Source organism: Rhinatrema bivittatum, chromosome 1 (genome assembly GCF_901001135.1).
Source record: "Rhinatrema bivittatum chromosome 1, aRhiBiv1.1, whole genome shotgun sequence".
NCBI classification, from domain to species: domain Eukaryota; kingdom Metazoa; phylum Chordata; class Amphibia; order Gymnophiona; family Rhinatrematidae; genus Rhinatrema; species Rhinatrema bivittatum.
In genome coordinates, this window is record NC_042615.1 from 18,012,906 (window position 1) to 19,107,052 (window position 1,094,147).

A 1,094,147-nucleotide genomic window follows, 5' to 3' on the forward strand; every position below is an offset into this window, starting at 1 on the left:
ATAAAAATGTGCCTATGCTGAAAACTGCATGTTAATGTGCATTATGCAGTAATATAGGCAGTTAACATGCATTATTGCCAGCGTTTGCACTAACACTCTATCATAAATAGACCCCTACATCTGTTTTAAATCCACCTCTAAACATAATTTTTGTATTTAAAATGATTCTGTACCCTTCTCTCAGAAGGCAGATGAGAGAAACAAATTGCTCTTGCAGCATTGTGGGCTGGTTTTTGACTAGGAAATTATTCCAAAATCAACAATGCCAGTTTTGGTCTCCTTGTTATTCCCTTTCCCCCTTCCTTTTTACCTTTTCCTTTGAAATGGAATGAGAGACACTTTGAGGTAAATAACTTATAGCATAAACTAATGATGCAAGTCAATTCTTATTCCCAGAGTCAGACCAGCTTTTTCGACGCACAGGGCAAATATTTAGAATTACATCCTCCCTTGACTTCCCGTGGCTGCTCGGCACAGCACTTTCTCCTTTGAAGCAAGGGCACAGCTGTCCTTCTGGTAGCAGCAGCTCCAGCAAGCCATCCCCCTCTCTCCTCTCTTATGTAGCACATCCCCCTCTTTCTCTTCTCCCACCTTTTACCCATCATCCCTTTTCCCCTCCACTCTTTTCCTTGCATCCCCCCAGTTACGGGAACCAGCTGCGGAGGGCCGCGGCCGACTCCCTTCACTTACCAGCGCAGCCCTCAGCTGACCGGACCTGGAAGCCTCACAGCGGCCGGGAACCGTCGCAGGCACGCTCTGCCACACTCCCTCCGGCTCTTCCATGCTGTCACCGCAATTCAACCAGACCACTGCTGGGGCGCCGACCAGGCCCCGCGCAGTCCTCCCAGCTAACCCCTGGGCTCCTAGGCATGCGCACGCCGCGTAACCCCTTTTCAGGGTCACCCGCGGGAGGGGCCTGGACTCCTCCCAGGCTTCAGACTATTTAAGGCAAGGCCTGCTCCTCAGGCCTTGCCTTGGCTACTCCTGGCTCCTGTTTGTTCCTGGAAGCTTTGCTTCATGATCCTGAGTTCCTGTTTTGCCTGACGCCGCCTGCCAAGACCTTTGCCTGCCTGACCACGAGATACACCACCTGCCAAGACCTCTTGCCTGCCTGACCTCGACCAGTCCCCTGAGACCCCACGCAAGTCCAGCCGGCCCCACTACCCGAGGGCTCAACCTGAGGGGAACGAGGGCTGGTACTGGTGAAGTCCCAGCGAGGTCTCGGGCATCACCGGCCTCGCCAGTTGACCGTGGGCACCCGTGGGGCTCCTCCCTACTGGTGGGACCAACTCTCTGTTGGTCCAAGGATCCACACTCCTAACAGATAGCCAAGGTCATGGATCCTGCAGAGGCTTCTGCTCTACAGGCAATTCCAGGACTCACACAGAACATCCTTGAGCAGCAGAAAGTCCTGGAATCCTTGGCAGCGTCCATGGAGCACCTTAATACTCGCCTGGACTCAGTGGCCTCCACCTCCGCACAGGTGTCTCCTGTGTCTGGCTCTGCAGTGGCAGCCCCGGCACCTCGCCCGGTGATTCCCTTACCAGCTCCATCCCGCTATGCTGGCGACCCCCAGCAATGCCGTGGGTTCCTCAACCAGTGTAATATACACTTCTGTCTGCAATCTGCCATCTTTCCGGATGACCTAACTAAGACGACTTATATTTTGTCGTTGCTTCAAGGGAAGGCCCTGGCCTGGGCATCGTCCTTATGGGAGCACTCGGACCCCCTTCTGCTGAACCTTCCAGAGTTTCTGAAATGTTTCCGGGCCTTATTTGAAAGCCCTGGTTGGCAGACCCAAGCCAGCACAGAATCCTGCACATCCGGCAGGGTGGACGCCCTCTGATGGATAACACCCTGGAGTTTCGAACGTTATCCACTAAACTCCATTAGGAGGAGCCTTGCCTCCGCGTCATTTTTCTGTGCAGCCATCAAACCCCAGGGCCTAGGGTTCACTAGGGGAGCTCCTAACACCCCCATCCACTTTGAACCTTGCATACCCCCTCTTTCTCTCCTCCTTTCCCCTGCATCCCACTCTTTTTCTCTCCCACTCCATGCCTTGCATTGCCCCTCTTTTTCTCTCCCCATCACTTGCAATGGACTCCCTTCTTCTTTCCCCCACCACTACTTGTCCAGCATTCTCCCTTCTCTCCCCCAATAGCATCCCTCATTTCTCCCAGCCATCCTTTGCCTAGAAGTTTCCCTCTCCTTTTCACTCTCTGCCTAGCATCTCCTGTCTCCCAACTACCTGTTCAGTAACAGAAGGCCCCTCTCCTTCAGCCCTCTGTCCAGCACTTTGTCATCTCTATACTGAGCAGCACCCTTGTCCCCAACAGCCTTCTGCCCAGCAGCGGAAGCCTCCTATCTTCCACCTCTTGGCCCACCAACATCAGCGACCCCATCCCACCCCCTAACCTGCTTAGCATCAGTCCTTTGCTCCCCCTTCACTCCCTGTCCATGTCTTTCTTCTCCCTCCTATGCTCCTTGGGCTAAATGCTGTAGCTCTTTCTGCAATGACAGCAGCAATAGCTGCAGAAATTTAAAGACAGCACAGGGCTTGTGAGCCATCATGCAATTACAGGCCCTGAGGGAACCCTGACCTTTCTCCCACACAAGATTATTCATTATAGTATCTTGAAAACGTGAATAGGTGGGGCCTCCTAGGACAGGGTTGGGAATCACTTCTTTAGGTCCTTCAGCCTTGTGGCCTCTCCCTAATTACTTTTCAGGCCAACAGACACCCCCTGATATTTTGATAACTAAACTCAGCAATCATTATGTTCTTACCACAACCCTTCTAAATCAATCCTGTAAAATGAATAATTGAACATCATACTTTTAAATATTAAACTTTTTTGTATGTGTATGCAGTGTATGTGTGTGTATATATGTACACAGAACCCAAAAAATAAATCCCAAGGAATACCTAAATTTACCAATTAAAAGATTCATACTACACTGAGTGAAGGTAATCTCAGAAATGGCTGGCTGGGCTGAAATTGAATTTTTTTCCCCTTACTACTTGCCATAGGAAGACCATTCAACTTATTTTACCACTTCAGTAACAGTGGCACATAGTCCCTCCATTACCAGGCACTTTGTGAAGTAACATAAAACCTCACAAAAAAAAATCACTCAGAAACTATATAGCAAGCCTGCTGTACCAACACTGCACAAACGCCCAGATCTCGTCAGCAACAACTCTGTATGAAAATCCAACACTGAAAATATTCCATCTAGCCCTAAAGTACAAATACACCTTCTAGTGTGTAAATAGAAGTGGCTGGACAGTGATCCAAGATGGCGGATTTAGCAGAGCATGCTTGAGCTCAGTTTTACCTTATATTTTTTTCTTTTGCTGGAATGTGCCTCATTCCAGTCATAAAGGCTAGAGAGCAGGATGTCTCAGCTGCCTCCTCTCTGAGCCCAACGATCGGCCCGATGAATGCTCATGTCCTGTGGTGGAATGATGCTCCAGGAGTTGGTTCGTTGGAGGCTAATCAGGAAGAAGGAAGACCCGACTCCCTTCTAGAACTGTTAACTTCTCTATCCCCAGAGGAAAGGACAGCCCCTGCTAACCTTGTTGAAGTGAGGAGGCTAGACCCTGCTCTTCGACACCTATTATTAAAGAAAATCAGCTTTTCTGTAATAGATTAGAGAAAACTAGGCTCAGGGGAGGAATCTCTGTTTTATTAATTTTCCAAAGGATCCACTTATTTCTCCAAAAGATATGTGAAAAAAAATCTAATCCAAATCTTAAAAATTCCTGAGCAAGCTTTACCATTGGTTTCAAGGGTTTACAACCTGCAGCCCTTTAAAAAGGATGCACTGGATAAAAGAATATGCAGGCTCTCTAACCGAACCAGTAAAAATAGATCTTACTGCTATATTACGGACCTCTGAGAGTGATCTGGTATCTCCAACAACATTTATTATTTCATTTTTTCTGGAATCAGACCAAAACTTGGTATTAATAATGTTTTTCTGTCATTGTCCGGAGACCTTCATGAGTTTAAAAGTCGAGTTTATCCTGATCTTGCTAGACAAACTCAGAAGAGGAGGCAATTTCTTTTAATGAGGCCTAAGGTCTTGGAATTGGGCATCTATTTTCTTCTTAAATTTACTTGCAAATATCTTATTAGATATCAAAATGTTTCTTACATATTACATATTTTTTCATCCATTGCAATTGTCTTCTTTTTTGAGTAATAAGGGGTCTCCTAAATTCTTCTCCAATGTCTGCTAATAAAACCCCAGATATCCAGTTATGAGTCCGTTCATTAAAGATTCCCCTTTATATTCTACTTGTAATTACCTAATGTAGATTAATTAGAATTTCCTTTTCTTCTTGAGATTGTGATCCCACTTCTGACATGCTCATCCTTTATTTTTCCATTGTACCTGAAAACTGGAGGGTGGCTAATGTAAACCCAATATTTTAAAAGGGCTCCAGGGGCGATCCGGGAAACTACAGACCGGTTAGCCTGACTTCAGTGCCAGGAAAAATAGTGGAAAGTGTTCTAAATATCAAAATCACAGAACATATAGAAAGACATGGTTTAATGGAACAAAGTCAGCATGGCTTTACCCAAGGCAAGTCTTGCCTCACAAATCTGCTTCACCTTTTTGAAGGAGTTAATAACATGCTAAGAGGTTTTGATAGTGGTAAACACTACATTCTAATAATGCTAGACTTATCAGCAGCCTTCGACACAGTAAACCATAAAATACTACTAAATAGACTAAAAGAAATTGGATTGGAGAGGATCCAAGATGGCCGACAGTTAGGACGCTGATGTTGGTCGTCTGTCTTGCTGTGTCGCTTTCAGACCGCATAATTCTGAAAGCGCTTACCTGAATCCCTTCTTGTATGGGGAGGAAAAGAAAACCAAGGGCGCCTTTCCCCGCAACTCCCTCGGTACAAATTACCGGACCCATGGACGCCCACATTGCTCGCAGCAGCCCGATACCGGGGAGACAGCCGCTGGCTGGAGGGGGAGGAGAAGCAGAGCTCCCCTCCATTCTTGGCTCCATGTCACCATTAAGCACGGTAACAGGATCACCTCCTATTAATCCGGCAGCTGAAAGGACCCCCGCAGAAGCTGCGGAGACGCTGAGGACCCCGGAAGGTGCGACGGTGAATCTGCTGGGGAGCAGCGGGGTGGAAGAGACAGCTCATAGCCCGGTAGACACCTTGAGAGGCACGGATGGGAGGAGTATGTAAGTCGGTGAAGGAAGAAACACAGAAGGAGCGGCACGGGAACCAACATGGCCTGAATTACTAATTCCAGAGCTGCCTACAGTGCAAAGACCGGGTGAGATTTCTTTACTTTCTATTTGGGACGCAATTGCAGAGCTGTGGAGTTCTATCACACAGCAGTTAACACCAATAGTTATGAGGTATAACGAACTGGGCCAAAAAGTCGCTGTGATGGAAAGTTTTTCAACAGATATGAACCAGCAAATATCAAATCTTCGGGTACAAGTAAATTCCATCCAGCAGTCTCAGCAATTACTGGTTAAGGATAATGAAAATTTAGCTTTAAAAGTGGAAGCTCTGGAGAATGTCTCTAGAAATAAGAACTTGAGAATTATTAATTTTCCCAAAGTTCCACTAGTTCCTCCAAAGGATATGTTTAAAAGGTATTTAGTGGAGATATTAAAAATACCAGAGAATGTTATACCGCCAATCTCTAAAGCATTCTACTTGCCACCCTATAGGAGGGCGAGAGATATGTAGAGAGAAGGAATGGATATTATACAGCCTATTGAAACTCCTGTACTGGACTTAACAGCTATTATTGAATCTTCAGATACGGATATAGCAGTTCCTGCTACTTTGATCGTAACCCTGGTCTTGGAACCTGATAGAGACTGGCTGTTGAAATTATTCTTCAGGCACAGATTGGAACTCTTTATGCGATGTAAAATAAATATGTATCCTGATGTAGCACGTCAGACACAAAAGAGGCGTAAACAGTTCCTATTATTGCGAACAGGAGTACAACAGATTGGGGGGCTCTTTATTTTGAAATTCCCATGTAAATGTCTGGTAAAGTACCAGAATGTTTCCTATATTTTTTTTGACCCCCCCTCAGTTGTCCCAGTTTCTTGTAGGGAAAATTCCTCTGCCTAACTCTGTGGAAACTCCTTTAACCGAAATAACTTGATAAGAAAAGGATCCTTTTATTGTATAAAGTGCTACTGCACCTAACTGTTAATTGCTATTCCTATGTTTAAAGTTTGAAATTTCCTAAAGTAGTGTATTGGATTCTCTCAATATTGAGGACTAAAATGTAAAGCTTATATGATTTCTTATTTTCTTTTTTTTTTTTTCCTGATGGTATTATATTAATAAGCCTTACTGTTTTCAGACAAGAATTTCTTGTATTGTAAAGTTAAATTTCAATAAATAAAAAATTAAAAAAAAAAAGAAATTGGATTACATGGCAAACAAATAAACTGGTTCAGTTCATACCTAAATAACAGGTTTTTCCAAGTTCAGATCAATAACACATTATCAGAAAAAATCAATCTCAAAACAGGAGTACCGCAGGGATCAGCCCTGTCAGCAACCCTCTTTAACATATACATGCTGCCCTTATGCCATCTGCTTGCAGGACTAGGAATCACACATTACATTTATGCAGACGATATTCAACTAATTCTACCTATAGAAGACACATTAGAGAAAACACTAAACCTGACTAATATGTACCTAAACATTATAAGACAACTACTAAACTAAATGGAACTTGTGATTAATATTGATAAAACAGAATTTCTACACTTAGAACAGAAAAATACTGAAATCAGCCAAACGCCACTAACCCTCAATAACAACCAGACAATTGAACTAGCTGGAAAAGTACGAAACCTTGGAATAATAATGGACCCTGAAATCAATCTAAAACAGCACATATCACTGAAAGTAAAGGAAGGCTATGCTAAACTCATGGTACTCAGAAAACTAAATATGAATGAACCAAGGGAACAGCTAGTATCCAATTCAGATTTTACACAAGAACTAACTGTGAAAACTGTCTTCAATTATCTTGTATGAAATCTCTATTAAAAAATAAACCTTTATTTTTATAGAAATATAAATTTCCAAATTTTTGAATTTTTTTTGTGAATTTTTAAACTTTTTTTTAGCTAAGAGACGAAGACCTCAGAACTGGCAAAAAGAGGCTTAAGTGACCTCTAATTTCTTAGCCAGTAGATTCAATCACTGGTCTATAATATCTCTTTATTTCTTTTTCTTTAAAAACTTATTGTTTTCCCATATTCATTTATAAAGCAATATATATGCGAAAAGTTCCAACTTCAACAGGGTAATTAAACCACTTTTTAAAGTGGATCTAAAAGGTACTTCTGCTCTTCAACACCTATTATTAAAGAAAATCAGCTTTTCTGTAATAGATTAGAGAAAACTAGGCTCAGGGGAGGAATCTCTGTTTTATTAATTTTCCAAAGGATTCACTTATTTCTCCAAAAGATATGTGAAAAAAAATCTAATCCAAATCTTAAAAATTCCTGAGCAAGCTTTACCATTGGTTTCAAGGGTTTACAACCTGCAGCCCTTTAAAAAGGATGCACTGGATAAAAGAATATGCAGGCTCTCTAACCGAACCAGTAAAAATAGATCTTACTGCTATATTACGGACCTCTGAGAGTGATCTGGTATCTCCAACAACATTTATTATTTCATTTTTTAATGTAACAGGTTGTTATAAATGTAAACCGGAGTGAAGGCAACTCTGCTATACCTTGGTATATAAAAAATGCAAATAAATAAAAAAAATAATATGGAACCTAACATTGTGTAACTATAGCATGGGTTATTTTTCCGAATATGTATCACCTTGCACTTATCCATTATTATTATTGCACTTATCCAAAATTATGGAGAAAGTGGTTAACCGACAACTTTCGGAATTCCTTGATGACAACAATATCCTCACCAATAACCAGTTTGGATTCCGGAAGAAAAAGAACACCGAATCACTATTAGCTACTCTAGCTGACACCATTATCTTCAATCTTGAAAAAGGACATCCTTGCCTTCTCGCACTCCTAGATCTGTCAGCAGCGTTTGACACTGTGAATCACACTAGCTTACTACAACGACTCACTGATATCGGCATCACAGGAACAGCGCTCAACTGGTTTAAATCCTTCCTAGAAAACAGAACATACAGAGTCAAAATAAATAACAAGGAATCTCATCCCATCCAAGCCAAAATGGGGGTACCACAAGGATCTTCACTCTCCCCCACCCTTTTCAACATATATCTTCTCCCACTCTGTCAACTTCTCACCGACCTCAAGCTTACCCATTTCCTATACGCGGATGACATACAAATCATCATCCCCATAACGGACACCTTACACAAGACCATGGCCTTCTGGAATAAATGCCTCTCAACCATCAACGACCTTCTAACCAGCATCAACCTGGTTCTAAATACCAACAAAACGGAAATCCTTATAATAGCACCGGAAAAATCTACCCTGCTGACCTCCAGCAAGTCCCCAGACACCTCAGGATTCACCACCCCACCGCAAGTCAGAGATCTGGGTGTTATACTAGACGACAGATTCAGCCTCAATAAATTCATCAACAATACCACTAAAGAATGCTTCTTTAAATTACAAGTCTTAAAGAAACTAAAGCCACTTCTTCGCTACAGAGATTTCCGCACAGTACTCCAAGCCATCATTCTCCCGAAACTAGACTATTGTAATTCACTTCTGCTGGGACTTCCCGCCTGCTCCACCAAACCCCTCCAGATGGTACTAAATGCCACAGCAAGAATTCTCACCAACGCCAAAAAAAAAGACCACATCACCCCGATCCTCCACCACCTTCACTGGCTTCCCATTAAATACAGGATACAGTTCAAAATCAGCATGATGATGCATAAGGCCCTTCATAGCATATCCCCACTCAACTTAACCTTCAAGCTGTAACTACATACTTCCGATAAACCAACTAGAAGAGCATACCAAAACAGATTGATTACCCAGCCCGCAAAATCCTCCCTGAGAAAACGCGCTCTATCAACGGCGGGCCCGTCCCTCTGGAATTCCCTTCCACCAGACCTCCGCCTTGAGCCGTGCCATTCTACTTTTAAGGCGAAACTAAAGACTTGGCTCTTCCTGCAAGCATTCCCAGAGAGCTAAGATCTAGAAGAAAAAACAAACCCTGTCCTTTTGTTCTAATGTATTTATCCTTATGCTTTATTTATCCAAGATTATAAATTGCCTTATTTATATGTTTATAGTTGAACCTAGTTAGTTTGGTTTTTTTTTTCTTATTTACTTAGACCAAATTTTCTGTTTTCTGTTCCAAGATTTGTTCCATGTAAACTGCCACCCGGCAGTAGTTATTACTGTTAACTGTGAACCGGAGTGATATGTATTGTATACAGGAACTCCGGTATATAAAAACCATAAATAAATAAATAAATAAATAAATAAATCCACATTAAATTTCATCTGCTATTTTGATGCCCAACTTTCCAGTCTCACAAGGTCTTCCTGCAATTTATCACAATCTGCTTGTGATTTAACTACTCTGAACAATTTTGTATCATCTGCAAATTTGATTATCTCACTCGTCGTATTTCTTTCCAGATCATTTATAAATATATTGAAAAGTAAGGGTCCCAATACAGATCCCTGAGGCACTCCACTGCCCACTCCCTTCCACTGAGAAAATTGTCCATTTAATCCTACTCTCTGTTTCCTGTCTTTTAGCCAGTTTGTAATCCACGAAAGGACATCGCCACCTATCCCACGACTTTTTACTTTTCCTAGAAGCCTCTCATGAGGAACTTTGTCAAACGCCTTCTGAAAATCCAAGTATACTACATCTACCGGTTCACCTTTATCCACATGTTTATTAACTCCTTCAAAAAAGTGAAGCAGATTTGTGAGGCAAGACTTGCCTTGGGTAAAGCCATGCTGACTTTGTTCCATTAAAACAAGAAATTAAATAGCAAAAAATAGACGTTACTCAAGGGTCCTCATTCACTGAAATATCAGAGCTAGAAGTAGAATCCATACTAAAAAATCTAAACCCGGCTCCACACAAAATCGACACAATACCAACATTTGACATAAAAAAAAGCAGCCAACACAGTGTCCCCAACCTTAGCTAAGATTATAAACCTATCCCTAAAAGAAGGAACAATTCCAGATATACTAAAAGGTGGAATTATAAAACCAATCATAAAGAAAAACTACCGTCCAGTCTCAAATCTACCCTTATTAGCCAAATTAATAGAAAAAAATGGTACAGAAACAACTAGCGGAACACCTTGATAACAATAACTTACTTTCTCACAGGACAAGCAGGATGGTTGTCCTCACAAATGGGTGACATCGAGGATGGAGCCCACCACGGAAAACTTCTGTCAAAGTTTAACAGAACTTTGACTGGCCCCTACTGGGCATGCCCAGCACGGCACTGACCCTGCAGCCTGCAGGCGTCTCCCTTCAGTCTTCTTTTTTCTGCGCAGCAGTTGCCACGCGGCGAAAGGAGCTCTTAACCACGTTCCTGACAGGAAATCGGAATTTTATATTCTGAAGAAAATTTGCCCCTCAGGGGTCTCCCTTCGACAAATTTTACATCTCACGGAACTCCGGTAAGTTTTTTGCCGTATTTGGTCGACTTACGCCGAGTTTGGCCCTTGAGGCCTGTCGACAGTCACCAATCCTGCGACTAAATTTTTGGCCCAGGGCCATGGCGTCGGGGTTTCGTCGATGTCCTGATTGTACCCGGACTATGTCAATCACAGACCCCCATAGGGTCTGTGTTTTCTGTTTAGGCAGCGAGCATGATGTCCTGACTTGCACCAAATGTGCCTTAATGACACCCAAGGGTCGCAAAGCCAGGATGGAGAAGATGGGGCTCCTCTTCCATGCTCGCACCCCAACGCCATCGATAGCATCGACGTCATCGGAACCGGCACCGTTGAAGTTGCATCATCATCGTCAACCCTCCGGTGACCGTCCACCATCGATGACTTCCTGGCCGTCGACTCCCGTCCCTTCCCCGGATGGGCGAGGGGATCGGAAAGAAAAACATCGCCATCGACGGCACAAGTCTCGGCCAGTCGAGGATCCAGAACCATCGACCTCCGTACAGACCGAGCCACCGACCAAAAAGCCTCGATCAGACCTGGCACCATCCACGTCTCTTTCGCAGGCACCGAGGAAACCCTCACCCCCTCGGGGTGTGGGAGCCGTGATCCCACCGGTTACGGTGGTCCCTCCGGCTCAGCCTCAGCCTCCCTCTCCCGTCGAGCCGGGTCTCGTTACCCCTGGTCTCCGGGCAGAACTGGACCGCCTGGTCCAGGAGGCCATCGAAAAGGCGATGCAGAAGTTCCAACCTCCACCGGCACCGACTCCGGCACCGGCTCCGGCACCGAGGAAGGAACCGACCACCGAGCCACTGGTGGAAGCACTAGCACCGCTACTGCACCGCATGGAAGCGCTTATAACAGCCCTTCCATCGGTGATTTCAGTAGCACCGACAACACCACCGTCTCCGACAGGATTATCATCGGGGGGAGAAACACCGTTTGTAATTCCCCCTTCAGGGGTGGTCCCATCGGTGCCTTCTCATCCCTCGCCACCGATATATCCTTCGGCTCCACCGATTCCAAGGCCGGCACCGATTCCATCGACAGCACCGAAGCCCTCGATGCCATTTCCAGCTCCGCCTTCAGCACCGATGCCATCGAGATTATACTCGATACCCTCGGTGGTTCCTCTTAATATCTCGGACCCTCAACCAGGACCTTCAGGGATTCAAGCCCCGCATGATCCCTATGATACCTGGGGTGATGATACCTCTTCTGACATGGATTTACCTTCACCACCGTCTCCTACAGAGAGTAGAAAGCGTTCTCCTCCTGAGGATCTCTCTTTCATTAATTTTGTGAAGGAGATGTCAGAGTTAGTCCCTTTTCAGCTACAATCTGAAAAAGATGACAGGCACCAGATGATGGAACTACTCCAATTTCTGGATGCTCCCAAAATCATCGCTTCCATCCCTATTCACCAGGTGTTTCTAGATCTTCTAAAGAAAAACTGGGAATCTCCTTCATCTGTCTCCCCAGTGAATAAGAAAGCTGACTCCACATATCTTGTCCAGTCAGCACCGGGGTTTCAAAAGCCTCAACTGGATCATCGCTCTGTCGTCGTTGAGTCAGCTCAAAAGAAAGCTAAGTGTCTAAAGCCACACTCTTCAACTCCACCTACCAAGGACAACAAATTCCTAGATAGTGTAGGAAGGAAGGTGTATCACGGAGCTATGTTAATTTCACGCATAGCTTCGTATCAGCTTTATATGACTCAATATAACAGAGCCATCCTAAAACAGATGCAAGAATATGCGGACACCTTGCCTGAGCAATATCAACCACAGCTTCAAGCCCTCCTTAACAAAGGGTTTGAGGCCGGGAAGCATGAAATTAGAACTGCATATGACATCTTCGATGCTTCCACAAAAGTTTCAGCCACAGCCATCTCAGCCAGACGTTGGGCTTGGCTAAAATCATCAGACCTTCGCCCAGAGGTCCAGGACCGGCTATCTGATTTACCCTGCCTAGGGGACAACTTGTTTGGAGAACAAATTCAGCAAATAGTAGCCGAATTAAAAGATCACCATGAGACGTTAAAACAACTCTCATCCACTCCTTCTGATGTGACCTCCAAACAACCATCTAAGAAAGACTCTAAAAAGTCGTTCTTTAGGCCACGTCGGTATTACCCTCCATCGGCTAAGCCTCGACGTGCACGGTCTTCCAACAGAGCTCAGCCACGCCAGCCTCGAAAGCAAAGGCCTACAGTAGCCCCACCCCCTGGGCCTGCGGCGGGCCATTGACTTCTCTGTAGAGGGCACTTGCCAAACCCCTGTTCCAGCCATCCCTGTGGCAGGTCGACTGTGCCACATTTTAGACCGCTGGCTACAGATCACCTCAGATCAGTGGGTACTAGCAATCATAGCACAGGGTTACCACCTCAACTTCACTACTCTTCCTGCAGACTCCCCGCCTCTACAAGCATGGAGTCTGACCAGCCACTTGGCTCACTTACAACAAGAAGTATTCCTTCTTCTGCAATCAAACACTATAGAACCCGTCCCTCCCTCTCAGCAAGGAAAGGGATTCTACTCCAGGTACTTCCTGATACCAAAGAAATCAGGGGGGCTTCGTCCCATCTTAGACCTTCGAGCCCTCAACAAGTACCTTCAAAAAGAAAAGTTCAAGATGGTAACCCTGGGCTCGCTTCTCCCTCTGCTGCAAAGAGGGGATTGGCTATGCTCTCTCGACCTCAAAGACGCTTATACCCACATTGCGATCACACAATCCCATCGCAAGTACCTGCGTTTTCTGGTGGGCCGAAACCATTACCAATATCGAGTATTACCTTTCGGCCTAGCATCTGCACCACGGGTCTTTACCAAATGCCTCGTCGTGGTAGCAGCGTTCCTCAGGAAGGAAGGTGTCCACGTCTACCCCTACCTGGACGATTGGTTAATTAGGGCCTCCACCCAACAGATTGCTCAATCCTCCCTAAAATTGACAATTCAAACACTCCTTTCCTTAGGGTTTCTTGTCAATTACGAGAAATCTTGCTTAGTCCCATGTCAAACCTTATCCTTCATTGGGGCAGACTTGGACACCTTACAGGCAAAGGCTTACCTTCCTCACCAAAGGGTTCAAACACTGATATCCCTAGCTCGCCGGCTCCAGTCTCAAAACACTGCCACGGCTCGCCAGTTCCTCGTTCTCCTAGGACACATGGCATCCTCGGTTCAAGTCACTCCCATGACCCGACTAGCCATGAGAGTTACACAATGGACTCTGCGACACCAATGGATTCAAGCTCTTCAGCCTCTGTCCTCCATTGTCACAATTACACAAGCGCTACGCCTGTCTTTAACCTGGTGGACAAATCAAGTCAACCTCCTTCAGGGCTTACCCTTTCTCCTACCAGATCCGCAAGTAATCCTAACCACCGACGCTTCCCACATCGGTTGGGGGGCCCATGTGGACGATTTACAAACTCAAGGAGTCTGGTCTCGAGAGGAAGCCAAACATCAGATAAATTTCTTGGAACTGCGAGCGATCCGCTACGCGCTCAGAACTTTCCAAGATCACCTATCGAATCAGATACTCTTGATCCAGACAGACAACCAGGTGGCCATGTGGTACATAAACAAGCAGGGAGGCACAGGCTCCTTCCTTCTGTGTCAGGAAGCTGCGCAGATTTGGGCAGAAGCCCTCTCCCACTCCATGTACCTCAGGGCCACCTACCTGCCGGGAGTAGACAATGTATTGGCAGACCAGCTGAGCCGTGTCTTCCAACCACACGAGTGGTCACTAAATCCTCTGGTAGCGACCTCTCTGTTTCACAAGTGGGGATATCCCCACATAGACCTCTTTGCGTCTCCTCAGAACCACAAAGTGGACAATTACTGCTCTCTCATTCGGAGCCAGCACTCTCGGCCGAGGGATGCCTTCTCCCTCAAGTGGACAACCGGTCTGCTCTATGCATTCCCTTCACTTCCTCTTCTGTCGAGGACTCTCGTGAAGCTACGCCAGGACAGAGGAACCATGATCCTGATAGCACCGCACTGGCCACGCCAAGTGTGGTTTCCCATACTCCAGGATCTTTCCATCTGCAGGCACATTCCCTTGGGAACGGACCCGCATCTCCTCACTCAAAACGACGGATGCCTCCTCCATACCAACCTTCAGGCCTTGTCCCTGACGGCATGGATGTTGAAAGGTTAGTCCTTCAACCTTTTAACCTTTCGGATTCAGTTTCTCGTGTCCTGATAGCTTCGCGAAAGCCCTCCACCAGAAGATCCTATTCATATAAATGGAAAAGGTACACATCATGGTGCACTTCTCAGTCCCTTGATCCCCTTTCCTGTCCAATCTCTAACTTCTTGGACTATTTATGGCATCTATCAGAATCAGGTCTTAAAACCTCTTCCATAAGGATGCATGTCAGTGCGGTAGCCGCCTTCCATAAAGGTATCGGGGGTGTCCCTATCTCAGTACAACCCCTGGTAACGCGCTTTCTTAAAGGCTTGCTCCATCTGAAGCCACCCTTACGTCCTCCGGCCCCATCTTGGGACCTTAATCTGGTTCTTGGTCGTCTAATGAAACCACCTTTCGAACCTCTGCACTCCTGTGACTTGAAATATCTCACTTGGAAAGTGTTATTCCTTTTGGCTATCACTTCAGCTCGCAGGGTTAGTGAATTGCAGGCCCTAGTTACCTATCCGCCTTACACTAAGCTCCTGCAGGACCGGGCGGTACTCCGCACTCACCCTAAATTTTTACCTAAGGTAGTTTCGGAGTTTCATATCAATCAATCCATCATACTACCTATCTTTTTTCCCAGGCCCCACTCCAACTCCGGGGAACAGACTCTGCATACCTTAGACTGTAAACGAGCTCTAGCTTTTTATCTAGACCGTACAGTTTCTCACAGAAAGAGCACTCAATTATTCGTCTCTTTCCATCCTAACAAGTTAGGACAACCTGTGGGTAGGCAGGCTCTTTCCTCCTGGTTGGCGGACTGCATTTCTTTTTGCTATCAGCAAGCTGGCATTCCTTTCCAAGACCGTGTTAAAGCACACTCTGTGAGGGCCATGGCGACTTCAGTAGCACACCTTCGATCGGTGCCGCTTCCTGACATCTGTAAAGCTGCAACCTGGAGTTCTCTCCATACCTTTGCAGCCCACTATTGTTTGGACAAAGCTGGAAGACAGGACTCCATCTTCGGCCAATCTGTCTTGTGTAACCTTTTTCCAACATGATGTACCAACACCCTTCCACCTTCCCGGTAGGGTGTGGATGCCCGTTCCCAAATTACACCCCAGTTGTTGTGCCTGTTGCACGCCGTTGGGTGCCTTTGGTGCAAGTCAGGACATCCTCAGCTCGGTACTCACCCATTTGTGAGGACAACCATCCTGCTTGTCCTGTGAGAAAGCAAATGTTGCTTACCTGATATAACAGGTGTTCTCACAGGACAGCAGGATGTTAGTCCTCACGAAACCCGCCCGCCACCCCGCGGTGTTGGGTTCGTTTTATTTTTACTTTTTCGGCACTGCCTGTAGCTTTGAAAATCAGACTGAAGGGAGACCCCTGCTGGCTGCAGGGTCAGTGCCGTGCTGGGCATGCCCAGTAGGGGCCAGTCAAAGTTCTGTTAAACTTTGACAGAAGTTTTCCGTGGTGGGCTCCATCCTCGATGTCACCCATTTGTGAGGACTAACATCCTGCTGTCCTGTGAGAACACCTGTTACATCAGGTAAGCAACATTTGCTATATCCGTCACAACATGGATTTCGCAAACACTACAATACCGAAACACTACTCCTCTCATTTACAGACAACATCCTAAGAGGTTTTGATAGTGGAAAACAATACATTCTAATAATGTTAGACTTATCAGCAGCCTTTGACACAGTAAACCATAAAATTCTAATAAGAAGACTAGAAGAAATTGGACTACACAACAAAACAATAAGCTGGTTCAGCTCATATCTAAAAAATAGGTTCTTTCAAGTTCAGATCAACAACACACTATCAGACAAATTCAATCTTGAAACAGGTGTACCGCAGGGATCAGCCTTGTCCGCAACCCTTTTTAACATATACATGCTTCCATTATGCCATCTACTAAGCAGGATTAGAAATCATACATTACATCTATGCAGATGATATTCAATTAATTCTACCAATCGACGACACAATAGAAAAAACATTAAACCTAGCTAACATGTACCTAGACATTATAAAACAACTATTAAACCGAATGGAACTAGTGATCAATATTGAAAAAATGGAATTTCTACACTTAGAAAGAAAAAATATCGAAATGTTTCAAACCCCAATTATACTCAAAAATAACCAGAAAATAGAACTAGCGGAAAAAGTAAGGAACATTGAAATAATAATGGACCCCGAAATTAATCTAAAACAACACATATCGCTAAAAGAAAAAGAAGGCTATTCTAAACTCATGATCCTCAGAAAACTTAAACTGTTATTAACTCCTGCAGATTTCAGAACAGTGCTTCAGGCACTAATTTTCACCAGTACCGATTACTGTAATGCACTTTTTCTAGGACTCCCAAATACAACAATAAGACCACTTCAAAATCTACAAAACACAGCAGCGAGAATACTCACTGGAAAAAGAAGAAGAGACCATATAACTGAAACTCTGGCCGAACTTCACTGGTTACCCATAGAACAAAGAATAAAATACAAAGCACTATGCACCATACATAAACTAATACATGATGAAAAAGCGGACTGGCTAAACACTGCACTACAGGTACACGTACCACACAGGAACCTTCATTCAGCAAACAAAGCTCTCTTAGCCATTCCCTCAGTCAAGACAGCGAGACTAACACAGGTAAGAGAAAGGGCCCACACTCTGGAACACAATGCCTTTGGAGATCAGATTACAGAGAGACCCCAAAACATTCAAGAGAAGTCTAAAGACATAGCATTTTAAACAAGTCTTTTATAAAGAGACCGGAGAATAGAAAATACACTGGAATAAACAAAAGAGCACCGGCACACAGCACTATTCTCATAAATGTGCATTACAATATTTTAACAAATTGAGTACTCAATGAATGTAATAATATAACACAGTAAATGTGATTTTTTTTTGACCTGTAAAAGTATCTTCTAGGTCAGGGGTGGGAAAGTCCGGTCCTCGAGGGCTGCAAACCAGTCGGGTTTTCAGGATACCCCTAATGAATATGCATGAAATAGATTTGCATACAAATGAGGCAGTGTGTATGCAGGTCTCTCTCATGCATATTCTTTAAGGATATCCTGAAAACCTGACTGGTTTGCAGCCCTCGAGGACCGGAATTGCCCACCCCTGTTCTAGGTACACCTGGCCAGAACCTACATCACTAAACATTTGTACGTATTTTTATGGTTTAATGTAACCGAAACTTAATGGCACCTGTTAGAATGTACTATAGTACGCTTACTCCAAACTTACTTATGTGCCTACATGTAAACCATTGCGATGGTATATAACTTAGCGACGGTATAGAAAAGACTTTAAATAAATAAATAAATAAATAAATAAATTCTAACCTTGTAGATTCTGTTGCTTAGGTAAGATTCAAACCAGTGTAGGGGGGTAGCTGATATGCCAATTTCTTTGAGACAGGTTAATAGGATGTTGTGGTTTACTGTGTCAAAAGCCGAGGATATGTCAAGTAGTGCAAGTAAGTATGATTGGCCTTTGTCGAAGCCTTTTAGAATGGCGTCTGTGAGGGAAATTAGGAGTGTGTTAGTATTAAAGAATCTGCAGAAGCCGAATTGTGACGGGAAAAGGATATTATGTTTTTCAATCTGGTCTGAAAGCTGGAGGTTTACTTTTTCAAGTACTTTTGCCAAGAATGGTAGATTAGAGATGGGTCGAAAGTTAGAGGGATCAGTGGGGTCGAGATTAGGTTTTTTGAGTAAAGGTTTGACGGTGGCTTGTTTTAAGGGCAATAGCACGTTTCCAAGGGTGAGGGAGCAGTTAATGATATCAACGATGGGTTTGGCTATAATGCTGGGGATGAATAAGAGAGATTTAGTGGAGATGGTATCGGAAGGGTGCAGTGCTGGTTTCATTTTCTTTAGTATATTTTCTGTCTCAGATGAGGAGGTGGGTTCAAAGGCATTTAGTGTAGCGTAGGGGGTTATTGTGGGGGGATTAGTAGGTTGGGAGGTGGATGGAAAGCTTTGCATGAGTTTGGAGATTTTGTCGCAGAAGAAGAGAGCGAGTTTATCACATTTTGTTTGGGTGTCTTCATCGGGTATAGGGGGTGGCAATTTTGGTGAGCTCAGCGACATATGCAAAGAGGGCTTTCGCATTGTATTGTAAGTCATGGATTCTAGTGGAGTAGAAGTCTTTTTTTGTTTTGAGGATGGTTGTGCGGTATGTGTACAAGGAAGATTTGTATTTTGCCAGTTGGGATGGGGAGGGGTCTTTGCGCCATTTCTTTTCCTGGCATCTCAAGGTATGTTTTAAGTTTTTTTTAGTTCTGGTGTGTACCAGGGTTTTTTTGAGTTGATGGGGGTGTTTAGTACTTTCGTGGTTTGTGGGCAGATGGTGTCAGCAATGTTAATAGTGATCTCATTCCAAGATGAGAGTGCCGCTTCAGTGTCAGTGAGATCAAGCTTTTCCAGGGCATTGGAGAGGGAGGTGATGAGTAAATCTCTGCTGCATGGTTTTCTGAATTGTATGGTTTTTTTTGTTAGTGTGAGGGGGAGAGGTTTTGTTTATTATGGATAGGGTGGTTACTATGAGAGAGTGGTCAGACCAGGGTATGGGGGTGCAGGTGGGGGCATCGGTGGAGAGAATATGTGAGTTTATGAATATTAAATCAAGGGTATGGCCAGCTTTGTGAGTGGGGTCGGTTATAATTTGGTTGAAACCCATGGCTGTAAGAGAAGCTAGGAAGGCATCACATGAGGGGGAAAGGGGGATGGAGTCAACATGGAGGTTGAAGTCCCCGAGAATGATAGTGGGACTATCCAATTCTAAGTTTTATGTTATGAATTCGATGAGTGGGGAAGGGTTATTCTCAAGCAGGCCTGGGGGGGGGGGGGCGCGTTGACTAAGCAGATTTGTAGGTATGTAGATTTGAAGAGGCTGGGTACTGTGTTAGCAGGGCGGGCAGAGAATCTAAGCTCTTTCTTAGCTGCTAGCAGGAGACCTCCTCCTCTTCTTTTTGGTCGAGGTAGTGAAAAGATGTCATAACTGTGTAAGAGCAGTTGATTCAGGAGGACTGAGTCTGTGTCCTTGAGCCAGGTTTCTGTTAAGACGCAAAAGACCAAGATCACAAATTCCAGTTAATACTGGAAATTAGCTCACCACTAATTTTAACTGTAGTCAAACCAATAGGATATATTGCTATAAAACATACAATCCCCCAATTTATTTTCTTCATATGCATAATCCTTATAATAAACTATATTAGTCTATATTGTTTGTTACCAAATAGTTCTGGCACCACCTATGTAAATTATGATCCATATTCTCTTTGATACTGGTGCACTATTGTAAACCGTTATGATGGTAAATAACTTAATGACGGTATATAAAAACTCTTAAATAAATAAGTAAGTAAGTAAATAAATAAATAAATGTCAGGGTTGGAGTCTAGTAGGATATCATTGAGGATAGGTGTCTTTTTGGAGATGGATTGAGAGTTGCAGAGTAGGAGGGTCAAAGCAGTGAGACCAAGAAGCTGAGTAAAGAGGGATAGCATGATAGGTAGTAGGGATCTGGGGCGTAGAGTGGGAGGGTTTAATAAAGTGTTCCTGAGGTTGTGCGAGTGGTGTTTGAGGATTGGAATGGGATGTGCCTGCATGTTGAGCAGCTGGGGGGGAGGGAGCGTCTGAGGTGAATTAAAGAGACAGGAGGGTGTCTATGCTATGGGGGGGGGGGATAGTTGGGAAGACAATGGGGGAACAGGCAGGAGAAGGTAAGGTGCTGAGGGCAGGCAAGGTGGGAAGGTCGCTAGAGCGAGGGGTAAATGGATCCTTGTAAAGCGGTGTGTTGGAAGAGCAAGCAAGTGGTGAGGCGGAGGAGGGAGTATGAGGAGAAAGGAGATGGCATTAAGGGTCAGCGCTAAGGGGCGCGCCAAGGGGCAGGCTCCTTGGTTGTGCTCCTTAGGTGCACAACGCCAGGCATGCAGCGCCTAAGGTGAGCAGCTGAAGTTAACGATTTTCACCTTCGCGTCGATTCAGCGTCACTCGAGGGGCGGGCCTCCACAGCAGGAGGAGGCGCTTCGCGGGTCGGGCCTAGCAGCCTTCCGGGAGGTCATTGGCGAACACCACGGACCCCGATGGGTCACTGCCGAAAGCGGTGGGCCGCGTGGAGAAGAGCCAGCGCAGGATAAGAGGGCGCCTCAGGTGAGTGCCTGAAGTTAAATCTTTTCATCTTCCCGTCGATTTGGTGTCACTCGAGGGGCGGGCCTCCACAGCGGGAGGAGGCACTTCGTGGTTCGGGCCTAGCAGCCTTCCGGGCGGTCGTTGGTGGGCACCACCGACCCCGATGGGTCACCGCCGAAAGCGGTGGGCCACGTGGAGAAGAGCTGGCGCAGGAAAAGATGGCGCCTGAGGTGAGTGCCTGAAGTTACATCTTTTCACCTTCCCATTGATTTGGCGTCACTTGAGGGGCGGGCCTCCGCAGCAGGAGGAGGTGCTTCGCGGGTCGGGCCTAGCAGCCTTCCAGGCACCACGGACTCCGATGGGTCGCCGCCGAAAGTGGTGGACCGCGTGGAGAAGAGCCGGTGCAGGAAAAGAGGGTGCATGAGGTGAGTACCTGAAGTTAAAACTTTTCACTTTTGCTTCAATTTGGCATCACTCGAGGGGCGGGCCTCCGCATTGGGAGGAGGCGCTTCGCGAGTCAGGGCCTAGCAGCCTTCCGGGCGGTCGTTGGCGGGCACCATGGACCACGATGGGTCGCTGCCGAAAGCTGTGGGCCGCATGGAGAACAACCGGTGCAGGAAAAGATATCCACTATGTGGTAGACTAGCTGACAAAGGAGGAAAATAGGTATATCCCACATATTGTTCCCATAACTGTCCCGCTAAGGGATCCATTGAAATATTAGTACGACTACAAATATTGAATCCTTGTATCTGACACAGCCCTACAGATGAGGCAACAGCTGGTAAATTGCTCATGGAAGTCGGGAAAGGGGTGCAAACAATACAATGTGAAGTATTGTATTTTGTACTCTCCTATTTATGTATATAGTTGGTGGTATCTATTTATTGACTTGGAATACTACTTCGCCTAATCAGTATTTTTACCCTCCCCCTGTTTAATGTATTCATTTGGTTACATGTAAGGGCTCTGCCCAAAAGTTAATTGTTTTCTGCTGTTATATGAAAGGGCTCCGCCCAAAAGTTTTTGTTTTTTGTGAACCGATGCGATGTGCAAACGGATATCGGTATAAAAGAGACTTCAAATAAATAAATAAAATAAATAAATAAATAGGGAGAGTTTTTGTCAGTTCAAGAACTGTCTGAACCCACATGTTATTCATATTCATTGTATTAGTCCCTCCCAAAGGTAAGCATCTGAAAACTGAGAGGCATGTACAAATAAGACGAATATTTTTATTTTTTTAAATTTATTTTTATATACTGACATTCGATCTGAGATACCACATTGGTTTACATTCAGGTACTGTAGGTATTTAGTATTAGCCACATGATTTGGCTGGGTACATATCTGACACCTGAGTGAAAACCTGGTCTCCTTCAAGGAAAACAGCAGTAGGAGTAGTAAATTCAATTTTAAACAGTCCCAAGTACACTGGATCTTTCCAGGTTTTGTGGGTGTGATTCTTGTGATATACCAGCTGTCCTTTGCTGTATCGATAGGTGGGAAGTAAGTCGTCTTTTGAAATTGCTGTTCTTGCAGCTTCAATCTGGTTTACTGCAACCTGCAAAGCAGACACATATGTTTTTATGTTATCCTGTGGCAAGATATGTCAAGGTCATGAATCTTCATATTTCTTCCAGTGCACACCTTGGAGTGAGTTGAAGTGCATGCAAGGGACGATTCCTCAGAATCATTAGAGCTGAGGGTAAAGTCTGCAACCAATTTAGGTTAGATGAAATCATAAACTGTCTCAGTTTTGTTTTCAACAAACCGTTTCACCATTCAACAATACCTTTACTACTTGGGCAATAAATGCTGACACGGCGGTGTGTGATATATAGAGCTTCAGTGATTCCTGTAACCAAAGCATTTCGAAAATGAGAACCATTGTCAGTGACTATTTTATTAGGTATACCAAAACGTGGAATCAAATGAGTAGTAAAGGCTGACACCATGACTTATGCTGTCTCACTAACACAGGGAAAGGCCTCTACCCATTGTGAGAAACTGCAGACACAAACTAGCAAATATCTTTTACGTTGGCACTTAGCAATCATGTCTGTTAAGTCACAGTGCCATTCCAGAAAAGGGCCTGATGGTTTTGGGATACTTCCTGGAGATATATTGATTCCTCTGCGAGTCACAGTTGTGGCACAAAGGTTACAATTAGCCACTATTTCTTGACAAAGTGTATGAAGCTGTGAAGCCCACCATCATAAGAACATAAGAAATTGCCATGCTGGGTCAGACCAAGGGTCCATCAAGCCCAGCATCCTGGTTCCAACAGAGGCCAAATCAGGCCACAAGAACCTGGCAATTACCCAAACACTAAGAAGATCCCATGCTACTGATGCAATTAATAGCAGTGGCTATTCCCTAAATAAACTTGATTAATAGCAGTTAATGGACTTCTCCTCCAAGTACTTATCCAAACCTTTTTTGAACCCAGCTACACTAATTGCACTAACCACATCCTCTGGCAACAAATTCCAGAGCTTTATTGTGCGTTGAGTGAAAAATAATTTTCTCCGATTAGTCTTAAATGTGCTACTTGCTAACTTCATGGAATGCCCCCTAGTCCTTCTATTATTCGATAATGTAAATAACCGATTCACATCTACTCGCTCAAGACCTCTCATGATCTTAAAGACGTCTATCATATCCCCCCTCAGCCGTCTCTTCTCCAAGCTGAACATCCCTAACCTCTTCAGCCTTTCCTCATAGGGGAGCTGTTCCATCCCCTTTATCATTCTGGTTGCCTGTCTCTGTACCTTCTCCATTGCAACTATATCTTTTTTGAGATGCAGCAACCAGAATTGTACACAGTGTTCAAAATGCGGTCTCACCATGGAGCGATACAGAGGCATTATGACATTTTCCGTTTTATTCACCATTCCCTTTCTAATAATTCCCAACATTCTGTTTGCTTTTTTTGATTGCCGCAGCACACTGATCCGATGATTTCAATGTGTTATCCACTATGATACCTAGATCTCTTTCTTGGGTGGTAGCTACTAATATGGAACCTAACATTGTGTAACTATAGCATAGGTTATTTTTCCCTACATGCATCACCTTGCTCTTGTCCACATTAAATTTCATCTGCCATTTGGATGCCCAATCTTCCAGTCTTGCAAGGTCCTCCTGTAATGTACCACAATCCGCTTGTGATTTAACTACTCTGAATAATTTTGTATTATCTGCAAATTTGATAACCTCACGTGTCGTATTCCTTTCCAGATCATTTATATATATATTGAAAAGCACTGGTCCAAGTACAGATCCCTGAGGCACTCCAGTGTTTACCCTTTTCCACTGAGAAAATTGACCATTTAATCCTACTCTCTGTTTCCTGTCTTTTAACCAGTTTGTAATCAAGAAAGGACATCACCTCCTATCCCATGACTTTTTAGTTTTCTTAGAAGCCTCTCATGAGGGACTTAGTCAAACGCCGCCTGAAAATCCAAATACACTACATCTACTGGTTCACCTTTATCCACATGTTTATTAACCCCTTCAAAAAAATGAAGCAAATTTGTTAGGCAAGACTTCCCTTGGGTAAATCCATGTTGACTGTGTTCTATTAAACCATGTCTTTCTATATGCTCTACGATTTTGATCTTGAGAATAGTTTCAACTATTTTTTCCGGCACTGAAGCCAGGCTCACTGACCTATAGTTACCTAGATCGCCCCAGAGCCTTTTTTAAATATTGGGGTTACATTGGCCACCCTCCAGTCTTCATGTACAACGGATGATTTTAATGATAGGTTACAAATTTTAAATAATAGATTAGAAATTTCATTTTTTAGTTTTCAGAACCCTAGGATGCATACCATCCAGTCCAGGTGATTTGTTACTCTTCAGTTTGTCAATCTGGCCTACTACATCTTCCAGGTTCACAGTGATTTCATTCAGTTCATCTGACTCACCACCCCTGAAAACCATCTCCGGAACTGGTATCTCCCCAACATCCTCATTAGTAAACACGGAAGCAAAGAATTAATTTAGTCTTTCAGCAATGGCCTTAACTTCCCTAAGAGTCCCTTTAACCCCTCGATCATCTATGGTCCAACCGACTCCCTCACAGGTTTCTTGCTTCAGATATATTTTAAAAAGTTTTTATTATGAGTTTTTGCCTCTATGGCCAACTTCATTTCAAATTCTCTCTTAGCCTGTCTTATCAATGTTTTACATTTAATTTGACAATGCTTATGTTTTATCCTATTTTCTACAGATGGATCCTTCTTCCAATTTTTGAAGGATGTTTTTTTGGCTAAAATAGCCTCTGTCACCTCACCTTTTAACCATGACGGTAATCGTTTTGCCTTCCTTCCACCTTTCTTAATGTGTGGAATACATATGGACTGCGCTACTAGGATTGTATTTTTAAACAATGTCCAGGCCTGTTGAACACTTTTTAACCTTTGCAGCTGCACCTTTCAGTTTTTTTCTAACTATTTTCCTCATTTTATCAAAGTTTCCCTTTTGAAAGTTTAGTGTTATAACTGCAGATTTACTTATTGTCCCCCTTCCAGTTATTAGTTTAAATTTGATCATGTTATGATCACTGTTGCTAAGTGGCCCCACCACTGTTACCTCTCTCACCAAATCCTGCGTTCCACTAAGAATTAAATCTAAAATAGCTCCCTCTTCTTGTTGGTTCCTGAACCAATTGCTCCATGAAGCAGTCATTTATTACATCCAGGAACTTTATGTCTCTAGCAAGTCCTGATATTACATTTACCCAGTCAATATTGGGGTAATTGAAATCTCCCATTATTATTGCACTGCCAAATTGGTTAGCTTCCCTGATTTCTCTTAGCATTTCATCATCTGTCTGACCATTTTGTCCAGGTGGACGGTAGTAAACTCCTATCATTATACTCTTACCCAACACACGTGGGATTTCTATCCATATAGATTCTACTGAGCATTTAGTCTCTTGTATGATCTTTATCCTGTTGGACTCTATACCCTCCCGGACATAAAGTGCCACACCCCCACCAATTTGATCCTCCCTATCATTGCGATATAATTTGTACCCTGATATAGCACTGTCCCAATGGTTATCCTCCTTCCACCTTCTGTGATGCCAATTATGTCAATCTCATTTGCTGCTATACACTCTAACTCTCCCATCTTACTTCTTAGACTTCTGGCATTGGCTACAGACATTTCAAAGTGTGTTTTTTGTTTGTATTAACACCCTGCTTTTCAGTTGTTAGCGATAATTCGGAAATCATTAACTTTGGTGATTTTTTACATATAGGCACATGGACTACGTTTGCTTTTATTGGAACCTCTCTGTTGGGATGCCCTAACTCTCCTGTTTCATTAGTATCCTTCAAGGATACATTTCTCCGAACCATGCACTGCTGAGTGACTGTCGGCTTTCCCCCTTGTTCTAGTTACCTTATTGTATAATGCTAGTTACCTTATTGTATAATGCTCCAGCACTTTCATGATTGTTATAATGTAAAGATGTCAGTAATATGTGAAGTGAAGCTGTACTACACCACCACTGTCCTCCTGGATGTATCCAGTATTTCCCTATTACCTCATAGCCTGCTCTTTTCATTGCTGTATTTCACTAGTTGTAGCATTTTCTTGGCATATTTGAGGAGTAAGGTCAATAATTTTAACATTTGTGGATCTAATCTGCATTGCATAAATGTCCTGTATTGTTTGCCATTTTGAGGACTGAATAGCTTTTTCAATACACTCCTGAGCTAGCATGTCAGCTATAGTATTACCCATAGAATGCCATGACATTACTTTCTGATGTGCCTTAATCCAACAGATTGCTGTCATAAGATTCCTCTCCTGTCTTTCTTGTAATGCCTCTAGGAGGCACTGCCACAAGTTGTGATGTGACAGCTGCTCTCCGACTGCAGGGAATAAAACCCCTCTTCTTCCACTTTCTAAGGTGATGATGTATAGAAGAGAAAACATAATCTTAATCAGTATAGATGGTTAAATTATGTTGTAAATCTCTGCTACAAACATGACATACAGCTGCTAGTTCAGCATACTGTGCAGATATTCCTGCTGGGCAGACAAAAGAAGTTTCCTCTAACACATCTTCCTCATCTGAAAACAGGACAGCTGCAAAGGCAGTTGTACCGCTCTTACAGGACCCATCAGTAAACCATATCATGGAATCCTGTATTTCTGAATTTTGAATTTGAATCTCATTTGATAAAGGCAAAACTGTGACACCACATACATGAGGTATTAGGTCTGTAGCTTGGCCTAAAGCTTCTTGAAGCATTGTGATATGTGAATCTTTACTCTGTAAAACTACATTAGTTACTCCTGACCTCAACAACAGTGCTTTATATTTTCCCAAACGAGCATTGGTAAAAGTGAGTTGAGGATTTTGAAATAATGCCTTAACATCATGACTAGCATGCAAAACAATAGGTGCATGTGGTGCTTGAGAATAGAACTTCTTTTTACAACTTCAGTGCATGCAACCAGTCCTTGTTCCCAGTCAGAAAAACCTCTTTCAATTCCTCCAAACACACCAGAAAAGTATGCTAGAGGGTTATGGGAAGATTCCTGAGTTGCACAGGCTCCTCATCCCTTATCAGTGTGTGATACCTATAAATCTATGGGCAGCTGAATATTCATAGTAGCTAAGGGATTAGCATAAAGAATATCTTGTAACACTTCCCTTAATGTTTGAATGTCTTCATCATCTAACTGTATGGGCTGTTTACCAGAAGGATTACGCATTAAATGTCTGTGAATCCTGTGGCAACGGGTACTAAAAACAGGGATCCACAGTCTGAAAAAGTTCAGCAGGCCCAGTAGACCCCGCAGTTCTGTGACAGTGCTTGGTATATTCAGGCTCTGTAGTTGGGAATGCAAAGCACAACTAACTTGTCTCCCTTCTTCTCCTAACTCTAGGCCCAGAAATTTCACTGTTTGTTGTGCTATCTGTGCCTTCTTAGGGTTAACTTTGTATCCTTTTTCTCCCAGGAAAATTAAAAGGTCTTTGGTTAACTCTCTACACCTGTTCTGAGTATCAGCACAGAATAGTAGGTCATCCACATACTGTAATAAAACTTCATTTGTTTGCAGCTTGTCTGCTTGGAATTCTGCCAAGTCTTTGCTTAAGACCTTGGAAAATACAGATGGCTATCGATATATCCTTGTGGGAGTCTCTGCCACTGGAAAGAGCAACCTCCAAATTGAAAAGCAGTTAAAATTTGTCCTTGCTCTGCTAAAGGTACACTGTAAAATGCATTTGATAAATCTAATACTGTCTTACAAGGCTTTATTTGCACAGACTGTAATAAAGTAACATGATCTTCTACATTAGGGTATTGATGTTCTACTCTGGAATTTAAACCTCTCAAATCATGCACTATCCTCCAGGAAACATATGGCTTTTGCACAGGATATAAAGGAGTGTATTATAAGGAGAAGCACTTTCTTTTATAATCCCATGCTGTTTTAAAACTTCTATTTCAGCCTGACATCCCACTAGTGCTGCTTGCTCCAGGGGGTATTGGGCTAACTTTGGACCCTGTACTCCCCTCTTCAGAATGATTTTGTGTGGCTCTACATGTTTAAGATGCCCAAATGGATTCTTATCTGATGTTAAGCTCGGGTTTGTGGACCCTTGGGCCGACGGGAGGATGGAATACCTTGGGGAAGACCCGAAGGTTCTCCCGTCGGGTGGCGAGGCGGGAACCGAAGACGTGACCGGTGGACCCTTGGCACTGGAGACTGCGGCGACAGTGGAAGCGGAGGAAGAGTCGAGAAGAGGAGCGGTGTCTTCACCCCTGGAAGTCTGCGGTTCCCCCAGGAGGAGCCCGTAGGGACCCGGGCCGCTGGGACTTAGGCGGACCTTTGAGAGGTCAGGTGACAGTGCAAGGGCCGACTGTAGCTTCACCCTGGGAGCCCGTAGGGACCCGGGCCGCTGGGACTTAGGCGGGCCCTTGGAGACTGTAGTCTTGAAGAAGTCCTAGGTCGAGTGCCAGAGGGTCGTCGCTCACCAGTCCGAAGTCGTACGCCGGAGAATCACCACTTGCCAATCCGAAGTCAGGAACCAGAGAATCACCGTAAGCCAATCTGAAGTCAGGAACCAGAAAAACGAAGACGAAACAGGAACCAGAAGCCAAGCTCGAGGAACTCACCGAAGCAAGCAGACTAGACAAAGCTCACAGGAGACGTTGCCAAATCAAGGAATGGTCAGAGGAAGTCTCCCTTTATACTTCCTCTGACTCTGGAGATAGGAATCAGCTGAATCCACTTAAAGGGATGAGGTCCCTTTAAATCAAATGAAGAGGCGCGGCCTCGCACCTAAGAATGGCGGTGGCCATCTTGGATCTGGGCCGCGGAGGAGAGCAGTGGCGGCCGCGAGGGAGGAGCAGGAGCGGCTCCGATCCCGGCGGTCAGCCCGGGGACTCGCGCTGCCATGCGGAGGTGCTGGGCCTGGCGCGGGGCGGTTGGCCCCGCCGTGGTTGGAGGACGAGGTAGGGGACCGCGCCCGTGGACGGCCATGGACGAGGAACACAACAGTACCCCCCTCTTTAGGGCACCTCCCTGGAGGCCTGGGTTTATCTGGATGATCTTGATGAAATTGCTCGAGCAATCCGCGGTCCAGAATGTTGGCCAGGGGTTCCCAGGTGTTCTCCTCGGAGCCGAACCCCTCCCATGCAAGGAGATACTCCCACTTCTTCCCATGCTTCCTTATGTCCAGGACTTCGCGGACTTGAAAGGTGAGGTCATCCTCGGAGGCAATAGGTTGGGGAGTCGGAGGCGCGCTGGAGGGCCAAGACAACACCAGTGGCTTCAAAAGCGATACGTGGAACATATTGTGTATTTTAAGAGAAGGTGGCAGACGAAGCTGGTATGAGACTGCTCCAACCTGGCGAATGATAGAGAACGATCCAATAAAACGTGGGGCCAGTCGCGTTGATGGCAGGTTCAAGCGGATGAACTGGGTACTCAGCCATACCTTCTGACCTGGCTTGAATGGGGGGTAAGGCCTTCTCCGCCGATCTGCATATTTCTTGGCGGCTTGGCTGGCTTGGACCAATGCACGTCGCGTGGTGACCCACGAGCGGTGTAGCTCATCTGCCGACAGTTGAGCTACCGGGGACGTAACCTGAATGGGAACTGGCAGCGGTGGGCGTGGCTGCTTCCCATATACAATCTGAAAAGGCGAAGAGCCGGTCGCAGATGAAAGGTGCGAGTTGAGCGCGAACTCTGCCCAGGGTAGCAGGCTGGACCAATCATCTTGTTTATCATTGATGTAGAGTCGAAGGAATTGTTTTAGCGTCTGGTTTGTCCGCTCCGCCAGATCATTAGACTGAGGGTGGTATGCCGAGGTATAATCCAAGGTAACGTCGAACTTTTGGCAAAGGGCCCTCCAAAAGCGGGCGGTGAACTGAGGTCCCCTATCGGACAGGATACTTTTAGGCAGACCATGCAAGCGAACGATATGCTGCACGAAGAGTTGGGCCAGCTGAGGGGCAGTCGGCAGCCCTGGGAGGGGCACGAAATGTGCCATCTTACTAAAACGGTCCACTACCACCCATATGACTGTATTGCCGCTGGACAGTGGTAGGTCGACCACAAAGTCGGTGGCCACATGAGTCCATGGCTCCGCGGGCGCTGGTAGCGGCTGGAGTAGACCTGGGGTCGCGCCATGGATCTTCTTGTGCCGAGCACATACCTGGCAGGACTCCACGTAGGCCCGAACATCTCAGTTGACTTTAGTCCACCAATAGTATTGGCGCAGGTTTTGTAAAGTCCGGGTTAGTCCAGGGTGGCCTGAGCAACAGGAGTCGTGGGCCCAAGCGAGGACGTGTTTGCGCAGGTGCTGTGGGACCAAGGTCTTCTCTGGAGGGATGGTCGTGGTGGCAGACAGGAGGACCCGAGATGGTTCAATGATGATGCGCGGTTCATCCGTACCTTCTGTAGATTCGAAGACGCATGATAGGGCATCGGCCTTGACATTCTTCCCAGCGGGTCTATAGCGAAGGACGAAGTTGAACCTTGTGAAGAATAGAGCCCAATGAGCCTGCCGTGGATTGAGTCGTTGAGCCCGCTGCAGGTACTCTAAGTTTTTGTGATCCGTATAGACCGTAAATTGGTGCTGTGTCCCCTCTAGCCACGGCCGCCATTCTTCCAAGGCTACCTTTATCGCCAAGAGTTCCTTATCTCCTATGGCGTAGTTCCGTTCGGCTGGGGAGAATTGGCGGGAGAGGAAGGCACATGGGCGTAGTTTGTGCTTTTCAGAGGTCTGGCTCAGAACGGCGCCAACGCCTTCTGAAGATGCATCCACCTCGATGACAAACGGCCGCTGTGGATCTGGATGTCGAAGGCACGGCTGTAACAAGAATGCCTCCTTGAGGCGACGAAAGGCGGCTTCTGCCGCAAGAGGCCATTTTTTGGGGTCCGCACCTTTCCGGGTCAGGGCAGTCATCGGGGCAATGATGGTTGCATAATGCGGGATAAAAGATCGGTAATAGTTAGCGAAACCCAGAAACCTCTGGAGTGCCTTGAGTCCTGACGGCTGCGGCCATTCCCGAATGGCCTTCAGTTTCTGTGGGTCCATGCGAAATCCTTCTTTGGAGACTATATATCCCAGGAAGGGAAGGGATTCTTGTTCGAAAAGGCACTTTTCCAGCTTCGCGTACAATTTGTGTTCTCAAAGACGCTGTAGTACTTGGATTACGTGCTGGCGGTGAGCGGACAGGATATCTGAAAATATCAGTATGTCATCCAGGTATACGACCACGCATCGGTACAAGAGGTCGTGTAGTATTTCATTCATAGTGTTCTGGAACACTGCGGGGGCATTACAGAGCCCGAACGGCATTACTAAATATTCATAGTGGCCATCTTGGGTATTGAAGGCCGTCTTCCACTCATCGCCCTCTTTGATATGGATCAAGTTGTAAGCTCCCCGGAGGTCAAGCTTGGAGAAGATCTGTGCTCCTTGCAAGCAGTCGAAGAGTTCCGAGATGAGGGGTAGCGGATATCGGTCCTTGACCGTTATGGCATTCAGGCCCCTATAATCAATGCACGGACGCAGACTCCCGTCCTTCTTGGCGACGAAGAAGAACCCCGCTCCTGCGGGGGACTGGGATTTCCGGATAAATCCTCTCTCCAGATTTTCCTCAATATATTCCCTCATGGCCTGCGTCTCGGCCGGAGAAAGGGCATAGGTGCGTCCTCGAGGAGGCTCTGTCCCTGGGAGAAGATTGATGGCGCAATCGAAGGATCGATGCGGTGACAGTATTTCGGCCTTTTGTTTAGAGAAAACGTCCGTGTATGCGGCATAAGGAGCGGGTAGACCTGGGAGACTGGTGGAGGCTATGGAACAGAATGCTGGCACCACAGAGTGGAGACAATTGCCATGGCAATTCGGTCCCTAACGAGCCAGCTGCAGTGTCTTCCAATCAAACTGGGGCTCATGATCCTGGAGCCACGGAATTCCTAGGACAATCGGATGGATGGAATATTCCAGGACGTAGAACGAGATTTGTTCCTGGTGCAGGGCCCCAGCTCTGAGCTGGACGGGAATCGTAGTGTGTGTCACCTGTTCTGGGATGGGCTTCCCATGGATCGAAGAGATGACCATGGGAACAGGAAGGCGGACTTGCGGGATCTTTAAGTGATCCACCAGGCCTTTCATTATAAAATTGCTGCCGGCGCCGGAGTCCACTAGCGCTAAAGTGTGGAAGTCTCCCTCTATCGTGGTTAATGACACTGGCAATGTTAGTGGAGGTGCAGGTGTGGTACGGCCCAGGAAGAGACCTCCTCCAGGTCCTAGGCCCGAGAGTTTCCCGGTCGTTCTGGACAGGTGGCTACTCGGTGGCCCGCCGTGCCGCAATAAAAGCAGAGTCCCTCCTTCGTGCGCCACCGCCGCTCCTGCGGAGATACTTTCCCGCAACCCAACTCCATGGGTTCGTCGGCGGGTGCCCGAGGGACTTCAGGGGCACTCTTGGAAGGAGGAGAGGACCTCCTTGCTGCTTTAGTCATCGGGATGCGAAACCTCATGCGACGGTCTACACGATTGGCCAACTCAATCATGCCGTCGAGATCGTCGGGGAGTTCCCTCACCAACTCGTTTTGAAGGCGCGAGGCTAGGCCCTCCAGGAAGATACCGTGCAGGCAATCCTCTCTCCAATTCAGCTCCGTGGCCAGGGTGCGGAATTCTGTGGCGTACTCGGCCACAGTATGGGTGCCCTGCCGCAACCGGAGCAGTTCGAAGACCGCAGTGGACTTGCGGACGGGTTCGTCAAACATCTGCTGAAACGCAGACAGGAACTGGGTCAAGTCTCTAAAGCCCGGATCACTTCTTTCCCATAGGTGAGAGGCCGAGATCAGGGGCTTCCCGTCGAGCAGGGACATGATGTAGCTGGTCTTGACCAGGTCGCTGGGAAACTGCGCCGGCAGTAAGGAAAAGCGAACCTGGCAGTGGCTGAGGCATCCTCGACACAACTTTGTGTCTCCGGCGTATCGAGAGGGCGCCGGGAGTTGTGTGGGAGTAACTTGCCCCTGGTCGCCTCCGGAGGCCTGGATGGAGTGGGGTTGAGTAGGGCGACCTCCTTGTGCCGCAGGCGGAGACGGCAGCGCAGGATTCATAGGCCCTAGCGCTTCCAGGTGTTGGGTCAGGCCCTGTACCGCAGAGATCAAGGCGTCGAGGGTCTGTTGTTGGTCTTTCAGATGCTGGGCCATCCCAGGAATGGCCTGGCGGGCAGATACCTCCGCGGGTCCATGGACTTGGCAATCTGTTAAGCTCGGGTTTGTGGACCCTTGGGCCGACGGGAGGATGGAATACCTTGGGGAAGACCCGAAGGTTCTCCCGTCAGGTGGCGAGGCGGGAACCGAAGACGTGACCGGTGGACCCTTGGCACTGGAGACTGCGTCGACAGTGGAAGCGGAGGAAGAGTCGAGAAGAGGAGCGGTGTCTTCACCCCTGGAAGTCTGCGGTTCCCCCAGGAGGAGCCCGTAGGAACCCAGACCGCTGGGACTTAGGTGGACCTTTGAGAGGTCAAGTGACGGTGCAAGGGCCGACTGGAGCTTCATCCTGGAAGCCTGTGGTCCCCCCGGGAGGAGCCCGTAGGGACCAGGGCCGCTGGGACTTAGGCGGACCCTTGGAGACGGTAGTCTTGAAGAAGTCCTAGGTCGAGTGCCAGAGGGTCGTCGCTCACCAGTCCGAAGTTGTACGCCGGAGAATCACCACTTGTCAATCCGAAGTCAGGAACCAGAAACACGAAGACGAAGCAGGAACCAGAAGCCAAGCTCGAGGAACTCACAGAAGCAAGCAGACTAGACAAAGCTCACAGGAGACGTTGCCAAGTCAAGGAATGGTCAGAGGAAGTCTCCCTTTATACTTCCTCTGACTCTGGAGATAGGAATCAGCTGAATCCACTTAAAGGGACGAGGTCCCTTTAAATCAAATGAAGAGGCTCGGCCTCGTGCCCAAGGATGGCGGCAGCCATTTTGGATCCAGGCCATGGAGGAGAGCAGTGGCGGCCGCGAGGGAGGAGAAGGAGCGGCTCTGATCCCGGCGGTCAGCCCGGGGATTCACGCAGCCGTGCGGAGGTGCCGGGCCTGGCGCAGGGCGGTTGGCCCCGCCGTGGTTGGAGGACAAGGTAGGGGACCGCGCCCATGGACGCCATGGGCGCGGAACACAACATCTGATGCCCAAACCTCGTGATCAGAATCTAAGATAAGATCTTTTATACTGCTATCAGAGGTAACCACAAATGCTCTTGCTATAGATAATTTACTGTTATTTTTTGCTGGTGCTGAAAAGTCAATCTGTACCCCAAAATTGGTTAGTATATCTCTTCCCATTAAATTCACTGGACAGCAAGGGCAGAACAATAAATCTCTATAGATTTCTTGATCTCCTAACTGTATCGGGAGTGGGCACGTAACCTGTATTTCTTGAGTAACTCCTGAAAAACCAGATGCAGACATAGTGATTCCAGATAACAAAGCTTGTTTAGGTAAATGTACAAGTACAGAGCGTGAAGCTCCTGAATCAACTAAGAATGGCATTGTTTCTCCTGCTATATTTAAATTAAGCACTGGTTCACAGGTAGTTGCTGCCACCCGAACTGGTAATAGTCATTGTTGCTGACCACCCTGTCGTTGCTGAAACTGCTGATCATAATCCCACAATCTTATTTCTCCCCTGCCTGAAGTCCTGCACTCATTCTTATAGTGTCCAAATTCCCCACAGGTCCAGCACTGGACTCCCATCCTTCGGTTAGGGCTATCGAAACTTCCTTGACCTCGGCCTCTAAAAGTACCTCTTCCTCTAAAAGAGGTCCTTCCTCTCATGTTCACATTACACTGCAAATTATTTGGGGGACACCAGAAATCATTTTTCTGGGAATCTAACTCAGTGCTAACTTTTGTCGTGTCTCGTCTGTCTCCTTTTTCTGTCCTTCAGTTTTCTGTTCATTCACTTGTATCGCATCCAATTTAGATTTTAACTTCTTGAGATCATTTTCTGGTTTCTGTTGTTCCTGCACTTATTTGCGACAGAAATGCAAAATATGCATCATTATTTTTGGCCAAGACTCCACTTCTAGACCTACAATACCTTCTAAACCTTTCTGCACTGTAGAAGGAAAGGTAGTCTTCAATATTTGGTAAAATACTGGTAATTCATTATCTTCATTAAATTTAGTATCTGTCTCTCCTAACCAAAAGTCCTGAAACTTAGCCAAATAATCCTCTATTTTTTCTTTAACTGGGCCCCATTTGCTTGAAGTTAAAGCTGCAAAATCTTTTTGTGTGGGGAAAAGATCTCTTAATGCTCCCCAGAGATGAGGGAGGATCGGATTGAAATCACTTCCATCATTCTGTGGATTATTACAAGGAATATACGGGTAACCTGCTGACTGAAAGACTTTGTCTAGATCTATGCCTGGTAGTTTCCCCAAAACAGCTTTCACATCTCCTACAGCCAAACGAAAACCCTGTGTCAACTTTTCAAATTCTTGTACCCATGGGTTACCGCCCTTATGAATATTTGGCAATTTTTCTAATATAGAATACATATCCATAAAGATCCATGGCACATATTTAAGAATTTGACCAGTGTGAGTCAGAGAATATAACTGTTTCTCAAGTACCTGATGTTCATATTTTTCCCAAATCCATAATCCCTCTCTCATATATTTATAACTCCACCTAGGATCACCCATTTCACTAGTAATAAATTGGCGAGCAGTATTCATATGAGCATGTTCAAAGGATCCCTCTCTGGGATATGGGATCATCTGTGGCTGCATCCCTTCTGTCCATTCTGCTAAATTATCAACCCAAGGATCCACAAACTGACAAGATCCCTCTTTCTCAGCTACTAGTGCCTTAGGTGTCTGGTGTACTGGAAAAATTGGAGTGGATCTTGTATTTTCAACACTACTTCCCATATTTCTAGAGTGAGATTGTGTAATAACTTTAGCCCTTGCATTTCCCTGATGCTGTGGGGCTGTGCTGTACTTTACTGCTGTGTATGTCATCTCACGCTGAATTTCGCTGAGACGATCATCTATTTCCTGTAATGAATGTCCTAAATCCCTTCTATTGCTCATTGTACTTGTTCCTTCTGCAGGAACATCTCCTGCATTTTACCTTTTTAATTTTCTATTTCCTCCGGGACCTGCTCCTGAATGTTTTCATTTAAATCAGTGGCAGTGCAAATCACATCTGCCTCTATTTGACTCTTGATACGGATTCTTCCTGCCAGTGATTTGTCTAATTGTGCTTTACTCAGGTCAGGATAAAGGTTAGAAAATTCATCCAGTGAGTTCGGAGTAAGAATAGGAGGTTTCTGCTTTAAACCTGATGGTATAGACCAGTGGTTCGCAACCTTTTTTCTGTCGGGACACATCTGACAGATGGTTCTCACATGCGTGACACACTGAACACGTGACCATCACAGGGCTAAATGTAAAAGTACAGTTTGCATCCACAGGAACCCCCCTGACCCACAATTATGGATGTAAAGCAGAATTATGACATTCCCCGTACAACTCACCTTACAAAAAATATATTCTGGTTCTAGTGTCATCTCAGTAACAGCAACACAAACTCCAACTACCAGGTTCAAAAGCCCTACTTATGAAAAGACAGCAGTTTATCACTAATGCATGTCCTCTTGAGAAAATACAACAAATAAGAATGATACTGTAAAATACCTCACCTCTGTCACATACACAGAACCGACCAAACATACTCCTAGGATCTGCAGTAATGCACATAAACTAATCCGCCCACAGTTACACCTGTATTATGGAATGCACTCAAACAGTAACAACCCTACCTATGAAAAGGCAACACTACAAATATTAAATCAGGCCCTAAACACCAATACACCTCCTATTAGGAAAACAGAACTAGCCAAGCAGCTATAGATCCCAACACAGAAATAATTGTATAACTATACTAATAAGCAGAATAAATGTTTCACAACAACTATGAACAGAATAATATCCAACAATTAAAAACTCATAAAAATTATTTAAAATTCTCCAAACACCAATAAAATATTTCAAAACAGCAGACGCCACATAATATTCAGTAATTAAAATGGCAGTCAATCAAGAAAAATAAACTTAAAAAGCCACCTTTACTAACCCCCTCCAGCAGCTCTCCTACTCCTCTTCCATGCAGGCCAGTAGCACACACCAGAAGCAGTAGTGGCTGAAGCTCTGTACTCATGGTCCTCTTCCTTAGTGCCCACGACCAGTCTCTTTGTCTCTCACACACATACATACCAGTCACACCCCCATGACAAGTTTCTGTCTCTCACACACCAATCATCTCCCGACCAATCTTTCGCTTACACATAACACACCAGTCACCTTCCCGATCAGTCTCTCTCTCTCATGCACACACACACACACACACAGGCTTCCCACTCCCATGTTCTATCTTACATATACAGGCTTCTTACTCCCCTGCTGTGTCTCACACACACCCGTTTCTCACTGCTATGCTAGCTCTCTCCACATGCACAGGCTTCTTATTCCCATAATCACTTTCTTTCACTCTCACACACACATACCAGTCACACTCACATACCATTTTCTGTCTCTCACACACCAATCATCTCCTGACCAGTGTTTCTCTTACACACACACACACACACCAGTCACTTTTCCAAACAGTCTCTCTCTCTCATGCACACACACACACACACACACAGGTTTCCCACTCCTATGTTCTATCTTACATATACAGGCTTCTTACTCCCCTGCTGTGTCTCACACACACCCATGTTTCTCACTCCTATGCTAGCTCTCTCCACATGCATTGGCTTCTCATTCCCATAATCACTTTCTCTCTCACACACACACATTCCAGTCATCTCCCTGACCAGTCACTTCCATTGTCTCTCCTATATACACACATCAACTCTCTGACCAGTTTCTCTCAATCACACATACATGCTCTCACTTACAGACAGACTGTCTGTCTCTCTCTCACTTCCTGCCCCCCTCCCCCCCCCGAGCACAAATGGTAGCTGCAGCAGCCTCCTCCTCTAGCCCCAGCAGGCCAAGAAAGAAGAATCCCATCGGCCACAGGAGGCTAATTCTGCTGTCTCCTGTGCTGATTTCTGGCGCTTCTGATTTTGCTTCGGGCCCACGCTACTGCTCGGGGCTGATGCTACCGCCACTACGTTTCGTGCAGCATGGTTCTATCTTCTTCCAGTGCACCCCACTGCACATCACTTCCTGTTCTGGGCCAGGGTGGGGGCAGGTGCGGGAAGGAGAAAAGGCCCAGCCGCAGTAGCCAGCCTCCACTAACTGCTGCCGTTCCTATCCAGGCTTGAACGTGCTGATAGCCTGGGTGTGCAGCATGGCTCTTTCTTCTTCCCGTGCACCCCACTGCACATCACTTCCTGTTCCGGGAAAGGGTGGGGGCAGGTGCGGGAAGAAGAAAAGGCCCAGCCACAGTAGCCAGCCTCCACTAACTGCTGCCGTTCCTATCCAGGCTTGAACGTGCTGATAGCCCGGGCGGCAGCAGCAGCAGTGGAAGATAGCCTGCCTCTCTCTCGGTGAAGGATGAGGGGGGAAGAGCAGTGGGAAACCGGTAGCACGCGACACACCTGTGTGTCATCACACACCAGTTGAGAAGCGCTGGTATAGACTGACGAGGGAGAAGGGGAGAGTAGCCTACCACACAAGCACCCTCTTGAAATGGAAATAAACCTTCTGACTGCTTGTAAGAAGGAGGAGAGTTCTTAACTACAGTTGTATTTTTAGTGGATGGGTAATGCAAATGCATAGGTTTTGTCCAGAGATCAAACATGTGCAAATGCTGCTCTAATTTCTTTGGAAAATTACCTTTATTTTTCCTTATGGCTTGAAACAATCTCTTCAGTGTGGATACATCGAGAGAACCCCCTTCTGGCCAGTAAAGGGTTGGATCTCTCAATGCCCACTTCATCCATTTATTATGAAATTTTATTTCCTTACGTAACAAAGGATATTCATCTAATACTTTATTTAGTGCAGTAACAGAGTCCATGACTACAAAAAAACCTTCAGATTCCTAGAAATTATATCAAAATCCGGTGTTAGGACATAAGAATTTTCCAGCATCAGACCATCCAGATAATAATATCACGAAAGTATATGCCATTCTTATAAGAAAATGGTCTTAGAACAGCAAATAAACAATAATAGCAACGAAAAAAGAACTAGAAGCAAGATAGAACAAAGGTAAGTATCAAGCAAATATCAAGTAAAAACAAATAGCAAAGCAAATATATTCACGATTATAGAAGAAAGTTGTTGCGCTTGGAGGTGAATCCTTGTCCTGGAGCAGTGGAGAACAGCTCCCTGGTAGGGACCAGGAAGCACCTGCCCCCAGGGGGCGGAGCACTGGAGAAGACAGAGGCTAAGATAAGCTTCACTACTGGAAGCCCGCGGTCCCCATGGGTGGAGCCCGTAGGGACCTGGGCCGCTTGAACTTAGGTGGGCCTCGCAGGGTCTCCTGGAGAGGTAGTAGAGAGGCGTGCCCACGGACAGCAAGGGAGCGTGGTCGGACTCTAGGCTGTAGGTCTAGAGGAGCAAGAAAGACCAGAACAGCGTAGGCAATGACAAGGCAAGGGGACAGAGCCAGAATCGGGAGACATAGTCAATGGTAGCCGGGGTCAGAATCCGAGGATCCGTCTGAGGAGTAGTCAACAAGGCAGGGGTCAGTTTCCGGAGGTCAGACGAGATCACAAGGCAGGCAGAGGTCAGGATGCAGGCAGTGGACAAAATGGTCAAGGAGCAGGCCGAGGTCAGTAATAGAGAGACAGTCCGAGGCTACTACCTGGGGAGACAGGACAGACAGATGCTGGAACAGAAGGACGCTGGAAGGCTGGAACAGTAGGACGCTGGAACAAGGCTGGAACAAGACTGTGAACGCGGAGGCAAACTAGTACACTTACAGTGCCGACCCGATTGCCAAGGCAAGGAAGTGCAGGCAGGGACTTCCTTATATCGTTTGATCAATCAGGGCATGCCGCAGAGCTAGGACCTGCCCCATGCCCTACAAGAGGCTGGGCGGTCCGTGCGCGTAGGGGCGTGGCCAACGCCACTGGAGACACCAAACTCCGGCGTGAAGCCTGGAGTGCAGTGGAACGCCTGGCAACCACCGCCGCAGGACGCCGAGGCCTGGAGGAGCTTGCAGCTGCCGCTGGGGAGGCTGACCTGTGACCTGCAGAGGAGCTAGCGAGGTGAGCAGGCCCATGCTCGGGCTGGACGCAGACGGGGCGCGCAACAGTACCCCCCCTTCTAGACCTCCCTCTACGCGGTCGTGGCTTTTCATGAAAGGTCCTATGAAAAATCCTGAGGAGCTCTTTGTTGAGAATGTTGTGGTAGGGTTCCCATGAGTTCTCCTCGGCCCCATAACCCTCCCAGGCTAAGAGGTATTCCCATCTACCTCAACGCCGACGGACGTCGAGGACCTCTCTTACCTGGAGTGACAAGTCTGGTTCGTCAGAGATCCGTGGAGGTGAAGGATCTCTACGAGAGGGCCAGGAGTGGACCAAAGGCTTCAACAGAGAGACATGGAATGTGTTGTGGATACCCATGGCATGAGGCAGCTGGAGTTGATAAGACACTGCTCCTACTCTTCAAAGCACTGGAAATGGGCCAATGTACTTGGGAGCCAGGTGATGAGAAGGAAATCTCAACCTTATGTGTCGGGTGCTTAACCACACCTTCTGACCAGGACGGAAGAGTGAAGCGGGACATCTATGGGCATCAGAAGTATGCTTGGAGTGCTCAGCGGCCTGGGTAAGGCGTTCTTTGACTTAATTCCACACCTGGCGAATGGTGTGGGCCATGAATTGCGCAACTGGAGAAGGAAGTCAGAGGAATTGGAAGTGGTAGCTGAGGTTGTCGTCCGAATACCACGGAGAACGGAGATACTTCGGTGGCAGCAGCGATGTGGGTATTATGCGACAACTCAGCCCAGGGTAGCAATTCAGACCAGTTGTCCTGCTGGTCATTCATGTAGGAACGAAGGAATGTTTTCAAGGTCCGGTTGGTCCTTTCAGCTTGACCATTGGCCTGCGGGTGATAGGCCGACGTGAAATTCAAGGCGATGTTAAACATTTTGCATAGGGAGCGCCAGTACCTGGCGGCAAACTGTGGTCCTCGGTCAGATATAATTTCCTTTGGGAGTCCATGAAGATGAAAAATGTGCTTTAGGAACAATTTGGCTAGTTCTGGGGCCGATGGGAGGCCCGGCAAGGGAATAAAATGACCCATTTTCGAAAAACGGTCGATGATGACCCAGATTACGGTATTGTTCTGGGATGGAGGCAGATCTGTGATGAAGTCCATTGAGATGCTGGACCATGGCTCGGTAGGTGCTGGAAGCGGTTGGAGTAGGCCCCAAGGCTGTCCGGTAAGTGGCTTCTGTTGGGCACAGATGGGACATGAATCTACATAGTTATGAGAGTCTTGCACCATGTTGGGCCACCAGTAATATCTCTGCAGCATCTCTAGGGTCCTGGTGCGACCTGGGTGTCCTGCCAACTTGGAATCGTAGACCCATTTCAGAACCCATTCACGTAATCTACGTGGAATGATGGTTTTCCCCACTGGAACTGTAGTGGTCACGGCAAGGGATAAACAGGCAGGATCTATGATGTGTCTGGGAACATCAGGAACATCCTCTGGTTCAAAGGATCTTGATAGTGCATCAGCACAGAGGTTCTTGGAAGCTGGGTGATAACGTAGAATGAAATAGAACCGTTCAAAGAAGAGAGCCCATTGGGCTTGTCTAGGATTCAAGAGTTGAGCTTCTTTAAGGTGCTCAAGATTCTTATGGTTGGTGAAAATGGTAAATTTATGTTGCGCCCCTTCCAACCAGGGGTGCTACTCTTGGAGCGCCAACTTGACTGCGAGAAGTTCTCGGTCACCAACGGTGTAGTGCTGCTCTGTAGGAGAGAACTTGTGTGAGTAGAATGAACAAGGTATCAATATTCCTTTGTAAATTGGCCTGCTCCAATTGCAGAGGCGTCAACTTCGATGACAAATGGACGTCTTGGATCTGGATGCTGTAGACAAGGACCAGAACAGAAAGCTTCTTTTAGCGTCTGAAAGGCGGCTTGTGCTTTGGGAGTCCACACACGAGTGTTAGCCCCTTTCTTGGTCATGGCGGTGAGCAGAGCAGCTAGGGTAGAATAATTGGCAATGAAGCTCCTGTAATAATTAGTAAAGCCAAGGAATCATTGTAAGACCCGTAGGCCTACTGGCTGGAGCCAGTTTCGGATCCCCTGGACTTTATCTGGATCCATGGATCCTAGGGTTCATCAGATAGGAAGGGTAAGCGATTTCGCTCGAAGAGGCACTTTTCTAACTTGGCATAGAGATGATTTTCTCTTAGACATTGTAGGACGATCTGAACATGATCTCGATGGGATTCAAGGTCTTTGGAAAAGTTCAGGATGTCGTCAAGATATATGACTACAAAAGAGTACAAGAGGTCTCGGAGTATTTCGTTCATAAGGCGCTGAAAGACCGCTGGGGCATTGCATAGCCCAAAGGGCATCCCCTTTGGGATCATCCCTCGTGTTGAATGCGATTTTCCAGATACCTTCAGTTGGATGCATACCAGATTGTATACACATAAGAACATGCCATACTGGGTCAGACCAAGGGTCCATCAAGCCCAGCATCCTGTTTCCAACAGTTGCCAATCCAGGCCATAAGAACCTGGCAAGTACCCCAAAAACTAAGTCTATTCCATGTTACCGTTGCTAGTAATAGCGGTGGTTATTATCTAAGTCAACTTAATTAATAGCAGGTAATGGACTTCTCCTCCAAGAACTTATCCAATCCTTTTTTAAACACAGCTATACTAACTGCACTAATCACATGTTCTGGCAACAAATTCCAGAGTTTAATTATGCGTTGAGTGAAAAAGAACTTTCTCCGATTAGTTTTGAATGTGCCACATGCTAACTTCATGGAGTGCCCCCTAGTCTTTCTATTATCGCAAAGAGTAAAAAACCGATTCACATCTACCCATTCTAGACCTCTCATGATTTTAAACACCTCTATCATATCCCCCCTCAGCCGTCTCTTCTCCAAGCTGAAAAGTCCTAACCTCTTTAGTCTTTCCTCATAGGGGAGCTGTTCCATTCCTCTTATCATTTTGGTAGCCCTTTTCTGTATCTTCTCCATCGCAATTATATCTTTTTTGAGATGTGGCGACCAGAATTGTACACAGTATTCAAGGTGTGGTCTCACCATGGAGCGATACAGAGGCATTATGAAATTTTCCGTTTTATTCACCATTCCCTTTCTAATAATGCCCAACATTCTGTTTGCTTTTTTGACTGCCGCAGCACACTGAACCGACGATTTCAATGTGTTATCCACTATGACGCTTAGATCTCTTTCTTGGGTAGCAGCACCTAATATGGAACCTAACATTGTGTAACTATAGCAAGGGTTATTTTTCCCTATATGCATCACCTTGCACTTATCCACATTAAATTTCATCTGCCATTTTGATGCCCAATTTTCAGCCTCACAAGGTCTTCCTGCAATTTATCACAATCTGCTCTTGATTTAACTACTCTGAACAGTTTTGTATCATCCGCAAATTTAATTACCTCACTTGTCGTATTTCTTTCCAGATCATTTATAAATATATTGAAAAGTAAGGGTCCCAATACAGATCCCTGAGGCACTCCACTGCCCACTCCTTTCCACTGAGAAAATTGTCCCTTTAATCCTACTCTCTGTTTCCTGTCTTTTAGCCAGTTTGTAATCCACGAAAGGACATCGCCACCTATCCCTTGACTTTTTATTTTTCCTAGAAGCCTCTCATGAGGAACTTTATGAAATGCCTTCTGAAAATCCAAGTACACTACATCAGTACTAAGATAAGAAAAATATCTAGGATAAATGACATAAATGACAGGGAAACCAAGGTTTGAATCCCACTGTTGCTCTTTGTAACCTTGGGCAAGTCCCTTTACCCTTTGTTGCATCAGGAACAGGGGCGGATTGGCCTATCGGGGCTTCGGCACGCCCCGATGGGCCGGTCACCCCAATCATGTGACAGGTGTTGCTCGCGGCCACCAGCAGCAGCCATCCGCCTAAGTGCTGCTTTTGTATTTTCGCCACAGCACCAGCCCCAGTTTCATGGGAACGACAGCAGTGTAGGTGGAGGCTGGCAACTGCAGCTGGGCCTTTTCTTCTTCCCACACCTACCCCCCTAGCCCGGAACAGGAAGTGACGTGCAGTGAGGGGCGCGGGAAGAAGAAAGCCATGCCACATGAAAAAATAGCAGCGGCAGAGACGGCCCTGAGCAAAATCAGAAGCAGACAGAAATCGGCACAGGAGACAGCAGAATTAGCCTCCTGTGGCCGATAGGAATCTTCTTTCTTGGCATGCGGGGACTAGAGGAGGAGGCTGCTGCAGCTACTGTTTGTTCTCGGGGGGGGGGGGGGGGAGGAAATGAGAGAGAGAGAGAGACAGCCAGCCTGTCTGTGATAGAATGTATGTGTCATTGAGAGTGTGCATGTGTAACTGTGAGAGAGCATTTGATTGAGATCATCTATGTAAAGTGTGTGAGAGAGAGCATGCATGTGATTGAGAGAAACTGGTCAGAGAGGTGATGTGTGTGTGTGTGTGTGTGTATATAGGAGTGACAATGGAAGTGACTGGTCAGGGAGATGACTGGAGTGTGTGTGTGTAAAAGAGAAAAACTGGTTAGGAGATGATTGGTGTGTGAGAGACAGAAACTGGTATGTGTGATTGGTATGTGTGTGTGAGAGAAAGAGATTATGGGAATGAGAAGCCTGTGCATGTGGCGAGAGCTAGCATACAAGTAAGTAACCTGGGTGTGTGTGAGACACAGCATGGGAGTGAGAAGCCTGTATATGTAAGATAGAACATGGAAGTGGGAAACCTGTGTGTGTGTGTGAGAGAGAGAGAGACTGATCAGGAAGGTGACTGGTGTGTGTGTAAGAGAAAGACTGGTCAGGAGATGATTGGTGTGTGAGAGACAGAAACTTGTCATGGAGGTATGACTGGTATATATGTGTGTGAGAGACAGAGAGACTGGTCATGGGTCCTAAGGAAGAGAACCATGAGTACACAGCTGCATCCACTACTGCTGCTTCTGGTGTGTGCTACGGCCTGCATGGAAGAGGAGTAGGAGAGCTGCTGGAGGGGGTTAGTAAAGGTGGCTTTTTAAGTTTATTTTTCTTGATTGACTGCCATTTTAATTACTGAATATTATGTGATGTGTCTGCTGTTTTGAAATATTTTATTGGTGTTTGGAGAACTTTTTAATAATTTTTATGAGTTTTTAATTGTTGGATATTATTCTGTTCATAGTTGTGAAACATTTATTCTGCTTATTAGTATAGTTTGTTATGCTCAGGCTTGTGGACCCTTGGCCGACGAGAGGATGATATACCTTTCGGAGGGTCCGTAGGCTCTCTCGTCAGGTGGCGAGGCAGAACAGGAGGCAGGACCAGCTGACCCTTGGCACTGGAGACTGAGGCGAACACGGAGGCGATGAAGAGACGAGATAAGGCGCTGTGTCTTCACCACTGGTGGTCTGCGGTCCCCCTGGGAGGAGTCCGTAGGGACCCGACTGCTGGGACTTAGGTGGACCTAGGGAGGTCAGGGTAACAGTGCAAAGGCCAACTGGAGCTTCGCCCTGGAAGCCCGCGGTCCCCCCAGGAGGAACCCGTAGGGACCCGGGCCGCTGGGACTTAGGTGGGCCTTTGGAGACGGTGGTCTTGGAGTCCTAGGTCAAGTGCCAGAGGGTCGACGCTCACCAGTCCGAAGTCGTGTACCAGAGAATCACCGCTTGCCAATCCAGAGTCAGGAACCAGAGAATCACTGTAAGCCAATCCGAAGTCAGGAACCAGAGAATCACCATAAGCCAATCCGAAGTCAGGAACGTCAAGACGGAACAGGAACGAGATCCAAAGCTTGAAGACTCACCGAAGCAAGCAGACTAGACAGCGCTAGGGGACGTTGCCAAGTCGCTGGATGAGCAGAGGAAGCTGCCTTATATACTTCCTCTGCTCTGCCTGATGGAAGACAGGTGAAGCCATTTAAAGGGATTAGGTCCCTTTAAATAACTGGAGGGGGCGCGGCCTCGCGCCTAAGGATGGCTGCGGCCATCTTGAATCTCCCCCGCGGAGGGGAGACGCCATCAGCCGCTGCGAAGGGGGAAGCAGGACGGCTTCCCCTGCAGCGAGCAGGTCCGGAGGCCGCGTGGGCGCGGTGGCCTGAATCTGAGCCCTCCCCCGGGGCTCCCGCGGCGAGAGAACCCCGTGACTCAGGTAGGGGGCCCGCGGTCGTGGGACGCCACGGCTGCGGGACACAACATAGTTATACAATTATTTCTGCGTTGGGATCTATAGCTGCTTGGCTAGTTCTGTTTTCCTGATAGGAGGTGTATTGATGTTTAGGCCCTGATTTAATATTTGTAGTGTTGCATTTTCATAGATAGGGTTGTAATTGTTTGAGTGCATTCCATAATACAGGTGTAACTGTGTGCAGATTAGTTTATGTGCATTACTGCAAATCCTGGGAGTATGTTAGGTCAGTTCTATGTATGTGACAGAGGTGAGGTATTTTACTGTTTCAGTTTCTCAAGAGGACATGCATTAGTGATAAACTGCTGTCTTTTCATAAGTAGGGCTATTGAGCCTGGTAGTTGGAGTTTGTGTTGCTGTTACTGAGATGACACTAGAACCAGAATATTTTTTTTGTAAGGTGAGTTGTATGGGGTATGTCGTAATTCTGCTTTACATCCATAATTGTGGGTCAGGGGGGTTCCTGTGGATGCAAACTGTACTTTTACATTTAGCCCTATGATGTTCATGTGTTCAGTGTGTCACGCATGTGAGAACCATCTGTCAGGTGTGTCCCGACAGAAAAAAAGTTGAGAAGCCCTGCTCTAAAGCCCACTCAGACTCTCCTCTCTTGGGCCCTGCCTGGATTTTCCTTGACCACCAATGTTTTTTTACTTATTCACAGACAGAGGGGGGGAAAAGCAAACATAAGTGAGCAGTTCTGAATGTATGAGGCAGTGAGGTGTGTACGTCAGCATGTGTGAGCGTTAGAGTGCAAGTGTGTCAGTGAGCATGTGTGCAAGGGAGAGAATGACAGCATGTGTGAGTGTGCATAAGTCTGAGCATGTGTATGAGCGTGACTGGACGGATGAGTCAGAGTTTGTGTGCCACTGAACATGTGTGAGTGAGACAGGACGAGTGTGTCAGTGAGCATGTGTGTGAGGGAGAGAATGACAGCATGTGTGAGTGTGCATAAGTCTGAGCATGTGTTTGAGCGTGACTGGACGGATGAGTCAGAGTTTGTGTGCCACTGAACATGTGTGAGTGAGACAGGGCAAGTGTGTCAGTGAGCATGTGTGTGAGGGAGAGAATGACAGCATGTGTGGGTGTGCATAAGTCTGAGCATGTGTATGAGCGTGACTGGACGGATGAGTCAGAGTTTGTGTGCCACTGAACATGTGTGAGTGAGACAGGGCAAGTGTGTCAGTGAGCATGTGTGTGAGGGAGAGTGAATGAGTCAGCATGTGTGTGAAAGCATGCATAAGGCCGTGAGTGACAGCATGTGTGTCAGTAAGCATCTGTGTCAGAGCAAGCAAGCACATCAGTGAGAGAGGGAGACTGTGTGTATGCATGAGTGAGCATATGAGGGTGATGTGTGCTAGAGAACAACTAATTCATGACCATCTCAAGGTGACTGGAATTAAAAGTTCTCAGGTATGGAGAACCGGGGATTGTTTTCTATCCTTATTAGTTTTAATTATTGATTATTATTTGATGTCTGCTGTTTTTGAAATATTTTATTGGTGTTTGGGAAGTTTTCAAAAATTTGTAATGAGTTAAATTACTGGAGGTTCTATTCATCAGCAGTTTTGAAATATATATTTTTAGTATGATTTTCCTATTGATTGATGTTTTATAGTTCTTGATTTTATTGTTTGATGTTTTATGAGGAATGATGGTATTTTCTGTTTTTCCATTGCTGCATTACATACAGTCTAACTTGTTGTGATTTCCAGTTCAATTTGTCTGTGCATTTCTGTGTATATTTTATGATCCCTTTATTCTGTATTTGGTGACACCAAATTGTATGTGTAATTGGGTACCCATGGGCCAGTATGGAGAAAAATCCCCCGGGCCAATATTTTCCCACAATCCGCCCCTGATCAGGTACAAAATTAGATTGTAATCCCCGGGGATAGGGAAATACCTTCCAGTACCTGAATGTAATCCACTTTGAAGTGCTGAAAAGTGGAAAATAAAAATCTAAATAAATAGTATAAATGCCATATCACTTTTTATATGCAGCAAAAAAATTATTTAAAAAAAAATTGGTTCAGTGCAATAGGTTCGAGACATGATTAAATGCTATGAGTGAATGGTAAATGCCTTGGTGTTCCTGTTTCATGTAAGTGTGGAGCAAAGCTGAGCATTTGTATCACTCTGTTATATGAAGGTCTCTATATTATTCTCCTTTACTTATGATGTGCTATCCATCTGATAATATTAAGGTCTCTATATTATTCGCCTTTGGTTATGATATCCATCTGATCTTTTGGTTGGAATTTCCTGCTGGCAGAAGTAATAATTACGAAAGTTTGCTAAAACTCAAACATGCTGCGTGTAGTGGTAAGAAATGGAGGGGACTTTAGTTTTTCGCTCAGTCCTGTGAAACAATGAGTGGAAAAATATGAGCAGAGTGGGGTGAACAAGTGCTTCAGACTTCCAAAAGGTGGAGGGAACCTGCCTGGAGTGGCCAAGGTTAAAATCATAACATCAGGCTTTCAAGAAAGCTGAAGTAACCGGGACTAGGCGCCCATGGTTACAACCATAAATTTCACTTACCGTTTTTTCCCCAAGTCCTGTAAGAAAGTATTCATTTTATTTGCTATGAAGTCTGAGACTTTTTTTTTAACAGGCTTGGCATGGATTTCAAATGAACTACCGAATACCAAGAAAAAATATATTGCCTAGAAAAAAAGTACTCTTTCTTTGGCTGATACAGATGTCATGGTGGTGGCATAGCTCATTCCCTCCTTGGTCCTTCCAGATCTTTCTGGAAGCGCTCCTGGTTTCCTCCCCGTCTTCGCCGGTTCCCCCTCGCGACCTGCCAGCCCGCACCCCACAGCCTGGCCTAGGAATCTCCACGGAGAGGCAGCAAGAGCTTCGAGCGGGCGGCCGGAGCGGGGCAGCGGCGCGCATGCTCAGTGCGCTCTAACCGCCGGCGGCTGAGGGGGGGGGTGGGGGGGGAGAAAGTGCTCCGTGCCCGTGGCGGAGAAGGAGGGAGAAGTCGCGGGGCGGCTCTGCCGGTGTCAGTGAGCCGGAGATGGCCGTGATGGGCATTGACCTGGGCTTCCAGAACTGCTACCTGGCGGTAGCGCGGAGCGGCGGCATCGAGACCGTCGCCAACGAGTACAGCGACAGGTGCACCCCGTGAGTAGAGAGGAAGCCCTTCGTGGGCGCACGGCCCCTCCTTGAGAGAACCTGTATAAGTGAAGGAGGAGGGGGGTGGGCTAACATCCTGCCCCGCTGCCCCCTCCCCAGGATGCGAGAGGATCCCCTCGGCGCTGATAGTGGCGGTTCCTCGGCGCTCGGCAGTGATGCTGAGGAGTGGGGGGAACCGGCTCGCCCGGGGGAGGAGGTGGGCTTTTGGCAGCGGCTAAAACGGGCTCCGCCGAGGATTGTAACTGCCATGGGAGAGGGGCAAAAAGAGAGCGACACTGCTTACCCTTCTTTTGACAGAAGTATTCTCTAGTATAGAACTAAGAGAGGTACTAAGGGCTCAAAACCCAGCAGCACTTTAGCATAGGTACTGGATCAATAAGACTTGATCGGATTGGGATTACCCTAACACTAGTATAATTGTAATAAACAAGATGCTACATCCCACCAGTGATACAGCAGTGGGACTTGTATTTTATAAGAGAAAACTGTGATGATAGCTTGTGACATTATTACTTTAGTTTTGTTACAACAACAGTACCACAACATTCATACAGCAGTAATAACAACCCAGGAGTTGACAATATTGCAGCACACAGCATTAATATTAATTAGAGATCTGTACATTTCCACTACTTCTGTAAATAAGGAATTTCTAGTTATTTTTCGCTAAAGACTAAAGGAATCAAAACTTCAGGGGAAGATCCAGATTGGGAGGGGAGGGAGGGTGTCCCTCCCAACCCCGCTCTCCTCCCTAATCCCATTTTTATGTACTGGTATTTATTTATTTTTTAAATTTGGCCTTAGTTTATATTTTTCCATCAGTTCTCTCTGTCCCTTCAAACCCCATCTTTGGTTACCTTTCTTTCACTCTGCCACCACCTCCCTTCTCTGTTACCCTCTCAGATACACACCTACAGTACCTCTGATGCCATGCCAGTCCCTTTTCTTACACAATCCGCTGGTGCTGATTCTACAGTACCTCTGATGCCAGTCCCTTTTCTTGCACAATCCACTGGTGCCCATTCCTGCCCCCCCCCCCCCCCCGGACACACATGTTTACTAAGTCAATCTCTTCTAATGTTTCTTCCTAGGCCATCTTCTCTTAACTCCCCTCTCTCACCCCCTCCAGTGTCACCTCCTACTGCCTGGCACCTGTGGCTTGTACAACTCTCAAGGCTACCACCCCCATGGCACACAGACATAAGAACATAAGATGTTTCCATGCTCAGACCAAAGGTCCATCAAGCCCAGCATCCTGTTTCCAACAATGGCCAATCCAGGTTACAAATACCTGACAATTACCAAATATGAGGTAGATCCCATGCTACTAATGCCAGTAATAGCAGTGGCTATTCCCAAAGTCAACTTGATTAATAGCAGTTAATAGGATTCTCCTCCAGGAACCTATCCATGGCTATAGCCCCACTTTGCCTTTGAAGCATAATATGGCCAACTTTGTGGCTCTAGCTGCCACTTTAGCACCAAATTTCCCCATCTGCCAGCTTACCTGATGTAGCCTGCCTCTGCTGCTTCTGGCAGCATCACCTACATTCTGCGCTGCACAGTGTTACGCCTACTTCCAATGCAGCCCACTCCGGTGCCATGACCCTGCAGCCCATTCTACTTGTGTGCCCCAATGCTCATCGCTACATGCAAATGTGTGTTCAAGATAAGACAAAAACTGCCTGTTATAACTGAAGATGCTGACATCTGTGCCCACTACTGGTACTGCAACCTCTCATTTTCTATATTCAAGGGAAGGGCCATATAGCACATTTCAAATCCCCAAGAGGGCCAGCAGTTGGGGATGAAGTAGAATCCCCCTCAGAATTTGAGCAGGGGTCAGGTGGAGGGGAGTGCTACACACAAAATGAAGACAAAGTTGGGGAGCCCTAAGGAAATTATGACATAAATATAACACCACTGAAATATAAACAATTTTAGATTTCTCCGTGTGAACTGAACTTTTTTATCCACTGATTCTTATTTATAAAAGATGATATTACTCTAGAAGGAGGAAAATTCCTCAGACTTTACCAAGCCATAAGATTAGGGGTTGCATATCTTTCACACGCCAAGAGTCAAGGAATTAGAATGTAGAGTACCAAAGAGCAAGAGATGGGAGGGTCTCCTTTGAGGAGCAGAGCCATCAAAGGGGGTTGCAAGCAAGCATGTGCCAATCTGGGGAGAATCTTACGGTCCTTTTGAGTAGTCTGTGAAAACCTAAGCCCAAAGGGGAAGGTGGTTTCAAAAGCCCGATGCATCATTTTGCCTAGCAACTGTCTTGCATTGGGGCTGGGAGAGAAGTGCATAATAGAGATCCGTCTTCCTTTCATCCCTACCAGTTAATCTCACTCCCTCTCAAGAACCCCACCAAGTTCCAAACCAGTCTCTCTCAATTCCATCCTGTCCCCATCAATTTATCTCAAACTCCCCACCAGTATATCCCTCTTTTTCAATTTCCCTATTCTGTCCTTATTTCCTCTCTCTCCTCATGGGTCTCTGTCACCCATTCTGACCCCCTTTCCTTTACTAACTCAAGCTCTGTCATGATCCTCTTACTTTGCCACCTCAGACAGTCAGTCACATACACACGCTCATCAAGGCTTCTGCATCACCCTGACATCATTTTTTTCTCTATCACTCTCCATCACCACCTCTGGCATTCTTCTACACACACACATCGCCTCCCTCTGACTTTCTCACTCCTCTACTTCCATTCCACCAATTCTTTGGAACCTCTTCTACCTCCATTCCTGGCTCCTCCATTCTTCCCAGACTATTTCACACACAAAACCTTCTCCCACATGGTTCTCATATAAACCCCTATCCCTTCCCTCTCTCACTCCCTCTATTTCTCCCACCTTAGCTATGGTCCCCTCATTATTGCTACAGAACACATGGAAACATGGACCTTGGGGAGGAATAAGATGCCACAGTCCATTCTGCATTGCGACTTAAGGGAGACTGAGAAGATATTTCACTCCCTCCTCAGCTCCCCCCTACAGCATTCATATCTTCTTTGCCATGTCTCTCAGTATTCAGACCACTCACCACCAATGATTAGTATTCATCCCCTCCTCAAATCTCCCAGCATTTACCCCTTTTCATGTCACTCCCCCAGAAACATTCAGCCTCTCTTGCACTGTTCATCCCCCAAGCATTTACATTCCTCACCTCCCACAATATTCAGTATTTCTCACACTGCTTCCCCATGCATTCATCCCCTTTCAGTATTCACCCCCTTTCCCTCATTGAAATCATTCTGGCCTGACTGGAGATACTGATAGTTCCCTTCTGCTGTTAGCTGAATCCCAAGTTCTGGTAACATAGTGATCTTCTGAGTCTGGGGCAGTGTTCATTGCAGTTTCTTCCTTCTGGACAGTACAACAGAGAAGATTCCTCTACTCCAGGCAGCAGGTGGGATAAGGGTTGGTAGGGTGGGGTGGGCTGGAGAAGCTGAGTATCTCTTTTTTGCTTTCCTGTCAACTCCAGCCTCGCCTCCTCACCTCTTGTCTTCCAGTTCTTCTGGTTGTAGACCGGAGGGGAGGGATAGAGCAGGAATGAGAAGTCTCTGCTCCTTATTCCAGCCCTTCCCTTGTGTCCAGCCTGCCAGACTGTGAAGATAGGAGGGCAGGGGGTTGTAGCAGGGAGAGGAATGGTTCTTCTCTGCTGTGTGCTCCCTGGTCCAGTCCTCAATTCCCCATCCTCTGCAGTGGTGCTCAGTTGCAATGGGTCAGAAACACAAGATTTGCATTTTGCATATGAAAGAGACACATGTGGCTCCTGAGCAACAGGTTGGCCTCCTCTGCATAAGATGAATAATATCAGAAAAGCCTCCTATTATATCATTAGAATCAGTTAACTTTCAATATTCAATATTTTTTAAAAATTCCCAACATTCTAGTGAGAAAGACATTTATTTTAGTAAATTCACTTATCTTAGTTCTATTTTCTTAAAAAGTGCCAAATGCCAAAGCAGAAGTGCACACATTTCGCTGACATCTGCATCAGGGCTTCACTGAAATCTATAACGTGAAAAATGTCAGCCCAGTTCTTAACAAACTTTAATAATGTTGGTCATCATTATACTCACACTTTGAGACACAGAGTTCATTTGTATCTGAAAGATGACCATATACTTACCAAGTCTTGAAAATAAAATGAAAAGAAAATGCAGTTCTAGAGGTGTTTAAACCAGAGTCTGAGCAGAAACTGCTTTATCCAATCAAAATTTGAAATACAGTCTTTTTAGCTAATATCCTTTATCCAATCTAAATATTTGTTTATTCTTATTGAGCTTAAAACTTTTTTAAAGAAACAAATGCCACTGTTTACAATCTAAAGACCTTTCTGTTCCACTTGACTAAGAAGCAGTTCCAAAGAAGATATGACAGAATGTGTGTTTCATCATTCAGTTCTTTTGAATAAGGTTGTCAAGATCATCGAGATACTAGAAAACGAGATCATCGAGATACTAGACAGTGATGTCTCTTACGTAATTGTTTTGAAACAAAAATTCCCAGATCTACATATTCAAGAGAGGAATTTATGTGAATACTTGTGTCCCTCTATGCTGCCGCTGTTGGAAGGTAGAACTCGTGGACTGTATATCAGGGGACACCTTAAAAGGGACATTTCAGATGTGGGCACTGCTTGTTATGTGCAGTTACAATGATTATTCAATGTAGTCTGGAATTCCTTGGTAATCACCAATATATTTTGACACATTTTACTACCTGCTTGACAACTTATGTCATATATTTGATTAATTGCTCACATAACAAAATATGGGTAAGACAATGAGAGTATTATGCAAGTAGTGTTACCTGCTATTATAACGAAAAGGGATGACTCGTTGTCCAATCCATCTTACTTTAGGCCAATCTCTATCCTTCCCTCTTTAGTGAAAATAGTTTAGAAAGTTGTTTTGACTCAACTGACAGAATATGTGGAATCCAATAACATTTTGAGTGATTTCCAGAGTGGGTTCCGTCAAGGGTACAGTGCTGAGACTATTTTGGTGACAGATGCTAATTTTGTGCTGCAGAAACTAGATCAGAAATGCCCAATAATCTTGGTTATGTTAGATATTTCAGCGACCTTTGACTGTACCACATATTATTTTGTTCCACAGATTAAATCATATAAGTATAGGTGGTAAAGTTGGCCACTGGTTTTCCTCCTTTTTTATAGGACCTAATCAACAAGTATGGATGAGCGAGACTCGCTCTGATTGGAAGCAAATCCAATATGGAGTGCCTCAAGGTTCTTCCCTATTCTCTATACTTTTTAATCTATATGTATGACTGCTATGTGCTTTTTAGAGGAAAAAGCCTTTTTAGGATCTATGCAGATAATATTTAGCTTGTTTTTCCTGTGGTGGGTTTAGTAATGGATACTATGTCAGTTATCTCTTCTACCTCGGAATTGATAAATCAGTGATTAAAAATAAATTGCCTGTAATTGAATAGTTAAGACAGAGGAGATTCCCATTGATTAAGTGAATAGTCATATTGTTATCCCCAAAATACAGCTAGAAAGAGCTGAAATTATCTTGGTGAGAGTGCATGTAATCTGGGTTTTCAGAGTGGCTCTTTCTAACCCAGCTCTTGTTGGTAGTTAGGTTTTCTTAAAGTTGTGCTTACTGCATTGTTTACATTTTATTTTGGAAATACAAGATTTTAAAACATTGATGTATTCTTCTGTTCTGTTGGAGGTAGATTATTGCAATGTGCTGCACATAGATGTGCCGAAAGTTTGTATGCGCACTTTGCAACTGCCGATGAATGTGGCTGCCTGCCTAGTTACAGGGAGTCCAGTATGGTGTCATATATCACCTATTTTAAAAGACCTGTTTTGGCTCCCTGTAGAGCAATGAGTGAAGTTCAAAATTATCTTGCTCATACATTAAATTATTTATGGCACCTGTCCTCTGTATTTAAAGAGATTGATATCATTATATAGATCACAGCGCACTCAGTAGATCAGCTGTTATTGTCCTTACCAGGGCCAAAATCAGTTAGATGGCTAGCAGCTAGGAAACTGGTCTTCTCTGAAGTGGCAACTTCGCTTTGGAATGCTCTCTCTCTTGGTTTATGACAGACAGATTTTAAGTGTTTTAGAAAAGCTTTGAAGACTTACTTTTTAAATTATGCATATTTGTGATTTTGAATTTTAGAATAATGGGGTTTTTATTCTTGTAATTTATTTTAATTGTATTTATCAGACATGAACAGAAATTGGTAACATGGCAGGTTATACATTTCTGTTTAATAATAATAATATTTAAAACACATCTGGCTGAACATCAGAATTGTCTGTTTGAAAAAGACTGACACAATTATAATAATGCACTGTATGCAATACCAGCATATCTTTGAGTCTTTAATGTTCCTAAAAATCCATTAGGGGGAATTCAAAATCTTCTTAGTTAATTGGAACAGAAATGATCTTTAGATTGCAAGCAGTGGAACTCATATGGGCTCAATGCTACTATAGTATGGCATTTGTTTCTTTAAGAATATTTTAAGCTCAATAAACAGCAATTTTAATAGGATAACATTTATTAGAAAAAGAGATTGTATTTCAAATGTTGATTGAATGAAGTGGTTTCCAGTCAGATTCTGGTTTAAATACCTCTAGCACTCCATTCTCTTGGTTTGGTCTTATTTTGTTTTCTAGTTTTGGTAGGTGTGTAATCACCTTTCGAAAATGAAACAAATTATGTGTTCTGTAGTATGAGTATAATGATGACTATTATGAGTATGAGTATAATGATGACCATTATTAATGATGACCAGTTCCTTAAGAATTGGACTATCATTTTTCATGTGTAATAGGTTTGTGCCTGGGTGTAGCACAATCCGCTAACAGTTTCCTGGAGCATGCACTCCCAAGACAGCTACTTGCAGGACAAGTCACTTTATTTAATGTTCCTGTTACACTCATCTCTGGCTTCTTTTCTCTGGCACAGCCAGGCATTTAGGTAATCCACTATAAACCAGCACAACTTTCCCAGTACTGCACAGAACTCATTTTTCCTTAGTGTAGGTTCCAGTCCCTAACTCAAGACTGAGGGCTGGTCTGCTTCCCGGGGAACTCCTTCTATCAATTAATCTTCGTCCTTCTCCCTTTCTATCTGATTAGAAGCTCTCTTTCTTTTTTTCCTCATTATCTTTATTGGGTTTTTTGTATTTCACAGCCATAATCAACAGCTCTTCCATATAAACATGGCAACTTCACATAGAAAACACAACTTGTACAAGAACATAGTAACATAGTATGGTGGATAATTAAGGTACCTCCATAAGCCTTGCCTCTCTCCCCCCCCCCCCCCCATATACCCAACCCCACTCCCGCTACCTCTAAGTCGGAACCACTACAACCTCCTATACCATCCGTTAGCAAGAGTTCTCACTATCTAACAATCTAGGAAATAACCATACCCATACCATATCTCAGCCGCCTTCGATACCGTGAACCATCAAATCCTAGTATCACGCTTAGCGGAGATAGGCATCTCAAACACAGCCCTATCCTGGTTCTCTTCATACCTTGACCACAGAAAGTACTTAGTCAAGCTTGATAACTTCGAATCCACTCACATTCCCCTCACACAAGGCGTACCACAAGGCTCCTCTCTATCGTCCACCCTCTTCAATATATATCTACTCCCACTTTGCCACTTACTCTCTAAACTAGGACTAAAATTTTTCTTATATGCAGACGACGTACAAATACTTATTCCCATTCAGAAATCCCTCAATGAAACCCTGCAGTACTGGGAAATTTGTCTGACATCCATCAATTCTCTCCTCTCCAATCTCCACCTTGCACTCAACGCCTCTAAAACTGAAATCCTTATCCTTACAAATCAACCAAGCGACTTGATTCACCAAATGATTCAAAACGCCTCACAAGCTCACACACTACCGCCCAGTGTCAGAGATTTAGGAGTATCCTTAGACAATCAACTAAGCTTCAAATCCCACATTAAATCACTGCTAAAAGGGGGTTTCTATAAACTTCAAACCCTCAAAAAACTGAAGCCCCTCCTCCACGCCCACGACTTCCGCACTGTTATGCAAACCACCATACTATCTAAACTCGACTATTGTAACTCCCTTCTCATAGGCCTCCCAGCCTCCACTATTAAACCCCTTCAAATCCTTCAAAATGCCATGGCTAGAATCTTAACAAACACCAGAAAAACCCGATCATATCACTCCCATATTACAAGATCTCCATTGGCTCCCCATTGCCTTCCGTTCCCAATACAAAATACTTACCATCCTCCATAACACATTATACAAACACAACTCCCCCTGGCTTGAAGATATGCCACAATTCCGTCAAACCAATCGCCCCACTAGAAACTCCCTCGCCGGCACCCTCCAAACCCCTTCACTCAAAATTGGGCACCTTACTACTACCAGGGACAGAGCCTTCACCATTGCGGGTCCCACCCTCTGGAACTCCCTCCCTGCGAAACTCCGCTTGGAACCGTCCCTGAGCCATTTCAAAAAAGGCATCAAGACATGGCTCTTTAAACAGGCTTACCCCAACTCCTCTCAATCCTAGTCATTATCCTTCTTTGAACCATCTCAGCTCCTGCTCAAACTTCATTCCTCCCCCTTTGACCTCCCCTTACCATCCCAGCACCCCCCCTGCTCCCTCCCCCTCCCCCTTTCCCCTGCGCCCCGCAACCTCCCCTCCACCCCGCCCATCCACCCTTTAGCAACCTCTCCTCGAAAGTTCCTTGCCTTAATGTACTCTTGTTCCTTCCACCCCCTCCTCTCCTCCTCTCCTCCTCTCCCCCACCTCCTCCTCTCCTCCTCCTCCACCCCTCCTCTCCTTTCCCCCTCGCTCCCCCCCTCCTCCCCCTGCCCCTGCTTTTAATTGTACATAAGTGCACTTGCCTCCTTTATATTGTAAATAAGTTCATATGTTAAGCTTATAAGTGCACACACACGCCTTAACATTGTTTATGCATATCTAAACTTAACATGGATAATCATATTCCATGTGCGTTCAACCAAGTTGTATCCTTGCTCGTTGACTCTCTCTCCTTTTACTTTCATACTTTATCCACTCTCGTATATTATCCAATTATTTCCCAGTTAGCCCCCCATCCTCGTTCATTGTATTTTCCTTTCTCAGTTATTTGTGAACCGACATGATGTGTCCTACGAATGCCGGTATATAAAAGTGTTAAATAAATAAAAATAAAAAAAAATATCCCTATCACCCAACTTGCAGAACTCGCAATCTTTAGGTTCTTAATAACCCTCTGACCTTGTCCTAATTTTTCTCTCGTTACAAATTCAAGAACATCATAGTTAAGCAATTCCCTAGGTACCATAGAGAAAAATGGGCTCCAAGTCTCTAAAAATTGTCTTTTGGATTTTTCCTTTGATGTATCAATGGTTTTATACTCCAACTTCATTAGTTTCATCATGTTTCTCTTCCACGATGTCATGGAGGGCCCGGTCTCAGCTACCCAAGTGGACATAATACATTTTTTTGCTATTAAGCTAGACTTAAACAGTAATATTTTCCAAGCCTTATTGGCTTCAATCCCTTCCCCTTTTATACCTAATAAACAGAATGCTGCTGACCACATCAATTGGCCCCAAAATTGTTGAATCAGTGCACATTACCATAAACAGAGCAGAAATGTGGTCTGTGCTTCTTTGCATTTCAGACAATGGTCAGAAGAAGTAATATGGGCTTTATATGCTTTTACAGGCCAGAAGTATAATTTGTGAAATATTTTAAATTGCATTTCTTTAAGTGCCATGCTCTCCGTAGATTTGTTAATAGATCAAATACCTCTCAGTATCTCCTTTCCTGTAATATGGTCACCTATGTCTCTCCTCCCACACCGCTGCTATAGCATCCAATCCATAATATATTGGGCTTGGTAGTGTGTCCATCAGTGCTCGCGCAAGTTCCGCAGCCCGCCGGTAGATGGCGCTATAATATATAAGGGTTGGTAGTGTGTCCATCAGTGCTCGCGCATGTTCCCCAGCCCGCCGATAAATGGCGTAGGCAGCTCCCTGGCCGCCTTGGAGGCTCAAACACGCCAGAGGTACGAAGGACAGCGGCCATCACGGGACAGGCAGAATATAGCAGAGGAGACCCTGGCATGCTGCGAACGGAGCACGTCCTGTGGCACACGCTCCGTTTGTGGCGAGGATGAAGGGCTAGCGCACCGTTCGCGGCGAAAAGGGAAGGTCCCCGTGTGCCATGATCGGCGCGCCTGAGCCTTCATCTTCGCCGCGAACGGAGCATGTGCTGTGGGATGTGCTCCGTTCGCGGCATGCCGGGGTCTCTGCTGCTATTTTCTGCTCAAGGCGAAAATGGAAGGCCCCTGTGTGCTGCGAACGGTGCGCTGGGCCTTCATCTTCGCTGCGAACGGCGCGCCGGGCCTTCATCTTCGCTGCAAACTGTGCGGGTCCGATGAGAGAGAATGTGTGTCGGGGAGGGGAGGGTGAGAGAGAGCAGGAGGGTGTGAGAGAGAGCATGGGGAGGGGAGGATGCCGGTGAGAAAGAATGTGTGTGTGAGAGAGGAGAGGGGGTGTGGGGGAGTACGAGAAACAGCTTGGTTGGTAAGAGGGGGAGTGCGGGGGATGCTTATACAAGACCATATGTGCCAATAAAAACATGGGGGGGATGCCGGTGAGAGAGATTGTGTGTGTGAGAGAGGGGGGGTGACAGAGAGCATGGTTGGTGAGAGGGGGGTGGGGAGAGTGTGAGAGAGAGCATGGGAGGTAAGGGAGGGTGGGTGGGGGATGCTTGAGTGTGGGTTTCAGAGAGAGGGAGCCTATATGAGGGGAGGGGGATGCCGGTGAGAGAGAATGTGTGTGTGAGAGAGGAGAGGGGGTGTGGGGGAATGCAAGAGACAGCTTGGTTGGTAAGAGGGGGAGTGCGTGGGATGCTTGAGTGTGGGTTTCAGAGAGGGAGCCTATATGAGGGGATGTGTGTGTGTGCCAGAGAGTGAGGGAGCCTGTATGAGGGTGTGTGTATGTGGAAGGGACACTCTAACAGTGAATTTCTAGGGAAATTCTGCTCAAAACACGAGCAGATGTGCCAATAAAAAGGCTCACCGCCCAGGCGTAGAACGGGTACAGTTGCTAGTAAATTATATGAGGTAATGGAATGAAGATATTTATACGACATAGACATAGTTATTTTCCTTGCTTTCCCCAAATGTAGCAATCTCTGGAAAGCACCTGAGGTGTAGACGCTAGACCTATTTTTCAAAAGAATAATAATGTAACTCTGCACTTGAAGATATGGGAGAAAATCTTTAGAACAGAACCCCAGATGTTCTATACAATATGACAATGAGTGTATCTTCCCTGATTGTAAATCATAAAAAGACCGTACAACGTTGAGACCTTTGAGCTCCAGCGTTCTAAATATGATATTAGTTTCCCCAGCCACAAATTGTGGATTCCCAGTTAGCGGGATACAAGGAGAAATATTCCATGAGTGCCACAGTAATGTCCTAAAAAATTTCCAGGACTGTCTGATTGTTCCAAAATATAAAATCTAGGAGATATGAACGGAAGGGAAGCCCCAGGGGCATGTAGTATATATTTTAAGTGTAGCAGGGAAGCACAATTGGCTTCTATGTCTAGAGTACTAGAATTATTATATCCTCTTAACCATTCAGCAATAATACCCATATGACATGCCATATTATAGTATCTGATATGGGAAAAGCCCATCTCTCTCTGCTTTAGGGTAACTAAATTTAGCCATAGATAATCTCACCTTTTTGAACTTCCATATAAAACGTGCACATAACATGTTGAACAGCTTAATATCCTTGCGCCTCAATATGATTGGAATCATCTGAAGTATATATAAATAACTTGGGGATTAGGATCATCTGCAATAAAGCCACACGCCCCCAGGATAGATATTGGGAGATCCATCCAAGTCTCCGTTTTCTGTCTAAAACTTCCTAATCAAAGGAGTTATATTGCATGTGTACCACTGCTTAGTTATGTTTAATTTTCTCCCCTGCCCAACAAAGAAAAATCAGGCCAACCCTTCTCAAAGCAACTTCTCATAGTTGATGAGGAATCAAAGAGACTCCAGATAAGTGATTGTTGTTTCCAGATGCTCTTGTAGGGATAACTGGTTGGGAGTCGTCCAGACAGGGAAACACCCGGATTCCCTGGCATAGGTGAGCCACTGCCACAGCCAAACATTGGGTGAAAACTCTGGGTGCTGAGGAAAGCCCAAAGGGTAGAACTTTGTATTGGTAGTGTTTCAAAGCCACCTGGAAGCACATGAACCGCCAGCAGGAAGGGATATGGGAGTAGGCATCTTTGAGATTCAAAGAACACATCCAATCGTTCCTCTGAATGAATGGAAAGACCAACTTGAGGGATGTCATCTAGAATTTCTCCTTCCAGAGGTGCATATTGAGGGATCGTAGGTCTAGAATAGACTGGAGACCCCCGGGCTGTTTTGGAATATGGAAGTACTGGGAGTAGTAACCGGTATTGATTTGGTGTTTGGCTACCAGTTGGATGGCCTGCTATCAGAGCAAGGTTTAGACCTCTTACTACAGAAGAGGTTGCTGAGATACAGCCTTCAACTGGCCGGCATGATGGGGTACAAAAGGCTTGGTGGTGAAATTCAGATGATAACCCTCGTGGATGATCATTAGGACCCACTGATCCGAGGTGATTTGGCTCCACTTCGAGGAAAAATGGCGTATCCTGCCTCCCACTGGCAAGTGAGACTGAGGCTGAGGCTGGGAAATGTTCTCCAAAAGCCTCAAAAAGACTGAGGGGGTTTCGGGATTGTTGGCTGCAAGGGCATTTGTTGCTTGAAGTCCCTCTGGTATCCCCTAGGTTCAGCAGGTTGGGACTGTGAACAAGATTGCTGAAACTGTTGGTATGGTTGAGGCCTGAATGGTTGAAAATTCCTGAATGGTTTTTGCTGATAGTAGTAAGGCTTGCGATATTGATGGCAAAATCTCTGCTGTGGCCTGAGAGTCTGATGCCGCCGACAAAGACTGTATTGCTACATTTTGTTCTTTGAGCTGGGACACTGTGTCTTTCAGCCTGTTGCCAATCAGTTTCTCACCTAAGCACAGCAGATTTACCAACCTGTCATGAACATCTTCCCCTAATGGAGCTGAAACGGAGCCAAGCTATTCAACGAACAGCGGTGGTGGAGATTCGGGAAGAGGTTTTGAATAGCTCATAGACCAGCCTTATCAAATGCCGTAACCCCTCTTCCATATCATAAAAGGTTGAGGTGTGAGTTGTTGGCCCATTTCTGAATGTAAGAATGGCTTCAATAATTTCAGGCATTCATAGAGGTACTGGATCATATAAAACTGGTGCTGTTGGATCCGGGAGGTTAACATTACACTCTGAAAGGTTTTCTTGGCAAAGTCATCAAGCAGTTTGTGTTCCCTCACTGAAGGAGCAGAAGCATGCAGTCTTGATGTTTTTTAGTGAATTTCATTGCCAATTCTACAACCACTGACACGTGTGGAAGTTGGATAACTCCATAGGTCGCAGAATTTTGTAATCTAAACTTTAAATCCAATTTCCTGGAGACCGAGAGGTTGGAGTGAGGGGACTCCCACATTTTAGACAGCACTGTATCAAGTACCTTATGGGAAGGCAGAGCAGACGGTTCGGCTGGAACCTCTAGGATTTTCAGGATTTCGAAGACCTCCTCTCGAGGGTCATGGAGTTTTCAGACTTCCACCCCACCATATTGCCCAGTTTATCCACGAACCATGAATAGGTTAGATCCTCTGGAGGAGAAGAGTGGTCCGGAGGTTCTTCTGGATACCAGTTGGACGGGATACCAGTTGAGCTGGTAGGCGAAAGGTCTGGTGGAGACTCTTGAGTGGATTGATTGAGGTGATGGCGGTTGAAACTCCTCCCATTTGTCTGGTGCCATGGATACAGGTGCCACCGGAAAGGAAGGGCCACGGTCCCGAATCCCTTCCCCACTTGGACCAGGAAGATGTGGGGGTAGAATCTCTGGATGCAAAGAGGAGAATATATTTCTTATAATGGACGAAATTTGGTCCATGGCCTGTAGGCATCAGCTCGTAGGTATTCCAAAGAGGACCACTTTTTCTCCAAAACTTCGAGTGTTGGAGAACATTTCCCATGAGGGCATATAGCTGCAGACAGGATATCTGAGGAAGGTTGTGTATAGTTCCAGGAACCTTTCTCTGGTGCAGCCTGTTTGTCTCTCAGAGAAAGTTCCTTCTGAAGAATGTAGCGCTGAAGATGAGATCCTGTGGACAAATTTGAATAGTCAGTACAGTCTCCCTGGGAGAAGGAAGACCTGGAACTGATGGATACAGGCTTAGGAGGGGAAGCCCAAGGTGGCTGCGATAATATGTCCAGGATAGGGTCCACACTGTTTAGCACGAGATGGTGATGTAGGATCCAGTCTCTTTTTCTTGCGATAAGGTCTTTGGGATCTTTGTGGCCCAGCTCCTCTTCAGAAAAAAGTGGATCTTCATCTGCCCTCACCTTTGAATGACTCATGCGATGACAAATCTGGAAGATTCATCGTGTGTGTGGAGGGATGATGTGATTGTGTCGATGCGCCATGCATCTTGGAGCAACTTGCATCGAAAACTCCTGAGTTAGTATCCGCTTCAATATCTGCACTGCTGGGTCATGGGTCGAGGTCGGAGCTATGCAGTCGCTCTTCTCCGAAGACTTCCTTGATGCCTGCATGGATGCATCCTGGAGGCATTTAGAGCTTGACGCAGACGTCTGGTCAGAGCATCGGTGTGAGACTTTCAATGACGCTAACAATGTACCTGTGCCTGAAATCTGCTTATGACCCACTCACCCTGGCTTGGGTTTTTTAGGTGCCAAAGTGACCTTGTCACCCACTGGTGCTGAATGCTTGCCCTTTGACTTTACCTGCGGCTCCATCGATGAAGATCTCCTGAGGACTTTGTGTGTCACAATTTTAGGGCCCGGGGAAGAATGTATTGAGCACCTCGGGGAGGGTGCATAGCCCCCCAAAGAGGAAGAAGCTCCCTCCTTGTCCCAGAGAAGGGCTATCTTCACTGCCCTCTGCCTCTGCGCCTGTGGCGGCCACAGTCTCGACACAATGCCTGGTCGTGATCTGGGCTGAGGCAGAGGTAGAAGTAATTATGGTTATCAGTGATGGACACTGGGTACTTGCCAGGTTCTTATGGCCTGGATTGACCAGGTTCTTATGGCCTGGATTGGCCACTGTTGGAAACAGGATGCTGGGCTTGATGGACCCTTGGTCTGACCCAGTATGGCATTTTCTTATGTTCTTATGACACTATGTGTCCGCACTGACAATACTTAAATCCCAACTTCTTTGACATGTTGATTAGCACTGAAAAGTGCTGTTTGGGGTATTGCTAGTGCAAAAAAGAAAGAAGAACTTTCAAGATGAGGAGACCCTATGGAGAGAAAACAAGAAAAATGTCCGTGTGTGAGCGTGGAAAACAAAGACTGAGGAGACTGATGACGCGCTATGCAGGCGCAGCAGATCAAAGCTCTGTCTTTGAAGAGAGAAGGTCCGCGAGAGCGCCATCAGATGACGTCACCCCCAAACAGTATGGATAATTCAGCCTGCTTATCAACAGAAAAAATTGGGGCTACTGTCACCGATAATTTCTCCAAAGGAAATAACTTCACCTAAAGAATTACCCATACATCTCTCTGATTCAGAGGAATTTTTTTACTTTATTCAGCATTTTTTTATGATAACTTTCAGCTATCACCAATACTGCCATCAAATCTATCTCTGGAATTGGTGAGAAGTACATACCTACAGAGAAGTTCTGTCAAATTTTGCCTTTACTTATAAAGTTGAAGGTGTAGAGGGACGCGTGACGTCACCTCACTGAATGGAGGCCTGAACTGTGAGCTCCCAATCCATCCCTCATATAATCTCTGTGAATCACATGAATCTAAGCTTTAAATCAACCCTTCCAGCCACAGAACTTGGTGCGAACCCTTACGGATGGCTACTAAAAGGAAAACAGCCGAACTTAAGTAATATTCATACACTAAATTGGCCATAGATGCTCCCGACAACAGAGAAGAGGAGGCCGCAATGGCGATGGGAGACCACGCAGATGTCGCCAAACCGGCCACAAGTTTTTCAGATATACCGATGCGCTCAGAGCTGAGAACTTGGTTTATGGGTACTTGCCAGGTTCTTGTGGCCTGGATTGGCCACTGTTGGAAGCAGGATGCTGGGCTTGATGGACCCTTGGTCTGACCCAGTATGGCATTTTCTTATGTTCTTATGTTCTTATGCATATGAGAGCTGATATGAAACAGCTCAAATTAGACTTATTGGCTTCAATCACCAAGATTAAGGAGGACTTGGTGGCAATTGGCTCCCGTGTAGATGACCTGGACCTCCGACTCGATGGATAGGAAGATGCGCTAAGAAAAATGGCAGACCAACAGAAGCTGGCACAATCGGAACAAGATCGACTATCCGAAAAGATAGAGGACCTTGAAAATCGGTCTCGCCACCATAATTTACGAATCCGAGGTGTTTTTGCATAGGCTCGGCAGCGCGCGCAAGTCCCGGGACATGCGTATGTCCCGGGGCTTGCAAAAAGGGGTGGGGTGGTCCGGGGCAGTCCGGGGGCGGGGGGCACGGCCGGAACCTCCAGGCACAGTGGCCATTTGCTGCTGTGCTCAGGATCGCGGGCCGGCTGTTGGCCGGCGCAACTTACCTAACAAAGGTAAGGTGGGGGTTCTAGGTAGGGCGGGTAAGGGAGGGGAAGGTGGGGGGAAGCGGAAGGAAAGTTCCCTCTGAGGCCGCTCCGATTTCGGAGGGAACGGAGGACGGCTGCTTGGCGGCGCAAGTTGCACAATTGTGCACCCCCTTGCGCGCGCCGACCCTGGATTTTATAACATGCGCGCGGCATGTTATAAAATCCAGGGTTGAAGGTGTAGGTGTAAGCTGCACCACTGATTTCCCGCCGATAGCAGGGCTGAATTAGCCATGCTGTCTGGGAAGTGTTGCGACCCGAAGTAGGTGGAGTCTCCTCAGCTAGTAACAGAGCTTTGACTCTGTGTGGCTGTGCGGTGGTGTTCCTACGCGGTTCCCTCTCCTCTTCAGTTTCTTTTTTTTCCGCGAGCTGATCGCACGCGAGGATTTCTCCTCATACTTTTTCTCTTCACAGAATTTTTCCGCAACAAATTTTTTTCGCCGTTTTTTCTCATCTTTTTCATCTCCAGATGGCTCCGAAGCCATCTGGATTTAAATATTGTCAATGTGGCAAAGACGGACATAATTTTTGCTACATCTGTTTAGGCCCAGAGCACGACCAAAAGTTGTGTAGAGACTGCGGCCGCATGTCTCCTTGGGCCCAACGCCAGAGGGCAGCTAAAATGGAGCGCCAGAGGACGGGCTCCTACGCCCCATCTACATCGACCCATTCTTCGCCGGGACCAGCGAAGACAGGTAAGGCCCACGCAAAACGGCTTCCTCCCTGGGCCCCTCCGAAGCGGGGCGAAGCATGTCAGGCATCCATCTTCAAATCCTCGCTTCATCATTACAGACTCTCCACACTGAAAGCCAAACACGACTTTTACGCATCAAGGATACATGACTACAAATACAACCCAAAAACCCTCTTCTCCTATGTATCCAAACTCACCAAGTCTACACCCCCTCTATTAAAGACAATGAGGCCAGTAGCAAATGTGAGGAATTGGCTCTCTACTTTCATAACAAAATTGCAAACATCCTCCTTAGATTTCCCCCAAATCCCCACCCACTCTCCGCAAGCATAGGCACATGCACCACCTCTGCTACCTTTAACTCCCTTGACACTGTCTCGTCCATTGAAATTGCGTCCATCCTTAAAAAGATCAAACCTGCAACCCACCCCTCAGACACTATTCCTACCAAAGCCCTCCTCATGATACCTGACACCATTGCTAAACCTATTGCTGACATCATTAATTTCTCCCTTTCCTCAGGCATCGTCCCTGACCTTCTCAAGCATGCAGTTGTTAAACCACTGCTCAAAAAACCCTCACTAGACTCTAAGGACCCCTCCAACTTTCGCCCCATCTCTAATCTCCCATTCATCTCAAAAATCATGGAAAAGGTCATCAACTCCCAATTAACAGACTACCTTGAAACTAATACAGTTACATTTAATTGAGTTTATGAAAGTTACATTTAATTGAGTTTATGAAAGTTCTCTTTAATAGTTTTCCTGTATACTTGTGTTAATGTATTCTGCCTTGAGGCGACTGTTTTAATGTATTTCCGCCCTGGAGGCGACTGTTCAGTTCCTTGTAAACCGGTGCGATATGTATTCTTTACAGGAACATAGGTATATAAAAATTAAAAATAAATAAATAAATAATAATATACTTCACTCCTCAATATTCAGCTTCCGTAAATATCTCAACACTGAGACCCTCCTTCTCTCCCTTACTGACTACCTCATTAGAGGCATGGACCAAGGACACTGTTACATCCTTGCCCTACTAGACATCTCGGCAGCTTTCGATAACATAAACCATAAGCACCTCCTCTCCCATCTATCTGACATTGGCCTATCCGGCTCTGCACTCAGGTGGTTCACTTCCTATCTAGCCAACAGGCAATTCTCAGTTAAGATAGGCAATGCAGAATCCACCCACTATGCTCTCACCCAGGGAGTCCCTCAAGGTTCCTCCCTCTCATCTACTCTATTCAACATCTATCTCACCCCTTTCTGCCAGCTCTTATCAGACTCGGCCTCAAATTCTATCTTTATGCTGACGACGTGCAAATCATTGTACCCATTCAGGGCTCATTAACTAATGCCCTGGAATTCTGGGGGAACTGCCTCACAGCCATCAATACCTTACTTACAAACCTCCACCTGGCTCTAAACATGTCCAAAACGGAACTGCTCCTCATATCCCAACATCTCCCTATCAAATCCGCCCTTGCAAACGACCCTGCCTACAGCACCCTCCCTTCGCTGCACTGCGCCAGAAACCTCAGGGTTCAGATCGACCAGCAATTGAACCTCAAGAAACACATCAATCAATCCTCAAGGAGGGATTTTACAAACTCAATGTTATGAAAAAACTAAAACCCTTACTGCACCCCAGTGATTTCCGCACCATCATCCAAGCCACGCTCTCATCCAAATTGGACTACTGTAATTTCCTCTTCCTTGGCCTACCCTCCTCCTCCATAAAACCCCTCCAAATGCTGCAAAATGCAGTAGCCAGAACCATCTCCAACGCACGTAAATATGACCATATCACCCATATCCTCAAAGACCTTCACTGGCTCCCGGTATTATCCCGTATACTCTTTAAAACCCTTACCATTACACACAAAGCCATATTCACACACAACTCAGACTGGCTTGACGAGCCACTCTGTCTCACATGCCCTAATCGGCCTACCAGAACCTCCAACAAAGGGACCCTCCATGTACCCTCCCTAAAGAAGGCACACCTATCATCCACGAGAGATCGGGCCTTCTCCATTGCCGGGCCTACGCACTGGAACGCACTCCCGACCAACCTCAGGCTAGAGCCATGCCCCTTGAAATTCAGATCCCAACTAAAGACTTGGTTATTCAAACAAGCCTACCCTCTGAACCATTAAGAGCCCCACCCCGCCTAATCGCTCCCTTGTTCCTCCAGACATTATCCAATCCTTGTATATAGTTATGTTATAATTGCAATGCATTTGTTTCCAAGTTGCTTTTGCATTTGTTTTTGCTCTTTCCATGCTACTCCTATCTGTTCTTTGTACCCCCTCCCCATTCCCTTGTTCATTGTATTTTCCATTATATAGTTCCACCGTAAACCGATATGATGTTTCGACTAATACCGGTATAAAAAAAAATTCTTAAATAAATAAATAAAATTATCTTGGGTTTTCAAAAACCCCAATTGCCCTCCATCCATACTGGGGCTCCGGAGAAGGATCGGGAAACTTACGGCAAGGGAGACGCGTCGATGGGTTCTAGGTCGCTAAAGACAAACGAACCCCACCATTCGGCGTCGAAGAGACAAACATTTACGATGCATGACATTGTCTTGAAGCACGGCACCGTCACGAAGCATGGAGCTTTTTCAAAACATGACACCTCTTCGAAACACGGCACGAAGCAGGCTATATTTTCGGAACGTACGTCAACACTAAAAACTTCTACCATGGAAATACCCACGGAGCACGCTTCAGTTACACAGCCTAAAAGTAAAATACATCCTTTGTTCTTGGAACATACTCCTTCCAAAAGTACAGCAAAGAGGAAGCATCTAGAATACTCTCCTACTTCCTCCACATCTAGCCGGGAGATTGAAGTGGAACTTCTCTCCAATGCAGAATCAGTTCCCTCACAACAATCTCCTCTCAGTGCACACTCATTCTCAGCAGGATCAGCACTACCTACACCAAAACACGCTCACGCAAATCCCAACATTCACAGTGGGAATACTTCACCAGAGAATATTTCACTACATGCCATTTATCCTCCACATAAAAGACAGAAATTGCACATCCCTCCGCAAGGAACCCTTGCAGCATCTGCAATGTCAAAAATATCAGAAGTACTATCCACATTTTTTCAAGACCTGGAACAAGGTACACAGGTACCACCAGTGGTCTCTCCACACACCTCTACACCCCCTTCACCGGATCCCCTTACAGGGGACCAAGCTCAGAACCCGAGCATCACCAAGCGAGCCCTGTTTCACAGGTTTCTACGGTTTCATCTAACTCTTCTACCGGATTACTATTGGATCCCCCAGAGGGACCACAGGAGCCTTATTCTCCTCCTGAGGACTTAACCTACTCAAAATCTATTGAGAAAGTAGGGCGCTGTTGCGCATCGGATGGAAACGGTCGCCTGAACTGAGTGCTCCGCTCCCCACAAGCGGCCAAACCCCAGTAAATATTGATTTTTTCGGTTTTTTCGGGGGGCGCTGTTGTGCATCGGATGGAAACGGTCGCCTGAACTGAGTGCTCCGCTCCCCACAAGCGGCCAAACCCCAGTAAATATTGATTTTTTCGGTTTTTTCGGCTTCAACCGCTAACAGCAGAGGTACTAAGGGGGCTGCCACGCCGGGAGATGGCCGCAAAACGTAAGACCGCCGACTTGCGGCAATTTTCTTATAAAAAGGCAGCGCTCACCTCGGGCCTAGAAGATGGCGGCCACGCGGCGATCGAGTCGGAGCCCGATTTCGCGGCAACCGTCGTAGCTGCTGCTTCGGAGGTTGGGGCGGACTCCTCTCTAGTGCCGGTACCACTCTCCAGGGAGGAAATCCGGGACTGGTTCATCACTCTCCGGGCGGATATGAAACGGGACAAGGCTGATATTATGGCTGCAGTTGCTGACATAAAGGAGGATATTGCAGCGCTGGGTCACAGGGTCGACGAAATAGACATCCGGGTGGAAGGCCACGGTGAGGCCATTAATACCCTGAACTCCCAGCAGTTAAATCTAACTACCGAAATTATGGCCCTCCACGATAAGATCGAGGACCTTGAGAATCGCAGTAGAAGGAGCAACCTGCGCATCAGGGGGGTCCCCGAATCGGGGGAGCCTGAAGATGTTTTTCATATCGCGCAGCAGATTTGCTCTCATATTCTCTCCCTCTCCAATAAGGATTCACCTGACTCGCCACCACAGCCCTCGGAGATTCGCTTAGAGAGAGCGCACCAGGCCCTGGGGCCTCGGAGAGATCAGCGCCCCAGAGACCTCGTCCTCTGCTTTCACAGCTTTTCCCAAAGATCTCAGGTCTCCGAGGCGGCATGTACATTAAAAGAAGTTCGGTGGAACAATCAGGCCATATCAATTTACCAGGATCTAGCCCCAGCAACCCTCAAGAGGCGCTATGACTTACGAGATGTAACAGCTAGCCTCAGATCCTCATCTATTCGCTATAGATGGACTTTCCCTTTTGGACTGCAGTTCCAAGTGCAGGGCATCACGTATCGGGTCAAAAGTGTAATGGAGGCGGTGGAGGCCTTTCAGCAAGCACATCTACCTGTTACCTTTCAAGCTCCAAAGATGGCGGCACCACCAGCTAAAATGGATGCGGCACCACGTTGGCAGCGAGCTGCTAAGGGCGGCAGAAGACTCCGGCGACAGGCTGTGGAACAATCATCCGCCTCCCCTGATCAGGGATGAGGAGAACCTTTTATGTGCTGCTCCAGCACGCTGACACTGTCCTACTACGCCCGGCAGGGGCGCTGTTCTGGTATTTTGGTTTGGAGAGTTTTTGATTCTCTGATATACCTCTGTTAGATGTTTTCATTATACTGTTTCCTTTCTGAAGCTTTCTGGTTGAATGTCTGGGTTTGGTTTCAATTTGCGTATTGTTATGTTCATATGGGGCTTGTGGGGGGGGGGAGAGGGAGGTGGGGGACTGATTAGGATCCGATGGGTGCACCCCGCTGTAGTGTGTCCTTCCACCAACTATGGGTGGCACACAATCGGATTACTGGGGAAAGCAACTGGTTTCTTTGTTATGTCACTGACATTATTACTGGTTACAGCCTTCTTATTCCATGCTGGCGCGTGGTTTTGCCTTCTTTGTTCAGCGGGATACAGATAGAGGCTAGAAGGGCAGACCTCTATTTTGCCTTCTTATGGCGTATAAAATTGTCTCTATTAATGTAAAGGGCCTCAATACCCCGCGCAAGCGCCTTTTATTAAAGCGAGAATTGCAGAGTCAGGGGGCTGCCATTGCTTATGTTCAGGAGACGCATGTGCGCAAGCACCATGAAAGGCTACTAGTCTTCCCGTCCCACTCTCAGTCTTACTGGGCTGCCAGCACTAAATCTGCACGATATGCGGGAGTGGGTATTCTTGTTTCCAACTCTCTGGCACATGAGGTTCTGGACAAACATATTGATCTTCGAGGCAGATATCTCCTCCTCAAACTGAGGGTGGGCTCCTGCGTCATTACCCTAATGAATGTCTATTTCCCAAATACGTCCCAAGCCCTATTTCTTTCTGAAATAGATCAATTGCTATTAACATATGCTGAGGGTGACCTTGTATTAGGAGGTGACTTTAATGTAGTTTATGACCCATCGCTAGACAGTACGTCACGTACCGTAGCACCGCCAGGGATGCGGAAGGAATGGCGTTCCTTCCTAGAAAGATAGAGTCTAGTGGACATTTGGAGGCAGAGATTTCCGCGCTCCAGATCCTATACTTTTTTCTCTTCCCCTCATGGAACATACTCCCGTATTGATTACCTTTTTGTTTCTTCCCATTTGCAAAACGCTGTTTCAGGGACTGGCATAGATCCTATAACATGGTCTGACCATGGCCCTGTGTGGGTTGCGGTCCGCTTGGGTGAACGAGACAGGGGGTTCAAACCATGGCGTCTCAATGATAGCCTGTTAAAAGACAAGGAATTCCTGCATTCCACTGAAGCCCACCTTAGGGAGTACTTTTGCAATAATACCAAGGATGCCACGAGTCCTACCACAGTGTGGGATTGTTCTAAGGCAGTGGTACGAGGGTGGTTTATTGCTAGGGCTGTTCACTGCAATAGGGAGAGGGAGAAGGAGCGTTCGTCCCTTAAGTTGGACATTGCTAACTTAACCCAGCAACATATACGTGATGGTTCTAATTCCACCTATACAAAACTACTTAGGGCTAAGGACGCCCTGAGATCCATTGAGGATGCTGCCATTAGTCACCATCTCCTCATGTTGAAACAACAATTTTTTGAAGGTGGCAATAAAGCCGGGCGCTATCTGGCTCAGAGGCTCAAGGCGGCACGAGCCCATACCCTCGTGGCTAAGATCCACAGCCCACAGGGTTCGCTGGTTACGGCCTCTGAGGCGATACGTGACTCTTTTTCAGCTTTTTATGCTAAGCTCTATGAGGGAAACCAGGGTATTGGGGATGAGGAGGTTTCTTTGTATCTGGATACTGTAACCTTGGCTACTCTCACCCCAGCACAACAGGACTTCCTGGATAAGCCCATAGAAATATCAGAAGTTTTGGAGGCAATAAAGAGCCTGAAGCCTGGCAAGGCGCCGGGACTCGATGGGTTTACAGGTGCTTACTACCGTAATTTTGCCTCTGTCCTGGCTGAACCCCTTACCAATATGTTTAATTCCTTATGCCATGAGGGACGTATTGCTCAGGATAGTAATACTGCGGGAATATCGGTCATAGCCAAACCGGGCCGTGATCCTACGCAGTGCGGGTCCTACCGCCCTATATCCTTAATCAATATAGATTTGAAATTACTTGCTAGGGTACTGGCTGCTCGGCTTAATGGGGTACTGCCCAAGCTTGTCCACTCGGATCAGGTGGGGTTCATACCTGGCAGATTAGCAGCTGACAATGTCAGGAGGATCGTTGACATTATTGACTATGTCCAACATTCCAAGGTCCCTGCCATCCTTCTATCCCTGGACGCCGAAAAGGCATTTGATCTTGTTCACTGGCCCTTTTTGTTACGCACCCTTTCTAGAATGAATTTTGGTGGCAACTTTACCACCTGGGTTGAGAAGCTTTATGACCATCCTCAGGCCCGGGTAAAAGTTAATGGCACATATGGGAAACCTTTTGACATAGGTCGGGGAACCAGACAGGGGTGTCCGCTTTCCCCATTGCTTTTTGCATTATTCTTGGAGCCCTTTACGACTAGGGTCCGGCACGCTAGCTCTGTTACTGGAGTACGTGCGGGTGATCATCACTTCAAAATCTCTCTATTTGCGGACGACGTGATGCTCACTCTCACCGACCCTTTTACCTCCCTTTCTGGCATTATGCAGGAACTTGCTCATTTCTCTGCGGTTTCAGGACTTAAGGTAAACTATGAAAAATCCGAGATTCTCAATCTTAAGCTGCCAGAGGAAGATGTGTGCTGTCTTCAGGGTCGGTTTCCTTTCAAGTGGGCCAAAGGGGCGTTAAAATACTTAGGGGTGTGTATTGGGCCTCGATCTGATCAACTGTATCAATTGAACTATGTCAAGCTTGCCCAGACCTTGAAAAGGGACCTGGATGAATGGAGTCGTCACACCCATTCGTGGCTGGGGCGAATTGCTATTATAAAAATGAATATTCTACCCCGATTTCTTTATTTTTTCACCACCATCCCGATTTATATCCGGCCTGCCATCCTTAACCATTGGCAACGAATTATCTTTGGGTTTATCTGGCGTAAGCGACCCCCACGAGTAGCGCGTACTACCTTATACCTCCCAAAAAACAGAGGCGGGTTAAGTGTTCCAAATCTTAGCTGGTACTATAGTGCTGCACAGCTACGGGCTCTAGTAGCTTTACATAGACAGCAGGAGATCCCTCAGTGGGTCTTTTTGGAGCAAGCGATGGTGGGCAGTATACCCTTATCGGCTCTGCCCTGGCAGCCGCGGGATACTTGGGACCCATTTTTATATTACCCAATAGCCCTGCGTACTATGGTCCAGGTGTGGCTGCAATGGAAAACCAGATTGGTTGGAATGGAGGATTATATGCTGCTAACACACCTTTTTACCAATTCATTGATACCACGTAAGGCTTTCACGCGGGAGGTAAATGAATGGCTTAAGGGTGGCATTACCCGTATAGAACAGATGCAGGTGCAAGGGGTCATATTGACCAGGGAGAACTTGGGGCGTCTTCATGACTCTGTTCCCATTCCCTTCATTCTGTATGCTAAGATCTATCACTCCCTTCATCGTGCGCTTCGTGTGGGCACCCTTAAACTGACCGGCTCCCTTTTTGAATCTTATTGTATGAATGCTCAGCATTTGAGGGGAGTGATATCTAAGATATATGGGTTAATGAATGGGAGGCAGCTTCATCCCTTTCCTCAACAAAGGGCGTGGGCCTCCGATTTTCAACGTGATCTCACAGACGCAGAATGGGATGATATTTTTACCAATGCTCACAAATGTTCTATTTCAGCGATATAAGATGCTATATCGTTGGCATTATACCCCTGTTCGCCTGCATCGATTTCATTCGGCCTTTTCTGAGCTGTGTTGGCGGGGCTGCGGAGAATCTGGTTCTTACTACCATATTTGGTGGGGTTGCCCATACATTGCTCAGTATTGGCTCGATGTAGCTGCTTGGGTGTCCAATGTCTTAAAAATATCGATCAGGGCTACCCCTTGGCATGCACTCCTACCCTTGCCTATTGAAGAATTACACAAAGACCATCAACGAATTGTTCAACAGGTTTTTATTGCAGCACGTACAGAGGTTGCATTACATTGGAAGCAGAGAGTGTCATTTTCTCTCATATAAAAATAGTTAAAAGAGTTTAAAAAGAGCTACACCCACCATAGCTAGGGTGCAAGCTAGATTACATAATTATTATCAGCTGAGTAGGCTTACAGCTGTGCATCATAACCGCATAGCAGTTTTCACAAAAACATGGGAGCCCTACCAACAATGGTTAGCTTCTCACCACTAACGGGCATGCTTTTTCCCATTCTACTTCCCTTTATGCATTGTCTGGGGAGACGAGGGACCTGCGGCCCTTGCCGATAAACTGTCAAGACCCACTCACTAGCTGGCAGGGTTGGTTGGTCATGGGTCTATCTCACCTAATTACTTTGGTCTATGTCCCACTGGCTCACTAACGAATATGAGTTTTCTTATGTTGATTGTATCCTTATCGTACTCTTACTTACCTTGGCAAATACCACACGTGCTCTTATTTTTGACGCTTATTGCTGCTCCAGTACATTTCTCTGTTTTAGGAAACAGAGAAATGTCATATCAGTTGTTAGGGGGGGAGGGGGGGGGGGAAAGTTTGACGATGATGGTTGACATTGCTGTTGGATTCTTGAATGTCTAAAATGGCTTTTGAGGTTGTTTCTGTTCTTTGCTACATATTTGAGGGACATTTCCTGTAATTGACCTTTGTCCTGCTTCTTGTAAATGTTGGATTTGTCTGTTATGATCATCAGTCCAATAAAAAACTTTTAAACACAAAAAAAAAAAAATCTATTGAGAAAGTAGGTACCCTCCTCCAAGTTCCAACAGGACGAATCCCAGATCCTAGAACGGAAATGATGGGCATTCTCAAAATTTTTGAAACCCCTGCTGAACCAACTGCCCTACCGCCGCATTCGGTCTTGCAAAACCTCCTTTTAAAAAATTGGAAAACCCCATTTTCCAGGACCGCAACCTCCAGGAAGATTGACATTAAATATAAGATTCGTAACTCTTCAATCTGTGAATCTCCTCAACTTCCTCATCAGTCGGTGGTAGTAGTCTCAGCTCTTGCAAAAGCAAAACTCTCAAAACTACATTCGAACATCCCACCAAATAGAGACCATAAATGTTTGGACGACTTCACAAAGAAGGTTTATCATTCTTCCATGTTGACATCTAGGATTCAACACAACCAATTTTATACTACACAATATCTATTCGAGACTCTTCAAAAACTTCGCCCACTTTGTTTTTCAGACGATAATACCCTTCCACGACCATTTTTGGATTTAGAAGAAGGACTTAGACATTTGCTCAGATCCGTTTATGAATCATTCAAGTCATCTACAAGAACCTCCGCTTCAGCCATAGCAGCCAGGCGTCTTGCTTGGCTCAAGGCAAGCACTATTCGCACTGATGTCCATAACAAACTGGCGGACATTCCATGCGTGGGAGACAATCTTTTTGGTGACCAGTTCACAGACACAGTCTCCTGTTTGAACGAACAAAGTGCAGCCATACAATCTCTTACCTTTCCCTCGGAATCACACAAGTCTCAGAAGAGATATTTTCAACCTTACCGTCGTCGGTATTACCCATGGTCATATTCTAGACCGTATGCACAATATAGGCCACATCCATATGCACCCCCCAGGTCCACCCCCCAGACTACGTCCAGGGGAAGACCCAGACAACAAAGACAACAAAAGCAAACACCAGCACCACAGCAAAAGCAGCAATCGTCTTTTTGAGTACCATCCAGCCACCTCCAGACTTCATAGGAGGGCGTCTCCAACTTTTTCTAAACCACTGGGAATCCATCACTTCAGACAAATGGGTGATCAACATCATCAAGGAAGGTTACCATCTAAATTTCAAATCCATTCCACCCCTTCCTCACCTTTCTCCAACACGAGCTACATTCTCCCATACATCATCCCTACATACGGAGTTATCAAATCTATTACTCCAGAATTCTATTCAAATGGTTCCTCTTCAACATCAGAACCACGGTTTTTATTCCCCATATTTTCTCATTCCAAAGAAATCGGGAAGCCTCCGTCCTATACTGGATCTGCGCCTCCTGAATCAACACATTCAAAAAGAGAAATTCAAAATGACTTCTCTCAAAACTATCCTACCTCTGATATAACCCCACGATTGGCTATGTTCCATCGACCTGAAGAATGTTTATTCCCATATACCAATTCACCCTTCCTCTTGGCAGTACCTCTGTTTCCAGATTCAGAGTTCACACTACCAATACAAATTGCTCCCCTTTGGTCTATCTTCAGTCCCAAGGGTGTTCAAAAAATGCCTAGCAGTGGTGGTGGCTCATCTCAGGCAATTCTCGATCCAAATATTTCTTTATCTGGATGATTGGTTAATAGTAGCTTCCAATCCATCCACTCTCAAAGCGCACACGTTACACAAAATCAGTTGCCTCCAAACGTTGGGTTTCCTGATCAACTTCGAAAAATCCCAACTCCAACCTACACAAATACTCCAGTTTATAGGTGCTCTCATCAATATGACAGAAGAGAAGGCCTATCTCCCACAGGACAGAATGCACACGCTTATGACCTTAGTGCAGAGCCTCATCAACAAAACTCAAGCATCCGAGCGCCAGATCCTTCAACTTCTGGGACATATGGTGGCAGCCATTTATATAGTTCCCCACACCAGGCTTCACATGCGCCGCTTACATTGGGGGGCTAAAGACGCAGTGGTCTCAGTTTCTACAACCTCTCAGCTTCAAGATTCTCATTACCAACACAATGAAGGAGGACATCCACTGGTGGCTGTCTCCTTCCAACCTATCAACGGGGGCTCCCTTTCGTCTACCTCCACATCAGCTCACGTTCACTACCGATGCGTCCAGGAAAGGTTGAGGGGCCCATCATGGCGACCTAAAAGCGCAAGGTCGCTGGACGTCTCAAGAATCTATGTACCAGATCAATCTCCTAGAGCTTCGAGCGATCTGGAAGGCACTTCAAACCTTCTCAATTCAAATCCAACACTCGAACCTCCTGGTGTATACCGACAACCAAGTGGCAATGTTTTACATAAACAAAGAAGGAGGGTCCGGTTCTTGGATACTTTGTCGGGAAGCACTTCGGATACTTCACTGGGCGCTCAAGTTCCAAATCTCTTTCCAAGCCACTTACCTTCCGGGTCTAGACAATATAACAGCAGATCGTCTAAGCCGAGTCCACATGGGTGGACCTTGAATCCAGAAGTAGCGGAAAACATTTTTCAACAATGGGGTTTTCCGTCAATAGATCTCTTTGCCACAGAAAGCAACAGACAAGTTCTGCTCCATTTATCCAAGCAGCATACGATTAGCCCCAGATGCCTTCCTCATTCCATTCACAACAGGCTTGATGTATGCTTATCCTCCCATTCCACTAATTTCTTGGATAGTTCAGAAGTGCATACAAGATGTGGCGGACATGATACTCATCGCTCCAGCATGGCCAAGGCAGCCATGGTATGCGTATCTGATACGTCTTTCCATACGCCCACCAATTTTGCTTCAAAACCGTCCACATCTTCTAACACAAGAAGGGGGCTCTCTTCTTCACCCGATGAATCAGTCGCTTCATTTCACAGCATGGAGATTGAATGGCAAGTACTGAATCATCTTAATTTACCCACACATGTGGAAGACATCCTAATCGCATCCAGGAAACCTTCCACCAGACGTAATTATACAGGCAAATGGCATCGCTATCTAACCTGGTGCACTCCTAGAAACATCAAACATTTTTCTGCTACTGCCTCTCAATTACTACAGTATCTACACACCCTGTACAAGGTGGGTTTAGCTACCACTTCAGAGTACACATTAGTGCTATAGCAGTGTTTCATGACTAGCATAACGACCTGCCTATATCGAATCATCCACTAATATCTAGATTTGTGAAAGGCATGTTACGACTTCGCCCGCCGGTAACCAAACCACCGGTACCATGGAACAGCTCATGCTACCACCTTTTGAACCAGTGGACGCCAGCCACAGGAAATATGTGACATGGAAAACAGTTTTTCTAGTGGCCATCACATCAGCACGGAGGGTCAGTGAACTCCAGGCATTGGTTCACTACTCCCCCTACCTAGAGTTTTACCATGACAAAGTGACTCTCCGACCTCACCCTACCTTTCTCCCAAAGGTGGTTTCCTTTTTTCTTTTTTATCATTTAAAGTTTTTATTGAAACTTTCACAGTGACATAATCACAAGGCAACTGGCATAATAACAGGTATATATCAGAGCAATGAGATCAGTATAGATATCTCTACAAGAATAAAAGTATACCCAAGCTCAACACATAATACCAAAAAACGCACTGTGTAACAGAACATAGATCCTTCATTTTTTTCTCCCTTTCCCCCCCACCCCCCATCTCCATAAGTACAGTCATAATAAGAATTGGGTCAGATGTGTGAAAACTAGTAACAACCACCAATGCCTCCCCAAAGTATAGGTAATCACCCTATATCTGAAGTTGTGGGTTGCAACAGGAAGGATCATTAGCTTGGGTGATTTTCCATCTTATATACGCTTGCCATGTCTTTTCAAATTTAAATGTACATTTGTGCTTAAAGGCTGTTATCTTAGACAATAAATAAATCTTTTCCACTTTCTGTTGTATGATTGCTTTTGTTGGTACCCTGGGGTCCTTCCAAGACCGTGCAATTTCCAGACGGGTGGCTAACAGAACATGATGAGCCATCTTATTAAAATCCTCTGGCAATCCTACAAACTTTCGCCCAAGCAATGCCTGCGCCGGACCAGTATCAGATATGCCAGGTATCATATCCTTCAGCCAGAGGTGAATTGTCTGCCATAATACCTGTAAAATAGGGCACTCCCACCACATATGAATAAATGTTCCCACCTTCCCACATGCCCGCCAGCAGTGTTCAGAAACCCGGGGCATGAATTTATGTAGCCGCTGCGGGTACATATACCATCGATACATGACCTTGTAGGAATTCTCTATCATAGATGCAGCAATGTAACCTTTCCCAAGACCTTGGAAAATGGTCCTCCACACCGGAATAGAAATATCCACCCCAAGATCCCTCTCCCAAGCAAGTTGAAAATTCGCTTTTGCCCCTTCAGACTGAGCTAACAAATGATAGATTCCCGATAATATCTGGCTGGAGTTATCAGCTTTCTTACACATTTGTTCAAAAGAGGAAGGGCCATGCAGCAGGTGTACACCAATCTGAGTAGTTCTAGCAAAATGAGCGAGTTGCATATATGGGAAACAGGCTGAATCGGGTAAATGATACTGACGCTGTAAATCAGCAAATGGCCGAAGCCCTTTCGGTCCCCATATATGGTCCCACACCAAAATTCCCCGCCTTCTCCAGAGCTGGAAGGCTGGGTTATCTTGTCCCGGTCTAAAGTCTTTATGATCATAAAGGCTGGTAATTGCATGATATTCTCGCTGCCCTGTAAGCCTATCCCCATGCTGAGACCATAAGGATAAAATATCCACAACAGAGGGAGATAATACTTTCCCCGGCTCCACAAGCCAAGTCCTCTTCGGTTGCCAAATAAGACTCCGCAACGGGGTATCCCCGTAGAGTTCCTGATTGATATTTATCCACTGTTTAGGATGTTTCCCTCTATGCCAATCGACTAATTTTTTAAATTGAGCGGCCCAATAATAACGGGAAATATCCGGGACTTAAGCCCTCCCATCGTTTTGGATTGAAAAAGCACTCTCCGAGCTACTCTAGGCCTCCGCCCCGCCCAGATGAATTTCATACATTTCCGCTGCCATATTTGGAGTTGGGGCGCAGGAACCTTTATAGGGAGCGTTTGAAAAAGATATAACAATCTTGGCAATATAGACATTTTAAATACCGCCATCCGCCCCAGCCAAGATATGTGATATCTGCTCCACTCTTCCATCTCCTTGACCAATTTTTTCCATAAGGAAACATAATTGAGCGTAAATAGATCCTGGGACGTACTGAGTTGCACCCACAAGTACTTAATATGCGACGATGCCCACCTGAAAGGAAAGTGTCCCTTCAAATGAGCCACAGATTGGGTAGAGAGATTAACATTCAAGATCTCTGATTTCTCCCAGTTGACTCGGAAACCCGAAACTCTGCTGAAAGCTTCCATCTCTGAAATCATACTGGTAAGTGAGGTTTCGGGTCTAGTTAGAGTAAGCAAAATGTCATCTGCATAAAGGGAAATTTTAGACGAGATCCTACCCAAGACTAACCCCCTAATAGCCTCCTGCTCCCGAATTCTAATCGCAAATGGTTCTAAAAACAAGGCAAAGAGCAGGGGGGATAGAGGACAACCCTGTCTAGTACCCCGCCCCACAGTAAAAGTTGGCGAGTAGCCACCATTAATCTTTAAGCAGGCTTGGGGGTCATTATATAATTGTCGTACCCACTGTAAAAAAGGGGCTCCAAATCCCATACTCTCCAAAGTAAGAAAAAGATATGGCCAGTGGACCATATCGAACGCCTTTTCGGCATTTATAGACAAGGCTATGGTTGGGATTTTATATTGTTTCGCAAACCAAATACTATCAAATATCTTATGGACATTGTCCGCAGTTGTCCTCCCAGGAATAAATCCTGATTGATCGGCATGTACCAGCTGCGAAATAAAACAATTTAATCTATTTGCCAATATTTTCGCCAGGATCTTTACATCAATATTCAGAAGAGATATAGGCCTGTAGGAACCACAAAGAGAAGGGTCCCTACCGGGCTTCAATAATATGGTGATCCCAGCCATATTGGCCTGGGAGGACAAAACAGATCCCAAACTCAATGAGTTAAAGAACTTAAGAAGTACAGGTGCTAAAGCTGTGGCAAACTGTTTGTAAAATCTTGGCGTGTATCCGTCTAATCCAGGGGATTTACCCGACTTAAGAGTTTTTATGGCTTCTGTCACTTCTAATAAAGTAATATCTTTATCCAAAAACTGCCTTTGAGTTGCTGTTAATTCTGGCAATGGGATATCCGAGAGATAACGAGCTATCTCCTCATCGGAAATATTAGGATCTACACTGTAGAGTAGGGCATAAAATTGATGGAATCTGTGCCTAATCGAAGTATTGTCCGTCAGCATCGTACCATCGGCACTTTTGATTTTAAGAATAGTGGCTTGAGCTTGCTTACGTTTTAACGTTTGTGCAAGATACTTCCCAGCTTTGTTCCCGCCCTCAAAGAATCTCTGTTGTGCCATGGTGAGCTGATGAGCAATCTTCTCAGAATCTAATTGCGCTATTTTATCTTTAGTCTCCTGAATAGCCTGGAACGTCATTGGGTTATTAGGATCATTCATATGAGAGAGTTCTAGACCTTTAAGGTACAGCATGAGTTCTTGTCTATCTTTCTCCGCCTGTTTTTTAACATATATAGCTCGGGAAATAAAGGAGCCTCGCAGGATACATTTTAGACAATCCCATAAGATCCCTGGATCCATCCCCTCAGTATCATTAATATTAAGATAGTCATGTATTTCCTTGGTAATCTGTCGTTGAAACTCAGTATCTTCCAGCAGAGGGGCGATCCGGGAAACTACAGACCGGTTAGCCTGACTTCAGTGCCAGGAAAAATAATGGAAAGTGTTCTAAAAATCAAAATCACAGAACATATAGAAAGACATGGTTAATGGAACAAAGTCAGCATGGCTTTACCCAGGGCAAGTCTTGCCTCACAAATCTGCTTCACTTTTTTGAAGGAGTTAATAAACATGTGGATAAGGGTGAACCGGTAGATATAGTATACTTGGATTTTCAGAAGGCGTTTGACAAAGTTCCTCATGAGAGGCTTCTAGGAAAAGTAAAAAGTCATGGGATAGGTGGCGATGTCCTTTCGTGGATTGCAAACTGGCTAAAAGACAGGAAACAGAGAGTACGATTAAATGGGCAATTTTCTCAGTGGAAGGGAGTGGACAGTGGAGTGCCTCAGGGATCTGTAATGGGACCCTTACTGTTCAATATATTTATAAATGATTTGGAAAGAAATACGACGAGTGAGATAATCAAATTTGCAGATGACACAAAATTGTTCAGAGTAGTTAAATCACAAGCAGATTGTGATAAATTGCAGGAAGACCTTGTGAGACTGGAAAATTGGGCATCCAAATGGCAGATGAAATTTAATGTGGATAAGTGCAAGGTGATGCATATAGGGAAAAATAACCCGTGCTATAATTACACAATGTTGGGTTCCATTTTAGGTGCTACAACCCAGGAAAGAGATCTAGGTGTCATAGTGGATAACACACTGAAATCGTCGGTGCAGTGTGCTGCGGCAGTCAAAAAAGCAAACAGAATGTTGGGAATTATTAGAAAAGGAATGGTGAATAAAACAGAAAATGTCATAATGCCTCTGTATCGCTCCATGGTGAGACCGCACCTTGAATACTGTGTACAATTCTGGTCGCCGCATCTCAAAAAAGATATAATTGCAATGGAGAAGGTACAGAGAAGGGCTACCAAAATGATAAGGGGAATGGAACAACTCCCCTATGAAGAAAGACTAAAAAGGTTAGGACTTTTCAGCTTGGAGAAGAGACAACTGAGGGGGGGATATGATAGAGGTGTTTAAAATCATGAGAGGTCTAGAACGGGTAGATGTGAATCGGTTATTTACTCTTTCGGATAGTAGAAAGACTAGGGGGCACTCCATGAAGTTAGCATGGGGCACATTTAAAACTAATCGGAGAAAGTTCTTTTTTACTCAACGCACAATTAAACTCTGGAATTTGTTGCCAGCGAATGTGGTTAGTGCAGTTAGTATAGCTGTGTTTAAAAAAGGATTGGATAAGTTCTTGGAGGAGAAGTCCATTACCTGCTATTAAGTTCACTTAGAGAATAGCCACTGCCATTAGCAATGGTTACATGGAATGGACTTATTTTTTGGGTACTTGCCAGGTTCTTATGGCCTGGATTGGCCACTGTTGGAAACAGGATGCTGGGCTTGATGGACCCATGGTCTGACCCAGTATGGCATTTTCTTATGTTCTTATGTTCTTATGTTCTTATTAAGGCGCCAGAAGCGTTGTCCAGTATCGTAATTTTGAATTTGTAGTGTAAACCATATTGGCGAGTGGTCGGACCAGACTATCGGTTCAATATCCACTGCTTGGACCATATTTAAGCGCATCTTATCCAGCAAGAACATATCTAGATGAGAATAGCTGCTGTGAGGATGCCAATAAAAGGAATAACAGCGGGACTTGGGGTATCGAGAACGCCATATGCTATCCCCGCAATCAGATATTGAATATTTTTTAAAGCTTTCCTAACCAGAGAGGAATCAGAACTATGCCCCGTCGAATTATCTAATGAGGGATTAAGGGTTGTATTAAAATCTCCTCCCAGAACCACACTCCCTTCTGCCTTGTCAGCGATAACATTATATAGCTGCGTGTAAAAGGCCTCCTTTTGAGAAGTTGGACCATATATAGATAAAAGGGAGTATAGTTCCGTCCCCAATCTGATATTAAGCAATAAATATCGCCCTTGAGAATCGGAATGGGAATTCAGTAATTCATAATGCAAATCCTTATTGATAAGTATCCCCACTCCCGCATATTTAGCGTCTTTGGTCGCAGCTGCCTAATATTGATGTGGATATTGAACATTATTTAATAGTGCCTCGTATCGCTTCCTAAGGTGCGTTTCCTGAAGATATATCACGTCTGCCTTCAAGCGTCCCATTTCTTGGAAAAGGAGCCTACGTTTTCAACCTGAGTTTAGGCCCTTGACATTAAGGGATACAAATTTAATAGTAGCCATTTAAATTTCAGGGTCCTTCCATCTATTATGCTGTACAAACAAGCCCAACATAGCGGGGTCTATTACCCCGGACAGGATATGGCCTAGCCAATAAACCAAACATGATCCGTCTATACCTGGAAATAGTACACCCCGGTAGGTATATGCTTCCCCACACCAAAAAAATCCCCTTTGAGAGCAAGCATTATGCATATGGAGAAAACTTATCCCCCCCTCCCTCCCCCCTCCCCCTTGAACCTCCTGGGAAGGATAAAATCATTCCCAGCATCTACTGGAGGAAAGTCCCATCCTGAAACAAGAACAAAACCTCCCATCCCCACAGCTGCAATAAACTGGTCGCAGCTGAATATCATAACATTAATAGAAATTAAAAAAAAAAATTGAAACCCAAACACACGTATAACAACTTCCCTGATAATCAAGACAACGGAATACCATCCAATTGTCCCCAAATATCCATACTAGATATAGGCAAACCTGTGAAGAAAAATTAAAGAAACGTCACAAAAGTCAAGTTAGGCCTCCTTCCTTGGAGCCATCACTAGGATTTCTTCTCAGTCTTCTGCCCCCTTTAGGAACTCGCTGCCATCTGGGCATCTCCGGACGTCGACCTTTAGGGGCTTTGGGGTCCAGAACTGGAACCTCTATCGTCAGGCTAGCCTCCTTTACAGCCTGTACAGCGTCATCAAAGGAATGGGCCTTGAAAGATTTCCCCTCCGATTAAAACCAAATCCCTTCGGCCTCCCGCGGCCGAAGGGATTCTTCTTTCTTGGCCTGCGGGGGCTCATGCTGCTGACTCTTCTCGATTGCCGGCTGGTTCAATTGCTCGGGGGCCGATGCTGCAGCCGACGCGGCACGGCTCTTTCTCCTTCCCGCGCACCGCTCCGTGTATCACTTCCTGTTTCGGGTCACGGGGGGGGGGGGGGGGCAGGCGCGGGAAGAAGAAAAGGCCAGCCGCGGGTGCCACAGCTTCTTCCAACACCGCTGCCGTTCCCACTGGGCTTGAACGTGCTGACAGCCCAGCGGCAACGGCAGCGGGAGAGACCAGGAGCGCGCGCCGCGGACCGGCAAAAAACTCTGTGACATATGTAGGGGTCAGAGGAAGTGAGTAAGAGAGAGTGAGAAGCAGCCAGCCAGCCTGTGTGTGATTGAGTGGTCAGAGAGCTGATGTGTGTGTGTATGTGAGAGACAATGAAAGTGATTGCTCAGGGAGATGACTGATGTGTATGTGAGAGTGTGAGGAATTAGTCAGGGAGGTGACTGATGTGTGTGTGTGTGTGTGAGAGAAAAAGCATGGAAGTGAGGAGTCTGGGTATGTGGGAAAGCATGAGCGTAAGAAGCCTGGAGTTGTGGGAGTGAGAAACCTGGGTGAGTGTGCATGCATGAGAGAGAGAGACTGCTTGGTAAGGTGACTGTGTGTGTGAGAGAAAAAGACTGGTGTGTGTGAATGTGAGAGAATGTGATTCAGGGAATGAGAAGCCTGTGCACGTGGAGAGTGAGCATGGAAATGAGAGAGACTGGTGTGTGTGTAACAGAGAGAAAGTGATTATGGGAATGAGAAGCCTGTGCATGTGAAGAGAGTGAGCATGAGAGTGAGAAACCTGGGTGTGTGTGAGACACAGCATGGGAGGGAGAAGCCTGTATATCTGAAAGAGAACTTGGGAGTGGGAAGCCTGTGTGTGTGTGTATGCATGAGTGAGATCAGGTGACTGGTGTGTGTGTGTGTGTGTGAGAGAGAGAGAGAGAGAAAAAGTGATTATGGGAATGAGAAGCCTGTGCATGTGAAGAGTGAGCATGGGAGTGAGAAACCCGGGTGTGTGTGAGACACATCATGGGAGGGAGAAGCCGGTATATCTGAAAGAGAACATGGGAGTGAGAGACTGGTGTGTGTGTGTGTGTGAGAGAGAGAAAGAAAGTGATTTTGGGAATGAGAAGCCTGTGCATGTGGAGAGAACAAGCATGGGAGGGAGAGACTGGTGAGTGAGTGTGTGTGTGTGTGTGAGAGAGAGAGACAGAGAAAGTGATTATGAGAGTGAGAAGACCATATATGCAAGTAGAACACGGGAGTGGGAAGCCTGTGTGTGTGTGTGTGTGTGTGTATGGCATGAGAGAAACTGTTCAGGAAGGTGACTGGTGTGTGTGTGCCAAAGACTGTTTGGGAGATGATTGGTGTGTGAGAGACAGAAACTGGTCATGGGGGCATGACTGGTATGGTGTGTGTGTGAGAGACATGGGCACTAAGGAAGAGGACCATAAGTATAGAGCTTAGCTTCTACTGCTGCTTCTGGTGTGTGCCATGGCCTGCAGGGAAGGGGAGTAGGAGAGCTGCTGGAGGGGGTAAGTAAAGGTGGCTTTAAGTTTATTTTTCTTGACTGCCATTTTAATTGTGTGATGTCTGCTTTTTTGAAATATTTTATTGGTGTTTGGAGAATGTTTAATAGTTTTTATGAGTTTTTAATTGTTGGATGTTATTCTGTTCATAGCTGTTTAGAAACATTTATTCTGCTTATTAGTATAGTTTTACAATTATTTCTGTTTGGGGATCTATAGCTGCTTGTTAGTTCTGTTTTCCTAATAAGAGGTGTATTGGTGTTTAGGGTCTGATGTAATATTTGTAGTGTTGCCTTTTCATAGATAGGGTTGCTCCTGTTTGAGTGTATTCCATAATACAGGTGTAACTGTGTGCGGATTAGTTTATGTGCATTACTACAGATCCTGGGAGTATGTTAGGTCGGTTCTGTGTCTGTTACCGAGATGAGATATTTTGCTAACATGTAAGTGTTTGTATCGGTCTTATTTGTTGTGTTTTCTCAGAGGACATACATTGGTGGTAAACTGCTGTCTTTTCATAAGTAGGGCTATTGAGAACTGAGTTAATTATATTAGTCCGGCCCTCTAAAACCATCCCAATTTCTCATGCGGCCCCATGGGAAAATTAATTGCCCACCCCTGCTCTAGACTGTAAAAGAGCTCTAGCCTACTACAAACAAAGGACTCAGTCCACTTTTAGGCACTCTCAACTGTTCCTATCCTTTAACCCCAATGATCCGGGCCAACCCATTTCTAAAAGGACTATAGCCAGTTGGTTATCACAGTGCATTCTATTTTGCTACAATAAACGTTCTATCAAACTTGAAAGTAAGCCTAAGGCGCATCAGATACGCGCCACAGCAGCATCATAAGAACATAAGAACATAAGAAAATGCCATACTGGGTCAGACCAAGGGTCCATCAAGCCCAGCATCCTGTTTCCAACAGTGGCCAATCCAGGCCATAAGAACCTGGCAAGTACCCAAAAACTAAGTCTATTCCATGTAACCATTGCTAATGGCAGTGGCTATTCTCTAAGTGAACCTAATAGCAGGTAATGGACTTCTCCTCCAAGAACTTATCCAATCCTTTTTTAAACACAGCTATACTACCTGCACGAACCACATTCTCTGGCAACAAATTCCAGAGTTTAATTGTGCGTTGAGTAAAAAAGAACTTTCTCCGATTAGTTTTAAATGTGCCCCATGCTAACTTCATGGAGTGTCCCCTAGTCCTTCTACTATCTGAAAGAGTAAATAACCGATTCACATCTACCCGTTCTAGACCTCTCATGATTTTAAACACCTCTATCATATCCCCCCTCAGTCGTCTCTTCTCCAAGCTGAAAAGTCCTAATCTCTTTAGTCTTTCCTCATAGGGGAGTTGTTCCATTCCCCTTATCATTTTGGTAGCCCTTCTCTGTACCTTCTCCATCGCAATTATATCTTTTTTGAGATGCGGCGACCAGAATTGTACACAGTATTCAAGGTGCGGTCTCACCATGGAGCGATACAGAGGCATTATGACATTTTCCGTTTTATTCATCATTCCTTTTCTAATAATTCCCAACATTCTGTTTGCTTTTTTGACTGCCGCAGCACACTGAACCGACGATTTCAATGTGTTATCCACTATGACACCTAGATCTCTTTCTTGGGTTGTAGCACCTAATATGGAACCCAACATCGTGTAATTATAGCATGGGTTATTTTTCCCTATATGCATCACCTTGCACTTTTCCACATTAAATTTCATCTGCCATTTGGATGCCCAATTTTCCAGTCTCACAAGGTCTTCCTGCAATTTATCACAATCTGCTTGTGATTTAACTACTCTGCACAATTTTGTGTCATCTGCAAATTTGATTATCTCACTCGTCGTATTTCTTTCCAGATCATTTATAAATATATTGAACAGTAAGGGTCCCAATACAGATCCCTGAGGCACTCCACTGTCCACTCCCTTCCACTGAGAAAATTGCCCATTTAATCCTACTCTCTGTTGCCCACTTGAACAATGTTCCACTATTGGATATCTGCAAGGCGGCAACATGGTCCTCCATTTATACCTTCACATCTCACTATTCCCTTCAACAACAAATGACCTCTGATGCAGCACTAGGCACAGCAGTCTTATCAACTACACGAAAGTTATGAGACTGTCTACTACTTCAAGGATTGTTGTCCAAACCTTCAAAAACATTATACATGGACACAACCGGGGAGCTTGGGACTCTCAGACGGCATGGCTAATTCAGCAGTGCTGGCGACGGGGAAAAAGCAAGTTTGCTTATCGTAAACGGTGTTTCCATAGATAGCAGGATGAATTAGCCATGTGTTCCCTCCCTCCTCCCTAGACAGTCAACTATAGGACACACTAACATACATTACCTCTCGCTTGGCTACAAAGAAACTGAAGAGGAGAGGTAACCGCGCGAGCACATCACCACGCAGCCGCACAGAGTCAAAGCTCTGTTACTAGCTGAGGAGACTCCGCCTACTTCGGGTCGCGACGCTTCCCAGACAGCATGGCTAATTCATCCTGCTATCTACGGAAACACCGTTTACGGTTAGCAAACTTGCTTTTACATAAACAGAATATACACAATAAGCGATGTTGAGTCACTTTATACCAGAATTCATACATCATTGTGCAGAAAATTACATAACAAGATTAGAGGGAGTGAGACCTGGAACATTCATATGACACACTGCTTTTAAGCAGAAAGGAATCATCATTCTTTAATGGTAACCTTTAGCCAATCATTAAGTTCCATGACACACACTTGCCCAATTTTTACAAAATTGTCAATGCCAGATTCCCATTTCCAAAATATCAATGGGAATACTTGGGTGTTGATTCCTTTCTGCTTAAAAGCATTATATATTTTTTGGTTTGTTTTTTTTTAAATTAAAATTTCTTAGTGCTCAGACAGATGAATCCAGAACCAGTGGGTTATGCACCTCTACCAGCAGATGGAGATGGAGCAAAGCAGACATCACAGTATATATACCCCTGTGGTAACATCAGCCCACCAGTATTCTCCGTCTCCAGCAGATAGGGGATATGCATCTCCCTACTGGGGGATTGCCTTAAAAAAAAAAAAAAGAAAGAAAAAGATTAAGAAGAAAGGAAGAAATTAAAGGAGATGATACACACTGCTCTCCTGAGATGATACCAAATGATCCCTGCCTCAGTCAAGTTTCTCCTGGGGTGATATCCATTCGATCCCTCCCCCAGTCGAGTGCCTTGGTCCGATAGCTGGTTCCCAGCATGGACTTAGCTGATGGGAGATCCAGCTGAAAGGCAAGCAAGTGCAGGAAACCGAGTGTAGTGTTGACGATATATGCCCTCTCCCCCCACAGCCAGAGACCGACTCTGTACTGTTAGAAATCTGTTAGAAATCTGCTAGGGAGTTAGCAATCTGTTAGGGTTCTCTGTGAAGAGTAGCAATCTGTTATATCTGTTAAGAAAGCTGGGCCTAGATGGGAGGAGCAATCTGAATGAATGGCTTCTAAGAAAGAGGAGTTAGCTATCTTGTGTCTCAGATTCAGATATATTCCGCAATGCTGGTAGTTAGCAATCTGTTATGAATCTGAGATAGTAGTGGTGAATCCCTGGGCCGGTGGCAGATGACCTCGCCCCTGGGAGGATATCCCGAGAGGGACCACTGACTAGGCTTGAGTATGGAGACAGACACACATTAGATCTTTTATTAAACAGGTTTTGGAAACCACCAGAGGTGGCAGTAGTGAGCTGATATGTCCTGCAGGGCTGTAGTCCCTCAGGCACTGGAACCGCGATCCAGGATGGCTGAGCCGTTGAGAAACTGTAGGAAGTGAGTAGGTAGAGTAGACAAGGTTCATGAATAGAACTAGATGACAAAACTCACATAAGGTCTCAAGGAAGCTCAAGAGCTGGAAAGGTTTAGGCCCTTGAGGAGCGAGTACTTGGTTCCAGGGAAAGCTCTGAGAGAGAGATGGTAACTTACAATTGTTTGTAGCAGTGATAGCTTCCAGGCAGTAGAGAATCTTCAGAATGTCCAGGAACATGGGCCCTCGAGGAGCGAGTACCGGTTCCTATATGTAATCTGAAAGTAAAGAAAAGAGCGAGGCCCCCGAGGAGCGGGTACCTCTGATAAGTCCGAGGAGGCAGAGTAGCTTGGGAGTAGAGCCAAAGCAATCCCCTTGCTAACTCAGTTAGATAGTGAATTAGAGACTTTTAAATATTGGAAGTGGATGACATCATCTCAGGGGGTTGTCCCTGAGGTTTGCGCCCTTGCTGGTACTTCAATCAGAGCGCGCGCGCTCTAGGTCATCAGGCAACATGGCGGATCTGCAACGTAGAGCCGGTCCGGGGACGCCGGAGGGAGACGGCATGGAGACGCCGCGGCAGCCAGCCGTCCATCAGACCCGGAGGGAGTCGCCACAGAGGTAAAGAGGGCGGAGTGAGGACATCGAGCAGCAACGGACGCAACATGTACTCAGCTAGGATGGGCTGACCTCAGGTAAAGCAAAAAAAAAAAAATAATAGAGCGAACAGAGAAGGGTTGTTTATAGGGATTCCTGTGGTCTCCATGCTCGGCGCACCAATCCGATGTTCATTCCTGCCTCCGAGGGAGTTTAGGCGGATGTGGGCGGCCTGGTGGTTCAGCAGTCTTTTTGGGCTAGGCCGCACTCTTAGACTTTTCACTGTGTGCCATGTGGTAGGCCTCAGCAGTCTTTTTGCATGTTTTTTTCTGCACATTAGGCTGCCCTCTTCAGGATCGTTGGTTTGTGCAAATGTGTCTGGCTATGTGTACAGTTGTGCACCCATTTTTTTGGATGCTTAATTGGACGCCTGCTTGGGGGTTCAGTTGGTAGCAGCGTCTAATTGAGGTGTGCGCTTACCTATACCCACAATATGAGCCACAATAAGGACGCTCAGTTTTTGGGAGCTCATCGAGGCACAGGGCTGTATGCTTAAATTGTGGACGCCTATTTTATGCAGCACAAGTACAGCTGGATGCACACCTTTCAGTCGCCTGTTAAACATACTGACAGACTGATGATCCCTAGAGCGCCTTACCTTCTGTGCTACTTGTCATATTCAGCATCTCAGCTTGGTGTTCCCTCTAACTTGTGCCAGTGCTGCTTGGAGGCTCAGGGATAATTGCATTCATCTGATTTTACTAAGCCTGGTTCTTCCCAGCCTGATGCAACGTAAAGACATGTCAGAAGGGGCGCCTGACTTTGGAACTCCCTTAACTGGTTTGTCAGCAGGGGAAGGTAGTTCAGTGGGCACAGGACAGGAGCCTCCTGATTTTGGCGTGGATCCTTCTGCCTTTTCTTGTGTGGAAGTTTTTCAGGGATTGCAGTCCTTTCTTCAGGCTCAGTACTCGGCCCCGACCAATCTTGCCAGGTCAGGGGCACAGGTAGTGACCTCCTGCTTGCCTGGTGCTGCAGTTAAACATCGAAGTACACCTAGATTGGCAGCCGGTCTTCCCGATAGGGACCCGGTTGGCACAGATGATGAAGCTGATCCTTACTCCCTGGAGGGTGAGGAAATTCCTCTGGGATTGGAACCGTATAGAACTCTGTTGCGGTTCTTTCATAGAGATGAGTTACTGGCTCTGATTTTCCAGACATTGAAGATGCTGGGAGTCCCTGGGGCTGAGTCCATGTCTGAGCCAAAGAAAAATCCCATTTTGATTTTGTTTGTGCAAATCTTTTTATTTTTTTTCCCTGTTTTGGAGAACATTCAAGAATTGATTGATCTTGTGGGGCGTCCCGGAAGCTAATTTCAAAGGGGGATGAGTCTTGGAAGGACAGTTCCCCCTGGATCCAGCTGTGAGAGATTAGTTACGCTTCCCGAAAGTGGATGCGCTTGTGTGTGCCATTATCAGGCAGACGATGATCCTATTAGAGGGAGACGTGGCCTTGAAAGATGAGCAAGATAGGAGGATTGAGGCCATCTTTAAGCAAGCATTTGAAGCAGTGACAATGACTGCAGTTAGCTTCTTGTTGTTCGTGTTGACTCGCTCCCGTTTACTTCTTTCTCAGGAGGTTGATGAATAAGGTGTGAATTCCAGGGCAGTGATGGAGCCAGCAGACACCTTTTGGGTAGATGCGGGCTGCGATTTGGTCCGTACCTCAGCCAGAGAAGTGGCTTTGGGATTAGCGGCCAGGCATCAGTTATGGCTGAGAAATTTGTCGGTCGATGCGTCCTCCAAGTCTAACCGTACGAAGTTGCCCTATAAAGGCTCGCTCTCATTTGGGAGCAAGTTGGAGAAAATGGCCAATAAGTGGGGTGAATCCCCAGTTCCTTGGTTACCGGAGGATAAAAAGCAGACATCATGCTTCTTTAGCATGAGAGGTCGTGCTAGGGGATCCAAGTGTTTTTGACCCTACAGAGGAGCGACATTTTAGAGGACTTGACTTTTCGGTAGGTCTCAGTCCTTTCGTCCCAGACAGCCTAGACAGGGCGCAGGCTTCGGTAGTGGAACCCACCGAATCTCCCAATGAAGCTGTGCCAACCTACACCTGAGAACAGGAGATTTGGGGGGGGGGGGGGAATCGCCTCTCTCTCTTTTATCAGAGTTGGGTCGAAATCACGTGAGACAAGTGGGTCCTGGAGATGAAACGAGATGGACATGTGCTGGAGTTTCACAGTGTTCCTTGGGACGTGTTCATGGTGTCTCCCTGCCACTCCCCACAGAAGAGGCAGGCCATGAAGTTTACGTTGTCAAGGTTTCTCAGTCTGAGGGCTGTAGTTCCAGTGCCCACATCTCAAGAAAATACAGGCTGATATTCCATTTATTTCGTCGTGCCGAAGAAGGAGGCTCTTTTCATCCCTTCCTGGAACTCAAAGGGGTCAACTGTCATTTGCGGGTGACTCATTATGCATGGAAACCTTGCACTCAGTGATAATGGCTGTGCAGTCGGGGGAGTTTCTGACATCCTTGATCTGTCTGAGGCGTATCTGCGTTTTCCCATCTGTCTAGAGCACCAAACGTTTCTGTGAGTTGCGGTTTTGGGGCGTCATTATCAGTTTTGAGCGCTGCCTTTTGATCTGGCCACCTTGCCCAGAACTTTTTCCAAGGTTGTGGGTGGCTGCAGAGTTGAGAAACGATGGGATTCTGGTACACCCATACTTGGACGACTGGCTGATTCAGGCCAAGACTCTGGAAGAGAGCCTCCTGGTGCTGCGTAAGATGATCTTGTTGCAGGAGCTCGGTTGGATGGTGAACCTGGCCAAGAGCAGAGAATCTCAGTGTTTGGTTTGACAAAAAGCATGGCAGGGTTTTTCTGCTGGAGGGTCGTATTCAGAAGTTGATGCCGCAGGTACGTCTGTTAATGAACACAATACCGTGTTGTCCTATCTACAGGTACTCGGATTGATGGCTTTGAGCCTGGAAGTGATGCCGTGAGTGAGGGCGCATATGCATCCTCTTCAGCGCTCCCTGCTGTTTCATTGGAGCCCACAATCTCAGGATTATTTGATTTGGCTTCCCCTGCCGGTAGAGTTCTGCACTCACCTGCAGTGGATCATTGAGAAAAGGGGTTTCCCTAAGCTCACCAGACTGGCTGGTACTCACAACAGATGTGAGCCTCCAGTGTTGGGGGGCTCACTGTCAGATGCTGGAGACCAGAAAACTCTCTCTGGAATATCAATTGGCTGGAAGCCCATGCGGTCCAGTTGGCTTGGTTGTGGCTCTGCAACCAATTGCAGGGTCGAGCTATCTGAATAATGTCGGACAATGCGACGATGGTGCCTTGCATCAATCGGCAGGGTGGAACCAAGAGCCAGCAAGGGTTGAGGGAAATAGCCCAACTTATGGAATGAGTGGAAGTGCATCAGGAGATCTCAGTCCCACACATTGCAGGAAAAGACAATGTAAGAGTGGACTTTTTCATTAAACAGAGTCTAGATCTAGGTGAATGGGAATTGTCAAACGAGGTGTTTCAGCTGGTAGTGGATGGCTTTGGCCTTCCGTTTCTGGACCTGCTAGCGACTTCTTGCACTGCAAAAGGTTCCTCGTTTGTTCAGTCACAGGAGATATCCAAAGCCTTTGGCATCAATGCCCTTGTGCAGAAGTGGCCAGAGGGTGAGCTGCTGTATGCCTTTCCTCGTGGCCCATGTTGGGCAGGGTGATTCGGAAGATCGAGAGTCACAGGGGAATGGTGATTCCCAGAAGACCATTATATGCAGATATGCGAAGGCTCCTAGTGATTTCTCCCTTCCAGTTTCCGGCGCAGTGTGATCTGCTGTGGCAGGGGCCTGTTCTTCATGAAAATTCGACTCAATTTTGTTTGACGGTATGGCCCTTGAGAGGGCTCGCTTGTTCAAGCGTGGATCTTCTACTGCACTGATTGCCACCTTGCTGCGAGCAGGAAGGTTATCCACTTCCTTGGCATACATGCAAATTTGGCGAGTTGTTTGAGGCTTGGTGTAAAGATCGAGGGGTTGTTCTTTGTTCGGTTCAGATCCTGCTCATTATGGAATTTTTGCAGGATGGATGAAGTGAACGGTTGGCTCTTAATTCTTTTCAGATACCAGTATCTGCTCTTTCTCCCTTTTCCCAGCTGTTTCAGGGGTCAGGTGAATGGTTGATCCTTTCGGCTTATCCAGATGTGGCTGTTTCTTGAAAGGAGTGAAACATTTTTGTCCTTCCTTGCAGTTACTGTTCTTGAAAACAGTGTTCTGGTGGCAATTTTTTTGCGTGTAGTGTATCCGATCTGCAAGCCTTGTTTTGGCGGGAGCTGTTCCTTTAAGTGACTCTGGGGGTAATAAAGCTGCGTACTGTTCCTTCTTTTTTTTGCCCAAAGTGGTTTTGGATTTTCACCTGAATTAGTCCATTTCCCTGCTGTCTTGGGACAGGGAAAGAGATACAGAGGAATATCGCCTCTTGTGGCCCTCGGATGAAGGAGGCATATCATAAGGTAACTGGAGGTTTCGCCTGTTTGTTCTTCACGGTGTAAGTAAACGGCAAGCCGGCTTCACGCATTGGATTAAGGAGGTTGTCACAGCCGTGTGTGGATGCTGAGCAGCTGTTGCCTAGTCAGGTTAGGGCTTATTCCACTAGTGTTTAGGCAGAGTCTTGGGCGGAGGTAGATTGTTGTCTTCCGTCGACATTTGCCAAGCTGCAACGTCGTCCTCCTTGCACGCCTTTTCCAGGTATTATCGTCTGGATGTGCAGGCCCGGAAGGATGCAACCTTTGCATGTGTGGTTTTGACTGGTCTGCAGGCAGCCTCCCACTCTATTCGAGAGTAGGTTGGATACATCCCACTGGTTCTGGATTCATCTGTCTGAACGCTAAGAAATGAGAAATTACTACTTACCTGATAATTTCCTTTTCTTTAGTACAGACAGATGAATTCAGCTTCCTGCCCTTGGCTGCCGAATGATTGTGCCATGGTCCTCCTGTGTGGCTTATTCCAGGGAGTACTGGTAAATGTCAGTTCTAGACTTTTTTTTTTTTTAATTAAAAGTTTTTTTTATTGAATGTCAGCAGGCAATACAAGGATGAACATTTATACAATAACTTAAAGTGACTGTCTTTCAGTTTTACTTATTATGAAACCCCGACCCCTCCCCCTTCCCACATCCTGCAGCCAATAATAGCAAATGTTGACTAGTTTTAATACATTCTTTGTCCGAGCTCAGTGTTTCCTGTTGACTGAGTGCTGGAATGGTTATCTGTTAATAATCAAGTTTTGCTAGTATGTCCATAGATGGCTTTTGTAGAGAATGCTTGCAGGCTGATGTCACTACAGGGGTATATATACTGTGATGTCAGCTTTGCTCCATCTCCATCTACTGGTAGAGGTGGATAGCGCACTGGTTCTGGATTCATCTGTTGGTACTAAAGTAAAGGAAATTATCAGGTAATTAGTAATTTCTCATTTTGATCCAACACATTAAGCTAATAGGAAAAAATATTATTTTTAGCAACAGTGTGCACATGTAAAATGAGTGCTGTTTATATTAAGTTCCCCTACTAGAATTCTTCACTGCTTTTAATGTTCTAAATCTAATATTTCTTTTCCTCTGTTAAGGGCTTGTATATCTCTGGGTTCCAGAAGTCGAGCCATAGGAAATGCAGCAAAGAGTCAGGTAAAGAGTTTTGAATGCTTATTATTAAATTGAGGAGGAGGGTGTTCTGTTTTTAGAAACATGTTCAGACTGTTCGAGCAATGCAGTTGTTATGTGATTTTAAATGAAATTGTCAGTAAAATACTGGAAATTAACTTCAGATATTTCTTCAAAAGCATCAGTAAATGATGCAATAATAGAGTTTTCCCGTTGATAGCAGGGCTGAATTAGCCCTGCTGTCATGGGAACTGTCAATCAGGGCACAGGAGGCAGAGGTTCCTAAGCAGAGGTTAGATTTTTGTCTTCTGCGGCTGTGCGTGTGTTCCCGCGCAGGAAAGTAACAGATTCTCCTCAGTCTGTTTTTTTCTCGCACGCGGAGCTTTTTTCTCCTCAGCAGATTTTTTGATAGAGAGAAGAAATGTCTAAAAAACAAATCTGACAATCCGGTTTTAAACCTTGCCCATGCGGGAAAATCATGTCCATTACAGATGGACATGACAAGTGCTACCGATGTCTCGGGCCCGACCACATTCAGGCCGACTGTGAAAACTGCGGCCGAATGTCTCCGCAGGCCCAGCGGCAACAGGCACAGAAAATTCGAAGTCTTCGAACTGACGAAGGAGGTTCCCAAGCCCCCCCCCCCCTCAGAGGCTCACTCCTCACCGGGGCCAACAAAAAACCAGGCCCCATCTGAGAGAAGAGTGTCGTCCCTGGACCCAAAAATCTCCAGGCCTGGAGAGTCGAAGGGATTTGTAAGTAAACAGTCCCACGACAAATTGAAGGATACTCGGGGCTCGCAACCCCAAGTGGCAACCAGGGATCTGGTCCGCTATGGCAACTGCAGATTCTGGCGCATAAGGTTTCAAAAGCACGGCACCGAGAATACTCGACGCATAAACACCCGACGCAATCGACTCATCAAGCATCGAGATCGACTCACCTGGTGCTGGAGCCATAGCTACGGGCGCCGCAGCTGACGCAACCTGCGCCGAAGTCGACGCTTCAATCATTGAGACCGATGCAACCAGCGCCTAACCCAGAACGGCCATCTCGGCGACCATCAGAACTGACGCCACCGCAGGCTCAGAGATCCTCTCCTCAACATCACAGGGCATGAATAAGACTAGAAAACATAGACGCAGATCGTCGACTGACGACACAGGCCATTACAAGGAGCATTCCGTTTCTGGAGGAAGGCATCAGCGACATTGTAAGCACAAGGATGTCCAGAAAAGCAAAAGAGAACACATATCTGTACATGATATCTCGGATTCCATTTCCTCTCACCATGCAAAGACCTCAGGGTATACCTCCGACTCAGAGGAGGAGGTGGTAAAAATTCCTTCTTCTCATACATCATCTTTTTCATTTTCAAGAGTATCGCCACAAGTATATGCACGTCCTTGGTATGAGGAGAATCCTCAACCACCATCTGAGAAGATTAGAGGACCAACAAATTCCTGTTCCAGTATCGAAAGCTGTGCCTCCAAACCCTGACTTAGGAGGCTCACCATCGCCTAGACGATTGGCTCATCAGGAGTCAGACGAAAGAAGGAGCTCTCAATTCCCTCAAGCTCACAGTCAACTTGCTTCACTCCTTGGAGTTTCTCATCCATTACCAGAAATCCCATTTCACACCATCTCACCTTCTACAATTCATCGGTGCAGATTTAAATACCATCATAGCACAAGCATTTCTTCCAAGAGACCGTGCCCATACACTAATTCTCCTGGCACAATCTCTCAGAAATCAATCCCAAGTCACAGCTCATCAGTGCCTCACCCTACTCGGTCACATGGCCTCCACAGTTCACGTCACTCCCATGGCCAGATTGACCATGCGACTAATGCAATGGACACTCAAAACACAATGGATTCAAGCCATTCAACCGTTGCACTCTCACATTCAAATAACTCAGGAACTGTGTTCTTCCCTCCTCTGGTGGACATCAATGAACAATCTGCTCAAAGGTCTACCTTTCCAGCAACCAGTTCCACAAGTAACATTAACTACAGATGCGTCCACTTTAGGTTGGGGAGCGCACATTGGTCATTTGAAGACCCAGGGGACGTGGACAAAAACCGAAGCCTCTTTTCAGATAAATTTCCTAGAGCTTCGAGCTGTACGTTATGCGCTACATGCGTTCAAGGACTACCTTTTACACAAGACTGTTCTGATCCAAACGGACAACACAGTAGCCATGTGGTACATCAACAAGCAAGGGGGAACAGGTTCCTACCTCCTTTGCCAAGAAGCAGCACAGATTTGGGACTGGGCCCTAGCACATTCAGTTCTTCTACAGGCCACTTATGTAGCAGGCATCCACAACATAGTAGCCGATCGCCTCAGTCGTCAGTTCCAACAACACGATTGGTCCTTGGATCCAGCGATAGCAACCAAGATCTTCCAACAGTGGGGTCAACCGACCATAGATCTTTTTGCATCCCATCTGAACTACAAAGTGAACAATTATTGCTCCCTACTACGAAAAGAGAACAGCCTGCCAAAGGACGCCTTTGCTCGCCATTGGAACTCAGGCCTGTTATACGCATATCCACCGATACCGCTCATAACCAAAACTCTAGTGAAGCTGCAACAGGACAAAGGGACCATGATACTCATAGCCCCATACTGGCCTCGACAAGTATGGTTTCCCACACTGCTAGACCTCTCAGTCAGGAATCCCATTTGCCTGGGAGTAGCTCCCAATCTCATAACTCAGGATCAGGGTCGGTTGCACCATCCCAACCTTCAATCCCTATCCCTGACAGCATGGATGTTGAAAGCTTGATTTTACAACCACTCAACCTTCCAACCACTATTTCTCAGGTGCTTATAGCGTCACGTAAACCTTCCACTAGAAAGAATTATTCCTACAAATGGAAACTGTTTACTTTGTGGTGCACTCAGAAATCTATAGATCCTTTCACTTGCCCCACTAACTCACTACTAGATTACCTATACCATCTTTCAGACTCTGGTCTTCAGACTTCATCTGTAAGAGTACATTTGAGCGCAATCTCAGCTTACCTAACAAGCTGGGAGATGCACCTATCTCTACACAGCCTCTCGTCAGTAGATTCATGAAAGGTTTAACTCATCTTAAACCTCCATTTCATCCCCCAAGCATACAATGGGACCTAAACGTAGTATTAACCAGGATCATGCGTTCCCCATTCGAACCCATAGATACCTGTGACCTTAAATTTCTTACATGGAAAACTGTTTTCCTCATAGCCATTACATCAGCTAGAAGAATCAGTGAACTACAAGCACTTGTCACATACGAACCTTTCACAAAGTTCCTACATGATAGGGTGGTCCTCCGTACTCATCCTAAATTCCTTCCTAAGGTAGTCACGGAATTCCACTTGAACCAATCCATAGTTTTACCAACATTCTTTCCAAGGCCTCATTCCCACCAGGGAGAAAGAGCCTTACATACCTTGGACTGTAAACGTGCACTATCTTTTTACTTAAACCGCACTACAGTCCAAAGGAAATCCAGCCAACTATTTGTATCTTATGATCCAAACAAACCAGGTAGGGCAGTGGGTAAACATACTTTGTCAAACTGGCTAGCAGACTGCATACAGTTTTGTTATGAGAAAGCAGGCCTCACTCTTCAAGGACGAGTAAAAGCACATTCAGTCAGAGCAATGTCAACCTCGGTAGCACACCTTCGCTCTGTACCTATTCTTGACATTTGTAAAGCAGCAACATGGAGTTCTCTTCACACCTTTGCAGCTCACTACTGTTTAGACAAAGAAGGAAGACAAGATTCAGCCTATGGACAATCTGTCTTAAAGAACTTGTTTCCAACTTAATCCCAACTCCTACTTCATCCAACCTGCTGTGATTTTTGGCTGATTCATTTCCAACAACAATACTTCACAGTTGTTTCACTACAATATGATTCAGCCTCTAGCTTGCTAATCACCCATATGTGAGGACTAGTATCCTGCTTGTCCTGGGATAAAGCAAAATTGCTTACCTTGTAATAGGTGTTATCCCAGGACAGCAGGATGTAGTCCTCACGAAACCCACCTGCCACCCCGCGGAGTTGGGTACGTTACGTTTTATTATTTTATTTTTTGGCTAACGCTAATTGCTACAAAACAGACTGAAGGGAGACCCCTGTGGCAGGGAATATCATGGCATGCTGGGCATGCTCAGTAGGCACTATGGGTGCCAGTCAAAAGTTTCATAGAAACTTTGACAGAAGTTTTTCCGTATAGGGCTCCATTACCGATGTCACCCATATGTGAGGAATACATCCTGCTGTCCTGGGATAACACCTATTACAAGGTAAGCAATTTTGCTATATCAAGGGGCCATGTTGAACTCTAGAATTTCTTCCTATCAGCTGTACATGACCCAATACCAGAGAAATTTATGGAAACAAATTCAGGAATTTGTCCCATCTCTCCCAATTCAGTATCAGGAAGCAGCCCAGGCCATCATCCACAAGGGCCTGGAGGCCGGTAAACATGAAGTCCGTGTGGCCTATGACAGATTCGAAACAGCTTCAAGGGTAGCTGCATCAGGTATCAGCGCCAGGAGATGGGCAGGGCTTAAGGCCTCAGACCTTAGGACTGAAGTTCAGGAAAAACTAGTGGATCTCCCCTGTCTGGGAGACCAAGATCCAAGATGCTGTGTCTCAGCTAAAAGAACACATGGAAACACTGAGACAGCTTTCTTCCCTACCACAGGATCCCCCTACGGACACGGGGCGTAGGCCTCAACGGAAGGATACCAGAAGACCTTATTACCGGCACCAGAGATATTACCCTCCTGCATCTCGACCCCGGCCTTCTAGAACACAACAGAGGCCGCAACCAAGACAACAGAGAGCAGCTAGGCCCCAACCTGCTCCACAGACAGGACCTGCTGCTGGTTTTTGAAACCACTTCCAGAGAACTCATCCTTTTCTCAAATCCTCAGCCAGAACTTCCAGTGGGAGGCCGGATATCCAAATTTTACAACAATTGGATAGCAATAACATCAGTCCAATGGGTCCTATCAATAATATCTCGAGGATAGCAACTCAATTTCCTCTCAATTCCCACAGATTTTCCACCAAGTCAACTTCATTTCAGCGAAAATCAAATGCTTCAGTTACAAGTAGAATTATCCACCCTTCTGAAAGCCAGGGCGGTAGAGCTCGTACCCCGGCCTCAGAGAGGCAGAGGATTCTATTCCCGTTATTTCCTCATTCCAAAGAAAACCGGAGGCCTTTGTCCCATCCTAGACCTCAGAAATTTCAACAAATTTCTAAAGAAAGAAAAGTTCAGGATGGTTTCTCTAGGCACCATGCTTCCACTTCTTCAAACAGGAGATTGGCTTTGTTCTCTGGATCTACAAGACGCTTACGCCCAATTTCCAATATGTCCCCCTCGTCGCAAGTATCTGCGCTTCATGGTGGGTCAACAGCATTTCCAATACACAGTACTGCCATTCGGACTTGCCTCTGCTCCCAGAGTGTTCACCAAATGTCTGGCAGTAATAGCAGCACACTTGCACAAGCAAGGTGTCCATGTGTTTCCATATCTATTTATTTATTTATTTAGCATTTTTCTATACCGACTTTCCAATAACAAAATTATTGATCAATTCGGTTTACATTTTAAACAATAACAACAATGACAAGTAAATGTCTTACAATGAACAGGTCGAATTAACTTGGATTAAGATATATGGGGGTAATAACATAATTAACATGAGCGGTGCCTAATTTAGGCTAGAGGCTGGGTTTTAATGATAGACTGCCAAAGATAATAGTCTGCCAAAGATAATAGACTGCCAAAGATCATGTGATTTCTAGAGAAGATCTATATAGTTCTCTAGCGTGTTACCACTGAGGGGATATTGGCAGGGATATTTCGCAGGTTGATGTTATGGGAAAGCTTGGTTGAATAACCAAGTCTTGAGTCTTTTTTTAAATGTAGTGGAGCATTGCAGTGATCTGAGCTCTGATGGGAGAGAGTTCCAGAGTTTAGGCCCAGCTGTGGAGAAAGCTCTTTTACTTAATGCTGACTTCATCGGTGGAATTTGAAGGTTGTTTTTGTAGGCTTGTCTCACTGGTCTGGAAGATGTGTGGAGTTGGAGAGGGAATGTGAGCTCGAGTGGTGCCAGGTTGTGTATTGCCTTGTGGGTTACTGAGAGCACTTTGAATAGTATTCTGAATTTGACGGGAAGCCAGTGTAGGCTTTTTAAGATGGGTGAGATGTGGTCTCTTTTGTTGGACTTGGTTAAGATCCTCGCTGCAGCGTTCTGCAGCATCTGTAGCGGTTTTATGGCGTTGGCAGGGAGACCCAGTAGAAGTGAGTTGCAGTAATCTATTTTCGTGAGAATGATTGCTTGTAGAACTAATCGGAAGTCTTTGAAATGTAGGAGTGGTCTCAGTCTTTTTAAGACTTGTAATTTGAAGAATCCATCCTTTACGATGTTATTTATGAGTGATCTATAATTCATTTGGTTATCAAGTATAACTCCTAGATTTCTGACTTGTGGGGTTATTGTTAATTGAGTTGACATGATGGTACTTGGAAGTGTGTAGGTTCCGTTTTGGGAAATGAGGAGATATTCTGTTTTGTTTTGATTAAGGATCAAGTTGAGGTTAGTGAGTAAGTTGTTGATGGCTTGTTGGCAAGAGTTCCAGAAGTCCAGAGTTTTTTGGAGAGATTCAGTAATTGGAATCAGTATCTGAACATCGTCTGCATATAAGTAGTGGACGAGATTCAGGTTGATGAGGAACTGGCAGAGTGGCAGAAGGTAAATATTGAATAAGGTTGGAGAGAGTGATGATCCTTGTGGGACTCCTAAGTTGCAGGTGACTGGTTGAGATTCTTCCTTGTTGATCTTGACCTTATACTGTCTGTTCTGTAGGAACGATTTGAACCAGTTGAGGGCCTCATCTCTGATGCCAATTTCTGCCAGGCGATCTATTAATGTGTTGTGATTGACCGTGTCAAAAGCTGCTGTTAGATCTAGGAGGATGAGAAGACACGGTTGTCTGTTTTCAAGTTTAAGTAATATAGAGTCCGTTAATGAGATTAGGAGGGTTTCGGTGCTTCGAGATTGGCGGAAACCGAACTGCGATGGGGAAAGAATTTTGTGGTCGTTTAGGTATTCTGTTAGTTGTTTGTTTGCAACTCGTTCCAAGATTTTTGCGATGAATGGTAGATTAGCTATTGGGCGAAAATTGGCTGGGTTTTCAGGAGAAAGATTAGGGTTTTTTTTTTTTTGGTTTTTTTTTAGGTTTTTTGGGTTTAGATATCTAGACTACTGGCTCATCAGAAATCAATCTCAACAAGGAGCTCTGGCTTCTCTCAGTCGCACAGTTACTGTACTTCACTCCATGGGCTTTCTCATCAATTATCAAAAGTCCCATCTTATTCCATCTCACGTGCTTCACTTCATAGGAGCAGAATTGGACACCAAACTTGCAAAGACTTTTCTACCCGAGGATCGAGCAGAAACACTGTCCCTGTTGGCAAACTCGATTCACTCAAAGAAACAAGCAACAGCTCATCAGTTTCTAACCTTACTAGGCCACATGGCCTCCACAGTTCATGTCACTCCTCAATGGACTTTAAGATCTCAATGGATTCAATCCATTCAACCGCTGCATTCTCCAATTCAAGTAACCCACCAGTTACGTTCCTCTCTACTTTGGTGGGTGAACAAGGACAATTTCCGCAAGGGCCTACCCTTCCAACAACCAGTCCCACAGATAACGTTAACTACAGATGCATCCACCTTGGGTTGGGGAGCTCACATAAACAATCTCCAAACCCAAGGTACTTGGACAAAGCTTGAAGCAATGTTTCAAATCAATTTCCTAGAGCTGCGAGCTATACGTTATGCGCTGCATGCGATCAAGGACTGTCTTTTACACAAGACTGTTCTCATCCAAACGGACAACACAGTTGCCATGTGGTACCTCAACAAACAGGGAGGTACCGCTCGTATCTCCTTTGTCAAGAAGCTGCACAGATTTGGGGCTGGGCCCTGAACCACTCAATGTTTCTCCGGGCCACTTATCTGGCAGGCATTCACAATGTAGTGGCAGATCGACTCAGTCGTCAGTTCCAACCACACGAATGGTCCCTGGATCCCTCAGTAGCGACCAGGATATTTCAACGTTGGGGACAACCAATAACAGACCTCTTTGCATCACATCTGAATCACAAAGTGGACAAATTCTGTTCTCTACACAAACAGAAAAACTAGCCAGCCAAGGACGTCTTTGCTCGCCCTTGGAACTCAGGCCTTCTATATGCGTATCCTCCAATACCGCTCATAACCAAAACTATAGTGAAGCTACAACAGGACAAGGGGTCCATGATACTCATAGCCCCATATTGGCCTCAACAAGTATGGTTTCCCACACTTCTAGACCTCTCGATCAGGGATCCTATTCGCCTGGGTGTAGCTCCCACTCTCATAATTCAGGATCAGGGTCGGTTGCGCCATCCCAACCTTCAATCCCTATCCCTGACAGCATGGATGTTGAAAGCTTGATTTTACAACCACTCAATCTTTCCACCCATGTCTCTCAAGTGCTTATAGCTTCACGTAAACCTTCCACACGAAAAAACTATTCTTCCAAATGGAAAAGGTTTACTTTGTGGTACAGGCAAAACAATATTAATCCTTTCACTTGCCCCACTACTTCTCTTTTAAACTACTTATACCATCTCTCAGAATCTGGCCTCCAGACTTCATCTGTAAGAGTACACTTAAGTGCAATCTCAGCTTACCATAACAAGATGGGAGATGCACCAATATCCACACAACCTCTTGTCAGCAGGTTTATGAGAGGTTTAACTCACCTTAAACCACCAATTCGGCCTCCAGTCACAGAATGGGATCTGAATCTGGTATTAACAAGACTCGTGCGTTCTCCTTTCGAACCCATAGATTCCTGTGATCTTAAATTCTCACATGGAAGACTATCTTCCTCATTGCTATTACATCAGCTAGAAGGGTTAGTGAGTTACAATTACTTGTCATGTACTCACCCTATACACAGTTCCTACATGACAAAGTGGTTCTCCGTACACATCCAAAATTCCTCCCCAAGGTAGTTACGGAATTCCACTTGAACTAATCCATAGTCTTACCCACATTCTTTCCAAGGCCTCATTCTCACCAAGGGGAACGAGCCTTACATACCTTGGACTGTGAGCGTGCGTTAGCTTTTTACTTAAACTGCACTGCAGTCCACAGGAAATCCAATCAACTTTTTGTATCTTATGATCCAAACAAACCGGGTAAAGCATGGGTAAACATACTCTATCCAACTGGTTAGCAGATTGCTTACAGTTTTACTATAAAAAAGCAGGCCTTCCTCTCCAAGGGCGAGTAAAGGCACATTCAGTAAGAGCACTGTCAACCTCAGTAGCACACTATCGTTCAGTGCCAATCCTTGACATATGTAAAGCAGCAACATGGAGTTCTCTTCACACCTTTGCAGCTCATTACTGTTTGGACAAACAAGGACGACAAGATTCAGCCTATGGACAATCTGTTTTAAAGAACTTGTTTCCAGTTTAATCCCAACTCCTTCTACATCCAACCTGCTGTGATCTTCGGCTGACTCATTTCAACAACAATACTTCACTGTTGCGTCAATACAAAATGGCTCAGCCTCTAGCTTGCTAATCACCCATATGTGAGGACTAGCATCCTGCTTGTCCTGGGATAAAACAAAATTGCTTACCTTGTATGCAAAAAATATATAGTTGCGATGGAGAAGGTACAGAGAAGGGCAACCAAAATGATAAAGGGGATGGAACAGCTCCCCTATGAGGAAAGGCTGAAGAGGTTAGGGCTGTTCAGCTTGGAGAAGAGACGGCTGAGGGGGGATATGATAGAGGTCTTTAAGATCATGAGAGGTCTTGAATGAGTAGATGTGACTCGGTTATTTACACTTTCGAATAATAGAAGGACTAGGGGGCATTCCATGAAGTTAGCAAGTAGCACATTTAAGACTAATCGGAGAAAATTCTTTTTCACTCAACGCACAATAAAGCTCTGGAATTTGTTGCCAGAGGATGTGGTTAGTGCAGTTAGTTTAGCTGGGTTCAAAAAAGGTTTGGATAAGTTCTTGGAGGAGAAGTCCATTAATGGCTATAAATCAATTTTACTTAGGGAATAGCCACTGCTATTAATTGCATCAGTAGCATGGGATCTTCTTAGTGTTTGGGTAATTGCCAGGTTCTTGTGGCCTGGTTTGGCCTCTGTTGGAAACAGGATGCTGGGCTTGATGGACCCTTGGTCTGACCCAGCATGGCAATTTCTTATGTTCTTATGTTCTTAGGTGTTATCCCAGGACAGCAGGATGTAGTCCTCAAGAAATCCACCCGCCACCCCACGGAGTTGGGTCTGATACGTTTTATTATTATTTTATTTTTTGCTAAAGCTTATTGCTACCTACGAGACTGAAGAGAGACACCTGTGGCAGAGAATATCATAGCATGCTGGGCATGCTCAGTGGCCTCATAGGGCCAGTCAAAAGTTTCTAGAAACTTTGACAGAAAGTTTTCCCACAATAGGGCTCCGTCAGTGAAGTCACCTATATGTGAGGACTACATCCTGCTGTCCTGGGATAACACCTATTACAAGGTAAGCAATTTTGCTTTTTATGCCCTCCCCTAATTTGCTCCATAAGACGCACAGACGCCTGGGAACAGAGCCGGTTTAGCACACCATTTTTTAAATTTTTTTATTTCCCTGCTCTGAATCCTAGGTGCGTTTTATGGTCAGGTGCGTCTTATGGAGCGAAAAATACGGTAAGTAAAATGTCAGATTACAAGCAGGAGTCTCTAAATATCTTGAGCTGAGAACTACAGTCAGTTTTGTTTTCTAGAGGCTTTTGCTACAATCAAAAAATGTGCTTGCTCAATTGAATAATTAGTAAGAATCTTCCTTTTAATTCTTGCAACTATCTTCAGTGTCTCTTAGAAAAAACAAAAATTGAGCATCTCTGCCATCAATTTCTCTCATGCTGATTTCATATACTACAAATAAAATTATTATGTGAGGGCATTAAGTATGATGAAGAGACAACAGGGTTGGGAAGCTAGGGTGCTTGTCAGGTGGACTTAATAATTTTGCCTTGCAGGTTGAATAGCAGACCAGGTAGAAGAAAACATTATTTTTTAATGACTTGCCTTTTTCCATATTTTATAGAGGTCTTTATTCAGATACAGTCTGGATAGCAAAGTTAGCCAGATAAAACTTATCTAGCTAACTTTGGAGGCATATTCAGTAGTGCAGCCGCACAATTGAATATATCCGGCTGTCTTAAATAGTTGCCAGCTAACTTTAGGACAATCCTTTGACTTGACCAGACTTAGCCAGCTAACAACTCTTCCCAGTTACACCCCCAATTTATCCAGCTAAATTCTAGCCGCTTAACTTATGAGCCGGCTAGAATTTAACCGAATAAAAGCTGAATATAGCCAGATAAGCCATTCACGGATAACTTTTCAGTTATCAGTCTAAATGGCTTTTGTATATTGACCTCCATACTTATTTTAATTTCTCACATTTCCCTTCAACCTCAAAGTGGGTTCCAATAAAATCACTTACAGTAAAATAGAATACAAACACAATATAACAAAATATAATATAATAAAAATATATACAGCTAGGGTCTGTGTCCTTGCTCATTTCACTTGACAGCCCTGCATGTGGGCTCCTGCTCTAGATTCTGTGTTTGTTCCTAGGTGGAAAATGGAAGCTGGGTAAGGCAAATGACTTTAATGAAAGGAAGGGCAATGAGAGATCTATAGAATTCTCTACTCCAGTCTTCCTTTTTTCCCCCCCTTGACTGTGTGTGGATGTTAAGGGACCTCCCCCCCCCCCCCCCCACACACAAACAAACACACACTGCCACCACCACCAAAAATAAGAGAGTAATAATTGCATGGCAATATCAAAAAGCAGGTTTTATGACTCCATCAGCTGGATGTGTACTTGCTTTGTTGGGGGTGGAGGAATGGGGGGTAGGTGTTTGTGAATATATGGGGTTAGAGTTCAGTGGAGACATTGTAGGTAAGCATGTAGGTAATAAGGCTTGTAGAGGCTGTGTGGAGATGAGGTGGGGTTTAGTGTGATGGGTGGGGTGACTGTATGTTATAGTATAGATGGTATGTGGTGTTAGGATGTTGTGGAAAGACAACATATTTCCCCTATGAGGAAAGACTAAAGAGGTTAGGACTTTTCAGCTTGGAGAAGAGGGGGCTGAGGGGGTATATGATAGAGATGTTTAAAATCATGAGAGGTCTAGAACGGGTAAATGTGAATCGGTTATTTACTCTTTTGGATAGTAGAAAGACTAGGGGGCACTCCATGAAGTTAGCATGTGGCACATTTAAAACTAATCGGAGAAAGTTCTTTTTCACTCAACGCACAATTAAACTCTGGAATTTGTTGCCAGAGGATGTGGTTAGTGCAGTTAGTATAGCTGTGTTTAAAAAAGGATTGGATAAGTTCTTGGAGGAGAAGTCCATTACCTGCTATTAAGTTCACTTAGAGAATAGCCACTGCCATTAGCAATGGTAACATGGAATAGACTTAGTTTTTGGGTACTTGCCAGGTTCTTATGGCCTGGATTGGCCACTGTTGGAAACAGGATGCTGGGCTTGATGGACCCTTGGTCTGACCCAGTATGGCATTTTCTTATGTTCTTCTTATGTTCTTTTGTGAGTAGTGTGAGGTATGTGGACACTTTTACCCCTTGCACTCCTGTGTTCTCCCTGTACCCCTCTCCTCCCCAACTGCGTGGGAATGGTGTGTATGTGTTGTGGTTGTGAGTGATGGATGTGTAAGTAGTATCGGGGATGGGGTGAATAGAATGTGTGTGATGGGGAGTGGGGGACCCACCCCTATTTTCCACCTATCCTCCTCCTCCCTAGTACAAATTTGAGTGTGTGTGTGTGTGTGTGTGTGTGCGTACATGCACATGTGCACTTTCTTCCTTTCCTCAACTGCATTCTCCTTTTTACCCCTCCTCTCGCATGTATATGTGCACAGGTGGGGGATGTGCATATGTGCTGTGGGAAGGTGAGATTGAGGATGTGTGTTGGAGGATGGACTTTTTCATTCTTGCAGTCTCTACAGACTCCCCCTCTCCCTTCTGTGTGTGGAGGTGAGAGGATGTGCGTGTTTATGGGGTTGGTGTATTAGGGATGAATTGGGTGTGTACATGTCTGGTGGGGGGGGGGGGGGAGTCAGCTGGGTGACATTCTCTACTTTGCCCCTCTGGATATGTGGGGAAGGGGAGTTGTGTGTGTGTGTGTCATGGGTTTAGTGAGAGTGATTGGTGTGTGTCTGGGAATAATTCAAGGTATGCGTGTGTGTTGGGGAGTGGCTGCACATGTGGTAAATGGGTGTGGGGTGGTTGAGTATGTGTTGGGGTTTGGGGGGTATATGTTGGAGGGTTATTTGTTGGGGGGTTGGTGGGGTATGAGTTGAGGATTGTGTAGGGTGGGTGTATGTGAGAGGTTGATTGGGGGGTTTGGAAGGAGTTGGAAGGTGTGGTGGTGGGTGCATGTGGCAGGTGGGGAAGAGGGTGCATGTGCGATGTGGGGATAAAGGGTGTGGGGGGATGTACACGCCTCCCTCTTCCCCTGCTTTCCCCTACCCTTCAGTAATCCACTGCCGCCTCCACCCCATCAGTCCCCCATGTCCCCTCCCCTCACCCACTGCCCTGCTGTTTCTTCACTAGCCTCCTCACTCCCCCAGGCCCCCTCCCATCCCCTTTCACTCTCCCACTGTTCTCCCACTGCTCAGCTTTCCTCCTACAGCACCGCTCCCCTCCTACAGCACCGCTCCCCTCCTTCAGCCCCCTCCTCCTCCTCATTCATCCACTAGTCTCCCTCTGCAGCCCCCTCTCTCCCACTTCCCCATTCTCGCAATTCCCCACAGCCCCTCACCTCCTGCCCCCTCTCTCTCCCTCTATTCCCCTACCTGAGCTCTTCCTACCTCTCTCCCATTTACTCGCCTCCAGCCCTTCCCATCTAACACTCCCACTAGTCCATCTCCAACTGCTCCCTACCCTCCCTCCCCCCATCCCCTCCTCCTCCTCTTTAATCTCTCACTTCTTCCCCTTCACACTCCTCCAAGGAATCTGGCCCTCCCCTCTCCTTTCACTCTTGTCCCCATCCTAGTCTTCTCCCACCCAGGCTGGTGGGGCCTGGGAAACTCCTACCTGCCCTTCTATTGCCTGTTCCTGTGCTAAGAAGTGGTCGAGATCTGGACATGGGTCCTTTCCCAAAGGACGGTGCTCAAGGCCATGTACCTGGCCAGAACAGAGAATGTGATAGCAGATAGACTGAGTCACGTCTTCAGACTCCACGATTGGTCTCTGGACCAAGGGGTCGCAAATCGAATCTTTCACCTCTGGGGAAGCTCAGATGTAGATCTCTTCGCAGTGCCTTGGAAGGTTCCACAGGTCTGCTCCTTGTACAGGACATGCAGAAAACCGGTCTCAGATGCCTTTACCTGATATTGGGACGAGGGTCTCCTGTATGCGTATCCTGTGGCTCTGCTAGTAGCAGTGACTCTCTTGAAGCTTTGTGATGACAGAAGGACTATGATCCTCATAGTCCCTTATTGGCCGAGGCAGGTATGGTTTCCACGCTTCCGGTAGATGTCCATCTGAAAACCGATCATGCTGGGAACTTGCCCAGATGTCATCACCCAGGATCAAGGCAGGTTGCACCATCCCAACCTTCAGGCCCTGTCGCTCACAGTCTGGATGATAAGAGTTTGATATTTCAACCACTCAATCTCTGGGAAGATGCACCTCAGATCCTAGTAGCTTTGAGAAAGCCTTCCACTAGAAAGTCCTACGGACTGAAATGGAGGACTTTTTCCATGCTGTGTGAGCAGAAGGGCCTAGATTCTTTCTTCTGCTCCACAAAAAATTGCTTGACTACCTTCTATATCTGAATCTGGTTTGAAGACCAACTCAGTTAAAGTTCATCTAAGTGCGATTGGTGCCTATCACCATGGTGTAAATGGTACACCCATCTCTGTACAGCCTATAGTTGTTTCGTGCCTGGCTTGCTTCAGCTGAAGCCTCCCCTAAGGCCTCCTGCTGTGTCTTGGTACCTCAATGTTGTGTTAGCTGATGAAAACTTCCTTTGAACCTCTGTTCTGTGAACTGAAGTACTTGACCTGGAAGGTCATATTTTTGGCGGCAGTTACTTCAGAACACAGGGTCAGTAAGCTACAGGCCTTAGTGACTTATCCACCTTACACTAAGCTTTTTCATGACAGGGTGATCCCGCCTAAGGTGGTATTGGCTTCCATCTTGACCAGTCCTGCCAACTTTCCCAGGTCCCATTTGCACCAAGGCAAACGAGCCCTGCACAGTTTGGACTGTAAAAGTCCCTTAGCCTTCTATCTGGAGTGGACAGAAACCCATAGACTATCCACTTTGATAGGAATAAGCAGGGCATCACCATTGGCTAGTGGGTCTTCATCTTGGGGGTCGTGTCAAAGTTCACTGTTCAAGCCATGCCAGCATCTGTGGTCTACCTCGAGCAGTGCCGATGGAGGAGATCTGAAGAGCTGTGACATGGCGTTCTCTCAACACATTCACATTGCATTATTGTCTGGATTGGGATGGCTGACACAACAGCAGGTGTTGCCAATCTGTTCTTCCACGCTAGGGTGTTGCTCCGTACTCTCCCGATGTTTCTGCTGAAAGTAATATCAGCTTTCCATATTGATCAAGCCGTCGTGTTATCTACAGTCTTCCCAAAGCCACACACACATGAATATGAAAATACTCTTCATTCCTTCCCCTGTAAAAGGGCCTTGGCTTATTACAAGAGAAGAACTTGATCATATCGTCAAGCTTCATAAATATTGGTCTTTTATGTTCCTAACAGAGTGGGCATAGTTGTAACCAAACATACATTATCCACATGGCTAGCCAACTGTGCATTGCTATATGCTAGAAGGCCTACAAATTATACACCACCAAGACTCAGTTTAGAGCCGTGGCTGAATCAGTGACTCATTTGTGAGCTGTACCTCTCAAAGACATCTGCATAGTGGCAACATGGTTGTCAAGACAATCGCTCCAAAAATGACAGTAGATTTGGACAAAAATTTTGCGTAGTCTGTTCATCTAGTAGTCTACTCTCCACAGTTGGGTCCGAGTTGCTTAATCAGTAAATGCTTCGCTCCAGTCCTCAGCTTGGGAGTTCCCACATGTCATAGCTAATTCAGCTCTTTTTGTTGAAGGAGAAAGCAAGTTTGCTTACCATAAATGGTATTCTTTCCTTTCTAATTTTTTATTTTGAAATTTCAAATTTGAATACAATATTCAAATACAAGTAAATATATAAATCAGGAGTACATAGAATACAACTATATATATTACCCTAATTAAGAGAAATATATATTCTATACATCACAATATCACAAAGAGAAATCATCTATGTCTCCCTGTTACCAAACAATTTGGGAGGAGAATCCATTATTGGAGTAAATATCTACCTTATAAATGGGCTCTGACCGACGGCCCGCAAATGCGCAGTAGAGAGCAGCTCTACCGCGCATGCGCGGGCGAGCACGTCGGTCAGAGCCGAACGTGCCCGAAAAAAAAAAATGGCGCTGGGGCAGCAGGAGCGGCGGCGGCGGCGAGAAGCAGGAGTGGGAGGAGCATTAGCGGTGGCAGCGGCGACGAGCAGGAGCGGCGCCGCGCGTGCGGGAGGGACACCCCCCTCCCCCCGGAGATCTTCTGTCTGCGGATGAGCTGAAAGGGGAGGGCACTGGGGGAGGGAGGAGAGAGTGAGGGGAGGGAGAATAGAGGGTGAGAGGGAGGGAGAATAGAGGGAGAGGGAGGGGGAAGGTGAGAGGGAGGAGAATAGAGGGGGAGAGGGAGGGAGAAGGTGAGAGGGAGGGAGCTTGGAGGGGGAGGGAGAGGGAGGGAGAATAGAGGGGGGGAAGGTGAGAGGGAGGGAGAATAGAGAGGGGAGGGAGGGAGAAGGTGAGAGGGAGGGAGAATAGAGGAGCGAGGGTGGAAGGTGAGAGGGAGGGAGAATAGAGGAGGACGGAGAGGGAGGGAGAATAGAGGAGGAGGGAGAGGGAGGGAGAATGGGGGGGGAGGGAGTGGGAAGGAAATGGACCGAAATTTTTTTTTAAAATGTAGCCCATTGTTACGGTCTTAATGGCTATTCCCTGTACGTACCTGGATCAGTCCAGACCATGGGTTATGTCCCCAATCCAGCAGATGGAGTCAGCACAAGCTTCGAGGGGGCGTCACCATATATACTACTACCCCCTCTGCAGGAGTTCAGTATCTTCTGACTCCAGCAGATGCGAGTAGGGGACTCAGGGTTTCTCTCCCTGTGGTTGTAAATTAATCTTTTCCCTTTTTGCTTCCTCCTTTTCTGGGCTTCTGCCTAGTTTGTCTGGTGGATCAAGTTTTTCTCTTTAAAAAAAAAAACAAAAAAAAAAACAACTCTTATTCAAAGGCAGGCTGTGGGGAGGCGTGGCTTACCCCCTGTGTTTGTTTCCCCTCCCGGTGCTGAATGCTAGTAGTCAGGACGGGGTAAGTGATATTATATATTTTGTTGTTCGTTTTTCTTTGCAGCTCTCCCCAACCCCGGGGCCTCGCGGCTGCCGGTGGTGAAGGTCTTTCAGCGCTGGTGTCTCGGGCAGCCTCGTGGGCTGCTGGGGCACACAGAAAAGTTTTTCTTCTGCCGGGTTGTGAGGCCAGGAAGGCCCCCCCGCGCCGATTTCTTCAGCAGGCAGTGCAGGCTTTCTGGCCCCCCCGCAGCGGCGGTTTTTCGCGCGGTCACCCTCCCGAGCCTCAATTTATTTCTTTCTTTCAGTCGGCGTTGCTCTCGCGGGGTGCTCCCGATGCCGCGGCCGTCGCGTTGCTCGGCCTGCGGCGAACCGGGATCCAGGATCTCCCGCGAGGGCATCTGCGCTCGGTGCCTTCCCGGGGGGGAAGGCACCTCGCGGTCCATCGCCGATTTGGTGTTGCTCTCCTCGATGCCCGGGAGGCGCGGGCCGGCCCCTCCCCCATTCCTGGCGGGAACGGCGGCCATTTTGCAGGCACAGCGCCCTGAGGAGGATCCAGAAGCGCTGGAGGAGGGGGATTGCGATGCGGTTTCTCCGCCGTTTTTGCCGCCGATCTTATTGTCGGAGCAAGGCCCGCAGGGGCAGGGTCCAACGGGGGTCCCCCCCCCCGGAGCCCCCTCGGGCAGGTCGGGGTTTTCCCCGGAGTTTGTTTTGCTGATGCACACAGCCTACCTCCAGGGGTTGGAGACTCCTGCGGGGCCTCCCCCTCCCAAGATCCCACGGACGTCCCCCCCGGCACAGGCCCCCCCCCGCCCTGGCGGGCGCGGGGGCCCCTCATGTTCACCCTCCAGCTCGGGCCCGCTTTTCGGCTGCGGCTGTGGGAGCGGTGTCAGGACCAGCGGATCCGGGGTCTGATCCTCCGGATGGCGGACAAGGAGACTCCATGCCTGAGGGTGACGACCCGCTCACGCTGCGCCTCTTCCAGAGGGACGAGTTGGATGACCTCATTCCACTTATAATTCAGGAATTGGATCTGGACCCACCGCCGGACCCGCCTGCTCCAGTGGCGCCGGCAGTCGTCATTTCTTCAAAGAAGGGGGACCCGGTCCTGGCGGCCCGGCGGCCCAGGGCTCGGGCTTTTCCCATTCACGAATCGTTCCTGCAGCTCCTCACTGGGGAATGGGATACCCCGGAGGCTTCTCTGAAGGGCAGCCGGGCCATGGAAAAGCTCTACCCCCTGCCGGAGGATTTCCTGGACCTCATTAGGGCTCCGAAGGTGGACTCCGCGGTGTCGGCGGTCACGAAGAGGACGACGATACCGGTGACAGGAGGTGCGGCCTTGCGGGATACGCAAGATCGCAAATTGGAGGTTTTCCTGAAGAGGGTCTTCGAGGTCTCCGCTCTGGGTATGCGGGCAGCAATGTGCAGTTCCCTGGCCCAGAGGGCGAGTCTTCTCTGGGTACAACAGCTGCTCACGTCGCAGGAACTGCCCGCGGAGGAGGCCGCCCAGGCAGACAGGCTAGAAGCGGCGGTGGCGTATGGGGCGGATGCCTCGTACGACCTGTTTCGGATCCTAGCAAGAGCCATGGTGTCGGTAGTGGCGGCACGGCGCCTCCTGTGGCTTCGCAACTGGGCGGCGGATACGTCCTCCAAGTCGAGTCTGGGCTCCCTGCTCCCTTCCATTCAGAGGTAAGTTCCTCTTCGGGGAGGACCTGGATCAGATCATCAAGTCTCTGGGGGACAACGCGGTTCATCGGCTGCCGGAGGACAGATATCGGCCTTCGCGAGCATATGCCTCTTCCCGGACCAGGGCCAGGGCGCAACGGCGCTACAGGAGCTACAGGCCATCGGGCTCTAGGCCCGCCGCCTCCAGGCCACAGACCTGGTCACGTTCCTTTCGTGGACGGAGGCCCGCCCGCACCACCCCCGGAGCAGGTAACCCCTCTCCTAAGCCTTCGCAATGATGTCAGGCTCGCCCACTCCGCCAGTCCCAGAATTGGGGGACGGCTGGCGTTTTTCTACCAGGAGTGGGCGCAGATCACCTCAGACCAGTGGGTCCTGGACACCATAGAACACGGCTACGCATTGGAATTTGTCCGTCCTCCACAGGCAAGGTTCATTTTCTCCCCCTGCGGGTCGGTGCTCAAGAGACGGGCGGTGCAGGCGACGTTGGACAGACTTCGGGAAATAGGGGCTATCGCCCCCGTGCCCTCCGGAGAGGTGGGCTCGGGCCACTATTCCATCTACTTCGTCGTGCCAAAGAAGGACGGGTCCTTCCGGCCCATCCTGGATCTCAAGGAAATCAACAAGTGCCTCCGAGTGGTCCGGTTTCGCATGGAAACACTGCGGTCCGTGATTGCGGCGGTACATCGGGGGGAGTTCCTCGCCTCTCTGGACCTCACGGAGGCCTACCTGCACATTCCCATCCGCCGGGACCATCACAGTCTCCTCCGGTTCAAGATCCTGGACCAGCACTTTCAGTTCATAGCGCTCCCGTTCGGATTGGCGACGGCACCGCGTACCTTTACCAAGATCATGGTCGTTGTGGCGGCAGCCCTTCGAAAGGAGGGCGTGCTGGTCCATCCCTACTTGGACGATTGGCTCATTTCGGGCGAAGTCCTTCAACCAGGGACAGGCAGCGGTGTGCAGGGTGGTCCAGTTTCTACAGTCCCTGGGCTGGGTGGTGAACTTCTCCAAGAGCTCCCTCGTACCCTCGCAGCGCTTGGATTTTTTGGGAGCGTCCTTCGACACCCGGCTGGGCAAAGTCTTCCTGCGTCAGGACAAGGCGCAATCGTTGCGGGAGCATGTACTGCGGTTCTCTGCCTTGCAAGATCCCACCTCCTGGGACTACCTCCAGCTCCTGGGGGTGATGGGTTCCACCATCGACATGGTCCCCTGGGCGTTTGCGCATCTCAGGCCCTTGCAGTGGGCGCTCCTCTCCCGTTGGAAACCGGTTTCGCAGGACTACCAGATGATTCTCCCACTTCCACAAAAGGCCAGGGACAGTCTGGGCTGGTGGCTGGAGCCGTCGAGTCTAGCCCACGGAGTGTCTCTCGACTTGCCCAATTGGGTGATAGTAACCACCGATGCCAGTCTGCTGGGCTGGGGGGCGGTCTGCGATCGAAGCGCCACGCAGGGGACGTGGTCCGCGGTGGAGGCGAAGTGGTCCATCAACCGTCTGGAAACCAGAGCGGTCAGGCTAGCTCTGCGACATTTTCTGCCGCTCCTTCGGAACCGGGAGGTCAGAATCCTATCAGACAATGCTACCACCGTGGCCTACATCAACCGCCAAGGCGGCACGCGCAGCCCGCAAGTAGCGCTAGAGGCGGCGCTGCTGATGCAATGGGCGGAGCGTCATCTCGTTCGACTAGCGGCCTCGCACATCGCCGGAGTGGACAACGTGCAGGCGGACTTCCTCAGTCGTCAGCTGCTGGACCCCGGAGAGTGGTCTCTGTCCGAGGAAGCGATGCAACTTCTAGTCCGGCGTTGGGGTGCCCCCCACTTGGATTTGATGGCCTCCGCTCTCAACGCAAAGGCTCCTCGCTTCTTCAGTCGCCGGAGAGAGCGCGGCGCGGAGGGAGTGGATGCGCTGGCCCTTCCGTGGCCGTCTCATCTTCTTCTATACGCGTTTCCACCATGGCCCCTGGTGGGCAGAATGCTTCGCAGAATAGAAAGTCATCAGGGGACTGTAATCTTCGTCGCTCCGGAATGGCCCAGGAGGCCTTGGTTCGCGGACCTGATACAACTGGTGATCGACGGGCCAGTCAGACTGGGGCACCTCCCCCGTCTCTTACGTCAGGGCCCGGTATTTTTCGATCAGGCAGAACTCTTCTGTCTTGCGGCCTGGCTTTTGAGAGGCGCCGCCTCCGGCGCCGGGGCTACCCGGAGGCGGTAGTGTCCACTCTACTGCGGGCACGTAAGACATCGACGTCGGTGGCCTATGTTCGTGTCTGGAAGGTGTTCGAGCTGTGGTGTGCTAGTCAGGACACGAGACCTACGAAGGCTTCGGTACCTCAGATCCTGCAGTTTTTACAGGCGGGGGTGGACAAAGGACTCGCCTATAATTCTCTGCGGGTGCAGGTGGCCGCCCTGGGTTCGCTGTTGCGTGATGGCGGTTCCCTGCTACAGCATCCGGACATTGCGCGTTTCCTCAAGGGGGTCAAGCATTTGCGGCCTCCAGTACGGGACCTGTGTCCCTCCTGGAGCCTCAACCTGGTGCTTCGCTCCCTGTCGGGACCACCGTTCGAGCCGCTGAGCACTGCTACGATCAAGGATCTCACCCTCAAAGCGGTATTCCTGGTGGCCATCTGTTCCGCTCGCCGCATCTCGGAGCTGCAGGCTCTGTCGTGTAGAGAGCCTTACCTGCGTTTCTCCGACTCTGGAGTGTCGCTTCGCACAGTGCCTTCCTTCCTTCCAAAGGTGGTGTCTGCATTCCATGTGAACCAGACGGTGGAATTGCCGTCCTTTTCTTCCTCCGAGCCGAAGGCTCTCCGACTATTGGATGTCAGGCGCACGCTGCGTCTCTATCTGGAGGCTACCAATGAGTTCCGGATTTCGGATCATCTCTTCGTGCTTTGGTCTGGTCCCAGGAAAGGGTCTCAGGCCTCGAAAGCGACCATTGCGAGGTGGTTGAAGGCGGGCATTGCTGCTTCATACATTGGGGCGGGGCGGACTCCCCCGCCCGGCATTGTAGCTCATTCTACTCGTTCTCAGGCGGCTTCCTGGGCGGAGGCTCGTTCGGTCTCTACTCAGGAAATCTGCAGAGCAGCTACCTGGAAATCGTTACACACGTTCTCGAGGCACTATCGTCTGCACCTCGCCTCCTCAGTCACGGGACATTTTGGCGAACAGGTTCTCCGAGCAGGCCGAGCAGGACCCCACCCGATTTAGGGAAGCTTGGGTACATCCCATGGTCTGGACTGATCCAGGTACGTACAGGGAAAAGAAAATTATTACTTACCTGCTAATTTTCGTTCCTGTAGTACCATGGATCAGTCCAGACGCCCACCGCGCTTGGGTCTTTCCTTCCTGCTCGACTCTTCTCTACGGGACTGTAGTGTGATAGGGTTTCCCGGCTCCTCAGTCGCACTGTTTCTCACAGCCCCCTTCATGTTGGCGTGCTGTTTACGCAGCGTCCTACCCGTTGGTAGGACGGTTCCAGTTTTTCTATTACGGTTACACGGTTTATTGTTGCCGGTTCTTATAAACTTGATCCACTAAAGGGGTTCTATTTCTACTCGGGCTTTGATATACTCGATACTGAACTCCTGCAGAGGGGGTAGTAGTATATATGGTGACGCCCCCTCGAAGCTTGTGCTGACTCCATCTGCTGGATTGGGGACATAACCCATGGTCTGGACTGATCCATGGTACTACAGGAACGAAAATTAGCAGGTAAGTAATAATTTTCTTGTACCATATAAATTTGCAATCAAAAATAAATGAGAGGTTACGGAGTAAACTATTTTGTCAACAACTAAGAAGATGATGTGCTTGGCTCAGTCCCTTGGTTCCGCCAAACTTCTAAATATTTCTCTAACTGTTCAGGTTCATAATAGAGATATCTTGTTCCATCAACCTTCATTATACATTTGCAAGGGAATCTAATAGTTAACTGTATACCAAACGTTCTAGCCTGGTTTGCCAGCAATAAGAATTGTTTATGCCTAATCTGACTCTCCTTAGAGACATCTGGGTAAATCCACAATTTTTGCCCCAAATATAGAAAAGATCTTTTACATAGAAATAATTTTAATACATTATCTCCTTCTTCAGAAAACTTAAATTTTACCAATAGAGTCCCCCACATTTCAATTTGAGAGCTATAAGATGTCTCCAGCAACTCTGTAACATTTAATGAAGTTCCATCCACTAGTTGATTTCCGTTTTGTTGCCCATTTTTCCTTGATAGAAAATATGCTTTCAATATCACTGGAAACATTTCAGGTGGCAATAATAATACATCCTGGAAATAATTCTTTAGTTGTTCCTTTGGAGAAGTCATTTTACACTTAGGAAAGTTTAATATTCTTAAGTTGTTATATCTTATAGAATTTCCTAGGCTTTCCAGTTTCTTCTCCAACATAGTTTCTCCTGTAATTATTGAAAGCTGCACATTCTTTATCTGATTTATTTCTTCATCCACTTTTAACAGGGTCTCAGAGTGTTGATTTATCTCTGGATTTAGACTATATAACACAGTCTGCATTTCTCTTATATTTGTGGACAAATTTCCTATGGAATTCAGCATCGACATTATTGCCTGTCATATCAAGTCCATTGTCACAACTTTTAGTTTTTCACTCGGTACAAAAGGTAAAAAGGTTATTGCTTGTGTTAAAGATATACCTTGAATGTCTCGATTCCTCGGACACTGAGCTTTCTTCATATCTGTCCCGACGATAATTTTGCCGGTTCCAGGCTCGGTACATGCCGAGTATTTCTTCCACTAATGGGGAGGAGATGAAGGGACCTCCCATTCTTTCTAACGCCATTGTTTCTGCTGCACCCTCCCCGATTGGGCTCACCTCCAGAGACACCATCCGTCCTTGCGGTAAGCCTGGGTCAGCAGCTATTTCGGCGTTTCCTGGTGGAGAAGGAGTTGTTGGGGCCCCGGGACTTAGAGTAGTTTCTCCCTGGGACAAGGTCAATTGCTCCCCGCCTTCTTGTCCAGCGGGATACTCCGGGGCTGTAACCTCCGACTGTGGGTGGAAGCCCGTTAGCGTTGTTTGTATGAGCGGGGGTCTTACCGGGGTCGAGGCTCCCTCTCTTACCCTGCCTTTTCGTTTAGTATGTGGCATCTTTTTTAAAATATATCCAAAGCAGAAAGCCTGTGAGGGAGTCAGTTGGACCGTTAGATGATCGAGGGGTTAAAGAGAAGATAAGGCCATCGCGGAAAGATTAAATGATTTCTTTGCTTCGGTGTTTACTGAAGAGGATGTTGGGGAGGTACCCGTAATGGAGAAGGTTTTCATGGGTAATGATTCAGATGGACTGAATCAAATCACGGTGAACCTAGAAGATGTGGTAGGCCTGATTGACAAACTGAAGAGTAGTAAATCACCTGGACTGGATGGTATACACCCCAGAGTTCTGAAGGAACTAAAAAATGACATTTCAGACCTATTAGTAAAAATTTGTAACCTATCATTAAAATCATCCATTGTACCTGAAGACTGGAGGATAACAAATGTAACCCCAATATTTAAAAAGGGCTCTATGGGCGATCTGGGAAACTACAGAGCGGTTAGCCTGACTTCAGTGCCAGGAAAAATAGTGGAAAGTGTTCTAAACATCAAAATCACAGAACATATAGAAAGACATGGTTTAATGGAACAAAGTCAGCATGGCTTTACCCAGGGCAAGTCTTGCCTCACAAATCTGCTTCACATTTTTGAAGGAGTTAATAAACATGTGGATAAAGGTGAACCGGTAGATGTAGTATACTTGGATTTTCAGAAGGCATTTGACAAAGTTCCTCATGAGAGGCTTCTAGGAAAAGTAAAAAGTCATGGGATAGGTGGCGATGTCCTTTCATGGATTGCAAACTGGCTAAAAGACAGGAAACAGAGAGTAGGATTAAATGGACAATTTTCTCAGTGGAAGTGAGTGGACAGTGGAGTGCCTCAGGGATCTGTATTGGGAACCTTACTTTTCAATATATTTCTAAATGATCTGGAAAGAAATACGACGAGTGAGATAATCAAATTTGCAGATGACACAAAATTGTTCAGAGTAGTTAAATCACAAGCAGAAGGTGATAAATTGCAGGAAGACCTTGTGAGACTGGAAAATTGGGCATCCAAATGGCAGATGAAATTTAATGTGGATAAGTGCAAGGTGATGCATATAGGGAAAAATAACCCATGCTATAATTACACAATGTTGGGTTCCATACTAGATGCTACAACCCAAGAAAGAGATCTAGGTGTCATAGTGGATAACACATTGAAATCGTCGGTTCAGTGTGCTGCGGCAGTCAAAAAAGCAAACAGAATGTTGGGAATTATTAGAAAGGGAATGGTTAATAAAACGGAAAATGTCATAATGCCTCTGTATCGCTCCATGGTGAGACCGCACCTTGAATACTGTGTACAATTCCGGTCGCTGCATCTCAAAAAAGATATAATTGCGATGGAGAAGGTACAGAGAAGGGCTACCAAAATGATAAGGGGAATGGAGCAGCTCCCCTATGAGGAAAGACTAAAGAGGTTAGAACTTTTCAGCTTGGAGAAGAGACGGCTGAGGGGGGATATGATAGAGATGTTTAAAATCATGAGAGGTCTAGAACGGGTAGATGTGAATCGGTTATTTACTCTTTCGGATAGTAGAAAGACTAGGGGGCACTCCATGAAGTTAGCATGGGGCACATTTAAAAGTAATCGGAGAAAGTTCTTTTTTACTCGATGCACAATTAAACTCTGGAATTTGTTGCTAGAGGATGTGGTTAGGGTAGTTAGTATAGCTGTGTTTAAAAAAGGATTGGATAAGTTCTTGGAGGAGAAGTCCATTACCTGCTATTAAGTTCACTTAGAGAATAGCCACTGCCATTAGCAACGGTAACATGGGATAGACTTAGTTTTTGGGTACTTGCCAGGTTCTTATGGCCTGGATTGGCCACTGTTGGAAGCAGGATGCTGGGCTTGATGGACCCTTGGTCTGACCCAGTATGGCATTTTCTTTGACCATAAGATCTTGTTGAACTGGTCCTGCATTCCAACCTCTCTCTTTTAGGAATTTGGATACAGTGTCGTAGGCTCTGCTGTTTGTTCTCCGTGTGGAAGGGGTCGACTGATCTCTTCAGGAGGTCTCTCATGGCGTTGTCCCAATGTTTCACAATTTTTTGGGTACCGCTGTGCCTTCCATGTCGGCTCCGGGAACCTGTTTGCGAAACATCCCATTTAGCTCTGGAAAATGCATCAGCAATACTATTATGGATACCCAGGACATGATGTGCTCGTATGGTCATGTTTAAAGGTAAACTGGTTAGTATCACCTCTCGAAGTAACTTAGCCACTCTTGGACATTTGGCCGATTGTTTATTGAGAACTTGCACTACCGACATATTGTAACACCAAAAAATTATAAGAACATGCCATACTGGGTCAGACCAAGGGTCCATCAAGCCCAGCATCCTGTTTCCAACAGTGGCCAATCCAGGCCATAAGAACCTGGCAAGTACCCAAAAACTAAGTCTATTCCATGTTACCGTTGCTAGTAATAGCAGTGGCTATTTTCTAAGTCAATTTAATTATGTATTTATTCCGTAATTTGTGGCCCCATATAACAAGTGCCACCAGAATGGGAAACAGCTCAAGGAAAGTGAAGTTATGCATTAAACCATTCTGTACCCACTCATGTGGCCATTGCTCAGCTGCCCAGGAGCCCTGCCAGTACACGCCGAAACCCCATCCGCCAGATGCATCTGAATATATTTATTTATTTATTTATTTATTATTTATTTGTTCGGAACATCATGCCGGTTTACATTGTAACAAATTAACAAGAGAGTGAAATACAATAAACAGGGAAGGGGGAGCAGCAATGAAGGAGGAGAGAGGACAGCAATAGGAAGGATAGCGAAAGAGAGATTTTATAAGTACATTCGAAATATAAATTAACAATAAACAATATATGTACAGGTGGATATTTGAAAAAAATATAAATTAACAATAGACAATATATACCATGTTTCGGGTGTGGGAGACAAAGGGCATTACACATTTGGGTCATTTGTGGACTCGGGGGGGGGGGGGGTGTTTATGCAGTTTTTGGAATTCCGAAACCTTTATAATTTGGGGGTTAATCATACCTTCCCTTATTTGCAGGTGCGACATTATGTAAATGCTCTGCCTGAGGCAACTAAGGACGTAGCCCAGTTTCAATCTCTGGACAGTATATTCCATTTTGACAGTGCTCGCATCCCCTCCCTATCTAGTTATTATAGAGCCCTGCAACAGCGGGCTCAGGTGGATGTTAGTTCTTGTCTTGTAGCTCGATGGAATAGGGATAGGGATTTCTTCCTTACCAGTCTCATCTTACGCATATGTTTTCGGCGTATTACCAGGATCTCAGCTAACATGTATTTTCGGGAAATGCAATTTAAATTTTTAAGTCGGGCGTACGTGTCTCCCCAAATGGCCTATAAATTGACTATTGCCCCCTCGCCTCTGTGTAACCGCTGCCGAGGGCACTCTATCCCATGTTTTTTGGACGTGCCCCTTAGTTCACAGATTTTGGCGTAGGGTGGTCGACTACATGGCAGATTTACTAGATGTGGTGTTACCTATCTCCCTCATGTGGTTCTTATTTGGCTGCATTTCACCTATCAGAGTTTGAGATCCTGGTTCACGCCTGTTGTTACAAAAAGCGAGCCTCGTGGGGAAGAAAACTATTTTGCTAGTTTGGCGGTCCCCGGATGCCCCGTCCTTTTGGGCTTGGAGGAACCATCTACACGCGATGATGACAATGGAAAGTATGGCGGCACGAGGCTCTCCATGCCGGCGCCGCCTATTCTTAAATATCGGGAGTCCCTACCTTCAACAGCTTTCCCACCGGGTGCGTAGTCTTGTGCTGAATGACTGAGTGGCCGCCTGCATCTATCCACATGGACACCCCTGGTGACCCAAAGGACATGCCTTTCTCATCTGTCTGTTCTATATTGCGTTAAATTACAGGAGGGGGGGAGAGGGGTGGGGGGGATTGGCGGGGGGGAAACGTTGAAATTGTTTATGGGTTCTGTTTGTTTCGGGAGGGATCTGAAACCACCCTCCCCATAGTTACTGTATGATCTTTGGAAAAACCCAATAAAATTGTTTAAACATAAATGAAAAAAACAAAACAAAACAATAGACATATGTACAGGTGGGCTGGTAGGTACCAGACCACTGATGTCAGTGAACGGGATAGAAGGGGGGGGGGGAAGGGAGGGACAGGGAAGGATAAGCTAAGGGTGGAGGAGGGAAACTAATAACACAGTATTTAGTAGTCTTTGCTAGGGGGAAGAAACACTGTATTTTGGAGACTTTGCTTGGGGGGGAAGAAAAGGGGAGAAAGAGGAGAGGCAGATAGGAGGAGGGGATGGTGAGAGGGCTGAGGGGTTAGAGTGCAAGCTAAGTTTGGTCAACATCTGGATACGCTAATGTAAAGAGCCATGTTTTGAGCCCTTTTTTAAATTTAGAAAGGTTAGGTTCTAGGCGGAGGTCTCAGTTTGATATAGGAGGGTCTTGCCAAATGGATGTTCCGTTGAACATGTTGAGCAAGGATGACCATAAGTACAAATCATCCTTCATCGCCTGAGTAACTCTGATGCGATGTGTTGGGCGTGAAACTCCGACCGTGCTTAAGGGTAACCTCCTCAGGAAAACTCTCCCCATTGGTATAACTCGAAATGCGAAATTCAAGCTGCCTATTAGTGACTGCATTTCAACCAAAGTCATCTTTTTGACTGTCATCGCTTGCTTCAGTCTGTTCTGAATGTCTCGGAGTTTTTCTTGGGGTAACCTGGATTCCATCTTGCTGGAATCAAGTTTGATTCCAAGAAATTTGATTGAAGTGGTGTGGGCCCTTCGGTCTTGTCATGTGCTATTGAGACTCCGAAGTCAGATGCAATTGTATGGAATGTTGTTAGCAGTCTCAAGCAGGCAGTAGTGTTTTTGGGTCCGACGAAAAGGAAATCGTCAAGGTAATGCACGATGTTGTTCGTTTCTGCTTGTTGAGCTGATACCCAGTGAAGGAATAAACTGAATGCCTCGTAGGTAACGCATGATAATGCATTTGTCAAAGTAATAATCTCCTTTGAAGCAAAATCCGAGCAATGGGAAACTGCTGGGGTGCACCGGGAGAAGCTGGAAAGCTGATTCAATGTCTGTTTTTGCCATGAGCGCCTCCCTTCCGCATCTACACAAAATATCGATGGTACTGTCGAAGGAAGCATACTGAACTGTGCATTCTTCGGCTGGCATGTGGTCGTTGACTGAGGCGCTGCGTGGATATGAAAGGTTTTGAATCAGCCTGTATTTTCCAGGCTCCTTTTTTGGGATGACGGCCAACGGAGATATCATCATTTTTTTGAGAGGTGAAGACTTGAAGGATCTGGCATTTCTGCCTTTTGCTTTTTCTTCTTCGATTTTCTTTTGAATGATTGCTTGATGTTTTTTTGCCAAGGTTGCATTATCTGTCCATGTTTCCTCTATGATCCCTTGACAAGGTATTTTGAATCCGAAGCGAAATCCCTTTGTCAGCTTAGCTGCATGTTGTTTGCGTGGGTAATGATGTAACCAAGGGAGCATGGCTTCACTGTTGATTGGGGATGGCGCTTTGATGAACGAGCTGTTATCACTTCCCCTTGGGATTACTCCCCGTGTAACCCTTCTTATTGCATTTAAAGGCTGGATGTGTTGCCAAGCAAATGTGCTTAAATTTGCAATCCTGGAACGAACATGACGATTTGTTATACCTCCAGCACGCGCCGTTGTTACTGCTTAATGCTGATTGTCCTGCCTGTGTGTTTTGTTGACTTAATCTGTTGGATGGACGGACGCTGATTGCTGAATCCTGCACCTTGCTCTTCATGTGCCTGAGCCACAGACTGACATCCTGCGTTCCCCAAGACATGAATCGGTTCTCCTCCATTTTGTCTCTAAAGCGTTCATCATAATTAAGCCATGCCCATCCTTCGTATTCTCTATGGGGCGGATTTTAAAAGGAGCGCGAATAGCCTACTTTTGTTTGCGCTCCAGGCGCAAACAAAAGTACGCTGGATTTTAGCAGATACGCGCAGAGCCGCGCGTATCTGCTAAAAACCTGGATCGGCACGCGCAAGGCTATGGATTTTGTAAAGCCGGCGCGCGCCAAGCCGCGCAGCCTACCCCCGTTCCCTCCAAGGCCGCTCCGAAATCGGAGCGGCCTCGGAGGGAACTTTCCTTTGCCCTCCCCTCACCTTCCCCTACCTAACCCACCCGCCCGGCCCTGTCTAAACCCCCCCCCCCTTACCTTTGTCGGGGGATTTACGCCTCCCAGAGGGAGGCGTAAATCCCCGCGCGTCAGCGGGCCTCCTGCGCGCCGGGACGCGACCTGGGGGCGGGTCCAGAGGGTGCGGCCACGCCCCCGGGCCCGCCCCCGGAACGCTCCCGACACGCCCCGAAAACGCCGCGTGGTTCGGGCCCGCCCCCCGACACGCTCCCTCCGAAAACCCCGGGACTTACGCGAGTCCCGGGGCTCTGCGCGCGCCGGTAGGCCTATGTAAAATAGGCTTACCGGCGCGCAAGGCCCTGCTCGCGTAAATCCGCCCGGTTTTGGGCGGATTTACGCGAGCAGGGCTCTGAAAATCCGCCCCTATATGAGTCCAAAATGGTGTCTGCATAGCCGAGCATCTGGCCGTATTGTGATGGGTCTTGCAAAAATGCTCTTGTCCAGTTTACAATGTTTCTGGCGATAGGTTTGTCGTATCCAGGGGCATGCTCACACTTTTGGCTTCCTTTTTTGTCGCCCGGATTTCTTCTTCCTTCGAGGATTTTAAAAATATCAATGTACTTCCGCTTCTTGATCTTTTTACGCAAGTCTTTGGGCACGCTCTCCCATAATTGTGATAGTGCAGTCAAGGCAGGTGGTGCACGCGATGCCTCCTCATCCCGTGCACTGGGCCTTTCTCATTCATCCTCCGATGATGAGTCTGTTTCAGAGGGTGATGTGTCACTGGAACTGCTAGAATCAGATTCTATTTCTGTTCTTACCTTCTTACTCTTTTTTGCTTTTTGAACCTTTTTTATTGTGACGGCTAGCCCCCGGTATTAATTCCAACTCACCTATTGCTGTTCTCTCGTTCTCCTGTGCTGGGTTTTCACTGGTGAATTCTTCTGCCACTGCCTGAGTTGGCGGAGCCGTGTTGACAGAGGTGGTGGTGTTATGTTGTGCGGAGCTGGACTCTGCTGTTTGTGTTCTCTGGCTGATTTCTTGCCTCGGTGCAGTGCTTTCGGCCGGGTTGTTGCTAGCGGCTGTTTGTCCTGCTGCTGTTTGTCCTAGCCATGGCCACCATCCCCAAGGGGGCTGCTGTGGGTTGTTCGCAGGTGTGCCTGCGTTACCTGTGTTCCAATTGGCAAATGGATTTGCCCCAGGCCAGAATGGTATTAGCATGTTCCAGGGGGGCTGTGGAACGTTCTGTAATTGATTGCTAGTAGGTCCTGCCAGCGTCGGTCCTCCGCTTATGTTGGTAGGGCAGCCACTTGCCATGACCGCATTTTTTGCATTACTGGGCAATCTGTGTTGCTGTCTGACTCTGCATTGCTGACTGCCCAGTCTGGCTTGTCCCTTGGACCAATTCTTGTGTTTGTGGCACAGGCTGTTGTTCTGTTGTTGTACCTCTGTTGTTATTTGCTACTTCAGTGTGGTTGACGCACCCACATTCTGCTTTTTTGCGCTTTTGTCGTCTGGCATTCTGTCGTGCGCATGGCCTGGCCGTTGCTTTCTTGTTTTCCAGTGCTGTTTTGTCCGCATCTTCCTTCGGGACGGCTGCCATGGTGTAGTAGGACCAACCTTGAACTTATGGCCCCTGGCGCTCAGAAAACCAATCCTTTACTGCCTAGGCCACCAGCACACGGACAAGGACGCGGTACACAGGTCTTCTGCTGTAGGCACGGTCGATCGAACTCGCGGCCCCTGAGGCTCAGAGGACAGGCCTCTTGCCAAACCAATCACAGAGGAGTGTGTCTCTCCGTCTTTTTTTTTTTTTTATCTAGGGCTCAGTGTGCCCTCTCAAAACCGCAGGGGGGGGGGGGGAGGGGCAGGATCGCCGTAGCAGAAGTGTGGAAGAAAACTTTTTTTTTTTTAAAAAGAAAAATTGCTATTAAAGCTGGGGGGGGGGATATCCATGTGTATGCCACGTGCTTTGGCTGCCGCTGGGCAGCTGAGTCGGTTATGTCTTCAAAGGGCAGGCTACCGGCATTTGTTCCCCCTTTTTTTTTTTTTAAATATCTAGGGCTTTGCTTTGGCCTTGCCCTTCTTCCTTGGATCGCCGGTGTTTTCAAGGCCTTCCGCATTCCCCTCGCGACCCGAAGCGGAATACTTGCGATCCTGTGGTCACTTGCCATCGTCGCTTGCCGTCACCACTCCTGAAAAGGGGCAAAGGCAGCGGTGAGGCAGGTTTTTATCGGTGCTGCAACGCGCTCTGGTGTGCGTCGCAGCCTGATGACGTCATGGGCACGTTGGGGGGGGGGCACTCTCGTGAGAGGCCCCCACCCAATGTGCCCAGGAAGACCAGCGCCGGAGGACGGTGAGTCCTCCATCCCGGCGGCATGCTGTTAAGGGCGGGCGCGCTTATGGGCGCGAGCCCTTTTATTTATCTGAAATCCAGAACCCTCTCCTCTGAATGAACCACCTCATAGGGAAGAAAAGAAAGGTGTGAGTGGTTTAAATGTTATGAGTGTTGATTATATTGATGTGTGTAATAATTATACAAAACTCACTATAAACAAATCATTATAATTATGTTTTAATATTGTAATTCGCCTTAAGCAGGTTGTAGAGATAAATTACAATATTTAGAGAAAAGTTTACACATCGATTTTGTGGAAGCATATACAGTTCTGAATCGATTAATAGTCTTTAGAAATCAGATGGTGAACAAAATTATCCTTGTACAGACAATCAGTAGGGAGGAGCAGTCTCCTTTTTCATAACAATCTCTCATGAAATGACCCTAAGAACCTCATACTTGCAGGAAAAGAAAACATTCTGCCAGACACTCGGTCATCAGCCAGACCTCCATGGGTGGTGTCGAGGATGTGGCAGACTATCTTTCTCCTGGAGATCAGGCTAACAGCAGTGGCTTTCTCCTTTCATTGGGGGACAGGAGTTTGGGACATGTATTCTCCCATACCTCTGGTCAAAATCTTGATACAACTCAGAGAAAAGGAAACTGTGATGCTCTTAGCTCCTTTATGACTGAGACAGATCTAGTTTCTGCTTCTATGCTACTTATCCCTGAAGAAACCTATCAAATTGGGATTTTGCCTAGTCCTAATCACTCAGAAAGAGGGAGCATCCAGTTTCTGGCTGTCTCAGCCTGGATATTCAGGGAAATGTAATAAAATGTAATGGAATGATGTGGGATAGATTGGGATAACAATAGCTTATGATTCAGTGTGTGGAAGGCAGTGGAGATGTCAAGCAGTACTAGGAGATATTCAGAGCCTGAGTCAACAGCCATAATGAATGGTATCTAAGCTGGACAAGATAAGCACTTCAGTGCTGTGTTTAGGATGAAATCCAAACTTAAAATCATTCAGAATATTGTGATTGACCAGGAATTCTTGGAGCTATTTTTGCACCACATACTTACTTTAATCAGAAATAGGATGGAAGAAATTGGGGAAAAGTTGGTAGGGTCTGTACTGTCCAGGTTTGTTTTTCTTTATTTTAGGATTGGTCAGACTGATGCTTTCTGCTAATGAAATGTTGACTAGGGAGGTGAGAGAGCCATTTATTTTATCCCTTAATGCCTTTACTAGTACTTTGTAGAGAGCAAGTGGAGGGATGATGTGGGAAAAATTCACTTTTGAGGCCATGTTGGACTGATTCCATTTAGGCGTTTTGTGATCTGGTACACAAAAAGGTTGGTAGGACATTTGGCACATAGATTGTAAATTATTATTATTATTTTTTTTTTTAAATTAGCAAAGATATCTGGTTAGAACTGCAGGCTGTGAACCAAGAAAGCCAGGGTTCAAAGCCCTCTCACACCTCTTGGGCAAGTCATTTCACCATTTATTTATTTATTTATTTTTGTGTTTTATATACGATTATTCCATGTGAAAATCACTAGTTCATAACGGTGTACAGGTTTGACACTCATAAATAAATAATGAAAGCATAGGTAGACGAACATACAGATAGTAAACTAGGGAAAAATTTAGAGACAAAGGGAGCATTTCAAAGACAGATACGTTTAGGAAAACATCACTGAGATATAGAGGCTTAGGTTTGGGGGAAAGTTCAGTACATATTTGGTTGTCTTACTCATGGTGAGCTGGAGGCTTCTGTCAAACAGTAGGCACTTTTGAATAGCCAAATCTTCAACTTGCTCTTAAATGGCATCAGATACAAACATAAGGGCTAATTCATTAAGATGGTAACTTTTAAACAGGTGCACAGGTGCATATGTGCCACATTCGTTGTCCCATGCCCAAAGACGTGGCCATTTTATAACAGGTGCACGTTTTATAACAGGTGCACGTGTTATAGCCTGAACGCATGCACTTTTGCACGCAATAAGTTGACGCACGCCTATGCATACAAATGCCACTTCTGTTGCTTAAGTGGGGGGGATTTTAATAGACACGCATGCCACCATTACCAGTTTTCCAAGTTTGTTCCCAGTTTGCCCAGGTAAGAGATAGGATTTCCAAAACCCCTAGTTTAAAAGCCTCCCTTCTCCCCTGTTATCCCAAATCCTTAAAACCCCTCTGAACTATTTATCTTTAGTTTATAACTTTCGCATCCTCCATAACAGAATTAAAGTTATGTGGCAGGGGACTGTGGCGCGTGCCAGTGCGCATATGTATTTATGCACTGATTTGAAGAAGGATCTCGATAGAAGAAAATAGGATAATGCATAAACGTTGGCAAGTTAAATGTAAGACATTGATAAGACAGGCTAAGAGAGAATTTGAAAAGAAGTTGGCCGTAGAGGCAAAACTCACAGTAAAAAGTTTTTAAAATATAACCGAAGCAGAAAGCCTGTGAGGGAAGTCAGTTGGACCGTTAGATGATCGAGGAGTTAAAGGGGCAATTGGAGAAGATAAAGCCATCGCGGAAAGATTAAATTATTTCTTTGCTTCAGTGTTTTCTGAAGAGGATGTTGGGGAGGTACCCATACTGGAGAAGGTTTTCATGGGAAATGATTCAGATGGACTGAACCAAATCACGGTGAACCTAGAAGATGTGGTAGACCTGATTGACAAACTGAAGAGTAGTAAATCACCTGGACCGGATGGTATACACCCCAGAGTTCTGAAGGAACTAAAAAATGAAATTTCAGACCTATTAATAAAAATTGTAACCTATTAGTAAAAATTTGTAACCTATCATTAAAATCATCCATTGTACCTGAAGACTGGAGGATAACTAATGTAACCCCAATATTTAAAAAGGGCTCCAGGGGTGATCCAGGAAACTACAGACCTGTTAGCCTGACTTCAGTGCCAGGAAAAATAGTGGAAAGTGTTCTAAAGATCAAAATCACAGAACATATAGAAAGACATGGTTTAATGGAACAAAGTCAGCATGGCTTTACCCAAGGCAAGTCTTGCCTGTTGCGATCCCGGGGCGGCCCCGGGATCAGCACTCACCCCGCCGCGGGTCCGCGGGCACCTCTCCCTCCTCGGGACCTCGGGCGCAGCTCCCCCCTCGCGGCTCGACCCTGCGCGGGCCTGCAGGGCCCTCTGGCACCGTGCTCCAGCGTCCTCTTCGCCGTCGGCGTCCTCCCGCGGCTAGCTCCGCCCCCTAGGCCCGCGCACGCGGCAGAGCCCTGCAGTTAAAGGGCCCAGCGCGGGAAACCTCAGCTCCTCCTCTCCTGACGTCAGACGCTGCAGGGCTGTTTAAGCCCTGCAGTTACTTGCCTTCCCTGCCTTGCAACGAGGTTCCCAGGTATTCCTGTCTCCAGTTGCTGCGTTCCTGCTTCAGTGTCTTCTACTTGGCTCCTGACCCCGGATTGGCTTGCAGTGATTCTTGGCTTCTGACCCCGGACTGGTTTACGGTGATTCTTGGCTTCTGACCCCGGACTGGCTTACGTTGACTCTCTGGCTTCTGACCCCGGACTGGCTTACGGTGATCCTTTGGTTCCTGACTCTGGACTGGCGAACGACGACTCTTCGGCACACAACCTTGGACTGCATCTGACCAGGTCCCCGCGGGCCCTCCTAAGTCCCAGCGGCCGGGTCCCTACGGGCTCCTCCTGGGGGGACTCCGGCTTCCAGGGTGAATCTCCTAAGTCCCAGCGGCCGAACTCCTACGAGCTCCTCTCGGGGGAGGATCGGCTTCCAGGGCGAAGATCTTCTCATCACAGTGCCAGCGCCACCATCTCCTTCTTCCTCGCCAAAGCTCTTGGTCGCATAGGGCTCCCAGAGTTCCACCCTCGGCCTGCCATCAGTCCGTCCTTGCTGCCTCCCGGTCGGGACCTCTGCTGTAACCACCTTCAGCAACTCTTCCCCTGGTTCCGATCGGCCCAAGGGTCCACGAATCCAACATTGCCTCACAAATCTGCTTCACTTTTTTGAAGGAGTTAATAAGCATGTGGATAACGGTGAACCGGTAGATGTAGTGTACTTGGATTTTCAGAAGGCGTTTGACAAAGTTCCTCATGAGAGGCTTCTAGGAAAAGTAAAAAGTCATGGGATAGGTGGCGATGTCCTTTCGTGGATTACAAACTGGCTAAAAGACAGGAAACAGAGTAGGATTAAATGGACAATTTTCTCAGTGAAAGGGAGTGGGCAGTGGAGTGTCTCAGGGATCTGTATTGGGACCCTTACTTTTCAATATATTTATAAATGATCTGGAAAGAAATACGACGAGTGAGGTAATCAAATTTGCAGATGATACAAAATTGTTTAGAGTAGTTAAATCACAAGCAGATTGTGATAAATTGCAGGAAGGCCTTGTGAGACTGGAAAATTGGGCATCCAAATGGCAGATGAAATTTAATGTGGATAAGTGCAAGGTGATGCATATAGGGAAAAATAACCCATGCTATAGTTACACAATGTTAGGTTCCATATTAGGTGCTACCACCCAAGAAAGAGTTCTAGGCGTCATAGTGGATAACACATTGAAATCGGTTCAGTGTGCTGCGGCAGTCAAAAAAGCAAACAGAATGTTGGGAATTATTAGAAAGGGAATGGTTAATAGAACGGAAAATGTCATAATGCCTCTGTATCACTCCATGGTGAGACCGCACCTTGAATACTGTGTACAATTCTGGTCGCCTCATCTCACAAAAGATATAATTGCGATGGAGAAGGTACAGAGAAGGGCTACCAAAATGATAAGGGGAATGGAATAGCTCCCCTATGAGGAAAGACTAAAGAGGTTAGGACTTTTCAGCTTGGAGAAGAGACGGCTGAGGGGGGATATGATAGAGGTGTTTAAAATCATGAGAGGTCTAGAACGGGTTTATGTGAATCGGTTATTTACGCTTTTGGATAATAGAAAGACTAGGGGGCATTCCATGAAGTTAGCATGTGGCACATTTAAAACTAATCGGAGAAAGTTATTTTTCACTCAACGCACAATTAAACTCTGGAATTTGTTGCCAGAAGATGTGGTTAGTGCAGTTAGTATAGCTGTGTTTAATAAAGGATTGGATAAGTTCTTGGAGGAGAAGTCCATTACCTGCTATTAAGTTGACTTAGAAATTAGCCACTGCTATTACTAGCAACGGTAACATGGGATAGACTTAGTTTTTGGGTACTTGCCAGGTTCTTACGGCTTGGATTGGCCACTGTTGGAAACAGGATGCTGGGCTTGATGGACCCTTGGTCTGACCCAGACCATGCCCAGACCCCGCCCCTTTTTGGAACTTTTCATTTATGCGTATTCGGGCGCTTTTTAAAATATGCTTGGTGCGTGCCAGCCCAACATATTTATGTATCTCCGGTTTGGGCGCATGTCAGGCTTTTAAAATTTACATTTAAGTCATGTAAGTCATTTATCGCATGGTAAATGGCCTAATGTGGGGATAATGCAAAGAATTTCTAGTGCCTCGCGTTATTCTGGTTCTAGCACAGCGTGTTTTTAAATGAGCTGAATGCATGCTAATAAGCTCAAATCCCCTAAATAATACAAATTAATGCAGCATGCCAGAAAAATCACAAGCTGTGTGTTGTCGCTGGAGAGGTGGACCCTTGGGCCGGCCGTGCAGATGATGGATAGGAGGTTCACGGGTGTTCGCTGTGAAGAGTGGCCGGGTGGCGGCTCAGAGCCGGGAGACCAAGCAAGTCCTTCACCCTTGGAAGCCCGCGGTCCCCTCAGGAGGAGCCTGTGAGGACCTGGGCCGCTGGGGCTTAGGAGAGGTCTCCTGGAGCAGGCAATAGTTCGTGGAAGCAGTCCGAGGTCGAGGCAGGCGGCAGACCGGAGAACAGAAGGCTTACCAGAGCAGAAACCAGGAAGTCAGTCCGAAGATCAGGAACCAGAACCAGGGGAAGGAACTGGGGCTGGAGCACAGGAGCTGGACAAGAGCACAGGAACAAAGCTGGAACCCAGGACCTGAAGCTGGAACCCAGGACCTGAAGCAGGGACACAGGCGTTGACGCAGGGACGCAAGGCAGCTAGTAACTCCTAGGCGTGAACCCTGTTGCAAGGCAATTTCCCTAGTCAGACGTCGGGTTTAAATATCCTGCTGGCGTCTGACATTATCTTAGGGGCCGGCTGTGGTTCCGCGCCCCTGTGCCTTTAAAAGGCTCCCCCTCACTTGTGCGTGCCTAAGGGGGGCGGAGTCTGGGAGCAGAGCTTGGCGGCGTCTCCCTCGTGGAGACGCCGCCGCAGAGAGGCCTGAGAAGGCCCGAAAAACGCCAGACCCCGTCGCGGGATTTAGGGCAAACAAAAGGTAAGGACCCGGTCGCGAGGCCAGCGACCGGGACCGCAACACTGTGTTATTTGATGTGAAGTTAGCTACAGCTCTTGGGTTGCAGCTAATTTCCCCCAGGAGCATCAGGATACTAACATATGACCTGAAACTCCTGGGGCCTAGCCTTAAAGGACCCGATTTGCCCCAAGCCAAGCCACCCATAGCTCTCCTCAGAGGTTGGTCATAATAAGATAAAAATATTTTTAATCATTTTGAAAATGCAGAGAAAGCCTCATCTCCAGCACCTCCCCAGCAGTGCAAAAATCTGGCCCCCTGAGGCCAGAAACCCAATTCCCACTGTAGTACACCCTGCAGCCCCCCCCCACACACACATACTCACTGTTTTGTCCCTAGTGGTTCAGTGGGAGCCCGGGGCACTTCCTAGGCTCAGGGTTTACTAGGTGAGAAACAATGGAGAATAGTTCACAAGTATTATTACCAGCTGTTTGTATTTTCTTTGAAATCATTTTTTCTTTGCTTTAACAATTGCCTGTCAATACCTATCAAGTGATTGATTGTAAAGTGCAAGGTCAGGTTGAGGGTGTGATTTGTGTCATCTACACTGGAGACAGCATAGGGTAGATTTAGTTTTCCTCAATTTAGCAGAAAATTAGGAAGATCTGTGATCCCTGTGTATTGAAATTAATTTGGTGGAGCTTTTTCGTCAACTGCTTCTGAAATGAATTGTGCCATATGGTCTTGGCATCATTAATATTGGCTGAGATTGGAGCTACAGAAAAGATCAATGTTAATATTTTTTATTTCATTTACTTATAACTCATGTTTAATAACTATCTGCCATTCTAAGCAAGTAACAATGTTACTCCTAGATTCATCAAATTGCTATAAATATAGCAATTTCCGCAAGGTGTGATAAATGTTTGCACTTGTGCTGTTTTTCGCTTGCTGATTAATACATTGCAGAGAAAGAGAGAGAGAGAGCCTCCATATAGAGTCAGTCTGACACACTCTCTCTCTCTCTCTATATATATATATACGTACCACGTTAGAGGGGCACTTTGAATCAGGGTGGGGGTTTAGGGGGGGGGGGGGTTACAGAAACATTTTGAGATATTGATAGTAAAATTGGCACTTTGAATCAGGGTGGGTTGCTTACTTATAATATATGTTCCCTGTACGTACCAGGATCAGTCCAGACAGCTGGGTTATGCCTCCTGTCCAGCAGATGGAGTCAGAGAGAAAACTGAAAGCACCCCCTAGATATACTGGTGTGCCACCTGCGATCCCTCAGTATTATCTCTGACTCCAGCAGATTGAGAGGCATAACCTGCGGTCCTGGCCTGGTCAGTTTGTCAGTACTGGGAAACAAATTATTATAGTACGCTAGTTATACTTAGGACCTGATCAAGTGGTTTCTTCTCTCTCTTGTTGTGTTATTCTTGTTAGACTGTCTGTTTCTCTCTCTCTCTCCCTGGCAGCGCAGGAGCTTAGAGCCTGGCAGCGCAGGAGCTTAGAGCGTGGCAGGCACAGAGGGCTTGCCCTCTTATTTTCCCCGGCTTAGAGTGTCCATGAGGCTGGGGGAGAGTTTACCGGTGGGCCGGTCACCCTCCCCCCATTTTCCAGGGTCCTAGCCCTGAAGGGGGTTTAGAAGGAGAGCAAAGTTAAAAAAAAAAAAAAAAAAGACAAAAAAAGTGTTTGAGCCATTTAAGACCTGTTGGTGACAGGCAGTGAGCTGGTTTGTTGCTTAGCCCCGGCCTGCCAGTGCCTCTACGGACGTCGGAAGGGGTGGCTGGGTCACCCGGCACAGTTCTCTGGTACAATTTACTTACCTTCTTTTTTGGCGCGCTTTTCTGGCAGCTCCTCTGCCGCCGCGATGCAGCGTTCTTCGGCCTGCACGGCCTGTGGGGGGGCGGGGGCGCGACTCTCCCGGGAGGGTCTCTGCTCCCACTGTCTTCCCAGGGGCGGGGGACCTTCCCGGGGGTCGAGCGCTGCCTGCAGCGATTCTTCTCTGCCCCCGACGCCGCGGCTTAGCACAGCTCCGAGCAGCCATCCTCCGGCCCCTCCTCCTTCGGGGAGGTGAGCGGCGGCCATCTTGGCCACGAGGCAGGCGGATAACTCGGCTGCAGAGGAGGAAACCTCTCCTCCCCCTTCCCTTCCCGACCTCAGCCCGCGCCCACGGGGCGATTTGGGGGATTTCGGAGCCCCCCCTTCTCCCGGGCTCACATAAGTTGAATTCAAAAACAAAACAAAAAAAAAGGTCGGTGCTGTTTTCGTCTGTCTGTGTGCTCCTAAAGCACAAAGCTCTACTGCAGGCAGAATCTGGTGGGGAAGCAGCAGGTCCCTCTCCCCCGAAGACTCCCAGGACAGGAGACCCCGCTGGGGGCGGGGATCTACAGAGGCGCAGGCCACCCGCCCGAGGGGGGGGGCCGGGAGTGCGGGGGACTCAGTAGCCGCTCCGGGCCCTCCAGGGGGGGGCACCAGAGTTGCATGCAGCGGACGGCCTAGAGGTCTTAGAAGGGATGCCCCCAGGTGCTACATTTATTTGGGAAGGATGAGTTAAGTCCCTCATCCTCCATGTCCTGCAAGGGCGGGAGCTGCCTGCTCCACCTTCCAATGTTGCTATCTCCACGGGGGATATTGCTATGGCCAGCCTTAGGGCCCCCCCGATTTTCCCTTTACATCCCAAGGTTTTCTAAATTTTTTCTAGGGAATGGGAATTACCGGAGGCTTCCCTGCGGATGCACAGGGCCATAAATAAATTAAAAAAAAAAATTTGTATTCGTGACCCGCGGTATATTTGGATCTGTTCCAGACGCCCGCGGTGCATTCAGCGATCACGGCTGTGGTCAAACATACGGCTAGTCCGGTTACGGGGGGAATAGCCTTGCAGGATCTCCAGGACCCTAGGTTGGAGGCCTTATTGAAACGCATTTTTGACGTGGCGGCCTTGGGGGTACGAGCAGCCGCGTGCAGCAGTCTCGTCCAGAGGGCCATCCTGCGCTGGGTCCAACAGCCTTGACCGCGCAGGAGCTCCCTCCGGCTGTGGCGGAGCGGGCAAAATTGTATTGAAGCGCCGGTCGCATACGCAGCGGATGTTTTATATGATTGCTGCGCACTTCAGCGAGAATTATGTCCTCTACAGTTTCAGTGCGGCGGTTGTTGTGGCTCCGGCGTTGGTCGGCAGACGCCTCCTCCAAGGCCAGGTTAGGCTCCTTCCCCTCTTAAGGGCAAGTTGTTATTCGGTGAGGAACTAGATCAGATTATTAAGGACCTGGGAGATAAATAGGTTTACAAATTGCCCGAGGACAAGCCCCATCGGTTTCGGCCCTCTGGGAATACCAGGGCTCGGTTTCTGGGTCAACGGCGTTTCCGTACGGGTATGGGTGATTTCTTCCCCAGATGCAGCAACCCACGACGTCCCAGTCCTGGTCTTCTTCCTTTCATGGTAGGCGGCCTCCGCGGGGAGGTGCCTCGCAAGGATTTCTGCCGGCAAGCCCGCTCATTGAAGACACGCAGTCCCGCTCCTCCGTTCCTTTAACCGGAGATCGGCTGTCCTGTCTTTGGGAGGAGTGGGTCCAAATAACTTCAGATCGATGAGTGCAAGACGTGACTCGGCGAGGTTACGAGTTGGATTTTGCACGTTCACTCCGGGATCTCTTCATAACATCGCTGTGCGGGCCCCCGGAGAAGCAGCAAGCTGTACTTCAGTGGTCCCGGTCCCACCGGACGACATCAAGACAGGTCAGTATTCCATATACTTTCTGGTTCCCAAGAAGGAGGGCACCTTCAGACCGATCTTGGATCTCAAAGGGGGTGGTCAAGGCCTTAGGCGTGCCTCGTTTTCGGATGGAAACGCTACGGTCGGTTATTGCGGCCGTTTACAGGGGAGACTTTTGGCTTCTTGGCCCTGGCCGAGGCGTATCTTCACATCGGTATCCGAGAGCGGCATCTGAGGTACTTGTGGTTCATGGTGTTGGGACGTCATGGCCAATTTTGTGCCCTTCCATTCGGGCTGACGACCGCTCCTCGGGTATTCACCAAGGTTCTCGTAGAGGTTGCGGCCTCTCTCAGTCGGCAAGCGGTTCTAGTGCATCCCTATCTCGACGATTGCTTCCTCCGGACGAAGTCGCGAGACTCTTGCAATCAGGCGGTTCCTTGGTGGTGCGGAAACTTCAGTTGTTGGGTTGGGTGGTCAGCCTCGCGACGAGTTGACTCGAGACGACCCAACAGTTGGAATTTTTGGACGCTCGCTTCAATACCCTAAAGGGCAAGGTTGTTTCTCCCACATCAACGCATGCTCAATCATGGCTCAGGTGGGGCGCCTGATTGCCCTTCCCATTCCTACGGCTTGGGATTATTTATAGATCATTGGTCCTTTGGAGTCTACTGCGGAGTTAGTGCAGTGGACTTTTGCGCAAATGCGGCCGTTACAAACCACATTGCTTTCTCGTTGAGATCTCAGGTCCGTGGTTTACGGCCTGGAACTGCCCTGGCTGGACCCGGCCCACTCCAGTCCTTCCAGGTGGCTAACTCCCGGTCTTCTCCTCCAGGGTGCGGACCTGGAGCCTCCGTCTTGGATTGTGGTGACGACGGATGCCAGCCTATCGGCCTGGGGGGGGCGTTCTGTCAGGCCCGAGCAGCCAGGGCACGTGGACTGCGCTCCAGTCCACTTGGTCCATCAATCACCTGGAGACCAGAGCGGTGCTTCTGGCCTTACGCCGCCTCCTCCCGATCGTCCACGACCGAGCGGTCCGGGTTCTGGTGGACAATGCGACTACAGTGGCGTAAGTAAATCGACAGGGGCGGCACTTGTCGAGCATAGCGGCCACTCACATTGCCGGCGTGGACAACGGGCAGGCGGATTCTCTCAGTCGTCGGCATCTAGATCCCGGAGTATGGAAGCTGTCGGCGGAGGCGATGCACCTCATCGCCCAGCGTTGGGGGACCCCACGCTTGGATCTGATGGCAACCAGACTAAATGCGAAAGCGGTGCGTTTCTTCGGCCGAAGGCGGGAACACGGGTCAGAAGGAGTGGACACGTTGGTGCTTCCGTGGCCCCGTCAGTTTCTTCTTTACGTGTTTTCCTCCATGGCCTCTGGTCGGAAAGGTGTTGCGGCGCATAGAGTATCACCAAGGCCTGGTGATTCTTGTACCTCTGGAATGGCCGCACCGTCCGTGGTTTGCGGTTTCGTCAACCTGCCGGTCGACGGTCCACTACGGCTGGGGCATCTTCCAAATCTTCTCCATCAGGGCCCGGTGTTTTCGATCTGGCAGATCACTTTTGGCTGGCGGCCTGGCTTATCAGCGGAAACAGTTGAGGTAGAGAGGCTATTCAGACGCGGTTGTTTCAACTCTCCCTCAGGCGCGAAGGTCTTTGGAAGATTTCCACGTTTGGTGCGCTGCGCTACCTGTTGCGCCCCGTCATTCGTCTGTGGGTCACATTCCTTCGTTTCTGCACGATGGCCTGCAGAAGGGGTTGGCGTACAATTCGCTCCGAGTTCAGGTTGCGGCGTTAGGTTACTTGAGAGGCAAGGTCGAGGGGTTTTCTCTTGCGAGTCACCCTGCTATTGTGCGGTTTTTGTTTTGAGAGGTGGTCGGAATTGGCGACCTCTGGTACGTGTTCCTTGTCCTTCCTGGAACTTGAGCTTGGTACTCCGTGGCCTGTGTGCGGCACGTTTGAGCCTATCAGGATGGCTTCCTTGACGGACCTACCTCTCGAGACGGTTTTCCTAGTGGCCATCTCCTCGGTCCGTCGTGTTTCTGAGCTGCAAGCTCTTTCCTGCAGAGCACCATTCTAGCATGTTTCCACATCGGGAGTCTCCTTACAGACTGTACCCTCCTTCTTACCTAAGGTGGTTTCTTCGTTCCATGTTAACCAGACGGTTGATTTGCCCTCTTTCTCAGAAGAGGAGCTCCGGTCGGCTCCAGGCAAAGACCTGAGGCGTTTGGACGTCCGTCGGGTCCTTCTGCGTTATCTGGAGGTTATCAATGACTTTAGTAGGTCAGACCACCTGTTTGTCTTGTGGAATGGGCCCAAGAAGGAGCTTCAGGCGTCCAAGTCTATTATCGCCGCTGGTTGAAGGGCGCTATCGCGTCCACGTATATTGGTTGCGGTAAACCGGTTCCAGATGGGCTTACGGCTCATTCTTTGCGTTCTCAGGCGACTTCGTGGGCGGAAAAACGTCAATTGGTCTCTAGTCAAGAGATCTGCAGGGCGGCCACTTGGTAATCATAGTATACGTTTTCCCGGCATTATCGGTTGGATGTCCGTGGTCCGTCCGCTCAGTTGTTTGGGAGCAGCGTGATTCGAGCGGGACTCTCAGGGTCCCACCCCAGTTCAGGCGGCTCGGGTACATCCCAGCTGTCTGGACTGATCCTGGTACGTACAGGGAAAGGAAAATTAGGTTCTTACCTTTGCTAATTTTCGTTCCTGTAGTACCAAGGATCAGTCCAGACGCCCGCCCACGGTTCTGGGAGTCCGCTCGTCTTCTCATATTCCACGGTCCTTCCTTGGCAGATTGTGTTCGCTACGTTCGGACCAGTTTTTAAGGGTAAGTTGTAATTCCTCAGTTTGTCTTTTACACTATTTGTGTTGTATTAGTTCTACCTGGTCTTCTATGTTGTCCAGGAAGTTTCTGTTTGATCTAGTCTTTAAGTACCTACATGCTTACAAAATTACAAGGGGGTACAGGAAATTTTTGAGGAAGTTGTCTGAAGTGGTCAATTACTTATTTCTGCTTTGATATCACATATACTGAGGGATCGCAGGTGGCACACCAGTATATCTAGGGGGTGCTTTCAGTTTTCTCTCTGACTCCATCTGCTGGACAGGAGGCATAACCCAGCTGTCTGGACTGATCCTTGGTACTACAGGAACGAAAATTAGCAAAGGTAAGAACCTAATTTTCCTTTCTCCGAAAGACAGTTCACCAATCACACATACCCTCCCAGTTCACCTTTTGGAGGAAGTTCTCTCCCAGTCTACCCAATATTTTTGAAACTGAGGGGAGCAGCAGGGTCATGGCAATCTGAGAACTCCTATGCATGCACAGTAAAGGCCTTAAGCCTTTTTCAGAAAGCTTTGGAATATATGTCTGACTGGTGAAAGTGTGCTCACTTGACCCACTTATATGACCTGAATATTGCTATCTTCATAGAACATCTGCTACAGGCAAGCAACTTAGATAAAATGTGTTTAATATTTTGAATTGATGCAAAAATGCCCCAGAATTGCTGCATATTTTAACCTACCCCTGAGCTGCTGCAGGATAGTGAGGGCAATGATATTGCATGTAAAATGGGTCCAGTATTTAATAGCGGATAATGAATATTCATTTTATCCTAACAGATTGTTTCAAATATAAAGAATTCATTACACGGTTTTAAAAAATTCCATGGAAGAACATTTGATGATCCCTTTGTACAGAGTGAAAGAATTAAGCTACCCTATGAGCTTCAGAAGATGCCTAATGGGAGTACAGGAGTTAAGGTAGGTTTCGTTGGTGTTGCAGCTAAAATAGTCTCATTGACCAGATTTGTCTCAGAGAACACAGAGCGACCCTTAGCAGTTCTGTTCTCTGCACTATAATGATGGCAGAGTCTCACTTACTATAAACTTGTCCTAATTCCTCTCATTACAAGAAAGCATGTATAGAGAGAAAATTTAATCTGATTCCTCCTGTAATGGAAGGAAATGGTGTTCTGAGGCATGGCTAGAATTTTGTTCATTTAGGGGTAGATTTTTAAACTTACGCGCGTGCTTCCCGATGAGCACAGATGGACGTGGCTATTTTAGGTGTGCGTTGGCACGCGCGTTTTATAAAATAGCGGTGCTTGCACATGCGCGGCGGATTTTAACATCCGCGCATGCATGTGCGTGCGGCCTGGGACTCGTGTGCGCAGGGGGAGATACATTTTTAATTTATGCGTGGCGATGCAATGGTCCCTTTTCCCAGTTCCCTCCCAGTCCGCTTCAATTAAGGGAACTTCCCAGCCTCCATTACCCTTCCTCTCTCCTCCCCACCCTCTAAACTCTTTGTCCTACCTTTCTTTGTTTTTATTTTGTTGCTTACTGCTCCTTTGGAGCAGTAGCAACATGCGTGCGCTGCTGATCTCTTCCACAGTACAGCGGCAATGGCCCCTCCCCGCCCCCTGGACCACCCCTTTAACTGGGCCCGGCACTTCGGCGCATAGCGGGAGTTACACGTATGGCCAGGCCCCTTTGAAGATGCGTGCAGTGTGTGCAAGGCCTGGCCACGCATGTAACCCCCATTTTTTGCGCGCAGGGGGATTTAAAATTCGGCTGTTAGTGGGCAAGGGTTTTATTAAATTATCATATGATTGATGTATAATTGTGCTAAGTTTAAATGGTGATTATGGTATCTTAGTGGTGGTCAAGTCCAAAAGTTTGATAGTTGAAGAGTCAGATTTATCTCTAAGACAGGGTTCCCTGAACTTTTCATGAGAAAGGCCACATAGAATATTTCAAATCACCAAGAGGGTAGAGTGGGGAGTTGGGTTTTCTCTGGTAGTATTTGCTGAGTTGGGGGGAAAGGGATCCTGTCTGGTACTTTCAGTGATTTGACATGTTGAAGAAATTGAGGGGGAGACAGAGGCTTTTCCAGGGACAAGCAGGATGGTAGTCCTCACAGATGGGTATTTGGGTACTTTTATTTACTGCTGAGCCTTATTCTTCTCCCCATCTCCATGCTCACTGATTGCATTCTCTGTACATATTTCTTGCTGTCATTCCCTGTCTTCTTAGTCTTTTCCTTATTCTCTCTTATTTATCCCTCTCAGTGCTCCATCCACTATCTGTCTATCCATCTTTCCTCCTCCTTAGCACAGCCTCTCTTCTTTTTTTCAAATTATCTTTCTAGCCCATCACATCCTGTCTTATTCAGCCTAACTGAGCATTCCTTATATTGCACCCATAATGCAACACATTTATTTAGAACATGCCTTTTTCCATGGACAAGCAGGATGAAATTCAGTCAAATAAATGGGTGACATCAGGTGACATCTGTCCTGTGGCACAGACAGCACTGATGCCTGTCCTGTCTGTCTTGGAACCGCTGCTGGAATGGCTCAATGTGCTCATCGGTGTGTTACTGGCCCAGTTGGCGCCAGTTCCTGGGAGGCCATCGATGCCCCAGATGCCGCCCCGACTGATGAGGTGATCATTTCCGGTTTCTCCAAGGAGGAAGCTCTGCCTAGGCTGGCAGAAACACTATGGCCTGCTGCCCCCCATTCAGCTTTGCCAGGGCCTGCACTGAGTTTGCTGGTGATTGCAACTCTGGATGAAGGCTGAGCATCCAGGTCCCTATCCTCTGATGATTACACTGAGGATGAGGGGCCCTGTGATCCTTGGTGGGGATGATGCTACAGAGTCCTCCTCTAAGGGCTTGGAGGTCTCCCCTCAGAACCGTCTCCTCCAGAAGAGCGAAGGAGGTCTCTGCCGGAGGACTTTTGTACAGGTAATGGCTGAGGCCATTCTGTTTCAGTTATTGATGCAGGAGGATGCCAGGCGCAAGATGATGGAGATCCTCCAGTTTGTGGAGACTCTTAAGGAAATCGTGGCAGTCCCAGTGCATGATATCCTTAAGGAACTTCTGTTGAGGATATGGGAACACCCCCTGATGGTACCTACCTTATCCAGAAGGCTACCGGATTCGATAAGTGTCAGCTACCCCACCAATTGGTGGTCGTCATATCTGCCCTCAAGAGGGTCAAGCGTTCTCGGACCCATTCCTCGGCGCCTCCATGGAAGAATCACATGGCATTAGTCGCTCTTGGGAGGAAGGTGTTCCAGGTGGCCATGCTTATTGCCCACATCGCCTCCTACTAGTTCTACATGAGCCAATACTCGCGGCACCTCTGGAAGCAGGTGCAGGAGATAGCCAAGCAGCTGCCTCCGCAGCAGCAAGACTCTCTCCAATTGCTGGTGCAAAAGGACCTGGAGTGTGGAAAAGATGAGGTCTGTGGTCCTACGATGTTTTCAAAATGGCAGCGAGGGCCTCTGCAGCAGGAATCGGCGCCCGCAGAATGGCATGGCTGCGGGCCTCTGATCTCCATCCAGAGGTTCAGAACAGCTCACTGACATGTCGTGTACTGGGGAGAATCTCTTTGGTGATAGGGAGAGGGTCACAGTGGCCCAGTTACGGGAGTACAGTGAGCCCCTCCAACAGTTCTCCGCCAGCACTCCAGACCCGTTCTCATCTAGGAGGTTGGCGTGGCAGGGGCAGAGGAAGTTTTTCTGTCACCAGAGGAGGTACTATCCTCCACCCCTTTGCACCCGTCAGCAGCATATGAGCTCCCGTGGCTGCCCCAGGCAGCAAGGAGCTCGTAAACACCAGAAAGATGAAAAGATGGAATCGGTAAAAATGGACTTTATTGATACTTGCCCGACTCTGGCCGAGTTTCGCTCTAACGAGCTGCCTCAGGGGCTTCTTGAACCATTTAAATTGGCTCTATATAGTTTCAATGTCTTTCGAGGTTGAAGGAACATGAGTCAGCATACCGAGTCTTGACGTGTTCCAGGAACTGTCACTTGCAATTCATAAATCACTTGTGCAAGCGGTATTGATGCAATTCATTGATTTCGTAAGGGAACAAGCTGCCACTTTTGTTCAGCTTCTCAGATGAGTGCAGATTAATATTGTAAGTTTTGCACATCAGGTCATCCAACCTCTGGTTTTCCAGCTTTTCTGTAATTAGTGTTACCATGGTAGTTGTCCCTTTTCTGCTGCTCACGCTGACAAGCATTGGAGTTTGTGCCTTCTCTTAGAATTGCTTGGCCATCTCGTACTTGTTTCTAACTCCTTGGCTTGGATTTCCCTTCAGGTTTTTTTAAGCCTCCATTCTCAAAATGACTCCAACAGCTCGTGTCCTGGAGCTTTAGTTCATGTCTACAATCCTCTTCGCCTCCACTATCCTGCATTGCTCGCGGAGCTCCAGGACACGAGCTGTTGGAGTCATTTTGAGAATGGAGGCTTAAAAAAACCTGAAGGGAAATCCAAGCCAAGGAGTTAGAAACAAGTACGAGATGGCCAAGCAATTCTGAGCGAAGGCACAAACTCCAATGCTTGTCAGCGTGAGCAGCAGAAAAGGAACAACTACCATGGTAACACTAATTACAAAAAAGCTGGAAAACCAGAGGTTGGATGACCTGATGTGCAAAACTTACAATATTAATCTGCACTCATCTGAGAAGCTGAACAAAAGTGGCAGCTTGTTCCCTTACGAAATCAATGAATCGCATCAATACCTCTTGCACAAGTGATTTATGAATTGCAAGTGACAGTTCCTGGAACACGTCAAGACTCGGTATGCTGACTCATGTTCCTTCAACCTCGAAAGACATTGAAACTATATAGAGCCAATTTAAATGGTTCAAGAAGCCCCTGAGGCAGCTCGATAGAGCGAAACTCGGCCAGAGTCGGGCAAGTATCAATAAAGTCCATTTTTACCGATTCCATCTTTTCATCTTTCTGCTGTCCGCTACATTGGATCGGTTACCGGTTTGTTTTCTTGGACCAGCTCGTAAACACCAGCCAGTACCTCAGTCAACTCCCGGGACAGGGTCTTGACTGGATTGGAGGGAGCATAAACCAGTTGCTTGTACTTGAGACTCTGGATCCCCTGGTTGGGGCAGGCTATAGGTCTTTGAGAATCGGTAGCCCAGTATAACCTCAGACAGTGGGTTCTATCATGGGTACCAATTAAACCTATTGGTTGTCCCACCAAATTGCCCTCTGTGCCTGTTTTGGGGGCGGGTTGCGTATCAGGAAATACTGCTTGCGGAGCTCTCCACCCTCTTAATGGCCAGAGCGGTCAAGCCTGTTCCACCAAGGCAGAAAGGGCGGGGATTTTACTCCAGGTATTTCCTAATTCTAAAGAGAACAGGAGGATTCTGTCCCATGCTAGACCTAAGGGCCTTGAACAAATTTCTAAAGAAAGAAATGTTCAAGATGGTTTCTCTGGGCACCTTGATCCCCCTTCTACAAAGTGGGGACTGGCCTTGCTCCCTTGATCTAAAGAACATGTACACCAATGTCGAGATCTTCCCAAGCCACAGGAAGTATCTCCGATTTGTGGTGGTAAAACAGCAATTCCAGTACAGAGTGTTGTTGTTTGAGCTAATCTCAGCTCCACATGTCTTCTCAAAATGCCTGGCTGTGGTAGGGGTGCATCTCTACAGGCTCTGAGTGCATGTTTTCCCCTATCTGGGTGTTTGGCTGGTCAGGAGTACATCTTAGGCAGAGGCCATTCGGTCTATGAGCTTGACCATTCAGGTGTTGGATTCACAGGGTTTGTCAACAACTACCCGAAGTCTCATCTCAGTCCGTCACCTTAGTTGGACTTTATAGGAGCCCTGCTAGACATGGCCCAGGGAAAAGTCTTCCTGGCATCTTTAAAGGCAGAGATCCAGGGGAGCCAGCAGGTGTTAGCGAGGCACATGTTGAGGTTGTTGGGCCACATGGCCGCAACTGTCCATGTCAATCCCTTGGCACGTTTATAGAATGGATCCTGAGGTCGTAGTGGCACCAGGCTATGCAAATCCTCCAGGCTTGCATCTGAGTCATCCCGTCTCTCTGGGACTCATTGTCCTGGTGGCGGGTACCCTCCAGTCTGGAACGGGGGATCTCTTTCCAGAATCCTCTTACGCTGAATGTCATAACCACGGATGCATTCACCCTGGGCAGGGGAGCTCATGGAGAGGTGCTCCGCACCCAGGGCCTCTGGTCTGCTCAGGAAAGCTCTTCCCAGATCAACTTCCTAGAGCTCTGGGCAATCAGGTATGTGTTTGGGCTTTCAGAAATCAGATGTCCAAGAAAGTTATCCTGATCCAAAAGAGAACCAGATAGTGATGTGGAATGTCAACAAGCAGAAAGTAGGCCCTGTCCCATGGCAACGTATCTGGCAGGTATGGAGAACATGGTGGCAGACAGACTAAGTCGTGCCTACAGACCCCACAAGGGGTTCCTGAACCAGGTGGTAGCAAATCGGATCTTCCGCCTCTGGGGGAACCCGGACATAGCTCTGTTCGTGTCTCCCTGGAACATGACAGTAACTCTGTTCTGCTCACTGTACAGGACAGACGGCAAGCCAGCCTCAGATGCCCTTGCCCATAATTGGGGCAAGGGTCTTCTGTACACGTATCCTCTGATTCCCTTGCTGGTGAAGACTCTTTTGAAGCTTCAAGAGGACAGAGAGACTATGATCCTCATAGCCCCTCATTGGCCGAGACAGATCTGGTTTCCTCTCCAATGGGAGTTGTCCATCGGGAAACTGATCAGTCTGGAGATTTCCCCAGATCTCATCACACAAGATCAGGGCAAGCTGCGGCATCCCAACCTCCTAGCCCTGTCACTCACAGCCTGGATGTTAAGAGATTAATCCTGCAGCCACTTGATCTTTCTGAGGATCTATCTTGAGTCTTAGTGGCTTCTGGAAAGCCTTCCACAAGAAAGGCACACACCCTAAGTTCCTGCGTAAGGTGGTGACGGACTTTCATCTTACCAGCTTATTGTCCTGCCAATTTTCTTTCCCAGTCCCCATTCACACTAAGATAATGAGCACTGCACAGTGTGGACTGCAAGCAAGCCTTAGCCTTTTGTCTGGAGCAGACAGAAAACCCATAGACAGTCCACCCAACTTCTTATTTCTTTTGATAGTAATAGGTTGGGAGCTGTAGACACTATCCAATTGGCTAGCAAATTGTATCTCCTTCTGTTATGCACAAGCAGGACTGCATCTTGAGGGCCATGTCAAGGTTCATTCTGTTAGTGCCATGGCAACTTCAGTGGCCCACTTGCGAGCAGTTCCCGTGGAGGAGATCTGCAAGGCTACAATGTAGAGTTCTCTTCACACATTCACATCTCACTATTGTCTGGATAGAGTTAGCCAATGTGACAGTAGGTTCAGTCCGTGTGTCCTTTGGAATCTCTTTAAGGTGTAGAACCCAACTCTCCCTGCCTATGGCCTGTTGTTTGGGTTCAGGTTGTGTTCCCCTCTATTACCAACAGCACTGTTGTTGTTGTGCCCGTTGGCACCTGGTTGGTGTCTGTTGGTCCCCATTTTTGTTGGGGAGCAGCCTGTAGCTATGGATTCACCCATATTGTGAGGACTACCATCTTGCTTATCCTTGGAGAAAGCAGAGTTGCTTACCTGTAAAAGGTGTTCTTCGAGAACAGCAGGATGTTAGTCCTCACGAAACTTGTCCCCCACCCCGTGGAGTTGGGTTTCTCCTATTTTTGTTATTTTAAATCTAATTCTGTGTTATAAGACTGAAGAGGGACGCGTGGTACAGGGCATGCTGGGCATGCTCAATATGACAAGTCAAAGTTCTGGAAACTTTGACAGATGTTTTCTGTGCCGGGCTCCATCTGATATTGTCACCCATGTGTGAGGACTAACATCCTGCTGTCCCCGGAGAGCACCTGTTTCAGGTAAGCAATTCTGCTGTCTCCTCAATCATTTTTCTTCCACTGACACGAAAAGAAGTTTTTGTTTGCTAGCGCTTGCAGTCCTTTTTTGAAATTTTTGATTCAAGTTTCTTGTTCATGTTTTCTTTATTATCTTTACCTCATTTTATTGAGTCCTCAATAAAAAAAAAAATAAATATTTTTTAAATTTAGATTCTCTTCATTGCCTTCTTAACATGTTAGGAAAGAAACCCTTCAGACTCTGTGTTGAGTGTGCTTAAACGATATCCAACCATGACATCGATGATGTGTCCATTCTCTGGGCCTTTCTCATGACATGATTGATTAATTGCACAATACTAATTGCACAACATGTATAAAGTATCCCCTTGGGTGCTTATGTTTAAAGAATATAAATTAAAATATGAATCTTTGAGAGGAAAGGAAGTGCAAATCCTCTGGCAAAACAGTACATAAAAAGAAAAGTGGGTCAAGTGCCGAAGCCGCAACTCTTCTGCCAATCATAAGAGAAACCGAAATCAATCTTTTCAGCACCAAAGATGCTGAGACACTGTCATTGCAAAAGTCAGTGCCAACAGCTTCCGACACCATCACTTCAGCCCCATCAATCTCGGTTCAAAAGCACTTGCCATCAACATTGGCCATCTGGGCACCAAAGTTTTCAGTACCTTTACTATCACTTATTTGTTTGCCGGCCTGCAAGGCAAGGCCATGACCCGCCACGCTTACCTCCAGCTCTGAGTGGGGTCCTCCCTCACTAGACACTGTCCCAGATGCTGCACAGTGGGACACCAACTTCTTTCCTGCCTGGCCTTAGGCGTAGGCGCACCCAACCTCCACCAGTTTAAAGGGCCAATGGTGGGAAATCTCCCGCAGCACCCACTGAGGACATCACAGCCTCTGGCCCATAAAGGGTTTTCTTCCATTCAACCTCACTTCAGCAATAGGTAGACTACCTCTGGTAGAGCAAGTTGCCTTCTGATCTTGGTTCCTGGTCTTCATCCTGCAGTCAGCCTTCATTTCTTTGTCTTCGTCCAGTGGTCAGTCTTCAGTTCTTCAGTGTCTTCTCCTGCCCGCCTGTGCTGTTCCTCATCTGTCTGACTGCCTATCTTTCTCTCGGATGGATCTCTGGTTCTGACCTCGGCCTATTTGACCTGTGACTATGACTGAACTCCACCTGCCATTAACCACTGCCTATATATTATGACTGAACTCTGCCTGCCTCCAACTACTGCTTGACTCTCGACCACATATGAACACAACTTGTCCTGACCACTGTCTGTCTCTGACTACGCTAGTGCTAATCCTGCCCCAGACCTTGGTCTGTGACTCGTCCATCTCCACAGATCTCCACCTTGTCCACAGAGGCCCACCCCTAATTCCTGCCTGCCCCGGCATCTGATGGATCAATCTAAGGGAAACGAGGGCTGGTATAGGTGAAACTTCAGTGGACCTCTTCTGCAACCAGCTCCGCCAGTCGACAGTGGAGACCTGCAGGATTCCTTCCTGCAGGTTGCACCAATTCCACCTTGATCCAAGGATCCCTGCCTGCAACTTATCTTGGTGCTGAAAATGTAATAGTTAAGTCAAAACTATAAAAGTAAGAATAAAAAAAAAAAATCTTCTGCATTTACTCTACTGGTATTAGTCCCATAATCAGTACATCTTCAGTGACTCTTACATCTGAAAGCTTTCTATATCTAAAAGCCATTCATTCATACAATAACTAAAGCTGGAGTTTATTCAAACTATATTAAAGATATTCCATCTATCCCACCTCATCACTTGTGAAACCAGTATTAGAAAAGCCTATTATTGAACTGTGTTTCCAATTTTCTATTCTACTATACAAGAAGGCTCAACAAACGAAATCTCTAGAGACAAACCCTTATTAGAGTCTAATCATTGACTCTGACAATTACTTCCAATCATCTTATATCTCTGGGGGGATTCTCCAAGTTGCTCTCAGATCCTTACCTTGAGCCAACTTGGGAGTATTATACCGCCTGAAGATATGTCTTACAAAAATAGCAATCTCTATACTTTTTAAATTGCAAGAGGAGCCAAAAACTGAAGACTTCCCAGAAGTTTTGAAGTGCATCAACTCATCTAAACAAGCCTATGCTATACCAGTTCACAAAGCACGTTAAGATCTTCAATCACAAATGTGATAAATACCTCTCTCTTCATAGTCAATCGCCGGAAGAATAGATTTAAAGTATAGTCCAGCTTTGCCTAGGACATAAGGACCAAATAAGCAATGATTCTGTAGCAGTGGAGTCTGCCTTATAAAGAGCTAAAAAAAAATCAAGTATATATTCCAGTACTTCACCAGGAAACATAGCAAAACTACTAGACAATACTGGGAATAAATTATCCCATTCAGCAATGCTACAGAGCAGAATCTCAGCTTATCAGTTCCAAATTGTTCAATACCTTTACAATCTTTTACAAAAAATTAAAGGTCATCTCTGCTCAGCTTCCATCTGATCTCCAAGATAAATTCACGCATCTTAATGAGGTGGTGTGAATTTATTTTCTGTCGATAAGCAGGCTGAATTAGCCATGCTGTCTGGGTGAAGTCATCTATGGACTCTGCATCATCAGTCTCCTCAGTTTTAATTTTTCTGCATTTTTGCAAGGACAGTTTTTCTCTCTCCTCATCTTCTCATAACTTCTATATATTCACAGTGAACCAAAAAAGAAATTTCTTTGATTGGGTGACCAGAGAGTTGGACCAAGGGCTAACACTAGACATAGTGTTCTTAGATTTCAGCAAGGTCTGACACAGTACCACACAGAAGACTTATAAATATATTGTGTGCCTTTGGTATGAATCCTAGAGTGACAGACTGGGTTAGAAACTGATTGAGTTGGAGGTGACAAAGGGTAGTGGTAAATGGAGTTTTCTCTGAGGAGGGGGTTGTCACTAGTGGTGTCCTTGGACCAGTTATTTTCAACATTTTTTGTGAGCAACATAACAGAAGGGTTGTCGGGAAAGATTTATCTTTTTGCTGCTGATACCAAAATCTGAAAGAGGGTGGACAGCCAGGAAGAAGTGGAAAACATGAGGGAGGATCTAGCGAAGCTTGAGGAATGGTCTAAAGTCTGGCAGATAAGATTTAATGCTAAAAAATGCAGAGTAATGCATATAGGATGCAAAAACCCTAGGGAAAGATACAGTATTGAAAGTGAAACTCTTCTAAGCACAAAGGAAGAGCAGGACCTGGGTATAATTGTATCTAATGATCTTAAGATGGCCAAACAGGTGGATAAAGCAACGGTAAAAGCTAGAAAGATGCTTGGCTGCATAGGCAGAGAAATAGTCAGCAGAAAAAGGGAGTTGATATTGCCCCTGCATATGTCCTTCGTGAGACCTCACTTGGAATACTGTGTACAATTCTGGAGACTGCACCTTTGAAAGGATATGAACAGGACTGAGTCGGTCCAAAGGGGGGCTACTAAAATGGTCCATGGTCTTCATTCTAAAGCATATGGGGTAGACTTAAAAATCTAAACATACATACCCTAGAAGAAAGGCAAGTTATGATAGAGAGATTCAAATATCTCAAAGGTTTCCATTCACAGGAGGTGAACCTTTTTCAATGGAAAGGAGGATCTAGAATGAGATGAAGTGGAAAGTGTGTAGACTCAGGAGTAATCTTAGGAAATATTTGTTTTCCCATCGATAGCAGGGCTGAATTAGCCGTGCTGTCCGTGATGTCCTCCGGGCAGCCTCGAGCCAGAGCTTCTCATAGCTGTTACAGAGCTTTGCTCTGTGCGGCTGCACGCATCTTCCCATGCGAAATAGCACCCTCTTTACCTTCAGTCTGTTCTTTCTGCACTGCCGAAATTTCTCCTGTTCTCTTCAGTTTTTTCTTGCAAGAGGAATAGAAAAGTAACAGCACTTTTCAGTGCTACAATGGGGCCGCGACCACCTGGCTTCAAATACTGCCAGTGCGGCAAGGTGTAATGTCAATCACTGATGGCCATAATTACTGATATATCTGCCTAGGCCTGGACCACAACCAGTCGTCTTGCCGCAATTGTGGTTGCATGTCCCCACGGGCCCAACGGCAAAGGGCTCTAAATATTGCACGACTGAGAGAGAACAACAGGGGCTCCTATGCCCTGCCATCAGAGTCCTACTCCTTGCTGAGACCCAGCATGGAGCAGCCCAAAAAAAGAAAAAGAGCCTCCTCACTGGGGCCTCAAGGCAAGGGCGCGAAAAAGTCAAAGATGCCTGTGCTCATAGTGCCTGGCCCACCACAACAGTTGCCATGCGCCACGAGCCAGGACAATGCGTTGAGGGAGCCGAGAATGGGAGTGCTGTCCACCTCACACATCACTGAAATCGTCGAAACCGGCACAGGAGCCCAAGTGTGCCAACCAGCCCAGGATATCGACGCTGACACAAGATCGTCCCACGCATGCGTCGGGCAATTGACATACCGATTCACGAAGCTGCGCTTCGAGTCAACACGACACTCAACACAGTGTGCAGTCATATGACGCGCCAAGGGACACCCAATGTGATCCTGCTTCAACGTATGCTGTATCACACCCAAAGATTCCCTCATCGATGCAGCCGATGACACACAAACAAAGGCATGGCTCAGAAAGAAGGCTGTGGGCTTCCCAAGGGGTCTCCACCACAGATGAGATGCGTGGGAAGGATTTCTCGGACGTTGCATCCCTGTTGGATTACCTGGACTCTGAGATCTCTTCTTTCTTGTCACTCCATGTGTACTCGTACATCTCTTCTGTATCCAGACATAAGAGGAAGTCCTCACAGTTGCAGGAGCCGCTCACAAAGGGGAAACGCCTTCCACAGGTGATACCCCCACTGACCTACAGGCCCTGGGGACTGGACTCTGGCATTTTACTCACAGCCATCTCCGGTACGTCTGGAGGCCACACAACTCTCTCTAAACAGGAGGACAAGCAGCCGAAGCCGCGGACCCCTTCCGCTCCCAACAGGAAAGTTCTGGCTGAGCAAGCAATCTCACATATCTCAGCGGTCTTCTCTGGAGTCTTTGCATCCCTGGATCCCAGTGACCAGGCACCACCTCCGACTAGCCCATCACCTGGGGAGAGGTCCTCCTGAAGACGAGGCGCAAGTTCCAGGGGGGAAGTCTCCGAGGAAAGTACGTTTGCCTCCACCCCAATTCTCTCCCTAGCTAAGTTCAAATTTGCAGGACTCACCCCCCATCTTCACCGGGGTCATCCACGGAGATGCAGTCAGATGCACCTGAGGGACCGCCTGAACTCTCCTCCCCACCAGATGACCTATCTTATTCGAGGTTCATCGAAAATGTGGGAACAAAGCTTAATATTGAGACTAAAAAGGTCCTAGACCTGAGGGCTGAGGTCTTGGGGATATTGAAAATCTTTGAGATGCTGGCTGAGGCTACGGCCCTCCCCTCCCACGGAGTTCCGGAAGCAGTCTTGGAAAAAACTTGGAAGTCACCCTTTTCCACCTTACTAACTTCCAGGAAAACAGACCTGAAATTCAGGATGAGGTAGTCTCCGTAATATACCTCCCCTCAACTCCCGCATGCCACCATTGTAGTGGAATCTGCTATGAAACGTGCTAAGAAGACGAGGTTTCATTCAAATACGCCCCCAGGAAAGGACAACCATTACCTAGATGACTTCGGGAAATGATCCTTCCAATCCGCCATGCTGGGGGCCAAGATATAACAACATCAATTTTACATTACCCAGTATCTTTGTGAGTGCCTCCAATCAATCAAAACCCTGTTCAGTGATGGTTCGTCACCCGGGGGGCTACCGCAGCCGGTCCTGGATATGGAGGAGGGGTTGCGACACCTTCTCTGCACCATCTGCGAATCATTAAAGATGTCGTCTAGAGCCTCTGCCTCAGCCATAGCGGCTCGTCGGCTAGCCTGGTTAAGAGCCAGTGTGATCAGGGAAGATGTTCATGAAAAGCTGGTGGACCTCCCCAGTAGAGGAGACAACCTGTATGGGGACAAGCTGCGGGAAACAGTCTCGCTACTAAAGGAGCAAAATGTAGCAGTCTTGTCCTTCGCCTCCCCAATGGACCAGACAACCAGCACAAAGAGATACTACCCAGCTTACTGTAAGCCTGCTTTCCATCGACATCCGTTCTGCCCTTACCCACTGTACAGGGGGCCGGCTTTCCAGCTACCTCGCCAGCAATCAAAAAAGCAAACAATGTTGGGAATTATTAGAAAGGGAATGGTGAATAAAACGGAAAATGTCATAATGCCTCTGTATCGCTCCATGGTGAGACCGCACCTTGAATACTGTGTACAATTCTGGTCGCCGCATCTCAAAAAAGATATAATTGCGATGGAGAAGGTACAGAGAAGGGCTACCAAAATGATAAAGGGAATGGAACAGCTCCCCTATGAGGAAAGACTAAAGAGGTTAGGACTTCTCAGCTTGGAGAAGAGACGGCTGAGGGATATGATAGAGATGTTTAAAATCATGAGAGGTCTAGAACGGGTAGATGTGAATCGGTTATTTACTCTTTCGGATAGTAGAAAGACTAGGGGGCACTCCATGAAGTTAGCATGGGGCACATTTAAAACTAATTGGAGAAAGTTCTTTTTTACTCAACGCACAATTAAACTCTGGAATTTGTTGCCAGAGGATGTGGTTAGTGCAGTTAGTATAGCGGTGTTTAAAAAGGGATTGGATAAATTCTTGGAGGAGAAGTCCATTACCTGCTATTAAGTTCACTTAGAGAATAGCCACTGCCATTAGCAATGGTAACATGGAATAGACTTAATTTTTGGGTACTTGCCAGGTTCTTATGGCCTGGATTGGCCACTGTTGGAAACAGGATGCTGGGCTTGATGGACCCTTGGTCTGACCCAGTATGGCATTTTCTTATGTTCTTATGACTGATCAGTGCTAAACATTCTCAAAGGTTACCAACTCAAATTCAAGCATGCCCATATGCTTCCCCAACTTGCCGTTCTTCACAAGGGCCTATCAAAACCGTAATTCCTCCAGGTCGAGCTATCCATGCTGCTCACCCAGCAGGTCATCCAGGTGATTCCACCGTGTTAGCGGGACAAGGGATTCTGTTCTCCATATTTCCTCATTCCCAACAAGTCGGGGGGTCTTTGCCCCATCTTGGACCTCAGAGAACTAAACAAATTCCTTCTCAAAGAGAAGTTCAAGATGACATCCCTAAAGACGATCCTGCCATTCTCCCAGGACAAGCAGGATGGTAGTCCTCACATATGGGTGATGTCATCAGATGGAGTCCTGTCACGGAATACTTTTGTCAAAGTTTCTAGAACTTTGACTGGTACACTGAGCATGCCCAGCATGCCATAATCCGTGTGGCCACAGGGGTCTCCCTTCAGTCGCTTTCTTTTCGCGCTGCAATTTGCCTTGCGGGTTATGAGCTCTGTGAGATTTTTCACCTTTTTTCCTCACGGAAAAACTCGAAGTTTACTTCTTTAAAAGTTCCTAATAGGGTCTCCCATCGCACTCTTTTTCCTCCGACACTCGAGTACTTTTTCCCGTGTCTCCGGTTGGTTCCTGCCGTCTTACCTTTCGGTTCCCGCTGGTCATCGACCGTTTTGTGCCCTTTTTTTCGGCATGGCGACCAGGTTCAGAAAATGCCCAGAGTGTCCATGAATAATGTCGATCACAGACCCTCACACTGTGCGTGTTCTGTTTCTGGGCCCATTGCACGATGTCTGCCAGTGTCCCAATTGCGCCCAAATGACTCCAAAAGGCAGATGTGCCCGTCTTGATAAGATGGAGACTTTCTTTAAATTAAAGTTAACTCCATCAACTTCTGCCCAGTCATCACCGGTGAGTAAGGGTCCTTCCATTGACAAACCTCGCCGGGAGCAGCAGTGAGACGGTGACCATATGTCACCAACGCCATCCAAGACATCTGTAGCGTCGTCCTCTGTGCCAGGGAAAGACCGGACCGAGCACCGAGGGAAGCATCGCCACCGGCACCGACGCAATTCCATGCCCAGTGCTGGCACCAACATCGCAGCGGCATCAATGGCCATTGAGCCACCTTTGAAGAGGGCCTGGGGAGAGGAGCCCCCATCCTCCTCTGCACCCGAGATCCCGAGGCGTTCCCCACCAACATCAGTGCCGGGTACTGAGCCTCCACAAATTCCTGCCAGTAACGCCTAGCCTGCCTCCCCCTATAGCTGCGCTATCCACACCAGCTTTCAGGGAGGAACTGGACATCCTTGTCCGCCAGGCAGTCCTCGATGCCTTCCGAAACCTGCAACTGCCATCGATGCTGGCCCCCATACCGGCACCAACCCCGGAACCATTGATGTTTGCACCGTTGCTGGACCGACTCGATACCCTCATCGATGCTTTCCCGACTCAGCCCGTTCCATCGGCAGCGAGTCGGCCATCGAGACCTCCGCAGCTCCCGATACCTATTCCGGGCTCCTTGGAGGAAGATGACACAACTTCCAGTCTGACTCCAGCTCCAGGTCCATCGATGCTGGAACTGCTTCCAAGTCCATCGGGGCTCTCAGGACCTAAACGTCCACCGTTCCCCTCGATGCCATCGATTCAATCGAAGCCTCCATCAATGTCGGTACACCCTCCATCGAAGCCATCGAGGCCTCCATCGATGCCCACGTGCCCTGGAATGTTGGACATTCTCCCTCCTTTAGGATCTCGACCATGAACACATGAAACTCCCTATGACACATGGGAGGATGTGGACACAGATACCTCTACATCAGAGGGCTTGCTCTCAGAGCCTTCTCCTCCAGAGGAAAGATGGCAGTCTCCTCCAGAAGACCTTTCCTTCAACAACTTTATCAAGGAAATGTCCGAAACCATCCCCTTCAACCTAGTGACTGAAGAAGGACACCCGTCACAAGACCTTGGAGGTTCTGCAATTTGTTGATGCCCCCAAGGAAATTATGGCCATTCCAGTGCATGAAATCCTGTTGGATCTCCTACACTGCCTATGGGAGCATCCTGGCACTCTTCCACCAGTCAACAGGAAAACAGATGCAACATACCTAGTACAACATGCCCCAGGCCTTCAGAAACCACAACTGCCTCATCAATCTGTTGTGGTGGAATCCACACAGAAGAAAGCTAAACTATTACGTCCGCATTCCTCAGCACCCCCTGGGAAAGACCAGAAGTTCCTAGATGGACTGGATCGAAAAATCTTCCAAGGCTCCATGTTGGTATCCCGTATAGCCACCTACCACCTGTATATGACCCATATACAGTTGGAAGCAAGTCCAAGATTTCGCAGACTCCTTGCCTCAACAGCAGCAAGAAAGCCTGACTGCCATCATCCAGAAGGGGTTCGAAGCAGGGAAGCATGAGGTAAGAGTGGCATATGACTCCTTTGAGACTGCTTCCTGGTTGTCAGCAACAGGAATCAGTGCTAGAAGATAGGCCTGGCTGAAAGCTTCTGATTTAAGACCTGAGGTCCAAGATAAGCTTGCTGATCTCCCGTGCACTGGAGACAATCTCTTCGGAGATAAAATACAGGACGCAGTGGCTCAGTTGAAGGACTACCACGAGACCCTACGTCAATTGTATACAGTCACTAAGTACGCTCCCTCCTCATCCTGCAAGAGCATGAGAAGGCACCCGAGAAGACCATTCTATCACTCACGCAAATACTATCCTCCTGCATCTTGAGCGAGAGCAGCCAGAGTCCCTCAGAGGGGACATACACGCCAGCCCAAAGCACCCAGAGCACAACCAGCCATACAAGCTAGTCCAGCCTCCGGATTTTGATGCGTTTTCAGAGAACAGCGGCCACTCGTCAATGAACCCAAACCCAGAAATACCCGTAGGAGGCCGATTGTGCCACTTCAAACACAACTGGCGTCTCATAACAACAGACCAATGGGTAATATCCATCATAGCCCAGGGATACCATTTAAACTTCCTCACAGTACCCCTGGACTCTCCACCCAATCCACTGTGGTCCCGAAAAGACCACACATAAGAACATGCCATACTGGGTCAGCCCAAGGGTCCATCAAGCCCAGCATCCTGTTTCCAACAGTGGCCAATCCAGGCCATAAGAACTTGGCAAGTACCCAAAAATTAAGTCTATTCCACGTTACTGTTGCTAGTAATAGCAGTGGCTATTTTCTAAGTCAGCTTAATTAATAGCAGGTAATGGACTTCTCCTCCAAGAACTTATCCAATCCTTTTTAAAACACAGCTACACTAACTGCACTAACCACATCCTCTGGCAACAAATTCCAGAGTTTAATTGTGCGTTGAGTGAAAAAGAACTTTCTCAGATTAGTTTTAAATGTGCGACATGCTAACTTCATGGAGTGCCTCCTAGTCTTTCTATTATCTGAAACAGTAAATAACCGATTCACATCTACCTGTTCTAGACCTCTCATGATTTTAAACACCTCTATCATATCCCCCCTCAGCCGTCTCTTCTCCAAGCTGAAAAGTCCTAACCTCTTTAGTCTTTCCTCATAGGGGAGCTGTTCCATTCCACTTATCATTTTGATTTCCCTTCTCTGTACTGTAGAAGCCGTCCCCGGACACAGAGGGGCAGAGGGTTCTACTCACACTATTTTCTGATTCCAAAAAAATCGGACGGTCTCTGCCCAATCCTAGACCTCCGCAATCTCAACAGATTTCAAAAAGAAAAATTCAGGATGGTGTCTTCGGCACCATGCTTCTCCTAGTACAACAAGGAGATTGGCTGTGTTCTCTGGACCTTCAGGACGCCTACGCACATATTGCCATATTCCCACATCACCGCAAAAACCTGCGCTTCATAGTGGGTCACAAACATTTTCAATACCGAGTACTGCCATTCGGTCTGGCCTCTGCACCTTGAGTGTTTACAAAATGCCTAGCAGTGGCTGCCGCACATCTACGTAGAAGGCACCGTTCACATGATTCCTTACCTTGGCGACTGGCTAATAAAGAGTTGATCAAAGCAAGGAGCTCTCAACTCTCTAAAGCTCACTACGAATCCCACTTGAATCCATCTCACCTCCTTACCTTCATCGGAGCAGATTTGAACACCACAGTCGCAAAGGCCTTCCTGCCCAATAACCGCACAGACATACTCTCCAAACTGGCTACATCTCTGCACACATACAAAACAGCCTCAGCCCATCAATTCCTCACATTGCTGGGCCACATGGCTTCCACGGTCCACGTCACTCCTATGGCCAGACTAGCCATGAGAATAACTCAATGGACTTTGAAATCTCAGTGGTTTCAAGCCACTCAACCTCTTTCATCCCTGATCCATGTAACCAACCAGCTGCGTCTGTCACTTCTCTGGTGGACAAACAGAGCCAAGTTGCAGACAGGTCTACACTTCCAGCAACCAGTTCCTCACGTGACCTTAACCATGGACGCATCCAACTTGGATTGGGGAGCTCATGTGAATAACCTTCAAGTTCAAGGTACTTGGACACAATTTGAAGCAAGGTCTAAAATCAACTTCCTAGAGCTTCGAGCCATACGTTATGCTCTATATGCTTTCAAGGACTGCCTTTCATGCAAGACTGTTCTCATACAGACAGACAACCCAGTTGCAATGTGGTACTTGAACAAACAGGGAGGCACAGGCTCTTATCTGCTCTGCCAAGAAGCTGCACAGATCTGGGCTTGGGCCCTTGCACACTCCATGCATCTCCGGGCCACTTATCTGGCAGGCATACAGGACGTAGTAGCAGATCGCCTCAGTCGATATTTCCATCCCCACGCATGGACTCTGGATCCCTGTATAGTGAGCAAAATCTTCCAACGCTGGAGTCAACCAACCATCGACCTCTTTGCATCCGAACTGAATCACAAAGTGGACAGATTCTGCTCCCTGCACAGGCAACAAAACACGTTAGCCATGGACGCCTTCTCTCGCCCATGGAACACAGGCCTCCTATATGTGTATCCTCCGATATCACTAATAACCAAAACTCTCGTGAGGCTACAACAGGACAAGGGATCAATGATACTCATAGCCCCGTACTGGCCTCGACAAGCATAGTTTCCCATGCTTCATGACCTCTCTATCCGAGAACCCATTTGCCTTGGCACAGCGCCCAATCTCATAACTCAAAACCACAGCATGTTACACCACCCGAACCTTCAGACCTTATCCCTCACAGCCTGGATGTTGAAAGCCTGATCCTACAGCTGCTCAATCTTTCGACTAAGGTTTCTCAAGTGCTTGTAGCTTCAAGAAAGCCTTCCACACGGAAATCTTATCTTTCTAAGTGGAATAGTGGTGCACGCAAAAAGGTATCGACCCCTTTTACTGCCCCACTCCATATCTATTAGACTATCTCTGTCACCTTTCAGACTCTGGTCTGCAGACTTCCTCGGTACAGGTACACCTCAGTGCCATGTCAGCGTACCACAAGGGAGTAGGGGATGCCCCAATAACAGCGCAACCCCTTGTGAGTCGGTTTATGAGGGGCCTACTACAAATTACCTTCTAGACGCCAAGCCAGACATATGTGCTATAACTGAAACATGGCTAAAACCCACAGATACTGCAATAATAAATCAATTACCAACACAGACCTACAACATCTTCTCCCTCCCCAGACTGAAAAAAAGAGGTGGGGGCATCTTATTAGCAACAAAAAAAGGCCTCAGATTCACTCAACACTCGGTCATATCAGACCGTAAACTAGAAATCGGCTTCTTCACATCAGATCATCTTCAAATCCTTTTAGTCTACGCTCCCCCCCCCCCCCCCCCCCCCCCGGCCTCTTGGAAACAGACACTTCTCCTATCATTGAATTAATTACTATCACTATCAATTTGGACGCCCCAGCAATAATTCTGGGAGATTTCAGCCTACACGTAGACGACCTCACTCACCCAGCTGCGAAGCTTTCCTCACTGCCTTATCAGCCTTGGGATTCAATCAGATAGTCAACAAACCCATACACAAAGCAGGCCATATGCTGGATCTAATCTTCGTCAACTCAGGCATCAAGCATTCTTCGCATCTGAATTGCAAGAAGGTCCCCTGGTCAGACCATACACTAATTTCCACCAGGTTCACAATAAACGAAACCATCTCGGTCCACGGACCCCAACCCTCCTTCCAATATAGAAGAGCATGCTCGTCGGAAGACCTCAGCAATCAACTAACCTCACAACTTACTCGCATAGATCTCACCAACTCCAACACAGCTCTCCTATCCTGGAACAAAATAACTGAATCCATAGCTAACAATCTATGCCCCCTTGAAACAAAAAAACCCAACACCAACTTGCCCAAAAGACACCCTGGTTTACCAACTAACTCAGAAAACTAAAACAAAGCTTAAGACAAAAAGAGAGCAAATGACATAAAGCCCCATGTACGAGCACACTCTCCGCCAGTACAAGACCTCCACCTCCAGATCCAAAAGGGACTTCTATGCGCACAAGATCCACGACCTCATCTTCGACGCCAAAGCGCTCTTGCCTTTGTTTCCAATCTAACCCAAATCAACGCACCAGTTATCCCTATCAATCAAGCACAATCAAAAGCCGAAGAACTGGCCCTGTTCTTCCGTAACAAAATCATTAATCTCTTATCCCAGCTGCCCAACTCCACCCCTCAGTACCTGAGTTCACTCCAACTAACAAACAACAAAACCATATATCTTGATTCATTTGAACCCATCTCAACCAAAGAGATCCAGTCACTTTTAAAGAAAATGAAGCCCTTCTCTCATGCTGCAGACCATATCCCTACCAAACTTCTCATGACTATCTTGGACTCCATCTCTCAAACGTTGATGGACATCATAAACTGCTCTTTGTCTCAAGGCTTTTACCCAGACGATCTCAAACTGGCTTCTCTCAAACCACTTCTAAAGAAGCCAAACTTAGACCCCGCTGACCCGAACAACTTCCGACCGATCGCCAACCTACCACTCATAGCTAAGATCATGGAAAAACTAGTTAACATTCAAATCTCAGACTACATCGAAGATAACAAACTCCTCTTCCCTTCCCAATACAGGTTCCGCAAAGCTTCCAGTACAGAATCGCTCCTCGTATCGCTGACAGACTACCTTATTTTGGGTCTCGACAAAGGACAATCTTTCCTACTGATTCTGTTAGACCTCTCGGCAGCTTTCGATACCGTTAACCACGCCATCCTCATAAACCAACTCTCAACTATTGGAATAACAGGTACAGCTCTAGCCTGGTTCAAAACTTTCCTCAACAATAGAGGCTACAAAGTGAAAATCCACAACAAAGAATCTCCCCGCCATGACGCTCCTGTAGGAGTCCCACAGGGATCCTCCTTATCACCCACCCTGTTCAATATTTACCTACTTCCGCTGTGCCAGCTTCTAATCGACCTAAAACTCAAACACTTTGTCTATGCTGACGATGTCCAGATAGTGATCCCTCTTAAAGAATCCCTTGTCAAAACTCTCGAATATTGGGAATCCTGCCTCTTAAAAATCAATGACCTGCTCGCCAGCCTAAACCTTGTTTTAAACGCCACCAAAACTGAACTCATGCTAATTTCTCCAGAAAACAACAACAACTCCAGCACCCCTCCAAGCAACCCATTCTCCTCCCAAGTCAGAGACTTAGGAGCTATAATTGATAACAAGATGAATTTGAAAGCATTTGTCAACCGCACTACCAAGGACTGTTTCCACAAACTCCAAGTGCTGAAAAGGATAAAACCGCTTTTCCATTTTCAATGCTTTAGAACAATACTACAAGCAATAATCTTCGCAAAGTTAGATTACTGTAACGCTATCCTACTAGGTCTCCCATCTTCGTACACCAAACCTCTACAGATGGTCCAAAATGCAGCAGCAAGAATCCTTACCAACACCAGAAGAAGAGACCACATCTCCCCCATCTTAAAAAATCTTCACTGGCTCCCTATTCACTTCAGAATCATCTTCAAGTCCATCACCATCATTTATAAGACCATCCACCACCTTACATCACTTGACCTTCAATACCCGCTCAGCCAACACAACTCCCTAAGACCAACCAGAGAAGCATACAGAGGATCCCTCCAGGTACCTAATACGAAATTCACGCGGCATATAACCTTAAGAGAACGGGCTTTCTCGACAGCTAGACCATCACTCTGGAACTCCATCCCCACGAATCTTCGCCAGGAGCCTTGCCTCCCAAAATTCCGAAAAAGACTTAAAACGTGGCTATTTAAACAAGCCTTCCCAGACCCCTCCTAAATCTCACCTCATCTACTCAAAGAATGTAGCCACACTGGTTCTGTAAACAATTATTTATGATGTTAATTTACTACTGTTTTTCTCTCTTCTCCCAGTTCCATTACACTTGTTCATTGTAACTGCAATTCCTCTGCACTAGTTCCAGTTTTATTGTATTCTGCACACCTTGTTCAAATGTAAACCGACATGATGTGATCTTATCATGAATGCCGGTATATAAAAAACCTAAATAAATAAAAAATAAAACTTAAACCCCCTCTACGGCCACCAGTTACCGAATGGGACCTAAACGTAGTACTTACAAGACTCATGCATTTCCAGTTTGAGCCTTTGCACTCCTGTGATGTTAAATTTCTTACATGGAAAGTTCTTTTCCTAGTAGCCATTACATCTGCTCAAAGGGTCAGTGAGTTACACACCCTTGTCACATACTCACCCTATACAAGGTTCCTCCATGACCGAGTGGTCCTTCATACTCACCCTAAATTCCTTTCCAAGGTGGTAACTGATTTTCACCTGAATCATTCTATAGTCTTGCCCACCTTTTTCACAAGGCCTCACTCTCACCAGGGCAAGAGAGTTTTACACACCTTGGACTGTAAACATGCACTTGCATTTTACCTAGACTGCACTGCAGTCCATAGGAAATCCACCCAACTCTTTGTTTCTTTCGATAAAAACGAACCGGGAGTTGCAGTGGGCAAACAAACTCTCTGCAACTGGCTAGCAGACTGTATCGAATTATGCTATGAGAAAGTAGGCCCTCCCCTTCAGGTATGAGTGATGGCGCACTCAGTAAGAGCCATGGCAACGTCAGTAGCACACTATCGTTCAGTACCAATTGCTGAGATTTGTAAAGCTGCAATATGGAGCTCTCTCCACACATTTGCAGCACATTACTGCCTGGACAAGAAAGGACGTCAAGACTCTGCCTTTGGCCAATCTGTCTTGAAAAACTTATTTCCAGTATAAACCCAACTCCTTCCACATCCATCTGCTGTGATTTTCAGGCTGCCTCATTTTTACCAACCTTACACCAGTTGTGCCTGTTGTACAAGTTGTGTGCTGTTGATCCAAATAATTATGAGTCAACCTGTAGCTTGCTAATCACACATATCTGAGGACTACCATCCTGCTTGTCTGGGGAGAAAGCAGAGTTGCTTACCTGTAACAGGTGTTCTCCCAGGACAGCAGGATGTAGTCCTCACGAAACCCACCCACCACCCCGTGGAGTTGGGTCCGAAACCGCTTTATTATTTTATTTTTTCGCTTTCACCTTTTGCTACAAACGAGACTGAAGGGAGACCCCTATGGCCACAGGGATTATGGCATGCTGAGCATGCTGTGTGCCAGTCAAAGTTCTAGAAACTTTGACAAAAGTATTACGTGACAGGGCTCCGTCTGATGACATCACCCATATGTGAGGACTACAACCTGCTGTCGTAGGAGAACACCTGTTACAGGTAAGCAACTCTGCTTTCCTTCAGTCCAACAACTAGATGTGCTCTCTGGACCTCAAGGATGCTTATTCCCACATTCCATGCACTGCTCCTCATGGCGGTACCTGCACTTCCAGTCCAAAAGGCAACACTACCAATACAAGGTGCTCCCCTTTGGCCTGTTTTCTGCCCCCAGAGTGTTCACCAAATGTTTTGCAGTGGTGGTGGCTCACTTCTGACGAAAGGGGATCCAACTTTTTCTGTACCTGGACAATTGGTTACTAGTAGCCTTGGACACCCTGACCCTCCAGAAGCATCTAAGGGAATCAATCGACTCTCTTTAGAGACTGGAGCTAGTGATAAATTACGAAAAGTTCAACCTCCAGCCCACACAAATCCTACAGTTCATAAGGGCAAAGATCGACACGCTGTCCAGCAGAGTGTACCTGCCCAGTGAGTGGGCAGATACCCTATTCACATTGGCCAGATGATTACAGGCCACTCAGAGACCTTCTGCCCACCAAATCCTCATGATTCTAGGACACATGGCAACGATCTACATGGTTCCATATACCAGACTACACATGCATTGACTGCAGTGGGGTCTCAAAGTGCAGTGGACTCAATACCAGCAACCCTTGTCGGACATAGTCTGCCTCGCTCAAGCCATGTGCAGGGACATAGCTTAGTGGCTGCGTCTGCGAATGCTCATGACAGGTGCCTTATTCCAGATCCCAGCTCACAAAGTAATCCTCACCACGGATGCTTCGCACTTGGGATGGGGAGCCCACATAGGACATCTGCAAATGCAAGGCCTATGATCCCCTTCGGAGAGAGCCCAGCAGATAAACCTCCTGGAGCTGTGGGCAATTCGGAACGCCCTTCTAATGTTCATGAATCAGGTTCGGGGAAGAATTCATGGTTCACACGAACAACCAAGTGGCCATGTTTTACGTAAACAAAGAAGGAGGGTCCAGTTCATAGAAGCGATAACCATTCTGGATTGGGCGGTCCGGCACTTGATCATGTTGCAAGCCACCTTTCTCCTGGGGGTGTCAAATGTGTAAGCGGACTGTCTAAGCAAGATCTTTCATCCACACGAGTGGTCGCTGAACCAAAAGGTGGCAGATGACATCTTTGCCCAGTGGGTACCCCAACCATGGACTTATTTGCCACGGTGCACAACAGAAAGTTGGAAAAGATGTAAATGATAAATTAACAAATGTCTCATGTTTTGGTGATAATCTGCAGATAAAGTTAAAGAAACTGTCAATACATAAAGGAACACTGCTCCACTTTTCAGACATTAACAGCAGTGACTTCAGATCCACTTAAATCTCAAAGGAGACAATATTTATTTATTTAATTTACGCTTTTATATACCGACATTCGTTTGACACATCACATCGGTTTACAGTAAACATATGAAGGATGAAAGAAAATTACATAATAACAAATTGAGTAACTGTGCATAAACAATAATAATATCGACTACTATGTAGTTCGAAGGGCGAGAAAGAGGGTAGGAACACTAGCGACCAGAAGTGGAGAGGAACAGATAACTATAAATATTGTGACTGATATGTGCAGGGAGAATAACAATTTCAGGAACATGCTTGGGGGGGGGGGAGGAGTTTGTGTGTTTGAGAGGGGGTGTGAGGGGGAGTTATTGGTAAGCTTAAAGAGCCAGGTTTTAAATTTTTTTTTTTGAAGCTTTGAGTGTTGCGTTCAAGCCTTAAGTCGAGTGGCATTGAGTTCCAAATGGTATAGGTGAAGGTCCAGTTGGGTCTTCCTCACCTGTACTGCCTCCCTACGACGAGGACCAACAGGGACCCGCTCCTGATGGTAGCAACAACCTTGTCTTGGCTCAAGGGTCCACCGTCACAACATATGTGAATTATGTGAGGTGGAGAGGAAAGCAGACTCAATCACAAACCTATAGGAGACAGTATTACTACTCATGTAGAAGATATCAGCCTTATCAGAGGCAAAGTGCCTAGCAACAACAGTTAAAATTCAGATCTAATATAAGAGATAGAGCTCAACCAAAATCTTCTCAACAGTCATCACAAAAATCAACTCCTAATTTTTGATACAGGACTATTTAATCCTTCACTTCCCTCAAAGCTCTTCCAGTAAGGGGGAATGCTTCAGTAATCCTACCCACAATGGTTTGTCATCATCACAAACTGTTAGGTTCTAAACACAATTCACATGGGATATTGTCTAAACTTTCAAGGTTCACTATCTCCTGCTGTGCCTTTCCTCATTAAATCTCCTTGGATCAACTTTGGATCCTGAAGGAAGAGCTAATCTCCCTACTTTCAGTTTATGCACTAGAACCAGTCCGGACACTAGAATTCATAGAGGCATACTTAGACACACAGAAAGAGAGAGCCTGCTTTCCTCTCCAACTCACATAATTCACATATTAGGTTGTGAAGGTGGACCCTTGAGCCGAGACGAGGTTGTTGCTACCATCAGGAGTGGGCCCTGTTGGTCCTCGTCGTCGGGAGGTGGTACCGGCGAGGAAGACCCAACTGGATCTTCACCTATACCAGCCCTCATTCCCTGCAGGTTGAGCCCTTGGGTACCGAGGCCAGCAGGACTTAGGCGCGGGTCTCTCAAGGCGTGGAACCAGAAGTTGAAGCTGAAGCAGAGTCAGATGAGCCAGGGGTTGAGGCAGGCAGCGGACAAGTGGAACCAGGGACAGGCCAAAGGTCGGGACAGGCAGTGAACAAGCAGAGTTGAGAGGTCAAGCAAGAGTCAAGGCAGGCGGAGGTCAAGCGGAGTCAGGCAAGCAGGGTCAGAACCAGAAGATCAATCCATAGGGACGGGGAGCAAGACGGAGACTGGAGACTAGGAACAGGAACGCTGGAACCAGGAACAGGAAACAAAGTAGGAACGCTGGAAGCAAGACAGGGATCAGGAACGCAGACAACTCGCACTCACGAATGAGCAGAACCCGTTGCTGGGACGAAGTGGTGTAGCAAGGCAGGGTGTATATACCCACTCTGCCTGACGTCATCATCGTGGGCTGCGGGGAACTTTCCCGCCGTTAGCCCTTTAAATTTGTTGCAGAGGCGCGCGCACGCGCCTAGGGAGCCAGTCGCAGAGCTCGGCGTCGGCTGCGTGTGAGGGCACCATGTGAGTGGGCCACTGCCGCAGCGGTTGGCGTTGGCGGCGGGAGGCGAGGGGGGAAGCAGGAACGGGCCTCCTGCCTCCCAGGTGAGGGGACCCGGCCTCAGTCTCATGCGGCCGGGGATCCTAACATATTATATAACTGGCCATTAACATCAGCCAGGATTTTCATGGAATTGTTGGGACACATGACAGCCACAGTCCATGTTACACCCTTTGCTCATCTGCACATGAGGAGGACTGAATGCACCTGTTGGAGCCAACATTTTACAGATAATGCCCCACAAAATATGTCTCTCACTTGAAGTATTGCACTCAACTATTCAATTTCCTATTGTTGTGGCACTGTTGCTGCAGTAGCGTGGTGGATACCATTTGCGGAGTGGATGGCATGATGAGACTATGGGCTAGACTTGGGTGTTTTGGTGAGGCTGGAGCAAGGCAGGCTGTACAGACTAGGCTGGAACTCAGGAACGGAGTGCAGACTGGACTGGAACACAGGAACAGACTGGAGCTGCGTGGAGGTAAGAGTGAACTGGAACAGACTGCGGGTAAGCATGGAACTGGAACAAAGGCTAGGGCACGGACAGACTAAGACTAAGGCAAGGACACTATGGAACATGGAACATAAAACCCGAAGGCAAACAATGCAGAAAGGCCCTAAAGGGCAAGGCAAGGAAAAGCCTAGTGTCAGGAAGAGACCTAGGGAGGCCTCAGGACTAGGCCAGAAGTCTGGCATCAGAGAAGGCCTAGTATCAGGAAGAGACCTGGGGAGGCCTCAGGGCTATGCCAGAGATCAGAAGTTAGAGAAGGCCTAGTATCAGGAAGAGACCTGGGGAGGCCTCAGGGCTATGCCAGAGATCAGAAGTTAGAGAAGGCCTAGTATCAGGAAGAGACCTGGGGAGGCCTCAGGGCTATGCCAGAGATCAGAAGTTAGAGAAGGCCTAGTATCAGGAAGATACCTAGGAAGGCTCAGGGTTAGGCCATACAGAGCTGAAGGCCAGGAGGCCACAAGACAGACAGGAGTCAGAAGGCCCAGAGGCCACAAGGACAGACAAGGAAAGGCCAGGAACGGCTGCAAGGCAGACGTGGCTAGAGCAAAGAGCAAAATAGCACTCGATGCTAGTTTCCGGTGATGTCATTGATCTGGTAGGAAGCACGCCTCCAAACTTCCTTGGATCTCACAAAGATCTTAGTTTATTTTGCCATATTTTAAAAGCTGTGCTGCAACTTTCTTCTAAAGTTATGGCAGCCAGAAAACTGCTCATGTCTTACTGCACTCAGTAGTACAAAAAAGGCATAAAAGTTTCACTGCAGTTTCCAGGACGGCTAAGGATCTTTTACAATGGCAAGACTAAAATGTTTGCCACCAGTAAAGAGGCACAGAGCTTCCTGATGCAGATAGCAAGCTGACTACTTAAACCAGTTTTAAATAAAGCTTCCAAGGAACTGAAAGCTTAGCTGAAACATTCGCAAGAAAATTCCAGACTGACAGTTAAGAACATAAGAACATAAGAAAATGCCATACTGGGTCAGACCAAGGGTCCATCAAGCCCAGCATCCTGTTTCCAACAGTGGCCAATCCAGGCCATAAGAACCTGGCAAGTACCCAAAAACTAAGTCTATTCCATGTAACCATTGCTAATGGCAGTGGCTATTCTCTAAGTGAACCTAATAGCAGGTAATGGACTTCTCCTCCAAGAACTTATCCAATCCTTTTTTAAACACAGCTATACTACCTGCACGAACCACATTCTCTGGCAACAAATTCCAGAGTTTAATTGTGCGTTGAGTAAAAAAGAGTTCGTTTATGGGCACACTTTTAAAGATATGCAAATCCCTATACTTCACACATTATCTTAATTTGGGGCAAGCACTTTGTCATTGGGTGGCCTTCCTTGGAAAATGCATAAATTCTCACTATGTTGTCCTTATAAAGTCAGTGCTTTGGAGTGGAAGGAACAACAACTCAATCAGAGAGTATAAGGCTGGAAGAGAAAAAAAAAGGGTGAAGTTGTGTGAGGTATCCGAAGGCTTGCGCCATATCTTTTTGAACAACAGTGCAAAGAAGTTTGGTATTGGTTAATTCATCTTTGACAGTTCTTTGCGGGATCCGGGAGGTCTTCAAGATTTTGAGGAAGAGAGAGTTCGGCATCAGAAAGAATCCATTTCAGAGATGCAATCAGCTTCTCTTCCAGGGTCACGGAAAAGGAAAACAAATTTTTGGATTGTGGTGTTGGGTGTGGGTTACTCAATTGAAGATTAAGTGAAACACAGTAAGGGTGGTAATGATTGGGAATGAATGTGTGTGAATTTGTATGCTGTTTGGATGGTCGATGAAGCAAAATTTTCATTTTGTTATTATGGCTACATTACAATGTTTATAAACCTGGGAAAAGTTACTAGTGTGTGGGGGACCTGAGCTGGGGTGGCCCGCCACTAACAAAGGAAGTAAAATCGATGACACAATATGTTCAGTAACATTATAGTCACAAACTGATGTGGTACAAATTTAGTTTTGTTCGCTTAAGGGCTACGTGCGTATCTCCCGGTATGCACATTGTAAGGGCTACCTGATAAAGGGGCGGGCTAGGGGCTGGAGCATGGGTGGGCCAGGACAATGCCATTAGGCACTGACCCGCTGAAGTGTGCACCGGGATCCAACCAGCCCGCACAACCTGCTGCTGCTCCAGAGAGCAGGTAAGTTGTAAAACAAAAAAAAAGTAGGGTAGTTAGCGAGGTTTTAGGGGTCGGGGCTAGTAGGGGAAAAGGGAGGCAGGTTAGGTGGAGAGGTAGGAAGTTCCCTCCCAGTCCGCTTCTTTACTGGAGTGGACTGGGAGGAAACAGGGAATAGGGCCTATTGCATTGTCACACGCATCTACTGAAATCCCTGTCACTTATGTGCGTGATTTGGCACTTGCATGCACATGCGCACACCGATATAAAATTATGCACGTGGGTAGGGGATTTTATAACATGCGCGTGTTGATGCGAGCATGTTAAAATCGCCAAGTTCATGTGCGTGTGCCGGCAACCACGTGCACATAGACACCCGTGTGCGGGTTTGAAAGTTATTGTCTTAATGTAGATGGGCTGCATTCACCCATAAAGCCTCTTTCACATCAAGACAAAGGGGGGGGGGGGTATCCATATTAATAAACAACTTCCTTTTCAATTTGAGCGTCATTTTGGGTAATCTGGAGGGTCTGTTTCAATATTGTTCTGAGTACTGTGTACAATGTTAAAGTGATGTTGGTAAATGTATACACCCCCAATATGGGGTAGATTTTCAAAGGGTTACGCATGTAACCCCGAAAACCTGCTCCTGCGGGCTTGGCGACACGAGCAAGCCCCGGGACGCGCGTATGTCCCAGGGCTTTGAAAAAGGGGCGGGGTCATGGGCGGGGCACCGGTCCGGGGGAGCTCTCTCCCTCTGTAGGATTTAAGGTAGACCAGGCATCTAACCTGTTCCTGCATAGGCAAAAAGAGGGGGAAACAGGGCATCTTAACACAGTCCCCCTCTTACATCTCGTATCACATAATCTATTGAAAAACAATTTAACTGTATGAATTGATGATGATTATCAATGTACTGTGACACAATAGGTGATTCAGGCCTTTGTTTTTTAAACAGCTCTTGTGCTCAGCAATTTGTGTATTTAGACTTCTTATTGTTTTCCCTACTTAATACAAAGGACAGAAACAAGCAATAATATAGATGACATAGTCCATAGCACAAGTAATGACTTTGGTTGTTCTTGTTTTATTGTTTGTATATCTTGTACAACTTTCCAAAAGTCCCCCTTTTCAACTGGGGGACCGTTCCTTTATTGTTAACTCAAAACAAAGGAACGCTGTATCATCCCAACTTTCCAGCCCTCAACCTAAGAGCTTGGTTGTTGAGTGCTCAGTAATCATGGATCTCGCTTTGCCCAGAGATATTGAAGACATTTCGGTTTCATCTAGAAAGCGTTCAACGTGGAAAAACTATGCCTTCACATATGACAAATATTTCAAGTGGTGCCAGCAGAACTCTTTGGACTGTTTTCTTGTGAGCCCAAACATTTACTAATGTATTTGCTCCTCCTTTCTAACTTAGGACTCACCACATCTTCTGTCCAAGTACATCTCAGCATTATAACAGCTTACAATGTTCTGGTGGACAGTAAACCGATTTCTACGTATCTGCTGATATCTAGATTCATGAAAGGTATATGGCATGTTGTTCTTTCGTAACTAATGAAACTGCCTTTTGAGTCATTGGAATCTGCTTCTTTTAAGTATTTGACATAGAAAGTAGTATTCCTTGTTGCGGTGACTTTAGCTAGAAGAGTCAGTGAACTCCAAGCTCTTGTTCACTATCCATCTTACATGCAATTCTTCCACAACAGTGTGGTCCTTCGTATTCTCCTGAAGTTCTTTCCGAAGGTTTTCTTGACTTTCCATAATCAATCTATTGTATTACCTTCTTTCTCTTCAAGACTGAATATACATGAAAATGAGAAAACTCTTTATACTTTGGGCTATAAGAGAGCCCTGGCCTACTAGAAAAAGAACTCAGCCACATCATCAAGATTCGCAACTGTTTGTGTCATTCAACCGTAACCAACTTGGCGAAACAATTGCCAAACATACATTGTCTAACTAGATAGCAGATTACATTCGACACTGCTAGACCTTAAGAGCTTACAGATCACAGGCTCTGTCTAAGCTCATCAAGTGAGTGCTATGGCCTTGTCCGTTGCTCATATGAGAGAAGTGCTCCTCAAGGAAATTTGCAAACCTGCAACCCAGTCATTTGTTCACATCTTTATCTCCCATTACTGTCTGGACAACTTCTCAAGGACTGCTAGTAAATTTGAACAGGTAGTATTGCATAACCTGTTCTCACAGTAGTCTACTCTCCACAGTGGAGTCCGGATTGCTTACTTAGTAAAACTCTGCTGCAACTCTCAGTTTGAGACTAATGGCTAATGCAGTCCATTTATTGATGGAAAAGCAAGTTTTCTTACTGAACTCTGTTTTCCATAGATAGCAGGAAGAATTAGTCATGGAATGCCCACCGTGCCACCAAAATGATAAAGGGCATGCATTCTAGCTCTACTAGCTAGGAGAGACGTGTCCATTCAGTACTGCTAGATAACGTCCCCCGCACGTAATGCTAATTCATCCTGCTATCTGTGGAAAGCACCATTTACAGTAAGCAAACTTGCTTTATGTATACTTTTATTCAATTTATCACCCGCCTTTCTAATGTTAATTCGAAGTGAAGAACTGCATATTGATGGCATTTTGTGTTTAACTTTGCAGAAATCAATCTATAAAACAAACATTGATGTCATCAACTTAGGCAAATTTGCATGTGAAACTTTCATTCGTAGTCAAACTGAAATAGTCTGGTCATTTATGTCCATTTTTGTGTGTAATTCTTTAAAATATCATGTTTTAGGTATGGTATCTAAATGAAGAGAAGCATTTAGCAATCGAGCAAGTTACAGGAATGCTGTTGACTAAACTTAAGGAGACTTCAGAAAATGCCCTGAAAAAACCTGTGACAGACTGTGTGATCGCTGTAAGTTGCCTTACTTGTTTATTATGATAGTTTTGAGAGACTAAGAATAGATGTAAAGCTGCAGAGTACTGTAGCTTACAAAACTTAAATATCTTATATAAAAGACTCCCTAAATTGTTGTAAGAGGTTAAAATCTGCATGTAACATGCTTAAAGCTGATCTAGAGCAATGCATGTCTTTCCTTTACTTTGGTAAAGGAAAGACATGCATTGGTAAAATGTATCTGTATAAAATATAAAAGTCAGATGCTGTATTTGGCCTAAATTTTTTCCTTGCCATCAGTACAGTAACAGAAAACATCCAATTTCAAGGAAAAAGTGTACATGAAAATAATTGCTTTGCATTTATAATGTATTTATTGTAGTCTATAATTAATCTGAAAACAATGAGGTCCATTTGTAGTGCTATTTAACCGATTAAGTTATGACATATCTAGCTAAATGGTGTCAGTTGAACATGTTCCTGGGATTAGTGGCCGCCAGACAACTACTTATCCTGCTAAATAGTTAGCCAAGTGGTGGGCAAGGCAATGGTATAACTGGAAAGAGCGGCATTAACTGGAGAAGTGATTTGGCTAAATCCAGTATTCAATTAGACAGATCTGGCTAAGTGTGGTCATCCTGTAGACTTGTCCTAAAGTTAGTTGGATAGATTTATCTGGCTAACTTTAGGGTTGCTGGGTATATTCAGTGGTTAAGTGTAAAATATTGATAAGATAGGCTAAAAGAGAATTTGAATTAGAAGTTGCCCACAGAGGCAAAAACTCAAAATAAAAGCTTTTTAAAATATATACGAAGCAGGAAGCCTGCGAGGGAGTTGGTTGGACCATTAGATAATTGAGGGTTTAAAGGGGCACTTAGGGAAGAAAAGGCCATCACGGAAAGACTAAATAAATTCTTTGCTTCAGTATTTACCAAGGAGGATGTTGGGGAGATTCCCGTTCCAGAGATGGTTTTCAAGTGTGACAATTCAGATGAACTAACCAAATCACTGTCAACCTGAAAGATATAGTAGGCCAGATTGAGAAACTGAAGAGCAGCAAATCACCTGGACTGGATTGTTTTCTCCCCAAGGTTCTGAAAGAACTCAAAAATGACATTTCAGACCTATTGCAAGTAATTTGTAACTTATTATTAAAATCATCCATTGTACCTGAAGACTGGAAGTTGGTCAATTTAACCTCAGTATATAAAAAGGGCTCCACAGGTGACCTGGGAAACTATAGACCGGCAAGCCTGACTTCAGTGCCAGGAAAAATAATGGAAAATATTATAAAGAATAAAATCACAGAACATATAAATAGACATAATTTAATGGAATATACTGTAGTCAGCATGGATTTACACAATGGAATGCTTCACAAATCTGCTACATTTTTTTGAAGGGGTGAATAAACATGTGGATAAAGGTGAACCAGAAGATCTGCACTGGCTGCCAATTCACTACAGAATCATATATAAGTCCATAACCACTATTTTCAAAGCTATACATCAACACTCTCAGCTCAACCTTCAAATTCCTCTCAAAAAATTTACGTCCAACAGACCAATCAGAGAGTCCTACAGAGAATCCCTACAAGTACCACTCTCCAAATCCATGCGGCACATAACCGCCAGAGACAGGGCTTTCTCCACTGCAGGACTGGAATTCCATCCCACCAGATTTGCGACAGGAACCCTGCCTTCCCACATTTAGGAAAAGACTCAAAACGTGGCTATTCATGAAAGCCTTTCCTGAACTAAACTGAACCTATTCCAATATTAACTAGTCGCTCAGACTTTGCCTTAATCATGGTAATTAATATCCCTACCTCATAAGGGCAATTCATTAATGCTTTAAGCACATTGACTGGCATATATGTTCTCTCTATTTAAACCCCTGCTTCTTTTCTATGCTCCAAGTTGTATTACGCCCTTGTTTTATTGTAACTGCATTCCTTAGCCTTCTCTTGTTTAATGTTTTATTACTACTATTATTATTATTATTATTATTAGGATCAATGTTATTTTTTACCTTTTTGTTCCCTATCCACTTGTTAATTGTAAACCGACATGATGCGATATTTATTGCGAATGCCGGTATAGAAAAACTTAAAATAAATAAATAAATAAATAAATAAATAAGATGTGGTGTATTTGGATTTTCAGAAGGTGTTTGACAAAACCTCTCATAAAAAGCTTCTAAGAAAACTAAAAAGTCATGGGATAGGAGGCAACGTCCTTTTGTGGATTGCAAACTGGTTAAAAGACAGGAAACGGAGATTAGGATTAAATGGTCAGCTTTCACATTGGGAAAAGGTAAACAATGAAGTGCCTCAGAGATCTATACCCGGACCAGTACTTTTAAATATATTTATAAATGATCTGGAAAGAGGTTCAGCAAGTGAGATGATCAAATTTGCAGATGATGCAAAATTATTCAGAGTAGTTAAGTCACAAGCGGATTGTGATAAATTGCAGGAGGACCTTGCAAGACTGGAAGACTGGGCATCCATATAGCAGATGAAATATAATGTGGACAAATGCAAGGTGAATCATATAGGAAAAAATAACTCATGCTGTAGTTATATTTTGTTTTACTTATTTATTTATTTATTTATTTCGAGCTTTTTTATACTGGCATTCATGATACAATCATATCATGCTGGTTTACAGGTAACAGGGGGAGTGATAAACTTTGAACAATAAACCGGTGATGAAAAGCAAAGAAGTAAAAAGTTACAATAAAACAGGGGACGTTGGAACTAGGGGAAGAAGAAGAGAAGAAGGAATCATTTAACCAATAACAATGAGAGGAATAAATTATTTACATAGTGCTGACAGGTATCTTATAGGTGGTTGTAGTCTGTCTAGTGAGAAAGTTAGGAGAGTCAGTTGGGATCAGGAAAGGCTTGTCTAAATAACCATGTCTTAAGCCTTTTTCTGAAAGTTAGTGAGCATGGTTCCTGTCTGAGGTCAGGGGGAATGGCATTCCAAATAAATGGTCCCGCTGTGGAAAAGGCCCGTTCTCTGAATGCTTGATGGTGTATAACTTTTGTTTGGGGAACGTGTAGGGATCCTCTGTATGCTTCTCTGATTGGTCTAGATGAGGACTGTAGTCTGAGCGGGATTTGAAGGCTAAGAGTGGCTTGAGAATAGATGGTTTTATGGATAATGGTGATGGACTTGTGGAGGATTCTGAAGTGTATTGGGAGCCAGTGTAAATATTTGAGAATGGGGGAGATGTGGTCTCTTCTTCTGGTGTTTGTCAGAATTCTGGCGGCCACGTTTTGTTGCATCTGAAGGGGTTTAATAGAAGAAGAAGGGAGGCCTAGCAAGATAGAGTTGCAGTAGTCTAACTTGGAGAATATTATAGCTTGTAGGACAGTTCTGAAATCTTGAACGTGAAGGAGTGGTTTGATTCTTTTCAGTACTTGTAGTTTGTAAATGCCATCCTTGGTAGTACGGTTGATGAATGTTTTTAAACTTAAGTGGTTGTCTATTAGGACTCCTAGGTCTCTTGCTTGAGTGACAAAGATGTTGGATGGAGCACTTTGTGTAGTATTACTGTTTTCCGGTGAAATGAGGAGGAGTTCAGTCTTCGCTGAATTTAAAATCAGGTTTAAACTGGAGAGGAGGAGGTTGATCTCTGTCTGCAGGATTCCCAGTACTCGAGTGTTTTTGTAATTGATTCTTTGATAGGGATCAATATTTGCACGTCGTCGGCATAAAGGAAGTGTTTTAGTTGAAGGTTAGTTAACAGCTGACAAAGAGGAAGTAGGCAGATGTTGAAGAGGGTGGGGGAAAGGGAGGAACTTTGCGGGACTCCTAGTGAGGAATTGCAGTGAGGGGATTCTTTATCGTTTATTTTGACTTTGTACCCTCTGTTACTAAGGAAGGTTTTGAACCAAGTAAATGCCATTATAATACCTTTATATAATGCCTATACCTTTATATACCTTTATATACCCTATACCTTTATATAATGTTAGGTTCCATATTAGGAGTTAACACCCAGGAAAAGGATCTGCGCATCAAAGTTGATATTACATTGAAATCGTTGGCATACTGTGTTGTGGCAGTCAAAAAGCAAATAATATTAGGAATTATTAGGAAGGGAATGGCAAATAAAATGTAGGATGTCATAATGCCTCTGTATCACTCCATGGTTAGACTGCAACTTGAATACTGTGTGTAATTCTGGTCACCGCATCTTAAAAGAGATATAGTTGCACTGGAGAAATTACAGAGAAGGGTGACCAAAATGATAAAAGGCATGCAGCCGGGTCCCTTATGAGGAAAGGCTAAAGTCGTTATGGCTGTTTAGCTTGGGGAAGAGTCGGCTGAGGGGAAAGGGGTATCTTAGAGGTCTACAAAATCATGAAAGTACTTGAACAGGTATATGTGAAACTGTTATTTATTCTTTTGGATAATACAACATAAGAACATAAGAAAATGCCATACTGGGTCAGACCAAGGGTCCATCAAGCCCAGCATCCTGTTTCCAACAGTGGCCAATCCAGGCCATAAGAACCTGGCAAGTACCCAAAAACTAAGTCTATTCCATGTAACCATTGCTAATGGCAGTGGCTATTCTCTAAGTGAACTTAATAGCAGGTAATGGACTTCTCCTCCAAGAACTTATCCAATCCTTTTTTAAACACAGCTATACTAACTGCACGAACCACATTCTCTGGCAACAAATTCCAGAGTTTAATTGTGCATTGAGAAAAAAAGAACTTTCTCCGATTAGTTTTAAATGTGCCCCATGCTAACTTCATCGAGTGTCCCCTAGTCCTTCTACTATCCGAAAGAGTAAATAACCGATTCACATCTACCCGTTCTAGACCTCTCATGATTTTAAACACCTCTATCATATCCCCCCTCAGTCGTCTCTTCTCCAAGCTGAAAAGTCCTAACCTCTTTAGTCTTTCCTCATAGGGGAGTTGTTCCATTCCCCTTATCATTTTGGTAGCCCTTCTCTGTACCTTCTCCATCGCAATTATATCTTTTTTGAGATGCGGCGACCAGAATTGTACACAGTATTCAAGGTGCGGTCTCACCATGGAGCGATACAGAGGCATTATGACATTTTCCGTTTTATTCATCATTCCTTTTCTAATAATTCCCAACATTCTGTTTGCTTTTTTGACTGCCGCAGCACACTGAACGGACGATTTCAATGTGTTATCCACTATGACACCTAGATCTCTTTCTTGGGTTGTAGCACCTAATATGGAACCCAACATCGTGTAATTATAGCATGGGTTATTTTTCCCTATATGCATCACCTTGCACTTATCCACATTAAATTTCATCTGCCATTTGGATGCCCAATTTTCCAGTCTCACAAGGTCTTCCTGCAATTTATCACAATCTGCTTGTGATTTAACTACTCTGCACAATTTTGTGTCATCTGCAAATTTGATTATCTCACTCGTCGTATTTCTTTCCAGATCATTTATAAATATATTGAACAGTAAGGGTCCCAATACAGATCCCTGAGGCACTCCACTGTCCACTCCCTTCCACTGAGAAAATTGCCCATTTAATCCTACTCTCTGTTTCCTGTCTTTTAGCCAGTTTGCAATCCACGAAAGGACATCGCCACCTATCCCATGACTTTTTACTTTTCCTAGAAGCCTCTCATGAGGAACTTTGTCAAACGCCTTCTGAAAATCCAAGTATACTACATCTACCGGTTCACCTTTATCCACATGTTTATTAACTCCTTCAAAAAAGTGAAGCAGATTTGTGAGGCAAGACTTGCCCTGGGTAAAGCCATGCTGACTTTGTTCCATTAAACCATGTCTTTCTATATGTTCTGTGATTTTGATGTTTAGAACACTTTCCACTATTTTTCCTGGCACTGAAGTCAGGCTAACCGGTCTGTAGTTTCCCGGATCGCCCCTGGAGCCCTTTTTAAATATTGGGGTTACATTTGCTATCCTCCAGTCTTCAGGTACAATGGATGATTTTAATGATAAGTTACAAATTTTTACTAATAGGTCTGAAATTTCATTTTTTAGTTCCTTCAGAACTCTGGGGTGTATACCATCCGGTCCAGGTGATTTACTACTCTTCAGTTTGTCAATCAGGCCTACCACATCTTCTAGGTTCACCGTGATTTGATTCAGTCCATCTGAATCATTACCCATGAAAACCTTCTCCATTACGGGTACCTCCCCAACATCCTCTTCAGTAAACACCGAAGCAAAGAAATCATTTAATCTTTCTGCGATGGCCTTATCTTCTCTAAGTGCCCCTTTAACCCCTCGATCATCTAACGGTCCAACTGACTCCCTCACAGGCTTTCTGCTTCGGATATATTAAAAAAGTTTTTACTGTGAGTTTTTGCCTCTACAGCCAACTTCTTTTCAAATTCTCTCTTAGCCTGTCTTATCAATGTCTTACATTTAACTTGCCAATGTTTATGCTTTATCCTATTTTCTTCTGTTGGATCCTTCTTCCAATTTTTGAATGAAGATCTTTTGGCTAAAATAGCTTCTTTCACCTCCCCTTTTAACCATGCCGGTAATCGTTTTGCCTTCTTTCCACCTTTCTTAATGTGTGGAATACATCTGGACTGTGCTTCTAGAATGGTATTTTTTAACAATGACCACGCCTCTTGGACATTTTTTACTTTTGTAGCTGCTCCTTTCAGTTTTTTTCTAACAATTTTTCTCATTTTATCAAAGTTTCCCTTTTGAAAGTTTAGCACGAGAGCCTTGGATTTGCACACTGTTCCTTTTCCAGTCATTAAATCAAATTTGATCATATTATGATCACTATTGCCAAGCGGCCCCACCACCGTTACCTCTCTCACCAATTCCTGTGCTCCACTGAGAATTAGATCTAAAATTGCTCCCTCTCTCGTCGGTTCCTGAACCAATTGCTCCATAAAGCTATCATTTATTCCATCCAGGAACGTTATCTCTCTAGCGTGACCCGATGATACATTTACCCAGTCTATATTGGGGTAATTGAAGTCTCCCATTATTACTGCACTACCAATTTGGTTAGCTTCCCTAATTTCTCTTAGCATTTCACTGTCCATCTCACCATCTTGACCAGGTGGACGGTAGTATACCCCTATCACTGTAGTCTTCCCTGATACACAAGGGATTTCTACCCATAAAGATTCAATTTTGTATTTAGTCTCATGCAGGATGTTTATCCTGTTGGACTCTATGCCATCCCGGACATAAAGCGCCACACCTCCTCCCGACTGCTCCTCTCTGTCATTGCGATATAATTTGTACCCCGGTATAGCACTGTCCCATTGGTTATCCTCTTTCCCCCATGTCTCTGAGATGCCAATTAAGTCTATGTCATCATTTACTGCTATACATTCTAATTCTCCCATCTTACTTCTTAGACTTCTGGCATTAGCATACAAACATTTCAAAGTTTGTTTTTTGATTGTATTTTTATTCTGCTTTTTAATTGATAGGGATAAGTTAGAATTTTTTTAGCTCAGGTGAGTTTTTAGTTACAGGCACTTGGACAACTTTTCTAATTATTGGAACCTCACTGTCGGGATGCCCTAATTCTAATGCATCATTAGTATCCTTTAAAGATACATCTCTCCGAACCATGCGCTGCTGAGCGACTGTCGGCTTTCCCCTTTGTTCTAGTTTAAAAGCTGCTCTATCTCCTTTTTAAAGGTTAGCGCCAGCAGTCTGGTTCCACCCTGGTTAAGGTGGAGCCCATCCCTTCGGAAGAGACTCCCCCTTCCCCAAAAGGTTCCCCAGTTCCTAACAAAACTGAATCCCTCTTCCTTGCACCATCGTCTCATCCACGCATTGAGACTCCGGAGCTCTGCCTGCCTCTGGTGACCTGCGCGTGGAACAGGGAGCATTTCAGAGAATGCTACCCTGGAGGTTCTGGATTTAATCTTTCTACCTAAGAGCCTAAATTTGGCTTCCAGAACCTCCCTCCCACATTTTCCTATGTCGTTGGTGCCCACGTGTACCACGACAGCCGGCTCCTCCCCAGCACTGTCTAAAATCCTATCTAGGTGACGCGTGAGGTCCGCCACCTTCGCACCAGGTAGGCATGTTACCAGGCGATCCTCACGCCCACCCGCCACCCGCCACCCAGCTATCTACATTCCTAATAATCGAATCACCAACTATGACGGCCGACCTAACCCTTCCCTCCTGGGCAGTAGGCCTTGGGGAGATATCCTCAGTGCGAAAGGACAATGCATCACCTAGAGAGCAGGTCCTTGCTACAGGATCCTTTCCTGCTACATCTGGTTGGTGCTCTCCCATCATGAGACCTTCTTCCTCCAAGGCAGCACCAGGGCTGCCAGTCTGAAGTTGGGACTGGACTACTATGTCCCTGAAGGTCTCATCTATATACCTCTCTGTCTCCCTCAGCTCCTCCAGGTCTGCCACTCTAGCCTCCAGAGATCGGACTCGTTCTCTGAGAGCCAGGAGCTCTTTGCATCGCATGCACATGTACAACTTCTCACCGGTGGGTAAAAAATCATACATGTGACACTCGATGCAAAAGACTGGGAAGCCCCCCTCTTGCTGCTGGACTGCTGCCTTCATCTCAATATTGATCAGTTCCTAGTTAAGTTTTAGCCAGGGGGCTATCCAGGGGGCAATCCAGGGGGCAATCCAGGGAGTTTGCAAGTAGCACATTTAAAACAAATCAGAGAAAATTCTTTTTCATTCAATGCACAATTAAGTTCTGGAATTGGGTTGAGGGCGACTGACACTGGAAGAGCGCCTCCGGCGAAGACAGACTGGCTTGTGTCTGTATTGTGGAGCCCCAGGCCACCATCTACAAAATTGTCCCATCTCCGGGAAACTCCAGAGTCCAAGTTCAGTAGGGGCCCTGAACTTGGGTGCAACTTCTTTGGCCCCCCCAACTCTCAGTTCCAATCACACTAATTTGGGACTCCCGGTCCTTTCTGGTTCTTGCTCTGGTAGACTTCGGAGCAGTAGGTAATTTTATCCTGAAAGATCTTGTGCAACTCCTGGGTATTAAAAACCCGTTCGCTTAACCCTTCCTTGTGTATCGCCTCCATCTATGGAGAGCAACTTCCTGGGCATATCTCTTTGACCACTGAACCTCTCGAGTTACGTACAGGGGCCTTACATCTTGAGGAACTTGAGTTACTGGTATTGGATAAGTCAATCCATCCCATTGTGCTTGGACTACCTTGGTTACAGAAACATTCCCCCCAATTTTTTTTTTTTAATTTATAATTTTAAGGTAACATGGTACATTTGCATAACAGTATTTATCTACATAAAAGTAGGCAACAACTTGCCGAACAAAGATAGACAACATTGTTAACATCCATACATTCATGTAAATTTCTATACTGTACAATAAAAGCTGCTGATTTCTATTACCAAAACCCGATTTTACAATTTTTTATTGAGGTAGACCTGTCCCCCACCCCCCTCCCCTCCCGAAACCATAGCCTGTGTGATATCTTAGTGTTGGGTTTGCCAGGTTTCCCAAGGTTGCCACTGTGCAGCAAATTTTTGGAGCTGATTATGTCGAACAGCTGTAAGCTTATTCAAATAGCAGACCTTATTTAATCTCTGTTGTACTTGTCTGATGTGTGGTGGTTCAGCTCGCTTCCAGTGGTATGCTATTTTCATCCTCGCTACCAACATTATTTGGCGGATAAGATAAGTGTGTGGGTATTTTACTGGTGCTGATGAGATATTGAGAAGAAAGAATGCTGGCTCTTTGTGAATTCGTACCCCTACCACCTCTGAGATCAATTTTACCACTTCTTCCCAATAAGAAGTTAATTTAGAGCACTCCCACCACATGTGAAGATAAGTCTCCAGAGCTCCACAGGCTCTGTAACAGTGAGCTGAAGAGCTACTATAAAATCGGTGTAGTTTAATTGGTGTGATATACCACCTGTAAAGCATCTTATACCCATGTTCTATCAAGGAGGCCGATACCGAGCAGCATCTGATAGAGGGATAACATTTCATCATTTGGGTGGAGGTCAGGGTTATCCGAAGGTCCGTGGTCCATTCCCTGAGGTGGGATGGTGTGGCCTGTTTATCCCCATTTAGTAAAGTATACATCCGAGATATAACCTTTTTAATTTTGTCAGAGTGGTCGCAAAACCCCTCGAACAAGGTTCTACCTCTGCCCATGTCCTCCTGAACTAATGTCTGTGAAGTGAAAGACCGTATCTGATAGTACATGGTGTTTCTGCATGAGTGTTTCTGCATGGTGCATGAGTGTTTCTGCATGAGTTCTGGGAATTCATATACCTTACCCCGATTCCAAAAGTGCTCTAATCTAAAGCAACCATGTTTCTCCCACTTGGCTGCTCTAGATTTAGACATCCCTGGGAAAAATTCAGGGTTAAAAAAGATTGGCGTACTCAGATGGTATTTCCTGTTGACCCTAACTTGAGTTTCCAGCGATCCCAGATTTTCAGAGTAAGCGCTACAGTAGGAATACTCCTTAACATTGTCTGTCTGGCTGTACTCGGTAACCATACCTGAGAGGCTGAAGCTATCCCAGACATAAAGTCCTTTTCCAGTTGAACCCATCTTTTACTGAAACCTTTAGTATGCCAGTCAATTATGGGACGTAATTGGGAAGCAACATAATACCATTGGAGACATGGCACCCCGAGACCTCCTCTGTCTTTAGGAAGATACATAATTGAACGTTTAATTTGAGGGGATCTTCTTTTCCAAATAAACTGGAAAAGTTTCCTTTGCCAGGATTGGATCGCTTTGGCGGGAATCTTGATCGGAAGAGTTTGAAACAGATATCCCAACCTGAGAAGCACATTCATTTTAATGGCAGATACTCATCCCAGCCATGACAAATCAGTACGTTCCCACGTTTGAAGATCTACCAAGATCTTACCCCATAGGCCCTCATAATTGATCTTATAAAGTTCATCCAAGTTAGAGCTTATTTTCACCCCAAGATACTTTAATGCGGAATGAACTATTTTAAAAGGATACTTCAGTTTTATTTGCCTCAGTTGTGCGGTATTAAGGGTAATATTTAACAGTTCGGATTTGTCCATATTCATTTTATATCCCGCGACAGCACTACATTTTTTGAACTCCTCAATTAATGGTTGCAGGGAACTATCGGGTTGTACGATAGTAAATAGGATGTCATCAGCGAACATGGTAAGTATATAGTCTTGGTCGCCTACTTTGACTCCCTGAATCCCCTCATTCCCCCGGATCTTGATAGCTAAAGGCTCTAGATATAAAGCAAAGAGGAGTGGAATAGCCCCCGTTAACTTTGATACACGCACTGGGGTGATCATATAATCTTTTTATCCACATGAGAAAGTTCCCTCCATGTCCTATGGTATTGAGGACCGAAAATAAATAATCCCAATGAACGAGGTCGAACACTTTTTCCACGTCCACTGTAAGCAGGTGTTATGGTTATGAGGTGTTGGAGTAGATTCTTGGGTACTGCGGAGATGGCCACTCCCACAAGGAGGAGCCCCGTGAGGAACCGCAGTACTAGGCTAGATTCTATACACGCAGACACAGAGAAGTTGTATTTATTGTACAGCTCGATGTTACTGCCCAGGGAGCGGGCAGCAGTGAAGGTAACCCAGCAGAAGTAGTCCAGGGGTCCTCAGCAGAGGAGACCAGTTTCACACTCGAGTAGGTGATAGGCAGCGCGGCGTAGCAGGGACAGGTCCCGGATGTAGACACAGAGCGCTGAAGCAGAAGTTGAGGCAGACTGAAAGGGTTAGTACTCACTGAAGCAGAAAGCTGTATTTTTTTTTTTATTTTTTTTTATTTTTTTTTTTCGAATTTTCAAAATCACAGCAAGTTTAAACTTACTTACCCATATGTTTCATGTGATAAAATGCAATAATGTATCTATTGATGATATGTTCTTAAGTATTCTTGCAGTAATTGATTCGAGGTTTAGATAATTGCATTTTTGTTTTTCTGTAAGTAAGCTGTATTTTTTAAGATCCTGGCAGGCAGAAGTTGTTCGGTGGCAGGCACCAGATTAGGGAGAGCAGGCCCTCGAGGAGTGAGTACACGATATCCCAAGATAGGTACCTGAAACAGAGCAGAAGGGCCCCCGAGGAGCGGGTACCCAGGTTAGTGAAGAAATACCCCGAATGGCAGAGAGAGCTTCCTGTGGCAGCTGGGAAGCAGCAGAGCAGCTTAGACCGGAGGCAGTCCAATCCTTGCTAACTCAGATTGTTAGCAAACGAAGGGAAGGCTAAATACCAGGATGTGATGACGTCACTCGGAGGGGACGCCCCCGAGGTTCCCGCCATGACGCGGGTATAGACGTGGGTGGCGTGTGCGCACCCTAGGAGGCCCTCAGGAAAATCATGGCGAACACCGTTGCCAATCCGGGGACACCGGAGAGAGTGGCATGAAGACGCGACAGCAGCCATCTTCCCAAGGCTTGAGGAGAGAGAAGGAAGAAAGGTGAGGCACAGAGGTCGAAGCCGTCTGAGGCCAACGGACGCAACAGTACCCCCCTTCAAAGGGCCCCCTCCAGACCCCCTACCTGGTCAAGGTTTTTGAGGATGCGATCAATGAAATTGACGAAGCATCTCTTTGTCCATGATATTAGCCAATGGTTCCCAAGAGTTTTCTTCTGGTCCGTATCCCTTCCATGACAGGAGGTTTTCCCAAACTCTGCCTCTCTTTCTTACATCAAGGATGGCATCAACCTTATATTCGATGTCGTCTTCTGCATCAACTGGGTTAGGTTCAGGCGTCTTGTGGAAAACTCGCTAAGAACAAACGGTTTCAGCAGCGAAGCATGGAATGCATTGTGAATCCTCATAGCTGGAGGGAGTCTCAGACTATAGGTGAGTGAACCCAACCGTCGGAGAATAGAAAAGGGTCCGACAAAGCGTGGAGCAAATCAAGCAGATGGAAGCTTAAATCTCAGATGTTTAGTAGAAAGCCAAACTTTATCTCCAGGCTGGAATTCAGGAGCCTTGCATCAGTGAGCATCATAGCCTTTCTTTGCTCTTTGTCCTGCTTTTTGGAGCATCTCTTTAGTCTTTCTCCAGAGCTGCTGTATATTTTTGGCAGTAGATTGAGCTGCCGGGGATGACACAGAAAGTGGAAGTGGTAAAGGTGGTAAAGGTTGTCGTCTGTACACAACTTCAAATGGAGTAAATCCAGTAGATGACGCTGGATGTGAATTGATGGCAAATTCAGCCCAGGGCAACAGTTCAGCCCAGTCATTCTGTCATGAACTGACATAAGCACGGAGGAACTGTTTGAGAATTCTATTCATTCTCTCAGTTTGGCCATTCGACTGAGGATGATAGGCAGAGGGGAAGTCAAGTGTGATATCGAATTTCTTACACAAGGCTTTCCAGAACTTTGCTGTAAATTGAGCTCCTCTGTCAGAAACAATATGTTTAGGAATGCCATGTAGGCGAAAGATGTGACTGATGAATAACTTAGCAAGTTCCATGGCTGATGGCAAGCCAGGGAGAGCCACAAAGTGAGCCATCTTAAAAAATTGGTCCACTGTAACCCAAATGGTATTGTTACTTCCGGAAAGTGGCAGGTCCACCAAAAAATCTGTTGCAATATGTGTCCAGGGCTCATCCGGTGCTGGCAAGGGTTGAAGCAGGCCCCAAGGATGTCTTGGCGGAGGTTTCTGTCTGGCACAATTGGAACAGGAGGCTACGTAACCTAGAATCTTCTTTCATGGTGGGCCACCGATAGTACTTTGGTAGCTTGGCCAATGTTTGCCATTGACCAGGCTGTCCGACCAGTTTCGAATCATGAGCCCATCTTAGCAATTTCTTTCTTAGATTGCAGGGTACAGTGGTCTTGCCCGGGAGTACCGGATGTGTAGCTGTGAGAACCACTCTCTTCGGGTCAATAATATGCTGGGGTTCATCAGGTACATTCTCTGTGAGGAAAGAGTGAGATAATGTGTCTGCTCTGACATTCTTGTCACCGGGGCGATATTTCAGGAAAAAGTCAAATCTGTTGAAGAACAGGGACCACCTCGCCTGTCTATGGTTGAGGCGTTGAGCGTGATGGAGGTACTCCAGATTTTTGTGACCAGTGTAAACAGTAATCTGATGTTGTGCATCCTCAAGCCAGGGGCGTCATTCTTCAAATGCCATTTTTATTGCCAACAGTTCTTTATCCTTAATGCCGTAGTTCTTCTCCGCTGGCGAGAAGCGTCAGGAAAATAATGAGCAGGGGTGCAAGATCTTTGAATCACCGGTCTGGCTTAGCACGGCCCCTACACCTACATCAGAGGCATCGACTTCCACAATGAAGGGTCGAGTAGGGTCCGAATGGCGGAGACATGGTTTGCTTTGAAAGGTGTCTTTTAACTTCTGGAACGCAGTCACAGCTTCCATAGACCAAGTAGCAGCATTGGCTCCCTTCTTAGTCATTGCTGTTAATGGAACAGTCAATAAAGAGTAATTTTTAATAAAGGTCCAGTAGTAATTGGTAAATCCCAAAAATCGTCTTAGAGCTTTTAGGCCTGTGGGTTGTGGCCATTTTTGAATACTCTCAAGCTTCTGAGGGTCCATTTGGAAACCATTGTTTGAGACAATGTAACCTAAGAAGGGCACGGATTCTTTATGAAATTCACATTTAGACAATTTGGCGTACAAGCGGTTCTCGCGAAGTCTCTGCAGAATTCTTTTGACATCTTCCTGATGGGATTGCAGGTTCTGAGAAAATATCAAGATGTCGTCTAAGTAGACAACGACACATTGGTAGAGTAAATCACGCAGAATATCATTCATCATGTTTTGGAAGACAGCCGGGGCGTTGCACAAGCCGAAGGACATCACCAGGTATTCAAAGTGTCCATCCCGGGTATTAAAAGCCGTCTTTCATTCATCGCCAGAGCAGATGCGAACTAAATTATACGCTCCTTTGAGGTCAAGCTTGGAGAATATCGTGGCTCCCTGTAACCTATCAAATAGCTCAGAGATGAGTGGTAAAGGGTAGCGGTCCTTTATGGTGATCTCATTCAGACCTCTGTAGTCAATGCACGGACGTAACGATTCGTCCTTTTTCCACACGAAGAAAAATCCTGCGCCGGCAGGAGACTTAGAAGGTCTTATGAAGCCTTTCTGGAGATTCTCCTGGATGTACTCCGACATCGCCTTATTCTCCACTACGGAGAGGGGTTAGACCCTTCCTTTGGATGGTTCCGTATTTGATGTCAAATTAATTGCGCAGTTGTATGATCTGTGTGGCGGTAACACATCAGCAGCTTCTTTTGAGAATACATCTTGGTAAGATGCATATTGAGGCGGCAACCCAGGCAACAACGAGGTAGTTGGCATGCATGGTATTGGAGAGACTTCCATTAAGACCCCCAACGTGAAAGCTCCAAAGTGGTCCAGTTGAATTGTGGCATGTGTTTCTGCAGCTGCGTTAGCCCAAGTACCAAAGGGTGCATGGCCTTCTCTAGCACAAAGAAGGAAATAGTCTCTGTATGAAGAGCACCAGTACGCAAGCTCACTGGTTCTGTAAGCAGAGTTACTTCACCCGGTAAGGGCTCTCCATGAATAGAGGACAGTAGTAATGGAGGCATCATAGTAGTGGTAGGGATCCGCAAATGGTCCACTAGACATTTCAAAATGAAATTTCCCCCTGCCCCAGAGTCTATTATTTATTTATTTGTTTATTTATTTAGTTATATAAAATCTTTTCTATACCGTTAAGATGGATACCGTCACAACGGTTTACAGTAAGGCACATAAAAATAATGATGCTAAAATTATTAATTTACACAGGTGCCTACTAGGGCAAGGGTCTGATATTCCAAAGGCCCGCAGATTAAAGACACTGGAAGAGAGAGTGGAGGAGAGGGTGCAGTTAGACTTAAGAAGAGTCTTCCCACAGGACTTAGGTCTCGGAATCGCCTCTCTTTAGAAGTCAGATGACTGCGGCCCACTTGCATTGGTTCTTCTTCACCAGCAACAGGCCCTAGGTGTGTAGGTCTGGGTACAGACTTGACACGAATCTCTCCCTGGAGTGGTCTTCTGGAACTCTTGACCTCTTGAACTTTGTCGCGAATTCAGCAATCAATCTTTGCTGCCAATTTCATAAGTTCCGCTAAGGTCTCGGGCATCTCATGAGTCACCAGTTCATCTTTCAACCGGGAGTTTAGACCTTCAAAAAATGGGGTTTTCAGACACCTAGGTTCCCAATGTAATTCAGAAGACAACGTCTTGAATTCAATGGCGAAGTCTGGTCAAGGGCTGTTACCTTGTTTTAGATGAACCAAAGCTGATCCTGCTATCGATGTTGCGATCCCCCCTGCTGCTGCGCTGCAGGAGGTCTCTTACCTTCCTCCAGAGGCCGCTCTGAAGCCAGGGCCTCGCCTGCGCATCATCCAGGACTTGCTCCAGGGCCTGAGAGGCCTAGCTGCTCCTGAGGCATGCCTGTGGCTTGCAGCCTCAGTGTTTGGACTTCCTGTTGGGCGACGCCCTTCCCTAGGGGCTGGCCCGCAGCTCTCTACCCTAGTTATAGGACCAGCGGTGGGCGGTCCTGGCAGGCTCCTCCCAGGGAGTTGCCTTCTACCTCCAGTATTTAAGGACTTTCTGTTCACTGTGTCTTTGCCTTCGGATTGGGTTACACAGTTGCCTGTGGCCTCTCCCGATCCAGGTCCTCCGTGACTATGACTCCTGCTTGTCGTCAGCCTGCCTTGACGCCGGTCCGTGACTCCGACTCCTGCTTGTCTTCAGCCTGCCTTGACTCCGGTCCGTGACTCTGACTCCTGCTTGTCTTCAGCCTGCCTTGACTCCGGTCCGTGACTCTGACTCCTGCTTGTCTTCAGCCTGCCTTGACTCCGGTCTGTGACTCTGACTCCTGCTTGTCTTCGGCCTTCGGATCGGGCTCTACAGTAGTCTGTAACCCTGCCGATCCAGGTCCTCCGTGGCTCCGACTCCTGCTTGTTGTCAGCCTGCCTTGACTCCGGTCCGTGACTCCAACTCCTGCTTGTCTTCAGCCTGCCTTGACTCCGGTCCGTGACTATGACTCCTGCTTGTCTTCAGCCTGCCTTGACTCCGGTCCGTGACTCCGACTCCTGCTTGTCTTCAGCCTGCCTTGACTCCGGTCTGTGACTCCGACTCCTGCTTGTCTTCAGCCTGCCTTGACTCCGGTCCGTGACTCCGACTCCTGCTTGTCTTCGGCCTTCGATCAGGCCTTACAGTTGGCTGTAACCGTGCTGATCCAGGTCTTCCATGGTTCCTTGTCCAGTGTCTTGCCTGATGTCCGCTCCTGTTTCTGCCAGCCGTAAGGGCTTCGGATGTGAGTATCCCAGCATCGGAGTTCCTTTTCGCCTGGGTCTTCCCCGCGCCCTCCTTCTCAGCGTGGTCCGCGACCAGCCTTCCTAGGCTGTGTAGGGCGCGTCTGGGACAGGGTGGTCCGCGACTCAGTCCCACGGGTGGGCTGAGTAGGGCGCCCTGATGGACAGTGCAATGTTCCCGTCCAGCCTTGTCTTCAGTGTCTGCTTCAGCCCTTGTCCGGATGTCTACCTGTCTCTGCCTTGACCTGGTTCCTGAGCCTTCTGTCCTGTTGGGCCCTGGAGTGGCCAACAGGAGGGATTCGTCCCACGGGCTCTTGAGCTTCTGCCAGCCGAGGGGGCTTCGGATGTGAGTATCCCAGCATCGGAGTTCCTGCTCGCCTGGGCCTTTCCTGTGTCTCGCTTCAGCCCTTGTCCTGATGTCTTCGTCTTGCTTCAGCCTGCTTCTGCCCCGTTTGATGTCTTCTGTTTAAGGACTCTGTCTGCCCTCGCCTCTGTCCGGCCTGCTGCCCATTGCCGTTCCCTGCGGCGGGTCCGAAAGGGCCGGGAACAGTCGGAGGACCGTTCACTAGTCAACTTCCCCGTGTTGGCTACCATGGGCATGCAGGTCCGGCTGAGGGTCGGACTCCCTGCTTCTGTTCCTGCCTGCCTGGCTCACCATGCCTGCTCAGCTCACCTCCCACGGTGTGGCCTTGGGCTCCTCCTGGGGTCCTGCCGTGGCCCAAGGGCTCACCACCTGCCCGAGACGACCGCGCCCGCGCGCGCTCGTAACAATCGAGTACCGGGCAGGGTCATCAAATACTGACTTAAACAGTTCAAGAAACCCGGCAAGATCATTCAGGATAGGGTCATTGCGCTCCCACAGCGGTGAAGCCCAAGCCAACGCTCTTCCGTCCAGATACGAAAGGATATAGGTGGTCTTGGCATATGCTGTAGGGAAATAATTAGGTTGCAGAGAAAAGTGCATGCAACATTGATTAATAAATCCTCTACACTTCCAAACTTCACTCGTGAAGCGTATCGGAGCAGATAGAGGCAATGTAGACTTGACCGTCACTTCTGGCGGTGTAACTTCTTTACCTTCGGCAGCAGGTGCATTCATCTGTGCGTGTAGCTGATTAAAGGCAACAGTCAAGTTGTCTAACGAATTATGTTGTTCGGAGATTCGCTGGGCCAGGCCCGAATGGCCTGCAAAGCGGTGAGCTGAACCGCATCCATGGAGTTAGCAATATGTTATGGTTATGAGGTGTTGGAGTGGATTCTTGGGTACTGCGGTGATGGCCACTCCCACGGGGAGGAGCCCTGTGAGGAACCGCAGAACTAGGCTAGACTCTATACATGCAGACACAGAGAAGTTGTATTTATTGTACAGCTCGATGTTACTGCCCGGGGAGCGGGCAGCAGTGAAGGTAGCCCAGCAGAAGTAGTCCAGGGGCCCTCAGCAGAGGAGACCAGTCTCACACTCGAGTAGGTGATAGGCAGCGCGGCGTAGCAGGGACAGGTCCCAGATGTAGACACAGAGCACTGAAGCTGAAGGTGAGACAGACTGAAAGGGTTAGTACTCACTGAAGCAGAAAGCTGTATTGTTGAAGGTCCTGGCAGGCAGAAGTTGTTTGGTGGTAGGCACCAGATTAGGGAGAGCAGGCCCTCGAGGAGTGAGTACCCGGTATCCCAAGATAGGTACCTGAAACAGAGCAGAAGGGCCTCCGAGGAGCGGGTACCCAGGTTAGTGAAGAAATACCCCGAATGGCAGAGAGAGCTTCCTGTGGCAGCTGGGAAGCGGCAGAGCAGCTTAGACCGGAGGCAATCCAATCCTTGCTAACTCAGATTGTTAGCAAACGAAGGGCAGGCTAAATACCAGGATGTGATGACATCACTCGGAGGGGACGCCCCCGAGGTTCCCGCCATGACGCGGATATAGACGTGGGTGGCGTGTGCACCCTAGGAGGCCCTCAGGAAAATCATGGCGAACACCATTGCCATTGCCAATCCGGGGACACCGGAGAGAGTGGCATGAAGACGCGGCAGCAGCCATCTTCTCAAGGCTTGAGGAGAAAGAAGGAAGAAAGGTAAGGCACAGAGGTCGAAGCCGTCTGAGACCGACGGACGCAACAGCAGGACCATAGGTATTTGTGATGACTGGATATACCAAATAGTGTGAATTACCCTCCGCACATTATTGGCAGCTAATCGCCCAGGTACAAAGCCAGTTTGATCTGGGTGGATCAGTTGCGGGGCCACATGACCGAGACGTGTTGCCAGAATTTTCGCTAACAGTTTTAAATCTAAGTTAATGAGGGAGATTGGCCTATAGGATCTACACTGAGTGTGATCGCTTGCTGGTTTAGCTAAGATGGTTATTCCAGCTTTGTTGGAATGAGGTGTAAAGCGTCCCCCCTCTAGTAAGCTATTAAACGCTTCCACCAAAGGTTGGGCAATTACAGTTCTTAGTTTTTTATAGAATCCGGCAGAAAAGCCATCGATTCCAGGCGCTTTCCCTAGTTTCAGCTCTTGAATAGCATGATTAACTTCCATCACAGTGATCTTATGATTAAGACTAACCATCTGAGATTCCCCTAGACGTGGTAGGGGAATATCTTTTAGGTAGTCATGAATCGCCGTCTGGGAAATGTCCGCCCTACCAGTGTATAACTGTTGATAAAACTGATTAAATTGGGACCTGATACCCTCATTATCTGTGACCAGCTCTCCCTGGGCATTATGAATTTTTAGGATTTGATTGTGGATTGCTCGTGCCCTAAGTCTCCTGGCTAGGAGTTGACCTGCCTTATTTCCCCCTCGAAAATCTCCTGTTTGGCTTTATCCAACTGAAAGGCATTGTCCTTCATGGACAACTCCTTCAGTTCTCTATGCAGCTGCTCCAATTTAGAGCTTAACTGAGGGTCAGGACATCTTTTATGTTTGATTTTGAGCTTGCCAAGCTGTTGGAGCAACGCTACCCTTTTCAAATTTTCCTCTTTTCTCAAATAAGAAGCCCTCGCAATCAGTTTCCCTCTGGCTACAACTTTAAAAATTTCCCAAACCGTGGCTGTGTATACCTCCCCTGTATTATTCTCCAACAAATATTGGGCCATCTCCTGTTCAAAGAGTGCACAATAATCCTTATCTTTTAATATACTCTCATTTAATCTCCAGAATTTCTGCCCCGTCTGCATTCCTAAGCCTTTAAGCAGAATCCATATGGCGGCATGATCTGACCACGTTATTGGGGCTATTCCTGCCTCCTGTACCTTATTAATCAGAGCTTTTTCCAGTAGAAAGAAGTCAATCCGCGAATGGTGGGCCTTAGAGTAAAAAGTGTAATTGCAATCCGTGGGATTTATTAATCTCCAGACATCTATAAGGTTCCACTCCCTCATAAATGATTTTAATTCTTTCCTGGTAGATCCTGAGCAGCCCCCTCCTCCACCACTAGAGTACAAGAAGGGATACCTGGTCATATTAAAGTCACCTCCTATTATAAATGTCCCTTCCACCCATTGTTTCAGAGTAGTCGATAGTGTCCCCAGGAACTGACCCTACCCAGAATTTGGCACATATACATTCACCAAAGTATATAAAGATTTATCTAACAGAAATTTGAGAATGATATACCGCCCTGCAGTATCACGTAATACAGATAAGACATTAACTGTTATAGACTTTGAGAAAAGAATCCCCCCCCATACTTATTATCTTTGGTAGCAGCAGAGAAATATTGAATGGGAAAGTGATTGGACACTAGCAATTTTTCATATCTCCCCAGATCCCACCCATTCCCTCCTTCCCCCCTTATGCCCCATTGCTGGAGCGGTGGACTGACATCACTCATAGAGCTCCTATACTCATATCATCCCAAACCCGCAATAGCCAAGGGTCTCACAGTATAATGCAAACACATATTTTCCTTGTGATAGGCCATAATAATGAACATGGTAAACCCCCGCGTTGACCTTCCGCTGCAGATCACCAAACACCGCAATAAAATGAACATAAGAACATAAGAAATTGCCATACTGGGTCAGACCAAGGGTCCATCAACTGCAGCATCCTGTTTCCAACAGTGGCCAATCCAGGCCATAAGAACCTGGCAAGTACCCAAAAACTAAGTCTATTCCATGTTACCATTGCTAGTAATAGTAGTGGCTATTTTCTAAGTCAACTTAATTAATAGCAGTTCCCTGTACGTACTAGGATCAGTCCAGACCGTGGGTTATGTCCCCCGTCCAGCAGATGGAGTCAGAGCAAACTTCCGAGGGTGCTGACATATAAGCAGGTGCACCCTCTAGGGATCCTTAGTATCTCTCTGACTCCAGCAGATGCGAGTGGGGGAACCTTTGCTTCCCCAGTTGGTGGCTTCTGCCCCACTATTTCTATCTTTTTCTTTTCAGGACAGGATCAAGCAGGCCTGGGTTCTAAATTATTAAATAGAGTTTAAAAAAAAAAAAAAAAAATTTCTCTTCTCAGGGAGTCTCTCTGAGCCCCTGCCCGGGTCTCGCAGCCCTGGTTAGCTTGCCAGCGGGACTACTTTCTCATTTGTCTGCCTTCTGTTCTTCTGTTGTTTCCTCCTCTCTCCGGCGGTAAGTTTTTGTGTTGCTGTTAATTTTTTCTTCACAGCTTCGCCGTCGGACGGCTCAGGGGCACGCTGGTGGAGCCAGTCTCTCCCCTGTTCGGAGCGCAGCGATTCGAACCACTCCCCCTCGGCCCTGCGACATTTCATTCCCCGGGGCCGCGGCAGCAGGGAAGTCCCATTCCCCTGCTGCTCCTGAGGGGAGGGTTCGCGGAGTTGAGCCTGGGCGGACGAGCCCGCTCCTCCCGCGGCGCGGTTTCCCCGGATCCGGCCCCAGGGGCGGTCGCTGAAGGGGTTCTCCCTCCCGACCGGACGCCATGCAGCGATTTCAGGGGGCTCCCGGCGCCGACCCGGGGCAGGACGGATCGCGGGATGTCTCCTCCGGCGTTGCTCTCCCCGGGGGGGAGCCCGGGCCGACTTCCCCGCCTTTTTCGCCGTCAGGCTCGGAGCGCCGCGGCTTGAGGGGAAGGGCCCCGCCCCCTCCTTTGGCGGGAGCGGCGGCCATCTTGGAGCTAGAGAGCGCTGCTGACTCGGAAGCTGAGGAGTCACAGCATGGGTTTTCGCCGCGCTTGAGGCCGATTCGAGCCCCATCCTCCCCCCCCATCGCTTCGGGCCCCTCCACGGACCTTGCCCTCGCCGTTCCCCCACCGGCAGGGGGGTTTACGGCGGATTTTGTTCTGCTAATGCACCAGGCGTACCGCCAGAGCCTGCAGCCGGCGGGGGGGGGTCGCCCGGCGGTGGCCGAGCGAACCCCACGCCCGCGAAGATGCCCCGGCTGGTGGGGGTGGGGGGGGCCAATCCAGCGCCCTCGGGGGGCGGCCAGAAGACGCTCCTGGCTCTTCCACCCAGCGGAGCGACCCCACCGCAGGACCCTGGGAGTGACCCGGCTTCGACGGCTGATGAGGATTCGGTCCTGGCAGCGCACCTGGAGTGTGACGACCCACGGGTGCTCCGGATCTTCCGAAAGGAGGAGCTGTCTGACCTCATCCCACACGTCCTCCAGGAATTGGATCTCGACCCGCCCGTCGAACCGCCTGGGCCTCCGGCTCCCTCCGTAGCCTCAGGAAGCTCCAAAGGGGACCCTGTCCTGGCGGGCCTACGTCCCCGGGCGCGAACGTTCCCGATTCATGAGTCTTTCCTACACCTTTTGGTACGGGAATGGGACACGCCGGAGGCGTCGCTCAGAGTGGGCAGAGCCATGGACAAGCTCTACCCTCTCCCCGGAGACTTCTTGGACCTGCTTAAAGTACCCAAGGTCGACTCGGCAGTCTCTGCTGTCACCAAGAGGACCACGATTCCCGTTACAGGGGGAACGGCCCTCCGCGATGTCCAAGACAGGAAGTTGGAAGTCTGCCTCAAGAAGATCTTCGAGGTCTCTGCGCTGGGGGTCCGCGCAGCTATTTGTGGTTCACTCACCCAGCGTGCGGGGCTACGGTGGGTGCAGCAGCTCCTTACTTCACAGCAATTGCCACCTGAGGAAGCGGCGCAAGCGGACAGGCTGGAAGCCGTCATTGCCTACGGGGCCGATGCTCTCCACGACTTGCTGCGGGTCCTGGCGAGGACCATGGTTTCGGCTGTTTCCGCCAGGCGACTGCTGTGGCTTCGGAATTGGGCGGCGGACGCCTCGTCCAAGTCCAGCCTAGGTTCTCTACCCTTTAAGGGTAGGTTCCTTTTCGGCGAGGATCTTGACCAGATCATTAAATCCCTGGGGGAAAACTCCGTACATAGGTTGCCCGAGGACCGCCAGAGGTCATATCGTCCGTCCAATTCCTTCTCCAGGAATCGGTCCCGCTCTCAACGGCGATTTCGGAGCTCCAAGCCCCAGGGTCCGAGAAACCCCTCGAACAGGTCTCAGTCTTGGACCCGGTCCTTTCGTGGCCGCAGACCACCAAGGGATTCCTCGGCGCAGGGAGCTTCCGGCAAGTCCAACCAATGATGTCAGGCCGGCCCACTCCCCCCTCCCGAAGATCAGTGGACGACTAGCCTGGTTTTACGAGGAGTGGGCCAACATCACCACGGATCAATGGGTCCTGGATATTCTAAGGCACGGTTACGCGTTGGATTTGCGGCATCGCCCCAAAGACAGATTCGTCTTCTCGCCCTGCGGGTCAAGTCACAAACGCCTGGGAGTACAAAGCACGCTGGACCGGCTCCTAGCCCTGGGGGCCATCTCACCCGTCCCCTTCGGAGAGGTGGGCTTGGGTCATTATTCCATCTACTTCGTGGTGCCCAAGAAGGATGGATCCTTCCGTCCCATTTTAGATCTCAAGGAAATCAACAAGGTCCTCTGGATACCCCGGTTTCGCATGGAAACCCTCCGCTCGGTCATAGCGGCCGTTCATCCGGGGGAGTTCCTAGCTTCCCTGGATCTGACGGAAGCCTACTTACACATTCCGATATGTCCGGACCATCACAGGCTCCTCCGCTTCAAGATACTGGGACAGCACTTCCAGTTCCAGGCCCTCCCCTTCGGGTTGGCAACGGCACCCAGGACGTTCACCAAGATCATGGTGGTGGTGGCGGCTGCGCTCCGACGGGAGGGCATTCTAGTACATCCTTACCTGGACGATTGGCTCATCCGAGCGAAGTCCCTCTCGCAGGGGCAACAGGCGGTCGACCGGGTGGTCGAATTTCTGCAGTCTCTCGGCTGGGTAGTCAACTTCGGCAAGAGCAGTCTCCTTCCGTCTCGGCAGCTGGACTTTCTCGGAGCACGCTTCGACACAGCTCAAGGCAAAGTCTTCTTGCGGCCGGACAAGGCCCAGTCGCTGAGGGAGCAAATCCTCCATTTTGCCGCTCTCCAGGTCCCAATAGCGAGGGATTACCTGCAAATCCTGGGTTTGATGGCCTTCGCAATCAACCTGGTACCTTGGGCCTTTGCACACCTGAGGCCCCTACAGATGGCGCTACTCTCGCGGTGGAAACCGGTCTCGCAGGACTATCAGGCGATACTACCTCTTCCGCCGGCGGCCAGACTCAGCCTTCGTTGGTGGCTAGACCCCAGGAACCTGGCGCAGGGCTGTCCCCTGGAGTCGCCGGAATGGATTGTGGTCACAACCGATGCCAGTTTGACCGGCTGGGGGGCCGTGTGTCTCAGAAGCTCAGCTCAGGGGCAGTGGACACAGGAACAGGCGTCCTGGTCGATCAACCGCCTGGAGACCAGAGCAGTCCGATTGGCGCTCATCCAATTCCTGCCTCTCATCCGGCAGCGTGCGGTCCGGATTCTCTCGGACAATGCGACCACGGTAGCCTACATCAACCGACAGGGAGGCACCAAGAGCCCGGGGGTGGCCCTCGAAGCGGCCCGCCTCATGGCCTGGGCAGAGCGGTTCCTCGACCGCCTGGCGGCCTCCCACATCGCAGGCGTGGACAATATTCAGGCGGACTACCTGAGTCGGCAGACTTTGGACCCGGGGGAATGGGTTCTCTCCGACGAGGCAATATCGCTCATCACGCGGCGCTGGGGAACTCCTGCCATGGACCTCATGGCAACGTCGGGCAACGGAAAGGCTCCGCGGTTCTACAGTCGGAGGAGAGATCACGGGGCGGAAGGAGTGGACGCTCTGGTGCTACCCTGGCCACCTCATGTTCGGCTGTACGTCTTCCCGCCGTGGCCTCTGGTGGGCAAGGTGGTGCGAAGGATAGAAGATCATCCAGGGCAGGTCATTCTGGTGGCGCCAGAATGGCCGCGGCGCCCGTGGTTTGCGGACCTACTCAACCTGGTGGTGGACGGACCTCTGCGATTGTCACACCTTCCGCGGCTACTCCATCAGGGTCCGGTATTTTCGGACCAGGCGGAACACTTTTGTCTCGCGGCCTGGCTTTTGAAAGGCAGAGTCTCCTGCGCAAGGGATACGCAGTAGCCGTGGTAGACACTCTTCTCAAGGCACGTAAGACATCCACTTCAGTCGCCTATGTACGGGTCTGGAAGGTATTTGAGGTCTGGTGTGCTGGACATGGGGCCTCTGCAACGGCGCCTTCGCTCCGTCAGGTCCTGGCCTTCCTCCAGGAGGGCCTGGAGAAGGGTCTCTCCTACAACTCCCTGCGTGTGCAAGTCTCGGCTCTAGCCTCCCTGGCTCGTACCACGGGACATCCAGACCTTTCGTCTCATCCGGACGTCTCGCGCTTCCTCAAGGGAGTCAAGCACCTGCGGCCGCCGGTGCGTCATCCCTATCCCTCCTGGAATCTCAACCTGGTTCTCCGTCTCCTTGGACAGGCTCCCTACGAACCACTACGGCAGGCCTCCCTCAAAGACGTCACACTTAAGACGGTGTTCCTGGTCGCCATTGCCTCGGCGAGACGCATCTCCGAGCTTCAGGCGCTCTCGTGCCGGGAACCGTTTCTCCGCTTCATGGATTCGGGAGTTTCTATACGTATGGTGCCTTCATTCCTACCTAAAGTGGTGTCGTCCTTCCATTTGAACCAGTGGGTGGAATTGCCGGCCTTCCCGTCGGATGCGCCTCAGGCCCTCCGGCGTCTCGACGTGAAGCGCTCTCTGCTGCACTACTTGGAAGTGACCAATGAGTTCCGGGCTTCCGACCATCTCTTTGTGCTTTGGTCCGGTAATAAGAAAGGCCAGCAGGCGTCTAAGACGACTATCGCACGTTGGCTCAAGGAAGCAGTTTCCTCAGCCTACATCGGCACCGGGAAGGCGCCCCCGGAGGTAGTCCGGGCTCATTCGTTGCGTGCCCTGGCCACGTCCCGGGCAGAGTCTCAACATGTTCCCATTCAGGAAATCTGTCGCGCGGCGACATGGAAGTCGCTGCATACCTTCTCGAAGCATTACCGGTTGCAACTACCGGTAGGTGATTCGGGTTCCTTTGGGGACAGGGTTCTTCGAGCAGGGTCTTCAGGGACCCACCCGGTTTAGGGAAGCTTTGGTACATCCCACGGTCTGGACTGATCCTAGTACGTACAGGGAAAAGAAAATTATTCCTTACCTGCTAATTTTCGTTCCTGTAGTACATAGGATCAGTCCAGACGCCCACCCGGGTTTCTTAACTAATGGTCAGACGCCTGCTCGTGTACGTTCTATCTCCTGTCCCTCCAACTCCTACATTCTGAGGTTTTGTTGTTGTTCTTCACAGTTCTCCTTGCAAGTTGCATTGGTTAGATGTTCTGTGGTTACAATTTGATTGGTGCTTGATCCATCCTACTTTTCTGTCTAGTGTTGTTTTCTCTGGGCTTTGATATTCTCGATACTGAGGATCCCTAGAGGGTGCACCTGCTTATGTCAGCACCCTCGGAAGTTTGCTCTGACTCCATCTGCTGGACGGGGGACATAACCCACGGTCTGGACTGATCCTATGTACTACAGGAACGAAAATTAGCAGGTAAGGAATAATTTTCTTGTAATGGACTTCTCCTCCAAGAGCTTATCCAATCCTTTTTTAAACACAGCTATACTAACTGCACTAACCACATCCTCTGGCAACAAATTTCAGAGTTTAATTGTGCGTTGAGTAAAAAAGAACTTTCTCTGATTAGTTTTAAACGTGCCACATGCTAACTTCATGGAGTGCCCCCTAGTCTATTATCCAAAAGAGTAAATAACCGATTCACATCTACCCATTCTAGACCTTTCATGATTTTAAACACCGCTATCATATCCCCCCTCAGCCGTCTCTTCTCCAAGCTGAAAAGTCCTAACCTCTTTAGTCTTTCCTCATAGGGGAGCTGTTCCATTCCCCTTATTATTTTGGTAGCCCTTCTCTGTACCTTCTCCATCGCAATTATATCTTTTTTGAGATGCGGCGACCAGAATTGTACACAGTTGACAAGGTGCGGTCTCACCATGGAGCGATACAGAGGCATTATGACATTTTCCGTTTTATTCACCATTCCCTTTCTAATAATTCCCAACATTCAGTTTGCTTTTTTGACTGCCGCAGCACACTGAACCGACGATTTCAATGTATGATCCACTATGACGCCTAGATCTCTTTCTTGGGTTGTAGCACCTAATATGGAACCTAACATTGTGTAACTATAGCATGGGTTATTTTTCCCTATATGCATCACCTTGCATTTATCCACATTAAATTTCATCTGCCATTTGGATGCCCAATTTTCCAGTCTCACCAGGTCTTCCTGAAATTTTTCATAATCTGCTTGTGATTTAACTACTCTGAACAATTTTGTGTCATCTGCAAATTTTATTATCTCACTCGTCGTATTGCTTTCCAGATCATTTATAAATATATTGAAAAGTAAGGGTCCCAATACAGATCCCTGAGGCACTCCACTGTCCACTCCCTTCCACTGAGAAAATTGTCCATTTAATCCTACGCTCTTGTTTCCTGTCTTTTAGCCAGTTTGCAATCCACGAAAGGATATCGCCACCTATCCCATGACTTTTTACTTTTCCTAGAAGCCTCTCATGAGGAACTTTGTCAAACGCCTTTTGAAAATCCAAGTATACTACATCTACTGGTTCACCTTTATCCACATGTTTATTAACTCCTTCAAAAACGTGAAGCAGATTTGTGAGGCAAGACTTGCCTTGGGTAAATCCATGCTGACTTTGTTCCATTAAACCATGTCTTTCTATGTGTTCTGTGATTTTGATATTTAGAACACTTTCACTATTTTTCCTGGCACTGAAGTCAGGCTAACTGGTCTGTAGTTTCCCGGATCGCCCCTTTTTAAATATTGGGGTTACATTAGATATCCTCCAGTCTTCAGGTACAATGAGTGATTTTAATGATAGGTTACAAATGTTTACTAATAGGTCTGAAATTTCATTTTTTAGTTCCTTCAGAACTCTGGGGTATATACCATCCGGTCCAGGTGATTTACTACTCTTCAGTTTGTCAATCAGGTCTACCACATCTTCTAGGTTCACCGTGATTTGATTCAGTCCATCTGAATCATTACCCATGAAAACCTTGGTATAATGAGAAAAATAGTAAAAAATGAAAGGAGCAGCTATAAAGGTAAAATGTATGCAAGAGGCGTGGACATTGTTAAAAAAAATACCATGCTAAAAGCACAGTCCAGATGTATTCTACACATTAAGAAAGGTGGAAGGAAGGCAAAATGATTACCGGCATGGTTAAAAGGTGTTACGAGCGCATCCGCCACGCCGCTGACGGGCCGAAGGTCTGGGCGCCCTCGGGTACATATCGTAGGCGCGGGGAGCACGGCCGTCTCTAAAGCAGGTGGTGTGAGCCCTTGGGCCACGGCGAGAGCTAGGGAGGAGCCCCAGCCACACCGTGGGAGGTGAGCCGGTGCTGGCATGGTGAGCCAGGCGTGTACCGAAGCAGGGATTCAGGAGCGGAGTCTGACCCTCAGCCGGACCTGCACACCCATGACAACCAGCAACGCAATGTTGGTTGATGAACGGTCCTCCGACTGTTCCAAGCCCTTTCGGACCTGCCGCTGGGTAACGGCAAAGGGCGGCAGGCCGGACAGAGAACGAGGGCAGACAGAGTCCATAGTACACGAAGAACATCTTAGGCGTAGGCCAGTGCAGAGACAAGGACTGGTGCAGAGACATCAGAGGCAAGGACTGGTGCAGAGACATCAGAGACAAGGACTGGTGCAGAGACATCAGAGGCAGGAACGAGGTACAAGACTGACAACATGGAGCGCCCTACACAGCCCACCTGTGGGGCTGGTCGCGGACCACTACAGAGGTTGCCTTCAATAATAAGGTAAGGCTTTCTCACAGATATAGGAATGAGGTGCATGGCTTGCATCACAAAGCGCCCTACTCAGCCCGCCCACGGGGCTGGTCACGGACCACGACATGGCTTGCCGCAAGGCACCAGGACATCTTGAAGATATAGGAACGAAGTGCTAGCATTCAGGAACAGGGTAAGGCTTTCTCACAGACTCAGGAACGAGGTGCATGGCTTGCATCACGAAGCGCCCTACACAGCCCGCCCACGGGGCTGGTCACGGACCACGACATAGCTTGCCGCGAGCCACCAGGACATCTTGAAGGTACAGGAATGAGGTGCTAGCATTCAGGAACAGGGTAAGGCAAGTAACTGCAGAACAAGCAGTCTATAGCAGGGTTTGCTGCACACCGGCAGCCTGAAGCAGGGGATTGCTGCAAACCAGCAGCCTGAAGCAGGGTTCGCTGCACACCGGCAGCCTGAAGCAGGATCATCTGGGAAACTCAGGAACTGGATCAAGCATAGGATCAGGAACAGACATCAGGTAACACATCAAGGCACGGACTGGAACAAACATCAAGGCAAGACAGGACAAGGAGCCATCAAAGCACAGACGACCACGGAGGACCTGGATCAGCAGACAGGACACAGCAATGTGTAAGCTAATCCGAAGGCCAGTTGCAAGTGAAATGAGAGTCCTTTTATACTGCAGGTAGTAGGCAACTCCCTGGGAGGAGTTTGCCAGGACCGCCCCTTGCTGGCCCTATAACTGGGGTAGAGAGCTGCGGGCTGGCCTCTAGGAAGTCCAAACACAGCCATGCAAGCCACAGGCAGGCCTCAGGAACAGTTAGGCCCCCCAGGCCCTGGAGCAAGTCCTGGATGGTGCACAGGCGAGGCCCTGGCTTCGTAGCGGCCTCCGGAGGAAAGGTAAGATACCTCCTGTAGCGCAGCAACAGGGGGGATCGTAACAAAAAGGTGAAGTGAAAGAGGCTATTTTAGCTAAAAGATCTTCGTTCAAAATTGGAAAAAGGATCCAACAGAAGAAAATAGGATAAAGCATAAACACTGGCAAGTTAAATGTAAGACATTGATAAGACAGGCTAAGAGAGAATTTGAAAAGAAGTTGGCCGTAGAGGCAAAAACTCACAGTAAAAACCTTTTAAAATATATCTGAAGTAGAAAGCCTGCGAGGGAGTCAGTTGGACCGTTACATGATTGAGGGGTTAAAGGGGCACTTAGAGATGATAAAACCATCACGGAAAGATTAAATGATTTCTTTGCTTTGGTGTTCACTGAAGAGGATGTTGGGAAGACACCCGCTCCGGAGAAGGTTTTCATGGGTAATGATTCATATGAACAGAACCAAATCACGGTGAACCTAGAAGATGTGGTAGGCTTGATTGACAAACTGAAGAGTAGTAAATCACCTGGACCACATGGTATACACCCCAGGGTTCTGAAGGAACTAAAAAATGAAATTTCAGATCTATTAGTTAAGAATTGTAAACTCTCATTAAAATCATCCATTGTACCTGAAGACTGGAGGGTGGCTAATGTAAGCCCAATATTTAAAAAGGGTTCCAGGGGTGATTCTGGAAACTACAGATCAGTTAGCCTGACTTCAGTGCCAGGAAAAATAGTGGAAAGTGTTCTAAAGATCAAAATCACAGAACATATAGAAAGACATGGTTTAATGGAACAAAGTCAGCATGTCTTTACCCAAGGCAAGTCTTGCCGCATACCTGCTTCATGTTTTTGAAGGGGTTAATAAACATGTAGATATAGATGAACCAGTGGATGTAGTGTATTTGGATTTTCAGAAGGCCTTTGACAAAGTTCCTCATGAGAGGCTTCTAAAAAAAGAAAGACATTATGGGGATAGGTGGCGATGTCCTTTCGTGGATTACAAACTGGTTAAAATACAGGATACAAAGAGTAGGATTAAATGGACAATTTTCTCAGTGGAAAAAGTTATACAGTGGAGTGCCTCAAGTATCTGTACTAGGACCCATGTGTTGCACTGGAGGTGGACCCTTGGCCTAGTGCAGGATTGATACGGCCCTCTGGTCGGACCCAGAGAGCGCCTGCCACCAGGAGGCAGAGCACACTAGGAGACAGAGGCTAGCTGGAGCTTCACCAGTAACATTCCGGGGTTTCCGCAGGTTGAGCCCTTGGGTACCCGGACCACCTGGACTTAGGTGGGCCTCAGATGGTCTCCCAGAGAGGTAGCGGAGGGGTGTGTCCACCATTAGCAAGGGTGCGCGACTGACGCAGATAGGAGGGACTAGACCCGAACTGGAAGCTTCGGAGACCTCAGGGAGGTCACAGTTCAGGAAGGTTCTCCAGGTGAGAGAGGCAGCGCCTGCGGGTCTAGTCGGGTGAAAGCCGCGAGTGGATTCCCAGCAGGTTGGTCTGGTAGTCACGGTAGGCCAGAAGAGAGTGTCCGAGTGAAGCACAAGGGTCAGAGCCAGAGTATCAGTCCAGAAGTGGTCATCCAAAGCAGGGGTCAATACCAAGGTCAGTCCGAGCGTAGTCAAGGCAAGCGAGGGTCAGTTCCAGGCAGCAGACAAGAGAATGGTCAGGCAGGCAGAGGTCAGTTCCAGGCGGCAGGCAAGAGAATGGTCAGGCAGGCAGAGGTCAGTACCAGAGATCAGTCCAAAGGGGTACTACCTGGGAAGGATGCAGGAACACACGGAGACTCAGGAACAAGGAGGCGCTGGAACAAGGAGACACTGGAACAAGGAAACGCTGGAACACACAGTTAGGCAAACTACTACACCAACGGCATTGACCCAATTGCAAAGGCGAGGTCCTGGGGAACAGGACTCGAGTCAGGTGACATCATCGGGTTGCGACGCGGAGCTGGTTCCCGCCCTTGGCCCTTTAAAGGGCTGGGTGGTCCACGCGCACATGCCTGAGGGCGGGGCCAGTGCCGGAGAGGACGCCGTGCCCCAGCGTGGAGCTAGACCCAAGGTGGAGGGCCTAGGAGATGTCACAGTGTGACGCTGCAGACGGGTGGTGTTGGCAGCGGCTGCAGGAGAGGACGGCCCGGGAGCCATTTGCGCAGGAGCAAGGTGAGCAGGCCTAGCGCGGACGGGACGTGCAACACCATGCTTTTCAATATATTTATAAATGATCTGGAAAGGAATAAGACAAGTGAGGTAATCAAATTTGCAGATGATACAAAATTATTCAGAGTAGTTAATCCACAAGCAGATTGTGATAAATTGCAGGAGGACCTTGTGAGATTGGAAAATTGTGCATACAAATGGCAGATTAAATTTAATGTGGATAAGTGCAAGATGATGCATATAGGGAAAAATAACCCATGCTGTAGTTACGTGATGTTAGGTTCCATGTTAGGAGCTACCGCCCAGGAAAGAGATCTAGGCATCATAGTGGATAATACTTTGAAATCATCGGCTCAGTGTACTGTGGCAGTCAAAAAAGCAAACAATATTAGGAATTATTAGGAAGGGAATGGTGAATAAAATGGAGGATATCAGAATGCCTCTGTATGGCTCCATGGTGAGACCGCACCTTGAATACTGTGTACAGTTCTGGTCCCCTCATCTCAAGAAAGATATAGTTGCGATGGAGAACGTACAGAGAATGGGAACCAAAATGATAAAGGGGATGGAACTGCTCCCCTATGAGGAAAGACTAAAGAGGTTAGGGCTGTTTAGCTTGGAGAAGAGACGGCTGAGGGGGGGATATGATAGAGATCTTTAAAATCATGAGAGGTCTAGAACGGGTAAATGTGAATTGGTTATTGACTCTTTCGGATAATCGAAGGACTAGGGGGCACTCCATGAAGTTAGCATGTAGCACATTTAAAACTAATTGGAGAAAATTCTTTTTCACTCAGCGAATAATTAAACTCTGGAATTTGTTGCCAGGGGATATGGTTAGTGCAGTTAGTGTAGCAGGGTTTAAAAAAGGTTTGGATAAGTTCTTGGAGGAGAAGTCCATTACCTGCTGTTAATCAAGTTGACTAGAAAATAGCCACTGCTAGTTAGCCTCTGCTATTACTATCATCAGTAGCGTGGGATATATAGTTTTTGGGTACTTGCCAGGTACTTGTAGCCTGGATTGGCCACTGTTGGAAACAGGATGTTGGGCTTGATGGATCCTTGGTCTGACCTAGTATGGCAATTTCTTATGTTCTTATGGAGGTTTTCTCCTTCAGGTCGCAAGAGTCCATCTAGCTGCAATCGCAATCTGCAAAATCAGTCATTGCTTAGAGAAAGAAACATCCAGCATAAAAACAATTTTGGGTCTTTCGGAATGGTGCAACCCAAAATGTCATCAACAAGATTAGAAATCCTCATTCCAGTACACTTGGGCTAAAGAACATTGCCACCATATATGAAATAATGTGCCCCCTAGCTCCACATTGGCGCCAGCAGTCTCCATTAATAGTGTGATAAATTTCTTGCAATCAATCGGGATAAGATATCATCTGAAGAGTAATTTGCATCCATTTTCAATCAATGCAGAGGAGATATAGAAATCTGTCCTAGTGTTAAGAAGCAGTGGTCCCATGTATTCTCCTCTAGAACTTCCCCCAAGTCAGTCTCCCAAGACATCATATGCTTATATTTACTGGGTAATGCCTCATTCAAAACTGTATACATTTTAGATATCTCTCCTTTAAGTCCATCAGCTTGATTGCAATACCCCTCAAATAAAGTTTTTCCTTTCTGGAGAGCCCTTTTCACTTTATCCAAGTTCACGTAATGCACTAACGGGTGGATTTTAAAAGCCCTGCTTGCGTAAATCCGCCCGGATTTGCAGCTGAGATTCAATGCCAAGAAGTGCAAAGTCATGCATATGGGGAGTGGAAATCCGAATGAACTGTATTCGATGGGGGGGGAAAGGCTGATGTGCACGGAGCAGGAGAGGGACCTTGGGGTGATAGTGTCTAATGATATGAAGTCTGCGAAACAATGCGACAAGGCGATAGCAAAAGCCAGAAGAATGCTGGGCTGCATAGAGAGAGGAATATCGAGTAAGAAAAGGGAAGTGATTATTCCCTTGTACAGGTCCTTGGTGAGGCCTCACCTGGAGTACTGTGTTCAGTTCTGGAGACCGTATCTACAAAAAGACAAAGACAAGATGGAAGCGGTACAGAGAAGGGCGACCAGGAAGGTGGAGGATCTTCATCGGATGACGTACGAGGAGAGATTGAAGAATCTAAATATGTACACCCTGGAGGAAAGGAGGAGCAGAGGTGATATGATACAGACTTTCAGATACTTGAAAGGTTTTAATGATCCAAAGACAACGACAAACCTTTTCCGTAGGAAAAAAATCAGCAGAACCAGGGGTCACGATTTGAGGCTCCAGGGAGGAAGATTCAGAACCAATGTCAGGAAGTATTTCTTCACGGAGAGGGTGGTGGATGCCTGGAATGCCCTTCCGGAGGAAGTGGTGAAGACCAGAACTGTGAAGGACTTCAAAGGGGCGTGGGATAAACACTGTGGATCCATAAAGTAAGAGGCCGCAAATGAAGAGTGGGTGACTCGCCAGATTGATGGCTATTGCCTGGACACAATACCCTTATTCAATAAACATACACATGCTTACTGTGACTCCAACATCGCTCTAAGCTTCAACAGCAAGAGGAAATGTAAAAAAAGGATTTGCACTTACAAAGAGGGGAGTAGCTGGCTTGTTACGGCGGTTACTACCCCAAACCAAATATGCCTGATACTTCACTTTCAATGCATATACAGCATAGCTCTCTGCTTCAACGGCAGGGGAGAAGAATAACTGATACTTCACACATCCAGCAGAGCTCTCTGCTTCAACGGCAGGGGAGAAGAAAAAAGGATTCGCACTCACAAAGCGGGGAGTAGCTGGCTTGTTACGGCGGTTACTACCCCAAACCAAATGTGCCTGATACTTCACTTTCCATGCATATCTAGCATGGCTCTTTGCTTCAACGGCATGGGAGAAAGACTGATACATCACGCATTTCCAGCATAGCTCTCTGCTTCTACAGCAGGGGAAAAGAAAAACTGATGCTTCACGCATATCCAGCATAGCTTCAACGGCAGGGGAGAAGAAAAAAGGATTCGCAATCACAAAGCGGGGAGTAGCTGGCTTGTTACGGCGGTTACTACCCCAAACCAAATGTGCCTGATACTTCACTTTCAATGCATATCCAGCATGGCTCTCTGCTTCAACGGCAGGAGAGAAGAAAACTGATACTTCACGCATATCCAGCAGGGCTCTCTGCTTCAACGGCAGGGGAGAAAAAAACTGATACTTCACGCATATCCAGCATAGCTCCCTGCTTCAACGGCAGGGGAGAAGAAAAAACAACCAACAAGGGCTGTACAACATAGTCTGGGTAAAACAAATAAGCATGGGTGTAGCTTGCTTATTGCGGCGGTTACTACCCCTACTACCCCTAACTAATCAAGCTAGATATTTCACTTGGATGCAGCTCCATCACTGCTCTCTACATTAATGGTGGGGGTGGAAGGGAAATAGAACCAAGAGCTAAGAGAAACAGATAAGTATGAGAGAAAAAAATGTGTGAAGCTTGCTGGGCAGACTGGATGGGCCATTTGGTCTTCTTCTGCCGTCATTTCTATGTTTCTATGTAATAGTAGTATCACCTAGGACCCATTAGAGTATCCTACCATCTATCACATATTTTTTAAGTTAATGTAAAGGGTGGAATTGAGGCCATTGCCGGTCTCAAATTTCTAGGTATCCACATTAATGCCATAATAAGAATAAACCCCAACATAGCCTGTTCAATCACAGCCCATGACATACAGTCTGAACTTCTGTGCCAATCTATTATTATATAGGTTTAAGTTGAGAAGCTAAATAATAATTTGTGGAGTTTGGAATACCAAGTTCCCAATTCATTTTTGATTGTTATAATATAGATTTGGCTACTCTGGGTGGCCTATGTCTCCAGATGAAATAAAAAAATGTCTTTTGGAAATTCTTAAGTACTTTATCCAGAATTGAACTGGGCAATGTCTGGAAAAGATTTTTTTTAGATTTTTATATTCTGCTTTTCATGACTTCAAAGTGTACATCAAAGCAAATTACATTCAAGTACTATAGTTATTTCCCGATAGCACAGGTGAAGTAAAATATTCATCTTTATAGCAGCTACCATACCCAGCCATGAGAGCGTGTACCGTTCCATACCACAACATTTCTTCCTTTCTGCCTTCTCTTTTCTTCTTTGCAGTGCCCTCTGCTCCTCTGGCAAACTAACTGCCTCTTTGTTCCAGGCTAGACGGAATCTTGGTTCTTTACATATGATAACTTCCCAAAGTTTGTCTTAAAGCTATACCCACCTCTTATGTTTTTTTATGTAGTTTACAATCTACCTGTTCTTATCTTTACTCTGCTTTTCAATATTTAAACCCGTTTCCATGCAGTTATCTGTAACAGCTGTTCTTCTTCAAGAAGGATGAAATTACCTACATGAGTAAACTGTCTAAAGCGAGAGAGAGAGGATATGGTGGGATCTGATACAATAAGACTGTGAGTCAGACTTGTCACCCTTGTGATATCACTAAAGAATGCCTTTATGGCATTGGCAGTAATAGATATGCCCACATGGATACCTGGACAAAGGGTTAAAGGAAGAGACCCTTCATAAAAGTAACCCAGAGAGAACAGTGATAGAAAAGCCCCAAAAGAGGAGCAGAGCCCTTCTGGCAGGGGACTTGATCATCAAGGAAATTTACTTAGGAATAGGATTGGAGTTAGACCAGATAATCAGTTCTCCTGTTTCATACTCCCTTTTTTGGAGTTGACAGCTTAAGCTTTTTTATATAATGTTAGGGTGCTTCGAAAAGGTTTTCCCATGAAGCTGTCATCACTGCACTGTGAAAGTCACACTGAACAGACTTCTAAAAACTAATTCAAAGTTGCCAGCACATCAGGATATGCTGAAATGCTAGAATGTAGGCCAAAAGACAAAAAATATGTAAGCCTTAAGTTTTGTTCCTGCCTTAAGAATATAAGAATTGCCTTTCTGGGTCAGACCGAGGGTCCAAGCCCAGCATCCTGTTTCCAACAGTGGCCAATCCAGGATAAGGGTACCTGGCAAGTACCCTAACATTAAATAGACCCTATGCTGTTAATAAGCAGTGGCTATTCCCTAAGTCAACTTAACTAATAACAATTGATGGATTTCACCAGGAACTTGTCCAAACCCTTTCTAAATCCAGCTAAGCTAACTGCCTTAACCACATCCTCTGGCAACAAATTCCAGAGCTTAACTGTGCACTGAGTGAAAAAGAATTTTCTCTGATTTGTTTTAAATGTGCTACTTGCAAACTTCATGGAGTGCCCCCTAGTCCTTCTATTATCTGAAAGAGTAAACAACCAATTCACATTTACCCATTCTAGTCCTCTTATAATTTTGTAGACCTCCATCAAAGCCCCCCTCAATTATCTCTTCTCCAAACTGAACAGCCCTAACTTCTTTAGCCTTTCCTTATAAGGGAGCCATTCCATCCCCTTTATTATTTTTTTTCTCCTCTGTTCCTTCTCCAGCATATCTATATCTTTTCTTGAGATGCAACAACTAGAACTGAACACAGTACTTAAGGTGTGGTCTCATTGTGGAGTGATACAGAGGCATTATGACATTCTGCATTTTATTCACAATTCCCTTCCCAATAATTCCTAACATTCTGTTTGCTTTTTTTGATCGCCACAGCACACTGAGCTGACAAATTCAATGTATTGTCCACTGTGATGCCTAGATCTTTTTCCTGGATAGTAATTCCTAATATGAATCCTAACATTGTTTTATCCCAGGACAAGCAGGATGCTAGTCCTCACATATGGGTGACGTCACTGACGGAGCCCTATCGCAGGAAAAAACTTCTGTCAAAGTTTCTAGAAACTTTTGACTGGCAGCCTGAGGCTACTGAGCATGCCCAGCATGCCATGATATTCTCTGCCACAGGGGTCTCACTCCAGTGTTCATTTTTCCATGCTGCTCTGAGCATCGCGGAGACAGGAGCCCTGTGAGTTTACTCACAATTTTGACTGAAAAGTCACTTATTTTCTCATATTTTCCCCATTTGAGGTCTCACTTCACGTTTGTCACCGGACGGTGACAAAACTAATAGCGTTTTTCGCTTTCTCACTGAATTGTTTTCTCACAGATTTTTTCATCGACGGCCGTCGATAGTGATATGGCTTCGGGCTTCAAAAAATGCCCGGTCTGTAATCGGACCACGTCAATAACAGATCCACATCTTGAATGTGTGATCTGTTTAGGCGAAAAGCATGATATTTCATCATACCAACAATGCCAGAAGATGACACTGAAGGGTGACCCTTTGCCATCTCCAGCTAGTTCCCTCACCATCTACTTCGACAAAATCATCTCCAACAGGAGTCATTAAGAAACTCCTTCTTAAAAAATGGCACCTCGAAGGATCCCGAGATGCTTCATCACCAGCCCCGTCGACATCATCGACAAGATCAGTTTAGGAACTGAGGCCTAGGCACAAACATCGCCATCGTCGATCCTCAGTGGTACCGTCGCTTCCCCCCCCCCCCCCCCCCCCCCGGAAGAACCGACCGCAAAGCGGCATAAAGTTAGCGAAGGGCCGCTAACCTCCGCGCCCACGGTGCCATCGTCTGCAGCATCGATATCGATGCCCACATCGACATCGCTGTTACCACCGATTACTCAAGACTTAACCGTCCTCATCAAGCAAATGGTGATAGAAGCCTTGCAGGCACAAGTTCCGGCGACATCGCCGATGCCGGCGGTCACGCCGATGCCAACGATGATGCCGATACCGGTGAGCACCCCGATGCCGGTGCCGTCTCAGACGCCTACGTCGTCGGTACCATTACCATCCGTATCGATGCCTCTCTCGATGTCAGAAGTTCCATCAATGCCAAAATCTTCGATACCATCGATACCCTCAATGGCTACTCCCATATCGATGTTTTCCTTTCTATCGACATCGACCGTTTCATTGATTCTACAACCGATATCTGTTTATACTACGGCACCCACCATACCTCCGGCTAAGAAAGCATCGGTATCGAGACAAAAGACATCGACTAAACCAAAACCTTCGATGCCTAAACATCCATCTGCAGAAGCAGCGCTGCATGGTATCCTTACCAAGCGATGCCAAGATTTGATAGCCTCCTTGCCATCTAACCCTATAGAAGAGGATGTAGAGGACATTCCACCTGATGACCCTTTGCCAGAACCCTCTGGTGTACCTCCTCCTCATAGGGCTACACCTAGTCCTCATCAACCTACAGACTATGATACTTGGTCTGACACTGACTCAGATGTCTCATCAGAGGCATTTATTTCTGATCCATCACCACCTCATGCCAGGAAACAATTACCTCCAGAAGATTTTTCTTTTCCAAATTTTGTACAGGAGATGGCAGATTCCATCCCTTTCAAACTACAAGCAGAGTAGGACGCCAGGCAACAAACTTTGGAGGTACTCCAATTTGTCGACCCCCCCCTAAACACACTGTTGCAATTCCTATCCATGATGTCCTATTGCAACTACAGCAACGTCTCTGGGAGCATCCCTGCACGGTTCCTGCGGTGAATAAAAGGGTAGATACTACTTATCTGGTACAATCCACACCAGGTTATAAAAAAACACAACTTCCCCACCACTCAGTGGTTGTGGAATCGGCGCAAAAGAAATCCAGAAGAACAAGGGCCCTCTCATCTACACCTCCAGGTAAAGACAACAGATTCCTGGATCAACTGGGCCGTAAGGTTTTTCAAGGGGCAATGCTGAACTCCAGAATTTCATCATACCACCTATACATGACCCAGTACCAGAGGAACCTCTGGAAACAAATAGAGGAGTTTGTGCCATCCCTGCCTACACAATACCAGGAAGCTGCACAAACTATTATCAACAAGGGTTTAGACACCGGTAAGCATGAGGTCCAAGCTGCCTATGATGGCTATGAGACGGCTTCAAGAGTTGCTGCATCTGGCATCAGTGCCAGAAGGTGGGCCTGGCTCAAAGCCTCAGATCTATGACCAGAGGTGCAGGATAAACTAGTCGATCTTCCTTGCCTGGGGGATAACTTATTTGGATCCAAGGTACAGGATGCAGTTTCACAATTACGAGAATACACGGAAACTTTGCGACAGCTATCCTCCCTCCCACATGACTCTTCTACACATACTGGCCGTAGGCCCCCATGAAGAGATATTATTATTATTATTTATTATTTATTTCTTTTATATACCGACATTCAATCGAGATATCACATCGGTTTCCAGATAACCAAGAGAATAGGGCGTAGTCCGCCCTATTTTACATTATAACATGGTAACCAAAAAAAAAAAAAAAAACAATTATAACATATTATAACAGTGGTACATGGAACAAAAGGTTATAGGATATAACAAAAGGTTATAGAAAATAACATATGTACATGAATGTGTTGTTGATAAAATAAATTTAGGATTAGGGACTTGTTGGTAAGGTAATTTAGGAATAGAGGTGGGGGGGATGAGGGAAGGGGGGGGGAAGGTGGGGTGGGAGGAAGTAGTGGAGTGAGGGATTCAGGGGGGGTGAGAAGACTGAGTATGGGATGAGGTGTGTTGCGTTCGGGCAGGTTAAGGGTCGGGTGGGAAGGCTTTTAAAAACAGCCATGTTTTTAGGTGTTTTTTGAAGGTTTGCAGTGATGGTTCATTTCTGAGACAGGTGGGGAGGGTGTTCCATAGGGTGGGTCCCGCTATTGTTATGGCTCGTTTGCGGGTTGCGTTGAGGTGTGCAGATTTGAGATTGGGGATTGCTAGGAGGCCAGTGTTGGTGGATCTGAGGGTTCTTTGTGTGGGGTGTGGATGTATTGCGTTGTTTAGCCAGTTCATTTTGTTGTTGTGTATTTTTTTGTGCATGAGGGTGAGTGTTTTGTAATGGATTCTTTGTGTGATGGGTAGCCAGTGGAGTTCTTTGCGGGTAGGTGTGATGTGGGAGGATTTTTTGTTGTTGGTGATGATTCTGGCGGCGGCATTTTGTAGAACTTGGAGGGGTCTGATGTGGATTTCTGGTAGGCCGATGAGAAGGGAGTTGCAGTAGTCGAGTTTTGAGAGGATAATTGATTGAAGGACTGTTCGGAAGTCGTGCGCTTGGAGAAGGGGTTTAAGTTTTTTCAGGGTTTGGAGTTTGAAGAATCCATCCTTAATTGTATTGGAGATGTGTCGTTGAAAGTTGAGTTGGCTGTCAATTGTTACTCCTAGGTTTCTTGTGGATGGAGTGAGTGAGATTTGTGAGATCTGTGGCTCTCCCGTGTTGATTGAGGTTCCTGGGTGGTTGGAGGGGGTGCACTTGAGGGGATAAGAGGGACGGTCATCGTGGATGTGAAGGATTTCTGTTTTGGCTTGGTTGAGGCATAGTGATAGTTGGGATAGTAATTGGGACAGATTTGAGCTGAGGTTGTTCCATTTTTCCATGGTGAGTTGGATGGACTTGTTTATGGGGAGAAGTATTTGTATGTCGTCTGCATAGACGAAGTAGGTGAGGTTTGCATCTGAAAGTTATTTGCATAGTGGGAGGAGGTAAATGTTAAAGAGGGTTGAGGAAAGGGAAGAACCCTGTGGGACCCCATGTGTGAGGGGCACTTGAGAGGATTCGGATGAGTTTGTCTTGACGATGTAGGATCTGTTTGAGAGGTAGGATTTGAACCATTTGATTGTGGTGTCTTGAAGACCAATTTCTTTAAGTCTGGCGAGGAGTGTTCTGTGATTGATGGTGTCAAAGGCGGCTGATATGTCAAGGAGTATCAGGAGGAATGATTTGCCTTTGTCACGGCCTCTGAGGATGGTATCAGTAAGGGAGAGGAGGAGGGTTTCAGTGCTGAGGAATTTTCTGAAACCGTGCTGTGCTGGCTGAAGAACATTATGGGTTTCAAGGTGGTCTGTAAGTTGGTTGTTGACTGTTTTTTTCTATGATTTTTGCTAGGAATGGGAGGTTAGAGACTGGTCTGTAGTTTGCTGGGTCTGATTTGTCGAGTTGAGGTTTTTTGATGATTGGTTTGATGATGGCATTTTTGAGTTTTTCTGGGAAGATTCCTTGTTCGAGGGATAAGTTGATGATGTAGGTTATTGGTTTGACAATGATCTCTCTGATGCGTTTTAGGGTTTTGACGGGGATGGGGTCTAATGGGTGGGATGCAGGGTTGGTTTTTTTGATGATGGGTTCGATTTCTGTAGAAGCAACAGGTGCGAATTGTGACCATATGTGGATGGGGGGGTGGATGGCAGTGGGGTCGTTGTGGGTTTGTGGAATCTTGGCAATAATGTTGTCGACTTTGTCCTTGAAGAATTGAGCTAGTTTTTCGCTGGAGATGTTGCTGGAGTTAGGCGTTGTGTCATTTTGGATGGGGTTGGTTAAATCTTTGACATAGGCGAAGAGGGTCCTTGGGTTAAATTGGTAATCATGAATTCATGACGTGTAGAAATTGCGCTTTGCTGTGTTGAGATCTGTTGTATAGTTGTGTAGTAGCGTTCTGTATTTGTCTTTCAGGTTTGAGGTGGGGGTTCGTCTCCATTGTTTTCAGTTTGTCTCAGTGTTCGCTTTGAGGTTTTCAGTTCTTGGGTGTACCATGGGGCTTTTTGCTTTGTAGATTGTTTGATTTCCTTTTTTATCGTGGGACATAATGTGTTGGCTATGTCTGCGTTGATGGATATCCAGGAGTTTGTGGCGGTGTTGGCGTCATTTAGGTTGATTGTTTTTAGTGCCTCCGGTAACAGTTCGGCGATATCTTCAGGCGGCCTTTCTACACACAACGTAGATATCCGCCTGCATCCAGACCGAGGCCTTCCAGGCCCCAGAAAAGGTCACAACAGAGGCAACAGAGAACATCTAGGCCCCAACCAGCTCCGCAAACCGGACTTGCTACTAGATTTTGAAATAACATCCAGAAAACGAAGCCTTTACTCGAATCCTCAACCAGAATTGCCAGTGGGAGGCAGACTGTCTAAGTTTTACAACAATTGGACATCAATAACATCGGACCAATGAGTCCTGTCAATAATAGACCAAGGATATCACCTCAATTTCATATCAATTCCCCAAGATTTTCCACCGAGTCACTCTCATCTCATCGAAAATCACACACTTCAACTACAACTAGAATTATCTACCCTTCTGAGAACCAGGGCTGTAGAGCCGGTACCCAGATCTCAGAAAGGAAGAGGATTCTATTCACGTTATTTCCTCATTCCAAAGAAAACCGGAGGCCTACGTCCCATCCTAGACCTCAGAAATCTCAACAAATTTCTGAAAAAAGAAAAGTTCAGGATGGTTTCTCTAGGAACCATGCTTCCACTTCTTCAAACAGGAGACTGGCTTTGTTCTCTGGATCTTCAAGACGCTTATGCTCACATACCAATATTCCCTCCTCATCGCAAGTATCTGCGTTTCATGGTAGGTCATCAACATTTCCAGTACAGAGTACTGCCATTAGGACTTGCCTCTGCTCCCAGAGTATTTACCAAATGTCTGGCAGTAATAGCAGCACTTTTACGCAAACAAAGTGTCCATGTCTTCCCATATCTAGACGACTGGCTCATCAAAAGTCACTCTCAAGAGGGAGTTCTCACCTCTCTCAATCGAACAATTTCCCTACTTCACTCCATGGGTTTTCTCATCAATTATCAAAACTCCCACCTTATTCCATCTCACCTATTTCAATTCATAGGTGCAGACTTGAACACTACCCTATCAAGAGCCTTCCTACCCGAGGATCGAGCAAAAACATTATCCCTGTTGGCAAACTCAATTCGCTCAAGGAAACAAACAACAGCTCATCAGTTTCTCACTTTACTAGGCCACATGGCCACTAGTGACATGACAGTTCATGTCACTCCTATGGCAAGGCTCACCATGAGAGTAACTCAATGGACATTACGATCACAATGGATACAGGCCATTCAACCACTACATTCTCCAATTCAAGTAACCCACCAGCTACGCTCCTCTCTACTTTAGTGGGAAAACAGAGACAATTTGCGCAAGGGCCTACCCTTCCAACAACCAGTCCCACAGATAACATTAACTACAGATGCATCCAGCTTGGGTTGGGGAGCTCACATAGACACTCTCCAAACTCAAGGGACTTGGACAAAACTCGAAGCAACATTTCAAATCAATTTCCTGGAGCTTCGAGCTATACGTTATGCGCTGCATGCGTTCAAGGACTGCCTTTCACACAAGACTGTTCTCATCCAAACGGACAACACAGTAGTCATGTGGTACATCAATAAACAGGGAGGTATGGGCTCGTATCTCCTTTTTCAAGAAGCTGCACAGATTTGGGGCTGGACCCTGAACTACTCAATGTTCCTCCGGGCCACTTATCTGGCAGGCATTCACAATGTAGTGGCAGATCAACTTAGTCGTCAGTTCCAACAACACGAATGGTCCCTGGATCCCTCAGTAGCGACCAGGATATTCCAACGTTGGGGACAACTGACAATATACCTCTTTCCATCACATCTGAATCACAAAGTGGAAAAATTCTGTTCTCTACACAAACAGAAGGACCAGCCAGCCAAGGACACATTTGCTCGCCCTTGGAACTCAGGCCTACTATACGCGTATCCTCCCATACCACTCATAACCAAAACTCTAGTGAAGCTACAGCAGGACAAGGGGTCCATGATACTCATTGACCCGTATTGGCCTCAACAAGTATGGTTCTCCACACTCCTAGACCTCTCAGTCAGGGTTTACAATCCAAAAAAGTACATTGCCTTTTATCCCATGACTTTTTAATTTTCTTAGAAACATTTCATGTGGGACTTTGTCAAACGCCTTCTGAAAATCCATATACACTACATCTGTCAGCTCACCTTTATCCACATATTTATTAATGCTGTCAAAAAAATGTAGTAGATTTGTGAGGCAAGACATCCCTTCCGTAAATCCATGCTGGCTGTGTCCAGTAAAATCATGTCTGACCATATGTTCTGTTTACAAAGGACATTTTTGGAATACCAATACTCACCCATTGAGGTAAGAAAACAGATCAACCGAGCCAGACAGATCCCAAAGAATACTCTGCTATAGTATCATCTCAAACAAGAAAATAAGAAAATGCCTTTCTTTGCGTCCAGACAGATGAATCAGAAACCTCAGCTTGGCCTTCCCTGTAACTTGTGCCAGCGGTGCTTGGAAGCTTAGGGAAAATTAGCTTTGTCTGATTTTACTAAGCCCGGTTCTTCCCAGCCTGATGAGGCCTGGGTAAAGATGTTTATTTATTTATCTATTTTTTATTTTTCTATACCGAAATTCCTGTATGAGATACAAATCAATCCGGTTTACAAGTAACGGCAACTCGCCCTGGGCTTGATAGGCCGGGGCTTTTTACATTAAACAGATAAACATGGCTTAATTACGGCTTAAATACTGCTTCAATACATTAAACAGTTAATTACAATAATTACAAAAAACGTTAAACATTGAAATAACATTAAACAGATAAACAGATAAATAGTTAACAAGGCAGAATTACATTAAACAGTTACCCAGGCTTATTTATATTAAACAGTTAAGCAAATAACAAGACAATTAACGCCAGTGGGTTCGGTAGACTGGAGCAAGGAGCAGTCGAATATGAGACCCCAGCTATACTGATAATGTTTACAACCGTGAGTCTAGGAGAGATTATAGTGATAGACGCATTGATAGACTTTTCTGGGGTTGAAGAGCTCGTCAGTGTATTGGCTGGGAGTAAAAGGGCATTAGGTGGTGGGTAGGTGGGTAGTGGATGGAGGTGGGAAGGCTTGGTTTCTTTATGAGTCTGGGAACGCTTGTCTGAAGAGCCAAGTCTTCAGCCTTTTTTTAAACTCCGGTAGGCTTGGTTGAAGTCGTAGGTCTGGTGGGAGCGTGTTTCATTGGTGGGGACCTGCTGTTGATAGTGCTCTCTTTCTTAATAGTGATTTTGCTGGAGGTGCATACAGCGAGCCTTTGTATGCGCTTCTGATGGGTCTGGATGATGTGTGTGTTCGCAGTTGTGTCTGTAGTGTGATGGGGGCGATGTTGTGTATTGCTTTGTAGATGATGGTGAGTATTTTGAACAGAATTCTGTATTTGATGGGTAGCCAGTGTAAATTGCAGAGAATAGGGGTGATATGATCACTTTTCTTAGTGTTTGTGAGGATTCTGGCAGATGCGTTTTGAACCATCTGTAGGGGTTTGATAGTGTTATAGGGGAGACCGAGAAGGATGGAGTTGCAGTAGTCGAGTTTTGTTAGGATGATGGATTGTAGAGCTAGGCGGAAGTCGCTGAAATGTAGGAGAGGTTTTAGCTTTTTGAGGACTTGAAGTTTATAAAAGCAGTCTTTGGTGGTGTTATTTATAAATTTTTTCATGTTTAGTTGGTTGTCCATCCAAATTCCTAGGTCTCTGACATCTGTGGTGAAATCCATGCTTAGCGTAGAGGATAGTGCAGGGATTGTTGTGTTGATCTTGGAGTCATGAGAAATGATTAGCATCTCTGTGTCAGATGTGTCAGAAGGTGTGCTTCACCTAGGAGCTCCCTTAACAGGAGCTCCTATGTCAGGCATAACAGTGAGTTATGCAGCTCTACCAGTATTTGGAGATAGAACGTCTTCAGCAGATGGTGGATGTGCATCTACTTACTGGGGATTGCTTCAAGTTTTAGAAGGAGAAAGAAGAAAGAAATGTAATTTGTCCTGCTTTCTTCCAGTGATACCAAATGGTCCCTCCTCTAGTTGAGAATTCCTTAGGTAATTTCTGTGGTCCCTCAGATGTTTGCCTTGGTCTGGTAGCTGGTTTTTCAGCTAGCGTTGACTTAGCTGCTGAAACTGCTGAAAGGCAGTAGGTGCAGGAAGCTGAGCACAGCGGTGATTGTATATGCCCTCTCCCCCCACAGCCAGTGACCAACTCTGAACTCAGCTGGGATGGGCTGAGCTCAGGTAAAGCTTAAAAAAAAATAAGTGAACAGAGAAGCAGGGTTTTTGTAGGGCTTCTTCCTTCCTCTGGTTTTCATGCTCAGCGCGTTGATCTGATGTACATTCCTGCCTCCGAGGGAGTTGAAGGGCAGCCTGGCGAGTTGAGCAGTTCTTTTGAGCTAGGCCCCGCTCATAGGCTTTCCTCTATGTGCCGCATGGTAGGCCGCCGTGGCATTTTCACGCAGTTTCTTGCACGTTAGGCTGCCCTCTTCAGGGCCATCGGTTCACGCGAGTGCGTCCGGCTGTGCGCCCAGTTTTTGGGCACTTAATTGGACGCCTGCTTGGGTTTCCAGTTAGTAGCAGCATCTAATTTAGGTGCGCACTTTCCTATATGCTAAATCTAGGTGGCATTGAGGGCGCTCATTGAGGCACAGAGTTGTACGCTTAAATTTAGGATACCTAAATTTTGGATGCCTATTTTTTACAGCACAAATTCAGCTGGACGTACACCTTTCAATCGCTTGTTAAGCGTATTGACAGTCTGATTGCACCTGTAGCTAGGAAACCTAAGCACCTTACACTTTGTGCTGCTTGTCATATTCGGAAATCTCAGCTTGGCCTTCCCTCTAACTTCTGCCAGCGCTGCTTGGAAGCTCAGGGAAAATTAGATTTGTTTGATTTTACTAAGCCCGGTTCTTCCCAGCCTGATGAGGGCCTGGGTAAAGATGTGTCAGAAGGGGTGCCTGACCTAGGAGCTCCCTTAACAGGTTTGTCAGCAGGAGAAGGTAGTTCATTGGGCACAAGACAGGTGCCTCCTGATTTTGGCATGGATCTTTGTCTTTTCTTGGGTGGAATCTTTTCAAGGATTGCAATCCTTTCTTCAGGTGCAGTCCTTGGCCCCGACCAATCTTGCCAGGTCAGAGTCGCAGGTAGTGACCTCCCGCACTCTGGGTGCTGCAGTTAAGCGTCAAAGTACACCTAGATATGCAGCCGGTCTTCCCTATAGGGACTCAAATGGCATGGATGATGACGTCGATCTTTACTCCCTGGAGGATGGCAGAACTCCTCTGGGATTGAATCCGTATAGGATTATGTTGTTGTTCTTTCATAGAGATGAGTTACCAACATTTCAGATACTTGGTCGCGACATCTTCGTATGCAGATACAAAGGCATGGTAGACATAAGCAAACATCAAGGCCTAGCAAGGCAATAGTACACATGAAGCCAATTAGAATTTTGAATCCTGAACCTAAGCTAGAGAACCATGATCCAAGGGATCCAAATGGATCACTGACTTCGAATCCTTTCCATGTCTGTACCGGTACATGAGCAATAAACTTTCCACATAGTCCTCCTTCTAAAGCTAGTATGTAATCTAACGCTAGATGGTTCTGGTAAATGGCGTTTCGGAAACCCTTTTGCTGTGCAGCTAGTATTCTCAGTGCTTTTACAGTTTCATTAGTAATTATTTCAATAACAGCTTGTAATCTTATAATACGATTTAACATATATATTGGGCCCAGAAGGCTGGATCGTAATAGGTCACAATTCTGGGCCAATAGGAAATTACCATTTGAGCTTTCGTGGTATAGTTGAGGAAAGATTGTGACAAGCAAGAGGAATTGCCTACAGCTATAGTGTATAATACTGTGTAAGGTCTATGGATGCACTATGTTGCAACAATGGAGTGGGCCAATATCCACTATGCTTTCCCACATCTGGGTGGTAACTGAATACTAGAAACATGAGGTGATTTCCAATCCTGTTCTTTTGCTTCCCAAAGCCAATTATCTCCCCTGTTGGTACCTCTGCATCAAGGAGGTACAATATCTCTGGTTTCTGTATATATGTGGCCACGGTTGTGGACATATGTATGTATGGTTATGCATGTAAGTGTGGTGCCTTTCTAGGGAACTACCACAGGTCTGAATAAAATCCCAGTCCGGATCAGGGAACATACCTCAAAGATAAGAGAAGCAGGTGTATCAATGAGGGGGAGGGGGGGCAGGAAGATGGCATGGAGCTGTCCCTGGGACGAGCCTCCATTGGGAACTTGAAGCCATTGTTGGGTGGGATTGTCAGTAGGATCAAAACAAGTGATCTCTCCATTATGTGTGCACAATGCGTGATGGTCTCTTGACATTCATACCTTGTTTTATATAGTAATATGAATGTTTTGGTCATACTATCTGTGGTTATTGTGATGCAAGCGTTACGTGAGGTTGGATCGGTGCTTATGCATATGGGTGTCACAAATATACCAACCAGGAGGGATAACCTAGCAGAGCAATTGAACATCATTCTTAAAAGGTACAGAGAAAGTATTAAGAGGCAATCCATTGTAATGGACAAGGAAGAAAAGGAAAAACAGAAAAAAAACATAAGACACGTTCTGGTCATAGGTAGGAATAGGAATAGTTACATATCCCTGTGAGAGTAAGCCTTAGTTAGAATGGGTGAGTCTCTACAAGGAGATCAATCTCAGAAAAAGAAGATCCAGAGAAAGGGACAGATACTCCAAGAATAAATAATTCAAGAAAACATTTGATCCATACTGAGACATATCACACTCTTAAGAGGGCAAGCAGTGGGATATGGTATTTGAGTAATATGAACAAAGCAGCTTTCATAGACAAAGGTAAAGAAAAACATATTACATAATCATTTAGCTGATTCAGCGAAGAAATGCATATAAGTAGTGGAAGTCAGACTGGAAAATGCTACAAAACTTGGAAAAACTGCATTAATTCTGTCTAAATAATGGCATTTGCAAATAGTTCCAAACAGCATCTAAGCAAGACACAAAACAATGCACACACAAAAGAAAATCAAATGATGAAACGTATGATGAAAGGTGTACGATGGCTTTCTTTGAAAACAGTTCACAGTCCAATTCCATGGCAAAGGATGCAGTTAGAAGGATGGGATAATCTCTGAATTCAATGATGCATGGGGGGCAAACAGTTCTCTCGGCTTAGTGCACTTCAGTGACATTGAAGCACAGCCTTTCAATTCAGCACTAGGTATGTTACTGGATCAGAATCTAACATAAGAGCAAAACAAATTCAGATTAATCAGGGAGAAGATTCTATCAGTCATTACATAGAACATTAAACTTTGACACACAACTTCATTCCCTCTTCAGGTGTAAGGACACACAACACAGAAAACAAACAAGTAACACATATTTTTCTTTTGAGCTCAAACCCCTGATCAAAAGTAAAAGTAGGCCAAAAAGTGTGAGAGAAAATACTTAGTGTCTAGATCGATCTAGAATAAAACAAAAGTAAAAATCAAAAGGAATCCGTTTAAAAATGAAAAACTGGGAAAAAAGAAGAAAATGTAATCTTCAACAGTCTTCAAGCGTTTCATCTGCTATTAACCTGGGAAAATATAAAATCTGGCAACATAAAGGTTAGAGAAATTACAGCTCAATTGAAACTAAACATTTTAATATTAATTCAGCAAATTGCGGTCAGAAGCTACTTTTTGGTCTTTTATATTGCTGCGCCTCTAGGAGGCGCTATACTCATTAATACTCAGCTTCCACTTATTGTTTTTCTTCTTTTCTCTTCTGGAAGACAGTCCTGCAACTGAATCTTTGTTTCTGGGATAACTCTTTTGCTTCTGGGGAAGTCTCTCTCCTCTGTGAAATGACAAATCATTGTTAATTTTGACATATAACTTATACATAAGGGCAATTTTAAATTTGCAAGAAAAGGCTTAGGGATGTACTGTAAGTGTTCCAGTGTGATGACCAAATCTCTGTATGCTTTGTAATAGCCTGAATCCTGACTGCTGAATAACTTTTTCTCAATGTCCCAAGAACTATTATTATGCTTCTTAATATCTTTTAATTCCTTGCCAATCTGTTTTTAAACTAAACACACAAATTTCTGTTTTTAAACTAAACTGATCAATTCATTAAAATGGAGTCTCTCTTTTGTCCTTAGTCTCTCTGTCCGTCCCTCTGCATCCCCCCACTCTCAGCTGACCCCCCCTTCTCCCTCTCTCCGCACTGCTCCACAAGCGGGGAGTTGAAACGTTAACACTAGGAATAAACACCTTGGGAACTCAGAGACAAGGAAAAGCAATACGTCCTCTTCTAATGATAAACAAATCTAATTAGTAAATGAAAGTAGCTGAAAATAAACACATTGTGTTCACAAGCATAATGCAGAGCGGGGAACAGAGAACTAACTGCAATTAACACTGCAGGCAGAAGAAGGGGGGCTCGCCAGCCCTCCCTTTCTCTCCCGCTCTGCTGTACACAAAGAAAATTCCAACGGGAGGGGCTAACCTACTCAAGGGAAAACTCCAGGCCCCAGAGAACCCCTCGCGAACACACACTGTGCACGACACAAAAGAATTCCGACGGGAGGGGTGAACGTGCTCCAAGCTAAGACTGCAACTCCCAGCAGCCTGTCATGAAACATGAAACCGCACACTGAGCAAGCAAACCTAGGCAGACAGCCGAAAGTAAAAGCTAAAGGAACAGAGAACTACGGAAGCAAACGGCGATTCACAAGGACCTGCCTCCAAAAAGTTGGGGACCTTGCACGAGCGAAATCTAGAAAGCTGACTGTTCTTAGAAGCAAGCGAGGGAGAGCAGAGAAAGCACAAACTAAGATACAGAAAAATCTACACATATAGAAAAATCTACTCTCATACATACAAAATGACAACAATAACAATGGGGACCCTCTTATAAGAAAGGGACCGAGGGCCTTACCTGCTCCAACATCTCGGACAAGGCCAACAAAAGAATTAGGGTTCCAGAACCCTGTCATGGACCCTTTAAATCAGCAGGCTTCAGAACCTGTCACGACCCTGCTTGCACTACTCCAGAGTGCAGCTGACCGACGCCAGTCACGCCCGGAGCGACTGGCAACTGTCGACAGCTTTAGGCAGCCGCCGCACACCCAATTCTTGAAACCAACTACCCACAGAGGCTTGCGCTGGACCTCCCGGGTTTTGGCACCAGATGTTTTAAACCCCTGGCTATGAAGACCAATAAAGACCAGCCTTAAAAGTCAAAACAGCGAGAAGTTTATTTATAAAGACTACGGCACCCAGAACTTTTTCCAAGGTTATGGAGGTGGTGACAGCAGAGTTGAGAAAGTATGGAATTCTGATACACCTGTACTTGGACGACTGGCTGATTCGGGCCAAGACTCTGGAAGAGAGCCTCCTAGTGTCATGCATGTTACTATTCTGGCAGTGGACCCTTGGTCCGAGGTAGAATTAGCGCTACCTAGGAGAGGAAACCCTCTTAGGTCCCTACCGTTGGAAGGCGAGGCCTGATAATGTAGACGTGGAATGAAGACTTCACCCTGGAAGCTCGCGATTCCCCCAGGAGGAGCCCGTAGGAACCCGGCCACTGGGACTTAGGAGACTCCCTGAAGACCGAAGAAGATCTGGATGCAGGCGCCTCCTGCAGGTCGTGTAATCCAGATAGCTGGCGCCTCCAGCAGGTCGAAGTCAATTCAAGTGTTGATATCTGGAGAATAGTCTGAAGCCGGTCTGAGGGTCTAAGCCAGAAGAGTGGTCAGAAGCCGGTCCAGGGGTCAAAGCCAGAGGAATGGTCGGAAGCCAGCCCAGGGGTCAGAAGCCGGTCCAGGGGTCAAAGCCAGAAGAATCCGTCCAACGAGAGGAGAATCAGGAACAAGTACCAAGAAGAACAGGAACCAGACGAGCAGGCAGCAGACCAAGAACTTGAGGCACAGGAACTCACAGGACCAACAGCCAAGAAACCAAGGCAAGGTCTGAGGAGCAGACCTTGCCTTAAATACTGGAAACCAGGCAGAGTCCCAGGAAGAGGCAGTGACCATAGCCTGTGATGGTCCCTTTAAATTACCCCAGCAGCCACGCGCGCGGTTCTAGGAGGCCCGGCGGGGGCGGAGTCAGCAGGAAGGAAGAGATGGCCATTTTGGAAGCGGCCACAGCTGCGAAGAAATCATCAGAGGCAGCTGCCGGCTCCCGCGGACGTCCCAAGAGGAGCCCGATGCCGCGAATGAGTGTCCGGCCCCGGTCACGGACCGCGGCAGCTGGCGGCCATAACAGTGCAAAGTGATCTCCTTGTTCCAGGAGCTTGGTTGGGTGGTGAACCTGGTCAAGAGCAGTCTTCAGCCTTCTCAGTCCTTAGAATATCTTGGTGTTCAGTTCAACATGAAGCAGAATAGAGTTTTTTCCTCCGGAGGATTATATTCAGACGTTATTGGTACAGGTGCGTCTGTTATTGAACGCAATACGCCCGACAGTGTGATCCTGTCTACAGGTGCTCAGATTGATGGCAGCAACTCTGGAAGGGGTGGCCATGGGCGAGGGTGCATGTACGTCTTCAGCGCTCTCTGCTGTCTCGTTGGAGCCCACAGTCGATGGAGGTCTGTGCTCAACTACAGTGGTGGTTACAAGTGAATCACCTAAGAAAGGGAGTTTCTCTAAAATCATCGGACTGGCTAGTACTCACAATAGATGCGAGCCTGCAGGGTTGGGGAGCTCACTGTCAGGAACAGACAGCACAAGGACACTGTAGTGCAGAAGTGAATGTACTATTACTTTGTTTGGGCAAAATGTAGTCAAAATATGGAGCGGGCTACGTGCTGCCTCCAGAGTTGGATTGCACAATGTAGCATCAGACTTTGCAACTGGCACCTAGCATGATATAATTGATGACACCTAGTGTGTAAGAAAAATGGGTGGTGGTTCTGTATTTGGACCCAGTTACAGTGCAATAGTAAATGATTGGCTGTAGACTCTAAACTAGGTCTGTGATAGGACCAATTATGTGACACTACGAATAATGATGTTATATAAGAATGCTTGTCATCAGGGAATGCAGCATTGATTGGTTACATGTCCTGTTAATGAAAACTATTAGATATGAGCCCCAGGGGCTAAGGGGCAGATCAGATGAATAGAGCAACTGTGCCATAGCCATGTAGAATTTTATCTTTAATAAAGATAATGAAAGCTGAAGTGCTGCATATTATTTTTTCTCTGTGAAATGGAAACTAAAAGTTGCTTGTTGGAGATGTTTAAACAGTCAGATCCTCCAGCAGCTGTGATTAGGCTGGGAGGTTTTTTTTTCTTGTTTGAATGGTATATTCAACAAATCTCTCTAGAACATCAATCGAATGGAAGCCTGGGCAGTCCAATTGACATGCTTGCAGTTTGGCGACAGATTACAAGGTTGAGCGGTACAGATAATGTCAGACAATGCATCACTAGTGGCCCACAGTAATCAGCAGGGAGGAACCAAGAGCCAGCAGGTGTTGCAGGAAATAGACCAACTGATGGAATGTGCGGAAGTGCATTTTCAGGAGATTTCAGCCTTGCACATTGTAGGAAAAGACAATGTAAGAACAGACTTTCTCAACAGGCAGAGTCTGGCCACAGGAGAATGGGTATTGTCAGACGAGGCAAGTCAGCTAATCGTGGATCGCTGGGGCCTTCTGTTTCTGGACCTGCTGGTGACTTCTCGCAGTGCAAAGGTTCCTCGATTCTTTAGTCGCAGGAGAGATCCAAGGTCATTGGATATTGATGCTCTTGTGCAGGAATGGCCAGAGGACAAGCTGCTTTATGCTTTTCCCCTGTGGCCCATGTTGGGCAGAATGGTGCGGAGGGTCGAGAGTCACAGAAGGATGGTGCTTCTGGTGGCTCCAGTTTGGACCAGGAGACAATGGTATGCGGATCTGTGAAGGCTCCTGGTAGACTCCCCCCTCCGGTTTCGCGTGCACAGGAATCTGTTGTGCAGGGGTATGTTCTTCATGTAGATCCGACTCCATTTTGTCATACGTTATGGCCCTTGAGAGGGCTCGCTTGCTGAACCATGAATATTCTACTGCGGTGATTGCTATCTTGCTGCGAGCGAGAAAGTTCTCCCCTTCTTAGCCTATGTGCAGGTTTGGTGAGTGTTTGAGTCTTGTGTTTTTCCTCAAGTGGTAAGATTCCACTCATTTTGGAATTTTTGCAGGATGGCTTGAATAAAGGGTTGGCCCTTAATTCCTTAAAGGTACAGGTAGCGGCTCTTTCCTGTTTCAGGGGTCAGGTGAACGTCTCTTGTCAGCCCGTTTGTTGAAAGGAGTGAAACATCTTTGTCCTCCCTTGCAGTTACCGGTGCCCTTGTGGAGTCTTAATCTGGTTTTAGCTTTCTTAGTGGGCCCTCTGTTTTGACCATTGCGTAACCTTTCCATGCGGTTACTGTCCTTGAAAACAGTGTTCCTTGTGATTTGTTTTGTGCGTAGAGTATACAAGCTGCAGGCCTTGTCTTGCTGGAAGCCATTCCTTTGAGTGACTCCAGGGGTGATATAGCTGCATACTGTTCCTTCGTTTTTGCCAAACCTGGTCTTCGATTTTCACTTGAATCATTCCTTTTCCTTGCCATCTCTGGATAGGGAGAGAGATGTGGAAGAATATCTCCTGTTGCGACCCTTGGATGTTAAGAGACATATCATGAGGTATCTGTAGGTTTCTAGACCTCTCAGGAAGATCGCCTGCTTGTCTTCCATGGTGGAAGTAAGCAGGGTGAGCTGGCTTCCCTGGCTACAGTAGCTCGCTGGATTAAGGAGGTTGTCACGGCCGCGTATGTAGATGCTGAACAGCCATTGCCTAGTCAGCTTAGGGCTCATTCTACTAGGGCTCAGGCAGTGTCGTGGGCGGAAGTTAGATTGTTTGCTCTCATCGACATTTGCTGAGCTCATTGTGGTCCTCCTTTCCAGGTGTTAACATCTGGATGTGCAGGCCCAGGAGGATGTAGCCTTTGTACGTGCGGTTTTGACTGGACTGCGGGCAGCCTCCCGCCCTATTCCGGAGTAGCTTGGGTACATCCCACTGGTTCTGGATTTATCTGTCTGGACCCTAAGAATTGAGAAATTACCGGTTCATTTCCTTTTCTTTAGGACAGACAGATGAATCTAGCTTCCCGCTTTTGGCTGGCGAATGATTGTGCTATGGTTCTCCTACATGGCAACGTGTTCCAGAGCTTACAGGTAAGTGTTATTCCAGTCCCTAGACTAGTTTTAATACATTCTGTGTCTGAGCTCAGTGTTTCCTGTTGGCTGAGTACTGGAATGATTATCTATTATTAATCAAGTTTTTGCTAGTATGTCTTCAGTTGGCTTTTACAGAGAATACTGGCGGGCTGATGTCACTGCAGGGGTATATATACTGTGATGTCAGCTTTGCTCCATCTCCATCTGCTGGTAGAGGTGCATAACCCACTGGTTCTGGATTCATCTGTCTGTCCTAAAGAAAAGGAAATGATCAGGTAAGTAGTAATTTCTTAGTTGTTACCTATAGATCTCAGTTGAATCCACTGAAACATATCATCAAGATTCTACAATACATCCTCTCACAGGCCTTGGGTGGTAAGCCTATCCTGGCCTACCGACATCCTGGCAATCTGAAACAGATACCACCAGCAACCACCAGCAACCACAAATGGCTCCGACTCAGAAACCAGACCTTGCCAGAAACCCAAATACCAACTCTGTCCACATATTAACCCAGACAGCATTTTCACAGGACCCTACAACATCCAGGTATCATTCACCTGCTCTTCTTCTAATGTGAGGACAAGCAGGATGCTAGTCCTCACATATGGGTGACGTCACTGACTGAGCCCTATTGCGGGAAAACTTTCTGTCAAAGTTTCTAGAAACTTCTGACTGGCCCTGTGAGGCCACTGAGCATGCCCAGCATGCCATGATATTCTCTACCACAGAGGTCTCTCTTCAGTCTTCGTTTTTCCACGCTGCTGTAAGCATCGCGGAGCAAGGAGCCTTGTGAGTTTTCCTCACATTATTGTCTGACTGAAAAAGTCAATTGTTTCTTTAGAAATTTTCTCCCATAAGGGATCTCTCTCAGATTTCCACCTGTCGGTGAGTAATCACAGTCTCGTTTTTACTTTTAGTAAAAACTTTTCTCATTTTCTTTTCCCCCTTTTTCATCGACGGCTGTCGACAGAAAATGGCTTCGGGTTTTAAAAAATGTCCAGTTTGTAATAGGACAATGTCTATAACAGATCCACACCTTGAGTGTGTTCTCTGTTTGGGAGATAAACACGATGTCTCATCCTTTCCTCAATGTGCAGAGATGACTCCTAAAGGAAGAAAACTTAGGAGAAGATGGAACATCTCTTTCACCTTCAGCTTCTTCCTTCTTCCTTCTCCTTCAACATCAACAAAATCGTTTCCAGTAGGGGTGTCAAAGCGAATTTTGTTAAAAAAACGTCGTCTGGAGGGATCGGGAGATCACCCATCAACATCGACGGCATCGACAAGGTCTGTAGTCGAACATCGACCAAAACATCGCCACCAACATCGACATGCACCGACTCCGGCGACGCCCCTCTCTCCGGAGGAACCGACCGCTAAACGGCCAAAACCTCAGGAAACTCAGCTATCCTTGGCGCCGGGGCCTATACTTCCATCAATCGAACCTCCACAGGGATCTGCGAAGGTAATATCGACGCCTACACCGCCACCGCGTTCAGCTGCTCTGGCTATACCAGCTGTTTCGCAGGAATTGTCAGAATTTATCAGACAAGCGGTGCTCCAGGCCCTTAAAGAACAGACACCTACTCCGGCGACTTCGCCAATGCCAGTGCTGACACCAATGCCGGTTCTTGAATCGATGCCGGTACCTTTGCTGATGCCGGTGATTCCACCGAGACCGGTGACCATACCGATGCCGACCACCCCGTCGATACCGATACCAACGCTTCCATCGATGCTGGTACCTATGTCGATTCCAACTAAGGTGACGACGCGACCACCGAAGGCGCCAACGCCATCTTCGATTCCGGCACCGTCACCATCGATGCCAATCTCACCTGGGGACCCAGGACGTCCAGAATTGGCACTTTCCCAATTTTTAATGAAGAAATTTGAGGAGGTGGTAGGTACTCTTCCTTCCAAACCCCAGAAAGAATACCCTGAGGAGTCACCCATTGATGATCCACTACCAGGACCTTCAGGGATTCCTCGACCGCCTAGAACAGAGCTTTCCAAACTGTGTGTCGGGACATGTTAGTGTGTTGCCTGCAGTGTGCAGGTGTGTCGCACAAGCCTGGTCAACTCTGACGCGAGTTTGGGCTTTTTTTTTCTAGAGATTCACTTTTTTTTTTTTTCAGTTTATGGGTTGCTTATTATTGGGCGATTTTTGCTGTCAATCGCGTTTTTTGGGGGACTTGGTGGGTGGAACGAGCCTAGCTGCCCTTGCATTGGCTGCTGCTGCTGCTGCTGAGGCCTGGCCATGAGGAGTACTGTCTGCAAGCAACAGTGTTTGGTGATCCTGGAAGGTTTTATGCACCAAGGCAGGCTTGAACCCTGAAGGGAGTGAAGCATTTAACTGGCAACAATCAAAAAGAAGAGGTACATGAGTATGGGGGCCAGACATGTGCTGGGGGGGAGAGAAATGAGTGTGTGGGGGGACAGACATGTGCTGGGGGGGGGAGATATGAGTGTGTGGGGGACAGGCGTACTGGGGGAGAGAGAAATGAGTGTGGGGGACAGACGTGCTGGGGGGAGAGAAATGAGTGTGTGGGGGACAGACATGTGCTGGGGGGGGGGGGGGAAATATGAGTGTGTGGGGCCAGACATGTACTGGGGGGGGGGGGAGATATGAGTGTGTGGGGGACAGACGTGCTGGAGGGGAGAGAGATGAGTGTGGGGGGCCAGACATGTGCTTGTGAGGGAGAGAGATGAGTGTGTGGGGGACAGACAATTTGTTTTATTATTGTTACTTATAAATTATAACAATAACATGAACCTTGGAATATTATATATTTTTAATATAAATGAAAGGTTTTCATGAGATAGGTTGTGTCGTGAAACATTTTATTTATGTATATATTTAAGGAAACATACATAAATTGTCGAAATATGTTTCGTTCGTTTAACTTTTAACCTCTGGTTTGCTAGTAGACTGAATTACTGTGTCGTGAAATTATGTTTGTCTAAAAAGTGTGTCACCAACATGAAAAGTTTGGAAAGCTCTGGCCTAGAACTTCCACAATTTCTCCGCCTGAGCAAGATCCATATGATACTTGGAGTGATACACACTCACATACCTCATCTGAAGCTTTCGTGTCGGATCCTTCCCCACCGAATCCAAGGAAGAAATCTCCACCAGAAGATTTCTCATTCACAACCTTTATCTAGGAAATGGCTGACACTATACGTTCACCTTGGTTTCAGAGCATGATGTACGACAGCAAACATTGGAGGTTCTGCAATTTGTAGACCATCCAAAGCAAGTAGTAGCTATACCAATCCATGATGTTCTGCTAGAATTACAACATCGGATTTGGGAATATCCATGCTCAGTGCCAGCTGTTAACAAAAGAATGGACACTACATATTTGGTGCAGTCTGCTCCTGGCTACCAAAATTCGCAGCTTCCTCACCAGTCAGTAGTGGTAGAGTCTGCGCAAAAGAAGTCCAAGAGGATTAGACCACATTCCTCAAATCCCCCAGGTAAAGATCACAGATTTTTAGATTCCCTGGGACGGAAAGTCTACCAAGGGGCCATGTTAAATTCTAGGATATCTTTGTATCAATTATACATGACCCAGTACCAAAGAAAATTGTGGAAGCAAATGCAGGACTTTATTCCATCACTTCCATCACAATATCAGGAAGCAGCCCAAGTGATCATCCACAAAGGGCTAGAGGCAGGCAAACACGAGGTCCGTGCGGCCTATGATGGTTTCGAGACAGCTTCCAGAGTGGCTGCATTGAGTATAAGTGCCAGACGTTGTGCATGGCTTAAAGCCTCGGACCTCAGGCCTGAAGTCCAGGACAAGTTAGTAGACCTCCCATGTCTTGAAGCTAACCTCTTCGGGTCCAAAATACAAGATGCAGTTGCTCAATTAAAAGAGCATACAGAGACCCTGACACAGCTTTCATCGATCCCGCAGGATCCACCTATGCAGCCAACTCGTAGGCCTCAAAGAAAGGATCCCAGAAGACCCTTCTATAGACAGAGGCGATATTACCCCCTACATCTAGGAGCAGGTCTTCTAGGCCACAACAAAGACCTCAGCCCAGACAACCTAGGGCAACTAGGCCTCAACCTCCGCCACAGATGGGACCAGTTGCTGGCTTTTGAGGCCATTCCCAGAGAACACAGCCTTCTCTCCAATCCTCATCCACAGCTTCCGGTAGGAGGTCGGGTATCCTCCTTTTACAACCATTGGGTTCAAATAACAGACCAATGGGTGCTTACAATAATATCTCAAGGTTACCAACTCAATTCCCTCTCAATTCCAACAGATTCCCCTCCGAGACCCCTTTCTCTCAGCGAAAATCACATAATCCAATTGCAAGTAGAATTATCCACCCTTCTGAGAGCCAGGGCTGAAGAGCCGGTGCCCCGGACTCAGCAGGGCAAAGGATTCTATTCCCATTATTTCCTCATTCCAAAGAAAACCGGAGGCCTATGTCCCATCCTAGACCTCAGAAATCTCAACAAATTTCTGAAAAAAGAAAAATTCAGGATGGTGTCTCTAGGCACCATGCTTCCACTTCTTCAAGCAAGTATCGGCGCTTCATGGTGGGTCATCAACATTTCCAATACAGAATACTACCATTCGGACTTGCCTCTGCTCCCAGAGTATTCACCAAATGTCTGGCAGTAATAGCAGCACACTTGCACAAGGAAAGTGTCCATGTCTTTCCCTATTTAGACAACTGGCTCATCAGAAGTCAATCTCAACAGGGAGCTCTGGCTTCTCTCAGTCGAACAATTACTCTATTTCATTCCATGGGCTTTCTCATCAAATATAAAAAGTCCCATCTCATTCCGTCTCACCTGCTTCAATTTATTGGAGCAGAATTGAACACCATCCTCTCAAAGGCCTTTCTACCCGGGGATCAGGCGGAGACACTTTCCCTATTGGTGAACTCGATTCACTCAAAGAAACAAGCAACAGCTCATCAGTTTCTAACCTTACTAGGCCACATGGCCTCCACAGTTCATGTCACTCCTATGGCACGGCTTGCCATGAGAGTAACCCAGTGGACATTAAGATCACAATGGATCCAAGCCATTCAACCACTGTATTCTCCAGTTCAAGTAACCTACCAGCTACGTTCATCCCTACTTTGGTGGGCGAAGACAATTTGCGCAAGGGCCTACCCTTCCAACAACTAGTCCCACAGATAACGTTAACTACAGATGCATCCACCTTGGGTTGGGGAACTCACATAAACAATCTCCAAACCCAAGGTATTTGGACAAAACTCAAAGCAACATTTCAAATCAATTTCCTGGAACTTCGAGCTATACGTTATGTGCTGCATGCATTCAAGGACTGCCTTTCACACAAGACTGTTCTCATCCAAACGGACAATACAGTAGCCATGTGGTACATCAACAAACAGGGAGGTACGGGCTCGTATCTCCTTTGTCAAGAAGCTGCACAGAGTTGGGACTGGGCCCTGACACACTCGATGTTCCTCCGGGCCACTTATCTGGCAGGCATTCACAATGTAGTGGCAGATCGATTCATTCGTCAGTTCCAACCACATGAGTGGTCCCTGGATCCCTCAGTAGCGACCAGGATATTTCAGTGTTGGGGACAACCAACAATAGACCTCTTTGCGTCACACCTGAATCACAAAGTGGGACAAATTCTGTTCTCTACACAAACAGAAAAACCAGCCAGCCAAGGACGCATTTGCTCGCCCTTGGAACTCAGGCCTTCTATACGCGTATCCTCTGATACCGCTCATAACCAAAACTCTAGTGAAGCTACAACAGGAAAAGGGGTCCATGATACTAATAGCCCCATATTGGCCTCGACAAGTATGGTTTCCCACACTTTTAGACCTCTCGATCAGGGATCCCATTCGCCTGGGTGTAGCTCCCACTCTCCTAACTCAGGATCAGGGTCGGTTGCGCCATCCCAACCTTCAATCCCGATCCCTGACAACATGGATGTTGAAAGCCTAATTTTACAACCACTCAATCTTTCAACCAATGTATCTCAAGTGCTTATAGCTTCACGTAAACCTTCCACACGGAAGAACTATTCTTCAAAATGGAAAAGATTTACTTTGTGGTGCAGTCAAAAAAGTATTGACCCTTTCTCCTGCCCCACAATTTCTCTACTAGACTACTTATGTCATCTTTCAGACTGGTCTCCAGACCTCATCTGTCAGAGTGCATCTAAGTGCAATTTCAGCTTACCATAACAAGATGGGAGATGCACCAATATCCATACAACCTCTTGTCAGCAGGTTTATGAGAGGTTAAACTCAACTTAAACCACCAATTCGGCTGCCAGTCACAAAATGGGACCTGAATCTGGTCTTTATGAGACTCATGCATTCTCTTTTTGAACCCATGAATTCCTGTGATCTTAAATTTCTCACATGGAAGACTATGTTCCTCATAGCCATTACATCGGCTAGAAGGGTTAGTGAGTTACAAGCACTTGTCACGTACTCACCATATACCAAATTCCTACATGACAGAGTGGTTCTCCGTACACATCCAAAATTTCTTCCCAAGGTAGTTACGGAATTCCACTTGAACCAATCCATAGTTTTACCCACATTCTTTCCAAGGCCTCATTCTCACCAAGGAAAACAGGCCTTACATACCTTGGACTGTAAACGTGCACTAGCATTTTACTTAAACAGCACTGCAATCCACAGGAAATCCAATCAACTCTTTATGTCTTATGATCCAAACAAACCGGGGAAAGCAGTAGGTAAACATACTCTGTCCAATTGGTTAGCAGATTGCATACAGTTTTGCTATGAAAAAGCGGGCCTTCCTCTCCAAGGGCGAGTAAAGGCGCATTCAGTAAGAACGATGTCAACCTCAGTAGCACACTATTGTTCAGTGCCAATCCTTGACATATGTAAAGCAGCAACATAGCGTTCTCTTCACGCCTTTGCAGCTCATTACTGTTTGGATAAACAGGGATGACAAGATTCAGCCTATTGACAATCTGTCTTAAAGAACTTGTTTCCAGTTTGATCCCAACTCCTTCTACATACAACCTGCTGTGATCTTCGGCTGCCTCATTTTCACCAACAATACTTCAGTGTTACTTCACTACAAAATTTTTGTCTTCTTACAAAAATTTTGTCTTCTTACAAAATTTTTGTCTTCTTACAAAAATTTTGTCTTCTTACAAAATTTTGTCTTCTTACAAAATTTTGGTCTTCTTCTGCCGTCATTTCTATGTTTCTATGTTTCTATAAATGACTCAGCCTCTAGCTAGCTAATGACCCATATGTGAGGACTAGCATCCTGCTTGTCCTGGGATAAAGCAAAATTGCTTACCTTGTAATAGGTGTTATCCCAGGACAGCAGGATGTAGTCCTCACGAAACCCACCCGCCACCCCGCGGCGTTGGGTATCATATATTTTATTATTTTATTTTTGCTAGCGCTTATTGCTACATACGAGTCTGAAGAGAGACCCCTGTGGCAGAGAATATCATGGCATGCTCAGTGGCTTCACAGGGCCAGTCAAAAGTTTCTAGAAACTTTGACAGAAAGTTTTCCCGCAATAGGGCTCTGTCAGTGACGTCACCCATTTTTGAGGACTACATCCTGCTGTCCTGGGATAACACCTATTACAAGGTAAGCAATTTTGCTATATCCGCCATCACCTGCCAGCAATGTCCCCCTGCTATCTACATAGGACAAACAGGTCAATCCCTAAGGAAAAGAATAAATGGACATAAATCTGACATTAGAAAAGAGAACATTCAGAAACGAGTAGGTGAATATGTCAACCTTCCAGGACATTCTCTGTCTGACCTTAAAGTTGCTGTACTCCTAAAACGGAACTTAAAAGGAACACTCCAGTGTGAAACTGCTGAATTGGAACTCATCAAAAAACTTAACACCATCACCCTAGGTCTGTCTGAACAGAGACAATGGCTTCATGGCACACTACAACTATCTATGAACTTACTGTTCTCAGAGAATTCTGTATTTTTACACTTACCTTAGTTGTTAGTAGTCTGGATTATAATGCTATTATCCCTTTATTTCCACATCCTGCTTGTCTATTCAATGCCTTTTCTTTTTTCTGTATCTCTCCACATCCCCATATATTTTACCCTCCTCTGTACTTCATCAGATGCATGAAGTGAAGTGGATTCTGTCCTTGAAAACTCATGCCTCAATGAATTTGTTAATCTATAAGGTGCCACCCACCTTGTGTCATTTTTGCTACACCAGGCAAACACGGCTATCCCTCTGAATGTATGCTCTGTGTTCAATTTACAAGAAATCTCATGACTTATAAGAATTCCAGCCTCATTAATATATATGTGATAAAATTATAATACTATACTATTAAGTTTCATGTTCTATTAATGTCAACCAATTAGGAAAATGTTATGCATATAAACTAGCTCATTGGTGGGTAAATTGGATTTAATCTATTATGTAAACAGTGCTCTCTGAGATTGCTTTTGAATTGCCTTGCTGGTAATCTTGCACTCTCCTCAAGTATTCCATACATGATATTTATTTAGATATTTCTTAAGATGCTGATATGAAGTGTTTATTTTGGTTAAACTACAACAATAGGAGTGAGGGGTCCCCTTATAATGATGACAGGGTGGGAAGTGTCATACTGATCAAGTAAAGCCCTCTAGGCATTTCCAAAAGACATCACCAGCTTGTGTGATTATCCTGCTGTTCAGTGAGTACCCTTTACATATAATTATACAGATATAATTATAATTAGGGACCTTTGTTTTCAGAGTTAATTTTTTTCCTAGGAATTTATCAGTGTTTATTACAGGAAGAACAAAAAGCTGTAACACATCTTCAGTATGAGGTACATCTTGCAAGACATTAAGCTAGGATTTGCATCATTAACATAATGGTCATAATGTCAGCACTGAAAAAAATCAGCAGAACCACAGCAAATCAGTAGGGTTATTGCAGAATGCTAACAATTGTAAATTTCTGGTATTTGTCAGACTTCTTTAGACTGAATTAGAAAAAATTATTTTCTTACGCTAAAGATTTTCTAGAGACTATGCATAATAGCTAAATATTTGCCACAGATAGTCTTAATATATGCCAGTATTTTTTTTAACAGATCCCTAGTTATTTCACTGATGTCGAGAGGAGGTCTGTAATGGATTCTGCTCAGATTGCAGGATTAAATTGTCTGAAACTGATAAATGAAACTACAGCAGGTAAATGCCTTTTTTTTAAATATAACAAATTAATCTCATTAATTAGATTTGTTTAGCCCTCCAAATTAAAAAAATATATTTATTTTATTTATTTTTATTTAAAAACTTTTCTATACAGTCGTTTAGTGATGCACCATCACAACGGTTTACATTTAGGCACAAAATAGGTTTGGTTTGCTTTCTAAGTTATATATAACCTTCAGGTTGCTTTTGTTTGCTGTCTTGATTTATGGGTTATATGCTTTGTTTGCTGGTTAGATTTCCTTTTCATTTACCAGTATATTAGTTTTTAGAACAATAATAAGGCATCGGCTATTTTGTAAATCTTTGTCTCTATGTATATCTTGGTGTTTTACTCCAAATTTAAATATTTTCAAAGGAGTCACACTGAGGGATTTTGTGACCTGTTGCATACTGCTTCTAAAAGATTTCTAGTTTTAGAGTTTCAAAATTCAGAACTCTGCTGATTAGCTAATATTTTCCCTTGATGGCAACCATTAGTTTTTCTTTAACAGAAATAGAGATGTCGGCAAATGAGGACTACATGGTCTACTCTTTCACACCTGACTGTTCTTTGACCACATAACCTCCTTTTTCTTTGGTCTCTGACCCACTCTTGTCCACATACTAAGTTTTTTCTGTCTTTTTCAAGCATGTGTGAATTCTGTCACTGTTTTGATTTCTGCCAGCTCTGGAAGTTCAGTTCAGTTGTCTTATCACCTTCTTGATGAAAAATCATTTTCTTATATTACATTTGAGTCTCTCTCCCTCCATTTTCATAGAATGGAAGTTAGAGGGAGGAATTTTTTCATTTAATGGAAAACACTACTTTGAGATATCTTATTGAATGTTTAATTTGTGATACCTTATTTGAATGTTTGCCGTCTCTCCCTTTTCCATCCTGTGTTCTAGAGTGTACATATTTAGCTCCATAAGCCCCTTCATGTAAAGTTTATAGTCTAGGCCAAGTGTAGGCAACTTTGGTCCTAGAGTGCCCTAAACAGGTCTGGTTTTCAGGATATCCACAATGAATATGCATATTTGCTTGTGCTATCTCCATTGTATGCTAATTTATCTCATTTATATTGATTGTAGATGTCCTGAAAACTAGACCAGTTTGTGGCAGTCCAGGTCTAGTTTCCTGCTAGTGGTCTAGGCTCTGCACCATTTTGAATTGTCTTTACTTTATCAGTGTCCTTTTGTAGCTATGTTCTCCAGAATTGGATAATATTCTAGGTGGAGTCTTTACAGAGGTCTTTACAGAGGTAATTTCGCTTCCCTTCTCCGCCAAGCATACTATTAAATTTTCCAACTTTGTCATACTTATTGGCTACTTTCAGGTCATCAGAGATTACTCCAATATTTCTTTCCATTTTAGTGACTGCCTGTTCATCCTCTCCCAAATGGTATGTGGCATTTGAATTTCTGCTCCCCGGAACATTATTTTATGTGTTTTTTTTGGATTAAAGTACAACTTTCAAACTCTTAACCATGCTCCCAATTTTTTAGACTCATCTTTCATTGTATCTGTCTCCAATGACATGTCTATTCAATTGCTTTTATTTCACCTACAAACAAGCAAATCTTCCTGGCTAGCCACTGCACAGTTCCACCTATAAAGATGTTTAAGCAGCCGCAATGTAGCATTGATTCTTGTGGCACTTGTTGGCCTCCTTTCCTTCAACAGAGTGGATCCCATTGCCCATTACTCTTGTTGCTTAACCAGCTTACCACCCAGTTTATAATATTTGCTGCAACTCATAGCCTGGCTAGCTTGCTCACCAATTTTTGTGTGGAACAATGTTTACTTTGGTCACCTCATCAAATAATCCATTCAGGCTTGTTTGGCAAAGTCATTTCCTTGTGAAATTTTATTGGCAAGGATCTTCTAATTTACTTATTTTTGAGCTTTTGTACTCTTCTTTACTTCAGTGATATTTTTATTACTTTGTGCGTTGCTGATGTCAGACTGCGGTGTGTAAATTTGTTTATCCCAGGACATATGGGTGACGTCACTGATGGAGCCCTATTGCGGGAAAACTTTCTGTCAAAGTTTCTAGAAACTTTTGACTGGCCCTGTGAGGCCACTGAGCATGCCCAGCATGCCATGATATTCTCTGTCACAGGGATCTCACTCTAGTCTTCGTTTTTCCGTGCTGCTGTAAGCATCGCGGAGATAGGAGCCCTCTGAGTTTTTATACTCAATTCTGACTGAAAAAGTCATTTCTTTCAAAAAAATTATCTCCCATACGGGATCTCACTCTCACTTATCTCACTGGACGGTGAGATATTCATAGCATTTTTCATTGAAAAACGCTGATTTTTTTCTCTCACAAAATCTTTCATTTTCATCGACACCTACAACTCATTCCTTCACCTTCGACATCGACAAAATCCTCCCCAGCGGGGAATACAAAGAAAATCCTCCTGAAAAAACGTCGACTGGAAGGATGCGGGGATCAGGCATCGCCAACACCGTCGACGTCATCGGTAAAATCGGTAACCGAGGTAAGGCCTAAACACAAGCATCGACATCGTCATGCCCCGACACCACCGTTAGTTCCCTCCCTGGAGGAACCGAGCGGGAAACGGCCAAAACATAAAGATACACCGCCGTCATCTAGGCCTCCCTCTGTACAGCCTGCACAGCCATCGCAGGAGATGTTGTCTCCTCCTCCACCTGCGCCAACCGTTCCACCTGTACCACAGGACTTGACTACACTCATTAAAGAAGCAGTAATGTAAGCCCTAAAAGAGCAGCTTCCGGCGACCATGCCGATGCCGGCGATACCGCCGATTCCGGTGACGTCTCCTATGCGGGTAACGTCACCGATGCTGGTAGCCTTACCGATGTCGATGGCAGTATCAATACCGGCGACATCGCCAATGCCGGGATTACTCCCGATACCGGAGAAAACCCCGATGCCAGTGACATTGATGCCACTGATGACCGCGCCGTCGATTCCAATCTCGATGCATCCTCTCTTTTCAGAGACTAGGTTGATGACGATGACTTCATCGATTCCTATACCAATGCCCAACTTCATCCTTGCACCAACACAAGGAAAAAATGGGAAAGCATCGATGACCACGAAAAAACCATCGAAGACACCACTTTCTTCGATGCCAATGTTTCCAATAATGGTGCCACCCCTTCCTGGGGCTCCAGCATCCACAGAGGCAGCACTGCATAACATCCTGCAGAAAAGATACCAGGAATTATTGGATTCTTTGCCATCTAATCCAAGGGAAGAGGACTCTTCTCCTGAAGAGCCTTTACCAGGACCTTTGGGCCTTCCTCCCCCACATAAAGCCTCAGCACCACCGCAGAAAACTCCAGAATATGATACATGACACTGCTTCAGACACTTCATCAGAAGCTTTATGTCTGACCCATCACCACCACATCCCAGAAAACAATTTCCTCCAGAAGATCTCACTTCACCACATTTGTGCAGGAGATGGCGGACTCCATCCCCTTTAAATCGGAAACAGAGCAGGATACTAGACAACAGACCTTGGAGGTACTACAGTTCGTTGACCCTCCAAAACAAGTGGTGGCAATTCCAATTCATGATGTTCTCTTACAGCTACAACATCATCTCTGGGAACATCCCTGCTCTGTTCCTGCACTTAATAAAAGAATGAATAGTACTTATTTAGTACAATCCACTCCTGGATACCAAAAGTCACAACTTCCCCACCAATCAGTGGTTGTGGAATCAGTGCAGAAAAGGTCAAAAAGAACAAGAGTTCATTCATCAAACCCCCCAGGTAAAGACCATAGGTTTCTGGATTCCCTGGGTCGTAAGGTGTTTCAAGGCGCAATGTTGAACTCTAGGATCTCATCCTATCACCTCTACATGACCCAATACCAAAGAAACTTATGGAAACAAATTGAAGAATTTGTTCCATCTCTTCCCACTCAATACCAGGAGGCTGCACAGGCCATTATCAACAAAAGTCTAGAGGCCGGAAAACATGAAGTCCGAGCTGCCTACGGTGGCTTTGAGACGGCTTCAAGGGTGGCTGCATCAGGCATCAGCGCCAGAAGATGGGCATGGCTCAAGGCCTCAGACCTTAGACCAGAGGTCCAGGAGAGGTTAGTGGATCTCCCCTGCCTGGGAGACAACCTATTCGGATCTAAGGTGCAGGATGCTGTGTCTCAATTAAAAGAGCACACAGAAACACTGAGACAGATATCCTCCCTCCCACAGGATCCCCTCGTACATGCTGGCCGTAGGCCTCCACGGAAGGACACAAGACGGCCTTTCTACCGGCAAAGGAGATATTACCCGCCTGCATCTAGACCCAGGCCTTCTAGAACCCAGCAAAGACTGCAACCACGGCAACTGAGAGCAGCTTGGCTCCAACCTGCTCCACAAACAGGACCTGCTGTTGGTTTTTGAAATCCCATCCAGAGAACTCAGCCTTTTCTCAAATCCTTGGCCAGAACTTCCAGTAGGAGGTCGGATATCCAAATTTTACAACAATTGGATACCAATAACATCAGACCACTGGGTTCTGTCCATAATATCTCGAGGATATCAACTAAATTTCCTCTCAATTCCCACAGATTTTCCTCCGACTCATTCTCATCTCAATGAAAATCACATGCTTCAACTACAAATAGAATTATCCACCCTTCTGAAAGCCAGGGCTGTGGAACCAGTGCCCCGTCCTCAGAGGGGCAGAGGATTCTTTTTTTTTCAATTCTTTATTTATCATTTTCCATTACAAAAATTCATCATTTTTGCAAATTCGAAAAAACTGAGATAAACATTCACAATTTAAACCATAGAAACTGCCTTTTTTTAGGCCAATTGCTTAACATATATTTCTCATAATCCAAAAATCAATAATTTCTATATTGGACCCCACGCAATTCAAGGAGAGTATATTAAAAAAGAAAATTCAGAGAAGAGAAACATGGTACGCTGACTATCAACATTTTTACTTCATGCATTAATGGGCGTAGATGTAGCTGGCTTCTTCGAATCTATAAAGGTCTTTAATTGTTCAGAGGAAAAAAAGATAAATATTTCTCCACCCCTTTTTAGGATGCACTTACAAGGAAATTTAAGCATAAAAGAAAAACCTAAATCAATAACCTCTTGACGAAGAGCTAAAAACCCCCTTCGTCTAGTTTGTGTACTTGCGGCCAAATCAGGGTAGATTTTAATATTGGCATTCATAAATGATGTAGGAAATTTTCTAAAATATTTTCGCATTACACCTTGTAAATCAGATAAAGAAATGAAAGAAACCAGGAGAGTTGCTCTTTCTAATATTTCAATAGTGGAGTTCTCAATTATTTCGGTGAGATTCTCTTGCCAATTTTGACCAGCGCTTGTTGCAGCTGGTCTAAGGAGAAAATAGCACTTGTTAATCAATGGTAATTCTTCTTGCGTATATTCCAAAACTTCCACCAAAAACTTTTTCAAAGTGGTAAACGGGGTTTCCCCAATTACTCTAGGAAAATTCAACATCCGCAAGTTCAATTGCCTGGTTTCGTTCTCCAATATTTCAATTCTTTTTGCAAGAATTTCTCTATCTCTAACCGTGGCCACTTTGAAATCTAATGTCCCAGATTCTTTCTCTTCTAATGCAACAACTTTAGCTGATAAAGAATTTATTTGATTCTGCATTTGAGAATTTAAGTTTGTATTCTGCAATATTGAATGCTCCATTTTAACATTAAGAGCATTTAAAGCATTAGTCATTCCAGCCATCATGTCCCATAATACTGCAAGAGTGACAACTTGAGGCTTTTCAGGGACTACTAGGGGCACAAAATCAGGAGTTCCCCCACTAGAACTTGGCAGCGAACCTCCAGTGGAATCAGCCCTTAATGTGCCCGGTTCCAGCCCAGTACCTGCTGTTCCTTCGCTAATCCGAGTGCCGGACTCCCCCTTTCCAGTTTTTCCTGCTTCTCCTGAAGCCACGGGCATTGCTGTTCCGTCTGCACACAGTCCAAGAGCCGTGCACCCAGTTAGCGGTCCGTGCTGCAACACTTCCCCAGTCCTCTGTGTCGGAGCTTGCCTAAGATCAGGGCTCAAGGATAACTCCTCCGCAGGCACAAACGAAGCTCCCTCTTCGTTTGGCACATCGGGATCCTCATTCCTTGGTTCTTTTGTTGAAGTGTTGAGAAATTTTGTAATTTCCAGTTGTACTGCAGGTGAAGGTAAGGAAACAGCAGGGAAAACTCGTATTTTCCCTTTTCTTTTAGGAGGCATTGTTTAAAGAAGAAAAAATCACTGCAGAGCTAGAAACACACAGCTTCTCCCAACGTTCAGCGTGCCACCATCTTGGAGTCCCGGGGCAGAGGATTCTATTCCCGTTATTTCCTCATTCCAAAAAAAACTGGAGGCCTTCGTCCCATACTAGACCTCAGAAATCTCAACAAATTTCTAAAGAAAGAAAAATTCAGGATGGTCCCTTTAGGCACCATGTTTCCACGTCTTCAATTAGGAGATTGGCTTTGTTCTCTGGATCTACAAGACGGTTACACTCACATTCCCATCTTCCCTCCTCATCGCAAGTATCTGCGCTTCATGGTGGGTCATCAACATTTCCAATACAGAGTACTGCCATTCGGACTTGCCTCTGCTCCCAGAGTCTTTACCAAATGTCTGGCAGTAATAGCAGCACACTTGCACAAGGAAAGTGTCCATGTCTTTCCATATCTAGACAACTGGCTCATCAGAAGTCAATCTCAACAAGGAGCAATAGCTTCCCTCAACAGAACAATTGCTCTACTTCATACCATGGGCTTTCTCATCAATTATCAAAAGTCCCATCTCACACCGTCACACCTGCTTCAATTCATAGGAGCAGAATTGAACACCATGCTCTCAAAGGCCTTTCTACCCGAAGATCGAGCAGAAACGCTTTCCTTATTGGCAGAATCAATCTACTTAAAGAAACAAGCAACAGCTCATCAGTTACTCACCTTACTAGGCCACATGGCCTCCACAGTTCACGTCACTCCTACGGCAAGGCTAGCCATGAGAGTTACCCAATGGCCTCTAAGATCACAGTGGATCCAAGCCATCCAACCACTGCATTCTCTAATTCAAGTAACCCACCAGTTACGTTCCTCCCTTCTTTGGTGAGTGAACAGGGGCAACCTGTGCAAGGGCCTACCTTTCCAACAACCAGCCCCACAGATAAAGTTGACTACAGATGCATCCACCTTGGGTTGGGGAGCTCACATAGACAATCTCGAAACCCAAGGTACCTGGACAAAACTCGAAGCAACATTTCAAATCAATTTCCTGGAACTTCGAGCTATACGTTATGTGCTGTATGCATTCAAGGACTGCCTTTCACACAAAACTGTTCTCATACAAACGGACAACACAGTTGCCATGTGGTACATCAACAAACAAGGATGTACGGGCTCGTATCTCCTTTGTCAAGAAGCTGCATAGATTTGGGGCTGGGCCCTGAACCACTCAATGTTCCTCCGGGCCACTTATCTGGCAGGCATTCACAATGTAGTGGCGGATCAACTCAGTCGTCAATTTCAACCACACGAATGGTCCCTGGATCCCTTAGTAGCGACTAGGATATTTCAACGTTGGGGGTAACCAACAATAGACTTCTTTGCATCACATCTGAATCACAAAGTGGACAAATTCTGTTCTCTACACAAACAGAAGAACCAGCCAGCCAAGGACGCCTTTGCTCGCCCTTGGAACTCAGGCCTTCTATACGCGTATCCTCTGATACCGCTCATAACCAAAACTCTAGTGAAGCTACAACAGGACAAGGGGTCCATGATACTCATAGCCCCATATTGGCCTCGACAAGTATGGTTTCCCACACTTTTAGACCTCTCGATCAGGGATCCCATTCGCCTGTGTGTATCTCCCATTCTCCTAACTCAGGATCAGGGTCGGTTGCGCCATCCCAACCTTCAATCCCTATCCCTGACAGCATGGATGTTGAAAGCTTAATCTTACAACCACTCAAACTTTCCACCAATGTATCTCAAGTGCTTATAGCTTCACGCAAACCTTCAACACGAAAGAACTATTCTTCGAAATGGAAAAAGTTTACTTTGTGGTGCAGACAAAAGAGTATAGATCCTTTCTCCTGCCCTACAACTTCTCTACTAGACTACTTATACCATCTTTCAGACTCTGGTCTCCAGACTTCATCTGTAAGAGTCCATTTAAGTGCAATCTCAGCTTATCATAACAAGTTAGGAGATGCACCTATATCTACACATCCTCTTGTCAGTAGGTTTATGAGAGGTTTAACTCAACTTAAACCACCAAGTCGGCCACCAATCACAGAATGGGACCTAAATCTGGTCTTAACAAGGCTCATGCATAATTCTTTCGAACCCATAGATTCCTGTGATCTAAAATTTCTCACATGGAAGACTATCTTCCTCATAGCCATTACATCAGCTAGAAGGGTTAGTGAGTTACAGGCACTTGTCACGTACTCACCCTATACAAAGTTCCTACATGACAGAGTGGTTCTCCGTACACATCCAAAATTCCTCTCCAAGGTAGTTACGGAATTCCACTTGAAGCAATCCATAGTTTTACCAACATTCTTTCCAAGGCCTCATTCTCATCAAGGAGAAAGAGCCTTACACACCTTGGACTGTAAACGTGCACTCACTTTTTACTTAGACCGTACTGCAGTCCATAGTAAATCTACTCAACTGTTTGTTTCTTATGTTATCCCAGGACAAGCAGGATTCTAGTCCTCACATATGGGTGACATCGGTAATGGAGCCCTATGTACGGAAAAACTTCTCTAAAAGTTTCCATGAAACTTTTGACTGGCACCAGAGTGCCTACTGAGCATGCCCAGCATGCCATGATATTCCCTGCCACAGGGGTCTCCCTTCAGTCTTCTTTTTTCCGCGAAGCACTTAGCATCGCGGTATAATTGGAGTCCTGAGGTGAATTCACCACCTTAAAAAAGTTTATCTTTTTCGGAAAAAAATTAATCCCACCGCAAGGGTTTCCCTTCGATAACACCGCGGTAACTTTTTTTCCCTTCAGTTTCCGGCCGGTACCGAGATTTTTTGGTCATCGCCGTCGACGGCTGTCCGGCAACATGGCCTCCGGGTTCAAAAAATGCCCGAACTGTGCGCGTAATATGTCGATAACCGACCCGCACTTGGAATGTGTTCTTTGCCTAGGCAAAGATCACAACATAAAATCGTGTAATTTATGTGCGGAGATGACCTCAAAAGGCCGTCGTCTCCGAGCTGAGAAAATGGAGCAATTGTTTAATATACAATTGCTTCCGAAGGCATCGACTTCCGTTCAGTCATCGCCATCAGGATCCGTTCGTCAGGTCCTACTGAAGAAAAGTCGTCCGGAGGCTGGAGACGCTTCCACGCCTTCCCCGTCAATATCATCGAAGGCATCCACTTCTGGGAGTGAAAAACATCGACACCGGCATCGACGACGCCAAGCACCGATGACCGAAGACCCATCGACAGGTACGGCCTCACCCGCAAAAATACCTTCGAGGCCTACTGATCCAGGGCGATCCCCACCGATATCGGGTGGGGATCTGAGGGGGTATCGGCATCGCCATCACCGCCTCCTTCCATAGCTGCTCTGGTATCACCAGCTATGAGAGTGGAACTTGACTCATACATACGTCAAGCGGTGCACCAGGCTCTGCGCGATGCGATTCCGCCACAGCCACCGACACTTCCATCGATGCTGATTCTGATGCCGGGAGAACCATCACCCTTGAAGCCGCCGGCACCTATGATGCCACGGGAACCGCTCCCGATGCCTACCCCGGTACCCTCACCGGTGCCACCGATGACTACACCGATGCCAGTGGAGGATGTCTCGATGCCGCTCTACGCCATCAAGCCGCCGTGCCTGACCTTCTCTTCATCCATGGCGGATTGCAACTTGAGCAGGCGATCGTCAAGGGCTGCGGATACCCACGAAGAAATCAGAAGCAGTGCGTCTTCAGACACCGACGCCAGCTGCGTCGGCCGGTCGGCCCCAGACGCCATCTTGGGCTTGGGGCTGCGGCGCTCCATGATGATTCTCGGCTGGCGCGGGTGCATACCACGCTTCCCGGCCCCAAAAATCCCTGGGAATGGCGCGATCCGGCACACCAGAGATCAGCAATGCCGGCTGAGGTAAAAAAGAAAGGTATGGGCCAAGTTTCGCGGCGATGGTAGGAGATACGGGGAGTGGGGATCACGGAGCTCGCGATCAGGCTTCCGCTTCGGGTGACGTCATCCCCGGAAGTCCCACAGTGTTTATAAGGTGCATGAATGCAGCTTTTCCATGGAGTAGAGTTTGATCCCTAAGTTGAATCTGATGTTTACTTCTCCCGATGGGCTAAAAATTCCAAGAGAGCTAAGAAAGGAGTGGAATTGGAGGAAAATGAGGATTTCTATTTCAGGTTGGAGAACTCCTAGGGTATTCCAGGATCCTGGTAGTGATGAGCTGGAAGAGGGAGAATTCCTTTTGGAAGGAGAGGCTAGCTCTTTGTAGTGGGTGGAAAGATGGGAGTTTTTGTCTTGTAGTCTGGATCACACAAACACACTAAGAAAATAATGTCACCTGACTAGGGTTTACATGGAAATGTGAAAAGCTATATTCTTCAAGGACAAGCAGGATGTTAGTCCTCACATATGGATGACATCATCGGATGGAGCCCAGCATGGAAAGCTTTTTTCAAAGTTTCTAGAAACTTTGACAGGTACACTGAGCATGCCCAGCATGCTGCTAACCACCTGTCCACGTGGGGTCCCTCTTCAGTCTCTTCCGTGGAGCTATCACCTTGCAGTTTCAGAGCTTGCACTGCTTTTGGCCTTTTGGCTAGTTTAAGTGCTTCTTTTCTTTCCATGCATCACGTAGGGTCCATTGCCCTTTCTGGGCTCCCTTCGGTAAGTGCTTCGTGCTTTTGTGGTCAATCCCCGTCGGCTTACTCCCCCGGTATCCATTGGTCATTGACCGCGCACCGTGCTCTTTTTTCCATGGCATCGACTGGCTTTTGCCGGTGCCCCCACTGCCCCTGGATCATGTCTATCACAGATCCCCATGAGGTCTGTGTCCTTTCCCTGGGGGCTTCCCATGATGTCCGCGTCTGCGATCTCTGTGCCCACCTTGATAAAATGGAAAAACTTTTCGGGTCCAAGCATTCGGAGCCATTCTCGGCGTCAGGGACTTCCACTCCTCTTGGAAAGGAACCCCCGGCTTCTACTCTGTTGGGTTCTCCTCACCCCATGGTGTCTGGTTCCGAGCTTGGGCAGGGAACTGTTTGTTGTCTCTGTTATCCCGTTCCCAGTCAGGTCCTTGACATCGCCATCATTATTGGGTAAGGACCACGGTGATCATCGAGAAAGATATAAAAAGCATCGGCATTCATCCTCTTCTTCCTTCAAAGCAGGCTGTGAGAAGGCATTGACCTCGGTGCCTCCCATGAAGTAGACGAGAGCAGAGGAGGCCAATCCCTCCAACCCCACCGATGTCTCCAAGTGGCCTCCACCGACACCGGTGAAGGGCTCGGTTTTTCTTACATCAGGGGATGTACCGATTCCGCCAGCTCCTCCTCAGGCCATGCTCTCCTCACTAGCCTTCGGGGAGGAGTTAGAGAGGCGGGTGTGGTTGGCGGTCGGCCAGGCCCTGCAGGGCCTTGAGCCTCTGGTTCTCCGGGTATCGCCTCTGCCTCAAGAGCCTGCTCCACCGGTGCTTGCACCCTTGTTGGAGCAGCTCGACATGCTGATAGGTATCCAACCGATGTAGCTGGATCCGGTGCCCCAAGCCCCTCTGCGGCCCCCAAACCCCCTCTGCGGCTAGGGAGCATAAGCCATCCTTCTCCTTGAGACCACGGCCCCCCGGTCAGAGGTCGTCTTTAGCTATTTGCAGATCGGTGGAGCTCCATCTCATCAGACCTTTGGGTCCTATCCATCATTCGTCAGGATTACCGACTGCTTTCCAGCAACTTCCACCTTGTTCCCCTCCTTGCCCTCGGTAGAGAGCGGCAGGCGACATGCAGATACTTAGAGTGGAGCTCTCCACCCTCATTTCTACTCACATAGTCAAACCTGTCCCGCCCAGCCAACGGGACAAAGGGTTCTACTCCAGGTACTTTCTAATCCCCAAGAAGATGGGCGGCCTCAGGCACATTTTGGACCTGAGAGCTCTAAACTGTTTCTTAATAAAGGAAAAGTTCAAAATGGTCTCGCTGGGTACCCTAATTCCCCTTCTCCGAGCAAGAGACTGGCTCTGCTCCCTCGATCTAAAAGACGCATATGCCCATATCCCCATTTTTCAGGCGAATAGGCAGTACCTAAGATTCCTGGTCGACAGACAGCACTATCAGTATTGAGTCCTACCTTTTGGCCTGGCATCTGTGCACTGTGTGTTCACCAAATGTCTGGCAGTTGTCTGGGCACATTTTCAAACGCAGGGAGTTCATGGTTTTCCCCCACCTCAACAATTGGCTCATCAAGGACAACTCCCAACAGGGGGCTCAGAGTGCCATGCGCCTAACAATCAATACCTTGAAGACCCTGGGATTCTTGATCAACTGTCCCAAATCCCATCTACAGTCGTCCATGCAGCTGGACTTCAATGGGGCACACCTTGACACCGTCCAGGTGAAGGCCTTCCTGCCTCAAGACAGGGCAGAGGCTTTAGCGGCTCTTGCCCGGCACGTCTCAGGCTGCCCACATGTCTCTGCTCATCAGTTTCTCCAACTGCTGGGCCACTTGGTGGTGACAGTATATGTTACCCCATTTGCTTGATTACACATGCGTCGGGCACAGTGGACACCATGCTGTCAGTGGTGTCAGGCGTTGCAGGATCAGTGTGCTCACATCCTGGTCACAACAGAGCTACGGCAATCCCTCATGTGGAGGACAATCCCCTTGAACCTGCTCAGCCTCAGGCCTTGCTCACCACCAAAGCTTCTCAGAGAAGATGGGGAGCGCATGTGCTGGGTCATTGCACCCAAGGCTTCTGGTCAGTTCAGGAGTTGCGGCTCCAGATCAATCTCTAGGAGCTGCGAGCGATCCGCTATGCCCTGCAGGTATTCTGAGAACTTCTTGTAAACAAGATAGTTCTGGTTCACACTGACAATCAGGTGGCCATGTGGTATGTGAACAGGCAGGGAGGGATGAGTTTGTTCCCTCTCTTTCAGGAGGCAGTCCGTGTTTGGTCGTGAGCCATCGAGAATGGCATCACTCTCTGGGTGGTGTACCTTCCGGGGGTCGACAACATTCTGGCCGACGCCTTGAGTTGGACATTCTGACCCAAGGAGGTACTGAACTGCATCTTCCACTGCTGGGAGACCCCAGACATAGACCTGTTTGTCTACGTGTAGAACAGGAAAGTGCACTGCTTCTGCTTCCTTGGCAAGAGGGGCAGGGGGTCGATAGCGGACGCTTTCTCGATTAACTGGGGCAAGGGGCTGCTGTATGCTTGCCCACCCCTTCCGCTCATAACCAAGTCACTCCACAAGTTACAGCAGGATCATGGCTCTATGATTCTGATTGCTCCATGCAGGCCCCGTTAGGTCTGGTTCCCGACTCTTCAGGACATGGCTTCAAGCCCCCCCAATAAGATTGGGAATGGCTCCGGACCTCATCACCCAGGACCAGAGCAGGCTCCACCACCCCAACGTAGACCCTGGCCCTCACGGCTTGGATGTTGACTGGGTGACAGTGGAGTCTCTTGGCCTGTCAGAAGGGGTATCCTATGTACTTCTGGAGTCCAGAAAACCTTGCACCAGGAAGTTCTATAATCTGAAGTGGAAGCAGTTCTCTTCCTGGTACAAGGGTCATGGGCTAGATCCCTTTTCTTTCTCCTCTTCTGCACCATTGGACAATCTATTGTCCCTCTCTGAGTCCGATCTATAAACCACGTCAGTGAGGGCTCAACTCAGTGCCATTGGTTGCATGCCATCGGGGTTTGGATGGTTCCGCAATCTCTTGCCATCTGCTTGTGGGCCGATTCATGAGGGGTTTGCTAAAACTGAAGCCCCCACTTGCCCCCCGGTGGTTTCCTGGGACCTCAGTATGGTGCAGTCTGTTTCTACATTCTATTGATACCAGAGACTTTTGAATTTTATTGTAAATATTTACCTGTATACCCTGTTTTTCCTGGCCTTGTTCTTTAACTTTTTGTTTTAAATTAATAATCGAGCTTATCTCCTTATATAATCTTAACCTCCTTTCCGAGATATCTCTTCAAAAAATTTGTACCTAGTTAATCTTCATAAAATAGTACCTAGTTAATCAGTTCTTGTTCTTTGTAAAGGCTTCGCCTGTCGTTTGCGGCGCCGTTGTTTTATGTTTTATGTAAACCGATACGATGTGCAAACGGATGTTGGTATATAAAAATGCTAAATAAATAAATAAAATAACTCATTAAACCTACATTTGAACCATTACGTTCTTGTGACCTCAAGTACCTTTTGTGGAAGGTGATCTTCTTGTTTACGGTCACATCGGCTCACAGGGTAGGGTGTCGTATCCGCCTTATACGATATTTTGCCTTGACAAGGTAGTCCTCAGGACACAACCGAAGTTCCTCCACAAGGTGGTTTCGGAGTTCCATCTCAATCAGTCCATTGTGTTGCCATCATTTTTCCCGAGACCCCATGCTCACCAGATTGAACATGCTCTACACACATTGGATTGCAAAAGAGCACTGGCCTTTTACTTAGAACGGACAGCATTCCCACTGCGCATCCACTCAGCTTTTCATATCCTTTGACAAGAACGGATTGGGAGTTGCTGTCTCCAAACAGACTCTATCCCACTGGTTGGCGGATTGCATCGTTTTCTGTTATGCACAAGTGGGTTTCCAGCTTGATGGCCACATTGAAGCTCACTCTGTCCGTGTCATGTTGGTCTTGGTAGCTCACTTATGGGCAGTTCCCATTCACGAGATTTGCAGGGCGGTAACCTGGAGTTCCCTCCACACTTTTGCCACACATTATTGCCTTGACATAAATGGCTGACATAGCAGTTGTTTTGAACAGTCCATCCTCCGTAACCTCTTCTATCCCTAAAAAACCTAACTCTCCCTCCGAGGGCCCTTCCTTGGATGCAGACCTACTACTGTGGTTGTAGCAACTCTAGTTGTTTGTTTATTTATTTATTTAAAAGCTTTTATATACCAGTATTCATAGGTACATCATATCGGTTTATTTGAAACATAACGCAGTACATAGAACATTGCAGGGTGAACGAGGGTGATAAAACAATGGGAACAAGATAAATGGGAGAAATTTGAATTGGGATGAAAAGAGAGCGATTTAAATTGGGATAGAGAGAGTAACAGTCAACTAATACAAAATGTAATGCGCACATTGACACTTGTTCTTGGCTGCACATATTCGGAGAGGCCTGGAGCTACTTAATCACCCATGTGTGAGGACTACCATCCTGCTTGTCCTTGAAGAATGCAGAGTTGCTTTCCTGTAACAGGTGTTCTCCAAGGACAGCAGGATGTTGGTCCTCATGAAACCTGCCCGCCACCCCGCAGAGTTGGTTTTTCCTCTCGGTTTTTTGTTTTATTTTTCACTAACTCTGTTATAAAACTGAAGAGGGACCCCGTGTGGACACATGGTTAGTGGCATGCTGGGCATGCTCAGTGTGCCTGTCAAAGTTTCTAGAAACTTTGCCAAAGGTTTTCTGTACCGGGCTCCATCCAATGATGTCACCCATGTGTGATGACTAACATCTTGCTGTCCTTGGAGAACACCTGTTACAGGTAAGCAACTCTACTTTCCCTCCTGTCTCTTCGAGGCCTTTGCTTCCTAGATTTGCCTCTGGCTGTCCCTGGGGTAGTCAAGTCCGGGTTTTCCTTACTAGGTAAACATTGAGCCTAATCACAATATATACACACATATATACAGCATATTGGATTTAGGCTTTAAATAAAAACAGTATGTAGTACCTAAAATGGTATATCCTTCAGAGAACCCTAAAATAGGGTAACACCACTAATAAAAGAACATAAGAATTGCCATACTGGGTCAGACCAAGATTCCATTAAGCCCAGTATCTTGTTTCCAACAGTGGCCAATCCAAGTCACAAGAACCTTGCAAGTACCCAAACATTAAATAAATCTCATTACTATTGCTTAATAATTAATAGCAGTTTATCGATTTTTCCTCTAAGAACTTATCCAAACCTTTTATAAACCCAGCTACACTAACTGCTATAACCACATCCTCTGGCAATGAATTCCAGAGCTTAACTACGTGCTGAGTGAAAAAGAATTTTCTTCGATTTGTTTTAAATGAGCTGCTTTGCTAACTTCATGGAGTGCCTTCTAGTTCTTCTATTATCTGAGAGAGTATTCAAGATGTGGTCTCACCATGGAGCGATACAGAGGTATTATGAATCCATCGTTTTATTTTCCATTCCCTTCATAATAATTCCTAACATTATGTTTGCTTTTCTGATCACCACAGCACACTGAGCTGACGATTTCAATGCATTATCCACTATGACACCTAGATCTTTTTCTTGGGTGGTAACTCCTAAGACAGAAGCTAATATTATGTAAGTACAGGAAGGGTTATTTTTCTATATATGCATCACGTTGCTCTTGTCCATGTTAAATTTCATCTACCATTTGGAAGCCCAATCTTCCAGTCTCGCAATGTCCTCCTGTAATTCATCACAATCTGCTTCAGATTTAACTACTCTCCATAATTGTGTCATTCGCAAATTTGATCAACTCACTCGTCATACCCCTTTCCAGATCATTTATAAATATATTAAAAAGCATCAGTCCAAGTTCAGATCCCTGAGGCATGCCACTATTTACCTTTTTCCACTGTGAAAACTGACCATTTAATCCTATTCTCTGTTTCCAGTCTTTTAACCAACTTGCAGTCTACAAAAGGACATTGCCTCCTATCCCATGACTTTTTAGTTTTCTTAGAAGCCTCTCATGTGGGACTTTGTCAAACACCTTCTGAAAATCCAAATACATATCTACTAGTTCACATTTGTCCACATGTTTATTCACTCCTTCAAAAAAATGTAGATTTGTGAAGCAAGACTTCCCATGGGTAAATCCATGCTGACTGTGTCTCATGAAATCACGTTTATCTATATGTTCTGTGATTTTATTCTTTTTAATAGTTTCCACGATTTTTCCCAGCAGTGAAGTCAATCTCACCGTTCCATAGATTCACAGATCACCTCTGGAACCCTTTTTAAATATAGGAGTTACAATCGCCACCTTCCAGTCTTCATGTAGAGTGAATGATTTGAATGATAGGTTACAAATTACTTGTAATAGGTCTGAAATTTCATTTTTTAGTTCTTTCAGAACCCTTGGGTATAACCATCTGCTCCAGGTAATTTGCCACTTTTCAGTTTGTCAGTCTGGCCTACTATATCTTCCAGGTTCTCCATGATTTGGTTCAGTTCATCTGAATTGTCACCCTTGAAAACTGTCTTTACATTCCACTTTTTAATCACTGATGAGTATTGTCAGCATTTGATCCAGCTGCATTTATGACATCAAGACACACTACCATTGAATTATAGTGCAAACTTTGTCCTTTGTATACAGAAGTAATTGTAACAGTTTCTGTCTTTCAGTTGCACTAGCATATGGAATTTATAAGCAGGATCTTCCCGCATTAGAGGAGACACCTCGGAATGTTGTTTTTGTAGATATGGGACATTCTGCCTGTCAAGTCTCAATTTGTTCCTTTAACAAAGGAAAACTTAAGGTAGGTTGTAAGTGTTTATATTAGCTTATTTGTTTAGCACTCCTTAAATGGGGTATAATCAGGGATGGTAAAATGAAAACTTGAAAATTGCTAAAATTTAAACCTTGTTATCCCGTGTTATTTGCTGCTTGCTACCTGTTGAATTATGATTTCTATTTTTTTCGTGTTTTATTGAAAATTTATAAAAACAATTTAAGGCCCACAGTATGCCACTCCATAATGGTGGAAATTTTTTTACAACTGGGATGTACCAGCAAAGGTAAGCAAATGGTAGCAAGAAAGTACATATAAGAAATGCCATAGTGGGTCAGACCAAAAGTCGATTAAATCCTGCATCCTGTCTCCAACAGTGGCCAATCAAGGTGACAAGTACCCAGTAGGATCCCAAGAATAAGTCCAATCCTTCTTGCTCATAATCAGGGATAAGCAGTGGCTACATGGCTAATTAATGGTTTATGAACTCTTCCTCACGAACAGGTCTAAACCGTATTTAAATCCAGCTATGCTAATTGCTTTTACCATACCCTTTGAAAACAAATTCTATAGTTTAATTGTGTTCTGCCTGAAAAAAATACTTTCTCTGATTTGTTTTAAATATGCTGCCTGTTCGCTTAATGGAGTTGCTGCTAATCCTTTTATTACTGTACTTTGGCTTATCTATTTTTACTTTTGCTGTCTCCTCATGATCACAGTATTCTGAAAATATTTGTGAACTCATTCACTTTCTTTCCTAGTTATGGCAGTGTTCTATGGTCCTATTCCAAGAACTTCCTCAGTGAATACTGAACAGAAATATTTATTTTAGATATTTCTATTCCACATTCTTCAATTACCTTGAACAAAGCAGGTTGCAGGATAAAAACATATTCCATTAAAAATAACAAACAATATTACCAATGAAATATCAACACGTGGGTATAGGGTGACTGCTGAAGTTGATGATGCATCAGAAAATTTGCTTCTGCTGCTGCCGTGTGACCAACTCTCTGCGCTGCATCCCCAGCTTGACTTCATCAAGAAAGGTCAGGCCCAAAATGTCAACTTGGACATGCTAACACACATGACATTGAGCTAGTCTTTAATGATAATGTCATGCTGTGGGAGGTAGTTCAGGGTGTCTGCATCCCAGAGCAGGAGCAGAGCCTTACTTTCTCATAGGACAAGCAGGATGGTAGTCCTCACATATGGGTGACGTCAGTGGACAGATCCCTGTCACGGAAAATTTTTCTGTCAAAGTTTCTAGAAAGCTTTGACTGACACTGGCACACTGAGTGCACTGAGCATGCTCAGCGAGCCATTATTCCTGTGACCACAGGTGTCTCCCTTCAGTCTTCTTTTTTCCGCTCTGCAGTTAGCATCGCGGTCAGGAGCTCTGTGAGAAACTCTCACACTTTGTCCTTACCGAAACACTTAGGGGTAGATTTTATAATTTTGCGCGAGCGCGTACTTTTGTTCGCGCACCAGGCGCGAACAAAAGTACGCTGGATTTTATAAGATACGCGCATAGCCGCACGTATCTTATAAAATCCGGGGTCGGCGCACACAAGGGGGTGCACATTTGTGCAACCTGCGCGCGCCGAGCCCAGCGCGCGCTGCCTGTTCCCTCCGAGGCCGCTCCGATTTTGGAGCAGCCTCGGAGGGAACTTTCCTTCGCCCTCCCCCACCTCCCCCGACTTCCCCTACCTAACCCACCCCCCGGCCCTATCTAAACCCCACCCTTACCTTTGTTGCACGATTTATGCCTGCTAAAAGCAGATGTAAATCTGCGTGTGCCAGCGGGCTGCTGGCACGCCATCACCCGACCCGGGGGCTGGTCCGGAGGCCTCGACCACGTCCCCAGGCCGGCACCACGCCCCCAGGCCTGCCCCCACAACACCGCATCATGCCCCCGGAACGCCGCATCATTTAGGACCCGCCCCCAACACGCCCCTTTTACAAAGCCCCTGGACTTTCGTGCGTCCCAGGGCTCGGCGTGCAGGGCATTTAAATAGGCAGCCGGATTTACGTGCGCAGGGCATTTAAAATCCGGCCCTTGAAGTTTTACTTCACAAATAATTTTTCCCTACACAGGTCTCCCTTCGCATACATTTATTCGATGCTCGGTGAGTACTTTGCCCCGGTTTTCAGTCGGTTCCTGTCTCCTCACTAATGGTTTCCCAGGCCTACCAACCGAATTGCGGCCTTCCCTCTCCCTATGTTTTAGCCCCACAAAGCCTGCGAGTGTCCTCCTGTGATCCTACACCTGGTTATGAGGGCTAGTGGGATAGGGACATCCACGATTACTGTTGCCGCCAGAGCCGCTGTCAAATCCAGGCCTCCATCGATTCCCTCTGTACCTTAGTAGCGGTTGATGCCCCCATCGATGCCGTCGGGGCCTCCTTCCATGCCGTTCTGCCTCCATCGATGCCCCCCCCCCTCTGTCCATCGATGCCGTCGATCCCCGCATCGATTCTGTCAGTGCCATCGATATTTACATCCATGACACTGTTTTCTCCATGAATTCCATCGACGCCCACGTCAATGCTATCGATGCCCACATCGGTGCCATTGATGCCATCGATGTCTGGGTCAATTCCATCGATTCCTGGGTCCATTCCATCGATGCCTTTAATGCCAGGTTGATGCCATCGATGCCCAGGTCGATTCCATCAATGCCATTGATATCCAGGCCAGTTCCATCGATGCCCAGGTCGATGCCATCGATGTCCATGCCAATTCCATCGATGCCCAGGTCGATGCCATCGATGCCTAGGTCGATGCCATCGATGCCCATGTCGATGCCGTCGACGGTAGTGTGAATTTATCAATGCCATCGACAGCTATGTCAATTTCATTCATGCCATCGACGCTCGTGGCCGTTCCATCGGTGCCATCGACGCCCACGTTGTTTCCATTGGTGACATCGTTGATTCTATCAATGCCGTCATTGCCTTCGTCAATTCCACTGATGCCGTCGATGCCCTTGGCGAATTGTCGATGCTTCCATCGATCCCAACTATGCCGGTATCAATTTTGCTGATGCCATCGATGACTCTTCGATTCTTCGATGCCACATCGATTCCATTGATATCTACGCACATACCATCAGTGCTTCCGTCAATGTTATCGGTGCTCCGCCCGTGCCATCGATGCTTTCATCGATGTTTTTGATGTTACCCTCGAGACCGCCTTCAGTGCCGCCATTGATACCGTCAATACTACCGTAGCATCTAAACGCAATGCCCTCAACTACACAAAATGCTCCATGCTTCGGGGTCTTACCCAAAGCCCCGTATCATCCTAGACAGTGCCAGGAGCAGTGCAGGCTTGCTGACAGTCTGTCACCACTCTCCGTCCAAGACAGCGAGGGCATCCACCTCAGCGCTGGGGAAAGACCGGGCCGAGCACCGTGGCAATCATCGTCACCAGCATGGTGACCGTCTGCCACCGAAGCAATCCAGGACATCGGTGCTACCTTACTCGGTGCTGGAGAATGATCGGGCCGAGCACCGAGACAGACCTCGCCACTGCCACCGCCTCTGTTACACACAACGGTGGCAGTTCCTCGGTGCTGGAGAATGGCCGGGCCGAGCTCCGAGGTATACCTATTGAACATTGAGCCAGTTGCGAAGCGGGCCCGGGTTCATGAGTCATGTGCTCCTCTGCTCCCGAGGTGCCGAGGCGTTCCCCACCGACCCCAGTGCAGGGTTCTGAGCCACCACAAAATAATGTGGAAGCGCCAGACACACCTAACCTGTCTCCTCTGTACCTGCGCTTCCATACCAGATTACAGAGTTGAATCGGACTTTACGTCCTTCAGGCTGTACTCGATACCTCCTGAAATCCATGGAGCCATCGAGATTCACCGACTCGTCCTTCTGCGATCCACCACAAAGAACGGTAAGTTCTCTAATCCCACTTCAGCGACAATCCCATCGAGACCTGGTCACTAAATCGGGCCACATGGTTTCGTAAGGTTTTAGGTCGTGTTATCTTCCAAGAACCATGTTAGTGTCACATATTGCTATTTCTGGCCATGATTGACACAATACCAAGAGAATCTCTCTACCAATAATTGGGATTGCATCGAGACATCCTCCCATTTTCAGCAACGGGACTCTGTTCTTGAAAATACTCTGGCTTCTAGATCCTGATTACTGTCCGAAGTCCCAGATACACCAGCTGGTCTGCTAGGCACAAAATCCAGCAGACACTGCCTCACTTGCAAACCCACCTTGAGACCTGGCGATAGCTCTCGATGTTTTCTTGCACAGCAGACAGAGATGCGGGTAAGACTTTTACCGCTCATGCTCCCGTGGGAGACTAGCTGATATTTAGATTACATCAGCTCCGCCAGTTGGACATCTACTGGTCTCCCAACTTGCCGGATATCAGAGCGGCCACCCCACTTAGTACCTGGGGGGAGAGGGTGGGCAGTTTTTAATCTCACTATTCTTTCTTTCAACAGAAAGCAGATGCTCTTCGCCCACCCTGGACCTCAGAAATGTCAACTTTCTTCAGAAGGGACAGGTAAAATGGTGTCTCTCGTCACCATGCTTCCCTTACCGCAGTAAGGGGCGGATTTTAAGAGCCCTGCTCGCCTAAATCCGCCGAAATCCGGGCGGATTTAGGCGAGTAGGGCCCTGCGCGCCGGTGAGCCTATTTTACATAGGCTCACCGGCGCGCGCAGACCCCGGGACTCGCGTAAGTCCCGGGGTTCTCCGAGGGGGGCGTGTCGGGGGCATGTCGGGGGGCGGGCCCGAACCGCACGGCGTTTAGGGGGCGTGCCGGGAGCGTTTCGGGGGCAGGCCCGGAGGCGTGGTTACGGCCCGGGGCTGCCCGGTGGCGTGGCCGCGACCTCCGGACCCGCCCCCAGGTCGCGTCCCGGCGCGCAGGAGGCCCGCTGACGCGCGGGGATTTACACCTCCCTCCGGGAGGCTTAAATCCCCCGACAAAGGTAAGGGGGGGGCTTAGACAGGGCCGGGTGGGTGGGTTAGGTAGGGGAAGGGAGGGGAAGGTGAGGGGAGGACAAAAGGAAGTTCCCTCCGAGGCCGCTCCGATTTCGGAGCGGCCTTGGAGGGAATGGGGGTAGGCTGCGCGGCTCGGCGCGCGCCGGCTATACAGAATTGATAGCCTTGCGCGCGCCGATCCAGGATTTTACTGGATACGCGCGGCTCCACGCGTATCTACTAAAATCCAGCGTACTTTTGCTTGCGCCTGATGCGCCAGCAAAAGTAGGCCTATTCGCATAGTTTGAAAATCTACCCCTAAGTGAGTTGCCTCTCTCCTCTAGTCTTTCTATGTGTTTTATAGTGAGTCAACAACATTCCAAGCCCAAATTTTGCCGGGTGCACTAGCTTCAACAACTTGTGTATTTCACCAAACTCACTAGCAGTGACTGCTGTTTCTCTACGGAGTAAAACATCATTCACGCTTTCCTTGCATGCATAACTGTCTAACAGCAGTCAATTCAAGCAAGGAGCTCTATCTTCTCCACGACTCACTATAAATCTTCTACCTGGGATTGCGATTTAACTACCATAAATCCCATATGGAACAGTTCTGGGCCCTATAGTCGCAACGAACTTCCTGTCCACCAACCGCGCAGACATACTGACAATTTCCTACACATCTCTGCGCGCATGCAACATAATCTTAGCCCCTCATTCTTTCATGGATGGGCCACAGAGTGTTTTCACTATCCACTTTACTCATCTGCCCAGAATGGCGATGAGTCAGATTCAGTGGAAATTTCAGTTATCAGTGGCTCTAAGCTGTTCAACCGCTTTCGTCCCTGATCCATATTACCGATCTAGAACCAAATCTTCAAATGGTTCTAGTCACGGTCGCATTTACTTAGGGTTGAAGACTTCGAATTCACATCGTCCAAACCCAATATGTGTCTTTTCTGCTCCATACACAGTATCACATCAACTTTCTGGAGCTTCCAGCCATGCGTTATGCCTTTTATGCTTAAAATACTGCCTCTGCAACAAACCTTTGTGCATACAGACAGATAGCATAGTGGCAATGTGGTATTCCAATACACAAGCACGCACAACCTCTTAGCTTCTCTGCCAGGAAGCTGCGCAGCTTTAGCCTTTGGCCCATGCACACTCCATGCATTCCTGGGCCACTTATCTAATAGACTTGCCAAATGCACTAGCAGACCTTATTCATAGATGTTTCCATCCTCTCGAATGGTCTCCGACTACAGGTGTAGCGAGCAAAATCTTTTCGCGCTAAGGTCAACTGACCTTGCCCTCTGCTCTGAACCGAACTATACGGGGGACAGATTCTACTCTCTACACATGTCTCAGAATGCGTTCCCATGGACGCCTTTGCTCGTTCTACAACAAAGGCCTCTTATATGTGTCTCTTTCGATGCCTCTCATAGCCAAAACTCTCATTAGGCTGCAGAAGGGCGAGGTTCCCTGTTTCTCAGACCCATGTCCTGACCGCGACAAGTATGTTTTTCCCATACTTCTCTACCTATCACACCAGTAACCAATTTGCCTTCTCACAGGTCAGTCTCATATCACGGACTCACTGATGTTCTTAGGTACTGGTAGAGTCACAGCAGCCTTCCACACATAAATCTTCCCATTCCAAATAGCATGATTTACCACATGGCGCATACAAAAGAGTATTACCCCCTTTTTTTTCTACACCACTCTTTTCTATTACTCCCTCGGATTCTGCTCTCCACACATCCTCCGCATGGGTTCACCTCAGTTCCAATTTGGCATACCACTTGGAAGTAGGGATGCCTGATTATCAGTTCATCCCCTTCTGAGTCAGCTTACCATGGGTCATCCACTGATTAAGCTGCCTCTATTTTCACTGGTTATGGAATGGGGAAAAAGGACACTGGGCCTGATTGACGTTTGGTTTGAACCAGTAAGGCAAATCTTATGCACTTATAAGGTAGGAGTGGAATTACATTCATTTTAAGGAACAAGTTTCTTTTTAAGCAAATATTTTTTGATTAATTTATTTTACACATATTTTATTCGTATTTAAAAGGATACATATTCAAAAGCCATTTAGATAGATAATGAGAAAGTTCCTGGGACAGGAGGTAAGTGTTCCAGGAAGGATCTGAGTTAGGAAGTTAATTTAACTTAACCGGCTAATTCTAGACGTGCCATAGGGTATATTCAATGGCGCAACTTAAAGTTAGCTGAATAAGTGTATCTGGCTAAGTTTAGCACTGCCCTGTGGACCAACTAGAGTTAGCCGGATAAGTTATCTGACTAATTCTGAATATCAGAATTGGCTACCTCGATTTTCTGAGAACAAGCAGGATGGTAGTACTCGCACATGGGTGACATCAACGGATGGAGCCCCTTTCCAGAACTTTGATCTCAAAGATTCTAGAACTTTCAAACATGCCTTCCTGAGCATGTGCAGCTGTAGTTATCACTCTGCCTCCTAGGTAGCATCCCTCAGTCTCTTTTTTACCGCGGACCCATGTGGTTGCGGTAGCCATGCATGTCACAGTATTCAGCTTTGTGCTCTCACAGATTTTGAAGTGATTTTTTTCTAGAGCTGCAACTGTTTATCTTCCCCTTACCTTTCGGTGGTTTTATTTTCTTTTTTTCTTTTCCTTTTTTCTTCTTTTCTTTTCTTTATTTATTTATTTAAGTTTTTTTTATATACCAACATTCAGGACGATAGTCCCATCATGCTGGTTCACAAGAAACAGGGGTGCAATAATAATCAAACTTTACAATTTGAACAATAGTGCAGAAAAGCAGTTACATATAACAAGGAAATCAATAACTTGGAGTGAGAAGGAAAATGAAGATCAGATAATTATATATATGTATAAATAGCATTGTATAAATAACATTTATTAACGTTATTACTAGCGAAGCGTGTTGATTGATGGGAGTTAAATAATGTTGGAGTTAGGAAATGCCTTCTTCTTTCCAATTTCTGCCAGCCAGGGCCGGTGCAAGGATGTTAGGCGTCCTAGGCGAACCTTCTGCCTTGAACCTGCCCCCCACCCCCACCCGGTCCCTGCCCCAGCCCTAACCTCATTCACTGAGACGCCACTCTTGGCCCACCAAGTGTTTTCTTTTCTTGGCTGTGAGCAGGATGGGCAATGCTCGCAGTCAGCCGATTCTGTGCTTCTCTGGGTCACAAGCAGGATGGGCACCACTCGCAGCCCACCGGGTTTCTACTCCTTTCGGCCCTGAGCAAGATAGGCTCCACTCACGGCCCCACATGGCTGTTCTTCACCGCCCCCTAATGGTTGGTGCCCTAGGTGACCATCTAGTTTGCCTAGTGGGAAGCACCAGCCCTGATGTCAGCCGCATGGTGGGCCTTAGTTGCTGTGCAGCCTGACAGAGTCTAATGCTATCCTTATTAAATAAATACTGCACCTGCAGTTTAATATGTGTGTCCTCTCCTTGCTCTGTCTGTTTTTTGACCCTTTGTCAGGTGCTGGCAGGACTGACAGAATGCAGTCCGTGGCTGATCCGAGTAGGCCACTGAGCCCGGGAACTCACTTGAGTTGTACACGGGCAGGAGTTCCATGTCATTTTACCGATCGATCGGCATTGATGGAGGTTCAGATAGGGAAGAGATCAAGGACCACACTGTTCCTGTGGGGGCAAGAGCTCATCCTCCCCACATTCAAAGGAACTAGTCGCCACGATAGGTGCCCTGGACAACGTATCTTCCCTGCCTGCTTGCTTGTGATGGCATTGCAGTCTCCTTGTGAGAGAGGGTGAGCAGGATGTTGGGCAAGCAGCTTGCTGCTGCACCTTCAGTGCCATGTCCAGTAACAGTTGCCCATGTACATCTGTGAACAGTGCACCGATGAGCTGATACATCGATGTCAGGACTACATCGGGGGCCAGGACTGCCATTGAGCGCCATGGTCATCCTTGATGCCATCAAGGATCCGGGGCACCCTCAATGCCATCGATGTGCGTGACCACTCTCGATGCTGTAAGGGCCTTCTGTGGCGTAGGCATCTGTGGACTTGATGCAACTGAGTCATTGACTGTTTTGGGCCTCGATGTGGTGGAGTAGCAGCACTGACCTCTAGTGTCTTGGCCTGTAAGAGAGTAGATATGACTTCTTCTGGATAGCCTCTCTTACTCCGCCGTCGCCTCTCATTTGCAAGTTTTAGACTACAGAGGATGTTGGGTAGATACTAATTCCGGAGATGGTTTTCAGGGGTGATGAGTCATACGAACTGAATGAAATCACTGTGAACCTGGAAGATGTAGTAGGCCAGATTGACAAACTAAAGAGTAGCCAATCACCTGGACCGGATGGTATGCATCCTAGGGTACTGAAGGAACTAAAAAATGAAATTTCTGATCTATTAGTTAAAATTTGAAACCTATCATTAAAATCATCCATTGTACCTGAAGACTGGAGGGTGGCCAATGTAACCCCAATATTTAAAAAAGGCTCCAGGGGCGATCCGGGTAACTATAGACTAGTGAGCCTGTCTTCAGTGCCGGGAAAAATAGTGGAAACTATTCTCAAGATCAAAATCGTAGAGCATATAGAAAGACATGGTTTAATGGAACTCAGTCAACATGGATTTACCCAAGAGAAGTCTTGCCTAACAAATCAGCTTCATTTTTTTGAAGGGGTTAATAAACATGTGGATAAAGGTGAACCAGTAGATGTAGTGTATTTGGATTTTCAGAAGGCGATTGACAAAGTCCCTCATGAGAGACTTCTAAGAAAACTAAAAAGTCATGGGATAGGAGGCGATGTCCTTTCATGGATTACAAACTGGTTAAAAGACAGGAAACAGAGAGTAGGATTAAATGGTCAATTTTCTCAGTGGAAAAGGGTAAACAGTGGAGTGCCTCAGGGATCTGTATTTGGACCAGTGCTTTTCAATATATATATATATATATAAATGATCTGGAAAGGAATACGACGAGTGAGGTTATCAAATTTGCGGATGATACAAAATTATTCAGAGTAGTTAAATCACAAGCGGATTGTGATACATTACAGGAGGACCTTGAAAGACTGGAAGATTGGGCATCCAAATGGCAGATGAAATTTAATGTGGACAAGTGCAAGGTGTTGCATATAGAGAAAAATAACCCTCACTGTAGTTACACGATGTTAGGTTCCATATTAGGAGCTACCACCCAGGAAAAAGATCTAGGCATCATAGTGGATAATACTTTAAAATCGTCGGCTCAGTGTGCTGCAGCAGTCAAAAAAGCAAACAGAATGTTAGGAATTATTAGGAGGGGTATGGTTAATAAAACCGAAAATGTCATAATGCCTCTTTCTCACAGGACAAGCAGGATGGTAGTCCTCACAAATGGGTGACATCGAGGATGGAGCCCTGTACGGAAAACTTTTCTGTCAAAGTTTCAACAAGCTTTGACTGACACTGGCACACTGGGTGCACTGAGCATGCCCAGCCTGCAATTATCCCTGTGAGCCACAGGTGTCTCCCTCAGTCTTCTTTTTTCCGCTCTGCAGTCAGCATAGCGGTTGGAGCTCTGTGAGGATTTTTTAACTAATTACCTCATGGAAACACTTAACTTTTCACTTCAAAAAACACTTTTCCCTGCACAGGTCTCCCTCCGCGTACGTTTTTACGACGCTCGGTGAGTACTAATTCTTATTTTTCGGTCGGTTCCTGTCACTATCTTAAGGCTGTTAACTGACTGAAGCCTTCCCTTCCCCCATTTTTCAGTTAGCTTTAAACAGCTTGCGAGTATCTCTGTGACACTCTGCTTGCTTAAGCTAGTGGGGTAGGGATTTTTTCCTTAACTTAGGACCTCTGTAGCTTCAAGTCCTTCGTTCCCTGGTACCCTCACGCAGTCGATACCCTATCGCTACACCGGGACCCGCCTAAACCGCCCTGGGCTTTTATATGTCATCAGCACCCCTCCCCCCACGGTGCCCTGATGCCTTTATCCATGTTTTTTGCTTTTCAGTGCTACCAGGCTTTTTCCTCCTACGCACTGTTTTTTTTCCTTGGGCTTCCTCGGTGCCGTCCCTACCCGGATGCATGCCATTGACGCACACGCTGTTAGTCACTGCCATGCATACTCGGGTCGCCGCCACCGCTGCCCGAGACACTTTTTAACGATCCCAGGGTCACTTCATCGATGCCACCCCCCCCCTTTTGGGGATGCCATCGATGCCCCATCCTCCCCACCGATGTCCAGCCCTTTCCATCGGGGGGCATCGGTGCCACATCGATTCGTCGGTGGGCATCGATGCCGGATGGTCCCCATCGGTGGACATCGGTGCCGGATGGTCCCCATCGATGGACATCGGTGCCGGATGGCTTGTCCGTCGATGGCATTGGTGCCGGATGGCCGTCCGTCGATGGCATCGGTGCCGGGTCCTTTTGCATCGATGGACACCGATGCCCAGGTGTTTCATCCATGGGCATCTATGTTAGAATGCATCCATCGAGGGCAGTCGATGCCAGGCTGCTCCCATCGGTGAAATTCGATGCCCAGGTGGATCCCATCGGTGGATATCCATGCCGGCTCGATTCCGTGGATGGGCGTTGATGCCAATGCCAGCCTTATGGCTGGCATCGATGCCCATGCCGATTCCAGGACTGGCGTTGATGCCGGGATGGAATTCATCGACTGGGAGATCCATGCCATCGATTCCATACGTGTCCATATCGATGCCACCGACACACGTGTCTGGGGCACCGATGCCATGTACACTTGGAAATCTGAGTCTGTCCAAATCGATACCGTCAACGTCTGTGGCCCTATAGTTGATGCCCGTGGCCATGCCACAAACGGCATAAATGCCCGCCTCCATGCATCGATGCCCTCGACACCTCCGTTTTCCTTCGGTGTCCTTGACGCCCTATTGATTCGACTTCGACTCAGTCGATGCCGGTATCTTTTTCAATAACGGCAATGTTTTTCGATTATTCGATTCCACATCGTTTCAAAGATACCTATGCCACTGCTGTCAGTGCCCGTCACTGTCATCATTCTCCTGGCCAGTCATCGACGATTTTTCATACCCATTTTGATGATATCCTCGAAGCCCCTTAGGTTGCCTTCAATATCGTCAATACCGACATAGCACCGCCACATAATACCCTCGCCTCCTCACATTGCTCCACGCTTTGGGTTCTTTTTTAAGCCCCGTATTAGCTTAAGACACTCCATTGTGTCAGGAGCAGAGCAGGCGTGCTGACAGTTCGTCATCGATCGCCTTCCAGGACGACGAGGGCTTCCATCTCGGCGCTGGGGAAAGACCGGGCCGAGCACCGTGGCACCCATCATCGCCGACATCGTGATCGTCCGCCGCTGACGCCATCCAGCACATCGGTGCCATCCTTCTCCAGGCTGGACAACGCTCGGGCAGAGCGACATCACCACTGCCATCAGCACTGTTCCTACAGTTTTGGCAGTCCTTGGTGATCCAGAACTTCCGGATCCAGGTCCGACAGCTTCTGCATTGGCGTCACGACACATCGAGCCGCTGTGACGAGGGAGGGAACATGAGTTCCGTTAGGGCTCCTCTGTTCCTGGCGTGCCCCACCGTCAAGTGGTGTGGGACTATGGCCATCTGTTACACTTAGCAGTCTAAACGCCACTCACGCCTGGCCTGTCTCCTCTGTACCTGTGCCACCATACCGGGTTTCAGAGCGAGATGGACGTTTACGTCCCCGGCCTTACCCTCGAGGACTCCGGAGACCGTCGGGGTCAACAATCTTCACCGGCTCGTCTTGCGGCGATCCACGTCGGATGGTAAGTACCCGCTTCGGCGGCATTCCCATAGAGTTGTGTTCTCCCATTCGGACCGTGGTTCGAAAAGTTCTGGGTCATGTGCCTTTTAGAACTGTATTAGTGTCACATATCACTATGTTAGCTATGTTAGCCACAATATCAGGAGAACCCCTCTATCTTCTTGGGATTGCAGCAGGGCTTCTTCTCTTGTCAGTAACAAGTCCCTGTGCCGACCAATGCTCTGACTCTTGGTTCCCTCCCAACCAAGGTCCAGCTGCATTGGCTGATCTGCTAAACATGAGATTCAGCAACCATTGCCCCATGTACAAGTCCACCTTGAGGCCTGGCCACAGGTCTCAGTGTCTCCTTGTACAGCATACAGAAATGCGGGTACCACTTACCGCTCACACACCTGCAGGAACCTACATGATATCCTCCATTGGGACACCTCTTGGTCTCCCATCTGGTCAGATATCAGAGCGGCCACCCCACCTTGTACCAAAGTCCCGGTACACTCCCCCAGGCGCTACGAAGTGCAGAGGGGAGAAGGGAGGGGGGTTGGGGAGTTTTAATTGCACTATTCTTTCTTTTAACAGAAAATAGTTACTCTCCGCACATCCTGGACCTAAGAAAATCCAACTTTCTTTAGACGTCACAGGTACAATGGTATCTTTGGTTACCATCACTCCATACTGCAGTAAGTACATTATTTTAATGTTTCTATGTGCTTTATGGTGAGTCAACATTACAACCCCAAGCTCTGCCGCCGGCACCAGCTTCGGTAAGTGAACTGTCTCTTGCATCACTGTTGGTGAATGCTGTTTTCTCTGCGGAGTGTAACATCATTCACTTTCCTTTCAGTACATGCAAAGAGCTCTCACTTTTTTCAGGACTCACTATACATTTACTAACTGGGATTACTGTCACTGCCATAAATCCCTTCTGTAACACTTCTGGACACCACAGTCTTAAGACCCTCTTGTCCAGCATGCGCACAGACATTCTGATACATTGTTATATGTCCCTGCGCATATTTTCCATAACCTCAACCTTTCAACTTTTCATGGTTGGGCTATGGGGTTTCTTCCCACTATGCATTTTTTCTCATAATTCAAAACTGCTATGGGTTATATTCAGTGACATTCTATACTCAATGGACCTAAGTGGTTTCATTGCTTTCGTCCCTGATTCTTATCCCAGTTCGAACTAGGACCTAGTCTCCTTCGACTCATGCTCGCAATTCCTTAGGGTTATAAAGTTTCTCCTGAAAGCTGTCAACCCATTATGCATCTATTGCACTCCAGCATAGTTTCTCATAAACTTCCTGGACGTTGCACCCATGAGTTATGCCCTTATGCCTTCCAATACTGCTTTTGCAACAATTCTTTGTGCATACAGACAGACAGCATAGGGACAATGTGCTTTCCAACTCATAAGCACGCACAACCTCTTAGCTGCTCTGCTAGACAGCTGCGCAGCTCTACCCTTGGCCCTTGTTCACTTCATGCGTCTTTGGGCCACATATCTAAGAGATTTAATGAACGCTCTATCTGACCTTCTCCACGTAGGTTCTATCCTCTCGAATGGTCTCAATTACATGTGTACAGGGCAAATCTTTTAACGCTGAGTTTAACTAAACTTTCCTCTGCGTCTGCATCATTCCATACGATGCACAGGTTCTGCTCCCTACACATGTTTCCTATGCGTTCCCTTAGATGCCTTTTCTTCCATCAAAGGCCTCTTCAATATATCTCTTCTGCTGCCTCTCGTAGCCAGCATTCTTCTAATGTTGAACTGGGATGGGGTTCAGTATTCTTTTCCCCACTCCCTGACTGAGATCAGTATGCTTCCCATACTTCTCAATCCATCATATCAGTAACCTTTTATTCCCTCACCAGTCAGTCCCAAATCATAGACTTACTGATGTTCTTAGGTTCTGGTAGCGTCACAAAACCTTCTAAACATAAATCTTGCCGTTTAATATGGCAGGCTTTACCTCCTGACGCTAAAAAAAAAAAAAAAAAAAAAAAGAGGTATTACCCCTTTTACTTTTCCACCATTTTTTCTTACTCCCTCGGATTCTGTTCTCCAGACATCCTCCACATAGATACACCTTTCTCTTAGGAGGTGTATCGTTTTGGGAGTTGGGTTCCCGTTTTCGGTAATCCTCTCTGAGTCGGCTTACCATGGATTATCCACTGATCAAGCCGCCTCTATTTCTCTAATCACGGAATGAACATATATATTCTCCTTATAAGTCTCATACATTCTACGTTTGAGCCTTTCCATTCCTCTCTTCCACAGTTTGGCAAGGGAACTTCTTTCCCTCTTAATGTCATTCCTGCCAGCAGGGTCCGTGAGTTATGCACTCTTTCCATACTCACCTGACTCCGTTCCTCTGCCACTGAGTAGTTCTACGCATTCAACTTTCTATCCTTTTCAGGTAGATGTTGTATCTTCTTTCCTCAGGAAATACTCTATTAATTTTTCCTAACCTCTCTCTCTCGCCCTAGGGAGAGACTGGGTTTTCCACATTCCTGGACAGTAATGCTGCGCTTACATTCTATCTACATTGCACTGCATTCCATGTGAATTCCACTTGACTCTTTCCTTCATGCAAGGGTCAAGCTGCTACTTCCAGTGGCCACACAGACCTAATCCTTCTGATTAAGTGGTCTATATTTCCTTTCCTACCAACAAGCAGACATTTCACTACAACACTGTGGGTATCCACATACTGTTGTGTCCGTCTTAGCCTTAACAGCTTCCCTTTGGTTACTGCTGCTTGTACTTTTTTATCAGGTTGCAGCCTGGAGTCCTCTCCATACCTTCGCAGCCTATTATTGCTTACATTTGACTAGCCGGCATGCTCCATGTTTGGCCAGTCCGCCTACTCTTACTTTTTTCAATTCACTACCCAACATCCTTCCACGAACCCATTATGGTGTTGCGGATGCCCTCCGTTCCCATTTCCACCTCAGTTGTTACGCCTTTGCGCATCTGCGGTGTATCTGGTGCATTCCCGGGCATCCTCAGCTCGGTACTCACCCATTTGTGAGGACTACCATCCTGCTTGTCCTGTGAGAAAGCAAATGTTGCTTACCTGATGTAACAGGTGTTCTCACAGGACAGCAGGATGTTAGTCCTCACGAAACCCGCCCGCCACCCCGCGGAGTTGGGTCTGTATACTTTTATTTTAGTTTCGCTTGCGCTTTTTAGCTATAAGACGAGACTGAGGGAGACACCTGTGGCTCACAGGGATAATTGCAGGCTGGGCATGCTCAGTGCACCCAGTGTGCCAGTGTCAGTCAAAGCTTGTTGAAACTTTGACAGAAAAGTTTTCCGTACAGGGCTCCATCCTCGATGTCACCCATTTGTGAGGACTAACATCCTGCTGTCCTGTGAGAACACCTGTTACATCAGGTAAGCAACATTTGCTATATCGCTCCATGGTGAGACCACACCTTGAATACTGTGTACAATTCTGGTCGCCACATCTCAAAAAAGATATAGTTGAGATGGAGAAGTTACAGAGAAGGGCAACCAAAATGATAAAGGGAATGGATCAGCTCCCCTATGAGGAAAGGCTGAAGAGGTTAGGGCTGTTCAGCTTGGAGAAGAGACGGCTGAGGGGGGATATGATAGAGGTCTTTAAGATCATGAGAGGTCTTGAACGAGTAGATGTGACTCGGCTATTTACACTTTCGAATAATAGAAGGACTAGGGGGCATTCCATGAAGTTAGCAAGTAGTACATTTAAGACTAATTGGAGAAAATTCTTTTTCACTCAACGCACAGTAAAGCTCTGGAATTTGTTGCCAGAGGATGTGGTTAGTGCAGTTAGTGTAGCTGGGTTGAAAAAAGGTTTGGATAAGTTCTTGGAGGAGAAGTCCATTAACGGCTATTAATCAAATTTACTTAGGGAATAGCCACTGCTATTAATTGTATCAGTAGCATGGGATCTTCTTAGTGTTTGGATAATTGCCAGGTTCTTGTGGCCTGGTTTGGCCTCTGTTGGAAACAGGATGCTGGGCTTGATGGACCCTTGGTCTGACCCAGCTTGGCAATTTCTTATGTTCTTAAGACTGACATCGAGCGCATTAGTACCCCTTAATGCCATTGATGCCATCGATGCCCTTGAATCCATCGAGGTGCTTGCCCTCGAGGCATTGCCATCCTCAAGGCCATCGTGGTGTGTGGCCTCGAGGCCATTGCCATGCAGATCTGCCTTGGTACCATCGATGCCGTCGATGTCATTAAGGTGTGGGGTCACCATGGAGTTCATCGGGCATGTTAGCCAGCGATGCCATTTATTGCTAATCTTGATGATGTTTATTTATTTATTTAAAGACTTTTATATACCGGTATTAGTGGGGGACATCATACCTGTTTACATTCGAACTTTTAAGCTTGGAAAATACATATTAACAGGGAGTTGACAACTGGGAGGGGGGTAACAAGAAGCAGTATGGAAATAAAGATTAAAAAACAAAACTAGAAAACCTTAACATAAGGCACGTAATAATCACATTGTGAAGGGCTTTTGGGCTGACAGATGGGAAAAACTATTCTGGATATGCTCTTTTAGATCTATTCTGGATAAGCTCGTGTAAATAACCAGGTTTTTAGATACTTTTTAAATTTAATCGTGCATGGTTCAAGACGCAGGTTGGGCGGCAGGGAGTTCCAGAGGGCGGGACCAGTAATTGAGAAGGCACGGTCGCATGTGGAGGAAAGATGTGCTATTTTCAGTGAGGGTACAAGTAGGGTGCCTTTGTTTGCAGTTCTGGTGGGTTGGGTGGAGTGGGGAGCGTTGAAAGGAATGTCTAACCATTTGGAGTTGTGGGCATGAATAGATCTGTGTACTATGGTCAATGTCTTGTAGTGAATACGGGAGGGGATGGGGAGCCAATGGAGGTCTCTAAGAATGGGGGTGATATGTTTATGTTTACAGGTATTTGCGATAAGTCTTGCTATGGCGTTTTGTAGCATTTGTAGAGGTTTTATAGTAGAGTAGGGGAGCCCTAGGAAGAGTGCATTACAGTAGTCCAGTTTAGGAAGTATGGTGGCTTGGATCACTGTACGGAAGTCTTGGTTGTATAGTCTGTACGGAAGTCTTGGTTGTATAGTCTTGGTTGTATAGTAGCTGATGTTGAGCACCATCAGCTAGGCACTGGGATTGCCATTGAGCACCCTAGTCACCCTCAAGGCCATCGACTGATGGCGCCTGAGAACCCTTGAGTGCTACGAAGCCCTTGGGCGACAGGGGTTTCAGCCTTAGATGGACTTGGTACTGTCGAGAGCTGGGGTTGCCATCTACTCAAGGAACCTTGGAATGCTGAGGTATCCAGGCGCAGTATTCCATGGTCCTTCAAGGCTCCTTTGTGGTTTCCAAACGGGGCACCGAGGGGCATCAGGCTGTCCCATCACTGGCCTACGGCTGTCGGGTCTCATGGATGTAAATCATCTCAGGGGTTCTGAGCTGCTGGGATTGGGGGGCATTGGAGTCCTTGCCTGGCTTCGTGCACCATGAGTGCTAATGAGCATTGGCTTGGCTATCGTCAGCCATAGCCACTGGCGAGGGAAGTCATCGAGCTTGCAGCATCGACACCCTCGGATGTATAGGTGAGCCGAGGGGAAACGTTGATGACGCCGGCAGTCTTCGGTTCATTTGGGCATCGATGAAGCATGTTGGGGTTGCAGAGCCTCTGCTTCCAGGCACCCCTGGCATTCTCCATACTGTCGGTCCATCGATGCCTATTGGTGCCACCGGGCTGTCAATGTCCGTGGACGCCTGTGGCACCAGGGATGGCACTATATATCGTTAAACTGATCAAGACTCATCAATTTTTATTTATTTATTTATTTATTTTATTTTATATACCGGCAACCGTTTGCACATCGTGCCGGTTTACAAGTAACTTATAAACAAGGAATATATAGGCGAGGCCTTTACAAAGAACAATATGTAACACAGTAACAAAGCAGATAACTAAAAAACTTGGGGAAGGAGGGATAGAGACAAGAGGGGGGGTGGGGGAGGGTGAGAACAGATACATAAGGATAAGATATATACATGGATTTGAGGAGCAGATGGTATGTACACTGGTTATATATGGAATTGTATAAGTGCAGATAAAAACAGACACATTATTTTAAAGTAAGGGTTGAATGAAGTGTTTGAGGTTCTTAGAGGGAAAGGGGGTTAAGTGTAGGGTGTGGTTCCTGGGGGGGATTAAAGGATTTTAGGGGGGTATTGGTGAGAGATGAAGGGTTGGGTGAGAGTGTTAGTAGGTGGTGAAAGGATTGGGGGGATGCTTGGAGGAAGAGCCAGGTTTTGAGATTCTTTTTGAAAGTGGGAGTGGAGGTTTCTGTGCGTAGGTGAAGAGGCATTGAATTCCAAAGGGAGGGGCCTGCGAGGGAAAGGGCTCTATTGGTGGTGGAAATGAGTCTTGTGGATTTTATGGAAGGAGGAATAAGGGTTCCTTGGAGTGATGAACGGGTAGGTCTAGTGGAGGTACGAGGAAGGAAAGGTGGGTTTAGCCAGTTGTAATGCTCGTTGGTGATACTTTTGTGGATGAGGGTAAGCGTCTTGTAAATAATTCGTGAGTGAATGGGAAGCCAGTGGAGATCAATGAGGGTGGGGGTAATGTGGTCTTTTTTTCTTACATTAGTGAGGATGCGAGCGGTAGCGTTTTGAAGGAGTTGGAGAGGTTTGATGTGGGTGGCAGGGAGTCCAAGAAGGAGAGAGTTACAGTAGTCAATTTTAGAGAAAATTAAGGATTGGAGTACCGTACGGAAGTCAGAGAAGTAGAGAAGGGGTTTGAGTTTTTTGAGGGTTTGAAGTTTGAAATAGCAACTGCTAAGGATGGATTTGATGTATGGTTTGAAGGTAAGTTGGTTATCAAGTATGATACCAAGGTTTCTTGTGTTAGAAAGCAAATTGGGGGAATGGAGAGTGGAGGGAATGGGTATGGATGCATGTTTAGAGGAGATGAGGAGGAGTTCGGTTTTTTGTGGGTTGAGGGCTAGGTGCATGTCAGTGAGGAGCTGGTTTATGGAGGTGAGAATAGTGTTCCATTTTGGATTGCGATGAGTACAGAGTTTGTGAAGGGGATGAGGATTTGCACATCATCCGCGTAGATGAAGTGTGTAATACCAAGGTTGGAGAGGAGGTTTGTAAGGGGGAGCATGTAAATGTTAAATAAGGTGGAGGAAAGGGAGGAACCTTGAGGAACGCCACAGTCGAGATTGACAGGGGGGGATGTAAAGTTGTCAGTGAGGACTGTGTAGGTACGGTTTTGGAGGAAGGACTTAATCCAAGAAAGAGGAGTACCTGAGATTCCTATACTAATGAGGGTGTTGATGAGGATGTTATGATTTACGGTGTCAAAGGCAGCAGAGATGTCCAGCATGGCAATGAGATAGGAGTTGCCGGCATCCATTCCTTTGATGAGGGTATCAGTAAGGGAGAGAAGTAGGGATTCAGTACTGAAGTGTTTTCGGAATCCATATTGTGTGGGTGGGAGAATGTTGGATTGTTCTAGGTGGTCAGAGAGACGGTGGTTTACTAATTTCTCCATGACTTTGGAGAGGAAAGGGAGATTGGAGATAGGACGGAGGTTGGATAGGTTGGAGGGATCAAGGGAGGGTTTTTTTAGAATGGGTTTGACCACAGCTTGTTTGAGGGAGTTCGGGACCAGGCCATGTTCCAGGGAACAGTTCATGATTTTGGAGAGTGGAGTGGCTATTGTTTTAGGGATAGCGAGTAGTAGTTTAGTAGGTATGGTTTCCGAGGGGTGGGAAGAAGGTCTCATCTTTTTTAAAATGTTCTCTATTTCTAGAGATGAGGAGGGTTCAAAGGAAGAGAGGAGGGTGTGTGTAGGTGGGGTGGGAGGGATTATGTTGTTGGTGTTGTGGGAATTTTTGGTATTGGGGGTAAACTTGGCAGTGATGTTGGATATTTTGCCACTTATTATCCAAACTGGGACTAAAATTCTTCTTGTACGCTGACGACGTACGCTTCTTGTACGCTTCTTGTACGCTGACGACGTACAAATACTTATCCCCATCCAAAACTCCCTCAACGAAACCCTGCACTTCTGGGAGACATGCCTCACATCTATCAACGCCCTCCTTTCCAACCTACACCTTGCACTCAATACTTCAAAAACTGAAATCCTAATTATTACTAATCAACCCAGCTTATCCATTCACCAACTGCAACAGAACACTTCACAAAATCTCACACCTCCGTCCACTGTCAGAGATCTAGGAGTTCTCTTAGATACACAACTTAGCTTCAAATCCCACATCAAATCACTCCTAAAAGGGGGCTTCTATAAACTCCAAACCCTCAAAAAACTTAAGCCTCTCCTCCACGCACATGACTTCCGTACCGTTATGCAAACCACTATACTATCAAAACTTGACTATTGCAACTCACTGCTAATAGGCCTTCCAGCTTCCACAATCAAACCCCTCCAAATCTTACAAAATGCCATGGCTCGCATCCTTACAAACTCAAGAAAGACTGATCATATTACTCCCATATTACAAAACCTCCACTGGCTACCAATCACCTATCGCTCTCAATACAAAACACTTACTATCATACATAACACGCTATATAAAAATAACTCCCCCTGGATCGAAGATATGCCACACTTCCACCAGGCCAACCGTCCTACCAGAAACTCCCTTGCGGGCACCCTCCACACCCCTTCACTCAAAATTGCTCACCTCACAAACACCAGAGCGAGAGCCTTCTCCATCGCCGGCCCCACCCTTTGGAACTCCCTCCCCACCGAGCTCCGACTAGAACCTTCACTTAATCAATTCAAAAAAGGAATCAAGACCTGGTTATTTAAACAGGCCTATCCCAACGCCTCTCAACCCTAGCATTTGACTTCTCCTCAACACTCATTATTTCCCTCTCCCTAGTACAGTGTCCCCCCGCCCCCCTACACACCCTCCCTCCCTCACCACCCCATCCATTTTATGGCTTCCTGATATTCAGTCACCACCTCTCCTTCCCATCGCCACCACCTGCCCCCTTGTACAGTTCCTACCCCACCCCGCCTCCCCTATGCGCTTCATCCCCCACCCCGCGCTACCCCCCACTCTGTCGCCTCTTGTATATAATTAATTTATGTCCAACCTGGTTAACCACATGTAATCTCATTTAATAACTGTGGCGCCCGTTGGCTCTACAGTAAAGTTGTCACCTTTTAACTTCCTATCCTTCCTCCATCTATCATTGTAATTTCCTTTCTCAGTTGTCTGTAAACCGACATGATGTTTTTTTTTACGAATGCCGGTATATAAAAGTTATAAATAAATAAATAAATAAATAAATATTTTGTTTTTAAAGAAGAGGGCGATTTCATTACATCGGGTCTGTGTGATGGGGACTTGGGGTGAAGACACGTTGGGTTTGGTCAGGTTTGAGACTAGGGTGAATAGTGCTTTCGGGTTGAATTGGAGGTGGTGAATTTTCTTGGCATAGTATTCTTTTTTGGTTGTTTGAATGGCGTTTCTATATGCATGCATGAGTTGGTAATAAACGGTCTTTGTGGCAGGGGAGGGGTGTTTACGCCAGTGTCTTTCAGCTGCTCTAAGTTGGATTTTTTGGGTTTTGAGTGTTTGGGTGTACCAGGGTTTTTTGGATGAAGTGGTTTGTGTGATTGTTTTTTGGATGATAGGGCATAAGTTGTTGGCTATGTTTTGGGTGGTTTCTGCCCAGGAGGATATAGCACTATCTGCTGTCTCCAGGTCAATGTGATTTGGAATGTTGGAGCACGCCATTTCAAGAGTGTCTATGGGGCAGGTTTTACGAAGTTGGAAGGATTTGGGTTGAGGAGGAGAGGGGGTGGGTGGGGGTGGTAGAGAGAGGGTTGTACTGATGATGGAGTGGTCAGACCAGGGAACCGGGAGGCATGTGGGGGTGTGGATGACATTGATGAGTGAGTTAGTAAAAATAAGGTCAAGGGTGTGACCTGCTTTGTGGGTTGGGGAGTGAATAAGTTGGGTGAAGCCCATTGCATCTAGGGATGAGATGAAGGCTTCGCATGTAGGGGATTGTGGAGAGGAGAGGAGTGCCATTGTGGAGTGGAGAGGAGTGCCATTGAAGTCCTGGGTGCAGCATCGTTTGGTGCCATTGATGCGACCCATCATTGGTGAGTGCGAGAGTGGTTGTGGGCCCTATGGGCACTGTCAACATGGAGGACACCAGTGGATATGGTCAGATGCCGCTGGACAGGACCGCAGAGCACCAGGGACACCGTAGGTTGCCATAGACTTTGCTGCTACCTTTGCATGAGGGAAAGGGCAGTGAGCCATTCCCAACACAATTTCAAAGGCTGTGTCCAGCCTCTTGGAGCGTTATCAGGTACTGGGGGTACCATGTGGGCGATGTCATAGAATGCCACCCAGCACCATGCCAGTGGTACGGGGGACCTTTCGGCACACTGTTCCTATCCACTCCATTGGGAGTTAGTTTGACAGTGGCACGCAGCATGCATGGTCAGGTACGTCAGGGCATATACTCCAAGGGCCTTGGTGCTGGCAGGTGGCATTCTCCCTGTCTGTGCAGTACACAACCATGCCAGGGTTCTGCCATTGTTGCATTAAGGTATCAGTCTCCTAATCTGTTCTCTAACTGGCGAGGAAGTCGCCATCACGTACTCTGATTGCTTTTTGGCAGCTCGCTGCCACCAGCTCTAACAGGTGGTGCTTGGTCCTTGCTGTGCTGTGGGATTCTACCCACAAGCACGACGAGTAGGTTCATAGGTGTGCTGCCATCCGTAGGATGGGATACCATTGTATGAATATTAGCATGCTTTTACAGTGGAAGGCACTATTCTTCCAGTTGCCCTTTACTGTATGGGTGTGTGTATGTTTCCTGCATGGTGAGCACAACAGGTTGTGCGCCACAGCCACAGGACTGAGCTAAGACTGCGTCCCTGGTCGAACTCGTAAGGGAGGGGATATCAGAAGGGTAATGTCGGGAGTCGTTTTCTTCCTCAGAAGACGAATATATCTTTTGACCCCTCTCTTATTAGAAATCACCTTTGTGGGGAAGCCTCTGGGACTCTGTCCCTTGCATGTCTGTTGCCAATCTGGAGCCTTGATTCTTTTGAATCGGTGCATTTCCTTGTAGACCAAGACCAGAAGACGTTGGGGGGGACAGCAGCAGCGGTTGTTGGGACTGTTTTTGCTGGGGTCCCTCCGTTGATCACCATGGTGGCCTACCCCATCTTAGAGTGGCTGCAAATGGCAGATTGGTTGCTTCTGAACCTCAGCGATCAGTGACTGTAACTCATCTCTCACCTGGAGAGTTAAAAAGTTTTTCAGGATCGTGAGGCCCTGATTCCCATTGCTTTCCTGCCCCTTCAGGAAAGGAAGATATGACTGGGTTTCCAGGGCAACCCTTATGGGTCCCTCCTTCTGAATGCCTGGTTCTCCATGCCTACAAGTGGTGTCCATCATTCTCCATTTCCTGGAGAAGGGATGTCACTGCTTCTGACTGGCAGTCACATTTGGTTCCTCACGGGAACCGAGAGCCGGTCAGGCAGTAGTGCTCTCCTTAGATCGTCCTAAGGCACAGCAAGTTTAGTTCGCGAGGGAGCCATTCCAAATTTGGGGTCTCCATCGTACTAAGAGTCTCCTGTTTGGGGTAGCTTCCCGTGGAAGATTAATCTCCCTTCCAGGAGTCACCTTTGATATCTGCTGAGCTCAGTGGGTGTTTTTTGATAAGGACCGCTATTGACAGTCATTCTCGCCTGCGGGACCCTACCTCAGTGAGGAGGATTCTAGTCCATCTAATTGGCAAGTATGCCTTTCAACCTAATGCTATATCCATGGCTGGGGGAATTGAGGGATGAAGGACCTCACAATAGAGGTGTTACTCTTTGGTTGCAATGGCTTGCAAGCTATACTTCCCCACTTTAGGGATAACCCTGTCTTCGGACAGGAGAGTCCTGAATCTTATAATGGTTGTTCCATTTACTGGACCATGTGCTTCCTTGGGGGAAGTATATTTAATTATGGTGGAGGTATTAATACCTAAGCTAGGTTCATGGGCAGTCGTTCTGAGATCACACTGACCCTGCCCTGGTACCCTTAGAGTTTCCAGGCACTTGCGGCATCCTGGCTTCCTGTCTCTTGGTGGAGTGTTTCTGGATTTCTTCCCTGGGGAATTCACCCTCAGTTTCAGCTGTTTCAACCAGGCTGAGGGCTCTATCTCAGTGGGTAACTTCCTACTGAATCAGCAGTGAGTTATTCACTTAGGATTGAGATATATAATCTAGCGACTTGTTCTTACCCCAGCGGTCTGCCTCCTTGTGTTCTTTGTGCCTTCCGATTTCCAGTTGGAAGGTCAAAAGGAGGGGAAGAAAAGCTAGGGCATTCGTGGTATATTTCTGTGTATGCCTGCAGGGAAAGATAGAAAACTTTTTCCCAATATTTTCTCCAAGTTCTGGCCAGTACTGCCTTTAGCTTTTCTCACTTTACTAGGTTGTCCAAAGTGCCTTCCTGCTCATCTGATCTATCCTGTAGACAGGATAGCTAGCTGTGCCCTTGACAGGGAACAGTGTGGTGAGCTTCAAGCCTAACATTTTTCCCTGCTTGGGGGTTTGGGTTAGCCATCCCATTTAAGGATTGCCTTTCATCCCCTGAAACTCTTAGTGCTGGCCTGCATGGTAAGCTATGTCTGGTACTTTGGCATATAGGGTCTGTCACAGACCCTGCTGTTGTTGCTGATTATTCTTCCATGAGTTGCTTGGGTTTTTCTGCCCATTGTGCCTATTAGCCAAACATAGGCACACTTCTGGGGAACTCTTAGGCCTCAGTTGGGTTTTCTGGGGAACTCTTAGGCCCCAGTTGGGTTTCGGTTGTCTTGTAACACCGAAGGAAACTATGCGGTCGTCCAAGATTCCTTCTCTTATTTACATCTCTAGACTTTCTCCTGAATCCAGGAGGTTCTAGACCTACTGTTATTGTCAGGGTTTACTGATCCGAAACCCTGCTTGTAATGTTTTCTGTGATGCGGACTATGTTTCATGCTGACACTCGCTTCACTCCCCTGCCTTAGGCCCCTCTGCTACGCATCAGGGTTTTGTGTCTCAGTCTGTTCTATGATTTTCTTTTTGTAGAACCCAACTCTTTTCCCACCTAGACTCCTTTGTGGGTCACTGCCTCACAGGCAAAAGGGATAGAGATGGTGCTTTCAGCACTGTGCGGTTTGTCACTTTGTCCTGCTCGGATAGCCTATAGCTTGGGAATCACCCATGTATGAGGGCTATCATCCTGCTTGTCCTTGGAGAAAGCATAGTTGCTTACCTGTAACATGTGTTCTCCGAGGACAGCAGGATATTAGTCCTCACAGAACCCACCTGCCTCCCCTGGGAGTTGGTTTCTCCTTGTATGAGCTATATCATGGACTGAAGGTCTCTGTCTAGGGGATAGGATGATAACTACAGCTTTACATGCTCAGTAGGGCAAGTTTGAAAGTTCTAGAATCTTTGAGATCAAAGTTCCGGACTGAGGCTCCATCGAATGATGTCACCCATCCTGCTGTCTATGGAGAACACATGGGTCAGGTAAGCAACTCTGCTCTCCTCCTCGATCCACCCATTACCCACCCCTGAGTTATCTGGCTAAAAGCATTGCCAGATAAGTCCAACTTATCTAAGTTTTTTAAATATCGGGCTCCCAATATTTATTTTGTCATGTGTCTGATGTATAATTATGAATGTTTGTTATATAATTTGCACTAGACAACAGGTTTGGAAGTTGTGGAATATAAGAATGTACAAATAAAGTCAATTAGCAGGTGGGAAAGATTACTTTTGCTATCTTGTGGACAAATAGAATCCACTACAATAAAATCACCATTATCTGGCATTCAATCAACTGGAAAGCTCAATTACTAGCTTCCATCAACGTAGCTTTTTTTTTTCTGTTGTGCAACTGCACATGGTGGGGGACATGAGTGCACACGATCCTATACTGCTTCATAGCACCACACTGAACACTGGGTGAAGGAAGATCAGCAGGACTGCTGCCAGGAAGGTTTACATAGAAGACACAGCGTGGGGGAGTAAGAGGAAGAGCACTCTCAGATAACTGGCAAGACCTTTTCCCTATGCAGCAGGCTTTTACTATACCAAGAAATAAGAGTGTTGCGGTCTGCACCGCTTCCCCTCTCTTCCCCGTGACCAGCGCCTACCTCCGCGTCTGGGGACGCCGCACTCCGCGGTCTCCAGGACCCAAGGACGCGCTCAGTTCCATGTGGCATCCGCCATTTGCCTGTCTCTCTCACCGCGGCCTCGCGCGCGAGTACGGCCACTTTGAGCGCCCAGAACCCGGAAGTCAAGCCCCGCCTGCGCTGATGACGTCACGCTCTGAGACAGATATAACCGGCGTCCGGACGTTCCATCATCGCCTTGCAACGAGGTTCACTACAGTCTTGTAGTTCTGAGTTGCGCTTCGTCTTGCTGAGTTCCTGCCGCTGACCTTGGAGTTCCTGACTACGCTTTGCCTGCTGCCTGCCTCGACCCCGGTTCGTCCCTGACTACGCTCTGCCTGCTGCCTGCCTCGACCCCGGTTCGTCTCTGACTACGCTCTGCCTGCTGCCTGCCTCGACCCCGGTTCGTCCCTGACTACGCTCTGCCTGCTGCCTGCCTCGACCCCGGTTCGTCCCTGACCACGCTCTGTTGCCGCCTGCCTTTGATCCCGGCTCGTCTCTGTTCCTGCTTCAGCCTTCAGCCTTGCCTTCACCTGCTGGCTGCGGACCCCGCTCCAGGTTTCTACTTGCTCCTACTCACGTCTGCTCACTTAGAGACTCTATTACCTTTGGACTTCCTGGTTCTCTGTTACTGGACTCTCTCTCTGGTACCTAAGTCCCAAGGAGCCAGGACCCTACGGGCTCCTCCTGGGGAGTTCCTGGTTTCCGGGCAATCACCTGGTGAACACTTTGAGCCTTGGCTCCGCCTCCCGGCCTACCCCGCCTCTCGAGGTAGGTCGGCCCAAGGGTCCACTATTCCACAGCAGTACCCAACTGCAACATAAGAGTTAACAAATAAGTTGTAGGTAGGGTTGTTGGGCAGTTGGGTGGGCTCCTTGGTGCTGATTAAATTTTGCACTTTGATGGGTCAGCTGTTATTGACAGCAAGATTCCAATAGCTACTTTTTGGAAAATGAAACCCCCATTGGATTGTTGGCATAGGTAACTGCGTGAAATTGCTGATATTGAAAAATTGCGATATGATCTAAAGAATAACCCCCATAAATACAAGCAAATTTGGGACCCTTACTTGGAATATTGTAAAACATGACTCTTATATGATTTGTGATTTATACCTATGTATATATTTGTATATTATATCTGGCTATATGATATTCTGTTTTGTTGCTGCCTTATACGGGGAATTTCTCCTCTTGTTGAATGCCTGAAATATTTACTAAAAAAGAAAAACCAAGTTGTAGGTGGTACCTTTTCTATTGCACTAAATACAGTTATGACTAGCTTTCAAGAGTCATGCTCCCTACAACGGATCAATGAAGATAGATAAGCTACATTTTATTTATTTTTATTTATTTAAAAACTCTTCTATACCGTCGTTAAGTTGGAGAACCATCACAACAGTTTACATATAGGCACGATAACAACTATGAGTGGTATAGGTTACATCTTATTTGTTTACTTTTATTTCATGTGTTCAAGTGAATTAACAGAGCATCCATGTTCTAGCTGAAACTCAGAACATTAATCACGCTATTCGATGTGACTTGTCCTGTGCTAGCCTAGTTACATTTCTTCTAAGCTCTAGAATTTACTTTTGAGTTCACGCATCACAAGGTGGTACTAGAAACTTTGATTGCAATTATTTTAGTTCTTTTTTGCTGCTTGTTCATGAAACCGCCTCTCTATGGGCTATCAGTCTCTCCAGCTGTCCAGAGGCCTTCATCAGCCTTTATTTTTCTTTGTGTTGATGGGAAAGGATTTCCTAAGGTACAAAGCATGTTGAAATTCTACCAAATAATATTAAGGCCTATGCATGTAATTGCCCCAGGGAGAACATTGTCCACAATAAATTCACCCGGTATTTATTCTTATGTTAAATTCAAAAAAGTGATTTCCTATGTCCCCATAAAGCAACCCTAATAATATGACCAATCGTTATTGTGTGTTATAAAATAATTAATGATGATGGGTGATTGTTTCATATGTTTAAAGTCACCATCCCGGTGCCATGTTAATGCTGTAATCATTAACAACCAACCACCATCCAAATTTTAATCAAACAAAAGTTTTTTATTTTTATTTTTTATTTTATTCTAAAATTGCGTGAGGATCCGTTGGAAATTACTTGCCAGGGAGAACATTGGCATACTAATTCACTGTGAAAGGACAATATTGGAAATAGACTTTCCATTCTTCCCTGTGTAGGTCCTAGCCAGCACCTTTGACCCTTATCTTGGTGGCAGAAGCTTTGATGAAGTTTTAGTAAATTACTTCTGTGAGGAGTTCAAGACAAAATATAAACTGCATGTGACAGAGAATGCACGGGCATTGCTGCGCTTGTTTCAGGACTGCGAGAGATTAAAGAAACTGATGAGTGCAAATGCTTCTGATCTGCCCCTCAACATTGAGTGCTTCATGAATGACCTGGATGTTTCAAGTAAAATGAACAGGTATACTTTATTACTTTGAACCTTTTCTTTTATTCTTGTACTGAATATGTGATATCATGCAATAAAAAAGGTTGAATTAGCACAAAGCTGAAGCCTTTGATCTGCAAATTCTTCTCACAGCTTTTAAACTGACTGGGGCATTGAATGGTGGTAAGAAGAAAAGAAATAAGAGAGTAACAAAGCTTAAAACATTTCAGATTTGTGCTAACTTGGTTACTGGATCATTTTTCATTTCCATCCAAAAAAATATATTCTCTTCTTTTTCTTCTAACAGAGCTCAGTTTCTAGAATTATGTGCTAATCTCCTAGCTAGAGTGGAGCCCCCTCTGAAAGCAGCAATGGAGCAAGCTAGTAAGTTATAGTTTCTTTAGACTCATCATAAGGTATTATTGTATGTGAAAATTCATACATGCTCTATATTATTAATTTCTCACAGGACAAGCAGGATGGTAGTCCTCACATATGGGTGACATCTCAGGATGGAGTCCAATCATGGAAAACGTCTATCAAAGTTTCCAGAACTTTGACTGGCCCCTACTGGGCATGCCCAGCATGGCACTAATCCTGCAGCCAGCAGGGGTCCCCCTTCAGTCTTCTTTTTTCCGCGCTGCAGTAGCCTCGCGGTTTAGGAACTCTGTGGAGATTCCTGACAGGAATTTTCCTCACGGAATTAACTAACGGTAAATTGCCCCACAGGGCTCCCTCCTCTGACTTCTCTCTAGCCGCGGTACTCCGGTAAGTTTTTTGACAGTTTTTCGTCTATTACTGTCGAATTTGGCCCTTGCGGCCTGCTGGCCGTCGTCCATCCCGTGGCTCGATTTTTTCTATGGCCATGGTGTCGGGGTTCCGCCGGTGCCCGGACTGTACTCGCACCATGTCTATCACAGACCCTCATGTCGTCTGTGTAATGTGTTTAGGCCGGGAGCATGATGTCCTGACTTGCACCAAATGTGCCCTTATGACACCCAAAGGTCGCAAGGTAAGGATGGAGAAGATGGGACTCCTCTTCCGTGCTCACATCCCGACGCTGTCCATTGCATCAACGTCATCGGAACCGGCACTGTCGACGTCGCACCAGCATCGACCACCATCCGGTGACCGCCCGCCATCGATGTCTTCACGGCCATCGGCACCCGTTACTCCCTCTCAGGATCGAGGGGATCGTAGGGAGAAACATCGCCATCAGCATCGTAAGACTCGGACCGTCGAGGGAGCGAAATCATTGACCTCGCCACCGTCCAAGCCACCGTCGAAGAAATCCTGTCCAGGAAAGGCACTGATCATTCCTGCGACCGGGTCATCGAGGCCACCCTCACCTGATTGGGGTTTGGGAGTCGCGATTCTGCCTGTAAAGGTAGTCCCTCTGGCTATGCCTCTGCCTCCCCCTTCTGTTCCGGAGCCGGGGCTGCTTGCTCCAGGTCTCCGAGAAGAACTGGACTGGCTGGTCCAGGAGGCCATCGACAAGGTGATGCAATGACTCCAGGTCCCTTTGGCACCGACACCGGCACCGATTGTGGAACCAGTCATTGACCCGATTCCAGCAACGCTGGCTCCGCTGCTATCCCGGATGGAGGCGCTCATAACTGCCCTTCCACCGGTGATTCCTGGGTCTCCGATGGCTCCGGTGCGCTCCCCGTTGACAGCCTCATCGGGAGGAGAAACACCGTTCCGCATCCCTCCTTCGGGAGTTTTGCCTCAGCCATTGATGCCAATTCGTCCCTCGCCACCAATTCATTCATCGCGGGCGATACGTACGTCGGTGCCATCGATGCCTTCGATACCGACACCGATGCCCTCCAGGCCGTCCACGGTGCCCCCAGCGATTCCTTCGATTTTCTTGGAGCCTCAGCCAGGGCCTTCGGGTATCCAACTCCCTTCTCGTCCTACAGGTCAGTCTGCTGATCCTTATGATACCTGGGGTGATGATACTTCTTCAGACACCGATGACTTACCTTCACCACCCTCTCCTACTGAAAGTAGAAAGCGTTCTCCTCCAGAGGACCTCTCTTTCATTAATTTTGTGAAGGAAATGTCTGAGTTGGTCCCTTTTCAGCTTCAGACGGAGCCGGATGATAGGCACCAGATGATGGAGTTGCTCCAGTTCCTGGATGCCCCTAAAGTGATCACTTCCATTCCCATTCATCAAGTTCTTCTTGACCTCCTCAAAAAGAACTGGGAAAACCCTGGATCCATTGCCCCAGTCCATAGAAAAGCTGACACTACCTATTTAGTGCAGTCAGCCCCCGGCTTTCAAAAATCTCAGCTGGACCACTACTCAGTTGTGGTAGAATCGGCTCAAAAGAAAGCAAAAAGGACGAAGTCTCACTCATCTACCCCTCCTGTTAAGGAACACAAGTTCCTAGACAATATTGGTCGACGAGTGTTCCAAGGGGCCATGCTCATCTCTAGAATTGCTGCTTACCAGCTGTATATGACCCAGTACAATAGGGTCATCTTCAAACAGATACAAGACTTCTCTGAAACCCTGCTTGAAAAATTCCAAGACCAGCTTCAAATCTTTGTCAACAAGGGGTTTGAAGCAGGAAAGCATGAGATAAGAACAGCTTATGATATCTTCGACACCTCTACTAGAGTGTCTGCAGCTGCTATTTCGGCAAGACGATGGGCCTGGCTCAAATCTTCTGACCTTCGCCCAGAAATACAAGACAGACTTTCTGACCTACCATGTGTAGGAGACAATCTTTTCGGTGAGCAGATCCAGCAAATAGTGGCTGAATTAAAGGACCATCATGAGACCCTTAAACAGCTCTCATTGATACCTTCCAACTTCCCCTTAAGACATCCCTTCAGGAAGGACTCTAAGAAGTCATTCTTCCATCCAAGGAAGTACTATCCTCCACCAGCATGGTCCCGAACTATGAGACCTTATCAAAAGCCTCAGCCTCGCCAGGCCCGAAAGCAAAAGCCACAAGCAGCTCCCCAGCCGGGGCCTGCTTCCGGTTTTTGACTTTCACTTGGAGAGCAGCAGTCTGATTCCTCTGCCAAGCATACCAGTGGGAGGTCGCTTTCACAACATGTGGCAATCAATCACTACCGACCAATGGGTGCAGCAATCATTGCTCAGGGTTACCACCTAAACTTTCTTACTCTTCCACCAGACTCACCACCTCTGCAGGCGTGGAGAGTATCCGACCACTTTGTCCTTCTGGAGCAGGAGGTTTTTCTTCTTCTCCAGTTAAGAGCAATAGAACCCATCCCGCTCTCGCAGCAAGGCCTAGGATTCTATTCCCAGTACTTTTTGATCCCCAAAAAATCCAGGGGGCTTCATCCAATTCTGGACCTACGTGCTCTCAACAAGTACCTCCAGTGGGAAAAGTTCAAGATGGTAACCTTGGGCTGCTTCTACCTCTTCTACAAAGAGGAGACTGGCTCTGCTCTCTGGACCTCCAGGACGCACACACACACACATTGCAATCACTCCAACTCATTGCAAGTACCTCAGGTTTTTAGTAGGCCCAAAGCACTATCAATATCGAGTGCTTCCTTTCGGCCTAGCGTCTGCACCACGAGTCTTCACCAAATGTCTCGTAGTTGTAGCAGCTTTCCTCAGGAAAGAAGGTGTGCACATCTACCCCTATCTGGACACTGGTTAATCAGGGCTCCAACCCAGCAAGCCGCTCGGTCATCCCTCGATTTCACTCTACACACTTTAATTTCTCTAGGATTTCTTGTCAATTACGGGAAATCCTATTTAACCCCATCTCAAAACTTGTCGTTCATTAGGGCAGACTTGGAGACTTTACAGGCAAAAGCCTTTCTACCTCGACAACGAGCGCTAACACTCGTGGCCCTCACTCACCAGTTGCAGTCTCAACATACAACAACAGCTCGCTAATTCCTCGTCCTGCTAGGACACATGGCGCCCTCCATCCATGTTACTCCAATGGCCCGCCTGGCCATGAGACTCATGCATTGGACTCTGAGGTCTCAATGGATTCAAGCTGTTCAGCCTCTGTCGACCATTGTCCACATTACCAACTCACTCCGTCTGTCTCTCGCCTGGTGGAAAGATCAGACCAATCTCCTCCAGGGACTGCCATTTCAAGTGCCAGATCCTCAACTCATTCTCACCACCGACGTTTCCAACCTCGGGTGGGGAGCCCACGTGGACAATCTACAGACACAAGGATCTTGGTCTCCACAGGAAGCCAAACGTCAAATTAACTTCCTAGAACTTCGAGCAATGCAATATGCTCTCAGGGCTTTTCAGGAATGCCTATCAAATCACGTCATCCTGATTCAGACGGACAACCAGGTGGCCATGTGGTACATCAACAATCAGGGAGGCACGGGCTCCTTCCTTCTGTGTCAGGAAGCTGCGCAGATTTGGGCAGAAGCGCTCTCCCACTCGATGTACCTCAGGGCCACCTACTTGCCGGGAGTGGACAATGTCTTGGCAGACAAACTGAGTTGCGTCTTCCAGCCATACGAGAGGTCTCTCAACTCCTTGGTAGTGACCTCAATCTTTCGCCAATGGGGATACCCCCAGACAGACCTCTTTGCGTCCCCTCAGAACCACAAAGTGGACAATTACTGAGAGCGCTCGCTCCGAGCGCTCTCAGCCCAGTGATGCATTCTCCCTCTCGTGGGCAACCGGTCTGCTCTATGCATTCCCTCCACTTCCTCTTCTTTCGAAGACTCTCGTGAAGCTACGTCAGGACAAGGGAACCATGATCCTGATATCTCCTCACTGGCTACGCCAAGTGTGGTTTCCCATACTCCAGGATATCTCCATCCGCAGGCACATTCCCTTGGGAACGGACCCGCATCTGATCACTCAAAACGACGCATGCCTACGCCATCCCAATCTTCAGGCCTTGTCCCTGACGGCATGGATGTTGAAAGGTTAATCCTTCAACCACTTAACCTTTCAGATTCGGTTTCTCGTGTCCTGATTGCTTCACGGAAGCCTTCCACAAGAAAATCTTATTCCTATAAATGGAAAAGGTACACATCATGGTGCACTTCGCAGTCCCTTGATCCCTTTTCCTGTCCAATCTCAAGGTTTTTGGACTATCTCTGGCATTTGTCTGAGTCAGGTCTAAAAACCTCTTCCATCTATTGCATGTCAGTGCGGTAGCTGCCTTCCATAAAGGTGTCGGGGATGTCCCTATATCAGTACAACCCCTCGTAACACGATTTTTAAAGGGCTTGCTCCATATCAAGCAACCTTTACGTCCTCCGGCCCCTTCTTGGGACCTTAACCTGGTTCTTGGTCGGCTCATGAAACCACCATTCGAGCCTCTTCACTCCTGTGACCTAAAATATCTGACATGGAAAGTGATTTTCCTTTTAGCTATCACTTCAGCTCGCAGGGTTAGTGAGTTACAGGCCCTAGTTACCTATCCGCCTTACACTAAACTCCTTCAGGACCGAGCTGTACTCCGCACTCACCCTAAGTTTTTACCCAAGGTAGTTTCGGAGTTTCACATTAATCAATCCATCATACTACCTACCTTTTTTCCCAGGCCCCATTCCAATCCAGTGGAACAGGCTCTGCATACCCTTGACTGTAAACGAGCTCTAGCTTTCTATCTAGACCGTACACTTGCCCACAGGAAGAGCACTCAGTTATTCGTCTCTTTCCATCCCAACAATTTAGGGCAACCTGTGGGTAAGCAGACTCTTTCCTCCTGGTTGGCAGACTGCATTTCTTTTTGCTACCAGCAAGCAGGCATTCCTTTTCAAGACCGTGTTAAAGCGCACTCTGTGAGGGCCATGGCGACTTCAGTAGCACACCTAAGATCGGTGCCGCTTCCTGACATTTGCAGGGCTGCCACCTGGAGCTCTCTCCATACCTTCACAGCCCACTATTGCTTGGACAAAGCCAGAAGACAAGATTCCATCTTCGGCCAGTCTGTCCTGCGTAACCTATTTCCAAGGTGACGTACCAACACCCTTCTGCTTGCCCGGTGGGGATCAGGATGCCCTCTACCAAATTCCACCCCAGTTGTTGTGCCTGTTGCACGCCGTTGGGTACATTTGGTGCATGTTCGGACATCCTCAGCTCGGTACTCACCCATATGTGAGGACTACCATCCTGCTTGTCCTGTGAGAAAGCAAGTGTTGCTTACCTGTAACAGGTGTTCTCACAGGACAGCAAGATGTTAGTCCTCACAAAACCCGCCCGCCGCCCCGCGGTGTTGGGTTCGTAACGTTTTGTTATTTTATTTTTTTTGGCACTGCCTGTAGCTATCAAATAAGACTGAAGGGGGACCCCTGCTGGCTGCAGGGTTAGTGCCATGCTGGGCATGCCCAGTAGGGGCCAGTCAAAGTTCTGGAAACTTTGATAGAAGTTTTCCGTGATTGGGCTCCATCCTGTGATGTCACCCATATGTGAGGACTAACATCGTGCTGTCCTGTGAGAACACCTGTTACAAGTAAGCAACACTTGCTATTTCAAAACAATAGTATTGGTACTTTCTTCCCCTCCCTGTGGAAGTGATGGAGATGAAGACTATGTCAGAATTCAAAAAAACATGGAACAAGCACAGAGGTTCTCCAAGGACAAGTTTCTACAAACTTTGACAGGCACACTGAACATGCCCAACATGCTGCTAACCACGCGTCCACACGGGGTCCCTCTTCAGTCTCTTCTTTTCCGCAAAGCTGTTGCCTCGCAGTCGCAGAGCTCGCGCTCTTTTTTGGCAATCTTTCAAAAAATGTTTTCTTCTACCACTGATGCCCCCAGTGCCCTCGGACTATGTCCATTACAGACCCCTATGTGGTCTGCATTCTCTGCCTGGGGGCATCCCACAATGTCCAGGGTTGTGACCTCTGTGCCCAGATGACCCCCAAGGGTCGTCGGGCTCGTCTTGACAAGATGGAAAAACTCTTCAGGCCTAAGTGTTCAGATCCATCCTCGGACTCGGGACCTCCACTCCGCTTGGAAAGGAGGTCCTGGTCTCGGCTCCATCGGGATTGCCCCCTCATACTCTCCGTGGCTCCAATCTCGGTGCAGGGGACCATCTGCGATCCTTGTTTTCCCGTTCCCAGTCGGGTTTCTCACCGTCGCCATCGGTTCCGGGCAAGGACCATGTTGACCAACGAGAAAGGTCGAGGAAACACTGTCATCGATCATCCTCATCGTCAAAACCAGACTGTGGGCAGGCATCGACCTCAGTGCCTCCCACGAAGCAGTCAAGAGCAGAGGAAGCAATTCCCTCCGACCCTGCTGATATCTCCAGGCGGCCTCCACCAACACCAGTGGAGGGCTTGGTGCCCCTCGATATCCCAGGGGACAACGCGATTCCGCCTGCTCCTCAAGCCATTTATCATCGGCTGCCTTCGAGAAGAAGCTGGAGAGGCGCATGCGGTTGGCTGGCCCTGCAGGGCTTCAAGCTGTGGTTCCACCAGTACCGCCATCGCTGCAAGAACCTGCTCCAGCTATGCTTGCGCCATTACTAGAATGGCTGGACCTGTTGCTCGGTATCCTGCCAACGTAGCCGGCTCCAGTTCCCCAAGCCCCTTTGCGGCCAAAGGGCGCACTGCTGCCACCGCCACCATCCCCCATTCTGGTTGGTGACTCCTCTGAGGAGGAAGGGCCATTGGGCTCGATGGTGGCTCGGAGACGCACGGTGTTCTCACCTCCCAGCTCTCCCAGGGCCATCAGGATTGGTTACACCGATGCCTTCTGTGCCCCCGATCCTGCCGATGCTGTTGGATCCATCGGCGCTCTTGCAACCTTGAGGGACCGTCAATGCCTCCAGCTCCTCGCTCATTGCCCTTGAGACCTACAGCTCATCCGCCACTGGGCCTTCGACGACCCCCCCCCCCCCCCGGATCCCCGGAGGGTAGTAGTGAAGGGGAAGCCCCTTATGACCCCTGGGAGGGGAGGAGTCTGTATTCTCCAATGATTAAGAGGATCTGCCTTCCAAACCTTCTCCACTGGAGGAACAACGAAAATCTCCCCCTGAGGATCTTTCCTTTGCGGGTTTCATAAAGACTATGGCAGAATCGGTGCCTTTCCAGCTTTTAACAGAGCAGGATACCAGGCACAAGATTCTCAAGATTCGACAATTCATGGATGCCACGAAAGAGGTGGTGGCAGTGCCTGTCCATGCCATTTTCAAAGAGCAGGTAACCCACCTTTGGGAACACCCCATACCCGTGCCACCGGTTAACCGGAAGATGGACACGGTATACTTAGTCCAACTGTCCACTGGATTTGACCATTGTCAACTTCCCCACCAGACTATGGTGGTTGAGCAAGCCCTTAAGAAGGCTAAAAGGGTCCACATTCATGCCTAGGCCCTCCCCCGGGGAGCGAGCATAGAGCTCTCGATGCCCTTGGGTGCCGAGTGTTTCAGGGTACCATACTGATTGCATGCAATACATGGGACAATACTCCAGAAACCTGTGGAAGCAGTTCCTTGAATTTAGTGACTGCCTGCCATCAGTTCCAGAAGGATTTCCAGACCATTATCCAGCAGGGCCTAGAGTGCAATAAGCACAAAGTTTGCTCTGCTCATGACGTTTTTGAGATAGCCATGAGAACCGCCGAGTGGGCATAGGAGCCCGGCGGACGGCATGGCTGAAGGCTTCAGACTTGCACCCTGAGATTCAAGACCACCTGGCTGACTTGCTGTTCGGAGACAGAATCAAGAAGGCAGTGGCACAACTGAAGGACTACCAGGAGACCCTTCAGCAGTTGTCAGCTAGTACCTCTGACACCCAGCTGCCCAAGAAGCCCCCACGGCAATACCAAAAGAAGCCTTTTTATCGGCTGCGGAAATATTACCCACCTGCACCGAGATCCAGGCCTCAACGGACTATTCCCAGGGTGAGACCGAGACAACCTCAACCACAGCGGGCAATCACAGACTCACCGCAGAACCCCACCACAGGATTTTGATTGGCAGCCAGGCAGCATGAATGAGCATCCTCAGCAGAACACCTGCTCCCCCGATTGGGAGTCAGCTCCAGCTGTTCGCAGATGGGTTGTCCCTAGTCACATCAGACCTTTGGATCCTGTCCATCGTGCGTCAGGGTTACCAGTTGCATTTCCAGTGACATCCATCCCGCTTACCTTTGTGTCCCCGGTGGAGAGCAGCAGAGGGCTTTCAAGTACTTCGAGTGGAGCTCTCCGCCTTCGTTCTGGCTCAAGCGGTCTAATCTGTCCAGCCCAGCCAACAGGGCGTGAAGGGTTCTACTCCTTGTATTTTCTAATACCCAAGAAGACTGGTGGCCTCTGTCCCATTCTGGACCTGAGGGCCTTAAACCATTTCTTGGTGAAAGAAAAGTTGAAAGTGGTTTCGCTGGGCACCCTGATCACCCTTCTCAAGGCGGGAGATTGGCTGTACTCCCTCGATCTCAAGGATGCATAATCTCATATCTCCATCTATCAGGCAGATCGACGGTACCTGAAATTCCTGGTCGATGGGAACCATTATCAGTCTCACGTTCTGCCCTTTGGCGTGGCATCCACGACCCATGTCTTCACCAAATGTCTTGCAGTTGTCAGAGCCCATCTTCGAAGGCGGAGGATTCATGTCTTCCCCTGCCTCGACAATTGGCTTATCAAGGGCAACTCCCGATAAGGGGCTCAGAATGCCATGCATTGCACAATCGAGACTTTGGAAACTCTAGGATTCCTGATCAACCATCTCAAATCACATCTCCAATCGTCATTACAACTGGACTTCAATGGGGCATGGCTGGACACGGTCCAGCGAAAGCTTTTCTGCCTCTAGATAGGGAGGAGACCCTTGTGGCTCTTGCTCGGGAGGTCTCCAGTTGTCCCCATGTCTTGGCTCACCAATTCCTCCGTTTGCTGGGCCACATGATGGCGACAGAGCATGTCACCCCATTTGCTCGGCTGCACATGCGCAGGGCACATGGACGTTGCGCTCTCAATGGTGTCGGGCTATGGCAGGACATGTGTGCTTGTGTTCTAGTCATAACACTGTTGCAACAGTCTCTCCAGTGGTCGACAAACCCCTCGAATCTGGAGCGGGGATATCCCTTTTGGAGCGCTGAGCCCCAAGCCACATTCATCACCAATGCTTCTCGGATGAGGTGGGGAGCGCATGTTATGGGCTTCTGCACCCAGGGGTTTTGGTCAACACAGGAATCGCAGCTGCAGATCAACCTCTTGAAGATGCAAGCAATTCGGTACTCCCTTCAGGTGTTCTGAGAGCAGCTCCTACACAAAGTAGTTCTTGTTCATACCGACAGTCAGGTGGCCATGTGCTTTCTGAACAAGCAGGGGGGAATGGGGTCCTTCTCCCCTCTGTCAGGAGGCGTTCCACATTTGGTTGTGGGCCATCGAAAACGGCATCACCCTCCGGGTGGTGTATCTTCCGGGGTTGGACAACACCCTAATGGATGTCTTGAGCCAGACTTTCCGGCCCCACGAGTGGTCCCTCAATCAAGAGGTAGTGAACCGGATCTTTTGCTCCTGGGGGACCCCGGACGTAGACCTCATCACCTCCTTGGAAACAGGAAAGTGCGCTGCTTCTGCTCCCTTGGCCAGAGGAGTGCGGAATCAATAGCGGATGCTTTCTTGATCCATTGGGATACCAGGTTGCTGTATGCTTATCCTCCCCTTCCTCTAATATGGAAACACTACAGAAGTTGCAGCAGGATCAGGGCTCCATGATCCTGATCCCCCCCCCCCCCCCCCCTGCAGACCCCGTCAGGTCTAATTTCCAATCCTTCAGGACCTGTCCTCGCACTCCCAATCCGATTGAGGGTGGCTCTGGATCTAATCACCCTGGATGTTGACTGGGTGACTGTGTGGGCCCTCAGCCTGTCGGAAGGGGTGTCTCGTGTTATCCTGGAGTCCAGAAAACCTTCCACCAGAAAATCATATAATCTAAAGTGGAAAAGTTTCTCATCTTGGTGCAAGCACGTGGTCTGGATCCCTTCTCTTACTCCCCTCCCGCTCTCTTAAACTGCCTGTTGTCCTTCTCCAAATCTGGTCTGCAGACTACTTCAGTAAGGGTTCACCTCAGTGCTATTGGGGCATACCTTTGGGGTACGAATGATACTGCGATTTCTTTCCATCCATTTGGCTTATTAGAGGCTTATGAGAGGCTTATTACAACTAAAGACCCCGATTCGCTCCCCCCTCCCCCGGCAGTCTCCTGGGATCTCAATGTAGTCCTCTCACAATTCATGAAACCTCCATTCGAGCCATTGCATTCTTGCGACCTAAAGTACCTTTCTTGGAAAGTTGTCTTCTTAGTCGTGGTTACATCAGCTTACAGAGTCTGTGAACTTCAAGCTCTGGTGTCGTTACTCACCCTAAACAAAGTTTTGTCATTACAAGGTGGTCCTAAGAACATACCCGAAGTTCCTTCCCAATGTGGTTTTGGAGTTCCAAGTCAACCAGTCGATTGTGTTGCCTTCTTTTTTCCTAAGGCCTTACACTCATTAGGGTGAGCATGCTCTGCACACACTGGATTGCAAATGGGCGCTTGCCTTTTACTTGGAACGGACAGTACCTCACTGCGTTTCCGCTCAGCTTTTCATCTCCTTTGACAAAAACAGATTAGGAGTCGCTATCTCTAACCAGACCCTATCCCATTGGGTAGCGGACTGCATTGCTTTCTGCCACGCACAGGCAGGGCTGCAGCTTGACGGTCACGTCAAAGCTCACTCCATTAGGGCTATGTCAGTCTCGGTGGCTCACTTATGTGCAGTCCCCATTCACGAGATTTCCAGAGCGGACCTGGAGTTCCCTCCACACTTTGCCTCACATTATTGCCTGGATAACGATGGCCAACAGGACAGTTGTTTCGGTCAGTCCGGCCTCCGTAATCTCTTCCAGCTTGAAATACCAACTCTCCCTCTGTGCGCCCTATCCTTGAGTGCAGGCCTGCTCCTGTGTTGTAGCAGCTCTAGTTGTTGTGCACGTTGGTACCTGTTCTTTGCTGCACTGGTACGAAGTGGCCTGGAGCTACTTAATCACTCATATGTGAGGACTACCATCCTGCTTGTCCTTGGAGAAAGCAGAGTTGCTTTCCTGTAGCAGGTGTTCTCCAAGGACAGCAGGATGTTAGTCCTCACACAACCTACCCGCCGCCCCGCAGAGTTGGTTTTTCCTTTCGGTTTGTTATTTTATTTTTCGCGAACTCTGCCTGTCAAAGTTTTCCGTGCCGGGCTTTATTGGATGATGTCACCCATGTGTGAGGACTAATATCCTGCTGTCCTTGGAGAACACCTGTTACTGGTAAGCAACTCTGCTATCTCTGAGGGAGAGGAAAGGACTAAAAATCTGATTGGAAGTTGTGGATGGGCCATACAGTTTTTATCTGCCGTCATGTTCTTTGTTTCTAAGTTTTAAAAGTAATCATGGTACAATTAGACCAATAAAAACAACTTCCTGTTTGTTTTTTTCTCATTTCTAAAGTGGTATGTTTCTCATATATTGATTGCTCTTGGAAACCTGGGCTTCTGCCGCTTGGATGTAGCTAGATAAACAGCTGAAGTGGAGCTATAGCAAAGTATATGTTAAAAAGAAGGGATGAGATTATAATAAAACGTGCATAACTTTTTCTTCTAGACAAATGTGAAAATAAAAAATACCTGGACAAAAAAGAAAAGCGGTAGAGAAATAAGATGACCACATAGAGGGATTATTGTCAGGAAACAACCTATTTTATTTTAGTACTGTTATTTTAAACTAAGCAATTTGAATAAGGTTCCTTTTTTCTTCTATTTCTATGTATATTTGTTTAGTAACATATTCAGTAACATTGCCTTTATATTAAGTACTGTAACAAACCAAAAACAATCAACGCCACTTGCACAGTGTTATATAATCAATAATTATCAAAAAGGGAACCAAACGGTTCACTCACTGTGAAACCCTGTATTTCTTACCACTTCACTATTTTACCATATCGTTATCACTTATGAAATGTTTGTTTGTTGTTTTATAACCTACAATCCAAATGGAAATCACCTTATCCGGTGCTAGAAGAAAAACATTTTTGTGTTAAAAAATTTTTTATGAGGGGTTGGAAAGGTTTCATAGAACTGTGTAGGCAACCCTGCCTTTTTCAAGCATATTATAATCATGAACCCACCAACCACCTCCTTTTTTTATATATATATGAGTGTGTGCTGTTAAAAACTTTGATTAACTGATCTCTTCAAAATTCAAAAGTCTAAATTACATCCGGGAGGTATCTCCAAAAAGATTTTATAATAATGTTCCTTGATGTTTTTTTGAAATACCACAATGCCACCACTTATACGCTGTTCGGTGTGATCTATGTAATTGCAAGTGACATTCTTTCTACAGAGAACTTACTCCTTATTCTTTCTATGTCACACCTCCCAGACTATAAGAGTCCCAACATGTACATGTTTCGGACGATCCACGTCCTTCCTCAGGGGATGTTCCGGCGGGTGATGTCTGACCCACTGTTGATGGCAAAGATTAAAAATTATTTCCCTTAAACATGTGTAAAGATGTCTCTGTTTCTAACCGCATTCCTTCCTTGATGCGTTCTCCCATGGAGTCTTCAAATTTCTACTCCGTCAATTGGCGGTACCTTTATCGTTGTCCGGTCTGGATGTCAACTGAACCTAGGTCCAAAAATTTTTCTTTTATATACAGCCCATTGTATTCTGATGAAAACCAATCAGAAATGTGTTTAACTCCATCCTATTGGAAATCGCTATGTTCGCAAATCTAACCTATGGGATTATAACACCCCGCCTACTTGTACGTGCTGTACGTGCACCGGATTTGATAGAAACCTACCGAATTAAGCAGTGTTGTACATCGGGCCTGAACGTCTGACCTTGCTGGAAAAAGGTTCAAGAACTGCTGGTGTATTTTTAAATGCCAATGCCCGGGGTAGCTATCAATCATCTGTTTGTCAAAGAATTGTCAAAGAATTGAGGACAAGTTTAGTTCATCATTCATACCCCTGGGACTAAAGGACTTTAAAGTGTAAATCCAGAATAATTCTCGGTAATTCAATCAGGCGCTCAAATCACCACCCCGCAAAGGGATTGACACTTGTTCGAGTACTGTCCACTTGAGTTCCCGTATATCATGAGCTGCAGATGTTAAGTGCTGTACCATGGGGGCCGTCATTTTAGCGGTGGTATACCGTGATTTATGCTCACTTAATCGAACCCGAACTGGGCGTGTGGTGCGGCCAACATAAAGTTTGGGACAGGGGCAGATGATCACATATATTACATTATTGGAATTGCAATTGTTATTACTCTTACATCAAACTTTGTAGTGCGTAACCGGATCTAACCATTCTCTACCTACTATGGATTGGGAACACCAACTGCAATGTCCACATATCTGTTGACCAACGATGGCCTCTCTAGGACCATCGTGTGTTAATTGTGCATGCACTATCATGTCTCGAATGTTTCTCCCCCTAGAAATGGCAAACATGATGAACTAAACTTGTCCTCAATTCTTTGACAATTCTTTGACAAACAGATGATTGATAGCTACCCCGGGCATTGGCATTTAAAAATACACCAGCAGTTCTTGAACCTTTTTCCAACAAGGTCCAACGTTCAGGCCCAACGTACAACACTGCTTAATTCGTAGGTTTCTATCAAGTCCGGTGCACGTACAGCACGTACAAGTAGGCGGGGTGTTATAATCCCATAGGTTAGATTTGCGAACATAGCGATTTCCAATAGGATGGAGTTAAACACATTTCTGATTGGTTTTCATCAGAATACAATGGGCTGTATATACAAGAACATTTTTTGGACCTAGGTTCAGTTGACATCCGGACCGGACAACGGTAAAGGTACCGCCAATTGACGGAGTAGAAATTTGAAGACTCCACGGGAGAACGCATCAAGGAAGGAATGCGGTTAGAAACAGAGACATCTTTACACATGTTTAAGGGAAGTAATTTTTAATCTTTGCCATCAACAAAGAACCAAGCCTCCAATAGGAGACAGCACAGAGGGGCTTTAAATTCCTCTTCAGCCAGGCGCCGCGCGCCGTGCGTCGCGCGCCTAAGGAGCGCAACAAAGGGGCCTGCCCCTTTGTCTCGCCCCTTAGTCTCAGCCCCGAGGAAACCACGAGCCATACCCACAGTTGAAACTATTGTGTATTTTAAGGCCAACGGTTCCTGGACAAACGGACCTAACAGACCGGACAAAGCTATCTCACATCGACCCCTTTCAAACATCTCAACCAATCCTTTCCAGCCACAATTTAGCACCCTATCCAACCCTTCCAGCATCCATTCCAGCAATTCCAGCATCCAGCAGTTCCAGCATCCATTCCAGCATCCAGCAGTTCCAGCATCCATTCCAGCAGTTCCAGCATCCAGCAGTTCCAGCATCCAGCAGTTCCAGCATCCATTCCTACAGTTCCAACATCCATCCCTGCAGTTCCAACATCCATCCCTGCAGTTCCAACATCCATTCCAGCATCCAGCAGTTCCAGCATCCATTCCAGCATCCAGCAATTCCAGCAGTTCCAGCATCCATTCCAGCAGTTCCAGCATCCAGCAGTTCCAGCATCCATTCCTACAGTTCCAACATCCATCCCTGCAGTTCCAGCATCCATTCCAGCACCCAGCAGTTCCAGCATCCATTCCAGCAGTTCCAGCATCCATTCCAGCACCCAGCAGTTCCAGCATCCATTCCAGCAGTTCCAGCATCCGTTCCAGCATCCAGCAGTTCCAGCATCCATTCCAGCATCCATTCCAGCAGTTCCAGCATCCACTCCAGCAGTTCCAGCATCCAGCAATTCCAGCATCCATTCCTGCAGTCCCCGCATCCTTTCCACAAATTCCAGCATCCATCCTAGCAGAATCTGAACCTACCCGGTTACAGACCCACCACTATGCTTAACACAGCAAATCAGCATACAATGATGCACCACCACTCTATCCCCATACTCAAGAGAAAACCCAGAAATAACTCCCCCCCCTGACCCCATTCAGACACCCAGACAACAAAGACTCCTCACCATCATGACAGCTCCCATTACACAACTTCTAGGCCTCTCATTATTCACTCTAACCTTATTCAATGCACAGTCACTTTCCAAAAAAATGCATTTACTCAACGATTACCTCATTGAAAACAACCCGGACATATGTGCAATAACAGAAACATGGTTAAAACCCACGGACATATCCCTAACAAACCAACTACCTACACAAGCATTCGACGTCTTCTCAATACCTAGACAAAAAAGAAAGGAGGAGGAATTCTACTCACTGCAAAAAAACAATTGGGCATAACCCTACAACAATCATACTCCACTCCTAAACTTGAATGCTCCATATTCAAATCTCAACATCTACAAATATTCCTCATCTACGCCACACCAGGAACTCTAGAGGCTAACCCCTCCCCTTTGATAGAGACGATAGCCAAACACTACAATTCAGACAAACCAACCATCATACTGGGAGACTTCAACATTCACGTGGACGCCATCCCGCAATCTTCTAATTGCGAAACCTTCCTTACCTCCCTCAGTCACATTGGATTCACACAAATAATCAGTGGGCCCACTCACAAAGCAGGTCATACATTAGACCTCATTTTTATCAACGATAGCTGGGCCATTTATACCAATCCCACCTGCACGCCAATCCCCTGGTCAGACCATCAGATCATAGACACAACCCTCAAAATGAAGAACACACCACCCCCAAACATCTCCAAAACCACCATTCATTTCAGGAAACCATGCTCACTGGACTTACTCAAAGAACAATGCTCCAAAGATCTCAAACTAATAGACCTCTCGGACGCCAACACAGCCACCACTTCATGGATCAAAATCACTAACAAAATAGCTGATCAACTCTGCCCAACCTCCTCAAAGATAATCCAACCAACAAGAGACAACAGAAAACCTTGGTTCACCCCGGAACTCAAAGCACTAAAACAAAAACTACGAAACAAAGAACAAAACTGGAGAAACAACCCTTCACATACATCCAGACTGGACTACAAAGCCATCCTTAACACCTACAGAAACGCTATCCACAAAACAAAAAAGGACTTCTATGCAAAAAGAATTCATAACTTCATCTTCGACTCGAAAGCTTTATTCTCTTACGTTTCATCTCTCACCAAACCAACGCCCCCATCCATTCCAGACCAACAAGCACTCAGCAAGGCCAACGAATTAGCCATCTACTTTAAGACAAAAATCTCAAACCTTACTCGCTCCCTTACAACTCATCATACTCTACCAACACCTCAGAGCACATACCAACCCACGCTGAATGCTAAACTAGAGTCATTTGAGACCACATCCGCCTTGGAGATTGAAAATTTACTTAAGAAAATTAAACCATCTGCACATCCTTCTGACCCACTCCCTACTAATTTGCTCACCGCCATCCCTAACACCGTCGCAAAAACTATTGCAGAAATCATTAATACCTCCTTAACCATGGGCACAGTTCCTAATCAGCTAAAACTTGCTATCCTCAAACCCCTACTGAAAAAACCAACTGCTTCACCCACTGACCCAGCCAACTTCAGACCCATCGCAAACCTGCCCATGATCTCCAAACTGATGGAAAAAGTTGTAAATAAACAACTCTCCGAATATCTCGAGGAGCACAACATTCTCACCCCTGCACAATACGGTTTTCGGAAATCACTAAGCACAGAGTCCCTTTTGCTTTCTCTCACAGATAAATTACTTTTGAACCTGGAGAAAAAACAGTCATTCTTGCTGGTACTTGCTTTCTCTCACAGATAAATTACTTTTGAACCTGGAGAAAAAACAGTCATTCTTGCTGGTACTGCTAGATCTATCTTCAGCGTTCGACACGGTAAATCACTCACAACTCCTAAACCAACTATCAAACATAGGAATTAAAGGCACAGCTCTCAATTGGTTTTAAATCATTCCTATCAATAGGTTTTACAAGGTCAGAATAAACAACAAAGAATCTGACCCCATCCTATCAGATCAAGGCGTACCACAAGGCTCATCGCTCTCTCCCCACCCTGTTTAACATTACCTCCTCCCCCTCTGCCATCTGTTATCACAACTCAAGCTCACGCATTACCTCTATGCAGACGACATCCAGATCCTCATCCCCATCACAGAATCAATTCAAAAAGCCTTCGCCTACTGGGATAATTGTCTCCAACCAATTAAACAACTACTCTCCAGCCTGAACCTGATTCTAAACTCAAGCAAAACAGAGCTGCTGCTGATTTTCACACAACCCGAACACCCACCCCAATTAGCCTCGCACAACCCACACCTTTAAACATGGAGCTCTCTGCAGACGTAAGGAATCTAGGAGCATGGCTCGACAACCAACTTAACCTAAAAAAATTCATAAACACAACCACCAGGGATTGCTTCTTTAAACTACAGGTCCTAAAGAAACTAAAGCCACTCCTTCACTTCAATGACTTTCGCCTCGTTCTCCAATCCATTATTTTTTCGAAACTTGATTACTGCAACTCAATCTTACTTGGACTCCCCGCCAACAGCATCAAACCTCTACAGATGGTACAAAACACCGCAGCCAGAATCCTAACTAACACTAATAGAAGAGACCATATTACCCCCATCTTGAGCAACCTCCACTGGCTACCCATCAAACAGAGAATCCTATATAAAACCTTAACTATTATTCATAAAGCAATTCATAACATCGCACCTGTATCTCTACAAACTCAACTACGTCTACACTTACCCTCAGACCCATCAGAAGCGCCTACAAAGGCACATTAGTCGCAGCTCCAACCAAATCAACTCTAAGAAAAAGAGCACTCTCAACTGCTGGACCACACCAATGGAATGCGCTCCCACCAGACCTACGACTCGAACCTAGTCTACCAGAGTTCAAAAAACGGTTAAAAACCTGGCTCTTCAGTCAAGCCTTTCAATTCCCAGAGGGTAAATAGGCACCTCAGCATGACTCTCAGTTCCAACCATTGCAGGTTGACATTAACACCTTACACTTAATTACATATATGTACTTGCTTATTCGTTATGTTTATTTAACAGTCATTATTTACATACTATATAACAGTACATTTGCAGATTATCTTCACTACTAAAGTTCCTTGTAAAAAGTTGTACACACACATTCTATTCCAAAACACTAATAATGTTAATTGCCATTTGCTAAATGTTATTTTTACCTTCAATGTTCCTTGTAATAATGTTTAATGGTTGATTGTTATTGTTCAATGTTTAGGGGTAGATTTTCAGACAAGCGCGAACAGCCTACTTTTGTTTGCGCTCCAGGCGCAAACAAAAGTACGCTGGATTTTAGTAGATACGCGCGTAGTCGCGCGTATCGGCTAAAATCCTGGATCGGCGCGCGCAAGGCTATCGATTTTGTATAGCCTGCGCGCGCCGAGCCGCGCTGCCTCCCCCCGTTCCCTCCAAGGCCGCTCCGAAATCGGAGCGGCCTCGGAGGGAACTTTCCTTTGCCCTCCCCTCACCTTACCCTCCCTTCCCCTACCTAACCCACCCACCCGGCCCTGTCTACACCCCCCCCTTACCTTTGTCGGGGGATTTACGCCTCCCGGAGGGAGACGTAAATCCCCGCGCGCCAGCGGGCCTGCTGCGCGCCGGGCCGCGACCTGGGGGCGGGTACGGAGGGCGCGGCCACGCCCCCGGGCCGTAGCCACGCCCCGTACCCGCCCCCAAACGCTGCCGACACGCCCCCGGAACGCCGCGACGACCGGGCCCGCCCCCCGACACGCCCCCCGACACGCCCCCCTCCGAGAACCCCGGGACTTACGCGAGTCCCGGGGCTCTGCGCGCGCCGGGAGGCCTATGTAAAATAGGCTTCCCGGCGCGCAGGGCCCTGCTCGCGTAAATCCGCCCAAAACCGGGCGGATTTACGCGAGCAGGGCTCTGAAAATCCGCCCCTTAATGTTCTATGTACAAAACCCCGGTCTAACCTCCCAGACCAGGGCAACCTTTTCGTTACTTGTAAACCGGAATGATTTGTATTGCATACAGGAATTCCGGTATATAAAAATTAAAAATAAATAAATAAATAAATAAATCAACAGCGGGTCAGACATTACCCGCCGGAACATCCCCTGAGGAAGGACGTGGATCGTTCGAAACATGTACATGTTGGGACTCTTACAGTCTGGGAGGTGTGACATAGAAAGAATAAGGAGTAAGTTCTCTGTAGAAAGAGTGTCACTTGCAATTACATAGATCACACCGAACAGCGTATAAGTGGTGGCGTCGTGGTATTTCAAAAAAACATCAAGGAACATTATTATAAATCTTTTGGAGATACCTCCTGGATGTCATTTAGACGTTTGAATTTTGAAGAGATCAGTTAATCAAAGTTTTTAACAGCACACACCCTTTTATATTAAGTACAGCAGCTGTATTTCATTCATTTTCCTTTTTTAATTATTCTTTTATCAGCATTTATATAGCACCCAACAAATTACAGCAAGTTTTATTTTCTGGTACAATGAGTTCCTGGACATGAGCACCTACAGAAGGACCTGATTTTCCAAAGCATGTACATGCTTAAAACTGAAGTTTACATGTGTAAATACACTTTGCCCAGGTTAAGTGGCTTTTGAAAATTGCTACAATATATGCTATTGATTTGTCAATAGGATTTACCCTTGCACATAATGGGGGTAAATAACTTTTCAAAATTGCTATGATAGTAGGTTACATTTACATGAACAAATCATTTGACAATTTACTTGTGTGTAAGCACCTGCAGCAGTAGGAGATGAAGTACATTAAGTGGGCCAAAGTGGGTCAAACCAAGGGACCATCAAGCCCAGCATCATGTATCCAACAATGGCAATCCAAGTCCAAATACCTAGCAAGTCCCCAAACATTAAATAGATCCCAAGCTCCTATGCCTTACTGATTAATAGTAATTTATGGACTTCTCATCTTGAAACTTATCCAAACCATTTTTAAACACAGTTACACTAACTGCCATAACCACATCCTCTGTCAAGGAATTCCAGAGCTTAACTATGTGTTGTGAAAAATAATTTTCTCTGATTTGTTTTAAAAGAGCTACTTGCTAACTTCCTGGAGTGCCTCTAGTCCTGTTATCTGAGAGAGTAAATATCCGATACACATTAACCTGTTCAAGTCCTTCCATTATTTTGTAGACCTCTATCATACCCCCCTCAGCTGTCTATTCTCCAAGCTAAACAGCTCTAACCTCTTTAGCCTTTCCTCATAGGGGAACCGTTGTATGACCCTTATCATTTTAGTCGCCTTTCTCTGCACTTTCTCCAGTGCAACTATATCTTTTTTGAGATACAGCGACCAAAACTGCACACAGTACTCAAGGTGGGATCACACCATGGAGTGATACATAGGTATTATCACATCCACCGTTTTATTTGCCATTCCATTCTTAATCCCTAGCATTCTGTTTGCTTTTTTTGACTGCCACTGCACACTGAGCTGACAATTTCAATGTATTATCCACTATGCCACCTAGATCTCTTTTGTGGGTGGAACCTGACTTGTAACTACAGCAAGAGTTTTTCCCTATATCCAGTCTTGATCCAAAGGTAGAAACTAAAGCAGCATTGGCTAACACACGGTTGTTAATATCCAAAGTAGCTTTAGTAAGAGATGATATAGAGCAGGGGTCGGGAACCTTTTTGGCTGAGAGAGCCATGAACGCCACATATTTTAAAATGTAATTCCGTGAGAGCCATACTAACTACAACCCCCCACCCTCCTGACCTTCCCAAGACCTACCAAATTAATTTACTACAACCCCTACTCTCCTGACGCCCCCCAAGACCTGCCAAATTAATTTACTACAACCCCCCCCCCACTCTCCTGACCCCGCCAAGACCTGCCAAAAGTCCCTGGGGGTCTAGGGCTCGCAGAAAAATCTTTAATAAAAAAGTAAAAATCTAACAAAACCCCCCACCCTCCTGATGCCCCCCAAGACCTCCAAAATTAATTTACTACAACCCCCCACCCTCCTGACGCCCCCCAAGACCTCCAAAATTATTTTACTACAACCCCCCACCCTCCGGACCCCCCCAATACCTACTAAAAGTCCCTGGTGGTCCAGCGGGGGTCCAGGAGCGGTCCGGGAGCGATCTCCTGGACTTGGGCTGTCGGTTGCCAGTAGTCAAAATGGTGCCGGCGGCCCTTTGCCCTCACTATGTCACTGGGGTCGACCAATGGCGGCGGTAGCCCTGTGACATAGTAAGGACAAAGAGCCGTCGACGCCATTTTGATTCCTGGCAGCAGACGGCTCTTTGCCCTTACTATGTCACAGGGGCTACCGCCGCCATTGGTCAACCCCAGTAATATAGTGAGGGCAAAGGGCCGACAGCGCCATTTTGACTACTGGCAGCCGACAGCCCAAGTCCAGGAGATCGCTCCCGGACCGCTCCTGGACCCCCGCTGGACCACCAGGGACTTTTAGCAGGTCTTGGGGGGGTCAGGAGGGTGGGGGGTTGTAGTAAATTAATTTTGGAGGTCTTGGGGGGCATCAGGAGGGTGGGGGGTTTTGTTAGATTTTTACTTTTTTATTAAAGATTTGTCTGCGAGCCAGATGCAGCCATCAAAAGAGCCACATCTGGCTCGCGAGCCATAGGTTCCCGACCCCTGATATAGAGGCTTCAAGAGTAACTAGGGCATTCCATACCACATCCAAGGTATTTTCAGGGGGTTTAGAAAGTCTAAATTTAACAACTGGAACATTGAATGCACCACTTCCACTGCAAACACCTCCACTGCCATCATTAGGTAAGGCCAATATTGGGGCTGAGGCTAGGGAAGCTGCCGTTCCAGTCACCTCCAAATCAGGGCTGTTATTTCCAGTGACATTTAAATCTGCCCTTGGAGCAGTGTCGATGAAAGCCCTATTCTTATCTGCCAGTGCTTGTAACAAACACTGAGCCCCCAGATTTACCTCATAGGGGGCTGAAGAGTGTTCCAACAGCAACGGCGAACCAAAGAAAGGGGGAGATGGTGTAGTCGGCGCACGGTTCGTAATAGAAATGGGCTTCAGCCAGCAGAGAACAGCGTTCGCTCTCTGTTAGTCCCCGCTGTTGCGATCCCGGTTGCGATCGCCGCGACTGGGCTCTTACCTCTGCTGCCGACCCCGAGCTCCAGCCGGCCTCCCTGGCGCCGTTCCAGGCCTGTACAGGCCTTTCTCACAGGACAAGCAGGATGGTAGTCCTTACATATGGGTGACATCACAGGATGGAGCCCAGTATGGAAAACTTTTCTGTCAAAGTTTCTATAAAGCTTTGACTGACACTGAGTGCACTGAGCATGCTCAGCCTGCAATTATCCCTGTGAACCACAGGTGTCTCCCTCAGTCTTCTTTTTTCCGCTCTGCAGTAAGCAAAGCGGATAGGAGCTCTGTGAGAAATTCCAATACTTTTTCCTTACAGAAACACTTAAACTTTACTTCACAAACACTTTTTCCCTGCACGGGTCTCCCTTTGCGTACGTTTATTCGACGCTCGGTGAGTACTATGCCCTGTTTTTTCAGTCAGTTCCTGTCACCTCCCTGGCCTGCCAACCGACTGCGGCCTTCCCTCTCCCTATGTTTTCAGTTAGCCACACATAGCCTGCAAGTGTCCCTCTGTGACACTCTGCCTGGTTATTCGTGCTAGTGGGAGAGGGACTTCCATGGTTTCCGTTGCTGCCAGGGCCCCTGTCGATTTCAGGTCCTTCAATTTCCTCGGTACCCTCGCTCAGTCGATGCCCCCATTGCTACCGTCGGTACCCCCTTTAGACCTTCCTGGATTCTTCAATGCCATCGATACCCCCTCCCCCCGTGGTACACTGATGCCATCAGTCCCCGCATTGCTTCTATCAGTGCCATCCATGTTTTCATCCATGGCACTGATTTTTCCTTGGGTTTCATTGGTGCCATCATTGCCCGGATGGATGCCATCGACGCACACTTTTGTCTTGTCGGTGCCATCCATGCTCGGGTTGATGCCACCATTGCCCAGGGCAATTCCATCAATGCCAGGGTCATTTCCATTGATGCCATCCTTTATTTTATCGATGTCATCGATGCCCAGGACATTTCCTATCGATGCCATTGTCCATGGCATCGATGCCCAGGTCGGTGGCATCCATGCCAAGGTCGATTCCATAGATGGAGTCGATGTCCAGGTCGGTGGCATTGATGATTGGGTCGATTCCATCGGTTGCATCGATGCCCAGGTCGGTGGCATCGATGCGTGGGTCGATTCCATCGGTGCCATCGATGCCCAGGTTGGTGGCATCGATGCCAGGGTCGATTCCATCGACTCCATCGATGCCATCGATGCCAATGTTGATTCCACCGGTGGCATCGATGCCAACATCGATTCCATTGGTGCCCATGTCGGTGCCATCGATGCCATTGGTGCCCGAGTTGATCCAATTGATACCGTCGACACCCGTGGCCATGCCGTCAATGCCCGTGGCCATGCCACCGATACCGTCTGTGCATGCCTCCATACATCGATGCCGACAACACCCATGTCGTTTCCATCGATGTCTTCAACGTTCCTATCGATGCGGTCATCGACTCCATCGAGGCTGGTATCATTTTTTCCAATGCCAACAATGTTTTTTCGATTATTCGATGCCACATCGTTTCCATAGATACTTATGCCGATGCCGTCAGTGTTTCCATCACTGTCATCATTGCTTAAGTCTCCGGACTTGCGCCCTGAAGTACAAGACAGATTATCTGATCTGCCCTGTATAGGCGCAATCTGTTTGGCGAACAGATTCAGCGGACGGTGGTGGAACTCAAGGACCATCATGAGACCCTTTGCCAGCTCTCTCTGATGCCCTCTGAGTATTCCTCCAAACAGCCTTTCAGGAAGGACACTAAAAAGTCATTCTTCCGTCCAAAGAAGTCCTATCCACCACAGTCTAGGACTCGTTTCACGAGACCTTTCCAAAAGGCCCAGTCTCGTCAACCGTGGAAACAAAAGCCACGAGTAGCTCCTCAGCCGGACCCTGCTTCCAGCTTTTGACTCCTGCTTAGAGAGCAGCAGCCAGTTTCCACTGTCTCAGATACCAATGGGAGGTCGATTGTGCCATTTCAACAACAGGTGGCACACATTCACTTCAGACCAGTGGGTCCTTGCCATAATCTCTCAAGGTTATCACCTGAACTTTCTCTCCACCCCACCGGACTCCCCACCTCTACCGACATGGAGAACATCCGACCACTCACTTCTCCTGGAGCAGGAGGTGTCCCTCCTCCTCCAGTCCAGAGCAATAGAGCCAGTGCCCTACTCCCAACAAGGCCTAAGATTCTATTCCCGGTACTTTCTAATCCCTAAAAAATCAGGTGGCGTTCGTCCAATTCTGGACCTACGTGCCCTCAACAAGTACCTCCACCGAGAAAAGTTCAAGATGGTAACCTTGGGTTCCCTCTTTCCTCTTCTGCAAAAAGGAGACTGGCTCTGCTCTCTCGATCTCCAAGACGCATATACACACATTGCGATAACTCCATCTCATCGCAGATTCCTGAGATTTCTGGTAGGCCCCAAGCACTATCAGTACCGAGTGCTACCATTCGGCCTGGCATCTGCACCACGAGTCTTCACCAAGTGCCTTGTAGTAGTAGCAGCCTTCCTCAGGACTCAAGGTGTTCACGTCTACCCCTATCTAGACGATTGGTTGATCAGGGCTCCCACTCAGCAGGCTGCTCTGTCGTCCCTACGTCTTACTTTACACACTCTGACTTCATTAGGATTTCTCGTCAATTACACAAAATCCTGCTTAGTCCCATCTCAAACTTTATCATTCATTGGGGCAGACTTGGACACCTTGCAGGCAAAGGCATTTCTGCCTCGAGAGCGAGCTCTCACTCTCATCTCTCTCGCACACCAGCTACAGTCTCAGCAACGCACGACTACACGCCACTTCCTCATCCTGCTAGGACAAATGGCGTCCTCAGTACAGGTTACCCCAATGGCCCGCTTGGCCATGAGAGTCATGCAGTGGACTCTAAGATCGCAATGGACTCAGTCCGTCCAACCTCTATCGACCACTGTCCACATCACCGACTCACTTCGTCAGTCTCTAGCCTGGTGGCAAAATCAGATCAACCTCCTCCGAGGCCTGCCCTTCCAGGCTCCAGACCCTCAAATAATTCTCACCACGATGCTTCCAACCTCGGCTGTGGAGCTCATGTTGCCAATTTGCAGATACAAGGAGCTTGGTCTCCAGAGGAAGCCAAACACCAGATCAATTTCCTGGAGCTGCGAGCAATCAGATATGCTCTCACGGTGTTTCAGGATCGCCTTTCCTACCAGGTCATCCTGATTCAGACAGACAACCAAGTGGCTATGTGGTACATCAACAAACAGGGAGGGACGGGCTCCTACCTACTGTGTCAGGAAGCTGCACAGATATGGGCGGAGGCCCTCTCCCACTCGATGTACCTCAAGGCCACCTACTTGCCGAGAGTGGACAATGTGTTGGTGGACAAGCTAAGTCACACCTTTCAGCCGCACAAGTGGTCTCTCAACCCCACAGTAGCGGACTCAATATTCCAACGTTGGGGTTATCCTCAGACCTCTTTGTGACATGTCAAAACCGTAAAGTAGAGAACTTTTGCTCTGTCACTCGCAGCCAACACTCACAGCCAAGAGACGCATTCTCCCTCTCATGGGCAACCGGTCTCCTATATGCATTCCCTCTACTCCACTTCCACTTCTTTCGATGACTCTCGTGAAGCTATGTCAGGACAAGGGAAGCATGATCCTGATAGCACCTCACTGGCCACGCCACGTGTGGTTCCTGATCCTTCAGGACCTCTCCATTCGCAGGCACATTCCCTTGGGAAAGGACCCGCTTCTGATCATTTAGAACAATGGGTGCCTACGCCACCCCAGTCTTCAGGCCTTGTCTCTTGACGGCCTGGATGTTGAAAGTTTAATTCTTCAGCCACTTAACCTTTCGGAGCCAGTTTCCCGTGTCCTGATTGCTTCACAGAAGCCTTCCACGAGAAAATCTTATCTTTACAAATGGAACAGGTTTACATCATGGTGTTCTTCTCAATCCCTTGATCCCTTTACCTGTTCCACCACGAAGTTTCTAGACTATCTCTGGCACTTGTCAGAATCAGGTCTAAAAACCTCCTCCATCAGAATGCATGTCAGTGCGGTAGCCACCTTCCATAGAGGTGTCGGGGATGTTCCTCTTTCAGTGCAACCCCTAGTAACATGTTTTCTGAAGGGCTTGCTTCACCTCGAGCCTCCTCTGTGCCCTCCGGCTCCTTCTTGGGACGTCAATCTGGTTTTAGGAAGGCTCATGAAACCACCATTCGAACCTCTCCAATCCTGTGATCTTCGCTCTCTCAAATGGAAAGTGATTTTTCTTTTGGCAATAACATCTGCTCGCAGAGTTAGTGAGTTACAGGCCCTAGTTACCTATCCGCCTTACACTAAACTTCTGCAGGACCGAGCAGTTCTCCGCACTCACCCTAAGTTCTTACCTAAGGTAATATCGGGATTTCACATTAATCAATCCATTATACTACTTACCTGCTTTCCCAGGCCTCACTCCAATCCGGGAGAACAGGCTCTGCATACCCTTGATTGTAAACGTGCTCTAGCATTCTATCTAGACCGTACAGCTGCCTACAGGGAAAGCACTCAATTGTTTGTCTCTTTCCATTCCACCAAATTGGGGTAGCCAGTGGGTAAGCAGACTCTCTCCTCCTGGTTAGCGGACTGCATATCCTTTTGCTATCAGCAAGCAGGCATTCCACTTCAAGACCGTGTTAAAGCACACTCTGTGAGGGCCATGGCGACTTCAGTAGCACACCTACGCTCGGTGTCGCTTCCTGACATTTGCAGGGCTGTTACCTGGAGCTCTCTCCATACCTTTACAGCCCATTATTGCTTAGACAAGGCCGGAAGACAAGATTCCATCTTCGGCCAAGCTGTCTTGCGCAACCTTTTTACAACTTGACTTACCAACACCCTTCTGCCTGCCTGTTAGGGTTCAGGATGCCATCTACCAAATTCCTCCCCAATCCTTGTGCCTGTTGCACATCTTGGGTACATTTGGTGCATTTCTCGGACATCCTCAGCTCAGTACTCACCCATATGTGAGAACTACCATCCTGCTTGTCCTGTGAGAAAGTAAATGTTGCTTACCTGTAACAGGTGTTCTCACAGGACAGCAGGATGTTAGTCCTCACGAAACCCACCCGCCACCCAGCGGTGTTGGGTTCGTTTTCTTATTTTATTTTTCGTCACTTCCTGTAGCTTTAAACAAGACTGAAGGGGGACCCCTGCTGGCTGCAGGTTTAGTGCCATGCTGGGCATGCTCAGTAGGTGCCAGTCAAAGTTCTAGAAACGTTGACAAAATTTGACAAAATTGTTCCGTGATTGGGCTCCATCCTGTGATGTCACCCATATGTGAGGACTAACATCCTGCTGTCCTGTGAGAACACCTGTTACAGGTAAGCAACATTTGCTGTCTTGCTGCTTTTACTGAGCCCGCCCTTCCCAGCATGTTACGGGAATTGGACTGGAGGGGGACCTGTCAGAGGTTTCACCTGATTTGGGGTCTCCCCTAACTTGTTCATCAGCAGGGGCAGGCTTCTCAGTGGCCACAGGAGTGAATCCCCTGGTTTTGGTATGGGCCATGGTGGCGTTCGTGCGCATTTCTATGTGTAGTCTGATACGAAACAGATTGGCGGATTGAGCAGTATTTTGGGTAGGCCCTTCTCGCAGGTTGTGCTCAGTTGCCGCATGGTTGATGGTGCCCACATGTACCACAATAGCCAGCTCCTCCCTAGCACTGTCTAAAATCCTATCTAGGTGATGCTTGAGGTCCACCATCTTCACACCAGGTAGGCATATTACCAGGCGATCCTCATGCCCACCAGCTCCTAAGCTGTCTACATTCCTAAGAATCAAATCACCTACTATGACTGCTGACCTTTACAAAGGTAAAAAGTGTGCAAGAGGTATGGTCATTGTTAAAAAATACCATCCTAGAAGCACAGTCCAGATGTATTCCACACATTAAGAAAGGTGGAAGGAAGGAAAACGATTACCGGCATGGTTAAAAGGTGAGGTGAGGGGGTTCCGGTGATGACGTCAACCGGAGCGGAGGGAGAAGCTTGAGCTCCGTGGTCCCCTGTGGGTCGTGTCCGTTCCCCCCCCCCGATTGCCCTAAAACGGCCATCATATAGAGTGGCTTTTGCTTCGGGGGGTTTTCGCAGGCAGATGGACCCCCGAAGTCGCTGTTTATAATTGCCTAGGTGGCGGATGCGGGCAGATTGCAGCCGGGATTGGAGCAGCAGCGGCGCGGCCAAGATGATGGCCGCCATGTGGAGCGGCCCGCGCGATTAAGATCAGTGCAGATGCAGCACAGCGGCGTTTCTTGGCAGAAGACATGTGGCCATAATCCGGGGGGTCCGGGGATCCGATAGAGTGCCCGATGGGACAGTGCCACAACGCAATCTGTAGAAGCAGCTGCCGGACCGGGATGGGCCCATTCTTCAGTGGTATAGTGAATGCACACGTTGGGGAGCGGGGGCTGGAGCCTTAGAACTGTCATCCGTATTTAATATTTTGAATTTTAATATATTCTGGGCCCAGCCTCTATTCTGTGGTATGGAGTGCAGCTGGCCGGCAATGGCTAAATGCTCTATGGAAGTTTGAAGCTCGGCCTTGACAGGCCCCTGCACCAAGGGTGGTGGCTATTTGAAATCCCAGGCATTGCTGCTGTACTCTGTTGGTTATTTGGAATTCTCACTCACCGATGTCTGACTGTCCTGATCGATCTTACTGTAACAATTTGCTGACTACTTGGATCATTTCTTCCCAGATATCTCATCTTGCAATACCAGGCCTTGCTGTTGCACTCCGCTGCCTGTTTAGTTTTCATTTTAAGATGTCCTGTACTGTACTCCCTGGTTGCGCTGTTACACCTTGATGCTTGTTTGGAATATTGCTTCTCAGAACTCACATATTGCAATCTCAGGATTTGCTGTCGTAATCCGCTGATTATATGGACTTTTCTTACTCAGATGTCTCAAACTGTATTCTCTGGTTGCGCTGTTGCATCTTGATGATTATTGGGAGTATCACTTCCCCGATATCACATATTGCAATCTCGAGCTTTGCTGTTGCAATCCGCTGAATATATGGACTTTTTCTCAGATGTCTCATATTGTACTCTCTGGTTGCGCTGTTGCACTCTGATGATTATTTAGAACATTACTTCCCAGATAACACATATTGTACTCTCAAGCTTTGCTGTTGCAATTCACTGAATATATGGACAATTTTTTCTCAGATGTCTCATACTGTACTCTTTGGTTGCGCTGTTGCACCCTGTTGATTAATTGGAACATTCCTTCCTAGATATCTCATCCTGCACTATCAGGCTTTGCTGTTGGACTGCTGCCCAAGGGGTCCACCCTTATCGTTTGGAGGAAGGGGCGATGCGCCAGAGGAGCACACGGAAGAATGTCGTCTGTCGGTCTCACGTCCCTGCTGTCAAGATGGCAGAGGCCCCTGCAGGCGCAAAGATTCTTGATTCGCTGTCAGCCGATGCACTTCTTCAAATCTCTCAAAGTGTCACAGCAGCCTTAGACCTTCGTCTCACCAAAATACAGGCATCTATGGACGATATCAAATCGGTGTTGGAAGGTCAGACAAAACGGTTGGATGAAGCGGAACATGTCCTGTCGAATCATGGAGACCGGCTGAGCGAGTCGGAGCGCAGTGTGGAAGCACTACAAGCTACCCAATGAGACTTGCTGGCCAAAATTGAAGATTTCGAAGACAGAAGTCGGAGGAACAATATCCGTATTATAGGGGTTCCTGTTGCGGTCCCGACTGCACCTCTCATGTTCGGGCTCAGGCCCGCTTACCGTCGCTTCAGCTCCCTCAGGAAACCGCTTGAATCCAGGCTCGACAGGGCCGCCGCCCGAGAAGTCTCCACGAGGAGGGCGCCATTGCAGGCCTACTCTTGCTTGGCCCCGCGCGCGTGCGAGAAGGGTCCTCTTAAGCGCACAGCACCCGGAAGCCCGGCTCCGCCTCGCCTGCTGACGTCACGCTCTGCCCCAGATTTAACCGGCGTCCAGTCCCCCACTAAACGCCTTGCAACGAGGTTTCCTGCTGACTAGTTGCTTCCTGTTCCTGTTCTTACTTGCTGCTCTCGTTGTCTCCTGGTTCCTGACCCCGGTTTGCCTCATGGACTTCTTGCTAGCCTGCTGCCTGCCTTGATCCCGGTTTGCTTCACGGACTTCTCGCTAGCCTGCTGCCTGCCTTGATCCCGGTTTGCCTCAAGGACTTATCGCTAGCCTGCTGCCTGCCTTGATCCCGGTTTGTCTCACGGACTTCTCGCTAGCCAGCTGACTGCCCTGATCCCGGTCGCCATACGGACCTCTCTGCCAACCAGTCACCGGTCTTGGTCCCGGTCCGCCACGGACTCCTGCGCTGGCCACAAGTCACTCCTGCTCCCGGGTAGTCTCGCGGCCAGCTAGGCTAACCACCACCTACTGTGGCTCCGGCCTGCTACGTGGCCTAGCCTCCTACCCACGGCCGGTTCAGACCCCGCCTTCTTCAGTGACCCGCCGGCTACCCAGCCCTCTGCCTCTTCACTGGCAGCCATTCCTGAACTCTCTGACCTCTCTGGACTATCTTGAACTGTGCTAGTCCCCAGGGCCTGGGTCCCTACGGGCCCCTCCCGGGGTGATTCCAGGCTCCGGGTCTTCCTGCCAAGCTCTGACTCCGCCTCCCGGCCTGCTCTGTGTGTACCTGCAGGTCGGCCCAAGGGTCCACCTCTTGCTTGCCCACTGCCCAGTCATAACAGTTCCAGAGTCAGTCAAAGACAGTGAGTTGTCCGAATTTGTGGAATCTTGGTTGCCGAGACAACTAGGTCTGGAGTTTTCTGTGACGCCGATGGTCTGCGAACAAGTTCACCGAATTGGAATCTTACGGGAAAGAGCAAACAGACCCAGACCGGTGCTAGCGAAAATATTAAACTGGACACATAAAACGCAGATCATGCGATCGTCTAAGCAGGCGTCCATGGACTTTCAAGGCCATAAGATACTTCTATTCAATGATTTCTCAGCGGCAACAGCGGCGCAACGAAAAACCATGTCCCCGGCGTGTACAGAGTTGCATAAGCGAGGCATCAAATTTGGGTTGCTTTATCCAGCTAAGCTGCGAGTTTTCCATGATAACAAGGTTCTTTTCTTCACCTCCAGAGATGCTGCGGACAGATTTATAGCTACCTTGCCAGCAACAGGGGAAGAATAAATGTGGATTGTTGAAAGGAAGCCCTTTTTGTAGCAGAATAGAGGGAGGAAAGCTGAGGATCCTTGTTCTTGTTGCGTAACTCTTATTCTCACCTTGGGGATCGGCGGGACATGTCACACGTTTTTGTAGCTGAAGCATGTTCTCATCTGGCTATGCTATGGTGTCCGAGACCCTGGAGTGCAACTGACAAGTCGAGGTCCCCTTGATGGGGGGGCCACGTGGCTTCATTATGCCTCTAAAATGCTGTTAATGTTGCTTGATCCTTTGTACAAGTTGTTGTCGTTTTGGGGGGGGGGGGTGTAGGGGGACTAGAGGGGGGGGGCCTTCTTTTCACTACTGCTTCCAGGAATGGGGGTGGGAGGAATGGCTCTGAGCCTCTTGGGACAGGTGTTCGTGTTGTGGGTTATGTGTGGCTGTGAGTTGGTATGGCTGAGGTTTGTGTGGTGCGAATGGTGTGCTTGGGTTGAGAAATTCAGTCTGATGGGTCTGGGGTGGGGAAGGGTGGAAATCCTGGGAGACATTCCTCTCATCTGTGTGATAAGGCAGTTTTTTGTGGCCATTGACCTATATTTTTGGAGGACATTTTCTCATGATCCTGGGGGCTTAGGCTGGGGAGCCTTGGGGTCTCTCTTTGTTGCCATGGCGGCTCTGTCGCATCCTATTGGTACTATTCTTTAAGTACTTTCGGCTATGGCTACAGTAAAATGCACATCCCTTAATGTAGATGGCATACACTCCCCTATCAAATGAAAAAAACTCCTTATGGCTTTTAAACGTCTGGGGTCGCAGGTTGTGTTCCTTCAAGAGACTCACTTGTCAGCGAGTGAACATGTCAAATTACAAAGAGAGTGGGTGGGGAAATGTTTTTTCTTCTCATACTCGTCCAGAAAAAAGGGGTCGCTATACTCATTCATAAACAACTGCCTTTTCAATCTGAACGGGTATGGCATGACCCTGAGGGTCGCTATGTCATAGTCCAGGGATTGTGTAATCAACAAAGAGTGGCTTTGTGTAATGTATATGCGCCTAATGTCTATCAACATGAGTTTTTCACTCGTCTAGTGGGGATCCTTGGTGAACTTTCTGATTGTGCACTTTTGGTGGGAGGGGATTTCAATATGGTAGCCAACAAATTGGAAGACTGCAAACCTCCTAAATCTGTAGAACCTAATGACATTCATAAAGGCCCTAATTTTATATGCCATGAATTGCGCCTGTTGGACTTTTGGACGGCGTTGCATCCTGGAGAGCAGGATTATACTTTTTTTTTTCACATCCTCACGGGTCCTATTCCCGTTTGGATTATTTTCTGATTTCGGAATTCCTGTTCCCCAGGGTGACAACTGCTACCATAGGCACCTTTGCCTTATTTATTTATTTATTTATTTATTTATTTATTTATTTATTTAACACTTTTCTATACCGACCTTCATGGTAATAACCATATCAGATCAGTTTACATCGAACAGGGTAAAACTGAAACAAAAAATAAACATATGAACGGAGGCGGCAAAGTTACATTCAACAAGGAGGGTAAACTTGGAGGCTTAATCAGCTGGAAAGAGAGGCCTAGGAGGGCAGTAACTAGTAATATAATATAATAGGGAAAACGGGCTAGTGCTTAATGAACTTAGAGGTACAAGGTTCCATCGCTCATGAAGAGTATTAGATCATCTAGTGTGTATCCGGGGGATCTGAGAAGGCTTGGTCAGATCATGCGCCAATCTCTGTTACCGTAACATTGGGACGTACTCCTAAGCCCCCTTTTTCTTGGCGCATGTCTCCCGGGCTGTTCCTGGTTAAGGAGTTTTCTCGCTACCTTGTAACCCGTTGGGAAGAATATATGCTTCTAAATAATACTTCTGATATCACACCACAGGTTCTATGGGAAGCAGGTAAAGCAGTAATGCGGGGACACATTATAGCCTATGTTGCTACCCAGAATAGGAAGCGTAATGCTGCGATTCTTAAACTAACTGACGAATTGAAACAGGCACAGCTCTGGCATATTAGTGCTATGTCAGAATCTAGCAAGCGTGAAGTAGACGAGCTGAGGGAAACTCTACAAACGCTCTTGTTTTAGCGAGCATCTAAGTCTATGAGATATTATAAATATCAATTATATCGCTATGGTAATCGGCCCAGTAAGTTGCTGGCCAGTTTGGTTAGGGCGCGTGGCCCCAAATCTCTCATAACAAGTATTAGGGATAGGTTTGGGACCAGTCAAAACACTTCAACAGCAATTATGGAGCACTTTCTGGAATACTATATTGGGCTTTATGGGAAAAAAGATAGCCATATCCCATCAAGAGAGTCTTTCTTTTCTGATCTTTCTTGGCTGCACCTTACTGAGGCGCAGATTCTATCGTTAAATATGCCTGTAACTGATTCGGAAATTCATGCTGTTATACACGGTCTCAAGTTGGGTAAGGCGGCTGGACCAGATGGCCTGGGGCCGGAGTTTTATAAGATTTTGAAATTTCCCATTTTACCTGCGCTACGATCATATTATAATAGTTTAGTACAGGAGAATCCGGTTACCCTCGCAGAAAATCAATCTACTATAGTGTTGCTCCCCAAATCTGGGAAGGATTTACAGGCCGTGGGCTCGTATAGGCCTATCTCTCTTATAAATGGGGACTTAAAAATATTGGCAGCAGTGCTTGCAACCAGATTGAGTCTCCTTTTGCCCTCCGTAATCCATGGTGACCAAACCGGCTTTATTAAGGGGCGTCAAGGTGTTAAAAATGTGATGCGCTTGATTAAGAACATAAGAACATAAGAAATTGCCATGCTGGGTCAGACCAAGGGTCCATCAAGCCCAGCATTCTGTTTCCAACAGAGGCCAAACCAGGCCACAAGAACCTGGCAATTACCCAAACACCTAGAAGATCCCATGCTACTGATGCACTGATGCAATTAATAGCAGTGGCTATTCCCTAAGTAAACTTGATTAATAGCAGTTAATGGACTTCTCTTCCAAGAACTTATCCAAACCTTTTTTGAACCCAGCTACACTAACTGCACTAACCACATCCTCTGGCAACAAATTCCAGAGATTTATTGTGCGCTGAGTGAAAAAGAATTTTCTCTGATTAGTCTTAAATGTGCTACTTGCTAACTTCATGGAATGCCCCCTAGTCCTTCTATTATTCGAAAGTGTAAATAACCGAGTCACATCTACTCGTTCAAGACCTCTCATGATCTTAAAGACCTCTATTATATCTCCTCTCAGCCGTCTCTTCTCCAAGCTGGCCTATTAAATTTGCACTCTAACACCGAAGCCCTGGTGCTGAGCTTGGATGCGGAAAAGCTTTTGATTCCCTCTCGTGGGACTATTTATTTTGGGCTTTGCAAGCATATGGCATATCAGGCTCCTTTTTATCTTGGTTGCAAGACCTGTATGCTAATCCGAGTGCCAGGTTACTTAACGGTACTTTGTCAGAAGCTTTCCCTATATTATGTGGGATGCGCCAGGGATGCCCTTTGCGCCCTCTTTTATTTGTATTAGCCTTGGAACCTCTGGCTATTAAATTGCAGTTGGAGGATAGGTTTCGAGGCATTCGTATAGGCCGTCACCAAATGAAGTTAGCAATGTTCGCTGATGATATTTTGTTGTTTGTGGGGCAACTTTGGACTAGCATCCCCGTCATTATTCAATGTTTTAATATTTTTCATTCCATTTCGGGCCTGACTATTAATTTCTCTAAATCAGAAGCACTTGCTGTTGACCCTGGGGTACAACAACATTGACAGGGAGGGTTCCCGTTCAAGTGGGCTCCGAATAAACTGAAATATTTGGGGGTATGGATTCCTCGAGACCCTTTAGAATATAAAAAGCACACTGGTAGACTTGGATGCTCAACTGAAGGCTTGGCGCTCTCTGCCCCTTTCTCTTTTTGGTAGAGGTGCTCTTATTAAGATGGTCCTTATGCCTAAGCTCCTTTATAAATTGCATATGTTACCCTGCTGGCTTTCTAGCAGAGCTTTAAAGAGGTTGCAGTCTTCTTTTCAAAAATTTCTTTGGGCAGGGAAAAAAGCGAGGTTAAGCTATCGGGTGTTGATGTCTCAGAAAGGGGAGGGGTGGACTTGGCCTGCCAGATGATCGGTTATACAGTGTGGCCTGCCAACTTCGATTTGTGGAGGAATGGATCCTTGATGAATATGCATATTGTGAGGATGGGTTGGTTATCAGTATGGTTGCACCTTGGTCCCCTCTGTACTTGATTGAGGCTAGTCCTGGGGCTTATAGGACATTAAATATCCCTCGTACTCTGGTACAACCATGTCGTCAGGCCTGGCGGTGGATACGGTCCAGAAGAGGACTGTCGGGTCTTTCTTCTCTTTTCATGCCATTAATGGGCAACTTGGACTTTCTTCCAGGCCGTGACAACTACTTTCTTTTTGATACATGGCTGCAGAAAGGCTTAGCGTTCATTTTTTGCTTCTATGTTCCGGACTCGCCAATGGTACATGATTTTGCATTTTTGACCCGAGAATATGACTTACCACCTAAACATTTCTATGCATATTTACAGACCCGTCACTATCTCCAATCCTTTCATTGGACTGAGGAGTCATATTGTCGGGAGTCAGCCTTTACACAGCGTTTTTTTTTGATAGGGCATTAAAGCATAACTCCATCAAAGGTTGGTGCGAGTTTGGTAAATCATATCGCTCTGTGACGCATGTGACTTCTTTGGCGTGCTATTGGACAGAGGCGTGGAAAATGGATATATCTACTTCTTATCTGCTTTCATGTTTTAAGCTTATGCCCAAAAGCCTACCAGATCTCTCTCTTCAGGAATTACAATTTAAGATTTTGCACCATATTTTTTGCAATGATGTTCGTCGTTGCCGGATGGGACGGCTACCCAACCCAAAATGTGTTAAATGTCATCAGGTGACAGGTACTTTGGCACATAGATTGTTCCTATGCCCTGTTTTGAGACCTTTTTGGATGAAGGTCCTTGCAGTAGTAGCTCAATGCACTGGCTCGTCTATTGGTTGGACGGGCAAGTTACTTCTCTCTGGTTTACGAAGAACTCTTCCCTCTTACAAATTATCTTTAGATAAATTTGGCCATACGGCCATATTACTGGCATGCCGTACGATCTTAGCTGACTGGATAACACCAGATAAGGCGCCCAACCTGAGGGCGTGGTTTGGGTGGCTGGTCTTTTCAATGCAAATGAAGCGACTGGTTGCCATGGACAGTGAGAGAGAGAGGGATATGCTATACCAGTCTTGTTGGTCAGTTTGTTATGGCCTACTGCCGTCAGACCTTCAATCTACTTTAACCGCCGCTGGTTATCATCCCTCTTGGAAATGACTTGCTTTGAGATCATTGTATATTACAAGGATGACTGAACTCTGCAAGGGCATGAAATGTTGTTTCTTTTTACTGATGTTGGACTGTACTAGTTAAGGGAGGGGTGTCTTTCAGGGCAAAAAGGGTGGGGTGGGGTGGTATGTGTAGTGTGTGGAATGTTAGTGGTCGTTTGTGGTGTGATTGGGTGGTGGGTTATGCTTGGAGTTTAATCTCTTTCTCTTGGTCCGGAGGACCACCAAAGGAGAGTCCACGGGGTGTTGTTATAATTGACCTCGCTATCCTTGGAAATTGTTCTTGAAATGTGTCGTCTTGATAATATTTGATCTCAATTGTGCACTATTCTTTTAAGTTTGGGTTCTGGATTGTACCTGTGTTGCTCTCTAATAAAAAAAGGATTTTGACCAAAAAAAAAAAGGTGAGGTGAAAGAAGATATTTTAGCCAAAATATCTTAATTCAGAAATTGGAAGAAGGATCCAACAGAAGAGAATAGGATAATGCATAAGCGATGGCAAGTTAAATGTAAGACATTGATAAGACAGGCTAAGAGAGAATTTGAAAAGAAGTTAGCCAAAGAGGCAAAAACTCACAGTAAAAACTTTTTAAAATATATCCGAAGCAGAAAGCTTGTGAGGGAGTCAATTGGACCGTTAGATGATCAAGGGGTTATAGGGGCACTTAGAGATGATAAGGCCATCGTGGAAAGATTAAATGATTTCTTTGCTTCAGTGTTTACTGAAGAGGATGTTGGGGAGATACCCGTACCGGAGAAGGTTTTCATGGGTAATGATTCAGATGGACTGAGCCAAATCACGTTGAACCTAGAAGATGTGGTAGGCCTGATTGACAAACTGAAGAGTAGTAAATCACCTGGACTGGATGGTTTACTCCCTAGGGTTCTGAAAGAACTCAAAAATGAAATTTCAGACCTATTAGTAAAAATGTGTAACCTATCATTAAAATCATCCATTGTACCTGAAGAATGGAGGGTGGCTAATGTAACACCAATATTTAAAAAGGGCTCCAGGGGCGATCTGGGAAACTACAAACCATTTAGCCTGACTTCAGGGTCAGGAAAAATAGTGGAAAGTGTTCTAAATACCTAAATCACAGAACATATAGAAAGAAATGGTTTAATGGAACAAAGTCAGCATGGCTTTACCCAAGGCAAGTCTTGCCTCACAAATATGCTTCACTTTTTTGAAGGAGTTTATAAACATGTAGATAAAGTTGAACCGGTAGATGTAGGGTATTTGGATTTTCAGAAGGCATTTGACAAAGTTCCTCCATGAGAGGCTTCTAGGAAGAGTAAAAAGTCATGGGATAGGTGGCGATGTCCTTTCGTGGATTACAAACTGGCTAAAGGACAGGAAACAGAGAGTAGGATTAAATGGACAATGTTCTCAGTGGAAGGGAGTGGGCAGTGGAGTGCCTCAGGGATCTGTATTGGAACCCTTACTTTTCAATATATTTATAAATGATCTGGAAAGAAATACGACGAGTGAGATAATCAAATTTGCAGATGATACAAAATTATTTAGAGTAGTTAAATCACAAGCAGATTGTGATAAATTGCAGGAAGACCTTGTGAGACTGGAAAATTGGGCATCCAAATGGCAGATGAAATTTAATGTGGATAAGTGCAAGGTGATGCATATAGGGAAAAATAATCCATGCTATAGTTAAACAATGTTAGGTTCCATATTAGGAGCTACCGCCCAGGAAAGAGATCTAGGCATCATAGTGGATAATATTTTGAAATCGTTGGCTCAGTGTACTGTGGCAGTCAAAAAAGCAAACAATGTTGGGAATTATTAGAAAGGGAATGGTGAATAAAATGGAGGATATCAGAATGCCTCTGTATCGCTCCATAGTGAGACCGCACCTTGAATTCTGTGTACAATTCTGGTCGCCGCATCTCAAAGAAAATATAATTGCGATGGAGAAGGTACAGAGAAAGGCGACCAAAATGATAAAGGGGATAGAACAGCTCCTCTATGAGGAAAGACTAAAGAGGTTAGGACTTTTCAGCTTGGAGAAGAGATGGCTGAGGTGGGATATGATAGAGGTGTGTAAAATCATAAGAGATCTAGAACGGGTACATGTGAATCAGTTATTTACTCTTTCGGATAAAAGAAGGACTAGGGGGCACTCTATGAAGTTAGCATGTGGCACATTTAAAACTAATCGGAGAAAGTTCTTTTTCACTCAACGCATAATTAAACTCTGGAATTTGTTGCCAGAGAATGTGGTTAGTGCAGTTAGTGTAGCTGTGTTTAAAAAAGGATTGGTTAAGTTCTTGGAGGAGAAGTCCATTACCTGCTATTAATTAAATTGACTGGAAAATAGCCACTGCTATTACTAACAACAGTAGCATGGAATAGACTTAGTTTTTGGGTACTTGCCAGGTTCTTATGGCATGGATTGGCCACTGTTGGAAACAAGATTGTGGCCTTGATGGACCCTTGGTCTGACCCAGTATGGCATGTTCTTATGTTCTTCTTATGTTCCCTCCTGGGCAGAAGGCCTGGGTGAGACATCCTTGGTGCGAGAGGACAATGCATTACTTGTAGAGCAGGTCCTTGCTACAGGATCGTTTCCTGCTGCACTAGGTTGATGTTCTCTGACGAGGAGACCTTCCTCCTTCAAGGTAGTACCAGGCCTGCCAGACTTGGGACTTGGCTATTATGTCCCTGAAGGTCTCATCTATATACCTCTCTTTCTGCCTCAGCTCCTTCAGGTCTGCCACCCTAGCCTCCAGAGATCAGTGGGAGCACTGAGAGGAGAGGTAAAAGCAGGATTTGAGACCTAGTTTCCAGTCTATTACACTGGGGAACACAATTTTCATTGAGTTAGATCTGACAATTGTTTTTGACTAACTTTTGACATCTGAATCCAAAAATGAGCCCAGTTCCCTGTACGTACCAGGATCAGTCCAGACGGTGGGTTATGTCCCCCGTCCAGCAGATGGAGTCAGAACAAAAACTCTGGGGGGAGGTCCTATATAACCTCACCTCCCTTAGCTCCCTCTTCAGTATCTTCTGACTCCAGCAGATGTGAGCAGGGGACGGTTAGTCCCCAGCACAGGGATTTAGCTTGCTAGGTCTCTTGTTATTTTGTGAGGGATCAAGTTTAAAAAAAAAAAAAAAAAGGGGGGAAATTGCTTAGGTTGCTGAGGGAGCAGGGGGAGCTTGTGGACAGGCTTGTCTTCTCCTTCCTGTCTTCCTTCTTTCTGCCCTTCCCCTGCGTTAGGGGGTAAGTGTGGTTTTGTTGGTTTTCCATTTTAGGTAGTTTTTGGACAGCGAAAACTCCCCGGTTCTGGGAGTTTGCGTCGGACTGTGGGGGCGCGCGGCTGGTGCGCTGATCTTCCTTCCCCCCCCCCACCCCGCTGCAGCTTATTGTCGGCCGACCCACGGCCCAGCGATGTAATATTCCCCGGGGCCGCCAGCTGCTGGGAGGCCAGATACCTCAGCGGCTTCAGTCAGGTCGGCAGGGGGGCTTGGTTCGCGCGCGCGGTCCCGCCGGCGGTCAGAGTTTCCCACCGATTTCGCCTGTTCCTGCCTCTCCCTGCGCCTGGCGATGTCGCGGTCAGCGGCCTGCTTTGAGTGTGGCCGGCAGGGGGGTCGGCTGTTGCACGGGGGGCTCTGCGCGACCTGTCTCCCCGCGGGGGAAGACAGAGGTAGCCCGGGAGATAGCACAGGAGCTCGTGACGAGGACCACGCGGCTTGCAAGAACCAAGCCCCGTTCCCGCTGAGCGTGGGAACGGCGGCCATTTTGTTTTCAGAGGACGAGGCTGGCGTTTGTGATCGGGCCGCGGAGAGCCCGGTCCCGGCATCAGCGCTGATTCTCGCGCCCAGTGGGGAGTAGGAACAGCGTTTCCCGGGCGGGGAGGCCCTGGACTTTCCCACTCCGGGGGTGCCCGCGTTCTCCCCGGAATTCGTGGTGCTGATGCATTGGGCTTTTCTCCAGAACAGCAGTCTGCCCCTGAGCCTTCCCATGGGGCTTCCCTCTCCCAAATTGGCACGCACGGTCTTTCCCCAGGGGGGTGCTTCCCACGGGACGGTGGCCATCCCTCTGAGGAGCAGCCGGGGCCCTCCCGGGACCCGGCTGGGGACACACGTGGAGCGCACTCTGGACCAGCGACGGACCTCCTCCAGGATCCAATAGGGGATGACCCCACCTTGACAGCTCAGATGAAAGGGGACGATCCGAAGGTTCTTAGCATTTTCCAGGCGGATGAGCTGGATGAACTTATTCCTTATATTTTACAGGAGATGGACATCGATGCCCCTCTGGATCCGGTCGCTCCTGATCCCAAGGTACGGAAGGGGGATCCCCTCCTCGCAGGTCTTCGTCCCATGGCTAAGGCCTTCCCCACTCACCCTACTTTTTTGCAGTTGATCTCCCGGGAGTGGGACGTGCCGGAGGCTTCACTCCGGGTCAGTAGGGCAATGTTAAAGCTCTATCCCCATCCGGTAGATTTCCTTGAGCTCCTGAAGTTCCCGGCCGTGGATTCGGCAGTCTCCAAAACGAACCACCATCCCGGTCACGGGTGGCACGGCACTGAAAGACCTGCAGGACAGGATGTTGGAGGTCTACCTTAAAAGGATCTTTGAAGTCTCGATGCTTGGACTGCGAGCGGCTATCTGTACTTCTTTGGCTCAGCGAGCAGGCCTATGGTGGGTGCAGCAGCTCCTCACATCACAGGACTTGCCAACGACTGAGGCTCAGCAGGCGGACAGGCTGGAGGCCGTGATGGCCTATGGAGCGGATGCCCTGTATGACCTCCTCAGGGTTTTGGCGCGGTCCATGGTAGCGGCGGTCTCGGCAAGGCGACTGCTGTGGCTGCGCAACTGGTCTGCGGATGCCTCTTCTAAGACCCGATTGGGGTCGCTTCCATTCAAGGGCAAATTCCTCTTCGGAGAAGATCTGGATCAAATCATTAAGTCCCTCAACGAGAATGCGGTGTACAAGCTTCCAGAGGATAGGCCTCGCTCTACGAGATCGTTCAGTTTCTCCAGGAACCGGTCTCGCAACCAGCGCCGGTCCCGACCTGCACGGCAACATCAGTCACCTAGGACTCCGTCCTCGCGCTGTCATTCCTGGAACTGGTCCTTTCGAGGGCGCAGGCCCGGCAAGGAGGGCCAAGGATCAAACACCGCCGCGAAGGCTGCGCAATGATGCCAGGCCGACCCACGAGTCGACTCCTCGGGTAGGGGGTTGACTTGCTCTCTTCTACGAAGAGTGGGTCCGAATAACGTCGGATCAGTGGGTCTTGGATATCCTAAAACACGGCTACGTATTGGATTTTGTTCACGTGCCCAGGGACAGGTTTCTTTCCTCTCCTTGCGGGTCCACCCACAATGAGGGAGCCGTCCGGCAGACACTCGACCACCTACTATCCCTCGGGGCGATAGTGCCAGTTTTCGCAGCCGAGCTGGGCCGGGGGCATTATTCCATCTACTTCGTGGTACCCAAGAAGGAAGGTACTTTCCGACCCATCCTGGACCTCAAGACCCTCAACCGGTCTCTCCGAGTGCCCCGGTTTCACATGGAAACACTTCGCTTGGTCCTGGCGGCGGTTCATCGCCTCATGAGAGATCTAGAACGGGTAGATGTTAATCAGTTATTTACTCTTTCGGATAGTAGAAAGACTAGGGGGCACTCCATGAAGTTAGCATGGGGCACATTTAAAACTAATCGGAGAAAGTTCTTTTTTACTCAACGCACAATTAAACTCTGGAATTTGTTGCCAGAGGATGTGGTTAGTGCAGTTAGTATAGCTGTGTTTAAAAAAGGATTGGATAAGTTCTTGGAGGAGAAGCCCATTACCTGCTATTAAGTTCGCTTAGAGAATAGCCATTGCCATTAGCAATGGTAACATAGAATAGACTTAGTTTTTGGGTACTTGCCAGGTTCTTATGGCCTGGATTGGCCACTGTTGGAAACAGGATGCTGGGCTTGATGGACCCTTGGTCTGACCCAGTATGGCATTTTCTTATGTTTCTTATGTTCTTATGGAGTTCCTCGCTTCGCTGGATCTCATGAAGGCGTATCTTCATATCCCGATCCATCGGGATTATCAACGCTTTCTGTGCTTCAAGATTCTGGGGCAACATTTCCAGTTCCACGCCCTGCCTTTTGGGTTGGCAATGGCTCCACACGTCTTTACGAAGATCATGGTGGTGGTAGCGGCAGCCCTGCGTCGGGAAGGGATTCTGGTGCATCCTTATCTGGATGACTGGCTCATCAGGGCAAAGTCGCGGGCCCAAGCTTTACAAGCGGTGGACCGAGTAGTAGAACTGCTTCAGTCCCTGGGTTGGATCGTCAACTTCGGCAAGAGCAGCCTGGACCCTTCTCAGAGTTTGACTTTTCTGGGCGCGCGATGTGATACAAAGCAGGGCAAGGTGTTCTTGGAACCGGAGAGAATGAAGGCGCTGCGCGCAGATTCTGCGTTTCATAACTCTCCCGACCCCGACGGCATGGGATTACCTGCAGGTTCTGGGGACCATGACCTCCATGATCGACCTGGTTCCGTGGGTGTTTGCGCACCTCCGGCCTCTCCAGAAGGCATTGCTGTCCCGGTGGAAACCGGTATCGTGGGATTTCCAGGTGGTTCTCCCGGATCCGGCACATGCCCGCCTTAGCCTCCGCTGGTGGCTGGATCCTCGTCACTTGGCCCAGGGGGTGTCCCTGGAGGTTCCGGACTGGGTGGTGGTGACCATGGATGCCAGTCTCACCGGCTGGGGAGCAGTCTGTCGGGAGAGCTCCATCCAGGGCAGGTGGACGGCGGAACAGTCACGGTGGCCCATCAACCGCTTGGAGACGAGAGCGGTTCGCTTGGCTCTGCGGGCCTTCCTACCGCTGGTGCGTCATCGTGCAGTCAGGATCCTCTCGGACAACGCGACCACGGTTTCCTACATCAATCGCCAGGGAGGCACAAGGAGTCAACATGTCTCGTGGGAGGTGGACAAGCTGATGCAGTGGGCAGAACTTCATCTGCTTCGCCTGGCAGCCTCTCACATCGTGGACGTAGACAACATTCAGGCGGACTTCCTCAGTCGGCAGCACCTAGATCCCGGGGAGTGGGAGCTCTCCCGGGAGGCGATGCAATTGATCGTTCGTCGGTGGGGGAGTCCCCACAAAGATCTCATGGCCATGGCAGACAATACAAAGGCTCCTCGATTCTTCAGCCGTCGGCGAGAATGTGGCGCAGAAGGGGTCGATGCGCTAGACCTTCCGTGGCCCCGGCGGATCCTCTTGTATGTGTTTCCGCCATGGCCCCTGGTGGGAAAAGTGATTCGCCGGATAGAAACCCAGGGACCGGTAATCTTGGTGGCCCCGGAGTGGCCCCAGCGGCCGTGGTTCGCAGACCTTCTCAACTTAGCGAAGGAGGGGCCGTTACAACTCGGTCATCTCCCGCGTTTGCTGCGACAGGGTCCCATATTTTTCGAGGAGGTCGATCGCTTCTGTCTTGCAGCTTGGCTTTTGAGAAGCGTAAGCTGAGGCGTCGTGGCTATCAGGAGGCGGTGATTTCGATGCTGCTACGGGCCCGAAAGACGACCACGTCCGTCACATACGTGCGTGTTTGGAAGGTTTTTGAGACATGGTGCGGATCTCACACTTTTCATCCGACTCACGCCTCGGTGGCTCAGGTCCTTGCCTTCCTTCAGGATGGGCTGGACTTGGGGCTCACGTATAACTTCATCAGGGTACAGGTGGCGGCTTTGGGAGCTGTCCTACACAAGGGAAATGAGTCGTTGCTGTCCTCCCACCCGGATATCTTGCATTTCCTCAAAGGGGTAAGGCACCTGAGGCCGCCCACCAAGCCACCCTGTCCTTCTTGGAATCTCAACCTGGTGCTTCGAGCTCTCAGTGGGCCTCGTTTCGAGCCCCTCCGAGCTGCCATCCTCAATGATCTCATATTTAAGACTCTGTTTCTGGTGGTGATCAGTTCGGCGCGCCGTATTTCCTAGCTCCAAGCGTTGTCCTGTCGAGAGCCTTACCTCCGGTTCACGGAGGGAGGGGTCTCGTTGCGTACGGTACCCTCGTTTCTGCCTAAGGTAGTGTCCGCCTTTCATCTCAACCAGTCGGTGGAGCTTCCTTCCTTTTCGGCCGCAGACTCCAGGGAGCTTCATAGTTTGGATGTCAAGCGATGCTTGATGCGGTACTTAGAGTTCACTAATGAGTTCCGGGTTTCGGATCACCTTTTTGTGCTCTGGTTGGGGCCTAAGAGGGGTCATATGGCTTCCAAGGCCACGCTTGCCAGATGGTTGAAAGGGGCGATTGCTTTCGCCTATCTCGGGGTTGGTCAGCCTCCACCGCTGGGGGTTAAGGCACACTCCCTTAGGTCTCAGGCGACGTCCTGGGCGGAGAGCATGTCAGTATCTATGCAAGAGATATGTAGAGCGGCGACTTGGAAGTCCCTCCATTCTTTCGCAAGGCACTATCGCTTGGATGTGAGGGCCCCAGTGTTTGGATCCTTCGGCGATAGGGTCATTCGAGCAGGGCTGTCTTCGGCCCACCCGGAGTAGGAAAGCTTTGGTACATCCCACCATCTGGACTGATCCTGGTACGTACAGGGAAAAGAAAATTATTCCTTACCTGCTAATTTTCGTTCCTGTAGTTCCATGGATCAGTCCAGACACCCTCCCTGTTTGTATATTGGGGGTTATGTGGTTATGCCTCTGCTCAACTGTATCTCTGTTATTCTCCTGAGATCCCTGGGGCTCCAGGGTCTGTCTCTTGTTTCACAGTTCTGTTTGTGCAGGTTCCCCTTGGGGGTTAGTGGTTCTACAGTTTTTAACTTCGCTTAAAATGGCCTTTTGGGCGTTGGAGGAGCTTGATCCCTCCATTTTCCTTTCTTCTGGGCTTTGTTAGTCTAGTTACTGAAGAAGGAGCTAAGGGAGGTGAGGTTATATAGGACCTCCCCCCAGAGTTTTTGTTCTGACTCCATCTGCTGGACGGGGGACATAACCCACCGTCTGGACTGATCCATGGTACTACAGGAACGAAAATTAGCAGGTAAGGAATAATTTTCTTTTTTTCTTTATCACGTCAACTTTTTAAGGTACAGGATACCCTCCCTTTGTCCCTAAAAATCATACAAAATGTACATACAAAGGAAATAAAAGAAAAAATTACCTGAATATACTGTTTTTTTAGCGTTATTTTATTCATACAAAGGCTATATATTGTTACTGTAAGTCAAATTGTGTACAAGTAGTAAAGTTCTGCTTCCAAACATACATATTAAGGTAAAAGTTTACGCTTATAGCTTTTCCGGGAGTGTTGAATCTGTGGACAATCTCGTCTGATGCTCTAACAATAGTCAGCCATCATATGTACATCCCATCTACCCTGATACTGTGCCTACATGACCTTCAAATCTTGGTGGAATTGTTCACCTTGCTCATCACTGACTGCACCAAGGTTTTTTGGGAAGTCAGCAAGATGGCTATTCAGAAAATGCACCTTGATGCTCATGTTGCAACAAAGGATTTTGAAGCTCTCCCAAGAGTTTCTGGACAATTTCGGTGTAATTCTGTGCTCGTGTATTTCCAAGAAAGTCCTTAAACAAGGTTTTTGAATGACAACCAAGCATTCGTTTGGAGTTCTGAGATTGTCCCGATGAGATGTTCATCTTTAATGAGCTGCCGAATCTGTGGACCGTCAAACACACCGGCCTTTATCTTTTCAAACGACAGGCTAGGAAATGCCAAAATGAGATACTTGAAACAGTCTCCTTCAGTTGGCAAAGCTTTAACAAATTGCTTCATGAGACCCAGTTTTATGTGCAGCGGTGGGAATATAATGTTCTTTCTGTCAACAAGTGGCTCATGTAGAATGTTTGGATCACCAGGTTTGAGGTCAGATCTTGGAGGCCAATTCGACTGCACCCATTACTATTACCATAAAATACGCCCCTTTTCCTATCGCATGCGATATTTAGTGCATTTTGATAAATCCAGGCCTAAGATAGGCTGTAGAGAAAAAACTTGACATGATAGAAGAAAACTAACTGCAGTTTTGAAATCAGCATGCCTATTTAAGTCTAAAACAGCTGAAAAATCGAACTCAACAGGAATTAGTTAAAAATTGCTCCCCAGTGTTATGCCAACTACTAAACAACCCTCTCTTCTGTTTTTCTGTTGCCTTTGTACCTGATTACACCTTGGTCAATTATGCACAGAAAAAATCTAAATTCTTCAAAATTGCTTTTATTTTTTATGCAGTTCATTGTTTTTATATTTGTGTTTCTCACAATTGAAAAAGAATACAATTCACTTTCAGGCTGATACACTATTGGCGTGGGAAAAACAAGCTCTCATGATTGAGCGCCCACTCTCCCAATGCACCCCAATCGACCTCTCCAGTGTTGCGCTGGGAGTGGACCCTTGGCCTGGTGCAGGATTGGTACGGCCCTCCGGTCGGACCTGGAGAGCGCCTGCCACCAGGAGGAGACAGAGGCTAGCTGGAGCTTCACCAATAGCACCCCAGGGTTCCCTCAGGTTGAGCTCTTGGTTACCCGGGCTGCCTGGTCTTAGGTGGACCTCTCAGGGTCTCCTAGAGAGAAAGTTCAAGGGTGTGCCCACCACGAACAAGGGTGCGAGGTCAGTGTTCAGATAAGGAAGTCCAGAGGTCGCAGGAGGCCAGAATAGAGTGTCTGAGTGTATAGTGAGAATCAAGGCCAGAGCTTTGGTGCAGAATGGTCAGCCAGGCAGGGTTGGTAACAGAGGTCAGTCCAGGCTTAGTCAGGTCAAGCAGGAGGTCGAGTTCCAGGTAGAAGACGAGAGTTGTCGGTGTTCCATGCAGAGGTCAGGTCAGGCAGCAATCAGAGAATGGTCAGAGTTCCAGGCAAAGGTCAGGCAGCAATCATGGAGTAGTCAAGAACAAGCAAAGGTCAGTACCGTGAGATCAGTCCGAAGGGTACTACCAGGGATGGAGAGACGAAGGAGCAGGAGACGCTGGAACAGGAAACACAGGAGACGCTGGAACTGGAGACACAGGAGACACTGGAACAGAGAGACTGGAACGCAGGAAGGCAAACTTGCTATCAGTAGGTGATCGACCCGGTTGCCAAGGCAAGGAAGTGATGTGAGGCACTTCCTTTTATACAGGGATCAATCTGGGTGCGCTGTGGAGCTGGGACCCACCCTTGGCCCTTTAAGAGGGTGGTCAGTGCACGCGCCTAGGGGCAGGGCCGACGCCATGGAGCTGGGAGGTGAAGCATCGGGGAAAGCCGCCACCGCCGCAGAACCCCGTGGCTGAGTGGAGCTGGTGGCAGACGCAAGGGAGGCAGACCCGGGACTGGCTGGCGTGGATGAAGGGTAAGCGGGCTCGGAAGCAGGTCAGCAGTTGATTTAAGATTTAAATCAACTGCAACGGTAAAAAGAAGGCGCTAGGCAAAATTGTGTGCCCCTAGCATCTTCTTGGCAGCAAGCGCCCAGAAGAGGTCAGTTGTCAGCCAGTTAGGAAAATCGATGCTCAGTTTTTCAAGCATCTGTTTTCCAAACCTGTGCACAGCCACAGGAAAATAGATGCTCGTTAATTAAGCATCTCCCCAGACATCCTGTCCACCGTTTGCACAGAAGGATGTATTTTTTTTCAACAGGATCCCCAGTCTGCTTTCTGTCAGCCATTTACATGCATAAAACACAGGCTCTGTCTGTATAAAAAAAGCATGTGTTCCACTATTCACTGTACGAAGGGAATTCCTTCAGCCAGTGCTACCTGTAACACATGCACACATACTAAAATAATATAGTGTTCTAGGGACAATTTGACCTTTCACGCAGTCAAGAAAATAAGTTGATTCTAAATTTGAACAGTAGCCCTCTTGGCATCTGCCCAAAGTTTTCTGGCTCAGCATATAAATCAGAGCTGTCAAAAGACTAGGAAAAGCCACATGATTCTCCATATATTGTAAAGAAAACTATTCTCTTTCTCTTGCAGATGGGTTTATGGAGTATCTGAGAACTAAAACGCTCTATCATTTAAGTCTACAAAACACAGACCTTCACCAGTAGTAGTTGAAAGGTAAAGGGCTAATAAAAAAACACAAGACCCTCTGTAAAAAGATCAGAGGAAGGCTAAAATAAATGCATATCTGTTTTGCTTGTAGGGACAGTGTTCGGTTGCTCGCATCACCACAATGTACGCACACGCTTTTGTTCATGAGGAGGACCTCGTGATAGATTTTAAACAAAAAACTACCTCTTAGCTTCTTCATCAGAAAATTCACTAAAAAATATTTGGACTTACGAAATTCCCGCTTATATTTTGGCCCCCTTTGCTATTTCTGCAGGCTGAAAATGCAAATGTATGCATGCTGTTTACTCTCCCGAACCAACCATTGCCCCAGGGTACGCCTCTTTCTAATCTGGATTCAAGTAAATGTTGACTGTGAAAGCCTGAGCTTAGGCTTCAGCTGCCCTGCAGGGAACGGTTTCCAACTAGGGTTATCTAAGTAGACAGCATGTTAGCTACCCAGCTAACTCAGCTTCAGATTCAGGAAACTTTATCAGCCCAACAATTTCTACATGTTTTTTGCAAGTTCCTTATGAAAATGGGTGTAATTTGGGTGCGTAAGAGACCATAAATGCATGCAGGATATTATAAAATGACCCCCACCCGTTAAAAGAATAGGAAGAGGAGAGAACAAAATATATAATAGTGATAATAATGGTAAAATAAAACCACAGGGTGCAGAAAGGACAATTCCCAACTTCTGGTGCTGGTCCCTGGTCATGGTGCTGGTCCCTGGTCAGGTTATGTTCCCGAAAATTACCCTCTGTAAGGTCAGGTTTTTCATATACGAGTATATTTCTTAACGTCCAGGCAGATGAATCCACCAGCAGAGGGAGACAGAGCAAAGCTGACATCACAGTATATATATACCTGTGCAATGACATCAGCCCACCAGTATTCTCCGTCTCCAGCAGATGGTGGACATGCATTTCCCTACTGGGGATTGCTTAAAGTTTTCAGAAGGAGAAAAGAAGAAAGAAAATTAATTTGCCCCGCTCTCCTGTGGTGATAGCATTTGGCCCCTCCCTCAATTGAGAAGTCCTGAGATGATTGTCTTGGTCCTGTAGCAGTTTTTCAGCCAGCATGGACTTATCTGTAAAAAAAAAAACAGCTGAAAGGCAAGTGGGTGCAGGAAGCCGGTGACCAAATCTGTACTCAACAGGGATGGGCCGAGCTCAGATAAAGCAAAAAAAAAAAAAAAGAACAGAGAAGGAAGGTTGTTTGTAGGGATTCCTCCTTTATCCCAGGACAAGCAGGATGCTAGTCCTCACATATGGGTGACGTCACCGATGGAGCCCTATCACAGAAAACTTTCTGTCAAAGTTTCTAGAAACTTTTACTGGCATCCTGAGCCCACTGAGCATGCCCAGCATGCCATGATCCCTCGAGCCACAGGGGTCTCCCTTCAGTCTTCTTTTTTCCGCGCTGCTGTTAGCCTCGCCAATAAGGAGCCCTGTGGCATAGACTAGGTGGTAGACGCTAGCTCTCCAGCGTGTCTTGGAAATTGAGTTCTTCCTTACAAATCTGCCGTCAAAATGTAAGGGTAAGGTGAGAGTTTACCCCTCTCTACCCTTACATTCACCAATTAAGCAGGAGATCTTCCGCTATTTGTCCTCACCTGCACTAAATCCAGGAACCAAGGATCCAGACGAATCGAGCCGTTTGGGAGGACAGCCTGATTTTACTGAGGAGGCTTCGCTGAGTTCAAACCTCAGACCCCCACCGGCACAGAGGAAGGGAGAGGAATGCCCGGGAAACGCCACTGATGAGGTTACTCCTTCCGGGTCGGAGACGCCAGCCTGAGCAGTTGGAGTAGGAGATCCAGTCGCAGAGGTAGCTGATCAGAGTGCAGAAGAAAGGGAGAGAGATCTGGCTCTGAGTGATATCGCGACTGGAGGAATAGAACAAGCTACTGGTGGTGAGTCCGTGGATATCCTCACTCGACCCGCCGTGGTCACGCTAGAATCCATGTGGGACTTAATGGCTGAAATGGCTATAAATATAAAAGGACATGAGAAAAAGATGGACTATAATAGTGGAAAAAATCAACAAGATATCCTGTTAGTCCAGAAATCTATAAAAAAACTCAGAGGAGAGAATCAAAGTTCTTGAAGAGAAAGAGAAAAAAAACTTGGAATTTCATGCAGCCGTGGCAAAAGACAGAGCTTTTTTAGCACAGCGTATAGAGACTTTTGAGAACAATACCAAACATTTAAGTTTACGTTTTATAAACTTCCTTAGAGTTGTGGGGGAATTACCTTTGAGTACTCTTCAAAAGTTTCTTAAAGAAGTCTTAGGCTTCGAAGAAACTGATTTTCCTAATATCAACGTTTGTTATTTCCTTCCTAGGAGAGTTTCAAATTTAAATACGCCAGATTTACCATTTCAGGGAAACCTTACAAATTTCTTAGAAAATTCAGAACAAGTAATAGATTGGGGCACATTATTAGTTTCCTTTATAAGTTACTTGGACCTGAATAAGGTCATGAAGAAATATTTCTCAAAGTATCCCATCTCATTCTATGATAAACCTGTTAAGATTTTCCCTGATCTTGCTTTAAATACTCAGCTACGGAGAAAAGAGTTTTTAGTTCTCCGACAGGAGGTTATTTCTTTGGGATTCTCGTTCATACTGAGGTTTCCATGTAAATGTTTGGTAAAAAAAAACCAACAGGATACGTTTGTGTTTTTTATGCCTGAACATCTGAAAAGTTTTATTGAGCAAAGGAAAATAGTCACTTTGTCCCCATTGTCTAGCTAAGAATATATAGTGCAGGATGCTATGTTAAGCCCTTTTCTGTGGATTTAATTCTTGTAGTGAACTCCCTATTAGTTTATCTTAATGTCTCTTTTAGGGATTTGTTGGTGTAAGTACTAATTACTATTGATTATATAAAGTAAGTTTTAGAGTTTGATTTATAAATTGATGTGATGGAAGTAATCTACGTTTGTGAAATGGAAACTCTATTTATGTTATGTTATTTTTTTTTCTTAGAATTGTTATAAATGGAAAATCAATAAAATAGGCAATTGAAAAAAAAAAAGAGCCCTGTGTGGTGAATATTCACTACAAAAATAGTTTCAAAAAATAAAGAAAAAATTATCCTGCCTTAGGGGTCTCCCTCTTTCCACCGTCGGTGAGTGATTTATTTTTTTCTGGTCAGTTCCATTATCGTTAAACCTAGTCAGAAGGTCATCGATGGCTCTCCGGCCTTCACTATGGCTACCGGTTTTAAAAAGTGCCCGAACTGCTCCCGCACTATGTCAATAATGGACCCACACATAGAGTGTATACTCTGTCTCGGCGAGAGACATGATGTGTCGACGTGCCCGAGATGCTCCGAGATGATGCCGAAAGGCAGACGAGTGCGCATGGAAAAGATGGAACATCTTTTTCATCTGCAACTGATGCCTTCGACTTCGACCCAATCGTCCTCAGCTGGAGCGATTAGAAAAGTCGTCCTGGATGAAGCAGGTGATCGGCCTTCACCGACCCCTTCACGGTCATCGATAAAGTCTACAGCTACAATTGAAAAAGGCGTCGAACATCGACAGAAGCACTGACATCGACATCGGAGTCCTCAGGATCCGGAATCGGACTCGATAACCGGAGTTCCCTCTAATTATCGAACCAACTCTGAAGAAACTTCAGAGAGAGGAGTCTCTACGGCCTTCGAGGCCTTTGACTCCTAGGTGATCCCCACCGATACCGGTGCTGGGAACCGTACCTCCTCAGGGACCTGTGGAGATTCTGGTATCGCCTTCACTGCCTCCCCCCATAGCTGCTCTGACTTCACCAGCTATGAGGGTGGAACTGGATGGTTATATCCGCCTGGCAGTTCGAGACGCACTCCGAGACATGCTTTCGATGCCAGCACCGACGATGGTTGCTCCCTCGATGCCAGTTCCATCGCTAACATCGGTTCCACCTCCGACACCGGTGTCGATTCCGATACCATGTCAGAGTCCATCGCCGGTTCCGGTTCAACCACCGATACCATTACCCTCACCGGCACCGATGCCTACACCAACGCTGGTGCCGGATATGTCCTTCTTAGCGCCAATACTAGCAAAGTTGGACACTCATCGATGCCATTCCGGTGCAACCACCCGATGCTCCGACACCAAGACCGATGGAAGAAGAGATAACAAAGGATGTATCGATGCCTGATCCTATACCAGGTCCATCGGGAATCTCTCATCCAAGACCATCGTTTTCTCCACTGTTTCCATCGAGACCACCGGTGAAACCCTTGATGCCATTGATGCCATCCTTTCCTCTTCCATCGACGACTCCTCATCCACGTTCATCGGACACTTAGGATGTTCCAGATACCGACTCTTCCTCGGAGGAAGTACTCTCAGATCCTTTTCCTCCGGAGGAAAGAAGGAAATCCCCTCCAGAGGACCTCTCTTTCTCTACTTTCATTAAAGAGATGGCTGACACTATCCCTTTTCAGCTAGTATCCGAAGAAAATACTAGTCAGAAAACACTGGAAGTATTGTAGTTCGTGGATCCACCTAAAGAAGTCCTAGCAATACCAGTTCACGAAGTTCTTGTGGACTTGCAACACAGGCTATAGGAACATCCCTGTACCATACCACCTGTAAATAAACGAACTGATGCTACCTATCTGGTCCAGCATATTCCTGGCTTTCAGAAAACACAACTACCTCAACAATCGGTAATAGTAGAGTCAGCTCAAAAGCGGTCTAAAAGGATTAAACCTCATTCATCAAATCCTCCTGGAAAAGATCACAGGTTTTTGGACACCATTGGCAGGAAAATGTTCCAAGGTTCCATGTTAGTGTCCAGAATTGCGTCCTACCAATTCTATATGACGCAATATCAGCGTTCTCACAGGACAAGCAGGATGGTAGTCCTCACATATGGGTGACATTATCAGGATGGAGCTCAGTCACGGAAAACTTCTGTCAAATTTTCCAGAACTTTGACTGGCCCCTACTGGGCATGCCCAGCATGGCACCAACCCTGCAGCCAGCAGGGGTCCCCCTTCAGTCTTCTTTTTTCCACGCAGCAGTAGCCTCGCGGTAAAGGAGCTCTGAAGAGATTCCTGACAGGAATTTTCCTCACGGAATTACTAAAAGTTGAATTGCCCACATGGGGTCCCTCCTCTACCTTTTATAAGTCTGCGGTACTCTGGTAAGTTTTTACCCGTTTCCCGTCAATTACCGTCGAGTTTGGCCTTCGTGGCCTACTGGCTGTTGACCGTACCGCTGCTAAATTTTTTCCATGGCCATGGCGTCGGGGTTTCGTCGGTGCCCGGACTCTACCTGCACCATGTCTATCACAGACCCTCATAAAGTCTGTGTAATGTGTTTAGGACGCGAGCACGATGTCTTTACCTGCACCAAATGTGCCCTAATGACACCGAAGGGTCGCAAGGCCAGAATGGAGAAGATGGAACTTCTCTTCCGTGCTCAAACCCCGACTCCGTCCATTGCATCGATGTCATCGGAACCGGCACCGTCGACTTCGTGCCAGCATCGACCACCGACCGGTGACTGACCAGCATCGACGACTTCTCGGCCATCGACACCCTCTACTCCCCCTCAGGATCGAGGGGATCGCAGGGAGAAACATCGCCATCGGCACTGTAAGACTCGGCCCATCGAGGGAGCGAAATCATCGACCTCACCATCATCCGAGCCGCTGTCGAAAAAGCCCCGTCCAGGGAAGGCACCGACCATTCCTGCGACCGGGTCTCCAAGGCAACCCTCACCCGATCAGGGATTGGGAGCCGCGACTCCGCCTTTAACGGTGGTCCCTCCGGCTATGCCTCTGCCTCCTTCTTCTGTTCCTGAGCCAGGGCTACTTGCTCCAGGTCTCCGAGAAGAATTGGACCGGATGGTCCAGGAGGCCATCGACAAGGCGATGCAACGGCTTGAGGTTCCTCTGGCACCGGCACCGACTATGGAACCAATCATCGACCCGATTCCGGCAGCGCTGGCACCGCTGCTATCCAGGATGGAAGCCCTGATGGCCGCTTTTCCATCGATGGATCCGGGGTCTCTGGCTCCGATGCCTTCCCCATTGACAGTATCATCAGGAGGAGAAACACCGTTCCGCATTCCTCCATCCGGAGTTATGCCTCAGCCATCGATGCCTAAACGTCCCTCTCCAACAATCCAACCATCGGTGCCGATACGTCCATTGGCGCCACCGAGCCATCCATCGATGCCCTTGATGCCTGTACCGATGCCTTCGATACAATCGTCGGTGCCTCCGATAATTCCTCCGATTCCTTCGGAGCCTAGACCAGGACATTCAGGTATTCAACCACCCTGTCCCCCTTTACTTCCTAGAGGAAAGAGTGTTGATCCTTATGATACCTGGAGAGATGATACCTCATCAGACACCGATGACTTACCTTCACCACTTTCACCCACTGAGAGTAGAAAGTGTTCTCCTCCAGAGGACCTCTCATTCATACATTTTGTGAAAGAAATGGCTGAATTGGTTCCTTTTTAATTGCAGATGGAACAGGATGATAGGCACCAGATGATGGAGTTGCTCCAATTGCTGGATTCATCCAAGGTAATAACCTCTATTCCCGTCCACCAGGTTCTTCTTGATCTCCTCAAAAAGAACTGGGAAAATCCAGGAACAATTGCTCCAGTACACAGAAAAGCTGACACTACTTATTTAGTACAGTCAGCCCCAGGCTTTCAGAAGTCACAGCTTGATCACCACTCAGTCGTGGTGGAGTCTGCACAAAAGAGGGCAAAGAGGTCAAAACCTCACTCATCTACCCCTCCGGGTAAGGAGCAAAAATTCCTAGACAACATTGATCGCCGAGTATTCTAAGGGTCCATGCTCACCTCCCGAATTGCTATCTATCAGCTTTATATGACCCAATATAACAGGGTCATCTTTAAGCAGATGCAAGACTTCTCAGACTCCTTGCCTCAGCAATTCCAAGACCAACTATAAACCTTGTAAGCAAAGGTTTTGAAGCAGGCAAGCGTGAGATAAAAACTTCTTATGACATTTTTGACACATCTACCAGAGTGTCTGCAGCTGCTATTTCGGCGAGACGATGGGCCTACCTTAAGTCTTCTGACCTTCGCCCAGAAGTACAAGACCGGTTGTCCAACCTACCTTGTGTTGGAGATAATCTGTTCGGCAAACAGATCCAACAGACGGTGGCTGAATTAAAAGACCATCATCAGACCTTAAAACAGCTCTCTTTCATGCCTTCCAACTTCTCCTCAAAGCATTCCTTTAGAAAGGACTCTAAGAAGTTGTTCTACCGTCCAAGAAAGTCCTACCCACCACCAGTCAGATCCCGTGCCACGAGACCTTATCAGAAACCTCAGTCTCGCCAAACCCAAAAACAAAAACCACAAGCAGCTCCCCAGCCAGGGCCTGCTTCTGGTTTTTGACTTCCCCTTGGAGAGCAGCAGCCAGATTCCTCTGTCGCACATACCAGTGGGAGGTCGACTGTGCCACTTCCACAACATGTGGCATTCAATTACATCCGACCAATGGGTATTGGCAATCATTGTTCAGGGTTACCATCTGAAATTTCTCGCCCTGTCACCGGACTCCCCACCTTTACAGACGTGGAGAACGTCCAACCACTCCATTCTTCTGGATCAAGAAGTCTCCCTCCTTCTCCAGTCAAGAGCAATAGAACCCGTTCCACGCTCTCAGCAAGGCTTAGGGTTCTATTCCCGGTACTTCCTAATCCCCAAATAATCGGGAGGCGTCCGTCCTATTCTAGATCTATGGGCCCTCAACAAGTACCTCTAGTGAGAAAAGTTCAAGATGGTCACCTTGGGCTCGCTTCTACCTCTTCTACAAAGAGGATACTGGCTCTGCTCTCTGGACCTCCAGGACGCATACACCCATATTGCGATAAGTCCAGCTCATCGCAAATACCTGACATTCCTAGTAGGCCTCAAGCACTATCAATACCAAATGCTTCCATTCGGCCTAGCGTCTGCTCCACAAGTCTTTACAAAATGCCTCGTAGTCGTCGCAGTATTCCTCAGGACACAAGGTGGTCACGTCTACCCCTATCTGGACGACTGGTTAATCAGGTCTTCCACTCAGCAAGCTGCTCTGTCATCCCTCAATCTAACCTTACACACTCTAATTTTGTTAGGGTTTCTCGTCAATTACGACAAATCCTACTTAGTCCCATCTCAAACCTTATCGTTCATTGGGGCAGACTTGGACACCTTACAGGCAAAGGCTTTCCTGCCTCAACAACGAGCACTGACTCTCATGTCTCTTGCTCACTAACTGCAGTCTCAACACATTGCAACTGCACGCCAATTTCTCGTCCTCCTGGGACACATGGTGTCCTCAGTCCATGTCACACCAATGGCCCGCTTGGCCATGAGGCTCATGCACTGGACTCTGAGTTATCAATGGACTCAAGCTATTCAGCCTCCGTTGACCATTGTCCGCTTCACCGACTCACTCCGTCTGTCCCTTGCCTGGTGGAAAAATCAGTCCAATCTCCTCCATGGATTGCCCTTCCAGGTTTCGAATCCTCAAATCATTCTCACCACTGACGCTTCCAACCTCAGGTGGGGAGCCTACGTAGCCGATCTGCAGACACAAGGCTCTTGGTCTCCAGAGGAAGCCAAACACCAAATAAATTTCCTGGAACTTCGAGCAATAAGATATGCTCTCAGGACATTTCAGGATTGCCTGTCAAATCAGGTCATCCTAATTCAGATGGACAACCAGGTGGCCATGTGGTACATCAACAAACAGGGAGGCACAGGCTCCTTTCTCCTGTGTCAGGAAGCTGTGCAGATTTGGGCGGAAGCCCTCTCCCATTCGATGTACCTCAAGGCCACCTACTTGCCGGGAGTGGACAATGTACTGGCAGACAAGTTGAGTTGCGTCTTTCAACCGCACGAGTGGTCTCTCAACCCCTCGGTAGCGATCTCCATCTTCCAACAATGGGGATATCCTCAGATAGACCTCTTTGCGTCCCCTCAGAACCACAAAGTGGACAACTACTGCTCCCTCATTCGCAGCAAACACTCTCTGCCCAGAGACGCATTCTCCCTCATGCATTCCCTCCACTTCCTCTTCTCTCGAAGACTCTCGTGAAGTTACGTCAGGACAAGGGAACCATGATCCTGATAGCACCTCACTGGCCACGCCATGTGTGGTTTCCAATACTTCAGGATCTCTCCATCCGCAGGCACATTCCCATGGGAAAGGACCCGTTCCTGATCACTCAAAACGACGGGTGCCTATGCCATCCCAATCTTCAAGCCTTGTCCCTGACGGCATGGATGTTGAAAGGTTAATTCTTCAACCACTTAACCTTTCAGATCCAGTTTCCCATGTCTTGATTGCTTCACGAAAGCCTACCACAAGAAAATCTTACTCTTACAAATGGAAAAGGTTCATGTCATGGTGCTCTTCTCAGTCCCTTGACCCCTTTTCCTGTCCAATCCCGAAGTTTCTGGACTATCTTTGGCATTTGTCAGAATCAGGTCTAAAGACCTTTTCCATCAGAATGCATGTCAGTGCGGTAGCCACCTTCCATAAAGGTATTGGGGATGTCCCTTTATCAGTACAACCTCTTGTAACATGCTTTATCCCAGGACAAGCAGGATGCTAGTCCTCACATATGGGTGACGTCACTGAACGGAGCCCAGGCGGGAAAACTTTCTGTCAAAGTTTCTAGAAACTTTTGACTGGCCCTGTGAGGCCACTGAGCATGCCCAGCATGCCATGATATTCTCTGCCACAGGTGTCGCTCTTCAGTCTTCGTTTTTTCCGCACTGCAGTTTGCATCACAGGTTAGGAGCCTTGAGAAAACTTCTCAACTTTGTGACTAAAAAGTCACACATATCCAGCGATATTCTCTGTCACAGCTTTCAGGGGGTTTTTTCTTCACCGGCTGGTGAGTACCCTTTTCATAATTTTCTCTTTAGGAGAAAATTTTTTCTCTCAGAAATTCCGTTTTTGCCTCGACGGCCGTCGATCGCAACATGGCTACCGGTTTTAAAAAATGCCCGGTATGTGCCCGTAAGATGTCGTTAACCGATCCGCATCTCGAGTGCATAATTTGTCTCGGCGAAAAACACGACGTACAAAATTGCCCGCAGTGTGCCAAAATGACGCCGAAAACAAGAAAATCCCGGCTCGAAAAGATGGAACATTTGTTCCACTTACAGTTAATACCATCACCTTCGACGTCATCCAAATCGTCTCCGGCTGGAGCGACAAAGCGCGTACTGCTTAAAAAATCTACCCCGGGACCGTCGGGAGATCGTTCCTCCTCCTCGTCCACGTCGACAACATCCGCTGACCCGCAAAAATCTAAACATAGACACAGACACAGACGGTCATCGACGACTGAGTTAGAGTCCCACGATCCGTCGACGGAAAAGAGGCCACATCTGGAGGAAACCTCGGGGTCTCGGCCTCCTCCTCCGACCTCAACATCTGAACCCCTGCAGGGCCCTGCAGCAGTTCCAACGCCTCAGCCTTCGCCACCGCTTACAGCTGCTCTGGTACCAACAGTTGTAATGCCGGAATTGTCTGAGATCATCAGACAAGCGATTTCAAAGGCTTTTCAGGAGCAACTAATTCCGACGGGATCATCGATGCCGATGCTTCCAGCATCGATGCCGGCCATGTTGCCGATGCCGGTGGGACCACCGATGCCGGCGTCCCCCTTGACGCCGAGGACGCTAGACGAATCGACGTCGACACCACGGATAATCACCACGTCGACGTCCATCTATGCGCAACTACCATCGACGGCTACGAGGTCCATGTTACCACCTCCATCGGAGAAAAGACCTCTCTCGACGTCAACGTCGAGACCAACACGAATACCATCGACACCCATACCTATGGATGACGATGAGGTCCATGACCTACCATCTCTACAGCATCTGCTTCAGAGATATCAAGATGTCATCGACACCTTACCCAAAAAACCTGATAAACAGGGTTTTCCATCTACTCCAGCTGAAGAACCATTGCCAGGTCCATCAGGTCTACATTTTCCAAAAGGATCCACTCACAGACAAGAGGAAGAAGAATCCTGGGACAGCCAAGATACAGAATCCTCTTCAGAGGATTTCATGTCGGATCCCTCCCCTCCTGACTCCAGAAAGAAGTCTCCACCTGAAGATCTGTCATTTTCAAATTTTATACAGGACATGGCAGACACCATCCCCTTTAAGTTGGAGGCTGAACAGGACTCTAGGCAACATACTTTAGAGGTCCTGCAATTTGTGGATCCCCCAAAACAAGTTTTAGCCATCCCAATCCACGAAGTACTGTTAGACTTACAGCACCGAATCTGGGAACACCCATCTACAGTGCCAGCTATAAACAAAAGGGTGGATTCATCATATTTGGTACATTCAACTCCAGGGTACCAGAAATCTCAACTACCACATCAATCTGTGGTAGTTGAATCTGCACAGAAAAAATCAAAAAGAATCCGGCCTCATTCCTCCAACCCACCTGGCAAGGATCATCGCTTCCTTGATTCCTTGGGAAGGAAGGTTTATCAATCTTCAGTGTTAAACACCAGAATCTCTGCATACCAGCTGTACATGACACAGTATCAGAGAAATTTATGGAAGCAGATGGAGGAACTCACCAATTCACTGCCTGAACAGCTTCAAGAACCTGCACAAGCCATTATACATAAAGGCCTGGAAGCAGGTAAACATGAAGTAAGGGCAGCCTACGATGGTTTTGATACTGCCTCCAGAACTGCAGCTGTAGGCATATCTGCCCGAAGATATGCATGGCTTAAGGCCTCTGACCTCAGGCCTGAGGTCCAAGAAAAGTTGGTTGATCTTCCATGCAAGGGAGACAACCTATTCGGAGAAAAAGTTCAAGAGGCAGTCCAGCAGTTGAAGGAACACACAGAGACTTTACGTCAGTTGTCTCAGATGCCACAGGATCCTTCCTCACAACCTCCTCGTCGACCTCCTCGGAGAGAAACAAGGAGGCCTTACTATAGACCGCGCAGATACTACTCCCAGACTTCAAGGGGTAGATCCACCAGGCCTCAGCAGCAACGTGCCCAAAATAGACAGCCGAGGGCACCCCGTCCTCAACCACCACCTCAGACGGGCCTTGCTACTGGGTTTTGAGATGCAGCCCAGAAAACAAACCACTCCTTTAAATCCACACACACAATTTCCAGTGGGAGGAAGGGTATCCCACTTCTACATTCACTGGGAAACAATAACAACAGACCAGTGGGTGCTCTCCATAATTGCTCAAGGATACAAACTAAATTTCCTGTCAATTCCACCAGAATTTCCACCGAGAGCTACCCCACAACAAGAGTCTCAACTGATTCTTCTACAAACAGAATTATCCACCCTTCTGAAAATCAGGGCAATTCAGTTAGTGCCCCATTCTCAGAAGGGCAGAGGATTCTACTCCCGTTATTTCCTCATTCCAAAGAAAACAGGAGGCCTAAGACCCATCCTAGACCTCAGAAATCTCAACAAATTTCTAAAGAAAGAAACATTCAGGATGGTTTCCCTAGGCACCATGCTTCCTCTTCTTCAAAAAGGAGATTGGCTTTGTTCTCTGGATCTTCAGGATGCTTATACTCACATCCCAATATACCCTCCTCATCGCAAGTACCTGCGTTTCATGGTGGGCCATCAACATTACCAATACAGAGTCCTTCCCTTCGGTCTCTCCTCTGCTCCCAGAGTATTCACAAAGGGGCGGATTTTAAGAGCCCTGCTCGCCTAAATCCGCCCAAATCCGGGCGGATTTAGGCGAGCAGGGCTCTGCGCGCCGGTGAGCCTATTTTACATAGGCCTACCGGCGCGCGCAGAGCCCCGGGACTCGCGTAAGTCCCGGGGTTTTCGGAGGGGGGCATGTCGGGGGCGTGTCGGGGGCGGGCCCGAACCACGCGGCGTTTTCGGGGCATGTTGGGAGCGTTCCGGGGGCGTGGCTACGGCCCGGGGCGGTCCGGGGGCGTGGCCGCGCCCTCCGGACCCGCCCCCAGGTTGCGTCCCGGCGCGCGGGGATTTACGCCTCCCAGAGGGAGGCGTAAATCCCCCGAGAAAGGTAAGGATGGGGTTTAGACAGGGCCGGGCGGGTGGGTTAGGTAGGGGAAGGGAGGGGAAGGTGAGGGGAGGTCAAAAGAAAGTTCCCTCCGAGGCCGCTCCGATTTCGGAGCGGCCTCGGAGGGAACGGGGGTAGGCTGCGCGGCTCGGCGCACGCCGGCTATACAAAATCCATAGCCTTGCGCGCGCTGATCCCGTATTTTAGTGGATACGCGCGGCTCCGCGCGTATCTACTAAAATCCAGCGTACTTTTGCTGGCGCCTGATGCGCCAGCAAAAGTACGCCTATTCGCGCGGTCTGAAAATCTACCCCAAAGTGTCTAGCAGTCATTGCAGCACATCTACGCAAAAGAGGTGCTCATGTATTTCCATACCTAGACGACTGGCTCATCAGAAGTCAGTCTCTACAAGGAGCTCTCGATTCTCTCAATCAAACAATTACAACTCTACATTCAGTGGGTTTCTTGGTCAATTACCAGAAATCTCATCTCACACCAGTACAGCTACTTCAAGTCATAGGAGCAGAATTGAACACCAACCTGACAAGAGCTTTTCTACCAGAGGACCGGGCAGAAACAATCTCATCACTAGCAAGGTGGTTCACATCACAAACACACGTAACAGCTCACCTGTTTCTAACTTTACTAGGCCACATGGCCTCTACAGTTCATGTCACACCCATGGCACGTCTAGCCATGAGAATAACACAATGGACTTTACGATCACAATGGATCCAAGCCATTCAACCATTCAATACTCAAATCCGAGTAACCCACCAACTACGTTCTTCTCTACTATGGTGGGTGAACAAGGACAATTTACGCAAGGGCCTGCCCTTTCAACAACCAATTCCACAGATCACTTTAACTACAGATGCATCCACCTTGGGTTGGGGAGCTCACATAGGGAATCTCCAAACACAAGGCACCTGGACAAAACTCGAAGCAACATTTCAAATCAATTTCCTGGAACTTCGAGCGATACGTTATGCTCTACATGGCTTCAAAGACTGCCTTACACACAAGACTGTTCTGATCCAAACGGAGAACACAGTAGCCATGTGGTACATCAACAAACAAGGAGGGACAGGGTCTTACCTCCTCTGTCAAGAGGCAGCTCAGATATGGGGTTGGGCCCTGAGCAACTCCATGTTTCTCAAAGCCACTTATCTGGCGGGCATTCACAATGTAGTGGCGGACAGACTCAGTCGTCAATTCCAACCACACGAATGGTCCCTGGATCCCTCAGTAGTGACCAGGATATTTCACCTTTGGGGACATCCAACAGTAGACCTCTTTGCATCACATCTGAATCACAAAGTAGACAACTACTGCTCCCTATACCACCTGAACAACAAGCCAGCCAAGGACGCATTTGCTCGCCCTTGGAACTTGGGCCTACTCTACGCTTATCCTCCGATACCACTCATAACAAAAACTCTAGTGAAGCTACAACAGGACAAGGGGACCATGATACTCATAGCCCCATATTGGCCTCGACAAGTATGGTTCCCCACTCTCCTCGACCTCTCAGTCAGGGATCCCATTCGTCTAGGAGTAGCTCCCACTCTCATAACTCAGGATCAGGGTCGGTTGCGCCATCCCTACCTCCAATCCCTAGCCCTGACAGCATGGATGTTGAAAGCTTGATTTTACAACCACTCAATCTTTCATCCAACATATCTCAAGTACTTATAGCTTCACGTAAACCTTCCACACGGAAGAATTATGCTTCCAAATGGAAAAGATTTACTTTCTGGTGCACGCAAAACAACATAAATCCTTTCACTTGCACTACAAATTCTTTACTAGACTACTTATACCATCTTTCAGAATCTGGTCTCCAGACTTCATCTGTAAGAGTACATTTAAGTGCAATCTCTGCTTACCATAACCAGGTAGCGGATGCACCTATCTCCACACAACCTCTTGTCAGCAGGTTTATGAGAGGTTTGACTCACCTCAAACCACCAATTAGACACCCAGCCACACCATGGGATCTAAATTTGGTTTTATCAAGGCTTATGCGTTCTCCTTTTGAACCCATACATTCCTGTGACCTAAAATTCCTAACATGGAAGACTATTTTCCTCATAGCCATTACATCAGCTAGAAGGGTGAGTGAGTTACAAGCACTTGTCACATATGAACCTTTTACTAAGTTCTTACATGACAGGGTGGTTCTCCGTACTCATCCTAAATTCCTCCCTAAGGTAGTTACGGAATTCCACTTAAACCAATCAATAGTCTTGCCCACATTCTTTCCACGGCCTCACTCTCATCAAGGAGAAAGGGCCTTACATACCTTGGACTGTAAACGTGCTTTATCCTTTTATCTCAACCGCACTGCAGTCCACAGGAAATCCAATCAGCTTTTTGTTTCCTATGATCCAAACAAACCTGGTAACCCAGTGGGGAAACATACTCTATCCAACTGGCTAGCAGATTGCATACAATTTTGTTATGAACAAGCAGGCCTTCCTCTCCAAGGGCGAGTAAAAGCACACTCAGTAAGAGCAATGTCAACCTCAGTGGCACACTATCGTTCAGTGCCAATCCTTGACATATGCAAGGCAGCAACATGGAGTTCTCTTCACACCTTTGCAGCTCATTACTGTTTGGACAAAGAGGGAAGACAAGATTCAACCTATGGACAATCTGTCTTAAAGAACTTGTTTCCAGTTTAATCCCAACTCCTTCTACATCCAACCTGCTGTGATCCTCGTCTGACTCATTTCAACAACAATGCTTCCATGTTGCCTTCATAAAAAATGACTCAGACTCTAGCTTGCTATTCACCCATATGTGAGGACTAGCATCTTGCTTGTCCTGGGATAAAGCAAAATTGCTTACCTTGTAATAGGTGTTATCCCAGGACAGCAGGATGTAGTCCTCACGAAACCCACCCGCCACCCCGTGGAGTTGGGCCTCAAACTTTTATTATTTTATTTTTGGCTAACGCTCTATACTATATAACAGACTGAAGAGCGACACCTGTGGCAGAGAATATCATGGCATGCTGGGCATGCTCAGTGGCCTCACAGGGCCAGTCAAAAGTTTCTAGAAACTTTGACAGAAAGTTTTCCCGCCTGGGCTCCGTTCAGTGACGTCACCCATATGTGAGGACTACATCCTGCTGTCCTGGGATAACACCTATTACAAGGTAAGCAATTTTGCTTTTTAAAAGGATTGCTCCACATAAAGCCTCCACTGCGTCCTCCGGCCCCTTCTTGGGACCTTAACCTGGTTCTCGGTCAGCTCATGAAACCACCTTTCGAGCCTCTTCACTCTTGTGAACTTCGTTATCTCACATGGAAAGTGATTTTCCTTTTGGCTATCACTTCAGCTCGCAGAGTTAGTGAATTGCAGGCTCTGGTTACCTATGTGCCTTACACTAAACTTCTGAAGGACCGGGCGGTACTCCGGACTCACCCGAAATTCTTACCTAAGGTAGTTTTGGATTTTCATCTAAACCAATCCATCATACTACCTAGCTTTTTTCCCAGGCCCCATGCCAACCCAGGAGAACAGGCTCTGCATACCCTTGACTGTAAACGGGCTCTAGCGTTTTACCTAGACCATACAGCTGCCCACAGGGAATGCACTCAATTGTTCGTCTCTTTCCACCCTAACAAGTTGGGAAAGCCTGTGGTTAAGCAGACTCTCTCCTCCTGGTTGGCGGACTGCATATCCTTTTGCTATCAGCAAGCGGGCATTCCATTTCAAGACCGTGTTAAAGCACACACTGTGAGGGCCTTGGCAACTTCAGTAGCACACCTACGATCAGTGCCGCTTCCGGACATTTGCAGGGCTGCCACCTGGAGTTCACACCTTTGCAGCCCACTACTGCTTGGACAAAACCGGAAGACAAGATTCCATCTTCGGACAATCTGTCCTTCGCAACTTATTTACAAATTCCACCCCAGTTGTTGTGCCTGTTGCACGCCTTTGGGAACATTTGATGCATGTTCGGACATTCTCAGCTCGGTACTCACCCATATGTGAGGACTACCATCCTGCTTATCCTGTGAGAAAGCAAATGTTGCTTACCTGTAACAGGTGTTCTCACAGGACAGCAGGATGTTAGTCCTCATGAAACCCGCCCGCCGCCCCGCGATATTGGGTTCGTAACATTTTGTGGTTTTATTTTTCGGCACTGCCTGTAGCTTTCAAATAAGACTGAAGGGGGACCCCTGCTGGCTGCAGGGTTGGTGCCATGCTGGGCATGCCCAGTAGGGACCAGTCAAAGTTCTGGAAACTTTGACAGAAGTTTTCCGTGATTGGGCTCTATCCTGATGATGTCAACCATATGTGAGGACTAACATCCTGCTGTCCTGTGAGAACACCTGTTACAGATAAGCAACATTTGCTAATCTGTTGAAACAACTTCAGGAATTATCGGAATCTCTTCCCCAACAATTTCAAGATTCCTTTAACAACATTCTTAAGGGCCTGGAAGCTGGGAAACATGAAGTTAGAGCAGATTATGACAGCTTCGAAACTTCATCTAGAATGTCTGCCACAGGCATTAGTGCTCGCAGATGGGCCTGGCTCAAGGCCTTCGACCTGAGACCAGAGGTGCAAGAGAAGCTTGCTGATCTACCTTGTGCAGGAGATAATCTCTTTGGAGATAAGGTATGTGAAGCAGTCTCTCAGCTGAAGGAACATTCGGAACATTATGTCAACTTTCCTCTGTTCCAGAAGAATCCCAACCATCCACACGTAGACTTCCAAGGAAGGATTCAAAAAGACCATATTACAGACCACGGAGATACTATCCTCCTGCTGCCTGTGGAAGGTCATCAAGTCCAGCACAAAGATCGCAGCCCCGACAACCAAGAGCACCCAGAGCTCAACCCCCCACCGCAAACAGGCCCGGCTTCGGGATTTTGAAAACTCACCAGAGAACAGAAGCCTGCCTACCAATCTGACCCCAAATTTGCTGGTAGGTGGTCGGATCACTTTCTTCCATCACAATTGGTCGCACATCACTACAGACCAGAGGGTACTCTTGATAACATCTCAAGATTACCATCTGGACTTTCTAACTGTACCAAACGATACTCCACCCACGTCATCTTGGACAGTGAAAAATCAATCCACACTCTTACAAAAATAATTATTCACTCTTCTGAGAGCCAGGGCTGTGGAACCAGTTCCCCGATCTCAGCAGGGCAGAGGATTCTACTCTCGTTATTTCCTCAATCCAAGGAAAACAGGAGGCCTATGTCCCATATTGGACCTCCGGAAGCTCAACAAATACCTACGAAAGGAAAAATTCAGGATGGTATCATTGGGCACCATGTTACCTCTATTTCAAAAAGGAGATTGGCTCTGTTCTCTGGATCTTCAAGACGCTTACGCTCACATTCCAATATTCCCTCCTCATCGCAAGTATCTGCGTTTCTTAGTGGGACATCAACATTTCCAGTACAGGGTGCTACCATTCGGTCTTGCCTCAGCATCTCGAGTGTTCACAAAGTGCCTGGCAGTGGCAGCAGCCCACTTGCACAAGGAAGGCATACACGTTTCTCCCTATCTGGACGACTGGCTCATCAGAAGCCAAACAAGACAAGGAGCTCTCAATTCTCTCAAGCTCACAATAAATCTACTCCATTCGTTGGGATTTCTAATCAACTATCAGAAATCCCATTTCATACCATCTCACCTGTTACAATTCATCAGAGCAGAATTAAACACCATAACGTCAAGAGCTTTCCTTCCAAAAGACCGTGCACAGACACTCGCCTCGTTGGCAGACTCTACACACACGGATGCATGTGACAGCCCATCAATGGTTCACTCTTCTGGGTCACATGGCCTCCACAGTTCATGTCATTCCTATGGCCAGATTAGCCATGAGGGTCACTCAATGGACACTGAGAGTGCAGTGGATACAAGCCATTCAACCACTGTCCTCTCCAGTTCAAATAACTCAACAACTACGTTCCTCGCTCCTCTGGTGGACGAACATGAACAACTTGCTCACAGGCCTACCTTTCCAACAACCAATTTCGTAAGTAACGTTAACTACAGATGCATCCACCTTCAGGTGGGGAGCACACATTGGACATCTCCAAAATCAAGGTAATTGGACGAAACTCGAAGCCAATTTCAGATAAATTTCCTAGAGCTTCGAGCTATACGTTATGCGCTGCATGCGTTCAAGGACTGCCTTTCACACAAGACTATCCTAATACAGACAGACAACACAGTAGCCATGTGGTACATAAACAAACAAGGAGGTACGGGCTCGTATCTCCTTTGTCAAGAAGCAGCACAAATTTGGGACTGGGCCCTAACGCACTCAATGTTTCTGCGGGCCACTTATCTGGCAGGCATTCACAATGTAGTAGCGGACCACCTCAGTCACCAATTCGAATGGTCCCTGGATCCCTTAGTAGCGACCAGGATATTTCAACGTTGGGGTTAACCAACAGTAGACCTCTTTGCAGCAGCACTGAATCACAAAGTGGACAACTTCTGCTCCCTGCACAAGCAGAGAAACCAGTTACCCAGAGACGCCTTTGCTCGCCACTGGAATTCAGGCCTTCTATACGCGTATTTCCCAATACCGCTAATAACCAGGACTCTAGTGAAGCTGCAACAGGACAAAGAGTCCATGATACTCATAGCCCTGTATTGGCTTCGACAAGTATGGTTTCCCATACTCCTCGATCTTTCCAACAGGGAACCATTTCGCCTGGGCACAGCTCCCACTCTCATAACTCAGGATCAGGGCAGGTTGCATCATCCCAACCTTCAATCGCTATCCCTCACAGCATGGATGTTGAAAGCTTGATTCTGCAACCTCTCAATCTTTCCTTTAATGTCTCTCAAGTGCTTGTAGCTTCACGCAAACCTTCCACACGAAAAAACTATCATTCTAAGTGGAAAAGATTTACCATGTGGTGTACACAAGAGGGTATTGACCCTTTTTCCTGCCCCACATCATCTTTATTAGATTATCTGTGGCACCTCTCAGACTCTGGTCTCCAGACCTCATCCGTAAGAGTACACTTGAGTGCAATCTCAGCTTATCATAAATCCGTTGGGGATGCACCGATATCTGTACAACCCCTTGTTGCTAGGTTTATGAGAGGTTTAATTCAACTTAAATCTCCACACCGTCCACCGGTCACAGAATGGGACCTTAATGTAGTATTAACTGGGCTCATGCGTTCTCCTTTTGAACCCATGGATTCCTGTGATGTTAAATTTCTCACTTGGAAGACTATCTTCTTAAGAGCCATTACATCTGCTAGAAGGCTTAGTGAGTTACAAGCACTTTTCACATACTCAGCCTATACAAAATTCCTACATGATCGAATGGTACTCCGTACACACCCAAAATTTCTTCCCAGGTAGTTACGGAATTTCACTTAAATCAATACATAGTCTTGCCTACTTTCTTCCCAAAACTGCACTCTCACCAAGGAGAGAGGGCTTTACACACCTTGGACTATAAGCATGCGCTTGCATATTAGTTAGTTCGTACTGCAGCCCATAGGAAATCCACCCACCACTTTCTTTCTTTTGATAAAAACAAATCGGGGAAAGCAATGGGCAAACAAACTCTTTCTATCTGGCTTGCAGATTGTATAGCTTTATGCTATGAAAAAGCAGTCCTCCCTCTCCAAGGGCGAGTAAAGGCGTACTCAGTAAGAGCAATGTCAACCTCAGTAGCACACTATTGTTCAGTGCCAATAGCTGACATATGTAAAGCCGCAACATGGAGTTCTCTTCACACCTTTGTGGCTCACTACTGCCTGGACAAGGAAGGATAACAGGATTCAGCCTATGGACAATCTGTCTTAAAGAACTTGTTTCCAGTATGATCCCAACTCCTTCCACATCCAACCTTCTGTGATTTCAGGCTGCCTCATTTTTCCCAACAGTACACCAGTTGTTGTGCCTGTTGCACAAGTTGTATGCTGTTGGTCCAATACAAGGATGACTCAGCCTGTAGCTTGCTAATCATCCATATGTGAGGACCAGCATCCTGCTTGTCCTGGGATAAAGCAAAATTGCTTACCTTGTAATAGGTGTTATCCCAGGACAGCAGGATGTAGTCCTCACGAAACCCACCCGCCACCCCATGGAGTTGGGTCCGATACGTTTTATTATTTTATTTTTGGCTACAAACGAGACTGCAGGGAGACGCCTGTGGCTCGAGGGATCATGGCATGCTGGGCATGCTCAGTGGGCTCAGGATGCCAGTCAAACGTTTCTAGAAACTTTGACAGAAAGTTTTCCGTGATAGGGCTCCGTCAGTGACGTCACCCATATGTGAGGACTACATCCTGCTGTCCTGGGATAACACCTATTACAAGGTAAGCATTTTTGCTTTCTCTGGTCTCCATGCTTGGCGCGCCGATCTGATGTTGGTTCTCACCTCTGAGGGAGTTTAGGGGACGTGGGCAGCCTGGCGGGTTGAACAGCCTTTTTGGGCTAAGCCCCGCTGATAGGATTATCACTGCATACTGCGTGGTAGGCCGCAGAGGACCTTTCGTGCGTTGTTCCTGCGCCTTAGCCTGCCTTCTTCAGGATTGTTGGTTTGTGCAAGTGTATCCAGCTGTGAGCTGAGTTGTGCACCAAGTTTTTGGATGCTTAGTTGGATACCTGCTTGGGCATCCAGTTGGTAGTAGCGTCTAAGTGAGGCACACACTTACCTATATGCCCAATCTGAATGGCATTGAGGGCGCTCAGTTTTGGGGCACTCATCGAGGCACAGGGCTGTACCCCTAAATTTTGGACGCCTATTTTCTTCAGCATGAGTACAACTGGATGCACACCTATCAGTCACCTGTTAAGCATACTAACAGAATGATGGTACCTATAGCTAAGAAACCTAAGCGCCTTACCCCCTGTGCAGCTTGTCATTCAGGCATCTCAGCCTGGCATTCCCTCTAACTTGTACCAGGGCTGCTTGGAGGCTCAAGGAAAATTGCTTTCGTCTGATTTTACTAAGCCTGGTTCTTCCCAGCCTGAAGCAGGCCTGAGTAAAGACGTATGAGAAGGGGTGCCTGATTTTTGAACTCCCTTGTCTGATTTGTCAGCGGAGAAAGTAGTTCAGTGAGTACAGGACAGGTGCCTCCTTGTTTTGGCATGGATCCTTCTGCCTTCTTTCTGCCTTTTCTTGCATGGAATTTTTTAAGGATTGCAGTCCTTTCTTCAGGCACAGTCCTTGGCCGCAACCAATCTTGCCAGGTCAGAGGCGCAGGTGATGACCTCCCGCATGTCTATTGCTGCGGTTAAGTGCTGAAGTACACCTAGATCTGTAGTTTGTATTTCCAATAGTGATCCTGATGGCATGGATGATGAAGGCGACCCTTACTGCTTGGAGGATGGGGAAATACCTCCGAGATTGGAACCATATAGAACTCTGTTGTGGTGATAGAGATGAATTACCAGCTCTGATTTTCCGTACACTGAATATGCTGGAAGTCCCTGGGGCTGAATCCATGTCTGAGCCAAAGAAAGATCCCATTTTGATTTCTTTGTGTAAAGCCTCTTGTTTTTTCCCTGTTTCGGAGGCCATTCAAGAATTGATTGATCTTGAGTGGGCGCTCCGGAAGCTAATTTCTAAGGGGTCAAGTCTTGGATGGACTCTACCACCTGGATTCAGCTGTGAGAGAGCAGATTTGTTTTCCAGAAGTGGATGCGCTTATGTGTGCCATCACCAAGCAGACAACTATCCCCGTAGAGGGAGAAGAGGCTTTGAAGAATGCACAAGATAGGAGGATTGAGGCATTCCTTAAGCATGCATTTGAAGCAGTAGCTATGACTTTACTGGTAGCTTATTGTTCCCTTGTGGCTCGCTCTTTTTTACTACTCTCTCAGGAGGTCGATGAATCTGGTGTGAATTCCAGGGCACTGATGGTGCCAGCAGCTGCCTTTTTGGCAGATGTGGGCTGCGATTTGGTCCGCACCTCAGCCAGACGAATGGCTTTGGTTATAGTGGCCAGGCATCAGTTATGGCTGAGAAATTAGTTGGACAATGTGACCTCCAAATCTATTCTTACAAACTTGCCCTTTAAAGGTTTACTTTTGTTTGGGAACAAGTTGGATAAAATGGCTAATCAGTGGGGCGAGTCCTCGCTTACCGGAGGATAAGAAGCAGACGCCGCGCTCCTTCAGCTTGAGAAGTCATGCTAGGGGATCCAAGCATTTTCGACCCTACAGAGGAGTGGCCTTTCAGAGGACTCAACCTTTTGATAGGTCTCAGTCCTTTTGTCCCAGACAGACCAGAGGGGGCGTAGGCTTGGTCATAGAACCCCCCTGAGCCTCCCAATGAAGGTGTTTTGACCCATCCACGGGAACAAGAAATGGGGGGGGGGGGGGGGGGGTCACTTCTCTTTCTTTTATCAGAGGTGGGTCAAAATCACATGCAGACCAGTGAGTCCTGGAGATGATACAAGATGAATATGCACTTGAGTTTCACAGTGTTCTTAGGGACTTGTTCATGGTGTCTCCATGCCGTTCCCTGCAGAAGAGGCAAGTGGTGGAGTATACACTGTCAAGGCATCTCAAATCTGTGGGCTGTGGTTCCAGTGCCAACATCTCATGAAAATACGGGCCTATAATTTTGTGGTGCCCAATAAAGAAGGCTCTTTTCATCCCATCCTGGCTCACAAAGGGGTCAACCGTCATTTGCGGGTGATTCATTTTCACATGGAAACCTTGCACTTAATGGCTGTGCAGTCGGGGGAGTTTCTGACATCCTTGGATCTGCCTGAAGCATACCTGCATATTCCCCTCCGGCTAGAACACCAATGTTTTCTGCTATTCACGTTTTTGGGGCGTCAAAGTTGAGAAAAGAAGATATTCTGGTATACCTGCACTTGGTCGACTGGCTGATTCGGGCCAAGACTCTGGAAGAAAGCCTCCGGATGTCGTGCAAGGTGATCTTTTTGTTGCAATAGCTCTGTTGGGTGATGAACCAGGCCAAGAGCAGCCTTCAGCCATCTCAGTCGCTGAAGTATCTTGGTGTTCAGTTTGACACGAAGCAGGGCAGGGTTTTCCTGACAGAGGGTCATATTCAAAAATTGATGGCACAGGTGAATCTGTTGGTGAACATAGTATGCCCAACAGTGTGGTCCTATCTACAGGTGCTTGGATTGATGGCCAAGGGCGCATATGCGTCCTCTTCAGCGCTTCCTGCTGTCTCATTGGAATCCACAGTCTCAGGACTATTTGATTTGGCTTCACCTGCCAGTGGAGCTCTGCACTTATCTGCAGTGGTGATTACAGGTAGAACATCTTAGAAAAGGGGTTTCCCTGTGCTCACCAGACTTTCTGGTACTCATGACAGATGCAAGCTTCCAGGGTTGGGGGCCTCACTTTCAGGAGCTGACAGCACAAGGGCGCTGGAGTCCAGAGGAGTCTTTCTGGTTTATTAATCATCTGAAAGCCCATGTGGTTCGGTTGGCATGATTGTAGTTCAGCAACCAATTACAGGATCGCTTGGTCTAAATACTGTCAGACAATGCATCAGTGGTGGCTTACATCAATCGGCAGGGAGGAACCAAGAGCCAACAATTATTGCAGGAAATAGCCCTGCTTATGGAATGGGCAGAAGTGCATCTTCAGGAGATCTCAGCCTCGCACATTGCAGGAAAAGACAATGTAAGAGCAGACAGTTTGGATCCAGGAGAATGGGAATTGGCAAATGAAGTGTTTCAGCTGATAGTGGATCGCTCTGGAGCCTTTAATCTCTGCACCTACTAGCGACTTCTTGCACTGCGAAGGTTCCTTGTTTCCTCAGTCGCCAGGAGAGATCTCCAGTCCTTGGAAATCGATGCCCTCATGCAGGAGTGGCTATCAGGTGAATTGTTGTATGCCTTACGCCCTGTGGCCCATGTTGGGCAGAGTGATCTGGAAGATTGTGGGACACAGGGAGATGGTGCTTCTTGTGGCACCAGATTGGCCCAGGGGACCATGGTATGCAGATCTGTGAAGGCTCCCAATATCCTCTGACTTCTGGTACACAGGCATCTGCTGCCTATGGAATGGGCTGACGTGCATCTTCAGGAGATCTCAGTCTCTCACATTGCAGGAAAAGACAATGTAAGAGCATACTTTCTCAGCAGACAGAGTTTGGATCAAGGAGAATGGGAGTTGTCAAACGAGGCATTCCACCTCATAGTGGACCACTGGGGCCTCCCATTTCTAGACCTGCTGGAAACATTTCACAATGTGAAGGTTCCTCGCTTCTTCAGTCGCAGGATAGATAAAAGGTCCTTGGACATCAGTGCCCTCGTGCAGGAGTGACTGGAGGGCAAGCTCCTCTATACCTTTCCCCCGTGGCCCATGTTAAGCAGAATGATTCAGAAGATCGAGAGTCTGGGGGCAGCAGATTGACCCAGGAGACCGTGGAAAGCAGGTTTACAAAGGCTCCTGTTGGATTCTCCTATCCATTTACTAGTTCACAGGGATCTGCTACAGCAGGGCCTGTTCTTTACGAAGATCTGACTCGATTTTGTCTTATGTTATGGCCCGTGAGAGGGGTCGCTTGCTGAATGGATACTGTATTGCGGTGATTGCCACCTTGCTACAAGAACGAAAGTTCTCCACTTCCTTAGCCAATGTGCTGGTTTGGCGTATGTTTGAAGCATGGTATGAAGATCGAGGGCTTCTTCCTCATTCCTTTCAGATCCTGCTCATTTTGGAATATTTGCAAGATGGATTGAATAAAGGGTTAGTCCTTAATTCCTTGAAGGTACAGGTAGCAGCTCTTGCCTGTTTCAGGGGTCAAGTGAATGGTGGACCCTTGTCAGCTCATCCAAATGTGGCTCATTTCTTCAAAGGAGTGAAATATCTTTGTGCTTTCTTGTGGTTGCTGGTGCCCTTGTGGAGTCTTAATCTTGTTTTAGATTTCTTAGTGGGCCCTACCTTTTGACTGATGCGTCACCTTTCCTTGCGGTTTTTATCTTTGAAAATGATGTTTCTTGTGTCAATTTGTTCTGCAGGCCTTGTCTTGCCAGGAGCCATTCTTTCAAGTGAATCCGGGGGTGATACAACTGCTTACTATTCCTTCTTTTTTGCCAAAAGTGGTCTCAGATTTTCACTTGAATCAGTCCATTTCCCTGCCATCTCTGGATAGGGAGAGAGTTGCCGAGGAATATAGCCTGTTGCGACCAATTGATGTCAAGAGACATATCGTGAGGTATCTAAGCTTCTTTTTTTTGTTGTTTTCAAAAATGAGCAGTCAACAAGAACTTAGTCCAAAGTAGACAGGAAAGTTGTGGCAGTCAACAAGAACTTAGTCCAAAGTAGACAGGAAAGTTGTGGCTTCCGCCTTGGTAGCAAAAAAAAAAGTTTTATTGTCTTAGTGCTCTCAGAGCTTTGCTGGGAATACAAAGTGGAAGGGAGTGGACAGTGGAGTACCTCAGGGTTCTGTGTTGGGACCCTTACTGTTCAATATATTTATAAATGATCTGGAAAGAAATACGACGAGTGAGATAATCAAATTTGCAGATGACACAAAATTGTGCAGAGTAGTTAAATCACAAGCAGATTGTGATAAATTGCAGGAAGACCTTGTGAGACTGGAAAATTGGGCATCCAAATGGCAGATGAAATTTAATGTGGATAAGTGCAAGGTGATGCATAAAGGGAAAAATAACCCATGCTATAATTACACGATGTTGGGTTCCATATTAGGTGCTACAACCCAAGAAAGAGATCTAGGTGTCATAGTGGATAACACATTGAAATCGTCGGTTCAGTGTGCTGCGGCAGTCAAAAAAGCAAACAGAATGTTGGGAATTATTAGAAAAGGAATGATGAATAAAACGGAAAATGTCATAATGCCTCTGTATCGCTCCATGGTGAGACCGCACCTTGAATACTGTGTACAATTCTGGTCGCCGCATCTCAAAAAGATATAATTGCGATGGAGAAGGTACAGAGAAGGGCTACCAAAATGATAAGGGGAATGGAACAACTCCCCTATGAGGAAAGACTAAAGAGGTTAGGACTTTTCAGCTTGGAGAAGAGACGACTGAGGGGGGATATGATAGAGGTGTTTAAAATCATGAGAGGTCTAGAACGGGTAGATGTGAATCGGTTATTTACTCTTTCGGATAGTAGAAGGACTAGGGGACACTCCATGAAGTTAGCATGGGGCACATTTAAAACTAATCGGAGAAAGTTCTTTTTTACTCAACGCACAATTAAACTCTGGAATTTGTTGCCAGAGAATGTGGTTCGTGCAGTTAGTATAGCTGTGTTTAAAAAAGGATTGGATAAGTTCTTGGAGGAGAAGTCCATTACCTGCTATTAAGTTCACTTAGAGAATAGCCACTGCCATTAGCAATGGTTACATGGAATAGACTTAGTTTTTGGGTACTTGCCAGGTTCTTATGGCCTGGATTGGCCACTGTTGGAAACAGGATGCTGGGCTTGATGGACCCTTGGTCTGACCCAGTATGGCATTTTCTTATGTTCTTATGTTCTTATCCCTCTGCAATGTAATTCTGAGCAGACCGTTGACATTTCCCTACGTTGTGCAGAAACTCGGGCAGAAAAGTCATTAAAAAGTAGAATCTTGTGCCCCTGGAACTCCACAGAAGGACGCTGATGGAAGGCATGCATAAGCATTGCCTTGTGAGACCAATTTAATATTCGCACCATGATGGGCCTGGGTTTGCCTTCCCGGGCACGCTGTGGCCCAACTCAGTAAACACACTCACAGCAAATACAGTCGTTGGAAATCTCCAAGGTGGTCTGGAAGCCATTTCTCCAGGAACTCATATAATTCTTCCTCAGGAAGTGATTCGGGGAGACCAATGACTTAAATTGTTTCGGCGGTTGTGGTTTTCCTCGTCTTCGAGGCGCTCAAGAAGCATCACATTTTTACCAGATAGATCAGTGATTTGGCACTCCACTTCTCTCAGCCTATGCTCCTGCGTGGATATACGCTGTTCTGCTGAATCTAGATGTTTTTACTTTCCCTTCAAACTGCCTTTAATATCATCCATAGCAGTCTGTATCTTAATTAGATGCTCAACTAACGCAGCCGAAACACTATTTGAGATTTGAAGCAAAACCTCCTCCGATATCGCCGCCAACATTTTATCTCCCTCGCTCCTGCCATTTTACGGTCGCCACTTTTCTTTACTTGTACACTGCAGACCAGTCTGCTGCTTATAGCCCCGACACAGCAACATGCAGGTAAAACTCTTTGCCGCTTTTGTGCAGAGAATGTTTTGCTGCTCTCAGAAAAAGTTTGGGGTTAGAAAGAAACCGAATAGTAAGGCTTATGGGGAGGAGATGACCCGGAGCTCCTAACCGGCAGTCATCTGGAGGTTTCTAAACCTTTCCAAAAGATCGATTGCCTGTTTGCCCTCCACGGTGGAAGTAAACAGGGTGAGCCAGGTTTGCAAGCTGCAGTAGCTTGCTGGAATAAGGTGGTATTCCCAGCTGCGTATGTGGATACTGAGCAGCTGTTTACCTAGTCAGGTTAGGGCTCAGTTAGGTTGTTGTCTACCATTGACATTTTCGAGCTGCAACGTGGTCCTCTCTACACACCTTTTCCAGGTATTATCGTCTGGATGTTTGCAGGCCCACGGGGACACAGCCTTTGCATGTGCGGTTTTGACTGGACCGCGGGCTGCCTCCCACCCTGTTCTGGAGTAGCTTTGGTACATCCCACTTGTTCTGGATCCACCTGTCTAAATGCTATGGCATGAGAAATTACTACTTAACTGATAATTTTCTTTTCTTTAGACAGGTGGATCCACCTTCCCACCCTTGGCTGCTGGTGGGTTGTGCTATTGTCCTCCTGTATGGCTACATGTTTCGAGGTGTTACTGGTAAGTTTTAATCCAGTCTGTAGACTAGTTTTAATACATTTTTTGTCTGAGCTCAGTGTTTCCTGTTGGCTGAGGGCTGGAATGATTATCTCTTATTACTCGAGTTTTGTTAATCTGACCACAGTTGGCTTTTTCAGAGAATACTGGTGGGCTGCTGTCACTGCAGGGGTATATATACTGTGATGTCAGCTTTGCTCTGTCTCCATTAGCTGGTAGAGGTGCATAACCTACTTGTTCTGGATCTACCTGTCTATCCTAAAGAAAAGGAAATTATCAGGTAAGTGGTAATTTCTCAAAAGTGCATATAGTTTTTTCTCAATGCATAGTTTGACAATTGCTGCGCCCTAAATTCTTAGACATAAATGCAGGTAATTAGCACAAGACTTACCCTTTTCTCCAAATTTTCAGCTTGTGTATCCCTGTAGATATTTATCTCCAGCCAGATGCCACTACTCTGCCCCTTTCCTCTCCTTCCAAACTACGATCTCACTACATTTTTCTCTTCCCCTCCCACTCCAATGTTGTTTCATGCATCCATCTCACTGTTCTGTAAATAAAAAATATATTTTCTGATGTTACTCCTGTCTCTACCTCTTTTTAGCCTTATATCTTGACCGCTAGCTCTAAAACTTCTTTATTCCAAAAAAAAAAAGTTTGCTTTTACTAGCCCAGGGGCCAAACTACCATTCTCAAAATTTTTTAGACCTCTGATTAAATCGTGAACTAGAGTCTACATAAGTGACACACAATAAATGCTCCAATATATATTAAATATATGCTAACAAGACAGGAGTCAAGTGGCACCTTATAGACTAACATGAGCTTTCAAGGATAGAGTCCACTTCGTTAGACCTTAGTCTATAAAGTGCCACTTGGCTCCTGTCTTTTTTGCTATACCAGACTAACATGGCTATCCCTCTGAAGATACTGAATATATAGTAACTTCCAAAGTGCACACTATATTGTATAGCAGGAGAGATTCAGATCCTAAGCTGCAATTGGAGAGCTAAACTCAGGATATTTCTGAATGTTTCATCTCTCTCTCTCTTTTCTGAACAGTACCCCAAATATCTTTATAGTCCGAAAAAAATCAAGACAGTTTGCAACCATACATATGGGTCCTTGACAAAATTGGATTCTCTATAGCAGGGGTCGGGAACCTTTTTGGCTGAGAGAGCCATGAATGCCACATATTTTAAAATGTAATTCCGTGAGAGCCATACAAGACCTACCAAATTAATTTACTACAACCCCCTACTCTCCTGACGCCCCCCAAGACCTGCCAAATTAATTTACTACAACCCCCCACCCTCCTGACCCCCCAAGACCTGCCAAAAGTCCCTGGTGGTCCAGCGGGGGTCCAGGGCTCGCAGACAAATCTTTAATAACAAAGTAAAAATCTAACAAAACCCCCCACCCTCCTGACCCCCCTAAGACCTGCCAAAAGTCCCCGGTGGTCCAGCTGGGGTCCAGGAGCAGTCCGGGAGCGATCTCCTGGACTTGGGCTGTCGGCTGCCAATAGTCAAAATGGCGCCGACGGCCCTTTGCCCTCACTATGTCACTGGGGTCGACCAATGGCAGAAGGGCCGTCGACGCCGTTTTGATTACTGGCAGCCGACGGCCCTTTGCCCTTACTATGTCACAGGGGCTACCGCCGCCATTGGTCGACCCCAGTGACATAGTGAGGGCAAAGGGCCATCGGCACCATTTTGACTACTGGCAGCCGACATCCCAAGTCCAGGAGATCGCGCCCGGACCACTCCTGGACCCCCCGCTGGACCACCAGGGACTTTTGGCAGGTCTTGGGGGGGGTCAGGAGGGGGGGGGGGGGTTGTAGTAAATTAATTTTGGAGGTCTTGGGGGGCGTCAGGAGGGTGGGGGGTTTTATTAGATTTTTACTTTTTTATTAAAGATTTGTCTGCGAGCCAGATGCAGCCATCAAAAGAGCCACATCTGGCTCACGAGCCATTGGTTCCCGACCCCTGCTCTATAGGCAAGTATGTCACCTTAGTCGTGCAAATGGGTCTCATGGATGTACTCAGCACTGAATTGTCAGATTCTTCTTTAGCTTTCTGGAAATGCATAAAAACGTTTATTGCTCATGTGTCATAGTTTCCTTGCTTCCGTGGTATCCTCAGTTCTCTTCAGTTTCTTCTAATTCTCTGGAACCATTGGACAAGACTTCATAGCTGTGGTCCCACACAATTGTTGAAGAGAATCAATTCCTTTTTTTCTTCTGGTTTGTTATTAAAAAGCCACATTTTCCTTTGGTTAGGTTTTTGGCACTTCCTAAGTTGTATTTCTTTTTTATGTCTGTACTAAGCCAGCCAGCAGGCCACCCAGTTGAATCTTTTTCCTTTCTTCGGATCATCTACTTCTAAAAAAAAAAAAAGGAGACCAGCTATGTTTCTTGGCTCTAAAGGAGGCATACACCCACATAGAGATACTTTCTGTGAATGGGATGCATTTTGAATATATGTGATAAGAAAGTATCACCCTTCGGTTCTGCCTTTTGTCCTAGCTTCAGCAATACAGGTATTCACAATTGTCTTGCAGTCATCATAGCATTTCTATGCAAACTAGGAGTTTGTGTTTCCCTTCTTAGAAGATTGGCTATTCAAGAGTACTTCTTGGACAGAAGTGGACTAATTCATATAAAGCATCATCTGGGTGCTACAGGCACGAAAGTTCATCATCAGTTACGCCAAATCCAATCTGAACCAGATATCTCAGTTGGAATTTCTAGAGGCTCTACTGAATACAACTCAAGCCATGGCTGATTTCCCTACCGACAGAGCTGATAATATAGTGGCCTGGAGGAAGAAATAATTTAGAGTCAACAAACAGCTTGTTCTTTGTTGAGAATGTTCAGCCATGTGGTTTCCACAGGTCATGTAAATCCCAAGTCACCATATAAGACAAGTCCAATGGCCCTTTGAGGGAATCTGTAGGATTCCTGGGTGAAGGGAGAAGCCCCTCACCATTGTACAAGAACTTAGGGCCTAGAAGGGTTAGAGAGGCCCCGGAGAGCAAGCAGAGACCTACAGTATGCCAAGACCTGTTAAATTTAAGGATTGTATGTTACCTGAAATTAAGGTGAGCTGTACTGTTTGTTTTCATTTTGGTTTTGCCACTGTAAATAAACTGCACCTAAGGAACAGACAGAATCAGCTTCCTTATTTTTCAGGCAGTTTACAAGCTGCTATCGCCCAAGTTACCTCATATGGTGGTAGAAGTGGGATATCTTGCCTAAGCGGGAAGCATAAGCAAGAACCACTGCAGCAGAAAAACAACCTGCAGACCTTTTTTTTCTTTTCCCTGGTGCTTCGCAGTTTTGCTCCCCAAGTGCCTCAGGGATCTGTTTTGGGACCCTTTTCAATATATTTATAAATGATCTGGAAAGAAATACGATGAGTGAGATAATCAAATTTGCAGATGACACAAAATTGTTCAGAGTAGTTAAATCACAAGCAGATTGTGATAAATTGCAGGAAGACCTTGTGAGACTGGAAAATTGGGCATCCAAATGGCAAATGAAATTTAATGTGGATAAGTGCAAGGTAATGCATATAGGGAAAAATAACCCATGCTATAATTACACAATGTTGGGTTCCATATTAGGTGCTACAACCCAAGAAAGAGATCTAGGCGTCATAGTGGATAACACATTGAAATCGTCAGTTCAGTGTGCTGCGGCAGTCAAAAAAAGCAAACAGAATGTTGGGAATTATTAGAAAGGGAATGGTGAATAAAACGGAAAATATCATAATGCCTCTGTATCGCTCCATGGTGAGACCGCACCTTGAATACTGTGTACAATTCTGGTCACCGCATCTCAAAAAAGATATAATTGTGATGGAGAAGGTACAGAGAAGGGCTACCAAAATGATAAGGGGAATGGAACAGCTCCCCTATGAGGAAAGACTAAAGAGGTTAGGACTTTTCAGTTTGGAGAAGAGACAGCTAAGGGGGGATATGATAGAGATGTTTAAAATCATGAGAGGTCTAGAACAGGTAGATGTGAATCGGTTATTTACTCTTTCGGATAATAGAAAGACTAGGGGGCACTCCATGAAGTTAGCATGGGGCACATTTAAAACTAATCAGAGAAAGTTCTTTTTTATTCAACGCACAATTAAACTCTGGAATTTTTTGCCAGAGGATGTGGTTAGTGCAGTTAGTATAGCAGTGTTTAAAAAAGGATTGGATAAGTTCTTGGAGGAGAAGTCCATTACCTGCTATTAAGTTCACTTAGAGAATAGCCACTGCCATTAGCAATGGTAACATGGAATAGACTTAGTTTTTGGGTACTTGCCAGGTTCTTATGGCCTGGATTGGCCACTGTTGGAAACAGGATGCTGGGCTTGATGGACCCTTGGTCTGACCCAGTATGGCATTTTCTTATGTTCTTATACAACAGGCCAAGGGGCCTAGTCCTGACTCTGTGTAGTCAGGTATCAAGCAATGAGTAGAGCTGTACAGATCAGCAGGTTTTTTTTTTGCTCCCCCCTCCTCCCTTCCCTGGAGAGGTACATAGTTTGGAGCAGATAAGATGGAGCAGGTATATCCTGGTTTGCTACAAGGCAGCAGCAATTACAGAACACCCTGCAAATGTAAATTGATCAGCAGCAGGCATTTGCTAGAGCAGGTGATGCAGTAGCATACAGTGCTAATCCAGATAGCACAAGCTGTGCAAACTGCTGTAACCAGTACACTTCCTGTGTTATTTATTTATTTTTATTTATTTCTTTTATATACCGACGTTCGATCGAGATATCACATCGGTTTCCAGATAACTCAAAGAATAGGGTAGTAACAGCCCTATTTTACATTATAACATTGTAATAAAAATAATAAATTGTAACATTGTAATAAATATAACAAATTATACAAATTATAACAGGAATAACAGGATTACGTTGAACATTTGATGTAGTATATAACATATGTACATAAATGACTTGTTGATGAGGATATATTAAGGTTAGGTTGGCAGGGAGGGTTGAAGGGGGGAATGGGGGGAATGGGGGAATGGGGGGATAACCCCAGGAGAAGACCCGGATGGTTTCCTGAAATACTTTGAATACATAGCACGACTGGCAGGCTAGTCAGAGGACAGTTGGGCTACCTATCTAGGGAATCTACTCACCGGGAATAGTCAAGATACCTTCCAAACTGCCAATTCGGAAGGGAGGGTCATACATGAGGAAGTCAAGGCTGCCATTCTAGAGAGAGCAGGACTCATCCCAAAAGCCTACCAACAGTGATTTCCACAGCGAGTTCTGCAGGCTGCAGAAAACCCAAGGAATCTATTCCGTAGACTTAAAGATGTCACTTGGAAGTGGATGCACCTGGAAAGGAAGACCGGAGTGGAAGTAGCCAAAGTGGTTCTGCTGGAACAGTTCCTAGACAGCCTAGAATGGTTTATGTGGCAGAGAGTCTGCCAATACTGAAGCATTGCAGTGGAAAAAGCGGTGGAAGTAGCAGATACCCATTATCAGGCCCAGACTATGCCTGAGTCACCATGGTTCCCAAAGAAGCCACTCGACCTGTGTAGAGGGCAACGGAGTCCTAAGAGCCAAAGGCCCCGACAACCTGTAGCGCAGTCCCAGCCAGACTTTTCACCTCATCCACAGCCTTCAGCAATACTGCCATGTTTCAGCTGTGGAGAAAGGAGCCATTTTGCCAGACACTGTTGCCATAGGGAAGATGAACCCATGGACGTTAATACCATGGCCCCGCACTTTTGTAATTTCATGGATGTCTCCAACCAGGGAGTCTCTGCTTTTTTGATTGTGGTTCATCTAGATGGCGTTCCAACCCAAGCATTAGTGGACTCTGGTAGTGTGAAAACGTTCGTATGAAGAGAGTTACTGAAGCGAGTCCAGATTGACTATGACAGAGTATTGACCCTGGCATGCATCCATGGGGACCAATGGCAGTATCCAACAAGCCAGAACTGTATTATAAAGACTCTAAAACTCTTAAGTCCCAGAGGCAAGGCCAACAGGACAAATACAGTTATGCTGCTAATTTAGATGCCTCTGTATTGCCTCTGTATCGCTCCATGGTGAGACCGCACCTTGAATACTGTGTACAATTCTGGTCGCCGCATCTCAAAAAAAATATAATTGCGATGGAGAAGGTACAGAGAAGGGCTACCAAAATGATAAGGGGAATGGAATAGCTCCCCTATGAGGAAAGACTAAAGAAGTTAGGACTTTTCAGCTTGGAGAAGAGACGGCTGAGGGAGGATATGATAGAGATGTTTAAAATTATGAGAGGTCTAGAACGGGTAGATGTGAATCGGTTATTTACTCTTTCGGATAGTAGAAAGACTAGGGGGCACTCCATGAAGTTAGCATGGGGCACATTTAAAACTAATCTGAGAAAGTTCTTTTTTACTCAACGCACAATTAAACTCTGGAATTTGTTGCCAGAGGATGTGGTTAGTGCAGTTAGTATAGCGGTGTTTAAAAAAGGATTGGATAAGTTCTTGGACGAAAAGTCCATTACCTGCTATTAAGTTCACTTAGAGAATAGCCACTGCCATTAGCAATGGTAACATGGATTAGACTTAGTTTTTGGCCACTTGCCAGGTTCTTATGGCCTGGATTGGCCACTGTTGGAAACAGGATGCTAGGCTTGAGGGACCCTTGGTCTGACCCAGTATGGCATTTTCTTATGTTTCTTATGTTTCTTAGAGGCAGCCAAGGAGACAGGGTTGGAGTTTGGGGAAGAATAGAAACTCATCCAAAATGTTTTACCTAGCCTCTTTTAGTTGGGAAAGGGGGGTGACCTGGAGAGCTTCAGGCGGGCCCAGAGGGAGAATGAGTCCTTTGAGTGGGCCAAGGAGAATATACAGATGGTGGATAAAAATCTAGTCCCTGGGGCGCAGGTTACAGACCCTATTCCTCCTTATTTTGTGATGAAAGGGGACCTACTTTACCAAGTCACAAAGGGGAGTGTGGAGAGGGAATTGGTAGATCAACTCCTAGTTCCCAAACTGTATCACCAGAAGGTCATGCAACTGGCACATAGCCACCTTCTAGGAGGTCATCTGGGGGAGAAAAAAACCCAGGAGAAAATATTGGCACAGTTCTATTGCCAGGCCTACATAAACAGGTCCAGTTGTATTGCCTGTCCTGCTCTACCTGCCAACTCACAGTTTTCAAACATACGGGCGGCCCCTCTCATCCCAATGTCCATAATCAAAACACCTTTTGAAAGGGTGGGCATGGACCTTGTGGGGCCCCTAGAGATATCTACTCAAGGAAATAAGTACATCCTCATCATTCTGGACTATGCTACAAGATATCAGGAGGCAGTGCCGCTATGGACTATGAAGACCCCGACAGTGGCCTTGGGCTACCCAAGGAGATTCTGACAAATCAGGGTAGTGTTCATGTCCAAGATAATGAAACAACTCTGCACCTTGCTCAAGGTAAAAACTCTGCATACTTCAGGTGTATAACCCGGAGACTAATGGCCTTGTTGAGTGCTTCAATCAGATGCTGAAACAAATGTTGAGGAAGTTTGTGGATGAAGATGGCAAGAACTGGGATGCATTGCTATCTTACATCCTGTTTGCAATCCGCAAACTACCACAGAGCTCGATGAGGTTTCCTCTTTTGAGTTTCTATATAGGAGGAAACTAAGAGGAATCATGGACATAGCTTATGAGACTTGGGAAAATGAAGGGATCCCTGAGCAGAACCTCGTTGACTACGTTCGCCGAGTACAGGATCACCTAATAAAGGCTGGGGAGGTAGCCCGCCTATGCCTAGAGAAGGCTTTGGCTACCCATCCCGAGGTTATAATAACCCCATGGTCCAGAGAATTCCAGCCAGGGGACTGCGTACTTGTCCTCCTCCCATCTTCGGATAGCAAGTTGTTAGCCTTTTGGCAAGGGCCTTATGAAGTTTTGGAGAAAACAGGACCTATGGATTACAAAATAGCCCAGCCAAATAAATGAAAAGAAACTCAAATCTACCACATAAACCTTCTGTGTTATGGTTTTGAAATGTTGGAGTGGATTCTTGGGTACTGCAGCGATGGCCACTCCCATGGGGAGGAGCCCTGTGTTGAACCGCAGTACTAGGCTAGACTCTATACACACAGACATAGTATTTATTATACTGCTTGGTGGTACAGCTCAGGGATGGCAGCAGTGAGGTAACCCGGTAGAAGAGTCCAGGGGTCCTCAGCAGAGGAGACCAGTCCCACACTCAGGTAGTTGGTAGGCTGCACAAGATAGTAGAGAATTCCCGGATGCAGACTCGCAGCGCTGAAGGTGAGACAGACTGACAAGGTTAGTTACTCACTGAAGTAGATAGCTCTATTGATGAAGATCCTGGCAGGCAGAAGTAGTTGAACTGTAGGCACCAAGGTAGGGAGAGCAGGCCCTCGAGGAGCGAGTACCCGGTATCCCAGATACGTACCTGAAAGAAGCATAAGGGCCCCCGAGGAGCGGGTACCCAGGTTAGAGATGAATGACCGCGAAGGGCAGAGAGAGAGAGCTTCCTGTGGCAGCTAGGAAGCAGCAGAGCAGCTTAGACTGGAGGCATTCTAATCTTTGCTAACTTGGTTTGTTAGCAAACGAAGGGCAGGCTAAATACCCGGATGTCGTGAAGTCACTCGGAGGGGACGCCCCCGAGGTTCCCGCCATGACGTGGATAAAGATGTGGGTGGCGTGCGCGCGCGCACACTAGGAGGCCCTCAGGAAATCCATGGCAAACACCATTGCCGTTGCCGCTGCCGGAGAGAGCCGGCAAACACCATTGCCGTTGCCGGAGAGAGCCGGCAAACACCATTGCCGGCAAACACCATTGCCGTTGCCGCTGCCGGAGAGAGCAGCATGAAGACGCAGCAGCAGCCATCTTCCCAAGGATTGAGGAGAGAGAAGGAAGAAAGGTGAGGCACAGAGGTCGAAGCCGTCTGAGACCGACAGATGCAACAGTATGGTTCAAGAAGGAGAGTTTGGTCCAGAAATAGGATCTGAAGTGGCCTGAGCCCAGATTCCTTTCAGAGAGCACAGATAACCTACTTAAAGCAGCTGGTTGAGTGAAAGAAGGAAATCTTCTTGAATCTGCCAGATCATGTCCACCTGTTGCAGCATGACATCCTTACTCCTCCTGGACTTGTTGTGCAGCAATAATCCTATCAGATTCCTGAGGCCAGGTGCCTCATCATTGAGACCAAAATGAAGGATATGCTCTGGCTTGGGGATATAGAGGAGTCCTCAGCCATAGTGTTGGCGCCAAAACCAGATGAGACCATAAGATTCTGCATTGAGTTTAAAAAGGTAAATGAGGTCTCAAAACTTGATGTGTACCCAGTGCCAAGAATGAACTGATTGAGTGTCCGGGATCAGCCCAATTCATTTGTATCTTGGACCTTACAAAAGGCTATTGGCAGGTACCTCTCATGCCAGTGGTGAAGAAGATTCATTCTGAACACCAGGGAGACTTTTTCAGTTCACAGTCCTCCAGTTTGGACTCCATGGCGCACCTGCAACATTTCAACGCATGGTTAACAGCCTGCTCTGCCTACACCAAGGCTATGCAGCCGCCTACTTGGATGACACTGTGATGTACAGCCCATATTGGAAGACACATCTAAGCCAAATCCAAGCCCTGCTAACCAGTCTGAGTTAAGCAGGACTAGCCGCTAACACTAAGAAGTGCTTGTTAGGAGGGCAAGAAGTTCAATATCTTGGCTGCACCCTGGGAAAGGGCAAGGTCCATCCGCAAACCTGGAAAATCAAGGCAATCACCTGGGTACCAGTCCCGCAAACAAAATCAAAAGTGAGAGCATTCTTCGGCCTTATGGTGTATTACAGAAGCTTTATCTTCAATTTCTCTGAGAAGGCGAAGCCTCTCATAAGGCTGTTTAAGAAAGAACCGGGGAAGGTCTAGTGGTCAGTGGAAACAGGTTAGCCCCCTCCTGGCTTTGAAAGAGGCAATATGCTCTGACCCATTCCTGTTAAGTCCAGATTTCACCAAACCCTTCACGGTGCACATTGATGCCTCAAAAGTAGGCTTGAGAGCAATCTTAGTCCAGGAGAAGTATGGCTAAGAACATTCTGCAGCTGGAGAGGTGTTACTCAACAATTGAGAAAGAGGTCTTGGCAGTCAAGTGGGCCTTAGAGGTCTTGTGCTATTACCTGCTGGGATGGCAGTTCACACTCTTAATGGACCACCAACTGCTCCTATGGATGAATAGAAACTGTTGGATTCGTGGACCTTTGAGCCTGCTGGGACAGATGAAGACTCACCGTGGGAAGATCCACAGTGGTTGTCAAAGCCGGGAGGCGGCATGGGGCAGGAGAACGGAGGGATCTTCACCACTGGAAGTCCGAGGTCCCCCCAGGAGGAGCCCATGAGGACCCGAGCTGCTTGGACTTACGTGCAGTCTCCTGTGGGCCGGTGTCTGAAGAGGAGTTCCAGAGGATCAAGAAGAGTAGAGCTGAAGCCAGGAGGCCAACTGGAACTTCACCACTGGAAGCCTGCGGTCCCCCCAAGAGGAGCTCGTGAGGACCCGAGCCGCTTGGACATAGGCGAGGCCTCCTGGATGAAAGCCAGAGTCAGGAACCAGTGGACGAAAGCTGGAGTCAGAAGCCAGTGGACGAGAGCCGGAATCAGAAGCCAGGAACAAGCCGAAGTCAGAATCTGCAACTAGCAACTCAGGACGAGTGAACCTCGTTGCAAGGCAAAACATAGGCCTACCTGCAGGGTTTAAATACCCCTGCAGCGTCTGACGAAATCAGTGGGCTTTTCTCCATCTTCCCGCGCTGGCCCCTTTAAATCCTGAGCCCCTGCGTGCGTGTGCCTAGGGGGCGGGGCCAGGCACGGAGGATCGACGGCATCTCCCTCGAGGAGGGAGCGCCGCAGCAGAAGCCGGGACGGGTCTTGCCGGCTGGGGAGGCATTTCAGCGGCCCGGGCGGGCCCCGAGGTAGGTGGAGGGACCGGGGCACGGCCCGGGACCGTAACAGAAACAAGGAGTCCAATGCGAGGGTGATAAGATAACACCCTGGCCCTATAGTCCTTCAGCTATAAAATATGTCACAGGGCAGGCAGGGAAAACACCAATGCAGATTTCCTGTCTAGAGAGGTGTCCCTAATACAGGCAGGCATTATCCTGACAAGGTTAAGCTTGAGGGGTGGGTATGTGAGAGAGTTTATAGGAAACTCCCTCAGACCACCATTAGGGACCGTGCACAGCTGTCTCGACCAGTCTTCCTTAAGATCCAGACCCACAAAGAATCCTGGGGAGGAACCCCTCACCAATGTACAATAATTCAGTGCCTAGAAGGGTTAGAGAGGCCCCGGGGAGCAGGCAGAGACCCACCATTTGCCAAGACCTGTTATGTTTAAGGACTGTATGCTATCTGAAGTTAAAGTGAGCTGCACTCATTTGTTTTGATTTTGGTTTTGCCACTGTAAATAAACTGCACCTAAGGAACAGCCAGAATCTGCCTCCTAATTTATCTGGTTGTTTCCAAGCGACTGTTGCCCCATTACCTCAGACTTCTAAAGCCCTAGTGGAACCAGGCCACACTGGAACTTAACAGGAGAATATCTATGTCACAAACGTCAGACACACTCTGTTTTGGTATCTCTCCAATTGCAATATGACCTTGGATTTACCCTTCCAAATTTCCTGTTTACCAAATTCTTCTAAGCTCCAGCTTCCAACCTGGGCTGGGGAGTTCATCTGCAAGGACTTCACACATGAGGCCTGGATGAGCCTGCTGAAACTGTGGGCAGTTCTGAATAATCTAAAGGTTTTTGGAAATCAGGTGATCAACAGAATTGCCCTGGTCCAAAAAGACAACCAAATGGTAATGCTATTACTTTGTCACTGTTGAAGTATACCTAATTGTAACTGCCTGGAACAGGAAGATACAAGTCTTCTACTCCAGGGGGGGTAAAGAAAGCAAAGTAGTAACAGATACCTTCTCCCTTAATTAGGAGATTGGTCTTCTGTATATTTATTCTCCCCAACTTCTGATGGCCAAAACCTTGATAACACTTGGAAAGAACCAGGGAATTATGGTCCTCATAACTCTTCTTCACCTGAGACAGATTTGATTTCCATTTCTCCAGGATTTGCCACTGATGGAATCAATGAAGTTGAGGATTTTCCCCAACTCTATTTATGCAGAACCAGGGATTGTTTTTCCTCCCCCTAGAATTTGGATGTTGAGGTGGACTCAATATGATCTTTCAGTTACTTTGAAATGGTGTCTAAAATTATTCTCTCATCTAGACAAGAATCCACCTAAAGATCTTGTGAGTTTAAATAGAGGAAGTCTGATGTTAGAAATGAGAGCAAGTCCCTATATCCAATATTTTGTCCCACTCAAAAACTGTTTGATCCCCTACATCTTACAAATCTGAACTCAAACCCTCATGGTTCACTTCAGTGCAATTGGTGCTGATCACCAACATTTAGAAGGAAAACTATTTATGTCTAGCCTCTAGTTTGTAGCATCCATGCAGGACATTCTTCAATTGAAGACTCCAACCACCCTCTCATTGTGTCTTGGGACATCGGCATAGTTCTAACTCAGCTAATGAAAACCCCTTTTGAGTCTCTAAATGCATGTGAGCTGCAGTACCTGATCTGGTACTGGTCACTTAAGCCTGCAGAGTCAGTGATTTATCTAGCTTATACCAGATTTCATCATAGTGTGGTGTTTTGAACAAATCCTTAAGCTTCTGCCTGAGGTGGTGTCAGACTTCCACTTTAATCATTTGTCCACCTTTTTTTGCTTGCTCATATCTCCATAAGGATGAAAAGGCTCTTCATGTGGATGTTCATCCAGTTTTTTGTTACATTTGACCCTAATAGACCCTAATATTGTAATGACAAAGTGCACCAGAGTGGTTTTTCAAAGCAAGGCACCTAACTTAGGGGCCGATGCAATACCGTGTGCTTAGCCCAGCGCACTGTATAACCCACAGTTGGACGCAAGTTGTATAGGCGCTAACTAATCCCCTTTATTCAATAAGGGATTAGCGCCTCTACAACACACGTCCAATGTGGAGTGAAACTAATAGCGCTCATCACATGCAAATGCATGTGAATGAGGTTATTAGCTATTCACTTGCTATGCTGAATGCAATCATGTGAACCATGTATTTGGTGAATTGCTTTATCTAGGGAACACATTACAATTTAACAATTTCACGTTCTTTTCAGACTGATAGCTTTTGTTGGACAATGTAAGAAGTAAAATTTTGGGACTTCATTAGTCCCTTCTTCTATGGTCTCGAAAGCTTATGTGTAATGCTATTCAATCCAATTAAAAGTATCACAACTAGCAAAAAATCCTGCTCTTTAAGTTAAGAGTTTGAATTGGACTTCTTGTGATTTATCAGCTTTGGATCTTGGCTTTCTGCATTGTTTAGGGCTAAATATGGCAGCCAGTTTGGCTTATTCCAGTGAATCAAGATGTGTCTACTCTACACAAATAGTTTCAGTTGACCCTATGGCATTTAATTCCATGTATGTATAAAGCACTTTATGAAAACACAAACAACTTACAGTTTTAAGTTGAACACATTGAAATTATGTCTTGCTCAAGATCAGAATGTGAGTGGTTCGGTTGAGTTGTCCATGACTCATAGCCTTACATTATCAAAAAAGATATAGTTGCGATGGAGAAGGTACAGAGAAGGGCAACCAAAATGATAAAGGAGATGGAACAGCTCCCCTATGAGGAAAGGCTGAAGAAGTTAGGACTGTTCAGCTTGGAGAAGAGACGGCTGAGGGGGGATATGATAGAGGTCTTTAAGATCATGAGAGGTCTTGAACGAGTAGATGTGACTCGGTTATTTACACTTTCGAATAATAGAAGGACTAGGGGGCATTCCATGAAGTTAGCAAGTAACACATTTAAGACTAATCGGAGAAAATTCTTTTTCACTCAACGCATAATAAAGCTCTGGAATTTGTTGCCAGAGGAGGTGGTTAGTGCAGTTAGTGTAGCTGGGTTCAAAAAAGGTTTGGATAAGTTCTTGGAGGAGAAGTCCATTAATGGCTATTGATCAATTATACTTAGGGAATAGCCACTGCTATTAATTGCATCAGTAGCATGGGATCTTCTTAGTGTTTGGGTAATTGCCAGGTTCTTGTGGCCTGGTTTTGGCCTCTGTTGGAAACAGGATGCTGGGCTTGATGGACCCTTGGTCTGACCCAGCATGGCAATTTCTTATGTTCTTATGTTCTTATCAGTTGTTGCAAACCTTGGATTGTGCTACCACTGCAATTATACTTTTGTTCTAGATTTACAGCGGGAAGATATATACAGTATAGAAATTATAGGTGGAGCAACTCGAATCCCAGCAGTAAAGGAACAAATTGCAAAATTTTTTCACAAAGATGTGAGCACCACATTAAATGCTGATGAAGCAGTTGCCAGAGGCTGTGCGTTACAGGTATTGTTATTAATAGTACTATTAAATTATTTTCTGGTGTCTTTACAATATTAGAAATAAGTCAAAACTGTTCATAATGGGACAGAATTCCAGTAGAAATCCTTCTCCTCCAATTCAGTAAACAAATACTCTAACAGACACTTCAGCAGTGGGTATAGAGCAGAACTTTGGCATTTCCCTCTTTTATTTGTTTTTTTATTTAAAATATTTATTACTCTATCTAAACTTCCATGCAAGTTAGAATCCATTGGGTAGATTTTAAAAGGGCCGCACATGCGCACATAAATACACACTATTTTATAACCTATGCACGTAGGTTATAAAATACTCTTCATGTGCACTTGTCTGCAGCTGTATACACATATCTTACACGTGGCACTTTGCTACAACTCCTCGTTAGGCAGAGAGAGAGAGAGAGCACAAACATCTTTATAAGGCTTAGTCCTATACTCTATGGACCATTGTAAGGGGGCACTTTGATTTGGGGTGATTTTTTGGAAGGTGGGTTGAGGTTAGGGGGTGGTATTACACATTCAGAGGTATCCATTGTAAAATTGACATCATTAAAGAATTTTAGACCTTATAAGTAATGAAAAGGAGTTGATTTGTTCAATGCAGCCAACAGCCATTGCAGTGTACAAATCATCTCCTCTTGTTAGAATATCAGCTGAGGAAAATTTGAAGTTACATGCGTCAATGCTAGCCCCGCCTCTGGAATGCCCATGCCCGGTCCATTTTCCACCTACTTTTTCTGGGCGCGTGTACATTGACGTACGCGCGCCCTTTCTGGATATCTAAAATTCTTACAGGACAAGCAGGATGGTAGTCCTCACATATGGGTGACATCACAGGATGGAGCCCAATCACTGAACACTTTTGTCAAAGTTTCCAGAACTTTGACTGGCCCCTACTGGGCATGCCCAGCATGGCACTAACCCTGCAGCCAGCAGGGGTCCCCCTTCAGTCTTCTTTTTTCCATGCAGCAGTAGCCTCGCGGTAAAGGAGCTCTGCAGAGATTCCTGACAGGAATTTTCCTCACGGAATTACTAAAAGTTTATTTGCCCCACAGGGGTCCCTCCTTTAGCTTTTTTCAGTCCGCGGTACTCCGGTAAGTTTTTACCCGTTTTCTGTCGATTACCGTCGAGTTTGGCCATCGCGGCCTACTGGCCGTCAGCCGTACCACGGCTCGATTTTTTCCATGGCCATGGCGTCGGGGTTCCATCGGTGCCCAGACTGTAATCGCACCATGTCCATCACAGACCCCCATAAAATCTGTATTATGTGTCTAGGACATGAGCACGATGTCTTGACCTGTATCAAATGTGCACTTATGACACCAAAAGGTTGCAAGGCCAGAATGGAGAAGATGGAACTTATCTTCCGTGCTCAAACTCCGACTCCGTCCATTGCATCGACGTCGTCAGAACCGGCACCATCAACTTCGCGCGAGCATCGACCACCGGCCGGTGACCGTCCGGCATCAACGACATCTCGGCCTTCGACACCCTCTACTCCCCCTCAGTACCGAGGGGATCGAAGAGACAAACATCGCCATCGACACTGTAAGTCTCGGACCATCGAGGGAGCAAAATCATCGACTCGCCATCGTCCGAGCCGCCGTCGAAGAAACCCTGTCCAGAAAAGGCACCGACCTTTTTGGCGACCGGGTCACCAAGGCAACTCTCACCCGACAGGGGATCGGGAGCCTCGACTCCGCCTTTAACGGTAGTCCCTCCTGCTATGCCTCTGCCTCCTTCTTCTGTTCCGGAGCTGGGGCTGCTTGCTCCAGGTCTCCGAGAAGAACTGGACCGGATGGTTCAGGAGGCCATCGACAAGGCGATGCAACGACTCCAGGTTCCTCCAACACCGGTACCAATTGCGGAACCGTTCACCGACCTGATTCCGGCAGCATTGGCACCGCTGCTCTCCAGGATGGAAGCGCTCATTGCCGCTTTTCCTCCGATGGACCCCGGGTCACCGATGGCTCCGGTGCCCTCCCCGCTTACATTGTCATCGGGAGGAGAAACACAGTTTCGCATCCCTCCATCAGGAGTTCTGTCTCAGCCATCGATGCCGATAAGTCCCTCACCACCGATCCAACCATCGGTGCTGATACGTCCGTCGGCGCCACCAAGCCATCCATTGATGCCCTCGATGCCTGCGCCGGTACTTTCAATGCCTTCATCGGTGCCTCCGATAATTCCTCCGATTCCTTCGGAGCCTAGGCCAGGACCTTCAGGTATCCCAACATCCCTCCCCCTCTAGTTCCTACAGGGACAGGTGCTGAACCTTATGATACCTGGACTGATGATTCCTCGCCAGACAACGATGATTTACCTTCACTACCTTCACCCACTGAAAGTAGGAAGTGTTCTCCTCCAGAGGACCCCTCCTTTTTAAGTTTTGTGAAGGAAATGTCTGAATTGATTCCCTTCCAGTTGCAGACTGAACAGGATGACAGATATCAGATGATGGAGTTGCTCCAATTCTTGGATGCTCCTAAAGAAATAACCCCCATCCATATCCACCAGGTTCTTCTAGATCTCCTCAAGAAGAACTGGGAACATCCTGGATCCATTGCTCCAGTCCATAGAAAGGCTGACACTACCTACTTGGTGCAGTTAGCTCCAGGCTTTCAGAAAACTCAATTGGATCACCAATCTGTACTTGTTGAATCTGCACAAAAGAGAGCAAAGAGATCAAAGCCTCACACTTCTTTCCCCCCTGGCAAGGAACAGAAGTTTCTAGATGCCATTGGACGCCAAGTATTCCAAGGCTCAGTGCTCATCTCCCGGATTGCCGCTTATCAGCTCTATATGACCCAATATAATAGGGTCATTTTTAAGCAGATATAAGACTTGACAGATACTAGATATGTGAATCGGAACCGGAATCGGTTCTGATTCCGGTTCCAATTCACATCGTGGTTTTTTTTTCGTACGGCCTGATCGTGGTTTTGTTTATCGGCTGTGCCCGAGCTGATAAACAAAAAACCCACCCCGACCCTTTAAAACTAATCCCTTAGATTCCCCCACCCTCCAGACCCCCACAAAAAACTTTTTACAGGTAACTGGTGGTCCAGTGGGAGTCCTGGGAGTGATCTCCCGCTCTCGGGCCATCAGCTGCTACTAATAAAAATGGCGCCGATGGCTTTTGCCCTTACCATGTGACAGGGTATCCGTGCCATTGGCCGGCCCCTGTCACATGGTAGGAGCACTGGATGGCCCGCACCATTTTTAAAGATGGCGCCGGCCATCCAGTGCTCCCTCCATGTGATGAAATCTGGAAAGCTATGTGCACAAATGCTCGTAGTTTGGGCAATAAAATCCCAGATCTGCAAGCCCTAATGGAGGAGGCGGACTTGGACATTATTGCTGTCACAGAGACATGGTTCACGGAATGATTGGGATACAGCAATACTGGGCTATAACTTGTTAAGGAAGGACAGAGAGGATAGGAAAGGGGGAGGAGTGGCTCTTTATGTAGGAAACAATATCCAAGCATCTGAGCTGCAAGGAAGATAGGGCAATGAAGAAGCTTTATGGGCCAACCTAAAAAAAGATGGGGCATCCATTTTTATTGGAGTGGTTTACAGGCCTCCAAACCAAAAAGAAGAGCTGGACAGAGATCTGGTTGAAGACATCCAAAAGGTGGGAAAGAAGAGAGACGTGGTGATCGTTGGAGACTTTAATTTGCCGGATGTAGACTGGAGAATCCCATCTGCAGAATCTAACAATAGTAAAGAAATAGTGGATGCCCTACAAGGAGCTTTGTTCAAACAAATGGTAATCGAACCCACAAGAGAGGGGGTTATACTCGATTTAGTGCTCACTAATGGAGATAATGTCTCTGATGTCCAGGTGGGTGCCCATCTCAGCACCAGTGATCATCATACGATATGGTTTAATATCACAAAAAGGATAGGGAAAAGAAGCACAAAGACCCAAGTTTTGCAGTTCAAAAACACAGACTTTGATGAAATGGGGAAGTATCTGGAGGAAGAACTAGTAGGCTGGGAGAACGAGAGAGACGTGGAACAACAGTGGACCAAACTAAAAGGAGCAATTACCAAGGCAACTAATCTATATGTTTGAAAAGTAAAGAAAAGCAAAAGAAAAATGAAACCTATCTGGTTCTCACAGGAGGTGGCTGGCAAAATAAAGGCTAAAAGAACAGCGTTCAAGAAATATAAAGGATCCCAAAGGGAGGAGCACAAGGAAGAATATCTGGTAGAAATGAGGGAGACAAAGAAACTAATCAAGACGGCAAAAAGTCAAGCGGAAGAAAGGATTGCCAAGGAGGTAAAGAGAGGTGACAAAACATTTTTCAGATACATCAGTGAAAGGAGAAAAGTTCAAAGTGGTATAGTAAAATTGAAAGATGAAAAGGATTAATGTTTGGACAGAGACGAAGAAATGGCAGAAACATTAAACAAATACTTCAGTTCGGTGTTCACTAAAGAGGACCCTGGAGGACCATCGCTAGTTAACAAGAAACTGAAGGGGAATGGAGTAGATGTAATTCCATTTACAGTAGAGAATGTATGGGAAGATCTGGGGAAACTGAAAGTGGGCAAAGCCATGGAGCCTGATGAGGTTCATCCCAGGATACTGAGGGAGCTTAGAGATGTGCTGGCGGGTCCTCTGTGTGACCTGTTCAATAGATCCTTAGAAACGGGAGTGGTGCCGAGTGATTGGAGAAGAGCGGTGGTGGTCCCGCTTCACAAGAGTGGGAACAGAGAAGAGGCTGATAACTACAGACCGGTCAGCCTCACCTCAGTGGTGGGAAAAGTAATGGAATTACTGTTGAAAGAAAGAATAGTGAACTAGGCGTTTGACAAAGTTTCTCATGAGAGGCTTCTAGGAAAAGTAAAAAGTCATGGAATAGGTGGCGATGTCCTTTCGTGGATTGCAAACTGGCTAAAAGACAGGAAATAGAGAGTAGGATTAAATGGACAATTTTCTCAGTGGAAGGGAGTGGCCAGTGGAGTGCCTCAGGGATCTGTATTGGGACCCTTACTTTTCAATATATTTATAAATGATCTGGAAAGAAATACGACGAGTGAGATAATCAAATTTGCAGATGACACAAAATTGTTCAAAGTAGTTAAATCACAAGCAGATTGTGATAAATTGCAGGAAGACCTTGTGAGACTGGAAAATTGGGCATCCAAATGGCAGATGAAATTTAATGTGGATAAGTGCAAGATGATGCATATAGGGAAAAATAACCCATGCTATAATTACACAATGTTGGGTTCCATATTAGGTGCTACAACCCAAGAAAGAGATCTAGGCGTCATAGTGGATAACACATTGAAATCGTCGGTTCAGTGTGCTGTGGCAGTCAAAAAAGCAAACAGAATGTTGGGAATTATTAGAAAGGGCATAGTGAATAAAACAGAAAATATCATAAAGCCTCTGTATCGCTCCATGGTGAGACCGCACCTTGAATACTGTGTACAATTCTGGTTGCCGCATCTCAAAAAAGATATAATTGTGATGGAGAAGGTACAGAGAAGGGCTACCAAAATGATAAGGGGAATGGAACAGCTCCCCTATGAGGAAAGACTAAAGAGGTTAGGACTTTTCAGCTTGGAGAAGAGACGGCTGAGGGGGGATATGATAGAGATGTTTAAAATCATGAGAGGTCTAGAATGGGTAGATGTGAATCGGTTATTTACTCTTTCGGATAATAGACTAGGGGGCACTCCATGAAGTTAGCATGTGGCACATTTAAAACTAATCAGAGAAAGTTCTTCTTCACTCAACGCACAATTAAACTCTGGAATTTGTTGCCAGAGGACGTGGTTAGTTCAATTAGTATAGCTTTGTTTAAAAAAGGATTGGATAAGTTCTTGGAGGAGAAGTCCATCACCTGCTATTAATTAAGTTGACTTAGAAAATAGTCACTGCTATATTACAAGCAACGATAACATGAAATAGTTTTTGGGTACTTGCCAGGTTCTTATGGCCTGGATTGGCCACTGTTGGAAACAGGATGCTGGGCTTGATGGACCCTTGGTCTGACACAGTATGGCATGTTCTTATTTTCTTATTTTATCTACAGTCGTGAGATTTGCTGGACCAGAGAAAGCATGGATTCACCAGTTGAAGATCCTGTCAGACAAATCTGATTGACTTTTTTGACTGGGTAACCAAGGAATTGGATCAAGGAAGAGCGCTCGATGTCATCTACTTGGATTTCAGCAAGGCTTTTGATACGGTCTCACACAGGAGACTGGTGAATAAAATGAGAAGCTTAGGAGTGAGTGCCGAGGTGGTGACCTGGATTGCAAACTGGTTGACGGACAGAAAACAATGTGTGATGGTAAATGGAACTTACTCTGAAGAGACAGTGTTAAGCGGAGTACTGCAGGGATCAGTGTTGGGACCGGTCCTGTTCAATATCTTTGTGAGCGACATTGCGGATGGGATAGAAGTTAAGGTTTGTCTTTTTGCGGATGACACTAAGATCTGCAACAGAGTGGACTCGCCGGAAGGAGTGGAGAGAATGAGACAGGATTTAAGGAAGCTGAAAGAATGGTTGAAGATATGGCAGCTGAGATTCAATGCCAAGAAGTACAGAGTCATGCACATGGGGTGTGGAAATCCGAAAGAACTGTATTCGATGGGGGGAGAAAGGCTGATATGTACGGAGCAGGAGAGAGACCTTGGGGTGATAGTCTCTAATGATCTGAAGACGGCGAAACAATGTGACAAGGCGATAGCTAAAGCCAGAAGAATGCTGGGCTGCATAGAGAAAGGAATATCGAGTAAGAAAAGGGAAGTGATAATCCCCTTGTACAGGTCCTTGGTGAGGCCTCACATGGAGTACTGTGTTCAGTTCTGGAGACCGTATCTCCAAAGGGACAGAGACAGGATAGAGGCGGTCCAGAGAAGGGCGACCAAAAAGGTGGAGGGTCTTCATCAAATGACTTATGAGGAGAAATTGAAGAATCTAAATATGTACACCCTGGAGGAAAGGAGGAGTAGGGGTGATATGATTTAAACTTTCAGATACTTGAAAGGTTTTAATGATCCAAAGACAACGACAAACCTTTTCCGTTGCAAAAAAATCAGAAGAACCAGGGGTCACGATTTAAAACTCCAGGGAGGAAGACTCAGACCAATGTCAGGAAGTTTATGTTTATGATATACAGAAGTATTTTCCTGTTTTTTTACAATGTAACAATTGTTGAAAAATTCAATAAAATATAAATTTTAAAAAAAAGAACCAATGTCAGGAAGTATTTCTTCACGGATAGGGTAGTGGATGCCTGGAATGCCGTTCCGGAGGAAGTGGTGAAGACCAAAACTGTGAAGGATTTCAAAGGGGCATGGGATAAACATTGTGGATCCATGAAGTCTAGAGGATGTGAATGAAGAGAAGAGGCAAGGGGTGGCTTGCTTGCGGGAATGACGGCTACTACCTGGAGATTAATATCCTTATTCAATAAACATACACACAGTTAATGCGACTCCAACATTGCTCTATGCTTCAACGGCAAGAGGAAATGTGGAAAAAAAGATTTGCATCCACAAAAAAGCAGGGGTGTAGCTTGCTTGTTACGGCGGTTACTATCCCAAACCAAATAAGCTTGATACTTCACTTTCAGTGCACATCCAGCATAGCTCTCTGCTTCAACGGCAGGGAAAATGAAGAAAAGATGATTTATATTCAGCATCAACCAACAAGAAATGAATTACATGTCCTGGTAAACAAATAAGCATGGGTGTAGCTTGCTTGTTACGGCAGTTACTATCCCGAATCAATTAAGCCTGATACTTCACTTGGAATACATATCCTGCACAGCTCACTACTTAAACAACAGGGGGGAATGAAGTAAAGAGGATTTATATTCAGACAACCAACAAGGACTGAAATGCACATGCAGGGTAAACAAACGGGAGTAGCTTGCTTATTACGGTGGTTACTACCCCAAACCAATTAGCTAGATACTTCACTTAGATGCAGCTCCAGCACTGCTGCTGCATTGATGGTGGGGGTGGAAGGGGATTGGAACCAAAAGGTTACCAATAAGGGCCCTGACCTCAGCGGTCAGAGTAACAGATAAGTATGAAAACAAATAGGTGTGAAAGCTTGCTGGGCAGACTGGATGGGCCGTTTGGTCTTCTTTTGCCATCACTTCTATGTTTCTATGGAGGCTATGGGAAGACTCACCTCCAAAGGCTGGAGAGGAATGTTCAGGAGTTTGACGATGTCATCCATAATGAAGCTGCCACTGGCTCCGGTATCAACAAGTGCAGTGGTAGCAAAGGTGTGGGCCTGAATACCCAGGGATACAGGAAGCAAGAGCTAAGGGCCAGTAACAGTTACGCCCAAGCTCGGGACCCCCGCCAGGATCAGGTGTTGCAGTTTCCCGGCTGCACCAGGAAGGATTACAAACGATGTCCAGAGGTGCCACAGTAAAGGTAAAGACCCTCCTTCCGCCGACGGAGATGTTCATTCGGAGACAAGCGCCCACGATTTACCTCCATAGGTTCCACCGCGGAGGGAGGTGGTGATGCTGGAGTCTTTACTGGATGATTGGAGGCACTTGTGGGATGTGCTGTAGGAGGGCATGGAGCCTTTACTTCTAGGCGTCTTTGCCGGAGACGATGATCAATCTTACCGGCAAGGAATATCAGGTCTTCTAGAGACGTGGGAGTCTCACGGATGGAGAGCTCATCTTTGAGAGCACAGGAGAGTCCATCTAGGAAGATGGCTTGCAGACAATCTTCTTGCCACCCAAGCTCTGTGGCCAGAGTCCTAAACTCCACCATATACTCGGAGAGGGTCCTTGTCCCTTGACAGAGGTGGAGTAGAATTTGGCTGGCCCCAGCCTGGCAGCTGGGGTCTCCGAAGGTCTGCTTGAAGAGAGCGATTAATTCAGACAACTTGAAGAGGATAGAAACATTGAAACATAGAAATGACGGCAGAAGAAGACCAAACGGCCCATCCAGTCTGCCCAGCAAGTTTCACACATTTTTTCTCATACTTATCTGTTTCTCTTAGCTCTTTGGTTCTATTTCCCTTCCACCCCCACCATTAATGTAGAGAGCAGTGAATGAGCTGCATCCAAGTGAAATATCAAGCTTGATTAGTTAGGGGTAGTAGGGGAAGTAACCGCCGCAATAAGCAAGCTACACCCATGCTTATTTGTTTTACCCAGACTATGTTATTCAGCCCTTATTGGTTGTTTTTCTTCTCCCCTGCCGTTGAAGCAGGGAGCTATGCTGGATATGCGTGTAGTATCAGTTTTTCTTCTCCCCTGCCGTTGAAGCAGAGAGCTATGCTGGAAATGCATTGAAAGTGAAATATCAGGCTTATTTGGTTTGGGGTAGTAACCGCCGTAACAAGCCAGCTACTCCCCGCTTTGTGAGTGCGAATCCTTTTTTCTTCTCCCCTGCCGTTGAAGCAGAGAGCTATGCTGGATATGCGAGAAGTATCAGTTTTTCTTCTCCCCTGCCGTTGAAGCAGAGAGCTATGCTGGATATGCGTGAAGTATCAGTTTTTCTTCTCCCCTGCCGTTGAAGCAGAGAGCTATGCTGGATATGCGTGAAGTATCAGTTTTTCTTCTCCCCTGCCGTTGAAGCAGAGAGCTATGCTGGATATGCGTGAAGTATCAGTTTTTCTTCTCCCCTGCCGTTGAAGCAGAGCGCTATGCTGGATATGCGTGAAGTATCAGTTTTTCTTCTCCCCTGCCGTTGAAGCAGAGAGCTATGCTGGATATGGGTTGAAAGTGAAGTATCAGGCTTATTTGGTTTGGGGTAGTAACCGCCGTAACAAGCCAGCTACTCCCCGCTTTGTGAGTGCGAATCCTTTTTTCCACATTTCCTCTTGCTGTTGTAGCTTAGAGCGATGTTGGAGTCACAGTAACCATGTGTATGTTTATTGAATAAGGGTATTATCTCCAGGCAGTAGCCGTCATTCTGGCGAGCCACCCACTCTTTATTGACGGCCTCTTGATTTTATGGATCCACAGTGTTTATCCCACGCCCCTTTGAAGTCCTTCACAGTTCTGGTCTTCACCACTTCCTCCGGAAGGGCATTCCAGGCATCCACCACCCTCTCCGTGAAGAAATACTTCCTGACATTGGTTCTGAATCTTCCTCCCTGGAGCTTCAAATCGTGACCCCTGGTTCTGCTGATTTTTTTCCTACGGAAAAGGCTTGTCGTTGTCTTTGGATCATTAAAACCTTTCAAGTATCTGAAAGTCTGTATCATATCACCTCTGCTCCTCCTTTCCTTCAGGGTGTACATATTTAGATTCTTCAATCTCTCCTCATAAGTCATTTGATGAAGACCTTCCACCTTTTTGGTCGCCCTTCTCTGGACCGCCTCCATCTTGTCTCTGTCTCTTCGGAGATACGGTCTCCAGAACTGAACACAATACTCCAGGTGAGGTCTCACCAAGGACCTGTACAAGGGGATAATCACTTCCCTTTTCTTACTCGATATTCCTCTCTCTTTGCAGCCCAGCATTCTTCTGGCTTTAGCTATCGCCTTGTCACATTGTTTCGCCGACTTCAGATCATTAGACACTATCACCCCAAGGTCTCTCTCCTGCTCCGTGCACATCAGCCTTTCTCCCCCCATTGAATACAGTTCATTCGGATTTCCACTCCCCATATGCATGACTCTGCACTTCTTGGCATTGAATGTCAGCTGCCATATCTTCGACCACTCTTCCATCTTCCTTAAATCCCTTCTCATTCTCTCCACTCCTTCCGGTGTGTCCACTCTGTTGCAGATCTTAGTGTCATCCGCAAAAAGACATACCTTACCTTCTATCCCTTCCGCAATGTCGCTCACAAAGATATTGAAAAGGACCGGTCCCAACACCGATCCCTGCGGTACACCGCTTAAAACCGCTCTCTCTTCAGAGAGAGTTCCATTTACCATCACACATTGTCTTCTGTCCGTCAACCAGATGGGATCAGAACGTTCCCATAAGGGAGAAGCCCAAGCAAGGCCCTTCCTTTCCAGACAAGACAGGATGAAGGACACCTTGGTGATTTCCTTCAAAAACAACGAGGGTTGCAGTGCGAACTGCATAAAGCACTGATTAAGGAAGCCACGACAGGAGCGTGGATCCCCGTTATAACGAGGAGGTGCAGGAAGTAACAATAATGCTTTGGGAAGCATAGTGACCGAAAGGCCCACAGGATTGGCCAAAGCTGTATCTTGTAGCTGGGAACAAAGTTCTTCCACCGAAGAGGCCAACGTTTCCAAGGCATGATGATGTTGTTTAACTGTAGTGGCCAAACCCGGTAGGGCCTGGGAGGCGGGAGACTCCGCCGAATCCATGACCTTGGCGACCTGTTGCGCTCGGGGGTGGACCCTTGTCCTGAGGCAGTGGAGAACTGCCTCCTGGTTGGGACCAGGAAGCAACTGCCCCCAGGGGGTGGAGCACTGGAGGAGACAGAGGCTAGGTAGAGCTTCACCACTGGAAGCCCGAGGTCTCCCCGAGAGGAGCCCATAGGGACCCGGGCCGCTTGGACTTAGATGGGTCTCGTAGGGTCTCCTGGGAAGGTGAAAGTCCAATGTGCCCACGGGCAGAAGGGGAAGCACGGTCAGGTTCGAAGCAGGAGGTCCGATGTAACAAGGAGGACCAGAAGAGCGTGGATGATGACAAGGCGAGGAACAGAGCCAGAATCTAGGGACATGGTCAGGCTGGCAGAGGTCAAAGTCCAGGAGTCAGTCCGATGAGTGGTCAACGAACAGAGATCAGGTGCTGGAGGTCAGACGAGGTCACAAGGCAGGCTGAGGTAAGAAGGCAGGCAGCAGACAGGTAGGTCGATGAACAGACTGGAGTCAGAGGCAGACAGCAGGCAGGCAAGTCGAGGGATGTACTGGAGTCAGGAGGCAGGCAGCAGACAGGCAAGGCAGGTCTAGGAACAGACGGGAGTCAGAGGCAGGCAGCAGGTAGGCGAGTCGAGGGACGTACTGGAGTCAGGAGGCAGGCAGCAGACAGGCAAGCAGGTCGAGGAACAGACTGGAGTCAGAAGACAGGCAGGCAGGTCGAAGAACAGACTGGAGTCAGAAGGCAGGCAGCAGACAGGCAGGCAGGTCGAGGAACAAGCCGAGGTCAGTACCAGTAAGACAGTCCGAGGTACTGCCTGGGTAGACGAACAGGAACCGGAGGTCGCTGGAGTACTAGGATGCAGGAACAGAACTGGAACAGAAGGATCCTGGAACGAGACTTGGAACAAGACAGGAGCAAGCAACAAACGCAGTGACAAGCTGACCCGATTGCCAAGGCAAGGAAGTTCAAGCAATGACTTCCTTATAATGGGGAATTAATCAGGGCGCACCGCGGAACTAGGACCCGCCCTTGGCCCTACAAGAGGCTGGGTGGTCCACTCGCCCGTAGGGGCGTGGCCAACACGGCCTAGGATGCCAAGCTTCGGCATGAGGCCTGGTATGCAGTGGAAGGCCCGTCGACCACCACTGCAGGACACCGGGGCCTGGAAGCGCTAGCAGCAGCCGCTAGAGAGGCCGACCCAGGACCTGCCTTGGAACCATGAAGGTGAGCAGGCCCGTGCACCGTACGGGATGCATAACACCGTACCTGTCAAAAGGCATAATTGTAGATATTGCAACAAGTGCTAAAATAGTTTTACCTCTTTTTAGAAAACTAAACAAGCAAGACAGCTATAGGTTCTTACACTGAAACTACATGAAAGAATACCTCTGTAAATACTGTTAGGTAACCACAAATTAGAAATAGGAGCATGCAAACACAAATTGAAATGGAAATCTCAAGAAACCACACTGTGCATGTAGCATTAACAATGGTGAAACAGAAATATTAATTAATTTCTTCTTATAGTCTACAAAATACAAATATACAACAAATGCACATTTCTCAAAGTTGACAGAGAAAATAAGACTTTGCAAGAGGAATAGTAGGAAAAACTCTTAATTAGAGAAACAGCACCTGTAACTGAAAAATGTTTTACTGTGCTACCAGGCCAGAAGGTAATATAACCAGAACACTGTGAAATCACCAGAACCCTTTAATTATCTTTATTTCTTTACTGCGACTAACTGCGCCTAACACTGCGCCTAACACTGCGACTAACAGCAAACCACCTTATCGCAATTCGAAACATGCTGAACCAGCTAAAACTCTGCCTCAACATGGACAAAACAGAATGCATACTCTTCGATAGAAACACAGACCAAATGACCACATTACCCTCCTTTCAAATTGGCACCTCTAGCATTCAACTGAAGAACAATACAAAGGACCTTGGAATATGGTTTGACTCCAAACTAAACTTCAAAAAAAACATTGCAATGAAAACAAAAGACGGTTTCCACAAACTCCACATACTTAAACACCTCAAGCCTCTACTCCACCAACAAGACTTCAGAACCGTCCTGCAATCTCTCATCTTTACCAGCCTCGACTACTGTAACGCATTACTAATTGGTCTACCCAAATCTACCCTAAAACCGCTACAACTATTACAGAACGCCGCTGCCAGAGTTCTAACCGGCAAAAAAAAATCAGACCACATAACCCCTGTACTGAAGAGCCTTCACTGGCTACCTGTCGAACAAAGAATAAAGTTCAAAACACTAACAATCATACACAACGCGATCCACAGAACAGATAACACCATCCTTGATAACATGCTCCAAACTCACAAACCACAACGCACGACTAGAACGTCAAGCAAACTGCTCCTAACCATACCCTCTATTCCATTGGCCAAAAACTCCAACACTAGGAACAGAGCCCTCTCCATTGCGGGTCCAAAAGCATGGAATTCCCTACCTGTCTATCTAAGTTCACTCAGAGACATAAAATCCTTCAAAAAAGAACTCAAAACATGGATTTTCAGTCAGTCTTTCACAGATGACATTGGTTAAGCATACCTCACACACCCAAAATGACTCTCTGACATTACCCTGTCTTGTCATAGAATTAATGCATCAGCACTTTATTATAACCGGTTCAGGCAATATTTTACATAGTTAGATATATATTTACTATTATTATTATTTTCAACCTGATAAGCAATATTTATACATAGTTAGACTTGTTCAACCTAAAATAATTACTTAATAGTCCCCGTAACATCTTGTTTACATGTTACCCATTTATATTGTTTATTGCTTGTTTTATTTGGATTCTCTTTCATATTGTTAGTTATATGTATCAAACTCGTTGTATGTATCAAGTTGTTATTCTGTAAACCGGAGTGAAGGCATTTTTTGCTATACTTCGGTATAAAAAAGACTTTAAATAAATAAATAAATAAATAAATAAATACTGTACTGTGTAACTTTCTTTTTACCACTCATTAGCTCAGTCGTTAAACTTTACAGGCATTTACACAGGAGTAAACATTCATTTACTCCCATATATGGCTCCGTGTTATTCACTAAGGGGTAGATTTTAAATATTTGCGCGATCGCGTACTTTTGCAGGCGCGAACAAAAGTACGCTGGATTTTATAAATCCGGAAGGATTTACGCGCACAGGCCTTTTAAAATCCGCCCCTAAGGCCGTTGCACAACGCTTCCATAGTGTGAACAGAGAGGTCAGTATTCAGAAAAACCCTAGAGCTGCTAACTTATCTGGTCAAAGTTAGCCAGATAAGCAATTTTCCCTCTAAGGACTATATTGCTGTGTGCAAAAGTTTTTGCTCACATTACCCTGTGAGCACTACTTTCTTTGTTGCAAAAAATCTGTCAATTTTATGCTCATTTTTATAATGGGTTTTCTGGGAGCAGTGTTAAAAGGGTCTACAGACCTTTGTGCTCTAGGCAGGTCAATGTAACACCCCCACCCTGAGTTGAAAGTACCCCTCTTACAGTGGGAGATATATAGTGTGTCAGATATCAGATTCTCTTTAAAAGAGTTTCTCTCCCTCTCCCCCCCCCCCCCAGTATTCAGGATCCCTCTGGCCCAAAATCTCCAGACTTGTGCCTCATTAGGACCAGTAGTAAAGTTACGCAGGTAACATGGCGCATGTTGCCTTGAAAAATTTGGAGGTTATGTGCATACGTCTTGGCCCCATGCCCCACCCCTTTTCTGCCGCCTTATTCTTGACGCGCGTACTTCCTGACTTCTTAAAATTTGCGTTGCTCACGCACGGCCCACATATGCATGTATGGGGCTGTTTTTGCACAAGCAATGCTTTAAAAATCTACCTGTTTGGGAATACTCACTGCTTATTACCGATATCAGTAGCATGGGATCTATTTAACATTTGGATACTTGCCAGATACTTGTAACCTGGAGTGGCCACTGTTGGAAATGGGATGCTGGGCTTGATGAACCCTCAGTCTGCCCCAGCAAGGCAATTTCTTATGTTCTTAGAAATGAGGAAGAGATGACCATAATGTCGTAAATGCCAGTGATAAGTACTGTCATTTTCACAACAAGAATTAAAGTTACACAGGAACTGGACCTTTAAAATACAGACCCTAACCAAAAACAGAATAGAAAGAACATAAGGTATAAATAGAAAGATGCCAACAAAAATTGTACTGCAAACCACAAGCCCAACTGTGTTATGCAGTACAGCAATAGAAAAACAGAAACATCATCATTCATAGCAAAACATAAGAGCATAATATAAGATATGCCATACTGGGTCAGACCAACGGTCTATCAAACCCTGTTTCAAATAGTGGCAAAACCAAGTCACAAGTACCTGGCAATAAAATCAAGTGATATAAAACATTATTCATAATATTAGAACCATACCAATAAAAAGAATTATTATGTCAAAACAGCCGATGAACATTCAATAGTTTAAAGAACTTGCATAAATTTGTTCTAATATTTCTCAAACACCAATTAAATATTTCAAAACATATGATGAATAAAGCAGCAAATAATTTTAAAATGTTCTAATATTTCCCCTCCAAAAAACAAAATATTTAATAATAATAGAAACATCAAATTACACCCAATAATTAAAAGTAATAAGGATTTAAAAATCTCCTGCTCTCCATGCCTGGAATCTTTTCAATTTCTAGTCACCCTGAGGTTGTTGTGAATTGGGGGAGGTAAGGCCACACAAACTTTTTCTGAGGACAAGCAGGAAGGGAGTCCTCACACATGGGTGACATGCAGTGGAGACCGGCACAGCACTTTGATCTCAAAGATTCTAGAGCTTTCATCATGCTTTACTGATCATGTGCAGCTGTAGACACCTCCCTGTCTCTCAGGCAGAGTCCCTCAGTCTTTCTTTTTCTGCATAGCTATTGGTTGTGGGTTCAGCTTTGCTCTCCTCACAATTAATATTGTTACAGTTCTGGAGCTGTAAGCAGCTGTTTTTTCAGGCAGAGCCATGGTGTTTATTTTCTCTCAATTCCCTTATGGTAGTTTAGGTTTAGTTGTTTTTTCTCTCTCTCTTTCTAGCACCTCTCTGTTGGCCACATGGCGGACCTAGTGCTTTGTGCAGCCGGCAGAGGTTTTTCCCCTTAATAAATAATACTGCATCTGCAGCTTATTCTTGTGTCCTCACCTTAACTTGTCTGTTTTTGCTCTTGTCAGTTGCCTTTTCAGCAAGACAGTGTGCAGTCCATTGTGGTCCAAGTAGGCTTCTGTCCTGGGGACTTGCCTGAGTTCCTATCCAGACAGGCATTCCAGGAAGCTCTGTCCAACCGCTGGGCATTAGCGGTGGCTCAGACCATTAAGGAATTCAGGACTAGATGTTTTCATGGGGAGGAGAGCTCATCTTTCCCACACACCTGGGAGCTAGTGTCCTTAGCTGGTGCCCTAGATGACATAGCCTCCCCTCCTGCTTGTCAGAACTGTAAGCAAGTTTAGGGATGCAGGACCTGACTGCTACAGGACACTTTCAATTGCCCTCCCACCTTACTTCACGATCCTAAGTTCAGGAAAAATACAACGTGTTCTCAAAAATAGAGTTTTATTTATCAGATTTGGCAGGATATAGCATTTAGAAAATAACAATTCTTGTCTCTAACATTCTAGCCACTAAACAAAGTTCTGTATCATGGGTGCTAACAAACATGCCACAAAACTTAGCCTACCTAATATATTAATACTTATGGTTAACTTACTTACCTCTGGTCCAGACTTCAGACAATCTCCCCTGTTTACCTCTGAAGCAGGCTTTGGCTGGAGAGCTGGAGAATGTGGGCAGGCAGCGAGACTTGACTCCAAGACGGGTTCTGGCAGAGCTACCGGCTGTCTGGGGTTTGCTTCTGGGTCCCTTCTTGTACTGGCGAGCTATCTGGCTGCTCTTGGCTCCCCATTGCCTCAGCAGCTCACCACCATCTTTCGTCAGGATGTCTCCTCTCTCTGGTCTCCTGGCCACCCCTAGTATTCTCCCTCCTTGATAGCAAGGAGTGCTGGTCTTCTTCAGACTCCCCTTTCGCTCTTCCTTTCCAAGTCACTCTCAGGGTTCACTCCTTCAGGGGGGGTCCTTCACTCTCTTTTCTCTTGTTTTACCCCCGTCTTATACTTTCCAGCTGATAAATATGCATAAGCTCAGGCATAATCATGTGGTGGGTGGAGGGTGTTTGCCGCATTGCAGGTCTTCTCCCCCTCCCCATTTCTTTTGGGGGGGGGGTCCTACAACATTGCAGGTCTTTTTTCCCCCTCCCCTTTTCTTCAGAGGGAGAACTGCCACGTCTCTATGCCAAGCTGTTATGCCAGAGTCAGTGTTTTTCACTGTCTCCGACGACCACCCCCTTCTTCCAAGGGTGGGGGTCTTTCTGACCTCTGCACTCTGTTGGCCAATCCATGACTTCTGCTTAGTGTTCCACTGGAGGTGAACCCTTGGTCTGGCGCAGGATTGGTACTGCCCTCTGAGGGGACCCAGAGGGCGCCTGCCACCAGGAGGCAGAGCACACAAGGAGACAAAGGCTAGCTGGAACTTCACCAATAACGGCCCGGGGGCTCCACGGTTGAGCCCTTGGATTCCTGGACTGCCTGGGCTTAGGTGGGCTTCTCGGGGTCTCCCGGAGAGATGATGGAGAGGTGTGCCCATGAAGAGTAGAGGTGCGCGGATGACAATGAACAGACGAGCTAGACTGGAACAGAGGGTACCGGAGACCACGGGTACAAGGCAGGAACTGAAGGTCCTCCAGGCAGAGTAGGCAGCGCCTAGTGGTCTAGCTCGAGGAAGGCCGTAGGCAGCGTCAAGGCAGGTGGACCTGGTGGTCACAGGAGAAGCAAAGAGAGTGTCCAAATGGAGCCAGGGTATCCGTCTGAGGATGGTCAGCCAAAGCAAGGGTCAGTTCCAGGAATCAGTCCAAGCGTAGTCAGTTCCAGGTATCAGTCCAAGCGCGGTCAGGGGCAAGCAGAGGTCAGTTCCAGGGATCAGTCCAAGCGTGGTCAGGGGCAAGCAGAGATCAGTTCCAGGTATCAGTCCAAGCTTGGTCAGGGGCAAGCAGAGGTCAGTTCCAGGTATCAGTCCAAGCGTGGTCAGGTGCAAGCAGAGGTCAGTTCCAGGTATCAGTCCAAGCGTGGTCAAGGGCAAGCGAAAGTCAATTCCAGGTATCAGTCCAAGCGTAGTCAGAGGCAAGCTGAGGTCAGTACCAGGTATCAGTCCAAGAAAGGTTCAACTGGATTGCGGAACGAAGGAACACAATAACAGGTGCTGGAACACAAGAAGGACCATGGGAACACAGGAGCCAAAAGCAGGAACACTGGAACGAGAACAGAAACACTGGAACAAGCACTGGAACACTGGAACAAGCACAGGAATGCAGGAACGAGGATGGCAACTAGCTCACACAATGGTGACGACCTGTTTGCCAAGGCGAGGAACTGGGGAAAAGGCCTCGCCTTAAGTAGTCAATTCAGGTGAATTCATCCCCATGCGCCGCAGAGTGAGTTCCCACAGTGGACCCTTTGAAGGGCCACAGGATCCGGGGCGGGGTCCCAGGAGGGAGGATGCCGAGGCCCTGCAAGTCGCCTGCAGGGCGGCCTGGGAGGTCGAGGACCCGGACAGAGCAGGAGATGCCAACAAGGAGTACCGGGGACAGCAGCGACTGGCTGCGGCTGCGGGAGAAGCTGAACCAGAGCCTATTGGAGCACGAGCGAGGTGAACAGGGCCGTCTGCAGTGGGGCCGCGGACAAAGCGCACAACAGTACCCCTCCCTCTAGGCCTCCCCCTCATCGGTCGGGGCTTCTCAGGGTGAGCATGATGGAAGGCCCGGAGAAGGTCCTTGCCTAGAATGTGATGTGCTGGCTCACACGAGTTTTCTTCGGGGTCAAATCCCTCCCACGCGAGGAGGTACTCCCATATCCGATGATAATGATGTCGCACGTCGAGGACCTCACGGATCTGGAGGACAGAATCCAACCCGGTGGAAACCAATGCTGGCTGCGGTGGCCGTCGGGATGGCCAGGAAAGAACTAGTGGCTTTAAAAGTGACACGTGAAACGTGTTTTGGATACCCATATTCGGGGGTAGACGCAGTTAGTAGGACACGGTGCCAACTCGCCGTGGGACTGGGAAGGGTCCGATGAAGCGGGGCGTGAATCGCTGCAAAGGCATCTGTAGGCAGATATGCTGGATGCTCAACCATACCTTCTGTCTTGGAAGGAACACTGGAGCTGTTCGCCAGTGGGCATCCGTGATACGCTTCGCAGGATCTGCAGCCTGCTGAATTCAGTGTGTCACCTGGTCCCACACACGGCGAATCTCCTGCACTGTAGCTTGGGCCGCAGGAGAAGGAACCTGGAGCAGAACGGGTAGCAGTAGTTGGGACTGCCGTCCGAAGACCACGACGAATGGAGAGGTTCCGGTAGCAGCTGCCATGTGGCTATTGTGGGAGAACTTGGCCCATGGGAGTAGGTCTGCCCAATTGTTATAATGATCGTTGATGTATGCTCGTAAAAAGGTTTTCAGGGAACGGTTGGTCCATTCGACCTGTCCGTTGGCCTGAATGTGGTAGGCCGAGGTCAAATTGAGGTTGATTCCAAACTTCTTACATAGCGATCTCCAGTAGCGGGCGGCAAACTGCGGGCCTTGATTGGAAACGATCTCCTGTGGTAGCCCATGAAGGCGGAACACATGCATTAGGAACAGTCGGGCAAGCTCGGGAGCCGAAAGAAGGCTTGGTAGTGGTACGAAGTGAACCATCTTTGAGAAACGATTGATGATGACCCATATAACGGTGTTCCCTTTGGAAGGGGGCAAGTCTACAATAAAGTCCGTGGCCAAGTGGGACCACGGTCCGGTAGGCGCAGGTAATGGCTGCAGAAGACCCCACTGGCATCCAGTGGGCGGCTTCTGGGCGCATGTAGGGCAGGAGTCGACGTAGTCACGAGAGTCTTTGACCATGGAGGGCCACCAGTAGTGGCGACGGAGCATCTCTAGGGTATGGGCCGAGCCTGGGTGGCCGGTGAGTCTTGAATCGTGGGCACATCGTAGGACTCATTCCCGGAGACAGCGTGGAACTACAGTGTTCCCGGGCGGTATGGTCGTAGTGGCTGCCAAGCAAATACATGCTGGATCAATTATGTGTGTGGGCCCATCTGGTGTGTCCTCGGGTTCCAGGGAATGAGAAAGGGTGTCAGCGTGGGTGTTTTTCTCGGCTGGGTGATATCAGAGCTTGAAATTGAATCTTGCGAAGAATAGGGCCCAGCGGGCTTGGTGAGGGTTCAGTAATTGAGCTTCCTTCAAGTGCTCCAAGTTTTTATGGTCCGTGAAGATAGTAAAATGGTGTTGGGCCCCCTCGAGCCAGAGGCGCCATTCCTGGAGGGCCAACTTGACGGCCAACAGCTCATGGTCCTCAATGGAGTAGTTATGTTCGGCTGAGGACAATTTGTGAGAGTAGAATGAGCATGGCAGTAGTTTACCCTTTGAGGAGTATTGGCTGAGAACTGTGCCGACTATGGTGGCCAAATCGTCCACCTCCACCACGAACGATCTGTTTGGGTCTGGGTGTCGAAGACAGGGTCCGGTCAGGAAAGCCTCCTTGAGGTCCTGGAAGGCTGCTTGGGCTCGTGGGCTCCACTCCTTGATATTTCACCCTTTCTGGGTCATCGCAGTTAATGGTGCCGCTAACATGGAGTAGTCCGCAATGAAGTGGCAGTAGTAATTGTTGAAGCCCAAGAATCTCTGGAGGGCTCGTAGCCCGACAGGTTGTGGCCAGTCGCGGATTCCTTGTAGTTTAAGAACATAAGAAATTGCCATGCTGGGTCAGACCAAGGGTCCATCAAGCCCAGCATCCTGTTTCCAACAGAGGCTAAACCAGGCCACAAAAACCTGACAATTACCAGAACACTAAGAAGATTCCATGCTACTGGTGCAATTAATAACAGTGGCTATTCCCTTAGTAAACTGGATTAATAGCAGTTAATGGACTTCTCCTTCAAGAACTTATCCAAACCTTTTTTGAACCCAGCTACACTAACTGCACTAACCACATCCTCTGGCAACAAATTCCAGAGCTTTATTGTGTGTTGAGTGAAAAACAATTTTCTCCGATTAGTCTTAAATGTACTAAGTGCTAACTTCATGGAATGCCCCCTAGTGCTTCTATTATCCAAAAATGTAAATAACCGATTCACATCTACTCATTCAAGACCTCTCATGATCTTAAAGACCTCTATCATAGTCCCCCTCAGCCGTCTCTTCTCCAAGCTGAACAACCCATAGTGAAGCCTTGTTGGGATATGATGTACCCTAGAAATGGAAGGCTAGAGTGCTCAAACAGACATTTATCTAGTTTGGCGTAGAGGTGATGCTCGCGTAGGCATTGGAGATCTGTACGGACGTGGTCTCGGTGGGATTCCAGGTCTTGTGAAAAAATCAGGATATCATCGAGGTAAACTACGACGGTGGAGTAGAGTAGATCTCGGAAGATCTCGTTCATCATTCTCTGAAAGATGGCAGGGTCATTACACAGCCCAAAGGGCATCACAAAGTTCTCATTGTGCCTATCTCGCGTATTAAAAGCCGTCTTCCAGATGTCTTCAGGTTGGATACGGACCAGGTTATAGGCCCCACGGAGGTCCAATTTGGTAAAGATCCGGGACCCCTGGAGCCGATCAAATAACTCGCTAATAAATTGAAGCGGGTACCGGTCCTTGCGTGTAACGGCGTTCAGAGTGCAATAGTCGATGTACGGCCTTAAGGAGCTGTCCTTCTTTTTTTACGAAAAAGAACCCGGTGCCAGCAGGGGATGTTGAAGGCCTGGTGAATCCTTTGGCTAGGTTTTCTTTGATGTACTCTGACATGGCCTGGGTCTTGGGGAGTGAAAACAGATACTTCCTCCCCTTGGGAGGTGTGGTGCCCGGTAACAGTCGATGGGGCAGTTAAACTTCCGGAAAGGTGGTAAGAAGTGGGCTTGTTGCTTCGAGAAGACGTCTTGGTAGTCAGAGTAGGGTGTAGGTAGCCCAGGAAGAGGCGTAGTTGTTAAGACTGGCTCGGGCGGGAACACCCACCGTAGAAAATGTTTCTGGCACCGAGAACCCCACTCGGTGAGCTGGAGTGACTCCCAGTCGAACTGTTTGGAGTGTAGTTGCAGCCAGGATAGGCCGAGAACGATGGGGTGTACTGACCGTTTCAGGACCAGGAGGGAGATCTCTTCATCGTGGAGGGCCCCTACGGCCAGCCGGATGGCTAAGGTGACGTGGGTGATGCGGTTGGGTAAAGGTTCTCCATGGATGGAGGCTATCCACAGTGGAACTTCTAGGGGTTGTGTAGGAATCTGGAGTAACGTGACTAATTCTTTAAGGATAAAATTCCCACCGGCCCCAGTATCCTCGAGGGTAGTGGTTGCAAAAGTGTGTGCTTCCCAGGAGAGAGAGACTGGAAGCATTAATTGAGGGTCTTTAACAGTAATGCCCAAGCTCGGGACCCCCGCCGGGCTCAGGCTTTGGAGTTTCCCAGAAGCACTGGACAGGTCTGGATATGGTGGCCTGGACCCCCATAGTAGAGGCAGAGACCAGACTTCCGCCTTCGGAGGCGTTCCTCGGGAATAAGACGACCGCAGTTGATCTGCATCAGTTCTTACGTAGGCGGGGGAGGGGGCGGTGGTGGTGCCCTTGGTTGGAGCTAGCGTACCTAGGTGGTTCAAAGGCCGCTCGTCATATGGTCCTTACTTTCCGATGCCGTTCCTGGAGGCGGTGGTCAATCCGCCCAACTAGAGAGATAAGGTCCTCCAATGATGCAGGAATCTCTCGGGCTGCTAGTTCGTCTTTCAGAGTAGAAGACAGTCCTTCGAGATAGAGTGCCTGCAGGCAGTCCTCCTGCCATGCCAATTCCATGGCTAGGGTCCGGAACTCAATGGTGTATTCTGTGAGAGAGTGGGACCTCTGGCGGAGATGATATCCAGCGACCACCTGCCGGCCTGAGTCATCAAAGGTACGTCGGAACGTGGATGTGAAGCGAGAAAGCTCCCGTAGTAGGGAATCAAAACGCTCCCAGAGCGGGGAGGCCCATACCAGGGCTCTCCCCTCCAGACGTGAGAGGATGAAAGTGACCTTTGTCACTTCATCCGGAAACAGAGAAGGTTGTAGCGCAAACTGCATGAAACACTGGTTAATGAACCCTCAGCAGAGACGAGGGTCCCCGTTGTACCGGGGAGGAGCTGGGAGGGCCAGCAGTGCCCATGAGGGCGATGAACCAGAGGAAGTGCTACTAGCAAGAGTCCCGGGGTTGGCCATGGCGGACTCTTCAAGTTGTGACTGTAATTTCTCCACCGAGGTGGCCAATGCCTCGATGTATTGCTGCTGCTCCCAGACACGTGTAACCAGGCCCAGAATAGCCTGCAAGGCGGGGGACTCTGCCGAGTCTATGGCTTTGGCAACCTGTTACGCTGGAGGTGGACCCTTGGCCTGGCGCAGGATTTGGTATGGCCCTCTGAGGGGACCCAGAGGGCACCTGCCGCCAGGAGGCGGAGCACACAAGGAGACAGAGGCTAGCTGGAACTTCACCAATAACGGCCCAGGAGCTCTGCGGGTTGAGAGGTGTGCCCACGAAGAGTAGAGGTGCGTGGCTGATGGTGAGCAGACGAGCTAGACTGGAATAGAGAGTACTGGAGACCACAGGTACGAGGCAGGAACTGAAAGTCCTCCGGGCAGAGTAGGCAGCGCCTAGTGGTCTAGCTCGAGGAAGGCCGCGGGCAGCATCAAGGCAGGCGGACCTGGTGGTCACAGGAGAAGCAAAGAGAGTGTCCGAATGGAGCGCAAGGGTCAAAGCCAGGGTATCCGTCCGAGGATGGTCAGCCAAAGCAAGGGTCAGTTCCAGGTATCAGTCCAAGCGAGGTCAGGGGCAAGCGTGGTCAGTTCCAGGTATCAGTCCAAGCGTGGTCAGGGGCAAGAAGAAGTCAGTTCCAGGTATCAGTCCAAGTGTGGTCAAGGGTAAGCGAAGTTCAATTCCAGGTATCAGTCTAAGCGTAGTCAGAGGCAAGCCGAGGTCAGTTCCAGGTATCAGTCCAAGAAAGGTACAACCTGGGTTGCGGAACGTGGAACAAGACTCAGGAACAAAGGAGCACAGGAACAGGCGCTGGAACACAGGAAGGACCACGGGAACACAGAAGCAAACGCAGGAACACTGGAACGAGAACAGGAACACTGGAACAGACGTAGGAACACTGGAACAAGCACAGGAATGCAGGAATGAGGATGGCAACTAGCTCACACAATGGTGACGACCCGTTTGCCAAGGCGAGGAACTGGAGAAAGGGCATCACCTTAAGTAGTCAATTTGTGCCCACCCAGGCCGTGGCGTTGACCACTAGGCCTGCTGGTGCTGCGTTTGCTTGTGCATCACTGTTGGCTTGGCTGAGTACTATGTTGCAATTGCACAGAGCTACTGTGGTAGAACGCAGATTCATTGAATAGTACCTCTGCTACTAAGTGCCCACTGACGTGTATGTTATTGTGTTCTTGCGCTGGAAGACATCACATACCTGTGCATCACAGTCGCCGGTGCACTGAGAGATGTCTTGGCTGAGAGTGCATCCCTATTCACTTCATTTTTGGGGTGGATACCAGGGATACCTCCCACTATCAGGAGGGGATGGACTCTTACAGGCCTTCTCCCTTATTTAACCCTCTCTGGTGCTTGGTTCCGACTGGAATGATGATATAGCTGTTGAGTTGCATGAATCAGTGTAGCTACAAGACCGGCTGGATCACTTTCACTGTCCTTTCCTGCACCAAGTTGCCATGTTGGCTCTAGTGACTGACTAGGTGGCCATCAGTGGCTGTCCTTGTCATTAATAGAACTTCATAGGTTGGCGATGGTGCCCCATTCTCATCAGGGGAGAGGTAGGGTTTCCGGAATTGAACTGATCCGGTTGAGCAATGCTCTCTCCCTTCACCTCGGGGTTGAGAGATCTGACTATTGGCTTTCAAGGAGTGCCTTTGGTGAATTTCCTCTTGGTGCCTTATTTTCTGCTTGGGGAAGGTTTTTTTTTCATACTCCATTATCCCAGGACAAGCAGGATGATAGTCCTCACATGTGGGTGACATCATCAGATGGAGCCCTGATATGGAAAACTTCTGTCAAAAGTTTCTAGAAACTTTTGGCTGGCACACTGAGTCTACTGAGCATGCCCAGCATGCCATGATATTCTCAGCCACAGGGGTCTCCCTTCAGTCTCTTTTTTTCCACCTTGCTGTAAGCATAGCGTATTAGGAGCTCTGGGAATTTTCCCTCACTTTTTCCTCAAGGGAAAGAAAATATTTTCAGTCACAAAAAAATTGTCATCGGGTATCACTTCAACATAGTATCGATGAGTACATTTTTTTGAGTCATTTTCGGTCGATTCCGGTCACCCTCACTCGGTATCCGCTGGTCATCGACCGTCACTCGGCCTAACTTTCTAACATGGCCTCCGGATTAAAAAAATGTCCAGATTGTAACTGTACTATGTCGTTTACCGACCCGCACAGTGTTTGTGTTTTGTGTCTGGGATCACGCCATGATGTCCGGGCTTGTTCAACTTGTGCCCAGATGACACCATAGGGCGGGCGGGCCCAATTGGACAAGATGGAGGAGGAGTTTAAGAAAATAACCCCATTGTCATCATCGACATCGTCTCCAAGAAGAATATCTCCCTCGGTTGCAAAATATCGAGGAGAAAAAAGGACTGGTGACCGTCTGTCACCGACCCCATCGGTGTCCTCCGTAGCGTCTTCCTCGGCATCTAAGGAACCTTGAGAAAAATGACGCTATCGACACCGTTCCACAGATCCATCGGATGGAACGACACAGCCATCGGCATCGAAGGACATCGAGCCGATGCCCTAGCGAGTCTGGATACTGGAACCAACACGCCCTTCCGTACCGAGGAACCGAGGCGCTCTCCACCGGGCTCGGTGTTAGAGACTGTGCCACCAGGCTCAGTTGTGGAAGTGCCAGTAGCGCCAGTCTTACCTTCCCCTGTGACAGTGGACCCAGTCCCTGTTTCCAGGGAAGAGATGACTTCCATGGTCCAGCAGGCCATCGTCGAGGCTTTTCGAAAATTTCAGCCTCCTTCCATACCACTATTGGTACCAACACCGACTCCGGCATCGACATCGGATCCGTCGATTTTTCAGCCTTTGCTGAACAAAATCGACGCCTTGATTGGTATATTTCCTCCACCGGCACCGATGACACCGGCGCCTCCGGTGCAACCATCGACTCCATCGATGCCTGCACATCCACCGGTGATTCCTTCCATTCCGATTCCGGGTTCATCGGAGGAAGATGACAGGGACTCGGATTCCATCCCAGGGCCATCGGGCCTTCACCATCATCGAATACCGGCAAGACCATCGATACCAGTAAAGGATCCCTCGATGCCAATGTGTCCCGGTCCATCAGGTGATACCCGGCATCAGTTCCCATCGATGCCATCGAGACCCATCGATTCCCCATCGATGCCTTCATTACTTCCTATGCTGCCAGAGCAGATTCCATCTAAATCTGCTTCTAAAACAAAACACCATCTACAACAACAACCAGATGATCCTGAATCACCTTACCATCCTCAGTATACTCCTTGGAAGGATGTGGATACTGATACTGATTCAGAAGAACTACAGTCTGAACCTTCTCCACCAGAAGAGAGGAGGAAGTCCCCTCCTGAAGACTTATCATTCACAAACTTCATTAAGGAAATGGCGGACACAATTCCTTTCGAATTACTGATGGAGGAGGACAGAAGACACAAGGCTCTAGAAGTCCTTCAATTCATTAATGCACCAAAGGAGGTAATGGCAATATCAATCCATAAAGTCCTGTTGGAACTCCAGCATAGGTTGTGGGAGCATCCTTGCTCGGTACAAGCTGTAAATAGAAGAACAGATGCCACATACCTGGTACAGCATACCCCAGGTTTCCAAAAGCCCCAGTTGCCTCATCACTCTGTGGTTGTCGAATTGGCTCAGAAAAAAGCCAGGAAACAGAAGCCACACTCTTCTATCCCACCAGGAAAAGAACAGCAGTTCTTAGATACCTTAGGGAGAAAGGTTTTTCAAGGGTCCATGCTGGTATCTCATATTGCGGTGTACCAGCTTTATATGACATGGTACCAAAGAAATTTGTGGAAGCAAGTTCAAGGTATTGCCGATGATCTCCCTCAGCAACAACAACTGGCTTTAAATATACTAATTGCAAAGGGGCTTGAATCTGGCAAACACAAGGTACGGGCAGCTTATGACTCATTTGAAACATCTGCCCGCCTATCAGCATTTGGAATTAAATCAAGGAGGTGGGCTTGGCTTAAGGCCTCGGACCTCAGACAAGAAGTCCAAGAGAGACTGGCAGATCTCCCTTGTACTGGAGAGAATCTCTTCGGAGAAAAAATACAGGCTACAGTCTCTGAGTTAAAAGATCACCACGAGACACTCCACCAACTCTCCAGACTACCATCAGATCAGCCATCCTCAATCAGAAAATCGACTAGAAGGGAAACCAGGAGACCCTTCTATAGGCCTAGAAGATACTACCCACCTGCTTCTTCAATACGTTCATACCGTCCACCACAAAGGGGACGAGCACGCCAACCAAAACAGCAAAAAACCCAACCACCACCACAAAACCTGGCTATTCCTACAGGCCTTCCCTTCCCTCAACAACCATCTTCCTGATGACCCTCTAAGCTGTGTATAATGCATTCCCTGTATCACCCTTTACAATGTATCCCTGTCGACTTTTTCTCACAATAACTTTCTCCCAGATGACCTTATGAGCTGCTTACACTTTTTCGATTTATTATCCTCACATTGTGCTTCTCGTACTATTTTTACAATGTCCTCCTGTCGACTTCTCCTTCTTCCGCCCCGGTTGAGGAAACGTCATCCCCTGTAAATAGTTACTCAGTTTCCATTTGTTCATGTGTTTTTCTTGTATGCATCGTTTAACTGTTCTATGTAATGGCACTGCCAAAAAGTTCTATGTAATGACACTGCCAAAAAGTTTTAAGTTATCTGTAAACCGATGTGCAAACGGTTGTCGGTATATAAAAACCTACAAATAAATAAATAAATAAACTGGTCCAGCAGCGGGTTTTTGAAGTCAGTTAAGAGAACAGAAGCCTTTCCATCAACCCTATGCCCCACTTACCAGTAGGAGGTCGACTCCATCATTTCAAACACCAGTGGAGTCTTATCACAAGAGACCAGTGGGTGTTAGCCATACTAAGAACATAAGAACATAAGAAAATGCCATACTGGGTCAGACCAAGGGTCCATCAAGCCCAGCATCCTGTTTCCAACAGTGGCCAATCCAGGCCATAAGAACCTGGCAAGTACCCAAAAACTAAGTCTATTCCATGTAACCATTGCTAATGGCAGTGGCTATTCTCTAAGTGAACTTAATAGCAGGTAATGGACTTCTCCTCCAAGAACTTATCCAATCCTTTTTTAAACACAGCTATACTAACTGCACTAACCACATTCTCTGGCAACAAATTCCAGAGTTTAATTGTGCGTTGAGTAAAAAAGAACTTTCTCTGATTAGTTTTAAATGTGCCCCATGCTAACTTCATGGAGTGCCCCCTAGTCTTTCTACTATCCGAAAGAGTAAATAACCGATACCATCTAAAATTCAAAACAATACCCCCAAATTCTCCACCCATTCCACTTTGGACAAGCATGGTCATCACACCTCAACTCCAAGTAGAACTCTCTACTTTGTTGACTGCCAGGGCTATCGAACCAGTTCCCCGGTCTCAACAAGGCAAAGGGTGCTATTTCCTAATTCCAAAGAAAACAGGCGGCCTTCGCCCTGTCTTAGACCTCCGCAATCTCAACAAATTTCTTCAAAAAGAAAAATTTCAGATGGTATCTCTGGGAACCATCCTTCCATTATTTCAATGGGGAGATTGGCTCTGTTCTCTAGATCTTCAAGACGCTTATGCACACATTCCCATTTCCACACAACATCGCAAGTATCTACAATTTATTGTGGGAAAACATCATTACCAGTATCGAGTCCTACCATTCGGACTAGCCTCTGCTCCTTGAGTATTCACAAAATGTCTAGCAGTGGCTGCTGCACAACTAAGGAAAAACAGCATTCATGTTTTTCCATACCTAGACGATTGGCTAATCAGAAGTCCATCCAGGCAGGGAGCTCTGTCTGCCTTGGAAAGCACAATAATACTATTACACTCCCTGGGATTTCTAATCAACTATCAAAAATCCTACATCGAGCCATCTCAACTCCTCACATTCATCGGAGCAGACCTCGACACCACAGTTGCAAAAGCTTTTCTTCCAAACGACCGTGCCAACAATCTAGCACGTTTGGCGAACTCTATAATCCAATACCAGTTTGCATCTGCCCATCAACTTCTAGTGCTACTAGGACACATGGCCTCGATGGTACATGTTACCCCTATGGCGAAGTTAGCCATGAAAAGAACTCAATGGACTTTGAAATCTTAATGGCTGTAAGCTTTCCAACCACTGTCGCACACAGTTCAAATCAACCACCAATTACGCCTATCGCTTCACTGGTGGACAAATCAAACAGCCTTGAAAGCAGGTCTCCCATTCCATCAGTCAACTCCACAAGTCATCTTGACCACAGATGCCTCCAACTTGGGATGGGGAGCTCACGTCAACAACCTTCAAACTCGAGGGATGTGTACTACGCTCAAAATGAAGTGTCAAATAAAATTCTTAGCGAGCGATGCGATATGCCCTTTATGCCTTCAAAGGCTGCCTCTCAAACAAGACTGTGCTGATACAGACAGACAACACAGTAGCAATGTGGTACATAAACAAACAGGGAGGCACAGGCTCTTATCTGCTCTGCCAGGAAGCGGTGCAGATTTGGGCTTGGGCTCTAGAGCACTCCATGCATCTCCGAGCAACTTATCTGGCAGGCATACAAAATGTCCTAGCAGACGATCTCAGTCGACATTTCCATCCCCACGAATGGTCTCTGGATCCACATGTAGCGAGCAAAATCTTTCAACGCTGGGGTCGCCCAACCATAGACCTCTTTGCGTCCAAACTGAACCACAAAGTGGAAAGGTTCTGCTCCCTCCACGGCCATCGACAAGCATTCCCCAGGGACGCCTTTGCTCGCCCCTGGAACACAGGTCTTCTATATGCGTATCCTCCAATTCCACTCATAGCCAAAACTCTCGTGAAGCTACAACAGGACAGAGGAACAATGATCCTCATAGCCCCGTATTGGCCTCGACAAGTATGGTTTTCCATACTCCTCTACCTCTCGTTCAGAGAGCCAATTCGCCTGGGCACAGCACCCACTCTCGTAACTCAGAATTGGGGGAAAGTTGCATCATCCCAACCTGACAACTCTTGCCCTGACAGCTTGGATGTTGAAAGCTTAGTTCTGCAACCACTTAATCTTTCAACACAAGTCTCTAAAGTTCTCGTAGCTTCACGAAAGCCTTCCACACATAAATCTTACCACTTTAAGTGGACTAGAATATGGTGCACACAAAAAGGGTTTGACCCTTTCTCTTGACCCACTCCTTCTTTACTAGATTACCTATGCCACCTTTCGGATTCTTGTCTCCAGACATCCTCTGTAAGGGTACACCTAAGTGCCATAGCGGCATACCATAAGGGAATAGGGGATGCGCCAATAACAGCGCAACCCCTAGTAAGTCGGTTTATGAGAGGCTTACTTCACCTTAAGCTTAAGCCTCCCATTCGACAACCGGTCACTGAATGGGACCAAAATATAGTACTGACGAGACTCATGTGGTCACTGTTCGAGCCTCTACATTCCTGTGATGAAATATTTCTTACATGGAAAGTATTTTTCTTAGTAGTCATTACATCGGCTAGGAGGGTCAGTGAGTTGCATGCTCTCGTCACATACTCACCCTACACAAGGTTCCTGCATGACAGAGTAGTCCTTTGCACTCACCCCAAATTCCTACCAAAAGTAGTAACGGATTTTCACATCAATCAGTCAATAGTCTTCCCTACTTTCTTTCCAAGACCTCACTTTCACCAGGGAGAGAGAGTCTTACACACCTTAGACTGTAAACGTGCGCTAGCTTTTTACCTGACCCGCACGGCGGTCCATAGAAAATCCACCCAACTCTTTGTTTCTTTTGACAAAAATAATCAAGGAGTTGCGGTAGGAAAGCAGACTCTCTCCAACTGACTAGCAGACTGTATCGAATTCTGTTATGAAAAAGCAAAAATTCCTCTCCAGCGGCGAGTAAAAGCACACTCAGTAAGGGCTATGTCTATATCAGTAGCACACTATCGTTCAGTGCCCATTCTTGACATATGTAAAGCTGCAACATGGAGTTCCCTTCACACCTTTGCAGCTAATTATTGTTTGGACAAAGAAGGACGACAAGATTCAGCCTTTGGACAATCTGACTTAAAGATTTTATTTCCAGTATAACACCAACTCCTTCTACATCCATCCTGCTGTGATTTCAGACTGCCTCATTTTTTCCAGCAGTACACCAGTTGTTGTGCTTGTTGCACAGGTTGTATGCTGTTAGTATAATACAAGAATGACTCAGCCTGTAGCTTGCTAATCACCCATATGTGAGGACTATCATCCTGCTTGTCCTGGGATAAAACAAAATTGCTTACCTTGTAATAGGTATTATCCCAGGACAGCAGGATGTAGTCCTTACAGAACCCACCCGCCACCCCGCGGAGTTGGGTCCAATATGTTTTACTATTTTATTTTTTTAGCTCACGCATACTGCTACAAACGAGACTGAAGGGAGACCCCTGTGGCTGAGAATATCATGGCATGCTGGGCATGCTCCGTAGGCTCAGTGTGCCAGCCAAAAGTTTCTAGAAACGTTTGACAGAAGTTTTCCGTATCAGGGCTCCATCTGATGATGTCACCCATATGTGAGGACTACATCCTGCTGTCCTTGGATAACACCTATTACAAGGTAAGCAATTTTGTTTTCTCCGAGTTGGCTTAGCATCTGAGTGGCATCCTCCCTCTGTTTTGACACGGGATCCGAAGGCTGTCTATCAGAAGCTCTCGCTCCACCGTTGTACTACTGTGCATCGGAGGTGCCTTGTGGTGGGCAATAAACTACCCGGATTGGTGGTACTCATAGAGCAATCTGCTCCCCAGTAGTAGATGTGGATTACTTTCATGTTGGCAAAGTGCCTCTTCGTATATCTGCTGAGCGCAACGTGCATGGTTTTATTTTGTGCCGTTCCCTATTTATCGATGTTGAGTTTGGATGGCATTTTACCTCTGGGGGGAGGTTTCTCATCCCTCTTATTTCCTGACTGAACTGTCGGCCTTCTGACAGCTTGCCATATCTGTGGCAGCATGGGTCAGAGCTGGAGGATTTCATAAAAGTGGCTCCTCACCCATTTTGCAGTCACTTAAGGGTTTTTCTTTCCTCCTTCAGAGGTGACCCTGATGGTAGATGTGTTCGTGGGTGGACAAGAATAGTCCCTGTTCATGTGGATGTTTCTACTTCTGTGCCACAAAGTTTTCTCGAGCCATAGGTTTGATAACTTTGCTAGGTTGATGGGCAGTCTGCTCTACTGGTCAGACTGCTCCTCCTCTGGTACACTCAGGGTTCCCAGATAAATGAAGAAGTCCTCTTCCACAGGGGCTGCCTTTTGCAGCATTCCTGTTTTTGCTCTCAGGAGAGAGGTTTCCGGACTTCAGGTTGCTCTCACGCTGCTGGAGTCTAGGACTCTTTCAGTATATGTTGCCCATGTTATGTTTATTAAGGGTAGATGGGTCCTGTGGGCTGTGTTTGCTTCAGAGGCAACTCCTTGCTGGGAAGTCTCCCAACTGTATTTTCAACAACCTGCTGTTTCCTTTGTCCTGCAACCTAGGGCGTGTATCCTTGGTTGTTCACATCTTCTGACTTTGTCAGACAATCCAGGAGAAAGCCAGGGGGCTCATGGAAGTGGTCGTCGCATATACTTTCACGGAAGAGTATACACGATCCTTCCTTGCTCGGTCCAGATCCCTGACCAAGGTGCTTCCTTTTTGCCTGGCTTCCCCTGATGGTGAAGTACATTGTTTAGCTGAGCTTCATTTGTACCTCACTGCCCTACTCAGCATCTTGGCATGGGGCTCCCAGTGGAGGAGTAGCACTTCATACCTCAGCATTCTGATTTTTATTCCATCTGACCTTAAAGGTCGGATCTTGTACTTGTAGTAGTTCGGGAGATGGGATCTGCTGCAGACCTTGATGCTTCTTGCCACTTCTTCTCCAGGCAGACATTTGGTTTCCATGCCCGCTGTTCCTTTTGGACATACTTTGGGTGTCATTCTTTGTGCCCAATCTGTTTTGTTACTCAGTTGATAATTAACCATAGTTTTCTTTCTGTTGGGCTCTCTAGCCCCAGCGGATTTTCAGTTGTATTGTGACACCGAAACTGAAAAATAAAAACTTTGCAGTCTTGATCCAAGAGCTTTTTCTCTTGTACTTGATAATTTTGTCCCTTTGCCTGTACCCAAGTTTTGAAAACCCATTCTAAATTTCTCCCAAAAATGTTTTTTCAGTTTCATTTAAATCAGTCCATTATATTGCCAGTTTTCTTTCCAAGAATGCATGCATATAAGGGTAAACAGGCGCATCAGAAGAATGTTATTTTAGTATTTGCAAAGGATACTATACACACAGAAAGTCATTGTAACTATTCCTTTGTTTTAGTCCAATCAAATAGGGTTTTTCAGAGAATCTTTCTACTTGGATCTCTGATTGCATCACTCACTACTACAATCAAACAGGATTATATCTTTAAAGTAAAAGCTCATCAGGTTAGGACTATAGCATCTTCTTTGGTGCATGTGCACACTACTTCCATAGAAAATATCTGCAAAGCTGCTACATGGTCTTCTAGCCATAACTTTACTACTCATTAATGCCTTAAGATTCCTTCATGTCAAAACAGCAGCTTTGGACAGGCAGTTCTTCAAAAAAATTTTTAAATGTTTCAAAGTTTACCCTCTATCCTTGTGTAGTATATACAGATTGAAGTGATCTAGGACTGAAATGTGAAAATAACAAACTAAAAATCTAAAAGAGCTGGAAGACGGATCGCCTGTTTGTCCTCCACGGTGGTAGTAAACAGGGCGAGCCATCTTTGCGGACTACAATAGCTCACTGGATTAAGGAGGTGGTCATGGCTGTGTACGTGGTTGCTGAACAGGCGTTGCCTAGTCAGGTTAGGGCTCATTCCACTAGGGCCCAGGCAGTGTCATGGGCGGAACTTAGAACGTTGTCTCCCATCTACATTTGCCGAGCTGCGACGTGGTTCTCCTTAAATATCTTTTCCAGGTATTATCATCTGGATGTGCAGGCTCAAGAGGATTCAGCCTTTGCACATGCGGTTTTGACTGGACTGCGGGCAGCCTCTTGCCCTATTAGAGAGTAGCTTAGGTACATCCCACTGTTTTGGATTCATCTGACTAGACGCTAGGAAATGAGAAATTACTACTTACCTGATAATTTTCTTTTCTTTAGGATAGTCAGATGAATCCAGCTTCCCGCCCTTGGCTACCGAATGATTGTGCTATGGTCCTCTTGCATGGCTACATGTTCAGGGGTTACTGGTGTTAGTCCAGTCCCTAGATTAGTGTTAATACATTCTTTGTCTGAACTGTGTTTCCTGTTGGCTGAGGATTGTAATAGTTATCTAGTATTGATCAAGTTTTTGCTAATCTGTTCACAGTTGGCTTTTGAAGAGAATACTGGCAGGCTGATGTCACTGCAGGAATATATATACTGTTATGTCAGCTTTGCTCCATCTCCATCTGCTGGTAGAGGTGCATAACCCACTGGTTCTGGATTCATCTGACTATCCTAAAGGAAAGGAAATTATCAGGTAAATAGTAATTTCTCATTGCGAGCTCAGCAGGGCGCACGGATGCCCTGCTCAGATGCCTCTTGGAGCGTACTGAAAACTCTTGGCGCTGATGGTAAAGAAGCCTAAGTACCTTAACTTTGTGCTGCTTGCCATATTCGAGCATCTCAGCCTGGCCTTCTCTCTAACTTGTGTCAGCACTGTTTGGAGGCTCAGGGAGAATTGTCTCTGTCAGATTTTGCTAAACCTGGTGCTTCCCAGCATGATTCAGGAATGGAAAACTAAAAGAACTACAGAGGTTTTGCCTGAATTAGGGCCTCCCCTAACTGGTTTGTCAGCGGGGGAAGGTAGCTCAGTGGGCGCAGGACCGATGCCTCCTGGTTTTGATGAACTGCTCGGCCTTTTCTAGGTGGAATTTTTCAAGGACTGCAGCCTTTTATCAGGTACAGTCATTGCCCTAGCCAATCTTAACAGATCAGGATCAGAGGTTGCGGTTTCCCTAGCGCCTGGTGCTGTGGGTAAGCATCGGAGTATGTCTAGACCTGCTGCAGATCATGCCAGTAAGGACCCAGATGGCACGAATGATGAAGCCAATCCTTACTACATGGAAGATGGGGAAAATTCCTCTGGGGCTGGGGCCGTACAGAACCATGTTGCGTTTCTCTCATAGAGATGAGTTGCTGGCTCTGAATTCCCAGACATTGCAGATACTGGATGTGCTGGGGACTGATTCCATTTCTGAGCCAAAGAAAGATCCCATTTTGATTTCTTAGTGTAAAGTCTCTTGTTTCTTCCCTATTATGGAGGCTATTCAAGAATGGCTTGATCTTGAATGGGGCACCTTGGAAGCTAATTTTAAAGGGGAATGAGCCTTGGAAGGGCTGTACTGACTGGATACGGCTATGAGAGAGCAATTGCACTTCCGAAAGTGGATGCGCTTGTGTGTGCCATCACCAAGTGGACGGCTTTCCCAGCAGGCCATCCTTATCAGGCCTTGAAGTGGTAGCAGTGAATTTACAGATAGCTTCTTTTGATGCTTTTATTTACTTCTCACAGAAAGTCGATTAATTTGGTGTGCATTCCAGGACACCTTTTTGACATATGCGGGCTTCGGCCACACTTCGGCCAGAGGGGTGGCTTCGGTAATAGTAGCCAGGCATCAGTCCTGGCTCAGTAATTTGTTGGCTGATACAGTCTCGAAGGATCACTCTTGTGAGCTAGGGAAAAAAAAATGGCCAATAAGTGAGGTGAGTCCCAGATTCCTCAGTTACCAACCGCGCTCCTTTGGCACGGGAGGTCTTGTTAGAGGTTTCAGACACTTTTGACCATACAGAGAAACAGCTTCTCAGAGGTGTCAGCCTTTGGGCAGGTCTCAGTTCTTTCATCCCCAGGAGCTTGGAAGGAACGCAGGCTTGGGTAGTGGTGCCCCCCGAGCCTCTCAATGAAGGTGTACCAACCTAACCCTGGGAACAGGAGATAGGGAGTCACCTGTATTTTCTTTTACTAGAGGTGGCTCGAGATCATGTCAGACCAGTAAGATCTGCAGGTGATAAGAGATGGCTACACTCTGGAGTTCCCTTGGGATGCTTTCAAAGTGTCTTCCTGCAACTCTCCGCAGAAGAGACAAGCAGTGGAATGTATGCTGACAAGGCTCCTCAGCCTATGGGCTATAGTTCCATTGGCCATGTTACAAGAAATTATGGGCCGGTATATAATTTATTTTGTTGTGCCCATGAATAAGGACTTCTTTCACCCCATCCTAGATCTCAAGGGAGTCAACTGTCATTTGCGATTGACTCATTTTTGCATGGAAGCCAAACACTCAGTAATAATGGCAGTGCAGTCGGGGGAGTTTCTTATGTCTCTGGATTTATAAGAGGTGAACCTTCTTATTCCCATCCGTCTGGAGCATCAACGGTTTCTGTGTTTTGCTGTTTTGGAGCGACACTATCAGTTTCAAGCGCTGCCTTCCCAGAACCTTCCCAAGATTATGGTAGTGGTTATGGCAGTGTAGAGAATGGATGGCATTCTAGTTCACCTATACTTAGATGATTGGCTGATTTGAGCCAAGAGTCTAGAAGAGAGCCTTCAGGTCTCACACAAGGTGCCTCTTGCTACAGGAACTAGGTTGGATGGTGAACTTGGCTAAGAGCAATCTACAGCCATCCCAGACACTGGAGTATCTCAGTGTTTGGTTTGTTATGAAGCAAGGCAGAGTGTTTCTGCTGAAGTGCTGCATTCAGAAGTTGATGGCACAGCTGCGACTATTGACAAAAACAATATGCCTGAAAGTGTGGTCTTGTCTACAGGTACTTGGGTTGATGGTGACCACACTAGAGGTGGTTCCGTGGACAAGGGTGCATATGCATGCTCTTCACTGCTTTCTGCTGGCTCGTTGGAGTCCAGTCCACTGTCTTAGGACTATTCAATACGGCTTCACCTACCAGTGGAGATTAACATAAACTGCTGTGGTGGTTGCAAGCGGACCATCTAAGGAAGGGGGTTTCCCTACGATCACCGGACTGGCTAGTATTCTCGACAGATGCGAGCCTCCAAGGTTGGAGGGCTTGCTATCAAGAGGTGACAGTGCAAGGGTGCTGGAGAACAGAAGAGTTTCTCTGGAGCATCAATTGACTGGAAGCCTAGGCCATCTGGTTGGCATGCTTATGATTCGTCGACTGATTGCAGGGTCAAGCGGTCTGGATAATGTCAGACATTGCAACGACAGTGGCTTACATCAGTCGCCAGAGAGAAGCCAATAGCCAGCATTTGTCACAGGATATAGCCCAACTCATGGAATGGGCAGAAGTGCTTCTTTGGAAAGTCTCAGCCTCACACACTGCAGGAAAAGACTATGTAAGAGTGGACTTTATCAGCAGACAGTCTGGACCCAGGAGAATGGGAATTGTTAAACGAGACATTCCAGCTCATAGTGGGATGCTGGGGCCGCCTGTTTCTAGACCTGCTGGCGATTTTTCACAATGTGGTTCCATGCTTTTTCAATCGCAGGAGAAATCAAAGGTTCTTGGGCATCAATGCCCTCTTGCAGGAATGGCCAAAGTACAGGCTCTTATATGCCTTTCGCCAGTGGCCCAGGTTGAGCAGAATGGTTCAAAGAATCGAGAGCTATTCGGGGATGGTGCATTTGGTAGCACCCGATTGGCCCAGGAGGCCATGGTATGCAGTTTTGTGAAGGCTCCTGGTGGACTCTATCTGATTACTAGTTCACAGGGTTCTGCTATGGCAGTAGCCTGTGTTTCTCGAAAATACAACTAGATTTTGTCTTTCAGTATGGCTCTTGAGAGTGCTAGGTTGCCACTGTGGTGATTGCCACCTTGCTATGAGTGAGAAAGTCCTCCACTTCCTTAGCCTATATGCAGGTTGATTAGTGTTTAAGGCTTGGTGTGAGAATCGAGGGGTTCATCCTCGTTTTGTTAAGATCCCGCTCATTTTGGATTTTTTGCAGGATGGGTTGTGTAAGGGTTGGCCCTTAATTCGTTAAAGGCACACATAGCGGCTCTTGCCTGTTTCAAGGTCAAGTGGCTCGTTTCTAAAACAGGGGTGAAGCATCTTCGTGCTTCCCTGGGGTTGCAAGTGCCCTTGTAGAGCCTTAATCTGTTTTTTGGATTTTCTGGCAGGTCCCTCTTTTTGTCTGCTGCAGAGCCTTCTTTGAGATTACTTATCTTGAAAACGGTGTTTGTTGTTTTGTGAGTGACTCTGGTGTCTGTACAGTTGAGTACTATTAAAGCCTTTGTGCCTTTGATTCTATCCTTTCTGTGGAAGGGATTGCAGAAGGGTCTAACATTGAATTCTCTGAAGGTACAGGTAGAGGCTATCTCCTGAGGGAGAGTGCAGGGAGTGTCTGTCAGTTCATCCGAATATTTCACATGTTCTAAACAAAGTGAAACATCTGTATCCTCCAATCTGAAAGGTCTTTCTTTCCTGCGAACTTAATTTGATATTGCACTGTATTTAAACTTCTTTTTAAGCCTATGAAGAATTCAGTGGTGAATGACTTGACTCTTAAAAAAGGTGTGTTTGGTGGTATATTTCTGAATTTCAGGCTTTGTCATGTCAAGATCCTTCCTTTAGATTTTCGGGTAGCAGGATTGTGCCATCCTTTTTGCCTAAGGTGGTTTCTCTGTTTCATTTAGCTCAATCTGTAGAACTTCCATCCTTGAGAAAGGTCAAATCAGGGGAATGTAGAGGCCTTCTCAGATATTTGAAGATCATCAATTCACTCAGGCAGTCAGATCATTTGTTTATTCTCTTTAGCAGTCAAAAAGAAGGGGAAACAGCCACTAAGGCTAACTTAGCAAGATGGCTCAAGGAAGCTATTGATTCTGCTTACATTCTGATGGGCTTGGTCATGCCAGATGGGCTTAAGGCACATTCAGTTAAAGCAATAATTCTCAACCTTTTCTTCTGTCAGGATACACCCGAAAGATGATGCTCACATGCATGACACACGGAACACATGACCATCACGGAGCTAAATCTAAACATATAAACATAAATTTAAGTTGAATTTTTCCTTATTTTAGAGGGCTTCTTTGTTATATTTTTCTGTTTTTTGGGTAGTGCTAACCTTATCTCTATATTTTTCTAGATATTGATATTGTTGCACTAAATTGCTGTGTGTTTGTTTAACCCAAGCAAAAAAGGGAGTGGGCTATCTAGCTTTGGACAGCTGACTCATAGTGCATTGCAGGGGGCAATCAAGTCCTCAGTCTGCTTTGAACTTCAAGGTGACAGCTCTAACTACTGATTCTTGGGGAGAGCTAAGGAATAAGTTTCACTTTTTCTTACTTTAGAGGGCTAGTAAGAAACCTAGGTGTCCTAATTGATCCACACCTAAATCTAAAAAAACACATCAATTCCGTCCTAAAAGAAGGCTTCTAAGGGCTCAACGTCATAAAAAAGCTTAAACCCCTACTCCATACTCACAATCTCAGAACAGTCATTCAAGCCACCCTAACATCCAAACTAGACTACTGTAACTCACTGTACCTGGGCCTCCCTTCTTCCACTATCAAACCTCTCCAGATGTTACAGAATGCCACCGCCAGAATTATCATGAATGCACGAAAATCAGACCACATAACCCCCATCCTAAAAGAATTACATTGGTTCCCTATCCCATCACGCATCCTATTCAAAACTCTCACCACCATACACAAATCCATCCACAAAAGCAACTAAGCATAGCTCAGTGAACCGTTCCGCCTCATACACTCCTCCCGCCCAACCAGAACAAACCATAAAGGTACCCTACATGTACCACCCCTCAAGAATGCCCGCCTCACAACAACAAGGGACCGCGCCATTTCAATTGCTGGCCCCACTCACTGGAACGACCTACCCACAAACATCCGCCTAGAGACCTGCCCCTCTAAATTCAAGAAAATGCTAAAGACGTGGTTTTTCCACCAGGCATTCCCTGACTAGCCCACGTAACCCCTGCCACCTGCAACGCTCCCCTACCTACATTTGAAAACAATATCCAAATGTTATGCATCGGCTCCTGAGGAAGGAGGAGTTAGCAATCTGTTACGAATCGGCTCCTGTAGAGGGAGGAGTTAGTAATCTGTCATGAACTGGCTCCTGTGGAAGGAGGAGTTAGCAATCTGATATGATCAGCTCCTGTAGAGGGAGTAGTTAACAATCTGTTAAGGTACAGACTGCGGAGTTAGCAATCTGTTATGAATCTGTTGCTGAAACTCCTGATGGGGAAGGAGTAGCAATCTGTTACCAGCGGAGTACTTGGAGAGGGCACTCAGCTGTAGAGGAATGTAGATAGGTGGATCCTTGGGCCGATGGCAGATGACTGCGCCCCCCAGAGGATATCCTAAGAGGAACCACCGGCTAGGCTTGGGTATGGAGACAGACACAGATAGTTCTTTTATTAGACAGTAAAACCACCAGAGGTGGCAGTAGTGAGCTGATATGCCCGGCTGGGCTGAAGTCCCTCAGGAACTGGAACAGCGATCTCAGAGTAGCTGAACTGTAGAGAAACTATAGATAGTGAGAAGACAGGGTATGCTGTGTTCATAGCCAGAACTGGATGACAAAACTCACATAAGGTCTTAAGGAGGCTCAGTAGCTGGAAAGGGTTAGGCCCTCGAGGCGCGAGTACCTGGTTCCAGGGAAAGCTCCGAGAGAGCGATGGTAACTCACAAATGTCTGTATCTGCGATAGCTTCCAGGCAGTAGAGAATCTTCAGAGTGTTCAGGAACATGGGCTCCTTGAGGAGCGAGTCCTATCGACAATCTGAAATAAAGAAAAGAGAGCGAGGCCCCCAAGGAGCAGGTATCCCTGGTAAGTCCGAGGAGGCAGAGTAGCTTGGGAGAAAAGCCAAAGCAATCCCCTTGCTAACTAGATTCGTTCGCGAATACTGAGACCTTTTATATTGGAAGCGGATGACGTCATCCCAGGGGGACGCCCCCAAGGTTCGCGCCCTTGCTGATACATCAATCGGAGCACATGCGCGAGCCCTACGTCATCAAGCAACATGGCGGATCCGCAGCATCGTGCCGGTCCGGGGACACCGGAGGGAGACAGCAAGAAGACGCCGCGGAAGCTAACCGTCCATCAGACCCGGAGGGAGTCGCCACAGAGGTAAAGAGGGCGGAGTGAGGGTGACGAGCAGCGACAGACGCAACACCAAGCATTTGAGCTGCAAGGAAGATGGGGCAAAGAAGAAACACTATGGGCCGACCTAAAAAAAGATGATGGAGCATCCATTTTTATTGGAGTGGTTTACAGGCCTCCAAATCAAATGGAAGAACTTGACAAAGATCTGCTTGAAGACATTCAAAAGATGGGAAAGAAGGGAGAAGTGGTGATTGTTGGAAATTTTTTATTTGCCTGATGTAGACTGGAGAATCCCTTCTGCAGAATCTAACAGAGGTAGAGAGATAGTGGATGCCCTGCAAGGGGCACTGTTCAAACAAATGGTAATGGAACCCACGAGGGAGGGAGCTATACTCAAGTTAGTGCTCAATAATGGAGATAATGTCTCTAATGTCCAGGTGCGTGCCCTCCTCAGCACCAGTGATCATCAAACAGTATGGTTTCATATCATAAATAGGGCACAGAGAAGTCGCACGAAGAGCCGAGTTTTGCAGTTCAAAAACACGGACTTTGTTGAAATGGGGAAGTACCTGGAGGAAGAACTAGAAGGCTGGCAGAACAAGAGAGATGTGGAACAATACTGGGCCAAACTAATCTATATTTTAGAAAAGTAAAGAAAAGCAAGAGAAAAATGAAACCTATCTAGTTCTCAAAGGAGGCGGCTGATAAAATAAAAGCTAAAAGAACAGCGTTTAAAAAATATAAAGGATCCCAAAGGGAGGATCTCAAGGAAGAATATCTGGTGGAACTGAGGGAGACGAAGAAAGTAATCAAGATAGCAAAATGTCAAGTGGAAGAAAGGATTGCCAAAGAGGTTAAGCGAGGTGACAAAACATTTTTCAGATACATCAGAGAAAGGAGAAAAGTCCAAAGTGGTATAGTGAAATTGAAAGGTGAAAAGGATCAATGTGTGGAGAGTGACGAAGAAATGGCAGAAATATTCAGCGAATACTTCAGTTCGGTGTTCACTAAAGAGGACCCTGGAGAAGGACTGTCTCTAGTTAACAAGAAACTGGAGGGGAGTGGAGTAGATGAAACTTTGTTTACAGAAGAGAATGTATGGGAAGAGCTAGGAAAACTGAAAGTGGACAAAGCCATGGGGCCTGATTAGGTTCATCCCAGGATACTGAGGGAGCTCAGAGATGTGCTGGCGGGTCCGCTGCGTGACCTGTTCAATAGATACCTAGAAACGGGAGTGGTGCCGAGTGATTGGAGAAGAGCGGTGGTGGTCCTGCTTCACAAGAGTGGGAGCAGAGAGGAGGCTTGAAACTACAGGCCGGTTAGCCTCACCTCAGTGGTGGGAAAAGTAATGGAGTCGCTGCTGAAAGAAAGAATAGTGAACTATCTACAGTCAGAAGCTGGACCAGAGGTGGCATGGTTTCACCAAGGGAAGGTCCTGTCAGACGAATCTGACAGACTTTTTTGATTGGGTGACTAGGGAATTGGATCAAGGAAGAGCGCTTGATGCCATCTACTTGGATTTCAGCAAAGCATTTGATACGGTCCTGCACAGGAGGCTTGTGAGTAAAATAAGAAGCTTAGGAGTGAGTGCCATGATGGTGGCCTGGATTGCAAACTGGTTGATGGACAGAAGACAATGTGTGATGGTAAATGGGAACTTACTCTGAAGAGAGAGCGGTGTTAATCGGAGTGCCTCAAGGATCGGTGTTGGGACCGGAACTGTGAGTGACATTGCGGATGAGATAGAAGGTAAGGTTTGTCTTTTTGTGGATGATACTAAGATCTGCAACAGAGTGGACATGCCGGAAGGAGTGGAGAGAATGAGATGGGATTTAAGGAAGCTGGAAGAGTGGTCGAAGATATGGCAGCTGAAATTCAATCCCAAGAAGTGCAGAGTCATGCATATGGGGTATGGAAATCTGAAAGAACTGATTTTGATGGGGGGTGAATGGCTGATGTGCAAGGAGCAGGAGAGAGACCTTGGGGTGATAGTGTCTAACGATCTGAAGTCGGCAAAACAATGTGACAAGGCGATAGCTAAAGCCAGAAGAATGTTGGGCTGCATATAGAGAGGAATATCTAGTAAGAGAAAGGAAGTGATGATCACCTTGTACAGGGCCTTGGTGAGGCCTCACCTGGAGTACTGTGTTCATTTCTGGAGACCATATCTCCAAAGGGACAGAGACTGGCGGTCCAGAGTAGGGCGACCAAAAAGGTGGATGGTCTTCAAAAAATGACTTATGAGGAGAGATTGAAGAACCTAAATATATATACCTTGGAGGAGAGGAGGAGCAGGGGTGATATGATACAGACTTTCAGATACTTGAAAGGTTTTAATGATCCATGGTCAACAACAAACCTTTTCCGTTGGAAAAAAATCAGTAGAACTAGGGTTCACGATTTGAAACTCCAGGGAGGAAGACTCAGAGCCAATGTCAGGAAGTATTTCTTCATGGAGAGGGTGGTGGATGCCTGGAATGCCCTTCCGGAGGAAGTGGTGAAGACTAAAACTGTGAAGGATTTCAAAGGGGCATGGAATAAGCACTGTGGATCCTAATCTACACAGTCTGGGTAAACAAATAGGCATGGGGGTAGCTTGATTATTGCGGCAGTTACTACCATAAACCATTTAAGCCTGATACTTCACTTTGAATGTATATACAGTGTTGCTCTCTGCTTCAACGGCAGGGAGAAATGTGGAAAAGAGGATTTACATTCAGACAACATCCAAGAAGGCATGGATCTGTGCAGTCTGGGTAAACAAGCATCGAGGTAACTTGCTTGAAGCGGCGGTTACTAACCATAACCATTAAGCCTTATGCTCACCTTTGATGTAACTCCAACATTACTGTCTGCATCAACGGCAGGGGAGGGCAGGAAATTTGAATCAAACAGTTACCAACAAGGGCCCAGAACTTGGTGGTCAGTGAAACAGATAAGTATGGGAAAATAAGTGTGCGAGGTTGCTGGGCAGACTGGATTGGCTGATTGATCTTTTTCTGCCATCATTTCTATGGTTCTATGTATGTTTCTGTATTTTGCATCCACAGATATCTCTCGCCAACAATGGGTGCAGAGCAGAAATAGGACATTTCTCTATACAATTCCCCACACAGAAAAAGACATTCTGATTCTGGTGTCATCTCAGTAACAGCAACACAAACTCAACTATGAGGCGCATTGCATTGTAACGTAGTACAAAACCCGAAAAAAACCTCTCAGCTTATGTGTAACAAACCTGCTATATAATAGCAGCACTAACTCCAAGGACTCGAACAGAGAGTAGGATTAAATGGTCAGTTTTCTCAGTGGAAAAGGGTAAACAATGGAGTGCCTCAGGGATCTGTACTTGGACCGGTGCTTTTCAATATATATATATAAATGATCTGGAAAGGAATATGACGAGTGAGGTTATCAAATTTGCGGATGATACAAAATTATTCAGAGCAGTTAAATCACAAGCAGATTGTGATACATTACAGGAGGACCTTGCAAGACTGGAAAACTGGGCATCCAAATGGCAGATGAAATTTAATGTGGACAAGTGCAAGGTGTTGCATATAGGGAAAAATAACCCTCGCTGTAGTTACACGATGTTAGGTTCCATATTAGGAGCTACCACCCAGGAAAAAGATCTAGGCATCATAGTGGATAATACCTTAAAATCGTCGTCTCAGTGTGCTGCAGCAGTCAAAAAAGCAAACAGAATGTTGGGAATTATTAGGAAGGGAATGGTTAATAAAACAGAAAATGTCATAATGCCTCTGTATCGCTCCATGGTGAGACCACACCTTAAATACTGTGTACAATTCTGGTCGCCGCATCTAAAAAAAGATATAGTTGCGATGGAGAAGGTACAGAGAAGGGCAACCAAAATGATAAAGGGGATGGAGCAGCTCCCATTTGAGGAAAGGCTGAAGAGGTTAAGGCTGTTCAGCTTGGAGAAGAGACGGCTGAGGGGGGATATGATAGAGGTCTTTAAGATCATGAGAGGTCTTGAACGAGTAGATGTGAATCGGTTATTTACACTTTCGAATAATAGAAGGACTAGGGGGCATTCCATGAAGTTAGCAAGTAGCACATTTAAGACTAATCGGAGAAAATTCTTTTTCTCTCAACGCACAATAAAGCTCGGGAATTTGTTGCCAGAGGATGTGGTTAGTGCAGTTAGTGTAGCTGGGTTCAAAAAAGGTTTGGATAAGTTCTTGGAGGAGAAGTCCATTAACGGCTGTTAATTAAGTTTAGTTAGGGAATAGCCACTGCTATTAATTGCATCAGTAGAATGGGATCTTCTTAGTGTTTGGATAATTGCCAGGTTCTTGTGGCCTGGTTTGGCCTCTGTTGGAAACAGGATGCTGGGCTTGATGGACCCTTGGTCTGACCCAGCATGGTAATTTCTTATGTTCTTATGAACAGCAAAAGCCCTACCAATGAAAATTTCATGCACCATCAGTGCATGTCCTATTGAGAAAACACAACAAATAAGACTAATACAAATCCCTACTTGCTAGTAAAATACCTCACCTTGGTCACACACAGAAAATAGACACACCGCCCTTCATCAAATACCGAATAAAAGATCAAAAATTACAATGTGGAGACAAAAACCAAGAAGCCTTTCTGCATGCAGTACAAAACTATAGAACTAGAAACAGAAATACATTTATTACCCTTAAATAAACTTGCTGGGCAGATTGGTTGGACCTCTTGTGTCTTTTCTGCTGTCATTTACTATGTTACTATATTTCTTCTTATACCAAGTAAAATACAAAAATATAAGAAATGTACATTTCCAAAATTGACATATGGCTCTTGCACCCCATCACTTACCCTTAATGCCCCCATCATTCCTTACTTCTCCCATCCACTCTTCTCCACTTATCCTCTGACACACTCATCTCTGCACAGCATTCCTGACCTCCCCTCCTCTGCATCCTCTTTCGTCTGCTCTCTCTCTCTCCTGATTAACTCTCCCTGCCCTGCTGACCCCTAACCACCTCTTTCTCACCTCTTACTACTCAGCATCCCCCCCAACTTCCCCTCTCCACAGCAGCCCCCACACCCTATCTCCTTTAGCTCTCCTTGCCCAGCAACTCCAATCTCTTTATCCCCACCCCTACCAGCAGACTCTTGAACATTTCTTCCCACATCTCTGCCTAGTAGCACCCACAAATATCTCTCTTTCTACCCCTCCCCCTGCCTTACAGTACCCATACCCCCTCTATCCTTTACCCTCCCTGCCTAGCAGCACCCATATTTTCCCTTGCTACAGGTTTTCAGCTAGCAGAAAAGCATCCCATCCAGAATCTCCCTCCTGCTTACTGGTAATAGATGTGGGCAAGAAGCACTGAGGAGAGGAATAGGCAGCAGCAGAAGTGGGCAGTGGATCTATGCATATAAAGTATGCACCCCTCTCCCTCATGTTCCTGCTGTCTGTCACTTCCAAGCCCTGCAGGGTGAAGACAGCATCAGCAGCATCATTGCCGGGCCTAGCGGGGGAAGATAAACTTAGTGTCCTGCCAGGCCCAGATGAGCAGGTGTTGATGATGTCTCGCTCTGATCTGGATGAAGGAGTAGGGAATAGCCTCCCATTGGTCCAGGAAGAAGAGAAGGAAGCAAGAGCAGCCTTCTGTCAAGCCCAATAAAGGCAAAATTGACCATCTCCCATCCAGGCTGATGAGGAGATAGCAACCTTCTACTGGCCCCGCAACATAGCTCCCATGACCTCGCAACATACCAGGTGTGTTAAGAAACACTGGTTTTCATAATGCACTATTTTGGTAGCCATCCTTTGGATTGATTCTTCTATGTCTCTTTGTGGCATTGTTGCCTCTAATATTAGACGTAGTTTATTAGACTAGTTATTTGTATATCTGTGTAGAACAAGATCTATTGAATAATGCATACTATAAATATTTTTAAACAGAGGTGGTATTGCTTTCATTTTGGTGATATACCTCTTTTTATTCTCCTTGCTAATTGCCTTTGTGCTTAAGGTTGCCTACTGATAATAGTCTTAAACTCATTAGTCATATTCACAACCAGAAACTTCTCCTGTTAGTGGTCTTCACACCTTACACCTCTCCTGCAAAGTATCTGTGCCCCAGATGCATGTTTCAGATTTCTTGGGCTAACATAGCAGCTATTTAAGATGTTAGGTGCTAGAAGAACATTGATTACAATTGAATATTTTCTTTCCAGTGTGCTATTCTTTCACCTGCATTTAAAGTTCGTGAGTTTTCCATCACAGATATTGTACCATATGCTATTGGTCTGAGATGGAAGTCACCTCTTGAGGAAGGAACAGGGTAAGTTGACAGTGAAATCTAAAAGTATTAAAAGTTTAGAGACGAGTACTGAGTGAGAGAGCTGCTTTTAACCCCTTTTTGGTAATTCCAAGCTTATCTTTCTGCTGTTATTATATAGGAGGCAATATTCAAACTTCCCTCATTGATACAAAGTCCATTCGTACTTTCTCATGGTCTTTGCACCAGTTTTCAAAAGCAAATTAAACACATACTTTTTCTTTGAAAATTTCTGTGGTGCAAAGTATGCACAGATACTTGAGCCTGCTTTTTGTGCAAGTATAATTTTGTTGTAAAAGTATACATGGAGATTTGAAAATGCTATCATCTTCTTTGTGTGTCCTTTTCCTCCCTGACTAGTAATATCTCCTGTCAGTGTAAGTAAAAGTACATTATTTATTTATTTATTTGTTTGTTTGTTTGTTTGTTTAGCTCTTTTCTATACCGACATTCATGATCATTACCATATCACATCGGTTTACACAGAACAAGGGGTTATAACTTTAACAAACCATTTAAACAAGAAGCAAAGTTACAATCAACAAGGTGGAATAAACTTGGGGGCTAAGATAGCCGGAAAAACATAGGACAGAGGAAGATAGTTAACAAAGTAAAATTAAAAAATTAAACGTATTAAAGATACTTAGTAGATGGGGTTCCTAGCTGCATATATAGCGAAGTATGGCTAAAAAATTGCTACATGCATTGAGAAGCAATTTAGCCATATAGGGTGGTCAGACAACTAATTTACACAGACAAAACCCTTTCTACCTGCAGAAATTGCTTTGAAATGTATCCTTATAGTGCCTTGAAAGTATTTATCTGATGTACTATGATATACTATGTCACCCTAACATACTCATGTGATGCCACAACCATCTCTATGAAAACCGTTTAGCATTTCTTTTTGCAATGTGTTATCGTAAGTTGTTATTCCCTTGTTATTATATTCTGTTATACCAACCAGTTCTATGAAAACCTGTTAGCATTTCATTATCCTTTTTATTGTAATCTGTTACACTTCCACGTAACCCGTTACTTTTCCATGCTTCCTGATAGATATAATACTACCTTATCATGTTCCTTGTACTCCTGTTTGTTCCATGTAAACAGATGTGATGTGCAAGCGAATATCGGTATATAAAAGCCGTAAATAAATAAAATATACCTATTGCTGATATCCAAATTTCTATGTACATATGGGATTCAATTTCAAAGCCTTAGGAAACTTGCACATTAAAACTTTACCCACCCAAGTCAGTCATATGTGGGTAAGTGGATTTTTAGCTGCCTGTAAGTACATACTATGCCTTTGAAAAATCTTCACATCATTGTAAATTTTTCACATTCTCTTGTCAAAAAGCACAATCAAAATGTATTAAAACGAGTTTGTTTCACTGAAATACACAATCATATTCTATGTTTTCGTCATGAAAGAACAATTATAGAAATATTCCAAAAGTAATTGAGTAAAATACCATTTTGGGTTGCTAAAATGAAGCGATTCATATATTTATATAAATACATTCTCTCATGCTTATCTGTCCTTTCTTTCGGGCCAGTTAGTATGGGGGATGATGTACTTGGTTATGAAATGCAGAAGCATGCACATGCTTAGCATATCACTTAGTATATCAATAGTTTTCTCACAGGACAAGCAGGATGGTAGTCCTCACATATGGGTGACATCATCAGGATGGAGCCCAATCACGGAAAACTTCTGTCAAAGTTTCTAGAACTTTGACTGGCCTCTACTGGGCATGCCCAGCATGGCACTAGCCCTGCATCCAGCAGGGGTCCCCTTCAGTCTTCTTTTTTCCGCGCAGCAGTAGCCACGTGGGTTAAGGAGCTCTCTAGAGATTCCTGACAGGAATTTTCCTCACAGAACTTCTTTCAAAATTTCCAAAACAATTCTACAGATAAGACTTTACCGTAGTTTGCTGTCAATTCCCATCGAGTTTTCCATTCAGGGCCTACCGGACATCGACCGCACCGTGGCTAAACTTTTGTCGAAGCCATGGCGTTGGGTTTTCATCGGTGCCCCGACTGTCCTCAGACAATGTCCATCATAGACGCGCATAGGGTTTGTATGTTATGTTTGGGGTCCGACCATGACATCCTAAATTGCACCAAATGTGCCCAAATGACACTGAAGGGCCGTAAATGGAGTTTCTTTTTCAGGCAAAGCCTTCGACTCCATCGACCGCTTCGACATCGTCTGAGCTGGTGCCATCAACTTCTCGCCAGCAGTGGGGCACCGGTGCTGCCCGACCAGCATCGACTACTCCGAAGGGGTCGACTTCTTCCTCATAGGCTCCGGAGAAGGACCGAGGAGAACATCGTGAATAGTGTCGACACCGTCATTGGAAGGCTCAGTCCGCTGATCCAGGCAAGCCCTCGGCATTGGCTTCAACAGAGCCACCGACAAAGAAATCCCATCCAGAGAAGGCCCCATCCTCCTCTGCGACTGGGTCACCGAGGCGTTCCCCACCTTCATTGGTGCCGGGAGCCGCGATTCCACTTTCACTGGTGGACCCTCCAGCTACGCCAGTATTGCCTCCTACTCCAGAGCTGGGGTTCCATGCCCCAGGCTTCCGCGAGGAATTGGATTGGATGATCCAAGAGGCCATCGGTAAGGCACCGCAGGGCTTCCAACCTCCATCGGCGCCGACACCGATGCCAGCCCCAGTCACCGACCCGATACCCACGGTGCTCACACCACTACTCGGCAGGCTGGATGTGCTGATCAGTGCCCTTCCACCGGTGGAACCGAGGATACCGGTCTGTCCACCGCCTTCTACCCTGATTCCTTTGTCATTGAATGATGACAAAGCACCGAGGCCGGAACCTATGCCCCGACCGTCTGGGATCTTACCACCGACTTGCCCATTGGTGTCAACCATACCATCGATACCCGCATCGTCCTCAGTCAGTGCCCCCATCGATGCCATCTGTGCCTCCATCAATGCCATTGGTGCCTCCTCCGATGCCGTTAGTGCCTAGACCTGATCCTTCAGGAATAGCACCTTTACTTCCCTCTGGTGATCCTATGGGAGCAGGTGATCAGCCTTACGATCCTTGGACCGATGATTCTTCCCAGGATTCTGATGATCTACCTTCAGAGCCATTTCCCCTAAGGAGAGAAGACATTCTCCTCCAGAGGACCTGTCTTTATTAATTTTATAAAGGAAATGTCTGAAGCTATACCATTCCAACTTCAGACAGAAGAGGACTCCAGGGACTAGATGCTGGAAGTGCTCCAATTTGTGTATGCACCCAAGGAAATAATGTCCATACCCGTTCTTGAAGTCCTCCTGGACTTGTTGAAGAGGAAGTGGGAGGATCCAGGTTCTGTACCACTGGTGAATCGGAAAACAGATGCCACCTACCACCTACGCCCCTGGTTTCCAAAAACCACAGCTGGATCACCATTCTGTGGTTGTGGAGTCAGCCCAGAAAAAAGCTTGACGTTCTAAACCTCATTCTTCCATTCCTCCAGGGACAGAACAAAGGTCCTGGATGCATTTGGCCATCGTGTTTTCCATGGCTCAATGCTTAGGTCTCGCATTGCCTCCTACTGTTATACATGACCCAGTATAACAGAGACATATTCAAGAAGATCCAGGATTTCTCTGAATCTTTACCCGACCAGCTTCAGGATCAACTTAATGCCCTAGCTCAGAAGGGCCTAGATCAGTGGTTCTCAACCTTTCTAATGCTGTGACCCCGCAATACAGTTCCTCATGTTGCGGTGACCCCTCGCCCCGCCCTCGCCCCGTGAGGGTGGGGTGAGGGCGGGGCTTTGGTCATATGGGGGCGGGGTTATGGATGGGGTTGGATTTTAGTGCACACTTATCATTTAATTATGACATTTATAATGTGAATGTAACTCAACTCACCATAGGTTCTCACATGCATGGCACACTGACCCATGATCGTCACGGGGCTAGATGTAAAAGTACAGTTTGTATCCACAGGAACCCCCCTGACCCACAATAATGGATGTAAAGCAGAATTATGACATTCCCCATACAACTCACCCTACAAAAAAGATATTCTGGTTCTAGTGACATCTCAGTAACAGCAACTCAAACTCCTTCTATTTCCAGGCTCAATAGCCCTACTTATGAAAAGACAGCAGTTTACCACCAATGCATGTCCTCTGAGAAAACACAACAAATAAGACCGATACAAATGCTTACATGCTAGCAAAATATCTCATCTCGGTAACAGACACAGAACCGACCTAACATACTCCCAGGATCTGTAGTAATGCACATAAACTAATCCGCACACAGTTACACCTGTATTATGGAATACACTCAAAGAGGAGCAACCCTATCTATGAAAAGGCAACACTACAAATATTAAATCAGGTCCTAAAAACCAATACACCTCTTATTAGGAAAACAGAACTAGCAAGCAGCTATAGATCCCCACACAGAAATAATTGTAAAACTATACTAATAAGCAGAATAAATGTTTCAAAACAGCTATGAACATCCAACAATTAAAAACGCATAAAAACTATTAAACATTCTCCAAACACCAATAAAATATTTCAAAAAAGCAGACATCACACAATTAAAATGGCAGTCAAGAAAAATAAACTTAAAAAGCCACCTTTACTTACCCCATCCAGCAGCTCTCCTACTCCCCTTCCCTGCAGGCCGTGGCACTCACCAGAAGCAGCAGTAGAAGCTAAGCTCTATACTTATGGTCCTCTTCCTTAGTGCCCATGTCTCTCACACACACACACCATACCAGTCATGCCCCCATGACCAGTTTCTGTCTCTCACACACCAATCATCTCCCAAACAGTCTTTGGCACACACACACCAGTCACCTTCCTGAACAGTTTCTCTCATGCCATACACACACACACACACACACACAGGCTTCCCACTCCCGTGTTCTACTTACATATACGGGCTTCTCACTCTCATAATCACTTTCTCACACACACACACACACACCAGTCACCTTCCTGAACAGTTTCTCTCATGCCATACACACACACACACACACACACACAGGCTTCCCACTCCCGTGTTCTACTTACATATATGGGCTTCTCACTCTCATAATCACTTTCTCTGTCTCTCTCTCTCTCTCACACACACACACTCACTCACTCACCAGTCTCTCACTCCCATGCTTGTTCTCTCCACATGCACAGGCTTCTCATTCCCATAATCACTTTCTCTCTGTTACACACACACCAGTCTCTCTCATTTCCATGCTCACTCTCCACGTGCACAGGCTTCTCATTCCCTGAATCACATTTTCTCTCATTCACACACACAAACCAGTCTTTTTCTCTCACACACACCATCACCTTACCAAGCAGTCTCTCTCTCTCATGCATGCACACTCACCCTGGTTTCTCACTCCCATGCTTTCTTTCACCCCCACAACACCAGGCTTCTTACGCCCATGCTTTCTCACATACCCAGACTTCTCCCTTCCATGCTTTTTCTCTCTCTCACACACACACATCAGTCACCTCCCTGACTGATGTCTCACACTCTCACATACACATCAGTCATCTCCCTGAGCAATCACTTTCATTGTCTCTCACATACACACACACATCAGCTCTCTGACCAGTCAATCACACACAGGCTGGCTGGCTGCTTCTCTCTCTTTCTCTCACTCACTTCCTCTTCTCCCCCGAGCACAAATGGGAGCTGCAGCAGCCTCCACTGGCCAAGAAAGAAGAATCCCATCGGCCGCGGGAGGCTCGTGCTGCTCTCTCCTTTCTCCATTACCGGCTGCTTCAACTGCTCGGGGGCCGATGCTGCAGCCGCCGCTGCTACTTTTTCGCGCGGCGCGGCTCTCTCTCCTTCCCGCGCACCACGATTCACTTCCTGTTCCGGGTCACGGGAGGGGCAGGCGCAGGAAGAAGAAAAGGCCCAGCCGCGGGTGCAGGGCTTCTTCTAGCGCCGCTGCCGTTCCCGCTGGGCTTGAACGTGCTGACAGCCCGGCGGCAACGGCAGCGGGAGAGACCGGGAGCGCGCGACCCCTGCGTTTTGGGCGTTCGACCCCCGCCGGGGTCGCGACCCATAGGTTGAGAACCGCTGGCCTAGATGCTGGCAAGCATGAGTTCCGTGCTGCCTATGACATTTTTGACACTGCTTCTAGAGTGTCTGCAGCGGGGATTATTTATTTATTTGTTTATTTGTTTGTTTTTATATACCGACGTTCAGTGGAGTATATCACATTGGTTTACATTATAACTAGAGGAATAATATGACTAAGATGTCTTATTATTATTACATTGTAACATTATAACATGATAACATTATAACAGGGATATTATAACATTGTAGCATTATAACAAGATAGCATTATAACAGGGAGATAGAGGGAGCAGATTGGGATTTGGTGTGGGAGAAGAGCCTTATATTGGGGGCGTTAAACAGGGGAGTAATTGCATTGTAACAGAAAACTTATTAAACAATTTGGAACTTAGGACTCGCTGTTGGAACTAGGTCTCAGTGACTGGGGAGTAACTATTGTAGGAAAGAGGCTTGGTAAGGGAACTAAAGACTGAGAGAAGAGAGTACAAGGTGGCAATGTGACCAAGGTAATAATTATAATGTAACAAAAATTTGTAAGGTAAAATTGAACTTGATTAGTGCACGAAGATGGGCCTGGATGAAGTTCTCTGACTTAAGACCAGAGGTACAGGACCAGTTGGCTGACCTGCCCTGCACTGGAGATAATCTCTTCGGGGACAAAATCCAGGAGACTGTAGCACAGCTCAAAGACTACCACGAGATGCTGGTGTCTTCTGATTTATCATCCTCCTCTAAAAGGACATTCCAAAGAGACTCTAAGCGGTCATCCTTCAAGCCATGGAGATATCCTCCTGCTACTCAAGGTCGCCCTTCCAGACCTAACCAGAAGGGTCAGGCCAGACAATCCAGGCCTCAGAAAACTCAGTCAGCTCCACCACCAGGCCCAGCTGCTGGATTTTGACTCCTCGCTGGAGAGCATAAGCCAACCTCCTCTACCATCTGTACCTGTCGGCGGTCGGTTGTGCCACTTCACCAACCTATGGCACACGATCATTTCAGATCAGTGGGTACTTGCTGTACTGACTCAGGGTTACCACCTCAACTTCCTCTCTGTACCAGCAGACTCCCCACCTCGGCCAATGTGGGGATCATCCGACCACTCTCTTCTGGAGGAGGAGGTTTCAACCCTCCTGAAATCCCAAGCAATGGAACTGGTGCCCCTCTCCCAGCAGGGGCAGGGGTTCTATTCCCGGTATTTCCTCATTCCAAAAATGTCAGGAGGAATTCATCCAATTCTAGACCTCCATGCCTTAAACAAGTATCTACAGAGGGAAAAGTTCAGGATGGTAACCTTGGGCGCTCTACTTCCTCTTCTGCAAAGAGGAGATTGGCTTTGCTCTCTGGATCTTCAGGACGCGTACACACACATCTCGATTACTCTGTCTCATCACAAATTCAATCGATTCCTAGTCGGCCCCGGCATCCACACCTCGAATCTTTACCAAGTGCCTTGTAGTGGTTGCGGCCTACCTGAAATGTCAGGGCGTCCATGTCTACCCTTATCTCGAGGATTGGCTGATAAGGGCTCCAACTCAAAAGGACGCACTAGCCTCCTTATGTCTGACTCTCCATACATTGCTGTGTCTCGGGTTTCTGATCAACTATCCCAAGTCCAGACTAGTTCCATCTCAAACCCTATCCTTCATAGGAGCCGACCTGGACATCGTGCAGGCGAAAGCATTCCTCCCTCAGGATTGAGCTCGTACTCTCATGTTCCTAGCGCAATATCTCTAGGATCGAGATTACAAGACAGCTCATCATTTCCTCATTTTGCTGGGTCCCATGGCATCTTATGTACATGTCACTCCAATGGCACATCTCGCCATGAGAGTCATGCAATGGACTCTGAAGTCTCAGTGGGTTCAGGCTTATCCAGTGTCCTGCATTGTCCATGTTACCAAGCAGCTCCGCATGTCGCTGGCCTGGTGGATGCAGCTTTCCAATCTTCTTCAAGGCCTTCCCTTTCAAATTCCAGAACCCCAAATTATCCTGACAACGGATGCCTGCAACCTAGGTTGGGGTGCTCATGTTGATGGTCTCTAGACTCAGGGAACCTGGTCTCCAGAGGAAGCCAAACATCAGATAAATTTCCTGGAGCTTCGGGCGATAAGATATGCCTTCAGAGTCTTTCAGGATTGTCTCTCAAACAAGGCCATCCTGATACAGACCGACAACCAGGTGGCGATGTGGCACATCAACAAGCAAGGGGGAACGGGTTCCTACCTTCTGTGTCAGGAAGTGGCACAGATATGGGCGTGGGCTCTTTCCCACTTGATGTATCTCAGAGCCACCTACTTGGCAGGTGTGGACAATGTTCTAGTGGACAAGTTGAGTCGAACCATTCACCCGCACGAATGGTCTCTCAACCCCACCGTAGTGGATTCCATCTTCCAACGTTGGGGGTATCCACAGATAGACCTCTTTGCGTCCATCCACAACCGCAAAGTAGAGAACCTGCTTCCTCACTCACAGCCGCCACTCGCAGCCGCCACTCGCAGCCGAGGGATGCTTTCGCCCTCTCGTGGTCCAACGGTCTCCTCTACGCGTACCCTCTACTTCCACTCATATCGAAGACTCTCGTGAAGTTACGAAGGGACAAGGGCTTAATGATTCTGATAACCCCTCACTGGCCACACCAAGTCTGGTTCCCAATCCGCCGGGACCTATCAGTTCGCCGGCGCATCCCTCTAGGGAAGGATCTGCTACTGATAACTCAGAACGACGGGTGCCTACTCCACCCCAACTTCCAGGCCCTGTCCCAGACGGCCTGGATGTTGAAAGGTTAATACTCCAACCCCTTAACCTTTTGGAGTCAGTATCCTGAGTCCTGGTAGCTTCACAAAAGCCTTCCACGAGACGGTCTTATTGTTCTAAGTGGAAATGTTTTACGGTCTGGTGCACGTCCATATCCATAGACTCCTTCACTTATTCCACTGCGGAGTTTCTGGACTATCTCTGGCATCTGTCAGAATCAGGCCTGAAAACTTCCTCTATGAGAGTGCATGTCAGCCCTTAGTCACACGCGTCATGAGAGGTTTGCTCCACTTGAAACCTCTATTGCTCCCTCCGGCCCCCACTTGGGACCTTAACGTGGTCTTAGGGCGGCTCATGAAATCTCCATTTGAGCCTCTCCACTCCTGTGATCTCCGCTATCTCACCTGGAAAATGATTTTTCTTCTTGCTTTAACATCTGCTCGCAGAGTTAGTGAGTTACAGACATTAGTCATCTACCCGACTTACACTAAAATTCTGCATGACAGAGTGGTCCTCCGTACACACCCTAAGGTTTTACAAAAGGTAGTGTCGAAATTTCATTTTAATCCATCATCTTACCTACTTTCTTTTGAAGGCCCCATTGAAAACCAGGAGAAAAGGCTCTACATTCCCTGGACTGCAAACGTGCCCTAGCCTTTTATCTGGAGCTCAGGTCAGCCCACAGGAAATCCACTCAATTATTTGTTTTTTTCGATACCATCAAATTGGGAAATCCAGTGGGAAAACAGACCCTTTCCTCCTGGTTAGCGGACCGCATATCTCTTTGCTATCAGCAAGCAGGCATTCCTTTTCAAGACCGTGTCAAAGCACACTCTGTGAGGGCCATGACGACTTCAGTAGCACACCTCCGATCGGTGCCGCTTCCTGACATTTGCAGGACTGCCACGTGGTGTTCTCTCCACACTTTCGCAGCCCACTATTGCTTGGACAAAGCCGGAAAACAAGATTCCATCTTCGGCCAATCTGTCCTGCATAACCTATTTCCAACGTGACGTACCAACACCCTTCCGCCTGCCCGGTGGGGGTTCAGGATGCCCTCTACCAAATTCCACCCCAGTTGTTGTGCCTGTTGCACGCCATTGGGTGCATTTGGTGCATTTTCGGACATCCTCAGCTCGGTACTCACCCATATGTGAGGACTACCATCCTGCTTGTCCTGTGAGAAAGCAATTGTTGCTTACCTGTAACAGGTGTTCTCACAGGACAGCAGGATGTTAGTCCTCATGAAACCCGCCCGCCGCCCCGCGGTGTTGGGTTCGTAACGTTTTGTTATTTTATTTTTGGCACTGCCTGTAGCTTTCAAATAAGACTGAAGGGGGACCCCTGCTGGCTGCAGGGTTAGTGCCATGCTGGGCATGCCCAGTAGGGGCCAGTCAAAGTTCTGGAAACTTTGACAGAAGTTGTCCGTGATTGGGCTCCATCCTGATGATGTCACCCATATGTGAGGAGTAACATCCTGCTGTCCTGTGAGAAAACCTGTTACAGGTAAGCAACATTTGCTATTTCACCAATCAATCGGCATTGATGGAGGCTCAGACAGTGCAAAGATTGAGGAACACACTGTTCCTGTGGGGGGGAGAACTCATCCTCCCCACATTCAAAGGAACTAGTCTCCACGGGCAGGAGCCCTGGTTGACGTAGCCTCCCCTTCTTCTTGCTGGTATGCCAGTGCAGTCTCCTTGTTAGAGAGGATGGGCAGGAGCCTGGGCAAGCATCTTGCTGCCGCACCGTTGCTATATCCAGTAACGGTTGCCCACGCACATCCGTGACCAACGCACCGTTATTCTGACGCATTAATGTCAGAACCTCGATGGGGGCAACACAAACGATAGATGCCAAATAATGGCCATTGAACTTCTTTATTAGGAGACTAGTTCATCCAATACAGAAACGCCAAACTCAGGCCAAGTTTCACCCCCACACAGGGGCTGCCTCAGGGGATACAATTATCAAATAACGCATACAACTTAACCAAAAAAGACAAACATAAATAAAAAATCAAATCATATAGACAATTGCATGGTAACAAATGGAATAGAATATGTAAAATGGAACATATAAATTGAACGTATTAACTGAACATGTGTAACAGGAAATGTAACTTGCATTAAAACCAAGGACATGTCATTATATCGAAGACTAGATGATTTTACCTGTGCAAGAAATATCTTATATGCGTGTGAAGATTATCGTGTGCTAATAAGTTTTTCAAAAAGGCTGTGCTCTGTATGGAAAATATAATAAAAAATAACACAAACTGCCAAATGGATTGAATAATACAATCTTCTTATCAATTGTGACTGTAAAATAGCACGCCTGTGTTTAAATCCAAAGAAAATAATAAAAACATGCATGAAGGAAAGGCTCTCACAATCTAAATATAACTAAAACCCAATAAAAAACACGACTGGTTCCAAAGGGAATGGGCATGTTGTGTATAAAGCTATGATGGGAAATACAAGTGCAGGTGACATTAATGTAAAAGTGAGCGTCAAAGTGAAAGAGATCTAAGCTGAAATAGTGTCTTAAACTGCCGACATGTCATAAGGTAATCAATCTTACTTGGAGTGTATAACACCAGCATAACTGTGAAGCGTGATTGTAATTTTGACAGTAATTTTCAATGCGCTGTATTGCGCGCCGAGGCTGCTAACACTCAAAGCTGTGGGCATATGGACTGATGAGATAACAAACACGGGAAACACAGTAACAAAAAAGGAGAGTAAATGTGATTTACAAAGCACTGTAAAGCACGCCGGACTGCAGGTATATGGACTGATGACAAAAAAAAGCCATACCAGAAAAGCCATACCAGAAAAGCCATACCAGAAAATTTCAAATACAATTGAAAGGAGATACAGTGACACACTAAGGATTGGAAATATTTTCGAATTGCTGCACCGTCAAACGTATCTTTATCTATAATAACAGTTGAAAAATTATGATTTACTCAACATTAAATTTAAAACAGCATGCCGGTTTCCTGCTGCACGGAATGCCCAAAAGAAAAAATGTGATTGTGAACTGAAAACACTGTGAGTCACGCCCAAATAGAAGTCACTAATAACTGTGGGCGGCATTGTGGCTACACATGAATATTAGCCCAGCTGGACAAATTGATGTTACATTGTCAAAAAAAACAATTTTTTATGCCGGTCAGTATAAGGAATAAACAAAAAATAGTGTGAACATAAAGAGCTGTGAGAAAATGAATGCTGGCAAATTATACCACTGTAGATTCAAAACTGTCTGCAGTCATGTATATCTGACCAAATAATAATAAACTAAATGAAAAGATGAATACCAAGGGGGTGGGGAATAAATACAAATGTTTGGAAAAAAAACTCAAATTATGGGATAAACTAATGCTAGCAAAGCTAAAATACAATTGTGAACGTGAGCAATATAAACTTGAGACTTTCTCAGAACAATATAACAACTAGCGCACTTGTCTCCTTCTTAACTGAATAGAAAGACTGAACTGAGTGTTGTGGGCTTAAGACGCTGAAAACTGCGCCAAAATTGCTGTCAATCAGATTTGTGGGCGTGACCATCTCTACCCGTATCTACTACCTTAGCACCATGACCCGGTGTGTAAAAATGCCCAAAAACAAAAAATTCAAAAAATCGACATATTAAAATATGAATTAATCTCCTGGTCGGTATGAAAAAGTGAAAACATGACTGCGGACAAATTATGTCGCTGTTAAATTTAAACAGATCTGAGAATCGGCATTCTGACTATGAATCGAAGCTAACACCACAGCATGGCGTTTTCAAGTATCTGTGTCTCAGGGGACTATGGTGATGCACACAAACAGGCATACCGCTAAATTAAAAAAATTGCAAAATTGTTTAAAAATCAATACCTAGTGAAAATGGATGTCGGATTATACCTTACATAGAGTAACACGGGGCGCAGACAGATATATATATATATATGGCTGTTGTGTGGGATAAACTAATCCAGATGCGGTGGACAGAGAAACAATTGAATGGATATAGTGTGCTGGCAGATGGACAAATAGGCACTGTCAAGCATATTGATGACAAAAATTCTAGTGTGAGAAGGCAGAATGTAACTAAAAAACAAAAAAATTAGAAAATGTTAAGACGTCTTTAATCAAGTGAAAAATATAGCTAAAAAGTAACCACATGACCTTGTGAGAGCCAAACCTAAATGAGGGAAGTGTTTTGTCAAATAAAAACCGCAATTATGACTTAAAACCACAGACAGGGACACAGTATCAAAAGATAAATGATTAAAAACTATATCAAAAAATATCAAAAAACTTTTTTTCAAAAAAATAGGTAAAATCAATCATAAAACAAAGCAGCAGAAAATTATAGGAAAACCGAATAATCAACTTCTAAATATAAACCATTGGGTTCAATGGTATTAAACCCAAAAATGTACTTCTGTTCTAATTGGAGTAGCAATCTGTCTAAGTCTCCTCCTCACGGATTTGGGACAGGTTGGTGTAATACACAGAATTTGAAATCATTAAATTTGTGGTTATTTGTACTGCGTGAGTTACCAGAGGTTTAGATTCTGCTTTTCTGTTGATGCTGCTTTTATGTTCAATAATGCGGTTGTTAAATTGTCTAATGGTTTTTCCAATATATAGTTTATTACAGGGACATTGTACAACATATACTACACCCTTACTTTTAGAGTTGGTAAAAGTTTTAAGTTTAAATACCCTATCTGTTCCTGGGATCTTATACTATTCGTTTTTAAATTAACTTCGCAAACAGAACAACATCCACATGATCGATGGCCAGGGGGTCTTATACCCATACTTTTATGTTGTACTAATGTGGATGAAGAGACGAATTCCTTAACATTTTTCTCTCTTTTGTTCGCTATCATTAAGTCTTTATTTTTAAAACAAGGATTATAATAATTGTAAAATCGGCCAATGTTTCTTTAGAATTCTGATAATTTGTGAGGACAAGTGCGTGAAAGTTAAAGGGCACACAATGCAATCTACAGTTTTCTTTTCTTTGTGGATCAGTAAGTCTTGTCTATCTGCTAAAGAGGCTTTTTCAAAACCAGCTGCAATATGTTTTTTAGGATAGGATTTTTCCAGGAATCTTGCACTCATTTCTTTTGACCTAACTTGGAACGTGTCATTATCGCTGCATAATTTTTTCAACCTTAAAAATTGTGAGTACAGGAGATTTTTTTGTAGAGCTTTATGTCAGCTAGAATAATGTAAAAGTTTGTTTGTGTCAGTCGGTTTACGATAAATATCTGTAGAAAAAGAACCATTTTTAAAAGAGACTAAAACATCTAAAAACGGGATTTGTGCACTACTAAAATTAATACAAAATTTTAGATTGCAATCCAAAGTGTTAATCCAAATAAAAAATTGATTCAAAGTATCTGAGTCACCTTTCCAAACTATAAAAATATCATCTTTGTAGCGTTTCCATAATAAAATATTATCTTTGAATCTATGGTCTAATAAAAACAAATTTTCAAACCTTGCTACATATAAGTTTGCAACTGACGGTGCCATAGGTGAACCCATTGCAACTCCTTTTATTTGTAAAAAAAATATTGTCGATTAAAAATGAAAAAATTGTTGTTTAAAATGATCTCTGCCAATTCCAATAAAAGCTTGTTTGGTATATGCATATGTGTGTGCCGTTCCGAAAGTTGTAATGCAATGATATCCAACGCTATGTCTTGCGGGATGTTGGTATACAGTGATTCAATATCCAATGTTACCATTAAAGTGCCATCATTAAAATCTTTAAAATCATTTAAAACAGTAATAAAATGTGAGGAATCACGGATATACGACAGAATCTTACATATCTCTGATTTTAAAAATGTGTCAATAAAAACGGAGAGGGGTTCCAGTAAAGAACCATTGGCTGAGATAATCGGTCTGCCGGGAGGATCGTTGATCGACTTGTGGATCTTAGGGAGAACATATATGGTGGGTGTAATGGGAAATTTAACTGTTAAAAAATCATATTCTTTATTGGTCAAAAAACCGCCATCTTTGGCTATGGATAAAATGTTATCGATATTGTTTTAATCTCAATGGTGGGATCCTTTGTCAATTTTTTATAAAAACTGCAATCAGATAACTGACAATCTATCTCTTGTATTTATTTCGTTTTATCCATTATTACTACGCAGCCACCTTTGTCCGCAGCCTTGATTACAATGTCCTGATTCCTATCCAGAGTATCAAGTGCTATTCTTTCTTGGTGCGTCATATTAAAATCTTTCTTTTTGGTGGCCTGTTTAGATTCTAGATCAGCTAGATCGTGTAAAATAATTTTTTCCTTGGTCTTAATGCAAGTTACATTTCCTATTACACATGTTTAGTTAATGCGTTCAATTTATATGTTCCATTTTACATGTTCTATTCCATTTGTTCTTCTTGCCACAAGTATCTGTGCAACCACAATTTAAATACCCAAATAATTGATCACCTCAAGTGAGAAAAAATACTTTTCCAAGTACCAGACCTCATACAACGGCATGGGTTAGTAATGCTAATTTAGCATATATTGAGTATGCCAACGTTTATAATCACAGGTCTCTGATGGACAAAATTTTTCTTTTGTTTTCTTTGCTTTCGTGAGAACAATGTTCTAAATCGTGTGAATAAAATAGTCTCTTTGAATAAACACAACTATTTCTGTGCACTTCTTTTCATTTTATCATATTTAGCCAGCACTTAGCTTAGTTCTTGTGGTGAAGAAACGCCATATTTCTTCGTGAGAGGCTAGCGTGGAAAAAGCCCGACACTGGATCCGTGTTTCGGCGCGTGCCTTCGTCGGGGGCCGAAATAGATGATATTGGAGCGGCTGGAGATGACGGCGTCTGCCGGTGTTCCGTTTGGATGCCCAATTTTCCAGTCTCACAAGGTCTTCCTGCAATTTATCACAATCTGCTTGTGATTTAACTACTCTGAACAATTTTGTGTCATCTGCAAATTTGATTATCTCACTCGTCGTATTTCTTTCCAGATCATTTATAAATATATTGAAAAGTAAGGGTCCCAATACAGATCCCTGAGGCACTCCACTGTCCACTCCCTTCCACTGAGAAAATTGTCCATTTAATCCTACTCTCTGTTTCCTGTCTTTTAGCCAGTTTGCAATCCACGAAAGGACATCGCCACCTATCCCATGATTTTTTACTTTTCCTAGAAGCCTCTCATGAGGAACTTTGTCAACCGCCTTCTGAAAATTCAAGTATACTTACCGGTTCACCTTTATCCACATGTTTATTAACTGCTTCAAAAAATTGAAGCAGATTTGTGAGGCAAGACTTGCCCTGGGTAAAGCCGTGCTGACTTTGTTCCATTAAACCATGTCTTTCTATATGTTCTGTGATTTTGATGTTTAGAACACTTTCCACTATTTTTCCTGGCACTGAAGTCAGGCTAACCGGTCTGTAGTTTCCCGGATCGCCCCTGGAGCCCTTTTTAAATATTGGGGTTACATTTGCTATCCTCCAGTCTGCAGGTACAATGGATGATTTTAATGATAGGTTACAAATTTTTACTAATAGGTCTGAAATTTCATTTTTTAGTTCCTTCAGAACTCTGGGGAGTATACCATCCGGTCCAGGTGATTTACTACTCTTCAGTTTGTCAATCAGGCCTACCACATCTTCTAGGAGGTTCACCGTGATTTGATTCAGTCCATCTGAATCATTACCCATGAAAACCTTCTCCATTACGGGTACCTCCCCAACATCCTCTTCAGTAAACACTGAAGCAAAGAAATCATTTAATCTTTCCGCGATGGCCTTATCTTCTCTAAGTGCCCCTTTAACCCCTCGATCATCTAACGGTCCAACTGACTCCCTCACAGGCTTTCTGCTTCGGATATATTTTAAAAAGTTTTTACTGTGAGTTTTTGCCTCTACAGCCAACTTCTTTTCAAATTCTCTCTTAGCCTGTCTTATCAATGTCTTACATTTAACTTGCCAATGTTTATGCTTTATCCTATTTTCTTCTGTTGGATCCTTCTTCCAATTTTTGAATGACGATCTTTTGGCTAAAATAGCTTCTTTCACCTCCCCTTTTAACCATGCCGGTAATCGTTTTGCCTTCTTTCCACCTTTATTAATTTGTGGAATACATCTGGACTGTGCTTCTAGAATGGTATTTTTTAACAATGACCACACCTCTTGGACATTTTTTACTTTTGTAGCTGCTCCTTTCAGTTTTTTTCTAAAACTTTTCTCATTTTATCAAAGTTTCCCTTTTGAAAGTTTAGCACGAGAGCCTTGAATTTGCACAGTTCCTCTTTCCAGTCATTAAATCAAATTTGATCATATTATGATCACTATTGCCAAGCGGCCCCACCACCGTTACCTCTCTCACCAAGTCCTGTGCTCCACTGAGAATTAGATCTAAAATTGCTCCCTCTCTCGTTGGTTCCTGAACCAATTGCTCCATAAAGCTATCATTTATTCCATCCAGGAACGTTATCTCTCTAGCGTGTCCCGATGATACATTTACCCAGTCAATATTGGGGTAATTGAAGTCTCCCATTATTACTGCACTACCAATTTGGTTAAGAACATAAGAAAATGCCATACTGGGTCAGACCAAGGGTCCATCAAGCCCAGCATCCTGTTTCCAACAGTGGCCAATCCAGGCCATACGAACCTGGCAAGTACCCAAAAACTAAGTCTATTCCATGTTAATATTGCTAATGGCAGTGGCTATTCTCTAAGTGAACTTAATAGCAGGTAATGGACTTCTCCTCCAAGAACGTATCCAATCCTTTTGTAAACACAGCTATACTAACTGCACTAACCACATCCTCTGGCAACAAATTCCAGAGTTTAATTGTGCGTTGAGTAAAAAAAGAACCTTCTCCGATTAGTTTTAAATGTGCCTCATGCTAACTTAATGGAGTGCCCCCTAGTCTTTCTACTATCCGAAAGAGTAAATAACCGATTCACATCTACCCGTTCTAGACCTCTCATGATTTTAAACACCTAATTTCTCTTAGCATTTCACTGTCCATCTCACCATCTTGACCAGGTGGACGGTAGTATACCCCTATCACTATACTCTTCCCCGACACACAAGGGATTTCTACCCATAAAGATTCAATTTTGTATTTAGTCTCATGCAGGATGTTTATCCTGTTGGACTCTATGCCATCCCGGACATAAAGCGCCACACCTCCTCCCGAGTGCTCCTCTGTCATTGCGATAAAATTTGTACCCCGGTATAGCACTGTCCCATTGGTTATCCTCTTTCCACCATGTCTCTGAGATGCCAATTAAGTCTATGTCATCATTCACTGCTATACATTCTAATTCTCCCATCTTACTTCTTAGACTTCTGGTATTAGCATACAAACATTTCAAAGTTTGTTTTTTGTTTGTATTTTCATTCTGCTTTTTAATTGATAGGGATAAGTTAGAATTTTTTAGCTCAGGTGAGTTTTTAGTTACAGGCACGTGGACTACTTTTCTAATTATTGGAGCCTCACTGTTGGGATGCCCTAATTCTAATGCATCATTAGTATCCTTTAAAGATACCTCTCTCCGAACCATGTGCTGCTAAGCGACTGTCGGCTTTCCCCTTTGTTCTAGTTTAAAAGCTGCTCTATCTCTTTTTAAAGGTTAGCGCCAGCAGTCTGATTCCACCCTGGTTAAGATGGAGCCCATCCCTTCGGAAGAGATTCCCCCTTCCCCAAAAGGTTCCTCGGTTCCTAACAAAACTGAATCCCTCTTCTTTGCACCATTGTCTCATCCACACATTGAGACTCCAGAGCTCTGCCTGCCTCTGGTGACCTGCGCGTGGAACAGGGAGCATTTCAGAGAATGCTACCCTGGAGGTTCTGGGTTCTGTCCATAATAACTCAAGGATATCAACTAAATTTCCTCTCAATTCCCACAGATTTTCCTCCGACTCATTCTCATCTCAACGAAAATCACATGCCTCAACTACAAATAGAATTATCCACCCTTCTGAAAGCCAGGGCTGTGGAACCAGTGCCCTTGTCTCAGAGGGGCAGAGGATTCTATTCCCGTTATTTCCTCATTCCAAAGAAAACCGGAGGCCTTCGTCCCATACTAGACCTCAGAAATCTCAAGAAATTCAGGATGGTCTCTCTAGGGACCATGCTTCCACTTCTTCAGTTAGGAGATTGGCTTTGTTCTCTGGATCTACAAGACACTTACGCTGACATTCCCATCTTCCCTCCTCATCGCAAGTATCTGCGCTTCATGGTGGGTCATCAACATTTCGAATACAGAGTACTGCCATTCGGACTTGCCTCTGTTCCCAGAATCTTCACCAAATGCCTGGCAGTAATAGCAGCACACTTGCACAAGGAAAGTGTCCATGTCTTTCCATATCTAGATGACTGTCTCATCAGAAGTCAATCTCAACAAGGAGCAATAGCTTCCCTCAACAGAACAATTGCTCTACTTCGTTCCATGGGCTTTCTCATCAATTATCAAAAGTCCCATCTCACACCGTCACACCTGCTTCAATTCCTAGGAGCAGAATTGAACACCATGCTCTCAAAGGCCTTTCTACCCGAAGATCGAGCAGAAACGCTTTCCTTATTGGCAGAATCAATCTACTTAAAGAAACAAGCAACAGCTCATCAGTTTCTCACCTTACTAGGCCACATGGCTCCACAGTTCACGTCACTCCTATGGCAAGGCTAGCCATGAGAGTTACCCAATGGACTCTAAGATCACAATGGATCCAAGCCATCCAACCACTGCATTCTCCAATTCAAGTAACCCACCAGCTACGTTCCTCCCTTCTTTGGTGGATGAACAGGGACAATCTGCGCAAGAGCCTACCTTTCCAGCAACCAGTCCCACAGATAACGTTGACTACAGATGCATCCACCTTGGGTTGGGGAGCTCACATAGACAATTTCGAAACCCAAGGTACCTGGACAAAACTCGAAGCAACATTTCAAATCAATTTCCTGGAACTTCGAGCTATACGTTATGCGCTGTATGCATTCAAGGACTGCCTTTCACACAAAACTGTTCTCATACAAATGGACAACACAGTTGCCATGTGGTACTTCAACAAACAAGGAGGTAGGGGCTCGTATCTCCTTTGTCAAGAAGCTGCACAGATTTGGGGCTGGGCCCTGAACCACTTAATGTTCCTCCGGGCCACTTATCTGGCAGGCATTCACAATGTAGTGGCGGATCGACTCAGTCATCAATTTCAACCACACGAATGGTCCCTGGATCCCTCAGTAGCGACCAGGATATTTCTACGTTGGGGGCAACCAACAATAGACCTCTTTGCGTCACATCTGAATCACAAAGTGGACAAATTCTGTTCTCTCCAAAAACAGAAGAACCAGCCAGCCAAGGACGCCTTTGATCGCTCTTGGAACTCAGGCCTTCTATACGCGTATCCTCCAATACCACTCATAACCAAAATTCTAGTGAGGCCACAAAAGGACAAGGGGTCCATGATACTCATAGCCCAGTATTGGCCTCGACAAGTATGATTTCTCATACTTTTAGACCTCTCAATCAGGGATCCCATTTGCCTGGGAGTAGCTCCCACTCTCCTAACTCAGGATCAGGGTCGGTTGCGCCATCCCAACCTTCAATCCCTATCCCTGACAGCATGGATGTTGAAAGCTTAATCTTACAACCACTCAATCTTTCCACCAATGTATCTCAAGTGCTTATAGCTTCACGCAAACCTTCAACACGAAAGAACTATTCTTCGAAATGGAAAAGGTTTACTTTGTGGTGCAGACAAAAGAATATAGATCCTTTCTCCTGCCCTACAACTTCTCTACTAGACTACTTATACTATCTTTCAGACTCTGGTCTCCAGACTTCATCTGTAAGAGTCCATTTAAGTGCAATCTCAGCTTATCAGAACAAGTTAAGAGATGCACCTATATCTACACATCCTCTTGTCAGTAGGTTTATGAGAGGTTTAACTCAACTTAAACCACCAAGTCGGCCACCAGTCACAGAATGGGACCTAAATCTGGTCTTAACAAGACTCATGCGTTCTCCTTTCGAACCCATAGATTCCTGTGATCTAAAATTTCTCACATGGAAGACTATCTTCCTCATAGCCATTACATCAGCTAGAAGGGTTAGTGAGTTACAAGCACTTGTCACGTACTCACCCTATACAAAGTTCCTACATGACAGAGTGGTTCTCCGTACACATCTAAAATTCCTCCCCAAGGTAGTTACGGAATTCCACTTGAACCAATCCATAGTTTTACCAACATTCTTTCCAAGGCCTCATTCTCATCAAGGAGAAAGAGCCTTACACACCTTGGACTGTAAACGTGCACTCGCTTTTTACTTAGACCGCACTGCAGTCCATAGGAAATCTACTCAACTGTTTGTTTCTTATGACCCAAACAAACCGGTTAAAGCAGTGAGTAAACATACTCTATCTAACTGGTTAGCAGATTGCATACAGTTTTGCTATGAAAAAGCAGGCCTTCCTCTCCAAGGGCGAGTAAAGGCACATTCAGTAAGAGCAATGTCAACCTCAGTAGCACACTATCGTTCAGTGCCAATCCTTGACATCTGTAAAGCAGCAACATGGAGTTCTCTTCACACTTTTGCAGCTTACTACTGTTTGAACAAAGAAGGACGACAAGATTCAGCCTATGGACAATCTGTCTTAAAGAACTTGTTTCCAGTTTAATACCACCTCCTTCTACAACCAACCTGCTGTGATCTTCGGCTGCCTCATTTTCAGCAACAATACCTCACTGTTGCCTCAAAATAAAATGACTCAACCTCTAGCTTGCTAATCACCCATATGTGAGGACTAGCATCCTGCTTGTCCTGGGATAAAGCAGAATTGCTTACCTTGTAATAGGTGTTATCCCAGGACAGCAGGATGTAGTCCTCACGAAACCCACCCGCCACCCCGCGGAGTTGGGTCTCATACCTTTTATTATTTTATTTTTGCTAAAGCTTATTGCTATAATATGAGACTAGAGTGAGACCCCTGTGGCAGAGAATATCATGGCATGCTGGGCATGCTCAGTGGCCTCACAGGGCCAGTCAAACGTTTCTAGAAACTTTGACAGAAAGTTTTCCCGCAATAGGGCTCCATCAGTGACGTCACCCATATGTGAGGACTACATCCTGCTGTCCTGGGATAACACGTATTACAAGGTAAGCAATTTTGCTTTATGGGGAAGCCTTTGGGACTCCATCCCTGGCAGGTTTATCACTGAACTGGATCCTCTATTCTTTGAATCGGTGCAGCTCCTTGTGGACCAGGGCATGGCAGCGCTGGTCATCTGACAGTTTTTCCTGGGGTCCGTTTGTTGATTTCCCTGGTGGCCTTCCCCATCCAAGGGTGGCTGCCAATGGCAGGTTGGTCGCTTCTGAAAATCACTGGGCAACAATGAAAGTGTTACTGACCTAAAAAGGTCCTACTCTGTAGTATCTTGATGTGCTGAACACGAATATGACCATGAAAAGGTTTTATTGGCTCTCGTTTTGAAGATATTTAATATAGTTCACTTTCTATGTTTAGTCATGTAAATTTATCCAGTAGGACTGTAAATAAGCCTAGAATGATGTAATATTGCATCATATTGCATAATACCATCATGCACACATCATCCAGAGTTTATTACATCATTTTCTGATGCAATGCAGTTCTACTGCCATGCTGCTGCTGAGTAAGCTGACGTCAGCAGTGTACTATATGAAGCCCAGTCAGAAAGGGTGAGCATTTGAAATATTCATGCTGGCTGACTACTGCTGGATACTCCGCAGAGATACTCTCGAACAGGTGTACAAGAGACAAGCAAAGAAATCGAAGACGTAGTCTATGACTTCATTTTTCAAACGGTATTAACCATAGGTCTCCTACTATTGGCATACAATTCAAGATGTAATTATATTATTGCATATTACAAAAAAACTAGAGCCAATTTTGCATTTTCACAGTCACATTCATGTTTAGCACATGGAAATTTATAAGAATTGACTAATTTCATTTCAGTAACATGACTTTTGTGAAAATTTGTTGCCCAGTGAGCTATTGGCATACAGTTCAAGATGCAATTATATTATTGCATATTACAAAAAAACTAGAGCCAATTTTGCATTTTCACAGTCACATTCGTGTTTAGCACATGGAAATGTATAATAATTGACTCATTTCATTTCCGTAACATGACTTTTGTGAAAATTTGTTGCCCAGTGAAATCAGCAATCAGTGATTGTGTCTCAACTCTTAACTGGTGAGTTGACAGGTTTTTCGGGATCAGAAGGCTCTGATTCCCCTTGCTTTTCTGTTCCTTTAGGAAGGGGGGATTTGCCTGGGTTCCATGGCAAATTCTATGGGATTCCCTCTGAATTTCTGGTTGTCCACCCCTGCATGGGGTATCCCACGTTCTCTGTTTCCCGGAGAAGGCATATCACTGCTTCTGACTGGCAGTTGCTTTCGATTCCTCATGGGATCCAAGAGCCGATCGAGCAGTAGCGCTCTCCTTAGGTCATCCTAAGGCACAGCAGGTCTGTTTCATGAGGGAGCATTTCCAGAGTAGCTCCCTGGTGAAGATTAGGGGTTTCTCCTGTCTAGGAGTCACCTTTGATACCTGCAGAGCTCAATGGGCGTTTTTTGATAAGGACCACTATTGCCATTTATTCTCGCCTGCAGGACACTATCTCAGTGAGGAGGGTTCTAATCCATCTAATTAGTGAGTATACCTTTCACTCTATCACCATATCCATGGCTGAGGGAGTTGGGAGACGAGGGACCCCACAACAGAGGTGCTGCTCTTTGGTTGCAGTGGCTTGCAAGCTATACTTCCCTATTTTAAGGATACAGGGGAGTTCTGGTTCATGTAACGATTGTTCCATTTACTGGAATGCATGGTTCCTTGGGGGAAATATATGCTATCATGGCTGAGGTATTAATACCTACGCCAGATTTGGGGCAATTTGTTCCAAGATCGCCCTTGCCCTGCCCTGGTACCCTTAGAGTTCCCAGGCCGGTGAAGAAATCCTTTCGATAGGGGTTTGCACTTGCAGTACCCTAGCTTCCTGTCTCTTAGTGAAGTGTTTCTGGATTTCTTCCCTCTGGAATTTTGCTCTCAGTTTCAGCTGTTCCAAGCAGGCTGAGGGCTCTATCTCAGTGGGTAACTCCTTACTGGAATCGGCAGTGAGTTATTGCTTGGGGTTGAGATATACAATCTAATGACTTAAGCTTACTCCGGAAGTCCAACAGTCTGCCTCCTTGTGTTCTTTACTCCTTCCGACTTCCAATTGGAATTTTGGGGAGAGGTGGAAAAAAGCTAAGGCATTAGTAGTATATTTTACTGTATACCTAGATACAGATAAAAGATACACCACTTTTTCCCTATATTTTCGCCAAGCTCTGGCCAATACTGCCTTTAGCTTTTCTCACTTCACTAGGTTGCCCAAAGTGCCTTCCTGTTGAACAGAACTATCTTGTACACAGGATGGATAGCCCTGCCCTTGACAGGGTGCAGTGTGAGTGAGCTTCAGGCCTAACATATCTCTCTACTTGGGGTTTGGACTAGTGATTCCATTCAGAGATTGCGTTTTTATCCCCTGAAACTCTTGTTGCTGTCCTGCTGGTCAGCAGTGTCTGGTGCTTCTGCACATAGGGTCTATCACAGACCCTTCAGTTGTTGCTGATTATTCTTCTGTTGCGCTGGAGGTGGATTCTTGGACTGAGGTGGGGTTGACGCAACCCGCAGGCACGGGCCTACGGGTCTCCACCATCAGCAGGTGGAGTGGACTGGAGCTTCACCTCGGGTTGAGCCTTTGGGTGCCGGGGCCGGCAGGTCTTAGGCGGGCCTAGAGATTGAACGTCAAAGGTAGGTAGTTCAGCCCAGAGACAGCAGCCAGCAGGTGGCGAAATTCTATCCTAGTCTGGTCCCAATACAGGAACCCAAGCACCAAGGAACGAGGATTGACTGAAGGTGCTTGAGCAGAGAAAGGCCGGAGCCTTAGGAGTCCACGTCTAGAGGATAGGGACAGAGGCATCACTGTCAAACTTAAATGAGAGCTGGCGGCAATTAGAAGGTGTAGCAAGCAATGTAGAACTCTGGACACAAACGGGTCTATAGCGTGGTCATCCGTAGCAATGATCAGGGCACGGAGAAGGCAGGCGTGGTCAGGCCTGGTAGTGGTCAAGGCACGGAGAAGGCAGGCGTAGTCGGGCGTAGCAGTGGTCAAGGCACAGAGAAGGCAGGCGTGGTCGGGCGTAACAATGGTCAAGGCACGGAGAAGGCAGGCATGGTCAGGCATTGCAGAGGTCAGGCTTGGAGAAGGCAGGCAAAGTCGGACGTAGCAGAGGGCTTGGAGAAGGCAAGCAAGGTCGGATGTTGCAGAGGTCAGGCTTGGAGAAGGCAGGCAAGGTCGAACGTAGCAAAGATCAGGCTTGGAGAAGGCAGGCAAAGTCGGACATAGCAGAGGTCGGCACCAGGAGGTCAACCAAAGGACAGACAAGACGAATGAGGAATCAGGAACTTGAAGACAATCAGGAACAAGGAAGCACGGAATCAACGAGTACTCAGAACCAAACAGGGAACCGAGGAGACCTGTTGCAAAGGCAACGCTATGGTGCAAGGCCTGAGCATTTATACGTTGAAGGATCTGACGTCAGCATCCAGGTCCACGGCCAGGTTCCCGCAGTGGACCCTTTAAAAGGTTTACTGATGCGCGCGCGCCTAGGGAGGGGTGTGGCGCTGCTGGCGGCGTCTCTCCGCGAACCCTGTGGAGAGGCCTGATGGATGGAGGCATCCTGGCTGGAAGTCCCGGGAAGTGGAGCAGGACCGGAGGCGCTGGTGGGAGCCCGAGGACGAAGCCAGCGGCCCACTGCTGCAAGCGACGGGAAGCTGGAGCCTGGAAGTTGCTTAAAAAGGAGAGAGGGCCGCATTGCAGGGCCCCCGCGGGCGGCAAGCATAACATCTTCCAAGCGTTTGCATGGGTTTTCTGCCGTGGGCATACAAACATGGGCGCACTTCTGCAGAGACATTCTGTCAGTGGACTGCAGTTTCTTTCTGGGGAATTCTTGAGTCCCAGTTGATTTTTCAGTTGTCTTGTATCACCGAAGAAAACTGTGTGGTCTTTGTCCAAGAGTCCTTCTCATGTTTACATCTCTAGACTTTTTCCTGTATCCAGGGGGTTCTAGACCTACTGTCATTGTTATGGTTTACTGATCTGAAACTCTGCTTGAAATTTTTTCCATTATACATTGTATATTTCTTGTTGGCACTGCATCACTCCCCTGCCTTAAGCATCTCTGTTATGCATCGTGGTTTTGTGTCTGTCTTTTCTATGGTTTTTCTCTTTGTAGAATCCAACTCTCTTTTTCTACCTAGACCCCGCTGTGGGTCGGCTGCGTCACAGGCAAAAGGAAGAGAGGTGGTGCTTTCAGCACGGTGTGGTTTCCCACTTTGTCCTGCTCAGACAGCTTGTAGCTTGAGATTTATCCATGTGTGAGGACTACCATCCTGCTTGTCCTCGGAGAAAGCAGAGTTGGTTACCTGTAACAGGTGTTCTCCAAGGAGAGTAGGATGTTAGTCCTCACGAAACCCACCCGCCTCTCCTGGAAGTTGGTTGCTCCATGTATTAGCTATATTATGGACTGAGGGACTCTGCTTAGGGAGCAGGGTGATGACTACAGTTGCACATGCTCAGTAGGGCATATTTGAAAGTTTTAGATTCTTTGAGATCTAAGTTCCATGCCAGGCTCTATCCAATGATGTCACCCATGTGTGAGAACTAACATCCTGCTGTCCTTGGAGAGCACCTGTTACAGGTAAGCAACTCTGCTATCCATCTAAATGGCTTACCTGGTTATATTCAGCCTTTATCTGGATAAATTCTAGCTAGCTAATAAGTTAGGTGGCTAGAATATAGCCGGATAAGTTAGAGGCGGTCCAGAGGCATAACTGGGAGGAGTTGAGTTAGCTGGCTAAGTTAATCAGCTAGCTCCAATATTCAGAACTAGCTGGCTGTCTGGTCGAGTCAAATAGCTATCCTAAAGATAGCTGGCTATAGTTAGCCAGCTAACTAATTAAGGGAGTCATTTTCAAAGGCTTATCGCATGCGAAAAGGCCCTTTTCACGGGCGATAGCATGCTGGGGGCGGAGTCGGGGAGGAGTAGTGGCGCGAGGAGGCGGACTCGGCGGTGTTTTCGCTGGCAGCGATAAGGTTAGTAACGTTATCGTCACCAGTAGCACGCCCAATAGCACCACCTTTCACGGTGGTGCTGTTGGGTGCGAAAGCCGGCAGCAAAAACACCGCGGTGGGGCAAAGGCTGCCGGCTTTCGCAGGCGTGCCCCCCATTTTCGCTGGATTCACCATTCTGCGATAGAATGGTGAATCCAGGTCTAAGATAGCCGGCTATATTCAATAGAGTGGCTGCACTGTTGAAAATTCTTCCAAAGTTAGCTGGGTAAGTTTACCCGGCTAACTTTTCTATCTGGACTGTGTCTGAATATAGACCTTCATAGGACTAGTCGGTGATCTTCTTTGCATCAAGAAAATATCTAAGCTGATCTGGGACAAAGAAAACCTTATTAACATCACGAAATTTCACAAGGCATTTTCAGGGATATCTTTAAACAAATATAGCTCCAAGAGCTCTAGTCTCCTGGCTTATGGCAAGGGAAAATTTTCTATATTGTTCAATTACTCTAACCAGATTGGGAAAACTCCAGATCCTCTGCCCCTGGACCATATTTAAAACCTGTTCAAAGACAAATGAGAACAGCAGCATTGCTCTAGTATGCTTTTCTTGTTGTCATCCCTTCAAGATAGCTATTAAGTCCAAACTATCTTTGTCCAGAATCTCCCTGTTTGCTGTCTGGTAAGGACAAAATCCTGTTCACCGGAGGAGTACTTCCAGGTAATTATATTCAATACCTCCTGAAGGTAACTTTTAAAGATATCTCTTGGAGGCATTCCCACAACCTGAGGAAAATGCCTTGCAAAATTCTCTTATCTGTTCAATTTTCCAGTTTAATACATTTTTACCTTGGATAAGAGCTGGATTAAAATTTATGTAGGAGTTGTTTTGTTTTGTTGTCTTTGTAATTTTGTTACAAAATTGCTATGAATGTTTTTCAAAAAAACATTCATAGGTAGAAAATACATTTTTAAATAAACATTTTTAATTCTTGGATCTCATCATCTACCACATTAATTTAACTGTCATGCTCTTTAGAGCAGGATCCTTGATTATGAGCCAGTTCTTTAACACTTTGAGTAACTGAATCTATATTCACAGAAGTTAAAGTTTCAGAATCAAAGCTTTCTAACACTGTCCAGATGGTGTCTAAAGTAACCACAAAGGGCATAATCAAAAGAGGTATAGCCACAGCCAGTGTTCCCAATACTGTACTTAACAGAGTACTCATATTTATAGCCAGTTCATCTCTCTCCATCCTCTTGAGTTTATTTATCGAGCACAGCACCTCAGTGGATGCTGAAACATGCACGTGAGCTATTTGTCGGGATTTTACTCCCTCTGGAATGCTCTTTCTCACAGGACAAGCAGGATGGTAGCCCTCACATATGGATGACATCAGTGGATGGAGCCCTGTTACGGAAAACTTTTCTGTCAAAGTTTCTATAAAGCTTTGACTGACACTGGCACACTGAGTGCACTGAGCATGCTCAGCCTGCAATTATCCCTGTGACCACAGGTGTCTCCCCTCAGTCTTCTTTTTTCTGCTCAGCAGTAAGCATAGCGGTTAGGAGCTTTGTGAGAAATTCTCACAATTTTTCCTCACGGAAACAATTTAAACTTTTACTTCACAAATGCTTTTTCCCTGCACGGGTCTCCCTTCGCGTACAGTTAATCAACGCTCTGTGAGTACTATGCCCTGTTTTTCGGTCGGTTCCTGTCACCTCACTTCGGTTTCCCTGGCCTACCAACCGAATTGCGGCCTTCTCTCTCCCTATGTTTTCAGAGTTAGCCCCACATAGCCTGCGAGTGTCCTCCTGTGACCCTCTGCCTGGTTATTAGCACTAGTGGGATAGGGACTTCCACGGTTACCGTTGCTGCCATGGCCTCTGTCGAATTCATGCCTCCATCGATTACCTCGGTACCTTCGTGCAGTCGATGCCCCCATTGCTACTGTGAATACCTCCATCCAGGCCGTCCTGCCTTCTTCGATGCCATTGACACCCCTCCCCCCGTGGTCCATCGATGCCATTGATCCCCGCATCGATTCCTTCGGTGCCATCAATGTTTTCATCCATGGCGCTGATTTTTCCATCGATGTCATCGATGCCCGGGTGGATGCCATCAATACACACCTTGGTGTCGTCGGTGCCATCGATGCCCAGGTCGATTCCATCGATGCCATCGTTGATTCCATCGATGCCATTGATGCCCAGGTCTGTTCCATCAATCCCATTGTCAATTCCATCGATGCCCAGGTCAGTTCCATCGATGCCATCGTCGATTCCATCAATGCCATCTATGCCCATATTGATGCCATCGATGCCCATGTCGATGCCATCGATTCCATCGATGCCCATGTCGGTGCTGTCGATGCCATCAACGCCCATGGCCATGCCGTTGATGCTCGTGGCCGTGCCACCAATGCTGTCGGCGCCCGTCTCCATCCATCGATGCCGTCGACGCCCACGTCGTTTTCATCGGTGTCCTCGTTCCTATCGATGCGGCCATTGATTCCGTTGATGCTGGTATCAATTTCCCGATGCCATCGATGTCTATTCGATTCTTCGATGCCACATCGTTTCCATCGATACCTATGCTGATGCCGTCGGTGCCTCCGTCACTGTTATCGTTGCTCTGCCCGGGCCATCGAAGTTTTTTCATCTATATTTTTGACGATACCCTCAAGGCCGCTTCTATGCAGCCATCGATACCATCAATACTGACATAGCACCTACACGCAATGCCCTCGCCTAAACATAGTACTCCATGCTTTGGGTTCTTAACTAAAGCCCCGTATCAGCCTACAACACTACATAGTGCCAGGAGCAGTGCAGGCATGCTGACAGTCCATCATCATTCGCCATCCAAGACAGCGAGGGCATCCACCTCGATGCTGGGGAAAGACCGGGCCGAGCACCGTGCCATTCATTGTCACCGGCACGGTGACCGTCTTCCACCGCCGCCATCCAAGACATCGGTGCTATCCTATTAGGTGCTGGAGAATGCCCGGGCCGAGCAACATCGCTACTGCCACCGCCACTGTTCCACACAGTGCTGGCAGTCCTCGGTGCTGCAGAATGACCGGACCGAGTTTCGAGGAATTCTGCACTGGCATCACGATACATCGAGCCGCTGCAAAGAGGGCTGGGTTCATGAGTCATAATGACTCCCCTGTACCCGAGGAGTTACCCACCGACACCGGTGCGGGGTTCTGACCCTCCACAAATTACTGTGGTAGCGCCAAACATGCTCAGCCTGTCTCCTCTGTACCTGCGCTACTATACCAGGTTACAGAGTTGAGTTGGACGTTTACATCCTTCAGGCTGTCCCTCGATACCTCCTGAAATCCACGGAGCCATCGATCTTCACCGGCTCATCCTTCTGCGATCCACGACGGATGGTAAGTACTCTAATCCTGCTTCAGCGACAATCCCATTGAGACTTGTTCTCTAAATCGGGCCTCATGGTTCGAAAGGTTCTAGGTCGTCTTGTCTTCCAAGAACCGTATTAGTGCCACATATCGCTAGTGCCAGCTATGTCGGACACAATACCAAGAGAACCTCTCTACCAATCATTTGGGATTGCATCAGGACATCCTCCCGTTGTCAGCAACGGGACTCTGTACTGATTAATACTCTGGCTTCTGGTTCCTAATTAAGGACCGAAATCCAGATGCATTCACTGATCTGCTAGACACAAGATCCAGCAAACACTGCCTCAATTGCAAATCCATCTCGAGGCCTGGCGACAGGTCTCGACGTTTTCTTGTACAGCACACAGAAATGCGGGTAAGACTTTTACCGCTCACGCTCCTGTGGAAGATTACATGATATCCAGATTACATCAGCCCCGCCAGTTGGACACCTCCTGGTCTCTCAACATGCTGGATATCAGAGTGGCCACCCCACTTGGTACCAAGGTTCAGGGTACAGTCCCCCGTACACTACAAAGCATAGGGGGGGGAGTTTTAATCTCACTATTCTTACTTTCAACAGAAAGTAGTTGCTCTCTGCCCATCCTGGACCTCAGAAATATCAACTTTCTTCAGAAGGGACCGGTAAAATGGTGTCTCTCGTCACCATACTTCCATACTGCAGTAAGTAGGTTTGCCTCTCTCCTCTAATCTTTCTATGTGCTTCATGGTGAGTCAATATTACAATCCCAAGCTCTGCCGGTTGCTCCAGCTTCGGCAACTTGGGTATTTCATTAAATCACTAACAGTGACTGCTGTTTCTTTACGGAGTAAAACATCATTCACGCTTTTCCTTGCATGGACAGCTGCATAACAACAGTCAATCCAAGCAAGGAGCTCTATCTTCTTCACGACTCACTATAAATCTACTACCTGGGATTGCTGTTAACTACCATAAATCCCATATAGAACACTTCTGGACACCACAGTCACAACGTACGTCCTGTCCAACAACCGCGCAGACATTCTGACAAATTCCTATATATCTCTGCACGCATACAACATAACCTCAGCCCCTCAATTCTTTCATTGCTGGGCCACGGGATTTTTTCACCATGCACTTTACTCATAGGTCCAGATTTGTTATGAGTAAGATTCAGTGAAATTTCAATTATCAGTGGATCTAAGCTGTTCAACTGCTTTCTTCCCTGATCCATATTGCAGATCTAGAACCAAATCCTCGGCTGGTCCTGCTCATGCTCACATTTACTCAGGGTTGCAGAGTTCTAACTAACATCTTCTTAACCCAATATGCGTCTATTCCGCTCCATGCAGAGTTTCACATCAACTTCCTGGAGCTTCGAGCCATGAGTTATGCCTTTATGCCTTACAATATTTCCTCTGCAACAAACCTTTGTGCATACAGACAGACAGCATAGTGACAATGTGGTATTTCCAACACACAAGCATGCACAACCTCTTAGCTACTCTGCTAGGAAGCTGCGCAGCTCTACCCTTGGCCCTTGCTCACTCCATGCATCCCCGGGCCACTTATCGAACAGACTTACTAAATGCACTAGCAGACCTTCTCCATATAGGTTTCCATCCTCTCGGATGGTCTCGGACTACATGTGTAGCGAGAAAAATCTTCTAGCGCTGAGATCAACCGGCCTTGCCCTCTGCGTCTGAATCGAACCATACGGTGGACAGATTCTACTCCCTACACATGTCTCAAATGCGTTCACATGGACGCCTTTGCTGCAACAAAGGCCTCTTATATGTGTCTCTTTCGATGCCTCTCATAGCCAGCCTTCTTATTATGCTGCACTAGGACGGGGTTCACTGTTTCTCAGACCCACGTCCTGGCCGAGACCAGTATGCTTTCCCATACTTCTCAATCTATCACACCAGTAACCAGTTCGCCTTCTCACAGGTCAGTCTCATATCATGGATTCACTGATGTTCTCAGGTACTGGTAGTGTCACAAAAACCTTCCACACATAAATCTTACCATTCAAAATGGCATGATTTACCACATGGCGCATACAAAAGGGTATTACCACCCTTTTTTTTTTCTACACCACTCTTTTCTCTTACTTCCTCGGATTCTGCTCCCCAGACATCCTCCACATGGGTACACCTCGGTTCCAATTGGCGTACCACCCGGGAGTGGGGATACCCGATTAATGGTTCAACCCCCTTCTGAGTCAGCTTACCATGGGTCATTCACTGATTAAGCCGCCTCTATTTTCACTGGTTACGGAATGGGGCCTATATTTAGTGCTTACAAGACTCATACATTCCCTGTTCGAGCCTTTCCATTCCTCTCACTTAATAATCTGGCATGGGAAATTTTTTCCCTCGTAGTCATCACTTCTCCCAACAGGGTCAGTGAGTTCCACACCTTGTTACATACTCACCCGACCCTGAGTTCCCCCGTGACCGAGTGGTCTTACGTATTCAACTTCATATCCTTCTTAAGGTAGACGCAGCATCTCACCTTACTCAGAATATACTCTTCCCACTTTTCCCCAACACCTCTCTCTCACCAGGGCGAGAGGGCTCTTCACTCCTTTGACTGTAAAAGTGCACTTGCATTCTATCTAGACCGCACTACACTCCATAGGAATTACACCTAACTCTTTCCTCCTGTGGCAAAAGCCAAGCTGCGAGTTCCAGTGGGCAAACAGACCTTTTCCTCCTAATTGACGGTCTGTATCTCTTTTTCCTACCAACAAGCAGGCATTTCACTACAACACCATGTGTAACCACACTCTGTTAGGGCCATACCAGCCTCAATAGCACACCTTCGGCCGGTGCTGCTTGTACATATTTGTAAGGCTGCGACCTGGAGCTCTCTCCATACCTTCGCAGCCCATTATTGCTTAGGTAAGACTGGCCGGCATGCTTACATGTTTGGCCAGTCTGACTACTCGTCTTCTTTTCGGTTTAACTACCCAACATCCTTCCACCAATCCATTAAGGGTTTCAGGATGCCCTCCTTACCAAATTCCACCCCCGTCGTTGCGCCTTTTGCACGTCTTTGGGTGCATTTGGTGCACTCTCGGGCATCCTCAGCTCGGTACTCACCCATATGTAAGGACTACCATCCTGCTTGTCCTGTGAGAAAGCAAATGTTGCTTACCTGTAACAGGTGTTCTCACAGGACAGCAGGATGTTAGTCCTCACAAAACCCACCCGCCACCCCGCGGAGTTGGGTCTACATACATTTTATTATTTTAGTTTCGCTTGCGCTTTTTGCTACAAGACGAGACTAAAGGGAGACACCTGTGCTCACAGGGATAATTTCAGGCTGAGCATGCTCAGTGCACTCAGTGTGCCAGTGTCAGTCAAAGCTTTATAGAAACTTTGACAGAAACGTTTTCTGTAACAGGGCTCCGTCCACTGACGTCACCCATATGTGAGGACTAACATCCTGCTGTCCTGTGAGAACACCTGTTACAGGTAAGCAACATTTGCTTTATCCTGATGTCATCAGTTGGCATCTAGCACCACATCTCAGCCCCACTGTGCTCCTGCAGAGGCAGGCAATCAAGCGAGATGAGAGTAATCTCATCCCCAAGCCATACAGATGCTCCTTTGCCTAATACAACAACAAGGCTTTCATCGTCTGAAGGCTTACACTCACTGCTGAAGAAACCATCCATCTTCTGTTGCTTTGGAGAAAACAGAGAGGACTCTGAGAGGCTCACAGTCTGCCTTTTCTCTTCACTGGCATAATATAAGACAAAACTTGCAGGAAAAATGCTAAGGGGTAGATTTTTAAAAATACGCATGCGTGTCCATGTGTGTGCGCTACCTGGCACGCACACATGGACGCGCGATTTTATAACTTGCGCACGCTGGCGCAAGCATGTTATAAAATCCCAGGTGGCGAGCACAAGGGGGCGTAGAATTTAGCTAATTCGCATGGCGACAAGATTGGGACTCCCCCAGTTCCCTCCCAGTCCGCTCCAACTAAGGAGCGGACTGGAAGGGAACTTCCCTACCCCCTATCCTAACCTCCCTTTCCCTTCCCCTACCCACCCCCTATCCCTATTTTAGGTACCCCTATTTGTTTTAATTTACCCTTTGCTCCTCCAGAGGAGCAGTAGCAAGTTGTACGCGCCGGCACAGCAGCAAATGGCCACTGTACCGGCTGCCTCCCAGATCGCCCCTTTGCCAAGGCCCGGCTCTTGTGCGTGTAGTGGGTTATGTGCGTGGTTGGGCCTTGTGCGCGGCACGCGCCATGCCTGGCCGTGCGCATAACCCCTGTTTTTTATGCGTGCGGGCCATTTAAAATCAGGCCATAAGAAAGAAAAGGAAGCCAGAAGACCAAGACACTAAAACAGCCGCTCATGCAGCTATTTGGACTCCTCCCCCCTCCCCAAGTTTATTTTTCAAAAGACAGTAATTATAAAGCAGCAATGAATATGGAGAGAGTGGTTGCATGAGAGGTGTTTGTGTGCTGAGGAAGGCAGAATAGCTTGCCTCAGAATGGTCCTCCCTCGGCCAGGGCTTCAGAAGAAGCAGCATGAGGAATATTAAGATGTTAGGATGAGTTATCATAACTGAACTTTTCTCTGTGCTTAAGAAATCACTCTTTTCCCATTTTCCATGATTTGCTATGGAGGGACGGTAACTTTAAAACAGCCACACAGGCATATATGAACGCGCATAGGCTGGCTCACACCCATGGATGCGGCCATTTTATAACATGCGCACGTATACGGAACATTTTATAAAATTGGCTGGACGCACATAAATGTGCACGTCATTTTATATGGATGTGCTGCTTCTACCGCATAAGTGGGGGAGATTTTAATGTACACACATGCCAACACAATTACCAGTTAAACCAGTTTGTTCCCACTTTTCTCAGTTACAGGATAGGACTTCCTAACCCCCCTAGCTATCTAACCTTTCTTTTACCCTATCTGCCCCAACCCTTAAAACCCCACTGACTAGCCTAGATTTTTTTGTTTCATAACTTACACGCCATCTATAGCAGAAGTAAAGTTACGTGACAGGGGACCATGGTACACGCTTCTGCACGTAAATACTTACGCACTGGTTTCCATTTAAATTCCTGGAATGTCCATGCCCTGCCCAGACCACACCCATTCCCCACCCCTTTTTTGGACTTTTTCTGTTGTGCATGTACCGGAAGATACGCACGTCCCTAGACACTTCTTAAAATACACATGCCACACACCGGCCTGAGAAATGCGTGTATCTCCTTGATTTGTGCACTTAGGGCTTTTAACATCTACCCCTTAATGAATATGATGTATAATAAAGGGTACTCAAGAGCTTGCACAATCCATATGTTTTTCCTCCTCTCCAGGGAAGGCGAAGTGTTTGGAAAGAACCATGCAGCTCCTTTCTCTAAAGTTATCACCTTCCACAAGAAGGAGACATTTGAGTTGGAAGCATTTTATTCTCATCCTCAGGATGTGCCTTATCCTGATGCAAAGATAGGTAAGATCACAGAGCATGGAAGTTTTATTGTTCACCCCTGTCTATCCTATTAACATTTTCATGATGTTTTGAAGACATTGTTTGAATGGTCATGTTTTCTTTTCTGAAACTTCTATTGTTAAAAAAGTCCGGATCCCAGTTGACATCTCTCTGTTTCATTCAGAATGATTGTCATGTAAGAGAAACCTTGGTTACAGTACTGTTGTAAATTTAGCTGATACATTTCATTCCACTTTAATTCAAATTAGAGACAATATATCTCTTGTTAATACCAAGACAAATAAGTGAGGCCATTCTTGAGTGGCCTGGTTTAATCAGGAGCTTATTCTTAGTAAGAGATTTAGGAGAAAAGCGGAAAGGAAGTGGAGGAAAAATTAACCTGAATGTATGTGTTCCCAATTTTTGGATGCTCGAGCAGCAATATAAATGTTTATTTTAAGCTGCTTAAAAAAAGTATTACAATTCTCATTTACAGAAATCAGTAAATCAACCATTTCAGTTATTTTCCACTATTAAGAACATTGTTTATGGTCCAAATAAACCTGATAATTTAAAGTTTTCTCCAAATGAATTTGTCACTTATTTAGTGAGCAAAGTCAGGCCATCCTCAAGCCATAAATTGGATGGTCTTCAGTCCATTGGATTGAATTTTAACAATTTACCAATTTATTCCTCTGCTTCCACACAAATGAGTCCTTTATGGGACTCATTTGAAACTATTGGTAAGTCTGAAATTGAACAGCATTATATCAGCTAAGAAAATCAAATTGTTTTTTGGATACTTACTTTTCTTTTGAAGGATGATTTCTTTTTTTTTTTAGATGTTTTGGTGTCACTTTTTAATTTGTCCCTTTCTGAAGGAATTGTTCCAGCCACTCTTAAATGAGTAGTTATCCGATGTATCCTCAAATGAAGTAATCTGTCAATAGAGTCTCTAGCCAATTGCCATCCAATATCAAATTTGTCCATTCTAAGGAAATTATTGGAAAAATTGGTTTACAACCAATTTTTGGATTTTTTTATGTGAAAGTGAGATCTTCACAGTTCCCAGTGTGGCTATCAGCAAAAACAGGATACAAAAACTCTATTAATTTTATGAACTTGATCATGATTGTGCTGTTGTTAGAATTTTCCTCGATGTGTCATCAGCTTTTGACTTGGTCTCCCATCAAATACTCTTGGCTCGCCTAAAGAGCATAGAGTTGGGTGATACCATTCTTCATTGGTTTGATTCTTACTTTCATCTGAGGGAGCAACAAGTTAGGATTGCCGAGTCTACCTCAGATTGGTTTGTAGTCCCATCAGGGATTCCTCAGGGCTCGGTGTTATGTGCTGCCCTCAGGGCTCGGTGTATATGTCACCTCTGTCTAAGAGCAACAGTCTATCATATTTTGAATGTATTCAGATTTGCAATTGTACTTTCCTGTAATTCATATTTTACAGTCCTCGCTGATCATGTCTCTAAGGGTCTCGAAATGCTCCCTGGTCCATGTGCAGGACCCCAGAGGCAGGCAGAGCTCTGGAGTCTCAATGCGTAGATGAGACAGTGGTACACAGAAGAGGTATTCGGTTTTGTAAGAAACTGGGCAACCTTTTAGGAAAGGGGGAGACTTTTCCGAAAGGACAGGCTCCACCTTAACCAAAGTGGAACTAGGCTGCTAGCACTAACTTTTAAAAAGGAGATAGAGCAGCTTTTAAATTAGAACAAGGGGGAAAGCAGACAGTCACTCAGCAGCACATGGTTTGGAGGGAGGTATCTTTGAAGGATACTAATGAAACAGGGCACCCCAACAGAGAGATTCCAATAAAAGCAAAAGTAGTCCATGTGCCTATAAGAAAAGAATCACCGGAGTTAAAAGATTCCAAATTATCCATGTCAAATGAAAAGCAGGTTGTTAATACAAACAAAAAACACACTTTGAAATGTCTGTATGCCAATGCCAGAAGTCTAAGAAGTAAGATGGGAGAGTTATATAGCAGATGGACATAATTGGCATCTCAGAGACCTAGTGGAAGGAGGATAACCAATGGACCAGTGCTATATCAGGCTACAGATTATATCGTAATGATAGGGAGGATCAACTTGGTGGGGGTATGGCCTTTTATGTCCAGGTTGGCATAGAGTCTAACCGGATAAAGATCATGCAAGATACTAAATACACAGTAGAATCTTTATGGTTAGAAATCCCATGTGTGTTGGTAAGAGTATAGTGATAGGAGTAACTACCATCCACCGGCCAAAATGATGAGATGGACAATGAAATACTAAGATAAATCAGGAAAGCTAACCAATTTGGCAGTGCAGTAGTCATAGGAGATTTCAATTACCCCATTTTCTAGCTCCCAGACTGATTGATTCAGGAAAAGTAGGTTATGCACCTCTACCAGCAGATGGAGAAGGAGCAAAGCCAACGTCACAGTACATATACTCCTGCAGTGACATCAGCCTGTCAGTATTTTCCGTCTCCAGCAGATGGTGGACATGCTTCTCCCTACTGGGGATTGCTTCAGATTTTAGAAGGAGAAATAAAAGGAAAATGAATTGCCCTGCTCTCCTGTGGTGATACCAAATGGTCCCTCTCACAGTTGAGAATTCCTGAGGTGATTTCTGTGGTCCCTCAGTTGAGTGCTTTGGTCTGGTAGCTGGTTTTTCAGTCAGTGTGAACTTTGCTGTTTGAACAGCTGAAAGGCAGTGGATGCAGGAAGATGAATGCAGTGGTGACGGCATATGCCCTCTCCCCCCCCCCCCACAGCCAGAGACCGTCTTTGTACTCAGCCAGGAAGGGTTGAGCTCAGGTAAGGTTTGGAAAAAAAATGGTAGAAATACAGAGACAAAGAAGGAGGGTTTTGTGTATGGCTTCCTACTTCCCCAGTCTCCGTGCTCGGCGTGTTGTTCCGATGTTCGTCCCACCCCGAAGGATATTCAGGGATATGGGCAGCCTGGCAGGTTGAGCAGCCTCTATTGGCTAGGCCCCGCTCTGAGACTTTTTCACTGCGAGCCGTGTGGTAGGCTGCAGCAGTGTTTTTGCGTGCTTTGACTGTGCATTAGGCTGCCCTCTGCAGGACCGACAGTTTGGTCTGTGCGTCTGGCTGTGCAACCAAATTATTCTCCCAGTTTTTGGACGTTTAATCAGGCGTCGGTTTGGGCATCTAGGTTATAGCGGGTCCGGATTAGATGCGCGCTTACCTGTGCACATAAATTGGGCGCGTTGTTTGAGCACTTAAGTTTGGGACACTTAGCTTTGCAGTGCCTAGTCTTGGGATGCCTAAATTTTGGACACATAAAGAAAAAATGGTAATAATTATAATAATGGTGCCTATAATTAAGAAAACTAATTGCCTTTCCCCATGCACTGCCTGTCATCTTCGGAAATCTCAGCCTAGCGTTCCCTCTAATTTGTGCCAGGGCTGTTTGGAGGCTTAGAGAGAATTATCTTCCTCTGATTTTACAAGTCTTGGTTCTTCCCAGTCTGATGAGGGTCTGGGTAAAGATATATCAGGAAGGATGCCTGATCTTGGAACTCCCATAACTGGGCGTTCAATGGGGGAAGCTAGCTCAGTGGGCACAGCACAGGTGCCTCCTGGTTTTGGCATGGATCCTTCTGCCTTTTCTTGGGTAGAATTTTTTCAAGGATTGCAATTTTCTTCAGACGCAGTCCTCAGCCCAGTCCAATCCTACCAGAGCATACGAACATAAGAACATGCCATACTGGGTCAAACCAAGGGTCCATCAAGCCCAGTATCCTGTTTCCAACAGTGGCCAATCCAGGCCATAAGAACCTGGTAAGTACCCAAAAACTAAGTCTATTCCATGTTACCGTTGCTGGTAATAGCAGTGGCTATTTTCTAAGTCAGCTTAATTAATAGCTGGTAATGGACTTCTCCTTCAAGAACTTATCCAATCCTTTTTTAAACACAGATATTCTAACTGCACTAACCACATCCTCTGGCAACAAATTCCAGAGTTTAATTGTGCGTCGAGTAAAAAAGAACTTTCTCTGATTAGTTTTAAATATGCCACATGCTAACTTCATGGAGTGCCCCCTAGTCTTTCTATTATCCGAAAGAGAAAATAACCGATTCACATCTACCCGTTCTAGACCTCTTATGATTTTTAAACACCTCTATCATATCCCCCCTCAGCCGTTTCTTCTCCAAGCTGAAAAGTCCTAACCTCTTTAGTCTTTGCTCATAGGGGAGTTGTTCCATTCCCCTTATCATTTTGGCAGCCCTTCTCTGTACCTTCTCCATTGCAATTATATCTTTTTTGAGATGCGGCGACCAGAATTGTACACAGTATTCAAGGTGCGGTCTCACCATGGAGCGATACAGAGGCATTATGACATTTTCCGTTTTATTCTCCATTCCCTTTCTAATAATTCCCAACATTCTGTTTGCTTTTTTGACTGCTGCAGCACACTGAACCGACGATTTCAATGTGTTATCCACTATGACGCCTAGATCTCTTTCTTGGGTTGTAGCACCTAATATGGAATCTAACATTGTGTAATCATAGCATGGGTTATTTTTCCCTATATGCATCACCTTGCACTTATCCACATTAAATTTAATCTGCCATTTTGATGCCCAATTTTCCAGTCTCACAAGGTCTTCCTGCAATTTATCACAATCTGCTTGTGATTTAACTACTCTGAACAATTTGTATCATCTGCAAATTTGATTATCTCACTTGTCGTATTTCTTTCCAGATCATTTTTAAATATACTGAAAAGTAAGGGTCCCAATTCAGATCCCTGAGGCACTCCATTGCACACTCCCTTCCACTGAGAGAATTGTCCATTTAATCCTACTCTCTGTTTCTTGTCTTTAACCAGTTTGCAATCTACGAAAGGACATCGCCACCTATCCCATGACTTTTTACTTTTCCTAGAAGCCTCTCATGTGATTTTGATGTTTAGAACACTTTCCACTATTTTTCCTGGCACTGAAGTCAGGCTAACCGGTCTGTAGTTTCCATGATCGCCCCTGGAGCCCTTTTTAAATATTGGGGTTACATTTGCTATCCTCCAGTCTTCAGGTACAATGGATGATTTTAATGATAGGTTACAAATTTTTACTAATAGGTCTGAAATTTCATTTTTTAGTTCATTCAGAACTCTAGTGTGTATACCATCCGGTCCAGGTGATTTACTACTCTTCAGTTTGTCAGTTAGGTCTACCACATCTTCTAGGTTTACCATGATTTGATTCAGTCCATCTGAATCATTACCCGTGAAAACCTTCTCCTGTATGGGTACCTCCCCAACATCTTCTTCAGTAAACACCGAAGCAAAGAAATCATTTAATCTTTCCACGATGGCCTTATCTTCTCTAAGTGCCCCTTTAACCCCTCGATCATCTAATGGTCCAACTGACTCCCTCACAGGCTTTCTGCTTCGGATATATTTAAAAATGTTTTTACTGTGAGTTTTTGCCTCTACGGCCAACTTCTTTTCAAATTCTCTCTTAGCCTGTTTTATCAATGTCTTACATTTAACTTGCTAACGTTTATATATTATCCTATTTTCTTCTGTTGGATCCTTCTTCCAATTTTTGAATGAAGATCTTTCCACCTTTCTTAATGTGTGGAATACATCTGGACTGTGCTTCTAGAATGGTATTTTTTAACAATGATCACGCCTCTTACACATTTTTTACTTTTGTAGCTGCTCCTTTCAGTTTTTTTCTAACAATTTTTCTCATTTTATCAAAGTTTCCCTTTTGAAAGTTTAGCATGAGAGCCATGGATTTGCATACTGTTCCTCTTCGAGTCATTAATTCAAATTTGACCATATTATGATCACTATTGCCAAGCGCCCCACCACCGTTACTTCTCTCACCAAGTCCTGTGCTCCACTAAGAATTAGATCTAAAATTGCTGGAGGCTAGAGTGGCAGACCTGGAGGAGCTGAGGCAGACAGAGAGGTTATATTGGGGGGGGGGATTTAGGTAGGGCTGGGGGGATGGTTAGATAGGGGAAGGTGGGGGGGTTGAGGGAACAGGGAAAGCCAGCGGGGCTCCCCTAGGGCTCGGTGCACGCAAGGTGCACAAGTGTACATCCTCTTGCGCGCGCTGACCCCGGATTTTATAACATACACGCGGCTGCACGTGCATGTTATAAAATAGGGCGTAGATTTGTTCGCGCCAGGTTGCGGATACAAATCTACACCTGCGCGTAGGTATGAATATCTGGCCCTTAGTGTTTATCTCATACCTCTTTGAATTCCTTTACTGTTTTCATCTTCACCTCTTCCAGAAGGGCATTCCAGGCATTCACCATTTCCTCTGTGAAGAAATATGTCTGACATTGGTTTTGAGTCATCCTCCCTGGAGTTTCATTTTATGACCCCTGGTTCTATTGATTTCTTTCTAACGGAAAAAATTTGACAATTGAGCATCATTAAAACCTTTAAGGTATCTGAAGATCTGTATCATTTATGCTTGTAGTTTGGGCAATAAAATCCCAGACCTGCAGGCCCTAATGGTGGAGTTGGACTTGGACATTGTTGCTGTTACTTGAGACATGGTTCATGGAGTCTCATGATTGGGATGTGGGCATCCTGGGCAATAACTTGTTAAGGAAGGACAGAAAAGGGGGAGGACTAGCTCTGGGTCAAAAACAATATCCAAGCAGCTGAATTGCAAGGGACAGTAGTAAAGAAGCTTTATGGATCGTCCTAAAAAGAGGAGATGCTGTTTCCATTTTTACTGGTGTGATCTACAGGCCTCCGGATGAACTGGACAGAAACTTGATCGAGGACATCCAAAAGTTGGGAAAGAAGGGAGAAGTGTTGCTCATTGGAGATTTTAATCTGCCGGATGTGGATTGCAGCATTCCTTCTGCGGAATCTACAAAAAGTAGAGAGATAGTGAGTGAATTTCAAGGTGCTTTGCTCAAACACATGATAATGGAACCCACGAGGGAGGGTGTGATCCTCAATCTAGTGCCTACTAATGGGAATAATGTCTCTGATGTTCGGGTAGGGGCTCACCTGTGCAGTAGTGATCATCAGACAGTATGTTTGATATTGCGAATAGGATACAGAGAAGTCACACAAAAACCCGAGTTTTGAATTTCACAAATACGGACTTTGTCAAAATGGGGATGTACCTGGAGGAAGAACTGGAAGACTGGGAGAAAATGAGTGAGGTAGAACAACAGTGGGCCAAATTAAAAGGAGCTGTTACAAAAGCAACAAATCTATATGGTAGGAAAGTAAAGAAGAGTAAGAGGAAAAAGAAACTAATCTGGGTCTCTTAGGAGCTGGCTGAAAAAATTAAGGCAAAAAGAACAACATTCAAGAAGTATAAAGAATTTCACAAAAAGGAACACAAAGAAGAATATCTGTTATTTATTTATTTCTCATTTCTTATACTTCTCATCAGATACCAGATCTGGCCAGAGCGGTTTACAATAAAATACAATAAAATACAATCAGTGTATACATATTTAAAAACAAATAAAATGACAATAAAACACATACTACTCAAATAAACCAAGCTATGTACTTCAAACTTCAACTATCTATTGTTACGATCCCCCCTGTTGCTGCGCTACAGGAGGTATCTCACCTTCTCTTCCGGAGGCCGCTCCGAAGCCAGGGCCTCGCCTGTGTACCATCCAGGATTTGCTCCAGGGCCTGGGAGGCCTAGCTGTTCTTGAGGCCTGCCTGTGGCTTGCTTGTGCTTGCTTGGACTTCCTGCTTCCGGCCACGCCCTTCTCCTTAGGGGCCAGCCCGCGGCACTCCACCTCAGTTATAGGGCCAGCAAGGGGCGGTCTAGGTGAACTCCTCCCAGGGAGTTGCCTGCATACTGCAGTATAAAAGGACTTTCATTCCACTTCCTGTTGCCTTTGGATTAGCTTACACATTGCTGTGTTCTGTCTGCTGATCAGGTCATCCGTGGTCTCACTTGTCTTGATGGCTCCCTGTTGCCTTGATGTCTGTTCCGGATGTTCCTGATACCTGTTCCAGTTCCTGACCCAGTTCCAGATGTTCCTGCCTGCTTTGAGCTGCCTGGAGTGCAGCACCTGCCTCGACTGCCTGGAGTGCAGTAATCCACCGCATCTTCTTCCCAGTGCTCTCCCGCTCTCAGCGTGGTCCGCGACCAGCCTTCCTGGGCTGTGTAGGGTGCGTATGGGACGGGGTGGTCTGCGACTCAGTCCCGCGGGTGGGCTGAGTAGGGCGCCCTGAGGGACAGTGCTCATGTCTTCCTTTCCAGCCCTCATCTCTGATGTCTCTGCACCAGCCCTCGTCTATGATGTCTTCCGTGTATTTATTTATTTATTTATTTCAGATTTTTATATACCGGCATTCTCAATACAAGTATCGAATCAGGTCGGTTTACATAGAACAAAACTGTCGCAATAAAGGCGTTACATTAAACAGTGTTTCTTAACATATGAGTAACATATAACATATCATATAAAAATATAAATAAATAATACAAATTAAATATTACATAGATAATAATAATAACTCGTCAACAGGACGTGGATAAATACAAAGGATGTTTAAGGCATGAGTATATATCTTGAATAATTAAAGTGGTACTAAGGACTCTGTCTGCCCTCGTCCTCTGTCCGGCCTGCCGCCCAATGCCGTTACCCAGCGGCAGGTCCGAAAGGGCTTGGAACAGTCGGAGGACCGTTCATCAATCAACATTGCTTTGTTGGTGGCCATGGGCGTGCAGGTCCGGCTGAGGGTCAGACTCTGTTCCTTACTCCTGTTTCAGTACCTGCCTGGCTCTCCATGCTTGCATCGGCTCACCTCCCACGCTGTGGCTTGGGGCTCCTCCCTGGGTCTCGCCGTGGCCCAAGGGCTCACACCACTTGCTCTAGAGGCGATCGCGCTCCTCGCGCCTACAACAGTACCCGAGGGCCTCCAAACCCTCGGCCCGTCAGCGGCGTGGTGGACTCGCTCGTAACAATCTATACTATTCTCAATTTAAAATCTGCCCAGGCGAAAATGGAAAGAGCCAGGCCTTTACCTAATTTCTAAAATTGTGAAAATTCTGTTCCAACTTCACCTGCAGTTAAAATGAGGGAGAAAAAAAAATCAGGAATGCAAAAGGTCAAGCAGAAGAAAAAATTGCCAAAGTGGTAAAGAAAGAAGACAAAATATCAGAGAAAGAAGGGAGGCCTGAAGTGGTATAGTGAAATTTAAAAGTTACAAGGAGCAATGTGTGGAGAGAGATGAAGAAATGGCGGAAATATTAAACAAATACTTCAGTTCGGTATTCACTAAAGAAGATCCTGGAGAAGGAATGTTGCTGGTTGACAAGACCATAAATGGAGACAGGATAGATGAAACTCCGTTTACAGAAGAAAATGTATGGGAAGAGCTAGGAAAACTGAAAGTGGACAAGGCCATGGGGCCGGATGTGGTTCATCCCAGGATACTGAGGGAGCTTGGAGATGTGCTGGTGGGTCTGCTGCATGACCTGTTTAATAGATCCCTGGAAACGGGAATGGTGCCGAGTGCTTGGAGAAGAGCGATGGTGGTCCCGCTCCACAAGAGTGGTTACAGAGAGGAAGCTGGAAACTACAGACCGGTTAGCCTCACCTCAGTGATGGGAAAATTAATGAAGACTCTGCTGAAAGAAAGGATAGTGAACTATCTACAGTCAGGAGGATTGCTGACCCGAGGCAATAAGGATTCACCAGGGGAAGGTCTTGTCAGACAAATCTGATTGACTTTTCTGATTGGGTGAGTAAAGAATTGGATCAAGAAAAAGAGCCAGATGTCATCTACTTGGATTTCAGCAAAGCATTTGATACAGTCCCGCATAGGAGGCTTGAGAATAAAATGAGAAGCTTGGGTGTGAGCGCAAAGTGGTGGCGTGGATTACAAACTAGTTGATGGAGAGTTAGAGTGTATACCAGCAAATGATGAGATTGACATAATTGGCATCACAGAAACTTGGTGAAAGGACGATAACCAATGGGACAGTGCTATATCAGGGTACAAAGTATATCGCAATGATAGAGAGGATCAACTTGGCGGGGGTGTGGCACTTTATGTCCGGGAGTGTATAGAGTCCAACAGGATAAAGATCATACAAGAGACTAAATGCTCAGTAGAATCTATATGGGTAGAAATCCCATGTGTGTTGGGTAAGAGTATAGTGATAGGAGTATACTACCGTCCACCTGGACAAAATGGACAGACAGATGATGAAATGCTAAGAGAAATCAGGGAAGCAAACCAATTTGGCAGTGCAATAATAATGGGAGTTTTCAATTACCCCAATATTGACTGGGTAAATGTAACATCAGGACTTGCTAGAGATATAAAGTTCCTGGATGTAATAAATGATTGCTTCATGGAGCAATTGGTTCAGGAACCAACAAGAGAGGGAGCTATTTTAGATTTAATTCTTAGTGGAACGCAGGATTTGGTGAGAGAGGTAACGGTGGTGGGGCCACTTGGCAACAGTGATCATAACATGATCACATTTAAACTAATAACTGGAAGGGGGACCATAAGTAAATCTGCAGCTCTAACACTAAACTTTAAAAAGGGAAACTTTGATAAAATGAGGAAAGTGTAAAACATTGATAAGACAGGCGTAGAGAGAATTTGAAATGAAGTTGGCCATAGAGGCAAAAACTCATAATAAAAACTTTTAAAAATATATCCAAAGCAAGAAACCTGTGAGGGAGTCGGTTGGACCATTAGATGACCGAGGGGTTAAAGGGGCTCTTAGGGAAGATAAGGCCATTGCAGAAAGACTAAATGAATTCTTTGCTTCCGTGTTTACTAATGAGGATGTTGGGGAGATACCAGTTCCGGAGATGGTTTTCAGGGGTGATGAGTCAGACGAACTGAACGAAATCACTGTGAACCTGGAAGATGTAGTAGGCCAGATTGACAAACTAAAGAGTAGCAAATCACCTGGACCGGATGGTATGCATCCTAGGGTACTAAAGGAACTCAAAAATGAAATTTCTTTCTCGCTGCTGAACATTACCTTCACTTCTTGCCGGTGAGCTGTGCACGTTTCCTCTCTGCCCTGGTCGCTGGCTGGCTGGTCAGGGGGAGGAGTTGGGGATTAGAAAAGAGGCACGGCTGTGTCTGTAACGCTGCTGCTGAACATTACCTTCATTTCCTGCCGGTGAGCTGTGCACGTTTTTGATATTTCCCGCAGCCATAGAGACACTACAGGTTTGACTGTTATTGATTATCCTTCTGTGATCAGTCTCCTTCCTTGGAACTGCCTTTCTATATTAGTTAATAGTTTTCTATTGTTTTTTTCTGAGTATGCCACATATAAAAAGGAAAGCACGTGTTAGAGATATCGTCAACACCTAATGCAAGTATGAGTCAACCGAGGATTGAAGACTGTTTCATAAGAACGTCATCTTTAGCTTCGGGAGGAGTCGCAGGGGATGTCACCTTGGAGCAGGAGGTGAGCCCCAGGTCATTTGAAACATCTTTGAGCCCCGGAGCCCCAGCAAAGCCTGCCCCACCATTGGGTAAGGATGAGGGCAATTTTCAAGAACAATTATCACTAATTGCAAGTCCTGGTACTCAGAGAGGGGCAGATAGTATATCTGCATCCTTGGGGAGCCCCGTAAGAGTGGGTTCCAGAGAACCAGGAGAAGTAACATTTACTAACCTGGTTGGGATGGCTACTATGGGGAAGAGAGATGAAGGTGTTCAGATAATAATGTCAAAAGAGATGACATCTTTATCCTCAAAGAAATTTTCATTAGAAGAGATAGGAAATATGATCATCTTAATGCAAAAATCTATTAATAATTTATCTGAAATAATACAGGATGTATTACAGCAAAATGGGGTAATTAATCAAAAGGTGGGGAAACTGGAAAAAACTGTGAATATCATAGAAGGGAAGATTGTGGAAAATGAGAAAATTCAATCTAATTTGATTAGATCTGATAAAATATGTGTGGATAAAATAGAATCTTTGGAGAATCAAATTAAGAATTTTACACTTAGGGTTTTAAATTTCCCAAAGGTCCATCTGATTTCTCCAATTGATCTGTTTAGAAGCTATTTAATTAATATATTGAAGTATTCGGAGTCTGCGATCCCGGCTATCTCAAGAATATACTATCTCCCCTTAAAGGGAGAAGAGAAACAGCAGTTGGAAGAACAATCTGAGATAAATTTAGATTTAACAGATATATTGGAGAAATCATTCAAAGCTAATATAAAATCCAGGGCTACTTTGATTGTGCAATTTGCGTTTTTGATGGAAAGGGACTCAGTATTGAAGATGTATTTCCGAAATCAAAAACAAAACTTCCATGGTGAAAATATAAGAATATTCCCTGACTTAGCCTGGAGTACTCAACTTCAAAGGAAGTTTATTTCGATGAGGGCTGAAGTTCTTGGAAGAGGGGCTAAGTTTACACTCAGGTTTCCTTGTCGTTGTCTGCTTTTATATCAGAGCGCTAGGTATGTTTTTAACTTCCCGGAACAGTTGAGATTGTATCTGGACTCCCACTCTTGAGAACCCCATAGGTTTGGGAAAAAGAAAATTAGAAGATGACGAGATAACTAGGTTGTTTTTATGAGTACCTAAATCTCTGCTCTAAGTGAAATACCTGTAATGTCTCAAAGTTTTTTCCTTATGTTTAGGTATTAGTATAAAGAAGGAGTTTGTTTGAATCCTTGGTTAATAAGAAACGATTGCAATATCCTCTTGTATACTGTCTTACTGTATCCTGTAAAAATATGAAAAGTTCAATAAAAATTAAATTTAAAAAAAAAAGAAATTTCTGATCTATTAGTTAAAATTTGTAATCTATCATTAAAATCATCCATTATACCTGAAGACTGGAGGGTGGCCAATGTAACCCCAATATTTAAAAAAGGCTCCAGGGGAGATCCGGGTAACTATAGACCAGTGAGCCTAACTTCAGTGCCGGGAAAAATAGTGGAAACTATTCTCAAGTTCAAAATCGTAGAGCATATAGAAAGACATGATTTAATGGAACACTGTCAACACGGATTTACCCAAGGGAAGTCTTGCCTAACAAATCTGCTTCATTTTTTTGAAGGGGTTAATAAACATGTGGATAAAGGTGAACCGGTAAATGTAGTGTATTTGGATTTTCAGAAGGCATTTGACAAAGTCCCTCATGAGAGGCTTCTACGAAAACTAAAAAGTCATGGGATAGGAGGCGATGTCCTTTCATGGATTACTAACTGGTTAAAAGACAGGAAACAGAGAGTAGGACTAAATGGTCAATTTTCTCAGTGGAAAAGGATAAACAGTGGAGTGCCTCAGGGATCTGTATTTGGACCAGTGCTTTTCAATATATATATATACATGATCTCGAAAGGAATACGACGAGTGACGTTATCAAATTTGCGGATGATACAAAATTATTCAGAGTAGTTAAATCACAAGCAGACTGTGATACATTACAGAAGGACCTTGCAAGACTGGAAGATTGGGCATCCAAATGGCAGATGAAATTTAATGTGGACAAGTGCAAGGTGTTGCATATAGGGAAAAATAACCCTCGCTGTAGTTACACGATGTTAGGTTCCATATTAGGCGCTACCACCCAGGAAAAAGATCTAGGCATCATAGTGGATAATACTTTAAAATCGTTGGCTCAGTGTGCTGCAGTAGTCAAAAAAGCAAGCAGAATGTTAGGAATTATTAGGAGGGGTATGGTTAATAAAACAGAAAATGTCATAATGCCTCTATATCGCTCCATGGTGAGACCACACCTTGAATACTGTGAGCAATTCTGGTCGCCGTATCTCAAAAAAGATATAGTTGAGATGGAGAAGGTACGGAGAAGGGCAACCAAAATGATAAAGGGGATCAGCTCCCCTATGAGGAAAGGCTGAAGAGGTTAGGGCTGTTCAGCTTGGAGAAGAGATGGCTGAGGGGGGATATGATAGAGGTCTTTAAAATCATGAGAGGTCTTGAACGAGTAGATGTGACTCGGTTATTTACACTTTCGAATAATAGAAGGATTAGGTGAATTCCATGAAGTTAGCAAGTAGCACATTTAAGACTAATCGGAGAAAATTCTTTGTCACTCAACGCACAATAAAGCTCTGGAATTTGTTGCCAAAGAATGTGGTTAGTGGAGTTAGTGTAACTGGGTTCAAAAAAGGTTTGGATAAGTTCTTGGAGGAGAAGTCCATTAATGGCTATTAATCAAGTTTACTTAGGGAATAGCCACTGCTATTAATTGCATCAGTAGCATGGGATCTTCTTAGTGTTTGGATAATTGCCAGGTTCTTGTGGCCTGGTTTGGCATCTGTTGGAAACAGGATGCTGGGCTTGATGGACCCTTGGTCTGACCCAGCATGGCAATTTCTTATGTTCTTATGTTCTTATGATGGATAGAAGACAGTGGGTGATGGTAAATGGAACCTTCTTTGAAGAGAGAATAGTGTTAAGTGAAGTGCCACAAGGATCAGTGTTGGGACTGGTTCTGTTCTATATCTTTGTGAGCGATATTGCGGAAGGTATAGAAGGTAAAGTTTGTCTGTTTGTGGATGATACAAAGATCTGCAACAGAGTGGACACGCCGGAAGGAGTAGAGAGAATGAGGTGTGATTTAAGGATGCTAAAACAGAGGTCAAAGATATGGCAGCTGGGATTCAATGCCAAGAAGTACAGATTCATGCATCTGGGTTTCGGTAATCCAAAAGAGCTGTATGTGATGGGGGTGAAGGGCTGTTGTGCATGGAGCAAGAGAGGGACCTTGGGGTGATAGTGTCTAGCAATCTGAAGATGGTGAAGCAATGTGACAAGCCAGAAGAATACTGGGCTGCGTAGAGAGAGGAATAACCAGTAAGAAAAAGGAGGTGATAATGCCCTTGTACAGGTCCTTGGTGAGGCCTCACCTGGAGTACTGTGTTCAGTTCTGGAGACCATACTCAAAAGGGACAGAGACAGTATGGAGGTGGTCTAGAGAAGGGCTAACAAAACGGTGGGGGTTCTTCATCAAATGACTTATGAGGAGAGGTTGAAAGACCTAAATATGTATATCCTGGTGAAGTGGAGGTGCAGGGGAGATATGATACAGACCTTCAGATACATGAAAGGTTTTAATTATGTACATTCAACAACATACCTTTTCCATTGGAAATAAATCAGTAGAACTAGGGGTCACAAAATGAAACTCCAAGGAGGATGACTCAGAACCAACAACAGGAAATATTGCTTCACAGAGTGGGTGGTGGATGTCTGGAATGCCCTTCCGGAAGAGGTGGTAAAAACAGTAACAGTGAAAGAATTCAAAGGGGCCTGGGATAAACACTGTGGATCCCTAAAGGCTGGAGGATAAAAATGAAGAAAGTGCATGGGGGTAACTTGCTGATATGGCAGTTACTACCCTTAACCAATAAGCCTTCATACTGCTGATGCAACTTCATCATTGCTCTCTGCTTCAATGACAGGAAGAAAAGGGGAATTAGATTCAGACAGCAACCAATGAGGACATTGAATTCTACGGTCCAGGAAAACAAATAAGCCTGAAACTTTTGATGCAACTCCAAAATTGCTCTCTGCTTCAACGGCAAGAGGTGTCCTGGAATTGGATTGAAACAGCAACTAACCAGACTTTGATGGTTTGGGAAACTGATAAGTATAGGGGAGACTTGTATGGTGTGTTAGATACTTGCATAAGGTTGCTGGGCAGACTGGATGAACTGTTTGATCCGTTTCTGCTGTCATTTCTATGTTTCTATATTTCTATATCTCCCCTGCACCTCCTCTCTTCCCGGATATACATATTCAGATCCTTCAGTCTCTCCTCAATAGTCTTCCAGTGCTGATCCCTCACTATTTTGGTCACTCTTCTTTGGACCACCTCTATCCTATCTTTATCCTTTTTGAGATATGGATACCAGTACTGAACGCAGTACTCCAGGTGAGGCCTTACCAAGGACATAAGAACATAAGAAATTGCCATGCTGGCTCAGACCAAGGGTCCATCAAGCCCAGCATCCTGTTTCCAATAGAGGCCAAACCAGGCTACAAGAACCTGGCAAGTACCCAAACACTAAGAAGATCCCATGCTACTGATGCCAGTAATAGCAGAGGCCATTCCCTAAGTCAAATTGATTAATAGCAGTTAATGGACTTCTCCTCCAAGAACTTATCCAAACCTTTTTTAAACCCAGCTACACTAACTGCACTAACCACATCCTCTGGCAACAAATTCCAGAGCTTAATTGTGTGTTGAGTGGAAAAAGAATTTTCTCCGATTAGTCTTAAATGTGCTATGTGCTAACTTCATGGAGTGCCCCCTAGTCCTTCTATTATCCGAAAGTGTAAATAACCGATTCACATCTACTCATTCAAGACCTCTCATGATTTTAAAGATCTCTATCATATCCCCCTTCAGCCATCTCTTCTCCAAGCTGAAAAGCTCTAACCTCTTTAGCCTATCCTCATAGGGGATAATGCCCTGTACAAGGGCATTATCACCTCTTTTTTCTTACTGGTTATTTCTCTCTCTATGCAGCCCAGAATTCTTCTGGCTTTAGCTATCAAATTGCTTCGCCGCCTTCAGATCATCAGACACTATCAAACCAAGTTCCCTCTCCCACTCTGTGCACATTAGTCTTTCACCGCCCATCACATCAAAGCTCTTTTGAATTGCCACACCTGAGATGCATGACTCTACACTTCTTGGCATTGAATCTCAGCTGCCAAATCTTCGACCAGTCTACAAGCTTTGTTAAATCACTTTTCATACACCTTCAGGCCTGTCCACTCTGTTGCAGATCTTAGTATCATCCGCAAATAAACAAACTTTACCTTCTGTCTCTTCCGCCAGGTCGTTCACAAAGATATTGATTTAAATTAATTTAATTTAATTTAATTTAAAAACTCTTCTATACCGTCGTTAAGTTAGATAACCATCACAACGGTTTACATAAAGGCACAATAAAGACAAATATGAGTAGTAGAGATTACAAATTACACATGTGCCATCATAGTACGGTAACATTGTAGTATAATAATCTATTTGTTTAAGTTGAACTTATCTGTTTGGTAGGAAATTGCTTAAGCGGTTCAAATTTTAACATTACAATGCACTTGTAGGTTTAAAAACAACTGTTTGTTCGGTGCGTCCTTATCTATCAATTGTTTTTCTCCTTCTCTTTGTCTTTATAGTAAGCTTGTTTAAAGAGCCAGATTTTCAGGTTAGATTTAAAAATTTTCAAATTTCTCTGTAGCCTTAATTCGAGGGGCATGGTGTTCCATAGCACAGGACCAGCCAGTGACAGTGCTCTTTCCCTTACTTGAGTGAAGCGTGCTGATTTAACGGAGGGTACAGTTAGTAGAGCCTTATTAGCAGATCTTATGTTTCTGTGCGGAACATGTACGCGCAGTGCTGTGTTAAGTCGGTCGGCTTTTTCATCGTGTATTAGCTTATGAATTATACATAGAGCTTTGTATTGTATTCTTTGTTCAGCATGTGTTCCAGTTATGTGGTCGCTTCTTTTTTTGCCAGTCAAAATTCTAGCAGCGGAATTCTGTAGTATTTGCAGTGGCCTTAGCGTAGATTGTGGTAGCCCTAGTAGTAGTGAATTGCAATAGTCTGTACTTGCGAATATCATTGCCTAAAGAACTGTGCGAAAATTGTTTAGTGATAACAGTGGTTTGAGTCTACTCAAGGTCATTAGTTTGCTGTACCCTTCTTTTATTTTCTGTGAGATGTGCTTAACTCAGGGTCCATTATTACCCCTAGATTCGTACTTTTATTGCTAATTCCACGACTTGATTATTTTTGATTAAGATTTTAGGTTGAAAAGAACCGGTCCCAAAATCGATCCCTTGGCACTCCACTTAGCACCATTCTTTCTTCAGAGTAGGTTCCATTTATCATTATATGCTGTCGCCTGACAGTCAACCAGTTTGCAATCAACGCTACTACCTTTGCACTCACTCTCAAGATTCTCATTTTGTTCTCGATTCTCCTATGTGGGAATGTATCAAATGCATTACTAAAATTCAGGTAACTCACATTGATGGCTCTTCCCTGATCCAATTCTCTAGTCACCCAATCCAAAAAATCAATCAGGTTTGTCTGACAGGACCTTCCCCTGGTGAATCCATGCTGCCTCAGGTTAAGCAACCCACTGGATTGTAGATAGTTCATGCAAGAATTGTTCCATTTACTGGACGCATTCTTCCTTGGAGGAAGTACATGCTATCATGGCTGAGGTATTAATACATAAGCCAGATTCAGGGCAATCTGTTCCGAGATCACCCTGGCCCTTCGTAGGTACCCTTAGAGTTTCCAGGCTGGTGAAAAAATCCTTACTTGATAGGGGTTTGCACTTGCGGTACTCCAGCTTCTTGTCTCTTAGTGGAGTGTTTCTGGATTTCTTCCCTGTTCCAAGCAGGCTGAGGCCTCTATCTCAGTGGATAACTCTCTACTGGAATCAGTAGTGAATTATTTGCTTGGGGTTTAGATATACATTCTAGCGACTTATGCTTACTCCGGCAGTCCAGCGATCTGCCTCCTTGTGTTCTTCACTTCTTCCGACTTTCAATTTTAATTTCTGGGGGAGGGGGAGAAAAGCTAAGGCATTCGTGGAATAACTTAGTGTATACCTACAGAGAAGGGTGACCAAAATGATAAAGGGGATGGAACAGCTCCCCTATGAGGAAAGACTAAAGAAGTTAGACTGTTCAGCTTGGAGAAGAGACGGCTGAGGGGGGATATATTAAAGGTGTTTAAATTCATGAGAGGTCTAGAATGGGTAAATGTGAATTGGTTATTTACTCTTTCGGATAATAGAAGGACTAGGGGGCTCTCCATGAAGTTAGCATGTGGCACATTTAAAACTAATCGGAGAAAGTTCGTTTTCACTCAACGCACAATTAAACTCTGAAATTTGTTGCCAGGGGATGTGGTTAGTGCAGTTAGTGTAGCTGGATTTAAAAAAGGATTGGATAAGTTCTTGGAGGAGAAGTCCATTACCTGCTTTTAATTAAGTTGACTTAGAAAATAGCCACTGCTATTACTAGCAACAATAACATTGGATAGACTTAGTTTTTGGGTACTTGCCAGGTTCTTATGGCCTGGATTGGCCACTGTTGGAGACAGGATGCTGGGCTTGATGGACCCTTGGTCTGACCCTGTATGGCTTGTTCTTATGAAAGATACACTACTTTTTCCCTATATTTTCGCCAAGCTCTGGCCAATAATGCCTTTAGCTTTTCTCACTTCACTAGGTTGCCCAAAGTGTCTTCTTGCTCACCTGAACTATCCTGTTCACAGGATGGATAACCCTGCTCTTTGCAGGGTACACTGTGGGTAGGTTTCAGGTCTAACTTATCTCCCTGCTCAGGGGTTTGGGCTAGCAATCCCATTCAGGGATTCCCTTTCATTCCTTGAAACTCTTGATGCTGTCCTGCTGGTCAGCGATGTCTGTTCAGCGATGTCTGTCATAGACCCTGCCATTGTTGCTGATTATTCTTCCAAGCCTTGCTTGGGTTTTCTGCCCATTATGCCTATTAGCCAAACTTGGGCATACTTCTGCAGAGACATTCTGTCCTTCAGATGTCAATGGACCGCAGTTTCTTTCCTGAGAGTTCTCGAGCCCCAGTTGGTTTTTCGGTAACTTGTAACACCAAAGAAAACTGGGAGGTCTTCATCCAAGAGTCCTCCTCTTATTTATATCATCCAGTGGGTTCTAGACCTACTGTTGTCGTCATGGTTTACTGATCCAAAACCCTGCCTGTAAAGTTTTCCGTGAATTGGAGTATGTTTCTTGTTGGCACTTGCATCATTCCCTTGCCTTAGGCACCTCTGCTGAGCATCAGGTTTTGGGTCTCAGACTTTTCTAAGGTTTTCTCTTTGTAGAACCCAACTCTTTTTTCTGCCTAAACCCCTTTGTGGGTCGGCTGGCTCACAGGTAAAAGGGAGAGAGGTGGTGCTTTCAGCACGGTGAGGTTTCCTGCTTTGTCCTGCTTGGACAGCCTATAACTTGAGATTCACCCATGTGTGAGTACTGGCATCCTGCTTGTCCTTGGAGAAAGCAGAGTTGCTTACCTGTAATAGGTGTTCTCCAAGGACAGCAGGATGTTAGTCCTCATGAAAATCACTCCCCCCCGGGAGTTCCTTTCTGCTTGTATTAGCTATATTATGGACTGAGGGACTCTGCCTAGGGGGCAGAGTGATAACTATAGCTGCACATGCTCGGTAGGACATGTTTGAAAGTTCTAGATTCTTTGAGATCAAAGTTCCTTGCTGGGCTCCATCCAATGATGTCACCCATGTGTGAGGACTAACATCCTGCTGTCCTTGGAGAACACCTGTTACAAGTAAGCAACACTGCTTTATTGGTTTAACTTAGTATATCTGTGCTTAACTTCTAATCTCAACTTGTTTACTAACCTTTTATATTTAAAACTGTCCTTTCTTATAAAGGGCTGTCCAGTTGCTCAGAATATGTTTTGAACTGTATTTATTTAATTACTATTTCTTTTTTTTTTTGTTTGTTTTCATTTTTTTCTACTCTCATTGACTGTTGCAAATTTCTCATTTTGGAGACTGTAATCTGAGGTGCTCTACCTTTTTAGGGCTCTTTACAGTCATGAATGTTGGTCCCCATCCTGATGGCAGCAATTCCAAAGTGAAGGTTAAAGTGCGTATAAATATCCATGGAATTTTCAGTGTGGCCAGTGCTTCTTTAATAGAGAAGGTAGAGGAGGAACAAATTGATGAGGTTCCCATGGAAACAGAACCAGTCTGCAAATCTGAAGGGAAGGAAGAGAAGTTACAGAAACAAGTAAGAACCATAGTGCATGTAGTGGGGTGGTAGTGAAATCTCTATTTGTAATTCTGCTAAGTATAGCTTAGGAGAGTTAGAATGCCAGATGTACTGAGCATTTATTGCCGTAGATGTAAAATAAAATAAAAAACTCTTTAGTACCTCTGGCCCTTGGTGTTAGGCTCTAGAGTTAGTGTGTGTCTCTCCCATCACGGGGAAAACCACTCTGCTTCATATGGAGCTTGGTAATGTCAGTAGCACAATTCCTGTAGTCAGTTGTAAGTTGTTGAGAAAAATTAACATTTTTATTTTATCAGGATTTATATCTTAATTCTTATTATTTTTCATTTATTTTATTTAAAAACTCTTCTATACCGTTGTTAAGTTAATTCACCATCACAACGGTTTACGGAACGGCACAATAAGAAAATAATATAATTGGTATAGATTACAAATTAAACATGTGCCAACATAGAACGGTAACATCTACTAGATAAAGGAGCCCTGACCGACGTGCCGCAAATGCGCAGTAGAGAGCAGCTCTACTGCGTATGCGCGGGCGAGCACGTTGGTCAGAGCTTGCCTGTAACAAAAATGGCGCTGGGAGGAGCAGTAGCGGCGGCGGCAGCGAGGAGCAGTAGCGGCGGTGGCGCTCGCGAGGGAGGGAGGGACCTCCCCCCGAGATCTTTCGTCTGCGCCATCCGAAGGGGTTGTGAATGAGCTGAGAGGGGAGGGGATTGAGAGAGGAGGAGAGAGTGAGGTGAGAGGGAGGGAGGGAGACTGGGGGGGGGAGGGGAGAATGAGGGGGAGAATGAAGGGAAGAGGAGAATGAGGGGGAGGGGGAGGGGGAGGAGGGAGAATGAAGGGGAGGGGAGAAAGGGGAGAATGAAGGGGAGGGAGACAATGAGGGGGAAGGAAATGGACCGAAAATTTTTTTTAATGTAGCCCGTTGTTACGGGCTTAACGGCTAGTATTTTAATAATAGAGACTGTGTGTTGAATAAAGGTTAAATGTTGGTTAGGAAACTGTAAAGTGGTTCAAATCTACGTTAATATGTATTGGGAGATATAAGAGAAAAAAAACTGATTGCTCGGTGCGTCCTTATCTATCGACTGTTTACCTCCTTCTCTTTGTTTTTCAAGAAAGCTTGTTTAAAAAGCCATGTTTTCAGCTTAGTTTTAAATAGTTTCAAATTTGTCTGCAGCCTTATTTCGAGTGGCATGGAGTTCCATAGTACAGGTCCAGCCAGTGATAGTGCTCTCTCCCTTACTTGAGTGAGGCGTGCTAATTTAACAGAAGGAACAGTTAGTAGGGCCTTATTAGCAGATCTCAGGTTTCTGTGTGGAACATATGCGCGCAGTGCAGTGTCTATATTTAGCTGTATGAAAGATTTCTCTCACTGTAGCATTATAGTTAAGGTTGCAGCCGCTGTTCCTAATTACTCCATACCAGTATTTTCTAACGAGTGTGTCTTCAGACCTAATCAGGTATGCCATGTAAAAATCACCATTGCCTGTTGCTCAGATTCAAGCCAGCCTCAGGGCTTGGCTCTGTTTTGCTTTCAGTACTTTGCAGCAACAAGAGATCCCAGCAGTGACTCTTAAATTTGTAGGAACTCCTTTCTGAGAACATGTGTAATCATACATTCAGGGTATGGATAGGTGGGACTCACTTTGTGCAGCACATATTACCTCCTCATCTTCCCCATCTTGAGTCTTTCCAATTCTTTCCTGTCCCCAAGCTGAGTGACATGGAGAGAAAGTGTCTGAGCACTGGATGTGACTCACTTTGAGTGTTTCGAGCAGAAGTAATGAGGACATCTGGCAGCTGTATGCGAGAGCCAAAGTAACTGTACCAGCTGCCTACATCATACTCACTTTTCCCTTCTCCTATACTTGTAGGTGTTGTAGATCTGCTCCTCCAGGGGGGAGGAGCTAGCAATCTGTTGTAGATCTGCTCCTCCAGAGGGGAGGAGTTAGTAATCTGTTATAATTCTGCTGCTCGGAGTTAGCAAATCTGTTATTGAGCTTCTCCTGTAGGGGAAGGAGTTAGTAGTCTGATATGGATCTCCTCCTGGAGAGGGAGGAGTTAACAATCTGTTATCAATCCCTACTGTTAGGAGTAGCAATCTGTTATGAGTCCGCCAGGGATAGCAATCGGTTATGAATCACCCTGCCAAGGGGAAGAGCTAACAATTGTAATACTCCGTAGGCAGAGTTAATGATCTGTGGTGGGTTGGCTTCCCACAGAGTGGCAGTCATATAATACCGCTCTAGTAGTGTAAGGAATGACACTTGAGGTAATTGGTGAATCCCTGGGCCGATGGCAGATGACAGCGCCCCCAGGAGGATATCCCGATAGGGACCACCGGCTAGGCTGGAGTATGGAGACAAAGACAGATAGTTCTTTATTAGACAGGAAGTAGAACCACCAGAGGTGGCAGTAGTGAGCTGATAAGCCCGGAAGGGCTGAAGTCCTTCGGATACTGGAATTGCGGGCTCTGGGTTGCTGAGCTGTAGAGAGAGACTATAGGTAGTGAGTAGACAGGGTATGCTGGATACATAACCAGTAGTAGATGATACACTCACAATTGTAGATATCTGTAATGGCTTCTATGCAACAGAGAGTCTTCAGTATATTCAGGAACAGGAGCCGTAGGCGAGTACTGGTTTAATGATGTCATTTCCTATTCTTAGGATAAAGTACAAATTGACCGTGAGGAAGGTCAGCAGAAAGGTCAAGGAGAACAGCAGAAGCAGACGGATGTGGAAGCTGCAGAAGGTGAAGTAAAGGTTTGTATATGATTTGGATAGAAAAATGTTCATCTTCCTCCACTGTGAACTGTTAAGACCATTTATATGTCTCCAGATTACATTGCATGGTGTACCTCACAGTGCACACTGATATTAGAAGTGGCACGGATATCACCATTAACTTTAGCACAAAACATGGTTTAACCAAAATGTTGAAAGATCTTTTGTTGGGTATTCAAGAAGCAAGATTGACAAAATTTTCTGACTGGAAACAGGTATCTAGTACAGGAGGCAAGCTTCATGCACCAGAATCCAGGGGAAAAAATGAACATATTCCAAACTTGCATGCTCATATGAAAATGTATTTCATGGTAAGGAAGAATAGTACAAATCCGTATGTTCTTGCTTTTATCATGATTATAGCATACATATACAGCACTAGTTAATTTCTCCTCCACCAGTATAACTATTGTCTGAAATCATCCCCTGGGGAGAAGTGGGTTGAGCTTGGCTCAGGGGATCACTAAAGCACAGCACATGGAATAGACCAGTTCTGTGAATATCTTAATCTTTGCTTTCTAATTACAGTTCTCTTTACTTTCTAAACGAAAAGAAAATTCTGAACTGCCATGTTTGTGAATGCCAGAAAAATGAAAACACGTGCATAGATCAAAAACAGAAACACAGCAGTGGGAGAACTTGTTCCCTGTAATTCTGAGGCTTCTTTTCAAAGTAACAGTTGATTCTTAAAATTGCGTTTACTTTTTTCCACTCTGAATTCTGGGCTTGAAGATTTAGAAGGGTCCTAATTCAGCACAGAGTGAGAAAATTAATGCCCCCAAGTGTAATGTAAAGTCATAGCTTCATAGCTAGGGAAGCAAATTAAAAAATACCAAAAAGATCAGTGCAAAACTATTTAACCCATACCGGTTGGATAACCACAACTCACCAGCGAGCTAATCCAGTTCCTTATCTTCTTTCTTGAAGTGGGTAAACTTAGCAACCTATTGGAACTGGCAAGCAGTTCTTCTGTTTCCCACCAACAATAAAGCATCATGTTGTGGCTCAGCTATATTTCCCAGTAGCAAGGTGAAAATGGCTTTCCTAAGGACGATGTTCCTCTCTTACACAAACATTTCATTAAGTCAAAATGCACTTACAGTGTCCAAAACTTTAACTCCAGTTTTCCTTTTCTTTGCCAGCAAAATGATCAGACAACTCCAGCAGGAAAACAAGAGCAACCAAACAAGACTAAAAGAAAAGTAAAGAGTATTAACCTGCCTATCCAAAGTGATCTGTACAGACAAATTGGGAAGGACCTGCTCACTAGTTACATAGAATATGAGGTAAACCCATGATGGTCTCTTTTATTTATTTAAAAAGATTTTAGCCTGCTGATCTACAAAACTCAGTGGGTATTGACAACTTAAAGCCAAACAGATAACAATGAAATAGACAAAATTAATAAATTAGTACAACTACACAGTATAAGCCTGACAATCTAATGTGAAGACAACAGATGGTCCGAACCAGCAGAAGACACCTGACTAAGTCAAAGGTTTTGTTGTGGGAGTCTCAGTTTGGTGGACACTTGGGCTGGCCTGCTGGAGACTGGGAATAGCAGGCCGGGAGGCAGATGTTCAGGTGGAACTTAGATGCTCTTCACCCTGGAAGCTGGTACTCCCCCGGGAGGAGCCCGTAGGAGCCCAACCGCTGGGACTTAGGTGGCTTCACCCTTGGAAGCCGAAGCCCCCCCAGGAGGAGCCCGTAGGGGCCCGGCCATTGGGACTTAGGCGGGTTGTGGATCAGGACAGGTAACTGGAACCAGACTAGGACAGTAGCGATACTGTAACTGGGTTTGGGTTCTGGAACCAGGCAGGAACTGTAGCAGGACTCAGGTACTGGAACCAGGCAGGGACTGTAGCAGGTAAACAGGAACCAAGCTGGTACTGTAGCTGGCAGGCAGGAACCAAGCAGGCACTGTAGCAAGCAGACAGGAACCAAGCAGGTACTGTAGCAGGCAGGCAGGAACCAAGCAGGTACAGTAGCAGGAACGGAGCGATGAAGCCAAGCGAGTCACTCCGGGGCACAGCGCAACAGGAGACCGGGAAGTTAACCCGTTGTAAGGCAAGGACTGGACGGTCGTGGCCGGCTTATCAAGGCCGTGGCGTCTGACGTCAGGAATTGGGCGGAGTCACCACTGGCGGGAAACGGGCTAGAAAGGCGCCCAAGTGGCGCGCGCGCGCCTAGAGGCAGGGCGTCCTCAGGCACCTTCGGCGGCGCAGCAGGGACGCCGCCAAACAGGCCGCAAGCCAGGGCTCCGGAAGCGGAGCAGGTCCGGGAACAAGGAGGTAAGGGCCTGGTCGCGGTGCTCGCGGCCAGGACCGCAACAGTACCTCCTCTCTTATACCCCCTCTTAGCCGGTCCAGGTTTACTTGGGTGATCCAAATGGAATTGCCATAATAAGTCCTTGTCGAGGATATTACGGGCCAGTTCCCACTAGTTATCCTCGGGTCCACAACCCTCCCAGGCAAGCAAGTATTCCCATCGGCATTGGTGAAACCAGACATCCAAAACTTCATGTACTTGATATGTAACCTCGTCCGGTACTGAAGGGTCTGAGGGTTCAGGAGCCCAGGAGTGGTATCTGGACAACACAAGAGGCTTCAGCAAAGACACATGGAATACATCATGTATGTGCATGGAGGAGGGTAGGTGTAGACGGTATGAGACTGCTCCCACTCGTTCGGCGGCTCAAAAGGGCCCACAGAATTTCGGAGCTAGTCTTCGAGACGGAATACGTAGCTGTAGATTTCTGGTGCTAAGCCAGACATGGTCTCCTAGGAGGAAGATAGGTGCTGGCTGACGATGCCTATCCGCCCACTCCTTGGCGGACTGGGCGGCTTTACGGATCTTTTCCTGGGTAGAGATCCACAAGGACCAAAGCTGGCGGGCTGAGAGTTGCACTGCCGGGAGTGCACTAGGTTCAGGTGAAGGTAGAGGCGGTCGAAGTTGCTTCCCATAAACAACGAGGAACGGTGAACTTCCAGTAGCAGCATGCGTGTGATTATTATACAAGAACTCCGCCCACGGGAGTAGATTGGACCAATTATCTTGTCATTCGTTCACAAAGGCACGGAGAAAAGTCTTCAGGGTTCGATTGGTTCGTTCTGTTTGCCCATTACTCTGGGGAGGGAACGCAGACGAAAGACTAAGTTGCACATTGAAGCGTTTGCATAGGGCTTTCCAATAGCGAACTGTAAACTGCGATCCTCGATCGGAGATTATATCCTGCGGGAGAGAGTGAAATCTAAAGATATGCTGAGCGAACAGGCTAGCCAGGTCAGGGGCAGAAGGTAGTTTTGGCAAGGGAACAAAGTGCGCCATCTTGGAAAATCGGTTCACAGTTATCCAGATGACTGAATTACCCTCGGAGGCAGGAAGATCCACAACGAAATCAGTGGAGATGTGAGTCCAAGGCTCCACCGGGATGGGCAATGGTTGCAACAAGCCCCTGAGCTTCCCGATGAGCGGCTTTTGAACAGCACAAGTAGGGCATGAGCCCACAAAGGCTTGGACGTCCTGTCTCACCGTTGGCCACCAGTAGAAACAGTTTAACAAGTCTAAAGTCCCTTTCCAACCAGCATGACCCCCCCCCCCGGTGAGGGAGTCATGGGCCCAAGCGAGAACTGCTCTCTGGGAGCGACACGGATTGACGGTCTTCCCTTGGGAGGACACCAAGGTTGCAGCAAGGCTTACTTTCACACGGGATCCAAGATATACTGAGGTGTGTCAGGAGTCTCTTCGACCTCAGAAGAGCGCGAAAGCACATCAGCTCGAACGTTCTTAGAGCCGGATCGGTAGCGTAAGGTAAAGTCAAACCGATCAGAAAACAGCGACCACCGGCTTGTCTTGGATTCAGGCGTTGGGCTTGCTTCAAGAATGCTAGGTTTTTGTGATCGGTGTAAATCGTAACCGGATGGTTGGCTCCGTCCAACCACTGTCTCCATTCCTCCAGAGCAAGTTTCACGGCTAGCAACTCTTTGTCACCAACACAGTAGTTGCTCTCTGCTGGGGAGAATTTCCTTGAGAAATATGAACAGGGCAACAGCTGTCCAGAATCAGAGTACTGGCTCAGTACGGCCCCTACGGCCACATTGGAGGCATCAACCTCCACCACGAAGGCCGGCTGGGATCTGGATGACGAAGGCAGATGTCTAATAAGAAGGCTTCTTTAAGGGCTTCAAAAGCTTGGCAGGCAGAAGTTGGCCAATTCACCGCGTTAGCCCCCTTTCGGGTGAGGGCAGTTAATGGAGCCACAATACGAGAGTAATTGGGAATAAAGTGACGGTAGAAATTGGAGAAGCCGAGGAAGCGTTGCAACGCTTTAAGACCCCTCGGCCGGGGCCAATTCTTAATAGCCGCCACTTTCTCAGGATCCATTTGAAAGCCTGCTGCAGAGACTATGTAGCCTAGGAACGGCAGGGAGGTCTTCTCAAAGCTGCACTTTTCCAGTTTCGCATACAGGCCATGCTCCCTAAATATCTGGAGCACTTGACGGACATGCTGACGGTGTGACGGCAGGTCCTGGGAGCAGACTAACACGTCGTCTAGATAAACAATTACGCAGGTGTTCAGAAGGTCCCGTAATACCTCTTCATCAGGTGCTGGAACACCGCCGTGGCATTACATAAGCCGAAAGGCATCACGAGGTACTCGTAATGCCCATCTCGGGTATTAAACGCGGTCTTCCACTCATCTCCGGGACGGATTCTGACCAAATTGTATGCTCCTCGTAAGTCCAACTTTGTGAAAATCTTTGCCCCTTGAAGCCGACATGCATTATTGTTATTTTGTCACTGGACAGTAGAGTAGATGTTCCGGTCATGCCTAATGATTTTATTTCTGTAATGTATTTGATTAAACAAGAAGGGAAACAGCAACAAAATATGATGCCAGACACCTTAAAAGTTCTTTTTTGGGAAGAATTGAAGCTCAGCAACCTCCCTGCCATTCACATTGCAAGAAGTCTAAACTCTTTGAAGAGTTAATTCAACAGATACAATCTGCAACTAGGAGGAGGATGAACTTGGACCAGTGCTTTTTAATATATTTATAAATGATCTGGAAAGGGGTACGGCGAGTGAGGTGATCAGATTTTTGGATGACTGTACATTATGCAGAGTAGTTAAATCTCAAGCAGATTGTGATGAATTGCAGGAGGACCTTGTGAGATTGGAAGAGTGGGCTTCCAAATAGCAGATGAAATTTCATGTGGACCAGTGCAAAGTGATGCATATAGGGAAAAATAGCCCTTGCTGTAGTTACACAATGTTAGGTTCTATCTTAGGCGTTACCACCCAGGAAAGAGATCTAGACCTCATAATGGATAAGTCGTTGACATTATTGGCCTAGTGTGCTGTGGCGATCAAAAAAGCAAACAATGTTAGGAATTATTAGGAAGGGAATGCAAATAAAACAGAGGATGTCATAATGCCTCTATATTGCTCCACGGTGAGACCGCACCTTGAATACTGTGTGCAGTTCTGGTCACCACATCTCACAAAGGATATAGCTGCACTAGAGAAAGTGCAGAGAAGTGCGACCAAAATGGTAAGGGGCATGAAATGGCTGTCCTATGAGGAAAGCTAAAGACGTTAGGACTGTTCAGTTTGGAGAAGAGATGACTGAGGGGGGATATGATAAAAGTCTACAAAATAATGAAAGGACTTGAACAAATTAATGTAAATCGGTTATTTACTCTCTCAGATAATAGAAGGACTAAGGGGCACTCCATGAAGTTAGCATGTAGCTCATTTAAAACAAATTGAAGAAAATTATTTTTCACTCAGCTCATAGTTAAGCTCTGGAATTCATTGCTAGAGGAAGTGGTTACAGCAGTTAGTGTAAAAAGGTTTTAAAAAGTTTTGGATAAGGTCCTTAAGGAAAAATCCATAGACTTCTATTAAGGTAATTAACAAGCAATAATAGCTTGTGATTTATCTAATGTTTATGTACTTGCCAGCTACTTGTAACTTGGATTGGCCACTGTTGGAAACAATATACTGGGCTTGATGAACTCTTGGTCTGACCCAATATGGCATATCTTAAGTTCTTATGAACGGAAATGAGACATTCATTTATTAGATTTGGGGAATGCTTTTCTTTGCAGGGTATTAATGGTCATGGGAATAAAGCCTTTTCCAGTGGAAAGATAGTTGTAGCATTAGGGGACATAATATGAAACTCCAAGGATATAGGGATGGTACAACAGGATCATCATCAAAAAATATTTCTTCATGGAAAGGATAGTGGAAGCTTTGTGCTTCAACAAGAAGGTATCGGGTATTTCAGCAAGAAGGATTTATGTACATTGACCACTGATATACTGACTCAGAAGTGGAGTTTGTCAGCTATGCTTTTTTTCCACAATGGCCAGTTATCAGAAAAGTCTTGGAGAGGATAAGAGTGCAAACAGACTTTTTTCTGATATCACCTTACTGGCTGAAGTGCCTTGGTTTTCAGAGTTTGTAGAAATATCTGTCACAGAGCCTCTGAAAAGTTCATGTATCTACCTTATAAATGGGCTCTGACCGACGGCCCACAAATGCGCATTAGAGAGCAGCTGTACCGCGCATGCGCAGGTGAGCACGTCGGTCAGAGCTGAACGTGCCCGAAAATAAAAATGGCGCTGGGGCAGCAGGAGCGGTGGCGGTGGTGAGAAGCAGGAGTGGCGGCGGCGGCAAGAAGTAGGAGTGGGAGGAGCATTAGCGGCGGCAGCAGCGACGAGCAGGAGCGGTGCCGTGCGTGCGGGAGGGACACCCCCGGAGATCTTCTGTCTGCGGATGAGCTGAAAGGGGAGGGCATTGGGGGAGGGAGGAGAGAGTGAGGGGAGGGAGAATAGAGGATGAGAGGGAGGGAGAATAGAGGGGGAGGGAGGGAGAATAGAGGGAGGGGGGAAGGTGAGAGGGAGGGAGAATAGAGGGAGGGGGAAGGTGAGAGGGAGGGAGAATAGAGGGGGAGAGGGAGGGAGAATAGAGGGTGAGGGAGAATGGAGGGGGGAAGTGAAAGGGAGGGGGAAGGTGAGAGGGAGGGAGAATAGAGGAGGGAGGGAGGAAGGTGGGTGAGAGGGAGGGAGAATAGAGGAGGGAGGGGGGAAGGTGAGAGGGAGGGAGAATAGAGGAGGAGGGAGAGGGAGGGAGAATAGAGGGGGGGAGGGGGGAGAATAGAGGAGGGGGGAGTGGGAAGGAAATGGACCGAAAAATTTTTTTTTAAATGTAGCCCGTTGTTACGGGCTTAACGGCTAGTTTAAGATATTTAGCTGGTAGGTTTCTCTTGTGTTTTGTCTTACATGCACTGTTGAGGGAGTTTTCAGGGAAACGGCAGTGCAGGTCTTTCAGCAGTATTATCATGAAGGTTTGATCTTCTCAGTTGATCTATGAATATGGCTTGTGGCACTTTATTTATTTATTTATTTAGGATTTTTATATACCGACATTCTCGATACAAATATCAAATCAGGTCGGTTTCCATAGAACAAAACTGTCGCGGTTAAGGCGTTACATTAAACAGAGTTTCTGAACATAAGAACATAAATATTAAATATTAAATAGACAACAATAACTCGTCAAAATAATGTGAATAAATGTAGGAAATAGCTAAAAAAGAGGGTAGGCTAAATTGGGATATACAGGTAACAGAGAACAGTGTTGATGGGCATAAACATGAGTAATGCATGAGCTAAAGAACTAATACATCAACAAAGGAGTCTTACAAAACAAGTGGGCTGTCCAGACAGCGGGAGCACTGAGAGGAGAGGATCATACTGCTGGTGGATGAAGAGGATCAGTAAGTTTTACTTTGGGAAATCTTAGAAACCTAAAAGGTTTTGGGGAGAAGTAAACTATTGGGATACTCTCTATATATATCCCACTATAAGAGGGGCACTTTGAACTCAGCATGGTTGAGTCTCTCTCCCCCCCCCCAGTGTTCAGGATTCCTCTGGCCCAAAATCTCCAGACTTGCCCCTTATTAGGACCAGTAGTAAAGTTACCTACATAACTTGGCACAGAGAGTATCAGATTGGCCCTTTAAAAGAGTCTCTCTCTCTCTTCCCCCCCATGGTGATTTGTGAGTACTGTATGTGTAAAGGTAGCACACATACGCGCGACAGGGATATTTTAAATGGTTAATGTGTACTTGCATTTACGATATAAAATTGAGGTATTTTTGCTTTGCTCATGTGCCCAGTAAGAGCATTTATGGGAGCACAAGCGCACCATTTAAAATTTACTTGCTAGAGTTTGTATGTTTTAAAAAACAGCAAGCCAAAAGTTAGAAAATAGCTTAAAATTTGTGTTTGTTATAAAAAGCAAGGGAAAAGGTAGGAAATAGCTTAGAGTTTGCGTGTGTTCTACTTTACCTCCTATCCATCCCTAGCTCATTCTTTGATTTTTAAGCAAGACACTTTCAAATTAAAAATCAATCAGCCTTTTTGTCTAAAAAAAAACAGTATTGCCCCAGCCATTATCAAGAATTTAATCTTCCTGTTGCAGGTCACTACCAGATTAATAGTGAATATACCAGTAAATTTAAAGGATTCTAATTGTACACATTCCTACTCCTATAGCAATCTAAACTTAACTAGGAGCTCAACAAAATTAAGATAAAGACAGCAGTCAAGCAGCAAGAGGGGGACCTTCCAATCTTTTGCATCAAGTGTCACATGTATGATATTTTTGTCACATGTATTTTTTATCATCACCATTTAGGATTTCCAATAACAATCCAACAAAGCAGAGAGAACAAACAGAAAAACATAGGGTCTCCATCCCTTTAATCCTCTTTCCTTTCTCCCTATAGAGTAAACCTTACAAAGAGGTAATCAGATTTACCGGCCACATGTATGATTTTTTACCTGATGGTGAGAGGTTGCAAAGAGCTGCTGGCTTTCAGAAAAAGAGTCCGATCTCTGGAGCCTAGAGTGGCAGACCTGGAGGAGCTGGGGCAGACAGAAGGATATAGATGAGACCTTCAGGGACACAGTAACCAAGTCCAGTCTGGCAGCCCTGGTGCTGCCTTGGAGGAGGAAGATCTCCTGATTAGGGAGCATGAACCTGGTGCAGCAAGACGTGATACTGTAGCAAGGACCTGCTCTCCAGGTGATGCTTTGTCCTCTCACACCGAGGATGTGTCTCCCAGGGCTACTGCCTAGGAGGGAAGGTTTAGGTCAGCTGTCATGGTTGGTGATTCAGTTATTAGAAAGGCAAATAGCTGGGTGGCTAGTGGACATGATGATCACCTGGTAAAATGCCTGCATAGTGCAAAGGTAGCAGAACTCACGCGTCATCTAGATAAAATTTTAGACAGTGCTGTGGATGAGCTGGCTGTCATAGTACATGTGGGCACCAGCGACATAGGAAAATGTGGGAGGGAGATTCTGGAAGCCAAATTTAGGATCTTACTTAACTGAAATCCAAAACCTCCAGAGTAGCATTCTCTGAAATGTTCCCTGTTCTAAGCACAGTTCTCCAGAGGCAGACAGAGCTCCGGAGTCTCTCTGTGGATGAGACGATTGTGCAAGGAAGGAGGGATTTAGTTTTGTAAAGAACTGGGGAATGTTTTGGGGATGTGGGAGTCTTTTCCGAAGAGACGAGCTCCACCTTAACCAGGGTGGAACCAGGCTGATGGGGCTAACCTTTAAAAAGGAGACAGAACAGCTTTTAAACTAGAACAAAGGGGAAAGCCAACAGTCGCTCAGTAGTGCATGATTCGGAGGAAGGTTTCTTCAAAGAATACTAATGAAGCAGGAGAGTTAGGACATCCCAACAGAGAGGTTCCATTAAAAGCAAAAGTGCCTATAAGTAAAAAATCAAATGAGCTAAAAGGTTCCAAATTGGGGAGTTGTGAGAGGTGACTGAGTGCTGGAGAGGAAAAGATCTTCCATCTGCATTATTTGTTACCTGAAAGTTCTTCTGATATCGGAGGTGAGAGTCTCGGCTTGGGGGCGTGACCCAGAAGTGACATCAGCGGGGGAGCCCCGCAGGACTAATAAAAACAGGTGACCTGCGGCGCTCAGTGGGAGTTGTGAGAGGTGACTGAGTGCTGGAGAGGAAAAGATCTTCCGTCTGCATTATTTGTTACCTGAAAGTTCTTCTGATTTCGGAGGTGAGAGTCTCGGCTTGGGGGCGTGACCCAGAAGTGACATCAGCGGGGGAGCCCCGCAGGACTAATAAAAACAGGTGACCTGCGGCGCTTAATGGGAGTTGTGCGAGGTGACTGAGTGCTGGAGAGGAAAAGATCTTCCGTCTGCATTATTTGTTACCTGAAAGTTCTTCTGATATTGGAGGTGAGAGTCTTGGCTTGGGGGCGTGACCCGGAAGTGACGTCAGCGGGGGAGCCCCGCGGGACTAATAAAAACTGGCGACCTGCGGCGCGCAGCCATCGGCGTGCAGCCAAAGCCGCGCGCCCCTTTTGAAGAAAATATTATGGGCAGAAAACGCAAGTCAAAATATACTTCTTCACCTATCTCTCCACAGTCTAAAAGGATTGGACCAATGGACTCCCACATAGTGAGAGTGAGGGAGTCTATTCAGGGGGGGATGGAAGAGGAGAACTCCTCTTTAGAAGTACCCTCTACCCCCAAGTCCACATCACATTCTTCCCTGAAACCTATAATGGAAGGTATTTTGGTTGCAGGTACCAATATTATATCCCATGTGGTTGAAAATCACACTACGTCAAGTGTGGCTGACAACACTGGGGGTAATATACAAGAAGAAATGGCTATTTTAGGTACTGAGAGTATTACGAGGGGAAATAATGTTCCATGCCCATCAGTCCTTGAACTAGGTAGTTTGGTGGAAGAACATGTGTCTGAACCTGAAAATGTATCAATGCTAGATTTATGGAGATTGATAATGAAAATTGATAAGAAAATGTCAGGCACTATATCTAAAATTCATATGTTTTCAGTAGAGACAAGAGAGAAATTAGTAGACCTAGATAATAGGATTGATAAATTAGAGCAGGTTGTTACTAACTTGAACCCAATGGTAAAAAATTTACAAGCAACCAATATATCCTTTATAAAAGATAATTTGGTATTACATGTTAGAATGGAATTAATGGGGAACGAAATGAGATCCCATAATTTGCGTTTATTAAATTTTCCAATATCTAGATTAATGTCAGACTTTGAATTATTTAAGAAGTATATGGTTGAAATTCTTTCCTATGAAACTCAGAATATACCAATGATTTCAAAAATGTATTATCTTCCCCAAAGGAAAACGTCTCAAGCTGTTGGAGGAGGTGTTGATACATTAGGGAGTCCTGATGTGTCAACTTTCCTGGAAGACTCTTTAGATAATATAGCATCCCGAGCTACTTTGCTGGTTACGTTTTTATTGAAAAAAGATAAGGATTTATTTTTTAGTAAATACTTTCAAAATAAAACTTTTGATTTCTGCGGCGAAAAAATTCAGGTTTTCCCTGATGTATCTCGAGCTACACAAGCCTGACGGAAACAATTTTTATCTTTAAAGCAAGCAGCTTTGGATATAGGTGCTATTTTCTTTTTTAAATTTCTGTGTAAGTGTCAAATCACTTATGAATCAAATAAATGTATTTTCTTTGATCCCTCACAGCTACAGCGCTTCTTAAGGGACAAGACTCAAAAGTCTCAGATAGGTTAAAGGAATAGGATGTATTAATAAAATGACATGCACTTAAGTTTCATTCTCTCTACTCCCCTAGACGTGGGCTAGATCAGATGTTTTCAGTGATTGAATTATTATGTGAACTTTGGGATTGTTCTAGATATGTTTGGAATATCTGTACACATGATTATTTCATTTATTGTAAATGTTATAATTGATTAAAAATAAAATTTAAAAAAAAAGGTTCCAAATTATCTCTGTCAAATCAAACAAAAAAGCACACTTTGAAATGTCTATATGCCAGTACCAGAAGTCTAAGTAAGATGGGAGTTAGAGTGTATAGCAGTGAATGATGAAATAGACTTAGTTGGCATCTCGGAGATGCCAACTACTACTTAACATTTCTATACTGCAACATGACATACACAGTGCTGTATAAACATACAAAAAGACAGTCCCTGCTCAATAGAGCTTACAATCTAATAAGACAAACATATAGGACAAGAGACTTGGTTAAAAGAAAAGAAAGTTGGTTATAATTAAAAGCACTATCAAACAATGCCCTAGACCACCCCTACTGTTTCCTATAGACAACCTCAATAACCTATATCAAACATTATGCAAATGTAAGCGAAAAATAAATAAATATATATATATATATATAAATAAATTCTTTAATGAGTTAATCCTTTATTTTACCATTTATGAAATACAAATATCATTTAATAATAATACAATACAATGTCAATAACAAAATACAAATATAACCTAGTCGCCAATGCCATTCACTCTCCACACCAACCACACGTCTCGTATATTTTTAAAAATTCAATACCCCAAAAAAGACAATCCAAAAATGATGAATCCAAAAGAGGAAAAATATCATGAACATTTTACTTATATTATATGTCCACAGTAATGAACACATCAACGAAAAAGTTCCCAGGTTCAATGCTGCTAAATGCCAAAGGTAGTGTGCTGGCTCAATAAAAACATATGTGTTGTCTCATCCAGACAGCTAACTTTTCTTCCCAATCAGTCCTCGAGACAAAGATCTTTTAAGTTTGAAATTATTTATTGTACAAGAAGTTTTTCATTACTTACAATTGTTGCATTCCAAACATGTAGCCCCAGGCAAAGATCTTTGTAGCTGGAGATAGGTAGGAGAGGGGAGAATGCAGTTTCTTGGGTTGCAGGGTGAGAAGGCAAGAGGGTTCTGAGGCTGATTTAATCTTTTAAGTACAAAGCGATAAGAAGAAATGTAAAAAAGTCAATCGTTTCACAGAGCTTTGCAAAGTGCTGCTGGCTTTGAAGCTCACATGTGCAAGACTGAAACTTTCTTAGAGAGCTGTTACAGAAACGCCTCCACAAGCTGGGACAGGGGGGGCAAGGTCCAATGGCAGCGAACCTAAGACCCATGTGACACAGGGGGAGCATGAAGGGCAGTCCCTTGAGCCAATAAGGCACTTAGGAAGACTCAAGTTAGATTGAGAGGGCATTCAAGCTCTTCCCAAGTGAGAGAAAGCAAAGGGGGAAGGGAACTTCTCTTAAGGGCAAAGCTCCCTTAAAGGCAGGGCTCACAGACTTTTATCATGGGTTACAAAAAGTGTTTCAATATATACAGATACAAACAAGTACCCACTGCTGGGGACAGAACACTCCCTGCCTGGTATCACAAGATACCACTATATCAGTTCTTATATCATTATGCAACAGTGCAAAGTTCATTATAACTGGATCTTTCGACATTCAGGGAAGTTCATGATCATCTTGGTCTCTCAGTCATCCAGGCGACGTCTTCTTCAAGGGGTTTCACCAAGCTGAAATGAAAGACAGACAACACAAAGAGAGAAAGAGTCTTTGGAGTGGACAACGGTCCATGGAGTTCAAGTCTCTTCATGCAGCATGAGGAGCACCACCTCATTGATGGGCCTGTAGAAGATCTTGGCTGTCCCTTGGTTTATAGTCTTTACTTCAATCTTGTGAACACGTCCGTCGTTTCCAGAATAAGGGTTGACGACAAGTCCCAGGGGCCAGCTGTTGCGTTGAGCTTGACTGTTTTTGAGAAGGACGAGGTCACCTTTTCAGATGCTGGGTTTGCTGGATTGCCACTTGCTTCGATATTAGAGAGTCGCAAGGACGACTCCAAAAGGAGTTGGCAAGCTGTTGGACTTGTTTCTATCGACGCCTGTAAAGCTCCCCGCTATCAAGGTCTCCATGCGGCACAGGAATGTCAATAGTCCTTTGCGTTAAAAGCATGACAAATGCAATGTTCGACTCATTACAGGTTCCTACAAGGTCTGTTCCACAGTCGGAGCAGGTCTGAGTGGCTGAACCCCAGAGCTGAGCGTATACATGGAACCTTCTTTTCTGGTTGTAGATGTAGCTCAGTACTACTTTGCTGTCCATGTGAAGATGGACGGCATCAATTCGAATGTCCATTTCGGCTGTCGTTAACTCCACTGTTTCTATTGCTAGCACTGCTCCACATAATTCCAGACGCGGTAAGGTGTGGTTAGGTGGTGGTGCTAGCTTGGCTTTGCCGAAGATGAAGCGCTCACGCACTGTTCCTTCTGCGTCTGTCACTCTCAAAAGAGCTACCGCAGTTATGGCCTTCACAGATGCATCCGAGAAGATGCAGATCTCTTTGCGGTTGTTTGTATTGAGTGGCACTGGAACATGGGTGCGTGGTATGTGGAACTGTTCAAGCACTTTTAGGGAGCTCTTCCATTCTTCCCATTCTGGCTTCATTGCTTGAGGTAGTGGGGTGTCCCACTCGGTAACAATTGATGAAAGCTCTCTTAACAAGGCTCTTCCTTGTATCGTGACTGGAGCCACAAACCCCAGTGGATCGTACAGGCTGTTGACTGTGGACAGAACACCTCGGCGAGTGTCCGGTTTGTCCTGGGTTGGGATTTAGAATGTGAAGACGTCTCTCTTTGGATCCCAATTTAACCCAAGGCTTCGTTGGAGAGGAGGTTTGTCCGCGCTCAGGCCCAAGTTCTTTAAGTCTTTAGCATGATCATCTGAAGAGAATGCTTTCATTACTTCAGGACTATTGGAGGCAATTTTGTGGGGCCTTAGATTTGTGCTTGCCAGTATTGCTTCCTCTGCAGTAGGTAAGGAATTTAGTCCGTCATCTACATAGAAATCCTTTTCCACAAGGCGTCTGACATCTGCGCCGTACTCTTTTTCTCCTTCTTGGACTGTCCTTCTGTGGCCACTGCAGGTGATGAACTATTATTATCTACCTAGAGGGTAGGTTTGTCGTCATCCTTGGTGACTTGAGACACTGAGTCCCCTAGATGTTCTTCTACATCTGGTAGGGGGGTGATCCGACTGATAGCTGAATTGAGATTCAGTTCTTCGCAGCTTAAGATCTCCTTGGTGCTTAGATGGTTAGGACATGGTTTGAATAGGGTAGGACGTCCATTCTCTAAGACACTCGTAGGGTATGCCTGAATGCTTGGACTCTTTGTTCTATTCAAGCAGACATCGCCGACTATCACCCATCCCAAGGCGAGTCGGTAAGCGTTGGGAGCAGTTGGTGGGCCATCACGTATCTCCAGGACCTTGATCAGTGCTGGTGTGTCTCTGCCCAATAACAGTAGGATTTCTGCTTCCGTATCCAGTGGTGGGAGCTGATGCATTATGAACTTTAGATGAGAATGGTATCGAGTGGCTTCTGGTGTAGTAATCTCATCTCTGTTGTCAGACATCTGGTTGCACTCGATGAGCGTGGACAAGTTTGACTTGTTGCTGCCGTCTATCGCCTCTATTACATATCCGCTTGCTCTCCTCCCTGTCACTCGGGTAACTGCTGAGCAGGTTTTGAGGTTGTACGGAGAGTAGTGGTGATGGATAGCAAACAAGTCAAAGAATTTTGGCCTTGCCAGGGATCTGTTGCTCTGCTCATCTATGATGACATACATTTGACTGCCTTCTCAGGTTGCTCTTCGGGATACACTCTAGCCAAGCATATTTTTGTGCAGGATTTCCCGTTATTTCTCCCGTACACTTGTGTGTATTTGGGAATCACTTCAGGTTCTGGCATTTGTTCTGCCTCTTCCTCCCCGCCGTAGTTTGAACTAGGGTGTGAGGTTCCCGAAGGATGAAGCTTTGTTCCATTGGGATGCAGGGTGCTATCGTGTTGGTCACTTCTGCACTCTGAACACTTAATGGCTATTTTACGGTCTTTAGCCATGTGGTTAAATGGAGAACAGCACCGGTAGCAAATTCTGTACTTTTTTAACAGTTCTTTGCGCTCTTTCAGAGGTTTCCCTTTGAACCGTCGACACTTTCTGAGTGGGTGAGGTTTCTTGTGTATTGGGCACTGTCGGTCTGGGTCCTCTGCCCTATCCATACTGGGAAGTTGGTCTGATGTAGATGCTGCAGGCGACACTTCCGTTTTGTGCACAGAGATGGGCTTCCTGTTGCTGCCGTGCTTATCAGTTGGCCTCTCACCCACTTGGTGGCTGATTCTGCATACTTCATGTGTTCCAAATGAGAAGCTAGGGTCGTTCCTATGGTTTGCTAAATCTCGTATGAACTTTGTGAAGACTTGGAAAGGTGGGTACCCTTTGTGGTCTTCTTTGTACCGTGCACCATGAGATGCCCATTTATCTTGTATATCACGGGGCAGTTTGTTTATGATGTTGTTCGTGCCTCGTGATGTGTCCAGAACGTTGAGACCTGGATAAATTAGTTCAGCCTTAGCTAACTCCACCTCTTGGAGGAGATTTCCCAATTCTCGTAACTTTCGGTTATCCCTACTGGATATTTCTGGAAAGTTTTCCATTTTCTCAAATAACGCATTCTCTATGGTGACTGGGTCCCCATAATATCGCTTAAGTCTCTCCCATACTTCTTTTAGCGCTGCAGAAGGATCACCTGGGTAGATGTTTTTTAATCTTTTCACGTGTTTGACCGATTCACATCCCAACCATCTTACCATCAAGTTCATCTCTTCCTTCGGGGTCAATCTCATATCCTTCACAGCATCTTAGAAGTCAGATTTCCATTCCCTGTAACTCTCAGGGCGGTCGTTGAACTCGTAGAGCCCTGTGGTTATGATTTCTCGGCGGGTCATGTACCTTGCTAAGTCTTCTCTTTCTGAAGACTGGTTCTGAAAGGTAGTAGGCCTTGATGGACGGATGTCTTGTGGTTGACTATGCACGTCACTCTTGTTGTGCGTTGGCTCAGGTTGTGGTTGGTCAACTGTCTACTGTTTAGGCTGAGGGTGTTCAGCTGGGGCCCTTCCTGAGTGTGACTGTCCAGCTTTTTCTCATTCCCGATGCCCACGGGATGTTGGGATCCATGGTTGCACGGAAGTGTTTACCTTTGGGCATGTGCTCGGCTCGTGAGTTAGTTGCTGTGCATCCGTGTGATTTAGAGCTGGTGGATCACTGCCGTGGGGTTTGGTATTCATGGCATTCTGCATTTCAGGTCCGATTTCTTTGTTCAAGGCAGCTATTTGTGAGGGGGAGCGTGTTCTCTCATGGTGCGAGGGTTGCTCTGGGGGAGGTGGTGTTTTGGCGCTGGCGTGAGTTAGAGGATGAGCTGTGACATTCTCCGGTGTCCGTTGGGCCGGGTCCTGTTGGGCCATGGAGCTGAGTAGGTCCCCCCCATCGCCTTGGTTCAGGGCCGCATCAAATACCTTAATTTCAGCTTCAAGGGCCGCTGCTTCTCTTTTCTGTCGCAACAGGTTCAGGGCGATCTCTATTTCAGCCTTTCCGCGCGCGTCAGCAGCAGCAGCGGTGGCAGCAGCTGCCTTGTGGTGTTCTTCTATTCTGAGCCTTTCGCTTTTAAGGGCTGCTTCTTGTTCAATGATGGTATGCATGTCATAGCTGCTTTGGACTCTGCTCTCTTTTGGAGGATGATAGAGTTGAGTTGAGAACAGTTCGAGTGCCTTGACCTGTGTGACCTCGCAGACTTTGATGTACACTTAGAGGCGCGAGAGTGCTGAGAGCCTATCTCGCTATTTGGGTCACCTGCTTCTGCACTGTCAATGGCATCCGTTACCATTCTCTGGCGTATTTGGCCTAAATTCTGCTGGTGTCCCTTTTCTTCAAGGCTTTCTGCAGTGTTAGTTCGTGTTAAGAACTCGACATACTCTTCTGTGATGAGCTGATAGGTTTGGAAATGAAGCTTCAGCTGTTCTATGTGGTGATTAAGATTGGCAGGGTTTTTTGAAATCTTCTCCTTTCCCTGCTTGACCTTGTGCCACTCTCTCTCTATCCTATCTTTATGTTCCTGTTTTCTTGTCTCATATATGTCCGCACCTCTCGCGCAGGCTGATACAGTAAGGACGCGGTAGAAAGAGTGCGGTAGTGCCGGGCGCAGCCTCGTTTGCCGCGCGCACAGTTCGGATAACATACTGCTCGATACAGTATTTAAATGGCATGCAAATGCAAGCCGCGTCCAAGAAGCGTCCATGAAGCGCAATCCATTTTACTGTATAGAGCGCTATACAGCGCCTATACAGTAAAATGGGTGCGCTGGTACCTGTCATTTCAAATGACATTTGAAATGACAGGTACCAGGAAGTGGATGGTTCTCCTCCCGATGCAAGGCGCAGGGCGAAAATCGACTCGACATGTTATTAAGAAAATAGAAATTGTAACTAAACTTACTGCATGCTTCCAGCAGCCCCAGTCCTCTCTCCCCTCCTCCCGAGGCGCCCACTGCAGCTCCCCTGCCTCCCGGGGGCAGCCGGCGGCAAAAGCGGCTTCTAGCAGACGTGCCGGCGAAGGTGCATGAACGCACGTCCAATTTGGGCACTCAAGGCACCTTCGCTGGCTTGAGCGCCCAAATGGGACGTACAGGCGGTGCGAGCTCATCATGCCAAAAAAATTGCACTAGCAGGCAACTGGAAGATTGCCAGAGCGGCGGAGCCAGGGCCGGGGGGGCGGCTCCCCTACCTTTCCTGCATGCGGGGCAGCTCCAGCTTGCCTGCCTGCCTGCCTCCCTCCGTTCCACCGCTCACTGCCTCCCCAGCGCCATCTTGCAGCTTGTTACGTCACCCCTGACCCTTGAGCGCCCAAACGCCGACAAACCTTTTCCGCCAGAAAAAAATCAGCAGAACCAGGGGTCACGAGCTGAGGCTCCAGGGAGGAAGACTAAGAACCAATGTCAGGAAGTATTTCTTCACGGAAAGGGTGGTGGATGCTTGGAACGCCCTTCCGGAGGAAGTGGTGAAGTCCAAAACTGTGAAGCACTTCAAAGGGGCGTGGGATAAACACTGTGGATCCATCAAGTCTAGAGGGCGTGAATAAAGTGGAGGCAGCAAAACACTGCACGGAGCGGCAGTAGCCACAGAGGCATTCAAACACTGCACGGAGCGGCAGTAGCCACAGAGGCATTCACGGAGCGGGATGCCAGTGGCCAGTAGTTATTGTTCCACCTTCACGGAGCGGAAGGATGGAGGGCTGCTATCTCCAAAAAAAAAAAAACAAACAAAAAATAATAACAGGGGTGGGTAAGAGTATGGGGCAAGGGTGTGGCCTGCTTGTTACAGCAGTTGCTACCCCTAATTGAGCTGGATGTCACTCGGATGCACATACGGCGCTGCTCTCTAAATTGGTGGTGGGGTGGAGGGGAATTAGGGCTGGAGGGTACTGGAAGCCAATAGTAACAGGTGGGAGAGAGAAAAAGGGAAATAAAAATGGATAAAGTGCGTAGCTTGCTGGGCAGACTGGATGGGCCATTTGGTCTTCTTCTGCCGTCATTTATATGTTTCTATGAAGGTGCATGAACGCACGTCCAATTTGGGCGCTCAAGCAGCGAAAGCACATGAGCGCACACCGTGATCTGAGCACCCAGATGGACCTCCGAGGTCACGGCGTTCGCTCATGCGCCTTCGCTGCTTGAGCGCCCAAATTGGACGTGCGTTCATGCATCTTCGCCTGCGTTTGGGCGCTCAAGGGTCAGGGGTGACGTCACAAGCTGCAAGATGGCGCTGGGGAGGCAGTGAGCGGCGGAACGGAGTGAGGCAGGCGAGCCGGAGCTGCCCCACATGCAGGAAAGGTAGGGGAGCCGCCGCCCTGCTCCCTCCCACACACACACACACTCCCAGCCCTGGCTCCGCCGCTCTGGCAATCTTCCAGTTGCCTGCCAGTGCAATTTTTTTGGCATGATGAGCTTGCATCGCCTGTACGTCCCATTTGGGCGCTCAAGCCAGCAAAGGTGCCTTGAGCGCCCAAACTGGACGTACAGATGTGCATTCATGCATCTTCGCTGGCGGGGGCTGCTGGAAGCCGCCTCGCGGAGAGCGCCCGATCCGCCCTGGGCTGCTGAAGCGGGAGAAGGAATGCTGAAAGAGAAAATGAAGGGACAACATGAGCCAAAGCGAAAGACGGGATGCTGAAAGAGAAAGTGAAGGGACATTTGTGAGTCAATGTCCCTGTCCCTGTCAGCGCGGACCCGTACGGGAGACCGGCACCCATAGATGCAGCCAGGGCAGGTGAGCAGGGGCTGGGGGAAAGTTTGCCCGTGAAATTTCACGGGCAAACTTTACCGCCTACCCTCTAACGCAGGGGTAAGGGTAGGCAGTAATTTAGCAGGTTAAAGACGCAGATAAACTGCAGGTTAAAAAGGCGATAGTCGGGGCGCACGTTACTGTATGGGAGGGAATAGCTAATCGGAGCGTTTACATATCATAAATGCCGCGGGCGGAAAGGGTTACCCGTTGATTTAAAGAAGCGGTAAGGATGGGTTAAAAGGGATAATGAATCGCGGGTTGGACTTACGTGGCCAAATTGCGGGTACAAAGCGGGTTAGAAACGGGGTAATCACGGCCGCGCTTTACTGTATTGGCCTGTCTGTTAGTACGCATAGTCTTTTTGATTTACTGCTTTCATCTCTTTCTTCGACGTTCTCCCCTTTTTTTTCTGAGTCATTTCCTAGTTCCATGGTTTCAGCTAGCTGCTTTGAGGTGTGCTGCTGTGATGCTGCTTCAGCCATGTGGACAGCAAGCACTTTATTTCAGTTGCTGAGTTAAAGGGAACAAGCTTTGAATTGCTTTAGAGGCAGAGAGCTGGGCTAGTTAATACCTTGGGCTTTCTGTTTCTCATCCCTGGAGTCAGTGGAGATCTGGTATCTATAGCAACTAATTGCTCTCTGCTCCTAGCAGTGGCAGGGGCGAGGGGTGAGTTGTTCGGCAGAGGGAAGCTTGAATGTGCTTAAGTACCGTCATTAAATTCTTTTGTCTGAGGCCTGGTTTTGCCGCCAATAGCTCAGGTTACATGAAGCTAAATGCTTTCTCTACAGCTCCTGTATCTTTGCTTACAGTATAGGCTGACTTTTAAACCCAGTTCCGTAAGAATAAATCTTCACAATCTTCGGGCTTTATTTTAACTTGATTCCCTGTCGTTTCTCTACAGCTGAGGGCATGAAAGGCTTATTCAAATGCAAGGCAGTCCTTTACCTTTAACGATTTTTGTTCAATGCAGACCTCCCTGTTACAGGTTGTGCTAGGAGATACAGTTCTTATAAACGCTTTCAGTCCAGGCTTCTCTGCTGTCTTCCTGTTTGATATGGTTTTTTTTTACTGTTCTGGCTCAATAAAACATTTTCTTCCCAATCAGTCCTCGAGACAAAGATCTTGTTACGGTCGTGGATCCTTGGGCCGGCCGAGATGGTAGATGTTATACTGTGGGGACCCACAGGAAGCTTCAGAGTCGGAAGGCAGCGCTGAAGGGACTCTGGAGGAGGCTTCACCGCTGGAAGCCCGAGGTCCCCCCCAAGAGGAGCCCTTAGGGACCCGGGCCTCTTGGACTTAGACGGGACCCTATGCGACCAAGGATCCGGGCAGCGGCAGAAGAGGTGGATGGTGAGGACGGCTGGACCCAGGAGGCTGGAGAGTCTTCACCCTCGGAAGTCCGCGGCTCCCCGAGAGGAGCCTGTGAGAGCCCGAGCCGCTGGGACCTAGGAGAATTCTCTGGGCCAGCGAGTACCGGATACCTGAGGTGGTGGAAGAAGCCGAAGTCGGGGTCCAGGAACGAAGCCGGGTCAGAAGCCAGAAGTCAGAGATCCAAAACCAAACCCAGGGACGGAAGCTGAAAGAGTCGTGGGACGGAGCCAGGTCGGAAGCCAGAAGTCAGACGTCAAATACCAAAACCAGGAGCGGAAGCTGAAGACAAGTCAGGAGACGAAGCCGGGTCAGAAGCCGGAACACGAAAGAGACGATCCAAGATCCCACACAGCAACTAGACACTCAGAAACTTGAGAGAACATCGTTGCAAGGCAAGGTACAGCTGTGGCTGCCGGGTTTAAATAACCCCGCAGCGTCTGACATCATCAGAGGGGCTGTTCTGCAATTCTCGCGCTGGCCCCTTTAAATACAGAGCCCTGGCACGCGCGTGTGCACCTAAGGGGCGGGGCCAGCTGCGAGCCGGCGGCAGCGTCTCCCTCTCATGGGGAGCGCCACGGTAGGCCGCGTTCCGGGCCTGGCTGGCGAAGAGGATCTCCCGCGGCCGGGCTGGGCCACGTGGTAAGTGGAGGTCCCGGGGCACGGCCCAGGACTGTAACAGTACCCCCCCCCACGCCCCCTTCCTGGAGGCCTGGGTTTACCGGGATGATCCATATGGAAGCGATGAAGGAGATTCTTATCCAGAATATGAGACGAAGGTTCCCAGGAATTCTCCTCTGGACTGTACCCCTCCCACGAGAGGAGGTACTCCCATCGGCGATGGTGGAACCGAACATCCAAGACCTCTTTCACGGTGTACGTGACATCCGGGTCGGCAGTGGCGAAGGTGGGCTCGGGAGGCTTGGCATGAAATGCTGAGAGAACCACCGGTTTGAGCAGAGACACGTGGAAAACATTGTGAATCTGCAGGGTAGACTGCAGTTGTAGCCGATAGGACACTGCCCCAATGTGTTCTGCCACTGGGAAAGGACCGATGTAGCGGGGAGCCAGCCGCATAGAGGGAATGCATAACTGAATGTTTTTGGTACTTAACCATACCTTCTCTCCCGGGTGGAAGATCGGAGCAGGTCGTTGTGACCTGTCCGCATACACTTTGGCCTTGGCGGCTGTCCGACGAAATTTCTCTTGGGTGGAACGTCAGAGGTTGCACAATTGTCGTGCTGTAAGTTGCGCTGCAGGCGAGGGTACTGTCAGCGGCAAAGGCAATGGAGGTCTAGGGCTCTTTCCGTAGACCAACTGAAAAGGGGACAGATTAGTTGCAGAGTATTTGTGGCAGTTATACGAAAACTCCGCCCAGGGTAACAAGGTGACCCAGTCATTTTACAGATCTCCGACGAAAGCCCGGAGCAAGGTCTTTAGAGTTCGTTTGGTCCGTTTGGCCTGGCCATTGGCCTGAGGATGGAAGGCGGTTGTCAGGTCCAATTGCACCCCGAACTTCCTGCAGAGGGACTTCCAATACTTCGCCGTAAACTGGGGACCACGGTCTGAGGTGATGTGCGAAGGGAGTCCATGTAGTCGGAAGACATGCTGTGTGAAGAGGCTAGCCAACTCTGGCGCTGAAGGCAGTTTGGCGAGAGGCAGAAAGTGGCCCATCTTCGAGAAACGGTCGACCGTGACCCAGATCACGGTCTTCCCATCAGAAACAGGCAAATCCACAATAAAATCTGTGGACAGGTGAGTCCAGGGTTCCGTGGGAATGGGAAGCAGCTGCAGGAGCCCCCAGGGGCGTCCGTGTAGGGATTTCTGCCAGGCACAGGTAGGACACGATTGGACATAGAGTCGTACGTCTTTTTTGACCTGCGGCCACCAGTAGAACGCCATCAGAAGCTCTAGGGTCCTGGCTGTCCCTGGATGCCCGGTGGTCAGGGAGTCGTGGGCCCATGCTAAGACCCTTCTCCGGGAGCGAGAGGGCACCACAGTCTTACCCGCGGGGCCCACCTCGGATGTAGCCAGAAGAACTTTGGCCGTGTCCAGAATGTACTGAGGCGGGTTGATGGTATCTTCTGTCTCCGTCGTGCAGGAGAGGGCATCCGCCCGGACATTCTTGGATGTTGATCGGTACCGGAGGGAAAAATTGAAACGGCTGAAAAAGAGTGACCAGAGTGCCTGCCGTGGGTTAAGACGCTGGCACGACACAGATATTCCAGGTTCTTGTGGTCTGTGTAAACGATTACCGGGTGTTGGGCCCCCTCCAACCATTGGCGCCATTCTTCAAAAGCCAGTTTGACGGCCAGCAGCTCCTTATCTCCGATGCTGAAGTTCCTCCCTGCGGGCGTGAACTTGCTTGAGTAGTAGGAACACGGCAGGGATTTGCCTCCATTGGACAATTGGCTTAGCACAGCTCCGACAGCTATGTCGGAAGCGTTGACCTCCACGATGAACGGGTGTTGAGGGTCACGGTGGCGAAGGCAGGTGTCCTGGAGGAATGTGGTCTTCAATTCCTGAAAGGCCCGTATGGCCGTCGCCGACCAGTTCTTGGCATCGGCCCCCTTCCTGGTGAGGGCCGTCAGCGGAGCCACCATCTGGGAATAATGGGGAATGAATTGCCGATAGAAATTGGCAAACCCAAGAAACCGCTGGAGCACTTTAATTCCCACCGGTTGAGGCCAATCTTTGATGGCCGCAACCTTCTCCGGGTCCATATGAGGATACAATATACCCAAGGAAGGGCAATGGTGGATGGTGAGGATGGCTGGACCCAGGAGGCTGGAGAGTCTTCACCCTTGGAAGCCCGCGGCTCCCCTGGGAGGAGCCCGAGCCACTGGGACTTAGGAGAATCCTCTGGGCCAGCGAGCACCGGATACCTGAGGTGGTGGAAGAAGCCAAAGTCGGGGTCCAGTAACGAAGCCGGATCAGAAGCCAGAAGTCAGACGTCAAATACCAAAACCAGGAGCGGAAGCTGAAGACAAGTCAGGAGACGAAGCCGGGTCAGAAGCCAGAAGATGGAAGACGAAAGAGACGATCCAAGATCCCACACAGCAACTAGACACCCAGAAACCTGTGAGAACCTCGTTGCAAGGCGAGGTACAGCTGTGGCTGCCGGGTTTAAATAACCCGGCAGCGTCTGACATCATCAGAGGGGCTGTTCTGCAATTCCCGCGCTGGCCCCTTTAAATATAGAGCCCTGGTGCGCGTGGCGCCTAGGGGGCGGGGCCAGCCGCAGGCCGTCGGCATCTTTCTCTCGTGGGGAGTGCCGCTGTAGGCCGCGTTCTGGGTCTGGCGGCCAAAGAGGATCTCCCGCGGCCAGGCCACGTGGTAAGTGATCTTTTAAGTTTGAAATTATTTCTTGTGTAAGCAGTTTTTCATTACTTACATTGTTGTATTCCAAATGTGTAGCCCCAGGCAAAGATCTTTGTAGCTGGAGATAGGTAGGAGAGGGGAGAACGGAGTTTCTTGGGTTGCAGGGTGAGAAGGCAAGAGGGTTCTGAGGCTGATTTAATCTTTTTAGAACAAAGCAATAAGAAAAAATGTAAAAAAGCCAATTGTTTCACAGAGCTTTGCAAAGTGCTGCTGGCTTTGAAGCTCACATGTGCAAGACTGAAACTGTCTTAGAGAGCTGTTACAGAAACGCCTCCACAAGCTGGGGATGGGGGGGGGGGGGGGGGGCCAAGGTCCAATGGCAGCGAACCTAAGACCCATGTGACACGGGGAGCATGAAGGGCAGTCCTTTGAGCCAATAAGGCACTTAGGAAGACTCAAGTTAGATTGAGAGGGCATTCAAGCTCTTCCCAAGTGAGAGAAAGCAAAGGGGGAAGGGAACTTTTCTTAAGGGCAAAGCTCCCTTAAAGGCAGGGCTCACAGACTTTTATCATGGGTTACAAAAAGAGTTTCAGTATATACAGATACAAACATGTACCCACTGCTGGGGACAGAACAGGTAGTATCTTAAATAAATGTTCCACTGGTTGGATTTCAAGTGTTGTCCAATCTATAAAAGTCACAGAGATTATGGACTCCCAAACAAGTCCCTAAAATGTTATCCAAACGCCAAACAGGCACACTTCTTTTCACTGTACAAAAAAACTCCCGGTGCCGGCTCAAAGTCACCATATCAGCCAGTAAAAGGAACCTGATGACTCCTTCTCCCCTCCTCTAGCTGTTCAAAGGCTCCCAGTGCCAGCTCAAAATCACCATGTCAGTCGGTAAAAGGAACTCGATGACTCCTCCTCTGACTGTACAAAGCCTCCCGACGCTGCAGTATTTCGGCACTAGCATACCTGATGGTGTTTTGATTTGATGGTTTTAATTGAGTTCCCCTGATTCAGACACGCTAGTGCCAAAATGCGTGCATAAACACATATATGTTATAAAATCACCACATCCATGTGTGCGAGCCAGCAAACGAGCGCATATGTGCTTCCATGTGTAGGTCTTAAAATTCACCTTTAACGTTCTAATTTTTATTGTATAGTGCTTTCTCACAGGACAAGCAGGATGGTAGTCCTCACATATGGGTGACATCATCAGGATGGAGCCCAATCACGGAAAACTTCTGTCAAAGTTTTCAGAACTTTGACTGGCCCCTACTGGACATGCCCAGCATGGCACTAACCCTGCAGCCAGCAGGGGTCCCCCTTCAGTCTTCTTTTTCCCGCGCAACAGTAGCCTCGCGGTTTAGGAGCTCTGAAGAGATTCCTGACAGGAATTTTCCTCACGAACTTAATTAAAATTACTTCGCCCCACAGGGGTCCCTCTTTAACTTTTCTCAAGCCGCGGTACTCTGGTAAGTTTTTCACCGTTTTTTCGTCGATTACCGTCGAGTTTGGCCCTCGCGGCCTACTGGCCATCGACCGTACCGCGGCTCGATTTTTCTATGGCCATGGCGTCGGGTTTTCATCGGTGCCCAGACTGTATTCGTACCATGTCTATCACAGACCCTCATGGAGTCTGTGTAATGTGTTTAGGCCGTGAGCATGATGTCCTGACTTGCACCAAATGTGCCCTTATGACACCGAAAGGTCGCAAGGCCAGAATGGAGAAGATGGGACTCCTTTTCCGTGCTCACACCCCGACACCGTCCATCGCATCGACGTCATCGGAACCGGCACCGTCGAAGTCGCACCATCGACAACCATCCGGTGACCGCCCGCCATCGACGTCTTCACGGCCATCAACTCCCGTTTCTCCCCCTCAGGATCGAGGGGATCGTAGGGAGAAGCATCGAGATCGGCATCGTAAGTCTCGGACCGTCCTCAGTCCATCTCACACCTATGGCCCGCCTGGCCATGAGAGTCATGCATTGGACTCTGAGGTCACAATGGATTCAAGCGACTCAGCCTCTGTCAGCCATTGTCCACATCACCGACGCACTCCATCTGTCTCTCGCCTGGTGGAAAGATCAGAACAATCTCCTCCAGGGACTGCCTTTTCATCTACCAGATCCTCAACTCATTCTCACCACCGATGCTTCCAACCTCGGCTGAGGAGCTCATGTGAACGATCTACAGACACAAGGATCTTGGTCTCCAGAGGAAGCCAAACACCAGATAAATTTCCTGGAGCTTCGAGCAATGCGATATGCTCTCAGAGCTTTTCAGGATTACCTATCAAATCACGTCATCCTAATTCAGACGGACAATCAGATGGCCATGTGGTACATCAACAAACAGGGAGGCACAGGTTCCTTCCTTCTGTGTCAGGAAGCTGCGCAGATTTGGGTGGAAGTACTCTCTCACTCGATGTACCTCAGGGCCACCTACCTGCTGGGAGTGCACAATGTCTTGGCAGACAAACTGAATCGTGTCTTCCAACCGCACGAGTGGTCTCTCAATCCCTCGGTAGCGACCTCTCTCTTCCAGCAATGGGGTTATCCCCAAATAGACCCCTCAGAACCACAAAGTAGACAATTACTGCTCCCTCATTTGGAGCGAATGCTCTCAGCCCAGAGATGCATTCTCCCTCTCGTGGACGACCGGTCTGCTTTATGCATTCCCTCCACTTCCTCTACTCTCGAAGACTCTCGTGAAGCTCCATCAGGACAAGGGACCCATGATCCTGATAGCACCTCACTGGCCACGCCAAGTGTAGTTTCCAGTACTCCAGGATCTTTCCATCCGCAGGCACATTCCCTTGGGACAGGACGCGCTTCTGATCACTCAGAACGACGGATGTCTACGCCATCCCAATCTTCAGGCCTTGTCCCTGATGGCATGGATGTTGAAAGGCTAATCCTTCAGCCACTTTCAGACTCGGTTTCTCGTGTCCTGATTGCTTCGCGAAAGCCTTCCACAAGGAAATCTTACTCCTATAAATGGAAAAGGTACACATCATGGTGCACTGCGCAGTCCCTTGATCCCTTTTCCTGTCCAATCCCAAGGTTTTTGGACTATCTCTGGCATTTGTCTGAGTTAGGTTTAAAAACCTCTTCAATCAGAATGCATGTCAGTGCGGTAGCCGCCTTCCATAAAGGTGTTGGGGATGTCCCTATATCGGTACAAACCCTCGTAACACGTTTTATTAAAGGCTTGCTCCATATCAAGCCACCTTTACGTCCTCCGGCCCCTTCTTGGGACCTTAATCTGGTTCTCGGGCGGCTCATGAAACCACCCTTCGAACCTCTTCACTCCTGTGACCTAAAATATCTCACATGGAAAGTGATTTTCCTTTTGGCTATCACTTCAGCTCGCAAGGTTAGTGAGTTACAGGCCCTAGTTACCTATCCGCCTTACACTAAACTCCTGCAGGACCGGGCGGTACTCCGCACTCACCCTAAGTTTTTGCCTAAGGTAGTTTCGGAGTTTCACATTAATCAATCCATCAAACTACCTATCTTCTTTCCCAGGCCCCACTCCAACCCAGGGGAACAGGCTCTGCATACCCTCGATTGTAAACAGGCTCTAGCGTTCTACCTAGACAGTACAGTTGCCCACAGGAAGAGCACTCAGTTATTCGTCTCTTTCCATCCCAACAAATTAGGGCAACCTGTGGTAAGCAGACTGTCTCCTCCTGGTTGGTGGACTGCATATCTTTTTCCTATCAGCAAGCAGGCATTCCTTTCCAAGACCGTGTTAAAGCACACTCTGTGAGGGCCATGGCGACTTCAGTAGCACACCTACGATCTGTGCCACTTCTGACATTAGGATGAAAGAAAAGAAATAGATGCCTGTAGTCTTAAAACAATCCTTTATTGCAGTGGAGACACAAGGGTAGCCCGACTCTGGCCGAGTTTCGCCGTTTCAAAACGGCTGCCTCAGGGGCTTACAATAATCTTCTTGAATTCATTAGTTATATATCGACTAAGAATATAATGTGATCATATAAAGAGCTGTATGATCTCTTATGTTGCGTCTTGAAGCATTCGCGATAGCAGAACTCCACTAGCAAAGGCAAACACGAAACCCGCCCGCCGCCCTGCAGTGTTGGGTCCATAACGTTTTGTTATTTTATTTTTTCGGCACTGCCTGTAGCTATCAGATAAGACTGAAGGGGGACCCCTGCTGGCTGCAGGGTTAGTGCCATGCTGGGCATGCCCAGTAGGGGCCAGTCAAAGTTCTGGAAACTTTGACAGAAGTTTTCCGTGATTGAGCTCCATCCTGATGATGTCGGCCATATGTAAGGACTAACATCCTGCTGTCCTGTGAGAACACCTGTTACAGGTAAGCAACACTTGCTATTTTATAGTTTTAATTTTGTTATTTTCTTCTTCTATTTGTTCTTGCACTTTCTATTGTTTGTTGCTTTGGAAGATGTTATTGTAAGACATGGAAAGCGATTTATAAATTTTATAAATAAATAAATATATCCAAAGCAGGAAGCCTGCGAGGGAGTGGGTTGGACCGATAGATAATTGAGGGGTTAACAGGGCACTTAGGTAAGATAAGGCCATCGCAGAAAAAGTAAAAGGTTAATTTTAAAAGATGCACCAATTTTATAACATGCGCACGTCAACACATGTGTGTTATAAATTTGGCTTCTTGGACGCATATGCACACCCTATTTTATATGGGCGCGCACAAGGGGGGGGGGTTTCTTAGAAATGCGTAGGCCATTTCCCCAGTTCCCTCCCTGTCTGCTCCAATAAAGGAGCGGACTGGGAGGGAAGTTCCTAACCCCTAGCTAACCTGCCTGCCTCTTTTTCCTCTCCTCCCTGACCCCTAAAACCACCCTAACTACTCTTTTTTTTTTTCAATTTACCTGCTTTATGGAGCAGTAGTAAATTGTGCGTGCCAGATAGCTACCAGCCCTTGCTTCAATGGGACAGTACCTAATGGCGCTGTTCTGGCCTGCCCAGACCACACCCCCACCCCTTCCCTGGCCCGCCCCTTCTTAATTTGCTGGCTCTTCCATGCGTATCGAGAGATACGCACATGGCCGCCACATGCGTATCTCCCGGTATTGGTGCGTGCTGGCGTTTTAAAATTTGCTGTAATTGAATTCTTTGCTTCGGTGTTTACAGAGAAGGATGTTAGGGAGATTCCTGTGCTGGAGACGATTTTCAGGAGTGACTATTCAGATGAACTGAATCAAATCATGGTGAACCTGGAAGATGTAGTAGGCTAGACTGACAAATTGAAGAGTAGGAAATCACCTGGACCAAATGATATACATCTCAGGGTTCTGAAAGAACTCAAAACTGAAATTTCAGACCTATGAAAAGTAATTTGTAACCTATCATTAAAATCATCCATTGCACCTGAAGACTGCAAGGTGACCAATGTAACCTCAATATTTAGAAAGGGCTCCAGAGATGATCTAGGAAGCTATATACTGGTGAGCCTGACTTCAGTGCCGGGAAAAATCATGGAAACTATTATAAAGAATAAAATCACAGAACATATAGATAGATATGATTTAATGGAACTTTCTGTAGCCAGCATGGATTTACACAAGGGAAATCTTGCCTTATAAATCTGCATCATTTTTTTGAAGAGGTGAATAAACGTGAATGAAGGCAAACCAGTAGAAGTAGTGTATTTAGATTTTCAGAAGGCGTTTGACAAAGTACCTCATGAGAGGCTTCTAAGAGTACTAAAAAGTCACGGGATAGGAGAGATGTCCTTTTGTGGATTGCTAACTGGTTAAAAGACAGGAAACGGAGAATAGGATTAAATGGTGTGTTTCACAGTGGAAAAAGGTAAACAATGGAGTGCCTCAGGGATTTGTACTTGGGCCGTTGTGTTTTAATATATTTATAAATGTTCTGGAAAGGGGTACACAAGTAATGTGATCAGATTTGCAGATGGCACAATTATTCAGATTAGTTAAATCACAAGCGGATTGTGATAAATTGCAGGAAGACCTTGGGAGACTGAAAGATTGGGTGGCTATATGGAAGATGAAATATAATATGGACAAGTGCAAGATGATGCATATAGGGAAAGATAATCCATCCTGTAGTTACATGATGTTAGGTTCTATATTAGGAGTTACCAGCCAGGAGAAAGATTCGGGCGTCATATAGTTGATATTTCATTGAAATCATTGGCTGAGTGTGTTGTGACAGTCAAAAAAGCAAACAGAATGTTAGGAATTATTAGGAAGGGAATGGCAAATAAAATGGAAGATGTCATAATGCCTCTCTATTGCTTTATGGTTAGACCACAGCTTGAATACTGTGTGCAGTTCTAGTCTCTGCTTCTCAAAATAGATATAGTTGTGCTGGAGAATCTACAGACAAGGGTGAGCAAAGTTATAAAGGGCATGAGACTGCTTCCTGTGAGGAAAGGCTAAAGATGTTAGGGCTGTTCAGCTTGGAGAAGAGACGGCTGAGGGGTGATATGACAAAGGTCTATAAAATCATGATAAGACTTGAACTGGTAAATGCGAACCGGTTATTTATTCTTTTGGATAATACAAGGACTAGTGGACATTCCATGAAGTTAGCAAGTAGCACATTTAAAACAAATCAAAGAAAATTCTTTTTCACTCAATTTGCAGTTAAGCTCTGGAATTAATTGCCAGAGGATGTGGTAATGACAGTGTAGCTGGATTTTAAAATGGTTTGGATAAGTTCCTGGAGGAGAAGTCTGTAAACTGCTATTAATGTATAGGGAATAGCCATTTCTTGTTGCCAGCATTAGTAACATGGATCTATTTACTGTTTGGGTGCTTGTCAGGTCCTTGTGATTTGGATTGGCCGCTATTGGAAACAGGATACTAAGGGCCTCATTTTCTAAAGTATCGCAGGCCTGTGATACTTTAGAAGATGAGGAGCAGGGGGCCGAAATGGGGGGCGGGCCTGCGCTAGCTGGCAGCGATCGCACTGTCGCGGTGCGATCGCTGCTGGTTTCACACCCAATAGCGCCACCATAGGAGGTGTAGCTATTGGGAGCGAAATAGGCAGCGAAAAGGCACTTACCTTTTCGCTGTGCGCGCCGTCGTCGCGGAGTCGGCCCCGGTGACGCCCCGACTCCTCCTCTTCCGGGGCCGACTCCGCCCCCATTTTGGTATCGCACGAAAAAAGGGACATTTTGCGTGCGAAACATCCCTTACCGCGTGCGATACGTTTGGAAAATAAGGCCCTGAGTTTGATAAACCCTTCGTCTGATCCAGTAGGGCATATCTTATGTTTTATGGTCCAGACTGCTATGAAAGGAATTGGCAGGTAAGATGAGATTCCTCTTTGTATCTATGTTTATTTTTGTATCCTCACGGTATAACTAGCTTTAAAGTGCAATATATTTTAAAATTTTGGAGTAAATTTGAATTCCCATCTCATAAGTGTATTTCTCTCTGCTAGTCATTCACTGTTAAGTTCTGTAATCTAATGTTTTTCATACTACTTAAGTATATTTTTAATGTGTATCTATTTTGTACTTTTTCTTAAGTTTAGAAGGTAAAATCCAATGATAGTTTCAGTACGTTGATATCTTATTTGAAACCATCTCTTCATTTAGTGGCATGACACTGATACTCTTGGATTCTGCTGCTGTAATCTTGAGTTTTGTTCTACAGAGGAAGATGATTATGCAGGACAAGCTGGAGAAGGAAAGAAACGATGCAAAAAATTCTGTGGAAGAATATGTGTATGAACTGAGAGACAAACTGTTTAGTGTCTATGAAAACTACATCAGTCAAAATGTAAGAATCAGATTGGTTACAATATTCATTTATTTAGCTCTTTTCAATGCCACCTTTCAGAAAACTTACCTAACATGAAGATCAACATATGACATCATATCAAATATTGATCAGAAAACATATATCAATCTCACAGCATAACAAAATATATTGTAATGTAATGGATGATAATAAAAATCACAAAATTATTTAGTCCACAGTAATGCAATAACTTTTGCTTTCTTCAATTTACATTTAGTTTGATGACATGAAGGGTACTGCGCTTAAATTTAAGACCTGCATGCTGAAAAATATTTCTTTGAAGATAATGTTATACTCTGAATACTATTCCATAATACAAATTAATTAAAATTTGACATAAAGAGCTTCCTCCTCCAAGAAAATTAATTAATGTATTATTGCTGAAAGTGAAAGTGCTGAACATAATTGGCAGAATTCCATTTTAAGTTGAGATACTGATCTCTAATTTTTCAATAATGTTCTTTATGTTTAGACACCTAAATTGCATATACATGTCTGTCTGGATCAGTTAAATGTCTAATAATTTCTTAAAGTAATTAGGGCCTGATTCCCATTCTGTGTCTATAAGAAAATGCCTTGATGAATCAGGCGCTTAGGTAGGTAACTAAATGGACTTGAAACAAATAAATGTAGACATCCAAAAATGTGTATGGTCTAGAGGCAGCCAGCAGGGGTCCCCTTTCAGTCTTCTTTTTTCCGCGCAGCAGTAGCCATGCTGTTAAGGAGCTCCACAGAGATTCCTGAAAGGAATTTTCCTCACAGGGGTTCCTCCTTCAATTTTTTTCAAGCCGCGGTACTCCGGTAAGTTTTCTACCCATTTTAGGTCAATTCCCGTCGAGTTTGGCCCTCGTGGCCTACTGGCCTTCGACCGTACCGCGGCTCAAATTTTTCATGGTCATGGCGTTGGGGTTCCGTCGGTGCCCGGACTGCAATCGCACCATGTCCATAACAGACCCTCATAAGGTCTGTGTAATGTCTTGGATGTGAGCATGATGTCCTGACCTGCACCAAATGTGCCCTAATGACACCAAAAAGTCGCAAGGCCAGAATGGAGAAGATGGAACTTCTCTTCCGTGCTCAAACTCCAACGCCATCTATTGCATCGACGTCATCAGAACCGGCACCGTCAACTTCGCACCAGTATCGACCACCAACCGGTGACCGTTCGGCATCGACAACTTCTCGGCCTTCAACCACTTTTACTCCCCCTCAGGACCGAGGGGATCGTAGAGAGAAACATCACCACCGACATCGGAAGTCTCGGACGATTGAGGGAGCGAAATCATCAACCTCACCATTGTCCGAGCCACCGTCGAAGAAACCCCGTCCAGAAAAGGCACCAACCTTTTCGGCGACCTGGTTACCGAGGCAACCCTCACCCGAAAGGGGATTGGGAACCGTGACTCCACCTTTAACGGTGGTTCCTCCGGCTATGCCTCTGCCTCCTTTTTCTGTTCCGGAGCCGGGGCTGCTTGCTCCAGGTCTCTGAGAAGAACTGGACCGGCTGGTTCAGGAGGCCATCGACAAGGCGATGCATCGACTCCAAGTTCCTCCGGCACAGACACCGGTACTGATCGTGGAACCGACCACTGACCCGATTCCCGCAGCGTTGGCACCACTGCTCTCGAGGATGGAAGCGCTCATTGCCGCTTTTCCACCGATGGATCCCGGGTCACCGATGGCTCCGGTGCCCTCTCCGCTTACCTTGTCATCAGGAGGAGAGACACCGTTCCGCATCCCTCGGGAGTCCTACCGATGCTTCAGCCATCGATGCCGATACGTCCGTCGGCGCCACCGATCCATTCATCGATGCCCTCGATGCCTGCACCGATGCCTTCGATGCTTTCATCAGTCCCTCCAATTATCCCTTCGATTCCTTCGGAGCCTAGAACAGGACTTTCAGGGATTCCACCGTCCCGTCCCCCTCAGGCTCCTAGAGGGGCAGGTGCTGATCCCTACGATACCTGGACTGATGATTCTTCACCAGACACCGATGACCTGCCTTCACCACCACCTCCTATTGAAAGCAGAAAGCGTTCTCCTCCAGAGGACATTTCCTTCATACATTTTGTGAAGGAGATGTCTGAATTGGTTCCCTTCCAATTACAGACAGAACAAGATGACAGGCATCAAATGATGGACCTGTTACAATTCATGGATGCTCCCAAGGAAATAACCTCCATCCCTATTAAGAACATAAGAACATAAGAAAATGCCATACTGGGTCAGACCAAGGGTCCATCAAGCCCAGCATCCTGTTTCCAACAGTGGCCAATCCAGGCCATAAGAACCTGGCAAGTACCCAAAAACTAAGTCTATTCCATGTTACCATTGCTAACGGCAGTGGCTATTCTCTAAGTGAACTTAATAGCAGGTAATGGACTTCTCCTCCAAGAACTTATCCAATCCTTTTTTAAACACAGCTATACTAACTGCACTAACCACATCCTCTAGCAACAAATTCCAGAGTTTAATTGTGCGTTGAGTAAAAAGTACTTTCTCCGATTAGTTTTCAATGTGCCGCATGCTAACTTCATGGAGTGCCCCCTAGTCTTTCTATTATCCGAAAGAGTAAATAACCGATTCACATCTACCCGTTCTAGACCTCTCATGATTTTAAACACCTCTATCATATCACCCATCACCCGTCTCTTCTCCAAGCTGAAAAGTCCTAACCTCTTTAGTCTTTCCTCATAGGTGAGTTGTTCCATTCCCCTTATCATTTTGGTAGCCCTTCTCTGTACCTTCTCCATCGCAATTATATCTTTTTTGAGATGCAGCGACCAGAATTGTACACAGTATTCAAGGTGTGCTCTCACCATGGAGCGATACAGAGGCATTATGACATTTTCCGTTTTATTCACCATTCCCTTTCTAATAATTCCCAACATTCTGTTTGCTTTTTTGACTGCTGCAGCACACTGAACCGACAATTTCAATGTGTTATCCACTATGACACCTAGATCTCTTTCTTGGGTTGTAGCACCTAATATGGAACGCAACATTGTGTAATTATAGCATGGGTTATTTTTCCCTATATGCATCACCTTGCACTTATCCACATTAAATTTCATCTGCCATTTGGATGCCCAATTTTCCAGTCTCACAAGGTCTTCCTGCAATTTATCACAATCTGCTTGTGATTTAACTACTCTGAACAATTTCGTGTCATCTGCAAATTTGATTATCTCACTCGTCGTATTTCTTTCCAGATCATTTATAAATATATTGAAAAGTAAGGGTCCCAATACAGATCCCTGAGGCACTCCACTGCCCACTCCCTTCCACTGAGAAAATTGTCCATTTAATCCTACTCTCTGTTTCCTGTCTTTTAGCCAGTTTGCAATCCACGAAAGGACATCGCCACCTATACCATGACTTTTTACTTTTCCTAGAAGCCTCTCATGAGGAACTTTGTCAAACGCCTTCTGAAAATACAAGTATACTATATCTACCAGTACACCTTTATCCACATGTTTATTAACTCCTTCAAAAAACTGAAGCAGATTTGTGAGGCAAGACTTGCCTTGGGTAAAGCCATGCTGACTTTGTTCCATTAAACCATGTCTTTCTATATGTTCTGTGATTTTGATGTTTAGAACACTTTCCACCATTTTTCCTGGCACTGAAGTCAGGCTAACCGGTCTGTAGTTTCCCGGATCGCCCCTGGAGCCCTTTTTAAATATTGGGGTTACATTTGCTATCCTCCAGTCTTCAGGTACAATGGATGTTTTTAATGATAAGTTACAAATTTTTACTAATAGGTCTGAAATTTCATTTTTTAGTTCCTTCAGAACTCTGGGGTGTATACCATCCGGTCCGGGTGATTTACTACTCTTCAGTTTGTCAATCAGGCCTACTACATCTTCTAGGTTCACCGTGATTTGATTCAGTCCATCTGAATCATTACCCATGAAAACCTTCTCCATTACGGGTACCTCCCCAACATCCTCTTCAGTAAACACCGAAGCAAAGAAATCATTTAATCTTTCCGTGATGGCCTTATCTTCTCTAAGTGCCCCTTTAACCCCTTGATCATCTAACAGTCCAACTGACTCCCTCACAGGCTTTCTGCTTCGGATATATTTTAAAAAGTTTTTACTGTGAGGTTTTGCCTCTACAGCCAACTTCTTTTCAAATTCTCTCTTAGCCTGTCTTATCAATGTCTTACATTTAACTTGCCAATGTTTATGCTTTATCCTATTTTCTTCTGTTGGATCCTTCTTCCAATTTTTGAATGACGATCTTTTGGCTAAAATAGCTTCTTTCACCTCCCCTTTTAACCATGCCGGTAATCGTTTTGCCTTCTTTCCATCTTTCTTAATGTGTGGAATACATCTGGACTGTGCTTCTAGAATGGTATTTTTTAACAATGACCATGCCTCTTGGACATTTTTTACTTTTGTAGCTGCTCCTTTCAGTTTTTTTCTAACAATTTTTCTCATTTTATCAAAGTTTCCCTTTTGAAAGTTTAGCACAAGAGCCTTGGATTTGCACACTGTTCCTCTTCCAGTCATTAAATCAAATTTGATCATATTATGATCACTATTGCCAAGCGGCCCCACCACCGTTACCTCTCTCACCAAGTCCTGTGCTCCACTGAGAATTAGATCTAAAATTGCTCCCTCTCTCGTCGGTTCCTGAACCAATTGCTCCATAAAGCTATCATTTATTCCATCCAGGAACGTTATCTCTCTCACCAAGTTCTTTTGGATCTCCTCAAAAAGAACTGGGAAGACCTTGGCTCTATTGCTCCAGTCAACAGGAAGGCTGACACCACTTATTTGGTACAGTCAGTCCCAGGTTTTCAAAACCTCAATTGGATCACCAATCTGTAGTTGTAGAATCTGCCCAAAAGAGGGCAAAGAGATCAAAACCCCACACTTCCTTTTCCCCAGGCAAGGAGTAAAAATTTCTAGATGCCATTGATCGCCGGGTCTTCCAGGGTTCAGTGCTCTTCTCCCGAATCACCTGTAATCAACTCTATATGACCCAATACAACAGGGTCTTATTTAAGCAGATAAAAGTCTTGACAGACTCCCTGTCTCAGCAATTTCAAGATCAGCTCCAAACCCTAGTAAGCTAGGGTTTTGAGGCAGGGAAGCATGAAATAAGATCATCTTACGATATCTTTGACACTGCTACCAGGGTACCTGCAGCTGCTATCTCAGCAAGAAGATGGGCCTGGTTCAAGTCTTCGGACCTTCGCCCTGAAGTGCAAGACAGATTATCCGATCTGCCTTTTGTAGGAGACAATCTGTTCGGCGAACAGATTCAACGAACGGTGGCGGAACTCAAGGACCATCATGAGACCCTGAGACAGCTCTCTGATGCCTTCTGAGTACTCCTCAAAACAGCCTTTCCGAAAAGACACTAAGAAGTCCTTCTTCCATCCGAAGAAATCCTGCCCGCCACCGGCTAGAACTCGTTCTACGAGACCATTTCAAAAAACCCAGTCTCGTCAGATACGAAAACAAAAGCCGCAAGTAGCTCCTCAGCCGGGCCCTGCTTCCGGTTTTTGACTCCTGTATAGAGAGCAGCAGCCAGCTTCCACTGCCTCACATACCAGTGGGAGGTCGATTGTGCCATTTCAACAACAGGTGGCACTCAATCACCTCAGACCAGTGGGTCCTAGCGATAGTCGCTCAAGGTTATCATCTCAACTTTCTCTCCATCCCACCGGACTCCCCACTTCTACTGACGTGGAGAACATCCGATTACTCCATCCTTCTGGAACAGGAGGTCTCCCTCCTTCTCCAGTCCAAGGCAATAGAACCAGTACCCTACTCTCAGCACGGCCTAGGGTTCTATTCCCAGTACTTCCTAATCCCCCAAAAATCGGTAGGCGTTCGTCCAATTCTGAATCTACGTGCCCTCAACAAGTACCTCCATCGAGAAAAGTTCAAAATGGTAACCTTGGGTTCTCTTCTTCCTCTTCTACAAAGAGGAGACTGGCTCTGCTCTCTAGACCTCCAGGACGCATACACTCATATTGCGATAACTCCATCTCATCGCAAATACCTGAGATTTCTGGTAGGCCCCAAGCACTATCAGTACCGAGTGCTTCCATTCGGCTTCGCGTCTGCACCACGAATCTTCACAAAATGTCTCGTAGTAGTTGCAGCCTTCCTCAGGACTCAAGGCGTTCACGTCTACCCCTATCTAGATGATTGGTTGATCAGGGCTCCCACTCAGCAAACTGCTCTGTCGTCCCTACATATTACCTTACACACTCTGATTTCGCTAGGATTTCTCGTCAACTATGACAAATCCTACTTAGTCCCATCTCAAACCTTATCATTCATAGGGGCAGTCTTGGACACCTTGCAGGCAAAAGCTTTTCTACCTCGACAACGAGTTCTCACTCTCGTCTCTCTTGCACACCAGCTGCAGTCTCAGCGCCACATGACTGCACGCCGCTTTCTCATCCTACTGGGACACATGGCATCCTCAGTTCAAGTCACATCAATGGCCCGCCTAGCCATGAAAGTCATGCAGTGGACTCTAAGGTCACAATGGACTCAATGCATTCAGCCCCTGTCGACCATTGTCCACGTCACCGACACACTCCGTCAGCCTCTCGCCTGGTGGAAAAATCAGATCAGTCTCCTCCAAGGCTTGCCCTTCCAGGCTCCAGACCCGCAAATAACTCTCACCACTGATGCTTCCAACCTTGGCTGGGGAGCTCATGTGAACGATCTACAGACACAAGGATCTTGGTCTCCAGAGGAAGCCAAACCCCAAATCAATTTCCTGGAGCTTCAAGCAATCATATATGCCCTCAGAGTATTTCAGGATCGCCTCTCCAACCAAGTAATCCTGATTCAGACGGACAACCAGGTGGCCATATGGTACGTCAACAAACAGGGAGGCACGGACTCCTACCTCCTGTGTCAGGAAGCTGTGCAGATATGGGAGGAGGCCCTCTCCCACTCGATGTACCTCAGGGCCACCTACTCGCCGGGAGTGGACAATGTGTTGGCAGACAAGCTAAGTCGCACATTTCAACTGCACGAGTGGTCTCTCAACCCCTCAATAGAGGACCCGATCTTCCAACAATGGGGTTACCCTCAAACAGACCTCTTTGCATCTCCTCAAAACCGCAAAGTAGAGAACTTCTGCTCTCTCACTCGCAGCCAACACTGTCAGCCAAGAGATGCGTTCTCCCTCTCATGGGGAACCGGTCTCCTATATGCATTCCCTCCACTTCCACTTCTCTCAAAGACTCTCGTGAAGTTACGTCAGGACAAGGGAACCATGATCCTGATAGCACCTCACTGGCCACGCCAAGTGTGGTTTCCAGTACTTCAGGATCTCTCCATTCGCAGGCACATTCCCTTGGGAAAGGACCTGCTTCTGATTATGCAAAACGACGGGTGCCTGCGCCACCCCAATCTTCAAGCCTTGTCCCTGACGGCATGGATGTTGAAAGGTAATCCTTCAGCCACTTAACCTTTCTGAATTAGTTTCCCGTGTCCTGATTGCTTCACGGAAACCTTCCACGAGAAAATCCTACCTTTACAAATGGAACAGGTTTCAGTCATGGTGCTCTTCTCAATCCCTTGACCCCTTTACCTATCCAATCACGAAGTTTCTGGACTATCTCTGGCACTTGTCGGAGTCAGGTCTAAAAGCTTCCTCCATCAGAATGCATGTTAGTGCGGTGGCCGCCTTCCATAAAGGTGTCGGGGATGTTCCCATATCAGTACAACCCCTTGTAACACGTTTTCTGAAGGGCTTGCTTCACCTCAAGCCTCCACTGTGTCCTCTAGCCCCTTCTTGGGACCTCAACCTGGTTTTGGGTCGTCTCATGAAATCACCATTCGAGCCTCTCCAATACTGTGAACTTCGCTATCTCACATGGAAAGTGATTTTCCTTTTGGCAATCACTTCGGCTCGCAGAGTTAGTGAGTTACAGGCCCTAGTTACCTATCCGCCTTACACTAAACTTCTGCAGGACTGGGCAGTACTCCGCACTCACCCTAAGTTCTTGCCTAAGGTAGTATCAGAGTTTCATCTCAATTAATCCATTATACGACCTACCTTTTTTCCCAGGCCCCATTCCAATCCAGGAGAGCAGGCTCTGCAAACTGTAAACGGGCTCTACAGCTGCCCACAGGAAAAGCACTCAATTGTTTGTCTCTTTCCATTCCATTAAATTGGGGCAGCCTGTGGGTAAGCAGACTCTCTCCTCCTGGATAATGGATTGCGTATCCTTTTGCTATCAGCAAGCAGGCATTCCACTTCAAGACCAAGTTAAAGCACACTCTATGAGGGCCATGGCGACTTCAGTAGCACATCTACGATCGGTGCCGCTTCCTGACATTTGCAGGGCTGCCGCCTGGAGTTCTCTCCATACCTTTACAGCCCACTATTGCTTGGACAAGGCCGGAAGACAAGATTCCATCTTTGGCCAATCTGTCCTGTGTAACCTATTCACAACTTGATATACCAACACCCTTCCGCCTGCCCAGTAGGGTTCAGGATGGCCTCGGCCAAATTTCAACCCATTCTTAGTGCCTTGCACACCTGGGTACATTTGGTGCATACTCGGACATCCTCAGCTCGGTACTCACCCATATGTAAGGACTACCATCCTGCTTGTCCTGTGAGAAAGCAAATGTTGCTTACCTGTAACAGGTGTTCTCACAGGACAGCAGGATGTTAGTCCTCACGGAACCCGCCCGCCGCCCCACAGTGTTGGGTTCGTTACGTTTCTTATTTTATTTTTCGGCACTTCCTGTAGCTTTTTAAACAAGACTGAAGGGGGACCCCTGCTGGCTGCAGGGTTAGTGCCATGCTGGGCATGCCCAGTAGGGGCCAGTCAGAGTTCTAGAAACTTTGACAAAAGTGTTCCATGATTGGGCTCCATCCTATGATGTCACTCATATGTGAGGACTAATATCCTGCTGTCCTGTGAAAACACCTGTTACAGGTAAGCAACATTTGCTGACCCAGACTTAGGAAGTACCATATGGAGGAACTGTTAAGCTTTGCTGAAACCATTTAATGTAAGAAATTGTTATTCCTGTAAACCGGAGTGAAGGCTTGTACCATACCTCGGTATATAAAAACACACAAATAAAATCCAAGTAGATCACATTGAGCACTCTTCCTCGATCCAATTCTCTAGTCATCCAATCAAAACAATTCTCAGCCTAGATTCAGCAGGGGAAGGTCCTGCAGACAAATCCGATTGATTTTTTTGATTGGGTGACTAGAGCTTTGGATTGAGAAAGAGCACTTGATGTAATCTTCTTGGATTTCAGCAAAGCTTGTGATACAGTCCAACGTAGGAGGCTTGGGAGTGAGCGCCAAGGTGGTGACTTGGATTACAAACTGGTTGACCAATAGGAGACAGTGTGTAATGGTAAATGGAACCTACTCTGAAGAGAGAGCCATGTTAAGCAGAGTGCCACAGGGATCGATGTTGGAATCGGTTTTGTTCAATGTCTTTGTGAGCGATATTGCAGAAGGGATAGAAAGTAAACTTTGTCTATTGTGGATTATACTAAGATCTGCAACAGAGTGGACAGACATGAAGGAGGAGAGAATTCAAAGTGATTTAAGAAAGTTTGAAGAATGGTTGAAGATTCGGCAGCTGGGATTCAATGGCAAGAAGTGCAGAGTAATGCATCTGGGATGCGGTAATCCAAAAGAGCTGTATGTGATGGGGGAGAAAGACTGATGTTCACGGACCAAGAGAAGGATCTTGGGGTGGTAGCGTTTGGTAATCTGATGATGACAAAACAATGTAACAACACGATAGCTAAGCCAGATGAATGCTGGGCTACAAAGAAAGGAATAACCAGTAAGATAAAGGAGGTGATAATGCCCTTGAACAAGTCTATGGTGAGGCCTCACCTGGAGTACTGTGTTCAGTTTTGGAGCCTGTATCTCAAAAAGGATAGAGACAGATGGAAGTGGTCCAGAGAACGGTGACGAAGATCGTGTGGGGTCTGTATTGGAAGACCATTGAGGAGAGGCTGAAGGATCTGAGTATGTATACCCTGGAAGAGAGGAAGTGCAGGGAGATAAGATACAGAACACCCAAAAAAAAAAAAAAAGAGCGACCCTAGGAGAGAGTGAGAAGCGAAGAGAGATCCACAGCAAAACAAAGAAACTCCAAATAAAGTAAGATCGACGTCACCGACGCCTTGCTCCGCCCACACCCTCCCTGAGCTCCACTGCCTCCAATCCGGAAGCCGGAGCTGCATCCACGTGGGCGCCTGGGAGGAGGCCCTAGCAGCCCTTTAAACCTGGGCGCGCTGCTGCACAAGTTCCCTTTTGCCTTCTCTCCCGCCCCAAGTTGGGCTCGTGGCCCCCCCCCCACCCCCCGTTTCACCTCTACATCGAAGTGCTGGGAAGGAGACCCGCCGTGAGAGTGAGAGAAACCCAGCGTGAGGGAGACGCCGCCTCTGCCGCCGCTTCAAGAGAGAGAAAAAAAAAGAGTGACCCTAAGAGAGAGAGAGAAGCGAAGAGAGATCCACAGCAAAACAAAGAAACTCCAAATAAAGTAAGATCGACGTTAGCGACGCCTTGCTCCGCCCACACCCTCCCTGAGCTCCACTGACTCCAATCCAGAAGCCAGAGCTGTGTCCACGAGGGTGCCTGGGAGGAGGCCCTAGCAGCCCTTTAAACCTGGGCACGCTGCTGCGGCGCCGGGCATCGCGCACACGAAGGAGCGTGACGTAAGGGGCCTGCCCCTTAGTGCGCCCCTTCGTGCGTCCAATTCGGGCCTTTGCCATTCCAGCCCTGACGGCAGCTTCACTCCTGCTTTTTATCTGCTCAGTCCCATCGTAGAGAAGTGCTCCTCAACCCCTCTATTTTCTCCACTATTTCTTCACCATTGTGAGCATCACTCATCTTCTGCGCCCCCAAAAAGGATTCTTTCCAGATCAACCCACGTTGAACTGTATAAGTATAAACTTATTTTTCTCCTTTTGTGTAGTCTGTACCTCTTAAACTCTTTTGCAGTAACCACCCCTCCTTCCCCCCACCTACTCGCTGGGGCCCACCCTTCCCCCACCTCACCACACCCCATTCTGCTATCTAGGTACCCCTCTTACATTCCCCCTCTAACCCCATCTCCCTTGCCACCCTGAGTCTTATCTGCTCCCTCCCCTAAGATAACCTGCAACCATCATGCACACACTACCTATCCCTACAATTAAACACCATTATAGGCCTCCCCTTATACCCACCCTCACAGCCACACTGGAAATACACAGAAACCTACTTCCCATCATGATCAATCCCATTACCCAACTAATTGGGCTCACAACATTCACAATCCTCCTAATCAATGCACAATCCATTTCCAAAAAAACCCCACTAATCCATGACATCCTTACAGACGACAAACCAGACATTCTTGCCATCACGGAAACATGGCTAAAAGAAACCCACACTGCCCTTATCAACCAACTACCCGTTCTGACATACGGCACATTCTCTATTCCCAGACCTAAAAAAAAGGTGGTGGTCTCCTACTAGCTGCCAAAAAGGCCTTTAAACTCACGAACAAATCCATTACACCTCCACATAAACTAGAAATCAGCCTTTTCACCGCGCCCAATCTACAAATCTGCCTGGCCTATGCTCCACCAGGTCTTCTAGAAAAAAACCCATCCATCCTAATTGAATATATCTCTGAACACATAAACATTCACCTCCCAGCCATTATCCTTGGTGACTTCAACATCCATGTTGACGCGACACCTCTCACACCCTCCTGTGAAGCCATCTTATCTGCTCTAAATGCACTAGGCTTCATGCAACTAATCTCCAACCCCACTCATAGAGCAGGACACACCCTGGACCCTATCTTCACCAACTCTCTAATTCAGTCCAACCTACCCACATGCAGATCACATGGTCGGATCACTTCCGTATTGACATTTCCTGCTCCAGAAACAGCTCCTCTAATCCAATAAACAACAAAAACACCATCCATTTCAGACGCAGCTGCAAGCAGGAAGACCTAATTGCAGCCCTCACACAGAAACTTAGTAAACTCGACCTAACTGATGCAAATACTGCCCTTGAATCATGGAATCACCTCACTAACGCTATTGCTGATTACCTTTGCCCCATGTAATCGCGCCTGATCGACCCAGCTGCTAAGAAAAAGCAACCCTGGTACTCCACCGACCTAAAAGCCATGAAATCTAGCCTTAGAAAACTGGAGAGAAAATGGCGCAAAAATCCCACCTCCGCTCTTCTAGCTACTTTCAGAACTCACCTCTATACCTACAGATCAGCCATTGACAAAGCAAAAAGGGACTTCTACGCACTTAGAATACACCATCTGCTATTTAATCCCAGGGCCCTTTTCGAATTAGTAAACTCATTAACTAAGTCCAGTCCTAACTGCGCGCATGTTACTAATCAACAGGCCAAATGCGATGACCTTGCCACTTTCTTTAATGCGAAAATAGGCAATATCATGTCACAATTCTGCAAGGCTCCCAACCCTTGATACCATTTCAACACTGGAAACTGAATCTTTCTTGAAAAAAATGAGGCCATGCACGCATCCATCAGACACCATCCCGACAAAAACACTCCTCACCATCCCCAGCATCATCGCCATACCCATCTCAAACATCATTAACAGTTCCATCACCCTTGGCATTGTCCCCCAGAAGCTTAAACATGCCAATATCTCTTGAAGCGGCCATTAAAAAAACCCACACTGGACCCTTCCGACCTTTCCAACTTTCGCCCCATCTCAAACCTCCCTTTTATTGCTAAAATCTTTGAAAAGGCAGTCAACCGACAACTCACTGATTACCTCGAACAACATAACATTCTTTCACATTCACAATATGGCTTTCGAACACACCATAGCACAGAGACCCTACTAATTGCAATGTCTGACTACATTCTCAAAAGCCTAGACAAAGGCGTATCTCATATCCTGATCCTCCTGGATATTTCAGCGGCCTTTGACGCTGTCAATCATAAGATTCTAGCCCAATGCCTCTCAGACATTGGCATTACTGGCACCGCCCTGCAATGGTTCCAATCCTACCTGCAAGACAGACAATACAATGTACAGATAGGGAACTGCACCTCCAAAACCATCCCCCTTCCCCAAGGTGTTCCCCAAGGCTCATCCCTTTCCTCCACACTGTTCAACATTTACCTCCTCCCTCTCTGCAACCTCCTATCTAATCTAGGCCTCCCGCACTTCATTTACACTGATGATGTGCAAATCCTTATTCCTGTTAAAGACACGCTCCAAAAAGCTACTGAAACATGGAACTCCACCTTATCAGTTATTAACACACTCCTCACGAGCAATGTTTTGGCTCTTAACACAGCCAAAACAGAGCTTTTGTACATCTCTCCACAAGGCATCTCCCCTCCCCTACAGACAGGTTGCATCCCCCCTCTCCTCCACTGCCTCCAACCAACAGGTGCGTAGTCTTGGCATTATTATAGACAATCAGCTTTCCTTCAAAAAACACATCAATAACACACTTAGAGCCTGTTATTTCAAACTCCACTCCCTCAAAATAATTAAACCCTTACTACACCTCAATGACTTTCGCACCATATTACAAGCTTTTATTCTATCCAAAATTGACTACTGCAACGCCTTGCTACTAGGTCTACCCAAAAGCACGCTACTGCCACTACAATTACTCCAAAATGCAGCTGCACGTATTCTTACTAACACACACAAAAGCGACCACATCACCCCCATTCTAAAAAATCTGCATTGGTTACCTGTCGCTGAAAGAATAACATACAAAACTCTCACTCTCATCCACAAAGCTCTCCACAACCAAAACATGCACTGGTTCACGGAACACCTCACCTTTCACAATTCCAACAGGCCAATAAGGCAACAACACAGAGCTACACTCAACATTCCCTCTCCTAAACAATCTAAACTTGGTTCCACTAAAGCTTGGGCTATATGCTTAGCTGGACCCGTGCTATGGAACAAACTCCCCCCCTTCCTTCAGCAGGAACCCTGCCCAAAAATATTTAAGCAGAGCCTGAAAACCTGCCTTTTTAGGCAAACATTCCCTGAACAGCCCTCCCGCCCCCGCTAGTCCCCTATCCTGTTCTTACTCTGCCACATTTAAATATTTAATTTGCTATGTAATAAACATCCAACATGTAAATAGTTATTTTTGTGAGTATATGTAGTCCTCCTCCTTCCTCTTCTGCCCATTCTTATTCATCTAATCAGCTATGTAATTAGAATTCCTTCCTTTAATTAGTTCTATGAGTTCCTGTACCTGTACATTGCTTTTACCCCTTATGCTTTAAGTGGTCCCCTCCTTATATGTTATATTACACTGCTCGCAGTTTCCCTATATTATGCGCATTGTTCCTTGTTTTCTGTAAAGCTCGTTTAGCTACTGTTATGTTTTATGTGAACCGATGAGATGTTCCCAACGTTCATCGGTATATAAAAGCCTACAAATAAATAAATAAATAGAACTTCCGATATCTGAATGGTATTAATGATGCACAGACTTTGAACCTTTTCCGTTGGAAAGAAAATAGAACTAAAGGTCACGAAATGAAACTCCAGGGGAGACAACTCAGAATCAATGACAGGAAATATTTCTTCATGGAGAAGGTAGTAGATGCCTAGAAATGCCCTTCCAGAGGAGGTGGTGAAGACAAAAATAGTCAAAGAATTCAAAGGGGCATGGAATAAACATTGTGGATCTCTAAAGGCTAGAAAACGGAAATTAGATAAGCATGCACGGGTTAACTTGCAGGTATGATGATTACTACCCTTAGCAGAAGGCATGGAGATTACCACCCTTAATCAATATGTTGTATCGCTATTAATGCAACTGCAACATTGCTCTCCATATAAACATTAGGGGTTAAAAGAGGGATTGGATTCAAACAATAACCAAGGGTCCTGACTTCCATGGTTTGGGTTACTGATACACAGACATAAGGGAAAAAGCACAGGACTGCTTCTATGGCCAAATCCTAATGGAAACGAAGAAAACATGCATGGGGTTAACTTGCTGATGCAGAAGTTACTATCCTTAGCAGAAGGCATAGAAATTACTAGTCTTAACCCTTAAGCCTTGATGCTGTTAATGCAGCTGCAGCATTGCTCCCTACTTTAAGGGCAGGGGTAAAAGGAGAATAGGATTTAGACAACAACCAAGAGGGCCCCAACTTCTATGGTCTGGGGTACTGATACACAGACATAGAAACAGAAAAACAATGGCAGAAAAGGACTAAATGGTCCATCCATTCTGCCCAGAAAGTTTATAGTAGTATCTGCCATGCTGTACAGGTCACCTCCATACTTATCAGTTTCCCAGACCATAAAAGTCAAGGCCTTTGTTGGTTGATGTCTAAGTCCAATTCCTTATTACCTCTTGCCATTGAAGCAGAGAGCAATTTTGGAGTTGCATCAAAAGTATCAGGCTTATTGGTTAAGGGTAGTAACAGCCACATCAGCAAGTAACCCCCATGCTTATTTGTTTTCCCAGACCATAAAAGTCAAGGTCCTTGTTGGTTGCTGTCTGAATACAATTTCCCTTTTCCTCTTTTCCCCCTGCCATTGAAGCAGAGAACAATGATGGAGTTACATCAACAGTATGGCTTAATGGTGAAGGGTAGTAACCGCCACACCAACAAGTTACCCCCATTTCCATCATCTAGCCTTTAGGGATCCACAGTTTATCCCATGCCCCTTTGAATTCTTTCACTGGTTTTGTCTTCATCACCTCTTCCAGATGGGCATTCCAGGCATCCATCACCCTCTCCGTGAAGAAATATTTCCTGACGTTGGTTCTGAGTCATCCTTCCTAGAGTTTACTTTCATGATCCCTAGTGCTACTGATTTATTTCCAACAGAAAAGATTTGTCGATTGTGCATCATTAAATCCTTTCAGGTATCTGAAAGGTCTGTATCATATCTCCCCTGCACCTCCTGTCCTCCAGGATATACATATTTAGGTCCTTCAACCTCTCCTATTAATTAATTCGATGGAGACCACACCATCACCACCACCACCATTTTGTTCACCCTTCTCTGGACTGCCTCCATCCTGTCTCTGTCCCTTTTGAGATACAGTCTTCAGAACTGAACTCAATACTCCAGGTGAGGCCTCACCAAGGACCTGTACAAGGGCATTATCACCTCCTTTTTCTAATTGGTTATTCCTCTTTCTATGTAATTCAGCATTCTTTTGGCTTTAGCTATCGCCTTGTCCCGTTTGTTCGCCGTCTTCAGATCACTAGACACTATCACTGCAAAGTCCCTCTCTTGCTCCGTGCACAACAGCCTTTCACCGCCTACCCCCGCCCGTCACATATAGCTTTTTTGGATTACTGCGCGCCAGATGCATGACTCTGCACTTCCTGGCATTGTTTCCCAGCTGCCATATATTCGACCACTGTTCAAGCTTCCTTAAATCACGTCTCATTCTCTCTATGCCTTTTGGCGTCTCCACTCTGTTTCAGATCTTAGTATCATCTGCAAATAGACAAAGTTTACCTTCTATTCCTTTCACAATATCGCTCACAAAGATATTGAACAGAACCGGTCCCATCACCAATCCTAGTGGCATTCCGCTTAACACTGTTCTCTCTTCAGAGTAGGTTCCATTTACCATTACGCCCTGTCTTCTGTCAGTCAACCAGTTTATAATCCAGCCACCACCTTGGTACTCATACTCCCAAGTTTCCCATTTTATTCATAAGCCTCCTATGTGGGACCTTATCAAAAGCTTTGCTGAAATCCAAGTAGATCTCATCGAGCGTTCTTCATTCATCCAATTCTTTAGTCACCCAATCAAAACAAATCAATCAGATTTGTATGACAGGACCTTCCCCTGATGAATCAATGCTGCCTCGGGTCCAGCAATCCTCCTGAAAGGATAGTTCACTATCCTTTCCTTCAGTAGAGTCTCCATTAATTTTCCGACCACCGAGGTGAGGCTAACCGGTAAGAAGTTTCCAGCTTCCTCTCTGCCACAACTCTTGTGAAGCAGGACCACCACCACTCTTCTCCAATCACTCGGCACTACTCCCATTTCCAGGGATCTATTGAAGAGGTCATGCAGCGGACCCACCAGCACATCTCTGAGCTCCCTCAGTATCCTGGGATGAACCTCATGTGGCCCCAAGGCCTTGTCCACGTTCAGTTTTCCTAGCTCTTCCCATACATTCTCTTCTGTAAAAGTTTCATCTACCCCATTTCCACCTATAGTCTTGTCAATCTGCAATGGTCCTTGTCCATGGTCGTCTTTAATGAACATCAAACTGAAATATTTGTTTAATATTTATGCCATTTCTTCCTGTCTCTCCACACAGTGCTCCTTGTCACCTTTTAATTTCACTGTACCACGTCTGGCCTTCCTTCCTAAGAACATAAGAACATGCCATACTGGGTCAGACCAAGTGTCCATCAAGCCCAGCATCCTGTCTCCAACAGTAGCCAATCCAGCCATAAGAACCTGGCAAGAACTCAAAAGCTAAGTCTATCCCATGTTACTGTTGCTAGTAATAGCAGTGGCTATTTTCTAAGTCAACTTAATTAATAGCAGATAATGGACTTCTCCAAGAACTTATCCAATCCTTTTTTAAACCCAGCTACACTAAATGCACTAATCACATCCCCTGGCAACAAATTCCAGAGTTTAATTGTGCATTGAGTGTAAAGACTTTCTCCGATTAGTTTTAAATGTGCCACATGCTAACTTAATGGAATGCCTCCTAGTCTTTCTATTATCTGAAAGAGTAAATAACCGATTCACATTTACCCGTTCTAGAGCTCTCATGATTTCAAACACCTCTATCATATCCCCCCTCAGCCGTCTCTTCACCAAGCTGAACATTCTAACCTCTTTAGTCTTTCCTCATAGGGGAGCTCTTCCAATCCCTTTATCATTTTGGTCGCCCTTTTCTGTACCTTCTCCATCGCAACTATATCTTTTTTGAGATGCGGTGACCAGAATTGTACACAGTATTCAAGGTGTGGTCTCACCATGGAGCGATACAGAGGCATTATCACATTTTCCATTTTATTCACCATTCCCTTTCTAATAATTCCCAATATTCTGTTTGCTTTTTTGACTGCCTTAGCACACTGAATCGACAATTTCAATGTGTTATCTACTATGACGCCTAGATCTCTTTCTTGGGTAGTAGCTCCTAATATGGAACCTAACATTGTATAACTATTAGGGATGTGAATCGTTTTTGAACGATTAAAATTATCATCAGATAATTTTAAAATCGTCCTAAATCGTTAGAGTGCACGATACAATACAAATGCCCCCAATTTATCGTCAGGGGCATTTGTATTGTATCGTTAAATAGGGCACGGGAATTATTTGGGGGAGGGCGGGAAAATCGGCACACCAAAACAACCCCTAAACCCACCCCGACCCTTTAAAACCAATTCCTTACCCTCCCCCACCCTCCCGAACCCCCCCAAAATGTTAAATTACCTGGTGGTCCAGTGGGGGGGGGGTCCAGGCGCGATCTCCCGCTCTCGAACCATCGGCGCAAAATGGCGCCGATGGCCCAATAAAAAAAAAATCCCACCCGACCCTTTAAATCGACCCCCCTTAGCCTCCCCCACCCTCCCGACCCTTTTTTTTAGGGAGGCCCGTGCCGCTAAAAAAAAAAAACCCACCCGAACCTTTAAATCGACCCCACCCTCCCGACCCCCCCAAAACCTTTTAAAATTACCTGGTGGTCCAGGGGGGCCTCGGGGAGTGGTCCAGGGGGACCTCGGGGGGAGATCCAGGGGTGCCTCGGGGAGAGATTTCCCGTTCCCAGGCATCAGCTGTTCTAAAAAAAATGGCGCCGATGCCCCTTTGCCCTTACCATGTGACAGGGTATCCGTGCCATTGGCCGGCCCCTGTCACATGGTAGGAGCACTGGATGGCCGGCGCCATCTTTAAAGATGGCGCCGGCCATCTTTACTCATTAGCACCTATTATAGAGTATAGTATAATAGGGGCTGATGAGTAAAGATGGCCGGCGCCATCTTTAAAGATGGCGCCGGCCATCCAGTGCTCCTACCATGTGACAGGGGCCGGCCAATGGCACGGATACCCTGTCACATGGTAAGGGCAAAGGGGCATCGGCGCCATTTTTTTTTAGAACAGCTGATGCCTGGGAACGGAAAATCTGTCCCCGAGGCCCCCCTGGATCTCTCCTCTCCCTGAGGCCCCCCTGGACCACCAGGTAATTTTAAAAGGTTTGGGGGGGGGTCGGGAGGGTGGGGTCGATTTAAAGGGTCGGGTGGGTTGGTTTTTTTTTAGCGGCGCGGGCCTCCCTAAAAAAAAAATTAGCGATGTGAATTGGAATCGAAAATGATTCCAATTCACATATCTTAACGATCAGATTCCCCCCCCCCCCCCCCCAGCCAAATCTGATCATTAAGACGATCTGGCACACGATTCACATCTCTAATAACTATAGCATGGTTTATTTTTCCCTATATGCATCACCTTGCACTTATCCACATTAAATGTCATCTGCCATTTGGATGCCCAATTTTCCAGTTTCACAAGGTCTTCCTGCAATTTATCACAATCCGCTTGTGATTTAACTACTCTGAATAATTTTGTATCATCTGCAAATTTGATTACCTCACTCGTCATATTCCTTTCCAGATCATTTATAAATATATTGAAAAGTTTGGGTCCCAATACAGATCCCTTAGGCACTCCACTGCCCACTCCCTTCCACTGAGAAAACTGTCCATTTAATGCTACTCTCTATTTCATGTCTTTTAGCCAGTTTGTAAGCCACGAAAGGACATCGCCACCTATCCCATGACTTTTTACTTTTCCTAGAAGCTTGTCATGAAGAACTTTGTGAAGCATCTTCTGAAATCCAAATACACTACATCCACCGGTTCACCTTTATCTACATGTTTATTAACTCCTTCAAAAAAGTGAAGCAGATTTGTGAGGCAAGACTTGCCTTGGGAAAAGCCATGCTGACTTTGTTCCATAAAACCATGTCTTTCTATATGTTCTGTGATTTTGATATTTAGAACAATTTCCTAGCACTGAAGTCAGGATTACTGGTCTGTAGTTTCCCGGATCGCCCCTGGAGCCCTTTTTAAATATTGGGGTTACATTAGCCACCCTCCAGTCTTCAGGTACAATGGATGATTTTAATGTTCTCACAGGACAAGCAGGATGGTAGTCCTCACATATGGGTGACATCATCAGGATGGAGCCCAATCACGGAAAAAGTCTGTCACAGTTTCCAGAACTTTGACTGGCCCCTACTGGGCATACCCAGCATGGCACTAACCCTGCAGCCAGCAGGGGTCCCTCTTCAGTCTTCTTTTTTCCGCGCAGCAGTAGCCTCGCGGTAAAGGAGCTCTGAAGAGATTCCGGACAGGAATTTTCCTCCCGGAATTACTAAAAGTTAATTTGCCCCACAGGGGTCCCTCCTCTAACTTTTTTCAGACCACGGTACTCTGGTAAGTTTTTACCCATTTACTGTCGATTACCGTCAAGTTTGGCCCTCGCGGCCTCCTGGTCGTGGACTGTACCGCGGCTCGATTTTTTTCCATGGCCATGGCGTCGGGGTTCCATCGGTGCCCGGACTGTACCCACACCATGTCTATCACAGACCCCCATAAAGTCTGTGTAATGTGTCTAGGACGCGAGCACGATGTCTTGACCTGCTCCAAATGTGCCCTAATGACACCAAAAGGTCGCAAGGCCAGAATGAGAAGATGGAACTTCTCTTCCGTGCTCAAACCCCGACTCCGTCCTTTGCATCGACATCGTCAGAGCCGGCACCGTCAAGTTCACGCCAGCATCGACCACCGGCCAGAGACCGCCCGGCATTAACGACTTCTCGGCCATCGACACCCTCTACTCCCCCTCAGGACCGAGGGGATCACAGGGACAAAGATCGCCATCGACACCGTAAGTCTCGGAAATTCGAGGGAGCGAAATCATCGACCTCGCCATCGTCCAAGTCGCTGTCGAAAAAACCCCATCCAGGAAAGGCACCGACTGTTTCTGTGACCAGGTCACCACGGCAACCCTCAACCGACAGGGGATTGGGAGCCGCGACTCCGCCTTTAATGGTGGTCTCTCCGGCTATGCATCTGCCTCCCTCTTCTGTTCTGGAGCCGGGGCTGCTTGCTCCACGTCTCCGAGAAGAACTGGACTGGATGGTTCAGGAGGCCATCAACAAGGCGATGCAACGACTTCAGGTTCCTCCGGCACAGACACCGGTACCGATTGCGGAACCGATCATCGACCCAATTCCAGCAGTGGTGGCACCGCTGCTCTCCAGGATGGAAGCGCCCATGGCCGCTTTTCCACCGATGGATCCCAGGTCTCCGATGGCTCCAGTGCCCTCCCCACTTACAGTGTCATCATGAGAAGATACGTCCCTCACCGCCGAACCAACCATTGGTGTTGGTACGTCCGTCGGCGCCACCGAGCCATCCATCGACGCCTTCGATGCCGTCATCGGTGCCTCCGATAATTCCTCCGATTCCTTCGGAGCCTAGACCGGGACCTTCAGGTATCCCACCACCCTGTCCCCCTCTAGTTCCTAGAGGGACATGTGCAGATCCTTATGATACCTGGGCTGATGATTCCTCGACAGACACCGATGATTTACCTTCACCACCTTCACCCACTGAAAGTAGGAAGCGTTGCCCTCTAGAGGACCTCTCTTTTATAAACTTTGTGAAGGAAATGTCTGAATTGGTTCCCTTCCAATTACAGACTGAACAGGATGATAGGCACCAGATGATGGAGTTGCTCCAATTCCTGGATGCTCCCAAGGTAATTTTTTTTTTTTAAATTTAATTTTATATACTGGCAACCGTTTGTACATCGTGCCGGTTTACAAGTAACTTACAACAAAAGATATATAGGCATAGCCTTTACAGAGAACGGTGTATAACGTAAATGCAGTAAACGCAGTAACAGAACAATTAACTAAATAACAAGGGGAGGGGTGGGGGGGGGGGTAGTCGAGACAAAGGGGGGGGCAGGGGGAGGGTGCAAACAGATACATAGGGATGCGATATGAAAAGGGATTCGAGGAGGGAATATGTACAATGGTTATATACAAAATATGTACATTGGTTATATACAAAAATTGTATATAATCACCTCTATTCCCATCCATCCTCTATTGTAATCACCTCTATTCCCATCCATCAGGTCTTTCTGGATCTCCTGAAGAAGAACCTGGAACATCCTGGCTCCATTGCTCCAGTCCACAGAAAAGCTGACACTACCTATTTGGTGCAGTCAGCTCCAGGTTTTCAGAAATCACAACTGGATCACCACTCTGTCGTAGTGGAGCCTGCACAGAAGAGAGCGAAGAGGTCAAAGCCTCACTCTTCTGTTCCCCCTGGCAAGGAACAGAAGTTCCTAGATACCATTGGTCGCCGAGTCTTCCAAGGGTCAATGCTCATCTCCCGAATTGCCGTCTATCAGCTCTATATGACCCAATATAACAGGGTCATTTTCAAGCAAATACAAGACTTGTCAGACTCCCTGCCTCAACAATTTCAAGAACAGCTCCAAACCCTAGTCAACAAGGGTTTTGAGGCAGGCAAGTATGAGATCAGAACAACTTATGACATCTTTGGTACCTCTAATAGAGTATCTGCAGCTGCTATTTCGGAAAGAAGGTGGGCCTGGCTCAAGTCTTCTGACCTTCACCCTGAAGTACAAGACAGGTTGTCCGACCTGCCTTGTGTCGGTGATAATCTGTTTGGCAAACAGATTCAACAGACGGTGGCAGAATTAAAGGACCATCATGAGACCCTAAGACAGCTCTCTCTGATGCCGTCCAACTATTCTTCTAAACAGCCCTATAAGAAGGACTCTAAAAAGTCCTTCTTCCGCCCGAAGAAGTCCTATCCGCCACCAACCAGATCCCGTGCCATGAGACCTTTTCAAAAAGCACAGTCTTGTCAAACACGTAAACAAAAACCACAAGCAGCTCCTCAACCAGGGCCTGCTTCAGGTTTTTGACTTCCACCTAGAGAGCAGCAGCCAGATTCCACTGCTACACATACCAGTGGGAGGTCAATTGTGCCACTTCTACAACATATGGCATTCAATCACCTCAGACCAATGGGTATTGGCAATAATTGCTCAGGGTTACCATCTGAATTTTCTCTCCGTGCCTCCGGACTCCCCACCTCTGCCGATGTGGAGAACATCCGATCACTCCATTCTTCTGAATCAAGAGGTCTCCCTCCTTCTCCAGTCCAACGCAATAGAACCCGTACCATACTCTCAGCACGGCGTAGGGTTCTATTCCCGGTACTTTCTAATCCCCAAAAAATCAGGAGGCGTTCGTCCTATTCTGGACCTATGGGCCCTCAGCAAGTACCTCCTGCGAGAGAAGTTCAAGATGGTCACCTTGAGCTCGCTTCTTACTCTTCTACAAAGAGGAGACTGGAAATGCTCTCTGAACCTCCAGGACGCATACACTCACATTGCGATAACTCCATCTCATTGCAAATACCTGAGGTTTCTAGTAGGCCCCAAGCACTATCAATACCGAGTGCTTCCATTTGGCCTAGCGTCTGCGCCATGAGTCTTCACAAAATGCCTCGTACTCATTGCAGCCTTCCTCAGGACTCAAGGTGTTCACGTGTACCCCTATCTAGACGACTGGTTAGTCAGGGCTCCCACTCAGCAAGCTGCTCTGTCGTCCCTCAATCTAACCTTAGACACCTTAATTTCATTAGGATTTCTCATCAACTACGACAAATCCTATTTAGTCCCATCTCAAACCCTGTCGTTCATTGGGGTAGACTTGGACACCTTGCAGGCAACGGCTTTCCTGCCTCGACATCGTGCAGAAACTCTCGTGTCTCTTGCTCACCAGCTGCAGTCTCAGCACTCTGCAACCGCACGCCAATTTCTCATCCTTCTGGGACACATGGCGTCCTGAGTCCATGAGAGTCATGCAGTGGACTCTAAGGTCTCAATGGACTCAAAGCACTCAGCCCCTGTCGACCTTTGTCCACGTCACTGACTCACTCCGTCTGTCTCTCGCCTGGTGGAACAATCAGAACAATCTCCTCCAGGGTTTGCCCTTCCAGACTCCAGGCCCTCAAGTCACGCTCACCACCGATGCTTCCAACCTCGGCTAGGGAGCCCATGTGGCCAATCTGCAGACACAAGGATCTTGGTCTCCAGAGGAAGTCAAACACCAAATAAATTTCCTGGAACTTCGAGCAATCAGATGTGCTCTCAGGGCTTTTCAGGATCGCCTCTCAGATCAAGTCATCGTGATTCAGACAGACAACCAGGTGGCCATGTGGCACATCAACAAACAGGGAGGGACAGGCTCCTTCCTTCTGTGTCAGGAAACTGCACAGATTTGGGCAGAAGCTCTCTCCCATTCGATGTACCTCAGGGCCACCTACTTGCCGGGAGTGGACAATTTGTTGGCAGACAAGCTGAGTCGCATCTTTCAACTGCACGAGTGGTCTCTCAACCCCTCAGTGGCGAACTCCATCTTCTAACAATGGGAAGCTCCTCGGATAGACCTCTTTCCATTTCCTCAAAACCGCAAAGTAGAGAACTATTGCTCTCTCATTCGCAGCAAACACTCTCAACTCAGAGACGCATTCTCCCTCTCATGGGCAACCAGTCTGCTCTACGCATTCCCTGCACTTCCTCTTCTCTCGAAGACTCTCTGAAGTTACTTCAGGACAAGGGAACCATGATCCTGATAGCACCTCACTGGCCACACCAAGTGTGGTTTCCAACACTTCAGGATCTCTCCATCCGCAGGCACATTCCCTTGGGAATGGACCCGCTTCTGATCACTCAAAACGACGGGTGCCTACGCCATCCCAATTTTCAAGCCTTGTCCCTGACGGCATGGAAGTTGAAAGGTTAATCCTTCAGCCACTTAACCTCTCTGAACCAGTTTCCCGTGTCTTGATTGCTTCACAGAACCCTTCCACGAGAAAATCTTACTCTTACAAATGGAAAAGGTTCACGTCATGGTGCTCTTCTCAGTCCCTTGACCCCTTTTCCTGTCCAATCCCGAAGTTTCTGGACTATCTCTGGCATCTCTCAGAGTCAGGTCTTAAGATTTCTTCCATCAGGATGCATGTCAGTGCGGTAGCCGCCTTCCATAAAGGTGTCGGGAATGTCCCTATATCAGTACAACCCCTGGTAACACGTTCTTTGAAGGGCTTGCTTCACATCAAGCCTCCACTACGTCCTACGGCCCCTTCTTGGGACCTTAATCTGGTTTTGGGTCGGCTCATGAAACCACCATTCAAGCCTCTTCACTCTTGTGAACTTTGATATCTCACATGGAAGGTGATTTTCCTTTTGGCTGTCACTTCAGCTCGCAGAGTTAGTGAATTGCAGGCCCTAGTTACCTATCCGCCTTACACTAAACTTCTGCAGGACTGGGCGGTACTCCACACTCACCCTAAATTCTTACCTAAGGTAGTTTCGGATTTTCATCTCAATCAATCCATCATACTACCTACCTTTTTTCCCAGGCCCCATGCCAAGCCAGGAGAACAGGCTCTGCATACCCTTGACTGTAAATGGGCTCTAGCATTCTACCTAGACCGAACAGCTGCCCACAATTGTTTGTCTCTTTCCACCCTAACAAATTTGGGAAGCCTGTGGGTAAGCAGACTCTCTCCTCCTGGTTGGCGGACTGCATATCCTTCTGCTATCAGCAAGCGGGCATTCCATTTCAAGACTGTGTTAAAGCACACTCTGTGAGGGCCATGGCGACTTCAGTAGCACACCTACGATCGGTGCCACTTCCTGATATTTGCAGGGCTGCCACCTGGAGTTCTCTCCACACCTTTGCAGCCCACTATTACTTGGACAAAGCCGGAAGACAAGATTCCATCTTCAGCCAGTCTGTCCTTCGTAACCTATTTACAACGTGACGTACCAACACCCTTCCACCTGCCCGGTGGGGTTCAGCATGCCCTCTACCAAATTCCACCCCAGTTGTTGTGCTTGTTGCACGCCTTTGGGTACATTTGGTGCATGTCCGGACATCCTCAGCTCGGTACTCACCCATATGTGAGGACTACCATCCTGCTTGTCTTGTGAGAAAGCAAATGTTGCTTACCTGTAACAGGTGTTCTCACAGGACAGCAGGATGTTAGTCCTCACGAAACCCGCCCACCACCCCGCGGTTTTGGGTTCGTAACGTTTTATTCTTTTATTTTTCGGCACTGCCTGTAGCTTTTAAATAAGACTGAAGGGGGATCCCTGCTGGCTGCATGGTTAGTGCCATGCTGGGCATGCCCAGTAGGGGCCATTCAAAGTTCTGGAAACTTTGACAGAAGTTTTCCGTGATTGGGCTCCATCCTGATGATGTCACCCATATGTGAGGACTAACATCCTGCTGTCCTGTGAGAACACCTGTTACAGTAAGCAACATTTGATATAGCAGTGGTTCTCAACCCTGTCCTGGGGACCCCCCCAGCCAGCCGGGTTTTCAGGATATCCACAATGAATATGCATGAGAGAAAATGTGCATGTTATGGAGGCAGTGTATGCAAATTTTCTCTCATGCATATTCATTGTGGATATCCTGAAAACCCGACTGGCTGGGGGGGGTCCCCAGGACAGGATTGAGAACCACTGTGCTATAGCAAAGGCCATTCCCTAAGTCAACTTGATTAATAGTAGTTAATGGACTTCTCCTCCAAGAACTTATCCAAAACCTTTTTGAACCCAGCTACACTAACTGCACTAACCACATCCTCTGGCAACAAATTCCAGAGCTTAATTGTACGTTAAGTGAAAAAGAATTTTCTCCAGTTAAGTCTTAAATGTGCTACATGCTAACTTCATGGAGTGCCCCCTAGTCCTTCTATTATCCAAAAGTGTCAATAACCGATTCTCATCTACTCGTTCAAGACCTCTCATGATTTTAAAGACCTCTATCATATCCTCCCTCTTCAGCCTTTCCTCATAGGGGAGCTGTTCCATCCCCATTATCATTTTGATTGCCCTTCTCTGTACTTTCTCCATCGCAACTATCTTTTTTGAGATGCGGCGACCAGAATTGTACTCAGTATTCAAGGTGCTGTCTCACCATGGAGCGATACAGAGGCATTATGACTTTTTCCGTTTTATTAACCATTCCCTTCCTAATAATTCCTAACATTCTGTTTGCTTTTTTGACTGCTGCAGCGCACTGAGCCGATGATTTCAAAGTATTATCCAGTATGGTGCCTAGATCTTTTTCCTGGGTGGTAGGTTCCATATTAGGAGCTAACATCGTGTAACTACAGGATGACACCCTTCCCTCTTGGGTTCCATTACCATTTGATTGAGCAGAGCACCTTGAAGGGATCCACTATCTCTCTACTTTTTGTAGATTCCGCGGAAGGGCTGCTGCAATCCACATCCAGCAGATTAAAATCTCCAACGAGCATCCCAATCATGAGACTCAGTGTACCATGTCTCCATAACAGCAACAATGTCCAGTTCTGCTTCTACCATTAGGGCCTGTAGGTCTGAGCATTTCCAGCTGTTCTTCCTAGTCACCTTTTCTGTTTTTTTGAACTGATTGATTTTGTTACTGTCTTCCCACTTCCTGTATTGTTTGGGGATGACATTCCAGTTTCACTGGCCACCTCCTGCCTCCCCTACTCTCTTGTTTAAATGCCTGATAATGTATTGCACCATGCACATCCTGTTGCGCCTCTGAACCGCGGACCCCCACGGGCCGGCTCCCCACTTACCGCAGGTTGCCTCGGGCAGCAGCGCCATCTGTGAGGCCTGCTCGGGCCTGGCTGGCTTCACTTTGCGGCGCTCCCTCCGCGAGGGAGACACTTCTGTCATCCTCTGGCTCTGCCCCTCTAGACACGCGCACTTTTAAAGGGACCAGCGTGGGAACCTGCGGCTCCTCCCCCGAAGGACGTCAGATGCCGGCAGGGATTTAAGCCCTGCAGCCAGGTCTGTTCCTCGCCTTGCAACGAGGTTCTCTCTGTTCCAGAGATTGCTAGTTGCTGTTCCTGGTTCCTGTCTTTGGCTTCTGACTTCGGCTCGTTCACTGGCTTCTGACTTCGGCTCTGTTACGTCCGTCGCTGCTCGACGCTCTCACTTCGCCCTCTTTATCTCTGTGGTGACTCCCTCCGGGTCTGATGGACGGTTAGCTGCCGTGGCGTCTTCTTGCTGTCTCCCTCCAGCGTCCCCGGACCGGCACAATGCTGCAGATCCACCATGTTGCCTGATGATGTAGGGCGCACGCACGCACGCTCCGATTGATATACCAGCAAGGGAGCGAACCTCGGAGGCGTTCCCCTGGGATGACATCATCCGCTTCCAATATAAAAGGTCTCAGTATTCGCTAACGAATCGAGTTAGCAAGGGGAATGCTTCGGCTTTACTCCCAAGCTACTCTGCCTCCTCGGACTTACCAGGGGTACCCGCTCCTTGGGGGCCTCGCTCTCTTTCTTTATTTCAGATTGCAGATAGGAACCGGTACTCGCTCCTCGAGCGCCCATGTTCCTGAACACTCTGAAGATTCTCTACTGCCTGGAAGCTATCGCAGATATAGACATTTGTGAGTTATCTTCACTCTCTCAGAGCTTTCCCTGCAACCAGGTACTCACTCCTCGAGGGCCTAACCCTTTCCAGCTACTGAGCTTCCTTAAGACCTTATGTGAGTTTTGTAATCCAGTTCTAGCTATGAACACAGCATACCCTGTCTACTCACTATCTATAGTTTCTCTACAGCTCAGCAACCCTGGGATCGCTGTTCCAGTACCTGAGGGTCTTCAGCCCTGCCGGGCATATCACCTCACTACTGCCACCTCTGGTGGTTCTACTAACCTGTCTAATAAAAGAATTATCTGTGTCTGTCTCAATACCCAAGCCTAGCCGGTGGTCCCTCTCAGGATATCCTCCTGGGGGCGCGGTCATCTGCCATCGGCGCAAGGATCCACCTATCTACATTCCTCTACAGCTGAGTGCCCTCTCCAAGCACTCCACTGGGAACAGATTGCTATTCCTTCCCCATCAGGAGTCTTCAGCAACAGATTCATAACAGATTGCAACTCCGCAGTCTATACCTTAACGGATTGTTAACTACTCCCTCTACAGGAGCTGAGCATATCAGATTGCTAACTCCTCCGTCCACAGGAGCAGATACATTACAGATTACTAACTCCTCCCTTCTTGAGGAGTAGAGCATAACAGATTGCTAACTCCTCCTTCCACAGGAGCCGATTCATAACAGGCTCGTCCACTGGCTTCTGACTTCGGTTCGTCCTCTGGCTTCTGACTTCGGCTAGTCCTCTGGCTTCTGACTTCAGCTTCTGTTCCTGGTCCGTGACTTCTACTTGCTCTCGGTGTTCAGTTTCGCTTCGTCCAGGAGGCCTCGCCTAAGCCCCGTGGCTCGGGTCCTCACAGGCTCCTCCTGGGGGAACCTCGGGCTTCCAGTGGGGAAGTTCCAGTTGGCCTCCTGACTTCAGCTTCGGTACTCCTCAGGATTCCTGGATTCCTCTTCAAGACTCTCTCACAGGAAACCGCCCGTAAGTCCAAGCGGCCTGGGTCCTCAAGGGCTCCTCCCGGGGGGATCTCGGCTTCCAGTGGCGAAGATTAAGAACATAAGAACATAAGAAATTGCCATGCTGGGTCAGACCAAGGGTCCATCAAGCCCAGCATCCTGTTTCCAACAGAGGCCAAACCAGGCCACAAGAACCTGGCAATTACCCAAACACCTAGAAGATCCCATGCTACTGATGCAATTAATAGCAGTGACTATTCCCTAAGTAAACTTGATTAATAGCAGTTAATGGACTTCTCTTCCAAGAACTTATCCAAACCTTTTTTGAACCCAGCTACACTAACTGCACTAACCACATCCTCTGGCAACAAATTCCAGAGATTTATTGTGCGTTGAGTGAAAAAGAATTTTCTCCGATTAGTCTTAAATGTGCTAATTGCTAACTTCATGGAATGCCCCCTAGTCCTTCTATTATTCGAAAGTGTAAATAACCGAGTCACATCTACTCGTTCAAGACCTCTCATGACCTTAAAGACCTCTATGATATCCCCCCTCAGCCGTCTCTTCTCCAAGCTGAACAGCCCTAACCTCTTCAGCCTTTCCTCATAGGGGAGCTGTTCCATCCCCTTTATCATTTTGGTTGCCCTTCTCTGTACCTTCTCCATTGCAACTATATCTTTTTTGAGATTCAACCGGTCTCCTGCCCCATACCGCCTCCCGGCTTCGACCTCCACTGTGGGTCCTCACACAGTGCGCCATCACCTGTCCGAACCAGCTCAAGGGTCCACGAAGACTAAATCCAACAGTTTGCAAGGCCACGGACCCGGCAGACGTGGCTGGCCTAAAGGCCATTCCAGGAATTTCCCAGCGTCTACAGCAGCAGCAGCTCTGCCTAGATGTCCTGACGGCGACAGTAGAGAGACTGGCCAACCGCCTGGACGCCATACCTGCGGCAGCCCCTCCTGCACTTGTTTCCTTGCCTGATTCCAGACCTGCGGCCCCATACAACTGCCTATGCCGCTCAGGTACTCAAGGGACGCGAAACAGTGTCGCGGATTCCTCAACCAGTGCTACATATGCTTTACCCTGCTGCCTTCTCAGTTTCTGACTGACCTAGTAAAAACCAACTATATCGTGTCCTTGCTTGACGGGAAGCCCCTGGCCTGGGCCTCCCCGTTGTGGGAACGTAAGGATCCCATTCTTGGAAATCTGGAACAGTTCGTTTCCGCCTTTCGACACATTTTTGACGAGCCTGCCCACCGACCTTCAGCGCTTGCCGAGTTACTTCAGTTACGTCAAGGGACCCGTTCCCTCACAGAGTACGCAGTTGAAATCCTTACGTTGGCCGCCGAACTGGACTGGAGGGACAACAGTCTACATGGGATATTCCTGGAAGGAATGTCCTCACATCTCAAGGACAAGTTAGCGGCAAGGGACCTTCCAGATGATCTGGATAGCTTGATCCACCTGGCAGGACGGGTCGACCGCCGAATCCAACATCGATTCCGAGAAGGGAAGTCCGGCCGTAGAACCGGTAACTCGGGGTCTACATTTCCTCAACCGGTACCCTCTCCTCCTGCTTCCACCAGCGCCCAACTGGTCGAACCCATGCCATTGGGACAAGGCCCGATCTCGCAAGAGGAAAGAAGATGTCGTCGCACTCAGGGTCTGTGCTTATACTGCGGCAACAAGGGGCACTTCCTAGCCCAGTGTCAGAGTGGCCAGGAAACACCAGAACCTAGTTCTCATCAGGGAGCTGATCCTAGGTAATACCGCTTCTGCCTCCCCATGTACTGTACTGGTTACCCCGGAAGTACCTTCGATACGCTGGCCTTAGTAGACTCCAGAGCAGGAGGGAATTTCATTCTCTTTGACCTGGTTCGGCAGGTACAGTTTACGGTCCAACCCTGACTTCCTCCACTCTGAGTTTCTTCGATCCATGGCACTCCTCTTTCGGGGAGCATCTCCACTTGCACCAAACCCTTGATTCTACTTACTGGTCTCTTACACTCTGAAGAGATCTCGTTTCTCATACTGGAGAGATCCATTCTTCTCACAGGACAAGCAGGATGGTAGTCCTCACATATGGGTGACATCATCAGGATGGAGCCCAATCACGAAAAACGTCTGATAAAGTTTCCAGAACTTTGACTGGCCCCTACTGGGCATGCCCAGCATGGCACTAACCCTGCAGCCAGCAGGGGTCCCCCTTCAGTCTTCTTTTTTCCGCGCAGCAGTAGCCTCGCGGTTTAGGAGCTCTGAAGAGATTCCTGACAGGAATTTTCCTCACGGAGTTAATTAAAATTAGATTGCCCCACAGGGGTCCCTCCTCTAACTTTTCTCAGGCCGCGGTACTCCGGTAAGTTTTTCACCATTTTTCGTCGATTACCGTCGAGTTTGGCCCTCGCGGCCTACTGGCCGTCGACCGTACTGCGGCTCGATTTTTTCTATGGCCATGGTGTCGGGGTTTCGTCGGTGCCCGGACTGTACTCGCACCATGTCTATCACAGACCTTCATGGAGTCTGTGTAATGTGTTTAGGCCGTGAGCATGATGTCCTGACTTATTTAGTTATTTATGTATTTATTTATTTATTTATTTATTTATTTAAAAACTCTTCTATACCATCGTTAAGTTGGAAAACCATCACAACGGTTTGCAAGGAATCTTACAAAGGAAAACACTTTAGTTGCCCTACAGCAGTTTCAATATGAATGTAAACAGGGAGAAGAGCAAAGGTTTTTCTAAAGCATTCAGAAAGCAGATAACAAAAAGGGAAAGCAGTCAACTGGTTTAGCAGCAATATTTCCCCAAGTAAACTCAGAATGATATTCTGTTTCAAAAGCAGGCAGAGATTAAGAAAATAATACTAGCAGCAATAATTAAACAAGCACGCATAGATCAAGAAATTCTATTTCAAATTCAGAGATTAAGAAAAATATTAAATGAAGCAAGAAAAGCTAGTTTATGTATTTATTTATATTTATTTACATGTACTTGCTTTCCACCTATAGCATACCAGCCATGCTAGGTGGATAACAATGAAACAAAATATAAAATAACTTCAAAAACAATATCAGAAACTTAATTCATAACATAATACAAAAATGCATACCCAGAAATTACATGTAAAGTTCACAAGTCCCAATTTATCTAACACTATTTGATAGACTTAGTTTTTGGGTACTTGCCAAGTTCTTATGGCCTGGATTGGCCACTGTTGGAGACAGGATGCTGGGCTTGATGGATCCTTGGTCTGACCCAGCATGGTATGATCTTATGTTCTTATCAAAAGCCTCCTTAAATAAAAGAGCCTTAAGCTGCGTCCGGAAAATAACAAGATCATGTAGTAATCGCATAGATTTGCCAGGCATTCCAAAGAATGGGGGCCCCTAGCACGATATCTTGTCTTGCATAAATGAACTTGTTTTACAGATGGTAAAGATAACAACTGTTTGCTAGCATAGCGAAGGTTCTGAGAGGGAACATAATAGTTAAATAAACTAGATAAATAAGAAGGCCCACCCATTTTTATGGCTTTGATTATCAAAACCAGGATTTTAAATTTGATTCTCTGCCTAAAGGGCAGCCAATGAAGGCATTGCAGTTTGTGCCCTTGTGTGGGAACACAGACGCCAAAATATGCAGATGCAGGACAATAAAAAATGTTTAGAAGGTGACAAGGAAAAAGAAATAAATACTTTTGTTAAATGCTCACCAAAGACAGGCCTGGAGAAGAACTGATCAAAGTTGTCAGGATATATATATGGGAAAGAGATATCTCTCCAATTACAGATGAGAGTTTCCATGGAACCAGCAAAGCCGAGTGTGAACAAGGCAGTGGGAGTAGATGAATTACAGCCTAGAATATTCTAATGGTAGTTTAGAAGTTTTAATATAATTTTGGTAAAATAACTTTAAAATGCTATTACATTCATTGCTTAGTATTTATCCTATGTGACAGCTGTCCAGTATTTTTTACATTTTTCTTCATCACTAATAATTACCAATATGATTTATAGGACTCATCTAAACTCATGTTAATGTTAGAGAATGTGGAACAATGGCTGTATGAAGATGGGGAGGACCAGTCAAAGCAAATATATTTGGAAAAGCTTCAGGAATTGAAGGTATGTTTTTGATTTCAGAATACTGTTATTTTTTCTTAAGTAACACTCTGAATACATTATTAACCAGACTTTTATCATGACTCAAAATGTTATGCTAAAAATTATTTGATCCCACAGCAACTCTTTGTAAAGTGTTTCTGTAAAAATTAAAGTCTTCCCCATAAATCCATGTTTATACATATGACCAATAATTTTGTTCTTAATAATAGCTTCCACCATATTACCCTGAACCAATGTAAGGCTTACCAGACTGTAGTTACTTGGGTCACTCCTAAAGTCTTTTTTTGAAAATTGCTGTTAATATTTGTTGCCCTCTAGTACTCAGTATGCATATGGAATTTCTATTCAGAGATTGTAGAGTACCATTTTCTGCAGAATATATATTTTACTGAATTCTATGGTTTCCTTAATATATAGTGCCATGCCACCACCATTTCTATCTGTTCCGTTATTTCGATATATTTATACTCTGGTATCACCATGTCCCATTGGTTATCCTTTTTCTACAAGGTTTCTGAGATACCAATTATGTCAATACCTTTAACTCCCATTTAATTTTTTTAAATTTTGCCATTTACAGACTTCTAAATATATTATTTTTATTCTTTTTCACAACCTGCTTACTAGCAATTGATTCAGATAATTTGGAAACAGCTTTTTCCTCCTCACTGTCAAGGCAATTTAATTTCCCTTTTTAAATGGTATCCTGTGGATATGCTGATGGAAACCCTATGGGAACCCTGTTGGCTATCCCTCTGAAGATATTGGAATCATGTTGGCTTTTCCCCATGATCTACTTTAAAAGCTGCTCTACCTCCTTTTTAGTTGTTAGCGCCAATAGTTAGATTCCATTTAGGTTAAGTTAGAGCCCATTCTATTAGAATAGGCTCCCCTCTTCTCAAAAGGTTTATCAGTTCCTAATGAATTTTAAGCCCTCTTCCTTGCACCACTGTCTCATTCATACATTGAGATTCCGGAGCTCAACCTGCCTCTGGAGTCCTGCATGTAAAACTGGGAATAATTCTAGGAATTCTATTCTAGAGGTGCTGGATTTTAATTTACTATCTAGAAGTCTAAATTTTGCCTCCAGAAACTTCCTCCTGCATCATCTGTGTCATTGGTACCCACGTGGAATATGACAGCTAACTCCTTCCCACCAGTCTAAAATCCTATCAAGGCAATGTATGAGGTCTGCTACCTTCACACCAGGTAGCTGGACTTTCATGTGATCCTTATGGCTATCAGCCATCCAGCTATCTATATTCCTAATGATCAGATTGCCAATAACACCAGTCCTATCCCTTCCCTTCCTGGATACATAGCCTTCAAGATGCATCCTTGATGTGAGAAGTGCCTGCCTTCTTGGTGTCCTTGCTGTTCCAAAGCAGCACAGAAGCTGCTAGATTGGAGGTGGGAATGCTCTACTATGACCCTGAACATCTCTTTTGTATAGTATATCTTTGCCTCAGCTCCTCCAAGTTAGCCACTCTAGCTTTCAAAGATTGTACTCATTCCCTGAATGCTAGGAGTTCTTTGCACTGTCTGCATGCATATACTTCTCCACAACACCCAGTCCAAAACACTGAATTACCCCTATTCTGCTGCTGGACTGTTGCCTGCATATTTCTTTCTTTAACTGTGAAAAGGATTGAAAATTTCCAAGCAATAAACCCAATATTTTATTGTATTTTGTCCTAAATCTCAGAAACACAAGAATTCTATTATCATTTAAGAGAGCAAAAGAGAAAATTAATACTGATTTAACTTTAGACATTAGAAATCCCTACAAGACAGGTGTCAAGCTACCCATCACAAAATTTAGTACTATATAAGAGAAAAAGGGAAGAGGAGGTGGATGGGTGTTGAGCTGGGGTAGAATAGGTGGGAAGAAAAGAAATCTAACGTTCAGTTTCTTAGTATCAAATTATATTAAGCCACAAGATAAGAGACTGAACAAAAAAAAAAGATGAAAGATATAATTTAAGAAAGAACTAGGCAGGTAAAGACTCCACAATAAGATAAAAAATCTAGGCAGAAAAAAAACAAACTAAATTCAAAATATATAATCAGACTACTGTAAAATATCTAAGACTTTATTCACCATTGGATGGGAATCAGACTTGTCCAAACTCTAATATAGCTGGACTTACCAACTACACAGTATCATAGAGATGCATTTTATAGAGGAAGAATAGGTGGTAAAATAGTTAAAGAAAAAAATAAAAGAATAAAAAGAAATAAGGGAAGAGTATGGTAGAGCATCTTCTATGAAAGTCCAAAGAAGGGCCTCCAAAATTGAGTGGGGTCTCCATCAAATGACTTATGAAGAGTGGCTGAAGGATCTTAATATGTATACTTGCAAGGTTCTTATGGCCTGGATTGGCCACTGTTGGAAACAGGATGCTGGGCTTGATGGACCCTTGGTCTGACCCAGTACGGCATGTTCTTATGTTCTTACCCTGGAAGAGAGGAGGTACAGAGGAGATATGATACAGACTTTCAGGATACCTGAAATGCTTCATGATGCACTAATTCAGTGCCAAGAAGTGCAAAGTCATGCATCTGGTGTGCAGTAATCCAAAAGAGCTGTATGTGATGGGGGGTAAAAGGCTGTTGTGCACGGAGCAAGTCTAGCGATCTGAAGACAGCAAAGCAATGTGACAAGGCAATAGCTAAAACCAAAAGAATGCTGGGCTACATTAAGGCCAGTTTGGGTGTGGCAGAGAAGGTAAATAGTGAACTAGCTGGGCATTGCAGACTTCTTGAGGCAGCCCCAGAACTAGCTGGGCATTGCAGACTTCTTGAGGCAGCTCCAGAGTGATTTCTCCTTCTGTTCCTGGGCAGATAAGACTCTTAATTTTTCTGTGGTGCTCTTCTGGGGTTAAAAAGACTCTTAACTTTCTGTGGTGCTCTTCTGGGGTTAAAAAGACTCTTAATTTTCTGTGGTGCTCTTCTGAGGTTAAAAAGACTCTTAATTTTCTGTGGTGCTCTTCTGAGGGAAAAAAGAAAAAAAAACCAAAAAAAAAACCCTGCTAGTTTTCTTTCACTATTCTTCTTATTAATTGCTTTGTGCTCCACTAATATCTGCTCCACTAATATCTGCTCTCTGAGAACTATCCAATGCAACTGTTGTAGAGCCTTTATTCTGAGGGAAAGCATCTGGAGACTTGGAGCTTGCCCGATCTGTGCACAGCTCTCTTCTTTGAAAACGGAGCTGACTGAGGTTAAAGCTCAATTAGCTTCAATTAAAAGAATTACACCCACATTGCATTACTCAGAAAATAATTCCCCAACACCAAAGAATAACCAGGAGTCAAGAAAAAGAAATACAGTAGACTCAGGTAGGATAACACATGTGTCCCACAGTCACCCATTCTTGACAGATGGGAAGCCAACAAGTATACCCCCCCACTCAATCAGGTCATCAAGTAAATCATTAAAAACCAGGATTACGGTGGGCTCTGGTAGAATTAGACCTGTAACAAGGAGACACACACAGTATCAAATGCAACAAGAACATAAAGCCCTCCCTATATTAACTGAAGAAATTCTAGAGAAAAACATTGACGTGTTACCAGAAAAGAGAAAAAAACAATGCATGCAGAATTTCAAGATCCATAACAGAATTTCAAGATCCATAACATTAACACGAAACTGTACTTAAACATATGCAACACTATATTTTATCCTGTTACCAGATTCTACCAAGTTCAATGTTATTTACTTACTTATTTACTTATTAACCTGCTTTTTAGTTATTAACTGGTTAACCATTTTATATACTTCTCTCAAATTAACTATTTATGTTCATTTATGTTTATTTATGTTTATTTATGTTTCATTATGTTTTCTCAAATTAACTATGTTCAATGTAAACCACTAAATGTTCAATGTAAACCGCTAAATGATCGTTTCCTTAGCGATAGTTATGGTTCCTTGTAAACCGGGGTGATATGTATACTATACAGGAACCCCGGTATATAAATTCTTTAAATAAATAAATAAATAACCAAAAGAAAAAGCTAATTGAGATGGATAACTCTGTCATCAATGGTACAACTGCAAAAGGAAAGAGTAAAGTGAATAACAAATCTCAACTAAAGTCTCATAAGGAGTACTGGAAAAGCAATAACCGTAAAGAGAGTACCTGGAAAGCTATGACTACAAATGCTCATAGTTTGGGAAATAAAATCCCAGATCTGCAGGCCCTAATGACAGAGGCAGAACTGGACATCGTTGCTATCACAGAGACATGGTTCACAGAATCTCATGAATGGGATACAGCAATACCAGGCTATAACTTGTTAAGGAAGGACAGAGTGGATAGAAAAGGGGGAGGTGTGGCTCTTTATGTCCGAAATAATATCCAAGCATCTGAGCTGCAAGGAAGTTGGGGCAAGGAAGAAGAACTATGGGTTGACCTAAAAACAGATGATGGAGCATCCATTTATATTGGAGTGGTTTACAGGCCTCCAAACCAAAAGGAAGAGCTGGACAGAGATCTGGTTGAAGACATCCATAAGATAGGTAAGAAAGGGGAAGTGGTGATCGTTGGTGACTTTAATATGCCAGATGTAGACTGGAAAATCCCATCTGCAGAATCTAAAACCAGTAGAGCAATAGTGGATGCCATGCAAGTATCTCTGTTCAAACAAATGGTATTGAAACCCACGAGAGAAGGAACTATTCTCGACTTAGTGCTCAATAATGGAGATATCGTCTCTGATGTCAAGGTGGGCGCCCACCTCAGCACCAGTGATCATCAAACGGTATGGTTTAATATCACTAAAAGAATATGGAAAAGAAGCACAAAGACCAGAGTTTTACAGTTCAAAAACACAGACTTTGAGGAAATGGGGAAGTACCTAGAGGAAGAACTAAATGGATGGGAAAATGAGAGAGATGTGGATCAGCAGTGGACCAATCTAAAAGGAGCAATCGCCAAGGCAACTGCTCTATATGTTAGAAATGTAAAGAAAAGCAAAAGAAAAATGAAACCTATCTGGTTCTCAAAGGAGGTGGCTGACAAAATTAAAGCTAAAAGAACTGCATACAAGAAATACAAAAGATCCCAAAGGGAGGAGCACAAAGAAGAATATCTGATTCAACTGAGGGAGACTAAGAAATTAATCAAGTTGGCAAAAAGTCAAGCGGAAGAGAGGATTGCCAAGGAGATAAAATATGGTGACAAAACATTTTTCAGATACATCAGCGAAAAGAGAAAAGTCCAAAGTGGTATAGTGAAATTGAAAGGTGGAAATGATCAATGTGTGGAGAGAGACGAAGAAATGGCAGAAATATTAAACGAATACTTCAGCTCTGTGTTCACTAAAGAAGACCCTGGAGAAGGACCATCTCTACACAACAAGAAACTGGAGGGAAGCGGAACAGAGGAAAATCCATTTACAGTAGATAATGTATGGGAAGAGCTAAAGAATCTGAAAGTGGACAAAGCCATGGGGCCTGATGGGATTCATCCAAGGATACTGAGGGAGCTCAGAGATGTGCTGGCGGGACCGCTGTGCAACCTGTTCAATAGATCCCTAGAAACGGGAGTGGTGCCGAGTGATTGGAGAAGAGCGGTGGTGGTCCCGCTTCACAAGAGTGGGAACAGAGAGGAGGCTGGTAACTACAGACCGGTTAGCCTCACTTCGGTGGTGGGAAAAGTAATGGAGTCACTGTTGAAAGAGAGAATAGTGAACTATCTACAGTCGGGAGATTTGATGGACCAGAGGCAGCATGGATTCACCAGAGGAAGATCCTGTCAGACAAACCTGATTGACTTTTTTGACTGGGTAACCAAGGAATTGGATCGAGGAAGAGCGCTCGATATCATATACTTGGATTTCAGCAAAGCTTTTGATACGGTTCCGCACAGGAGACTGGTGAATAAAACGAGAAGCTTGGGAGTGAGTGCCGAGGTGGTGACCTGGATTGCAAATTGGTTGACGGACAGAAGACAATGTGTGATGGTAAATGGAACCTTCTCTGAAGAGAGAGCGGTTTTAAGTGGTGTACCGCAAGGATCGGTGTTGGGACCGGTCCTGTTCAATATCTTTGTGAGCGACATTGCGGACGGGATAGAAGGTAAGGTTTGTCTTTTTGCGGATGACACAAAGATCTGCAACAGAGTGGACACACCGGAAGGAGTGGAGAGAATGAGACGAGATCTAAGGAAACTGGAAGATTGGTCGAAGATATGGCAGCTGAGATTCAATGCCAAGAAGTGCAAAGTCATGCATATGGGGAGTGGAAATCCGAATGAACTGTATTCGATGGGCGGGGAAAGGCTGATGTGCACGGAGCAGGAGAGGGACCTTGGGGTGATGGTGTCTAATGATCTGAAATCGGCAAAACAATGCGACAAGGCGATAGCTAAAGCCAGAAGAATGCTGGGCTGCATAGAGAGAGGAATATCGAGTAAGAAAAGGGAAGTGATTATTCCCTTGTACAGGTCCTTGGTGAGGCCTCACCTGGAGTACTGTGTTCAGTTCTGGAGACCGTATCTTCAAAAAGACAAAGACAAGATGGAGGCGGTACAGAGAAGGGCGACCAGGAAGGTGGAGGATCTTCATCGGATGACGTACGAGGAGAGATTGAAGAATCTAAATATGTACACCCTGGAGGAAAGGAGGAGCAGAGGTGACATGATACAGACTTTCAGATACTTGAAAGGTGTTAATGATCAAAAGACAACGACAAACCTTTTCTGTAGGAAAAAAATCACCAGAACCAGGGGTCACGATTTGAAGCTCCAGGGAGGAAGATTCAGAACCAATGTCAGGAAGTATTTCTTCACGGAGAGGGTGGTGGATGCCTGGAATGCCCTTCCTGAGGATGTGGTGAAGACCAGAACTGTGAAGGACTTCAAAGGGGCGTGGGATAAACACTGTGGATCCATAAAGTCAAGAGGCCGCCAATGAAGAGTGGGTGACTCACCAGAATGAGGGCTACTGCCTGGAGTCAATACCCTTATTAAATAAACATACACATGCTTACTGTGACTCCAACATCGCTCTAAGCTTCAACAGCAAGAGGAAATGTGAAAAAAAGGTTCGCACTCACAAAGAGGGGAGTAGCTGGCTTGTTACGGCGGTTACTACCCCAAATCAAATAAGTCTGATACTTCACTTTCAATGCATATACAGCATAGTTCTCTGATTCAACGGCAGGGGAGAAGAAAAACCAATACTTCACACATCCAGCAGAGCTCTCTGCTTCAACGGCAGGGGAGAAAATGAGGGTTCGCACTCACAAAACGGGGAGTAGCTGGCTTGTTATGGCGGTTACTACCCCAAACCAAATGTGCCTGATACTTCACTTTCGATGCACATCCAGCATGGCTCTCTGCTTCAACGGCATGGGAGAAGACTGATACTTCACGCGTATCCAGCATAGCTCCCTGCTTCAACGGCAGGGGAGAAGAAAAACAACCATTAAGGGCTGTATAACATAGGCTGGGTAAAACAAATAAGCATGGGTGTAGCTTGCTTATTGCGGCGGCTACTACCCCTAACTAATCAAGCTAGATATTTCACTTGGATGCAGCTCCATCACTGCTCTCTACATTAAAACTGGGGGTGGAAGGGAAATAGAACCAAGAGCTAAGAGAAACAGATAAGTATGAGAGAAAAAATGTGTGAAGCTTGCTGGGCAGACTGGATGGGCCATTTGGTCTTCTTCTGCCGTCATTTCTATGTTTCTATGTTTCTATATGTTTCTATGAATAACCAGTAAGAAAAAGAAGGTGATAAACCAGTGATGGCTAACCTATGACACGCGTGTCAGAGGTGACACGCCGAGTCGTTTTGGCTGACACGCGCAGCGTTTCAAGGACTATCAGGAATTTTTTTTTTTTTTTATTGGCTGCGCCGAGCCTTTTCTTTTTCAGCTGCGCCGACCCTTTAAAATGTGTTTTTTAGTTTCCCCCTACCCTCCACCAATGCCCCCGGGCGCAGGGAGGCTCATGCATCGCAGCGATGAGGCTCAAGACAAAGATCGCGTTCAAACGCGCTGATGCTCCTCCTTCCTGCCCGTGCGGCCCCGAAAGTAAACGTTGCCGGAGCCGCGTGGGCAGGAAGGAGGAAGAGAATCAGCGCGTGCAGAAGAGGAGGAGCCGCCGCGGGTCGCTGCGAATCCCAAGTCGCAGTGGCCCAAGAAGAGGAAGAGGCCCGGTAGCAGGGCTGCCGTGGCCCGAGAAGATCAGGGCCGCTGCAGAGCCCAACCTGCGGCGACCCGCGAAGAGGAGGCCCAGAGGTGAGAGAGAGGCTGAGGGCCCGTAGAGTGCGTGTATGAGGTGAGTTGAGAGAGAGGACCTGAATGTTTGCAGAGACAGCATGTGAGAGCCTCTGTGTGTGTGTGTGAGAGAGAGAGAGAGAGAGCATGTGCCAGTGAGAGCCTGTGTGTATGAATGATTGTATGAGAGAGAGCATGTGCCAGTGAGAGCCTGTGTGTATGAATGATTGTATGAGAGAGAGCGTGTGCCAGTGAGAGCCTGTGTGTATGAATGATTGTATGAGAGAGAGCATTTGCCAGTGAGAGCCTGTGTGTATGAATGATTGTATGAGAGAGAGCATGTGCCAGTGAGAGCCTATGTGTATGAATGATTGTATGAGAGAGAGCATGTGCCAGTGAGAGCCTGTGTGTATGAATGATTGTATGAGAGACAGCATGTGCCAGTGAGAGCCTGTGTGTGTGTATGAATGATTGTATGAGAGAGAGCATGTGCCAGTGAGAGCCTGTGTGTGTGAGAAAGAGAAATGCATGTGAGAATGAGAACCTGACTGTGTGTTTGAGGGAAGAAGATGGAGAAAAAAGAAACAGAAAAAAAGACAATATAAAAGGAATTGGCAAAAAAATAAGAAAGGGAAGGTGAAAAAAAAGCCTGTGACCAACCAATTAGAAAACTAAGATCAGACAGCAAAGGCAAAAAAAAAAAAATTTACTTTTTAGTGATTGGCACATGTAATCTTTGGGAATGTGCAAGAGTAGCACTTTCTCTACGGATCTCACAATGTACGAGATCAGCATGGAGAAAGTGGAAGCCCACGGGGCCTGCACAGAGGAGGCAGCAGAATGGACTTCAGTGTCAGTTGTTGCGATCCCGGTCGCCAGGCTAGCGACCGGGCCCTTACCTCCATGCCGGGGGTCCCGGGTCCGCCGCGCTCCGCTGCAGTTTCGGGCCTGGTCGGCCGCGTGGCAGCGGCGTCTCCCTCGTGGAGACGCCGTCGAGCCCGATTCTGACTCCTCCCCTCTGCCGGGTACGCGCGCGCGCGCGAAGGGGTGGCTCTTGAAGGTCCAGCACCCGGAAGTGCTGAACCGCCCCCTTTCTGACGTCGGAGCTCAGCTGGCTATTTAAGGCAGCCTCAGTTTCTGGTTCCCTGCCTTGCAACGAGGTCGCTCTTTTTGAGTGCTTAGTTGCGTTCCTGGATTCAGCTTGCTTGTTCCACTGCTTGTTCCTGCTTGTTCTTGTGATTGCTCCTGTGATCCTTGCCTTGTTCCGTTCCTGCTTGTTCCAGTTCCCGCTCCGTTGAATCCACTCCTGCTTGACTCTTCTCGTCTGCCGCCAGCCTTGACCCTCGGATTCCTGCTTGACTCTTCTCGTCTGCCGCCAGCCTTGACCCTCGGATTCCTGCTTGACTCTTCTCGTCTGCCGCCAGCCTTGACCCTCGGATTCCTGCTTGACTCTTCTCGTCTGCCGCCAGCCTCGACCCTCGGATTTCTGCTTGACTCTTCTCGTCTGCCACCAGCCTTGACCCTCAGACTTCTGCTCGACTCTTCTCGTCCTCGGCCAGCCTTGTACACCGGTTCTCCTAAGTCCCAGCGACCCGGACCCCTACGGGCTCCTCCTGGGGGGGGTCTCGGGTTTCCAGGGCGAAGACTCTCTACTCCACGCCTGATCCATACCGCCTCCCGGCTCTCTTGCCACCGTCTGGACCCCATCGTTCAGACAGCCGGGCCAAGGGTTCACTAAACAGACTCTCCCATAACAGTTTGCAAGGCCATGGACCCGGCGGAGACTCCCGGTCTACAGGCCATCCCGGGAATGGCCCAAAGAATCCAGCAGCAGCAGCAATGTATAGAAGTTTTGGCTGCCACTGTGGATCGACTGGCGAGTCGCTTGGATGCTCAACCTGTGGACGTAGTGGTACCACCACCACCTCCAGCCGCTGTACCTCACCCGTCCGTACAGACCCAACTTCCGGCTCCCACGCGTTACTCGGGGGATGCCAAGACTTGTAGGGCCTTCTTGAATCAGTGCTTCATTCGCTTTACTTTGCTTCCGGGACAATTTCCTTCCGATGCGGTCAAAGTGGCCTACATTTTGTCCCTGCTGGACGGAAAGGCCATGATATGGGCCTCGCCGCTATGGGAACACCAAGATGCCATACTCCAGAATCTGCAACGGTTCGTGGACCATTTCAAACAAACCTTCGATGAACCAGCACGACAGACTACCGCTACTACGGAAATTCTACAATTAAGACAAGGGTCTCGCTCGTTAGCAGACTACGCTATTGAATTTCGCACTCTGGCCATGGAGCTGGGGTGGCAAGATGACTGTTTGCGAGGCATATTCTTGGAGGGCCTCGCAAGTCGTATCAAGGACGAACTGATGACACGGGATATTCCCACTACACTGAATGAGGTGATAGATTTGGCCGGGAGAATCGATCGGCGGCTGCAGCAGCGTGCTAAGGAGGGCCGTCCGCCTCGACGACCGGTTTCCTTGGCGCCAACCTTTTCAAGGTCTCTCTCCTCACCTCACAAGCCACAGTCTACTCCCACTCACAATTCTTCTGAGGAACCCATGCAAATTGGGCGAACGCCGTTAACCGAGGAAGAAAGAAGACGACGGCGCACTTTAGGATTATGCTTGTACTGTGGTACCAGGGGTCACTTGCTGGCTCAGTGCCCTGCAAGGCCGGAAAAACGCTTGAACCTAGGGAAGAGGGAGGAGGTCTCTCTAGGTTGCCTTAATCCTGCTCCTCAATGTACGGTACCTGTTACCCTGCAGTACTCAGGGGGTTCCTTTCAGACTCTAGCCTTTATCGATTCTGGAGCTGGGGGAAACTTTATTTTAAAAGACTTGGTTTGTCAACTGGGGCTTCCTACAATACCCCGGAAGCCTCCACTCCGAGTCACCTCTATCCAGGGGACTCCATTGTCGGGAGACATCTCGGAGGTCACGGAACCTATCACACTTCAGACTGGGATACTCCATACCGAAAGACTCTCCTTTATGCTGCTAGAGAAATCTGTGCACCCAATAGTACTTGGGCTTCCTTGGTTGCAACTGCATGCTCCACTTATTCACTGGGACTCTCTTCAAATCGCTCAGTGGAGCTCCTATTGCTTCCAAAACTGTTTGGAGTCGCCTCTGAAATCGACTCTTCCGCTCTGTCAAACTCTTTTGGAACTACCAGCTCAGTATCAAAGCTTTGCGGACGTATTCTCTAAACAGAAGGCGGAACTTCTTCCAGCTCATCGTCCCTTCGATTGTGCCATTGATCTACTTCCAGATTCAATCCCTCCGCGAGGCAGGGTTTACCCCCTGTCTATACCTGAGACGCAAGCGATGTCGGAATATGTGTCTGAAAATCTAGCCAAGGGCTTTATTCGGCCATCTCACTCCCCAGCGGGGGCGGGGTTTTTCTTTGTGGCCAAAAAAGACGGTACCCTCAGGCCATGTATTGATTACCGAGGGTTGAATACTATCACTAAAAAGGATCGCTATCCGCTTCCTCTCATTCCTGAACTTTTAGACAGACTTCAGGGTGCTAAAGTTTTCACAAAACTGGACTTACGTGGAGCCTACAACCTCGTCCGGATTCGTCCCGGGGACGAGTGGAAGACAGCTTTCAACACCCGGGACGGTCATTATGAATATCTAGTAATGCCGTTCGGATTATGTAACGCTCCAGCTGTCTTCCAGAACTTAATGAATGAGGTACTGCGAGAGATGCTCCACTCCTTTGTCATCGTTTATCTCGACGATGTTTTGATCTACTCTCCAGACCTCGTCTCTCATCGCCATCACGTTAAACGTGTCTTGCACGCATTAAGAGACAATCATTTATATGCCAAACTCGAAAAATGTCTGTTTGAGTGCGAAACACTTCCTTTCTTGGGATACATCATTTCTTCCTCTGGCTTTCAAATGGATCCGGAGAAGGTTGCAGCTATCACCAATTGGCCTCAACCAGTGGGTTTAAAGGCCCTGCAGCGATTTCTCGGTTTCGCCAACTTTTACAGACACTTTATTCCACACTATTCCCAAAAGGTGGCTCCCCTCACGGCACTCACCCGCAAGGGCGCCAACACTCACGCTTGGTCTGTCTCAGCTTGCCTCGCCTTTGAAGAGTTAAAAAAGGCCTTCCTACAGGACTCTTGTTTACGCCATGCAGATCCACAGCATCCTTTCATTGTTGAGGTTGACGCCTCCACTTTGGCAGTAGGGGCCGTTCTCAGTCAACACGATGCTTCTGGCAAATTGATGCCTTGCTCTTACTTTTCAAGGAAATTCTCTCCAGCGGAGTGCAATTACGGCATCGGCGACAAAGAACTCCTTGCTATTAAGCTCGCTTTCGAAGAATGGAGACATTGGCTTGAGGGAGCCAACCATCCAGTGACGGTGTATACTGATCATAAAAATTTACAATACTTGGCTCAGGCTCAACGATTGAACCCTCGCCAAGCAAGGTGGTCATTGTTCTTCAGTCGCTTCAATTTCATTCTTAAGTATCGCCCCGCTGACAAGAATGTTCGGGCAGACGCTCTATCTCGCAATTCCCAGCCTGAGGAGGAGGAGCCTCTGCAACATATTGTGGATCCCGCAAGTATTCAATTAAATTTCACTCCGCTAGACCCTTCCTTTAAGACTCCTGTGCCTTTAAGACTTCGTAGGAAAGTTCTATGTTGGGGTCATGATTCTTTAACTGGTGGGCATGCAGGAGTACAAAGAACACTTGACCTGATAGCCCGCTTTTATTGGTGGCCTGGACTACGAAGAGATGTCTCTCTCTATGTTAGCTCCTGTCCTATCTGCGCACTACAGAAACCATTAACCGGTCCCCGAAGAGGCTTGTTACAACCATTACCAGTTCCTATGGAACCGTGGACGCACATTGCTACAGACTTTCTGGTAGAGCTTCCACCTTCTCAAGGCAAGACTGTGGTCTGGGTCACTGTGGACCGGTTTTCTAAAATGGCCCACTTTGTGCCCTTACCTAAACTTCCCTCCGCCACGGAATTGGCTTTGTTGTTTGTTCATCATATATTCCGCATTCATGGTCTACCTATGGATATAGTTTCCGATCGGGGACCCCAGTTCACCGCTAGATATTGGAGAGCCTTGTGCAAAAAATTCAAGGTACAATTAAGTTTCTCTACTGCATTTCACCCACAAAGTAACGGCCAAACAGAACGCATGAACCGTTCCTTGAAGTCGTTCCTGAGAACGTTTATCAACCAAAAGCAAGACAATTGGGTGGATCTTCTACCTTGGGCGGAATTCGCCTACAACAATCAAGTACACACCGCAACTGGAAGATCCCCCTTCCAAATTGTATACGGCAAGCTGCTCAAACCACCCTTGCCGCTACCGGTTCCAGTCTCATCGCCCGCCGCTCAGGCAGTTGCGGATCAACTGGGTGCGCTTTGGGATTCTACACAGCACCGGCTCCGAAGGGTGGCACTCTCATCTAAGCGGTTTGCCGACCGCCATCGAACAGCAGCACCACAGTTCCTCCCAGGGGACAAAGTCTGGCTCAGCACTAAACACCTTCATCTCCGACAACCCTCGAAGAAGTTGGCACCCAAGTTCTGCGGACCCTTCCGCGTCGCAGAAAGAGTGGGCATGGTATCTTACCGATTACGATTACCCTCTTCGCTGCGTATCCACAACGTCTTTCACGTTTCTCTACTGAAGCCAGTTATACTTTCTAAATTTCACCCTAGGCCACAGGACTCTTCTCCAGCACCTACTGCAGAAGATCCCACCTTCCAAGTACGTGAGGTATTGGACACTCGTTTTGTGAACAGACGTTGGGAATATTTGCTAGCGTGGGAGGGGTGTGGCGACGAGGACAATACTTGGGAGCCAGCTCGTAACATCTTAGATAAGTCTCTTCTGCGTCAGTTCCACCTGGATCATCCTGACAAGCCTGGACCTTTAAAGAGGGGGCCTAAACGGGGGGGGTACTGTTGCGATCCCAGTCGCCAGGCTAGCGACCGGGCCCTTACCTCCATGCCGGGGGTCCCGGGTCCGCCGCGCTCCGCTGCAGTTTCGGGCCTGGTCGGCCGCGTGGCAGCGGCGTCTCCCTCGTGGAGACGCCGTCGAGCCCGATTCTGACTCCTCCCCTCTGCCGGGTACGCGCGCGCGCGCGAAGGGGTGGCTCTTGAAGGTCCAGCACCCGGAAGTGCTGAACCGCCCCCTTTCTGACGTCGGAGCTCAGCTGGCTATTTAAGGCAGCCTCAGTTTCTGGTTCCCTGCCTTGCAACGAGGTCGCTCTTTTTGAGTGCTTAGTTGCGTTCCTGGATTCAGCTTGCTTGTTCCACTGCTTGTTCCTGCTTGTTCTTGTGATTGCTCCTGTGATCCTTGCCTTGTTCCGTTCCTGCTTGTTCCAGTTCCCGCTCCGTTGAATCCACTCCTGCTTGACTCTTCTCGTCTGCCGCCAGCCTTGACCCTCGGATTCCTGCTTGACTCTTCTCGTCTGCCGCCAGCCTTGACCCTCGGATTCCTGCTTGACTCTTCTCGTCTGCCGCCAGCCTCGACCCTCGGATTTCTGCTTGACTCTTCTCGTCTGCCACCAGCCTTGACCCTCAGACTTCTGCTCGACTCTTCTCGTCCTCGGCCAGCCTTGTACACCGGTTCTCCTAAGTCCCAGCGACCCGGACCCCTACGGGCTCCTCCTGGGGGGGTCTCGGGTTTCCAGGGCGAAGACTCTCTACTCCACGCCTGATCCATACCGCCTCCCGGCTCTCTTGCCACCGTCTGGACCCCATCGTTCAGACAGCCGGGCCAAGGGTTCACTAAACAGACTCTCCCATAACAGTCAGTAGCAGCAATCGTCACCTCCGCAATAGCCACGCGGCAGCAGTGACAGTGGCAGCAGAGGAATGAGAGAGGTTCCGAGGTTGCTGGCAAAAGAAAGCGAGGGGGGGTCTGCCTTTAGTGTGTGAATGTGAATGAATGGGACTCTGCCTGGGGGTGTATGTGTGTGAATGCATAGGTGCCTGCCTGGGGGTCTGTATGTGTGAGAATGAATGTGTGCATGCCTGGGGGATGAGGAGGGAGTGGTGTGAAAATGAATGGGAGCCAATAAAAGAAACCGAAGTGTACGAAATACCAACCTTCAATTGAAGATTTAGCCAATGAAATTCAGCAACAAAAAAGTCACTAAGCAGGTAAGGTAAAGAATTATTTGTTTTTGCTTTATTAATAAATACAGTATATATATTAAAATTATAACTTTGTTATTGATTAGAGCTACAAACATCACAAAATTATGGATTTTTCTAGAAGTGACACACCACCCGAGTTATGCTCGGTTTTTTTATGAATTTTAACACACTGAGCTCAAAAGGTTGGCCATCACTGTGATAAACCCTTTGTACAGGTCCTTGGTGAGGCTTCATCTGGAGTATTATGTTCAGTTCTGGAGACTGTATCTTAAAAGGGACAGAAACAGGATGGAGGCAGTCCAGAGAAGGACAAACAAACAAAATAGTGGTGGGGGGGGGAGGGTCTCCATCTCTCAGCATTATTATCCTCTCAGCATTCATCCCTCCAGCACTCACCCAGCGTGATCAGCAATCATCCTCTCAGCATTCATCCCTCCAGCACTCACCCAGCGTGATCAGCAATCATCCTGTCAGCATTCATCCCTCCAGCACTCACCCGGCGTGATCAGCAATCATCCTGTCAGCATTCATCCCTCCAGCACTCACCCAGCATGATCAGCAATCATCCTCTCAGCATTCATCCCTCCAGCACTCACCCAGCATGATCAGCAATCATCCTCTCAGCATTCATCCCTCCAGCACTCACCCAGCGTGATCAGCAATCATCCTCTTAGCATTCATCCCTCCAGCACTCACCCAGCGTGATCAGCAATCATCCTCTCAGCATTCATCCCTCCAGCACTCACCCAGCGTGATCAGCAATCATCCTCTCAGCATTCATCCCTCCAGCACTCACCCAGCGTGATCAGCAATCATCCTCTCAGCATTCATCCCTCCAGCACTCATCCAGCGTGATCAGCAATCATCCTCTCAGTATTCATCCCTCCAGCACTCACCCAGCTTGATCCAGCAGTTGTCAGCCATTCCAGCATTCATCAAACCTCCCTACGCAATCATCTAACTCACTCAAACTCTCAACCAATCTTCTCTAATACAACAGTTCAGAATGACACCGAGATTTCCGATCCCGATTCTTCAACACAACCTACTCACCACAGGAAAAACCACTATGCTACACAGATCTTGCAACTACACAGCCCTCATCCCAATTATGATTTCACCTCTTACCCAATTACTAGGCCCAACACTATTCTCCCTTACGCTATTCAATGCACAATCTCTCACTAAAAAATCCCTAATTCTCAATGACTATCTCTTAGACTCCAATCCAGACATTTGTGCCATAACAGAAACCTGGCTCAAACCAACGGATATTGCAATAATAAATCAACTCCCCACCCACCTCTATGACTTCTTCTCCCTCCCTCGTCTCAAAAAAAGGGGAGGGGGCATTCTTTTGGCAGCCAAAAAAGATCTGAAATTTTCCCAACTCTCAGCAAAATCGGATTCTAAACTAGAAATAGGACTTTTCAAAACAGCCCAACTCCAAGTCTTACTCGTCTATGCCCCTCCGGGCCTTCTGGATTCAGATGCCTCCCCCATTGTAGAAACAATTACAACACACTTGAATTTGGAATCCCCGGCTATAATTTAAGGAGATTTTAATTTACATGTCGACAACCCTACGCTCACCACCAATTGCGAGGCTTTACTCACTGTTCTCTCAGCCATGGGCTTTAAGCAGATCATCAACAAGCCCACCCATAAAGCTGGCCACACCTTGGACCTCATCTTTGTAAATGCAGGGATCAATTACACCTCCCCCCCTTCTTGCACTCTGGTCCCATGGTCAGATCACTCACTAATCACCGCCACTTTCACTCTGACACAATTCAGGAAAAATCTCCCTTCGAAATCCTCATTTCTCTACAGAAGACCCTGCTCTTCCGACGACCTCAGCAACCAGCTCGCTTCAGAGCTTCCTCACATTAACCTCTCTGACCCTAACTCAGCTATCCTCTCCTGGAGCAATATCACGGAGGCAGTAGCAAACAAACTATGTCCTCTCTCAACAAAAAAACTAAACCTGAACCCAACAAAAAGACAACCGTGGTTCACAAGCAACCTTCGTAAACTCAAACAGAGCCTAAGGCAGAAAGAAAGCAAATGGCGTAAGGCCCCCTGCCCCAGCACCTTAGCCGCCTACAAACTAGCTCTCCATCAATACAGGAACTCCACCCTAAGATCTAAAAGGGATTACTATGCTGGCAAGATCCATGACCTTGTATTTGACGCAAAAGCTTTTTTCACTTACGTTTCTAACCTGACACACATCAACACTCCAGATATTCCCTTAGACCTAGCTCAATCCAAAGCTGAGGAATTAGCTACTTTCTTCCAAGACAAAATATCTAACCTGCTAAAGCAATTGACCCCCAGTAACCCTTCTCTCACTAATGCTCTGCACATTCTAAACAAAGGAACCTCCTTTGAATCATTCGAACCCATCACAGCCTCTGAGATCCTTTTGTTACTTAAGAAAATGAAACCGTCCTCCCACCCCTTCGACCAAATACCTACAAAGCTCCTCCTTCTAATACCGGAAACAATTTCCAAAACACTGGCAGATATCATCAACTGCTGTTTATCCCGGGGACTATTTGCAGATGACCTTAAACTAGCTTCTCTAAAACCACTCTTAAAGAAACCTAATCTAGACCCCAAAGACCCCAACAACTTCCTCCTGATTTCCAATCTTCCATTTATTGCCAAGTTCATGGAAAAGCTGGTCAACACTCAACTCTCCAACTACATTGAAGATCACAAAATACTGTACCCCTCCCAATATGGATTCCGCAAAGCTTTAAGCACGGAAACTCTACTCATATCCCTGACAGACCATATCATCATGGGTCTTGACAAAGGCCAATCCTTTCTACTTATTCTCTTAGATCTTTTGGCCGCATTTGATACCGTTAACCACTCCATCCTCCTCAATCAACTGGCAAACATAGGAATTACAGGAACTGCACTATCATGGTTCAATACATTCCTCAGCAATAGAGGCTATAAGGTCAAAATCCATAATAAAGAATCCTCCCGCTATATTTCATCTTTAGGAGTTCCTCAGGGCTCCTCCCTTTCCCCTACGCTCTTTAATATATACCTTCTTCCGCTTTGCCAACTGCTAACCCACTTGAAACTAACTCACTTCCTATACGCCGACGATGTGCAGATCTTGATCCCCATCAAAGAAACCATCACCAAAACTCTTGAATTCTGGGAAATCTGCCTTCAAGAAATCAATCTCCTTCTCACTAGTCTAAATTTGATATTAAATACGGCTAAGACGGAACTTCTTATCTCACCAGACAATAGTAAACCCACTCCATGTCTTCCAACCAACCCACTTACTACTCAAACAAGGGACTTAGGAATAATTATCGAGAACAGTCTTAACTTAAAATCCTTCATCAAACAAACTACAAAAGACGGCTTCTATAAACTACAGGTTCTGAAAAGAATCAAACCCCTCCTTCACGTGCGAGACTTCAGAACGGTCCTTCAAGCAGTTATCTTTTCTAAGATAGACTATTGTAATTCTATCTTACTTGGTCTCCCTTCCGCATCCATTAAACCCCTTCAGATGCTCCAGAACTCTGCTGCGAGAATTCTGACTAACACCAGGAGAAGAGATCACATATCTCCCACTCTTAAGAACTTACACTGGCTGCCAATACACTTTAGAATTATCCACAAATCTATCACTATCATCTATAAAGCTATCCATCACCATGCTATGCTTGATCTACAAATCCCACTTAGACGACACACATCCACTAGACCCAACAGAGAAGCCTACAGAGGATCTCTCCTCGTTCCTCAAACCAAAACCACTCACCATTTAACTTTCAGAGACCGAGCCTTCTCCACAGCCGGACCTTCACTTTGGAATTCTATTCCCCCGGATCTGAGACAAGAACCATGCCTACCTACTTTCAGAAAAAGGCTTAAGACTTGGCTATTTAAGCAAGCCTTCCCTGATCCCAATTGAATGACAGCAACATCTTATAAGAGACTTCACAATATAATGTAAATAGTTAATCCTAACTGCTCGGTTTTCTTACTCTAATTCTCTACCCAGTTATATGAACCTTGTTGTAATGTAACTTTACGAACTCTTTGCACTTGTTAATGTTCCATTTCTGTTTTCACACCCCCTGTTATATGTAAACCAGCATGATGTGATTTTTAATCACGAATGCCGGTATAGAAAAACTCTAAATAAATAAATAAATAAATGACTTATGAGGAGAGAATGAAAGACTTAAATATGTATATCCTGGAGGAGAGGAGGTGCAGGGGAGATATGATACAGACCTTCAGATACCTGAAAGGTTTTAATGATGTACAATCGACAAACCTTTTCCATTGGAAAGGAAACAGTAGAACTAGGGGTCACGAAATGAAACTTCAGGGGGGGGGGAGGATGATTCAGAACCAAAATCATGAAATATTTCTTCATGGAGAGGGTGGTGGATGCTTGGAATGCCCTTCCGGAGGAGGTGGTGAAGACAAAAACAGTCAAAGAATTCAAAGGGGCATGGGATAAACACTGTGGCTCCCTAAAGGCTAGAAGACAGAAATGAAGAAAAGACTGCATGGGGATAACTCACTCAGTTCGACAGTTATTACCCTTATCAGAAGCACTGTCCCTTAACCAATAAGCCTTGATACTTTTGATGCAACTGCAACTTCATTCTCTGCTTTGACGGTGAGAGGGAAAAAAGGGGAATTGGATTCAGATGGCAGCAAACACAGGCCCTGACTTTTATGGTCTGGGGTACTGATATGCAGACATAAGGGAAAAAACGCTTTCTGAAAGGCTCCTCACCCAGTAAAAATGTTGCTAGCAGTAATTTTTTATGGGTTTGACAGTTGCTTGGTTTTTTTATTGTAAATATTTCTGCCCTTATCATAAGGACTGGGAGTAACTGCACGAACTATCCTTAAGAGAAACCTGGGGTGACCCACATGGCACGGTATATCTTACCAAGAGAAGCTTGCTGGACAGACTGGATGGACCATTTCATTTTTTTCTGCCGTCATTACTGTGGTACTATATGTGTGTAAATGCTCAGTCTTTTTAACAAAATTAGGCCTAGAGCCACTAAGTCACAATGTTTTTTCACAGGAGAGATGTCACTATTGCAGGAGGGGTGTCTCTGTGATTGTTGGGCCCCTTGTCCCCTTACCCTCCTTACCCCCCAAATAGTAGGAAATTTAGTGAGGTAGCCCCTCCCGCACCCCCAACCTTTAAAATTAGTAGAGGATCCCGAGTTAAAGCCATTTTTCAAAATGGTGCCGACCTGACTTTACCCCAGTCACATGAGATTTGGGGTGCATTAATGTATACCCGAAAGTTACATCTACTTGAAAGCAGATGTAACTTCCGTGTGTATGTTCATACATGCATCGGCACAACCTGGGAATTTTTAGACTGGATGTATGCACATACTAAATACCTGCAGGCTACAATCCTTTGCAGGCTGTTGAAAATTACTTTCTAATTGGTTGTGAATCTTCACAGTTTCTCTTTCAAAGGTATTTCATTATCCACGTTCTGCTCTGAGAGAAGCAGCTAGTATTCTGTAGGGAAAGGAGAGCAGTAGTTCATTCATGTTTTCTCTTTCAGGTATTATAGGCTAGTTCTGCAAATGGATTAAAAGTGTTTTGGTTTGTTACAGAAACTTGGACAACCAATTAAACAGCGATACAATGAGCATAAAGAGAGACCAAAGGCTGTCAATGACTTTGGAAAGAAAATTCAGCTTTTTATGAAAGTGGTGGAGGCCTTCAAAAAAAAGGTAGATATAAACACAATTCTGTTCATCAGCTTTTGAAAATTATCACACCAAAACTAACTGCACACAATTGCACTTTCTGTTAGGTATTGAAATTGCTAAAGTATGCATGTAAGTGCAAGTCCCCCTACCCCTTGCTCAGCAAGATCACCTCTGTTCAAGCTCAGTAAAATTACATGCATATAGGACATGCCTACATATCGGACAGGCAGTTTTATAACAGGCCATTTCTTAGCATTCAGACAGGTTAATCCACACCAGTGGGTTATGCACCTCTACCAGCAGAAAGAGATGGAGCAAAGCTGATGTCACGGTTATATATACCCCTGTACTGACATCAGTCGACCAGTATTATCCGTCTCCAGCAGATAGTGGACGTGCATCTCCCTACTGGGGATTGCTTAAAAATTTAGAAAGAGAAAGAAGGAAATTAATTCACTCCATTCTCCTGTGATGATAGCTTATGGTCCCACCTCAGTTGAGTTTTCCTGAGGTGATATCTGTGGATCCCTCCCTTAGTAGAGTGCCTCAGTCCGGTAGCTGGTTTTCCAGTGTGGACTTAGCTGTAGAGAGACAAACAGCTGACAGGCTAGTGAGTGCAGGAAGCCAGCGGTGAAGGCCTTTGCACTCTCCCTCCCCCCCCCCCCCCCCCCCCACCCGTAGCCGGAGACCGACTCAGTACTCTGCAGAAATGTGCTGAGCTCAGGTAAAAAGTAAATATATAAAAATAAGAATTTTAGGGATTCCATCTCCTTCTGGTCTCTGAGGGGAGCCTGGGAAGTCCCGTCTCCGAGGGGAGCCTGGGGAATCGTGGCAGTTTGGCGGGCTGAGCAGCCTTTTTTTGCTAGGCCCCACTCTCAGGCTTCACTTAGACGCCACATGGTAGGCCACATCGGCGTTCGCATGCTTTTCAACGCACAAGCCTGCTGCGAAACTGTCTGACATCGGTCCACACTTGTATACCTGGGTGTGCGCTCAGGTGGGTGCCTACTTGAATAAGCGTCCGTAGTGGATACTTATTGCACAGAACTTGTTTATTGAGCACTCTGTCCAGGCTCGCTTGTGTGGACGCGCAGCTGGGCGCACAATTGTCAGACACTTTTGGGAGCGTGCTGCTAGCAAGTGTTTATCCATGGCGCCGGTAACAAAGAAGCCTAAGTGCCTTACCCTTTGTGCTGCTTGCCATATTCGGGCATCACAGCCTGGCATTCCCTCTAACTTGTGTCAGCGCTGCTTGAAGGCTCAGGCAGAGCTGCTGATTTTGCTGAGCCCGGCCCTTCCCAGTATTAGCCTTTATTATCCAGTTAGCCCCTTCCTCGTTCATTGTAATTTCCTTTCTCAGTTACTTGTAAACCGACATGATGTGTCCTACGAATGCCGGTATAAAAAAAAGTGTTAAATAAAATAAAAAATAAATAAATGATGTGAGAATGGAATCAGAGGGGGAACTGTCGGAGGCTTTGCTTGATTTTGGGGCTCCACTAACTGGTTCTTCAGCAGGGGAAGACAACTCAGAGAGCACAGGACCAGCACCCCCTGGTTCTCCTATGGATCCTTCTGCCATTTCTTGGATGTAATTTTTTCAAGGGCTGCAGTCCTGTCTTCAGGTGTAGTCGGCAGCCCCGGCCAAACCTACAGGTTCAGGATCACAGGCTACGGATCCCCGCACATCTGGTGCCGCTGGGCAAGCATCAGAGTACATCTAGACCTGCTGTGGGTCACCCTGATAGGGACCCAGATGGCATGGATGATGAAAGCAATCCTCACTCCCTGGAGGATGGGAAAACTCCTCCGGGGTTGGAGCCATATAGAATAACGTTGCGTTTCTTTCATACAGATGAGTTACTTGCTCAGGTCTCCCAGATATTGAACATGCTGGGGGTGCTGGGTGCTGATTCTATGTCTGAGCCAAAGAAAAATCCCATTTTAATTTCTTTGCGTAAAGCTCATCTTTCTTCCCCATTATGAATGCTAGTCAAGAATTGATTGATGTTGATTAGGGTGCCCCGGAAGCAAATTTTGAAAGGGGAGAGTCTTAGAAGCGCTAAACCCCCTGGATCCAGCGTGAGAAAGCAGTTGTGCTTTCTGAAAGTCGATGCATTGGTGTGCCATCACCAAGCGGACGACTGTCCCTGTGGAAGGAGGAGCAGCATTGAAGGATGTGCAGGATAGGAGAATTGAAACTATCCTTAAGCAGGCCTTTGAGGCAATGGCAATGAATTTTCAGATAGCCTTTGTCTGCTCCCTGGTGGCTCAGGCTTGCTTCTCTCTCAGGAAGTCGATGAATGAGGTTTGAATTCCAGGGCAGTGATGGAACCAGCAGCTGCCTTTTAGGCAGATGCAGACTGCGACTTGGTCCGCACTTCAGCCAGATGGGTGGCTTCGGGGATAGCAGCCAGACGTCAGGTATGACTGAGGAATTAGTCAGCCAATACAATTTCAAAATCTAATCTTATGAAATTGCCCTTTAAAGGATCACTCTTGTTTGGGAGTGAGTTAGAAAAAATGGCCAATAAGTGGGGTGAGTCCCAAGTTCCTCGGTTACTAGAGGATAAAAAGCAGGCACCACACTCATTCAGTACAAGAGGTTTTGCTAGCGGTTTCAAATACTTTCAACCCTACAAAGGAATGGCTTCTCAGAGCGCTCAGCCTTTGGGTAGGTCTCAGTCCTTTCGTCCCAGGTGGGGCACAGGCCCGAGCGGCAGTGCCACTGGTCCTCCTCAATGAAGGTGGGCTGACCCACCCCCAGGAACAAGAGATAGGGGGTCGTCTCTCTCTTTTATTGGAGGTGGATCAAGATCACGTCAGACCCCAGTGGGTTCTGTAGGTGATAAGGGACTGCTGTGCTTTAGAGTTTCTCAGCGTTCCTCGGGAAGTTTTCATGGTGTCTTTCTGCAGCCCTCCACAGAAGAGGCAGGCAGTGGAGTGTACAATCTGCAGGCCGTGATCCCAGTGCCCATGTTACAAGTAATTACCGGCCGATATTCCATTTATTTCATTGTACCCAAAAAGGAAGGTTCCTTTCGTCCCATCCTGGATCTCAAGGGAGTCAACCGTCATTTGTAGGTGAGATCCTGATGTTTGAAGGGGATCTGAGAGGATTTGTCCGATATGTTTTCTCAAGTTCTTAAGGAGTTTGGGATTAAAGGGAACAAAGTAGATCCTGAGCAGGAACGGAGAGGAGGGGTTTAGTGGGCCCGCTAAAAGCCTTGGTCTTTATGGAATGGGATGCTCCAGAGGCTGGCTTAAGAGTTGGTAGAGCCATGGCACAGTTGTGTCATCTTCTGGAAAATGCCTTGGAATTATTGAGATTACCAAGAGAGGACGCTTGGGTTTCAGCTATGTCTAAAAAAACACCATTCTAGTTGATGGTTGTGCGGATCTTTTTATGAATCGTGGACCAGGATAACAACAGATCAGTGGAGCTTTTCAGTTATAGAAGATTGCTTAAATCCCTTAGATTTTTCACACCCAATAATCGACACCTACATGGTCTCTCCCTATTCTTAGCATATGAAAAGGGAAGTGATGCGTTCCACATTGGATCCACTTTTACTTTGGATGCAGTCGTAAATGTTCCAGAGGAAGAAAGAGCTTAGGTGCGGTACACCTTTTGCTTTGGGTACCCAAAGAAAGGAAGGAACCTTTCAACTCATTTTAGATTTAAAGAAAGATGCACACTTATAGGTTTCCCACTTTCATATGGTAACTCGCCAGTCTCTGATTGTGAAAGACAGTAAGGGAGACTTTCTGGCATCATTGGATCTTACAGAGTTTTATCTGCACATTCCAAATTTGGACAGAACTTCAGAGGTTCCTCTGGCTGGCAATATTTCAGGCACTTTCTTTTGGGCTGGCGATGGCTCCTCACACATTTTCCAAGGTGAAGGTAGTTGTAGCAGCCACTCTATGCAGGAAAGGAACCCTATTACATCTGTACTTAGACAGTTGGTTAGTTCAAACAAAATTGAAGAAAGATGGTCATTATACAATCCATAAAGTGATTCTCCTCTTGCAGTCTTTAGGTTGCTTGGTCAACTTTATAAAGAGTGAGTTGGGTCTATTGCAGAACTTAGAGGGGGTCCATATTCAGTAACCTAGTTAGTGGACAGGTTATCTGGCTAAAGTTTGAATATAGCCAGTTATGTTTTTGTTATCCGGCCTCGTGTGGCTGGATTGCACGCTAATTAACTGGATACCTTTAAAAGATATCCAGCTAAGTAGTGCTGTCATTGCCCTACATAATAGAGGTACAGAGTAGAGGGCATCCAATCCCCTCCTCCCCCCCAAAAGCGAGATACTCAAGCCTTGCTAGGCCATCTCATACCGCCACCCCCACTCCTCTCCAAACCTTTTTAAAAACTTAAAGCAGTACCTGGCATTGTATGCTGGTCCCCGGTCCTGATCGGTAAATATTTCGTTGAGCTGCCTCCCCATCTGCCCCTGACCCTCCCCACCCTGACCAATACCTTTTTTATCTGTGCTTGGAGTGAGGGCCCTGCTCCCAGAGCTTCCAGCGCTGCTCTGACAGCAGCAGTGCTGAAAGCACCTGGAGTGGGGCAGCGAGTCCCTCGCTCCAGGCACTGATTAAAAAAGTTCTTGGGGGGAAGAAGTGACGTCACCAACGATGATGGGAGCCTGAACAGATCTTACCCTCCGCTATTTTCTTGCTTTTAAAATCTCTTGAAGTGAATTGAAACTGATTCAGGAATTTGAGAAGTTTGCAACCCAATCTTGATGACTTCAAAAAAAGAAATCAGTGGATCTGCGCCAATACTCTTATGGCACAATCACACCAGAGGAGGAGGAGAGAGAAAAGATGGCTGATGCGCATGGGCTTATAAAAGCTGAAATGCAGACCGCACTAATTTCAGGTGAATCCCTCTTTCTCCAGTTGGAAGATTTATCTTGAGCAGACTTCACCTCTTGGTTTATGGAGTTAAATGTGAACATTCAAGGGGTGAAAAAAGACATCCTCCAAACAATCAGCTTGATACTGTAAGGTGCGGTTGGAGATTAACTCGCTGTGGGCGCACAATTGGGACGCGTAAGGCGATCCTGCGGTACAGTCTCCAGTTTCACGCGTCCTTAGCGCTTCTTGAAACCGACCCGTAACCTTTCCCGCATGCAGCATGTAAATGATATGTAAATGAACGAATTAGCTATTTAATGAACGAATTAGCTATTCCCTCCGATACTGTGACGCGCGCTCCGACTATCGGCTTTTTTCCCTGCAAACGTCACGCCTTGAGGTCAAATTGCACGAGGGGCCTACCCGTTCGGGCGTCTATCTTCGCCGGCAGCTGGGAGGCAGAGGAGCCGCTGTCCGGAGGAGGGCTGGCTGGAGTAAGTTGCGTCTTCTCTCTCCTCCTCTCCTTGCGCCGCGGTCTGTCTCGCTTTACAGTGCCGTCTCCGCCGAAGATCCGTCTCGCTTTACACTGCCGTCTCCGCCGTAGGGGGGCTGCCGAAGGGGAGCTGCCGAAGTGGGGGCTGGCTGGAGTAAGTTGCGTCTTCTCTCCTTGTGCCGCAGCCCCCCCCCCCCCCCCCCGGACATCGGCGACGACCGCGGCTCCTGCCTCCAGCTGTCAGACAGACGCATCGCACGTGGGAAAGCGGCCCCTATGCGTGCAATTGGCTGCTCAAGACGTGACGTCACATGCCGTGACGCCAAACGTCGTGACGTCACGTCTTGAGCAGCCAATTGCACGCATAGGGGCCGCTTTCCCACGTGCGATGCGTCTGTCTGACAGCTGGAGGCTGGAGCCGCGGTCGTCGCCGATGTCCGGAGGGGGGGGCTGCAAAAGTAAGTCACTTCGTCGCTTTAAACTGCCCCCCCCTCCTCCCGGAGCAAGGCTGCTTTTCGCGCCCTGCTTCGGGAGGAGAGGAGAAGGGACTAGCAGGCCCGAGCCTAGGATTGCCCGTCTCTCCCCTCGCTCTCTTGCTACTTTTTCGGTTTTGTTTTTTTTGCTTCGGGAGGAGGGGACAGGACTGGGGCTGCACCGGAGACCGGACGCGGCCAGGGCAGGTGAGCGGGGGCTGGGGGAAAGTTTGCCGAGCATCGGAGAACATAACTGTCCACTTCCTGGTACCTGTCATTTCAAATGTCATTTGAAATGACATTTGAAATGACAGATACCAGCGTGGTCGTGAAGCGTTAGGCCCGCGCACCCAGGATGCTGTATAGGCACTCTATACAGTAAAATGGGTTGCGCGGGCCTAACCTTCGCCTAACGCTTCGCAGACGTGGCATGCATTTGCATGCAATTTGAAGAGAGTATCGAGCGGTAGGTGAAGAGAACTGTGCGTGCGGGGAACGAGGGTGCGCCTGGCACTGCCGCACTCTTTCTAACGCGGCATAACTGTATCGACCTGAATGTGAGAACTGAGACGTGAAGTAGGAGACATTGGGCGGAGAATCAGTGAACTGGAAAACCAGGTTGAGGAGCAAGCGGAATTGACCACTAAGGTGTTCAAAAGAATAGTGGTCTTAGACTCAATACATTCAGCAGTGCAAGAAAAGTTGGAAGATCTAGAGAATAGATCCAGAAGATGCAACCTCTGTTTTAGAGGGATTCCTGATCATGAGGACTATAATGATGCTATAGCAGTTACTATGCAGAACTCTTCTTTTGAGGGAAGGAGGAGAGGAATTTTCCAGTGAAGTCAGCATTGAAAGAACACATCATGCTTTAGGCCCTAAAAGTGGTAGTCTGCCTAAGGATATAATTGTCTGCTATCAGAGTTATCAGATGAAGGAGAGAGTTCTTTGGGCGGCTAAGAAAGAGGACCCAGTACTCTGGCAAGATCATAAAGTGGCAGCATATTCTGATCTTTTTTTTCAAACTCTGCAAAAGTGGAAAAATCTGGATATGATTGCAGAAGTATTAAGAAAGGAAAACATTCAGTATCATTGGCTATTTCCTTTCGGATTTGCATTCACTATTAGTGGGGTCACCTCTTGTATTAACACTCCTGCTGAAGCAGTGAAGATCTTGTGGGCAGCTGGGGTAACTACAAGCATGGTTACTGAATCATCTGACTCCACAATTGATCATCCTAAAGAATTTCCAAAATGGCAAAGAGCTACTAATGGTTGTCATCGCTTACGGAGGCAATCCGGAGGGTCCACTTATTCCAAGATGTCTGAAACATATCATTTACCAGTTTGCTGTTTCACTTTTCATATCTGCGTTGCAGCTTACAGTTTTAATTATAGTAGACTTTTTATGGTGCTAATTCTAGCATATCTTACATTGAACTGAGTACAATTGGCTTTATAACTGGCATAACGTCCTGTTAAAAGAGGGGCTTCCCCTCTATCTAATTACAGAATGAATACCAGCTTCAGACGGTAATAAAGAAAGAGGTTTATTAATACAGATAATTAAATAGAGGAAGGCTGTTGCTATCCCGGTCGCCAGACTAGCGACCGGGCGCTTACCTCCGTGCCGAGGCCCCCGCTCGTGTTGCGCTCCGCCGGGGTTTCAGGCCTGTGCAGCCGCATGGCAGCGGCGTCTCCCTCGTGGAGACGCCGTCGAGGCCGATTCTAACTCCTCCCCCCTGCCGAGGTACGCGCGCGCGCGCAGCATTTGTAGGTCCAGCACCCGGAAGTGCTGAACCGCCCCTTTCCTGACGTCAGAGGCTGGCTGGCTATATAAACCAGCTTCAGTCTCTCTTACCTTGCCTTGCAACGAGGTCGCTCCTGTGAGTACTTAGTTGCTTCCCTGGATCCTGCCTTGCTCCGTTCCTGCTTGTTCCAGTCCTTGTTCCTGTGGTTCCTGCCGTGCTCCGTTCCTGCTTGTTCCAGTCCTTGTTCCTGTGGATCCGTTCCTGTTTGCTCCTGTCCTTGTTCCTGTGGTTCTGCTCCAGGTTTTCCAGCTTTTCGTCTTCAGCCAGCCTTGACCTTCGGACTTCTGCTTGACCCATCTTGTCTTCAGCCAGCCCTGATCTTCGGACTTCTGCTTGACCCTTCTTGTCTTCAGCCAGCCCTGATCTTCGGACTTCTGCTTGACCCATCTTGTCTTCAGCCAGCCCTGATCTTCGGACTTCTGCTTGACCCTTCTTGTCTTCAGCCAGCCCTGACTACCGGACCTCCTAAGTCCCAGCGACCCGGACCCCTACGGGCTCCTCCTGGGGGGGTCTCGGGTTTCCAGGGCGAACACTTGCTCCTACCCGCCAGATCCGTACCGCCTCCCGGCTCCTTTTCCATCGTCTGGTTTCCACTATCCAGACAGCCGGGCCAAGGGTTCACTAAAACAGACTTTTCATAACAGTTTGCAAGGCCATGGACCCGGCGGACACTTCCGGCCTGCAGGCCATTCCGGGAATGGCTCAAAGAATCCAGCAACAGCAACAATGTTTAGAAGTATTGGCTGCCACGGTAGACCGCCTGGCGAGTCGGCTGGACGCTCAGCCGCGTGACGTGGTGGTACAGCCGTCACTCCCAGCACTAGTTCCTCAGCCGTCCGTGCAGACCCAACTTCCGGCTCCTACGCGTTACTCTGGGGATGCTAAGACTTGTAGGGCCTTCCTGAATCAGTGCTTCATCCGCTTCTCCTTGCTGCCGGGGCAATTTCCTTCTGATGCTGTCAAGGTCGCCTACATCTTGTCCCTGCTTGATGGGAAGGCCATGATATGGGCTTCTCCCCTCTGGGAACATCAAGATTCTTTACTACAGGACCTGCAAAGGTTTGTGGATCACTTCAAACAGACTTTTGACGAACCAGCTCGCCAGACTACCGCCACTACAGAAATTCTTCAATTGAAACAAGGGAGCCGCTCGTTAGCGGACTACGCCATTGAATTTCGCACCCTGGCTATGGAGCTTGGGTGGCAAGATAATTGCTTGCGAGGCATTTTCTTGGAAGGTCTTGCGGGACGTATAAAAGACGAACTGATGACTCGGGACATTCCTACTACCTTGAACGAAGTAATAGATTTGGCGGGGAGGATCGACCGACGCCTTCAGCAGCGAGCCAAGGAGGGCCGAACTATTAGGCGACCGGTCGCTCTGGCTCCCACCTTTTCACGGCCTCTGACCTCGGCCCATAAGACACAATCCACTCCCAGTCATATCTCCTCCGAGGAGCCCATGCAAATTGGGCGAACGCCGCTAACCGACGAGGAGAGGAGGCGACGCCGCACCCTAGGACTGTGTCTGTACTGTGGTACCAAGGGTCATTTGTTGGTCCAGTGCCCCGTGAGGCCGGAAAACGCTTGAACCTAGAGAAGAAGGAGGAGATCTCTCTAGGTTGTCTTAATCCTGCTCCTCAATGTACGGTACCTGTCACCCTGGATTAACCAGGAGGCTCCTTCCAGACTCTAGCCTTTATCGATTCTGGAGCTGGAGGGAATTTTATCTTGAAAGAACTGGTCAATCAACTGGGGCTTCCCACATTACCCCGGGAGCCTCCGCTCCGAGTCACCTCGATTCAAGGAACTCCGTTACCGGGAGACATCTCGGAGGTCACTGGACCCCTCACTCTTCGGACCGGGACCCTCCATACGGAGAGACTTTCTTTCATGCTATTGGGAAAATCAGTGCATCCTATAGTCCTAGGTCTTCCATGGCTGCAACAGCATGCTCCGATCATTCATTGGGATTCTCTTCAAATCGCCCAGTGGAGCACCAATTGTTTCCAGAACTGTTTGAACTTGCCTCAGAGACCAGCTGTTCCGCTCTGTCAGGCCGCCTTGGAACTTCCAGTCCCCTATCAGGATTTCGCGGATGTATTCTCTAAACAGAAGGCGGAACTCCTTCCTGTTCATCGACCATTTGATTGTGCCATCGACCTGCTTCCCGGCACCACTCCTCCGCGAGGCAGGGTCTATCCCTTGTCTATACCTGAGACTCGGGCGATGTCGGACTATATTACTGAAAACCTTGCCAAGGGCTTTATCCGTCCTTCGCACTCGCCAGCTGGGGCAGGTTTCTTTTTTGTGGCCAAGAAGGATGGTACCCTCAGGCCATGTATTGATTATCGTGGATTAAATACTATCACCAAGAAGGATCGGTACCCGCTTCCATTAATACCTGAGCTATTGGACAGACTCCAAGGAGCCAAGGTTTTTACGAAACTTGACTTGCGTGGGGCTTACAATCTAGTCCGTATCCGTCCCGGGGACGAGTGGAAGACGGCCTTCAACACCCGGGACGGTCATTACGAATATCTTGTAATGCCTTTCGGATTATGTAACGCCCCAGCTGTTTTCCAGAATTTAATGAATGAGGTACTCCGTGAGATGCTCCACTCATTCGTTATCGTGTATCTTGACGATGTCTTGATCTACTCTCCGAACCTTGTTTCTCATCGTCATCACGTCCGACGAGTGTTACACGCCTTAAGAGACAATCAACTGTATGCCAAGCTGGAAAAGTGCCAGTTTGAGTGCGAGACACTTCCTTTCTTGGGTTACATCGTTTCGTCCAGTGGCTTCCAAATGGACCCGGAGAAGGTCGCTGCTATCTCTAATTGGCCCCGACCGGTGGGGTTGAAGGCTCTTCAACGTTTTCTTGGTTTTGCCAACTTTTACAGACACTTTATACCACACTACTCTCAAAGAGTGGCCCCGCTTACTGCACTCACCCGCAAGGGTTCCAACACTCATGACTGGTCCACTTCTGCTTGTCTCGCCTTTGAGGAACTAAAAAAAGCCTTTTTACAAGACTCTTGCTTGCGCCACCCGGATCCGCAGCGCCCCTTCATTGTGGAAGTGGATGCTTCCAGTTTGGCGGTTGGGGCCGTCCTCAGTCAGCACGATGCCTCCGGCAAGTTAATGCCTTGCTCTTACTTCTCAAAGAAATTTTCATCGGCCGAATGTAATTACGGTATCAGTGACAAGGAGCTCCTGGCTATCAAACTCGCCCTCGAAGAATGGAGACAGTGGCTTGAGGGAGCCAATCATCCAGTGACCGTATATACAGATCATAAGAATTTGCAGTACTTGGCTCAAGCCCAACGGTTGAACCCTCGTCAAGCAAGGTGGTCACTGTTTTTTAGTCGCTTCAATTTTATTCTTAAATACCGACCTGCGGAAAAGAATGTTCGGGCAGACGCTCTATCTCGGACCACTCAACCGGAAGAGGAGGAGGCTTTGCAGCACATTTTGGACCCAGCAAGCATACAACTGAACCTCACTCCGCTGGACAGCACTATTAAGACTCCTGTACCCAAAAGACTTCGCAGAAAGGTCTTAATCTGGGGGCATGATTCCTTGACTGGAGGGCACGCGGGAGTACAAAGAACACTGGATCTTATAGGTCGCTTCTATTGGTGGCCTGGACTTCGGAGGGATGTTTCCCTTTTTGTTAACTCCTGTCCTACATGCGCTCTACAAAAACCCCTAACTGGTTCCAAAAGGGGGCTCTTACAGCCATTACCGATCCCAGCGGAACCTTGGACACATATCGCTACAGACTTTGTAGTAGAACTTCCGCCTTCTCAAGGCAAGACGGTGGTTTGGGTCACCGTGGACCGATTTTCTAAAATGGCCCATTTTGTGCCTTTACCCAAACTTCCCTCCGCTACAGAACTGGCTTTCTTGTTCGTCCACCATATTTTTCGCATCCATGGGCTACCTCATGATATTGTCTCTGACCGTGGTCCCCAGTTCACCGCCAGGTACTGGAGAGCACTATGCAAAAAATTCAAGATACAGTTAAGTTTCTCCACTGCGTTCCACCCACAGAGTAATGGCCAAACGGAACGCATGAATCGTTCATTGAAGTTGTTCTTGAGAGCTTTTATCAATCACAAACAGGACAATTGGGTAGATTTGTTACCTTGGGCAGAATTTGCCTACAACAATCAAGTGCACGCCGCAACCGGAAGACCTCCCTTGCCGCTACCAATACCAGTCTCCTCTCCTGCCGCTCAGTCAACCGCTAACCAACTGGATAGACTTTGGGTTTCTACGCAGCACCGACTACAAAGGGTGGCACTAGCTTCTAAACGATTTGCCGACCGGCATCGAAAGGCCGCACCACTGTTTCTCCCAGGGGACAAAGTATGGCTCAGTACCAAACACCTCCATCTCAGACAACCATCTAAGAAGTTGGCACCCAAATTCTGCGGTCCTTTCCGCGTAGCAGAGAGAGTGGGCATGGTTTCTTACCGCTTACGACTACCCACTTCCCTGCGCATTCACAACGTTTTTCACGTTTCTCTTCTGAAGCCAGTCATACTTTCAAGATTCCATCCTAGACCCCCTGATGCTACCCCGGCACCTACAGTGGACGATCCCACCTTTCAAGTGCGTGAAGTACTGGACACTCGCTTTGTCAACAGACATTGGGAGTATTTGCTAGCATGGGAGGGTTGTGAAGATGCAGACAATACATGGGAACCAGCTCGCAACATCCTAGACAAGTCTCTCCTGCGACAGTTCCACTTGGATCACCCTGAAAAGCCTGGTCCTTTGAAGAGGGGGCGTAAGAGAGGGGGTACTGTTGCTATCCCGGTCGCCAGACTAGCAACCGGGCGCTTACCTCCGTGCCGAGGCCCCCGCTCGTGTCGCGCTCCGCCGGGGTTTCAGGCCTGTGCAGCCGCATGGCAGCGGCGTCTCCCTCGTGGAGACGCCGTCGAGGCCGATTCTAACTCCTCCCCCCTGCCGAGGTACGCGCGCGCGCGCGAGGGGACAGCATTTGTAGGTCCAGCACCCGGAAGTGCTGAACCGCCCCTTTCCTGACGTCAGAGGCTGGCTGGCTATATAAACCAGCTTCAGTCTCTCTTACCTTGCCTTGCAACAAGGTCGCTCCTGTGAGTACTTAGTTGCTTCCCTGGATCCTGCCTTGCTCCGTTCCTGCTTGTTCCAGTCCTTGTTCCTGTGGTTCCTGCCGTGCTCCGTTCCTGCTTGTTCCAGTCCTTGTTCCTGTGGATCCGTTCCTGTTTGCTCCTGTCCTTGTTCCTGTGGTTCCGCTCCAGGTTTTCCAGCTTTTCGTCTTCAGCCAGCCTTGACCTTCGGACTTCTGCTTGACCCATCTTGTCTTCAGCCAGCCCTGATCTTCGGACTTCTGCTTGCCCCTTCTTGTCTTCAGCCAGCCCTGATCTTCGGACTTCTGCTTGACCCATCTTGTCTTCAGCCAGCCCTGATCTTCGGACTTCTGCTTGACCCTTCTTGTCTTCAGCCAGCCCTGACTACCGGACCTCCTAAGTCCCAGCGACCCGGACCCCTACGGGCTCCTCCTGGGGGGGTCTCGGGTTTCCAGGGCGAACACTTGCTCCTACCCGCCAGATCCGTACTGCCTCCCGGCTCCTTTTCCATCGTCTGGTTTCCACTATCCAGACAGCCGGGCCAAGGGTTCACTAAAACAGACTTTTCATAACAAAGGCGGAGAATTCCTCTAGGAGCAGAAAAATACAGAGAAAAAATGGTACAAGCAAAGGTGTACAAAGTCTGTTTAAAATCTGCTCAGTGTTCTTAACGTGTGCATCAGCTTATAAAGGTTTCTGAATCTGCTACTATCAGACATCTGCATAATCCACACCCATTACCTTTAATAACCAATCAATATATGTTTTAACATGTGTACAGCAGCTTGCTCTTACTATAGGCCACAGGCCTCTTCTTATCAGTTAGAATAACAAACTTAGTTCCATCCTTCCAGGAATGATGTCATCCGTGCTGGATGATTCTCTGGCAAATTCAATGATCATAGTGCTTCATAGTGCTATAACTACATATGTGAAGGATATATGCAGTGCACTATTCTACATATCCCCCTTTGAAGGGTGATTGGCTAAGAACCCTTCACACCTATCTGAGTCGCATATCGCCTTGTCTTAGGCTGCCCAGCCTAGTTAAGGCTAATCCTTACTGGCGAGAGACATTACCCGTCTTTGTACCGATATGCTCATTTCTCACAGGACAAGCAGGATGGTAGTCCTCCCAAATGGGTGACATCGAGGATGGAGCCCTGTACGGAAAACTTTTCTGTCAAAGTTTCAACAAGCTTTGACTGACACTGGCACACTGGGTGCACTGAGCATGCCCAGCCTGCAATTATCCCTGTGAGCCACAGGTGTCTCCCTCAGTCTTCTTTTTTCCGCTCTGCAGTCAGCATAGCGGTTGGAGCTCTGTGAGGATTTTTTAACTAATTACCTCATGGAAACACTTAACTTTTCACTTCAAAAAACACTTTTCCCTGCACAGGTCTCCCTCCGCGTACGTTTTTACGACGCTCGGTGAGTACTAATTCTTATTTTTCGGTCGGTTTCTGTCACTATCTTAAGGCTGTTAACTGACTGAAGCCTTCCCTTCCCCCATTTTTCAGTTAGCTTTAAACAGCTTGCGAGTATCTCTGTGACACTCTGCTTGCTTATGCTAGTGGGGTAGGGATTTTTTCCTTAACTTTAGGACCTCTGTAGCTTCAAGTCCTTCGTTCCCTGGTACCCTCACGCAGTCGATACCCTATCACTACACCGGGACCCTCCTAAACCGCCCTGGGCTTTTATATGTCATCAGCGCCCCTCCCCCCACGGTGCCCTGATGCCTTTATCCATGTTTTTTGCTTTTCAGTGCTACCAGGCTTTTTCCTCCTACGCACTGTTTTTTTCCTTGGGCTTCCTCGGTGCCGTCCCTACCCGGATGCATGCCATTGACGCACACGCTGTTAGTCACTGCCATGCATACTCGGGTCGCCGCCACCGCTGCCCGAGACACTTTTTAACGATCCCAGGGTCACTTCATCGATGCCACCCCCCCTTTTGGGGATGCCATCGATGCCCCATCCTCCCCACCGATGTCCAGCCCTTTTCCATCGGTGGGCATCGGTGCCACATCGATTCGTCGGTGGGCATCGATGCCGGATGGTCCCCATCGGTGGACATCGGTGCCAGATGGTCCCCATCGATGGACATCGGTGCCGGATGGCTTGTCCATCGATGGCATTGGTGCCGGATGGCCGTCCGTCGATGGCATCGGTGTCAGGTCCTTTTGCATCGATGGACACCGATGCCCAGGTGTTTCATCCATGGGCATCTATGTTAGAATGCATCCATCGAGGGCAGTCGATGCCAGGCTGCTCCCATCGGTGAAATTCGATGCCCAGGTGGGTCCCATCGGTGGGTATCCATGCCGGCTCGATTCCGTGGATGGGCGTTGATGCCAATGCCAGCCTTATGGCTGGCATCGATGCCCATGCCGATTCCAGGACTGGCGTTGATGCCGGGATGGAATTCATCGACTGGGAGATCCATGCCATCGATTCCATACGTGTCCATATCGATGCCACCGACACACGTGTCTGGGGCACCAATGCCATGTACACTTGGAAATCTGAGTCTGTCCAAATCGATACCGTCAACGTCTGTGGCCCTATAGTTGATGCCCGTGGCCATGCCACAAACGGCATAAATGCCCGCCTCCATGCATCGATGCCCTCGACACCTCCGTTTTCCTTCGGTGTCCTTGACGCCCTATTGATTCGACTTCGACTCAGTCGATGCCGGTATCTTTTTCAATAACGGCAATGTTTTTCGATTATTCGATTCCACATCGTTTCAAAGATACCTATGCCACTGCTGTCAGTGCCTGTCACTGTCATCATTCTCCTGGCCAGTCATCAACGATTTTTCATACCCATTTTGATGATATCCTCGAAGCCCCTTAGGTTGCCTTCAATATCGTCAATACCGACATAGCACCGCCACATAATACCCTCGCCTCCTCACATTGCTCCACGCTTTGGGTTCTTTTTTAAGCCCCGTATTAGCTTAAGACACTCCATTGTGTCAGGAGCAGAGCAGGCGTGCTGACAGTTCGTCATCGATCGCCTTCCAGGACGACGAGGGCTTCCATCTCGGCGCTGGGGAAAGACCGGGCCGAGCACCGTGGCACCCATCATCGCCGACATCGTGATCGTCCGCCGCTGACGCCATCCAGCACATCGGTGCCATCCTTCTCCAGGCTGGACAACGCTCGGGCAGAGCGACATCACCACTGCCATCAGCACTGTTCCTACAGTTTTGGCAGTCCTTGGTGATCCAGAACTTCCGGATCCAGGTCCGACAGCTTCTGCATTGGCGTCACGACACATCGAGCCGCTGGGACGAGGGAAGGGAACATGAGTTCCGTTAGGGCTCCTCTGTTCCTGGCGTGCCCCACCGTCAAGTGGTGTGGGACTATGGCCATCTGTTACACTTAGCAGTCTAAACGCCACTCACGCCTGGCCTGTCTCCTCTGTACCTGTGCCACCATACCGGGTTTCAGAGCGAGATGGACGTTTACGTCCCCGGCCTTACCCTCGAGGACTCCGGAGACCGTCGGAGTCAACAATCTTCACCGGCTCGTCTTGCGGCGATCCACGTCGGATGGTAAGTACCCGCTTCGGCGGCATTCCCATAAAGTTGTGTTCTCCCATTCGGACCGTGGTTCGAAAAGTTCTGGGTCATGTGCCTTTTAGAACTGTATTAGTGTCACATATCGCTATGTTAGCTATGTTAGCCACAATATCAGGAGAACCCCTCTATCTTCTTGGGATTGCAGCAGGGCTTCTTCTCTTGTCAGTAACAAGTCCCTGTGCCGACCAATGCTCTGACTCTTGGTTCCCTCCCAACCAAGGTCCAGCTGCATTGGCTGATCTGCTAAACATGAGATTCAGCAACCATTGCCCCATGTACAAGTCCACCTTGAGGCCTGGCCACAGGTCTCAGTGTCTCCTTGTACAGCATACAGAAATGCGGGTACCACTTACCGCTCACACACCTGCAGGAGCCTACATGATATCCTCCATTGGGACACCTCCTGGTCTCCCATCTGGTCAGATATCAGAGCGGCCACCCCACCTTGTACCAAAGTCCCGGTACACTCCCCCAGGCGCTACGAAGTGCAGAGGGGAGAAGGGAGGGGGGTTGGGGAGTTTTAATTGCACTATTCTTTCTTTTAACAGAAAATAGTTACTCTCCGCACATCCTGGACCTAAGAAAATCCAACTTTCTTTAGACGTCACAGGTACAATGGTATCTTTGGTTACCATCACTCCATACTGCAGTAAGTACATTATTTTAATGTTTCTATGTGCTTTATGGTGAGTCAACATTACAACCCCAAGCTCTGCCGCTGGCACCAGCTTCGGTAAGTGAACTGTCTCTTGCATCACTGTTGGTGAATGCTGTTTTCTCTGCGGAGTGTAACATCATTCACTTTCCTTGCATAGACTACTGCTAACCACTTTCAGTACATGCAAGGAGCTCTCACTTTTTTCAGGACTCACTATACATTTACTAACTGGGATTACTGTCACTGCCATAAATCCCTTCTGTAACACTTCTGGACACCACAGTCTTAAGACCCTCTTGTCCAGCATGCGCACAGACATTCTGATACATTGTTATATGTCCCTGCGCATATTTTCCATAACCTCAGCCTTTCAACTTTTCATGGTTGGGCTATGGGGTTTCTTCCCACTATGCATTTTTCTCATAATTCAAAACTGCTATGGGTTATATTCAGTGACATTCTATACTCAATGGACCTAAGTGGTTTCATTGCTTTCGTCCCTGATTCTTATCCCAGTTCGAACTAGGACCTAGTCTCCTTCGACTCATGCTCGCAATTCCTTAGGGTTATAAAGTTTCTCCTGAAAGCTGTCAACCCATTATGCATCTATTGCACTCCAGCATAGTTTCTCATAAACTTCCTGGACGTTGCACCCATGAGTTATGCCCTTATGCCTTCCAATACTGCTTTTGCAACAATTCTTTGTGCATACAGACAGACAGCATAGGGACAATGTGCTTTCCAACTCATAAGCACGCATTACCTCTTAGCTGCTCTGCTAGACAGCTGCGCAGCTCTACCCTTGGCCCTTGTTCACTTCATGCGTCCTTGGGCCACATATCTAAGAGATTTAATGAACGCTCTATCAGACCTTCTCCACGTAGGTTCTATCCTCTCGAATGGTCTCAATTACATGTGTACAGGGCAAATCTTTTAACGCTGAGTTTAACTAAACTTTCCTCGGCGTCTGCATCATTCCATACGATGCACAGGTTCTGCTCCCTGCACATGTTTCCTATGCGTTCCCTTAGATGCCTTTTCTTCCATCAAAGGCCTCTTCAATATATCTCTTCTGCTGCCTCTCGTAGCCAGCATTCTTCTAATGTTGAACTGGGATGGGGTTCAGTATTCTTTTCCCCACTCCCTGACTGAGATCAGTATGCTTTCCCATACTTCTCAATCCATCATATCAGTAACCTTTTATTCTCTCACCAGTCAGTCCCAAATCATAGACTTACTGATGTTCTTAGGTTCTGGTAGCGTCACAAAACCTTCTAAACATAAATCTTGCCGTTTAATATGGCAGGCTTTACCTCCTGACGCTAAAAAAAAAAAAAAAAAAAAAAGAGGTATTACCCCTTTTACTTTTCCACCATTTTTTCTTACTCCCTCGGATTCTGTTCTCCAGACATCCTCCACATAGATACACCTTTCTCTTAGGAGGTGTATCGTTTTGGGAGTTGGGTTCCCGTTTTCGGTAATCCTCTCTGAGTCGGCTTACCATGGATTATCCACTGATCAAGCCGCCTCTATTTCTCTAATCACGGAATGAACATATATATTCTCCTTATAAGTCTCATACATTCTACGTTTGAGCCTTTCCATTCCTCTCTTCCACAGTTTGGCAAGGGAACTTCTTTCCCTCTTAATGTCATTCCTGCCAGCAGGGTCCGTGAGTTATGCACTCTTTCCATACTCACCTGACTCCGTTCCTCTGCCACTGTGTAGTTCTACGCATTCAACTTTCTATCCTTTTCAGGTAGATGTTGTATCTCCTTTCCTCAGGAAATACTCTATTAATTTTTCCTAACCTCTCTCTCTCGCCCTAGGGAGAGACTGGGTTTTCCACATTCCTGGACAGTAATGCTGCGCTTACATTCTATCTACATTGCACTGCATTCCATGTGAATTCCACTTGACTCTTTCCTTCATGCAAGGGTCAAGCTGCTACTTCCAGTGGCCACACAGACCTAATCCTTCTGATTAAGTGGTCTATATTTCCTTTCCTACCAACAAGCAGACATTTCACTACAACACTGTGGGTATCCACATACTGTTGTGTCCGTCTTAGCCTTAACAGCTTCCCTTTGGTTACTGCTGCTTGTACTTTTTTATCAGGTTGCAGCCTGGAGTCCTCTCCATACCTTCGCAGCCTATTATTGCTTACATTTGACTAGCCGGCATGCTCCATGTTTGGCCAGTCCGCCTACTCTTACTTTTTTCAATTCACTACCCAACATCCTTCCACGAACCCATTATGGTGTTGCGGATGCCCTCCGTTCCCATTTCCACCTCAGTCGTTACGCCTTTGCGCATCTGCGGTGTATCTGGTGCATTCCCGGGCATCCTCAGCTCGGTACTCACCCATTTGTGAGGACTACCATCCTGCTTGTCCTGTGAGAAAGCAAATGTTGCTTACCTGATGTAACAGGTGTTCTCACAGGACAGCAGGATGTTAGTCCTCACGAAACCCGCCCGCCACCCCGCGGAGTTGGGTCTGTATACTTTTATTTTAGTTTCGCTTGCGCTTTTTAGCTATAAGGCGAGACTGAGGGAGACACCTGTGGCTCACAGGGATAATTGCAGGCTGGGCATGCTCAGTGCACCCAGTGTGCCAGTGTCAGTCAAAGCTTGTTGAAACTTTGACAGAAAAGTTTTCCGTACAGGGCTCCATCCTCGATGTCACCCATTTGTGAGGACTAACATCCTGCTGTCCTGTGAGAACACCTGTTACATCAGGTAAGCAACATTTGCTTTTTCACAGATAGTCATCACAGGTGGTGGGGAATGGTACAGTGTCAGCATGAGAATCCAGAAGCATCAGGTTCAAGGTTTCAGCTTGATTAAGCATGATCCGAGTGCTAGTCTGTGTTACCAGCATTTCAGAAACTTGATCACGGCATCTTCGTAGGCAGATACAGAGACATGGTAAGCAGAGCAGACAACTAGCCCAAGTAAGGCAATTGTACACATGGAGCCAATTAGAATTTTGAATCCTGAACCTAAACTAGAAAACCATGAGCCAAGGGATCCAAATGGATCACTGACATCGAGTCCTTTCCAGGTGTGCACCGGTACATGTGCTATAGACATCATGTTCCGAGTGATTTCCTCAATCACTTCACCCTTGTCGTCTATTTGAAGACAACAGTTACTGAGGTTAAATTTACCACATAATCCTCCTTCTACAGCTAGTATGTAATCTAATGCTAGATGATTCTGATAAATAGCATTCCAAAAACCCTTTTGCTGAGTGGCTAATATTCTCAGTGCTTTAGCAGTTTCATTAGTAATTATTTCAACAACAGCTTGCAATCTTATAATACGATTCAACATATAAATTGGAGTTCCATAACCCCAAGAGCCTTTCTAATAGGTTACAATATTGAGCCAATAAGAATTTACCATTTGAGCTTGCATGGTATAGTTGAGAAAAGATTGAGATAAACAAGAAAAATTGCCTATAGATATAGTGTGTAATACTGTGTAAGGGCTATGAATGCACTTTGTTGCAACAATGGAGTGGGCCAATATCCACTGCGCTTTACATGAGATAGAATCGGTGCTTTTGCACATGGGGGTCACAAATATAGCAATCAGGGGGATAACCTAGCAGAGCAGTTGGATATCATTCTTAAAAGGTACAGAGAAAACATGAAGAGGTAATCCATTGGAATGGACAAGGAAGAAAAGGAAAAAACAACAAAAACATAAGGCATGTTCTGGTCATAGGTAGGAGTAGGTACAGTTGCATATCCTTGTGAGAGGAAGCCTCAGTTAGAATGGGTAAATTTCTACAAGGAGATCAATCTCAAAATAAGCACAAAAGCCATAAAACTACCAGGAAATATTTGTGAGAGGGTGTAAACAAACTCCAGGTAAAATCTAAGAGAAAGTGTTACAGGAAGAAATGTTCAAAAAGGTTACAGAGAAATCAGAGTATAAAGGGGATAGAATATTGGAATATAAAAAGCCAGCAAAGTAATTACTATAGGTACAGGCTGCAGAAGAAAGAATAAGTCAAAGAGATGCAGAGGTACCAACAGTAAGCCGAGTGGAAAAATGCTAGAAATGGCTTACAGCAAATAGGACAGCATGAATTTAACGTACTCTGATGTAGCAGAAATATATATACACATAAGAAAAGGGAGATCCAGAGAAAAACCTGATAGTTAAAGGATAAGGGTGTGTATGGCCAAGCCAAATCATTACCACATCTATAGGTCAAATCCCAGGATGCGGGTAGGGAATATACTTAAAAATGAGGGAAACCGACCTTTCGGTAGGGAGTCAAAGGGCAAATGTCATAACTAGATCCTGAGGAGTGTCTCCTTTGTGGACTTGTATCCATTGTTGGGCAGGGACTTCAGTAGGATCAAAACAGGTAATAGTTGTCTGCACATACACTGTATTGTGTGGAATTATGGGAAAATATATAACTGTCCCTTCACAATCATAATGGGATTTGTATAGCAGCGTGGAAGTTTTAGTCGTACCATCTATAGTTACTGTGATGCAAGCATTACAATTCGGGTCAGTGGTGCATACAGGGAGTATGCCAGTCAAAAGGATAATACACAAAAAAGAATAAACATTTTAATGCAAAAAGTGAATGCCAAACTGAAAATACAAAAGCAAACTAATAGTAACAAAGATGATAAACAAGACAAAGAAAAAGGGCTGTTGAAACATTAGGCAAGTGCAGTCATGTAACAAAGCATCTGTAGGCCCAATAGTGGATAGAATGTTGTCCAAGGATAAGGGATTCAAGAAACTATTTGACCATACTGGGGCATATCTCGCTCTAAGAGAGCAATCAGTGGGATATAGTATGTGGGTAATGTGATCAAGGCAGCTTTCATAGACAAGGGTAATGGGTGAAGAAAAGCATATTACATAATCATATAAGGATATAAGAGGTAAGGATTAGACTGGGAAATACTACAAAACGTAGAAAAAAAACAGCATTAATTCTGTCCAAATAATGGCAATTTGCAAATAGGTCCAAACAGCATCTGAGCAAGACAAAAACAATGAATACGATGTATGATGGCAGTCTTTGAAAACAGTTCACAGTCCAAGTCAGGATAATATTTGAATTCAATGATGCAGTTGGGGGAAACAGGTCATTCAGCTTAGTGCACGTCAGGGACAGGAGACACAGCCGTGCAGTTCAACAGTAGGTAGGTTACTTGATCAGAATCTACCATAAGGGCAAAACAAATTCAGATTAATCAGGGAAAAGAGTCAACCACAGACATCACATCACAAAGAACATTAAACTTTGACATACAACGTCACTCATTCAGCAGGTGCAAAGACATATGACACAGAAAACAAACAACAAGAAACATATGGGTTACGTCTGATGAGCTCAAACCCCTAATCAAAAATAAAGGTAGGCCAAAAAAAAGTGTGAAAAAGGACTGAGAAAATGTCTAGATCGATCTAGAATAAAAACAAAAGAAAAAGCAAAAAGCAATCTGTTGAAAAATGAAAAACAATGAAAAACTGAGAAAAAGGAGAAAATATAATCTTCAAATGGTCCAACGACTATTGACCTGGGGAAACAAAATCTGAGAACAGATAAAGGTTAGAAGAATTACAGCTCAATTGAAACTAAATATCCTGATATGAATTCAGCAAACTGCAGTCATAAAGCTACTGTTGGTTCTTTAATATGGCTGCGCCACTAGGAGGCGCTGTGCTCATTAATATTCAGCTTCCACTCTTTTTTTTTTTTCCTGAAAAACAGTCCTGCGACAAAATCAATGTTACCGGGATATCTCTTGCGCTGCTGGGGAAAACCTTCACCTTTGTGTAATGAGGAAACATCATTAATTAGAACATGTAACTGATACATAAGGGCAATTTACCAATTTGCAAGAAAAGACGTAGGGCTGTACTGTAAGTGTGCCAGCGCAATGACCAAAGCACTGTATACCGTGAAAGAGACAGAATCCTGACCGCTAAATAAGTCAAGTTTCACTCAATGTCCCAAGACCTATGAATTGTCTTAGTAACATACAATTCCTTGCTAATCCATGTTTAAACAAAACACATGTACAGCCTTTAGCATCCCTCGTGGAGAAACCCTATCACCATCACCGCACAGCGAGACAAGCGGTGATCTTGAAACATTAAGGCAGAGCCCTGCAAACTGCAGCAGAGAATGCCCTCAATGCCAACTGATCACGGACTCCTGTAGAAAAGAGTAATATACAAACATTGGTCAGGGATGAATAGAGAAAGGAGAAAACTAAAAGTGCAGGGGAGGGTACGCTTTCCAGTAAACTAAACAGATCAAATTATTAAAATGGAGTCTCTGTTTATTTTGGGTATGTGTATTTTGTTTGGCCGTAGTCAAATGAAAGGTAAGAATTTAATTAAACCTAAAAACAGTAAATGTCCAGTATGTATAGTGCAAGGAAGATGAAAGGAAATGCTGCAAATCTGCAGCACCCTGTAAATTGTCCCACCAGAGAGGGAGACTAGGGATGGCCTCAGCACTGGCCAAAGCCCTGCGTGGGCGGAACCTAGAAAATATAGCTGTTGCAAATAAAATGTAAGAACTATATAATACCTAAGACCAAAAAATGACCTGCGTGTAGTATCCTGAAAATATGTCCTAACAGATGATGCCTTAAAAGTCAGCTGTGCAGGCAGAGCTGGGAGCAATGGAAAGGATGGCACAGGACAGAGGACAACGTTAAACAGAAAAAGAGAGAGAGAGCTCACAAGGTTCAAGAGTTTTTTATTTGTGTATTTTCATTTTCAGGTAAAGACAGAGCACGGGCCAGAGCAAGGCATGCAGATAATAATAAGCAGTGAACACAGGAATAAAGGGAATGGCAGAGGGAGGAGGTGTCATGACGTCAGCCTCCAGAGGACTCAGCATGAGCCACGACAGACAGGCACCAAGAGGCACTAAGATAAGGAGCAAGGAATCAGTTAGCAAAACTTCACTTCCCACCAAGCACCACGGAAGGGGACAAGGGAGTGGGAGGAGACACAAGAAAATGACTACCAATCCCAGGAGGCAAGGCCAGTACCTGGGGCTCTCAATTCACAACTTAACACTACAGGAAGAGGAGGGGGCAAATAGGGGCTAAGCTAAGCAGGCGGATGGTGTCTGCTCTCCCCCTGATACAGGAATGTGTGAGGGAGGGGCTGGGGGGATGGGAATGGCGAGAGTTTCCCTGCGCCTCTCATCTGAAACAAAGAAAAAAACCGAAACGGTTAACTAGAAAAAAGGACAGCAGTGTAGATTTCCAAAACCATAGTACGGCAGAAAATAACTGGAGCTAAAAAACATTTGCAGGCAGGAAGGCATAAAAACTGTCATATAAAGGAAAGTAAAAAGTGGTTGTATTTTCTTTTCCCCTCGGCATAGGCTAGCAGCAGCTAGGAGCAAAGATATCGGGAACACAAATTATGAGCACCTTGGGAACTAATGAGAATCAAACCAAATGATCAAATGAAAGTAACAGATAAGCACAGAGAGTGTTACGTAGAAACTGCACGAGAAACCAAGAGACAGGCAAAAACAACAAGCAATTAACAGTGACAGGAAAAGGGGGGCTGAAGCTCCCCCTGCATTCTGTGTCTGTGTGCTAACAAGCCAGAACATTACAGCAAGCAGAAAAAGGGGAGGGGGGATCACCTCTGTTCACTGAGCGAAGAAAGAAATTCCAAAGGATGGGGCTGGAGCACTAACATCCAGATAACCCAGCACCGCCAGGCACTTAACTCAGCAGCAAGAAATGCCGAGCGTAACTTCTCCCAGTTTTTTCTTTTAATGTCAGGGGTGATATATTCTGTCCCGTGAGGGAAAGACAGCACAAGGAAAAGAAGAACAAAGCAGAGCAGTGGGCTGAATAAAAGCCCTTGGAAATGCAAATCGAACAGCAATTAACACAGCAGGCGTTCTCTCAGCTTCACGGAAACCAGAAACCTGGAAGTGGAACGCAAAAGGTGGGGGCAGATGAAGTCAGCCAGCAATGAAGGCAATTGACAAAGACAGAGAGAGACAGAAAGGGAAAAAAAAACTAACAAGACCAGCAGGCAATGCGGAAACAAAGGGTCAGAAAGGAGGGGGCTACCTCTAACTCACGCACCCTCTCCTATCTCTCCGTGAGCGCTGAACAGAGAGGGGGAAGGGAGCAGGCAAGAAAAGAAGGACGAAAAGTCAGGCAAAAGTGATTTAACAGGCAGTGTAACAAAGGAGAGATGAAAGCAGAAGGAATGGGGTAGGCAAGGGACAGGCACAGAGAGAGAAAAAAAAAAAACTAACAGGACCAGAAATCAATGGGGCACGGAGTGCTTACGTCCTGACCCTTAATCGCTGGAGTAGAAAAGCAGAGCACGGCAGGAGGGGGTGGGGGGAAGGTGTGGAGCCAACGCCCAAAGTGCCGAGAGACAAAAAAAAAAACCAGACACGAACAGGCACTGACTAAGCACAGAGGAATGTGCAGGGAGGGGGAGGGGATGTGACAACGGACACCACTGAAAAGTACAAAACTAAAGGGTGGGGAAGCAAAACTCAAGTACCCAACATGCACAGAGAAGAGACAAGGGAGGGGTGAGTTGGGAGGGGCGAGGAAGAAGAGTGAGGGGGCAGACAAATAAATCGTCGTTGGCACTGGAATGCAAAGGTGGGGGGGAAGGAGAGGGGCGAGGGTAAGGTGTCTCCCTCTTCAAGAAACAAAGAAAGCAGGATTAGTTAGCAAAGAAAGCAATTGAGAAATTAGAAAACCGGACAGCATGAAAGCAGAGCAAATAAAACAGTCAGTGAGAGAGAGGGAAGAAAGCGAAGACAAAACCAGGCCCTAGGCAGATGGCCATAAACTGGAACAATGGCAATAAACGAAACAGCAGAGAAAAAAAGGAGGGGGGGAGTGGGGGAATAAAAAACCTGCACTAGAATATCAAACTGCAGTGAAAGTCTGAAAAACCTGCTAAATTAGCTCATTGGTATACACACAGAGGGCTGGAAAAAAAAAAGTACTTCAAAGCAAATTCCACAGACAGTAAGGAATGTCAGGCAAAGAAACATGAACTACAAGTAAAGTAGCTCTTACAAAGTAACAGACAGCAATAGAAAATAAAAGAGAAGACACAGATAACTGAAACATTAATCAAATCAATCACTTTTCCTTTAAAAAAAACCTTAAAATGAAATCCCATACATACCCAATCATTAACTGAAGAATTTCTCCCTGGGGATCAACGTCTTGAATCCGAAGGTGAGAAGAGAGTTTAATCTTGACTTCCGAGGCAACTACAAGACTCACTTCTTGATCCTGCCATGTACTTAAGTATGCTAATTGAATTCAGGTCACCCAAAGTGAAGCTGATTAATTATTCAAAAAGCCTTAAGCAGTGTCCGCATACTGCTGTAGCCGGGGAGTCGCAGGAAAGGGCGCGAATCCTTTCCAGTGAATCCCAGCGGTGCCTCCAGATGTTAAAAGAGGGGCTTCCCCTCTATCTAATTACAGAATGAATACCAGCTTCAGACGGTAATAAAGAAAGAGGTTTATTAATACAGATAATTAAATAGAGGAAGGCGGAGAATTCCTCTAGGAGCAGAAAAATACAGAGAAAAAATGGTACAAGCAAAGGTGTACAAAGTCTGTTTAAAATCTGCTCAGTGTTCTTAACGTGTGCATCAGCTTATAAAGGTTTCTGAATCTGCTACTATCAGACATCTGCATAATCCTCACCCATTACCTTTAATAACCAATCAATATATGTTTTAACATGTGTACAGCAGCTTGCTCTTACTATAGGCCACAGGCCTCTTCTTATCAGTTAGAATAACAAACTTAGTTCCATCCTTCCAGGAATGATGTCATCCGTGCTGGATGATTCTCTGGCAGATTCAATGATCATAGTGCTTCATAGTGCTATAACTACATATGTGCAGGATATATGCAGTGCACTATTCTACAGTCCTCTGTGATTATTCCTTTTTGATGGGTTCTATGAGGGAACTACCTTATGTGCGAGGTTTTGGTTTCAGGTGTTATTATTGCACAAGGGGGTGATGTGGGGTGGCTGTGCGGTGACATCATTCCTTCAGTATTGATGGAGTCAGAATGAACTTTGCTGATGTTGCTGGGGGGGGGGGGGGGATTGAGAGTGGGAGGGACAGGGAATGAGGGGGAAATCAGCAATGGCATTTTTGCACTCTGTTTTGAGAGATCCTGTGGACATTTTGATAAGATCCAACTTTGTTGGCTAACAATAGGCCCCCAGGGAAATGATTGGAGTATGATATCTTTTATCCCTATCTTTGTTTAATATTATATATTATGCAACTTTTTCATGTTGCATAATATATGTTTGCCTCGATTAATGCCAAGGAGTTTAATTCTCCTTATAAAAGAAGCATGTTGTTTATAGAAGCATTGCATCTACAAGCTGATGTATTATTTGTTCAGAAAACATATTTAAGAAAGAGAGATGAAGGTTTATTGAAACATAATAAACACTGTTCTCAGGTGTTTTTAGCCTCCAACTCTGTTAGGAACAAATATGGAGGGGTGGGTATCTTGCTTTCTAATAAAATTTGTGATGACTTTAAAATCTTATTCAAGACGCAGATGGATGATATTTGTATATTTAGCCAGATCCTATCGGAATACTACATTATTTATTGTATTGTATAAGTTATTTAAAAGTTATTTATTGTAACTTCTTGTTCTTTAACCCCCAGTTACTTCATCCAAGTTTTTTTCTCCTGTTCGATGTAATTGCACTCCGTCTTGCTTGTTTTAATGTTATAATGTAAACCGAATTGATATGTAACATTTGCTACATGAATTTCGGTATATAAAAATGTTAAATAAATAAATAAATAAATAAATAAATAAATACATTTAATTATGCAAATGTCTACTCCGAATGGGATCTACATTTTTGTTAATATATATATGGTCCTAATTCGGATCATTCTCACTTTTTTCAAGAACTCCATGATAAATTAGAGAGTATTACTGGGGAGCATTTCATTATTGGAGGGGATTTTAATATAGTATTAAATCTGTATGTTGACACATCAGCAGGAAAAAGAGTTATCCCCATTAACCAATGCTCAGGGTTGCATGCTTTTATGTGTAGATCTGGGGTAATTGATATTTGTAGATTTTCACAGTAATGAGAGAGATTATACCTTTTATTCAAAACCACACGATTCTTATTCAAGAATTGATATGTTCTTAGTTGATAAGTTGGTGGTTCCAAAGGTTACATCTGCTTCCATAGGATCTATAACATGGTCCAATCATACACCTATTCTCTGTGATATAGTTTTACAACAGGATGCCACACTATGTGCCCCTTATCGCCCTATATCTCTGATTAACATAGATCTTAAAATATGGCACAAATTTTAGCTAACTGTTTAGGGAAATTATTACCTTCTATTATTCATAAAGATCAATAGGGATTTATTCCAGGGCGCATGGCATCTGATAATGCAATGAGGGTTTTGGATTTAATTTGGTGGGCCCGTCATCAAACTATTTCTTTTGTTTTGATGGTAGTAGACTCTGAGAAAGCTTTTGATATAGTTCATTGGGCATTCTTATTTCGAGTCTTAGAAAAATTTGGACTGGGTACCAGTTTTATTTGCTGGGTTCAAATGTTATATACACAACCAGAGTCGAGCATAAAGATTAATGGAGGCTATTCCACCCCCTTCCCAGTTCAGAGAGGCACAAGACAATGATGCCCCCTGTCACCATTGCTATTTGCATTGGTGATTGATCTATTTTCAATAAAGATTTGTACCAATATGGATTTCCCTGTACGTACCCAGATCAGTCCAGGACAGCTGGGTTTTGCCTCCCCACCAGCAGATGGAGACAGAAGAAGACTTTGCAGACTCTGTCCTATACCCCTGAGGTGCCACCTAGTATCTGCCAGTATTCTTCTGTCTCCAGCAGATGGTGGAGGTGCAATACCTAGTGTCTCTCGGTGGTGCTAAGTTAGGGATTGTTTTCTTGCTATTCTTAGCTTAGTGCTGCTTTTTCTTCTGGTTAGGGATCTTGGTAGGGTTCCTTTAAATTTAAAAAAAAAAAAGGGGAAGATTTCGGCTGCAGGCAAGCAGTGCAGCGCCTAGCCTCCCAGGGGGTTGTCAGGTCCTGCTGGGACCATCCCCCCTGGTAATAGAGGCTGCAGAGCAGAGGGTTGGGGACCCTACTTCTGCCGTGGCTCGGGGTGATGCCGGGGGTCTCGGCCACTCATCCTCGTCCAGCCTGCCATTTCTTCAGATGAAGGTAAAATTTATAATTTTTTACAAATTCGTTTTAAAACTTGCCTGGAGTTAGAGCCTCCTCCGGCCGGGTGTTCGCTCCATTTTCGCCATTTTTTGCCGCTTTTTTACCGTTTTTTCGCCGTTTTTTCGGCCCGGGGGGGGACCGGGATATCGCGCCAAATGCCGCGGTTCTTTTTTCGGATACGCGAAAAATTGAGCCCGGGGATATGCTGCGTGGTGCGGCCTGCTCTGCCTGTGGCAGTGCGCACGTGCGGATTTCCCACGCTGGGGTCTGCACGGCCTGTCTCTCCGGGGGGGAGGGCTCCTCACGGGATTTACTTGGAAAGGAGCCTGGGCAAGGCTCCAGATCGCGTCGGGAGCCCCGGAGGCCCGATCTGAGGGAAAAAGACCCGACTCCACTGGCTCCATTCCAACTGAGTGCTGGTTTGGAGGCTTTGTTAGCAACCTTCCGAGACCAGGAAAAGACAGCGCTGGGTGCGCTGGGTGATGGGTCTTCTCCTCCTCCGCTCTCCCCGAGGCCGGCTGCTCCTGGTGGGGGCATGGGGCCGATAGCTCCAACCGGGGTTTCCTCAGATGAGGAGGATCCGGAGTCGGATGGTTCTTCTTCTTCGTTCTCCTCCCACTTTGTGGACATGATGCGCAAGTTCTTCAAGGCTCGCAGATCTGGACGGAGGTCGTGATCCAAGTTGCCCCGGGATTCTTCGTCACGGAAACAGTCCAGGCAGTCGGAGGGGGCGGATGCCCCCAAGCCGAAGCGTCCTCTCCGTTCTCGGGCAAAGCTGACGGAGTCTTCTCAATCAGACTCATCGGAGGACGATCCAGCACCCCCGATACCTGCTGGCGATGGACAGGAAGAGGATCCTGAGCTTCATCCTCAGCCGGCCAAGCCGGGGGCGGTCCAGGCGACGGATGGCGATGATCCCAAGGTGATGCGCCTGTTTCGTAGAGATGAGTTAGGGCCGCTGATACCGGTTATTCTAGAGGAGCTCGCTATTGAAGTCCCCCCTGAGGATTCCAGGGTTGGATCTATGGACCCCGTCATGGTGGGTCTCCAAGGTCCGGCTCGTTCCTTTCCCTTTCACTGGTCGGTCACGGACTTATTGTATAAGGAATGGGACAATCCGGAGCTAGGTTTAAAGGTCGGCCGAGCGATGGAAAAATTGTACCCGCTCCCAGAGGACGCGTTGGAGCTCCTCAGGCTTCCCAAGATTGATTCCGCTGTTGTTGCAGTCACCAAAAGGACCACTATTCCGGTAACAGGGGGTACAGCCTTGAAAGACCTGCAGGATTGTAAGCTGGAGCTGCAGCTTAAGAGGATTTTTGAGGTGTCGGCCCTTGGGATCAGGGCAGCTATGTGTACTAGCTTCGCCCAAAGGGCTTGTTTCCGATGGGTTCAGGATTGGCAGGTTGAGTCCGACCTATCTGGTGCGGCAGCAGAGCGAGATAGTCGGCTGGAAGCGGCGGTTGCGTACGGCGCTGACGCCCTGAATGATCTCCTGAGGACGTCTGCCCGGACGATGGTCTCAGCGGTTTCAGCCCGCAGGCTCCTATGGCTCAGGCACTGGGCAGCGGATACCTCTTCAAAAGCGCAGCTGAGTTCCTTGCCATTTAAGGGGAAGCTCCTCTTCGGGCAACAGTTGGACGATCTGATTAAGTCGCTGGGTGAGAACAAGGTTCACCGGTTGCCGGAGGATAGACACCGGTCTAAAAGTACCTTTCCTCAGAGGAATCGTTCTCGGGAGAATCGTCAATTCCAGTCTTCTCGGTCCAACGGGTTGTCCTTTCGTCAGAACGCGCCCCGACAGTCTTCTTGGAATCAGTCCTTTCGGGGCCATCACCCAGCCAGGAATGGTGCCCCCCAGTCCCATGGGGGCTCCAAGGCTACACAATGAAGTGCGGCCGGCCCACCCTTCCGTTCCAAAGATCGGGGGATGGTTATCTCTTTTCCGGGAGGCGTGGGTCCAACTGACGTCCGATCAATGGGTCCTAGACATAATAGAGCACGGCTATGCCTTAGATTTTGCACGGCCAGTCAGGGACCATTACATAGTGTCCCCTTGCGCGTACAGCCAGAAGCGCATGGCGGTACAGGTCACCCTGCAACGCCTACAAGATCTAGAGGCCATAGTTCCGGTACCCGCGGGGCAGCTGCGGCGTGGGCGCTACTCCATTTACTTCGTGGTCCCAAAAAAGGACGGGTCATTCCGGCCCATCCTCGATTTGAAGCGCGTCAACCACACTCTGAAGGTGCCCCGGTTTCGGATGGAAACGCTTCGTTCAGTAATAGCGTCGGTGCACAAAGGGGAGTTCTTAGCTTCTCTGGACCTGTTGGAGGCGTACTTCCACATCCCCATCCGTCCGGACCATCAGAGATACCTGCGGTTTGCAGTCCTGGGGCGCCACTTTCAGTTCTGCGCCCTTCCGTTCGGTCTGGCGACGGCTCCCAGGGTATTCACCAAGGTGATGGTGGTGGTTGCGGCCGCGTTGCGACGGGAGGGGATCTTGGTCCATTCGTACCTGGACGATTGGTTGGTTCGAGCGAAGTCGGAAAGTCTCTGCAGGGACGCGGTACAACGGGTCCTCTGGAAGTTGGGCTCTTTGGGATGGGTGGTCAACCCCGCGAAGAGCCATCTGACCCCCTCTCAGAACTTGGTATTCCTAGGGGCTCGTTTCGATACGGTCCTTAAGGAAGGTCTTTCTGACGGAGGAAAGAGTCTGGAAGCTCATGCAAACAGGTGACGGAATTCCAATCTCTCTCTCATCCTACGGCCTGGGATTATTTGCAGGTCCTGGGCTTCATGGCCTCGACCATCGATCTCGTGCCATGGGCATTTCTACATATGCGTCCTCTTCACTCAGATTTGTTGTCCCGCTGGAAGTCTCGCTCGCAGCTTTACGACACTGTCCTTCCCCTGTCGAGGGCGATGCGTTCCAGTCTGCAGTGGTGGCTTTCTCTGCACAACTTGCATCAGGGGATGGACCTGGAGACTCCCTGCTGGACCGTAGTGACCACGGATGCCAGCCTCTCCGGATGGGGAGCGGTTTTGTCGGGATATGTCGGTCCAGGGTCAGTGGACCAGGCAGGAGGCCTCCTGGTCGATCAATCACTTAGAGACCAGAGCGGTTCGCTTAGCGCTTCAGGCCCTCCTACCATTGGTGGAGGGCAAGTCGGTGAGGGTGCTCTCCGACAATGCGACGACAGTAGCATACATCAATCTTCAGGGTGGCACCAGGAGGCGTCCGGTGGCGGCGGAGGCACAGCTTTTGCTCCGTTGGGCGGAGGCGCATCTTTACCGGATAGCGGCGTCTCACATTGCCGGCGTGGACAACGTCCAAGCAGATTTCCTCAGTCGCCACCAACTGGATCCCGGAGAGTGGGAACTTTCCGACGACACCTTTCATCGTCTGTGCGACCGGTGGTCCACGCCGGCTATGGATCTGATGGTGACGCACCACAACGCCAAGGCCCCTCGGTTCTTCAGTCGCCGGCAGGAACCGGGGGCAGAGGGGGTGGACGCCCTGGTTCTCTCCTGGCCCAGGGACATTCTCCTGTACGTGTTTCCCCCATGGCCGTTGGTGGGCAAAGTCCTGCGCCGCATCGAAAGACACGCCGGAAAGGTGATTCTAGTGGCCCCGGAGTGGCCAAGGCATCCGTGGTTCGCGGATCTTTTGGCTCTGGCAGTGGACGGTCCACTGAGGTTTCATCCATCTCCCACGCTACTGCGGCAGGGGCCCGTCTGTTTCACAGAGGCAGATCGCTTTTGTCTAACGGCATGGCTTATGAAAGGCGTCGGTTGAAGAGTAAGGGTTACTCTGATGCGGTGGTGGCCACGCTCTTACGTTCCCGCAAGACTTCTACGTCTATGGCGTATGTCTGAGTCTGGTGAGTCTTCGAGGTCTGATGTATCGACCACTGTGTACAGCCCGCCAGGGCGTCTATTCCAGAAGTTCTGGATTTCTTGCAGGCAGGACTAGCCAAGGGGTTGGCATTCAATTCGCTGCGGGTGTAGGTGGCGGCTCTGGGCAGTTTTCGATGGAAGGTGCAGGGAATGCCTCTTGCCTCTCACCCGGATGTGGTTCGTTTTTTGCGGGGCGTTAAGCACCTTCGCCCTCCAGTCCGGAGTCCTTATCCTTCTTGGAGGTTGAACCTGGTACTCAAAGCGTTTTGTTCGGCTCCTTTTGAACCATTGCGTCGGGTGACTTTGAAGGATCTGACCTTGAAGACGGTTTTTCTGGTGGCGATTTCTTCCGCTAGACGGGTGTCCGAGCTTCAGGCCTTGTCGTGCAGGGAGCCCTTCTTGCGGATTTCCGAGGCGGGAGTCTCCTTGAGAACCGTTCCCTCTTTTCTCCCGAAGGTGGTGTCCTCTTTTCATGTGAACCAGTCCGTGGAACTTCCTTCCTTTGCGGGGGTGGATTCTTCTTCTCCAGAGGCAAAGGAGTTGCAGAAGTTGGACGTGAAGAGGGCTCTGTTACGCTATTTAGAGGTAACGAACGGTTTTCAGCTTTCGGACCACCTTTTCGTACTTTGGAGTGGTCCCAGAAAAGGGCAGAAGGCATCTAAGTCAACGATTGCCCGATGGTTGAAGGAGGCGATTTTCTCTGCTTACCTGGTTCAGGGTCGTCCACTTCCTTCTGGCCTTAAGGCTCATTCTACTCGTTCGCAGTCGACTTCTTGGGCGGAGTGTCAACAGGTGTCGCCACCGGAAATTTGTAGGGCGGCAGCCTGGCAGTCTCAGCATACCTTTGCAAGACATTATCGGCTCGATGTCCGGGCTCCAGAGCCCGGTTCCTTTGGGGCCAGTGTGCTCCGAGCGGGACTCTCTCAGTCCCACCCTGGTTAAGATAGCTTTGGTACATCCCAACTGTCCTGGACTGATCCGGGTACGTACTAGGGATGTGAATCGTTTTTCAACGATTAAAATTATCGTCCGATAATTTTAATATCGTCTTAAATTGTTATAGAACACAATACAATAGAAATTCTAACGATTTATCGTTAAAAATCGTTAAATCGTGTTAGTGCGCACTAACTCCCGTTAGTGCGCACTAACAGAAAATGATACAAATTGACACTTTCCAGGTCAGTAAAGGTCAGTTAGGAATGAATATGTTACCAAGGTTCACACTGAGGTGATGGTTGGGGGGATGGGAAATGGAACTGGAACTGGAAACTCACGAACACCAACAGAAAATGAAACAAAGTGTTGACACTTCCCAGGTCAGTAAAGGTCACTTAGGAATGAATATGTATTCGTATTGGCTGGCTGTGCTCTTATCTATTGATGTTATCAAGGTTCCCACTGAGGTAATGGTTGGGGGGGATGTGAAATGGAAACAGTTGGAAGCTTGACAAAAAAAAGTAATGTGATGATCATCACTCATGTGACTAGAACTTGTTTGTTTATTATTTTTGTTAGCAGGCATGTGAAATGCTAATGCATGTTGAATTTGCCAATCACTGTGCATTTTAGAAAGGTGGTCCTGGCTGGAACTATTATACACAGTTCAAATATATGTGGTAATTGATTGTTGGTAAGTGTATTTTTTAAGTAGCCACACTGGCCACCAGTATGTTTACTTTTCTTCCTACTTAACTCACTAGCTCAACTTTATAAGAAGGGCTTCTCTGCTTGTGTGTTGCTTTTGTTTGGTGTGAGGAGAGCAGAAACATCAGATCTTTATTCAATCTACTACAGTCAGGCAGCACCCCCCTGTCTGTGAAGCCAGCCTCTCACTAGTAATGCAGGGAAGGAGCTGTTTCAGCCTCACCATCCTCCTCCTCCCCTCCCCTCACCCACACACCATTCACTGGCTGGGACATGGGGGAGGGTCAGGCAGCTCCCCCCTGTCTGTGAAGCCAGCCTCTCACTAGTAATGCAGGTGGGGTAGGGCACTGCATGCAGGAAGATCACAACACCCCTGGTGTCAGGGTTAGGGCACTGTGTGCAGGAAGATCACAACACTCCTGGTATTAATAGGGATAGGGCACTGTGTGTACATGAAGATCACAACACCCCTGGTATCAGGATTAGGGCACAAGTTCTAGTCACATTGACTGATCACATTACTTTTTTTGTCAAGCTACCAACTGTTTCCATTTCCCATCCCCCATATACTATCAGTGGGAACCTTGGTAACATGAATAAATAAGAGGGCAGCCAATAGGAATACATATTCATTCCTAAACTGACCTTAACTGACCTGAAAAGTGTCAAATTGTATCAATTTCTGTTAGTGCGCACTAATCGGAAAAAACGATTTTTAACGATTTTTCAACGAAATAATCGTGCCAAACACGATTTTCTTCTCCTGCCACACGATTTCAATCGTTAAGACGATATGGCACACGATTCACATCCCTAGTACGTACAGGGAAAGGAAAATTGGTTCTTACCTGCTAATTTTCATTCCAGTAGTACCACGGATCAGTCCAGATGCCCGCCCAGGAAGACGATGGAGAGTCCACTCGGCTGGTGGCTGGTCATTCTCTATGCAAGTTTTATTCTCTGTATTTTTTTCGGAATCCGTCTGTTGTCGACATTCGGGCTCCGTCAGGTGTCGACATTGGTTATTCGTTACATGCGGTTTATGTAGTGTTTTCATATCCTCTGCTCTGCGAGGGAGGTGGTTTTATGGTTAATAGTTATGGTTTTTTGTATCTGTTTTTTCTGCTTGGGTACTGAATCATACTGGCAGACACTAGGTGGCACCTCAGGGGTATAGGACAGTGTCCGCAAAGTCGTCTTCTGTCTCCATCTGCTGGTGGGGAGGCAAAACCCAGCTGTCCTGGACTGATCCGTGGTACTACAGGAACGAAAATTAGCAGGTAAGAACCAATTTTCCTATTAAGGGGATACAGTGAGGGATATTCCATATAAAAATGTCCATGTTTGCTGATGATATTCTCTTTACATGCCATCCTTAAATGCCATACTGACTGAGTTGAGGTCATACGGTAGGGTATCTGGATTTAAAATCAATATTAATACATCAGAACTTATGTCTGTTTGGTTACCAGAGGCTGAGCGAGTACATTTGCAGGTTACCTTTCCATTTAAATGGGCAACCACTTCTATTAAGTATCTGGGCATTGATCTGAGCAGTGAGAAAACACTTATTTCATCTGAATTATAAACCACTGGCAGATACAGTGTTTAGAGACTTGGATATTTGGGAAAGACACAACTATTGTGTGGTGGATAGCCACTATTAAAATTAATGTCTTACCTTTGTTCTTATATCTTTTACAAACTTTACCCTTAGTTTTATCTGAGGTCGTTTTGAAAACTGTCCAGGCCCAGATCTTTATTTTTATTTGGAAAGAAAGGACACCTAGGGTGGTGAGAAACATTTTATACAAACCTAAAGCATTGGGAGGTCTGGGGGTTCCCAATTTTAAAAAATATTATGTAGCAGCACAATTAAGGACCAGTAGTGGAGTGGCATGGGATAAAGAATTGTAAATATGGACTATCATCGAACAAATCATTGCTTGTGATTAGGGGTCAATGTTGGCTCCCTAAACATTGTAGAATGTTATGTCCTCAATCTTCGGTGGAAAGGGACCTTTATGGGTAATAATATTTTATAGAATTCAAAAAAAGAGCTAATTATTTTTCATTCACTGAATCCAATCAAAAAATAAAAGGAAAAAACGAAATATCATTTAATTGTGCTCACATCGTCAAAAAAATGTTTTGTTTCAAAAATATTTGTAGTGATAAAATGACCGTATCGGCAAGCCTCACGACGCACACCCTTAATTGTTTTAATGGGAGCCGTCCGGACTTCTCATCATTTACGGACAATAATTATCACATTAGTTTGTACTTATGTTTTTATCAATTTTTACATTTTTTGCATTTTTTATGACAATTGCAGTATATCCAAGGCAATTATTTGATTTGTCCAAAAGGACACAGAGACTCAAAAGGACAAGGAGAGGCTGCAATTGTCATAAAAAATGCAAAAAATGTAAAAATTGATAAAAACATAAGTACAAACTAATGTGATAATTATTGTCCGTAAATGATGAGAAGTCCGGACGGCTCCCATTAAAACAATTAAGGGTGTGCGTCGTGAGGCTTGCCGATACGGTCATTTTATCACTACAAATATTTTTGAAACAAAACATTTTTTTGACGATGTGAGCACAATTAAATGATATTTCGTTTTTTCCTTTTAATTTTTAATAATATTTTATCCCAGGACAAGCAGGATGCTAGTCCTCACATATGGGTGACATCACTGACGGAGCCCTATTGCGGGAAAACTTTCTGTCAAAGTTTCTAGAAACTTTTGACTGGCCCTGTGAGGCTACTGAGCATGCCCAGCATGCCATGATATTCTCTGCCACAGGGGTCTCTCTTCAGTCTTCATTTTTCCACGCTGCTGTAAGCATCGCGGGGCAGGGAGCCTTGTGAGTTTTCCTCACATTATTGTCTGACTGAAAAAGTCAATTATTTCTTCAGAAATTTTCTCCCATAAGGGATCTCTCTCAGATTTTTACCAGCTGGTGAGTAATCACAGTCTCGTTTTTACTTTTATTTAAAACTTTTCTCATTTTCTTTTCCCCCTTTTTCAATGATGGCTGTCGACAGAAAATGGCTTCGGGTTTTAAAAAAAGTTCTGATCTGTAATAGGACAATGTCCATAACAGATCCACACCTTGAGTGTGTTCTCTGTTTGGGAGATAAACACGATGTCTCATCCTGCCCTCAATGTGCAGAGATGACTCCCAAAGGAAGAAAACTTAGACCAGGAGAAGATGGAACATCTCTTTCACCGTCAGCTTCTTCCTTCTCCTTCAACATCAACAAAATCGTCTCCGGAAGGGGTGTCAAAGCGAATTTTGTTGAAAAAATGTCGTCTGGAGGGATCGGGAGATCACCCATCGACATCAACGGCATCGACAAGGTCGGTAGTCGAACATCAACCAAAACATCGCCACCGACATCGATACGCACCGACTCCAGCGACGCCCCTTTCTCTGGAGGAACCGACCGCTAAATGGCCAAAACCTCAGGAAACTCCGCTACCCTCGGCGCCGGGGCCTATACTTCCATCAATCGAACCTCCACAGGGATCTGCAAGGTAATGTCGACGCCTACACCGCCACCGCGTTCAGCTGCTCTGGATACACCATCTGTTTCGCAGGAATTGTCAGAATTTATCAAACAAGTGGTGCTCCAGGCCCTTAAAGAACAGACACTCTGGCGACTTTGCCGATGCCGGTGCTGTCACCGATGCCTTGAACCGATGTTCTTGAACTTTGCCGATGCCGGTGATTCCACCGAGACCGGTGACCATACCGATGCCGACGACCCCATCGATGCCGATACCGATTCTGATGCCAACAGTTCCATCGATGCCGGTACCTACGTCGATTCCAACTAAGGTGACGTTGACGCGACCACCTAAGGCGCCAACGCCATCTTTGATTCTGGCACCGTCACCATCGATGCCAATCTCTCCTGGGGACCCAGGACATCCAGAATTGGCATTTTACCAACTTTTAATGAAGAAATTTGAGGAGGTGGTCGGTACTCTTCCTTCTAAACCCCAGAAAGAGCACCCTGAGGAGTCACCCATTGATGAACCACTACCAGGACCTTCAGGGATTCCTCGACCGCCTAGAACTTCCACAATTTCTCCGCCTGAGCAAGATCCATATGATACTTGGAGTGATACACACTCAGATACCTCATCTGAAGCTTTCATGTCGGATCCTTCCCCACCGGATCCAAGGAAGAAATCTCCACCAGAAGATTTCTCATTCACAACTTTTATCCAGGAAATGGCTGACACTATACCGTTCACCTTGGTCACAGAGCATGATGTACGACAGCAAACATTGGAGGTTCTGCAATTTGTAGACCATCCGAAGCAAGTGGTAGCTATACCAGTCCATGATGTCCTGCTAGAATTACAACATTGGATTTGAGAACATCCATGCTCAGTGCCAGCTGTTAACAAAAGAATGGACACTACATATTGGGTGCAGTCTGCTCCTGGCTACCAAAAATCACAGCTTCCTCACCAGTCAGTAGTGGTAGAGTCTGCGCAAAAGAAGTCCAAGAGGATTAGACATTCCTCAAATCCCCCAGGTAAAGATCACAGATTTTTAGATTCCCTGGGACGGAAAGTCTACCAAGGGGCCATGTTAAATTCTAGGATATCTTCGTATCAATTATACATGACCCAGTACCAAAGAAATTTGTGGAAGCAAATGCAGGACTTTATTCCATCACTTCCATCACAATATCAGGAAGCAGCCCAAGTGATCATCCACAAAGAGCTAGAGGCAGGCAAACACGAGGTCCGTGCGGCCTATGATGGTTTCGAGACAGCTTCCAGAGTGGCTGCATTGGGTATAAGTGCCAGGCATTGGGCATGGTTCAAAGCCTCGGACCTCAGGCCTGAAGTCCAGGACAAGTTAGTAGACCTCCCATGTCTTGGAGATAACCTCTTCGGGAACAAAGTACAAGATGTAGTTGCTCAATTAAAAGAGCATACAGAGACCCTGAGACAGCTTTCATCGATCCCGCAGGATCCACCTACGCAGCCAACTTGTAGGCCTCAAAGAAAGGATTCCAGAAGACCCTTCTATAGACAGAGGCCTTATTACCCTCCAACATCTAGGAGCAGGTCTTCTAGGCCACAACAAAGACCTCAGCCCAGACAACCTAGGGCGACTAGGCCTCAACCTCCACCACAGACGGGACCGGCTGCTGGCTTTTGAGGCCATTCCCAGAGAACACAGCCTTCTCTCCAATCCTCATCCACAGCTTCCGGTAGGAGTTCGGGTATCCTCTTTTTACAGCCATTGGGTTCAAATAACATCAGACCAATGGGTGCTTACAATGATATCTCGAGGTTACCAACTCACTTTCCTCTCAATTCCAACAGATTCTCCTCCGAGACCCCTTTCTCTCAGCGAAAATCACATACTCCAATTGCAAGTAGAATTATCCACCCTTCTGAGAGCCAGGGCTGTAGAGCCGGTGCCCCGGACTCAGCATGGCAAAGGATTCTCTTCCTGTTATTTATTTATTTAAGTCTTTTATATACCGACTTTCTTGATACAAATCAAATCAATTCAGTTTACATCGAACTAAGCGGTTAACCGTAAGCAAATAACAAGAGAAAAAATTTGATGAAGCATAAAGTGTTACGCTTGGGCTCCGGTCAGGAGTCGTGAACACCACCCAGAAGGGTGGCTCCAGGTGGAGAGGGACAGGAATGGCTAGAAACAGTGTCTGGGTTCAGGCTGGGTCAGGGCAGGCGGCAAGTAGCAGTGTCTGGGTCCAGGCTGGGTCAGGGCAGGCGGCAAGTAGCAATGTCTGGGTCCAGGCTGGGTCAGGGCAGGCGGCAAGTAGCAATGTCTGGGTCCAGGCTGGGTCAGGGCAGGCGGCAGGTAGCAGTGTCTGGGTCCAGGCTGGGTCAGGGCAGGCGGCAAGTAGCAGTGTCTGGGTCCAGGCTGGGTCAGGGCAGGCGGCAGAGCAAGGCAGGTCAGAAGGCCCGTAGGCCACACACACACAGAAGGCCCGTAGGCCACACACACAGCAAGCAGGGCAAGGCAGGTCAGAAGGCCCGTAGGCCACACACACACAGAAGGCCCGTAGGCCACACACAGTAAGCAGGGCAAGGCAGGTCAGAAGGCCCGTAGGCCACACACACACAGAAGGCCCATAGGCCACACACAGTAAGCAGGGCAAGGCAGGTCAGAAGGCCCGTAGGCCACACACACACAGAAGGCCCGTAGGCCACACACAGTAAGCAGGGCAAGGCAGGTCAGAAGGCCCGTAGGCCACACACACACAGAAGGCCCGTAGGCCACACACAATAGGCAGGGCAAGGCAGGTCAGAAGGCCCGTAGGCCACGCAAGGCAAGGCAAGGAATAAGGCCCGAAGGCCGCGCAAGGCAAGGCAAGGAATAAGGCCCGAAGGCCGCGCAAGGCAAGGCAAGGAATAAGGCCCGAAGGCCGCGCAAGGCAAGGCAAGGAATAAGGCCCGAAGGCCGCGCAAGGCAAGGAAGGAAGGCTAGAGCAGGGAGCCCAGGCGAGCTCGATGCCGAAGCACTGAGGGAACTGTCAGGCAGGGTTATAAGGGACAGCCCAGAACATAGAGAGGAGAAGGGAGATGGACTGGGCCTGTCAGGAGTTCCAGCTCTAGAGGGACCCCTGGTGGTGAGGCGGTTGCACAGCAGCCATAGCCGTAACAGTACCCCCCCCTCAAAGCCTCCCCCTCCTCCTGGATCCCATCTGTGCAGGAGGTAATCAATAATAACGTGAGACCAATCCGGGGGTGATGCGGCAGGTTCAACTCCTTCCCGAGGCAGTAAGGCAGTCCATAACCCCACCTGGGGTGATAAGGCAGACACAACCCCAACCTGGGGCAGCAAAATAGTCCATAACCCCTCCTGGGACAAGGCGGCAGGGTTAGACCCCTCCTGGGGTAGCAGAGGCGGTGCAGATTTCCATAACCCCTCCTGGGGTGACAAGGGGAACACAAACCCCACCTGGGGCAGAGAAATAGTCCGTAACCCTTCTTGAGGCGACAGTAGGGCCGGTCCGGACCCTTCCAAGGTCGGCATCAGGACCGGTACAGACCCCTCCAAGGGCGGCAGCTGGACCAGTACAGCAGGCTCAGATAGTTGAGTAACAAAGTCAGTTGGCAGGCCCGGTTCGGACCCCTCCGGGGGCGGCAGTAGGACCAATACGGACCCCTCCAGGGGCGGCAGCAAGACCGGTACGGACCCCTTCCGGGGAGGCAGCAAGACCGGTACGGACCCTTCCCGGGGCGGCAGCTGGGCCGGTACGGACCCCTCCAGGGGCGGCAGCTGGGCCGGTACGGACCCCTCCAGGGGCGGCAGCTGGGCTGGTACAGCAGGCTCAGATAGTTGAGTAACAAAGTCAGTTGGCGGACCCGGTTCGGACCCCTCCGGGGGCAGCAGCAGTACCGGTACGGACCCCTCCATGGGCAGCAGCAGGACCGGTACGGACTCCTCTCTGGGAGGCAGCTGGACCGGTACGGACCCCTCCAGGGGCAGCAGCTGGACCGGTACAGCCCCCTCCAGGGGCAGCAGCTGGACCGGTACAGCAGGCTCAGATAGTTGAGTAACAAAGTCTGTTGGCAGGCCCGTTTCGGACCCCTCCGGGGGCGGCAGCAGGACCGGTATGGACCCCTCCAGGGATGGCAGCAGGACCGGTTCAGCAGACTCAGATGGCTGAGTCAGGAAGTCTGTCAATAGGACCGGTTCGGACCCCTCCAGGGGCGGCAGCAGGACCGGTTCGAGTCCCTCCAGGGGCGGCAGCAGGACCGGTTCGAGCCCCTCCAGGGGCGGCAGCAGGACCGGATCAGCAGGCTCAGATGGCTGAGTCAGAAAGTCTGTCAGCAGGACCGGTGCGGACCCCTCCGAGGACGGCAGCAGGGCCGGTTCGGACCCCTCCGAGGATGGCAGCAGGGCCGGTTCAGCAGGCTCAGATGGCTGAGTCAGAAAGTCTGTCAGTAGGACCGGTTCGGACCCCTCCAGGGGCGGCAGCAGGACCGGTTCGAGCCCCTCCAGGGGCGGCAGCAGGGCCGGTTCGGACCCCTCCGGGGATGACAGCAGGACCGGTTCAGCAGACTCAGGCTCTTCTCGGGGTAGTGCAGGAGACTCGGACCCCTCTTGGGGCGAAACAGCAGGCCCAGACTCTTCTTGGGGTTGTGCAGCAGGTTCAGATGGCAGAGTAGCAAGGTTAGAAGTAGTGTGCATGGAAGACACAGATTGTACTGCCGTGGGCTTGATACCACGAGCCAAAGTCTGACGCTCCTGATTTTGTTTCTGGAGGAGCAGTTTAGAGAAGGCACAGGCAGTTCTAGGACGTCTAGGGAAGGTGCTCGTTAGTGTCCACTTGGCAGCTGTGGGAAGCAGAGCCCTGCTAGAGTTAATTACTTCCCTCTGCTTCTGTTTCTGGTGCTCTAGCGTGGAAGTTATCGAAGGCTTCTTAACCCGGTGAGTTCTGAGATTTTCAGAGCAATTTTTTCCAAAGTGTCCAGAGAGGAAGTGCTAGAATGCTTAATCCATAAACTGTTACATGAAATAGTGTTGTTAACTGGGCCAGAAGCTAAACGCACGGTAGTAGAGCTGATTGTTCTCCCTAATGAAGCAGCTGGTCCTGTAGCTGAACAACAGGGGCACGGTTTGCCTGGTGGTAATAGGCTGGGAATACATGAACATTTCCACCATCCTGGCTTTGGAGTAGAACAGTTTAGACACTCTTGGTAGACAGAGACATTTCTCTTATTGCAGTTACTGCATGTCCAGTGTTCCTGACCAGCAAGTTGACAGGCTAGGCAGTTCTGATAGCTTGGGTAATTCAAGATCTGACAGGAATTGCAGGTATAAAACTTTGAAGAAGGAGGCATCTTGTAATAGTGAAAAAGTTGACTCACCGGTTTAGCACACAGACCTATCTCTTCCCCTGGAAATTGGTGGCTTCGGCATACTGTTACGCTTGGGCTCCGGTCAGGAGTCGTGAACACCACCCAGAAGGGTGGCTCCAGGTGGAGAGAGACAGGAATGGCTAGAAACAGTGTCTGGGTTCAGGCTGGGTCAGGGCAGGCGGCAAGTAGCAGTGTCTGGGTCCAGGCTGGGTCAGGGCAGGCGGCAATTAGCAATGTCTGGGTCCAGGCTGGGTCAGGGCAGGCGGCAGGTAGCAGTGTCTGGGTCCAGGCTGGGTCAGGGCAGGCGGCAAGTAGCAGTGTCTGGGTCCAGGCTGGGTCAGGGCAGGCGGCAGAGCAAGGCAGGTCAGAAGGCCCGTAGGCCACACACACACAGAAGGCCCGTAGGCCACACACACAGCAAGCAGGGCAAGGCAGGTCAGAAGGCCCGTAGGCCACACACACACAGAAGGCCCGTAGGCCACACACAGTAAGCAGGGCAAGGCAGGTCAGAAGGCCCGTAGGCCACACACACACAGAAGGCCCGTAGGCAACACACAGTAAGCAGGGCAAGGCAGGTCAGAAGGCCCGTAGGCCACACACACACAGAAGGCCCGTAGGCCACACACAGTAAGCAGGGCAAGGCAGGTTAGAAGGCCCGTAGGCCACACACACACAGAAGGCCCGTAGGCCACACACACAGTAAGCAGGGCAAGGCAGGTCAGAAGGCCCGTAGGCCACACACACACAGAAGGCCCGTAGGCCACACACAGTAAGCAGGGCAAGGCAGGTCAGAAGGCCCGTAGGCCACACACACACAGAAGGCCCGTAGGCCACACACAATAAGCAGGGCAAGGCAGGTCAGAAGGCCCGTAGGCCACGCAAGGCAAGGCAAGGAATAAGGCCCGAAGGCCGCGCAAGGCAAGGCAAGGAATAAGGCCCGAAGGCCGCGCAAGGCAATGCAAGGCAAAGAATAAGGCCCGAAGGCCACGCAAGGCAAGGCAAGGCAAGGAATAAGGCCCGAAGGCCGCGCAAGGCAAGGCAAGGAATAAGGCCCGAAGGCCGCGCAAGGCAAGGAAGGAAGGAAGGCTAGAGCAGGGAGCCCAGGCGAGCTCGATGCCGAAGCACTGAGGGAACTGTCAGGCAGGGTTATAAGGGACAGCCCAGAACATAGAGAGGAAAAGGGAGATGGACTGGGCCTGTCAGGAGTTCCAGCTCTAGAGGGACCCCTGGTGGTGAGGCGGTTGCACAGCAGCCATAGCCGTAACATAAAGTTACATTTTTTTATTTATTTATTTAACATTTTTTATATACCGAGGTTCTGGTAACAATGTTATCAATCACTTCGGTTTATTTTTAACTTTGGGATGACATAACACGAATGTCTTACATAGAACAAGGCAGTGAGAACTGGGAGAAAATTAAATAAATTAAATTAAATTGCATAGCACATTATGAAAAACAACAATTTAAATTACTGAAAGATTAATTAAATTAAATTAAATTGCATAGAACATTATGAGAAACAACATTTTAACGTACTGACATCTAAAATATTGAAATCTAACATTCTAGCGATTAGGATCGGTCATGTAACACGAAGTCTGTCTTGGGCAAGAGGAGATTGAATTTGTTTCTGGGAATATTATGTAGTGTAGTGGGACACATGGTGTGTTGAAGCAGACGGGATAATGTTAGAGAAGTCGAATCAGGCGTATGCTTGGGTGAAAAGCCAGGTTTTGAGTCTTTTTTTGAAGTTTATTGGGCATTGTTCGAGCCTAAGGTCTGAAGGGAGAGAGTTCCATTGTTTGGGGCCGGCTGTGGAGAAGGCTCTCCTGTTTGAGGATATTTTGATTGAGGGGGCTTTTAGTGAGCCTTTTTGTGCCGATCTCAATGGGCGAGATGATGAATGTAGCTGCAGTGGGATTCTGAGATCGAGGTGTGAGGTTTTGTAGATAGCTTTGTGTATGGTTACAAGAGATTTGTAGAGTATTCTATATTTTATAGGAAGCCAATGGAGATTCTTTAAGATTGGAGTGATGTGGTCCCTTTTTTTTTTTGCTTTAGTTAGGATCCTCGCAGTGGCATTTTGTAGCATTTGTAGAGGTCTTAGGGAGATAGCTGGGAGACCGAGTAAAAGAGAATTGCAGTAATCAATTTTAGAGAATATGATTGCTTGCAAAACTGATCTGAAATCCTGGGGGTGGAGTAGGGGTCTAAGTCTTTTTAGGACTTGAAGTTTGAAGAAGTTTGAAGAAACATTCTTTCACTGTGTTGTTAATAAAGCTTTTGAGATTCAGTTGGTTGTCTATGAATACTCCTAGGTTTTTGACCAGAGGAGATAACGTGGGGGTTGCCACTGGATGAGTATTAGAGAGCTGGAAGTTGTTGGCGTTGAGAATTAGGCACAGGTCCTCAAGAAGATTGGAAATGGAGAGGAAGCAGGAATTCCAAAAATGGAGGGTTTCTTGCAGTGACTTGGTTATTGGAATAAGAATTTGGACATCGTCCGCATATATGTAGTGGGTTAGATTCAAATTAGATAGTAGGTTACAGAGAGGTAGCAAGTAAATGTTGAATAGGGTCGGAGATAAGGAGGAACCTTGAGGGACGCCTAGTGTTGAGCTGATAGGCTGGGACTCTTTGTAGTTGATCTTAACTTTGTAAAACCTATCTCGAAGGAAGGATCTAAACCAGTTGAGAGCTGTGTTTTTTATTCCAATCTCTGCCAGTCGGTTAAGGAGGATCTTATGGTTTACAGTGTCGAATGCCGCTGATAGATCGAGGAGTATGAGAAGGCATGGTTGTTTTTTCTCTAGGCTGAAAAGAATGTTGTCTGTCAGAGATATTAAAAGGGATTCGGTGCTTCTGGATTTACGGAAGCCAAATTGCGTTGTGGCTAGAATGTTGTTGTCGTCTAAGAATTCGGATAGTTGATGATTCACAATTCTTTCAAGTATCTTAGCTATGAAAGGGAGATTAGCTATTGGACGAAAGTTAGCTAGGTTATCCGGAGAGAGATTTGGCTTTTTTAGAAGTGGTTTCAGGATGGCGAGTTTGAGTGAGGTTGGCACTAGGCCCTGGATGAGTGAAGCATTGATGATTTGAGCGATTGGCTTAGCAATAACTTTGGCACTTGCTATGAGAAGATTCGCGGGGATTGAATCAAGAGGGTGGGAGGCAGGTTTAAGTTTCTTTAGTATATTTTCAATCTCTAACGAGGATGCTGGTTCGAAGGCTTCCAAGCTTGAGGCATGTGATGGCGTTGATGTAAGTAGCAGGTGTTGGGGGGAAGGATTTTTATGATTCCGAAGGGGGATCAGGAGGTTGGCTATTTTTTCTTTGAAGAAGATGGCAAGTTCCTCGGCTTTGTTTGCGGCTTTTTCCTCTGGAATAATGGTTGTGGGCGGTTTTGTGAGGGATGAGGCCAGGGAGAAGAGTGCTTTTGGGTCGTACATGAAGTGATGGATTTTTCGGGAGTAAAAATCTCTTTTTGTCTGGATAATGGAGATTCTGCAATGGTGCATGCTAGTTTTGTAGGCTGAGATGTTCGTAGACGTAGGGTTTTTTCACCAGTTGTGTTCTTTGTTTCATAGTTCCCGCTTTAAGTTGTAACATTGTAACAAGGGCGCAAAAACTGGGGATAGGAAAATAAGGAGGGGAGAACAGAGATAGTATACTATATACAGGTGAGAGTGTGGGAGGGAGGTAGAGGAGCCAACTCATTACGACGTATTTGTGTGACTTAGTGCTTGTTTAATTACAGTGGAGATGGGAACAATTCCTCATTCCAAAGAAAACTGGAGGCCTACGTCCCATCCTAGACCTCAGAAATCTCAACAAATTTCTGAAAAAAGAAAAATTCAGGATGGTGTCTCTAGGCACCATGCTTCCACTTCTTCAAACAGGAGATTGGCTTTGTTCTCTGGATCTTCAAGACGCTTACACTCACATTCCAATATTTCCTCCTCATCGCAAGTATCTGCACTTCATGGTGGGTCATCAACATTTCCAATACAGAGTACTACCATTTGGACTTGCCTCTGCTCCCAGAGTATTCACAAAATGCCTGGCAGTAATAGCAGCACACTTGCGCAAGGAAAGTGTCCATGTCTTTCCCTATTTAGACGACTGGCTCATCAGAAGTGAATCTCAACAGGGAGCTCTGGCTTCTCTCAGTCGATCAAATACTTTACTTCACTCCATGGGCTTTCTCATCAATTATCAAAAGTCCCATCTCACTCCGTCTCACCTGCTTCAGTTTATAGGAGCAGAATTGAACACCATCCTCTCAAAGGCCTTTCTACCCGGGGATCGGGCGGAGACACTTTCCCTATTGGCGAACTCTATTCGCTCAAAGACACAAGCAACAGCTCATCAGTTTCTAACCTTACTAGGCCACATGGCCTCCACAGTTCATGTCACTCCTATGGCACGGCTCGCCATGAGAGTAACCCAATGGACATTAAGATCACAATGGATCCAAGCCATTCAACCACTGTATTCTCCAGTTCAAGTAACCCACCAGCTACTTTCATCCCTACTTTGGTGGGCAAACAAGGACAATTTGCGCAAGGGCCTACCCTTCCAACAACCAGTCCCACAGATAACGTTAACTACAGATGCATCCACCTTGGGTTGGGGAGCTCACATAAACAATCTCCAAACCCAAGGTATTTGGACAAAACTCGAAGCAACATTTCAAATCAATTTCCTGGAACTTCGAGCTATACGTTATGCGCTGCATGCATTCAAGGACTGCCTTTCACACAAGACTGTTCTCATCCAAACAAACAATACAGTAGCCATGTGGTACATCAACAAACAGGGAGGGACAGGCTCGTATCTCCTTTGTCAAGAAGCTGCATGGATTTTGGACTGGGCCATGACACACTCGATGTTCCTCCGGGCCACTTATCTGGCAGGCATTCACACTGTAGTGGCGGATCGACTCAGTCATCAGTTCCAACCACATGAGTGGTCCCTGGATCCCGCAGTAGCGACCAGGATATTTCAGCGTTGGGGACAACCAACAATAGACCTCTTTGCGTCACACCTGAATCACAAATTGGACAAATTCTGTTCTCTACACAAACAGAAAAACTATTCAGCCAAGGACGCATTTGCTCGCGCTTGGAACTCAGGCCTTCTGTAGGCGTATCCTCCGATACCGCTCATAACCAAAACTCTAGTGAAGCTACAACAGGACAAGGGGTCCATGATACTCATAGCCCCGTATTGGCCTCGACAAGTATGGTTTCCCACACTTCTAGACCTCTCAATCAGGGATCCCATTTGCCTGGGTGTAGCTTCCACTCTCATAACTCAGGATCAGAGTCGGTTGCGCCATCCCAACCTTCAATCCCTATCCCTGACAGCATGGATGTTGAAAGCTTAATCTTACAACCACTCAATCTTTCCACCAATGTATCTCAAGTGCTTATAGCTTCACGCAAACCTTCAACACGAAAGAACTATTCTTCGAAATGGAAAAAGTTTACTTTGTGGTGCAGACAAAAGAGTATAGATCCTTTCTCCTGCCCTACAACTTCTCTACTAGACTACTTATACCATCTTTCAGACTCTGGTCTCCACACTTCATCTGTAAGAGTCCATTTAAGTGCAATCTCGGCTTATCATAACAAGTTAAGAGATGCACCTATATCTACACATCCTCTTGTCAGTAGTTTTATGAGAGGTTTAACTCAACTTAAACCACCAATTCGGCCACCAGTCACAGAATGGGACTTAAATCTGGTCTTAACAAGACTCATGCATTCTCCTTTCAAACCCATAGATTCCTTTGATCTAAAATTTCTCACATGGAAGACTATCTTCCTCATAGCCATTACATCAGCTAGAAGGGTTAGTGAGTTACAAGCACTTGTCATGTACTCACCTTATACAAAGTTCCTACATGACAGAGTGGTTCTCCATACACATCCAAAATTCCTCCCTAAGGTAGTTACAGAATTCCACTTGAACCAATCCATAGTTTTACCAACATTCTTTCCAAGGCCTCATTCTCATCAAGGAGAAAAGCCTTACACACCTTGGACTGTAAACGTGCACTCACTTTTTACTTAGACCGCGCTGCAGTCCATAGGAAATCTACTCAACTGTTTGTTTCTTATGATCCAAACAAACTGGGTAAAGCAGTGAATAAACATATTCTATCTAACTGGTTAGCAGATTGCATACAGTTTTGCTATGAAAAAGCAGGCCTTCCTCTCCAAGGGCGAGTAAAGGCACATTCAGTAAGAGCAATGTCAACCTCAGTAGCACACTATCGTTCAGTGCCAATTCTTGACATCTTGAAAGCAGCAAAATGGAGTTCTCTTCACACTTTTGCAGCTCACTACTGTTTGGACAAAGAAGGACGACAAGATTCAGCCTATGGACAATCTATCTTAAAGAACTTGTTTCCAGTTTGATACCAACTCCTTCTACATCCAACCTGCTGTGATCTTCGGCTGCCTCATTTTCACCAACAATACTTCAGTGTTGCTTCACTACAAAATGACTCAGCCTCTAGCTTGCTAATCACCCATATGTGAGGACTAGCATCCTGCTTGTCCTGGGATAAAGGAAAATTGCTTATCTTGTAATAGGTGTTATCCCAGGACAGCAGGATGTAGTCCTCACAAAACCCACCCGCCACCCCGCGGAGTTGTGTCTCATATATTCCTTCCTTTCACCTCTGCACACCTTAATCGTCCCACGAGAACAATCAACAAAGGAACCCTTCATGTGCCCTCTCTAAAAACAGCACACCTTTCCACCACAAGGGAGCGTGCCCTCACTATCTCAGGCCCCTCACGTTGGAATACCCTGCCCTCAGTACTCCATCTCGAATCATGTTCTCTCAAATTTAGGAAGAAACTAAAAACATGGTTATTTAAACAGGCATTTCCTGACTAGCAAACCCCCCTGCTACAACCATCAATCATCTTCTTCTACCATCGTACACTGTGATCTTTATGTTCTATGAATGTATATAATGTATATAATAACTAGCATTCATGATATTATCCAGCATGATATGTTCCAATAGTTACCTATGTTAAGAACTCTACACCAGTTGTACTATCTTTCTATGCTGCTTTCCCGCGTTTCACTTCGCCCACCTGTTTTATTCCCTTGTTAATTTTATTTTCTATTCATTTTGTTATATTGTAAACCAATGTGATGTTCACACTAACACTGGTATAAAAAAGAGTTTAAAATAAATAAATAAATATTTTATTTATTTATTTTTTTTTGCCAACGCTTATTGCTACATACGAGACTGAAGAGAGACCCCTGTGACAGAGAATATCATGGCATGCTGGGCATACTCAGTGGCCTCATAGGGCCAGTCAAAAGTTTCTAGAAACTTTGACAGAAAGTTTTTCCGCAATAGGGCTCCGTCAGTGACGTCACCCATATGTGAGGACTACATCCTGCTGTCCTGGGATAACACCTATTACAAGGTAAGCAATTTTGCTTTCTCAGCTGAGACCCCGATTTGTGATAACAAGGATTTTATCCTTGGGTTTATTATCTGGGACATTTTAAAGGTGGAAGAGCCTAGGGTTACAGTTTGTGGGTCAGGTTTGGGATGTTGGTAGTATGTTGAGTTTTGATAAACTTTGTGACATGTTTCATTTGTCCCATGAAGATAATTTTGAATATTTGCAATTATCACATTATCTGAATTCTAGTCCTATCAAATTACATTCAGTTAGGAATAAATCATTATTTGAAGGATTGTGCTTTTCCCCTCAATCTGGGACCATATTGATATCCAAATTATATATGCATTTGTTGGGTGATTTAAAGTTTAAACCAATGCATCTAAAAGCCTGGGAAAGTGATTTAGGAAGGTCTTTGGCGGAGGTGGAGTAGGATGTTTGCTATAGTTATTTAATGCGGAGTTCCATCTCAACTCTTTTGGTCGAGAATGGATATAAATTACTTTATCTTTGGTAGTTGACACCGACGAAGCTCCAAAACATTTACCCGAATGTATCTCCAAGGTATTGGAGAGACTGTGGACAAAAAGGTACTATGATTCATATTTGGTAGAGCTGCCCCAAAATATCTATATTTTGGGATAGAGTAATACAATTATTACTTGAAATATTACAATATACTGTGCCTAAATTTCCTCGATTTTTCTTATTGTCTTTCCCTCCTCCGGATCTCAGTAAGTTTCAGCAAATATTGTTTTCACAGATTGCAATAGCTGCATGCATGGTTATTGCTGCATATTGGAAGCAGTTGAATTGCCCAACTATTTTGAAAGTAGAGTGGAATTTGTTCTCTATATTTTATCTGGGCAAATGTCTGCCACTCGTATGGACAAATTGGCAACCGTGCATATCCATGGACTCAGAAAGGTGTATTGGCAAGCAGTTGAACTGTGTATTGTTTCAGAATCTTCACTATAATACGTGAGTTTGGTTAAAGGGGGGAGGTGGGAGAGGTTAAGGGAAGGGGTAAAAAGCTGTATTGATTTCTGTATACCTGTGCGATTACATTGTTGTTTTGATTTTTGTATTACTTATGGAATCAATAAAAGTTACATTACAAAACAAATATATCTAAAAAGTTATTGACCAGGATGGGGAGGGTAGGTACCATGATTCTTTAGTGGGGGGGGGGGAGGGAACTCGGGGAGGGCAACCGAAAAGAGTATTTAACGATCATGAACTGGTTGACTGGGACCTGGCATACAATGCCAGGCACTTCCTCAAGTTTTAAAAAGTTTTGGAGAGATGTAGGATGGGGCTATGAGATGGCCTGGCAAGGCTTGAGTATCATGCTTTTTTAGGGGGGGAGGGAGGCGATTGTCTGCCCTCTAGTCTGAACCTTTATTTTTTAGTGCAATGACAGCACTACTTAGCCAGGTATTTTTTTAAAGATATCCGATTAAGTAGCGTGTTATTCATCCGCTCTAAAGTTATCCAGTTAACCTAGCCAGATTCACCCGATATTCAGCTAGGTTAGCTGGATATCCCATCCCCTCCCTGCAAAACCCCTTTATAGCTGGTAACTACTTAGCCAGCTATAATTTAGACTGATAAGTGGCTGAATTTGCCACATTTGCTATTTAGATGGATAACTTTTGAGTTTTCCATCTAAATGACTTTTGAATATGGACCTCAGTGTGCCTGGATGCTTGTTTAAATACAAATATAGACAGGGTGTTCCTTATAGTGGCAAGAAGATTGAAGCTTCAAAGTCAGGTCTATCAGTTGTTGATTATGACAATTCCCTGGGTTTGGAATTGTCTTCAGGTATTGGGGTCCATGACATCCACATTAGACCTGGTTCCTTGGGCATCTATTCATGTGCAACCATTGCAGTATGTCCTCTAGCAGTGGAGCCCTCAGTCGTGGAATTTTCTCTTTGCAGAAGATAAATCAAGCTTTTCCTGGTGGCTGTTGCTGGCCAATTTGGTGAAAGGGATAGTATTGGAAATTCCAGATTTGGTAACGGTGACTACAGATGCCATACTAAGCGACTAGGGGAGCCATTTTTTAGAATCAGTTGAAACAGGTGTCTTGGTCCGTCAGTCAGTTAGAGATAAAGGCGGTTAGAAAAGCCTCAAGGTTCTTTCAGCCTTTAGGTCGAAGTGGTGAGAGTATTGTCGGACAGTGTGACAGCAGTAACATACATATTCAGGCAGGAACCAAGAGCCCAGCGGTCTCCATGAAAGTGGGGAGTTTGTTTCCTTTGGTGGAGCAACATCTAAAGGTGTTTGTTTATTTTTCTGCTTGTTGGCACTTCAAAGCGGATTGCCTTCAGGTACTGTAGATATTTCCCTATCCCCAGAGGGCTTACAATCTAAGGCTTAAATGCATTAAGCTGCAATGTTTCATCTCAGGAGTGGTCCTACTATCGCGGCTGTATAGCTCATTCTTTTCTGTCAAGCCTAAACAAAAGAGCATGGCAAGCAGCCCTTTAACTCGATGGTGGCACCAACCTCACAGGACCGCTATCAACTTAAAGTGCCACTCCAAAAAAAACAAATTGTGGAAAAGAAGAGAGGTTGAGCAAGGGTCAATCCTGACCGCCATCTCAACCCTGGACCGCCACTCGAAGTGGTCCTGACTTCTCAAAAAAAAAAAAGTAAACATAGTCAATGTGGCGATAGCCCTCCAACCCCCTTCCCTACCAAAGACTAACCATACAATCAGGGCTGCAGCCCCTTCCCCCCACCCTGAGCTAAAAAGATAAAAATTAGAGTCCCAGCCCCCTTTTCATACCCAACCCCCTCCCCCGAGCTAAAAAAAAAGTTGAGTTAGGGGCCTGGCCCTCTTCCCATTCCCACCCCTACATCCACAAGTCCAAAATAGGCCTCCAGCACTCCACTCCCCTCAGAATGAATCCCCTTATGAATCTGAAATCCAAGTTGGAGCTCCAGTGATGGGGCTGGGTGCACCCTCGCAACTGGCACAGTCAGCATCATTCTCCAACATGGCGCTGACCTGACATTGCCCCAGCCATGTAGCTCTGGGGACATGAGGGTGGTTACAGGAAATGGCTGGGACCCTAATTTTTATCTTTTTAGCTCGGAGGATGGGGGGCCAGGACCATGATTGTATGGTTGGTCTTTGGAAGGGGGAGGGAGTGTGACTGCATGTTAACTTTTTTATTTATTTGGGGGAATCAGGGCCGCCTCTTTGCCGGGATGTCTTTTTTATCGTTTGCCGCTGCTTTCATGTGAGACAGGAGCCTCAGGACCTGCATTAGGGTCCCAAACTTCTGCTTCACATTTACCTCTTTTCCAAGAAGTGTAGGTATTTTATCGTGGCTGACCACCTTCTCAGTTGGACACAAAATATTTGCATAAGGTTGCCTATGCATGACCTTATTTGCATGCATTTGAATTATTCATGCATGCAAATCGCAGGCTAAGGAGATCATTGTAATAGGGGAGGGAACATGGGTGGGGAGATGCAAAATATCACATTGCCTTGATTGTGCTCTTGACACAACATGCATTAGAGCAGTACCACAGCTTGATGCATCTCCCTATAAGTTTATACCTGAGAGAGAGGAGGTTAAAGTGACTTTCCCAAGGAGCAGCAATGGGATTTGAATGCTGCTTTCCCTAGTTTGTAGCCCACTGCTCTAACCACTAGGCTACTCCTCCACTCCTTATATGTGGATGAGTGGAGAACATGCACGTGGTTTTCTCAGCGGGCATCTTCTGTGCCCCCAGAGAGTGGGAGTTAGCAGAATAAGCATTTGCTCTCATCAGGGCCATATGGGGGGTTCCCCAGTTGGATTTGATGGTGATGAAGCAGAATGCCAAAGTCCCAAAGTTTTTCAGTCAACGGAGAGAGCGGGGATTTGAAGATCTAGACACCCTGTCCCACTCATGGCCCCGACGGCTTTTGATTTACATCTTTCCTCCTTGGCCCTTGATAAGAAGGGTAATCAGATGCATAAAAAGGCATTGAGAAAGAGTAATTCTGATGGCTCCAGAGTGACCCCCAATGTCCGTAGTTTGCAAACTTGGTGAATCACACAGTAGAAAAACCCTTACATCTCAGTCATGTTCCTCATCGTCAGGGCCCCATCTTCTTTGAGCAGGCGGATCACTTTTGTCTCACTGCCTGGCTCTTGAAAGAAGATTGAGACCAAGGGGATATTTGGAAGAGGCCATTACAAGTATGCTACAGGCCGGAAAGACTGACTTCTGAGCTGTACATGCATGTCTGGAAGGCATTCAAGTCCTGGTGTCAAGGATCTTCCTGCTTCAGGTATCGTTTCCAGTGATCTTGTCTTTCTTGCGGAAAAGTATGCAAAAGGGCTGCATGCATACTTGGGGCAGAGATATTTTAAATGCTACGCATGTACTTGCATTCACAATATAAAATGGAGCATATCTTTGCTCGCGTACCCATATGTGCATTTATGGGTGGAAGTGCACTTCTTTTAAAATTTACCAGTAAGTGAATTTTTGTGAAATCTGCAGTTTCAGCAATTCTCATATGTAGTATCTTGCCTTTTCTTGTTTTGTGCTTAAATAAAAGCTTGGAAATCTGTGACTGGTACCTTGTCTGGCTGTCTGGAGCGGCCCCTAGGCAATGGGGTTGTCAATTTTGCTGAATTGGCAGTGGCTCAGCCACCACTGACCAATGCAAGGTAACTAAATAGCATACAAAGTTTTATTTATTTATTTATTTTATTTTTAGTTTTTATATACGGAGGTTCTTATATGAAATACAAATCACTCCGGTTTACATAAAATAATGAAACGCCCAAAAAGGGGGTAGGGGCTTTACATAGAACAATAGAACAAAGTACAAATTGAACGTAGTATAGTTACAGGGAACATTCAAACTAGGTATAATGGTACAGTTACAGACTCAGAATGAGAACACCCAAGGAGAAAGGGGTGTTTTGCACAGACTTTTATGATTATGGAAATACGTCTAAACAAATATATGTCAAAAGCTAAAAATGTGGATCAAAAGCTTTGCTGAAGCAGTCACGTGATGTGCTGCTAGCAGGAAGATGCAGCTAAGTTGACCTCCCTATGCCTATATTAAAAAAAATCCTGAAAAACTCCTTGGTCTGGCCAAGCAACGATGGCTGCAACAGTTAAGGAGTCTCAAAAGAGATCCGCATATTGGGCAGATAAGAAGCCTCAACCTCCAAGGAAGAGCAAGGAAATAGTGGCAGAAATCTCTGGCTCGGGGGACGACTCGATATCTGAGGAGGAATGGCCGCTCTCAGCCACACCACTTGATATGACTAAGCAGTTACGTGAAATGTTTGAGAAATTTTCGGACAAAATTACTTCTGATATCAATGCTAAGTTGGCGGTGGTGGTAGAAAAAGTAGTGCAGTTGGGGTCCATGGCACAAGATAACAGCGCTAGAATTATAGAAACAGAGGGCCATGTGGAGGAATTAGAGCTTTCTTTAACAGAGGCTCGAAACAAAGTGGACACTCTTGAACAAAAACTGACTGCCATGGAGGAGAAGCTCAACGATTTGAAAATCGTGGACGAAGAAAAAATATTAGAATAGTAGGACTTCCTGGACAACTCGAAGGCTCTGATGCCATGGTTTTCTTCTCTGGCTGGATCCTGAAACTCTGGGGCCTGCAGAGCAAAAATGGCTGCATTAAGTTAGAGCGAAGGTACCTAGCCTTGGTGCCCCCTCCTGTGCCTGGGGGCAGGCCCCAAGCGATAATCATACAATTTCATCATTACACAGACAAAGTTAAAGTTCTGGACAAAGCCTGAGCGTTAAAGTCTATTACCTACCAAAATCACAAGCTATTTTTCTTCTCAGATTTTTCCCAGTGGGTGCAGAAGAAATGGCGGGCTTCATGGAAGTGAAGCGCCAACTACGCCAGTGCGGCTTGCAATATGCCGCCTTATATCCAGCAAGACTGCATGTTTCTGTGAATAATTGCACACACATATTTGATTCCACAGCTGAGACGCAGTGCTTCTTAAAAGCATTTGGGCAGAATGTCTCCTGGAGGTGGCTTGGAGCAACTCAGTGTGCGGCCAGAGACATGAGGCTAGTAAGTTACAAGCCAAGTTGTCAAGTCAATGAGACATGTGAGGCAAGGGGAAGCAACTGGCAAGTAAGTGATCCCACTCTGTTTTATTGATATTTGCTTTATGGGATTTTATTTTTCGGAGGGAGGGAGTACTGAGCCATCCAGAAGATAAACTATATAACTTTAAAGCTGTTGGCGCCCAAGAGGCATTTTTTGACCAGCTCTATTTCGTGTGTGAGCAGTGCAAAAGAACTGTTATTGTCGGATCTGTAAGGATTTTTCTTGATGAAGAGGATGCCAAGAAAATATACAAGCAAATTTGTCAGCTTTCTGAGATTGACCTGGCTTGTGCACTGTTAATGAGGTCCTGATTTTCTTTTGTTTGATCTGGAATGAGCATGGTGGGCGCCTGGACAAGTTTATGGTTGAAAGATCTGGAACTGGTGATGAAGAAAAGAGCTCATTGTCCCAAGTTCGAACTGGCATGTATGATTTTGAGATCCGGGAATGACAAGTGATAGGTGCTGGATATCTGACAGTCCACATGTTCAAGAATTAGAACTTTAGATCAAAACTTTTTGGGATTTATGTTTTAAGAACATAAGAACATGCCATACTGGGTCAGACCAAGGGTCCATCATGCTCAGCATCCTGTTTCCAACAGTAGGCAATCCAGAACCTGCAAGTACCCAAAAACTAAGTCAATTCCATGTTACCGTTGCTAATAATAGCAGTAGCTATTTTCTAAGTCAACTTAATTAATAGCAGGCAATGGACCTCTCCTCCAAGAACATGTCCAATCCTTTTTTAAACACAGCTATACTAACTGCACTAACCACATCCTCTGGCAACAAATTCCAGAGTTTAATTGTGCGTTGAGTAAAAAAGAACTTTCTCCAATTAGTTTTAAATGTGCCACATGCTAACTTCATGGCGTGCCCCCTAGTCTTTCTATTATCCGAAAGAGTAAATAACCGATTCACATCTACCCATTCTAGACTTCTCATGATTTTAAACACCTCTATCATATCCCCCCTCAGCCCTCTCTTCTCCAAGCTGAAAAGTCCTAACCTCTTTAGTCTTTCCTCATAGGGGAGCTGTTCCATTCCCCTTATCATTTTGGTAGCCCTTCTCTGTACCTTCTCCATCGCATTTATATCTTTTTTGAGATGCGGCGACCAGAATTGTACACAGTATTCAAGTTGCGGTCTCACCATGGAGCGATACAAAGGCATTATGACATTTTCCGTTTTATTCACCATTCTCTTTCCAATAAGTCCTAAAATTCTGTTTGCTTTTGTAACTGCCGCAGCACACTAAACCGACGATTTCAATGATATGAAGTCTGCGAAACAATGCAACAAGGCAATAGCAAAAGCCAGAAGAATGCTGGGATGCATAGAGAGAGGAATATCGAGTAAGAAAAGGGAAGTGATTATCCCCTTGTACAGGTCCTTGGTGAGGCCTCACCTGGAGTACTGTGTTCAGTTCTGGAGACCGTATCTACAAAGAGACATGGACAAGATGGAAGCGGTACAGAGAAGGGCGACCAGGAAGGTGGAGGGTCTTCATACGAGGAGAGATTGAAGAATCTAAATATGTACTCCCTGGAGGAAAGGAGGAGCAGGGGTGATATGATTCAGACTTTCAGATACTTGAAAAACTTTAATGATCCAAAGACAACGACAAACCTTTTCCGTCAGAAAAAAATCAGCAGAACCAGAGGTCACGAGCTGAGGCTCCAGGGAGGAAGACTAAGAACCAATGTCAGGAAGTATTTCTTCACGGAAAGGGTGGTGGATGCCTGGAATGCCCTTCCGGAGGAAGTGGTGAAGTCTAAAACTGTGAACGACTTCAAAGGGGCGTGGGATAAACACTGTGGATCCATCAAGTCTAGAGGGCGTGAATAAAGTGGAGGCATTCAAACACTGCACGGAGCGGCAGTAGCCACAGCGGCATTCAAACACTGCACGGAGCGGCAGTAGCCACAGAGGCATTCACGGAGCGGGATGCCAGTGGCCAGTTGTTGGTGTTCCACCTTCACGGAGCGGAAGGATGGAGGGCTGCTATCTCCAAAAAATAAATAAATAAATAAACAAACAAACAAAAAATAAAAACAGGGGTGGGTAAGAGTATGGGGCAAGGGGGTGGCCTGCTTGTTACAGCGGTTGCTACCCCTAATTGAGCTGGATGTCACTTGGATGCAGATACGGAGCTGCTCTCTAAATTGGTGGTAGGGTGGAGGGGAATTAGGGCTGGAGGGTACTGGAAGCCAATAGTAACAGGTGGGAGAGAGAAAAAGGGAAAAAAATGGATAAAGTGCGTAGCTTGCTGGGCAGACTTGATGGGCCGTTTGGTCTTCTTCTGCCGTCATTTCTATGTTTCTATGTTTCACTATGACGCCTAGATCTCTTTCTTGGGTTATAGCACCTAATATGGAACCTAACATTGTGTAACTATAGCATGGGTTATTTTTCCCTATATGTATCACCTTGCACTTATCCACATTAAATCTCATCTGCCATTTTGATGCCCAATTTTCCAGTCTCACAAGGTCTTCCTGCAATTTATCACAATCTACTTGTGATGTAACTACTCTGAACAATTTTGTATCATCTGCAAATTTGATTATCTCACTCATCGTATTTCTTTCTAGATCATTTATAAATATATTGAAAAGTAAGGGTCCCAATACAGATCCCTGAGGCACTCCACTGCCCACTCCCTTCCACTGAGAAAATTGTCCATTTAATCCTACTTTCCGTTTCCTGTCTTTTAGCCAGTTTGTAATCTACAAAAGGACATCGCCACCTATACCATGACTTTTTACTTTTCCTAGAAGCCTCTCATGAGGAACTTTATCAAACGCCTTCTAAAAATCCAAGTATACTATATCTACCGGTTCACCTTTATCCACATGTTTATTAACTCCTTCAAAAAAGTGAAGCGGATTTGTGAGGCAAGACTTGCCTTGGGTAAAGCCATGCTGACTTTGTTCCATTAAACCATGTCTTTCTATATGTTCTGTGATTTTGATGTTTAGAACACTTTCCACTGTTTTTCCTGGCACTGAAGTCAGGCTAACCGGTCTGTAGTTTCCCGGATCGCCCCTGGAGCCCTTTTTAAATATTGGGGTTATATTAGCTATCCTCCAGTCTTCAGGTACAATGGATGATTTTAATGATAGTTTACAAATCTTTACTAATAGGTCTGAAATTTCGTTTTTTAGTTCCTTCAGAACTCTGGGGTGTATACCATCCGGTCCAGATGATTTACTACTCTTCAGTTTGTCAATCAGGTCTACCACATCTTCTAGGTTCACCGTGATTTGATTCAGTCCCTCTGAATCAAAGAAATAATTTAATCTTTCCGCGATGGCCTTACCTTCTCTAAGCGCCCCTTTAACCCCTCGATCATCTAACGGTCCAACTGACTCCCTCACAGGCTTTCTGCTTCGGACATATTTTTAAAAGTTTTTACTGTGAGATTTTGCCTCTACGGCCAACTTCTTTTCAAATTCTCTCTTAGCCTGTCTTATCAATATCTTACATTTAACTTGCCAACGTTTATGCATTATCCTATTTTCTTCTGTTGGATCCTTCTTCCAATTTTTGAATGAAGATCTTTTGGCTAAAATAGCTTCTTTCACCTCCCCTTTTAACCATGCCGGTAATCGTTTTGCCTTCTTTCCACCTTTCTTAATGTGTGGAATACATCTGGACTGTGCTTCTAGAATGGTATTTTCTAACAATGACCACGCGTTTTGCACATTTTTTACTTTTGTAGCTGCTCCTTTCAGTTTTTTTCTAACAATTTTTCTCATTTTATCAAAGTTTCCCTTTTGAAAGTTTAGCACGAGACCCGTGGATTAGCATACTGTTCCTCTTCCAGTCATTAATTCAAATTTGATCATATTATGATCACTATTGCCAAGCGGCCCCACCACCGTTACCTCTCTCACCAAGTCCTGTGCTCCACTGAGAATTAGATCTAAAATTGCTCCCTCTCTCGTCGGTTCCTGAACCAATTGTTCCATAAAGCTATTATTTAATCCATCCAGGAAAGTTATTTCTCTAGAGTGTCCCAATGATACATTTACCCAGTCAATATTGGGGTAATTGAAGTCTCCCATTATTACCGCACTACCAATTTGGTTAGCTTCCCTAATTTCTCTTAGCTTTTCATTGTCCGTCTCACCATCTTGACCAGGTGGACGGTAGTATACTCCTATCACTATAGTCTTCCCCGACACATAAGGGATTTCTACCCATAAAGATTCAATTTTGCATTTAGTCTCATGCAGGATGTTTATCCTGTTGGACTCTATGCCATCCCGGACATAAAGCTCCACACTGCCTCCAGGGTGTTCCTCTCTGTCATTGCGATATAATTTGTACCCTGGTATGACACTGTCCCATTGGTTATCCTCCTTCCACCATGTCTCTGAGATGCCAGTTAAGTCTATGTCATCATTCACTGCTATACCTTCTAATTCTCTCATCTTACTTCTTAGACTTTTAGCATTAGCATACAAACATTTCAAAGTTTGTTTTTTGTTTGTATGTTCATTCTGCTTTTTAATTGATAGGGATAAGTTAGAATTTTTTTAGCTCAGGTGAGTTTTTAGTTACAGGCACTTGAACTACTTTTCTTATTATTGGAACCTCACTGTCGGGATGCCCTAATTCTAATGCATTATCAGTATCCTTGAAGATACCTGTCTCCGAACCATGCGCTGCTGAGCGACTGTCGGCTTTCCCCTTTGTTCTAGTTTAAAAGCTGCTCTATCTCCTTTTTAAAGGTTAGCGCCAGCAGTCTGGTTCCACCCTGGTTAAGGTGGAGCCCATCCCTTCAGAAGAGACTCCCCCTTCCCCAAAAGGTTCCCCAGTTCCTAACAAAACTGAATCCCTCTTCCTTGAACCATCGTCTCATCCACGCATTGAGACTCCGGAGCTCTGCCTGCCTCTGGTGACCTGCCTGGAACAGGGAGCATTTCAGAGAATACAAACAGTCTAACTTCACTTAGTCAGCCAGAGTGACTTAGCTCTTTTATATGCACGTTTAATGCAACGCCTTTTTACATTTCGCCAGCACCCACCCGCGCTCTTTAAAAGAAAATCTTCCTTTAAGTCAGTTCTTTTGGATTCGACGTCTTTGTACTACATTATCTGACTATCAAATTTAAGCATGGGCTCTCAGTGCTAGATTTCAAGCCAGAGGCTATCCTTTACAATGCATTAAATGTGCATATAAAAGAGCTAAGTTTGCACACAGAGAATGGCTATTTCTCACAGGACAAACAGGATGGTAGTCCTCACAAATGGGTGACATCGAGGATGGAGCCCAATCACGGAAAACTTCTGTCAAAGTTTCTGGAACTTTGACTGGCCCCCACTGGGCATGCCCAGCACGGCACCAACCCTGCAGCCAGCAGGGGTCCCCTTCAGTCTTCCTTTTTCTGCGCAGCAGTAGCCACGTGGTTAAGGAGCTCTTACCACATTCCTGACAGGAATTTCTTCACGGACTTCTTTGAAGTTAAATTTGCCCCACGGGGTCCCTGCTCTATCTAAGTTTAGCCCGCGGTACTTCGGTAAGTTTTTTGCCATTTTTCCGCTGATTACCGTTGAGTTTGGCCCTCGCAGCCTGCTGGCCGTCGACCGTCCCGCGGCTAAATTTTTGGTCAATGGCCATGGCGTCGGGGTTCCATCAGTGCCCAGACTGTTCGCACACCATGTCCATCACAGACCCTCATAGAGTCTGTGTAATGTGTTTAGGCAGTGAGCATGATGTCCTGACTTGCACCAAATGTGCCCTTATGACACCAAAAGGTCGCAAAGCCAGAATGGAGAAGATGGGACTCCTCTTCCATGCTCACACTCTGACGCCGTCCATTGCATCGACGTCCTCGGAACCGGCACCGTCGAAGTCACACCATCGTCGACAACCTCCCGGTGACCGTCTGCCATCGACGTCTCCACGGCCATCGACTCCCAAACCTTCCCCCGATGATCGAGGGGATCGGAGGGAGAAGCATCGCCATCGACATCGCAAGTCTCGGACCGTCGAGGAATCGAAGTCATCGACCTCGGTACCGTCCGAGCCTCCACCGAAGATGTCTTGACCAGAAGCGGCACCGTCCACTTCTGTCTCTGAGACACCGAGGCAACCCTCACCCAATCGGGGTTTGGGAGCCGCGATTCCACCGGTGACGGTGGTCCCTCTGGCTCAGCCTCAGCCTCCCTCTTCCGCGGAGCTGGGTCTTGTTACCCCAGGTCTCCGGGAAGAACTGGACTGGCTGGTCCAGGAGGCCATCGACAAGGCGATGCAACGGTTCCAGATTCCTTCGGCACCGAATTCCAGCACTGAGAGTGGAACCGGTCACCGACCCGATTCCAGCAGCGCTGGCACCGCTGCTTGCCCGGATGGAAGCGCTCATGACCGCCCTTCCGGTGATACCTGGGTCACCGACAGCACCGGTGCGCTCCCCGATGGCAATCTCATCTGGTGGAGAAACACCGTATCAAATTCCTCCTTCAGGAGTTGTTCCACCGATGCCGTGTCGTCCCTCGCCACCGATCCATTCCTTGGGGCGATACGCACATCAGCTCCACTGATGCCTTCGATGCCGGCACCGATGCCTCCGAAGATATTCTCGATGCCCCCGGTGATTCCTTCCAGTTTCTCGGAGCCTCAACCGGGACCTTCGGGTATCCAACCCCCTCGTGGTTCTACAGGTCAGCTACCTGATCCTTATGACACCTGGGGTGATGATACCTCCACAGACACCGATGATTTACCTTCACCACCCTCTCCCGCTGAAAGCAGAAAGCGTTCTCCCCCAGAGGACCTCTCTTTCATCAATTTTGTGAAGGAAATGTCGGAATTGGTCCCCTTTCAGCTTCAGTCAGAGCAAGATGACAGGCACCAGATGATGGAGCTACTCCAGTTTCTGGATGCCCCTAAAGTCATCACTTCCATTCCAATTCATCAGGTTTTTCTGGACCTTCTAAAAAAGAATTGGGAAATTCCTGGATCTGTTGCTCCAGTAAACAAAAAAGCTGACTCTGCTTACCTTGTACAGTCAGCACCTGGCTTTCAAAAACCTCAGCTAGACCACCACTCTGTAGTGGTAGAGTCAGCTCAAAAGAAAGCTAAAAGGATGACGCCATACTCCTCTATACCTCCTACTAAGGAAAATAAGTTCCTAGATAGTATAGGCAGAAGAGTATACCATGGGGCCATGCTCATTTCCAGGATAGCTTCTTATCAGCTGTATATGACCCAATACAATAGGGTCATTTTCAAGCAGATACAGGAATTTTCAGATACCCTACCAGAACAATTCCAACAACTTCAAGCCCTGGTAACTAAGGGGTTTGAAGCCGGGAAGCATGAGATAAGAACAGCTTATGACATCTTCGATGCTTCTACTAGGGTGTCTGCTACGGCCATCTCAGCAAGACGCTGGGCTTGGCTTAAGTCTTCTGACCTTCGCCCAGAAGTTCAGGACAGGCTCTCTGACCTGCCCTGTTTAGGGGATAATTTGTTTGGTGAGCAAATTCAGCAAATAGTTGCTGAATTAAAGGACCATCATGAGACCCTTAAACAGCTCTCATCGATTCCTTCTGACTTCCCTTCTAAACAACCATTTAAGAAGGAACCTAAAAAGTCATTCTTCCGTCCATGGAAGTACTATCCCCCACCAACTAAATCCAGGTCAACGAGGCCTTATCACAAACCTCAGCCTCGCCAACCTCGAAAACAAAAACCTGCAGCAGCTCCACAGCCAGGACCTGCATCGGGGTTTTGACTACCACTTAGAGAGCAGATGCCTAATCCCTCTACCAAGCATACCAGTAGCAGGTCGATTAAGCCACTTTACAGAAAAATGGCATCTCATCACCACAGATCAATGGGTGCTAGCGATAATTGCACAGGGTTACCACCTAAACTTCCTAACTCTTCCTTCGGACTCTCCACCTCTGCAAGCGTGGAGACTTACCGACCACTCTGTTCTTCTAGAGCAGGAAGTTTCCTTTCTCCTCCAGTCAAACGCTATAGAACCCGCTCCTCTCTTACAACAAGGACTAGGGTTCTATTCCAGGTACTTTCTGATCCCAAAAAAGTCAGGAGGACTTTGACCAATCCTGGACCTATGGGCCCTCAACAAGTACCTTCACAGAGAGAAGTTCAAGATGGTATCCCTGGGCTCGCTTCTCCCTCTGCTGCAAAGAGAGGATTGGCTCTGCTCTCTAGACCTAAAAGACGCTTATACCCACATTGCGATAGCTCAGGCTCATCGCAAATACCTCCGTTTTCTAGTAGGCCAAAACCACTATCAATATCGAGAGCTCCCATTTAGCCTAGCATCCGCACCACGAGTTTTCACCAAATGTCTCGTGGTGGTTGCAGCGTTTCTCAGGAAGGAAGGTGTCCACATCTACCCCTACTTGGATGATTGGTTAATCAGGGCCCCAACCCAGCAAATCGCTCGGTCCTCCCTGACCCTGACCATTCAAACTCTAATTTCTCTAGGGTTTCTTGTCAATTACGAGAAATCCTACTTAGTCCCATCTCAAACCTTATCCTTCATTGGGGCAGACTTGGACACCTTACAGGCAAAAGCCTTCCTTCCTCATCAATGAGTCCAAACCCTTGTGTCCCTAGCTTTCCAGTTGCAGTCTCAACGCACAGCAACAGCTCGTCAATTCCTAATTCTGCTGGGACACATGGCGTCTTCAGTTTATGTGACTCCAATGGCCCGTCTGGCCATGAGAGTCATGCAGTGGACTCTGAAATCACAATGGATTCAAGCCACTCAGCCTCTGTCGACCATTGTCCGCATCACCGACGCACTCCGTCTGTCTCTTGCCTGGTGGAAAAATCAATCCAACCTCCTACAAGGCTTGCCCTTTCACCCACCGGATCCTCAAATAATTCTCACCACCGACGCTTCCAACATCGGCTGGGGAGCCCATGTAAACAGTCTACAAACTCAAGGATCCTAGTCTCCAGAGGAAGCCAAACACCAGATAAATTTCCTGGAGCTTCGAGCAATCCGATATGCTCTCAGGGCTTTTCAAGATTGCCTATCAAATCACATAATCTTGATTCAGTCAGACAACCAGGTAGCCATGTGGTACATCAACAAGCAGGGAGGCACAGGCTCCTTCCTTCTCTGTCAAGAAGCTGTACGATTTGGGCAAAAGCCCTCTCCCGTTCGATGTACCTCAGGGCCACCTACTTGCCGGGGGTGGACAATGTCTTGGCAGACAAGCTGAGCCGTATCTTCCAACCACACGAGTGGTTGCTCAACCCACTGGTAGTGACCTCTCTTTTCCAGCAATGGGGTTATCCCCATATAGACCTCTTTGTGTCCCCTCAGAACCACAAAGTGGACAATTACTGCTCTCTCATTCGGACTCAGCACTCTCGGCCCAGAGATGCATTCTCCCTCACATGGACAACCGGTCTGCTTTATGCATTCCCTCCACTTCCTCTTCTGAGGAAGACTCTCTTCTGAAGCTACGTCAGGACAGGGGAACCATGATCCTGATAGCACCGCACTGGCCATGCCAAGTGTGGTTTCCCATTCTCCAGGATCTCTCCATCTGCAGGTACATTCCTTTGGGAACGGACCTGCATCTGATCACTCAAAACGACGGATGCCTCCTCCATCCCATCCTCCAAGCCTTGTCCCTGACGGCATGGATGTTGAAAGGTTAATCCTTCAACCACTTAACCTTTCGGATTCAGTTTCTCTTGTCCTGATCGCTTCACGAAAGCCTTCCACAAGAAAATCCTATTCCTATAAATGGAAAAGGTACACATCATGGTGCACTTCTCAGTCCCTTGATCCCTTTTCCTGTCCAATCCCTAAATTCTTGGACTTTCTTTGGCATTTATCGGAATCAGGTCTCAAGAACTCTTCCATAAGAATGCATGTCAGTGCGGTAGCCGCCTTCCATAAAGGAATCGGGGATGTCCCGATTTCGGTACAACCCCTTGTAACACGTTTTCTTAAAGGCTTGCTCCATATCAAGCCACCTTTACGTCCTCCGGCCCCTTCTTGGGGCCTTAACCTGGTTCTCGGTCGGCTCATGAAACCACCATTCGAACCTCTCCACTCATGTGACCTAAAATATCTCACATGGAAAGTGTTATTCCTTTTAGCTGTCACTTCTGCTCGCAGGGTTAGTGAGTTACAGGCCCTAGTCACCTATCCGCCTTACACTAAACTCCTGCAGGACCGGGCGGTACTCCGCACTCACCCTAAGTTTTTACCTAAGGTAGTTTCGGAGTTTCATATTAATCAATCCATCATACTACCTATTTTCTTTCCCAGGCCCCACTCCAACTCCGGGGAATAGACTCTGCATACCCTCGACTGTAAACGAGCTCTAGCTTTCTATCTAGACCGTACAGTTGCCCACAGGAAGAGCACTCAATTATTCGTCTCTTTCCATCCCAACAAGTTAGGGCAACCTGTGGGTAAGCAGGCTCTTTCCTCCTGGTTGGCGGACTGCATCTCTTTTTGCTATCAGCAAGCAGGCATTCCTTTTCAAGACCGTGTTAAAGCACACTCTGTGAGGGCCATGGCGACTTCAGTAGCACACCTTCGATCGGTGCCGCTTCCTGACATCTGCAGGGCTGCTACCTGGAGCTCTCTCCATACATTTGCAGCCCACTACTGCTTGGACAAAGCCGGAAGACAGGATTCCATCTTCGGCCAATCTGTCTTGCGTAACCTTTTTCCAACCTGACGTACCAAAACTCTTCCGCCTACCCAGTGGGATGCGGATGTCCTCCACCAAATTCCACTCCAGTTCTTGTGCCTGTTGCACGCCGTTGGGTACATTTGGTGCACGTTCGGACATCCTCAGCTCGGTACTCACCCATTTGTGAGGACTACCATCCTGCTTGTCCTGTGAGAAAGCAAATGTTGCTTACCTGATGTAACAGGTGTTCTCACAGGACAGCAGGATGTTAGTCCTCACGAAACCCGCCTGCCGCCCCGAGGTGTTGGGTTCGTTTTCTTATTTTATTTTTCGGCACTGCCTGTAGCTTTGAAACAAGACTGAAGGGGGACCCCTGCTGGCTGCAGGGTTGGTGCCGTCCTGGGCATGCCCAGTAGGGGCCAGTCAAAGTTCCAGAAACTTTGACAGAAGTTTTCCGTGATTGGGCTCCATCCTCGATGTCACCCATTTGTGAGGACTAACATCCTGCTGTCCTGTGAGAACACCTGTTACATCAGGTAAGCAACATTTGCTTTCTCCCACGATCAGTTGATTCTTTTCTATGACCCACATTGTGAAAAACATCATCTGGAAGAATTGGCACATTTTACAGCTGCATCCAGAATTCCAAGACACACCTCGGTTCACTTACTCTCGTGGTACCAACTTACAAGATCAGTTGGTCCACTCTGATTCGTCCATTCGACAAGTTTTTCCCGCTGTTGGTTCACATACAGCCTGCAGTTCTTGTTCAGTATGTGGCATAATGATCCACACTTCGGCTATATCTTTTTCTAGACTCAATTTCACTTTTGTTTTGAAACATACGGTAATACTGATTGCTCCTCTACAGGCATTATCTACATTTCACAATGTCTATGTAACCTCTGGTATGTCGGGAAGAGCCAACGATCTTTGAGAACACGTCTGGTTGAACATCGTTCATGTTTAAATAAAAGTCGTTTGACAGCTCCTCTTGTAGCCCACTGTTTGGAATTTTCACATCCCTTCGACACTTTAAAAGCTTGTGTCTTAGAGCAATTTCGTCCCAAATGGCGGGGTGGTGACTTCAACGCTTCACTTCTGCAAGCTGAGCAGTGCTGGATTCACCGGTTAAATACATTACATCCTACAGGACTGAACACATCGTTGGATCTTCATGTCTTTCTTTGAATCAGCCGCCTGTTGTTTATTGTTACCAAGACAACTAGATTTTGTCACGTCATGACGTCATCCAGTGGGTTGAGCGCGGCTCTATTTAATCCTTAGAACTGGTTTGATGCGGTCTCTGTCCCGCGGTTTGGATATCTTTTGCGAGACCTTGCATCCATCTTCAAGAGGTGCTTTCTCCCATCGAATAAGTTAAGTACTGCTTTAAAATCATGTTTAAAATTAATTTAAACCTTATTCTGTCTATTGTTTACAGAGATATTCAAATTCTTTAAATACCCCTGAGGAAGCTATGCCCTATAGCGAAACACCGGCCGCTGTTGGGTCTTGAATATTTCTTCTTTGTGGTTCAATCTCTCCAAGTCGGGACATTGGTTTAAAATTCATTTTGTTTAAAAATCATTATTAAGCATTCCAGCATTCAAAAATCATTATTAAGCATTCCAGCAGTATGTGCCGCAAATGATTAGTAGACCGGACGGTTCTTCAGTGCATAGAACACGTCGCCTGGCTTTCTGATGCGGCACATACCAACATTCAAATATACCATTGATGGGACATTTATCTTTATTGCTGATCTTTGTATTTTTCTAATCAGTTGGTCCTGGTCTCTTTTTCCTATTTTTTCCCTTGTTGCTCATTTCCTAATTCTTTTTCAGTGTCTTTCTTCTACTACTGTCTTTTTCCCTTACACACACACACACACACATACACACACACACATACATCCTTTCTCTCACAGACTCTCTCACACACTCAAGCTCTCACTGTCATATGCTCTCTCCCCCCAACACACAAGCTCACATTCTCTGCAGACACACATATAAGCGCTCACTTTCTCACCCCTCCCCAGGCTTACATTCTTATGTACACACAGATGCACATCCAGGCACCCAATCTCACCCACACACACAAACCCAGGCACCCATTCTCACCCACAAACTCATGCTCCCATTCTCACCCACACATACACATAGTCAAGCTCCCATTCTCACCCACACACAAACCCAGGCTCCCATTCTCACATACACAAATTAAAGCTCCCATTCTCACCCACACACAAACCCAGGCTCCCATTCTCACCCATATATGCACACATTCAAGCTCCCATTCTCACCCACACATGCACACATTCAAGCAATCATTCTTACTCACATATTCAAGCTCCCATTCTCACCCAGACACAAACCCAGGCTCCCATTCTCATCCACACGTACACACATTCAAGTTGCCATTCTTACCCACACATATACATATTCAAGCTCCCATGCTCACCCCCACACATACCCAGGCTCCCATTCTCCCCCACACATACACATTGAAGCCTGCACACAGCTTACGCTCCCCCCCCCCCCCCCCCCCCCCAAAGCTGGAAGATCACTTGGCCTCTCCTGCTGCCACCGGCCTCCTGCTATCTTCGGGCCATATGGCCCACCGATCTTCCTGCTCGGGGGGGGGGAGGAAGCAGAAGCTGTGCGCAGTGCTTCTGCTCCCTCCCCCCCAAACAGGAAGATCGGTGGGCCATTCGGCCACAGGAGAGACCTCGCCCACACTTCCCCATGTGTGCTGCTCCATGGCCATGGAAATGCATGGATTGGCATATCCGCTCACGCAGGGCCTGGGTCCTCCTCTTCACTGTCGCGGAGATGGGATCCTGCGACGGCCTTGCAGTTCCAGTACTCCACTTCCAGTACCAGTTGGGTGGGTCTGGGTCCAAATTGGGTGGGCAACTGCCCACCCAGGTCCACTCGTGGCTACGTCACTGATTTACACTTTAAAGCACTTGAAGAATGGAAAGTGCATGGAATAATGCAAATGGATCATGTGTTCCATTGCGGTGAGTTTATGCAAATATGTGACATTATTGTTAAATATCATATGGAGAAGCTGAATTTTCTGTAATAAGCTCAAATTAGACACTTTCTTATGGTACAGCAGAAGGCCTCAGTTTTGCAGCAGGGTAAATCACCGTTTGAAAATTTTCGTGATCAGGTGGATAGGATAAAGGGTCTGGTTTCTAAGGTTTACGTTCTCCTTAATAGTTGTGTAAGTCCCAGGGCCATGCACAGACCTGTGCGATGGCCCACCTTTGACGCCGAGGTGGGCCACGGCCGGACTCCCTGACCTCCCCAGCTCGATTGAAAACTGAAGGAGGGGAGGGGAAAAGCGACGCATGGGGTGCGCTCCCCCCCCCCCCCAACCTCCCAGACTTCGTGCAACCACGTGGTGACATCATCGCCTGGGAATGGGCGCACGGCGATGATGTCACCAGCCCGATTTAAACGGCTGGCACACGCTCACCGGCCCTTTCCCCTCCCCGGCCAGGAGTGGGCCAGAAAGAAAAGAAAAGTTATAGATTCATGCATGCTCTGTTATAATAAAAGAGTATACGGTGTTGGACCTCCACAACCGATTCTCTGAATGGCTTCAATGTGCAACCCTGCCTGCGCTGAGCTGGTGGCCGCTTCTATCCTAAAGAAGTGGGTTCCGAATTCTTTGGTGTTATGCCTTATGGCGGCCAGTGCCTTGTCTAAGACCGCCGAAAATTTTTACTGTAAGAGGCGAGTGATCGGCATACATCAAGAGGAACTTGCTGCCAATGGGTCACGAAGCCAAGAAATTTTGCAAGTTTTGTATTGGACAGGTGACACAAGATGTCCAATTACATATAACCTGCTCATCCAATTATGGCAGATATTACCGTCCATATGCGACAACGATTTTGAAGTTAAACTGTTCTGCGCCTCATTTTCCCTGGTCTTCGGCGCAATGTGCATCAGTGAGCTAGTGGCCGCCTCAAAAAATGACAACGGTTTAGAGCCTTATTGATGGAAAACATCAAACTATATGATGATTCCATTCAGCTGACCATACAAAAGTCCAAAACAGACCAAACGGCACAGGGTTGCAGGTTACGCCTAAAACGTGTGTCGTCACAGGTCACCTGTCCCATACAAAACTTGCAAAATTTCTTGGCTTCGTGACCCTATGGCAGCAAGTTCCTCTTGATCCTTGCCAATCACTCGCCTCTTACATTCCTTTGTTCACTGGACCGAAAAGAGAGCTCTCACTCAATTGTACAGGGCTCACCTGGGTTTGGCCTTCCAGAAGGTGTGCATTATATAGTTAGGAGAAAGAGGCATGTCTTGGGATCAGCTCATTCCGCTGGCGCAGCTCAAAAAGAACACGTTGGCCAAGCTCAGCGTCATCGTGATACACTTGGGCGGCAGCGATATCGGGTCCACAAACTGCATACAGTTAATGCGCCGCATGAAGACCGATTTGAGTGAGCTAGCATCGCTGTTCTCCAATACATGCCTCATGTGGTCCGACATCATTCACCATACGAAATGGAACGAAAGCAGACTGTGGAACGAGGCCGCAAGAAGATCAACAGGTAAGTCGGCCTATGGGTGCTTGAGTTTGGAGGTTTACAGATAAAGCACGAATGGGCTGACGAGCCATGTGACAGCCTATATCAACACGACCGGATACACGTCTCTGATATCGGCTACGACCTCTTTAATAACAGTACAGGAGGCCCTCGAAACCTTTTTCTGGTGAAGAAATACGCAGCTTTATTGGGGGGGCATGAGGCAAGTGTCCTACCTCACGCCAGTGGCGGGTGAACGAACCGATGGGGCAACCTTGTCGGCCCAGGTGGCCCCCCTGCTTGGAAATTACGGCGGAGAGTCGGGCATTAGGAGCTGCATTAGGCAAAATGGCTGGCAGCCAGGGGGCACCGGTCCGGTGCCAGTAGCGTATTTGGCTCACACTGGAGTGGATTAATTTTATTGGCAATAATAAAGCTGCAGCCTTCTTCAGCCACTATTTTTGTATGTGTGGTTTTTGTGCTGCGGGTGCGACCTAAGGAGGGAAGGGGATCACTTGGGGCGTTAGTGCCAGGTCTCGAGGTCAAGTGATAAATTCTCAAATATACATGCCTGGGAGTTGGGATCTGGAAGATAACTTGAATGTGGAAGATTGGGATTCCATATACTCCTGTGCTAGTAAATGCTCCATTTCTTCCAGTCTTCAGGAGAATTGTTATAAAATGTTGTTTCACTGGCACCTGACTCCTGTCAGTATACATCACATATATCCTTCTGTGAGTGATTTTTGCTGGATAAATTGTGGAGCCACAGGCACTTATATACTTACATGATGGCATTGTCCAATGATATCCTCTTGTTGGTGTCAAATTGCTGACAGGACATCTACAATAATGGGGGTAGGGAATGTATATGATGCCCGTTATAAATTAGGGCTACCGGTTGCAGGTATTACCAAGCATCAACAGCGACTTTGTCAACAAATTTTTATACCAGCTAGGTGTGAGAGTTTTATTTTGGATCCTTTCAGGATATCATACGACGCTTGTATATTCACTATTGTTTAACCTACTTAACGGCTCTCCACCATAGCCGCTTACTGTCTTTTCAGACAATTTGAGATCCCTTTGTTCAGTGGAAATGCTTACAGAAACTGGATACTTCCTAATATGGGTTTCCCCACATTTTCCTTATAGAGTGACTTAACGCTGATTTTTTATTTCCTTTGGTGTGCTCAGGATGCCCTCTTATGGTGAAATTTGGTGATACCTCATGATTGTACTTTTTTCAGGTTGTCCTTTTTTGCAATGAATATTTACTGCTTTCCTAGGTATGTGCAATACTGTTCATGTTTCTGTAAGTTTATAATATAATTTGTGATAAGGGGTAGAGTGGATTTGGGATTTCTACTGAAAACTTTTGGATGTTTGATAGTATTTTCTGCTATTGTATTGCTTCTGTGATAACGCCCAATAAAAATTTCTAACTGTAAAAAAGGGGAGAAACACCATACAGAGTCTTACAAAAACATGGGCTCCATTTTCAGCTACTGTGCGGCTCCGCTAATTAGCCAGATAAACATATCTGGCTAACTAGCAGGATATATTTAACAATGCAGTTGCACCACTGAATAAATCCAGCCACCATAAAGTTAGCCGGATATGTCTAACTGGCTAACATTAGGACAGCCCTATGGCCTGCCCAGAGTTAGCCACATAGGTTAAAAGGCTAACTCAAAATATTGGAGTTCGCCGCATAACTTATGCAACTATTTCTGCTCTGCCCGAAACTCCTCCTATGCAACCCCAGAATGCCCCTGACTTGTGTTTCTAAATTCTTGAATTTAGCCGCATATGGCGATGAATATCGGTGGGTAGCCATTTAGATGGATAACTTTTCAGTTATCCATCTAAATGGCTTTTGGATATCAACCTCCTAATGACCAATTCTACATATAATAAAGTACAAGAAATGAGTCTCTCCCAAAATCTTAAAATATTTAACAAAATAAGTGAAAAAAAAACTGGTGAAAAACTAGTTCATACCAAAGATGTTGGGAATTATTAGAAAGGGAATGGTGAATAAAACAGAAAATGTCATAATGCCTCTGTATCGCTCCATGGTGAGACCGCACCTTGAATACTGTGTAAAATTCTGGTCACCGGATCTCAAAAAAGATATAATTGCGATGGAGAAGGTACAGAGAAGGGCTACCAAAATGATAAGGGGAATGGAACAGCTTCCCTATGAGGAAAGACTAAAGAGGTTAGGACTTTTCAGCTTGGAGAAGAGAAAACTGAGGGGGGGGATATGATAGAGGTGTTTAAAATCATGAGAGGTCTAGAACGGGTAGATGTGAATCGGTTATTTACTCTTTCGGATAATAGAAAGACTAGGGGGCACTCCATGAAGTTAGCATGGGGCACTTTTAAAACTAATCGGAGAAAGTTCTTTTTTACTCAACGCACAATTAAACTCTGGAATTTGTTGCCAGAGGATGTGGTTAGTGCAGTTAGTATAGCTGTGTTTAAAAAAGGATTGGATAAGTTCTTGGAGGAGAAGTCCATTACCTGCTATTAAGTTCACCTAGAGAATAGCCACTGCCATTAGCAATGGTAACATGGAATAGACTTAGTTTTTGGGTACTTGCCAGGTTCTTGTGGCCTGGATTGGCCACTGTTGGAAACAGGATGCTGGGCTTGATGGACCCTTGGTCTGACCCAGTATGGCATTTTCTTATGTTCTTATGTTCTTTGTTCCACTACTGTATGGTAATTATCAAGCTGTATTAACTAGCATAAAAAAAATCTTTTCCTGTAACTTAATGATTCTCATCTTATAAGATATTTAATAAATTGTTACTCTAGAATATGAACTAGTGCCATAAGTTCATGAAGAAAAATTCAGAATAACTTCTAAGCAAGTGTCCTTAAGAGTATGCTGAATTTGCTATATTGTCTATTCAAATTAAGATCTAATCATATGCAGCCCTCAGCTTGGGAGTCCCCACTTGTGTGGCTAACTTTATCCTGCTTGCTCATGGAGAAAGTATTGCTTACCTGTAACAGGTGTTTTCTATAGACAGGATAAATCAGCTATACAATCCCTCCCAACTCCCTTTTGAGCTGATGAGAAATAGCTTGCTATGAAGACTGTGGAGATTCATATGGTATTTATTTATTTAAAGTCTTTTTTATACCGTCGCTAAGTTATATACCATCGCAATGGTTTACTTGTAGGCACATAAGTAAGTTTGGAGTAAGCATACTATAGTACATTCTAACCGGTGCCATTAAGTTTCGGTTACATTAAGTCATAAAAATACGTACAAATGTTTAGTGATGTAGGTTCTGGCCAGGTGTACCTAGAAGGTACTTTTACAGGTCAAAAAAATCACATTTACTGTTTATATTATTACATTCATTGTGTACTCAATATGTTAAAATATTGTAATGCACATTTATGAGAATAGTGCTGTGTGCCGGTGCTCTTCTGTTTATTCCAGTGTATTTTCTATTCTCCGGTCTCTTTATAAAAGGCTTGTTTAAAAAGCCATGTCTTTAGACTTCTCTTGAATGTTAGTCTCGCTGTCTTGACTGAGGGAATGGTTAAGAGAGTTTTGTTTGCTGAACGAAGGTTCCTGTGTGGTACGTGTACCCGTAGTGCAGTGTTTAGTAGCACAGTTTCAGAGACCTCCCGGTCCGTTTCATATCACCCTACTAAAAATGTTTCCCGGATTGGCTCCTGCGATCTCTCCCATTGTGCGCAACTATATGAGAAAATCCTTAAAACATTTTCAGCGATGGAATCTGAGACCTTCGGGTCCGGTTGAAGTTGCATTTCTACACTTTCTAGCCGTGATGGTCCCAGCGGATGTATCCCTCCGGTGGTGCAGATTTATTTAATCTTTTAAACACGAGAAAGTCCTTGGACTGCATATTTGTAAGATTTGTTGAATGCTCTAGTGTCACATTCACTGCCGTGCTTCTATGATCTCCTGCTTTGAGCTGCTCGTTTACCATTAAGTTATCTGCAGACATCTTGTCCACACTGTTAACTTATAAATTTTGGAAACTCTTAGTCCCCCGGAAGCAGCCTGACGCGAAACACGGCCGTATCGGGGTCGTTTAATAAAACAATAATAAAAAAGTTGTTTTTGTTTGTTAAACTGTTATTGCTCAGTATAATTATTTGCCGCGCATTATTCTTTTGGTTATCTACCTAAATGTGTGTGCTTTCTACTCCGCACCCCCTTTGTGCTTTCGCCTATTATTAGGATGATGCCACTCACTTGTGTGACTGATTTATCCTGCTGTCTATAGAGAACACCTGTTACAGGTGAGCAGCATTGCTTTCTTTCTTGTTAGTGCTCTTAAATTTCGGGACATTGACCTTTATGTGATTCCTCATTACCTTTGCACTTATATTAAACTGGTGACAAATGGGAAAACACTTTTCCCATTTGTATTTTCTGGGTGCATTAATAATTCCTCCCTCTTGGATTCCACTCTCTTTTGTCTGAGTAGAGCCCCTTGAAAGAAATCTAGGACCTTTCTGTTCTGTGATTCTGCAGATGGGATAATCTAATCCATGTACAGTAGATTAAAATTTCCCACCTGACAAGAAAGCAGTTTTGGTCAGGCAGTTCTTAAAAATGTATTTGATTAATCTCTTCATCTCTATCCTTCATCTCTACCTTACATTTCTCCTTTCATTGTAGTGTCATGTATGTTACTGATCAGATCTCTGTCCATTTTTTCCACCAGTGCTAGAGGTCTGTTGATCACTTCAGTATAGATGTATGTGCCATCCCCTCATTCTAAGATGAACCACAGTACTACCTTCTTTCCTCACATTGTTTTAAACAAGAACCACAGATGTAATTGTATAAAACAAACTATGCATTTCTATTTTAGGATGAAAAATATGATCATCTAGATGAAAGCGAAATAGAGAATGTTGAACAACATGCTGGTGAAGCCATGAACTGGCTAAACAGCAGGATGAATGCACAGAACAAACTAAGTCTTTCTCAGGATCCAATTGTGAAGGTAGCAGAAATACTAGCAAAGATCAAGGTAAAGAATTCAAAATTCTTCTTCAAAGGGCATCCTATTTCATAGGCAGAAATATATTAACAAAATTGTGCAACTTTAAAGAGACAGAAAATTGGACTGTGAGGTTCATATTCAAAGGGGTTTATCTGTGTAATTACAGGTGTACTTTTAATCCCCTGACCTCTTAAAAGCAGGAGTGTTTTGGAAGAATGTGTAGCCTTTTAGCTGCATTGAGTTTTCAGACAGCATAAATCACTGAATTATGATTGGTCAGCTGGCAGTGAATATGTAAGTGCTGAAAAGGAAGGAGGGATTGATAGCAGCATATTAAATCTTGGGGGGGGGGGTGCAGCTTAGCATTTGTTTTTAATTATTTTGGGATTGGGGGGAGTCAGATTGCAGAGGCCCCAACATTTTTTTCAATATTTTGTGAGGTGGAGGGAGGGGGTTAAGGGGGAAAAAGCCAGAGTCTTTTTTTTTTTTTTTAGTTAAAGTTTTCCAGGTAAAACTTATTCAGATAGCCATAGTCAATTACATTCAGTGCAACAGCTAAAGAGTTTTGGGTAACATTGCCAAATAACTTTGCTGCTCACTGGTCTGCTGACTGTAGATCTATATGAGGACAATTTTGAAAGTGAGTTATAGCCTAAAAATCATTTTACCCTTATTAATCTGCTGTGTGAAAACTGTCTTTCCTCAATGCAGCTAAAAGTCTGCATGTTCTTCCAGAGCTCACCTACTTTCAGCCTCTTTTTGAAGAGGCATTCCTGCTGGCATGTTTAGGTAGAGGAATTAAAAGTACACGCCTAGATTGCATTTTCAATCTAAGTATATATTTTGTAGTAAAATTCTACCCTGAGAAAGCACAGCAGCAAGTGATTGCATGTACTTTTTACCCACAGCAAATTTCAAATCGAAAAGACACACATACTTCTGCATTGAAAATCGGTACAAAACCTATGGGTACCAAATGCGCACAGCATTGACCCAATGGGGATAGTTTGAAAAATTTCCCTTTATAAATCATTGCCACACAATATGAGACTAATTTTGTAACATTTTAGGTAACTTGGGTAGTAGCTATATGCATAAATTCCCTTTGAAAGTTATACAAAATTATGCTAACAAAGTTACACCAGCTCTTTGCAACACGTCACTTGTGAGTGAAAATATGTGCATACTTTTTTAAATCAAGCATGCACGTACATCCAAACTCTGTCTCAACTCCATCTCCATGCCTCTTTTCTGTGCACATAAACATTTGTACGAAATCAGGTTACATGCATACTTCTACCTTCATAGCCCAAAAGAAATGTTATGAGAAATGTACTTGCAAAATCCAGTTTTTTATGCACATAAATGGCTTTGAAAATTCACGCCTATATGTATTTATTTTTCCATTAATAAGCAGCTGAGTTAGCCATGTTCAGTGAGAGATGTCATCTGGTGGCACTATACAGACTCGCCTTTCCAAGCTAGTAGAGCTTTGAGCATGAGCGGGAATTCCTGCACGAATGTTGCTTCAAGGAGCCTCCTCAGTATTGTTTTATTCTGAGCTAGAGTATGGACAACTACTCAGTCTCTCCTCTTCAGAATCTCTCTTTATTATTCTTTTTTTTTTTTGTAGTTTCACTACCTCAGCAGCACCCCCACAGCACTTTTCAATGCTACCCAAAAAAAGAGTGAAAGACAAAAATGATAGGGAAGAACTTGCTGAAACCTTTTTTCAAAGTGATGTCGACTAAGAAGAAAGTCACCGTAAGTGGCTTCAAATCCTATAAGGTCAAGTAATGTCTATAACAAATGGTTACAACCTCTATTATTGGTGTTTAAGACCAGACTATGACCAACCAAACACTCCAGCCTGCAGACCAGTGTTTCCGTGGTCACAGAAATCCAGGGCAGCAAAAATCAAGGTCCTGCATCAGTTGGCCAGAAGCCGCAACATGTCCTCTTCTTGGAGTGCAGCTTCTTCTGGTCGCCTGAGCTGGAGCTTGTTCAGAATTCCTCCTTCCTTCCAACCAGCTACTATGGAGTTGGAAAACTGCCATGTATCGAAGTCCAAACAAAAGAAATTTGATGAAAACTTTACCTGTGTCAAAGAATCACTGAGATGCATCAGCACCAGTGGAGGAGAAGATCTCGATACATGGTGCATTGAGACCAATGACTCACAGTGCATCAAAGCACTCAACGCATGATGTTGAGACATTCAATGCACAGTACTCCAAAGCACTCAATACATCGAAGCATTCTTGCAGTGCATCGGTCTCATCAATGCATCCATTATGTGAAGTGGCTCAACTCATCGTCACATTTGGATTTTCTGATGCATCCAGCACAGGGATCTACAATGTTTCTGCCATGTCCACCTTTGGTTCATTACACTTCCTCTTCACATTGGGGTTCTAAAAAATTCAAAAAGGAGAAGCACATTATGGCTCCTGCCCTCCCTGTGATGCCTTATGGGTGGCATCCTGTTGCTGCAAGACTTTTTGACCCTGAGGGACAATGAGCTGTGCTACCTACTCAGTTCTATACCCATTCCAAAGTAATCACATCATAGGACTCCCTGCATCTTCCAGCCTGAATCATAAGAGCTCTACACTAAGGGGCAGATTTTCATAGGGTTACGCGGGGCGCTGGTCTGGGGGCGGTCCAGGGGCGGGACCGAGTCCTCCGGCACAGCGGCCATGCCGGGGGTTGGTGTGCTGCCAGCCGGCAGGCGTAACTCCTGAAATAAAGGTGGGGGGGGATTTAGGTAGAGCTGGGGGGTGGGTTAGATAGGGGAAGGGAGGGGAAGGTGGGGGGGAGCAGAGGGAACGGGGAAAGCCATCGGAGCTCCCCTAGGGCTTGGCGCGCGAAAGGCGCACAAGTGTGCACCCCCTTGCGCGCGCCGACCCCGGATTTTAAAACATGCACGCGGTAGCACGCACATGTTATAAAATCGGGGGTATATTTGTTAGCGCCGGGTAGCGCGCACAAATGTACCCCATTCGCAGATTATAAAATCTGCCCCTTAGAGAATCCAGATACAGTCTGTTCTATCATACCTCTTACTTGCTTCCACCAGGCTGTCTATCGTGGAACAGGAAGACATACCTCTACCAAATCTGGCTCAGAGGGTTCCACATTCTCTCAAACACGTCATGGATATTGTTAGAGGCTTTTTTACCTCCCCCTCAGGTGAGTTGGCAGCTCCTCATCCTCTTCTGCTGATCTCTTTTCCTAAACTACACATCTTGTCTGCAGCCACCACATCACCATCTGCCATTGTCTCTGGGGCATCTCTGCTATGTGGCTCCTCCTGATCACTTGCAGTGGATTCCTACTGATTAGAGGACAGGCTTCCCCTTTTGCGTTTACCAGATCAAGCACAGGATCGTCCTTATTTGCTACAGTTGTCATTGCCAATTTGATCTAATGCATGGTCCCCAGGGAGTTCCACAGATATTCCATCAGATCCTCCATGAGTTCTGCCTGATCATACTTCCCTGCCAAAAGACCTCTTATTCAATGTTCACCGAAAACTTGGGAAGAGCTCTCAGTGTCCATGTACACAAGAATACTGATCCACAAACAGAAGTAATGGGACTATTACAAAATTTAGAAAGCCCTCCGAACCTGGCAAGGCCTTCTACCCTCAGCCTTTGCTGGACTTGGAAGAAGCTATCTGATACCTTCTTAGAGCAGTATATGAGTCCTCTGATACTCTGGCAAGAACCTTATCTGCTTCCATTGGAGCTCAACATCTGGCCTGGCTCTAAGCTAGTAGCATACATGAAGACATTCATGAGAAACTCTCAGACCTGCTTTGCTTAGGGGATAATTTCTTCGGAGAAAAACTGTGTGACACTGTTTCTCAAATTAAGAAGCAAAACTAAGCAGTCTAATCTATTGCAGTAGATTTCTTTTGTGTCCTTTTTTGAGTCCAATCTGCCTCACAAGTAAATTTTAAAAGGAGCATGGGTGCGCCCATAAATACACATATTGGGCATGCGAGCAAAAATACGCTCAATTTTATATCATGCATACAAGAACAAGGTTAGGGCTGTTCAGCTTGAAGAACAGACAGCTGGGGGGGGAACATGATAGAGGTCTATAAAATTATCAGCGGTCTAGAATAGGTAAATGTGAATCAGTTATTTACTCTTTTGGATAAAAGAAGGATTAGGGGGCACTTCATGAAGTTAGCAGGTAGCACATTTAAAATAAATCGAAGAAAATTCTTTTTCATGCAATGCACAATTAAGTTCTGGAATTTGTTGCCAGAGGATGTGGTTAGGGCATTTAGTGTAGCTGGGTTTAAAAAGTTTTGGATAAGTTCTTGGAAGAGAAGTCCATTAACTGCTATTAATCAAGTTGACTTAAGGAATAGCCACTGCTTGTTGCGACCGTCGCTGCTCTATGTACTCACTCCGCCCTCTTTACTCCTATGGCGACTCCCTCCGGGTCTGATGGACGGCTGGCTGCCGCGGTGTCTCCATGCCGTCTGCCTCCGGTGTCCCCAGACCGGCTCGACGTTGCAGATCCGCCATGTTGCCTGAAGACCTAGGGCGCGCGCACGCGCGCTCTGATTGAACTACCAGCAAGGGCGCGAACCTCAGGGGCGTCCCCCTGAGATAACGTCATCCACTTCCAATATTTAAAGGTCTCTATTTCGCTATCTAATTGAGTTAGCAAGGATTGGGAAAGGAACGGATAAAGGTTACGGATTCCTTGGGTTGAAACAAGCTACTCCGCCTCCTCGGACTTACCAGAGGTACCCGATCCTCGGGGGCCTCGCTCTTTTTCTTTACTTTCAGATTACAGATAGGAACCGGTACTCGCTCCTCGATAGCCCATGTTCCTGGACACTCTGAAGATTCTCTACTGCCTGGAAGCTATCGCTGCTACAAACAATTGTGAGTTACCATCACTCTCTCAGAGCTTTTCCTGGAACCAGGTACTCGCTCCTCGAGGGCCTAAACCTTTCCAGCTCCTGAGCTTCCTTGAGACCTTATGTGAGTTTTGTCATCTAGTTCTGTTCATAAACTCTGTCTACTCTGCCTACTCACTTTCTACAGTTTCTCAACAGCTCAGTCATCCTGGATCGCTGTTTCAGTACCTGAGGGACTACAGCCCTGCCGGGCATATCAGCTCACTACTGCCACCTCTGGTGGTTTCAAAAACATGTTTGATAAAAGAACTATGTGTGTCTGTCTCCATACTCAAGCCTAGCCGGTGGTCCCTCTCAGGATATCATCCCGGGGTCATCTGCCACCGGCCCAGGGATCCACCCATAACTATATCAGATCCTGAACAGATTGCTAACTACGTAGCAAGACAATATCTGAAACACTACAAGATTGCTGACTCCTCCTTCTTTGGGAGCCAGTATTAACAGATTGCTGCTCCGCAGTCTAACTAGTATCAGATCTATAACAGATTGCTAACCCCTATCTGATTGCTCCTCCCAGCAGGCATCAGATCACTAACAGATTGCTAACTCCAGTGGATCCGGCTTATACTTGGAATGTTGTTAACTCCAGTGGATCTGGCTTAAACTTTGGATGTTGTTAACTCCATGGATCTGGCACATCTCTCTGCCTTGCAGGCTATACCGGGCCTGGCCCAACGCATCTCAGAGCAGCAAAAAACTTTGGAGAAACTTACTGCAGCATTTCATCAGCTACACACACAGAAAACACAAGGCACAGCTTCTAACCAAGAAGGTCAGTTACAGGAAGTAACTTTAAAGACTGCTGTACCACTGGTGGCTCCCATCCGCTTTTCCGGAGAAATCCAGAAGACCCGGGGCTTTCTACACCAGTGCTGCATGCACTTCACATTACAGCTAATTTTATTTCCCACGGCTCTTTCGAAGACCACCTACATCCTGTCATACTTGGATGGGAGAGCTCTGTCGTGGGCATCTACCTTGTGGGAACGCAAGGATCCTATTTTGCAGGACATAGAAGGATTTATGGACTTGTTTAAATCTGTCTTTGATGACCCTGCTCGTATTTCTGTTGCCGGTTTTGCTTTGGTGGACTTGAAGCAAGGCAACAGATCACTGGCTGAATTCGCCATAGAATTCAAGACTCTTGCAGCGGAACTTCGCTGGGACCCCAAATGCCTCAAGACTCTCTTCTGTAGAGGCCTGGATACCCGCTTAAAGGATGAGCTGGCCGCTCTCCAGACACCTGACTCGCTGGACGAATTAATAGCCTTGGCCACTCGGATTGATCACCGGCTCCGAGACAAGGTGAAGGAACTCCGGCCTAAGGTGATACTTGGGTTGAAACAGGCTAGTACTACCACTGCACCTCGGATGGTTCCAGTGACTTCTGCTGCTGATAAAGATTAACCGATGCAACTTGGTCATGGACACTTGACCTCCAAGGAGAGAAGATTTCAGAAGAAACGCGGCCTGTGCATGTACTGTGGTCAGCCCGGCCATGATGCCTCTCCATGCCCCATTCATCCGGTAAACAGACAGGCCTAAGTCCCGTGGGAGGACTGTTCTTGGGCCATACTGCGTTTATTCTATCCATTTGGAGGATGTGTCTGTTGAGCCATAGCACATATTAGATCTGAAGAAGATATCTCTGGCAACCAGCTTGTCTGTTTCCGCTGGTAATGCCACCATCTCTAGAAGTGGATTTTGGAATTCTCACAGGACAAGCAGGATGGTAGTCCTCACAAATGGGTGACATCATCAGGATGGAGCCCTGTACGGAAAACTTTTCTGTCAAAGTTTCAACAAGCTTTGACTGACACTAGCACACTGGGTGCACTGAGCATGCCCAGCCTGCAATTATCCCTGTGAGCCACAGGTGTCTCCCTCAGTCTCGTCTGGGAAAAAACAAATGAGCATGGGTGTTGCTTGCTTATTGCGGCGGTTACTACCCCTACTACCCCTAACTAATCAAGCTAGATATTTCACTTGGATGCAGCTCCATCACTGCTCTCTACATTAATGGTGGGGGAGGAAGGGAAATAGAACCAAGAGCTAAGAGAAATAGATAAGTATGAGAGAAAAAATGTGTGAAGCTTGCTGGGCAGACTGGATGGGCCATTTGGTCTTCTTCTGCCGTCATTTCTATATGGTCTATGTTACAATGTTTTTGAGACGTCGGCTTGGGTGACGGCCATGAGCATTAGCATCTGTCACATGACTTGTCTTCGAGCCTCCAACCTTTGCCCAGAGGTCCAGGAGAGGTTGGCGGACCTATGCTGTACCAGAGAGAATCTGTTCGGTGACAAGGTCAGGGATACAGTAACTCAGTTCAAGGACTACCACGGAACCTAGCAGCATTCAGCCAACACCTCCAACCCACAGTCTTCTGGGCACAGGCCTCCACGACCAGGACCTCACAAGGCCTTCTACCGCCAGAGAAGGAACTATCCTCCAGCTACACGTACCAGGGCATCAAGCGCTAGAACTAGGGGCTGACCTTGCCAGCAGCGTATCCCCAGGCCCCAGCCCACACTACAGCCCAGCCCAGCTGCGGGCTTTTGACTTGCGGCGAGAGAGCGGAGGCCAACTCCCAGTGCATGCGGATCCTTGCCCACCAGTTGGAGGCCAACTGTGTCTGTTCGCAGACCACTGGGCCCCCATCACCATCAACCCATGGGTTCTGGCCATCGTGAAACACGGTTACCGCCTGAACTTCAAAACAGTCCTGACGAACTCCCCGCCACTCTTAACATGGGACCCCTTGGGACATCAGGCAGTTCTCAAGTCTGAACTCTCAGCCTTATTGAAAGCCGGTGCGGTCGAACCCTTGCCCCTCTCTCAGCAGGGTCGGGGTTTCTACTCGAGGTATTTTCTGATACCAAAGAAAACAGGCGGCCTCTGGCCCATTCTCAATCTCAGAGCCTTAAACAGGTTCTTGCACTGAGAATGCTTCAAGATGGTCTCCTTGGGCACCCTGATCCCTCTCCTTTGCAAAGGAGACTGGCTCTGCTCTCTCGATCTGAAGCACGCTTATGCCCATATAGCCATATTCCTGCCTCACAGGAAGTATCTCCGCTTCCTCTTAGGCCACAGGCACTTCCAAAACCAGGTGCTGCAATTTGGCCTCGCCTCTGCCCCGAGGGTGTTCACGAAATGACTGGCTATAGTGGGTGCACACCTGCACCACGGTGGAGTGCACATGTTCCCCTACCTAGATGACTGGCTTATCAGGAGCACCACGCAGGAGGGTGTTCTGCGCTCCCTCAGCCTCACGGCCAAGGTGCTCCAATCACTGGGGTTCATAATCAATCTCCCCAAATTTCATCTCAACCCATCCCAGCAGCTGGTATTTATCGGAACTCTGCTGGATATGACCCTTGCCAGAGTGTTTCTTCCCCGGGACCGTGCCCAGGTCCTGGCATCACTAGCGCATTCTGTCCGCCAGAGTCGGAAGGACTCTGCCAGAGTGCTACTCCACTTGCTGGGGCACATGGCAGCCTCCGTACATGTCACCCCACTTGCCCAACTAGCCATGCGCGTCGCACAGTGGACACTCTGCTCTCAGTGGCTGCAAGCCACCCAGGCCCTCTCGGCACTAGTACAAGTTACCTCACCACTCCAGGCCTCCCTCTCCTGGTGGGAGAAGCTGCCCAACTTGGAAAGAGGTCTTCCCTTACAAACACCATCTTCCCAATTGGTATTGACCACCAGTGCCTCCACCGTGGGCTGGGGAGCACATGTAAACAGTCTCCGAATGCAGGGCTTGTGGTCAGATCAGGGAGCTTGTTGTCAAATAAACTTCCTGGAGCTGCGAGCAATCCAGTACGCCCTCTCTGTGTTCCAGGATCGCTTGGCCCACAAAGTAGTCTTGATCCAGACCGACAACCAAGTTGCAATGTGGAACATAAACAAGCAGAGAGGGATGGGCTCCTTCCTGCTTTGCCAGGGGGCAGTACAGATTTGGGCTTGGGCCCTATCCAAGGGCATGCTCTTATGAGCAGTTTACCTTGCAGGGATAGACAATATAGTAGCAGACCGCCTGAGTTGGGCTTTCCACCCCCACGAGTGGTCGCTCAACCCGACAGTTGTAGACAGACTCTTCTGCCTGTGGGACAATCAAGATGTGGATCTCTTTGCCTCCCCGTGAAATTACAAAGTGCCCCACTTCTGCTCCCTGTACAGGGAGGTCGGGGAACCAGCATCAGATGCCTTCGCCTGGTTTTGGGGCAAGGGCCTCCTGTACGCATATCCTCCATTCCCAGGTCTGGTTCCCAATCCTGCGAGACCTGTCGATACAGGAGCCCATACATCTAGATACCTCCCCCGACCTGATCACGCAGGATCAGGGCAGGTTGCGCCACCCAAACCTCCGGTCACTAGCCCTCACTGCCTGGATGTTGAAAGGGTAGTCTTACAGTCCCTCGACCTCTCTGATCACATGTCGCAGGTACTGGTGGCTTCCCAGAAGCCTTCCACCGGAAGTCTTACCGTTTGAAGTGGAGGAGATTCTCCGTCTGGTGTGAGGCAACAGGCCTAGACCCTTTCTCGTGCCCCACTCCTCTCGGAGTCTGGGCTACAGACCTCCTCGATCTGAGTACACCTGAGTGCGATCAGCATTCACCACCAGGGGTTAAATGATGCACCAATTTCTGTGCAACCCTTCATGGGCTGCTTAATGAGGGGCCTGTTGCAACTAAACCCCCCTCTGTGTCTTCCTGTTGTGTCCTGGAACCTCAACATGGTGCTACCACGGCTCATGCAGTCTCCTTTCGAGCCTATGCACTCCTGTGAGCTTAAACATCTCACCTGTAAAGTCATTTTCCTGGTTGCGTTCACCTCTGCTTGTAGAGTTAGTGAGCTTCAGGCATTAGTAACATATCCGCCCTATATGAAGTTCTTTCATGACAGGGTGGTCCTACGCACTCACCCTAAGTTGCTGCCTAAGGTGGTGATAGATTTCCATCTCAATCAGTCAGTTGTTTTGCCCACCTTCTTTCCGAGGCCCCATTCTCACCAGGGTGAACAGGCTCTGCACAGCTTGGACTTGAGCGCACTGCAGCCCACTGGCAGTCCACCCAACCTTTTGTCTCCTTTGACAAAAACAGACTGGGTGTTGTAGTGGGCAAGCAGACCCTTTTTTTTTTTTAATTAATAATTTTATTAAACTTTTGATATAACAGTGCTATTACAATAGCCATATGAATACAGAATACATCCCTGAATCCCCCCTCCCTCCCCCACCCTCATCAGTGTAGTGGAGCTGTAGCCTCTCTGCTACAGAATCCAGAAGTATTAATGTCAAGTAATGGTTTCTCACTTGCATACCAAAATTCTCTCATTTATTTATTTATTTGTTTGTTTGTTTGTTTATTGCTTTTATATACCGAAGTTCAAGTAACAGGGTTACTTATCAGTTCGGTTTACATTCAACAAGCATGCGAACAATGACAACAATTGTCTTACATTGAACAGGGAGTCGAACAACTTGGAAGAATAACTTGGAAGAACCAGAGAAATAAAGAGTAGTAGTAGCTGGACTTGTGGGGTATCAAGCCTGTAGATAGGGGAGGGATGGCTGTAGGGGGGGGGGATGAGGGGAAGGTGAAACTCATACCCAATACATAATATTTAGAAAAGAAACATGGCACTTTGAAGACACATTGGAATACAGGAGGTAAAGGGACATTCTCACCCAAGTTGTCAAAGAGCAATTGATCTTTTAACCCAATATCAGATTACATTTGAGAACTATATTCTATAAACGGTTTCCAAGATTTAAGAAAAGAGGACATTCTCCCATATTTAGTAGCTGTTAGAGAGGCCAATCGGTTTTTATTTGTTTTTATTTGTTTTTATTTGTTAAGTTTCTTATTATATTTGATGTCGAATTGGGAAATGTTTCTACCATGTTACTCTCTGCAGTTATTCACATTGTTAATTGTAAACCGGGTTGATGTGATTCATATCATGAAACTCGGTATAATAAAAATAATAAATAAATAAATAAATAGTATAAATGTAGTTTATCTATGACCTCCGGCAACTGCGGTACTTGTTCTGTTTTCCACTTTGCTGCTATCAAAGTACGAGCAGCTATAAAAGTATGAGAACAGAAGCGCTGCTGGGACTTATGTAGGGCATCTATGTATACATGCAGCAGGGCCGTAATAGCAGAAACCTGAATAGGCACATGAAACAGGTCACTCAACCAGGTAAAAAGAGGTTCCCAAAGGGTCTGGATTTTCGGTCAGGTCCACCATATATGGAAATAAGTTTCCCCTACTTCCACAGTTGAGCCAGCAGGAGTCCGAAGCAGTCGGATATATCCTATGAATTTTATCTGGGGTGAGATACCATCTGTATATCATCTTATAACAATTTTCACACAGACCAGCTGAGATTGAACATTTTCTGGCAAAATATAGTATGGCCTCCCAGGATTGAGGACTCAATTGCTCCCCCAGGTCCACTGCCCACTGTCTCGCAAACGCGCTGGTTTCCTGCTTATCTGGGAAGAGAGCATGATATATTTTAGAAATAGGCCCTTTCATTCTATCACTATATTGCACCAAAGACTCGAACAGCGAGCGACTTGGTCGTAACACTTTAGCGCGTTGTAGAGTCTGAATAAAGTGGACTACTTGAGCATACTCCAGGAAATCCTTCGAGCTAAAGGGGGAGATATCCATTAAACCCTGCATTGATAGGATCGACCCTTGGGACAGCATATGGCCAATTGTGGTATTACCCACATTCCTCCAAACTGTCAACTGGGAGATGTGCCTATTATAGAGGAGAGAAGTTTGATAGAAGTATTTATAGGCCCCAACTACTTGCCTGCTGCTCTGCTTCCAAATATTCAAAGTGACCTGTAATGACCATGCTATGCCCTTGGCTGTCCGCCAGGTATTCCGAGGTTGCCAAAATATGGCCCTTAGAGCCATTGGGCCTAAAATTGCTTGTTCAATAATCACCCATTGTTTGATTTCCGTATTACGGTGGATATCAATTAAAGCCCGCAGCTGGGCTGCCCTATAGTACCATAAAAGATTGGGAACCCCCAATCCCCCCTGTGACTTGGGGAGATATAGAACCTGAAGCGCTAGACGGGGAGGGCGTCTGCGCCAAATGAAGTCAAAAATCCATTTTTGCCAGCGACGGATCAGGAGAGAAGAGATCTCTACTGGTAGGGCGGAGAACAAATAAAGGAATTTAGGCAGGATTGCCATTTTAGTAATGGCTATTCTTCCCAACCATGAGAAAGTGCACCTGTTCCAACGGCTCATATCCAGAGTTAGACTATTTAGTAATGGGGTATAGTTTCAATTATAAAGGTCAGGTAAACTAGCTGTTAAATAAACCCCCAGATACTTTATATGGGACGTCGCCCATTTATACGGAAACCTGCTGCGTATATGTTGCACTTCTTCCGGGCTCAGGGTCACATTGAGCAACTCAGACTTAGAGAAATTCACCTTAAGGCCGGCTACTTTGCCAAATCAATATAGTTCGCGAGTTACCCCCTCCAGGGACGGGGTCAGGGTTTGTTAATGTTAAAAGGATATCATCAGCAAACAGGGATGTCTTGTACTCTTCGGGCCCCAACAGGATTCCGTGTATATCATTGGCTTTACGGATCCGAGTCACTAGTGGTTCAAGATATAAGGCAAATAGCAGAGGGGAAAGTGGGCACCCTTGTCTAGTGCCCCTTCCGATGGGAAAGGCAGGGCCGTATCCACTATTCACTTTGACCCTGGCTGTGGGTTTATCATACAGCTGTTGTAACCATTGCAAAAAGAAGGGCCCAAAAGCCATATGTCTTAAAGTGGAGAACAGAAAGGGCCAATGCACTAGATCAAAGGCCTTTTCAGCATCGAGGGATAATAATACCGCAGGGATCTGCGTTTTTTGAGCCCACCATATGAGATCAATGACTTTTCTTATGTTATCTGCCGCCATGCGCTGCGGGATAAACCCTATCTGATCAGTATGGACTAGCTGTGAGAGAAAATTGTTTAGCCACTGAGCTAGGACCTGAGCCAGGATTTTAAGATCCACATTGATAAGCGAGATGGGTCTATAAGAGCCACATTGTGCCGGGTCTCTTCCAGGCTTCAGAATAACAGTAATGCCGGCTGTATTGTTGTGGGGCCCTATGCCTTTGCCCTCCCTGAGGTTATTAAAATACTGGGCTAGAGGTTCTGCCACTATGGATGCACACTTTTTATAGTACACCCCAGAAAGCCCATCTAATCCAGGAGCTTTACCAGATTTCAGGGATTTAATCACCAACTCGAGCTCACTGGGCTGGATTGGAGCATCCAGGCTCTGTCGTTGCTCGGGTGTCAAGCTATGCAGTTCTAAATCTTGCAAATTTGCGTTTGTCAGTCTGTTGGATGGATCCCTCAGACTTGTACAGGTTCTGAAAAAACTCTGAAAAAGTGCTGCGTATTCCCGCCGAGGCGGTGAGAATCTCTCCCGCTGAATTTTTAATTTTTAAAATATTATTTTGGGAGGCCCACGTCCGAAGTTGACATGCTAAAAAACGGTCTGCCTTATTCCCACCTTCATAGGATTTCTGTCTTAGGGAGTCCAAAGCATGAAGTATACATTTATTATCAAATTGCGCTAGTTCATCTTTAAGGGCAAGTAACTTCTGCTAGCAGTGCTTAGAATGAGTTTTCATATGTACCTGCGATAAGGCTGAGATTTTGCCCATTAAAGCTATACGAGCCCCCTGTTCCTGGCGTTTGCATGCAGTTGCCCGAGAGATTAGCTACTGCCTTGGAACACTCCCAGAGGGTGCTAGAGGATACCTCCCCTCCAGAATTCAAACAGAAATAGTCCTGCATCTGAGCATTCAGCATCTGAACAAAATCTGCGTCTTGTAATAGGGATTCATTCAGCTTCCAGAACCAACTGCCCTCGTCCCTATCGTCCAGATCTACCTCAAGTGTAATGGGGACTTGATCAGACCAAGTGATAGCGTCTATATCCACCCCCTAACCTGGTTTCCCATTAGTTTATCAACCAAAAAATAATCTATGCGTGAATAACTTTCATGAGGTGCGGAATAAAAAGTATATGATCTAGACTTGGGGCATCGGCTTCGCCATATGTCTACCAAGTTCCAATCGGATATAAGGTTTCGCACTGCCTTCCTACCAGGCCCAGAAGGCTGAGAGTGCGGCCTAGACGTATCTATGTCAGGTCGGAGCGAGACATTAAGGTCTCCTCCTAATATAATTGGTCCATCCACATGTAATGCTAGTGCCCCATGTAATTCCTTCCAGAAGGGCCCTGTGTCTCTGTTAGGGGCGTAAACCATCACTAGTGTGAATTTCTTCGAACCAATCTGGATATTTAAAATAAGGTACCTCCCATGCGGATCAGCAACGTGGGATAAATGCTCGAATACCAAGTGTTTTGATATCAAAATTCCTGTTCCTGAATATTTAGCCTCTGATCCTCGGGTGGCCAAGAATACATGTGGGAATTCTCTGAACTGTAATAAATGCTCATGTTTGCGCTGCAGGTGGGTTTTCTGAATGAATGCAATATCTGCTTTTTGAGTAGCAGCTCTTTTCGGAGGAGGAAGCGCTTTCTATGAGTGTTTAGGCCTTTAACATTGAAGGAAACATCGCTGTAAATGTATGGAGATGTGCCTGTAAAGATTCAAATGTACCGTGGGTGCGTGCTGGGGATTGAGAATGTGTCATCGCCTCAAATTTATGAACAAAGAATAATCTGGATCTGCCTAAGATGGAAAAGTTGATCAGGTATTCTAGCTCCACTGCCTCCCTCACCTTAACCAAAAGGGATTCGCTCACCATCTTCTGCGAATCCGACCCCAGGGGGGTACCTGATGTACACCGCTGCCTTCCCAGTCTCCATCCCCCCACCCGCCGGACCCATGTGTTCCAAAAGTTAGCGCAACACGTTCTAATTACTTAACTTATCTACCAATAATACATTTAAACGGACTGTAACCATCAATAATGAGCAACATATGACAAAGAGACCTGTGAGTTCTAAGCTTGAAGTAAAATCCTTTGTTCAGCACTGTCTCCTTCGCCCCCCAAGGCAATCAATAAGAAAGATCTGTCGCCATCAGCCCTTCTCAGTAATAAGGTTCCTGGAGCCCGCTGGTTGTCTACGAAGCCGTTCACGTCCCGGCCCCTGTCGCCTCCATCGCAGGTCTGCATCCGAGGTTACCTGTGGTGCGGGCCGGGGAGCTGGAGTGAAGTCAAAGCTGATGCCAGCTTGAGTGAAGCTTTCGGCAGCCTCCGCTAGCGTTTTAACCCTGTATGAAATACCTTGATGCTGGAAAATCAGAGCAAAGGGAAAGGCCCATCTGTAGCGAATCTCTTCGCGGCGGAGTACAGTTGTCACCTCGCGTAGTAAGAACCGCTTTTGCAGTGTTGAAGGCGCCAAATCGTTGTAGATGGTAATGTCCTGATTATGCCACTTCCATTGGGGATGAGCCCGTGCCAGCTTGACAATCTGTTCTTTTTGTTTATAGTGAAGAAATTTAATAATGATGTCCTTGGGCTGGTTGTTTCATTTGGGCCCTAGGGCTCAATGTGCACGTTCCAAATCCACCTGAAGGATGCGGTCATGCTCCTCCGATGGAGTCCCGAAACAGGTCCAGAGATCTTGACAGATGGTTATCGCCGTCTGCATGCTATCCGCGTATTGCTCATCCTCAGGAACTCCTCTAATGCGTATGTTGGACCTGCGGGATCGATTTTCAAGATCTTCTACTTTGTCTCCCAAAGCTTCTAGCTCCATCGTAAACTGTTTTGTTTGGGTTGACAAGGCCTCCATCTGAACGCTGTGTCCATCCGCTCTCCCATCTAATTCATCCACACGAGAGTCCAGAGAGGCAATATCTTCTTTCATATTCTCGATGCATGCTAGTATTTCTGCTTTATGGTTCCGCATTTCCGACCGTAATTCAATAAACCATCCACGCATTTCATCCCGCGTAGAGAAATTTGGAGCTGGGTCCCCCGGGGCGATCTCCAAGTCCTCTATTCTTGCAGCAACTTCACCAGCATTCCTTAGACCTTGGGATGTAGTCGGAGGTATCAGTGCCTCTGTCACCTGTTCTTCCGCTAACTTGCTAAAGGCGAATTGCTTTAAATCTGCCGCTTTTCTGCGGGCGGCCATCCCGACCTCAGGATGCTTGAAGCTTTCTCAAATAAGAATTGGTAGATCTGTAAAGTATCTTGAAGAGAATTTATCTTAAGAGAAGTTTAATGGAAAAAGTTCAATGAAGAGAATTCAATGGGTCCAGCGAAGGCAGAGGAGAAATCAGGGCGAGGAGGGGACATAATCCGTCCCTCAAGCGATCATTGCACAGCAGCGTCCATTAGCGCGCCCCCCTCCCGTGCCACTTTTAAAGGCTCATGATAATTCAGGGCTTTCTTGCTTGGCACTCTGACTGGTCCACTTCGTCACACGCTTCCTCAAATTTGTTGTAGGGGGGTTTAATTGTGAATACGGAAGTATGTCCTTGTGAAAATTCTGCTGCCCCTCACATCCAGACCTTAGTGAGGTAAGTCAGTGGCGAGTGTTTAGCTGAAACTTCCACTGATTCCTGCTTGTAAAGATGGCCGTCGCGTCCACGCCGATCAGCTATATTCCAGCCGCTTCGTACTGCTTAACTCCCTCGGCAAGCAAGGCTATTTATTTATTCTCTCCACAGTTAGATTTGCCTATCAGCTAAGGCACACCGAGGTTCACAGCCCCTGCAGCTCTCCTGTCAGGCTGTTGGTTGGACCACGTGGCAGCTGCAACCAGAACTTAGTCCGTCCTTTCTCCCCTCCCCGGAGCCCACCGCCAATACAACACAATCGGGGCACACCGTGCTGTCAGTAATTTATAGCAAACACTGTATTTCCGCTGGTTCTGGCCCGGTGGTTCTGGGAGCGAGCCAATCCGGCGTGGGGTGGAGAGGTAGAGTGGGGGAGGGAGAAGGATGACCGGAGGACAACTCAGCCTCCACCACCGGTTCTTTTGTTCACCCCTCAATATTAGCTGGAACCAAGGTAGGGCAGTGCTTTAAATTCTGCTGGTCCCTGCTGTTAATCGCGTATTGTTAATAAAGCCTTAGTGCCGACCACCGTCTTTGTCTAGCCCCGAGGGTGCAGCGCCGTCACACGCGGCAAGATGGCGGGCATGAAAACTTCGGTCCTCAATCTTCCCTCCTCCTTAGCTTGGCCAATTCTTCGGGATCCAGGCTCAGACACCAGCGATTTTTCTCCCTATCGCTTGCTTAAACTGCTGCTGTGTCAAATCGTCGTTTGCGATTGAAATTGCGGATAGAATTAGCTTCACTTACTGCTGGTATTGAGGAGCTTCGGATCTAGGCAGCCATCTTCTGGCGCGGCAAACCTGCAAGCAGATATTCAACGGCTGCTGCCCTTACTGGCCTGCGTCGGGAGACTAATTGGGAAATTCGTGGCAAAAATGGCTGCAGGTAGAACAAAGAAGCAAAAACTTTCCTTATCAACAGAGCTCCCGGCTCTCAGCGATCAGCCTGTTGTGGTAAGCAGAAGTGGTCAGCGTCTCTTCCCCAAGCTGGTGCTGTGTTTTAAAAGCCCATTTAGGAGGTTTTTCGCGGCGAAATTAATGGAAAGGGCAGGGCTGGAGCCCCAAGCACGAGCAGCCAACCCTACTCGCAGCGAACTGCTCCCCCTGATTCTTTGGGGAATAGTTTTTAAATTGTCCCGGGTGGGGAGTCACTGCGCTTTAGGAGCTCACACCGGCTTCAGGGCTGTGGCGGGGTTCCAACTGCTTTTCCCTTGTCCCGTTTCCCTGCTCTGGTTATCGCGGCAAAGATGGCTACCGGGGAAAAGGTAGAATACAGGCTGCACTCTCTCTCAGCTCCCCTGCTGTTCTATGGGCGGTGCTTCCGTGGTTGTGTTTTGATCGAGGGATTCTACAACTCCTGCCTGATCGAGTGCTGTGGCAGAAGTCGTGTTTTTAAAGATTATAGGCAGCGAAAAAGTTTGCCGGGAAGAAGGCAGTGCCGGAGCCTCAGGCACACGCAGCCATCCCGTTTCACAGCGAACAGCGCCCCCAAGCAGACCCTTTCTAACTGGTTGGTGGACTGTATATCCTTCTGCTATGAGCAACCGGGCCTTCCGCTTGGAGGCCGCGTCAAGGCGCACTCAGAGCCATGGCAGCGTCAGTGGCGCACTTTCATGAAGTCTCCATCACTGAGATCTGCAAGGCTGCGACATGGAGCTCCCTACACATGTTCGCCACCCATTACTGTTTGGACAAGGATGGTCGACAAGACAGTACCTTTGGCCAGTCTGTCCTTCATAATCTGTTCCAAGCATAGGAACCCAACTCTCCTTACCTAGGGCCCAGTATCTGGTTCTTGCTGCCTCCCGTTGCATCTCACAGCACTTCTGTTGTTGTGCCTGTTGGCATGTGGTTTAGTGCTGTTGGTCCTGTTATTGCCAGGGCCAACATGCAGCTTGGTATTCACCCATCTGTGAGGACTACCATCCTGCTTGTCCTAGGAGAAAGCAGAGATACTTACCTATAAAGATGTTCTCCTAAGACAACAGGATGTTAGTCCTCAGGAAACCTGCCCGCCACCCCGTTGAGTTGAGTTCGCTGTCGGTTTGTTGTTTTATTTTTGCTCGTCTTTTTGCTAAGATACAAGACTGAAGAATGTTGTGGAAACGCGGGTAGCGGTTCGTTCTCTGGTGTTTTCGTGTGCCCATGGGCTCTGATACAGCCGCAAAGGAGCTCCGGCAAGCACTGAGGCAGGTGAGAGGTGCCCCAGCATGGGCTGAAGATGGAAATGATGACCTTAACCACAGCCACACCTGTACGCAGCAGAAAGAGACCTAAACAACGCAATGTTGGTCTCATGAGTGGTCCTCCGACTACTCCAAGCCCTTTCGGACCTGCCGCACGGAGCAACAACTGCGACAGGGCGGACAGTGGTCAGAAGATGAGGACATCAAAGACGAAGACTTGAAGTGAGACAAGACCCAGAATATGTGAAGTGGAACATCACTCTGGATACATGAAGTAAGACGAGACTTCGACATGAAGGAATGCAATCTGGATACGTGGAGTGAAGAGGAACTCTGATCACGTATATGAAGAAACTCTGGAAGGCCATGAATTGCTTGAAGAGGACTTGGTCGGTACTGGACATCACGCACCCTACACAGCCGGGATAGGCTGGTCGCAGACCACGCTAGTGGGTCCCCAGACAAGTTGGCAGAACTGAGTCGGTACTGCACATCACGTGCCCATGTACTCAGCCAATGAAGACAGGTCATGGACCACGCTGGTGGTTCCCCACACAGAGAGAAGATAGGAGATGAAGTGAAGACTCCGACGAAACCTGTTCCAGTTGCACCCTGCACAGCTGATAAAGGCCAGGCAGGGCTACGCCGGAACGGATCGGATAAATAGAATTCATTCGTGAAGTGGAGCCAGTGGACTCCAAGGATCCAGACAAAGTTGAAGATTCGAGGGGATGCCTCTACAACGCAGGTTAAAATAAGAAGCTGGAACCTTATGGAGACTTGCGCTGCCAGGACGAAGATCAACCAGATAAGGAAGACATCAGGACAAGACATCTGGAAACCTTGAGACGATAATACAAGGACATAGCGTGAGGACATCACAAAGACACGGGATCCCACATATAACGAAGTGCCTTGAGAAGCAGATGACGAGAAGTCCTAAGGAGGACTGGCTCCTTGCAAAGGCAAGGAAGGAATGAAGACTGGCGTTTTTTATACTGCAGAAGAGGCAGATCCTTGATGACATCACTGGTGGACCTCCTCCCTCGCTGTTCCTTTAAAAATGGAAAGAAGAGCCGGCCTCGCCCCCTAGGAGGAAGCAAGAAGCAGTACAGGACCCTGGTCAGCGGTCTGCTGCCCGCTGAAGACTGCCGAGCTGAAGAGGTAGGCCTCAGGACAGGCCCCGGTGTCAGGGGCAGTTCCCTGCCACTGAAGAAGGACTGTTGGTGGCTCCAGCCATCAGGAGAGACCGGGGATGCAGGCCCTCATTCCCTGGAGGGCCCAAGGTAAGGTGCGTGGCCTCCGGGCCACATGGAAATGTAGAAGCACGGCTCCTGCCGCTTAGAGCAGTTGCAGCGCAGCACCAGCCGTGCTGTGAGTGCGTCGGCGGCCTCCGTGCCAAAAGGGGCTATCCGGGCGCGGCTCCTGCCGCGAGTGCAGTCTCGGCACGGCACCAGCCATGCTGAAAAACTTCGGCAGCCTCCAGGCTGCTGAAAAAGACAGGGGAAAAGGGTGGAGAAGCTGCCCGGGAGGGCAGAATCGTAACAAAGAGAGACCCCGTGCCGGGCTCCATCTGATGATGACACCCATCTGTGAGGACTAACATCTTACTGTCCTCGGAGAACACCTGTTACAAGTAAGCAACTCTGCTGTAGAAAGGTAGATTAAGAGAAAAGGCACCTTGTGGAAGGAAAACTAAAAGACAGTTTAGGTGTAACAGCAAAATGTTTTCTTGTGACACCAGAAGTAGCTCCTAGAAAGCATTCCTCCTTAGAAATTCACCTAACAATGTTTTCAGTTTGTAAACAACTTTTTTTTTTTATCTGTGCAATTAGGAATTGGATAGTTTCTGTAACCCTATTGTTAACAAGCCTAAGCCCAAGATGGAGCCAGCTTCTGAAGAAAAGGAAGATGCCAGTATGGAACAGAATGGACCTGTGAATGGACAGAGTGGGCCTGGGACAAAGCCAGAAGTGGCTAAGGACAGCTCCCAGCAGACAAAGCCTGGTATAGAGATGGAGGTGGACTGAACTTTACCTTTTCTCCTGTGTTAACTGCAGTGATACATGTAAAGCCAGGGACTCCTTTATTCATCTGTCTAGTACATATGGCAAGATATAGTCAGTTATCTCTGAGCATTCTTTTGTCTTTGCAGTCATTTCATATAGCATGCAGTGCTTAAACATCATTTTCTATAGGTGTATGTTAGCTAATTAGAGATTGTACACTTTTCAGTCCGTTTAAGCTTCCCCAGCCTGTTTGAAGTAAAACTTGAATAACTATTAAAAAAAAAATGGCAACAACTTTCCTTATTTACAGCTTCTTTATTGTGAATAAAGCTCTGCTCTTTTCTCCTGGAAAGACATTATATTGCACTACCTGAAAGCAGAAGTATGAATTTAATGATATATTTTTATTTTGAAACTCATTACCTTCTTGATATTTCTGTGGCATAAATGCTGCCATAAAAAACCCAGATCTTTTTTTTTCTTGTTATGTAATGTTAAAATATTTAAAAAAAAACTGTAAAGTTTGTTAGAACTGTGCTTGCAATTCACAGAACCACATTAATAATAAAAAAAATTCAGCTATATTGTGATATGTAAGATTCCATTTCTAGTAATTGTATGCAAGATCATTGAGGACATGGGCTTAGTCACAGTCCAGGGCCCCTTACTAATGTAATAACTGATAAATGCATATAATCAAATGTCGAATAGGAAATATATATTTTTAAACATTACAAAGAATGCTGTGAAATGCCTATCAGGCATCATTATAAACCCCCCATCACCATAACCTCCTTAGTCAATTACTTATTTATTTTATTTTTATTTATTTAAGTTTTTTATATACCAACATTCAAGACGATAGTCCCATCATGCAGGTTCACAAGAAACAGGGGTGCAATTAAAATAAACTTTACAATTTGAACAATAGTGCAGAAAAGCAGTTACATGTAACAGGGAATCAATAACTTGGAGTAAGAAGGAATTCTGTTGTACTTCCCTCTCATTCTCTAGAATCCCTCCCAAGTATTCTTTCTACAGTACAGTGACTCCCTCCTATTTACTCATTCTTCCTGCCCCCCCCGGGGCAATGTGCTAAGCCATCCATGAGTTTTTTGGCGCTAACCTTACTCATATATGTAATAAAGATTTTAGGCCCATGCAAATAGCATGCAAACCAAGCTATTACCTATTACCAGGCAATGCAGAGAACCGCGCTAACTAGAACGGTTAGTGTGTTTATTTACACATGTTTTTTAGCGCCTGGGTCAGGGCAGGAGTAAAAGTCAAAGCACCTATACGAGCCATACCAACTGTAACTAATTCTACTGCATATTTGAGTGGAATACCTGAGAATAACCTATGCCAATAATTCTGCTGCATATTTGAGAGCAAATATTCCTGAGAATAAGCAATGCCAACTGGATCAGTATGAGTAATCTGTTTTGGTCTGTTTCACTTTAAACAGCCAATAAAGGAATTCTGCAGCATTTTTTCATTAGTGCCAATTTTAGAGCCAGTGTTTCCCACGTTTTCTGCATCAGGGATTTAGCATGGGTTTTTTTTTTTACTTAGCGTGGGTCTCATTTGCATGCCATTATGTTATTGCAACTCACAGGGCCGCCTGTTTTAACGTCACACACTATCAAAAATCAGCGCAAAAATATAGCACAGATTTTAGCACAGGTTTTATTACATCAGCCCCTCCCTATATAAGCCTTCAAAGTAATTAATCTTTTACCCTATAATCCTCTTATTTATTCACCTATCCATCCAGTAACTGGCCTAGTCACTTATTAGGGCATGAAATGGGGTGCGGGAAATACAGGAAATGGAATAGTATTATACCGATAGACAAAGGTAGAGGGATTGGCAGAGATGGTGTTAGGAAGCAAGGGGAAGATAAAATTCTGGAAAGAGATTCAGAGGAAAGAAGAAGATGGTGAGAAGTGATATGAAGGAAATAGTGTAGATCAGGGCTGAGCAAACCTTTTCAGCCTCAGCCCCTTTACATTCATAAAATTGGTTGGGGGCCCACCAAGTTGGGTTACTTTCTTTCTATCTATCTATAGATAGTTAGATAGAAAAATGTAATATGAAGGGTATCCAAAAGGCAGCCACACTACCTGCCAGTAGCTGAAAGCCCCCCTTTTGTTTCTTTTCAAATTGTTGAAAGAAGCAAGAACAATATGTATACATATGCACAAGCACAGAGAGGCAGACACCCCACAACAGACAGATACCTCATATCCAGGCATACACAGACACCCCACACCCAGATAGACAGACAAAGTGAAAGAGAGACCTAAACAGACATAGATAGACAGAGAGAGAGACAACCAAACACAGTTACCCAGTACCCAGACTGACAACCAAATACAGACATCCCACAGAGAAACAGAAATCCAATACCCAAACAGGCACAAAGATAGACATACCACAACTAGACAGAAAAACACAGATGACACACCAGAGAAAGAGAGAGGCATAGACACACCACACTCAAACACACAGTGAGATACAGGCAGATGCATTACACACAGATAAGATCGTGCACACACAGAGCACAGCCATCCAGACAAACACAAGAGAGAGATACTCCACACTCAGAGAGACATGCATCACATCCAGATGAACCATACACCTCAATAGTAAGATCTGAAAAAATGTTCAAAAAACTTAGGTGCCAGCCAAAATTTTTAAAAGCTGAGATAGCTCCATCCCACCCTGCTCAATATATATTTTTCTTGATTTTTTTTCTGTTTTCACTAATTTTTCATATTTTCTATTTTTGTATTTTTCTTAGTTTGCTCGACTTTTATTTTCCTGTGTTTTGATTTGGTTTTTAAACTTTTTTTTTACACTTTTTGCATTTATTCTCCTTTCCCAACTCCTCATTTTCTACTACTCCCACTACTACTTAACATTTCTATAGTGCTACACGACATATGCAGCACTGTACAAACGTACAAAAAGGCAGTCCCTGCTCGATAGAGCTTACGATCTAATAAGACAAACATACAGGACAAGAAACTTGGGGTATTTCAAAAAGCAAGACTGGTTAAAAAGAAAACAAACAGGCCAATGTAATATAGTGTGCTCGGCCGAATGCACTGCTTAACACGCGCTTGGACGCCATCCAAAACCCCTTATTCCAAAAAAGAAAAAAAAATGTTTTTAAAAGTCTCCAGTGGTCAGGTTAGGAAAATGGACACTCAATTTTATGAACATCCGTTTTCCTAACCTGTGCATGCACATTTAAATATTAGATCGGATGCCCCAGAGAAGTGCATCAGCATGCGTTACGAGAGCCGGCGCAACTGTCTCATCTGAGGTCTGACAGTTGCAGCTCTTCCTGGGTTGTGGAATACCACAGTGGCTCCTCCCATTTCTAGTACTGCTGCAGAATAAGCAACTCGTCACCCAGGCCTGCCACAGCTAGCTGCTGCTCTTTCCAGTCCACTGATAGATGCATGGCTAAGCTGTGGTGTACCTACAATGATGTTACTATTCTCTTGCAGCTCCCTCCCTTCCTGAGCTTGCAATGCCTCCATGGCACTAAGGCACAACAGCATAGCCATTTTTTCTTCTGTGATTGGGCAGACAGCATGCCCTCTTTTAGGCTCATTCACATATACACATACCCCTTGTTTGCTCATCCCTGGTATAATGTAAGATAAATGGACTAAAGAGACAAAAGAAAAAGAATGAGAAGACAGATGATAAAATTAGAGGAGAGACTGAAAACATTACAATAAGATAAAGTAGACAAAGTTGGATAAAATCATCATCCAGCTAGACCAGTGCAGATACATGAGATATGCCCCACAGTCAACAGATGAAGTCTGAGAACAACTGGTTTGCTGACATCACTTTCTTTAGCGTCCCATGCTGCACTCAGCCTGCCAGTATTCTCTATCGCCAGCCAGATGGTATGGAGCATCCTGTACTATGGTTCAGTCCTGGTGTAAGCCAGGTGAAGAAATCTCTCATGGTTGGCCTGTTCCCAGCATGACTAGTCCTGGGACTCTCTCCCATATCAGCTGCTCCAGGGCTGACAGTTTTAGATTCTTGCTCCCATTGAGCTAGCCTGTCAGCCAGGCTAGCTCTAGCTACCCGTGAAATGCTCCCCTCTCATTTTTGTTCCCCATCTTCTTCACTGTTTCTTCTCTGCTGGGGCTCAGGAGTCTCCTCTGTGTTGTCTCTTCCTAGCCATCATAATAAACTATTAAAAATTTTTAAAAAGGGCTTTTCGTTGCGGCTCCTTAGGAACAGACTGCTTTTATCGTGTGCTGGCTCGGAGGAAGGAAATCCAGTAGTCTTAATTTTTTTGGTGGTGCAATTAAGGAATGGAAGCAGTAATGTTTGGCTCTTCTGAATGCAAGAAGAGTTTTTCTCTCTGTACTTCTAATGGCACTCATCGGGGGAGGAAACTTGTGCTGTCAGTTTTAGGGAAAGGGGACAGATGGGAGCAGGAGAGCTTACAATCAAGGAAGATCGTAATATCAGGAGGGCCCACATTAGTGGGGTCGCCTGTCCAGTCATTTCCTATATTTTTTCAATACATTAAATGCAGTCACCCGGTAGGGGAATAAATCTGAAATCGTCGGTTCAGTGTGCTGAGGCAGTCAAAAAAGCAAACAGAATGTTGGGAATTATTATGAAGGGAATGGTGAATAAAACAGAAAATGTCATAATGCCTCTGTATTGCTCCATGGTGAGACTCCACCTTGAATACTGTGTACAATTCTGGTCACCGCATCTCAAAAAAGATATAATTGCGATGGAGAAGATACAGAGAAGGGAAACCAAAATGATAAGGGGAATGGAACAGCTCCCCTATGAGGAAAGACTAAAGAGGTTAGGACTTTTCAGTTTGGAGAAGAGACGGCTGAAGGGGGATATGATAGAGATGTTTAAAATCATGAGAGCTCTAGAATGGGTAGATGTGAATTGGTTAGTCTTTCAGATAATAGAAAGACTAGGGGGCCCTCCATGAAGTTAGCATGTTGCACATTTAAAACTAATCGGAGAAAGTTGTTTTTCACTCAACGCACAATTAAACTCTGGAATTTGTTGCCAGAGGACGTGGTTATTTCAGTTAGTATAGCTGTGTTTAAAAAAGGATTGGATAAGTTCTTGGAGGAGAAGTCCATTACCTGCTATTAATTAAGTTGACTTAGAAAATAGCCACTGCTATTACTAGCAACGTTAACATGAAATAGACTTAGTTTTTAGGAACTTGCTAGGTTCTTATGGCCTGGATTGGCCACTGTTGGAAACAGGATGCTGGATTTGATGGACCCTTGGTCTGGCCCAGTATGGCATGTTCTTATGTGTTAGTGAGTTACAAGCACTTATCACATACTCACCCTATACAAGGTTCCTCCATGACCGTGTGGTTCTCCGTACTCACTCTAAATTCCTTCCCAAGGTGGTTACTGATTTTCACTTGAATCAGTCTATAGTCTTGCCCACATTTTTCCCAAGGCCTCACTCTCACAGGGCGAGAGGGTTTTACACACCTTGGACTATAAACGTGCACTTTCATTTTGCCTGGACCGCAACATGGAGCTCTCTTAACACATTTGCAGCACATTACTGCCTAGACAAGAAAGGACATCAAGTCTTTGTCTTTGTACAATCCGTCTTGAAGAATTTATTTCCAGTATAATCCCAACTCCTTCCACATCCATTTGCTGTGATTTTCAAGCTGCCTCATTTTTCCCAACAGTACACCAGTTGTACCTGTTGCACAAGTTGTATGCTGTTGGTCCAAATTAAATATGAGTCAGCCTGTAGCTTGCTATTCACCCACATGTGAGGACTATCATCCTACTTGTCCTGGGAGAAAGCAGAGTTGCTTACCTGTAAAAGGTGTTCTCCCAGGACAGCAGGATGTAGTCCTCACGAAACCCACCCGCCACCCCGCAGACTTGGTTACGAAACGTTTTATTATTTTATTTTTTCGCTCGTACCTTTTGCTACAAACGAGACTGAAGGGAGACCCCTGTGGCTGCAGGGATCATGGCATGCTCAGTGTGCCAGTCAAAAGTTCTAGAAACTTTGACAGAAAAGTTTACCGTTATAGGTCCAGTGACGTCACCCACATGTGAGGACTACATCCTGCTGTCCTGGGAGAACACCTGTTACAGGTAAGCAACTCTGCTTTCTCCCAGGACAAGTAGGATGATAGTCCTCACATGTGGGTGAATAGCAAGCTACAGGCTGACTCATATTTAATTTGGACCTGTAAGCAGGTAAGCAAGCTCTGCTTTACTAGACCTGTTTGTGGCATTCCAGGACCACAATTGCCTACCCCTAGAGTCTGGCAGCTAAGATTTAATACAGCGTCATGCATTCGAGCTGAAAACATGCAAGTGAGAAGTACAGCATAAGGAGTGAAATTCTTCTAAGCATGTAGCAAGAGGAATCTGGGGGTCATCATATCTTATAATTTCTATGAAGATCTTGGCTGCAGTGTGGCTTTTCTGCTTGCCTTGAAGACTCTCCGAACCAGCACTGCCGCGCCCATAAAAGCCTGCCTTACATTGCCTCAGCATGGGTCTAGCCATAGTCTTTGCTGTGGCCCTCCTTAGTCCTTGCCTTGTATCTTCCTTTGCTGTCCTGCTTAGGCCAGTTTGTATTGGCCCTCTGCATTTTTGTTTGTTCTTATGTGTGTGTGCCTGCCCCTTTTTGTTTTGTTTGTATTTGTCTTATGGGCACCCTTGTTTTTATACACCTGGCTACTAAAATGGTTCTAAAGCATATGGGGATAGACAAAGGTCTAAACATCTATACCCTAGAAGAAAGGCGAAATAGGGGAGATATGATAGAGAAATTCAAATATTTCAAAGGAGGCTCTAGAAAAAGGGGTCATGATAAGAGGTAGATGGGGTAGATTCAGGAGTAAGCTTAGGAAATATTTCTTTACAGAGAGGGTGGTGGATGTGTGGAACAGCCTCCCAGTGCAAGTGGTGGAGACAAAAACAATATCTGAATTCAAGAATTCATGGGATAAATACAGGGGATCTCTAAGGAAGTGATGGGAATTATAATGCTAAATTAATTGGATGGTTGGGCAGACTGAATGATCTTTTTCTGCCATCATGTTTTTATGTTTCTAAACTTCTAAGGTATCAATGCACAGTAGATGGGCCTCTTTCAGTGGAAATGAGGCTCTGGGGCAAGGAATCACAGGATGAGGGTGAAAGGAGGTAGACTTAGGAGTAATCTAAGAAAATGTTTCTTTACAAAGAGGGTGGTGGATACATGAATAGCCTTCCAGTGGAGATGGAGACGAGGACAGTATCTGAATTCAAGAAAGCATGGGACAAGCACTGGGATCTCTGAAGGAATGGTAGCGTAGGGGCAAACTAGATAAGCTGTACTGTCTTTTTCTGCTGTCATTTATGTATTATTTATTTAACGCTTTTATATACCGACATTCGTTTGCACATCACATCGGTTTACATTAGAACAATTGAAATAAGAAAGGAAATTACATCTTAACAATTCGAGTAACTATGACTTAACAATATGAAACAACTATGTAGTTAGAAGGGCGGAAAGAGGTAGGAACAAAAGAGATCAAAGGCATACAGGAACAAGTAACTATAATTATTGAAACTATAGAGGTTAACATGTTGAATTCTGTAACGTGCTTGCAGGGGGGAGAGCTTGTGTGAGTGAGAGATAGTGTGTGTGAGAATTATTGGTAGGCTTGCTTAAAATCCAGGTTTTCAGCTTTTTTTTTTAAGTTAATTGTGTTAGGTTCAAGCCTTAAGTCTAGGGGTATTGCGTTCCAAGTGGTGGGACCGGCAAGGGAAAGTGCACGTTCTTGTGTCGAGGATAGGTTAGTGAGTTTGGGGGAGGTTATTGGTAAAGTGCCGTTATTGGCAGATCTTGTGGATCTTCAGGGGGGTTGAAAGTGGAGGTAGGTGTTGAACCAGTTTATATTTTGGTTGTATAGTGTTTTGTTAACTAGAGTAAGACTCTTGAAGCATATTCTGAGGTGTATGGGGAGCCAGTGTAGATTTTTTAGTATAGGGGTGATGTGTTCGTTTCTTCTGGTGTTTGTGAGGATTCTGGTGGTGGCATTTTGGAGCATTTGCATGTTTCTATGTACTTTGTACCCATGGCAAGTTTCAAAGTAAAAGTGCATGTATGCTTTCACTTTGAACACTGGTGCAAAGATCACAGGTAAAAAGTACCCGAGGACTTTATCCCAGTGTGGCCAGTTTGATAATGCCCCAAAATAAATAGCTGGGCATGATAAACGGTCAGTGCGTTCTGCCTCACATGGATGGGATGGGGCATGTTTAATTTCAGGAGGCGAGCTAGTTCTATTTGCATGAAGAGAGTGAAGGTGTGCAGTATCCTCTTTAGGATGGGTTTCTAGATGCCTTTTTAGTAACTAGAATAACTATGGTGCATCCTGAAAATTCTGTAATAGAATTTCCTAGAAAGAATGTTAGTTTAGACCAAGGCAGAAACTTTGCTGTGTGTGTTTTCCACTGATCTGGATTTTGCCCAGGGACTGCAAGTTGTTCTGCGATTAATGCCAGGTGCAATGATGCCTTGATGGATTTGGCCATTCATGCAGAAGCTGCCTGAGGAGGATGAGGTTTATTTTTTTTAATTCTTTATTTATATAAATTTACTACAAAATTTCAAGAAAACAATCTTGATCAGAAAAAGAAAGAAGAACAAAAAAAACATACTTATACTTTGAAGTAGGAAATTACATACATACTTCTTCAATTCTACAAGTCCACAATATAAGATCCAATTTACCAAAAATTAAATAAAAAAAAATTTCCCAAAGGGAATTAGGAAAAAGCAGTATTTAAACAGTGAGTATATTTCACTTAATGAGGCACACACCACTCAGGAGGAAGAACAAAACTAAGGATTCAGTTCCCATTACTCTGCACGGTTACTTTATCACATAGGAAAAAAGTTAATTGAGGAGGTGAGAAGAAAACATATGTATGACCCTTATATTTTACATTACATTTACAGGGATATTTCAGAACAAACAAGACCCCTATCTGCAAAACTCTGGGTCTTAATAAATGAAACTGCTGTCTCCTCTTCTGAGTTTGTTTAGTAACATCAGGGTAAACTCTAACTTTTAATTGGAGAAATTCTTCGGTACGATGTTTGAAGAATAATCTCAAAACCCAATCCCGGTCAGGTTCAAGTGTAAAGGTTACCAACATTGTGGCTGCCTGTACCATCTCACTATCTAATGTTTCCAGTAACTGGGATATATCCAAATTCGAAATTAATTACTCCATCATGCTTCTCTTGGTATTCTTGCTTCTTGAACTGAGGCAGATAATATGCTCTAGATGGTGGTATAGCCTCCTCTGGGACTTTAAGAATCTCTAAGAGATATCTTCTAAACATATCCTTCGATGATATATGTAGAAGCTTGGGAAAGTTAATAAAACGAAGATTCTGTTACGGTTCTGGCCGCGAGCGCCACGACCAGACCCTCACCTCCGTGCTCCTGGACCTGTTCCCGCTTCGGGTGGCCTAGTTCGCGGCCTGTTCGGCGGTGTCCCTGCGGGGTCCATGCCACCGGGAAGCTTCCCATGGACGCCCTGCCTCTAGGCACGCGCGCCACTTGGGCGCTTTTCTAGGCCGTTTCCCGACAGTGGTGACTCCGCCCAGTTCCTGACATCAGACGCCGTGGCCTTGATAAGCCAGCCGCGGACACTCACTCTTTGCCTTGCAATGGGCTTACCTACTGGTCCCCTGTTGCTCCATGCCCCGGAGTGAGCTGCCTTGGAACTCGCTCCGTTCCTGCTTGCCTGCTACAGTACCTGCGTGGTTCCTGCTTGCCTGCTACAGTTCCTGTCTACTGTCCTAGTCTGGTTCCAGTGCCCGAGTCTTGCTACAGTTCCTGTCTACTGTTCTAGTCTGGTTCCAGTATCCGAGTCTTGCTACAGTTCCTGTCTACTGTTCTAGTCTGGTTCCAGTTCCCAGTCCTGCTCATCAGCCTGCTCGTTCCAGTCTCAAGTTCACTAGCTTGCCTTAGTCCCAGCGGCCGGGCTCCTACGGGCTCCTCCCGGGGGGCCTTCGGCTTCCAAGGGTGAAGCCTCACCTAAGTCCCAGCGGCTGGGCTCCTACGGGCTCCTCCCGGACGTAGTGAAGAGCACCACTACGTCCTGCCTGAACATCTGCCTCCCGGCCTGCGGTGTACCAGAGACATTGAGCCCCTTTTCCAGTCTCCTGCAGGTTGGCCCAAGGGTCCACTAAACTGAGACTCCATAACAGATTACAAGGCCATGGCAGATGCACCTGTCCCCTTGGACCTGCCAGGGTTGGCCCAGCAGCTGCGGTATCAACAACAGTACCTCGAGGTCCTTACTGGTTCGGTATTTATTTTATTTATTTATTTAACAGTTTTTTATACCGACCTTCATAGTAAATAACCATATCGGATCAGTTTACATTTAACAGAGGGTATAACTGAAGGAACAATTCAGGTAAACAATAGATAACAATAGATAGGAATAAGTTAAAGTTACAATCAACGGGAATTGAGAACTTGGAAGCTTAGAACAAGCTGGAAAGAAGATAAAGGCAGGTAATAATTATAAAATATACGATAGTATAGGTAGGGGAATTATCAGCCCGATTGGATGCTAGGGCCCCGTCCGCCTCAGAACCAGCACCCGAGGGTCAAGACTCTTCGGTGACTCAGCTGCCGGCACCCTCTCGTTACGCTGGAGATTTAAGGACCTGCCGCGGCTATCTGATCCAATGTTTTGCACGGTTCTCCCTGTTGCCTCAGCAGTTCCCCTCGGATGAGGTGAAAGTAGCCTATATCCTGTCCCTGCTTGACGGGAAAACCTTAATATGGGCCTCTCCTCTTTGGGAACACAATGATCCCTCGCTAACGGACTTACAACAGTTTGTCTCGAACTTCCAACAGGCTTTTGATGAGCCAGCCCGAGTAGCCACTGCTACATCTGAACTGCTACAGCTTCGACAGGGGGCTCGTTCTTTGGCAGACTATGCTATGGAATTCAGGACTTTAGCCCAAGAAGTAGGTTGGCAGGATGGTACTCTTAAGGCCATCTTCTTGGAGGGCCTTTCCGGACGCATAAAGGATGAGATTGCTGCCCGAGATCTACTGGAAGACCTCAATGCCTTGATAGAGATGGCTGCCCGCATTGATCGCCGCCTACAACAACGGGCCAAGGAGCAGCACTTTTCCTGCCACAGTCCTGCTTCTGTGTCTCCTCCTAAGACTTCTCGTCCAGACACTCCCACCTGCGAACCCATGCAGCTGGGACGGGCCCCGCTCTCTGCTGAAGAGAGGCAACGTCGCCGTACGTTGAATTTGTGCTTGTATTGTGGCCAGAAGGGCCATTTCCTGGCACGCTGCCAGGAGCGTGCGGAAAACGCCAAAAGCCTAGGAGGTCGGGAGGAGCTCCTCCTAGGCTGTGCTACAGCTCCTCAATGTATCGTGCCTGTTACCTTGGAATACCCTGGAGGATCCATCGAGACGATCGCATTCCTGGATTTTGGAGCCGGGGGTAATTTTATCCTGCAGGACTTGGTCTCCCAGTTGCAAATTCCCACGCATAGATGGGAGGTCCCGTTACGAATAACCTCCATCCAGGGGATGCTCCTTCCAGGACCGATTGTGATGTCCATGGCACCCATTACTGTCCGCACCGGGGCGATCCATTTGGAGGAGATAGCCTTCCTAGTGTTGGATAAGGCTGTCCACCCTGTGGTGCTAAGGTTGCCATGGTTACAGAAGCACTCGCCCACGATTCAGTGGGATACCCTACAGATTGTCAAGTGGAGCCCTTTCTGCCTAGCCCATTGTATGAAGGTGCCTAAGGCTCCCGGACTTCCGTTGATGCATTCTGCCCTAGGTCCTCCGGCACCCTATGAGGACTTCACGGATGTTTCTTCTAAGTCCAAGGCGGAAATCCTTCCGCAGCATCGCCCGTATGACTGTGCTATTGACCTGCTACCTGGAACTATGCCCCCCCCGAGGAAGGGTATATCCCTTATCATTACCGGAAACCCGGGCCCTGTCTGAGTATATCTCACAGAATCTAGCCAAGGGGTTTATTCGCCCGTCCAAGTCGCCTGCAGGGGCAGGTTTCTTCTTTGTCAGCAAGAAGGACAGCTTGCTGAGACCATGTATAGACTATCGAGGCCTCAATTCTATTACTAAGCGGGATCGCTACCCACTCCTGTTAATCTCGGAGCTTCTCGATAGGCTCCAGGGAGCGAAGATTTTCACGAAGTTGGACCTACGAGGTGCTTACAACTTAGTCAGAATTCGTCCCGGAGATGAGTGGAAAACCGCTTTTAATACCAGAGACGGGCATTACAAATATCTTGTGATGCCTTTCGGCTTATGTAATGCCCCGGTGGTGTTCCAGCACCTAATGAATGAGGTGTTCGGGACCTTCTGAACACCTGCATAATCGTTTACCTCGACGATGTGTTAGTCTACTCCCAGGATCTGCCTTCACACCGTCAGCATGTCCGTCAAGTGCTCCAAATACTCAGGGAGCATAGTCTGTACGCGAAACTTGAAAAATGTAGTTTCGAGAAGACGTCCCTGCCGTTCCTGGGCTATATAATATCTGCAACAGGCTTCCAAATGGATCCTGAGAAAGTGGCGACAATTAAGAATTGGCCCTGGCCGAGGGGTCTCAGAGCGTTGCAACGCTTCCTCGGTTTTTTCCAATTTCTACCGTCACTTTATTCCTAATTACTCCCGTATTGTGGCCCCGTTGACTGCCCTCATCTGAAAGGGAGCCAACGCGGTGGATTGGCCTGTTCCCGCTTGCCAAGCCTTCAAGGCCCTCAAGGAAGCATTCTTGTTGGACACCTGCCTTCGTAACCCTTACCCCAGCCGGCCCTTTGTGGTGGACGTCGATGCCTCCAATGTGGCCGTGGGGGCTGTGCTGAGCCAGTACTCCGATTCTGGACAATTTGCTACCCTGTTCATATTTCTCGAAGAAATTCTCGCCGGCAGAAAGCAACTACTGTGTTGGTGATAAAGAGTTGCTAGCCGTGAAACTTGCCCTGGAGGACCTTGCAAGACTTGAAGATTGGGCATCCAAATGGCAGATGAAATTTAATGTGGTCAAGTGCAAGGTGTTGCATATAGGGAAAAATAACCCTTGCTGTAGTTACACGATGTTAGGTTCCATATTAGGAGCTACCACCCAGGAAAAAGATCTAGGCATCATAGTGGATAATACTTTAAAATCGTCAGCTCAGTGTGCTGCAGCAGTCAAAAAAGCAAATAGAATGTTAGGAATTATTAGGAAGGGAATGGTTAATAGAACGGAAAATGTCATAATGCCTCTATATCGTACCATGGTGAGACCACACCTTGAATACTGTGTACAATTCTGGTCGCCGCATCTCAAAAAAGATATAGTTGCGATGGAGAAGGTACAGAGAAGGGCAACCAAATGATAAAGGGGATAGAACAGCTCCCCTATGAGGAAAGGCTGAAGAGATTAGGGCTGTTTCAGCTTGGAGAAGAGACGGCTGAGGGGGGATTTGATAGAGGTCTTTAAGATCATGAGAGGTCTTGAACGAGTAGATGTGACTCGGTTCTTTTCACTTTCGAATAATAGAAGGACTAGGGGGCATTCCATGAAGTTAGCAAGTAGCACATTTAAGACTAATCGGAGAAAATTCTTTTCACTCAACGCACAATAAAGCTCTGGAATTTGTTGCCAGAGGATGGTGGTTAGTGCAGTTAGTGTAGCTGGGTTCAAAAAAGGTTTGGATAAATTCTTGGAGGAGAAGTCCATTAATGGCTATTAATCAATTTTACTTAGGGAATAGCCACTGCTATTGATTGCATCAGTAGCATGGGATCTTCTTAGTGTTTGGGTAATTGCCAGGTTCTTGTGGCCTGGGTTTGGCCTCTGTTGGAAACAGGATGCTGGGCTTGATGGACCCTTGGTCTGACCCAGCATGGCAATTTCTTATGTTCTTAATGGAGACAGTGGTTGGAGGGGGCCAACCATCCGGTGACGATCTACACCGACCACAAAAACTTAGCAATTTTTGAAGCAAGCCAACGCCTAAATCTGAGGCAAGCCCGCTGGTCGCTGTTTTTTGATCGGTTTAACTTTACGCTACCGACCCGGCTCTAAGAATGTTCGAGCCGACACGCTCTCGCACTCCTCTGAAGTTGAAGAGACTTCTGATACTCCCCAATACATCTTGGATCCCGTGAAAGTGAGCCTCGCAGCAACCTTGGTGTCCTCCCAAGGACAGATCGTCATTCCACGTTGCTCTCGAAGAGTGGTCCTCACGTGGGCCCATAACTCCCTCACTGGGGGCCATTCAGGCTGTAAAGGGACCTTGGACCTGCTGAATCGATTCTATTGGTGGCCGACCGTGAGACAGGACGTCCGAGCCTTTGTGGGCTCTTGCCCTACCTGCGCCGTACAGAAGCCGCTCATTGGGAGGCCCAGGGGCCTGTTACAACCATTACCCATCCCGGTGGAGCCCTGGACACATATCTCCACCGACTTTGTCATGGACCTCCCTGTCTCAGGAGGTACTTCGGTCATTTGGGTGACCGTAGACCGATTCTCCAAGATGGCGCACTTTGTCTCCTTGCCAAAGTTGCCTTCTGCACATGACTTAGCTAATCTCTTCGCTCAACATCTTCAGACTTCACGGTCTTCCAAAGGATATAGTCTCAGATCTGGGCCACAGTTTACTGCTCGATATTGGAAAGCACTTTGCAAACGCTTCAGTGTGTAACTTAGTCTTTCATCTGCGTTCCATCCCCAGAGTAATGGGCAAACGGAACGGACCAACCGAACCTTAAAGACCTTTCTCCGTTCGTTCGTGAATGAACGACAAGATAATTGGGCCAAGTTACTCCCGTGGGCAGAGTTTTCATATAATAATCATACGCATGCCGCTACTGGAAGTTCACCTTTCCTCGTTTTCTATGGGAAGCAACTTCGACCGCCCTTGCCTTCGCCTGAACCTAGGGCACTCCCTGCAGTGCAACTTTCAGCCCGCCAGCTTCTTTCCTTATGGACTTCTATCCAGGGAAAGCTCCGTAAGGCCGCCCAGTCCGCCAAGAAATGGGTGGATAGGCATCGTCAGCCAGCGCCTGTCTTCCTTCCAGGAGACCGCATCTGGCTTAGTACTAAAAATCTACAGCTACGAATCCCGTCTCGAAGACTAGCCCCAAGATTCTGTGGGCCTTTCCGAGTCGCCAAATGAGTGGGAGCAGTCTCGTATCCACTACGCCTACCCTCCTCCATGTGCATACATGATGTGTTCCATGTGTCGTTGCTGAAGCCTCTTGTTTTGTCTAGATACCACTCCCGGGCTCCTGAACCATCGGATCCTTCAGTATCGGACGATACTACGTAACAAGTACGTGAGATCCTGGATGTCCGGTTCCATCAATGACGTTGGGAGTACTTGCTTGCCTGGGAGGGTTGCGGTCCCGAGGATAATTCGTGGGAACCTGCCCGTAACATCCTCGACAAGGACTTATTACGGCAGTTCCATCTGGATCACCCAAGTAAACCTGGACCGGCTAAGAGGGGGCGTAAGAGGGGAGGTACTGTTACGGTTCTGGCCGTGACCAGACCCTTACCTCCGTGCTCCTGGACCTGTTCCCGCTTCTGTTGGCCTAGTTCGCGGCCTGTTCAGCGGCGTCCCCGCGGGTCCACGCCGCCAGGAAGCTTCCCATGGACACCCTGCCTCTAGACGTGCGCGTGCACCACTTGGGCGCTTTTCTAGGCCGTTTCCCGCCAGTGGTGACTCCGCCCAGTTCCTGACGTCAGACGCGCGGCCTTGATAAGCCGGCCGCGGACACTCACTCAGTCTTTGCCTTGCAACGGGCTTACCTACTGGTCCCCTATTGCTCCGTGCCCTGGAGTGAGCTGCCTTGGAACTCGCTCCGTTCCTGCTTGCCTGTTACAGTACCTGCTTGGTTCCTGCTTGCCTGCTATAGTACCTGCTTGCCTGCTACAATTCCTGTCTACTGTCCTAGTCTGGTTCCAGTATCCGAGTCTTGCTACAGTTTCTGTCTACTGTTCTAGTCTGGTTCCAGTATCCGAGTCTTGCTACAGTTCCTGTCTACTGTTCTAGTCTGGTTCCAGTTCCCAGTCCTGTTCATCAGCCTGCTCGTTCTAGTCTCAAGTTCACCAGCTCGCCTAAGTCCCAGCTGCCGGGCTCCTACGGGCTCCTTCCAGGGGGGCTTCGGCTTCCAAGGGTGAAGCCTCACCTAAGTCCCAGTGGCTGGGTTCCTACGGGCTCCTCCCTGGGGAGCACCAGCTTCCAGGGTGAAGACCATCACTACGTCCTGCCTGAACATCTGCCTCCCGGCCTGCGGTGTACCAGAGACATTGAACCCCTTTTCCAGTCTCCTGCAGGTTGGCCCAAGGGTCCACTAAACTGAGACTCCATAACAGATTCTTCCCTCTTATTATATTCTCCAAATTTTTTACTTTAATATACAGCTGTTGATTTTCTTTTATATGAGTATCCTGAATAGGTTTCCATTTAATTACGTCTTGTTTTAAATCTCTGAATTCTTTTAAGAGGGAGCAATTTGAATTCTCTAACATGGCAACTCTGTCCTCAACATTATTTATTTTATCCACTATTGGATTAAACTACAATATCATAGAAATTCCCAAGTTAACAATGGCTTCCCAAATCGTATCCAAGGTAATTGAACTTGGTCTTACCAGGGTAGGCACTTCTATCTTGCTTAACGGGCTCGAAACCATAGTTTTTTGTTCCTGCTGTCTCTGATTTCCTCCTACCGTCGATGAGCCAGCATACCCACACCGGGGCCTTCTCTGGCCTCCCCTCCATATTTCACCGTGTGCTCCAACCCCGCTCGGAATCGTGAAGTGTTTGTATCTTCGGCATTCGCCCCCGCCATTGGCTCACCACAGGCTCTGGAGGCTGCTGGGTTTTCCAATGGAGCCCTGAAGATCATGGATAGAGATGTTGATAAGTCCGGAGGAGAGGCGGATAGTACTCCTCCTGCCTCCTCCTCCATGGACGCCTCTTCCAACCTGACTCGCTATACGTGGGTGTCCATAGGGCCCGAAATAGGGGTTCCCGAGAGGACTGTGGGGTCAGACTTCTACTTCGCCCAGCACTTCCGGGCTGTATGTGGTATTCAAAGGTTAGTAACCGGGAGAACCCAGTACACAGGAAAGAAAAATCGCCGAGGCACCCACTAACTGTTTGACGGCGCCATCTTGGATCCAGCAGCATTTGCTCATCTCAGGAGGATGAGGTTTTGTCATTGGGAGGGTTAGGTTGCTTATTGTAAGTTTTCATTGGCTGGCTAGATTAATTTTGAAATGCATGACAGAGACTTTTATGGAAGGGGGACAGAAGATATCTCTATGCTGTATTTCCTTGAATTAAGATAGTGGGTGTTCTCATCAAGAGATGCCGTGAACTGGAAGTGTAGAAGTTGCCAGAGCATGCCTCGAGGAGAAGGCTATAGCTGGCTTTTTGGCATTTTATTGTTCACCTTGGAGGTGTCTGGTATTGGGACAGCATTGCAGGAGACCAAGAAATTCCAGTTTAGCACCTTTGGGATTCATGATCCCTGAACTTCACAGTTTCCTTCTTAATGGAAGTGAACTGGAAGTTCTTAGGAAGCATCTTATTTTGTGCATTGTGCTTTTCCTGATGACTTTTAGGGGCAAATTAAAATCCTCCAGTACATTAATTGTAGCACACTGAATGATAAAAATAAATATAAATCTCTTCTCCTTTCTCATCTGAAATGAATTGCTGATACCCACACATAACAGAGCCTGATGTCCATTCACTTGCCTAATGCATGCTCTGGCTAGAAAGTCAAGTCATATGGGTCATTGAGTTCTGCTGCAGGGTTTGGCTTGTGGATAGATGGGGTTACGATTGCAAGTTCACAGAGCTGGAGAGACTGGTAGGCGTTCAATCTGCCACATAGCTGCTGAAGTTCCACTTGCTTGTGTCTATAATGTAGAGTTCTGAAGAGGAAGGAAAACAGACAGTTCTGTTTATTATGAAGCAGTGCTGGATGCCTTCTCCATGCTTGTCATTGACTACCAAAAGCAATTTACAGGTCTAGTAAGAAGATGTAGCCCAGAGATTGATGATAATGTCACACATGCATGAGATGTTTGATTTAGAATGTGGTACCCTCATCTTTAGGATATATCCTATGTGGTATCATTCAACTTACTTAGAAATGTAAAATAAGACAACAGATACAGAGCGTAAAGCCCATCTTGTCTGCTGCAGAACCAGAGGCCTGTGATCTTCACAGCAAGCTACAGATTCCCCCTGTATAGCTTGATGCTACTCTGGAGAATTCTAGAGGAGTGGTTCTCAACTCAGTCCTCAGAACACACCTAGCCAGACAGGTTTTCAACATATCCACAATGACTATGCAAAAGGTAGATTTGTATACACTGCCTCTATTGCAATCAAATCTATCTCCTGCATATTCTTTGTAGGTATCATGAAAACCTAACTGGCTCAGTGTCTCCCGAGGACTGGGTTAAGAACTCCTGTTCTAGAGCATTATACAAATGTCCAGATCCCATCACAAAGAAAAGGGTGAGATGACCTCTGAGGAGAATATTGCACTGCCAAATATGGGCAATTGTGGTCCTCCAGGAGCACTACCCACTAAGCTTTTCAAGATAGCCAAAATAAATAGGCAAGAAATTTATCTGCATACAATTTGGGGCAGTGTGCATGTGCATCTCTCATGCATATTCATTATGGATATCCTGAAAACCTGACCAGTCGGTGGCCCTCAAGGACTGGAGTTTCCCATCTCTGTACTAGATCATAGGCAACTAAACTTCAAGTGACCCTTGTGTATCTTACACATATGTTGTGCATGTGGTCCATAAATTGCTGCAGAACTAGATACCCTCCTGATGATAAATTCAGACCTGCCTGTCTGTGGGTTTCTCAAGTCCTCAGGCATGTTCTGATACAGATACCAAGGAGATATTAGTTCTTATCCCAGGACAAGCAGGATGCTAGTCCTCACATATGGGTGACATCAGTAATGGAGCCCTATGTACGGAAAACTTCTGTAAAAGTTTCTATGAAACTTTTGAGTGGCACCAGAGTGCCTACTGAGCATGCCCAGCATGCCATGATATTCCTGCCACAGGGGTCTCCCTTCAGTCTTCTTTTTTCCGCGAAGCAGTTAGCCTCGCGGTCTCTAGGAGTCCTGTGGAATTCTCCACAACTTAACTTTGAAAAAAGTTTTGAAAACTTCAGCCGCAAGGGTCTCCCCTTAGTAACACCGATCGCGGTAAGTTTTCTGATTTTCGCGGTCCTTCCGCTTTTTGAAAATTTTTTCCTTAGTCATTGGCGTCGACGGCTGTCCGGCCCCAAAATGGCTTCAGGTTCAAAAAGTGTCCAAATGCACCGAACATGTCCATTACGGACCCTCACCAGGACTGTGTCCTCTGTCTGGGGGAATCCCATGATGTTAAAACTTGTCCCTTATGTGCCACGATGACATCAAAGGGCCGTCGTCTCGACTAGAAAAATGGAGCAATTGTTTAAAATACAGCTGTATCAGCTCCATCCACCTCAACTCAATCGTCTCCGGCTGGGTCGATTCGAAAGTCGTCTTAAAAAGCGTCTACAGGTGAGTCGGGAGATGCTCCCTTTTCCTCCCCCTCACCATCGTCCAGGGCATCGACATCGGGCAGTGAAAAAGCCCGCGAAAAGGAAAAGCATCGCCATCGGCACCGTAGGCCGCATACGGCATCTGCGACCTCGATACCCGGCGAGCCATCGAGAGGCGGTACCTCCTAAGAAACCTCGGCTCCAGGATCAGGCTTCGAGCCATCGACAGGGCGATCCCCGCCGATTCCGGCGCAGGGAACCGTGCCTCCTCAGGGCCCTGAGGAGGTACCGGCATCGCCGATCACCGCCTCCCCCCATGGGTGCTCTGTTTTCACCATCCATGCGGGCGGAACTTGATGTTATATACGTCAAGCGGTCAGAGATGCTTTCATCGAGGCGATGCCACGACCTCAGCCATCTACGCCAGCGATGCCCTCGACACCATCCATGAACCCCCGGTTCCAATACCGGTCCCTCGATGCCGATTCCAGCAATATCACCTCAACTGTCGATGCCGATGCCGCTTCCGGCGTATAACCGCCGATGCCATCGATTCCATTCGGCCACCGGCACCATGCCACCATCGATGCCAGGTCAAGAATCCTCCATTTTTCAACCTTAATGGATAAATTGGATTCCTAATTCAAGTTTTTTTCACTTCACCTCAGGATTTCGATTCAGATCCACATCAAGAACCAGTGCCTGGTCCATCAGGTGTTATTCCGCCTATCAGCCACATACACCAATGTCTGAGGTTCCCTTTAAGCCTCTAACCATCAGGACATCCTCTGGATACTGGTACGACTCAGAAATGACTATCATCTGAAGAAGATATCCTATCTGAACCTTCACCACCAGAGGACAGAAGGAAATCACCACCAGAAGATCTTTCCTTCTCTAATTTCATAAAGAGATGTCGGACACTATTCCATTCTCGCTCCTTCGAAATAGACACTAGGCAGAAGACCTTGGAGGTCCTTCAGTTCGTGGATCCTCCTAAAGAAATACTAGCCATTCCAGTGCACGAGGTCCTGCAAGAGCTAATGTACCGGATGTGGGAGCACCCTGGCTCTGTGGCAGCAGTTAATAAACGAGCTGATGCCACATATCTCGTCAACCCATTCCAGGGTTTCAAAAGCTCAATTGCCACACCAATCTGTAGTGGTTGAATCAGCCCAGAAAAAGGCTAAGAGGCTAAACAACATGCCTCCACACCTCCAGGTAAAGACAGTCGTTTCCTAGACAGTTTAGGAAGGAAGATCTTCCAAGGAGCAATGCTGGTCTCACGATAAACTCATATCAATTTTCATGAACCAGTATCAGCGTGACCTGTGGAAACAGGTTGAAGCTCTTTCCCAACATCTTCCAGACCAGTTTCAAGAGGTTTCCTCCGTCTCGTGCATAAGGGCCTAGAAGCAGGCAAGCACGAGGTGAGAGCCACTTACGATTCCTTCGAAACAGCCTCCCGTTTCAGCGTCAGGCATCACAGCTCGAGATGGGCCTGGTTAAATCTTCTGAACTTAGGCCAGAAGTACAGGAAAGGTTGCAGACCTACCTTGTCTAGGTGAAAACCTTTTTGGAGACAAGGTCAAAGAGGCAGTGGCAACCATAAAAGACCACACGGAAACCCTGAAACAGTTGTCTCAACTTCCTCAGAGACACATCAACCTTCTAGGAGGCCTCCTAGAAGAGAAGTCAGGAAACCATACTATCGCCCTCGACGATATTATCCTCCTGCTACCAGCCAGACAGCAACGCCCTACACAGCGTTCCCAAACTCGACAGAGGCCTGCTAGGCCCCAGCAGCCTGCGCCTACTGCATCCACATCAGGCTTTTGAAAACCAGCCAGAGAGCAGAAACCCTTCTCAAATCCTCTTCCACATTACCAGTCGGAGGTCGAATAGCTTATTACCATCAAACTTGGACCTCCATCACAACAGACCAATGGGTACTCTCAATTACAGCTCAAGGGTACCGCTTGGATTTCCTCACTGTACCAAACGAAAATCCTCCTCTTTCATCTTGGACAGTGTCTCATCACTCCACAATTCTACAAGCAGAATTATCCACCCTTCTGAAGCCAGGGCCATAGAACAAGTTCCCAGGCCTCAGTGGGGCAGAGGATTCTACTCCCGATATTTCCTCATTCCAAAGAAAACCGGGGGCCTACGTCCTATCTGGACCTCAGAAATCTCAACAAATTTCTAAAGAAAGAAAATTCAGGATGGTATCGTTAGGCACCATGCTACCTCTTCTCAAAAAGGATTGGCTCTGCTCTCTGGATCTTCAAGACGCTTACGCTCACATTCCCATCTTTCCTCCTCATCGACAGTACCTGCGATTTCTGGTGGAAGGAACACTTCCAATATCGAGTACTACCATTCGGCCTAGCCTCAGCACCTCGAGTATTCACAAAGTGTCTTGCAGTAGCGGTGGCACATCTTCACAAACAAAGAGTGCATGTATTTCCTTACTTGGACGACTGGCTCATCAGAGTCAAACACAAAGCGGAGCTCTCACTTCTCTCCAGCTCACAATAAAGTTGCTTCACTCCTTGGGTTTCTCATCAATACGAGAAATCCCATCTCACACCTCTCACCAGTTGCAGTTCATAGGTGCAGATCTCAACACCATCACAAAAGCTTTTCTTCCAAGAGACCGTGCTCAAACGCTCGTTCTCCTAGCGCACTCTATTCGCAATCAGTCTCAGTTACAGCTCATCAGTGCCTCACCCTACTCGGACACATGGCCTCAACAGTTCATGTCACTCCCATGGCCAGACTGACCATGCGACTAATGCAATGGACACTCAAAATCAATGGATTCAAGCCATTCAACCATTGTCCACTCCCATTCAGATAACACAAGATCTGAAATCTTCCCTTCTCTGGTGGACATCAATGAACAACTTGCTCAAAGGCCTACCTTTCCAGCAACCAATTCCACAAGTCACTTTAACTACAGATGCGTCCACCTTGGGTTGGGGAGCACATTGCTCATCTAAAAACACAGGGCACGTGGACAAAACAAGAAGCCTCCTTCCAAATAAACTTCCTGGAGCTTCGAGCTATACGCTATGCACTACATGCGTTCAAGGACTGCCTGATCCAAACGGACAACACAGTAGCCATGTTGTACATCAACAAGCAAGGGGGAACAGGTTCCTACCTCCTTTGTCAAGAAGCAGCTCAAATTTAGGACTGGGCCCTAGCACACTCAATTCTTCTACAGGCCACCTACCTAGCAGGCATCCACAACACAGTAGCGGATCGCCTCAGCCGTCACTTCCAACCACACGAGTGGTCTCTGACCAGCTAGCAACCAAGATATTTCAACGCTGGGGTCAACCAACATAGATCTCTTTGCATCCCATCTGAACTACAAAGTGAACAATTACTGCTCTCTCCTCTGGCAGCAGAACAGCCTACCAGGGACGCCTTTGCTCGCCATTGGAATTCAGGCCTGTTATATGCGTATCCACCGATACCTCTCATAACCAAAACTCTAGTGAAGCTTCAACAGGACAAGGGGACCATGATACTCATAGCCCCATACTGGCCTCGACAAGTATGGTTCCCCACACTTCTAGATCTCTCAGTCAGGATCCAATTCGCCTGGGAGTAGCTCCCAATCTCATAACTCAGGAACAGGGTCAGCTGCGCCATCCCAACCTTCAATCCCTGTCCCTGACAGCATGGATGTTGAAAGCTTGATCTTACAACCACTCAACCTTCCAACCACTATATCTCAAGTGCTGATAGCCTCACGTAAACCTTCCACTAGAAAGAATTATTCCTACAAATGGAAACGGTTTACTTTGTGGTGCACTCAGAAAGCACTAGATCCTTTCACTTGCCCCACTACCTCACTACTAGATTACCTATACCATCTTTCAGACTCTGGTCTTAAGACTTCATCTGTAAGAGTACACTTGAGTGCAATCTCAGCTTACATAACAAGCTGGGAGACACACCTATCTCTACACAGCCTCTCGTCAGTAAATTCATGAGAGGCCTAACTCACATTAAACCTCCAGTTCATTCCCCAAGCATACAATGGGACCTGAACGTAGTCTTAACCAGGCTTATGCGTTCTCCATTTGAACCCATAGATACCTGTGACCTTAAATTTCTCATTTGGAAAACGGTTTTCCTTATAGCCATTACATCAGCTAGAAGGGTCAGCGAACTACAAGCTCTAGTCACATACGAACCCTTTACAAATTCCTACATGACAGGGTGGTCCTCCGTACTCATCCTAAATTCCTCCAAAAGTAGTCACGGAATTCCACCTCAATCAATCCATAGTTTTACCAACATTCTTTCCAAGGCCTCACTCTCACCAGGGAGAAAGAGCCTTACATACCTTAGACTGTAAGCGTGCATTATCTTTCTACTTAAACCGCACTACAGTCCATAGGAAATCCAGTCAACTGTTTGTATCCTATGATCCAAACAAACCTGGTAAACCTGTGGGAAAACATACTTTGTCAAATTGGCTAGCAGATTGCATACAATTTTGTTATGAGAAGGCAGGCCTTACTCTTCAATGGCGAGTAAAAGCACACTCAGTCAGAGCGATGTCAACCTCAGTGCACACCTTCGCTCTGTACCTATTCTGGACATTTGCAAAGCAGCACATGGAATTCTCTTCACACCTTTGCAGCTCACTATGTTTAGACAAAGAAGGAAGACAAGATTCAGCCTATGGACAATCCGTCTTAAAGACTTGTTTCCAGTTAATCCCAACTCCTTCTACATCCAACCTGCTGTGATCTTCGGCTGATTCATCTTAACAACGATACTTCACTGTTGCTTCACTACAAATGACTCAGCCTCTAGCTTGCTAATCACCCATATGTAGGACTAGCATCCTGCTTGTCCTGGGATAAAGCAAAATTGCTTACCTTGTAAAGGTGTTATCCCAGGACAGCAGGATGTAGTCCTCACGAAACCCACCCGCCACCCCGCGGAGTTGGGTCCGATACGTTTTATTATTTTATTTTTGGCTAACGCTAATTGCTACAAAACAAGACTGAAGGGAGACCCCTGTGGCAGGGAATATCATGGCATGCTGGGCATGCTCAGTAGGCACTCTGGTGCCACTCAAAAGTTTCATAGAAACTTTTACAGAAGTTTTCCGTACATAGGGCTCCATTACTGATGTCACCCATATGTGAGGACTACATCCTGCTGTCCTGGGATAACACCTATTACAAGGTAAGCAATTTTGCTTTATCTGAGAATTTCCTTTCTTTGAGTCCAGTTAGACCAGGCCAAATGAATGTGTTATGCCCACTGACCAGCAAATGGAGAAAAAGAATAACAAGCTCACTGACATTACCCCTTATATGCATCCATTCTGACCTCAGTCTACCAGTATTAACTATGACAAGCTAATTCTGGCCCATACAATTAAACAACCCTCTCTTTTTTTTTTTTTAATTTAACCAGAGGGCTTCCCTGAAAATGTAACTGTAAACAGGTAAATAGAAGAATAATCAATATTTGTCATAATATCACCAAGCATACAATACCGTCTTGTTCTTAATGATGGATAAGCCACAGAGTTTGGCAAGAAAGAGAGAGTCCTAGACTGGTCTGACTGACTCAAGGAAATTATTAGGTAAGAACTAGTTTCTCATTCCTCAACATCCAGTCAGACCAGTCCAGATGAATGGGATGTGCCCCAGCTACTCCTGAACAGGGTGGGACCTTGCCAAACCTTCTCTTAATACTTCAGTAGCAAAGGTGATTTATGCTGAGTACATCTAGATGGTATCTGAAGGGTCTGTATTATATCTCCCCTGCACTCCTCTCTTTCAGAATATACATATTCAGATCCTTCAGCTTCTCCTCATAAATCTTCCGATACAGAACCTACATCATTTTGATTGTCTTTCTCTGGACTGCTTTCGTCCTGTCTCTATCCTTTTTGAGATATGGGCTCCAGCACTGAACACAGTACTCCAGGTGAGGCCTCACAAGGACCTATACAAAGGCATTGTCACCTCCTTTTCCTGCCGTTATTCCTTTCTCTATGAAGCCCAGAATTCTGGCTTTAGCTATCACCTTGTCACATTGTTTCCCGCCTTCAGATCACCAGACACTAACATTTATTTATTTAAACTTTTTTTTCTATACCGTCATTAAGTTAAATACCATCACAACGGTTTACAGAAGGGCACGATAAGAGAAATATGGGTGGTATAGATTACAAGTTACTCGTGTGCCACCATAGTACGGTAACAATGTAAAATAATAAACTAGGTGTGTAAATTAAACCTGATTGTTAGGAACAAATTAGGCAGTTTGATTTTAACATTAATATGCTTATGTAGGTTACTAAAAACTTGTAGCTTGGTGCATCCTTATCGCTCAACTATTTTTCTCCTTTTCTTTATCTTTATAAAATGCTTGTTTAAAAAGCCAGGTTTTCAGATTAGTTTTGAATAATTTCAGATTTGTCTGTAGTCTTATTTCGAGTGGCATGGTATTCCAGAGTACAGGACCAGCCAGTGACAGTGCTCTTTCCCTTACTTGCGTGAGATGTGCTGATTTGACAGAGGGGACAGTTAGTAGAGTTTTATTTGCAGATCTCAGGTTTCTTTGTGGTACATGCACGCGCAGTGCCGTGTTAAGCCAGTCGGCTTTATCATTGTGGATTAGTTTATGGATTATACAAGTGGATTATACAAAATGGATTATAGTTTATGGATTATACAAAGTGGATTATACAAAAATGGATTATACACTTCTCTCCCTCGCGGCGAGGGAGAGAAGTGAGCCGGGCCTGCGCGATCGGCGCCACAGACCCGCCGGGGTAAGGCCCTTTAAACTCAGCCCTACCCTCGGAAGGTCTGCCGCCGCTCACGAGGCAGTAAGCGCCGCTCCGCCGCTACCCAACCAACCTAGCTACGCCCTCAAGCCGGCCCACCCGGAACACTGCAGCCAATCCAACAAGGCCCTGCGGCCCTTTAAATTTGTACCTCAGTCCGGCGAAGTCCTTTTCAGTCGGCGATCGCGGCGAGGGAGAGAAGTGAGCCGGGCCTGCGCGATCGGCGCCACAGACCCGCCGGGGTAAGGCCCTTTAAACTCAGCCCTACCCTCAGAAGGTCTGCCGCCGCTCACGAGGCAGTAAGCGCCGCTCCGCCGCTACCCAACCAACCTAGCCACGCCCTCAAGCCGGCCCACCCGGAACACTGCAGCCAATCCAACAAGGCCCTGCGGCCCTTTAAATTTGTACCTCAGTCCGGCGCCGCGCAACAAAGGGGCCCACCCCTTCATGCAGCCCCCAGAGCAGCCCTTTACCCTCCTTACTCAACATGCCCACGGCTTCTCACGGCTCCCTTCAACGCACTCAACTGTAGGCGATTTTCGGGACAGTGATACGACTAACTTTGCAATTTTTCAAGCTCTTACCTCCGTCTCCAAGTGGCAATACCCTAGTAGGAGGACCCTCAAAGGGAGCTGGGAGGGAGAGCCTCGCAGCCGCGCTAGGCCCATCGGGGTAAGGCTCTTTTTTCACTTGCCCCTACCCCCGACAGGCCCGCTCCGACCACGTGACCGCCAACATCCTCCAAGACCGGCCTAACCGATGCCCCGAACCACTGCCGCCAATTGGGGACCAGGCACCCTGGTGACCAGTAGCAACCCAGCTACAAACAGCTCTCTTAAGGCCAAGTTCGGATTGTTCGCCCCTTCGTTAACCCCAGAAGTGCACCCGCACAAACAACTGACAACCCAGACGATTCCAGACTCAGACGACACACTAGGACTCACCAGCACTCACCTGGACCCACCAGATGATTACAGGACTCACCAGGACTCACCAGATGATTACAGACTCAGACGATTCACCAGGACTCCAGCAACCACTCAAACATCTCCAGACTCTGACAAATCAGACCACTTAGACGAATCCGGACCTAGATAACCCAAACAATTCCAACATCTAAAACAGTTCAAGCATCTAAAATGTATCCAACCTTCCCAATCCCAATTCTACATCACTGCTTATCGCAGAAAAGAATTCCAACCAGACAAGCACACTACCGCAACCTAAGAACACTTACACCAATCCTAGTAGCTCCGATAACCCAACTCCTAGGCCTCACCCTATTTACCCTATCTCTATTCAATGCGCAATCTCTGACCAAAAAATCCCTAATCCTCAATGACTACCTCACCGATGTTAATCCGGATATTTGTGCAATAACTGAAACCTGGCTGAAACCCTCAGATACTGCAATAATAAACCAGTTACCGACGCTAACTTACGACATCTTCTCCCTTCCTAGACTGAGAAAGAGGGAGGGGAATTCTCCTTGCAGCTAAAAAGACCTCGGATTCTCGCACCACCTGGTCCACTCAGATACAAAACTTGAAATCGGCTTCTTCACATCACCCCAACTTCAAATCCTACTAGTCTATGCCCCCCCGGGCCTCATGGAATCTGATGTCTCACCCATCATAGAACTAACCACTACACTCATCAACCTGGACAACCCAGCAATAATTTTGGGAGACTTCAATCTATACATAGACAACCCTTCTCTCTCCCCCAGCTGCCAAACACTTCTCCTAGCCTTCTCAGCGATGGGCTTCACCCAAATAGTCAATAATCCTACACATAAAGCAGGTCATACGCTGGACCTGATCTTTATCACAAAGGCATAAAATCGTCCTCCTCTCCAAAAAATATGAAGGTTCCTTGGTCGGATCACTCCTTGATCTCTACCTCATTCTTGCTGGAAAAATCTAGTACCCCTCACACACCTTCACCTTCCTTTCCCTACAGGAAATCTTGCCTCCCTGAGGATCTCAACAATCATTTGGCCCAACACCTTCCCACTATAGACCTCACCGACCCCAACACTGCTCTTCGCTCCTGGAATACAATCACAGAAACTATAGCCAACAAGCTCTGTCCTCTAACAATAAAAAAATCTCACCCTAATGCCTCCAAAAGACAACCCTGGTTCACCAACGAACTTAGAAGGCTCAAACAAAACTTAAGACAAAAGGAGGCTAACTGGCGGAAATCTCCAAGCGCCAGTACACTCTCAGCTTACAAACTCACGCTACACCTGTACAAGGCCTCCACCTCTAAGTCAAAAAGGGATTTTTACGCATCCAAAATACACAACATGGTCTTTGACGCTAAAGCTCTAGTCGCCTATGTCTCCTCTCTCACTCAAGTACCCTCCCCAGAATGCCCCAGTAATCAAGCTCAATCTAAGGCAGAAGAACTCGCTCTCTTTTTTCAAAACAAAATCAAGAATCTTCTCACTCAACTACCCTCTAAGATCCCCCCCTTACCATCGGCTCTGCTGACTCCCATCAGAAACACTCACCTCGAAACCTTTGAACCCATCTCATCCTCTGAAATTCAAACCATCCTTAGAAGAATGAAATCATGTTCACACCCGGCGGACCATATTCCCACCAAACTTCTCCTCTCAATCCCAGACACCATCCTATAACCTATGATGAGGAAAGTGCAGGTTTATTTATTTATTTATTTAAAAACTTTTCTATACCGTTGCTAAGTTAAATACCATCGCAACGGTTTACATGTAGGCACATATTTAATGAGGGTAAAAGCGTACTATAGTACATTCTAACAGGTGCCATTAAAGGTTTGGTTACAATATATCATTAGACATAGACATTTAGCGAAGTAGTTCATGACCAGGTGTACCAAGGTACTTACCCGGGTAATTTTATCACACATAGTATTATAGTTATGTTTGTTGTGGTGTAGAGTCCCATGCTGATTCCATCGATGCCCAGGTCGATGCCATCGATGCCCAGGTTGATGCCATCGATGCCCAGATCGATGTCATCGATGCCCATGTTGATGCCATTGATGCCCAGGTCAATGCCCAGGTTGATGCCATCGATGCCCGAGTCGATACCATCAATGCCCAAGTTGATGCTGCCGATGCCATCAAGCGCAGTATGGATTTTATCCATGCCATCGACGCCCGTGGCCATTCCATCAATGCCATCGACGCCTGTGTCCGTTCCATCAGTGCCATTGACACCCACGTCGTTTCCATCGGTGCCGTCAATGCCCTCGGCGAATTGTCGATGCCATAGATTCCAATGATGCCGGTATCGATTTCGCTGATGCCATCGATGTCTCTTTGAGTCTTCGATGCCACATCGATTCCATCGATACCTACTCAGACACCATCGGTGCTTCCGTCAATGTTATCGGTGGTCCACCCATGCCATCGACGCTTTCATCGATGTTTTTGACGTTACCCTCAAGGCCACCTTCAATGCCGCCATCAATACCGTCAATACTACCTACGTAGCCCTAACGCAATGCCCTCGACTAAACATAATGCTCCATGCTTCGGGTTCTTAACCAAAGCCCCGTATCATCCTAAGGCACTAGACAGTGCCAGGAGCAGTGCAGGCTTGCTGACAGTCTGTCACCACTCGGCATCCAAGACAGTGAGGGCATCCACCTCGGCGCTGAGGAAAGACCGGGCTGAGCACCGTGGCAATCATCGTCACCAGCACGGTGACTGTCTGCCACCGACGCAATCCAGGACATCGGTGCTATCTTACTCGGTGCTGGAGAATGACCGGGCCGAGCACCGAAACAGACATCACCACTGCCACCGCCTCTGTTACGCACACCGGTGGCAGTTCCTCGGTGATGGAGAATGACCGGGCCGAGCTCCGAGGTATACCTATTCCACATTGGCGTCGTTATACATTCAGCCAGTTGCGAAGCGGTCCCGGGTTCATGAGTCATGTGCTCCTCTGCTCCCAAGGCGCCGAGGTGTTCCCCACCGACACCGGTGCGGGGTTCTGAGCCACCACAAAATAATGTGGAAGCACCAGACATGCCTAGCCTATCTCCTCTGTAGCTGCGCTACCATACCAGATTACAGAGTTGAGTCGGACGTTACGTCCTTCAGGCTGTCCTCGATACCTCCCGAAATCCACGGAGCCATCGAGATTCACTGACTCATCCATTCTGCGATCCACCATGAAGAACGGTAAGTACTCTAATCCTGCTTCAGCAATAATCCCATCAAGACCTCGTCATTAAATCGAGCCACATGGTTTCGTAAGGTTCTAGGTCGTGTTATCTTCCAAGAACCGTGTTAGTGTCACATATCGCTTTTACTGCCTATGACTGACACAACACCAAGAGAATCTCTCTACCAATAATTGGGATTGCATTGAGACATCCTTCCGTTTTCAGCAACGGGACTCCATTCTCCATAATACTTTGGCTTCTGGATCCTGATTACGGTCCGAAGTCCCAGATACACCAGCTGGTCTGCTAGGCAAAAATCCAGCAGACACTGCCTCACTTGCAAGCCCACCTCGAGACCTGGCATCAGCTCTTGATGTTTTCTTGCACAGCAGACAGAGATGCGGATAAGACTTTTATCCCAGAACAAGCAGGATGATAGTGCACACATATGGGTGACATCAGCAGATGGAGCCCTGACACGAAAAACTTCTGTCAAAAGTTTCTAGAAACTTTTGGCTGACACACTGAGCCCACTGAGCATGCCCAGCATGCCATGATATTCTCAGCCACAGGGGTCTCCCTTCAGTCTCTTTTTTTCCACTTTGCTGTAAGCATCGCGTATTAGGAGCTCTGTGAGTTTTTCCCTCACTTTTTCCTCATGGAAAAGATAATATTTTCAGTCACAAAAAATTGTCATCGGGTCTCTCTTCGACATAGTAATCGGTGAGTACTTTTTTGAGTCAATTTTCGGTTGATTCCTGTCACCCTCACTCGGTATCCGCAGGTCATCGACCGTTATTCGGCCTAACTTTCTAACATGGCCTCCGGATTAAAAAAATGTCCAGATTATAACCGAACTATGTCGATTACCGACCCACACAATGTTTGTGTTTTGTGCCTGGGATCAGGCCACGATGTCCGGGCTTGTACAACTTGCACCCAGATGACACCAAAGAGCAGACATGCCCGATTGGACAAGATGGAGGTGCTGTTTAAGAAACTCACTCCATCGTCATCCTCGACGTCGTCTCCAAGAAAAATATCACCCTCTGTTGAAAAACATCGAGAAAAAAAGAGGACCGATGACCGTCCGTCACCGACCCCATCAGGGTCCTCCATAGCGTCTTTTTCGGCATCAAAGGAACATTGAGAAAAAAGACGCCATCAACACCATTCCATCACTGATCCATCGGATGGAACGGCACCAGCATCGACATCGAAGGATATCGAGTCGATGCCCAAGCAAGTCCGGGTACTGGAACCAATATACCTTTCTGTACCCGAGGAACCGAGGCGCTCTCCACCAGGATCGATGTTAGAGACTGTGCCACCACGTTCAGTCGTGGAAGTGCCAGTAGCATTAGTCTTACCTTCTCCTGTGACAGTGGACCCAGTCCCAGTCTCCAGGGAACAAGTGACTTCCATGGTCCAGCAGGTCATCGTCGAGGCTTTTCGAAAATTTCAGCCCTCCCTCCATGCCACTATCGGTACCGATGACTCCGGCATCGACATCGGATCCGTCGATTTTTCAGCCTTTGCTGAATAGAATCGACGGATTGATTGGAGTTTTTCCTCCACCAGCACCGACGACATCGACTCTTCCGGTGCAGCCATCGACTCCATCGATGCCAAAACATCCACCGATGATTCCTTCAATTCTAATACCAGGCTCATCGGAGGATGATGACAGGGATTCGGATTCCGTCCCAGGACCATTGGGCCTTCAACATCACCGAATACCGACAAGACCATTGATGCCAGTAAAGGACCCCTCGATGCCATTGTGTCCCGGTCCATTGGATGACACCCGACATCGGATGCCATTGAGACCCATCGATTCCCCATCAATGCCTTTATTACCTCCTATGCTACCAAAGCAGATTCCATCTAAATCTGCTTCTAAAACAAAACACCATCTGCAAACACAAGAACCAGATGATTCTGAATCACCTTACCTTCCTCAGTATACTCCTTGAAAGGATGTAGACACTGATACTGATTCAGAGGAATTACAGTCTGAACCTTCTCCACCAGAAGAGAGGAGGAAGTCCCCTCCTGAAGATTTGTCATTCACAAACTTCATTAAGAAAATGGCAGACACAATTCCTTTCGAATTACTGACTGAGAAGGACACAAGACACAAGGCTCTAGAAGTCCTGCAATTCGTTGACACACCAAAGGAGGTAATGGCAATACCTAGTCACGAAGTCCTGCTGGAACTCCAGCATAGGTTATAGGAGCATCCTTGCACAGTACAGGCTGTAAATAGAAGAACAGATGCCACATATCTGGTGCAACATACCCCAGGTTTCCAAAAGCCTCAATTGCCTCATCACTCTGTGGTCGTCGAATCGGCTCAGAAAAAAGCCAGGAAACAAAAACCACACTCTTCTACCCCACCAGGAAAAGAACAGAAGTTCTTAGATACCTTAGGGAGAAAGGTTTTCCAGGGATCCATGCTGGTATCTCGTATTGCGGCATACCAGCTTTATATGACACAGTACCAAAGAAACTTGTGGAAGCAAGTTCAAGGTATTGCCGATGATCTCCCTCAGCAACAACAACTGGCTTTGAACACACTAATTGCAAAAGGGCTTGAATCTGGCAAACACGAGGTACAGGCAGCTTACGACTCATTTGAGACATCTGCCCGCCTATCAGCATCGGAATTAATGCAAGGAGGTGGGCTTGGCTCGAGGCCTCAGACCTCAGACAAGAAGTCCAAGAGAGACTGGCAGATCTTCATTGTACTGGAGAGAATCTCTTCGGAGAAAAAATTCAGGCTACTGTCTCTCAGTTGAAAGATCACCACGAGACACTCCGTCAACTCTCCATACTACCATCAGATCAGCCATCCTCAATAAGAAAATCAACCAGAAGGGAAACCAGGAGACCCTTCTATAGGCCTAGAAGATGTTACCCACCTACTTCTTCAGCACGTTCATACCCTCCACCACATAGGGGACGTGCACGCCAATCAAAACAGCCAAAAACCCAGCCACCACCACAAACTGGACCAGCAACGGGTTTTTGAAATGAATCAAGAGAACAGAAGCCTTTCCATCAACCCTATGCCCCACTTACTAGTAGGAGGTCGAGTCCATCATTTCAAACACCAATGGAGTCGCATCACAAAGACCAATGGGTGTTAGCCATACTAAATCGGGGATGCCGTCTAAAATTCAAAACAATACCCCACATTCTCCACCCATTCCACTTTGGACAAGCATGTCATCACACCTCAACTTCAAGTAGAACTCTCTACTTTGTTGACTGCCAGGGCTATCGAACCAGTTCCCCGGTCGCAACAAGCAAGGGGTTCTATTCCCGCTATTTCCTAATTCCAAGAAAACAGGCAGTCTTCGCCCTATCTTAGACTTCCGCAATCTCAACAAATTTCTCCAAAAGAAAACTTTCGGATGGTATTTCTAGGAAGCATCCTTCCATTACTTCAATGGGGAGATTGGCTCTGTTCTCTAGATCTTCAAGATGCTTATGAACACATTCCCATTTCCACACAACATCGCAAGTACCTGGGAAAACATCATTACCAATATCGAGTCCTACCATTCAGACTAGCCTCTGCTCCTCGAGTATTCACAAAATGTCTAGCAGTGGCTGCTGCACATGTTTTTCCATACTTAGACAATTGGCTAATCAGAAGCCCATCCAGACAGGGAGCTCTGTCTGCCTTAAAAAACACAATAATACTATTACACTCCCTGGGTTTTCTAATCAACTATCAAAAATCCCACATAAAGCCATCTCAACTCCTCACGTTCATCGGAGCAGACCTCGATACCACAGTAGCAAAAGCTTTTCTTCCAAACCACTGTGCCAACAATCTAGCACATTTGGCGAACTCTATAACCCAATACCAGTTCACCTCGGCCCATCAACTTCTAGAGCTACTAGGGCACATGGCCTCAACAGTACATGTTACTCCTATGGCGAAGTTAGCCATGAGAAGAATTCAATGGACCTTGAAATCTTAATGGCTGCAAGCTTTCCAACCACTGTCGTACACAATTCAAATAACCCACCAATTACGCCTATCGCTCCACTGGTGGGCAAATCAAACTGCCTTAAAAGCTGGTCTCCCATTCCAACAGTCAACTCCGCAAGTCATCTGACCACGGATGCCTCCAACTTGGGATGGGGATCTCACGTCAACAACCTTCAAATACAAGGGACGTGGACTACACTCGAAATGAAGTGTCAAATAAACTTCTTAGAACTTCGAGCAATGTGTTATGCCCTTATGCCTTCAAAGACTGCCTCTCAAACAAGACTGTGTTGATACTGACGGACAACACAGTAGCAATGTGGTACATAAACAAACAGGGAGGCACCGGCTCTTATCTGCTTTACCAGGAAGCGGTGCAGATTTGGGCTTGGGCTCTAGAGCACTCCATGCATCTCCGAGCAACTCATCTGGCAGGCATACAAAACGTCCTAGCGGACGATCTCAGTCGACATTTCCATCCCCACGAATGGTCTCTGGATCCACGAGTAGAGAGCAAAATCTTTCAACGCTGGGGTCGCCCAACCATAGACCTCTTTGCATCCAAACTGAACCACAAAATGGAAAGGTTCTGCTCCCTCCACGGCCGTCGACAAACATTCCCCAGGGACGCGTTTGCTTGCCCCTGGAACACAGATCTTCTATATGCGTATCCTCCAATTCCGCTCATAGCCAAAACTCTCGTGAAGCTACAACAGGAAAGAAGAACAATGATCCTCTTAGCCCCATACTGGCCTCGACAAGTATGGTTTCCCATACTCCTCGACCTCTCGATCAGAGAACCAATTCGCCTGGGCACAGCGCCCACGCACATAACTCAGAATCAGAGCAAGTTGCGTCATCCCAACCTGACAACTCTTGCCCTGACAGCTTGGATGTTGAAAGCTTAATCCTGCAACCACTTAATCTTTGAACACAAGTCTCTAAAGTTCTCGTAGCTTCACGAAAGCCTTCCACACGTAAATCTTACCGTTCCAAGTGGTCTAGATTTACCAAGTGGTGCACACAAAAAGGTTTTGACCCTTTCTGTTGCCCCACTCCTTCTTTACTAGATTACCTATGCCACCTTTCGGATTCTGATCTCCAGACATCCTTTGTAAGGGTACACCTAAGTGCCATAGCGGCATACCACAAAGGAATAGGGGATGCGCCAGTAACGGTGCAACCCCTAGTAAGTCGGTTTATGAGAGGCTTGCTTCACCTTAAGCCTCCCATTCAACCACCGGTCACTGAATGGGACCTAAATTTAGTACTGACGAGACTCATGCAGTCACCGTTTGAGTCTCTACATTCCTGCGATGAAAAATTTCTTACATGGAAAGTATTTTTCTTAATAGCCATTACATCGGCTACGAGGGTCAGTGAGTTGCAAGCTCTCATCACATACTCACCCTACACAAGGGTCCTGCATGACAGAGTAGTCCTTCGCACTCACCCCAAATTCCTACCAAAAGTAGTAACGGATTTTCACATCAATCAATCAATAGTCTTGCCTACTTTCTTTCCAAGACCTCACTCTCACCAGGGATAGAGAGTCTTACATACCTTAGACTGTAAACGTGCGCTAGCTTTTTACATGAACCGCACGTTGGTCCATAGGAAATCCACCCAACTCTTTGTTTCTTTTGACAAAAATAAACCAGGAGTTGTGGTAGGAAAAACAGACTCTCTCCAACTGGCTAGCAGATTGAATCGAATTCTGTTATGGAAAAGCAAAACTTCCTCTCCAGGGGCGAGTAAAAGCATACTCGGTAAGAGCTATGTCTACATCAGTAGCACACTATCATTCAGTTGCCCATTCTTGACATATGTAAAACTGCAAATGAGTTCCCTTCACACCTTTGCAGCTCATTATTGTTTGGATAAAGAAGGATGACAAGATTCAGCCTTTGGACAATCTGTCTTAAAGAACTTATTTCCAGTATAATACCAACTCCTTCTACATCCATCTTGCTGTGATTTCAGGCTGCCTCATTCTTTCCAGCAGTACACCAGTTGTTGTGCTTGTTGCACAGGTTGTATGCTGTTAGTATAATACAAGAATGACTCAGCCTGTAGCTTACTAATCACCCATATGTGAGGACTATCATCCTGCTTGTCCTGGGATAAAACAAAATTGCTTACCTTGTAGTAGGTGTTATCCCAGGACAGCAGGATGTAGTCCTCACAGAACCCGCCCGCCACCCCACGGAGTTGGGTCCGATACGTTTTATTATTTTATTTTTTTAGCTCACACTTAATTCTACACACGAGACTGAAGGGAGACCTCTGTGGCTGAGAATATCATGGCATGCTGGGCATGTCAGGGCTCCATCTGATGATATTACCCATATGTGAGGACTACATCCTGCTTGTCCTGGGATAATACCTATTACAAGGTAATCAGGTTTTTTTTAAATATAAAGTTTTATTGACATAATTAACAAAACAATGTTATACAAAAAAGACATGTAAGTCAATAGGGTTTTCATAGTATAAACCCCCCATAATCCCCCCTCCCCCTCCCATCTCTTCGTCAAACATATATATCATAGAAACGAAACATGATTGTAACAGCAAGGTGGAAAGTAGGCAAATTGGTCAAAACAGCATGACAATAGCATAGAACGCAAGATGTAATGTCAAGAGTATAGAATTCGTAATATATCTCATGAAGGAACAAGAGCATCTCTGGGTATTTATTTCTACTTGTCCAAGACTAGACCAGTGCAACAAGATGCACAAGAAAGGGATAAGATAAAAATAAAAGAGAAGATAGGATTCTCATGAGCCCCCTGGCTTAGAGTGAGTGGCAAGTCACTTGATAAAGGGATCCCAAGAACGGCGATGGGCAGGCATCTGATCTCGACGATTAGCAGTGAGATGAGCCATTGTATAGCATGAATGAAGTCTATGGATCACAGCAGACAACAATGGTAAGTGGGGTGATTTCCATGCTTTGGCAAGTTCACATCGAGCTGCTATATAGACTTGTGATATAAAAGATTGCATAGGCTTAGTCAGGTCCTCATTGGGAAGAAGAAGCAACACTTGTGTCGAATGCAGGATAAATCCATATCAGTAACAATCCACAGCCATTGTTGCACATTGGCCCAGAAAGGAAGCACGAGAGGGCACGTCCACCAGATATGGAGATATGTGCCCACTTGTCCGCAGTTCCTCCAATGATCAGAAACATGAGGGTACATAGCATGCAATCGAACCGGAGTCAAGTGCCACATATACAGTAACTTATAGCAATGCTCCTGGATTGCGGAGGAAATGGAGCTTTTAGCAGTTTGCTGAAACACAATATCCCAGTTATCCTCAGTTAATATATCCCCAAGGTCTCCCGTCCATGCCCGGATATGAGAAAATAAGTAAGGAGATTGTATGTTCAACAGGGTATAAAGTTTAGAAATAACCCTTGTAACCTTGTCAGCATGTGCACAATAGGTCTCAAACAGAGAGTTAGTGGGGCGAACCGCCTGGGTAACTGATAAATTGTGCAAAAAATGCCTAACCTGAGCCAGCCCCAGGAAGTCCTGTAAATCCCCTCAAAATCTATCCTGGAGATCCTGAGATGACATTAAGTTACCCTCTTTCCAAAAATGACAGTAACTATACCCTGGGTCATCCATTTGTGGAATATGCGGGACGTGAGACCTGCTGGAAAACTAGTATTATAGAAAAGATAAGAGGATTGGTGATAGAGAAAGGAACCCATCATGGTAGCCTTCCATTGACACCAATTGGCGATCGTGGCCTGTAAAGCCACTGGCATAAAATCGAGAGGTCTCCAGGTAGATTTGGGTTGCCAAAATAAAGCTTGTAAAGGCATTACCCCAATCATTGCCTGCTCTAACCGTACCCATTGCTTTAGATCACATGTACGATAGACATCAACAATCACCCGCATGTGTGCTGCCCCGTGATACCAGGAGAGATTTGGGACCCCCCTACCCCCATGCTTACGAGTAAGGAAAAGAACAGCCCACGAAACCATGGGTGGCCGCTGTTTCCAGATGTAATCAAAAAACTTCTTTTGCCAGATTTTTAGTATCGCTTTCGGGACTAATATTGGCAAAGTAGAAAACAAATATAATAATCGAGGGAGGACATTCATTTTCAAAATCGCTATGCGCCCCATCCATGAGAAAAGTTCTCGCCCCCAGCTTTGAAGGTCCCGATCAATTTTCCGCCATAGGGGGATATAATTATAATCAAAAAGCTCTGTCAGTTTAGCCCCTATCTATACCCCTAAATATTTAATAGTTTGTTTTGCCCAGCGAAAAGGAAATGCTGCAGATATGCGATCCACTTCCAGCGAGGGCAGAGTAAGATTTAACAGTTCAGACTTGTCATGATTGACTCAAAACCCGGCTACTTTATGAAAGGCCTCAAGCTCTCCCACTACCGCTGTTAAAGAATCATAAGGGTTAGTCAAAGTAAAAAGGACATCATCCGCAAAAAGCGACAATTTACAATGTATACCTTCAAGTTCCACACCAGTTACTGCAGAAGACTGACGCACTTTGGAGGGCTCGAGGAAAAGGGCAAATAGCATAGGCGAGAGGGGACAGCCTTGCCTAGTACCTAAGGTAAGCAATTTTGCTTTACTGCTCATGCTCCTGTGGGAGACTAGCTGATATCTAGATTACATCAGCTCTGCCAGTTGGACACCTCCTGGTTTCTCAACTTGCCGGATATCGGAGCGGCCACCCCACTTAGTACCTGGGTTCAGGGTACAGTCCCCCAGACGCTACAAAGCACGGGGGGTGTGGGGGGGGGGAGTTTTTAATCTCACTATTCTTTCTTTCAACAGCAAGTAGATGCTCTCCGCCCACCCTGGACCTCAGAAATGTCAACTTTCTTCAGAAGGGATAGGTAAAATGGTGTCTCTCATCACCATGCTTCCCTTACCGCAGTAAGTGAGTGGCCTCTCTCCTCTAGTCTTTCTCTGTGTTTCATAGTGAGTCAACAACATTCCAATCCCAAGTTTTGCTGGGTGCACTAGCTTTGGCAACTTGTGTATTTCACCAAACTCACTAGCAGTGACTGCTGTTTCTCTACAGAGTAAAACATCATTCACGCTTTCCTTGCAGGCATAACTGTCTAACAGCAGTCAATCCAAGCAAGGGGCTTTATCTTCTCCACGACTCACTATGTGTACAATTCTGATCTCAAAAAAGATATAATTGCGATGGAGAAGGTACAGAGAAGGGCTACCAAAATGATAAGGGGAATGGAACAGCTCCCCTATGAGGAAAGACTAAAGAGGTTAGGGCTGTTCAGCTTGGAGAAGAGACGGCTGAGGGGGGATATGATAGAGGTGTTTAAAATCATGAGAGGTCTAGAACGGGTAGATATGAATTGGTTATTTACTCTTTCGTATAATAGAAAGACTAGGGGGCACTCCATGAAGTTAGCATGTGGCACATTTAAAACTAATCGGAGAAAGTTCTTTTTTACTCAACACACAATTAAACTCTGGAATTTGTTGCCAGAGGATGTGGTTAGTGCAGTTAGTATAGCTGTGTTTAAAAAAGGATTGGATAAGTTCTTGGAGGAAAAGTCCATTACCTGCTATTAATTAAGTTGACTTAGAAAATAGCCACTGCTATTACTAGAAACGGTAACATGAAATAGACTTAGTTTTTGGGTACTTGCCAGGTTCTTATGGCCAGGATTGGCCACTGTTGGAAACAGGATGCTGGGCTTGATGGACCCTTGGTCTGACCCAGTATGGCATGTTCTTATGTTCTTATAAAGCTACTACCTGGGATTGCAGTTTAATTACCATAAATCCCATATGGAACAGTTCTGAGCATTATAGTTGCAACGAACTTCCTGCCAAACAACCGCGCAGACATACTGACAATTTCCAACACATCTCTGCACGCATGCAACATAAGCTCAGCCCCTCATTCTTTCATGGATGGGCCACGGGGTGTTTTCAGTATCCACTTTACTCATCTGCCTAGAATGGCTATGAGTCAGATTCAGTGGAAATTTCAATTATTCAGTGGCTCTAAGCTGTTCAACCGCTTTCATCCCTGATCCATATTACCGTTCTAGAACCAAATCTTCAGATGATTCTGGTCATGGTCGCATTTACTTAGGGTCGAAAAGTTCGAATTCACATAGTCCCAACCCAATAAGCATCTATTCTGCTCCATACAGAGTTTCACATCAACTTCCTGGAGCTTCCAGCCATGAGTTATGCCTTTTGGGGTAGATTTTCAAAGGGGTACGCGCGTACCCCCCGAAAACCTACCCCAAACCCCCCCTGCGCGCGCCGAGTCTATTTTGCATAGGCTCGGCGGCGCACACAAGCCACGGGACGCGCGTAAGTCCCGGGGCTTGCATGGAGAGGCGTGCCCGGGGGCGCGGCGGTCGTGACGTGGAGTTTCGGGGGCGGCGCCGTGGGCATGGTTTCGGCCTGGGGGCGTGGCCACGCCCTCCAGAACAGCGCCCGGGTCGGGTGATGGCGCACCAGCAGCCCGCTGGCGCGCACAGATTTACGTCTGCCTCTGGCAGGCGTAAATCCGGCGATAAAGGTAGGGGGGGGTTTAGATAGGGCCGGGGAGGGGGTGGGTTAGGGAGGGGAAGGGAGGGGAAGGTGAGGGGAAGGTGAGGGGAGGGCGAAAGAAAGTTCCCTCCGAGGCCGCTCCGATTTCGGAGCGGCCTCGGAGGGAACGGAGGCAGGCTGCGCGGCTCGGCATGCGCAGGCTGCCCAAAATTGGCAGCCTTGCGCGCGCCGATCCCGGATTTTAATGGATACGCGCGTATCTATTGAAATCCCGCGTACTCTTGTTCGCGCCTGGTGCGCGAACAAAAGTACGCATTCGCGCTAAATTATAAAATCTACCCCAGCATGCTTAAAATACTGCCTCTGCAACAAACCTTTGTGCATACAGACAGACAGCATAGTGGCAATGTGGTATTCCAATACACAAGCACGCACGACCTCTTCGCTGCTCTATCAGGAAGCTGCGCCGCTTTAGCCTTTGGCCCTTGCACACTCCATGCATTCCTGGGCCACTTATCTAATAGACTTGCTGAACGCACTAACAGACCTTTTTCATAGATGTTTCCATCCTCTCGAATGGTCTCCGACTACATGTGTAGTGAGCAAAATCTTTTAGCGCTAAGGTCAACTGACCTTGCCCTCTGTGTCCAAACCGAACCATACGGGGGACAGATTCTACTCCCTACACATGTCTCAGAATGCGTTCCCATGGACGCCTTTGCTCGTTCTACAACAATGGCCTCTTATATGTGTCTCTTCGACGCCTCTCATAGCCAAAACTCTCAGTAGGCTGCAACAGGACGAGGTTCACTGTTTCTCAGACCCACGTCCTGACCACGACAAGTATGCTTTCCCATACTTCTCTATCACACCAGTAACCAATTCGCCTTCTCACAGTTCAGTCTCATATCACAGACTCACTAATGTTCTCAGGTACTGGTAGCGTCACAGCAGCCTTCCACACATAAATCTTCCCATTCCAAATGGCATGATTTACCACATGGCGCATACAACAGGGTATTACCCCCTTTTTCTGCACCATTCTTTCTCTTACTCCCTCGGATTCTGCTCTCCAAACATCCTCTGCATAGGTACACCTCAGTTCCAATTTGGCATACCATTTGAGAGTAGGGATGCCCAATTAACGGTTCATCCCCTTCTGAGTCAGCTTACCATGGGTATCCACTGATTAAGCTGCCTCTGGGGCCTACATTTAGTGCTTACAAGACTCCTACGTACCCCGTTCGAGCCTTTACATTCTTCTCACTTACCATTCTGGCATAGGAACTTCTTCCCTCATAGTCATCACTTCTCCCAACAGGATCAGTGAGTTACACACCTTGTAACATACTCACCCGACCCTATGTTCCTCCGTGACCGAGTGGTCCTACGTAATCACCCTCATGTCCTTCTTAAGGTAGACGCAGCCTCTCACCTTATTCAGCATATATGCTGCCCACTTTTTCCCAATACCTCTCTCTCTCACCAGGGCGAGAGGGTTTTCCACTCCTTGGACTGTACGAGTGCACTTGCATTCTATCTAGACCACACTACACTCCATGGGAATTACACCTGACTTTTTCCTTCTTGGCAAAAGACAGGCTGCAAGTTCCAGTGGGCAAACATACCTTTTCCTCCTGCTTGGCGGACTCTGTCTCTTTTTGCTACCGGCAAGCAGGCATTCCACTACCACACCGTGTGAAGCCACACTCTGTTAGGGCCGTGGTAACCTCAGTGACTCACCTTCAGTCGGTGCCACTTGTTGATATTTGTAAGGCCACGACCTGGAGCTCTCTCCATACCTTCGCAACCCATTATTGCTTAGATATAGCTGGTAGACAAGATTTCTTCTTCGGCCAATCTGTTCTGTGCAACTTCTTTTCAGTTTAACTACCCAACATCCTTCCACCAACCTGTTCAGGGTTTCAAGATGCCCTCCTTACCAAATTCCACCCCTGTTGTTATGCCTGCTGCACAGCTCGGTACATTTGGTGCATTGTTCAGGCATCCTCAGCTCGGTACTCACCCATACGTGAGGACTACCATCCTGCTTGTCCTGTGAGAAAGCAAAGTTTCTTACCTGTAACAGGTGTTTTCACAGGACAGCAGGATGGTAGTCCTCACAAAACCCTCCCACCGCCTCGCGGAGTTGGGTCTAGTTACGTTTTATTATTTTATTTTTCACTCACACTTTTGCTACACACAAGACTGAAGGGAGACACCTGTGGTCACAGGGATAATGGCATGCTGAGCATGCTCAGTGCACTCAGTGTGCCAGTGTCAGTCAAAGCTTTCTAGAAACTTTGACAGAAAAGTTTTCCGTGTCAGGGCTCCGTCCACTGACATCACCCATATGTGAGGACTAACATCCTGCTGTCCTGTGAGAACACCTGTTACAGGTAAGCAGCTCTGCTCTCCTGCTCTCACCCAGGAGTTAAATTTCCAGCATTAAGAAAATGTGCTTTAAGCTGTTTGCCCTCTAATGCACCTTCCAGCATTGCTGGGGAATAGCTAATACCTTCTTTACATGGGACTTGCATGAATTTACGCTAATTTTAGTGCTGGTTTTTACTCCTGGTTTAACAATCATTTTTAAGAGTTAAAATCCTTGTTAAATACCAGAGTTAATCTACCCCAGAAAAATACGAGCTAAAACAGGAGTAAAAACCTGTGCCAATGTTAGTGCCTTATTCCATCAGCCCCATGTATCTGCTTCAGAGACCTGCAGGGAGCAACCTCTAATTTTAAATCAGTAGATTATTTCACTGAAAACATTTAAAGATACAACAGGAAAATATTCCAAACGCTGACCTTTACTTGAGAGCCAAAAAATTTGCATTTTAAGTATGAAATTTCCAGAAATAAAATTTTCTTACAAGTGTATGAACTGCGAAATTTCTGGAATTGTATATATTATATGCCACTGGAATGTTACCAGTGTGACTGTGAGATGCAGAGAGATTGTTTTAAACATTACCAAACATTATGCTTGATGTAAGAAGCCATGGCATTTAAAGGGTTTAAGATGAATAATGAGGCTCTTCTAAATATATTTCTACCTCTATACAGTCCCATGGAGATGTAAAAGGAGAAATTACTACTTACCTGATAATTTCCTTTTCTATAAGGAATATATACCAGTCCTCACAAGTGGGTTATGCACCTCTACTAGCAGATGGAGATGGAGTAAAACTGACTCATTGATGTCACTGACATGTAGTCTTGCCTCTACATCAATTCCCCAGTATCTCTAGAAAAGCCATACTGTGGACAAACTGAATATACTTGAACAAGACTATTAAATAACCACTCATGCTTCCAACCAATTGGAAAACCCTGAGCTCAGCGAAAAAAATTAACAACTAATCTTAGGGACTGGATATGTCACGCACCAGTCCTTCAAATGAATTAACAGAAATAGCATTCCCTGTACGTACCCGGATCAGTCCAGATTCCTGGGTTTTGCCCCCCCTCTAGCAGATGGAGACAGAAGTTTACCTAACAAAACTCCGCCTTATATTATATTTTTCCTATATGCAGACGACGTACAGATTCTCATACCGTTTCAAGGGTCCATAAGCAAACCTTTGCAACACTGGGAATCTTGCCTCACTACCATAAACACGCTGTTATCTGAGCTCCATCTAGCTCTAAATACATCCAAAACAGAATTACTCGTCATCTCTAATCAGCCTGAACGTTTTACCCTCCCCATGCGACAGAACAATCCTCAGAACACAACCACAGCCCTCTCCCAGCCCCAGTTTGTAAGAGACCTAGGCGTCCTCATAGATCAACACCTAAACTTTAAACCCCACATCAAAGCTCTCCTAAAGGGAGGTTTCTATAAATTAAACATCCTAAAAAAACTCAAACCCCTCCTCCACACACACGATTTCCGCACTGTCGTACAGACCACCATGCTCACAAAACTGGACTATTGTAACTCCCTGCTAATAGGACTCCCTGCCACCACCATCAAACCCCTGCAGATTCTACAAAATTCCATGGCCAGAATCATAACAAGTACTCGTAAAAGGGACCACATCACCCCCATCCTAAAGGACCTACATTGGCTGCCCATCTCCTTCCGCTCACAATACAAAACCCTAACCATCCTTCACAGCTCCCTTCATAAACACAACCACACCTGGCTTGATGAGAAGCCTCACTACCGCTCCTCTGACCGACCTACAAGAACAGCCCACACAGGCACTCTCCACACACCATCCCACAAATCAGCACATTCATCTCATACCAGAGGGAGAGCGTTCTCCATCGCTGGCCCCACCCTCTGGAACTCCCTCCCCACCCTCCTACGCCAAGAGACATCATTCCACAATTTCAAGAAAGGAGTCAAGACATGGCTCTTCCGACAGGCCTACCCTGACACAAACCAAACATAAATTCTTCCCTCCAGCCCCTCCCTGTCTCGACCATCCTCCGGCTGCTCCCCCCCTCCGTCAGACCCACCCCTACCCCTCTTCACTCCTAGTCACCTTCCAATCCTTTGTCTCCCAACCGCCCCCTTCTACCCCCTACCCCCCCGTACACCTTTCAATCTCCCTCAAATAACCTTTCTCCGAATGAACACCTTAGCCCAAGTAATACTGGTGGCTTTCAAGTCCTCATGAGTCCCTCCTTAAGTAAATGAAACCTGTACTTAAGTTACTGATACCTATACTCAAGTTAATGAGACCTGTGCACTCCGTCATCTGTACATAGTTTCCCTCTATTCCTATAGTTTTCATTCCTTTACTTCTCTTCTCTCTATCTGCCTTTGTTCTCCTCTCTTCCCCATCCCCACATTGTTAATTGTTATTGCCAGTTATTTATTTACTATCATTATTATAAATATTGTTTTATCGTTACACTGTATTTTCCACCTGAGTTCATTGTAAACCGGCATGATGTGCTGCACGAATGTCGGTAAATAAAAGTTAATAAATAAATAAATAAATAAATAAATATAGGATGGTGCCTCCTACAGTCTGGCAGTATTCTTCTGTCTCCAGCAGGTGGAGGAGGTGCAAAACTTACAGTCTGTGCTGGGGCCTAGTTTGTTTTTGAGACAGGGTAGTTAGGTGATTAAAAAACATAGAAACAGAAAAAGGAAGAGTGCCATAGCTGTTAGAGCACTGGTGTGCTGAAGACCGCAGTGTTTGCCTGTAGGTCACCATCTTAGTGTTATTGTTTGTAAGGTTTTGGGTGGACCCTTGGACACTGTGGCTGCTGACCACGCCCACAGGGGTAAGTCCCATGAGGGGCCACAGGTCAGGCTCAGCTTAGGACACACAACACAGATAGATCTTTTATTAACAGAATTGAGTCACCAGAGGTGGCAGTAGTGAGCAGAGATGAAGCCCAGCTGAGCTTGTAGTCCCTCAGGGCTCTGGAACAGCAATCCCACAATGGCTGTGCTGTAGTGAAGAGAAACTGAGATAGTGAGTACAATGAAGAATATGCAGGGTTCTGGAATAGAGCCTCGTTGGTTGAGTACTCACACAGCGGTTTCTCTCGGTAGGAAACACAGGAGCTGGAGTAGAGGCAGGCCCTCGAGGAGCAAGCACCTGGTTCCAGGGAACAGCTCTGAGAGAAGTAGATGGTAACTCACTGATGGTGTAGGCAGCGGTATCTTCCAGGCAGAAGTGAAGTCCAGGCAGCGAGTCCAGGAACATGGGCCATCGAGGAGCGAGTACCGGTTCCAGACAGCGACCTGAAAGAGAAGAGAGAGGCCCCCAAGGAGCGAGTACCCCAAATAGAGTAAGTCCAATAATGGAGAGGCAGAGTAGCTAGGTACGGAGAGCGAATCCCATCCATAAGGAGTTCCTGTACGAATATCTTTGCTAACTCGATTAGCTAGCAGTATGTAGGCTTTTTGTATCCAGGATGTGTGACGTCATCACAGGGGGACGCCCCTGAGGTTCGCGCCAAAGAAAGTATTTGAAGCAGGGACGTGCGGCGCAAGCACCCTAAGGCAGCTGGACAGCATGGTGGGAGGCAGCGCCCAAGCCAGACCAGGGACGCCGGAGAGGACGGCAGGCAGATGCCGTGGCAGCCAAACGTCCGTCAACCGCAGGAGGAGTCGCCAGAGAGGTAAGGAGGGCGGAGTGGAGACGTCAGGCAGCGACAGTCGTAACACTTAGCCTCCCAGGGGATGGTAAGGTCCTGAGGGGACCATCCCGCCCCCCCCCGGTTTCAGAGGCAGCTGAGGTACTGAGTGAACAACCCCGATTGCCAGCTTGTGGAGGTCACTGGGGGTGATACCAGGGAGCCCGGCTCACTCCCCCCAGTTGGATCCAGGCTTTTGGTCAGGTATTTAAAAAATAAATATTCTTTTAACGGCAGGGCTTGACTCTCCCTTTTCTTTTGGTGGGGGGTTTCTTTGCATTCCATTTTGCCGTTTCCTGGAGGAATAAGGGTGCTTTGGTGAGTGACAGCATGCCGCGCCGGGCGATGTGTAGAGCCTGCGGCGCCGAGTGGCCACGATTGTTGTGTGACGGGGTTTGCGCGGATTGCCTCCCGGGGGGAGAGGGAGCCTCCACGACCCGAGGTAGGGTCTTCCTTCGGGTCCAAACTGTGTCCGGTGCGTTTAGGGAGCTGCTGCTCCGGCCTCCAGGCCGTTCCCGTGAAATGCAGGAACGAGCGCCATTTTAGGTGCCTTAGGGTCAGCGTCTCAGGGAGCGGGCGCCATCTTGCTTCCAGTGGTGCCGGTGGCTTCCACAGCGCAAACAGCGCTTAGGGAGGAGGACCTTCCGCCGCATATGTCGCCGCAGCCCAAAGTCCCTGAGGGGGACAAGTCGGCTGGGCGTGGCTCCAATATTGATGCGGACCCTGATGAGGAAGGGAGGGGATATGTCCTCTGATTCCTCCTGTTCCTTCGACTTCGTTTTGCTTGCGCATAAGGCCTTTAAGGCCCAGAAGGCGGGTAAAAAGAGGGTTCATAGTCTGGACTCTCTGCTAAGATCCTGGAAGCGAGTCAAACCCACCCAGGACCCGGATCCACCCGGGGGACTGTGTCCTTTCAGCTTCAGACTCCCCTAGGGGATCCGGATACTTCTTCGGACACGGCTGGCCAGGACAGCCAAGACTTGCCCGATCAGCCCTCGAGGGGGGTTGAGGAGGAGTCCGATCCCCTACAGGGTTGTCTACGGGGCTCCTAAAGGGGCAGATGGCGATGACCCGAAGGTTGTCCTTCTTTTTAGGAAAGACGAGCTAGGTCTGCTCATCCCTGCTATCCTGGGGGAATTGGGCATTCAGCTCCCCCAGGAGGAATCCAGGTTAGGAGATACGGATCCCGTAGTTCTAGGCCTGAGAGGTCCACCTTCGGCTATTCCTTTCCACTTTTCAGCATTGGATTTACTTTTCAAGGAATGGGATACTCCGGATTTAGGTCTGAAAGTTTTACCCCCTGCCAGAGAAAGCCTTGGAGTTGTTGAGAGTGCCTAAGGTGGATGCAGCGGTAATGGCGGTCACGAAAAAGAATACCATCCCGGTTACAGGGGGAACAGCCCTTAAAGATTTGCAGGATCTCAAGCTAGAGGTCCAACTTAAGAAGATTTTTTAGGTCTCCGCGCTGGGAGTCTGCGCGGCTATGTGCTGTAATTTTTCTTTACGCGCAGGTCTCCGTTGGGTGCAACAGCTGCTAGCCAACGAGTCGCTTTCACAAGAGGAAGCGCTACAGGTGGGGAGACTTGAGGCTGTGATTGCCTACAGTGCGTAGCCTTTCATGATCTGCTTCTCACATTGGCCAGATCCATGGTGTTGGCGGGGCATTTGTTGTGGCTCCGCAACTGGGCAGCAGATGTTTCATCTAAATCGCAGCTGGGTTCTTTGCCCTTTAAGGGCAAGCTACCTTTTGGTAAAGAACTGGAGGATCTGATTCAGTCTTTAGGCGAGATTAAGTTCCATCGGTTACTGGAAGATAGGCCGAAATCACAGGGGTCCTTTCACGATCCCGATTTCGAGGAGGTCGGTTCCGCCCCTCTTTCCGGCATAATGGCAGCAGGCCTACTCTCAATCCTTTCGAGGGCGATGTTTCGGTAGGCCTGGTGTCAACCAGAACTTACCGGGTGGAAAGCCCTCGCAATGATGTGCAGCCGGTGCATTCCTCGGTACCAGTGGTGGGAGGCAGGTTGTCTCTATTTTACGAGGAATGGGCCAAACTCACATCGGATCAGTGGGTCCTCACTGTGATAAGACATGGCTACGCGTTAGATTTTGCTCGCTGACCCTGCCAACGGTTTCTGGTCTCGCCATGCGGTATTGCAACAAAACGTCGGGCAATAAAGGAGACTCTACAGCGGTTGCTCGACCTCGGAGCCATTGTTCCAGTTCCTTCCGTGGAATTTCGGAAAGGCCGGTATTCCATTTATTTCGTGGTGCCATGGAAAGAAGGAACCTTCCGACCCATACTTGATTTAAAAAGGGTCAACAGATGCCTCCGGATCCTCCGATTCCGGATGGAGTTGCTACGGTCAGTGATTGCGTCGGTTCGACAGGGAGAGTTTCTGGCATCCTTGGATCTAACAGAAGCATATCTGCACATCGGGATACAGTCCGATCACCTGCGGTTCCTGAGGTTCTCTGTGTTGGGTCAGCATTATCAGTTTCAGGTGCTCCCATTCGGCCTTGCCACCGCCCCCAGGACGTTCACCAAGATTATGGTGGTGGTGGCAGCGTAGTTATGCAGGGAAGGATTTTTAGTACATCCGTACCTGGACGATTGGCTGATTCGCGCAAAGTCGGAGTTGCTCTGCCAAGAGGTGATAAATCGAGTTCTCCAGTTGTTGAGATCGCTGGGGTGGATAGTCAATGAATCCAAGAGCCGACTTGTGCCTTCCCAGTTGCTGGAGGTTTTTGGGAGCTTTGTTTGACACTCGACAAGGGACAGTGTCCCTCACAGAGGAACACATGCTCAAGCTTCAAGATCAGGTTTGTGCATTGTAAGCCAAGTGAGTTCTGAACGTCTGGGATTACCTGCAGGTGCTGGGATCCATGACTTCAACGTTGGAATTGGTTCCCTGGGCTTTCGCTCATATGCGTCCGTTACAGTCAGCATTGCTATCCTGTTGGAATCCGATTTCGGAACAGTTTTATCTCCCCTTACCGCTGCCGGGGTCGGCTCAGGACAGCCTGGATTGGTGGTTAGTCTCAGACAATTTACGACGGGGTGTTCTGTTGGTAGTGCCGACATGGACGGTGGTCACTACGGATGCCAGCTTATCCGGTTGGGGGGCGGTTTGCCTGTAGAAATCGGTGCAGGGGCAGTGGTCCCAGGAGGAGGCTCAATGGTCCAATCGTCTGGAGACCAGAGTGGTGAGATTGGCACTGCAGGCATTCCTCCCGCTTCTCCAGGGCAAGGTGGTCAGAATCCTTTCCGATAATGCGACCACGGTGGCTTATATCAACCGTCAAGGGGGGACCAGGAGTCAACCACTGGCGGTAGAGGCTCATCTCTTGATTTTGTGGGCAGAACAACATTTAGCATGCATAGCAGCATCTCACATTGCCGGAGTAGAGAATGTCCAGGCGGACTTCCTCAGTTGCAATCATCTATACCCAGGAGAATGGGAGTTGGCGGACGACGCCTTTCAAATCATTTGTACCCAGTGGGGCATGCCCGGTATGGATATCATGGCAATGTTCTGGAATGCGAAGGTTCCTTGGTTCTTTGCTCGTCGCAGGGACATGGGAGCAGAGGACGTGCATGCTCTGGTCCTTCCTTGGCCGACGGACGTTCTGCTTTATGTGTTCCCGCCTTGGCCGCTCATTGGCAGGATCCTTCGCCGGATAGAGATGCATCTGTCGGAGGTAGTTCTGATCGCTCCCGAGTGGCCTTGACGTCCTTGGTTTGCGGATCTCGTGAACCTAGCTGTAGCGACTCCCTTACGGTTTCCGGACTTTCCGAATATGCTGCATCAGGGACCCGTTTGTTTCGACCAGGTCAAGCACTTTTGTCTAGTGGCATGGCTTTTGAGAGGAAGCAGCTGAAGACCAGAGGATACTCCAATGCCGTAGTAACTACTCTTTTGCAATCCTGTAAGGTTTCTACTTCCCTATCTTATGTGCGGGTCTGGAAGGTTTTTGAGGCCTGGTGTCTTGCAAGGGATGTTGTTCCCACTCGGGCGGATGTTCCCGAAATTTTGAATTTTCTTCAGGATGGTTTGGCAAAAGGGTTATTGTGTAGTTCGTTGCGCGTGCAAGTGACGGCGCTAGGTTCCTTACGCGGTAACATTCAAGGGATGTCCTTGGCAAATCATCCTGACGTCTCTCGATTTCTTCGGGGGGCGAAGCATTTGCGTCCGCCGGAGAGACAGCCCTGTCCATCCTGGAATCTAAATTTGGTTCTGAAGGTTTTGTGTGGGGCACCTTTTGAACCTTTATGCAGGGCGACTTTGAAGGATCTTACTTTGAAGGTGGTATTCTTGGTGGCTATTGAGTCTGCATGCAGGCTGTCAGAGCTTCAGGCTCTATCGTGTAGAGAGCCCTTTCTGAGAATTTCAGATTCGGGGGTGTCTCTACAAACAGTGCCCTCTTTTTTGCCTAAGGTGGTGTCGTCCTTCCATTTAAACCAATCGGTAGAGCTTCCGGCATTTTCGGACTTGGATAGGTTGGACCCTTTTTATAAGGAATTGAGGAAGCTTGATGTTTGTTGGGCATTGCTACACTACCTGGAGGTTACCTACGGGTTCCGTGTTTCCGATCACTTGTTTGTGCTCTGGAATGGTCCACGAAAGGGTAACGTGGCTTCAAAGACCACCATAGCTAGGTGGCTAAAAGAGGCCATAAATTCTGCGTATTTGTTGACAGTTAAGTCCTTACCATTGGGTATTCGGGCTCATTCTACTCATTCACAGGCCGCATCCTGGGCAGAATGTCAACAGATTTCCCCAGATGAAATTTGCAGGGTGGCTACGTGGAAATCCCTGCATACTTTCGCCAAATATTATCGGCTGGATGTTAGGGCTCCAGGGACTGGTGGATTTGGAGAAGGGGTGCTAAGAGCGGGCCTCTCCGGGTCCCATCCCAAGTGAGGTTAGCTCTGGTACATCCCAGGAGTCTGTACTGATCCGGGTACGTACAGGGAAAATAAAATTGGTTCTTACCTGATCATTTTCGTTCCTGTAGTACAATGGATGAGTCCACAGTCCCACCCATTTGTCCTTTGAAGGGAATGGAGAGTCCACACTGTTTATTGTTCTTTTCTTAGCAGATCCATTGACTTGTTTTTTCTTGAATGGCACGGGTTCGGTATCCATTTGGGATTGATGAGCCAGTTTGCAGTTATCAGGTTCCTGTATATAGTTAGTTTGGGTGTTTTGTTTTTTTTTTATTTAGTGCTTTTTTATACCGACATTCATGATACAGATCATATCATATCGGTTTACATGGAACAAGGGGTAATAACTTTAACATAAATATAAAAGGAAGGCAGAAAGTTACAATATAACAGGGGTATTAGAACTGGGAAGAAGAGGAGCCAGTGGCAGAAGTTAACTCATAAATAAAACAATAACAAATCATTTATAATATCGGTAATTGAGTGCATTGAATAGGTGTCATTGGAGTGTGAATGTAGCTGGGATGGGACTAAATTAAGGGAAGGCTTGTTGAAACAGCCAAGTCTTGAGCTGTTTTGTGATCCATTCTGCTCTGACATTGAGTAATACTGCCAGACTGTAGGTGGCACCATCCTATATAAGGCGGAGTTTTGTTTGGTAAACTTCTGTCTCCATCTGCTAGAGAGGGGGCAAAACCCAGGAGTCTGGACTGATCTGTGGTACTACAGGAACGAAAATTATCAGGTAAGAACCAATTTTCTTCTCTTTGTCATCCATATATAAACGAACTAAAACCAAGTAGGCAGCCCAGGAAGGGTTGTGGATTGGCCTGCCTTCCTTGAGGAAAGGAAATTATCTAGTAAGTAGTAATTTCTCCTTCCTCTAAGGAAGGCAGGCCAATCCACACCGTGGGGTGTACCAAAGCTACTCTTTCAATACTTTCAATACATATCCAGCATAGCTCTCTGCTTCAATGGCAGGGGAGAAAGACCGATACTTCACGCATACCCAGCATAGCTCTCTGCTTCAACGGCAGGGGAGAAAGACCGATACTTCACGCATATCCAGCATAGCTCTCTGCTTCAACGGCAGGGGAGAAAGACTGATACTTCACACATATCCAGCATAGCTCTCTGCTTCAACGGCAGGGGAGAAAGACCGATACTTCACGCATATCCAGCATAGCTCTCTGCTTCAACGGCAGGGGGAATGAAGAAAAGTGGATCTGTATACTGACAACAACCAACAAGGACTGAATTACATAGTCTGGGTGAACAAATAAGCATGGGTGTAGCTTGCTTATTGCGGCGGTTACTACCCCTAACTAATTAAGCTAGATATTCACTTAGATGCAGTTCCAACACTGCTCTCTACATTAATGGTGGGGGTGGAAGGGAAATAGAACCAAAAGGTTACTAAGAGCCAAGACTAACAGAAGTATGAGAAAAAAAATAAATAAAAAGTGCAAAGCTTACTGGGCAGACTGGATGGGTCATTTGGTCTTCTTTTGCCGTCATTTCTATGTTTCTATGTTACTCCCAAAAAGGGCGGGAGACTGCCCACAGTCCCATCAACACCACATGTGTGAAAGCCATGTCCTCCAGAGCCCTAGCATCCAAACGGTAATGCTTGGAAAAAAGTGTGCAAGGAGGACCACATCGCTGCTCGGCAAATCTCAACAACTAAAGCTCATGAACGCGCCCGAACTATAGTGAAATGCACCCTGACCTGCCTAGGTGATGGGACATATGCATCCATTTAGGCGGCTGTGATGACCTCCTGCACCCAACGGGCTATAGTTGCCCATGATGCTGGTGCACCTTTTTTACCTCCACCATGGAGCATAAACAGTCAATCAGACTTCCTGAAAGAGTGAGCAATCTTCAAGTACCGCACTAGATGCCGCTTAACATCCAAGGCATGCCAAAGACAATAATCCCACTCATCTCTATCCCTGTCCAGCATGGGCAGGGAAATAGAATGGGAACAGGGTTGGGGTGGGGGAAGGGGTGTGCGTGGGCTCAGCTCTTAGGGTCTGTAGACTGGGTTCCAGTTTTTGTACACTTTCCTAGGGTCCAACCTCATTATTGTTCATGCAGGTGTTTTGCGAGGGGCCTTGGCTGGGAGGGCCCTCAGGCTACTGTAATTTTGTAATGGTTTGTCACATTTCACCTTGGACCCTGTGGTTACATAAAACATGACTAATCAAGGCCTGAGAATGTTTTCATGGAATGTGTGCGGTATTAATTCCCCAGTGAAAAGAACTAAAATTCTATCTGTGTTGAAAAAGAAAACGACGGATGTGGTATTCCTTCGAGAGACGCATCTTAATGTTGCCGAGCATCAGAAGCTGTGCAGACAATGGTAGGGGTGGTGCACTTTGCTTCCGCAACAACCAGATCGGCCGGTGTCGCCATCTTAGTGCATAAAAATGTCCCATTTTCTGTTCATCAGGAACTTAAGGATCCGCTGGGGCGCTACTTAATTATAGTCGCTGACCTAGATCGGAAACCTGTCATATTATGTAATGTCTACGCACCAAACAATCCACGTATGGAGTTTTTCCAACGGCTCCATAGGTCTCTGTTACCTTATTTAGAGCAAGACCTGATCCTGGGCGGTGATTTTAATTCAGTTCGAGATCCGCTTTTGGATAGGGTTAGTGCCCAGTCTCAGGACATGACGCCTAGTAAGGGTATTCAATTTCTGGAAAATTCCTTGCAATTGCTAGATCATTGGCGTCTTCATCCCACGGATAAAACGTTCACACACATTTCCAGAGCCCATCCGTCGCAATCATGAATTGACAATTTTTTTTATTAGTCATCGACTTTTTGCCAAGGTTGCGCATGCGGATATAGATGATGTCATAATCTCTGACCATGCGCCTATATGGCTGGAATTGAGTTGGTCTGCCTCCAACTCGGTGGGTCGTTGGTGGCGCTATCCATACCTCTTGGCAGTTGATGCATCATTCCAAGATTATTTACATACTAAATGGGATGAATACCTTCACTTTAATGACACACACACATGGCCGATCCGGTTTTGTTTTGATATACCGCAAAGGCGGTCTTGAGGGGAAACATCATTGCCTATTTAGCTCGTCGAAGGAAACTTTTAGATAAACAGCTCTTATCTTTAACTGTGCAGCTGCGACAGGCCCACCAGGCGCTGCAGCAAGTCCCCTCTGCAGTACATAGAGAACAGTACTTTGCGCTCCAAAATGCTACTAATACCCTGTTACACCAGAGGGCCAAAAAAGGTTTAGCATACTTTCAATTCCATATGTTTCAGTATGGAAATAAACTGGGTAGAATGATGGCCAATCTAATTAAATCTCAAAGGGCATCCCGACATGTGTCCGCACTTTACTCACCTCAGGGAGGGATATTACGAGACAATCCCTCAATTTTACTCTCCTTCCAGGACTTTTATGCTACTCTCTATTCAGCAGAACCTACTAATTTGTTGGTCTGTGAAAGATTCTGCAATCGAGTGACTCTCCCTCACTTAACGGTAGATCAACAAAATTGGCTGAATAACCCTATTTCAGAGGAGGAGGTCCGCTTGGTCATAAAGCAAGCCAAGCGGTACAAAGCTCCGGGGCCAGGATGGCTATATGGACGAATTTTATAAGAGTCTGCTGTACCCTCTAGTTAGCCCTCTTACTAACACTTTTAATGCGTTGATTAAGGCGGGCTCGTATCCTCAGCATATGAACAATGCACATGTTACATTGATTCCCAAGCCAGGGAAGGACCCCATGAAACCTGAATCGTACCGTCCAATTTCCTTATTGAATGTAGATCAAATATTTTTGGCAAAGATCATGGCGGATCATTTGGCAAGCATTCTTCCTGGGCTGCTTGGCCCTGGCCAAGTAGGGTTTGTTCACCACCGATATGAGCTGACTAATATCCGCAAGGTTTTAACAGCTATGACTTTGTGCCAGCACGGGCAGATACCTTATTTGGTGGTCAGCTTTGATGCAGAAAAAGCATTCGACCGGGTGGAGTGGAGCTACCTTTTCCGTATACTACACTTGGAGGGGATTACCGTTTTTTTTTTACCAGACAGTTCAGTTGTTATATCATGAGCCCACGGCCATTATAGTGGCTAACAACTCGCAATCAGATTCATTGTCCATTTATCGGTGTATGAGACAGGGTTGTCCCCTGTCCCCTTTGTTATTTGTTCTGCAGCTTGAACAGTTATTGCTGGCTATTCACAATACCCGTACGATTAAAGGGGTACGCTGTCAAACTGAGACCTTTAAATATGCGGCGTTTGCCGATGACATTCTGGCATTCCTGACGAACCCCGTGCACTCACTCTCAGCCATTTTGATGCTTTTCCAAGGATTTGGTTCTTTTTTCGGGTTTAAGTTGAATAAAGAAAAGTCGGATGTTTTACCGTTTCTGCCCTCCCTGAGGGATACCTGGGGGACTCCATTCCTGATGTCCTGGGCAACCTCTCAGATCAAGTATTTGGGGATTTTCCTTCCCGCTCAGCTCCAGTCATTGTATGCCTGTAATGTAGCCCCCTTTACTAAAGACTATGGTGGAGCGCCTAGAGACTTGGCGCTCGCTTCCCCTTTCTCTGATGGGCTGGCTCAACTTATTCAAGATGATTTTACTTCCCAAATGGCTTTTTTTATTTCAGAATTTGCCCATTACTCTTAAAGCTTCAGATCGCGGGGTAATAGAAACCACTTTGCGTAGATTTTTATGGCAAGGCAAAAAAGCGCATATATATCTCCACACATTACAGGCTCAGTGGGGCCAGGGAGGGCTCAGTGTACCAAACCTGAGGATTTATAACGCAGCAGGGAACCTTAGAATTATTCGTGATTGGCTCCTGGGAGAATCCTCCTTTATTGATATTTTAGCAGAGAAAACTTTGGTGGACCCCATAGACCTGCACTTTGTTTTGCAGGCAGAAGCCTCCAAAATTTCCTGTCCCCCATTAATTGCGGCCTTGCTTGCCCCGCTTCGTGCTGCCTTGAAGCTGACCACTAAATTGCTACAAATCCCCTGTTTATGTGCCTAATTATTGCCTATCCAGGCTCCCAAACGGCTGTCTTCCGAAGTTGGGCCACTCAAGGAATACTGTATTTGGGTCATGTTTTAGATAGTACAGGCCAGTTGTTGCCATTTCCAACTCTCTCATTGCAGTATGGGTTACCCTCAGCGCAGGTGTTCTTATACTTACAATTACAGCACTATATAAAATCCCTTCCCTTGGATGTGAAACACTCTCCCCACTTTCTCACATTGGAAACATTATTTGTATTGGAAAAACAGCGTACTCCTCTTGCTCATTATTATAAAAAGATAATGGGGAGTGCTTCCGATAGTTTTTGTACCCTATTGGAAGACCTCTAGCATAAAGATGGGGGGCAGCGGTAACGGTGGCTATCTTGCGCTGGTGTTTCCGCCATATTTCCGGTATCACCTGTAACATGTATTACCGCGAGATGCAATTTAAATTTTTATGGAGAGCTTATATCCCACCGGTGAGAGCAGTGCATTTTAAGATAGTGCCGTCTGGATTATGTGGGAAATGCCAAGTCGCTGAGGGAACCCTGCTTCATATGTTTTGGGACTGCCTTCTGGTGCGAACTTTCTGGGACCGTATTTTGCACTACCTTGCTGGTTTATTGGACATTACTCTTCCTACCTCTTTGTGTCTGCTACTGTTTGGACAGATTCCTTCTGCCTTGGTTCGGGGGCAAGGAGCACGGTTGATGTTGCGAAAAGTGTTTGCTAAGGGAAAAAAGTCATCTTGCTGTGCTGGAAATCCCTGGACCCCCCCCATCGTACTGGATGTGGAGGAATCATTTTCACAGACTCATGCGGATGGATAAGCAATTGGCAGACACTTCTTTTCATTGCGATCGCCGCTTTCTGCGCACTTGGGATCCCTACATTTAGGCCTTATCACATCGGATCCGAAGTCTCATTTTGAATGCCTAACTGGCCTGGGAGTTACACCTTAGAGACTGTTAGACCTAACTGGAGGATCTGTCGGCCATGGAGAGCTGTGGGGCGGGCTGGACAGGGGAGGGGGGGTGGGTAGGAAGGCTGATGCTTTAAGAGTTCGAGTTGGAATGCAGTAGGGCGAGAATTATGGCTTGCAAACCGACCAAGTACTTTGTTCACTCTGAAGCTTTGTATAAGCTGTAGATGATGTTTATTGTGTTGATGTACCTGCATTTGCTCTCTCCTAAAACTCAATAAAAACCGTTTTGAAGTAATAGTGATACACCAATGACTACCTCGCAGAAAGAACTAGAAGCAACCTATCAAAGACCATGCAATCCAGTGAATGTGTAATGCTGATGTGACAAGAGACTCTGTGCTGGAGTTTCAGCTTTACATGTAAAATATATTTGCATATTTATTTTAAACCATTTATATTCCACCTTATGCAAGAAACGAGTATGACAAGAAGAGTGAGCACAGAATGCAGCAGTCTCGGAAGCCCGGCATCCCTTGACTCAGCTCAGTGTATGAGGAATGCCTTTAAGTACCTGGGCTTTGCCTTCGTTTTACACCTTTCTCTCAGCTCTTCTGCAATTTCAGCATCTTCTACAGATCCTAAAGCATCCGTCACCATGGGGCCACCCTGCAGAAAGAGAAACAGGTCTGCATCTGATCCTAGGCAGGAGGACCCATGCTAATAACACAATGTATGGATTATTAACAGTTATACAAGAAAGAGAATATCAGATCTCAGAGCTCAAGGCTGGACATTTGTACAAGAGATGCACTGTAATGCCTAAGGGCAGGAGAGAGAAAGTAGGATTGCCTCTGAGGTAGCTTTACACTGGAAGATTTTTGTCCTGTCTGGATGGATCTTGCTGCAGGTATGTTAAGTACTAGCGATTCCTTGCCATGTACACAGACTAATGACATATATCTTGAATGTTGCCACATGAATTTACATATTTTCCAAAAAGCAGTACATTGCATGTTCGAGCACCCCTTAATCTGGTTCATGCAGATGAACTTTGGGACAGAGGCACAGACTGAAAGCACCCATGAAAAATTTCTGGAGATGCAGCATATGTGGAACTTTATTCTATTCCCAGAGCAGAACTGTGCCCCCTTGTCCCTATGACTGCCCCTCCATCTGCTTGCTGGTTAGATCTAACCTAGGAAAGGAGAGAAGTAATAGATGAGGCACAGAAGGAAGAGGGAAGGTCATGGAAGGAGAGGGGAGCAGGGGAAGTATCTACAGGGTAATCATACAGTGAGTTGGCCTGTATGTAGTTCCTTGCAAAAATACAAAGGTTTCATGTGATTATGCATGCATTTGTACCTTTTCTTCAACTTGAAATAAGACATCAAATGTCATGACCTATGGTCAAAGATGTACTGACTTTTGAATGACAGGAGACAGATGGCACCTTATAGACTAACCAATTTATTGAGGCATGAGCTTTTGAGGACAGAGTCCACTTTGTTATTACTTTTGAATTATATCTCATTTATTAAAATTAGAGGTTGGGTGCTGTCATTGCAATCTGTGAAATTTATTTTTGCTGCTGTCGCTTGGATTATGGATTCATTTCAGGTTGTGGTATCCAACATCAAAATTATCCAAGGACAATATTATATATGTCTTTCAGAACCACAGTTGGATGGGGTTATAGAGGCGCAATAAGGGGATTAGCGCCTCTACAACACATCCAACGCAGAGTGAAACTAATAGCGCTCATTACATGCAAATGCATGTGAATGAGGCTATTAGCTATTCACTCCCGATGCAAGAAAAAAATGTGTGTCCGGGACGCACATTTTTGCAATCAGAAATTAACGCCTGCCCGGAGCAGGCGTTAATAGCTGAGCACTCCTAAAACTAGTACAGAAAAACAGAAAAAACTGCTTTTCTGTACTGCCTCCTCCTTAATATCGTTGCAATATTAAGTAGGAGGAAAAACGAAACTAATTTAACTTAAAAAAAAAGTTAAAAAAAAAAAACGCCGGCAGTCGGGTGCAAGAAACGGATGCTCAACTGACAAGCATCCATTTCCTGAACCCCCTAGCTGTGCGGCGGATGGCTGACGCAGATGGGGTTCTCATTAACAAGGAGGTGCTAGGGGCACACAAGTGACCCTGGTGCCTCCTTGCTAACGTGACCCCTAATTTAAATATTGCATGGCGCCCCCAGGAGGGGCGCCTGGGGGCGGGTTAAAAAAGCGGGTGCTGACTGTTCAGCGCCCGCTTTCTGTGCATGATTATTGCATCGGCCCCTAAGGGCTTACAAAAATGAAATTGAATAAGGTCATTGAGACCCAACCTCCAGGATCCTGAAAAAGCTCAGAAAAGTGCTGAATGCAACCCCTCACAGCTCTATTCAACTTGGCCTTGAAGGTGGGGACCTGGCGTACAGTGGATGTGATCTCACTACACAAAAGTGGGATCACGGAGGAAGAGGCAACCACAATCCCATTAGTATAAGTTCAGTAGTGAGCAAAACAATACTAAAGAAAAGCAAAGTGCAGCACCTTGAAGGAAGGGGAGATTACAGGACACCAGACAACATGGCTTCACCTAGGGAAGATCCTGTCTTTAATAAAGTCACAAAAGTGGGTCAGGGAGGAACAGTGGATGGTGCCCACCTGGATTTCAGTAAGGTTTCTGATACTTCCACATAAAATAGTGGTAACAAGATGGACGACAAAGGAGGACAGAGAGATGCAAACTGGGTGAACAACAGACTGCAAGAGGGTAGTTCTCACTCTTGTGATCGATGGAGCACCTCGGGCTTTGGTGCTAAGGCAAGTTCTTTTAAATATCTTTACTAAAGACGTTACAGAGGGGAAAATATGCTTGTTTGTGGAAAACAGAAAAATCTGTACTGGAGGAGAAATACCAGAAGGGGCAAAAACATGAAAGCTGATTTGAAAAAACTGGAAGAAAATAAGTTTCAGTACTAAACTGGTGTAAAATTGTTGCGTCTGTCGCTGCTCGACGCCCTCACTCCGCCATCTTTACCTCTGGCGATTCCCTCTGGGTCTGATGGATGGCTGGCTGCTGCAGCGTTTCCATGCCGTCTCCCTCCGGCGTCCCCGGATCAGCTCGACGTTGCAGATCCGCCATGTTGCCTGAAGACCTAGGGCGCACGCTCTGATTGAAGTACCAGCAAGGGCGTGAGCCTCAGGGGCGTCCCCCTGAGATGACATCATCTGCTTCCAATATTTAAAGGTCTCTATTTCGCTATCTAATTGAGTTAGCAAGGATTTATTTATTTATTTATTTAACGCTTTTCTATACCGGCATTCATGATGGATATCATATCATGTCGGTTTATAAGGGAAGGTTTCGCTATCCTAAGCTACTCTGCCTCCTCGGACTTACCAGAGGTACCCGCTCCTCGGGGGCCTCGCTCTTTTTCTTTACTTTCAGATTACAGATAGGAACCGGTACTCGCTCCTCGAGGGCCCATGTTCCTGGACACTCTAAAGATTCTCTACTGCCTGGAAGCTATCGCTGATACAAACAATTGTAAGTTACCATCGATCTCTCAGAGCTTTCCCTGGAACCAGGTACTCGTTCCTCGAGGGCCTAAACTTTTCCAGCTCCTGAGCTTCCTTGAGACCTTATGTGAGTTTTGTCATCTAGTTCTGTTCATGAACTCTGTCTACTCTGCCTACTTACTTTCTACAGTTTCTCAACAGCTCAGCCATCCTGGATCGCTGTTCCAGTACCTGAGGGACTACAGCCCTGCCGGGCATATCAGCTCACTACTGCCACCTCTGGTGGTTTCAAAAACCTGTTTAATAAAAGAACTATGTGTGTCTGTCTCCATACTCAAGCCTAGCCGGTGGTCCCTCTCGGGATATCCTCCCAGGCGTAGTCATCTGCCACCGGCCCAGGGATCCACCCACAACTATATCAGATCCTGAACAGATTGCTAACTACGTAGCAAGACCATATCTGAGACACTACAAGATTGCTGACTCCTCCTTCTTTGGGAGCCAATATTAACAGATTGCTACTCCTAGCAGAAATGCTGACAGATTGCTAACAGATTGCTAACTCCCAGTTTTCTTAACAGAGCGTTAATAACAGATTACTAACTCCTATCTGATTGCTCCTCCCATCAGGCATCAGATTAACAACAGATTGCTAACTCCAGTGGATCCGGTTTATACTTGGGATGTTGTTAACTCTAGTGGATCTGGCTTAAACTTTGGATGTTGTTACTCCATGGATCTGGCACATCTCTGCTTTGCAGGCTATACCAGGCCTGGCCCAACGCATCTCAGAGCAGCAAGAAGTTTGAAGAAACTTACTGCAGCATTTCATCAGCTACACACACAGAAGATGCAAGGCACAGCTTCTAACCAAGAAGGTCAGTTACAGGAGGTAACTTTAAAGACTGTTGTACCACTGGCGGCTCCTATCCGCTTTTCCAGAGAAATCCAGAAGACCCGGGGCTTTTTACATCAGTGCTGCATGCACTTCACCTTACAGCCAACTTTATTTCCCACGACTCTATCGAACACCACCTACATCCTGTCATACTCGGATGGGAAAGCACTGTCGTGGGCATCTACCTTGTGGGAACGCAAGGACCTTATTTTGCAGGACATAGAAGGATTTATGGACTTGTTTAAATCCGTCTTTGATGACCCTGCTCATATTTCTGTTGCCAGGTTTGCTTTGGTGGATTTGAGGCAAGGCAACAGATCACTAGCTGAATTTGCCATAGAATTCAAGACTCTTGCAGCGGAACTTCGCTGGGACCCCAAATGTCTCAAGATTCTCTTCTGCAGAGGCCTAGATACCCGCTTAAAGGACGAGCTGGCCGCTCGCAAGACACCTGACTCACTGGATGAATTAATAGCCTTGGCCACTCGGATTCATCACAGGCTCCGAGACAAGGTGAAGGAACTCCGGCCTAAGGTGTTACTTGGGTTGAAACAGGCTAGTACTACCACTGCACCTCGGATGGTTCCAGTAACTTCTGCTGCTGATAAAGATGAACCGATGCAACTTGGTCATGGACACTTGACCTCCAAGGAGAGAAGATTTCGGAAGAAACGCAGCCTGTGCATGTACTGTGGTCAGCTCGGCCATGATGTCTCTACATGCCCCATTCGTCCGGGAAACGGATGGGCCTAAGCCCGCGGGAGGACTGTTCTTGGGCCATACTGCGTTTTCTCCTCCGCCCTCTCTTCCAGTCTCCGTGATCTGTGAACTGGCTGCGGTTCGGACTCCTGCCCTGATGGACTCAGGGGCAGGAGGCAACCTTATTCTCAGATGTCTAGTGGAAGACCTGAGGAGTCCCTTCGTCAAATTAGAAGATCCATTATTGCATCACAACTTGAAGTGGACTTTGGACGTTCTTTTACATCGCCACTTCTCCTGAAGATCTCAGTGACGTCCACGGCAGTTCAGCTCATGGCTGCTGATAGTCATAGCGCCTTCTACGTTCACTTGGCTCAAAGGCATTCAACATCTATCCGGATTCACGGATTAGAAATTTAGAGATATCTTTCACGTTCCATCCATTCGGAGGATGTGTCTGATGAGCCACAGCACATATTAGATCCGAAGAAGATATCTCTGGCAACCAGCCAGTCTGTTTCCGCTGGTATTGACACACACTTTAGAAGTGGATTTTGGACGTACCCCAACATCGCCACTTCCGCTGAAGCCTCCGTGACGTCCATAGCAGCTACTTGTTACTGCTGAATTCTACATCAACTCTCATCCAGCAACTTCTACTGGAGAGTCATCTTTAGAAGTGTGTCTTGGACTTACCCTAACATCACCACTTCCACTGAAACCTTCAGTGATGTCCACAGCAGCTCAATCCATTGCTGCTGATATAATCAATAACACTCTGCAAGATTCTTCCAAATCTCAAGATCCACCTGTCATCTATGCAGAAGACGAATTAGAAATTAAGATCAAAGAGATTCTGGATGTTCGTAACAGAGGCAAGACTTTGAATACCTCCTGATTTGGGAAGGCTTCGGCCCTGATTTAATCTCTTGGGAGCCTCAGACCAATATCTTGGACAAAGAGATGCTTCATCAGTTCCACCTCGCGCATCCTTCTAAACCTAAGCCTGTTACCCGAAGAAGAGATTGCCCTTTGAAGGGGGATACTGTTGCGTCCGTCGCTGCTCAACACCCTCACTCCGCCATCTTTACCTCTGTGGCGACTCCCTCCGGGTCTGATGGACGGCTGGCTGCCGCGGCGTCTCCATGCCGACTCCCTCCGGCGTCCCCGGACTGGCTCGACATTGCAGATCCGCCATGTTGCCTGAAGACCTAGGGTGCGCGCGCGCACTCTGATTGAAGTACCAGCAAGGGTGCGAACCTCAGGGGCATCCCCCTGAGATGATGTCATCTGCTTCCAATATTTAAAGGTCTCTATTTCGCTATCTAATTGAGTTAGTAAGGATAAGGGAAGGTTTCACTATCCTAAGCTACTCTGCCTCCTCGGACTTACCAGAGGTACCCGCTCCTCGGGGGCCTCCTCTTTTTCTTTACTTTCAGATTACAGATAGGAACCGGTACTCGCTCCTCGAGGGCTCATGTTCCTGGACACTCTGAAGATTCTCTGCTGCCTGGAAGCTATCGCTGCTACAAACAATTGTGAGTTACCATTGCTCTCAGAGCTTTCCCTGGAACCAGGTACTCGCTCGAGGGCCTAAACCTTTTCAGCTCCTGAGCCTCCTTGAGACCTTATGTGAATTTTGTCATCTAGTTCTGTTCATGAACTCTGTCTACTCTGCCTACTCACTTTCTACAGTTTCTCAACAGCTCAGCCATCCTGGATCGCTGTTCCAGTACCTGAGGGACTACAGCCCTACCGGGCATATCAGCTCACTACTGCCACCTCTGGTGGTTTAAAAAACCTGTTTAATAAAAGAACTATGTGTGTCTGTCTCCATACTCAGACAGATGATCACGCCCTCCCGGGGGCGTGGTCATCTGCCACCGGCCCAGGGTTCCACCCACAACTATATCAGATCCTGAACAGATTGCTAACTACGTAGCAAGACCATATCCGAGACACTACAAAATTGCTGAGTCCTCCTTCTTTAGGAGCCAATATTAACAGATTGCTACTCCTAGCAGAAATGCTAACAGATTGCTAACAGATTGCTAACTTCCAGCTTTCTTAACAGAGCGTTAATAACAGATTGCTACCTCCTATCTGATTGCTCTTCCCATCAGGCATCAGATTAACAACAAAAATCCAACAACTATTTATCATTTAGAAGGATAAGAACTGTAAACTGTCAAACAAAAAGGCGATCTAGAAGTAAATCATTTCAAATGATTGGCAGGGAGCCAATCAATGTAATAAGGCAACTGGGAAAGTTACCAGCATGTTTGGATGCATCAGTGCAAGCATCAGCAGAGGAACAAGGAGCTAAAATTGTTCTCCCAGGACAAGCAGGATGGTAGTCCTCAGATGTGGGTGACATCATCAGATGGAGCCTGGCACAGAAAACTTTGCCTAGCACACTGAGCATGCCCAGCATGTCACTATCCGCATGTCCACGCAGGGTTCCCCTACAGTCTCTTTTTTTCAGTGGTGTTAGTTGCCTTGCGATTTTGGAGCTCTGCTCTTCAAAGTTTTTCTAATTCAGAATTTCTTGTTTTTTCAACATCGGGTCCCCTTCTACGATCAGTGCCCCTCGACGGCGTGGTTTTTCTTTTTGCCTCCTTGAGGTCGATTCCTGACATGTTGCTTCTCGGTGGCCACCAGACATCGACCACTCGCCCAGTTTTCGGTAGTGCCCCCAGTGCCTGCAGACTGTATCAATTACTGATCTGCATGAGGACTGCATCTTCTGCCTGGGGGCATAAGAAAATTATTCCTTACCTGTTAATTTTCGTTCCTGTAGTACCATGGATCATTCCAGACAGTGGGTTATGTCCACTGTCCAGCAGGTGGAGTCAGAACAAAAAATTCCCAGGGGAGGTTCTATATAATCACGCCTCACCTGACTCAATTCTCAGTAAATAAACTATCAAAGCCAACAGAGAAGAGAAAGACCAGAGGGATCAAGTTAACGAACAAAACAATCTCTGGAACAAATGTCCAGGAAGTAATTTTAAACATTGAAACTTGCAAACAGTACTGCGTGGAAGAACAGTTCCACAGTACACGAAGAACAGAGAGCAAAAGAGATAGAGACAGGTAAGCAGGGATGTCCCACAACAAAGTACCCCCAAGTCTAGGGAGGGTGTCTGGAATGATCCATGGTACTACAGGAACGAAAATTAACGGGTAAGGAATAATTTTCTTTTCCCTGTACGTACCAGGATCATTCCAGACAGTGGGATGTACCAAAGCTTTCCCATCATGGGTGGGCCATTGACAGCCCTGCCCGAATGACCCTGTCTCCTAGACACCCATCCGAAGGCGCCCGAACATCCAGGCGATAATGCCTGGTAAAAGTGTGGATAGACTTCCAAGTAGCCACCCTGCAGATTTCCTGGGCGGGTACGGAGGAACTCTCAGCCCAGGAAGTTGCCTGAGCAAGGAGAGAATGAGCCTTTAGAACCAACAGAGGAGACTTACCTGCGCCTAGGTATGCCGCTACGATCGCTCCCTTCAACCAGCGAGCAATAGATTGCTTCGAGGCCATGTTACCTCTCCGAGGTCCTGACCAAAGAATAAACAAATGATCAGAAAGTCGAAACTCATTCGTAATCTCCAGATAGTGTATTAATACTTGTCGTACATCGAGCTTGTGGAGATCACCAGAGTCTGTGGAGGGAAAGGAAGGAAGTTCCACCGACTGATTAAGATGAAACCCAGATACCACTTGGCGGACGGATTGGAGGCTTCAGATGTCTCACTCCCTTCAGAAAACGGAGAATATCCGGATGGGAAGAGAGAACTTCCCTTCGTTTCCTGAAGGAAGGCTCCAAGTGCCGCCACTTGTACTCGAAGAGAATTATAGGCCAGACCCATATCCAAACCCTCCTGTAGGAATGAAAGAATTTGTGCCAACGAAGCCTGTGGGGCCGAAATGGCTTTTGAGCCACACCACTCCTCAAAAACCTTCCAAACTCGAACATACGTAACCGAAGTAGACGTCTTACGCGCCCGTAGCAGAGTGGATATGACAGACTCAGGGTAACCGCGATGCCTCAGCTTCTGCCGTTCAAAAGCCAGGCCGCAAGACAGAAGCGATCTGCCGCTGGAAAAAATATTGGTCCCTGATGCAGGAGCCGCGGAAGGTGAGCGAAGCGGAGCGGATCCCCCACCGCTAACTGGAGAAGATCCGCGAACCACGGTCGCCGGGGCCATTCCGGAGCCACGAGAATTACCGGGCCCTGATGAGCTTCTATTCTTCGAATAACCTTTCCCACCAGTGGCCACGGTGGAAAGACATACAGAAGACACTGACGTGGCCAAGGAAGTACTAGCGCATCTACTCCTTCCGCTCCGTGCTCCCTTCTTCGACTGAAGAAGCGAGCGGCCTTTGCATTTCTGGCCGTTGCCATGAGATCTAAGCGTGGAGTTCCCCAGCGCTTGATTATCAGGGCCATCGCGTCCTCCGAGAGTTCCAACTCTCCGGGGTCCAGGTGGTGCCTGCTGAGGAAATCCGCCTGAATGTTGTCGACACCTGCTATGTGGGAAGCTGCCAGACGAAGAAGATGAATCTCCGCCCATTCCATCAGTCTGTCTATTTCCAAGGACACCAGACGACTCCTTGTTCCTCCCTGCCTGTTGATGTACGCCACTGTGGTGGCGTTGACCGACAGTACCCGAACTGCTCGGTGGTGAACCAAGTGTAGTAAGTCCTGAAGTGCGAGTCGAACGGCTCTTGACTCCAAACGGTTGATGGGCCAGGTCGTCTGTTCCTTCGACCACCGTCCCTGAATCGAGGTGTCCAGACAGACCGCTCCCCAGCCTGAAAGACTGGCGTCCGTGGTCACTATCATCCAGTCTGGAGACTCCAGAGACACTCCTTGAGCTAACTGGTGAGGGTCCAACCACCAGTCGAGACTGTACCTTGCAAAGTCTGGGAGGGGAAGCTCCACTTGATAATCCTGGGACATCGGCTTCCAACGGGAAAGCAATGCTCTGTGAAGGGGCCGAAGATGGGCAAAGGCCCATGGAACCAGGTCGATGGTGGAGGCCATGGTTCCTAGGACCTGAAGATAGTCCCATGCCCTTGGAACCTCGAGAGTCAGGAAAGTGAGGATCTGCTCGCGTAGCGCCTGAGCTCTCTCCGCACTGAGAAAGACCATGGCTTTTCCCGTGTCGAAATGAGCTCCCAGAAAATCCAGTGTCTGAGATGGATGCAGTCTGCTCTTTGTAAAGTTGACAATCCAACCGAGCTCCTGAAGGAGCTGGACTACTCTTTGGACTGCTTGAAATCCCTGTTCCCGAGATTTCGCTCTGATGAGCCAATCGTCTAGATAAGGATGCACCAGGATTCCTTCTCTCCTGAGCGCAGCCGCCACTACCACCATGATTTTCGTGAAGACCCGGGGAGCCGTGGCCAGTCCGAAAGGCAGAGCCCGGAACTGAAAATGCTGTTCCAAGATCTTGAACCGAAGATAACGTTGATGAGAATGGTGGATCGGGATATGTAGATACGCCTCCGTGAGATCCAACGAGGCTAGAAACTCCCCTGGATGTACCGCTGCCAGAACCGAGCGGAGCGTCTCCATGCGGAAACGAGGGACCCTGAGGAAAAGGTTGACAGTCTTGAGATCCAAAATGGGTCGATAGGTTCCCTCCTTCTTGGGAACTACAAAGTAAACAGAATAGTGACCCCGTCCCAACTCGGAAGCCGGAACCGGCACTATCGCTCCCAAAGCATGGAGACGATCCAAGGTCTGACGTACGGCCTGACGCTTTGCGAGGGATCCGCAAGGAGAAAACAGAAACCTGTCTGGTGGCGTGTGTACAAAATCCAACACATAACCTTGTCTTAGGATGTTGAGGACCCATTGGTCTGAAGTGATTCGAACCCACGCCCCGTAAAAGAGCGAAAGTCGACCCCCCAGCCGAGGAATCGACTCGAGGGTCCTCCTGGCATCATTGCGGTGACTTCGTGGAAGGGCCCGTACCGTGTCCGTCCTTAGCGGGCCGACGACCCCGAAAAGACCGATTCCAAGTATGATCGTGAAGAAGGGGCCTGTGGAGGCTGTTGTCTCGAGGGTCGGACCTTACATTGATTGCGATACCTGTTCCTGTTAGAGTTAAACGGTCTGTAAGAACGTGGTCAGTCCTCTGGTAACTTATGAACTGTATTCTCGTTAAGTGTCTTAATGATCTGATCCAGATCTTCCCCAAAGAGGAACTTGCCTTTGAAAGGGAGAGACCCCAAACGGGTCTTGGAGGAAGCATCTGCAGACCAATTCCTTAACCAAAGGAGACGGTGCGCAGAAACCGCAGATACCATGGCTCGTGCCTGTACTCTGATGAGATCATACAGGGCGTCTGCTCCATAGGCTACCACGGCCTCTAACCTGTCCGCTTGTTGAGCCTCGGCATCTGGAAGAGTCTGCAAAGTGAGAAGTTGTTGTACCCACCTGAGTCCTGCACGTTGAGATAGAGAACTGCAGATAGCCGCTCTCATGCCCAGAGCAGAGACCTTGAACACCCGCTTCAGGAACACCTCTAGCTTCCTATCTTGAAGATCCTTCAAAGCTGTGCCCCTGGTGACAGGGATGGTCGTGTGCTTTGTCACCGCCGAATCCACTGCGGGCACTCGAAGCAGCTCCAAGAAATCTGCCGGTAAAGGATATAATTTATCCATGGCTCTACCCACCCTGAGATTGGCCTCTGGAGTGTCCCACTCTCTGGCAATTAGCTGTAAAATACTGTGATGGGTGGGAAAAGCCTATGCCAGAGGTCGAAGGCCCGCAAGAAGTGGATCCCCCTTCTTGATATTCGGGGCTGGGACCACAGGCTCAGGTGGAGGGTCAATATCCATCTCCTGTAAGAAGTGTGGAATAAGATCCTCTAACTCCCCCGCTTGAAAAATCCGCAAAACTCTGGGATCATCCCCTTCAACCTGAGCTGTAAGGGAGGGGTCGTCTGTGAAGAGTCCCCCTAAGGGAGGAACCGGGCATGGTCGTTTGCTCGGAGGAGGATCCCCCCCTCCTGACAGGGAGTCTTTGCAATGCATGAAAGCCCTGTTCATTAGGACTATAAATTCAGGAGAGAAAAAAAAAATTACCTGAGTTCACAGAAAGATGACTCTCCGATAGTGCTCCGGTAACTGGTAGAGAGGAAGAAAGTTGAGTCTCTGCGCCCTCAGATGAAATACCAACGCATGAAGGAGGAAGCAAAATGGCCGCCGTTCCCGCGGTCTGCGAGAACGGGGCTTGCCTCTTTCTGCTCCCGCGGTCCTGAAGCCGCTCTGAATCTCCAGGAGCGGGGCTGTCCTCCCCCTCAGACGACATGAGCAGTACAAAAAAAAAAAAAAATCTTTCTTGAGAAGAAATTTGCTCAGATAAGGACGTCGCTACCCACTACTGCCGCTGACTCGGTGAGGAGAAAGCGAGGGGGGGAGGGGGGAGGAAGTGAGGTGCAGTTTGTGCCGAAATCGCTGAAAGAAAAAAGCGGCGAAAAACGCCGGCACAGCTCTGAAAACCACCCACCGGCCCCAAGAAAACCGTCGGGGAATGACCCTTCCCGACGGCAAGCGGCCCCGGGGAATATTACGTCGCGGGGCCGCGGACCGGGTAATTCCTCACACCAAAAAAGGCGGGGTGGGTTCGCACAAACACAAGTAAGAGGGGAGTGAAACGGCACTACCGATATGCACCCTCAGCCGTGAATGCTGTTACAAAGGCTTCCACGAAGCTGTAAAACAGAAAAGACACTTACCTTCAGCCCTATAAAAAATAAAAAGAAATAAATAGGGGGAAGGAGGAATATAAGTGAAGAGAAAAGAGAAAGCCTGTCAGCAAGTCCCTGTTCACTGAGAAAACGGTTTCCTGTCCTGGCTGTCAAGCTATACAAAACTAAATCTTTAAATTTAATAAAACTTGATCCCTCTGAAAGAAGAATTAGAAAATTTAAGACCTTAAAGGCCAAATGCTGGGGACCTCAAAGTCCCCTGCTCACACCTGCTGGAGTCAGAACTATACTGAGAATTGAGTCAGGTGAGGCGTGATTATATAGAACCTCCCCTGGGAATTTTTTGTTCTGACTCCACCTGCTGGACAGTGGACATAACCCACTGTCTGGAATGATCCTGGTACGTACAGGGAATGCACGATGTCCGAGGGTGTTCGCTGAGTGATCAGATGACCCCCAAAAGCCGTTGTGCTCGGCTGGACAAAATGGAGAAGCTTTTTGATTCTAAAAAGTCTACTCCATCCACACTGACATCAAGGATGTCAACACCCAGGGGCCGAGGGGAGCCCTTAAATTTATTTATTTATTTAATAATTTTTATATACCGACTTTTCATGCAAGCATATCAAATCGGTTTACAGTAGTTAGCAATTAATCATTTAAAATTATTTGCATTTCCAAAGAAGAAAGAAGTAAATACATTATTTCATAATATAATTAACATCCAAAACATCAAACAGCTTCTCACAAGCCTCAACCTGATACTAAATTCATCAAAAACGGAACTTCTTCTCATCACACCAGAAAACAGCTCCTTCACACCCACTCATCCAGACTTACCAAATACTACACAAGTGAGAGACCTAGGAGTTCAAATTGACAATCACCTAAACCTGAAAGCTAACATCAACAAAACCACCAGAGACTGCTTTTATAAGCTCCAAGTACTGAAAAGAATAAGACCTCTGTTCCACACACATGACTTTAGAACGATTCTACAATCAATCATCTTCGCAAAGCTGGACTATTGTAACACCATCCTGCTTGGTCTCCCCTCATCACACACCAAACCACTACAAATGGTCCAAAATGCCTCCGCCCGTATACTCACTAACACCAGGAGAAGAGAACACATAACCCCTATCCTGATGGCCCTCCACTGGCTGCCCATCCACTTCAGAATAATCTACAAGGCCATTCTCACCATATTCAAAAACATCCATCAACAAGCCCCAATTGATCTTCACATCCCCCTCCGATTACACAACTCAACAAGACCGACAAGAGTTGCTTACAAAGGATCACTTCAAGTACCACCAGCCAAAACTACCAGACACATTACGCTAAGAGATCGGGCCTTCTCCACAGCCGGTCCTACCTTATGGAACTCCATTCCCCCAGATCTTAGAATGGAACCCAACATCTCAATCTTCAAGAAAAGACTCAAGACCTGGCTATTCACGCAGGCCTTTCCTAACTCCAACATTTCTTAACTCCCATCAATCAACACACTTCGCTTGCAATACCATTAAGAGCCACCTCTTACAATGTTATTATATGTAATTATCTGATCTGCATTTTCCTTCTTACTCCAAGTTCTATATTTCCCTGTTACATGTATCTGCTTTTTCTGCACTATTGTTCAAGTTGTTAAGTTTATTTTAATTTGCACTCCTGTTTCTTGTGAACCAGCATGATGGGACAAACGTCTTGAATGTTGGCATATAAAAAACTTAAATAAATAAATAAAAATAAACATAGCAAACTAAATAGTATGCTAAATAATCAAAATTTAAACACTTAGGGGGCGGATTTTCAGAGCCCTGTGCGCCGGTGCACCTATTTTACATAGGCCTACCGGCGCGCGCAGAGCCCCGGGACTCGCATAAGTCCCAGGGTTTGGCGAGGGGGGCGTGTCGGGGGCGGGCCCGGTCGGCGCGGCGTTTTGGGGGCGTGTTGGCTGCGTTTTGGGGGCGGGCTCGGAGGCGTGGTTACGGCCTGGGGCGGTCCGGGGGCGTGGCCGCGCCCTCCGTACCCGCCCCCAGGTCACGTCCCGGCGCGCTAGCGGCCCGCTGGCGCGCGGGGATTTACGTCTCCCTCCGGGAGGCATAAATCCCCCGACAAAGGTAAGGGGGGGGTTAGGGAGGGGAAGGTGAGGGGAGGGCAAAAGAAAGTTCCCTCCGAGGCCGCTCCGATTTCGGAGCGGCCTCGGAGGGAACGGAGGTAGGCTGCGCAGCTCGGCGCGTGCCGGCTATACAGAATCGATAGCCTTGCGCGCGCCGATCCCGGATTTTAGCGGATACGCGCGGCTCCGCGCGTATCTACTAAAATCCAGCGTACTTTTGCTTGCGCCTGATGCGCCAGCAAAAGTACGCCAAATCGCGCGGTTTGAAAATCTACCCCTTAGAGAGATAGTATAGTTAGGGTAGAGATAGTATAATAAAAATAAAAATATACATTATCTTGGTATTAAATCAAACGTGTAAGATAATTATGCTAATAGCTCTTGGTAGGCTTGTTTAAAAAGCCAAGTTTTAATCCCTTTTTTAAATAATTTGATGTCAGCTTCTAGTCGTAATTCCTGCAGGATGGAGTTCCATAGAAGGGGTCCAGCAATAGAGGTAGATCTTTCTCTTACATTATTTAGGTGGGCAATTTTGGGGGAAGGAATTGGTGGCATCCCTGTTGAGGTTGATCTGGTGGTTCTTGAGGGAGTGTGGAAGAGAAGTGAAGTGAAGAGGTTAGCCATTCAATTTTTTCATTGTAGAGGGTTTTGTGTATTAGTGATCAGATTTTATGCTGGGCCCTGTATTTGACCGGCAGCCAATGAAGTTCTTTTAATATTGGGGTGATATGTTCAGATCTTCTAGTACCTGTCAAGAGTCTAGCTGCAGAGTTCTGCAGAAGTTGCAATGGTCTTGTCATATTTGCGGGAAGGCCTAAGAATAGTGAGTTACAGTAGTCTAATCTTGATAAGACAAGTGCCTGTAAGACAGTTCTAAAGTCTTTAGGGAATAGGAGGGGTTTTAATCTTTTGAGTATGTTTAATTTGAAGTAACCATCGCTTATGATTTTTTTAACGCAGGATTTCATGGAGAATTCGCAATCTATAAGAATCCCTAGATCTCGTACTTCTAGGGAGATGGGGTAGTTTTTGGCCGCTTCTTGAATTTCAAGCTCTTTTGTCTTGCTTAATTTAGGGGAGATGTATAGGATTTCAGTTTTTTTAGTATTTAGGGAAAGATTCATTTGGGTTAATACCTTTTCAGTGGTGGATTGGTATATGTCCCAGAGCTTTAGAGTTTGGTCAATGGACTTTTGGATCGGTATTAAAATTTGAACATCATCAGCATAGATAAAATGCGTTAGACTGAGGCCTGATAGAATTTTGCATAAAGGGAGCATATAGATATTAAATAGTGAAGAGGATAGAGAGGATCCTTGGGGCACCCCGAAGCTGAGATCGATAGGATGTGACTCTTTATCAAGAAACTTTACTTTGAAGGTTCTATTTGTTAGGTAAGAACTAAACCATTTGAGCGCTAAGGGGTGAATTTTAAAAGCCCTGCGCGCCGGCGTGCCTATGTTGCATAGGCCGCCGGTGCGCACAAAGCCCGTAAGTCCCGGGGCTTTGCTTGGGGGGCGTGTCGGGAGCGTGCTAGGGGGGCGTGCCGGGGGCAGTGCGGCATTCGGGGGCATTCCGGGGGCAGGGGCCGTGGGCGTGGTGCCGCCCGGGGATGTTCCGGGGTGTGGCCGAGGCCTCCGAAGCAGCCCCCGGGCTGGGGAATGGCGCGCTGGCAGCCAGCCAGTGAGCGCAAGTTACGCCTGCCTCAGGCAGGCATAACCTTTTCAACAAAGGTAGGGGGGGGGATTTAGTTAGGATGGGGGGTGAGTTACATAGGGGAAGGGAGGGGAAGCCGGGGGGGGCCGGAAAAAAAGTTCCCTTCAAGGCCGCTCCAATTTCGGAGCGGCCTTGAGGGGAACGGGGAAAGCCATCGGGGCTCCCCTTGGGCTCGGCGTGTGCGAGGTGCACATGTGTACACCCCCTTGCGTGCGCCGACTCTGGATTTTATAACATGCGCGCAAGTAGTATAATGGGTACACGATCAATCAAACTGATTGACAGGTGAGATAAGGATGACAGCAGCCAATCAGCGTTCACTTCCGCCCCTTTGTCTTTAATGCCTATTTCGTTTAGTCTATCAAGGAGGATATTATGGTTAACTGTATCAAAGGCTGCCGAGATGTCCAGTAAGATCAGGAAGTAAGATTGGCTGTTATCGGTTCCTCTTAAGATGATATCTTGTAGTGAAGTTAAAAGGGTCTCTCTACTAAAATAATTTCTAAATCCGTGTTGTGCTGGGTACAGGGTACTATGTTTTTCCAGATAATCTGTTAGTTGATTGTTAATTACTTTCTCGAGAATTTTTGATATACAAGGTAAATTAGAAATGGGACTTAGGTATGAGAGATCATATAAGTTTGCTTGAGTTTTTTTGTGATTGGTTTTACTATTGCTGATTTTAAAGTGAATGGGACATTAGCTTCGGTTATGGACAAGTTAATTATATTGGCAATAGGTTTAGATGCTATATTGGATTGTTTTTAATAGTTGAGTTGGGATATGGTCAATTGGGTGGGCAGCTGGGTTCTTTTTTTTTTTTAATTCTTTATTTATAACTTTGAATTACAAAGTAAAATATATGTATATAATTCTCAAAAACATTCTTGAGAATTTTTTACGGAAAAACTGGTGTCAATAATAGAATCACATTGCACATTATAAATCATAAAACATTCACCTGATTTCCTATTACCAAACCAAATGGGGAGCTCAATCAAGCAAGACTTCCTAGTCAAAAGACAAATTTATAAAAGACCTAACATAAATACAGAAGACACAGAACCAATTACAAACCCAATATTATTCTTGGTTAGGAATTTCTCCCAATTTTCCATGGGTCTTATGCTCCTCTAAGAACTTTTCTAAGTGTTCTGGTTCATAATATATATATATTTTACTCCCTTTACTCTCATAATGCATTTACATGGGAACCTAATGATAACCTGGATTCCAAAAGTTCTGGCTAAATTCGCTAAAGTAATAAACCTATTTCTCCTTAATTGGGTTTCTTTTGATACATCTGGGTAAAACCATATTTTTTGCCCTAAATAGAGAGAGACCAGTGTATCATAAAAAGCTTCAAAATTTTGTCTCTGTCCGAAGATAGAGAAAATTTCACCATAAGGGTACCTCTACTCTCTATTTGGGCACTATACGATGTTTCCAATAATTCAGTAACCTAGTTACCGGGTTCATTTTTTTAATTATAACTTCGACCTCAAGAGATGAAACTGTGTCAAAGGAGGTTAAATGGTCCTTAGGATTGCTTGGTAGTACAATTTGGTTAGCGTTCACGAGAGCTATGTTTTTTATTATGTTTAAAGTTTTTTCTTTAAAATATTGAGCAATTGTATCGCAATTAGAAGAGTTGTTTGATGTGGGAGTTTCAATAGGACTGGTCAGGTCTTTTACGTATGAGAATAGAGCTCTAGGGTTATATTGAAATTTATTTATTTTGTTAGAATAGAATTCTTTTTTTGCTTTATTTGTGGCTTTGTTGTATTTATGTAATAGAGATTTGTAGTTAGTGTTTCAGTGGAAGGAGAAGCTCTCCAATGTCTCTCAGTTTTTCTCAGTGTTGTTTTAAATATCCTTAATTCATTGTTGTACCATGGGATGTGGTGCTTTTTGTTAATGGAAATATCTTTTTTAATAAGTGGGCAGCAATTATCTGCTACCTTTTTTGTTAAAGAGAACCATGAACTGATTGCGTTATCACTGTTTGATGTGTTTAGGTCATTCAGAGCTTTTGAGAGATGATCAGTTAGGGCAGTGGTTCTCAACCTTTATAGTTCTGTGACCCTTTTAATACAATTCCCCACTATGTGGCGACCCCCAACCATAAAATTATTTTCGTTCATAGGCCTAAGTAACTGTACTGTATATACTGTATTTTCTGGCGTATAAGACGACCCCCAACTTTTACAGTTAAAATATAGAGTTTGGGATATACTCGCCGTATAAGACTACCCCTCTTCCAACACATTCCAACATTTACAGCAGGAGGGAGTGACTCGAGGAGTGAGAGCGCGCTGCCCGATTGGCCGGTGCTGGGCAAAAGGGGCTTGTTTCGGCAAGCCCCTTTTGCCCAGCACCGGCCAATCGGGGAGTGAGGGAGCGCAGAATGAACTTTTTTACTGCATCCGGTGAGGGGAGAGAGTGACTCGAGGAGCGACAAAAAACCCATATTTCCGATGGTCTCTTAGGGCAGGCGACCCCTAGCAAATCGTCATTCGACCCCCAAAGGGGTCGCGACCCACAGGTTGAGAACTGCTGAGTTAGGGTATCTAGTTGACAAAGTTTCCTGTATTCAATTCTGGTCTTGGTTGCTGGGGGTGTTACGGTTGTGTATTGGATATTTATATCACAGGTAATTAATTTATGATCAGACCATGGGATTGGGGAAGTGGGATTGAGACTGTTGTTGAGATAAGAGTTGATGAATATTAAGTCTAGTGTGTGTCCTGCTTTGTGGGTTGATTGATTTACTATTTGATGAAAACCTAATGCTGACATTGAGTTTAAGAATGCATCACAGTTGTGAGATAATGGGTCCTTATCGACATGTAAGTTAAAGTCACCGAGTATGATGGTAGGAATTTCAGTTTTTAGGTTAGTAATGAAAAACTCAATTAATGGAGAGACATTAAGTAGTAGTAGGCTTGGGGGAACATAGATTAAAAAAATTTGTAGCCACTTGGAATTTAAGAGAGCTATTTCGAATTTGGGTGGAGAATTTATTTGCTGTATTTTTAGGAGGCGTTCCTTTTTAGACAGTATCATTATATCACCTCCTCTTTTGTTAAGCCTAGGAATAGATGTGATGTCATATTTATTTTTAGGTAGTTGATTTAAAAGAACTACACCCCCAGCAGGATCATCCTGAGAAAGAGGAGCTGATGATAGGCCCTCTCCGTCGTCGACGCTCTCAAAATCATCGGGATCTTCAGCGTCCTTGGCACCGGAGAAAGACCGGGCCGAGCATCGGGGGAAATCCTGAAAGCACTATAGAAAAATTGGTTCTTACCTGCTAATTTCATTCCCGTAGTACCATGGATCAGTCCAGACAGTGGGTTGAGCCTCCTGTTCAGCAGATGCAGACAAAGAAAAACTGAAAGGGTATCTTATATCAGGACAGTGCTCACTCTGCACCCCTCAGTATAAACGTTATCAAAGCAGAGAAACAGAATCGAAAATGAATCAGAATAAGATCAAGCAAGTAACCAATCAAACATGAACAATAATGTAAACTTGAAAACAGTCCAAGAACAGCTCTTATATAGATATCTAGTTATTGAACACATCCGGTGCCTTATAGTTTTGTCATATGATATTTCTGCAATGAAGAAGGCATTCTGCAATTCTCTATAAAGAAAAGGCTTCGAGCGATCTGAAAGGTAAATGTAAACAGGGTGGGAGTCTGGACTGATCCGTGGTACTACAGGAACAAAAATTACCAGGTAAGAACCAATTTTCCTTTCCCTGCATATACCCGGATCAGCCCAGACAGTGGGATGTACTAAAGCTTCCCTAACTAGGGTGGGACCAAGACAGTCCCGCTCGAAGCACCTGTCTGCCGAAGGAACCAAAAACAGGCACCTGTTCGTCAAGACAATAATACCGAGCAAAGGTATGCAGAGACTTCCAAGTAGCTGCTCTGCAAATTTCCTGTGGAGAGACCAGCTGGCTCTCCGCCCACGAGGTAGCCTGCGAATGCAAAGAATGAGCTTTTAAACACTCTGGAACCGGCCGGCCCCGACAAAGATATGCAGATGCAATTGTCTCCTTTAGCCAGCGAGCAATGGTAGCTTTAGAGGCCTGTTTTCCCTTATTGAGCCTGCTCCATAAAACAAAGAGATGCTCGAGAAACGGAACCTCATTTGTAACCTGTAAGTATGGCAGCAGAACTCTTTTAACATCCAAATGCCTCAGGTCCCCGCCCGACGTACCGCAACATCTTCCGAGAAAAGGCAGGAAGTTCCACTGACTGATTGACGTGAAAGGAGGGACACTACCTTAGGCCAAAAAGGATGGGACAGTCTGTAGGGAAACCCCTGAATCCGAAAAATGGAGAAACAGGCTCCCGACACGATAGAGCCTGCAGCTCGGATACTCTCCTGGCCGAGCAAATAGAGACTAGAAATACTGTTTTGAGAGCCAGGTCTATGAGAGTGGCCCGCGCCGAAGGGGTTCGAAGGGGGCCTCACAAGGACACGAAGTACCAGATTAAGACTCCAGGTCGGACAAGTAGCCCAAACAGGCGGATTTAAATGCTTAGCCCCCTTAAGAAAAAGGACAACATCCGGATGGGTCACCACCGCATACCCGTCAATTCGTCCCAAGAGGGAACCGAAGCCAAAACCTGTACCCGCAAAGAATTGAAAGACAAACCTTTAGTGAGGCCATTCTGAAGAAAAGAGAGAACCAGGGACACCGAGGCCCTGCGCGCCAAAACGCCCGACTCGGCACACATATTGTCAAACACTCTCCAAACCCAAACGTAAGACAAAGAGGTAGAAGTTTTATGGGCTCGCAATAACATGGATCTCACTTCCTCCTTATAGCCTTTTCACAGGCGCCGACGCTCAAAAGCCAGGCCGCTAGACAAAAGTGATCTGCCTGATCGAAAAATACGGGACCTTGTCGAAGGAGGTTGGGTAGGTGACCGAGGCAAAGAGGACCATCCAACTTGAGATTCACCAGGTTCGCAAACCAAGGTCTCTGGGGCCACTCTGGCATCACGAGAATCACTGGACCCTTGTGAAGTTCTATCCTTCTGAGCACTTTTCCCACCAGAGGCCATGGCGGGAATACGTAGAGGAGGACGTCGCTGGGCCAGGGTAGGACTAGGACATCCACGCCTTCCGAGCAGTGCTCCCTTCTGAGACTGAAGAATCTGGGATCCTTCGAATTCTGCAAGGTGGCCATCAGGTCCAAGTGGGGAGGTCCCCATTTGCGTACGACTAGATCCATCGCCTCTTCGGACAACTCTCACTCTCCGGGGTCTAGATGTTTACTGAGGAAGTCTGCTTGAACATTCTTGAACATTCTCCTTCCCCGCGATGTGGGAGGCCGCCAGATGCTCCAAATGTTGGTCTGCCCAGGAGAGCAATTTGCTGGCTTCCAGGGCCACCAGGTGACTCCTGGTGCCCCCCTGGCGATTGATATAAGTTACCTTGGTGGCATTGTCGGAGAGAACTCTCACCGCTTTGTGACGGACCAAGGGTAGGAAGGCCTTCAGTGCCAGCTGGACAGCTCGGGCCTCCATCCGGTTGATGTGCCACTTGGATTGGATCGATGACCATTGGCCCTGGGTCGATTGATTCTGACAAACCACTCCCCAGCCTGAGAGGCTGGCATCTGTCGTTACAGCAATCCACTGGGGAGTCTCCAGAGGCATGCCTTTCAATAGGTGAGCAAGCGAGAGCCACCACAGCATGCTGGCGACGGTAGACTCAGAGAGCGGAAGAGGCATCAGAAACTCCTCCGAGACCGGCTTCCAACGAGTCAACAAAGCTTTCTGTAAAGGACGCATATGTGCAAACGCCCATGGAACCAAATCTATAGTTGAAGCCATAGAGCCCAGAACTTGGAGGTAGTCCCACGCCATGGGCACAGAGAGAGATAGGAGATGTTGTACCTGATTCATGAGTTTGAGCACCCAGGCCTCGGGCAGCAAAACCTTGGACACGCGGATGTCGAAGCGTGCTCCTAGGAATTCCAGGACCTGTGATGGTTCGAGGTTGCTCTTGGAGAAATTAGCTATCCACCCGAGGGAAGTGAGGACCGACAGAACTCTGCTGACCGCTGCCGCACAGAGCTTCTCCAACTTTGCCCGGATGAGCCAGTCATCCAGGTAGGGATGGACTAAGAATCCCTCCCGCCAGAGAAAGGCCGCCACCACCACCATTACCTTGGTGAATGTGCGAGGAGCGGTGGCGAGCCCGAACAGGAGTGCTTGAAACTGATAGTGCCGGCCCAGGATGTTGAAGCAAAGATACTTCTGGTGTTCCTTGCGGATCGGGATGTGAAGGTAGGCCTCCATGAGGTCTAGGGAGGCAAGGAATTCGCCTGTGCAAACCGCTGCTATGACCGCCCGCAGGGTCTCCAATCGAAAATGGGGCATCTTGAGTGCCTTGTTGACTCTCTTGAGATCCAGGATTGGTCGAAAGGAGCCGTCCTTCTTGGGGACGATGAAGTAGATGGAATACTGGCCAGATCCCTGTTCCTCTGGGGGAACCGGGACTATGGCCCCGAGCTCTTGAAGCCTGTGAAGAGTCTGGCACAACGCTGGTTGCTTCCGACTGCCGCAGGGAGAGATCAAGTAGCGGTCCGTGAGATCTCGAGCAAATTCTAATGTATAACCTCCTGTGATCACGTCGAGGACCCACTGATCTGTAGTAATTTTGGCCCATTCCTCGAGAAAGAGGAACAGACGTCCACCTAAGATGGGAACGGAGGAATGGACCGGCTGCATCTCATTGTCAGGACTTCGTGACGGATCCCTGAGGGTTACCATCTCGGAAAGGTCGACGTCCCCGAAAGGAATGAGAGCATGCTTGGGATCTAGAGGAGGTCGTTCACTGAAAAGACCCCCGCGGCTTGTTGTACCTGCACTGCCCCCTGAAGCGAGAGTGCGAAGGAAAAAACGATCTGGACTGTTTGGGGCGGTCCTCAGGCAGCTTATGAACCTTGTTGTCACCTAAGGATTTAATAAGCTACTCCAGGTCCTCTCCAAAAAGCAACTGGCCCTTGAAAGGGAGAGTGCCCAACTGTGATTTTGAGGAGGAGTCTGCCACCCAATTCCGCAGCCAGAGGAGGCGCCTGGCTGAAACCATGGCTCTGGCCTGCACCCGGAGAAGATCGTAGAGGGCATCAGCCCCATACACAATCGCATCTTCCATCCATTCTGCCTGTTCCGCCTCTGCAGACGGGAGGTCCTGAGTAATTGTTGAACCCACCTGGGGCTTGCCCGCTGCATGAGACTGCTACAGACTGTCGCCTGGACTCCTAAAGCCAGTACTTCAAAGATCCTCTTGAGATGCAGCTCCAACTTACGGTCCTGAAGATCCTTTAACACAGTTGATCCCACAGCAGTGTCAGCAGTCTCAGTTTGGGGACTGCTGACACTGAAGCATCTGCTTTGGGGTCCTTGAGCATCCCCATCGTCAAGTTCCTCCCGTTGAAAAAATCGCAGAAACCGTTGGTCATCACCTTTGGGCGGATTTGAGAGCGACAAATCCGGATCCTGATCTGGATCTGGCAGAAGAGAGGGCTGAGGAGGGTCAGGCCGATCCGGAATGCCCGGCATGGTCCTGACCCTAGTGGTACCCTGAGAATCTGGGGTCCCAGGGCTCTGTCCGATGGCTATCCAAGGGATCTTTCGGCATATAGTGCTTGTTTTTCTATGACTATCTAGCAAAACTTGCTGAGCCAGGACTTGAGAGAGGGGCTGCAGTGAGCCAGCCGAGACAGATATAGACACAGAGGAGTTGGAGAAACAGATAAACAGTTGGAGGTACAGGGTGAGGAGAGGGGAGAGAAAGAAAGGAGGAAAAGGGAGATAAACACATGGGGAGCATGGTAGGCTTGAGAAACAGAGGGGAACATGGAGGGATGGAATTTAGTATACTGCAGTGACCCCCCTCCCCTCTCTGCCCATGCCTGTACCCCTTTCCTGGTCCTTTCCCTGCCCAGCGTCCCCTGCCCTGAAATCAGTCTTCCTCTCTGCCTATTATCTCACTGCTACCCTCAGCTGCATTTTGTAACATTGTAATGGTTGTAATGTATTTTTTGGTAATCCTAACAGCAGAGAGTTGCAGTAGTCAATTTTCGATAGGATTGTAGCTTGAAGAACGGTGCGGAAGTCATTTGGGTATAGAAGTGGTTTGCTTCGTTTTAGGGTATGGAGCTTGAAGAAACCATTTTTAACAGTAGCAGTGATGAATTTTTTTAAAGTAAAATGGTTGCCGATGAAGATGCCAAGGCTGCGGACTTGTTGTACCATGGACAGGCAGGCTTGGGATGGGAGTGTTGTAAATTTCATGTGCCATTTTGATGCCCAATTTTCCAGTCTCACAAGGTCTTCCTGCAATTTATCACAATCTGTTTGTGATTTAACTACTCTGAAAATTTTGTATCATCTGCAAATTTGATTATCTCACTCGTCGTATTTCTTTCCAGATCATTTATAAATATATTGAAAAGTAAGGGTCCCAATACAGATCCCTGAGGCACTCTACTGCCCACTCCCTTCCACTGAGAAAAAGGAAAATTAGTTCTTACCTGTTAATTTTCGTTCCTGTAGTACCAAGGATCAGTCCAGACTGCTGGGTTATGCCTCCCTTCCAGCAGATAGAGTCAGAGAGAAAACTGAAAAGCACTACCCATATACCCTGGGGAACCACCTGCGATCCCTCAGTATTATTGATATCAAAGCAGAATGAACTTGCTACAGATGAAATTTCGTGTAATATAAAAACAGCCAATACGCTTTTGTAACCAGTGACTAGATCAAGTTAAAACTAAACACGCTCCATGAAGAGCGGAAACATTAACCTCTAGAAAGAACAAGATAGTCGTTAGACAACCTGCTAAGCAAAAATCATGAACAGCTAACTGGACTCTCCTGCATATGGGCGGGCGTCTGGACTGATCCTTGGTACTACAGGAACGAAAATTAACAGGTAAGAGCTAATTTTCCTTTCCCTGTACGTACCAGGATCAGTCCAGACTGCTGGGATGTACCCAAGCTGTCCTAAATGGGGTGGAACCTGGAGAGTCCCGTGCGTAGCACACTACCGCCAAAAGAATCCACTCTGGGATCCCTTACATCCAACCGGTAATGTTTAGCAAATGTGTGCAAGGATTTCCACGTAGTCGCCCGACAAATCTCTTGTGGCGATACACACTGACTCTCCGCCCATGAAGCCGCCTGAGACCGAAGAGAATGCGCCTTAAGGCCCTCCGACACTGGGCAGCCGCAGTATATGTAGGCAGAAGCAATCACGTCCTTCAACCATCGCGCGATAATAGTCTTAGAAGCTTGAGCCCCTCGCCTAGGCCCACTCCACAAAACGAAGAGGTGGTCTGACAGACGAAAAGGATTAGTAACCTCCAAGTAGCGTAACAGGACTCTACGGACATCCAACTGCCGCAGATCCTTATCCGCGCCAGAAAAAGCCGGTAACTCGACGGATTGATTGACATGAAATGCCGATACTACCTTAGGCAAGAAGGAAGGTACGGTGCGAATAGAGATACCGGAATCAGAAATACGCAGAAAAGGCTCTCGACAGGAGAGGGCTTGAAGCTCGGAAACTCGTCTAGCCGAATAAATAGCTACGAGAAATACCGTCTTAAGCGTCAAATCTTTAAGCGTCGCTCACTTCAGGGGCTCAAAGGGTGATCCGCAAAGAGACCGGAGAACCAAGTTTAAACTCCAAGACGGGCAGACCGCCCGCACCGGTGGTTTCAAATGCTTAGCCCCCTTCAAGAATCGAACCACATCCGGGTGAGCCGCAACGGAAATACCATCAATTTTGCCACGGAGACTGGCCAAGGCCGAGACCTGAACACGAAGCGAGCTGTAAGACAACCCCTTTTGCAATCCGGCTTGCAAAAAAGATAGTAGGTGGACAATAGTGGTCCGTCGAGGGGACAAGCTGCACCCCCGGCACCAGGAATCAAAAACTTTCCAAACCCGGACATAGGTAAGCGAAGTGGAAATCTTCCTGGCCCGCAGAAGGGTAGAAACGACTGCATCCGAGTAAACTTTACTCCTTAACTGCCTCCTTTCATAAGCCAGGCCGCTAGACAAAAGAGATCTTCCTTTTCTAAAAATACCGGACCCTGCCGTAGGAGGTTGGTCAAGTGGCTGAAGCGCAGCAGACCGTCCACTGCTAAGTTGACCAGGTCGGCGAACCATGGTCTCCGTGCCCACTCGGGCGCCACCAGGACTACTGGACCTCGGTGAGCCTCTATGCGACATAGTACCTTTCTGATCAGAGGCCATGGAGGAACACATAGAGAAGAACGTGTTGTGGCCAAGGGAGAACCAGAGCATCCACTCCTTCGGATCCGTGGTCTCGCCGACGACTGAAGAAGCGAACCGCCTTGGCGTCCGATGAGTCGCCATCAGGTCCAGGTGGAGAGTCCCCCATCGTCTCAATATCATGCCCATCGCTTCCTCCGACAGTTCCCATTCCCCGGGATCCAATTGCTATCGGCTGAGGAAGTCCACCTGAACGTTGTCTACGCCGGCGATGTGAGACGCCGCAATCCGGTCGAGGTGGTGCTCCACCCATCTCATCAGCAGGTCGGCCTCATCGGACACGGAACGACTTCTGGTGCCTCCTTGCCTGTTTATGTAGGCCACCGCGGAGGGCATTGTCGGACAGAACCCATACCGCCTGGTTGCGCAACATTGGCAAGAAGTGTTGTAGGGCTAGACGAACCGCCCTGGTCTCCAATCTGTTGATGGACCACTGTGCTTGAAACGGAGTCCAAAGGCCTTGAGCCGACCTTGACTGGCACACTGCTCCCCAACCAGACAGGCTGACATCAGTCATCACCACAAACCATCGTGGACTCTCGAGACTGACTCCCTTCAGTAGGTGATCTGGATTCAGCCACCAGGCGAGGCTGGACCTGGCCGGTTCGAGAAGAGGTAAGGGGATCTGGTACTCCTCCGACTTGGGATCCCAACGCGAGAGCAGTTCCCTTTGCAACGGTCATAAATGTGCGAAGGCCCAAGGAACTAGCTCCAGGGTAGACGCCATATATCCAAGAACCTGCAAATAATCCCACACCACTGGTGAGGGAAGAGAGAGCAGACGGCGAACTTGCGACATCAACCTGCCCATGCGATCGAGGGGTAAGGAAACTCTGCCTGCCAACGTATCGAAGCAAGCCCCAAGGAACTCCAGTACCTGAGTCGGGATGAGCTGGCTCTTGGCATAATTGACAACCCAGCCCAGAGACTGTAGCCGACACACAACCGAACTGACCGCCTCCCAGCAGAGCTGCTCCAATTTCACCCGAATAAGCCAGTCGTCCAGGTAGGGATGCACCAGCTCGCTGCTACCACCACCAATACCTTGGTGAATACGCGAGGAGCAGTTGCTAGACCAAAAGGAAGGGCGCGAAACTGAAAGTGTTGCCCCAGAATCATGAATCTGAGAAACCGCTGATGACGTTTCTGTATCCCTATGTGAAGATATGCCTCTGTCAGATCCAAAGAAGCCAAAAACTCGCCCTTGTGGACCGCGGCAATGACTGACCGCAACATTTCCATCTGAAAACAAGGCACCCGCAAGGCTTTGTTCACCTGCTTGAGGTCCAAAATTGGCCGGAAGATCCCGTCCTTCTTGGGGACCACGAAGTAGATGGAGTATCGACCGGTCCAATGCTCTTATGGAGGAACCAGGGTAATGGCTCCCAGAGCCCTTAATCACTCCAAGGTCTGAAGCACCACTTGTCGTTTGCACAGAGGCCCGCAAGGGGACATCAGGAAAAGATCCCGGAGGGGACAAGCAAAATCCAAAGTGTAGCCATGACTTATAATATCTAGGACCCACTGATCGGAAGTAATTTTGACCCATTCCTCGTAAAAGTGGGTCAGCCGACCCCCGATATATGGGATGGAGGAATGGATTGGAGTCCCTTCATTGTGCAGGCTTACTGTTGCTGCCAAAGGCATGGGCCCTGGCTCGCTGAGGCCACCTGCCTCGAAAGGAAGAAGACCAAGACTGTGCTCTTGAAGCTGATTGCTGGGGGGCATATCCCGAAGTCCCCCTAGTGGAACGAAAATGATGTTGTCCCCGGAAACGGCCTTGGTAGTTACCAGGGGAATGGGCTGTCCTAGGCTTGTCCTCAGGTAGCTTGTACACCTTGTTGTCCCCCAAGGCCTTGATAAGCTGTTCCAGCTCCTCACCAAATAACAACTTACCTCTAAAAGGAAAGGAGCCAAGCTGGGCTTTAGATGAGGCATTGGCGGACCAGTTCTGGAGCCACAGCATTCGACGCGCCAAAACTGTCGAAGACATGGTACGGGCCGAGGTCCGAAAGAGATCATATAGGGTGTCAGCCGTATAGGCGACAGCTGATTCCATACGAGCCACCTGTTCAGCCTCCCCCGGAGGAAGGTCCTGAGCCGTCAACATTTGCTGAACCCACCGAAGAAAAGCCCGCTGCATAAGGCTACTACATACAGCTGCTCGGATTCCCAGGGTGGATACTTCAAATATACGCTTAAGCAACGCTTCCAACTTACTATCCTGCAGGTCTTTAAGGGCAGTGCCCCCTGTTACCGGAATAGTAGTGTGCTTGGCAATGGCTGTGTCCGCGGAATCCACCTTGGGGATCTTCAGGAGATCCAGTGTCTCACCGGGGAGTGAGTATAACTTTTCCATGGCTCTAGTGACCCTCAAGGAGGCCTCCGGGGTTTCCCACTCCCTGCGTGGACCCTGCGTGGACCCTGCGTGGACCCTGATCCCGTGGACCCGGTGGATCCCGGTTGTCCTGATCCAGCGGACCTGGTGGTTCTGGGTTGTCAGGATCCTTTCACCCTGGATGATAAGGGCGATTCAGTCTCCCAGGTGGAGGGGGATGATCCGCAGGTCCTACGGCTATTCCACAGGGAGGAACTAAACCATTTAATTTTGCATGTGCTGCAGGAGCTGGAGCTCCCTTTATCTCAGGGCTTCAGATGTGAGAGCTTCAGATGAAAAGGAAATGTCTGCAGTGGGTAGCGCAGCCCCGCCAACGCTGCATCCCCCGTGGACACCTCCGACGGGTCCTGAGATAAAGGGAGCTCCAGCTCCTGCAGCACATGCAAAATTAAATGGTTTAGTTCCTCCCTGTGGAATAGCCGTAGGACCTGCGGATCATCCCCCTCCACCTGGGAGACTGAATCGCCCTTATCATCCAGGGTGAAAGGATCCTGACAACCCAGAACCACCAGGTCCGCTGGATCAGGATAACCGGGATCCACCGGGTCCACGGGATCAGGCAACCTATGAGGCAACTTCCCCCCCGAGACCCTCGGGATCTTAACTGGAGGGGCAGCTTTGTCATCCCACTCCGATTCTGCCTCTAAATAAGCTTGATGCAGCAATAATATAAACTTTGAAGAAAAAGGCTGCCGTCGCTTTAAGGGCCCCCCCCCCCCCCCCCCCCGAAGCCTTACCCGTAGGAGGGGCTGATACTGCCGGCGAACCGCGTGATCTGTGCGGCGGGGATAGTGGGGGAGGAAGATCCTCCCCCTCCTCCGATTCACTCTCATCCCCGCCGGAGGCAGTCAAAATGGCCGCCACTCCCGCGCTGATCGGGAGCGAGCTAGGGCCCTGCCCTCCTGCCACAAGGTCTCCACGCAGCTGCTGGCACCGCGAAAAGGCCACCCCCCCCAGCCGAATCATCGCGCTGCGAAAGCCCCTCGCCCCCGGGGAGACACCAGGAGCAGAGGCCTTCGCGGGAGAGCCAGATCCCCAGCTCTCCACAGGATGTACATGCCGTTCCCCGAGGCATGGTGAGCAGCCGAGTGGAGAACTCCACCCCCTCCGGAGGCCCGGGAGAACTGGCAGGCACGGCCGAACACAAAAATAAAGTAATTGAAATTTTCGTCTTATTTTTATTTATTTATTTATTTATTTATTTAAACTCAGCCCACAGGGAACAGCTCTTGGGGGGTTGGGTCAGAGGAAGAGATGTCTCTGAGAGAGGGGGAGAGTGACCGGCCCACCGGTGAATCCTCCCCCTCTTCTCACCGGGCCCGAGCTACACTTTCCGGGAAAGTAAAAGCAGGACAGAGCCCTGCCGTGCCTGCCTGTGTCTGGCTGCTTCAAGAAAACAAATGGTAAAAATAATGACCCTTTTTACTTTTTTTTTTAAATGATTCAGTCACCGGTGCTGAAGCTGTACACACAGCCCGTTTTTCTTTTTTTTTTTAAGTCAAACCTGATGGGGCATAGCCCAATGAAACCCAAGATCAGGACCGCAGGGTATGCCTCTCAATCTTCTGGAGTCAGAGAAAATACTGAGGGATCGCAGGTGGCACCCCGGGTTATATGGGTGGTGCTTTTCAGTTTTCTCTCTGACTCCATCTGCTGGAAGGGAGGCATAACCCAGCAGTCTGGACTGATCCTGGTATGTACAGGGAATTGTCCATTTAATCCTACTCTCTGTTTGTTTATTTATTTATTTATTTATTTATTTATTTAAACTCTTTTAATATACCGATGCTTCCTGTCTTTTAGCCAGTTTGTAATCCATGAAAGGACATCACCACCTATCCCATGACTTTTTACTTTTATTTATTTTATTTTTTATTTAAAATCTTTTCTATACCGTCGCTAAGTTATATACCATCGCAACGGTTTACATGTAGGCACAAATTTAATGTAGGTAAAAGTGTACTATAGTACATTCTAACAGGTGCCGTCATAGGTTCGGTTACAATATATCATTAGACAAAATAATTTTTAGAGAAGTGTGTCATGACCGAGTGTACTGAAAGTACTTTTACGGGTACTTTATCAAACATAGTGTTATCAATATGCTAGTTGTGATGTGGGGTTCATAACTCTACTGTATCGTCCTAAGTACTGTGTGTCGGTGCTTATCTGCTTATTCCTGAAGCCTCTCATGAGGAACTTTGTCAAACGCCTTCTGAAAATCCAAATGCACTACATCTACCGGTTCACCTTTATCCACATGTTTATAAACTCCTTCAAAAAAGTGAAGCAGATTTATGAGGCAAGACTTGCCTTGGGTAAAGCCATGCTGATCTTGTTCCATTAGTGCATCTGTGGAGGGCAGCATGCACGGTTTGGTACGGCAAGGGTCATTTACTCCTCCAAGCATCTCAGGCAGCATTCTCTGTGTCAGTACAGTACACAGCCATGTCAGGGTTCTGCTATCGTCGCATCAAGGTATCAGCTTTCTCATCTGTTCTGCACCATAGGGCACTAGGGAACACTGGCAAGGAGGATGCCCTTACATATTCTGTGGGTTCATAGGTGCCCACAAGTACAGCAAGTGCCATCCGTGACTGTAACCCATCTGTCACCTGGAGAGTTGAAGGTTTTTCAGGATTAGGAGCCCCGATTCCCATTGCTTTCCTGTCCCTTCAGGAAGGGGAGAAGTCCTTTATGAGTGATCCCCTGGGTGCCTGGTTATCCACTCCTACAATGGGTAGCCCTCATTCTCCATTTCCTGGAGAAAGGATTTCACTGCTTCTGAATAGTAGTCACTCAATGTCATCCCCCCCCTGCAAGATCTGAGAGCAGGTAGGATGATAGTGCTCTTTTTGGGTCATCCTAAAGCACACCAGGTCTATTTTGTGAGGGAACTACTCCATATTCTGTCTCCCTGTCATACTCCTCTTCAGAGTAGCTCCCTGGTGAAGATTAGTGGTTTCTCCTGTCCGGGAGTCACCTTTGATACCTACTGAGCTCAATGTGCATTTTTTGTAGAATTCCATTCTTGCTATTCATTATTGCCTATGGAACCCTATTCACTGAGGAGAATTCTGGTCGATTTAATTGCCAAGTATGCCTTTCAACTTCTTGCCATATCCTTGGCTGAGGGAGATGGGGGTCAAGGGAGGCTGCAACAGCGGTGCTACTCTTGTTGCGGTGGCTTGCAAGCTGTACTTCCCCATTTTAAGGATAACCCTGTCTGCAGACAGGAGAGTCCTGGCTCATGCAACAATTGGGTCTTTTTCTGGACATGTGCTTCCTTGGGGGAAGTATGTGTAATCATGGCTAAGGTATTCATTCTTACTACGCCAGGTTGGTGGGCAGTCTGTTCCAAGTTCACTCTGATCATGCCCTGGAACCTTCATTTTCCAGGCCAGTGAAGATATCCTGTTCTGCACGGATTTGCACTTGCAGCATCCCTGCTTCCTGTCTCTTGATGGAGTGTTTCTGGATTTCTTCCCTGGGAGATTCACTCTCAGTTTCCACTGTTCCAAGCAGGTTGAGAGATCTACCTTCGGGTAATTCCCTACCGGATTCAGCAGTGAGTTATTTGGTTGGGGTATACAGCCTAGCGGGTTTGTTTTACCCCTGCAGTCCAGCAGTCTGTCTCCTTGTGTTCTTCACTCCTCCCGACTTCCAGTTGGAATGTTGGGGAGAGGGGATGAAAAGCTAGGGCATTCGTGGTTTATCTTACTGTATACCTGCAGGGATACACACCACTTTTTCCCTATTTTTTGTCAAGTTCTGGCCAGTACTACCTTTAGCTTTTCTCACTTCACTGGGTTGTCCAAAGTGCCTTGCTGCTCACCTGAGCTATCCTGTAGACAGGATGGATAGGCCTACTCTTGACAGGGTGAAGTGTGGGTGAACTTCAAGAATGGTTTAAACCCTGCTCGAGGAGTTGGGCTAGTGATTACATTTCAGGGATTGCCTTTCATCCCCTGACACTCTTGATGCTGTCCTGCATGGTCAGCTAAATCTGGTAATTTGGCAGGTAGGGTCTGCCATAGAACCTGCTGTTGTTGCTGATTCTTCTTCCAAGCATTGGTTGGGATTTTTCTGCTCATTGTACCTATCAGTCAAATATGGGCACACTTCTGCAAATGCATTCTGTCCTTCAGATGCCAGTGGACCGCAGTTTTTCTAGAGGCTCTCTGACCCCACTTGTTTTTCAGTTGTCTTGTGACACTGAAGGAAACTGTGGTCTTTGTCCAAATGTTCTTCTTTTATTTGCTTCTCTAGGCCTATATCCAGGAGGTTCTAGATAGGAAAGTTGGTTCTTACCTGCTAATTTTCGTTCCTGTAGTACCACATATCAGTCCAGACTCCTGGGTTTATTCATCCCTGCCAACAAATGGAGACAGAGAAAGCCTTGCTGACACAGCTTGATAAGCCCTGGTGCCACCTGCAGTACCTCAGTATTAATCTGTACTCAAGCCAAAACATTATGTGCAAAAACTTGTAAAAAAAACTTGTAAAAATTCTGTAAGTTGTGAATAAACGAAGAAAAGTAGTATGCTGAAAGGATTATAGCTGAGCGGAAGACTCTTCCCCCTCCAACCCAGGCAGGTTCTGGACTGATCCGTGGTATCAAGCATACAAAAGGGGCGAAGTTAAGAGCACACCCATCTAGGTAAATCACAGCAGAATAATGTGCGGCAATAAATTAAACTGGACAATAGCACTATAAACGAAGCATAAATAGTTTAATGAGTGCACACAACAAAAGTGCACAAAGTTTAAATCAAAAGAGACGTAAACACATAGTCATACAAAACCCCGACACGGTCGTGTTTCGCGTCAGGCTGCGCCAGGGGGATGAGTTCCAAAAATTCTTAAGGGGGCTAGAAATGAAGCTCTGGTTGCGGCAGAATCGCAGGTGTCAGGTAATGAAACTTCAAAGCACGGAATCCCAAGCTGACTCGTTAATTTGCAAACGTGTGGGTAAAGAATTTTAGCCGTCCGCGTCACGAGTATCCGACCTATAAACCTTTCAACCTTTCAATATGTCGGGCTTAAGCGCTGTAAGAGTCTCTTGATCGCTTGCTATCATCCCGCAATTACACGTGTTCGAGACCTTTGGGTCCACTTTTTTGAAGCATCTCAGAGTTCTTTGTGATGTCCCCGGACCAGGCGCGAACAAAAGTATGCTGGCTACGCGCGTATCTTATAAAATCCGGGGTCGGCGCGCACAAGGGGGTGCACATTTGTGCAACCTGCGTGCGCCGAGCCCAGCGCGCGCTGCCTGTTCCCTCCAAGGCTGCTCCAATTTCGGAGCGGCCTCGGAGGGAACGTTCCTTCGCCCTCCCCCCACCTTCCCCTCCCTTCCCCTACCTAACCTACCCCCCCGGCCCTATCTAAACCCCCCCCTACCGTTGCGCGCACCGGCCGGCAGCCCCGCTCCGTGTTCCGGTCCCAGGGGCTGGTCCGGAGGCCGCGGCCATGCCCCCGGAACACCCTCGGGCCGAAACCACGCCCGCGTCGCTGCCCCCGAAACGCCGCATCACGAGCATCGCCGCCCCCAAAATGCCGCGTCACTCCGGCCACGCCCCCGCCATGCCCCTTTTAGAAAGCCCCAGGACTTACGCACGTCCCGGGGCTTTACGCGCGCCGGCGGCCTATGCAAAATAGGTGCGCCGGTGTGCGAGTGCCCTGCGCGCGTAAATCCGGAAGGATTTACGCGCGCAGGGCACGCAGGGGACAGGAATTCACGCAGGGGCACGCAGGGGACAGGAATTCAAGGATAGAGCCAAGGATATGGCTGCCCATTTTTTGGACAGGGGCTAGCCGTCCTCCTGTGGACGCACTGTACAACAATCGAGATAATCTTTTTTTGAAACCAGCACCTGTCAGATCTAGGGAAGCCAGAAACTCCCGGTTGCACACCGCCGCAATCACTGAACGTAAAGTCTCCATGCGAAACCGCGGGACCATCAATGTCACATTTATTCGCTTGAGGTCCAGAATGGGGCAAAATGTGCCCTCTTTCTTTGGCACCACGAAGTGGATGAAGTACTGACCCATGCCCCGTTCATGTGGAGGAACCGGGATTACTGCCCGCAAGTCGCGCAACCTGTGCAAAGTCTCCCGAACTACACGACGCTTCTCTGAAAACCCGCAGGGGGAGGCTAGGAACAGGTCGCAAACAGGACACGCAAACTCTAATGCGTAACCGTCTCTTATCACAGTGAGGACCCACTAATCCTGTGTAACCTTGGTCCACTCCTCGTAAAACCATGTCAGACGACCCCTATACAGGGAACGGCGGAGTGAACCGGCCTCGCTTCACTGGGAGGACTTGGCCCCTGTAGCTCTCCCACCCGTGGGAGCCCTGAAAGGTCTCCAGCTGCCCCAAAAGGACTGACCCCAAGCCGGGCCTTGAGGTTGAAAAGGTTTCTGCGATGCTGCGGAACCTCTAGATGGATGAGATCTTCTGCTGTCCCTAAAACGCGACCGGGACTGAAAGGCCTGTCTATTCTGAGGCTTGTCCTCCAGCAACTTATGCACCTTTGTCTCACTCAACTGTTTCATCAGCTGTTCCAACTCCTTCCCAAACAACAGGCGACCCTTAAAGGGTAATGAACCTAACTGGGACTTAGAAGACACATCCACAGACCAATTACAGAGCCAGAGCAAACGCCTGGCCGGTACAGCAGAACCCATAATCCGAGATAACAAACGCACCAAACCATAGAGAGCATCCACTACGTGCCTCCACGCGATTCTGCGCAAGATGCCTCGGCCCCTGGTTGCACTTGCTCGTCCTGAAAACGCTGAACGCAGCGCAGACAGGCCCTCTGCATAAAGCTGGAGCAAATGGCAGCCCGCAGCCCCAAGACAGCCCCCTCAAAAATCCGTTTGAGATGAAGCTCCAACTTCCGATCCTGAGCATCCTTAAGGGCCGCGGTGCCCGCAACCGGAATAGTGGTCTTTTTAGTGACCGCGGAAACCGCCGCGTCTTCATGTGGAAACACAAATAGCTCCAATGTTTGCTCAGGTAAGGGATGGAGTTTTGACATCGCTCTTCCCACCCTTAAACCAGAATCTGGGGAATTCCACTCACGCTCCACCAATTGCTTCACTGACCTATGACAGGGAAAGGCGGTAGAAAGAGCCTGAAGGCCATCAAGGACAGGATCTGCCCCATCTATCTCTGGAACTTCCTGAGGAGCCTTCAACCCCAGCTCCTCGAAAACCTGAGGGAGCAGAGGCACCAACTCCTCTCTCCAGAACAAGCGGAGAATTTTGGGGTCATCCCCCTCTGGAACCAGAGGGGTCCCCAGGTCATCTCCCGGATCTATGTCCAGTAGCCCCTGATTATCGACGAAGGCTCCCGTCACTGCCGCCATATCCCCGGGGGGGGGGGAGGGGCCGAGACCTCTAATTCCTCCACAGTTCCTCCAGGGCGTGGCAAACACGGAACCCCAGAAGGTCTCAAGTCTTGCTACCGATAGGGCCCCGCCGCAGAGCTCGAAGGCAGGCAGCACGGACCCTTGAGGTATCAGAGGTAACTGTGAGCCTCCTGCTGAGACCCTCCTGCCTGGTGAAGCAGGAGTATAAAAATCAGGGGAAAATGGGTGCGAAAGCCACAGCAAGGCTGATCTCCCACAGGCCCTGGAGCTAGCTCCTCTTGCCAATTAGCCCCTACTGAAACCCCCTGCCCTTCTAGGGGACTCGGGTAGACCGGGGAGAGCCACGGACGGAGATCCCCCTCCGAACATGGCGGCGTGTGCAAATCAGCAGCCAAAATGGCCACAGCTCCCGCCAGGAAGGAGCCAGCAGGCCCGATGTAATCAGCGGCAGCAAAATCAGACCCGACTACAGCTGCTGCATGCCTCTCCATCCTCCTATGTTTCGCGATCATCGGGAGGAGGGAGGGTCCTTCCCCCCCCGAAACGCACACAGAGCACAGGCCGGCATGACTGAGACGCGCCGGGACCGCACCAAATGTGCGGCAAGCAGAGCCGCGAACTATTTGCCCCGAGACAAGAGAAAAAAAACCCAGGGGCGGGGACAGCCCCAGAGCCTTACCACTCAGCTGCTCCTCACAGCTATTAGAGCAGTTGTTTTTTTTTAACTTTACACAATAGCAGAGGAATTCCTCTCCTAAAGCTGAAGGGAGCTGTCCAGCTCAGTTAAGCCACAAGCAACCCAGGAGAGAAAAAACCCTGAATAAGAAAAGGAGCTGAAAGCCACCAGAGCGGCTTCGTGGAAGGGAGGGATCTGGACCACCAGATTTACACCCCATGGATCAACTCGGATCGAGCCGACCAAAAAAGGTCACTGACCTCCAGCTCGTCCACCTCAACCAAGCAGGAAAAGGGTCCCCTTGGGAACCAAACCCCTGGGAGGAAGGCTCACCTGAAGAAGAAAAAGGAAAAAAGAAAAAAAGACTGCAGGTTTATGCACCAGCCCCCATCTGCTGGAGACAGAGAAATACTGAGGTACTGCAGGTGGCACCAGGGCTTATCAAGCAGTGTCAGCGAGGCTTTTTCTGTCTCCATCTGTTGGCAGGGATGAATAAACCTAGAAATCTCGACTGATCTGGGTACGTACAGGGAACTACTGTTGTCAGGGTTTGCCGATCCGAAACCCTGCTTGTAATGTTTTCCGTTATGTGAAGTATGTTTCTTGCTGGCATTCGCATCACTTCCCTGCCTTAGGTGCCTCTTTCTCGCATTGGGGTTTTGGGTCTCAGTCTTTTCTATGGTTTTCTCTTTGTAGAACCCAACTCTTTTCCTGCCTAGATCCCTTTGTGGGTCGGCTGCCTCACAGGCAAAAGGGAGAGAGAGAGGTGGTGCTTTCAGCACTGTGCGGTTTCCCGCTTTGTCCTGCTCGGGCATCCTGTAGCTTGGGGATCACTCTTTTGAGAACTACCATCCTGCTTGTCCTCTGAAAAAGTAGAGTTGCTTACCTGTAACAGGTGTTCTCCGATGACAGCAGGATGTCAGTCCTCACGAAACCCACCTGCCTCCTCTGGGAGTTTGACTATATCATGGATTGAGGGACTCTGCCTAGGGCACAGGGTGATAACTACAGCTGCACATCCTCAGTAGGGCATGTTTGAAAGTTCTAGAATCTTTGAGATCAAAGTTCTGTGCCGGGCTCCATCTGATGATGTCACCCATGTGCGAGGACTGACATCCTGCTGTCCTCGGAGAACACCTGTTACAGGTAAATAACTCTGCTATCTCCGTAGCTGATCTGCCAAAATCTGTTCTCTTATGGCCTGCTAGTGTGTGGCAGGCTTGAGCTCAGTAGTACATATATTCATTACCTCTGTCCTCTCTGTTTCCACCTCTGTGGAGCTTGGTTGTGTCCCTGAAACTTGACTTTCAGGTGCTTCTATAGTATTCAGGTTGCAAGTGTTTTTCCAGGATGACTTTTCCTTAAGATCCCACAGCTGTCTCTGTCCAAATGTACCTAGAGAAAAGAGTTAAAACAGCAAACATTTTATCTAGAAGCTGACTTTTTTTTGTTAAGTTCTGTATTCTGAATTATAAGTTCATTGCCAAAATAATTAACCAATGCTATTAAATGCTTGGTTAAATTTTAATTTTTGGAAAACTAAACACCCCATATATCCACATTTGAAAATATTTTCATGAGGTCCATATTCAAAAGCATTTAGCCGGCTAATAAGTTAGGGAGAGGAAAATTGGTTCTTACCTGCTAATTTTCGTTCCTGTAGTACCACGGATCAGTCCAGATCGTGGGTTGAGCCTCCTGTCCAGCAGGTGGAGACAGACCAAAACTGTGAGGGTATCCTATATCAAGACAGAGCCTATCCTACACCCCTTCAGTATAAAGTACTTTCAAAGCAGATATAACTTCCCAAAGATCAAGCAAGCAATAAGAAAAAACTAACAAATTGAACAAGTGAACAATTGAAAGGATTCTGTATGAATAAAAATGCTCTTGCATACAATTTTATTTTCATCTGTTAGATGCTTCTGGTGCCTTTAGTAATAGAAGACAACAAATCAGATAATTGAAAAAACCTGTTGAAAAAGACAGAACATTCGGGCGGACGTATCAGATCTAGTACGTATCTGGATCAGTCCAGACCGTGGGATGTACCAAAGCTTCCCTAAACAGGGTGGGACTGAGACAGTCCTGCTTGAAGAACCTGCTGCCCGAAGGAGCCAAAAACTGCAGCCTGCAGATCCAGACGGTAATGACGAGCAAATGTATGCAGGGATTTCCAAGTAGCTGCCCTACATATTTCCTGCGGAGAGACCGATTGACTCTCCGCCCAAGAAGTAGCCTGAGACCGTAAGGAATGAGCTTTTAAGCCTTCTGGCACGTGCCGACCCTTACAGATGTAAGCCGACGCAATGGCCTCCTTTAGCCAACGCGCGATAGTGGCCTTGGAAGCCTTATTATCTTTATTTGGCCCACTCCACAGAACAAAGAAGTGGTCAGAGACCCGGAATTCATTTGTAACCTGAAGGTAACGCAGCAAGACCTGTTTCACATTGAGGCGCCGCAGATCACCCCCAGCTGTATTTGATACTTCAGACGAAGTAAAAGCCGGAAGTTCCACGGACTGATTGACATGAAAAGAAGACACGACCTTTGGAAAGAAAGAGGGTACCTTCTTAAGGGATACCCCTGAATCTGAGAAGTGTAGAAAAAGCTCTCCTCATGACAACACTTGGAGCTCTGAGATTCTTCTGGCTGAACAAATGGACACCAAGAAGACGGTTTTGAGAGTCAAATCCTTGAGCGTAGCCCTCCTTAAGGGCTCAAAAGTAGCTTCGCAGAGAACCCGGAGAATCAAGTTAAGACTCCACAAGGGATAAGTAGCCCGGACCGGAAGATTCAAGTGCTTGGTTCCCTTGAGGAAACGGATGACATTCGGATGAGCCGCCACTGAATAACCGTCAATGGTGCCTAAGAGGGAACCGAGAGCAAGGAACTGAATGACAACCCCTTGGCAAGACCGTTCTGGAGAAAAGAAAGGTCCTGGGAAACCGGAGCTTTACAAGCCGAGATACCCGAGGCGACACACACATTTTCAAAAACCTTCCATACTCGGACATAAGCAAGCGAGGTAGTCGGCTTCCTGGCCCACAATAGAGTGGATATAACTTCTTCCTTATATCCCTTATTTATTTTATTTATTTATTTATTTTTAATTTTTATATACCGAGGTTCTTATAGAGACTACAAATCACTCCGGTTTACATATAACGATAAACTGCTCAACAGAGATAAGGGGCTTTACATAGAACAGTGGCACATATGGAACAATATAACTGGATGACAATTTAACATAATGATAATAAATAATATAGTATAGTTTAACATTGTAATTAATAAAATTATGTAATATAATCTGTATAATTTAACTATTTAACTTGGATATAGTGACATATTAACCATGCCAAATATAAATAATAAGATAAAATGAATTTTTGAACTTAGTTGCAGAGGAAAATATAAATAATAAGATTAATTTTTAGAACTCAAAGATTGTTGTCCAGTTGCAGAGACCTGAAGGTAGGACTTGGTACGGTGACCATAATTAGGGGATACTTCTTATTTGGGAAGTCTTTCCGTCTTGGTAGGATTGTGAGTCTGGGAAGGCTTGCTGGAAAAGAAGAGTCTTTAGTCTTTTTTTGAACTCTTGATGATTGGGTTCAAGTCTTAGATTTGGGGGGAGCATGTTCCACTGGTGGGGGCCTGCTAAGGATAGCGCTCTTTTGCTCAGTGATGATTTTACTTGTTGGGCATGCAGTGTTCCTTTGTAAGCGCTTCTGATTGGTCTAGAAGATGTGTGCGGTTGGAGTTGAAAGCTTAACGTGATGGGAGCTATTTTGTTTGTCGCTTTGTGGATGATTGTGAGTACCTTATAGAGTATCCTTTGTTTAATGGGAAGCCAATGTAGGTTACTAAGGATTGGGGTGATGTGATCTTTTTTGTTAGTGCTTGTTAGAATTCTGGCAGCAGAATTCTGTACCATCTGTAATGGTTTGATCGTGTTGTTGGGTAGACCTAGTAGCAGGGAGTTGCAATAGTCGAGCTTAGATAATATAATGGATTGAAGTACTAGCCTGAAGTCGGAGGAGTAAAGGAGGGGTTTAAGTTTTTTGAGGACTTGCAGTTTGTAAAAGCAGTCCTTCGTGGTATTGTTTACGAACTTTTTTAGGTTAAGATGATTGTCAAGCCATGCTCCAAGGTCTCTGACGTCCGGTGAGAACATGTTATTAGCGTTTGGTAGAGAGAGGCTAGAAGAGATTGTGAGGGGATCCTGAGAGACAATGAGCATTTCGGTTTTATTGGCATTCAATACTAGGTTGAGGCTTGAGAGTAATTCCTTAATGGGCTGTAGGCATTCGTTCCAGTAAGTGATGGTTTTTTGAAGGGATTCTGTAATCGGGAGAAGGATTTGAATGTCGTCTGCATAGAGGTAATGGGTAAGCTTGAGGTTTGAGAGTAGGTGGCAGAGAGGGAGGAGGTAGATATTGAATAGGGTGGGAGAAAGTGAGGATCCTTGCGGGACTCCTTGCTCTGTAAGGATTGGATGCGATTCTTTGTTGTTTATCCTTACTTTGTAGAATCTGTTGCTTAGGAAGGAGTGAAACCATTTGAGAGCTGTGCCTTTGATCCCTATATTAGCTAGTTGGTCTATAAGTGTAGTATGTTTTACCGTATCAAACGCCGCAGAAAGATCAAGTAGAACCAGCAGGTAAGATTGTTTTTTCTCCAGGTTCACGAGGATGGTATCAGTGAGCGATAATAAGAGAGATTCGGTGTTTAGTCGTTTTCGGAAGCCATATTGAGCTGGAGATAGAATGTTATGATCTTCCAGATATTCTGACAGTTGCTTGTTGACAATTTTTTCCATCAGTTTGGCGATGAGTGGTAAGTTTGCAATAGGTCGGAAGTTAGCTGGGTCTGATGGAGAAGCGTTTGGTTTCTTTAGTAATGGTTTCAGGATTGCCAATTTTAACTGGTTAGGAACTAAGCCTTGAGACAGGGATGTGTTGATAATTTCTGCTATTGGTTTTGAGATGGTGTTTGGTATGGCAATGAGGAGATTTGTTGGTAATGGGTCTGATGGGTGTGAGGATGGTTTTAGTTTTTTGAGTGTATTTTCAATCTCCAGTGAAGAAGTGAGCTCGAATGAGTCCAAGCTTGTGTTTTGTTGCGGCACTGTTGTTAGATGGTGTGTTAAGGTAGGGCTATTGGATGTAATTGAATGGGTAAGGTTAGTGATTTTTGTCTTGAAGTAGTTGGCTAGTTCGTTAGCTTTGTTGAGCGCTTGGTGGTCTGGGATAGTGGGAGGAGATGGTTTGGTTAAAGAGGAGACGTAAGAAAAAAGAGCCTTTGAGTCGAAAATGAAGTTGTGTATTTTTTTTGCGTAGAATTCTTTCTTTGTTCTAAGGATCCCTTCTTTGTTCTAAGGATCTTTGTTCTAAGGATCTTTGTTCTAAGGATCCCTTTCTTTGTTCTATGGATCCCTTCTTTCTCAATCTCCGCCGTTCAAAAGCTAGGCCGCTAGACAGAAGCAATCTGCCTGATCGAAAAATACGGGACCCTGCCGAAGAAGATGGGAAAGATGACTGAGGCATAGGGGACCATCCGTGGCTAGATTCACGAGGTCCGCAAACCACGGTCTGCAAGGCCATTCCGGAGCCACTAGAATGACAGGCCCGCAATGAAGCTCGATTCTTTGGAGTACTTTGCCCACTAACGGCCAGGGAAGGAACATGTACAGAAGAATGTCGCGGGGCCAGGGAAGGACCAGGGCATCCACCCCTTCTGCGCAATGTTCCCGTCTGCGGCTAAAGAACCGAGGAGCTTTCACATTGGTCATGGTGGCCATCAGATCCAAGTGAGGGGGACCTCACCTGCGGATGATCAGGTTCATTGCTGCATCTGACAATTCCCACTCGCCTGGGTCTAACCTCTGGCGACTGAGGAAATCCACTTGAACGTTCTCCTTCCCCGCAATATGGGATGCTGCTAAGCACTCTAGGTGTCGTTCCGCCCATGCAAACAGCCTGCTGACTTCCAGAGCGACTAGGCAACTCCTGGTGCCCCCTTGTTGATTGATGTAGGCTACAGTGGTGGAATTGTCCAACAGGACCCGCAACGCCTTGTGGAGGAGTAGGGGAAGGAAAGCCTTGAGAGCCAGTCGGACCGCTCGAGCTTCCAGTCGATTGATGTGCCAGCGAGATTGGGTCAGAGACCAATACCCCTGAGCAGACTAGGTCTGGCATACAGCTCCCCAGCCAGAGAGGCTGGCGTCCATTGTTACCACGATCCACTGCGGTGTCAGAAGGGACATCCCCTTCTGAAGACGGGCAGGCGATAGCCACCACTGCAGTTCTGCAACGGTAGACTCGTAGAGCGGCAGGGGCGTCTGAAACTGTTCCAATACCAGCTTCCAGCGGGATAGCAAGGCTTTCTGTATCAGACGCATATGCACAAAAGCCCAGGGGACCAGATCGATAGTGGAGGCCATGGACCCCGGAACCTGGAGATAATCCCAGGCTGTTGGCAGAGCAAGAGAGAAAATTGCGCACTTGGCCCCTGAGTTTGAGTGATCGGACCTCCGGAAGAAACACCCTGCCTACTCGAGTGTCGAATTGCGCCCCCAGGAATTCCAATGTCTGGGAGGGTTGAAGCTTGCTCTTGGGAAAGTTGATGACCCACCCCAGAGAGGTCAGACACGACAGGACCTTGCTGACCGCCAGCTGGCAAAGAGACTTTGATTTTGCCCGGATAAGCCAATCGTCCAGATAAGGATGGACTAGGACTCTGTCTCGACGCAGGGTGACCGCCCTACCACCATTACCTTGGTGAAAGTGCGCGGTGCCATGGCAAGACCAAAGGGGAGTGCTCGAAACTGAAAATGTTGGCCAAGTATTTATTTATTTATTTTTTATTTAAAGGTTTTTATATACCGATAGCCGTTTGCACATCGTATCGGTTTACAGAAAACTAAAACTTTTTGACAGTGTCATTAAACAGAATTTTTTGGCACTGCCATTACATAGAACAGTAAACTTTGCATACAATAGATAAACATCAGCAAACAGAAGCTGGGTAACTATTTACAGGGAACAATGGTTCCTAAATTGGGAGCAGATGAAGGAAAAATTAACAAGCGTACATTGTATCTCGAACTGAAGATACCACTGGTGATTGCAGCGAATCGGGATGTGTAAGTAGGTCTCCGTCAGATCGAGCAAGGCCAAGAATTCTCTGGATCGAACTGCCGCTATCACTGCCCTCAATGTTTCCATCTGAAAATGGGGAACCTTGAGAGCCTGGTTGATGCGCTTGAGATCCAAAATTGGACAAAAGAAGCCCTCCTTTTTGGGCACGATGAAGTAAATGGAATATTGGCTGGACTGTTGTTCTTCCACTGGGACTGGGACTATGTCCCCCAATTCCAGCAGCCTGCGCAGGGTTTGTTCCACCGCAGGCCTCTTTTGACTTCCGCAGGGGGAGACCAGGTGAAGATCCGGTAGGTCTTGAGCAAATTCTAACGCGTAGCCTTTTTCTATCACCTCTAGGACCCACTGGTCCATCGTTATGGTGGCCCATTCCCCAAGAAACTGGGACAGTCGTCCACCTAAGTCTCAATCAGAGGAATGAGCCGGTCCCATCTCATTGAGAGGAGGACTTGGTGACCAAGTGTTGCTGGCTACTATCCCTGAAAGGCCGACGTCCCCAAAAGGAATGAGGCCAGGATTGAGATCGGGAAGCATTATTCCTCAGGAATGAGCCCCTTGCCCTGGTGGAAAAACAGTGTTGCCCCCTAAATCTAGTGTGAGAGGGTAAAAAGGACTTAGACTGTTTTGGGCGGTCCTCTGGTAACTTATGACCCTTATTTTCTCCCAGGGATTTGATAAGTTGCTCTAGGTCCTCACCAAAAAGCAACTGGCCCTTGAAGGGAAGGGTTCCCAACTGCACTTTGGAAGAGGCGTCCGCAGACCACTTTCTCAGCCAGAGGAGGCACCTGGCCGAGACTGCGAAGACCATTGCTTTGGCTTGTACTCGCAGAAGATCGTGCAGGAGGTCCGCCCCATACGCAATCGCTCCCTCCAAGCGATCTGCCTGCTCCGCCTCTGCAGACGAAAGGACAGGACCTCAAATATGTGTTTGAGGTAAAATTCCAACTTGCGGTCCTGGACATCCTTTAGAGCCGTAGCCCCAACCACCGGGATGGTGGTGTGTTTGGTAACCGCCATGACAGAGGAATCTACCTTGGGCATCTTAAGTAGATTCAAGCAGTCCTCAGGAAGGGGGTAGAGCTTGTCCATAGCCCTCCCCACTCAGAGTCCCGCCTCAGGGGACACCCATTCCCTAAGGAGCATCAGCTTATGCATAGGGTGAAAAGGAAAAATACATGGAAGAGCCCTGAGTCCTGCCAGGACTGGGTCCATGTTGGTAGGCATTGTGGCCGTAACCTTATCCACCGGGGGCAACTCAATTCCCAGTTCCTGCAAAATGAAGGGAATGAGCGGTTCTAGTTCCTCCTTTTGAAATAAGCGTAGCACCCAAGGATCATCCCCCTCGAGAGGGGGGGGTTAGGAAGCAGCGGGTCAACATCCGGATCTAGAATAGGGACCGCCGGCGGCTGTGGTGGATCCGAAGGCGGCGGGACCCCCGGGATCACCCTAACCGAGCCCTGGCCCTCCGGTGCCTTCGGAGGTTGCAGAGGAGAAATTTGCGGGTTTTTTGGTTGGGGGGGGGTGTCCAGGGATGGATCTTCCTCCTGCTGTAAGCTGGCTAAATAGGACTTGTGCATGAGAAGCACAAACTCCACGGAGAAACAAGACTTAGACTTCCCGGGGGGAGGAAGGGGTAGGAGGGGGGGGGGGGGGTAGGGAAAGGTCAGGCACCTCCTCCGGGGCATGAAGGGGGCTCAAATCCAGAGGAGAAACTAAAACAATTGGGCTCACCTTTCTCCTGCACATCCGATTCTGCATTTGAGCCTGCTTCCAAGATGGCTGCCATTCCCGCGATTTTCCGGGCCGGGAACGGCCTGGCCACGTGGCGGGGAACTCGCCCCCGGGTCGCTGTGGGCGAGGGGAACGATGAGGGACCCTCCCCACCCGGTAGGCACTCTGAAGAGAGGCCTCCGCAGGAAAAACGTGTGGCAGACTCTCCACATGCTTTACAGGCTCTGGAACGCAGCATCAGCGCTGAAGAAAATAAAATCGCTAAAAAAGTAAAAACAGCTGAGCTGTGCAGGGCTGAAGTCGGTCAGCGGAGGCAGCGACTGAACTCTGCACGCTGCCGGAGCTGTCCACAGTTCTTAAAAAGTAACAAATACAGTCCCTGCTTGTACCTTTTTTTTTTTTTTTTTTTTTTTTTTTTAAACCGCTCAGCTAAGCCAGGGGAAAACACTCCCTGAGAGGGTAGTGTTTTACAGGGGACAGCTAGATAATGGGGGAGGGACTGGACCTTGTAAAGGCTTTGCCTATATCCTTGTAAAGGCTTTGCCTATATATCCTTTGGTTGTAAGTTATCTGTAAACCGGCACGATGTGCAAACGGTTGCCGGTATATAAAACAAAATAAATAAATAAAATAAAATAAACCACCAGCATCAACCCAGATGGTCACCGGGAAAAGGGGGCCTAGGATGGGCAAGCTCCAGTCTAGGCTCCCAGCAGAGCGAAGAGACCAAACTGTCTCTGTGAGGAAAAAAAGGTAGAAAACTTTCAAAGTCCTCTTTTTTTTTTTTTTTAAACAAGAATTTAATAATTGCTTGATCCAGACCAAAAGTAAAGAAAATCCTCTCAGGGAAACTAAGGGAAGAAGAAGAAGGGGAAGCTGCCTGCACCTGCTGGAGACAGACGAATACTGAAGGGGTGCAGGGTAGGCTCTGTCTTGATATAGGATACCCTCACAGTTTTGGTCTGTCTCCACCTGCTGGACAGGAGGCTCAACCCACGGTCTGGACTGATCCGGGTACGTACAGGGAACTAGAATTTATCCAGTTAAGTTAGGGGCGTTCCGGGGGCGTTACTGAGAGAAGTTGAGTTAGCCGGCTAAGTCTGGTCAGGCCAAAGAGCTGTATTCAGTAGTGGAGCCACACTATTCAATATACCTCCAAAATTAGCTGGAGATGTTTATCCAGCTAACTTTGCTAGCCAGACTGTGTCTGAATATTTCCTGATTTTTAAAGCATAGTTCTGGAAAGAGCACATTCCACAATCCTATCCGCTCTTGGTGAGGAGTGAGACTACCCAGGGAAGCCTCTATGTGCAGGCGCTTAACCGATATCCGGAGCCAAAGGTAATGCAGGGGCAATTACAGATTTATGATTTTATGTGTATTTTATTTGCACTGTTATGTTTTAATTATTTACTTATGTAAACTCTGTTATCGACGCTGAACAATCTATAGGATGTAGAATGTTTAAATTAAGTCATTAGATACATAATAATGGCCACTGGCCAGGGTACCAGAGCTATTGGCACACGGGATAAGGGCTTGAAAGCAGTGCTGCATCCGAGTTTGAGCCCCGGCCCCAAGGAAGAAATCCCCAAAGAAGTGGCAAACAGTGCCAGTTCCTAGCCCTGGGTCCACTTGAGCTGAAAGCCTAAACTAGCAGGAGGAAGCTAATGAGTAAAAAAAAAAAAAAAAGAGAAAATCAAGAAATAAGGACAAAAAAAGGTTTTAAAAAAAAGTCATATATTTTAAGGGGTTTTCTTTTTTTTTTTTTAAATTGCAGGTTTCTACTATCAGTTAATGCCTAATGAATCTGGCTACTGCTTGGTCAGTATTTAATGTTCCTTTTATCTTCCCTTTTCTCTAAATCAATGCTTTTTCAATCTGCATCTTAGGAACCTACAAAGAAATCAAAACAAGGGATAGAAATACCACCAGATCAAATAAATTCAAAACAAGGCATGGTACATTAACTCATCTGCCTTAAAAATTTAACTCAGTCTAGTAGACAGAGCGTGATTGCTGCGCAGGAGGGATCAGAAGTAAGAGAAACCAGCTTCTGCCAGCCTTGTACGGATCCCACCCCCTATACCTGCTGCTATAGAACAAGTGTCCAGGTGAGGAAAACACACACTTAAATAGATTACAGATTTACAAACTCAAGGCCCAATATTCGTGTTTCAGAAAGGATGATTCCTGGTACTAAACATATCAGAAATGCCGGGAATCCTTGCTGTGTTCTAGTGCTGCCAGGATTCCTGCATATCCTGCCCTTCATCCTCCTACAAAGCTCCCAAGGGTCTCGCTGTCTGGATGCAGACCTTGGCCAGTCCTGCTGTGTTTGGGGGGGGGGGGAGGGTTCACATAAATCCCAGAGCATTGTGGGATTCATGATCTCGCTTTTTCCATTTGAAATGGGCACCAGGAGGAGTTGTCAACAGCCAAGAGTCACCTAAACCCTCCCTTCAGAAACTGGACCTCGTGTTGCTCTGCCTCCTGCACAAATTATTGCATCTCCTCCATGCAGGGGACAGGGAAAGGGAAGATGTGACCCACAGAGAAAGGGAACTTGGGAAGCCTTATGCTGGCTGAGTAGAAAAGCAATGGCAGGGGGGAGCACTGTAATTACTCCTTCTCACCACTAGAGGGGGCACAAGCCATACTCCTTCCTCTTCAACAATTTCTCAGCCCTAAGCCCATGAACACAAGCAATTCCAACATATTTATTCACATTTAGTTAGGAGGAAATGTCTTACCTGGGCCTAGAACCTACAATTGTTTGGCCTATAGCCAGCAGCTGTATGGATCAGCCAAAGAGAAGCCTGCCTGCCAACCTCTGCAGGTGAAGCTCGATTAACCTCTCTCAGCTGCTGTTATTACATTCTCCACTAGAGGGAGCCTCCACTAAAGTTTGCTGTGATTTAGAAAAAATGCCGAACCTTCCTCTGAATGGGGGGGGTGACATCCTGCTAGTACATATATGACCAGTAATTACCTTGTAGCAATTACAGATGACACTGTCAGGTTATTGTATTTTTAAAATGTTTCAAGCAGGGCCCCTGCAATTATTTTGTACCTTGGGAACAGATAAGCAACAAAGAACCATAGATTACCTCCCAGTTTCTGGATCCAGCTGCTATGAACTGACAAAGATATGATAGAGCACTCTGGAGGGAGAGCTGCAAAGGGCAGGGTAAGGTTCTGAATGGGAGGCCAGACTAGGGGGAGAAACACTTCTGATCTTCATCAGCTGTAGAGGGGGATGGGTGGGATCAAGGTATTGGGGGAGGGGGAAGGGCTTCTGATCTTCATTGGCTGCAGGGAGGGGTGAGGGAGAGATTTCAAGCTTCAGGTGGGGTTTGCAAAGGGTCAGGGCTTCTGGTGGTTGCGAGGCAGGGGATTTATGAAGCGTCAGGGCTCCAGGGGTGGAAATGGGGCTCTGGGACAAGTAACATTTGCAATGGCAAATGTACCTGATTATATTATAGCCAGCTTGGATGTGGCTGAGAGTTTGCCGGATAAACCACAGTTGGCTAGATTTAAGCTGGGCCTCTACGTGACATGTCCAGGGCCTGAGCTTTCTAGATTGTTAGCTGCCTGGAGCTCGGCAAGGTGCAATCGGGTGAATCTTATTTCCAGACAGCACTGGCAATTCTCTCTGATGCAACCAGGACCCAGTTCTGTGACTGTACTCACTATGGCAAACATACCTCAGCCATCCCCAGCACCGGCACCAAGGATGCCGAGGCTCACAGCCAGAGCCTCATTACCTGACGCTTGCACTGCCTCTCTTACACCTACCGACGTGTTCCCCTTTCAAGCTCCAGAGCCGCACGGTGCAGTCCAGTGAGGAGGTGAGACACAGCCCTTGTTCGCTTACCAGGCTGATGCTGCCGGAGAGAGACACACACACATGCAGATTAAATTCAGACACTGTGACCCAGCCGAAGCCCATCACCATCATCCTGGAGCAGTGAGGCAATGCATTGGGGAAATCTATCAAAAAGACCACGCACGCTGATACACAAGCAGGACGGGGGATGCTAGCACGCAGGCATGCGGCGCTCTCTTTCCGAGTGCTGGTTTTATAAAACAGTACCCTACAATTCTCAAGCTTTACCCTGGTTTTGGATATTGTTTTGGCCTCTACTACTTCCCCTTCAAGGCTGAATTAGGGTATGGCCCTGATTTCTTTCCCATTAGTGTATGAAATATACCTCCCCTGCAGCTCACAGAGTGCAGCACACTCCTGTCAGAAAGTACCTGGGATCTCTCAGGCTTATTTTAAATCTGCCAGCTGAGTGTGTCCCCAGAACCCATGGAGTTTAACCCAGGAAGAAAAACAGGGCAGCTCTGCTAGAGAGGAGGGCTGCTGCATAACCCAATGGTCCTCTCTCCCTCCCACCCACTGTAAATGGTGCAGCAACCTTAGGAAGAGAAGAAGCTTCCTCCCTCTGGGAGCTTTACAAACACCCCAGTAGGTAGTGGGACCCCAGATGGGGTCACAGACTTTCAGCTGGGATCACAAGCACCTCAAACAGCAGCACGCTTCAGCTGCCAGCAGCAACGTTCGTAGCGGAAGTCAGCCTGGGGCCTGTGAGCCAGCACACACTCACGAGCTCTGAGGTGGCACTGCTCCTGCATGATTTTCTGTGGTAAAATAGAGAGCAGGGCCCGTGAGCCAGCACACACTCACGAGCTCTGAGGTGGCACTGCTCCTGCATGAGTTTCTGTGGTAAAATAGGGACCAGGGCCTGTGAGCCAGCACACACTCACGAGCTCTGAGGTGGCACTGCTCCTGCATGAGTTTCTGTGGTAAAATAGGGAGCAGGGCCTGTGAGCCAGCACACACTCACGAGCTCTGAGGTGGCACTGCTCTTGCATGAGTTTCTGTGGTAAAATAGGGAGCAGGGCATGTGAGCCAGCACACACTCACGAGCTCTGAGGTGGCACTGCTCCTGCATGAGTTTCTGTGGTAAAATAGGGACCAGGGCCTGTGAGCTTGCACTGGTTCACAGGCCCCATGCTGACTCCATTAGTAATGCTGCTGCCACTTGCAAATCACCATCCATGAAAGGAGGGGAGGGCTGCGGGTGCACGTTCCAGTGGAGATTGCCACTCTTCCTCTCTCTTTACACCATCACCTTTCACCCAAGAGAAAAATGTTGCCCCCTGTCAGCAGCCTGCCCTCTCTTCCCACAAGTTGTCACGCATCTATGGCATAGGCTTGATAGGGAAATGCTGCTGCTGATCCCTGGCCAGGGGGCTGTCTAGAGAAGGGGGCGGTATGAAGAGAAGGATAGGATGCAGGAGGGATTTGAGGGTTGGATCAGCTGGAGAGGAAATGTCTGTGGAGAGAGGGCAATGAAAGAAGACTGACTGGGGGGTGTAAGCGAGAAGTGAGAGGGGATCTGCAGGGGAGGATGTCAGAGAAGGACTGGAGGGGAGAAGGTGAGAGGGAAGGAGATGACAGAATCAGCGAGGGGGGTGGGCTGGGGAGAGGAGGATCCGAGACAGCGGTGGAGGCTGAGAGAGAGGATGGTTAGAGAGGGTGGAGGGTGTGATGGGGAGTGATTGTTGGAGGAGGGGGACCACACCCCCTGATAATTTGTTTTGCTTGTCCTGGGGGGGAGGGGGAGTCATGTGAATTTTTCAAGTGCTAAAATGGGGTCACATTGCCTAAAAGTTTGGGAAGCCCTGCTTTTAAGTTTAGAGAGGGACGGGACACAGTTTAGGGAACAGAGAAAAAGAGGCAGAGGGGAAAAGGACAGAGGCAGAGGGAAGAAGCTGAAGGGGGCACATGGAGAGAGCTTCAGTGAGCAGAGGAGAAGGAGAGATGGACGGCAGGGCTCAGGTAGGGAAAGCCCAGACTGAAGCCCTACGTGAAGGAGCGGCAGAAGACGCGAGGGCGGTAACAAGCTGTAGTGTGGAAAGAGGAAGGGAGAGAAGGGCGAGCAGATAATGAGGAGAGAGAGCAGCAGGGGCAAGTGATCTATTAAGAAAGCGAGGCCTGATAGTGTGGACACTGAGGCTCCTCTCCTGCAGGGAGAGCAGAAATCATGGTAAGAGTGAAGTTCTTCCCACCCGCTAATCTCATGCTGAGTTCTGTGAACCAGGTACAGAGCTTGGTGCTTTTTCTCTCAGCTGCAGTCTTCTTATCAAACTGACTCTCAAAATGCTTCCAAATGAGTAAGCATGGGCCTTTATTACTGCAGCACCTAAAAATGTACCAGAACCAGAAGCAATTAAATGCATCGAGGTTGGGGCAGTGACTAAAGCACAGGGGTTTGGCTGAAGATCAGAGCTGAAGGCGCTCCTGGGGGTATTTACAGAACTAAGCGTGGGGACAGAAGCAGCAGCAGTGGGGCTGGAGGCCTGCACAAGCTGGAAAAGAGGAGGCAATAACACTGGTGTCAGCTGGAAGCAAGGAAGGAGCCTGCACAGACTGGAAATGAGCTGGGAGAGGGTGGGAGCGGTGGGAGTCTGGTGGTGCCTGAATGAGAGAGGTAAGACAGCGAGCTCGATGGAAGGTAGAACAAAAGCTGGAGGCCCAATATTCAGTTGCCGGATCGCCAGATACGCAGCACTTATCCCACTATCCAGCAGCCACTGAATGTCCGGAGTCACTTGTCCGGCTAGCCGGCTAACTCGGGGTGGGCAATGGGCGGATCAGGATGGCACTACTTAGCCAGATAACTTATCCGGCTAAGTAGCAACTTCTGCACGGACCGTGCCGCTGAATATCCTTGTAACTTAGCCAGATAAGTGTTATGAACGTCTACCCTCAGGGATCTTGCTAAAGGGGAAGAGGGGGGAGCGAACAAAAAGCTAAGGGTCTTGCCCGGGTTGGGGGAAAGAACTGACGGGGACAGCAGAGAGAGAGCTGGGGAGGGTCTCAGGTTTTGTGGTGGGCAGACACAGAAAGCTGGGGTCTTGTTGAGGGAAGCAGAGAGAGCTGGGGAGTAGGGGGGGGGAGAGAGAAAGCTGGTGGGCGACAGGCAGGAGGAAGTCAGAGCCTGTGACGAGGGGGGTGGAAGCAAACAAAGTGAGCTGAGGGCCTTGCTAAGGGGGACAGGGGAGAAAGAGAATGAGGGGGAGAGGTTTGAGCCTGTGAGGGTAAAGTGATGAGGGGAGGAGGAGGTGGCAAGTGAACTGGTGGGATTGACGCGAGGGGAAGGAGAGATCTGGGGAGGGTCGCTGAGCCTGGCGAAGGGCGAGAGCAATCATGATGGGAAAATTCTGCACAAAAACAATTAAAAATCTGCACCTTTGAGTAATTAATTTATAATACAAAAAAGTTAATTACTCAAAGATAGTGATTATATCTGAAGAAATGAGTTCTGCAGAATTTGTGCTTTCCAGTGCAGGGCAGGAGATTGGCTGAAAGTCAGGAGCTGGCGGAGCTGCAAGGGATGCACATTTATGTAAAGACTTCTAATAGTAACTATTTATGTGCACAGGGGGTCCCCATTCCTGGGACAGCCCAATCCCTTTCCCTCCTGGATGGGTTGACGTTACCTTGTGATGTTGCAGCTGTGGGCTCTCCAGGTCCGGAGCACTGCATAGAGGAGTTAAAACAATGAGGCTTATTAAGCTGGTGAGGTACATGATGGCACCTTGAATTACATTCCATATTGCAGCTGAAAGGCAGAGGCTTACGGGCTGGAGCCTGCGCTTCTGGCCCATGATGCGCATACTCGGATATGTGCCAGATGTACACATGGCCGAGCAGGTCAGCAGCGCCCAGCAGAGAGTCGTCAGCGTTGGTGGCTATGTCACAGATGACGGATCTGTATAGAGACTGGAAGCAGAGAGAGCCAAGGTCATGGTACATGTCACTAAGGGGTGAAGCTTGTGCCAGTGACAGCACACCATGAAGCAATCAGCAGCCTCATCCAAGCTTTTCAGAAAAACCAGGCTGGGCTGAACTTTCCTTTTTTTTTTTTTACCTGGAGCCCGATAGTGATATTACACCTCTAGCAAGCGCCTACTCGTCTACTGCCACAGAGAGCAGAAATCACGTTAATTAGATCAAGGAGCATGTAGGTGGGTAGTTAAACCCTGTACCCGAGCAGTGACTGCATGTTTCTGAGTATTACCAGCATTCTGCAAAGCAAATATAAATTCGAATTTTATTATTTGAGTACCAGTTACTGGATGTCTCCTCACCGTGGGCAGCAGTGTTAGGAGTGAAGAGGCCAGTATTCAGCTAAAGACAGCCGGATAACTTGTTGCGTATGTTCAGCTGGAAGTGTCTGGCTGAATGTTACCTGCTTAAAGTTATCCAACTACATATAGGCAGATAACTTAAAAAAAACCCTAACCGGAGAATTAGTGATGGGAATCTTACTTCTTCCCACAACCCCTCATCAAATTTCAGAGATGCACCTCACATCCCATAATAAGAACCCTTCTCTGCTGCTGAGCCTTCCCCTCCCCCACACACTTCATTAGAGCTGATGCCGCCAGGCCCTCCCACCCTCACCCCCACTATCCACCTAAAGTGGCTTCCGCACCCTCCCCCCTCCCCCAACCCTAAAAATCCCTACCGGGAGCAGGGGTCCGAACTTGACCGCTCCCGGCGATGCCCCTCGCGGCCTGCGTCAAAGCCGCGCTGGAACTTCTGAGCAGTCCTAAAGTCAGCCTGAGAGCTGCCGAAAAATATCCCAGAAGATAACAGAAGCAGCGGAGCCCCCCCTGCGGTAGCAGGCCGAGGCGCCCCCGATCCCCAGATATAATCCGCAGTAGAGACCAGAGCCAGGCCTCCCTCCTGTCCCCCCAAATCCACCTCCACCCCCACCCCCCAACCTCCAAAAGTGCTAGCCTGTGCCAGTGGGAGAAGGAGTGGCTTTTCTTCTCCTGCTGGCCTGAGTTCAGCTCAGAGCTGTACCAGCACTTAATATTCGGTTATTCAATCAGCTGGCCACTGGTTGGCCCCGTCACTGATGGCTGTCGGTGAAAGGAGCGACCCCATTGCTCAGAGCTCGACTTCAAATTTAATGCCTTGCACGGTTCAAACGCAGCCATTCAGCGAGGAGGGAGAGGGGAGACACCTTGGGAGGGTGGGTGAGTACCGCAGAGGCTGCTTAGTCAACCTGCGTTTTATGATTTTACAGCTTTCGATAAGCCAGCCAGCAGCAAAGTTACCCCGAGCGAGTATATTCAGCAAGAGACTTGTCCTACTGAACATCTGGCAGAGGCCATCTGGGTGACTTTATCCGGATAACTTTCCCGCTGGCCGCGTGACTGAATGTTGATCTTAAACCAATTAAGACCAGCGTTAAAATAATGCAAACTTCTGAGAAAGTGAAGGCAAGTCCTTACCCCAGGGAAGCAAGCGAACAGGGTCCCTTCTCTGAACGTATTCCAGAAAGCAACGTAACCTGGAAAAGACGCGAGGAGTCAGGTGGTCTGTGAACCGTGCCCCCCTCCCCGCCGCCTCAAGGCACTGCGGGGCCGATGCAATAACTGGGCACAGAAAACGGGCGCTCCGTTTTCCTAACACGCGCCCAGCCATCTCTCCTGGGTCCACGATTCAATATTTAAATGAGGGGGGGTGGCACTAAAAACGAGGCGCTAGGATCAAATGTGCGTCCCCAGCGCCTCGCCGGCATCAGGCACACAGGAGAGGTAGCTGTCAAGCGGTTTGGGAGAACGGACGCTCAGTCTACGAGCGTAGACATGCACATGACACATAGCCTGGTGACCATGACGGTGGTCATGGCCTGGACCGTGTATCTTGTGTGTATGTTGGACGTCCAGAAAAATTTTTTTTTTTTTTAAATACTGCTTTATTTGGTTCCTCCTACTTTGAATCGCTACGATACTATTAGGAGGAATCACCAAAAGCAGAATTCTTCTATTTTTTCGATGCGCCATTGAACCCGGCACACCTTTACGTCAGCCTGGCGTGACATTTGCTGCGTTGCAAGGGTGCATCGGCCATGTGGAAAATTTATTGGATTGCGGGGATTAACTAATAGCCTCATCTACATGGAATTTATATGTGATGAGCGCTCTAAGCTAGGCAGTGATTTGCTCGTGCATTTTGGATGCGCTAATCCCCATATTGGACCAGTGATTATGAATCGCCTGTTAAGCCGTGCGCAGTGGCTAGTGCACAGTATTGCATCAGCTCCTGTGTGAGCATGCAGAGCCGCGTCCACTCAAGTGAATACGACGTCCCCGCATGCTCACTGCACCATGCAAACTGAACATGCAACGCCACATGTTCCATAGTTGCAGCAGTCATGGTCTAATGCCACCTGTCTGAACACATTCCTAGCTTCAAATGCACGTTCCTCTGTGCAGTAACTAAGTGAGCAATAAGTGATTTTAAGCACTGCACTTCATGGAGTGCCCCCTAGTCTTTCTACTATCCGAAAGAGTAAATAACAGATTCACATCTACCCGTTCTAGACCTCTCATGATTTTAAACACCTCTATCATATCCCCCCTCAGCCGTCTCTTCTCCAAGCTGAAAAGTCCTAACCTCTTTAGCCTTTCCTCATAGGGGAGTTGTTCCATTCCCCTTATCATTTTGATTGCCCTTCTCTGTACCTTCTCCATCGCAATTATATCTTTCTTGAGATGTGGCGACCAGAATTGTACACAGTATTCAAGGTGCGGTCTCACCATGGAGCGATACAGAAGCATTATGACATTTTCCGTTTTATTCACCATTCCCTTTCTAATAATTTCCAGAGGATCCCAAACTGGACGCAAATTACTTGAATTTCCACAAGAAAGTTAAGTCTTGGCTTTTCCCTAGAGGTTCTATTATGAGCTTAAAAAGTCTTGATGATTTGATGTCAGGTATTCCTTCATTTTGATGCTTGTTTTACATTTCAGTTCTTTGTTGTATTATGTTTTGTGTCATGTCGTAATCTGGGAGCCCTATTTATATTATCTATTTTACTTTTTTATGTTTATTATATATGTTTTTTATGTATTATTGTACACCGTTTTGAAGAGCGTGGAAAGGCGGTCTATATATATATTTTTTTTTTATAGTTTTATTAGCATGTATAAGAATAAACTGAAGGCGTTTGACAAAGTTCCTCATGAGAGGCTTCTAGGAAAAGTAAAAAGTCAAGGGATAGGTGGCGATGTCCTTTCGTGGATTGCAAACTGGCTAAAAGACAGAAAACAGAGAGTAGGATTAAATGGACAATTTTCTCAGTGGAAGGGAGTGGACAGTGGAGTGCCTCAGGGATCTGTATTGGGACCCTTACTTTTCAATATATTTATAAATGATCTGGAAAGAAATACGACGAGTGAGATAATCAAATTTGCAGATGACACAAAATTGTTCAGAGTAGTTAAATCACAAGCAGATTGTGATAAATTGCAGGAAGACCTTGTGAGACTGGAAAATTGGGCATCCAAATGGCAGATGAAATTTAATGTGGATAAGTGCAAGGTGATGCATATAGGGAAAAATAACCCATGCTATAATTACACAATGTTGGGTTCCATATTAGGTGCTACAACCCAAGAAAGAGATCTAGGCGTCATAGTGGATAACACATTGAAATCATCGGTGCAGTGTGCTGCGGCAGTCAAAAAAGCAAACAGAATGTTGGGAATTATTAGAAAGGGAATGGTGAATGGAACGGCTCCCCTATGAGGAAAGACTAAAGAGGTTAGGACTTTTCAGCTTGGAGAAGAGACGGCTGAGGGGGGATATGATAGAGATGTTTAAAATTATGAGAGGTCTAGAACGGGTAGATGTGAATCGGTTATTTACTCTTTCGGATAGTAGAAAGACTAGGGGGCACTCCATGAAGTTAGCATGGGGCACATTTAAAACTAATCGGAGAAAGTTCTTTTTTACTCAACGCACAATTAAACTCTGGAATTTGTTGCCAGAGGATGTGGTTAGTGCAGTTAGTATAGCTGTGTTTAAAAAAGGATTGGATAAATGCTATTAAGTTCACTTCGAGAATAGCCACTGCCATTAGTAATGGTAACATGGAATAGACTTAGTTTTTGGGTACTTGCCAGGTTCTTATGGCCTGGATTGGCCACTGTTGGAAACAGGATGCTGGGCTTGATGGACCCTTGGTCTGACCCAGTATGGCATTTTCTTATGTTCCTATGTTCTTATGTACAAATTCAGGAAACAATTCCAGTACAAACAAGAGCTACAGGATTTCCACAACACATAAGCACGTCTACATACAAACTCCAAGGTATATACTGGATGAGCATAGACCATAACCCCTAGCTAAAATGTTAAACATGCAGGATTGGTACCTAGTCCTATCCTACCCTGGACCCCCCCCATCCCCCCTGCCCCCTCCCCCTTACGGTCTGTCCTGTCCTCTGTATTCTGTCATAGGTGTCTTTCCATCCGCTGTATATGTCGAATCAATGGGGTCCACATCCTATAAAATTTGGATAAGGTATCTCTCCTAAGGGCTGTGAGTTTCTCCATATAGTGTATTTGTCGCAATTTACCATAGAGTTGCGTTAAAAGTCGGGGGATCTGAATGTTTCCACTGAGCTGCAATCAATAGTCTAGCAGCAGTGATAAGAAAAATAAACATTTTCTGGGTGTCATCATCTAAATCCAAGAATGGTACCCCAGTCTATATATTTTTTAAATAAAATTAACACCATTAGGAATCACCAGAATATTCCTTTCTTATCCAAATCCTGTGGAATTTACTGACAAGCAGACATCAGACCCCCACCCATCCTGCATGCCTTCTAGTCTCTCATTAACACAATCCAAATTGAAGTTTCTTTATGGCCCTCTAACTCCAAACCATCAGGGACATTTTTTGAAGTCCATCCTAGCTTTCTCAACTCCTGCCCCTGAGCATTCTGGGATCTGGAGTCCTGCATTCTGCTCTGGCAAAAGTGGGACTGCAGATCCCATGATGCTTCGGGATGGGAAACCCAGGAGTGAAGATGTATCCCTTAGAAGTAACTGGATAGCTCTGCTCACTCTGCCACCCCTGTTCCTCATCAACTCAACTCCGGCTTACCTCTTGGTCCACTGGCTACCAGGGAAGCTGCTTCCTTCTTCCTTTTGATCCTTGAATGGAGAAATATAACCTTGTTGATGATTAAATCATCTAGGAGACAAGAAAGACATAGATTTCACCTTCCTGCAAGTGAAACCTGCCAGCAGCCTGAGGCTAGCCTTCCCAATCCAGCGGGTGTAAAACAGAGGGCAGCCATAAGATCTACGAATTACTTTGTACAGATCTTGGAACATCAACAAACAGGGAATGAGGCACAGCAGACTGTTTGATCACAGATAGATAGATGTGAGAAGTCCATACATAGAGACAAAGATATTCCCCTTTATAACTGTACAACTTCAAGCTTGCTGTTCCACTTCTAATATTCTTAATTTAACTGTTTTATACAGCAAAACATTTGTTAAACATTTCATTAAAGCAACAACGTGGATAATCTGTGAACAGAAAATGTCCAGAAACAGCAGAAGGAATGCAGTGAATCTCTTTCCTAAAGACCCATTACCAAAGGATTACTGCAGCAGGCGTTTCAGGAAATACAGTGCTCCACCCAGCAGACTCTGAGCACAGGAATACTTAACACTAACATCACATCGTGTGCGATGTCTGCAGTGAAAGTGGCCCACTGGGCCTGGCGTTTTACGTACGGTCTTTGGTTTCAGATTACTGCTGCCTACCTTATGGTCACGCGTTACAAGATCTCACGAAGGCAATCAGTGATCCCTCGTTATATTATCATCATCAAGCATCTGTACAGTGCAAACCAGATGTACACAGCACTGGATGGAGAAAAAAATAACGGACAGTCCCTACACCGCAGAGCTTACAGTCTAGTCAGGCCAGAGGGATAGGACACACAAAGAAAATCAATCCTGGGCCCTCTCTCAAAAGATTCCAGCTTTTGCACATTGAGAAATTACTACTTACCTGATAATTTCCTTTTCCTTAATCCAGGCAGATGGATTCAGGACAGGTGGGTTATGCACCTCTACCGGCAGATGGAGATGGCCAAAACTGACATCACAGTATATAGACTCCTGCAGTGACATCAGCCTGCCAGAATTCTCTTCAAAAGCCAACTGAGGACAGACTAGCAATAAACTTGATTAATAACTATTTCAGTACTCAGTCAACAGGAAACACTGAGCTCAGAGAAAGAATGCATTAAAACTAGTCTAGGGACTGGACTAACACTTACCAGTAACCATAATGCAATCAGTTGGCAGCCAAGGGCGGGAAGCTGAGTCCAACTGCCTGGTTTAAGGAGAAGGAAATTATCAGGTAAATTGTAATTTCTCATTTCCTAGCACTCAGACAGATGGATTCAGGACCAGTGGGATGTACCCAGGCTACTCTCAAATAGGGTGAGAGGCTGCCTGCAGTCCAGTCAAAATCGCACATCAAAGGCTGCATCCTCCTGGGCCTGCACATCCAGATAATAACACCTGGATCACCTGGATCACATCCTGGACAGTATAGGTAGCAAGAGCTGCTACCTATACCGTCAAGGAATTAAGGGTCAAACCCTTATTCAATCCATCCTGCAAAAATTCCAAAATGAGCAGGATCTTAACTGAACCTGGGTACATCCCATTGGTCCTGAATCTATCTGTCTGGCAAATGTCGATGGGAGACAAACAATCTAACCTCCGCCCATGACACTGCCTGAGCCCTAACCAGAGTAGGCAACGGCTTTTCAGCAGCCACATACGCAGCCAAGACTACCTCCTTAATCCAGTGAGCTATTGTAGCCCACGAAGCCAACTTATATAATTATCTGATCTTCATTTTCCTTCTCACTCCAAGTTATTGATTTCCTTGTTATATGTAACTGCTTTTTCTGCACTATTGTTCAAATTGTAAAGTTTTATTATTATTGCACCCCTGTTTCTTGTGAACCAGCATGATGGGACTATCGTCCTGAATGTTGGTATATAAAAAAACTTAAATAAATAAATAAATAAATAAATAACTTGCCCTGTTTACCACCACCATGAAAGACAAACAAGCAATCCATCTTTTAGAAAGGTTTAGAAACCCCCAGATACCTCACAACATGTCTCTTGAGATCCAAGGGACACAGCGGGCAATATTCCTCCGAAATCTCTTTCCCTATCCAGAGATGGCAGGGAAATAGACTGATTCAAGTGAAAATACGAGACCACTTTTGGCAAAAGAGAAGGAACAGTACACAGTTGTATTGCCCCTGGAGTCACTCGAAGGAATGGCTCCTGGCAAGACAAGGCCTTCAGCTTGGAAATTCGAGGCGTAGAACATATCACCTCCAGAAACACCGTTTTCAAGGGCCCGCCAAGAAATCCAAAACCAGATTAAGATTCCACAAGGGTACCAGTAACCGCAAGGGAGGACAAAGATGTTTCACTCCCTTCAAGAAACAGGTTACATCTGGAAGAGCCAATAAGGTTTCACCATTCACCTGACCCCTGAAATAGGCAAGAGCTGCTACCTATACCGTCAAGGAATTAAGGGCCAAACCCTTATTCAATCCATCCTGCAAAAATTCCAAAATGAGCAGGATCTTAACTGAACGAGATAGCACCCCTCGATCTTCACACCAAGCCAAAAATACTCGCCAAATCCGAACATAGGCTAAGAAAGTGGAGAACTTCCTTCATCGTAGTAAGGTGGCAATCACTGCATTAGAATATCCACTTCAGCCCTCTCAAGGGCCATACTTTAAGACAAAACCAAGTCAAATCTTTATGAAGAAGAGGTCCCCACTGCAACAGATTCCTGTGCACCGGAAACCGGAGGGGGGAGTCTACCAGGCCCTGTCTCAGATCTGCATACCAGGATCTCCTGGGCTAACCTGGTGCCACCAAAAGCACCTCTCTGTGACCCTCGACCCTCCGAACTATTCTGCCCAACATGGGCCATGGGGGAAAGGTATACAGCAACTTGCCCTCTAGCCAGTCCTGCATGAGATCATCGATATGCGGATCTCTACTACGACTGAAGAAGTCTTCACATTGCGAGAAGTCACCAGCAGGTCTGGAAACGGAAGGCCCCAGCGATCCACTATCAGCTGAAACACCTCAATTGACAATACCCATTCTCGTGGGTCCAGACTCTCCCTGCTGATAAAGTCTGCTCTTACATTGTCTTTTCCAGCAATGAGAGAGACCGAGATTTCCTGAAAATGCACTTCTGCCCATTCCATAAGTTGTCCTATTTCCTGCGACATTTGGTGGCTCTTGGTTCCTCCCTGCCAATTGATGTAAGCCACTGTTGTTACATTGTCCGACATTATCCAGACCGCTCAACCCTTCAAGCTGCTGCTGAACTACAAGCATGCGAACGGGACCGCCGGGCTTCCAGCTGATGAATGTTCCAGAGAGACTCTTCTGCACTCCAGCGTACTTGCACTGTAAGCTGCTGCTGAACTACAAGCATGTGAACGGGACCGCCGGGCTTCCAGCCGATGAATGTTCCAGAGAGACTCTTCTGCACTCCAGCGTACTTGCACTGTTAGTTCCTGACAGTGAGCTCCCCAACCCTGGAGGCTTGCATCCGTCATGAGTACTAACCAGTCCAGTGATTTCAGGGAAACTTCATTTCTCAGATGATCTGCTTGCAACCACCACTGGAGGTGAGAGCACACTTCCATCAGCAGGTAGAGCTGAATTGAATAGTCCTGAGACTGCAGGCTCCAACGAGACAGCAGGGAATGCGGAAGAGGACGCATATGCACTCTCGCCCACAGCACCACTTCCAGGGTTGCTGCCATCAAACTGAGTACCTGTAGATAGAACCACACAGTTGGGCGTATAGTGTTCATCAAAAGATGCACCTGCGCCATCAACTTCTGAATATGAGCTTCCGGCAGGAAAACTTTGCCCTGCTTCGTGTCGAATTGAACACCCAGATACTCCAACGACTGGGTTCACCATCCAACGACTAGGTTCACCATCCAACTGTTATAGGTTAGACTGTGGAGTTAGCAATCTGTTGTAGGAGCTGCTAGGAATTAGCAGTCTGTTAGGGTTTGCTCCTCCCAAGGGGAGGAGTTAGCAATCCTGTTGAGCTTTGCTTCCCCAGAGAGAAGGAGCTAGCAATCTGTTAGTGACTCTGCTAGGGTTAGCAATCTGTTAGCAAACTGTTATGGAGTTGCTCCCCAGAGGGGAGAGGTCAGCAACCATATAAGATCTGTTCTTCCAGAGGGGAGGAGTTAGTATCTGTTATGGATCTCTGCACAGAGTGGCAACCTGATATACGAGAGTTCCCCTGAAGGGAGGTGTTGGCCATCTGTATGGTTCCTGCTAAGAAGTAGCAATTGGTTATGATACAGTTCCTGAGGAAGGAGATGTTAGCAACAGTTGAAGGTTAGACTGCAAGGTAGCAGTTTGTTGTACTCTTGAAGTGTGAGAGATGAGCACTCTATTGTAGAATGGTGAACCCTTGGGCCGATGGCAGATGACAGCGCCCTCTGGAGGATATCATGAGAGGGACCACCGACTAGGCTGGAGTTTGGAGACAGACACAGAGAGTTCTTTATTAGTCAGGTAGTAGAACCACCAGAGGTGGCAGTAGTGAGCTGATGTGTCCAGCAGGGCTGAAGTCCCTCAGATCCTGGAACTGTTTCTATAAGCTTCAAGTTTTAAAAAGAATCAAACCCCTTTTCCACTTCCAGGACTTTAGAACCATCCTTCAATCCACGTTATTTTCGAAAACAGACTACTGCAATGCCTTACTCCTGGGACTCCCCATTTCAGCCACAAAACCTATACAGATGCTCCAGAACGCAGCAGCGAGAATCCTAACCAATACCAACCGCCGTGCTCACATTACCCCCATCCTTCGAAACCTGCATTGGCTGCCAATAAAATATAGAATTCTATATAAAGCTCTCATGATAATCCACAAATCTATTCACCAACAGCTCACACTAGACCTTCAGAACCCTCTCAAACACCACTCGTCCGAAAGACCCATCAGAGAAGCTTATAAAGGGACCCTTCAAGTCCCACCTTCAAAATACACCCGTCTAAAAACCACCAAAGAACGTTCCTTTTCCACAGCAGGCCCGGTCCTCTGGAACAGACTTCCGACTGACCTAAGACTGGAACCTTGCCTTCATACCTTTCGAAGACAACTGAAGACGTGGCTTTTCCTCCAAGCCTTCCCCTAGTCAAAATGCCACTTCGGACTCAGCTTAAGGAATGAGATAATTTCTTATCTCATAACCAGTTATATATTATTTATTTGTTGCTAATTTCCGCTCTACCTTTCTTCCTGGCTACTTTAGCCCCCAAGTTCTATGCCCTTGTTTTATGTAACTTTGCTTGATTCAGCCTTCTTGTTTTTTGGTTACTCTTGTTTTTTCCCCTAAGTTCCATGTAAACCGGCCTGATGTGAATTCTATTCGTGAAGTCCGGTATAGAAATATATATTAAATAAATAAATAAATAAACTGCTATCTCCGGGTTTGCTGAGCTGTAGAGAGAGACTCATAGATAGTGAGTAGACAGAGTATGCTGGATACATAACCAGAAGTAGATGATACACTCACATAGATTAATAAGAAGGCTCAGTAGCTGGAGAGAGTTAGGCCCTCGAGGAGCGAGTACCTGGTTCCAGGGACAGCTCTGAGAGAGCGATGGTAACTCACAGTTATCTATCTCTGTAATGGTTTCTAGACAATAGAGAATAGTTAGTATATTCAGGAACAGGAGCCTCTAGGCGAGTACTGGTTCGTATATGCAAACTGAAATAAGAACTCACAATATCTGTTTATGAAATAGCTTCTGAAATAGAAGAGAGTCTTCGGAGGGTTTTAGGAACATGGGCTCTCGAGGAGCGCGTGCCGGTTCCTATCTGCAATCTGTAATAATAACTCATGATCTCCGTACCTGCGATAGCGTCTTAGACAAAAGAGAATCTTCAGAGTTCTAGGAACATGGGCCCTCGAGGAGCAAGTACCGGTTCCTATATGCAACTGGAACAGAAACTCACAATGTTCATGTCTGCGATAGCTTCCAGGCAATAGGGAGTCTTCTGAGCTTTCAGGGATATAGGCCCTCGAGGAGCGAGTACCGGATCCCATCTTAGCAATCTGAAAACAAGAGGAGAGAGCGGGGCCCCCAAGGAGTGGGTACCCCTGGTAAGTTCGAGGAGGCAGAGCAGCGGAGAATGAAGCGGGTCGAGATGATCCCCGCAATCAATCCCTTGCTAACTCGATTCGTAAGCGTAAGCAAAGGCCTTTTATGTTGGAAGCAGATGACGTCACTATGGGGGGACGCCCCCGTGGTTCGCGCCCTTGCTGGTACAAACTTCGGAGCGCGCACCCTACGTCATCAGGAACATGGCGGATCCGCAGCGTCAGGCCAGCCCGGGGGACACTGGGAAGAAATGGCGAGGAGAAGCCGCGGCAGCAACTGTCAATCAGACACAAAGGGAGTCACCTCAGAGGTAGAGAGGGTGGAGTGAGGGCAAGAGCAGGCACGAACATAACACCAACCGAACTCCTACAACAGGTAGATCACCTTTTGGGTCACCAAACAGCTCTTTTCCAGAGACATGGCCCAAATCAGCCAGTCGTCCAAATATGAGTGTACCAGGATCCCATCATTTCTCATCTCTGCCACTACCATCACCATAACCTTGGAAAAAGTTCTAGGAGCGGTGGCCAGATCAAAAGACAGCGTCCGAAATTAATAATGGCACCCCAACACCACGAAATGGAGAAAACATTGGTGCTTCAATCAGATGGGAATATGGAGGTATGCCTTGGATTGATCCAGGGAGATCAGAAATTCCCCCGACTGTACCGCCATTATCATGGAGTGCAATGTTTCCATGTGAAAATGAGTCACCCACAAATAACGGTTGGCCCCTTTGAGATCCAAGATGGATGAAAGGAGCTCTCCTTGGGCACAACGAAATAAATGGACTATCAACCTACATTTTCTTGAGATGTGGGCACTGGGACCACAGCCCTCAGACTGAGGAGCCTTGACAATGTACATTCCACTACCTGCTTCTTCTGTGGGGAGTGGCAGGGAGATACCATGAACACGTCCCTAGGAACACTGTGAAACTCCATCACATATCCCTCTCGTATCACCTCCAGGACCCACTCATCCGATGTGATTTCGACCCACCTCTGATAAAAGAGAGGGAGGTGCCCCCTATCTCCTGTTCCCAGGAGTGGATCATTGGGACACTTGGGAGGATTCTCTATCTGAGCCTGCGCCCCGCCTGGGCTGTCTGGGATGAAAGGACTGAGAGCTACTGAAAGGTCAAGTCCTCTGAAATGTCGCTCCTCTGTAGGGTCAAATACGCTTGGAACCCTTGGTATGACCCTTCATGCCAAAGGGGCATGGTGTCTGCTTCTTATCCTCCAGCAACCGAGGAATCGGAAATTTGCCCCTCTTATTGGCCAGTTTCTCCAACTCACTCCCAAACACGAGCGAGCCTTTAAAGGGCACTTTCTTAAGATTAGCCTTGGAGGTCACATCGGCTGACCAATTTCTCAGCCATAACTGACGCCTGGCTGCTATTACCAAAGCCACCCTGCTGGCTGAGGTGTGGACCAAATCGCAGCCTGCATCTGCTAAAAAGGTGGTGGTTGGCTCCATAACTGCCCTATATTCACACCAGAGTCATCGACCTCCTGAGAGAGAAGTAAATAAGAGTGAGCCACCAGGGAACAACAAGAAGTTATCTGCAAGGTCATTGCCACTGCTTCAAATGCTTACTTAAGGATGGCCTCAATCCTCCTATCATGCACATCTATCATGCTCCTCCCTCCACAGGGATAGTTGTCCACTTAGAGATGGCACAGACAAGCACTTCCACTTTCGTAAAACGCAGACGCTCTCTCACCACTGGATCCAGGAGGTCCCACTGAAGATCAATCAATTCTTGAATGGCTTCCATAACAGGGAAAAAAACAAGAGGCTTTACACAAAGAAACCAAAGTGGGATTTTTCTTTGGCTCAGACATGGAATCTGCCCCAGGTACTCCCAGCATCTTCAACGTCTGAGAAATCAGAGCCAGTAGCTCATCTCAATGAAAGAACCGCAACATAGTCCTAAACAGTTCCAGTCCCAGAGGAATTTCCCCATCCTCCAGAGAGTAAGGATCGGCCTCATCATCCGTGCCATCTGGATTCCTGTCAGGAGGCCCTGCTGCCAATCGATGTGTACTTCGGCGCCTAACAGTAGTACCAGACGAGGGAGAGGCCACAGCCTGGATTCTGATCTGACAGGATTGGACGGCGCTGAGGACTGGCATGAAGAAAGGATTGCAATCCTTGAAAAACTTCTACCCAAGAAAAGGCAGAAGGATCCATGCCAACAGAAGGCACCTGTGCTGTGCTTACTGAGCTACTGCCCCTGCTGAAGAACCAGCTAAGGGAGTTCTAAGGTCAAGTGTCCCTCCTGATAGCCTTACCCAGGCCCTCATCAGGTTGGGAAGAGCCAGGCTTAGTAAAATCAGAGGAAGATAATTCTCCCTGAGCCTCTAAGCATCGCTGGCACAAGTTAGAGGGTATGCCAGGCTGAGATGCCCGAATATGACAGGCAGCACAGAGGGAAAGGTGCTTAGGTTTCTTAGCCACAGGCATCATTAGTCTATCAATACACTTATCAGGCGACTGAAGGTGTGCATCCAGCTGAATTCCAGCTGCAAAAGTTAGGAGTACAAAATTTAAGAGCACAAAATTTAGGGGGTCCCAAGGCTAGGCGTCACAAAACTAGGCGCACTTCTGCTGCGCCAAACTTAAGTGCACAACCAATGCATTCCAGATTGTGCGCACACAAAAAAACCTGGGCATACAACCAGGACGCACAGCCAGACACACTAGCACGCATCAACGGTCCTGAAGAGGGCAACCTAATGCACAGACAAAAGTGCACGAAAATGCCGCTATGGCCCACCATGCGACGCACAAAAAAAAGCCTAATAACAGGGCCTAGTCCACCCAGGCTGCTCAATTCACCAAGTCCCTGAACCTCCCAAGGGAGCGGGAACGAATGTCGGAACGGCGTGCCAAGCACAGAGACCCAAAGAAGGGGAAGGCCTATAAACAACCCTTCTACTCTGTATCTGTTTATTTTATTTTTTTAAACCTTACCTGAGCTCAGCCTTTCCCTGCTGAGAACAAAGATGGCCTCCAGCTGTGGGGGAAGAGGGCATATACTGTCACTGCCACATTCGGCTTCCTGCACCCGCTTCCTTTCAGCTGTTTTAAACAGCTAAGTCCACACCAGCTAAGAAAACCAGCTACTGGATCAAAGCACTCATCTGAGAGACCACAGAAATCAACTCAGGAATTTTCAACTGAGAGAGGGACCATTTGGTATCACTGCAGGAGAGTGGAGCGAACTCAATCTTTTCTCCTCTAAAATTTGAAGCAATCCCCAGTAGGGAAATGCACGTCCACCATCTACTGGAGATGGAGAATACTGTAGGGCTGATGTCACTGCAGCAGTATATATACTGTGACGTCAGTTTGCTCCGTCTCCATCTGCTAGTAGAGGTGCATAACCCACTGGTCCTGAATCCATCTGTCTGGGTGCCTTGAAACTACATTTTTTGATGAGTTGCTATTTTACCCTGTTGATGGTTTACTGAACGCACGTACTGCCTTCTTACTGACAAAGCACTACCTCAGTTTCCTCTGAGGCTCCCTCCTTCCAGGGCAGGTGGTTGCACTAGGTGGATTAAGCAGCCACCTAGAATGCCACAGTATTGGGAGGGACGGTGACACCAGCTGCTTTTTCCCGCCCACATGGGCCCAGGCAACACCATGTCCGCTTCCGGGCCCACACAGGCAGGGAGAGGAAGATGCCGCCACAAGGAACAGGGTGCAGTTTGGACACGTGGCCTAGGAAAACAGGTCCCTTAGGGTGAAGAGAGCAGCCTTGAGCCAGCAGAAGTGGGGGGGAACTGTCTGAATTTGGGGAAGGAGCCTCTGGGCCACCTCATGTTTGTTGGTGCCTGGAGCTGGATATTTATAAGGAGCCATTGTGTTTTCAGGAAGGGACTAACATTTTTTCTGGCTGATTGGGAAATGGTAGACATATGGTGCCTCATTCATCCCTCTGAGTGGAATTATACTTTTTTCTCTCAGGCCCATAAGGTCTACTCCCGGATTGAATTTTTTCTAGTATATAAAGCCCTGGTGTATAAGGTGGGGAAAACAGAGATTGAATCCATAACATGATCCGACCATGTGGCTGTATGGCTGACATTAAAGGGGTCTGGGGGCCAATCCGGGGACAGATATTGAGGCTTAATGAAAGTTTATTGGATGTGCTATTGAGATGCGAGATGCAAAATTATCTTGCAGATAATGAGAATGGGGAAGTGCCTCCTGGGATACTTTGGGATTGTTTTAAGGCAGTAGCTAGAGGTACCTTAATTGCCAGAGCATCCTGTTTAAAGAAGGAAAGGGAGAGGAAGAAAGTGGAGCTGTTAGATCAGATAAGATAAACTGGAGGTTTGACATACAAGGTGCATGGAAACTCAGACTGGGACACGGTTGGTGAAGTTGAGAGAGGCATTAAGGGATATAGAGGTGGGGGAGATTGTATTTCAGCTAGAAAGGGTGAAGCAGGAATTTTTTTGAAGGGGCTAATAAAGCTAGGAGATTTTTGACGAGAAGGCTTAAAAAGAAAGTGACACAGAACCAGATTCTTAAAATTAAAGATTGAACTGGCAAGATGGTGTCAGATAGTGTGAGTATAAGAGCACAATTTTCACAGTTCTATCAGGAGTTATACCTCCAACATCAGGATGTAAGTCAGTCCGCTATTGATGATTATTTGGGAGAAATCACCTTGCCCAGAGTAGATATGGCTCGACAGGCATGACTTAATAAAGAAATATTAGAATTTGAAGTTGTTCAAGCGATTAAAGATTTGACACTGGAGAAGTCCCTCAGACTAGTTGGGTTCTCAGCAGGGTTTTATAGGCAGCTGAGCTTGGTCGTCGCCAGACCAATGGCGTCAGCTTTTGATGATTTATTATTGACTGGCTCTATAGAAGATGGTGCTAATAGAGCTGGAATTATGGTGCGGGCAAAGCCAGGGACGGATACAATTTTATGCGGGTCCTACCAGCCCATCTTACTTATCAATTTGGATTTAAAAATTCTGGGGAACATTTTAGCCAAACGATTGGGTGGGGTGGCAGATACATTGATACATCCGGACCAAAAAGGTTTTGTACCTGGTAGGCTTACAGCCGACAATGTGAGAAGGATGATAACATTAATATGGTGGGCACAGGAATCACAAATCCCGCTGGTTCTACTCAAGTCAATGCTGAAAAGGCATCTGACTTGGTCCATTTCTGTATTAGAGAAATTGGGGTTGGGTGGAAATTTTTCCAACTGGATAAGAAAGCTGTATAGCAACCCCAGGGCTAGAACAAAGGTCAATGGGGGGTACTTGAGGGCCTTTCCTATAGGAAGGGGCACGAAACAGGGTTGCCCAGTTTCCCCGTTACTTTTTGCGCTATACTTAGAATCCTTGGCAGCTAAAATTTGAAATTCTTCAGATATACATGGGCTACGGGTGGGGGATCAAATATATAAACTTTCCGTGTTTGCGGATGATGATCTTTTTACAGTAGCACATCCTGAGACCTCGTTGTCAGAGCTTGCAGAGGAACTGATGAGGTTTGGCAGTGTCTCTGGCTACCAGTTGAATGTGGACAAGTCTGAGTTCTTGAACATTATCGGTGGAGCGGGTTGCAGAGATAAAGCGGAGGGGTTCCCTTTTAAAATCATGACCTCAGGGGTGAAGGTTGGTGCTAAACTAGATAGCCTCCTTGCTATCAATTATGAAGGAGTGTTGAAAAAGATTTTAGAGGTTCTACAAAGGTGGGACTGGGGCAACCTATCCTGGTTGGGCAGAATCTCGGCTATAAAAATGAATATACTACCTAGGTTTAGCTACTTATTTCAAACCTTGCCGGTATATATCCCTGATGCCTGTATCACCTTATGGCAAAGTAAACTCTTCCATTTTATTTGGAAGAAGAGACTTCCTAGAGTAAGCAGTAAGGTAATGTATTTGCCTAAGGACAGGGGTGGGCTGAGCGTCCCTTGTTTATTGTGGTATTTATGTGGCTTCACAGATCAGGGCAATAATCGACTGGCATAGGAGTGGGGAGGGGAAGAGCTGGGTAGTTCTGGAAAAATCTTTGCTACATGGTATCTCACTGGATGCGTTGGTATGGTTGCCAGCTAGGACACAGATGATGCCGGGTTCCCTCCCGGCAGCCATAGCTCTCACATTAAAAGCTTGGGACAGGTGGAAGAGTTGTCTGGTGGGAGATTAGGAAATATTTTTATAGATCTCTTATTTTTCTGAGTAGGGAATTTATTCCAGGGTGCTCCGTAGCATTAGCTAAAAGATGGGAAGAGAAGGGATGCTGGAGATTTGAACATCTTTGGAATGGCAAGAGGACAAAGGACTTTCAGGAGGTGATGCAAAAAAGTTTAACCTGGCACCCCCGGACTATTATTTTTATTTGCAGGTGAGTCATTTTCTCACACAGAGGGAAGTTAAGGGAGGCCCTTAGTCAGGGGAAACCTCTTTTCGAGGGGTTCTGTGATAAGATGCGCTGGGTAACCAGGGGGATCTCAAGAATTTATTTATTTATTTATCAAGTTTTATATACCATCGTTCGGTTTCGCCATCACAATGGTTTACAAGTTATCGATGATTAATAGAGTTTTCAAAAAGGTTCGTAAGGTTGTTAATTTAGAAAATATCATTTCATAGACTAAGTATGCTGGTTAATCTATGTATGTTTCGGTTCTGTGTTGTAATATCAACTTGTAATGAGTCCACCAGTTTTCCTAGTGTTGATAGGAGGGGCGTGGTGTTTTTAGAGACCTTATGTAAGTTTGTAGGCTTTGGTAAACATCCATGTTTTTAGCTCTTTTTTGAACGTTTTTAAGTTTTCTTGTATTCTGAGATCACTTGGAAGAGTGTTCCATAGTTTAGGACTTCCTAGAGAAATTGCTCTCTTTTGAGTTGAGGTGAGTTGTTTAGAACGAGCAGGTGGAATCTTTAATAGTCCTTTATTTGCTGATCTGAGATTTCTGTTTGGAGCATGCAATTTTATGGATGAGCTTAGCCAGTTTGTTTATTTTTCGTATATTATTTTATGTAGTATGGAAAGTATTTTGTATTCTATCCTGAATTTTATTGGGAGCCAGTGTAGTGATATCAGAGTAAGAGTAATGTGATCATGTTTTTGGCTCCAGTGAGTATTCTTGCCGCTGCGTTTTGTAGGATTTGGAGTGGTCGTATGGTGTTAAGAGGTAAGTTGAATAGGAGGGAGTTACAGTAGTCCAAGTTAGAGAAGATGAGAAGTTGAAGGACTGATCTGAAGTCATTGGGGGAGAGGAAAGGTTTTAGTTGACGTAGAGTTAGAAGTTTGTGATATCCGTCTTTGATTTTAGTTGTGATGTGGTTCTTGAATGAAAGATCCTTGTCGATTATGACTCCTAGGTTGCGGGCATGATTGACCGGAGATATAGCCACTTTTTGGTTCGTTAGGTTGAGTGGTGGTAGTTGAGGAGCATTGTTCTTTCTATCCAGTATGATTATTTCAGTCTTATCGATGTTAAGGATGAGTTTCATGTTGGTTAGTGTTTGTTTTATTTTGTTTAGGTAAGTGGCTGTTTTTTTGTAGGTTTCTTCCAAAGAAATATTATATTTCTTCCAAATTTATAGTATATTAAATAAAGATCTTACATTGTGGGGTGTGAGAAAGATCTGAAATGTGTATTGGGGGAGAAGAGATGGGGCTCATGTTTTATCCACACTAAAATGAGTTCAATTTCGGCTCTGACAGTTGAAAATGGAGATAAAATACTATGCCAGTGGGACGGTACTCCAGCTAGATTGCATACGTTATACCCTAGTACTGCGGGCAGGGGTGCGGTACGACCGGAACCTTTCTGCATTGGTGGTGGGACTGCCCAAAGATAGTTCTTTTTTTGGGATGGCCTGGTAGAACTCATGTTTGATATCTTGGGAGAACGGATACCTAAGGACCTGCTGTTTTTTTCTATTAAATATTCCTTCCACGGATCCGGTTAATGCTGTTGTGCTATTGTCTTACCAAATAATATTAGCAGCTAGGGGGGAGGGGAATTTGCATATTTTTGGTGGAAGGCCTCCACACAGCCCCTACAAAGAGTTTACCAAGGTTGGCTAAGGTTTATTATTTGAATAGGTTTAATCGCGGTTACACAGTTAAACATTTGGGTAAATTAGAAAAATTGCAACACCATTATATCCTTTGGCAAAAGAAGATGTAAAGCTGGTGGGAGAGTGGGAGATTCATGGGAGCTCTGGGGGGGGGGGGGGGGGCTACGTGATAGGAATGGGAAGGGGGGTGGAGGGGGGTTATGGGTCATTGCGTTATTCTGTATTGTGCTCCCTACTGACATATTCTCTCTCTGTTCTTTGTCGTTCCTGTGCAGTGAGATCTGGTAAGATGCTTCCATGAAGGATTCTGCTGTAATTTGAGAAGTAGGGGGATTGTAAAGGGGACAAAGTTCTGTGGTACGCTAGTATTTGGGACATGCAGCCTGAGGTTGTATTTTCATGTCGTTGTGCCACAATAAACTTTCAATAGGGAAAAAAAAAAAAAAGCATGCACGGGTGAGGAAAACAATAATCAGCTCACATATTTGTCCGTGTAAGTTGCTTTGATTGTGGCTCCCAGAATAATTAACAGTGCACCCTGTGCTGTAACTGGGGTGAAATAATTGCCTCTCTCTCACCTGTTCCGTCTTCCAGCTGCATCCTGGTTGAGGGGTTCAGGCGAGAGAGGATGTGTCCGGACACCAGATTCCACAGGAGAACGTCACCGTCGTAACTCGACGTGGCCAACAGATTAGGTGGGCAGGAAGCCACGCACAAAATATCATCTTTCTGCCCATTTCCCTGCAGCATTGAAATGGCAAAAGCAGAAAGGCAATGTGAGAACTTCGTTTTAGATCCTGAGGGAGAGAAAGCTCGCATGTGAGAGTGACGTGAATAAAACAAAAGCATTTTCTTTCCTTATTTACTCTTTCATATGCCCTGGATTAACCAAAACAATTGGCGATTATTTACTCTAAGGGACTGCACATAAGGGAATGAAGCCAGAGATTCTGCCTATCCTGAATGCATCAGTAGGAGCAGGAAGAGCGCCTAGAAGCGCCAGGCGTCGTGTCCTCCTCCTTTTCCCAGCTGGCTGTGAACAGGGGTGCCAGAATGAGGCTACTGCTGCCATTAGCGCAGCTGCCATTTCCACCAGCCTGCCTGCGCACCAAACCCGAGGCCTAGGACAGATGAGAGAGCAGCCAGGGGCAGGGGGGTGGAGGGCAAGGGAGCATGCACAGCACATTGAGACTTTACTAATCCAGAGCCGGCGCAGGTGAGCAGCTGCCGCTGCTGCCGAAGGAAGGAGTGGGGAGAGCTGTGCTGGAAGAGAGGAAGGAATCTCTTCTGGAGCCGCCGGCTACCGGAGGGAGCGCTGTCATTCACCCTGCCAGAGACGTGGCTGGTAGCAAGAGGAGGGAGATTGTGCGTAAAGGGAGACCAGGGATCCGCTGTCTGATGGGCAGAGGTGGGAAGGGGGGGAGAGGTGTAAGATGGAGAGAGCGCTGAGCAGGGTGGGCACGAAGATCATGGGGCTGCCTCGCTCTCACCTCATTGTTGATCCGGTCTGACTGAGGGCATTGAGTTTCGGATGCTGGTTCATCATGTTGATCCTGTGAGTAAAGAGGAGCCAGGTTGTCTGTTATTGCATCTCATCCGCACAGGCCTGTAGATAGGTGATGAGGTGATACACTGGGCATTGCTTAGAGATGTGCAGACCAAGCTTTCAGAGGGCACCCAGAGGCCTTGGATTAATTCAGAAAATTGGAAAGAGGGGGGGGGGGGGGGGGGAGAAAGATCCTTGGGCCAACAGGCCCACAAAGTCTTGAAGATCAGAATTAATGTGGGCCAAAGCACCCTGCCCCTAAGCTCCACAAAAGATTTAAGACGTTGCATGGCTATTAGCAGTAGGATCTTCGCTCCTCACCCCCCTCCCCCGAATTCTGAATTAATCTGAAGTCTCTGTCCCCTTCTGAAAGCCCAACTTCCTACCTGCTAGGTGACCTGAAACCCTCCCGTCCTCATCTACCAACCCTCCAAAACCCTGAGACAGGATCCCCGTGACATCCACCACTACTGTCAGACCCTCTACCACACTCCCAGCTGCCTGGGGGTTTCAGGGGGTGGGGGGGCTTTCAGAGGAGGCCCATAGGCCCTGGATGACCCATAATTTGCGGGGGTGGAAATTCTTGGGCTGATATTGTCCAGAATGATATAAATCTTTTGAGGGGCTTGGGAGGAAGAGAAACAGTGCTATGGTCCACATTAGTTCTAATCTTCAGTTTAGTTTTAATTTTCAGTATAGCCAGTTAAGGTTAAAAATACCCAGGGACAATTACCTGAACAACCACGCTGAGGCACCTCCAGACTTTGCTGAATAATTTATTTGATTAAGTGAACTCGGCCCCCAGAATACCTCCCCCCCAGAACAACTCCAATTTAGCAGTTAATGACTGGGATAAAATGTATCTGGATAAAAGGTCCAGATATTTAAATCTTGGAGTTTGTCTGGCTGACTCAAAAGTTATCTAGACCGATTCCTTTGAATATCGACCTCTGAATGTGTGGAAGGGATTTCACAGTAGACGATTCAGTAAATTGTATTTGTTACCTAGATGTATAAACTGTAAATGCTTAAGGCATATTACAATCAATAAGACAACTGCAAAACATATCACAAAACAGTTAAAAACAAAAACCAAGCAATAAAAAATACAAAATAACCAAACAGCATTCTGAAAATATAACAGGCACGGATTACCTCAATAGAATTAAACAATGAAAAGTTCAAGACCATAGAGATAGAAATGAGAAGCTGAACCCCTAACAAGGTAAACTCAACCAGTTATTCAAAAGCATCTTTAAAAAGCCAAGATTTTCCAACTGCTTTTTCCAACCTAGCTTCCATCAAAAAGGAGTTCCAGAAGGCTGGAAAATCTGGCCCCCTTGTCTTTTCCGATCTTAACTCTTATGGTAGGAATTACACTGAAGAGGCCCTAACAGGAACAGACAATTCTTTGTGTATGTAGGACCCACGTCCTACAGGGCTCTGAGTGTGAAGCGGAGAACCCTGCACTGGGCACAGTATGGCGACTATGAAGAGACAATTCATTCTGTCTCTTCCGCACTCGCTGCTTGTGACTACGGGCGCCGCGGCATTTTCAACCAGCTGGAGCTTATGGACACTCCTATCAGGTAAGCCCACATAGAAAGAGTTAGAACGATCCAAACAAGAAGGCACCGTGTTCATTACAGTTTTTAAGTCAGAACTCTTAAGTGCGGGCGAAGTCAACACACAAGGCCATGCTTGGCGTACGCACTCTGAGATACCGAAGCAATATTCACCTCCATAGTTAATTCAGAGTCAAGAATGACTCCTAGACTACGGACAGGTTTTGAATGGGAAATTCAGACCATCCAAATATGGCTGGATGTTTGAGTCAAGAAATGGAAGTTTGCTTACCCACAGGGCTCTGGTCCCAATGAGCTTTAGCCTTTATTAGCTACCACCCAGTCCGATATAGTTTGCCAACACTGATTAAGGTGAGCTACAGATTTTCTAGAATGAGGACCCAAAGGGCAGTTTAATTATATCTGCATATAAATGAAAGCACCACCCCCCAAAAAACGTAATAACATCAACCAGTGGCTGTAAGTAAATATTAAAGAGTGTAGGAGAGAAGACAAAAACCTGAGGATCCACACACTCTACTGATCTTCATCTGAAGCAGTGATCACCCCACATCACACACTGCGCTCTTCCTGCTGAAACAAGCAAAACTACTGTGCAACTCTTCCATCTACACCCAGACTGGCTAAGTGCTCTAAATAAAACTAATATACTCAATGCCATCAAAACAATCCCCACCCGACTACAAGATTAGAACTAATGGTGGCCTTAGAGCCCTCCCCCCAAAACATTTAAGATATCACAGGCCTATCAGCCCAAGTATCTGCCCTCCCTCACACGCCCCCAAATTCTTAACCAGGGTGGAACCCAGCTGCTGGCATTAGCATTTTAAAAGAAGACGGAGCAGCTTTTAAACTCTAAACACCCTTTTTTTCCACTCGCATAGATATACACTCTTATTTCCAAATTTCCGAGAATTCACTTACCATGCACAAGGGCTGCATACGCATGTATATCCAAATTTTGCATGCACAAACCTCGCGTAACTCTTTGAAAATTGCCTCCTTAATGCCTCGTCTAGTATCACAGGACCGCAAACGGAAAACTTTATACACTCTGGCTTCTCGGTGCTATCCATTGTAAATCTGATTCAACTGCAATTGTAAATGACCTTCGACCAATGACCTTTAACTGTCAGTTAAAACTTTTTTTGTAATCCACCAAGAGGCAGAAAATCAAATGTCTATAGATAACCAGCCTGTGCAGAAAGGTACCGCCTGCATGTTCCCAGCTGGAGGAAATAGTGCAGCCCATGGAAGACTGGGTCATTGCACTGTTCAATTATTTGAGGCCTGAAATAAGACGGGCTGGAGGGAGCTGTCAGCAGAACGTTCTCAGAACCAGCTCGGGGGTGCTTGGAGCTAAATTTATGGTGGTTTGATTTGTGTATCTGGTTACCATTTGTGTCCGCTTCAGCTGACAGCTGGGGGTAATGATGGTCTTACTGGTTTACATGGTAAGGTTTGATTCCAGAAATCTGCTCTTCGAGGGCTTTATGTCTGTGCCTCATGCAGGACGCCTGCCTCTATCGTACAAATGAGGGGGTCTTACTCAAGAGTCGCTCACACCCCACTGATTGCTTTTCTCATATAAGCTCCTAAGAAGCCTAATTCCTTACAGCCTTACTCAGTTAAATCTGGCCTTTCCTCAATTAATTGCACCTATAATCCCACCTGGTTCAGGTCTCCCCAGTCATCATGGCCTCGCTGCTTTCACTTCTAAGCCTCGTGTTTTATTGTTGTGTGCCTTGTCTGTCTGCCTGGATTAGACTGTAAACTCCCAGGCTTGGGGACGGTCCATTATGTGTCCCTGTACAGGGCTGCGAACATGTGGCACGTGCTGTACAAATCATGATGACAATTTGTAAGCTTCAGACGTACTCACAGGAAAAACGCTGATCCTTCTGTCCCAGCCGACGGAGATGACGTACCTGCCAAGAGAGAAAGTGACCACAGATCACCAGCGGGTTACCAACAGAGTACCAGCAGAGAACTGAGAAACTATCAGGAGAGTACCAGCTGAGTATCGGAGTACCCACAGGTTGCCAGAAGACTATCTGCAGAAGCGTAGTTTGCTCAGCTGAAAGGAAGAGCAGGAAGACGTCCCAACGCGTCCCATTAATTTACTATCCTGGGCTGAACAACTGGCACACATCCCTGCACAGGACAGCCGTGCTGGAACTCCTGCTTTTCCAGGTTTTTTCCTCCTCCACGAGAGTGTGACTGGGTGGCAAGGGCCAAAGGGAATCCTCCTACAAGAAGACTGAAACCCTCACAGACGCTTTTGCGCCAGCAATGCTGCATGCCTTCCCTCTCCTGAAGCTCGAGCGTCTCACCTCCACAATGCACCCAGATCCGGCCGGCCCCAATGAAGAGGGGACTAGGAACCTGGCTCATCTCAGTACGACTCTATGGGTTGACACTCTGTACTCTGTTGATGCTATACATTTAAGAAATATTAAATTGATTAAATCACCATGGGGCAGATGCAATAAACTGCGCCCAGGTTTACGTTTTTGGACGCACTAGACGAGCACCCGATGGAATAAGGAGATTAGCGTGTCCAAACAAATGCGTAGTCGATAGCGCTCATCACATGTAAATCCCATGTAGATGAGACTATTAGCTATTACCCACGAAGCAAACATTTGCTGGGTGCACTTTTCAACGCAGCAAAATTAACTCCAGCCCCGAAGGTGGCGTTAAGTCAATCTGCGAGTCAAGGGCTTATGAGACATTAAAAAATACGGTCCTCTGTGGTTCCTCCTAGTTAGTATCGGGAAATTTACTGCTTATGGTGTTTAAAAATAAAGGTATATGGGCTTGATTTAAAAAAAAAATTCTGCACTCGCGCAATAGCAAGGGACACTAAACTCTGGGCATCCAGCAACCTCAGCAAACTCCGCCAGAAGCGGGATAAAAACGGATGCAACTGTGGGCACCCGATGTATCTGAGTGCTAGGGACGCACAATTCTCCCCTACGCAGCTCCTCATTTAAATACTGCATCGGGCGCCCCGGGGATACGGCTGCGTGCGTGTTAGGGAAACAGGTGCTTGGTACGAGCGCCCGTTTTAACGCACCTCTTATTGCATCATGGGAGCAGCAAACTGACTTCTAAATCTTACCTTCTTAATTCCAGCAATTTATGGGAAGTCACCATCCAATTCCTTCATCAGCAGATTTTACATTGTTAGCTTATGGAAGAACGGATTATCCTTGGTCTCAGAAGCAGCCTTACCTGTTGTTATAAATTTCAGCAAAGGTGCAGTCGTTAATTTCATCTTCTGACCTGGCGGCTGAAAAGGGACACAGAAAAGAGGACAGGTAAGGCCTGCACAGGAACATAAGGCATGCCATACTGAGTCAGACCAAGCATCCTGTTTCCCGACAGGAGCCAAGCCAGATCTCTAAGAAGTACCCAGCAGATCCCAAAGAGTAGATCCATTTCTTGTTCCCAATCCCAGAGATGAGTTTACCTGGCTAATAATAGTTTATGGACTTTTCTTCCAGGACCTTGTACAAACCCCTTTTAAAACCCCGTTATGCTAGATGCCTGGAGCACAACCTCTGGCAATAAATTCTATGGCTGGATGGCGCATTGAGTGGCCTTTTCAAAGCCGTGGCAACAAGCTGTCAAACAGAAGATAGGGGAGATGCTTCTGCTTGCTCCACACCCTCCCGGCTCCCCTCCACCCCCCCCAACCACACCTCCCTCCCCAGTACCTGGTTTAAGGGTCTGTATGTAATGGATGAGTGGAGAATAATTCCATCTCTTCACGCTCCCATCCCTGCCCCCAGTCACTAATCTAGAGAGGGAAACAAAAGAAGCATCAACATCACGCGCACACAGGTTCTCTCCTACGAAGCCCGAGTTCTACACTGCATGCCAGTGGTGGTTCCCATCCACCCTAAATGCAGCTCCCAGACTTAACTGTATTTTTTGGTTTTATATTAATACTAGAATGAACCACTAAACAGAAAGTATACAGAATTTCTTCCAGTGAATTCAGTAAAAACAGATGAAGACACATAAACCAGTAGAATGACCATGGCAGTCTCTGTTGTTCGGACGTTGATTTCTCTCCGCCTGTCTGCGGGAGACACAAGGCTGCATTTTCCTATCTTTGTACATGCATTATGTTACTACGGAAATCGGCACCTGCCAACAGACAATCTTGCACACGCATATTCTCTTGGGGATGCTCACTGATCTCTCGTGATTCGTTCCAATGCTCCCTTCCAGGCGAGAGCCACCAATGACTTTAGTTTTGCGACGATGCAGTGAGCAGCGATATGCATCTATTACCACAGGAACCACGTTGCAATTACCGCAGAAGAGAAGATCGGAAAATTTAGAAAGAAGCCAAAGCAGATAAGCAGAATATGGCTAGGCAGTATATAAATGTAATAAATAAATAAATAGAATAAACTTCTGTTTATCGATGAAACAAACAAGACTATATCTGCGAAACATCCGAAATTAAGGAGACTGGAGGGAAGAAGCAGTGGCAAAGATAAAGCCGTAAGTGAGCCAAAAGATTTATTTAAAAAAAAACAAAAAACTACAAAGAAAGGTCTATGGTTTGGCAGACAAAAAACATCCAAAGTTTCAACCGAACTGAACTGATGAGTTTCACTTCATGCTAAACGAAGTTTCTCCGACGCTGGTTCGTCGCATCTGACAAGAATACATGCTCTAGTTGTAAGTGCGGCGATTTGAAACGACCTCGGACAACATCGCTTGTGAGGGTCACCGAAAATTACTCACCTGGAAGGAAGAAAGGGAAAAGTAAAACACTGACCAACCTGCTACTGCCTTCAAAGGCCAGAAAAAAAAAAAATAAAAATAACGCTAATATGTTTTTCTGACTCATCCGCCTAACCTTTTAGCTGGATAAGCAAGAGAAACATAGAAAACTAGACATTTAGATGGATAACGTGTGAGTTATCCATTCTAAAAGGCTTTGAATATTGGACTCAGAATGATTAACATAAAAAGGAGAAGAAAAGAAATGACAAACCCAACAACAGTAAAGTTGAAGTTACATGATATGGAAAGTACAATATTAGGGATAAGTCTGAGGTCCTGGTGCTGGTCTGCATTGTCCCTGGTCAGGTTTCATTTCTGGCCTGGTGGCAGAATACCACATATTTTGCTGCTATTGCTGCCATTTCCCTTATTCCCCCCCCCCCTTGATTGGGGAGGGGTTTCCCCGCTCATTCCTTAATGGGATACCTTTGATTTTCTCTGTTGGCTTTGGGAAATGTGCATCTCCGATATCTTCTTTGGGGATCAATATTCAGATGGTTTTATCTTCCCATCGCTCTGACTGCTTTCGACCTTTCTGGCAGTTCAGCCAGATAAAAGTTAGTTGGATAGGTTGGAGGCATTCTGGGGAGGAGTTAAGCTAGCAGGATAACTTATCCAGCTAAGTCTGGCTGTGCTGGAGAGCAGCCCTAAAGGTAGCCATCTAAGTTTATCTGGCTGAGCACGGCGTTTTTGGGTCATACTCAGCGGCACTCCACTGAATATCCCTAACAATCTATCCGCCTATCCTTAGCCGGAAACTTTGCCCGCACAGGAGGAAATGCATTTCTATTTCTCCAGTGTCGCATTCCATTCAGAGTCTCTGCCATCTTGGGGATTCAAGTTTGGTTTTCGTATGCATCGTTCTATTTCTAATCTGTGGTCATCTATCCCGTATTAGGTGAGGGTGTGTCTGTTTTTTTTTGCATTTGTGACTGAGGTGAGGGATTCTGCTCCCGTATATTTCCTGTGTAAGGATCCGCAGCAGTCCAGTTTGTTCTGTTTTCCAGTTTGTGCCTCCCAATAGGAGATGTATTGGTGTTCTAGGGCACGTTGAAATATTTGCATTGCTGTCTTTTTCTATGTGGGTTGCAGTTGTTTGGGTTCCAGGTGTTAGTGCTGAATTAGTAGGGCAGGTTTGCTACATAGGTACACAGTGTGGGGGGTTTTCCAGGGTTTTGTGTTGTTTTACAGAGTGCCTTGGTGGTGGAGAGAGTTTGTGTTAACGTTAATGAGATGACTCCTGAATTGGAGGGGGAGGCATAACCCAGCAGTCTGGACTGATCCTGGTACGTACAGGGAATCAGTCTTTCATGGTGAGTAGTAAGGGGAAGTGTCCTAATTCTGCTCTGCACCCATTGTTAGGGGAGTTTCTATGGACACAGAGTGTCTGTTTGCAGAACTGAAAGTGCAGGATTTCTATCCCATTCTGTATAACTTGGGGGTAATGATACTAGTGAATAATTGTAACAGTTGTTTTACTGGGAGTGGTATTTCTCCAGAAATTTGTTTGATGTATACAAGACTCTAAGAGTCGGTGGCAGAGCTGGGATCGGATCTGAGGCATAATGAGAGTAAATGACTTGTCAGGGTCACACACAAAAGTCAAGAGGTGAAAAGATTTTAACCTGCAAATCAGGAATTCAATGACCTGAACATTAGACCACTACTCTCACTATCATACAGTGACCTGCCCAAGGTCAACCAACAGCCTTAGATGCCACCGGCCTTCAGCCCTCAGTCCCAAGTGCTGACCACTAGCTCTCCACTAGCTCTGGGGTACCTTAAACTAGTTACAACAGGCTACGCTCTTCAGAGAACCTGTTTCTCTGTAATTAGTTTAAATCACTCCCCAGTCACAAAGGGATTCTATTAAGCAGCTTAGCTCATCGGTGTCCTCACACTGATGTGACCATGGCTCTCAGGTTTCACGGTGCAGAGGACAGGTGTGCTCGGATTGATCTGCGTAATCTCTTGAAGTCTCCCTGTCATTAGCTTCATCCCACAACTGTCTGTAACAAGACCAAAGGTCCCAAACTCCCACCTGCCAGGCCGTACACACTGGTGCCTTGCTCTCTCTAGAGGGGCTCAGGTACCTAACTGCCAGTCCACCCCCTCCCCTCAGCGCCACACAGCAGAGGGAAACGGCTCACGCTGTAAGGGCTCTCAGGGGGACAGACGCCTTTCCTCTGCTTAGCTCATGTCCAGTAGAAGGAGATAATGCCAGACAATGATACTCCCCAGGCACGAGAGGGGCAGACAGACAGATGGGTGAGGATTTAACAAGCTAAATCACCGAGCCCAGGACTACTCCCCAGCCGATGACTTCAATAGCTCACACTGGGGTGCAGAAACAAAATCTCTGCACTGTTCCTCAGGGTTTATTGGTTGTGGCGTTCACCTGCTGTTGGTTGAAACTGTAAAAGGGGAGCCCGACCTGACTTCCAAAAATCAAGTTTTCACTGCAGGCGTTAATTATTACTTAGACTATAAACCCTCTCTGGGACAGAGTCCCTACCTACGGTACCTGAATTATAATTTTCCTTCAGCATGACTTTGGAAAGGCTAGTAATAAAATCCACAAGATAAAATCCTTCTAGATAGAAACTACACACTGGTTTGCCACAAACAGCCACTACTGAGCACTACAGAACTTGATCAGTATTCCTGGATAAGCACTGCACCACTTTCCACGTTCAGTGTATGCCACATACAACCAGTGAGTGAGCACTGAAAGATCTGATCAGCATGCCTGGATAGACACTGCACCACTCTCCATGTTCAGTATGTGCCACATACAGTCACTGAATGAGCACTACAGGATCTGATCAGCACTCCTGAATAGTCACTGGACCACTCTCCATCTCCAGTGTGTGCCACATTAAGCCAGTGAGTGAGCACTGCATGATCTGATCAGCACTCCTGGATAGTCACAGTACCACTCTCCATGTTCAGCATGTGCCACAAATAGCCACTGAACGAGCACTACAGGATCTGATCAGCACTCCTGAATAGTCACTGCACCACTCTCCATGTCCAGTGTGTGCCACATTAAGCCAGTGAGTGCGCACTGCATGATCTGATCAGCACTCCTGAATAGGCACTGCACCACTCTCCATGTCCAGCGTGTGCCACATTAAGCCAGTGAGTGAACACTGCATGATCTGATCAGCACTCCTGGATAGTCACTGTATCACTCTCCATGTCCAGTGTGTGCCACATTAAGCCAGTGAGTGAGCACTGCATGATCTGATCAGCACTCCTGGGTAGGCACTGCACCACTCTCCATGTCCAGCGTGTGCCACATTAAGCCAGTGAGTGAGCACTGCATGATCTGATCACTCCTGGATAGTCACTGCACCACTCTCCATGTCCAGTGTGTGCCACATTAAGCCAGTGAGTGAGCACTGCACGATCTGATCAGCACTCCTGGATAGACACTGCACCACTCTCCATGTTCAGTATGTGCCACAAACAGCTACTGAACAAGCAGTACAGGATCTGATCAGCATTCCTGAATAGTCACTGCACCACTCTCCATGTCCAGTGTGTGTTACATTAAGCCAGTGAATGAGCACTGCACGATCTGATCAGCACTCCTGGATAGGCACTGCACCACTCTCCATGTCCAGTGTGTGCCACATTAAGCCAGTGAGTGAGCACTGCATGATCTGATCAGCACTCCTGGATAAAAACTACGCCACCCTCCATATTCAGTATGTACCATATATAGCCACTGAACGAGCACTGCATGATCTGATCGGCACTCCTGGATAGTCACTGCACCACTCTCCATGTACAGTGTGTATCACATTAAACCAGTGAGTGAGCACTGCACGATCTGATCAGCACTCCTGGATAGACACTGCAGCACTCTCCATGTACAGTGTGTATCACATTAAACCAGTGAGTGAGCACTGCACGATCTGATCAGCACTCCTGGATAGGCACTGCACCACTCTCCATGTCCAATTTCAGAAGATGGAAGTAGTAGAAAGACAGAGGCCCCAAGTAGTCAATGCTGTCTCTCCCCAAATATCTATCTATTCTGGGAAATGAGAGAGTACTGCATATTTAAGAATGACTATAGGTATGTATTAATCAGTTTCCAGTAGCAATTAAGCTATGATATAAAATATGTTTTTGTGCCCTGTGATTTATTGTGAACCAGTGGATACATTTAACATATTTCTTTTCGATTTGTATTTGTTCTTCTTGTCTTATAATTGCTGAGTATGGCCTCCTGATCCGAGTGCAGACATGAACACTGCCTAACCACAAGCTTCTGTGACAGCAGCAGATTGGCCTCTCTGTCCAAAACAGGCATGTCCCAGCAGATGCAAAAGTCTTATGGCCACCAATCAGGGCCACATCCACCAATCAGGGCCACATAAGGCAAGAACTACACAAAAATTAAACAATGAAAAGGAATTAATGTTGTCTGCAAGATGCTTGATGAATAGCTAAAAAGACAAAAACAAAATGGGGTTTTTTTTCCTCCTTTGACTGGATGCTCCAAGATGCATTTTCTTGCAAATGTGTGTGTAAATATGTACACCTCTTCACAGGTCTTTCCTCCTACCACTGAGAGATCATCTCTTGTACCATAAGAAACATCTCTTGCTGCACCTCTTAACATCCACTAGCAGGTCAGGTGAGGGCCATCTTAAAAGGGAAGTCCCATGGACCACTTTTCATTTATTTACCTTGAGTGGCATCTGAAATGGAACTGTGGTCTTCACTGCCATGTCCTCCATGCTCTAGCTGTCTCGTTCTGATTCATGTTCCAAATCCCGACTGACTGAGGAGAAGCTCCCGTCATGCTCTGGGTCATTCTTGGTAGCTGATTTGATTTGGTGAGTTTGCAGAGTTGCCACGTGGGCTCTATGTTCAACCACGGCACTCTTGTAATCCAGGCCTGGCTTTATAGCTCGGATCCCAGGTGCATTCCACAGAACAAAATACACTTAAACTGCACCAAGGGTGAGAGTTAAGAAACCAGGATTGGATCATTATCTCGTGATGGCATGAAATTTGTTTGGCAAAAATTAATGGTGGAATAAGAACACGAGAAGCGCCTTGCGAGGTCAGACCAATGGCCCGTCAAGCCCAGCATCCCGTCTCCGACAGTGGAGAGTCTGGAAGGGTCTTGCATAGTGTCACAGTATTTCTCAGCTCTGCAGAACTGTTTCCTTTTTCAGCAAGTCTTCAGTGTCCAGAATTCCAGTTGCTTTCTTCTCTGGTACTGCAGCAAGGCAATCAGCCAGCGCTCTTTCTCCCCGTGCCCCGCACGCAGGTTCAGTGACCGAGCACCCAGAGGCTGCGCCGAGTGCTTCAGAAGCCATGCGCGCCTCCTCCTCCTGCTCCGAACAGAGTGACCTCATCACACACAGTGCATCACGGGAGTCTAAGGCTCACCGAGGCGTCCCCAGCCAACTTCCAGCTCCTCGTGTCATGGCTCTTTAAATGTAAAATTCTTCATCACACAAGATCAGGAATTCTGAAAATAGTTACCCAGGCAAGTGACACCAGAGATGTTTGGTCTTTGATGATTTGCACTCTATGATACCCTACCCTTTCTATTTATTTATTTATTTATTTGAAACTTTTTTTTTCTGGAATTTAAACATGACTAACGTACATCTCTGCCCAAACCCAACCAGATATATACAGTCTATACAGGTTATTTTAATATCACGGATATTTAATAAGCCTGATCCTGTCTCTGTGAGTGTAACAACGCCTGGAGCTTCATTTGTACCTCTTCCCACTGTTGTCGAAGGCTAGGCAGGTCACTGCGGCATCCCCATGGGCATCGTCCAGTTCGGCCAGCAGCTGCCCTGTCTGCAGGTCCCATGCTTTAATCACCTGGAGGAAGAACATCGGTAGTCAGAGCTAAGATACCAGAATGCTTCTTGCAAGAAACAACACAGAGTTAACAGTAATGCAAAAGGAAGCACATTTCAGGGTAAGCAAGATCATTTTAAACTTATCAGAATCATCAGGGGTTTAAAGAAAAAGGCAAACTAGACATTTTTTTTAATTTATATTTTATTGACGTATGCAAAAAATGAGATAATAACATGGTATTAAAATGATATTACAACACTTGAAATATGTTACAATGCACAATAAAATACACTGCTGTCAATCTTCTGCTGACAATCTTCTTTGATGTATTGTGTGCAAAAATATTACAACAGCAATTAACAAGTATAGCAAGTATAGCACGTACTGAAGCTTTGAATGGACAGGACAATATCAAATTACGGCATCATGTAGGCTGGAATGCACGACAGCACCCCCACACTTTTAATCTGAAAGAAAGACATCTCTTGTGCAGATAGTACACAACGTTATGGTAGTAACAAATTCCCTCTCCAACTCCAGAAAGGGTCCCAGACATCATTAAACCGTGTCACATGGTGATGTTTCCTGGCCGTTAATTGGTACAAAACACACATCTGATCTAACTTGAAGACTAAGTCATTCTTGGAAGGTACGTGAACATTCTTCCACCGTGCTGCTATGACACTTCTGGCTGCTATCAATATCTGATGTGTTAATAGCCACATTTGTTTGGGGCCCTCTATTGGGACATTAAGTAGTGCAGTTTCTGGTAGTAACACTAAATCAATATAAAAAATTTGCTTTATAATATCAGTTACCATTTTCCAAAATTTCACTGCTTCTGGGCATTCCCACCATACATGAATAAACGATCCAGTGTGTCCACAACTTCTCCAGCATTTAATAGATATAGAAATGTGGGCCTTGAACAGTCATAATTGCGTATAATACCATCGCAGCAGGACCTTATAACTATTTTCCACTAGAGACGCCGAGATAGAGCTTCGCTTAGTGTTAAGATAGATTATATCCCACTGTGCGTCTTCCAGTTCCTTACCTAGATCCACTTCCCACGCCCTCACAAATGATGGTTTCTGTATGGGATCTTTATTTAGTAAATTATATATTTTTTAAATAGCTCCCTTTATTCTGTCTGCTTGGGTACACCAGTGTTCCCACTGCGATCTTCCCATAGATAGATCGGAGGCTATCTTCTCAGAGTGAATAAAACGCCCCAATTGTATATATTCAAATCTGTCACATTCTGATAGTTCATAAGTATCTAAGAGATGAGGGAAGGGGACCATCCACCCCCCACCCCCCACCCCCCACACATCATTAACCAAATTGATCTGTTTCAATTTCCAGGTCTGGAAACGAAGGGATGCTTGCCCAGGTGTGAATCGTTTATGAAAATACAGATAGGAGCTATGAAAATATTTCCTATCACCTACTAATTTATGTTTCCATTGATTCCATATTCTCATGGTATTGAGCGTTGTGAAGGGCAGCTCCCCCGCCCCCACCCATGTGTCTTTCGGTTGCCATGGTAGGGCCCTTAATGGCATTAGTACCCACTAAAGCTTGTTCAATGGCAGCCCAGCACTCCTGTTCCCCGTTCTGGTTCCAAACAATAATGGCTCTCATTTGGGCGGCGACGTAATGCCAGCAGAGCTGTGGCACTCCCAAACCCCCTCTCAACTTTGGCCTATACAGTATACCACTTGCCACTCTGGGAGGTTTACGCTTCCAGATGAAAGCAAATATTCGCTTCTGCCACCATTTCAAGATAGCCGTGGGGACGTGAATGGGCAGCATTTGGAAAAGATAAAGAAACTTAGGAAGGACATTCATCTTTATTGATGTTATACGTCCAAACCATGATAGAGGAATCCTCGACCAACTGTCCAATTCTTGAAATATTTTTGCCGACAAGGGCGAGTAGTTTAACTTGAATAAATCCTCCACCTGATTGCTAATATTAATTCCTAAGTACTTTATTTTCAACTTAGCCCATTAAAAAGAAAATGTTGTTTAAAACCCGGTAATTGAGATTGTGGAATGGAAAGGTTTAGGACCTGTGATTCATCCAAATTGAGTCAGAAGCTGGATACGGTGCCAAATTCTGCTAAGGCGTTTACCACCCCTTTCAGTAAAGAAGAAGGATTAGCTAAGGTGAATAAGATGTCATCTGCAAATAAAGACATCTTGTAGGACTGGCCCCCAATTTTAATCCCTATAATGGAAGGGTTGGCTCTAACTTTTATAGCTAAGGGTTCTAAAAATAACACGAATAGCAGTGGGACAAAGGGCATCCCTGTCTTGTACCTCTCCCTATAGGAAACAGATTCGAATAAAATCCATTCACTTTAACACATGCTTTAGGTTCATCATATAGCTTAGTGACCCATCATATAAAATACTCCCCAAAGTTCATCTGCTGTAACGTCGCAAACAAATATGGCCAATGCACCATGTCAAACGCCTTTTCAGAAACTAGACATTTTAAATGGGAAGCATGCAATCACTTGTTGAGCACAAAGGTTGTTATCTCAGAGGGAACAATAGGTGTAGCTCCAAACTTTCACTAAACAATTAAGTTGCCTTAACACTGCTTTTCTGGAAGGTTTCATACTGGGTCAGCCTGGTGGCTAAGTGGCAGTGTGTACCTGGGTTCAGTTCCCGGCACAGGTCTTCTGCTCAACAGGCCAGCTGGGCTGGAGAAAGCTATAGAGGCCATGTTCACAGCCCTTGGGGGGTGAAGGATGTCATTGTCATTGTGCTACAGTGACATCTACTGGATCTAATTTAATTTGGACATATACAATTTGCTTTTACAGGAGAATATCTCAGTTTGCATATTACACTGCAAAAATCAATTGAATGCCCTTATACAGGAGGGGTAACCACCCAACCTCACTCTATTAAAATACAAAATTCATCAAAACACATGAAAATCAGATGCCAGAGAAAGTCATGAGAATAGCTAATCTCAATGTGGAGAAGTGTGCACAGGCAAAATTGTCTTTGGGCTATTTTGTTCCTTATTTTTTTGTCATGGTTTTAAAATGTCCTTTCCATTCGTTTCATTGCTTTACATGCGTAACTTTGGTTTTCCTCGCATAAAGTCATGCTTATGTATGTAAGTACGCTGTCGTACAAGTATAAAAGTTAGGCGCCCATCGAGAACGAAATGACTGCACTTCCCTATCAATCTGACTAACATCAAATACTAAATCAAGACCCTGTAAAAATGGGTAACTACTCACCCTCAAAATATAGAGATCTGATAAGTCTAAGGTAGACGTACAGCAACTTTATTTATTTACTTATATTTATATCTTGCCTTAACACAATAGCTGTTAGAAATGGGGGGTGTTTTAGTGTGCCCTTGGGCCTCAGCCCGACCCCAGACGGATCCAGGACCAAACCGAGGGTTGGCAACGTGTCCCAGCATGGCAGAACACGGTCTTACCCTCTGCCAGGCCTGCAAGTTCCCAGAGCCAACAACAGATGATGTTGGTAGGGGAACGGTCCTCCGACTGTTCCGAGCCCTTTTGGACATGCCGCTTAGAATCGGCATAGAGCAGCAGGCCGGTCTGAGGATGAGGGCAGACGGAGGCCTTGACACGAAGACATAAAACCAAGGTTGGTGCGACGGCATCACAGACAAGGGTTGAAGCTAGACATGACACCAAGATTGATGCGACGGCATCACAGATGAGGGTTAAAGCAAAGACAAGATACCAGGGCAGATGCAACGGCATCAGAGACGAGGAACTTGGCGAAGTCCAGATGACATGAGAAGCTAGGAAGGAAGATATTGGCACTGTCTCTCAGGGCGCCCTACACAGCCCACCTTCACGGGCGAACCCAAGAGGCTGGTCACGGACCACCCTGTCCCACTGCGCGCCCTACACAGTCTAAGGAGGCTGGTCACGGACCACGAGGAGTGCAGGACAAGCGCAGGAGAGGATCCAGTCGAGGTGGGACTTTGACGACGAAGCCGATGTCACCCGAAGCACCACAAAGGCTGGCAGGACAAGACGACTCAGGAGCACAGGACACCAGTCCACCTGTAGGCTACTCCACGCTCGGGAAAGACGTCATCCAAGAGAGCACGGCCTGACAGGTACCAGAAGGCTCAGGAGCGCTGAAGCAAACACCAAGAAGGGCAGGACACCAAGGAAATTGGAACATCAGGAAACAGAAGATCAAGACGAGACACCAGGACACCTGGATGGGGACCTCAGGCATGAACATGATTTGACATAAAGAAACAAAATGAAGAGGAGCTCCACGAAGAAGACCTGATGTAGCTCTGGCAGGCAGGAGCCTCCAGAGTGAAGTAATTCCGATGCAAGGCTGACTGAAAGTTGAAGTCCTTTTATAGGGCTGCAGACCAGCGACTCCCTGGGAGGAGTTTGGAAGGCCCACACCTAGCTGGCACTATAACTAAGGAGGAGTGCTGTGGGCCGGCCCCTAGGAGAAGGGTGTGGCCCAAACCAGGAAGTCCATGCAGACACAAGCAAGCCTCAGGCAGGCCCCAAGAACATTGAGGCCTCCCAGGCCCTGGAGCAAATCCTGGATAGTTCATAGGCGAGACCCCGGCTTCGGAGCGGCCTCCAGGAAGAGGTAAGGAGCCTCCCGTAGCACCACCACAGGAGGGTTCATAACAATAGCACTGAGGATGAGTTACAATAATTCATAATTGGCATGACAGAACAAAGGATGAAAGTAGGTGAGTATCCAAAGTATGATAGTATGAAAATAAATACCCAAAGGTTGCAGGAGCTCATTGAAAAGGATGGATGAGAGTTACACAACCCTTGTAGGATGCCACAGGATAGGGTCCAGGGCTTGGATATCAATAGGGTCAGTCTGACAAACATTGGGCCTTTAGTAAATCAGGCCCAATGTTTGTAGCGGAGGCAATGGGAGGTGGAGTGACTTGCGACTTGCCCAGGTAACAAGGAGCATCAGTGGGATTTGATCCCTGGATTCCCTGGGGTCTTACTCACTACTCTTGCCACTACACCATTCCACCAGGTAGCTGAAAAGGAAGGCTCATGCCACTGGACCCAGACCTCGTTCCCGTTAAGCTGGAAGCTCAATAAAAGCAGGAGGAAAAATCCTGAAAAAGTTTCCTATCTGATTGGGCAAAGAGTGGTCACACCCTCAAAACACTGAATAACAAAACCACACAAGTAACAAATACCACCCAAACAGTATAAGCCAATCACAGCACCACCACCCCCGCCTCCTCCCTCTGACCCACCCCCACCCTCACCCCCAGCACAGAAGATATCAGCTGTCAGGATAGACTTCACGCCTCCAAAAAGAAATGCCATGCTGGATCGGACCAATGGTCCATCAATCCCAGCTTCTTGTACGAGGAAGAGCCCGTCCCTGTCGCTCATTCCCGGATGTAGGAGGTGGTGATCACCATAGCATGCCTGGCTGATAAGTGTTAATGGATCTGTCCTCCAGAGACTCCTGCAAACCTTCCTTAAACTGCTCAGCAGCTCTGCATCTCAGAGACAGATGCTCTGAGAATTTTCTCTTAAATCTCGAAACTTCCTTTTTGATGAGTAAACAACTTTGTGACGGTAGTAAGCACCTGACTACAGCCCTTAACCATTCAGGTTAAGCCAAACGGCATAACATTTTCTTCAGGACACAAAATGCACTGTAGAATCTCTATGGGCAGAAATTCCAGGTGAGAAGGGGAATAGAATTATCCTCCACCTGGCCAGAATGAACAAACAGACAACGAAATGCTAAAAGAAATTAAGGAAGATAACAAAATTAGCAATACAATAATAATAGGGGATTTCAATTAGCCTAGCATTGATTGGGTGAATGTCACATCAGGACACGCTAGAGAGGATGAAATAAACGACTGCTTCGTGGAGCAGCCTGTTCGAGAACCAACAAGAGGGGAAGCTATTTTAGACCTAGTCCTTAGTCGGACAGAGGAATTGGTGCGAGAGATAACAGTGTCGGGGGGGTCACTTGGCAATAGTGACCACAATGCGATCAAATTTGACTTGAGGTGTGGAAGCATGGGTAGAAGCTGGGTAACGTATGTGCGTGTACCACTCACAAAATAGCAACCTGTGCACAAACGACCTAATCCTGCCCCCTTCTTTCTCCCATAACATTTACGTGCAAACTGCTAGTTCGGCGCTCACTTCAGGGTTTGACAAAATACCGCGTGCCAACGTACCTTCCAGTTTCACATGCTGAAACTTTCTAAACATTGTCCTCTTAACAGAGAAACGTTTTGAGAAATGGGCCTGCGTAAATACCTGTGCAGTTTGTTTAATGATTTTTCTCTGCATCTTACGGGCGAACATTACTTACAGATCCCTCGGAGCAGCTCACGACCTGCCGGAAGCGCTGGTTGTACAGGCAGCCAAGGACGGGCTCGCCGTGTGATACCAAGGAGCTGCTCAGCTGTGCTTGTCTGGGAGAAGAAGCCAAAAAAAAAAAAAAAGCTAAGAGCACATGAGTCACGAGCACTGTATATATATATATATCTAATATAATATATATATACTATTATAATATATTAATATATATACATAATATAAGATATATATATATATATATATATGTACTATTTTAGATATAGATATTGATATACATATATACATATATATATATATTATATAGATATTTGTATATCCTATGATATAAATATATATATATATATATATAGTGTAATATAATATATATTATTATATATATATATATTAGTTTAACTATATATATATATATATAATATATATAATATATATATATATATATATATATATATATAATATAGATATATTAAACTATATATTTATTTTTTTATTTATTTAGCATTTTTTTTATATACCGAGGTATAGCATAGTTGCCTTCACTCCAGTTTACAAATAGAACAACTTGTTACATTGAAAGATTTTAAACTTTAAATTTAACAATAGTGGGAAATGGCACCAAAGAGAAGAGGTATGAACAAAAAACATAGTGTACACCGGGTAGGTACACTGAATAGATAGACAGAGATAACTGGGTTCTTCATAAAAGGAGGCATCAGTAGCTTGAATCAGTAGAGATTGTCCAAGTGGAATAGTGAAAGTTGGCAGTTTATGGGATTATAGTATAAAGTCATTGAGAGCTGTCCTTAAGAGTATGGTTGAGAAGCCAAGATTTTAGGTCTTTTTTGAAGGATTTTAAGTTTTCTTGCGTGGTGAGGAAGTGGGGTAGCGAATTCCATAACTTTGGTCCGATGATGGAGAAGGCTCTGTTTCTGGTGGAGGATAGTTTGGCATTTGGAAGTGAGGGAATCACAAGTTGAAGTTTACTAGATGTTCTTGTTGTGCGTTGAGAGCGAATATCTTTCTTTCGGGCCAATCCAGTACCGAGCGGTAGGAAGAGCTGCGTTAGTGCCTACGGCACCCGCGGTTACCGCCCGCACAGTGCAGCTCACCTACCGCTCGATCCTGAACCCTAATTATATGTAAATGTAAACCGCGTCCGAAAAGCCTTAGGCCCGCGCAACCCAGGATACTGGATAGGTATCTGTCATTTCAAATGTCATTTGAAATGACAGATACCAGGAAGCAACGGCGAAGACAGCGCAGAAGCAATGGCGAAACGACTTTTCAGTGTCCCCCCTCCTGTCGGAGCAGGGCGCGAAAAGCCGCCTTGCTCCGGGAGGAGGGGGGACACTGACATCGGCGAAGCAACGGCGAAGACAGCGGCGAAGCAACGGCGAGCGACTTTTTGGTTTTTTTTTTGCTTCACCGCTGTCAGTGTCCCCCCTCCTCTCGGAGCAGGGCGCGAAAAGCAGCCTTGCTCCGGGAGGAGGGGGGGGCACTGACAGCGGGGAAGCAACGGCGAAGCAAAAAAAAAAACCAAAAGCAATTTTGGTTTTTTTTTTTCAAAAGCGACAATTTTTTTTTTTTTCCAAAAGCGACTTACTTTTGGGATCTGTCAAGATCCCAAAAGTAAGTCGCTTTTGGACGCCTGCCAACTTACTTTTCTGAAGCCATCATCAGGAACCCATGCGATCGTAGCTCCTCCCGACGAAGATGGCCGCCTGCACGGGGAAAGCGTGCAATTGGCCGCTGAAGACGTGACGTCACGATGTCACGTCTTCAGCGGCCAATTGTACGCTTCCCCCGTGCAGGCGGCCATCTTTGTCTTCGTCGGGAGGAGCTACGATCGCATGGGTTCCTGATGATGGCTTCAGAAAAGTAAGTTGGCAGGCGTCCAAAAGCGACTTACTTTTGGGATCTTGACAGATCCCAAAAGTAAGTCGCTTTTGGAAAAAAAAAAAAATTGTCGCTTTTGAAAAAAAAAACCAAAATTGCTTTTGGTTTTTTTTTTTGCTTCGCCGTTGCTTCCCCGCTGTCAGTGCCCCCCCTCCTCCCGGAGCAAGGCTGCTTTTCGCGCCCTGCTCCGAGAGGAGGGGGGACACTGACAGCGGCGAAGCAAAAAAAAAACAAAAAGTCGCTTTGCCGTTGCAGTCTCCGTGGCAGTCCCAGTCCGGACATCGGAGGGGGGCTGCAACGTTTTTTTCGCTTTTTTTTTTTGGCTTCGGTAGCAGGGGAGAGGACTGGGGCTGCCACGGAGACCGGCACCCATGATCGCGGCCGGGGCAGGTGAGCGGGGGCTGGGGGAAAGCTTGCCACCTACCCTTACCCCTGCCTCTACCGCCTGGGTCAGGGTAGGCGGTAAGTTTGCAGGTTAAACGCGCGACAAAACGGCGCGGAAAGATAGCGATAGTCGGGGCGCGGGTTACGGGATGCTAGGGAATAGCTAATTCGCTCGTTTGCATGCAATATTGAGCTAATTCGCTCGTTTGCATGCAATATCCATGCTGCGGGCGGAAGGGGTTGGCCGGGGAATTTAGGACGCAGTAGGAGTAGGTTAAAGGGGATTCGGGATCGCAGGAAGGGCTAACACGGCTGAAAACGGAGTAAAAAGCGGCTTAGGAGCAGGGTAAACGCGGCCGCACTTTACAGGATTGGCCTGTTTATTACTTAAATACATAAACAGCATATGAGATAGTTTTGCATGAACTGCCTCCGTTTCATGCAAATCTATCTCATGCATATTCACTGTGGATATCCTGAAAACATAACTGGCTAGGTGTGTCCCGAAGACAGGGCTGAGGCCCCCCTGGACCAGAGGACTCTCTTTAATACGACGCCTTTCACCCACCACACAGGGCCACGACACAGGCAGTCCAGCAGAAGCAGCAGTCACTCACACACATCCCAGCACTCTCTTCAACTCTTTGATTTTCTACCTCTCTCAGTCCAGCTACTGCAGTACCTAAATAAGTCCAAATCACAACTTCATATAAAGGACAAGCTGCTAGGGGTAATCATCGGTTCCAGCTGCAAATTATTCAGTCTTCTTGGGGGTTTTTTGTTTTTTTTATACACATATAAAACAAGAACCAAGTTGCACTGGTGCTGATTATTACAAAACCAAAGTACCGAGGTGAGGCAATAGCTATTTGTCCATTATATGTAGGGTTTTTTTCGGTTTTTTTAGCAGTACGGAGATATTTAGGCAGTGCAGTAGCAGGACTGAGACAGGTTGAAAATCAATCAATTGATGAGCGTGCTGGCAGCGCTAAAATCAAAAGGAAAGAAATAGTTCGATGTGTGTGAGTGGCATTCATTAGTTATCCTGCTTTTCTGTGGGTTATATGGTTTGTAGTTACTCCATTAGATGCATCCGTGAAGCTGCCTTTAAGGTGAATGGGCCTGGAAGCACATTTCTGGTCCTGAGTCACATGAAGGGTAGAGGAGCGAGGGAGGGAAAGCCATGCTACAGTCTATTGTTTCTTGTGCTTATCTTTCAGATATTGTTTTTGTTAATATCCCCCGATGAAGCTCGAATGAGCGAAACACGGTTTGTGCGCGGATTTTCATGTATTCTGATTTTATACACCGTTCTTGGAAATAAAATAAGTTTGGGGATTTTTATTATTATTATTATTATTAATTATATCAGGTGTTGTACGATCATATCGTGGTATTTTTTTCTGGTGGAATTATTGTGCGGAACAAAATTTAAGGGACAGTACAGCATTAGGGAAATTCCAGCAAACTGGTGCCGTCCTGTGAAAAGTGTTGAGTTGCCAGTGTCCCCTGCGGCCTCTAGACTCGTACTGCCCTAGTTACCTGCCCCTACAGCAGACATTACCCCAAAGATTACTCTATAGCAGGAGATTAAAAAGAGAAAAACAACAAAGCCGCTTACCTACCTGTCTTGCAGCTGCAGGAGAGCGAGGGAATCTGCCGCTATGCAGAGGGCTCCCAGCTCAGGTGAGAAATAAGCAGCTGCCAATTCTCCGCTGATGCCACTGGCCTTGGGAATCACACTGAGCAGGCAGGTCTGGTCTTCAATGTCCCACACCTTTCCAAGAGAGACACACACAGGAGAAGGACAGTCACAGCTGGAACTGGTGCATACAACTGTCCCTGACAATGTCCATTTAGGGATCACGGAGTTCCAGCTACAGCAAAAGCCCAATAAATAGATTAAGCATCACAATATTTTGTTCAAGGGATAATATCAGGCAGGGCATTTGAAAATCTCCGGAAGATATCTCGGTTATCTAAGTACTATTTTTCCTATTACCTATTCAGTAAATACCTTCTATTACTTTTAGCCTTGGGCCGTTTGCTGACCCTTTCCAATGAAACGGAGTGCCTCGAGGTACACAGAGTATACCACATCACACCAGCCACCCCAGGTCTACAAGTGTGGATAACAGCGAAGATGTGCAAAGGGCAGCGGCAGCTCGACAGGACCCGGCTCAGCAGGCTGGACCAGCCTTACTGCTGTGCTGCCAGTCTGAACGGATCCCAGCAGCATTCAGATCCCCGTTTTCCCATCCTTGACCAATGTCCTGGTAAGTGTATCGACGAAGGATGCTCGGCCTGCCCAGTGCTGCTCTGCCTGGGCTTGACTGTTAGAAAAGGAGGATGGTAATCCTCCAGAAGATTACCTGCCCTGGGCTTCAGTCACTTGTTGCTTCTAGTTTTGCTCCAACACTGCCGCATGCAGTTATTTTGAAAGTTATCCTCCCTGCATGTAACCCTTCAGCTTCTCCTCTAAACGGTCAGCATGGGCAATTAACAACCTGCTAAACATGCCGCTAATGCCCCTCTCAATTACAAATGTTATGCACAACCCTCTGTAATGCTGCACGCACACTTATAGCGAATTTATGTTACATAGTAACGTAGTTAAAGTTAGCAGATAAAGGTGAAAATGGTCCATCCAACCTGCCCAGCAAAGGTCTTTTTTTTTTTTTTGAAAATATGTTTATTGAGTTTTTCAGATAAAAGGCATAAGTAACTCCAATAGTTGTGGTGCAAAGAAACAGTATACATATGGGCTGTTGCCTGCTTAGGAGACCAAGCTAATAGAGGACAGTACCATAAAATTCACCAACATTAGAATGCTCTCTCACCGTTCTCTGTCCCCTACATTCGTAACCAAAAACATATCCACCCTCTGTCTTCCCTCCCATCCCTCACCCCTCCCTGCCCCCCCTCCCCCATCTGCAAAGAGGCTGAAAAGAGTCTGAAAAGAGTCACTCGAAAGGCCAACTGAGGTAGTCCATCCAGGAAAGGCTTATCGCTCACAGCTCAAGCGAATTATCCATCGCACATGTCTGCATGGTGGGTGAAAGTGAGTTCCAATAGCTGCTCCATATGGCCTTACACTTGACCTTAGCTCCTGGTGAGTTTTGCTGTGCTGTCATATAATCAAAGCGGAAGACTTTATACAGTCTGTGCTTCCACATGTCTAGTTGTGGAGTGTCCTTCGAAATCCATTCCTTGAGTATGGGCTGCAGAGCCACCAATAACGCTTTTTGGAGAAATACGCGGTCGAACTCCGGTAAGTGTGTCGTCGGTCCTGTAAGAAGTCTCAACAGACATAGTTCTGGTGTTTTCGGTATGTCCGTTTGCAAAATGTGAGTCAGAAAGTTCACGACCCCCTCCCAATACCGTGCTACCTTCAGACAACCCCATAGAGAATGATAAAGCGTTCCTCCTTCTTGATTACATTTGAGACATACATCATTGTCACATAACTTAATTCTAAACCCCCTGGCACGGGATATGTACATACATCGTAATACTTTATAACCCGTTTCTCGTAAGGTAATGTTTTCTGTAGTGCCTACCACATCCTGCAATACTTGGGCTATGTGCTTTAAGGTCAAATGTAGCCCCGCATGCGTCTCCCACTTGCCCTGAATCTCAGTCAAAACTGTAGGAGATGGCAGATCTCTGAGGGCCCGCGAGAAGACTGAGCATGAGTTCTGTTTCTTCCCTACCGGGGTGAAGAACCCAAGTAGCTTTTTAAATTGGAGTCCCCCTGGATCTTCCCTTTTAACCAGGGACTCCACATAATGCCTTGTCTGCAGGTAGGCATAAAAGTCCTTGGAGTCTAAAGTGTATTGGTCTTGCAGGGCTTGAAAACTTTGTACTTGCCCAAGTTGCACATCCCAAAACTGGTGCACCCTAACAAGACCCTTTTGCTCCCATTTGTGAAAAACACCACTGGTCCTCCCCCCCTCAAACTGCGGATTACCCCGCAAAGTGACATAAGGTAGGATCGTTCCCGCAATCTGTAACCTAGATCTACACAGATAGGCCCACGCTCTCCTACATGATTGAAGCAACATACTGTTCCGGTATTGGCTCGGGACGTCTCTTGGCCTAATATGCAAGAGATTTTCTGGGTGGAATGGGGTCAGCCAGTCTCTGATATACTTCCGCGGGGAGTATAAGGACGTACCTTGGAACCAGTCCTGCATATGTCGTAAGGAGCACACCAAATTATAAGAACATAAGAACATAAGAACATAAGAAATTGCCATGCTGGGTCAGACCAAGGGTCCATCAAGCCCAGCATCCTGTTTCCAACAGAGGCCAAACCAGGCCACAAGAACATGGCAATTACCCAAACACCTAGAAGATCCCATGCTACTGATGCAATTAATAGCAGTGACTATTCCCTAAGTAAACTTGATTAATAGCAGTTAATGGACTTCTCTTCCAAGAACTTATCCAAACCTTTTTTGAACCCAGCTACACTAACTGCACTAACCACATCCTCTGGCAACAAATTCCAGAGATTTATTAATCCCTCCAATGCGGACAAGCCAGTCCCCCCTGCTCGTACGGATGCATCAAGGACCGCAGGGAGACTCTGGCCCTCCTACCCCCCCATATATACTTGTTTAAAATCCTATGGATCTGCTGCATTTCCACTTTAGTCAGCCATAATGGAAGGTTTTGTAACACATATAGCCAGCGGGGCAGCTCAATCATCTTTAAGAGATTGATTTTCCCCATCAAAGACAGAGGTAACCGCGACCAAACCCCTAGCCTACGTTCCATACTCTTTAGGAGCTCTCCTATGTTCGCACCCTTGAGTTGGTCCACCTTCCTTGTCAGCTGGATTCCTAAGTATCTCATCGTCTTACCCGCCCATTTTAGGGGAAAGTCCCCTTCCCGGTGATCTTGTACCTTCGGTCCTATGTCAAGAGCCTCTGATTTATCCACGTTTATTTTAAGACCTGCAAACGTCCCAAACAGAGCTTGATGTGCTAGCACCTGTCGCAGCGACTGTTGCGGTGTAGTCAGGAAGACCAATACGTCGTCTGCAAAGGCCGACACCTTAAATTCTAATGTTCGCCCTTTATAACCAGTTATCCGCTCATCCAACTCAATTTTTCTAAGAAGGGGGTCTATGGTTAGGATATACAACAGGGGCGACAGTGGGCATCCCTGCCGGGTACCTCTGTGTAACTGGAAGTCCTCCGACACATGGCCATTCGCCACAATGGCTGATTTTGGGGATTGGTATAACAGTTTAATACTATTGACTATGGCGCCATGAAAGCCATATCTAGCCAATATGGAGAATAAATAAGCCCACGACACCCGGTCGAAGGCCTTCTCCGAGTCAAACCCGACGACCAGCGCTGAGGTGTCCCTCGCTGCGCTCTCCTCTAGGGCAATAAGCAACTTAGTCATATTTGAGCACACCGATCTCCCCTTTACAAATCCTACTTGTGTATGGGCTATTATGGAGGGGAATACCTGCCCCAGTCTATCCGCCATTATTTTTGCAAATACTTTGGCCTCATAGTTTAATAGAGAAATGGGTCTATAAGAGGCTGTGAGTGCCAGGTCCTTACCCGGTTTCTCCAGGACTGTGATGTAGGCCCTCGTGAAATCCCCCGGAAAAGCTCCTTTATTTTGCGCACAGGCAAAAAAGTTCAGCAGGTCCGGAGCAATTTGGTGAAGTAAACTTTTGTAATATTCCGCACTAAAGCCGTCGGGACCTGGCGCCTTTCCTCGTTTACTCGTTTGTATAACCCCAACGATTTCCAATAATTGTATTGGGTGATTAAGCTGGGCCAGCTGCTCATGGGTGATCTGCGGTATGGGGAGGTCCTTGAAAAATTCAACCTCCTGTTCCCGTCCTCCCTCACAATCATCTGTATAGAGTTTCATATAAAAGTCTCGGAAAGCAGCACAAACGTCCTGTCCTTTCTGAATGGGATTACCTTGCCTATCCCGTAGCTTTGCTATGTAGGACTTGCCCCTTATTGCTCTAGTTAAGTTAGCAAGTAGGCGCCCCGCCTTGTTGCCATAACGAAAGAACTTATGTTCCCCATAAAATAAGGCTTGTTGAGCTTTCGTGTGTAGTAACTCATTGAGGGTGTGCAGAATGGCATGGTATTCAGCTCTCTTTTGTGCAGTATTTTGGGACAACATTTGCAATTTAGCATCTTTAAGCCGCCCTTCTAACAGTATAATTTTCTTGTGCATATTTTTAGCTCGAGCACTCATATATCCCAGTATTTCCCCCCTCATCACTGCCTTACCGGCTTCCCAGTACAAAATCGGGTCGTCCTTGTGTTGTCTATTATTACTTTCATATTCCCTCTATTTTTCCTTTAAGAATTCTTTAAATTTTTTATCCCCTGTCATATAACCTGGAAATTTCCACATCCTAGGGCCCGTGTCCTCATCCATAGCCTTGATATCAATCCATATGATGGCATGATCAGATATCTCAATAGGCCCTATTTCGGCTTTCAAGACCTGTGGAAGTAGCGGAGCAGCGGTGAGTATGTAGTCTATCCTAGAGAGGGTGGCATGCGCCCTAGACACGTGCGTATAATCACGCTCTGTCGGATGTAGAGTGCGCCAAATGTCTAGCAGACCCAGCTCTGTGGCCAAATAGTCCACCCCCCTGCCTATTCCTCCATCCTTTCTTGTTCCCATACCGGATGCGTCCAGTAGGATGTCATGTACACAATTGAGATCCCCCATAAGGATTAACTGACCCGTCCTCACCGCTATCAGTTTGGCTGCCAAAGTCTGATAGAACGAATGCGTATAGGAGTTTGGGCCATACACAGCACACAGAGTGTAGTCCCTACCTCTAATTTTCCCCACCAGGATAAGGTACCTGCCCTCCTCGTCCGTTACCTGCTGGTGAACCTCCATCGGATTATTTTTATGAAGCAGTAGCGTTACTCCTGCCTTCCTTTGGAAAGCTGGGGAGTAGAAACACTGTCCCACCCAACCCTTCTGCAATTTTTTGTTCTCCTCAGCATTCAATCTGGTTTCTTGTAGGCTAACTAATCCCATCTTTTTCCTCGCTAAGGCACTCAAAATTTTTTGCCTTTTTATAGGTGAGCCAATCCCTCCCACGTTCCATGAGCCAACCCTCAGTGTAGTCATCGTAACGTATTTATACTGCCCATCACTTGATACATTTCCAACTTCAGGCAATCTAGAGGTCCCCCAGCCTGGACCCCCAGATCATTGCCGCTGTTTCTGTCGGTACCCCCTTTGTTTTCCCGCCATAAGTTTGCAGCCCCCGAGTTTCTCAAAGTTCCCCCCCCTCCCCTCCCTCTTCCCAGATCCCCTGCCTCCCCCTCCCGATGCTGCAGTCCCATCCCCGTCCCACTGTAGGGCTCCAGTGCCCCAAAAACTCCCATACACCCCCATATACTGGGGTAGAGGTCCGCAATATGTGCGCTTGTGGGTTCCCCCCCTCACAGTTAGGTAAATAACTCCTGCCTGTACATACTGGCATAACAGAACATTTTAAAAACATTTTTAAAGCATTCAGACCAATGTTTGCTCCCAACAGAGTCCCAGAAGATATCCGTTTAGTGAACTGCCGGACACATAACACACAGCAACTTAACAACTTTGCCAACCGTTTAACCTATCTGCTCCCCAGATTGAGTCTGTTTGTACTCAAAAGCTCACAGACTCACAGATATCCACTGCCAGTCTGCACTGACACCCATGGTTCTGTCCAATCCGTCAGGCATCCCCTCTCACTTTTTTCAGCCAGTCATCAGCAGAGCTTGGTGATTCGAAGGAGTGGATTTTGCCATCCTTCCATACCTTCAGGATCGCCGGATAATGCAAGGCACAACGGGTGTTTTGATTGTAGAGCTCCTGGCATGTTTTAGAAAACAACTTCCTTTTAGCTGCTACAGCTGCCGAATAATCTTGAAAAAGGATAATCTGGTTATCTTGGAATTTTAAAGTTCTAGCCTTCCTGAACGCTGCCAAGACCGCTGCTCGTTGGCCCCAGTCAAGAAATCGTGCTATAACCAGCCTAGGCCTCTTATCTGCATCGCGGCGTGGCCCCAGCCTGTGTACTCGCTCAATGTGCAGTTTACCAACCAGGTCAGGAAGCTGAAGTGCTGCGGGTAGCCACTCTTCCAGGGTTTTTCGTAAGTCCCCTTCTTGCACCGTTTCAAGAAGGCCCAGGAATTTGATGTTGTTTCTTCTAGACCGGTTTTCCAGGTCTTCAATCTTTTCCTCTGCCGCTTTGCAGGCCGCCGTTAGTGCTGCGATCTTTGTATTAACCGCCATGTTGTCCTCTTCGACCAGGGCAATCCGGCCCTCCGTGATGTCAATTCTGCGTCCAATATCTCCCATAGATTCCTTCACGGCCACTATATTTTCTGAAATACCCTCAAATTTATGATCTAACGCGGCCACAACCGCTGAAGTCAATTTCGCTATATCCCGATCATCAAGGGCTGAGGGTTCCGGCGTACTAGCAGCGTCCGCCATTTTATCTTCTCCACCCGCCGGTTTTGCCTTGTCCTTTCTAGGCGCTTTAGAGGACATTTTTCACGGTGGAGACCCGTGCCTGCCGCACCTGCAAGACTGCTGTTGTCTCCTCAAACTGGTAGGATCTATGCCGCTAATGCTGGGGCTAGTTTAGTCGCGTTACGAGCAAGGTTGTTGGGGGGGAACCCACAGAGCTCCGGCAAGTGCGTCTTACCCGGCTCACCGCATCACGTGACCCTCCCAGCAAAGGTCTTTAAGGGTTGTGACTGCCGCTAGGTGCAGGTTACCCTTAAGGGTAAGGATGCACCACCAAGGAGTAAAATCAGATAAAGGCCAGAACTTCCTCTTCCAACTTTTCTAAGGCAATATCGGTTTGGAAAATGGCCAAGGCAATAATCTTTTCAATATTACCAGGCTGAGCATTGACCTAAAACATGGAAGGCATAAAAGATTTCTTTATGACTCAGTTTTTACTCCCCAGGATACTTGTGAGCTAGGAACACTTATAATGTGGTATTCACAGGCCCTAGGGAGAAGGTTAGGCACTTGATCCAGCATCCATGGATGAAGGCCCACCCCACTAATAGAAATTAAAGGGATCACCGAAGCCATCGGCCGCTTGAACCTGGGCTCCTCTACCCAGCGAGCAAATATCTTAAAACAATCGCTGGCATCCTAAAGTATTTTTTCCTCCTATATCTACTGGCCTTCATCTGGAGTGTGTTGCCAATGTTTCTAAAATGAAAATCAGTGGATTTCCACAAATTTTCTTATCAGAAACGTGACTATGCTTGGGAGGCTTCTCCCGACAAAATGACGCAGGAAGCAGAGGCAGCTCCTGAGATCGAATTGGATAGCGCTATATCGTTATCTGATACAGATTTGCCTACAAGGGCAGAGTTCTGAAACGCGTTCTGTGACCTGCATCAAGATATAAAAAAATTACAAGAAGGCATGATGGATCTATTAGGAGAGATGAAGGAAGAAGTGGAAGACCTTGGATGCAGAATGGATGACACCGAAAACAGAGTTGACTCACAGGCGTAAGAGCTCCGACACCTATGAGGTGATTCAAGTCACTACAGCAGGACTATGCCACACTATCCAACAAACTCTTGGACATTGAAAACCGGCCCCGGGGGAATAATTTGAGGTTCGGGGGATACTGGAAATCCCAGAATTTCAAGACTGCTTGGAAGTGGTGAAGCAGCTATGCCAGAGCCTTCTGACTACATCGGATCAGAGTGGAGCGGGCTCACAGGGCGTTCGGCCAGAAGCTGGTGAGTCGGCTGCGGGACATAATAGCATGTTTTCACAGTTACACTGTGAAAGAAAAAATCTGCAACTCAGCCTGTGTGGAAATGGCAAGGTAACGAGGTTAACCATTTTTTCTGACCTCTCACCAACCACGCTTCGCAAGCGGCAAGAGCTTCTGGTCTACTCAGAAGGAATAGCGCCTGCTACAGATGGCTTCATCATACTGGGCGAAAAAATATAACAGAAGCGACGGCAGCACTTATGGACGCAGGCTACACCGATCTGGACCTAGGGAGGGGTCCTACAAATCCGACCAGCCAGAAAGATGAGGCTCCCTATTGGTAACGCATTGAAAAAGGAGGCAGATGGTTGCGCAGAAATTCTGAGGGCTCGAATACATCTAAAGAAATTGCTTAAGACTGCTGGCACATTATACATGGTTGCTCTTTTTTCATAAGATCTTTATTCTAGGGTAAATTTTTTTTTTTGAATGCCTGAGAAGCCTTTTACTTTATGGCTGTATTCCAGTTGAAGCGGTAACTATCAAGCATATTAATGTTTTCTTAACATGCTTGCCAGGAGGGGGAGATCCATGGGCCACGTTGGCTTGTCCTCCTAGGGGATATTTGGAACAGCCATATAGTGATGGCTGTACTGATTGGGGTAGGAGTGGGGTATTAGGGGTACATGGGGATTTCGGGGTACTTGGGGAATGGGACCTAGATTGTCATATGGCTGCAGGGTGTTTATGTGAGGCAATAAATAGGGGGGCATTTAGGCAGGACTTCTTGTATTATAGAGAAATGAATGCATGAACTCTTCCCTCTAGTGTCTTGATTTACTTCAGCATTGCAGAGGCTTTGTTTAACCTAGTATGTTTTTTTTAAATTATTGATCATGGCCGCCTTTAAGTTACTATCTTTAAATGTTAAAGGGTTTAATACATATCGCAAATGGCGCTTATTTTTTGGCTGGTTTATAATACTTGCAGATAGCTATAGTGTTAGTGCAAGAAAAGCATCTAAAAAGTAGACATGAACATCTTTTAGGTTCTGACTTATTCCCATCCCAATTTTGGGCAGCGTGTGCAAAAGAAGCAAAATATACGGGAGTGGGCATTCTCATTCGCAAGGATTTTATTTTTTAACTTGTATCATGCTTAAAGGATCCATCAGGGAGGTATATAGTTCTGATGATTTCTATGGGGGGAGAAAAATGCACGATTCTGAACCCGTATGCCCCCAATGTAAAACAAGGGATTGGGAGAGACTTTGATGGCTCATGCCGAGGGGGTGATTTTAATTTCATTATGAATCCCTCTCTAGATAACTCTTCCAGTGTAGGGCTGGCTGCAGGGAAGGACCTTGGGTATTTAAAGGCTTTCCTCTCTAGACAGAGTGTCATGGATGCGTGGAGGTCCAGATACCCTAAGTCTAGAAATTTACACTTCTTTTTCCCGTCCCCATTGTTCATACTCCAGAATAGATTTATTATTGTTTGATAAAGGGATCATGAACAATGTATCACAGGTGGTCATTGAACCCATAACATGGTCAGACCATGCCCCTGTTTGGTTGTGCTAGACTTTGCCAACTATTTATTTATTTATTTATTTTTATTTATTTTTTTATATACCGAGGTTCTTGTAGGGATGATAAAGGACTGGTGTTTTGGAGGCTCAATGATAGCCTGTTGGAAGATAAATAGTTTATACAGCAATTCCAGGGGGACATCTAGGAGTATTTGGAATTTAATGACACTGGGGATGTTACCCCTATAGTGCTTTGGGATGGTTTGAAATCTGTACTCTGAGGGAAATATACTACCAGGGCATCTTATGTTAAAAAGATAAAAGAAAGAGACAGGAAAGCCCTGCTAGAGCAAATAACTAGAGACACTATATAAAAATGCGCCATCTAACCATAATTAACATCATCTGGAATCCTCTAGAGTGCAACTGGCAGAACTAGGCTCGGCTACTATTGCACATAAATTAGATATAATACACCAGATCTATTTTGAAGGGGGAAATAAGGCAGGTAAATTATTAGCTAATAAATTAAAAGCTAAATGGATCCAAAATAATGTGGTCAAAATTAAGGATGATGTTGGGAATATACTAACAGCTAATAAGGATATCCGACAGTGGTTTTTGTGCTTTTATTCTCTCTATAGTGCTGATTCTAATATTGATAAGGGGATGTTTCTTTACCTGAATTGTCTGAAGCACACAGCTTGGGCTTAGATAAAGAAATTTCTGATGTCCTGATGTCCGTGAGCCTGTCTGTCCTTCCCTGGGCAGGCCCCGTTCCCCTCATGGTCCATGACCAGCAGCTGGCTGTGTAAGGCGCATAGGGGACAGTGTGGTCTGTGACCAGCCCGGCCGGGCTGTGTACGGCACCTGAGGGACCTTGTTTGCCCGTCCACCTTCCTCCAGTTCCTGGACTTCTGAGGGGCCGTTGTCCGTCCTCCTCTTTGTGCTGCTCTTAACCGAGTTCCGGACCTTTTATTTCCATGATTTTAACTTATCATCCTTGGATGTCCTGGTCCAGATCCTTCTCTCCGTGGACTGTCCTCAGACCAACTTCTCTGACCTGTTCCGCCAGGTCTATGAAGCTCAGTCCAAGACGGTTGCTGCACAGAGTTGCCCGGATTCTTCACCATGCTGAATTTTAGCCTGCCTGAGTTCCACGTCTACGTCTTGCCTGTTCCAAGTTCCATGTCTTCATCTTCCTCAATGCCTGAGTCTTCGTCTTCCTCAACGCCTGAGTCTTCGTCTTCCTCAATGCCTGAGTCTTCGTCTCTTCCTCCTGTGCCAGATGTCTTCATCTGCCCTTGAACTCTGTCCAGCCTGCTGCTTCTTGCCGTTACCCAGCAGCAGGTCCGAAAGGGCTTGGAGTGGCCGGAGGACCACTCAGAGAGCACCACTGCGTTGGTGGCCTCACGGAAGCGTACAGGTCCGGTGGAGGGTCACGGCTTCCAGATTCCCAGACGAGGACCCGTCCCTCCGCAAAGGCACACACATCTGGTCCCGCAATGGGGAGCGCCCCCTAGCATTCCCTTCCATCACACTGCAACAAATCGGGGTTCATATCTGGGCAAATGGCTTCTGATAATGTCTGAAAATCAGTGGACTCTATGTGGTGGGCTTGTCATAAAAGTATCCCTTTCTTGTTGCTAACTATAGATGCAGAAAAAGCATTTGATCTAGTTCATTGGCCTTTTCTATTTCAAATACTGGAAAAGATGCATTTTGGCGCCTTTTTCACCAGATGGGTTCATAAATTATATACATCCTCAGAGGCGTGCATAAAGGTCAATGGGGGATATTTGGCGTCATACCCAGTGGGTTCAAGAATGAGACAGGACTGTCCTGCCGGGCTCATATGAGCAGAAGTTGGTGATATCTCGCTCTGATCTGGGTGAAGGAGGAGGGAATAACCTCCCACTGGGCAGGAAGAGAAGAAGGAAGCAAGAGCAGCTTCCTGTCATACCCAATAAGGGAGAAATCAGCCAACTCCTGCCCAGACTGATGAGGAAAGAGCAGTCTTCTGCTGGATCTGCAACACACCTTCTGTGACCTCGCGACACACCTGTTGAGAACCACTGTATAACCCCTCCAATTTAACAGTAACTCTATTGTAACCTGCTTTACCAGCCCCTCTAACCCCATTGCAGTCCATTTTAAGTGGCTAACCCATCACGAAAGGCAGAAGAGAAATAAAAAAAACTAAATTAAATGCTTTTGAGGATAGTACTTGCATGCAACTCATGAACACCTGTAAAGGTCAAATCTCCAAAGAGAACTCCTGCAAGCAGATTTAAAAAAAAGTCGCAAGGTTCATAATTCTTTTGGATTTTCCCTTTAAGTTACAAAGCAACCTCCTATTTTCTAAGAAAAGTAATTTCTTACCCTAACTTTACTAAACCATCACAAGTACTTATTCAATAACCTATAAAAAAAAAAGGGGGGGGGAGGGGGAAACCCTCAGTTCTCCTCACCATGACGGTGCAGTCCAGGGACATGGAGAACAGCTTCGTGTTTCTATCCGTTATTTGGAGGAAGGCGATTGGAGAAGGATGCCCAGACAGCATACCAGTGGGCCACCTAAGGAAGGTAAAAAAAAAAACAAACAAAGACTTCTTTAAAAACATGAAGATTGGCATAAAAATTAATCGAGGAATGTTATACGTAAAAAAGACAATGCAGCAACTTCACAAGTCAGAACTACATGCAGGAGAGACGGCGTATGGGAGAAAAGCAGATTGCCCAATATCGGGAGAGTGCTGGAAGAGGTCTTCCTGGAGAGAGAGCCCCCGGAGGAAAGGTTTGTGCAACGAGGTGCTGGGCTCATGGAGATCCATATTAAGTAGGCCGGTTGGTGGACAAGTTATCCGGCTAAAGTGGGCCGGGTGCTTGACCATACATTCAGCGAGAGAAACGTCCCGCTGAGCATGCCAGCCTAAAGCTTTCCGGCTACATATGGCCAGATAACAAAAAACCTAACCGACTCTGCCTGAATATAGCTGGATAGGTTTTTTAGTTATCCAACTTTGTATGGCCTGATAATGTGCTACTTAATTGGATATCTTGAAAGATATCTGGCTAAGTAGCACTGTCATTATCAAACCAAAGAAAGATTTAGAGAGCTAATCCCTTCCCTCCTCTCCCAAAGCTTAATATAAAAGCCCTCAGGCTGTACTGTTCTACCCCCCCCCCCCCCCCCCAAAAAAAAAAACCAAAACTTTGTAAAGTCTTAGGAAGGGGCTAGCATACGGTCTTGATTTTTTATTAAACATGATCAAGCTGCCTCCCTCCCTGCCCCCCCTACCCACAAGGAATCATAGTGCTGCCTTTCCCCCCATCTCTCTGACCCTCCTCAATATCCCTTGATACCTTTTCAATTCGAGCCAGCAGTGAGGGACTCTCTGCCCCGCTCCCAGCACCTCCAGTGCTGCTCTGACCTAGGCAGCACTGGAAGCATAAACTTCAACATAAGCTGCCCTTGCTTTTCCTCACAAGGTGTGGAGGAAATACCAGACGTTTCACTATTGTATGCAACCAAGTATTAATATTGACTCCACAAGAGGGACGCCGGCTTCGTGTAAGGGATCCTGACATGTATTTTTCAACAGAAAAACAAGATGAGAACCTTTTGACCAGAATGACAATACATGCCCAGGTTATCTGATTTGCTTGTTTAACTTAATGGTTATAGCTCTTGCCACAAATAATAAAGTAAGTTGCCCAGGGACAGATCACCAACACAAAAACAGCCTATCTAAAGGGCAGTTTACCAGACAGGTCAGCTCACAGAAAAGCACTGACACAGCATGGCAGTGCTGGTCAAGAAGTTACAGGAATGAGACCATGTTCTTGTCTGGAGTCGCCACGCAGCAGGAGCAGTAACCCTCTGATGGAAGAGGGGGCCAGCAGTCTGAAATGGAGAAATGACCCCCATCTGTCCCATTGCTTGACTACGCATGAGCTTCTTACATATTTATGCTTTGCCTGTTTAAAGCAGCTGGGGAGAGGGTTCATGGGGTGGACAAAAAAAGAACCATTAGCACCTGAGGACAATGCCTGAGCCAGCAATCCCTGCCCTTCCCTGTGATGAAGCAGATTAGCTCCAGTGTCCCACGCATGTAAGAAGCCCTGCTACCTGCTGTTCATCTCGAACCTATCTTTTGCTTCTCCAGGGCTCAGACCAGCCTTAGCCCAGCAAGCAACTGGGGCCAAAAATGCCTTCTCCCTTTGGCAGAGACTGCCTCCTCAGAGATTGCTTCAGGGTGAAATGGAAGGTAATCTCCTAAAATTATGGAGTTAGTTAGCTATTTATATTTATTTACATACCCAAAGCAAGTTGGCGTCTCCAATATGTTTATGTTCACTAATGATGCTGAGTTTTACTCAATATAAACTGATGCTGAGTGCAACTGCTAAATCTGAAAGTCTGACAAATAAAAGTCTGATTCTGTGGAAAAATCCCGTGGTCTTTTCCAAGCTATTCAGATTATATAGGTATAGGAGGTGATAGAGGTACTAGTCTTTGGCACCACTTGTCCCGACAGGTGTGGGGAAGGTTCCTTAATTGGTGAATCATTCCATGATCTAGAGCTAAATTATCTATGAACATAGAGGTATACTCCGGAGAAGATCCCCCTGAGTGGTGTAAAACATTGCCTATAGACCTTATCAACTTACAGCTTATTTGGCCCTTCCAAGGTTCAACTGGAAAATGACTGCCTCCCACTGTCAAGGGAGCATGTCAGAAGCAAGACAGACAAAATCCAGGCTGAAGAGGTTTGAACTGTTAGCTCAGCTGAGACTTGCTCCATCTCAGAGGAGATAGAAGAGCAGGTGGAGATAGCTCTGAACGAACTCTTCTCCAGGTTTGAAGAGATGGTAAACAACCAACTCATGGAAGCGGATGCTTGTATGAGCTCCGCAGAGAGAGATCAGCTAAAAGAAGTAAAAGTTACATAAATTTAAAGATATCTTTGTCATTGATGCCTATGATTGCGGCCTGACTGACTTACATGGCACTTAAGTTCCCACAGAGCCAAAGAGCAAGCCAGTTTTTGTATGCCAGTACAAGATACCACTAGCTTCATTTGAGTCAGTACAAGAAATCTTAAAAAAATCTAGAAGAGAAAGGAATTATCAGACAGTGTAACAGCACCATCTTGAAAAAGAATGGCAAATGGAGACTAGCTATAGACTACAGGAAACTGGACAAAATTGTACCCTTGTCTGGATGGCCTATGGCCCACCTGGATCGGAATTTACCAACATTCAGGGAGGCAAATAATTTACCAGCTTTGATTTAGCCTCGGGGTTCTGGACTGTTCTTGTAGACTCCAAAGATCAGCATAAATTGGCTTTCTCCTTCAGGAAGAAACAATACACCTGTCGTGCCACTGAAAATCCTGGACACATTTGAACTTCAAGGAGACAGCACCACTACAGATTCTTGGGGAGAGCTAAAGAACAAAAAAGTTTAATTTATCCTTATTTCAGAGGGCTTCTTTGTTATATTTTTCAGTGTTTTGTGTAGTGCTAGCCTTGTTCTCTATATTGTCCTAGATATTGATATTGCTGCATTAAATTGCTGTGTGTTTGTTTAAGCAAAAAAAAAATAAGGGAGTGGGTTCTTCAGCTTTGGGCGGGTGACTCAGTGCATTGCAGGGGGCAATCAAGTCTACAGTCTGCTTTGAACGTCAAGGAGACAGCACAACTACAGATTCTTGGGGAGAGCTAAGGAACAAAAAAGTTTAATTTAGTTTAGTTTAGTTTATTGTTTTTTCTATACCGTCACATTGGCAAGGCCTTCACAACGGTTTACAATCGGTTAAAAAAAGGAAAATACATTAGTTTGATAAAAGTAATAACAGCTAAAATTAATAAAAGGCAGAGTACAGAAAAAATATATAAATTATCTGTTAAGATAAAGTCATAAAACTAAAAACATAGAGCATAAAAGCATTATATATTGTTTCCTAAAAACAGATTTTAAGAACTACTAAAACATTTAAATGCAATTATTTCCTAAAATGTAACTTAAAAAGTTAAAAGAAGGAAAAGTTAAGCCCATGTGTATTCTAATGTTGGTGCTCTGTGTCTAATGTTCGTGCACTGTAAAGGTGCATTTAAACAACCATGTTTTTAATTCTGCCTTGAATTGTTTTTTGTCTACTTTTGTCTACTTTCCCAGACACAATCTAATATCACGTCATAGATACAAACCAAGGACTTCAAATATTCAGCCATTAATCATGCCATTTTTACATAGCATTTAATTTATTTGTATACCGTTCAACCGTTTATTCTTTCCTATCTCTTCCTTCTTATCCAAGTTCTGCTACCCTTGTTATTTGTAACTGCTCCTTCGATCACCACAGTTCTAGTTGATGTATTTAATGCACTCCCGTTTCATGTAAACCAGCAAGATATGTGCTCATGATTGCCGGTATATAAAAACCTTAAATAAATAAAAATAAATAAATAATAAATCTCAAATGGGTTGGTAAAGAATTCCCACTTTTGTTCCTGCTATTGATATTACACGCTCCTTTATCCTTATATTTTTCTGTGTTTTGTGCAGTGCTAGCCTTGTTCTCTATATTGTCCTAGATATTGATATTGCTGCATTAAATTGCTGTGTGTTTGTTTAAACAAAAAAAAAAAAAAGGGAGTGGGCTCTTCAGCTTTGGGCGAGTGAGTCATAGTACACTGCAGGGAGTAATCAAGTCTTCAATCTGCTTTGAACTTCAAGGAGACAGCCATAACTACAGATTCTAGGGGAGAGCTAAGGAAAAAGCTTAACTTAGCTAGCCAATCTGGGGGAGGGTCTGTTAAAAATCCCAGTGTCCAGTGAACAGCCCTAGCCAAGTGGTGATCGTTGGAGTTTTTAATCTGCCAGATGTAGACTGGAGAATCCCTTCTGCAGAATTTAACAGTAGTAGAGAGATAGTGGATGCCGTGCAAGGGACTCTGTTCAAACAAATGGTAATGGAACCCACAAGGGAGGGAGATATACTCGATTTAGTGTTCACAAACGGAGATAATGTCTCTAATGTCCAGGAGGAAGCCCACCTTAGCACCAGTGATCATCAAACAGTATGGGGCAGATTTTTAATATTACGTATGTGGAGTACATTTGTGCGCGCTGGGTAGCGCGCACCAAATGTACACCCGATTTTATAACATGCGTGCACTGCCGCACACATGTTATAAAATCCAGGGTCGGCGTGCACAAGGAGGTGCATACTTGTGCACCTTGCGCGCGCCGAGCCCTAGGAGAGGCCTGATAGCTTTCCCCGTTCCCTCCAAGACCGCTCTGAAATTGGAGCAGCCTTGGAGGGAACTTATTTTTGGTCCCCCCCACCTTTCCCTCCCATCCCCTATCTAACCCACCCCCCAGCCCTACCTAAATCCCCCCCTACCTTATTTCGTTGAGTTACGCCTGGCAGGCGTAATTGTGCGCGCCGGTTCGCCATCCCCCGGCACAGACCACTGTGCAGGAGGATTCTGGCCCACCCCCGGACCGCCCCCGAACCGCCACCATGCCCCCGCCCCCAGACTGCGGCCCCATCCCCGGACCGCCCATTTTTTAAAGCCCCGGGACATACGCGCATCCCGGGGCTTGTGCACACTGCTGAGCCTATGCAAAATAGGCTCGGCACGCGCAGGGGTAGGTTTTCTGGGGTTACGCGTGTATCTTACACGCGTAACCCTTTGAAAATCTACCCCTATGGTTTTATATCACAAATAGGATACGGAGAAGTCGCACGAAGACTCAAGTTTTCCAGTTCAAAAACACGGACTTTGTTGAAATGGGGAAGTACCTGGAGGAAGAACTAAAAGGCTGGGAGAAAATGAGAGATGTGGAACAACAGTGGGCCAAACTAAAAGGAGCAATTACCAAGGCAACTAATCTATATGTTAGAAAAGTAAAGAAAAGCAAGAGAAAAATGAAACTTATCTGGTTCTCAAAGGAGGTGGCTGATAAAATAAAAGCTAAAAGAACAGCATGGAATAGACTTACTAGCAACAGTAGCATGGAATAGACTTAGTTTTTGGGTACTTGCCAGGTTCTTATGGCCTGGATTGGCCACTGTTGGAAACAGGTTGCTGGGCTTGATAGACCGTTGGTCTGACCCAGTATGGCATGTTCTTAAGGAACCCAAAGGGAGGATCATAAGGAAGCATATCTGGTGGAACTGAGGGAGACAAAAAAGACGGCAAAAAGTCAAGCGGAAGAAAGGCTTGCCAAAGAGGTAAAGCGAGATGACAAAACATTTTTCAGATATATCAGAAAAAGGAGAAAAATCCAAAGTGGTATAGTAAAACTGAAAGGTGAAAAGGATTAATGTGTGGAGAGAGTCGAAGAAATGGCAGAAATATTAAACGAATACTTCAGTTTGGTGTTCACTAAAGAGGACCCTGGAGAAGGACCTTCACTAGTTAACAAGAAACTGGAGGGGAGATGAGTAGATGAAACTCCATTTACAGAAGAGAATGTATGGGAAGAGCTAGGAAAACTGAACGAGGACAAAGTCATGGGGCCTGATGAAGTTCATCCCAGGATACTGAGGGAGCTCAGATATGTGCTGGCGGGTCTGCTGCGTGACCTGTTCAATAGATCCCTAGAAACGGGAGTGGTGCCGAGTGATTCTAGAAGAGTGGTGGTAGTCCCACTTTACAAGAGTGGGAGAAGAGAGGAAGCTAGAAACTATAGGCCGGTTAGCCTCACCTCGGTGGTGGGAAAAGTAATGGAGCGCTGCTGAATGAAAGAATAATGAACTATCTACAGTCAGAAGAATTGCTGGACCAGAGGCAGCATGGATTCACCAGGGGAAGGTCCTGTCACACAAATCTGATTGACTTTTTTGATTGGGTGACTAGGGAATTGGATCGAGGAAGAGCGTTCGATGTCATCTACTTGGATTTCAGCAAAGCTTTTGGTACTGTCCGCACAGGAGGCTTATGAATAAAATGAGAAGCTTAGGAGTGAGTACTGAGGTGGCGGCCTGGATTGCAAACTGGTTGATGGACAGAAGACAATGTGTGATGGTAAATGGAACTTAGTCTGAAGAGAGAGCGGTGTTAAGCGGAGTGCCGCAAGGATTGGTGTTGGGATCGGTCCTGTTCAATATCTTTGTGGGCGACATTGCGGATGAGCTAGAAGGTAAGGTTTGTCTTTTTGCAGATGACACTAAGATCTGCAACAGAGTGGACAAGCTGCAAGGAGTGGAGAGAATGAGACGGGATTTAAGGAACTGGAAGAGTGGTCGAAGATATGGTAACTGAGATTCAATGCCATGAAGTGCAGAGTCATGCATATGGAGTGTGGAAATCTGAAAGAAATGTATTTGATGGGGGTCAAGGGCTGATGTACACAGAGCAGGAGAGAGACCTTGGGGTGATAGTATCTAACGATCTGAAGTCAGTGAAACAATGTGACAAGGCAATAGCTAAGCCAGAAGAATGCTGGGCTGCATAGAGATAGGAATATCTAGTAAGAGAAAGGAAGTGATGATCCCCTTGTACAGGGCCTTGGTGAGGCCTCACCTGGAGTATTGTGTTCAGTTCTGGAGACCGTATCTCCAAAGGGACAAAGACAGGATGGAGTCGGTCCAGAGAAGGGCGACCAAAAAGGTGGATTGTCTTCATAAAATGACTTATGAGGAGAGATTGAAGAACCTAAATATGTATACCCTGGAGGAGAGGAGGAGCAGGGGTGATATGATACAGACTTTCAGATACTTGAAAAGTTTTAATGATCCATGGTCAACAACAAACCTTTTCCTTTGGAAAAAAATCAGTAGAGCTAGGGGTCACGATTTGAAACTCCAGGGAGCAAGACTCAGAACCAATGTCAGGAAGTATTTCTTCATGGAGAGGGTGGTGGATGCCTGGAATGCCCTTCCGGAGGAAGTGGTGAAGACTAAAACTGTGAAGGAATTCAAAGGGGCATGGGATAAGCACCGTGGATCCATAAAGGCTAGAGGATGGGAATGAAGAGAAGAACCATGGGGTGGCTTGCTGGAATGGAGGCTACTACCTGGTGATTACTAACCTTACTCAATAAGCCTTCACAGGTTAATGCAACTCCAACTTTGCTCTTTGTTTCAACGGCAAGGGGAAATGTGGAATAGAGGATTTGCATTCAGACAACAACCAACAAGGACTGAGCTACAAAATCTGGGCAAACAAATAAGCATGGGGGTAGCTTGCTTATTGCGGCAATTACTACCCTAAACTAATTAAGCCTGATACTTCACTTTGAATGCATATTCAGCTTTGCTCTCTGCTTCAACGGCAGGGAGAAATGTGAAAAAGAGGATTTACATTCAAACAACATCCAACAAGGCACTGATCTGTGCAGTCTGGTTAAACAAGCATAAGGGTAACTTGCTGGAGAAGCGGTTACTACCCTTAAACATTAAGCCTTATGCTCACCTTTGATGCATCTCCAATATTATTTTTTATTTATTTTATTTATTTAATGTGATCTGTATACCGTCATTCAGTTTCGCCATCATAACGGTTTACAGAAGAAACATGCAACAAATTGTAACATTATCATCACATAGTCATATCATGTGGTGTAGGTTAGTAGTAGTATCTGCTAGATTCTTGCGCATCAGGTTATTACATACTGCAAGTTGTTACATACTGCAGAGTGTTACATACTGCAAGTTATATCCTACTGCAAAGATATTTCCTACACCCTACTCGATTGTATGTAATGATATGTTAGCACCATTCTACTCGACTGTATTTAATTTGTTGCCCCTTGCCTCGCTCTACCCTTTGTATTTAATGTTTCTTCCCCCTGCTCCCCTAATACCCTTTTCCTCTCAGTTTTATCCTGTAACGTCGTGCTCCTCTCTACACGACCGTATTTTATGTTTCTCCTTCTTTGCTCCCTTTACCCCCCACCTTTTTGAGTTTTATCTTGCAACGTTGTATTTAGTGTTTATTGGATGGTTCCTTCATTCCTGTACCTTGTTTCCCGCTAGGTACCGTTCCTATCTTTTTCTCTCCTGCCCTTTTTTTTCCCCCTCTTTGTCCTTTCTCTTAGGTTCCTCGCTGCTCCCCTCTCCCCGCCCTGTTTTTTTGTATTTCCCTCTTTCAGTTATATGTGAACCAGCATAATGTGCTACGAATGTCGGTATAAAAAGCTAATAAATAAATAAAATAAATACATGCAGTTACATACTGTAAGTTTTTCTTATTGCCAAAGTATTTCCTATACATTCCTATTACTTAGCTGGGGATGTATCTTTTTTATGTTGTTGGATTGCGTGTTTGATATGTCTGCTGGCTGATTGAGTGAGTTTGAATAGGCTCTCCTGACCAGCCAGGTTTTTTAGTCTTTTTTGAACATTTTTATGCTTGGTTGAGTTCTTATTCCAATTGGTAAAGCGTTCCATAGTTTGGGACAGGAAATGGATATGGCTCTCTCACATGTTGTGTTTAGTCGTGTGATTCTTGCATGAGGTAGCTTGAGGAGGCCTTTATTCCTAGATCGTAAATTCCATCTTGGATTGTGTGTTACTATGTGTTTGCTTAGCCAGTTGCTTTGTTGTCCTGTCCTCTCTGCATCAATGGTAGGGGGTGGCAGGAAATTTGAATCAAACAGTTACCAACAAGGGCCCTGAACTTGGTGATCGGTGAAACAGATAAGTATGTGGAAATAAGTGTGGGAGCTTGCTGGGCAGACTGGATGGGCCAATTGGTCTTTTTCTGCCGTCATTTCTATGTTTCTAAGTTAGCTGGCATATGTTTATCCCGGCCAAATTTGTTCAGCCAAACAGTGGCTGAATATGGACCTCATTACTATTATTACATACTATCCAAACTGAAAATCAAACACATGATTTACGCGGATGACATACAAATCCTCATCCCTATAAGGAAATCCCTTCAACTATCTCTAATGTTCTGGGAACAATGCTTTCAAAAAATTAGCACACTCCTCACCAAACTCAATCTAGTCATTAACAAGGACAAAACAGAATACCTCATCATCTCACAGGAAGATAACTTCATCCAAAGAGAGATCACACCCATTATAACAGATCAACAACAAAAAGACACCGCTCATCAAAATCCACTTACACTGGGCGTAACCAAGATGGCCGACCGAGTGGCAGCGTCTCTCTGAGGCTCTGGCTGATTCCAGATTTCTTTGTTGGAAATTTCAGTTCTACTTTGAATTATGCCCCACAAAAGGAAAGGCAGAGTGCGAGTTTACCCCACCGAATCCACTCTACCCTCAGACCAGAGATCTGATCAGAGAGTTCGCTACTTCTACAGAATGGGCGGTAACTCCCGCTGGCGGAGAGACTGGAGGAGAGCCATTTTCGCCGGGAGAAATATCATTGAGCCCGCCGACGTCGAGACAATTGCTGCAAGCTTCCTCCCCGGAATCCCCGGGAGCAACTGGAGAGCCCCGAAGAAATTCGGGCGAAGCAACCCAGTTGGGGGGTGCCGAAGGTGTGATTCCTCGGGAAGTGACGACTTCTACCCCCAAGAGCCAGAATGGAGGAGAAGGAGGGAAAGAAAGCGTGGATGACGCAGTGGTGAGGACTGATACGATTCTTGGAGCCAGTGGGGTGAGTCTGAAAGCACGCAGGATTGAAAAACCAGCAATTGTAACTTTAGACTCCATTTGGGAGCTTATAGCTGGAATGGATTTTAAGCTACAAGAGCAGTCTCTAAAGTTACAGGGAGTTTCAGCTAAACTTGACCTAGTAGCACATGACCACCAGCAAATTTTACAAGAACAAGGAACTGTTATCCAAAAAGTAGAAACGGAGGTTAAAGAACTGAAAGAGGTTACTGCGGCCTTTTCAAGAGAAAGGCTAGCTACACTACGTAAAATGGAGTCATTAGAAAACTCTATCAGACATCTGAACATACGTATGCTTAATTTCCCAGTGGTTAAAGACGAGTTATGTCTGGTAACCCTTAAGAAATACCTGGGAGATTTCTTGAAAATCCCTCAGGAGAAGATTCCAGTAATAAAAAAAGTGATACATTTGTCCCAAAGACAGGATAATACTAGAAATAATATTTTGGATAACTTGGCAAACCTGACACAATACCTGGAAGCTTCGGAAGTGGAGGTAACGAGGAGAGAGACACTTCTTGTAACTTTATTTTCTGAAGAAGATATAAATTTGATTATGCGTACCTATTACAAGAATTTGAGAGTTTCTTTTTGTGGTGGCCTGGTAAGGATTTTTCCAGACCTTGCCAAAGCCACACATTGCGCCGGAAGGCCTTTCTCCAGATGAAGCCCGAGGTTATGGCTTTGGGCGCAAGTTTCATTGTGAAATATCCTTGCAAATGTGTTGTAGGTTGGCATGGCTCTACATATATTTTCTTTGATATACCTCAACTTAGAGATTTCTTAAGTGCTAGAAATCCAGTGACAGTAGTAACATCATGACGGATTAATATTTAAGAAGCTGCCACTCGAATGATCATTATTTGTTGTATTTCTTATATGAGAACTCCTCAGTGATTTCTGTTACTCCCCCTCCCCACTATTACCTCTATAATGTATCAGTGCTAAAGATAGAAGGTTTTTGTGTAGAGAATGTTAATTTCAATGTATGTACATTGAGATGTTTCCAATTGTATTAGCACTTATATTTCAAGATGGCAAAGAATATATTTGTTATTGTAAAATTTGAAAAGTTCAATAAAATATAATTTAAAAAAAAAAAATCCACTTACACCAATCCTAGACAGCCTCAAAAATACATCCTACGTAAGAGACTTAGGCGTTCTTCTAGACAATCAGCTGAACCTAAAAAGATTTGTAAACAACTTTCGCTTTTTCAAACTACAAGTCCTGAAAAAGCTTAAACCATTACTTCACGCTCACGACTTCCGCCTCGTCCTGCAATCAATTATCCTGACAAAAATTGACTACTGCAACACGCTGCTAATCGGATTACCAGCCTCCACCATCAAACCTCTCCAGATGGTACAGAATTCTGCAGCTAGGGTCCTGACCAATTCTAACAAGAGAGACCACATCACGCCCATCCTTTACAATCTCCACCAGCTTCCAATTAAATTCAGAGTCTCCTACAAAGTCCTGACCCTCACTCACAAATACTTAAACAACATAGCACCAATCGATCTCACCCATCAACTCTGTACCATTAAATCAACAAGACCAATCAGAAAAGCATACCAAGACACCCTTGTCATCCCTCAAACCAAAATTCCACTAAGAAATAGGGCTTTTTCCACAGCAAGTCCTTCACTTTGGAATTCACTACCACCAGAACTCAGACAAGACACTTGCCACCAGTCATTCAAGAAAAAACTGAAAACCTGGCTATTCAGCCAAGCATTTCCATGATTTCTAACAAGCTGCTTCAATGAACTCTTTTTACATCCTCTCCGCTCTAATTATATAACCCCTCCATCCCCCCTCCCTCTATTTTTTCTCTTCCCCCTTTAATATCTTATTTTTCGCCCACCCATCCTGACCCCCTCACCCCTACTCTACCCATTCCTATTCCACCCTGCTCATTATCAACTTTCGCTTCGAATTACTAATGCAGAAGTAAATTATCTTAGACTACTGTTAACAATTTCTTGTAAGACATCTGTACAATTAGGAATTAGGAATATTGCATAATACCATATTTTAGACATTGTTTTTTGGCTATTTATTTCTTCTTTTAAATGCTATTTAGAAAAGCTCAATCTAAAACATTAAGATTTAGACATATAAGACTTTGTTCTGTCATGTATTTTTTGCTCTTATGTTTAAATGTTATTCAAAAAAGTTATACAATATGTTACTCAAAAAGTTCTTTGTTATATGTAATTGCCCACAAGCAAGCTTCAACTGTTCTCTGTAAACCGATTTGATGTACATATAATGTAAGAAGATCGGTATATAAAAACCATAAATAAATAAATATCACCAACCCATAAATAAATAAGATATCACCAACCCAAAGGAAAATTGTTTCCTTCCATAAACCCTGCTCTTCTGAAAACATAGCCACAGCTTTCGACAAAGCTGTAGAAAACCTGGACCTCTCAAATCCAGATGCAGCCCTTCACTCCTGGAATCATATAACCAAATCCATAGCCAATAAACTCTGCCCCGTGCTACACAAAGAAATCCCCGTCCCTCAGAACAAAAAAAAACCCTGGTACTCCAACGAACTCCAAAGTCTGAAACAAGACCTCAGATCAAAAGAACGCCTGTGGCGCCGCCATCCCTCCACCCAACACAAAGCAGTGTATAAACTCTCACTGCACAACTACCGACAAGCCACCATCATTGCCAAAAGGGACTTTCACGCCAAAAAAATTCACGACCTACAATTCAATGCCAATGCCCTCTTTTCCTACGTCAATAACCTCACCAAGACCCCCCACCCTGCCACGTCTGAAGAAAACTCCAAGAAAAAATGCGAGGATCTTGCGAATTATTTCCAGCACAAAATCTCGAACATCCTCCAACGTTTCCCCCATAACCCCATGACCACATCCCCCCCCCCTAAAAACGATAGCTCCTGCATCAAAGCCTTCGACCCCACCTCCACGCTAGAAATTGAGACCATCCTCAAAAAAATGAAACCGGCCACACACCTCCTAGACGCAATCCCCTCCAAAACCCTCCTCTCCATACCCACCACCATCGCCAAACCCCTAGCTAACTTCATTAACTGCTCCCTTACCTTCGGCAAAGTCCCAGACCCCCTCAAACTCGCCGTTGTGAAACCCCTCCTAAAAAAACCCTCCCTTGACCCCTCTGACCCAGCAAGCTATCGGCCCATATCCAATCTACCCTTCCTCGTGAAAGTCCTCGAGAAAGTAGTCAACACCCAGCTCACCGACTACCTCGAGGACCACAACCTCCTGCACCCCTCACAATTTGGTTTTCGGAAAGGCCGAAGTACCGAGAATCTCCTCTTAGCCATCACTGACACCATGCTCATCGGACTAGACCAAGGAAAATCTTACCTACTGGCCCTTCTAGATATCTCGGCAGCCTTCGACACTGTCAATCATCAGATCCTTATCACACGCTTGACAGAGATAGGAGTCACCGACACAGCGCTAGACTGGCTCACCTCTTACCTTACTAACAGAGAATACCTCATAAAACTTGATAACTTTGAATCATGCCACATTCCCCTCAGACAAGGCGTTCCCCAAGGATCATCCCTTTCCTCCACCCTCTTCAATATATACCTCCTCCCCCTCTGCAACTTACTCTCAAACCTAGGCCTGGACTTCTTCCTATACGCCGATGACGTACAAATTCTCATACCCATTCAAAAAACCCTCAATGAAACCATCCTTTTCTGGGAATCTTGCCTAGTCTCCATCAACGCCCTACTAACCGACCTACACCTTGCTCTCAATGCAACCAAAACCAAACTACTCTTTATATCCAAGCAACCTGAACAAGATACCTCCACCACACCACCGCCCCCCTACATCTCCCCCACACTACCCCCCTCCGTAAGAGACCTGGGAGTCACCCTTGACCAACACCTGAATTTCAAACCACACATCAAGTCCCTCCTCAAAGCAGGTTTCTACAAACTCCAGATCCTCAAAAAACTCAAGCCCTTACTCCATACTCAAGACTTCAGATTAGTCCTACAGTCCACTATTTTCTCCAAAGTGGACTACTGCAACGCCCTCCTACTAGGCCTCCCTTTCTCCACCATCAAACCCCTACAAACTCTTCAAAACGCCATGGCTCGTATCCTTACTAACACACGTAAAAGAGAGCATATCACACCCATCTTAGTAGACCTACATTGGCTGCCCATCCAGTTCCGCTCCCAATACAAAACCCTTACTATTCTTCACAACACCCTCTACAATAACAACTCCCCCTGGCTTAAAGAAATGCCCCACTTCCACCTCTCCACCCGCCAGACTAGATCCACCTCCACAGGCACCCTCCACACTCCCCCCCTCAAAACTGCCCGCCTATCCACCACCAGAGAAAGAGCCTTTACCATCGCAGGCCCCGCCCTCTGGAATTCCCTCCCCACATACCTCCGTCTTGAACCCTCCCTAACCATCTTCAAAAAAGGCATTAAGACCTGGCTCTTCCGACAGGCTTACCACTGCTCCAGCCCCTCGTAGTCCACCCCCCTAAATCTGCCCCGGCCCCCTATAGTCTACCCCCTGAAACCCCCCCAATCGCTCCCCCCTGTCTCTCCCCTGCCTCACCACCCTGAATCCACCCGAGCTTCACCCGTCAACCCACCCATACCCCCACCCTCCCTCCCCTTACCCTTTCCCTATACCCCCGCCACCTTCCCACCGTGCTCCACTGTAACCCAGTTAAAACTTACAACCTATATGTCGAAATCAAGACTCCGTTATTACCTGCTGTAACTGCTGTAAATAAGCTAATACTTTATATATATGTGTTTAATTGTTTAATAAGTTATCTATATAATCCACCATAACTGCTGTAATTAAGCTTTAATATATATCATTATATAATCTATTTATTCCTCATTAACCGCTGTAAAAAATCAACCTTGTTCTAACCTCATTAAGCAACCTATCCTGTAAATACTGATATGTTCCTTGTACCTTTCTCAGCTGCTGTCTTTCCTCCTTTACCTCTCTCCCCCCTCTCCCCCCCCCCTCTTTTCGCTCCTGCTCCACTCCCCCACTCCCTGTTTTTTGTAATTTCCTCCTTTCTCAAGTTTATTGTAAACCGGCGTGATGTGCTTGCACGAACACCGGTATATTAAAAGCTGTTAAATAAAATAAATAAATAAACTACTATTATTATTATGTGGGACTGAGTATGACGCCTTTGTCCAAAGTGCCATGTAGCAGGTTACCAAAGGCATGTTAACAAGATATCAGTGAATTTAATGAGGCTCAATAAGGACTTGAGCAGTCTTTTGATTGTGTGTCAGGTCTCTCCGTCTGGGTCCATAATGACTGAATCTGTTCCTGGGAAAGGAAATGGAAGGACAGCATTTAAGCACACTTGACTTCTCCATCCGGCTGCCTACCCAGTGATGTATGGATTCCAGAGGCGGATAACTCTGTCCAGTCCACCAGTCACCAGAATGTTGCACTCTTTGCAGAAGTCAAAGGTTTTGACGCCCTTGTACACTTTAAAGAGAGACTCGTCATCAGGAAGTCTTTTGGGTATGACACCGCCCACGAGCACCGAACGCTTCCTTTTCTCGGTGCTTGAATCCATTAGGTCCTTCAGACGTTTCTGAACATTCTTAGTTCCTTCAACGCAACCTGTCTCCAGCCCCACCCCACCCCCACACACACCAGAAAGAAAGACAGGAAAATGAAAACAAACTTTTAGATTTTATTCCTCACAGTTTATAACTCTCCTACAGTCCTGAGGTGACTTGCTGCACAAATCACACAGCTGGGAACAGCTGGCAGGCAGTCTCTGCTCAGGGAGGACTCGGGATTGCAAGAGCAGGATTGGGCTGAGATGTTGGCAGAGCTCTTGTGGGGAAGCCTTCTGCAGGCCTTGAATGCTCTGCTTCTGCCCTTTTTCCTTCACCCTCCTAAGTTACAAAATAAATTGCCACACTCAAGCTTGAGAAAAACAGTCAGGTGAGCCATTAAAATCAACAGGATAAGTGCACTTAATGATATCTCCCTACCGTAACTCAGCAAGCTGACATCTACCGATGCTCCATCGGCATCCACCACTCACCTATGACAAGTGCAGTGCAATCATCATTGGAACTTGAGATTACGGACTTGATAGAGTGAACATATTTAATCTGTAACAGGAACAGAAAGGGTCAGACAAAGCCATCTGCAATATGACTGAGGTCAATTCTTTAGCTGTTTTTATTTATCTGAGATAATACACAGGGTTGGGTGTTGAGGGGAGAAATAAGGAAACAAGCAGGACAATTGCCCCTTCCGTCCCCAAGCCACAAGGCGTCCCGCAGCCCTGGCGCCCATGGCTCACAGCCCTGGCACTTACTAGGGTGTGGGGCAGGAATGGTATTGCTGAGTTAATCATCATCTGAACCCTGTACAGATGTCCCAGATCTGAATATATCTAGAACATCTGATGAGAAGAAAGAGGGGTTTTGTGTAAAAAAAAAAAAAAGATGTAGTCATAACAAGACATGCATCTTCTATTTTATTTATTTATTTTCAAACCTTTAAGTCTACCCTTCCCCAACTCAGCTCAAGGCAGAGAATATCTGTACTACCACAAAAATTTTCAGTTAGTAAAGCTTTGTTGTTGAAGCTAGGAGTAAGCATTCTGTTATTAGAGCTCTGTTGTTAAAGCTGAGAGATAGCAATCTGTAAATAACGGAGTTGCTGGATATAGCAATCTGTTATTATTTAGAATAGTTGTGGGTGGATCCTTGGACCAGTGGCAGGTGACCACGCCCTCGGGGGAGATCCCGAGAGGGACCACTGGTCAGGCTTAGTGTAGTAGACAGACACACACTAGTTCTTTTATTAGACAATATATTAAACCACCAGAGGTGGCAGTAATGAGCTGGAAGCGCCCGGCTGGGCTGTAGTCCCTCAGGTACTGGAACAGTGATCCCAAGGTGGCTGAGCTGTAGAGAAACTAAGAAGGTGAGTAGGCAAGACATGCAGAGTTCAGGAACAAGTCCTTGAAGGTAACACTCACACAATAGTCTCTTGAGCAGCCCAGGGGTTGGTATGAATTAGGTCCTCGAGGAGCAAGTACCTGGTTCCAGGGAAAGCTCTGACAGATAGATAGAAAGTCACTGATGTTATACTGCTTACTAAGAAGTCTTTGTTGCTTATATTAAACCACCAAAGGTAGCAGTAGTGAGATGGAAGCGCTCGGCTGGGCTGTAGTCCCTCAGGTATTGGAACAGCAATCCCAAGGTGGCTGAGCTGTAGAGAAACTAAGAAAGTTAGTAGATAGGATATGCAGAGTTCTGGAACAAGTCCTTGATGATAACACTCACACCATAGTCTCTTGAGGCAGCCCAGGAGTTGGAATACAGTAGGCCCTCGAGGAGCGAGTACCTGGTCCCAGGGAAAGCTCTGAGAGATAGATGGAAACTCACTAATGTTGTAAGCAGTGATGACTTCTTAGCAGAAGTGGTATTCAGGTTCTGGTCCGGGATGTGGGCCCTTGAGGAGCGAGTACCGGTTCTGGACTGCGACCTGAAATGAAAAGAGGAGGCGAGGCCCCCGAGGAGCGGGTACCTCTAGTGAAGTTGGAGGAGGCAGAGTAGTGAGGTTTGCAGAGAGCGAATCCCATCCGCAGCGACCTGGAGGAAGCGAATCTTTGCTAACTCATCTTGTTAGCGAAAACTGAGACCTTAAATATCTGGAGCTGATGACGTCATCTCAGGGGGACGCCCCTGAGGTTCGCGCCAACGCCGGTACATCAGTTGGGCCGCGCGCGCGCCCTTAGGCATCTGGTCAACATGGCAGCTTACAGCATCGAGCCGGTCCGGGAACTCCGGAGGAGGACGGCCAGGAGACACCGCAGCAGCTAGCCTTCCATCAACCCCGAAGGGAGTTGCCAACGAGGTAAGGTGGGCGGAGCAGAGACGTCAGACAGCGACGGACATAACAGTACCCCCCTTCAAAGGGCGATGTCCTCTTCAGGTACCAGGCTTGGGTTTTGAAGGATGTGCGAGATGGAATCGACGAAGCATCTCATTATCCAAGATATTGGTCTGAGGCTCCCAAGAGTGTACTTCGGGGCCAGAACCTTCCCATCTCAGAAGGTATTCAAAACGTTTGCCTCTATACAAACATCCAGTATCTCTTTGACTTTGATCTCAAGTCATCTTCTGCATAGATGACAGGTGGATCTTGAATTGGAAGACAATTCGCTGAGTATGGATGGTTTCAAAAAATGAAACGTGGAATGCGAATGGATAATAAGACCAGGTAGTAGCTTCAGATGGTAGGTGACTTCGCCAATACGTTGGTCCATACCCACGTAGCTCCTCGCTACGTGGGTATGGACCCACGTAGCGAGGAGCAAACCGAGAGGAGAGCAGTTTGAGTATGAGGTGCTGGGTTGACAACCAGACCTTGTCTCCTGGCTTGAAGACTGGATCTTGCACAAGGTGCGCATAGTAGTACTTCTTAGCATGGTCACTCGCTTAATTAGCATGTCCTTGGTCTGAAGCCACAGTCTATGGAAAACATCAGCAGTGGCTTGAGCTGCTGGGGACGTCACTGAATGCTTCAGTGGAAGTGGCGGTGTTAGGGAACATCCAGAACCACTTCAAATGGTGACAGTCCAGTACATATTGCTGGAAGAGCATTGATAGCGATGCCAGCAGATATGGACTGGGTAATTACCAAGAGTATCTTCTTCGGGTCAATTATGTACTGTGGCTCCTCAGGCACATCTTCCAACATCTCTTTCTTCTCAAGAACTGACAAAGGATACCCCTGACCTTCTGGTAGTTCAGCATTGGTCCCCAGTCCCATGGCACTGTCACAAGGCCCATGTGGAGGAAGGACCCCAGCTTTCTCTTGGGAGAAAACATCCCCAAAGGATGAGCCTTGGGGCGGCAGTCCTAGCCTCACTGGAGTAATAGGCATGCAGATAACAGGCGAGATTTCCTTAAGGCATCTCCCATGGCACTCTGGGCCCCAGTGGGAAAGATCCAGGGAGGCCCAGTCAAATTGGGGTTGGTGCACTTGCAGCCAGGGTAACCCCAAGACAATAGGATGTATAGCCTTTTCCAGTACAAAGAAGGAGATTGTTTCCATATGGAGCGCTCCGGTGCGAAGAGTAACTGGTACGGTTTCGCAAATCACGTTACCCAGTAAGGGTTCTCCATGAATGGAAGATAACAATAGTGGATCTTTCAATTTGATGAGGGGAATCTTCAAGTATTCCACTAAACTTCTGAGAATAAAGTTGCCTCCTGCCCCTAAGTCCACCAGGGCAGGCGTCTGAAATGATATCGGTCCGTAGGTCAAGGAGACTGGGAGAGAAAGCAGGGGAGAGGACGCGGTAAGACCTAAGAACAGTCCTCCTGCAGGACTTAGGCCCGTCCGTTTCCTGGACGAATAGAGCATGTAGAGACATCATGGCCATGCTGACCACAGTACATGCAAAGGCCGCGCTTCTTCCGAAATCTTCTCTCTTTAGAAGTCAAATGTCCATGACCAAGTTGCATCTGTTCATCTTTATTAGCAGCAGAAATTACTGGAACCTTTCGAGGTGCAGGTATAGAGCTAGCCTGATTCAACCCAGATAACATCTTAAGCCGGAGTTCCTTTACCTTGTCCCGGAGCCGGCGATCAATCCGAGTGGCCAAGGCTACTAATTCGTCCAGCGAATCAGGAGTTTCATGAGCAGCCAGCTCGTCTTTTAAACAGGTATCCAAGCTTCTGCAAAAGAGAGTCTTGAGACATTTGGGGTCCCAGCAGAGTTCTGCCGCAAGAGTTTTAAACTCTATGGCAAATTCAGCTAATGATCTGTTGCCTTGCTTCAATTCCACCAAAGCAAAACCGGCTACGGAAGTTCGTGCAGGGTCATCGAAAACGGATTTAAATAAGTCCATAAATCCTTCTATGTCCTGCAAAATAGGATCCCACAAGGTAGATGCCCAAGACAAGGCCCTACCATCCAAGTAGGAAAGGATGTAGGTAGTCTTGGAGAGAGCGGTAGGAAATAAAGATGGTTGTAAGGTAAAGTGCATGCAGCACTGGTTTAAAAAGCCCTGAGTCTGCTGTACTCTGGAGAAGCGGATCGGAGCCACCAATGGTACAGCAGTCTTTTAAGTTACCTCCTGTAACTGACCTTCATGGTTAGAAGCAATGCTTTAAACATTCTGCGTGTGTAGCTGATGAAAAGCTGAAGTAAGTTTCTCCAAGGCGTCCTGTTGTTCCGCAATGCGCTGGGCCAGGCCAGGTATAGCCTGCAAAGCATTGAGTTGTGCTGGATCCATGTAGATCACCGAAACCCTGGAGTCAAGCCGGAACCCTGGAGTCAAGTTGGAACCAAGGAGTTAAGCCAGAACCCTGGTAACAAGCCGGATCCTTGGAGTTAGCAATCTGTTAGTAAAGCTCTGTTGTTGAAGCTGGGATTAGAGCTCTGTTGTTAAAGCTGAGAGAAAGCAATCTGTAAATAACGGAGTTGCTGTTATTATTTAGAATAGTTGTGGGTGGATCCTTGGACCAGTGGCAGGTGACCACGCCCTTGGGGGAGATCCCGAGAGGGACCACTGATCAGGCTTAGTGTAGGAGACTGACACACACTAGTTCTTTTATTAGACAATATATTAAACCACCAGAGGTGGCAGTAGTGAGCTGGAAGTTCCCGGCTGGGCTGTAGTCCCTCAGGTACTGGAACATCGATCCCAAGGTGGCTGAGCTGTACAGAAACTAAGAAGGTGAGTAGGCAATACATGCAGAGTTCAGGAACAAGTCCTTGATGGTAACACCCACACCATAGTCTCTTGAGGCAGCCCAGGAGTTGGAATGCATTAGGCCTTCGAGGAGCGAGTACCTGGTCCCAGGGAAAGCTCTGAGAGATAGATGGAAACTCACTAATGTTGTAAGCAGCGAAGACTTGTTAGCAGAAGTGGTATTCAGGAGATAGTCCGGGACGTGGGCCCTCGAGGAGCAAGTACCGGTTCCCGAGGCCCCCGAGGACCGGGTACCTTTAGTGAGACCTTAAATATCTGGAGCTGATGACATCATCTCAGGGGGACGCCCCTGAGGTTCGCGCCAACGCCGGTACATCAGTTGGCCTGCACGCCCTTAGGCATCTGGTCAACATGGCGGCTTGCAGCGTCGAGCCGGTCCGGGAACGCCGGAGGATGACGGCCTGGAGACGCCGCAGCAGCTAGCCTTCCATCAACCCCGAAGGGAGTTGCCAACGAGGTAAGGTGGGCGGAGCAGAGACATCAGACAGCGACGGACACAACAGCCACTTAGCCAGTTAAGTTTGGCCTTAGCCAAATGACACCATTCCAATATTTGGGCATGGCCAGTGGCTGCCACTTAGCCAACTATTTATCTGGCTAAATAGCTAGCTAAATGAGGGCTGGGACATTCTGGGGCGGAGCTACTTATTCTGCTAACATGCAGGCCTATACAATAAAGTTCGTGGGAGAGCGGGCGAGTGCCCGCTCTCCCGGCGCGTGCACAGGTCAGTGTCCTGTGCACGCGATTCAGTAAACTAAAATATTTAAATTAGGGCCGGTGGTAAAAAGAGGCGCTAGGGACACTAACGCGTCCCTAGCACCTCCTTTTGGACAGGAACGGCGGCTGTCAGCGGGTTTGACAGCCGACGCTCAATTTTGCCGGCGTCAGTTCTCGAGCCCGCTGACAGCCATGGGTTCGGAAACCGGACACCGTCAAAATTGAGCATCCGGTTTTCAACCAGCGAGCCCTGGGCCGATTTCAAATTATTTTTTTTTTAACTTCTTTTTAACTTGCGTCCCGCCAGTTTTTACTGCTTTTCTGTGCACTTTCCCGGTGCCGGCAGAAATTAGCGCCTACCTTTGGGTAGGCGCTAATTTCTGAAAGTAAAATGTGTGGCTTGGCTGCACATTTTACTGAATAAGGGGTAAAGCTAGCGAGTCCAAAACGCGTGTCCAAATGCAGGTTAGCCAGATAAGTGCGATCTTCAGTCTTATCTGGCATGATTAGCTGGATACGTCTAAAACTGCTATTTGGGTGTCCTATAGTTAGCTGCTTAAACTATAAAATAACTGAGTTTATTCGGTTGCACTGCCGAATATCTTGGCCAAGTTAACCAGTTAAGTTTACTTTGTTAACTTACTCACCCAATTAGTGGATGAATATTGGCCTCTAAGAATCTTTAATGTCCTTACAACACAACAAATCCAACATCCACTCATATCCATCCAGCTTATACAAAGACTCAGTCGTACACATATCCTAGACTTAAAACTCCTAGCTTCCTCTCATCCCTTTACCTATAATGCAATATAATAAAATGTAGGTTCTGTGGTGCTTACAATAAGATTAACCCGCAATCCCTAATGTCATTACAGACGGAATTTATCCCCAGTTCCTAAAAACCTCTACAATGCAGCTTTAATCTAAACATTAATGCAAACATTTCTGTAATCTAAACATTCGTCACCTCCTTCCCTCCCAAGGCACCTTACAGGTGGCTCAACAAAACCTTTCCATTATCCCACAAAGGCAGCTACAAACAGATATGACTTTACTGCCTTTCTAAACTGAATTTAGCTGGCACTGGCACGACTTTAAACCTCCGATCAAACTACAGTCACGCAGAATAAGATGGCAGATAGGGACCAAAGGGAATCATCCAGTGAAAGCACCCGTCCTCCCCTCCTACTGTGGAAGTACAATCCAAGGCTCACCTCTGCCTTTCCGCTCGTTTTCTCATCTAGAAGCCATACATTCCCCCCCCCCCCCCAAGCTGAAAGGTGAAAACAGCGTGCATGTGTGCCACTGACCTGCGTGACCCAGTCATTGTGAACCTTCCATCGAGTGAAGGTGACGAGCCCGCTGTCCATGACACTGTCCAGGAAAACACTGGGGATTTCATCCACAGCTGGGCACTTCGTCCAGGTCCTGGAGATCAGGCATCCAAAGAAATAAAGATCTGCATTATGACCAAAGGTTTTGCACTCTGCCCCAACACACTTTGCATATTTTTTTGTAACATTTTGCAAGGTCATTTGAACAGCACAAGAAATATCAAGTTCAGAAATAAAGCAGACCAGAAAAAGCTGTGCATTCTGACTTTTAAAAAAACCAAACCTTCTTTTTTTTAGATTGCAAGCAGTATTTAGTAACATTTTATTTTCAGCAATTTATTTATAAGTTACTTGGGTGTTGTGCCTGATTCTAGTTTGTCATTTAAACCCCACCTTCAGCAGATCCTTAGATCTGGCTGTTATAAGTTACGTATGCTTCGACACTTAAAGCCTACTTTAAATCAGTAATGACTTTCGTGTTATACTGCAAGCCTTTCTCTTTACAGCCACTGATTATCGCAACTCCCTCTTCATTGGACTCTCAGCTTCTTCTGTTAGGGCCTTACAGGTCCTGCAGAACTCAGATGCCCGCCTCATACAGGGTCAACCCTTGGGACCATGTGTTCCCCGTTGCTGTGCAACCTACACTGGCTTCCAGTTTAAAGCCTGCACCCTACATTTTTATGGTGCTAAAAGCAATGGGCCACTATATCTTGCTAATGCACTTACTAGTTATTGTCCTGTTCGAGATTTACGTTCTCAGGGGAAAGGATTGGAACCACCTATCAAAGCCACCCGTTTGGCTACAACACGGAATCGTGCATTTTCAGTGAAAGGCCGCTCAGTATGGAATGCCTTACCAGACTTTCCGGAAGCATCTGAAGGCTTACTTATTTCAAATAGCCTTTGACAGTTCTCGGTCATTAATTACATAGTTGTAAGTTGTTAACCTCATTTTGTGTTTTAAGCTTTGCATGTTTTCAGATGTTTTATGTAATTTATTTATAACTTGCTTGATGCGGCGGTTACTACCCTTAACCATTAAGCCTTACGATTCACCTTTGATGCATCTCCAACATTACTCTCTACATCAATGGCAGGGGGGTGGCAGGAAATTCGAATCAAACAATTACCAACAAGGACCCTGAACCTAGTGGTCGGTGAAACAGATAAGTATGGGAAAATAAGTAGGAGCTTGCTGGGCAGACTAGATGGGCCGTTTTTGTCTTTTTCTGCCATCATTTCTACGTACCTATGTAAAGAGAGTCGCAAATTACCTCATACACGCTGGATCTGATTGATTCATACGTGCTATGATGTCACAAATGGTGGAACACCCACACAGCCACCATGTGAGCCAATCAGCTCCTGATCCATTGTGAGATCATTTATAGTTCTCAATATGGTTGATCCAAGAGGTTCAGGGCCATTGTCAAGGTGAGTTTAAAGAATACAGTCCTGGCAAAAACTTGTGGAGGTGTCTGGTCAACTGCACACACATATGTCTTTGGAAATACTTTTGTCACTAAAAAGTTGCAGTAAAAAAAAATTAAAAAAATAACGGTTTCTCTGAAACATCTAAAACTGAGGAGAAAGGCATCTGTGTGCACATACGAAAAACTGAGCAGAGAGCCTGAATTCATGGTGTGAGAAGTGACGTGAAAGATATCATTTCTGTTTTCGTGCCTCTGGATTCTGTTCATCTGGGATTACGTACCTGAGAGTGTCCCCCATGGAAGAGACCAAGAAAATGTTGACACAGCCCTGCAGAACAACACACCAGATTCAAGTTTAATGAACCGTACAACTTCCCCGTATCCGCTCCTCACAGTCTTTGATGTGTCCTGGGAACCATCGAGCTTCCTCGGGGTTCTCCTGAAACCAGCTCCCAAAACATCCTACGAGGGCTGAACATGAGTGCCCGCAGGGTGGGGAGGTGGGATCCATAACAAGAGCAATAAACAAACCAAAATTATAGGAATACAATAAAAGCCCCATTATCCGGTGCTACGTTCAACTAATTGGCATCTCATCTCAACCAGGGATTGGGTGGGGAGGATTTGTATTACGGAGCACTGACTCTTTTCTCTGCTTTGCTCTTTCTACTCCAGTATCACCCCCCTCTCCTCCCCTCCCCTCATGTTTCCTGAACAGCTGCTGCCTGGAGGAGGAAGCAGAGGACTCTCAGATTAACCAGCACCACCTGTTCCCCAGGCCATGAATGCCACATAATGGACTTTTACTGTAATTCCAAAACCAATTAGTCATCCATATTCAGAGGTGTGGGAGAGGGCAGGCACCCATGGAGCTTATGACAGTTCAAATCTGGTTCAACATACTAAATGACAACAGAAAAAGACCAAACTAGTCCAGCTAGTCTGACCAGTTGCAATTCTGCTTTGGAAGTGGAAGTTGAGCAAATACATTTCTATGCTCAACCTAACATCAGCTCCCCCCCATCTCCTTTAGCTTCCAACCCCTTTCCTATCACTGCCCTCCAATATCCTTCCCAAGTTTGGTCAAAAATCTGTTTAAGTGTGGGCCTCCTCCACCTCCACTGTATGATTCTTAGAAGAGCAACACCAAACCCAACACCCAAGTGCCCTTCCACGTCTTATTACCCAAGATTTCCAATAACTAGCTTGATGGACTCTCTACCTAGGTAACATCAAGCTAGGTTGAGAGAACATTGTACAAATCTCATCTTTGGGTGAGTTTCCTCATTCTGAAGGTCATCAAATTTTCACAAGATTGTACTGTTCTGTTTGTATGTCTCACTCTGAATGTCAAAGTGGCCCCTAATCCCTACACTAATACCTAAACCTCACCTCGAGTGACTAGGTAGGCCTCATATAGAGATATAAATACCTATCTAGTACAAGGGCATCATGGCTAGTCTCTCTCTCCCTCTGCCCCCCCTCCCCTCCAGTGGCTGTAGAAGGACCCTGATAGCTAAGCTGGATCTCCAGGAGCTTAAAACTACTAAAATCACATAGCACAACAAAGCCCTATCATTCAGCTTTACACAAATGAAAAAGGTGTAGTCAAAGCCATACAATATGGCTTCACAAATTATGAAGCTTGGCCCCAAACTCCTCCCCTTTTTCTAATTTGCATCACACTATGCGTTATGGTGTTTTCACATGCAAAAACACCATGATAAATGTCCCCCCGAGTTTGTACCTGAGGCAATGGAGGGTAAAGTGACTTGCCCAAGGTCACAAGGAGCAACAGCAGGTCTGGAACCCTGGTCTCCTGGTTCATAGCCCACAGCTCTAACCACTATTTGTCCCAAGTCACATGAGGAGTCCTGATTTTTGGAGGCTCCCATTTTACCAGACACAGAGTTCCAACTCATTAGAGCACTTTCAAGCAGTTACACATGCCTCAGCCATTTTACTATCCTCCTTATGGCTAATGATGCACCCCATGGTTAGGTTTGGGAGCAGAGTTTAATTACTGTCACTCTCCCATCCCACTTTATCTTCATCTGAATGTGGTCACACTCTTCATTCTCCAACCCCCTGCTCTGAACACTCTTAGTTTTCCTTTCCTGGTTGAATGACTTTAATGGGGCTTTCAGGATGAGTTTATGTGACCAAAGCTACAGTTTCACCGCTCTTGTTTTTCACTGGAGTTGGCCTCCATGAGTCAGCACTCTCTGCTCCAAACTTACAATCCCTTCACTTCCCAGTCTCTTATAGTCACTTGCAATCCCTTCTGCTCCTGTTCTCCATTATCCCCCAGGGAAACCAGTCTGTCCAATCTGCTTGAACCCCAGCGAGATCCATATAACTTTTAAAAGCTCAGCTTACTGGATTTTCCCAATCAGTAAAAAAAAAAAAAAGTTCACTATGCCAGGAGTTCTACTGCTGGGTCATTCCATGTCAAGTGGACCAGGGATCCACGCTCAACTTCCTCCAAATTGAATCAAATTTTGCACAGAGGTTCTCTAAGGTCTCAAACAAAACTGTACTACATTTTTTACCTGGATCTCCATTGGTTGGATACCTAGAAGCAGTTGAATGGAGGTCATCTCTGAGTATCATGCTCCATTTTGTCCAGCTGCTGCAGCCCGACAACACCTCTCAGGGGCCTGAACTTTTGTGGATTAGTACAACCCCTGATGGGTAAGTCCCAGTGCAAAGTTTGGAACATAACGTGAGCTTGCCTCCCTTTTTATGGGCCAGCAAAGTATGTGAAAACAGTTACAAAAGAAATATAAGGCCTACTTTGACGCCTTATTGTTCCTGACCTATGTTTTGATTCAGGCCCTGACTGGACCAGTAGTCATGGCCCAAGGCATATACGTTTAAGATTTGCATTAAGAGGCTTTATAGGCAACTAGAAGCAAACTTATAGCCACAATGTCACTTTTTTATGCAAATGTTTGCCAGTTTTCAGATGCAAATATTTCTACTGGGTAGTTTTTAAATCTTTTCTTTTTATGTCATTTGAAAGAACATCTTTTTTCTGCAAAAATTGCCCTGTTTCATTTTGAACCCGGTCTTGCTTTGGCCAGAATTAAGGCCCCAACAATATGCATCATTTGCATGCATGGTCCTGCTATGTTAAAAAGAGGCATTTTTGGCACCCTGCTGTATAAAAGGGCTAGAGATGTGAAATTCTACAGTGCGGTGAATCTTGTTGTGCTTACCCTGCTTGTAGCTTATGACACAACTTGCTTCGACACACTTTTATAAATTGCATTAGTAGCATGGGATCTTCTTGGTATTTGGGTACTTGCCAGGTTCTTGTGGCCTGATTTGGCCTCTGTTGGAAACAGGATGCTGGGCTTGATGGACCCTTGGTCTGACCCAGCATGGCAGTTTCTTATGTTCTTAAATGACCCCTTCAAAACTGACATTTTATTGTGCTGTTTTATTTACTGCATGTAAGCCTGAACATGCAAAAGTATCACCTTCACAAGGAAGTATGGTAATGTCATGATAGCAATGTGTTGTGGCAAATATTTTGGGAACATGCCCTAGCCTGTGACACCATTGTGCTCTTTGTGGTATATTGACTGCCTTGATAGACAAGTCCTGGCCCATCCTGATGTTTTATGTATCTTGATGAAACTATTGAAAATTATTCTTTTATTGTTCAGGATGCAGTGCAAGGCTTTCATTGGGAAAATAGTCAGGCAATACTCCACCCTTTTGTTTACTATTGCAACCCTCATGTCCAATTTCTCTGTATATGCATGACTGCTTGCGCCTTGACACAATAGCTGTGCAAAAGCTTTTGAGAATGCTCATTGAGCATTTGAAGAGCGTTTTACCTGTCTTGGAGCAATTCACTACTTTAACGATAGCTCTGCTGCTCAATATAAAAACTTTAATGCCATTAATCTTTGCAATCATAGTAACGACTTTCATGTTACAGCTGAATGGAACTTTTTTGGCACCAGCCATGGAAAATCATTCTGTGATGGAATTGAAGGAACCACAAAATGTTTAGCTGCCTGTGCTAGTATACAATGCCCCCTCAATAACCAAATTTTGACACCAAAGATGTGTTTGACTTTTGTGATAAAAGTATCCCTGGTATCAAATTTTTCTTTGTGCCAAAGGAAGATATTGAAGTAATCAGACCTGTTTAGGAAGAAAGGTTTAGCAAAGGTCATACAGCTGCTAGCAAAAGGGAAAATCATCAATTCAAGCCCTTTGATGCAACTAAAATTTCCATTAGCAATGACAAATGATGTCACCTCATTCATTGCAAGTGTTCCAGAACATGAATGTGAATATTTTCCTGCCCTTCAAGTATCCAGCTTCCAACCTGGTCAGTATTTAGCTTGCATCTGTGATAATTCCTGGTGGATTGGCCACATATGCGAAGTCTCAATTGAAGAACATGGTTAATTTCTTGCACCCTGAAGGTCCTGCCAGGTCATTTTACTGGCCACCCCATAGAGACACCTGTTGGGTTCCAGAAGCGCACATTATTGCTACCCTTGATGCACCCATAACAACTTCATCAGGCAGGAAATATATTTATTCACAATCCACTTTGTCATGCATTGATGAGACATTCAAAGGCATATGTTATTAATCAAGTTGACTTAGGGAATGGCCTCTGCTATTACTAGCATTAGTAGCATGGGACCTTCTTGGTGTTTGGGTACTTGCCAGGTTCTTGTGGCCTGGTTTGGCCTCTGTTGGAAACAGGATGCTGGGCTTGATGGACCCTTGGTCTGACCCAGCATGGCAATTTCTTATGTTTTTAAGGCAGGAAAAAAGACTATGTGAATTTTTGTGAAACCTTTAAACAATTTTTGTATATAGTGTCTTGACTTTTCTTGTTTTAACATTGTCGAACCCGATTTCATCAATACAAAGACTTGCAACAATACTACTGTTCTCTCCTCCCTAGACTGCACCTCAACATTAGAAATAGAAACCTTTATCAAGAAAGCCAAACCTTCCACTCACCCATCTGACACCATACCCACAAAACATCTCCTCACAATACCCAATATTATTGCTAAACCATTAACAAATATCATTAACCTCTCCATTAACTTGGGACAGGTACCTCTCCCCTTGAAACAGGCTATTGTCAAACCCATCCTAAAGAAACCCAAACTTGACCCCTCTGATCTAGCCAACTATCGCCCTATCTCCAATCTTCCATTTATTGCTAAACTCCTTGAAAAAACCGTTAACAAGCAACTCACAGAATACCTTGAAGACAATCACATCCTTGCCCCCGCACAATACGGCTTTCGGAAATCTCATAGTACTGAGACTCTTTTACTCTCCCTAACAGACCACATTATTAAAGGATTTGAGAAAGGACAATCATACATACTTGTCTTCCTTGACATCTCCTCCGCATTTGACACCGTCAGCCATCCTATTCTCCTACAGCGGTTGACTGAAATAGGCATTACAGGTGTTGCCCACAACTGGTTCAATTCATATCTCAGCAATAGAGATTACAAAATTCAGCTAGGCAATCATGTTTCCAAGGCTATCCCCCTTAATCAAGGTGTCCCTCAAGGTTCATCCCTCTCTTCAACCCTCTTCAATATTTACATCCTACCCATCTGTCACTTCCTATCCAGCCTAAATCTCCCACACTACATATATGCTGACGATGTTCAGCTCCTCATACCCATCACTGACTCTATTTCTAAAACCATGGATTTCTGGAACGATACTCTCCAATCCATAAACAATCTCCTTTCTTCCATCCACCTAGCTCTCAACACTACTAAAACTGAAATCATGCTCATCTCACCCCTTAACCACTCGATCCTTCCCCCTCTTTCACAGTTCCAATTTGCACAACAAGTCCGTGATCTGGGTATCATTCTCGATGGGCACTTCACACTGAAGAAATTTATCAACAACATACTAAAAGATGGCTTCTTTAAACTTCATACACTAAAAAAACTAAAACCCTTACTACACCTCCCCGATTTCCAAACAGTGCTCCAAACCACCATCTTCGCCAAAACCGACTACTGCAACTCCCTTCTCCTCGGCCTTCCTAACAACACCATTCACCCCATTCAAATTTTACAAAACACAACAGCCCGAATCTTGACCAACTTACGCAGACACGACCATATTACACCTGTTCTAAAAGATCTACATTGGCTCCCAATATACGGGAAGCCAATGTATTGGCTTCCCGTATACAATATAAGACTCTCTCTCTCATCCAACAAGGCTTTATACAATCCTGAAATGAACTGGTTTAATGAATCCTTCCGCTTACACCAGTCTAATAAGCCTACTAGACACGCACATCTCGCAACTATGCCTATCCCTTCCCCTAAACTCTACAAACTAACATCTACCAGAGCCCGTGCAATATTGATAGCCGGGCCGACCCTTTGAAACACAATGCCAGTTGAACTACGGCAAGAGGAATGCCTCAAATCGTTCAAGCGGAAGCTCAAGACCTGGCTCTTCGCCAAGGCATACACCTAATTTCTCCCTTCCTCTCCACTGCCCACCCTTCCTCTCCTCTGCCCCCCTCTTCTGGCCCTCTATCCCCTCACTTCGCCCTTCTCCTACCTTTTTCTCCCCCCCTCACCTCATACCTTTTACTCCCCCCCTCACCTCGTTCCCTTCCCTCTGCTCGCCACTCCCCCCTCTCCTCCTAGCACTCCTAAATTGCTTATCTCTTAGTGTCTTCCTTTTGTACATATGTATATATTTACAAACCTCATTGATTATTTAATGCAAATTTCCCCTTGTTATTCACACCCTCATTTATTCATTTGTTAACTTGTTTTATTTGTTCAATGTAAAGCGCCATGCCTGGCGTTTGTTTGTGTTACACTGTAACCCAATGTGATATCCTGGATGAATGTCGGTATATAAAAATTTTAAATAAATAAATAAAATAAATAAATGCTTAAATAAATGCTTGGAAACCTGTGGCTGATACCTTGTCTGGCTGTCTGGAATGGCCCCTAGGCAATAGGGTTGTCAATTTTGCTGAACGGGCAGTGGTTCAGCCAGCACTGACCAATGCAAGGTAACTAATCAGCATACAAAGTTTTGCACTGACTTTGATGAATAATTTATGGAAATATGTCTAAAGAAATATGTCAAAAGCTAAAAGTATGGTAAGCACAGTAAACTGAGCTGCATTGTAAAATTTAATATCTCTAGCTCTTTTCCATGCTTCATAGTTGGGTGCCAAAGATCGCTCATTTTAACATAGTGCATTCACGCATACAAATGATGCATCTTTTGGGGACTGTAATTCTGACCAAAAGCAAGGCTGGGTCCAAGACGAAACAGGATTAATTCTGTAGCAAAAAAGGTTCTCTTTCAAATGACATTAGAAAGAAAAAAATTAAAAACTACACATTAGAGATATCTGCACCCCAAAAATGGTGAAAATTTCCATAAAAAGGTGACATCATATGTTTATGGAACTATATATTTGCTTCCAGTTGGCTGCAAAGCTTCCTCGTGAAAATCCTAGATGTATCTCTTATGTTCTTATGCCAAGACTACTGATCCAGTTACGGCCTGAATTGAAGTAAACATCAGAAGCAATGAGGAGTCAAAGTAGGGTTTAAATTTCTTTTGTAAAATTTTTCATATACTTTGCTCGCCCACAAAAAGGGTGGCAAGCTCATGTTAGGTTCCAAACTTTGCATAGTAACTTAGCACCAGAATTTGTAATAATTCACAAAATTTCAGGCCCCTAACAGGGGTTATTTGCCTGCAATGCCTGGACAAAGTGGCCGTTTTGTGTTGTGCAGAGCACAGTACTCTAAGAGTGACCTTTATTCAGCTATTCTAGCTCTTGAACTAAGAGATCCAGCTGAAAAATTTTGCATAGTTTTGTTTGAGGCCCTAGTGAACATCCACACAAAATTGTATTCAATTTGAAGGAGGTTGAGCGTGTATGATTTTCTAAATTGGTCCACTTGGCATGGAATGTCCCTGCTATAATTTAATTTGTCCTTACTTAGTACAAACAAATCAACAGAACAGCATGAACCATAGCAGGATCCCATTATAACCAAGTGGTGGCCTATCATTGCTGGACAAATAATTTAGTTTTTCATACCCAAATTTACAATCGATATTTATAAAATGCTAAAGAAGGCCAATTAAGTAAAAACTCACAAATGGTGAACATCAACAGATTACAAGAAAGCACACCTGAAAAATCTACCAGTAGGCCAAAATAAAAGAAAGAAACAGAAGCAATTAACTAGGAAATAAAAATGTTTTCTGGCTAGCTTGAAAAGTAACCAATGAGTGACATAATCTCAGTTCCTTGGAAAGGGATAGAAAGAAGAATCATTCAAGGCGCCAGTCAGATTTTGTTGGTTCTGTCCTGGGTAAGCACACTGGCTACTTGGGGTAAAGACTAAAGAGTTGCCTCATGACCAACAGATCTTCTTCACCTGCAAGCTGCTCCAACTGCTCCACCATAGTGCCCACGATCCACAGTACCCAGCCTATGGCATGAGAGTCCCCCCTTCTGCTTGCTGCCCGGGCACCTCCTGTTTGATGCCAAAGTGACACACCTTCAGGAGGAGAATGGTGAAGATCCTGTCTGGACTGGCTTCAGCTGCTGCTGCAAGTGTCCACCCCACCCTCCTACCCCATTCCAGTCCACAGTAACTCAACCTTCCATATCAGTCCCGCCAAGGAATTCAGCAAACTACAGCCGCTGCTGGTTAAAGGTGGAGGTCATAGCTGAAATACTGCTGCTCGAGATAGGATGTTATGGGTCCCCACTTAAGTGCCTTAGCAGGGTTTCTTGGAATATAGGGAAAGAGGATGTGAAGATATTTCAGTGTAATGCAGAGGGCCAGATAAGTCCATGTAACATGAATCATTGCCAAGAGATACATATATACATCAGAAACTGTTTACCTAGATACAGTGAAATAATATAGTTAAAGCTATACTTAATGAAGGAATATTGCAAGTTAAAGAATGAAGGACTGCTTTGTCTATGGAATATTACAGTTGAATACAAGCCCAGATAGGCTGGAAGACACTCTGTAGCTTAGAGATAAGAATCTGCCTTGAAATTGTTATATTCTGGTATATTTGTAGACCCTGGATCAGGGTGAGAGCTGACTCCACCCACAGGGAGGAGCCCTGTGGGGATTCACCATGATAGGCATGGCCTTAGCTGAGATGGACACAACAGTAATAGACTTTGTTATACTGGAAATGTAGAAGATCCCACCAAGTGGGATAGATAGACACAGTCCAGAGGTATGGGTGGCTCGTAGATGATATCTCCGGTAGTGGTCCGTAAAACGGGGTACGCTGGGGAATCCCTCCTTTTCTGGAAACACTGTATTGATGCGGTAGTGGCCTGCAGCACGGGGTACGCCGAGGATCATAGGAGAATGTTGAGAGTAGAGCAGGAGGTCAGCGGAGTTGAAGAACAGATGGAACTCACTCTTCTCCTCCAAGAACTTATCCAATCCTTTTTTAAACACAACTATACTAACTGCACTAACCACATGCTCTGGCAACAAATTCCAGAGTTTAATTGTGCGTTGAGTGAAAAAGAACTTTCTCCGATTAGTTTTAAATGTGCCACATGCTAACTTCATGGAGTGCCCCCTAGTCTTTCTATTATCTGAAAGAGTAAAAATTCGATTCACATCTACCCGTTCTAGACCTCTCATGATTTTAAACACCTCTATCATATCCCCTCTCTTCTCCAAGCTGAAAAGTCCTAACCTCGTTAGTCTTTCCTCATAGGGGAGTTGTTCCATTCCCCTCATCATTTTGGTCGCCCTTCTCTGTACCTTCTCCATTGCAATTATAGCTATTTTATGTTACATGGAAACCGATGTGATGTTCTCCTAAAGAATGTCGGTATACAAAAATTGCAAATAAATAAATAAAATAAATAAATATGGGCCTGGTTTTCAGGATATCCACACTGAATATTCATGAGGAGTAGAGAGAATGAAAAGTGATTTAAGAAAGCTTGAAGAGGGGTCGAAGATTTGGCAGCTGGGATTCAATAAAATACAAATTAAATCAAGCATTCATATTAAAATTCAAAATTTCTTGTTATGATGACATCATAAATCCACTCCGATTGACCATCATAACGCTCCTGCGAGCAGAGCTATTTAATATGTTTTTGCACATACTTACTGGATCATATATAATGAAAAGTCCCCCAAAGTCCATTTATAGGAAAATTAGTTTCTTACCTGATAATTTTCGTTCCTGTAGTACCAAGGATCAGTCCAGGACACCTGGGTTGTGACTCCGCACCAGTAGATGGAGACAGATTAAAACTTGTGGGCGGAGCCATATATAAGCCCCTGTGCCAGTCACAGCCCCTCAGTCATACGTAATGTCAAAGTAGAAAAATCCAAAAGCCAACATAGCTAACCATAGAAACTTACTAAGTAAAATAACTCCAACACCCCTACAGGAAAACAGACTCTCCAACCGGGAGAGCGAACAAAAGAAGGGGTCAGCGTATTAAAAAACAACAATGAGCGGACTCTCCATTACTATAGCGCCACACTGCGGGCGGGATCCTGGACTGATCCTTGGTACTACAGGAACGAAAATTATCAGGTAAGAAACTAATTTTCCTTTCCCTGTACGTACCAGGATCAGTCCAGGACACCTGGGATGTACCAGAGCTAAGTTATCGAGGGTGGGAAGCAGAGAGTCCCGCTCGGAGTACCCTCTCTCCAAATCCCCCAGCATCAGTAGCTTGAACATCCAATCGGTAATGTTTAATGAAGGTATGCAACGATTTCCAGGTAGCCGCCCTGCAAATCTCTTGAGGCGAAACCTGAGAAGATTCCGCCCAGGACGCCGCATGAGATCTTGTCGAATGAGCTCGAAGACCCACTGGCGGTGTTTTACCGCGCAGAATGTACGCGGAACCAATGGCGTCCTTGAGCCAACGGGCGATCGTTGTGCGGGACGCCGCAGAACCTTTCTTCGGACCCGACGTCAACACAAACAGATGATCTGTTAAACGAAAAGAATTTGTGACCTCTAGATAGCGAAGAAGAGACCTTCGCACATCTAGTTTTCTCAAATCCCTCAACTTCGGGTTGGAAGAATCACCAACCGCGAAAGCGGGAAGTTCAATCGATTGATTCAAATGAAAAGCCGATACGACCTTAGGCAAGAAAGAGGGAACGGTCCACAAGGAAACCCCTGAATCGGAAAAGCGCAAAAAGGGCTCTCTGCAGGATAGAGCTTGCAACTCAGAAATCCGGCGAGCCGAAGCAATGGCTACCAGGAATACAGTCTTTAACGTGAGATCTTTGATCGTAGAATGCTTCAGAGGCTCAAAAGGAGCTGAGCATAAGGACGAGAGCACCCAGTTGAGGTTCCAAGAAGGACAAGGGAGCCGCAAAGGAGGACGGAGGTGTTTCGCTCCCCGAAGGAAACGGGAGATATCCGGGTGGAGAGCCAGGGAGACTCCCCGAATCTTACCACGCAAACAACCAAGCGCCGCGACTTGGACCCGTAGGGAACTGCACGCTAAGCCTTTGGCCAGCCCAGCCTGGAGAAAAGCCAAAATATCGGGAATAGCAGCGGAAGTGGGACTAAGACCCCGCTCCACGCACCACTCCTCAAAGACTACCCAGACTCGAACATAAGCCAGAGACGTGGATTGTTTTCTGGATCTCAGCAACGTAGCAACTACCGCGTCCGAGTAACCTTTTTGCTTCAACCGATACCTCTCAAAAGCCATGCCGCGAGACAGTAGTGATCCGCATCCTCCAAACAGACGGGACCCTGACGAAGGAGCCCCGGAAACCCCTGTAGACGAAGGGGTGCCACCACCGACAACTGGACCAGGTCCGCAAACCACGGACGGCGCGGCCACTCCGGCGCCACCATGATCACGTTGGACGGGTGCAATTCTATGCGCCGCAGTATCTTGCCGATCATGGGCCATGGTGGGAACACATACAGTAGCACCTCCGCCGGCCAGGGAAGTGCTAACGCGTCGACCCCTTCTGCTCCTCTTTCTCGGCGTCGACTGAAAAATCTCGGAGCCTTTGCGTTGTTCCACGTGGCCATGAGATCCATGTGGGGCGTTCCCCAAGTCCTGCAAATGAGAAGAAACGCTTCTTCCGCTAGTTCCCACTCTCCGGGATCCAGGTGGTGTCGGCTGAGGAAGTCCGCCTGGACATTGTCGGCTCCTGCTATGTGAGACGCAGCGAGATCGCTGAGATGCCGCTCTGCCCAGGCCATCAAGAAACATGCTTCCTCCACTACTTGAGGACTTTTCGTCCCTCCCTGGCGATTGATGTAAGCCACGGTGGTCGCGTTGTCCGACAATACTCGGATTGCCTTTCCTCGTACAAGGGGTAGAAAAGCTTGCAATGCCAGACGGACCGCCCTGAACTCTAGGCGGTTGATAGACCACCGGGTTTGATCTTCTGACCATAGACCCTGAACCGATTTCTCTTGGCAAACTGCACCCCAACCGGAAAGACTGGCATCCGTGGTCACCACTGTCCAGTTGGGAAGAAGAAGAGATACTCCACAGGAGAGATGTTTGGAATCCAGCCACCAGCCCAGGCTGGAGCGCACCTGATTCTCGAGAGGCAGTGGAAGATAATATTCCTCTGAGATCGGTTTCCAGCGGGACAACAATGAAGACTGCAGTGGCCGCAGGTGAGCGAACGCCCAAGGGACTAACGCCAGCGTTGAGGCCATAGATCCGAGAACTGTCAGGTAATCGCAGACTCGCGGACGGTGTTGAGACAAAAGTCGTCGTACCTGAGACTGTAGTTTGCATATCCGATCCTGAGAGAGAATCACTCTGCCCCGTTTTGTGTCGAAAACGGCTCCAAGGTACTCCAAGGACTGAGTGGGTTCCAGATGACTCTTGTTGTAGTTGACCACCCAGCCGAGGGACTGCAAGAATTGTAGCACCCTGGATACCGCTTGCCGACACAGGCTCTCTGACTTCGCCCGAATCAGCCAGTCGTCGAGGTAAGGGTGAACCAGTAGGCCTTCCCGACGTAAGTGCGCCGCCACTACCACCATCACTTTCGTGAATGTCCGAGGCGCTGTCGCCAGGCCAAACGGAAGAGCCCGGAACTGGAAGTGTCTGCCCAGAATGCAAAACCGCAGAAACCGCTGGAAGGCTGGCTGGATGCCCACATGAAGGTATGCTTCTGTGAGATCTAGTGACGCAAGGAATTCGCCTGGCCGCACTGACGCGATCACCGAACGAATGGTTTCCATCTTGAAGTGAGGGACCCGAAGACATCTGTTGACTCCTTTCAGATCCAGTATGGGTCGGAAAGTGCCGTCCTTCTTGGGAACTATGAAGTAAATGGAGTACCGGCCCTTGCCGTACTGATCGGCCGGAACTGGAGCGATGGCCCCCAAGCTTTCTAGTCTTCGGATGGTGTCTAGCACTGCCGCCTTCTTCTTGGGATCCTTGCAAGGCGAGACCAGGAACTTGTCCGCTGGGATGCGAGCAAAATCTAACTTGTAACCGTGTCTTATCACGTCGAGGACCCACTGATCCGACGTCATGCTGGCCCATACCTCGAGAAATAAGGATAGACGCGCCCCCACGTTTGGGACAGCGTGCTGAGGGCGCGACGAGGAATGGGCCGGCCGAACTTCATTGCGAAGGTTTGGAACCCGTACCCGACGGGGCTCCTCCTTGCCTGCCAAAGCGTTTGCCCCGAAAGGAGTGCTGCCAGTGAGTGTTTCGAGAAGAGGCCGGCCTGTACGAAGGTCCGGTGGATCTTTGCGGCCTGGACTTCCGGGGACCCCGGAAACGGGCTCTGCCAGAAAACGAAGAGCGCGACCGGGTCCTATCCTCTGGCAGCCTAAACGCTCGGTTCTCACCCAGGGAAACCATCAAGTCATCTAATTCCTTACCAAACAGCAATTTCCCTTTGAAGGACAATGCCCCGAGGTGAGCCTTGGACAAACCATCCGCCGCCCAGTTGCGCAGCCAAAGGAGGCGGCGTGCCGACACCGCTGCCACCATGGATCTAGCTGAAGTGCGTAGAAGATCATGGAGCGCATCGGCCCCATATGCGATAGCTGCTTCCAACCTATCTGCTTGGGAAGCCTCCTCCGGAGAGAGATCTGCATTCGCCTGCAGTACCTGGGCCCAGCGCAGACTAGCTCGCATAGCGAAGTTCGTGCAAATGGCAGCTCGAACTCCCAAGGCGGAAACCTCAAAAATCTTTTTGAGCTGTACCTCCAACTTTCGGTCTTGAATATCCCGGAGGGCCGTCGCTCCCGTGACAGGGATGGTAGACCTCTTCGTGACAGCGGACACCGCCGAATCCACTTTTGGAAGTCGGAGGAGCTCCAGCGCCTCCTCCGGTAAAGGATAGAGTTTATCCATGGCCTTGCTGACTTTCAAACCTAACTCCGGAGTATCCCATTCCTTGAAAAGGATATCCGTGGACGAGAAATGAAAAGGGAAGGCAACCGCCGGTCCTGTGAGGCCGAGAAGAACAGGATCCATATTCGCCTCCTGGCGGACCACCACCGGAGGAGCTTCAATTCCCAATTCATGGAGAATGGCCGGGATGAGAGGTGCCAGTTCCTCTCTGCGGAATAGCCGTACCACCTTGGGGTCATCCCCTTCTGCAGCCTGTGCAGCTTTCTCTGCAATGGGCTGTGCAGTACCATCCACTGCTGCCTTTCCGGCCCCCGTCAGGGGCTCCTCGGCGGACTCCGTATCATCCTCAGGGGAATCCTCGGGATCCGATTCCTGCGGCACCCCCCTGGGAGGCCGCTTCCCCCGGGACGCACCGTGGGCGATCTCCGCGCCCTTCCTGGACTTCTTTTTCCGTGGAGGGGACCCGTGGTCGGCCGCACGCGAGCCATTCCCCTGGATGCGCTTGCTGCGCTTGTATTTGAGAACTTTGCGCAGCAACAGCGCAAAATCCTCAGAAAAATCACCAGAATCCGAAGAATCACTCTCGGAAGCCTCCCGGGACCGAAGCCCCTCCGAGGGAACCTCCCCCGCCGCGACACGCTGTGGGGAAAGCGCAGGAGGAAAGGAAGAGGCCCCCACCGTTTCCCGCGAAATTTCCCGGCCGGTGGCCAAGATGGCCGCCACTCCCGCACTAACCGGGAAAAGATCCTGAGGCCTGTCAGCGGAGCTACCACCGCGCGACGGCGAACGCGCGACCCGGGAACGAGCCCCCCGCGGCGCTGCCGAGGGTCCCTCATCACCCGGGACGCAAGCTGAACAAAGGCTGTCCCTTGAAAGACGCGCGCGCGCCGAGCCGCAGGCCCTGCACTGTGCAGCACGCGGCATGCCGGCGAAAACGCGGGAGAAAACGGGGCCGCGGCGAAAAAATTACCTCAAAAATTAAAAAATTAAAAATAAACAAATAGCGCAATTCGGCGACCTCCCCACTGCCAATGACGCCCCCCCACCGACAAAAACGGAGCGGCGACGCCAGGTAACAGAGAGCCGCAAAAACAAAAGTAAAAACTTTTTTTTTTTTTTTTTTTTACAAACAAAAAACGCTGTCCCTGGTACTGAAAAGCCCTTATTCCTGCAGGGGTGAGTGAACCAGGCTCCCTGGTGTCACCCCTGACGCTGCCACTAGCTCAGCCGGGTCCTCAACCCTGGCAGCGGCCTCAACCGGGGGAGGGTAGTCCCCTCAGGACCTCTCAACTCCCCTGGGAGGCAGGGCACCCGAGACTAAGGGATTAAAAGATAAAAACCCCAATTTGGTATATAAACAGCTATGCCTAACAAAAAAGCCTAGCCCAAAAAATTCAAACCTGACTAACACCAACACCAGAATCAGGTCAGGCAGGGCTGTGACTGGACCTGCACCATCTACTGGAGACAGAGTAAGACTGAGGGGCTGTGACTGGCACAGGGGCTTATATATGGCTCCGCCCACAAGTTTTAATCTGTCTCCATCTACTGGTGCGGAGTCACAACCCAGGTGTCCTGGACTGATCCTGGTACGTACAGGGAATGCTTTTTTACTTTATTCTTATATAAATAAAATCAAATAATTGCTTCCCTTTTTTATCCAGTGGCTGGTCTCAACTCTCAGGAATCTCCATACAGATGGTGTGGAAATGCTGATAATGCAATGGCATCACCTTTTCTATTATTGCCACATTTTGCAACATTAGAAACTGTTATGCCATTAAATTATTGATATTTCCACACCGTCTTCTGGTGTGATAGGGGGGTGAAAGACATGTGCACGGATTAATAGAGGGATCCTGGGATAAGATGGTGAAGCAAAGTGACAAGATGACAGCTAAAGCCATAAGAATGCTGGGCTGCATAGAGAGAGGAATAACCAGTAAGAAAAAGGAGGTGATAATGCCCTTGTACAGGTCCAGGGTGAGGCCTCTCCTGGAGTATTATGTTCAGTTCTGGAGCCCGTATCTCATAAAGGATAGAGACAGGGATGGAGGCAGTCCAGAGAAAGGCGACCAAAATTGTGTGTGGTCTGTGTTGGAAGACCTATGAAAAAAGGCTGAAGGATCTGAATATGTACATTCTAGAAGACAGGAGGTGCAGGGGAGATATGACACAGACCTTCAGATTCCTAAAAGGTTTTAATGAACTTTTAATAGAACTTTTAATAGAACTAGGGATCACGAAACGAAACTCCAGGGGAGGCAACTCAAAACCAACGTCAGGAAATATTTCTTAACGGAGAGGGTGGTGGATGCCTAGAATGCCCTTCCGGAGGAAGTGCTAAAGATAAAAACAGTCAAGGAATTCAAAGGGGCATGGGACAAACACCGTGGCTCTTTAAAGGCTTGAGGATGGAAATGAGAAATGCATGCAGGAGGGTAATTTGCTGGTGCAGTGGCTACTACCCTTAGCAGGAGGCATGGAGATTACTATCCTTAACCAGTATGTCTTGATGCTTTTAATGCAACTACAACATTGCTCCCCACTTAGACGGCAGGGAGAAAGGGGGAATTGGATTCAGACAACAACAAAAAGGGCCCCGACTTCTATGGTCTGGAGTACTGATATGCAGACAAAAGGGAAAAAGCACAGGATTGCTTCTACGGCAAAGTCCATACGCAAAGCACAACAAGCAGTGCTGTCTGAATGTTCAATAAAGCTCATCATCCATTAAAAAAATGTGGCTAGCTGCAATTTTTATGGGTTATCATAAGGCCTGGGGATAACTGCATGGAGCGGCAGTTAACACCCTTAAGAGAAACATGGGGATAATCTGCACAGAATGGCAGTCACTACCTTAAGAAGCTCTCTGGGAAGACTGGATGGACCATTTGGTCTTTATCTGCTGTCATTTATATGTTTCTAAGAGATGTCTGTTCCTCTGTGAAGCTTGTTGCTACGTTGAGTTACCTGTAAACCGAGATGATGTTCCCAACGTATCTCGGTATATAAAATGCTTAAAATAAATAAATAAATAAATGTCTACATACAATGGAGGGAGTGCATGCAAATCTATCTCATGCATATTCATGGAAGATACCCAGAAAATCTGGCTTGTTTGTAGCACTTGATGATTGGATTCAGCCATTCCTAAGAAATTCAATGGGAGTATTAAAACATTTGTGTGATGCAGGGGAGCATCGTTTTTTCCTCCTTTCTTTTTGCTTGAAGCCTTTTGCCCTATTCTCTGCTGCAGATAGGGTTGCCTTGGCACCTAGCTTTAAAAAGGCTTTGTTTTCCGTATCTATCAGAGAGCTTAGCTGAGAGCTCCTTGTCCTGGTGACCCCATAGCTCACTGCGTTTTCAGGATATTCACCATAAATATGCATCAGATACATTAGCATATATCGGAGCCCCAGTATATGCAGATTTCTCTCATGGGCTGTGGGATCACCAGGGCGGGTTTGGGATGCTCAAGCTTAATGTGTCCTGTGTTTTTTTTTTCTTTATATTAGGAAGACAATCATATGGTAATTTCTTTCTGAAAATTATGTCTGGTATTATTTTGTAATTTAGTTATAGAAATGACAATCACATACCTGTTCATCACCATAGAGTATTATGCACTCATCTTTGCCTCTGTCACTTAAGATAAAAATAAAAAGTTTATAGAAGTTATTGGGTAAAATAGTCTTCTTGTAACATTAAGTGTTTCTTGTAAATTTCTGGCTTGTAACAGCTCAAGGAATAACCACCAGAAAGGAAAATTAGTTTCTTACCTGATAATTTTCGTTCCTGTAGTACCAAGGATCAGTCCAGGACACCTGGGTTGTGACTCCGCACCAGTAGATGGAGACAGACTAAAACTTGTGGGCGGAGCATATATGCCCCTGTGCCAGTCACAGCCCCTCAGTCATACGTAATGTCAAAGTAGACAAAAGCCAAAAGGCAACCATAGCTAACCATACAACTTGGTAGGGAAAAGAAAACCAACACTCCTACAGGAACCAGACTCCCCAACCGGAAGAGCGAATGGATCAGCGTACTGAAAAACACAATAATGAGCGGACTCTCCGTTACTATAACGCAACACTGCGGGCGGGATCCTGGACTGATCCTTGGTACTACAGGAACGAAAATTATCAGGTAAGAAACTAATTTTCCTTTCCCTGTACGTACCAGGATCAGTCCAGGACACCTGGGATGTACCAGAGCTAACTTACCGAGGGTGGGAAGCAGAGAGTCCCGCTCGGAGTACCCTCTCTCCAAAAACCCCCAGCTTCAGTAGCCTGAACATCCAACCGGTAATGTTTAATGAAGGTATGCAACGACTTCCAGGTAGCCGCCCTGCAAATCTCTTGAGGCGACACCTGAGAAGATGCCGCCCAAGACGCAGCGTGAGACCGTGTCGAATGAGCCCGAAGACCCACCGGCGGCGATTTTCCGCGCAGAATGTACGCAGAACCAATGGCTTCCTTGAGCCAACGGGCAATTGTCGTGCGGGACGCCGCAGCACCTTTCTTTGGACCCGAAGTTAACACAAACAGAAGATCCGTCACCCGAACAGAAGATCCGTCACCCGAAACGGATTAGTAACCTCCAGATAGCGAAGCAGGGACCTCCGCACATCTAGTTTTCGCAAGTCTTTTGTTTTCGGGTCCGAAGACTCTGCAACCGAGAAAGCGGGAAGTTCAATTGACTGATTCAAATGGAACGACGACACGACCTTAGGAAGGAAGGAGGGAACCGTCCGCAAGGAGACCCCCGAATCGGAGATGCGCAAGAAGGTCTCCCTACAGGACAACGCCTGTAATTCTGAAAACACGACGGGCCGATGCAATCGCCACTAGGAATACGGTCTTCAAGGTGAGATCCTTGAGCGTAGAACGTTTCAGGGGCTCAAAACGGCACTGAGCATAAGGCTGAGAGTACCCAGTTGAGGTTCCAAGACGGGCAAGGGGGCCGCAACGGAGGACGGAGGTGCTTAGCCCCCCTAAGAAAGCGGGAGATATCCGGGTGGAGAGCCAGAGAGATCCCCCGGACCTTACCACGCAAACAGCCAAGCGCCGCCACTTGAACCCGAAGGGAATTACACGCTAACCTTCGGCGAGTCCCGCCTGGAGAAAAGCCAGAATATCGGGAATAGAAGCGGAAGTGGGGTCTAGGCCCCACTCCATGCACCATTCCTCAAAAACTACCCAGACCCGAACATAAGCTAGGGACGTAGACTGTTTTCTGGATCTCAGCAACGTAGCAACGACCGCATCCGAGTAGCCTTTTCTCTTCAACCGATACCTCTCAAAAACCATGCTGCGAGACAGAAGTGAGCCGCATCCTCCAAACAGACGGGGCCCTGACGAAGGAACCCCGGGAATCCCTGTAGACGAAGGGGTGCGGCCACTGACAGCTGGACCAGGTCCGCAAACCACGGACGGCGTGGCCACTCCGGCGCCACCATGATCACATTGGATGGATGCAATTCTATGCGCCGTAGGATCTTTCCGATCATGGGCCACGGTGGGAACACATACAGAAGCACATCCACCGGCCAGGGAAGCACCAACGCGTCGACTCCTTCTGCTCCCCTATCGCGACGTCGACTGTAAAATCGCGGAGCCTTCGCGTTGTGCCAGGTGGCCATCAGATCCATGTGGGGCGTTCCCCAAGTCCGGCGAATGAAGAGAAACGCCTCGGCCGCCAACTCCCACTCTCCGGGATCCAAGCGGTGACGACTGAGAAAATCCGCCTGGACGTTGTCGATTCCCACTATGTGGGAAGCCAGGAGATGGCTGAGATGCTGTTCTGCCCAGAGCATCAAGAGCCGCGTCTCCTCCGCCACTAGAGGACTTCTTGTCCCTCCCTGGTGATTGATGTAAGCCACGGTGGTAGCGTTGTCCGACAATACCCGGACCGCCTGTCCGCGCACGAGGGGTAGAAAAGCTTGCAGCGCCAGACGGACCGCTCTGGTCTCCAGCCGGTTGATAGACCACCGGGTCTGCGACTCTGACCACAGACCCTGAACCGACTTCCAGCTCAGGCTGGATCGCGCCTGCCCCTCGAGAGGTAGAGATAGATAGAAATCCTCAGAAACCGGTTTCCAGCGGGAAAGCAATGAGGACTGCAGCGGCCATAGATGAGCGAACGCCCAAGGGACTAACGCCAGCGTGGATGCCATAGACCCCAGAACCGTCAGGTAATCGCAGACTCGTGGCCGGTGTAGCGACAAAAGACATAGCGCCTGAGACTGCAGTGTGCATATCCGGTCCTGCGAGAGAATCACACTGCCTCGCTTCGTGTCGAACAGGGCTCCAAGATATTCCAAGGACTGAGAGGGTTCGAGATAACTCTTGTTGAAGTTGACCACCCAGCCCAGGGACTGCAAGAGCTGTAACACCCTGGCCACCGCCTGCCGACACAGACTCTGAGACTTCGCCCGGCTCAGCCAATCGTCGAGGTAAGGGTGAACCAGCAGGCCTTCCCGCCGCAACTGCGCCGCCACGACCACCATCACTTTCGTGAATGTCCGAGGCGCTGTCGCCAGGCCGAACGGAAGCGCCCGGAACTGGAAGTGCCTGCCCAGAATGCCAAACCTCAGAAACCGCTGAAACGCTGGTTGAATTCCCACATGAAGGTATGCTTCTGTGAGATCTAGGGACGCCAGGAATTCGCCGGGACGCACTGACGCGATCACTGACCGAATGGTCTCCATTTTGAAGTGAGGGACTCGAAGGCATCTGTTGACTCCTTTCAGATCCAGAATTGGGCGGAAAGTGCCGTCTTTCTTGGGGACTAAGAAGTAAATGGAGTACCGGCCCTTGCCGTACTGAGCGGCCGGAACCGGCGAGATGGCTCCCAGTCTTTCTAGTCTTTGGATGGTATCTAGCACCGCCGCCTTCTTCTTGGGATCCTTGCAGGGTGAGACCAGGAATTTGTCCGTTGGGATGCGAGCAAAATCTAACTCGTAGCCATGTTTTATCACGTCGAGGACCCATTGATCCGATGTCACGCTGGCCCATTCCTCGAGGAATAAGGATAGACGCGCCCCCACGTTTGGAACAGCGTGCCGAGGACGCGACGAGGGATGGGCCGGCCGAACTTCATTGCGAAGGCTTGGACCCCGCACCCGACGGGGCCCCTCCTTGCCGGCCAAAACGTTTGCCCCGAAAGGACTGCTGCCACTGGGTGTTCCGAGAGGAAGACGGCCTATACGAGGGTCCAGAGGATCTTTGCGGCCTAGACTTCCTGGGCCCCCTGAACCGGGCTCTGCCTGAAAAGGAAGATCTCGACCGGGTCCTATCCTCCGGCAGCTTAAACGCTCGGTTCTCCCCCAGGGAAACCATCAAATCGTCCAACTCCTTGCCGAACCGCAATGTCCCCTTAAAAGGCAAAGCCCCCGAGGTGAGCCTTGTAAGAGCCATCCGCTGTCCAATTGCACAGCCAAAGGAGACGACGTGCCGACACCGCTGCCACCATGGGCCTAGCTGAGGTGCGCAAAAGATCATGGAATGCATCCGCGCCATAGGCAATGGCCGCCTCCAATCTGTCAGCTTGGGAAGCCTCCTCTGAAGAGAGACCCGCATTCGCCTGCAGGACTTGAGCCCAGCGCAGACTAGCACGCATAGCAAAATTTGTGCAACTGGCGGCACGCACCCCTAGGGCAGAAACCTCAAAATTCTTTTGAGTTGAACCTCCAACTTACGGTCTTGAATATCCCGGAGGGCTGTTGCTCCCGTGACCGGGATGGTAGACCTCTTCGTGACAGCTGACATTGCCGAATCCACCCTTTGGGAGTCGGAGGAGCTCTAGCGCGTCCTCCGGCAAAGGGTAAGTTTGTCCAGGGCCTTGCTGACCTTCAGACCTAACTCCGGAGTATCCCATTCCTTGAAGAGGATATCCGTGGACGAAAAAATGAAAAACGACCGCCGGCCCTGTGAACCCAATCAGAACAGGATCCATATTTGCCTCCTGGCGGACCACCACCGGAGGAGCCTCAATCCCCAGATCCTGGAGAAAGGCCGGAATGAGTGGCGACAGTTCCTCTCTGCGGAACAGACGCACCACCTTGGGGTCATCCCCGTCGACGGCCTGCGCTCCTTTACCTGTACTGGGCGGCGCCGAGCCATCTGCTGCTGCCGTCCCGGCCCCAGGCAGGGGCTCTTCGGAGGCCTCTGTGTCCGCCCCGGAGGTATCTTCGGAATCCGAGTTCTGCGGCACCCCTCGGGGAAGCCGTTTGCCCCAGGCCGCGCTCTGGGTGGTCTTCGCCACCCTCCTTGCCATCTTCTTCTGCGGCGGGGACCGGTGGACCCTTGAACGCGAGGCGTCCCCCCGTCTGCGCTTGCTGCGCTTATAACGGAGACCTTTGCGCAGCAAAAGCGCCAAATCTTCAGAAAACTTGCCCGAATCCGTTGCGTCGCTTTCCGAATGTCCCCGGGACTGGGGCCCCTCTGAAGGGACCTCCACCACCGCACCCCGCTGCGGGGAAAGCGTAGGAGGTAAAACCGAGGCCCCCACCGTTTCCCGCGAAGCTACCCGGCCGGTAGGCAAAATGGCCGCCATTCCCGCGCTGACCAGGAACGGGTCAGGAGGCCTATCAGGGGGACCCCCCCCTTGCGACGGCGATCGCGCGACCCGGGAACGGGCCCCCCGAGGAGCCGCCGACGATCCCTCGTCTCCCGGGACGCAGGCCGAGCAAAGGCCGTCCCGGGAGAGACGCGCGCGCGCCGAGTCGCAGGCCCTGCACTGCGAGCCGCGCGGCCTTGCAAAAAAAAAAAAAAAACCGCGGGAAACCAAAGACGCGTCGAAAAGCACTGAGGGACGCCGAATAAACACAAAAATTCAACGCGGCGAAAATCGGCGACCACCCCCCTGCCGAAGACGCCCCCCCTCGAGCGGAACGGAGCGCAACGCCAAGGAACGGAGAGCCGACTGAAAACAAAAGTAAAAACACTTTTTTTTTTTTTTTTTTTAATAAGAAAAAACGCTGTCCCAGGTGCTGAAAAGCCCTATGTCCTGCAGGGGTGAGTGAACCGGGCTCCCCGGTGTCACCCCTGACGCTGCTACTAGTCCAGCCGGGTCCTCAACCCTAGCAGCGGCCTCCACCTGGGGAGGGTAGTCCCCTCAGGACCTCACAACTCCCCAGGGAGGTAGGGCAACCGGGACTAAAGTAACCAAATTAAACAAAAACCCCAATTTACAGTAAAAAACCAAGGTCTAATAGAAAAAAACAAAACCCCAAAAAGCGAACCTGACTAAGAACCAGAATCAGGCCCGACAGGGCTGTGACCGGACCTGCACCACCTACTGGAGACAGAGTAAGACTGAGGGGCTGTGACTGGCACAGGGGCATATATGCTCCGCCCACAAGTTTTAGTCTGTCTCCATCTACTGGTGCGGAGTCACAACCCAGGTGTCCTGGACTGATCCTGGTACGTACAGGGAAAATGAATTTCTCCATTTACCATGACTAGGTGAGTCAGGGGTAGCAGCAGCAGGGCAAAAGCTTCTCAACCTTGCCCTGGAGGGACCAGCTCTAAAAGGGTAATTTTCTTTCAGTGCCCATTTTGTTTTTAACTCACCTTCAGGGTGCGTCAGCCAACAAGGGGGGCAGATTACTGCCAACCATGACGGTAGTTTTAGTGACGCCGACATGTATCCGCTGGGAACCAAGCGGCTTTTAGATGGGGATGGCCTGAGCTGGATTTGAACCGATGACCAAGACATCAAAGGAATTTCTGCTTGGTCAACGCTAAACATAAACCTGCTCTTGGGAGACAAGTAACATGACTATGGTGGTAAAGTGTCTTATAATTAGTGGGTTACTAATGATCTGATAAAGCTGGATGACAAGACATAACAGTATAGCATCAGAGAGCTATACATAGCACATGAAAAGCTTGTAGTCTAGTCCAGAGGGTATAGTTATTTCATAATACTGAGGTGAATTTAAGGAAATAGAAAGGAAAAATGTTATTTGATAATGAAATGCTCGTTGTCCTGATTACGTGAAGGTTCTGCAAGAAAACAGTTATAAAAGTAGCACAGTAAGCTAAGCTGAAGGAAGACCAAAGGTTCTTAGTGCTCTACTTACTACAGATAGCTTTGGTAGCTCCCTAGCAGTGATCCAAGGGAAGACCGAAAAAGCATGCTCACAGGCAGGTTTTGCCCTCCATTGAAAGATTTGCTTTCATGGTCCCAAAATGTCACCTCCCTGTCTTACCATCTAAAATTTAAGCATATCACCATGTCCACTCAGCCTACATTTCTCCAGTAGCCCATCCAACCTCTTCTGAGATGCATATATAGAAGTAAACAGGACAATTTCCTATAGAAGCAGGAGGCATTGACTCCTATTCAGTTTGTTTTCTGCAGGACAATTCTTGTGGGTCTAAGGGCATCACCATACTCTTTTTCCTCACTAATTTCATTTGCCCATTCCCCAAGACCGTCCAGGACATTTACAGGAAAACTCTATTCTAAACAGTGTTTAAAATCCAACACAACTTGGGATCAAGTTGTGTTGGATTTGTATTTTTTTTCTCTCCTGCCTGCTCCCCGCTCACCCCTCCCTTGTTCATTGTAATTTTCAGCCTGCTTCAGTTATTTGTAAACCGGCGTGATGTGTCCCACGAATGTTCGGTATATTAAAAGTTTTTTTTAATAAATAAATAAATAAAATGACTATGTTGCTGTCAGTCCCCTCTTCCAGATCATATATCAACATCTTAAATAGGAACAGACCTACTAGCATCAGCCCTTGATTCACACTACTGTTTCCAGCAACGCCTCTGAATGTACTTGTATTTATTGCAGACTCCCTCTTGTTATTGCCTATCCCCTTAAGTCATGCAGTAACTCACCAAACCTTTCTATTTAACCTCTGCATGTGTCTCTCTGTTTGTACCTACTCAGTCTCATACATGTTTAGTAAACATGAATGCACCTTACCTGTAATCCAGGCGTAGAGGCATCGACTCCAGGCCAATGATTTGGCAATATGGTTCATAGTTGGAGAGTTCATAAAAACGGATTTCCCTGTCACTAGGAATAAAATAAGAGACAAGTTTCTAGGAAACTTCGTAATTCCAGTAAAGCTATTGCTTCAGGTGTTTTTGTTTTATATTATAGTCAGTTATATTCTAAAGATTTTTGTGATATTGAAGAAATGAAAGCATATCTCTCTTCTGTAGGCTTACCCAAGGTTTCTGATCAGCAGCTTCAATTTTTAAATGAACTCGTTACACAGGAGGAAGTTCTCAAAATTGTCACACCAGTCAAATTATACAAGACCCCTGGTATAGATGGCTTTACTAGTGAATTTTATAAATTAACTTTAGATCAAATTGCTTCTCATTTTACATTTTTCTTTGAGGACTTAATTGACAAAGGATAATTTGTTTATGACCTGAATAAAGCCGTTATAACTGTTACCCCCAAATCTGGTAAAAACCATTTAAAACCACAATCTTTTAGGCCCATTTCTTTAATTAATTTTGAATTAAAGTTGCTGGCTAAAATTATGGCAGAAAAATTATCTTGCATTCTCCCTGATTTAATTATGGATGATCAAGTGGGCTTTGTTAAGGGTTTGCAATTGGCGGTTAATGCGTGCAAGCTTATTGCATCTGTCGAACAATCAAATAGGTGGAAGTTGAATTCTTTATTAATTAATTTTGATATTGAAAAGGCTTTTGATTGGGTTAATTGGGTTTTTCTGATAGAATCATTACGTGGTTTTGGGTTTGAGGGCTATATTTTGAAATTGCTTTTGGTTCTTTATTCTTTTCCTACTGCTTTAGTTTTGATTAACAGAGTGCTTTCTGAAGAAATTCACCTGCAGAGAGGTAGCAGGCAAGATTGCCCTATTTCTCCTTTGCTTTTTATGCTATCCCTGGACCCCTTTTTCCATATTCTTAGAAGCCATGCAGATATTCTTGGTATTTCCTTGAGTGCCGACTCTTTTAAGTTGGCCACTTTTGCAAATGATCTTCTTCTTCATATTTCCAATCCACTGGAGTCTCTCCCAAAAGTTTTGCAGAATTTCATACATATAGGAAGCCAAAATCCCCTCTTTCATTGGGAATGTTTGACAAAGGAAAATTAGGACTTACCTGATAATTTTCATTCCTGTAGTACCAAGGATCAGTCCAGACTGCTGGGTTATGCCTCCCGTCCAGCAGATGGAGTCAGGACTTATTAGGTTTATAATCGCCGAGGATAAATCTATGTTTTTTGTCTCGCTACTCTACTGTTCTTTTTTGATTATTTTATCACTCTCCAGTTGTTATCTTTTAAAATCTTTCCTGTCTTCCATCTTCCAGGTTTTCGCTCCCTGTTTAATGTAACTTTACCTTCTTCTTAAATTGTTAATTTGGTTTTCCCCCCTGTTCCATTGTAAACCGGTACGATAAGACCTTCGTCTTGAGTATCGGTATAGTAAAAGAATTTAAATAAATAAAATAAATAAAACATATTCAGACATAACCAATATTGTTGTGGTCCCAGTCGCGGCAGCCGCGACTAGGCCCTTACCTCCTTGGTCCCGGCCCATCTCCGAGGGTCTGCGGCCTGTTTCGCGGCATCCCCGCAGGGGGGACGCCGCCGAGAAGACCTGCCTGGACGCCTTCACCCTAGGCGCGCGCAACCCGCGCTTATGAAGGCCGTTTCCCGCCATTGGAAGCTCCGCCTATCGATGACGTCAGATGCCACGGCCTATGTAAGGCCGCTGCGGAGCCCAGGACTTTGCCTTGCAACGGGGTTCCTTGCAGTCCTCTGTTGCTCCATGCCCGGAGTGCGCTATTGCGTTAGCGACTCCATTCCTGCCTGAGACTTGTTTCACTCCGTGCCCAAGTCTGCTCTTGTCTGGCTTGCTTGCAGTAACCTGTTCTGCTTCAGTTCCAGCTTGGTTCCAGGTTCCAGTAGCCAGTCCTGGTTCAGCTCCTGTCTGGTTCCAGTAGCCAGTTCTGCTTCAGCTCCTGTCTGGTTCCAGTAGCCAGTTCTGCTTCAGTTCCTGCTCGCTTCAGTCCTAGCCTGCTTCAGTTCCTGCCTGTCTCCTGTTCCCTGCCTGCCTGCTCCAGCTCCAGCTGCCGTGATCTCCTAAGTCCCAGCAGTCGGGCTCCTACGGGCTCCTCCCGGGGGAGTACCGGCTTCCAGGGTGAAGCTCACGTCCAGCTCCTGCCTGGTATCCGCCTCCCGACCTGTCACTCTCCAGAGACTATAGTACACCTCTCCCCAGTCTCTCACAGGTCGGCCGAAGGGTCTACTAAACAGTTCACTCACAACAAATATGACTTAAACTGAAAGATGTTACTTAACCTGTACTTTGGGTTACAGTGATGTGCACTGTTGCAGATGTTTATCATGAGAACTGTATATCCTTTTAAGGGAGGGTTTGCGAGAAAACCTCGGGGGTCGTGTCCCCTGGCTTAATATAAACTGGTGTTTGTGCATTTTGAAAATAATTTGGAATAGACTTGGGGGAACATCTCTCTCCTTCTCTGCAGTCCATCTGGCAGAGGATCAGCAAGACCATATGTCCAGATGTCCTCGGTCTAAACTCCTGGGCAGTGCACCCTGGCAACCTAACAGGAACCATGGATGCCAGTTTTACCCTGGACCGATTAGTGACTTGGGTCTGGTCCATTCCTGAGAAAAATTCTGTGGAGGATCGAGTACTGAATATCATTTCTTTTGAGGAAAAGGGACTAATACCGTTTTAGTATAATAGAAAAGTAAAATGGGATGATATTGATGTAAAATGAGGTGATCTGGATTTCAGGTATTCTTGGATGCTGTTAATGCTGTGTTGTAACACATTTAACTCCACTTTTGGAAAAGCATAATATAAATAAACGATGATAATGCTAATGATGCTCTGAACCTTTGAACCCAATCCCTATCAGACATTTTTATTATTTGTATCTTTGACTGCTGGAACCTCAGGAACTGAAAATAAAAAGGGTTTTTTTTTGTGCTGAAGATATATCTTGAGTGAGACTTTGTCCTTAATCCCAAGAGATGGGTTTGAGAGTTTGATGCTACTGTCCAAGGGAAGAGCTGTTGGAAGGGCTGGTAATTATTGGAGCAGTATCAGATGGGTCGCAGAGGGGGAAAGTGTTTTTGGGGTTTGCTTTCCCTGTCTGGAATGAGAAGTAAGCCCTTACAACTGGGCCAGGTGCACTGCGCTTATTTGACTGCTTTTTGTTTTATTTGAACCCACAGAGGCTGGAGCTCAGCTCCCAAACGGGCATCGGAATCTTTTGTCATTTTATGTGCCCCGTTAGGGGGTTACACCAAGCATTCTTCTGGCTCTCCCCCACTGCCTTCCTGCACTGTTTCAGTACCCTGAGATCATTAGATTCAATCATCCCCAGATCTCTCTCCTGTCTGCCACACATTGGTACTTCACGCTTCTCCCTCCCCTTGCCCGTCATGTATTACTCCTCGGGGTTTACGTTCCACAGATGCAGGGCTCTGCATTATCTTTTCTGCATTACATCTTAGCTGGCAAACTCTCAACCACCCCCCAAGTTTGATGAGATCATGCCTCATGTTTCCATTCCCTCTGGTGCGAAAACCCTCTTGCAGATCTTTGTGCCGTCTGCACTCAGGCCCACCTGCCCTGATTGTCCTCCTGCAGATGCTTTTCAATCAAATCCCTTTTGTCAGGGAAAGCACCACTAATGCCTCAGAAAAGCAGGACTAGAGCAATTTCTTAAGGAAAGGAAGAAACTGAAGACCCCATTATTGATTGAATGTTTGCCTTTTCTTAGCAAAGATTTTCTAGACTCTCTCCTGTGTATCGCAGGCTGACGTCCAGGAGCCAGGCAGAAGTCACCTGCTCCTGTGTAATCATGAAACTGGAATCGCATTGCAGTCTTCAGTCACCAGATTTACCCTACATCTCTTAACCACACATTCAGTCCCAAACCAACTTCACTGCTCTTTAGTATTTATAATGCTGTGCTATCCATTCTGTGAAATGCTTGAATAAAGAAGTCCTGTGCACCACGTACCATGTCCCAACAATCAATTTGTTGTAAGACGACATCAGTATGGATGCCACTATCCATTTTATCTTCCTGTTAGGTAGCTTGTTCTCATCCTGCATTTCAGATAGGAAAACAAAAGGAATTTATTAGCCAAACATGAAGAGACCCATCTATTACAAAAAAAAAGCCAATGTATATAAAACTTTCTATAAATCTTTTAGTGTTTGTAAAGTTTATTGATAGTAGGTTAATTTCACATGAAGTGGTACAAGGTGCCAAAAGCTAACAGGCCTACTAGACGTTTCTACACAATGAGGGACAAAGATGACCCAATCTTTATTATGACCAGTTGATGGCTGAGACTTGTAATTGTGAATGTCCAGGGGAAGAAACGTAGAGTATGATGGCAGACAACAACTGCAATATCTATTTTATCTGCCCAGTCTCCCTTCCAACAGAGTTACTGCTGACCCTACTTGATAACAACATAGTATATGACGGCAGATAAATCTCCAAAGGTCCATCCAATGTCCAGCAGGTCAAGTGTAAGTAACTGCCGCTCAATGCAGGTTACCTTCATTCAGAAATGTTACCCCAATTAATACAGGTCACCCCTTTTCTTCATTTCCAACGTTTAGCCATTAGGGATCCTCTGTGTTTATCCCATGCTCTTTTGAATTCCATTATCATTCTTGTCTTCACCATCTCTTCTGGGAAGCTGTTTCATGCACATGAAAGTTGTTCCTGAGTCTTCCCTCTTGGAGTTTCACATCATGACCCCTGGTTCTCTAGCTTCTTTTCCATCAGAAAAGATGTGATTCTTGTGCATCATTTATACCTTTAAAGGTATTTAAAAGTCTGTATCATATTTTCTCCTCCAAGATATAAATATTTAGGTCCTCCAGTCTAATAATTACTATAAAAAAATCCTAACCAAAACAAATAGTAAGCCTAAGAAGCTTTTCAAGCTTGTATCCCAAATTTCTGGACTACCATCTACTCATGTCTCTTCCTCAGAAAATCTAACTGCAGAAAGCTTTGTCCACACTTATGACAAAAATATTGACAACAGACTACTGCACTGCGTCATTTCATGGTCTTTCTTCCTATCAAATTGGAAGAGTTCCACTGGTCCGGAATACAGCTGCAAAATTTATGCTTGGTAAGAAAAGGCAAGATCTTATCACTCTTCTTCTGCTAGACTTACACTGACTCCCAGTTTTGCTGCACACACAATTCAAAATGTAGGGAGTCAATATTCAGCCGCAGAGTAGCTAGTTAAGTTAGCCGGATAGACATATCTGACTAACTTAACCATCATAAACCTGCTGAATATACTCAGCTAAGTTAAAGTTAACCAGATATGTCTATCTGGCTAACTTTAGACCTGCCCTATGGAGTTATATATATATATATATATATATGGAGTTAATATCGGAGTTAGCCTTTAACTTAGCCAGCTTACTCCACTCCTCTTTGAATCACCTACCTCCCGCCCCAGGAATCCAGCTAAATTCTAGCCAGATAAGTCTTTTAAATATGTGGCTAAGCCATTTAGATAGATAACTTTCCCGTTATCCGTTTAAATGTCTTTTGAATATCTGCCCCTGAATGTTTAACCTTTGCAGTGAGCTTCTCCTCCAGATCTCTCTAGTCTCATTGTCCCTTTATTGCTCAAACTGCATACTTCGTCCTTCGCAGCAGGAATTATTCCTAACTTTGCCGAGGGAAATAAGGCTTGTAATTACCAGGGAACCAAGCTTTTCCCGCCTGGTGCCTAGTCTCTGGAAAAAGATTACCTTACATGCAGGAAGGCCTTAAAGACACTGGCTTGCTGTGCAGTCTTCCCAAGCCAATGTTCTGCTTGCTGCACGATCTTTCTTTCACCGGAGGCCCTCAGTGAGCCTTGCTCCTGGCTCTGCCAGTTACGTCCTCGCTGATAACACTATGCCCAAGCCCCAGTCCAACTTAACCCAGCTTGCTCAGTGTCTCTTCAGTGGCCTCACTTCCCTTCCTGTTCTGCCTTGCCTTTGGACCATCTCTAGTCCCATGCCTGCCTTGTGGCCTCCCTTGGCCTCTCACCCTGCTGTGTGGCTTTTCTTGGCTTCTTGCTTTGCTTTGGGCCCTGCCAGGCCTTCTGACCTTGCTCTGCGGCCTCTCTGTCATGTTCTGGACCCTCCTGGGCTTCCCGGTTTTACCTTGTGGCCTCCGGGTCCAATAGGATTACCTTGCTAGCCATGTGCCCTATTGGCTTTTCTTGCTTCCTGTCTAGTCCTCTCCTTGTCCGGTCCCTGCCCAGTCCTGTCATTGCCTGTATTCTATATCCAGCTTCCAGCCAGTGCTCAACCCTGGTGGCATCTATTCAAGTCACTGTAGAGACCGTCCTCAGCCAAGAGCCATGCACCAAATCGCCCTCTAGAACTCTGCAATCATAGGCCCTGAATCTGGCAACTAGATGTCAACACTACACTATGACTACAACTCCCTCCCCCTCTTTCCCCAGGGGCTGTGAACTCTGCCTCCACAGCATACCAGGCCCTGGCTGACCCAGGGAGACCAAAGCTGGGAATGAAATCCACCGAGCCACTGGGCGGGCCCTTGCCATATATCTCTATTTAGCTCTCACTTATAGGACTCACAAGAATAATTTTACTTTTCTTCAGTTCAAGGTCTGAGGTCCAGATTGAAATGAGACCATCCTGGCCAACTCCAATGAAGCTGCCATCTGGCATAGAAGAGATGTACACAAGAGCCTCTCGATGTGGTGTCTCCATCATGGTGGCTGGAAGGTGAAAGGACACTTGCTTGGGCCGTGAAGATAGAGACTCCTCTGTCATAGGATATACGAGCTAGGCATGGTGGGAAGAAGAAGGTGGCATAGATGGTTAGTGGATGCACTTACACTTCTGTGCAAAAGTTTAGACACCCCCTAATCAAACTGAATGTTTCAATGAATCCCTAAGTGAACAGAAGCTGACACAACCTCTACATAGTACAAAGTTAAACAAAACATCTTTCAGCAATTTTCAATGCAAATTTACTATTTATTTTCTGATTTTATCAGATTGAAAATAATAAAAAAGTGAATATAGCATGTGCAAAAGTTTGGATACACATCCAGTTGATTCATTAGTACATTTTTTTAAAAAGTTGTTAATAAAACAATTGACTCTTTAGACCTTCAGTTAGTCAGGTGAAGACAACTCGATGGTAGAACAAATACTCTGACTCTTCTAGCCTTTCAGGTTGTGATTGATGCCTTGTCTAATTTCAACAGCCATGTGCTTCTCTGAGCCTCTCTCTGAGCATTTGAAAATGGAGCTACTGTAATTCACTCTTACAAAGCAGGGAAAGGCTATAAAACTTTCTCTACACTCTTCTAGCTAGCAATTTCAACTGTCACAAACATTGTTAAGAAATGGAAGTTACTACAGTATGGGGCCGATTTTAAATTTTAAGCGCGCAGGGTACATTTGTGCGCGCTACCCGGCGCACACAAATGTACATCCGATTTTATAACATGCGAGTGCATGTTATAAAATCCGGGGTTGGTGCGCGCAAGGGGGTGCACGCTGAGCCCAAGGGGAGCCCCAATGGCTTTCCCAGTTCCCTCCAAGGCCGCTCCGAAATTGGAGCGGTCTTGGAGGGAACTTTTTTTTTGCTCCCCCCCCCACCTTTCCCTCCCTTCCCCTATCTAACTGCCCTAACTAAATCCCCCCCCCCCCACCTTATCTCGTTGAGTTGCGCCTGCCTCTGGCAAGCGTAACTTGCGCCCGCCGGCTCGCCATCCGCCGGCACAGGCCACTGTGCTGGAGGATTCGGCCCCGCCCCCGGACCACCCCCGAACCACCACGCCCCCGGCCCCGCCCCAGACCGCCGCCACGCCCCCCGGCCCCACCCCCGGCCCACCTATTTTTTAAAGCCCCGGAACATACGCGCGTCCCGGGGCTTGTGCGCGCCGCCGAGCCTATTTTGCAGGGTAGGTTTTCGGGGGTTACTCGTGTATCTTACGCGTGTAACCCTTTGAAAATCTACCCCTGTGTTGTGTGGTTGTGACCAAACAGTTCGATTTTTGTTTCATCAGTCCAAATCATTTTGTTCTAAAGGTTTCAGGCATATAAAGGTTTTGTTCTGCATAATTTGGTTGATGACTTTTGTGATGGGATTGTAGAAAAAGTTCCTTTTGACAATTCACCCATGCAGATCATTGCTGTGTAAGCAATGCTGTATTGTGAACCTGTGGACAGCTACAGCATTGTCAGGTAAACTTTTCAACAGGTCATTTGCAGTGATTTGTGGGTTCTGTTTTGAGGACTGGAGTTAGCCACCCCTGCTGTATTGGATTGAATTGTAAATAGATTATTATTCTATTGTAAATAGAAATATGATGGCAGAAAAAGGTCGTATGGTCCATCTAGTCTACACATCTGCCCAATTCATTTAGCATTATAATTCTCATCTCTTCCTTAGAGATCCCCTGAATTTATCCCATGCTTTCTTGAATTCAGATACTGTTTTTGTCTCTACCACCTCCACTGGGAGGCTGTTTCATGCATCTACCATCCTCTCTGTAAAGAAATATTTCAAAGATTACTCCTGAATCTATTCCCTTTCACCCTCATCTCATGACCTCTCATTCTAGAGCCTGCTTTCCATTGAAAAAAGGCTCATCTCATGTGCATGGAAACCTTTGAAATATTTGAATGTCTCTATCATATCTCCCTTATCTCACCTTTCCTCTAAGGTATACATGTTTAGATTTTTAAGTCTGTTCCCATATGCTTTAGAACAAAGACCACTGACCATTTTAGTAGCCTCCCTCTGGAGCAACTTCATCCTGTTTATATCCTCTTGAAGGTGCGGTCTCCAGAATTGTACTCAGTATTCCAAGCGAGGTCTCACCAGGGACCTATACAGGGGCAGTATCACCTCCCTTTTTCTGCTGAATATTCCTTTCTATGCAGCCAAGCAGCTTTCTGGCTCTTACCATGACTTTATCCACTTCTTTAGCCACCTTAAGATCGTCATATATAATTACCTCCAAATCCCACTTTTCCTTTGTGCTTAGAAGAATTTCACCTCCATTGCTATACCTTTCCCTTAGGTTTTTTCATCCTAAATGTATTACTCTGCATTTTTTAGCACTGAATTCTTAGCTGCCAGACCTTAAGACCATTCCTCGAGCTTCGCTAGATCCCTATTCATGTTTTTCACTCCTTCATGATTGTCCACCCTGTTACAGTTTTGGTATCACCTGCAAAAAGACAAACCTTTCTCAACAACCCTTCTATTATGTCACTCACAAAAATGTTGAAAACAAACCGTCCAAGCATGGATCCCTGAGGCACATCTCTAGTAATAACCCTCTCCTCAGAGACAACTCCATTTATCACTACCCTTTGTCACCTCCCACTCAGCCAATTTCTATCAGTCAGTCATTCTAGGATCCATATCAGGGCGCACAATTTATTTATAAATCTTCTTCTATGCGAAACTGTGTCAAAGGTCTTACTGAAATCCAAGTACACTACATGTAGCGCTCTCCCTTGATCCAACTCTCTGGTTACCCAATCAAAGAAATTGATTAGCTTTGTCTGACAAAATTTACTTCTGGTAAAACCATGCTGCATCAGATCTCGCAACCCATTGGATTGCAGCAATTCCATTAGTTTGATCACCACAGAAGTCACATTAACTGGCCTGTAGTTCCCAGCCTCCTCCTTACTTCCACTTTTATGAATAGGAACCACATACAACCTTTTCTGTTCTTCCAGGATATCTCCAAGTTCTCTTAGTACCTTCAGATGTATCCCATCCAGCCCCATGGCCTTATCTATTTTAAGTTTAGTTAGTTCCTCACGAACACACTGTTCTGAAAAATTGGTTGTGGTTTTTTACCTCACTTCCAATCTTATTTGTTTGTTTTATGTGATCCTGCTCCAGGCCCATTCCACAATGAACATCGAATAAAAATATTCGTTAAGCAATTTTGCTTCTTCCTCATCAACCTCTACATATTACTCCCCTTCCCATTTGAGTCTCACAATGCCACTTTTGCAATTCCTTCTATCACTAACATATCGAAAAAATGTCTTTTCTCCCTGTTTTACCATATTTGCTATTTTTTCTTCTATTTGAATTTCTGCATTCCTGACTACTTTCCCATCTTCTCTTAATTTTCCAGATATTGTCACTTGCCTTCCTCTTTCTGAAATCTCTTGTAGTTTAAGAATGCTAACCTTTTCTCCCTCACCTTTTCAGCTACTTCTTTAGAAAATCATAAGTCTCTCTTTCCTCTTCCCTTTATTTACATTCCTAACAAAAGTATTATTTGCGCTTATGATATGTTACGTAAGCGGCCTCGAAAGGCCTTGCATTCTGTTATGTAGGGGGTGTTTAGTGTGCCCTTGGGCCTCAGCCCGGGCCCAGACCTTCAGGGCCGAGCCGAGGGTTGACGGTGGCTCCGCATGGCTAACGGGCTGACCCTCTGCCGGGCCTGCAAGCTCCCAAAGCCAACATCCAAGAATGTTGGAAGATGAATGGTCCTCCGACCATTCCGAGCCCTTTCGGATCTGCTGCGAACAGCATGGAGCAGCAGGCCTGGCCTGAGGTTGAGGGCAGACGGAGGCCTTGACACGAAGACAGGACTATGGTCGATGCGGCGGCATCGCAGACAAGACACTTGGTTGATGCGACGGCATCCTGACGAAGACACTTGACAACAACTGGGTTGATGCATCGGCATCCGGGCAAGGAACATGACAACAACTGGGTTGATGCTACGGCATCCGGGTGAGGAACTTGACAACAGCTGGGTTGAAGCATTGGCATCACGGGCATGACGAGGAACTTGACATCCAGACAGGCAAAACACAAGGCATGGACATTGGCACTGTCTCTCAGGCTGCCCTACTCAGGCCACCCGTGGGACTGAGTCGCGGACCACCCTGTCCCCACTGCACGCCCTACACAGCCCATGCAGGCTGGTCACGGACCACGAGGAGAACGGGACAGCGCAGGAAAGGTCCGGTGTCACCCGAAGCTCCCCCTAAGGCTGGCGGGAATGGAGGCTCCGGAGCGCAGGGACACTTCCCACCTGCAAGCCGCACCAATCTCGGGCATACACCATCCGGGAACCACGGCTCTGCAGGAACAGAAGGCTCAGGAGCACCAGACAAAGATGCAGGGAAGAACATCATGGCGGGCAGACACATCAGGATAAGGAAGATCATGGCGAAACATCAGGACATGGTCAGGGACCTCAGGCAAGACATCAAGACATGAAGATGTAGTATAAAAGCAGACGAGACAAGGAGTTCCACGAAGAACAGAAGACCTTACAAGGCTCTGGCAGGCAGGCCTCTCCAGAGAGAAATCACGATGATGCAAGGCAAAGACAGACTAAAGTTGAAGTCCTTTTATAGGGCTGCAGAACGGCGACTCCCTGGGAGGAGTTTGGCAGGCCCACACCTGGCTGGCCCTATAACTACAGAAAAGTGCTGCGGGCCGGCCCTTAGGGAAGGGCGTGGCTCAAACCAGGAAGTCCATGCAAGCACAAGCAGCCTCAGGCAGGCCCCACAGACATCGAGGCCTCCCAGGCCCTGGAGCAAAGCCTGGACAATTCGCAGGCGAGACCCTGGCTTGGAGCGGCCTCCAGGAAGAGGTAAGGCGCCTCCCGTAGCCCCGCTACAGGAGGGTTCATAACAGTACCCCCCCCCCCTCAAAGGGGTCCCCCTCTCCTTTTAGGAGGGCCAGGAACAAGGCAGCACAGAGCATAGAAGACAAGCAAGAACCACGGCAACAGCACAAACAACAAACGGAAAACAAATCAAACAAGCGAACAGCACACCAACAAACAGCGCACAACAGCACAAACAAGACTTGCTACGTGTGTAGGGTCTGTCCGTGCTGCTCAGTTTGTCCAGCGGTCTCGTTGCCAGCTGGCCCGATTGCTGTGTTTTGGGCTTCCGGGTGCAGAAACCCAGGGAGGCACCTTTCTCTCATGGAGAGAGTAAATTATATACTCTGCTTCTAGGCATAAAGCATAAGCTTCTTGTGGATGAGCCCCTAGCAGAACGGCCTGCCTTGGACGTCCCATCATTTCTCTCAGCCTCAGAACGGAGCAAGTGAGCGATTCTCTCAGATGAACAGTGCTGGATGGCGTCAGAAATGAATTCACTGTGCTGAGGAGTTTGTGGTGCTGCTAAAGCGTTTTACCTTGCTGTTTGAAGTCTCTGCTGCAGAAGAGAACAGCCTGTGGGACTGCTTGGATGCCCCTGTTTTGCGTTTAATGAATTCTGGCATTATTGGAACCAACGATCCGAAGCGTGGACTGAATTGTTTCAGCAGGGTTTGGATTCACCTGAGATGGAAGATGCTTGTAAAGCGTAGGTCATCTGAAGAGGCTGCGTTATCCTAGAAGGGGAGGTCTGTTCAAGCCACAGTGGGGAAAAGGTGTCCCTGTCCAATAAGAAGGATCACTGAGAGATACCTCTGGAGCCTGGTCCACTACACCATCTGCTCAACCACAGCTTTTGAATCCACAGTCCAATGCAAGGATGTGAATCCTTCAGGAACTGTTTTTTTGTATTTTAGGGTTTTTTTTTTTATTATTTTATGTACTCGTAATAGGGATAGGAAGTCTCCAAATAAATTTCTAACTGGATGAGATTGCAAAGGCAGTGAAAACTGTCCGGCATGTAGTGGTTAATATAACGTGTTACAGTTTAGTAAATGGTAGAATGACAGAGACTAAAACCAAATAAATAGAAAACAAAATACACACTCCTAGTCTACAAGCTATAAAATGTCAAGTCCTGGAGAGAGGCCCAAAATGCAATATATCGTATTCCATGTCAAAACATGCTGGTCCATGGAGTTATTTTAATTATTTTTATTTATTTATAAGCTTTTATATATCGACATTCGTGGGTACATCATGCTGATTTACAATATAACTGAAAGGAGGAAATTACAAAAAACCAGGGTGGGGGGAAGAGGGAGCAGATAGGAAGAGAGAAGGGGCGAGAGAAGAGAGGGAAAAACAGGAAGAGGAGAAAAGGAACAGTACCTAATGAAAAACAACCGAGGAAACATAATAAATAGCATTGCAGATTATACACTCAATAAGGGACTGTGTATAAAATGTATCCACTGTGGATAACCTTATATAACTTATACACTCCAAAAAGTATTATATACAATAATAACAAAAAGTATTATATACAATAATATACATTATCTTTAACTGGTACATACAAGAGACACTATATATATCGTTACAAATTATGCGTTCAGAAGCAAAAGAATGCAGAGCTCCCGGGAAGCACATTGCATTAACCTCTGGTTATAGGTCAGCCTGCAGCAGATCCCCTCCCGTTCAGTGCTCCGCAGGGAAGATTTTGACTCCTGTTGTGTAACATTCCAGTTTAATCAGGAAACCCATTAGTCCTGCCTTTACAGGTTCAGAAGCCCAAGCTTTACCTCCAAAAGTTAAAAAGAATTGCCCAGGTCCGCCGGGAGTGCTGAGAGGGGAAGAGCGGGGGCAGCACTGCTGAGCTCACAGCCGGCAGCCCCCCCCCCCCCCCCTGCAAGCTCCAGGGGCAGCAGCAGCACTGCAGAGCTCCCGAGCCGACCTGCTTTCCAGAGGGGAGGAGTTAGGCCACGCCTGGTTTTCTATTTGGTGCTTGCTGTGCTCATTTAAAATAGAGGAAGTCGGACTGCAAATCCCAGGGTACACTGGGATGTAAGTTCCAAAAGCCAGGGCTGGCCAAGATCTCCCTTCAGAGCCTGGGCCACCTGGCACCTGCGCTCCATAGCAAGTCACAGGGAAGTCGGGGGGCCTAACAGGAGGGGGAGGAGGCACAGAGGTAAAAAAGAGGGAGAACCAATACTCCAAAAGAAATAAGGAGAGAAAGGGACAGACAAGGAAAAAACAGACCGGATCAGACCCCCTGTGCCATCTTGCATTTTAAAGTTAATATTCGGGGAGAATTTTGAAAGAGAATAAATAGAGTATTACCTTCTCGGCCATGTGTGAGGTGAGCAGTTGTCTTTCTTTCAGAGACAAGAGAGTAATTCATGCATTCATCCTTCTGATGAGACGGCCACCTACGATGTGGGCAGTGCTTTTTCATATATGACAGATAAGAGCACACAACATGCACTGAATATACGGCAGCACAGAAACAAAATTGGCAAAATTAGCACAAATTTGAAACTTAAGAGCAGTCGCATCAATCCTCAAACTTTCAACCTTGGCTACTGTAACTTTCACTCTCCTTTCACAGGCATGCACCATCCTCTCCCCTTTCACAGGCATGCACACATCCTCTCACCTTTCACAGGCATGCACCATCCTCTCTCCTTTCACAGGCATGCAACATCCTCTCACCTTTCACAGGCATGCACACATCTTCTCATCTTTCATGTACATTCACACATCCTCTCACATATCATAGGCATGCACACATCCTTTACTCTAGGGCAGGGGTCGGGAACCCATGGCTCGCGAGCCAGATATGGCTCTTTTGAGGGCTGCATCTGGCTCGCAGACAAGTGTCGCCACACTTTCCCGCTGACCCAGCTGCTCCCCGGTCCTCCTCCGCCCGGGCTTAAAATGCTGTCAGCCCGGGCGGAACGCGGCAGGACAGCTGGAGTCAGCGGCACCGGCGTGTTCTCTTCTTCTTCCCGCCCCCCCTCCCCCCGCGGCCCGGAAGAGGAAGTGGAGAGCATCGGGTGCGTGCGCGGCAAGAAGAGGCCACGCTAGTGCGCTCGGCATCGGCCCGAAGAAAAGAAGACTGCAGCGCGGCTCGGAGGAAAATGAAGAAGTTCAACCGCGGCCGATGGGACTCCGTCTCCGCAAGGGCTGAAAATGAAGAGGTTAGCGTTGGCAGGAGGCTGCTGCTGCCGCGAGTTCCCGGGGTGGGGGGTGGGAGAGAGAGAGAGAGTGAATGAGCGAGCAAACACACATGCTTGCTCGCTCATTCACTCTCTCTCTCCCCCACTCGCGGCAGCAGCAGCCTTCTCCCAACGCTAACCTCTTCATTTTCAGCCCTCGCGGAGGCGGAGTCCCATCGGCCGCGGTTGAACCTCTTCATTTTCCTCCGAGCCGTGCTGCAGTCTTCTTTTCTTCGGGCCAATGCCGAGCGCACTAGCGTGGCCTCTTCTTGCCGCGCACGCACCCGATGCTCTCCACTTCCTCTTCCGGGCCGCGGGGGGGGGGCCTGTGTGTGTGTGTTTGTGTGTGAGAGATTGCATGTATGTGAATGATTGAGAGCCTGTATATGTGAAAGAGAGTATGTCTGTGATTGAGAGCCTGCCTGTGAGAAAGAGAGCATGAATGTAAGTTTACCATTGGGAACCTGTATGTGTAAGTTTGTGATTGAAAACCTGTTTGTGTGAAAGAGTATGTGTGTATGATTGAGATCCTTTGTGTGTGAGAGAAATCATGTGTATGTATGATTAAGAGCCTGTGTGTATAAGTAAGAGAGAGATCATGTGTGTCTGTATGTGACTGAGAGCTGGTTTAGGTGATGGAGCTTGTGAGTATGTGATTGAGAGCCTGTGTTTAAATGAGAGAAAGAGAGGACATGTTTGTAAGCATGTGAATGAGAGTCTGTGTGTGAGAGAAAAAGACAGCATGTATTTATGTGTTTGAAAGCCTGTGTGTATGTGTAAGCGTGAAAAGATAGACAGCATGTGTGTAAATGTGTAATTAAGAGCCCATATAAGTGTGAGAGAAAAAACGTGTATATGTGAGTACTGAGAGCATGTGTGTATAGGTGTGTCATTGAGAGCTAGTGTGAGAGAGAGCGCTGGTATGTGACTGAGAGAGGAGAAAGTTCCAAGCAAACCACCCCACCTCCTGCTAATTCAGAACAATCTCAGGACACCTGGATATCAAACGTTCCCAGGTATGCAGAGCAAAAAAAAATTTGTATCCTTTTTATTTTTCATTACTGGGTCTTTGTGTCTGCTATTTTGAAATATTTTGTTGGTATCTGGAAATGTTTTATATGAGTTTTTAATTATTGGATATTCCACTCATCAGCTGTTTCGAAATATGTTCTTTTTGTTAGTACAGTTTTACTGCTGATGATTTTATATTTCTTGATTTGTTTTATAAGGATGGGTGATGTTTCTTTTTTCCTTTGTTACACTGCATACAGAGACTCTGGCTTGTTGCAGTTTCCAATTCAGTTTTTTCTGCATGCTTCTTGTTATGCGTTTTAGTCTCTTTATTCTATGTTAGGTGAGGGGCAGCACGTGATTCAGGTGAGGTTTTCTGCTAGCGTGTAGTTTCTGTGTAGGACTCTATAGCAGCCTGACTTGGTCCGTTTTCCTAATAGGAGATGTATTGATGTCTTAAGGCCTGGTGTAATATTTTCAGAGACTTATTGTACTTTAAAAGTGTGATCTTACATAAAATGCACACATTTACTTGTATTTAGTTTTAAACATATTGTATGGCTCTCATGGAATTACATTTTAAAATATGTGGCGTTTATGGCTCTCTCAGCCAAAAAGGTTCCTGACCCCTGCTCTAGGGAACTGATAAGCATGGGGGTAATCTGCATGGAGCAGCAGTTACTTCATTTATTTTTGATGAGTGATAGATTATTTTATGGAAACATGTTATTTAAATCTGAAAAGCCGTGAGATATCCTGGTGGCCAGCCAGCCCTGTCCACATCCTGGTGACGTCATTAACATGCACCTTGCAGTGCTTTAAGAAGGACATGCTGGCTGGAGGAAATATCCTGCTACTAAGCTCTGTGCACTCTAGTGATCTGAGTTTCACCTGTTTTTTGTTGTTGCAAATCTTGTTGAGAAGTTGTGAGGTGTCCAAAGGGCCAGTCAGCCCTGCTCATGCCCTGGTGACATCATTAAAATGCCCCTGGACAATTTTGGAGGATAATTTGGGGTGTTATTTGAGGTGTAGGAGGGTAGTGCTAATATTTTTTTTTTATTGTTAACGATGTTTGGAACTAATCCCACACTTTGTGGTAGGGGTTGTTATGAGGCACATTATAGGGCAAAGGTTAATAAAACTGGTCGTGTCTGGTTAGCATTGCCCAATTTAGTTACGGTACAGCAGGGGGATTTGTCTGATTCTATAAAAGTGTTGCATATTATGTATATAAAACAGGCTGTAGTCAAACCCCTCCTCATAAAACATTCCCTTGACCCCTCTGAGCCATCCAACTATCGTCCCATCTCTAACCTTCCCTTCCTAGCCAAAATCATGGAAAAAGTGGTTAACTCACAACTATCAGCCTATCTAGAAAACTATAATATACTATACTCATCCCAATTTGGCTTCCGTAAGTTCTTCAATATGGAAACCCTCTTAATCTCCCTCACAGACACCCTCCTTAAAGGCCTAGACCATGGTCACTCCTACATTCTTGCCCTGCTTGATATCTCTTCTGCCTTTGACACCATAAGCCATAATATCTTAATGAACCGTCTTTCAGAAATTGACATCACTGGAACAGCCCTTCTTTGGTTTAAATCCTACCTTGAAAATAGAGACTACATAGTCAAAATCGGTAATGCGGAATCCACACCTATTCAATTAACCCAAGCTGTTCCCCAAGGCTCTTCCCTATCCTCCACCCTCTTCAATATTTACACGATGCCCCTTTGCCAACTCCTCTCTGACCTTGGCCTCAAGCACTTCATCTATGTGGACGATGTCCAAATCCTCATTCCCATCCAAGAATCACTATCCAAGTCCCTCAAGACCTGGGAAAACTGCCTCTCATCTATAAACATCCTCCTCACCAGTCTTCACTTGGCCTTAAACACATCAAAACCTGAGCTACTCATTATCACCACTCACCATAACATAATGCCCCCCCCCCCCAGCAATGATCCCCTCCCCCCACTATCTCCCTCCCACACATTGTACGGGATCTTGGGGTCACCATTGACCACCAATTGAATTTTAAAAAATTTATCAACTCAACCATAAAAGAATGTTTCTTTAAGCTCCATGTTCTTAAGCTCCATGTTCTTAAAAAACTTAAACCTCTCCTCCATTTCCATGGAACCTACCCTTAATCGCAAAATTAATAGAAAAAACTGTACAAAAGCAACTAACAGAACACCTGGATAACAATAACATCCTATATCCGTCCCAACATGGCTTTCGAAAACACTATAGCACTTACAGATAACATTATGAGGGGTTTTGATAACGGTAAACATTACATTCTAGTGATGCTTGACCTGTCAGCAGCATTTGACACTGTAAATCATGACATACTCTTGAAGAGACTAGAAGAAATAGGCTTAAACAACAGAACTATCAAGTGGTTTAGATCATATCTCAGTGACAGATATTTTCAGGTACAAATTAAAGACACTATATCAGAAAAAATAAACCTTCAAACAGGAGTACCACAAGGATCTACCCTCTCAGCCACACTTTTCAACATATACTTGCTACCTCTATGCCATCTGCTAGCAGGCTTGGGAATCACACACTATATATACACTGACGATATCCAATTAATTTTACCCACTGACGATACAATCGAGAAAACATTAGACTTTGCCAACATGTATCTAGATATCATTAAACAGCTACTAAACCAAATGGAATTAGTAATCAATATAGAGAAGACAGAATTCTTACATTTAGAAAGAAAAAAAAATATGGAAATCAAACAAAACCCAATCACACTAAAACCTGCTTTTTCAAACTTAATGTGCTCAAAAAACTTAGACCTCTCCTACACACCCATGATTTCCGTACAGTTACCAAGCCACCATCACATCCAAATTAGACTACTGCAATGCTTTACTTATTGGACTCCCCTACTCTACCATTAAATCTCTACAAATGCTACAACATGCTGCAGCAAGACTCATTGCAAACTCCCGCAAATATGATCACATCACCCCCATCCTCAGAGACTTACACTGGCTCCCCATAACATCACGCATTATCTACAAAACACTCACCATAATTCATAAAGCAATCCACACGCACAACTCTAACTGGTTAGACCTCCCTTTTACAACTCCTAAGTCCAGTCGACCCACCAGAACGGCAAAATCTGGCACCCTACTTGTGCCCTCCTTGAAGACTGCCCATCTCTCCTCCATATGCGGCCGTGCGCTCTCGATTGCAGGTCCCACTCACTGGAACACACTACCGCCTGACATACACCTCGAACCTTGTATGAACAACTTCAAGAAGAAATTGAAAACATGGTTGTTCAACCAAGCTTACCCAGAATAAAAAGTCATCAATCCGTGCCAAAGTAGACCACAATACGCCTACTCCCTTTTTCTCATATTGAGGAACTATGTTTTGTTATACTCCATCTCCTCACCTCGAGGAACCTTGTTTTTGGTTACCCTGTCTTTCTTAGCTGCCTGTCGTTACCCCCTCTCCCAGTTTGGACTTCCCTGTTAAAATGTAATTTTCCAAACTTAACCTGTTTACTGTAAACCGACATGATGTCCACAACGAATGCCGGTATATAAAAATGTTTAAATAAATAAATAAATAAAATAACCAACAAATAATACTTGCAGAGAAAGCACGGAATCTAGGAGTAATAATTGACACCGAACTAAGCTTAAAACAACACATATCTCTAAAAGTAAGAGAAGGATACACTAAACTCATGGTCCTCAGGCGACTTAAACCACTCCTGACAACTGTAAACTTTCGATCAGTGCTACAAGCATTAATTTTTGCAAGCACTGATTATTGTAATACACTTCTACTAGGTCTTCCACACACCTCTCTAAGACCATTGCAGGTTCTACAAAACTCAGCTGCAAGAATATTGACTGGCAAAAGCAAAAGAGATCACATCACTGAAACACTAGCGGAATTACACTGGCTTCCGATAGAACAAAGAATACAATACAAAACACTGTGCACCATACATAAGTTAATACATAACGAACATGCAGACTGGTTAAATACAGCCCTCCGTGTACACGTCCCTAACCGAAACTTAAGGTCAGCAAACAAAGCACTCCTAACTATCCCATCAGTCAAAACCGCAAGACTAACACAAGTACGAGAGAGAGCACTATCACTGGCAGGACCCATATTATGGAATTCCATGCCCTTAGATCTAAGATTACAAAAGAAACCTTTAGAAAAGGTTTAAAACCTTTAGAAAAGGTTTAAAAACCTGGCTCTTTATACAAGCTTTTCAGAAAGAGAAGGGTGAATAGAAACCAGGGACGAGCAAAGCACGAACAAGAAAACACACACATACATTGCGGTATCAACCAAATGTGTATTTTTTAAATGACAGTCACGATTTTAAAGTTAATTCTGTAATCAAAACCGAGATAGAGACCTGGACATGATTCATTACATTTAACACTTAATATTGATCACTAACTATGTTACCGAACCTTATGGCACTTTTGTAATCGGACAAATTGCAGCATTATTACTTTTATGTGCCTTAATGTAAACCGTTGTGACGGTCCACACCAAACGACGGTATAGAAAAGATTTAAAATAAATAAATAAAATAAAAAATGACTTCCGCACAGTCCTTCAGGCTACTATCTTTTCCAAAATTGACTACTGTAATTCCCTACTTCTAGACCTCCCTATCTCTACCATCAAACTGCTCCAAATGCTACAAAATGCAGCGGCTAGAATCCTTACTAACACCCGCAAATCAGACCATATTACCCCTGTCCTTAAAGAACTACATTGGCTCCCTATTTCCTCTCGTATACTCTACAAGACCTTAACTATTATACACAAAACCCTACACACCCATAATGTACACTGGCTCGACAACTCCCTCCACTTCCTCATCCCCAACCGTCCCACCAGATCAGCCTACAAAGGTAGCCTACATACTCTCTCCCCCAAGAACACTCACCTTACTTCTACGAAAGAACGAGCCCTATCTACTGCAGGTCCTGCCCTCTGGAATTCCATGCCCCCCAGATCTACGCTTACAGCCATGCACCCAGAAATTCAAGAAAAAACTAAAGACCTGGCTTTTTAAACAGGCATACCCTGAAATAGTGCTCCCCCAATCCTATCCCCTCCCTCCTCCTTAGCCCCTTCACCCCCCTTTCCCCCGCCTCCCCTGCCCCTCCTCCCTCCCGCCCCTTCCTTCTCCCACCTCCTTAGCTGTTCCTCCTATCTTCCTTACCCTCCACCCTGTCATTTCTTTTTTGTATATTGCATATTATCTCTTGTTATCTTGTATTGTATATTGCATATTACCTCTTGCTATCATACACATTAATTCTCGTTACCCTGCTCCTCCCTGTTGCTTCCCTGTTCCCCCCCCACCCTCTTCTATGTATTCCATCGTCACCCCTTTTGTCACCCCCCTTCTGCATATTGCATATTACCTCTTGTTATCATGAACATTACATCTCGTTATTCTGTTCCACCCCGTTGCTTCCCAGTTCTAGCCTCCTTGTTCCATGTATTACTTTAAGTTCTCTGTAAACCGATATGATGTACCCACGAATACAGGTATAGAAAAGCTTTTAAATAAATAAATAAATAAAAATGCATGTTTATTCTTAATATGTCCAAATTGATTTATGCCCTGCTCTTAGAGGAGAGACCAGACCTATTTTATTAGTGAAACTTGGCACTCTGGGTCGGATGCTTATGTTTTGAATCAAATGTACCTGTCGGGATTGTTGCAGTCCCGGTCGCTAGGCTAGCGACCGGGTCCTTACCTTTCTCCTGCCTCCCCCGGTCTCGCTGCAATCCGTTGCTCCTGGGGCCTGCAGGGCCGCATGGCAGAGTCTCTCTCCACGTGGAGACGCTGCCGAAGGACGATTCTGACTCCTCCCACTGCCAGGCAACGCGCGCGCGTGAGCAGGGGGCTCTTAAAGGTCCAGCACCCGGAAGTGCTGAACTGCCCTGTTCCTGACGTCAGACGCTGGCTGGCTATTTAAACCATCGTCTGACTTCCTTGCTTTGCCTTTGCAACGAGGTCGCTCTCCTGAGTGCTTAGTTGCTTCCCAGCGTTGCTTTCAGCCTTGGTTCCTGCTTGTTCCAGCCGTGCCTTGCTTCCAGCTCTGGTTCCTGCTTGTTCCAGCCGTGCCTTGCTTCCAGCTCCGGTTCCAGCTTGTTCCAGCCGTGCCTTGCTTCCAGCTCTGGTTCCTGCTTGTTCCAGCCGTGCCTTGCTTCCAGCTCTGGTTCCTGCTTGTTCCAGCCGTGCCTTGCTTCCAGCTCCGGTTCCTGCTTGTTCCAGCCGTGCCTTGCTTCCAGCTCCGGTTCCAGCTTGTTCCAGCCGTGCCTTGCTTCCAGCTCCGGTTCCAGCTTGTTCCAGCCGTGCCTTGCTTCCAGGTCAGGTTCGGTTTGGTCCTGCTGTGCCTTGGCTCCAGCTCTGGGCTCCACTTGCTGTCTACATATCCTGACTCCAGCTCCGGTTCCTGATTCTCCTTTGTCTTCAGCCAGCCACGAACCTTGGTCTTCTTCACGATTCTCCTTTGTCTTCAGCCAGCCACGAACCTTGGTCTTCTTCACGATTCTCCTTTGTCTTCAGCCAGCCACGAACCTTGGTCTTCTTCACGATTCTCCTTTGTCTTCAGCCAGCCACGAACCTTGGTCTTCTTCACGATTCTCCTTTGTCTTCAGCCAGCCACGAACCTTGGTCTTCTTCACGATTCTCCTAAGTCCCAGCGACTCGGACCCCTACGGGCTCCTCCTGGGGGGGTCTCGGGTTTCCAGGGTGAAGACGCCACCAGTCCGCTCCAGCTGAGTGCCGCCTCCCGGCTTATTAACTCCTGTGGACGCTGTCCACCTCAGCCGGCCCAAGGGTCCACTATTGACTTTACTCATAACATAACAGTTTGCAAAGGCCATGGACTCGGCGGACTCCGCTCCTATGCAGGCCATCCCTGGCATGGCCCAAAGAATCCAGCAGCAACAGCAATGTCTGGAAGTCTTGGCTGCTACGGTGGATCGCCTAGCCAGTCGCTTGGACGCCAATCCTCCACCGCTGGCACCACCCCCCGCCTCCACTGGCGGTTCAAGCTCCCGCACAGACTCAGCTTCCAGCGCCTACTCGATACTCCGGGGATGCCAGATCGTGCAGGGCGTTTTTGAATCAGTGCTTCATCCGCTTCACGTTGCTACCAGGGCAGTTCCCGTCTGATGCCGTCAAGGTAGCATATATTTTGTCTCTGCTCGATGGGAGGGCTATGCTATGGGCCTCTCCCATGTGGGAGAAACAGGACGCCATGCTGCATAACTTGCAGGATTTCGTGACTCACTTCAAACAGACTTTTGATGAGCCAGCTCGTGCTACCACTGCTACCACTGAAATTCTACAGCTACGACAAGGATCCCGCTCTCTGGCGGAGTACGCTATTGAATTTCGTACTCTGGCGATGGAACTCGGCTGGCAGGATGACTGTTTGCGGGGTATTTTCCTGGAAGGTCTTGCAGGTCGTATCAAAGACGAGCTGATGGCTCGCGACCTGCCCCTCACTCTGAACGGGGTGATAGACTTGGCCGGGAGGATTGACCGGCGATTGCAGCAACGAGCTAAGGAGGGTCGAGTTCCTCGTCGGCCTGTCTCATTGGCACCCTCCTTCTCCAGGTCTCTGACTGTACCTCACAAGACACCATCAGCCTCCCACAGCTCCTCAGAGGAACTTATGCAGCTTGGACGGGCACCGCTAACCGAGGAGGAGAAGACACGACGCCGCACTCTGGGCCTGTGCTTATACTGCGGCACTAAGGGTCATTTCCTGGGTCAATGTCCTGCGAGACCGGGAAATGCTCGAGTCTAGGGAGAGATGAGGAGGTTCCCCTAGGCTATGTTCATGCTACTCCTCAATGTACAGTTCCTATAACGCTGGAATATCCAGGTGGCTCCTTGCAGACTCTAGCTTTCATTGATTCCGGAGCCGGAGGGAACTTTATCTGGAGAGAACTGGTACACCAATTAGGACTACCTACTAAGCGCCGGATACCTCCGTTACGGGTTACCTCTATCCGGGGAACCCCTCTACCTGGATCCCTTTCTGAAACCACGATGCCTCTCACTTTACGGACGGGAGTGCTTCACACTGAGACAATCTCCTTTTTGCTACTGGATAAATCGGTGCACCCTGTGGTCCTGGGACTCCCTTGGTTGCAACAACATGCTCCGGTGATCCATTGGGACTCTCTCCAAATTGCGCAATGGAGTCCTTCCTGTTTCCAGAATTGCCTGGATCCCGTTCCTAGACCGGAGATATTACTCTCTCACTCTGCCCTGGACCTTCCTTTGCCGTACCAGGATTACGCTGACGTGTTCTCCAAACAAAAAGCTGAACTGCTTCCATGCCATCGGCCCTTCGACTGTGCCATTGATTTACTACCTGGTTCCACTCCCCCGCGGGGTAGGGTATACCCTCTTTCTCTGCCAGAAACCCATGCAATGTCAGACTACATTACGGAGAATCTTGCCAAAGGGTTCATTCGCCCTTCGCACTCTCCTGCAGGAGCAGGATTCTTTTTTGTGTCCAAAAAAGATGGCTCCCTCCGGCCGTGTATAGACTATCGAGGTCTGAACTCCATCACTAAGAAAGATCGCTATCCCTTGCCTCTGATCCCAGAACTGCTCGATAGACTTCAGGGGGCCAAGATCTTTACAAAATTGGATTTACGTGGAGCATACAATTTGGTTCGTATTCGTCCCGGTGACGAGTGGAAGACAGCGTTCAACACGCGAGATGGACATTACGAATACTTAGTAATGCCTTTCGGCTTATGTAATGCCCCTGCTGTCTTCCAGAATCTGATGAATGAGGTACTCCGAGAGATGCTTCATTCTTTCGTCATAGTGTACCTTGATGACGTTCTGATCTATTCCCAAGATCTCTCCTCCCATCGCCAACACGTCAAACAGGTCTTACAGGCTCTAAGAGACAATCATCTATACGCTAAATTTGAAAAATGTCAGTTTGAGCGTGAGTCGCTTCCGTTCTTGGGATATATTGTTTCCTCGTCCGGTTTCCAGATGGACCCAGAGAAGGTGGCGGCCATTGTCAAATGGCCTCGCCCGTCTGGCCTGAAGGCGCTACAGCGATTCCTTGGATTCGCCAATTTTTACAGGCATTTTATACCACATTACTCCCAGAAGGTAGCTCCTCTCACGGCGCTTACTCGCAAAGGGGTTAACGCTCACGATTGGTCCACCACCGCCTCGGCTGCCTTTGAAGACTTAAAACAAGCATTCCTAGACGCTTCCTGCCTACGACACCCAGATCCACAACGACCCTTCATCCTGGAGGTCGATGCCTCGAATCTGGCTGTTGGAGCGGTGCTCAGTCAACACGATACTTCGGGCAAATTGATGCCATGTTCTTACTTCTCTAAAAAGTTTTCGCCTGCTGAATGTAACTATGGCATCGGAGACAAAGAACTCTTAGCCATCAAGTTGGCCTTCGAGGAGTGGAGGCAATGGCTGGAGGGGGCTAATCATCCGGTGACAGTGTACACTGATCACAAAAATTTATTGTACTTGGCCCAAGCTCAACGACTAAACTCGCGGCAAGCAAGATGGTCACTCTTCTTCAGTCGTTTCAATTTCATCCTCAAGTTTCGACCAGCTGAGAAGAACGTTCGAGCCGATGCTCTATCTCGTACCTATCAGCCGGAAGAAGAGGACGACTCTCCACGAACCATCCTGGATCCTGCCTGTGTTCAAATAGCTACCACTTCCATTGCTTCCTCAAATAAGACTACCGTTCCTAAGAGGCTTCGGAGGAAAGTCTTGTCTTGGGGCCATGACTCCTTGACCGGGGGACATGCTGGTAGACTAAGAACATTGGATCTTATAAATCGTTTCTATTGGTGGCCTGGTCTTCGACGTGATGTTTCCCTTTACGTGAATTCTTGCCCCACTTGCGCCCTGCAGAAACCGCTTAATGGCCCTCCGAGAGGGTTTCTACAACCGTTACCTATACCCACGGAACCCTGGACACATATTGCTACTGATTTTATGGTGGAACTCCCGCCTTCGCAAGGCAAGACTGTGGTATGGGTCACGGTGGACCGCTTCTCTAAAATGGCTCACTTTGTGCCTTTGCCCAAATTACCTTCCGCCACTGAACTGGCTTCTCTGTTCACACACCATGTATTCCGTATTCATGGTCTGCCTCAGGACATTGTATCTGACAGAGGCCCTCAATTCACAGCCAGGTATTGGAAAGCCTTATGCAAAAAATTTAAGATCCAGCTGAGTTTCTCCTCCGCTTTCCACCCGCAAAGTAATGGGCAAACCGAACGCATGAATCGTTCATTAAAGTTGTTCCTACGAGCGTTCATTAACCACAAACAAGATAATTGGGTGGAGCTTTTGCCTTGGGCAGAATTCGCCTATAATAATCAAATACATACGGCGACGGGGAAATCCCCTTTTCAAATTGTGTACGGTAAACAGCTCAAACCACCGTTACCTCTACCAGTACCAACCTCCTCACCAGCTGCTCAATTGACCGCGGACCAATTGAGTAAACTTTGGTCCTCTACTCAACACCGACTTCAGAAAGTCGCACGCACTTCTAAACGCTACTATGATCGACACCGAAAACCGGCATTCGCTTTTTTCCCAGGCGATCGAGTGTGGCTTAGTACAAAGAACATTCATCTGAGGCAACCTTCCAAGAAGCTCTCACCCAAGTTCTGTGGCCCTTTCCGCGTTGCAGAGAGGGTAGGGCTGGTCTCTTACCGTCTACGACTCCCAACCACTTTACGCATTCATGATGTCTTTCACGTCTCCCTCTTAAAACCAGTGATTCTTTCCAGATTCCACCCCAGGCCTCTTGAAGACGCTTCCATCACTACGGATGAGGATCCTACGTTTCAGGTACGAGAGGTCCTGGATGCTCGCTTCGCCAACAGACGTTGGGAATATTTGCTAGCCTGGGAAGGTTGTGGAGACGAAGACAATACGTGGGAGCCTGCCCGCAACATCTTGGACAAGACTCTTCTGCAGCAATATCATCTGGACCATCCTGACAGGCCGAGCCCTCTGAAGAGGGGGCGTAAAGGGGGGGGTACTGTTGCAGTCCCGGTCGCTAGGCTAGCGACCGGGTCCTTACCTTTCTCCTGCCTCCCCCGGTCTCGCTGCAATCCGTTGCTCCTGGGGCCTGCAGGGCCGCATGGCAGAGTCTCTCTCCACGTGGAGACGCTGCCGAAGGACGATTCTGACTCCTCCCACTGCCAGGCAACGCGCGCGCGTGAGCAGGGGGCTCTTAAAGGTCCAGCACCCGGAAGTGCTGAACTGCCCTGTTCCTGACGTCAGACGCTGGCTGGCTATTTAAACCATCGTCTGACTTCCTTGCTTTGCCTTTGCAACGAGGTCGCTCTCCTGAGTGCTTAGTTGCTTCCCAGCGTTGCTTTCAGCCTTGGTTCCTGCTTGTTCCAGCCGTGCCTTGCTTCCAGCTCTGGTTCCTGCTTGTTCCAGCCGTGCCTTGCTTCCAGCTCCGGTTCCAGCTTGTTCCAGCCGTGCCTTGCTTCCAGCTCTGGTTCCTGCTTGTTCCAGCCGTGCCTTGCTTCCAGCTCCGGTTCCAGCTTGTTCCAGCCGTGCCTTGCTTCCAGCTCCGGTTCCAGCTTGTTCCAGCCGTGCCTTGCTTCCAGGTCAGGTTCGGTTTGGTCCTGCTGTGCCTTGGCTCCAGCTCTGGGCTCCACTTGCTGTCTACATATCCTGACTCCAGCTCCGGTTCCTGATTCTCCTTTGTCTTCAGCCAGCCACGAACCTTGGTCTTCTTCACGATTCTCCTTTGTCTTCAGCCAGCCACGAACCTTGGTCTTCTTCACGATTCTCCTTTGTCTTCAGCCAGCCACGAACCTTGGTCTTCTTCACGATTCTCCTTTGTCTTCAGCCAGCCACGAACCTTGGTCTTCTTCACGATTCTCCTTTGTCTTCAGCCAGCCACGAACCTTGGTCTTCTTCACGATTCTCCTAAGTCCCAGCGACTCGGACCCCTACGGGCTCCTCCTGGGGGGGTCTCGGGTTTCCAGGGTGAAGACGCCACCAGTCCGCTCCAGCTGAGTGCCGCCTCCCGGCTTATTAACTCCTGTGGACGCTGTCCACCTCAGCCGGCCCAAGGGTCCACTATTGACTTTACTCATAACATAACAGGGATATTCTTATATACATCAGTTTAGAGAGGGTCATCGAGGGGGTGGTGTGCTAGTAATTTTTAAATCCCATAGAATACGTTTTTTGGGGGGAAAGCCTGGGTTTTTAACTGTGAGAGTTCAACGTATGGGAATAATTTATCGTCCCCCAGGGTTAAAGTGAGCAAATTTGGATGCTTTGACAGAGTTTGTTGCATCTCTATATCTGCGCACCCCGCTGCTGTTTTTAAAAGGTGATTTTAATATCCCTGTGGATAGGGCACATGTCTCAGCGGTGAAGGAAGTTGTGTTACAGCTATTACTATGCCGGGTCTTTCCCAGGAGCAGGCGTGCAAAGGTTCGGGTGGACGTGGGAGCTGTAAACAATGTTCAAAGCAGGCTGAGCCCCATCGGACCAGCTGGAAGTCGTCCCATTGTATTGTGGGTGAATGCTGTCGTAACCAGGGTAGTCCCAAAACCAACGGGTGCACGGCTTGCTCTAAGACGAGCAGGGAGATCTCCTCCGAGTGGAGTAATCCGGTTTGCAATGTCACAGGGGCCGTGGAGCAGGTAATGACCCCAGGGAGTAAGGTGCCTCGGATAGAAGAGATCCAGAGCGGAGGAATCCTTTGTATTGTTGGAAGGGCAAGCTGAGTCACCAGATCGGCCACAATAAAATTCCCTTCAGCTCCCGAGTCTATGCAGGCATGGATCTGGAATTCCCCACCGGGGTATTTCAAAGTCACTGGTAGCGTGCAAGAAGGGGCTGATCCAGTCGCGCCCAGGTGTCGCTCCTGGGTATAGCCTAGGCATGGTTGGTTTCCAGGACGTTCCGGGCACAAGGCGAGGAAGTGGCCCTTGGCTCCACAATAAAGGCAAAGCCCCCAGGAGCGGCGTTTACTCCTTTCTTCCGGAGTCAGCGGGGACCTACCCAACTGCATGGGTTCCTCAGAGTCAACAAAAACTGGGGGAGCCTTGGGACCCGGGGCTCTGGGAGCAGAGGACGACTGGGGCGACTCTTTCTGATAGTTGTGGTTCTCTTTGTCCCGTTGCTGAAGGCGACGATCCACCCGGCCAGCAACGTCGATCAGATCGTTTAAGCTGTCTGGGAGGTCCCGGCCTGCCAGCTCGTCCTTGATGCGGCTGGCAAGTCCCTCGAGGAAGATCCCCCGTCGGCAGTCATCTTGCCAGCCAACTCTCATGGCCAGCGTACGAAAGTCGATGGAGTAGTCTGCCACCGGGCGCGTCCCTTGCCTGAGATGCAAGAGTTCTGAAGCAGCAGCGGTCTGGTGTGCAGGGTCATCGAAAGCAAGACGGAAGTTACATGCAAAGTCTTGTAGGTTCTGTAGTAAGGGATCCTGACGCTCCCACATGGAAGAAGCCCAGTCGAGGACCTTACTGTCCAATAAAGAGATGATGAAGGCTACTTTAACCCTATCTGAGGGAAACTGCGCAGGCAGAAGAGCAAAGTGCACTAGCACTGAGTTAAAAAGCCACGACAAGTCTTGGGATCTCCGGCATACCGGGTCGGCGTGGGTAACTGTGTTGCTGAGGCGGAGGAGGAAGCGGGTGCTGGAGGCGCTTCCCGAGTGGAACCCTCCAAGCGAGAGACCAGTTGATCCACGGTGGCAGCGAGGGTGTCAATGCAGTGCTGCTGCTGCTGGAGGCGTTGAGCCATTCCTGGATGATAACCGTACCAACTCAAAAGGCAGGGCATGCTTTGGATTTGCTTTTGCTTCCTAGGGATCTGTGTTGCAGTTGGGTGCTGCGGGCAGGGTAGTGGACCCTTGGGCCGGCCCACCTAGGATACCAGGGTAGGCCGGGAGGCGGAGCCACAGGCTAGTGGGGTTCTCCCGAGTACCAGGAGTTCCCCAGGAGGAGCCCGTAGGGCCCTGGAACCTTGGGACTTGGGAGTTAGGCAAGTACAGAGTCTGTAGCAAGCAGGGACTGGTGCAAGCAGTAGCTTGGAGCAGAGTCTGTAGCGTGAGGAAGTCCAAAGGATACTTGGTAGGTGAGGAACCGGCTGTACAGGCCGGGGGCCAGCTGATGACAGGCAGCGGGCGGCGCGGAGACTGTAGCGTACCGGGGTTGGAGCAAACTGAAGCAGGTCTGAAGCAGGCTGGAACTGGAGCAAGTAGTAGAGAAGCAGGCTGTAGACTGGAACGGAATCTGTAGCTGGCAAAGGACTGAAGCAGGCTGTAGACTGGAACGGTATCTGTAGCTGGCAAAGGACTGAAGCAGGCTGTAGACTGGAACGGAGTCTGTAGCTGGCAATGAGCTGAAGCAGGCTGTAGCGAAGTCGGAACGGACCAAGGTCTGAGGCAGGCGGCAGGCTGAAGCGGAGTCAGGAACGGACCAAGGTCTGAGGCAGGCGGCAGGCTGAAGCGAAGTCAAAGGCAATCCAAAGGTCAGTCAGGAACGAGGAACAGACGAAGCGCAACTCAGAACTACTAGGCAGTAGTGAACCTCGTTGCAAGGCCCTGAGAGGACGTCCGGACGCCGGTTAAGAAGGCCTTGAGACATGACGTCATCAGTGTAGGCGGGGCCCGACTTCCGGGTACTGGACGCTCAAAGAGAGCGTCCCTGCGCGCGCGCGGGGCACGGAGGAGAGAGAACAGCCATGGTGGTCGCCGCGTGGAGCGGCCAGCGCCGCCGGGGCCCCGACCACGCGGGATGCGGCGCTTCCAGCCGTGGAGGTAGGTCCGGCATGGCCCGAGGGAGGGGGAAGCGACGGAGATCGCAACAATCTGACCAAGGATAATACCTTTTTGAGTTTAAACTCACAAGGAGCATTGTGGTCCGATCATTTTTTTGATGTCCTTTAGTTTTAGACTCGGTCAAAGTTATCTAGTGGGCTTGATAGGCAGTTCAGGGAGGAAATTAATTTTGATAAATTTACTGAGGTATGCGATTTCGTGAAAGGTTCGGTTATTGACACATCTGTCACTGAGCTTTATTCTCTCTGCATTAACTTCTGTTTTGGAGAGGGCTGCTCCAATTACAATTTTGAGTCATCCAGTGGTTTCAAACGACTCCCACGGTTCTCTGCATCATTAGGAGGGGCAGGGGAGGCGGGGGGAAAGGGGGGAAGGGGCTAAGGAGGAGGGAGAGGATAGGATTGGGGGGGGGCACTATTCAGGGTATACAGAGAACAAGTTATGCGGAGAAAAGAGAGGAACTGGAGGAAGTGGAAGTCTGTAGCTTCCAAAGAGGTGAATCAGAAGGCCTGTGGAGAATATAAACGGGAATTTCTAGCTCAGCGAAAGATATATTTTACCGCTCAGCTGGAGACTTCCTTAAATCGCCCCCATGATCTCCTCCACTTGGCCTCTTGATTGACAGACTGCTGACCCCTATAAAAGTCGAGGAGAATTAGGTGGAAGTTTTTGCCCATTGCTGTGAAACTAAAATTATGGATTTGAGTGTTTCTTTAGACTGAGATTTTAATTCCCTTATTAGACCAGAGTTTGAGATGAGATTTAAGTGGACAGAATTTGAGTTGATAGCCTCTTCGGAAGTATCAACATCAATGGCTTCTTTAAAGTTGTCCCGGTGACCATTAGATGCCTGTCCATGTTCGGGTTATGACAGCTTTGCAGGATAGGTTTTTAATATTGTTCACTAAATTGGTTAATTTGTCACTGACAGAAGGTAGGGTCCCTGCCCAATTCATGAAAGCAAGCTCTCTGCCCGATATTAAAAAATGGCTCCCTTTCTTGGTTAGAACCAGCCAGTTATTGCCCTGTTTCAATATTACCATGTTTAGGTAAAATTTTGGAGAAACTGGTTTTATTTCAACGGTCAGATTTTGTCACAGACTATGCACTTCTTAGTGAGTTTAAGAGTGGCTTTTGGCAGGGGCATGGTACTGAGACTGTTAGTTTTAGTGGCGGACTTTGTGTCGAAGGAGCTGGATCAGAGTACAGCTGTTATCATAGTGTTCCTTGATTCCATTCCTCCTACTCTGCTCTTACAAAGATTGTAGGATTTCGGAACTGGAGGAAAAGTTGGGCATTGGTTTACATCATTACACTTATATGTACGAGCCTCCTACAGACACATGCACTCACACACAATCCCATACAGACACACAAACTCATGTATACACGCAACCTTGAGAACACAAGCCAACCTTAAAACATTCAAGAAGGATCTGAAAACATGGTTATTCTACAAAGTCTACATGGACAATCAAATAACACAACAACCAAACACTAATCAGTACTACCAACCAAACCCACGCAAGAACAAAACAGCAACCAGCAACAGTCATCTTCATTCAACAATGAACTTATGATGAACTCTACAAAGGAACTGTCTCTAAGATTAACAAATCACACCGTCTGTATTACCCTCCAAACACAAAACTGTCAATTTAACCCCCATGTTATCCCTCCCTTCCTTCTTTCCCCCCCCTCCCCTGAACCCTCCCATTGTTTCATCGATTAGCAAATGTTAAACTACCATTAATCTGTTTGAATCTTGTAAACCGTTGTGATAGCTACACCAACGACGGTATATAAAACTAAAAAAAAAACCCAAAAAAAACCCCTAAATAAGTCATATATATATATATATACAATATATAAATATATACACCAACCCATACATACAACGCATCTAATAGCTTCAACAAACAAATGATCAGTTTACATACACAGACAGGAACAGCATGAAACATGAAAAGCTCATTCTGAGAGAGAGTGTGTGTGTGTGAAAGTGTGTGTATGCATGAGAGTGTATGAGTGTGAGTGAGAATGTGTGTGTGAGAATGAGTGTGTGAGTGAGTGTGAGATTATGTGTGTGTGAGAGTGTGTGTGTGAGAGAGAGAGGGAGTATGTGTGCATGAGAGAATGTGTATTCCTGTGTGTGAGAGAGTGTGTGCATTGAGATTGTGGGTGCATATGTGTGTATGTGTGTGTTGGAGGCAGTGTGAGTTTCTGTGTGTGCAGCTTTCCTCAGTTCACTGTGCATATACCGGGCTTGGCTTTACCTCGCAGTTTCCCGATTTTCCTCTTAGGAAAGAAGAAATGCAGCAGCAGCCGGACAAACTTTCCTTACGGCAGCAGGAGGCACGAAAACGAAGACCAAGAAAAGCAGAAAATGACGCGAGGAGGCTCCTTCAGCAATGAACTCTAGTTAAAGAATAAAAAGGGGAAATCAATTACCCTGCCAGCCCCCCCACACACACAAGTTCTGCACTTACTGCCGGCAGCCCCAGACCGCGGCGGAGCTCTGAGACATCCCCGGCAGGTGGCGGACGCCGATAACGCTCTCCTTCCAAGTCCAGGACTTTTGGGGAGGAAAGGCTGCGGTTGCCATAGCGACATCAGTTTGCAACAAACGGGAGCGCGCGGTGGAGTTCCGGCCAGGCCCGGGCTTTTCTCCGCGCGCTGCAGGAGCTGCCGCGTGAGGTTCCCCTCCCGCCGCTTGAAGGGGGGGGGGGGGGGGGGGGGGGGGGAAGAAGTCAGAGACACCGCAGCCCCCGCCTGCAATCTCCAATACCCGGAGGAGGAAAGTCATCTCATTCCCGAAGCCCTGAGAGCTTGGGCAGTGCCCCGCGCCACAGCTGCGGCGGCGATAGTGCCTGGAAGATGATCTGATGGCAGCTCCTCCACGGACTATAGCACTGAGGCCCCCCCCCCCCCCCCCCCCCCAATGGGACCGCGAGCCACCCACCCAGGATTTGTCGATGGGCAAAATATGGCTCTCCCTAGGGGCGAAAAGCTGAGGGAGGGCAGGCGGCTGGCTGAAGATTTACTGCCCTCCGGCTGTGCTGAATCTCACGCCGCCACCCCCTCCCTTCCTAGGCAGTTTGCAGGCAACAGGATGGAAGGGGAGTGAGCCTGGAGCAGGGTAGAGCACAGGGGAATCATTTCGGGAAGGTTAGGAGGAGCTGAATGGGGACCATCGTGGGTAAGGGGGGCAGTGTCTGAATGTATGAGAGAGAAGAGATTAGTGATGGTGTGCGTGCCAGACTGAGAGGGGATGCAAGGGGAAAAGCAACCCAGCACAGTAGGGACACCTACCTCCTCTCCTTCCTGCTATTCAGGTTCTCTGACCCTTGATCTCAAATTATGTCCCCCAGATCCTGGAAACCCTCCTTTCTTCCTCTCCCTTCTCTCCCCAACATATCCTTATCCCCTCTCTCTCAATCCCCTAGAACCTCCCTCCCTCTCCCTCCATTTCTCCCATCCCAGATTCCTGTTTTTCCCTTCTTTTCTTGATCTTCCCCATCTTCCACCCTCAGTTCTTTCTTTCTCTCCTTTCCCATCCCCGGTCTTCTTTCTTCCTCATACTCCTCCCTCCTATCGCCAGTCATTCCACCTGCTCTGCACCCTATTCCTCGTCTTCCTCCTTTCCTTTCCTCTCCCCTCCCCATCCCTGGTCCTCTCACCCTCTTCCTTCTTTTCTGCCCGTTCCTGAGATCTCATCACCCAATGAAATACAGAGACAAGCAAGGTCGGAAACGCACTTCATTTTTATAACATAATGTAAAAGATGGAAATGCTTGCCAACCCGCTTCAGAATTTTCTGATTTTTGCCACAGATTCTACCTCTGAGCTAGTGCCACAAACTGGGGGGGGGGGGGGGGCTGTGCCTTAGACCTCCTGCTCCCTGCTGTCTAGCCTTACTGGGGGAGGGGGTCAGCAGCAACAATGCCTAGGGGTGGCAAAACCCTAAATCCACCCCTGGAGCCACCTGCTTTCTAACTGCTCAAAAGCACAGGATTCACCACAGTGCCGACACTAAGACTTCAGACCCAGGAGGCTTTTACCTATGGGTGCCAGGGCGTGTAGAAGAGGCCATTGCTCTGATTACTTTACAGGGCCGGCGGAAGCACTGGGCGAATTAGGTGGGGGCCTAGGCAGCCAAGGTCCCAGGGGTAGCAGCCGCGGCAGCAAGAGAGAAGAGGCAGCAGCTGCTGGCAGGATATTTCAGCGACCGGCTCAAGTCAAACTAAGAACATAAGAAATTGCCATGCTGAGTCAGACCAAGGATCCATCAAGCCCAGCATCCTGGCAATTACCCAAACACTAAGTCTATCCCATGCTAGTAATAGCAGTGGCTATTTTCTAAGTCAACTTCATTAATAGCAGTTAATGGACTTCTCCAAGAACTTATCTAAACCTTTTTTAAACCCAGCTACACTAACTGCACTAACCACATCCTCTGGCAACAAATTCCAGAGCTTCACTGTGCATTGATTGAAAGAGTGCCCCCTAGTCCTTCTATTATCCAAAAGTGTAAATAACCGATTCACATCTACTCGTTCAAGACCTCTCATTATTTTAAAGACCTCTATCATTACACACACCCCCCCCCCCCCCCCCCCAGCCGCCTCTTCTCCAAGCTGAAAAGTCCTAATCTCTTTAGTCTTTCCTCCTAGGGGAGCTGTTCCATCCCCTTTATCATTTTGGTCGCCCTTCTCTGTACCTTCTCCATCTAGTTTGATGCGAGCTGGTAGGGGCGGCGCAACGGGGGGCGGGGAGACGGGTGCAAGGCAGAAGGTTCGCCTAGGTTGCCTAATACCCTTGCACAGGCCCTGTTGGCCAGTGCCCCAAATCTTAGGCTGTGGAGAACAGCCTTGTTTCCTGCTCCAGCCCTTACCTTCCTAAGCAGCAATGCAGGACACATGAGGGTTAACCTAGAGCAGACAGTGCAGAGCAAAGAACTACCTTTCTGTTCCTTAATTTCGTCTCCTCTTCTTCCCCCTCTTACCCTCTTGTCTGCAGGGAGGAGGAGGAGGGGAGGGGGTGAAGCTGGAGAGGACAGCAGAATAAAGAATTCTTTTTTTTTTTTCCTTGCATATTTCTATTTCTAAATTGTGGTCATTTATTCTGTAGTTGGTGAGAGTCTGTGTTCTGCATGTGTAACTGAGGTGAGGTAGTTTGCTAGCATGTACATTCTGTGTAGGGATCTGCATGAAGCCGGCTTGTTCTGTTTTCCTAATATCAGTGTGATGGGGCTTTGCTAGTCACTATTATGTCCCCTGTATATTTTTCAGCTATGGCAGTGGGAGAGAGTTTTATATATAAGATTCCTCCCCTTGCTATAACCCCAGCTTTTTGGGGGTAAAGCTTCAGTGGATTATAAAGTCCCCTGGAGTTGGAGGAAGTAGAAGGAGAAGAGGGGAGAACTTGAGGTTCATCCGGGGTCTCAACAGAAGAGAAGGATATTTTGGTGGGCTTCTGCTCATCAGACTTACTTTTTATTCCAGTGCTAGAATATTTTGAGATTTTTCTATCTGACCTGTCTAAAAAGAAGGGTATACCCCTGGTATCCCCAAGGATTGGGTCAAGAGATTTCTTTGCCCAAGCGAATAGTACAAGCAAGGGTGAGGAGAAATTCAGAGACTTGTGAGAAAAGGAATCAAGAGTCACAACATTCGGATAACTGGACTACAGTTAGAAGTTTGGAACACATTTTGATATTTTGGTTAAATTTGTGGACTGTTGAACCAAGGTGAAGTTGGTGCAACCTGCAGGGAGGAGCCCTGCAGGTCTCTGCCATCGGCAGGCGGACCTGGATGAGGCAGAGGCCCAACTAGAGCTTCGCCTCTACCAGTGCATGTTCCCCTTGGGTTGAGCATTTGGATGCTGGGGCCAGCAGGTCTTGCTGATGACAGAGAGATCCGTCGAGGTCGGAAGCAGGCAGTGGTCAGTGGCAGGCGGCGTTCAAGAATATTCAGGAGGCAGGCAGTGGTCAGTGGCAGGTGGGGGTTCAAGAGAATCCAGATGTCAGGCCAAGATCAATGCCGGGTATCCGTCCGAAGGGAAGGCGGGATGTATAGGCAGGGCAGGAAGGCAAGGAACAGCACAGAAGGCAAAGCACACTGAAGAACTGAAGATACGACCACAGGAACTAACGAACGAAGGCAAGAACCAGTGGAACTGGAGAATAAGATACTGGAACTGAATGAAGAAGACACTGGAACCGAAGAACAAGGATACTGGAACTGAAGACAGAAGACACTAGAACACTGGGACCGAAGACATGGAACGCTGACAGCAAGCACTACTCGCAAGTAGGAAGACCTCTTGCTGAGGCAAGGAACAGGTGCACAAGAGGGCCTTTTATAGGCCTAGCGGAGTAAAGTCATCAAGGAGCGCCACCAGCTCTTTCCCGCCATGGGACTTTAAAAGATGGGCTGTCGGGCGCGCACACGCCTTGGGATGGGGGGAGCCGGAGCCTAGATGAGCATCGACGGCATCCTGCTGCATTGAGACGTGGCGTCCTGCCACACTGGGGAGCCGGGCGGTGTCAGGGGATGACGAATGAGGCCCGGCCCATGCCGGTTCTCAGGAGGAGCATGCAGACTGCCAAACAACAATTTTTTCTGGACTTGGGGATATTTTTTCCACATGTTTCTTGGTTGATGTTGGAGTTACATTCTAGCTATCCTACCCTCACTGGGGAGGACATATTTTCAATGGATGAAGGTACAAGAACAGGGAGGGAAGTAAGGAAAACAGGAATGGACAAAGAAACCGTCTGCTTTGTTTTGATTATTTGCTGTATGCTGATTTTGATTTTTGTGAGCATGGTGTGGATCTTCTTTAAATGTATTTAAACACCAATTTTGGACTCCTGTAGTTTTCTTTTGTCTCTATCTCCTTTTCCTAGATGTGAAAGGGATGAATGGACCTTGGTTTGAGTCATGGTTTTTGCCTGCAGTATTGACTTTGACTTCCTTGCTCTTATTTTTTACCATCTGGCACCTTCTGGAATTATTCAACCTGGAGTGTGAGGTGGTTACAGAGATTGTGAATGACTGCGCCAGGGCCCCCAAAAGATAATTCTTCCTTCCCGTCTGGACTGGAACGCAGACCCATAGTACCCCTAGTTGATGATCAAGCACCAAAATGGGAGACACATGTCTTGATATTGCCTTTTCATATAGGGTTTGAGTTCTGGGATTTAGTGCTGTTTTGGGATAGTAGGTTTGCCATATAGGTTCCAGGTTACTTTTTTTGCAGGGGTTCGGGTTACTTCACAAAGTTTCTGGCGATGTAGGAGGTTTGTGTTACTGAACTGACAAAATCTGAATTTTCTTTCTGTGGTGACTATTAAGGGAAAACAGCCCACCCAGCCATTTCAGACAGTACTTTCAACCAATGCAGTATGGATTTCTTTAAATTTATAAATGTATTTATTTGCTATTACACTAATATGCTGTAAACATGTTTGGGTGAAATTCATATTGAAAAAGGTGGGTAATAGCATGGGATCTTCTTAGTGTTTGGGTAATTGCCAGGTTCTTGTGGCCTGGTTTGGCCTCTGTTGGAAACCGGATGCTGGGCTTGATGGACCCTTGGTCTGACCCAACATGGCAATTTCTTATGTTCTAATAAACCCAAATAAATAAATATATTTCTTGATTTTTTGGGCAGTCTGTCCCCAAAAATCACAAACTATGTGATGTGATTTCTGAAACATATTTGTATTCAAAACAAAGTTTAATATTTAAAATGATGATGCCCAATTATGTTTATTTGGGTTGGGTTTTTTTTTTTATTTTTACAAGATTGTTCTTGGAAGGGTGGTGTTGGAATCATAATGATTTTTTAGTTTAATTATCAAAACCTTGGGGACTGGGTAAATGGACCTAAAAGTTATTGGGGAGTTGGTGCAATGCTGAAGGTTCACCTAGGGCAGTAGTTCCCAAACCTCGTCGGATATTCACAGTGAATATGCATGAGATAGATCTGTGTGCATCACATTTTTTTACAGTTTTGCTGGAGAATTATCCCCATTATACATCCTCATTTGGGTGTGATGTAGTATCATTACGGGCATTACGACTACATCCAATTTGAAGAACAAAAAGGTTCCATGGTCAGACCACACTCTCATCTCTACCTCATTCGCGCTGAAAAAATCCAACACTCCCTACATCCCCTCTCCTTCATTCCACTACAAGAGGAGATGCTCACCAGAAGACCTTAACAACCAATTGGTCTCACAGCTCCCCCTATTAGACCTCACCGACCCGAACACTGCCATTCGCTCCTGGAACAACATAACAGAAAACATAGCCAACAAGCTCTGTCCTTCAACTACAAAAAAATCTCACACCAATGCATCCAACAGACAACCTTGGTTCACTAATGAACTCAGAAAACTAAAACAAAGTTTAAGAAAAAAAGAAGCGACTTGGCGCAAAACCCCTTGTGACATCACCATCTCCTCATACAAATCCACACTATACCAGTACAAATCCCTCACCTCAAAATCAAAAAAAGACTATTATGCATCTAAGATTCACAACCTGGTCTTTGACGCCAAAGCCCTCTTCGCTTATGTCTCCAGCCTCACTCAAACGATTCCGCGAGAAATCCCTGGCAACATGGCACAACCCAAAGCTGAAGAACTCGCTCAGTTTTTCCAAAATAAAATCACCAATCTCTTAACACAACTGCCTTCCAATACAGCCGACCTCCAGACATATCAACAACCTGCCCACAAAAACGTCAGCTTAAACACCTTTGAACCCGTCTCTTCCACGGAGATACAAACCATCCTGAGAAGAATGAAACCTTCGTCTCATCCTGCAGACCACATCCCCTCCAAACTACTTCTATCTATTCCAGACACAATAGCCACTTCATTGAAAAATATCATCAACTGCTCTCTAGACCAAGGAACCTTCCCAGATGATCTCAAAATGGCCTCAATCTCACCGCTCCTAAAGAAACCTAACCTAGACCCGAAGGACCCTAACAATTTCCGCCCCATAGCTAACCTCCCATTCATTGCCAAGATCATGGAAAAACTAGTGAACTCTCAACTCTCAGATTTCATCGAAGACAACAATCTTCTCTTCACCCCACAACACGGCTTCCGAAAAAATCGAGGCACAGAATCCCTCCTCACCTCGTTGACAGACCATATCTTACTAGGCCTTGAGAAAGGAAACTCTTTCCTATTGATCTTGTTAGAACTATCCGCAGCGTTCGACACGGTCAACCACACCATCCTCCTAAACCAGCTGTCGTCCATAGGAATCTGCGGCACCGTCCTATCTTGGTTCAAAACCTTTCTCAATAACAGAGGTTACAAAGTTAAACTCCAAAACAAGGAATCCTCAAGATTTGACTCTGCCATAGGAGTCCCACAAGGTTCTTCATTATCTCCGACTCTATTCAATATTTACCTGCTTCCTCTCTGCCAACTTCTCACTAACCTCAATCTAAAGTACTTCCTATACGCAGATGATATTCAAATCATCATCCCCATCAAAGACACATACTCTAAAACTCTTGACTACTGGGAATCATGCCACCAAAAAATCAAACAACTACTCAACAGCCTTCACCTCATCTTAAATTCCTCCAAGACAGAAATCCTACTCATCTCTCCTGAGAACAATATACCTAACATTACTCTTCCTACCAACCTACCTACCACACAAGTTAGAGACTTAGGAGTGCTAATGGACAACCGGCTAAACTTCAAGGCACACATCAACAAAACAACCAAAGACTGCTTCTATAAACTCCAGGTTTTGAAAAGGATAAGACCTCTCTTCCATGCTCAAGACTTCAGAACGATCATCCAGGCAGTCATTTTTTCAAAATTAGACTATTGCAATTCCCTATTGCTAGGTCTGCCTTCTTCCTATTCCAAACCATTACAGATGGTGCAAAATTCAGCAGCCCGACTATTAACAGGCACAAGAAAAAGAGACCACATATCTCCCATCCTGAAAGAGCTACATTGGCTACCCGTATACTTCCGTATCATGTACAAAGCCATATGTATCATTTTCAAAACTATGCATCAAGGCACTTCCCTCGATCTTCAATTCCCTCGATCTTCAATTCCCTCAATTCTTCAATTCAATTTGATTCAGATGGACTGAATCAAATCACGGTGAACCTAGAAGATGTGGTAGGCCTGATAGACAAACTGAAGAGTAGTAAATCACCTGGACCGGATGGTATACACCCCAGAGTTCTTAAGGAACTAAAAAATGAAATTTCAGACCTATTAGTAGAAATTTGTAACTTATCATTAAAATCATCCATTGTACCTGAAGACTGGAGGATAGCAAATGTAACCCCAATATTTAAAAAGGGCTCCAGGGGCGATCCGGGAAACTACAGACCGGTTAGCCTGACTTCAGTGCCAGGAAAAATAGTGGAAAGTGTTCTAAACATCAAAATCACAGAACATATAGAAAGACATGGGTTAATGGAACAAAGTCAGCATGGCTTTACCCAGGGCAAGTCTTGCCTCACAAATCTGCTTCACTTTTTTGAAGGAGTTAATAAACATGTGGATAAAGGTGAACCGGTAGATATAGTATACTTGGATTTTCAGAAGGCGTTTGACAAAGTTCCTCATGAGAGGCTTCTAGGAAAAGTAAAAAGTCATGGGATAGGTGGCGATGTCCTTTCGTGGATTGCAAACTGGCTAAAAGACAGGAAACAGAGAGTAGGATTAAATGGGCAATTTTCTCAGTGGAAGGGAGTGGACAGTGGAGTGCCTCAGGGATCTGTATTGGGACCCTTACTGTTCAATATATTTATAAATGATCTGGAAAGAAATACGACGAGTGAGATAATCAAATTTGCAGATGACACAAAATTGTTCAGAGTAGTTAAATCACAAGCAGATTGTGATAAATTGCAGGAAGACCTTGTGAGACTGGAAAATTGGGCATCCAAATGGCAGATGAAATTTAATGTGGATAAGTGCAAGGTGATGCATATAGGGAAAAATAACCCATGCTATAATTACACGATGTTGGGTTCCATTTTAGGTGCTACAACCCAAGAAAGAGATCTAGGTGTCATAGTGGATAACACATTGAAATCGTCGGTTCAGTGAGCTGCGGCAGTCCAAAAAGCAAACAGAATGTTGGGAATTATTAGAAAAGGAATGATGAATAAAACGGAAAATGTCATAATGCCTCTGTATCGCTCCATGGTGAGACCGCACCTTGAATACTGTGTACAATTCTGGTCGCCGCATCTCAAAAAAGATATAATTGCGATGGAGAAGGTACAGAGAAGGGCTACCAAAATGATAAGGGGAATGGAACAACTCCCCTATGAGGAAAGACTAAAGAGGTTAGGACTTTTCAGCTTGGAGAAGAGACGACTGAGGGGGGATATGATAGAGGTGTTTAAAATCATGAGAGGTCTAGAACGGGTAGATGTGAATCGGTTATTTACTCTTTCGGATAGTAGAAAGACTAGGGGACACTCCATGAAGTTAGCATGGGGCACATTTAAAACTAATCGGAGAAAGTTCTTTTTTACTCAACGCACAATTAAACTCTGGAATTTGTTGCCAGAGAATGTGGTTCGTGCAGTTAGTATAGCTGTGTTTAAAAAAGGATTGGATAAGTTCTTGGAGGAGAAGTCCATTACCTGCTATTAAGTTCACTTAGAGAATAGCCACTGCCATTAGCAATGGTTACATGGAATAGACTTAGTTTTTCGGTACTTGCCAGGTTCTTATGGCCTGGATTGGCCACTGTTGGAAACAGGATGCTGGGCTTGATGGACCCTTGGTCTGACCCAGTATGGCATTTTCTTATGTTCTTATGTTCTTAAGTATACAACTCGACAAGACCTACCAGAGATGTTTATAGAGGCACACTCCAAGTTCCCCCTGCGAAAACGACTAGACACATTACCCTAAGAGATCGTGCCACCTCCACAGCTGGCCCCCTTCTGTGGAATTCCTTGCCCACAGATCTCAGACTGGAACCCTGCCTCCTAACTTTTAGGAAAAGACTTAAGACTTGGTTATTCAAGCAAGCTTTCCCAGACACAATCTAATGACACAATCCAAGGACACAATCCAAGGACTCCTCAAAACATTCAGCCATTAATCATGCCATTTGTACATAACTTGTAATTTGACTTGTATATCGTTTAACCACTTATTCTTTCCTATTTCTTCCTCTTCTCCAAGTTCTGCTACCCTTGTTAATTGTAACTGTACCTTCGGTCACCTCAGTTCTAGTTTGATGTATTTAATGCACTCCCATTTCATGTAAACCAGCAAGATATGTTCTCATGATTGCCGGTATATAAAAACCTTAATTAAATAAATAAATAAATAAATAAATAAATAAATAATTGTAGAAGTTTTAACTGGGATTCCTTGCAGTAATTTGACATTGAGGATCTAACTACATAGTGGACGTTTCTACTGAGCATATGTTCAGAGATTTTTTTTTTTTTTATAAAGTAATTTTTATTGAGAGAATAAACAATAGAACAACCATATATCCGTAAAACAAAGGTCCCTCAACAAATGCTTTTCAGTATACACGCATCACACCTGAACCCCAAGAACCCCTTCCCACCCCACTCCCCCTCCCACCCGCCCGGTACAGAGAATCCCAGAGTATCAAGCAACCAGAGCAAAAAAGAAACAAAAGAACGACTGTGCATCCATATACAAGTGAGCAGGTGCATGTACAACACGTTAGGAGGTTCCAAGTCTCAGAGAAGAGTTTCCAACGAACCTGAATCTTAATATTGTCTAGATGGTGCAGCAAGATAAGTCCCAGCAGCGTCTTGGGAAGCAAGTACATGACCTGTGAATATGCTACCCCAAACAGCCTCGCTCTTCACACGTGGTCCGCAGTTCGTATCTCAAGAGGCGAGATCTTTTGAATATCCACTGGAAGGACCGCATAGTAGGCCTGCCAAATGTCTCGAAAGTGTCTCTTCTTGCCAGGAGGTCAGAGATTTTTTTTTCTCCTGTTTCTTGCTGCCATTTGCTGGCTAGATTTTCAGTGTCTTGGTTTTCTTTATGAAGGAGATTCTAGTCTTTCTCCCTTTCCAAATAAATTCAGTAGGCTTTTCTAACATCATGTAAACCAATATGATGTACCCATGAATGTCGGTATAAAAAGGTTGATAAATAAAAAAAAATAATAAATAAAAAATCTTAGCATCAGTGTTTGTAAATAGCAAAGGTAGTATTTATACTGGGTGCATCTATTTAGGTAAAATAACCATTTCAGTGGCTGATTTGCTAAACCATGCTAGAAAACTTGTCTTTGTCACAAGTAAGTGCTAATGTGTGCAGCTGAATTCAGAGATTAATAGAAATCTGATGGAAGCCACATTATGAGCATCTCTGTGACTCTGGGGGACTAGGCTGAGACCACCATCTCATTTCACTAGCTAGGATTTGACCCAATGGCTTGGTGCACCTTACAGGACATAGGAAGGGCTGAGTTAGCATGTCCAAAGTAGAGGAGCAAATAGTGTCGTAACAAGAAACTGCCTTGTCAGCACATTAGGATAAAGTAGTGGAGAACAAGAAAGATGAGACAGTAGTGTTAAGGATGCAAGGATGGACAGGTTGGAGATTCCTAAAGGTGTTAGTGGTGACAGGGCAAGACTGTTGGGGAAGGCAATAGATGGTAAAGGTATCAGAGACGCATAGAGAAGCTTAAGAGAAAGCAGTTGGAAGAAAAGACTTGTGATGAGTGGAGGCAGTAAAGAACATAAGAAATGTCTTGCTGGGTCAGACCAATAGTCCATTGATCCCAGCATCCTCTCTCCGCCAGTGGGCAGTCTGGGTCACTTTTAAGCACCCAGCAGATCCCATAGGAAAGTCCATTTCATATAGAAACATGATGGCAAAAAAAAAGACCATACATCCTATCTAGTCTGCCCATCAACACAGTAGCTCAGACATACCCTGTGCTTGTCCCATGTTTTCTTGAATTCAGTTATTGTTTTTGTCTTCATTACCTCCATTTGGAGGCTGTTCCATGTATCTTTCTGTAAAGAAAAACTTTCTGAGATTATGCCTCAGTCCACTCCTTTTCACCCTCATCCCATGACCCCTCATTCCAGACTCCTTTCTGTTGAAAGAGACCCACTTCCTGTGCATTGATACCTCTGAAGTATTTAAATGTCTCTATCATATCTTCCCTATCTCACCGTTCTTCTAGAGTATACATCTTGAGATCTCTAAGTCTGACTTTATATGCTTTACAACAAAGACTACTAACCATTTTATTTATTTATTTATTTATTTTATGTTTATTGCACATTTTTCAGTTACAATAGCCAACCTTAATAACAATTTAACTGCAAGAACCAAACACCATACTCCCTCCCCCCCTTCCCCTTTTGAAATTGTCCATCCTGCTCCAGAGTTTGGCCTTAACTCTTGTGATCTCTTGTTGTCTCTTCCGTCGTGTCGGGTGCCCTCGACTACTGGTATTTCATCCCAGCGTCTCGTAGATAGAGGGGTGTCTGGCGCTGATGCCACGGATCTTCACGTTGGCAAACTCTAGGGCTAAGGTATGCAGTGAAAGCAGCCCATATTAACGAGGTACGTACAGACTTCTTTGGCTCTGCAGTCAAGATGGCATGCTCCATAGAGCACAATCGCACCATCTTCTTAAACCAGGGTTCATGGTTGGGAGCCTCTGTATCTAGCCACTTGGTCAGAATTACCTGTTTTCCCACCAGTCCCACCCTTAAAACAAAAAATCGTTCCGGCGGAGATAGTGGGGTGGACATTGAATCGTCCAATCCGAAAAACCAAAGGTTAGGGTCTGGCGGTAACCCCATTTTCAAAATTTTTGCGCAAGTATGGTGAACTTGCTTCCAAAATTTAGATAATGTTTCAGTACTATGCAGCCTTCGGAACCCGAGTTGCGCCGGATACAATATCTTACTATTTTCCAAGTGATCACTAAGTTGTTTGTTCACAACTTTTTCGATTAGTTTTGCCATTCTTAAAGTTTAAAGGATCTAAGTCCTTGTGTTTCAAAATTGGACTCACTCAATAAGCCTTCGCAAGGTTAATGGAACTCCAACATTGCTCTCTGCTTCAACGGCAAGGGGAAATATGGAAAAGAGGATTTGCATTCGGACAACAACCAACAAGGACTGAACTTCACAATCTGGATAAACAAATAAGCATGGGGGTAGCTTGCTTATTACGGCAGTTACTACCCTAAACCAATTAAGAACATAAGAACATAAGAAATTGCCATGCTGGGTCAGACCAAGGGTCCATCAAGCCCAGCATCCTTTTTCCAACAGAGGCCAAACCAGGCCACAAGAACCTGGCAATTACCCAAACACTAAGAAGATCCCATGCTACTGATTTAATTAATAGCAGTGGCTATTAGGGATGTGAATCGTTTTTGAACGATTAAAATTATCGTCAGATAATTTTAAAATCGTCCTAAATCGTTAGAGTGCACGATACAATACAAATGCCCCCGATTTATCGTCAGGGGTATTTGTATTGTATCGTTAAATAGGGCACGGGAATTATTTGGGGGAGGGCGGGAAAACCGGCACACCAAAACAACCCCTAAACCCACCCCGACCCTTTAAAACCAATTCCTTACCCTCCCCCACCCTCCCGAACCCCCCCAAAATGTTAAATTACCTGGTGGTCCAGTGGGGGGGGGGGGGGGGGGGTGTCCCGGCGCGATCTCTGGCTCTCGGGCCATCTGAGCCATTTTGGCTGCCACTAATTAAAATGGCGCCGATGGCCCGATAAAAAAACAAACCCACCCAACCCTTTAAATCGACCCCACCCTCCCGACCCCCCCCCAAAACCTTTTTAAATTACCTGGTGGTCCAGGGGGGTCTCGTGGAGATATTTCTGGATGGCCGGCGCCATCTTGGCACCGGCCATCCAGTGCTCCTACCATGTGACAGGGGCCGGCCAATGGCACGGATACCCTGTCACATGGTAAGGGCAAAGGGGCATCGGCGCCATTTTTTTTTAGAACAGCTGATGCCTGGGAATGGTAAATCTCTCCCCGAGGCCCCCCTGGATCTCTTCTCTCCCCAAGGCCCCCTGGACCACCAGGTAATTTTAAAAGGTTTTGGGGGGGTCGGGAGGGTGGGGTCAATTTAAAAGGTCGGGTGCGTTGTTTTTTTTTAGCGGCGCGGCCTCCCTAAAAAAAAAATTAGCGATGTGAATTGGAATCGGAAACAATTCCAATTCACATATTTATTTATTTATTTAACATTTTTTTATACCGGGATTCATGTAAATTTTACATATTGTCTCGGTTTACATTGTAACTGAAAAACAGGCATGTGAAATGCAATTACAAAGAACGGGGCATAAAACTTGGCTCAGGTTACATGGGGAGAAACTTAGCACATAATTAAAAGGGGGGGGGATAACAAACTCATATTAATATTAAAAGGCACTTAATTTAATATAAGGAATAAAGCTATGTGTTAGGCTGAAGAAGAGTAAGGTTATTAAATTGTAAGGGTGGCATGAATGGATAGTCTTAATTTAGAAAGTTGGCAAGTGTGATGGTGTTGATGTATGATGATGTCGTAGATGTCGTACATAGAATGCTTGCTCAAATAGCCAGGTTTTTAGTCTCTTTTTAAAGTTGATAGGGCAAGGTTCTGAGCGGAGTTCTGGCGGTAGAGAGTTCCATTGAGTAGGGCCTGCTACTGACATGGCTCGTTTGCTTAGAGAGGTTTTGATATATGTAGTTAGTAGAGTGTTTTTGTAGGCTGTTCTCGTCGGTCTGGTTGGAAGATGTGGTTGAAGTGGAATGTTGAGTTCCAGTGGAATGAGCTTGTGGATGGTTTTATGAATGATTGTCAGTGTTTTGTATAGGACTCTGTAATTGATTGGGAGCCAATGTAGGTTTCTTAAGATGGGGGTAATATGATCTCTCTTGTTGGTCTTAGTCAGTATCCTGGCAGAGGCGTTTTGCAACATTTGAAGGGGTTTAATGGTGTTAGCTGGAAGGCCGATTAGCAGAGAATTGCAGTAATCAATTTTGGAAAAAATAATTGCTTGGAGTACTGATTGGTAATCTTGGAAGTGTAAAAGTGGTCTGAGACGTTTGAGGACTTGTAATTTATAGAAACCCTCCTTAGCAGTGTTGTTGACGAATCTCTTTAGGTTTAATTGATCATCCATAATGACTCCCAGGTTTCTCACCTGGGGGGAGAAGGACGGCTGATTTATGAGGTTTAAAATTGGCTTAGAATGGGTACCGTCTTGAGAGATGAGGAGTATTTCCGTTTTATTGGAGTTGAGGATTAGGTTAAGGCTAGAGAGCAGGTTGTTGATGGATAAAAGGCAGGTGTTCCAGAATTCTAGTGTTTTTTGAAGAGAATCTCTAATCGGTATCAGAATCTGTACGTCGTCTGCGTAGATGAAATGCTTTAGTTTTAGTTTGGAGAGGAGCTGGCATAACGGTAAAAGGTATATGTTGAAAAGTGTCGGTGATAATGAGGAGCCTTGAGGGACTCCCATAGATGAGTCAACAGGGAGTGATTCATTGTTGTTGATTCTAACTTTGTAGAATCTGTTTTGTAGAAATGATTTAAACCAATTTAGAGCAGTGTCTTTGATTCCGATGTCGGCTAGTCGTTCCAGGAGTAGTGAGTGTTTTACCGTATCGAATGCGGCTGATAGATCGAGGAGTATGAGTATACAGGATTGTTTTTTGTCAAGATTCAGGAGAATTGTGTCAGTTAAAGAAATAAGAAGAGTTTCGGTGCTCCGTTCTTTGCGAAAGCCGAATTGTGACGGTGCTAGGATTTTGTTGTCTTCTAAGTAGTCTGACAGTTGCTTGTTCACTATTTTTCCTAGTATTTTAGAGATGAAAGGTAGATTTGCGATAGGTAGAAAGTTGGCTGGGTCATCTGGGGAAAGGTTAGGTTTTTTCAGGAGCGGTTTGAGGATTGCGAGTTTCAGAGGGTCTGGAACTGAACCTTGCATTAGTGAGCAATTTATGATGTCTGAAATAGGTTTGGAGACAGTGTTGGGGATGGCAATGAGTAAATTGGCGGGAATTGCATCTGTGGGATGAGATGCTGGTTTGAGTTTATTAAGGATTGTCTCGATCTCTAAAGAGGAGGTCAGTTCAAATTTTTCCAGGGTTATGTTCTGCTGGACCAGAGTTGGGTAGAAGGGGGGCAACGGGGGGCCTATAAATGCATTTAAAGGTGTGATCAGGTCTGTGATTTTTTTCTTGAAGTAAGTTGCTAGCTCAACGGCTTTTGAGGCGGCTTGATCAGATTCCCCCCCCCCCCCCCCCCCCGGCCGAATCTGATCATTAAGACGATCTGGCACACGATTCACATCTCTAGTGGCTATTTCCTAAGTAAACTTGATTAATAGCAGGTAATGGACTTCTCCTCCAAGAACTTATCCAAACCTTTTTTGAACCCAGCTACACTAACTGCACTAACCACATCCTCTGGCAACAAATTCCAGAGCTTTATTGTGAGTTAAGTGAAAAAGAATTTTCTCCGATTAGTCTTAAATGTGCTACTTGCTAACTTCATGGAATGCCCCCTAGTCCTTCTATTATTCGAAAGTGTAAATAACCGAGTCACATCTACTTGTTCAAGACCTCTCATGATTTTAAAGACCTCTATCATATCTCCCCCTGAGCCGTCTCTTCTCCAAGCTGAACAGCCCTAACCTCTTCAGCCTTTCCTCATAGGGGTGCTGTTCCATCCCCTTTATCATTTTGGTTGCCCTTTTCTGTACCTTCTCCATCGCAACTATATTTTTTTTGAGATGCGGCGACCAGAATTGTACACAATATTCCAGGTGTGGTCTCACCATGGAGCGATATAGAGGCATTATGACATTTTCCATTTTATTAACCATTCCTTTCCTAATAATTCCTAACATTGTTTGCTTTTTTGACTGCTGCAGCACACTGAGCCGACGATTTTAAAGTATTATCCACTATGATGCCTAGATCTTTTTCCTGGGTGGTAGCTCCTAATATGGAACCTAACATCGTGTAACTACAGCAAAGGTTATTTTTCCCTATATGCAACACCTTGCACTTGTCCACATTAAATTTCATCTGCCATTTGGATGCCCAATCTTCCAGTCTTGCAAGGTCCTCCTGTAATGTATCACAATCCGCTTGTGATTTAACTACTCTGAATAATTTTGTATCATCCACAAATCTGATCACCTCACTCATCGTATTCCTTTCCAGATCATTTATATATATATTGAAAAGCACAGGTCCAAGTACAGACCCCTGTTGCTATTTCAGTGGGATAGAACTGTACCTCTTTTCCCTTTTTATTTTGCATTTTATTTTACCGTTTATAAAGTAGAGTTAATGAGAGAAACTGCAAGTTGCTAGAAATTGTTAGAAACTAGCCTAGCTGCATATGAGCATCAACCCAGCAACCCCCCCCCCCCCCCCCTTGGCATCAATAACAATAAGGCACAAGAACAAAGTAGACACCATAATCTACTTAAGATAGCACATGTAGTACAGACAGGGGAGGGAACATGAACATGTGAAAAACCAACAGTCAAGGAGGAGAAAATATTGCTTCTTCAACAGTTGGCAAGTAGAGATAAGACTGTACCCCTCCATATATCCCTCCCTGCACCTGGCTTTAGCAACGATTTTTGCATGTCAGCAGAAATAACAAGAAAACCCCAACTTAGAAACTGCATAAAGGCATTAAAATAATATTTTATTGGGTAAGGAACATGATACGAGGGGAAAGGGGGCTTGCATAGACTAAAAAGTGTATAAAGTGTACTGCTTAAACCTGTGGGGGTGTGCCTACTTCTGTAAGACACCGGTACTTGCAAGTTCGTGAAATAAAGATTTATATTTAATGTAAACCGGTATGATTTACATCGGATGTAACAATGTCGGTATATAAAAATTAAAAATAAATAAATAAATAATTATTATTTCACTGAAGCTTATGTTCACTCTCCTTCCTTCCAAGAAGGATATTTGTTTATATCAATCTTGCTATAATCTGAAACTATATATATTCTGTTTATATCAGTAAGCATTACTTAAGTTTTATATATTAATAATTCTGGTGTGCATATATCATTATTAGATTAATAACTTTTCTCTATATTGTATACAACTGCATGTAGAAATTAAAGAAAACATGTGGGGGTCCGCAAAAATTTGGGAGGTTGAAAAGGGGTCCATAATTCCAAAAAGGTTGGGAATCCTTGCCTTAGAGGGTACACTGACTGGCTCCCTGCTCCTCCCCAAAACCTTTTCTCCGTTTTCTTCTCATGCATCTTTGGGAGAATTAAAGTAGAGTTGAATCAGAAAATGCGAAGAAAGCTTAAACAGATTGGACTGGGGGAAAACCCTCAAGAGGTGAAAGAAACCTTGAAGGATCCCAAGTAGACCCAGTTCCACAAGAAAGTATGGAAGCCTAGCAGTCACTTTTGCGTGTATACAACTAAAAATGAAATATGAGCAGAGGAGCAGCCTCCAGCCGCTGACGCTCGCGCACTGACGCTGTCTGCGCAAGCGCGCAGGACGCACCTCGCAACGACAGAGCGAAATGAAGGCGCCGGCGCATGCGCAGCCTCGCCTTGGTGGCCAACGGGCGGAATTTTTTGAAAAAAATATGGAGCGGCGGAGACAGCCGGTCCGTGGGAAAATACCCGGAAGAAGAGGAAGAGACGGGTTCCCGGTGTCCCCACTGCCGCCCCAGCGCGAGGGAACGCGCCACCGTCCCTGAGGAGGATGCACAGTCTGAGCGATAACGCGTGTTATCCGCCCAGAGAGAGAAAGAGAGTGACAAGCCAGCAGCTGACCGGCCCTCGGTGCGAGGGCCGGGGTTATGTGAGCTGTCGCCGCCGCACCAAGCCGAGCACCGGGAGGGCGCCATGGCGAGCTCCATCGGGGAGAAAATAGAGGTGAGAGGAGCGCCGGGCCTTCTCCTCCCGCTGGCTCTCACGGGCGCTGCCTTCCCGCGGCCCCGGCGCGCTCTTCCTCCGGCCGCGGCGGTTTCCAGGCGCCCCCAGCGTTCCTGCGGGCCCCCCCCCCCCGGGAGCGAAGCCTCGTTGCTAAGCGACGGTGACGCCGCGGTGGGGCGGGAGCTGAGGCGCGAGCTCACAGTGTGTCAATAGCGGGCAGAGACCCCCACCCCGCCAGGCTCTTTCTCCTCTCCCATTCCGTGCCGGTCCCCGCCTCACCGGCGGCAGCTCGCGCCCGCTCTCCGCGTCATTCTTCCCCCGGACCGGGAGCCGCTTCTGAGTCCCAGAGCTCTTACTTCGGGGCATGGCCGCCGGCCGCTGTCCGGCGCCCTCCGCTTAGGAAAGATGCTGGGGCGAGTTCTCGGCTCCCTTTTCCAGAGTCTGGCATGTGCGGGTCCGGTGCTGGGAGATAACGGCATGGCCAGGCTGGCGGGCGAGAATACCATCCAGGTGCGCTCTGGTCCTCTAAAGACCTGAGGAATATTTACGCGAATGCATGTAGCCGGTCTTTGCCTGGTAAAAAACAGCTCAGGAAACGTAAGTCCAATGTTTGCCGATCTTAAAGATGTCTTTTTCACCCTGCAGGATTTCAAGGTATTGAACATCCTTGGTAAGGGATCCTTTGCCTGTGTGTACAGAGCCAAGTCCGTGAACACCGGCTTAGAAGTTGCTATCAAAATGGTAAGCAGCTTTTTCTTTTCTCCCCTAAAGGATTCAATGGCTAATTGTTTTAAAAACAAATTCAGAGACGTACCTGCCTAAGTGCTCTATCTGTTTATTCTCCACTTTAATTGCAAGTTTAGAAAAGAATTAAATAACTGATTAGCATTTTGTAATAATGGTGATATAAAATACTCCAACTTTGTATTTTTTTCAAGGAAAATTAAGATGTTACCAGATAAACTACATCTGGGTATGATTAATAGAATTGTGGAAATCATGAATTCTAGTGAAATATTATGTCATGAATATCATTAAAATTGCATGGATCTGTTTGAATATGCTCCATCCAAAATTATTCCAGTCTATTTATCTGTAACTTGTGTCTACAGTTTCAACTGAAGATTTATAGGTATCAGTAGAAATTGAATGTTGACAAGTGCAAAGTGATGCACTTAGGGAAGAGTAAACCAAATAGCTACGCAATACAAGGTTCTACATTAGAAGTCGCCCTTCAGGAAAAGGATCTAGGCATCATTGTTCGTAATAGGTTGAAATCTTCTGCTCAGTGTGCAGCAGCAGCAGCCAAGCCAGTACTTTGAAAGAGAAAACAGCTAATTTACTTACTAATCCTCCTTGACTTCTCGGCGGCCTTCGACACCGTCAATCACGCCCTACTTCTAAAACAACTGGCAAACATTGGATTGACAGGTGCTACACTAAACTGGTTCAAAACATTCCTAGAAAACAGAGGATATAGAGTCAAAATTCACAATAAAGAATCCCAATACCACCCTTCTAACAGAGGGGTGCCGCAAGGTTCATCACTTTCACCCACGCTCTTTAATGTCTACCTGTTACCACTATGTCAACTTCTTACAAAATTAAACCTGAAACACTTCCTTTTCGCAGATGACGTACAGATCGTGATTCCCATAAAAGAAACAATCTAAAAAACAATGGAACACTGGGACAGTTGCTTATTAGAAATTAAACTTCTCCTCACCAGCCTAAACCTCGTACTTAACGCTTCAAAAACGGAATTCCTGCTCATATCACCGGAAAACAATAACACACTTCCAAAACCAACCGCACTCCTTCAAACTACCCATGTAAGAGATCTAGGAGCTATCTTAGACAATTGTCTCAACCTTAAAACATTCATTAACCAAACCACCAAAGATTGCTTCTACAAATTACATATTCTGAAAAGAATCAAACCACTTTTCCACGCTATGGACTTTAGAACAATCTTGCAAGCAATAATTTTTTCCAAACTAGATTATTGCAACTCTTTACTATTAGGCCTCCCAGCTTCTTATACCAAACCCCTACAAATGGTTCAGAACTCCGCAGCCAGAGTCCTTACAAATTCCAGGAAAATGGACCACATCTCCCCTATCCTCCAAAAACTCCATTGGCTACCAATCCACTATAGAATCATGTACAAATCCATCAACATCATATACAAGACCATCAACCAACACACGCAACTCGATCTACAAATACCATTTAAAAAATACACTTCCGCCAGACCTATCAGGGAATACTACAAAGAGTCACTCCAAATTCCAAATGCCAAAACCTATCAACATAAATCCTTGAGTCTCAGAGCCTTCTCTACAGCAGGTCCAGTTCTGTGGAACTCTATACCACCTGATCTGAGACAGGAGCCATGCGCTCTAACATTTAGGAAAAGACTAAAAACTTGGCTTTTCAAAAAAGCATTTCCAAGCCTTGAATAAAACGCACTCATCAACACAAACTCCTATGTAATATCTGGATCCAAATAAGAATCCACCTATCACAAACTTACACTCATTATTACCTTTTGAGTTTTTATCATATCACCATGCACTACTGTGTCATATTTATTCTCTTGGTTATGTATATTACCGCTCATATTTATGTACCGTCACATTCATTCAAATATTTATTTATTTATTTATTTAACAGTTTTTTATACCGACCTTCATAGTAAATTACCATATCGGATCGGTTTACAGTTTAACAAAGGGAAAAAAGAAAACTAGAGTAACAAATTCACGTAAACGAAAGATAACAATAAGTAGGAATAAGTCAAAGTTACAATCAACAGGGGGCGAGAACTTGGAAGCTTGCAACAAGCTGGAAAGAAGAAAGGCCAGTAAAAGTAATTTTACCATAGCGTGTACAAGTTAATAAACTTAAGAACGGTACTTTAACCTGAATGTCTCAGAGTCCATTTATTTTTTCTTTGAGAAACGGAGAGCCAGACCAAGTAGGAAAGAAGGCCAACTAGTGATTGTCTGGTGGTTCAGGGAAGGCTTGGTGATATTAAGTCGGAGGTCCCGAAGAGTGAAAAAATAGACTTACTTATTTACTCTGCTACACTATTACTTTAATTGTATGAAATGTAAATATTGCATTGTTTAACCTCTCCCCTCTTCCAGTTCCAAGTTAATTTTCCCTGTTTTATTGTAACTTTCTCACACCTCTTAATTGATTCTCTGTATTTAAAGTTCACAGTTGTATTGGAAATATTTATTACGTTACGCTATACTTTACACACATTGTTATTTGTAAACCGGGTTGATGTGATGCCTATCATGAAACTCGGTACAACAAAAATAATAAATAAATAAATAAATAAATAAAAATAATTAATGCTTACTCATTCGGTTCCACTCATTATTTTTTAAATCTCTTATCATATCTCCCCTCAGCCGTCTATTCTCCAAGCCTTCCTTCATAGGGGAATTGTTCCATCCCCTTTATCATTTTGGTTGCTCTTCTCTGTACCTTTTATAATTCTGCTATGACTTTTTTTTTTTTTTTTAGATGTGACTAGAATTGCACACAATACTCAAGATGAGGTCACATGATGGAGTGATGTTCTCTATTTTATTCTCCATTCCTTTCCCTTACCCCTTATTCAGTAAGGGGAGGAAACCGCGTGTCCACCCCCGCGGCACCTAATAGCGTCCTCAACATGCAAATGCATGTTGAGGGCCCTATTAGGTATGTCCATGCGATACAGTAAGTAAAATGTGCAGCCAAGCTGCACATTTTACTTTAAGAAATTAGCGCCTACCCAAAGGTAGGCGCTAGTTTCTGCCGGCACCGGGAAAGTGCACAGAAAAGCAGTAAAAACTGCTTTTCTGTGCACCCTCAGACTTGATATCATGGCAATATTAAGTCGGAGGTCCCGAAGAGTGAAAAAATGTAAAATGGACCGGCGGCTGTCGGGCCGAAAACCGGACGCTCAATTTTGCCGGCGTCCGGTTTCCGAGCCTGTGGCTATCAGCGGGCTCGAGAACCGATGCCAGCAAAATTGAGTGTCGGCTGTCAAACCCGCTGACAGCCACCGCTCTGGGCCAAAAGGAGGCGCTAGGGACGCGCTAGTGTCCCTAACACCTCCTTTTGCCCGTTTCTACTGCACCACCTAATTTAAATACTGTATCGCGCGCACAGGCGAGTGGCCTGTGCGTGCGCCGGAAGAGCGGGCGTTCGTCCGCTCTCCCGCGGACTTTACTGAATCGGCCCGAATGATAGCAGACTATAAAATGAGTGGGGTGGAACAAGTAAGCATTAATTGGTTGTTTACTCTTTCAAAAAGTACAAAACTAGGGGACACACAATGAAGTTACTAACTGATACATTTAAAACTAATAGAAAATATTTTTTTACTCAATGCATAATTAAGCTTTGGAATTCATTGCCAGAGGATGTGGTGAAAGCTAGTAGTGTAACTGCATTTAAAAACGGTTTGGACAAGTTTCTGGAGGAAAAGTCCTTAAGCAATTAAGATGCTGCTTATCCCTGTGAAAAGCAGCATGGAATCGATCCTGCTTAGGCTTGTGACCCGGATTGGCCACTATTGGAAACAGGATACTGAGCTTGATGGACCTTTGTTCTGACCCAGTATGGTAAGTCTTATATTCTTATCTTGGTGAAGAAAATGTTTAACATTTTAACAATATTTTAATTATATTAATTTCATTTCTAGGTTAGTTGTCATGATATCTCTTGCTACTGGTTGTTTTTAAGATGTATCTTTACAAAAACACTCTGATGCATTGTTTTGTCATTTTAGATAGATAAAAAGGCCATGCATAAGGTTGGAATGGTACAGAGAGTTCGAAATGAGGTAGAAATCCACTGTCAGTTGAAACATCCCTCTATACTGGAGGTGAGCCTCTTTCTAAGCCTTTATTTATTTATTTTGCGGTCTCATTTTCTTGTCCTCTAAACATGTTATAGCATTCTTGCCTGGTATATAAAGGACTTTCAGTTAGCAGAGGGTTGGGGGCTCTCTGAAGTGAGATGGTGTGTGATTCTCTAATCACCTGACTCCTTGGGAGCTAAAAGCATCTTCTCAGTGTTCCCAGATACTAGCAGACTTAAGAATTGATCTGACCTAGGGGGCCGACGAACGAGGAGGGAAAGGGGCTGACGCAGGCCTGCCTGGCTCAATGAAGTGGTGAGACCAATTAACAACCAGCTGACAGCTGTGGGGCTTTCCTGACGTTGACGTCATCTGCCAGAGACCGCGAGGTTAAAAGCCCGCGGTATAGTGGTGCACCGCTGCCGCCGGCACACCACCAAAGGGGCGTGCGCGCAGATTAGATAGACTTTGATCGCCTCTGATCGTATTTGATTGAGTTGTTTGAATTATATGGGGCGTAAAAGAAAGGCGAAGTTTGTCACCTCCTCTCCGGCTTCACAAAGAATCGGCCCCATGGACGCCCATTTTAACAGGCTCATTATGCCACAAGGGGACTGTGGTAGAGACACATCAGATGTCTAAGTCCCGGCATAGGCCCAACGCCTCTACAACTCCCAGGAGGAACAACTGGAGAAAATTCCATTGTGAGAGACTATGCAAATGTAAGTGGCTCAGAAATTTGTTCTTTGTCACCGAAAATTGCTCTTTCTCCCTGCTTGGAGCTAGAACAGCAAGAAGCAGGAAATGGACCTCTAACTATCAACATTGTGGTAGTACATGATGGATGAATACTGTGGACGCATCCAATGTTACTCTGGGTGATCTTTGGAGGATGCTGATTAAGCTTGACTCTGTTTCTCAAATGAATTCCTCCTTTTGTGCTATAGCTAATGGGAATAAAATGGTTATTCAAGAACAGGGGAAAAGATTCAGTTAAGAATATTTATTTTAAAACTTTTTTATACCGACATTCATAAACATATCACGTCGGTTTACAGATCAACGAACATGTCTTTAGAAGTACAGAATGTTAAAATGCTAGAAAGTTTACATACATCTGATAATATGGTATTACATACTGATTTAGAAAACATAGAAAATCTTATGAAAGTGAAGCATTTGTTTTGTAAATTTTCCAATTATTAGATAGCTTTCACCATATGAGATATTTGTGAAATATTTGAGGGAAAATTTAGCATGTGATGAGATTCCTTCTGTCTCAAAGACCTGTTATTTCCCTATTCAAATGAGCAATATACCTGGGAGGGAGGAAGAGAGTATCCCAGGTATATCTGCTTTTTTGGAGGAATCCATCGATGTTATAAACAAGAGGGCAACATTGTTTGTATCCTTTGTTTTAGAAAGGGAGAATTCATTCTTGATAAATCCTTCAAAAATAAAGAGATACTATTGTGGGCAGAAGGTTTTCATTTTTCCTCATGTCTCCAAGCCTACTCAGGCAAGGAGAAGACAATTTTTAGACTTGAAAAATAAAACCTTGGAATAAGGTGCAACTTTTTATTTGAAATATCCTAGCAAGTGTTTTATTAACTTTCAAGGAAAAAGTATATTTTTTCAGAACCTTCACACTTTGAAACCTTTTTGAGGGACAAAAGTGAGGTAAATTTGGGTCAGGCTACATCAGCAGAGTTAAGCCAGATAAAATAGAAATAGCCCCCTTTCCTTGGTATTGGTTTATTGAAGAGAGTTTATTATTTTTTGGCCCCCCCATTATAGTATTAAGTGTAATAGCTATTAATTTTGTGACTGGGTTTTTTTTCCTAAATATGTTTAATTATAAGTTGTTACACTGATTTGCCTATATTATGCACAGAAATGTGATTCTGTGTTGATAAATGAAATTCTCAAAGAGAAAATTATAAAAAAGAATTGAACTGACCCTACCTATCACATTCTTCAAGTTGTTGAAGAATGTGATAGGTACAGTGTAACAAGTTGTTGCAGGTTTTCCAACTTTTTCATTTGTTTTCTTAGCTCTATAACTATTTTGAAGACAGCAACTATGTATACCTGATATTAGAGATGTGCCACAATGGAGAAATGAGCAGGTGTTTAAAGAACAGAAAGAATCCTTTCTCTGAAGAAGAAGGTGGGTTGAACTTTATTCTGGTCTTTTAGTGCTTCTATATTCTTCGAGCACATCTATCTAAACATCTTTTTAATGCTGCCTGTGTAAAATATTGAGCTGTTTAACTGCTTGCGTTCACTGATCTTTTGTGAAACTGACTGTACTCTAGACCTTCCCCTTTCTTTTGTGGGCTGAAGTGATAAATTGTCCTCCAGGTCGTGCTGTTGGCACTTGCACCAGTTTTGTCCAAGTAGGACTGAAAGAGGACAGCCATAGGATTTGGGTAGCAAGAGGCTCCACAAACTATAACTAGATGTTCAGTTTCATCTGAGGGATATTTATATGTAAGTGGGAAAGTATTTACAAAATTAAGGCTTTATAGTGTTTTGAATCACAATTAAGTGTTTAGTTGATGAGTATTTAAAAATTATTTTAAAAACATGCGGTTCGAAGACTGTCAGCATCATTAGAAATGTAGCTTTCTGAACTACATTTCTTATAAGGTTGCAAAAGTCTGGAATAAAATAAAGGTTGCTGGAATTTGGCTGATAAATTACTATTTTTAACCACCCCCCCCCCCTCCCCACTATGCTACCAGAGCCTTAGTGGTCCCAGGAACTAGTTGTTGACCTATCCCCTCATGCCTATGCAGTATAAGTCTTCCCGAGGCCCCAGGAACTGACTGGTCTGGGCTGCCCATTTTTTTATTACTACCAGAGCTTTGATAGACATTAACATATCTCTGAGGTATAAATCATGCACAAGAGCAAGCATGCTTCAGTGGAAAGGAAATTCTATAGCAAGAGGTTGTGATTATAGTGCTTGAAGGGAGTAGACAGGTGTTACATAAAGAGAGAATGGTGATCATATAGAACAGTCTCAAAGTGGAGGCAAAATTCAAGAGCACCTGGGATAAGCTCCACAAATCCTTCACTTAAGAGGAAGTGAAGGTAAAGCCCAAGATTAAGTAGTTTGGTATTCCAACAGGAAAGAATAATGAACAGATTAAATGAGCCTGTAGTCTTTATCTGCTATCATATTCTCTATTTCTAGCTGTCATAGGAAACAGTTGATTACGCCATTCACTATCTTCATATTATATACTGGAAAATATGTAATTGCTGAAAAACTTATTAAAATATATAAATCTCTCTCTCTCTCTCTCTCTCTCTCACATATATCTAGTTACTCTTATCTTAAAAATGGCAACTGGAGATGAAACTTGGTCATCTACTCTGTCTAAATTTAAAACAAGTTTTTCATATTTATACCATAAATCTTATTTTTCCAGCTCGCCACTTCATGCATCAAATTGTGACTGGAATGCTATATCTTCATTCTCATGGCATCCTGCATCGAGACCTCACCCTTTCCAACCTTTTGCTCACTGGCAATATGAACATTAAGATTGCAGACTTTGGACTGGCGACTCAGCTGAAAATGCCAAACGAGAAGCATTTTACAATGTGTGGCACCCCAAATTACATTTCTCCAGAGATTGCCACTCGCAGTGCACATGGACTGGAATCGGATGTGTGGTCCTTGGGGTGCATGTTCTATACGTTCTTGGCTGGCAGGCCACCTTTTGACACGGATACTGTGAAGAACACTTTGAATAAAGTGGTTCTGGCAGATTACAGCATGCCAGACTTTGTATCCACGGAAGCCCGGAACCTAATATATCAATTGCTGCGAAAAAATCCAGCTGACCGCCTGAGCCTTTCTTCGGTATTGGACCATCCGTTCATGTCCAGATCGTCCTCAGCCAGGAGTAAAGATTCTGGGACAGTGGAAGATTCCATGGACAGTGGACATGCCACAATCTCCACGGCATTCACTGGCTCCTCCAATGTCAGCATAAGCAGTCGCTTCCCAGAAAAGAAAAGGCTTCTGGTAGGTCAGCCACTGCCCAATAAAATGACCTTGTTTCCTAGACATCATAGTCCTCCTGTGGATGATGTGTCTTCTGTGGATGGGAGCAGCTTGTACAGTCAGAAGGGCCAGCTGAGGGCTGAGTGCGAAAGCACTAGCAGAGGAAGGCGGCTGCAGGTCACGGAAGACAGGCCGCGTTCTCGCTACCTCCGCAGAGCCCACTCCTCCGATAGGTCTGGGACCTGTCACAGCCAAGGCCAGGCCAGAACGTGCAGCAGCCTGGAGAGGTGCCACTCCGTGGAGGTGCTTTCCAAAGCTAGCATGGCTGGAGGCAAGGCAAATGCAGGCAGTACTTCTCCAGCTGCCAGCTATGGTGATATTCCACATGTGTTTAAGGACAAGACTCCCAACAACTCTGGCTCATTTGAAAGACATTTATCGCCACCTGTGAGGGACAAAGCACAGTAAGTACATGTTTCTGACAACTCTGATTATATAGAAAAACATTTTTTTTTTTATCTGTGCTTTTCTTGTGGGCAGAGCAAAGCATTTTACAGGTATATGAGTTCTGGGTCCTGAGTGTATTCTGGTATCAGGTGCTGTACCTATGAATTTATGTCTGTGTAGTGCAGGCTGATTTGAAATCTTAAGCTGTTTATTATTAAAGCAGAACATTTCGTTAATCCTTGAAAAGGTTGGGCTATTCGTTAGTATAAAAAATCTGTCCATGTTAAATATTATATTAATGGCAAAGTGCTGGAGAGGCTTAGGATGTAGTAAAATAATTCCCCCTGCGGGGCACCGAAACAGTTGGGCAGTATGGCATAGTATAGGTTGGATTACAGAAAAGTAACCCTAGCCATCTCTGGGGGCATAGAACCCTGCATATATTGGCAATCTTGCCAGTCTGGAATTGAGCTATGCTAAGAGAAGCAGCTAAAGCTCATTTTATGTGTAGCAAACCCCCCAGAGCAGGGCCTGCATTTGCTCTGACAGGCAGGGAGTGACCAGGAGAAGGGAAATGCAGGTAAATATTAATGCTGTCTTATAGGGCTTCCCATTTCTCTGACAGAATGCTCACTCTGGACGTTTCTGTGATTTCTTGTCACCACAAGCACTGGACAGGATGGTTTTAAAATAATTGTATTTTACAAATTTTTTTTTTGCCTTTTTTGTTTTGTTTTGATCCCTTAGTTGTCTTGGGTGCCAAGGTGAATAGTGGTGACTCTTGCTTGGAGGAGTATTGTCCCTGCTGGTTAGCCAGTAGGCGCTGCCTCCGTAGCAGTAACTGCCTTCCCTCTCTCCCCAGTCCTGCGGGTGTGGCATCTGTAGCATGTTCAAGCTCCTGAGCCGCAGAACTGGCCCCTCTTGTCTAATTTTTAACTCATTTTGCTGCATTAACATTTTTTGGGAGCCAGGGAAAACTTGCTTGTTTTTGCTTTTTCATTCTTGATCGTTTTGATGCTTGTTTGCTTATTTTGTTTGGCTTTTTTTTTTTTTTAGTTTTATTGAAATTTTTATAATTGCAAAATTAAGAATATATTTGAAGAAAAATCATGACTCTAAACTTATTCATACAAGAAGAAAAAAGAAATGAGGAAATCATTTTCCATGTAGATTAGGCTGCAATCTGGAGAAGATCTATTTATTTTATTTATTTATTTTTATTTATTTAAGATCTTTTAATATACCAATACTCAAGACAAATGTCTTATCGTACCGGTTTACAATGAAACAAGGGGAAAACCAGAGATATAAGAGAAAAAGTTACATAAAACAGGGAGAATAAATACAGGACAACTGAGAAAAGTAGAGCTATCTTAACATCGTGCTGCTATAGCGTAAACAATAAGTAATTTGTAATTGTAACTTGGTAAACAATAGGCAATTTAAAATCGACACTCGGGAGACCTAATAGGGATTCAAAAATAAACAAAACTAATTCTTCATGGGTGATTAAATCTAAGAAAAATAATGTAACTAAGGTGTTTGTATAATTCTTTTTCTTACCTTAGAGCAGTGGTTCTCAACCTTTTTTTCTGTCATAACACTTGTCAGATATGTGTGTGACACTTTGCACACTACATTTAACAGCTATGTTAAAAAAAAAACCCCTAAATATTTTATTGTTGAAAATGATTCAGGAGAAAGAGACTATTCTTTAATTTCAACAACTGCTTATAAAATATGAAATGTTTTTTCACAAAAATTTTAATTTTTGCTTACTGCATTAATGAGAAATCTAGGACTGATATGCATATGCAGCACACAGTTTTTCGATACAGACAAACTCTCATGCATTTCATTGTCAGCCTCAGAAAGTTCTGACCTCTTCTGGATTTTATACAGAGCAAAGTTAGGAAATTTTCCCCTTTCAACTCACCATACAAAAATATATTTAAATTCTGGTATCCCCTCAGTATAATATTTCAAAATCCCTTCCCTGCCAGCTACTTTGTGAAATAACATTAAAACCTGCTAAAAACACATTTGGAAATTATATAGTGTACCAACCATACCATAAGAGCACTAACACCCAGGACCTGAACAGCAACAAACTTACCTATGAAAAAGCAAGACTGCAAATATAGAACACAGTGCACTTACTATTGGAGAAACAAAGCAAGCCAGACTGCTCTCGATTCCTACACAGAATCTACATCCTAGTCAGGAGAATCCCTCCCCTCTGTCAAACATGCAGACTGACTGACTAAAAGAACATAAGTAATAAACAAACTCCAAGAAGCGGCCAGGGGGGAGGTGTGGTGGGAAGGCAGGGGCAGGATAGAGCATGCCTGCAGCATTTCTGGCTTGGACTGGTGATGGCAGTGATCGCCAGGGTTGAGAAGCACTGCCTTAGAGTACAATAAAGAGTTCTTTAGGATAGTAACATTAATTGGAGCCAGGACATTTATTTATATTCTGCTTTTCAGGCACCTCAAAGCAGATTACATTAGGTACTCTAGAAAACTACCATTAGTCCCAGCTGATAGGAGACTCATTTGCTTCCATCTAGCTTAATTTCATATTTATAAGGGAATCTTAAAAAGGTGGACCCTAGGACACCACCTCTTCCTAGAAACATTTTCTGCTTCGGTTGTGTAGATCTACACAGACCAGGAAAATATAGCAATTCTATAATTGAGAAAAACATTGCTTTGCATGGAAAAACAATTTTTTATTATTATATACTGACATCGGTTCACATACAATCTAAGTTTTGTACCTGAGGCAATGGAGGGTAAAGTGACTTGCCCAAGGTCACAAGGAGTAACAGTGGGACTCAAACCCAGGTCTCCTGGTTCATAGCCACTGCTCTAACCACTAGGCTATTCCTCCTCCCTTTTTTAAAGTCCAATTTTAAAGTCCAATTCTTGCCATCTTTGCCCCAGGGCAAAGATGGCAAGGTCTGACAGAATTTTGCAATAAGTCGATTATATCTAAGCTTTCAATGGAAAACTCTGCTTTTCCAGATGTTACCCCCATGAGCCAGAGGACAGATTTTAGAAAAAGTTAGTAATAGGCAGATGGGCGTCCACTAGTACTTATAGAGTTTCTTTTGACATGTTCAGAGTTGGTGTTGATAAAGACCTTTGAAAAAATTTCAGTAGTTAGGTTTGGCCTCCTACTCTGATTCTCAAAGATCTTCATTTTTTTTTATCATTAATCAATGCTGCATTGTATGCTTTTAATTCCTTAATCTGTGTTTTCAACTGGTCCCTGGCCCTCAGTTTCCTGTGACTGTGCATTTTCCTGAACTTGTAATTTTAGTTTAAACAGAGTGCACATTGTCATTTCTGGCAGTTAAGGTTCTCTCCATACTAGCAATGGCAGTCCATAGGGATTCTGGTGTCACTACAGGGGGTTTTTATCTGAATTTTTCCCCCTTACTCTGTTAGCCCTCCCCCGCTCCCATAAGAACATAAGATTTGCCATACTGGGTCAGACCAAAGGTCCATCAAGCCCAGTATCTTGTTTCCAACAGTGGCTAATTCAGGATCCCAAAAGATCAATAGATTCTATGCTGCTTATCCTAGGGATAAGCAGTGGATTTCTCCAAGTTCATCTTTAAGAATGATTTATGGGCTTTTCTTCCAGGAATTTGTTTCAAATTCTAAGGGAATTTCTAGTAACTTTATTACGTTTCCCCTAGTTTGTTGCCAGAGGATGTGGTTAGTGCAGTTAGTGTAGCTGAGTTCAAAAAAGGTTTGGATAAGTTCTTGGAGGAGAAGTCCATTACCTGCTATTAATCAAGTTGACCTAGGGAATAGCCACTACTATTACTGGCATTAGTAGTATGGGATCTTCTTGGTGTTTGGGTATTTGCCAGGTACTTGTAGCCTGGTTTGGCGTCTGTTGGAAACAGGATGCTGGGCTTGATGGACCCTTGGTCTGACCCAGTATTGCAATTTCTTATGTAGTTAGATTCCATAGCATGGAAATACTGAGGCTATGCAGAAGATCTTAATATCCCTTCATATCTTACAGTAACAGCTTAAGGTAGAACAACACACAAAAAGCAGGTAAAGGCAAAGCATATAAGAGCTATAAACATAAAGCTAGATAAAACCAGATTTAATTACTCATATTGTACCAAATAAGACTTTAACAAAGGAGTGGAGGAGTAGCCTAATGGTTAGAATAGCAGGTTACCCTTGTGACCTTGAGCAAGTTACTTTACCGTAACTCCATTGTCTCAGGTACAGACGAAGACTGTAAACCCTCTGGGAATTGGGAAAAGCAGAATATAAAAATCTAAATAAATAAAAGCAATGAATATGAATAATTATTTAATATGTTTCATACCCATCATCATGATTATCTAATTTTTTAGTTCTCTGAAATGTACCTTGTATGGAACAAAAGCAGAAGTGCATAATGATATAGAAGTTTATTTCTTAGCTGCATGTGTCAGAATTGTTTTTCTATTTTGACATGCTGAATCTGTGGGCACATACTTAATAAAAACAGGAAGTTCCAAACTGCAGTCAATCTGACTGTCATTCACTTTTTCAGTCTAATAAGGAGTAAATGAGACCTTAAAGATTCCTATAATTTATTGGGACTCTGAGAATTGTCCAAACCTTTTTTTAAACCCAGCTATACTAACAGCTTTTGCTACATCCTCTGGCAACAAATTCCAGAGTTTAATTATGCATTAAGTAAAAAAAATATTTTCTCTTAAATACCTACAGTACCTGAATGTAATCTGCTTTGAAGTACCGAAAAGTGGAATACAAATAATAAAAAAAAAAAAAAGTATTACCTAGTAACTTCATTACATTTCCCCTAGTTTTGTACTTTTTGAAATGAGTAAACAATTGATTTGCATTTAACTGTTCCACTCTACTCATTATTTAAGATATCTTTCATAACTCTCGTCTTACTCTGCTGAGTAAGTCTAGACCCGCCCATTCCTCTTACCCGTACAGTAGGTATCTACTCTGTGGCAGAATTAGGGGGTCATTTACTCAAGGTTTTCTCCCTTTTTGTGTCTGTCGAAAAAATCCTTAGTAAATAGGGTCCTTAGAATGGGCTTGCCTTACTAAACTACTTATGTACCTGGTATCAAGCAGCAGTCCAGGTCAGAGGGTCTGCATATCTTAGTCCATGTTCCAATCCTCAAACTTTTCTGTGCCCCCCTCAGTACTATCTGAGGTGTTACCAAAGGTGTATGCGCCACTGGCAACATGGTGTTTCCTGCAACTCTTTGAGGGTCAGCGTTGGCTGCTAGGGGGCTGGCGGTGGAGCTCTAACCCTTTCTCTCCTCCTTCCCCCCCTCCCCCCCCCCCATACACGGCTGATAATTATCCTGCCTTACATTCCCTTCACCCAGGACATTAATTGCCTCTGCAAAGTGTCCAAACACTGCTAGCCAGCTTCTGTTTCTACACTTCCTGAAACAAAATATCATATTTGACTACTGTGACAGCTTGCTTTTCAGCAGTGGTGTAATTTTTGTTAGTTTGTCTTGTAGTAAGCATTTAACAATCTTTTTGCTTTGTCTTTTATTTTAGCTCTGATTTTCTGTGCCCAGCTAAACTCAGTGTTCCAGTGTTAGAACAGAAGTCCCAACCTGAAACCGTACAGCAATGGTTTGGTAACGTAAAAGCACATGGTATGCATTCTTTTACTGACATAAACATGACTGGGAGTTCTGTACCTGCAGCTGTTAGACAGAGCTGAGGAGAGCAGGCTTGTCCAAGCTCTAAATGCTCAATGTTTGTGCAGTATGGAATATTGGTAGCACCGTCCTCTGCATGTCATGGAGGATTTTTCTTAAAATTAAAGAAATTACACATTTATTCTAAAGTATTTACAAATGCAAAATTTGTTTGTTCTTAATAAATAGACAATGAGCTTTACTAGTCTTACAAAGGATGCTATTCAGTTTTTTCCCATCTAATGTTTGGAGTTAGCCAAACATACAAGGGGAGGAACAACATACAAACTTATTAGCGTCTATGCGCCCAATAGCCATCAAGAAATGTTGTTTGACAATCTAGTTAATGTCATACGAGACAAGGCAGAGAAGGCACCATAATCATGGGGGGAGACTTTTTAATATAACTAAATCCAAACCAGGATACCTCCACAGGATTTAGTTGTACTCCGAGAATAGCGCGAACAGCTCTGAAGCGCATAATAAAACAGGAGAACCTAGTTGACATTTGGTGTTCCAGGTTTCCCAGCTCACGGAACTTTACATTTTATTCAGCCGCTCACCAATCATACTCATGCATTGATTTGCTTTTTATAGATAAAGGCCTAGCAAGTAAAACGAGTCAGGTAGAAATTGACCTAATGACATGGTCAGACCATGCACCGGTCTGGGCCTCAATCTCCCTTAATACTTCTGATAGGGGATCACAATACTGGCAGCTAAACGATGCTATTAGATACTAATTTTAATAGAAAATTATGGGGGAAAATAGCTGAATATTTAGACTTCAATATTGATGCAGAAATACCAACAGTGCTATGGAACTGCCTAAAAGCGGTATTCCGGGGTCATTTAGTCTCCAGGGCCACCTATATAAAGCGCAAAAATATGAGAGAACGTGAGATGATGATACAGCAGCTTAAAAGACTGGAACAAAGTCATAAAAACTCTCTCTCCAACACAGATTATAAAAAATTAGCAATGTTACGCCAACAATTAAACCATTTAGATTCTGCCGACATTGCACACTCGTTATTAATGACCCGCCAGAGGTTTTTCGAGGGGGGGGGGGGGCAACAAGGCTGGCAAACTCTTGGCAAACCAACTCCGTGAACAGGCTACGCAGAATAATGTACCAAAATCAAGGACAATATGGGGCAGCTGCTAACAGATAATCAGGATATTAGGAAGCAATTTATCCAGTTTTACAAGGACCTCTACGCAGCAGATATTAACATCCAGCAAGCTGATATTGATAACTATCTGGATTAAGTAAACTTAATTCCTCTCACAGAAACTCAAAAATAGTTCTTAGACAAAGAGATTATAGAGGCTGAGGTAGCAAGTGCTATAAAATCTCTAAAATTGGGAAAATCACTGGGCTTACATGACTACACACCCTACTTTTATAAAACAATAAAAAAATTTAGAGACATGGTAATACCCCCATTAGTCTAAGTGTTTAACTCATTGAGAAATCAGGTAACTTTACTTCCCAATTCCAACTTAGTTGGTATAACCATACTAGCCAAACCAGGCAGAAACCCAATGATATGCGGATCATATCAGCCCATTTCTTTGCTAAATATCGATCTAAAACTGTTGGCGAAGGTATTGGCTTCCAGATTAAACTGCTTCATCGCTAACCTCATACACACAGACCAAGCAGGTTTCAACCTGGGCGCATGGCAATGGACAGTGTCTGAAAAATAGTAATTATAATGTGGTTGGTGAAAAGCCGTAAAATCCCATCTCTTTTCCTATCATTGCATGCAGAGAAAGCTTTTGACTTAGTGCATTGGCCATTTCTCTTCCATGTACTCCAGAAGATGCAATTTGGCAACTTCTTCCAACGCTGGATACGGCAAATATACCATGCCCCTAAAGCCAGTATAAAAGTAAATGGAGGCTACTTTGCTTTGTTTGAGGTTGGTCGAGGCACGAGGCAGGGCTGCCCCCTTTCTCCTATTTTATTCACTATTTTTCTCGAACCACTCACAACTAAATTTAGGGATAATAAAGCTATTACTGGAATAGAGATGGGAACTTTATTCCTCTAAGTTCTCCTTGTTTGTGGATGATGTGCTTATCACTCTCACCAATCCCAAAGACTACCTACCCATCACCATTCAAGAGCTGGAAGCATTTAGCTTAGTGGCCGGCTTCTGTATAAATTGGGATAAGTCCGAAATCCTAAACATTAGTTCTCCCCCCCCCCCCCCCCCGCCCCCCGGTAGAGCACAGGCCCTTAAAAAAAACACATGCCGTTCAAATGGGCCAACTCCAAAATTAAATATTTAGGGATATACATCAGCATTCAAGAGGGCCTCTTTAATATAAACTATACACACCTTATGGTGAAATTGGGCAAGGATATGGAAGAGTGGAGTAGGAACTATATCTCTTAGCTAGAGCGCATAGCAACAATAAAAATGAATGTATTACCTCGTATTACATATCTATTTCGGACTCTCCCAATCGGTGACCCGGCAAAGATGCTAAAAGCTTGGCAGACCAAATTATTGAATTTTATTTGGGGTGGCAAACGCCCAGGGTTTTATACTTATCTAGATCCAGGGGAGGGCTAGGGGTACTGAACTTATCTTGGTACCATGCAGCTGCACATTTACGTGTGATTACAGACTGGATTAGCAAGGATAAAAATAAGTCTGGGGTGGCATTGCTACAATCCTTGGTAGGGATGCAACCTTATCTTCCTTTATATGGCAACCTGAGAGGTCCAGATGGCTACCCGCCCTGAAACCACCATCACTGACGGCTGTTGTTGCGGAATGGGATAAGTGGAAAACTTCCCTGGTGGGGACGAGGGAATATTATTATAGCACTTCCCTTCTGTATGATCTGCAATTTGCCCCTGGGCACACAAACCCGGCCTTCAAACAGTGGCAATCCCTAGGGATCACACGATGGGGAGCACGTCTGGAACCTCGACGGGTTATTAAGTTTCCCAGAACTGCAAACCAAGTATGGCCTGCCTGACCAGGCAATATTCCCCTATATCCAGCTACACCACTATGCGATGCAAGCAAAGATCAGAGAGCATCTTGGTCAGGGAATTCCATATTGTGAATCATTGTGCAGACATGTGGGACCTGTAAAGGGCATAATACCCAAAATCTATAATTTATTTGAATAAGGACCTGCTGGCCAAGCGAGCTTATATTAAAAGCTGGGAACAGGAACTCCAAACAGACTTTTCCACAGAACAATAGCTGGCCATATATGCTAACATTGCTAAGGGGCTCATCTCCTCACAATTGATTGAAAATAGCTATAAAGTCTTATTTAGATGGTATTTAACATTGGTCCGCCTCCATGCATTCAATGCTAACTACCCCCAGAATTGTTGGAAAGGGTGTCACGCCATAGGTTCCTATATACATCTTTGGTGGAAGTGTCCTATCATACAAAATTATTGGAAAGCGTTGCAGGATTGGATAGAACAGATGATGCAAAAGCAAAGAGCAATGCACCCTGAGAATGCCTTATTGCATGTTCTGAACAATCCTTGATGAGAGCTATATGTATAGTGGCCAAGCGAGCTATCGCTTTCCATTGGAATACGCCACTAGCTCCCACCATCCCCTATACACAAGATAAAGTAGAATATATATAAGTGGTATATAAGATTTCTGCCAATTTACATAATTGTGTATCAAAATTCAATAGTATCGGTCACCTTATGTACTATGGAAACCATGTTTAAGCAAGAAAGATTAATGGTAACGGACAATCATTTGGGGAAAAGAGAAATCATTGTATGCGACAACAGAAATATGTTGCTAAGATCATAGCCCCTTTATTATGCTCTGTGTATTTCATTTGAATGTATATTTTATTTTACTGTATTTCTCCCAGGATAATACTGCTATGGGGAGGCATGAGAGGGATAGGGGTTATTAGGAATGAAAATGGTACATGTAATACCAACACTTATAAGATACAAAGGTGTTCATAGGCATAGCTGTTATTGTCAGGTTGATATTTTGTATCTGTTTACTGCAAAAATAACAAACTTTGAATTATATTTAAAAAAAAAAATCTTGTATTCACAGAATTTATTTGGCTAAAAAGAGGCAGCCCTGGAGGCCTTCTTCTGGGGGACTGTCTAAACGTAACTGTTGCATTCAAATAGTGAGTTCTGTCTGGCTAAAGTTAAGCACGTAAATCTGCTTGGAAAAATGTTTTTGGATAAGTTCTGCTGAATATCCAGATAAACTTATAATTAAGAGCCTTACCTGGATAATGTGCCTTTTGTCATCTCTCTGAATATTGACCTCATGGTTTTTGTGTCAAATGTACATCAGAGGAAACTAAATTAGGGACTGCTGTCCTATCCTGGAGAGGGGGTGTGGGGATAATTTAAAATAGAGAGGCATGCTTTTAAGTACACTTTTATTTCTGATCTAGTGAGAAACCTAAACATTTATATTTTATTAAAGCACTACTTTCTCAGCTGAACTATTTTTCCTTAAGTTGATCTCTTGTGCTGTACATCCAGTGATATGTATTTAATTGCCCAATACACATTTTTCATCCCTTGCCCCCCCCCCTTAATGTTTCTTTAATCTTTCAGCTCAACTGAAGAAGCCTCCAGATGTTGACAGCATTAGCAATTTAAGAGGCGGTCTGCAAAATCAACCTGCTGTGCAGCCAGAACTCGCAAGTTGTGCTTGGAGTGAGCTGAATGTTAAAAAGAGCATGGAGCCCTCCTTGGATAATTCACGTCCTGTGAGCCAGAGAAGCGTGAGGAAGTACACAGCAGCCCTTCAGTGCAAAACTGGTACAGCTTTGTCTGATCCTGCATGTGGCATCTCCTCTGTTACAGAACAAGCCAAAAGCCATATGTGGGAGACAGCACTGGGGCACCAAGCACAGTCCCTGCGAAACATCACATCCCCACTGAGCACCCACAGGCTGAAACCCATCCGCCAGAAAACAAAGAATGCAGTGGTAAGCTTGCCTCTTTCAATTAGAGCATAGCATATGCTTCAGAGCGACCGAGGGGCTACTACATGACACTGATTTTAGAGAATTCTATTAGTTCTCTGAAGTTATAAAATGTATCTTGAGGAAACTTGGTGCAATCTTATGAGGTGAGACTGAAGGATCTAAATTTGTATATCTGAGAGGAGGTGGGCAATATGAGAGAGACATTCAGATACCTCAAAGGTATAAATAAGGTACAAAAAGGGAATCCCTTTTCAATAGAAAGGAAGTTCTGGAACAAAAATGTCATGGTGTTTTGGTTTTTTATTTTTTTTTATTATTATTATTATTTTATTTATTTTTATTTATTTGGGGTTTTTTATATACCGAAGTATAGCGTTTTGCCTTCACTCCGGTTTACAGGATAACAACGTAATACATACAAATATTTTATAACTATCTTTAACATTCAAAGAGTAGAACCTTATTTAACATATTAAATGAGAAAATTATATACAGGAGATAATCTATACGAAGATATAATATATGATATTCATTAGCTATTATGTGGAACAAATAGCAATCTGAGCAGGGGAGGGTTAATGTATGAAATGGGTCTGGGAAGGAGCTCGGGGTATGTTAGGTGATTTCAGGTAAAGACTTGATAAGGTTGTATGAGGGACGAGGGCGATGAAAGAGGAGGTGAGAGGGAAAGAAGCGGGTAGGGGGGGGAGGGGAGAAAGTGTTTAATAGAAGGGGATCGTCGAAGGAATGGGAGCGTCAATGTGTAATGGTTCGAAAGGGGGTGGATTTCTTATCCCACACCATCTCTAAAAGTTTGACTGAATAACCATGTCTTTAGGGGGGGGGGATGAATAACCATGTCTTTTTTTGGGGGGGGGATTTTGTCAATTCAGAAATAATATAAGAAACTATCTTTTTTTTTCAAAAAGGATGGAGGATGCATGGAATAGTCCCCTGCTAGAACTGCTGGGGTAAAAATGATTCTCTATCAAAAATCAGGGCATGACATATGGGTGATATTTGACAGCGCCCAACAGACCCATCTCTCTCTCTAGCTCAGTAATCTTTTGTTGTTGAGCATGTGGGGAAGTCCTCGTGCTCTTTTCACAAGGCACACACACAACTTGTCATCAACTGCTAGATAATCATATATTTGGCTCTTGGTGCTTGTGGACTGCTGTCTGCATCTTAATATTGTTGAGTTCTTAGTTGATTTACAGGGTCATTTATCAAATCGCGTTATGGCATTTTCGCATGCGAAAAACACCTTAACGCACGCGATAATCACCATAACACATGGTGCAATGCAAAATTTTAAAAGGGGAGGGATTGTGGAGGAGTGGGGGGCGGGATTTCAGAAAAAGTGGGCTGGCTTCACATTTTGCAAAGGCATAATGCACGATATTGCACAGTGTTAACGCTGAAATAACTATACCTTTTTCAGTTGCGTTAAGCTGTGCGATATATCATGTGGTATGCCCATAATGCAACTTGCAGTTTTTTCGCAAATTCTGTTTTAGGCATTTTTTAGGCTGGGGAAGGGCCTGAGGGGTGGGAGGAGAGTGGGGGAAGGGTCTGAGATGAGGGGAGAGAGAGAGAGCCTCTGGGGGTGGCACCATAGTAAGCAGCTATTTATGCTACTATAGGAGGCCTACCTAGTAACTCAAGGTGAGGTTTAGGAGGTAGTGAAGAGGTTAGGGGCCACTTTTACGAGCAGAGTGAGACGTACGAACAGAACAGTATACTCTTGTGAAGATTTGATGTCCTTCAGAGTGAGGAAACTCACACAATGATAAGATTTGTACAGGCCCCTAAACCCCAAACCACCACTAACACCTCACTTGACCTATCAGGTGGCCCTCCTCTAGAGATATAAATATTTATCTACTATGAGGGCCTTGTAGATAGTGTCTTTCTTTCTTTCTCTCTCTCTCACACAAATTTCCATAAATGCCCCTTTTTGATAACTCATGCGTTCACTTTTTTTGAGAAATGATGGGGTTGGATTGTGAGCCCTCTGAGTATAGGGAAATATCTATAGTACTTTTGAAGAGCCAAAAAGCAAAATATAAATGAAATAGTGTATGTGGATTTTCAAAATGCATTTGACAGAATTCCTCATGAGACTCCTGGAAAAGTTAAAAAAAATTCCATTATAGGAGGCGATGTCCTATTGTAGATAGGAAATAGAAAGTAGGACTAAATGGTCAGTTTTCTCAGTGGAGAAAGGTATATTTACAATTTATATTCTGCATCCTTAACAAAATTTTTGTTCAAAGCGGATTATAATATCAAATACAGAAAGTACAAACAAAACAATTTAAACATTAAAAAGTAAATAAAATATGACATCTCAGTTAAAAGCAAGCCTAAACAAATATGACTTCAATGCTTTCCTAAAACGTCTGTAATCTGTGATTTCACACAGCTCCAACGGAAGAGTTTTCCAAAGCAAAGGAGCAGCAAAAGTAAAAACATGACGTCTAATCTCTTGCAACAGTTACTTTTGCTGAAGGAATCAACAGAAGCTGATTCTCTGAACACATCGCTTATGTTGGGCAATATGGTTTTAATAAATTTCTTATATTCAATGGGCCACCTTCTTACAAAGTGCGATAAGTTATAGTAAGGACTTTATTTTTATTTTTATTTAATTTTTTTATTTATGCTGATTTTAACAATCTTACATGGAAGAAAATAAACAGTTAGTTACAGATTTTCCATACTGTTATAACAATAATAACTTAGGTATATAACTCTACTCTGCAGTAAGAAATGTAAGAGGTAATGCTCCAGGACTGAGAAAAATTTGAGCGGTTTAAGGAAAACAGGAATACCTTTTACAATTGAAAGGAAAAGACAAACCTAGATATATATATATTTTTTTCTGCTTCATTCCTGTTGCTAATTTTCACGGGGGGGGGGAAGATTCAAGAAACTTTTTTAACTGTGTTATCTCAAAATAAACATATTTTTGACCATTTCTCCAAACTTCACACCTACATGGATATTTTTCAATCATTTTCCCACCTTTACTTTCCACGTCTGTTCTTAATTCTAAGAATTTTTTTCTCCTTAATTGAGTTGTTCTGGAAAGATCTGGGTAAACCCAGATCTTTCCACCGTGGAAAAGTTCTGTTCTCTTCTTCATAAACAATCTGAATATAGCATCCCTATCTGTTGCAAAAACAAAACTAACATGTAGGGTAGTTCTATCCTCAATTTTTGATTCTAACGTCATTTCTAACACTTCTGATAAATTTAATGGCAATCCCTCCTCTTTCTTTCCCTCAGCTATGTTACTCTTAATATCCACATAGTATATTTTAGATATAGTAGGCATTGATTTCTCAGGCCATTTCAATATACATGATAAATATTCCTTAAACATGTCCAAGGGTGAGACTGGATTGAGCTTAGGAAAATTGAGTACTCTTAAGTTTAAGTACTTTTGTTGATTCTCAATCATCTCTAATCTCTTGTTGTGTAATATCTCTGTTTTTGTAAACCTTTGAGGACAGGTTTCAAGCGCATTCAATCTTAGTTCCACTCCTTGTTTTTCCTTGTTCATTTTTTCTAATGAAAATTCCAAGTTTTTTGTTTGCAGATTTGCATCTGTAGTTTGTTGTGTTAGTTTTATTATTGCAGTTTCGAGAGAGACAATAGCAGACCATAGGGAGTCAAGTGTTATTTCGTTTGGTTTAGGTGGTAAAACTTTCAAATCTATTCCTGTTCCTGATTCTTCTTTCCCTTTATTAGCCAGGACCTCTCCATTGCCTTCACTTAAAGATAAGGAAACTTTTGATAATTCCAAAGAATTTGCTTGTGGCGGTGGAGGGGTACACGGAGCTCCGGGGCTCAAAGATGTTTCGGTCGGTAGATTAAGCACCCGCTCAGTGCTTTGATCTACAATGACCACCTCCTCCGGCTCTATTCTAGGAGTGGATGAAAAGAATGCTGGTATCTGAGATTGATATGGCTCAGATAGAGAGGGGGGTGTTACCTCTCTTATCTTTGCCTTTCTTTTTGTATGCGGCATTTTATTAAGAATTATATAGTGATACCAGATATTACTTTTCTCCAAGTCTTCTCCAATTTAAAACTCTGACCTGGGCGGGTTGGGAGCAGGGAGAAAATATAAAAGTGATTACTCACTTTACTTGTGTCCAATGAAGCCCAAAAATTCCCTGGTAGCGACAGGCGCCGGGACGGCGACAAGCGCCGAGAGAGACTGGCTTTAAGCTCCAGCCCCAGCTGTTAACGTCGACGTGCTGTTCAGTGGGCGTCACCCTTCAGGAACCAGGAAGCAAAACAGTCTTTACCTTCTCCAGGAAAGTTCAGGCACAGATGGCAAGGAAATTGTTACAAAGAAACTTTTTTCCCCTGCTCCTTCTCCCATAGTAAGGACTTTAAACCTAATTCATGACTCAACAGGCAGCCAATGTAGCTCCTTTAGAATAGGAGTAATGTGAGCACCCATTACTACTCTGGCTGCTGCACTTAATAATAGCTGTAGAGCTTTCAGGTGAGATTTCAGTAAGCCAATATAAAGTGCAATGTAGTAGTTCAGAATAGATAACACATGCATGCATAATTGTTTTAAAGTCATCTTTGGTGAGAGTATATTAATCGCCGTAATAATCTAATTTAAAAAAACCCTCTCTTTACTAGTCCACGTAAATGACATTTCAAATTAAAAGCTGTATCAAAAAACACTTGAGCAATCTCCACTGATGCAATATTAGTAATTTTAAATTGTAAAAAGAAAGGGAGTTTAAGATTTTCTGCACGAGCAATCGGTAAAATTCGGTTTTAGCTACATCAATTAATAATCCATTCTGTCTCATCCATATCCTCACCTTTTCAGTGGATTGAGACATTTTGCATTGTTGCTTCCAAAGAATTAATAACTAGAAATAACTCCAAATCGTCTGCATACATTCTAACTCAATCCGTTGTTTAACAACATGCAAAGGGGAGACACACACATACTAAAGAGCACAGCTGATAAACGAACCCTGGGGCATTTCAGAGCATAGAGGCATGCAATCCAAAAAACCTTTTCCTATTCTAACTTGTTGTACAGGCTCAGTTAGAAATTATGAAAACCAACCACCCCACTACACCACCAATTGCAGTATCTGAAAGTCGCTAAAGCAAAATGGTGAATCGAATGCGGCAGAAACATCCAAAAAGATCATCAGTACAGAATGTTTCTGATCCACTTCATAAAGGATCAGATCCAACACTGACAATAACAGCTCAGTACTATGCCCACCACGAAATTGTAAGAGGACATTGCAAAACTGGTAGACTGGGCATGCAAATTAAATTTAATGTAGAAAGTGTTACTTAATAATCCCAAATTATAGCTCAAAATGCCAAGTTCCACATTAGAAGTCACCACTCAAGGATCTAGATGTGATTGTTGAAAATACATTAATCTACTCAGTGTGCAGCAGCAGCCAAGAAAGCAAATAGAATGCTAGGGATTATTAGGAAAGGAATGGAGAATAAACCAGAGAATATCATAATGCCTCTGTATTGCTCCATGGTGAGACCTCATTTTGAGTATTGTGTTCATTTCTGGTCACCACATCTGAAGAAAGATATAGCAGAATAAGAAAAGTTTACAGAGAAGGGTGAAGAAGATGATAAAGGGGATGGAAGAATTCCCCTGTGAAGAAAAGCTAAAGAGATTAGGACTCTTCAGCTTGGAGAAGAGATGGCTGAGGGGAGATATGATAGATATCTATAAAATGAGTGGAATGGAACGAGTAAACGTTAATTAGTTTACTCTTTCAACAAGTACAAAGACCAGGGGATACACAATGAAGATACTGGGTAATGCATTTAAAACTAAGAGAGAATTATTTTTTTACTCAATGCATTATTAAGCTCTGGAATTTGTTGCCAGATGATATGGTGAAACCTACTAGTATAGCTGCATTAAAAAAAAAAGGTTTGGACTAGTTCCTGGAGGAAAAATCCATTAACAGTTGTTAAGGTAGAGTTGCAGAAATTCACTGCTTATTCTTTTGATAAGCAGCTTGGAGTCTGTCTACCCTTTTGGGATTCTGCCAGGTACTTGTGACCTAGCTTGGCCACTGTTGGAAAGAGGATACTGAGCTTGATGGCCCCTACTTTGTTTCCTATCTAGTCTTAAGTTTTAAATTAAAATAACAATGTTAGTTGTACTAGAACTATTTTTTCAATGACTTTACCAATCAATGGCAAAATCGACACAGAACGATAATTTGCTGGATCTAAACATGGTTTAGAGAGCAACTACCGAATTGGGAATGGTTATTTACTTTTTAAAAAAAATACTAAGATACTAAGTTACGTAGCACATTTAAAACAAATCTGAGTATTCTTTTTCACTCAATGCACAATTAAGCTCTGGAATTCATTGCCTGAGGATGTAATAGTCATTTAGAGTAGCTGAGTTTAAAAAAGGTTTGGACAAGTTCCTAGAACATAATTCCATAAACTGTTGTTAAACAGATAAATAGTAGCTTTTCCCAAGTCTATCTCTGAGTGCAGCATGGGATCTATTTACTGTTTCATATCTTGCCAGGTATTTGTGACCTGGATTGGCCACTGTTGGAAACAATATACTGGGCTTGATGGCCCCTCTATAACTCTATTGTGGATCAGACAGACATCCGAGTTTGCCATCCAGGCAGATAAACTTTATTTCCAATCGGTCCTCAAGACAAAGATTCTTTAAGTTTGAAATTATTTATTGTATAGGTAGATTCTACTTACAGTTGTTGCATCTCAAACATAAGCCCCAAGGCAAAGATCTTGGGTAGCAGGAGGGAGGAGGAAGTTTCTTGTGTTGAAGGAGTTAGTTTACGGTAGAGTAAGGGAGCTTGAGGGATATGAGGCTGATTTAGTCTTCAGAAGAAGGCAGTAAAAAAGAAGGTAAAAACTTGATTGTTTCAGGAAGGTTTACAGAGCGCTGCTGACTCTGAAGCCCGCATGGGAAAGACTGGGCTCTCATCAAGAGCTGCTAAGGGAAACGCCTGCACAAGCTGGGGGCAGGGGGCCTAAGAACCACGTGACACAGGGGGAGCATGAAGGGCAGTCCCTTGAGCCTATAAGGCACCTAGGAAGACTCAAGTTAGATTGAGGGGCATTCGAGCTCTTCTGATAGTGAGAGAAAGTGGAGGGGGGAGGGAGCTTCTCTTAAGGGCAAAGGCTCCTCTTAAAGGCAAAGCTCACAGACTTTTATCACGGGTTACAAAAAGTGTTTCAGTATCAAGAATCCTCAGAAGGAAGGACTGCACTAAACACAGTTAAACTACAGTATATACAGATACAAACATGTACCCACTGCTGGGGACAGAACAAACTCAGTATGGCAATCATGTTCTTATTGCATGTGTGCTGCTTCATGAGCCCTTTTTATTTTCATCTGAGCTTTTGCATTGATGTTTTTTCTCTCTCCTTTTTCTAACTTTGAGTTGAGTTGCCTAGTTGCCTTGGCAACCATTCAATAGCACTTTTCAGTGCTACTACCCAAAAGCTATAAAAAAAAAATAAAAATCTAATAACTCAAGGCTGGTCAATGTGGCTACAAGAACTGTTTGTGGCTTCAAGATGTTCATCACACATGACCACAATATCTGTTGTAGATGAGTTGGTTCCTATCATGATTCAGCTAATTGATGTGGCTCTGGTCTGATGTTGCTGAGATTAGAGGGAATAGGGCCTGGAAGAAGGAATTTCACAGGTCAGTGAAAAGTCTGAACCGTTCTTCCTACTGGTGTGGGGTCTCTTCAGGCTTCCTCTATTCTGAGTCAGGCAGGAGCTCCTCTGGCAAGGCTCTCCCAATAGCTATGCTGGGCTCTGGATCCACTGTGGTTCAGGGGGTCAAGCAAGATGTGGCAGCATCGAGTGCAAGAGCCATCAATCTTCTCAGCACACCCAGGGGTTACTTCCCCCTCTCCATGGGGTTTGTCATCACAGAAGTAAGAGGTGCCCTTTGTCGGAGCTGGCAGTGCAGTCGGCACTGAAGCAAGCATCCTATCCTCTATGTATAGTGAGACCTTGATGCTGAGCTTCATTTGAAGACTCTGGATCTGATTTGCTCCATTGTGCCTCTGGCCTCCATATGGCCACCAGGCAATTAACCCAGGAGAGTGTGACTTCATGGAGTCCTGTTCATAGTTTCAGAAGATGTTTCTTCCCCAACTTCTGGTCAGAGGACAAAACAGCAAAGTGGCTTAATTGGTGAAGTTTTGGTTTTTTTTTTAATCTTGTTTGCAGCCAGTGACAAGGAGAGCACCCTTCAACCTCTTCTGTCCAGAATGTCAGATTAGTTACCGCTAGGAAGAGTTCTTCCCCCCCCCCCCCCTTTCATCTTCATGCCCCAGAAGCCTCCATCAGATGTCCCAGATGAGAGAACATTATAAACATTCCTTCTTTCAGCAATGCCTCTTCTGCCAATTCTAGCGGTACCACATCTGTGTAGCCATGTGAGTGTCATCAGCCTAACACGCTAGAGCAGGCCCAGCCCAAGATTGATCCAAATTTGTGATCAGACTTGATCCTCCAACTCTGGGTGTCTTTTTAATTAAGCAATCATATTTATATTCATATTTCATGGTATCCGTCTGCAATTTAATCTTATCTAGGTAAACAGCTTATTTAGCATGGCATTTTGTCTCGTATTGTGTTAATGTCAACACAATGGACCCTTTGTGTGATTTATCCTGCTAACTATTATCAGAATATTTTTGTAATGTCCAAAATCTTGCCATTGTTTTATCTAGCTGTCAAACAGAATTAGTCTGCTTACTGAGGCAGTAGTTTAGTCTCCTACTACATTTTTGCCTCAATGGAGAACTTTTATGCATGCTTTTCAGTAACGAAAACATCCCTAATCCAAATTATCAGATTTTGCAAGTTATTTTTGACCAAACATAAATACAGATAAACATAAAACATTACATATATAGACATATATAGAAACATAGAAATGACGGCAGAAAAGGACCAAACAGTCCATCCAGTCTGCCCAGCAAGCTTATAGTATCTTCAAAAGTATCAGGCTTATTGATTAAGGGTAGTAACAGTTGCATCAGCAAGTTATTCCCATTCTTATTTGTTTTTCCAGACCTTTAAAATTGTGTCCTTGTTGGTTGCTGTCTAAATCTGATTCCCCATTTTTTTTCTTTTCCCTTTACTGTTAAAGCAGAGAGTTGTATCAAGAGTATGAAGGCTTATTGGTTAAGAGTAATAATTGCCACACCAGCAAGTACCCCCATGCACTTTATTCTTCATTTCCATCGTCTAGCCTTTAGGGTTCCACAATATTTACCCTATGCCTCCTTGAAATATTTCACTGTTTTTTGTCTTCACTACCACCTCCTCCGGAAGGGCATGCCAGGCATCTTCCATCCTCTCCGTGAAGACATATTTCCTGACGTTGGTTCTGAGTCTTCCTTCCTGGAGTTTCATTTCGTGACCCCTAGTTCTACTAATTTCTTTCCAACTGAGAAAGTTTGCTGATTGTGCATTATTGAAACCTTTCAGGTATCTGAAGGTCTGTATCATATCTCCCCTACACCTCCTCTCCTCCAGGGTGTACATATTTAGGTCCTTCAGCCTCTCCTTGGAAGTCATTTGATAGAGAAACCCCACCATTTTTGTCACCATTCTCTGGACCACCTCCATCCTGTTTCTATCCCTCTTGAGATATGGTCTCCAGAACTGAACACAATACTCCAGATGAGACCTCACCAAGGACTTGTACAAGGGAATTATCACCTCCTTTTTCTTATTAGTTATTACTCTCTCTATGCAATCCAGCATTCTTCTAGCTTTAGCCATTGCCTTGTCACATTGCTTTGCCATCTTCAGATTGCTAGATGCTATCACGCCAAGGTCCCTCTCTTCCTCCGTGCACAGCAGCCCTTCACCCCCCCAATACATATACAGCTCTTTTGGATTACCACACCCCAGATACGTGACTTGGCACTTCTTGACATTGAATCCCAGCTACCACCGTTCAAGCTTCCTTAAATCATGTCTCATTCTCTCTACTCCTTCCAGCGTGTCCACTCTGTTGCAGTTCTTAATATCATCTGCAAATAGACAAACTTTACCTTCTGTCCCTTCTGCAGTGTCCCTCATGAAGATATTGAACAGAACTGGTCCCAACACTGATTGATTGATTGATTGATTTATTGAGTTTATATACCTTCCGGTTTCGCTATCACAACGGTTAACACCATTCTCTCTTCAGAGCAGGTTCCATTTACCATCACACGCTGCCTTCTAGCCGTCAACCAATTTGTAATCCACTCAAATACCTTGGTGCTTGCTCCCAAGCTTCTCATTTTATTCATAAGCTGCTTGTGCAGGACTATATCAAAAGTTTTGGTGAAATCCAAGTAGATCACATCAAGCGCTATTCCTCAATCCAATTCTTTAGTCACCCAATCCAAAAAAAAAATGTATCAGATTTGTCTGACAGGACCTTCCTCTGGTGAATCCATGCTGCTTTGGGTCGAGCAACCCATTGGATTGTAGATAGTTCGCTATCTTTTCTTTCAGCAGAGTCTCCATTAATTTTCCCACCTCTGAGATGAGGCTAACCGGCCTATAGTTTCCTGTCTCCTCTCTGCTCCCACTCTTTTGAAGTGGGACCACTCCTGTTTCCAGGGATCTATTGCAAAAGTTGTTCAGCAGACCCACCAGCACATTTCTGAGCTCCTTCAATATCCTGGGATGTACTTCATCCAGCCCCATGGCCTTGTCCACTTTCAGTTTTCCTAGCTCTTCCAATACTTTCTTTTCTGAGAATGGAGTTTTGTCTGCTGTCCTTCTCCAGGGTCTTTCGTGAACATCAAACTGAAGTAATTGTTTAATATTTCGGCCATTTCTTTGTCACTTCCCCCCATTGATCTTTGTCTCCTTTTAATTTCACTATACCACTTCAGACCTTTCTCTAATATATCTGAAAAATGTTTTGTCACCTCGCTTTACCTCTTTGGCGATCCTTTCTTCGACCTGACTTTAAGCTTTCTTGATTTCTTTCTTTATCTCCCTCAGTTTCACCAGATATTCTTCCCTGTATTCCTCTTTTTGGGATCCTTTTATATTTCTTGAACGCTGTTCTTTTTGCTCTTATTTGATCAGCCACCTCCTTTGAGAACCAGATATGTTTCTGATTTCTCTTACTTTTGTTTACTTTTCTAACATTTATTTATTTTTAATTTTTATATACCGATGTTCCTGTAAAGAATATATATCGCACCGGTTTACAAGGAACTGAACAGTTGCCTTCAGGGCGGAAATACATTAAAACAGTCGCCTCAAGTCAGAATACATTAACACAAGTATAGAGGAAAACTATTAAAGAGAACTTTCATAACATATAACATATAGATTTGTTGCTCCTTTTGGTTTATTTATTTATTTATTTAGTGTTTTATTATACTGGCATTCATGACAGGTGTCACATCATGCCGGTTTACAATTAACAAGGGTGTGAGATATACAGAGAACTAAAAAATTATAACAAGTGCATGGTTAGAAAATTGCAGTTACATTAAAACAGGGTGTAGCACAACTGGGAGCTGAAGGGAGAGAAGAAGATTAACTGAAGGCAGATTATTTACAATAATGCAAAATTAATAACAGTGAGGTAGATTTGATGTAGTGATGGAGATTGTTAACAAAGAGTTTGTAATGACTGAATAAGTGGCTGGAAGGAAAGGATCAGTTGAGGTCCGGATACGCTTTTTTAAAAAGCCATGTTTTTAGCCTTTTCCTAAATGTTGGTAGGCAGGTCAGATGGGATGGAGTTCCATAATGGTGGTCCTGCTGTTGAGAAAGCTCTGTCTTTGAGGGATTTTTGTTGAAAGGTTTTGGCGTGAGGAACATGAAGTGATTCTTTATAAGACTCTCTAATGGGTCTGGAGGAGGTATGTTTTTTGAAAGGAATTTGTAAGTTTGAAAAGGAAGTTGTAAGTTTAGCCCACTTGCTCCACCTCTCTCATTTTCTCCCAGTCGTCTGGTTCTCCTTCCAGGTACTTCCCCATTTTGATAAAGTCTGTATTTTTGACATTCAAAACTAGAGTCCTCATGTGACTTCTCCATATCTTATTTGTTATATCAAACCATACTGTTTGTTGATCATTGGTGCTGTGGTGGGCACTCACCTCGTTAGTGAGCACTAGGTTGAATATAACTCCCTCTCTTATGGGTTCCATTGCCATTTGTTTGAAGAGAGCCCCTTGCAGGGCATCCACTATATCTGTACTTCTGGTAGAATCTGCAGAAGGGATTCTCCAGTCTGTCAGGCAGGTTAAAATCTACAACAATCAACACTTCTCCCTTCTTTCCCACTTTTTGGGTGTCTTCAACCAGATCTCTGGCTAGTTCTTCCTTTTGAGTCAGAGGCCTGTAGACTACTCCAGTAAAAATGGATGCATCATCTTTTCATTTCTAACTTTGGAGTGTTCTTATATCAATCCCATGCTATGCAGGTAAATGGTTATTTTGAAAAAAAAATTGCATCTTAAAAAGGAAAATTGGATTCAGACAATAGCAAACACTGGGCCCTGTCTTTGACTTCTATTGTATGGGGTAGTGACTTGAAGACATTAGGGATAAAGCACAGGACTGCTTCTATGGCCAAGTCCAAATGCAAAGCACATTCAAGCAGCATTGTCTGAATTATCATGAAGGCTGCTCACCTTGCAACTTTTTTTTTTTTTACACTAATAATAATTTTGTAATGGATTTGACAGTTGCCTGGTTTGGATTGTAAATATTGCTATCCTTAACAAAAGGCTTGTGGGTAACCTGCACAGAGCGGCAGTTACTACCATAAGAGATTTGCTAGGCAGACTGGATGGACCATTTGGTCTTTCTGTCGTCATTATTATATTGCTATATAAATGTGTGCAGTAGAATGACATAGCAGTACAGATTTTCAGCCTAACTAGGCGTCTGCTCTGCTGTCATGAAACTGTAATTATGCAGGTGGGAAGGGCAGTTGCCAAACCAACTCTAACTGGTTACAGAACTGTATAGCCCACTAATGTTCTGGTTGGTCTGTATCCATTCTTACCTTGAAATGACCTTCAAACTGCTTTTATCTGTGTTTTTTTTTTTTTTTTCCCCCAAGACCATATGTTTTATAAAGTGTTGTAATAAATGTGCACAAAGGAGGGTGATTTGTTCACTCCTTGGACTGAGCTCTGGCTTATTTAGAGGACTTAATCTGGCAGTCATACTTCTCAGCCACTCACGTCTTTTGATCTTAATCCGTTGGGATGGGTAGAAGGGCTGACAAATTAACTCTTAACTGGCTATGGGACTAGATAACTAGTACCCCTAGTTTCTGCAGTCTCCCACAGAATCAATATTTCCGAAAGCTTTAAATCTCGTAATTCAGTCTTTTGAACAAAGCTTCAGGGTGTATATGACTGCATTCAGTCTCAGCTCTTTCTGATCGTACCCCAGTCTCTCCCCTCACAAACAGTCTGCAGGAAGCCGCCTTCTGTTGTTCATCCTGCCCTGCTTTCCCCTGTCCTGAAGTGAAAGGGTGGGAGTGAATTTGAGTGGACAGGGAAAACAGTCAGAATGTTTGATCTCTCAAAGATCACTTAAATCCTTATCAAACCAAAAATCATTGATATAATTCCTGGATGGAGTGATGTCCTTATAGAAGAATTCATCTTTTATACAAAGGTTCTTGCACTTGCATATGTGGCTAATCATATACAATTTACAAAGACCTGGATAAGTATTAGAAATCAGCAACTGTCAATTCATAAAAGCCTTGAAGATCGGCTACTGCTTACAAGTTTCAGCTTGTGCTAATTCAATCTTTTTGCATCTGTTACAAAGTGTTCAATGTATGTGCAAATAACTTTCTGTATAATTAAAAGCATGACCAACTGCTGATATTGAGGGCATTTTCAGCATACATAAGTTTATATATTTGGTCTATACCCATTCTCACCTTGAAATGACTTTCAGCGCTTGAGTAATTGGACTGAATTTTTAACTGTTTGTTCAAGGGTTTCCCAAATCTGTACAGAGGACCCCATAACCAGTTGTATTTTCAGGATCTCCACACTGAATATGCATGAGATAAGTTTGCAATATTATCTCATGCATATTCAGTGTGGAGATCCTGAAAATCCAACTGGCAGCAGTGTTCCCACAACAGGTTTGGGAAACCCTCGTCTGTGCAGTGCTGAGCTCTAGTGATTCTACTCTGGAAGGGAATGAGTCTGAAACACAAGGGCTGACTTTCCCTGCTGCTCTTTCTCAGGTGAGCATCCTGGATGCAGGGGAAGTGTGTATGGAGTTTCTCAAAGAGTACAATTCTAAAGAGCATGTCAGGGAAGTCCTCCGAATTTCTGGCGATGGAAGTGTGGTAAGTACCATTTTATTTCTCACTGTAAATTAGTTATGTGGAAAATAGTTTCCTGGCCAAGCAGAAGGATTAAAGTTGCTTTACTAGTAAATATTTAGTTAATACAAAATGATTGTTGATTCCTCCCTTTTTCATTTTTGAGGCGATATTAGTGTTTAAAGTTTCTAAAGGTTGCTGCTGCTTAGCTCATCTCACCATTATGGATCTAAGTAAATGAATCAGGATACAACTGTGCTGCTGTTTCTCAGAACCCCATCCAGGCATTATGCTGTCACAGAGCAAGTGGAAATCTAGCACAGCTGGGAGACCTAATAGTCTGGGTTGTGGCTTATATGAAAACTGCAAACAAGTGACATGGTAACCAATATTAATCTCCCATTACATGAGTATACATATATTACATGAGAGAAACAGAAAAAGATAATACACAAAAAAATTAACAAATTCACAAATGTCTATTACAATTAGCATATAATGATCAAAAAATATGCAATGTTCACAATATTACATCATCACCATAATACAATTATCACATAGCAAAATACATTCTCATAAATAAACATGACCAATAACTAAATAAACTAAGTAATTGGGGAAAAGTAATGGAGTCACTGCTGAAAGAATAGTGAACTATCTACAGTCAGAAGAATTGCTGGTCCAGAGGCAGCATGGATTCTCACAGGACAAGCAGGATGGTAGTCTTCACATATGGGTGACATAATCAGGATGGAGCCCAATCAGAACACTTTTGTCAAAGTTTGTAGAACTTTGACTGGCACCTACTGGGCATGCCTAGCATGGCACTAACCCTGCATCCAGCAGGGGTCCCCCTTCAGTCTCTCTTTTTTTTTTTTTTCAACGTAGCAGTAGCCACGTGGGTTAAGGAGCTCTCTAGAGATTCCTGACAGGAATTTTCCTCACAGAACTTCTTTTAAAAATTTTCAAAAAATTCTACCCCATAGGGGTCCCCCTATCGATTCCATACTTCGCGGTCAAAAGGTAAGGCTTTACCCTCATTTGCGGTCTATTCCTGTCGAGTTTTCCCTTCGGGGCCTACCGGCCATCGACCGCACCATGGCTAAATTTTTGTCGAAGCCATGGCGTCTGGTTTTCGTCGGTTCCCCAACTGTCCTCTGACAATGTCCATCGCAGACCCGCATAGGGTTTGTATGTTATGTTTGGGGTCCGACCAAGACATCCTAACTTGCACCAAATGTGCCCAAATGACACAGACGGGCCGTAAGGCCTGCTCAGAGAAGATGGAGTTTCTTTTTCAGGCAAATCCTCCGACTCCATCGACCGCTTCGACATCGTCTGAGCCGGTGCTATCGACCTCTTGCCAGCAGCGGGACACCGGTGCTGCCTGACTGGCACAGACTACTCCGAACGTGTCAACTTCTTCCTCATCGGCTCTGGAGAAGGACCGAGGAGAACATCATGAAAAGCGTCAACACCATCATCAGAAGGCTCAGTCCACTGATCCAGGCAAGCCCTCTGCATCAGCGTCGACAGAGCTACCGATAAAGAAATCCCGTCCAGAGAAGGCTCCATCCTCCTCTGCGACTGGGTCACCGAGCCACAACTCCACTTTCACCGGTGGACCCTCCGGCTATGCCACTATTGCCTCCTACTCCGGAGCTGGGGGTTGCATGCCCCAGGCTTCCGCGAGGAATTGGATCAGATGATCCAAGAGGCCATCGGTAAGGCACTGCAGGGCTTCCAACCTCCATCGGCGCCGACACCGATGCTAGCCCCAGTCACCGACCCAATACCCACGGCCTTGCACCATTACTTGGCAGACTGGATGCGCTGATCGGTGTCCTTCCACCGGTGGAACAGAGGATACCGGTATGTCCACCGCCTTCCACGCAGATACCTTTCTCATCTGAAGACAAGGAAACACCAATGCCAAAACCTATCCCCAGATCGTCTGGGATCTTGCCACCGATTCACCAGTCGATGTCACCGGTTCCATCGGTGCCTATTCTGCCATCGATACCTCATTGTCCTCAATCAGTGCCACCATCGATGCCTTCGGTGCCAAGGCCTGATCCTACAGGAATAGCACCATTACTCCCCTCTGGAGATCCTATGGGAGCCGGTGATCAACCTTACGATCCTTGGATCGATAATTTTTCCCAGGATACTGATAATTTACCTTCAGAGCTGTCTCCCCCTGAGGAGAGAAGGCGTTCTCCTCCAGAGGACCTGTCCTTTATTAATTTTATAAAGGAAATGTCTGAAGCCATACCATTCTAACTTCAGACAGAAGAGGACTCCAGACACAAAATGCTGGAAGTGCTCCAATTCGTAGATACACCCAAGGAGATCATGTCCATACCTGTTCATGAAATTCTCCTGGACTTGCTGAAGAGGAATTGGGAACATCCAGGCTCTGTACCACCGGTACATCGGAAAACAGATGCCACCTACCTGGTACAGACAGCCCCTGGTTTCCAAAAACCACAGCTGGATCACCATTCTGTGGTTGTGGAGTCAGCCCAGAAAAAAGCATGATGTTCTAAACCTCATTCTTTCTTTCCTCCAGGGAAAGAATAGAGGTCCCTCGATGCATTTGGCTGTCGTGTTTTCCATGGATCTATGCTTATTTCTCATATTGCTTCCTACCAGTTTTATACATGACCCAGTATAACAGAGACCTATTCAAGAAGATCCAGGATTTCTCTGAATCTTTACCCGACTAGCTTCAGAATCAACTTAATGCCCTGGCTCAGAAGGGTCTACATGCTGGCAAGCAATGAGGTCTGTGCTGCCTATGTTTGACACTGCCTCTAGGGCGTCCGCAGCGGGAATTAGTGCACGAAGGTGGGCCTGGCTGAAGTCCTCTGACTTAAGACCAGAGGTACAGGACCGATTGGCTGACCTGCCTTGCGCTGGAGACAATCTCTTCGGGGACAAATTCTATGAGACATTACGCTAGCTTTCGTCCGTGCCTTCTGATTTCCCGTCCGCTTCTAAAAGGACATTACGAAGAGACTCTAAGCGGTCGTTCTTTAAGCCATGGAGATTTATCCTCCTGCTACTCTAGGTCACCCCTCCAGACCTTACCAGAAAGGTCCGGCCAGACAATCTGGCCTCAGGAGACTCAGCCAGCCCCTCCACTGGGCCCAGCTGCTGGATTTTGACTCCTCGCTAGAGAGCATAAGCCAACCTCCTCTACAGTTCATATCCATCGGCGGTCGGTTGAGCCACTTCATCAACATATGGCACACGATCACTTCAGATCAGTGGGTACTTGCTGTACTGACTCAAGGTTACCACCTCAACTTCCTATCTGTACCAGCAGACTCCCCACCTCGGCCGAAATGGGGATCATCCGACCACTCCTCTCTTTTGGAGGAGGAGGTTTCAACCCTCCTGGAATCCCGGATTTACAGTCACAGGAGCCTCAACCAGCGAAGGTCCCCAGGCCTGCTGAGGACCAGGATGCCCCTAGAATTCGAATGGTCAATGGGACCCAGCGCGGACGCAGACGAGGTTGATAAATCCATCCCGGTTGAAGGAGATGATCCGTGGGTGCTCAGATTGTTTTGCAGGGAGGAGCTTGATACTATGATCCTTCATGTTCTGTTGGAGCTGGGGATTCAGGCTCCGCAACAAGTTGCAGAGCCTTCCACGGTGGATCCCATCCTGTTGGGTCTTTGGGCTCTCCCTAGTGCTTTTCCTTTCCACCCAATGCTATTGCAGCTCATGACCTGGGAATGGGACATGCTGGAAGCCAGTCTGCGGGTCCGAGCTATGGAGAAGCTTTTTCTGCTACCAGAGGAGTCGTTGGATCTTCTCAAAGTCCCTAAAGTGGACGCGGCTGTTTCGGCTATCACCAAGCGCACGACGATTACGGTGGTAGGAGATGCTGCGCTTAAGGATCTCCAGGATAGGATGCTTGAGGGCCGCCTTAAGCGAATCTTTGAGGTGTCTGTGCTCAACGTCAGAGCGGCTGTCTACAGTAGTCTCATGCAGAGGGCAACCCTGAGTTGGGTGCAACAGTTACTCACTGCTCAGGATCTTCCCCCGGCGTAGGCGGAACGGATGGAGGCGGTAGTTGCATATACCACGGATGCCTTATATGATCTCCTCTGTACTTCCTTGCGCATGATGGTCTCCGCTGTGACGGCCAGGAGGCTTCTATGGCTCCACAATTGGTCCGCTGACGCCTCTTCCAAGTCTCAGTTGGGGGCCCTTCCGTTCAAAGGAAAAATTTTTTATTTGGCAACGATCTTGAACATCTCATTAAGTTCCTAGGAGTCAGTGTACAAGCTTCCGGAAGACAAGCCTAGGCCTTCTAGGACGTTCGGTTACTCTCGTTTCCGTTTTCGGGGGCAGCACGGTATTTGTCCAGGCAGAGCCCCTTCCTTCGCTCCGCAGCAGCTGTCGGCGAGGTCCCAGGCTTGGGCTCATTCCTTTCGCGACCGAAGGCCTCCCCTTGACAGGGTCTCCCAAGGTTCTTCCGGCAACAAGTCTTCCCAATGAAGGTGTGCCGACCCACTCCTCCATTCTGGAGGAGGTTCGTCTCTATCTGTTTTTCGAGGAATGGGTCAAGATTACTTCGGATCAGTGAGCTCTATGCATCATAGAACACGGTTACGCTTTAGATTTTGCTCGCCCGTTGCGAGACTTGTTTTTGGTGTCTCCCTGCAGGTCTCGGGCAAAACAGCAGGTGGTGAACCAAACCCTGTGTCGATTGAAAGCCCTGGGAGCCATTGTTCCAGTTCCACCGGCCGAACGCAGGACCGGCAGGTACTCCATATATTTCGTGGTTCCCAAGAAGGGAGGGCTCCTTCTGCCCGATATTGGATCTGAAGAAAGTGAACGGGGCGCTTCAGGTGCCCCGCTTTCGCATGGAAACTCTGTCGGTCATTGCTGCCGTCCGCAAAGGCAAATTTTTGGCCTTGTTGGATCTGATGGAGGCTTATCTTCACATAGGGATCCAAGAACATCAGAGGTTTCTGCGGTTTATGGTTTTGGGGAAGCATTATCAATTCCAAGCGCTTCCGTTCGTTTTGGCAACGGCTCCCCCGCATCTTCACCAAGGTGATGGTAGTAGTGGCGGCGGCTCTCAGGAGGGAAGGGATCTAGGTTCATCCCTACTTGGGATGATTGGCTCATATGGGTGAAGTTGGAGGAGCTTTGCAAGATAGCAGTTTGCTTGGTTTTGCAGTGTCTTTACTCTCTCGGATGGATCATCAATTTCTCCAAGAGTCATTTGGTTCTGTCCCAGGTGCTGGATTTCCTGGGAGCCCGATTCAACACGGCTGTTAGCAAAGTTTTTTCCTCCTGCAGGAGTGGATTAGACAATCTGACGTCTCAGATTCAGCGGCTGTTGGCCCTACTGATGCCCAAGGTATGGGACTACTTGCAAGTTCTTGGTTCTATGGCGTCTACTCTGGAGTTAGTCCCCTGGGCTTTTGTTCATATGAGACCATTGCAGAGGGCATTGCTTTCCCGCTGGGATCCCAAGTCAGAAGAGTTCTGGTTACCCTTGCCACTCATGGACCCCGCCAGAGAAGGCCTCAGATGGTGGTTAGTCCCCAAGCACTTGCGACGCGGTGTGGACCTGGAGGAGCCCCAGTGGGTAATTGTAACGACGGATGCCAGCCTCTCCGGTTGGGGGGCAGTTTGCCAATCACGGTCAGCGCAAGGTCAATGGACATGTCAGGAGGCGAAGTTGGTCCATAAATCACTTGGAAACAAGAGCGGCACGCCTGGTGCTGCGCAGCTTTCTCCCTCGTCCGGCAACAGTCAATACGGATTTTGTCCGACAACACGAAGACTGTGGCATACATCAATCTCCAAAGGGGAACAAGAAGTCGTCTGGTGGCCAGGGATGTAGACAAAGCTGATGGTCTGGGCGGAACGCAATCTTACCTGATTGGCGGCTTCACACATAGCCGGAGTAGACAATGTTCAGGCGGATTTTCTCAGTCGACAACAGTTTAGACCCAGGAGAGTGGGAGCTATCCGAAGAAGCGATGCAGCTCTTAACTCGTTGGTGGGGCATGCCCCGTCTGGACTTGATGGCGACTCGGCGGAACGCAAAGGCGGCTCATTTCTTCAGTCGCAGAAGAGAGCATGGTGGGGAAGGAGTGGATGCTCTGATCCTTTTGTGGCCGCGCAATATTCTGCTCTGTTTTTCCTCCTTGGCTGTTAGTGGGCAAGTTCTTAAGAATAGAGACCCACCTAGGGTCGGTCATCCTCGTAGCCCCGGAATGGCCACGGAGGCCGTGGTTCGCGGATCTGGTCAACTTGGCAGTGGACGGCCCTTTTCATCTCAGTCATCTTCCGAATTTACTTCGGCAAGGTCCAGTATTTTTCAATCAGGCGGCTCGCTTTTGTCTAGCGGCTTGCCTTATGAAAGGAGGCAGTTGAGGAAGAAGGGTTATCCGGATTCAGTCATTTCCACCCTCCTACGGGCACGAAAGACATCTACTTCGCTCACATATGTTCGGGTCTGGAAGGTTTTCGATTCATGGTGTAGCTGGTTGGATATTTCCCCATGGTGAGCCACCATTGTTAATATTCTCGCCTTCTTACAAGAAGGGTTGAAAAAAGGGTTGGCGTACAGTTCTCTCCAGGTTCAGGTAGTGGCTTTGGGTTGTTTAAGGGGAAAGATTGATGAGATATCCCTTGCAGCCCATCCTGACGTGGCACATTTTCTGAAGGGGGCTAAGCATTTGACCCCCCCCAGTTCGACCAGTGTGTCCTTCTTGGAGTCTGAATCTGGTTCTCTGGGGGTTGTGCGGCCTTTCTTTTGAGCCTCTCAAGTGGGCCACTTAAAAAGACCTAATGCTCAAGGTGGTTTTTCTAGGGGCTAACTGTTCGGCAAGGCGAATATCTGAGATTCAAGCATTGTCCTGTAGGGAACCTTTTCTGCGGGTTTCCGATTCCGGGGTGTCCCTTAGAAGGGTACCCTCTTTTCTACCAAAAGTCATGTCGAGGTTTCACTTGAATCAGTTAGTGGAGTTGCTGGCTTTTCCAGATTTGGATCGTGATTCCCCTCAGGCTCGCGACTTGTGGAAATTGGATGTCCGGGTTCTCCTTCGATATTTGGAGGTGACTAATGATTTTAGGTTGTCTGACCATCTTTTTTTCTTATGGGAGCGGTCCTAAGAAAGGACATAAGGCATCCAATGCTACCATTGCCCGATGGTTAAAGGAAGCTATAGCTTTGGCATATATATGTCATGGACGGGCAGTGCCGGATGGGCTAAAAGCTCATTTGATCAGATCTCAGGTGGTCTCTTGGGCAGAGAGTAAGTTTGTTTCACTGCAGGAGATTTGGAGAGCGGCTACTTGGAAATCTCTACACACCTTTGCTAAGCATTACCGTTTGGATGTCCGGGCCCCGGATGTCGACTGTTCTGGCAGCAGTGTTCTTCGAGTGGGACTCTCCAGGTCCCACCCCATGTAGGGCAGCTTGGGTACATCCCAGCGGTCTGGACTGATTTGGGTAAGTACAGGGAAAGGAAAATTGGTTCTTATCTGCTAATTTCCGTTCCTGTAGTACCACGGATCAGTCCAGATGCCCACCCAGGGTATTCTGGTCTGGAGAGTCAGCTCACTATTTGTCAAATATTTTCTCTGCAGAGTATATTGAAGATGGGGAAGATATCGGAAATATCCAAATCAGTACTCCTTCCATGTACATAGTTTCAGAGCTGGTTTTTGGTCTAGCCATTGGTTCTTAAATTTATTTCATTCTGCTATGGTATTGATTATACTGAAGGATCACAGGTGGCACACCAGACTAAGAGGGGGGTGCCTTTCAAGTTTTTCTCTGTCTCCATCTGCTGGAAGGAAGGCATAACCGGTCGGGACTGATCCGTGATACTACAGGAACAAAAATTAGCAGGTAAGAACTAATTTTCCTTTCCAGATTTGAAAGTACTTGCTACTAGGACAATGAATCCTGAAGAGATGGGGTGACTCGGATGCAATCCTGGAGGTTGTGACTGGCCTGGCACCACTGTGACCTCAGGGTCCATTGAGTTCTGTGCATGTGTAAATGTGCCAAGGGAGTGACATGGACGGTTGCGGCCATATGGCCCAACAGTCTCAACATGTGCCAGGCTGACTCCTGCTGGCTTTGTTGAATCTCTGCTGTGATGGTCATCAAGGTAACTGCCCTCTGGCGGGGAGGAAGGCCTTGGCCTTGGCCTGACCTGACCTGTGTCTAGCAAGGTTCCTATAAAGTCCAATTGAAGTGACAAGTTGAGATGGAACTTTGGGTAGTTGAGAATGAACCCTAGTGACTCCAACACCCGAATGGTGAAACGCATGGATCTGACTGCCCCTGCCTGAGGTGCCCTTGACCAGCCAATTGTTCAGATAGGAAAACATGAACAATCAGCCTCTGAAAGTACACCGCCACCATGGCCAGGCATTTCCTAAAGACCCTTGGGACTGACGCAAGCCCAAACGGCAACATCCGATACTGGAAGTGCTGTTTTCCCACCACAAATCGGAGATACTTCTTGTGACCAGGGAAGATCTCTATGTGATTGTATGCATCTTTTAGATCAAGGGAGCAAAGCCAGTCCCCTTTTTGAACGTTTATATTGAAGAAAACAGTATATTACACCCTTATCAACATGGTTTCCGTAAGGGACACAGCACAGAGTCCCTCCTTCTTTCCTCTTTTGTCTCAATTTGAGGTTTCAGCTCAAACTTAGATTACATTCTTATACTTCTTGACATTTCTGCAGCCTTTGATACTCTGGATGACCATATTCTTTGCTCCAGTCTCCAAAACATCGTCATTAATGGCAAAGGGCTTCAATGGTTCAACTCTTTTCTGTCCCATAGACCACAACAAACCATCCTCTGACATCATCATTCAAACCAGTACTTCACTGATTCTGGAGCTCCTCGAGGCTCTGCCCTTTTTGCAACTTTATTTAATATATATCTGCTACCATTATGTCATCTTCTATCTAGCCTCAACCTAAACTTCAAAATTTATGCTGATACACAGTTTATTTTATCATATAACAAGTCCTAGAACCATACGTTTTCATTCGCCTCTCTATATCTCAAAACCATAAACATTTGGCTATCACATAATTGTCTAAACTTGAATACCGCAAAAAGTGAAATATATTTATCCACTATTCCAAATTCCTCCTCTGCCCGTCCCCCAGAATGTATTTTTGAAAACTGCTCTATTCCCATCCGATCACAAGCTTGTAATTTGGGTGTTTATATAGGTTCTAGATTATCAATGCCCAGCAATTTTTCAACTGTAACAAGTTTCATTTTATAAAATTCACCTACTGAAAAATTCAAACCCCTCCTTTTTCCAAACTATTTCTGTTCTGTACTCCAAGCTCTTGTTTTTACTGGAATAGACTACTGTAATTCTCTATATCTGGGTCTTCCAGATTATAAGTACATAAGAAAATGCCATACTGGGTCAGACCAAGGGTCCATCAAGCCCAGCATCCTGTTTCCAACAGTGGCCAATCCAGGCCATAAGAACCTGGCAAGTACCCAAAAACTAAGTCTATTCCATGTAACCATTGCTAATGGCAGTGGCTATTCTCTAAGTGAACTTAATAGCAGGTAATGGACTTCTCCTCCAAGAACTAATCCAATCCTTTTTTAAACACAGCTATACTAACTGCACTAACCACATCCTCTGGCAACAAATTCCAGAGTTTAATTGTGCGTTGAGTAAAAAAGAACTTTCTCCAATTAGTTTTAAATGTGCCCCATGCTAACTTCATGGAGTGCCCCATAGTCTTTTTTTTTTTTTTTTAATTTAATTTATATTTTAAGCGTATGAATACAACAGCGTTTACATTGCATAGCTTGCATAGAAAATAAACAGTACAAACATGTTATCCAAATAAACATGCAAATTTACCATCAAATGTGTAGTGTGTTTTGTCGTTATTCCCCCCCTCTTCCCACTCCCACCCTAAGGACCTTGCCCATTATCTATAGGTTACATGTTCCTAAAGTGCTACTAAGACAGAGTAGACCACCAACCAGTTGGCCCGTAGGACAGAGATTGGCTACAGCATATCTACCGTAGAGAGCTGCTCCTAGGTTCAGTGTAAACATTGATAGCAGTACACCCAATGTAAAGGAATTGTGCCCTACTCATTTTCCAAGACGGTCTATAGTCAGAGCTTGTACCTCATAAACCCAGAGTAGGTGGCAAAACAGCCGCCTGCATCGTCCTCCAGCGCTCAAAACCAGACCATTGGAGCTGATGTTTTGTCAAACATTTCCGTTTCGTGGCAGTCAGTTGGTGGAGATACCAAACTTGCCCCCTAGTCTTTCTACTATCCGAAAGAGTAAATAACCGATTCACATCTACCCGTTCTAGACCTCTCATGATTTTAAAACACCTCTATCATATCCCTCCTCAGTCGTCTCTTCTCCAAGCTGTATATCCTACAACCTTTTCAATTGACTCAAAACAGTGCCACTCATCTACTAACACACACCTCTCGAAAATAACACATCACCCCAGTTCTGAAGCAGTTACACTGGCTACCCGTTCACCAATGTATTCAATACAAAATCCTAATGATAATCCACAACCTATTACACAATGCAGCATCTATCTGGCTTTGTTTATCTTTACGTTTCTATCAACTTCCACGTAACCTATGCTGTGCAGATAAAAATTATTTACAAGTTCCAACCATAAAAACCGCCAGATGGGATCTTACCCGCAAACATGCCTTTCTGTAGCAGGTCCGATTCTATGGAACTCGTTACCTAATCATTTTCATCAACTCACCTCAAAAAAACAAATTTAAAAAAGCTGTATAAACTTACTTATTTTCAGTTGCCTTCCCTAACTCACAAACTTGAGCTCCCCTTATTCCAATCTTAAGAAGTCAATTTATCCCCTCCTTCTTACCCTCTCATTTGATATAGTTTTGTTTTTTTTTGAATAATTTTTATTGGAGTCACTCGTATACAATCTAAGGTAGACAGGTCATAAACAAAACCTGTTAACAAAGATGAGGTATGTGGAATCTTCTGTCAAGAAGACCAAGCATTACTACTTCATATTCAATAGCTAACAGTGTAACATTGTATGATATAATTTCCTTCCCCCCTCACCCCCCCCCCCAATCCAGAATAGAGAGAGAGTGTGATGAGGGCCTTGTGGAAAGCGTGTGAGCTACTTATGAGGTGCATATGAAATGTGTGAAATACATAGGAGATGTACGTGTAGTAAGCGTGTGATTACATAGTGGACTTGTATTCGGAGACCATCCTAAGCCCTGTGACAATAGTCCTAGAGCAAGTTAATGGTGGGATTAATATAGATGAGGAAATTGTCCCATATATCCGCCCGCACTTTCTTTGTGGGGGATGGAAGATGTTGTAGAATGTATTGTTCACGTGTGGTTAGGCGCAGCATTTGTTTAAACCAGTGGTACCTATCCGGGGCTGTGTCATCTAGCCATTTAGTTAAGTATAGCTTTTTTCCCCAACACTGCCACCTTAGAAATGAAAAGCTTTCGAGAGGAGGAGGAACTGGCACAATGCTCCAATGTCTGAGCCCCAAACAGCCACAATCCTGGCTCTAGCAGGATTGTACGGTGCCATAGCATCAAACAAAACTGACATATATGATATATGTCAGTTTTGAGAGAGAGATATATTTCCTCTCCAAGTATACAACTCGACAAGACCTACCAGAGATGGTTATAGAGGCACACTCCAAGTTCCCCCTGCAAAAACGACTAGACACATTACCCTAAGAGATCGCGCCACCTCCACAGCTGGCCCCCTTCTGTGGAATTCATTGCCCACAGATCTCAGACTGGAACCTTGCCTCCCAACTTTTAGGAAAAGACTTAAGACTTGGTTATTCAAGCAAGCTTTCCAAGACACAATTTAATGACACAATCCAAGGACACAACCCAAGGACTCCTCAAAACATTCAGCCATTAATCATGCCATTTGTACATAACTTGTAATGTGACTTGTATATCGTTTAACCATTTATTCTTTCCTTTTTCTTCCTCTTCACCAAGTTCTGCCACCCTTGTTAATTGTAACTGTACTTTCGGTCACCTGAGTTCTAGTTTGATGTATTTAATGCACTCCCGTTTCATGTAAACCAGCAAGATATGTTCTCATGATTGCCGGTATATAAAAACCTTAAATAAATAAATAAATAAATAAATATATCCTCCCAAAACACCGTATGAAGGAGCATTCCCAAAAGACATGGTAATACGATCCTAGCACTGAGTCGCATTTGCGACACATTGGGGAGTCTCACAGTCGAAATTGAAAAGCTTGAGTAGGTGGTATAAATCCTTGCCATAAAAATTTATACTGAGTTTCCCGTAAATCCTCATTAATGGTTATGGTGGAGATTTGGGCAAAGGCTTTCAGAAAATCTTCATATGTTAATGAAAAGTTAGTCCAGGACGACCATTTGTTAAAAAGTACCGCCATTTTTGTCTTCCCAACCCCCCCCCCCCCCCCCGGCCCCCCAGTTCCTTGTAAAAAGAGGAAATGTTCGGGCCCTTCGCCAACTGGCTGGACAGTATACTTTTTAACTGTTCCGTTGTGCCTGTCTTCTGCCATTGTAAAGCATAAGACTGCATAAAGTGTCGGATTTGTAAAAAAGCATATAAATCCTTATGCGGGATATGAAATTGCTGTTGGAGCTCGGAAAAACTAAACAGCGTCCCTATCTGTGGCTTAATTAGTTGATATAGATACCGGAAGCCAGCATTGTGCCATCTCCTAAAGGGTGTTTCCCCATGACCGGGAATAAAGTAGGAATTATCTACCAAGAGCAAGAGGGGTGTCAATCCTAGTGGCTGCCCAAGTTTCTTACATAATTGTGCCCAAGTATTTCGGCAGGTCATGACTAGAAGGTGGCCCTTTAATGTGCGTAGGACATTTCTCGTCTCCATATGTAATAGGGTATTCAAGGACGGTACCCCGTACCAGGCAGTTAGGAGGTTGTAAGGCAGATAGTGGGAGGAGGAAAATACCCAGTCTCTTAAAAATCTTAAATTACAAGCCACACATTGTAAGTGGTCAAATCCAGGCATCCCACGCCTCCCACGGTTTCAGACCGCTGTAACATGTGTAAAGGGATCCGAGCCCCCCTCCCTCCCCATAGAAAGGTCCTTTATTAAAAGCCTGAATATCCCTAGCCTGCAGTTGGAGGGGAAGCATTTGTAAAACGTACAACCACTTGGGTAGAATCATCATCTGGTAAAGATGAACCCTACCTCTTAGGGATATTGGGAGGTTCTGCCATCTCTGTAGTGTCTAACGTATGTTTGCTCAGTGTAGTAATATTCAACTAATAAGTTGTGTTTGGGTAATTGCCAGGTTCTTGTGGCCTGGTTTGGCCTCTGTTGGAAACAGGATACTGGGCTTGATGGACCCTTGGTCTGACCCAGCATGGCAATTTATGTTCTTAAGGACGCCGGTATCTTAACCCCCAAATACTTTAGGACACCAGGAGCCCAACGAAGCGGAAAAGGACCCTCCCAGCTGGAGTGAACGCTATTGGTGACGTCCATTGCTTCAGACTTGTCCCTGTTGATTTTAAGCCCCGCAAAGCACCCAAACATCTCTTGGACAAGCAGTAGATGTCTCAGAGGGGTATTGGGCTGTGTCAGGAACACAAGGACATCGTCCATGAACGCTGCCACTTTGAATGTGTGGTGTGTCTTCTCAAACCCTCGAATGTTTTGGTGGTCCATTATCTTGCATAACAGGTCTATAGTAGGGATGTACAATAAGGGGGGCAGAGGGCAACCTTAGCGCACCCCTCTTTGGATGTGAACAGGGTCTGAGCAGGTGCCGTTCACTATGATCCTAGAGCTAGGGATTTCATATAGCAATCTAATATAGTGTAAAAATTCTCCATCAAGACCATATCTACGTAGCACAGAGAACATATATAGCCATGCCATCCTATCGAAAGCCTTTTCAGAATTGAATCCTATAGCAAGGGCCGGTACTCCCCCGCTGTTGACATAAGCGCATGGCAGATAAGTTTGATTATGTGGCTACTGGCCTTACTACCCTTGACGAAACCAGCTGAGAAAGCAGCAGGTTAAGTCGTTCCGCAAGAATTTTTGCTAGTATTTTTAAGTCCCCATTTAATAGGGAAATAGGTCTATAGGATTCTGGTTTTTTGGTATCTTTCCCCGCTTTTGGAAGCACTATAATACAGGCGCTGTTGAAATCTCTTGGGAAGGTGTTACAAGTGAGACCATCTACATAGAAGGCCGTCAGGGGAGCCACCAGGAGAGCACTAAGCATCTTATAAAAATCGTAAGAAAACCCATCTGGGCCTGGGGATTTTCCAGATGCCATCTTCTTAAGAACATAAGAGCATGCCATACTGGGTCAGACCCAAGGGTCCATCAAGCCCAGCATCCTGTTTCCAACAGTGGCCAATTCAGGCCATAAGAACCTGGCAAGTACCCAAAAACTAAGTCTATTCCATGTTACTGTTGCTAGTAATAGCAGTGGCTATTTTCTAAGTCAACTTAATTAATAGCAGGTAATGGACTTCTCCTCCAAGAACTTATCCAATCCTTTTTTAAACACAGCTATACTAACTGCACTAACCACATCCTCTGGCAACAAGTTCCAAAGTTTAATTGTACGTTGAGTAAAAAAGAACTTTCTCCGATTAGTTTTAAATGTGCCCCATGCTAACTTCATGGAGTGCCCCCTAGTCTTTCTATTATCCGAAAGAGTAAATAACCGATTCACATCTACCCATTCTAGACCTCTCATGATGTTAAACACCTCTATCATATCCCCCCTCAGCCGTCTCTTCTCCAAGCTGAAAAGTCCTAACCTCTTTAGTATTTCCTCATAGGGGAGCTGTTTCATTCCCCTTATCATTTTGGTAGCCCTTCTCTGTACCTTCTCCATCGCAATTATATCTTTTTTGAGATGCGGCGACCAGAATTGTACACAGTATTCAAGGTGCGGTCTCACCATGGAGCGATAGAGGCATGACATTTTCCGTTTTATTCACCATTCCTTTTCTAATAATTCCCAACATTCTGTTTTTTTTTTTTGACTGCCGCAGCACACTGAACCGACGATTTCAATGTGTTATCCACTATGATGCCTAGACCTCTTTCTTGGGTTGTAGCACCTAATATGGAACCTAACATTTTGTAACTATAGCATGGGTTATTTTTCCCTATATGCATCACCTTGCACTTATCAACATTAAATTTCATCTGCCATTTTGATGCCCAATTTTCCAGTCTCACAAGGTCTTCCTGCAATTTATCACAATCTGCTTGTGATTTAACTACTCTGAACAATTTTGTATCATCTGCAAATCTGATTATCTCACTCGTCGTATTTCTTTCCAGATCATTTATAAATATATTGAAAAGTAAGGGTCCCAATACAGATCCCTGAGGCACTCCACTGCCCACTCCCTTCCACTGAGAAAATTGTCCATTTAATCCTACTCACTGTTTCCTGTCTTTTAGCCACGAATGTCCTTTCGTGCAATCCACGAAAGGACATCGCCACCTATCCCATGACTTTTTACTTTTCCTAGAAGCCTCTCATAAGGAACTTTGTCAAATGCCTTCTGAAAATCCAAGTATACTACATCTACCTGTTCATCTTTAGCCACATGTTTATTAACTCCTTCAAAAAAGTGAAGCAGATTTGTGAGGCAAGACTTGCCTTGGGTAAAGCCATGCTGACTTTGTTCCATTAAACCATGTCTTTCTATATGTTCTGTGATTTTGATGTTTAGAACACTTTCCACTATTTTTCCTGGCACTGAAGTCAGACTATCCGGTCTGTAGTTTCCCGAATCGCCCCTGGGGCCCTTTCTAAATATGGGGGTTACATTAGCTATCCTCCAGTCTTCAGGTACAATGGGTGATTTTAATGATAGGTTACAAATTTTTACTAATAGGTCTGAAATTTCATTTTTTAGTTCCTTCAGAACTCTGGGGTGTATACCATCCGGTCCACGCGATTTACTACTCTTCAGTTTGTCAATCAGGTCTACCACATCTTCTAGGTTCACCATGATTTGATTCAGTCCATCTGAATCATTACCCATGAAAACCTTCTCCGGTATGGGTACCTCCCCAATATCCTCTTCTGAAATACCGAAGCAAAGAAATCAGTTAATCTTTCCGCGATGGCCTTATCTTCTCTAAGTGCCCCTTTAACCCCTCGATCATCTAATGGTCCAACTGACTCCCTCACAGGCTTTCTGCTTCAGATATATTTTAAAAAGTTTTTACTGTGAGTTAATAACTTGTAACACTTCATATGATTGGATAGACCGGTTTAGGAATTCTTTCTGAGGGGTAGTGATTTGTGGTAAGCTGATATCTAAGAAAAACTCCCCCTCAATATGGGGATGTGGCTCCTGGTCTGCCCAGTAAAGAGTGTCGTAAAACGTGTGAAACACTTCCCCACTGTTCTGACCAAATTAGCTAAAGGCCTCCCTACTTTGTTACCAAATTTAAAGTAGTTATGTTGGGCCACCTGCAGTGCCTTTCCTGCCCGTACGTGGAGCACTATATTGAGCCGATTGAGGAGACTAAAATAAGATTTTTTTTGTTCTCTTCCAATGGCGAATTTAGCATTAAAGGTGTCTAATTGTAGAATTTCTTTGTGTATACATTTTTACCGTGCGATGGTATAACCTATAATCTCTCCCCGCAGCGCAGCTTTCCCAGCCTCCCAATATAGTTGAGGATTTTCTACATGTTGGGTATTGTTTTTTGGGTATTTATTTTATTTTTATTTATTATTTTTATATACCGACATTCGATCTCAATTGAGATATCACACCGGTTTACATTCAGGTACTGTAGGTATTTCCCTATCCCCAGAGGGCTTACAATCTAAGTTTTTTTGTACCTGAGGCAATGGAGGGTAAAGTGACTTGCCCAAGGTCACAAGGAGCGACAGCAGGCCTCGAACCCTGGTCTCCTGGTTCATAGTCCACTGCTCTAACCACTAGGCTATTCCTCCTCCCAAGAAATGCTGAAATTCCTTATCTACCTTGAGATCATGGGGGAATCTCCACAATTTGGTACCTTGCCCATTGGGCCCCAGCCCAATAGACAAAGAAACTGGGGAGTGATCGGATATAACCGGAGATTCTATATCTGCTCTAAGGACCTTGGAAAATGCGTCACTAGCCAGTAAGATATAATCAATTCTTGAAAAAGAACTGTGGGGATTAGAGTAAAAGGTGTATTCCCTCTCCATTGGATGTAGCGTCCGCCAGATGTCAATTAAGTCAATCTTTTTTCCAAACTTGTCTACCCCTTCCCCCCCCCCCTCCCGTCTGCCTAGGTTGACCCCCTCCCAGTGAAGCTTGGTCCAACTTCCCATCCGCAACACAATTAAGATCCCCTGCCAGTAGGAGCATCCCTACCCTACATGTTAGTAATACCACCCCTAAGCTCTTGTAGGTATTTCTGTGGTTGAGTGGTCGGAGCATAGACGTTACAAAGCATGATGTGACCTAGCCAACGACCAAGTAGTATCACATATCTGCCATCTGGATCTGTTATCGATTTTTCTAACACAAAGTCTGTAGATTTGTTGATTAGAATCGCTACTCCGGCCTTTCGATCCTTAGCCTCTGCATAATAGCATGTTCCCACCCAGTCTCGCCTCAGTTTGGCACTTTCAGTGGCATTGAGGTGTGTTTCCTGGATACACACTATATCACTATGCAACCGTTTTAAGTGCGCCAAAACCTTTTTACATTTGATGGGCGAGCCTAAGCCGTGCACATTCCAAGATACCAGTTTAACCATATTGATAGTAAAAAGGGCAGTATAAACATGATAGGTACTTGTAGGGTGCCCAGGAAAGGAGGTCCCAGCTGCCTCCCCCCAGGACGGTTTTAATATCCACCACACGTGATAGCCCCCTCATGACATGTTACCAACCATCTACCCACACACACTTGCACTCATCCCCACACACGCACACTGCCCACCCCAATAAGTCTTCATAAACATTGCACCACCTCCCTCCCCCCCTTTACTCCCAACCTTAGTGGATACATATTGTATGACCTGATACCCCCACAAGGGAGGAATCAGAACAAGAGGGTACGTTATAGAAGCGTTCGGGTGCCATAACCTTTGAAGCAGATAAGGCAAGGCACACATTCAATCCTTGCGTAGCTAGGGGCCAGTCTCCAGCACCTTCCCAGTTACATTAGGATCTTCCAGGAAGTAGTTAACCCAGGACAGGTGAGGCAGACCCAGTGGAAAAGGCCTGGCTGCAGGGACAACATATACAGACAGTTAAATAAAAACAGTCTCTCAAGCAGTCTGAAATCCTAGCTGTAACCCAGACCGGTTAGGCCAGCCGTTCCACCAATCACGAACTACAGCCCGGCCAAAGCATGATCTCACTGTAGGTCCATGGGAATAGCCGCAAGATTGGATCCTGAAGAAAGAACTCGGCATGGCGCGACCGCACCTTTACAAGCGCCGACAGTCCATGAAATTTACCTTGCCTGTCTCAGCTTATGCCGGTCCCTCCGCTGGGGCTTGCAAAAACTTCTGGGCAACTTCCGGGGAGGTAAAGCTATGTACTATTCCGTCCTGCCATATTTTTAATGTCGCGGGAAACTGTAAAGCGAACTTGGTCTTCTTTTCAAAAAGGGCTGAGCAGATCGGAGAGAATTTTCTCCGTTGTTGAGATACATGGGACGAGTAGTCCTGTGTAATATGGATCCGATGGCCCTAGTATGTGATCTCAGGGCTTTTTCCGGTTTGCAAGCCATACATGCTGTTTAACCGCCGAATTCAGAATTTTCACAATCGCGATGCGCGGTCTCGGGTCGGAAGGTCTGCGGGCCCCCAATCTGTGTGCCCTTTTAACTTGGATTATGCCCTTGAGATCCTCCAGGCCCACTGCCTCTGGGAGCCACTCTTCCAGGAAGGCCACTAGGCCCTGTTCGTCTACGAGCTCCGGTAGCCCCAAGAACCACAAATTATCCCTGCGAAGCCGGTTCTCCAGCTAGTCTAACTTGTCTTTATGTTCCTGAAGGGCTCCTGCCTGAGCGGTAACTTTTATGTCCGTCGCCATTTGGCCGTCTTCCAGCCCCGATATCTTCCCTTCCATCTGCTTAATTCTCGAGCCCCAGTCCGCTAATGTCGTGTTTACCTCCGTGAGCTGCTGGACTATGCCAGCCAATTTTGAATCCAGCGCTGTCTAGGGTCATCCTTAAAACTTCCGCCGTGAGCGGAGTTTGCAGCAGAGGCCCCGCTTCTCCTAGGCCTGCCGCCATTTTGGGATCTGTGGCCTTCCCCTTCTCCTTCTTGTCCTTTTTACCTCCCCTAGAGGCCATCGGCTGTGGAGATTTGTTCATAAAATGAACAATCGACATGTGCCGTCCTGAGTCGCGTTAAGTCCATTAATGGTTATTAATCAATTATACTTAGGGAATAGCCACTGCTATTAATTGCATCAGTAGCATGGGTGCTTCTTAGTGTTTGGGTAATTGCCAGGTTCTTGTGGCCTGGTTTTTGGCCTCTGTTGGAAACAGGATGCTGGGCTTGATGGACCCTTGGTCTGTCCCAGCATGGCAATTTCTTATGTTCTTAATCACACTCACGAAGACCTCCGGAAAGGGTCGTTGCCGGTACATACAGGGCAATGGCACCCGGAGCTAAGGGAGAGCACGTCTTCCCTAGCACATCGCCTCACGTGACTTCCCCCCCCCCCCCCCCCCCCCCCCCCCCCGCCCATTTGATATAGTTTGAGGTTTTATGTATTCTTTTCGTTTTAGTTTATATATGCTGATTATGTTTGCATTTTTAAACTCTAAACCGCTTAGATCTGCTTTTTTTTGCCCGTATAGGCGGTATAGAAAAACTTTGATATAAATAAAAGGGGGGGGGATCAAGGTGCCCAGGGAAACCATCTTGAACTTTTCTTTTCTTAGAAACTAGTTCAAGGCCCTTAGGTCTGGGACGGAGTCCTCCTGTTCTCTTTGGAATCAGGAAATAGAATCCCCGTCCTCTTTGCTCTGGTGGTATGGGCTCGACTGCTCTGGCCTTTAAGAGGGAGGAGAGTTCCGCTAGTACTTCCTGATGCGTAGTGGCCCCAAGATGGGCATGTAGGGCAATTTGGTAAGACACCCAATGGATTCATTTGCTACCCTTGATGGACGATGGACAGAACCTGCTGGTCTGAGATTATACTGGACTACTGGTGTGCAAAGAATCTCAGCTTGCCCCTGACGGGAGGGTCCATCATCCCAGGAACAGACAACTGGTCTATGCTCCCTATGACCAAGTCAAAATCCCATCCCTGGAGTTGTCTGAGGAGCCAGCTGAGACTTGGGGCTCTCTGCTGCCTAGGACAGCCACTGGAGCCCTGATGTTGATGGGAGCAAGGAGGTGGAGGGATAGTACTTCCTTGGCCCTGGTCTCGCCGGTCTCCTAGAAGAGGAGGATGGATCCAAAGTACTGGCGGAGAGTTGTTGGAGGGTTTCATGGTGGTCCCGAAGTTGGGCCACAGCATCCCTCACCTTATCTCCGAAGAGATTCTCTCCAGTACACGGCACGACAGCGAGTTATTCCTGTACCTCTGGTTGGAAGTCAGAGGCCCTCGGCAATGCCATTCTGCGAGCACAGAGTCCCATTGCAGAGACTCTTGATGCCCTCTCAAAAATATTGTAGATCGCAAGGACCTCATGTTTTCTACACTCCAGGCCCTTGTGTACCTGCGACATAAGGGTGTCCTGCTGCTGTTGAAGCAGCTGCTCAGCTGCCTCCTGCACCTGCTTCCAGATGTCCCGCAAGTATTGGCTTATGAGAAGAGATTGGCAGCAATGGCGGCAGTGAGCATGGTTCCTTGAAATACCTTTCTCCCAAGAGTGTCCATCGCTCTATGATCCTTCCCTGGCGGGGGCGGCACAGAGGAATGAGTCTGAGCGCATTTGACCCTCTTGAGGGCAGACTTTACCACCATCGCCTGGCAGCCTTCTGGACAAGGGTAAACCCTGTCTGCCTTCTTATTAATGGGAGGGTTATATTGAGATCCCATGGCATCAAGCGAAATATGGAGGATTGTCTGGAATGCTACAGACATTTCATGAACTTTGATACCAAAGGTGAAAAGAGTTGTGAGCCCCTTCCACCTGATGATACGCTGTTAACATGATACTAAGGCCTGAGCACAAGAAGAATAAGAGATACTCAATAAAGAGGGAATATCTAGTTGACTGGTTCTACACCAAGCTGAGAACCTCTTTCATTTGAAAATGTACAATCACCTCTTTGAAATGTGCAGTGTTATGGCTGCACATTCCAGCTGGCTCGGCTGAACTAGGCTGCAAAGGGCAGAGAAAACGAGAAGGCCATGAGATGGGCAAGTGACTGTGATTGAGTTGATAGAAAGGGAGAGGGTGTATTTGCTGATAGAGTATAGAGAGGGTCCATGGAGTGCATGTGTTGCTCCTAGCGGATGATGAGTTAGCAACCCTACCTGCCCCACTCGTCTTACCTGACCAATTAGCATGAGTGGCTGTCCATTGCTTGCACTAATTAGTTATTGAGACACTTAAAATCAGACTTTTTATCCAGGATCCCAAGAGGCACTAAGCCAGCTATACAAAGTCCTCTACCATTTTATATTTATAAATGACATGCATGAACATGCAATGTTCTGAACACGCAGCACCAGGGCTTAATTTGTGGGGGAATGGCCTGGAATGCAGTTCTGGCACTTCTTTTTAGACTTGAGAGAGAGCAGCAGTAGTGTACTGCTCCAACCTCTCCCCATCAGGCAGCCTGGAGAGAAGAGGAGGGGAAGGGGATGAGCTAGAGCAGAGAATAGGCACTCTAATTCAGCCCTTCTCCTCCTGTTCTGTTACTGAAGCAGAAACTGCAGAACACAGAACAGCTATAAAAAGGCACTGAATGAAAGAAAACACATTTCAAACTTATGAACATTAGTGTCAATTGTCAAGGCTTCAACCCTGGCCTCGACAAATAAACTAAATTTTAAACTTGTGCAAATTGAACTTCTTTTTGTATGTGTTACCCAGGGCTTAATTTCTGGTGGAACAACCCAGATTGGTGGTGGTCTGCCTTTTTTCAGGTACCCAAGGAAGTGGAGTAGACCTGACAGTCTAAATCCAATTCTGGTTCCCCTGAAGAAATGAATCAGAACTAGCAGTGAAAATCAGTTCCAACTCCCCTGCAGAAACAGCAAAGCCAGTGGTGGCATGTGTCATTTCTGGCAGCCCAGGTCCCAGAGGAAGCAGAGTATGTGGATGCTACTTACCCTGACATGGGGTAGCCACATGCCCTTGATCTTTGTGCAGTTTCCTGGCATAACTGAGATTATGGCCAAGGTCAGAGAGACAAGAGGTGAATGCCTGTCATTTCCGATGCTTTATTGCATCTTGGTGTGTGGTCGTCTTGATCAGGAGGCTACTTACTGTGCTGGCTTCCTGGGCTCCACTGCCTCTGCTGCTGGTGTCCACTCTAGGGGAAGGGGCAAGAGTGAGCGAGGAGATGGTACTGAGGCAGGAAAGTAAATGAATGGTTTGGAGAAGCAGAACAAAGGGGGATGGGCAATAATGACTGAGAAAATGTAGTGAAGGGCAAGAGTGAGTGAGGAGATTGTAGGGAGGGGAGGATAAATCAGTGAAGGGATGTGGATTGTGTAGAGGGGAAGAGTACAAAGTTGTGGGGTGTGAGTGAGGGGGATCAGCGGGACTGTGAGATAAGAATGGGGGAAGTCTATTAGGGAGGTGATTGGAGGGGCAGAGGTAAAGGGTATGTGGTAGGGAGAGGGAGAGAGTAAATGAGGAGAGAACAAGGTGCTTCTCCCTTGAGGCAAAGACCAGGTTGTACTTTGAATTCCAGGTCTGGCTGAGGAGAATGGGTGGTGCATGCTAGTCTGCACCCCATCTTCAAGGCAGAAAGTAGCGGATTCCAGTTCAGAGAGGAGGCCTTTGCCTTTATGGCCAAGAAAGGCAAGGAGTAGAGTTACTGAAGAGGATAATTTTATGAAAAAGAGGCATTAGTGGCCATCAGGGGGAGAGGGGGCCTGATAGCCACTAGGCATTGGGCAATGTGACTTGGGGGCTCTAGGTGGAGATGAGGCCCACTGGAGGAATCATGGGGAGGAGGAGCATGGGATGGAAAACCAGGATCACCAGGGCAGAGAGGAGGGGAGTAATGAGAGAGGGTCCCATTCTCTCTGCCCTCTTCCTCCACAATCCCCTGCTGAGCACTGGTGGGCGAAGAGTGGCTGAGGGGTGAGTTCTGGTGTGGGTTGCGGATGAAGGTTCACTGGGATTAGGAGGAGGAAGAGTGTGAAGAAAGTCTATTTCACATATTTGTGTTTGAGAGCTTTTGTATTTAGGGGAAAGAGAGTTCACACCCAGCACTCTCCCACACTGCCTTCTCCGCCCCAACCCTGCTCCACAGTTCCACATCCGTTTTGTCTACAGATTAAGCCCTGCACAGCCCGTAATGCTGAGGTTCTACTGCATTCATTTTCTTATCTTGTCAGTATAGAGAACAGGTGCAAAAATATTTGGAGAAAACTGTCACCAGCCAAACATTTTAGCAACCAGGGCAAAATGATTTTTTTCTTTGAGACAGTTTTTGCCTTTTTGTGTGCCCTTTTCTGTGTAGTGCAGTATTTTTTGTGTTTAGTTTTGCTTTGCATGAACTTTTATTTTTGGCTTCTAATTGCCTCCTCTCTTCCGCTCTTTTTGTCCCCTCCCTCCTATTCACCAGGTTCTGTGTGGGCAGGGAGTAGCTCTGGGCACAGAGGCAGCTGCTTCTGTTGGGTCTCGGCTGCCACCAGGTACCAGTTTTTAGGTGCCTGGATAATGTGACACCTGGGAATTTTGCATCCCTGCAGATCAAACTTGCAGAATAGGAGTAACCCCTTCTTAGTGCTCCACACCCCCATGTGGGTATAGGATATATGTTTGCCTATTTTGTTTATAAAAAATTAAGAAATATGGTTTATATAACTGCATACTGGTTTGTCTAGATAACTGTTTATCATCCAGATGAAGGAAGAGATTTCCCCTTAGCTGATCAACCACCATCCCCAGCGGAAGACGTTCGTGTTTACAGCTTTGACACGTTACCAGGTAATTTGACTTTTCTTCAAATGCAATACAGATACAAAGCCTTTAGCCTGTTCTGTTTCCTGGCAGTAATGCTTGTTTTACCCCTGAAGGGTAGGAATTTGATTTATTTCTGCGGTGCCATTTGCACAAACTATATTTGTAATATGCAGCAGAAAAGATTCCTCAAAGCCTTCATTTCCATTGTTTTCTGCTTTTTGAGTTTGGAGTGTGTTCCAGCACTGGCTACATAGCTCCCAACACAATACTGAAGTATGAGCCTGGATTGTAAATTTGAGTGGTTAAGAAACAAAAGCACTCTAATACTGGTCTGAGCCTCTTGAGGAGGATCAGGTGCATTAATTCCTTAATCTACTTAATTACATTGTTAGCATCGATCCACTTTTATGTATCTTTTTTCCTGTTAACACCGTTATATGTAAACCGGCATGATGTTCCTATGAATGTCGGTAGATAAACACCATAAATAAATAAATACATACATTATGGCTTAGCTGTGATTGTGCTTCTGTATATTGCTGATGTTAATATTGTACCCAGAGGCATGAATACAAAACTATAAGAGGGCAGGGGAACTAAGGATCACATGCTGAAAAAGTAATTTGGCTGGGATTTTGAGAGCAGATTCAAATGATTTATATATGCATGCTCCTTACTTCATTATCTTCTTGCTTTTTTGTAAAAGCCATTTTCTCTTCAGTCAGTCAGACTGGTACAGACAAGTGGGTTATGCACGCTGAACAATAGGCTTGCTGATGTCACTATTTATATTCCTCTGTGCTGACACCAGCCTGCCAGTATTCTCTATTTCCAGTAGATGATGGACAAGCTTTCTGTACTGAAAGCAAAGGCCTAGTTAGGCCAGAAAAATTTCAGGTGCTCAGCTCCTGAGGTGATAGATGAATTCTTCCTCTCTTAGTTTAGCCTGGCCCTAAATCAAAGCAGATGCTTCTATGTTTGGCAGCTTCTGAGGTGACAACTTCAGACTCCCTCCTTTGGTGGAGCGACCAGAAAGCTACATTTGTGAGTACTTTCTTCTCTTTCTGTCCTCCCCTTCTGCTCTACTCTCCTTGAGTATTCTGAGCCAATTCATCCAAAGCCTTGGGCTTCCTCCTTCAGTGGTTTACTCCAGGACCCAAGGGGGTTCCAGGGGGACTGATGATAAATGTTTCCACACTCTTCCTCCCCTGCCCCTCAGGATATCTTTGCTGCTTCTTTTTTAAAGTCTTGAACCTGAGCAGTAAAATAAAAAAAAATTAACACAAGGGGATTTTTGTGGCAACCGGAAAGCAGGGCTGCCCTCTGGGCAGTAGACGAAGCCTGTGTGTATGTGTACACATGGTTTTGGGCATTTTGGACTGTGGTTACTGATGGTGCAGGGGGAATGCAAATCCTGTGCTCTGCATGGCATGTAGTCTTAGTACAGTGCCTTGGAAGGTGGGTAAGTCTATCCGGGAAACTATAGACCAGTGAGCCTGACTTCAGTGCCAGGAAAAATAGTGGAAACTATTCTAAAGATTAAAATCGTAGAGCATATAGAAAAACATGGATTTACTCATGGGAAATCTTGCCTAACATCTGCTTCATTTTTTTGAAGGGGTTAATAAACATGTGGATAAAGATGAACCAATAGATGTAGTGTATTTAGATTTTCAGAAGGCATTTGACAAAGTCCCTCATGAGAGGCTTCTAAGAAAACTAAAAAGTCATGGGATAGGAGGCGATGTCCTTTCGTGGATTACAAACTGGTTAAAAGACAGGAACAGAGAGTAGGAGTAAAGGTCAATTTTCTCAGTGGAAAAGGGTAAACAGTGGAGTGCCTCAGGGATCTGTACTTGGACTGGTGCTTTTCAATGTATTTATAAATGATCGGAAAAGGAATACGAAGAGTGAGGTTATCAAACTTGGATGATGCAGAATTATTCAGAGTAGTTAAATCACAAGCGGATTGTGATACATTACAGGAGGACCTTGCAAGACTGGAAAATTGGGCATCGAAATGGCCAGATGAAATTTAATGTGGACAAGTGCAAGGTGTTGCATATAGGGAAAAATAACCCTTGCTGTAGTTACATGATGTTAAGTTCCATATTAGGAGCTACCACCCAGGAAAAAGATCTAGGCATCATAGTGGATAATACTTTGAAATCGTCAGCTCAGTGTGCTGCAGCAGTCAAAAAAGCAAACAGAATGCTAGGAATTATTAGGAAGGGAATGGTTAATAAAACAGAAAATGTCATAATGCCTCTGTGTATTGCTCCATGGTGAAGACCGCACCTGGAATACTATGAACAATTCTCGTCGCCGCATCTCAAAAAAGATATAGTTGCGATTGAGAAAGTACAGAGAAGGGCAACCAAAATGACAAAGGGAATGGAACAGCTCCCCTATGAGGAAAGGCTAAAGAGATTTGGGCTGTTCAGCTCTTGGAGAAGAGACAGCCAAGGGAGTATATGATAGAGGTCTACAAAATCATGAGAGGTCTAGAATGGATAAATGTGACTCGATTATTTACTCTTTTGAATAATAGAAGGATTAGGGGGCACTCCATGAAGTTAGCAAGTAGCACATTTAAAACTAATCAGAGCAAATTCTTTTTCATTCAACGCACAATTAAGCTCTGGAATCTGTTGCCAGAGGATGTGGTTAGTGCAATTAGTGTAGCTGGGTTTAAAAAAGGCTTGGATAAGTTCTTATATTCTTAAGTCAATTAACTGCTATTAATCAAGTTCTCTTAGAGAATAGCCACTTCTCTTACTAGCATCAGTAGCATGGGATATACTTAGTTTTTGGGTATTCGCCAGGTACTTGTAGTCTGGATTAGCCACCTTTGGAAACAGGATGCTGGACTTGATGGACCCTTGATCTGACCCAGTATGGTAATTTCTTATGTTCTTATAGGATGATGCCAGCACACTCTACACACAATCTGGTAGGACTCGCGGAATGAAAGTTACAAGATGAGACCATTTTTTTCCTTTGTGAAAAAAGGAAATCTCACAATTTCATGCATCTTGCCCTATGCTTTCTCTACATCTATAGCTCCTTTACAGTAACTTATTTGTATTGATTTTTTAATAATTTGATTGCTTTATTGCATAATTTTGTACTGTTATGTTCATTATTGAATTTGTTTATATCGTATCTGTCCTTGAGTGATTTTTTTGAAAAGAAGTCTTAAAGCTTTACTATTGCAGGAAGAGGGTTCTGAGATGTGTGACTGGGGTGCAGGTACACAGACGTACATCTGCACATAGCACATACTGACAATATATTTTCAGCTCTCTCTATGCTATCAGCAATTTAAACTATTTTCCTTGGAAAAATGGCAAGTTAAAACAAAAAACTTGGTTTATAAGGACGGTTTCTGGACTCAAAGTAGATTCACCATTAATGTTATGTATTTTAAGGTTCTTTCTGCAATGTTTTTTCAGATAAATATTGGAAGAAATACCAGTATGCTTCCAAGTTCATTCAACTTGTAAGATCCAAGACGCCAAAGATTACGTACTACTCCAGATATGCTAAATGCATGCTGATGGAGAACTCTCCCAATGCAGATACAGAAATTTGTTTCTATGATGGTAAGTATTTAATTTACAAAGTTAACTCCTATAGCTAGCTTCATGGATATATACCAATCTAATAACTGCATGCCAGAGCTTATGGCACAGGTACACTGTGCCACTAATAATATCTGGGTTTTACACAGTTTCCCTGGATACATTTGGTGTAGTTTTTTTCTCGCCTTTGGTTTTCTTTTTCCATATTGCTCCCACAGAAGGTCTTGATGCAGCAGATAAAGCAGTATAGGCCAGTCGGAGCCGTTTTAATTCTTTTGGAATGTTCAAGCTGTATGACTAAGCAGCAAGATTCAGAAGCCACAAAGCAGCATGAGTTCTAATTGGCAGATGAATCTGTGAAATTCATGTACCATTTATTAAACATGATCTGAAAGAACCTCCTGTAATGCACTGTTTCCTAGTGTGTAGACAGATGGACTCAAGACCAATGGGTTATGCACCTTTGCCAGCAGATGGAGATGGAGCAACTGATATCACGGTATATATACTCCTGCAGCGACATCAGTCCGTCAGTATTCTCAGTCTCCAGCAGATGGTGGATGTGCATCTCCCTATGGTGATTGTTTTAGAAGGAGAATTAAAAAAAAAAACCAAAAAAAAAACCACCCCGCTCTCCTGTGATACCAGATGGTTCCTCCCCCAGTTGGAAATTCCTGAGGTGATTTCTGCAGTCCCTCAGATGTGTGGCTTGGTCCGATAGCTGGTTTTCTACCGGCGCGGACTTAGCTGATGGTGCAGGAAGCCAAGCGCAGTGGTGATGGCAGATGCCCTCTCCCCCTGCAGCTGGAGACCATCTCTGTACTCAGCCAGGAAGGGCTGAGCTCAGGTAAGCTTAAAAAAAAAAAAAAAGTCAGACATGTAGAAGGGTTTTGTAGGACTTCCTCCATTCTCCTCTTTCATAATTTTAAAGACCTCTATCATATTCCCCCTCAGCCGTCTCTTCTCCAAGCTGAACAGCCCTAACCTCTTGAGCCTTTCCTCATAGGGGAGCTGTTCCATCCCCTTTATCAATTTGGTTGCCCTTCTCTGTACCTTCTCAATCGCAACTATATCTTTTTTGAGATGCGGCGACCAGAATTGTACACAGTATTCAAGGTGTGGTCTCACCATGGAGCGATACAGAGGCATTATGACATTTTCCATTTGAACCATTCCCTTCCTAATAATTCCTAGCATTCTGTTTGCTTTTTTGACTGCTGCAGCACACTGAGCCGACGATTTTAAAGTATTATCCACTATGATGCCTAGATCTTTTTCCTGGGTGGTAGCTCTTAATATGGAACCTAACATTGTGTAACTACAGCAAGGGTTATTTTTCCCTATATGCAACACCTTGCACTTGCACAGATCATGCAACACCTTGCACTTGCACAGATCATTTATAAATATATTGAAAAGCACCAGTCCAAGAACAGATCCCTGAGGCACTCCACTGTTTACCCTTTTCCACTAAGAAAATTGACCATTTAATCCTACTGTTTCCTGTCTTTTAACCAGTTTGTAATCCACAAAAGGACATTGCCTCCTATCCTATGACTTTTTAGTTTTCTTAGAAGCCTTTCAGAAGGCGTTTGACAAAGGGACTTTGTCAAACACCTTCTGAAAATAAAAAGCATTGAAAACTTGGCTTTTTAAGGAGGCATTTGAAGTTTGATTAGAGCAGTGGGATGGGAGTATTTTGGATGGTACAGGTTAGGTGGCCAATGAGAAAAGGGAGAGGTAAGATGTTTTTGAACGTGTGTTTTATCAGTATGCTTTTATATAAAATTGTGCTGTTGTATAAATGTATTTTAATGTTTTTATTGCATGAGATATGTATTAGTGATGTAAACTATTTAGATTTAAGATAAACGATATAAAAATGCAAATATGCATTCTCTTCAGCACTCCCTGCTGTCTCATTGGAGCCCACAGTCACAGGACTGTCGGTTCGGCTCCACTTGCCAATGGAAATCTGCTCTCACCTGCAGTGGTAGTTGCAGGAAGTTCATGTGAGAGGGAATTTTCCTTGTATTTAGCCAGATGGACTCAGGACCTATGGGCTATATGCTCCTCTGCTAGCAGATGGAGACTGAGTCAGGTTTCAATGCTGACATCACCTTAAGATACACCCCTGCAGTGACCTCAGCCCTTCAGTATCTCTCCGTCTCTTAGCAGATGTAGACGTGCTTTCCCTATCGGGATCGCCTTGTTCTTTAGAAGAAAAAATTCTACCTTTAAGTTGGAGAAAGATTGGGCCCCGCTCTCCTGTGGTGATACCTAATGGTCCCTCCCTCGGTTGAGAATTCCTGAGGCAATTTCTGAGACCCTCCGAGGTGTGCCTTGGTCTGGTAGCTGGTTCCCGGCGTGGACTTTGCTGCTGAAGCAACTGAAAGGCAGCGGGTGCAGGAAGCTGAACACGGTGGTGACGGCCAAAGCCCTCTCCCCCCAAAGCTGGAGACCACCTTTGTACTCAGCCGGTAAGCACTGTACCCAGGTACGTTAAAAAAAAAAAAAATTCCCATTCAGAGACGTTGGAGGGATCCTGGTAAGACTTCCACGGTCTCCTTGCTTGGCACACCGTACCAACGTCATTCCCAATCTGTTGCTGTAAAGTGAAGTGGGCATCTGAGCGCCCCCCCCCCCCCCCCCAGTGGGCTAAGCCCCGCTTCAGGCTTGGTTGGCACACTGCATTGTAGGCTGCGTTGGCACCATCTTGCCCGTGGTTTTGTGTCTTACAGTGCCCTCCACAAAAAAGAGGAGAGATACTGCACAGTATAAGCAACAATCCAAGGGAGAAGTGCAGTGTTATAATCAAGAAGATCCACACAATGAGTTCAAATATATAATTTTATATTTTGAATGAAATGCGGCAACTCCACGATTTAAAGATTATCAGTAATAAAGGGGAGGATTGTTTAAAACCTGTATTACTGATAATCTTTAAATCGTGGAGTTGCCGTATTTCATTCAAAATATAAAATTATATTTTTGAACTCATTGTGTGGATCTTCTTGATTATAACACTTCACTTCTCCCTTGGATTGTTACACTGCCTTCCACACAGCGTTGGTATGCGCGGCACGTGCCGGCTCTGAGCACGGGCTGTGAGCACAAGTGCACGCACAATTTCGCTTAGGTGCCTGAAATCTGTGTGCATACAAGTTTTCAAGTGCAAGCCGGCTGAATTCACAACTGCTGTCTCTAATGGCTCTGGCAGCAAAGAAACATAAGCGCCATTCTCTGCTTGTCATATTAGGACTACTCAATCTGACTTAGATTCTTACTTATGTCTGCACTGTGAGGAGGCCCAGGGAGAGTTGACCTCCTCAGACTATACCAAGCCCAGTTCTTCCCATTCTGAGGATGGGTCATTCACAACCTTAATCGGAACCAAGCTGTTGGCCCTAACTTTCAAAAAGGAGAGAGAGCAGCTTTTAAACTAGAACAAGGGGGAAAACAGACAGTCAATCAGCAGTGCATGGTTCGGAGAAATGTATCCTTGAAGGATACTAATGAAACAGAGTTAGGGCATCCCAACAGAGAGGTTCCAATAAAAGCAAATGTAGTCCATGTGCCTATATGTAAAAAATCACCGAAGCTAATGATTTCCAAATTATCCCTACAACTGAAAAGCAAGTTGTTAATACAAACAAAAAACACACTTTGAAATGTCTGTATGCCAATGCCAGAAGTCTAAGAAGTAAGATGGGAGAGTTAGTGTATAGCAGCAAATTATGAGATTGACATAATTGGCATCACAGAGACTTGGTGGAAGGAGGATAACCAATGGGACAGTGCTATATCAGGGTACAAATTATAATCACAATGATAGGGAGGATCAACTTGGTGAGGGTGTGGCACTTTGTCTGGGAGGGTATAGAGTCCAACATGATAAAGATCATACAAGAGACTAAAAGCTCAGTAGAATCTATATGGGAAGAAATCCCATGTATGTTGGGTAAGAGTATAGTGATAGTAGTATACTAACGTCCACCTGGACAAAATGGTCAGACAGATGATGAAATGCTAAGAGAAATCAGGGAAGCTAACCAATTTGGCAGTGCAATAATAATGGGAGATTTCAATTATCCAAAAGTCCAGAGAAGCACAAACCCTGCACATATAACAATCCACAAAAACACTGGTGCGGGATAAAGTTATTGCTTCCACACAAATAAGTATAAGTCAATGAATATTTATTCGATAACAGAAGTTCATTTATGGCAACTCCATCAGTTGTACCAAAATACTCTTGAAGTACTTCAAAATACTCTTGAAGTACTTCAAGAGTATTTTGGTACAACTGATGGAGTTGCCATAAATGAACTTCTGTTATCGAATAAATATTCATTGACTTATACTTATTTGTGTGGAAGCAATAACTTTATCCCGCACCAGTGTTTTTGTAGATTTCAATTATCCCAATATTGACTGGGTAAATGTAACATCAGGACTAGCTAGAGACATAAAGTTCCTGGATCTAATAAATGACTGTTTCATGGAGCAATTGGTTTAGGAACCAACAAGAGAGGAAGCTATTTTAGATTTAATTCTAGGTGGAACGCAGGATTTCGTGAGAGGTAACGGTGGTGGGGCCACTTGGCAGTAGTGATCATAACATGATCAAATTTAAACTAATAACTGGAAGGGGGTAATAAGTAAATCTACAGCTCTAACACTAAACTTTCAAAAGGGAAACTTTGATAAAATGAGAAAAATAGTTAGAAAAAAACTGAAAGGTGCAGCTACAAAGGTTAAGTGTCAACAAGCATGGACATTGTTTAAAAATACAATCCTAGAGGCGCAGTCTAGATGTATTCCACACATTAAGAAAGGTGGAAGGAAGGCAAAACAATTACCGTCATGGTTAAAAGATGAGGTGAAAGGCTATTTTAGCCAAAAAAAATCCTTCAATAATTGGAAGAAAATAGGATAAAACATAAGCATTGTCAAGTTAAGTGTAAAACATTGATAAGAGAGGCGAAGAGAGAATTTGAAATGAAGTTGGCCACAGAGGCAAAAACTCATAATAAAAACTTTTAAAAATATCCGAAGCAAGAAAACTGTGAGGGAATCGGTTGGACCATTAGATGACCGAGGGGTTAAAGGGGCTCTTAGGGAAGATAAGGCCATTGCAGAAAGACTATATGAATTCTTTGCTTCCGTGTTTACTAATGAGGATGTTGGGGAGATACCAGTTCCGGAGACGGTTTTCAGGGGTGATGAGTCAGATGAACTGAATGAAATCACTGTGAACCTGGAAGATGTAGTAGGCCAGATTGACAAGCTAAAGAGTAGCAAATCACCTGGACCGGATGGTATGCATCCTAGGTTTCCTAGTGTGTAGCAGATGGATTCAGGACCAATGAGTATAGTGTGCTCCTGATAGCAGTTGGAGACTGAGTCAGATTTCAATCTGATGTCAGCACCAGTACATATACCCGTGCAGAAAGCTCTGCTCTTCAGTATTTTCATCTCCATAGCAGTTCGGGACTCTATACATGCTTGCTCAGCATTAGAGTATTCAAACCAAAGAAGAGAGAAAATTCCAAACAAAGAAGAAATCTTACCTCTTCAGACGAGCCCCGCTCTCCTGCGGTGATACCTAAGGGTCCCTCCCCCAGTTGAGATTTCCTGATGTGATTTCAGAGATCCCCAGAGATAGGCCTTGGTCCAGCAGCTAGTTCCAGGCGTGGACTTAGCCCCCGGCAATGGGAGTGGCTGAGAGGCAGTGGGTGCAATACCAAGCACGGCGGTGAAGGTACTTCCCTCTTCCCCCTCAGCCGGACACTGCCCGGAACGAAACCGGGAAACGCCGAGACAAGGTAAGGTAGAAAACTTTTTCTAAGTCTTCAGTCTCCAAGGCTCGGATAGCCGCACAGATCGCCTGTACCATCGGGTTGATCAGCCCAGGCCGGGTTAGACCCCGATCGGATATGAGGGTCCTCCCACGTGGAGACTCTCTGGGGTGGTCACCATCTTGTTCGCGTGGTCGCCGACACCATTTCGCCGCTCTATACGCCTAACTGAACCGTGCGCACAGGGATGAGCAGTGCGTGCATAGGTGCCGTATGCTCAGCTACGCGCACAACTGTGCCAGGCGCACAAGTTAAGGCCGTGCGTACATCCCGGCCTACACGCATTTCTTGGGCACACCCGGAGCGCATAGCTAAGCCTCCCAGCGCATACATTAAACACACAGACTGGGCTTTCAGTGACCTACACGCACAAATACATGGTACCACTGGCCAAGAAAACCAAGGCACAAGCCCTCTGCCCAGCCTGCCACATAAGAGCGGCGCAGCACGAGGAGGCCATGGCTCTGTGTCTACAGTGCGAGAAGGCCCTGGGAGAACCTGGACAAGGCCCTCCCCAGCCAGTACAGGAATCCGGATCCACCAATAGTACCCCGGACCTCTTTCCCCAGCACAACCCTCCCCCAAACGGGGTCCCTGGGGTACGAAGCGGCTTTTAAGCTAGACTCAGGATCCTTCTCCTGGGTAGAATTCTTTAAGGGTCTAGACACTTTTGTCCACATGCAACTGCCACCGATGGCACAGACATATCCGCCACCAGAGGACCCTTGCCTCACAGAGCCTTCTAGACCTCCCAGTGACATGCTTCCCTCCCCCCCCCCCCCCCCCGGCCAAAAGCCTCTCTATAGGGGACACGGACACCTCAGACGAGGATCAAGACTCCCTGGAGAAAGGGGAAATGCTTCCAGGAATGGAACCTTACCGAACCATGAGGCGTTTCTTCTTCAAAGACTAGATACCAGATCTCGTGGCTCTCAGCTTGAAAGGAGCTCGCCATTCCAGGCACAAGTGCCACAGAGCAACCAAAGATGAACCCTCTCCTAGAAGGGCTCCGTCAGGCCTCCCGCCATTTCTCCTTGCTGCAAGCCGTACAACAGCTGATCAACTTGGAATGGGATACCCTGGAGGCCAGTTTCAAAGGGGGGGGCGGGCTCTGGAAGCCCTTTATCCACTGGAACCCTCAGCCAAAGATCTACTAGTGTTCCCCAAAGTGGAAGCCATGATCTGTGTGGTAACAAAGCGCACTACCATCCCAGTTCAGGGAGGAGCGGCACTCGAGTATGCCCAGGAATCCATCCTTAAACAGTCATTCAACGTATCAGCTATGTCACTACAGATTGCTGCCTGCTGTGCCCTGGTAACACGCGCCTGCTTATCCATGACCAGGAACGCCGCCATGCCTGGCGCAGCACTAGAATCAGCAGTATCCTTCCTCATGGATGCAACCTCTGATCTGGTATGCACCTCAGCCAGGGGCGTCTCATCCATAGTGGCAGCCAGAAGGCAACTCTGGCTCCGAAGTTGGTCAGCCGACGCGACTTCCAAGACGAAACTCAAGAGAATGCCCTTTAAAGGAGCCCTCCTGTTCAGAAGAGAACTGGAGAAGTTAGCCGACAAATGGGGTGAATCCCCAGTATCTCTGCTTCCGGAGGACAAGAACAAAAGCCAATGCCCCTCTCCCCGATTACCTAGGGGCAGAGGATCACAGCGCTTCAGATTCTACAAGAGTACATACCAAGCCCCTCGCCCCACAGGCAGGGGCCAGTCCTTTCGGAACAAACACAAGAAGAGGGGAGCCGGCTCTGGCACAGGCCCCAGCCGCACCCCACAATGAGAATCAGCTGACTCATCCACAGGAAGAAGCCAAAGGGGGGCAGGCTTGCCTTATTCTACCAAAGATGGGTCGAGATAACAGCGGACAAGTGGGTCCTAACCATCATCCAAGAGGGATACTATCTGGACTTCCACAACATCCCTCCGGACAAGTTCGTGAAATCTCCTTGCCATGCCCCCTCCAAGAGGACAGCAATAGAAACCACACTGGCCAAGTTGCTCGCCTTAAAGGCCATAACACCGGTGCCCATGCAACAACAAAATACTGGGCACTATTCCATCTATTTTATCATCCCCAAGAAAGAGGGAATGTTCCGGCCCATCCTGGACCTCAAGTCGTCAACAGATACCTGAGGGTACCACACTTCCGCATGGAAACCTTACGCTCGGTCATAAGAGTGATCAGCAAGGAGAATTCCTTACCTCCCTGGACCTGTCAGAAGCCTATCTGCACATTCCAGTCCATCACGAGCATCAGCGATTCCTACGCTTCACGATCCTGGACCACCCCTACCAGTTCTGGGCCCTACCCTTAAGGCTAGCCACAGCCCCCCGCACATTCACCAAAATCATGGTGGTAGTGGCGGCGACACTGAGGAAAGAAGGAATCCTTGTACATCCATATCTGGACGATTGGCTGATCAGGGCAAAGTTTCCAGACGAAAGTCACCAGGCGACCACCAGAGTCAAGACTTTACTGGAGAGCCTCGGGTGGGTCGTCAACACAAACAAGAACTGTCTGCAGCCCTCCCAATCTCTAGAATACCTGGGAGTCCGGTTTGACACCAAACAAGACAAGGTCATTCTTCCCCCTACAAGGAGAAGAAAACTGATGAACCAATTGTGAAACCTGCTAGGAGGTCCCTGCCCCAAAGTATGGGACTACCTCCAAGTCCTCAGCCTCATGACATCAAACCTGGAAAGTAGTCCCATGGGCAAGAGCTCACATGCGACCGCTACAGCACTCCCTACTGTCAAGGTGGAACCCGATGTTCCAGGACTACTCTGTTCGCCTGCAGCTCCCGGAGGAGGTGCGGAACCAGCTCCGATGGTGGCTCAAGAAGACCATCTCGGCAAGGGAATAAGGCTGTCCCCACCAGCCTGGATCTTGCTCACCACAGATGCAAGCCTACGAGGGTGGGGAGCCAACAGCCAGGAATTGACAGCCCAGGGGCAATGGGACAAGGAAGAGTCGGGATGGAACATCAACCGACTGGAAGCTCGGGTGGTCAGACTAGCCTGCATACGGTTCAGTCAGACTCCAGGGCAAATCTATCAGTCATGTCAGACAACGCCACGATGGTTGCCTACATCAACCGCCAGGGAGGAACCAGAAGCCAACAGGTGTCCCTGGAAATAGATCCTCTAATGGCGTGGATGGAAGCAAATCTACAAGTGATCTCAGCCGCCCACATCGCGGGAAAAGACAACGTCACTGCAGACTACACCAGCAGAGAAAGTCTAGACCCAGGGAAATGGAAGCTGTCGATCACAGCCTTCCAGTTGATAGTAAACCGCTGGGGAACCCAAGCCATGGATCTCCTGGCAACCCGGTCCAACGTCCAAGTTCCCAACTTCAGTCGCAGAAGAGAACCACAATCCTTGTCTAGACCTGGCCACAGGAAGACCTGCTATATACGCCTTCCCCCCCCCCACCCCCTTCCGTGGCCAATTTTGGGCGGGAGCATCTGCAAGATAGAGCACCATAGGGGGCTAATACTTCTAGTGGCCCCAGACTGGCCAAGAAGGCCGTGGTACGCAGACATGCGAAGACTCGTGACGGGGAGCCCTCTCCCCCTACCTCCACACAGGGATATGCTCCAGCAAGGCCCGATCCTACACGAAGACCCAACTCTATTCTCTCTTACGGTCTGGCCATTGAGAGGACACGCCTGAAGAAGAACAGATACTTGAGGACGGTGATTGACACCTTTTTCCAAGCACGCAAGTTCTCCACATCACTGACCTACATACAAATATGGAGAATATTCGAAGATTGGTGGCGAAGACTGCGACATCCTTCCGCGCACAGTCAAAATTCCTATGATCCTGGAATTTCTGCAGGACGGATTGCAGAAGTTGTCTCTCAACTCCATCAAGGTTCAGGTGGCCGCCGTGGCCTGCTTTGGAGCCAAAGTGGAAGGCACCAGCCTAGCATCTCATCCGGACGTCTCCCGCTTCCTGAAAGGGGTCAAGCAGATTCGACCACCCCTAAAGTTGCCGGTACCCCTATGGAACCTCAATCTAGTACTAGACTTTCTAGCGGGAGCCTCCTTCAGACCTATCTGAGGTCTGCCTCTATGACTCTTAACCTTGAAGATGGCATTCCTAGTGGCAATATGTTCGGCCATCTCCGAACTTCAAGCACTATCCTGCCGAGAACTGTTCTTCAGGTTCACACCGGGATTCATACAGCTATGCACGGTCCTCTCCTTCCTCCCAAAAGTGGTTTCTCACTTCCATCTAAACCAAACCATCTCGCTGCCGTCCCCAGATGAGCATAAGGGCTCGGAAGACTCTCGCTGTTTTCGCCATCTTAACGTCGGCAGACTCCTAGTCCAGTACCTAGAAAGGTCAGAACCCATACGAAAGACGGACCCACCTATTCGTCCTTCACAGCGGGAAGAAACAAGGGGAAGCGGCCTCGCGAGCAACCATAGCCCGCTGGATCAAAGAAGTAATCAAGGCGGCCTATGTAGAGGCAGGCAAGCCTCCACCGCTACAAGTCAAGGCCCATTCCACTAGAGCCCAGGCAGTGTCCTGGGCGGAAACAAAGATGCTGTCACCCACCGAGATCTGTCAGGCGGTGACATGGTCCTCCATTCACACCTTCGCCAGGTTCTACTGCCTGGATGTTCAAGCTCAGGAGGACACAGCATTTGCAAGGGCAGTACTAAGTGGGCCACAGGCAGCCTCCCACCCAGTTCGGGAGTAGTTTTTGAACATCCCATTGATCCTGAATCCATCTGCTACCCGCTAGGAAATGGAGAAATTACTTACCTGATAATTTCGTTTTCCTTAGTGTAGACAGATGGATTCAGTATCCCACCCATGGCTGCCACTATGCACGAAAACCTCAGGTGTCAATTCTCAAGACTAGGACAAACACGGGTAAGCCACGCTTCCCTTCAGTTAGGACACACATAGTTACCGGGTGTCGGCGTTTCTCAGTTGAGGGCACTGGTGGTTTCCAGCTATAGTCCATGTCAACCAGTTCAAGTTGATCACGTTTCTCAAGTTATTCAAGTTAAACAAAATTAACCAAGTTAATCAAATTATGCAGACATACATATATCCGCAATTGCTTTGCGAGGAGAATGCTGAAGAGCAGAGCTTCCTGCACAGGTATATGTACTGGTGCTGATGTCAGATTTAAATCTGACTCCGCCTCCAACTGCTATCAGAAGCATACTATACCCATTGGTCCTGAATCCATCTGTCTACGCTAAGGAAAACGAAATTATCATGTAAGTAATTTCTCCAGTACTGAAGGAACTAAAAACTGAAATTTCTGATCTATTAGTTAAAATTTATAACCTATCATTAAAATCATCCATTGTATCTGAAGACTGGAGGGTGGCCAATGTAACCCTAATATTTAAAAAAGGCTCCAGGGGCGATCTGGGTAACTATAGACCAGTGAGCCTGACTTCAGTGTGGGAAAAATAGTGGAAACTATTCTCAAGATCAAAATCATAGAGCATATAGAAAGACATGGTTTAATGGAACACAGTCAACACGGATTTACCCAAAGGAAGTCTTGCCTAACAAATCTGCTTCATTTTTTTTAAGGGGTTAATAAACATGTGGATAAAGATGAACCGGTAGATGTAGTATATTTAGATTTTCAGAAGGCGTTTGACAAAGTCTCTCATGAGAGGCTTCTAAGAAAACTAAAAAGTCATAGGATAGGAGGCGATGTCCTTTCGTGGATTACAAACTGGTTAAAAGACAGGAAACAGAGAGTAGGATTAAATGGTCAATTTTCTTAGTGGAAAAGGTTGAGCAGTGGAGTGCCTCAGGGATCTGTACTTGGACCGGTGCTTTTCAATATATAAATAAATGATCTGGAAAGGAATACGACGAGTGAGGTTATCAAATTTGCGGATGATACAAAATTATTCAGAGCAGTTAAATCACACGCGGATTGTGATACATTACAGGAGGACCTTGCAAGACTGGAAAATTGGGCATCCAAATGGCAGATGAAATTTAATGTGGACAAGTGCAAGGTGTTGCATATAGAGAAAAATAACCCTTGCTGTAGTTACACAATGTTAGGTTCTGTATTAGGAAAAAGATCTAGGCATCATAGTGGGTAATAATTTAAAATCGTTGACTCAGTGTGCTGCAGCAGTCAAAAAAGCAAACAATGTTAGGAATTATTAGGAAGGGAATGGTTAATAAAACGGAAAATGTCAATGCCTCTATATCGCTCCATGGTGAGACCACACCTTGAATACTGTTTACAATTCTGGTCGCCGCATCTCAAAAAAGATATAGTTGCGATGGAGAAGGTACAGAGAAGGGCAACCAAAATGATAAAGGGGATGGAACAGCTCCCCTTTGAGGAAAGGCTGAAGAGGTTAGGGCTGTTCAGCTTGGAGAAGAGACAGCTGAGGGGGGATATGATAGAGGTCTTTAAGATCATGAGAGGTCTTGAACAAGTAGATGTGAAGCGGTTATTTACACTTTCGAATAATAGGACTAGGAGGCATTCAATGAAGTTAGCAAGTGGCACATTTAAGACTAATCGGAGAAAATTCTTTTTCACTCAATGCACAATAAAGCTCTGGAATTTGTTGCCAGAGGATGTGGTTAGTGCAGTTAGTGTAGCTGGGTACAAAAAAGGTTTGGCTAAGTTCTTGGAGGAGAAATCCATTAACTGCTATTAATCAAGTTTACTTAGGGAATAGCCACTGCTATTAATAGCATCAATAACATGGGATCTTCTTGGTTTTTGGGCACTTGCCAGGTTCTTGTGGGCTGGTTTGACCTCTGTTGGAAACAGGATGCTGGGCTTGATGGGCCCTTGGTCTGACCCAGCATAGCAATTTCTTATGTTCTTATGGAAGCACCCCAGATCTGAATAATCCCAGGGCTGGGTCTTCCATAGGAGAGGGAAATTTAGAGGCACCTACTCCAGTTCTTCCTGGGCTAGGTATGGACCTGGCAGATTTCTTTTGGGTGGAATTTATTTTTTAAGGCCTTTTAAGCCTTTGTACATGCGCAGTCCACTTCCAGGCGATTTGATCCAGAGTGTTTCTTCCTTGGTCCAACATCCCTGGGCCGTCTGTTCCTGACAGTGAGTTTCCCAACCTTACAGTCAGAAGTCAAAATAAAACTAACTAATAAAGTTCCACAGTCCATGATCTGGTCATCTCTGGAAGACTCAAAAAATGCAGAGATATCTGAAGGCACTGCAGTGATGGCTTGATTACCCTGACCAGCATCTTCTTTCTTTCCAACAGAAGTAAAATAAATCTTAGAAATAGGCAGCAATGTTTCAGAGGCAATTTTCAAAATATCCATAAGATATTTCGTAAACTGGTCTTGCGGGGAAATTCAAAACTCTCAAATTTAGATATTTGAGAGCATTTTCCAAATTCTCCAATTTTTTAGTTTTAACAATGTCTCCTTGAACCAAATTATTCTGAACCAGTTGAAGCTGTTTCATCTTTTGATCTAAATCTTCTAACTGAATTGTGAGAGGAGACCAAAGGGTCTAAAGCCTGTGTATGATGATATATATCCATAGTAACTGAAACCAAGGTGGTAACTGATTTTTCTAAAGATACAATGGCACTCCAGACAGAATCCAAAGTGATTTTTACTGGTTTTACCAGTTCAGGTCTGAAGATGGTGCTTAAAGCATCTTCCCGGCAGTTAGAATACATGCCGCCAAGAACACCAGCTGGTTCTTCCCTTCCTACAGGGTTGGAAGCAAAAGGAGAATCCTGATGACCCGCTTCCACTGCCGAACTTTGACACACTGACGATAGCAGAACGCCTGCAGAACGTCCTCCTTCGGCATTCACACCTTTCTGTCCATAGAGCTCTGGAAGTTTCTGTCTGGCATTGAGCTAGTCACTTGTGTGACTGGTAAACTGCTGTCTTTAGAGAGTACCTGTATTCTTGTATTATTTACAAGAACATCCCTTGCAAATATTTCACCAGTTTATCCATTACATTATATTTTAAATTAGAAAAACTGCTTTCATATAACACCTTAGTGTTATCTTTAATACCCACTCACCCAGCACTTCCCAGGCCCCCTCTGCACCTGTGTATATGACCTTACATTGGCAGCCTCTCACCCAATTGGGTTCTTGCTTGTCTCTGTCGAAGTTCTCTGCCCACAAGCTATCCCCTGGTGGTTTCTAGGGACACTGAAAACCCACACAACCCAAGGGTCACACACTTCCTATAAAAGTGCTGAAATACCAAATAAAAAAAAATACTAGGATTGTCAGGCAGTCACAGGGCAAAGCTAACAAACTAAAAAGTTTCACAAGTAGCAAGAACAGTAAATGGAAAAAAGATATAATTTGCAAACAGGAAAAATAAGGAATCATACAGTTAATACTAACTACACAAATTTCAGTATACATAGCAGTGCTTGGGGGATGTTCAGGAAAGGCTGATATCACAAAGTTGTGTAGAGCTGGGATAGGGCTTTGGCACAGATCATGTCTTTGCACTCCCACTGAAGACTGAAATTTTCTGGCAAATGCTGGGCTGGGTCACTCAAGGACTGGTATTGTACAACCAATAAAAGCCTAAGGCATTGGCTTCCTAGCCAATAGCAGGACAGAATGTTTCAACATTATACCACCTTGTGGAAACTGAGGAAGTATGCATTCCTAGACTTGCTTTTGGTTACATGCAAATTAACCTCTTATCTGCAGCAAACTTCAGAACATAGGAGTTAGGTTGTCACCTGCCTGTCAGTTCCAGGATTGCAAGGAAAAGGAGGCCTAAGAGCAAAATGAGAAATGTCAATGGGTATAAAGATCTCTGTCACCATAACTGCCTTTTTCAAAAATGACTAAAAAAAGTTTGTGGCATAATATTATATATATATATATATATATATATATATATATATATATATATATATATGAGGTTAATTTGCATGTAACCGTGTGTGTATGTATGTATATGTATGTATATATATGTATATATACACACACACATACATATATTATGCCACACAAAAAAAAAAAAATAAAAAAAAAAAAATATATATAATCAGCATTAATTCCCACTCAACCCTCACTCTTACTAGGGGTAGAGCAGATGTACATCACACAGTATAATATACAAATGCTATTAAAGGTATTCATAACAATATAGAATCCAAAAAATGTGTTTTGAGGAATCAAGACTCTTGAGATCCTGATTCTTGTAAAGATAAGCCCTGTTTGGGGTGCAGGTCCTCCAAATACAAAGTGCAAAACAGAATTCTTATTTCCTTTATTTTTCTACATATATTATTTTCTCCATGAACTTGAGCCCTAAGTACTCATATACGTTATATTGTGGTGGGCTCCTTGTGCCTCCCCCCACACCATCTTCTGTAAAAAGTTAATTATCTCATCTTTGCTCTCCCCCCTTTATTTCCTAACCCCAGTTTTTGCGCCCCTGTTATAATGTAACTTTTGCTTCTTCAATCTATGTCTCTTGTTAATTGGTTACAGTTAACCGCTTTGTTCGATGTAAACAGAGTTGATTAGATTTGTATCAAGAAAGTCGGTATATAAAAGCCTTAAATAAATAGACAAGTTTATCCTCTTTACCTGTCTCCTCTCAGTAATGTAGTAGTGTTTACCTTCATGTTAAATCCTGCTTTAATCCAAATCAATTGTCTAATGCAGGAGCCAAAATCCATAAGACATGTAGTTTAATTCGAGTGATAGAAAAATCTGGGAAGGTGTATACATTGAAAGAGGAGAGTGCAGCAAACTGCCTGACAGAAGGAATCCAAATGTACCTGGATCATGCCAATGAGGTAGCGTGCCTATAACTTGTGGATTTGTTTTTACAGCTCATGATACATCAGAGCTATGACTGATCTTATGGAATTGTTCTTTCTGTGTACAGAGTCATCATGTATGTCTATCACTGGAAGCTGCTATTACTGCAGAAGAAAAATGCAATGAAAAAGCTTCATTTTTTCCAATTATATTTGGAAGGTAAATATTGATTTGGTTTGCATTCTAACAGGGTCATTCATTTTGCAATGAGCCAGTATTGAGGCGGTGGTATTAAAATTAGATAAAGGGGGAGGAGTGTAGGCGGGGTTTGGGCAGCATTATCTCCTGGCAGCGCTGCGAGCGATAATGTTTTTCACATATTCGCCGGCAGCACCGCAGGAAAATAGCTACACCTTTTCCCATGGCGCTATGGGGGCGAAAGTGTGCGGTATGGCCGTACCGCTGCAATGCGGCTGGCTGCCCGCCCACTGTTGTCCCCCCTCCCCCTCTTTTTTCACAACTCATCATTCTGCTATAAATATAGCAGAATGATGAATCTAGGGGTTTGCTTGTAATTAGAGTATACTGCAACGAGTATTTGCTGTTTTGCTCTGGTTAAATTGTAAGGGGGCTGGTTGACTTGGCATTCTAGAATCTTTTACCTTTGATACTGGTTCAAATCGATATCACTTAATAGTCACAATTGTACTGTTTGGTTTCCTTGGGTACAGTAGCACTCTTAACACAGCTCAGGCTTTAGCTGACCATTCGCCGCTGCAGTAGGTGTTCTCTTAGTCCCTAGAGTAGTGATTTGGGATGCAGAAAATCTGGTGTCTGCTGGGCTTCCTGGGCCTTTCCACACTGTCCTGACTTCCAAGGAGGGTCCCCCTCAGTGCGATTGGTTCCTGATACGGTGAGCCCTGGGACACAACTAGGAAGCAAGCTTGCTTACAGAAATGGTAAGTTTGGTGTGCCAAAGGGGGAAAAAACAACCCAATACAGGAACAGTCTCAGTATCCCAAAAGAAGGGAAAGAAAACAATGATGCATTTTGTTACCATGCTTTCAACACAAGAGTTCTAACCCACATTCAAGCCTTGATTCCTGAACATACCCAGATCAGTCCAGACAAGTGGGTTTTCTTTTACTCTCTGGTTTTCTGTTTCAGTCATGTGTACTTTATGCTAGCTTTCCTTATCATACTTTTTCATCAGGGGTGGAATACACTGTTGTGGAGTATACCGAGCTGCATGTATACTTTCTTCTTGGTACTGTTATGTTGGCACCTCTTGTTACTGCACCGGATGCTTTCCCTCTGCTTCCTGGTCCTTTCCTTTAGCAGGCTATCCCAGTGCTATTGTACTAGCCCCCGGTCACTGTCACTGGTTAAGGCATTCTTATGAGCCCTAAAGTTAACTATATGACCTGGAATGTAGCGGGGATGGGCTCGCCCATTAAAAGGGAAAAAGTTCTGGCGCACTGTCACAAATCTAAAGGGGATATACTTTTTCTGCAGGAAACGCATATGCTGGATGCTGAACATTTGAAATTTAATCATAAAAAAGGTTTCAACCAGATCTTTTTTTCTTCCGGTACACACAAAAGAAATGGTGTGGCTATACTAATTCACAAAGCTATACCTTTTCATGTACCTCTCAATGGAAGGATGATGAAGGGCGTATTATTATTGTTCAAGGTAGCCTTTTTGGTAAATCAGTCACGCTGGCCTCGGTGTATGGCCCTAACAAATACGATCATTCCTTCTACACCACTTTAATAACTAAGTTATCTGAATTTGGGCCTCACTCCATGCTAGTAGTGGGAGACTTTAACTGTTTGATGGACAGGAGTTCTTCTAGCCCTGTATCTGCTTTGGGCCCTGAAAAAGGACTCCCGTTCTTATGTTCTACTCTGCATTTGGTGGATAGCTGGAGGGCCCTTCATCCTACAGAAAGAGACTATACGCACTACGCTAGAGCCCACTCCACTAAGACTAGAATTGATTATATTTTGCTCTCTGAGTCACTTTTCTCATTAGTTGATAGTGCAGACATTGGTCAATTGGTAATTTCTGATCACTGTCGCGTCCTGTGTAAAGTGGGTTCAAACACCACTGTGCCTTCCCTCTTTCAATGGCGAATGCCTGAGTGGCTCGCCACTGACAAAAAGTTTGCGAAGTTTTTGGAAGGGAAATGGTTGCAATATGAGGAGTTTAATCATCTTCATAAGGATCAGCCCCCCCTTTTTTGGGAGACGGCCAAAGCGGTTATCCGTGGTGATATATTGCAGTATGTTATACAATATAAGCGCGCACAAAATAAGCAAATAACCTAGAATCTAAATTAGCGTACTATAAGAAGCAGTGGCATACCCATAACACTGAATTGTGGCGGGACAGGTTTCGGAACACCCAAAAAGTTCTTAATGATATTATCCACCAGAAAGCGACAGGAAACATGTTTGCTTTTAAGCATAGGCTATTTCTACATGGCAATAAACCTGGCTGGCTCCTGGCCCGCCTAACCAAAGCCAAACAGTCCTCTAAATATATCACTTCAATTAAAAGATCTGATGGCACTCAAGCTGTAACTACACCTGAAATTGGCCAAATCTTTCAAGAGTTTTACACCTCTCTGTACGCGGCTGAAGAGCCGCATCTCAGTAACCAGCATGCTTTCCTTGAGAATTTGACTCCACCCCAAATTACTACCCAGCAACGGGAGCTGTTAAATCGCCCTATTACAACCCTTGAGGTCACGAAAGTAATTGATGATCTTAAACTTCATAAGTCACCGGGACCAGATGGTATAACCTCGTTGTTTTACAAATCTCTGTCATCACACATTGTTCCCTCTCTTACGGCACTCTTCAACCATATGATATCTCATGAAACTCTACCGGACACAATGAAAGTGGCAGCCATTACGATACTTCCCAAGCCAGGTCGGGACCCAACAGACCCTGGATCATATAGGCCCATATCTCTCCTTAATCAGGATGTAAAAATGTATGCGAAGATTCTAGCCAATAGATTAAAGTTTGTGCTACCTGATTTAATATCATTAGAACAAACAGGCTTTGTATTTGGGCGCCGGCCAATCTCTAACATTAGACTGCTGACGGTAGCCCTGGAAAGTTGCCGTATGCAAGGTATACCAGATCCCTTACTGGTAAGTTTCGACGCTGAAAAAGCGTTCGATAGGGTAGCATGGCCTTATTTATTCACGGCCCTACAGCATTTTGGATTCACTGGCCCCTTTCTAGCGGCTATCCGGATTTTGTACAAAGATCCTAAGGCGTTTATTTGCCTCAATAACTCAACTTCCTCTCTGTTTTCTTTGGGCAGAGGCACCCGGCAGGGTTGCCCCCTGTCGCCCCTCTTGTATATCCTGTCCTTGGAACCCCTCATCCATAAAATTAAACTCTCTAATGACATTCCTGGGGTGTTTACAGGGAAATTTGAACAGAAAATGATGCTTTTCGCTGATGACATGCTGATGATTATTTCAAATGCCAAATCCTCCCTACCTATCTTAGTAGACCTCATTCATACTTTTGGTTCTTTCTCTGGCTTAAAATTAAACCTTACTAAATCGGAAGCGATGGATATTAATGGTGGTCTTAAATTACAATGGGCAGACTTTCCTTTACTTTGGGCCACAGACACCATTAAATATCTTGGCATTAAAATTCACAGCAACCCTCAGAAATGGTATTCCTACAACATAACTCCTCTTATACAGACCTTTCGGGCAAAGGTAGAGAGTTGGAATGCGTTTCCTCTTTCTATTTCTGGCAGAATAGCTCTGGTTCAAATGATTTTGATCCCTAAGTTATTGTATATTTTACAAATGCTCCCTGTGTTTTTGTCTGCTACAGATGTAAAAATGCTACAGAAAATATTTAGTAAGTTTTATTGGAATGCTAAACGAGCTAGGATGCAATATTCCAAATTGATGGTTCCTAAGGTAGATGGAGGCGTGGGAGTGGCAAACGTCCGATTTTATAATCTTGCATGCCTAATCTCAACGTTACGAGAATGGCTTGGTTATGGCGGTAATTCAATGATAGTCTCCTTGGAGAGGGAATTAATGCAGCCCATGCATCTGACGTATTTGATACATGCACCTGGCCATGCAGTCCCTGCCTCTGTTAGCGGCAATCTACTACTTAAATCTTTCAGAAGCTGCTGGCGCTTTCTCAGACAACATTTGAAATTGCCCTGGCGTGTTTCATACTGTCTCCCATTGATGGGAAATCCCGATTTTCCTGCGGGGACAGATAGTTTGCCTCTATAGCACTTCCTAGATCCTGCTAGTTTGCTAACGCTGAATCATTTTATCAACTTGCAAACTAATACAGTTTATTCTTTTACTTATTGCTGCCAACACTTGCACTTCCAAGCCTCTGACTACTTATGTTACATGCAAATCCGTAGTTATATTAAGACTGTGACTCCCACGACTTCTACAGCCCTCACCAATGGACCTTTTCAAAGATTCCTTCATTTATGCTCGAAACAGCTGATTTCCATCTCAACTTTCTACAATTTCTTACATGATACTGCGAAATATGGACTGCACGCTGTTGTGGCCTCCAACTGGTCCTCTGCGTTGGGCCAGACTATTCCTGTATCGGCGATTCGGTGCAGCTGGCATATCAACAAGATAGTGGCACGCAGTGCATATATGAGAGAACTGCATTTCCGGGTCCTCCATGCTCTTATTTGGCCGAGAAAAGCTTTTCTGGTGGGGATCTCTACGTCTCATGCTTTTGTCATAAATGTCATCAATCCCATGCTTCATTATTACATTGCTTGTGGGAGTGTTCTCCTATTCAACATTTTTGGTCTTCAATACTCCACTATATTAATAACTCATCTAGCACTCCTGTGACATGGGAGGTGTCCTTCTGTATTCTGGGAATTGTTACCCCTCAGAAGCGGACGCCTGGTATATCGACTCCACTCTTACACAAAAGTCGTCTGATGGCTCTACGGGTCATCCTTCGTCATTGGATCTCTTCCACCCTGCCAACAGTGAAAGAATGGGTAGACGCCATGTTGGATCTCTATCTTCTGGAGAAGAAATCTACCCCGCTAGAAGTCTCCAAGGAAGCAACGGATACTTACAACTATCTGGAAGCCATTTTTGAAATCTTCGACAATTACAGTGAAAGACTTAATCGAGGAATGACCAGGTCGCCATTTAATTCCATGGTAGGAGGGATACACATTTCTCTGTAGTCTCTTCCCTGTATTTTTCCCTTGTGACATTTTCTGAAGATCAAGCTAGTTCCAACAATATACCAGGACTTTCCATTGACTGAGGTGCTGGGTTAGGGTGGGTTGGGGGGTGGGGAATGGGTGAAACATTTATGCCCGGACTGTACATCGGCTGTTATCTTGTTTTTCTGATGGCACACTGTTACGTTAGACCGTCTGTTGTTCTGTTCTGTTGGATTCCTGTTGCAGTGGTTATTGTTGTAATGTGGCATTGCTTTCTATGGGCTGCAAATCAATAAAAAGCATTACAAACAAAAAAAAAAATTGTCCAGATATCAATAAAATATTTCAAAACAGCAGACATCACATAATACCCAATAATTAAAATGGTAGTCAATCAAGAAAAATAAATTTTAAAAGCTGCTTTTACTTACCCTCTCCAGCCACTCTCCTACTCCTTTCCCTTCCAGGCCAATAGCACTCATCAGAAGCAGCAAGGGTTGCTGAAGCTCTGTCCTCACAGTCCTCTTCCTGGCCCACAACCAGTCTCTGTCTCACACAGACCAGTAACTTCCCTAACTAGTATCTCTTCCTCACCCACACACCAGTCTCTCTCTCTCTCTCTCTCCCACACACACCCCAGTCACCTCCCTGATCAGTCTCTGTCTCTCTCTCTCACACACACGTCACCTCCCTGACCAGTCTCTGCCTCTCGCTCTCTCTCTCACACACACACGTCACCTCCCTGACCTGTCTCTGTCTCTCTCACACACACACACACCAGTCACCTCCCTGACCAGTCTCTGCCTCTCTCACACACACAACCAGTCACCTCCCTGACCAGTCTCTGCCTCTCTCTCTCTCTCTCTCACACACACACAGCTGCCACTCATGCACCCAGGCCCCCATTCTAACACACACACACAACAAAGCTGCCACTCATGCACCCAGGCACCCATTCTAACACACACACAAGCTCACATGGAGCCTCTTCTCATTGTTTGGCCCAATAAGCCTGGCCTCCGCTTCTCAGCCGCCTCTGACCTGACCGGCGGCGAGCAACGTCTCTCTAGCCGCCTCCCGCGGGGCGCATGGTCTCTCCTCTCCGCCTGGCCTCCCGCGGCGGTGCACAGGTCTCTCCACTCGTCAGCCGGCGCACAGCAGCGCACAGCGTCTCACCATTCTTCGGCCCCGCCGGTGGAGGCACACAGATCTCTCCACTCTTCAGCCGCTGGCATCCGTGCACAGCATCTCTCCATTCTTTAGCCCCAACCCTAGGGAGAAGGGAAGCACAAGCGAGGCAGTGGAACACCGGGAGCTGCAACACACCTGCCGGTGCTTGGTGACACACCGGTTGAGAACCGCTGCACTAGATCGACATAGGCTCCCAATCTGATGAGATAGTCTGAGCCCAAATACTTCAGTGAATCTAAATCTCTAATTATGGAGAAGTTGTATTTGAAGGTCTTACTACCTAATTTCAGCTCTGTTACATGCTCCCACTTGCAGTTTAGTTTCATGTCCCAGTATCTCTATCAACGTATTGTTGTGTTTTACTGCATCCAGTTCTATCTTAGCTTTCACCTTGCGGAAGAGGGACTCACTCATGGAGTCCTCGCTACTGAGCATCAAGGGTACCTGTTTGTTTTATGTATCTGCTAGCTGGACATACACCGAAATGGCATCTCTACTCCGGTGTATGTCTGTCAGCTTCCTGGGGTATACCAGGTGTGTGTTTTTGATTACAGGTAGACTTACCTCCTGAGATTGCTCGATTCTGGTCAGTTGAAGGTGGGTTTTGGTTGAGGCAAATCTCCATTCGATCAGTATCTAGGACAATACTGATTGTGGTCTCCTTTTTCAAGAGGATAATATTGTCGTCATCTTGCCCCCTCTTTGGGCTCTCTGTACCAAAGTTCTAATAGGAAGGGATCTACTGATCTCTGGAAATGTATTCTGAGAGTAGTCTTTTTCTGCTCTATGGAGCAGGACATACGGGCTTCCTTCCCCCTTTGAGCCGCTCTTCCATACAGGAGAGGGTACCTGACTTGAGTCCACATGACCTCATTTACATATTCAAGGATGGGGGACATGAGTTCATTCCCAATATGGAATTCTTCACCAGGGGTCTTGGTGATCAGAACTGGGTGCTTCACTTTCATCTTCCATATCTGAAGGGTGAGCCGTGCCTTACCTCTACCCCTAGGTCCAGTTCGAAAGAAACTACTCTTGGAGTAGACCTACTCGAGAGCTTGTCAAACAAGCTCTGCATGATTTTCCAGCAAGTTCTGTTGGGCGGCTCAGCTGGTGGTGGAGGTGGGAAGGAGTGAGTAAAATCAGATTTGCGAGGGAGAATAGGTGCCTACACCCTTGAAAAGTGATGAGGAGGAAGTGACATCATCCTAACAAATGGCTGCCTAAATGTGAGCCTCTCCTGACAACAACCTGAATCTCCTCACATCTTTATCATCTGCGGACCAAATCCCACTCAATCAGCCCGAGACAATACTACGATCAAGGCTGATGTCGAGCAGGCAGAAAACTATCAACTTTAAGAAATTCTCCTATCAAAAATTAGCGGGGGATGCAGAGGCCTGTGGCTCAGCTCTAGCGATGGCGGAGACGGGTGCCCACGTGGGGGAAGACGCTCCAGATTCACCCGTATGTCCGATACGGGTCACTAACAGGTCGCTATCGTCCGGATAGCGACTTACCCACTAAAGTGGAAATGAAAAAATGGTTCGATGACCTGAAATCAGATATTTCCAAAAATACCAACGAGATTATGAGTTCGATCGAAGACCTTAAAGGAGAAATCGCTGAACATGGCCGCCGGCTCTTTGAGGTGGAGACGCAGTCGGAAGCGAACACTGAAGACATTAAGCAGTCAAGGGAAAATTTTCAAGCGCTAAAATCGGAAGTTGTGAGTTTACATGAAAAGGTCGAAGACCTCGAAAATTGATCCAGGAGGCAAAATTTGAGATTTCGCGGCATACCAGAGTCTCCTGAATACCAAGGTGGCTCAGATCAGCGAAATGCTCCTTGCGGAAGACACAACAGCTCAGGTAACAGAGCAGGGCTCATCTATAAAAATTGCTCGGGCTCACAGAATCCTGGGACCAAGGGACAATAATCAGCACAAAGACATTATAGCATGCTATCACAAGTTTGCGATAAAAGACAAAGTAGCAATGATTGCACGCAAACAAGCCACGTAGAATTGGCAGGGCCATGAGATCATGGTGTTTGCTGACCTCTCTGCTATTACCATTAGGAAGCGGCATGAACTGAAACCCATCACGGATTGCCTGCGAAAAGATAATGTGAGGTATCGTTGGCTGTTTCCATTCGGGATGAACTTCTCCCTGAAGGGGGAGAATCACCGCGTCAAAACGCTGGTTGAGGCGTCTCAAGTCCTAAAGGATGCAGGATACTCTGGCTTCGATGAGGAAGCAGCTTCTGTAAAATCATCTAACTGGAGGGAAGAACCACCTCTGTGCAGAGAGTAACCAGAGGAGATAAGACTGCGCCACCATCCAGATCCTCAATCTAACAATCGTGATATCACCTGAGCTGGTCATGCTTACTCACTTCACATCTAATTATCTGAAGCAGTTGGGACACTACTGATAAGTATTGAAACTGATGAATCTGCTTTATTGTACAATTGGTTATATTGCTTATGTCAACCTTTTCACATGTTAGAGTACCGAGTTTCAGGCAAAACAGTGTGGGTTTTCGTTTAAATGTTTATCCAGGTATCCTCTATGTTGGAGGAGTGTTTATAATATTGTACATGTCAAAATTTGAAATTCCTGTTGTCAGGAAGAAGGGGCCCTTGTTGGGATGACTGCCTCCTATTACATTGAGTCAGCTATGAACCTTACAAGGGTTATGGCTGCATGGGGAACGGGAGAGCTAGAGGGTGATACAGAGGTCAAGAACCTCATCATAGCATATGATTTAAGAAAGACACACACATATGATCTAATTTGGAACATTTTTCTCACATCTTCACAGCTTCTTGGAGCTCTAGGCAGATGGAACAAGGGGTTTGGGTGTTCATGGGATCTTCTGCTTTTGTCCATTACAAAAGTTCAACTTAGTAATGAATTTAGATATGACCACTCTAAATCTATTTTCCCTTAACATTAAGGGATTAAACTCTCCTGCGAAACGACACTCTCTCTTTACTGATCCTCTACACCATCACGCTTCCATTGCCTTTGTCCAAGAAAAGCACCTCAAAAGGAGGTATGAATGCTTGCTTAAACACCACTCTTATCCTTCTCAATACTGGGCCGCTAGACCACTAACACATAAATATTTGGGAGTAGGAATACTGATTCATAAAGATCTAATTTTCGAAGAAGTGGCCTACTACCCGGACGCAGAGGGCCGTTACATAATCCTTATTGCAATTGGGGGGGGGGGGAAGCAGTATACGCTTCTAAATATCTATGCACCAAACACTGCCCAGGGAAAATTCCTAATCAAACTGGCTAACCTCCTGGAACAATGTGGGCAGGGACACATGATCATGGGAGGGGATTTTAACTTGACCCTTAATCCACATTTGGATAGTTCTCAATCCATATCACAAGGCATAGGAAAAGACCGGAGACTCTTTAAAAGCTTCCTTACCGGTCAGGGTCTCCTAGTTACCTGGGGAATATGGAATTCCAGGGCTAGAAACTATACCTTTTACTCTAGAGCCCATCAGACATATTCCAGGATTGACTACTTCTTTGTGGATAAAGGTTGTGTTAACCAGGTTTCCTAATCATCTACCAGATCCATTACGTGGTCTGATCACAGCCCCATTACTATGGAATTACATATTGCGTCCTATGATAAGGGAACGCAATATTGGAAATTGAATGATAGTCTTTTGGAGGATAGTAGCTTCTGCCAGCAACTCCAAAGCGACATGCAGGAATACTTACAAACCAATGATTCCCCAGAGACTTCTCCAGTGACTTTCTGGACGTGTTTAAAGGCAGTTATAAGGGGTAAGCTAATTGCTAGAGGGTCTTACCTTAAGAAGCAACGTAATAGGGATAAACAAGAGATGATCCAAAAATTGCAAAACTTAGGACACATTCATACCCAAACAGGGGATAGCCTGATCTTGGAACAAATGGATGGGCTTCGAAAGCATCTAGGGGAATTAGAAGCAGCCCAAATAGCCCACAAATTGGAAATTACTAAGCAATTACACTACGAAGGTGGGAACAAGGCGGGCAAGCAGCTTGCAAAAAAATTAAAAGCTAAACAAACTCTCAATAATATTGCAAAACTTAAGGACGAATCTGGCCGGCTGCTGACCTCTAATACTGCCATACGGGAACATTTTTTACGTTTCTATGCTGAACTATACGCCACAGATTCTCATATTAGTCAGTCTTGGATAGATGATTATTTGAGTCGAATCATCGTACCGCAGATACAACCTAAAGATCAAAAGGCATTGGATAGAGATATAACGAGTATTGAGGTAGAGTGGGCCATCAAATCATTGAAAACGGGAAAGTCCCCTGTACTAGATGGGTGCACTGTTTTCTATTATAAAAAATTTGCTAAAACGCTAATACCTCTCTTAGTTAAAAATTTCAATGCCTTGCAAGGATCAGCTTCCTTGTCTCAGAATGCTAACCTAGCAGGAGTGACTCTGTTAGCGAAACCAGGTTGTGATCCTACAGTCTGCGGATCATACCGACCCATCTCGCTAACAAATTTAGATATGAAACTTTTAGCAAAAATATTAGCTAATAGACTTAACACATTACTACCGGAGCTGATACATCTAGATCAATCAGGATTTATACCTGGACGGATGGCCTCCGACAACATCCGCAAGATAGTTGACACGCTATGGTGGGCGAGAACCCAACATGAACCCATGGTCCTTTTAGGAATAGACGCAGAGAAAGCTTTTGACTATGTACAATGGCCTTTTTTATTTAGGACTGTCTGCTCTCAAATTTGGGGAAAGATTCATCAGGTGGATACAAAAATTATTCGATGCTCCCAAAGCGTGCCTAAAAATCAATGGGGGTTACTCTCAACCGTTTACCGTCGGTCGAACCTTCCTCGAACCGTTTACACACAGAATTCGGAACAACGACCGAATCAAAGGAATCAAGGTGGGGAATTATGGATCTAAGTTATCATTATTCGCAGATGATATCTTGTTTACCATCACGGACCCCTACCAGTCATTACAGGCAGTTACAGAGGAAATTTCAACTTTCAGTCAAGTGTCTGGTTTTAAAATTAACTGGGAGAAAGAGCTACTGAATGTTTCCATCTCACTGGATCTTGTTGCACAGTTGAAAAAAGATTTTCCATTCAAGTGGGCAAACACTAAAATAAAATATCTGGGGATTCATATTGGTCAAGAGACAGAGCTATTTCGACTTAACTATCCACCTCTAATGGCTAAAATATACAAAGATCTGGAGGAATGGGATCGCTACCACATCTCGTGGCTGGGCTGTTTAGCTGTCATTAAAATGAATATTATGCCTCAAATTCTCTATCTTTTACAAACACTGCTCATCGTAGTACCCACAAAACTCTTAGATAAATGGCAGAAACGCTTAAATAAATTTTTGTGGAAGGGTAAGAGAACTAGAATAGCTAAGGCAACACTGTATAAGCCCAAAATTCAGGGAGGCTTAGGTATGCCGCACTTACTACGATATCAAGGAGCGGCTCAATTAAAAGCAGCAGTTGATTGGCATAAAACACGTCGACAGAAGCCCTGGGTACTCTTATAGCAAGCATTGATAGGCTCCTTTCCCTTAACTGCGTTACTCTGGCAACCACAGTCCACACGACATCCAAAGGTGACTTTACCGGATTCAGTGCAGGCCACATTGCATATTTGGGAAAAGTGGAGGAGTGTGTTAGTGGGCTCTAAAACCTTTTTTCATAGCACGCATATATTTCATCACACTTCCTTTAAGCCAGCGGATCACCCGCAAGCCTTCAAACGATGGGTGCATAAGGGTATCACTCAGATGACACATCTCTGGGACCCTAGGGGTTTCCTATCATTTTCTTCTCTTAGTGACAGATATAACTTAAATAGAGGAGATATTTTTAAATATCTACAAATTAGACACTTCTTTACCCAACAACATATAGAAATAGATCTTGTTGGAGGTATATCCTCTTTTGAGCTTATGTGTAGGGGAGCAGATAAAATTAGTAAACGTATTTCAAAATTTGTTTGCTTCCTGATACCTTGAACGTGACTGCAACACATATTGCTGCATGGGAACGTGACCTGCAATGTGGTTGGTCAGTAGAGGATTGGAAACGGATTTTCCAGAGGTTGGGTAAGGGTCTAATTTCATCCCTTCACATCGAAAATGGATACAAATTATTTTTTAGGTGGTACATGACGCCTACGCAACGAAAACACATTTCCACAAGCACATCTGGATTATGCTGGAAACTATGCCAAGCACCGGGAACTTTCTTTCATTTATGGTGGACGTGCAATAAGATTCAGCCACTATGGATGGAGGTGTCAACCTGGATATCGACAGTGCTGGAAATCTGTTTTACTGCAACCTCATCAAGCCCTGTTGAATGAAGAACTATCAGACATTTCCCAGTTTCATAATTTATGTATCAAATATGTAGTTACAGCAACAAGGTGTGCTATAGCACGACGTTGGAAGGATTCACAGGTCCCGTCTTTGCAAGAAGTACAAGCCTATGTTTAAAATATGCATACCTTAGGGAAAATTACAGCTTATAAACACAAAACAACTTCTAAGTTTTCTAAAATATGGGAGGGCTATGAGAGATAAGAACATAAGAAATTGTCATGCTGGGTCAGACCAAGGGTCCATCAAGCCCAGCATCCTGTTTCCAACAGAGGCCAAACCAGGCCACAAGAACCTGGCAATTACCCAAACACTAAGAAGATCCCATGCTACTGATGCAATTAATAGCAGTGGCTATTCCCTAAGTAAAATTGATTAATAGCCATTAATGGACTTCTCCTCCAAGAACTTATCCAAACCTTTTTTGAACCCAGCTACACTAACTGCACTAACCACATCCTCTGGCAACAAATTCCAGAGCTTTATTGTGCGTTGAGTGAAAGAATTTTCTCCGATTAGTCTTAAATGGTCATCGTCACTCTCAATTTGACTTGGAGAACAGGAGGGTGGATTGGTTAATTATACTAATCTAGGAGTGGATATTGAAGCCAGTATTTCTAATGGGATGAACAGCAGGACATTGATGTATACTCTTGTTCTCCGCTATGATGAATCCGGTTGAGTGTGGATTTGTTAATGTTCCAGATATAAGTGCCATTTCTTCTTCCTTTATCTGTCTGTCTTTTGCTCACTGGTATTCACCCCAGAGGGATTGGGGGGGGGGGAGGGGAAGTGGGAAGGGGTATATTACGATCTGTTTATTATTTTGTTATTTCAATGCATATCCCTATGTTCTGTCAAGGATTGTAAGTCTATGTGTATATGTAAAGAGTGATGAGGATATAGCATCTTTACTGTGCCATATACAAAAACCAATAAAATTTACAAATTAAAAAAAACAAGCTCTGCATGATTAGGATGACGTCTGAACCCGTATCTAGGAGCCCCTCCCAATTGAACACCTTTTTGTATTCAGATGGGGACCGTGTAGCGGAGTCCCTGAGGTTTCAGTTTCCCTAAGAAATACTTATGCTTCCTGACAGAGTCCACATCCAGAAGTGTGCAGGACTCTCCTGCTGCTGGATGTCACCTTGTACTATAAAGGTATGGGCATCTTTGGGTTTGAACAGGGAAGGTTCCCAGGCACTTTATGGTAGAGACCTGGGGAAGAAAAACAGGATTGGTTAGTCATTGTATGCTAGGGGAGGACTCAGAGGTACTGGGGCCCTCTTTTGATGTGCTACAACTGGTGCCACTCTGAGATTCCTCAGACGTTTTCTCTTTTTTTTCTGGGGAACCTTTTCTGGCGGAGCAGGCACACTGTGGCTTTGGTTGACGAGTTCTGGATGATGGCTGTCAGTTTAGCCAGCTAATTCTCCATAGGAGATCTCTGGTTATATTTTTGCCGCTGCCCCCAATTGTGATTTCTTTTGGGTGGATGCAAATCTCCTCTTCCCTTTTCTGGGTTAGCTGCTGGGCCATTGGATTGCTTCTGGGGATGAGGCAGTCAGGGCCTTCAGACTTACGATAAGAAGATAGGGGATTAATTTCAAAGTGTATCTCTAGACTCTTACACATGGTGGACACTTGGTTCCTCTCCTTCTTATCTGTGTTTTGCTCCCTAGGGGTAGACTTTCCTTTATGACAAATGGCATGTAGCTTTTCGGCTTCCTCTACGAGGAAACTTAAGGGCGCCTCCCTGTGGAGATATGATGGAGTTTGCAGAGTAGGGGGAAGAGCCTCAAAAAAGAGGTTTCGGAGATCAATCTTGTCTGCTTCGGTGGCACAGGGCTCCCCATAAATGAATCTGCTTTAAGCGTTAACTAAAAGCTCTGGGGTTTTCCTCAGGGCCACATCTAAGATTGTAGGCTGCCTGCCATGCCAAAACGCTGTTAGCATAAGTTCCAAAGTGCTTTTTGAGGGTGAAATCAAATGTCTCTAAGGTAGAGCTTTCCAAACTGTGTGTCGCGACACGTTAGTGTGTTGCCTGCAGTGTGAAGGTGTCTCGCCCTTTCACATAGCAGCAGGGCCGGCGGAAGCAGGGAACTACAGCAGGAAGATCGGCGGGGCCATGGTGGAGCTTACCTCACCACGGCCCGAAGAAAAGGGTCACGTTCACTCCTTCCTGCCTGCGCAGCCTCGGAAGAAAAACATTGCCGGAGCCGCGTGGGCAGGAAGAAGGAGGAGCATCTGCCGTGTACAGAAGAAGAGCAGCGTTAATGGGCCGCCGCAGTGGCCCGAGAAAAGGAGGAAACCCTGTAGTAGGGCTGCTGTGAGAATGAGAACATGATTGTGTGTTTGAGGGAAGAAGACAGATGGAGAGAAAAGAAATAGAAAAAAAAGACCCTGTAAAAGAAATTGGCAAAAAAACAAGAAAGGGAAGGTGGAAAAAAAAGCCTGTGACCAACTGATTAGAAAACTAAGATTAGACAGAAAAGGTAAAAAAATTACTTTTTAGTGATTGGCATAGGTTATCTTTGGGAATGTGCAAGAGTAGCACTTTCTCTGTGCTGATCTTGCAATGTACGAGATCGGCATGGAGGAAGTGGAAGCCCACGGGGTCTGCACAGAGGAAGCAGCAGAACGGGCTTCAGTGCCATTAGCAGCAATCAGCACCTCCCCAATAGCCACGCGGCAGTAGTGACAGCAGTAGCAGAGGAATGAAAGAGACTCTGAGGTTGCTGGCAAAAGAAAGGGGGGGGGGGGGGGTCTGCCTTCAGTATGTGCAAGTGTATGAATGGGAGTCTGCCTGGGGGTATATCTGTGTATGAGAACAAATGGGTGTCTTCCTGGGATCTGTCTGTGTGAGAGAATAGGTGCCTGCCTGTATATGTGTGTGAGAATGAATGTTTGCATGCCTGGGGGGTGGGGAGGGAACGGTGTGAGAATGAATGGGAGCTGCCTGGGGGTCTGTGTGGGTGCAACATTATGTAATTCACAAATTTATGTATATATTTAAGGAAACAAACATAAATTGTCGAAATACGTTTTGTTCGTTCAACCTTTAACCTCTGGTTAGCTAGTAGACTGAATTACTGTGTCGTGAAATTGTTTGTCTAAAAAGTGTCACCAACATGAAAAGTTTGGAAAGCTCTGCTTTAGTGTATCCGGGAAACGTTTCTTATTTTTCCACTGAGACAGTGCTGTATTAAAGTTCATTTGGGCAAAAGTTCTTTCTCTTGCTGTGACAGTGCTTGGGGCCTGTCAGTATTTGGCCTGTACATTTCTTGGCTATTATGATTCATATTTGGTGATTCACTGGTAAACATGAGATCTCCCTACAGTAAAATCCTCACATTAGGTATTAATAGTGTTTTAAAGCATTCAGTTTTATAATATTTAAAAACGAATTATAGTAATTTAAAACTGGTTGGTGTAACTTTGACTGTCCTGTTAAACCCTGGCAGCTTGTTTTTTTTGTTAAAGGTTCCATGTTTCTCTATCTTCTAGGAGACCAGCTAACACGGATTCTGTTAAGGCAGCAACCCTTTCTACTTCAGCAGGTGTATGTGACCTGAAAAACCAAACTGGGTCACGAAGAAAGATGGGAAGCAGTTCAACTCCTCCAAGCCACAGCCCCAGCATTAACCCTTCTGTAGGTAACTGAGTCAGTAGGACAGAGAGTCCTCTTAGGATGCACATTCTGGTGTTGAACAAAAGCTGTGCTAGAAGCATGTTCAGCTGTGTTAGGTTTGGTTATTTAGAGAGAAAGCATACAAACACTTTGGCTTGCTCTTCATGGGAGGGTCTGATGGAGTACAAATAACAATGGCCCTGACCTCCCAAAGCCTATGTGTGGCTATAAATTCCTTATGGTGCTACACCAGCCCAGACTAATGGGTTATTCCAACCCCTGCCAGCAGATGGAGGCAGAGAACAGTTTTCTCAGTGACTATATTGCTTCTTACAAGTCATGCAGCCCAGAAGAAAACAGTATTCTATGCCTTCAGCAGTTGGTAGGACATACTGATGGAACAGCAAGACTTTCTCTCTCTAGACTGGTGTACCCTTCTGGTTTTAAGGCAAAGGCTTCCTTTCCTAGTAGCTAGAGACCCGGGCACCTGTTTTTGTTTAAAAAGAGGTTTTTCTGAGTCTGCCTCCCTCCCTGGCTCTTATTTTGGAAAATCAGGTTCGGATGAAGACTCTCTACCCTCCAACCCACCTCCAGATCCTTTGGACCACACCTCCCCCCAGAGGATCTTGTCTATTCTAAATTCTTTGGAAAGTTGGATCTAGCACTGGGCGTCTATATCTGCAAACACAAAACCCCATTCTGAGCTCCTTTGCCTTCTTCAGATACTGGGTACTCCAGCTGAATCAGTAGCCCTTCCAGTTCACAACATCCTCAGCACTTTACAATGAGAATGTAGGAAACTCCCATTTCAGGCACTCCTATGACTAGAAAGCTGGACCTCAGATACAGAGTCTAGCAATCACCAGGCTTTGGTTTCTATCCTCCTTTCTACATGGTGCAGTATATTCATGACTGCATTCAGAAACTGGAGCCTTGCCTACCTGTTACTAAGCAAGGAAACTACTATCCCTACCCCATCTTGGACATGAAAGAGAGCATCCACCACTTACTCCAATCCATCTACAAATCCTTTGATTCTATTTCACATACTTCCTCAGCCTCCATTGGAGCTAGACCAATGACAAGGCTTCAAGCCAGCAGCATCTGCAAGTATGTCCATGAGAAACTGGCAGATCTCCACTGCTTGGAGGACAGTCTTTTCAGCAAAAAGCTCCAGGAGATGGTCATACAGATAAAGGGTTAGAATTCTCAACAGTTCCTGAAAAGCCCTTCATGGAAAAATATCACTTCTACCCATATACAGCCAACCATACTTGCATAATTGGCCTTACTGGTCTTTTCAACAATATTGTCATGCATATGGGGAGTGGAAATCCGAATGAACTGTATTCGATGGGGGGAGAAAGGCTGATGTGCACGGAGCAGGAGAGAGACCTTGGGGTGATGGTGTCTAATGATCTGAAGTCGGCGAAACAATGTGACAAGGCGATAGCTAAAGCCAGAAGAATGCTGGGCTGCATAGAGAGAGGAATATCGAGTAAGAAAAGGGAAGTGATTATCCCCTTGTACAGGTCCTTGGTGAGACCTCACCTGGAGTATTGTGTTCAGTTCTGGAGACCGTATCTCCGAAGAGACAGAGACAAGATGGAGGCGGTCCAGAGAAGGGCGACCAAAAAGGTGGAAGGTCTTCATCAAATGACTTGTGAGGAGAGATTGAAGAATCTAAATATGTACACCCTGGAGGAAAGGAGGAGCAGAGGTGATATGATACAGACTTTCAGATACTTGAAAGGTTTTAATGATCCAAAGACAACGACAAACCTTTTCCTTGGAAAAAAATCAGCAGAACCAGGGGTCACGATTTGAAGCTCCAGGGAGGAAGATTCAGAACCAATGTCAGGAAGTATTTTTTCACGGAGAGGGTGGTAGATGCCTGGAATGCCCTTCCGGAGGAAGTAGTGAAGACCAGAACTGTGAAGGACTTCAAAGGGGCGTGGGATAAACACTGTGGATCCATAAAGTCAAGAGGACGTCAATGAAGAGTGGGTGGCTCGCCAGAATGACGGCTACTGCCTGGAGATAATACCCTTATTCAATAAACATACACATGGTTACTGTGACTCCAACATCGCTCTAAGTTTCAACAGCAAGAGGAAATGTGGAAAAAAGGATTTGCACTCACAAAGCGGGGAGTAGCTGGCTTGTTACGGCGGTTACTACCCCAAACCAAATAAGCCTGATACTTCACTTTCAATGCATATCCAGCATAGCTCTCTGCTTCAACGGCAGGGGAGAAGAAAAACCAATACTTCACGCATATCCAGCATAGCTCTCTGCTTCAACGGCAGGGGAGGAGAAAAACCGATACTTCACGCATATCCAACATAGCTCTCTGCTTCAACGGCAGGGGAGGAGAAAAACTGATACTTCACGCATATCCAGCATAGCTCTCTGCTTCAAAGGCAGGGGAGAAGAAAAACTAATACTTCACGCATATCCAGCATAGCTCTCTGCTTCAACGGCAGGGGAGAAGAAAAACTGATACTTCACGCATATCCAGCATAGCTCTCTGCTTCAACGGCAGGGGAGAAGTAAAACTGATACTTCACGCATATCCAGCATAGCTCCCTGCTTCAATGGCAGGGGAGAAGTAAAACTGATACTTCACGCATATCCAGCATAGCTCCCTGCTTCAACGGCAGGGGAGAAGAAAAATAACCAATGAGGGCTGAATAACAGTCTGGGTAAAACAAATAAGCTTGCTTATTGCGGCGGTTACTACCCCTACTACCCCTAACTAATCAAGCTTGATATTTCACTCGGATGCAGCTTCATCACTGCTCTCTACATTAATGGCGGGGGTGGAAAGGAAATAGAACCAAAGAGCTAAGAGAAACAGATAAGTATGAGAAAAAAATGTGTGAAGCTTGCTGGGCAGACTGGATGGGCCGTTTGGTCTTCTTCTGCCGTCATTTCTATGTTTCTATTGTCTGCCTTCCCTTCTAGCCAAATGTTAACGGCCATTTCTGCCTAGGCCTTGACAAAGAAAGCACCATCAGCCAAAATTTACACAACAGGCTCAGCCTGAACTTGGGCCTAGTTTTTGATCCATCTGAGCAATCCTTTTCCAGTTCTCCTAGTAGGGAGAAAAATCCAACATTTCGTGGAGATGCATCAGATTACTAATCCACGTTTCACATTGGTGCTTCCTGCACTTCCAGGTGGATTCTTCCCATTACCAGTACAAAGTACTCCCGTTTTGGCCTGTTGTCAGCCCCAAAGGTTATTACAAAATGCCTTGCAATAGTGGCGGCTCATCTCAATCACTAAACAGTACAAGACTTCCCATGCCTGCGTAATTGACTCATCACAGCAAAATCATGACAGGAAGTGCTCCGCTCCCTCTGTACAGTGCTGTCTCTTGCACCACTTAGGTTTTCTGGTCAACTTCATGAAGTCGAGTCTGAAGCCCACTCAAAGACTAAAGTTCATTGGGGCTTGGATAGACTCGCTGCAGGAAAGAGCATTCCTGCCTGATGTACCTGACTGGCCGAACATCATGACATCGCTCATCCGCAGACTACTGTCCTTGTCAGCCAGAAGGCTTCTCATGATCCTTGATCATATGGCAGCAGCCCTCCACGTGGTCCCACTGACCTGTCTTCATATACACTATCTCTAGTGGGGTCAACGCACCCAGTGGGATCACCTAACTCAGCTACTTTCATCTACAGTGTAAATAACAGCACCAATGAAATGGGAGTTGCCGTGATGGCTGCGCCCCCGAATTCTCCTGAAAGGAGCACCTCTTCACTTGCTCCCCTATTGGATAATACTGGTAACTGATGCCTCCACCAAAGGGAGGGGGGCGCACACTGGGGACCATTTGAACACAGAGCATCTGATCTTTTCAGGACAGTTGTCAAATCAAACTGCTGGAGTTAGGCACAATCATACATGCTTTATAGGTGTTCGTATCTCTCCTTCAGGGAAAGAGCATCCTGATTCAAAAAGAAATAAAGGCAGAAAAGGACCAAATGGTCCACCCAGTCTGCCCAGCAAGCTTATGGTAGTATCTTACCATGCTGTGCAGCTTACCCCCATTCTTATCAGTTTCCCAAACCGTAAAAGTCAGGGCTCTCTCTTACCGTCTGAATCCAATTCCCTGTTATCCCCTGCCGTTGAAGCAGAGAGCAAATGTTGAAGTTGTATGAAAAGTATCAGGCTTATTGGTTAGAGGTAGTAACTGCCGCACCAACAAGTTACCTCCATGCTTATTTGTTTCCTCAGGCCATAAATGTTAGGACCCTCGTTGGTTGCTGTCTGAATCCCATTCCCCTTTTCCCCTGTCCTTAAAGCAGAAAGCAATGATGGAGTTGCATTAACAATATATGTAGGCTTATTGGTTAAGGGTAGTAACCGCTGCACCAGCGTTCGTACCTCTCCTTCAGGGAAAGAGCATCCTGATTCAAAAAGAAATAAAGGCTGGTGCAGCATGTATGATTGTGCCTAACTCCAGCAGTTTGAGTGCCAAGGTGGTGGCCTGGATTGCAAACTGGTTGATGGACAGAAGACAATGTGTGATGGTAAATGGAACTCTCTCTGAAGAGAGAGCGGTTTTAAGCAGGGTACCACAGGGATTGGTGTTGGGACCGGTCCTGTTCAATATCTTTGTGAGCAACATTGCGGACGGGATAGAAGGTAAGGTTTGTCTTTTTGCGGATGACACTAAGATCTGCAACAGAGTGGACACGCCGGAAGGAGTGGAGAGAATGAGACTGTATTTAAGGAAGCTGGAAGAGTGGTCGAAGATATGGCAGCTGAGATTCAATGCCAAGAAGTGCAGAGTCATGCACATGGGGAGTGGAAATCCAAATGAACTGTATTCGATGGGGGAAAAAGGCTGATGTGCACGGAGCACATCATGTGCCTTCCCACAAATGAGCAAAAGATGAATTACTGTGTAATAAGTATTCATACAGTTCATATCTTATTTTTATAGGTGAACTTTTAAAAAAAAATGTAATGTAAATTAAGATGCTTAAATCAAGTTTTCATGGTTTTATTACAGATTTCATATGAAGGATCGGTGTTTTCAGCTATTACAGCTAAGACCAGCTCTTCCTCCAATCCCAAGAAAGAGTTTGTCCCAGATCCTGGCCAGGTTTTGAAGTCTGTTTTTGTGGAAAACATTGGTTGGGCGTCTCAGGTGAGGCAAGAATCTCAACACTACTGCAAGCTAGAACATGATTTCTTTGTCAAGAAAAAATAGAAGAGGGATGAAGTTGGAACAGTGCTTAATTTAGGATCATTGTGGATGCTTCAGGGAACAGCCTACATTGTACTCTGTGTACTATTTAATATTTAAGCAATAAGGCACACCAAAATGTGTGCAGTAGTGGTATGTTGGTGCTCTTTGGGTCTGTTGTGAGGCCTAAGAAAGAATACATTTAACAAACTGAGCAATGCCTGTATCACGTTGTACCCTACATCTTGGAAGGCTTTATTGCAGTTATACAATTGATTTTTGAAAGTTATTTTTCAGTGTTGAATCTTTGGAATTATTGCTAAGGAGTTTTGGTCTTTGGTAGCCAAAGACAGTGCACTAATAATTCATCCTTTAGTAATGCTGACCTCTTGGTTAACACATCACCGCTGAATCATTTTTTCAGAAATTCTGTAAGTTGGTCTGCATATCCTCTGGAAGCAGCCGTGTTGGGAGCCCTGGATCATGCAGTGCATGAACTGGATCTAGTCATTGGGAGGCAATTGATGCCTCTTGCTAACATGACTCCCGTCAGATGTAGAAAGAAAGTTGGAGGGGGCTATTGAAAACATTGCTGTCGGGGTGTGTCCCAGTTTTCTAATTTAAATTTTTTTCTTTATTTCAATTTCCCATTAACATAATTTCTCCCAGGACAAGCAGGATGGTAATCCTTACATATGGGTGACATCAGATGGAGCCCTGTCATGGAACACTTTCGTCAAAGTTTCTAGAACTTTGACTGGCACACTGAGCATGCCCAGCATAGCACTAACCCTGCAGCCAGCAGGGGTCCCCCCTTCAGTCTCTTTATTTCCATGCAGCAGTTGCCTCGTGGTTTAGGAGCTCTGTGAGAAATTTCTCACAACTTTCCTCACGGAACTATTTGAAATTTATCTTCTCAAAAAAACCCTCAGCGGGGTCCCCCATTGCGCTCCGTTCCCTCCGACGCTCGGTAAGTGTGTTTTCCGGTACTTGCAGTTGGTTCCCGGCAGCTTACCGCTTCGGTGCCAGACTGTCACCGACTGCACGCCCACCAAATTTTAACATGGCGACCAGGTTTAGAAAATGTCATGAGTGTCCGAGGACCATGTCCATAACGGATCCGCATGAAGTATGTGTTTTGTGTTAGGCCCCTCGCATGTCGTTCGATGCCCTAGTTGTGCACAAATGACCCCCAAAGGCCATCGCCCTCGCCTGAACAAAATGGAGCAGTTGTTTGCTTCAAAATAGACTGCTGCATCTATTCCAGTTCAAGTGCCACAGACCATGGGAGGGAGGGTCCATCGACCTCTGAAACGATTTGCCACGAGCACCATGGACAGGGTGACCGTCCGTCACAGACTCCATCGAGGACATTGGCGTCATTGTCCTCAGTGCCTGGGAAAGACCAGACCGAGCACCGAGGGAAACATCAACACCGGCACAGACAGCCGTCCCTGACCGGTGCCAGCACTGATACTGCAGCAGCATAGACTTCCATCGAGCTGCCTGCAAAGAGGGCCCGGGGAGAGGAGCCCCCATACTCCTCTGCACCCGGGACCCCTAGGCGTTGTCCACCGGTGCCGGGCACCGAGCCTCCACGGGCCCCCATGGAGGCTCCGGTGATGCCTGCCTCCTACCCCGATCGCCATGCCACCCATGCCTGCTTCCTGGGAGAAATTGGACCCCATGGTCCAAGAAGCAGTGCTTAAAGCCTTACGAGGCTTCCAATCGCTGCTGGCGCCGGCCCCCATACCGGCCCCGGAACCAGCTCCCTCGATGGTGGCACCGCTCCTCAAGCGCCTCGATATGCTCATCGTTGTCTTATCGACTCCTCTGCCACCGGACACCCTGGCATCGAGCCATCCATTGATGCCTCCACAGGTCCCAATTCCAGTACCGGGTTCATCGGAGGAGGAAAGATTGTTTCCCAGCCACGTCCCTCCATGGGAACAGTCGATGCTGGAGCCCATGCCAGGGCCATCGGGGCTACCAGTACAGAAGTGCACCTCATCTGCCCCGATGCCCTCAATGCTGGCGCCAATTCCATCAGTGCCAAGGCCGCATCCATCAATGCCTTCCTGCCCTCTCGGCTTTGGCATGCTTCCTCCATCGGGAGCTTCACTGGGAGAAGGCGAAAGTCCCTATAATCCATGGGGCGATGCATCCTCAGATGATTCATCACGGACATCCGAAGACCTACTCTCAGCCTTCACCACCGGAGGAAAAGTGAAGATCTCCTCCAGATGACCTCTCCTTTGCCAGTTTTGTCAAAGAGATGTTTGAGACTATACCTTTTACACTGGTCACGGAGGAAGATGCTCGCCATAAACTGTTGGAGGTCTTACAATTTGTAGATGCTCCAAAAGAAATAATGGCAATATTGGTAAATGAAATTCTTTTGGACCTCATCCACCACCTGTGGGAACATCCAGGTACGGTACCCCCAGTCAATAAAAAGACACATGCTACCTACCTGGTTCAACAAGCCCCAAGTTTTCAAGAGTCAGCTGCCCCACCACTCTGTAGTTATGGAATCAGCTCATAAAAAGGCTAAACAATCGTGTCCACATTCTTCTGCCCTTCCTGGTAAAGAACAAAGCATTAGATGCATTGGGATGAAGGATTTTCCAAGGATCCATGTTGATATTGCGAATTGCAGCATATCAACTATACACAACCCAATATAATATACACAACCCAACTCACAAAATCCCCCACCCACGTCATACCAGATGACCAAGCACAATCCAAAGCAAATGAACTAGCACTTTTCTTCCAGAAAAAAACTGCAGACACTCTAGCTCGCCTTCCCACCAACACAACCTCCCCCATCCCTACCCACGACTCCATTCCTCACCCTGGAGCTAACCTAGATTCTTTTGAACCAACTACCCCACTTGAGATCGAATCCTTACTTAAGCTGAAACCTTCCAACCACCCATCAGATCACATTCCAACTAAACTTCTGCTTCTCATCCCGACGACTATCTCCAGACCTTTGACCAATATCATAAACTGCTCACTCTCCCAAGGAATATACCCCGACAGACTAAAAACAGCCTCCCTCAAACCCCTACTAAAGAAACCTAACCTGGACACGAGAGATCCCGCCAATTTCCGCCCCATATCTAACCTTCCTTTTCTGGCCAAAATCACGGAGAAACTGGTAAATACGCAACTCTCAGATTATCTGGAAGAACACAATATCCTCTATCCTCTATGGTTTTCGTAAATCATTAAGTACAGAATCCCTCCTTATCTCACTCTCGGACCACATCATCATGGGCCTTGACAAAGGACTGTCATTCATCCTGATCCTTCTAGATATCTCCGCAGCCTTTGACACCGTGAACCACACCATCCTACTAAATCGGCTTTCAGAAATCTGATTATCAGGATCCGCACACAAATGGTTCTCCTCCTTCCTCAGCAACAGGAGTTTTAAGGTAAACATTAATAATAAAGAATCTTCAGACGTCAAATCAACTTTAGGCGTACCGCAAGGATCCTCCCTGTCCCCCACCCTCTTCAATATCTATCTCCTCCCCCTCTGCCAGCTGCTTACAAAACTAAAATTAATTCACTACCTCTATGCAGACGACGTACAGATTCTGATCCCCATAACAGAATCACTCTCTAAAACGCTCTCATACTGAGAAAGCTGCTTTCAAGCTATTAACTGCCTACTCTCCGGTCTTAACCAAGTCCTCAATGCATCTAAGACAGAACTACTTCTCATTTCCCCCGACCACTCAGCCCTAACCCATCCAACATCATCCAACACCCAGATTTCACAAGTAAGGGTCATCCTCGATAACCACCTGAATCTAAAGAAATCCATCAACAACACCGCCAAGGATTGTTTCTATAGACTCCAAGTTATGAAAAGGCTCAATCCTCTCCTCCATTTCCAGGACTTTAGGACCGTCCTCCAAACCACGCTCTTTTCCAAAACAGATTACTGCAACGCTCTCCTTCTCGGACTCCCTTTCTCCTCCATCAAACCATTACAGATGCTCCAGAATTCGGCCGCCAGAATCCTAACCAACACCAACAGAGGTTCGCACATCACTCCCATACTACAGAACCTTCACTGGCTGCCAATAAAATATAGAATAATGCACAAGGCCCTCACCACAATTCATAAAACCATATACAATCAGCAACAACTAGACCTCCAGATTCCTCTCAAATTATATTCATCCTCAAGACCTATAAGAGAAGCGTAAAAAGGTACCCTGCAAGTTCCCCCCAACAAAAGCCACGCGACTATCATACACCAAAGAACGAGCATTCTCTACGGCAGGTCCAACTATCTGGAACAATATGCCCACTGACCTCAGACTAGAACCTTGCCTTCGAACTTTCCGCAAAAAAAACTTAAGACCTGGCTCTTCCTCCAGGCCTTCTCCTAACTTTCTAAGCCATTAATTGTCAACCGGACAGGACTCTGCTTTACCGGCTAACGCCCCGCTATGTTTAGACATTATAATTAAGCTGCCGTTTCTTTTGTTTCATTGCCTTTTCTAGTTCTCTTCAGTTACACTGTCCTATACCTCTGACTAGCCTAGCCTCCAAGTTAACTACCCTTGTTATATGTAACTTCCGCTTCTAGTGAATTGTTCTTGTTTAAGTTATACCCTTTGTTACATGTAAACCGATCTGATATGAAAAAATTTTTCATGAAGGTCGGTATAGAAAAGTGTTAAATAAATAATAGAGTCTTGCTGCTCTGGGGTGGGAGGGAGGGTGGGATTGTATGCAATGTTCTGGTTTTATTAGTCTGTACTCAGGCATTCTTTGTTCTTGCTGGCTGGCAGAACCACAGCAGGCAGAATGTGCTGGTCTTTTTTTTTCTCTGTATTTCGCTTATAGCCTTTGCACAGCTATACATGTTACGGTTTTCCTATGAGTGCATTGTGTACGTTATGCAAAATGCTATGTCCAGTTATCTGTGTATATGAACCTCTGCATTATTATTCAATAAACAAAACAAAAAAAAAATAAAAAAAAATAAATAATAGAAATCTCTGGAAACAAGTCCAAGAGATTGCGGAGACACTACCACAGCAACAACAAGAAGCCGTGTCCTCCCATCCTACAAAAAGGAATGGAAGCAGGTAAACATGAAGTCAGAGCTGCCTACGATTCTTTTGAAACAGCATCCAGAGTATCCGCAGTGGGCATCAGTGCTAGACGCTGGGCCTGGATTAAGGCCTCAGACCTTCGCTCGGAAGTGCAGGACAAACTGGCAGATCCACCCTGTTCGAGGATAAGATCCAGGACACAGTGGCCCAGTTAAAGGACCATCATGAGACCCTGCGCCAGTTGTCAACTGTCTCCCCAGATATTCCTTCTGTAGCCTGCAGGGCCACGCATAGAGAACCCAAGAAACAATTCTACAGGCCACGCAGACATTACCCTCCTGCATCCCGTGCACGATTGGCTCGGGCACCTCAGAGGGGACATGCACACCAAACTAGAACATCTAGACCACAGCCAGCTCCACAAGCTGGTCCCGCATCTGGATTTTGACTCCCAGAGAAGAGCAGCCATATTCCAGTGGGGGGCTGCCTTTCCCAATTTGCAACAAATTGGCATCCAAACACCACGGACCAGTGAGAACTGTCCATCGGAACCCATGCTTACTTCTAAATGTTTCAAAAATACCCCTGGACTTCCGACTCAATCCATCCTGGAGTTGGGACAACCACACAAGAAAACTCGAGTCAGAGCTCTCAACCCTTCTGTCAGTTAGAGCTGTGGAACCGGTTCCACTGAATCTGCAGGGAAAAGGATTCTACTCCAGATATTTCCGTATTCCAAAAAAGACTGGCAGCCTCCGGCCTATTCTGGACCTCCGTGCCTTGATGGGCGCACATTGATGGGCGCATAGAGATAAGACGCGATGGAGCGTATGAGAGCCCATGCGTCCACAGAGCCGGAACCTCCAGAATCAGGCATAAGAGCTCTAGGCCTCTGCTCAGCATGCCACCTCAGAGCCACACAGAGCGAGGAAGCAGACTCCCTATGTGCCCAATGTGAGGAGGCCCTGGGAGTTCCAGGCCAGGGCCGGTCCCAGCCCAGATTAATTGCCAGTTCCTCAGGGAACACCCCGGACCTAGCAGGCCGAGGTGAGCAGCCGGGGAACCCTAGAGACCTGGTGCCCCCTAAGGCTAGAACCTGCTTCGCTCTCCTGGGTGGAATTATTCAAGGGGATTCACACCTTTGTCAAAATGCAGTCTGATCCCCGAACGGACCCATACGTACCGGATGACCCTGCCCCTGGACCCTCTAGACCTAGGCACGGCCACCCGGAAGTCCCACTTATGGGGATTCAGATTGCTCTGAGGAAGAAGGCGAGCTTCCCGAGCAGGGAGAACTTCCCTCGGGGATAGCCGTATCGAACCATGAGACGCTTCTTTCTTAAGGAGGATCTCCCAGACCTGGTCTCTTAATGCCTGTCGGAGCTGGCTATCCCGGGCCAAGGCATCCCAGGGGAACCTAGAATGAACCCCCTGCTAGCGGGCCTTCGTCAAACTGCTCACCATTTTCCCCTCCTTCAAGCAGCACAGCAGCTAATCGATCTGGAGTGGAATGCGCCGGAGGCCTCATTCAAAGGGGGTCGGGCCTTGTCTAGCATGTACCCCCTGGACCCGGCAACCAAGGAGCTGCTGGCGTGCCCCAAGGTAGACGCCATAGTTTGCGCAATTGTGAAGCGCACCACCATTCCAGTGGAGGGAAGGGCGGCCCTGAAGACTCACATGACCGGCGCCTGGACGCCATTCTGAAACAAGCCTTCGAGGTGGCAGCCATGTCCCTACGAACGCGACCTGCTGCACCGTGGTGATGCGTTCCTGTTTATCACAAGCCAGGAACAACACCCCGGGAGAAGAAATGGAATCAGCTCTCTCGTTCCTCACTGACGCTGCCTCCGACTTAGTTCATACGGCAGCCAAGGGAGTGTCATCCTCAGTGGCAGCCAGGAGACAGCTCTGGCTACGAAATTGGGCTGCCGACTCCTCCTCCAAGACGTGCCTTACAAGAATGCCCTTTAAGGGATCCCTCCTGTTCAGCAGCGACCTTGAGAAACTGGCTAACACATGGGGCGCCTCTCCATTGCCCTGTCTACCAGAAGACAAGTCAAGGAGGAACCAGCGCCCTTTTTCTAGGCCATCCAGAGGTAGAAGCTCTCAACGCTTCAACCCCTACAGGACTAGCTACCAAGCACCTTGTTCTCAGACCAGGAACCAGTCCTTTCGGACCAGGCACAACAAGAGGGGAACCGGTTCGGGTCCCGGCCGCACCCCACAATGAGAATCAGCCGACCCATCTGGGGGAAGAAGCCATAGGGGGCAGGCTAACCCTATTCTACCGCAGATGGGTCGAGATTACTTCGGACCAGTGGGTCCTCGCCATCATCTGAGAAGGGTATTACCTGGACTTCCTTCATCCTCCTCCAGACAAGTTTGTGGAATCTCCTTGTCCACCCCTCAAGTGGGCGGCACTGGAAGCTACCTTGTGGAGGCTCCTGTCCCTAAAAGCCATAATCCCAGTGCCTGCATGGGAGATAAATTCTGGGCATTACTCCATTTATTTCATCGTACCCAAGAAGGGGGGCACCTTCAGACACGTCCTGGACCTCAAGTCAGTCAACCGGCACTTGAGTCCCAGGATTTCGCATGGACTCTGTGGTCAGTCCGAAGTGCAATACAGCCAGGGGAGTATCTCACATCCCTGGATCTGTCAGAGGCCTTCTTGCATATCCCAATCCATCAGGATCACCAGCGCTACTTATGCTTCAAAGTCCTGAAACAGCACTTTCAGTTCCGGGCTTTACCCTTCGGGTTAGCCACCGCACCGCGGACCTTTACCAAGGTAATAGTAGTGGTGGCGGCGTCACTCAGGAAGGAAGGAATTCTCGTCCATCCCTACCTAGGCTGATCAGGGCAAAATCACCGGAGGAGAGCCACCGGGCAACCAACAGAGTTATATCTCTTCTGGAAAGCCTAGGATGGGTAGTCAACACAAACAAGAGTCCCTACAGCCTTCACAGTTGCTGGAATACCTAGGAGTCCGATTCGACACCCAGGGAGACAGTCAGCCTGACCTCCAAGAGGAGATCAAAACTCCGGAATCGTTTACAGACTCTGCTGAGCACCACCCAGCCCACAGCTTGGGATTACCTACAGGTCCTCGGCCTAATGGCGTCCACTCTGGAAGTGGTACCATGGGCACGGGCTCATATGAGACCGTTGCAACGCGCCCTCCTATCTCTGTGGAGCCCACGATTACAGAAGTACACCGTGCATCTACCTCTACCGGCCAGAGTACAGAATCAGTTACGGTGGTGGCTGCAGCCCGGCCACACAAGCTGGGGGTCAAAAATGTCCTCCCCAACATGGACCCTGCTCACTACAGATGCCAGCCTGAGCGGCTGGGAAGCACACTGCGAAGAGCTAACCGCCCAAGGGCAGTGGAACAGAGAAGAGTCTGGGTGGAACATCAACCGACTAGAGGCACGGGCAGTCAGGTTAGCCTGCCTGCGATTTGCCACAGACTTTGAAACAGAGCAGTCAGAGAGATGTCGGACAATGCTACCACGGTGGCATACATCAACCGACAGGGCGGAACCAGAAGCCGACAGGTATCCTTAGAAATAGCCCCCCTGATGGCTTGGGCGGAAGCAAATCTCTAGGACATCTCCGCCGTCCACATCGCCGGGACTTCCTCAGCAGAAGGAAAAGCCTAAACCCGGGGGAATGGCAGCTGTCATCCACGGCCTTCCAGATGATTGTGGATCAGTGGGGGACTCCGGGCATGGACCTACTAGCGGACAGGTCCAACGCTCAAGTACCCAGATACGTCAGTCACAGGCGAGATCCTCTATCCCAAGGGATCGACGCCCTGGTGCAGCCATGGCCTCAGGGGATCCTGCTATATGCCTTTCCCCCATGGCCCCTGCTGGGCGCCATTATACACAAGATTCAGCAGCACAGAGGCCTAGTTCTTCTGGTGGCCCCGGACTGGCCAAGAAGACCCTGGTACGCAGACATGAGAAGACTACTGGCAGGGGATCCTCTACCCCTGCCCCCTCACAGGGACCTGCTGCAACAAGGTCCCATCCTCCACGAGGATCCAGCTCAATTCTCTCTTACAGTCTGGCCATTGAGAGGGCTCGACTGAAGAAAAGGGGATACTCGGGGTCGGTAATAGATACACTCCTCCGAGCACGCAAGTTCTCCACATCACTAACTTATGTAAGGATCTGGAGAGTATTTGAAGCCTGGTGCGAAACTCGCAGCACCAGTCCACATGCCGCTAAAATCCCCATCATTTTGGATTTCCTGCAAGATGGGCTTCAGAAGGGTCTGTCCCTCAATTCAATCAAGGTTCAGGTGGCAGCGCTATCCTGCTACGGCCCCAGATGTGACGGTAACAGCATTGCCACACACCCAGACGTTTCATGTTTCCTGAAAGGGGTCAAACACATTCACCCGCCACTGAAATGGCCAGTGCCCCTGTGGAACCTCAACCTAGTTTTGGAATTCCTAGCAGGACCCACCTTCAGACCCCTCCGAAGCCTGTCCCTCCGTTTGTTAACCTTTGAAGATGGTGTTCTTGCTGGCTGTATGCTCAGCACGCCGCATCTCAGAGCTACAAGCACTGTCCTGCCGCGATCCGTTTCTCAGAATCACCCCAGGGGCTATCCATCGTCGCACGGTTCCTTTCTTCTTACCCAAAGTAGTCTCACACTTCCACCTCAACCAAACCATATCCTTGCCAACCATGGAAGGGTCGAAGAAATCTGAAGCAGGTCGAATACTGCGTCATCTCGACATTGGCAGGCTGCTGTCCAGATACCTGGAAATGTCGGAAACAGTACGAAAGACGGACCACCTGTTCGTCCTTCACAGTGGGAAGAGGCAAGGAGAAGCGGTCTCATGGGCGACTATTGCTCGCTGGATCAAAGAAGTTATCAAGGCGGCCTACGTAGAAGCGGGAAAACCACCACCTCTACGAGTCAAGCCTCACTCTACCAGAGCACAAGCGGCCTCCTGGGCAGAAACTAGGATGCTGTCGCCTGCAGAGATATGTAGAGCGGCAACGTGGTCTCCATCCATACCTTCTCCAGATTCTACCGTCTGGACGTCCAGGCCAGAGAGGACACAGCATTTGCAAGGGCAATCCTAAACGGACCTCGGGCAGCCTCCCACCCAGTCCGGGAGTAGCTTTTGTACATCTCATTCGTTATGAGTCCATCTGCTACACGCTAGGAAATGGAGAGATTACTTACCTGATAATCTCGGTCTCCAGCTACGGTCAATCGGTCAGGTTAATCATGTTCAGTTAATCAATCGGTCAGTCACACATATATCCATAATGCTTTTGCAAGGAAGATTACTGAGCTTCTGCACTTCCTGCAGGGGTATATGTACTACTGCTGACGTCAGATCAGTCTCCAACTGCTAGCACGAGCACACTATACCCATTCGTTATGAGTCCATCTGCCTACACTAAGGAAAATGAGATTATCAGGTAAGTAATCTCTCCATTGTTTGTTTTCCCCTGCTCCTTTACCCACAGGAAATGTTATGCTTCTTTACCCCGCAGAAATGTTATCCTAGTAACTGCTTATGATAAATTTCCCACTGAATCAAGCAACTCTGTTTAACTATATATGTACCGCTACTTAATCTACTGCTCGCTGCTCAACCATATTACTCTCCAGTTGTATTCGTTTGAACTTCTTCTTCCTCTCTCCTAACGCCCAAGTTTATACTCCGTTTATTCTAACTTTGTCTTCTCCATAGTTGTTAGTAGGTTTTCCCCTAGTTCCATTGTAAACTGGTACGATAAGACTTGTCTTGAGCATCAGTATATTAAAAGAATTTAAATAAATAAATAAATAACTTGTTTTACCCACTTTCTGAGGCCTCATTCCCACCAGGGGAATGCGCTCTTCATACTTTGACTATAAAAGTCTTTCTACCTCAGTCGCACAGCTGGCCACAGGCAGTCCACACAGCTCTTCGTGTCCTTTAATTCCGACTGGCTGGGAGTGGCAGTGGATAAACAGACCTGATTGAACTGGCTGGCGGATTGCATCACCTTCTGCTATGCACAGGCAGGCCTTCTGCTTGCCGGCAGAGTAAAGGCTCATTCTGTAGGGGCTATGGCAATGTCTGTGGCACATTTGTGTGCAGGCCCCGTTGTCTAGATCTGCTGGGCCGCAACCTGGAGTTCTCTTCACACATTTGCAGCTCATTATTGCTTGGATAAAGATGAACATCAGGCAATGCCTTAGTCAATCTGACCTGTGCAACCTGTTCCAGGCCTGAACCCAACTCTTCGTGCTTTTGTGTTACCCAGTCAATCCCCTGCTGTTCCACAGCACCGCAGTTGTGTTGTGCCCGTTGGCACCTTGTTCGGTTGCTGTTGGTCTCTCCTGTTCGCATGGGCAGTCTGGAGCTTGGTATTCACCCATGTGAGGACTGCCATCCTGCTTGACCTAGGAGAAAGCGCAGTTGCTTACCTGTAACAGGTGTTCTCTTAGGACAGCAGGATGTTAGTCCTCAGGAATCCTGCCCGCCTCCCCATGGAGTTGGGTTCTCCTTTTGGTTTATTTTATTTTTCGCTCGTATTTTTCATCTATATTATGAGACTGAAGCGGGACCTCATGTGGACACGCGTATAACAGCATGCTGGGCATAGCTTCTAGAAACTTTGACAAAAGTTTTCTGTGCCTGGCTCCATCGGATAATGTCACCCACATGTGAGGACTACCATCCTGCTGTCCTAGGAGAACACCTTTTACAAGTACACAAGTGCGCTTTCTCTGTATATATACATTGTTGGATGATGTCATTCACTTTTGTGTGTATGACATCATCCATGAAGAAAGTTATCTGGGTAACTTTGTTACTCATTAGGCTTTTTAATATAGACAAAAACTAGCATGCCAAGTGAGTAAATGGGTGCTGCTTTCTCCTCCATCTTTAAAAAAAAAAAAAAAAAAAAAAAAAAAAAAAAAAAAGTGTTGGCCAAATCCCCGCCCCCCAGAAGTGGCTTGCTGGGCTGCATACTGGCCGGTTGAACATACCTTTCTGTCTGCACCTGAACGTGCATTTTCTGTGTGCAAAATTTTACTGCCAATGCAGCAAGGAGTTTCGCGTACAGAAAATGTGAGTTCCTTATCAGGAGTACTGCTTAGAGCCCTTCGTGGAAATTCCATGCAAATGAAGGCATTAAGCAGTACTTCCCGATACAGTGACTGGAAACGTAATGCCTGGGTCAGAGCTGCAGTTAAGTTTCCAGTGCTACTGCACTGGCACTTGAAGCCTTTAAAAATTGGGGGGGGAGGTAAAGTGAAAAAAAGTCCAGGACATTCTCCGTGCATGGAGCAGCAGCCGTGCACACTTATCTGGATAAGTACTGACTTGGCTGGCTGCGACGGCTGCTGACTCTTACCCAGATAAGTCTGTACGGATTCAGGAAAGTGAGGGTGGCCAGTCAGGGGTGTTACCACAGAACATGCTTTTTTGTAAAACTCCCAATGCATTAGCATTGAATCCGCTTACTGCATTCGGAGTTAATAAATAAATAGACATGCGCTGGAAGCCAGTGCACAGTTTAATGCCCTATGAGTGGGATAGAGATGTGCAGGGAGCTGTCAGCTCTCTTGCATTTAGTATTCAGTCCAAGGGGCTACTGTAGGTGGGTCAGGAGATGATTTGGTTGTTTCCTTTTTTTTTTTAAGAGAGGGGATTGAGGCAGGGGGGACATCAGTACACTAGGGATTAGTAGCATTTTTTTCTCTTAGTTATCCTGCTATCTTCAGGGCAGCAGTCTTTCTGACCAGAGTTAGCTGCATTAATGTATCTGGTTCTGCATATCAGCGTTAGCTGGCTAAATATTATCCATGCACCTGTAGCAACCCCACACCACTACCCTTTTTTTTTTATTCCATGTAAAGCAGTGGTTTTCAACTATTTTTGTCATGGCACACCTAGTACAGATTTCATGTCATTGTGCAACATCATTACCTTCACCATAATCATTTTCTCTTCCCTTTTTCCTGCTTCCCTCTCTCCCCTTCCAGGCATCACTTCTACCCTTCTCTCTTCCACCCTCCAGCATCATCACCATCTTCCCTTCTTTCTCCCCCAACTCCTGGCATCATCATCCAATTCTCTCTCTGAACCCCCTGGCATTATCACGTTCTCTGTCCCCTGGCATCACCACTTTCTTCTCCCCTCTCGCCCACCCCTTAGTATCATCATCGCCTTCCCTTCCCCTTCCTGACATCTCATCTTTCTTCCTCCACACCCTTTGGCACATTCAGTTGTATCTGCTCACTCTGATGTCCTGAGACAGTTACCTAGTGCTGCAGTTTCCTCCTTTGCAAATGCAATTACACTGGGCCAGCAGGTCTCAAGACTACAGGGCCCTGTGCAGTTTCACTTGCAGAGGGGAAAGAAGCAGGAACAGATCCTCCTTCCCCTCTGCTGGTGGGAGTGCAGGTCAGTAAGGAAAGAAAATGAATTGCTGCTGTGCCTCAGCTGCTTCCTATCAGGCTTCTTTTGTGGCCCACCCGTTGGGAAACATTTTGCCAGGTAATGACGAAATCCATCTAAAACTTGGCTGGTGATTGTGGGAGGGGAGGAATTCATATTTATATATTTATTGTACTTCTTTTCCACGCAGTACAGCTTGCAGCTGATTATTGCAGATTACCTTTGTAAACAAATCACGCAACAGAAATGTAATTTTGTAATTTCCTCCTTTCACAAGTTTATTGTAAACCGGCGTGATGTGCTCGCACGAACACCGGTATATTAAAAAGCTGTTAAAAAATAAATAATGTTTTGTCCAAAGTTAGCTGGCCAAATGCTTTGACCATCGACCTCGTACAATTTTCAGTTTTCAACTTCCCTTCTTACAGTAGCCCTCACCACTTTCCCTGAGGTGGTGGTAACTACAGAGGCTAGTTTTTCCCCTTTCTCCCAATATCCTCCTGTCATAGAAGTGGGTTCATTACTTCTAATACAATTCATCTTATACATTTCCTGAACCAGTCCTGTCCCCTCCCATCTGATTATACTTTTTCTTATAAATTATAATGATTGTCTCAGATCAGATATAATTTTCCCCATATTTAAAGGCTCAGTCCCTGGGGTGGGTCCTATTAGGGAGCAGGGGGAGGCAAGACAGTGTCCAGAAATGACAGTGTGAAACGTTTTTTTCTGTTTATTTTTGCTTCCTCTTCATCCAGTCAGGGTAGTCCACACAAGTGGGTTATGCACTCCTAGCAGCATATGGAGACAGTGCTCAAGAGCTCCCTGATGTCATCCCTCATTCACCTCTCTGCTGACGACAGCCTGCCAGTAATCTGTCTCCAGCAGATGGTGGGCATGCATGCCATTCTGTGGACTGGCCTGCATAGGGTTAGCGGGTATCAAGAGGTGAGAAGCCACAGATCATTTTCAAAAGAAAAGCAATTCAAGTGGCCATATCTAACAGCAAAAGGGCCCAAATAGTCAAGTGGGATACTGCTTTGGAAAGTAACAAGATTAGAAGTTTTTGAATTTGGTTGAAGGTGCTATTACTTTCCTGTGCATGCCTGAAATACTGAGGATGCCAATTTTTTGTCATTTGTCGCAATACTTATTTCTATTGCATTTCTAACATTACAAAGCACACTTATCTACAATGACAGTACATCTAGACTAGTGTCCGTTCTAAAAGCAACTTTAAGTACCAAAATATATGCTGAAAAGCTATGCCTTGTCTTTGACAGCTGAGTAGTGGTGCAGTGTGGGTCCAGTTCAACGATGGCTCCCAACTGGTGGTTCAGGCAGGGGTGTCCTCCATCATTTACACATCTCCCAATGGCCAGACAACCAGGTGAGTCATCTTAACTGTACATGGAAGAAATGTGTTCTACAATCACCATCCATGCTGAAGGGAGCATAAACCTCTCCTAGACACTGAGGTTTATATGGATGTTCTAGTTAATGTGGTGATGGAGTTGTCATTGTTCAGGTCTCTGAGGTAGACTATTATACTATGGTACTGTCACCTCTACTATATGAAAGCAGTGTACTAAGCCTTTGGACAGTGTAACTGACTGTGCATGGGATAAAAATGGATACTTTAAAAAGCTAACATTTATCCCTGTATTTTATATTCTGTTTTATACTTTATGACTTGATTAGAACAGTCAATGGAAAAAAAATGGTAGAAGACCAACCTTAACTAAGAGTGGCCAATCCAGGTCACAAGTACCTGGCAGGATTCCAAACTGTATATTCCATGCTGCTTATCCCCAACTCTACCTGGATGTTTCCTCCAGGAACTTGATATCACTAATAATTTAGGTACAATAGGGTTGACCCACTTATATTGAGGTGGTGTTTTTGAAAAAAAAATGCAGTGGTTCAAAATGTTTCTGTAAGTTGTGACTGTAGTCATGTTCTCACAGGACAAGCAGGATGGTTGTCCTCACAAATGGGTGACATCGAGGATGGAGCCCACCACGGAAAACTTCTGTCAAAGTTTAAACAGAACTTTGACTGGCCCCTACTGGGCATGCCCAGCAAGGCACTGACCCTGCAGCCAGCAGGGGTCTCCCTTCAGTCTTCTTTTTTCCGCGCAGCAGTTGCCACGCGGTGAAAGGAGCTCTCTAACCACGTTCCTGACAGGAATTCGGTATTTTTCTATCCGAAGAAAATTTGCCCCTCAGGGGTCTCCCTTCGACAAATTTTTGTCACTTTCGCGGAAACCGGTAAGTTTTTTCCCTTTTTTAATCGGCGGCCGTCGATTTTGGCCCTTGAGGCCTGTGGGAACTTACTGAGCCCGCGCCTAAATTTGGCCTTAAGCCATGGCGACGGGGTTCCGTCGATGTCCGGATTGTACCCGGACTATGTCCATCACTGACCCCCATAGGGTTTGTGTTTTATGTTTGGGTAGTGAGCATGATGTCCTGACTTGCACCAAATGTGCCTTAATGACACCTAAGGGTCGCAAGGCCAGGATGGAGAAGATGGGGCTCCTCTTCCATGCACCCACCCCAACGCCATCGATAGCATCGACGTCATCGGAACCGGCACCGTCGAAGTTGCACCACCATCGCCAACCCGCCGGTGACCGTCCACCATCGATGACTTCTCGGCCGTCGACTCCTGTCCCCTCCCCGGATGACCGAGGAGATCGGAAGGATAAGCATCGCCATCGACGGCACAAGTCTCGGCCCGTCGAGGATCCGCAACCATCGACCTCTGAACAGGCCGAGCCACCGAAGAAAAAGCCTCGGTCGGACCTGGCACCGTCCACGTCTCGTTCGCAGGCACCGAGGAAACCCTCACCCTCCCGGGGTGCGGGGGCCGTGATCCCACCGGTTACGGTGGTCCCTCCGGCCCTGCCTCAGCCTCCCTCTCCCGTCGAGCCGGGTATGCTTACCCCTGGTCTCCGGGCAGAACTGGACCGGCTGGTCCAGGAGGCCATCGAGAATGCGATGCGAAGATTCCAGCCTCCACCGGCACCGCCTCCGGCACCGATTCCGGCACCGCCTCAGGCACCGACCTCAGCACCGACTCTGCCACCGAGGATGGAACCGACCACCGAGCCTATAGTGGAAGCGTTGGCACCGATACTAAATCGTATGGAGGCACTTATGCGCGCCCTTCCATCGGTGATTTCATTAGCACCGACTACACCATCATCTCCGGAAGGACATTCATCGACAGGAGAAACACCGTTCCGGATTCCTCCGTCCGGTGTCGTTCCATCGGTGCCTTCACATACCTTTCCACCGATTTATCCTTCGGCTCCATCGATTCCAAGATCGGCACCGATTCCATCGGTGGCCCCGAAGCCCTCGATGCCGTTCACTGTTCCGCTTGCAGCACCGGTTCCATCGATGCCTTTGGATCCTCTACCAGGTCCTTCAGGACAGCAAACCTTACATGATCCTTATGATACCTGGGGTGATGATTCATCTTCAGATACAGATTTACCATCCCCACCATCTCCTACAGAGAGTAGAAAACGATCTCCTCCTGAAGATCTCTCCTTTATAAATTTTGTAAAGGAGATGTCAGAAGTTGTGCCTTTTCAGCTGCAATCTGAGACCGATGACAGGCACCAAATGATGGAGCTGCTCCAATTTCTGGATGCCCCCAAGATCATCGCTTCCATCCCCATTCACCAAGTATTTCTGGATCTTTTAAAGAAAAACTGGGAATCACCTTCATCTGTGTCACCAGTCAATAAAAAAGCTGACTCAACCTACCTCGTTCAGTCAGCACCAGGATTTCAGAAGTCTCAACTGGATCATCGCTCTGTTGTAGTTGAGTCTGCGCAAAAGAAAGCCAAGCGTTTAAAGCCACACTCTTCCACTCCCCCTATCAAGGACAACCAATTTCTTGATAGTGTGGGAAGGAAAGTGTATCATGGGGCTATGTTGATATCTCGTATAGCTTCATACCAACTTTATATGACTCAGTACAACAGAGCTATCCTTAAACAAATGCAGGACTACGCTGACACCTTACCGGACCAATACCAGCCACAGCTTCAAGCCCTCCTTCACAAAGGATTTGAAGCTGGGAAGCACGAGATCCGAACGGCCTACGATATCTTCGATGCTTCCACGAAAGTCTCAGCTACTGCCATCTCAGCCAGACGTTGGGCTTGGTTAAAATCATCCAACCTTCGCCCAGAGGTTCAGGATCGTCTAGCCGATTTACCCTGCTTAGGGGATAATCTGTTCGGAGAACAGATTCAACAAATTGTGGCGGAATTGAAGGATCACCACGAGACGTTGAAACAACTTTCGTCTGTTCCATCTGAGGTATCCTCCAAACCACCACCTAAGAAGGACTCCAAAAAGTCATTCTTTCGGCCACGTCGTTATTACCCTCCGTCGACTAGGCCTCGTCCGGCTCGATCCTCCACCAGACCTCAGCCACGCCAACCTCGGAAACAAAGACCTGCTGTAGCCCCACCCCCCGGGCCTGCGGCAGGCCTTTGACTTCCCGACTCGGAGCACATGCCATATCCCACTCCCCCACATCCCTGTAGGGGGTCGTCTGTGCCACTTTCTACAGCATTGGATACGGATTACCTCAGACCAGTGGGTACTGGCGATTATCGCACAGGGTTACCACCTCAATTTCATAACTCTTCCGGCAGACTCCCCGCCGCTTCAAGCGTGGAGTCTATCCAGCCATTTGGCTCAATTACAACAGGAAGTATCTCTTCTTCTGCAATCAAATGCTATAGAACTCGTTCCTCCCTCTCAACGAGGCAAGGGATTCTATTCCAGATACTTCCTAATTCCAAAGAAATCAGGAGGGCTACGTCCAATTTTAGACCTTCGAGCCCTCAACAAGTACCTTCAAAAAGAAAAATTCAAGATGGTAACCCTGGGCACGTTACTCCCTCTGCTGCAGAAAGGGGATTGGCTATGCTCCCTCGACCTCAAGGAAGCTTATACCCATATTGCGATAACACAATCCCATCGCAAATATCTGCGGTTTCTCGTAGGCCGCGACCATTATCAATACCGAGTACTGCCTTTCGGTCTGGCATCTGCTCCACGGGTCTTCACCAAATGCCTCGTAGTTGTAGCAGCATTCCTCAGGAAGGAAGGTGTCCACGTATACCCCTATCTGGACGACTGGCTGATCAGGGCCTCCACCCCTCAGATTGCCCGGTCCTCCCTACAATTAACAATCAACACACTCCTTTCCTTAGGGTTTCTTGTCAATTACGAGAAATCTTGCTTCGTCCCATCTCAAACCTTATCTTTCATTGGGGCAGACTTGGACACCTTACAGGCAAAGGCCTACCTTCCGCTACAACGGGTCCAAACTCTCATGTCCCTAGCTCACCAGCTCCAGTCTCAAGACACTGCCACAGCTCGCCAATTCCTAGTTCTCCTAGGACACATGGCATCCTCGGTTCAAGTCACTCCCATGACCAGACTAGCCATGAGGGTAACACAATGGACTCTACGACAACAATGGATTCAAGCTTTTCAGCCTCTGTCCTCCATAATCACAGTCACACAAGCGCTGCGCCTATCCTTAACTTGGTGGACGACTCAGGTCAACCTCCTTCAGGGCTTACCCTTTCTTCCACCGGATCCGCAAGTTATCCTAACCACCGACGCTTCCCACATCGGTTGGGGGGCCCATGTGGACAATTTTCAAACCCAAGGGTTATGGTCCAACGAGGGAAGCCGAACACCAGATCAATTTCCTGGAACTTCGAGCAATCCGCTATGCGCTCCGCACTTTCAAAGATCATCTCTTTCATCAGATAATCTTAATCCAGACGGACAACCAAGTGGCCATGTGGTACATAAACAAGCAGGGAGGCACAGGCTCCTTCCTTCTGTGTCAGGAAGCTGCGCAGATCTGGGCGGAAGCCCTCTCCCACTCTATGTACCTCAAGGCCACTTACCTGCCGGGAGTAGACAATGTATTGGCAGACCGGCTGAGCCGTGTCTTCCGACCGCACGAGTGGTCACTCGATCCTCTGGTAGCGACCTCTCTGTTTCACAAGTGGGGTTCTCCCCGCATAGACCTCTTTGCGTCCCCTCAGAACCACAAAGTGGACGATTACTGCTCTCTCATTCGGAGCCAGAACTCTCGGCCGAGGGATGCATTCTCCCTCAAGTGGACAACCGGTCTGCTCTATGCATTCCCTCCACTTCCTCTTGTGTCAAAGACTCTCGTGAAGCTACGCCAGGACGGAGGAACCATGATCCTGATAGCACCTTACTGGCCACGCCAAGTATGGTTTCCAATACTCCAGGATCTCTCCATCCGCAGGCACATTCCTCTGGGAAAGGACCCGCATCTGCTCACTCAAAACGACGGATGCCTCCTCCATCCCAACCTCCAAGCCTTGTCCCTGACGGCATGGATGTTGAAAGGTTAGTCCTTCAGCCTTTCAACCTTTCAGATTCCGTTTCTCGAGTCCTGATAGCTTCACGAAAGCCTTCCACAAGAAAGTCTTACTCATACAAATGGAAAAGGTACACATCATGGTGCACTTCTCAGTCCCTTGATCCCCTTTCCTGTCCAATTTCCAAATTCTTGGACTATTTATGGCATCTCTCTGAATCAGGTCTTAAAACCTCTTCCATTAGGATGCATGTCAGTGCGGTAGCCGCCTTCCATAAAGGTGTACAGGGTGTCCCTATTTCAGTACAACCCCTAGTAACACGTTTTCTTAAAGGCTTGCTCCATCTGAAGCCACCCTTACGGCCTCCGGCCCCATCCTGGGACCTTAATCTGGTTCTTGGTCGTCTAATGAAACCTCCTTTCGAACCTCTGCACTCCTGTGAGTTAAAGTATCTCACATGGAAAGTGTTATTCCTTTTGGCTATCACTTCAGCTCGCAGGGTTAGTGAATTACAGGCCCTAGTTACCTATCCGCCTTACACTAAACTCCTGCAGGACCGGGCGGTACTCCGCACTCACCCTAAATTTTTACCTAAGGTAGTTTCTGAGTTTCATATCAATCAATCCATCATACTACCTATCTTTTTTCCCAGGCCCCACTCCAACTCTGGAGAACAGACCCTGCATACCCTAGACTGTAAACGAGCTCTAGCCTTTTACCTAGACCGTACAGTTTCTCACAGGAAGAGCACTCAATTATTCGTCTCTTTCCATCCTAACAAGTTAGGACAACCTGTGGGTAAGCAGGCTCTTTCCTCCTGGTTGGCGGACTGCATTTCTTTCTGCTATGAGCAGGCTGGCATTCCTTTCCAAGACCGTGTCAAAGCACACTCTGTGAGGGCCATGGCTACGTCAGTGGCACACCTTCGATCGGTGCCGCTTCCTGACATCTGCAGGGCTGCAACCTGGAGTTCTCTCCATACCTTTGCAGCCCACTATTGTTTGGACAAAGCTGGAAGACAGGACTCCATCTTCGGCCAATCTGTCTTGCGTAACCTTTTTCCAACCTGAATGTACCAACACCCTTCCACCTTCCCGGTAGGGTGCGGATGCCCTTTCCCAAATTCCACCCCACTTGTACTGCCTGTTGCACGTCGTTGGGTGCATTTGGTGCAAGTCAGGACATCCTCAGCTCGGTACTCACCCATTTGTGAGGACAACCATCCTGCTTGTCCTGTGAGAAAGCAAATGTTGCTTACCTGATGTAACAGGTGTTCTCACAGGACAGCAGGATGTTAGTCCTCACGAAACCCCGCCCGCCACCCCGCGGTGTTGGTTTCGTTTTGTTTTTACTTTCTAGGCACTGCCTGTAGCTTTGAAAATCAGACTGAAGGGAGACCCCTGCTGGCTGCAGGGTCAGTGCCTTGCTGGGCATGCCCAGTAGGGGCCAGTCAAAGTTCTGTTTAAACTTTGACAGAAGTTTTCCGTGGTGGGCTCCATCCTCGATGTCACCCATTTGTGAGGACTAACATCCTGCTGTCCTGTGAGAACACCTGTTACATCAGGTAAGCAACATTTGCTTTCTGCCAGCAATACTGTATAAGATCAGCCGAGAGCCTATTTTTTTTAAGGCTGGTGCCAGTTGAATATGCTGTGAGCTGTCCATCGCTTTGCGATGAACTCTGAGAAATGTGACAGTGTAAAAACAGGCTGTATTACTTAACCAGACACACTCGGATTAAAACCACTGCTTTATGTAGACTGGATGCCTTGTAATCAGCCAGCCCTAGGTCAATTTGTTCCAATATGCAGGTCGCAGAGCTGCTGGTGCAGTTTGACTAATTAATTTAAAAGAAGATTGTGAAGGGTTAATTAGCCAGGACTGTACTCTGCAAACTAAAACCAGAGTTCTCCTTTAATTCTTCTTAATAAGCAATCAGGCAGTGGATAATGGTTTTTCTTTTGATGGGGCTGAGGAATAGATGTTGAGGATTTTTGTTAAGTTTTGTACAAATATACTTTGCTGTGCTTTTGTAAATACTTAGTTGTGATTTTCTTTTTCCGTTCAGATATGGAGAAAATGAGAAATTGCCAGAGTATATCAAAGACAAACTGCAATGTCTTTCCTCTATCCTCATGTTGTTTGCCAATCCAGCTGGTCACTAGTGACTACATTAAGGACCAGAAGAATCCTTATAACCAGCACTTCACTCTGTTACAATTCAGAGACTGTGATTTCGATGGTGTACTGCTGCAGTGCCACCTGAGGCAGAGGAGAAGGAAAAGTCATCGCTGCTGCCCAGCAAAATATGTATGTGGCTGGTCAAACAGTGATTCAAAAGCTGCCTTTGGTGTTCTAGGAACAAATTCTATTGAGGGATGCTCTACCTCAGCAGGAAGCAAAAATATGTACATAGTAATTTTGGTGTTTGGGGTGGTTCTGTATTGTCAGGTTGAACAGTGAATGTTATTGTAACTGAAATATTTGTATCTGTAAATAACTTTGTATATTATATGTTGCTTCCAAGTAATATATGTACAAATGTATATTTTTGTTTTATATGTTATAATTTATATTTTTGTAGTAAGTTTCTAATAAGATTCCTGCAGGCCTGTGTTAAGAACAATAAATGCAGTGATAAGATTTAATGTGTTGCTCTAAGCCAATTTGTTTTACTTTTCATCTGTTTCTGTACATGCTCTGTACAACATCTTTAATGTTCCTTAGAAGAAAAAAACAGGCATAGAGAAGTACTTTGTTTCAAACTTTGCCACACTGCCTCTACTCCAGTTGAATCAGGTTATTTACAGTCAGCTAAAAACTGTTTTTGACTGGTCCTGTGTGCACCATGTTTTTACAATGTGCTCTAACCTTCATCCAAGGCTGAAGAAAATCCCATCTTCAGAGGACATTTCAAATCACCAAGAAGGGCAGCAGGGATGTCCTCAGCAGTGTCTGCAGAGGAGAAATCTCCCCTCAGCTATTTGCTGGAAAGGGTTTGAAGGGGAATAATGTTTCATGCAATGCATTATATAAGAGTGCAATAAATAAGGCCCTCCACAAACTCCAAATAACATAAAACTCTGCTGCATGACTGCTAGAGGGATGCAACCTGCATGACACCAAAACAGAACAAATTCAAAACTCTCTGCCTTACAAGCAGGGTTGGCTCCAGCATAAAAGGTTATCTGGGGGAAAATTGTCAGTGGCATTCTCCTCTTCTCTCTCCCTCCCTCTAGGCATTGTTTGTCCCTCCCCGTACTCTAGGTGAAGGGAAAAATAGAGGATGGTAAGTAGATTAAAAATGCTAGGGGGTGAAGGCTATTAGATAACGAGGAACCAGAGCAGCAGAGGTGACCTTAATCTGGAAAGGAGGTCAGGGAACAGGCAAGGGCAGCAGTTGGCATAAAACTAGAGATGGAGTGTGGAGTTGTAAATGTGAGACAGGACTAAAATCTTAGGTTAAGTTACAGATTGAGAAGACACCAAACAATGTTTCAAAACTGAGAACGGTAGAAAGTGAAACCACTTAGCTCAGTAAGAAATATTTATTTTATTGAACTGAGACACATGATGAATATAAGAAATTGCCATGCTGGGTCAGACCAAGGGTCCAGCAAGCCCAGCATCCGGTTTCCAACAGAGGCCAAACCAGGCCAAGAACCTGGCAAGTACCCAGACACCAAGAAGATCCCATGCTACTGATGCAATCAAGAGCAGTGGCTATTCCCTAAGTAAGATTAATAGCAGTTAATGGACTTCTCCTCCAAGAACTTATCCAAACCTTTTTAAAACCCAACTGCACTAACCACAAACTCTGGCAACAAATTCCAGAGCTTTACTGTGCATTGAGTGAAAGAATTTTCTCCAATTAGTCTTAAATATTCTACTGGTGCCAGCTTCACAAGTAGGGCTTTTCTAGGCCCTCTATCCCTCCCCCAATATTGGTGGAAGTTTCATAGGCCCCTCTCCCTCCCCAGGCTCTTCTCACCCCACACTGGCAGCAGCTTAACAGGTATCACTGGGCCTAGTGGCTTCTGCCTGCACAGGCAGAGTGAAGGTGACACTTCCTCTCATCTATCTTCTGGTCTGCTCCTAGTCCACACTGGTTGCCAACTCCTGGTTCACAGCCTGCGCCAGCCACTGTTTCTCCTGTCCAGCTTCACTTGTAGCTGACAGTAGTCCTGGCTGTGCTAAGGTCTGTCCAAATTTATCCCCATAAAGGTGCAAGAGTGCGTAGAGCAGTAGGGAATCCAATGCCACCAGCCCTTAAGCTCTGCACCTGATAGCACAGCTAAGTTGCTTTGCCTCTCCTGCATCAGCCACAGCTGTTACTACCCAGCTCACCCTCTAAGTGTGCCAGCTTGCCTTATCCTAAAACCAGTCCTGCTTACAAGGCTCTTAAAAGAAGATGGACATTTTTTTTTATCTGAGAAAAGGAAATGTGGAAAAAAGGATTAGCATTCACAAAAAAGCGGGGAGTAGCTTGCTTGTTACGGCGGTTACTACCCCACACCAAATAAGCCTCATACTTCACTTTCAATGCATATCCAGCATAGCTCTCTGCTTCAACAGCAGGGGAGAAAGACTGATACTTCACTTTCAATGCATATCCAGCATAACACTCTGCTTCAACGGCAGGGGGAATGAAGAAAAGTGGATCTATATACAGACAACCACCAACAAGGACTGAATTACATAGTCTGGGTAAACAAAAGCATGGATGGAGCTTGCTTATTGTGGCGGTTACTACCCCTAACTAATTAAGCTAGATATTTCACTTAGATGCAGTTCCAACACTGCTCTCTACATTAATGGTGGGGGTGGAAGGGAAATAGAACCTAAAGGTTACTAAGAGCCAAGAGTAACATAAGTATGAGAGAGAAAAAAAAAGTGTGAAACTTGCTGGGCAGACTGGTTGGGCCGTTTGGTCTTCTGCAGTCATTTCTATGTTTCTATTTTCCAGATTGGTACAATCCACATACGGAGCTAACATACCATCCAGAAAACCACATACATAAAATTGATCCTTTAAGGCATATAGAGAAAAGCAGTGTATTTGGAATTTCAGAAGGCATTTTTCAACGTTCCTCATGAGAGGCTTCTAGGAAAAGTAAAAAGTCATGGGATAGGTGGCAATGTCCTTTAATAGATTACAAACTGGCTAAAAGACAGGAAACAGAGAGTAGGATTAAATGGACTATTTTCTCAGTGGAAGGGAGTGGGCAGTGGAGTGCCTCAGGGATCTGTATTGGGACCCTTACTTTTCAATATATTTATAAATGATCTGGAAAGAAATACGACGAGTGAGATAATCAAATTTGCAGACGATACAAAATTGTTCAGAGTAGTTAAATCTCAAGCAGATTGTGATAAATTGCAGGAAGACCTTGTGAGACTGTAAAATTGGGCATCGAAATGGCAGATAATTTAATGTGGATAAATGCAAGGTGATGCATATAGGGAAAAATAATCCATGCTATAATTACACAATGTTGGGTTCCATATTAGGTGCTACAACCCAAGAAAGAGATCTAGGCATCATAGTGAATAACACATTGAAATCGTCGGTTCAGTGTGCTGCAGCAGTCAAAAAAGCAAACAATGTTGGGAATTATTAGAAAGGGAATGGTGAATAAAACAGAAAATGTCATAATGCCTCATCGCTCCATGGTGAGACCGCACCTTGAATACTGTGTACAATTCTGGTCGCCGCATCTCAAGATATAATTGCGATTGAGAAAGTACAGAGAAGGACGACCAAAATGATAAGGGGATTGGAACAGCTCCCCTATGAAGAAATACTAAAGAGGTTAGGACTTTTCAGCTTGGAGAAGAGATGGCTGAGGGGGGATATGATAGAGGTGTTTAAAATCATGAGAGGTCTAGAACGGGTAGATGTGAATCAGTTATTTACTCTTTCAGATAATAGAAAGACTAGGGGGCACTTCATGAAGTTAGCATGTGGCACATTTAAAACTAATCGGAGAAAGTTCTTTTTCACTCAATGCACAATTAAACTCTGGAATTTGTGGCCAGAGGATATGGTTAGTGCAGTTAGTATAGCTGTGTTTATAAAAGAATTGGATAAGTTCTTGGAGAAGTCCATTACCTGCTATTAATTAAGTTGACTTAGAAAACAGCCACTGCTATTATTACTAGCAAAGGTAACATGAAATAGACTTAGTTTTTGGGTACTTGCCAGGTTCTTGTGCCCTGGATTGGCCACTGTTGGAAACAGGATGCTGGGCTTGATGGATCCTTGGTCTGACCCAGCATGGCATGTTCTTATGTTAGGCTTGTCTTTGCAAACTAAACAAAATGGAATGATAGTAAAGCATTGTAGATCTTCTCTGAGAGAACTGAAAAATTCAGGCCTGCAGACAGAATTGCCTACATTGTAAAATATATCTTTGACACTGTCTACTGTTAGCCTTGCTACAATAGATAGCTTGGACACTGATTGGAGGACTCTTATCTAAAGTCATTTTGAGAGCATGCAAAAATGAACTCTTAACTATTTATAAAACATGTGCAATCAGGGAGCTGAGCTTGGCCCTCATCCACATGCATTAAATTATGCATGTATTATGTCTGTAAAAGTAAGTTAAATAAAGGAGCCAAAAAGCCCAGCATCAGAAATTGCTTAATGGATAAGAGTCTCAGGACCAGTTCAATAAACCTGCTTGCCAGAATCCTTCCTGATCTTCAGTGTTTGAGGACAGATGTTGACCAGAGATTCCTGCACTCAACCAAACCTTCAGGACCTGCATACAGATGAAAACAGACACACACGTCTTCAACAGAGAAGCTATCCTTCTTTCAACTGCGGCTTTTCAGCGTGTTGAGAGAACATTACAAAGCACACTTATCTACAATGTCAGTACATCTAGACTAGTGTCCATTCTAAAAGCAACTTTTAGTACCAAAACATGCTGAAAAGCTATGCCTTGTCTTTTGACGGCTGAGTTGTGGTGCAGTGTGGGTCCAGTTCAACGATGGCTCCCAACTGGTGGTTCAAGCAGGGGTGTCCTCCATCATTTACACATCTCCCAATGGCCAGACAAGCAGGTGAGTCATCTTAACTGAACATGGAAGAAGGGTGTTCTACAATCACCATCCATGCTGAAGGGAGCATAAACCTCTCCTAGACACTGAGGTTTATATGGATGTTCTAGTTAATGTGGTGATGGAGTTGTCATTGTTCAGGTCTCTGAGGTAGACTATTATACTATGATACTATCTGTTACCTCTGCACCTTCCGGCTCTCGCTCTCTGAGGGTGCAGGTCACAAGCGCTTTTCACGCTTGAGCTCTTTCTTGAACCCTCAGGGAGAATTTCCACTTAGTAGGTCTCTACCTTTTAGTAGAGTTTTTCCTCAGATAATCTTCATAATATCTTTACAATATGTTAAAAATTTTATTTTTCTATTTGCAATACAAGTGCTCACTCCCACTATAGGAATTACGTACTTTGCGACGGACCTGCAGTCCCTCAGTTTAAACTTAGCTCTTTCACTTTATTAGTTAATTATTCTATCACTGTTTATCTATTTTTTTTTTTTTTACATGGTGGCACAGATTAGATGGCTAATAGGTGACTCAATCTTCTTATCCATTTTGCATAAGTTGAATGTTGGGTGTGAGTTAGCTACCTCTATACATTATTTTGCATTTCTTGTTGCTTTGTTATTTTTAATATCAAACCTTTATTTCCTAGCGTGTAGGAGATGGACTCCGGACCAATGGGTATAGTGTACTTCTGATAGCAGTTAGAGACGGATCAGATTTCAATCTGACATCAGCCCTAGTACATATACCCCTGCAGGAAGTGCAGCTCTTCAGTATTTTCCATCTCCCTAGCAGTTAGGCACTCTATGCACGCTCTCACAGCGTTAAATTTACGCTAACGGAGAAAACCCGAAACAAGAAATCTTACCTCTACAGAGGAGCCCCGCTCTCCTGCGGTGATACCCTCGGGTCCCTCTCCCAATTGAGAATTCCCGAGGTGATTTCCGCGATACCTCAGAGGTGAGCCTCGGTCCGGCGACCAACCCTTGGTGGGGACCTAGCCCCCGATTTCAGGCGCGGCTGAGAGGCAGCGGGTGCAACCACAAGCGCGGCAGTGAAGGTATATCCCCTCTCCCCCCGCAGCCGGAGACCGCCCGGAACGAAACCGGGAAGCGCCGAGACAAGGTTAGGTAGAAACCTTCCTTAAAGACTCCGGTCTCCAAAGCTCGAGGAGTCGCACAGGTCGCCGGCCAGGACCAGTACCACCGGATTGATTCGTCCTAGCAGGGCTAGGCCCCGGTTAGATCCAAGGGTTCTCCCACGTGGAGACCCTCTGAGGTGGTTGCCATCTTGTCCGCGTGGTCGCTGTCGCCATTTGGCCCTGTTCGCCGCCCTGTCTGTCGTCTTGATCCGTGCGCACGCAAGTTACGCGCGTAACACGCGCTTACTGTACCGGGCGCAAAGCTACGACTTGTGCGCACATCCTAAGCACACACCCATTCCACACGCGCATAGTCGACGCACCGGAGAGCATAACAGATTTTACGTGTCTATATCCATGGCACCACCGGAAAAGGAGCTCAAGGCTTCTGCCCAGCAGGCCTTCGATTTTACCCTTCCCCCCCCAACGGGCTCCCTGCCCACCGCGAGGCGCTGCGTCCAGGCCCTTCCTCGTTCGAGGCCCAACTTACCTGTGTCCACAGCGATCCCCCAGCCTGCCAATCACGAGCCAGGCGCCGGGGTGACCTCATCACCAGCCGCCGCCTCAGGGGCATTTAATCGGCGTTCTTCTCCGGCGGCCTTCTCTTCTTCGACGGACTTCGGGGGAAGCAGCTGCTCGGGCCTGCGCGATCGGCGCGAAAAGCCCGTCGGGGTAAGGCCTTCGATTTTACCCTTCCCCCCAACGGGCTCCCTGCCGACCGCGAGGCGCTGCGTCCAGGCCCTTCCTCGTTCGAGGCCCAACTTACCTGCGTCCACAGCGATCCCCCAGCCTGCCAATCACGAGCCAGGCGCCGGGGTGACCTCATCACCAGCCGCCGCCTCAGGGGCATTTAATCGGCGTTCTTCTACCGGCGTCGCGCGCCCGAAGGAGCGCGACAAAGGGGCCTGCCCCTTTGTTTCGCCCCTTCGTGTCGCCCTGTGCAGCGCTCTACTATTCCTCCTACACTGCATCCAGTAATGTGACTAAGGCTAAGATCAATCACCCCGTCAAAATCCGACGCTTGCCCTTTGGAGACAAGAATACACTAAGAACAGGCCATGGACTATACACAAACTTATGCCACCCCATGTTACAAATTTCGAATACTGTGTTCTTTTCACGTCAAGCGTATCAAACGTGAGTCCAGTATCTGCATTTCATAACCTACGTTATCTAAATGCCTGACTACCATTTGTAACTGTAACTGTTATAATACTACTAGTTGTTATATTACAACTACAATTTGCAATTGTTTGCTATATTACATTAAGCTATTCTCCTGCATTACCCTTACCAATTTGCTGTCAGCTGTGAAATTGCATGTCTTCTACACCAACTCCACTACTCCCACCAAGTGCAATAGTTTGTTTAAGTTGCCTCAATCTGTTCATTTGTAATACCGTGCATGCATCTGCATTATTCTGCTACAATTGTTTTAAATCTATTTAATTGCCTTAAGGTTCCCTCACATCCCAATTTGTTTTGCTTTCCAATACAACTGTTTACTAGCCCCCCCATCCAATAATGCCCCCACACGCTCACCATCGTCCACCCATTTACCCACTCGGACCCACTTCCAAACTATTCCTCCCCTCTTACAGCCACCACAACACTCAAAAAAGGCGTCTGACCTCCATCCCTATATCTCCCACCTCCCAGGCCCTTACCATCTCCCTCATTTCACTTCTACTCATCAACGCCCAATCCCTTAAACAAAACACACACCTTCTCAATGACATTCTAACTGACTCCAAACCAGAAATCTTTGCAGTAACCGAAACCTGGTTCAAACCCTGCGACACCCCTCTCATTAACCAACTACCTTCCGAAAACTATGACATTTTCTCTATCCCCCGAAAAAAGAAAAGAGGAGGGGGCCTACTCCTCATAGCTAAAAAAGAATTCAAGCTCACCTCACAAACCTGCAATATTCCCAACCAATATGAAGTAGGCCTGTTCAAATCGCAATCCCTACAAATATGCCTCATATATACCCCTCCTGGTCTACTAGAAAAAGACCCCTCCCCCCTCATTGAATTCCTCACCATCTCCCTCTCCCCCGACATCCCCACGATACTCCTTGGCGACTTTAACCTGCATGTCGACACCATCCCACAATCCCCTACATGCGAAGCCTTCATCACAACCTTAGACGCAATGGGCCTTACCCAACTCATCCACTCTCCAACCCACAAAGCTGGTCATACCCTTGACCTCATTTTCACCAACTCACTCATAAACATCATCCACTCCCCTACATGCCTTCCTGTCCCCTGGTCCGATCACGCCATCATCAACACAATTCTCTCTCTACAAACCCCTCCCACCTCCCCCCCTACCCAGCCTAAATCCTTCCAATTCCGTAAAACCTGCCCTATAGATACCCTGGCCACGGCTTGCTCCAACATCACAAACCATATTGACCAAGAGTCAGCAGACAGTGCTATATCCACCTGGACAGAAACTACCCTGAAAATCGCCAACAACCTATGTCCATCCATTCAAAAAACAATCACCCAAACCAAATCATCTAAAAAACCCTGGTACACCCAGACACTCAAAACCCAAAAAATCCAGCTTAGAACAGCAGAAAGACACTGGCGCAAACACCCCACCACTGCCACAAAAACCATTTATTACCAACTCATGCACGCATATAGAAACGCTATTCAAACTACAAAAAAGGAATACTATGCCAAGAAAATTCACCACCTCCAATTCAACCCAAAAGCACTGTTCACCCTAGTCTCAAATCTTACCAAACCTAATATGTCTGCACCCCAAGTCCCCTCCACACAGACCCGATGCAATGATATTGCCCTATTCTTTAAGAACAAAATAGCTAACATCACCGCCAAGTTTACCCCCAACCCCAAAAATTCCCCCAACACTAACAGTATAACCCCCTCCATCCTACACACACCTAACATCCTCACTTCTTTTGAACCCTCCTCAACACTAGAAATAGAAAACATTTTAAAAAAGATGAGACCCTCCTCCCACCCCTCAGACACTATCCCTACTAAACTACTACTCGCTATTCCTAAAACAATAGCCACCTCACTCTCCAAAATCGTGAATTGCTCCCTGGAACACGGCCTGGTACCCAACTCCCTGAAACAAGCTGTGGTCAAACCTATCCTAAAAAAACCCTCCCTTGATCCTTCCAACCTATCCAACCTCCGTCCCATCTCCAATCTCCCTTTCCTCTCCAAAATCATTGAGAAACTAGTTAATTCCCGCCTCTCTGACCACATAGAACAATCCAACATACTCCCACCTACACAACATGGCTTTCGTAAACACCTCAGTACCGAATCCCTACTCCTTTCCCTCACAGACACCATCATCAAAGGAATGGATGCCGGTAAATCCTATCTCATTGCCATGCTAGATATTTCCGCCGCCTTCGATACTGTAAATCATAACATCCTTATCAACACTCTCACCAGTATAGGAATCTCAGGTACTGCCCTCTCCTGGATAAAGTCCTTCCTCCAAAACCGCACCTACACAGTCCTCATTGATAATTTCACATCCCCCCCCTGTTAATCTCGACTGTGGCGTCCCCCAAGGATTCTCCCTCTCTTCCACGCTATTCAACATTTACATGCTCCCCCTCACAAACCTCCTTTCTAACCTTGGTATTACACACTTCATCTATGCAGATGATGTGCAAATACTCATTCCTTTCACAGATACTGTACTCACTGCTCTACATAGATGGGACACCATTCTCACTTCCATTAACCAACTTCTCACCGACATGCACTTAGCCCTCAACCCTCAGAAAACTGAACTCCTCCTCATCTCCTCCAAACATGCACCCATACCCTGTCCCTCCACGCTTCAGACTCCTAACTTTATCTCCGACACAAGAAACTTGGGTGTTATACTTGACAACCAACTAACCTTCAAACCATATATCAAATCTATCGTTAGCAGTTGCTATTTCAAACTCCAAACCCTCAAAAAACTCAAACCCCTCCTCTACTTCCATGACTTCCGCACAGTACTCCAATCACTAATTTTTTCAAAAATCGATTACTGTAACGCACTCTTACTTGGACTCCCTGCCACCCACCTCAGACCTCTCCAACTCCTTCAAAACGCTACTGCACGCATCCTCTCTAATGTCAAGAAGAAAGACCACATTACCCCCCACCCTCATCAATCTCCATTGGCTGCCCATCCATTCACGCATCCTATACAAGACCCTTACCCTCATCCACAAAAGTATTACTAATGAACACTACAACTGGTTAAGCCCACCCTTCCTCCCTCGTACCTCCACAAGACCTACCCGCTCCTCCCTTCGTGGAACTCTTATCCCCCCATCTATAAAATCCACAAGACTCATCTCCACCACCAATAGGGCCCTTTCCCTCGCAGGCCCTTCCCTGTGGAACTCCATGCCACTTGACCTTCGCACCGAAACCTCCACACCCACCTTTAAAAAGAAATTCAAAACCTGGCTCTTCCTCCAAGCATACCCCCAATCACCTTCACCACCTATAAACACCTTAACCCAACCTCCATCTAGTACTAGTACTAGTACTAACACCCCCACCACAGGACCTACACCCATCCCCTCAAGACAACCACAAACCCCTCACTTATCATGCACACAATAATTTATCTCTTATTAGCACCGTACATATCTTCTTACCCCTTTCACTGTTGCCCTTGCGCATTTTCAAATATTGCACACAACCTATGTACATACCACTTGTTCATTGTTTCCCTGTACATATTTTCTCCTCACGTTTCCGTCTTCACCCCCCCTGCCCCCCCCTTTGTCTCGACCACCCCCCTCCCCTCCCTCCCCTATTTATTTAGTTATTGATCTGTTACTATGTTCTAGGTTACACAATGTTCCTTGTAAAGGCTTTGCCTATATATATCCTTGTTTTAAGTTATCTGTAAACCGGCACGATGTGCAAACGGTTGCCGGTATATAAAATTAAATAAATAAAAATAAATAAAAAATGCCACATCAGAGCCGCAAAACACGAAGAGGCCAACGCCCTTTGTATCCAGTGTGAGGAGGTCCTGGGTGATCCAGCCCCATCCGGGGCTGAGTGCTAGGTCCTCAATAAGTACTGTAGAATAGTGCACTGCATATATCCTGCACATATGTAGTTATAGCACTATGAAGCACTGATTACTGAACTTGCCAGAGAATTATCCAGCACAGATGACATCATTCCTGGAAGGATGGAACTAAGTTTGTTATTCTAACTGATAAGAAGAGGCCTGTGGCCTATAGTGAGAGCAAGCTAAAGTACACATGTTAAAATATATATCGATTGGCTATTAAAGGTAAAGGGTGTGGATTATGCAGATGACTGATAATAGCAGACCCCAGACCCTTTATAAGCTGATGCACACGTTAAGAGCTCTGAGCAGATTTTAAACAGACCTTGTACACCTTTGCTTGTACTAAATTCTTTCTGTATTTTTCTGCTCCTAGAGGAATTATCCGCCTTCCTCTATATAATTACCTGTATTAATAAACCCCTTTCTTTATTACCGTCTGAAGCTGGTATTTATTCTGTAATTAGACACAGGGGACGCTCTTCTTTTAACATCTGGAGCCACCGCTGGGATTCATAGGAAAGGATTTGCGCCCCTTTCCTGTGACTTACCGGCTACAGCAGTTTGCGGACCTGCTTAAGGCTTTTGACTACTTAACCAGTTCCACTTAGGGTGACCTGGGGTCATTAGCGTACTTTAGTACTGGCAAGATCGTGAAGTGAGTCCGGTGGCTGCCACGGAGGTCACCATTAAACTCTTCTCACCTTTGGATTCAAGACGTTGATCCATAGGGAGAAGTCCTTCAGTTCATGATTGGGTACGTATGGGATTTAATTTTAATTTTTTTAAGAAAAAGTGATTGATTTGATTAATGTTTCAGTTATCTATGTCTTCTCTTTTATTTTTTACTATAGTTTGTTAGTCTGCCAGACCTAGTTTAACTTGTAGTTCGTGCTTCTTTTGAATGACATTCCTTACTGTCTGTGGAATCTGCTTTCGAGTACTTTTTTTTTTTTTTTCCCAGCTATGTGTGTGTATACCAACGAGCTAATTTAGCAGGTTTTGTTCTGTATTATTTCAACCTTTCAGACTTTCACTTCAGTTTGGTGTTCTCGTGCAGATTTTCTACTCCCCCTCTCCCCCTCCCTTTTTTTCTCTCTGATGTTCCGTTTATTGTAGTTGTAAACCTTCTGCATTCTTTTCTCCTTTGCCTTCACTTTCTTCCCTCTCTCTCTGACTGTTTAATTTGCTCTGTTTAAATGCTGTATGTTTTTCTACTTTCTCGCTTGCACTTCCTTGCTTCTGCTTGCACTTTCTTTGTTTCTTGAGGCGGGAGACGCCTTACCCTCGCCCCTCTCCTTCCCCCCCACCTTTGCATTCTTGTGCCAAGTTGTGACCGGTTTCTTTGTCTGGTGTTCATCCTTCTATCTGCCACCTCGCTCTCCCTCCTCGCCCCTCCCAACTCGCCCCTCCCTTGTCTCTTCTCCGTGCATGTTGGGTAATTGAGTTTTGCTTCCCCCCCCCCTTCTTCCCCCTCCTCCTGCACATTCCTCCCTGCTTCCCGTTTTTCTCTCGGCACTTTGGGCGTTAGCCCTCCCCCTCCTCCCCCCCTCCCTGCCCTGCTTCGTATGCCTTTCCTTGTGCTGCTGTCTTCTGCTCTGTCTGTGCCTATCCCCTGCCTACCCCCTTCCCTCAGCTTTCCTCTCTTCTTTGTTACACTGCATGTTCAATCACTTTTGACTGCCTTTTTGTCCTTCTTTTCTTGCCTGCTCCCTTCCCCCTCTCTGTTCAGCGCTCACGGAGCGAGTGCACGAGTTGGAGGTAGCCCCCACCGCAGTGTATCCCCTGTGACCGCATTGAATTCTGGTCTTCTTAGTTTTTTCTCTCTCTGTTTTTTTGTGCCTGTCTATCGCCTTTACTGCTGGCTGATTCCAGGTTTCTGGTTTCCCCGTGAGGCTGAGAGATCGCCTGCTGTGTTAATTGCTGTTCGCTTTGCATTTCCAAAGGGCTTTTCTTCAGCCCACTGCTCTGTTCTTCTTTTACTTGTGCTGTCTTTCCATCACTGGACTGCCCCTACTAACTCTGACCTTAAAAGAAAAAACTGGGAGAAGTTACAGCATCAGAGATTATTTTAACTGATCTTAAATATGTTTTCCACGTACATCCAATGCTCAGCTTAGTTCTGACGCTGTTTCTACTGTTCTCTGTGATTCCCCTTCCGTAGTTTACGCTCGGCATTTCTTGCTGCTGAGTTAAGTGCCTGGGTTATTTGGACGTTAGTGCTCGTGCCCCACCCTTTGGAATTTCTTTCTTTGCTCAGAGAACGGAGGTGATCCCCCCTCCCCTTTTTCTGCTTGCTGTAATGTTCTGGCTTGTTAGCACACAGATACTGAACGCAGGGGGAGCTTCAGCCCCCCCCTTCTCCTGCCACTGAATTGCTTACTTTCCTTTATATAACAGTTTTTATGCCTTCCTGCCTGCAAATGTTCTGTTCCTTTTTTTTAGCTCCCGTTAGTTTCTGAACCACTTTTGTGATTTACAGTTACTTTCCTTTAATTATCTGTTTGATTTCCTACCTTTGTGCTCCTCTGGGATTTTTTTGGTGCATGATGGGAATTGCAGTTTTTGCATGGAAGTTGACTTGCCTACTTTTAGCATAGTTACTGAGCCCTGAATTTTGGACATCTACACTGCTGTCCTTCTTTCTAGTTAACTGTTCTGGTTTTTTTTTTCTTTGTTCTTTGTTTCAGATGAGAGGCGCAGGGCAACTCTCGCCTTTCCCATCCCCCCAGCCCCTCCCTCACACATTCCTGTATCGGGGGAGAGCGGACCCCATCAGTCTGCTTCGCCCCTATTCGCCCCCCCCTCTCTTCCTGTAGTGTTAAGTTGTGAATTGAGAGCCCCAGGTACTGGCCTTGCCTCCTGGGATTGGTAGTCATTTTCTTGTGTCTCCTCCCACTCCCTTGTCCCCTTCCGTGGTGCTTGGTGGGAAGTGAAGTTTTGTTTCAAGCTCCTTATCTTAGTGCCTCTCCGTGCCTGTCTGTCCTGGCTCATGCTGAGTCCTCTGGCGGCTGACGTCATGACACCCCTCCCTCTGCCATTCCCTTTATTCCTGTGTTCACTGCTTATTCTTTTCTGTCTGCATTGCTCTGGCCCGTGCTCTGTCTTTACTTGAACATACAAATACACCAATAAATAACTCTTGAACCTTGTGAGCTCTCTCTCTCTCTTTTTCTGTTTATTATTGTCCTCTGTCCTGTGCTATCCTTTTCATTGCTCCCAGCTCTGCCTGCACGGCTGACTTTTATGGCATCATCTGCTAGGACATATTTTCAGGATACTACATGCAGGTCATTTCTTGGTTTTAGGTATTATATAGTTCTTACATTTTATTTGCAACAGCTATATTTTCTAAGTTCCGCCCCCGCAGGGCTTTGGCCAGTGCTGAGGCCATCCCTAGTCTCCCTCTCTGGTGGGACAATTTACAGGGTGCCGCAGTTTGCATCTTTTCCTTTCATCCTCCTTGCTCTATACATCCTGGACTTTTACTGTTTTTAGGTTTCATTAAATTCTTTCCTTTCATTTGCCTATGGCCACACCAACATACACATACACACAATAACAAGAGACTCCCTTTTCATACTTTGATCAGTTTAGTTTACTGGAAAGCGTACCCTCCCCTGCACTTTTAGTTTTTTCCTTTCTCTATTTATTCCTGACCAATGTTTGTATAGTACTCTTTCCTACAGGAGTCCGTGATCAGTTGGCATTGAGGGCATTATCTGCTGCAGTTTGCAGGGATCTGCCTTCATGTTTCAAGCTCACTGCTTGTCTCGCTGTGTGGTGACGGAGATAGGGTTTCTCACAGGAAGGTGATAAAGGCTGTACGTGTGTTTAGTTTAACCATGGATTAGCAAGGAATTGAACATTACTCAGATAATTCATAGTTTTTGGGACATTGAGTACAACTTGAATTCTTTAGCAGTCAGGATTCTGTCTCTTTCACGGTATACAGTGCTTTGGTCATTGCGCTGGCATACTTACAGCACAGTCCTAAGTCTTTTCTTGCACACTGGAAAATTGCCCTTATGTATCAGTTATATGTTCTAATTAATGATGTTTCCTCCTTTCACAGAGGTGAAGGTTTTCCCCAGCAGCGCAAGAGTTATCCCGGTAACCATGCTTTTGTCACAGGCCTGTCTTTCAGAAAAAAAAAAGAGTGAAAGCTGAATATTAATGAGCACAGCGCCTCCTAGTGGCGCAGCTATATTAAAGAACCAACAGTAGCTTTATGACTGTAGTTTGCTGACTTCATATCAGGATATTTAGTTTCAAATGAGCTGTAATTCCTCTAACCTTTATCTGTTCTCAGATTTTATGTTTCCCCAGGTCAATAGTCGTTGGACCATTTGAAGATTACATTTTCTTCTTTTTCTCCGTTTTTCATTGTTTTTCATTTTTCAACTGATTGTTTTTTGCTTTTTCTTTTGTTTTTATTCTAGATCGATCTAGACATTTTCTCAGTACTTTTTTATGTTTTTTTTTGGCCTACCTTTATTTTTGATCAGGGGTTTGAGCTCATCAGAAGTAAACCATGTGTTTCTTGTTTGTCTTCTGTGTTCTGATGAATGAGTGCCGTTGTGTGTCAAAGTTTAATGTTCTTTGTGATGTGATGTCTGTGGTGAACTCTTCTCCCTAATTAATCTGAATTTGTTTTGCTCTTATGGTAGCTTCTGATCAAGTAACTTACCTACTGTCGAACTGCACGGCTCTGTCTCCTGTCCCTGACGCGCACTAAGCTGAATGACCTGTTTTCCCCCATCTGCATCATTGAATTCAAAGATTATCCTGACTGGGACTGTGAACTGTTTTCAAAGACTGCCATCATACATCGTATTCATTGTTTTTGTCTTGCTCAGATGCTGTTTGGTCCTATTTGCAAATTGCCATTATTTGGACAGAATTAATGCTGGTTTTTCTAAATTTTGTAGTATCTTCCTTGTCTAACCCCAACCTCTTATATCTTTATATGATTATGTAATATGCTTTTCTTCACCCATTACCCTTGTCTATGAAAGCTGCCTTGATTACATTACCCACATACTATATCCCACTGATTGCTCTCTTAGAACGAGATATGCCCCAGTATGGTCAAATGTTTTCTTGAATCCCTTATCCCTGGACAATGTTTTATCCACTATTGGGCCTACAGATGCTTTGTCACATGACTGCACTTGCCTGATGTTTCAACAGCCCTTTTTCTTTGCCTTCTTTTATTTGTTACTATCAGTTTGCTTTTGTATTTTCAGTTTGGTATTCACTTTTTGCATTAACATGTTTATTCTTTTTTGTGTATTATCCTTTTGGAATGGCATACTCCCTGTATGCACCACTGACCCGAATTGTAATGCTTGCATCACAGTAACTATAGATGGTACGACTAAAACTTCTACTCTGCTATACAAATTCCCTTATGATTGTGAAGGGACAGTTACATACCGTTCTCATAATTCCACACAATACAGTGTATGTGCATACAACCATTACCTGTTTTGACCCTACTGAAGTCCCTGCCCAACAATGGATACAAGTCCATAAATGAGACACTCCTCAAGATCTAGTTATGACATTTGCCCTTTGACTCTCTACCGAAAGGTCGGTTTCCCTCATTTTTAAGTATATTCCCTACCCGCATTCTGGGATGTGACCTATAGATGTGGTAATGATTTGGCTTGGCCATACACGCTCTTATCCTTTAACTATCAGGTTTTTCTCTGGATTTCTCCTTTTCTTATGTGCATATATATTTCTGCTACATCAGAGTACGTTACATTCATGCTGTTCTATTTGCTGTAAGCTATTTCTAGCATTTTCCCACTCGTCTTACTGTTGGTACCTCTGCATCTCTTTGACTTATTCTTTCTTCTACAGCCTGTACCTATAGTAATTACTTTGCTGGCTTTTTATATTCCAATATCCTATTCCCTTTATACTCTGATTTCTCTGTAACCTTTTTGAACATTTCTTCCTGTAACACTTCCTTTCAGATTTTACCTGGAGTTTGTTTATACCCTCTCACAAATATTTCCTGGTAGTTTTATGGCCTTTGTGCTTATTCTGAGATTGATCTCCTTGTAGAAATTTACCCATTCTAACTGAGGCTTCCTCTCACAAGGATATGCAACTGTACCTACTCCTACCTATGACCAGAACATGCCTTATGTTTTTGTTGTTTTTCCTTCTCCTCCTTGTCCATTTTAATGGATTACCTCTTCATGTTTTCTCTGTACCTTTTAAGAAGGATGTCCAACTGCTCTGCTAGGTTATCCCTATTGATTGTTATATTTGTGACCCCCATGTGTAAAAGCACCGATCCTATCTCATGTAAAGCGCAGTGGATATTGGCCCACTCCATCGTTGCAACAAAGTGCATTCATAGACCTTACACAGTATTACACACTATAGCTATAGGCAATTCTTCTTGTTTATCTCAATCTTTTCTCAACTATACCATGCAAGCTCAAATGGTAAATTCTTATTGGCTCAATATTGTAACCTATTAGGATGGCTCTTGGGGTTATGGAACTCCAATTTATATGTTGAATCGTATTATAAGATTGCAAGCTGTTGTTGAAATAATTACTAATGAAACTGCTAAAGCACTGAGAATATTAGCCACTCAGCAAAAGGGTTTTTGGAATGCTATTTATCAGAATCATCTAGCATTAGATTATATACTAGCTGTAGAAAGAGGATTATCTGGTAAATTTAACCTCAGTAACTGTTGTCTTCAAATAGACGACAAGGGTGAAGTGATTGAGGAAATCACTCGGAACATGATGTCTATAGCACATGTACCGGTGCAAACCTGGAAAGGACTTGATGTCAGTGATCCATTTGGATCCCTTGGCTCATGGTTTTCTAGTTTAGGTTCAGGATTCAAAATTCTAATTGGCTCCATGTGTACAATTGCCTTACTTGGGCTAGTTGTTTGTCTCTGCTTACCATGTCTCTGTATCTGCCTACGAAGATGCCGTGATCAAGTTTCTGCAATGCTGGTAACACAGACTAGCACTCGGATCATGCTTAATCAAGCTGAAACCTTGAACCTGATGCTTCTGGATTCTCATGCTGACACTGCATCATTCCCCACCACCTGTAATGACTATCTGTGAAAAATGAGCATATCGGTACGAAGACGGGTAATGCCTCTCGCCAGTAAGGAGTAGCCTTAACTAGGCTGGGCAGCCTAAGACATGGCGATATGTGACTCAGATAGGTATGAAGGGTTCTTAGCCAATCACCCTTCACAGGGGGATATGTAGAATAGTGCACTGCATATATCCTGCACATATGTAGTTATAGCACTATGAAGCACTGATTACTGAACTTGCCAGAGAATTATCCAGCACAGATGACATCATTCCTGGAAGGATGGAACTAAGTTTGTTATTCTAACTGATAAGAAGAGGCCTGTGGCCTATAGTGAGAGCAAGCTAAAGTACACATGTTAAAATATATATCGATTGGCTATTAAAGGTAAAGGGTGTGGATTATGCAGATGACTGATAATAGCAGACCCCAGACCCTTTATAAGCTGATGCACACGTTAAGAGCTCTGAGCAGATTTTAAACAGACCTTGTACACCTTTGCTTGTACTAAATTCTTTCTGTATTTTTCTGCTCCTAGAGGAATTATCCGCCTTCCTCTATATAATTACCTGTATTAATAAACCCCTTTCTTTATTACCGTCTGAAGCTGGTATTTATTCTGTAATTAGACACAGGGGACGCTCTTCTTTTAACAGTACCCCGGACCTAGCAAATTCCAGCGGGACCCCTCCTCAAACGGGGCCCCCCAGGGACACAGCGCCTCCTAGCTTGGACCCAGCGTCTATCTCCTGGGTGGAATTCTTCAAAGGCCTGCACACCTTCGTCCACATGCAGACGGCGCCTCCGATAACACGGTCACAGCCTTCACCAGAGGACCTTTACGCCCCGGGCCCCTCTAGGCCCAGAGAAGTGAATCCGCCGCCCAGAAACCCCACCTACGGGGAGAGGGACAACTCGGAGGAGGAATCAGAGCTCCTGGAGGAGGGGGAACTCCCTCCAGGGACAGAGCCTCACCGGAGGGACGCTTCTTCACCAAGGACGAACTTCCAGACCTGGTCAGCCACAGCCTGATGGAGCTTGCTATCCCGGGCACAAGTGCCTCGGGGGAGCCCAAGACGAATCCCCTGCTAGAGGGACTCCATCAGACCTCTTGTCATTTCCCTCTGTTACAAGCCATTCAACAGCTAATTGACCTGGAATGGATTGCCCCATAGTCTACATTCAAAGGGGGACGGGCTATGGCAGCCATGTAGCCTCTGGACCCGGCGGCCAAAGACCCTCTGACATGCCCAAAAGTGGATGCCATGGTCTGCGCGGTCTCGAAGCGCACTACTATCCCATTGGAGGGAGGTGCAGCACTCAAAGATGTGCAAGACAGACGTCTGGAATCCATCCTTAAACAGTCCTTTGACGTCGCCGCTATGTCCCTACAAATAGCGGCCTTCTGCACCGTGGTGACACGTGCCTGCCTATCACAGACCAGGAGCAACAATCCTGGGGAAGCCATGGAACCAGCAGTATCATTCCTCACGGATGCTGCTTCCAATCTGGTGCGCACCACAGCTAGAGGAGTGTCATCAGTTGTGGCAGCCAGGAGGCAACTCTGGCTCTGAAGCTGAGCAGTAGATGCGTCTTCCAAAACAAGACTCTCAAGGATGCCCTTCAAGGGATCCCTCCTGTTCGGCAGCGAACTAGAGAAATTGGCTAACAAATGGGGCGAGTCCCCACTTCCGTGGCTACCGGAGGACAGGAATAAGAGAAACCAGTGACCCTTCCCCCGACCCTCCGGGGGCAGAGGTTCACAGCGCTTCAATCCATACAGAAACACTTATCAAGCGCCTTGTCCTACAGGCAGGAACCAGTCCTTTCAGAACAAGCACAACAAAAGGGGAACCAGCTTGGGCCCCAGCCGCACCCCACAATGCCGACCCGTCCAAAGGAAGAAGCCATAGGGGGTAGACTTGCCCTATTCTACCAAAGATGGGTCGAGAAGGGTACTACCTGGATTTTCTCTGAACAAGTTCGTGGAATCTCCCTGCCACGACCCCTCCAAGAGGGTGGCAGTGGAAGCTACACTGACCAGATTACTGGCCCTCGAGGCCATAACCCCAGTGCCTCCACAACAAATAAATACTGGGCATTATTCCATTTATTTTATCAGCCCCAAGAAAGAGGGGACTTTCAGGCCCATCTTGGACCTCAAGTCGGTCAACCGTCATCTGAGGATCCCCCGCTTCCACATGGAAACCCTACGCTCTGTAATAAGGGCAATACAACCGGGGAGAGTTTCTCACATCCCTGGATCTGTTGGAAGCCTACCTGCACATCCTGATCCATCAAGAACATCAGCATTTCCTATGCTTCAAAATCCTGGATCATCATTACCAGTTCCGGGCACTACCCTTTGGGTTAGCCACAGCACCCCAGATGCTCACCAAGATCATAGTGGTGGTGGCAGCAACACTGAGGAAGGAAGGAATCCTCATACACCCTTACCTAGACAATTGGCTGATCAGGGCAAAATCCCCAGAGGAAAGTCACCAGGCAACCAACGGAGTCAAAACTCTACTGGAGAGCCTCGGATGGGTGGTCAACACAACAAGAGCTGTCTGCACTCCTCACAGTCTCTGGAATACTTAGGAGTCTGATTAAACACCAAAGAAGACAAGGTCAGCCTCACACCGACAAGGAGATTAAAACTGATGAACCAGTTGCAAACCCTGCTGAGCGAACCCCGCCCCACAGCATGGGATTACCTACAAATCCTCGGTCTCATGTCATCCACACTGGAGGTAGAGCTATGGGCACGAGCTCACATGACACCCCTACAGCGCTCACTCCTATCGCGATGGAATCTACTGTTCCAGAACTACGCCATACGTCTACAGCTCCCATGCAGAGTTCGGACCGAACTACAATGGTGGCTACAAGACGGCCATCTGAGCCAGGGAACAAGACTATCCTCACAGACCTGGAATCTGCTCACCATGGACGCCAGCCTATGAGGATGGGGAGCACACTGCGAAGAGCTAACCGCCCAAGGGCAGTGGAACGCAGAAGAGTCGGGATGGAACATCAATCGTCTAGAAGCTCGGGCAGTCAGACTAGTCTACCTACGGTTTGGTCATAGACTCCGAGACAAAGGGATGGGCTCCACCTTAACCAGGGTGGAACCAGACTGCTGGCGCTAACCTTTAAAAAGGAGATAGAGCAGCTTTTAAACTAGAACAAAGGGGAAAGCCGACAGTCGCTCAGCAGCGCATGGTTCGGAGAGATGTATCTTTAAAGGATACTAATGATGCATTAGAATTAGGACATCCCGACAGTGAGGTTCCAATAATTAGAAAAGTAGTCCAAGTGCCTGTAACTAAAAACTCACCTGAGCTAAAAAATTCTAACTTATCCCTATCAATTAAAAAGCAGAATAAAAATACAAACAAAAAACAAACTTTGAAATGTTTGTATGCTAATGCCAGAAGTCTAAGAAGTCATCGTAGCATGCATAGGTCTGAGGATGCCCTGGATCTTTTGCCCAATTCTATACCTGTGCTGAAGGGTTCTAGTGTGAACACTTCTGGTCACTAACATGTTGGCTTATAAACACTGATCACACATTCATTAACCCTCCCCCTTTTCCTCTTCTGTTGTAGTATATTCTTATATACACAGCAATAATACTTGGAGAGAGTAATCATACAGAAAGGGTGATTATATTTTTCCTTAGCAATGAGACAGATTACAAAAAGGCAGGGTATGAATACAAGTAGTGAAGTGTATAAAAAGCTACACATGCACATGTTTGAAATCCACCCCCCACTACCTCCTCCCTGCTAATCCATGACAATCTCATTGCATTTGGAAATAAAAAATTCCCATGTATAGAGAGCAGGTGATTTCTTTTAATTATGAGTTGTAATTATTGCATTTTATTTGATTTGTCTGCTGTTTTGAAATATTTTATTGGTGTTTGAAAATTTTTTTAAATTGTTTTAATTATTATTCTATTCCATCAGCTGTTTTGAAAATTTTTTTTATTAGTATGATTTTTCTATTATGGGGTTTTATATTTTATTTTATGAGAAATAATTCTGTTTTTCCATTGTTGCACTGTATAGAATCTGGCTTGTTGCCATTTATAGTTCAGATTTTCTCTGAATGTTTCTGTTTATACTTCATGGTTTCTTTATTCGGTATTTGGTGAAGGTCTGCATTTGTGACCATACTTCTGGTATGAAGTTTCTATGTTGGGCTCTATAACCGCCTGGCTTGTTCTATTTACTAATAAAAGGTGTATTGGTGTTTTAGGGCCTGGAATAATAATCGCATAGACGTGATTTTATAACATGCGCGCATTTATTCGTGCATGATTTTACAATGACGCACACATGTGCGCGCAAATCTCTTCTCATTCGTGTAAGGGGGGATTTTGTAGGTAGGCATGGCGACACAATAGGCCACTTTCCCTGTTCCCTCCCAGTTCGCCCCTGTAAAGGAGCAAACTTTCTAAACTCTCTACCTAACCTGCCTCCCTATTACCCTACCAGCCACAACCCCTAAAACCCCGCTGACTACCCTAGATTTTTTTTAATACTTACCAGCGGTCCGATCAACAGCAGGTTGCACGGGCCGTTGGATCCAGGTGCGCGCTTGTGCGGGACTGTGCCTTAATGTTACTGTCCAGCCCACCCATGCCCCACCCAGACCCTGCCCCTTTTTAGTCCCATCTAGTTTATTTGCGTACTAGGAGATACGTACTCGACTGCAGGCTTAAGATCCGTGCGGCATGCACGCATCACGGTCACACTTGCGTCTCCCGGATTTCCTGCAAGCAAGGCTTTTAAAATTAGCCCTTAACTTTCTCCTGTCTTCTATATAGACTCTCACTCACCCACACATGTTCTATCATAAGAACATAATATTTACCATACTGGGTCAGGACAAAAGAACATCAAAGCCCAATATGCGGTTTCTAATTGTGGCCAATGGAGATCACAAGAACTTGGCATGATCCCAAAAGGTTGATGGATTCCATGCTGCTTAAATATGGTTTATGGACTTTTCTTCCAGGAACATGTCCAAACCTTTTTAAAACCCAGATACACTAACAGCTTTTACCACATCCTCCGGCAAAAAATCTCAGAATTTGATGAGTTGAGTAAAAAAAAATACTTTCCATTTGTCTTAAATGTATTACCTACTAACGTCATTGCAGGTCCTCTAATCTTTGAAAGATTAATCAACCGACTCACATTTATTATTCTACTCCTCCTAGCTATCTCTTCTCCAAGCTGAAGAACCCTAACTTCTTTAGCCTTTCTTCATAGAGGATTCGTTCCATTCCCATTATCATTTTGGTCACCATTCTCTGTTCTTTGTCTAATTTCACTATGGGGTAGATTTTATAAAAAAGCGCATGCGCAAACAAAACTATGCCGGATTTCAATAGATACACGCGTAGCCACGCATATCTGTTAAAATCCAGGGTCGGCGCACGCAAGGCTGCCCAAAATCGGCAGCTGGCGCGCACCGAGCTGCGCAGCCGGCCTCCATTCCCTCCACCCCCCCCCCCCCCCCGGCACCTTCCCCTCCCTAACCCACCCCCCGGCCCTATCTAACCCCCTCTACCTTTGTTGCACAAGTTACGCCTGCCCGAGGCAGGCGTAACTTGTGCAACAGGCTGGTCCACAGGCCGCGGCCACGCCCCCGGAACGCCCCTGATGATGCGCCAGCCGCGACATGCCCCCCCCCCCCCAGGAAAGCCCCGGGACTTACGCACGCGCCGGCAGCCCATGCAAGATAGGCTCGGCGCACGCAGGGGGGTGGTTTGGGGTAGTTTTTCGAGGGTTACGCACGTACCCTTTGAAAATCTACCCCTATATCTTTTTTGAGATACGATGATCACAATTGCACACATTGAGGTAGATCTTAAATAAGTACACGTGCGTGAACAAAAGTACGCCGGATTTTATAAGATACGCGCGTAGCCACGCATATCTGTTAAAATCCGGGGTCGGCACGCGCAAGGCTGCGCAAAATCGGCAGCCTGCACGCGCCGAGCCGAGCGGCCTTGGAGGGAACTTTCCTTCCACGTCCCCCCACCTTCCCCTCCCTACCCCACCCCCCAGCCCTACCTAAATCCCCCCCTACCTTTTGTTGTGCAAGTTATGCCTGCTTGAAGCAGGCGTAACTTGCACGCGCCACCTTGGCATCCCCGGCACAGGCCACAGTGCTGGGGGACTTGGGACCGCCTTCCCGGCCCGCCCCGAACCATCGCCATGCCCCCAGACTGCCAACATGCCCCGGACACGCCCCCTCCCACCCCTTTTATGAAGCCCCTGACTTATGCGCATCCCGGGGCTTTGCACGCGCTGGCGGCCTATGCAAAATAGGTGCGCGAGTGCCCTGCACGCGTAAATCCAGCAGGATTTATGCACGCAGGGCTTTTAAAATCTAGCCCATTACTCAAGGTGTGGTCACACCATAGAGTGATGCAGAGGCATTGTGATATTCTGTTCTATTCTCCATTCCTTTCCTAATAATTTCTAGCATTCTTTTTGCTTTCTTGGGCGCTGCTGCACACTAAGCAGAGGATTTCAACGAAATTCAACATCTAGATTCTTTTTCTGGATGATAACTCCCAGAACCTTGCTTTGCTTATCTATAATTTAGATTGCTCTTCCCTAAGAATATCACTTTGCACTTGTCCACATTAAATGTCATCTGCCATTTGCATGCCCAGTCTCGCAAGGTCATCTTACAATTTCTCACAATCCTCTTGTGATTTGAATAGTTTTGTATTATCAGTAAATGTGATCACTTCATGCACTGTTCCCTTCTCTAGGTCATTTATAATATTAAAAAGCAGTGGTCCCACCTCAGATGTCATCACAGCTGTTCCCGGAACTGTGGCACTCTAGGCAGCGCCAAGTGCATCCATTGCCCCAGGATTCTCCCAGACTGCAGGTTGGTTGCTCTGTTCTCATTGTCTGTCCTCTCTGCCTGTGGAAATTGTTACCTCCAGTATTACTGAAGATATCTGTATGTATATAATTTAGATATTTTTTTACATTATAGCTTTGGCTTCTGGTTAAGCAGCCTCCTAAGTCTGAAGGGATCGCTACTGGTTGTTTCCCTGAGAAAGCCCCTGGTTAAGAGTGTGTGAGGAGTTAAAAAGTTTAGCATGTTAAAGTGAATACTGGCAAGCTGGTGCAACACGGGACCCTATAAACGATGACATCAATAAATCTTCTTTATCTGCCAGTAGGAGAGTATAACCCACTTGTCTGGGCTGATCTGGCAGGATGAAAGGAAATTAATAGATAGGACTAAATTTAATTGTACATGAAGTATAAGGCCCCTCTGGTCTGCCCAATTATTTTGTTTATAATACCATAGCCCTCAGTTCGTCTCTGGCTTTCCCCTTACTTCTCAACATATATGCTGCCTGAACAGGGTGAATCACTTGCAGAAATACGACCTCCAGCATCATTGCTAAAGTTTCAACAAAGCTTTTGAGGGCTAAAATTTGATCCAAGCTTTTTTTTTTTTTTTTTTAATTCTTTATTTATCAAATTTTTGATTTACAATACAAGTATCAAACTTGCAACTGAAATTACAGGTTTATGTAATCATAAAGAAAGAGGAAATTATTATTATATTCCAATCATTTACTATTACATATTCTGTATTTTTACTAGTAAAAAGAGAAGTATAATCAAATTAGAGCAATTTTGTCTGAAATAAGATAATATGGAAATTTGTAAGTCAATTTCCCAATCTTTTATTTGCCATTCTTTTTAACCACCAAAAGTGCTCTAAGGTGTTCAGGGTCAATGTATTGGTATCTCTGCCCATTCAATTTTATTGCACACTTACAAGGGTACCGGAGTATAAATTGACCACCTTTCTCTAGGACACATTTTCTTAGAGCGAGAAATTCCTTCCTCCTAAGCTGAGCGGTTTTCACAAGGTCAGGGTAAATCCATACCTTATAACCATAAATAGATCTGAGTTACCTTTAACTATTTTATTAGTTTCTTTTACTGCCTCCGTTAATTTCTTAATAGAGGCATCTAATTTTATCAAGAAATTCTACAACGTTTCCAAAGTAATAGTTACTGGTCTCACAATTACTTCCTGGGTAATCTTTTCACTTGCTTGGTAGTTATTTTGAGCTGAGAAAGAAGTATCCTCTTGTTCTAGGACTTGCTTGAATATCCCAGGGAAGGGAGATGTATCCTTTGCTGATACTTCCACTCCTACAATGTCTCCACTGATTCCTTCCACACTCTCTGAGTCACCCTGTGGGGAGACTGGTAGACTATGGGATATCACCCCATCTTTACCAGGTGATGTTGGTATATTTGGCACTCCTGGACTCAATGAGATGTCCTCAGCCAATAGGGGAAGATTTTGCTCTAAATCTATCCCTATAGTGGCCCCCTCAAAAGGAGTAGTCTGGGAAGAATTCAACCACTCTGCAACAGTCCTTTGTCCTTGCTCCACAATCTGGGTACTAGAAGGCGGCCTAACCTTGGCCTTTCTTTTTGTATGCGGCATCTTTATTTCAAATAAAATTCAAGAATATAGGGAGCTGAACTGGGGAGGCAGAGCAGACCTTACAATTTATCCATTATACTTCTCTAAATGGAGGAGAAGGATATTAATAGTATAATAATCTCAGCCTACCTTAAACATTAGGCAGAATTTAACAAAGTATCCAGTTCACTTCTCAATTAAATCGGCAATTTTCCTAATATTCCAATGGCTCCCAGGCGAATCCAGCCGAAGCCACACGCCCCTTAGACGCGCGGCTTCAACGGTGCGGCTACTATGGTGCGCCTCGGCAGCTGCGCGTCGTAGGAGGGCCGTTTGTACTCCCTTCCGGCCCCTCCTATT

General features: G+C 46.3%; 3 protein-coding genes across 4 annotated transcripts; 2 read left to right on the forward strand and 1 right to left on the reverse strand.

Moving 5' to 3' along the window:
- Positions 1–49,767: 49,767 nt before the first annotated feature.
- HSPA4L (heat shock protein family A (Hsp70) member 4 like) lies at positions 49,768–676,472 on the forward strand. The gene is made up of 19 exons (XM_029590014.1): positions 49,768–49,943; positions 98,284–98,341; positions 144,806–144,946; positions 177,119–177,241; positions 242,691–242,790; positions 260,376–260,509; positions 289,658–289,902; positions 290,177–290,253; positions 382,651–382,802; positions 430,807–430,913; positions 466,689–466,822; positions 487,370–487,578; positions 490,257–490,352; positions 491,516–491,659; positions 522,795–522,920; positions 556,450–556,557; positions 577,611–577,730; positions 655,099–655,260; positions 675,801–676,472. Exons 1-19 carry the CDS (start codon positions 49,837–49,839, stop codon positions 675,993–675,995), a joined length of 2,538 nt encoding a protein of 845 aa, XP_029445874.1. The 5' UTR covers positions 49,768–49,836; the 3' UTR covers positions 675,996–676,472.
- Positions 676,473–692,355: 15,883 nt separating this feature from the next.
- LOC115084798 (WD repeat-containing protein 64-like) lies at positions 692,356–927,107 on the reverse strand. The gene is made up of 27 exons (XM_029590142.1): positions 926,857–927,107; positions 907,795–907,900; positions 900,413–900,622; positions 897,798–897,886; positions 893,731–893,823; positions 886,386–886,431; positions 868,667–868,713; positions 866,926–867,043; positions 860,196–860,265; positions 859,522–859,762; positions 843,970–844,075; positions 831,834–831,985; positions 827,924–828,026; positions 821,469–821,575; positions 814,624–814,706; positions 814,139–814,196; positions 812,784–812,829; positions 809,260–809,322; positions 808,348–808,510; positions 793,574–793,663; positions 789,903–789,961; positions 788,238–788,379; positions 788,097–788,136; positions 784,380–784,468; positions 772,934–773,079; positions 734,775–734,869; positions 692,356–694,006 (listed from the first exon to the last, which is right to left on the reverse strand). The coding sequence occupies exons 2-27, from the start codon at positions 907,804–907,806 to the stop codon at positions 693,844–693,846; spliced, it is 2,631 nt and encodes an 876-aa protein (XP_029446002.1). The 5' UTR covers positions 907,807–907,900; positions 926,857–927,107; the 3' UTR covers positions 692,356–693,843.
- An 18,073-nt stretch (positions 927,108–945,180) lies between these two features.
- PLK4 (polo like kinase 4) lies at positions 945,181–1,067,531 on the forward strand. 2 transcript variants are annotated; one of them, XM_029590266.1, is made up of 16 exons: positions 945,181–945,527; positions 946,173–946,268; positions 950,323–950,418; positions 952,450–952,564; positions 953,835–954,879; positions 960,433–960,533; positions 965,176–965,552; positions 979,858–979,962; positions 1,003,993–1,004,095; positions 1,007,527–1,007,676; positions 1,023,185–1,023,318; positions 1,023,411–1,023,502; positions 1,039,639–1,039,783; positions 1,044,795–1,044,932; positions 1,059,772–1,059,878; positions 1,066,957–1,067,531. In XM_029590266.1, the coding sequence occupies exons 1-16, from the start codon at positions 945,498–945,500 to the stop codon at positions 1,067,051–1,067,053; spliced, it is 2,931 nt and encodes a 976-aa protein (XP_029446126.1). In that variant the 5' UTR covers positions 945,181–945,497; the 3' UTR covers positions 1,067,054–1,067,531. The 2 variants fall into 2 exon arrangements, with proteins under 2 accessions (XP_029446126.1, XP_029446209.1); XM_029590349.1 differs by lacking the exon at positions 945,181–945,527 and adding an exon at positions 945,769–946,037.
- Positions 1,067,532–1,094,147: the final 26,616 nt, after the last annotated feature.

What these genes read in the sequence shown, in the direction of transcription:
- HSPA4L (XM_029590014.1), top strand. Translation starts at nt 49,837, where the DNA reads ATGGCCGTGATGGGCATTGACCTGGGCTTCCAGAACTGCTACCTGGCG. An exon ending in GATAAATGAAACTACAGCAG is followed by an intron (nt 242,791 to 260,375) that starts GTAAATGCCTTT and finishes TCTGTCTTTCAG; the next exon opens with TTGCACTAGCATATGGAATT. An exon ending in TTAACAAAGGAAAACTTAAG is followed by an intron (nt 260,510 to 289,657) that starts GTAGGTTGTAAG and finishes TTCCCTGTGTAG; the next exon opens with GTCCTAGCCAGCACCTTTGA.
- PLK4 (XM_029590349.1), top strand. Translation starts at nt 945,933, where the DNA reads ATGCTGGGGCGAGTTCTCGGCTCCCTTTTCCAGAGTCTGGCATGTGCG. An exon ending in TGGTAACGTAAAAGCACATG is followed by an intron (nt 960,534 to 965,175) that starts GTATGCATTCTT and finishes TTAATCTTTCAG; the next exon opens with CTCAACTGAAGAAGCCTCCA. An exon ending in GCCCCAGCATTAACCCTTCT is followed by an intron (nt 1,039,784 to 1,044,794) that starts GTAGGTAACTGA and finishes GTTTTATTACAG; the next exon opens with ATTTCATATGAAGGATCGGT.
- LOC115084798 (XM_029590142.1), bottom strand. An exon ending in TTCGACAACAGTGGGAAGAG is followed by an intron (nt 814,707 to 821,468) that starts GTACAAATGAAG and finishes TTCCCTCTCTAG; the next exon opens with ATTAGTGACTGGGGGCAGGG. An exon ending in AAAACGAAGGCAAAGCCCAG is followed by an intron (nt 694,007 to 734,774) that starts GTACTTAAAGGC and finishes CTTCCTCTTCAG; the next exon opens with AACTCTACATTATAGACACA.